At 42.1% G+C, this 1137334-nt stretch overlaps 11 protein-coding genes and 1 pseudogene across 20 annotated transcripts in view; 8 read left to right on the forward strand and 4 right to left on the reverse strand.

Annotated features, from left to right (window-relative positions):
* eif2ak4 (eukaryotic translation initiation factor 2 alpha kinase 4) overlaps positions 1-53256 on the reverse strand; it is a 141512-nt gene extending 88256 nt beyond the window's left edge. For both annotated transcript variants that reach the window (XM_060933940.1, XM_060933941.1), the window contains exons 1-16: positions 52916-53256; positions 43304-43419; positions 42106-42208; positions 39992-40165; positions 39630-39710; positions 37065-37207; positions 36756-36856; positions 35839-35996; positions 31309-31844; positions 21980-22095; positions 20678-20832; positions 20113-20543; positions 10405-10477; positions 10194-10283; positions 7990-8112; positions 7638-7742 (exon numbers count right to left, since the gene is read on the reverse strand). In XM_060933940.1, the coding sequence (XP_060789923.1) occupies positions 7638-7742; positions 7990-8112; positions 10194-10283; positions 10405-10477; positions 20113-20543; positions 20678-20832; positions 21980-22095; positions 31309-31844; positions 35839-35996; positions 36756-36856; positions 37065-37207; positions 39630-39710; positions 39992-40165; positions 42106-42208; positions 43304-43419; positions 52916-53047 (2637 nt within the window). In that variant the 5' untranslated portion in view covers positions 53048-53256. The remainder of the gene's footprint in view (positions 1-7637; positions 7743-7989; positions 8113-10193; positions 10284-10404; positions 10478-20112; positions 20544-20677; positions 20833-21979; positions 22096-31308; positions 31845-35838; positions 35997-36755; positions 36857-37064; positions 37208-39629; positions 39711-39991; positions 40166-42105; positions 42209-43303; positions 43420-52915) is intronic.
* Positions 53257-61939: 8683 nt separating this feature from the next.
* LOC132894299 (actin, alpha skeletal muscle 2) lies at positions 61940-66830 on the forward strand. The gene is made up of 9 exons (XM_060933945.1): positions 61940-62030; positions 63071-63218; positions 63320-63448; positions 63592-63702; positions 63785-63869; positions 65200-65361; positions 65803-65994; positions 66143-66324; positions 66610-66830. The coding sequence occupies exons 2-9, from the start codon at positions 63090-63092 to the stop codon at positions 66751-66753; spliced, it is 1134 nt and encodes a 377-aa protein (XP_060789928.1). The 5' UTR covers positions 61940-62030; positions 63071-63089; the 3' UTR covers positions 66754-66830.
* Positions 66831-78255: 11425 nt separating this feature from the next.
* arhgap11a (Rho GTPase activating protein 11A) lies at positions 78256-110382 on the forward strand. Of its 3 annotated transcripts, none has more exons than XM_060933946.1 (12): positions 78256-78925; positions 84236-84306; positions 85187-85283; positions 85378-85634; positions 87079-87242; positions 89390-89524; positions 89699-89794; positions 97722-97883; positions 99118-99238; positions 101112-101220; positions 102524-102665; positions 107614-110382. In XM_060933946.1, exons 1-12 carry the CDS (start codon positions 78803-78805, stop codon positions 109008-109010), a joined length of 2874 nt encoding a protein of 957 aa, XP_060789929.1. In that variant the 5' UTR covers positions 78256-78802; the 3' UTR covers positions 109011-110382. The 3 variants fall into 3 exon arrangements, with proteins under 3 accessions (XP_060789929.1, XP_060789931.1, XP_060789932.1); XM_060933948.1 differs by having other exon boundaries at positions 78257-78925; positions 89699-89773; XM_060933949.1 differs by lacking the exon at positions 89699-89794 and having other exon boundaries at positions 78257-78925.
* A 6208-nt stretch (positions 110383-116590) lies between these two features.
* Positions 116591-120673, forward strand: grem1b (gremlin 1b). Its single transcript, XM_060933000.1, has 2 exons — positions 116591-116856; positions 119328-120673. The coding sequence occupies exon 2, from the start codon at positions 119329-119331 to the stop codon at positions 119878-119880; it is 552 nt and encodes a 183-aa protein (XP_060788983.1). The 5' UTR covers positions 116591-116856; position 119328; the 3' UTR covers positions 119881-120673.
* Positions 120674-128122: 7449 nt separating this feature from the next.
* LOC132894301 (formin-like) lies at positions 128123-249679 on the reverse strand. 2 transcript variants are annotated; one of them, XM_060933950.1, is made up of 17 exons: positions 247256-249679; positions 243643-243763; positions 227787-227848; positions 222169-223091; positions 219764-219905; positions 208382-208469; positions 201481-201542; positions 199521-199609; positions 198786-198915; positions 196542-196688; positions 193085-193144; positions 192870-192990; positions 172665-172757; positions 157919-157970; positions 138672-138821; positions 129510-129591; positions 128123-129387 (listed from the first exon to the last, which is right to left on the reverse strand). In XM_060933950.1, exons 1-17 carry the CDS (start codon positions 248954-248956, stop codon positions 129343-129345), a joined length of 4068 nt encoding a protein of 1355 aa, XP_060789933.1. In that variant the 5' UTR covers positions 248957-249679; the 3' UTR covers positions 128123-129342. The 2 variants fall into 2 exon arrangements, with proteins under 2 accessions (XP_060789933.1, XP_060789934.1); XM_060933951.1 differs by lacking the exons at positions 128123-129387; positions 129510-129591; positions 138672-138821 and adding an exon at positions 144882-145225.
* A 67482-nt stretch (positions 249680-317161) lies between these two features.
* On the forward strand, positions 317162-317311 carry LOC132894708 (U6atac minor spliceosomal RNA; annotated as a pseudogene).
* Positions 317312-356917: 39606 nt separating this feature from the next.
* Positions 356918-833248, forward strand: LOC132893656 (ryanodine receptor 3). The gene is made up of 108 exons (XM_060932802.1): positions 356918-357374; positions 357468-357631; positions 402852-402971; positions 454398-454499; positions 465654-465668; positions 466340-466414; positions 471889-471967; positions 475065-475177; positions 476531-476630; positions 485235-485328; positions 489529-489603; positions 492029-492185; positions 500358-500522; positions 500761-500882; positions 510187-510367; positions 515461-515596; positions 527247-527342; positions 527661-527779; positions 529449-529582; positions 534529-534770; positions 534933-535125; positions 545011-545227; positions 552189-552293; positions 552594-552596; positions 571492-571595; positions 580166-580249; positions 582126-582285; positions 583990-584137; positions 600790-600992; positions 614206-614380; positions 619781-619989; positions 624586-624785; positions 629727-629793; positions 631386-631546; positions 631640-631805; positions 636211-636297; positions 638533-638759; positions 645703-646507; positions 647580-647780; positions 652090-652192; positions 658230-658364; positions 675160-675433; positions 677592-677706; positions 690682-690814; positions 691474-691577; positions 693163-693298; positions 694596-694782; positions 696064-696172; positions 696286-696406; positions 696536-696705; positions 710800-711020; positions 711368-711458; positions 714429-714569; positions 715227-715390; positions 717409-717487; positions 720073-720162; positions 720247-720393; positions 722020-722082; positions 724846-724927; positions 725051-725171; positions 725349-725464; positions 725566-725633; positions 728999-729120; positions 729507-729556; positions 729639-729699; positions 735153-735391; positions 735582-735663; positions 739675-739805; positions 740311-740634; positions 748428-748668; positions 749020-749107; positions 752463-752555; positions 759086-759100; positions 765799-765969; positions 766067-766126; positions 772251-772385; positions 773517-773629; positions 776932-777028; positions 786199-786308; positions 788353-788404; positions 788486-788539; positions 789064-789163; positions 789254-789333; positions 789584-789660; positions 792132-792211; positions 794613-794630; positions 795207-795287; positions 798768-798856; positions 798941-799069; positions 800697-800801; positions 801442-801523; positions 801881-803193; positions 806457-806515; positions 806849-807023; positions 807298-807384; positions 809796-809981; positions 813589-813719; positions 813954-813996; positions 815584-815711; positions 815806-815866; positions 817837-817983; positions 818100-818234; positions 820580-820736; positions 825087-825151; positions 826411-826511; positions 828481-828532; positions 831007-831142; positions 831238-833248. Exons 1-107 carry the CDS (start codon positions 356918-356920, stop codon positions 831100-831102), a joined length of 15246 nt encoding a protein of 5081 aa, XP_060788785.1. The 3' UTR covers positions 831103-831142; positions 831238-833248.
* A 30437-nt stretch (positions 833249-863685) lies between these two features.
* LOC132893847 (muscarinic acetylcholine receptor M5-like) lies at positions 863686-865194 on the forward strand. Its single transcript, XM_060933001.1, has 2 exons — positions 863686-864733; positions 864830-865194. Exons 1-2 carry the CDS (start codon positions 863686-863688, stop codon positions 865192-865194), a joined length of 1413 nt encoding a protein of 470 aa, XP_060788984.1.
* Positions 865195-865999: 805 nt separating this feature from the next.
* Positions 866000-872482, reverse strand: zgc:194887 (uncharacterized protein LOC571819 homolog). 2 transcript variants are annotated; one of them, XM_060933004.1, is made up of 3 exons: positions 871419-872482; positions 869953-870391; positions 866000-866918 (listed from the first exon to the last, which is right to left on the reverse strand). In XM_060933004.1, the coding sequence occupies exons 2-3, from the start codon at positions 870092-870094 to the stop codon at positions 866224-866226; spliced, it is 837 nt and encodes a 278-aa protein (XP_060788987.1). In that variant the 5' UTR covers positions 870095-870391; positions 871419-872482; the 3' UTR covers positions 866000-866223. The 2 variants fall into 2 exon arrangements, with proteins under 2 accessions (XP_060788987.1, XP_060788986.1); XM_060933003.1 differs by having other exon boundaries at positions 869953-872482.
* A 2903-nt stretch (positions 872483-875385) lies between these two features.
* Positions 875386-891136, reverse strand: LOC132894302 (ER membrane protein complex subunit 7-like). Its single transcript, XM_060933952.1, has 5 exons — positions 890809-891136; positions 890598-890717; positions 883395-883533; positions 881983-882063; positions 875386-881310 (listed from the first exon to the last, which is right to left on the reverse strand). The coding sequence occupies exons 1-5, from the start codon at positions 891006-891008 to the stop codon at positions 881161-881163; spliced, it is 690 nt and encodes a 229-aa protein (XP_060789935.1). The 5' UTR covers positions 891009-891136; the 3' UTR covers positions 875386-881160.
* A 67044-nt stretch (positions 891137-958180) lies between these two features.
* acp7 (acid phosphatase 7, tartrate resistant (putative)) lies at positions 958181-1011704 on the forward strand. Of its 4 annotated transcripts, XM_060933953.1 has the most exons (15): positions 958181-958655; positions 965917-965965; positions 969906-970041; positions 979032-979232; positions 979911-980093; positions 986910-986935; positions 987988-988085; positions 992635-992697; positions 996187-996301; positions 996487-996600; positions 997454-997520; positions 998014-998081; positions 1001079-1001150; positions 1005812-1005949; positions 1011110-1011704. In XM_060933953.1, exons 3-15 carry the CDS (start codon positions 969939-969941, stop codon positions 1011173-1011175), a joined length of 1314 nt encoding a protein of 437 aa, XP_060789936.1. In that variant the 5' UTR covers positions 958181-958655; positions 965917-965965; positions 969906-969938; the 3' UTR covers positions 1011176-1011704. The 4 variants fall into 4 exon arrangements, 3 of the variants coding, with proteins under 3 accessions (XP_060789936.1, XP_060789937.1, XP_060789938.1); XR_009655636.1 differs by lacking the exons at positions 1005812-1005949; positions 1011110-1011704 and adding an exon at positions 1000657-1000992; XM_060933954.1 differs by lacking the exon at positions 965917-965965.
* A 114711-nt stretch (positions 1011705-1126415) lies between these two features.
* On the forward strand, positions 1126416-1136416 carry LOC132894304 (thrombospondin-1-like). 2 transcript variants are annotated; one of them, XM_060933958.1, is made up of 23 exons: positions 1126416-1126634; positions 1126805-1126891; positions 1127059-1127618; positions 1128355-1128430; positions 1128539-1128631; positions 1128730-1128839; positions 1129082-1129207; positions 1129959-1130055; positions 1130194-1130364; positions 1130541-1130717; positions 1130866-1131039; positions 1131132-1131259; positions 1131343-1131495; positions 1131982-1132200; positions 1132279-1132386; positions 1132793-1132952; positions 1133040-1133158; positions 1133544-1133778; positions 1133876-1134103; positions 1134189-1134460; positions 1134553-1134650; positions 1134756-1134895; positions 1135012-1136416. In XM_060933958.1, exons 2-23 carry the CDS (start codon positions 1126828-1126830, stop codon positions 1135017-1135019), a joined length of 3516 nt encoding a protein of 1171 aa, XP_060789941.1. In that variant the 5' UTR covers positions 1126416-1126634; positions 1126805-1126827; the 3' UTR covers positions 1135020-1136416. The 2 variants fall into 2 exon arrangements, with proteins under 2 accessions (XP_060789941.1, XP_060789942.1); XM_060933959.1 differs by having other exon boundaries at positions 1126810-1126891.
* The last annotated feature ends 918 nt before the right edge of the window (positions 1136417-1137334 follow it).

Below are 1137334 nucleotides of genomic sequence, written 5' to 3' on the forward strand. Positions count from 1 at the left end.
CTTTGTTGTTACTATTACTCGACCTGCACGTTCGTGTGATGGATATCCATGTGCTGAAAGCACCGCCTCTGGCGGTCAGGAGAAACGAAATAGAACAAAAGATACAACACAAATAAAAATACAAAAAAACCCCAGAGTGGATTAAAACAATAAACCAACATAACTATAGATAACTTATGTTTGATGGTAGATAGTTTGACTGACGAGGTGCCTTTTTAAATGATGTTAAATGGATACATTTTTTCAGATAGTCAGCTAGCTGATTCCAGAGATGTGGATCTTGATAATGTACTGCAAATTGCCCAAGAGCAGTTCTAAAAAAGGCAGTGTGAAGAGCGGAAGAGTTTCGTGTCTGGTAGCTATGGATTTGGTTATTAGACACAAATATATGACAGAAACTTGGAGGTAAGAGATTCATTCTTTGCTGGAACACAAATAAGCAGATCTGATGCACATTTGTATCATAAACATTCAAAATTGCAAGTTCTTGAAACCGAGGGCCCGAGCTCGCAAGTGGTTCAGAGTATGTAACCATTCTAACAAATCGTTTCTGTAAAGTAACAAGGTGTTTGAGGTTTGTTCTGTAAGTGCTTGCCCATACCAGATTGCAGTAGGAAAGAAAAGGATATATTAAAAGTACAATAGAGTCAGTGGCGCAAAAACGGGGTATGCTCTATATGTGGTGCACATGGGCGCTCCGCCAAGGGGGGGCGCCAAAACAAGAGAGGGACAAAAAATTATCATGCTATGTTTTAAAACTACTCGTGCTTTTAACTCATGGCTATGCTCAAAATATTCTGCTTAAAATAGTAAAGAAACGTCCAACGTCCCTTTACTTTCCACAGCTTAGGCTACTCACCGTGGAAGAAGGGGGGGGGGGGGGGGGAGAGAGAGGAGAGGAGGGGAGGGGGGGAGCTGCTGAGCGCTCCATACAGTAGCTGTCGCCCACAGACCGGGTGATTGTTTAAGGCAGGATGGAGAAAGCAAAAAAAGTTATCATCAGGTGCCCAAGTTAGGAAGCAAAAGAAAGAAAAGGAGAAGGCATGTGAGGGGATGCGCCAAAAAATGTTGACGTGGATGAAAGACAGTAGCGGGTATGGACTATGATGGAAACAGATCTTGTGTTCAGGGTCAGGGATTAGGCTGTAAAGTTCACAGAAGACTAGATAGTGCTACGCTGGCCTGGCTAGCTGAAATTGTATAGCGATTTAGCATATTGCATAGCTAAGCCCGATGCACACACAGGCTATGGGCAAGGATTTAGTACCCGTTTGTCAAATTGATTGAAACGTGGTGCCTGCCTGAATGCAACGATCGTTAATGTTGGTCGGACAAGCACCTGATTATGCAAAGCACCATTCATGGATAGCTAGCTAACTCTGGCTTGTGTAACAGAAAGTCAGATTAGTTCATTTGCATAATAAATTCAGATATGATAAATAGATTTGTACTTTACTGAAGTAGTTGCATTTTGGTACTTGAACTCTACTACATTTGGGTCAAAGATGAAATATCTTACATGTCTTATCCTGCAGATGACACCAATGTTCTTAGCAACTTTGTTACAAATAAATGATAGGGGAGAGCGGGGTAAGATGAGCCAGGGGGTAAGATAAGCCACCCCCTGTTTCTAAGAAACAGTAAACAAATGTGACCATGTGACCACATTCAAAGGGGGGGGGGCGGGACCATTTACTTACACTTGTGGAGAGGAGCACCACATGTCAAACTACGTGAGGGAGATATTTATAAAAATGTGTTTTTGTACTTTCTAAGTCAATTCCATGTTTGTCCACAGTGAAGATGATTTAGAGAAGACAAAAGTAGAATAATATTTAGACACATTAGGGTTAAGTTAGTGGCTTTCTAAGCTATGATATGAATACTAATAAAAATAATTTTGATTAGCCTAATCCCCTTTATTAGCATTTTTCTACAAAATGGTGGCCATGGGGTAAGATGAGCCATTAGATGTGGGGCAAGATGAGCCACTGGCTCAACTTACCCCATTGGTGGCTGAGCTTACCCAATATGGATGACACTTAAGTTTTCACATTTACTGGTCATATATGACAACAACATATATATGACATCAGATGAGGAAGACCAGTTGTTAGATGTGGGGGATTATGTTGTGGCAAAATTCACGGGGAAGAAGAAAGTGCATTTCTTCATTGGTCAGATAATCAAATTGGAGGTCTTCGAAATAGAGGCAAGATTTCTCAAAAGAAGCCGGTCATGCCATGGCTCTGCAAGAAAGCCAACCTTTGTCTTCAAAGAGAAAGATGAGGCTGTCCTGTCAAGACAGGATATTGTGAAAAAATTGCCCCGCCCCTTTACTGTTGGTGGGACAGCACGGAGGGAGAGGCAAATGGTGTTCCCTTGCAATTTGAAGGCTTGGAACATTGAATAATGATGAAATGATTGAATGATTGATGGAATGATTGCTGCATGTTTTAGCAATGTTTTAACCTACTGAAAGAAATAAGATTCTTTTGGCACTGTTCTACTGTTTTAGTAATTTCTATAATATAGTGTATCTCTCATTCCCTCTCTAACCATCCCTCTTTCTATCTATCTATGCATATCTCTCTCTCGATCCATCTATCTATCCCTCCCTATCCCATCTCATTCTATCACCTCTTTCTTCATCTCCCCTTCTCTATGCAACGGCCCTATCCCCCACTTGATTGACTTGACTCATTGATTGCATTTCTAATAATAAAAGTTGTTTACTTTGTTAACCTAACATGTTTTGTGTTGGCTCAATTTACCCCACACAGTGGCTCATCTTACCCCGTGCATGGGGTAAGTTGAGCCACTTGACATTTTTTTTTCAAGAGGTAATATCACTCTAACCATAAGAGCTTATCAATTATTTTTTGCTCAGATAGTAACAGTACACTTTGAAATTTGGTATGGTGTGTAGATTGGAAGCAAAAATGGCTTGAACATGTAGTTATGATGAAAAATGTAAAAAGTGGCTCATCTTACCCCGCTCTCCCCTATACGTTTTTTCCAATTTAATTTTTCATCGATGTAGACACCTAAAAACTTGGCATATTGCGCTCTAACAAGAGAATGATTGGATATATAGACATCTTTATCAAGGTTTTTTTTTCTTATTCTTTGGTATAATTAACATGTATGAAGTTTTTTTGATACTGAGAGATAATTTATTTTTTTGAAACCAGAGATTAACTTTGAGTTCGGCATTTGTTTGAATAATTAGGTCTTCATAATTTGGATTCGACATAAACATATTCGTATCATCAGCAAAAATGATTTAAAAAAAAAAAAACATTTTTTGAAACCAGGTACAAATCATTTACATAAATAATAAAAAGCAAAAGGACCAAGAATAGAACCTTGCGGTACACCACATGATAACTTCCTATAGCTAGATTCAGAACCATTCCAAGAAGCAAACTGTTTACGGTTGTTGAGATAGTCACAGAACTATTGGAGCTCAATTCCTCGGATACCATACAGCTGCAATTTTTTAACCAGAAGACCATGATCAGCAGTGTCAAAGGCTTTGGACAGGTCTATAAAAACCCCGATAGTAAATTCATTCTTATCCAACACCCTTGAAAATCGATCAATTAGTTGAACCAAGCAACAATGATCCAAAGGAGGACAACTGGCGAACCAGCGACAGGATCATGGCTCAGTGATACGCATGAGGAGTAAAGGCTAGCTCGTCTGGTCCAATCCCACAGAAGAGCTACTGTAGCACAAACTGCTGCAAAAGTTAATGCTGGCTATGATATAAAAAGGTGTCAGAACACACCATATATTGCACTTTGCTGTGTATGGGGCTGTGTAGCCACAAACCCGTCAGAGTGCCCATGCTAACCCATGCCCACTGAAAAGTGGCTACAATGGGCACGTGAGCATCAGAACTAGACCATGGAAGAAAGCAATGGAAGAAAAGTGGCCTGGTCTCTTATTTGGAGAAGAGATGGCATCAGGTTGCACCATGGAAAGAAGGCAAGCCCATAGAGGCAGTGTGATGTCCTGGGCAATGTTCTGTTGGGAAACCTTGGATATGGGTCAGTCCATGAAATGGGGTTACCAAAATGTGACATAGAGGGAGTCACTTAAAACAATTTACAACTGAAAACAACTTTTATTTCCATGAAGCATTGACCATATAAGAAAATATAACAGTTGTTAAGATAACTCCTGCTCTACAACGTATGATAAAATCCATAAATATTTACCCGGTTGCTAATGTAACAAGGACACGAACAAGCTTTTAAAAATAAAGGAAAAATATTGATAAAATCAATTTTTTGCTTTTATTTGCTTACTTTAAACATTAACACTGAATAAGAATTCATTAGAAATATTAGTTCAACATCATAAACACTGAAAATATGAAATACCAGTATTTCACAAACTTCATAAAATCTCTAAGATTTGAACAATAACAACAGTCATTAACAGGAAACAGTTTCATCCTATATGGGGTAAATGAGATTATTGAATTCATTACTTTACTTAGTCACACTTATATCTGCACTTCTCTAGAGCACGTGTTGTGGTGTGTGAGATCCCGCGAGAAGCTCTCTCGTGTCAGTTCAGCTGACCTAGATTGAGTAAATAAGTCTCGCAGGATGTGAACGAACCAGGAAGTGAGTGGACGCTAAGTTAGGATGTGAGAAAAAAACATCGATAATTTCTTTTATTGCCGTTTGTTTACATTTCTTTCTACCTACATCGTTTTATAGTATATTCTTCTTTATATTAAAAACATCAATCATGATTTCAACTCGTTTCATCATTTTTTATAAGCCTGGTTTCTAACGTAACACGGTAGGACATCACAGTGTTACGTTCACAACCTATTTTTAGTGGATGAATTCGAAGCTAAATAGTTTATAGAACCTTCTTAACTTTATTATGTGAGTGTAAAACTAAATTGCAAGTACCATGAAACTAATTTTATTGAAATTCTCAGAAAGTAATGAAGGTTTATTTAAGCTCAAAGTCAGCAAATATTCCATGTCACAAAAAACGTGTCATCCGTGTCCAGTCACAGGGGAAGAAAATGTTTCACATTTCTTTATTTCAAAAGAAAACTTCATTTTTTTTATTTATTTATTTTATTTCTTCTAACAAGATTTATGGATAATCTGCTAAATATTTCTTTAAATCATGGAAATTAAAGATGAAGTGATTATGTAAACCCGGACCAATGAAAAGTAACATCATTTCATGGACTGACCCATATAAGCATTCATGTGGATGTTATTTTGACCCATACCGCCTATCTACACATTGCTGCAGACAAAATACAGTGCTTCATGGCAACGGTATTCCCTAATGGCGGTAGCTTCTTTCAGCAGGATGATGCACCCTGACACTTTGAAAACTGTTCAGGAATGGTTTGAGGAACATGAGCGTTCAAGGTGTTGACCTGGCCTCCAAAATCCCCAGATTTCAATCCAATGGAGCATTTGTGGAATGTGCTGGACAAACAAGTCTGATCCATAGAGGCCCCAACTCTAACTTACAGGACCTACTGCTAACATCTTGGCACCAGATACCACAGCACGCCTTCAGAGGTTTTGTGGAGACCATGTTTTGATGGGTCAGAGCGGTTTTTGTGGCAGAAAGGGGACCTACATAATACAACCCCTAGCAAAAAGTATGGAATCACCAGTCTTGAATGAGCACTCATTCACACGTTTTATTCTGTCGAACAAACTCAGATCACAAACATGATACAATAATAAAGTCATTCCAAAGTGCACCTTCTTGGCCTTCAGAAACACTAAAAGAAATGAAGAAAAAGCATTGTGGAAGTCAGTAAATGTTACTTTTATAGACCAAGCACAGGGAAAAAAAAATATGGAATCGCTCAATTCTGAGGAAAAAAAATATGGAATCATGAAAAACAGACAAACAAAAGAACATTCAAATCACATCACTAGTACTTAGTTGCACCACCTCTGGCTTTTATAACGGCTTGCAGTCTCTTAGGCACGGACTTGATGAGTGACAAACAGTATTCTTCATCAATCTGGTGCCAACTCTCTTTGATTGCAGTTGCCAGATCAGCTTTGCAGGCCGGAGCCTTGTCGTGGACCATTTTTTTTTTCAATTTCCACCACAAGTTTTCTATTGGGTTGAGATCTGGACTATTTGCAGGCCATGACATTGACTGGATGTGTCTTTCACCAAGGAATGCTTTCACAGTTTTTGCTCTATGGCACGATGCATTGTCATCTTTGAAAATTACTTCATCATCCCCAAACATCTTTTCAATTGAAGGGATAAGAAAACTGTCCAAAATGTCAATGTAAACCTGTGCATTTATTGAAGAAGTAACCACAGCCATCTCCCCAGTGCCTTTGCCTGACATGCAGCCCCATATCATCAAGGATTGTGGAAATTTGGATGTTTTCTTCAGGCAGTCCTCTTCATAAATCTCACTGGAACGGCACCAAACAAAAGTTCCAGCATCATCACCTTGTCCAATGCAGATTCGTGATTCATCACTGAAGATAACTTTCATCCAGTCATCCACAGTCCATGATTGCTTCTCCTTAGCCCATTGTAGTCTTGTTCTTTTCTGTTTAGGTGTCAATGATGGTTTTCTTTTAGCTTTCCTATATGAAAATCCCATTTCCTTTAGGCGATTTCTCACGGTTCGGTCACATACTTGTACATTGACTCCAGCTTCCTCCCATTTATGCTTCATTTGTTTTGTTGTACTTTTTTGGTTTTCAAGACATATGGCCTTAAGTTTTTTGTCTTGACGCTTTGATGTCTTCCTTGGTCTACCAGTACGCTTGGCTTTAAAAACCTTCCCATGCTGTTTGTACTTGGTCCATATCTTAGATACAGCTGACTGTGAACAGCCCACATCTTTGGCAACCATGCGTGAAGAGTTACCTTCTTTAAGAAGTTTGACAATCCTCTCTTTTGTTTCAAGAGACATCTCTCTTGTTGGAGCCATGATTCTTGCCAATCCACTTGGTCCAGCAGCCCTCCAAGGTGTGATAACTGCGCTGTTTCTAACTGCAGACTAACAAGCAGATCTAATCTGAGGCAGGTGTCAATTTAGGGAAAGGAAATTGACTGGGTGAGTCCTTATTTTCTACCTGAAAATTGAGTGATTCCATATTTTTTTCCTCAGAATAGAGTGATTCCATATTTTTTTCCTCAGAATTGAGTGATTCCATATTTTTTTCCCTGTGCTTGGTCTATAACAGTAACATTTGCTGACTATCACAATGTATTTTCTTCATTTATTTTAGTGTTTCTGAAGGCCAAGAAGTTGCACTTTGGAATGACTATTATTGTATCATGTTTGTGATCTCAGTTTGTTCTACAGAATAAAACGTCTGAATGAGTGCTCATCCAAGACTGGTGATTCCATACTTTTTGCCAGGGGTTGTATTAGGCAGGTGGTTTTATATGCTATGGCTGCTCAGTGTAGCTCTTTGTATAACAAATACAACAAATAATCCGTACAAAACTTGTAAAAATTCTCTCATATACTTAACAGTACAAATGGTTCTCCAAGTCAATCAATCAGTGTTAAGTACTGAAAGGACATTCAGTAAGAGTATACTGTGAATAAATATCCTGTACAGCTTTACTTAAACACGCATATGCAATACCGTGCTAGCTGGATGGTCAGTAGCCAAGCCAAAGTCTCCGATCTTGACGTGGTCATGAGAGTCGAGGAAAATGTTAACAGGCTTCAAATCTCTATGGATCATTCCCTGAGGATACAGGCAGAACAAGATCATGCAGTCCGCACCATTAGTCCATAAATAAACCCAAAATAACAGGCTGACGACTCCAAAAACAAAATGTGGCCAACTAGTCAGTTTGACCATCAGCTTACTCCTGGGAGCATTTCACTGCAACAATTTATAACGATCAAAAGTATCCAAAGCACTAGCAGTAACCAAAAGACACGCAGCGTCCTCCTGTACAGATCTGGCTGTGGATTCAGATACAGGCTACCTGTTCATGAATGTACGCAATGCCATCCAGGATCTCCCTGAAGAGTCTCCAGAGGCGACTGCAGTCCTGGTACAGGCCCTGGTCTATTGTGTCCCTCAAAGTACTTTTTTCACAGTACTCCATCTAGAGAGAGAGAGGGAGAAACACCAGTAAACAAAATTTCCAAGGAAACATTGGCCTAAAAATGCAATTAATCTCAGCTTTATGGCCAAAGGTATATTGCCACCTGACCATTAAACATCTCATTTCAAAACCATGGGCATAAACATGGAGTTGGTCTAACTTACTGCTATAGACACCTTCTGAGAAGGTTTTCCACTAGATTTTGGACCATTTTGGAGGGGATTTGTACTCATTCAGCCACAAGAGGTTGGGCACTGATGTCAGACGAGCAGGCTTGGGGTGCAGTCTGCATTCCAATTCATCACAAGCATGTTCAGTGGGGTTGAGGTCAGGGCTCTGTGCAGGGCGCCCAAATTCTTTCCCACTCACCTTTGGTAAACCATGTCTTTATGGACTTTGCTTTGTGCACAGTAGCACTGTCATATGCTGGACCAGGTTTGAGCCTGTTTGTTCCACTGGAGGGAAGTCTTAATACTACAGCATACGGTACAGAGACACTCCAGATAATCGTGTTTCCCCTTTGTTGCAAGAGATTGAGAAAGACCCTCATAAAAGCGTTACGGTACGTTCAGACCAAACGCGATCAGAATATCAAAATCAACTGGAAGTCATTTTCTATGTGAGCCAGTCTGTCTCTGTGGTGAGCAGCGGTATGATCGTTGGCAGCACAGGCATCAGAATCAAGTTGAAGTCCAGGAAACTTCATGGTAATGAGCAAGGACACAGTTTGATAGCAACCAATCAGAATTTACAAGGGCTCCGCTCTAGAGAACACTAAAGAACATGGTCGTGTAAATTTCGGGTCCGTTCAAACCGTTCCCAAGTACAGCGCAGAAGAAATTAATAACCGTGGTGGTGGCTTTCCCCATTATTTATGATCTGTCCCTGATTTGCAACACCATTTATAGGCAACATTTTCACTCTAGAATGCTTATTTTTAAGAGGGAATGCAATCCATTGGCTCAAAACACCACCGATTTGATCAATTAAAATAATTTCCCGCTAAACTTCAACTGGGGCCAGGGCCACAACTACTTTATGAAATATCACTTAGCAACAACACACAGTCACACCACGTAAATGGCTTTTAATGAATCCGTCATTGGTTTATTTTTCTAACCAAACATAAAATCATAATTATTTATTTTTCCATTTTGTACCTTCACATTTAAAAGACTTCATGCAGTTAATTGATCATAAATATCAAAAATACTGGTTGGCGTGTTTGCTTTGCAGCCTCTTCAAATAAAGTTTGCACGATGGACTTCTTGATGTATACGTTTTTCATCTACATCATCCTCGGGAGTTAATTTTAATGCGCTCACCGTATTTGGTTCAAACATACCATTATGGGGTAGGTTTCCCAAAAGCCTCTTAACGCTAAGAGCATCTTAACTAGGAGAGACAGCGTTCATTGTGCTGTTCGCTCTACCACTTAACAATGATCTTTATTCTACGATGCATGGTTAGGTGTCCATGTCTGTTTAGCCATACAGCGCATATCCGACACGTCGCATTTCTTTTAAGTGAGAATTCAATTTTATTGTGAAGCTAGTTTGTGTGTAAAAGAAAAATGTGTGTGCATCCTTTATTTTTCTATTTTTCCCCATAGAAAGACAATGTAGCACCAACTGCCATACTTCACCATATCCAAATTATGTACACTGTTAATGAAGCCCTTATTAATATCCACTGTTTAGTATGAATGGTTTGGGAGTATACGCCATCACTAGTGTCCTATCCAGTGTTGTGTTGGATCTGATTCCAGTAGGTTCCAGTCAAAAGTAGCACTATGTAGCAGTCAATACGTAAGCAAAGTCCTTCTGTATTCTCCCTCAAAGTTTATAAGAGAAAAATAAATGCAGCTTGTCATTTTGCTAAGAGACCACAAAGTGCTATTACTCTGCCCTGAAGACTCTCCTGTGTCAGGAAGCTGTTCCAAAGCTCTGACACCATAGACTCCTTCCATAAATGTTACGCAGACATCTCCAAACAGAACTTTTCCGTCACAATGAGACGCTTCTCTTGGATGAACAGCAACATACTGCGTAAACTCAAGTTCACTGCCTGCATGCACTCACCTGTATGTAGAGATAATGTGCAATGAGAGGAGGCCTTTCAGATATTGAGCTGTCTGCTGTGTCCTCTCCTTGCCTTTTACTCCGTTCTTCCTATACGTGATACACAAGAAATTAAAAAAATAATAAATAATATCACATGAACCAAACAATGAAGATGGTGAAATGTTATAAACATGCTAATGTGAGCTTAGCATCAGAGAACGTTACTGACCTGCACAATACTGTCTCTGCTCGCATCTCCGTTGTCAAAGATGATATCACTTTCCGAGTCACTGTTGGACGGGCTGTCAAAAAAATAAATAAATAAATAAAAATTAAAAAACAAACAAAAACGAATGCAGAATCGGATCAAAACACGGGGCAGCATGGTGGTGTAGTGGTTAGCACTGTCGCCTCACAGCAAGAAGGTCCGGGTTCGAGCCCCGTGGCCGGCGAGGGCCTTTCTGTGTGGAGTTTGCATGTTCTCCCCGTGTCCGCGTGGGTTTCCTCCGGGTGCTCCGGTTTCCCCCACAGTCCAAAGACATGCAGGTTAGGTTAACTGGTGACTCTAAATTGACCGTAGGTGTGAATGTGAGTGTGAATGGTTGTCTGTGTCTATGTGTCAGCCCTGTGATGACCTGGCGACTTGTCCAGGGTGTACCCCGCCTTTCGCCCGTAGTCAGCTGGGATAGGCTCCAGCTTGCCTGCGACCCTGTAGAACAGGATAAAGCGGCTAGAGGTAACGAGATGAGATGGGATCAAAACGCAAAAGCAAGACGCAATTCAGGCAAGTCTACTGTGCTAATATTTTTCAGCTGAATAGATTTTTGTACCCGAAGACAAGCAATTATCAGGTTTCATACAGATGAACTAGCAATATGGAAGTCATTTGTTTAGAGTTATACCTGACCAGGGATGTAAAAGCAAAACTCCACCACATACTCCTTTTTGACCAACGGGGAACAGGGTTTTGAACAGGTTCCACTCAGGATTCTTTGAACCTTGGTGCCAGCTAACAAACCAGCTCACGTTTTCAACCAGTTTTGAATGAATCCGTTGGAATCAAGGATGCGTCATGAATAGACGGTGTTGCACAATCCACAACTGGAGTAAACAGGAGTAGCAAGACAGCGGTATGCATTGATTACCTAAGAGCTTTTGTTCTGTAACTGCAGAGGTTTGTTTTCATTCCATTTTTTTCCTGAAGATGCAGCCTTTTCCATTGCTGCGTTCCACTTCCTCTGCTATATTTTGGCTCAGCTGGGAACCAACTTCTCAGGTTCTGAACCACTTTATTTTTAGTCGAAATGCTCCGAACGGTTCTGGTGTGCGAACCAGAACACAACCCGTTCCGTGTTGGTCGAAAAGAGGCATCATCTTCCCCAACCCTCTACTTTATTTAAAATGATAACAGTCCACTTATACGACAGCAAAGGCTGAGACTTTTTAATTAATGAACAACACTTTATACTTTCAAGTTCTGGCTATAACTTTCCTCATTATATGATAACAGCATGAAGCTGTTTCCTCACCAGCCTCGCTTTCTCTCTCTCTCCCTCTCTCTCTCACAGTTAAGTCAAATAATACAGCTTTTCATATTACTGAGATACCAGAAAGTGCAAAGTCCTCAGTCCTGAAGACTCTCCTACGGTGGAGAATTTGGACTGGTACAAAAGCACTGACACCTGAGAATCCGTCCCTGAATCTGAAATAAATCTCTCCTGACAGAAAGCTTCACCATATCAACAATGTTTAGATGCTTAAGAAAAACAACAAAGATTTATTGTTAGTCTTCGATTATGTGGACCATCTGCCATGCATGTTCCTGTGCAAGTTCTTACTATAGAAATCATTAGAATAACCCTTTTTTTTCAGCTTTGTGTCACAAGTTTGCACGAATCATCAAATAAGCCAAATCCCAACAACTTCTAATTAGTAAAGCTAATCTTCAGTGACAAACAGCAGCACCAAGGCAAATTTTTATACTCCGAGGCAGTGACTAGACATTATGTATAATACGAGATGAGAAAATAGAAGAAGTAGTGCCTGTAGGGTCCAGCCCTGTTCACCTAACCCAGAACAACACTGCCACCTACTGGATATCATTTTAACTACAAACTCAAACAAGCTGTAAAGCATAATACACTACCGTTCAAAAGTTTGGGGTCACTTTGAAATGTCCTTATTTTTGAAAGAAAAGCACTGTTCTTTTCAATGAAGATCACTTTAAACTGATCAGAAATACACTCTACATTGCTAATGTGGTAAATGACTATTCTAGCTGCAAATGTCTGGGTTTTGGTGCAATATCTACAACCCTGATTCCAAAAAAGTTGGGACAAAGTACAAATTGTAAATAAAAACGGAATGCAATGATGTGGAAGTTTCAAAATTCCATATTTTATTCAGAATAGAACATAGATGACATATCAAATGTTTAAACTGAGAAAATGTATCATTTAAAGAGAAAAATTAGGTGATTTTAAATTTCATGACAACAACACATCTCAAAAAAGTTGGGACAAGGCCATGTTTACCACTGTGAGACATCCCCTTTTCTCTTTACAACAGTCTGTAAACGTCTGGGGACTGAGGAGACAAGTTGCTCAAGTTTAGGGATAGGAATGTTAACCCATTCTTGTCTAATGTAGGATTCTAGTTGCTCAACTGTCTTAGGTCTTTTTTTGTCGTATCTTCTGTTTTATGATGCGCCAAATGTTTTCTATGGGTGAAAGATCTGGACTGCAGGCTGGCCAGTTCAGTACCCGGACCCTTCTTCTACGCAGCCATGATGCTGTAATTGATGCAGTATGTGGTTTGGCATTGTCATGTGGGAAAATGCAAGGTCTTCCCTGAAAGAGACGTCGTCTGGATGGGAGCATGTGTTGCTCTAGAACCTGGATATACCTTTCAGCATTGATGGGGTCTTTCCAGATGTGTAAGCTGCCCATGCCACACGCACTAATGCAACCCCATACCATCAGAGATGCAGGCTTCTGAACTGAGCGCTGATAACAACTTGGGTCGTCCTTCTCCTCTTTAGTCCGAATTACACAGCGTCCCTGATTTCCATAAAGAACTTCAAATTTTGATTCGTCTGACCACAGAACAGTTTTCCACTTTGCCACAGTCCATTTTAAATGAGCCTTGGCCCAGAGAAGACGTCTGCGCTTCTGGATCATGTTTAGATACGGCATCATCTTTGAACTATAGAGTTTTAGCTGGCAACGGCGAATGGCACGGTGAATTGTGTTCACAGATAATGTTCTCTGGAAATATTCCTGAGCCCATTTTGTGATTTCCAATACAGAAGCATGCCTGTATGTGATGCAGTGCCGTCTAAGGGCCCGAAGATCACGGGCACCCAGTATGGTTTTCTGGCCTTGACCCTTACGCACAGAGATTCTTCCAGATTCTCTGAATCTTTTGATGATATTATGCACTGTAGATGATATGTTCAAACTCTCTGCAATTTTACACTGTCGAACTCCTTTCTGATATTGCTCCACTATTTGTCGGCGCAGAATTAGGGGGATTGGTGATCCTCTTCCCATCTTTACTTCTGAGAGCCGCTGCCACTCCAAGATGCTCTTTTTATACCCAGTCATGTTAATGACCTATTGCCAATTGACCTAATGAGTTGCAATTTGGTCCTCCAGCTGTTCCTTTTTTGTACCTTTAACTTTTCCAGCCTCTTATTGCCCCTGTCCCAACTTTTTTGAGATGTGTTGCTGTCATGAAATTTCAAATGAGCCAATATTTGGCATGAAATTTCAAAATGTCTCACTTTCGACATTTGATATGTTGTCTATGTTCTATTGTGAATACAATATCAGTTTTTGAAATTTGTAAGTTATTGCATTCCATTTTTATTTACAATTTGTACTTTGTCCCAACTTTTTTGGAATTGGGGTTGTACATAGGTGTATAGAGGCCCATTTCCAGCAACTCTCACTCCAGTGTTCTAATGGTACAATGTGTTTGCTCATTGCCTCAGAAGGCTAATGGATGATTAGAAAACCCTTGTACAATCATGTTAGCACAGCTGAAAACAGTTGAGCTCTTTAGAGAAGCTATAAAACTGACCTTCCTTTGAGCAGATTGAGTTTCTGGAGCATCACATTTGTGGGGTCGATTAAATGCTCAAAATGGCCAGCAAAAATGTCTTGACTATATTTTCTATTCATTTTACAACTTATGGTGGTAAATAAAAGTGTGACTTTTTATGGAAAAACACCAAATTGGGTGACCCCAAACTTTTGAACGGTAGGGTACACACCTCACTTTCATTTATAAATGCCTTGAGACCTCAACAATGGCACAGGAATAGTTTTAAGCGTTAACAATAAATCTAATATAGTAACCGGTTCTGTTCATAACTTTTATGGACAGAATTTCTAGGCGCAGCCAAGGGGCGGAGGGTGTCCGGTTTGGTGGCATCAGAATCACATCTCTGCTTTTTGCGGATGATGTGGTCCTGTTGGCTTCATCAATCTGTGACTTACAGCATGCGCTGGGACAGTTTGCAGCAGAGTGCGAAGCAGCTGGGACGAGGATCAGCACCTCCAAGTCCATGGCACTCAGCCGGAAACGGGTGGAGTGCCTACTCCGGGTCAGGGGGGAGTTGCTACCTAAAGTGGAGGAGTTTAAGTATCTCGGAGTTTTGTTCACGAGTGAGGGTAAAGGGGAGTGGGAGTTGGACAGACAGATCGGGGCAGTGTCAGCAGTGATGCGGACGCTAAACCGGTCTGTTGTGGTAAAGAGAGAGCTGAGCCAAAAGGCAAAGCTCTCAATTTACTGGTCCATCTAAGTTCCTACTCTCACCTATGGTCACAAGCTATGGGTAGTGACCGAAAGAATGAGATCGCAGATACAAGTGGTAGAAATTAGTTTTCTCCACAGGGTGGCTGGGCTCTCCCTTAGAGACAGGGTGAGAAGCCTGGTCATTCGGGAGAGACTCGGAGTAGAACCACTGCTTCTCCACATCCAAAGGAGTCAGTTGAGGTGGTTCGGGCACCTTGTTAGGATGCCCCCTGGACACCTCCCAAGGGAGGTTTTCTGGCATGCCCCACCAGAAGGAGACCCCGGGGCAGACCCAGGACACGCTGGAGAGATTACATCTCTCGGCTGGCCTGGGAACGCCTCGGTATTCCCCCGGATGAGCTGGTGGAGGTGGCCGGGGAGAGAGGGGTCTGGGCTGCTCTGTTTAGGCTGCTACCCCCGCGACCCGGATCCGGATAAGCGGTAGAAGATGGATGAATAATTTTTACGATTAAAGTGATTCATATAGGTAGTGGTCTGAGTGAATGGCCTTGATGCCCACAACGTCACAGCAGAAAGTCTATCGGTCTCATCGCCATTTCCGCTATACTAAAACACAGAGCTGACTGCAACTCCGATCCTCCATTTTGAGCTAATTTATCGCCATGCCACGTAGACATGTTGCTGGTGGGTGCAGCAAAATGACAGAAGGTGGATTTACATTGCATTCATGGCCCAAGAATGTTCAAACTGCAAAGATTTGGACGTGTTTTGCGGGAAGTTCACAGGCACATTGGGCGCCTACAAAGTGGTCTCTCCTCTGCACATTTTTACTGAAGACTTGTACGAGACCTCTGATCTGTTGAGAAGCGTTGGCTACAAGCCCGTATTGAAAGAGGGTGCAGTACCAGCAATTAAATAAAACTACAAGAAAAGGAAAGCATTTTATTTATTTTTAAAAGGAAAGTAAGTTCAGTTGCACCAGTTCTCCCGGAGCGTGAGCCGAGGGTTGTTGGTAAAACCCGGGATGGAACAGGACATGACATATCACTCGAGCAGTGACCTCCCCGCGGTTGTTGCTAAAACTGGTGACGTCCCATCCCGGGTTTTAGCAATTGCCTGAGCCGAGCAGTAATGGCAGAGTACTCAGTATGGAGAAAATGGAGAGTATGGAGAATGAGTGGAGCAGCCATCTGATTTCTCTGCTGGATATTGCTGCCATCTCGCCCTTACATGGAAGAAGTGAATGAACGGACAACTGAAAGTCAGATTGTTTCAAAACAAAAATCAGCCACAAGATCGACCTTCAAGAAGCAAGAACACAGACAGATAAGCTCCGACTCTCATTTGGATACAAAACAACAAAAACGACACGCTGTTTACCTGCATTTAGATTAATACATGTAATTTGTATTAAGTTAGAGGTATAAGATTATTTAATTTGCTTCAGAATGTGATTGTCTCAGTTCATCTGATTATTTAATTAGCCTTTTACGTTTTATCAGTGAAAATGCATGCATGTACATGTATGTTGCATAAGTTATAACACCTATCCTGTTTTAATGAGAGTCAACCCACAATCAGTGAAGTCAAATCAGTCTTAGTTGAGCAAGTCGGTAACGGGATTTCTTACTTTCACCATAAAGTTTTATTTATATGACTTTGGTCTATAGCTGTAAAAGGCCTCGGCCTTAAAACCGGTTACTGCTGTGACGTCATGCACAAAGGGCTGGCTGGCTCAGCTCAAATACCAACTTGGAGGTTGATTTTAACTCTCAAAAATCTCATCTCATTATCTCTAGCCGCTTTATCCTGTTCTACAGGGTCGCAGGCAAGCTGGAGCCTATCCCAGCTGACTACGGGCGAAAGGCGGGGTACACCCTGGACAAGTCGCCAGGTCATCACAGGGCTGACACATAGACACACAACCATTCACACTCACATTCACACCTACGGTCAATTTAGAGTCACCACTAACCTGCATGTCTTTGGACTGTGGGGGAAACCGGAGCACCCGGAGGAAACCCACGCGGACACGGGGAGAACATGCAAACTCCACACAGAAAGGCCCTCGCCGGCCCCGGGGCTCGAACCCGGACCTTCTTGCTGTGAGGCGACAGCGCTAACCACTACACCACCATGCCGCCCACTCTCAAAAATATATTTTTTTATTCCCATTTATGCAGCATACAAGAGTCAAGGATGGAGATACTATACACTCAAATTTATTTAAAAATAAAGGTTCTGCGTATCCGCTTTAAGGTTTATTTAAACGACAAAAAAGTTGACTGTTCATTTTAAATGCTATTTAACAAAATGAATATTTCAACACTTCATTTGTAAACACTACTTAGCTTGCCTTGCATAAGTCTAACAATTTGTAGTGTTACAACCTGGAAACTGACTTGCACACTCTTACACTCACCCCCCCCAAAAAAAAAAAAAAACCTGTACCTTGTCACTGGGATGGTACCCTCAAGAGACCTTTCACCTGCTAATATGGATACTGCATCATGAAAAATGTTTTAAGGTAGATAAACAGACTGTAATTAACAAAGTAAAGATCTAAAGGACACTACATGTAAAAGACACTTAATAAAAAAAGTACACACTAGTTGGTCCCACCCCAGTAAGAAGGAAAGGTGCAGTTTAATACACTGTTTTTCTGGGAGTGTAGTCTATAATACTCAAGTATGAGGAAAAATCAGGATAGTTCGGAAATAATTTACAAATAAAAAAAAGTTTTAATTGGTTTAATAAAGTATCCATTTACTCAGATGCAACCAGCTACCATTAGAAGCCACAATTTAATGAATTATTAATTAAATTCCATCTGTGTACAATTATTGCATCACATGATCTCAGTATAAAAACAGCTGGAAAAGCATTAATGAAGGTTTGATTATGAAAAAAAAAAATTTATAAAGTAGTATTATTTATATACGTGTGTGGGGGGGGGGGACATTATGGCAAAGCACATATAAATCCATTATTTAAAAATGTAAAGAAAATGGCAGAACTGCAACTCTGCCTTAATACTTATGCAACCATCAAATGTCTGATTTTTTTGCTATTGTGCAACAATTAATATTCTAACCTTGAAACTTTAGATATTTAGTCAGTCAAAGTTCCAGTTGTAACACTCCAAATTGCATCTGTAAAGGTTCTCAGTCATGCAGGTCATCATATACCGTAGGTGCTAAAGAAGGCAACTGGACTTGCTTGAAATCCTTGGAGATGTTTCACCTCTCATCCGAAAGGCTTCTTCAGTTCTGTCTGATGAGTGGGGAGTTCCAGGTATTTATCCTCTAGTGGACCAGAAGCAACCCTAAGGAGAGTCGTCGAGGTCACATGGGTCGTGGAGTCATCCTGTAGGTGTAGGTCGCCGGGGGCCAGGTGTAAACGGTATTAGCAGCCTAGAGGGTCGTTTGGGTGATCTGTGGGTCATTGATGCTCTCTGCCAACATGTGACTCATTGAAGTCAGCTGAGTTTTGGTGTGGATGTGTATTCAGTTTTTTTTTTTTAGCCAGAGAAGACAGGTCGTTTGAAAGAGGAGTAAAGGAAGCCATCTTCGTCAACCTAGAAGGACCATCGCTGCACAGAGGAGGTGGTCTGAGACACCACTTATCAGCCACCTACAATGTAGTCCTTGGCACACTTCCCAGAAAACTGAATACACATCCACACCAAGACTCGGCTGACTTCAATCAGTGCGTTTACATGCACATAGAGAAAATCGAATTTCTGCCGTTGCTCAACTGAAATCAAAGCTCTAAATGGCATGTAAACACCTTAGCTTGGCTGAAATTGAACCGAACTTGATTTCTCGCAATCGAACTACACGACCGAGATTATGCGATTGTAGCCGAGCTACTTAGTACATGTAAACCCTATCGAGCTATGGAGTCGAGCCACTTACTTCAGCGCTGCCCCTTCTGGAAGTGACGAGTGACGAGACCAAAAGCGGGAAAAACAACAGCCTCGGTCGGCATGGCAATGAATCATGACAACAGCATGAATCTTTTCTTTTTGTGGCATTGTTTGCACTGTTAAAATTTAGCTCACTTACTGTATCACCAAATACATCTGTACAGCTGTTACATAGCTGTGAATTGTGTACATAAACAAGTCATTGTATTTTTGTGTGTGTGTGTGTGTGTGTGTGTGTGTATATGTGTATATATATATATATATATATATATATATATATATATATATATATATATATATATATATATATATATATATATCTCCATCCAACATCTGAAGAATGTCAATAAAAACAAAACAATTGAACTTTTTGTGTGTTTATTAAGACATAAGTTAAATTGTAAGCAAAAAAAATTATATTTTTTTGTAAGCAAAAAACGGACTTTAGAAAAATATTATTGTGCAAAATAGGTTGTCTTACAAAACAGTGGTCTGCGCCGGACAGTTTGTAGCCATACAGTCTGTTAAAGCAAGCCTAACAGCTTGAACTGCCAGTGTTGCCAGATTGGGGGGTTTTAAGTGCATTTTGGCAGATTTGAACATGTTTTGGGCTGGAATACGTCAGCAGTATCTGGCAACACTATAGCTCTTCTTCATGACGACAACCGGAAGTGTACCAACACGATGGGGCGTGTAGCGCCACCTGTGGCTCGGGTGCACAATGCACCTTGCACAATAGCCCGATTTCACTTGTGCATGTAGGATTGGATTTCTCTGGCACCCCTGCTGGGACCCTTTGCTCAATTACCGGACAGTAGCTCGATTTGGATGTGCATGTAAACGTACTGAATGACTGAACATGATGGCGGAGAGGGACAACAACCTAACCTAATCATCCTAACAACTCTCTAAGCTGCTAACACCATTCATACCCAGCCTCCAGTGACCCTAACAACCTTCAGGATGACTCAACAACCCATGAGACCTCAACAACTCTCCTTAGGGTTGCTTTTGGTCCACTAGAAGATAAATACCTGGAACTCCCCACTCGTCAGACAGAACTGAAGAAGCCTTTCGGATGAGAGGTGAAACATCTCCAAGGATTTCAAGCAAGTCCAGTTGCCTTCTTTAGCATGTACGGACTTCAAATTGTGGAAACTTTCCAAAGAGGGAATACTTATATTTTTTTTTATTAGGGCCATTCAGCCACAAATACATGCAATTCCTGACCTTGGTGTAGGAACTTACAGGAAAGATGGACAGAACACATCTGCTTCATCCTCATCGTCCTCCTCCTCATCACTGGAGTCAGTGGCGTTGCACTTTGCACTGGACGACCTCTCCAGAGATGTGCTCCACTCCACTGAACTGGCCAGTGCTGGTGGGGGTGCATCGTCTTCCACATTGTCGAGGAGGCCGAGCTCATTGAGGTGGGGCAGAGCAGCAGGGCGTGGACGCTGCTCAGGGGTGCTGGCAGGCTCAGAGGTGTCGCTGCTCTCCGCCCCTGTAGACGGGGCCTCATGTCTCTCAATCCACGCGTTATAATAGCGCACAATGTTCTCATGGTTCAGGCGTGAGAGGAGCGTCACCTCTCCCTTAATACGGCGGAACTGCCTGCTGGCCGGGTTCACCTGGATCCGTTTAACGGCATAGTAGCAGCCGTCCAACTTATTTTGGACCTACAGATGCATAGAAGTCCAGGAACACAGAAATAAAAGGAGAAATAAAACCCCATCATAGCAGCCAATATCCCAATAATGTAAAAGGTTTCCCTGAAAAAGCCATGATTCCTCAACACAGATGGGTTCATCACCTTGATGACTGCTCCAAAAGCACCTTTGCCCAGCAGCTGGAGCTCCTCGAACTCGTTGAAGTAACGGGAGAACTGTTTCTGCACCACTGTACTAAAAGGGGCGCTGAGAAGGTGACTCCGCGGGATAACCGTGGATGCAAAATCCACTTCCATGTCTGACAAGAAACATGTTTCACAAAACAACATTTGCATTATTAAAAGGTTATCATCAAGGTGCTTTCGAACCGTGTTCACCTGAGCAGTCAACAGACAAAATGTACTTTTCTATGTACACGTGACACAAAGCCACAATTTCAGGAGCAAGCAACAAAGTGATGTTTGAATCGAGACCCTGATAAAGCTACAGATTCAAATAAACGTCTCTAAAGAATCAGGGCACCATTTCAGTGGCACATGTGGCCTGACATTTCTTCAGTTCCACACTCACGACTTTACTTCTTACGTGAAGTTCGGCCCATTTTCCTGTTTGATGAGCAAAAATGGAAAACTTGCAGCCATGATTTCATCTTATTCGATTAGATACGCTCACTGGCCACTTTAATAGGAAGTTATTCTTGATTCAAAGAGTCCTGTTCTTGGCTGGCAGGAGTGGAACCCAATGTGGTCTTCTGCTGTTGCATGCTGAGATGCTTTTCTGCTCACTACGTTTGTAAAGAGTTGCTATGAGTATCCCTCCTGGCAGCTCGAACCTATCTGGCCATTTTCCTCTGACCTCTCTCATCAACAAGGCGTTTCCACCCACAGAACTGTCGCTCACTCAATGTTTTTTGTTTTCCGCACCATTCTGTGTAAACTCTAGAGACCGTTGTGTGTGAAAACCCCAGGAGATCAGCAGCTTCTGAAATACTCAAACCAGTCCATCTGGCACCAACAGCAATGCCACAGTGAAAGTCACAGAGATCACAACTTCTGCCATTCTGATGTCTGAAGTGAACATGAACTGAAGCTCTTGATTTGTATCTGCATTGTGCTGCTGTCAAGGGACTGGCTGATTAGATAACTGCATAAAACAGCAGGTGTGTGGGTGTCCCTAATAAAGTGGCCGGCGAGTGTATGACCTCTCAAATATGAACAGAAATATTATAAAAGACAAAGTTTAGCTTAATAAATTGCTCATCAGAACTATGCACACCCACAAGCGACAAGTCCGACTTTATCCCCTGCTAGCACGAGTACTTTGACATGATGTAGGCATTATACTGTACACTACTCTAAACTGCTACTTACTGTCACTTTAATATCCCTCTCTCTCTTATCTGAAGTGTGTGAGAGAGTGAGACAGACAGAGGAAGACAGATATACCTTCTGGACTGGGCTCCTGGCATGGAGGAAGGCTCTTTGGTGAGGGTGGGCGCAGGAAAGAGTGCTCGAGTAGCTGCTGAGTGTTCCAGCGTTCAGCATCATTCAGACACACACACCTGCAAAACACCACAAGTCAACCTAATACATACCTGTAGACATGCGCACACTTCTATAAATCCACCAAACTCCTATAAGGTCATTTCCCTTACAAAAAGGGATTCTCGTAGAGCATTTACAACCCCGATTCCAAAAAAGTTGGGACAAAGTACAAATTGTAAATAAAAACGGAATGCAATAATTTACAAATCTCAAAAAGTGATATTGTATTCACAACAGAACATAGACAACATATCAAATGTCAAAAGTGAGACATTTTGAAATTTCATGACAGCAACACATCTCAAAAAAGTTGGGACAGGGGCAATAAGAGGCTGGAAAAGTTAAAGGTACAAAAAAGGAACAGCTGGAGGACCAAATTGCAACTCATTAGGTCAATTGGCAATAGGTCATTAACATGACTGGGTATAAAAAGAGCATCTTGGAGTGGCAGCGGCTCCCAGAAGTAAAGATGGGAAGAGGATCACCAATCCCCCTAATTCTGCACCGACAAACAGTGGAGCAATATCAGAAAGGAGTTCGACAGTGTAAAATTGCAAAGAGTTTGAACATATCATCATCTACAGTGCATATCATCATCAAAAGATTCAGAGAATCTGGAAGAATCTCTGTGCGTAAGGGTCAAGGCCAGAAAACCATACTGGGTGCCCGTGATCTTCGGGCCCTTAGACGGCACTGCATCACATACAGGCATGCTTCTGTATTGGAAATCACAAAATGGGCTCAGGAATATTTCCAGAGAACATTATCTGTGAACACAATTCACCGTGCCATCCGCCGTTGCCAGCTAAAACTCTATAGTTCAAAGAAGAAGCCGTATCTAAACATGATCCAGAAGCGCAGACGTCTTCTCTGGGCCAAGGCTCATTTAAAATGGACTGTGGCAAAGTGGAAAACTGTTCTGTGGTCAGACGAATCAAAATTTGAAGTTCTTTATGGAAATCAGGGACGCCGTGTCATTCGGACTAAAGAGGAGAAGGACAACCCAAGTTGTTATCAGCGCTCAGTTCAGAAGCCTGCATCTCTGATGGGGTTGTATTAGTGCGTGTGGCATGGGCAGCTTACACATCTGGAAAGACACCATCAATGCTGAAAGGTATATCCAGGTTCTAGAGCAACATATGCTCCCATCCAGACGACGTCTCTTTCAGGGAAGACCTTGCATTTTCCAACATGACAATGCCAAACCACATACTGCATCAATTACAGCATCATGGCTGCGTAGAAGAAGGGTCCGGGTACTGAACTGGCCAGCCTGCAGTCCAGATCTTTCACCCAGAGAAAACATTTGGCGCATCATAAAACAGAAGATACGACAAAAAAGACCTAAGACAGTTGAGCAACTAGAATCCTACATTAGACAAGAATGGGTTAACATTCCTATCCCTAAACTTGAGCAACTTGTCTCCTCAGTCCCCAGACGTTTACAGACTGTTGTAAAGAGAAAAGGGGATGTCTCACAGTGGTAAACATGGCCTTGTCCCAACTTTTTTGAGATGTGTTGTTGTCATGAAATTTAAAATCACCTAATTTTTCTCTTTAAATGATACATTTTCTCAGTTTAAACATTTGATATGTCATTATGTTCTATTCTGAATAAAATATGGAATTTTGAAACTTCCACATCATTGCATTCCGTTTTTATTTACAATTTGTACTTTGTCCCAACTTTTTTGGAATCGGGGTTGTAGAAAGCAAGAAACATCTCATCTTTGAGACTGTTAATTTGGCACTACAAGTTACAGGGGCATAAATGGAATAACTTCTTAGGATTTGCAGAGATGAAGTTATATGAGGCTTAAGTAGACATGGCCAGAAATTCAGCTTGAAGAGGTGAACAAATCAGTGGCCTGGACACCTGGGACGAGCAGACTGTGTGTCTGGGCTTTTTTAAATTTTGTTTTAAAGGATACTCACAGTAGGGATCGACCGATTATCATCCTGACCAATAACCTGAGCTGATATTCAGCATTTTTTCGATTGTCTGAATTAAGACTTGAACTTTTCTTGCCAATAGAAGCATTTTTGTCATGTCGGTGAATATGCTCGAAATATGGATGATGCATTCAACCAGCACTTCTGTAGTCCATCTCCACGTCCCGCCTGCAGCGCTATTGGAGGAGTAGAAATGTGGACCATGTGTTGAGTAAATCCAATCAAACATGCTTTTCAGTGTTTGTGAGAAACGATGGAATGAAGAACCACTTGCATCGGCTTCCACACTGAGAGGAAAGGTAAGAACATACATCCATCCATTATCTGTAGCCGCTTTATCCTGTTCTACAGGGTCGCAGGCAAGCTGGAGCCTATCCCAGCTGACTACGGGCGAGAGGCGGGGTACACCCTGGACAAGTCGCCAGGTCATCACAGGGCTGACACAGACACAGACAACCATTCACACTCACATTCACACCTACGGTCAATTTAGAGTCACCAGTTAACCTAACCTGCATGTCTTTGGACTGTGGGGGAAACCGGAGCACCCGGAGGAAACCCACGCGGATACGGGGAGAACATGCAAACTCCGCACAGAAAGGCCCTCGCCGGCCACGGGGATCGAACCCCTTCTTGCTGTGAGGCGACAGCGCTAACCACTACACCACCGTGCCGCCCAGCTAAGAACATGTTGAGGTTAAATAATGCAGTTAGCAAAAAAGCACAATCCAGTCGGTCATATTGTTTTGCTCAATCAGTCAGTAAATCAGTCTCGCGTACACACCGAGATGACGACTATCGCATTACTTTCTGCACAGTTTTTTTTTTTTAAATGCTCAAATATTAAAAACATAGTTCATTTAATTTGAGAATAAGAACTGAATTCTTGTACATTTTCAAAATACAAACATCAAATTTATGGTAAACGAATATAATCTCCAAATATTGGTTATCAGCATTATGACCAATAATCAGTATCATGCCTGGGGGGAAAAAAAATAAAAAATACGAGACCCCCCAATTCATTTAACTTGTGGGCAAATACAGTAAAATGACCAGAAAAGGAAAAACCTCCTAACCATTTCCACCAAACGAGATTTCATTTGGTACATACAGTGCCTTGCAAAAGTATTCATCCCCCTTGGTGTTTGTCCTGTTTTGTTGCATTACAAGCTGGAATTAAAATGGATTTTGAGGGTTAGCACCATTTGATTCACACAACATGCCTACCACTTTAAAAGGTGGTAATTGTTTTCTTTATTGTGACACAAACAATAAATAAGATGAAAAAACAGAAATCTGGAGTGTGCATAAGTATTGACCCCCTTCCGTATGAAACCCCTAAATAAGAGCCGGTCCAACCAATTCACTTCATAAGTCACATAATTAGTTGATGAAGATCCACTTGTGTGCAAACAAAGTGTCACATGATCTGTCACGTGATGTCTGTATAAAATCAACCTGTTCTGGAAGGACCCTGACTCTGCAACACTACTAAGCAAGCAACATGAAAACCAAGCAGCACTCCAAACAGGTCAGAGACAAAGTTGTGGAGCACCATTAAATCCATTATAGCAAAATGGAAAGAATATGGCACCACTACAAACCTGACAAGAGAAGGCCACCCACCAAAACTCACAGACCAGGCAAGGAGGGCATTAATCAGAGATGCAACAAAGACACCAAAGAGAACACTGACAGAGCTGCAAAGATGGGCGTATCTGTCCAAAGGACCACTTTAAGCCATACACTCCACAGAGTGGGGCTTTATGGAAGAGTGGCCAGAAAAAAAGCCATTGCTGAAGAAAACGTTTGGAGTTTGCCCAACAGCACGTGGCAGACTCCCCAAACACATGGAAGAAGATTCTCTGGTCAAATTAAAATAAAATTGATCTTTTTGGCCATCATGGGAAATGCCATGTGTGGTACAAACCCAACACCCTGAGAACATTCCTACAGTGAAGCATGGTGGTGGCAGCATCATGCTGTGGGGATATTTTTCATCTGCAGGGACAGGAAAGCTGGTCAGGACTAAATACAGGGCAATTCTGGAGGAAAACCTGTTTGAGTTGGCCAGAGGTTTGAGACTGGGATGAAGATTCACATTCCAGCAGGACAAAGACCCTAAATATACTGCTAAAGCTACACTGGAGTGGTTTAAAGGGAAACATTTCAATGTCTTGGAATGGCCTAGTCAAAGCCCAGACCTCAATCCAATTGAGAATCTGTGGCATAACTTGAAGATTGCTGGACACCAATGCAACCCATCTAACTTGAAGGAGTTGGAGCAGTTTTGCCTTGAGGAATGGGCAAAAATCCCAGTGGCTAGATGTGCTAAGCTAATAGACATATACCCCAAGAGACTTGCAGCTCTAATTGCACCAAAAGGTGGCTCTACAAAGTATTGACTTTTTTTTTTTTTTGGGGGGGGGGGGGGGGGGGGGGGATATACCTACGCACACTTCAGATTTCTGTTTTTTTCATCTTAGTTATTGTTTGTGTCACAATAAAACAGCAATTTTCACCTTTAAAATTGTCAGTGTTATGTAAATCAAATGGTGCTAACCCCCCCAAAATCCATTTTAATTCGTGCTACACATCTTGACATTTTAACCTTGGTGCATGCTTAAAAATTTTTCATTCATTTATTGGGGGGGTTGTAAAATTCCTCAACAAGAGTGAAAATCTGAGACGGTGCTACAACAACCTGATGTGACTTGACACGGAATGGCCCTTCAATGTGCCTTTGGAAGCAGCCCAGGACAGGATAAACAACCACACACCCTTTATCAAAACTACCCCAGTCAGCATCACTAAAGCAAACACACCTGCACAGCAGCTCTCACTGGGGGACCAAGCACCGCATGGGCAAACACACCGACACACTTTGCTACACCGCATTAATCCATGCCATCTCCTGGCAAAACTAATGCGGATGTAGTCAGAAACTCAGACATAAAAAGCACCACGCAGTGGCTGCCTGGGATCTCTTTATTTACAGAGCTAACAGTTATTGATCAAAGGCGTTTCTGGCAAAAAATCAGCACCTCAAGGTTGAACAAACATATTGAGAGAAAATAAACACACTAGGCAGACTTGAATAACAGCAAAGCTCCATACTTAAGAGAATATGGGAATGCATCAACCTGATTTTTGATGTTTTTTGCAACCGAACAACGAACTTGTACCACTGCAGGGAACCAGATTGCAGGTGCAAGGCAACATCTCTCAAACACCTGACCACCAGACAGCAAAATTTGTATCTTTATGTACATAAGATAGATGAGTTTTTCATAAAGTGCTTATTTTTAAATCTGCTTTTTTTCATTTTTAAATAATAGGGGTGTTCACACAGCACATATTTGCATCGATGCTGCACCGATGTATTTTGTTGCGATATATCTTACACCGGTGTAAATTTTGTGGAGCGTTCACATGTCACAAGCCTGCTTACTAGAGAGAAGCGTGTTAGCACCGGTGCAGCCCCACTTGCGTTCACACGGCAGTTTTTGCGACCGTGCTACACGATAGTAATAATGCGGAAATGAAATATGCGCATGCGTGAAAATGTACTTCCTTTTCCCGGTTGTCATGGCATCACCAAGCGCCGGGAAAACAACGTGGATGAAGACACCAGTGTTGCCAGATACTGCTGACGTTTTCCAGCCCAAAATATGTTCAAATCCGCCAAAATGCACTTAAAACCGCCCAATCTGGCAACACTGGAAGACATGCAGTTCTGTTGTTGTTGATATTCGCCATTTTGGAAGCGCAAAATACCAGGATGCAAATTATGCAATACCCGTATGTAATCAACTCTCCTCACGCGTAGCGAGTCTACCCCTGTAGCGTTCAGACGTCCCATTTTATAATCGGTGCTGCCCCGCAAACTAGCATTTACTCCGGAGTAAATTTCTTAAACCACCTCCCGAGCAGGGTTAGATTTGCACCGGTTTAAGCAGCTTTCAGGGGCTACACCGGTATAACTTTGTACCGTGTGAACGCTCTACCGGGGCAGCCCCGGTGCTACACCGGAGTAAAAGTTGCTGTGTGAACACCCCTAAAGCAGGATTATTTACCAACACATTTTACGGACAATATTCACGACAGTTTCATATAAAACTAGCGAAAACAGTTTAATTAGTCCATTTCCTTGTTGGACAATTGACAGTTTGTTTCATATAAGGGGTGATGTAAGCGCAGGAAGAGTTTTATTGAAAACACGCTAGCAAACAGATCCAAAACATAGGCAAAGGCAGAATCGAAAAGCAGCCAGTGCCCGAGTGAGACACAGACAGGATAAATCCAAAAACACAATACAAAATACAAGGCTGCTGCAAAGTCTGTGTGCTACTCAGAGTCCTTATATGTATGTGCTGCGATTGGGCTCTAATCAGGAACAGGTGCATGGTAATTAGTCCTAATGGTGTCACGCACACATTGGGGTCTACAGCATACACTGAGCGCTCCGAGCTCCAATACATGTAGATGTGACCGTTGCAATCGGACGACTGTTTGACATCAAATTTGATACTGGATGGAAACACAACAGTAATGATGTAAAGTGAAAGCGCTGGTTCACTGCTGTCCACCAGGCACCCAGAAGAGTCACACCATAATAAAAGTCATGGTGGCGTTTCTGGTGCATGGCATGTGGTGTCAAAGAAAGGAATAAATACGTTTTCGTATGTCATTACTGGTATCACGGTCACATTACAATTCAGCAATTTATTGACATGAAATACACTACATAATTCAATGGTTCATTTGCTCTAATATTATTCTATTCCGGTTGAGTTTGTACCTTTGCTAATACTCATCAGAAGCTCCACTTTTCGGCAGGGTTTAAATATCTAGATTAGGCCAAAAAAAAAAAGATCGTGTGCTTCAGGTAACATGAAATACTAAAAGGGTCCGTAGTAGGGCTGTAACGATATGCGTATCGAAATCGAGATACGCAGAGCCACGATCCGTATCGCGATACAAGAAGGCAGAATGGCGGTACACCCTTTCAAACTTCTCAGCCCAAAAACAGAGGCGCTTCCAAACTTCAATTTATGAATACTTTACTTTTTATTTAAATTACATTTTAAACTTACTTAAATTACTTTTATTTTTTTTATATCTATTAGTAAGTCGTTTTTTCGCCGACCTGCGACAATCTTCTGCGAGTCACACAACGTCCACACTCGCCACTGGCAGAGCATTCATTTCTTTTAAGCGGTCGCCATTCTGGTTGCGACGCGGGGAGCGAATCTGTAAACAAGCAGCTCATTGGCTGGCTAGGTGTGCCACAAGCCAATCACAATCACTTGACCGGAAAGGCATGCAGTGTTGCCAGATTGGGCAGGTTTAGGTGCTTTTTGGCTGGTTTTGAACATATTTTGGGGTGGAAAACGTTAGCAATATCTGGCAACACTGAAGGCATGTCTGCTTGGGCGGAAGCCTTCTGCGGCAGTTACATTTTGACACGCGAGCAATGTTTCACCATAAAAATTCCCTAATTTCCATCTGTTTTCCGCGATCACAGAAAATCATTGGCCCTATGAGAGTGAGACAGTGAGAGAGCCACCACCCAAAAAAAATCTTAACGGATTTACACGATTTGGAAAAATGACTTTTTCAGAACCGAAAAAAACAGAGCTTCCGGCTCAACAGTATTATTTTGAGAAATAAAACAATCTTTGGATATACATTTGTTCATTTTTGCTTACATATTACTCATTCTCTGCAGTGGTCTGAATTATTTGTTATTAAATAGTTAATGTAAGTAAGTAAATAAGTCAAATTTACTACTTTAAAAAAACATTTTAAAAAAAAATCGTGGGCGTATCGAATCGTGGGTCAAAAATCGCGATACGAATCGAATCGTGAGTTGGGTGTATCGTTACAGCCCTAGTCCGTAGGTAGGAAAGGGTTTTTTTTCTTAAATTTTTTTTATTTTGTTCGAAAAAATTAACATAAGTAAACATCTTACAAAATAGTATTTTGGCACAGAATCCTTTATACCACACATCATAATAAAGTGTTTGAAATCTTCAAACAAATTAAAAAAAAAAAAAAAAACCTTGAAAAATTGTGACTAGTCACTAATTAAAATATACTGAGACATTCAGCATTTTAAATCAATTTATTTTTACTATCTTAAAAAGTAGTCCTTTAATTCAAAGTCTTTTTTTAACTATAAAAACATTAAATATCTTACAGAACATTTTGGCACAAAATTTTTTCAATAGTACACATCATGTTTTATATATATATATATATATATATATATATATATATATATATATATATATATATATATGAGATGTTATCAAAATATTCTGACTGTGACTAAGAAAAATCACTGTTTTAAACATTTAAACGTGTTAACGCTTTGGCACGAGACACAACTGGTAACATAGAAGTAGAATTATTTTCACTTTGCCACTTTGCCAAATGGTCGTTGGCAAACAGGCATGATTTGCATTTCCTTACAGTCCCTACATAATGATGTTAATTTATCAGACGACTCACGCGATCGACGTGAATATCGCGAGAGTTCGAATTCTGATGTTCTGCGCGAGATGGCTGCGCCCATGTTTATGCAGGGGGGCTGATAGAAGTGGCGAAACATTTTACTTTTTATCGTCTCTTTCACAACTTGAATGCGTTGAAACAAAGAATTATGACAAACTAACGTCACAAACTAAAATATCGAGGGAAATTTGTAATAAAAACTTTACGGTCGGCAATTCTCGATCGGTCGGGTTACCGGAAACACACTATTTTTTTTATTTGGCCTTATCTTTTGTATGTGATGTGAGGACAGGACACCACAAGCCTATAGCTCAAATGTGACTTTTGTTGATGACAAAATATGATGTACAACCCCAGGACATTACTCGTTCATTTTCCTTGGTCTGCATGAATGCACTGAGCTAGCTAAGTGGTTTACCATGTTATTTTATAATTTTAGCAGTTACATTTTATCTTACGTTAGTGAGGTTTACACACAAACAAAACCTGGGACTGAGTAGCACACTAGAGCTTTCCTTTCCTCAGTGGACTAGCTAATAAATTTATCATTTATCTACGTTTCTGGTGTTCCAAAAGTATTTAAAAAAAAAGTTACTCAAGTACAATAAAACTGAGGAGACAAATTCGATGCATTAAAAGTAAGAAATGTGTGTCATACTTCACAGACGTAAACTACAGATACTAGCCTTCCTTAACAAGGGTCGAGCAAAAACCCAAAAAGCTTTCAGGAACATGCATGGCATTTCTGAACTTACTTCTTGAGGAAGTCCTGAAGATCAGCGGGTAGGCTAGAAGGAATGGTCACAGGGTACTCCTTGACCTCACGTCCCTGAGTGAGTGCCAAAAGAAGCAGCCCAAGGCTCCATATGTCCCCTTTCTTGCCGGTGGGTGTGGGCAGGGTGTCCTCGCTGAAGCGCACGTGAGCCTGTTCAAAAATGTCCTCTTTGCACATGTCTCCTAACCGTTTAGCCAGGCTATAGTCAGCTAGTCTCACATTGCCCTGAGCATCTAGGAGCACGGAGGAGGCAGCTAGCTGCTTATGCACCACTGAGTTGGTGTGGAGGTAGTCCAGTGCGGCGAGCAGCTGGGCGGCATGGTGCCTCAACTGATCAGGGGGCAGCGGCGTTCCTGCAGAGAGGCTCTGAGCCAGGCTGCCACCAGGCACGTGCTCAGCCAAGAGGTTCACCACCAGACAGTCTTCACGCTCGCTGTAGCTCAACGCCTGGTAGTGCACCAGGTTGGGGTGGTCCAACTTCAGCAGGGAGTTCAGCTCGCTCTCTGCTCCATGGATCTGCAGGGACACCAAAAATAAATAAATAAATAAATAAATAAATAAGCAAGCAAGCAGATGACTGGCATTTTTCTTAACTGAGAAATAAAACAGAGAATTAATGATATGTTGTCACTAGTAGGTTCCTGCTGTTAATTGTTTCTACAATATACCAGGAGTCGTCAACTGGCAGACCGCAGCCCAGATGCAGACCCAGAAAAGTATTTCAGCCAATCAAACAGAACAATGTAGCAGAGCTGATCTATGTACTGATCTTCTGCTATGGCTTATCCAGCCACATGGATTTACGTAAACTCACTAATGGCTGCACATCAGACCAGAGAATCGGGCTAAAGACATGAGATCGGAAACGGAAGAGTTTTCAGAGACTTCCATACGTTTATCAATTTATTTTCTCTCTGGTCCGATTTGCAAACTGAATGCTTGTGTTAAAAACAAAAGTGATCCGAGAGCACAATATCCCCCGCTGGCAACTATGCCATAACTCTGGTAAAATGCGACTGAATTGCAATATGTGTACAGTATTACCGACATAAAACAAAGAATCCTGTCAAGTTTCGTGAAATTCCTCCAAAAATTGAGAGAGGAGTTGAGTTCAGAAGGCGAGTACCCTTCCCGGGACGGACGGACATCGCCACGACATAACCCCCTTCAGGCCTTTCGGCCAGCGGGGGATAAAAATTGGGAGGGAATTTGAATTCAGAAAGCAAGCTCACCTTGATGAAGTTGCCAAAGTACAAGTTTGTTAATAATCAAGGGCATAATTCTGGTAAAATCTACCCAAATTAAGCAAAATTTCAATATGTGGATAACCGTCACATAACAAAGCCTTTTGCCAAGTTTGGTGAAATTCCTCCACAAACTGGAAGAGGAGTTGATTTCAGAAAGCAAGCACACCTTGATGAAAGTGCCAAAGTTATTTAATCAAGGGTCAAAACTCTGGTAAAATTTTCACAAACGAAATTAAAATCACAATGTGCGTATTACTGTCATATCGCAAGGCCTTTTACCAAGCTTCGAGAAATTCGTCCAAAAATCGTGAGAGGAGTTGATGCCAGAAGGCAAGCACACCTTTATGAAATTGTGAAAGTACAAGGTTGTTAATCAAGGGCCACAACTCTGGCAAAATGCGACCGAATTGAACAAAATTACAATATGCGTACTACCGACAAAGAATCCTGCCAAGTTGCGTGAAATTCCTCCAAAAATTATGAGAGGAGTTGATTTCAGAAGGAAAACACACTCATGAAATTGCCAAAGTATAATTTTGTTAAATCAAGGGCTGTAACTCTGGTAAAATGTGACTGAATTTAATGAAATTGCAATGTGTGTATTACCGACATACAACAAAGAATCCTGCCAAGTTTCATGAAATTCCTCCAAAAATTATGAGAGGAGTTGATTTCAGAAGGTGAACACTCTTTCCTGGGACGGACGGACGGACAGACATCGCCACGACGCAATCGCCCTTCAGGCCTTTCGGCCAGTGGGGGATTTAAAAAAAAAAAAAAAAAAAAATTGACAATGAAAACAGAGTTGACAGAAATGCGCATTTATTTTCCCCAGTCAAATTCAAAACAAAATCACCTGATGATTCTATGAAACTAGTCAAACATGGTAATGTAAAGCAAAAATAAGACTACTTTGAGTTGTCTTACATACAGCCATAAATGAATCGCTCATTTCTAAGCATTTAAAGCCATCTCATCACCACTGACTCCTGTTCGATGTTTATCGAGACATTTGGAAGCAAGGAATTTTATATAAAACTGCACATTTACAAATTTTAGACAAATATCCCTGCAATACAGACTCACTGCCCACTTTATTAGGAACACCTGTACATTCATGCAGTCATCTAAATCAGCCAATCATGTGGCAGCAGCAAAAATTCATTTAGATACAGCTCAAGAGCTTCAGGTAATGTTCACATCAAACATCAGAATGAAGAAAAAGGGTGATCTCCGTGACTTTTGCCGCTTTTCCACTACCAACGCGGCTGAGTTGGGCTGAGCCGTGCCGTGCCGTGTTGGGCTGAGTCGAGCTGAGTGGGGCTGTTGGGGTTGCATTTCGACTACAACCGCGCTGAACCGTGCTGGCTGGAAGTGGGTGGACACATTGGGTGGAGTTAGCGAAAGTGGGTGGACGTCACGTGATGTCGTTAGGCGGCGCAAACAGCGACATCAGTGAGCTTTTAAGCGGTAGTCTCACAACCCGGATAGTAAACAATAAACATGGAGGACATGGAGTCGTTAGTGTTGCTGGTCTTGGTGCTGTGGCTTGTTGTCACCGACAACGCCAACAGATACTGGCAAGAGCGTATAGATGAGGCGAGGCGCATAAGGCTTCAGAAATTCTCGTAATTCTTCTTCTTCCGGGTTTACGGTGTTTACAGATCCCAGCGTGCTCGCGGGGCGTGTGTGGGCATGTGAGGACACTCCTCCTCACCAATCAGTGCACAGGGGAGTGTCTCCTCACGCCCCTAGCCCCACTTGGCTCGGTTTGGCTCGCTTCAGCCCCACTCCAAAACCGTCCGAGTTTTAGGGGCTAAGCAGGGCTGAAGCGAGCTGAGTCGTGCTGCTCTGAGGTAGTCGAAACGCGAGCCGTGTCAGGCTGAAGTGAGCTGAAAAAAGAGTAGTGGAAAAGGGCCATTTGATCACAGCATGAATGTTGATACCAGAAGGCCTGGTTTCATAAACCGCTGATACAATAAGATATCATTTTATAATAAAATATACAGTGAGGTCCAGGTCAGAGACCACTCTGAAAAAAGCGCTTCCATTTTGCATTCTTTTCTTATTTAATACAACAACTTACATCACAAATTATATTACTGATCACAACTCAGGTGAAAAGTAGAACATTTGAAATACTGACATGAATTTCAGTTTCTTAGTATTTGGTTTGTCCCTTTTTTGCTTTAATGACAGTGTGCAGTTGAGAAAATTTCTGTACAAACTTATGATCCCTTTTTGATTAAATCCATCGGCATGTTATCTGAAAAAGTGCTAGGAGGTCATGAAGAAAATCTCACCTCATTATCTCTGGCCGCTTTATCCTGTTCTACAGGGTCGCAGGCAAGCTGGAGCCTATCCCAGCTGACTACGGGCGAAAGGCGGGGTACACCCTGGACAAGTCGCCAGGTCATCACAGGGCTGACACATAGATACAGACAACCATTCACGCTCACATTCACACCTACGGTCAATTTAGAGTCACCAGTTAACCTAACCTGCATGTCTTTGGACTGTGGGGGAAACCGGAGCACCCAGAGGAAACCCACGCGGACACGGGGAGAACATGCAAACTCCGCACAGAAAGGCCCTCGCCGGCCACGGGGCTCGAACCCGGACCTTTTTGCTGTGAGGCGACAGTGCTAACCACTACACCACCGTGCCGCCCATGAGGAAAATCTGACGTTTTGTAACAAAGTAGTTAACATGGTCAAGATCACCTAGTTGCTTACATTTAAACTGGGACCTTGAAATAGTGCAGAATCTTGAATGTTAAATAGTCCAGAAATTGAACATTTACTTTTTGTTTTAAAGATTTCAAAATTCTAAAACTGTATTTATTTCCAATTTTAAATGGAAAAAATTGGAAAATCCAATATTTTCAGTGTGGTCTCCGACTTTTGAATTCCACTATACAAAATTACAATACTGTATTACTGCAATGATAAATGACTAGCTGATCATCAGAAAACAAAATTAAAGAAGACCTTAGTATCCAGGATACTCTGTTCTGGAGAACTTGGATGCAGTGACTGAATGAAACCAAATGCCTGCATTTCTATAGTAACATATTTGATGCAAAATGTTTAAAGCAGCAATAGGGAATCTGGATATCTAGCTACATCTGTATATGCTAATGTCACAGAGATAATGTACTAGAACGATGATAAAAGTATTTCTTTCAAATAAATAAATAAATAAAAATATATTTAAAAAAAAAAAAAAAAAAAAACACACCACTCCACCCACCCACTCCCTACCTGTTTTTTACATTTTTCGATCTTTTCTTTCTCCTGGCTAGTGAAGAATTTCCCAATCATCTTGTTCCAACGAAGGATCCATTCATACACAACAGCAAACTCTCCAGAGGCTGCATTGAGGGCATAGTACACACTCCGGCCCAGTCTCTTGCTCTCACCTTAAACACACACACACGAATAAAATTACACAGCATGACTGATATGTTACATGTCCATAATAAAGACACGAATGTTCTCAACCTTGGGGTCACAGGAGATTTTTACCAAACATTATACATTTATAAATGTAGTCCTATGCATATAAAACTTGTGATATTTAAATAAATAAATAAATATTTTTAAAATTTGATTAGCCTTTCTTTAATTTGGAGTTAAGCCCAGTGGCACAGAGTTGAAAATACCGTCATGTTAATCATAATCTAACCAGTATATTTCAAGAGCACGCACTCCAGGCTTCTTGCAAAGTTCAAACTGACACAGTGTGTAGACATGAAGATCTCTCTGGATTAACAATTTATCATATACAACAATATTGTTTAGAATATTCCCATGTATCCAAGCTGGATAGGTATGGGGGAGAGGCAGGGTACACCCTGGACAAGTCGCCAGGTCATCGCAGTTTACATGTATTTGAATGTTTGTTTGTTTTTTGTGTGGTTTTTTTTTTTTTAATAAAACCAGAACAAGAATGCACAGAAATGAATGCTCCAAGCCATGACATGCACTGGCCACTACGCTTCTGGTTTAAAATGGGCTTTGCCTTCACAACCGACAAACCAAAACATTTGCTAGCACTTATTTATGGGACACAAGCGTCAACGTCCTTGTGTAGTAGAATTTTGCGCACTTAAAATGGGATCAAGTTGAGATCCACTGATTTAGCAAGAATAAGACAAAAAGACATTGAGAAAACATACCTATACATTTTCCTCTGTGAACCAGGATCTCACCCATGGCACTACTGCTGAACTGCAGGACTTCATGAGGACTTGGATTATCTTCACTGTACGTGTCTCGCCTTATTAGTGGAAACCCGTCATGTATTCAGAGAGGAATTGATTAGATTCGCCAAGTAAAAATACTAACAATCAATAATTCCTCAAATGAACTAACAGATAATTAGTGCTTATCAGAATGTTTCGCTCCCTAAAATGTTTTGTTGAACACATTTTTATATCGATCAGCCTGATTGTTCAATAAATTAAAAAAAGGCCACTTGCCCACACCTGTGTCTGCTACTAGAAGTGGTGCGACGTCTGTTTGAAGTTCCTTTTCGGTTCTCCATTGTTTCAGCGGGAGGTACAGGGGAACCGACACTGCCAGACGTCGGGCTTCCTGCAGTCGGCTGAGCCACGCACTCCAAACGCTCCTACAAGAGGAACAACTGAAGCGGTCAGCTTCATATTCCAGACGTGGACCATAGTAAACCATGTCGTTATGGACCTTGCTTTGTGCACAGGGGCATGCTGGTACAGGTTTGGGCCTCTTCGTTCCAGTGAAGAGAAATCTTAATACTCTAACACGCGAAGATGTCCTACACAGTTAAGAGCTTTAGACTGCATTGCAACAGTTTGGGGAAGGCTCACATAGAAGTGTGATGGTCAGGTGCCCTATACAGTACTTCTGGCTACATAGTTTACATCCAATGGAATTCAACAGGTAAACTTAATTTGCACATTTCTTTTGTCTCATCTCGATTTTTAAAAGCTATTCTTACCAAGCGCCAAGTTAAATAATACTTGCATTTGTCTACGAAAGTACATCAACACTAAAAGTAAGGAAACAATCTCAAAATTATGTTAAAAATAAATTACAATTCTACAGATTCAGTAAACGAAATCAAGCACTATGGTGCATCCAAGGCCTCAGAAAAATATACTCCTATTGCCCAGCCCAAACAAATATCAAACGTTATATACCATATATATAAAAAACTTGCATGGCCCAGGATGGATAGGATAGCACTCATGCCGGAGCCAAGGGTGAGTTAAAGCCTGCCACTAACCCACTCATCTGTATACCACCAAGCTGTCAGCAAATGGGAACTTCAGTCGTGATCAGAAAGAAGGCGATAGGCTCAAACACTGCTGGGGGCAGGTGCAATAGGTCAAGAGTGAAGATCAGCTCTCCAGGCCCTCCCCAGTCCTACTTTGTGATCAAGGGCAGGCTGCTGTATTGTGACAACGAGGCTAAGTGTGAGACCTCTTGGTGGTCCCCCACTCCAAGGTCGATGTGGTGAAGCACCTTACCAACTCGTACAAATTGGGAGGCCACTTCGGAGCTCACATCACCCTTGAAAAGTTGACGGACCACTTCCACTGATCTGGTATGGAAGCTAAAGTGTGTAACTTTTGCCAGCGGTGTCCTCAATGCCAACGCACCAACCCCCAAGAAGCCAGCTCAGGCTCCACTCATTCCCTTGACCATCATCAGAATGCCCTTTGAGACAGCGGGCATGGATGTGGTAGATTCATTCTCAAAGTCAGCCCAGGGCCACGAGTACATCCTCGTCACTGTCAACAATGCTTCCCGGTACCCCAAGGCAATCCCAAAGCAACATCCCAAAACATCACCAGGGAACTGGTCCTCCTCTTCTCCCATGTTGGCATCCCCAAGGACCTCCAGACAGACCAAGATATGCCCTTTGCATCCAAGGTAATGGCTGATGTACATTAGTTGTTGCAGGTCAAACAAATCAAGACATCCATCTACCACCCACAAATTAACACTCAGAGGTTCAACCAAACCCTGAAGAGAATGTTGCAATGGGTGGTGGACAAGAAGGGGAGGAACTGGGACCTCCTTCTCCCATACATCCTGTTTACCATCTGCAAAACACCCCTTCCTGGGGTTGGCAAGATATTACCATAGATTTGCCCCTAAATTCTCCTCCCTAACATCCCCCCCCTCGCCAATACAACAAGCAAGGGACAGCCGGACCAGGTACAGTGGTTTGATGAGGCGGAGCAGGCATTCCAGGCCATGAAGCGGGTGCTCATCAGCTCACCAATACTGTGGAACACAGACTTTGACAAGCCATTTGCCATGCACATAAACACATCAGAAACAGCCCTGGGTGCTGTGCATTCAAAGGCCTTTGAGGGGGACCTGAGAGGGAGAACAACCTGCGCCATGGCCAGGGAGCAAAAAGCCCTGACCATCAAGTAGGCCATGGAGGAGCTCAGTTACTACCTGGTGGGCAGAGACTTTACCCTGGTCAATAAACACACTCCCCTGCAATGAATCATGAAGACTAAGGACACCAACACCCACATAACCTGCTGGTTTCTCTCAGTGCAGGATTTCAAGACCAACGTCGGGCTGGTTTCTTGTCCTGCTGAAACCCTCCACCCACCTGCACCGTACCGCCTGGCATCTAGTGGGTCCAACCACCCGTACCATTCACCCTACAGCCAATCTGCACAGTCTTTCACTCTCCCCTCATGAAAGAGAATAAAAGCACCTTAAACTGCCTGGGTCCATATCTGTGTTCAGCCGGTCATCGAAGCAATACGCTACAGTAGGGTTCTTCATTTGTCAAACATCAATCACATACATTCACCAGACACTTTATTAGGAACACCATGCATCTGCTCATGCAATTATCCAGTCAGCAGCAGCAATGCATAAAATCATGCAAATAAAGTTTAAGAGCTTCCGTTAACGTTCACACCAAACACCCATATATGCACAATCATGTAAATTATCCAAATCAGACAAATCATCTGGCAGTAGTGCAATGAATAAAATCATGCAGATCCAAGCCAAAAGCTTCAGGACAAAAATCTTACCAACTTGGCCAACTCCTTCTTCCTCTTCTCCTCTCGTTTCTCTTCTTCTCTTCTCTGGATTTCAGCAAGTATCTCATTTTGCTGTTGAGATATCATTAAATAGTTAGCACCAAGAACAACATGGTAAATAACTAACCAAAGGCACATTCATTTTTGTGATCCATGTCTGAAGACTCGCATGATCAGAGCTTGGCCAATATCTCTGAGACAAAGCGATAATTACAAGTACACGATACGTGACAAGAAAATAGTCAATGGTATACGACTGCAATCGGCATTTACTTTGTCCTTAAACAAAAACGATACATACAGCAAGGCATCATTCCGATTTGAGTCAGAACGTTACTGTGGAAGCGATATACCGTCTGTTCTTCCTGCCTGCGACGCTGGTCAATCCTCTGCTGCTCCTCGAGGGCCAGGCGTTCCTGTTGCCGCCTGTGGTTCTTCAGCATCTCCTCATGAAAGGAGCGAGAAGGTGGAACATTGTGTTCTGTAAGAAAGCTCTGCACAAAGTCTGCTAGCTCATAGATCATCACCTATGGTGAGGAGGTGAAGAGAGGCAGAGAAAGACAGAATTGATTAGGCCATTATGTCCAGCATGCATCTATCCAACAACCTGACCAGATGCAGGCATTCACTGTGTAAAGAAAGCACCCGTCATAAGGACTTGTTTTTTTTTTTTTTTTTTAATAAAAACACACAAGAATAGGCATTTTATCTCGTCTTTTGCCTGCAGCATCTATGGTGACTTTGGCTATCGAAGAGCTCAGGTGTTAGTGGCAGTAACTGCTGTACTAGCATTTGGAAATACGATTCCATGTGTAGTTTGGACATCAGAACAGTTGGATTGATTGGTTTCAGTAGAAAGTCATGACAAATCAGTGTAACCAATCAAATGCCCAATCCCGCCCACTAACTTTGATGGATGACTGACAGCATTAATTAATTCACGGTGCATCATGTACCAGCAATCATGAAATAAACAAATAAATGACATGATAATTAAATCATTACAAGCAACAAATTATTCCAGCACATACTCCAAGTTTAATCATTTCACATTTCAATTCGGCGATTTCATTTTTAATTATTTCACTTTCTCAAAAAAAAAAAATACGTTTTATATTGGGACATTATTGGCGTCCCCTTACTGGTACATTCAGGCTTCGTGTCATTTAAACCATACAAAGTCCCATTACAAACAGGAAGGGGTGGGGGGTGTCTAAGGGCCCCAGGACATGCAGATTCATCTCATCTCATCTGTAGCCGCTTTATCCTGTTCTACAGGGTTGCAGGCAAGCTGGAGCCTATCCCAGCTGACTACGGGCGAAAGGCGGGGTACACCCTGGACAAGTCGCCAGGTCATCACAGGGCTGACACATAGACACAGACAACCATTCACACCTACAGTCAATTTAGAGTCACCAGTTAACCTAACCTGCATGTCTTTGGACTGTGGGGGAAACCGGAGCACCCGGAGGAAACCCACGCGGACACGGGGAGAACATGCAAACTCCACACAGAAAGGCCCTCGCCGGCCACAGGGCTCGAACCCAGGACCTTCTTGCTGTGAGGCGACAGTGCTAACCACTACACCACCGTGCCGCCCATGCAGATTCATGTCCAAACTATTTGTTGTATTGCTTTTTTGTTGTTGTTGTAGCCTGATGAACAAATGGGTTCAACCAGGAAAAGGAACTACTTCCTATTGGTGTTTTTTTTTTAGTACATGTTCAGTTTAAACAATATGTGCTTCATGGTGGTGTGACGCACCTCGATGTTATAACTATAAGCCCATGCTACTTGTTCCCACCACACACACACTAGCTGAGGCAATCTGACTGATGATAGAACAGTATTTACTTGGAGAATTAATTAGCACACATGAATGACAAATCAGAAACACACCGGTATTTGCAAACACAGACAAACTCAAGCAAAATCAAGCACAGCCGATTTAAAACGGTCACATAACCTTGTGCTTATACATATAATTAGACAAAATAATACCAGACTGAAGTAATATTTTTTTAAATATGATACGAAGAGATAACACTATCACTCATAGGCAAAACTTTGACCAGTGACTTGCTGACTTTTCATTAAGGGCACAAACACAATGTTCTTCATCATAAACTTTATCAGAAGAACAGAAGGACTATGATTACACGGTTAACCCATCCTGGGAATTCACATACTTGACCAATTCCCTAAGGCCCATTTTAGGTCACTAGCTCTTCGTACACTTTTAAATTACCTTCGCTACCACTTTTTAGTGTAGTCAGTTATATTTCTGGAGCCTTCACTCATCACTTATGCTTCTATCAAAAGGCCAATAAAGAGGTCGTCCTGTTCATGGGTATTAACTCTGACTCTTGTGCACACACAAACCGTGAAGATAAATTTCCCTACAGTTTTCCTCTCAAGGTCTTGCCTTGATTAGGTTCCAAACTCTAGAACAAGGTCTCAGACTCACCTCTCCACATCGGTCCAAGGCCAGTTTGGCCAGCTGACTTTGCAGGTTTTGAAGATTGTCATTTGAGAGACCTTTGGCATTTTTCAGTTCAAGTTCTGGAGGCCTGGTGCACAAGAGAAAGTGATCATTAAACTAAAAATGAAAGCACACAGTGGTTGGTGTGTAATGAATTAAAGCCATTCTCTTTGTACCAGGCTTGTGGTACTCGAGTCCGACTCATGCCCTAAATTTAAAGACTCGTGACTTGACTTGAGCACCGATGACTTTGGCTCAGACTTGTGTATTAACTGCATTCAGACTCGTAAACTGGAGACAAGGACACCGATTTCTTTATTTTTGTCTCATCTCATTATCTGTAGCTGCTTTATCCTGTTCGACAGGGTCGCAGGCAAGCTGGAGCCTATCCCAGCTGACTACGGGCGAAAGGCGGGGTACACCCTGGACAAGTCGCCAGGTCATCACAGGGCTGACACATAGACACAGACAACCATTCACACTCACATTCACACCTACGGTCAATTTAGAGTCACCAGTTAACCTAACCTGCATGTCTTTGGACTGTGGGGGAAACCGGAGCACCCGGAGGAAACCCACGCGGACACGGGGAGAACATGCAAACTCCGCACAGAAAGGCCCTCGCCGGCCACGGGGCTCGAACCCGGACCTTCTTGCTGTGAGGCGACAGCGCTAACCACTACACCACCGTGCCGCCCGCTATGCAAGTTCTGAAACTTAAAAAAAAAAATTATTTTTAAATAGCCAATAGCCTTCATCTATTTGACACTCCACTGCTACTCTGTTCGTCCTTCCTGGTTACATCATTTGTGATTCAAGCTCGTGCAGAAAATGGGCTCATATGAACAGAAACAAGCAAGTAGCTACATAATCATAGCAATGTTACGCCTCGAGAAAATACAATTCAAAAAGTGAAAAACAACAACTTTGAAGCTGTTTGTGGATGAATAAAAGAAAACATGGAATAGCCGTTCTCTAAAGTGTGTATGAAATAAGAATACGTTTACTACTCGTTAGAATCGCATGGTAACTTTTTAAGTAATGTTATGAGAAGTGAAGTGTGTAGGATGCTAACTTTTCACATCATCCCAAAATAAGGCCAAACACAGTAGTGTAAAGACAACATTTAACAGTGAAGATGGCACGTCGAGGAAAAGCAATAGATAGATGCATGCAAACTTACACATCAGGGTACGTCGGTGGACATTTGACCTGCAAATCCACAGTCACGTAACACTCCTGGCCATGGCTCAGACCTTTAGGGCGCAGGTACAGGTACACTTCTGGAGGACGCTTGATCTGAAATTTGAGAACAAACAGTGTGTCAAAATATAGAGTTCACCATATGGTACATTTTGGTGGAAAATCTCAAGAAAAGGTACCAAATTGTACTTTTCCTTGTCGCTGGAGTGGCATCTTTCACCTGGGAATGTGAATATGGTGTAGATTTTGAAAAGGTAAATAATCAGACATTAAGGGCCATCCATCCATCATCTGTAGCTGCTTATCCTGTTCTACAGGGTCGCAGGCAAGCTGGAGCCTATCCCAGCTGACTACGGGCGCAAGGCGGGGTACACCCTGGACAAGTCGCCAGGTCATCACAGGGCTGACACATAGACACAGACAACCATTCACACTCACATTCACACCTACGGTCAATTTAGAGCCACCAGTTAACCTAACCTGCATGTCTTTGGACTGTGGGGGAAACCCATGCAGACACGGGGAGAACAAGCAAACTCCACACAGAAAGGCCCTTGTTGGCCACTGGGCTCGAACCCGGACCTTCTTGCTGTGACGCAACAGCGCTAACCACTACACCACCGTACCGCCCCATTAAGGGCCAATGATGTACATTTCAAAGCTTTATTTACTGTAAAAGCTTATAAGTAAACCACAAGCGCCATCCCAGAGAAAAGATGCACACACTCACTCACTCCTTCCAGCTTGTCCCACTTATGTTTATAGGGTCACTACCATGTGGACCTTACTGATCCACGTACAGTGCCAGTCAAAAGTTTGGAAACACCTTCAAATTTGTTGTTTTTATTTTTTTCCTACATTGTAGAACAATACTGAACTCATCAAAACTATGAAATAGCATATGGAACATATGGAATTATATGCAACTCCAACAGCCCCACTCAGCTTGACTCAGCCCAACTCAGCCGCGTTGGTAGTGGAAAAGCGGCAATAGAGTAGCCAGTTGGCGTAACTGCTTGTCTTTGGACAGTGGAGGAAACCCACGGGAAGAACATGAAAACTCCACACAGAAAGGCCCCTGCTGGGCACTGGGCTCAAACCCAGAACCTTCTTACAGCACCATGCCACCCAAAAAATGTACACACTAACAAAAATAAGTGTACTCGAGCAGTTCCACTCAAGCGACCAAGAAAAGTGATAAAACTTTTGGAAAACAAACTGACCGCATCTGACAACTGCAGAGGAAGACTAACAGTTCTTAACCAGAAACTGGCCAGAATCCAGACAGTTAAAACACACTGGTTCCCACTCAGATCCTGTACAGTAAAGGGTCATTCCGTGCCAACTCACCTAAGGGTCCCCACATCACCGTCTCAGATTTTGCTCAAAAAATTCTATAATCAAGAATCATATGTTTGTACCACACATGCAAAATATTAGCTCCCAATTCATTGTAGTTTTGGAACTACAGGCCTTTGAAATTTTGATGTCAAAATACCACATGACGAAATGGCTCTTTCCCCAACTTCAGAGACCCATAACTTTTTATTGCAGCTATCTAGAAAGTTGTGTGTGCAGATTCTTACTGAATGATACCCACTCTTTTCAAATCTGTTGTCAGAAAGCCTCTGAAGGACATACGTTTTGCATAATGGGAAGCCAAAAATGACGTTTTGGCCAAAATCACATAAAATTCATTAAAACTCTAGGGGGCATAGTAGAAATATGAAGCTAGTTAGATTTTTTTCCTCACTACATAGTATTTGTAGGGTTGTTATCTGTTCACAGAAACATATTTTGCCATGAAATTTCAATTCCTGAATTTACAAAAAAAATTTTAACATCTTACGTCCTTTCCGAGGGGGCTAAAATAGGGCATTTTCGCCATCTTATTTGGTCATGTGGCTAGGGGTTTAGGATCTTCAAATTTTTTGTGAAGATGCTCTCATACAAGATGTAACTACTCCCTGATTTTTTTTAACAAACGCCCCTTGCTTCATATTTTAATAATTTTTTTTGTACATGGACAGTTTCATCATTTTTCACTTTTTTCCACATTCAGAACTCTGTAACTCTAAATTGGAAGATTCCTACTAGCAGCTATTTCAGATTTACATACACTGACACACAAATTTTCATATTTTAGTAGTTGTATGCCCAAGAAATTCATATTTTTCTTTCTATTGGGACCTAAAAACAGCTATTTGGCCAAAAATGACAAAAACGCTGGGCAGCTTTTAATAAACAAGGGAATAATAAAGGGGTGTTTTGCACACAAATTAAGGCTTATAAGAACCTAATCTAGGCATACACATTTCCTGAACAACTTTTTCTGTATTGTATATTATTTTTTGCAATTAGAAAATTTTAGGTATAATTGCAATTTTTGTTGAATATCCTTGGAAAATATAGAAAAATAACAACAAAATTCTGGAGTAGTATTTTTTATATACTTCAAGGTTGTGTAAGCACAAAACATTTAGCAATGAGGTTTTATTTACATATTAACACATTCAATGATCCATGATCATGATGTTGAAAAACATCACAAGATTTGTACATAATTTAAAGTCAAATATGGGCATCCGTGATAATGGGTAATTCATTCACAGGCAGTACAGTTTCATGTGATGTGCTAAGACACTCATAAACTGTCATCTTGCACCATCAGAATGACTTCAACTTGGAGGCTGAGTGGCATTTTTTTGCCACCAGCCACGGAAAAAGTCCATGTGACGGTATTGGGGGCACAGTGAAACGACTTGTTGCAAGGGCTAGTTTGCAAGCAGCTGACCATAACCAAATTCTCACAGCTGAAGCAATGTATAAATGGGCTGACCAGAATATCATGGGAATCAAGTTTTTCTTTGTCTCTGCAGAAGAAATTCTTCACAATGCTGTGGCATACAAGTTGGAACAGCGTTTCAAAAATGTTTCAACCTTTCCTGGAACAAGATCTCATCACAGCTTCTGCCCAATTGCACCCACTCAGCTGGAGATGAGAAGGGTTTCTTCTGATGTGGTACCATCATCGGTAGTGGACATAGGACCTGAAACCACACCAGTTTTACAGTCCCAGTTACAGGCCCCAAGCCAAATGTCCCAATCTGCACCAAATATGTACCAGCCAGGCAAATATATTGCCTGTGTTTATGACAGAAAATGGTACATTGGAAATATTGTCACCAGAAATGAAGAAGAAAATGATGTGTATGTCAATTTCATGAGACGAGGACGAGGCAACACATTCTCATGGCCACCACAAAGCAGGAAAGATGAATGTTGGGTGCCTTTGCTTCATGTCCTTTGTGTGGTAGAGGCCCCAAACATAAAAAGTGGGGGACGCCATTACCAACTAACAGAGGATGACTTCAAACTTGTGAAAGACTTAAGTTTTAACTTATGTACTACTAGATGACAGTTTATGAGTGTCTTAGCACATCACATGAAACTGTACTGCCTGTGAATGAATTACCCATTATCACGGATGCCCATATTTGACTTTAAATTATGTACAAATCTTGTGATGTTTTTCAACATCATGATCATGGATCATTGAATGTGTTAATATGTAAATAAAACCTCATTGCTAAATGTTTTGTGCTTACACAACCTTGAAGTATATAAAAAATACTACTCCAGAATTTTGTTGTTATTTTTCTATATTTTCCAAGGATATTCAACAAAAATTGCAATTATACCTAAAATTTTCTAATTGCAAAAAATAATATACAATACAGAAAAAGTTGTTCAGGAAATGTGTATGCCTAGATTAGGTTCTTATAAGCCTTAATTTGTGTGCAAAACACCCCTTTATTATTCCCTTGTTTATTAAAAGCTGCCCAGCGTTTTTGTCATTTTTGGCCAAATAGCTGTTTTTAGGTCCCAATAGAAAGAAAAATATGAATTTCTTGGGCATACAACTACTAAAATATGAAAATTTGTGTGTCAGTGTATGTAAATCTGAAATAGCTGCTAGTAGGAATCTTCCAATTTAGAGTTACAGAGTTCTGAATGTGGAAAAAAGTGAAAAATGATGAAACTGTCCATGTACAAAAAAAATTATTAAAATATGAAGCAAGGGGCGTTTGTTAAAAAAAAATCAGGGAGTAGTTACATCTTATATGAGAGCATCTTCACAAAAAACTAGAAGATCCTAAACCCCTAGCCACATTAACAAATAAGATGGCAAAAATGCCCTATTTTAGCCCCCTCGGAAAGGACGTAAGATGTTAAAAAAAATTTTTAAAAATTCAGGAATATAATTTTCATCGCAAAATATGTTTCTGTGAACATATAACAACCCTACAATTACTATGTAATGAGGAAAAAAATCTAACTAGTTTCATATTTCTACTAGGCCCCTTTGAGTTTTAATGAATTTTAAGCGATTTTGGCCAAAATGCCATTTTTGGCTTCCTATTATGCAAAAAGTATGTCCTTCAGAGGCTTTCTGGCAACAGATTTGAAAAGAGTGGGTATCATTCAGTAAGAATCTGCACACACAACTTTCTAGATAGCTGCAATAAAAAGTTATGGGTCTCTGAAGTTGGGGAAAGAGCCAATTTCGACATGTGGTGTTTTGACATCAATATTTCAAAGGCCTGTAGTTCCAAAACTACAACATAATTGGGGGCTAATATTTTGCATGTGTGGTACAAACATATGATTCTTGATTAGAGAATTTTTTGAGTAAAATCTGAGACGGTGATGTGGGGGAGTTCCTGAAATTTAGGTGAGTTGGCACGGAATGACCATAAAGTAGGTGTGTCAGAGCAGGAAAACACTCAAATGTGCAGGACAAGAGGTAATCCAGAAACAGGGACTACTGAGAACTTTTGCTTTGTCACATATCATGATTGTGGCTCTGAGAGATGAAGCCAGCTGAAATTCCCCCCCCACTACGCTTTTTTTTTTTTCCCCTCAGGTATAACTTTTTTTCCTCTTTATTAAGTACAATTAAACAGAGCTAAATCAAGAGCAAAATACAGATATGAACAAGACATTCCAAGAACAGACTTAAAAAAAAAAAGAGAGAAAAAAAACAGAATAGACAAGAGAGTAATTAAGGCCCTGTCCACATGGCAACAGGTTTAAGGTGAATCTGATAAAATTGTTTATCATTTCGGCCTGGCGTCCACACGGCACTGGCGTTTTCGGTGCCCCAAAACGAAATCTTTTGAGAACGAGTTCCAGAGTGGAAAAATCGGGCAACGGCCCCGTTGCGAAGTCGTCTGGACGAGTAGAACAGATTTGTTTACGATGACGTCACAACCACATGACTGTCAGTGCTTCACGCCGGGTAGAAGTGTAACGAACTTGATGCGAGTTGTCAACAAATCCTATAACTTGGTTCATGAAACGAGCTTACAAAATATTGTCACTGTGAATATTTATTGTGTAATGGTGCAAAGAGAGAGAGAGAGAATAGCCCTTAGGGCAGAGTCAATCCCGCCAGCAAAAATAGGGAAAAAAAAAAGGAGCGATCTCACCTCTTCAGATGTTGGTTTAAGTCCGACAATACATTCCTCAAAAAGGGCGTAGAAGAACAAAGTAATCCATCAATGTGTAGCATTCAATTTATTCCGGACCATGAAAGAATTCTGGAGGATATCAGAATGTTGGCGTACCGGCTTCCATCTACCCCCATTCATTCCTCTTTCTGCGTCTCCATTCAAAAAACGAGCACGTGATTTAAAGGGACTATAGCCATAGGATAGGGAGTGAGAAGGTGTGCGTGTGACAGTGACAGGGATAGTCACTGTGCGCATGCGCAGTTATGCGCATGCATCTACTTCTCTTGTTCTGGTGTCTCCGATGGGACCGTCTTACAGCGCACGTAGAGGTGTGGCATGTGTATTGCATCATTTTCAGCAAGCGTTGCGTTGCCATATGAACCTGATATTTTAGTGATCCGTTGCCCATGTGGACGCGATATTTAAAAAAAAAAAAAAAATCTCGTTGCCGTTGTCTTGTGGATGTAGCCCAAGTGTGCGAGAGCATATTTCCTGTAAACAAATTTAACGAATTGCAAATATTGATAGTCTTAAAGCCTTTGTATTTTTCTATGAAGAGACTGTCCTCATATATTGTTCAAGTTCTTTTTTAAGTCCAAAGAGTTCAGGCTTTCTGTTGATGAATTTGCACTTGTGTATATGTGAAATTTTGCTAAAAATAAAAACATCTCATCTCATTATCTCTAGCCGCTTTATCCTGTTCTACAGGGTCGCAGGCAAGCTGGAGCCTATCCCAGCTGACTACGGGCGAAAGGCGGGGTACACCCTGGACAAGTCGCCAGGTCATCACAGGGCTGACACATAGACACAGACAACCATTCACACTCACATTCACACCTACGGTCAATTTAGAGTCACCAGTTAGCCTAACCTGCATGTCTTTGGACTGTGGGGGAAACCGGAGCACCCGGAGGAAACCCACGCGGACACAGGGAGAACATGCAAACTCCGCACAGAAAGGCCCTCGCCGGCCCGGGGGCTCGAACCCGGACCTTCTTGCTGTGAGACGACAGCGCTAACCACTACACCACCGTGCTGCCAAAATAAAAACGTTTATTTAAAAAAATAATAAAAATGCAACCTTAACTTTGTGATTAAAGTTATGAAAACCAAAAATGACACAGTCTTATAGTAAAGGTGAAAATCAGAAAAGACAGAATCAGCAACATAGCTGTGGAAGTCCCTCCAGAATTCATAAGTGAATTCACATGACCAAAACAAGTGAGTAGATGTTTCAGGATGCTTTTGGCAGAAAGAACAGTTAAGGTCAATATCATTCTTAAATCTTGATAAAGATTGTTTTGCAGGGTAGAATTTGTGTATCAATTTAAATGAGATCTCTTTGACTTTGTTTGATAGAAAAAAAATCTTTGTGGTAACGTCCAAACTTTTTTCCCCATCAATATCAGACACAAAATTGGCCCAGTAAAATGATGCTGGTGGGACGGAGACTAGGCCATCCTGAAACATGGCTCTTACTTTGGAGTTAGAAAGCTTACCAGATGAAAAACAAACCCTACCAAGAGAAGACTGTGATACATCAGGAGGATTGAATGATAGGGGAGGAGAGCTGTAAGAGCCCCTGAATAACATACACAGACCAGAAGGAACAGCATCAAAAACCACTGAAAATTCTCGAGGTGTTATTGGTATATGGGTTGTTTTACAATCAGGGTACAAAGTTTGTGTCACAGGGGTCCAAAATTCAAATTGATTCAAACTGGTTCTTGTACCAGTTTTTAGGTGAAGGACAAGTTAAAGAACAGATTTCAGGTAATTTTTTGACATGTGTGTATGGTAGTTTTGTGTAATCTGCTATAAGATAAAGAAGATTATGGCTACATCCACACGACAACGGCAACAAGATTTTTTTTTTTTTTTTAAATATCGCGTCCACATGGGCAACGGATCAGTAAAATATCAGGTTCATATGGCAACGCAGCGCTTGCTGAAAACGATGCAATACACATGCCACACCTCTACGTGCGCTGTAAGACGGTCCCATCGGAGACACCAGAACAATAGAAGAAGTAGACGCATGCGCATAAACCCCTTCTTCTGTAGCATCAGCCACATAAAGTTTTGATTATTAGTCAGTAGCATAAAATAGTATCTATTGTCTAAGACACTTATTTATATTTCATATTAAAACGTCTATGTAAATTAATACATAGAAAGCCTGGCCAGGCGCTGAACGTTCTTCTGCCTTCACTTTAAGAGAAATTCAGGGCGAGCATGAGCCTAGGTTCTTCCCTGTCACTGTCACATGCACACACCTTCTCACTCCCTATCCTATGGATATAGTCCCTTTAAATCACGTGCTAGTTTTTTGAATAGAGATGCGGAAAGAGGAATGAACGGGGGTAGATGGAGGGAGAGAGAGAGAGAGAGAGAGAGAGGGGAATGAACGGGGGTAGATGGAAGCCGGTACGCCAACATTCTGATATCCTCCAGAATTCTTTAATGGTCCGGAATAAATTGAATGCTACACGTTGATGGATTACTTTGTTCTTCTACGCCCTTTTTGAGGAATGTATTGTCGGACTTAAACCAACATCTGAAGAGGTGAGATCGCTCCTTTTTTTTCCCCTATTTTTGCTGGCGGGATTGTCATGTGGTTGTGACGTCATCGTAAACAAATCCGCTCTACTCATCCAGACGACTTTGCAACAGCGCCGTTGCCAGATTTTTTCACTCTGGAACCCGTTCTCAAAAGATTTCTTTTTGGGGCACCCAAAACGCCGGTGCCGTGTGGACGCCAGGCCGAAATGATAAACAATTTTATCAAATTCACCTGAATCCGTTGCCGTGTGGACAGGGCCTAAGTGTAGCTTTAAGCAGGGCTGGGAGAAACAAATGAAGTGATTCTCGGAGAGGACTTTTTTTTTTTGACAATTCAGAATCCACTACTTCCTTAGTGCTTTTAAATATAAGGCTGTAAGCTTTGTGTTAGTTGTCTCTAATATTTATGTCCCAATATCTTGACCACATTTTAGGATGAAAATAATCATTTTAGATCTGTTATTTTATATTGAAAAATTAGCTGTCTCGGACAGGACATTTTTTGACACAATTACATACTAATTTGATCAAAATAGTCTGAAAACTTACTGGCATTCAACATTAAAACTTAACTATGTTTCCAATGATATGGAACCAAATATGTGTTTTATGGTATAAAGAATGATTTAAGTGCATCCCTTTTGGAGCTACCTGTGGTCAAAAAAGCACTTTTTCTAAATGACACGAGTAATTTTGCTAAATATGACATATATTGCCATACATTCACCAAAAATACACTACCGTTCAAAAGTTTGGGGTCACTTTGAAATGTCCTTATTTTTGAAAGAAAAGCACTGTTCTTTTCAATGAAGATCACTTTAAACTAATCAGAAATGCACTCTATACATTGCTAATGTGGTAAATGACTATTCTAGCTGCAAATGTGTGGTTTTTGGTGCAATATCTCCATAGGTGTATAGAGGCCCATTTCCAGCAACTCTCACTCCAGTGTTCTAATGGTACAATGTGTTTGCTCATTGCCTCAGAAGGCTAATGGATGATTAGAAAACCCTTGTACAATCATGTTAGCACAGCTGAAAACAGTTGAGCTCTTTAGAGAAGCTATAAAACTGACCTTCCTTTGAGCAGATTGAGTTTCTGGAGCATCACATTTGTGGGGTCGATTAAATGCTCAAAATGGCCAGAAAAATGTCTCGACTATATTTTCTATTCATTTTACAACTTATGGTGGGAAATAAAAGTGTGACTTTTCATGGAAAACACAAAATTGTCTGGGTGACCCCAAACTTTTGAACGGTAGTGTAACGTTATCACCAAATTTCTTTTTGCATGGTAAATAGAGCGATCACAGCGCTACAATAAACAACCAAGTTTATTGAGTCAAGCCTTTTGATATTGAAGATAAGTGTTAAATGTGATTTTAGCTTGCGTACCCTGATTGTAAAACAACCCATATTATATCTCATAAGAAATTCGGAATAATTATTCCCCCCTGCTACTTCAATCCAGTCGGTTCAGTGCTTTGACGTCATCACTCCGCTACTTTGCCGTACCTTCCACGGATGTTCAGTCCTGATGTCCTGAAAGTCATCTCCGAATATTGACGCAAGAGCTTCCAGCTCATTTTCCTGTTGCACTACATGGTCTTCATTTCCATCCGGAGAATTAAGAAGAGAATCGCTCATTATTCTGTGACATTTGACACATATCTCGCTCACGTCCCAAGCGGAAACAAACTTCTCGCTCTAATATAGTCACCGTTCTTCCACCAGGAAGTCAACAAAATACGCCGATATCAAAAACATAGCAGCTACAAACTTAAATGACTCATATAAACACACGTCGCGCAGTAAAAGCGTAACTTCTAATCTGGCGCACAGAAGCCGTCAAGACTTACCGTCGCAGGAATGACGTAACAAGCTCAACGAGATTTATTTCCGCCATCTTTTTTCAGGCAAATCCCGCCTTCTGCGCTATGATTGGCTATTAGTTCACACTCGCACACAATCCACCAATCTCCAATCTTGTCGGAGCATGAATTATTAACCAATCCTTTGAATTATATCATATTATTATTTTTATTCTTAAATTCAAACATAAACAGAATTATTTTATATTACAACATAAAATCACACCTCCTCTGAAAATATAATCTGAAAAGAAAACTTATCAAATATATATATATATATATATATATATATATATATATATATATATATATATATACACACAATATATATGTAAAATGGACAAAAAAAGGGGTTATGAAAGGTTAACTTCTGCTATGTGTACAGTATATTTGCCTGGGGATTGTTTATATATTTCAGACATTTTTGTAACAAGGACAGTTCATTCTTAAGAGCAGGCCATGAAGGGGGGGAGGGGGGGATTTGGCATATCGACATTTGTGTATGTAATATTTTGTAAAAATAATGAGATTATTCACCAAAAACTCAGTTTTCTTATCTTTAAGGATTACTCCCATTTGAATATTTTGAAAGGACCAGGAGTCAATATTTCTGGAGCTGGACGATATTAAATCATGGAGAGATTTCCACAAACTTTGGACAATTTCACATTTAATTATATCATATTATGGAAACAAGTTAACCTAATATGGCAGCAGTGCTGGGAACAAGAGACTAAGGGGAGACATATTCTCTTTTACTAATAGAGTGACTGATTCAGTAACCTGTAAAAGAAGAGGGTGGAAAAGGAAGGATGAAGTCACTATTTCTAAGTTGAGAATTGGCCATACTTACCTCAATAATACTCTCTTCCTTCTAGGAAAACCTCAGGATGGACTGTGCCTAGATTGTCAACAGCCAGAGACAGTACAACATGTTCTTATTGCCTGTAATAAATACAGTAGAGAAAAACAAGAACTTCTTACAGAACTCAGGAAAGTGGGCATGAAAGAAATGTCAGTGGGATCAATCTTAGAAGGGCGGCACGGTGGTGTAGTGGTTAGCGCTGTCGCCTCACAGCAAGAGGGTCTGGGTTCGAGCACCGTGGCCGACGAGGGCCTTTCTGTGCGGAGTTTGCATGTTCTCCCCCGTGTCCGCGTGGGTTTCCTCCGGGTGCTCCGGTTTCCCCCACAGTCCAAAGACATGCAGGTTAGGTTAACTGGTGACTCTAAATTGACCGTAGGTGTGAATGTGAGTGTGAATGGTTGTCTGTGTCTATGTGTCAGCCCTGTGATGACCTGGCGACTTGTCCAGGGTGTACCCCGCCTTTCGCCCGTAGTCAGCTGGGATAGGCTCCAGCTTGCTTGCGACCCTGTAGAACAGGATAAAGCGGCTAGAGATAATGAGATGAGATGAGATCAATCTTAGAAATGGGGTCAACTGGGAAGGGAAAGTGTTGGCTTTTTAAATATCTGAAGGACACTGGACTCATCAAGAGAATCTAATGCAATAATGGAATGACACTGAAGGTGGCAGCAATGCAGCAAATTGGATGCCAGCTGCCATTAAAGAAGAAGAAGAAGTATATAATATTATTTTCTCCATGGATAGTTTGCTCTCTTCTGTCTCAGACATTAACATAATTTTATTAAGGGGTAAATATCATATTCACCTTGCAAAATGGAGAAACTGTAAGCCCTTCCTTCCCTGGATTTATTAATGACTTTAAAATGTTTTTCTTGTCTCTCAAAAAAATAGACTGCAAAATTGCAAGAAAAACAAGTGTAGACGTTGCTTGTTATTTGTTACTGTAATTTATGAATCCTTTTCCTTGTTGTGTCTCTGCTCCGTTATGTGTTCATTAAATTGCCTAATTTAAAATGTAATTTACATGCACTTTATTTGCTATTGTGGTTTTTTTCCTTACATGAATCCCCTAATCTTTAATTTTAATCCGTATCCTCCCTGACAGTTTGTATTTTTCCATTGTTCAATTAATAAAAAAAAAAAGAATGATTAACCAATAGCAGCACAGAATGAGGGATTTCTCTTGACCTATGACACTGAAGGTCATATGAGGCGTGTTGGCAGTCAAATAGCGACGTTGCCATGTCCGTATTTTTACCCACTTCTCTCTCTTGTTAAGTTTGAAGTGAATTTTATTGATTATTAAATACGTTTAAATATTATCATTCAATACTACATGGGATGACGATGGTAATAATCATTCTGGAAGTAACCAAGAAAAGTATTTGTACTCTTAGAAGCTGGAATTTTAAGCAAACCTGGCAACCCTGCACAGACCTCCATCAATCACTTTAGTCTATAAATTAACTTCATGCAACGTTTAACCAGGATGAAATAACTAGAGTTTTTTGGATGTATTAGTATTTGTTTTATATCTCATTTGTATTTAATAATCATATTACAAATAAAACCTTTCAATGATATAGATTCATCCCTCAATGTTTTCTCAAGTGAAATCCAGTGTATTGGTCACTGAAACCAATGATTTTATGATTAGTGATAAGTAACAAACACCTTGTTTGGCTATAAATTAGTAAATAATTGCCACACAAGTATGTATGACTACTACTCAGGCTACATGACGGTTCTTTTACCACATATAAATACCTCAGCTGTATACAGTGGTGCTTGAAAGTTTGTGAACCCTTTAGAATTTTCTATATTTCTGCATAAATATGACCTAAAACATCATCAGATTTTCACACAAGTCCTAAAAGTAGATAAAGAGAACCCAGTTAAACAAATGAGACAAAAATATTATACTTGGTCGTTTATTTATTGAGGAAAATGATCCAATATTACATATCTGTGAGTGGTAGAAGTATGTGAACCTTTGCTTTCAGTATCTGGTGTGACCCCCTTGTGCAGCAATAACTGCAGCTAAACGTTTGCGGTAACTGTTGATCAGTCCTGCACACTGGCTTGGAGGAATTTTAGCCCATTCCTCCATACAGAACAGCTTCAACTCTGGGATGTTGGTGGGTTTCCTCACATGAACTGCTCGCTTCAGGTCTTTCCACAACATTTCACCTGGATTAAGGTCAGGACTTTGACTTGGCCATTCCAAAACATGAACTTTATTCTTCTTTAACCATTCTTTGCTAGAATGACTTGTGTGCTTAGGGTCGTTGTCTTGCTGCATAACCCACCTTCTCTTGAGATTCAGTTCATGGAAAGATGTCCAGACATTTTCCTTTAGAATTCAGTGGTATAATTCAGAATTCATTGTTCCATCAATGATGGCAAGCCGTCCTGGCCCAGAAGCAGCAAAACAGGCCCAAACCATGATACTACCACCACCATGTTTCACAGATGGGATAAGGTTCTTTTGCTGGAATGCAGTGTTTTCCTTTCTCCAAACATAATGCTTCTCATTTAAACCAAAAAGTTCTATTTTGGTCTCATCCGTCCACAAAACATTTTTCCAATAGCCTTCTGGTTTGTCCACATGATCTTTAGCAAACTACAGACGAGCAGCAATGTTCTTTTTGGAGAGCGGTGGCTTTCTCCTTGCAACTCTGCCAAGCACACCATTGTTGTTCAGTGTTCTCCTGATGGTGGAGTCATGAACATTAACATTAGCCAATGTGAGAGAGGCCTTCAGTTGCTTAGAAGTTACCCTGGGGTCCTTTGCGACCTCACTGACTATTACACGCCTTGCTATTGGAGTGATCTTTGTTGGTGGTCGACCACTCCTGGGGAGGGTAACAATGGTCTTGAATTCCCTCCATTTGTACACAATCTGTCTGACTGTGGATTGGTGGAGTCCAAACTCTGTAGAGATGGTTTTATAACCTTTTCCAGCCTGATGAGCATCAACAATGCTTTTTCTGAGGTCCTCAGAAATCTCCTTTATATATATATATATATATATATATATATATATATATGGGCGGCACGGTGGTGTAGTGGTTAGTGCTGTCGCCTCACAGCAAGAAGGTCCGGGTTCGAGCCCCGTGGCCGGCGAGGGCCTTTCTGTGTGGAGTTTGCATGTTCTCCCCTTCTCCGGGTGGGTTTCCTCCGGGTGCTCCGGTTTCCCCCACAGTCCAAAGACATGCAGGTTAGGTTAACTGGTGACTCTAAATTGACCGTGAGTGTGAATGGTTGTCTGTGTCTATGTGTCAGCCCTGTGATGACCTGGCGACTTGTCCAGGGTGTACCCTGCCTTTCGCCCGTAGTCAGCTGGGATAGGCTCCAGCTTGCCTGCAGCCCTGTAGAACAGGATAAAGCGGCTAAAGATAATGAGACGAGATGATATATGTTGCCCGGGTTTTGCAAAATTCTGGGTTGCCCCCAGACTTCCATGTCAAATTTGGTGAAGATCCATCGAGAAATGGTGATGTTAACCCAAAACAAACAAAAATCCAAATATCCACCATCCAGGGGCCCACTGGGGACCCCCTGCGGCCCAAATATGGAATTTCTGAGTTCTGCCAAATTGTGGCTATCTCCTGTACCTACTTGCCAAATTTGGTGAAAATCCGTTGAGAAATGGCGACGTTAGCTCAAGACAAACAAACAAAGCAAACAAACTTTGCCGCTTATTATATAGATATACAGATAAGTGCCAGAAGTAAGTGCTGCAGCATAATAATGCTGTATGTTACAGTATATGGACCCTTTTCACGTGACGTCACGACAAACGCGGCCGCCATTTTGGACATGTACTACCAGTAGTTTACCACAGCCAACATTGAGGAACGGCAGCAAAGAAAGTGTTTATTTTCAGCAAGACTTCCATCATGCCACTATGTTGTTGTGTACCTGGATGTAGTAACCATCAACAAACAAGGCAAGGGTTATCATTTTATCGGATCCCGGTAGATGCTGACCGACGGAGAAGATGGATAGCGGCATACCAACGCTTGTCTAGTGACCACTTTGTTGGAGGTAAGACGAATAAAATTAGCCAGAAAAGGCATTACATTGCTGTTAACATTCCATTCTAGTTTACTGTAATTATGATCTGGCAGCTATTTACACCGGATCCAGTGTAAATAGCTGCCGGAGCCAACGTCCGAGGTTCCGGAGCGCACTCGCTCGCGGCCGGCCGGAGCCAGCGCGCTCGCTCGCGGCCCGGCTGGAGCCAGCGCGCGCGCTCCGGAACCTCGGACGTTGGCTCCGGCAGCTATTTACACTGGATCCAGTGTAAATAGCTGCCAGATCATAATTACAGTAAACTAGTAAATACAGTTTTCTGCATCTCGCTCCTTTTTCTTTTATGTTTGTCGCCTTCCTCGCATTCAAACCGATTTGAGCCGAAGTCCACGACATGTCCAAAATGGCGGTCACGTTTACGAAGGTCACGTGACTGAAAAGGGTCTATACAGTGGAAAGTTACAATGTACAAATATTATATTTGTAAATATTTAAATGCATATTTACACAGGGAACATGGACAGGATTAGAGAGTATGTAGGGTTGTCTGTTCAGTTAGCAGTATTTAATACATATGTACCATTGTTTAAATGTACAATTAAGTGGCAGTGTGTGCAGCAACACATATACCGTATGTATAGTTGTTTATACAGTACTGTGAAAAAGTCTTAGGCACATGTAAAGAAATGCTGTAGACCAAAAATTGATTAAAAAAATAATGAAATTAAATGTTTCAACATAAAAAAATACTATAAACAGGAGTAAGCCATAATAAATGAAATAAAGTCCATATTTGGTTTGAGACAACACTTTGCTTAAAAAAAATAGTAGTCTCAGGTACAGTGAGAGCAGTTTTATAAGGAAATGAGCTGTAGGTTTTCCTGAGCGTCTTACAGAACCAGCCGCAGTTCTTTTGGACACTTTGATTGTCACACTTGATTCTTAATTTTGCACCAAAACCCAGTAGCCTTCATTATGTTTTCTTTTTTAATCTGAAAAGTGGTCTATTATGTAATATGCTGCTCAGATACAAACTTTTTTCTCTTCTCATCTCATTATCTCTAGCCGCTTTATCCTGTTCTACAGGGTCGCAGGCAAGCTGGAGCCTATCCCAGCTGACTACGGGCGAAAGGCGGGGTACACCCTGGACAAGTCGCCAGGTCATCACAGGGCTGACACATAGACACAGACAACCATTCACACTCACATTCACACCTACGGTCAATTTAGAGTCACCAGTTAACCTAACCTGCATGTCTTTGGACTGTGGGGAAAACCGGAGCACCCGGAGGAAACCCACGCGGACACGGGGAGAACATGCAAACTTCGCACAGAAAGGCCCTCGCCGGCCACGGGGCTCAAACCCGGACCTTCTTGCTGTGAGGCGACAGCGCTAACCACTATACCACTGTGCCGCCCCAAACTTTTTTTTGTAATATTTAATTTTGTGCTGGAAAACAAACATTTGGAAGTCTGAAATGTTTTTGTACTGATTCAATAATGTAGAAGTCATAAAATAGAAATCTATAACAAAGTTTGTATGAAAAAAATAGGGTGCCTGAGACTTTTGCACAGTGCTGTGTGTAAAGTTGTTTATGGACAGTATCCTATAATCTCAATACCATCAATCTCATGTCTCTGCTTACAAAGCCATGATCACAGATAACAGAGTTAGATGTGCCCACATAATAATAAAAAGGTTGATGGCAGGCTTTATGTATTAAGAAGAAGAAGAAAAAGGATGAGCAATACAGAGACACAGCATGTAGCATTGCCATCTCATCGCTCCAGGATCCTGAGCTCAGATTACTCTCTGTGTGGAATTTCTGTTCAAGTTTTTCCCGTGTCTGCCTGGGTTTCCTTCTGGTTCTCGGGTTTCCTCACAGCACCAAAAAACATGCCAATAAGTGGAATGGATAAGATAAATTGCTCCTAGTCGTGAATGAGTGTGTGAATGTGTTAATGCGATACACTGGTGTCTCATCCAGGGTGTATTCCTGCCTCATGCCCATTATTCCTGGGACAGACACTATCGAATAGCCACTGCAACCCTGATCAGGATAAAGCAGTTACTGAAAATGAGCCAGTGAATAATAATAATAATAATAATAATAATAATAATAATAATAATAATACACTTTATTTACTGCATATTGCACTTTTCATACATAAAAACACATAATATTACCAGAAAAATAGCAAAATATATGTATAAACTTACTTGAAAGAAAAATTTGTGTAATACTGATTGGTGATCATAAAAAAGAATGTTTACAAGTGAAAGAAAAATGCAGGAATAAAAAAAATAGCGAATTGCATAAAAACAGCAGATTATGAGTCGCATAAAGCCAAAGTCTTGCATTAAAAGGAACCTCTATAGCTTATTTCTACAGTCATCAGGTAGCAGGTGCCACAAAGTAAGACTCTAATGACTAAAAGCACTTTTACCTGTTTTAGTTTTAATTTGTGGAATGACAATTAGACCTGAGGCTGATGACCTGAGAGTTCTGGAGTGGGTTTCCCAAAAGCATCGTAGCACAAAGATCATCGTTAAATGGTAGAGCGAGCATCACAATGAACACTCTCTCTCCTAGTTAAGATGCTCTTAGCGTTAAGAGGCTTTTGGGAAACCCACCCCTGCTTGGTTTATACACAAAGATTGTCGTTCGAATAAAAAATGAAAGCTGAATTTTATGAATTTGATTGAGAAGGTAATTTGGTTATAGTATTGAATTGTATGGTTTAACAACAACAACAATAATAATAATAATAATAATAATAATAATAATAATACATTACATTTCATACATGTGCACCAAACAGAGGAACAAAAGACGATCTTCTATTCTTCGAACACAAGCTTGCCTGATTTTTTTTTTATCTGATTAGAGGAAAGATTTTGATACGCAAAATAGATAGAGTTGTCAAACTTAGTACATTTATTCACCACAGAGACATATGCTAATTGGGGCTGTAAAGGTCAACACAAATAAGGAGCCCTGCTCTCACTCTTACTTCTACAGTATCACCCTTACAACACCTGCTTCCCACTATAACCCTAAAAGGAGAGATTTCAACCAATCAGAGTTTTGCTACCATACAGCCAAGCCAATCAGGAAGCAGGTAAGCAGGAGAAACCCAAATGGATTTACCCCCCTCCAAACCAGCTGTTGTCCACGTTTGGGGTTCCAGACTACATACCAGTCGGCCGACTTACTGACATATACAGTTTCCTGTCTCAGTAGAGGGCTGAGAGTTCAGTGTTTGAGTGCTCATCATAAGCTGCCCCCAGTTACCCTGAAACGTAATAAAGTACTCCGTTATTAAATGAATGACTGGGGGGGGGGGGACAACTTTTTTTTACTTGGAATTTAATATAACGTTTCAGATGTATAACATGAAATTTTAGATTCGAAGAAATACCAGGATTCTTACACTATAATTACAATTACAAATATACCACAGTTATACTTCTTACGCTCTAATTACGTTCGACAAAATTCCACTTCCAAAGCATATTCAGTTGTGGACAAAACTGACTCATAGAAGAAACATTAAAGCATTTGAAGCTAAAACATTTGACATGTCTATCATCCAGCTTAGTTTTATGTCTGACAGAGCTGCTATTTCCAAGGAAATGCTGCTCCATTTGGGACGGATCCAGTTGCTTCATCCGATCAAGATAGATGCATTGACTGATGGGGAGGGCTCGACTCTCTTTTTTCCAAAGCTCTTATTTGGGCTTCTGCAAACTCAACGCTCCACCCCAGACCCCTTTGCCTAAGTCTTATTTAAGGGGAGCTGTCTCGCCGATCACTTTGTCCCAGTGGAAGCATCAGTCCCGCGACACAACTTGGTGAGTGCATGATGGTGTTGGTTTATGTAGAAAAACTACAGAGTGCATTAATATATTCACAGTCTATTGAATAATTTTAATAACTGGTAGTATTGGGAATATTTTAATAATGACTAGATGGCTCAAAGGTGCAATGAAGTAGGAACAAATGCCAGGCATTAGTAAAGCTTTACTCATTTAGGACGAAGACAAACACTGCATTTTAAAACAGTTAGATCTCAAGACTAATGGCTTAGGAAGACACCATTCCAAAGCTGTTATGAGTTTACGCTTATTGATTTACTTTACAAAAGACAGGGTCTGGATTAATGGTGCTGTCATGATGCATTTATTTCATACAGCACAGCATGTTATGAATGAAGTCATTTGGAAATGAGGGGACAGAGGCCATGACATATACCAAAGTGTTAAAATGCGATGACAGCTGCTGAACAGGCACCAAGCTCAGATAGGAAGCAGCATGTGGGAAGAAACACTATAGGCCGAACACGGCAAGAGGGATAGACCTTAAAATAGACATCTAAACTTCAGTGTGGCGCCTTTTTGGCTTTACACTGAGAGACTGAAAATCGTGAACAGCTTGGTTATGGAGATAAAGTTTCATTAACCTTTCAGGAAAGTGGTGGAGGAAATCCAGCAAGGGAGGGCGGGTCAACAAGTTAATTCATTCTATTTATTCTTAAGATTTCTTCTCAGTGTTACATAGTTTGATGAGAAAATAATATCAAATAAGTCATTATATTATTTTGTGTCTTTTCAGTTTGATGTAAAACCAACAAGGAGTGACTCAAATCCAAAACTTAAAACATTGTATAACACATAAACATTTCCACAAGCACTAACAGTACTGCTCTATTTGTTTCAACTCATCAAGACAGACTGGTGTGGGGTTGGTAGGTTGTTGGTTTTTGGGGTTTTTTTTGGCCTTTATTTGGGCTTCTTCAAACTCCATGCTCCACTCCCGACCACCTAGCAGAGTGATATTATATACACTTGGAAAACATTTATCCCTGTCATCAATATGTCATCTTCTTCCACAGACCAGCTCAGAAACCAGCCATGTGCGACGACGACGAGACTACCGCCCTTGTGTGCGACAACGGCTCTGGCTTGGTCAAGGCTGGATTTGCCGGTGATGACGCTCCCCGTGCTGTCTTCCCTTCCATTGTTGGAAGGCCCCGCCACCAGGTACACCACCTTCCCTCAACAAAATCTTCCACATATCTTCAGCTGGATTGTTAAATTCATACTCTTGTTCACCTTTAAACTGAATCCTCTTTCTCCCACAGGGTGTGATGGTAGGTATGGGTCAGAAGGACAGCTACGTTGGTGATGAGGCCCAGAGCAAGAGGGGTATTCTGACCCTCAAGTACCCCATCGAGCATGGCATCATTACCAACTGGGACGATATGGAGAAGGTGGGTGACCAATCCAACCTTTATACTTCCCTACACATCTCAACCTTTATGCTTCCCAAGAAACTTTATCTGTAGACTTTGGGTATCCTAAAAACTAATATCACATTTAATTGCAACAAACCCTGTTTGTTAATTCCCTTCAGATCTGGCACCACACCTTCTACAATGAGCTCCGTGTGGCTCCTGAGGAGCACCCCACCCTGCTCACTGAGGCTCCCCTCAACCCCAAGGCCAACAGGGAGAAGATGACCCAGGTACTCATACCTCCATGACCACCCTTTACTCTGTTTTGTTTAGATGCACTGACGTTAACACGTTTCTAATTTGTATTTCTAGATTATGTTTGAGACCTTCAACGTCCCAGCCATGTATGTGGCCATCCAGGCTGTCCTGTCCCTGTACGCCTCTGGCCGTACCACTGGTCAGTATTAACAGTTTCACTCGACAATACTGTATGTATGTATGTATGTATGTATGTATGTATGTATGTATGTATGTATGTATGTATGTGTATATAACTATGCTAAAGTTACTGAACGCTGAACTCAAACAAAATGCTATCTAGTCAGTTCAAGACATATAGGGGTTGTTTTACAATCAGGGTACAAAGTTTGTGTCACAGGGGTCCAAAATTCAAATTGATTCAAACTGGTTCTTGTACCAGTTTTTAAGTGAAGGACAAGTTAAAGAACAGATAGGCGTGTGTAATAGTTTGTATTATAACAAGATTAAGTGTAGCTTTAAGCAGGGCTGGGAGAAACAAATGAAGTGATTCTCGGAGAGGACATTTTTTTTTGACAATTCAGAATCCACTACTTCCATAGTGCTTTTAAATATAAGGCTGTAAGCTTTGTGTTAGTTGTCTCTAATATTTATGTCCCAATATCTTGACCACATTTTAGGATGAAAATAATCATTTTAGATATGTTATTTTATATTGAAAAATTAGCTGTCTCGGAGAGGACATTTTTTTGACACAATTACATACTAATTTGATCAAAATAGTCTGAAAACTTACTGGCATTCAACATTAAAACTTAACTATGTTTCCGATGATATGGAACCAAATATGTGTTTTATGGTATAAAGAATGATTTAAGTGCATCCCTTTTGGAGCTACCTGTGGTCAAAAAAGCACTTTTTCTAAATGACACGAGTAATTTTGCTAAATATGACATATATTGCCATACATTCACCAAAAATAACGTTATCACCAAATTTTTTTTGCATGGTAAATAGAGCTATCACAGGGCTACAATAAACAACCAAGTTTATTTAGTCAAGCCTTTTGATATTGAAGATAATAAGTGTTAAATGTGATTTTTAGCTTGCGTACCCTGATTGTAAAACAACCCATAAGTAACTGGTCCATGATAACAGAATTCAGTCGGTCTTCAATAATTATTCATTATGTAAACCTTGACAGCATTCTTATGACTCTATAGAGACAAACTGACTTATTACTGAGGAATTAATAATGTGATTAGTGAGCATTCAGTAGACATTCTCATTGAACCACTGCCACTGAGAACATTTTCTAATAATTAACATGCACTGCAGTTTATTTAACAGACAGAAAGACATTTGAGCAGTATATTCGATAGGATTAGCAATAATCCCTAATGTCCTGGAGTGAAAGCTCCACCTGTGGTCACTGATGTCAGCAGCATGGCTCATTTATGATGTGCCACATTCTCTGAGGGACTTTGGTGTGACAGAAGGCATGTGTGGCTGAAATCTGCGCCCTGCAGGTATTGTGCTGGACTCCGGTGATGGTGTTACCCACAATGTACCCATCTATGAGGGTTACGCTCTCCCCCATGCCATCATGCGTCTGGATCTGGCTGGTCGTGACTTGACTGATTACCTGATGAAGATCCTGACTGAGAGAGGCTACTCTTTTGTCACAACTGGTAAGTTGTAGTGCCAAATCAAAAACGTTTTAAATTTGTCACACTCTTTGGAGACTCTAAAAAGGTAAAACAATCGTTTTGGATATCATGGCAACTTTAGGAAGCTAAGTGCCTTGAGGAACTAAAAAGAACCATCGAGGAACCATTTTTTTCTAAGGATTTACTGGTTATGTTGTTGAAGTGTAGGATTTTACATACAGATGTACATTTGGTTTAGTCATAATTTCTTTTGGTTTTCCCTATGAAGGAACCATTAATGGTTCTGTGCAGATACTATAATTGTATAACAGGGGACTTGCCTTTGAAATGCCTTTAGGAACTTACCCTAACTATCCAAGCAACCGTTTTAAAGATGTACTGTGTATATTGCTTAAGTGTCCATTTTGTAAAGGTTCAACATTTAGTTCACTCATAATTTTTTCTAAAACTTGCCCCTCTTAGCTGAGCGTGAGATTGTGCGTGACATCAAGGAGAAGCTGTGCTATGTGGCTCTGGACTTCGAGAACGAGATGGCTACTGCTGCTTCCTCCTCCTCCCTGGAGAAGAGCTACGAGCTTCCTGATGGGCAGGTCATCACCATTGGTAATGAGCGTTTCCGTTGCCCCGAGACCCTCTTCCAGCCTTCTTTCATTGGTGAGTTCTACTTCTAAATATGAAGATGGTGATGATTTTTTTCCATGTTAGAGTAAAATATCAAAATGGCCAGTTATTAATCCATGAATTCTAGTCATGTGCTGTATGTCTTTGCTTATTTGCTAACCAAAATCTTGTGAAACCACAGGTATGGAGTCTGCTGGTATCCATGAGACTGCTTACAACAGCATCATGAAGTGCGATATTGACATCCGCAAGGACCTGTACGCCAACAATGTCCTGTCTGGTGGTACCACCATGTACCCTGGTATTGCTGACCGTATGCAGAAGGAGATCACTGCTCTGGCCCCCAGCACCATGAAAATTAAGGTAAGAGGAAGTTGACATTAGAAGATATAACACTTACAATATGTTGCAAAATAATTTTTCTCTAATATGGAAAATCTTATGCCAAAAATGTTGTTTTTAACAATTATTAGAATGAAAGCAATTAATTGGCCAGGCAGCTTTATGAATAGAATAAGATTTGCGAAATCTGTTCCTCACTAGCATTTGTGCATCGTGAGTCAAACTCTAGGACTTTACTGTCAGTGGAGTTTGATGATAAAATGTGCTTGAATTTCAGGCTAAATAACAAACTTTGTCTTCCTGCAGATCATTGCTCCCCCTGAGCGTAAGTACTCCGTCTGGATCGGTGGCTCCATCCTGGCTTCCCTGTCCACCTTCCAGCAGATGTGGATCACCAAGCAGGAGTATGATGAGGCTGGTCCTTCCATTGTCCACAGGAAGTGCTTCTAAACCAGCACCCCTTCCATTTGTACTGTCTCTTTTACTGTATATACATGTTATGTTGTAATAAATGTGGATCAGTATGACAGTGTCTTTGTCTCCACTTATTACTATTGTATTTCAAATATAATATCTGTCACTGGGCGTAATACGTAATATGTAAGTATGTAACTTACATACTTACATATACTGTGCATATTGTGCATTTTTAATTCATCTAGACCATTTAAAATCCATCGTAGTAAAAAATTGTATAATTAAACTCTTGAGGCCCTTAGGTTGCCGAATCATACCTACTGTACATGCAGTATGCCAACCTAAACAGTAATTTCATTGAAACGATCTCCCCATTGTTGAATATTAAATCAGTTTAATTATATTCTACAAAGTCTTTCTGAAACTGTTAAAATGACATTAAATTCCGAGTAACACAGTGTTTCTCTTCCTAACTGAGCGACAATACTCAACTTACTGTTCTTACCAAAATGTACATAATGTCAACAGCTGGATGATGCTAACGTATATATGATTTACAATACGTGGTCATTTTTGAGTTTCAGAATGTCTGATCAGCAAGAACATAAGACTCATAACTGAAAATAAGGTAACCATTTACAAAGACAAATCTATATTCAGAGGTAGTAAAAGTACCCAAATTCTTGACTTAAATAAAAGTGCAATTACTCATTGATTCAAATGATTCACTTGGAAAAAAGATGCAATGTATACACTCTTAAATTTATTTAAAGGGAAGCCATTGCTTAATGGTTAGAGAAGCAGCTTTGGGACCAAAAGGTTGCAGGTTCAATCCCCTGGAGTAGCAGGAATGGCTGAAGTGCCCTTGAGCAAAGCACCTATCTGTTCCCCAGGCTGCTCTGGGTATGTTGTATGTTGCTCTTGATAAGTCCATCTGCTAAATGCCATTCATTAATTAATTAATTAATTAAATGTATCAAGCAAAAGTACTCAGAGTTGGCTTAGTGGTTAGTGTGTCTACTTCTCAACTGGAAGATTGCGAGTTCTACTCGCAGTCGGGTCATACCAGTGACCATTGTAAAAATGGTACCTCCTGCCATCTGGCTGTAATACAGATGTGAATAGGGAATCAAACTCTCGCGGTTACCAAAGGACCGACCCCCCACTGCAACCCCAGTGATGTAATTGGCAAGAGGCCGAGGAAATGGAGATTGGCGCCACCCAGTGCGCCTTAAGACCCTGGTTAGTATCTAGGATAGGAGACTGCCTGGGAAGACCAGATCCTGGCAAGGAAAAGTACAAGAAAGATTCGCAAATTTGAGTCTACCTCAAATCACACCCTGATTTTAGTTACAGATGGTAAATGAGTGCTTCTTTGACCAAGTAACCAAAAAAACAAGGAACGTTAACTAATAAAGCAAACTAACAGCTGCATTACTACATTATATATATATATATATATATATATATATATATATATATATATATATATATATATATATATATAAAATGATAATAGTTGAACTGCCCTGCAATCCAAAGTGTATGTCACAACAAATTAATTACATTAGCCAGATTTCCTCTGCAGTTTTGTGCAAAATAGAAGCGATATCGTAAAAATTTCGACAAAATGCAGTTGTGAATGGTATATTTTCAGTGAGTGGTTTGAGAGTTTTTTCCGAAAGACATGTTTCCATAACTCATTTTTCAGTTTGTAATTTCAAATTGCGTATTAAGCAGGTTAATGGAAACAAAGCTATTGATAGGTACTTGACTGCATTCTTGCTATTGCAACTGTTCAACTAGATTTGGTGGATATTTATGTGCATAAAAGTCATGTTTAGGACAAATATATGATTATAGAGAAATGTGATAACTAGAAGGGCACTTGGTAGAGTGCATACCTCCACCAAGCTACATATTATCAACATCAAAATCAAATCATTTGAATCTCGGATAATACCAAAGGTGTACACCAAATTTTATCAAAATCCGTTCACTACTTTTTGAGTTATGCTGGGAAAAGTCAAACAAACAAATTGAGGCAAAACCATAACCTCCTCCAACAAAGCTGGCAGAGGTAAATACTAACCTCATTTCCAGAAAAGTTGGGATCTCATCTCATCTCATCTCATTATCTCTAGCCACTTTATCCTGTTCTACAGGGTCGCAGGCAAGCTGGAGCCTATCCCAGCTGGCTACGGGCAAAAGGCGGGGTACACCCTGGACAAGTCTCCAGGTCATCACAGGGCTAACACATAGACACAGACAACCATTCACACTCACATTCACACCTACGGTCAATTTAGAGTCACCAGTTAACCTAACCTGCATGTCTTTGGACTGTGGGGGAAACCGGAGCACCCGGAGGAAACCCACACGGACACGGGGAGAACATGCAAACTCCGCACAGAAAGGCCCTCGTTGGCCACGGGGCTCGAACCTGGACCTTCTTGCTGTGAGGTGACAGCGCTAACCACTACACCACCGTGCAGCCCAGAAAAGTTGGGATATTTTCCAAAATGCAATAAAAACAAAAATCTGTGATTTGTTAATTCACGTGAACCTTTATTTAACTGACAAAAGTACAAAGAACAAGTTTTCACTGACCAACTTAATTGTCTCATCTCATCTCATCATCTCTAGCTGCTTTATCCTGTCCTACACGGTCGCAGGCAAGCTGGAGCCTATCCCAGCTGACTACGGGCGAAAGGCAGGGTACACCCTGGACAAGTCGCCAGGTCATCACAGGGCTGACACATAGACACAGACAACCATTCACACTCACATTCACACCTACGGTCAATTTAGAGTCACCAGTTAACCTAACCTGCATGTCTTTGGACTATGGAGGAAACCCACGCGGACATGGGGAGAACATGCAAACTTCGCACAGAAAGGCCCTCGTTGGCCACGGGGCTCAAACCCGGACCTTCTTGCTGTGAGGCGACAGCGCTAACCACTACACCACCGTGCCGCCCCCAACTTAATTGTGTTTTGTAAATATAAACAAAGTTAGAAATTGCCTGCAACACACTCAAAAAAAAAAAAGTTGAGACAGAAGCATTATAACCATTGTGTTACATCACCTTTCCTTTTAATAACACTTTATAATTGTATGGGATCTGAGGACATGAATGATTGCAGTTTTGCCATTGGAATTTTTGTCCATTCTTGCTTAATACAAGACTTCAGTTGCTCAATAGTCTGTAGTCACTATTATCTGCAGATTCTCCTCTTCATGATGCCACATACATTCTCAACAGGAGACAGATCTGGACTGGCAGCAGGCCAGTCAAGCACATGTGCTCTGTGTCTGTGAAGCCATGCTGTAGTAGCCTGTGCAGAATGAGGCCTGGCATTGTCCTGCTCAAATAAGCATGGACTTCCAGGGAAGAAGCATTGCCTTGATGAATATGTCTCTTGAAAATCCCAGTACATGCCCCAATATATCAGTGGTACCTGGTATGCAGCTCACCCATGTCGTGGGCACTGATGCATCCCATACCATCACAGATGCTGGCTTTTGCACCTTTCTCTCATAACAAACTGGATGGTTGTGTTCACCTTTGGCAAAGAGAACTTGACGTCTGGTGTTCCTGAAAACAAGCTGAAATGTGGACTCATCTGACCCCAGCACACGTTTCCACTGTCTTTCAGCCCATCTGAGATGAGTTCAGACCCAGAGAAGTCAGTGGTGTTTCTGCATAGAACTGATGAATGGTTTCCTCCTTGCATAATACAGTTTCAGGTTGCATTTCTGGACGCAGTCACGGACTGTATTTTTATTCTCCTTTTATACCCAATCAATTTACCTGCTTATTGTGGAATCTTCCAAATGGTGTTACTTGAATATTCTATAAACATTTCAGCCTTATTTTGCCTCTGTCCCAACTTTTTTTGAGTGCATTGCAGGCATCGAATTGTAACTTCATTTATATTTACAAAATACAGTTAACTTGGTCAGTAAAACTGTTGAACTGTTTGTACTTGTGTCAGTTAAATAAAGGTTCACATGAATTAACAAAATCACAGATTTTTGTTTTTATTGCATTTTGGAAAATATCCCAGCTTTTCTGGAAAAGGTTAGTACTTTTGTAAAATTATGTGAATGTCATGGTTAGCTACCATGTGTCAGTCCTGCGCGCTGTGGTGCGTGCACCAAAAGGCGCACCTTGGGCTGTACGCACGCTGAGTGAGCTCCAGCACGCGCACCGTGAACAAGGCGCACCTGTTCTCAATTATTGAACTAAGTGTGGGGCTATTTAAGGACTGTGCTGATGCTAAGGCAATGCGAAGTATTACACAACGTTCAGTGTGCATTACCGAGCCTTGCTTCCAGTGTTTGTGGCTTTCCTGGTTTCTCAACTCCTGTTCCTGTTTCTAGTTCTCGTTTTGCCTCCAACATCCTGTTTGCACCTCGACTGACCCTTTGCCTGTTTTCTTGTTTATGACCTTGCCTGCTGATTTGGACTGTTTGCTTTTGTGTGTGTTTCATGCATTTCATGTATATATCGCACTGTATTAAAATAAACACTTCTGCACACACATCCGCCTCCCTCTCGTACTTGACACCATGTAGGACTAGAGTAAAACTTTGGTAGTGCCACAGTGACCATAACATACCATCATAAAATCATTGTAACATCATAGTCACGAAAGACTACCATGGCCAAACCATGAGTGTATTATCATGTTAACCACAAAGTACCACAGTAAAACCATGGTTAACCAGAGTAAATTTTCCTAAGAGTATACTAAAATACAACCCCGATTCCAAAAAAGTTGGGACAAAGTACAAATTGTAAATAAAAACGGAATGCAATGATGTGGAAGTTTCAAAATTCCATATTTTATTCAGAATAGAACATAGATGACATATCAAATGTTTAAACTGAGAAAATGTATCATTTAAAGAGAAAAATTAGGTGATTTTAAATTTCATGACAACACCACATCTCAAAAAAGTTGGGACAAGGCCATGTTTACCACTGTGAGACATCCCCTTTTCTCTTTACAACAGTCTGTAAACGTCTGGGGACTGAGGACACAAGTTGCTCAAGTTTAGGGATAGGAATGTTAACCCATTCTTGTCTAATGTAGGATTCTAGTTGCTCAACTGTCTTAGGTCTTTTTTGTCGTATCTTCCGTTTTATGATGCGCCAAATGTTTTCTATGGGTGAAAGATCTGGACTGCAGGCTGGCCAGTTCAGTACCCGGACCCTTCTTCTACACAGCCATGATGCTGTAATTGATGCAGTATGTGGTTAGGCATTGTCATGTTGGAAAATGCAAGGTCTTCCCTGAAAGAGACGTCGTCTGGATGGGAGCATATGTTGCTCTAGAACCTGGATATACCTTTCAGCATTGATGGTGTCTTTCCATAAAGAACTTCAAATTTTGATTCGTCTGACCACAGAACAGTTTTCCACTTTGCCACAGTCCATTTTAAATAAGCCTTGGCCCAGAGAAGACGTCTGCGCTCCTGGATCATGTTTAGATACGGCTTCTTCTTTGAACTATAGAGTTTTAGCTGGCAACGGCGGATGGCACGGTGAATTGTGTTCACAGATAATGTTCTCTGGAAATAGTCCTGAGCCCATTTTGTGATTTCCAATACAGAAGCATGCCTGTATGTGATGGAGTGCCGTCTAAGGGCCCGAAGATCACGGGCACCCTGTATGGTTTTCCGGCCTTGACCCTTACGCACAGAGATTCTTCCAGATTCTCTGAATCTTTTGATGATATTATGCACTGTAGATGATGATATGTTCAAACTCTTTGCAGTTTTACACTGTCGAACTCCTTTCTGATATTGCTCCACTATTTGTCGGCGCAGAATTAGGGGGATTGGTGATCCTCTTCCCATTTTTACTTCTGAGAGCCGCTGCCGCTCCAAGATGCTCTTTTTATACCCAGTCATGTTAATGACCTATTGCCAATTGACCTAATGAGTTGCAATTTGGTCCTCCAGCTGTTCCTTTTTTGTACCTTTAACTTTTCCAGCCTCTTATTGCCCCTGTTCCAACTTTTTTGAGATGTGTTGCTGTCATGAAATTTCAAGTGAGCCGATATTTGGCATGAAATTTCAAAATGTCTCACTTTCGACATTTGATATGTTGTCTATGTTCTATTGTGAATACAATATCAGTTTTTGAGATTTGTAAATTATTGCATTCTGTTTTTATTTACAATTTGTACTTTGTCCCAACTTTTTTGGAATCAGGGTTGTATATATATCGTTACATTTTTATCTTTATAATGTATAGTCAGCTTTGTCTTAGGATTTTTAAAAAAATTCTATTTATGTTGTACAGTGTGTCTTTTTCTTTTCACATGTCTGATAACTTGCTGCTGTCACATAACAATTTCCTAGTTTGGGATCAATAAAGTAAATCTATCTATCTATCTATCTATCTATCTACTGTATATAACAATGCTGTGAATGCTCTAGCACCCATCTGAGGTGGGTTTCCTGATAACGTTGCCCTTTAGAGCTAAAGAGAGAGTTGAGAGACTCTCTTAAGCAACAAACGTTGTCTCTGTACGTGGTTTTCCCGAACTCACTCGTAAGTAGGAGTCTAAAGAGCACCAGGATGAAGAGCATGTTTGCAATGCGCTTTCCCGATATGGGCATAAATAATTGCTTAAGGCAATTGTACTGTCGTTGCTGAAGGCATTAGTAGTTGCTAAATCCAGTCGATAAGGTCACATGGTGTTCGTTTTTAACCAAAATCTTAGGAGGTAATTTAAGACTCTCTTAGCCTTAAGACATTTTCAGGAACCCCACCCCTGGTCAGTCCTTTACTGTGCTGGCCTGAGTTTCCCAAAAGCATCATAGCACAAAGATCATCGTAAAATTGTAGAGCGAGCAGCAAAATGAATGCTCTCTCTCCTAGTTAAGATGCTCTTATGCCGCTTTTCCACTACAAACGCGGCTGAGCCGTGCCGTGCCGAGTCGAGCTGAGTCGGGCTGAGCGGGGCTGTTGGAGTTGCATTTCGACTACAACCGCGCTGAACCGTGCTGGCTGGAAGTGGGTGGACACATTGGGTGGAGTTAGCGAAAGTGGGTGGACGTCATGTGATGTCGTTAAGCAGCGCAAACAGTGACATCAGTGACAGTGGCGGAACAAGTCAGAGCCGGGCTGGGGGCGGGGCAAATGACCGGGCCCTTTATTAAAGCTTATCATAACATCATTTTAGGCTACAAAATGTCCGCAACTGCGGTGTTTACCAATTTCAACACTACCGGGTGCAACTATGTTATTTAGTACATCAAGTCCTTCAAACGAACATGTAACTCAGAAACAAAAAACATTAGGATACTGTACATGGCTCATAATAAAACATCAATAGCCTATACTGCGCACATTATTTGAAGGGCATACGAATGAGCGCTCAGAGTGGTGACAGGAAGAGTCAGAAATAAAAGGAGGGCGGTGCAAACCTCACTGAATGCACTGTGTTTACCAATTTCAACACTACAGGGTGCAACTATGTTATTTTGTACATTAAGTCCTTCAAACGAGCATGTAACTCAGAAACAAAAAAACATTAGGCGACATACTGTACATGGCTCATAATAAAACATCAATAGCCTACTGCGCGCATTATTTGAAGGGCATACGACGAGCCTTGCGCTCCGCGAACTCGTGCACGATGCTCTGTATGTCACTGATTCAGTGAGCTTTTAAGCGGTAGTCTCGCGACCCGGATAGTAAACAATAAACATGGAGGACATGGAGTCGTTAGTGTTGCTGGTCTTGGTGCTGTGGCTTGACAACGCCAACAGATACTGGCAAGAGCGTATAGATGAGGCGAGGCGGCGCATAAGGCTTCAGAAATTCTCGTAATTCGTAATTCTTCTTCTTCCGGGTTTGCGGTGTTTACAGATCCCAGCGCGCTCGCGGGGCGTGTGTGGGCATGTGAGGACACGCCTCCTCACCAATCAGTGCACAGGGGAGTGTCTGCTCACGCCCCCAGCCTCAGTCGGCACGGTTTGGCTCGCTTCAGCCCCACTCCAAAACGGTGCGAGTTTTAGGGGCTAAGCAGGGCTGAAACGAGCTGAGTCGTGCTGGTTTTTGGTAGTCGAAACGCGAGCCGTGTCGGGCTGAAGTGAGCTGAAGCGAGCTGAAGTGAGCTGAAAAAGGGTAGTGGAAAAGGGCCATTAGTGTTAAGAGGCTTTTGGGAAACCTACCCCTGGTTTATTTCCATCGATGAGGTACAGATAGAGGGGCTGACAAATTGCCCATGGCAACAAATGGACTACAGTCAGTACAGTAATTCTAATCTTACAATGTACACCTCTGTGGGCTGATAAAATGACCAGGGGTGGCTTTTTTAAGAGCATTTTAACTAGGAGAGAGAGTGTTCATTGTGCTGCTTGCTCATTTAACAATGATCTTTGTGCTGTGATGCTTTTGGGAAACTTGGCACAGTCTAGCAGGTTCTCTTTACATAACAGCTGTTTTTGTTTTTTTTAATAACACTTTACTGAAAAAGTACAAATGTACAAAACCAATATGGCAACATCATCATGGTATCAACTTATTAAATATAGAGAAGAACAGAGAAATTATCAAAGGGAACAATCTGATAGATATCTAGTATAAACAGCTTATAATACAAAATTGAAAATAAATTACGTTGGAAGTGCTGTAGTTAAAGATGTCCATGGATAGAAAGAAAAAAGGAAAACAAGTAAACAAGCCAGAAAACTAATAATTAAAAAAGAAACATACAGGGGGAAACAGTTTTATCTCAATTATCTAATTCAGTGGGAAAATGTTTTAAAATATCATACATTATTTTTTTCGCGGTCCAAATCCTGCGCTCTGATTGGCTGGTGAGCGGGTCCGTATCCTACGGTATGGACCCCAGTTACGGACTCCGGTTACGGATCCTGGTTACGGACCTCTGGCGACTGGCTCATTCACAACAACAAACAACATAGTAACAATTTTTGTCAACATTCATCTTTTTTATAAGATTTATTTCTAAGATTTTTATCAAAAATCTTATAAATTTTTGCCAGCATTTCTCAAGACCTCGGTCAGGGTATTTCACGATACAGACCTCCCAGCTGGTAAACAACACATATATATATATATATATATATATATATATATATATATATATATACACACATACACATATATATATATATATATATATTTAAAAGTAGGTACTTCGGTACTTTAACTTAAGTAAAAATTTAACTGGACAACTTTCACTTGTATCAGAGTAACATTTGACCAGTGGGATCTGGACTTTGACTTAAGTAATGAAGTTGGGTACTTTGTCCACCTCTGGTTGTAATTATGTTCTACGCATATACAGTGGGGCAAAAAAGTATTTAGTCAGTCACCAATTGTCTAAGTTCTCCCACTTAAAAAGATGAGAGAGGCCTATAATTTTCATCATAGGTATACCTCAACTATGAGAGACAAAATGAGAAAAAAATCCAGAAAATCACATTGTCTGATTTTTAAAGAATTTATTTGCAAATTATGGTGGAAAATAAGTATTTGGTCAATAACAAAAGTTCATCTCAATACTTTGTTATATACCCTTTGTTGGCAATGACAGAGGTCAAACGTTTTCTGTAAGTCTTCACAAGGTTTTCACACACTGTTGCTGGTATTTTGGCCCATTCCTCCATGCAGATCTCCTCTAGAGCAGTGATGTTTTGGGGCTGTCGCTGGGCAACACGGACTTTCAACTCCCTCCAAAGATTTTCTATGGGGTTGAGATCTGGAGATTGGCTAGGCCACTCCAGGACCTTGAAATGCTTCTTCCGAAGCCACTCCTTCGTTGCCCGGGCGGTGTGTTTGGGATCATTGTTATGCTGAAAGACCCAGCCACTTTTCATCTTCAATGCCCTTGCTGATGGAAGGAGGTTTTCACTCAAAATCTCACGATACATGGCCCCATTCATTCTTTCCTTTACACGGATCAGTCGTCCTGGTCCCTTTGCAGAAAAAAAGCCCCAAAGCATGATGTTTCCACCCCCATGCTTCACAGTAGGTATGGTGTTCTTTGGATGCAACTCAGCATTCTTTCTCCTCCAAACACAAGTTGAGTTTTTACCAAAAAGTTCTATTTTGGTTTCATCTGACCATATGACATTCTCCCAATCCTCTTCTGGATCATCCAAATGCTCTCTAGCAAGCTTCAGACGGGCCTGGACATGTACTGGCTTAAGCAGGGGGGCACGTCTGGCACTGCAGGATTTGAGTCCCTGGCGGCGTAGTGTGTTACTGATGGTAGCCTTTGTTACTTTGGTCCCAGCCCTCTGCAGGTCATTCACTAGGTCCCCCCGTGTGGCTCTGGGATTTTTGCTCACCGTTCTTGTGATCATTTTGACCCCACGGGGTGAGATCTTGCGTGGAGCCCCAGATCGAGGGAGATTATCAGTGGTCTTGTATGTCTTCCATTTTCTAATAATTGCTCCCACAGTTGATTTCTTCACACCAAGCTGCTTACCTATTGCAGATTCAGTCTTCCCAGCCTGGTGCAGGTCTACAATTTTGTTTCTGGTGTCCTTTGACAGCTCTTTGGTCTTGGCCATAGTGGAGTTTGGAGTGTGACTGTTTGAGGTTGTGGACAGGTGTCTTTTATACTGATAACGAGTTCAAACAGGTGCCATTAATACAGGTAATGAGTGGAGGACAGAGGAGCCTCTTAAAGAAGAAGTTACAGGTCTGTGAGAGCCAGAAATCTTGCTTGTTTGTAGGTGACCAAATACTTATTTTACCGAAGAATTTACCAATTAATTCATTAAAAATCCTACAATGTGATTTCCTGGATTCTTTCCCCCCATTCTGTCTCTCATAGTTGAAGTGTACCTATGATGAAAATTACAGGCCTCTCTCATCTTTTTAAGTGGGAGAACTTGCACAATTGGTGGCTGACTAAATACTTTTTTGTCCCACTGTACCTGCAACTCTGACAATATCATTTTCAGTGACTAATAAAATGGTTTTGAAAATTCTTACTTTTAAAACATTTTTGATATGATGATTTTCTTTAAGAGATTTCATTTACAACATGTCTCTGACAGCTCAAAATGCATCTCTGGACATTTAAAAAGTGCAGAGCTTCCAGGGGCCTCTGATGGCCCCCAGACCCCTCTGATGGCCCCCAAACCCCTCTGATGGCCCCCAGGCCCCTCTGATGGCCCCCAGACCCCCAGCCTTACTGGGTTGACGCCCCTCCTCCCATTTTCCTGTTGTTAGATACATAGTTCTTAGTCCAGCGATTGAATTTTTATCAAACTTATGTAGGTTATCATTTTTTGTTCTGTCTTCCAGTGAATAGTTTCTCAGTTAGACAGTTTCTAATAAGATAATTATGACATTTCTTGTCCAGGATTAAAATCCCCTGAGGTGATGGTGGGAGGTTGTTCTTTTTACATAACAGCTTTTTGCCACAGGCTACCGCTTCCTAAAGGGGAAGCACGTGACCGAAGTTTAACCAATCAGAAACCAGTGACGCAGTGCTACGAAATTTGAACATTGTTGTGTAGCCAATGGCGTGATGTTTGTGGTGCAGCGCTGCCGTTTGAAACACGTCCACAAAGGAAGTGGTTAGAGAGCTAAAAGTTAGCAAACTCTTGCGTTGGGACGGAAATTTGGACTTTGTTTAGAATATAGAAGACGTTTATAATCGTAGGATGCGCAAATGCAGTCGGAGGAATGTTCAGTGCGTTAAAAATGTTGAACCGGAAGTTAGGTTAATTAGCTAACATATCGCGGTATATTGATTTGTGTGGCGGCGTAACGTTAAAGTGAGTGAGTGAGTGAGAGCCCAGTAACGCTTTCCCAGGCGGTTTGCTGCGGTGTGTTTACAGAGAGAAAGACGGTCGGAGCTCGCTGTGTATATTATTAATACCGGACGCGCTTTTGAAGTGTTTGGAGTCGCTGTTAGTTCCCTCACTGTGTGGGAGCGGAGCAGGCCGAGCTGAACCCGCAGTGTGCAGTGCAGTTGATCCGGGTGAAGAGCGGATGAGGCCGATGGTGTTGGCTGTCGGGCTGCAGTGAAGCGCTGTGTGAGTGAAAGTGAGAGAAGAGGAAGCAGCAGGATGAAGACTGTAGAGAGAGATGTGGTGCGGCTTGCAGTTGTGCAGCATCTTCGTGCCAGTTACGCCATCAAGACGAAGAACTGGAACAAATGCAAGAGCAGAAAGTGCACACCAGGCAATGCGGTGAGGAAACACAGGCAGTCTGGGCTAAACTTCATCTGGATAACACTGTATACCTTGTTTATACCTTGTTTTTGCTTAATGTTTCTTTTGATTCGCATGTTTTTGAAGTCACAAGTTTTCCAGGATTTGCATTACATTAGAAGCATTTAGCAGACACTCATCCAGAGCGACGTGGGGAGCAGTAGGGGGCATTCCTACATTCCTGCTAGTCCAGGGAATCGAGCCAGCGACCTTTTGGTCCAAAAGCTGCTTCTCTAACCATTAGGCCATGGCTTCCCAGAAGGTGTCTGCTCCTGTCTCTGCCCGCCCCGTCTGTGTCCCTGTCTCTGCTCTGCCCGTGTCCCTGTCTCTGCTCTGCCCGTCTGTGCCTCTGCGTGCCCCTGCCCCGCCTCTGCCCGTCTGTGCCTCTGCCCGTGTCCCTGTCTCTGCTCTGCCCGTCTGTGCCCCTGCCCCGCCTCTGCCCATCTGTGCCTCTGCCCGTGTCCCTGTCTCTGCTCTGCCCGTGTCTCTGCCCGTCTGTGCCCCTGCCCCGTCTGTGCCTCTGCGTGCCCCTGCCCCGCCTCTGCCCATCTGTGCCTCTGCCCGTGTCCCTGTCTCTGCTCTGCCCGTCTGTGCCTCTGCCCATCTTTGCCTCTGCCCGTGTCCCTGTCTCTGCTCTGCCCGTGTCTCTGCCCGTCTGTGCCCCTGCCCCGTCTGTGCCTCTGCGTGCCTCTGCCCGTGTCCCTGTCTCTGCTCTGCCCGTGCCCCTGCCTGTCTGTGCCCCTGCCCCGCCTCTGCCCGTCTGTGCCTCTGCCCCTGTCCGTGGCCCTGCCTCTGCCCCTGTCTATGTCTCTGCCCCTGCCCTGCCTCTGCTCCTGTCTGTGCCCCTGCCTCTGCCCCGTCTCTGCCTCTGCCCCGTCTGTGTCTCTGCTTGCCTCACAAACCTTTACAGAAGGTTTTCATTCACGCTTGATCATGTGTGTCATTTTGTGACTTAGCAAGTCACTAAAGCATGTTTCTCACTAAATAGGAAAAATGGCCCAGTTTCTTGTTTGGGGCTTCATACCCAAGGGTGAGGCAAATAAAAGAAAACCTGAGTTTGTGTGCGCACATTGCAGCCAGAGGAGTCTTTGTTCACATAGAGAGAAATGTAAATGGTGTAGAAAAATGGTACACTTAATTTTGTGACACCTTGTGTTATAAACAATGCAAAAAAAATCCATTTAATACTAAAGTGTAATTATGCCAGTGCACTTTATGCAAGAGCCTGTTTCAGGGCATTGAAGCTTGTGAAGAATAACAAGAACCAGCAAAACCAACTCGTGATTCATGCTACAGACCTGCCATCGTGACGCTCGTAAGCAGTTGGCAAGCACCAATATAATTACTCGTACCACGCTGCCTCTACAAGCATATTCGTCTGTCTGTCTTCTTGCTAGCAAACATTGCTTACTTTGTTGTTGTAACACACAACCCCACGGGAAACCGTTAGTGTTTAACCTTGTTTCAAAAAGCATGAAATGTATTAGGAGTACTGTCCTTTTGTTTTCTTAAGATGCAAATCCATTGGACTTAATAGGCTACATTCACGCAGCAGGCCAAAGTGTCTCAAATCTGAACCATTTCTTCAAATGTGACAGATTTGTTCCTTGTATGGCTGTGTGAGCAGCAAAAAACACGGAATCCAACGTTTTAATTTCTGTTTCGTGTTGCTTTCGTATGGGACACTGAAATCTGATAGGTATCCGAAACGTCGCAATGTGGCCTCTGTCGGAACAGACGAATCAGATTTTGTGTGACTTTTATATCAATCCAACCTTATATTGATGATTTCATGGTACTGGGAAGGAAAGTTGGAGAACAGTGAAGCAGGGTTTCAGTCATGAGGTGGTGAGATAACGGACCTCAAACATTTGGGATGATGTTATTGTATGAGCAGAATTTACTGTAATTGCATGGCATTCACACCAATCATAAGTATACAGTGCCAAGTACAGGTGTGAACGCGGTCTTTCGGGAAACACATTGTTGTCTGATCACTTTAAACACGTTCAAATGTGGTCTGGGGTGCATATAACCGCATAACATTTGTAGCGTGACTGGAAAAGCATGCCAAACCCCTTTAAAGGAATGCTGAATCACCTTCCTCCTTGTTCTAGTTGGGACATGCAATTTCCAGTCTTGCATAATCCTTGCAAGACTGGAAATTGTGCTGAATCAGTGAATCCCCCAAGCACCCATCAACCTGCATTGCTAGCACACACCCAGAGGGTCTTCTGGCTAAAACAGCAGAGATGAAAGTAGCTGCTTTCCATCGCTTCCTTCGTCGCTGAAGCTCCCATTCGTTTATAAGATTTGTTAGCAGATCATGGGATTTAAACGTTTTCAGACAGGTACACGAGACGCAGGACATTTGTGCAGCAGAAGACCGATGCAAGAAATGTGTGTGACGGCCTTCCTCCAGCAGAATGATATATAAAATCTGATCACAAGTCATCATTGGAGGTGCATTCAAAATCCCAGGTGGATATTATTTACGTTTTGGTTGGCTGTTTGTGATTGGATCAGTTGAGACAGACGTTACTATCAGGTGTGAGCCTGGGCCTCGGAAGCCACTTGGAATGTTAACATGGCTCAAGTGTTAAAATATCCTACAAGCCGTAAATGTAAAGCAGCACTGATGCTTGGGAATCAAACCGTAGCGAGCTGGACAAGACGCACTGATTTCTGTGATGGACTCGAACAACAACAAAAAAAGCTTGGGCGCTCTGTTTTGAGTATAATGCTGATTCATGACACTGGCTCAAGTATTTATTTGTTTGTTTGCCCTAACCTGACATTCCTGAAGTGTATCCCATTTAATATTCTGTATTCTCCTCATTCATGATAGTTAATCACCTTTAAAAGTAGACGGCCTTTCGATTTCATAAAATCGGTGAAATTTAGTTCCTTCTGAAATTTGGTCATTGTGATATGTTTATTTCTGTCATGTCTCTCTCTCTCTCTCTCTCTCTCTGTATATATATATATATATATATATATATATATATATATATATATATATATCCATCCATCCAGGCCATTCTGTGGCTGGGAAGTTATTTAATTTGAAAGGATTCGCTCACAAATTGCTTCACACAGTCAAGCAGACGGAGGAAATCCGTGTGCGCTTGCTTCCCTTCATCGTCTTCATCTTTAGGATTTTAAGGCAGCTGGCCTCCAGTGTTGCATTACTGCCATCTACAGGTTTACCTTGACCGTCTACTGACAGTTACATCATTCTGTCGCTAAACGAGCAGCTGATCACACTGACTACGTTTACATGCACGTCCAAATCGAGCTGCTGTTGGTAATCAAGCAAAGGGTCCCAGCAGGGGTGCCAGAGAAATCCAACCCTACATGCACAAGTGAAATCGGGCTATTGTGCAAGGTGCATTGTGCACCCAAGCCACACGTGGCGCTACACGCCCCATCGTGTTGGTACACTTCCGGTTGTCGTCATGAAGAAGAGCTATAGTGTTGCCAGATACTGCTGACGTTTTCCAGCCCAAAACATGTTCAAAATCCGCTAAAATGCACTTAAAACCCCCAATCTGGCAACACAGCCAGTTCCGTGTTCAAGCTGTTAGGCTTGCTCTAACAGACTATGGCTACAAACTGTCCGGAGCAGACCACTGTTTTGTAAGACAACTTATTTTGCACAATAATATTTTTCTAAAGTCCGTTTTTTGCTTACAAAAAAATATTTTTTTTGCTTACAATTTAACTTATGTCTTAATAAACACACAAAAAGTTCAATTGTTTTGTTTTTATTAACATTCTTCAGATGTTGGACACACACATTATATATATATATATATATATATATATATATATATATATATATATACATTATATACACACAAATATTATATATATATATATATATATATATATATATATATACACACAAATACAATGACTTGTTTATGTACACAATTCACAGCTATGCAACAGATGTATTTGGTGATACAGTAAGTGAGCTAAATTTTAACAGTGCAAACAATGCCACAAAAAGAAAAGATTCATGCCGTTGTCACGATTCGTTGTCATGCCGACCGAGGCTGTGTTTCCCGCTTGTGGTCTTGTCACTCGTCACTTCCGGAAGTAGCTCGACAACTAGCTCGATAGGGTATACATGCACAAAGTAGCTCGGCAGAAATCGCATAAACTAGGTCGTGTAGCTCGATTCCGAGAAATCAAGTTCGGTTCAATTTCAGCCGAATTAAGGTGTATACATGGCATTTTGAACTTCGATTTCAGTCGAGCAACGGCAGAAATTCGATTCTCTCTATGTGCATGTAAACGTAGTGACTGACGTGCTCGCTAACCGCTGGTATTTATTAGTTTGGTCCTGCGTTTCCTTTCCTTCACAACATAACGTCTTTTCTCGCATTTCGTTACTGTAATCAGTCTTTCACGTTTCATTCGCGTCCTCCATTTTTCTCTCCTGTTTGAAATTTGTATCCCATAATTCCTTGCGTGAACAGGGAAAGCCTACCACGTGATGCATGATGCAGTATCTTGTATTGCATCATGGTGAAGCAGGAAAAAATAGTGGAGAATTTAGGGGCACATGGCCCTAAATTCAGTAGTTGTTCGATTTAAAAAAAAAAAAAAAAAAAGAATAAAATTGGAAATCTGTGATTTCAAATTCAGGAGATGTCATTCCACTAAACAAAAATGCTTGGGTGCCAGGGAAAATTCTTTTTATGACCTACACTTTAAAAATCTGAAAGGCAGTCTAGCTTTAAAACTAGCACCCAAAAAAAAAAAAAGGCAAACGTTACTAAACCTGTTGGTTAACTTCTTGACACATTTTTAAATTGATTTATATTTATTAATAGTGACGTTTCCTTCGCAGTTTAATTTTCTGTGAAGAATATGAAGCTCTTTACTTGAACTTGTTTTCAATTGCTTAATTTGAAGGAAGTTAGGTAATCGAATTGGATGGTTGCACAACTTTTTTGCGTCGTTTTTCAGGCAAACACTGCAGGACTTGCTCTCGTTTTCCTCAAAAACGTTAATTCACTTGGCTGACCTGAGAGATCTGTTCAGTTAGATTACAAACAGGGCTGTGTTTCACAGCTGTGGAATGTCTCAGCAGCCATCTTGATGGGTTTTTCCCTTGTGTAGGCTTGTGGTAATGAGAATCAGAAGTATTGCAGGTGCTTCATAAAAAGAAAGGGAAAAAAACCTAACGTAGGGTTTGTAACCTGATTAAACTAAATTAGAGCCACAGTTTCAGATCCTTTCAATGACCTGATGGTATGCTAAATTATTTCTTTCCAGACGAAGGTCTTCGGAGTGGCTTTAGAAAGTCTCCAGCATTGTCATGTGCTAGACTATGGAGATGTACCCTGGTAAGATGCTTTGTTCTTTTTAAGATGCTTCTCAGTTTACGTTACGTTTTCTGATCACTGAGTTATGAAGTTGTGCTTTGAGAGAGTTCCACTCTGGTTAACCAGTTTGTATATTATTTGTAAAATCAATAACAGACTTGAACTGGCTTAAAGTGCATATCACGGGTAAATTCAGGAGCAAGAGCAATGTAATTCTCCTATTTTATATTAAACTTCGGTCAAATATCTGTCACATTTTGCATTTTGTGCAATTTTTTTTTTTTTTACCTTGCGCAATACCAGAAAAATTCAGTTGAAATCGAGCCATTTGAGGCGAGTTGGTCCGCCTCTGAAAAAACTTGCCATTTGGATTTCCCGGCAAACATTTGATTTTCGGGACGCCTCCCTCTGAATCCTACGTCAGCGCTGGTTTGTTTATGAGAAAACGACCTGGTGGTTTTCTGCAAATTTCTTCAACGTTATCGCGTAATTATTAAAATGGTTAACAGCTGTATCGTAGGAGGGTGTAGCAACACCAATCTTGATGGGATTAGTACTCATCATTTCCCAAAAGACCGGACAATGAGAGAGAAATGGGAGCGCTTGGTCTACACAGGCTGTGCACTGAAACTGTGCAAAGCTCTCGCAGCCTGCTGGCACTTCTGCAGATAACGTCACGAATTTGGCTCCAGACTCCCTTGGGATTTTTCCAGACACGTTTTATTTTATTTTTTTCTGCTGTAGACAGATGGCCTTGTGCAAAATTACCCTTCTGGATGAGTGTGGAAAGGGACATACTTTCATAAAAATGAAATTGGTCCAGGATATGCACTTTAAAGTCTGTAGTGTAGTAAAACGATCGTGTTTCAACAACAGCTCTAACATCTGCCTCTTCACTCAGCTTCCTAGTCGATGCCTGTACATGCCTTCTGGGGCATTTGGACACAGAGGGCCTGTTTAGAAAATCAGGTTCTGTTGTTCGAGTGAAGGCACTTCGGGTAGGTGACCCATCTTTACTTCTTTCACTTCCTGTTGAGAGGCTCTGACTGGGATTTCATGTTAAACAGTGACTGCTTTCTTCCGATTCTGTAGGTGAAGCTGGATCACTCAGAAGAGTGCCTGTCCACTGCGCTGCCGTCGGACATAGCCGGACTCCTGAAGCAGTTCTTCAGGGAGCTGCCTGAGCCTCTTCTGGCGTCAGACCTACAGAGCAGCTTTCTGAAAGCCCAGGAGCTGCCCACTTCAGAGGACAGGACTTCAGCAATTCTCCTGCTGTCCTCTGTGTTGACACACGAGAGTTTAAACACACTGCGCTACTTCTGCAGCTTCCTCAAAAGGGTTTCTCAGAGGTGAGCTGAAAATGTCTGCCTGTCTATAGGTTCATTTTTACATGGCTCATGTATGTTGGTGAGGTGAAAAGAAGTCAGGCCAGTCGCTCTGTTCTGTATTGGCACAATTGGTACTTGGCTAAGAGCTTTTTTTTTTTTAAATTCACTGTTCATTGTATTGATTGTGTTTTAAAAAGCAGTTATTGTCTGAGCTCATTTGACCTCCTCAGTGGAACATAGTTTCCCTAAAAGTTGAAAGACTGTGTTTTTATTTGCAGTTCTTAAGCTAAGCTTTATTTTGTGTGTAAATTAAATGAGATGAATAAAAGTTTAGTGGCAATTCCATTGAACAGTCCACACTAGGGATTTTAACCGATGACCGTTTGACCGGTGGTTGACCGAATCAACTTCAACCGGTTAATTTTTTTTTTGGTTGTCGGTTAAAAAAAAATAAAAAATCAATCGTTTTGAAGCTGCCGATTTTGGAGCGGAGAACCTGGAATTCTGTGTTGTAAACGCTTGGGGCATGCCATGGGTGTAAGGACAACAGCTGACAAATCAGAAACACCCATTCAGTCATGTCCCGCCCTCTCGCCCCAGTTAAAGACAGCTGACAAATCAGAAACACCCATTCAGTCATGTCCTGCCCTCCCGTCCCAGTTAAAGACAGCTGACAAATCAGAAACACCCATTCAGTCATGTCCTGCCCTCCCGTCCCAGTTAAAGACAGCTGACAAATCAGAAACACCCATTCAGTCATGTCCCGCCCCAGTTAAAGACAGCTGACAAATCAGAAACACCCATTCAGTCATGTCCTGCCCTCCCGTCCCAGTTAAAGACAGCTGACAAATCAGAAACACCCATTCAGTCATGTCCTGCCCTCCCGTCCCAGTTAAAGACAGCTGACAAATCAGAAACACCCATTCAGTCATGTCCCGCCCTCCCGCTGCCACTCGGCGAGAGAAAAGTGTAGACACAGGCTTTTTAGCTTACAAATTACTATTGTGTTTTTTTTTTTAAATTATTATTAGAAGGCACATGGAGTTTAGTCCTGCCTTGGCCAGTGCATTCTGAAAGTATGTTTCGGTCTGTAGCCAACAATGCATGTTACTGCAGATCATATCTCTCCACACAAACTAAAGGCGCAGATGCCGACTTTTTCACGGCTTTTTCATGGACTGTAACGGCATTTGCTTATTTAGTAATTTTAATACAGAATTTACTCTGATGAAATTATTCAGACACTCCAATGCCGCCGCCCCCCCAAAAAAAAAAATCGGATCTGCACGAGCCGTGAAAAAGGCGCGCCGTTTGTATCCCTGTAACTCATAGGTTAACCGACTTTAACCGGCTAATGAGGCTCGGTGGTCGGTCAAGATTTTTTTTTAGTTTTCGCCATCCCTAGTCCACACGACTATGGTATGTAGAGAGTCAGGACTCTGATCGATCTCTCCATTTGTTACAGATCTGCTGAAAACAAGATGGACAGCAGCAATCTTTCTGTCATTTTTGCCCCGAACCTCTTTCACTGGGGGGACAGAACAGAAAAAGTGAACGCCAGCACAGAGAAGAGACTAAAGCTTCAAGCCGCTGTGGTGCAGTGCCTCATTGATAATGCTCAGGACCTAGGTAGTTAATTCATGACTACAACTTTTTTGGAATTGGGGTTGGGATGCTGTGTAAACTGGAAATAAAAACAATGTGATTTGCAAATCATGGAAACCCTATATTTCATTTAAAATAGTACAAAGATGACACATCAAATGTTGAAACTGATTTTTTTTTTTTTTAAATATATGCTCATTTTGAATTTGATGTCAGCAACACATTTCAGAAAAGTTGGGACAGGGGCATGTTTAGCACTGTGCTGCATTATACCTCTACTTTTAAAAACACTGTAAACGTTTGGGAACTGAGGAGACCAATTGCTGTAGTTTTGAAAGAGAAATGTTGTCCCATTCTTGCCTGATTTTATACAATTTTAGTTTCTCAACAGTTTGGGTCTCATTTGTCATATTCTGCGCTTCATAATGCATCAATTGTTTTAAACAGGAGACAGGTCTGGACTGCAGGCAGGCCAGTTTAGCACCCGGACTCTCTTACTACGGAGCCATGCGGTTTTAATGTGTGCAGAAAGTGCTTTGGCATTGTCTTGCTGAAAGAAGGAAGGCCTTCCCTGAAAAAGATTTTGTCTGGATGGCAGCATGTTGCTCTGGAATGTGTATATATCATTCAAGGTGTCATTGCATCGTTTTTTCATTAATTGTGCGGTGGTCTCTAGTATGAATGAATGCCCTGTGAGCCGGTTTTGGTGAAAAAAATGCTGTGGTGCTCCTGTTTCAGGCTGTTCTAGTTTGGTGGAGGAGTGGGTGGGGGGAGAGTGACAAGATTTCAGCTCGTACTCATGAATATTCATGACAAGTGAACATATCGCTTCTGATTGGCTAACAGCACTGAGATGCTCCCTCCAGTGGGTTATGGGCGAGGCCATGACTACTAATTTTCGAAGTGACGCAAGTTCGTAGGGCCTTTTCTGATTTGCTCGTTTTTCCGTCTATTTTCTTTCATAGGCTAATACAGGGAATGGGGGTAGAAGAACATTTTCACGTGCAGCATTATGCAACTCGGAGTGACCTATGGTATTTCAAAAAGAGCAAGTATTAAACGGTTTGTTGTGGAATGACACCTTTCAGCATTAATGATGCCTTCCCAGATGTATAAGCTCCCCATGTCATGTGCACGAATGCACCCTTATAGCATCACAGATGCTGGATTTTGAACTGCGCGCTGATAAGTCAGATGGTCCCTCTCCTCTTTAGCCTGGAGGACGTGGTGTCCATGATTTCTAAAAATAATTTCTACTTTTGATTCGTCAGACCTCAGGACAGTTTTCCACTTCGTCTCAGTCCATCGTAAAAGAGCTCGGGCCCAGAGAAGGTGGTGGTGTTTCTGGATATTGTTTATATCTGGTTTTAACTTGCATTTGTGGATGCAGTAATGAACTGTTTTCACAGATGATGGTTTTCTGAAGTGTTCCTGAGCCCAGCCAGCGAGTTCCACGACAGACACATGTCTCCTTTTTAATGCAGTGTCACCTGAGGGCCTGAAGATCACAGGCATCCAGTGTCAGTTTTCAGCCTTGTCTCTTGCATACAGAGATTTCTCCAGATTCTCTGAATCTTTTCTGAATATTACGTATCATAGATGACGTGATCCCTAAATCCTTTGCAGTTTTACATTGAGGAACGTCATTCTTAAATTATTGCACTGTTTGCCCACGCAGTCTTTTACAGCGCAGTGAACCCCTCCACATCTTTACTTCTGAGAGACTCCGCCTCAATGAGATGCTCTTTTTATGCCCAATCATCTTACTGACTTGTTCCCAATTACCCAAATCATTTATTTATTTATTTTTAAGTCTTTTGTTGCCCCCGTCCCAACTTTTCTGAAACATGTTGCCGACATGAAATTCGAAATGAGCATATATTTTTCAAAAACCAATAAAATTTCTGTTTCAAGATTGGATATGTTGTCTTTGTACTATTTTCAATGAAATATAGGGTTTCCATGATTTGCAAATCTTCATATATATATATATTTTTTTTTAACCGTGTCCCAACTTTTTTTGGGATTGTATTGAAGATGATGAGGTGAATCAGGCTCTTTAGCAACAGGAATCTACTGTTTTACTTTCTTCACTGTAGCTTAAATTCATAGTTTGGACTCAAATGTTGTGAAGTTCACTTGTGTTCTGAATGAGTTTGTGCTCTTTTTAGGTGTGGTGCCCGAGTTCCTTATGGCAAAAGTTCCGGGCATGCTAGGCTGTGAAACTGGTGTGTTTTCCCCTTCAGATGCTGTGGAGGAGGGAAGCACACCCTCAGGTGGAAAGAGAGGCAGGCGCAGTTTAGGAGGTAAGAGCTTGATAGACCAAAGGACTGTGGTCTAATTTCCCCTAACCTCACTGTTTGAATGTAAGCTCTTGGTTATGAGTTTGTAACATGACGTACGATAGAACAGAGGCCTTTCTTAGCAAAGTGTTTTAAACATGGGCCTTCACAGATGAGTGGTTTTGTCTTGCATTCCAGATATGGTAAATGGAGCTCTGACTAGGTTAAAAAGTAATAGAACCCCTTCAAATACACCCCAGCCTGATGGAATTGGTGGGTATGCAGTACTCTCAGGTTAGGCTTGGCTACATGTCTGTTGCATGCATGAAAGTTATGTTACCTCAGTTGCTGAGCTACAGCAGATGTGTTCCAGGCAAATGTTTCTCAACCTAGTCCTTAGAGTCCCTAACAGACCACGGTCTAGATATGGACCGGGCGTTTTGGTGGATTAAACTGTCGCAAAGCATACAACGGGAGGCATGTAACGATTTGCTCAATTCACTATTTGATTTTACCATGATACCTTTTGTCGAAAAAATGTTATTCCCCCCCCCCAAAAAAAAAAAATAGATCAGCATTTATTTTCATATTCATCAACTTTTAATAATCCTTTTTTTTTTATTATTTTTGTAAAAACAACCATAATTATTTACCCATGTTTGGAATAAAACATAATGGCCTATTAACTAAAATATTCCTTTTATTAAAATAAGTTAACACATAGGCCTTTTCTTAATAAACTTATGAACATTTACTATCTCCAGCTACTTCTCTCTCCTTTAGCTTTGAGCAGTCTGTAGAAAGAGAGCTCCGATTTCTTGCTAAATCTATTTGTACAGTCAATTGCACAACAGCTCTTTCCTGTTTTGTATCTGCATTTTTCATGGCATTAGACCTGTGCTACTTCTGCCTAGGGAGAAGTCACACACATTCCTGCTATTTTATGTTTGGTCCCTCTGTCTAAATAACGCAGTTACAGCTAGGAAAAACTAAGATGATAATCGCAATTAATTTCTTATTACGTCGATTTGAATCATCAGAAATTTGTATCATCACCCGATATCATTACATGCCTAATGAACAAAATGGCTGCGGTTCAACAGCAATCACAAATTTATAAACACAAACCAGCACAGCTTCAATGGAAGATCCTCTGCTGTGACTTATCCAATCACATGCATTTTTATCAGTAATTTAGCTGAAAACGGCTCATCAGACCGGAGACCGGCTTCATGCCGAGAGACATTTAGTCCACAAAAGGGAGAGTTTTCACAGATTTTCATAGATATTTGAAATGTAACCTATCTTGTCCACTCAAGGAACCACTGACTTGATTTGCACAACTTTTTCTTTGACAAAAACAGACAAATGGTCAAAGAAGTATGAATTTATCTTTCCTGCCAAAAGGTCAGAACTGTTGTCCCCATCTGACACCAGGGCATAACAAAATATTACCACTTGTAATTTTAGTCTTATTAATAGCTATGAACTAATGGTTAAGTATTAAAGTATAACGGTTACTGTTCAGTCATGTGTGTCTGGATGTTTGTTTGGAAAGAATTTTATGAAGGGGCATTCACGAATTTTTGATGAACACCCTTTCACTAGATTGTCATATATATATGGGCACCCCTGGTCAAAATTGCTGTTACTGTGAACAGCAAGTTGAAGATGAAATGATTTCCAAAAGGCATAAAGTTAAAGATGACTCGTTCCCTTTATATTTTAAGCAAAAACAATTTTTTTTAAATTTTTTATTTTCATCTTTTACATTTTCAAAATGACAAAAAAGAAGGGCCCGAAGCAAAAGTCTGAGCACCCTGCATGGTTAATACCTAGTAACACCTGCTTTGGGAAGGATCACAGCTTGTAAACACTTTTTGTAGCCAGCTAATAATCTCAGTTCTTACCTGGGGGATTTTCACACGTTCGTCCTTGCAAAAGGCTTCCAGTTCTACAAGTTTCTTGGGCTGTCTTGCATGCACTGCTCTTTTGAGATCTACCCACAGATTTTCAATGATGTTTAGGTTAGTGGACTGTGAGGGCCAGGGCAAAACCTTCAGCTTGTGCCTCTTGAGGTATTCCATTGTAGATTTTGAGGTGTGTTTTGGATCATCGTCTTATTGTAGGACCCATCCTCTTTTTAACTTCAACTTTTTTACAGATGGTGTTATGTTTGCTTCCAGAATTTGCTGGTATTTATTTGAATCCATGCTTCCCTCGACCAATGAAATGTCCCCTGTGCCACTGGCTGCAACACAACCCCAAAGCATGATTGATCTAGCCTGAGAAATCCCATGCTGCTTTGCACAATCGTTCCGATCTGAAAAGACAGCATGGAAACTATGGTCTAAAGGCTCGCCTGAGTTAGGGAGCCAATCAGAGAGTGGGGAGGGGTGGAAAGACGGTGACGCATACTACTCGACAAACGGAAGCTTGTAGTTTATTTGGGACTGTTTACGGATCACATTTAACATGGCGGCGAGCGATACGAACCAAACTAACCAAACCAGCTTCTCTCATATTTGTCTTGCACAAACGGCAGTAATCGTTCGGTGCCATTGTTTTCCTATTTTTGTTTTGCCTTCTCTTTCTCTTGTCTTCTTCGTCGCTCTAACTACATCACCGGGTACAACTGCCATGATTGCCCATGGGCTACGTATACGCCAAATGATAGACATTCGCAACGTCCAATAAACGGCCGTTGACAATCGTAAACCACACCTCCCCTACGAGAAATTCAATAGGCGGATTCCGGACCATATTTCACTTGTGATGCGGTCTGGTGTTAACCAGACTATGATTGATCCACACCCGTGCTTCAAAGTTGGAGAGGTGTTCTCTTCCTGGAATTTGGCACCCTTTTTTTCTCCAAACATACCTTTGCACATTGTGGCCAAAAAGTTCTATTTTGATATTCATCAGTCCACAGGACTTGTTTCCAAAACGCATCAGGCTTATTTAGATGTTCATTTGCAAACTTCAGATGCTGAATTTTGTGGCTAGGATGCAGGAAAAGTTTTCTTCTGATGACTCTCCCATGAAGGTCATATTTTGTTCAGGTGTCGCTGCATAGTACAACAATGCACCACCACTCCAGGGTCTGCTAAATCTTTCTGAAGGTCTTTTGCAGTCAAACAGGGGTTTTTATTTGCCTTTCTAGCAATCCAACGAGCAGTTCTTTCAGAAAGTTTTCTTCATCTTCCAGGCCTCACTTTGATCTCCACTGTTTCTGTTAACTGCCATTTCTTAATAACATTACAATCTGAGGAAACAGCTACCTGAAAACACTTTGCTATGTTCTTGTAGCCTTCTCCTGCTTTGTGAGCATCAATTATTTTATTATTCAGAATGCGAGGGAGTTGCTTAGAGGAGCCCATAGCTGTTGATTTTAGGGACAAGTTTGAGGAGTCAGAGAATTTATACAGCTTTGAAATCTGCATCATCTGACCTTTCCTAATGAAGAATTTGAACAAGCCACAGCTCAATAAGCTAATTAAAGTCTGGAGCCTTGGTAAAAGTTACCTGAACTCAAATGTATTGGAGTGTTCCTTTTCTTTTTTTCCACTCTCCAATTGTACAAAACAAAAATAATACACAAATCTTGCAGAAAACGCTGAAATGAAATGTCTCGTTTTGGTGATCAGTTCATCTTCTGCTCACTTAAAGGAACAGTCCACCTTATTTCAGGAAATTGCTCATCTGTAGTTGAGCCCTGGTAAAATATGAGAATACATAGGATTTTTTCTCTGTGTTTGCAATGTCTCGTTCGACAGTATAGCCATATTTAACGTAGCAATGGAAGTCTATGGTACCACATAAAACATCATCAAATGTACTTATAAAGCACTTTAAAATGAATGTAAAATTCACCAGAGTGCAAAACGGCTATTTAATTCCGTCCAGTGATCACTTTTGGCTTGATGCTAATGGTACCATTTACCTCCAATGATTGTGCTAATAATGTCAATCTAAGTACTGAACACACTGGGAGGAAAATGATATGCACGTTCATGTGCAATACTTAGAAATACTGCAAATATGTGAAAATTGAAAAAGGGTGGACTATTCCTTTAACTATTCACAGTAACAGACATTTTCAGTAAGGGTGCCCAAACACGTTTTTTTTTTTAAAGTGTGTGTGTGTGTGTGTGTGTGTAAAATAAATACAGGGTGTTTTTCAAAAAAATTTGATGTTTGAGATGTAAATATCCCAGAAACTACTTAGTCTAGGCAAATGAAACTTAATGTTGAGCAATATAAGATTTATTCTTCGAAATTTGAATGAGAAATTCAAAGGTATGTGGATTCCATGAAGAATTTCACAAATTTTCAATATGTGCGAACCCTCTCGACCGTCTCTTCCGATGCTGGTGGTCGTCCAGATCCTTTTGCCCTGCACACACAGCCTTCCTCTTTGAACTTTTTGTGCCGTGTCCAAATCTGCATTGCAGTTGGTGCATTTTTTTAGAGAATTCTCTCATAAATGCACGCTGCACTGTCCTATTCGACTGTGTTTGAGTATACGCTAATACACAGCACCTTTTCTTTTCCAGTGAATGGCATTTCTATACCTAAAACAAGTGTTGCCAGGCAAAACAAACCTCACCCGGTAGCACTTATGATGAATATGGTGGGCGATATCGTCAAAAAAAAAAAGGTACCCTATGGGTCCATGTGACTACTGCTTATAAATAAAATTTTGATACCATGTCCATACAGTAAATATAACGCGTGTGCACGCACACACACACACACACACACTCACTCACTCACTCACTCTGAGGCAGTAGCCACAAAACTGAAGCGTAATCCAAAAATGAACAATTTACAAATCACAGAAGTAAAATATACTAAGTGTCTGTACTTTTTATATTATTCTACTCTTGCCTCTTAGAGTTTTCGAAACTGAAACCGCCGAACCGAGGCTGACATACACACGCTGTCACCATGACCCAAACTCTTATTTCCCGGAAATGGCCCGGCGCTAGAGCTCAGTGGAACGTACTTTCCCTCTGTAATGAGCATAAACATGTCTGAAAGCATTTTTTTTTTTGCTTTTATTTTTTTAAATGTCTAGTCCATTTATTTCAAATGGTGAACCGAATTGTATACATTCACCAGCCATTTTAATTGGAATGTGCATGCGCAGTGCACAATTGTTGCGCTCTTATATTCTTACAGCACGATGACAGTGGTTAGTGCCTCTATATGAGGCAGTAGACACAACAAAAATGAATTTGACGTTTTTAAGTGACCTTGACCGGATGACCCTCAATGTTGGAGGTTCTATTTGAGACCAATGCCCATCTATCCTGAAAGTTTCATGAAGATTGATCCAGCAGTTTTCCTGTAATATCATTTACAAAAAAAAAACAAAGAAACCCAACCGAAAACAATACCTCGCCCTGCTTACTCCGTAGCGGGCGAGGTAAAGATAAAAACATGAAACATAAAATTTTGACCCATTTCCACACGTGCTGTTAAAATTTGAGATCAATTGAACAAGAATTGGCAAAGTAATCTCTCATTCCATCTCGTTATCTGTAGCCGCTTTATCCTGTTCTACAGGGTCGCAGGCAAGCTGGAGCCTATCCCAGCTGACTACGGGCGAAAGGCGGGGTACACCCTGGACAAGTCGCCAGGTCATCGCAGGGCGGCAAAGTAATTAGATTGTGAAATTATATCATTTTTTGAAACACCCAGTATACATACATGCACACGAATGAGGAATTTAATGTATTGCATTGCTTCATTCAGCTGTGCTGGGAGTGGAATAGAGCCAAGTGCTGCTTGTGGGGCTCTGAGGAATAGACTGGGAAACAATTATTTGGATGGAATAAAGTGTTTATCTGCTTGCTGTGGGTTTTTTAATGCAAAAATAAATGTTTTGTTCTGTATAGTTATTTAGATTGGAAGTGTTGTTCAAGCCTTTCTGTTGTTTATCCTGGTGCACACATGCTTGCCCTGCTACATAAAATAGAAGACTAGATCTTGGATTGCCTGCTTGATCTTGCATGGAAACTGTCTTCGGCTTGCAGCGCATGCCATCTTTTATTCAATAAAGATGGCGTTTCCATCAAATGCTTATTGAGCTGATTTTGATTAGTCTGAATGTGCCTTGATCGTGCCTTGCTGCCTTTTGCTGTGTGAATTTCTGAATTTTATTTATTTTTCTCTGTTCAGTTTATCTGGTGGCAGATTCTACCATAACGGAGGCCAGTTAAGTCCCGTCTCCTTAAATTGCTGAATTGATTATTTTGATCATTCTATTAAGTTTTTCTAGTAGCATTTGGGGTCTTGGACATTCACAGTAAATTTTAGGACAGTAGTCCTGGTAGCTAATTAATAAAAGCCTGACATGACAGACATGCTAAATGACAATAGAAACACATCGGTTTCTATCATCAAAATCTGACAGACAAACTAACGTCTACCATCATATTCTGACAGACACTCTAGATGACAATAGCAACAAAACTGTTTCTTACATTATTAATCTGACAAATTTAGTAATAATATTAAATACCTCATCACTAGAACCAAATAATAAAATAAAATATTGAAATAAAGATAAAATTTATTTTCAAAACTGAAATATCAACAATAATTGTCAGAACAGTGACGATAGACACAACTGTGCCACTTTCACGGGGAAATAACACATTGAAACGGCCTGTCGGCTGAAAGGGTCGCAAGTGTCTCTGATTTATCTCAACTTACGATAGTTTTCCTCCAGAAAAATTTAAATATGAATGCACAAATATATTCTCAATGTTTCTATCGTCAAAAATTTCTATCGTCAGGATAGCTGACTGAAAATCTTACCTTGATTTATTTGATGAAATCTAGCTGTCAGAACTCCAAGTCTTGCCCGGAAGTAAATGTCTGCTGTCACAAAAATCACGCGCAGTAGAATTTCCTCTTTGCGTCAGTCAGCATGTGCGTGGTGAGGGCTTGAATTTTGCTATCGTCAGGTGCATTTGACTGACAGACTGACGATAGCATTTTTAAAAAATAACTGTGGGCTTCTCTCGTGAACGAAATTGTTTTTTTTTCGCTGTTAATCTATTTCAACTCTGTTGACACCCAAAAATGATAAAGCCTGCTTCCACACGATAACTACCAAAGATCCATAATGGCTGAGTCTATCGTCAGGTCATCTGACAGAAATTCACTGACGATAGCAACAGGGATAATGAAAGTGATTTTTAAAATGGGAGTTATGTCTGTGGGCGGCACGGTGGTGTAGTGGTTAGCGCTGTCGCCTCACAGCAAGAAGGTCCTGGGTTCGAGCCCCGGGGCCGGCGAGGGCCTTTCTGTGCGGAGTTTGCATGTTCTCCCCGTGTCCGCGTGGGTTTCCTCCGGGTGCTCCGGTTTCCCCCACAGTCCAAAGACATGCAGGTTAGGTTAACTGGTGACTCTAAATTGACCGTAGGTGTGAATGTGAGTGTGAATGGTTGTCTGTGTCTATGTGTCAGCCCTGTGATGACCTGGCGACTTGTCCAGGGTGTACCCCGCCTTTCGCCCGTAGTCAGCTGGGATAGGCTCCAGCTTGCCTGCGACCCTGTAGAACAGGATAAAGCGGCTAGAGATAATGAGATGAGATGAGTTATGTCTGTCAGATATGTCAAAGAAATAGAACTTTTTATTCTTTAAAAATCTTTTATTGATGTACTCAGTGTATTTTTAAATGACGTGCTGTTTTAGAAGACCAAATACCATATTTTCAATCTTGAAAATATTACCTCACTGAAAAAAGGACAAGAAAAATTTCTTTTGTGGGCAAGTGGTTAATGGATCCAGTTACGGTAGAATCTGCCTGGTACCTTTCTAAAGCCACTGTGTTTTTGTATTTCTCAATTACTATTCCATTACACATGTGTTTTACTGTAAGGGCAGACCAAGTAAGATTAATAAGAACAACTTGAGCTAACAGAAACCATATATACCCTTTCCATACGGTGTCCATGCAGTCATCTGTACACAGGCTATTGCAGTTAGGTCTAAACTACAAGAAGCAGGTGATTTTTGCTAAAATGACTAATTTTCTTTTATAAAGTGCATATCCATAGGTGACTAAAAAGTATGAGGTGTCTGTGAGAAGAGGTGAAGTGGTTGAGAAATGCTGACTTGCTTCGTAGCTGCTCAGGCTTCTGTCCATGTTCTCCTTTAAGCTACATTTTAAATTATGTTAACGGAATCAAATCTTGATTTCTAGTCATTTCTACTGGTACCCCTTTTGGAACCCCTAAGCGCAAACTGCCTCTAGAGTCAGGACACAGTTACGGACTCTCCAACAAGAAGCGCAGGTCTATCAAGAACCTCGGGCTGGAACTTCGTCCGAATGCCTTTTTTGGAGGACTCTCCACACCTGGCTCAGGTACAGATTATTTAAACAGGGGTGAGGTCTGCAGCAACATCAGACACTATTTACAGCTAGTTATCTCCAGTTCGTTTTGAGATCGCTGATATGTTTACACCAGACTTTTTTTTTAAATCACAAGTCATGATGCTGTGATGCATCTAAATTAGTTCTGATAGATAGCACACACACAGTGTACAGAAATGTTGCTTTTACAGTGATTCGAAATGGCTGTTTCTCTGACTTAAACCTTGTGGCTTAAATTCTAGTATTAGTAACATTGTGTTGAAATTGTATTATTTTTATAGTTTTTATCCCCCGCTGGCCGAAGGGCGATTGCATCATGGTGATGTCTGTCCGTCCCGGGAAGGGTGCTCACCTTCTGAAATCAACTCCTCTCACAATTTTTGGAGGAATATCACAAAACTTGGCGGAATTCTTTGTTATATGTCGGTAGTACACATTTTTGTTCAATTCGGTCGCATTTTACCAGAGTTGAGGCCCTTGATTAACAGCCTTGTACTTCCACAATTTCATAAAGGTGTGCTTGCCTTCTGAAATCAACTCCTCTCACAATTTTTGGACGAATTTCTCGAAGCTTGGTAAAAGGCCTTGTTATATGACGGTAATACGCACATTGCAATTTAATTTCATTTGTGAAAATGTTACCAGAGTTTTGACCCTTGATTAAATAACTTTGACAATTTCATGAGGGTGTATGTTCTTCTGAAATCAACTCCTCTTCCAGTTTGTGGAGGGATTTCACCAAACTTGGCAAAAGGCTTTGTTATATGACCGTTATCCGCATATTGAAATTTCGTTTAATTTGGGCAAATTTTACCGGAGTTATGCCCTTGATTTATTAACTAACTTTGTACTTTTGTCAATTTCATCAAGGTGTGCTTGCTTTCTGAAATCAACTTCCCTCGCAATTTTTATCCCCCGCTGGCCGAAAGGGCCAAATGTCGTGGCGATGTCAGTCTGTCCCAGGAAGGGTACTTGCCTTCTGAAATCAACTCCTCTCTCAATTTTTGAAGGAATTTCACGAAACTTAACAGGATTCTTTGCTATATATTGGTAATACACACATTGCAATTTTGTTCAATTCCGTTGCATTTTACCAGAGTTATGGCACAGTTGCCAGCGGGGGATATTGTGCTCCTCGGGGCACTCGTTATTGATCGTTGTAATAATATGGGTAACAATTTATTTTGTAACTTGAACATTACAATTACATTGTTGGTTCTCTCAGTTCACAGTGCCTCAGGAACCCTGGATTCATGTGGCTCACCCGCAGTCGAAAAAAGTAACCGTCTGACTGCCAGTTCAGCAAGAAGAAAGAGCAGAAGACTGAACCACAGAAACATTAACAGGTATGAAGCATCACTACCTTCTGACTGAAAAGGGAAGAATTTGGGATTCTTACATCTCTCTGATTTTGTCTGCTTTGAATTAAATATGATGTGTCCTGCAGTCTGTTTATCAGAAGTCAGGAATTTCATAATTCTTTGATTTTCTTATTTTCACATAGGATTAGATTTACGCTGAGGCCTGGAGTAATTCCATCGTGTTTAGGTGCTCCTTGTTCATGTCACTGTTTTTTTTTTTTTTTTTTTTTTTTCTCCTCCCTTCCTTCATTTTTTTTTTTTTTAATAAACTAACTTTTAGTCCTGTCTACATAGACACCACTGTCATGTTCCAGACGTACTGTCTCTTGCGATCAGGGGGGATCCTTTTTGTCCACTGCTGCTTGTCTTGTTTAGTAACCTAAGACTCCTCCACTTTTTCCAAACTACAAAAAAAAGTCTCGCAAATTGGTATGGGTCGTCTCTACAGGAGAAAGATAATTAAAAACCATCAGTCAGAAGCGATCAGAGGGTGGGACGGTGGTGTAGTGGTTAGCGCTGTCGCCTCACAGCAAGAAGGTCCAGGTTCGAGCCCCGTGGCCGGCGAGGCCTTTCTGTGCGGAGTTTGCATGTTCTCCCCGTGTCCGCGTGGGTTTCCTCCGGGTGCTCCGGTTTCCCCCACAGTCCAAAGACATGCAGGTTAGGTTAACTGGTGACTCTAAATTGACCGTAGGTGTGAATGTGAGTGTGAATGGTTGTGTGTCTATATGTCAGCCCTGTGATGACCTGGTGACTTGTCCAGGGTGTACCCCGCCTTTTGCCTGTAGTCAGCTGGGATAGGCTCCAGCTTGCCTGCGACCCTGTACAGGATAAGCTGCTGCAGATGATGAATGGACGGAGAAGTGATCAGAGTCTAGGATCCTATTGACTGATTAAAGGGACTATTATAATTTTAGCTTCAGGTATAAACCTGTTTATGGTCGTGATATCATGCTTAGCTTTCTGGAGATAAGTGATTAGGGACCTTGCAACTGTTTAATCGTTTCATGTTAGAAGCTGCCGAATTACAACATAATTATAGATGATTTTACATCTAAAACAGCATGATCACATGACCACATATGACGGTCATCCAGTCATAGACGACAAAACCTGCCAGAAACTCGTCCCTTTTACATGAACTTCATTCATTTTAATTAAAGATGCTATTCAGTGAAACTAATCTCATCCAGATGGGATTTAGGAGAGCGTTCCGATCTTTGTCATACTGTACGCTTCGTTAGCAGCTTCAAATAAATACTGGTTAAAATATTCGCTTTGGGTTAAAACACAGCTCCGTATGATGGTCTTGTGCGAAGTTAACAATTAATGTTCGTTTGTATTTAAACGGTAATGCATTTATAAATGTCGGGTATTCCATAATTTCCTCAATTTTTTTTTGATACCATGATCTTGACTGATCTGGCTCTGGTGTGAATTTCCCCACATCTGTTTTTATTTGGGAATTATTTCAAGGATCGTTGAAGTTGTTGGATCATGTTGCTCATTGGCACTGATATAATCGTGATATCACCACCATTGAATGTTTAATTTGGGGAAACAACTAGTACAGTAAAATACTGTGAAATTATTTTTAAAGAAATAAAGATGATAAATATACTGTTCACACGTGTCCTCTTTATGCTGATGCACACAGGAGGAGGATTGAGTGATAACAGCTCCCCCTTGTGGCTGTTTTGTAGCTTGCTTTGTCACTTTCATCAAACTAAAGTCCATGAACTGCTTTGCATATAAAATAAAACAAAGTAGAAATTTGAATTCTGATCCAAGTCACTTGTGAATAATTAGTAAATTGAAATGTTTTCTTTTGAATCCTTTTTTAAATTTATTTATTTTTCAGAACCGAATCAGGAAAGGCTGGCTGCTTTTCTCCAAGGGTGGCCAAAAAAGAGACGACGAGAAAGTCCTTGCGTCTGCGCTTCAGCCTCGGGAAAACCAGCCGAGATTGTGTAAGTCCATCATCTCTGTCTGCCTCCTCAAGAAACTGCACAATTCAACTTTAATCATCCTCCTCAGTCTGCCCGTTCATCAGCGCAATATACATTTGCATGTTTGTTTTAATGTGCATGTAGAATATTGCATGTTGGAATGCTGGGAATCTACTTGCAATTACTAGATTATGTTTAAAGGCTGTAATACAATCATTAATGTGATACACTTTGGGGCTATTTGACCCTTGTGTTGGTCAACTGCTTTGATTTTTTTTTTTTTTTTTTACATTTGCCATTGAATTACTGGTGTTTTTTTTTTTTTTTTTTAAATTTTTCTTTTTTTTGGCAGTAGTGTAAAATAGTAGCTTGAGGGTCTAAAAATGTCCAACAGTCACTCTGTGGTAAAGAAAGCAGTTGAATAACGATGACACGTTGGATATCGTCCTCTGTACAGAGGTATAGTTAGTTGCTTTCAAAGGATGCAGTATCTGGAAATCTGAAATCCTGAATTGGCTGCTACATCTGTTATCCAGCTATTCATATAGATGTGTCCTTTTTTTGTACGCAGTAGACACTACAGTTTAGTCTGTTTCGAATTGAACAGGCGGTTGTCCTCTGAAGGTGCAACATCAGTGAAAAATAAGGAGAAGCGACACATTGAGCTGTAGCACCCGTTTAAATCACGGGACTAGAAATGCCATGCAGAGCACTTCAATAATGATTTCATTTTAATATGAATATGATGCTTTAGAAGAGGAATTAAGACTTGTGAAGGATGGGTATTTTCCAATCAGGTGTCTTCATTTTTATAATTACTATCTGGACTTGGTAAAAATAAGCAGTAAGTGTTTTTGTTTTTTGTTTGTTTTAAGAGCCAGTTTGTGATGTCGTCTGTCTTTTGTATCTATGTATTCTGTGATGGTGGCTAACTTTGCACATTTTGTATTAATATCAAGAGAAGAAATGACTGTTTATTAGCTCTGTCTAAACTATAACTGTGGTTACTTAAAATAAATTTATATTTTAAGAATGAAAGACACTAATGTTTAACGTTTTAGCTGTTTTAATAGAAAGCTTTTCTGACCGATGGCTTGGTTTGGGTTTTTCTTTATACCTGATATCTTAATGGATTATACTGAAATGTCTATTTGCGCCAAAATAAAAACTATGTATTAATGCTCGCACTCATTGGCCACTTGATCATTTTTTTAATTATTATTATTGATATAGTTTTGCATCTAAAATACAGCGTTTTAAAGAGCAGACACATGGGTCTTGTATCCAGTCAGGATTTAAAAAGAAGGTGCCTTTATTCCAACAGAGTGTCATTTCAAATTCTCTACCGGTGCCAAAGGGGTCAGAGGTCATTGGCTGGCGCCTAGCAACACAAGAGAGCGTCACCTGTTTTCACTTCAAAGACGGTGCATTTAGTCCAGCTGTACTGACGAACAGTACTTCACAAGGTCAGTCTGTGTGTACGTTTTTACTGTATTTTACTAAATTCTTTGCAAATGCTTCTGTCCGTCTACGCCTTTTTGTAGAACCTTATGATACTTGGTTATCTGCAGGGACACTGCAAATTTCATCATCAGTTTTTCCCTCCATGGCCGTACTCGGCCTTAGGGCACCGTCTATGGGCTATAGGGATAGACGAAGTCCCAATAGACGGTTGAGTTTTGCATTGTCCATTAACGTTCTCCGAGCTTGAGACACATCGATGCCTAATAGTGATTCCACATTCGACCAGATCTTCTTTGGTGTTCTGTTGTCGAACAGAACTCGTTTTTGAAATGCGCTGTTTTCCAACCGGCAGACATGTCCCAAATACTTAAGATACTGAGCATAGTAAAAGTCTCTTATTGAACAGGAGTTCGTGATTTCCCTCAATCTCTCATTTGAGATTCTGAACGACCAGTCAAGTTCTCCTTCCACTTGGGTAGCAGGGTCAACTCCCTTTTTCCGTTAGGTACCCCTTGGCTTATTAGATAAACTGGTTAAAACATCCAAATCTGACCAGGAACCAAGCAAACCAGGCTCTGAGAAGGAACCTCCAAGCAGAACCCACTTTTTAGTTTTCCACAGGTATAAGTAATAAACACTTCAGCATTTAGTGCCAATTTTAAGAACGCTATTTTCATCATGTCCTCATGCGGTGTTGAAATATTGGCCATTATCCATACAGGGCACTTTTTTTGATGGAATAAAAACATGTATTCTATTCCCTTCTGGCGGGTTTCATTCATTTGGTTTGACAGCATGCAATATTGTTAGCATATCGCTTATCCTACATGGATTACGCCACTCTTCCCAATGGAGAATGGAATGTGCGTTGAATATGGTTTATAATAATAAGGTATAAGTAATATACAGTGCTGAGCGTAAATGAGTCCACCCCCTTTGAAAAGTAACGTTTTAAACAAGATCTCAGCGAACACAATTTCCAAAATGTTGACAAGACAAAGTTTAATATAACATCTGTTTAACTTGTGTGAAAGTAAGGTTAGTACAGTAATATTACTTAGATTACACATTTTTCAGTTTTACTCAAATTAGGGTGGTGTAAAAATGAGTACACCCCACAACAAAAACTACTACATCTAGTACTTTGTATGGCCTGCATGATTTTTAATGACAGCACCAAGTCTTCTAGGCATGGAATGAACAAGTTGGCGACATTTTGCAACATCAATCTTTTTCCATTCTTCAACAATGACCTCTTTTAGTGACTGGATGCTGGATGGAGAGTGATGCTCAACTTGTCTCTTCAGAATTCCCCAAAGAAAATTTCTTTCCACCACAAAGGTGAAGGCAACAAGAAGATCAGCAAAGCTTTACTTATCAGTCAGAATACTGTAGCAAAAGTGGTACAAAAATTTAAGAAAGATGGAACTGCAACCATCTCACAGAGACGTCCAGGTCGTCTACGGAGAAGGGTTGAAGAAAATCGGCATGCAAGTTCACTGCAGTTATCTAAAGAAGTAGAAAGCCAAACTGGGGTGACTATTTCCCGTGACACAATACGGCGTACACTGCAGAGGAATGGCATGCATGGATGCCGTCCACGAAAGAAGCCTCTCCTAAAGCCCAGGCACAAAAAAGCCCGCCTAGAGTTTGCCAGGGCCCATGCTGACAAAGATGAAGACTACTGGGACTCTATACTCTGGAGTGATGAGACCAAGATAAATGTTTTTGGAACTGATGGCTTCAAAACTGTATGGTGTCGCAAAGGTGAGGAATACAAAGAAAACTGCATGGTGCCTACAGTGAAACATGGTGGTGGCAGTGTCCTTATGTGGGGCTGCATGAGTGCTGCTGGTGTTGGGGAGCTGCATTTCATTGATGGCACCATGAATTCACAGATGTATTGCTCTATACTGAAAGAGAAGATGCTACCATCACTCCGTACCCTTGGTCGTCGTGCACTTTTCCAACATGACAATGATCCTAAACACACATCTAAGGCCACTGTTGGATTTCTGAAGAAGAACAGGGTGAAAGTGATTCAGTGGCCAAGTATGTCTCCTGATCTGAACCCAATCGAACACCTATGGGGAATTCTGAAGAGACAAGTTGAGCATCACTCTCCATCCAGCATCCAGTCACTAAAAGAGGTCATTGTTGAAGAATGGAAAAAGATTGATGTTGCAAAATGTCGCCAACTTGTTCATTCCATGCCTAGAAGACTTGGTGCTGTCATTAAAAATCATGGAGGCCATACAAAGATGTAGTAGTTTTTGTTGTGGGGTGTACTCATTTTTGCACCACCCTAATTTGAGTAAAACTGAAAAATGTGTAATCTAAGTTGTATTATTAACCTTACTTTCCTGTTTATAAGTTAAACAGATGTTATATTAAACGTTGTCTTGTCAACATTTTGGTAATTGTGTTCACTGAGATATTGTTTAAAATGTTACTTTTCAAAGGGGGTGCACTCATTTATGCTCAGCACTGTACATTTTATATAGCACCTTTCTCAAACTCAAGGTTGCTATACATAGATCAAAGAAAACAACACGGGGTGGGAAGGGAGATGCTAAAGAGTGGTGAGTTTATGCACTGATGGAGAAATGTTCATGAAACAGAGGTTTTGAGATGAGATTTGAAGAAAGGAAGAGAAGAGCACTCATGGAGGGGTTGAGGAAGGGAATTCCAGAGCTTGGGGCCATGGTACTGAAGGACCTGCCGCTCAGGGTGTGAGGAACAGCAGGGAGATTATAGCGTGGGATGGAGTATAAGGGGTCAGAAGATCACAGCTGTAAGAAGGAGATATGATCTTGCATGGTTGTCGACAACATGACGTCACACGTCGGAGATGTAGAACTTCGGCGCTAGAGAACGACTGACAATTTGTAAACAAACATGGCTGCTAGGTTCGTTTTGTTAAATACGGAAGATTTTGAGAGACATGTCGAACACCTGAAAGGAACGTGTATGAATAATAATACGAATAATAATGGCCTCTTTTTTGTGGTATATCGGATATATTCCATTCAGCTGGCTTGATATTGAACTCGTCTTCGACTCGTTCAATATCATGCTAGCTGAATGGAATATATCTAATAGACCATGAAAAAAAGCAAGTATTGTTTAAATATTCATCAAAGTTGTTTAGAAACAAGCATTGAGTGCATAGATTAACACACAAGTGAAACTACATCTGATTCATAAGTGTTGTGACATCAGAACGAAAGCTGGTTTGAGTGTGAACTAATAAAAGCAGAGCATTCAGCAGGTTAGTTTTCCAAGATCTGAGGAAGGTAGTAACTGTTGGGGGGAGCTTTTCAGTGAAGCTGAGGGTGGAGGTGCTTGGGTTAGTTTCCTGCACCTAATAATAATCTTTTTGGTATCTTCAAAAATGGCATAAAAGGTGAGTAAAAAATGAAATGAACTCCATGCTTGAGTTTCAGTAGAGGAAAGGATGGTACAATACATCAATACAGTTGATACAGTCTGGCAGTTCTTGCTTTTTACTGAAATTAATGGTATGTAAACAAATGTAGACGGTTATTGAAGTGGCGTTCTCATTCGTGTTTTAAGGCCAAAATGGGGTAGAAATTTTAATCCCGGGGAGTTATGTGAAATCTAATCACTCCTCCTTGATTGTGATTCATTTTAGCTTGATTCTAAAGCAGAAATCAGATTGAATTAAAAACTTATCGCAAGCATTGCCAGGCAGAACAAACCTCACCCAGTAGCACTTATGATGAATATGAAGGAAGATGTAGCGAAAAAACGATTTTGACCTTGATTTTGACCTTGTGTGAGAACCTAATTGGCCAATAAACATGGTTCTGATTCTCATTTGCACACCGTACTGCTCTCAGCCAGTCAGAACACATCTGAATGAATATGAAGGAAGATATTACAAAAAAAACAATTTTGACCTTTTTGGTGATCTTGACTGGATGACCCTCAAAATGTTAGAGGTTCTATTTGAGACCAATGCCCATCTATCCTGAAAGTTTCATGAAGATTGGTCCAGCCGTTTTCCCAGAATATCATTAACAAAATGCAATAAAATCCCACCGAAAACAATACCTCGCCCCCTGGTGGACTCCGTCCTGAGCGAGGTAATTATAACTCGGTAGACATGTAACAATTTGCCCAATTCATGATATTTGATTCAGGACAATTGGGTTCATGGTTCGATCCCCCCCCCGATATTTTTATGAAAAATTTTATTTTAAAAAAAGCAGCATTTTCCTATTCTTTATCAACTTAAATATTCCTTTTGTTCGATTAAAAACAAATACCCTTTTGTTTTATTTTCGTAATTACTTATAAATGTTTTTGTAAAGGTTGGATATAAATGTAAACTATAATAGCCTCGTAACCAAAGTATTCCTTTTATTAAAAATTAAAGTTAACAAATAGGATTTTTAGCACCGGATGAGCTTCTGCGATCACGTGTCATTGTCGTCGTCTGTCCACAATTTACAAAAATTGCTACTCCTACAGTATTGATCAGATTTCGATCGAACTCGCACACAGTGTTCCCCAGGTGGGTGTGCATAAAAGTTGTCAAGATGGTGGCACCACCTGTCATTTACGATTTTATGGACGCCTCTGCCGGTATGAGCTACAGCCTTATTGAGGCTATTTATTCTTAATTAACATTCATGAACATTTGTGAAAGTTGTAGTCAGCTTAAACTCCTCCATTTTTCTTTTCTTTAGATTTCAGCAGTCTGTAAAAAGAGAGCTCTGATTTCCTATCTATTTGTACAGTCAGTTGCACAAGAGCTCTTTCCCATTTTAGAGCTTTTTTTTTTTTGGTCCATTTTCGCAGCATTAGAGCTGCGTTACTTTCGCCTCGAGTGATGTCAGTCTGGTTTGCACAGTTATGAGTTTTAGTATTGGGCTGTCAAATGAAAGAAAGAAATCCAGTGACGTTGCCAAATCTGCTTCACAGGAACCAAATACATCAGTAAATCTGAAGACAACCTGCTGACCCCTCATGAGGCGGAAGGGCCCGGGACGTCCTGGAGTAGGGAGACGCTAGACGGAATCATGGAACACTCTCCCTCTGATACTCCAATGAAAGCGTACCTCAGCTGCCGCTCAGAACCCACGATAGTCATCAGCAAGCCGGCTGTGCTCGGCACCATTCCGAAGAGCCTCTGCTGTGCTACTAGTGCTGAGAGCTTAGCTAGTTCCGAGTCTTTCCAAGAGGACAGCTCTCAGGCAGCACCTAATCTTCTGAAGATCAGTGGAGCTTCCGTTGAATCTGACAGTATGAGTCGTACTACTGACCGAGAGGAACCCAAAGAAAAAGCAGAGGAATTTTCATGTGCAAAAGATATCCCTGCTTCTTCCTATATCTCTTCGTTTTTCCAAAATTCAGGTGAACTAAAGAAAAACGCTACAACGCCACGGAAAGTTTTAGAGAATGATGATCGTAATGTCACTTTTGGACAAATGGATCTTGTTTCCTTGACGCCTCTGCATATAGACAGTACTCTGTTTGAAGCTGCAGAGAGTTCAGGTTTACTCAAAGATGCTCACAAGGCCTCTGTGAATGCTAACAGTGAGAGCAGTTTCCTGTTTAGAGACACCTCAGGATCTTCTGCAGACTGCAGCCAGCTGATTGATGCTCTAGACATCCAAAGCCCTGTGGCCTTCAGGCTCCACAACTCGATCACAGTTCAGTCTACGCCATTTTCAGGAAGACTGCAAACCAAGGAACACAATACCTCGCAGTCTGAAAAGTTAAAAGAGCCATTGTTGTTGGAAAAGACTTCCAAGCCTTCAAGTCAGTATGGAGCCGCACTTAGCCAAATGAGAGTGGCTGACCATGTCCAGCGTTTCAACATGCTGGCACTCAGTTCGCCCAAAGGCAAAGCCCGATCTCCTTTGAAGTTCCAGCGAACACCCGTACGGCAGTCAATCCGGAGGTTTAACACACTGAACCAGAGGAAAGGCACCAGGTCTGGGTGGTGTGCTGCAGGTCAAGGTTCTTCCATGATTAAAGCAGTTAGTTTAGATATTGGTCAGTTCAGTGGAGTTCAACAGCAACCTCAACCCAGTGAGGTCGTCTGCCTGCCTCCTAGTGATAATGAAGTCTCTTCAAAACCAAAGCTACCAGCGTCTCCCCAAAATCCAGACAGCAGTCGGCATTGTGCTTTGGGAGATGTAACCAATATGGTGATGCCCAAGGCAAAAGGATCATCATCAGCCCCCAAATGTGCCATATCGGAAGTGTCCGAGCCTGTCCCGCTTCTAGCAGCTGAGAAAGAGTACCGAGCTTCACCCAAGAACCCCCTTGGGCGCAGTGTACTTCTCTCCACTATGAAGCCGATAGATCTATAAAAGAACTACAACTGAAATGAGTCGTCAGTGTGTTGCTCTGCAGTTTCTTAATTTCTTCTTCAGGGGTCTTAATTTATTTTGTGCCATTGCTTTTGAGCTGTTCTTGGTTTCATGTGGTTGTGATGTGTACTGTATATTCATTCAGTCCAGCCATGATGTGAGTTATGAGCCAGAAAAAATGTGATAAACGGTGAACATTCAGATGCAACCTTGTGCTTCATGGCTTTCTTTTTGTACTGCAGTCTAAAGCCCATTTCTTTCATGTTTTTATATATATATATATATATATATATATATATATATATATATATATATATATATATATTTTATTTACTTTAATCATCTTTTGAACTCTGCTGTTTGAGGGTTTTCTGGTCCCAATGTTGATCAATGATGAAGCAATGGTTTGGGATGTTTTTATTAATTTGGCAGAAGCTAAATTAATGCTGGATGGTGTATTGGCTGAAGGTTTAACCCACTGAGCTCTATATAAAATCTGGAGAGCTCATAGGCTCGTCAAAGTGAAGCCATCTGGCCGTCATCTTACCACTCGCATTGCGTGTATTTGGTTTGTGTTAAAGCATTGTATCCGATCAAATTTGACCCAAGAAAAGTATCTCCTGACTTTTTTTTTTTCCTCCTTTTATTACCTCCTTTGATTTTCTCACCTTTACCCACATTCCTTACATATCTTTATAGCATTTCCCTTCACTTTTTTTTTGGTTTTTGTTTTGTTGTTTTTCCCTTTTCCGGTTCAGTCACTGAGCTTTTTTTTTTTTTTGATTGACTCTTACTCCTATAATTATTTTTATGGAGATTTCATTTTTTCTCTTATACAGTGCATCTTTTTTTTCGTATCATTTCTTCCTTCCTTCCTTCCTTCCTTCCTTCCTTCCTTCCTTTACTGGTCACATAATTCACTGTCACAATATTCATCCAGCTTGCGACCAATATGATCAACAAATACTGTTAAGACATGACTGTGAGAATGACGTGAAAATTGCAAATAGCATGAGAGCATAATCCTGTTTCAACAGCTGTCCTAAATAGAAAGGAAGTATTGTACAACCTTTGTGTTGTTGTTGTTGTAGTAATAATAATAATAATAATAATAAATGTATAGAAAGGAAGAAATGTATGAAAGAGGAACCTGAAGTAATCCCTGTTGAAATAATTATAGTAGTAGAAGAGCCATTAAAAAAATGATCAGAGACTGAACTGGAAAAGGTGTGGGGGGGAGAATAACAGTGAAGGGGAGCGCTATAAAGATGTGTAAGGAATGGGGATAAAGTGGAGAAAATAAGGTTATGAAAGGAGGAAAAAAGTCAGGAGATACTTTTCTTGGGGCAAATTTGATCAGATACAACGCTTTAACACGCAAACCAAATACACACGATGCGAGTGGTAAGATGGCGGCCAGATGGCTTCACTCGTGTCTACAGTGGGGAACAAGCTACGAGCTCTCCAGATTTTATATCGAGCTCAGTGGCTTAACTGCACTTTGTTAAAGAAACGATAAGTTTTTCTTGTAAGTGAAGCAAGTGAAAGATTTGAATATAGGAAGTGAAAGGATTCACCTGAGAGTTGCTGTCTGTATTTTATGTGACTGTACGTCTGTGTGACCTGTATGGAAGGATTTGAGATGACCGTCTTGTTTACGTTTTATTTATTTACAGTTTATTCCAAAAGTAATGGTTAAAGTCTTAGAGTGATGATGATGGGTGTGGTGAAAAATACCGTTGTATGCCAAGGTGGTTTCGTATGAATGGAACAGTATTACAAATTTGTCAAAAAATGTTAATCTGTTATGTATAATTATTATGGTATGGAAGGTTTTGAGTATAAAATTGAGTTATAAAACCCATGTTGCAGTCATGTGAAGTTCCTTTGTACACCACAGTATGGCGCTCTATGTTTTAGGTGAGCTCTAAGTGAGAATTGAAAACAATGTAATGGATATTTAGTATAAAGGGTAGTCACAAAGGACATGAGAGAATTATAAACCGACCCAAGCTCAAAACACTCTGAAGACTTGGGAAAGGAATTCAAAATAAGCGTACATAGAACGGGCAGAACATCACTACTCTTCTGGTCCCGAATCATTTCATGTACGCAAATTTGTTACTTCAGTATTCTTTTTTTCTCCAAGTTTAGTGAAGATAAAGGACACTAATATTAAACTATGCTGAGGGACGAGACCTGCTGTACAAATGACTATGAATCCATTAGCAGGTGTTGATTAATTATCTATAACAGCAGCCAGCTGTAATTCAGAATACAGGTTTATATTCACGTGTTCATTCTAATACATCATTTCTATAGCAGTAACTCATTTACAGGGTGGCAGATGATCTACATAACCTTAAAGCTAGACTGCCTTTCAGATTTTTCAGGTGTAGGTCATAATTTTCCCTGACACCCAATTATTTTTGTTTAGTGGACCGAAAGCTACTGAATTTGAATCACAGACTTTCCAATTTTATTAGGTTTTTAAAAGTAGAACAATTAATGAATTTCAGGCCACGTGGCCCTAAATTCTCCATTGTTTTTTCCTGCTTCACCATGACCCAATTCGAGATACTACATCATGCATCACGTGGTGGGCTTTCCCTGTTCGCACAAGGCATTGTGGGATACAAATTTGAGACAGGAGAGAAAAATGTAGTACGCGAGTGTGCGAATGAAACGTGAAAGACCGACTACGGTAACGGAAAGTGAGAAAAAAAGGAGACGCAGGACCAAACTAATAAATATCAGCGGTCAGCGAGCACCTCAGTGTGATCAGCTGTTTGTTTAGCGACAGAATGATGTAACTCAGTGCATGGTCACGGTAAACCTGTAGATGGCAGTAATGCAACACTGTGGATGTCCACTGCTGTAAAACCCAAAAGAAGAAGATGGAAAAAAAATGACGATGACTTAAGGTAAGCGTGTGCATGCGCACAGGGACTTCCTCTGTCTGTTTGACTGTGCAAAGCAAGTGATTTCATGCACGTTATTTGCTCGGGAATCCGCTCAAATTAAATAACTTCTCAGCCACAGAATGGCCTGTTTTTTTGTTTTTTTTTTTGATATTACAAAAATAAACATTTTATCGTGGTCCAGTTTCCATCAAATCCTGTGCTCTGATTGACTGGCGAGCGGGTCCGTATCCTATGGTACGGACCCCGGTTACGGACCTCTGGCGACTCGCTCGTTCACAACAAACAACATAGTAACAATTTTTGTCAATATTCATCTTTTTTATAAGATTTATTTATAAGATTTTTATCAAAAATCTTATAAATTTTTGCCAGCATTTCTCAGGAGAATAGCATTAATTTTACAGCATGGACAGCGATAACGACAGTCTTCGCAGAGAAAGCGAGTTTCACTACCCTGAGGAAGACGAAAGAAAAGAAAACATTTCAGGAGAAAGCTAAAAACCTCTAACTGTTGCTAACGCCGAGCAAAAAACATGGCTGAATCCTGAATGACTCAATTTTGCATAAATAGGAGACTACATAGGCGGCAAAATGTTTTTTTTTTCCTGCCATGGAAGTGCACTTGTATACCGAGGAGGAAGCAATTTGCATTACAGCCGTGAATGAGGACTCAAAATGGCGGCTCAGCTCGGTTTTCCCTTTCGGGCGCTCTCGTTTTCTGTTAGAATTTGGTAAAGAAAAAAGTAAATATATTATTTACCAGCTTAAGGTCGGTCTGTATGGTGAAATACCGTGACCTCGGCCCAGAGGGCCTCGCTCAGTACTTTCAAGACCTCGGTCACGGTATTTCACCATACAGACCTCCCGGCTGGTAAATAACATATCACAATGACAATTTTAGAGGAAATGAAATTTCACTGATTTTATGAACTCGAAAGGCCATCTAGCTTTAAGGTAATAATAAGTGATATTAAAAATGTGCTGTTTAACAAAAGAATAATGTATAATCATTGATATGCTAAAGTATTCTCTTAGGAGATGCTTATTCAAGATTTATGGGAAGAGTCAGCACTTTGTAGGTCAGTAAGTTTTCTGCTATAAGAGTCTTCAGGATGGAAGGTATGGTGTTTTCCTGGTGTCTCTGAAACACGTGTTTTGTTTTAATTAAATTAGTTTTTTAATTAACTCCAAGAATAAGAGAGCCTGGTGATGGAACAATCCACTCTCGCTGATGTTCCGCTGTATTAAATGTACTTGTTAAGAAGCATGACATCATTCATTTTCTATACCGCTTATCGATTGCAGGTCACAAGTGACCCGGAGTCAATCCCAGCTGACTTCAGGTGAGAGGCGGGGTCCACCCTGGACAGGTCGCCAATCTATTGTTGGGCTAACGCAGAGAGACAGACACCCATTTGCACTCATGTTCACACCTAGGGGCAATTTAGAGTAGCTAGTTAACGTAATCTGCATGTCTTTGGACTGTTGGAGGAAACCAACAAGGAGAACATACAAATTCCACATCCGCACAGAAAGGCTCCGGTCAACTGGCAGGTTCGAATCCTGAACCTTCTTGCTATGAGGCGACAGTGCTAACCACTGCACCATGGAATAAATTACTCAGGAACGTGCTGTTATCAGAAATAATCTGCTTCAGCCTCGATCGCAACATCCTGTCTTATATACGTTTTCCTTCTGTATTTTCTAATCTGATAAACAACTATTGTTCTGTTTTGTTTTTTAAGTGTATCCTCTTAAGTAATCCTCCTTCTTCATGTGACATGTTTTGATATGCAAATTATCATGATGGGCGGCACGGTGGTGTAGTGGTTAGCGCTGTCGCCTCACAGCAAGAAGGTCCGGGTTCGAGCCCCGTGGCCGGCGAGGGCCTTTCTGTGTGGAGTTTGCATGTTCTCCCCGTGTCCGCGTGGGTTTCCTCCGGGTGCTCCGGTTTCCCCCACAGTCCAAAGACATGCAGGTTAGGTTAACTGGTGACTCTAAATTGACCGTAGGTGTGAGTGTGAGTGTGAATGGTTGTCTGTGTCTATGTGTCTGCCCTGTGATGACCTGGCAACTTGTCCAGGGTGTACCCCGCCTTTCGCCCGTAGTCAGCTGGGATAGGCTCCAGCTTGCCTGCGACCCTGTAGAACAGGATAAAGTGGCTAGAGATAATGAGATGAATGAATGAGATGATCATGATGATATAATAATTATGCAAATTGGTCTAATGGCATCATCTGGGTGACTCCTTGAAAGTAGCATGCATTCGTTACTTTTATGGCAACACTGACCATCCAACAGAGAGTGAATGACATCTTGCACTAACTAGTCAGTTCATACGTAACGGATGTGTAAGGACTGAAAGTTTAGGGCTCCTTTGTTTGTAAAGCACGTTAAAAAGAGTCTGAAAAATGCTGCACGATGAAATGCACAAACTGAAAGCAAATAAAACAAATAGTGATGAATGAATGCATGTAAAAAAGCAGGGGTCGAGCCCACATAAAATGTGTAACTGCGTGATTTTTACACGCGCACACTGCTACATGGCGGGTCAGAGGCTGGAGCTGGCTGAGGATCCGAGTCTGGGCTCTGATTGGCACTGGCCATGTTGACCGTGTAGCTGCAGATCTCCGAGGTGATTTAACTCCATCCGCCCGAGTGTAATGGAGCGCACTCGGGCGTCCCTTCAGCTCCTGCTTTATTAAAGGCATGTACATGTTGTAACGATGCGGATGGTTTCATTCCCATTAGAAGGGATTTGTACGCAGTTTGCCTCTGAGCTGTCTGATAAATTAGGATCACAAGAACTTGACTTGGTAGAAAAAAAACCTCTGGGGTCTCAGGCTGGATTTCTTTTAGAGGCGTCTTCTAGCTCTGGGACATGTGGAAGGGGAAGAGTACTTCACTCTCAACGCAAACACAACCCTTCCAGCCTGGTCACCAAATCCTGGACAGTTAATCCCGTATGTTATATATAATATATGTTTGCGTGCACATCATCAGTCTGAAAATCAGCAAGTGTTTACTTGGGCTATTTTACTTTATATCTTTATAATCTGTTGGCCAGAAGATGACAGATGAATAACTGCAGGAAAAGACTGATTAATAGGCTACGTTTTATTTATCATCACTAAATATATTCCTGCAAACATCTGCTTCTGCACTGTACACTCTCAGAAATAGAAAGAGTACTTTTTCCTTCCTGGCATGGCACCATTAAGGGCACATCGTCTGTACCTTTAGTGTGGATCTCTTGCATGTAGTGGAATTTTAGTTAGCTTTTAGAGTAAAGCTTTAAAGGCACACCAGGGGTCTTTTACACTGTATTCACAACATTATTTCCAGGATAAAGACACACAAAGTGTACTCCTGATGGTACCGTGCCAGCGGCAAGGAAAGTACAGCTTGGTACCTTTATGTCTGAGAGTGACGTTTGTCAATCAATCAATCTGTCTGTCTGTCTATGCTTGTTTGCGTTCTTGTTTTTTTTATATAGTTTTCTTGTTTCTTTAATTGTTTGCTTTCTTGTTTGTTTCTTTTTCTTGTTTGTTTGCTTTCTTTCTTGTTTTTGTTTGCTCTTTCTTGCTTTCTTTCTTTGTTTTCTTTCTTGTTTCTTTGTTTGCTTTCCTTCTTGTTTTCTTTATTTATTTGCTTTCTCTCATTTTCTTTCTTGTTTCTTTAATTGTTTGCTTTCTTTCTTGTTTCTTTTGTTTTCTTGTTTCTTTGATTTTTTGTTTCTTTAATTGTTTGCTTTCTTGTTTGCTTGATTGCTGTTTGTTTGCTTTCTTTCTTGTTTCTTTAATTGTTTGCTTTCCTTCTTGTTTTCTTTCTTGTTTCTTTGTTTGCTGTCTTTTGTTTTCTTGTTTCTTTGTTTGCTTTCCTTCTTGTTTTCTTTCTTGTTTCTTTGTTTGCTGTCTTTTGTTTTCTTGTTTCTTTGTTTGCTTTCCTTCTTGTTTTCTTTCTTGTTTCTTTGATTTTCTTGTTTCTTTAACTGTTTGCTTTCTTGTTTGTTTGATTGCTGTTTTTGTTTGCTTTCTTTCTTTCTTGTTTGTTTGCTTTCTTTTTTGTTTTCTTGTTTCTTTGTTTGGTTTCTTTGTTTACTTTCTTTCTTGTTTTCTTTCTTTGTTTGCTTTCTTTTTTGTTTTCTTGTTTCTGTTTGCGTTCTTTCTTGTTTCTTTGATTTTCTTGTTTCTTTAATTGTTTGCTTTCTTGTTTGTTTGTTTGCCTGCTTGATTGTACATATTCTCATCGGGGAGCACACTGGCCTCTTATCACAGAAATAATAATAATAATAATAATAATAATAATAATAATAATAATAATGACACTGCACGGATTTGCCAGTTGTCCCTGCTACATTTTCTCCCTCTGAGCTTTTCCCAAACCTGCTCGCTGGAGTTGGGTTTCTGTGAGATCAATGTTCAGACATCAGCCCTCACCTCTCCAACCCCAGACCCGACCCTCTCCTCTTCTCTTCTCCTCTCCTCTCCTCCTCTCCTCCTCCCATCCCCTGCCTGCGCGCCCATTTCCCTCAAGTGGCTTCGGGGAAGTGATGAGGGGGAGATGGGGGCGGAAAGTTTGGGTTCTGCTCGCATCGCGTCTGGCCAATAATGTGCAGAGAGCCGCCGCGAACATCATTTAAAAAGGAGACAGTCGGGCGCTGCTGCGAGTCCCATTAAACCCCCATCAGTGTGAGTGTGTGTGTTTGTCTACGGCATCGGTATGAGCTCTGGACACTTTCTTCAGCACACTTGATCATCTCTGTTCCACGCATTTGGTACTGGATTTTCTCCAGAAAGAAGGATTGATCACATCACCACCCGGTCCACTCTGTCTGTCTGTCTGTCTGTCTGTCTGTCTGACTGACTGTCTCCCTTTTCTTTGGACATCACTGCACTCATTAAGCCTCGGAGCTCTGACAGGTGAGCTTTACACACACACACACACACACACACACAGAGAGAGAGAGAGAGAGAGAGAGAGAACTAAACTGATGCCCTCAGGTGCACCTTTAGTGTTTATCTTTTAGCTGGTAATGTGAATGTCATGCACCTTTAATTAAATATATTTTAAGATGCATGATCTGAGCTGAAGGACCAGTGCTTTAAACACTTTAAAGGCACATCAGATAAAAACATATAGTCTACCTCTTAGAAAACTTCCATATGGACTGGAGTTCCTCTCTGATAAACACATTTTAATAGAATTGAACCCCCCCAAGAGAGTGTGTGTGTGTGTGTGTGTGTGTGTGTGTGTGTGCGTTTTATGAAACAGGCCACCTTGGATAAAGGCTAAAAATCTTCTTTTAATAGCACTTCAGTGCAGCTCATACATTTTATTGTCCAGGAAACCCACAAATATGTTTCTAAAACCAAAATGATGAACAATGATCATTTCCCCTTCGTTATGGCACTAGGATCCAGTGCAAATAGCCCCAATTTAAAAATAAATAAATAAATAATCCAACACTGACTTGATGATGCGCATATTTTTGGATTACATTTTTCAAACATTAGCCTATAATATGTGCTTAAAAGGGAATAGAACTCCATATGGTTCACCAAGCGATGAATAAACCCGTTTCACTAAACACTGATTATTCCATTGCTTAAAGAAAAGCTTCTCAAACTTGTTATAATCAGGAATCCAATATACTCCAGCTTCGAGAATGCAAACCAGACACACTGTGTCCAAATGTATTTATTATTATATCTCTATTACATTGTTATATCATAATTATAAGCCTAACCATCACATTAAGTTTATGTTTCCATGAAACTAATTCCACTTCTTTTTATCAGGCTATTTATTTACAGTATTATATTTTAGGTATTTTTGTCTAAAACACTATTCTAGGTGCACATGGGAACATCTCCTTATTAAATATGTAGTTTGTGTTGTTGCAACCTGTTTCCACAGATAAAATTAGCTGATATAAACCTGCCTTCTTGTTTTGGCCTGCAGGTTGACCTTAATGTAAGCTTTGTAAATGATGTAACCAGTTCATTAGGCTTTATTACTGTCACTTAATAACAACCAGAACCCCTGTCATTTTAATATGATAGTAATTGATCGGGATTTCCACTAACATCATGAAAACATGGACTTCATAGACACTCAAGGGGGAAAAAAGACTAAACTGTAGGGGAGAGCGGGGAAACTTGGGAAAGGGTTTCAGCTTTTGTAGATTGTGTGAAATTCCTTGCAGGTCGCGTCACATTCATATCGCATTAGAGAGTATTTACTGTACTGTACCCTCTTACGACAAAATTAGTTTCTCAGCTTGTCACGTACTGACTTTCAGACTTCACTTTTTGTATCATTATTTATTTTTTGTGGGGAGACTTGGGACAAAAATAAAATACCTAGGCCTACATGTTTAATTTTTATTTATTATCAAAACTTGTAACATATGAACACATAATGCTGATACAGCGATAGAAAAATGTCAGTTTACTCAAAACCTGACGAGACAAAACAGCTCCATTCTCAAGAAAAAATGAAATAAGTTTGGTCCTCATGCAGGTACACGTCCACATTTTTAATAATAAATTAAAAAAAAATTATATATATATATATATATATAAAGTTTATATTTGTAAACCACAAGAAAAAAAACCCTGTAACATGATGAACTGTCCCAACTCTCCCCATCTGGCCACTTTGGGGAAAAAAAAATTCTTTAAATGTTTTTCCCCAGAATTTAAGTTTTATAAATAATACTATCCATGGTAATATGCGAGGCTAAATACTTTAATTCCTAACAAATCCCGAATTCACCAGCGTACATTACATCATCGAATGGAGGTGGAGGAGATGTAGGAAATACAAGTTTTGGTTGACAGAAATATTGAACTGTACAAACCTTACTGCAGTGTCCAGCTTCGTGGCTCCAAAGTAAGTAGGTTACTCTACAGGGCAACATCTAACTTCTGATGTCATCTAAATCCTGATTGGTTGAAATTAATTTATGGGAATACAAACTATCCCAAGTCTCCCCGCTCTCCCCTACCTTTCCTTGTTGTTTAGGTGATACCTTTAGGTGTTCATCCTTTTTGGACCTTTAATATGTATCCTTCATCCGGAAACATACATACATGAGCCTACATACATTTCACAAATGGACTGTGGTCAGTTTTGAGAGTAAGGCTTTAAAGGCAGACCTTTACATGCACCTTACTCTGTAAAATATCTACGAAAGACAGAGATGATGTACAGATGTAGACCTGTTGAGAAACATGGATCTGGAGTATCATAAGAACATGATATGGCAGTCAAAAGATGTGCTTAAATTGTTGGAATTTAAGTGTGTTAGATTATTATTAATCTCGTCTAGAAAGCATTTATCATTAAAAAAAACCTCCACAAAGGTGCATCTGTTGTCTTTTTGCAGAATGAGCAGATTGGTGCAGCTCACGTGTGCAGTGCTCTTGCTGTCGGTTCTTGTGTCGTGTGTGACGGAAACCAGAGCCACGCAAGGCGCAATTCCTAATCCGAGCAAAAGCAAACCAAACGAGTCGGAGCGACAACATAGCGCCTCTTCTTCGTCATCATCCTCATCCTCATCCTCAGGTAGAGGTAGAGGCTCATCTTCCTCGGCAGAAGAGGTGCTGGAGTCCAGTCAGGAGGCGCTGCACGTGACCGAGCGCCGCTACCTGAAGCGCGACTGGTGCAAGACGCAGCCGCTGAAGCAGACCCTGCATGAAGAAGGCTGCGTCAGCATCACCATCCTCAACCGCTTCTGTTACGGCCAGTGCAACTCCTTCTACATCCCACGTCACGTGCGCCAAGAGGAAGGAGCCTTCCAGTCGTGCTCGTTCTGCAAACCCAGGCGCTTCACCACCATGACCTACACACTGTCCTGCCCCGACCTGCAGCCGCCCACTCGCAAGAAGCGCGTGCAGCGAGTCAAGCAGTGCCGCTGCATCTCCATCGACCTGGACTGAGATCAACAAACACTACTTTTGACGGGAACTTTAAACTGCAGCGTCTTGAAGGCATTAAGTTTCAGAACTTATCTGGATGAAAAGTAGCCTACACATTAAAAGCACATTTTCAAGAGGGGGGGGAAAGGAGGAGCACTGATATTGCGCAATCAGATAATACGAACTCCAGCCTGGCGCACAGTCATAGACACGGCACGCATTTCATCATGCATACAGCATTTCCATAATTTCCTGTTTGACACTCCCAAACTCCCCCTCATCCAAGAATTAAACATACAAGTGGTATTTTCCTCACTTTTGCTGAATGATTTTAAAAGGAACAAAATGTGCACAGAACAAGAATCCACTGGCAAAACACACAGCATTATTTTGGGACCTTAGAACCTAATCATGTCATAATAATAATAATAATGTAACAGCCTGTGGTTTTTTTTTTTTGAGAGAGAGCTGGAAGGTGTTTTTTCCACCATGTGGAAATTAGTGGTGATCTAATAAGACATGTGAAGAAGACTCTGAGCTATTTAATATGATAGAAGGACGCTTGTATAATAGCAGGTGTATTATATTGTCCATTTGTTGTGAATTTTTTTTTTGTGGACATTTTTAATGAGACCCGCGTGAAAAAAGAATGACATCATCTTCAACACTTAGTATATGATTTATTTAAAAAAAGAAAGAAAGAAAATCCTGCAAATAAGGATACAAAACTTGTTGATTAATGTACTTATTGCGGTCCATTCTGTTTACAAGTATTTCCACACAACTGTTTAATGGGATTGCTGCTTTATCTTGACTGTAGGCCTGTTGAGTTAATGTATTAATAATAATAATAATAATAATAATAATAAAGTTAAATAAATCTAGTTGAGTCTCTTTCTGGCCAGTGAATCTTGACATGTCCAGCCTGGAAACTACAGCAGCTGTATACTGTTTATAGGATAATTGTGTATATTAATCTGAAATACGTGGGTGGCATGGTGGTATAGTGGTTAGCGCTGTCGCCTCACAGCAAGAAGGTCCTGGGTTCGAGCCCCGGGGCCGGCGAGGGCCTTTCTGTGCGGAGTTTGCATGTTCTCCCCGTGTCCACGTGGGTTTCCTCCGGGTGCTCCGGTTTCCCCCACAGTCCAAAGACATGCAGGTTAGGTTAACTGGTGACTCTAAATTGACCGTAGGTGTGAATGTGAGTGTGAATGGTTGTCTGTGTCTATGTGTCAGCCCTGTGATGACCTGGCGACTTGTCCAGGGTGTACCCCGCCTTTCGCCCGTAGTCAGCTGGGATAGGCTCCAGCTTGCCTGCGACCCTGTAGAACAGGATAAAGCGGCTACAGATAATGAGATGAGATGAGATCTGAAATACAAAAATTGTCCATGGACTTCAGCTCTCACAGTCAGTCACTGTTGCTGTCATGGAGTTTGACTCAAATAACACACGACATACAGTCATTTCTTGAACCAGAAACGCTTCTTGTCACTTATTCGCAGGCTGTAATGTGGCTTTTAAAAAAAGTTATAAATATGGCTGCATTTTAGGGTCAAACCCTGGTGAAAATCTTTCAAGGATCCGTAAAGTTCTTTGTGAGGGTCTTTGAGGATGCTGTTGAGGATCTCAACAAAAGATCCTGAAAAGATCTTCAAGGATCTTTAAAATTCTTGGCAAGCTCTTCAAGGCTCTACAAGGGCCTTCAAAGTTGTTGTTTTTTTCCAAGCTCTTCAAGGATCTTTAGAATTCTTGTGAAGATCTTGAAAATATCCTAAAAAGAACATCATGAAATCCTTAAGATCCTTTCAAGGTCTTTGAAACCTTGAAAATCATGAAAGATTCTTTCAAAGATCCTTTAAAGACGTTGGCTATTCAGGATTCCTTGGTATATCGTTATCCAATTCTTAGGAATCAAAATTACGTAAGTTTCAATTTATTTCCGTCCTTGTCAATTCCGTTGAATTAGGATCATTTAAAAAACATTGAAAGATCCTCATTAGATCCTTGAGAATCTGAAAGGATCCTCACAAAGATCTCGTAAAGACATTGACTAGGATCCTTATAAGATCCTGATTAAATCTTTGAGGATTCCACTTAAGAGCTTTATAAGATCCCGAAAAGGATCCTTGTTAAATCTTTGAGGATCTTGGAGGAACTTTGCAAAGACCTTGTGAAGATTTTGACAAAGATCCTTAAAAGATCCTGATCACATCCTCAAAGATCCTCGCAATCATCATCATCATCATGGTTTCCCTAGTGCGGCCGCACAACAGCCTTAGGGTGCTCTTCCTTAAAACGGTTTTTGAGGAATTGCAAGAAATCGTTCTTCTTCATCATCATTCTTCTGGCCTGCTGTTTGTCGATGTCAAGAGCACGCTCGACCTTGTTCCACAGTCTACCCTGTGTGTCTCCAAACAGCATTTGCTTTTGATATGAGTCATTGTCCATTCTACATATGTGGGCCAGATATTTAAGGTGTTGTTTAACACAGAAGTTACGGATAGGGAGAGTTTTAGTGATATCAAGAAGTTGTCTATTGGATATCTCAAAGCTCCAGTCAACTGGTTCAGCTGTGGCAGCCGTGTTATTCGTCTTTCTCTTTTTCGGTTCCGGGGCATTCCTCCGTTTGTAACCTCCTCGAATCATCTTCCTTAGGAACCTATTCCATACAACTTCCATTTTTTTCAATTCTTCTTCTGATAACTCCCATGCTTGAATGCTGTACAGCAATCGTGATCTTACACATGTCGTCAAGAACTTAATTCTGGTTGAAAGCTGAATGTGCTTGTCTGTTAGGATATGTTTCAGCTGTTCCCATTTCTGAAAAGCAGATCCTATTCTCGTGTAGAGTGATTGTGAGGTATTGATAGAGTTAGTTATTGTGTATCCAAGATATTTGAAACTTCTGACGTTCTTCAGCACCTTTGAACCAATAGTAACCAAACTTTCCTTTTCCATCAATGCTTCATCTACATTAAAAACCATGGCTTCTGTTTTGATATATGACATTTGAAGTCCAAAGCGTTTATAAGTATTATCGTAGATCAGGGGTGTCCAAACTGATCCATAAAGGGCCGTGTGGCTGCAGGTTTTCATTCCAGCCATGCAGCAGCACACCTGACTTGGCTCATTCAATCAACTGAACTGTCTCCACACCCACCCTTGATTAAAGGGTGGGTGTGTCAGTTGATTGAATAAGCCAAATGAGGTGTGCTGCTGCATGGCTGGAATGAAAACCTGCAGCCACACGGCCCTTTATGGATCAGTTTGGACACCCCTGTCGTAGATAGACAACATTTTCTGTAGCTCTTCCAGAGAATTTGTAAATATGACTTGGTCATCCGCATATAAGAGTTCAATAATCTGATTGTGACCACATGGCGGGGACTTCTTTCGATACTCCCTAGGAGAAACTTCATTTGGAATGATGTAGTTCACATTAAAGCCTGCCCTTGGGATGCATTGTAATATTTCATGCCGTGCAACTCTAACCACAAAGTCTAGGTACACATTAAAGATGGACGGGGATTCCAAGGCACCTTGACGGCAACCCACCAGTGTTTTGAAGAATGTTTTTGAACCTTTAATGAAAGCTTTTGTACCGGTGTATAAAGCCCGCAGAATTGTTATGAGGTGAGGACATCTGAGCCGTACTTCTAGGCATCGGAATAATGCCTCTCTAGGAATCCAATCATATGCTGCTTTCAAATCAATAAAGGCTACAAATAACGGTGTTTTTGATTTTCTGGACGATTGTAAAATATGGCGCAAAATAAATATGGCATCGCACGTGGACCTGTTTGTACAGAAGCCAAATTGAGAAGGCAGAAGGATCAACTCATAGATTTCTCTGAGTCTCTCAATAATAATCCCTGATAGTATTTTAGAGATCGTCGCTATTATACTTAGGCCTCTATAATTTTCAGGAAGTGATTTCAGACCTTTTTTGTACAAGCATGTTATTGATGCTGTGCGCCATGCAGCTGGGACCCGAGCACAAGACCATATCAATCCAACTAGCAGAAGGATATAATTTATCAATCTCACAGATGTGGCGTATTTCAGCTGTTCGGAGTACACTTTGTCGATGCCTTGACATTTTCCATTCTTTAATTTTTTGATGATATTTACAATCTCCTCACGGCTGGGTGTAGATTCGTCTATCTTGGGGAGGTCATCTGGTGGCAGTAAGTGTGGGAAGTCCTGGGGACGCTGTAGTTCCGGCTGTGGTGTATATGGGCGATCAGCAAAATGGCTTGAAAAGTGATCCTCAAGTTTCTCTGAATTAATCAGTGGCCGTGTTTCCTTTGAGAGTGATGTATAGTTGTTCATCAGATGGAATTCTTCTTCAGCATTGCGTTGTTCACTGGCCAAGTTTATTTGGGTTGCTTTGGCTTCAAAGAATTCATTCTTCAACTTAATGCGATGTTTTCTCACTTTTTTGTCAAGGGCCTTCTTCTTTGATAGATCTTTCTCATGATGTTGTTTCGCCAGGAGCTCTTGGTATTCCAGGTTTGTCCAGGGTTTCACAGTTTCCCCTTTCACTATCTGTGGAATTGTTTCTTTTGATGCTTCCTGAATGGAATTACTCAGCAGCTCTTCAACATGATCTATAGTTAAAGGTTGTGGGTCAACTGGTAATATCGAATCCAATTTAGCACTATATAGGGTTTGGATATAGGGGTCATCTCGAAGGTGTCGTAAGTCTGGGAAATACTTTGCAGGTCGTTTACTACTATTGGTGAAGATCCTCTTAACCATTTTTTTAGTTGGAAAATTTGCATCCATCACAACTAGGCAGTGATTGGATTCAAAAGGCTGGCTTTGCTTGGGATAAGATCTGCAATTATTAGTTGAAGTCTTAACAAACCATTCAGCCAGGATATAGTCAAGCCTTCGTTTGTAGCCCAAGTTGGAGTGGAATGTCCACAGATGTTCATTAGATCTTGTTGCAAAGGTGGTGTTTAGAATACATAAAGCATTACTCTCTGCTGTTTCAATCAGTTTCATTCCATTAAAGCTGCTCTTATTGTTAATGTGATAGGGGCATAGACATTTCCAGGTATTGGGATCGTAGTCATCAAAGACTACGTAGTAGTCAAAGTAGTAAGCAAAGAGCTTAACCAGATCCTTAGAAAGATCCTTCTAAGATCTTTGAAAGATCCTTGCAAAGATCTTTGCAGGATCACTGTTGGATCCTTAAAAGATCTTTCACAAATCCTTGAGGATCTTTACAAATGATTTTGCATATGAAGATCTTTCGAAGATCCTTTAAGGATCCTATAAAAATCCAACTAAAGAAAACTAAAGAAATGGTTAAAAATCTTGGTGTTTTCATTGACAGCGAGCTAAACTTTGACAGTCACATGAAAGCAATCACTAAAACGGCATTTTATCACCTAAAAAACATTTCCAAACTAAGAAGACTTATGTCAAAAAATGATCTGGAAAAACTAATACATGCCTTCATCTCTAGTAGGGTTGATTACTGCAATGGCCTTTTCACAGGCCTGCCAAAAAAGACCATCAAATGACTTCAGCTGGTTCAAAATGCAGCAGCGAGGGTTCTCACACGAACAAAAAGAACAGAGCACATTACTCCAATTCTAATGGTGAGGATACACGGGGCAACTTTTTGGGCAATGTTGCCGAGCAATGTTGCTGGGCAATTGCGTTTTGACTCTTTTCTATTGAGATTGGGCAACATTGTTTCTTTCTGAATGGTTTTGATAATCTCTGGCAACTTTTTGAGATAAGCCAATCAGAACGCGAGTATCGAGTCATGTGACCTCCGGTGAGGTTCGGATCAGAAATTTCAAACAAATATGGCGGCCGCTCAGTGTCAGTGGAGTGAAGAGATGGAGAGACTCCTCATCTGTTTTTACGCCGGTAAGTTATTTTAATATTCTATATGGAGGAATTTACCTCACCAAAGCTCTAAAAAACAACAGACAGCTTGATTAAATGGTCACAGCAAAAATTAAGACATCGATTTTTTTTAGCTAACTGTAACCTGCCGTTGCTAACTGTTGTTGCCCATTGTTAGTTGCCCTGAAAAGTTGCTCTGTGTCTCACCTAGTTGCCCGTTGCCAGCAACATTGCTCGGCAACATTGCCCAAAAAGTTGCCCCGTGTATCATCACCATAAGGTCCCTTCACTGGCTTCCAGTAAGCTACAGAATTGACTTTAAAGCATTGCTGCTGGTGTACAAATCTCTAAATGGTATAGGGCCCAATTACCTCTCTGATATGTTGCAGCGGCCTAACCCAATCAGATCTACCAGATCGCAACAGAAAAATTTACTATTAAAACCTGTTGTTAAAACAAAGTGTGGTGAAGCAGCTTTTAGCTACTATGCAGTACAGCTATGGAACCAACTGCCAGAGGACATTAAAAATGCTCCTGCTGTTGGCAGCTTCAAATCTAGGTTAAAGACCAAGCTGTTCTCAGATGCTTTCTGTTAAATAATTAATATTGTCTTCTTTACATTCTTTATAATCTTTACTTCTCTGCATGTTTTAAATTTACTTTAACTTTATCCTATTTTATTCTTTTTTTTCTTCTTCTTTCTTTCTCATCTTCTCTGAACTACTACTTCATTTTATTATTTTATTTTTACTATTGTTTAATTCTTATTATTTTCTTTTAATTTCTTTTAATTCTTTTAATTAATTGTTTTAGAATAAAAATAAATTATTTTATGTAAATTATTTTCTGTAATTTTATTTCTCTATTGTTTACTGTTTTTGTTTTTACTTCTGTAAAGCACATTGAACTGCCATTGTGTATGAAATGTGCTATATAAATAAACTTGCCTTGCCTTATCTTTAAGGATCTTTGGCAGGTCTTTGACAATCCTCATGGATCCTTAAAGATCCCGTAAGGTTTTTATCATAGAGAATTAACTCGGGGAGGAAAAAAGAGCCATGGAAGTAAACAGGTGGGACTGTAGTGCCTCTTTGCCAGGTGTGTGATGTATGTAAAATATATCAGACAAAATAAAGTGGCACCTGGCGACTTGTCCAGGGTGTACCCTGCCTTTCGCCCGTAGTCAGCTGGGATAGGCTCCAGCTTGCCTGCGACCCTGTAGAACAGGATAAAGCGGCTACAGATAATATCATCTCCAGCTGCTTTATCCTGTTCTACAGGGTCGCAGGCAAGCTGGAGCCTATCCCAGCTGACTATGGGCGAAAGGCAGGGTACACCCTGGACAAGTCGCCAGGTCATCACAGGGCTGACACATAGACACAGACAACCATTCACACTCACATTCACACCTACGATCAATTTAGAGTCACCAGTTAACCTAACCTGCATGTCTTTGGACTGTGGGGGAAACCGGAGCACCCGGAGGAAACCCACGCGGACACGGGGAGAACATGCAAACTCCGCACAGAAGGGCCCTCACCGGCCACAGGGCTCGAACCCGGACCTTCTTGCTGTGAGGTGACAGCGCTAACCACTACACCACCGTGCCGCCCCTGGCTACAGATAATGAGATGAGAATATCTCATCTCATTATCTCTAGCCGCTTTATCCTTCTACAGGGTCGCAGGCAAGCCGGAGCCTATCCCAGCTGACTACGGGCGAAAGGCGGGGTACACCCTGGACAAGTCGCCAGGTCATCACAGGGCTGACACATAGACACAGACAACCATTCACACTCACATTCACACCTACGGTCAATTTAGAGCCACCAGTTAACCTAACCTGCATGTCTTTGGACTGTGGGGGAAACCGGAGCACCCGGAGGAAACCCACGCGGACACGGGGAGAACATGCAAACTCCACACAGAAAGGCCCTCGCCGGCCACGGGGCTCGAACCCGGACCTTCTTGCTGTGAGGCGACAGCGTTAACCACTACACCACCATGCCGCCCCTGGCTACAGATAATGAGATGAGAATATATCAAATACAAAAAAAGCAAAAGAAAAGAGTGCCACAAATATGTTTCAGATTTAATGCATGACTTTGGTGTTAGAGTGAAGTGTGAAGTGAGGGGAAACATTTGGTATGTGTGAGCTAACGCTGGTCATGTCCTGATTTTCCCTGAGGTCACGGAGTTCAGTTTTATGCATCTCAGCAGACTGTTGAAAGAACAACTTAACAACAAGCACCACTAGGATTGAGTGAAGTTTATGGGAACAGAAAGACAGACAAGACAAAAACAGCAAAGAGAAGAAGGCCACAATTACTGACATTTATAATGCTGCTGTACACACCACATATTTGGAACGAATAAATAGGAACACAGCGAAAACTTATGAAGGAAATGACCATTTATATCCATTTGACCCGGTCACTTTTCCAAGACACTTAATTTATTATTACAGACTACACAAGAAGATGAAACCATAAGCAATTTGGTAATAATGAGGAATTTACTTGAGGCAAAAAATAATTCACCCATTACAGTCGAAGTTATAAATATATATATATATATATACACACTGTATGTATGTCCGTCTTCAGGACAAGCTCGCTAATTTGTTCACTTTTCAACACATCATTGAAAGAATATTAGCTTCAGCTTGAAGACATTCTATGAAAATAAATATATTATATTGTACATGGTCGCTGTGGCTCTCCCAAGCCATAGCTGTTGTTTGGAAAAGAGATTGCATAGAAACTACAACTGAGGTGCATGAGACATTGCAAAGGAGGTAAAATATACCATCTGGTAAAAAGGAAGTGGCAAAAGAGCTACTGCTGCAAGCAGGAAAGTGCATGTGACTGCGATAAACCTACACCTATGAGACGGAGTAGGTAGCTGTTACTCATGAGACAAGACGAAAACTTTAAAACCACTCTGATGGAGTTTTATCTCTCCTCTAACTTGGGTTTTTATTGGTAACTTGAGGTGTGTAAGTGAGGTCTTAACTGACTGACGAGATCTGGCAGTCTGCCATTCTGTCTGCACCGATGTGTATTTTCTATAGAAAATAAATAAAACAGGAAAAAGCCTAGAAGTAAAAAAAAAAAGCCTTAATAGGCAAAAGATTAACACTCTCTCTCTCCATATTTAATTCATTAAGCCTTACAAGATTACTACGAAAAATATTATTATTATTTGCTTTGTTTTATTTAATCAATGCCCTCTTTTCCGACTGAACACACAACTCACCTTTACTTTTATCTTTTTTTTTTTTTTGGAGATTTACTTTATATGCTGAGATTCTGAAATTGGAAATGTTTGCTACAACTAGTATTATGGAACATTTCCTAACCAGGAGCACCTTTACAAGAGACAGAACTCTGGAACCCACAGTTAAGATGTCTATCTTTCATGTGGAGACGGAGATGGTTCATTTTCCGATGAGGTCCACGACTCTTGACTGAGGAAAACACAGATCTCTGCTTTTCTGGTGGCCAATATGATAAACGTACACTGTAGCAGAATAGAATGCCATACTCGTGCGCACACTGTCCCTCTTAAAGGTGGTGGAAATGATGCTTCATCAGTCTGTATCTTGTTTTATCTTCAACTGGAGGACACATTCGCCTCCTTCTGCCGCAGTCGCTCCTTCTGGAATGGGATATATGTCGGAAAAATGTTGAACACTAGTTCAGAATATAGGTATTTGTAGGTATTGATACATAACTAGTGTGTGTGTGTGTGTGTGTGTGTTTAATGGCTCTGGCACTTACCAGACTGTTGGCATTGACCTTTTTTGTCTCCACTCTTTTCTCAGCTGTGAGCTTTTGAACATTCAGCTGAGCTTCCCTTAGTCTGAAAAAGATTGTGACATTATAAAGCTTAACACACACACACGGTGTTTCAAAAAATTTGATATCAATTCACAGTCTAATTACTTTGCCAACTCTCGTTCAATTGACCTCAAATTTTAACAGCATGTGTGGAAACAGGTCAAAACGTTATGTTTAATGTTTTTTGTTTTTATCTTTTTAAGTATAGAAATGCCATTCACTAGAAAAGAAAAGGCGTTTTGTGTGTTAGAGGACGCTCGAACACAGTCGAATAGGACAGTGCAGCGTGCGTTTATGAGAGAATTCTCTAAAAATGCACCAACTGCAATGCAGATTTGGACACGGCACAAAAAGTTCAAAGAGGAAGGCTGTGTGTGCAGGGCAAAAGGATCTGGACGACCACCAGCATCGGAAGAGACAGTGGAGAGGGTTCATGAATATTGAAAATTTGTGAAATTGTTCATGGAATCCACATACCTTTGAATTTCTCATTCAAATTTTGAGGAATAAATCTTATACTGCACAGCATTAAGCCTGTTCAGTTTCATTTGCCTAGACTATGTAGTTTCTGGGATATTTACATCTCAAATAATATCAAATGTTTTTTTAAATACCCTATAGATACAGTAGATAGATAGATAGATAGATAGATAGATAGATAGATAGATAGATAGATAGATAGATAGTGTGTGTAAAAATATACATATCTCTCTATTTTTTGAGTACAAAAATAATCTTATGTTGTAAGACACTTTGACTCCCACTCTCTGACATCTCTGCTAAAATTTAACATGATAATTTAAAATAATCAAAATGAACTGTAAGGAATAAAGGGTGTGAATAATTCACGTGACGATAACTGCCAAACCCAATATAATACTTTTCCGATTTAGTTTCTACATCAACACAGGGTTTTGCAATAGAAGTATTAAATTAAATGTCAAAACACTGTCTGCTGAGATCTTGGAATTACAAGCTGAATTTATAAAATGGTATTGAAATGCCATCGAATACAGTACCAGTCAAAAGTTAGGAAAACCCTTCTAATTCAGTGGTTTTTCTTTATTTTTATTAAAGACACTTCATGTCTTAAAGTAATGATGGATGTCGTTTCTCTTTACTTATTTGAGCGGTTCTTGACATAATATGGATTACTACAGTTGTGGAATAGGGCAATTTACTGTATTATTGTTATTTACTATTTGATCTCAAACGCATTAAGAAGGCAAGAAATTGCACTAATTAACTTTTGACGAGGCACCTGTTAATTGAAAAGCATTCCAGGTGACAACCTCATGAAGCTGGTTAAGAGAATGCCAATAGTGTACAAACAAGGTAAACATTGGCTACACTGAAGAATCTAAAATATGAAACATATATATTTTTTTTACACTTTTTTTGTTTACCACATAATTCCATACATGTTCCATATGTTATTTCATAGTTTTGATGTCTTCGGTATTGTTCTACAATGTAGAAATTAGTCAAAATACAGAAACACCTATGAAGGAGTAGGGGGTGCCCAAACTTTTGACTGGTACTGTATATGTGAGAAGTTCATCTCATCTCATCATCTCTAGCCGCTTTATCCTTCTACAGGGTTGCAGGCAAGATGGAGCCTATCCCAGCTGACTACGGGCGAAAGGCGGGGTACACCCTGGACAAGTCGCCAGGTCATCACAGGGCTGACACATAGACACAGACAACCATTCACACTCACATTCACACCTACGGTCAATTTAGAGTCAGCAGTTAACCTAACCTGCATGTCTTTGGACTGTGGGGGAAACCGGAGCACCCGGAGGAAACCCACGCGGAGAACATGCAAACTCCACACAGAAAGGCCCTCACCGGCCACGGGGCTCGAACCCAGGACCTTCTTGCTGTGAGGCGACAGCGCTAACCACTACACCACCGTGCTGCCCTGTGAGAAGTTTTGCACCAAAATAATACTTGAACGTCGATAACAGTTGTATCTGCTTTGACCTACTGAAGGTTGAAATTTTATGACTCAATTATCTAAAAATTGCTGAATTGAATTAACAGGTCCTTTATAATCTGAAGCTGTGCTTGAATATTTACTTACATTTATTCTGTATCTACAAGTAAGGGGGTTGTTATTTTAAGAATTTTGACTTTTCCATGTTTTACCCCCCTAGAAATATGGAGATGGTCCATCTATGTGGGAAAATGTCAAATTTTATTAAACTGAACCTTGCTAACCCCCCTGTACATACCCTCTGAAAGTTTCCATTCTTACAATATGACAAAATACATTACAGTGCTGTTTGATATTAGAATGCTGCTTTTTTTAATGTGTTTTAAAGTTATCGATGAATGTGAACCTCTTCAGGTATGCCGCTAGGTACGACTACAACATTTTCAGTGCAGATGATCATTATTTTAAGGTAATAAGCTTAGTGGTAAGTAACCTTACATTCAAGTAAATTAAACATATGGTAATTCTGCTCTTTTTCAGCAAGTTTTAAAGTTATTGATGAATGTCACACTCTTCAGTAATACCTCAAATATGAACTATTTTTAAGCACAGAGGATCATTACTTAAGGTTACTACTGGTAATTTACAGTAGTTTGAAGAACCAGTATGCACAAATGATTCATATCTGAATTATATCTCCCAATGTATTAAATAGTCATTATTTGTATTCTTGCAGGTAAATAATGGCTTCTGTTGCAACACGGTCAAAAGCTAAGAAGATACGAGGTGTAGTAGAGTACATAGAGCAGGCCGAGTTCCCTTCTGGGATGCTTCCAACAGGGAAGGACATCATTCAGAATATGCTCTATCTGCTGCGGCCGAAGCGTGCTGGTCAAGCACAGAGATCCAGGGACGCTGCTGCTCAGTTGCTGGCAGAACTTGTTCAAGATCACTGGTTATTTTGTAACTTATACACCATCCACACCAGACATATAAAGAAGCATATCTTGAAACTTTATGGAGAATTTGTTACTCTGATTCAAACCCGTAAACAGAGACAAAATGAGGGTTTCTAACAGCTCTTTTTGTGAGAAATAAATGTTATTACTGTGATTTTTGAAGAGTTATTTCCGTTAAGGAATGCTTATATTAGTGAAAAAGGCAGTTTTTGACTATTTGGAGGGGTTATTAACTTCAGAGGGTATGTACAGGGGGGTTAGCCAAATATTGGTCAAATATTAGCCAAATATTGGTATTTCCATACTTAGATAGATCATCTCCATATTTTGGAGGGGGTAGAAAAAATGTTTTGGTCTACACCCCCCCCCCCCCCCCCACACACACACACACACACACACACAAGCCCACTGTATATAAACCCAAGAGTAGGTTCTTATTAAAATAAGCTTGACTGTTTTAATATTCACATCCACCTGGAAATAACGGATAACAGTAGGCATATCCAAATTGGTTGAAACTGCACTCCTTGAATTCAGAATCGAATGCAGAACAACATACTTTTTACAGAATTAAAATATTTTTATCCATTCTTGAGATATTCCAAATCAAAGATTGAAAGAACGGCTTAATTTATAGAAAGCTGCCGTAATATTCTGTCTGAGGATCACATGGTCCAAAATGGGCCTCATTAACCAATGAGATCAAATGCTTTTTCTTAATAACTTTTTTATTTTTCAAGATATTTACATGGAAATTGGCAGGCACATAGACGGTTGTATACTGAATACCAAGTTTGAAAAATTAGTAAAAACTAATCATGCAAATTAGTATTTAACTAGCATTAATTATGCTAATTAGGTAAAAATGTTAAATCGGTACACTCAATAAAATAGTAATAAAAAGATTATTTCTAATACCCTCTTTGTGCTCTGTAGGCCTTTGTATTTCGAAGTAGGGCCTACTAGTGTTTATATGAAAGAATATAAATGATTATTTTGATTAATATTCACAGCTTTCAAGGCTAACCTTAAATAAATAAATTGTGTGAGCCACATCCAATAAACAATTCTAATGAACTGAATTGAAATTGACACTCGGGTTTCTGACTTCTGTTTTTTTTTTTTTTAAATCTCATTCCGACCACTAAGATCTCAATACTTTTCATCAAAACAAATACAGTTATATTCTAAAATAGTTATTTATTTACATCAATCAGTTTGATTTGAAAAAATAAGTAGGTAAAGCTATGAAAACTCACTTCAAAGTCTTCCGTGAATCATAACATCAAAACTAGCAGAGGGAAAATTCTGCTCAATACTTCATCAGAAACAGTGAGAGCCAGAGAACATCCCTATAAAAGTTATCTGATTGATATTCACGAGTAATCCAGTCGGAAACCGATCAGAAGATAGAGAGAGCCTGACCGCTTCCCCGTGACTCAAAAAGCACCAGCAGTTTCCTGACGTCATGTGAGCAAAGAGTGGACTCTGTTGTACCAACTTTAACCTGCCGTTACTCCCAAAGGACTGAACAGATCTTAATGAGATAAATTTCTTTGGAAAGCAGATATTATAAGCATTTTAATGATCGTATTCATGATAGAAAATATTCAAGAGTGAAGCAATGACGGGTTTGGAAATTTAGATGAGCGTCTGCACGCACAGTTTTCACACCACGGCCAGCGAGCGTCTGATCTGCCTAATATAATATATAATGCTAACATAGTATAACTATTTCCGAATTCCTTATTAATGCATAGCATGATAGCTGTATAGCACCATATTGCTCGTAAAAATATAAAATTAAACAGATTAAGTGCCTTAACAAGTACCTCAGAATTGCCATTCCTTGAAACAATCTCACACTTAATGTCCAGAAAGTGAATGTGAAGTCATTGCCTCATCAAACACATTTACGAGAATCAAAGTTGTATAAAAAGCTATTAATGAGGAGTTAAAATGGGGAAATTGTATGGCTTTAATCATATTAAAAAAGAAAATCACACTTGCTTGCTGGAATTTCTTGGAAAAACAGTGGCTGAGTTTCTGAGATGTGATCTTGCATCATATTCAGATACACACACAAAAAAAATCATCCATCACACCACATCAGTCCTCCCATGTGAGAAAACCACAGTTCTGTGTAAGACCTTACAACAGAGGGTTTCTTTTTTAATGTTTTTTTTAATGGTTCTGAGGAGAGCTCCTTGAGGAAGGTAGAACCCTAAACCATCCATCCCTTTGCATTTTATAACATTTTGAATAATGTTATGTGCAACACACAACAATCTTCAGCGAGTGTGTAAAATTTAAAAGCCTAATCTTTAGGTAGGACAGTAGCAAGAAGGAAAAGAATCTTAAATGACAAACTAAGTTTGAATATCTCCAACGTGCTCCTTGTGTGAACATGTACCCAAAGCCGTAAAGTGTCTTCAGACTGACAGTAATCCTGCTCCTTGAACTCCTCAGTTTGGAGCTTGGTTTAAAAGATCTGGCCATGTGCACGAGCTTTAACGGCCCCCCGTCCTGTGCCAGTAAAGCCTCCAGGGGGCCGCAGTGAGAGGTATTGTGCCCCCGGCTGAGATGCCCTGGGTCAGGGCCGACGCTTTGATGCCCCTAGGACCTTAAACAACAGCCCAAAAGTAGTTTATTTTTATTTGTCTGTATCGTCTGCAAAATTTGGGCTGGGTCTCAAGTGAGTAGACGCAATTGCAAGTGAGGCTGAGAGTCTGGCATGTGTTATGGGGCTCCATCGCTTTGTTGGCTAATTGAAACGCAGTAACCGAAGGCACTGTGGCACATGATAGAGAGTGTGAGAATTTTAATGACGGTAAAGCTGTAGGGTAAACGTTAAACTTCAATAATGTGTGTTAACTTCAAACAACACAGAAACAAAGTTAAAAGCTGATTATAAATGGTCATGTAGTTTGGACTCCATTCATTCCATTCCACTGATCGAACCACTGATTAATCGTTTCGTCCACGCGCTTTAAAAAATTTCCTTGAGAGTTATTTGAATGGTTAATGATTAAAGCCTTCTCAAATTGTTTTGCTTTTAGCCTTTTTTTTCTGTTGTCAAGTTCTACATTAACTTTTTTCCAGGATTAGGAGTATAACACAATATGTACACTACCGTTCAAAAGTTTGGGGTCACCCAGACAATTTTGTGTTTTCCATGAAAAGTCACACTTTTATTTCCCACCATAAGTTGTAAAATGAATAGAAAATATAGTCGAGACATTTTTCTGGCCATTTTGAGCATTTAATCGACCCCACAAATGTGATGCTCCAGAAACTCAATCTGCTCAAAGGAAGGTCAGTTTTATAGCTTCTCTAAAGAGCTCAACTGTTTTCAGCTGTGCTAACATGATTGTACAAGGGTTTTCTAATCATCCATTAGCCTTCTGAGGCAATGAGCAAACACATTGTACCATTAGAACACTGGAGTGAGAGTTGCTGGAAATGGGCCTCTATACACCTATGGAGATATTGCACCAAAAACCAGACATTTGCAGCTAGAATAGTCATTTACCACATTAGCAATGTATAGAGTGGATTTCTGATTAGTTTAAAGTGATCTTCATTGAAAAGAACAGTGCTTTTCTTTCAAAAATAAGGACATTTCAAAATGACCCCAAACTTTTGAATGGTACTGTATCTGTATTTGTTTAGTGCTCCAAATATCCATATCCTCATTTTTATATATATATATATATATATATATATATATATATATATATATATATATATATGAGTGATTCCACGCTTATGGGTACTGAAATGGGGACATGAACTTATTTTTAAAAATTCACCTAAAACCATTTCTTTTTTTTTACCATCAGGTCACAAAACATGTAATCTTTAATGAATGATATGTTAAAAGATAACTTTAATTTTCTGAGATGTAATAAAAACATATTTATATGCCAAAGTCAGAACGTAACAGAAGTGTTGTGGACATATATATTCTCAATTTTAACAATGTAGAATTACTTTTTGAAACATAGGAAGGTGATGTTTTAGCAAATATAATTAATAAACATGTGTAGTAGAATAAACATACACATTCTTTCAATAAGATTAACATGGTATATAGCTAGATTGTAATTAATTTGTAACAGACGCGAGATGGACAATCGTAACAGAAGTAATGTAACAGACATCATTTTGGAACTCATAGGCTTGACTTTGGCATATAAATATGTTTTTATTACATCTCAGAAAATTAAAGTTATCTTTTAACATATCATTCATTAAAGATTACATGTTTTGTGACCTGATGGTAAAAAAAGAAATGGTTTTAGGTGAATAAGTTCATGTCCCCATTTCAGTACCCATAAGCGTGGAATCACTCATATATATATATATATATATATATATATATATATATATATATATGAACCCTACACCATCGAAAACACTGGTCTATGAATTCTGGCTTGAGATCGCTTAAGGTCATAATTGGTCTCAATATAATTGGTATCTGTTGGACTGGTGTTTTTTGACACTTTAACAATAACTGTATAGTTATTATTTTTGTTCGTATCTACTTGTAATATTTTCTAATGAATTTAGTTGGTTCTATTTCCCAAAACATTAGCAAACTAGAAGCCTAACCTAAGCCACTACAAACCTGACCAGGCAGTTACTAAGGACATGAACGTGATTACTGTTTATCCCATAAGCTTCATATCTGATGGCTTGCTCATGCTCGCATGAAAGTTAAAATCTCTCCCGTTCACACGACTTTTTTATTGTGTCCCGCTGGGTCCTAGTCCTGATGGAAACCTTTAGTCTCAAACAGATGCCATGTGAATCTATCTGACATGGTTTCAAAAATAACCAACCAAACAAATAAACAGAACACATTATCTGTTCACTATGAATAATGTGCAATAAGAGTCAAAGATTTGGATACAGTGGTCCACTGGTTTTTCTTTATTTTTATTAATTAGTGATGATGGATGTCGTTTCCCTTTACTTAGTCGAGCGGTTCTTGACATAATATGGATGACTACAGTTGTGGAATAGGGCTATTTACTGTATTATTATTATTTACTATTTACTGTTTGATCTCATATGCATTAAGAAGGCAAGAAATTGCACTAATTAACTTTTGACGAAGCACAGCTGTTAATTGAAAAGCATTCCAGGTGACGACTTCATGAAGCTGGTTAAAGGTCCCATGGCATGGTGGTTTGTTGATGCTTTAAACGGGCTCGTGGAGGCTTCCGGATGTTATATCCGCAGCCTTTCTTGAAATGAACCCTCGGCACGTAAATATAGCCTCCTAGGAGAAAGCTCCATTTCAGCGCTTTTCCCAGTGCGTCGTTTTGCTAATGAGAAGCAGGAGGCGGGGAAGGGTAGAGGGTGGGGGCGGGCCATGGGGGGAGGGGGAGGGGCTTGACCAAGCTGCGCACACACTCGGTGCTATCAGCGCCTGTAGCCACGCTGCTAAGATAATTTATTTGCCCTGTTGATAGTGGGCGGGGCTTGCTGAGCGATGAACAAGCTTTTTATCTGTAGCCTATTAACTAAAATGGGGCAGTCAGGCAGTAACGTTAGTCCAACACAGTAGCAGAGACACTTTCACTTAAAGGCAGCAACAGCCACCGTCAAATGGTGCGATTGGAGTCTTGTTCTCGGACTTGACTTGAAATTTTATTTAATGACTTGGACTTGACTCAAACTTGAACACTGGGGACTCGAGACTGGACTCAGGGTTTAGTGACTTGACTACAAGACTGGTACATTCCATATGTTATTTCATAGTTTTGATCTTCAGTATTGAAGTAAATCCTATGAATGAGTCGGGGTGTCCAAACTTTTGACTGGTACTGCATTTCTAGTTGGTTGCATCACTATAAAGGTTCCCCTAGAAGAACAACCCGAAGAAACATTAAAGGTGCAAGATGGAACCTTATTCTAAGGGTCAGATCCACTCATGTTCAATATAAGAAATGAAGGAAATGTTCAGGAGAATATTTCACGGGTCAACCAGTGGATTGGGGAGGTTTTAATAAGGCCCTCTAAAGCTATTCCTTGTTTATACTCATACATGAATGAGAGAAAAACACAGTTTTGGTAAAATTTTCATTTTCATTTCTTATTTTTCTACTCAACCATCTAGGGAAAAGATTATCCTGTGAAAAAAGGAAGCAGTAATCTTCGAGTTTGAAAACATTGTACTCTACTCTTACTCACCTTTCCTGGGAGATGGTCTTACTCTCACGCTTCCATACATTCTTGAAATCGTTGCAGAACTCAAACCATAGTAAGAAAACATAGTCAGGTGAAACTTCCTTATCTCCAGGTTTGGGCTTGAGTCCAAAGTAGGCGACCGTCTCCTGGAAGCTAGGAAAAAAAAAGGAGTATAATTTGGACAAGACCAAGACAACACTGACTGAAGACAAGCACTGAATCATTGGGTGGAGATCCACTACTCTTCCTGACATCTCCACTCAGAGATAAGAGATCAGAGAGAGATGAAGGGAAGAGTGAGAGGACAAGCCAGAGTTTCAACATTTTGAGAAATCACTCAAGACCTAACCTTGGACTGTTTAGATTGGGACAGGCCTGGGACAATCCTCAGTCAGCTGAAGGACTGAATTACAAAACCTCACCGCAGCACATTCGAACAAATAAGAGGATGTGCTTGTAATTCAATAAGAAGAAAATTCATACGAAAGCCTCCGAGCTCTCAAGTCTCTCCAACTACACCTCTGAGTACTCCCAAACCCAGTGTGCCACAGATAATTCACTTGTAACTGAACCTGATGTTTTCCCAGCGTTCACAGCAGTGTTCCACAAGCTGCAGATGCTACACTCTGCTCAGCAACCTGCTTTGATTCAGAGATTAAAGCGCCTCTCCTATTGCCGCTGTCATGCCTTGTCTTATTGCCAGCCGTGACTTCGAAGGTTGCATGGGGATCCTCCTCTGACCTCCAGACGGATGGGGCCTAGCATTGTGCTAATAGGAGACATGCTGTGTCCCCGATGGCGCCATGCCAGTGCCAAGATGCTTCCAATCTTTCTGGATGCTGTATAGCATGAAACCATTGGTCATTTGTTATCCAGGGCCTTCCATGGCCGTGGAGGTCTAAAAACGCCTAGGAACATTCAGTTCTTTCTCTTCTTCGACAAACTCTGAAATTCTGAGCTTTATGAACTGTGAAGCACTGATCTACTTTCTCACTGGATCCTTTTATGATCTGGAAAAGGAACAGACACAAATCACCGAGGGTCATGAACAAAGCAGATCCTTCTCCATCATCACGCTGCCGCTTGCTGCTAGTAGTTTGGAACTGTACATGCATTCTCCTCATTCCCTCTGAACGGCAGGAAAATGGCAATAACACAGAGGCGGTCTGAGCAAAATACAGAACAGTAAAAAGCTCTGACTCCCTATAAAACTGATATTCCCTGATAGCCCGTAAAAACCTTCATATCCAAAGTAGAACAGTTATACAACCTGGTTTAGGTCATTTAAAAACTACACTATCTTATACATTTTTTTTTTTAAAGATTTGAGATCAAGTCAACAAGCCTTGACCTCAGAATCAAGAATAAAGATTCTTCTTCTTCAACATTACTCTTAAATCTGCTTAAATGGTTGAGAAAATTGTCTTTACAATGATCACTCATACTTTTGGCTGCTGTCATGACACCAGACTGTGTTCTGAGTCGTTGAGTTAACAGTGGGATAAGATTAAGGGGAACCAATCTGTTATTGGACGCAGAAAGCCACTGGGGAGCAGAACATGTTCAGAAAGCCACAAGTCAAGTGGAACAGTGTGACTAATGGGCACCTGTGTGGCAGCTAAGAATATCACAAACATGGGAAAGTTAACGGGCTCTTTAGATTGGATATGTCAGGAAAGTCCTGGAAAAGCAGAAATTAGTTTGGTGCCTCATCTACCTCACCTCATTAAGCTGATTACTCATTGGGTGCATTCCAAATGGCGGAGAATGCCATCTCAAGAGGATGTCTAACAAGACAGCAAGGCATCAAGGACTGTTAGAAACGGACTAAACCCTCATTTCATGTCTTCTAACATGCCTTCAAACTGCCCCCAGTTCAAGGCAACATCGATGTATCATGAGTGCTGCCTATTACCCATAAATCTGTGTGGCGGCTCCCTTAAGCAGTGGAAACATTCTTTAAAATGGTGGATTAACCTTCACAGAAAAGTGATTTTGGTTACAAATATAAGTTTTTTTGGGTTTTTTTGCTCAGATTTTTGAAAAGTTGAAAAAACGACAAACGTACTATTTTATAACCTAGTGACAGTAACCAACTAAATTTGCTTGATATGATTTATGAGGGGTGGCACGGTGGTGTAGTGGTTAGCGCTGTCGCCTCACAGCAAGAAGGTCCGGGTTCGAGCCCCGTGGCCGGCGAGGGCCTTTCTGTGCGGAGTTTGCATGTTCTCCCCGTGTCCGCGTGGGTTTCCTCCGGGTGCTCCGGTTTCCCCCACAGTCCAAAGACATGCAGGTTAGGTTAACTGGTGACTCTAAATTGACCGTAGGTGTGAATGTGAGTGTGAATGGTTGTCTGTGTCTATGTGTCAGCCCTGTGATGACCTGGCGACTTGTCCAGGGTGTACCCCGCCTTTCACCCGCAGTCAGCTGGGATAGGCTCCAGCTTGCCTGCGACCCTGTAGAACAGGATAAAGCGGCTAGAGATAATGAGATGAGATGATTTATGAGGCATCCGTTAGCCAGCTAGCTAGTTTAGTTACACAGTTTTCTGAGGTCACGTTACCATAAAGGCTATCCTAAAAGGTTGTTTGAAACAAACGTCCTTAGAAGATGTCTTTAGCTGAAAGTCCTGCCTTACAACACACCTGTCTATTGCAGCAGTGAGGCAACAAGGTAGGAACCTTCTGTTCCGAAAGCAACCACTGAATAGATTTGCTCATTAAATCCTTGTGTCGGGTGGCACGGTGGTGTAGTGGTTAGCACTGTCGCCTCACAGCAAGAAGGTCCGGGTTCGAGCCTCGTGGCCGGCGAGGGCCTTTCTGTGCGGAGTTTGCATGTTCTCCCCGTGTCCGCGTGGGTTTCCTCCGGGTGCTCCGGTTTCCCCCACAGTCCAAAGACATGCAGGTTAGGTTAACTCATCTCATCTCATTATCTGTAGCCGCTTTATCCTTCTACAGGGTCGCAGGCAAGCTGGAGCCTATCCCAGCTGACTACGGGCGAAAGGCGGGGTACACCCTGGACAAGTCGCCAGGTCATCACAGGGCTGACATATAGACACAGACAACCATTCACACCTACGGTCAATTTAGAGTCACCAGTTAACCTAACCTGCATGTCTTTGGACTGTGGGGGAAACCGGAGCACCCGGAGGAAACCCACGCGGACACGGGGAGAACATGCAAACTCCACACAGAAAGGCCCTCGCCAGCCCCGGGGCTCGAACCCAGGACCTTCTTGCTGTGAGGCGACAGCGCTAACCACTACACCACCGTGCCGCCGGTTAGGTTAACTGGTGACTCTAAATTGACCGTAGGTGTGAATGTGAGTGTGAATGGTTGTCTGTGTCTATGTGTCAGCCCTGTGATGACCTGGCGACTTGTCCAGGGTGTACCCTGCCTTTTGCCCGTAGTCAGCTGGGATAGGCTCCAGCTTGCCTGCGACCCTGTAGAACAGGATAAAGCGGCTAGAGATAATGAGATGAGATCCTTGTGTTTTTGCCTGAACGAAAATTTAGTCTTTTATAATCTACTAATCCTTTGGGGTCTTCTCTTACAAGACAGTGCAAGACAGTGGGAGGTGGAAGACTGAAAAACTTCGTCTGAAACATTGGACGTTTAGTGCTTTATGCTTGTGTTGTGCATTGGCGTTTTAGCCTTGTGTATGTACAGTACAGCGTATCAGGATACGTGGCAGTAAGAAAGGAACTTCACAGCATCGCCAGCTTATGTAGCTACTACTCTAGGATGCGTAACATGATCTCCTTGTACACCAGGGTGTGGCGTATTTTTAAGTCCGCACTTAAAAATCCATAGCACATACGTAGCAGCTTTAATACGTCACACATACATCACGTGTATGAGATAAAAACGAAAGCTACGCAGCAGTGACGCAGCGGGAATGTTGCTCGAACACCTATTACGCCGTGCGAACGCATTAGTTGACATGTGTCTGATGAAGGTGGCACCGGGGCTGGCTGGGTGGATGCAGCTGATGTCGTCCCTCTTTCCTTGCCCTTCTTGGATCCTGACTTCTTCGCCGGCATGATGCTTTCTTGACTGTGATGAATGACAACGAACGCAGCGTGAACGCCGCAGATATGGCACAGATACGCAGCAGCAATGTCACATGTAAGAACGAAACACCACACCAACGAAACAGTTACGCCGTGGTAATGCACCATACACCATGCATACATCTCAGTACTTTAACCATAACTTTACGTCCCTTGAACCCTATACAAACCCCAGATATCCCACAGTAACGCCACACATACGCCGTGCACGTCACAGGACTTTAATTTTGGACAAAATACACCTCATTTCTTGGCGTTTGACCCACACGCCGCTTACATGGCAAGATACCAGACAGTGTGACACAAGTATTAAGGCAGCAGAAATTATTGAGTATGCAGGCGGCACGGTGGTGTAGTGGTTAGTACTGTTGCCTCACAGCAAGAAGGTTATGGGTTCGAGCCCAGTGGCCGACAAGGGCCTTTCTGTGTGGAGTTTGCATGTTCTCTGCGTGGGTTTCCTCCGGGTGCTCCGGTTTCCCCCACAGTCCAAAGACATGCAGGTTAGGTTAACTGGTGGCTCTAAATTGACCGTAGGTGTGAATGTGAGTGTGAATGGTTGTTTGTCTCTATGTGTCAACCCTGTGATGACCTGGCAACTTGTCCAGGGTGTACCCCGCCTTTCGCCCGTAGTCAGCTGGGATAGGCTCCAGCTTGCCTGCGACCCTGGACAGGATAAGCGGTTACGGATGGTGGATGGACCTCTGAAAGATTGCCATTAGAGAGTCTATCCTAAAACATACACCCTGGATAAGATACCAATTCTCACACACACTCATTTTAGCACAGCCAATCCACCTACAGGCATGTTTTTGGGAGGTTGGAGGAAACCAGAGAACCTGGAGGAAACCCACATGGACAAAGAAAAACATGCAGACAGTAAACCTGAGTTCAGGATCAAATCTGTGACCCTGGAGCGCTGAAGCTGTAATACTACCTAAAGTGCCACCATGTCTATCGCCACCACCCGTGTGAATCATTCACTACAGAAAAGAATAACTGTGGGAAAGTAGTTTTTTCATTGACAGAGTAGCTCAGATACCATTAGACAGTCTGCCCTTAACCTTATTTTTGTGCCTGCTGTATAAAATATCACGTCTCTAAACAATACACTTCCAAGGTGATTTTATCAATGAATATGAAATTGACCTTCTGTAATGAAATAAATGCTGAGCTCAGTGGTATATCAAATCAGATAACACCAAACTTCTACACAAATGCAATAAGTGCTATTTAGTCAATGATTTTTTTTTAAATTTTCTTAACAGCTCTGATCATCAGAAATCAAGTTTTAAGTTGACTGCCAACTACAAATTGAAGGCCTGTATATATGATTATGCCATTTTCCTGTCGAAAGTTTCATCCTAATTTTTTTATTTATAACATTATAACAAGGGCGGCACGGTGGTGTAGTGGTTAGCGCTGTCGCCTCACAGCAAGAAGGTCCGGGTTCGAGCCCCGTGGCCGGCGAGGGCCTTTCTGTGCGGAGTTTGCATGTTCTCCCCGTGTCTGCGTGGGTTTCCTCCGGGTGCTCCGGTTTCCCCCACAGTCCAAAGACATGCAGGTTAGGTTAACTGGCGACTCTAAATTGACCGTAGGTGTGAATGTGAGTGTGAATGGTTGTCTGTGTCTATGTGTCAGCCCTGTGATGACCTGGTGACTTGTCCAGGGTGTACCCCACCTTTCGCCCGTAGTCAGCTGGGATAGGCTCCAGCTTGCCTGCGACCCTGTAGAACAGGATAAAGCGGCTAGAGATGATGAGATGAGAACATTATAACAAACAGATGAAGAAGGCGATCAAAAGAAAAGATGGTTCTAATCAAAAATAGGTTATTGTTCTGCGATGCATCCCCAGAGGCACAGAGGCCAACATCAAAGACCATGAGAAAAGATTCAGAGACAGCACACGCATTAGCTGGCATGCCACTTAATATTGAGAAGTTTATTACACATCTCAGTAAATAGCCGAGCTGACACTTCAGTCAAGAACACCTTTGTCATATTGCTTTAACTGGTTTATTCTGCTTTCCTGTTGCAACATCATTCGAATCAAGCAACATTTTCTTAATACACACACACACCATCAACTTTAATCGGAACATACGTAAACCTGCACATTCATGCAGTTATCTAATCAACCAATCATGTCGCAGCAGCACAATGCAAAACAATACAGGTCAAGAGCTTTGGCTAATGTTGACATCAAAGATCAGAATGAAGAAAAAGTCTGATCTCTGACGGCTTGAGCGTGACATGGATGTTGGTACCAGATGGACTGGTCTGAGTATTTCAGAAGCTGGGTGTGGCAGTTCGTGTAAAGGGGTGGAGCACAGAAGGACGGCAGGACAGAACTGAGCATACAAAACTCTCTTTATTCAGCTTTTCAGCTGTAAACACGCACACACAGACACACGCACACACATTAGCTGTCTGGTTATCGAGAGAGTCCCTCTGTTCTCACTCTCTCTCCTTAAGAAGGGCGCGGTCCCTGGGAAGACACACAAACATCAATTAACAACAGGTGAAATGATTCTGCCACTTAACTTCCCCGACTCTGCCCTCCTGTCACAGACCGATGCTAGACCACGCCCCCGCTGCCACACTGGGCTTTTCACACACAACAGAGTCAAGAGTTCACCCAGAATGGTGCGACAAACAAAAAACACTGAGTGAGCGACAGTCATGTGGGTAGAAACGCCTTGTTGATAAGAGACATCAGAGAAAAATGGCTAGATAGTCATCATATAGTAACTCAAATAATCACTCTTTACAACCGTGATGAGCAGAAAAGCATCGCATATGCACAAAACACTGAACCTTGAGGTGCATGAGCTACAACAGCAGAAGTCCACACCAGGTTCCTTTTCTGTCAGCCAAGAACAGGAAGTGGAAGCTATCATGGGCACAGGCTCATCCAAACTGAACAGCTGAAAATTAGGGAAAAAAATGATCTGTTTTTTTTTTTTTAAATCAGTCTTCAATTGTCCAGTTTCGAAGAGTATGTGCTCATGGTAGCCTCATATTCCTGTTCCTGACTGACAGGAGAGGAACCTGATGTGGATTTATTCTATTGTAGCTCATCCACCCCCAAAGTTTGATGTGTCATGCGTTCTGAAATGCTTTTCTGCTCACCATGTTTATAAGGAGTGCTTATTTGAGTTATTATAAACTTCTTGTCATCGCAAACCAGTCTGGTTGTTCTCCTCTGATCTCTCTCAACAATAAAGTGTTGCAGCCTGTAGACCCTCTGCATGCAAGCTGTTTTTTGTTTTTCACACCATTCCATGCAAACTGTGAGCAGGCATACAAGTGTTCCTATTAAAGTGACCGGTGAGCGAATACATGGCTCCCCTTTGAGTCTGGTTCCTTTCAAGATTTCTTCCTTATTCCATCTCAGGGAGTTTTTCTTTGCCACTATTCCCAGTGCTGCTTTTGATCGAGCCCTGGATTTTGGTACGCCGCTTTGTGATCATTTCTTTTGCTGATAGTGATATACAAAATCACATTGAATCAAATTATAAGCATTTACAAGTTCAAGTATCATTGCAAAGCAAACTTTTTTCAAACTCAGAGTGGATCACGTTTTATACGATCCTACATGTGTTTATTAAGGAACTAGAAAAGCACTCGGAGAGCGCAGACCTCCGCCGAGAATCCTTTAAAAAAATCCGGGCTCCAGAAGGTGATCCGGATCACCGCCAAAATTTAATGGATTGTTACTTGTGCCCAGTCACACCTCTGGAAAAAAAATTCAGAGCAATCCGTTCATAACTTTTCCTGTAATGTTGCTAACAGACAAACCAACCAACAAATAAACCAACCCTACCGAAAACATAACCTCCTTGGCGGAGGTAACAAATGTTCGCAAAATGGCTGCTTTAGTGAGAATTCGCTGTTGTCTTCGAACGCATATGCATTTTCTCCTGACATCTCTGAACATTTACAGGATTTCAGGAGCCTGATTTTTTTTTTCTGTATAACATCAGAGGTCATACAATAAAGTAACTGATAATAAAGAAAACTAGAAAAGCACTCGGAGAGCGCAGACCTCCGCCAAGAATCCTTTAAAAAAATCCGGGATCCAGAAGGTGATCCGAATCACCGCCAAAATTTAATGGATTGTTACTTGTGCCCAGTCACACCTCTGGAAAAAATTTCAGAGCAATCTGTTCATAACTTTTCCCATAATGTTGCTAACAGACAAACCAACCAACCAACCAACCAACAAACAAACGCACGCTACCGAAAACATAACCTCCTTGGCGGAGGAAATAATAATAACTAGAATGCATTTCCAGAGAAAATGTGAAAGTGTGCTTGCTCAGGTGCGCCGCCATGGCGACCCGGCAAGAGAGGCGAGCGCACGCCCACACGACAAGTTTTGTGTCAACACGCGAAAGTTTGGCCAAGACACAAGGCGGATTCTCATACAGAGATGACAGGCTGGCAAGGTTCTTTACAGGGACATCCCAGAGCATCACTAACATGAAAATGTAGATGTAATTCTAAATCCGTAAAGAGATATGACCCAAAACACGTTTTTGCTCATTGTGGCGCCCCCTAGTGGCCAAATGACACCAAATTTGATGAGGGTACATGAACTGGTACCGAAAGTCATCTCAACAAATATGGTCTTGATACATGAAAGCGTTTCTGAGATATGAGCCAAAATACGTTTTTGCTAATCGTGACGCCCCCTAGTGGCCAAATGACACCATATTTGATGAGGGTAGTTTGGATGGTGTCCAAAGTCATGCCACTAAATATGGTCTTGATACATCAAAGCGTTTCCGTAATATGAGCTCACTTACTGTTTGGTGGCTTCGCCATCGAATTTGATTGGCTGCCAGGGGTGAACGCTTCGACGTATGAGAGCGAAACGAATATAATTCATTAGGTATGGACTGGAGATCATGTGTGCAAAGTTTCATGATGATCGGACAAAACATGTGGCCAGGGTCACTCTACCTTCACTTTGGACAAAATTCAAAATGGCGGAAAATCTAATGAGGCGGAGAATGACGTCATAGGGTGCATTGGAATCGTCTAGCTCCAAGGATTCCAACGGCACCAGACTTATGAAAATTGGACATACGGATCAAAAGTTACGTGCATGAACGCATGTAAGACTGTGATCAGTTGGTGGCGCTAGAGCATGAGACATCTCATCTCATCTCGTTATCTCTAGCCGCTTTATCCTTCTACAGGGTCGCAGGCAAGCTGGAGCCTATCCCAGCTGACTACAGGCGAAAGGCGGGGTACACCCTGGACAAGTCGCCAGGTCATCACAGGGCTGACACATAGACACAGACAACCATTCACACTCACATTCACACCTACGGTCAATTTAGAGTCACCAGTTAACCTAACCTGCATGTCTTTGGACTGTGGGGGAAACCGGAGCACCCGGAGGAAACCCACGCGGAGAACATGCAAACTCCACACAGAAAGGCCTTTGCCGGCCCCGGGGCTCAAACCCAGGACCTTCTTGCTGTGAGGCGACAGCGCTAACCACTACACCACCGTGCCGCCCAGCATGAGACGTACCAACATGAAACTTGATGAAATCAATCAGGGTCCACTCCTCTATCAGTGTACCAAGTTTCATGACTTTACACCTTACGGTTTGGCCTACAGAAGGAAAAATCTGTTTTTTGCGTCACGCGCCCATTCATTTCAATGGGGAAAAAATTAATCCTTTAAAAAAATCCGGGATCCAGAAGGTGATCCGGATCACCACCAAAATTTAATGGATTGTTACTTGTGCCCAGTCACACCTCTGGAAAAAATTTCAGAGTAATCCGTTCATTACTTTTTCTGTAATGTTGCTAACAGACAAACCAGCCAACCAACCAAACAAACAAACGCTACCGAAAACATAACCTCCTTGGCGGAGGTAATTAAAGGTGAGAGGGTTTACTGCTATAGGAAAATAATCAAAGATACTGTAGCGTGATGAAATACAGTTACTGTTACCACCCCAAATTTGGGTATTATTAACAGCATGTCCCAGAGTGTTTTATTCCTCTTATGCTACGGAGTCTTCCGTGTCATCAAAGTTGTGACACTGGAGGCAACTTCCATAAATGTTAAATAAATTCTTCCATATGAATGATTATGCATCTTTGTTGAACAGCAAATGTCTTGTGCACATGGAAAGAAATGCTGTAGACCAAAAATGGCTTAAAAATAATGAAATGAAATGTTTCAACATTAAAAAATACTATGAACAGCAGTAAGCCATAATAAATGAAGCAAAGTCGATATTTGGTGTGAGACGACCCTTTGCTTTAAAAAAAAATAGTAGTCTCAGGTACAGTGAGTGCAGTTCTATAAGGAAATGAGCTGTAGGTTTTACTGAGCATCTTACAGAACCAGCCGCAGTTCTTCTGGGCACTTTGACTGCCACACTCGCTTCTTCATTTTGCACCAAAACCCAGGAGCCTTCATTATCCCCCACCCAAACGAAGTTTGGCAGGGGATATAGAAATGGGTTCCATCTGTCCGTCCGGCCAGCCGGCCGGTCATGTTTTCGTTTCCAGGCCATTTAAAACTATTGAAGATATCTTCATGAAGCTTTGTATACATATCAAGCAACATGTGAGCTGGTGCCTTTTGCTATTTTGGATTTTTGGAAAAAAAAAAGTATTTTTCAAATTTTTACATACAAAATAGATTTTGACTTAGTTTCTAAGAGCAATGTTCATTTCAGGAGCATGTATCCAAAACTACTCATGATATGGATTTGAAACTTGGTATACATGTTAACAAGGTGATGTAGATGTGCCTTTTCAAACTAAGAAATTTGAGAAATTTAAATTTTTCATGTTTCCATGGAAACAATTTAAGACTTAGTCTCTCAGGTTAGTTTTAGGGGTAGGTTTTGTTTCCGGCGCAGAACTTGAAAACGATGAGTGCTATGGTCTTGAAAGTTGGTACAGGTAGTCGTCGACTTACGACCTATGCAACTTGGGACCGATCAACTTTACGACCGTCTGGTTATGACTGGCAAGTGCTTCCCAGCTGAGCTAGCTGAGCGTACGACAGTTTCCGCCCCAGCTCCTGGCAGCGCCCAGCATCCAGCCTCTCACCGCGTACAACAGTTTCCGCCCCAGCTCCTGGTTTATGAAACAAGCAAATTCTCCTGCCAGCTCGAGTGCTGTAACAACTGATGATGACGTAGACGACCCACAGCCAAGCACCAGTGATGCCAGCGGTCATTAAGTTTTGTATTTTGCTCTGTTTTACACTTGTATTTTGGTATGTTTCAAACTAAAATGTTTTCTATATTTCACGCCTGTATTTCGTATTTTTTGTTTTGCACATATTAAACGAATTGTACTGTACGCAGTGTAGTATGCAGTGTTTGACTCAAACCAAATAATGAGCCAAGGTAATGAAATAAGAAAATGTTGATAAAATAAGACTTTAAGATGATTACAATATCATTACACATCACAATATACTTACGTTCATTTAACACAGGCCGACTTACGACCAGATCGGTTTACAACCGGTCAGTCGTAACCAAACGCAGTCGTAAGTCGACGACTACCTGTATATGTGTTGATTAAGTAATGTATATGTGCCTTTTGATACTAAGAAATGTGAGAAATTTTAATTTTTAGCTCACCTGGACCAAAGGGCCGGTGGGTTTATGCCATGGGCTGCTGAGGTCAGTGTAAAGAGGTAGGGTTGGTTTCCTGCAGCAGAACTTGAAAAATGTGACAAATAATATCTTGAAACTTGGTCTATAGTTGGTATATAGGGTGGGGGATATAGATGACTCTGTCTTCTTGTTATGTTTTCTTTTTAATCTGAAAAGTGGTCTCTTATGTAATATGCTGCTCAGATACAATTTTTTTTTCATAAAACAGAAATCTACAGTGGTGCTTGAAAGTTTGTGAACCCTTTAGAATTTTCTATATTTCTGCATAAATATGACCTAAAACATCATCAGATTTTCACACAAGTCCTAAAAGTAGATAAAGAGAACCCAGTTAAACAAATGAGACAAAAATATTATACTTGGTCATTTATTTATTTAGGGCAGCACGGTGGTGTAGTGGTTAGTGCTGTCGCCTCACAGCAAGAAGGTCCTGGGTTCGAGCCCCGGGGCCGGCGAGGACCTTTCTGTGTGGAGTTTGCATGTTCTCCCCGTGTCCGCGTGGGTTTCCTCCGGGTGCTCCGGTTTCCCCCACAGTCCAAAGACATGCAGGTTAGGTTAACTGGTGACTCTAAATTGACCGTGAGTGTGAATGGTTGTCTGTGTCTATGTGTCAGCCCTGTGATGACCTGGCGACTTGTCCAGGGTGTACCCCGCCTTTCGCCTGTAGTCAGCTGGGATAGGCTCCAGCTTGCCTGCGACCCTGTAGAAGGATAAAGCGGCTAGAGATAATGAGATGAGATAAGATTGAGGAAAATGATCCAATATTACATATCTGCGAGTGGCAAAAGTATGTGAACCTTTAGGATTAGCAGTTAATTTGAAGGTAAAATTAGAGTCAGGTGTTTTCAATCAGTGGGATGACAATCAGGTGTGAGTGGGCACCCTGTTTTATTTAAAGAACAGGGATCTATCAAAGTCTGATCTTCACAACATATGTTTGTGGAAGTGTATCATGGCACGAACAAAGGAGATTTCTGAGGACCTCTGAAAAAGCGTTGTTGATGCTCATCAGGCAGGAAAAGGTTACAAAACCATCACTAAAGAGTTTGGACTCCACCAATCCACAGTCAGACAGATTGTGTACAAATGGAGGAAATTCAAGACCATTGTTATCCTCCCCAGGAGTGGTCGACCAACAAAGATCACTCCAAGAGCAAGGCGTGTAATAGTCGGCGAGGTCACAAAGGACCCCAGGGTAACTTCTAAGCAACTGAAGGCCTCTCTCACACCGGATAACGTTAATGTTCATGAGTCCACCATCAGGAGAACACTGAACAACAATGGTGTGCATGGCAGGGTTGCAAGGAGAAAGCCACTGCTCTCCAAAAAGAACATTGCTGCTCGTCTGCAGTTTGCTAAAGATCATTTGGACAAGCCAGAAGGCTATTGGAAAAACGTTTTGGGACAGATGAGAGCAAAATAGAACTTTTGGTTTACAACCCCGATTCCAAAAAAGTTGGGACAAAGTACAAATTGTAAATAAAAATGGAATGCAATGATGTGGAAGTTTCAAAATTCCATATTTTATTCAGAACAGAACATAGATGACATATCAAATGTTTAAACTGAGAAAATGTATCATTTAAAGAGAAAAATTAGGTGATTTTAAATTTCATGACAACAACACATCTCAAAAAAGTTGGGACAAGGCCATGTTTACCACTGTGAGACATCCCCTTTTCTCTTTACAACAGTCTGTAAATGTCTGGGGACTGAGGACACAAGTTGCTCAAGTTTAGGGATAGGAATGTTAACCCATTCTTGTCTAATGTAGGATTCTAGATTCTAGTTGCTCAACTGTCTTAGGTCTTTTTTGTTGTATCTTCCATTTTATGATGCGCCAAATGTTTTCTATGGGTGAAAGATCTGGACTGCAGGCTGGCCAGTTCAGTACCCGGACCCTTCTTCTACACAGCCATGATGCTGTAATTGATGCAGTATGTGGTTTGGCATTGTCATGTTGGAAAATGCAAGGTCTTCCCTGAAAGAGACGTCGTCTGGATGGGAGCATATGTTGCTCTAGAACCTGGATATACCTTTCAGCATTGATGGTGTCTTTCCAGATGTGTAAGCTGCCCATGCCACATGCACTAATGCAACCCCATACCATCAGAGATGCAGGCTTCTGAACTGAGCGCTGATAACAACTTGGGTCGTCCTTCTCCTCTTTAGTCCGAATGACACGGCGTCCCTGATTTCCATAAAGAACTTCAAATTTTGATTTGTCTGACCCCAGAACAGTTTTCCACTTTGCCACAGTCCATTTTAAATGAGCCTTGGCCCAGAGAAGACGTCTGCGCTTCTGGATCATGTTTAGATACGGCTTCTTCTTTGAACTATAGAGTTTTAGCTGGCAACGGCGGATGGCACGGTGAATTGTGTTCACAGATAATGTTCTCTGGAAATATTCCTGAGCCCATTTTGTGATTTCCAATACAGAAGCATGCCTGTATGTGATGCAGTGCCGTCTAAGGGCCCGAAGATCGTGGGCACCCAGTATGGTTTTCCGGCCTTGATCCTTACGCACAGAGATTCTTCCAGATTCTCTGAATCTTTTGATGATATTATGCACTGTAGATGATGATATGTTCAAACTCTTTGCAATTTTACACTGTCGAACTCCTTTCTGATATTGCTCCACTATTTGTCGGCGCAGAATTAGGGGGATTGGTGATCCTCTTCTCATCTTTACTTCTGAGAGCCACTGCCACTCCAAGATGCTCTTTTTATACCCAGTCATGTTAATGACCTATTGCCAGTTGACCTAATGAGTTGCAATTTGGTCCTCCAGCTGTTCCTTTTTTGTACCTTTCACTTTTCCAGCGGGCGGCACGGTGGTGTAGTGGTTAGCGCTGTCGCCTCACAGCAAGAAGGTCCTGGGTTCGAGCCCTGGGGCCGGCGAGGGCCTTTCTGTGCGGAGTTTGCATGTTCTCCCCGTGTCCGCGTGGGTTTCCTCCGGGTGCTCCGGTTTCCCCCACAGTCCAAAGACATGCAGGTTAGGTTAACTGGTGACTCTAAATTGACCGTAGGTGTGAATGTGAGTGTGAATGGTTGTCTGTGTCTATGTGTCAGCCCTGTGATGACCTGGCGACTTGTCCAGGGTGTACCCCGCCTTTCGCCCGTAGTCAGCTGGGATAGGCTCCAGCTTGCCTGCGACCCTGTAGAAGGATAAAGCGGCTAGAGATAATGTGATGTGATGTGTGTGACTTTTCCAGCCTCTTATTGCCCCTGTCCCAACTTTTTTGAGATGTGTTGCTGTCATGAAATTTCAAATGAGCCAATATTTGGCATGAAATTTCAAAATGTCTCACTTTCGACATTTGATATATTGTCTATGTTCTATTGTGAATACAATCTCAGTTTTTGAGATTTGTAAATTATTGCATTCCGTTTTTATTTACAATTTGTACTTTGCCCCAACTTTTTTGGAATCGGGGTTGTAAATGAGAAGCGTTATGTTTGGAGAAAGGAAAACACTGCATTCCAGCATAAGAACCTTATCCCATCTGTGAAACATGGTGGTATCATGGTTTGGGCCTGTTTTGCTGCATCTGGGCCAGGACGGCTTGCCATCATTGATGGAACAATGAATTCTGAATTATACCAGCGAATTCTAAAGGAAAATGTCAGGACATCTGTCCATGAACTGAATCTCAAGAGAAGGTGGGTCATGCAGCAAGACAACGACCCTAAACACACAAGTCATTCTACCAAAAAATGGTTAAAGAAGAATAAAGTTAATGTTTTGGAATGGCCAAGTCAAAGTCCAGACCTTACTCCAATCGAAATGTTGTGGAAGGACCTGAAGCGAGCAGTTCATGTGAGGAAACCCACCAACATCCCAGAGTTGAAGCTGTTCTGTACGGAGGAATGGGCTAAAATTCCTCCAAGCTGGTGTGCAGGACTGATCAACAGTTACCGGAAATGTTTAGCTGCAGTTATTGTTGCTCAAGGGGGTCACACCAGATACTGAAAGCAAAGGTTCACATACTTTTGCCACTCACAGATATGTAATATTGGATCATTTTCCTCAATAAATAAATGACCAAGTATAATATTTTTGTCTCATTTGCTTAACTGGGTTCTCTTTATCTACTTTCAGGACTTGTGTGAAAATCTGATGATGTTTAGGTCATATTTATGCAGAAATATAGAAAATTCTAAAGGGTTCACAAACTTTCAAGCACCACTGTATAACAAAGTTTGTATGGAAAAAAAATAGGGTGCCTAAGACTTTTGCACAGAACTGTATATTATTAGTCACAGAGTTAAATTATACAGAGAGCACGCTGGTCACATGATTGCATTCTTTAGTGGAGAGCCTGCACCATTACCGGGAATCATCTGCACGTGTGAAATGAACAACAGCTCCGGATCACAACGACCAACACACATTATAGTTTATATGGTTATTCAACCATGTTATGACCATTAACAAGAGCTCTTCATTAGCTTTCAATTGACCCCAGGCTTCCGCCTCTGCAATCTACATTGCTCAAGAATGAGGCCATGGAAGTAGGGCATTTTAGCCGACTTGGAGCTCTATTTACAGGCTTCATCAGAGAAAATAACTTTACCCCAGTCCTCTGCAGTCTGCAAAAATTATTTTCTCTGATGAAGCCCCCTTCAGACTGTTTGGGACATCTGAAAAAATGATTGTCCAGAGAAGAAAAGGTGAGCGCTACCATGAGTCCTGTGCCATGCCAACAGTAAAGCATCCTGAGACTATTCACGTGTGGGGTTGCTTCTCATCCAAGGGAGTGGGCTCACTCACAATTTTGCCTCAGAACACTGCCATGAATAAAGAATGGTATCAAAACATCCTCCAAGAGCAACTTCTCCCAACGATCCAGGAGCAATTTGGTGATGAACAATGCTTTTTCCAGCATGATGGAGCACCATGTCACAAGGCAAAAGTGATAACTAAGTGGCTCAGGGAACAAAACATTGAAATTTTGGGTCCATGGCCAGGAAACTCCCCAGATCTTAATCCCATCGAGAACCTGTGGTCAATCCTCAGAAAGTGGGTGGACAAACAAAAACCCAAAAATTGTGATAAACTCCAAGCACTGATTATGCAAGAATGGGTTGCCATCAGTCAGGATTTGGCCCAGAAGCTGATCTCCAGCATGCCAGGGCGAATTGCAGGAGTCTTGAAAAAGAAGGGTCAACACTGTAAATATTGACTCTTTGCATAAACTTGATGTATTTGTCAATAAAAGCCTTTGAAACTTATGAAATGCTAATAATTGTACTTCAGTACACCATAGAAACATCTGACCAAAAGATCTAAAAACACTGAAGCAGCAAACTTTGAGAAAACCAAAATTTGTGTCAGTCTCAAAACTTTTGGCCACGACTTTATATGTGTTTTGTTTACAATACTAAACCTCCGCTCATAGCTATGTTTGATTCGTTTAGTTAAACACAAACAAAAATCCACACTGTTTCACGTTATTTCTGATTCAGAAAAAAAAAAATGGTGTCTTTCAGTCATAATATTTCTTCATTACAGTTTGGTTCAAAATATTCCAAGAATTGAATTGAATCAAATCATGAAGTCAGTAGCATGAATCGAAAGCATGACCAGAGTGTATTGTTACACCTCTAGTCATATTCGGGGGAAGTGATAACATATTAGATGAGCACATTAATATACTGTATACCAGTGATTGGAATTACAGCTGACAACTCTCAAAGCTACTGTTACAGAAAATAAATCAATACTTTCTAAAAAATTAGGGAATCTATAATAAGGAACAGTGTTGTGGTATAAATATATGAAATTATACAAAAAAACAAACAAACAAACAAACAAAATGGTAAGGAATCTTATTTCCATTCATACATCTTATACGATTTTTTTTCCTTTTTAAAGAAACACTTCAAAAACATCAACATTATTAATAAACCAGTTAGAATTATGCAAATATGTTTTTTGTACCTGGTTCTTGCTTTTATTTATTATCCTCCATGATGAAAATAGTGTATTTGGCGGTGCAAAATTACTGATCAAAGCTACAGTTTCAAAAGAAATCTGGCACACACACAGGCCACACAGTGTAACTGTGCAAAGGTAGAGTCCCCTCTGGTATGAACGCCCACCCAGCTCCAGGAGTTTGAGTGTATAGCCATATCCATCACCAGCATGTCACATTAATGAGGTGTGTTCATGGGAAATTGAGGCGTACCACTCACACCACCTTGGTCTCCTTGGACAAGCTCTTTGGTCTCGTTCGAGGAGTAAATTAATGGGGAATAAAAAGCTTTTTTAGCCGCTAGGGCCTTTTGATCAACATCAACATTAGTCAATTCAACACCATGATGAGAGTGGAGTCATGGCAAGGAGGTTAACCTCTGCTGTATTACTGCAGTCAACGTCGGCTAATTAGGAGATCCTGAGATAAAGCCAGGCTCGATGTTCTGGGCGAAATGATTTAGTATGCATGCACACTTTTTGATTTATGGATTAATTCTGCCTTGTTTCCATGGTCCCTTGTCTCTATGTAAACAAGGGAAAATAATCAATTGCTTTGTTTGTCATGTCAAGAGTAATTTTCCCTCAATGAAAGGTTCCAGAGCTACTTTCTTACCAGAGCTTGGCATCTGTGAGTCGAACGTTTCTGTATAAATCACCGAAACCAGTTGCATGGGAGCCACTGATGCAAGTGATAAGACTGTATGACAAAAGAGAAGTTGCCCATCTCTCTCTGGATGTGTGTGTTGGGGTTTGAGAGGAATTGGGGGAATGTCCCAAAAATGAGGGACTATCTAATAATTTTAACCTTGAAATAACAATATTTTACATTCTTATTAATGGGCGGCACGGTGGTGTAGTGGTTAGTGCTGTCGGCTCACAGCAAGAAGGTTCTGGGTTCGAGCCCAGCAGCTGATGGGGACCTTTCTGTGTGGAGTTTGCATGTTGTCTGTATGGGTTTCGTCCAAAGACATGCAGTTAGGTTAACATGGGTTGGGCTGAAGTGCCCAACATTGGCGGCGTGCATGTACGCAGTGGCTTTGCTCTCCAATGATGAACTAAATTTTGTTGTGCAATGACAATAAAGGCATTCTATTATTTTAAAAAAACCTAAAAGAGCCAAAGTGTCTCTTTGGCACAATTTTTTAAAGTGTGTTCAGAGATACTTTCGAATCTTTCTAGAGCTCCCTCTGATTTTAGATGAACAAAGTCCGGTGTAAACCATAACATTAGCCGGTAACTGAGTGTTCTCTCTCTCCTGATTCCTTATCACCTAGTTCTAATTGCTGTAGACAACTATACAAATGTGAAGCATTACTATTATCCGATGCTGAGAGGAGGTGGTCTTTGCTTATCTGTTCCTAACGTGTAGAATAGCCAGCGATGCCTGGCTGACACCTCTCATAAATCTCACTTGGCTGTGCTCCCCGGTGGATGTCATACACTTCCATGCGTAGCGATGCACAGTTTCTCATCCAAACTTATAACAAATACTGTAAACACAAGGCTCTCGTAATAACTAATGGATGTCCTACCTTTTCTGGGCAGCGTTGAGGCGGTCATCTTCAGCTGCATACTTTGCTTTTGCTGCAGAAAGAACAGACGAAAGAAAGACTCGATACTCAGTACAAATCTAAACTTATAAAGGTGCCAGAATAATAGTGATGTTATGCATGTAATAAATAGAGCTGTTTATTGTTTCACTCAGGATTGAACTTGGAAGGTTCTGGATAAATAGCAGACGTTCCAAAATGTTTTGGTGCAGAAGAAGCAGTAGGGGTTACACAGACTAATCGATTAAGGCATTAACAAGTCAGCGAGTCAGGCTGTGGAGAAAACAGTGATACAGACGGTAAGGAGATGCAGACAGTAAAGAAAGCAGACTAAATGTACAGTGTTAGTCGAAAAATATGTCCGACTAGACGAAGCCAATTCTACAGTCACACGCACAAGACGATCCTGGGAGATTTAAATAAGAGAAAGATCGGATGTTCATGTTCTAGTCTAAGGCCCTGTCCACACGGCAACGGATTCAGCTGACTCCGATACAATTGCTTATCGTTTAGGCTTGGCGTCCACACGGCACCGGCGTTTTGGGTGCCCAAAACGCAATCTTTTTGAGAACGGGTTCCAGAGTGGAAAGATCTGGCAACGTTGCCGTTGCGAAGTCGTCTGGATGAGTAGAACGGATTTGTTTACAATGACGTCACAACCACATGACTGTCAGTGCTTCACGCCGGGTAGAAGTGTAACGAACTCGATGCGAGTTGTCAACAAATCCTATAACTTGGTTCATGAAACGCGCTTACAAAATATTTTCACTGTGAATATTTATTGTGTAATGGTGCAAAGTGAGAGAGAGAGAGAGAGAGAGAGAGAGAGAAAATAGCCCTTAGGGCAGAGTCAATCCCGCCAGCAAAAATAGGGAAAAAAAGGAGCGATCTCACCTCTTCAGATGTTGGTTTAAGTCCTACAATACATTCCTCAAAAAGGGCGTAGAACAACAAATTAATCCATCAATGTGTAGCATTCAATTTATTCCGGACCATTAAAGACGCCGCCTTCCACGTAGAATCATACGTCATCCTCGCCGCCATATTGGATGGGTCAAAGCGGAGAATAAAGATGCCTCATTCATGTGCTGCGTTTAACTGTACCAACAGGTTTGCCGTCCAAACGAGATCACATGGGATTACCTTTCACAGGTGAGACTGGAAAAATACTTTTCATTGTATTTGGTCATTATAATGTAATTTTACGAACAGATTTTCCTGACTTTGTGGCTAATATGAAGTCTCGTGCATAATAGTTTATGCGCATGCGTCCTTACTTCTTCTATTGTTCTGGTGTCTCCGAAGGGACCGTCTTACAGCGCCCCTAGAGGTGTGGCATGTGTGTTGCATCGTTTTCAGCAAGCGTTGCGTTGCCATATGGACCTGATATTTTACTGATCGTTGCCCATTTGGACGCGATATATTTTTAAATAACATCTCGTTGCCGTTGTCGTGTGGATGTAGCCTAAGTCTTTAAGGGACTGTCTCTTGTGCTTACGATTGAGTGTAACCTAGCTTTTACCAAGAATCGAGTTAGGAGTACAACCGTGTCAGATACAGTTAAATGGACTATTAACATGTTATCACTTTGCATGAAGGATAGACGTATGTGAGAGACCGATTTTCAAGCCCACTCTCGCCTGCTCCCGAAGGAACACGTTCTGCAGGAATTTTTGCATTCCTTTAAAGCTAAATAAAAGTTAAATAATAAGAGCCTTGCACCACGGGATGCATTCAGAGATGCGCGTTGCATGTCGATGTCCAATCCTACATAGTGAGATTAAAGTCAACTCAGTGGCATGCCAAGTTAAAAAGGCTGATCCAGACTCCTTTTCGGATGCTACTAAGTGTGGAGTGGAATATGATGGAAAACCCACCCAAACGCTGCTGTAGATATTGCATCCGTCCATCCATCATCAAGCTCTAAGCATCTTCAGTGTGCTGCGCTTTCAGTTTCACAAGCAACAGTTTCAACTGAACCACGAGTACATTTTTAAAAAAGTGTACGACACAATAATAGATTTATTATTTTGCACATTTATTGCACTGATTTATTTCCGCTTATTCTTACGAGTTTAGCGTAAAAGCATTGAAGCCGTACATTTAATCTGTATAGTAGTTGAAGTTGAAGCGAAGTATGCTTCGACAGATCGCAGCCTAAAAATAGCGATGCCCTGAAGCAGACAGGAAAAGACAACGGCTCAACTACTTTTTTGAATGGTTTGAATATTTTTGATATATATTAGATGGACATGAGTGATTTACTGGGAAAGATGACATTTGTATTTTTCATACGAGCTACATCTGGGACATGGAGAACCAAAACCGTGACATAAATCTCTGTATGTCACTTCTGAGGAAATCGATGAATTGTTTTGATAAATTTGGGTAATTTTTGTTTGTGAATGTGTCTATATATGAAAAAGAAAATCACACGTTGGCTTGAAAATATGAAGTTTATCTTCTGTTGAAAATCTTTTCACTCATTCGCTTCGCTCACCCGTGAATATGTTTCTTGAAGATAAACTTCATATCTTCACGCAACCGTATAATATCCTCTCTCACTCTCTCATATTTACAGTGCTGAGCGTAAATGAGTGCACCCCCTTTGAAAAGTAACATTTTAAACAATATCTCAATGAACACAAACAATTTCCAAAATGTTGAAAAGACAAAGTTTAATATAACATCTGTTTCACTTATAACGTGAAAGTAAGGTTAATAATATAAACTTAGATTACACATTTTTCAGTTTTACTCAAATTAGGGTGGTGCAAAAATGAGTGCACCCCACAACAAAAACTACTACATCTAGTACTTTGTATGGCCTCCATGATTTTTAATGACAGCACCAAGTCTTCTAGGCATGGAATGAACAAGTTGGCGACATTTTGCAACATCAATCTTTTTCCATTCTTCAACAATGACCTCTTTTAGTGACTGGATGCTGGATGGAGAGTGATGCTCAACTTGTCTCTTCAGAATTCCCCATAGGTGTTCGATTGGGTTCAGATCAGGAGACATACTTGGCCACTGAATCACTTTCACCCTGTTCTTCTTCAGAAATCCAACAGTGGCCTTAGATGTGTGTTTAGGATCATTGTCATGTTGGAAAAGGGCACGACGACCAAGGGCACGGAGTGATGGTAGCATCTTCTCTTTCAGTATAGAGCAATACATCTGTGAATTCATGATGCCATCAATGAAATGCAGCTCCCCGACACCAGCAGCACTCATGCAGCCCCACATAAGGACACTGCCACCACCATGTTTCACTGTAGGCACCATGCAGTTTTCTTTGTATTCCTCACCTTTGCGACGCCATACAGTTTTGAAGCCATCAGTTCCAAAAACATTTATCTTGGTCTCATCACTCCAGAGTATAGAGTCCCAGTAGTCTTCATCTTTGTCAGCATGGGCCCTGGCAAACTCTAGGCGGGCTTTTTTGTGCCTGGGCTTTAGGAGAGGCTTCTTTCGTGGACGGCATCCATGCATGCCATTCCTCTGCAGTGTACGCCGTATTGTGTCACGGGAAATAGTCACACCAGTTTGGCTTTCTACTTCTTTAGATAACTGCAGTGAACTTGCATGCCGATTTTCTTCAACCCTTCTCATCAGAAGACGCTCCTGTCGAGGTGTTAACTTCCGTGGACGACCTGGACGTCTCTGTGAGATGGTTGCAGTTCCATCTTTCTTAAATTTTTGTACCACTTTTGCTACAGTATTCTGACTGATAAGTAAAGCTTTGCTGATCTTCTTGTAGCCTTCACCTTTGTGGTGTAAAGAAATTATTTTCTTTGGGGAATTCTGAAGAGACAAGTTGAGCATTACTCTCCATCCAGCATCCAGTCACTAAAAGAGGTCATTGTTGAAGAACGGAAAAAGATTGATGTTGCAAAATGTCGCCAACTTGTTCATTCCATGCCTAGAAGACTTGGTGCTGTCATTAAAAATCATGGAGGCCATACAAAGTACTAGATGTAGTAGTTTTTGTTGTGGGGTGTACTCATTTTTGCACCACCCTAATTTGAGTAAAACTGAAAATTGTGTAATCTAAGTTTATATTATTAACCTTACTTTCACGTTATAAGTGAAACAGATGTTATATTAAACTTTTGTCTTGTCAACATTTTGGAAATTGTGTGTGTTCATTGAGATATTGTTTAAAATGTTACTTTTCAAAGGGGGTGTACTCATTTACGCTGAGCACTGTATATATATATATATATATATATATATATATATATATATATATATATATATATATATATATATATAATGTGTGTGTGTGAAGCAGGAGCAAGGAGTAAAGCTTGAGAAATGGAGGCTATTGTGGAGCCGGCCATGTAAAAGTGTCTAAATGCAAGGCAGATGTGTACGGTGGGCCAGGCTGAGGTGCAAGAATTTATCTAGGGCCAGAGAGAGCCTGTGATCTCAGATTTATTGCATTTTTTTCTGATTCATCCTTTTTTTTTTAACTTTGATGAGGGGGAGGGGGGCTTTCCTACTCGAAAAGATTTAAGAGGGGGAAGTCTCCAAAAATTGTTCAAAGGCAGGTATTTGGGGTCTTAGCTGGGGAGGCTGGGGGTAAAGAGTGGGGGGAGTTGAGTGTGTGCTACAAAACACCCCGTTCCATTCTTAGCATTTGTGTGTGTGTGTGTGTGTGTGTGGCTGATTATCAGAGGTGAGCCAAATGACAGGAGAGGGGCACTGTGGTGGGATAATGGACAAAAAGGGGCGGCCCATGACCAATGGCGTTGGTCTCAGCAGGGGTGGACTGGCGCCGGAGGTCCCTCTCTTTCCCTCGATGAGTGCATGTGTGTGCGCATGGAGGTGGCAGGGCCACTCCACTCATAAGCGAGGCGTGAGAGCTGAGAGAGGGAAAGGATGTGTGAATTTTTTCCCCCCTAGAGCTCTCCCTCTGTAAACATGAAACCAGTAGTAGCTAACTAGAAAGTTATGGGACTCGCACGCTGAGAGCTACAATAAATTAAGGCTTTAAAAGCTCCACTCACTCCTTCGAAAGCACCACTTGCCCCACACCTCCTGTAACCACAGTCTTGAAATTCAGTGGTAATTGTGAAGTCCTCTAACTAGGTTTGACGTGTAACACATGTACTCGACTGTCTACATTAAAATGATACTTTCATTGGGGTACTTTCAGGTTGGTCACCTTTATCCTATGATGAAAAATTTCTATCCTGATGGGAGTGGTCTCTTCCAGCATGAAAATGCTCCATGCATTTCCACAAATAGGTGATCTGGACGTTTACCTTACTATGAAATTTTAGGTTGTTTTTCCTTTAATTTATCATCCAAGTACGAAGTCAAAAGACGTTACGTATGTGTGTCAATTTGAAGTGGATATATGGCCTGGGAGTATAATTAACAGTTATTCCATGAAATCGAGTCGTACAGAGCTGACAGTCGATGAGGTGCGTAGCACCGAGTCGACTATAAGCCATGTATGACGAAATTGAGTGGAATAACTGTTTTATTCTATCCACATTCACTGGATTTTGAGAAACGGAGCATTTTTATTGATATTTCTTGCAAATTCAATAAATAAAAACTTTATACAAAATGTGTGACAAAATCATTTCCGCTTAGAATGTAAACAAACCGGCAAAATGACAGTCGCAATTTGTGAAAAATGCTAAAATAATAATAATAATTCTTGAAAAATAAATAAAGATGCGTTCTTACTATCAAATACTTTTATTCCATATTTTGTTGCTTTTTTATTTTTTGGGGTTTTGTTTTCAAGTAGAGTTTTTATTCCGTGTTGCGGTTGATTCAGCAACACGCGCCGCCATTTTGTTTTTCTCTACTCATGGTCTACAGTATGAGCTGATAGCCTAGTAGTAGAGTAGCCAATCAGAGTGTGCGATTGCTCATATCCAGTGAATGTGGATAGAAAAATAAATCTCATCTCATCTCATTATCTCTAGCCGCTTTATCCTGTTCTACAGGGTCGCAGGCAAGCTGGAGCCTATCCCAGCTGACTACGGGCGAAAGGCGGGGTACACCCTGGACAAGTCGCCAGGTCATCACAGGGCTGACACATAGACACAGACAACCATTCACACTCACATTCACACCTACGCTCAATTTAGAGTCACCAGTTAACCTAACCTGCATGTCTTTGGACTGTGGGGGAAACCGGAGCACCCGGAGGAAACCCATGCGGACACGGGGAGAACATGCAAACTCCGCACAGAAAGGCCCTCGCCGGCCACGGGGCTCGAACCCGGACCTTCTTGCTGTGAGGCGACAGCGCTAACCACTACACCACCATGCCGCCCCTAGAAATATAAATAATATACTAATTTCCCCTCACTGTGTAGCTATTTGATTGGCTAATCTTCTTTTTTTAAAGATATTTTTTGGGGCTTTTTTCACCTTTATTGGATAGGACAGTGTAGAGACAGGAAATGAGCAGGAGAGAGAGACAGGGAGGGATCAGGAAATGACCTTGGGTCAGAATCAAACGCAGGTCCCCAGATTTATGGTATGGCGCCTTATCCACCTGAGCCACGACAGCCCTGATTGGCTAAGCTTCTGAGGAGCTTTGCATTTAACTAGACATAGGGAATGGTTGCGCATTATTGTACAGTTCAGTACGTACCTAGTATTTAGGAAGTAAATCCTGTGGTTACTAACTTCTTGTACAACCTTTGCTTGTTGGATTCTTCAAAGTAGCCACCGTTTACATGCTATTGGCATTCTCTTAACCAGCTTCATGAGGTCGTCACCTGGAATGCTTTTCAATTAACACGTGTGCCTCGTCAAGAGTTAATTAGTGCAATTTCTTGCCTTCTTCATGTGTTTGAGATCAAACAGTAAATAGTAAATAATAATACAGTAAATAGCCCTATTCCACAACTGTAGTAATCCATATTATGTCAAGAACCGCTCGACTAAGTAAAGAGAAACGACATCCATCATTACTTTAAGACATGAAGTGTCTTTTAATTAATAAAAATAAAGAAAAACAATTAAATTTGAAGGTGCGTGTAAACTTTTGACTGGTACTGTATACCTAACCATTTTTACATAAGTTGTCATGTACTTGAATATCCAACGTGCAAGGTATATAGAGTAAAATTAAGTGTTACTAATAGAACAGCAACATTTAGGACAAAATACAGAAAATAAGCTAATATATATACAGCACTCAGTCCCATACCAGGGTTTTTTCTAGAAAAATTTAGTATGAGGGCGCTCACCATGGTGAGGGAGCGAAGCGGGGGGGGGGGGGGGGGGGGGGGGGGGGATGGTGCCGGTTGTCCCCCCCCGCCGTGCAAAGCCTTTGAAAAATGCTCCAATGGGACATTCTGAGGCTATCTGAGAGGGAAATTGTAACAAATTGTCTGTCAACATTGAAAAAGAAAGAAGTAATCTTCTTCTGCCCCAGACAGTCTTTGGCTTTCTTCCGTTTCGTGCCGCGGGATGACATCTTTAAATGCCCAAGTGTCAACAAAAACAACTCGCGAACTACTTCTGTCAAAAGCTCCCGCGCCGGTGGGTGAAAGGTCATTCAGTCTCGAGAAATCTCGCTCTACAAGTCAGCTGACCTTGTATGTAACCCATGTCAAATCTCGCGAGAGCAGCCGCGACAAGTAAACAACTAAACAACATGGCGCCTCAGTCTGGAAAACGCCAATTCGGATTGTTTTTGCACCGTCTGGCGGTGTATCTACTATGATTGAAATATTTTTGGAGCAATTATAACGTATTCGATGATCAGACACATTGTCACGTAGTGTTGCTGGGATGTTTTCACGGAGTCGGTAAGGGGGGCGCATGCCGAGAGTAAGAGGGCGCAGCGCCCCTGTTCCCCCGTTTAGACGAAAGCCTGCATACTAATTGAATCTATGAACAGTGAAATCAAAAATGTTTAAATTGTGTGAAAAATAAATACCCTGCTTGGCAAGCCTTATTTTTCACACATGCATGACACGTAGGTCTGATGTTCTCCTGAATGAATAAACTATTATCAGACCTTTTAATATAAACCCAAATTCAAGCTTAATCTATTTATGTGATTCTTTATGAGTTCAAGGTTCATTTGAAAAATGAATGAATGAATGAATATGAGGTGTGGAGCATTGTGGGAGTGAGGCGTAAGGTAACCAGATTAGAAGAGAATAACTCACTGACTGAGTAAATGAGTGAAGCATGGGCTCTCCTATGGAGGTAGCGGCAGGGGAGGTCTGTTAAAGGGGACAAAAGGGGCGGGAGGTCATGGAGCCAGGTGGGGGGAGAAGGTAAATGGATTATAGCAAAATGGATGAATGAGTTTGGAAGATGTTAAAGCTGCTCAGATCACAGGCAGGTTTAAGAGCTTGCACGCAGGCCATTCGAGTTCACCTGTGTCTCCTGCTGCGAGAGACCCTGTCATTGAGACCTCACCGTAAAGCATTCATATATGAATTATGGACTACTGCTACGTGTACACATGGACACACACATTTAAACAGTGTGAGGAAATAGCACAGAGTTAGCAGAAATACTGGCACAAAGTACTGTGAAGAACATTACGGCAAGATTTCATTTCTTTTTTTCTTTTTTTTTGTGGAGTCAGCTGTCACTAATGAACGTAAAAGACAGCACAGCTCTTCGAAACAAACTAGAGAGTCAACAAGTAGGGACTTGAGTTGTAAGTGTAACACACTAAAGACAAACAACACTTCAGCTTCTTCTAGCCGGTTCCACCTGGCCCATGGAAAACTGTGCCAAACCCCTCGAACCCATAATCCCTCAGAACCACTGAAGCACAGTCAAACATACCTGCTTCTCCTTTTCCACCACAAAAGAGCTCTGATATTACAAACAATCTCACTCTTTCTAATACTTTAATTTCCATCTGTTTTGTGGACTGGAGCCATGGAATTAGCTCATGAGAAGGACAATATCACTGTTAAGTGTGTGGTGCTTCAAAAGCAAAAACAGGAGCAAAGCCAAAGGAATTCGGTTTACAAAGTGAGCTTTACAAATATCCTACAGGAAAGGTTGCACTCAAAAGACATGGCTCTGTGAAGTCAGTAGTGGGAATTACCTCATGTCTATTTTATACTGTACAAATAAGATTGGTCACAATCAGTGTGATTTGGGTTCTTACAAACAAAAGCAAGCCCTTACAATAATTAACAGTTATTCCACGAAATCGAGTCGTACATGAGCTGATAGCCGATGGGGCGCGTAGCACTGAGTCGGCCATAAGCCATGTCTGACGATATTGAGTGGAATAACTGTTTCATTCTATCCACATTCACTGGATTTTCAGAAACAGAGAATTTTTTACTTTTTTTTTTGCAAATTTGATAAATAAATACTTTATGCAAAACATCCGACAAAATCATTTCCGCTTAGAAGTAAACAAACTGGTGAAATGACAGTAGCAATTTGTGAAAAATGCAATAATAATAATAATAATAATGGCGGCACGGTGGTGTAGTGGTTAGCGCTGTCGCCTCACAGCAAGAAGGTCCTGGGTTCGAGCCCCGGGGCCGGCGAGGGCCTTTCTGTGCGGAGTTTGCATGTTCTCCCTGTGTCCGTGTGGGTTTCCTCCGGGTGCTCCGGTTTCCCCCACAGTCCAAAGACATGCAGGTTAGGTTAACTGGTGACTCTAAATTGACCGTAGGTGTGAATGGTTGTCTGTGTCTATGTGTCAGCCCTGTGATGACCTGGCGACTTGTCCAGGGTGTACCCCGCCTTTCGCCCGTAGTCAGCTGGGATAGGCTCCAGCTTGCCTGCGACCCTGTAGAAGGATAAAGCGGCTAGAGATAATGAGATGAGATAATAATAATAATTATCGAAAAAAAGATACGTTATTACCATTAAATACTTTCATTCCATATTTTGTTGCTTTTTAATTTTTTCAGGTTTTGTTTTCGAGTAGAGTTTTTATTTCATCCTCGGTTGGTTCAGCAACACGCTCTGCCATTTTGTTTTCTCTACTCACGGTATATGAGCTGATAGCCTAGTAGTAGAGTGGCCAATCAAAGCATGCAATTGCTCATATCCAGTGAATGTGGATAAAATATAGTCTTTATACCTTTATGCCTAGCAAGAACACATTTAAAAAGTTGCAGAAGAGGGGTTTACAGCTCTTCATGCCTGGAAGACACAAAACATGGAATGTAAATTTTTTACAGACAGCTTGTGGGAATATAATATGGATTTTTTTCCCTGTCCATTAGCATGCATGGTCATGTTTCAATTTACTGTATAAGGGGTCAAGTATGTAGGGGGAAAAAAAAGGCTGTTTTCTTTTCCTACTGATGGCTTTTCAATAAGATGAGCATCATAGCAGTGATCACACTCTAAGCCATTACATTAATGGTATTTAGTAGATGCTCTTATCCAGAGCGACATACAAGATACCCAGAGCAGCCTGGGGAGCATTTGGGGGTTAGGTGCCTTGCTCAAGGGCACTTCAGCTATTCTTGCTGTTTCAGGGAATTGAACCAGCAACCTTTTGGTCTTAAAACTACATCGCTAACCATTAGGCCATGGCTTTGATTAAGATTTGAAACTAAAATTAACTGGTGCTGACAGAACTATCATCAGCTGTCTTTGTTCTCAATGGCACTAAATCTGGGCGGCACGGTGGTGTAGTGGTTAGCGCTGTCGCCTCACAGCAAGAAGGTCCAGGTTCGAGCCCAGCGGCTGTCGAGGGCCTTTCTGTGTAGAGTTCGCATGTTCTCCCCGTGTCCGCGTGGGTTTCCTCCGGGTGCTCCGGTTTCCCCCACAGTCCAAAGACATGCAGGTTAGGCTAATTGGTGACTTTAAATTGACCGTCGGTGTGAATGTGAGTGTGAATGGTTGTTTGTATCAGCCCTGCGATGATCTGGCGACTTGTCCAGGGTGTACCCCGCCTCTCGCCCATACGGTAGTCAGCTGGGATAGGCTCCAGCTTACCTGCGACCCTGCACAGGATAAGCGGCTACAGGTAATGGATGGATGGAAATATGTTTATCCGCTCTTCAGATATTACAAATCAAAGCTTGAAAAAAATGGCTTAATTTTTAGAAAGCTGCCATAATATTCTGTATGAAGATCACATGGTCCAAAATGGGCCTCATTAACCAATGAGATCAAATGTTTTTTCTTAATAACTTTTTTTTATTTTCCAAGAGATTTACATGGAAATTGTCAGGCACATAGACGGTTGTATACTGCATACAAAGTAAAAAAAATAGTAAAAACGAATTATGCAAATTAGTATTTAATTAGTATTAATTATGCTATTTAGGTAAAAACGTTAAATCGGTACACTCTCTTCTTCAAAGTTTCACCAAATGGCTTTATTTGTGCAATATAAAGCTGATCTTAACTCTCATTTATACATCACAAAGAAGGAGAAATCAATGTTAATTATAAAGCATTGAATGTCATTTACATCTACCGTTCTCTATCAAAAAAAAAGTAATAAAAGTATACTTCACAAAGAATACCCTCTTTGTGCTCTGTAAACCTTTGTATTTCGAAATAAGGCCTACTAGTGTTTATATGAAAGAATATAAATGATTATTTTGATTAATATTCACAGCTTTCAAGGCCAACCTCGGGAAAAAAACCCAAAACAAAACTGTGAGTCACATCAATAAACAATTCCAATGAATTGAATTGAAATCGACGCTCGTGTTTCTGACTTCCAGTTTTTTAAAAATCTCATTCCGACCACTAAGATCTCAATATTTTTCATCAAAACAAATAGTTATATTCCAAAATAGTTATTTATTTACATGAATCAGTTTGATTTGAAAAAATAAGTAGGTAAAGCTATGAAAACTCACTTCAAAGTCTTCTGTTAATCATAATATCAAAACTAGCTGACGGAAAATTTTGCTGAATACTTCATCGGAAACAGTGAGAGAGCTACAGAACATCCCGATAAAAGTTATCTGATTGATATTCACGAGTAATCCAGTCGGAAACCAATCAGAAGAGAGAGAGAGAGAGAGAGAGAGCCTGACCGCTTTCCCGTGACTCAAAAAGCACCGGCAGTTTCCCGACATCGCGCGAGCAGAGAGTGAACTCTGTTGTACCAACTTCAACCTGCCGTTACTCCCAAAGGACTGAACAGATCTTAACCAGATGAATTTCTTTGGAAAGCAGATATTACAAGTTTTTTAATGATAGTATTCACGATAGAAAATATTCAAGAGTGAAGCAATGACAGGTTTGGAGACTCAGATGAGCGTCTGCAAGTACAATTTTCACACCACGGCCAGCAAGTGTCTGAGATGCCTATTCAAACACTGAGTATGTTGGATAGAAGAAGCTGTAAAGTTGGAATGGAAAATGTTATGTTGTCCAAACTATGATAGATTTAGTAATTCTCATGGATGTCTCAAATCACACACACACACACACACACACTTATGAAGCTACTATTAAGAAAACTGACGCCAAGAACATTGGATTTCACCAGCATCTTATATAACAGTGAATGATTCATGTAACGAGCTAATTCGTAATGCTGATAGATTTTTTCCTTCTTCCAGCTGCTTAGCACTGAATTACTTTTCAATGGATGTGGTCTTGATACTCTATCCTGGTGGGTGCCATTTTGCTAAGTATATCAGATTTATGGTTGTATAAGTCTTTGCATTCAGTAAACATGTATTCATCACTCAAACCTAATAAGCAATTTAAGCCATGGCCTTTGGGCCAAGACAATGGAAGACACAGCCATGGCACAATGTCTCCTACCATGGTGGTCCCCTGAAACTCTCCCTGCTGAGGCAGGCCAGGCTTTACGAGAGCCCACTCGGAGATGTCCTGCCAGCTTTATAGCACCACTGAGTACATTACGGCGAGTTTAGGGCAACCCGATCCCTATTCGGCTGGGTTAAGGCCTCAGGTTGGTGCTCAGTGAAACCAGCTAGCATTCCGTAACCCTGCGGACGGCTTCTCAATGAAGGGAAAGGTCAAGTCTCAGATGCGGTATAGAGGCAATGTCAAAAAGGGTATATAACGTTTAACTTGGTCCAGTTCTTGGGCTTGAACATGAGTTTAAGACACTTGAACTTTTAGCAGTATCATTTTTTTTGCTCACTACGGGCGATCTTTGCTGTTTTGGTGGACATGCTATATTAAGTGATTTTGACTGACTGATGAATGAATGAAAATGAATCGGTTTACACTACGTTCAGACTGCAACCTGAAACGACCCATATCCGATTTGTTGTGAAATCCGATTTTTTTGTTAGGCCGTTCACATTACCAATTATATGAGACTTGTATGCGATCTCCAATATGAACGGAAAATGACCCAAAAGTGTCCCGCATGCACAAATTGACACGTAATAAGCACATCTACGTAATACGTAAACAAAAAAAAGAGCACTCTTCATGTTTAATGATTTCTTTTTTTGTTTGTTTGTTTAATTATCTGGTTAGTGTTAAAGTGTGAAGTCTCGTGTGTGTTTTTGTTTCTGAACTGAAATGAAAACGTGTAGCCTGGTAACGAGGGTTGACTCCTAAATGTCTCTCTAATTTCTTTATAAGTGCACTACATGTTACTAGGAAGTAATGGATTTTTAAACTCTATATAGTGCACTCGAGCTTCAGTAGGCAGTCATTTGGGATACGGCCGCTGTATTACCAAACTCTTAATTCAGGCTTAATCATTTGCACATATTTATTTCGTCATATTAATAAACTTTTTTTTCTACATTTTTATAAATATTTATTTAGATTGTTTATAGCCAGCTGAATTCTGCAACGTCTCTCAGCGCTGGCTCAAGGTGCAGAAACACCAGTGCAGTTTGCTATGGAGATGAGGCGAGACCTGGCGATGTGGATTTTGTGGCGGCGGCGGAACTCGCACAATAATCTGATTAATGTGGGCAGCAGACTAATGAGACCGAAGGTGTCAAATTACTGGAAATTTCCAGAACAATCTTATAATCTTGTAATACAGGATGGTTTAAGTTATAAATCAGTTATAGAAACTGTTTTATTTAATCAGGCTAACAGATCAACATCCAGGTCCCTACCAAATCCACCATTAGCTTGATCAATTCTATAAAAGTCTATTTAAATTCTGAAAACTGTACAAATGTTGTTGTTTTCCACCAAAGAGGCGGGATTAGCCAACGCAGAATAGTGACGTTTGTCTCTTGTTGATGACGTGTAGGTCGCATGAATGCGACCTGTCCGGTCAGACTGCAGTCGCATGTGAAAATAACGGATATGCATCGGAATTAGGACCACATATCCAAGCGGCCTGGGTCGCATGTGAAAAAATCGGATCTGTGTCGTTCAGATTGTCAATAACAAATCGGATACAGGTCGCATATGGGCAAAAAAATCGGATATGGGTCGTTTCAGGGTGCAGACTGAACGTAGTCTTAGAGATTAGAAAGCTAGCCTGGTGTGCATGTGTGTGTGTGTGGGGGGTGTTATCCAGTTTCATTCTATAACTAATACATACAGTAAAATAGATGTTGTAAACAACAGTTAAAGGGTCACTCTTTAGGTCAACTTGTTTAAATAATGAGAGAAAGAAAAGCAGTTTTTCTAGAGTCACCACAAAACAGTTATTTTACAGGCTATCCCACTGTGACTCACACTAGAATCCACAAACATCTTGAAGGAATGGGACACACACACACACACACAGTTAATTGGTGCCCTCTGGCTACACGCTGTGACTAGCATGAGCCAAACCACATCAGACCTGTACAGTTTGTCCATTTTGCTGTTCACTTACCAGTGGTGAGAAAAGTATCCATTTTGTCTTTGAATGGTTGGAGATGTTCGTCTGGAGAGTTGGCACACACGTTTTGGATGTCTTTTTCACAGGCTGCAGGACACAACAGAGAAAGAATAGCAAGGTGGTTTAATATCTGACACCTTTCTGTTTTAGCCAGCATTAACTTTTTCAGCAGTTTGTAGTACAGTAGCTCTTCTGTGGGACTGGACCATATGGGCTCGCCTTCGTGCTTTATGCGAATCAATGAGCCTTCAACACGCGTGACCCTGTCGCTAGTCTACTGGTTGTCCTTCCTTGGACCTACTTTTGGTAGGCACTAACCACTGCATCCTGGGAACACCCCACAAGATGTTCCATTTTGGAGATGCTCAGACCCAGTCATCTAGTCATCACAATTTGGCCCTTGTCAAAGTCGCTCAGATCCTTACGCTTGCCCATTTTTCCTGCTTCCAACACATCAACTTCAAGAACTGACTGTTCTCTTGCTACCTAATATACCCCACCCCTTGACAGGTGCCATTGTGTTGAAATAATCAATTTTATTCATTTCATTTCTCAGTGGTTTTATCTCATCTCATCTCATTATCTCTAGCCGCTTTATCCTGTTCTACAGGGTCGCAGGCAAGCTGGAGCCTATCCCAGCTGACTACGGGCGAAAGGCGGGGTACACCCTGGACAAGTCGCCAGATCATCACAGGGCTGACACATAGACACAGACAACCATTCACACTCACATTCACACCTACGGTCAATTTAGAGTCACCAGTTAACCTAACCTGCATGTCTTTGGACTGTGGGGGAAACCGGAGCACCCGGAGGAAACCCACGCGGACACGGGGAGAACATGCAAACTCCACACAGAAAGGCCCTCGCCGGCCACGGGGCTCGAACCCAGGACCTTCTTGCTGTGAGGCAACAGCGCTAACCACTACACCACCGTGCCACCCTAATGCATCATATTCTATAAGATTTGTCGTACCGTTTTCTCTTGGGAGCCACGCATGTCAAAAAATTCAGCGTCTGATGAGCTCTGAAAAGCAGCCCTGTTTTCATCTTTGTGACAATGCATTTTCCAGCTAATCCAAGTGGGTTAAATACTTTATTTTGCTTAAGTAGGAACATTTTCTCAACCCATAAAAGGAACACTCAATCCGCAAACATTCAAAATCACCACATTTGGAGATATGTGGTTTTTACTGGACAGGAAGGATCTGAAAATTACTACGTAGCTAAAGCTGTCAGACAAATGTAGTGGAGTGCAAGTATAAAGGTGCATAAAATGAAAATGCTCAAGTAATGCACAAGTACTCTGGATTTGTATTTGGGTACAGTACTTGAGTAAATGTAGCCTACTGTACTTGGTTACATTCCACCACTGTATAACATAATATAATGGCAATTATATACAGTACATAAGCCAAAACCCTTCACATGATCAAATTTGGACATTTATACTATAAAGTTTTGAAAATGACCTGTTTTCCTGAAATGGAGTATGTTTCTCGTTTGCATGCTTCACTCATTTACTCAGTAATAAGTTAACTTAATATCTGGTTACTCCCACATGTCAAGAAAGAGAAAGTTGCTTTGAATTCTCAATAAACTGAAAAACGTCATGCCTACCTCTACATTTATAAATTAATCTACATATGGGAAAACATTAGAACCATTTTTAAAGAATTAAGTTGACAATAGGAAATGCTGATCATCACTTTATATTAATGTTCACAACAGTCTGTCTCATCACCTGAGGTAAAAGTCACTTCCCACATTTGAGGATGAGCCTCATCATTGTCTCTTCATTCGACTGATCAGACGCACCAGCATCAGTGGGCAAATAATCGCTGATTCAAGGAGAACTGTAGGCAAATTTTTTATTATCAAAATTCTCATCTCATCTCATTATCTGTAGCCGCTTTATCCTTCTACAGGGTCGCAGGCAAGCCGGAGCCTATCCCAGCTGACTACGGGCGAAAGGCGGGGTATACCCTGGACAAGTTGCCAGGTCATCACAGGGCTGACACATAGACACAGACAACCATTCACACTCACATTCACACCTACGGTCAATTTAGAGTCACCAGTTAACCTAACCTGCATGTCTTTGGACTGTGGGGGAAACCGGAGCACCCAGAGGAAACCCACGCGGACACGGGGAGAACATGCAAACTCCGCACAGAAAGGCTCTCGCCGGCCACGGGGCTCGAACCCGGACCTTCTTGCTGTGAGGCGACAGCGCTAACCACTACACCACCGTGCCGCCTGAAATATTATTATTATTATTATTATTATTATTAGGGGCGGCACGGTGGTGTAGTGGTTAGCGCTCTCGCCTCACAGCAAGAAGGTCCGGGTTCGAGCCCCGTGGCCGGCGAGGGCCTTTCTGTGTGGAGTTTGCATGTTCTCCCCGTGTCCGCGTGGGTTTCCTCCGGGTGCTCCGGTTTCCCCCACAGTCCAAAGACATGCAGGTTAGGTTAACTGGTGACTCTAAATTGACCGTAGGTGTGAATGTGAGTGTGAATGGTTGTCTGTGTCTATGTGTCAGCCCTGTGATGACCTGGCGACTTGTCCAGGGTGTACCCCGCCTTTCGCCCGTAGTCAGCTGGGATAGGCTCCAGCTTGCCTGCGACCCTGTAGAAGGATAAAGCGGCTAGAGATGATGAGATGAGATTATTATTCACTTACATTGTTTTGCTTTGTATCTTGTTTCTATATTTTCCATTTTACAATGACTATTTTGTACATTGTCTCCTTACTTTTTAAAGTTCATTTGTTAGCCATCATCATATTGATTGATGCTGATTATTGATAGCGATGGAACTCTTGTACAAGCCCTTCGGGCTTTGTATCCTCCTTGCACCATTGTTCTTATGAGTGCTAAATAAATAAACCTAAACCTAAAACATGCTCTGTAATATATCAGTCCATATGTCAAAGCAATGGCCGTAAACGAGATTCGTCGAGACCTGTGTGAGACATCATAGGACGGAAGTAAAACGTACAGTGGAAATCAAAGTGACCAACATCTGCCAACGCTGTCAAAAGACGCGCGTGCCCTCTTTTGAATGCTGATGTAATCAAGCCGGAAGTTTTGTTTGTTTTGATAGCAATCAGGAAAGTTTGAAAAAAGTAGGCAGTAATCGTCATTTAAACTCGTTTTTGTGCAATATTTTGTTTGGAAAAAACAGTTTTCAAAATGGCGGCACTGACACCTGGCTGACACGTCACGTTTCGAAGTTTCGCACAAGTCTCGTGAAGATCGCGCGGATAAGCGACGCCTGCCATGGACCAAACGAACTAAATTCAACATGGCTAAAAACCAAATAGGCCGATAAGTATAATATTTAATTGCAATTAGTTGCCAATACGAGTCACGATATAAGGTTACTAAAACCGAAAAAGTAATTGAATAACACGTTAATTAAGAAATAAATCAAGTTTAAAAATGACTTCAGTTCTCCTTTAATTTTAATACGGACTAATTTTTTTTTGTCTGCTGTTGTCTGGAGATGTGCAGGACATTTTAAAAGCTGGTATCTGATTCCAAACTGAACTGATGAGGTTTAGGTCCATGTTCCTATGGCATGTAACTGTCCAACAATTTGATCCAATCGTGAGAAAATCACACTTAGCTAGCAAGGTTGAAGATACAGTAGCTTTAATAAATATATTACGTTCATTATGCCTTCTTCCTTAAATCAAAATAATTAGTTTACCCAGGTAAAGGTAAAAAGCTTTTACATGTCTGAAACAAAAGAAAACTAATTATTTTGATACAGTAGATTTAGGTTGTTTTCACCACTCACTCATTCACCCTGACAGCTAATTGGCCTGTCATTGCCTCACCAGACAAACAAACATTTACGCCTATGGGCAATTTCGAGTAGCCAGTTAACTTAACTGCATGTCTTTGGACTGTGGGGGAAACCCAAGCAGACACGAAGAGAACATGCAAACACCAAATACATAGGCCCCTGCCAGCCGTGAGGTTCCAACCCAGAACCTTCTTGCTGTGAGACAGCAGTGCTAACCACTGCACCACCCTGTTTGCTCTCTGCTCAGCATCATCTTTGCAAACAAAAAGCTAAGGCAAGGTCAGAATATAATCTGAATGGAAAAAAAAATCCACATAGTTTTGGAAAAACATCTTTATATGTTTGCTTAAAGGGCGGCACGATGGTGTAGTGGTTAGCACTGTTGCCTCACAGCAAGAAGGTCCGGGTTCGAGCCCCGTGGCCGGCGAGGGCCTTTCTGTGCAGAGTTTGCATGTTCTCCCCGTGTCCGTGCGGGTTTCCTCCGGGTGCTCCGGTTTCCCCCACAGTCCAAAGACATGCAGGTTAGGCTAATTGGTGGCTCTAAGGCCAAGTTTACATTAGACCGTATCTGTCTCGTTTTCTTCGCGGATGCACTGTCCGTTTACATTAAAAAGCCTGGAAATGCCGGAAAACGGGAATCCGCCAGGGTCCACGTATTCAATCCAGATCGTGTCAGCTCCGGTGCTGTGTAAACATTGAGAATACGCGGATACGCTGTGCTGAGCTCTAGCTGGCGTCGTCATTGGACAACGGCACTGTGACATCCACCTTCCTGATTCACTGGCGTTGGTCATGTGACGCGACTGCTGAAAAACGGCGCGGACTTCCGCCTTGTATCACCTTTCATTAAAGAGTATAAAAGTATGAAAATACTGCAAATACTGATGCAAATACTGCCCATTGTGTAGTTATGATTGTCTTTAGGCTTGCCATCCTTCCACTTGCAAGTGGTAAGTGACGCGCATGCCCGACATGCACTGAGATCACACACACAGCGGCTCAGTCCCAAATCACTGCTCGTGCGCTCTGTGAGCTGCGCAGGGCCGGAGTGCGCACCCTCCAGAGGGCACTCGCTGTTCAGGGCGGAGTGATTTGGAGCGCAGGATGCCTGCGGAGCCGAGCGTATCCGTGTATTGGTGTTGCTGTGTGCACGCGAATCGTTTTAAAAACGTTAATCTGATGATCCGCTGATACGGTCTAATGTAAACCCCACCTATGTGTCAGCCCTGTGATGACCTGGCGACTTGTCCAGGGTGTACCCCGCCTTTCGCCCGTAGTCAGCTGGGATAGGCTCCAGCTCGCCTGCGACCGTGCACAGGATAAGCGGCTACAGATAATGGATGGATGGATGTTTTCTTAAAGTAGAGGTGTCAAAGTATATTACTATCACAAAACAAAAAACAACCAAAACCCTAAATTCTGTTCAAAACACAATTTTGACTGTTTTCCATTAGTTTCAGCGATATCTGATAGGTTTTCACACATATAATAGTCCGTTTCATACATATAGTGGTTAGCACTGTCACCTCTCACAGCAAGAAGGTTCTGGGCTCGAATCTTGCAGTTGACTTGGCTTTTCTATGGTGGAGTTTGCATGTTCTCCTCGTGCCTGTTTGAGTTTCCTCTGGGTGCTCCAGTTTCCTCCCACATTCCAAAGACATGTGGATTAGGTAAATTAGCTACTCTAAATTGCCCTTAGGTGTGAATATTTGTTTGTCTCTGCGTTAGCCCTGTAACAGCTTAGCAACCTACCCAGGGTGTACCAAACCCCTCATCTAAAGTCAGCTGGGATTGGCTCCAGCTTCCCCTGCGACCCTGACGGATAAGCGGTATGGATAACGGATGGATATTATGTTCATCTGTCAAATTTCACAACAAAGACCCATGATTCACATTGTGGCAGCGGGGGTGTGGTCAAGCGTCAGCTGTGGGTGGTGAGGAGTCAGGTAGAAACGGCAGGTAACACGTCATGAGTTTCGCCCGTGTTTGATTACTGGCAATCTATTCATGTGTGTCTTTTGTGAGAGAGCCATCCAACACTGTGTGTACACAGAGTAGAGCGAAGTCACAGAAAAGTGAAATTAAAGAAAAATAAAACGCACCTCGAGTTGTCAAGCCTGTCTCGCCTCTCCTCATTTCCCAAGAACCGTAGAGTGCTCCACATATATAAATCATTTTCTACTTCAAGTAACGTGATGATGTCGAATTTGGTCAAGAGCACTCTTTTTTTGCTCTATACGTAAACTGTACTAAATTGAGAAGTCACTGGGGAAGTCCTGACAGCTTGTTTCACCACAGCTAGATGGGTATACAAACTGGCCAGAGATTAATGAAAGGCATGTGAGATTGCGTGTCTTGTTACCGACACTTAAAGCAAGAAAACACATGAGGAGAAACGAGTGTGTATGAACATGGAGAAATCCAAACAGATGGCTATTAAACCCTTTTTTTAGTCAAAATTGGACCCAGTTCAGAATGTAACAAAAGAAACAACGCTTTTCATTACCCAATCAGTCTGCTGTAATCAAAATCACTGCCTTTCATACATTCAACAAGATTTTATAGCAACACAACTTAAAAGTAAACATTTTCTTTTCATTAACACATTTGACATGCAACAATGACACAAGTCTGTTGTTCTTATGGAAAGGGTTATTAATCCCAGGCCCAGGGATCCCATGCACAGATGCTTAGCCTGTTTTGTGTTTTCCCTGTTCAAAGACACCTGATTTAACTCATCATGTAATTACGGAGCTTTTTAGGAGCTGAGCCAGTTTTTCAGCCCATACGTATCATCTACTTGCTTCATTCCACATGCTTTCGTTTTTACGGAAAATGACGCCCTGCGTTAAGTGCTATATTTCACCCTATGTTTACATTTCAGCTGTACTGAAATATAAATGGCTAAAATATCAGTTACTCAGAACTGGTTTGTAGTTTTGCAGTCAGCAATATATGCTCACCGGCCATTTTATTAGGAACACCCATACACCTGCTGTTTTATGCAGTTAGCTTATCAGCCAATCCCTTGACAGCAGCGCAACGCATAAAATCATGCGGATACGACTTTATTTTCAGAAGGTTAATAACCGGTTTCGCTCACGCTAATCTCACACTGGGCCTTCTTTACAGGCTTGGGACCAGCATTAAGTATGCACTGTCTTATACGTACAAACCCAGTGGCTGGGTATTTTACCTAATCTGCATGTTTTTGAACTGTGGGGGAAACCAGAGCACCTGGAGGAAACCCACACAGACAGCATACAAACTCCACACACAGAAAGGCCCCCGTTCGCTGTGAGGTTTGAACCTGGAACCTTCTTGCTGTGAGGCGACAGTGCTAACCATTGCACCACCATGCCACCCTCTGATACAAATTGAGCGCTTCGGTTAATGCTCCCTTCAAACACCAGAACGGGAAAAATTATGATCTCTGTGACTTTCACTGTGGCATTGCTGTTGGTGCCAGATGGACTGGTTTGAGTATTTCAGAAACTGATGATCTCCTGGGGTTTTCACACACAACAGTCTCTAGAGTTTACACAGAATGGCGAGAAAAACAAAAAACATTGAGTGAGCGACAGTTCTGTGGATGGAAACGCCTTGTTGGTAAGACAGGTCAGAGGAAAATGGCCAGACTAGTTCAAGCTGCCAGGAAGGATATAGTAACTCTTTACAACTGTGGTGAGCAGAAAAGCATCTCAGCATGCAACAGCAGAAGAGCACATTGGGTTCCACTCCTGCCAGCCAAGAACAGGACTCTTAGAATCAAGAACAGGTTCCTATTAAAGTGGCCGATGAGTGTATACAGTACAATAAAGGTTAGAATTCATAACATTTATATCATAATTATGACATAACTGTCACATGACTGTTTTAGGACACAAATCGGGCCATCAACCTTTGATTTAACTATAATTTAAACAGCGCTTTTAAAACCTTTTTTCTGTTTGATCAGTGTAACGGGAACAATTAGATAGACAGGCTGACATCATCTTAGATGATCAGAATTGGTGCAGACTTGGTGAATGGATTGGGTTTGACCCATTCTGAGTCTGTGAAACATGTTTGTGTTGTTTGTGCCAATGCCTGGCTTTGTTGTCCAGCCAAACAAATGGATTCACACACGCCCACAAAGAGTGGAAAAAAAAAAAAAGAAACTTGGCACCCTCGAACTTCATTGCTTTAGTTCTTCAAAACAAGCCTTCTTGGGTTATAATATAAAAAAAAGTACAGAGATCCTTTCCAAATTTATTTCACCTGCTAGTCATTATCATAGGCTGTAAATACTTTAACTCTGCAAGAACTGCACTGTTTAATAAGCTTTGCAACTCAACATGAACCTGACAGGCACTGCTGTGAAGAAGCTGCTGGTTGTGTTAACATGGGGCAGGAGCCTGAGGTGGAGAAAAGGATGCTGGAGCTGAACAGTTAAAAAAAAAAGTGTTTAATGTTTGATTTTTGGTAAAACAATCTGGAATATATTCCTCCATAAACTGTTCAGAATCATATTAGCGGGTCCGAATAAAAGTATTTATAAAAAGTCCTGGGTATGACTTTAAACTGCAACCGGTGGTGAGTCTCAGGTCCAGAAGGACTTGAGTATTGGGGAAAGTGGAGTTACCCCTTAATCACCATTGCTCCCAGGTCCACTCTGACCCAGAGTGGTAGCACCTGCCTGGGTTCCAGCTATGGGTTAAATAGAACATCACCAATAAGGCGCTGGCAGCAGGGCGCTTTTTGGTGCAATGTGGCAGATGAACCCAACAGGGTCAATGGCGCACCACCTGATGGCATGCAGAAGAGCCACTCAAATGGCCAACGGATGGCATCACTCAGCAAGTCCGTTATCATTGCAGGGCAACTTCCATACCAGTCAGGTCTGTGGTACTTTTGTGCACCACTTGGCATCAGGTCTGGAGATCCAGACAGACAACACAATAGGGGTACGACATCGTTTGTCTTACCTTACTGTGCAAGGTGCTTCGCTAGGAGAAGAGAATAGTATACGAGAGCTCGCAAGGCCAGGCATTCCATGGCGGCTCGGCCGGGCCGTTCATTTCATGCTGCCACTGCGGACAGCTCTGTCGCTGGCCTTGTGGCCCATTTACATTTCTGAGCATCCTAATGAAGCAGTCATCATCGTTAGCGATGGACAGCCACCGCCACCAACGACGAGCAGGTCCTAATTGCCTTTTTAACCAGACTGATTGATTTGGCTCTTCTTTTATTTTTGTCTGGCCTCAACACTGCAAAAATGTTCAAGTACCACTACTTCTAAGATGAGTCACGCTGTGGAACCTCTAACTCTCTATGGAACAAGGTCCTGTTTACTCGGTGTGGTCCAGCCACAAGTATATTCATTCATCTTCAGTAATGATCTTTGTCCTGGTCAGGCTCGTTCTGGTTTGGGAGACATTCGGTAACACAAGCATAATGATGTGACACCACGTCAGAAGCAGAATGTGAGAAACATATTCTCTGTATTAATGGCAAAATTGATATAGTAGCCTAGCATGCCATCTACGTTAGTGGCGTTACCACAATTTCCATCATAAACAATTACCTAGCCTCATGTAATGTCCGCGTGTTCATTGTTGACATGCAAAATGAGAAGGAGTAGTCAAGGAAAATGTTCCATTGCTGGCCAGGGATCTTTCAGCCCTACTCTTCTCCATAGTGGATACAGCTTTTAATCCTCCGGATATACATAAGCTACGCAGATGACAACGTGAACAATGCTGCTCATGTAGCACGTGCACATTTACATGTAGTGAAATTGATGTATATTCGCAGCCTTATTGGTCACCACAAATTGTATGTTACACAGAGCTAAAGCAGTACGGGAATGTCAAGTCAACTCAGTTTATTTGTATAGCGCTTTCAACAACAGACGGCATTGGAAAACAGCTTTACAAAAAAATAAAGACTTTAAACATGAACTAATTTTATCTCTAATAAATTTATTTATCCCTGACGAGCAAGCCTGAGGTGACGGTGGCAAGGAAAAACTCCGCTCAAATGACACGAGAAAGAAACCGTGAAATAAAAGACTCAAAAAGGAACCCATCCTCATTTGGGTGATAACAGATAGCGTGATTATAAATAACTCGCTTCTATAACTGCGTCCGGTATAGTCACAAAGTATAACTGTGTAACCAGGAAATTCATTATAGTTTTAACATGAAGTCTGTTTTGCTGAAGTTATCATCTGTTCATTGATGGAAACTTGAGTGCAAAACTGTTCATGACAACTGCAGTCCTAAAGTTATCATGGCAATTGTAGTCCTAAACCATCGTGACAAAACTGTCCAGAGCCATCTTCTAAACATATCATTTGACTGTCTATATGGGGCTGTCCTCCACAGGGGTGATGTGATGAAACTCCAGCCAGAAGTAGGGCACCAGGATGGATCAGGCAGATCTGGAGAGCAGGAGAGGCCAGCATCACTGGTATCTCAGGATTGATGTGTAAACTCAACAATGTGAATAGCAAGTATTGCTTAAACATCTTCTTTGTAGATCTTCATAGATGTTCTTCTTTGAGAAAGCTTCCCAACAGGCAAACAAACTGTTAACAAGTACCGACAAACTATTATCACTTTGCTACTGGGCACAGACTCCGGCTTACACAGAACATGAATAATGGCAGGCTTTCCTCTACCGCATATGGAGCAAACTTTTTAAACTCAACCAGGCCTACAATTATTTATTACTATCTATTACAAAGGCGGCACGGTGGTGTAGTGGTTAGCGCTGTCACCTCACAGCAAGAAGGTCCGGGTTCGAGCCCCGTGGCCGGCGAGGGCCTTTCTGTGTGGAGTTTGCATGTTCTCCCCGTGTCCGCGTGGGTTTCCTCCGGGTGCTCCGGTTTCCCCCACAGTCCAAAGACATGCAGGTTAGGTTAACTGGTGACTCTAAATTGACCGTGAGTGTGAATGGTTGTCTGTGTCTATTGGCCCTTTTCCACTACCCTTTTTCAGCTCACTTCAGCCCGACACGGCTCGCGTTTCGACTACCAAAAACCAGCACGACTCAGCTCGTTTCAGCCCTGCTTAGCCCCTAAAACTCGCACCGTTTTGGAGTAGGGCTGAAGCGAGCCAAGCCGTGCCGAGTGAGGCTGGGGGCGTGAGCAGACACTCCCCTGTGCACTGATTGGTGAGGAGGAGTGTCCACACACGCCCCGCGAGCGCGCTGGGATCTGTAAACACCGCAAACCCGGAAGGAGAATAATTACGAATTACGAGAATTTCTGAAGCCTTATGCGCCTCGCCTCATCTATACGCTCTTGCCAGTATCTGTCCGCGTTGTCGGTGACAACAAGCCACAGCACCAAGACCAGCAACACTAACGACTCCATGTTTATTGTTTACTATCCGGGTTGTGAGACTACCGCTTAAAAGCTCACTGATGTCACTGTTTGCGCTGCTTAACGACATCATGTGACGTCCACCCACTTTCGCTAACTCCACCCAATGTGTCCACCCACTTCCAGCCAGCACGGTTCAGCGCGGTTGTAGTCGAAATGCAACTTCAACAGCCCCGCTCAGCCCGACTCAGCACGGCACGGCTCAGCCCGACTCAGCCGCGTTTGTAGTGGAAAAGCGGCATATGTGTCAGCCCTGTGATGACCTGGCGACTTGTCCAGGGTGTACCCCGCCTTTCGCCCGTAGTCAGCTGGGATAGGCTCCAGCTTGCCTGCGACCCTGTAGGACAGGATAAAGCGGCTAGAGATAATGAGATGAGATGAAATCTATTACAAAAAAAGTTGTGTTTGCTGCTGAATGATGTGCTTACCAATGCACCATTAATGGGGCGCTATCTATCTTTCACATCAGTAGATGTTTAGAACAGCTCCCAGTAACTGTCTTTGCATGAAACATATCAAGATACCAGTATATTCGCCACACGCTTTTTTGTGTATCCAGCTTTCAATAATTCAAAATTTAGAATCTTGCCTTTCTATATCATACACTGATTCAACTCCTGGAAATCATGAGCTGAACTCAGAGCCTTCGGAGCAGAACAGAAGCTGCTCTGTCCCTTATTGCGTAATATTAGTAAACAGCAGAAGAGGAGTGATGCTACTGAAGGAGGACGACATGCAGAATGAATGGAAAATGGCGAGAGCTTGTTTGGCACTCAGGAGAGGTTAGTGTTTCAGAGAAGGGTCCAAGCGAGGTTAAAACATCCATCACTGTAGCGAGTCAGCCAGCAGGCTCCTGCTTTAAACAGCCTTAAATGTCATGAGCAGGCAAGGCCTTTAGTGCGAGGGCCCCTTTTCACTGGAGCTAGGGAACAGGCGCAGTCACCACCACACCATGTGTTCAGACGAGGCTTGTGAACAGGGCGCCAGAGAGAGACGGCTCTTTGTGCTTTGTTACGCTGGATGTGTGTTTGGTAGTTTTTTTTTCTTTTTACCTGGAGGCTAACACTGTTTTCATGCAATTCTCTGTCTCATTCAATTTAATATTATACCAAGTAAAGAAATGATGGAAATTCTATATGTCCTTCATGTTTATATATTGGTAGTAGCTGTGTTTGATTGTTTATAACAATTTCAAAAATGGTCTTCAAACTTGATTGTGCTGATATTTAAAAAAAAAATTATTTTCCTGGTCCAGTTCCATTCTGTTAAATTCTTGTCTATGCACTTGTATTCACTGCTAAAAACAAAAACATTTTGCTTTTATGTGCTATTTAGCTTTTACACTAGACTGTTACTGTCTTCTTACTCTAGTGCGTTTGCATTTCCTGCCCAATAAGCACTGGGCAAACTGACTAACAGGCATCTAAAGCACCTCTGTCTGCTGGTAAACACTGATTAACACACTGATCAGAATGGGATAATCACTAATTATATTATATAGATTATACAGCCTGGAATGGGGAAATTTCTTTGAAGAATATCCTAGAGGTTTGTAACCAATCCCACCCACTCCAAAAGGAATTCTAACCAATCCCACACACTCCAAAAGGAATTCTGACCAATCCCACCCACTCTGAAAGGAATTCTGACCAATTATGCCACCTACTCCTGAAGGAATTCTGACCAATCCCATCCACTCTAAAGGGAATTCTAACCAATCCCATCCACTCTAAAGGGAATTCTGAACAATCCCACCCACTCCTAAAGGAATTCTGACCAATTATGACACCTACTCCTGAAGGAATTCTGACCAATCCTACCCACTCCAAAAGGAACTCTGACCAATTACAACACCTACTCCTGAAGGAATTCTGACCAATTCCACCCATTCCAAAAGGAATTCTGACCAATTCCACCCACTCCATAAAGGAATTTTGACCAATTACACCACCTACTCCTGAAGGAATTCTGACCAATCCCACCCACTCCAAACAAAAGGAATTCTGACCAATCCCACCCACTCCAAAAGGAACTCTGACCAATTACGCCACCTACTCCTGAAGGAATTCTGACCAATCCTAGCCACTCCAAAAGGAATTCTGACCAATTATGACACCTACTCCTGAAGGAATTTTGACTAATCCCATCCACTCCAAAAGTAATTCTGACCAATTATGACACCAACTCCTGAAGGAATGCTGACCAATCCCACCCACTCCAAAAGGAACTCTGACCAATTACGCCACCTGCTCCTGAAGGATTTCTGACCAATTCCACCCACTCCAAAAGGAATTCTGACCAATCCCACCCACTCCAAAAGGAACTCTGACCAATTACGCCACCTGCTCCTGAAGGATTTCTGACCAATTCCACCCACTCCAAAAGGAATTCTGACCAATTCCACCCACTCCAAAAGGAATTCTGACCAATTACGACACCTACTTCTGAAAGAATTTTGACCAATCCCACCCACTTCAAAAGAAACTCTGACCAATTACGCCACTTAATCCTGAAGGAATTCTGACCAATCCCACCCACTACCACACAAATTCTGACCAATCATTTCCACTCTGAAGAAATTCTAACCAATCCTATCAATTCCTGAAGGAATTCAATAAATGAGCCCAGTTTACACCAGACAGGTGTTCAATGTGTCACAAAGCACTGTACGGTGACATTTTTAAACAGTTGAGATAAATGCATTATGCTGCAATGTGTTAGCACTGCACCATGTCCAAAACACTCCCATATTAATCAGCAGTGCTCTCGCAGTGCCACGTGACGTCACAGTGCTGTCAGGGCTCTGTACAGATCTGTACAATTAAGTGATTATCTAAATTCTCGATGCACATATCTATAACATCCACTTTATTTACAGATGCACAAAATCTTTGAACCCAAGTGTTAAAAAGTCTTACTGTACAGTTGTAAGTCTTGTGTTATTGGCATACTTCAACTGTATTATAACTTTTATTTATATAACTTAAGAACCATTATATCTGAAATAGAGTTATGATCCAGTTTGAATGGTTAGTTTTTGATCATAAATACTCTAACTATTGGAAACATCAAATGCTACAAGTGCTTGCTTCAGTAAAACAGCCTCCTGTGGGTGCTGTGGTGCAGACAGCTGAGTGTGCAGTGAGGAAGAAAGGAACCATGGCTGATTTATATTTCTGAAGGTAATAGCCAGGATTTATATACAGCACTGACAGCACTCTGAGCTCGTATATAATTGTGGATTATCTGCTGAATTCTTCGGCTTTGCTGCAATGGAAATGATCCGCTGCTTGGCATATAAATGATCACAGAGTAAATGGCCAGACAAAGGTCTCATCTCTGGAAAGATTTTCCAAAACATGACAAAAGCCTTGTGTTTATATATGTTTGTGTTTTCACTCATTTGCTCTTTTTTTATCATTGATACATGTTGAGGATTCAAACATGAGCCCTTAACAAAAACGCTCAACGAATGTTTGTTTTATATTGCTCTTCCAAAAAAACGCACTGGTGGCTGGAATTATAAATATATAATTACAGAACTGTCCTCAAATTGACTGACAGTATCCACCACACCCACTGACGGTCTCTGTGGTCCTAAGAGACACAAGCCTGGTTAAACAGAAGAACTCTTTTGAACTGAATCTGGGAAGAAATTTAAGACTGTAAAGCTTTTCTCACACTGGCACAGACTACTGGCTCATACTAACATCAGTGTACACGCTATGAGCTGTGAGACGGGTATTTTGTGCCTCAGTTCCATCTCTACGAGACTTTTATTTGGAAACACACCGCAACCCCAAAGCTGTAGCTCATCTGCTCGTGTTCGTCTTCAGAAACAAAACAGAACTGCTGGGGCTCTTTTTAGGAGATGCTTCTCTTTTTCTCTTACTTTTTACTTGCATATAATATATAATATTTTTACATGTTATAGGGGAAAAAATCTATGACTCAATTAAAAAAGTATGAAGAATTAATCAAGATAAAGAAAGACCACATAAAAATCCATTACTTATAAAAAAAAAAGATTTAAACTGTATTTACACAATTAAACCTTCCAAAATGTATGAAAAAAAAAGCCCAAAAGTTATTATCTAACTAGCCACGCCGTCACTGCAACATCTCATCTCATCTCATTATCTCTAGCCGCTTTATCCTGTCCTACAGGGTCGCAGGCAAGCTGGAGCCTATCCCAGCTGACTACGGGGAAAAGGCGGGGTACACCCTGGACAAGTCGCCAGGTCATCACAGGGCTGACACATAGGTGGGGTTTACATTAGACCGTATCAGCGGATCATCAGATTAACGTTTTTAAAACGATTAGCGTGCACACAGCAACGCCAATACACGATTCGCGTGCACACAGCAACGCCAATACACGGATACGCTCGGCTCCGCAGGCATCCTGCGCTCCAAATCACTCCGCCCTGAACTGCGAGTGCCCTCTGGAGGGTGCGCACTCCGGCCCTGCGCAGCTCACAGAGCGCGCGAGTGAAGCACACGAGCAGTGATTCGGGACTGAGCCGCTGTGTGTGTGATCCCAGCGCATATCACTTACCACTTGCAAGTGGAAGGATGGCAAGCCTAAAGACAATCATAACTACACAATGGGCAGTATTTGCATCAGTATTTGCAGTATTTTCATACTTTTATACTCTTTAATGAAAGGTGATACAAGGCGGAAGTCCGCGCTGTTTTTCAGCAGTCGCGTCACATGACCATCGCCAGCGAATCAGGAAGGTGGATGTCACAGTGACGTTGTCCAATGACGACGCCAGCTAGAGCTCAGCACAGCGTATCTGCGTATTCTCAATGTTTACACAGCACCGGACCAGACACGATCTGGATTGAATACGTGGACCCTGGCGGATTCCCGTTTCCCGGCGTTTCCAGGCGTTTTAATGTAAACGGACAGTGCATCCGCGAAGAAAACGAGACAGATACGGTCTAATGTAAACTTGGCCATAGACACAGACAACCATTCACACTCACATTCACACCTACAGTCAATTTAGAGTCACCAGTTAACCTAACCTGCATGTCTTTGGACTGTGGGGGAAACCGGAGCACCCGGAGGAAACCCACGTGGACACGGGGAGAACATGCAAACTCCACACAGAAAGGCCCTCGCCGGCCACGGGGCTCGAACCCAGGACCTTCTTGCTGTGAGGCGACAGCGCTAACCACTACACCACCGTGCTGCCTTCTTCAAAGATATTTATATATGTATTTATGGAATGACTAAAATGTGTATTTTTAGTCATTTCTGCTTTAAATTGAGAACGCGTCCCTTTATACTTTGCATAACCTCTACCATTCCCATGTCAAGGTTTGTACATACTGACCCAGGAGCATAACTTGAAAACTAGAGCCAAGGAACAATTTTAAGCTTCATTTTCACTCTCAGCGACCCAGAATTAGTAAAGTTTGACCATATTTATTTCGGAAGCATTTTAGCTGCGAACCAGTGACACCTACTGCAATAACTAAACACTGATGATAAAATAAACTAAAAGAAGAGAAAAGAAAGAAGGAAAGGAAGTAAATCTCAGTGAAAAGCACCAAGAGTCCTGCTAAGAAATGAAAAGGAGATGAAATAAAGCTCAGGTTGCAGCTGTAGTGAAAGTCAGTACAGGAGAGCAGTCAGAGTGTCTCAGAGCTCAGTTGTGCTCTCTGCTCTCTGACCCTGACGCTGATCCTGTGACCTGACCCTACGCCAGGCCATGTTCCAAACCATGGGTGCTGCAAAAGCAGAAGACTCGTGAGGCCCTAAACACACAGACGTATAGCACACAGACTCCTATCGCCCGGTTTACTCACCATGTCTGCTTTTCATAGGACTTCACGGTCTGTTTCTTCCCTCCCTCCGTTCCTCCAGTGGGATGCCACAACAATATGTTATAAATATAGCTATTACAAAAGCAGCTGTTTTGTGTTCTTTTGTGTATACTTGGTCTTCTTGCTCAGTGTGGATTTAATGCCTTGTGTCTTGTTGTGTACTTGCACTATAATGTTCCTAATTTGCACTACATGTTCTGCTCTTCTCTTTCATACTCTTCTCTAAATTTCACAGACATGCTTTTCTCATCTCATTATCTCTAGCCGCTTTATCCTGTTCTACAGGGTCGCAGGCAAGCTGGAGCCTATCCCAGCTGACTACGGGCGAAAGGCGGGGTACACCCTGGACAAGTCGCCAGGTCATCACAGGGCTGACACATAGGCTACATTCACACTGCAGGCTGAAGTGACTCAAATCCGATCTTTTCGCCCATATGTGACCTGTATCCGATCTTTTATTGACAATATGAACGACACAGATCCGATTTTTTCAAATCCGACCCAGGCCGTTTGGATATGTGGTCCTAATTCCGATTCCTATCCGCTCTTTTCATATGCGACTTCAGTCTGAACCGCCAGGTCGCATTCATCCGACTTACACGTCATCAACAAGCCACAAATGTCACTATTCTGCGCTGAAGTAGGCGGCGGGTCTCTCAAAAAAAGTTACAACAACATGGCGCATAATCACGGGCGCAGATAGAGGGTGGGACTCGTCCCACCCAGATTTAAATTCACCTCGTTCGGTCCCCCCCACTTATAGAGAGGAAAAAACGTCTATGCTGTCTTTCTTTGCATAAGGCAAACCTCACGGAAAAATCAAAAGACTAATTACCATTCGGTTTATTGAGGTGCACAGCAGTGTATACATAATTGCAACAGCTCGCATAAAACAAAACAAAGACTGATATTCGGTTGGTTGAGCTGCGCAGACTGCACAGGTTGCGAGCTCGAGCTTGGTTGCTATGGTAACCCACAACAAGTTTGACAGGCATATCGGGGTTGGGGTTGGTTTGCTGGCAGCTTTGTGCCCCCCAGTTTTTTGTCCCCCCCAGTTCAAAAAACATATCTGCGCCCCTGCGCATGACATCAATGCGAGGGACGCTTCGGGCTGTGAAGGTTCTGAATCTTCTCAATGGAAGGACGCAGAGGTTAGGGAGCTGATTTCCATTTGGGGGGATGCAGCCATTCAAGCTAGATTGGATGGGTCATACCGCAACCGGGCGGTTTTACTTCCGTAAACACTGGCCATGCTCACTGCGTGTGACGTCATCGTATCCTGCAATGCGCATGCGGAACACTTTTAGGTCGCTTTTCGTTCATACTGAGGATCACATACAAGTCGCATATATGTGTTAATGTGAACGACCTCACAAAAAAAATCAGATTTCACAAAAAAATTGGAATTGAGCATTAAGCCTTGCAGTGTGAACGTAGCGATAGACACAGACAACCATTCACACTCACACCTATGGTCAATTTAGAGTCACCAGTTAACCTAACCTGCATGTCTTTGGACTGTGGGGGAAACCGGAGCACCCGGAGGAAACCCACGCGGACACGGGGAGAACATGCAAACTCCACACAGAAAGGCCCTCGCCGGCCACGGGGCTCGAACCCGGACCTTCTTGCTGTGAGGCGACAGCGCTAACCACTACACCACCGTGCCACCCAGACATGCTTTTTAGAAAAAAAAATATGTATACTTTAGATTATGATTCGGTCTATAGAACACTATTTTTAAACGTCTAAATAATCCATCCATCCATCCATCCATCCATCCATTATCTGTAGCCGCTTATCCTGTCCTACAGCGTCGCAGGCAAGCTGGAGCCTATCCATCTAAATAATAATAATAATAATAATAATAATAATAATAATAAACCAGTTTGTTTCTCTCCCAAAACCATTAGCTTAATTCCAAAGAATAATTTTGATCATTTATGAAACATTTAAGTTGATTTAACTGTGAACACGCATATTAAACTAAGTATCAATTATTTCGTTCTTGGCCTCTCAAGACAATTTCCATCCATTTTTGCACACTTACATTTTTCTTCCTGTTCTGAATTACACTGAAGTCGAACATTCATTCTGTCTATAAATTGTTTCATATTTTTTCCTACGTGTTTCTCCCTAGAGGTCTGGAAGTGCTGCACTGCCGTGAACTCTTCCACCGGACCATGACCACGTATCAAAGACGAAGCGGAGCTGAACCATCAGACCATGTTAAAATGCCCCAGTCTTGACATAAGGCATTAAGGAGACGTGTCTCTTCTACATGTGTAACTTGTGAACAAACTAATATTTAGTACCAGATCTCAGCTGCATTACTAGTGAGTTAATTGACAACACTTGTTCGCTTTAGTGTGGTTAATGATAGCACTGCATAAATATTTAATCCTGTCGGCTCATGGTGAAGATAAAAGATAAATAACTCGAAGGTTCTCTTTTCCAAAGCGCTGCAGTTTCTCACAATTTGGTGCCAATACCCTGAGGACTTGAAGGTGAGATGTTTAAAGTTTTTTGTTGCGGTCCAGATCAAATGCTAAGGCACTTATGTTGTATTTATTGTCTCTTAGTCTTCTATTTTCTTCCTAATAAATGAATGACAGACACCTCAAGGTAGGCAGGCAACTCTTTTGTAGATGACTTTGTATTTCCCCCCCAGGGTCAGTAAGGATCAGGGTTTTTTGTTTAACTGTGATTTGTGAACGCAGAAGAGAGGAGAGAGAACAGAGCTAATTGGTTTCATATGTTGTATTACTGGTTGATTTAAATAATCGCAGACATTGAGGGCTGGTGGGAGCATGACCCTCAACCTCCTGGCTGCTTATAGAGCTGCTGTGTAGACGTCAAAGTGTAAAAGCCCCCGGTTCCACACACAAACACCCCATCACCTCCTACACCTCCGAGGTTGGCTTGATTGTCAAATGTTTAGGGCATGGTGAAGCTATAAGCAAGACGAGTGTCTCCTACTCCGTCTTTCTGGCTGATTCATATTCCTTAACATCACAAAAGCAAGGTTTGGAAAAAAAAAAAAGAGCAGTGATAAACTGGCATGGCATTAGACGAACATCAAAAGGTGTTTTAGCTGGTGCTTTGATAGGCATAAACTTCTTAAAGCTTTTCTTCTGGAAGGAATACTAAAGAAACAGTTCCGCCACCCCAGTCTCATACCTGTGAGATCCCTTTTAAGCTTTCGCATGTCTTTCAAGAGGTCGTCAAACTTGACTTGACCAGCGAGGAAGAAATCCTGAGGCTCAGGCAATGGGAAAATACTCTTATCCGTCCCTGCGTCCTGCCACGAATAACAGAGCACACACTTCAGACGCAAAGCCACCCACTCAACAACATTCATCAACAACAATTCAGCACTCGTCAGGAGTACTTACCCTGTCTATGTTTCGTAGGTAGTAGGACACCACATAATCCACAAGACTGATGCGGTTGTCCTGGGAATGGAAATAAAGGCTCAGAGAGAGATGTGCACTTTAACAAAATTCATATTGCCTGTAATGAGCTAGAGTGTTTGAACTAAACTGAATTAAAAATAAATAAAAATAATAATAATAATGAGAAGGGCACTCAGTAGAGTGCATAACTCCGCCAAGCCACATATTATCAACATCAAAATCAAATCACTTGAACCTAGGATAATACAAAAGCTGTACACCAAATTTCATCAAAATCCATTTACTATGGTTTGAGTGACAAACTGTTTAAACAAGTTAATGCTGACACCTTTCTGTTCATTAACTTTTTCAGCAGTTTGTGCTACAGTAGCTCTTCTGTGGGACTGGACCATATGGGCTCGCCTTCATGCCCAATGCAAATCAGTGAGCCTTCGACACCCGTGACCCTGTTGCTGGTTCACCGGTTATCCTTCCTTGGACCACTTTTGGTAGGCACTAACCACTGCATACTGGGAACACCCCACAAGACCCGCCATTTTGGAGATGCTCAGACCCAGTCATCTAGCCAACACAAGCTGGCCCTTGTCAAAGTCGCTCAGATCCTTACGCTTGCCCATTTTTCCTGCTTCCAACACGTCAACTTCAAGAACTGACTGTTCTCTTGCTGCCTAATACATCCCACCCCTTGACAGGTGCCATTGTAATGAGATAATCAGCGTTATTCACTTCCCCTCTCAGTGATCATAATGTTATGGCTGAATGGTGTATGTTCCATGTGTTATTTCATAGTTTTGATGTCTTCAGTATTGTTCTACAACGTAGAAAATAGTCAAGATACAGAAAAACCCATGAATGAGCAGGTGTGTCCAAACTTTTGACTTGTACTGTAAGTAATTAAGTAAAGTAAGTAAATAAATATTTTTTTCTTTTCTTTTTTTGCTTTATCTTGTACAGTTAAATTCAGGTTGATTCAACAGGCAAAGCATTTTACAACCCCGATTCCAAAAAAGTTGGGACAAAGTACAAATTGTAAATAAAAACGGAATGCAATGATGTGGAAGTTTCAAAATTCCATATTTTATTCAGAATAGAACATAAATGACATATCAAATGTTTAAACTGAGAAAATGTATCATTTAAAGAGAAAAATTAGGTGATTTTAAATTTCATGACAACAACACATCTCAAAAAAGTTGGGACAAGGCCATGTTTCCCACTGTGAGACATCCCCTTTTCTCTTTACAACAGTCTGTAAACGTCTGGGGACTGAGGAGACAAGTTGCTCAAGTTTAGGGATAGGAATGTTAACCCATTCTTGTCTAATGTAGGATTCTAGTTGCTCAACTGTCTTAGGTCTTTTTTGTCGTATCTTCCGTTTTATGATGCGCCAAATGTTTTCTATGGGTGAAAGATCTGGACTGCAGGCTGGCCAGTTCAGTACCCGGACCCTTCTTCTACGCAGCCATGATGCTGTAATTGATGCAGTATGTGGTTTGGCATTGTCATGTTGGAAAATGCAAGGTCTTCCCTGAAAGAGACGTCGTCTGGATGGGAGCATATGTTGCTCTAGAACTTGGATATACCTTTCAGCATTGATGGTGTCTTTCCAGATGTGTAAGCTGCCCATCCCACACGCACTAATGCGACCCCATACCATCAGAGATGCAGGCTTCTGAACTGAGCGCTGATAACAACTTGGGTCGTCCTTCTCCTCTTTAGTCCGAATGACACGGCGTCCCTGATTTCCATAAAGAACTTCAAATTTTGATTCGTCTGACCACAGAACAGTTTTCCACTTTGCCACAGTCCATTTTAAATGAGCCTTGGCCCAGAGAAGACGTCTGCGTTTCTGGATCATGTTTAGATACGGCTTCTTCTTTGAACTATAGAGTTTTAGCTGGCAACGGCGGATGGCACGGTGAATTGTGTTCACAGATAATGTTCTCTGGAAATATTCCTGAGCCCATTTTGTGATTTCCAATACAGAAGCATGCCTGTATGTGATGCAGTGCCGTCTAAGGGCCCGAAGATCACGGGCACCCAGTATGGTTTTCCGGCCTTGACCCTTACGCACAGAGATTCTTCCAGATTCTCTGAATCTTTTGATGATATTATGCACTGTAGATGATGATATGTTCAAACTCTTTGCAATTTTACACTGTCGAACTCCTTTCTGATATTGCTCCACTATTTGTCGGTGCAGAATTAGGGGGATTGGTGATCCTCTTCCCATCTTTACTTCTGAGAGCTGCTGCCACTCCAAGATGCTCTTTTTATACCCAGTCATGTTAATGACCTATTGCCAATTGACCTAATGAGTTGCAATTTGGTCCTCCAGCTGTTCCTTTTTTGTACCTTTAACTTTTCCAGCCTCTTATTGCCCCTGTCCCAACTTTTTTGAGATGTGTTGCTGTCATGAAATTTCAAATGAGCCAATATTTGGCATGAAATTTCAAAATGTCTCACTTTCGACATTTGATATGTTGTCTATGTTCTATTGTGAATACAATATCAGTTTTTGAGATTTGTAAATTATTGCATTCCGTTTTTATTTACAATTTGTACTTTGTCCCAACTTTTTTGGAATCGGGGTTGTATTTGATTTGTTTGCCAGTGGGTCAGAAAGAAGTACCTTTTCCGCTGATTGGTGATGTGGTATGGAGTGAATAGAGCATCTGTTCACATCACATCACTTCTCTTCCATTCCCTTCATTTTTTTTATAGTTTTATACTCTTCAAACAAATTAAACTGAAAACATTCATGTTTCGGGCGGCACGGTGGTGTAGTGGTTAGCGCTGTCGCCTCACAGCAAGAAGGTCCGGGTTCGAGCCCCGTGGCCGGCGAGGGCCTTTCTGTGCGGAGTTTGCATGTTCTCCCCGTGTCCGCGTGGGTTTCCTCCGGGTGCTCCGGTTTCCCCCACAGTCCAAAGACATGCAGGTTAGGTTAACTGGTGACTCTAAATTGACCGTAGGTGTGAATGTGAGTGTGAATGGTTGTCTGTGTCTATGTGTCAGCCCTGTGATGACCTGGCGACTTGTCCAGGGTGTACCCCGCCTTTCGCCCGTAGTCAGCTGGGATAGGCTCCAGCTTGCCTGCGACCCTGTAGAACAGGATAAAGCGGCTACAGATAATGAGATGAGATGAGACATTCATGTTTCTTCCTGACATGTTGCATGATAACAAAGCAAACACTGAAACCGACGAACATATAAGAAGCCTGCATATCTGGTGTAAATAGTGATATATGATTATTGTCACACCTTCATTCAAACATAACGGCATAATATCAAACCTTGATTAGGAACTGAAATGATGCTTATGTCTACTTGTGAGCTGCTTCATTATATTAATATTAATCATGATTAAATATTCATTCGTAATTATATTACAGCCAGCATCGCTTCTTCATGCGACTGTGAGGTGGTGTGTAACTACCCTGCTCTTCACATCCTTCAGCTTGGGAAGAATTTCTAAGCCAAAGCCATCAGCCTGGCCTCTGGTCCTGTTCCCGCCATTCATATAGTTCCCGAAGGCCAGGACAAGACCAATCACTTCCTTAATACTGTCGCTTTCCAGGAGACCCTGCAGGGCCACACAAACACACAGACACGCTACAGGTAATTCAGTAAAAAAAAGGCCAACCATAAACAGACAGCCTGTTCTGTTAAAAAAAAGATACAGTGGATATAGAACGTGTACACACCCCGTGAAAATGATCGGTTTTTCTGATGTAAAAAAATGAGACCACAATAAATAATTTCAAAACTTTCCCCACCTTTAATGTGACCTATAACCTGTACAATTCAATTGAAAAACAAACAAATCTGTTCGGGGGAAAAACCTAAAAAATAAAAACGTACAGTAAGCTGGTTGCATAAGTGTGCACACCCTTAAACTCATACTTCGTTGAAGCACCTTTTGATTTAATTACAGCATTCAGTCTTTTTGGGTTCACACCTGCCATCAATTAAAATGACTTCTGATTAACCCCAAATAAAGTTCAGACATTTACTCAGTTGCATCCTCCAGCAAAAGCCAGGGTTCACAGAGAGCTTACAAAGCATCAGAGGGATCTCAATGTTGAAAGGTATCAGTCAGGAGAAGGGTACAAAAACATTTCCACAGCATTAGATATACCATGGAGCACAGTGAAGACGGTCATCAAGAAGTGAAGAAAATATGGGATGACAGTGACATTACCGAGAACTGGACGTCCCTCCAAAATTGATGAAAAAACAAGACGAAAACTGGTCAGGGAGGCTGCCGAGAGGCCGACAGCAACACTGAAGGAGCTGCAGGAATTTCTGGCAAGTACTGGTTGTGTACTATATGTGACAACAATCTCCCGTATTCTCCATATGTCTGGACTATAAGGTGGGGTCAAAGAAAAACATCCAGGCCCGGCTAAATTTTGCAAAAAAAAAAAAAATTCATCAACTCTCCCAAAAGCATGTGGGGAAAATGTGTTATGGTCTGATGAAACCAAGGTTGAACTTTTTGGCCACAACTCCGAAAGGTATGTTTGGCGCAAAAACAACACTGCGCATCACCAAAAGAACACCATACCCACAGTGAAGCATGTTTTGGGGTTGTTTTTCTTCAGCTGGAACAGGAGCTTTAGTCAAGGTGGAGGGAATTATGAACAGTTCTAAATACCAGTCAATTTTGGCCCAAAACCTTCAGGTGTCTGCTGAAGATGAAGAGGAATTTCATCTTTCAGCACAACAATGACCCCAAAAAAGTTTTGGAACGGCCCAGCCAGAGCCCAGACCTAAATCCAATTGAAAATCTGTGGGGTGACCTGAAGAGGGCTGTGCACAAGAGATGCCCTCGCAATCTGACAGATTCGGAGCGCTTTTGCAAGGAAGAGTGGGCAAATATTGCCAAGTCTAGATGTGGCAGGCTGATAGACTCCGACCCAAAAAGACTGAATGCTGTAATGAAATCAAAAGTTGCTTCAACAAAGTATTACTTTAAGGGCGTGCACACTTATGCAACCAGCTTATTGTACATTTTTTATTTTTTTGTGTTTTTCCCCGGGCGGCACGGTGGTGTAGTGGTTAGCGCTGTCGCCTCACAGCAAGAAGGTCCGGGTTCGAGCCCCGTGGCCAGCGAGGACCTTTCTGTGCGGAGTTTGTATGTTCTCCCCGTGTCCGCGTGGGTTTCCTCCGGGTGCTCCGGTTTCCCCCACAGTCCAAAGACATGCAGGTTAGGGTAACTGGTGACTCTAAATTGACCGTAGGTGTGAATGTGAGTGTGAATGGTTGTCTGTGTCTATGTGTCAGCCCTGTGATGACCTGGCGACTTGTCCAGGGTGTACCCCGCCTTTCGCCCGTAGTCAGCTGGGATAGGCTCCAGCTTGCCTGCGACCCTGTAGAACAGGATAAAGCGGCGAGAGATAATGAGATGAGATGAGTGTTTTTTCCCCAGAACAGATTTGTTTGTTTTTCAATTGAATTGTACAGCTTATAGGTCACATTAAAGGTGGGAAAAGTTTTGAAATTATTTATCGTGATCTCATGTTTTTTTTTTTTACATCAGAAAAACCTATCATTTTAACGGGGTGTGTACACTTTTTATATCCATTGTACCGGTAGTTCCTGTTCAATTATAATCATTATATTAAATACAGTAATTCTTATCTCAGCATTAAAGTCTGGTAGCACTGCCAGGACGTACCTTACACACTGTGGAGATGATCTCTACTTTACCGTGGATGGACGATATGGAGTCCAGAAACACTGCCTGGAATATGATGCAGTGAGCTCGACCGGCAAAATCCGGAATCTGGGCCAGTTCATATAGGAATCTTTAAAGAAAAGAGAAAAGGAACATAACACAATATCCATAAGTACTAGCACATAAGTTACATTTTTTTCCAGTTTGCATGCAAACTAGAGACACATCGCGGAAGACCTGGTTTTCAACACAAACTGCAAAATCTGGATGCAACTAAGAGCTATTAAGTGCGATTTACTTAAGAACCAAAGCTATGAGTGTCATAGACTCGTTTTCAATTTAAATAGCATCCTGCTGGAATCAATAACTCTAAAGCTCAAAGCGAACACTCCTGACTCATTCTCGTGAAAATGGATTGTATCTGGATTAAGGTTTATTCATGACTGCTGGTGACCTTCATTTCTGATTCTTATTCTTGGTAGTTCAAAAATCTTTAACTCTTGTAACAAGAAGTTAAAGCTATTTAAAAGTTGTGCATGCAGCTTAATATTTCAAATATTGTCATAAGCAAATTATTAAAAACTAATTTAATCGTCATAACTTTACATGGTTTCAGAGTTTCATAAATCATTACATCAGTCATACAAATGATGTGTGAAGGATATTTTGCTTTACATGAACCAGCTTGAGGAATCAATTTAAACAATAATAAAATTTTAAAAACACTCATCATACTGTTCAGGCTTATCCAAAAGTTTGACTTCATCCTCTTTTGCGTTCTTGTAATGTTTTTTGATCTTCTCCAGTTCATCATTCTGAGCCCTCTGTAATCAAATCCAGATAATTACTAGCACAACACAATGCAACATCTACGAATAATAACAATAATAATACAACCCCGATTCCAAAAAAGTTGGGACAAAGTACAAATTGTAAATAAAAATGGAATGCAATGATGTGGAAGTTTCAAAATTCCATATTTTATTCAGAATAGAACATAGATGACATATCAAATGTTTAAACTGAGAAAATGTATCATTTAAAGTGAAAAATTAGGTGATTTTAAATTTCATGACAACAACACATCTCAAAAAAGTTGTGACAAGGCCATGTTTACCACTGTGAGACATCCCCTTTTCTCTTTACAACAGTCTGTAAACGTCTGGGGACTGAGGAGACAAGTTGCTCAAGTTTAGGGATAGGAATGTTAACCCATTCTTGTCTAATGTAGGATTCTAGTCGCTCAACTGTCTTAGGTCTTTTTTGTCGTATCTTCCGTTTTATGATGCGCCAAATGTTTTCTATGGGTGAAAGATCTGGACTGCAGGCTGGCCAGTTCAGTACCCGGACCCTTCTTCTACGCAGCCATGATGCTGTAATTGATGCAGTATGTGGTTTGGCATTGTCATGTTGGAAAATGCAAGGTCTTCCCTGAAAGAGACGTCGTCTGGATGTGAGCATATGTTGCTCTAGAACCTGGATATACCTTTCAGCATTGATGGTGTCTTTCCAGATGTGTAAGCTGCCCATGCCACACGCACTAATGCAACCCCATACCATCAGAGATGCAGGCTCCTGAACTGAGCACTGATAACAACTTGGGTCGTCCTTCTCCTCTTTAGTCCGAATGACACGGCGTCCCTGATTTCCATAAAGAACTTCAAATTTTGATTCGTCGGACCACAGAACAGTTTTCCACTTTGCCACAGTCCATTTTAAATGAGCCTTGGCCCAGAGAAGACGTCTGCGCTTCTGGATCACGTTTAGATACGGCTTCTTCTTTGAACTATAGAGTTTTAGCTGGCAACGGTGGATGGCACGGTGAATTGTGTTCACAGATAATGTTCTCTGGAAATATTCCTGAGCCCATTTTGTGATTTCCAATACAGAAGCATGCCTGTATGTGATGCAGTGCCGTCTAAGGGCCCGAAGATCACGGGCACCCAGTATGGTTTTCCGGCCTTGACCCTTACGCACAGAGATTCTTCCAGATTCTCTGAATCTTTTGATGATATTATGCACTGTAGATGATGATATGTTCAAACTCTTTGCAATTTTACACTGTTGAACTCCTTCTGATATTGCTCCACTATTTGTCGGTGCAGAATTAGGGGGATTGGTGATCCTCTTCCCATCTTTACTTCTGAGAGCCGCTGCCACTCCAAGATGCTCTTTTTATACCCAGTCATGTTAATGACCTATTGCCAATTGACCTAATGAGTTGCAATTTGGTCCTCCAGCTGTTCTTTTTTGTACCTTTAACTTTTCCAGCCTCTTATTGCCCCTGTCCCAACTTTTTTGTGATGTGTTGCTGTCATGAAATTTCAAATGAGCCAATGTTTGGCATGAAATTTCAAAATGTCTCATTTTCGACATCTGATATGTTATCTATGTTCTATTGTGAATACAATATCAGTTTTTGAGATTTGTAAATTATTGCATTCCGTTTTTATTTATAATTTGTACTTTGTCCCAACTTTTTTGGAATCGGGGTTGTAGTAATAATAATAATAATAATAATAATAACCAAATCCAAGCCATACAAATCCCAGAAAAGAGACAAAGTAATGCTGGCAGAGCTCTCAACATGTGACTCCAGCACAATATTGAAACAAGATGTCATAAGTGTCATATTGATATTAACTAAAATATAAAAATGAAAATTTAAATGAACATTTGCTTAGAAATTACTCACATTTTCATACAAAGCCTCAATCGTTTCCAAATCCACTATCGAGTTGTCCACAGTAAGAACAGCTGCAATGGTAAATCAACAGTAAATCAACTCCCATACACAGATATAACTAGAAAAGCACTCGGAGAGCGCAGACCTCCGCCAAGAATCCTTTAAAAAAATCCAGGATCCAGAAGGTGATCCGGATCACCGCCAAAATTTAATGGATTGTTACTTGTGCCCAGTCACACCTCTGGAAAAAATTTCAGAGCAATCCGTTCATTACTTTTCCTATAATGTTGCTAACAAACAAACCAACGCTACCGAAAACATAACCTCCTTGGCGGAGGTAACAAACGTTCACAAAATGGCTGCATTAGTGAGAATTCGCTGTTGTCTCCGAACGCATATGCATTTTTTCCTGACATCTCTGAACATTTACAGGATTTCAGGAGCCTGATTTTTTTTTCTGTATAACATCAGAGGTCATACAATAAAGTAACTGATAATAAAGAAAATGAGCATAAACACTGCTTTAACCCGAACAGCTATGATAATGATATGCTTTACAGTTTTTCATTTCTGATGGCTTACACTGAATTAGCGTTATGTTGTCATGCTGAAAACACCTGAGTCACCACAATGAAACGTAATGCTCGATTCGAACCATGGAACCATCCTGCAGATGTGAAGTGGCAACATGCCTCCTAGGTACAGTCAACTGAGAAATTAACATTTATTAGCTCGTTCGGCCGTCAGGCGATGAGCTTATGCCATCATGTGTTGTCCGTTGTCCATCCGGCGTCATCCACGTTTCATGAAAATCGCTTCTTCTCTCTCAATTCTTCACCGATTTTTATTCTTTTTGGCAGGAAGGTGGGTCTGCCTGGGGTGCATAAAACTTGTACCCAAATTTGCATAATTGCAATTAATAATTAAGACATGGAGTAATTAAGCCCGAACGAGCAGTTTCCACACAAATCGCTTCTTCTCCCTCAGTTCTTCACCAATTTTGATTCTTTCTGGCATGAAGGTAGGCGTACCTAGGGTCCATGTAAGGTCTACCCAGATTTGCTTAATTACAATTATTAATGAAGTTATGGGCTAACTAGGGCAGCACGGTGGTGTAGTGGTTAGCACTGTCGCCTCACAGCAAGAAGGTTCTGGGTTCGAGCCCAGCGGCCAACAAGGGCCTTTCTGTGTGGGGTTTGCATGTTCTCCCCGTGTCTATGTGGGTTTCCTCCAGGTGCTCCCGGTTTCCCCCACAGTCCAAAGACATGCAGGTTAGGCTAATTGGTGGCTCTAAATTGACCGTAGGTGTGAATGTGAGTGTAAATGGTTGTGTGTCTCTGTGTCAGCCCTGTGATGACCTGGCGACTTGTCCAGGGTGCACCCTGCCTCTCGCCTATAGTCAGCTGGGATAGGCTCCAGCTTGCCTGCGACCCTGCACAGGATAAGTGGTTATGGATAATGGACGGACTAACTAAGCCTTAATGAGCAGTTTAACAAAAATCGCTTCTTTTCGGTCAATTCCTCGGCGTTTTGGATTCTTTCTGGTAAATAGGTAGGTGTTCCTAGAGTGTATATAGTGTATATAGATTGCAACATTTATTGCACAAGATCGTTCCTTCTGGACTAGATGGGGCCAGAGTGAGCTACACTCTCATTGATAATCTCGTTATTTTCTCCCTGCTTCCACAATCATAAAGAAAACATGTAATTTGCACTCCAGTATCTGTTTTTTCCCCTCTTGTATATTTCAATATACCACTGAAGAAAGAGGACACAATAGATGTGAATATATTACTAAACCCATTCTATTTTTACTGAACTGAAAGGGAGCTGGCTAATGATGGACTACATACATTTTCACATGATCAGGGGAACACATTTATACTGTCGTACAGCAGGTACATTTATCACGTCCCACTGCAACAAAACATCCACAACAGAGTACAAATTCTGGCCAAAAAAGCTTTTAATACTGTATAAGTAAGATATTTTGTTATAGCCTACCTGTTATCACTTAATTATTATGTACTGCACCAATTACAGTACACTACTATATCTAATTACTTTTGTAATAATATCACTGCTCTAGGAAGCATGGTGGTGTAATGGTTATCGCTGTCTCCTCATAGCAAGAAGGTTCTGGGCTCAAACTTCGTGGCTGACAGGGGCCTTTCTGTGCGGAGTTTGTATGTTCTCCCTGAGCCTCTGTGGGTTTCCTCCGGGTGCTCCAGTTTCCCCCACAGTCCAAAGACATGCAGGTTAGGTTAACTGGTGACTCTAAATTGACCGTAGGTGTGAATGTGAGTGTGAATGGTTGTTTGTCTCTGTGTACCAGCCCTGCGATGACCTGGCGACTTGTCCAGGGTGTACCCCGCCTTTCGCCCGTAGTCAGCTGGGATAGGCTCCAGCTTGCCTGCGACCCTGCAGAACAGGATAAGCGGCTACGGATAACGGATGGATGGATGGATGGATGGATATACAGACACACCTAGTGTAGGTCAACTGGCTACTCTAAGGCCAAGTTTACATTAGACCGTATCTGTCTCGTTTTCTTCGCGGATGCATTGTCCGTTTACATTAAAACGCCTGGAAACGCCGGGAAACGGGAATCCGCCAGGGTCCACGTATTCAATCTAGATCGTGTCTGGTCCGGTGCTGTGTAAACATTGAGAATACGCGGATACGCTGTGCTGAGCTCTAGCTGGTGTCGTCATTGGACAACGTCACTGTGACATCCACCTTCCTGATTCGCTGGCGTTGGTCATGTGACGCGACTGCTGAAAAATGGCGCGGACTTCCGCCTTGTATCACCTTTCATTAAAGAGTATAAAAGTATGAAAATACTGCAAATACTGATGCAAATACTGCCCATTGTGTAGTTATGATTGTCTTTAGGCTTGCCATCCTTCCACTTGCAAGTGGTAAGTGATATGCGCTGGGATCACACACACAGCGGCTCAGTCCCGAATCACTGCTTGTGCACTTCACTCGCGCGCTCTGTGAGCTGCACAGGGCCGGAGTGCGCACCCTCCAGAGGGCACTCGCTGTTCAGGGCGGAGTGATTTGGAGCGCAGGATGCCTGCGGAGCCGAGTGTATCCGTGTATTGGTGTTGCTGTGTGCACGCGAATCGTGTATTGGCGTTGCTGTGTGCACACTAATCGTTTTAAAAACGTTAATCTGATGATCCGCTGATACGGTCTAATGTAAACCCCACCTAAATTGCCCAGAAGTGTGAATGGGAGTGTAAACGGTTGTTTGTTTCTGTGTTAGCCCTGTGATAGATTGCTGACCTGCCCAGGGTGTACACCGTCTCTCACACAAGTCAACTGGGATTGGCTTCAGCTTCCCCCGCGACCCTGACGGATAACCGATATAGAAAATGGATGGATGGATGGATGGATGGATGGATGGATGGATGGATGGATATCACTGCACTAAAGAATTTTTTATGTGAAGTCTGTGGATTTATGGATGTATGGAATATACTCTTTCTATAGAATTATGTAAAAGAATGTGTCATGTGCTTTATGATGCAATGCTACAAGGGAGATGACATGTTAATGACTTTGATGACAGAGGGTACATAGCACATACAGTTGGGGTCAGAAGTTTACATACACGGGCATAAATGTCATTATAGACATGAACGTTATGGCAGTATCATTCATGATCATTTCAGTGATTTCTTTGAACTGGTTTTTTTTTTGTTCCCCCTGTGGTTGAATGATTGTACTGTATACACTCACTGGCCACTTTAATAGGAACTTATTCTTGATTCTAAGAGTCCTGTTCTTGGCTGGCAGGAGTGGAACCCTGCCAGCTGAGATATTTTTCTGCTCACCACGTTTGTAAAGAGTTGCTATGAGTTACTATATCCCTCCTGGCAGCTCGAACCAATCCGGCCATTTTCCTCTGAACTCTCTTATTAACAAGATGTTTCCACCCACAGAACTGTCACTTGCTCAATGTTTTTTGTTTTTCGCACCATTCTGTGTAAACTCTAGAGACTTGCTGTGTGTGAAAACCCCAGGAGGTCAGCAGTTTCTGAAATACTCAAACCAGCCTACTGGCGCCAACAACCATGCCCCAGTGAAAGTCACACTTTGAGATCACAATTTTTCCCATTCTGGTGTTTGAAGTAAACATTAACTGAAGCGCTCTTGATTTGTATCTGCATGATTTTATGCATTGCGCTGCTGTCAAAGGACTGGCTGATTAGAGAACTGCATAAAACAGCAGGTGTAAAGGGGTACCTAATAAAGTGGCCGGTGAGTGTACATTTTTAATACAAGAGTGCTCTGAGAGCACAATATCCCCCGCTGGCAACCATGCCATAACTCTGGTAAAATGCGACTGAATTGAACAAAATTGCAATATGCGTACAGTATGACTGACATATAACAAACAATCCTGTCACAATTCATGAAATTCCTCCAAAAATTGTGAGCGGAGTTGAGTTCAGAAGGCGAGTACCCTTCCTGGGATGGACCGACATCGCCACGACACAGTCCCCCTTCGGGCCTTTCAACCAGTGGGGGATAATACAAATTGTGAGGGAAGCTGATTTCAGAAAGCAAGCACACCTTGATGAAATTGCCAAAGTACAAGTTTGTTAATAATCAAGGGCATAACTCTGGTAAAATTTGCCCAAATTAAGCGAAATTTCAATATGCGTATAACTGTCACATAACAAAGCCTTTTGCCAAGTTTGATGAAATCCCTCCACAAATTGTGAGAGGAGTTGATTTCAGAAGAACGTACACCCTCATGAAATTGTCAAAGTACAAGTTATTTAATCAAGGGTCAAAACTCTGGTAAAATTTTCACAAATGAAATTAAATCGCAATATGTGTATTTCCGTTATATAACAAGGCCTTTTGCCAAGCTTCGAGAAATTCGTCCAAAAATTGTGAGAGGAGTTGATGTCAGAAGGCAAGCACACTCTCATGAAATTGTCAAAGTATAATTTTATTAATCAAGGGCTGTAACTCTGGCAAAATGTGACCGAATTTAACAAAATTACAAGATGCATTGTACCAACATATAACAAAGAATCCTGCCAAGTTTCATAAAATTCCTCGAAAAATTGTAAGAGGAGTTGATTCCAGAAGATGAGCACCCTTCCCGGGACGGACGGACAGATGGATGGAAATCACCACGACATAATCCCCCTTCGGGCCTTTCGGCCAGCGGGGGATAAAAAACCTTGTGACCTTGTGTTAATTTCAGAAATCCCAAAACAAATTAAAACTTGTGCACCAAATTCTTATTTTTTTCTATTAACGATGTATGTTGTACAATTATTCTGCCACAGAAAAAGAACAGTTCAAAGAAATCAGTGAAAGCTCAATATTGCCATGACACTCATGTCCATGTATGTAAACTTCTGACCACAGCTGTTGGGTATATATCATCTTTCTCTCATTCATACACACACACACACACATGGAACAAAGCCTGTAGGCCATGGGTCATACCCAAAAGCCTGTAATTGCTTAACCTCAAGACCCACACATGCAGAACTACCACAGTTCTATAATCTATATTGCTCGAGAAGAAAAGAGCTTTTTGACCGACAGCTCCAGTATATTATGTTTCGATAACCTACGGTACATCCAATTAAGCTGCACTGCCATTTTACACAGCAACGCTTTAGCAGTCTGACAAACTTTCTGGCTTCCTTCTGGAGACCCTAGTATCCTCCAAATGACACCGCGCCTATCTGCTTTCCTCTGCTGAGCTTGGCAATTTGCTAACAGTCTCACTGACAACATGTACAGCAGATGTGGATCAGGTTTTTATCATGTAGAGTGTTTGATCAGTCACACAATGATGAAGGCTGTGTGTGCTGGATGTAGGGGTGGGGGGCATGTTCTGGAAATTTCTTCACAACTGTAGATCAAAGGCCGTCAGCTACTGCCACCTTGAATGAGGGGCCGGGGTGAGCTTTTGTGTATGGGAGGTCCAAGATCAGTAGTGGTCACTGAAGTCGTGCATGCAAACTTATTAGTCTTTTCCTCTCGACCAATTTCTACGCCTGTCTCGCTCTGTGTTACCCGTGTACACCAAACATACCAACCATGTCTGTTTAATTTGCTGAGCTGGGAAGCAGCTAACCTCTTCAGCATGCCTATTAGAAGACTCTGCTGTACTGTGACACTCAGAGTTTGTATTTCTCCCAAACCTCACATTAAGGGATCCATACATGCTGTGAGAGAGAGAGAGAGAGAGAGAGAGAGAGAGAGAGAGAGAGAGCACAAGCAACGGGCTGCCGGACCCAAAGTCCAACATGCTTTTTGTCCAAGTGTGTGTGGCTAAGTCTGCATGTGTGTATGTGTGTGTGTATTCAGTGATGTGGATTTATATACACTCAGATTATTACAGCCTCACTCCCATTAGGGCTACAGAGAGTGTCACCAGCTATAATAACCAGATCACCTTACCCACAGACACACAGGCTCGAACCTGCTGTCTTTGCATTTTCTGTGTCTGTCTTTTTTTTTTTTTTTCCTGGACCGGGAAAAAGTCTCCCAAGTCTCCTAAAAGCATCTATTAATGGATAACAAATTCCTACACTGCGTGTTTGCTTACTCACCAAACCCCCAGACACACACACACACGCACAGACACACACACATTTCATTCAAATGACACCAGCACTCACTACAGATGTAGGAATTTCATAAAAAGGCTGACTGGAAATAAATCACAAGACATCAGTGCAAAATGGGGAAAATTACAGTTGCTCAATGCAAAAATATTCCCCTGCTAATCATAATTGACCCATCTGTGAGTTATCAAGTCTGGAAGAATGATTTAAGAGAATTGCTGTCCAATTAAAATAGGGGGAAGCATTTAAGAAAGACAGGAAATGGTTATACGGGTTGTGTGGAGGGGTGCTGTTCTCACCTTGATGAATATCCTTCATCTCCAGATGAAGGCTGGATATTAGGATCCCCACTGCCTGAGAACGTTTCCCATCTAATAACTTGATTATCTGAAAGGAATGCAAATAAATGACCAAAAGTTAGGGATAAACATGAACAAATATGTTCAAACAGATTAACAATTTCTGCTTCATGAACATGTGTGTGTGTGTGTGTGTGTGTGTGTATGAGAGAGAGAGAGAGAGAGAGAGAGAGAGAGAGAGAGAGAGAGGCGCCACGGGATTTTTGTACCAGATGCTCTGTTTACAGAATGTGTAGGAATGGTGTTGAAAAGCGCGCGATATTTTGCACCGTTTTTGCTGGTTGATCCAGTAACTATCAATGAATAATCACCTCAATAGCGCCCCTACAGGATACATTTACCACTTTTAACATCAGCCACGACTGAGACAAATATAGATCTTCTTTCTGCCATAAAAATTGGTGAATGACATTTTGATTTGTAGTGAAAATGCGTCGATCATGCGAGTGCAGTTTTCGCGCAACATTTGCTTGGCGGCGCTAATAGTTCACTATGTGTTTTCTTGACCTTCTGTGCAGCACTTTGTGGTCTGTTGCTCAATAAATCTGGGGAATTCGCCAATAATCTAGTCGAGATTGTCTCCTGATGGACTGTCTAGAGTCAGTGCCTGGAAAATGGACCATTTTGGGTTGCATGCACATGATTTCATGTCAGATTTACAGGAACTTCCCTTGGTCCAATTTCATTTTGATTTGTATTTCCTGCAAACAGAGGCTTGGTAGTTTAATGCAACAGGTATAACTCAAAATCCATAATCTGAGCATCTGGTATGAAAATCTGGTGGATGGACACACACACACACATATACATAACCTGTGTGTGTGTCTGTGTGTGTGTGTGCGTGGGTGTATTTAGTTGGTTCTCTTTTGAAAAATATATACAAACTAGTCGGCTAATTTAAGCCACTCTGACCCTGACCAGGCAGTTACTAAGGATAAATGTACCTGTTAATAAACATGGCCTTTCCTTGTTCCAGGAGCTTCACATCTGACTGCTCGCTCACTTCCACGAGAAAGTAAAAACCTCTCACGCACACTACTTTTTCTTAGGATCCCAGACCCAATACACACCTCTAGACTTAAACAGTTGCCCTGTTAACCTTTCTGGCAAGCTTTCTTAAAAAAAAAAAAAAAAAAAAAAATTATATATATATATATATATATATATATATATATATATATATATATATATATATATATATATACACACACACACACCCCTAATCATTCAACCTTATCAGATTTTGAAGTTTACATATAGCCATTTTTAAAATCATTGAATAAACAGTAAAAAACATCTTTCATTTTGTGATATAGTCACAATTAGGATGCAGTTGGGAATAAAACAAGAAAAAACTGGAACCATAAAAGGACATCTTTTGGCTCTGGACAAGCCGGCTAAGAGATTTTATAACGAACTATAAATTTACAAGATTTTTATTTGTCCCTACACATGGTCACAATTAGATATGAGTGAATATCCCCATAAAGGACAAAACAGTTTTTGGCAAGTTAAAGCCCCACTTTAAAAGTTAATGTCTCGGGCTTATTCATTAGGTAGCAGTTGAGCACTCTTGCTGGCACTGAGCTACCAAGGCGTTCAGTGGGAATCAGCAAGAGGGGTCTTTAAAGTGAGTATTGCATTACAGCCAGCAAAGTGGGCATGCTGCTACTGCATTCATTATTAATGTCACCGGGGATCTCCCCTGGCCTCCCCTCCCACAGACACTGCAAGAGTGGGAGTGCCTCTCTTAACACCTCTAATGAACTAACGTGTTAAAGCAAACCAGCCTTATAAATCATACGTTGGACTATGACTGAGTGGGGCTAGTGCTCAACAGATCTAATGGATTAGGTATTGTGGAAAACTAGCATAGCTTGAATATTATGGATAGAAGAGAATCTACCAAGTCTTTAGTAGTCATGAAAGAAAATGAATTCCACAGCAGAAAACGACCAGTGATGTTAAAGAAAATATCTGCCTGTGAGATTAGCAGGTTGTTGATTGAATACTTTATATATAATATTCATTCATCCATTCATTCCCTGCTTTTCCTGATGGGGTTTGTGGTGGCAACAGGCTGAGAAGGCCAACCCAGACTTCCCTATCTTCCAGCTCCTCCTGTGAGATGCCCAGACATTCCCAAGCCAACTGTCGGATGCAATTTCTCTTGGGTCTCCATCCAGTCTGACGTGCCTAATACAGCTTTACCCACAGCCCATCCGGGGGCATGCTCATGAGGTGCCCAAACCTACTCTCAGTTCAGACTAGGAGTTCTACTCCTAAGTTTTCTCACACTCCTGAACTCCTCACTCTATCACGGTGACTAACCCTGTGGAAGAGCCTCAATTTCTGCCATGTCTATTTGCACATCTATGCAAAATCTATGTGAAGTTAAAAAAAAAAATAGTTTCAGGAACCCAATGATGATTCCATGTATATAATATCATCTGGGATACATTTTATATATAGGACAAACTCACTCATCTTTACTCATGATATAACTAAAGATGGAAGGATGATGAGGATTTCAGGACACAAGCATCCTAGTGGCAGTATGGTGGTGTAGCACTGTCGCCTCACAGCAAGAAGGTTCTGGGTTCGAGCCCCGTGGCCGGCGAGGGCCTTTCTGTGCGGAGTTTGCATGTTCTCCCCGTGTCCGCATGGGTTTCCTCCGGGTGCTCCGGTTTCCCCCACAGTCCAAAGACATGCAGGTTAGGTTAACTGGTGACTCTAAATTGACCGTAGGTGTGAATGTGAGTGTGAATAGTTGTCTGTGTCTATGTGTCAGCCCTGTGATGACCTGGTGACTTGTCCAGAGTGTACCCCGCCTTTCGCCCGTAGTCAGCTGGGATAGGCTCCAGCTTACTCGCGACCCTGCACAGGATAAGCGGTTACGGATAATGGATGGATGAAATGTCCTAGTTCTCATTTCTGAAAACATAAATATACCGTATAGAAAACCTAGAAGTCACTATGTAAAAGCACAAAGACACAACATTAAAACAATTGAGGACTCCATGAGTTGAGAAAATCAATGTGTGATAGTGAGATTACGGACAGCTGTGAATGGGAAGAGGAGATGCAGAGAACGAGCGGGTAACATCTGTGTGGTTACGAATGAAGTGTATTTATATCTCCCATGTTCCCTTTCTGCCTACCAGGATATATATATATATATATATATATATATATATATATATATATATATACAGGGTTCTCCACGAGGGGTTTTAAAGGTGTGGGCCGCCCCCCTTTCTGTGATTCCCGCCCCCGTTTAGCCTAATTTCTGCCGCCCCTTTACAAAAGGAAGAGACGTCCCTTTGTTTTCTTTGTGACAGATAGCCTTTCTCTGTTGGAGTACCGACAACGCGACAACACCCGAGTGTGAAACTCATTTACCTGCAATTAGTTTAGTCAGTCTGACGATTATAGTCTAAGAAAAGCGTTTCACACTTCGGCGTTTTTGACACATTGTTCTTGCGCCGGGAGATAACACGCCTTTATAATAACGTGTGAATTGACACCAAGTTCGAGATAACTGATTGTTATTGTCGGCAGAGAAATAAAGGATAAAAACAAAAAGTTCAAAGTTGGTGCGGCAAGCGTGATATTGCCTATAAAACCGTGAGGATATAACCTGGCTGTCAGTGTTACTGTAGAAGAGGAAGTGCTACTGTAGAAAAGAGGAAAGCAGGTAATTTTGAGTTAGTTTCTTTCAAATATCAAAGCATTTTGTGCAACCATATTTTAGAGATCATGTTAGGCTGTGTAACTATTACAATGCATTTTGCTTGAGTCTGTATGAATGAGTTTAAATTACAATGTCATTTTTCTTTTTTATCTTCTTAGACTGTTGACTGGTGAACATAGATGGAGCAGTGTAAATATAGCCATAGAGCAGTGTAAATATAGCCCTAGAGCAGTGTAAATATAGTTAAAACAACATCTTTTCAATGTACTTTACTCTCTAAAAAAATTATTTTTCCAGTGGTGCCTGCAATTACATTTCCATTTCAAACAATGTCAGCTTTTGTGGAGCAGTGTGAATATAGTTAATACAAAAACTTTTCTGTACTTTTCTGTTCTTTTTTTGTAGTTTGCTAAATAAAAAAATATTTTTTCCAGTTCCATTTCAAACAATGTGTCTGAATAGGATGTGTAAGTGTGTAATGTTTGATGTATGATGTGTTTTGTACCAGTCCAATTGATTCCTCTATTCGAAATGATTACTATTGAGAATATTTTATGCAAATGACATATGTAAGTGTATGCAAATTTGTTTCAAGGTTATCCGATTGACCCCCACCCCCCTATATTTTCAATCTGTGGAGAACCCTGAGATATATATATATATATATATATATATATATATATATATATATATATAGGCGGCACGGCGGTGTAGTGGTTAGCGCTGTCGCCTCACAGCAAGAAGGTCCTGAGTTTGAGCCCCGGGGCTGGCGAGGGCCTTTCTGTGTGGAGTTTGCATGTTCTCCCCGTGTCCGCGTGGGTTTCCTCCGGGTGCTCCGGTTTCCCCCAAAGACATGCAGGTTAGGTTAACTGGTGACTCTAAATTGACCGTAGGTGTGAATGGTTGTCTGTGTGTATGTGTCGGCCCTGTGATGACCTGGCGACTTGTCCAGGGTGTACCCCGCCTTTCGCCCGTAGTCAGCTGGGATAGGCTCCAGCTTGCCTGCGACCCTGTAGAAGGATAAAGCGGCTAGAGATAATGAGATGATATATATATATATATATATATATATATATATATATATATATATATCAGTCTTTCTGAGACAATGTATTAATATATAAATCAGAAGATCAAGTCAAAATGACCGTAGATTTGGTTTGCCAACTTGTCTCAAACTAAGATTGTGTGCAGATGTTTAACCTCTGCAAGATTTATGTAAGTCAATTTTTTTAGACACACTGGTAGAATAGCTCAGTGTAAGTATTACTAATGGATATTAAGTGTTTCACAAACTTTCGCAACATCAACACCATTTAGCAAATATTGAGGCCAAAATTCTTCACCCATACACACCAAATTACGGAAAAGTTCTACCAGAGATCATCTTGTCCCAGAACCACAGACTACATATCTTGATCCCACTCTCAGGCGTCAAACCCTACCCTGAAATAGCCGCTTAGTAAACAAGAGGTGATAGTGCCCGTAAATCATAACAGAACTTCTGAGTCAGAACCAATTAAAAAGTCTGTTTGTTTGACTTGTATTATATTATACAAACGACGTATTAAACATGATTCATCTTGTGACTAGAACTGTAGCATGATGTTTATGCGTTAGGCTACGTATTACAGCCCTGTAGTAGGACAACAGAGAGATCAGAACACATTTTTCTTTGACAGTGTATAATGTATGATTATTTTTTAACAGTGAGCAACGCAAGGGAAATGTGCTAAAACAAGATTTTAAGTCTCATCAAAGGCTGTGTTCATCCCTTCGTCACAAGTGAAGCCACATGCCTGCAATTACGTCGGGTCCAGCGGGTTGAGATGACAGAGACTTCCTTCACTTCATGTCATCTCCTCTTCTTTCATATGATAATCAAGAGAAAAAGAGAAGGCCTCAAGAATATGCACTGTGTGTAATGGGACACATGAAACAAATTAGTTTCCTCCCTCCCCCACTTTACACAACCACCTTATTTAGTTGTGTGAGAGATGAGCTTCTTGGGTCAGTTTTACTTTGAGGGTGAATTAAATTTTTGCATTGTTGTCTGGATTGTAGAAAAAAACAACAACAACAACACCACATAGACTAACATACAGAGAATCCCAATCTTCATAATGATAAAAATACATACTCCCCTCCATACACCTTCCAACCATCCATCAAAAAAAAAAAACCCTTCAGCCCTGAGGCAAATGACCAGGGCCCAATCTGGCAACACTTTGAGAGAGCTCCCCGGTAGGTATTCGTGAAAGAGTATGCTAATGCGCACGATCTCATTGCAGCCTCAGACCCCACTGATCCAATCCTGACGCACCTGACTGCTATCTACTATTGGCTTTTTTCCCTATACCGCAATATAAGGACGGCCAGTGTAGGAAACCGACAAGAGGCCGCATCTGGCTGTCTGATCCAGTCACCCCTCTTCCTGAAATTTCTCCACTCTTCCACCCCGAAATCTTTTGTTTTCCGGTGACCATCATTTCTTGGAAGGATGACGCAGGAAAACTATTTATACCTTGAAGCATAAACAATTGAAAATAAAAAAAAAAGATGAAGATGTAAACACGCTACTTTTGTTTAGCTGAACTTTTGGAAATTGCACCGTCTTGCCAAGAACATCTGTGCCAATATTCATCTGTCACTTTTACCTGACACAATGTTGAAGCTTAATAATGGTTCTTAGTTATTACATTCCAAATGTTCTTCTTGCACATACCGAAATATGCATCCTATCCAAAACCACTTAGCATTCATTATTTTTGCTTGTACGTGTTCACATAACATAAATCAGTCAATTTCGTCCGATCAGATTTATATAATATTAAACATGAAGCTAGAGATGTTTTCTTCTTCACATACTCCTGTTAGGTTCACTGGGACTCCTGGCTTTCTTTCATACATATCATAGTTTCCATGTGTAATTCCCAGAAGGGTTGTTAATATACGGGAGACCAAAAGAGATACAAAGCCAATAACGTTGAAGCTAGGGAAGAAAAGAATGTTGTGAATCTGTATATGCTTGTTACTAACAGAACCCTTGGTTCTCCAACAACACTGAACTGGCATTAGATCAGAGAACGTCCCCTTCACCCAGAGGTCACATCCTAGTTATTCCCCCCCCCCGAATTTGAATTACACTATGGCTGAGCTCCATGCCAAACCCCCTTCATGATAATTTCCAACACTGATGCTGACAATTTTGAGTAGATAATATAATGCATGTACTATATATTGTATTTATAGTTAATATGGTACACATTTATAATATAGTATTATTCTATCCACATTCACCGGATATGAGCAAACACACGTTCTACTACCAGGATATCAGTTCATATACCATGAGTAAAGAAAAACAAAATGGCGGCGCGTGTTGCCGAACCAACCAAGGACGAAATAAAAACTGTACTCGAAAACAAAACCCTCAAAAATAAAAAAAGCAATAAAATATGGAATAAAAGTATCTTTTTTATTTTTCAAGAATTAGCATTTTACACAAATTGTTACTGTCATTTCGACGGTTTGTTTACATTCTAAGTGGAAATGATTTTGTCAGACCTTTTGTATAAAGTTTTTATTTATCGAATTTGCAAAAAATAAAAATAAAAATGCTCTGTTTCTCAAAAGGGGTGTTCACACGGCAACTTTTACTCCGGTGTAGCGCCGGGGCTGCCCCGGTAGAGCGTTCACACGGTACAAAGTTATACCGGTGCAGCCCCTGAAAGCTGCTTAAACCGGTGCAAATCTAACCCTGCTCGGGAGGTGGTTTAAGAAATTTACTCCGGAGTAAATGCTAGTTTGCGGGGCAGCACCGACATAAAATGGGACGTCTGAACGCTACAGGGGTAGACTCGCTACGCGTGAGGAGAGTTGATTGCATACGGGCATTGCGTAATTTGCATCCTGGTATTTTGCGCTTCCAAAATGGCGAATATCAACAACAACAGAACTGCGTATCTTCCAGTGTTGCCAGATTGGGCGGTTTTAAGTGCATTTTGGTGGATTTGAACATATTTTGGGCTGGAAAACGTCAGCAGTATCTGGCAACACTGGTGTCTTCATCCACGTTGTTTTCCCGGCACTTGGTGATGCCATGACAACCGGGAAAAGGAAGTACATTTTCACGCATGCGCATATTTCATTTCCGCATTATTACTATCGTATAGCACGGTCGCAAAAACTGCCGTGTGACCGCAAGTGGGGCTGCACCGGTGCTAACACGCTTCTCTCTAGTAAGCAGGGTTGTGATGTGTGAATGCTCCACAAAATTTACACCGGTGTAAGATATATCGCAACAAAATACATCGGTGCAGCATCGATGCAAATATGTGCCGTGTGAACACCCCAATTGTCCAGTGAATGTGGATAGAATAAAACAGTTATTCCACTCAATCTCGTCGTACATGGATTATAGCCAACTCGGTGCTACGCTCCTCATCGGCTATCGGCTCATGTACGACTCGATTTCATGGAATAACTGTTAAATATATACAGTATATAGAGCAAACGTGTAATATTCTGATTACTAATACAACCTGATATACTTAGCGAGATTATTGGAAAAAGGGGAATGGATACAGTATTTTAGACAAAAAAAAAAAACTCATGATGAAGTGCTAGCCTTGCAGTTTGTGGAGACTCTAGGCAACAGACAGCTGGCAAGACTACTTATCTGTCTGACATCACATTAATTGAGGCCACCTCTGAGGACAGAGTGACCAGACGTGCACGCCTTGGCGACTTGGTGCCCCAACTGATTGATCAGAAGGAGAGTGTGTATAGATCTAAAGCAGGACTAGACACAACCAGACAGGGCCAGCTGAGCTGTCTGGACGCCAGGCAAAGTGCTGACTTGCTGAATGGAACATCATTGCCAGTGTTGGAGCCCCACAGCAAGTAGGTATAGACAAGTTAAACAATTCAAACCTTTACAAACTTTGAGAAGGAGTGCTGATTGGGACAGATATGACACTACTGTATATTGAAGAAGGAAAGATAAAACTGTTGGATTTGCATTTACTTAAAGAACTGAAGGCAATTTTTTTATTATCAAAATTCTATTTATCTCATTGTATTAAATATCGGAATGCATTTCTGACAGCTATTTTGTCGCTGCTATAGCAAGTTATGAGTGTTTGAAACATGCTCTGTAATATATCAGTCCATATGTCAAAGCAATGGCCGTAAACGAGATTCGTTGAGACCTGTACGAGACATCGCAGGACGGAAGAAAAACATACAGCGGAAATCAAAGCGACCAACATCTGCCAACGTCATAAGACGCACGTGCCCTCTTTCAAATGCTGACGTAATCGAGCCGGAAGTTTTGTTTGTTTTGATAGCAATCAGAAAAGTTTGAAAAAAGTAGGCAGGAATCGTCATTTAAACTCATTTTTGTGCAATATTTCGTTTGGAAAAGAGTTTTCAAAATGGCGGCATTGACACCTGGCTGACACGTCACGTTTCGAAGTCTCGTACAAATCTCGTGAATATCGTGCAGTTAAGTGACGCCTGCCGTGGACCAAACGAACTAAATTCAACATGGCTAAAAACCGAATAGGCCGATAAGTATAATATTTAATTGCAATTAGTTGCCAATACGAGTCACGATATAAGGTTACTAAAACCGAAAACGTAATTGAATAACACGTTAATTAAGAAATGAAGCAAGTTTAAAAATGACTTCAGTTCTCCTTTAAAATATGAACATATAAGCATAGCAGTATATTGATCCCTTTAGCCTTGACACTAATACCTACACCGGAGTGATGGTCCAACATCGCAATACCTCTAAACGGGTCCTTGGTTTGTCTGTCTGGGAGGACCGTTAAAAGTTGTATGTACAACTCTACAACAGAGTGTTTATGGGACCAATCGTATAAATAAGGACTAAAACACAACAGGGTGTGCAGTTATAGGAAAATAATCAGTGACTTGGTGAAGTGATGCAGTTACCACCTGAAGCTGATTATTGTCCTACAACAGCAAGTCCCAGAGTGTTTTTTTTCATCTCATAGTCTCATCTCATCTCATCTCATCTCATCTCATCTCATTATCTCTAGCCACTTTATCCTGTTCTACAGGGTCGCAGGCAAGCTGGAGCCTATCCCAGCTGACTACGGGCGAAAGGCGGGGTACACCCTGGACAAGTCGCCAGGTCATCACAGGGCTGACACATAGACACAGACAACCATTCACACTCACATTCACACCTACGCTCAATTTAGAGTCACCAGTTAACCTAACCTGCATGTCTTTGGACTGTGGGGGAAACCGGAGCACCCGGAGGAAACCCACGCGGACACGGGGAGAACATGCAAACTCCACACAGAAAGGCCCTCGCCAGCCACGGGGCTCGAACCCGGACCTTCTTGCTGTGAGGCAACAGCGCTAACCACTACACCACCGTGCCGCCCCATATATATATATATATATATTTTTTTTGTTGTTGTTGTTGTTTGTTTGTTTGTTTGTTTTTTTCACTTTTTTCATTTTCTCTTGATGTTAATAATGAAAAAATGCTAAAAATGCTGCCTGACATGTAACAGATGTGAATGTGTCAAAAAAAATTAATCAAACTTCACCTTTGACTGCTATAAAACCGTGAAATAAACACATTTTTATTAAAAATTTTTAATACTGACATGTGAATCATCCACCATCCAGGTCTCAGTGTAAGATATATGTAAGCTGAACTATGCTGTTATAAAAAACTGATCACATTCTGAACATTCAGAACTGAGCATTCAACAGCGCTGTGGTGTATATATATATATATATATATATATATATATATATATATATATATCAGATTATTCTAACAGATATCGTGTTTACCACAGTGTAATATCTTGGTGTGAGCTATGTGAAAAGAAAAGCCTTATATATTAGTACTGAAGGTCTAGAGGTCCCTTTTTCTCATCCAACCCCCTTAACTAAACTGTCATTCATTTGAGGCATGGAGTTCGTGGCAACTTGGCTCGGAAATTAGTAATAAAAAGTGTTTCGAAATGTTCAGAGATTTCGATATGCAGCTTTTAGAGCTAGTATACTGACTGCATAAGGTGTAGCAACTGTGATTACCTCAAAAATATTCACTGAAATTGTACATACAAAATCGGTATGTTTTCCAATGAGCCTGATTCAGAAGCAGAAGCAGAAACACTTTATGTGCTCACAGGAATTGGGTTTGGTTTGGTGCCAGTGTGCAACATTAAACCCTGCATCAAAATATACCACGCAGCAGCAACAACAACAGACAAACAAAACCAAGACAGCAACAACCAAACAGTGCAAGACTGAAAACCGAAAAAACCTGTGGCAGCCGTGTCAGGCCCCAATGAGTGTTATGAATAACATAATGGCGCATAAATACGATTTGAAGTGTGCCTCAAATACCCTCTAGTGGCAGCAGTAAAGTACATCATCATTCTAATGATTGCATGTAATAAATAACTACTGTATACTGCTAATGCTTATACGTTTACACGTCCAATTCAGTTAACGTCCAGCAAATATAACAAGCCCTCAGACCGATGACTGGCCATTAGATGACCAAAGCCGAGACCTTAACCTCTTAATTTGGTGCAAACATGTTGAAGAGGGAGGAGAAAAGATACCTTCTTGGCTTTGGGCTTCTCCTCATATGTGTCGGAAAGAGGCTTCTTCTTTGCCTGCGGTGTGGCTTTGGAGAAAAGCTCTTCAAACTCCTTCGTGTCAACGATATCTGGTTCTTCCAGAGAACCCCACAGTGTGTTATTACTGGAAAAGAGATATACCAGCCGTATCACTGTACGAAAAGCATGCCGAGATATGTAATATTTCAGACGCCATTAAAGCAACAGTTTGTGACAGTGAAAGGGAGGATTATAAAGAGCAGATTAGGCACCACTAGAAATACCGAGGCAAGCTGTTCTCTCCCTGCTGTAAACAAGGCTTTTCTTTTGCTTCAAACCTTCATCCAAAGTTTGTTTAATCTTTTTGAGATGAGGAGAAATATTTTTGCTACAAGTGAATATTAAAAAAGCAAAGCTCTGAGAGCTTCGCAGAAAGAAAGGGGGGGGGGGAGAACAAATTTGTCCCACGTGTGTCAAAGAAACTTAACGATTCAAGTGTTCTTCCATTGCATTTGTCTACAGAGAACCACTGTCTCCTCCAAAACGACTGCGTCATTAAGGATGAGAGGTATTTGATTTTGCCTGTTGCTCAGTAACATGGTTAATACAAACAGGCTGCCTGGTCAGGAGCGGAGGGGGAGAGTAACAGTGCCCTCGCTGACTCCGCTACCTTCCTTTTTCACTCTGTTCTCCTGAACGGAGGGGAAATATTCAAAAGCTCGGAGAATACAGCTGCTCCTCTCCATCTGCTCACAAAAACTGCTCTTGACTGAGGAAAAGCCAGAGGTGGCTTAGTAAGGCATAAATCTTACATCATATAGGACAGTTTAATGGAGCTGATTCTTTAGGATGCATTATCATTTGTCTAAAGAATGTGAGTTCATACCGTACAAATGTCCAGAACTCCACAACAGATATTGTGCAAATTCATCCAATACCCTCTCTATTTATATAACGAAAAAAAAAAGGAATTGGAGTGCTGCTATTGAAAAAAATATATATCAACAACTGTGTGGTGTGATGCCACATCATGTTATTTTTTTCATCCATTTATAGTTAATGTTTTTGGAACATCCATGAGCCAAGTTAGTTCCTGTCTCTCTCTCTCTCTCTCTCTCTCTCTCTTTCTCAGTTAACACGAGAAGTTCCTCCGTCTAGAAAATTTGATCGCAAGGGACCGGAGGAAAATTTATTGACTGTTACAAAATCACTGAAACCCGAGACTCCTTCCATCAGTGTTAAATAAACATCTCCTGACGGAAAGCCTCGCCATATCAGTGATTGTTTTTTTTTTTCTCCTTCTTAAATATAACCTGTTTATTATTTGTCTGCGATTATGTACATCGTCTGCCATGCAAGTCGCTGTGAAGGAGCAATTCCTTTTAGAAAGGATAATATATTAAAACAAACAGATCACTATAAACTTGTGATTTGAATTACAGCTGGCATTACTGTCCGAGCCATGCTGTTATATAGATATAAAAAAAAAATAAATAATCTACACCTTCTGACCAATCACATTTGATCATTCAGATCTGTGATATAAAGTGATGTAAACATGTTCATCTTTAAAGCATGATAAAAGGTAATCTGAAGATTATGGGCAACAATCTGAGCATAGTTTACTGCACATAATGAGCTGCCTTGACATTAAGGAGATCTTTGGCAGGGTGTGTTTGTGATTCAGTAAAGATTTTACAAGCGAGAAATGAGGGTTTAAAGAATATAAAAAGGGTCAAATAGTTGGTCACGGATAGAGTCCCACAGCAATCAACCGTGCTGCCAGTGATTCGATTAAGGACAACTTTGACTAATCTGAAGCATTTGGGGAAACTTGTTTCCAGCAGTATTGTTGAACACAAATGGACGTGATGGGAATTTGATCTGCCTACCATTTATACCACTGGTTTAAAAAGCTCTAATGCATCTTAGTTCTTTCCCCAACGTCAAAGTATTTCACTGGAGATGAGCCAATGTTTACACATTTTAGAATTTTCCCTACTCTGTGAGGAGGCATTGCTATTCCATATATTAATAACACCGTGTAAGGATCGCAGTTCAAAGCAAAAGATGTCATGAAGTGTCCTCAAGATACACATAACCTTGAGGCTTTTGTTTAATTTAAAAGATATTACTTTAGCACTGATGTCTAACATGAAAATCTAATTTCGCCCTGATGCCTCTGGAGTGTTGAAGGACTATAAGGCAGTGTAGATCCTGTCCTAATCCTACTTACTGTATTAGAAGTCCATAAAGCTCCTGTGCTGGCACTCCAAGCCCTCCAGCTGTATAAACTACAGGCACTTTAAAATAAGTACTGCATTTTCCCTCATAATCCTGAGGTACGTACACATTATGGTGTCTGTGTGTGTGTGTGTTTTCAAGCCTAGAAAGTTGAGTGTCCTTACTTGTTGTCTTGAATCCGAATCCTAGTCCAGTAGAGTGGCTTCATGGGACATGTTGGCTCTATTGCTGGTTTGCGTGGAGGTTTTTCCACCGCCATCCCAAACATGGGCAGAGGAGGTGGGGGGCCACACCCCGGAAAGGGTGGAGGTGGGGGCGGAACTCCAGGCATACCAGGTGGAGGAGGAGGAGGAGGAGGAACACCAGCTCCAGGGAGGGGTGGAGGTGGAGGGGGTGCAGCTCCGGCTCCAGGTAAAGGAGGTGGAGGTGGTGGTGGTGGAGGGGGTGCAGCTCCAGCTCCAGGTAAAGGAGGTGGAGGTGGTGGTGGAGGTGGTGCAGCTCCAGCTCCAGGTAAAGGAGGTGGAGGTGGTGGTGGTGCAGCTCCGGCTCCAGGTAAAGGAGGTGGAGGTGGTGGTGGTGCAGCTCCGGCTCCAGGTAAAGGAGGTGGAGGTGGTGGTGGTGCAGCTCCGGCTCCGGGTAAAGGAGGTGGAGGTGGTGCACTTCCGGCTCCAGGTAAAGGAGGTGCAGGGGGTGGTGGTACTGATCCAGGTAGCAGTGGTGGTGGGGGTGGTGATGGACCTGAAGCTGGTGAGACACGTGTTTGGCCAGGCAGAGGTGGAGCTCCAGGTACCACACCTAGATTCTGGGTGATGGAATCGAGGTCGAGTTTCCGGGGCGGGCTTGAAACAGGCTTGGCACTCTCATTTTCTGGCGTCTTAATAAAAGTTTCCCGGTCAGTCTGGATGCAAACGTTGCGATATATTTTGATGAATGTGTCATCTTCAGTGGACACACAGGCATCACGCACTTTTCTCTTGCCCAGTGAATAGCCTCGATCCTTCTGAATTTCAGCAATGGTTTGTTGTAGTCGAGAAACAGCCACTGCATGCTCTCCACGCAGCTGGAAGACCTGGAGCTCCAAGTCAGCCTGGGTTTGTACATGTGTAGAGATTTGACAGATATTTGTGTTACTGAACATGTGATAACGTGATGTCATTCATTCATGCTATAAAACTATTTAGCATTCAGAAGATACTGTATAAATAGATATGAAATATTACTTGAAAACCAAACCAAGTAATCAGTTCAGCAGGTCATTTGGAAGTCTACTAGTAGTAAATCAAGTCAAACGAACCTGTAGACACTTTTCCACTCGTTAGAGGAGCCTGAGTGCTACGACAGTCATCTTATGCCAGCTTTACAGCGTTCCACAAAATTGTCAAAGAATTCTTTGGTTGCGAAATTGACAGTCTTAGAAAGCATAATGTGATGTGTTCACTGGTTGAGATTAAGTGCCATTGCAAGAAAAACAACAAATCAAAGACAAAGTGTCAGAATTTTTAAATTTAAATATAAGAATATGACCACTGCTACGAAGCTTGACTAAAACGCACCTATTGGAGGATGGCATAGGAATACACAAAACTCACAGGACAGCTATTAATACAGTACAGGGTGTCTCAAAAAAATTTGATATTATCTCATCTCATCATCTGTAGCCGCTTTATCCTTCTACAGGGTCGCAGGCAAGCTGGAGCCTATCCCAGCTGACTACGGGCGAAAGGCGGGGTACACCCTGGACAAGTTGCCAGGTCATCACAGGGCTGACACATAGACACAGACAACCATTCACACTCACATTCACACCTACGGTCAATTTAGAGTCACCAGTTAACCTAACCTGCATGTCTTTGGACTGTGGGGGAAACCGGAGCACCCGGAGGAAACCCATGCGGACACGGGGAGAACATGCAAACTCCACACAGAAAGGCCCTCGCTGGCCACGGGGCTCGAACCCGGACCTTCTTGCTGTGAGGCGACAGCGCTAACCACTACACCACCGTGCCGCCCCATTTGATATTATTTGAGATGTAAATATCCCAGAAACTACACAGTCTAGGCAAATGAACCTGAACAGGCTTAATGTTGAGCAATATAATATTTATTCCTCAAAATCTGAACGAGAAATTCAAAGGTATGTGGATTCCATGAACGATTTCACAAATTTTCAATACGCGCACCGCCTGAGACACACACACACACACACACAGCCTTCCTCTTTGAACTTTTTGTGCCGTGTCTAAATCTGCATTGCAGTCGGTGCATTTTTAGAGAATTCTCTCATAAATGCACGCTGCACAGTCTTGTCTGACTGTGTTTGAGCGTACTCTAACACACACAACGCCTTTTCTTTTCCACTGAATGCCATTTCTATACCTAAAAATATTTTAAAAAAAAAACATTAACCATAAAATTTTAACCTGTTTCCACACACGCTGTTAAAATTTGAGGTCAACTGAACGAGAATTGGCGACGTTATTAGATTGTGAATTGATATCAAATTTTTTGAAACACCCGGTGTAATGGAAGTGTTTTAACGTAAATGAACATCAAAATCTTCCAGCTCCTTTTAACAAATGTTTCTGTTCATGCAACCCTGTTGTCCGTTTCCGCATCACGCAGATTTATGACGCAAAAATGGAGTAATTTCATGATCTGACATGGAGAACACACATTATTGTTCAGCCTGTTATAGAATATGGCCAATTTTATTGGGATTATCACATGAAGTGACCCAAGTAAAGATTTTTAGAAGTCGTACAGTGTAAAACTGACTTTAAAGCAAATCTCCAGCACTTCTACACTACGTTCACACTGCAGGCTGAAGTGACTCAAATCCGATTTTTTCGCCCATATGTGACCTGTATCCGATCTTATTGACAATATGAACGACACGGATCCGATTTTTTCAAATCCAACCCAGGCCGTTTGGATATGTGGTCCTAATTCCGATTCCTATCCGCTCTTTTCATATGGGACTTCAGTCTGAACCGCCAAGTCGCATTCATCCGACTTACACGTCATCAACAAGCCGCAAACGTCACTATTCTGCGCTGAAGTAGGCGGCGGGTCTCTCAAAAGAAGTTACAACAACATGGCTTTGATGTTCCTTTGAACGGAGGTTGCAGTCACTACCCCGCAGAACGCCTGAGCCAAAACCCTTGCCCTGTTCCTTCTCAACCTCCTCTTTAACATCAGGCTATTGTGCATGTTCTGGCTCCGTCGCAACAACAACTGCATCATCGCCAGGTACTCCATGCTGGCTACTGTCATACACAGGAAACTTTAGGTTACTTCCGTAAACACTGGCCATGCTCACTGCGTGTGACGTCGTCGTATCCTGCAATGCGCATGCGGAACACTTTTAGGTCGCTTTTCGTTCATACTGAGGATCACATACAAGTCGCATATATTTGTTAATGTGAACGACCTCACAAAAAAATCGGAATTGAGCATTAAGCCTTGCAGTGTGAACGTAGTGCTAGACTATATCACGAGTCAAGTCGCTTCGACTTGCAACTATTCTAGGCTCCATGGTAAAATGATCCTGTTTCAACCATGAAAGCAAATATAAAATGTTTGGTCTGTTGAACTGCAAAAACAACAAATGACTTCCACATGTTTCTTATTATAATGCGATCCACAAAGAACCCAATGAGGCATGTTCCTGTCTTTCAGCGTTCTTCTTGTCAGTGCTAAACATCTCCATTTTGTTTTCCCTTCAATCGAATGTGTCTTTGACAAACAGCACACTAAGACACAATGGATGTGGCTGCATAAGGTAACATTAATCATTCTCAAAGACATGTAAAAGACTGGGACTCATTCAGCAAGATAAATGCGATATAACATAACGTTGACCGTCTCGCTAATGAATGCATTGCTTGCTGTAAAGACACTTTTACACAAGCTCGTTACTCAATTCACGATTTATATTTTATAACAAGGAATGCCCGGATAGTGTTACACACAAATAATAGCGATTACCTCTTCTAGAGTAAAACTACAACATTCTAACAGTTCCTCCAACAAAGACAATTTTATTCTGTATGAGTTGCATTAATTCAACACTGCTGACTGTGTAGAAAACTGTTTCATTGAACAATACACACTGACAGTCTAAATACGGTGAACAAAGCCTAGACTCAATCTGGTTTAATTTGTTTAGAAGCCAGGCCTGAGAGCTCAGCTCTAATCTGTCTATGTCTGTCATTACATCAGTAAATCACTTACAGAACATAAAGAGGGGACACAAAGAAACTGTAGCAGGAATATTTTCTCCCCTGAGATGTCTGTGAAACCGCATTTGAAATGCCTGTTTACTATCAGCAGCCGTAGGTTAGTTACATAAACAACGAATTAGACCTTTTCTGCAGCTGATGCATTAGTATGGAACACACGAGGGGAATTCAAGCCGGTATTTTAGCGTACGCTAAGAAATAAATAATACAAGGAAGCGTTCCCTTTGAGAACAGGAATGGCTTTGACTGTCACTTTTATAGTTGAGATGTCAGGACACATCCAGCTTGCAAACTTTGATCTTATTTCATACGCGGAGTTAGCCGGCGGTAAGTGTCCATCTGGAAACAATAAGTCCATTACGGCTTCTTTAGTCATTTCTGCCTTCATATACAAATATGTTTACAATCAATGGGCTCTGCATTGAGCCGCGATGCTTTGCCTCCACTCTTTTCTCTCGTCTCGTCTTATCTCAAGCTTACCTCTCATCTGTAACTCAGATTTTAATATGAAACCTCTCTCTCAAACTCTCACTTTTTTTTTTTTTTGCTCGGAGCCCCTAAAGGTGTGTAAAACAAAATTAGAAAGTTTCTCGTGTGCAAGAGAAACTACCTCAGAGAAGCTTGAACTCTATAAATATGATGACGCATACGTATAACAGGAGATTTGGCTGTACAGAGGGATATATGTGAGAACATGAATTGTACCAGAAGATATCATAAAACAGATGACGTGCACACCGGATACTTTCTCATGTGAACCAGAAACTTTCTTGCGCGCACCAGATACAGTACTTCTTTTTTTTTTTTTTTTACACACATGTCCCTTCAGGGGCTCCATAGGAACTCAGCATTATGAAACTTCTTATATTTATTACCATTTCCTTAGCCTAGGTATTAGACTATTTGACTAGTCACTTGAACTGATTGGTTTCATGCAAAACTAGTCAGCCTAAAAATAATAAACACTAAGGTTCCGAAAAAAACCAGCCAAAATATTATTCGACACATTTATGAGACTAATACTTAATAAATAAATCTGTCGTCAGTTGGTCTATAAGACTTATATTACAGTTAAAAGGATCCTTGTTTGGGGGAAAAAAAACACAACTGTAATACATTATGCCTAAATCTCATTCCAGTCTATAAAATTTGAGCCTTTATATTTAATAATTGGACCAAAGAGACTGCTGGAGCAATGGTTGTACCATCGAGCTTTTGGAGCAAGACTAAGTTTTCACCAGCTGACCAAGAAGAAGTACAGGATAGTAGCAGGAAAAGTACAGAAAGCCATGACTACTTTAGGCTGGAGGAGATGCTCGTGCTGAGAATAAATATAACCTGCATTTGCAGGTTAATAAAAAGTAAAAAAAAAAGTTTTCACCTCTAATTATTCCTAAGAGTAATTATGTTCTTCCTCACACACGTAGCGGTTTTATAAATCAGGACTGAACATCAGGACATGCACAATTTGAACAATGCTGACATCTAGTGCCTCGTGAGTGTTTCTAAATGGAAATGGGAGACGGAAAAGTGCCACTTACATGCAGTTTTTCCACTTCCTCTTTACATTCTCTCTTCAGTTGCAGAAGAGCAGCCTGGTGCTCTGGAAAACAAGTAAAATCACAAAGCTTTGAGCAGAACTTCAAAAGTACAAAAAACTGATTATTAATCTAACAAAAGTAACGACAGTGAAACTAATGAGAGCGACACACACCTACACACACACAGAGAAAGAGAGAGAGAGAGAAAGAGATTCTCTGACTCTCCACCAAAAAGGGGCCCTTGTGTAAAGTTTTGCTAAATCAGAAATAGATTTCAGGACATTGTATATTCATGTGCGTATTTTTGTATTATTGGGTATTCATATATAAACTGCTGAAAAAGTTAATGCTGGCTAAAGCAGAAATGTGTCAGCGTTAATTTTTTCAGCAGTTTGTGCTACAGTAGCTCTTCTGTGGGATTGGACCATATGGGCTCGCCTTTGTGCTCCTTGTGAATCAGTGAGCCTTCGACACCCATGACCCTGTTGCCGGTTCACTGGTTGTCCTTCCTTGGACCACTTTTGGTAGGCGCTAACCACTGCATACTGGGAACACCCCACAAGATGTACCATTTTGGAGATGCTCAGACACAGTCATCTAGCCAACACAATTTGGCCCTTGTCAAAGTCGCTCAGATCCTTATGCTTGCCCATTTTTCCTGCTTCCAACACATCAACTTCAAGAACTGACTGTTCTTTTGCTGCCTGATATATCCCACCGCTTGAAAGGTGCCACTGTAACATTGTAATGATATAATCAGTGTTATTCACTTCACCTGTTATTGGCCATAATGTGATCAGAGTGTGTGTGTGTGTGTGTGTGTGTGTGTGTGTGTGTGTGTGTGTGTGTCCCGTCTACTTTCTAAAACACTCAAATATTTAACATACTTTCACCAACAGTAAGGAAAAACATTAGAATTATATATTACAACCCCGATTCCAAAAAAGTTGGGACAAAGTACAAATTGTCAATAAAAACGGAATGCAATGATGTGGAAGTTTCAAAATTCCATATTTTATTCAGAATGGAACATAGATGAAATATCAAATGTTTAAACTGAGAAAATGTATCATTTAAAGAGAAAAATTAGGTGATTTTAAATTTCATGACAACAACACATCTCAAAAAAGTTGGGACAAGGCCATGTTTACCACTGTGAGACATCCCCTTTTCTCTTTACAACAGTCTGTAAACGTCTGGGGACTGAGGAGACAAGTTGCTCAAGTTTAGGGATAGGAATGTTAACCCATTCTTGTCTAATGTAGGATTCTAGTTGCTCAACTGTCTTCGGTCTTTTTTGTCGTATCTTCCGTTTTATGATGCGCCAAATGTTTTCTATGGGTGAAAGATCTGGACTGCAGGCTGGCCAGTTCAGTACCCGGACCCTTCTTCTACACAGCCATGATGCTGTAATTGATGCAGTATGCGGTTTGGCATTGTCATGTTGGAAAATGCAAGGTCTTCCCTGAAAGAGACGTCGTCTGGATGGGAGCATATGTTGCTCTAGAACCTGGATATACATTTCAGCATTAATGGTGTCTTTCCAGATGTGTAAGCTGCCCATGTCACACGCACTAATGCAACCCCATACCATCAGAGATGCAGGCTTCTGAACTGAGCGCTGATAACAACTTGGGTCGTCCTTCTCCTCTTTAGTCCGAATGACACGGCGTCCCTGATTTCCATAAAGAACTTCAAATTTTGATTCGTCTGACCACAGAACAGTTTTCCACTTTGCCACAGTCCATTTTAAATGAGCCTTGGCCCAGAGAAGACGTCTGCGCTTCTGGATCATGTTTAGATACGGCTTCTTCTTTGAACTATAGACTTTTAGCTGGCAACGGCGGATGGCACGGTGAATTGTGTTCACAGATAATGTTCTCTGGAAATATTCCTGAGCCCATTTTGTGATTTCCAATACAGAAGCATGCCTGTATGTGATGCAGTGCCGTCTTAGGGCCCGAAGATCACGGGCACCCGGTATGGTTTTCCGGCCTTGACCCTTACGCATAGAGATTCTTCCAGATTCTCTGAATCTTTTGATGATACTATGTACTGTAGATGATGATATGTTCAAACTCTTTGCAATTTTACACTGTCGAACTCCTTTCTGATATTGCTCCACTATTTGTCGGCGCAGAATTAGGGGGATTGGTGATCCTCTTCCCATCTTTACTTCTGAGAGCCGCTGCCACTCCAAGATGCTCTTTTTATACCCAGTCATGTTAATGACCTATTGCCAATTGACCTAATGAGTTGCAATTTGGTCCTCCAGCTGTTCCTTTTTTGTACCTTTAACTTTTCCAGCCTCTTATTGCCCCTGTCCCAACTTTTTTGAGATGTGTTGCTGTCATGAAATTTCAAATGAGCCAATATTTGGCATGAAATTTCAAAATGTCTCACTTTCGACATTTGATATGTTGTCTATGTTCTATTGTGAATACAATATCAGTTTTTGAAATTTGTAAATTATTGCATTCCGTTTTTATTTACAATTTGTATTTTGTCCCAACTTTTTTGGAATCGGGGTTGTAGTATCTAACCTTTTAGTGTATTTATGTAAATGCAGTATAGTACAGGGTGTTTCAAAAAATTTGATATCATTTCACAATCTAATAACTTTGCCAATTCTCATTCAACTGACCTCAAATTTTAACAGCATGTGTGGAAACAGGTCAAAAGTTTATGTTTAATGTTTTTTGTTATCATTTTAGTTATAGAAATGCCATTCAGTGGCAAAGAAAAGGCGTTTTGTGTGTTAGAGTACGCTCGAACACAGTCGAATAGGACAGTGCAGCGTGCATTTATGAGAGAATTCTCTAAAAATGCACCAACTGCAATGCAGATTTGGATACGGCACAAAAAGTTCAAAGAGGAAGGCTGTCTCTGCAGGGCAAAAGGATCTGGACGACCACCAGCATCAGAAGAGACGGTCGAGCGGGTTTGTGAAAAACTCTTGCGAAGCCCCAAGAAGTCCATAAGAAGAGCAAGCCTAGAGACCCAGATTCCTCCAATGACAGTTTGGCGTGTCCTGAGGAAACGTTTGCGAATGAAACCCTACAAGTTGCACCTCGTTCAGTGCCGTGTCGCAGGCGGCGTGCATATTGAACATTTGTGAAACTGTTCATGGAATCCACATACCTTTGAATTTCTCATTCAAATTTTGAGGAATAAATCTTATATTGCTCAACATTAAGCCTGTTCAGTTTCATTTGCCTAGACTATGTAGTTTCTGGGATATTTACATCTCAAATAATATCAATTTTTTTGAAACACCCTGTATTTAAAGCACAACACAATTAACAAAAACCACACTCCCCAGATTTCCACAACTACTGGCTACAAGCAAATCCATCACTAAATAATTCTGGGAACAGAACAAAGTTTTCTTTTTGAGAGATTTAGATCTCAAGACAGCTTTGAGACAATGTGGAACAGGCTGTTCCTAGCAAGACCGTGCCTCTACTGTACAGTTGGGTGACAAATTAATGGAAAAAGCCAACATAATGCGGTTTAGTAAGGTGTTGGGCCTCCACAAGCTCACAAAAACACCTCCAATGCACCATGGCAATGATTGCACAAGTCTCTGGAACTGTACTGGATCGATGAACGCCACTCTTCCCAAATATAATCCCTCAGCTGGTGTTTGGATGATGGTGGTGAAGAATGCTGTCTAACACGTCAGTCCAAACTCTCTCATGGGTGTTCCAGTGGGTTAAGCTTTGGTGACTGTGAAGGCCATAGTATATGATTTACCTCATTTTAACACTCATTACACTATTCAGTGAGCCCTACTGTGGGTAAGGACACCTTGGAAGAATCCACGCCCATCAGGATCGAAAAATATTATCAAAAAATATAAATGTGTCTCCACTGTTAAAGGGCTGATGACACGTTTTTGACATCTTTGGCGATGTTTTATAACATAAAAAGTAATTCCCGATGATCCATATATTAATTCACGAATGCGCCTATTTTACAAGTTATGATAAAAAAACGCGGCTATTTGGGCAAATTTGACAGGGCTGCAGCACCCAGGAGACGAAAGAGGAGGAGGGGCTATATGACGTCAGCGAAAGAATCTTCCTCCTAACTTACCAGTTTGTTGTTGATGCGACAGGTGTTCAGTTTGTCATTATTAGTATTATTATTATACATTATTATATATATATATATATATATATATATATATATATATATATATATATATATATATATAGTTATTATGCCTTCGCATTGTGTTGTCGGCTTTTGCTCCAAAACCCACAAGGATGGGGTAAGTTTATTCAAGTTTCCCAGAGATCCCGAGCTGCATGCGAAGTGGGTGAAGCAAGTCAGGCGCACTCGTGACAAGTGGGAGCCCTCACCAACATCCGTCCTGTGCTCTGAACACTTCGATTTGGATTGTTTTGACACCCTTCCCAGCTTAAAAGAATCTCTTGGGTGTTCAGTTCAGCACAAACGTGTGTTACTACCATCAGCAGTGCCTCCACAGTGTTGCCATTGGGCGGTTTCCCACCCAGTTGGGCGGTTTCAAGTGCATTTTGGTGGGTTTTGAACATATTTTGGGCTGGAAAACGTCAGCAGTATGTGTTGCCAGATACTGCTGACGTTTTCCAGCCCAAAATATGTTCAAAACTCACCAAAATGCACTTGAAACTGCCCAACTGGGCGGGAAACCGCCCAATCTGGCAACACTGCCAGTTTTCCGAAGGGGGTCTACTGGTAGCTATGCCGGATAAAGCAGTCGCCTGGGACAAGGCGACTCCTCCAAAGACAGTCCTCCTGTCAGAACATGTGTTGTGAAACGACATAAGATAAAGGTACGTAGAGCTATAGATTCTACATGATAATCATAAATGTAATCATAAAGTCGGCGTGATATCAGTCATGTATTTGCTTGTGAAAGCTTGCGGCTTTCATGTAACTGCCGCCTAGCAACGAGAGGCAAAGGGTAAAGAGGGTAGGCAAGGCAAGGCAAGGCAAGGCAAGTTTATTTATATAGCACATTTCATACACAATGGCAGTTCAATGTGCTTTACAGAAGTAAAAACAAAACAGTAAACAATAGAGAAATAAAATGACATAAAATAATTTTATCTTTATTCTAAAATAATTAATTAAAAGAATTAAAAGAATTAAAAGAAAATAATAAGAATTAAACAACAGTAGAAATAAAATATTAAAATGCCAAAAAGAAAAAGGAGAAAAAGAAAGAGAAAGGGAAAAAAACTAGCAGAATAAAATAGAATAAAGTTAAAGTAAATTTAAAACATGCAGAGAAAGTAAAGATTATAAAAAATGTAAAAATATTAATTATTTAACAGAAAGCATCTGAAAACAACTTGGTCTTTAACCTAGATTTGAAGCTGCCAACAGCAGGAGCATTTTTGATGTCCTCTGGCAGTTGGTTCCATAGCTGTACTGCATAGTAGCTAAAAGCTGCTTCACCATACTTTGTTTTAACAACTGGTTTTAATAGTAAATTTTTCTGTTGCGATCTGGTAGATCTGATTGGGTTCGGCCGCTGCAACATATCAGAGAGGTAATTGGGCCCTGTACCATTTAGAGATTTGTACACCAGCAGCAATGCTTTAAAGTCAATTCTGTAGCTTACTGGAAGCCAGTGAAGGGACCTTAGAATTGGAGTAATGTGCTCTGTTCTTTTGGTTCGTGTGAGAACCCTCGCCGCTGCATTTTGAACCAGCTGAAGTCGTTTGATGGTCTTTTTTGGCAGGCCTGTGAAAAGGCCATTGCAGTAATCAACCCTACTAGAGATGAAGGCATGTATTAGTTTTTCCAGATCATGTTTTGACATAAGTCCTCTTAGTTTGGAAATGTTTTTTAGGTGATAAAATGCCGTTTTAGTGATTGCTTTCATGTGACTGTCAAAGTTTAGCTCGCTGTCAATGAAAACACCAAGATTTTTAACCATTTCTTTAGTTTTAATCCCTTTTGTGTCAAGAATAGTGGTAATCCTGAGTCTTTCATCTTTTTTTCCAAATAGAATTACTTCTGTTTTATCTGTGTTCAGCTGAAGAAAATTTTGTGACATCCAGCTATTGATTTGATCGATACACTGGTAGAGACATTCAAGGGGGGCATAATCATTTGGTGATAGAGCAAAATAAATTTGGGTATCATCTGCATAGCAGTGATACAAAATTGAATTTTTATTGATAATTTGCCCAAGTGGGAGCATATAAAGGTTGAAAAGTAATGGTCCAAGAATCGACCCCTGGGGGACACCACAGGTCAAGGGCATTGACGTTGAGGAACAATTTCCCAGGGTAACAAAGAAGCTTCTATCTTTTAAGTATGATTTTAACCAATTGATAACTTTACCAGTCAATCCAACCCAGTGTTCAAGTCGATATAGCAGTATGTTGTGATCAACAGTATCAAAAGCTGCACTGAGGTCCAGTAATACCAGGACCGATGTTTTGCCTGCATCAGTATTAAGACGTATGTCATTTATAACTTTAATCAGCGCTGTTTCAGTGCTATGATTGGCACGAAATCCTGACTGAAAATTATCAAAACGGCTGTTTGATATCATAGGCTATCATAGATTCTATTCGGAAGAGATCAACACAATTCTAGACTCCCAGAAGAGGAAGAGCTAGAGAGTTCACCGGCGTTTTCATGCGCCAATTCCATTGAGTAGACAGCCAGTGAACCGCAGCGTGTTCTTCCGCTGACGTCACAGCATGGCCGCGAGCCACGGACCCAGTTTTCTTGCGCTGTGCAATTAAAAGTTGGATATTCGCGTAACAACAGCTTCTTTTCACGTAATTATAACAGAAATCTAACATGTTTGCCATGTTGTATAGTTTATTTAAGAAATTGCATAGAGTCATGTTCGTGTCATCAGCCCTTTAATGGCATAGGATGATGATTGTACCGTTTGCTCATTTCTGAACCTTTGGGGGCTGATTGTTTTTGCCTCTTGCAGTAAAATGAAACTTTCTTTGACTAATGGCTAACTGATTTTACTGAGCTTTCACAGACACTACACATGTTTTGTTCACAAATGATTTATCTAGTTGAACTAAGGGGAAATTGGTGTCAGTCACTTCCATGTACCTGACATGCCTTTTTTTTTTTACTTTATATGTTGATCAGTCAGTGTTTTTAAACATGTCTAAATTGCATGAATAGTGTAATTGCAACTGAGCGTGTGCTGAATCTGAACCTTATCACTAATCTGCAAGTCTGAGATTTGCACCTCTCGTGTTCAGGAAGTCGGTATGGATCACTTCGCTGCAAATTTTTTTATTGTGTAAATTTGAACTTCTGTGTGCCAAGCATGATCCATGCCACTTGAGTTGGTGAATCTTTTTGGTCATGGCTGATCGGAGCTCCGTATTTAAGAGAATATGGTAATGCACTGACCTGACTTTTGGTGGCTTTTGCGACCGTATGACGTCCGTACATACAAACGATGTACGTGTATCGCCACAAGGAACCCTTTCGTAAGCGCAAGGCAACGTATCTCATAAACACTTGACCACCGGACAACGAAATTTGTATCTGTATTTACATAAAATAGATGGGTTTTTAAATCCAGCGCTTATTTTTAATTTGCTTTTTTTAAATAACGTGGGATTATTTACTAACACATTTTATGGAAAATATTCACAACAGTTCCATATAAAACTAGCTAAAACAATTTTATTAGTCCACTAGCTTGTTGGATAATTGAGAGTTGTAACCAGACGACTGTTTAACATCAAGTTTGAAATATCAAGATCGCAGCTCAAATGCTCAGAGCTCATATGCTGCATTCAGTCGAAGAATTGTCAAACACAGACTTAATCACACAGTGAAATTTAACCTCTGCATTTAACCCATCTGAAGCAGTGAACCCACACATGCACACACAAGTGAACAGTGAGCACACACACATACCCAGAGCAGTGGGCAGCTATGCTACGGCACCCGGGGAGCAGTTAGGGGTTAGGTGCCTTGCTCAAGGGCACTTCAGCCCAACCTCAGGCCATGGCTGCCCCATGTTAACCTAACTGCATGTCTTTGGACTGTGGAGGAAACCCACACAGACACAGGAAGAACATGCAAACTCCACAAAGAAAGGCTCCCACTGGCCACTGGGTTAGAACCCAGAACCTTCTTGCTGTGAGGCGGCAGTGCTAACCACTGCACCACCCATGTAGTGTCAAAGAAAGGAATAAATATGTATTTGTAACTGCAATACACATCTCATTATTATATCACTGTAACAAGACAACGCAGCAATTTATTGCCATGAAATACACTATACTACACAACTCAATGGTTCATTATGTTATAATATTATTATTCTATTCAGGTTGATTTTGTGCCCTTGGAAATATTTTGCTCATTCATTCACCCTTCACAAGGTTCCTACACATTTTCCATTTCAAAATTCCATATTCAAATTTCCAGACTTCATGGTGCATTTTTCAGACCATATTTGACGCCACAGTACAGATAACTAGATTTTTATTATTTAAATAAACGATTTTAAAATCCAACTGTTAATATGTGCGTGACATTGTGAGTATGTAAGCTAGTATGTTTCCAAATAATTGCCAGAAGCAAATAAGAAATTGCTGATATTATATTCTTCCACAGGGCCCAAAATTTCTAGTGGCTCCCTGTGGCAAGGTCCTGTAGCTCATACAAACCAATGAAAACCAAATGCAGACAAACTTCTCATCTCATCTCATCTCATCTCATTATCTGTAGCCGCTTTATCCTGTTCTACAGGGTCGCAGGCAAGCTGGAGCCTATCCCAGCTGACTACGGGCGAAAGGCGGGGTACACCCTGGACAAGTCGCCAGGTCATCACAGGGCTGACACATAGACACAGACAACCATTCACACTCACATTCACACCTACGGTCAATTTAGAGTCGCCAGTTAACCTAACCTGCATGTCTTTGGACTGTGGGGGAAACCGGAGCACCTGGAGGAAACCCACGCGGACACGGGGAGAACATGCAAACTCCGCACAGAAAGGCCCTCGCCGGCCACGGGGCTCGAACCCGGACCTTCTTGCTGTGAGGCGACAGCGCTAGCAGACAAACTTGTCACAGCAATATTATTAAAGCTGGACTGCTAAAACAATGCAGTGTTATTCTGTTTCTGCCATGTACATTTGAAAAACTAAACTGATATCTTCTACCCGTAACAGTAACAGCAGGGATGTTGATGTACAACTCATCAAAAGAAAAGGGAACAGAAGTGCACTGACTTTGCCTCATTAAATATTAGATGGAGTAAAACTGTTTAAAAATCATTGGTCACAAAACGTTTAGAACACTTTGTCTTAGGTCTCTCCTTCTGCCATAAGCCATGGCCTAATGGCTAGAGAAGTAGCACTGGGACCAAAAGGTCGCAGGTTTGATTCCCTGGACCAGCAGAATGGCTGAAGTGCCCTTGAACAAGGCACCTAACCCCCAACAGCTCTGGGTATGTTGTATGTCGCTCTGGATAAGAGTGTCTGCTAAATGCCTGTAATGTAATGTAACGTAATACATTACATCACTCAAATACATGCACCCTCACCGGCCACGGGGCTCGAACCCGGACCTTCTTGCTGTGAGGCGACAGTGCTAACCACTACACCACCATGCCACCCTGTTGTTTGATGTGTTGGGCAGATTATTTAAAAAAAAAATACACTAACCATTCACAGGACTCCTCATTGTTGACTTTTCTCCACTTCTCATTTAAAGTAAATTGTTTTTTGACCTTCCTTTCTTTGGCCTGGGAGGTTTTCTTCTGCAGACCTCTTAAACCCTACCATGTAGCATTTTTTGTTTGTTTGCTGCAACGTTAGCCTCAGCTGCTTGATCTGAGGTAATTCTCCTTAACCATCAGTCGGCAGCTAGTGTTCTATGCTCAAGTTAGTGCGAGTTAACCTTTTATGCTCAAGTTAGCGTGAGTTAGCATTTTATGCTCAATTTAGCGCAAGTTAACGTTTTATGCTCAAGTTAGCACGAGTTAACGTTCTATGCTCAAGTTAGCGTGAGTTAATATTTTATACTTGAGTTAGCGCTAGTGAATGTTCTATGTTCAAGTTGCCACACTGAATCGGAGTCTTCTTGTTTCACTCAGACACTTTAATAAGGAGATTGTGTCTGAGTGGAACAAGAAGACTCACGATTCCATCTGCGTTGTGGAATGTCACAAATAGTTCTGTTACAACTGCAGTATTTCTTTTTATACTTACTTATCCTCTTCGCTCCCACTGGAGCATAAGGTCTCCACAAGATCCCGCCATCCGGCACAGTCTTTTGCCTTGGTCTCAGCCTCACTCCGGGTGATCCCAATTTGCTTAAGTTCTGCCCCAAGTGTCCTTCGCCAGGTGTTCCTTGGCCTGTTCCTTGGTCTCTTGCCTTGTGGGGTCCATCACAGTGCAACTCTCGCAATACTTGTCCGTGGCATCCTCAGCACATATCCTAGCCATCAAAGTCGTCTATGCTGTATTTCACTGACGATGCATGTGGTCTGGCTAAGCTGGAGGAAGTCTTTGTTGGAGATCTTGTTGGGCCAAAATATTCTGTTTCGATATTGCATTTCAATATCACCAATGCCAGTAACATCAGTATAGAAGGGACTACCATCAAACGAGTCTGTGATTTTACATACTTGGGGTCAGTAATCAGCACAGAAGATGCAACAAAGAAAGACATCAAGAACAGACTGGCAAAGGCAAGAGCAGCATTTCATCAGCTCAAGTTCATTTGGAAGTCCAAGCAGTACAGCTGCAAGACCAAGATCCGCATTTATAACAGCAACGTCAAGGCCATCCTTCTATATGGGAGTGAATGCTGGAGAGTCACCAAGTCCGACATGGAAACATTGTCCAGTTTCCACCATGGGTGTCTCAGGAGGATAAACAGAATATTTCTTTGTGTATGCTACTTTTATTTACTCACCACTGTGGCTGGCAGGTTGAGCAAAATCACCCGCATTTGGCGGGTAGTGGGTGCTAATTTCCAACACTGACACACTGACACACACACACACAATATTTGCCATTATTCACACCTGGGGGCAGCCCCACAACACCAGTAAAACTTGCCAGCTCTCTGAAAACTTGCAATTACCCATTCTTATATTTGTCGTGCTGTAACGTGCGTTTGCACAGATATTTTTAGTTCTGCAGAGGTAAGACGTAGCCCAATGTGCTAACGTCAGATGGGTCACTGATAGCAGATGCCACAGAAATCACCTCAGACATATCGCACACACGTCTTGCCTCGCTTAAATTCAACGCCATCAAACTCACACTGATTTGAACAGATTTGGCTTAATTTTATATTTTCGAAAAGAAATTAAAGGCAATAGTCTGGAAACAGAAATATTTTTCCATACTCTACTTTCCTTTTTCCGTACTTATCCAGACCTGGAAATTACTAAAATCAAATTCCATACTTTTCCATACTGCGTAGGAACCCTGTCATCAGGAGCTCCGCTTTTAGCCAGTGCCTAAATATTTATATTAGTCTTTATGACTAGTAGTAGTCTGTGTTGAGCTGTGAAAAAAAAAATTTAACCATGAACATGCAAGCATATTATGATGAACAATTACAGCGATAATTATTCGATATTTTACACTACTTAAGTTATTCGTTGTCTGCCTGAGACAGCAGCATGGTCAAGTTGCACATATGGGCAAACCATGCGATTGAAATCATGCATTTGGTGAGCAAATCTGCATGAATCATTTAATTGAACTGATTCAAATGACTCAAGGTCACTGAAAAGATTTCATCTTTATGAAAGTTGTGCTAGGCTTATTAATGCCTCCACAGACTACAAAAAATGTTACCACATTCCCAAACCCTGGAAGTTTTCATGTAAGTCTATGGAAGCTAGAGGTTTAATAACAAAAACAGACAAACAAGTGTCTAATTTGATTTATTCAGCCATTTTCAAATGAATTTAACTATGAAATGTATCAAATACTGTACTTGGTGCCTTACTGTGTGCCTTTTCACAACAGAGGTAGACAGTAACGAAGTACATTTACTTGAGTACTGTACTTAAGTACACTTTTTGAGTTTCTGTACTTTACTTGAGTATTATTTTTTTTGGAAACTTATGACTTTAACTTCACTACATTTGAAAGGCAAATATCGTACTTTTCACTCGAATACATTTCTATCAAGGTCCTCGTTACTCGTTACTATGAAGCGGCTTTCAAAAGTGGATGTTTTTTTCTTTTCTTTTCTAAAACGTGATTGGTTTTTTCGCAGGTGACACTGAGAGCCGATCAGTAATCACTAGGGTCATGTCACGTCCATAGACTGTATAAAATCAAGTTCAGTGATTTCTCAGCAGCATTATTTGAACACGATCAGTTGATGGCAGAATGGAAGGAGGCGGTTCTTCTGGAGAACAATGCACACACTCATGGCCATACCTAGAACCCATGTTTCAGTTTTCTGAAAGGATTAAAGATTCGTTTCGTTTTAAATGTTTGCTTTGTTTGCCGAAAACGAACCACATCACAGGCTACAAAAACTCGCCGTCCAACCTGCGGAAGCATATTGAGGTATATAAACATTTTATTCCAAGAGAAAGCTTGCAACGAAGTTGTCTGTGCTTTTAGAGCTAGTGATAACATTGCAATAGCTGTGCAGTCTGGCTAGTCAAATGACTTTATGGATTTGCCCACCAAGTTGCCATCACCTTGTCCACAGCTAACGTTAACACATAGCTAGTTAACTTGGACGCTGTTAGTTAGCATGTAAAAACGGAGTTACGCTAACATGAATAATGTTAACTTATCTGAAGTGCTTTCAGAAATATGTTTTAGTATAATCTTGCCAAATAAACAGAATGTAGAAATCCTTCTTTTCTAGTAGCATTAGCTACCCAATATGATTTTGAGTTTGAAAAGAGTTTGCGAGCATGTCAGGCGGAGTTTCACTGACTAGCTAGCTTAACGTTAAACCACCATGATGCACAGCATGCGTTCATTTTGTGAATTCACATTTCTGTCTTTGGTAACACCGTTAGGTTTTGTAAGCGTTGTGGCAAAAATACAACAATGCGTTGACAGAAAATGTACTTTTAATATTTAAGTATTTTTAAAAGCAAGTACTTCAGTGCTTTAACTTAAGTAAAAATTTGACTGGACAACTTTCACTTGTATCGGAGTAACATTTGACCAGTGGGATCTGTACTTTGACTTAAGTAATGAAGTTGAGTACCTTGTCCACCTCTGTTTCACAAACATTTTTGTATTTACACTAAGGCAGAATTTTCCAAGGAAAAGTGGATTATGTTGGAGAAACCAACAAAACAGTGTTTCCATTTACATGCTGAAGTATGAGTCTATATACAATACCCACACCAGTAATAGCAGGGTGTGGAATAAGTGCTGAGGTATAATTGCCCTTCACTACTGGCTTTTTGCCACTCCTTTTAAACTCCACAACTGGATGAACTGCTGAGGTGTTCCTGCTGTATGACACACATTGGATTTGCACTGATGCATCTCCATACATACAAACAGGGACAGTAAATGCTTCATAGTTCTATAATCCATTTGGCAGTTCAATTGTCGTTCTACGTATTTATTAAAAAAAAAAAAACAGCGGAAATATTTAAAAATATTCTACAACTGAAAACTACATGCCATTTGGATACTCCACCCTGTTGATATTATGAATTGTTTAGAAATGCAGTAGACTACTTTCATCATGAAATGCAACCGTGTCATCTATAGCAGTGTTTCTCAGTGGGCCACGAAGCGCCATCCAGTGGACTGTGAATTTTTTTCAAGTTTGAAGCCAAATATTAAATAGTTCAGGATGTCATAGGGTCCCAAATCCAGCAGCTGGTTTGCCGTATACCTTTCAAGTGGAATAAATACATTTGTGGGCAAATTAAGAAGAACAAGCCTTTATTTTGTCACATTTAACCCGTGCATGTGCACGCACAAACACCGGGGGGGAGCGAGCAATGGGCTGAATAAATAAATAAGTTTGTATGCAAATTATATGGATCTGTGATGCCTGCTGGAAGAGAAGAGCAGCGAGGATTGAGAATCGAGTGGCTGTGGTTTATTTACACCCGATACTAAAATTTGCAGCATTCTAGCAACCTTCTCAAAGACGTGTACAAAAAGCCCAGACTCGTATTTACCCAGGCAAAAACGATACAGGATTTATCTTGTAGTGTCCTGATCCCCAGATCTTTAACATGTATATGTATTTTCTATATGTATAATCTTCATGCTCTTCCAGGTTTTCATCTGTATGTCTGTGTAGAACGATGTCTGCAGCACCAGGTAGTTTTAGACATCGGGGAACTCAGCAGATGGATAATTTTCCAGCTCATGCTGAATGAATGAATAACTTTATTTAAAAACGATAAGTTGATCAGCAGAGCTGGTGGGGTCGTGCATGTACAGACACAAATAATTACAAATACAAAAGACTAAAAATATACACAATCTTTTAAAAAAAGCCTTAAATCTGTCGATTATCTGTTAATTATCATCACATTAAGTTAATTAATAGTATGCATAACTATCGTCTTTGTATTTAGTTCCGGCTACAGTAGGATCAAAATTTATTCTACTAATGCCAAATTTAGCTTGTAAATTTTTCTTTCATAGGAAAAATCCTTCTTTGTTAATGTGTAAGGATCTAATCCCATCGAGTGGTTTCTATATCCACTTCTTTTGAGTGTAGTTCCTGGTTTTAACAACTTGCTTGTTTGCCGAACACAAACATGGCAATAAGTTCTTGTGTTAATGGACCAGACTCCACTTTTGGATCGTTAATCCCTTTTGACTGAGAATGACCCGCATGCATGGTTTAGCTTCTGGCACATCTATACAGTTTTAAATACAATACCTACAATTAAAAACAGTTGGTTTTTATTGGATTTATTTAATTCCTGGCCTCCCATCTGTAACAGGGAGTGGTGTTTCATCCCATTAATACACTTTATAATATATTATTAGATTCTAATAGAATAGATGAGCCAAAATAATTGGGGATCTTTTTTAATGGGCCTCGACTCGTTACAAGTATGAATAGGTGGGCCTCGAAGCAGAAAAGGTTGAGAACCCCGATCTATAGTACTGTGCAAAAGTCTTAGGCACCCTATTTTTTCCATACAAACTTTGTTATAGATTTCTATTTTATGACTTCTACATTATCGAGTCAGTACAAAAACAGGAGTTTAAGAGTTCAAACGTTCATTTTCCAGCACAAAATTAAATGTTACAGAAAAAAAATATGTTTGTATCTGAGCAGCATATTACATAAGAGAGCACTTTTCAGATTAAAAAAGAAAACATAATGAAGGCTGCTGGGTTTTGGTGCAAAATGAAGAAGCGAGTGTGGCAGTCAAAGTGTCCAGAAGAACTGCGGCTGGTTCTGTAAGATGCTCAGTAAAACCTACAGCTCATTTCTTTATAGAACTGCACTCACTGTACCTGAGACTACTATTTTTTTTTAAAGCAAAGGGTCGTCTCACACCAAATACTGACTTTGCTTCATTTATTATGGCTTACTGCTGTTTATAGTATTTTTTAATGTTGAAACATTTCATTTCATTATTTTTAAGCCCTTCTTGGTCTACAGCATTTCTTTCCATGTGCTTAAGACTTCTGCACAGTACTGTACATCTACTAGGTTTTTTTTCCCTTCTGACAACAAATAACACCCTATAGGATTCTGCTACTCAAATCCGAAGTTGGTTTTCTCCTTTCAGCAGCTTAGAAGTAGATTAAAATATAAGAGGTATGTGGATTGAGGAATGCCTGTTGCAAGAGCAAACAGAAAAAGAAGTGTATGTTTCTGTACACAGGTTGACACTTGCTTATTAAAACACATCCTACCTGCTTCAGTGTAACGGAGTCCTACTTTTTCCTCTTCATCCTTAGCCTTGGGTGGTGGCCATATTGCTTGAAGTCTCCGAGGCGTCCTGTCCTCGCTGTCTCCTGGAGAGCAGACCTCAGTCTGGGATATAAAGATGGGAATTAAAGAATATAAAGGTTTACAGCTCAAAAGTGGTAGCCACAATCAAAAAGCTTGACTAAACATCATCAATCAGTTGTGATCACATGTGTTTCAAAATAATTTATATTCCTGAAGCTGATATTTAACAGTTATTCCACGAAATCGAGTCGTACATGAGCTGATACGCGCCTGATATAAGCCATGTACGACGAGATTGAGTGGAGTAACTGTTTTATTCTATCCACATTCACTGGATTTTGAGGAACAGATCATTTTTATTTTTTGCAAATTCGATAAATAAAAACCTTTATACAAAACATCTGACAAAATCATTTCCACTTAGAATGTAAACAAACTGGCGAAATGACAGTAGCAATTTGTGAAAATGCTATAATAATAATTCTTGAAAAATAAAAAAGATACGTCCTTACCATCAAATACTTTCATTCCATATTTTGTTGCATTTTTGTATTTTTTGGGTGGGTTGTTTTGGAGTTTTTATTTCGTCCTCGGTTGGTTCAGCAACACGCTCCGCCATTTTGTTTTTCTCTACTGACAGGAAATGAGCTGATATCCTAGTAGTAGAGTAGCCAATCAGAGCACGCAATTGCTCATATCCAGTGAATGTGGATAGAATAAAAAGAATTATTTAATTTCCAGGTTTTAGACTGAGATATCCACAGGGGTAACCATACATTTGTAGGTCTCCTAATATGCCTGGTTTTGTCCCACCACTATGCTTTTAGAAAATGCTTTCTAAAATAGTACTTCACTCCTATTCATGGTGTTAGTCTACCAGGGTGGCATCTTTAATAAACTTTTTCCTCTATGATAAAACTAACGCATCCCAACTGCTATTAAAAAAACCCTACTACAAACTCATGCATGCCATGTTGATTTGTATAACAGGGCGTGGGGTGTAAGGAGATAAGGTTTCCAGCAGTTATATTCCTGCAAAACACCATGTTCTATATCACACATGGCGATATGATCACATTAGGCCACCCATGTTTTATCTTTAAGTTCACGGATTTTTTCAACATATTTTTGATGATGTCGGTCGAAATAAAAATAAAAATAAAAAAGTGTCCTTGTCCAATTTTTTTTTTGCATGGCAAAATTTCAATGTCGGATTAAGATGATAAAATAATTTAAATTCAAGAGACACACTTTACATACATACACACACACACACACATATATATATGCACATTGAAGGCTGATACGTTCGTACTACTTGATTCGACAGGACTCTCTGTGGCACCATCCTCTTCTAATTCCACAGTCAGATACTTGCAGCCAAAATCGTGAACTAACGTTATGGCAGGCATATTCGGCATCGCGCTCGTTACATTACCACCTTCTTTCTGAGAACCAAAGATCGTTTTGATCTTTTCATTGTTTACTTTCAACGCTTGAGAGACGAAATCGCCCACGTTTTGGTTAGTGAGACAGTGAAAAGACTTTTCTTTACCACACTTTATGCTTACGTACAGTTGAGGCGATAGCTCGGAATCCATGCTGTCAGCGTCAGCCATGGTCAGCACGAGGTTGACACTGTCGTAAAGCGGTCGTAAATACCATAAAAACATTCAAGTGAATACTCAATGTCGTTAATAGTTTCGTTTTCGGACTCGGCTGAAGTGGATATATACAACACACATTGTCGTTTGTATTTGCGATTCTAATACTTTTTACTTAAAGAAATATGACCTAGTACCAGGGATACAGTGAAGTTACAAGAAAAATATGTGACTATTTTTTTTTACATTTCTTTTTGTACGTTTCGGCGGTTAAAATAAAAAAAAAAAAAACGCACAGACTTTTTATTTTTCTCGCGGTAGTATTTAAAAATCTAAAATAAGTCACCTTATTGACATGAATATATTTGCAAAAATTATACTGTGACATGCGCAAATACTGTATAAAGTAAGCCTTTATATTAGCTGTAGCTGTCATTATCATGGTCTGTGGGATTTCATTGCTTTCTTTTTTTCCGTTAACAGGCTCACAGTGACGTAGCAACTAAATAGCAGCTATTTTTTAAAAGTCGCACAGACCATCCATCATTTCATGATTACTGGAAGTGTTTAAAAAGCTGATGTTGATTTAAAAGCAGGTTTAAAGGAATGGACAATGTAACATAAATACATGCATGGGTTGGTAGCTTGTAATATTGAGAGCTTGTACGAAAAAAGTTTCAGGCATGTCTGACCATTTATGAGAAAGTTGTGAGCATTTTCGTATTGCTGCTCTAATGCCACCAGTAGGCTGCCATGCAGCCTGTTGGAAGGGAGATGCGTAAAGTCACTTGGGTGCAAGGCTGAGTGTATACTTCAGTACTGAAGGGGCAAAGCGTTAAGCAGTAATCAACTTCCGCAGACAAGATGGCGGAAAGTGACTCGGAAGGCAGCGAGTACGAATTCATTGCAGATTCTGATGGCCTGGAACCCTGTCAGTTTGAGCCAAGAGTTGAGGAAGGTGATTCTCAGGAAGAATTAGAACAGGAAGCCAACTCTTCAGATCCTGAAGCTGAGGAGGAACAACAGATGGGCAACACGCACTGGTGTTCGTGCAAATGTTGTGATCACACATGGCTGAAGCATCCTAACGAGTGCTTATGCTGCCAGGAACGTGTAAAAACTCGCGCACTTGCCTCTTTGACAGATTTAGGTAAGTCAGATTGTATGCAGATCTGTTTGTAGGTAGTCTAGCAAGGTTACAGTCTGCAGAATGAGGCTGTCACGGCAGTACTACTTGTACTGGAGATATAAATATGAAAAGTTGCCTCCCCCCATTCAGTCACGTAGGAGTAAGGTCTGTTTGAGACTAGCAGTGTCCTTTAGCGCAGGAAAATGGTGAAAACAACAGTTGATGTAACGGCCTACAATCCCAATGCTTCAAGTCTTACTTGCCATGTGGAGCTTCCATGTGCTGTACCCAAGTGACGTCAGAGCATTGCCGCAAACGATCGGGGGGATTTTTCTGATCGGTTAAAATATTTTCAATGGCGGGATTTATGAAATCGTCGATGATGGGGGAATTCTGCATAGAAACTGACTTTTGGAGATAGATATCTTAGTTATGTGAGCGCCTCATTTTCAATTATTCGCATGAATCGTTAGTTTATATCATCATCCATCTTCATAACTGTATTTGAACCATGTGCTTTCTTTTCCTTTAAATAAAAGCAGACCTTTTCCATTACATGTGCTTGATACAGACAAGTAAAATACTTCAGAAACATTTTCAGTGCCAATTTAGTGCCTGATGATTGATCACACAAATTTTCCTTTTTGCCAGATCATTATTCTAGCCCCCAGTAGTTTTCAAAACAAAATTAAATTCATGTGGACACCAACAGGTTAGCTGAAGACTATAACTAACCTGGGCAGTGCCCATAAATTATAGCAACTCTTCATGGAGGTAATTCAAGGAGCATCTTTATCCTTGTCATTTGTACAAGTAAACACATTTTTGAGTGATACATACTTTGACTTCTCCTAGACTCTTGTCAGGGCAACCTGATTTGCTTGGAGATATCTCAAAGATGGACTTCAGTATCTCTCGGTCATTTTTCCTTTTCTTCTTGGCAGCCTCGACGTTCACTGAAACATCTCCAGTGTCCTTTATAAGGGCCTTAAAACTGGACAAAGACTTGAAAGGTTCATCTGTTGTCTCTTTTGCTAACCCTTTCTCTCCTGTATTCAGGCCTTCGTTGACTTTTGGCCCTTTTTCTAGGCTCTCCCCAATGGAAACGTCATCAAAATTTAACATCCGCCGCCACTGATTCTTGGACTCGACCCCATCTATGGGACCAGCTGCCTTTTTCTGTGTGGAGGTGCTGGCTTGAATTTGCTGGTTGAATTTGGCTTTATTGACATGTTGTTTGAGGCTCAGGAGTGCCCGGTCTGTATCTTTTTGCTTGATCTCAGACACAGTCTCTCTATCCTCTCCCACAGCACCTTTCTTTAGTACCCGTAAACCACTGAACAGGGCTGGCAACTGAAATGATTCCCTGGATGTTGCTGTGAGTGATTTGGGAGAGATAGTTGAGGATGGGTCTGTGGTGGTCCTCTTGGTGGCAGGCATGCTCTCTTTGATATCTTGTGACGGAGATGTGGTACTTGGAGAGGCTATAGAGATGTGAGACTCTGAACTGGTGAAGCTCATTTTCTGTGTCGCTGTTCCCCAACTCTCTTCTTGATAAGAAGTCTGCTTTTCAGAACACAATAAGGAGTCCAAAGCATTTTGATCTGATGCTGGTGTAGGCTGAGACACTGCGGATAGCTTAAGAGGAGACCCGCAAGCTGAAGGCACATGAAGAGAGTCTTCAGTTTTGTATGGAGAAACTGTTTGTCCATTACCACTGCAATCTCCAGGCACATCTAGATGGGTGCGTTCCCTCAATATGGGATCCTTGGCAGCTGGCACATCTAAACTCGTATCTCCAATGGTGCCTCCTCCACTGTTTAGAGAAATATCTCTTCGAAGGCCTTTATATGTAATCTCCTGTTCAAAATTATTCACTGGGTTTGGAGAGGAGTCCTTATGTCTGTCAAAACTCTCATTAGACCATGTCTTGCTCAGAACGGATATGCCCCCCTTACTTGTCAACTCCAAAACACTTCTATCTGTAAGGACAGGCAGTGTTGAGTCTGTCTTAGACACATCACTCTCCCTTTCATGATGATGCAGATCCCAGTTCTGTTTTCTAGTCTTTTCATCTTGGTCAAGAGATGGGAATTTCTCAATGACTTTCTGTTCAACAGGCAGGATACTACCTTCATCTTCCTCTTCATTTTCATTGTCAATGTAGGTCTCCACTCTGGTAACCTGAACCACATCTGAGTCTCCTAAAAGAGTTAAGGAAGAAGAAAAAGGCTTTCTCCAACTGGAAAACGGAGAGCTCTGCAGAATCTCCCTTTTATAGTACTCAGTATTCAACTGCTCAACTTTTCGCTCAGATCTGACATCGTTTCTAATTTCTGCACTTGGTGAAATAACACTGCCACAGCTGCTATTAATATCACCATGGTTAGTAGGGTGTGGATATGACTCTTTCTCAGGCAATGTCCGGAACGACTTAAGCACCGCACTCTCCCCTGCTTGCTGCTGAGATTCTCTCCTCACAAACCTAGGAGAGGCTAATAACTTATGAAGTATTGACTCGGATGAACTGTTCCCCTCCATGATAAGAATTTAACAGCTTTTCCCAGTCCACTTAAAATACACCTGTTAAATTACTCCTGGGTATCCAGTTCGTGTTACAGTTTTGTGAGCCCGTTTCACTTGTTCAAGAAAACAGAAGTCTTTTGTGAGAGCAAATCCCCTGGTTTTTCTTCCCCACTCCAAGAGTGGTTCGATTATAGCCTCAATAAAAATCCCTCTTATCTTGCTTCCTTTTGGCAGATAAAGCTGCATTCAAGGTGTGCACTTGTCAAAACAAAAATGTAAACCTTTTCCACAACATGATTTTCAGTTCTTCAATTTAAAAAAAATCAGACGTTCCAGTGCTGTAGGTTAGGGTTTGATTAAGCTGATAGTCCTGGCCATATCAAATGCTTCGTATTTCCAAAACATTGGCAATTTCAGTAATCTTTCTGGAAGCTAAAAAGGTATACTTCTCTCCAGCTTTGAATGCAAGTGTAGTCCAGAAATGTCCTCAGCATGAATTTGCGGTGCATGGCAGTCTCCTGGCACCGTGCCTTCTTCCTGCTTGTGGAAAATATGGAACAGTTTGCATGTCTACCAGAGAAACTTCAGTGCTGTCTTTGTGAAAATCAGCGAGGTCTGGTGTAGAATGCATTACACCAGTTTACCTATGCTTCTGTTCCTCCCTCTCTTATTTTCCCCTCCCTACTCCCTGGGAAGAAACCGTACAACCAGGTGTCCTTTTACTTAAACTTACTTCCTCATAATGGCAGTGTGTACAACTGCTCACCCTCCTCCTTCACCTTCTCTCTCTCTCTCTCTCCCTCCCTTTCTGTCTCGCTAATCCAGAGGATCAGGTGGAGTGGGCGGTGCTCCTTAACCCCGCATACTGTACCAGTATTACACCATTAGCTATAATGGTAGCTTTCTACAGTGCCTTGCAAAAGTATTCATTCCCCTTGGTATTTGTCCTGTTTTGTCGCATTACAAGCTGGAATTAAAATGGAGGGGGGTTAGCACCATTAGATTTACACAACATGCCTACCACTTTAAAGGTGCACATTGTTGTTTTATTGTGACACAAACAACAATTAAGATGAAAAAAGGGAAAAAAAAAGAAATCTGGAGTGTGCATAAGTATTCACCCCCTTTTGTATTAGATTAGATTAGATTAGATTAGATTAGATTAGATTAGATTAGATTAGATTAGATTAGATTAGATTAGATAAAACTTTATTGATCCCTTTGGGAGGGTTCCCTCAGGGAAATTAAGATTCCAGCAGCATCATTACAGATAAACAGAGAAAAGAAATAGAGAAAACTTCTAGATAAATTAAAATAAATTAAGTATTTACATATACAAATATAAAAGAATAAGATATGCAGAAGAGAGGAAGAGGGGGAGGGGGGAAGGGGGGGAGAAGCAGGGTTAGGGTAAGTGTGTGTGTGTGGGGGGGGGGGCAGGAAAGATACTGCACTTTATATTGCACATTATATTGCACATTGTCTGGTATTGCTTATTGTTAGGCTAGGCTACTGCTCCTTCCCGTCCTCTGTCCTCCTGTTACCCCTCCTCCCCCCAGAGAGGAGTTGTACAGTCTGATAGCATGAGGGGCAAAGGAGTTTTTGAGTCTGTTCGTCCTGCACTTGGGAAGGAGCATTCTGTCACTGAACAGGCTCCTCTGGTTGCTGATGATGGTCTGCAGAGGGTGACTGGCATCATCCATGATGTTCAATAGTTTGTCCATAGACCTCTTCTCTGCCACCGTCACCAGAGAGTCCAGCTTCATGCCGACCACAGAGCTGGCCCGCCTGATCAGTTTGTCCAGCCTGGATGTGTCCTTCTTGGATGTGCTGCACCCCCAGTACACCACGGTGTAAAACAGGACACTGGTGACCACAGACTGATAGAACATTCACAGGAGTTTCCTGCAGATGTTAAAGGACCGCAGCCTCCTAAGGAAGTATAGCCTGCTCTGTCCCTTCCTGTACAGGTGGTTGGTGTTGCAAGTCCAGTCCAGCTTGCTGTCCAGCCACAGCCCGAGGTACTTGTAGGAATCCACAGCCTCCACCTCGACTCCCTCGATCAGAACTGGTCATGACCTTGGTCTGGACCTCCCAAAGTCAATGACCAGCTCCTTGGTCTTCGAGGTGTTGAGCTGCAGATGGTTCCTGTTGCACCACACAGCAAAGTCCCTCACCAGGCTTCTATACTCCTCCTCTCTGTCGTCACTGATACACCCAACGATGGCTGTGTCATCGGCAAACTTCTGAATGTGTCACAGCTCCGAGTTGTAGCAGAAGTCCGCGGTGTACAGGGTGAAGAGAAGAGGGGCCAGCACCATGCCCTGGGGTGCTCCGGTGCTGCTAATTACAGTGTCAGACGTGATGTCCTTTAGCCTGACGTACTGCAGCCTGTCAGTGAGGTAGCTGGAGGTCCAGGTGACCAGGCAGGGGTCCACTCACATCCTGTTCAGTTTGTCCTGAAGCAGTAGGGGCTGGATGGTGTTGAAGGCACTCGAGAAGTCCAAGAAGAGGATCCTCACTGTGCCATTTCCCTTATCCAGATGTGAGTGGGCTCGGTGTAGCAGGTAGAGGATGGCGTCTTCCACACCAACACCTGCCTGGTATGCAAACTGCAGACAGTCCTGGGCATGTTGTACCTGGGGTCTGAGGAGGCTGAGGAAGAGCCACTCCAACGTCTTCATCAGATGTGAAGTGAGTGCCACCGGTCGGAAGTCGTTCAGCTCACTGGGCCGATTCTTTTTGGGAACTGGAACTATATATGATGTCTTCCAGAGAGTTGGCACTATCCCCAGCTGCAGGCTGAGGTTGAAGATGCGTTGGAGTGGTTCACCCAGTTCAGCAGCACAGGTCTTCAGTAGTCGTGGACACACCTTGTCTGGGCCTGCTGCTTTACTGGTGTGAAGCTTCCTCAGTTGACCTCTGACCTGGTCTGCAGTAATGCATAGAGGAGTCTGTGTTGAGGTGGGGAAGGAGGGGGAGGAGGGGGCTGCTGTGATGACTGGGGGGAGGTGTGTTGAGGGAAGAAGGAGAGATGGCTGCAGTGAGGGAGAGGGTGGGGGGACGTGGGCTGGTTGAACCGAAGTCATTCAACTCGTTCGCCCTCTCCACTGTCCCCTCAACAACTCTGGTCTTTGTATTGTGGCCTGTGATGGTTTTCACACCTTCCCAGACCTCCCTCATGCTGTTCTCCTTCAGCTTCTGCTCCACCTTTGTCCTGTAGCTGTCCTTAGCTTCCCTCATGCAGCGTTTCACCTCCTGCTGTGCTGCTTTCATCGCCTCCCTATCCCTGCTCCTGAAGGCAGCCTTCTTCCTGTTGAGGACAGCTTTGACTTCCTGTGTTACCCATGGCTTATTATTAGGGTAACACCGTACAGTCTTAGCGGGGGAGACCACGTCTGCACAGAAGTTGAGGTAATCTGTCAGACAGTGTGTCAGCCCCTCTATGTCCTCACAGTGTGGGCTAAGCAGCACATCCCAGTCCGTGATGTCATAGCAGTCTCTGAGGGCATCTTCCATTTCAGGGGACCACCTCCTGATGCAGCTAGTTGTTGCAGGCTGCATTTGAACCAGGGGGGTGTACTTCGGCTGTAGAAGAACCAGGTTGTGGTCAGACTTCCCTAGTGGGTGGAGGGGTGTGACTCTGTATACATCCCTCACATTAACATACAGCAAGTCAATTGTCCTGTTGTTCCTTGTTGGACAATCCACAGCCTGGTAAAAAGCAGCCAAAGTAGAGTCCAAAGTAGCATGATTAAAGTCCCCAGAAATTATGATAAATGCCTCAGGGTGCTGTGTCTGCAGCCTTGTTGTGACAGAGTGAATCCTCTCATGCAGCGGCTGCATCTGCCCTCGGAGGGATGTAAACACAGATGGTGATCATGTGACTGAACTCCCTTGGCAGATAATATGGCCGCAGGCTAACGGCTAGCAGCTCCAAGTCTGGGCAACATAAAACTGTCTTTACAGAGATATGTCCCGGGTTACACCAGCAGTTGTTAACATAAATGATGAGTCCCCCACCTTTGCTTTTCCCGCATGTGTTAGTGTCTCTGCCAGCTCTCACAGCAGTGAATCCCCGCAGGGCCACGTTAGCATCCGGTACAAGGTGTGTTAGCCATGTCTCCGTAAAGATAAATAAGCTGCTCTCCCGGTAAATCCGCTGGTTGTTCAGAGCGGAAAGCTTGTCGACTTTATTTGGCAGCGAGTTCACATTCCCCATGATAACGGAGGGAATGGATGGTTTGTAGCGCTGCCGGTTGTCCGCTAGCCTAGCCTTTAACTTAGCTCCAGCTTTGCAGCATCTGGGTTTCCTCCTCAGCTCGGCCGGGATGGGATGTCATATCCTGGTCAGGACTGAAGGAAAGATAGATGGTACTAAATACAGGGCAATTCTGGAGGAAAACTTGTTTGAGTTAGCCAGAGGTTTGAGACTGGGATGAAGGTTCACGTTCCAGCAGGACAATGACCCAAAGCATACTGCAGTGGTTTAAAGGGAAACATTTAAATCTCTTGGAATGGCCTAATCAAAGCCCAGACCTCAATCCAATTGAGAATCTGTGGCATAACTTGAAGATTGCTGTACACCAACGCATCCCATCTAACTTGAAGGAGTTGGAGCAGTTTTGCCTTGAGGAATGGGCAACAATTCCAGTGGCTAGATGTGCTAAGCTAATAGAAACATACCCCAAGAGACTTGCAGCTGTAATTGTAGCAAAAGGTGGTTCTACAAAGTATGAATACCTATGCACACTCCAGATTTCTGTTTTTTCATCTTACTTATTGTTTGTGTCACAAAAAAAACGTGCACCTTTAAAGTGGTATGCATGTTGTGTAAAAAAAAAAAGGTGGCTCTATAAAGTACTGACTTTTGGGGGGTGAATGCCTATGCACACTCCAGATTTCTGTTTTTTCATCTTGATTATTGTTTGTGTCACAATAAAACAACCATTTGTACCTTTAAAAGTAGTAGACATGTTGTGTAAATCAAATAATGCTAACCCCCCAAAAATCCATTTTAATTCCAGCTTGTAATGCAACAAAACAGGACAAACACCAAGGGGGATGAATACTTTTGCAAGGCACTGTATGTTGCTGATTCTACCCTGAAAGTCCTGTCATATTTTAATGGTTTTCTCAATTCTCTCTCACGATATTGTTAGTATTTCTTAGCAGCATTGCTTGTGTTACTGCACCACATTCCATAAAGGCGATTAATCGATTTCTTTTTAAAGCTGATAGTATGATTGTATCTTAAAAATGTAACGTATCAAGGTCTTTATGCATGCATGAGAAAAAAATATAATCTTATAAATCTTATGAAATGAAACAAAAGTGACTCAAGTGATGCAAAAGATAGAAAAGAAAAAATGTGCTATATGTGTAATACCATTAGCATACTTTAAGGAATTGGTATTGCAACATATAGTTAAGTCCTAGGCTCATACTGCAGTGATCTGGGATTAGCTGCTCTTATGTAAGAACCATTCTGCTCTTCAAAACTCAACACTTAGTCTGGAGTACACTACATATACCATATGATGGTTGACAATTTACAGTGAACCCAAAAGTTTACGTACACCATATTTCTTCGTCGTCCCATACCCGGCAAAGGCTGTGGGGCACCACTGATGACATTTTAACAGTCCATTATTGGTGTGTCTAGGGCATTTTAAACTTGGTGGAGCCCATCCCTCTCCAAGCTTGATCAACGGACAACTTAAGAGTAGCCAGTTAGCCTAACTGCATGTCTTTGGACTGTGGGGGAAACCAGAGCACCCAGAGGAAACCCACACAGACATGGGAAGAACATGCAAACTCTACACAGAAAGGCCCCCGCTGGCCATTGCGCTCAAACCCAGAACCTTCTTGCTGTGACGCAACAGTGCTAACCACTACACCACCATGCTGCCCATACACCTAGACTAATATTTAATTTCAGTTTTTCACTTTTCCACACATTTCATGTTACCATATATTTATTTTGGCAGGTCAATCAGAGTATCTACTTTGCCCACATCAGAGATTTATTTCAGCTTTAATTCACTAAATCCGAATTCCAGTTGGTCCAAGGTTCACATGCACCAAGCTGACTGTCTCTTTAAACAGTCTGGAAGATTCCAGAAATTGATGTCATGAATTTTAGACGCTTCTGATTGGCCAATTATCATAATTAGGAGTTAATTGGGAGTGCACCTGTGGCAGTAAAAGGGCTTACCTTTACAGACAGTGCCTTTATGCTTATGGAAAATCTTGCCATCGAAAATGCAACTCAACAAGACCTCAGAAAAAAAAAAACACACAATTACAGACTTCACGGGTACAGTTCCTACTTAGGACCAATTTCCAAATAACTTAAGATACCATGAGCAGCTGTACAAATAATTGTATAAAAATATAAAAATCTTGGGCCTACACAGACACTGCCTTGTTCAGGAAAGAGGCACAAATTAACTCCCAAAGATGAACAAACTTTGGTTCAAAAGGTTCAGCTGAACCCCGAGACAATAAAGAAACTAGTAGAGGAGTTGGACGCATCAGAGACCCGAACAATAAGAGACTCCTCAATCTCAGTGTCCTGAAAGGAAGTCCATAGTCCGGTGTGTCCATCACAAAGCCCTGACATGAATCCCATAAAGAATTGTGGACTGAACTGAAAAAGCATATCTGAGCAAGGAGGCCAACAAGCCTGACTGAGTTCCACCAGTTTTCTCAGGAGGAATGAGCAAAAATTCCAGCAAAGTGGGGGCATCATGGCTCAGGTGGATAAGGCACCATACCATAAATCTGAGGACCTGGGTTTGATTCTGACCTGAGGTTGTTTCCCAATCCCTCCCTGTCTCTCTCTCCTGCTCATTTCCTGTCTCTACACTGTCCTATCCAATAAAGGTCAAAAAAGCCCCCCAAAAAAAAATTCCAGCAAAGTATTGTGAGGATCTTGTGGAAGGCTACACCAATTCATGTTAAGCAATACTAATAACCAATATGAAGTGTATGTAACATTTTGACTCAGGGAAAATTTGACATACTAAATACACTGAGTGCAGAATTATTAGGCAAGTGAGTATTTTGACCACAACATCCTTTTAATGCATGTTGTCCCACTCCAAGCTGTTTAGGCTTGAAAGCCTACTACCAATTAAGTATATCAGGTCCTGTGCATCTGTGTAATGAGAGGGGGTGTGGTCTAATGACATCAACACCCTATATCAGGTGTGCATAATTATTAGGCAACTTCTTTTCCTCTGGCAAAATGGGTCAGAAGAGAGATCTGACAGACTTTGAAAAGTCTAAAATTGTGAGATGTCTTGCAGACGGATGCAGCACTCTTGAAATTGCGAAGATGTTGAAACGTGATCACCAAACAATCAAGCGTTTCATTGCAAATAGTCAACAGGGTCGAAAGAAGCGTGTGGAAAAAAAAAAGGCGCAAAATAACTGCACATGATCTGCGGAAAATCAAGCGTGAAGCTAACAAGCAGCCATTAGCATCCAGTTCTGCCATATTCCAGAGTTGCAACATTCCTGGAGTGTCAAAGAGTACAAGGTGTGCAATACTAAGGGACATGGCTAAGGTAAGGAAGGCTGAAAAACGACCACCACTGAGTAAGGCACACAAGATAAAACGTCAAGACTGGGCCAAGAAATATCTTAAGACTGATTTTTCTAAGGTGCTGTGGTCTGATGAAATGAGAGTGACTCTGGATGGGCCTGTGGCTGGATCAGTAATGGGCACAGAGCTCCACTCTGACTTAGATGCCAGCAAGGTGGAGGTGGAGTACTGCTATAGGCTGGTATCATCAAAGATAAGCTTGTTGGACCTTTTCAAGTTGAGGATGGACTCAAACTCAACTCCCAGACCTACTGCCAGTTCCTGGAAGAAACCTTCTTCAAGCAGTGGTATAGGAAAAAGTCAGCATCTTTCAAGAAGAACATGATTTTCATGCAGGATAACGCTCCATCTCATGCGTCCAAATACTCCACTGCGTGGCTAGCCAGTAAAGGCCTGAAAGGTGAAAAAAATAATGACATGGCCCCCTTGTTCACCTGACCTAAACCCCATAGAGAACCTGTGGTCCATTATAAAACGTGAGGTCTACAAAGGGGGAAAACAGTACACCTCTCTGAACAGCGTCTGGGAGGCCGCGGTTGCTGCTGCACACAATGTTGGTCGTGAACAGATAAAGAAATTGACAGAATCTATGGATGGAAGGCTTTTGAGTGTCCTCATGAAGAAGGGTGGCTATATTGGTCACTGATTTGTTTTTGTTTTGTGTTTGAATGTCAGATATGTTTATTTGCAAATCTGGAGTTGTCATATCAGTGTACCTGGTGAAAATAAATAAGTGAAATGGCTACACATTTGGTTTTTATTAAGTTGCCTAATAATTCTGCACAGTGAAAGTTACCTGAACACATACATATTCTCCTAAAATGGCCAAAACTAAAAACACCCCACTCTAACTTCCATACATATTCAGCTTTGATATTTATGAGACTTTTTGGTTGATTGAGAACATAGTTGTTGAAACTAATCCTCAAAAATACAACTTGCCTAATAATTCTGCACTCAGTGTAAAATCTCTTAGTTGTTATTAGCTCATCCGGCCGACAGGCCAATGAGCTTATGCCATCATGTGTTGTCCATCGTCCGTCTGGCGTCATCCACATTTCACAAAAATTGCTTCTTCTCTCTCTATTCTTCACCGATTTTTATTCTTTTTAGCAGGAAGGTAGGTCTGCCTGGGGTGCATATTAGGGGTGTGCAAAAATATCGATACGGCGATATATCGCGATACTTTGTCTTCTGATTCAATATCGATACTCAAAATTCGAATATCGATATTTTTTCAAATAATAAATCATGTTTCAGACGGGTTGTAAATCCAGTACGACTTCCGCACCTCCGCTCCGCGAGGTGTCGCTGTGCCGCTCCCTCACTGCAAGGCACTCTTCGTCTTCTCTTTTTTCCCCGGCGGTTGCAGTGAGGAAAAAAAACAAGCAAGCATGGCTGTTAACGTAAACCTAGAGACGCCGCCGAACTTTAAGGCAGATGTTTGGAGGCACTTTGGATTCCAAAGGAAAGGAGAAAAAAACAGTGAGTCGGTGTTCTGTAAAGTTATCCTACCTCTTGGATTTGTCCTACCAAGCCTACTGCGCATGTGCCAAATCCAGGAGGGTAGGAAAATTCAACAGTAGTTTTGTCCTACCGATCAGCTGGGCTGATAGAAAATCGGTGAGTATTTCACGCATTTGCCGATTTTTATGTTTTGTGCGTATTGGTCGAGTCTTTGGCCGAGTCAAATAATTTGTAATGCCTTGTTTTGAATAATAAACCGGTCTGTATGAGAACTTGCTAATTCATGTGTTCTGCGCATGCGCAGTAGGCTTCGCGCATGCGCAGTAGGAGACTAAGATGCACACTGCACTTTTCAATGTGTTTCAGACAGTGTGTTGTTCCTGCAAAATAAGCACAAGTTAAATGTTCTCCGGTATATGATCTCAAGTTTACAAAGAACAAATTGATATTAGTGTTAGCACTGAAATGTATGTGCAGTCTGCAGTGAAAGTTTTAAGTTTTCATAAAACAATTTGATTCTGCTTGTTAAGCAGCACTGACGTGTCCATGCTTACAGAAAAGTTGAGAATACTAGCACAGAAATGGGAATTTTCTGTATGTTGTAGTGAAGCAACTCTTGGTTTTGCCAGCAGTGGAATAGAGACAAATATATGTCTGGCAAGAGTGTGTAGTTATGGATGTGAAATGTAATTTTACAGTGGTTAATAAATTCTGATTTTCTTCAGTGACACAGATATCGTGATGTGGTTGAAATTTCTTGCAATATATCGATTATCGCAGAATCGCTGTACCGTGATATTATCGTTATCGTGGGCAAAATATCGCCATAGTATCGTATCGTGAGGTATCTGGTGATACCCAGCCCTAGTGCATATAGCGTCTACCCAAATTTGCATACTTGCAATTAATAATGAAGATATGGAGTAATTAAGCTCTAACGAGCAGTTTCCACACAAATCCCTTTTTCTCCCTCAGTTCTTCACTGATTTTGATTCTTTCTGGCATGAAGGTAGGGGTACCAAGGGTCCATATACCGGTAACTTCTACCCAGATTTGCTTAATTACAATTATTATTGAAGTTATGGACTAAGTAAGCCTTAATGAGCAGTTCAACAAAAATTGCTTCTTCACGGTCAATTCCTCACCGTTTTGTATTCTTTCTGGCAAATAGGTAGGTATTCCTAGGGTGTATATAGCTTCTACATATATAGCTTGTATACAGTGTATATAGCTTGCAACATTTATTGCACTTTAGATCGTTCCTTTTGGACTAGACGGGGCTGGAGTGAGCTACACCATCATTGATGGTCTTGTTGTAAAATGACCTCTTATAGAAATAAAGTAGAGATCTTATCCAACAACAAAGGAAAATACAGTAACATGAAATGCGTGGACTTGTGAAAAATTGAATTTAAATGTCTTTAGCCTTTTTGAAACCTTTTGGCTTCAACCGTAAAAATAGTTTAGGATCTGGCAATCCTAAATTTAGCTTTGTCTTTTCCAATGAAAAAGGATGCATTATTTGCAAATACAGGTAGTCGTCGACTTACGACCTACGCAACTTACGACCGATCGACTTTACGACCATCTGGTTATGACTGGCAAGTGTTTCCCAGCTGAGCTAGCTGAGCATACGACAGTTTCCGCCCCAGCTCCTGGCCCTGCCCAGCATCCAGCCTCTCGCCGCGTACAACAGTTTCCGCCCCAGCTCCTGGCCCCGCCCAGCATCCAGCCTCTCGCCGCATACAACAGTTTCCGCCCCAGCTCCTGGTTTATGAAATGAGCAAATCCTCCTGCCAGCCCGAGCACTGCAACAGCTGATGATGACGTAGACGACCCACAGCCAAGCACCAGTGATGCCAGCGGTCACTAAATTTTGTATTTTGCTATGTTTTACATTTGTATTTTGGTATGTTTCAAACTAAAATGTTCTCTATTTTTCACACCTGTATTTCGTATTTTTTGTTTTGCACATATTAAACGAATTGTACTGTACGCAGTGTTTGACTTAAACCAAATAATGAGCCAAGGTAATGAAATAACAAAATGTTGATAAAATAAGACTTTTTAGGGGTTTTCACACGGCAACTTTTACTCCGAAGAGCGTTCACACAGTACAAAGTTATACCGGTGTAGCCCCTGAACGCTGCTTAAACCGGTGCAAATCTAACCCTGCTCGGGAGGTGGTTTAAGAAATTTACTCCGGAGTAAATGCCAGTTTATATCGGACAGCACCGATATAAAATGGGACGTCTGAACGCTACAGGGGTAGACTCGCTACGCATGAGGAGAGTTGATTACATACGGGCATTGCATAATTTGCATCCTGGTATTTTGCGCTTCCAAAATGGCGAATATCAACAACAACAGAACTGCGTGTCTTCCAGTGTTGCCAGATTGGGCGGTTTTAAGTGCATTTTGGCGGATTTGAACATATTTTGGGCAGGAAAACGTCAGCAGTATCTGGCAACACTGGTGTCTCCATCCACGTTGTTTTCCCGGTGCTTGGTGATGCCATGACAACCGGGAAAAGGAAGTACATTTTCACGCATGCGCATATTTCATTTCCGCATTATTACTATCGTATAGCACGGTTGCAAAAACTGCCGTGTGAACGCAAGTGGGGCTGCACCAGTGCTAACACGCTTCTCTCTAGTAAGCAGGTTTGTGACGTGTGAACGCGCCACAAAATTTACACCGGTGTAAGATATATCGCAACAAAATACATCGGTGCAGCATCGATGCAAATGCCGTGTGAACACCCCTTAAGATGATTACAATATCATTACACATCACAATATACTTACGTTCATTTAACATAGGCCGACTTACGACCAGATCGGTTTACGACTGGTCAGTCGTAACCAAACGCAGTCGTAAGCCGACGACTACCTGTATTTTAAAAGAATAAGTGACATGCCGGCCATGCCAACAGAAAAACAGCCAAGTCAAGCTTGAAGTGAACTGAGAAAGCTGGATTTGCTGAAATACCAGTCAGTCTGTGCTTCTATAAAGTAGGCTGCCAACCACTTTTTAGAAACTGTTAAACGCAACAACGTTACTCATTTTTCTAATTCAGTCATTGCAACTGTTTATTAGCTGCAACAAGGATGCACCTGTTTTTTAATAGACACTTGCTAATATTTCCTTACTGACTTTGTGCATTCATGCAGATGTGCATATGGGCATATCCCTGTTTGGGTGTGAAGTCCACACCCAGACCAAGTATGAGACTGTCTTACCGGTTTAGGTAAATTAAAATGCTTCAGCATGCAACAAGGAATTCAAAGAGGAGTGGGTAACAAGTAATGTCATTTTTGTAACTTTTGACATTTTGTAAATAGTAATTTTTGTCATTTTGTGCCTTCCTTAAATCAGAGTAAATCAATGCTACCCAGTTGTTTTGTGCCTGAAATTCAGAAGTCTATATGCATACATTCTGCTATAGATCTAGATTTTTGCTAACTACTTCTTTTCAAGATTTACCCCAAACACCAGTTAATAATCAATCAGAAACTTTTTTGATCTCGAAGGAAATTGCTTAAATATAAATAAGCACAATAAATACAATTCAGTGGGGTTTTTTTGCAGATGCACTCATGCTTAAATGATTAATCTCTATTACACTAGAATGTGATTACACAGCGTCATGTAAAAGAAGTAAAAACAAACATGAATATCACTGAACATGGATGATGTTGCCCCCAAAATATGAACACTCTTCCTCTCCGTCGCTGCACCTCCCTTCATGTTCACGTCAGGTAGCTAATCAGACCAAAGATGGTGAATAAAATGAAAAATCTAAGAACACCTTTGAACACCTTTTCTGACCTAAAATCTTTAGCCCTGTAGATAGTCTGTGATCTGATGAGCTTTATGTATATAGTACCAGTCAAAAATTTGGACACACTTTCTAATTCAATTGTTTTTCTTTATTTTTATTAATAAAAAGGCACTTCATGTCTTAAAGTAATGATGGATGTTGTTTCTCTTTACTTAGTCGAGCGGTTCTTGACATAACATGGATTGGACTAGGGCTATTTACTGTATTTTTATTATTTACTATTTACTATTTGAGCTCAAACGCATTAAGGAGGCAAGAAATTCCACTCGTGAACTTTCGACAAGACACACCTGTTAATGAAAAGCATTCCAGGTGACTACTTTACAATGACAACGATAATGCCAATAGTGTGCAAAGAGTCATCAAGATAAACACTGGATACTTTAAAGAATTTAAAATATAAAACATTTTGGTTTTAACACTTTTTTATTTACTACATAATTCCATATACACTGATTAGCTATAAAATTAAAAACACTGACAGGTGACGTGAATAACACTGATTATCTCATTACAGTGGCGCCCGTCAAGGGGTGGGGTATATTAGGTAGCAAGTAAACAGTCACTTCTTGAAGCTGATGTGTTGGAAGCAGGAAAAATGGGCAAGTGTAAGGATCTGATCGACTTTGACAAGGGCCAAATTGTGATGGCTAGATGACTGGGTTTGAGCATCTCCAAAATGGCACGTCTTGTGGGGTGTTCCCAGTATGCAGTGGTAAGTACCTACCAAAAGTGGTCCAAGGAAGAACAACCAGTGAACTGGTGACAGGGTCATGGGCAGGCAAGGCTCATTAATTTGCATGAGGCACGAAGGCTCGCCCATGTGGTCCAATCCCACAGAACAGCTACTCTAGCACACTTAGTTAAGAAGCCTTCCAAAGATGTAGCTGTGCTTACAATGGCTTGGTTTTGGTGGTCGCAGTTCTGCAACACCATCCATTATATATATACCTGCAATACCATGGGGCAGCAGCACTGCATCCAGAATGCACACTCCCACAATTCCACACAACATCTCTTCTTACATTACATGCCTTTCTAGGTCAAATATTACTTAAGGTAAACTTTTACTAAAGAACACACTAACAGTGCAAAGGACAAGTACAGTTTAGTACTCTATTTTCACAGAATGCTCAAGATGACAACAGACATACGTTAAGTAATTAAAGTTTTGTCACTGAATAGATGGGCTTTAGTCCAACAGAGTTAGTATGGACAAAATATTTAATTCATCATTATTCATTCCTTTTCTAGACTATTTATCCATTGCGGGTTATGGGGAGCCAATCCCAGATGGGTAGTGTATGGACCCTTTTCACGTGACGTCACGACAAACGCGGCCGCCATTTTGAACGTGTACTACCAGTAGTTTACCACAGCCAGCATTGAGGAACGGCAGCAAAGAAAGTGTTTATTTTCAGCAAGACTTCCATCATGCCACTATATTGTTGTGCACCTGGATGTAGTAACCATCAACAAACAAGGCAAGGGTTATCATTTTATCAGATCCCGGTAGATGCTGACCGACGGAGAAGATGGATAGTGGCACACCAACGCTTGTGTAGTGACCACTTTGTTGGAGGTAAGACGAATAAAATTAGCCAGAAAAGGCATTACATTGCTGTTAACATTCTGTGGCGGCGAGTGTGTAACCAAATAGGCTAAAATAACCCATTGTAACCTCTTTGTTCTTCTGTAGTAGCTATTAGCTAACGACATTAGCTAGCGTTGTGTTCCTTTGCTGTTGGTAGACTGTAGGACAGATCAGAGGCAGTGTCCTACAAACAGCGCTTAATTTGAGGGGGAGCAAGCCGGAGCGCGCTCCGGAACCTCGGGCGTTGGCTCCGGCAGCTATTTACACTGGATCCGGTGATCCGACACCTCTTTTGACTATGTAACAAAAAAACAAAACAAAACAAATAATTAAATAAAAAAATGCAAGTTTATTTAGTGTTAATGTCTGATTTTGATATCTGTCTTGTTGGTGATTTCTCTCATGAAACGACATCCACAAAATATCTGCAGATGAACTTAATTTGCAGTGTTATTACAAAACACGCCCAGAAGCACAGCGCAGCGCCCCCCTCCCCCCCTCTTTTTTTCCGCACCGGAGCTGCTCATCCTCTGCGCTCCGGGACCTCCCACTTTACAAATTAAGCACTGCCTACAAATAAGTGTTCAAAATAAGAGGAACATGTATTTGTCTCTTAAATCCAGGCCGTTCCCTGTAATCTGTAACAACGGTTGGAGAAAGTAATGGCAAATAGTGAGTGCACAAACCATAGAAGGTAAACTGTACACAGCGCCAGGGCAGTGTGATGGGATGTCTACTTTTAGATTGTGTTAGCTTATCAATGAACACACCCGTCACTCGACGAGTTTCACGTCTTTACGACGGATACTTAAATGTGTGTTAGGTATTATTGTTGCAGTCTAAGCAGTCATTGTAGCAGCTAGATGAGCGAGAACCGAAAGGGTCTGTGCCATAAACCGTTATTTCTGTACGGCGTTGCTAATGTGTCGTTACTGTTGTTATTTCTCCCTCTGCTCGCCCTGTAAATGCCCTACGTCGCTGGATAGCGAAGGTGTTTTCTGCATCTCGCTCCTTTTTCTTGTATGTTCTCTGTTTGTCGCCTTCCTCGCATTCAAACCAATTCGAGCCGAAGTCCGCTACATGTCCAAAATGGTGGTCGCGTTTACGAAGGTCACGTGACTGAAAAGGGTCTATACCCTGGACAGGTAACCAATCTATTGTTGGCTGAACACAGAGAGACAGACAGCCATTCACACTCAAATTCACACCTATGGGCAATTTACGTAGAGTAGCCAGTTGATCAAATCTGCATGTCTTTGGACTGTGGGAGGAAACCGGAACACCCAGAGTAGGCACGGGGAGAACATGTAAACCCCACACATGCCCCTTTTCCACCAAAGCAGTTCCAGGGCTGGTTCGGGGCCAGTGCTTAGTTTGGAACTGGGTTTTCTGTTTCCACTGACAAAGAACTGGCTCTGGGGCCAGAAAAACCGGTTCCAGGCTAGCACCAACTCTCTGCTGGGCCAGAGGAAAGAACCGCTTACGTCAGCCGGGGGGGGGGAGTTGTTAAGACCAACAACAATAACAAGACCGCGAAAGATCGCCATTTTTAAGCGACGAGAAGCAGCAGCTGTACAAATGCGAAGTCAGCCATTATTATTATTATTGTTGTTGTTGTTGCTGCTGCTGCTGCTTCTTCCGTGTTGTTTTTGCTTCGATATTCGCGCCAAGGTTTAAGCAAACGTAGCGACGTAACTGATGTATACAGCGATGTAATGACGTATACAGCGACGTAATGACGTGGCACCGCGAGCTATGGAAAAGCAAACTGGTTCTCAGCTGGCTCGCAAGTTGAACGAGTTGTGAACCAGCACTGGCCCCGAACCAGCCCTGGAACTGATTTGGTGGAAAAGGGGTAACAGACAGGCCCCGGTCAAGCAACAGGTTCGAGCCCAGAACCTGCCTGCTGTGAGTCGACAGTGCTAACTACTGCACCACCATGCCACCCCAATAACCTAATTATATTAATTACATTAATAATGTTAAGCTATATTTTTCCCCAGAAATATTAAGATGTATTTGTAATCAGTGCAATAAGATAACAGCTAATGAGTATTCAGACTTGATATCTGCTGAAGATCATTTTTGCCATCGTATTGTATTCATATTCAATGTCATGATACTAAGGTTGGTACTGATATTGGGGTCAATATTCTCGTACTATATCATGACAATCCTTCCCATAATGCCATTGGTACTGGAAATAGCATGCTTGTAAACCCCAACATGACACAAAGCATCATGCAGAGCAACCACAGATATACAGCGGAGCTGAATGACACACAGTGCAGAGAACAGCAGCACCAGCCAGCACACATAAAGTGGTAAGAGATCCAGAACAGATGAAAACAACAGTAACAGACCATTGCCATCTTAAGGTTAACGGATTTTGTGTGTGTGTGTGTGTGTGTGTTCGTTCCACTTACTGTTGGCTCATGTTTTGGATGACACGTTGTTTCACTAATAATATCATCCTCTGGTGGTGTGATCCTCAAAAATTCAAGATGATCAGGTCTTGTGGCTTGACACAGGGGCTGATGGGAAATGGAGTCATCACCATCACCGTCCAGCAACCACATTTCATCTTGTCTCAGGAACTCTTCTGCAAAATAATTAAAGTACCATTTCAGTAACTCTCTGGCACATACATACATACATAAATAAAGACATACTGTGTGTGTTTGCTTATTAAGCTTTATTTTCTGGTGACTTTTTATCCCCCTGGTATATAATGTGGAGGGATATAGCTATCGATCTGTCTGTCCATAAACATTTTAGTTTCCAGAGCATAACTCAAAAACTATTAGGAATTTTTTCCTGAAACCTGACAGTTATGTTAAGCGACTAGAGGAGCTGTGCCTTTTGACATTTTGGGATTTCTGTGATTTTTTTTTCCCCCCTATTTCCATGGCAACCAATTCAACTTTGGAATATTCAGAGTGGGGTTTCATGTGGGGGCCGGGGTGATAGGTCATCTCCTGATGACTCTTGTTTTTATCCCCCCAGCATATAATGCGGGGGAATATAGCTATCGCTCTGTCCATCTGTAAATATTTTAGTTTCTGGAGCATAACTCAAACTATTAGGAATTTTTTCATGAAACCTGATAGTCATGTTAAGTGACTGGAGGAGTTGTGCCTTTTGACATTTTGGGATTTCTGTGATTTTTATTTTTTCCCCTATTTCCATGGCAACAAATTCAACTTAGGAAAATTTGGAGCGGGGTTTCATGTGGGGGCCGGAGGGATATGTCATCTTCTGATGACTTTTTTTTTTTAATATGTTACACACAAATGATTCTTTAGCATTAAAATACAAGCTCAAAAATGGACATTTTGTGACAATGCACCTTTTTAAAAGCGCTACACAAATAAAATTGAATGGATTGATGCAAAATGTAATTAAAGAGCAAATCAGGATCAAATAAGGTAAAATTATATTTCTACATTGTTTTGAGAAACGAATGAAGTCCAGGTGCACTGCTGTTGCAGCTTTATCTCATTTAGTTTCTGAAAACCTGAAGAATCCAGACACTATGATATACAGACAACTGTGAGGTTCACTTCTATTGTTATCATACAATAAACATTTCATCCCAGTACTGAGGACACAGATATAAAGCATGCAAACATGGCCAGACCAACAAAACAAGGTCAGCGCATAGAAGATTTATGCTGCTCCATATACCACGACGGACTTAGTGCAATACTACCAATACTTCCAAGCAACAGCATAGAAGCTCTGCAACAGCAAAATAAGAATATGGACTTGCTCTGACGTTCTAGCTTCAGTGAAGAAGATACTATCAGTATGCTGATCACTATCAGTATGTTGATGTAAAAATGGTGATTTTTCTAGACATACTGAGGTAAAGTTTGGTGTTCCACAAGGTTCTGTCTTGGGTCCACTGCTTTTTTCTTTATATATGTTACCTCTGGGTGATATTATTCATAAACATTGTATTAGTTTCCACTGTTATGCTGATGACACACAGTTGTATGTTTCTGCAAAACCTGATGAGAGACACCAGCTTAATAGAATTGAGGAATGTGTGAAGGACATTAGACACTGGATGCTTATTAACTTCCTTCTGCTTAACTCTGACAAGACTGAAGTACTTGTACTAGGACCACATGCAGCTAGAAGTTTTCTGATTACACAGTAACTCTGGATGGCCTTTCTGTTTCTTCACGTGCAGCAGTAAAAGACCTCGGAGTGATTATTGACCCCAGTCTTTCATTTGAAACTCACATTGATAACATCACCCGGATAGCTTTCTTTCATCTCAGAAATATTGCTAAGATAAGAAATTTAATGTCACTACATGACACAGAAAAACTAGTTCATGCTTTCGTTACCTCCAGTTTGGATTATTGTAATGCCTTACTGTCTGGATGTTCCAATAAGTGCATAAACAAGCTCCAGTTAGTTCAAAATGCAGCAGCAAGAGTTCTTACTAGAACTAGAAAATATGACCACATCACCCCTGTCTTATCCACACTGCATTGGCTCCCAATCAAATTTCGTATTGATTATAAAATACTACTATTGACCTTTAAAGCACTGAATGGTCTCGCACCACAGTACCTGAGTGAACTTCTGCTCCTCTATGACCCGCCACGCCTACTTAGATCAAAAGGTGCAGGCTATCTGCTGGTACCTCGTATAGTGAAGGCTACATCAGGGGGCAGAGCCTTTTCTTACAAAGCCCCACTGTTATGGAACAGCCTTCCAAGTAATGTTCGGGAATCAGACACAGTCTCAGCGTCTAAGTCTAGGCTGAAAACATATCTGTTTAGTCAAGCCTTTTGTTAGTGGTGTTTATGAGGTAAAGGTGTAGCTTTGGAGGGTCCTCAGACATAGAGTGTTTTGGTAAACTGGGATGTATGGATGCTGTCAGTCCCCCACTCGCTTGCTCACTCGAGTTTGTTGACGGTGTAGTGGCTGGCTGCTTTATGTCCCGGTGCGCCCTCATGCCTGTGTTACCTTCTGGCTCTCCCCTTTTAGTTATGCTGTCATAGTTAGTTGCCGGAGTCCCTGCTTGTACTCAGTGCAATAAGTATGCTGTTCTTACTTATTCAGGTGACATTGGGCATACCTAACGACCTGTGTTTTCTCCCCCTCCAAAAAAAAAAAATCTGTCCCTCTGAGTTACATGTCGGTCCTGGGATCGAGATGCTGACCTCTTCTGCTCCTCTGACCTGCCTGATCCATCCTGGTGCCCTGTTCCTGGTTGGAGTCTCATCGCATCGTTCCTGTGGAGGACAGCCCCATGTGGACAGTTGAAAGTCACACCTGGAGGACGCTCTGGACACTTACAGTAATGCTTTTATGGCTGAGGACTACAGTTGACTTGCTAACTATAGGACTGCAGTTGTCATGAATAGTTTTGCACTCACGTTTCCACCAGTGAAGAGTTTATAACATCAACGAAACTGACTTCATGTTAAAACTGTTAATGTTATAGTCATGTTGTCTGTTGTTGCCCAAATGAGGATGGGTTCCCTTTTGAGTCTGGTTCCTCTCGAGGTTTCTTCCTCATGTCATCTGAGGGAGTTTTTCCTTGCCACCATCGCCACAGGCTTGCTCATTGGGGATAGATTAGGGATAAAATTAGCTCATGTTTTAAGTCATTCAAATTCTGTAAAGTTGCTTTGCGACAATGTTTATTGTTAAAAGCGCTATACAAATAAACTTGACTTGACTTGAAGAAGATAGACATGTTTTTCAATGACTGAAAAAAGATGGAAAACAAAAATGGTAAGATATGATTTGGTGAAAACATGGACAAACTGTTTTACAAGTCAAATGTTGAGTGCTATCTACAGTGGTGCTTGAAAGTTTGTGAACCCTTTAGAATTTTCTATATTTCTGCATAAATATGACCTAAAACATCATCAGATTTTCACACAAGTCCTAAAAGTAGATAAAGAGAACCCAGTTAAACAAATGAGACAAAAATATTATACTTGCTCATTTATTTATTGAGGAAAATGATCTAATATTATATATCTGTGAGTGGCAAAAGTATGTGAACCTCTAGGATTAGCAGTTAATTTGAAGGTGAAATTAGAGTCAGGTGTTTTCAATCAACGGGATGACAATCAGGTGTGAGTGGGCACCCTGTTTTACAACCCTGATTCCAAAAAAGTTGGGACAAAGTACAAATTGTAAATAAAAACGGAATGCAATGATGTGGAAGTTTCAAAATTCCATATTTTATTCAGAATAGAACATAGATGACATATCAAATGTTTAAACTGAGAAAATGTATCATTTAAAGAGAAACATTAGGGCTACGTTCACACTGCAGGCTGAAGTGACTCAAATCCGATCTTTTCGCCCATATGTGACCTGTATCCGATCTTTTATTGACAATATGAACGACACAGATCCGATTTTTTCAAATCCGACCCAGGCCGTTTGGATATGTGGTCCTAATTCCGATTCCTATCCGCTCTTTTCATATGCGACTTCAGTCTGAACCGCCAGGTCGCATTCATCCGACTTACACGTCATCAACAAGCCACAAACGTCACTATTCTGCGCTGAAGTAGGCGACGGGTCTCTCAAAAAAGTTACAACAACATGGCGCATAATCACGGGCGCAGATAGAGGGTGGGACGAGTCATATTTAAATTCACCTCGTTCGGTCCCCCCTACTTATAGGGAGGGAAAAACGTCTATGCTGTCTTTCTTTGCATAAGGCAAACCTCACGGAAAAATCAAAAGACTAATTACCATTCGGTTTATTGAGGTGCACAGCAGTGTATACATATAGTTGCAACAACTCACATAAAACAAAACAAAGACTGATATTCGGTTGGTTGAGCTGCGCAGACTGCACAGGTTGCGAGCTCGAGCTTGGTTGCTATGGTTACTAACAACAAGCTTGACAGGCATGTTGGGGTTGGTTTGCTGGCAGCTTTGTCCCCCCCAGTTTTTTGTCCCCCCCCAGTTCTAAAAACGTATCTGCGCCCCTGCGCATGACATCAATGCGAGGGACGCTTCGGGCTGTGAAGGTTCTGAATCTTCTCAATGGAAGGACGCAGAGGTTAGGGAGCTGATTTCCATTTGGGGGGATGCAGCTATTCAAGCTAGATTGGATGAGTCATACCGCAACCGGGCGGTTTTACTTCCGTAAACACTGGCCATGCTCACTGCGTGTGACGTCGTCGTATCCTGCAGTGCGCATGCGGAACACTTTTAGGTCGCTTTTCGTTCATACTGAGGATCACATACAAGTCGCATATATTTGTTAATGTGAACGACCTCACAAAAAAATCGGATTTCACAAAAAAATCGGAATTGAGCATTAAGCCTTGCAGTGTGAACGTAGCGTAGGTGATTTTAAATTTCATGACAACAACACATCTCAAAAAAGTTGGGACAAGGCCATATTTACCACTGTGAGACATCCCCTTTTCTCTTTACAACAGTCTGTAAACGTCTGGGGACTGAGGAGACAAGTTGCTCAAGTTTAGGGATAGGAATGTTAACCCATTCTTGTCTAATGTAGGATTCTAGTTGCTCAACTGTCTTAGGTCTTTTTTGCCGTATCTTCCGTTTTATGATGCGCCAAATGTTTCCTATGGGTGAAAGATCTGGACTGCAGGCTGGCCAGTTCAGTACCCGGACCCTTCTTCTACACAGCCATGATGCTGTAATTGATGCAGTATGTGGTTTGGCATTGTCATGTTGGAAAATGCAAGGTCTTCCCTGAAAGAGACGTCGTCTGGATGGGAGCATATGTTGCTCTAGAACCTGGATATACCTTTCAGCATTGATGGTGTCTTTCCAGATGTGTAAGCTGCCCATGCCACACACACTAATGCAACCCCATACCATCAGAGATGCAGGCTTCTGAACTGAGCGCCAATAACAACTTGGGTCGTCCTTCTCCTCTTTATTCCGAATGACACGACGTCCCTGATTTCCATAAAGAACTTCAAATTTTGATTCGTCTGACCACAGAACAGTTTTCCACTTTGCCACAGTCCATTTTAAATGAGCCTTGGCCCAGAGAAGACGTCTGCGCTTCTGGATCATGTTTAGATACGGCTTCTTCTTTGAACTATAGAGTTTTAGCTGGCAACGGCGGATGGCATGGTGAATTGTGTTCACAGATAATGTTCTTTGGAAATATTCCTGAGCCTATTTTGTGATTTCCAATACAGAAGCATGCCTGTATGTGATGCAGTGCCGTCTAAGGGCCCGAAGATCAAGGGCACCCAGTATGGTTTTCCGGCCTTGACCCTTACGCACAGAGATTCTTCCAGATTCTCTGAATCTTTTGATGATATTATGCACTGTAGATGATGATATGTTCAAACTCTTTGCAATTTTACGCTGTCAAACTCCTTTCTGATATTGCTCCACTATTTGTCGGTGCAGAATTAGGGGGATTGGTGATCCTCTTCCCATCTTTACTTCTGAGAGCCGCTGCCACTCCAAGATGCTCTTTTTATACCCAGTCATGTTAATGACCTATTGCCAATTGACCTAATGAGTTGCAATTTGGTCCTCCAGCTGTTTCTTTTTTGTACCTTTAACTTTTCCAGCTTCTTATTGCCCCTGTCCCAACTTTTTTGAGATGTGTTGCTGTCATGAAATTTCAAATGAGCCAATATTTGGCATGAAATTTCAAAATGTCTCACTTTTGACATTTGATATGTTGTCTATGTTCTATTGTGAATACAATATCAGTTTTTGAGATTTGTAAATTATTGCATTCCGTTTTTATTTACAATTTGTACTTTGTCCCGACTTTTTTGGAATCGGGGTTGTATTTAAAGAACAGGGATCTATCAAAGTCTGATCTTCACAACACATGTTTGTGGAAGTGTATCATGGCACGAACAAAGGAGATTTCTGAGGAGCTCAGAAAAAGCATTGTTGATGCTCATCAGGCTGGAAAAGGTGACAAAACCATCTCTAAAGAGTTTGGACTCCACCAATCCACAGTCAGACAGATTGTGTACAAATAGAGGAAATTCAAGACCATTGTTATCCTCCCCAGGAGTGGTCGACCAACAAAGATCACTCCAAGAGCAAGGTGTGTAATAGTCGGCGAGGTCACAAAAGACCCCAGGGTAACTTCTAAGCAACTGAAGGCCTCTCTCACTTTGGTTAATGTTCATGTTCATGAGTCCACCATCAGGAGAACACTGAACAACAATGGTGTGCATGGCAGAGTTGCAAGGAGAGAGTCACTGCAAGGAAAATGTCAGGACATCTGTCCATGAACTGAATCTCAAGAGAAGGTGGGTCATGCAGCAAGACAACAACCCTAACCACACAAGTCGTTCTACCAAAGAATGGTTAAAGAAGAATAAAGTTAATGTTTTGGAATGGCCAAGTCAAAGTCCTGACCTTAATCCAATCAAAATGCTGTGGAAGGACCTGAAGCGAGAAGTTCATGTGAGGAAACCCGCCAACATCCCAGAGTTGAAGCTGTTCTGTACGGAGGAATGGGCTAAAATTCCTCCAAGCCGGTGTGCAGGACTGATCAACAGTTACCGGAAACGTTTAGTTGCAGTTATTGCTGCACAAGGGGGTCACACCAGATACTGAAAGCAAAGGTTCACATACTTTTGCTACTCACAGATATATAATATTGGATCATTTTCCTCAATAAATAAATGAGCAAGTATAATATTTTTGTCTCATTTGTTTAGCTGGGTTCTCTTTATCTACTTTCAGGACTTGTGTGAAAATCTGATGTTTTAGGTCATATTTATGCAGAAATATAGAAAACTCTAAAGGGTTCACAAACTTTCAAGCACCACTGTATCTATACACTTGTTAATTGATGGAGTTTAGCATATAATTACATTACTGCCAACTCTAGCTAACTATCAAATATCAGTCCAGGCAGAGCATCTTTTTCTGTCAACAAACTAGAAAACAGGCTGTCTTTTGGTATTGAGATCAGTTTTGGGCCACCAAAACTCTTGATGTATAAAATGGCAATTTATTTTTCAGAGCTTTTTGCCTCTAGTAGCTGCTTCATTCATTAATATTTCGTAAGAGTTTTATCCTGGTCAGGGTTTCGGTGGATCCTGGGCACTCTAGGAACATTACCCTGGATGTGATGCCAGTTCATTGCATGGCACCGTTAATACACAGATTCACACCAAGTGTCAATTTAGAGTTCACTTTTTGGCATATAGAAGGAAACTGGAGAACCCAGAGAAAACCAACATGGAGAGAGCATGTGAAACACCACACAGATAGTGAACTGAACTCAGGATCGAATCAGTGACCTTGGAGCTGCGAGGCAGCAACATTACCCACTGCACCTGATTGTTCTGAAAACTGGCTTTATTTGGTTAATTATGGTTTTAATTACTGTAGCTTAGAAACAGTGAACGAAAGAGTTTTTTGACTGACAGAAGAAATATAGACTGGTTTCTTCTGTACTGATAGAGTCAGTGTGCAACTGGCACACAACCATCAAAGCCATAATGACTGGCTTAAATAAATAACAACATACTGATTGTATAGTAAAGACCATAAACCTTTGATATACAGTACTGTGCAAAAGTCTTAAGCACGTGTAAAGAAATGCTGTAGACCAAAAACGGCTTAAAAATTATTAAATGGAATGTTTCAACATTTAAAAAAATACTATAAACAGCAGTGAGCCATAATAAATGAAACAAAGTCAATATTTGGTGTGAGACGACCCTTTGCTTTAAAAAAAAAAAATAGTAGTCTTCGGTACAATGAGTGCAGTTTGATAAAGAAATGAGCTGTAGGTTACTTAGCATCTTACAAAACGAGCCACAGTTCTTCTGGACACTTTGACTGTCACACTCGCTTCTTCATTTTGCACCAAAACCCAGCAGCCTTCATTCTGTTTTCTTTTTTAATCTATAAAGTGCTCTCTTATGTAATATGCTGCTCAGATACAAACATTTTTTTCCTGTAACATTTAATTTCATGCTGGAAAACGAACGTTTCATAAAATAGAAATCTACAAGAAAGTTTGCATGAAAAAATAGGGGGCCTAAGACTTTTGCACAGTACTGTATACATGTATGTACTGTTTTTCTTCATATGAAATGTATAGATATTTCAGCTTTGTACCCAAATGGACATTACTGTTCTCACGCTTCCTCCTCCCAGCATGAGTTTCACAAGTGTATCACATGGCATTACTTTCAAATAAGACTCACGTGAACTACTCAGCAAAAGAATCTTTTGCACATCAGCTCACTTTTAAAATTATAAGACATATTTTGTGCTTTCATTCTCGCACTTCTTTCATAAGCTGTTTCTGTGCTCTCTGTGCATTTCTCGTGGGCTGAAAAGGGCACTCAAGTGGGAAAATGTCTACGTGTTTGCATGTCACACTGCAGTAACGCATGAAAGAGACAAGAAAAAGCATAGAGCACTGAATTCATGTCCCCATTTGTCTCACATACACCAGAAATTCCTTACGGCAGAGTTACATGGTGAATAGCTTTAAATCTGGAATCACAGATTTCCTGTAAGTTCAACTCAATACAGATTTATTTTGAAAAATAGACACAGATTGTTATAAAGCAGATTTACAGACATCAGCATTAAGATTTAGATCCATAAAAAAGGAAGTCAGAGGTGACTGTGGCAAGGATAAACTAGCTAAGGTGACATGAGGAAGAAATCTTAATAGGAACTCAGATTCAAAAGAAATGCTACCCTTCTGGGTGACACCAAAATTGCGTAAAACATCTTTCTTGCCCAAACTCCAGCACTGAAACATGCATCCTTTTGTGTCAGTGATACAATAAAAATCAGTGCCGATAATTATGGAGAAAGCCTGAAAGCCCTAATTAAGGTTTCATTATGATAATGCATCTCCAGCGTTAAGCTGCCAGACCTTGAAATGCTGACTACAATTTTGGTTACATTCCAAATGCAAAATTGACCTGTTCCAGCCCTACAGCTTCTCGCTCATTCTTAATCATCAAATTTGCTTACGCAGCAAGCATCTGTCCAACCGCCACATGAATTTTAAAATTTATGTTGTCACTAAAAAGCCAAAAATGGTGGTTGAAAGCCAAACTCTGAATATATGCAATATAACCAAATGTGTTATCAAAGGTTTGGGAGAAAAAACAAAAGATATGGAAAACTAGCTATGGAAAACATGTTATATTTAGGCCCAGTTGGACCCATATATTAAGTCCTCAGTAGGCCCAGGAGTGTAGGTTGGACACACCAATTGATCAGTTTTCCAAAGGTTTCTACATGGTGCCACCTTGTGGACAAAAAGAAGCATGAACACATACATGTCACTAGGTACATTCCCATCCAAATATTTAGCAAATTTTATGTGCATTTGAAAAATATCAGCAAAAAGGGGAAAATACTATTCTTTGATTTTCTGAAAAGAAACCAGTGCAGATGTAATCAAAAAACAACTAACAAGGGGTGGCGTGGCTCAGGTGGATAAGGCGTCATGCTATAAATCCGGGGACCAGGGTTTGATTCCGACCTGTAGGTCATTTCCTGATCCCTCCCTGTCTCTCTCTCCCACTCATTTCCTGTCTCTACACTGTCCTATCCAATAAGAAGGTGAAAAAAGACAACTAATAAAACAGTTATATAAAATCCTTTGAGACATTTTCAAGACATACAGATCAAAACCTCAGTATTGACCTTGGAGGCTATTTTTTCCCAGTTCCAGTAACACAGTACTGGATTTCACAGTGTTGCACCCTGTATGGGACAGGTTGTAATGTTCTGCTTTCACCTACGTATTCAGGCCAAGGAGGACTTGATGAGCAAGTAGTGGGGTGAATCTGGAACATTGGGACAGAGGACATAAATGTCCACACTGCAAAAAAAAAAAAAATTAAAAACTGAATTTGAGGAGAAAATTACTTAATACTAGTGAAAGTATCTTGCTGCATGGACAGATATTTTTACTTGATAAGACATCTTAGAATAAGTTGGTTGCAATCTAGAACTAGGTTTAAAAATCTCAGAATTGGTGTCTTGTATTCTTCTAATAGGAAATGCTAGATCGTTTCAACTATTTTCAAGATATTTACACTTGCTAAGATATTTTTTGCAGTGCAAGTCTGTTATGTGACATATGGATTCACATGAAGGTCAAAGAAAGAAAAAAAAAACCCAGATAGCTAGAGAGTAATGTTGTAGTCAAGACCACCTAAACCAAGACCAAGTCATGACCGAGACCAGAGTGTATTGAGACCAAGACAAGACCAAGACTCTGAACGGTTGAGATCAAGTCAAGACCAAGACCAATGCAGAGCAAGATCGAGCCAGGCCCAGACCAGTGTGTGTGTGTGTGTAAGGGGGCAGGGAGGGATGACAGCTGCTAATAGGAAGAAAATTTTCAAATTAGTCATGAGTCACGTTATTGGCTGCATTTGAAGCAGGAAGTTTTAAATCTAATCACAGTAACAATGTTAACAAATAAATCATACAACGCACAGGAAATTTATTGAAATTCCTGCAGTTGTGATCTTGACCAGTCTTGAGTCCTCTATATCTGAGACTGAGATAAGACAGAGTAAACGTGGTTGATTCTGAGATGAGACCGAGGCGTTCAAAAAGTGGTCTCAAGACTGGTCTCAAGTACTACAACACTAATAGCTAGCTAGCTACATAATATGGGTATAACAATATACAAAATTCAAATACAGTACACTAGCATATTAGCTAGTGAAAATTGTCCTTTTTTACTTTTTCTGGACGAACTGAAGGTTTGATTAAGTTCAAACGTTTATCACAAGTGGTATTTTATGACAAATAGTCTACTTTATTATGCAGTTTGTTAAATGTATTGTTCGATATACAGACATATCGAATCACAAGCCTCATATCAAATAGTACTACATGGTACCCCGCATGGCCACACCCCTACAGGTTATCCCACTTTAATTTGGTTGTCCATAACAAATCTCTAATACAGGAAAGAAACTTGGACACATTTAGCAAACTATCTCCACATCACTATAAATGAAATAGTAACACTTCACTATAAGGCCCACAAACAAGTAACACCTTAGTACTCTTTTATTCATGAATAACACTGAGATCTGGGCAGCACGGTGGTGTAGTGGTTAGCACTGTCGCCTCGCAGCAAGAAGGTCTGGGTTCGAGCCCCGTGGCCGGCGAGGGCCTTTCTGTATGGAGTTTGCATGTTTGCCACGTGGGTTTCCTCCAGGTGCTCTGGTTTCCCCCAAAGACATGCAGGTTAGGTTAACTGGTGACTCTAAATTGACCGTAGGTGTGAGTGTGAATGGTTGTCTGTGTCTATGTGTCAGCCCTGTGATGACCTGGCGACTTGTCCAGGCTGTACCCCGCCTTTCGCCCATAGTCAGCTGGGATAGGCTCCAGCTTGCCTGTGACCCTGTAGAACAGGATAAAGCGGCTAGAGATAATGAGATGAGATATTTTTTGCTTCCCAGCACCCCAGTTCTACACTCAACCCAAACACAGAATATATTATTGTTAAAAATTTCACCTGTACTATGAAACATACACATAACTATAAACCTTATCAGTGGACCTTATAGTAAAGTGCATTATACACTTGACAATCACCTATTATTATATGTAACAGCTAGAACATTTTTGGCACAAAACATATGAGCTGACTCATGTAAAATATTTATTTGAGTCATTCTCCATACAATATCACGTTTCATATTACTGAAAGAAGCTGGATATAGCATGAAATATTTAATCTGTTGGTTAAAACCTCAAGTCTGGCACTGTTCCTGAACGTGTTAATGATCTCTGCTCAGGTTTTAGCACAGTCTTACTTGACATGTCAATGCAGACTCAATGTCGGAGTAAGATCCAAAAATATAAGCTTGTACACTCCGTAGCAAAATATTTTGCTTATGATAACACCGAATAATAACATTGAAATGAAATTGATGAAAATGTTTTTCAGTTACGTCCTGCTCGCCTCCTGCTTTTAACATAATGACACAGCAGTATTAGAGTGGGATTAGGACAAAACTAGGACACACACACACACACACACGGGGCATCGACTGTGGGTGAAGCAAAGTTCAGTACCTGAAGAGCAAGCTGTACAGGCTGCTATATAATCACAAAACAGACCTAGTCATGGGTAATTAGCTCTGTTCATTAAAACCTTCTTATTAAGGAGCACACATCGTGACGACTTCACTCACTTTGCATTGCTGTGTGTGTTTGTTCCAAGGGCATGTCACAATGGTATGTGTGTGCATGAGTGCATTGCTTTCGGTCTGGATAGCATGCCCTAATTTGAACTTGTCCTCAAAATCCTCCAACGATTGAACACCTGACCCATCCCACAGGATACAAGCACTGCATTCATGTTTCAGCAACTACAGGAGAAATCAGATACATTCTTCCTGTGCATATAGAATGTACAGAATGAACAGCCACTAACACTGATTTTCTCCAAATGTAGTTGATGAATGTAGTTGCTGCACAGGTAATACTTTTATTACCTCCACCAACTTTGTTGGAAGAGGTTATGTTTTCATCTCTCTCTCATCTCATTATCTGTAGCCGCTTTATCCTGTTCTACAGGGTCGCAGGCAAGCTGGAGCCTATCCCAGCTGACAACGGGCGAAAGGCGGGGTACACCCTGGACAAGTCGCCAGGTCATCACAGGGCTGACACATAGACACAGACAACCATTCACACTCACATTCACACCTACGGTCAATTTAGAGTCACCAGTTAACCTAACCTGCATGTCTTTGGACTGTGGGGGAAACCGGAGCACCCGGAGGAAACCCACGCAGACACTGGGAGAACATGCAAACTCCGCACAGAAAGGCCCTCGCCGGCCACAGGGCTCAAACCCAGACCTTCTTGCTGTGAGGCGACAGCACTAACCACTACACCACCGTGCCGCCGAGGTTATGTTTTGTCTGCTCCTAATCTAACTCGAGTTGTAGTCCAGTCACTAAACTTCGAGTCCGAGTCCAGTCTCGAGGCCCCAGTGTTCAAGTCCAAGTCATTAAAAAAATTTCGAGTCAAGTCCACTATTGATCCGAGTCGAGTCCGAGAACAACACTCCAGCCGCACCATTTGACGGTGGCTGTTTTAGCCCCATTAACGTTAGTTTGTTCCTGAACATGACGTATGAACAGGTGAATGTGCATTCTCTTTGTCAGGGAGTGCAAAGTATTCTGTCAGAGATGGTTGAGAGACGGATGTAAGCGCAGGAGGTGCGTTTATTAATACAAGTGAAGACACTAAACAATCCAGAACGGCAGGCAAAATCATAAAACGGTGAAACAGACAATAGGTCGAGCGAGGCACAAACAGGCTATCGTAGACTCGGCAGAATCAAAGACGAGAAACAGGAAATCAGGGATCAGGAAACCAACCAAGGAAATAAGGCTCGGTAACATGTCAGCAACGCAACTCAATACTTCGCAAAGTTTTCACAGTTTTTATATTGGTGCACTAGTTGCGCCTTAATCCTGTGCAGGTGCGAATCGTTTACAGCGCGCGAAAGAGTCCGCTTGGTGTGTGCGCCGTCCAGAGCGTGCCTGAGAGTCTATCTGATGCACACGCCAAGGCGTGCAGATGTGACACTCTTGCACAAAATTCGTACAAAAATTAATGTAGATTTGTAATGTGCCATAAATTATTATAGCATGTTACAAAAAATAAAGAAAAAATCTGAGTACTTGTCTCCAATTTACGAGTCTGAGTCATCAGTGCTCAAGTGTAAGTCAAGTCACGAGTCCTTAAAATCAGGGCACGAGTCAGACTCGAGTACTACAAACCTGCGTAACTCAAAAAATACTGAACGGATTTCGATGAAATTTTGAGGAAAGGTAGGCCATGGGCCAAGGAATGATTGATTAAATTTGGATGTAGATATGTATGTGGATCCAGGATTTTTTTTTTTTGTCTGCTCCCAACATTCCTCAAAAAGTAGAGAATGGATTTTGATTCAATTGTGAGGAAAGGTGGGCCATGAGCCAAGGAACAATTGATTAGATTTTGATGCAAATCAGGTATATGTGGATTGGCGGAGGTATGCACTTTACTGAGTGCCCTTCTAGTTCTAACTGTGGTGCATTTCATTATATCACAGGCCTGAGGCTGCATTTTTTTAATCACTATTTTTAACTTCAAGAGGAATAAAACACTTCACACCGTACTTCTAATGCATCACATTACCTTCGCATTCTCATTATCTGTAGCCGTTTTATCCTGTTCTACAGGGTCGCAGGCAAGCTGGAGCCTATCCCAGCTGACTACGGGCGAAAGGCGGGGTACACCCTGGACAAGTCGCCAGGTCATCACAGGGCTGACACATAGACAACCATTCACACTCACATTCACACCTACGGTCAATTTAGAGTCACCAGTTAACCTAACCTGCATGTCTTTGGACTGTGGGGGAAACCGGAGCACCCGGAGGAAACCCACGCAGACACGGGGAGAACATGCAAACTCCGCACAGAAAGGCCCTCGTCAGCCATGGGGCTCGAACCCGGACCTTCTTGCTGTGAGGCGACTACGCCACCGTGCCGCCCTCACATTACCTTATTGTTGATTATTTTCTTATAACAGTATGCCTTCTTGTGTTTTATTCCTTAGCTATACCACAATGGTGTTTGATCCTCAAATCTCATTAGGTATGGGAGAGGCTTTAGGATAGAGGAATTTGCATTTTCTGTTTGACATTCATCTATCCATTTCCTATACCACTTATCCATCAGGGTCACAGGGGAAGCTGGAGCCAATCCCAGCTGACTTCAGGTGAGAGCTGGATACATCCTGGGCAGGTCACCAATCTATTGCAGGGCTAACACAGAGACAAACAACCACTCACACTCATACTGTAGTCACACCGATGGGCAATTTAGATTAGCCAATTGACTTAATCTGCATGCCTTTGGACTGGAGGAGGAAACCAGAGCACTTGGAGGAAACCCACACAGACACGAAGAGAATATTCAGAAAGGCCGCACACAGAATTTGGCCCCAGCAGACTACGACTGCACCACCATGCCACCCCTTTTCTGTTAACATGACTGGTTTTATTTGGCTTAACAACATCAAAAGACAGACGACAAGAGAGGCTTGTGAAAGAACAACTGTTCATAGCTCTTGAACATAAGTGACAACAGGAAATAATCTGTCTCATGGACGTTCCATAAGATGTAAATATATACATGTATGGTATCTCATCTCATTATCTCTAGCTGCTTTATCCTGTTCTACAGGGTCACGAGCAAGCTGGAGCCTATCCCAACTGACTACGGGTGAAAGGCGGGGTACACCCTGGACAAGTCACCAGGTCATCACAGGGCTGACACATAGACACAGACAACCATTCACACTCACATTCACACCTACGGTCAATTTAGAGTCACCAGTTAACCTACATGTCTTTGGACTGTGGGAGAAACCGGAGCACCCGGAGGAAACCCACGCGGACACGGGGAGAACATGCAAACTCCACACAGAAAGGCCCTCGCCTGCCACGGGGCTCGAAGCCGGACCTTCTTGCTGTGAGGCGACAGCGCTAACCACTACACCACCGTGCCGCCCATGTATGGCATGTTATTTCTCTCATCTCATCTCATTATCTGTAGCCGCTTTATCCTGTTCTACAGGGTCGCAGGCAAGCTGGAGCCTATCCCAGCTGGCTACGGGCGAAAGGCGGGGTACACCCTGGACAAGTCGCCAGGTCATCACAGGGCTGACACATAGACACAGACAACCATTCACACTCACGGTCAATTTAGAGTCACCAGTTAACCTAACCTGCATGTCTTTGGACTGTGGGGGAAACCGGAGCACCCGGAGGAAACCCACACGGACACGGGGAGAACATGCAAACTCCACACAGAAAGGCCCTCGCCGGCCACGGGGCTCGAACCCGGACCTTCTTGCTGTGAGGCGACAGCGCTAACCACTACACCACCATGCCGCCCATGTATGGCGTGTTATTTATTATTATTATTATCATATGTCATGAGCTACTTCTGGTAAAATCGTGCACTCTGATTGGCTGCTTGACGGGCAGTATTTTCCCGTAATGCCCGTGGGCGATTACGGACTTTCTTTCCAAGGTGCTGGCTTGCAATGTTGTGAAAAACAAACAAAAACAAAACGACAAAAAAAAAGATGAATTGGAAATCAAAACGGAATCAAAACTGGCCGAAACACAAAAGACAAACAGTCACTGTTATTCAAGAAATAAGCAACGAAGTGCATTCAGAAATCGCTAACCGCTAACAGAAATTCAGTTTTGAAACCGCTAGCAGTTTATTCTGCATGTGTGACTCAACTACGTTACAAATACGACGTGACTGAAAGCAGCGTCACGTCTCATTATAATGACTGTCCATTTTAATCTTAGAAATAAAAAAAGCCATATAATAAACTCCTGATTAACCTCACTTGCTCTGCCTTTACGGGAAAATATCAGGCCGAGGTCTTGATAGCACGGACCAAAGATTGCAATATTTGGCAAATTGCTGTGGTATAAACCGATCACTGTTTTAAAGCTGGGGTTGTAAGACATCACACCACCATGTCGTTGAGCATTTTCCTAAAACTGTACTAAATGAGCACTACGATGTAGGAATGTCAGCGCTGTCAGCATGGTGTGTGACTTCGGTTTTATTCCTTACATAACAATGCACGCACACACACACTAAATGTAACAACAGGATGCTGTTGATGGATACACGTGACACGACGTAAGATAATTCAGTGTGAATAGCGTGTGGTGTTTTGTACAATATTGTTGGAACAGTGCTTGTTGTATTATAGTATGTCATGTGTTAGGAAAAAAAGGCTGTATCCTAGCTATCCCGAGCTGAAAGCTCATCTCTAGCCGCTTTATCCTGTTCTACAGGGTCGCAGGCAAGCTGGAGCCTATCCCAGCTGACTACGGGCGAAAGGCGGGGTACACCCTGGACAAGTCGCCAGGTCATCACAGGGCTGACACATAGACACAGACAACCATTCACACTCACATTCACACCTACGGTCAATTTAGAGCCACCAGTTAGCCTAACCTGCATGTCTTTGGACTGTGGGGAAAACCGGAGCACCCGGAGGAAACCCACGAGGACACGGGGAGAACATGCAAACTCCGCACAGAAAGGCCCTCGCCGGCCACGGGGCTCGAACCCGGACCTTCTTGCTGTGAGGCGACAGCGCTAACCACTACGCCACCGTGCCGCCCTGAGCTGAAAGCTCATCTCATTATCTCTAGCCGCTTTATCCTTCTACAGGGTCGCAGGCAAGCCGGAGCCTATCCCAGCTGACTACGGGCGAAAGGCGGGGTACACCCTGGACAAGTCGCCAGGTCATCACAGGGCTGACACATAGACACAGACAACCATTCACACTCACATTCACACCTACGGTCAATTTAGAGCCACCAGTTAGCCTAACCTGCATGTCTTTGGACTGTGGGGGAAACCGGAGCACCCGGAGGAAACCCACGAGGACACGGGGAGAACATGCAAACTCCACACAGAAAGGCCCTCGCCGGCCACGGGGCTCGAACCCGGACCTTCTTGCTGTGAGGCAACAGCGCTAACCACTACGCCACCGTGCCGCCCTGAGCTGAAAGCTGTTGAGATTAATTTCTTACATCTGTGCTGATGTTCACAATCACAATCACTGTAGATTTTAGGATCATCATCTAAAGCAGGATGAGGATGAGAAAGAGAACTGAACCCTGTGATCCAAATAGAGCAGACATGGGTAACGGAGCTGAAGTAACAACTCCGCTGACTTGGAGACTGAAGAATGTGAATACTGGATATTGTACTCCTTTATATACTAAATGGTGTAAATAAAAACACTTCTGTTGAACCCATACAATTCACATCGAAAAGCAGCAATCTTTATAGATCAGCTGATATGCAATATTGATCATATAAATGACCAAGAAATCTTATGAATGGGGTCAAATTAGATTATTTCTCATTTTCCCCAATCTTCAGAACAAACAGCTGCAGCACCTGTCTAACCTCTGCATTTCTCTCAAGCACATCTAAATAGGTCAAATGTAATGTAGCTGAACATGATCCTTTTTTACTGTCCCAATACTCTAGTGGTGTCTGGAGTGTAATCCTTTGAGCTGTGCCCACAATTGCAGCTAAATTAGAATTTCAAACAGCAGACACAGAGTGCTCTCATGAACCCCCTAATACTCCTATCAGTCATCATGTCTAAATGCAGTAAAAAGAAGACAGAACCAACAGGAGCATGCCAGTTTGTTTTTTTTTAAAGGGGAAATATTTTGAAAAACTTGCTTTTTCAGTGCTTGTGCACATATATTTCGGTATCTGCAGTGCCTACCAACTCACAAACTCTGAAATAAGACAACAGTCAGTTTCATTTTTCTGCCTATTTCAGAAAACGTGCTTCAACAAGCAGTTCAGATTTGGCTCCCCTTCCGATGTCACAAGTGGAGCTCATTCGAATTATCCCACCCCCTCATCTGGTTATCTCCACTCACAGCTTGAGAAGTGCCTTTGCGAATGAATATTCATGAGGAAAGTGCTACCTGATTGGCTGGCGGAAGAGATGGGTGGGGTGAGCAGTGGCTCATTATCATTTAAAGGAACAAGTGCTCAAATTGGCCGTGTTGAACAGGGCTGTTTAGACAGGGTGAGAAGGTGCTGTGGTGTTTTATCCAGTGTTGTAGTTGAGTCACTAAACCTCGAATCCAAGTCCAGTCTCAAGTCCCCAGTGTTCAAGTCCGAGTCAAGTCCAAGTCTCATCTCATTATCTGTAGCCGCTTTATCCTGTTCTACAGGGTCGCAGGCAAGCTGGAGCCTATCCCAGCTGACTACGGGCGAAAGGCAAGGTACACCCTGGACAAGTCGCCAGGTCATCACAGGGCTGACACATAGACACAGACAACCATTCACATTCACACCTACGGTCAATTTAGAGTCACCAGTTAACCTAACCTGCATGTCTTTGGACTGTGGGGGAAACCGGAGCACCCGGAGGAAACCCACACGGACAACATGCAAACTCTGCACAGAAAGGCCCTCGTCGGCCACAGGGCTTGAACCCGGACCTTCTTGCTGTTAGGCGACAGCGCTAACCACTCCACCACTGTGCTACCCCCAAGTCCAAGTCATTAAAAAAAAAATTTGAGCCGAGCCCAAGTCGAATCCACTATTGATCTGAGTTGAGTCCAACACTCCAGCCGCACCATTTGACAGTAGCTGTTTTAGCCCCATTAACATTAGTTTGTTCCTGAACATGACGTATGAACAGGTGAATGTGCGTTCTCTTTGTCAGGGAGTGCAAAATATTCTGTCAGAGATGGTTGGGAGACGGATGTAAGTGCAGAACATGTGTTTATTAATACAAGTGAAGACAGGTAAACAATCCAGAACAGCAGGCAAAATCATAAAACGGTGAAACAGGCAATAGGTCGAGCGAGGCACAAACAGGCTATCGTAGACTCGGCAGAATCAAAGATGAGAAACAGGAAATCAGGGATCAGGAAACCAAACAAGGAAATAAGGCTCGGTCATGTGTCAGCAACGCAACTCAATACTTCGCAAAGTCAGCGTGTTTTCAAGGTTTTTATATTAGGCGTGCTGTTTGTGCCTTAATCCTGTGCAGGTGCGAGTCATTTACAGTGTGCACGCGAGAGTCCACTTGGCGCGCACTGTCCAGAATGCACCCGAGGGTCGATTTGATGCACACACCAAGGCGCGCAGGTGTGACACTCTTGCACGAAATTAGTACAAAATTAATGTAGATATAAATATCTTATGACAAATTATTATGGCATGTTACAAAAAATAAAGAAAAAATCTGAGTCTTCGTTTCCAATTTCCGAGTCCTAATGCAGTTAATGCACGAGTCCGAATCATCAGTGCTCAAGTCCGAGTCAAGTCACGAGTCCTTAAAATTAGGGCACGAGTCGGACTCAAGTCCAAGTCCTGTACTCGAGTACTACAAGCCTGGTTTTATCCTTGTGGTATTTTGATCAAAGCATGTCACAGCCATTCCGTTAAGACCTCAGGGAGCTGTGTCAACTTGTGGAAAAGGAGTATAATATGTCACCTTTAAACAGGGGTATGCACAGTTAGTCTGCGCATCAATTTTACTGTACCAAGATCTGAAAGGACCTGTTTTTGCCTCTCTGACTTTGGAATTAAAATCTTGAATATTGGTCTGCCGTCTTGTTTAATTTTCAGTCTCTCCGCGTTTGCTATTTCATGCCAAAAAGCAGCCAAACTGCTAGCTGAAGAATAGGAAGTAAAATAATGAAATAATAAACATAAAAGAAGGGATTACTTTCACAATGTCCGATTTTTCAAAATACCCTTTGGAGGAGAAGCTAGAAGTAAATAGAGTCCCCTCCCGTGCCAGGACCTGGTCTTCCCAGGCAGTCTCCTGTCCTAGTACTAACCAGGCACTTCGCGCATTGGGCGGCACGATCTCCGTTTCCATACCCCTCGACCTCTTACATAGCTAGGGTTACAGTGGGGGGCTAGTTCTCTGGTAACCGCGAGAGTTTGACTCCCTACTCACATCTGTACTGCAGCATGTCTCGCTAGATGGCAGTAGATACCATTTTTATGATGGTCTTTGGTATGACCTGACTGTGAGTGGCACTCGCGATCTCCTAGTAGAAGAGGCGGACACACGAACCAGTAGGCCAGCACGCGGTACTAGAAGTAAACAGACTAAGCAAATATCCAAACAAAGTAAAACAAGTGTTGCCAGACAAAACAAACCTCACCCGGTAGCACTTATGATGACTATGAAGGAAGATATCATGAAAAAAAAATAGGTACCCTATGGGTCCATGTGGCTACTGCTTATAAATAAAACTGTCTTCTGATACCATGTCCATACAGTAAATATAGCATATATATTTACTCTATGAGGCAGTAACCACAAAAATGCAGCATAATCTGAACAATTTAAAAATCAGAGAAGTAAAATATACCAAGTGTCTGTACTTTATATTATTCTAGTCTTACCCTCTTAGTTTTCGAAACTGAAACCTCCAAACTGAGGCTGACATAAAATGCGCTGTTACCACTACCGAAACTCTTATTTCCTGGAAATGGCCCAGCACTAGAGCTCAGTGGAACGCACTTTCCCTCTGTAATAAGCATAAACATGTCTGAAAGCGCTTTAGTCTAGTCCATTAATTTCGAATGGTGAACCAAATCGTATACGCTCACCAGCCATTTTAATCGGAACACATGTATGTGCATGCGCAGTGCACGATTGTTATACTCTTACATTCTTATAGCATGATGATGTAGTGGCTAGCGCCTGCATGGACCACTTGCATGTGACGTCACAGCCGATCCAGATTGTAAACAGACGCCATCTTGTCGGTCAAACGCCATTTTCCGCCTTCTACTTCTACTTCTGGTTCCACTTCTACTTCTGGTTCTACTTCTGCTTCTACCTTTTCTTCTGGAAAACCCTACTATATACAATTCTACTACAACGTCAACTCCACTGAAAATCAATAAAACATTAAGACGAGTGGAATCCTGTGTCCGAGTCCTTCCCTTTCAAGTGTGGGAAACCCATGATGCTCACATACACTTGACAGTAGGCTGCCACGGGACCCTGACAGGCGTGCAAAATGGATTGCTGCTATCAGGTATACCATATATACAGTAATAGTGATAAACTACTGATACTTGATCGAACTGATAATATAAAATATTCAACCATAATAGTGGATATGGCGGCACATGGTGGGGATGCTGCGGCTACAAGCTAAAATACACACAAAAAACATAAAAAACTTGTGTGTATTTTTGCGTGTTGTTCGTCTGTACCGGACTTCAATATCCACTACAACTGTATGGACTTACTGGACATTGGTTTCCAGCAGAAAATGACGGTTTGTAGCGATTTCCATCGCATGCACAACATTCCGGACGAGATAGCGAGACCAGCGGGGTCTCTGTGAATTGTTATCGGGTCTGGCAGGCGAAGAAGGCGGCGTCGGGAGAGGAAGCAAAAGCGAGGCTGCAGAGCCGGCCTTTTGACTAAGCTCAGAAAACAGCCACTCAAATCTCCACTGCCAAGCCTCTATCTCTCCAACGCCAGATCCATGGTAAACAAGACGGACGATTTGGAATTACAGCTGGAATTACCTTATTCTATTCTATAATCGGCTGGTCAGTGCTATACTAGATACTACTGATATATCTAGTATCAGTACTAGTACTCAATACTTAAGTGACTTACCCGTCCAATGAGGATTGTTATTTTCTTGTTTACAAGAGGCCACATCTGAGGGGGGCTGACAAATCCTGAATTTCTGTAAAGATAACTGTCCAGAGATTTATAAGCACGCAGTGCTTCACCACTGAACAGCGAGGGAAAGTTAATGAGGTAATTATACACGTCTGGGTATTCCACCTCTGGCAGTTCAATATCCACTGACACAGTCGTGAAAACTACGTCCGGTAATCATCGGCGTCGCCAGGGGTATTTTACTGGGGCACGTGCCCCAGTATAGATCTGTAGTGCCCCAGTAAAAAAAATCCAGTGACGAAACGCTCTGAATTTTAAACTTGGGAATAGCTGCAATTTAATTAATTCATAACGTGGGGTAGGCTAACCGATGCGCGAAGAAGACCATCTACAATGCTTTTACATTGGTAGTTTTGGCTGGCCTCGCGCACACTAAGCAATGTGAAAAAAGTGTGCGCGTGACATGAGTAACATCTTGGTTGCTATGGGGACCGCAGACTCCAGCAGCCCTCAGATGCAATGAAATTCAGAGCAGGGGAAACCATCTCTCCGTGTTTTTCAACTGTTTACAGGTTAGTAGACAGTAATTCCACTGTCATTTTTGTAACACACACACACACACACACACACAGTGGTGCTTTTAGAGGCTTTTGGATTGTGTTTAGAGATGTTCAATGCTGAAAATGCGTGTGCTTACAAAGATATGTTTGGTGATTTAAAAGGTATCAAGTGTGAATACTGTTGGCCATTAAGTACTCTTGGTTGAGTTTAAAAACTCGGCGGTGTTGTATTGTATGTTAATATGTTCTTTTACAATATTACCAACAGTATAAGTATTACATTGCTATTATCACAAATGTTGCAAATATTCATACTGTTATTATTAAATGATTGACCTGGATTCAGTGTCCTCGTAATCATTTTGAGTTTTACAGCTCTAGTGACTAGTTTTAAGCAGGCCGTTTCTAAATATAAATATCAATATATAAATATATATTACATAAAATATAATATATATTACATAAAATGTAATATATATTATATAAAAAATATAAATATAAATATAGTGCAAAATTTTTAGCTCGCGCGCTTCGCGCGCTCACATACATTTCCTGTGCCCCTTTTGTGCCCCAGTATGGTCTTGGGTCTAGTGACGCCCCTGCCGGTAATCGATAAGGGTCACTAATCTGTAGGTCGTTTATTTTAGACATATATATCTAGTTATCTGTTCATTAGACAAATGAGCCGTGTAGTCCGTCGGTTGAAATTGATCCATTTTGTACACGAGTGCAGCAGTATTCAGCTGTGTTGTTGACCGACAAGATGGCGGCTGTTTACATTCTGGTCACGTGACTGCAAGAGGTCTATATGAGGCAGTAGCCACAACAAAACGATTTTGACCTTTTTGGTGACCTTGACCGGATGACCCTCAAAATGTTGGAGGTTCTATTTGAGACCAATGCCCATCTATCCTGAAAGTTTCATGAAGATTGATCCAGCAGTTTTCCCGTAATATGGTTAACAAACAAACAAACAAAGAAACCCAACCGAAAACAATACCTCACCCTAGGGTATTAGGCAGAAAAAGAAATTTACCAGTCAAAAATAATATTTTATATAATCCTGATAAGCGCCGCAGGTGCGAAGACGAGCGCCACAGGCGCGAAGTCCCTCTAGGGGGGTCTGGGGGCATGCCCCCCCAGAAAATTTTTGAAATTTAGACTTCATTTCCTGCATTCTAGGACATTTTCAGGGTGAAATGGCGTGTAATTTTTGATCAGAAATATTGCATATTTTTACTTTGTATTTTTTTCAGTTTCACTCCTGAATGTATCAGATGTATGTATGGTGTTTGATTTGGTAACAAAAGTGAAAAGAAAATAAACAACAATGAATTGTATATAATCTTTTGATCTAGTTACAGTATTTAATAAAAAAAAAAAACCAACAGTATTCTATTTTACCATACCCCAATGAAACCCCCTTGTTAATCAATGTATCACACATACCTTTTCTGTCTTTTTGTGGAAAAACGAATCAGTTTTTGTCACATTCAATTTGGGGCGTTTGTTGGGATTCATCTTGATCCAGAAGAGTGAGTCAGCAAAAAAAAATGCGGTTCTCCCGCCAAGAAAGAGGAAACTACAACGCAGGGTGTTTGGCAATTTTCGACCAATCAGAATTCGCGATTTATTCAGTCCGCATGTTACAAGATTCAGTGCGGGCCAAAATGGCGGAAACGATGAAATATTCTGATTTTTCATTTCAAGTTTTCAGTATTTTTCGTATTAAACTGTGTTTCTTACGATTTGTAAATGATGGCGGAACCACACACGGACTGGCCATCGGGAGTAGCGGGAGTTTTCCCGGTGGGCCGGTGGTTCAGTGTGGGCCAGCGGAGAAAAAAAAAAAAAAAAAAAACAGTTGCGCGCTGGCCTTTAATATGATAAGCAATGTTAACAGTTTCTTTAACAAACTGTTAACATTGCTTATCATATTAAAGGCCAGCGCGCAACTGTAATAAGCAATGTTAACAGTTTGTTAAAGAAACTGTTAACATTGCTTATCATATTAAAGGCCAGCGCGCAACTGTTTTTTTTTTTTTTTCTCCGCCGGCCCACGCTGAACCACCAGCCCACCGGGAAAACTCCCGCTACTCCCGATGGCCAGTCCGTGTGTGGGCGGAACATAACTGGATTTATCGGACGACATGTGGGAGTATTCATGTGCGAAAATTTTCGGCATTATCGTCCGTTTCAGTATCCGTCTGTGTGTATACTTGCCCGTTGAAATCGGCAATCGCCCGTCAAATTTACGGGTGGACGGGTCTCTGCCTAATACCTTACCTCGCCCCCTGGTGGATTCCGTCCCGGGCAAGGTAATTCTAAGAAGGGACAAACGGCAGAAGCACAGGTTTTGTGAGGTATGAACAAAAGAGCTGGCTATTGTACTCTTCCAAGGTTCCCGCGCGTCATTAAAAGTCATTAAAAGTCATTAATTCCAATTTTCTCTTTTTAAGGTCATTAAAAGTCATTAATTACGTAGTTGGCCAAATCTTTAAAACAGGAGCGGCTATCACAGAGCGGAATTTCTCAATATCTCAATATGCGCAGAAGATGATGCGCAATCATCCTATTTCACCTCGTGTTTGATAAATGGCGCTATTATAGTTAATCATTCACCCGTATCACAGTAAACACGCGATAACAATGCCACCGGCACGGAAGTGCGTATTCAACGAAGGTTGGGTGGAAGACGAACCATTCAAAGCGTGGGTCACGCCGGTAAATGCAGATAAATACGCTTTCTACTGCCGTGTGTGTAAAAAAACACGTTCGTTGGGAAACATGGGAAAAAATGCGTTGAAAGAGGTTTCTCTGTTAACAAAGAGGTACTGCAGGATAACCAACATCAGGACACAGTAGTGGCACAGCGCATAGTGTATGATGCTATTCAGGATTATGGGGGGCCACTTCAGGTACCGATCACAAAGGATATGCTGAAGTCAGCCTCAGCTGCCAGAATGAGATACAGGAATTACCTTGAAGAAAATCAAAGAAAAAATTGAGTGAAGAAAAGAAAAAGAAAAGACATGGAAGATGAATTAGATACGTTAAGAAAAAAATGCAAAACACTGGAGTCCGTCATTGACACTCTTGAAACAAATGCAGATCATCTTTCTGAAGAGGCGGAAAATGCCAAATCCAAAGAGAAAATGGCAGAGAAAGTTGCTCAGGCCAACGCACTTACGCTACGTTCACACTGCAAGGCTTAATGCTCAATTCCGATTTTTTTGTGAAATCCGATTTTTTTGTGAGGTCGTTCACATTAACAAATATATGCGACTTGTATGTGATCCTCAGTATGAACGAAAAGCGACCTAAAAGTGTTCCGCATGCGCACTGCAGGATACGACGACGTCACACGCAGTGAGCATGGCCAGTGTTTACGGAAGTAAAACCGCCCGGTTGCGGTATGACCCATCCAATCTAGCTTGAATAGCTGCTTCCCCCCAAATGGAAATCAGCTCCCCAACCTCTGCGTCCTTCCATTGAGAAGATTCAGAACCTTCACAGCCCGAAGCGTCCCTCGCATTGATGTCATGCGCAGGGGCGCAGATACGTTTTTTGAACTGGGGGGGAACAAAGCTGCCAGCAAACCAACCCCAACATGCCTGTCAAACTTGTTGTTAGTAACCATAGCAACCAAGCTCGAGCTCGCAACCTGTGCAGTCTGCGCAGCTCAACCAACCGAATATCAGTCTTTGTTTTGTTTTATGTGAGTTGTTGCAACTATATGTATACACTGCTGTGCACCTCAATAAACCGAATGGTAATTAGTCTTTTGATTTTTCCGTGAGGTTTGCCTTGTGCAAAGAAAGACAGCATAGACGTTTTTTCCTCCCTATAAGTGGGGGGGACCGAACGAGGTGAATTTAAATATGACTCGTCCCACCCTCTATCTGCGCCCGTGATTATGCGCCATGTTGTTGTAACTTTTTTGAGAGACCCGCCGCCTACTTCAGCGCGGAATAGTGACGTTTGTGGCTTGTTGATGACGTGTAAGTCGGATGAATGCGACCTGGCGGTTCAGACTGAAGTCGCATATGAGAAGAGCGGATAGGAATCGGAATTAGCACCACATATCCAAACGGCCTGGGTCGGATTTGAAAAAATCGGATCTGTGTCGTTCATATTGTCAATAAAAGATTGGATACAGGTCACATATGGGCGAAAAGATCGGATTTGAGTCACTTCAGCCTGCAGTGTGAACGTAGTGTTAGATCGAAAAGAAAGTCTAAAAAGGAGGAACTTATCGAAACCAAAAAAAGAGTTGGACGAAAAGACAAAATCCTTCAGGGATTTGAACAGTTCTTGAAAAAAAAAAGAATTCTAAAAAAATCAATAAAGATTTTTTTCACATTGTACAACATGTCTTGTGCTTTGCTTTATTTACTGTTAAATTCATCATGTACTGGTCCATTGGAATATAACTTAGCATAGCATTCATATAGAATTGTCATTAAAAAGTCATTAAAATGAGTGTAAAAATGTCATTAAATGTCATTAATTTTCAAATGATTCTTAGTGTAGGAACCTTGTCTTCAGAAGAGGCACAACATTCAGCTGTCTCACTGCTGAACTCCGCTCCCCCCCCCCCACACACACACACAAACTCACCCCCCCAACAAACTGAATTGACTTGAACTGACTTCCCTGCACTATCACTGCACTATCACCATTTGCACTACTGTTTATTCATACCGTATTTTGTATATACTGCAAATATCTATATCATATCATACCATTGCACTACCCAGATAGCAATTTGATCTGAGCCAGATCAACACCGGATGTACCCCAAAGTCCGGTCTGAATACAGCAAACGGATCTGTCCCACATAACTTTTGCTCTCCGCCCCGTATCCCGCACAGATACAATTTTTGGATCTGGAACGGATGTGGGACATGTCCGACACAGATCACTAAAAACCTCTCTCTGCACTGCCCAAATCAGGTACGGATGTGAGTTGGATCAGTGCCAGATCAGGGCCGGATGTAGTCCAGATATGTACAACAACCGTCTGAGGTGAACCCCCAAGTTTGCTTCATTAGCATTAATAAGACAAATGTTAAGAAAAATTTTCAATCACAAAGTGCTTTTATTGACATGTGAACATGTGACTTTGTCGATCAGCTATTTTCACATTGGTAATTGGTATCAGCTCACAAAATTTCTGACACAGTGCAATAAAAAGTTAAACAATGTCAACAATGTTCAACGTGCTGAACTGCATTGTATACATCACTATATACAGTATGTAAAACATGGATTGAGTGCTGAACTGCATTATAAACACCATACAAGTAAAACAGATGGCTTTCACACCAAAATGTACTCAAGTTCACGGTCCAGGCTTGTAAAGTGAACCTTATGCATGCTGTCGCTGAGGAGAGGTTGCTTTCACGCCAAAATGTCCTGAAGTTCACGCAGGCCCAGCATGTCAAGTGAACCACGGCTTTAAAAATTGGGTTAAAAAAAAAAGAAAGAAAGAAAATGGCAGTGTATGGTATTGATACAAATTCTTCACACATGTGAATCTGCGCCCTCAGAGAGCACCCCTCTCTACAATCACACGTCATCATTAGCCTCGTGCTCAGCCCCTTGTACCTGAAGATGAGAAACATTTATCAGTTCTCAAAATGGCATGATTCAAACACGATCATACACAAAATAACTTATCCCAAACAACCTTAGCTCCGTTCCGTAAAATACTATGGTTATTCATCCAAAAGAATCGTATCATCATAAAACAACTTAATGTCAAAAAGGCACTTACCGAAAAAGTCTGCCAAGTGCTGCATACAGCGAGTGGACTGGACTGAAGTGGTGTCTGTTGAAGAAATTGTTGGAGTCTGTTGAAATTGTTGAAGAGCGCGCCCGCACGGTCCCGCCCCGCAGGTGTATAAACCTATCACTGTGTGTATCATTCTGCTCACGACGCTGACCCGGGGAAAGGGTTGGCCTGTCAGACAGAGCCAATGCGGACCTTAGAACATCAGTCGCGGACTGTAATGCTATCTGGGTACAGTTCATTCATATTGCACATTTGTCTCATCTCATCTCATGCCATCCTTAAAAAAAAATCCGTTTCCTGTCCACGGGGTGAGCAAAAAAAATTTCAGTCGGGAGGGAGGGATTTTTTAATTTTTTTATATATGGATGGATAAGAAATCGCAATGCTGTGTTTGCTTTTTCTTTCAGTACTTTTTTATTACAAAAGCAGACACATTTAATAAAATATGACAGTTTAATCAACTGAAACTTGTACAAAAACTTTAAGTTAGCATTTTAAATGCTGACTGCAACATTTGCAAAACTTTTACAAAGGTACTTAAAATGTCCGACACACGGACTTTTTGTAGTTCTAAATCGAGCGTTAGGCCTAGTTCGGATGAAATTACACTATTAAAATGATCACTGAATGATTTGTTTTTCTGAATCTTTACTATTTTGTTGTTCGCTAGAATACCATTTTGCGATTTCACACTTAAGCAAATGTTTGAAAACTCCGGATCTCCTTCCTTCATGGTGGCTGCCATTTTTTTGTGCCGCACGGCGCATGCGCAGAGCTGATTCAATTCTATATCCTGCGCGGAATGCAGGGCTTTCCACAAGCGCCGGCCGTACAGCCGATTACACAATTAAGTCCAGCCGGCTACTTTAATGACTATTATTTTTGTAGCCCACAGGCTCTAAATATAAATTTTCGATTTTAATAAAATTAAATGTTTATCTAACGGACTGACAATGTCAAACTGAACCGCACTCATTTAAGTTGTGATTCACGCTGTTTGTACCGATAATAACCACAAATTCCCCACAGACTTCGTTGATCAAGGGAGAGTAACTCATCCGCGGCCCCGACATGCGGTGTGCGCGCGCACTCGGCGGAGGCAGTAGTGTGTCGGAGGCGACATCGGAGGGAACAGAAGCAGAGATAACGCTTATTTTGTCTCCAGTAAACCAGTCTTCTCTCGTTCAATTACGTGCTGGCATCAAAAGACGTTGTGGCTCAGGTGGATAAGGTGCCACGCCATAAATCCGGGTACCTGGGTTCGATTCTGATCCGAGGTCATTTCCCAATCCATCCCTGTCTCTCTCTCTCCTGCTCATTTCCTGTCTCTACACTGTCCTATCCAATAAAGGTGAAAAAAGCCCAAAAAACATCTTTTAAAAAAATGTTGAAAAACCGGCATTAAAAAAAAATTTTCAACGGCACTCACCCGGCCGGTGGACCGGAAACAGAACATTTTTTAATAATGGCCTCATTATCTCTAGCCGCTTTATCCTGTCCTACAGGGTCGCAGGCAAGCTGGAGCCTATCCCAGCTGACTACGGGTGAAAGGCGGGGTACACCCTGGACAAGTCGCCAGGTCATCACAGGGCTGACACACAGACACAGACAACCATTCACACTCACATTCACACCTACGGTCAATTTAGAGTCACCAGTTAACCTAACCTGCATGTCTTTGGACTGTGGGGGAAACCGGAGCACCCGGAGGAAACCCACGCGGACACGGGGAGAACATGCAAACTCCGCACAGAAAGGCCCTCGCCAGCCACGGGGCTCAAACCCGGACCTTCTTGCTGTGAGGTGACAGCGCTAACCACTACACCACCGTGTCGCCTGCACATTTGTACATACTGTAAATATCTATCATATCATTATACCATTACATACCCTGTAATTCCTGTACATTTATATATTACACTTATGTTATTCACTGCTATGCACTTCTGGTTAGATGCAATCTGCACTTCATTGCCTTATACCTGTGACATGTGCAATGACAAAGTTAAATCTAATCTAATCTAATCTAATCTAATATAATATAATCTAATCTAACGATGGATGGTCTTGAAACATCCATCCATTATCTATACCGCTTATCCATCAGGCTCGGAGAGGAATCTGGAGCCAATCGCAGCTGATACACTCTGCAGGTCACCAATCTGTTGCAGGGCTAACACAGAGATGAACAACCAATGTACGCCTTTCGAGTAGCCAGTCGACCTAATCCGAATGTCTTTGGATTGTGGGAGCAAACCCACATAGGCAAGAGGTGGAAGATGAAAACTCCACACAGAAAGGCCCCAGTTGGCTACGAGGCTCAAACCCAGAACTTTCTTGCTGTGAGGCAACAGTGCTAACCACTGCACCACACACACCATTCAGCCCTGGTTTTGAAACCCTTGCTTTAAAAAAATATCAGTTGCCTTTAATTATGAATGCCGTTGTCTATATGTCCTTCAGTTAGTGTGTTCCTGTAGGTCTGCATAATATTTTCTGTCTATGACAAGATCCCATGCTCTAAGGTTCAGCCATAAAGTTTCAGAATAGTAAAATCTAATTACTGACAGACAGCAGAATATTTTAGGTCTCTGATTCAATATTGTGACCAACAGTTACTGCAGATGGTATCTTCAGTTACAGTAACCACTGTTCCAAATCAATAGCAGTCATGTTTAGCTTGCATCTACATTTACATTCACAGGAAACAGTAACAATATTTACAGACTGAAAGGGAAAAAAATCTAAAGAACTAAAGTAAACTATGATAATACTGTACAATCCAATGAAAAGGATAAGTTCCCTGCGTCTTGAACACAAATTAAAGAAATAAATTCCCTGAATATACGGTAGGTTCTTACACATGTTAGAGGTACAGTAACTGTATCTAATCAATTTGAGCTCTTCTTGTTTAATCATACCCAAACGGACGTAAAGCCTTCCTTCTCTCTTATTACAGAAAAGAAATGAACTCTGTCTGGGGTTGTTCATGCCAATGAAATAAAATATAAGGAGTAGTGTTCCTTACATTTCCTGTTGACTGCTAGACCTGGGGGAAAAAAAAAAAACACAAACCCTATCAGTTGACTCTCTGTGGAGTGATTAGTCTCATATGACCCACAGACTGATTAGTTAATACTATTTAGATATTACTGAAATTAAGTCTGCACAAGAGAAGACAGAGGCGGTATTATTATAGTACTAGAGTTTTAGAGAAGTTAGATTTTATACTTCACACTGACGTGTATATTCTACACTTCTGCTTCATCTACCTTACTAAATCCTGGGGCTGATAACCTGGAAAACTGGATCTTTGTATTCTCAAATGGGTAAAAGGTTAATATTGTTAGATTCTAATTTTATCCTAGTGTTGTTTTGAAGCAGGGTGTTTAACAGCCAGAATGGCATCTGACTAATATAACCTCACAGCTGTTGATTGCTACAATTCACCAAAGGAGGTTTTTCGCGACTGTCTGATGCCATGTACACACGTAGCCGGGTATTTTTAAAACCGAACATTTTCCCCCCCTCCGTTTATAAAAATTTTTTATCCACACCACCTCGTCTTCGAAAAAAATCCCTTCCACACATAACCGAACATCTGCGTTTTCAATCACATTCATAAGCATTCCAAACCTGTAGATGGCATTATTTCCCCAAATCCTCCCCCCTAATCACATCGCCTGTGCTCTTGGAGCAGTAGTTGGGCTTCTAAAATTAAACATGTAAATAGCACCTGCACAATAATTAACACTTTCAAGGCACTACTCCGATCCATTACTCTTTAGCTAGCCGCACACTACGCCGATTTTCAGCGTACCGAGCCAACTGAAGTCGCGAGTCAGGCGTAAAGACTAGTTTTCGATGGTACCAACTCGTCTCACAGCCGATTCGAAAAACTAATCGGGAGCCAGACTGATCGGCGAGAGTCGCTAGCAATAGCCAATCATATCTTTCGCATATAACACGTGACATCATTAAACACAATTTCTAGCGCGAGAAATACGTGTTGGTAGCACCTAATGCAGGTATATACTGTAATTCAAATAGACTGAAGCTTTATCCATAGACACAGTGGGCTGGAAAGCCACTCTGCTCAAGTTGTGTGGCTGAATTCCAAATCGCTTTAACTCCCCTATATAAGTGCACTATTTAAGGTTGGGAATAACAGCTCATGCAGCCTAGATAGTGCGCTACATATTCCATGTTGTGTCATTTGTAATTCAGCCTGTAGCATCTTCAAGTGTTGGATTTAACAGTAACTATATCCAATAGCCAATCACAAAGCTATTAAGTTGTCACGTGTCGCTTCAATCGCGACTGCACTCGTCAACAGTCGGGGGATATGTGCGTGCCCTGTCGTGAGTTGGCTCTGAAATGGGTCGGTTCGGTACCACGTGGATCGCCGTGGTGTGTGGCTAGCTTAAGTCCATGCTTAATCTGGCTTCTGCAGTAAACAAAGGTCGCACGTTTGACGTCAGGGCAGATTTGTTGTCATTTTTTTGGCGCAGATTGCGACGTTCTAAAACGCAAAACTCCGGTTATCTCTGTCTACACGAAAAGGCATACACGGAGTTTTCAAAAATCTTCACTTTGCCCGGAGTTTTTTTAAATATTCGTTTTTGATGTGTTTTCATGTGGATGACAGGCCAAAACGTAGAAAAATATCTTCGATTTAGCAGATACCCGGCTACGTGTGGACGGGGTCTGAGACAAATCCGCGTATCACCAACTCTCCCAGCCTGCTACTTCGCACTAAAATTTCTTGATCAGTTCCCTGTTCCCTTTTCAGCTCTTGCCATCAGACCGGTCAGCAGAGATAAACCAGATGCTGGCCTAATGCATAATGTTCTGTCTTTATTACAGCCAGCATAGTATTTCAAATAAACCATATTTTCCATAAAGCACAGTGTTGCGGATCTTTGCTGCAATATGTCTGTGAAGGTTTTCGGTCATCCAGGTCATAGTAAACCGTCGATGCTCAAGAAGGCAACTGGACTTGCTTGAAATCCTTGGAGACGTTTCGCCTCTCATCCAAAAGACTTCTTCAGTTCTAGCTGACTAGTGGGGAGTTCCTCGTATTTATCCTCAAGTGGACCAAAAGCAACCCTAAGGAGAGTCGTTGAAGTCACATGGGTTGTTGAGTCATCCTGTAGGTGTTAGGGTCACTGGAGGCCAGATGTGAATGGTGTTAGCAGCCTAGAGAGTCGTTAGGGTGATCTGTGGGTCACTGGCTTTCTCTGCCATCATTGAAGTCAGCTGAGTCTTGGGCCAAGTTTACATTAGACCGTATCTGTCTCGTTTTCTTTGCGGATGCACTGTCCGTTTACATTAAAACGCCTGGAAACGCCGGGAAACGGGAATCCGCCAGGGTCCACGTATTCAATCCAGATCATGTCTGGTCCGGTCCTGTGTAAACATTCAGAATACGCGGATACGCTGTGCTGAGCTCTAGCTGGCGTCGTCATTGGACAACGTCACTGTGACATCCACCTTCCTGATTCGCTGGCGTTGGTCATGTGATGCGACTGCTGAAAAACGGCGCGGACTTCCGCCTTGTATCACCTTTCATTAAAGAGTACAAAAGTATGAAAATACTGCAAATACTGATGCAAATACTGCCCATTGTGTAGTTATGATTGTCTTTAGGCTTGCCATCCTTCCACTTGCAAGTGGTAAGTGATATGCGCTGGGATCACACACACAGCGGCTCAGTCCCGAATCACTGCTCGTGCATGCGCTATACTCGCGCGCTCTGTGAGCTGCGCAGGGCCGGAGTGCGCACCCTCCAGAGGGCACTCGCTGTTCAGGGCGGAGTAATTTGGAGCGCAGGATGCCTGCGGAGCCGAGCGTATCCGTGTATTGGTGTTGCTGTGTGCACGCGAATCGTGTATTGGTGTTGCTGTGTGCACACTAATCGTTTTAAAAACGTTAATCTGATGATCCGCTGATACGGTCTAATGTAAACCCCACCTTGGTGTGGATGTGTATTCAGTTTTCTGGGAAGCGTGCCAAGGACTGCATTGTAGGTGGCTGGTAAGTGGTGTCTCAGACCACCTCCTCTGTTCAGTGATGGTCATTCCAGGTTGACGACGATGGCTTCCTTTATTCCTCTTTCAAACCACTGGTCTTCTCTGGCAAAAATGTGTACATTGCAGTCCTGAAACGAGTGTCCTTTGTTATTGAGATGAAGATAGACTGCAGAGTCCTGGCCTGAGGAACTGGATCTCCTGTGTTAAGCCATGTGCCTGTGAAGCGGTCGTTTCGTTTCCCCAATGTACAATGCATCCCCAATGCATCTTTGCTGCAAAGTTCCCAGGGAATATGTGGAACATATAATCTGTACTCTAGCAATATCCACAAACATTTACATTAACTGCTTTATTGGTATTAGTGAAAATTATTGGTTATGAAATATACAACTCCTATTTTAGAGGTGGGATTTCTTGGAGTTTTGCCATTTTTTCTCCCTAGTTTTGTCACTTGTCAATTCTCACCCACCAGCCAGCTCTTCCCTATCATAAGTAAGGGTTAACCAGGGAGGATAAAGGATGCTTCCTTCAAGCCACATGAAGCCAGCCATCAGCATTTTTTCGAATGGCTGCTCGTGCTGTATCACATGGCAGCGTAACACCTTCAGAGGAAAGCCCTCTATATCTGCTCTCTTCGGCCCTGGTCACACTACAGCTCACAATGAGTTCGCGAATACTTGGTGATGAAAAATTGGTAGCATCGCCACCAATCGTGTGATGCACAGTGAATGTTCTCCAAGCTTCAGGAGTTGTTTTTTGGTGCGTCTTTGCCTTGTAAGTGGCCAAAAACAACACGAAAAATTTCAATGCATGTATTGAAATTTGGTAGCAATCTTTTTGTCAGCAAACTCAGCAGCAAATACTTGCAGATGGGTTTGGGAATATTTCCCGAAGCTTGGGGAACCTTCATGGAGCCTCTTGAGATTTGTCTTGAATCCATGTCCCTGATGGTCATGGGAGCCTCATCAACACAGTGGCTCAGCAGAGCCTAACCTTTACTGAGACTTGAAAAGTGCATTTACATTCGGGGATCCTTCAGAGCACGTTGTGCGCGTGCTTAAGACCCAGTTGTTATGGGAAACACCTGATGCTGATTTAAGTGCAATCAGCACGCACATACAGTGGTGCTTGAAAGTTTGTGAACCCTTTAGAATTTTCTATATTTCTGCATAAATATGACCTAAAACAACACCAGATTTTCACACAAGTCCCAAAAGTAGATAAAGAGAACCCAGTTAAACAAATGAGACAAAAATATTTTACTTGGTCATTTATTTATTGAGGAAAATAATCCGATATTACATATCTGTGAGTGGCAAAAGTATGTGAACCTCTAGGATTAGCAGTTAATTTGAAGGTGAAATTAGAGTCAGGTGTTTTCAATCAATGGGATGACAATCAGGTGTGAGTGGGCACCCTGTTTTATTTAAAGAACAGGGATCTATCAAAGTCTGATCTTCACAGCACATGTTTGTGGAAGTGTATCATGGCACGAACAAAGGAGATTTCTGAGGACCTCAGAAAAAGCGTTGTTGATGCTCATCAGGCTGGAAAACGTGACAAAACCATCTCTAAAGAGTTTGGACTCCACCAATCCACAGTCAGACAGATTGTGTACAAATGGAGGAAATTCAAGACCATTGTTACCCTCCCCAGGAGTGGTCGACCAACAAAGATCACTCCAAGAGCAAGGCGTGTAATAGTCGGTGAGGTCACAAAGAACCCCAGGGTAACTTCTAAGCAACCGAAGGTCTCTCTCACATTGGCTAATGTTCATGTTTATGTGTCCACCATCAGGAGAACACTGAACAACAATGTTGTGCATGGCAGGGTTGCAAGGAGAAAGCCACTGCTCTCCAAAAAGAACATTGCTGCTCGTCTGCAGTTTGCTAACAATCATGTGGACAAGCCAGAAGGCTATTGGAAAAATGTTTTGTGGACAGATTAGACCAAAATAGAACTTTTTGGTTTAAATGAGAAGCGCTATATTTGGAGAAAGGAAAACACTGCATTCCAGCATAAGAACCTTATCCCATCTGTGAAACATGGTGGTGGTAGTATCATGGTTTGGGCCTGTTTCGCTGCATCTGGGCCAGGACGGCTTGCCATCATTGATGGAACAATGAATTCTGAATTATACCAGCGAATTCTAAAGGAAAATGTCAGGACATCTGTCCATGAATTGAATTTCAAGAGAAGGTGAGTCATGCAGTCCTTGGCACACTGGATTGCATGACTGCATGTAACCTTTTCCAGCCTGATGAGCATCAACAACACTTTTTCTGAGGTCCTCAGAAATCTCCTTTATTCGTGCTCCCACAATATACTCCCACAAACGTGTTGTGAAGATCAGACTTCGATAGATCCCTGTTCTTTAATAATATTAGCCAAACCTCCTTATATGCGCATGCTGATTGTGCGTAAATCAGCATCAGGTGTTTCCCATAATGACTGGGTCCCAAGAATGCACACAACGCATTCCGTGAGTGAGCATGGCCGCTTGAGCATACGAAGGTGTGACAGTCAAGTGTTCGCCTGCTGCGTGACCACAACTTTTAACTCACCTGTATATCACCATGCATCACCACCAAAATTCCTCATTTTCATCGATAACCCATCGCAAAGCTGTAGCGTGACCATAGCTTTCCACATACGTGAGCTCACAGAGGCCCATGAGTGCATCGTGTTGCTGCGATTGCTAGAGGAGAGCAAGTATATCATCCAACCCATCCAGAAAGCATGGACAATTCTGTTTTGCCTCCTAGCCATGGATGGTTGTGGCATTATCAGTATTCAAATTCCTGATCTTCTGATGATGTCAAACAGATTTTGAAAAATCATTAAGTTAACAAGATGCTCAATTCCCACTTGCTGTTGCATTTGTTTACTTTTGTCGGCTTTGCTGGGATGTAATTCTGTCAGGTCAAACTCTAAAGGGCATTCTAACCAACATGGTTTTAGCTATTCTATTTTTGCTCTTGTTTACCCTGGTAACTTTGCAGGAATAATTAATTATTGAAAGAAGTTTCTACATCTTCACTCAGGATGCTCGAGGAATGTTAGTGATCTAGACTATTGATGAAAATGTCCTTGTCTGAAGAACATGCAACACAAAGGGTTTTTTATTACGTAGAATACACTCTCTCCCTTCTGTCTCTACTGAATCCCAGAATTTGCACATGCCTTTCAGACAAAATATCTTTCACATCCTTATCATTCTCTGATCTTAAAATATAAAACAAAACCACAAGATAATGCCTGTATATGTAGCAAATACAGTATATAAGCCGTTATGGATGGTATAATTGAACTATTGTGCTGTTTATTGTAGTGCTTGCTAACTACAAATTGAACTACTTTCACCAGTATGACCCTAGTAGTGGCTTTGGTTTGCAATGGAAGGAGGAAAAATGTATGCATACAGAAATGAATAAATACCAAGTAATTAAAAAAAAGGCAAAAATGATTAATTCTAGTTTCAGTCATTAAACTCTAAACAGGGATTTGCATGACAACAAAGAAGCAACTCAGCATAACCAAGAAGAGTTGACTGTACAGTATGTACAGTAGGATTCTTTGTCTTAACAGAATTAGGAACAGAAATTAAATTATTTCATTTTACACTTACACTCCAGCACTACTTATTTGATCTGTTTTACTTTTGAGCAACAAGCTGCATGTTGCTCCAGTTATATTCCCAATGGATGTGCCAGAAATGAAGACTATGAAAATACATGATTTAAATCAGTTAAATAATAGAATTTGTGTACGAAAACCCTTCTTTCCTAGAGAATGTTATCCTTTAATTGAATAGCAGCATACTGTATCTGGTTAGGTCCCTTTGCAAGGCACAAGATGGCCCCCTTTCTCCCACAGGCCACTAGGTAAATAAGTAAATCATACCTTAAACTCACCTGTAATTTTTGAAGCGGTTGTACTATCACTGATCCATGTAGAGTTTCCAGATCCCTGTTGGCTGAGGTTTAGATCCAGCCTAGTGATAGTTCTGTGGTTTCCATTTTTGTCTATGGCCTCTGCTGGGTCTTTGGTCTGGTCCCCAGCTGTTTCATGGAACCACCTATCTTGATCTTTGTCCTTACCCCCATCTGCTTCAGGCAGCAATACAATGCGGTGGTTCAGTTGGGGACTGGACAGCTTTGATGACAGTGGTGACTGGATGGGAGACATACTCTGGAGGTTGTTGGATGAAGGGTAGGACACATTGAAAACCCCAGAAAGGGAAGGAGATACAGGGCTTTTGGACCTGGGCCTAAGGTTGGAAGTTCCATTTTGAGATTCTATGAGGGGAAATGTCATTGCATCAGAAGATTTCTCTCTAACTTTCAGCTCCACGTTATTCTTCTGAGTAATGTTCTGGACTTTTAGGTTTTCTTGTCTTGAATGTTGGCAGGTGTTTTGTCCCATTGCCAAGTTATCATTAGCAGTATGAGGCCCTACTTCAATGACATCAGTGGAATTCTGTTTGCCCCCAAGGTTGGAATTAGCTACGTCTATTCTTTCGGCCACCAATTCAACAACCATATCTCTCTTGTTCATGTCATCATACAGAGGCATTATAGTCTTACCTCCTAGATTATTCTGCAAATTGAATTTCCCAGCAGAACTTATTTTCCCACTTGAAGCAATGATATTTCCATTGGTCATTTGCTCCTGATAGGTATGGCGCTGCCTTGCTTCTGTGAGACCACAGGAAAATGCTCCATAACTCAGACAAAACTGGTCCTCAAATTCAGTGAACTCAGTGCAGAGGTCTATCTCTGACTCAAACAGACGTGAGTCCTCGATGAAGTCCCAAGCTTCCTGACATGTCTGAAAGGGTTCTTCCATTGGGAGAAGTGGCTCACTGCTGACAGTGGAATAGGAGTACAAGCCAGGTGTATGTGGTACATGCATAGAAACAGGGATTCCAGGTAACTTTTGGTTTTCAGTTGCCTGAATCAAGTCTGTATCCAGATGATTTTTCAAAAATTCTGAATCTGTGATGCTCCGTACTTTCTTTTTCAACTTGGTCTGCAAGAACTCCTCAGTGCTGTCCATCTTCTTGCTACCTAGTTTCTTGATCTTCCTAACCCGAGAAGCTGATCTCTTATGTTCTGGAGACAAAGAAAGGGTATGTTGAAGGTTGCTGCTGCTAACCCCTTGAACAAGATGTTTTTCATGTCCTTCAAATTGAGCCTGTAGCTTGCCTTCCTCGTTTCCCATTGTGAATCTTGATGCACAGTCACCACACAGAGACAGGATATCCACCAGCAACTGGCAGTGTTCTGCAGACAGCCAGTTAAGCCCAGCTAAAGCTTTTTTTGCTTCACAGGATTGCAAGGCTTCGCTTGCTGGCTTGTAAGACTGACTTCTTTGTTTCGGCGTTGCAGGATCTTCAGCCTTCTGCTCATGTTGATTGGTGTACACGGGCAGGCAGTGATAAGAGGTGCGGCCACTGCGTGCAAAGCCTCGCACTCCCTTAGTGGGGAAGTATGGGCTGATGTAAATAAACTCCTCAATTCTTTTGTGCAGAAAGAGCACTGTGTGTGTGCCCTCCATTATGGGAGCCATTTAATTAATCATACACTTTAAATATACAGCCATTCCAAGGCTCACGGATTTGGTAGCGGATTGCTTGGGAAGAACAATCCACTTGGTGATTGAAAATCTGCTAAGGAGAGAACACCATTCATGAGAGTGAAATTATCAAGCGAATATTAATACTGAAAAATCCAACTTTGATTATTTTAAATAATTTTAGCACATGAAGGTGAATAATTCTCCTTACACATGTCTTAAGCGAATATAAATAATAGCATATAACACAAGCTTGAACCTGTACACAAGTATGAATGGGCATTTTCTGTAAAACATGCCAAGTCATTAAACACATAATTGGTGGAATAGTGTATATATTTTCAATTAAGTAGATTACAGATTCCCAACTCTGGCTCTGGGGTACTCTGTCCTACACATTTTAGTTTTTTCCTACTCGAACACACCCAACACTTCAGTAGCTGGGCTGGGATCCTGTGAGGCAGACAAACATTGAATTTCTTGTGGATGCCTGTTCCATTGATCCATAATTTGGATCATTTTGAATACTACGAATTCCCCATATTCCCATAGTCCCACAACGAAAACAAGTAAATTACAGAATATGAAAAAATAGCCAATGAATAATAATTAAAAAAACAGTAGCCTTGTGATTACAGTGCATTATTGACATTTAATACTCAAATCAGACGTTACACTCTTGTTGGTTTTTCAAAAAGTTCACTGCATAATGAAGAGTTTTTAGCTTCCTAAAACAAAACAATGAAACAGAGTTATATGATTCTACAGAGACTTTTTAAAGGTTCCCCCAGAGGGACAACCAAAAAACCCTTCAAGGCTATTGGATTGTGTATATATTCAATAACCAGGTTTCCATGGAAGTTTTGCACACAATAGAAGTGATATTCTAAAAATCCCCCCCCCCCCAAAAAAAAAAATCCACAATTGAGAATTGTCTGTGTTTCCATTAAATAATGTTATGTGGTTAAAGAAGAAGAGAAAACTGGGTTTTCTCTTCTTGCGATAGCTCGTACAGCACGCTGTTTTTCAGAAAGGTAGCGTTTCCATTTGCATATGACTTAAGTTTGAAAAACATGTTTCCATTTCAGTGTTATTTAATGAATAAATATTGCTTTATCGAATTGTCTGAAAAAAATTATATATCACTCACATGAGGTAGATTTTCAGACAATTCGATAAAGCAATATCTCTCATCTCATTATCTCTAGCCGCTTTATCCTGTTCTACAGGGTCGCAGGCAAGCTGGAGCCTATCCCAGCTGACTATGGGCGAAAGGCGGGGTACACCCTGGACAAGTCGCCAGGTCATCACAGGGCTGACACATAGACACAGACAACCATTCACACTCACACTCACACCTACGGTCAATTTAGAGTCACCAGTTAACCTAACCTGCATGTCTTTGGACTGTGGGGGAAACGGGAGCACCCGGAGGAAACCCACGCGGACACAGGGAGAACATGCAAACTCCGCACAGAAAGGCCCTCACCGGCCACGGGGCTCGAACCCGGACCTTATTTATTTATTTTGCAATATTTGAGAGGTTTTTTTTTTTTTTTTAAATTCGCATTTTCATGACTCAAGTTTTAGTTTGCTGTTTCAGATTAAGCAGATTCATGGAAACAGGGTTAGTGTGAATGCAGTAAGACAAATTTTTATAGCTCATTATGAATGACTTCAATGAAACACATGATATTATGCAATTAATCTCGTGATCAAATTGTAAGCTATCTGTCAGGGAATTTTTTTTCCTTTGGTTATAAATTTATGTTCTGTGTCAGAATGTTGTGGTGTGGTGCCTTCTTGTAAAAGAGGTTTTTGTCTGAATGTGCATACCCTGTTTAGCCTCAATAATAATAATAATAATAATAATAATAATAATAATCCTTCTACAGGGTCGCAGGCAAGCTGGAGCCTATCCCAGCTGACTACGGGCGAAAGGCGGGGTACACCCTGGACAAGTCGCCAGGTCATCACAGGGCTGACACATAGACACAGACAACCATTCACACTCACATTCACACCTACGGTCAATTTAGAGTCACCAGTTAACCTAACCTGCATGTCTTTGGACTGTGGGGGAAACCGGAGCACCCGGAGGAAACCCACGCGGACACGGGGTGAACATGCAAACTCCGCACAGAAAGGCCCTCGCCGGCCACAGGGCTCGAACCCGGACCTTATAGTTTTAATTTGCTGTTTCAGATTAAGCAGATTCATGGAAACAGGGTTAGTGTGAATGCAGTAAGACAAATTTTTATAGCTCATTATGAATGACTTCAATGAAACACATGATATTGTGCAATTAATCTCGTGATCAAATTGTAAGCTATCTGTCAGGGAATTTTTTTTTCCTTTGGTTATAAATTTTATGTTCTGTGTCAGAATGTTGTGGTGTGGTGCCTTCTTGTAAAAGAGATTTTTGTCTGAATGTGCATACCCTGTTTAGCCTCAATAATAATAATAATAATAATAATAATAATAATAATAATTTACCCTTTCTGTTTAACTATCTGACTCTAGTTACTTTACAAAATCTCGATCACAGCTGGGAGAAAATGCTGCATTAAGTTGTGCGGTGCGTCTCAGCAACCAGCGCTTCAGCACCGCGCGCGTTTTGCGTTACGTGTGCAACGTTACGTAACATCAGCACCAATGCGGCAATGGCGTGCGTGAAAGTGCGTTAAAGTTTTGGCGCGCGCTTACCGGTTTCTCTGGCATGCCGCTTATCTCCCCTGCTGTTCTCCCTCGCGCTCCACCGAGCCTGCAATCAGTCAGCCGGTGCCTTTCTGAGATCAGTCCCTCTCTCCGTCTGAGCGACTGATGCGCTGTCCAATCAGAGCGCGCAGAGACAGCTGCACGAGCGCCACCTCGAGCTGTGTCATAGCTCACGTGGATGCGGATTTTCAGGTGCAGAAGAGAAGAGAGGAGAGGAGGAGGAGAAGGAGGAGAAGGAGGTCCTCCTGCATATAGAACAGCATCAAAAACATTAAAGGGGAACAGCAATGAACAGAGTGACAAATCAAGCACAGGACTGGTGAAATGAAGAAACCATCACTGATTCTTGCATGTAGAGGATCACAGTCTTGTATAAGTCTCATCTCATTATCTCTAGCCGCTTTATCCTGTCCTACAGGGTCGCAGGCAAGCTGGAGCCTATCCCAGCTGACTACGGGTGAAAGGCGGGGTACACCCTGGACAAGTCGCCAGGTCATCACAGGGCTGACACATAGACACAGACAACCATTCACACTCACATTCACACCTACGGTCAATTTAGAGTCACCAGTTAACCTAACCTGCATGTCTTTGGACTGTGGGGGAAACCGGAGCACCCGGAGGAAACCCACGCAGACACGGGGAGAACATGCAAACTCCACACAGAAAGGCCCTCGCCGGCCAGGGGGCTCAAACCCAGACCTTCTTACTGTGAGGCGACAGCGCTAACCACTACACCACTGTGCCGCCCTTGTATAAGTTTATGTAAATAATTATGTTATATACAAGCATGATGATGTTCGATCTTTGGGGTCGAGGAGGACCATGACATCAATTTGGTGGGTGGTGATTGTGGGTCCAGAGATGACTGATGAGGTCAATCTGGGCTTTGAAAGTATGCTCACTTGTCAGGCACGCAGGGGTAGTAGGTCGTCGGCTGTCCATCGCTAGAGATGATGACTGTTTCATTAGGATGCACAGAAACGCAGATGGGCTGTGAGGCCCGCACCAGAATGACAGAGTCGCGTTCAATGGTGGAACCTACGGCCCAGCCAAGCCGTCATGGAATACTTGGCCTCGTGAGCTCTCATATACTATTCTCCTCTCCTAACAAAGCGCCTTGCACAGTAAGATAAGACAAATGATGTCGTGCCCCCTCGTGTTGTCTCTCTGGACCTCCAGACCTGATACCAAGTGGTGCACAAAAGTGCCTGACAGGTATGGATGTTGCCCCGCAATGACAACTGACTTGCTGAGTGATGCCATCCATTGGCCATTTGAGTGGCTCTTCCACATGCCATCTGGTGGTGTGCCATTGACCCGGTTGGGTTCATCTGCCACATTGCACCAAAAAGCACCCTGCTGCCAGCACCTTATTGGTGATGCACTATTTAACCCATAGCTGGAACCCAGGCAGGTGCTACCATTCTGGGTCAGAGCGGACCTGGGAGCAATGGTGATTAAGGGGTAACTCCACTTTCCCCAATACTCAAGTCCTCCCGGACCTGAGACTCACCACCGGTTGCAGTTTAAAGCCATACCCAGGACTAAAAGGGGGTAGGTGCTGTAGTGGGGGTGGCGATAGTTCGAGCCTTCCTGGGCCTCAGCAATGCATTTCATCTCTGCTGCACGTGCACCACTGGTGAGCTTTGTTCACCATGCTGGACAATCCTGAGCAAGCGACTCCCAGGAGTTGAGATCGATTTCTAGGGTTTTGAGGGACACTATTCGAATTTGAAGTCATGAATTGCATGTGACTTGGATTAGAGTGAGGGAGAGTTGCGGAGCCATCAGCCTCACTCTTTCGTCCTGACCTAACTGGGTCCAGGGGCAAGACAGAATCAAGGCAGCTGGAGGTAGATCGGGATGCAGCTGATGGCCAACAGTGTTCTACGTGTTGCACTGTGCCCTGATCGTGTTCTACAAACGCTTTGCTGGGTTCGCCTTCCTGCCCGTTGAACCACCAGGTGGTGGTCTCTTCCACGCAGTCTGCCGAGTCCAGTCTTTGGTTGTAACCCTGACCAGGGAAGTGAGGAGTTGCTAGTGCTTACTCAAGGCACCACCCCAGGCTATTGGCGGGAAGGAGATGCCTTACTACTCCACTGCATGGTGGTCAAGAATGGCACATGCCCACTGCTCTAAAAGCATAGATACAGTCTGAGCCACTGAAGCAGCCTATATAAAAAGTGCACTAAACTGTGCACAGAACAATAGGTATTGTTAATGTCGTACATAGCGACAAAATTAGCACCCTGAAGATCCCACACTGATTGTAATCCAATATGCAGTTCTGTGCTCATGAATGCATAAACGTCTAATTAAACTCTCAAGGTCCACAACTGTCTTGCTCTGCAGCCAAGCTGCATGCCCTGAGTCTATATTTACTGAGCGGGTGAAAGCCTATAGCTACTAACTAGCATTCATAATGAATAGTTTGGTTTCTAACAGAACCAACAACCAACACATTCATTTCTTTTACATCAGATGTTCTCAGTTCTGTTCCTGTGGATTTCCAGTCAGACCACACATGTCTTGAATTCCAGTCCCCTGTATTGTACATTTGGTATTACCTGACTCGTTGTCTTTAAAGCTGGAACAGGAAAAAAGTTGACTAACGAGAGGTCTGTGGAGGCCATGGGGCTCCTCGTGCCTTTAGGTTTAGTGTCACACACTGGAAAAGATTGCAGTTAATTTACTGCAGGATTTCAACTCTATTAACTTGTTTTTAAATACAGTACTTTTTTGACTGTTGACTCTGATTGTTTTTTGTTTAAACAAAACTTTAATATATTCCTTATATTCCTAAAATACAGCACTTTACTGCTAATCAACCATCCAAAGTATCTTAACTACCAGTATCATGCAGTATTTTTTGCATTTTTTTAGGAGGCACAAAGCAGAACTGCATGTGTGAAGCTGAAGCTGTTTTCTTCATCCATCACTAACAATCTCACTAATTATATGGTGGGTAGCAATTTTATTTAATCCATAAACCATTTCAAATTCTATCAGTGCTGTTTCCAGTTTGTTTCATGACTGAATATATGCACTACCATCCGATGCTTGCTCCTTGTTATGGTGGAGGGCTTGAGCGGTCCAGTGACTCTGCGAGCAATGCCGTCAGGAGTCTTGTACTCCTGGTAGGGCCACCCTTGGCGGTAAGGTCAAAGACGAGGACCCAGACCAAATGCAACCAACCCCCTTTCAAGACCCCAATGGTGGAACAACGGTGGAACAAGCAGTTGTACCAGTGGAGGAGGGCTACGCCAGATAGACTGGCTTAGGAAGGTGCGATGAAACGCGGCAGTCCACTGCAGTTTCGTGACCTGAACCTGCATGTCCCATACCACATGGGCCACAGAGGATGGCACAGAATCAAGTGTGTGGGTCACTCCCCGGCAAGTTGTGATCCACCTTAATCAAATTCACGCCAACGGCATTTCTTACAGATGCTTTCTTCATATAATATGCATGCTAACGTTAGCTAGAATTTCATTCAGACTATTGATCAGACAAGCACGAGTTGGCCTAGTAGTTAGCGTGTCCGCCTCTTGATCGGGAGATCGCGAGTTCTACTCACAGTCAGGTCATACCAAAGACCATCATAAAAATGGTACCATCTGGCAAGGCACGCTGCAATACAGATGCGAGTTGGGAGTCAAACTCTTGTGGTTACCAGAGGACTAGCCTCCCTCTGTAACCCTAGCTAGGTGAGAGGCCGAGGGCTATAGAAACGGGGATTGGTGCCGCCCTATGCGCCGCATGGTGTGGGAAGGACTTTGATTGATCAGGAGCTCATTTTAATTTCTACAATAATGTCGGCATTTTGCCAGTGAATTCATGAAGTATAATCATGTTGACCTGAGTTAACCTTTTTACTGTCAATGAACGTCACTTCATCAGTTGAAGTAACATGAAAGACTTCGGTTCAGGCTGCTGATTGGTGATAATTCAGCAGCGCAGATACAAAATTTAAGACAAGGTTATTTTCAACATAATCACTGGATCAGAAATTAAGTGCTGAAGAAAATTTGCTTTGTTGTAACTGACTGCTTCTTCAAATCTGTGCAAGTTTGTTTTTTCTCACGGTTGTATGAATTGCATTGGCATGAGTCTGCGTGATCACATGTTCATGATGCAGTAAAGGCCATAATGCAGAAGCTGTGGCTGTATTAGTTAAACTGTTGAGTGTTTTGTGCATCATTTCAATCAGACTATTCAGTTATATTTAGGTTTATTATTTTTTTTTTTTTTACATGTTTCTCTGACATTACAGATGCACCAGACTTCACTGAAGCACGTCAGGTGACCTGGTGAATGGATCTGCTGTGTTACAACTGCAGGTTGCTGTTTATTGACCCGTAACAGTTCAATAATATCTCAGCAGTTCAATGGCTTGCTATGATGTTTTCTTGTCAGATCTGTGTACATGTGCAACTATTTTACAATAAAATGTAAAGTGCAATAAGAAGCTGTGGAACTTTTCTCAAACATTGTAATTAAATGATTGAAAAATCAGTCCTTTAGCTCTGTTCTTCACTCACAAAGTGGGATTGTGTTCTGTGCTTGTGGGCAGCTTTGGACAGAGATTTTGGGAAGACTGATCACCAGTAAGGTCTCATTCTCATCTCATCTCATTATCTCTAGCCGTTTTATCCTGTTCTACAGGGTCGCAGGCAAGCTGGAGCCTATCCCAGCTGACTACAGGCGAAAGGCGGGGTACACCCTGGACAAGTCGCCAGGTCATCACAGGGCTGACGCATAGACACAGACAACCATTCACACTCACATTCACACCTACGGTCAATTTAGAGTCGCCAGTTAGCTTAACCTGCATGTCTTTGGACTGTGGGGGAAACCGGAGCACCCGGAGGAAACCCACGTGGACACGGGAAGAACATGCAAACTCCGCACAGAAAGGCCCTCACCGGCCACAGGGCTCGAACCCGGACCTTCTTGCTGTGAGGCGACAGCGCTAACCACTACACCACCGTGCCGCCCCCCAGTAAGGTCTATTATAGCCTTTTTCTTACCAAAAGTGCCTTTAATCATATGTAGTGTGACTAATCCTTTTGTGTATAACCTGCTAAGTTAGTATTAATTTTGATTAAAAAAAGGTTTATTAAAATGCATGTAGGAAAACACAAACTAAAAGTGCATTAAAACAAATCAGTCAACTGTAAGATACTGTAAAAGAAAAAAAACCCTGATATATAATGTATTTTTCAGTTGACTGTAAAATACTGTGAAAATACTCAACAAAAACAAGTTCATACTGTATTTTTCAGTAACAGTACAAAACCTTTTTACAGCGAAGACCTGCCAGATTCCCCAGTTGCACTCGCTTCCTTGTAAACCACTGTGGGAGAAGAGAATACTAACCAATTTGTTCTCTCTCTCTCTCTCTCTCTCTCTCTCTCTCTCTCTCACATTCAAGCTATGTGCACTCCTGCTGCCTCGTATTATGCCGGTGCCCAATCCTGACACACTTCTGTCACCATATTCTGCCCTCCAAAGCTGCGTTTTCATCATTATGCCATTCCTTTGCTTGCAGTTTCTGAACTTCGATTTTCTGCTGCTATGGATGGCCCTGTACAGAAAAGCTCTAAAGATTTGCATTTCCCAAAAACACTTTTTCAAAGTCTCACCTTTGCTTCATTGCATAATCTCACCTGGATACTGTCGAACTGCTGCTGTAATCATTAAGACTGCCCTGTGGTCATCCCAGGACTCCCAGGTCTAATCACCATACGCTCATACTGAACATCCATTCAACACATTTAGTAATGTTTCCTCTTCTTTCAGCTGCTCCCATTAGGGGTCACCACAGCAGAGCATCATGATCCATAGATTTGATTTGGCAACCGATGGCCTTCCTGACGCAACCCTCCCCAATCTATCCAGGCTTGGGACCAGCATTAAGTATGCACTGGCTTGTACAACCCCAGTGGATGTGTATTTGTACCTAATCTGCATGTCTTTGAACTATGGGAGGAAACCAGAGCACCTGGAGGAAACCCACGCAGACATTTAGTAATGTTTCTGGATTACTAATCATTAAACATCCAACTATGTTTTTGAGTCTGGTTTCTCTCGAGGTTTCTTTCTCGTGTTGAATCAGCGAGTTTTTCCTTGCCACTTCCAAGCCACAAAGATTTCTGTCAAGATGCACTGCTCAATGTCTATTGTTAAAAGTGTTATATAAATATATCTGCATTTAATGTAATTAAACCACAGTGAAAATATCTGTCATGTTACTATCCTCCTGAATGTAACACATCGTCTCCAAAAGGAAGGGTTATATAAGTAAATTGTGTAACTTGTGTACAAAATCACCATCAAAGACAATCCCACAGTTACTTAAATAGTGTATAAGAATACTTTTTAGATGGATAGAAGGGTAATATAAGAATATCTATATTCGGTTTATTCTTTTAGTAAAATTCATACATTACTTTCATATGTTATGGTGTTTAAAATCTAGCTTGTTCCTTAGGAGTCAAAGCTAATACAGGTTCTTTACACAAAAGAATATCAACAATTAAAAATACAATTGGGCGGCACGGTGGTGTAGTGGTTAGCACTGTCGCCTCACAGCAAAAAGGTCCTGGGTTCGAGCCCCGTGGCCGGCGAGGGCCTTTCTGTGCGGAGTTTGCATGTTCTCCCCGTGTCCGCGTGGGTTTCCTCCGGGTGCTCCGGTTTCCCTCACAGTCCAAAGACATGCAGGTTAGGTTAACTGGTGACTCTAAATTGACCGTAGGTGTGAATGTGAGTGTGAATGGTTGTCTGTGTCTATGTGTCAGCCCTGTGATGACCTGGCGACTTGTCCAGGGTGTACCCCGCCTTTCGCCCGTAGTCAGCTGGGATAGGCTCCAGCTTGCCTGCGACCCTGTAGAACAGGATAAAGCGGCTACAGATAATGAGATGAGATGAGAAAAATACAATTGTGAAGTCAGGCAAAAAAGAAAAAAAAAACCAGAAGGCATTAAATGATAAAATAAGTCAAGATAATAAAAAAGGAAAAGGCAGATATTATATTCTTAACTAAAAACCAAAGTAAATAAATAAATGTTTGTGTATGATTATTTGTTAGTTTGTTTCAAAAACTGTTAAATATGTGGTATTAATGTGCCATCCTGTAATTGTGATGTGTCTTGTGAATAATTCTAAAAACATGCTTAAATATTATATTTGGCAACCTGTATGTAGACTATAAATCAAATCAAATCAATATGATTGGATGGTTCATTGAAATGTAGCACAAAGTATTGAGGTTGTTTCTTTGTGATGTTTCCCACCACTAGATGGCAGAAGAAGCTCAGGAGTCTTGATCCACTCCCACATGCTCAGCTGGAGGACTGACTGGTCCAGACTGGAGTGGAAAAGATTGATCCTGGGAGAGATATGATTCAACACAGAAAAGAATTTCATTGTAAACTCTTTAATGTATTACACTGACCCTTAACACTACATCTAGCCAGTGAGCGTGTACTGGACTGTTTCCGTAGACTTATTATCATATACTATACACTGCGTATGCATTCCTGTGACTGGCATAAACCCATACAACTCATTTTCAGTATCCATTCCAGTCCAACCCAGGGCCCATGCACACGCACAGAGTCACACACTCATTCACAAGAATTAGAGTAGTCAATTCGCCTCCTGGTATGTGTTTAGGAGGTCGGAGGAAACCGGAGAACCCAGAGGAACAGCACACAAACACAAGGGGAACATGTGAAAGTGTCTTGAGCTCAGGATCAAACTGAGGACCCTGGCTCTGTCACCCAGTGAGCTGTATGAAAGGAGAGGAAGTTAGTCCTCCCTTTGAAAAAGATGGAAAAGTTTCTACAACTGGCCTGCTACAAACATACTTTACAGGGGCGTAGCTGGGGGGTCTTGGGGTGCCTGTGACACCCCCCTTGTCAGACCATACATTTTTTCAATAGCCGCATAAGAATATTAGAAAAGCAGCCATTGTAATTTTTCTAACTTTTTTTTTTTAACTAGATTGTCACCTGGGGCGGCACGGTGGTGTAGTGGTTAGCGCTGTCGCCTCACAGCAAGAAGGTCCGGGTTCGAGCCCCGTGGCCGGCGAGGGCCTTTCTGTGTGGAGTTTGCATGTTCTCCCCGTGTCCGCGTGGGTTTCCTCCGGGTGCTCCGGTTTCCCCCACAGTCCAAAGACATGCAGGTTAGGTTAACTGGTGACTCTAAATTGACCGTAGGTGTGAATGTGAGTGTGAATGGTGGTCTGTGTCTATGTGTCAGCCCTGTGATGACCTGGCGACTTGTCCAGGGTGTACCCCGCCTTTCGCCCGTAGTCAGCTGGGATAGGCTCCAGCTTGCTGTAGAACAGAATAAAGTGGCTAGAGATAATAAGATGAGATTGTCACCTCAGCCTCATTAGGGTTTCTATAACCTTGTATGGGCTTCCTGTGGTTTGGGCATGAAAACCCAGTTCTGTGCAAGCGCAACACGATCGCCCTAGAAAGCATGGTCAAGCTGCCAGTGTAGCTGCAGTCTTTTTAGTTGCAAATTACAAGTATTTCCTCTTGTGTTAATAATTTGCCATGTCAAAACAAGCGAAACTTTCCTCCTTCTTTCAACGTGAAGCAATTTATTATATATATTTTTTTCCATCAAAGTTGCATTTTGGGCGGCACGGTGGTGTAGTGGTTAGCGCTGTCGCCTCACAGCAAGAAGGTCCTGGGTTCGAGCCCCGGGGCCAGCGAGGGCCTTTCTGTGTGGAGTTTGCATGTTCTCCCCGTGTCCGCGTGGGTTTCCTCCGGGTGCTCCGGTTTCCCCCACAGTCCAAAGACATGCAGGTTAGGTTAACTGGTGACTCTAAATTGACCGTAGGTGTGAATGTGAGTGTGAATGGTTGTCTGTGTCTATGTGTCAGCCCTGTGATGACCTGGCGACTTGTCCAGGGTGTACCCCGCCTTTCGCCCATAGTCAGCTGGGATAGGCTCCAGCTTGCCTGCGACCCTGTAGAAGGATAAAGCGGCTAGAGATGATGAGATGAGATGAAGTTGCATTTTGTGGCTTCGAAGCTAAGTTTTAGTGTGCCGTTTCTAGAACACAACAACAAGAAAACGTGGAAGAATACACTATGGCAGAGCGATCGACGTTGACAAGATCGTTGACATCTTTGCCATTCGTCATCCACGACGCCTTTTACTTAGAAACATTTTGGCCGATGAGCAGTAAGACAACAAGAATAGAGAGATCTGCATCAGTTGACTAGGGTAAGATGTCGAGCCGCTATCCGTACACTGCTGAATAAAGCTGATTTGGCCTAATCATTGTCCAACATCTGAACAGCTCGCAACATGAGATGAAAGAATAACACAAAGACCGCGTTATTTTCTCAAATTTATTCAACGTATTTTTTCATTTGCAAACCTGTGGGTATGTTCTCAGGCTGCCAGTCAGTGTGTGACCCCCCCCCCCCCCCCCCCCCTTTGAAAAATCCTAGCTACGCCCTTGCTTTATAACATAGTTGTATAAAATAAGCATATAATGAATTAGATAAGTTTAGTCTAACAGAAATACTAAGGCAGTGTGACGTATGAAACATGAAAAGTTATTTACATGTAGAAAAAACAAGTGCTTCTTTCCATTAATAGTATCTTGGATATCAATTTCATGTTCTTAAAGGTGCATTAGGGCGGTGGTGTCATTAGGCCCTATCACTCAGGGCTCTAGCCCTGGGTGTTTTGAGCCTGGCCTCGGGTATTTTCACCCTCAAAAACAGGAAGAGATTAATAGAAAACAACTGACTGAAACAGATCAGAACTTGACTTGCAGTGTCCGAAGACGGGGGCGTAATTAATGTGTACATTAGTGCACATTCAAAATGTTGGTGATCTCCAACAGAAGAAGAACATCCAGAACTGGCTGGAAAACGACTTAAAAAAAACAATCCACTATTGTTGGATTTTTCAAGATGAAAGCAGATGGTAAATCATGGACAGTGGGTGTATATATAGAATGTATCAACAGTGTAACCTGTCGAATTATATTCAAGCACAAAACCTGCTCCATGTAGCCTGGTTATGTTGAATTTACAGCGTAGGGTCTGTATGATTAGTGTGCAAGGCGAAAGATTAAAGCTCAAAAGGTCGAGTGGTTGAATGAATATCTACAGTGGTGGTCTATTTGCCCCGACTAAGTTTATTTAACAGGTCAACAACAATTTGTGTTCATGTAGACACCAATAGTTGCCCTGACATAATTTTATCATGTGTTTTAATGCTACATATAGCCAACACAGAACCAGCCAACCTCCATCCCATAGCCAGCCTTTGGCATATTAGTCACATATAGGGGTAAAATAGTTTTTTTGTTTTGCCATGCAATGTTAACATCAACATAAATGCGTGTTGTCCAGACACCACAAATGAGCTGCTGCAGTCAACTGAGCCTGAATGCACCGGAGAAAATGGTATTTGTGTGTGTGTGTGTGTGTGTGTGTGTGTGTGTGAGAGAGAGAGACTTGGAAGACATATTTATATGATCATAGTCTTGTGAGATGGGATGTCATCTGAGATTCTGAATGTTGTAATATAATAATGTAGCTTAGAAGTTGTGTCTTTGTGCTCCTAAAGGAGACCTACCGTATATGAGTGAGAAATGATATATTTTTATTAAACTGATGATAAATTTCTCATCTCATCTCATTATCTCTAGCCGCTTTATCCTGTTCTACAGGGTCGCAGGCAAGCTGGAGCCTATCCCAGCTGACTACGGGCGAAAGGCGGGGTACACCCTGGACAAGTCGCCAGGTCATCACAGGGCTGACACATAGACACAGACAACCATTCACACTCACATTCACACCTACGGTCAATTTAGAGTCACCAGTTAACCTAACCTGCATGTCTTTCGACTGTGGGGGAAACCGGAGCACCCGGAGGAAACCCACGCGGACACAGGGAGAACATGCAAACTCCGCACAGAAAGGCCCTCGCCGGGCACGGGGCTCGAACCCGGACCTTCTTGCTGTGAGGCGACAGCGCTAACCACTACACCACCGTGCCGCCTGATGATAAATTTGACTAGTGATATTTAATAGTCAATTGACACATGCCTCAGTTTCCTGAGACATTATGGCTGTTGATAATAATTAAATAATGAGACAGAAACTGAACTGAACTCCATACATTTAAAAAGAACAGTGCAGTGCAAAAATCAGTAATAAAGATGTCGTAACCTTTGAATGTGTGTGGGTCATAATAATATTTCTTGTGAAGATAGATATAACCTCCCTGACCTATAGATGCCAATCTCCCTGAAAAATACAAGCCCCAGGAAAACTTGACTCAGCCCCTGGTCTTTTCAATAGCTAGAATAGAAACACCCCTGCATTAGGAGTCTATTTTTTTCAAGTTTAGGTCTCTAACGGGGTGGCACGGTGGTGTAGTGGTGAGTTAGCACTGTCGCCTCACAGCAAGAAGGTTCTGGGTTTGAGCCCAGCGGCCGGCGAGGGCCTTTCTGTGTGGAGTTTACATGTTCTCCCCATGTCCGCGTGGGTTTCCTCCGGGTGCTCCGGTTTCCCCCACAGTCCAAAGACATGTAGGTTAGGTTAACTGGTGGCTCTAAATTGACCGTAGGTGTGAATGTGAGTGTGAATGGTTGTTTGTCTCTACGTGTCAGCCCTGTGATGACCTAGCAATATGTCCAGGGTGTACCCCGCCTATCGCCCATAGTTAGCTGGGATAGGCTCCAGCTTGCCCGTGACCCTGCGCAGGATAAGTGGATAATGGATGGATGGATGGATGGATGGATGGATGGATGGATGGATGGATGGATGTTCTGAAAGCAAAATGGGGTCCAACCCAGTATTAGTTTGAGGATGATGTGTCTCATAAAAGTGACCAGTGAGTGCATGACTTGACCACCGTACTGCATACGCCTAGGATGCAGTGTGTATTCTGTCCAATGCAATGTGCACTGATCATCACAACACCTTGCTCTTTAGCATCATTTAAAATTTCACTTCGTATAAGGCTTTAAGAAGCAGCACTTAGATGGTTGAGATTTCTATAAATCTCAGCTGTATTTGGGATATTGAACCACACACACACACACATGGAGAAGAGCATGGAGAGCAGAAACACTGCTTTTCAGAGTGAGTTAACTGTACAGTTTAAAATCACAGGGTACTTGATGAACCCATGCACATTTTTAACATTTTAAACATTCACTCTTCATCCAGGGCACTGAATAATGACGTCAAAGCCAAGACAAGACCCAAGTGCAGGAGAGTGGAAAGCTCTGTGACTGGCTTCTGCTCCGGGTTGCCAGATTGGTGAACGTTCATCCACTTGCCTCTTTTTTTCTTCTTCAGATTGCATTAGAAAAAATGTACAGGAGGTGAATACAACTGTATTAACTGTCATATTCAGTCGTTGTGATGCATAAATGTAAGTACCTAAACATTTTTATTAGCTAGCTTGTAATTGACATTAAGCATTTGGGCACGGTGGTGTAAGTGGTTAGCACGGTCGCCTCACAGCAAGAAGGTTCTGGGTTCGAGCCCAGCGGCCGGTGAGGGCCTTTCTGTGTGGAGTTTGCATGTTCTCCCCGTGTCTGCGTGGATTTCCTCCGGGTGCTCCAGTTTTCCCCACAGTCCAAAGACATGCGGTTAGGTTAATATGGGACGGCCTTGGGCTGAGGTGCCCTTGAGCGAGGCACCTAACTCCCAACTGCTCCCTGGGCGCTGTTAGCATGGCTGCCCACTGCTCTGGGTATGTGTGTGTGGTCATTGTGCATGTGTGTGTTCACTGCTTCAGATGGGTTAAATACAGAGAGGAATTTCACAAGTGTGTGATGAATAATGTAGGTTTTAAATTTCTGACGTCTATGCTGGAAAAAAATTGTATTCTAATTTATTATATAGGGAAATTTATATACAGGCCACCTTGTTTTTGAGTTATTGGATTAAATCCATTCAATTCAAATGGCCAGTCAAATAGGCTAATAGCTATATGAATTCAATAATTAATATCATAACTTGGTGATTGCCAACACTGCAAAAAAATTATTTTTTTTTAAAAGACAGAATGACCATTTTAACCTTCAAGCGACCAAGCTATTTTAGTGACTAATATGACTGGGTGGGGTCATTTATGATCCCGCTATATTCAGTACATGAATCCGTATACCTAATTATTTTCTCTTGGTTTTAAATTCATATACCACTTCCTGTGTTCAAGACAGTGACTAGTCAAGAAACTAGTGACTAACTATCTGCTAATACTAGCTAACATGCTATTTCTAGCTGATATGCTAATACTAAAATGAATCATATTTTTATCATCACTTCGAGCCTCAAGTATCTGTCTCAATGCGTCTGCAGCTGTAAATCCAGCTATTCTTGGTGTACTTGCCATGGTTCACTGCAACAAAAGCACAACATACAGATAAGTAGTTGGTAAAAGCAAAATTTGATAAGGAATTACTGCAAGAAATCCCATGCTTCTTTCCAGGGTCATAAGTGACCCTGCACAGTTTTTCATTACTCTTGCCACACCATTCAGCCGATCCCTGCAAAAACCTATGAACAGTTGTAGAACAAGTTAACTGACAAATTCATGGTAGGAAATATTTTTCGGATCAAATGTATAAAAAATGCACACAAAATTAAATGCCCGGTGTCATAAATGACCCCACTTGGTCGCTTGAAGGTTAAAGGGGCGGCTCACCCTTCCCAGAATCCTCTGTGCCAAGTAGTAAGTCGCCATTTTTGATGCGAGCGATATTCCAAAAACAATCCGCAACGATTAGGTGACATCCTAGTATCTTAAACTGTAACATGAAACTGAAGGTATTTCTTGAATTGAATGGGTTTAATCCAATAACTCAAAAACAAGGTGGCCTGTATATCAATTTCCCTATATAATAAATTTGAATACAATTTTTTTCCTGCATAGAAGTCAGAAATTTAAAACCTATATGGCATCAATAAATAGCCCAAACACTGAATGTAAGTTACAAGATGGCTAATAAAAATATTTAAGTACTTACATTTATGCATCACAACGATTGAATATGACAGTTAATACATTTTTTTTTGTTCACCTCCTGTACATTTTCTCGAAACTCTATCGACCGATCCATTCGGTTTTCGTGTGGTTATTTAATAGACCTGAACCAGGCTCGGCCATTCACAGGAGGCTCCAAAGGAAAGAAATGATTTTGTTTAAAGCTTCCATATGACATGTAGATGTGAAAAAAAAATTGAGTTGTGTTTTGAAGGACTTGGAGGCGAGGTGGCCAAGTGGTTAGAGCGCTTGACCGCCAAGCGAACGATCCCCGGTTCGAGCCTTGCCTCGGACGGTGATCTGGGGCTTACCTCCTGTCCACCCAGCAGTGAATGGGGATCTGGTGGAAACACTGGGGAAGTTAAAGGCGGCTAGGAAAGGAACTTGCCACCCTACCTCACCATGCCGACGGCCTAGACAGAGTGTGCTCTCTAACAGGCACTCCCCAACGTAATTACGAAAAGATGTTATTAAGGTCAGTTAGCAATCTGTATATGTCTGGTATATACAAATGGAAAAAATGGATATACTATACAAAAGGGGTTTGTGGATAATAATAATAATCACAGCAAGAATCTCTGGGTTTGAGCCCCGTGGCCGGCAAGGGCCTTTCTGTGTGGAGTTTGCATGTTCTCCCCGTGTCCGCGTGGGTTTCCTCCGGGTGCTCCGGTTTCCCCCACAGTCCAAAGACATGCAGGTTAGGTTAACTGGTGACTCTAAATTGACCGTAGGTGTGAGTGTGAGTGTGAATGGTTGTCTGTGTCTATGTGTCAGCCCTGTGATGACCTGGCGACTTGTCCAGGGTGTACCCCGCCTTTCGCCCGTAGTCAGCTGGGATAGGCTCCAGCTTGCCTGCGACCCTGTAGAAGGATAAAGCGGCTAGAGATAATGAGATGAGATGAGAAGTATGTCAACAGCTCGGTAGCTAATAGTAATTACTTGTAACTTTCTGACAAGTAATCTACTCACTCTCAAGGTAACCTAAACATAATCAATTTTTTTCTAAGGTAATGTTAGAACAATTGAAAAACATTACTTCTATGTATTAGATGGGCAAAGGGCGCTGTGCTGAGCTGTGCAATGTCTGACACAAGCACAATTCACAGTTCCCACCAAACGCTGGAGTAAATGCATGCGGGTCGGTTCTGACCCATGTGTGTAAACTTGATGTAGATTTACAAAAGCTGTGCTTGTTCATAACTTAAGAAAGGAAAAATAAAAAATGATTTGTGCTAAAAAAAACATTTACTGCATATTTGGAAAAGTAAATGACAAAATTAATTTATTTCAAAAGTATATCATAGAAACACTCAGCCATACATGAAATAACCTGGAAAATGAATGCAGGTCGTTTTTGACCCATGTTGTGCATTAGAAGGGTAGTGATACAAAAAGGGTTTTTATTCAAAAAGTAAGAAAGGAAAAATAAAATAAGGATGTATGATGATCAAAAACAAGTTAATTGAGGAATACCTTGAATACTGAATGATGGAATTAATTTATTGCAAAGATATGGAAGATAAAAACTCAGCCGGGTCACTTTTGACCCATGTTTTGCATCAAAGAGTTAAATAAATCAATGAAGGCCCAATCTAGGCATAGTGTATTATTGTCATGTATTATGTATTATATATAGTATTATTATGTTTTGTTGTTGTTTTCAACCAGGGACCCTTTTATCTATAACATACAAAACCAGTCAAAAGTTTGGACACCCCTACTCATTCAGAAGTTTTTCTGTATTTTGACTATTTTCTACATTATAGAACAAATACTGAAGACATCAACATTATGACATAAAATCTCATCTCATCTCATTATCTCTAGCCGCTTTATCCTGTTCTACAGGGTCACAGGCAAGCTGGAGCCTATCCCAGCTGACTACGGGCGAAAGGCGGGGTACACCCTGGACAAGTCGCCAGGTCATCACAGGGCTGACACATAGACACAGACAACCATTCACACTCACATTCACACCTACGCTCAATTTAGAGTCACCAGTTAACCTAACCTGCATGTCTTTGGACTGTGGGGGAAACCGGAGCACCCGGAGGAAACCCACGCGGACACGGGGAGAACATGCAAACTCCGCACAGAAAGGCCCTCGCCGGCCACGGGGCTCGAACTCGGACCTTCTTGCTGTGAGGTGACAGCGCAAACCACTACACCACCCTGCCGCCATGACATAAAATATGGAGCATATATGGAATTATGTGGTAAACAAAAAAGTGTTAAATGTTTCATATTTTAGATTCTTCAAAGTATAACTATTTCTGCGTTTACCTTGATGACGCTTTGCACACTATTGGCATTCTCTTAACCAGCTTCATGAGGTCGTCACCTGGAATGCTTTTCAATTAACAGGTGCCTCATCAAAAGTTAATTAGTGACATTTCTTGCCTTTTTAATGCGTTTGAGATCAAACAGTAAATAGTTAACAATAATAATAATAATAATAATAATAATAATAATACAGTAAATAGCCCTATTCCACAACTATAGTAATCCAAATTATGTCAAGAATCACTCAACTAAGTAAAGAGAAACAACATCCATCATTACTTTAAGACATGGAGGGTCTTTTGTGTGTCCAAACTTTTGACTGGTACCGTCTGTCTGTCTGTCTGTCTGTCTATCTCTCTCTCTCTCTCTCTCTATATATATATATATATATATAGATATATATATATATACATACATACACACAAGTGTTTTACTGGGAATATGCCATTCATATTCTTCATACAAACTACATCCGGGAAATAGAGTAACATATTTTTCAATATCTTCACTTGTGAGGAAATCGATGACTTGTTTTGATAAATGTGGGTATTTTTTGTTTGTGAATGTCTATATCATAAAAAGAAAATCACACACTGACTTGAAGATATGAAGTCTATCTTCTTGTGTCGAAAAACTTGCATTTTTCATACAAAATACATCACGGCTCTGAGTGACATGCTAATCAACTATACCACGCACTGAGAGGCTCTGGATGAAATTATGATTCTCTGAGGTGACTGACAGAGTACTATTTTGTGAGGAGTGCAGCCCCAAATATAATCGTACTATGCCAGTCACCAAAGAGAATCCATAATTACGGGTACCTCTCAGGGCATGATATGTTTGATTTATATCCCTCATCAAAAAATTCCAAACTAAAAGTGTTAACTACAAAGAATTACAAATAAATCTGAAAAAAAAAAAATAGAGGTCTAACTCAGCCTTGCTAGGCATGATCATGATACGTAAATCTACACACACAGAATTGCTCTCGGAGCCACAGCTGTGACTCGAGTCGGCCATATAGCTTGAAATCGTGGCATCAGTTCATGATATATCCAGGATATACCATGACTGACTCACACCATATCCTTTTTTATTTTTGACGTCACAAGATACATTCCTTAATTAATGGTGGAGCTATTTTATGTCACGTGAGACATCCCTGCACTGGAATTTTTTGAGGAGGGATATAATTCAACCTAGAGTGGCAGCTACAATTATCAACAGTCCATAATTATTGACACCTTTTCAGATTTACCAATAAAAAACAATCTTACAAAGGTGAGTTTCAGTTACAACAGTTATTATTGGTTAATTAATCAACTGGAAGACCCCACTCGCCCTTTGATCTTGTCGTCTGTTGACACAGCTCGTTACCTAAGTTGGAATTTTTTTAGCACGATCAGCAATTTGAGGAAAACCCCGGACATTATCATCGCAGGTAAGCGTGGTGGAAAGATCATGGACATGTTTTTACGTATCAAAATCACCGATATTTCATGATCTCCTTGTCAAAATCTACTTTGTTTCTTACTCTTTCATTTGACAGTCGCCATTTTGTATCTAAACGCGCATTTGAGAAGTCACGTGAGGTGTCGATAATAGTGATCACTTTCACCGGTGTCCACCATTATCGACACCCTGTGGAATTACGTGACATTTATAACTGTTATGTATTGATCTTTGCGTAACATTGTTGAAGTAGATGAAGTACTTTAAAACAATAAAAGTGCTGTGATGATGTAATATTTTTTTTCTGATTCATAACAAAATGGAATACTTATAGAATATTTGGAATCCTATTGCAGTAAATAGAATTAGACCAGAATTAAATTCCTAGCATATAAAAAAATTACATGCTTGAAATATTCAGATTTTTCTATTCCATTCAGAAAATGTTTTTTGCAGTTTGTTGTAAATATCTACCACATATTACAATATCAGTAGACATTTTATATTTTGGTTTGAGGAATGACATGCGACCTTTGACCTGGATTTTCATGCGGTTACAATGTCAATTGCCTGTTGATATTTATCGGTAAACTACAAAACTAGAAATTAATACAAAACAGCGAATGATTAACAAAATGTGATCTACGAAAATACAAAGGTGTCAATAATTGTGGAATGGTGTCACATGATCTGATACCCTAAGTAATCGGGAATCAACTCATTTTTTTCCAGCGGAAGTTTAGGTGATTATTCATGCACAATTTACGTATTGAAAGTCTTTTCTACTTTTGCAACGGCCAAAAGATCGTTAAAGTGTCGATAACTAACTGTAGTTATCGCTCTAGTAATTAGAGTCTTGTATAAATTAAGTTTAGTAGCCTGTAAACGGGCGGCACGGTGGTGTAGTGGTTAGCGCTGTCGCCTCACAGCAAGAAGGTCCGGGTTCGAGCCCCGTGGCCAGCGAGGGCCTTTCTGTGCGGAGTTTGCATGTTGTCCGCGTGGGTTTCCTCTGGGTGTTCCGGTTTCCCCCACAGTCCAAAGACATGCAGGTTAGGTTAACTGGTGACTCTAAATTGACCGTAGGTGTGAATGGTTGTCTGTGTCTATGTGTCAGCCCTGTGATGACCTGGTGACTTGTCCAGGGTGTACCCCGCCTTTCGCCCGTAGTCAGCTGGGATAGGCTCCAGCTTGTCTGCGGCCCTGTAGAACAGGATAAAGCGGCTACAGATGATGAGATGAGATGAGCCTGTAAACAATGAAATCACATTTTGATGAGAAACTTACCCTAATAAACTATTCTCTGAAATCGAACCGACCACACATTCAGTTTTTTTCAGTGCATGCTTATTAAAGGGGAACTGAAGGCAGATTTTTTATTATCAAAATTCTATTTATCTCATTTTATAAAATGTAGGAATGCATTTCTGACAGCTATTTTGTCACTGCTATAGCAAGTTATGAGTGTTTGAAATATGCTCTGTAATATATCAGTCCATATGTCAAAGCAACGGCCGTAAACGAGATTCGTCGAGACCTGTACGAGACATTGTAGGACGGAAGTAAAACATACAGCAGAAATCAAAGTGACCAACATCTGGCAACGTTGTCAAAAGACGCACGTGCCCTCCTTCGAATGCTGACGTAATCAAGCCGGAAGTTTTCCCTGTGTCCGAAATCGCTCACTACTCACTATACAGGGCACTATATAGCGGGGACGCCATTTTGTAGTGCTGTCTGAAACCTTAGTGAGGATTATGTGGGAAATGCGCTCAGTATAATATGTATTTATCACAAAAATATATGCATGTATTTATTATTTTGAAAACCCACCAGCCGCCTGATCTGGTACGTTTTAATTGTGCGACAGTAATGACGTACATACCAGCGCGACGGACTAGTCCTTATCCTGTCGTCTTTCCAACTCTTCTCAGTTGGTTCGAAGTCATATGGAATAATCTCCATGTCATGTACACGAAGGACGCAGATGTATGTGCAGAAGTATACAGTTTAATAAAGTGCAGAATATATATACAGTGAGACAATATATACACAGACAAACAATCTAAAAACGAGAATACAGGCAAAAGGGTCGGGCAAGGCGCAAACAGTACATCAAAGACTAAGCGAGGACCAGAACGTGAAACAGGCACAAGGATCATGAAACAGGAAATCAAGACAACGGGTCGAAAGGCTAGGTAATGCGTACATGCATATTGTAATACTTCGCGATACAAATGCATCAGCACAGCCCTTAAATAGGCAAACACATAGTTCCTTAATTGAGCTCAGGTGTGCCTTGTTCACGGCGCGCCTGCAGCCCGAGGCGTGCCTTCAGGTGCACGCGCCACAGCGTGGAATGATATGGGGTGGCATGGTGGTGTAGTGGTTAGCGCTGTCGCCTCACAGCAAGAAGGTCCAGGTTCGAGCCCCGTGGCCGGCGAGGGCCTTTCTGTGTGGAGTTTGCATGTTCTCCCCATGTCCGCGTGGGTTTCCTCCGGGTGCTCCGGTTTCCCCCACAGTCCAAAGACATGCAGGTTAGGCTAACTGGTGACTCTAAATTGAGCGTAGGTGTGAGTGTGAATGGTTGTCTGTGTCTATGTGTCAGCCCTGTAATGACCTGGCGACTTGTCCAGGGTGTACCCCGCCTTTCACCCGTAGTCAGCTGGGATAGGCTCCAGCTTGCCTGCAACCCTGTAGGACAGGATAAGCGGCTACAGATAATGAATGGATGGGTGGAATGATATGGCGGTCTGGCCGCTGTGTAAACAGTTTTCAAAATGGCGGCGCTGACACTTCACGTTTGAAGTCTCGCACAAGTCTCGTGAAGATCGCGTGGATAAGCAACGCCTGCCGTGGACCAAACGAACTACATTCAACATGGCTAAAAACCGAAAAGGCTGATATAATATGCCAGTACGAGTCACGATATAAGGTTAATAAAACCAAAAACGTAAGTGAATAACACGTTAATTAAGAAATAAAGCAAGTTTAAAGCATATACGCAGAGCCATGGCCTCACTTTTCGTTTATAAATGCCTTGAGACCTCAAGAATGGCACAGGAATAATTTTAAGCATTAACAATAAATCTAATATAGTAATTTTTACGATTAAAATGATTCATATAGGTAGCGGTCTGAGTGAATGACCGCGGTGTCCGTAACGTCACAGCAGGAAGTCTATCAGTCTCATCGCCATTTCCGCTATACTAAAACACAGAGCTAACTGCAACTCCGATCCTCCATTTTGAGCTAATTTATCGCCATGCCACATAGACGTGTTTTTGGCCGGTGCAGCAACATGACAGAAGTTGGATTTATGTTGCATTCATGACCCAAGAATGCTCAAACTGCAAAGATTTGGACGCATTTTGCGAGAAGTTCATGGACACATTGGGCGCCTATGAAGTGGTCTCTCCTCTGCTCTGCATGTTTTACTGAAGACTCGTACGAAACCTCTGATCTGTTGAGGAGCGTTGGCTATAAGCCCGTATTGAAAGAGGGTGCGGTACCAACAATTAAAGAAAAAAAAACAAGAAAAGGAAAGTATTTATTTTATTTAATTTTTTTAAAGTGAGTTCAGTTGCACCAGTCTTCCTGGAGCGTAAGCCGAGGGTTGTTGCTAAAACCTGGGACGGGATGGAATGGGACGGGACATATCGCTCGGGCAGTGACCTCACTGAGGTTGTTGCTAAAACCGGTGACATCCTGTTTTGTCCTGGGTTTTAGTAATTGTCTGAGCCCAGCAGTAATGGCAGAATACACGGTATGAAGAAAAGTGAATGAGTGGAGCAGCTGTCTTATCGCTACCATCTCACCCTTACACGGAAGAAGTGAATGGACGGAGAACTGAAAGTCAGATTGTTTCAAAACAATTGGTCTTCAAGAAGCGAGAACGATGGCCGTAGCCAGCTATGAGGCCCCCGAGGTCCGGATCTCGGTCATTTTTAAGAGCTGAAAATACATTTGTACGCTAAATATTTAACTGGATAAAAAATAAAGAATAACATTAAAACGTCTCCGTAAAAAGTGCATTGTTAAGTATGTTAAGTGTCTGTTTCGTGCGCGTGGCTCTGAGACCAAGAATACAAAAATGAATGAGTGTGCGACTCGGGGGAGGAATGCAGTGCAGTAGACACGTTTTTTTCATGGTAACCATCAGCGCACTTTCATGAAGCTGTTAAATTTACATTTTCGAAGCAGCGCAGTTGTAGCCTGCCTTGTTCGTGATTTTAAAAATAAATCATTCGATAAGCCAAAGCAATAGAGTGGAAAGTTTCAACTATGTTTTCGTTGGATAACTTTGCCTAAAACATGGTGGTGTATACTGATTTTTTTCCCAGAAATTTATTTTGTGTGTAGGTGTAACGGATGCCAGATTGTTAATGTATCTTAGTTCCATAGGCTACATGGTTAGGGGATCTTTTGTCCTCATTGCTTGGGCCATTAAACAAGCTTAAATTATTCTTACTCTTGCCGCATACAAGATTTTTTTCAGTTCAAACACCATTAAAAGTAATTTCAGGAATAGATATCTTGTGCGACGTGTAATTCACCCCTCTCATTTAAATATGTTGAAAATTTTTCGGCGCGCGCTTTGCGCATCACGGACCTCAATAATTTTAAAATGCTGGCTACAGCCCTGGCGAGAACACAGATGGGTAAGCTCCAACTCTTATTTGGATTTAAAAAAACAACACGTTGTTTACCTGCATTTAGATTAATACATGTAACTTGTGGGCGGCACGGTGGTGTAGTGGTTAGCGCTGTCGCCTCACAGCAAGAAGGTTCTGGGTTCGAGCCCAGCAGCGGGTGAGGGCCTTTCTGTGTGGAGTTTGCATGTTCTCCCCGTGTCCGCGTGGGTTTCCTCCGGGTGCTCCGGTTTCCCCCACAGTCCAAAGACATGCAGGTTAGGTTAACTGGCGACTCTAAATTGACCGTAGGTGTGAATGTGAGTGTGAATGGTTGTCTGTGTCTATGTGTCAGCCCTGTGATGACCTGGCGACTTGTCCAGGGTGTACCCCGCCTTTCGCCCGTAGTCAGCTGGGATAGACTCCAGCTTGCCTGCGACCCTGTAGAACAGGATAAAGCGGCTACAGATAATGAGATGAGATGAGATGAGACATGTAACTTGTATTGTGTGTTTAAGTTACCGGTATAAGATTATTTAATTTGCTTCAGAATGTGATTGTCTAGGTTCATCTGATTATTTAATTAGCCTTTTGCGTTTTATCAGTGAAAATGCATGCATGTACATGTCTGTTGCATAAGTTATAACACCTCTCCTGTTTTCATGAGCGTCAACCCACAATCACAATCAGCTGAGCAAGTCGGTAACGGGATTTCTTACGTTCACCATAAATTTTTATTTATATGGTATGACTTTGGTCTGGTGGCACGGTGGTGTAGTGGTTAGCGCTGTCGCCTCACAGCAAGAAGGTTCTGGGTTCGAGCCCAGCAGTGGGTGAGGACCTTTCTGTGTGGAGTTTGCATGTTCTCCCCGTGTCCGCGTGGGTTTCCTCCGGGTGCTCCGGTTTCCCCCACAGTCCAAAGACATGCAGGTTAGGTTAACTGGTGACTCTAAATTGACCGTAGGTGTGAATGTGAGTGTGAATGGTTGTCTGTGTCTCTGTGTCAGCCCTGTGATGACCTGGCGACTTGTCCAGGGTGTACCCCGCCTTTCGCCCGTAGTCAGCTGGGATAGGCTCCAGCTTGCCTGCGACCCTGTAGAAGGATAAAGCGGCTAGAGATAATGAGATGAGATGAGATGAACTTGCGGGCGGCACGGTGGTGTAGTGGTTAGCACTGTTGCCTCACAGCAAGAAGGTCAGGGTTCGAGCCCTGTAGCTGACGAGGGCCTTTCTGTGCGGAGTTTGCATGTTCTCCCCGTGTCTGCGTGGGTTTCCTCCGGGTGCTCCGGTTTCCCCCACAGTCCAAAGACATGCAGGTTAGGTTAACTGGTGACTCTAAATTGACCGTAGGTGTGAATGTGAGTGTGAATGGTTGTCTGTGTCTATGTGTCAGCCCTGTGATGACCTGGCGACTTGTCCAGGGTGTACCCCGCCTTTCGCCCGTAGTCAGCTGGGATGAGACCTGTGAGCAACTGTTGCGTTGGAAATTTGACAACCAATCTGGCAACCCTGCTCTTGTGCGCCTCGGTCCCCGGTGGAGCGGCGGTGCGCGCGCGCACACGCGCTCTTTGCGCTACAGAGCGAGCGGAGCTGCGTGCAGAGGAGAGGAGAGGAGAGGAGAGGAGACGGGCTGCGGTGGAGCGGCGGTGGCCCTGCATGGCTGCGGGTTAGCGCTCTCTGTGTGTGTGTGTGTGTGTGAGAGAGAGAGAGAGAGAGAGAGAGAGGAGGCGATTAGAGCGCGAGCAGCCATGGCTGAAGGCGGAGAAGCGGAAGATGAAATCCAGTTCTTACGAACGGTAAGCGAGATATCGTTCGCGTTTCCTGACACATCGCGATATTTTAATGTGATATCTGTCCAAGTGGCTCACGCGCACCTGAGTGTGTGATGATAGAGAGTCAGGATGAGGGATGTGGCTCTGCTTGTGCTGGGGATTGTGGGGATTTGGTTCCTCTGTTGATAGCAAGACAGAAAAAACAACAACAACAACAACAAGAACGCAATCAACACACACACACACACACACACACACACACTGATTTAATGATTAAGCTGTGCAACAGCAGGTCAGTTCCCATGCATGCAGCATCGTGCCACACTTCCTTCCACAGGATGCAAGAAATGCACAAGAAGAGACCAAATAAGGACTCATCATCATCATCATCATTATTATTATTATTATTATTACACTCTGTATGGTCCTCACATATCCATTCACATAAGACTTGATTGACATCACACATCTTGGAAAACCTTACCTTGATTGTCCTTTCTTTCTTTCTTTCTTTCTTTCTTTCTTTCTTCTGCATGCACAAACTGAGATGTTAAACTCCAGCACCTGCTAAAATAAGCTGCATAAAAAGATCCATCGTTTCCTTTATTCCACATGAGAAAGGTGATGGGGGGGATATTGTGTTTATGATTCAATAATCCAGAAAGAAATTGCGTAAACACTTGTTGACTTGCAGGGAGTGTGGATACGTCGCTGGCGATTAGGACATTATAAGTTTCTCAGAATAAGAACAAATAGCTCAGAGCGACTCTGTGGAATGGGTTCAATCAAGCTCTCGTTGGTGCTTAACTTACCGAGGTTTCTTCTTAGTGCACAAAGGATAATCGTTCAGATTCTCCTGACAGAAATGTAAGACAGCTACTTGGCAACTTGTCGAGGTAATAAAGCGACCCACTCTTTTATAATTATTTGTGCGCTGATTCCCCCCACCTCATTTAGTTTTCTTTAGGGATGTACTGATCTGATATGGGATATCAGTAATGGTGCTGAACGATATCAACTTGGGATGGTGTAGCGGTATCATACTGGATTTTTCAATCCTGTTCTCGGACATAATTTGTGCTACATTTGATAACCCGTAGTACGCACTTCGCCCATAAACACAGGACAGAAATGATCTCAGTGGAAGTTGTCATCATATCTGATGTTTTGAGTTACACCAGAAGCTTGCAGAGCACAGAATCGGTTATTGGGAGGATGTCTAGGTTGAGTCTCAGAGCTCTGATTATTTTCATCGAATCTCTTCTTGAGTGTTGGCTTCATGACTAATGGCCCTTTTCCACTACCCTTTTTCAGCTTGCTTCAGCTCACTTCAGCCCGACACGGCTCGCGTTTCGACTATCTAAAAACAGCACGACTCAGCTTGCGTCAGCCCTGCTTAGCACCCAAAACTCGCACCATTTTGGAGTGGGGCTGAAGCGAGCCAAACCGAGCTGAGTGAGGCTAGGGGTGTGAGGAGACACTCCCCTGTGCACTGATTGGTGAGGAGGAGTGTCCTCACACGCCCCGCGAGCACGCTGGGATCTGTAAACACCGTAAACCCGGAAGAAGGAGAGTTACGAATTACGAGAATTTCTGAAGCCTTATGCGCCTCGCCTCATCTATACGCTCTTGCCAGTATCTGTTGGCGTTGTCGGTGACAACAAGCCACAGCACCAAGACCAGCAACACTAACGACTCCATGTCCTCCATGTTTATTGTTTACTATCCGGGTCGTGAGACTACCGCTTAAAAGATCACTGATGTCACTGTTTGCGCCGCCTAACGACATCACCTGACGTCCACCCACTTTCGCTAACTCCACCCAATGTGTCCACCCACTTCCAGCCAGCACGGTTCAGCGCGGTTGTAATCGAAATGCAACTCCAGCAGCCCCACTCGGCTCGACTCAGCCCGACTCAGCATGGCACGGCTCAGCCGCGTTGGTAGTGGAAAAGCGGCATAAGTGTCACATCGCACCTTTACAAGCCTTGACCATTCCTTTCTGTCATTGGCAATCGTTACTGCTTCTTCAGATGTGATGGAATGTCCTCCTCGGTCTTTGATAACACTGTCTCTCCATCTCAGTCTTTGCTGACCAAGTCTTCGTGTTCCTAATGGGTTCTAAAAGAGGAGTCTAGGGGTAATTCGGGAAGGTGCCAAACCATGTTAGTCGTTTCTTTCGTAGGATGTTTATCACTGGAGGTTGGTTAGTGCATTGGCAGTGAGATGTGGTCCATCCAGCTGATATTGAGAATTCTTCTTAGACAGCGCTTATAAAAGGAAGAAAGATGTTCTTCTGTGATGGGTGTGTTCCAGGTTTCTGCACCATATACTGTAGAAGAGTGGTGGTAACTACTGCTTGGAAAATTTTCAACTTTGTGGTTAATCTTATCAACTTGTGCTCCATTATTGGTAATATTTTGTTGAAAGCTCCAGCCACCTTTACAATTCTATCATCTACCGCTTGAGCGAGAGAGATTTTTTTCAAATCAAAAATGGAAAAATTGTGCTCACCCATTGTGAGCGCACATGGTGACTGAATCTAAGGTCACAACAGCTTTTTACACTGTTGGACTTTCACTTTGCTTGGCTCCTTCCATTTCCTGTATCAAAGGTCAGAGCTCCTCAGCTCAGCACAGCTTTTCATAAGACAGGTGAAAAATCTCTCTTCTGTGGTAACCATAGTGATGGCGATGGCAATGCAATATACACCGAATGCTTATCCTCCTCAGGTTGCACCGTTATTTTGAACACACAGACTGCACTGGCAAAAGAACATATTTGATCATAAATAAAGTGACTTTTTTGAGCACCCAGTCAAGCACCTCATCAGTCACAACCTGGCGTGGAAAAAAAAAATCAAAGCAGTCGTACAAAACGCATTTATCGTAAAGAAAAATATTGGGAGAGATATTAATGGAAAGGATACTTTAGGAATGTTTGAACATAAGTGAGGAAAAATGATTGGAATCGGTAAATTTAATTGGTATTTTGACGCAGGGTCCCATGACTTCAATGCGTTTGGGTGGGGTTAAAAAAATTGTACTGCAACCAGCCACTAGAGGACATCTGAGAAATGGATTTCACGCTTGAATCTATCGTATCTCAAACTGTCCAGCTTATACAATGTAAGATTGCTCGGGGGTGGGTTTCCCAAAAGCCTCTTAACGCTAAGAGCATCTTAACTAGGAGAGAGAGTGTTCATTGTGCTGCTCGCTCTACCATTTAATGATAATCTTTGTGCTGCGATGCTTTTGGGAAACTCGGCACAGATCTCTGACTTATCTATTATCTTTAGTGATACTCAAACAGTTTTGTGCTGTTTGTGCAAATGGGGTTGAATTTGCCAGGAACAGAAGCATACTTATGCACAATTCTAACCTTGAATGTAATTCAGATTTTCAGAATTTGAGATTTGGATGGCAAGGCGGTGTAGTGGTTAGCACTGTCACCTCACAGCAAGAAGGTTCTGGGTTCAAACCCAGTGGCTGACGGGGGCCTTTCTGTGTGGATGTTCTCCCCGTGTCTGTGTGGGTTTCCTCCAGGTGCTCCGGTTTCCCCCACAGTCCGAAGACATGCAGGTTAGGTTAACTGGTGACTCTAAATTGACCGTAGGTGTGAATGTGAGTGTGAATGGTTGTTTGTGTCTATGTGTCAGCCCTGTGATGATTTGGTGACTTGTCCAGGGTGTACCCTGCCTTTCACCCGTAGTCAGCTGGGATAGACTCCAGCTTGCCTGCGACCCTGCACAGGATAAGTGGTTACGGATGGAGAATTTGAGATTTCCTCAAATTTTCTTCAATTTTGACTCTGACCAGGACCAATATTAAGTCCAGTGCCACATTCTGGCAATTTGTAATGATCACAGTATTTCACTCAGTTTTGGATAATGCAAATACAATAGGGCAATATTCAACAATACAGTACATCTAACATTCATCTGACATTCTGACATAATTAATCATATAAATCATACAGTTATGAAGTTCTGGAGAGGTCACAACTTTTATTTCATGTTCAAGGTCGAGCTCAGACACAATACTTCTTTCAAAGTCCAAATTTTATATGACATATATAGATGTTATTTACCAGCTGGGAGGTCTGTATGGTGAAATACCGTGACCGAGGTCTTGAAAGTACTGAGCGAGGCCCTCTGGGCCGAGGTCAGTATTCAAGGCCGAGGTCACAATATTTCACCATACGGACCGACCTTAAGCTGGTAAATAATATATTTACTTTTTTCTTTCCCAAATTCTAACAGAAAACGAGAGCACCCGAAAGAGAAAACCGAGCCGAGGCGAGCCGCCATTTTGAATCCTCATTCACGGTTGTAATGCAAATTGCTTCCTCCTGGGTATACAAGTGCACTTCCATGGCAGGAAAAAAAACTACATTTTGCCACCCATGTAGTCCCCTATTTATGCAAAATTGAGTCATTCAGGATTCAGCCATGTTTTTGCTTGGCGTTAGCAACAGTTACAGGTTTTTAGCTTTCTCCTGCAATGTTTTCTTTTATTTCGTCTTCCTCAGGGTAGTAAAACTCGCTTTCTCTGTGAAGACTGTCGTTATCACTATCCATGCTGTAAAATTAATGCTATTCTCCTGAGAAATGCGAAAATAAATGTTGACAAAAATTGCTACTATGTTTGTTGTTGTGAACGAGCGAGTCGCCAGAGGTCCATAACCGGGGTCCGTAACTGGGTTCCGTATCGTAGGATACGGACCTGCTCGGCAGCCAATCAGAGCGCAGGATTTGATGGAAACCGGACCGCGAAAAAAATAATAACTCTTATTATATGAAATGATGAACTACAGCCTCTTAAACTGTAATTCTAGCAGATGACACCAGGCGGAGGGTCATATTTAACCCTTGTGTAGGCTGAGAATTCTGTATACTCCCCTTGTCCTAAGGGTCAAAAATGACCTGCCTTCACTAATCCCCTAAAATAAAGCAGCTTCATTTAATCTCACACCTCAAAATAAGAAACAACCTGTTATTCATCACAAACTTCATGAATTTCTGGGTTTTCCCTCCTCACAGTACAGAAAGACTGCATTTAATCAGTGAACACCACTCACTTTTCTTGCAACACACCTATCATAACTGTTTTCTTTACTAAAGTAGAGGTTTATTATGATTCCTACTACTGATAAAGGTACCTGCATAGGTGTACAAATATTTTTTTAAACAAGACATGGCACTTGTAAATCTTAACAGTGCAGCAGAACATTGCAGAAAGTAGTTTTGGAGTGCATTTTTATCCCCCGCCCAAACGAAGTTTGGTGAGAGATATAGAAGTGGGGTCCGTCTGGTCACGCTTTTGTTTCTGGGCCATATCTTTAAAACTACTGAAGATATCTTCATGAAACTTTGTATACATATCAAGCAGCATGTGAACTGGTGTTTTGTGCTATTTTAGATTTTTGAAAAAAAGTATTTTTCAAATTTTTACATACAAAATAGATTTTGACTTACAACCCCGATTCCAAAAAAGTTGGAACAAAGTACAAATTGTAAATAAAAACGGAATGCAATAATTTACAAATCTCAAAAACTGATATTGTATTCACAATAGAACATAGACAACATATCAAATGTCGAAAGTGAGACATTTTGAAATTTCATGCCAAATATTGGCTCATTTGAAATTTCATGACAGCAACACATCTCAAAAAAGTTGGGACGGGGCAATAAGAGGCTCGAAAAGTTAAAGGTACAAAAAAGGAACAGCTGGAGGACCAAATTGCAACTCATTACCGTAGGTCAATTGGCAATAAGTCATTAACATGACTGGGTATAAAAAGAGCATCTTGGAGTGGCAGCGGCTCTCAGAAATAAAGATGGGAAGAGGATCACCAATCCCCCTAATTCTGCGCCGACAAATAGTGGAGCAATATCAGAAAGGAGTTCGACAGTGTAAAATTGCAAAGAGTTTGAACATATCATCATCTACAGTGCATAATATCATCAAAAGATTCAGAGAATCTGGAAGGATCTTTGTGCGTAAGGGTCAAGGCCGGAAAACCATACTGGGTGCCCGTAATCTTCGGGCCCTTAGACGGCACTGCATCACATACAGGCATGCTTCTGTATTAGAAATCACAAAATGGGCTCAGGAATATTTCCAGAGAACATTAACTGTGAACACAATTCACCGTGCCATCCGCCGTTGCCAGCTAAAAGTCTATACAGTAGTTCAAAGAAGAAGCCGTATCTAAACATGATCCAGAAGTGCAGACGTCTTCTCTGGGCCAGGGCTCATTTAAAATGGACTGTGGCAAAGTGGAAAACTGTTCTGTGGTCAGACGAATCAAAATTTGAAGTTCTTTATGGAAATCAGGGACGCCGTGTCATTCGGACTAAAGAGGAGAAGGACGACCCAAGTTGTTATCAGCGCTCAGTTCAGAAGCCTGCATCTCTGATGGTATGGGGTTGCATTAGTGCGTGTGGCATGGGCAGCTTACACATCTGGAAAGACACCATCAATGCTGAAAGGTATATCCAGGTTCTAGAGCAACATATGCTCCCATCCAGACGACATCTCTTTCAGGGAAGACCTTGCATTTTCCAACATGACAATGCCAAACCACATACTGCATCAATTACAGCATCATGGCTGCGTAGAAGAAGGGTCCGGGTACTGAACTGGCCAGCCTGCAGTCCAGGTCTTTCACCCATAGAAAACATTTGGCGCATCATAAAACGGAAGATACGACGAAAAAGACCTAAGACAGTTGAGCAACTAGAATCCTACATTAGACAAGAACAACTTGAGCAACTTGTCTGCTCAGTCCCCAGACGTTTACAGACTGTTGTAAAGAGAAAAGGGGATGTCTCACAGTGGTAAACATGGCCTTGTCCCAACTTTTTTGAGATGTGTTGTTGTCATGAAATTTAAAATCACCTAATGTTTCTCTTTAAATGATACATTTTCTCAGTTTAAACATTTGATATGTCATCTATGTTCTATTCTGAATAAAATATGGAATTTTGAAACTTCTACATCATTGCATTCTGTTTTTATTTACAATTTGTACTTTGTCCCAACTTTTTTGGAATCGGGGTTATAGTTTCTAAGAGCAATGTTGGTTTCCGGAGCGCATATCCAAAACTATTCATGATACGGATTTGAATCTTGGTATATATGTAAACAAGGTGATGTAGATGTGCCTTTTCATACTAAGAAATTTGAGAAATTTTAATTTTTCATGTTTCCATGGAAACAATTTCAGACTTAGTCTCTCAGGTTAGTCTTAGGGGTAGGTTTTGTTTCCAGAGCAGAACTTGAAAACGATGAGTGGTATGGTCTTGAAAGTTGGTATATGTGTTGATTAAGTAATGTATATGTGCCTTCTGATACTAAGAAATGTGAGAAATTTTTATTTTTAGCTCACCTGGACCAAAGGTCCGCTGGGCTTATACCATGGGCTGCTGAGGTCAGTGTAAAGAGGTAGGGTTGGTTCCCTGCAGCAGAACTTGAGAAATGTGACAATATCTTGGAACTTGGTAGTTGGTATATAGGGTGGGGGATATAGATGACTCTGTCTTCTTGTATTGAAGGGAAATAATAACTAACTATAATAACAGTATCAATACAACCACAGTGTACAGTACTGTGCAAAAGTCTTGTGCACATGTAAGGAAATGCTGTAGACCAAAAATGGCTTAAAAATTATAAAAGGAAATGTTTCAACATTAAAAAAAATACTATAAGCAGCAGTGAGCCATAATAAATGAAACAAAGTCGATATTTGGTGTGAGACGACCCTTTGCTTTTAAAAAAATAGCAGTCTCAGGTACAGTGAGTGCAGTTTGATAAGGAAATGAGCTGTAGGTTTTACTGAGCATCTTACAGAACCAGCCCCAGTTCTTCTGGACACTTTGACTGCCACACTCGCTTCTTCATTTTGCACCAAAACCCAGCAGCCTTCATTATGCTTTCTTTTGTAATCTGAAAAGTGGACTCTTGTGTAATATGCTGCTCAGATACATTTTTTTTCCTGTAACTGTCAGTGTTGCGCTGGGAAACAAACGTTTGGACTCTAAAATGTTTTTGTACTGACTCGATAATGTAGAAGTCATAAAATATAAATCTATAACGAAGTTTGTATGAAAAAGTGCGTCTAAGACTTTTGCACAGTACTGTATAACTACAAGAACTACAACCTTTGGCAACATATCAAATCTAATTAGCACATGTGGGACAGTTGGACAGTGTGTGTGCATGCACTTTGCAGATATATTTTTTTACATGTCGGGCACATCGTGTTTGTTTTACAGTCCTTTTTTGGGGAGGCTTGGGGGGGGGCAGAATTAGCATCTCCTCGTCTTGCGTGCCCCAGCTGCAACCTCACATGGAACCGAGCAAGATTCAGCTCCCTGAACAGCTTTCACAAGCGCTGACTGGAAACAGCATATCTTGTGAACCCTGGGCTCATCTTCATGACATTTTGTTCTGACATTTTATGCTGGTTGCTATTTGATGACAAGGACCGTGCTATTTTGCTGATCTTTGGCAAAAATGTTTCTTTATCAGCTTGGGGGATTTCTTCTTCCGATGATGATGATGAGTCGTGCTCTGGGTTGTACTCTTCCCCATCTTCTTCTTCTTCTTCTGATACCTCCTCCTGTTCCACATCATTGCTCTCTTCTTCCTCCAGGACACCTGACGTAATCAGATCTGTGACTTGGTGGGCACTGAAACGGATACTCATGACTTTGGCAAAAAGAGAACTGGGGTACTGCAGATATAAGCGTTCCCTGTTAGTAAATAATGCTTTCAAGAATTGTTTATTTTATCTGAAATTCTTTTTATTTTGTCTGAACTTGTCATGTGTGGGGCCATAGAGGGAGGATATGAGAGAGCTCAATCAGGAGCACACACTCTCAGACCCTGTTTACACGTAGCCGGGTATCTATAAAAGAGCAATTCCAGCGTTATGGACGTGACACTTGAACTCAAAATGGCAACAAATGACCCAGTGCATGTTTTATTGTCGCCCAGTATTTAAACAGGTGTTGCATATTTTAAGGCTGTACCATACTGGAGAAGTGATAGAACAAGAACAATTCCCATAGTACATCTAGGGCATGCCAGAAAATGCCAATAAAAGATGCTTTATGGATGTGACAGAAAAAGTATCACTTTTCTTGGGTGACTGTACATTTTTATCAAACTCTGTGAAATTGTAAACCTAATGTCGAAATGGAGATATCCATTTGATAGAGGGGTCCAAGGTGAATATTAAAAAATTTTTGTTTAAAATATTTTGTATTTTATGCAGAGTTTCGGAAGGAAAAGTCAGCGTTATGGATGTGACGAAATTCCGTTATGGATGTGACGCGTCTGAAATAGACATGGCATATGTTTAGAAAATCAGCAATTTAACCACCATAACCCTTTGAAAAACTCTCTAAATATCAGCTAAAACTATCAAAGTTCTTAAATAATATTTAGGATGGCTATTGTTTTGCTGTTTTGTAGATTTTAGCATACATTTCTGTGGCTTGTGGCAATAATATAGAATTGTACATGATCAAAGTTGATTTTAGCTTGGGTTTTACATTATAAGAAAGACTGACATATTAAGGCGAAGGGAACAATTCTTGTGACAAATTGGTTCAACTTATTCACATCTGTAAAATACAGGCCTAGGTGATATCTCTGGGAGTGGTTTTGATGTATTACATGTTGCTTTATTTTTGCATGGTGAGGTTGACATTTACATGGAATTGCCCAAAAACGGATATTTATTTATGCGGTTGCACCCATCATTTACACGTAAATGGAGGTTTCAGTCACTGAAAACGGCTGCTTTCGAAAACTCCGGGCAAAGTGGAGATTTGTGAAAACTCCGTTTTCATGCCTGCGTGTAAATAGTGGAAAACGGAGTTTTCTCCGTGTTATGGAGAAAACAGAGTTTTAGCATTGTGATCTGACGGTCCCGCCTCCTTGGCTTTCAGATCTCTGGTTGGCTTTCTATTTGTTTGATATGTTTTTGACAGCCTTCCCTGGCTGTTTTTGAGCATTGTGTAAACGGAATTATTTTCTAGTACGGGGAGGAGAATATACCCGTTTTCATAAATACCTGGCTACGTGTAAACGAAGTATTAGTTTCTCATTGTGTGTGTGTATGTGTGTGTGTGTGTGTGTGTGGTGTATAAATGGTTTTATAGCTGCTGGGTATTGACCCCAAGACAATCTTTCTACCCTAGTTGTGTACAGCTGTCATGGAAATATGACCACAGCTAGCGTTTCATTTTTTACTAATGTTGGGGTCACTCTATGAAAAGTCATCAAATTTCAAATAGAAAAAATACCATTAAATTTTTTTTCCCCTGTTGTTAAACATAGTAGTGGGTCATTTGTGACCCTTAAGACAACACAAGGGTTAAAGTGATATACAGTACAATCCTGTGCAAAAGTCTTAGGCCCGCTATTTATTTTTCCATACATACTTTGTTATACATTTCTATTTTATGACTTCTACATTATCAAGTCAGTACAAAAACATTTTAGAGTTCAAAATGTTCTTCCGGCAAAAATTAATCCATCCATTATCTGTAGCCATTTATCCTATTCTACAGGGTTGCAGGCAAGCTGGAGCCTATCCCAGCTGACTACGGGCGAAAGGCGGGGTACACCCTGGACAAGTCGCCAGGTCATCACAGGGCTGACACATAGAGACAAACAACCATTCACACTCACATTCACACCGACGGTCAATTTAGAGTCACCAATTAGCCTAACCTGCATGTCTTTGGACTGTGGGGGAAACCGGAGCACCCGGAGGAAACCCACGCGGACACGGGGAGAACATGCAAACTCCGCACAGAAAGGCCCTCGCCGGCCACGGGGCTCGAACCCAGAACCTTCTTGCTGTGAGGCGACAGCGCTAACCACTACACCACCGTGCTGCCACACAAAATTAAACGTTACAGAAAAAAAATGTTTGTATCTGAGCAGCATATTCCATAAGAGAGCACTTTTCAGATTAAACAAGAAAGCATAATGAAGGCTGCTGGGTTTTGGTACAAAATGAAGAAGCGAGTGTGACAGTCAAAGTGTCCAGAAGAACTGGGGCTGGTTCTGTAAGATGCTCAGTAAAACCTCCAGCTCATTTCCTTATCAAACTGCACTCATTGTACCTGAGACTGCTATTTTATTTTTAAAGCAAAGGGTCGTCTCACACCAAATACTGACTTTGCTTCATTTATTATGGCTCACTGCTGTTTGTAGTATTTTTTTAAATGTTGAAACATTTAATTTCATTATTTTTAAGCCATTTTTGATCTACAGCATTTCTTTCCATGTGCACAAGACTTTTGCACAGGACTGTATTTCTGTTTTCTGATTAGTACTAATCATTTGAGAGCTAAATAGTTAATTTGTATTAAAATTTATTCTTGCTAGTACACAGGAGTGGGCAAATAGTTTTTCAATATTGAATGAATTTCACTATAAAATAATCAAAATTTTGGTAGCTGCATTCTTCAAATAATTAAAGCTGCTTTGAAGACATGGGCCAGTCAGAGATCCCATTATCCCAGATGATGACTTCTGATTTCATTAGTACAACTGATGATGCTGAATGACTATAGTCTAATGTCTGCAGCAATCGATTGGCATCAGTTGACGCAGCTGTCAGCCATCACTGGTTATCCAGAATGATGGTTGTTGATACCGAAGACAAATATCTTGACAGATTACATGATGGGTCAGTGGTATGGTATGAGTGTTGGCTCAGGAGGGTGAATTAGGCTTTTGTCCTATTGAAAGCAAGTGTGTTTGAGTTCAAGTCCCTGTACTGCCAGATTTCAGTTTTAACCTGAGACTGCATTCTACCAAATTAATAAACACAAGTAAATATGATTGACATGCTATCTTGTTACACATATCACTTCCTTTAAAACCATGTTATGTCCAGAGGAGGAAAGAAGACCTGCAGGATTAATGGCCCCTTTTAATAATCCAGGGCCAACTGCAGAAGGACAAAACAGCGAAACATAAAATATGTAATAATTTATTAATTTATTATTAATTGTGTATTATATTTGCCAAGATAATATAACTCATCATCACTAGAATAGGTTTTCTCATACTTGAACGATTATAGTTTCTGCCTTCTGAGCGTTTGTTTCCATTTAACTTAATACTTATAAAAAAGCAATGCAATACATAACGAAAAGCATATGAGTGCCTGTGCAGTGTGTGTGTGTGTGTGTGTGTGTGTGTGTGTTCTCTGTTCTTTCTAAGTAAGCTATATGATGTTTGTGGAGGAAACAGTTCATTTCATCAATCATCACAGTATATTGCTTGATCTGTCATTAAAAAACCTACTATTTTACACTTAAAAAATTTCTTCCCTCAGTGGCTACAGACTAGTTCATAATTAACTGGTAATAATGTTGTAATAATGTAATAATATTCATAGTTAACCGTTTAACCAGTAAAAGGAATTTTGGCCCATTAATTTTTATCATTATTTATATATATATATATATATAAAACACACACAGTTATTCCACGAAATTGAGTCGTACATGAGCTGATAGCTCACCGAGTCGGCTATAAGCCATGTACGACGAGATTGAGTGGAATAACTGTTTTATTCTATCCACATTCACTGGATTTTGAGAAGTAGAGCATTTTTATTTTTTGGAAATTTGATAAATAAAAACTTGATACAGGCGGCACGGTGGTGTAGTGGTTAGCGCTGTCACCTCACAGCAAGAAGGTCCGGGTTCAAGCCCCGTGGCCGGCGAGGGCCTTTCTGTGCGGAGTTTGCATGTTCTCCCCGTGTCCGCGTGGGTTTCCTCCGGGTGCTCCGGTTTCCCCCACAGTCCAAAGACATGCAGGTTAGGTTAACTGGTGACTCTAAATTGACCGTAGGTGTGAATGTGAGTGTGAATGGTTGTCTGTGTCTATGTGTCAGCCCTGTGATGACCTGGCGACTTGTCCACGGTGTACCCCACCTTTCACCCGTAGTCACCTGGGATAGGCTCCAGCTTGCCTGCGACCCTGTAGAACAGGATAAAGCGGCTAGAGATAATGAGATGAGATGAGAAAAACTTGATCCAAAATGTCCCACAAAATCATTTCCGCTCAGAATGTAAACAAACCGGTGAAATGACAGGAGCAATTTGTGAAAAATGCTACAATAATAATTCTTGAAAAATAAAAAAATGTCCGATCATGTGCCAAGAGGGAAGACATGATGATGATGATCGCCACCTTCTCTGGACCCGAGCTCTTTTACGATGGACTGAGACGAAGTGGAAAATTGTCCCGAGGTCTGACAAATCAAAAGTAGAAATTATTTTTCAAAATCATGGACACCATGTCCTCCAGGCTAAAGAGGAGAGGGACCATCCGGCTTGTTATCAGTGCACAGTTCAAAAGCCAGCGTCTGTAATGGTATGAGGGTGCATTAGTGCACATGACATGGGGAGCTTGTACATCTGGGAGGCATCATTAATGCTGAATGATATACACATGTTTCAGAGCAATATGCTGCCATCCAGACAAAATCTTTTTCAGGGAAGGCCTTCCTTCTTTCAGCAAGACAATGCCAAAGCGCTTTCTGCACATATTAAAACTGGATGGCTCCGTAGTAAAAGAGTCCGGGTGCTAAACTGGCCTGCCTACAGTCCAGACCTGTCTCCCATTTCAAACATTTGGTGCATTACGAAGCACAAAATATGACAAAGGAGACCCCGAACTGTTGAGCAACTGAAATCGTATATCAGGCAAGAATGGGACAACATTTCTCTTTCAAAACTACAGTGTGGCAGTGGGGGCGTGGTCAAGCGTCGGTCTGTGACCGGAGGGAGGAGTCAGGGAAGGTAAGTGGCTGAATCACTACACCTGATGTGAATTAACATGTGTTTGTGTGTCTTCCCAGCAACCACGCCCTATATAAGGAGAGAGAGGGCAGAAGAAGGGAGCTCTCTCCCGCACCAGATGACTTGTGTGTGTGTGTGCGTGCGACTGGGAGAGTGTGAAAAGTTAAAGCTGGAAAGCTAAAATAAAAGAGTTTTGGAACTCAGTTCTGGCCTGCCGTACTTCTGTGCTCCACCCACCCACTCTGACTTCTACAGTGGTGCCAAAACCCGGGAGCCGAGCACAGAAGAGAACAGCCCCATGGAGTCCTCCCCCTTCGCAGACCTGATCCACGCCCTCACCAAGGCCCAACAGAGCCAGCACCAGGCGCTGCTCGCCCTCCGAAAGGAGCAAGAACAACGGTTCAAGGCCCTGGTGCTGGCGCAACAGGAAGATCGTCAGGCGTTCCGGCACCTCCTCGTGTCAGCGGGGGCCACCATCTTCACTGCTGCGGGCCCACTCCACCTCACCCCGACGAAGATGGGCCCGCACGACGACCCCGAGGCCTTCCTCATGCTATTTGAACAAGCAGAGGAAGCCTCGGGGTGGCCGGTGGAACAGCACGCGGCGCGCCTCCTCCCCCTGCTAATGGGCGAGGCGCAGCTGGCCACGCTACAGCTCCCCGCCGACAGCTGGCTGGTCTACGCGGACCTGTGCTGGGCCATCCTCCAGCGTGTGGGGCGCACACCCGAACAACATCGTCAGCGCCTCCACGCTCTGCTCCTAGAGGAGGTCGGCCGCCCGTTCGTGTTTGGCCAGCAACTCCGGGACGCCTGCAGGCGGTGGCTGAGGGCTGACAACCACGATGCCGAGGGAGTCGTCGACCTGGTGGCACTGGAGCAGTTCATCACACAACTTCCCAAAGGAACAGCGGAGTGGGTCCAGTGCCATCGCCTGGCATCGCTGGATCAGGCCATTGAGTTGGCAGAGGATCATTTGGCGGCTGTTCCCGCGGCAGGATCACAGATCCCCTCTTCGCTTCTTTCCTCTCTCTCTCTCTCCCCCTCCCCTTCTGTGTCTCGTCCTCGCCCCGTTCCCCCACCGCGGAGGCGGGGGCCGGCTCCCTCACAGCCGGTCCGCTGCACCCACGGTGTCCTCCCGTTTCCCACTTCCGTGTCTGTCTCTCCCCCCCCAGGTGAGTGAGCCCCAGAGTACCGGTGCAGAGAGAAAGCCCGGGCCGGTTTGCTGGCGCTGCGGGGAGCTGGGCCACCTCCAACAGCAGTGCTCGGTGATGGAAGTGGGCACAGTGGTTCAGATCCCCGACGCGCCAGGAGCCGCCCTTGATCGGGCCGGAGCGTATCGCATACCGGTGAGTATCCAAGGGGATACATATCAGGCTTTGGTGGACTCTGGCTGTAATCAGACCTCAATCCACCAAAGCCTGGTGCAAGACGAGGCATTGGGGGGAGCACAGGGGGTGAAGGTGTTGTGTGTGCATGGGGATGTTCACAGCTACCCTTTAGTGTCAGTCCACATTTTTTTCAGAGGGGAAAAATTTAGAGTAAAGGCGGCGGTTAATCCTCGCCTCACCCACTCGATAATTTTGGGGACTGATTGGCCGGGATTCGGGGCATTAATGAGTCATTTAGTAAAGAGTGGGTCCTGCTGTATTTCAGCAAGGGGAGGTCCCGGTGTCGCTTTGGCAGGAGCAGCTGTCACAGAGACGTCTACGTCATCTCCGCGTCAGAGTGAGAAGCCGCAGGCTCCTCCTCCCTCTCTCGGGGAATCCCTCATGGATTTCCCGTTAGAGCAGTCGTGAGACGAGACTCTGCGGCATGCGTTTGACCAAGTGAGAGTAATCGATGGTCAAACGCTCCAGCCAAACGCCACCCCGTCCTTCCCTTATTTTTCTATTATGAAGGATAGATTATACCGAGTGACGCAGGACACTCAGACTAAAGGACAAATCACGCAGCTCTTGATTCCAAAAAGCCGCCGGGAATTGGTATTCCAGGCGGCTCACTTTAATCCCATGGCTGGACACTTAGGGCAGGATAAAACACTAGCCCGAATAATGGCCCGGTTCTACTGGCCAGGAATTCGCGGCGATGTCCGTAGGTGGTGTACGGCATGCTGTGAATGCCAGTTAGTAAATCCAGCGGCCATTCCAAAAGTGCCTTTGTGCCCTCTACCATTAATCGAGACCCCGTTCGAAAGAATTGGGATGGATCTCGTCGGGCCATTAGATCGGTCAACACAAGGGTACTGCTTTATATTAGTTCTGGTGGACTATGCAACGCGATACCTGGAAGCAGTGCCTCTTCGCAATATCTCAGCACGCAGTATTGCGGAAGCACTCTTCCACGTCATCTCCCGAGTTGGAATCCCGAAAGAGATTCTGACTGATCAAGGCACCTCGTTTATGTCACGAACACTGAACGAACTTTATGGGTTATTAGGTATTAAGCCGATCCGCACCAGCGTTTATCACCCACAAATGGACGGTTTAGTCGAACGATTCAATCTCACCCTCAAAAATATAATTAAGAAATTCGTAAGCGAGGACGCACGTAATTGGGATAAATGGCTCGAACCCTTGTTGTTTGCAGTGCGAGAGGTCCCACAAGCCTCCACGGGGTTCTCCCTGTTCGAATTGTTATATGGGCGTAAGCTGCGCAGCATTTTAGACATGCTGCGAGAAAATTGGGAGGAGGGACCTTCACCAAGTAAAAATGAAATTCAATACATTATTGACCTGCGCGCAAAACTCCACACACTCACGCACCTAACCCAGGAGAATTTGCGGCAGGCCCAAGAACGGCAAACCCGCCTGTATGACAAGGGTACGCGCCTTAGGGAGTTCACACCGGGAGATAAAGTACTCGTACTGTTGCCCACATCGAGCTCCAAATTAATCGCCAAGTGGCAAGGACCCTTTGAGGTCACACGGCGAGTCGGGGATGTTGACTACGAGGTGAGGCGAACGGACAGGGGTGGGGCGCTACAGATTTACCACCTCAATCTACTCAAACTCTGGAATGAGGAGGTCCCCGTGGCATTGGTGTCGGTGGTTCCGGAGAAGGCGGAGCTGGGGCCGGAGGTTCAAAAGGGAGTATTGGCATCGCGTACCTCTCTGGTCCCCTGTGGAGACCACCTCTCCCCGACACAACTCGCGGAGGTTGCCCAGTTGCAGACCGAATTTTCTGATGTGTTCTCGCCCCTGCCCGGCCGCACCGACCTCATAGAGCACCGCATTGAGACGCCCCCGGGGGTGGTAGTGCGTAGCCGCCCTTACAGGCTACCCGAACACAAGAAAAAAGTGGTTCGGGAAGAACTCGAGGCCATGCTCGAAATGGGCATCGTCAAGGAGTCCCACAGCGACTGGAGCAGCCCGGTGGTCTTGGTACCAGGGCTTTGAACCAGACTTTTTTTCCTATTGGTTCGTTCCGAACAGAAACGGAATTTTAACGTTTCCGGTTTTGGGTTCCACCATTAAATAGACGTTCCCGAACCGGTTAGAACAAAAAAATTTCGTTCCTGGAATGGTTAATTACGTTCCCTGTCAGCGGTTTAACAAATGGCTATAAAGTTATGTCTCTGTCTCATCCGGCTTAAGCCAAATGTAGGCTAATTCTATTACAACCTTCATTAAATAAGACAAGAAATAATTCAAAACAATTATTATTTCAAATGTTGGCGATTTGGATTCTCAGTATGTCTTCCCATCTACACAAACAGAAAAACTGCCAAAAATGAAAGATAATTCGTTTAGTGTGTTACCAAAGGCTAGTCAGGCCCTATAGAGGGCTACCGCATGACGTCACCGCGCCGCGAGATTTTGTTAGGCGCCATATTGGAAGACCAAGTACACATCTATGCAAGTACATACATACATAAAACAAACTACACCTGAAATGTAGCCAGGGCCGGTTCTGCCCTAATCTGGACCCGGGTGCAACATCGCGCAACCCCCCCCCCCCCCCAAAAAAAAAAAACACCAGTCTCAATCAGGACAACCATCACATAACTATAACTATAAACACTTTATATCAACTATTTTAACTAAATGGGCTATAATAAATAAGCCTGCAGGCAGCCACGGTGGGCTGCCTCAGAAAAGTAACCATTCAATGACGCAACTGAAAGCCTGCAGCCATGGCGGGCTGCCTCAGAAAAGTAACCATTTGTCCTACCTTAAAACTCATTTTGCATTTTCTGCCTCCTTTTTTGTATTTTCAACCCTCCGTTTATTTTCTTTCCTTTTCTGAAAACCCGATTTGTGTCCAGACATTTTGTTCTGCTACCAACGAACTAACTCGTCAGGTCTCGTCTCTCGAGCCCGCGATGATTCCCATGGGAAGGGCAACAACTGATACATTTTTACAAACAGCCAATAGGGAGGTTGCATCGTTCAGGCTCTTCTTTGCTCAGACACTCAGTAATGGAGACGTGATAGTAGTCCACCTTCCCGCTCTCTCCATTCAGTCAGCGAACGTCACACAGGAAGTGAACCCCAGCGGGTCATAGAAACTTGCGCAGGAGAAGAATGGCTTTTTTATTTGTAGGCTACGGAAACTTTGAGGAACGAAATAAAAACCGGTATTAACCGGTTACCATTATTTTTAATAAGCGTTTCTGTTCCGGAACATAAAAAATAATAAAGTTTCTGGTTTCGTTTCTGTTCCATGTGAAATAGAAAAAGTTCCCGGTTTTCGTTTTCGTTCCTTGAACCGGTTCAAAGCCCTGCTTGGTACCCAAGGCCGACGGGTCGGTCCGGTTCTGTGTAGACCATAGAAAAGTCAACGCGGTGTCTAAATTCGACGCGTACCCAATGCCTCATATTGATGAGTTGCTCGATCGACTAGGCATGGCTCGCTTTTACTCGACACTGGATTTGACAAAGGGTTATTGGCAGATCCCCTTGACTCCATTATCCCGAGAAAAAAACGGCCTTTTCCACACCGTTCAGCTTACACCAGTTTGTCACACTACCTTTTGGGCTGTTTCGGGCGCCCGCTACGTTTCAGCGGCTGATGGATAGGGTCCTCCGCCCCCACGCCACCTATGCTGCCGCGTACCTTGACGATATCATCATTTATAGTAATGACTGGCTGCGGCACCTACAACACCTGAGGGCCGTCCTTGGGTCACTGAGGCGGGCGGGTCTCACAGCCAACCCAAAGAAGTGTGCGATTGGGCGGGTGGAAGTACGGTATCTGGGCTTCCACTTGGGCAATGGGCAGGTGTGTCCCCAAATTAACAAAACTGCAGCGATTGCGGCCTGCCCGAGGCCCAAGACCAAAAAGGGGGTGAGACAGTTCCTGGGGCTGGCTGGCTATTATCGTAGGTTTATACCTAATTATTCGGACGTCACCAGCCCGCTGACTGATCTCACTAAAAGGGGGGCACCAGATCCGGTCCAGTGGACGGAGCAATGCCAGCGGGCTTTTTCTGAGGTAAAGGCTGCACTGTGTGGGGGGCCACTGTTACACTCCCCTGACTTTTCTCTCCCTTTTATATTGCAGACAGACGCGTCGGACAGAGGGCTGGGGGCTGTTTTGTCCCAGGAGGTGGAGGGGGAGGATCACCCAGTGCTATACATTAGTCGGAAGCTGTCAGTGCGTGAGGGGCACTACAGCACCATAGAGAAGGAGTGCCTGGCCATCAAGTGGGTGGTCCTCGCCCTCCGTTACTACCTGCTGGGACGCCCTTTCACCCTCTGTTCGGACCACGCGCCCCTCCAGTGGCTCCACCGCATGAAGGATGCCAACGCGTGGATCACCCGTTGGTATCTGGCACTCCAACCCTTTAACTTCAAGGTGGTCCACAGGCCAGGGGCGCAGATGGTCATGGCGGACTTTCTTTCCCGTCAAGGGGGGGGAGTCGGCTGCAGGCCGGACGGCTGCCCGGCCTGAGTCGGGCGGTGGGGGTATGTGGCAGTGGGGGTGTGGTCAAGCGTTGGTCTGTGACCGGAGGGGGGAGTCAGGGAAGGTAAGTGGCAGAATCACTACACCTGATGTGAATTAACTTGTGTTTGTGTGTCTTCCCAGCAACCACGCCCTATATAAGGAGAGAGAGGGCAGAGGAAGGGAGCTCTCTCCCGCACCAGATGACTTGTGTGTGTGTGTGTGTGTGTGTGTGTGTGTGTGCGCGTGCGACTGGGAGAGTGTGAAAAGTTAAAGCTGGAAAGCTAAAATAAAATAGTTTTGGAACTCAGTTCTGGCCTGCCGTACTTCTGTGCTCCACCCACCCACTCTGACTTCTACATACAGCAATTGGTCTCCTCAGTTCTCAAACAGAGTGTTGTTAAAAGTCGAGGTGATGCAACACAGTGGTAAACACGCCCCTGTCACAACTTTGTATTATGTGGTAATACAAAGCTGGGACACATGCCCCTGTCCCAGGGTTTGTATTATAAATGTTAAATGATCAGCTTGTTTTATTCTGTCTGTTTTAATCTGTGCACTGCAGTGCTGCAGGTGTGTGATGATGTGTGAACCCTCATGTTCTATTGTTGATGTTGCTATTTGCACATGTAAAAATAAACCCTCGCTTATGACAAAAATGTTGTATTAGTATTTTTTAATGAGTCACAGCCACTCGTTCATTCTAAGTAGTACATTTTAATTAGTTAATGATCGGTTAACGAGCGTTGGCTATCAGTCAGGAAAAAAAAATAGAGCATCCTGACTGCAGACTGTTGCTTATAGCGTATTTAACTGTTTCGTTGTGACTTTGATATGTATAAATAAATGTGGTCTTGGACTACATACTGGACTTTCCCAGAAAGTGTCAATTTGACTAACATGGTATCAATTTTCCATGTCATTTACCAGGGGTGGCATGGTGATGTAGTGGTTAGCGCTGTTGCCTCACAGCAAGAAGGTTCTGGGTTCGAGCCCCGTGGCCGGCGAGGGCCTTTCTGTGCGGAGTTTGCATGTTCTCCCTATGTCCGTGTGGTGCTCCGGTTTCCCCCACAGTCCAAAGACATGCAGGTTAGGTTAACTGGTGACTCTAAATTGACCGTAGGTGTGAATGGTTGTCTGTGTGTCAGCCCTGTGATGACCTGGCGACTTGTCCAGGGTGTACCCCGCCTTTTGCCCATAGTCAGCTGGGATAGGCTCCAGCTTGCCTGCGACCCTGTAGAACAGGATAAAGCGGCTAGAGATAATGAGATGAGATGTTATTTACCAGCTGGGAGGTCCGTATCGTGAAATACTGTGACCGAGGTCTTGAAAGTACTGACCGAGGCCCTCTGGGCCAAGGTCAGTATTCAAGGCCGAGGTCACGGTATTTCACCATATGGACCGACCTTAAGCTGGTAAATATATTTATTTTTTTCTTTACCAAATTCTGACAGAAAACGAGAGCGCCCGAAAGGGAAAACCGAGGCGAGCTGAGCCGCCATTTTGAATCCTCATTCACGGCTGTAATGCAAATTGCTTCCTCCTCGGTATACAAGTGCACTTCCATGGCAGGAAAAAAACTACATTTTGCCGCCTATGTAGTCCCCTATTTATACAAAATTGAGTCATTCAGGATTCAGCCATGTTTTTACTCAGCGTTAGCAAGTTAGAGGTTTTTAGCTTTCTCCTGAAATGTTTTATTTCTTCTTCCTCAGGGTAGTAAAACTCGCTTTCGCTGTGAACACTGTCGTTATCGCTATCCATGCTGTAAAATTAATGCTATTCTCCTGAGAAATGCTGGCAAAAATGTATAATGTTTTTGATAATCTTATAAATAAATCTTATAAAAAAAAGATAAATGTTGACAAAAAATGCTCCTATGTTTTTTGTTGTTGTGAATGAGCGAGTCGCCAGAGGTCCATAACCGGGGTCCGTATCATAGAATATGGACCTGTTCGCCAGCCAATCAGACCGCAGCATTTGATGGAAACCGGACCGCAAAAAAATAAATGTTTTTATTCCATTGAAAAAGTGTCCTGTTTGGATAATAATTGGTGATATTATAGTTAGACCATAAAGAGTTGCAGTGACCCTGAGAAAATATGAAATCTGTACATAGTGAGGTTTCTTCAGTTCAGTGGGTACAAAAACACTCCCTTTTTTTAAACATTGTTTAAATTATTTTTTTTACACAGTGTTCAAAATCAAAGACTTCATGTCACACGCCAGATGCCTTTATGGTTTTGACTTACTCACTATTTTTGGCCGATGGCCAACCAACCTACAACCTACAGGACAAGCGAGTACGTACATCACACCAGAAATATACGCTTGATTGATTTGACGCTTAGTTAATGTGACTGATATTACGTTTCTTGACTGGAAAATGTTCATTTGAATGTTTTTATGGTTGCAATTTGTACATAATGCTGTCCTTTTTCAGTCTCTGTTTTGTTCCAAAGATAGAGACAAGCTGATTTGCAGTTGTTTGCACAGCTATCAGAGTAATGGGAAATGCACTTGATTAAAATAGCCTGATCTCTGGGCTATATTCCAGATGTCTTTATTGAATTTCTTGATATCCATTAACAGCTTTATTTGAATAAGATGTCACTTTGTGCTCTTTACATGACCGCTTGAATAAACCTATAACTGCCAAACTTCAATTTGGACGGAATGTGAATGGAACAGATTATTATTATTATTATTATTATTATTATTATTATTATTATTATTATGCATCTAAATGCCCTCCTTGAAAAACATCAGTTAATTTGCATTTTATTTGCTTTCTATATGTTAGCAACACAGGAAGAAGGGTGTGTGTGTGTGTGTGTGTGTGTGTGTGTGTGTGTGTGTGTGTGTGTGAAAATCCCAAGCCTCAGAATTATAGAACAAAACTGTTTACACACAGCTGGCAATTGTTTCTTGGGGTGTGATAATCTCATAGCTCTGTTATTTATGGAACAGAGGTCTGACCTCAAATCAGAAGACCTTCTTACTCAGATATTCTGCAATACTGGCGTAAAGAAGACCTTAATGTTCCAGTTTGATTGTTTTCACTGAACGAAATAAAGGCAGCATGAAACCACAGCAGTATGTGCTTTTACATTGCGAGCCGTTGTTACACAACCAAAGACATAGTGTCAGCGTCTTGAGTGAAGCATCTATATGTCAGAAATATGAATACCCCGAACATACCGGCTCTGCTTTCAAAACAACGCGTGAACTGAGTGGTGAGGTGCTTTTGTTAGCCATCACATTTATACCACTCTTCAAACACAAGCAAAGTTGCTGAGCATCATGGAATCACTTCCATTAAATAATTCACACACACACACACACACACACACATATACATATATATATATATATATATATATATATATATATATATATATATATATATATGAATCCTGCAGGCAAATGGCAACTATGAAGAGGCCGCTAGGAAAGAAGTGACAGACAAATACCTACAGAGGGTAAGGCAAGTCCTGAGAAGTCAGCTGAATGGGAAGAACAAGGTCCAGGCCATCAACACCTATGCCCTGCTGGTCATCAGATACCCTGCTGGCATAATAAGCTGGCCAAAGGAGGAGATAGAGGCCACCGACATGAAGAAAACTCCTGACAATGTACGGAGGGTTTCACCCCAAGTCCAGCATCCTGAGGCTGTACGCTAAGAGGAATGAAGGAGGCCAAAGACTAGTGGGCATCAGAGCCACTATCCAGGATGAAATAACAAAGATCCACGAGTACATCAGGGAGATAGCCCCGAATGATGAAGTGCTTAGTGAATACCTCAGGCAGCAGAAGCCTAAGAAGGTAGTGCAAAAGGAACCATCATGGAAAGACAAACCACTGCATGGGATGTACCACTGGCAGATAGAAGTGGCTGATATTGAAGAATCCTACCAGTGGCCAGATAAAGCTGGACTGATAGATGGCACAGAGGCACTAATCATAGCTGCACAGGAACAGGCCCTATGCACAAGATCGACAGAGGCCGAGGTCTACCACATGAGGCAGGACCCCAGGTGCAGACTGTGCAGAGATGCCCCTGAGACAATCCAGCACATAACAGCAGGGTGTAAGATGCTAGCAGGAAGAGCATTCATGGAACGCCATAACCAAGTGGCTGGCATAGTGTACAGAAACATCTGTGCCGAGTATGGACTGGAAGTCCCATGGTCAAAGTGGGACGCACCTCCAAAGGTGGTTGAGAATGACCAAGCTAAGATCCTGTGGGCCTTCCAGATACAGCTGGACAATCTGATAATGTCTGACCAGCCGGACATGATACTGGTGGACAAACTGGAGAACAAGGCTGTGGTGATGGATGTGGCAGTACCAAGTGACAATAACATCAGGAAAAAGAAACTTGGAAAGCTTGAGAAGTCTCAAGGGCTGAAGGAAGAGCGAGAAAAGATGTGGAAGATGAAGACAACAGTGGTTTTGGTGGTGATAGGAGCCCTCGGTGCAGTGACCCCCAAACTGGGAGAGTGGCTCCAACAGATCCCAGGAACAACATCCGACATCTCTGTCCAGAAGAGCGCATTCCTAGGAACAGCGATACTGCACAGGACCCTCAAACTCCCAGGTCTCTGGTAGAAGACCTGAGCTTGAGGGGAAAAATAGCGCCTGAAGGAGGGTCGAGTGGGGAATTTTATTTATATGACATGTTTGTGTCCTTTAGCCAAGCCGGGTTGTTGGGGGGGGAAGGTCTGTTACAGAAAATTGCACTCACAAATGGAAAAGAGAGAGAGAGAGTGAGAGAGAGTGAAATGTAACAAGGAAGAGAAGATTGGAGAAACTCGTGCAAGCAGCATGTTTGCGTAATCAGAAACATGTTGGAGGAGAAAGTGAAAAGAAGTAGGAAGATATTTGAGGCCAAAAGGTGTGCGGACCATCAACACTGTAGACAGAGACGTTTGAATTTGCGCTGCTCTTGGAAAGCAGAATGTCAATGTCAAAAACATCACACCCCTGTACCACCTTTCCGGCTGTCCCTTTTACACAGACATCGATTCCGGCTCTGTTACTACCAGCCATTCTGGCTCAGAGGCAGAACAACACATACCCCTGTTCTGCATTCAGACCTTTTATACAGAACGCAAGGCGGAATAAAGGCGCAAGATTCCCGCCTTGAACAGGCCATGTAGAAGGGGGAAAGGAAGAGAAAACTTTCTCTGAAAGGCTGAAGCCTCAATTCTAATCAACAGATATTTGAATATTAACCGTGGTTGATAAATGTCATATAATATACAGTGGCATGCAAAAGTTTGGGCACCCTACCCGAAAATGTCTCATCTCATCTCATTATCTCTAGCCGCTTTATCCTTCTACAGGGTCGCAGGCAAGCTGGAGCCTATCCCAGCTGACTATGGGCGAAAGGCGGGGTACATCCTGGACAAGTCGCCAGGTCATCACAGGGCTGACACATAGACACAGACAACCATTCACACTCACACCTACAGTCAATTTAGAGTCACCAGTTAACCTAACCTGCATGTCTTTGGACTGTGGGGGAAACCGGAGCACCCGGAGGAAACCCACGCGGACACGGGGAGAACATGCAAACTCCGCACAGAAAGGTCCTCACCCGCTGCTGGGCTTGAACCCAGAACCTTCTTGCTGTGAGGCGACAGCGCTAACCACTACACCACCGTGCCGCCCCAAAAATGTCTGTTACTGTGAATAGTTAAGTGAGCAGAAGATGAACTGATCACCAAAAGGCATAAAGGTAAAGGCAACACATTTCTTTTCAGCGTTTTCTGCAAGATTTGTGTATTATTTTTGTTTTGTACAATTGGAGAGTGAAAAAAGAAAAGGAACACCATGCGAAAGTTTGGGCACCCCAATACATTTGAGTTCTCAGGTAACTTTTACCAAGGCTCCAGACTTTAATTAGCTTATTGAGCTGTGGCTTGTTCAAATTCTTCGTTAGGAAAGGTCAGATGATGCAGATTTCAAAGCTGTATAAATTCTCTGACTCCTCAAACTTGTCCCTAAAATCAACAGCCATGGGCTCCTCTAAGCAACTCCCTCGCATTCTGAATAATAAAATAATTGATGCTCACAAAGCAGGAGAAGGCTACAAGAACGTAGCAAAGTGTTTTCAGGTAGCTGTTTCCTCAGATTGTAATGTTATTAAGAAATGGCAGTTAACAGAAACAGTGGAGATCAAGGTGGGGTCTGGAAGATGAAGAAAACTTTCTGAAAGAACTGCTCGTTGGATTGCTAGAAAGGCAAATAAAAACCCCTGTTTGACTGCAAAAGACCTTCAGAAAGATTGAGCAGACCCTGGAGTGGTGGTGCACTGTTCTACTATGCAGCGACACCTGAACAAATATGACCTTCATGGAAGAGTCATCAGAAGAAAATCTTTCCTGCGTTCTAGCCACAAAATTCAGCATCTGAAGTTTGCAAATGAACATCTAAATAAGCCTGATGCATTTTGGAAACAAGTCCTGTGGACTGATGAAATCAAAATAGAACTTTTTGGCCACAATGTGCAAAGGTATGTTTGGACAAAAAAGGGTGCCAAATTCCAGGAAGAGAACACCTCTCCAACTTGATCATGCTTTGGGGTTGTGTTGCAGCCAGTGGCACAGGGCACATTTCATTGGTCGAGGGAAGCATGGATTCGAATAAATACCAGCAAATTCTGGAAGCAAACATAACACCATCTGTAAAAAAGTTGAAGTTAAAAAGAGGATGGGTCCTACAATAAGACGATGATCCAAAACACACCTCAAAATCTACAATGGAATACCTCAAGAGGCACAAGCTGAAGGTTTTGCCCTGGCCCTCACAGTCCCCTGACCTAAACATCATTGAAAATCTGTGGGTAGATCTCAAAAGAGCAGTGCATGCAAGACAGCCCAAGAAACTTGTAGAACTGGAAGCCTTTTGAAAGGAGGAATGTGTGAAAATCCCCCAGGTAAGAACTGAAAGATTATTAGCTGGCTACAAAAAGTGTTTACAAGCTGTGATCCTTGCCAAAGCGGGTGTTACTAGGTACTAACCATGCAGGGTGCCCAAACTTTTGCTTTGGGCCCTTTTCCTTTTTTGTCATTTTGAAAATGTAAAAGATGAAAATAAAAAATAGTTTTTGCTTAAAATATAAAGGGAACGAGTCATCTTTAACTTTATGCCTTTTGGAGATCATTTCATCTTCAACTTGCTTAACTGTTCACAGTAACAGCAATTTTGACCAGGGGTGCCCAAACTTTTGCATACCACTGTACAAATTGTATACTGGAGTATTTGGACATATTAGTGGTGTTTCCATTATTTTCAGTGCCATTAATAGGGCACAAAAAAAAAAAAAACAATCTAAATGTCCATTGTTGACAGTGAAATTGAACACAAAGTAGTACCTCCATTTAATCTTTTAATCTACTAAGTCTTATCTTACCGTAAAGGGGATATATTATGAAAAACTCACTTGTTCAGTGCTTGTGCACATACATTTGGGTATCTGGAGTGCTTACCAACCGACAAACTCTGAAAAAAGATGATCCAGTCAGTTCATTTTGGGCTGCTTATGTCAGAAAACATGTGCGTCAACAAACCGTTCAGATTTGGCTCCTCTTTGTATGTCACAAGTGGAGCTCATTAGAATTATCCCGCCCCTTCGTCTGAGTATGTCCACTCATGGCTTGAGAACTGCTTTAGTGAATGAATATTCATGAAGATAGTGCTACCTGATTGCCTGACGGAGGGGGGTGATCAGTGGCTCATTGTCATTTAAAGGAACAGGTGCTCCAATCGGCCGTTTTGGACAGGGGTGTTAAGACGGTGAGAAGGGAGAGGTGGTGTTTTATCCTTGTGGTATTTTGATCAAAGCATGCCACCGACATTTCATTAAGACCTCAGGGAGCTGTGTCAACTTGTGGAAAAGGAGTATAATATGTCACCTTTGAAGTGATCAGCAAAAAGTCTAAAATGTGGTTGCATGAGATAAATCATGCAGTGAGATCCCATGGGAGTGGTGAATTTATAGGCATGGACATTTATAGGTGGGCGGCACGGTGGTGTAGTGGTTAGCGGTGTCGCCTCACAGCAAGAAGGTCCGGGTTTGAGCCCCGTGGCCGGCGAGGGCCTTTCTGTGCGGAGTTTGTATGTTCTCCCCATGTCCACGTGGGTTTCCTCCGGGTGCTCCGGTTTCCCCCACAGTCCAAAGACATGCAGGTTAGGTTAACTGGTGACTCTAAATTGACCGTAGGTGTGAATGTGAGTGTGAATGGTTGTCTGTGTCTATGTGTCAGCCCTGTGATGACCTGGCGACTTGTCCAGGGTGTACCCCGCCTTTCGCCCGTAGTCAGCTGGGATAGGATCCAGCTTGCCTGTGACCCTGTAGAAGGATAAAGCGGCTAGAGATAATGAGAAGAGATGAGACATTTATAGGTAGTCACAGGTACTAATCAGTGATAATGATAATAGGATTAGAATTGTGGTGATGGGGGCCAAAGTACAGACACCAGGGAGAGACCTGCTTCTCTTGGTTTCTTCACAATGCTGCTGCAAGTATCATAACACCTGTTTCCAGTAAGCATTGGATCATGGAGGAGGTGCTGAGCTGTTGGAAGGGGTGTTGTGGAACCTTGTTTGCATGATCTCACACACACACACACAAACTGTGATATCCCACATGCTATTCAAGGCAGCTTTTCATCTGCTTAACAAGGTTATAGATGAAATGTTGTACTTGTCAAAGCTATATACAATATAAAGAGTGATCTGAGAGCTGATTTTCTCCTGGGTGAGTGATTATCCAGGTCAAATTCTACAAACCAGTTCTCCTCAGGTTACTCGGAGTGGTTCCATTAACCTGCTTAATGTGCAAGTTGAAATTGCAAGCTAAAAAATGAGTAATAGAAACTTGAGAATTTCAAAGAAACTCTCAAACATTGCAAAAACGTTTATACGCTCGCAAGAGGTAGTTTTTCAGACGATTTGACAAAGCGGTATTTCACAAAATTGAAATGGAAACACATTTTTCACTTTTAAGTCATATGATGTGGAGAGGAACAAAACCAACAAAATCAATGTCACCATTTATCAGGCCTTGGCGAGCCGCCGCCATGTTTAAAGCGAGACGGCTTTTCGATTTCATAAAATCTGTGAAATTTAGTTCCCTCTGAAATTTGATCATAGTGATATATGTTTATTTCTGTAATATCTCACAAAATATCAGCTGGGAAGTTATTTAATTTGAGATGATTCCCTAAAAAATAATGTGCATGAAATCGGTCGCTTCGCACAGTCAAGCAGACAGAGGAAGTCCGTGTGCGCATGCGCAGCTTTACCTTTGACCGTGCAATGACAGTTACATCATCCTGTCACTAAACAAACAGCTGATCACGTCGAGGTGCTCGCCGACTGCTGATATTTATTAGTTTGCTCCTGTGTTTCCTTTCTTTTGCAGCATAACGTCTTTTCTTCTTGCTTTCTGTTACTGTAGTCGGTCTTTCATGTTTCATTCGCACACTCACGTCCTCAATTTTTCTTTCCTGTTTTAAATTTGTATCCCACAATGCCTTGCGCGCACGGGGAAAGCCCACCATGTGATGCATGACATAGTATCTTGAATTGGGTCATGGTGAAACAGGAAAAAATAGCGGAGAATTTAGGGCCACGTGGCCTTAAATTCATTAAATGTTCTATTTAAAAAAAAACTAATAAAATTGGAAGTCTGTGATTCGAATTTAGTAGCTTTCGGTCCACTAAACAAAAATAATTGGGTGTCAGGGAAAATTCTTTTTATGACCTAAACCTGAAAACTCTGAAAGGCGGTCTACCTTTAACTGGAATGACTATCGTGAGAGGAGAAAACCCAGCTTTATTTGCAGAACATCACTCAATGGAAACACAGACCATTCGCAATTGTGTATTGTAGATTTTTTTTTTTTAAGAATTGCTTCTATTTTGCGCAAAACTACAATAGAGGCCCGGCTAGTGTCAGGTTCTACTACTTGTATTCACACAGGATATGATTTCTTGTAATATTGTAAAAAGGAAGACGTGTGTATGAATGTGGGTGTGGATTAGTGGTTTGTTTATGCTATACAGTTAATCCTCGTCCCTGCATTTTATAAAAGTAAATGCCCCAAAGTAAAACTTTAAATCCTATTATAGGCGTACCATTATTACACAAAATTGCCTATCAACTATATCATATCTTGTGTATCAACATGAGTGGCGACTTAGTGTAGCTGAATTAATTTCTTTGGTGATTTTTTTTTTTTTACAGTTTACCGTATTTGAACCATAAACAGTATGTACTTCTAGCTAACTACATGACTTGCTAACAAATGGTCATGCTAATTATCAAGCTCGCAGAGTAATGTAATGTTACATATGGTGGTGCAGTGGTTAGCATTGTTGCCTCACAGCAAGAAGGTTCTTGGTTCGAACTTCATGGCTGACGGGGGCCTTTCTGTGTGGAGTTTGTACGGTATGTTCTCCGTGTGGGTTTCCTCCAGGTGTTCTGGTTTTCTCCCACAGTCCAAAGACATGCAGATTAGGTCAACTGGCTATTCTAAATGTCCCATAGGTGCGAGTGTGAATGGTCTTTCACATGATATATTGTTCACCCACCGAGGGTGTACCCCACTTCTTGCCCAAAGTTAGCTGGGATTGGCTCCAACTCACTCACAACCCGGACAGTAATAGATGGATGGATGGATGGATGGATGGATGGATGGGTCTGTTATGTACCTTCCTGACTAGAGGTTGGAAAATCTGAGTTAACAAGCTTAAGTCGAATGGAGCAGTAAACGTAGCAAGTCAAATGTGACTTTTTCAAAATATTAAGTTTGTTGTTTCTGTTTACATTTATAGACATTTAAAAAAAATAGAATTCAAAAAGAGATCACAGTAGTGTTTGTAGTCAAGACCACCGAAACCGAGACCAAGTCATGACCAAGACCAAAGTGTATGAAGACTAAGACAAGGCAAGACTTTGAGGGGTTGAGATCAAGTCAAGACCAAGCCCAAGGCAGGCCGAGACTGAGTCAAGACCAGGACCAGACTGGTGTGTGTGAAGGAGGTGGGGAGGGGTGAACATTTTGAAATTAGCAATGTGTCATGTTATTGGTCGCATTTGAAGCAGGAAATTTTACATCTGATTACAGTAATGATGTTAACAAATAAATCAGAAAATGCACAGGAAATTTAGCGAACTCCCCGCAGTTGTGATCTTGACCAGTCTTGAAATAAAATCCTGAGTCCTCTATATCTGAGACCGAGACAAGACCCAAGACCTTCAAAAAGTGGTCTTGAGACTGGTCTCAAATACTACAACGCTAGATCACAGTATCGCATTCACGCCTCTAATATCAACAGTATTGAAAGAGAGATCATTCAGAATGCACACACACTCTTATTATTATTATTTTTTTTATTTATCTTGAACAGCTCCTCAGCATGCCTCAGCACTAAATCTGATGTTTTTGGGAGATTTCTGAAACATCTCACTGAAACTTCAAGGATCGGGGCAATCTCCTGTAATGAAAACACAGCTCAATGAAAACATGGCATCTTTTTTTTTTTGATTAACCTTCACAATCTTGCCATATTTGTAGATTATGGTTTTAAATAATGTTTAGAGCATTTAGCGCTTAGTGTTTAGGATCCATGTGAGGAGGTTTATTAAATTACGATCCCAAACCATAATCGTTAAGTAGGCAGAGGTCATACGCAGTAATGGCATCAAAAATAAAATCCATGAGGAGAATCTAAAAGAGTAGTTCAACAAGTTGTAGCATAACAGTTAAAGCACAGATACTGGGACGCTGGGATTGATGGCATCTCTTGTAATTATGCATCTTTTGAAGCCAAAATCCCCGACGACAAAAAAACAACAAAAAAAACACCCGATGCAAACAATGCTATCTGCAATTCTCAGCTAAATTCTCAGACGAAGCTGAGCAAAGGCAGGCTTTAAAATATTTCATTTTTCCATTTCATTTCATTTTCTATACCGCTGATCCATTGCGGGTCCCAGGGAAGCTGGAACCAATCCCAACTGACATCGGATGAGAGGCAGGGCACACCCAGGATGGGTCGCCAGTCCATCGCAGGGCCAAAATATATTAACTTGATATTTTTTGTTAACTTGTACCTGACTTTTTCTCAGAACTTTTAACGAAATATGAAATGGAGTTCTAATTTGTCCTGCAAGCACATCGCACCAAAAAGCCTCTTATTGAATTGGAGGCTGATAAATGAGACTCATGTGGAACTAAGCCAACGTGTGGAATGTTAGACTATGTGTCTTAATGATCTATTGATCTGCTGCTAAATGAATTGCTTCATTTCGAAATGCTGCATTTCACACAAATTCCTGGCCTAAGTAACACAAGCTTGTACAATACAACACTTCTGTGGTTCGAATACGCGGAGAACTCGTATGCTTTTTAAGATATTGACAGCGTTGCTGCCTTTTTTGACATTCTGTGTTAATAGTCATAGTCACAGTCTTTGATATACTGGCTTTCTGATTTTCGTGAGCTATAAGACAGTCATCAAAATTAAAATGAAAAAAAAAGCATTGAAATATTTCACTTTACATGTAATGAATATGGTAGTGTGGTGGTTAGCACTGTCGCCTTACAACAAGAAGGTTCTGGGTTCAAGCCCAATGGCTGACAGGGGCCTTTCTGTGTGGAGGTTGCATGTTCTCCCCGTGTCCGCGTGAGTTTCCTCCGGGTGCTCCGGTTTCCCCCACAGTCCAGAGACATGCAGGTTAGGCTAGTTGGTGGCTCTAAATTGACTGTGAGTGTGAATGGTTGTTTGTCTCCATGTGTCACAGCTCTGCAATGACCTGGCGACTTGTCCAGGGTGTACCCCGCCTCTCACCCATAGTCAGCTGGGATAGGCTCCAGCTCACCTGCAACCCTGAACAGGATAAGTGGCTATAGATAATGGATGAATATAGAATATATGAAATTTTATGGGTGGCACAGTGGTGTAGTGGTTAGCGCTGTCGTCTCACAGCAAGAAGGTCCGGGTTCGAGCCCCGCGTCCGGCGAGGGCCTTTCTGTGCGGAGTTTGCATGTTCTCCCCGTGTCCGCGTGGGTTTCCTCCGGGTGCTCCGTTTTCCCCCACAGTCCAAAGACATGCAGGTTAGGTTAACTGGTGACTCTAAATTGACCGTAGGTGTGAATGTGAGTGTGAATGGTTGTCTGTGTCTATGTGTCAGCCCTGTGATGACCTGGCGACTTGTCCAGGGTGTACCCCGCCTTTCACCCGTAGTCAGCTGGGATAGGCTCCAGCTTGCCTGCGACCCTGTAGAACAGGATAAAGCGACTAGAGATAATGAGATGACATGAGATGGGTGGCACGGTGGTGTAGTGGTTAGCACGGTCACCTCACAGCAAGAAGGTTCTGGGTTCGAGCCAGGTGAATGGAGTATGAATGGTTATTTGTCTGTATGTGTCAGCCCTGCAATGACCTGGCAACTTGTCCAGGGTGTACCCCACCTCTCACCCATAATCATGTGGGATAGGGTCCAGCTTGCCCGCGACTCTGTCCAGGATAAGCGGCTATGGATGAAATTTTACCTTTTTAATTAAATTATGAAAAAAAAGAACTTTTTCACGGCATTCCAATATACTGAGTTGCACTAATATAGGTATCTGAGTAAACATTTAGCTGTCTAAACATATAGCTATCTAAGCACAATGAACAATATAAATGACAAGACAAAGACAGGTGCAAAATGTCATTGTGCATTTGTGTGCAAATGGTAATTTTAGTGCAAAAATACACAGGACTGCAGTTAATTTTGAAGAGTTCAAGTTTAACCAGGATATCAACAACAAGACAAGACAGGTGCAAAATAAACATTGTGCACGTGTGTGCAAATAGGCAGTGTAGTGCAAATGGATCAGAAATGGATAAAAGAGCTGTAAGTTCAGTTTGAACTGCCAGTTCTTTGGGAGTGACAGTGAGTTGAGGACTCTGACTGCCTGGGGGAAGAAGCTGTTGCAGTGTCTGGCAGTGATGGTTCGGATGCTCCGGTACCTTCTGGCAGATGGCAGGAGGGAGAACAGTGCATGTGATGGCTGGGACTTGCCCTGCACTATGCTGTTGGCACGGCGGACAAGGTGCTTCGAGCTGGGAGATGGATAGGAGAGGGACCCTCGATGATTCTCTTTGCCATCCTCACTGTCCACTGCAGAGACCTTTGTTCAGCGATGTTGCAGTTCCCGAACTAGACAGTGATGTAACAGCAGAAAACCCTCTTAATGGTCCCTCAGTAGAAGGATATGAAGGTCGGTGGAGGGAGGAGGGAGGCTGACTTTCTTCAGCTTTCGCAGAAAGTGCAGATGCTGTTGAGCTATTTACCACATACTTTGAAATTTTATTGCACATTATTGTTAGCCCAGGCTTGCAATCCTGGCATAATCTTTGATTCTACACTATATATTAGGTTGCTTTATTAAACATACTACACTTTAGCTCCACAACACCCAGCTTCAGCCCTGAAGTCGTTCAAAAGATACATATTACTGCAGTTTTCTTTTCATTAACATAATTGGAAAAACTCTAAATAGACTTAAGTACGGGGCAGCACGGTGGTGTAGTGGTTAGCGCTGTCGCCTCATAGCAAGAAGGTCCGGGTTTGAGCCCCGTGGCTGGCGAGGGCCTTTCTGTGCGGAGTTTGCATGTTCTCCCCGTGTCTGCGTGGGTTTCCTCCGGGTGCTCCGGTTTCCCCCACAGTCCAAAGACATGCAGGTTAGGTTAACTGGTGACTCTAAATTGACCGTAGGTGTGAATGTGAGTGTGAATGGTTGTCTGTGTCTATGTGTCAGCCCTGTGATGACCTGGCGACTTGTCCAGGGTGTACCCCGCCTTTCACCCGTAGTCAGCTGGGATAGGCTCCAGCTTGCCTGCGACCCTGTAGAACAGGATAAAGCGGCTAGAGATAATGAGATGAGAGAGACTTAAGTACACTATATTCAGGATACACCAAGTGCTCAACACATAATGCACTTCAATCATCACATCAAATGTCCAAATACAAGTTTTTACGAAGAAGTTATACTGATACATAAAATTCAAGTTTGATATACAGTGGTGCTTGAAAGTTTGTGAAGCTATAGAATTTTCTATATTTGTGCATAAATATGACCTAAAACATCATGTATGTGAACCTTTGCTTTCAGTATCTGGCGTGACCCCCTTGTGCAGCAATAACTGCAACTAAACGTTTCCGGTAACTGTTGATCAGTCCTGCACACCGGCTTGGAGGAATTTTAGCCCATTCCTCCATACAGAACAGCTTCAACTCTGGGATGTTGGTGGGTTTCCTCACATGAACTGCTCGCTTCAGGTCCTTCCACAACATTTCGCCTGGATTAAGGTCAGGACTTTGACTTGGCCATTCCAAAACATTAACTTTATTCTTCTTTAACCATTCTTTGCTAGAACGACTTGTGTGCTTCGGGTCGTTGTCTTGCTGCATGACTCACCTTCTCTTGAGATTCAGTTCATGGACAGATGTCCTGACATTTTCCTTTAGAATTCACTGGTATTCGCTGGAGGTCCTTTGTGACCTCGCCGACTATTACACGCCTTGTTCTTGGAGTGATCCTTGTTGGTCGACCACTCCTGGGGACGGTAACAATGGTCTGGAATTTCCTCCATTTGTACACAATCTGTCTGACTGTGGATTGGTGGAGTCCAAACTCTTTAGAGATGGTTTTGTAGCCTTTTCCAGCCTGATAAGCATCAACAACGCTCTTTCTGAGGTCCTCAGAAATCTCCTTTGTTCGTGCCATGATACACTTCCACAAACACGTGTTGTGAAGATCAGATTTTGATAGATCCCTGTTCTTTAAATAAAGCAGGGTGCCCACTCACACCTGATTGTCATCCCATTGATTGAAAACACCTGACTCTAATTTCGCCTTCAAATTAACTGCTAATCCTAGAGGTTCACATACTTTTGCCACTCACAGATATGTAATATTGGATCATTTTCCTCAATAAATAAATGACCAAGTATAATATTTTTGTCTCATTTGTTTAACTGGGTTCTCTTTATCTACTTTTAGGACTTGTGTGAAAATCTGATGTTGTTTTAGGTCATATTTATGCAGAAATAGAGAAAATTCTAAAGGGTTCACAAACTTTCAAGCACCACTGTAATATGATACAGTGGTGGGCAGCATGGTGGTGTAGTGGTTAGCGCTGTCGCCTCACAGCGAGAAGGTCCTGGGTTTGAGCCCAGTGGCCAATGGGGGTCTTTCTGTGCGGAGTTTGCATGTTCTCCCCGTGTCCGCGTGGGTTTCCTCTCGGTGCTCTGGTTTCCCTCACAGTCCAAAGACATGCAGGTTAGGCTAATTGGTGGCTCTAAATTGACCGTAGGTGTGAATGTGAGCATGAATGGTTGTTTGTCTCCATGTGTCCGCGCTGCGATGCCCAGGCGACTTGTCCAGGGTGTACCCCACCTCTCACCCATAGTTGGCTGGGATAGGCTCCAGGTTGACCCTGCACAGGATAAGCGGTTATGGATAATGGATGGATGGACTCACTGACCATCAGTGTTGTAAATGTCCTCGAAGCAGGAGTGCTCTTCTACAGGATTCGGAAGACTTTTCCAGTTCCCACTCACAGCTCACCATTGTGTTTAGGAAAAGCGTGTTTTGATCAGGAATATTGCTACAATGAGGGCAAGTTTAGCAGCTCAGAGTAAAGTGCTTACAATGCAGGTTCAGGTATTGATTTTTTTTTTTAAACCAGTATACTTATTTCCTCCTTGTTTGGAGGATTTTTGGGCTTTATACTAGGTTTAAAGAAACAGTCATTGTGCTGCTGTTTTTCATAGGTTGACATCAGGGGATAATTATGATCTCACGTTACCTCTTCAATCCTGCACCGCTTTCAGCATTTCTTGATCATGACCACATTAATCAGTCTGATTGGTTGCCACGCAGCAATATGCATTTCTCATTTGAGATTTTTTCAACTTATTTCTCTGCTCGGTTTGTGCTGATCTTGCTTCTGCAGTCTTTTTTGCCTGTCTCAGTAGAAAATGAATAGGAAGCAGAATATGGTGAAGAATGCTGGAGATGTTCTTCCTTGGATAACCATTCAAGTTTCAGTCACCGAACAGTTGATTAGTTCAGTTTGATATAAAGTTAAAACTCTTTATATCAAAATGATGCTCATACTGCAGCTCCTTTTCACACACGTAGCACTACTTGACTCTGTAATATACGGGTATAAAAGTTATAATCGCACTATTCAGTGAGGATGGGCTCCATTTTGAGTCAGGATCCCTGTAAGGTTTCTTCCTCTTGTTGCCTGAGGAAGTTTTTCCTTCCTTTTCTGGGAATGTTTCACCTTTGCCTCTGGCTTGCTTATTAGTGATAAATTTAAATTTTATATGAAATTGAATTGAATTGAATTGAATTGAATTGAATTGAATTGAATAAAGTGGAGTGCAGTTACACTCCAGCTCACACCCTCAAAAACTCTGTACTGGGTTACTGATGAGTTCTAAACTAGACTGGCTTCTACAGAAGGCTGATTGTTCAGTGGTATGGCGTCTATATTATAGAGCATCATTTTACAATATGCTACATACAGCATATTTTCTCTTTAATGAATTGGAAGCTGAAACGATGATGCCGATGACGCCGATGATGATCTTATCTCCGTCTCCTAGCTTTAGTCAGCATGCTTCTTGCATAAGTAGTCTGCTGTAAGTAATGGCCTCTCTTACATGCTATGTAACACGTCGGTTTTTCTATTATCCTCGATCAGCCTGTTTTTCTTCCTCCTGACATTTTAAAACAGCCCAGTTACCACAGAAACCTTGCTGCAGTATTCTGGTGCTGTTTGGCCTGCTGTGCATTATCTTCCCCTCCTACATAGACAAAATCATTACACCAGCTCGAGACAAGTGTGCATTATGGTCTCGACTAATTTTTCTTAGGTTTGAGCACTTGAAAAATCGCCAACATACTGCCCATGGTATAACAAAGCACCAACTGCACAGTAAGTATCTTTGGTACGTCTCTGATAAGAAGCTATATTAACACCCTCCTGTGCTGCATGATATCATCTTTTATGCTATTCACTTCTCATTGCTTTTCTCATAAAAGATTCACACCACTTTAACAACCTCTCTTTCACAAGCTCCACCTCAAAGATATCTGGGCTTTTGATTAGGTGCTTGGTGCTGCAGAGTCAATGATGTGTGGGATAAAACAATGTGTTGTTGAGCTAGCACAGCAGCTAGAAGGGAGGTGGAACTGCTGAGCTCTCAGAGTTGTAGCCTGGGTGTGCATGTGAGGTTGGGTGGGCATATTTTCACCAAATGTCCACACGAGGAATATCTGAAAGTTTTGAACCTGTGAGGATAGTTAGTTGGAAATGTTTTTATGTCATGAAAATAAAACCCTACAGCCAAAAGTGTTGATTACTGAGATTAAGGTTAGGGCAGGGGCACAACTACCTATTTGTAGCGCACACCCCATAAATATATGTCATATACACCGATCAGCCATAACATTATCACCACTAAGAGGTGACGTGAATAACGTTGATTATCTCATCCCTTAGCAAAAAGAAGTTTAATCAAGTGTGCTACAAGTATACTTATTTTATACTAAAATCGAGGAAGTGTACTTGAAGGTTACTTCTTATAAACTAATTCTTGATACACTTACAACATAGTACAGGGAAGTATACTTGGTTTATACTGAACCAAGTATAAAAAAGTATAAGTAGACCTATATCAATACTAAGACTTACACTTATACATTACTTTAATACTAAAATTTATACTTGGACCTAAGTATACTTTGTAAATCTTTTTGCCACAAAATAGGAATGCTTAGCATATATCTTGCTTCAAGAGCACAATAAGGTCAACTCATTAATTGACTCAACGTTTAATTTATATATTTATACTATATGTATATATTATATTTATAATTTATATTACATTATATTTTATATATATATTATATTTATAATTTATATTACATTAGCTGAGCTATACAGCTGGTAAGTGATTAGGGAATCCAACCTGATCAGAGGGCCCCTCTCACCCCCTCCATCACTCCTTCCAACTGCTCCCATCAGGCTGGCGCTACAATGTACCACTATAAACAAAAAGTCCTTCATCCCCTCTGCAGCAGCCTTACTCAACAGCACATGATGAACATTACCAGCCAACCCAACCGTCAACATGCATGTCTTGTTTGATGTCTTATTATAATTCTGGAGATTAACACTTAGTCATTATGTGTACTGAATTGCATTATCTTCATGTACCTTACACTTCATCATACACAAAAACAGGAAAACAGAAAAAAGTTTGGCTTGACTTTATTTATTTAACTAGTCCCTTTCAAAAGGGTTTGGCAATGGTGTTATGTACAGTGTGTCAGCTGTTTCAACAAGGACACATTTTGTTTTGATCATGTCAGGCGAGACAGCATGAACAGTTTCAGTTTTTTGAACATCATATACAAAATGACTTTGTACATTTATTTGGGAATCTTTACATACAGGCCTGCCTGATTTACTAAGTACGTCAACTAAAACACAACATAGTTTGCGACATGGACAAAAAGCAGAGATTTCATGTGAACATATTTGTTTAAAAACAACCAGTTCTATAATACAACAAAATGTACCATCTTTCAAGTATGCAGCACTGTTGAATCTCTTCTTTAGTCTGTCATAGGTTTTACTGTGGTACGTAACTCCATCAACCAAAAAACGGTTGTAAGACCAAAAGCAGTTACTTAGTTTCCCACACAACTTTTCAATGGCAAGCCTATATGACATTTTTATACTGGTTTCCCTTAGCAAAAAGTAGTATACTTAAAGTTCATTTTGTAAAGTATTCTGAAGTGTAAGTATAAGTATATCAAGTGTACTACAGGCCATGTACTTCAAGTGTACTAGAAAGCATACTAATTTAATACTTCTTCGGACTAAATTGGAACATTTTAAGTTTATAAAAGTATACTTCAAAGTTACTTTTAAGTTAGCAAAAGTACTCTTTAAGTACTCTCATCTATACTATATCTATACTGTAAATGTACTTGGTATATCCCTCTTGTATACTTACAGTATATAACTAGTACAATGGCAGTACATAAATAAGTGTACTTATGATATACTTCAAGTACACAATAGGGATATACCAAGTGCATTGATAGTATATAAATGAGTATACTTGAAAGTGTACTTTTGTAAACTTAAAACGGACTTGAAAGTATACTTTTATAAACTTAAAATGTTCCAATTTAGTCCGAAGAAGTATTAAATTAGTATGCTTTCTAGTACACTTGAAGTACATGGCCTGTAGTACACTTGATATACTTACACTTCAGAATACTTTACAAAATGAACTTTAAGTATACTACTTTTTGCTAAGGGATGTCAAGGGGTGGGATATATTAGGCAGCAAGATAACAGTCAGTTCTTGAAGTTGGTGTGTTGGAAGCAGGAAAAATGGGCAAGCGTAAGGATCTGAGTGACTTTGACAAGGGCCAAATTGCAGCACAAACTACTGCAAAAGTTAATGCTGGCTAAAGTAGAAATATATCAGCATTAACTTTTTCAGCAGTTTGTACTACAGTAGCTCTTCTGTGGGATTGGATCAGATGGGCTAGCCTTCGTGCCCCATGCAAATCAATGAGCCGTCTACACCCATGACCCTTTCGGCGGTTCACCGGTTGTCCTTCCTGGGACTACTTTTGGTAGGTACTAAGCACTGCATACTGGGAACACCCCACAAGATGTGCCATCTTGGAGATGCCCAGACCCAGTCATCTTGCCGTCACAGATTGGCCCTTGTCAAAGTCACTCAGATCCTTACACTTGCCTGTTTTTCCTGCTTCCAACACATCAACTTCGAGAGCTGACTGTTCTCTTGCTACCTAATATATCCCACCCCTTGAAAGGTGCCACTGTGTTGAGATAATCAATGTTATTCTCTTCACCTGTTAGTGATCATAATGGTATGGCTGATTGGTGTATGTACAGTACAGAAGTCAAAAACTGTTTATTTACTTGAATGTCATAGACTACCAAGCATGATTGCTGATACGAGGATCGTTTCAACAATATTTCCTGCTTTAAAAATCCACATTTACACAATACAAATTTTCATTTAAAAGTATCTGTATGCGGAGAACAAGCCATACAAGGAATACCAATATTACAATAATTTTACGAAGATCTTTTTGCTTATCTTTTAGATGTGTCTTCAAAACTAGGTTAGACAACCCACTCCATACACACTGCAATGGCCTGTAGATCAACATCTCACATCCACCATAAACCGAAAGGAGTGTATTCCATTCACCCATCCATCCATTATCCGTAACCGCTGATCCTGTGCAGGGTCGCAGGCAAGCTGGAGCCTATCCCAGCTGATTATGGGCGAGAGGCGGGGTACACCCTGGACAAGTTGCCGGGTCATCGCCGGGCTGACACATAGAGACAAACAACCATTCACACGTGCCATCTGTATTGCAGCGTGCCTTGCCAGATGGCAGTAGGTACCATTTTTATGATGGTCTTTCATATGACCCAACCGCAAGTAGAACTTACAGTCTCCTGGTTGAGAGGTGGACCACTAGGCCAACTCGCGGTCAAGCAGTACATAGTAGTGGTCATATATTGTATACGTAGTATCTTTGAAGGCTTCTTGTCTAAGCAATGAGAAATGACCAAGTCTAGGGCATGGTCATTTTTACGAGTGGGATCCACATTCTTCTTCTTTTCCCTATAGCCAGCAAGGGCTGTAACGGCACCACTGATGAGATTTGAACAGTCCATCATTAGTGTGTCTAGGGCTTGATCAATGGACAGTTTAGTCTTTGGGGGAAACTGGAGCACCCAGAGGAAACCCACCCATACCCCTTTTCCACCAAATCAGTTCCAGGGCTGGTTCGGGGCCAGTGCTGGTGCTGGTTCACAACTCATTCAACATGCGAGCCAGCTGAGAACCAGTTTGCTTTTCCATAGCTCGGGGTGCTAAGAGGAGCCATGTCATTATGTCGCTGTATATGTCAGTTACGTTGCTGTATACGTTAGTTACATCACTGCGTTTGCATAAACTTTGGTGCGAACATCGAAGCAACAACAACAACATGGAGAAGAAGAAGCAACAACAACAACAACAATAATGGATGACTTTGCATTTGTACAGCTGCTGCTTCTCGTCGCTTAAAAATGGCGACCTTTCGCGGTCTTGCTATTGTTGTTGGTCTTAACAACTCCGCCCCCCCCGCTGACATAAGCGGTTCTTTCCTCTGGCCCAGCAAAGAGTTGGTGCTAGCCTGGAACCGTTTTTTCTGGCCCCAGAGCCAGTTCTTTGTCAGTGGAATTAGAAAACCTGGTTCCAAATTAAGCACTGGCCCCGAACCTGCTTTGGTGGAAAAGGGGCACCAGACACAGGGAGAACAAGCAAACTCCACACAGAAAGGACTCTCATCAGCCATGAGGTTCAAACCCAGAACCTTCTTGCTGTGAGGTGACAGCACTAGCCAATACACCACTGTTCTACCCCGGGGTCCACTACATACGGCATAAGATCATATAAATTCAAAATGCACCCCAGATTTCTGTGAAACAGTGGTGCTTGAAAGTTTGTGAACCCTTTAGAATTTTCTATATTTCTGCATAAATATGACCTAAAACATCATCAGATTTTCACACAAGTCCTAAAAGTAGATAAAGAGAACCCAGTTAAACAAATGAGACAAAAATATTATACTTGGTCATTTATTTATTGAGGAAAATGATCCAATGTTACATATCTGTGAGTGGCAAAAGTATGTGAACCTTTGCTTTCAGTATCTGGCGTGACCCCCTTGTGTAGCAATAACTGCAACTAAACTTTTCCGGTAACTGTTGATCAGTCCTGCACGCTGGCTTGGAGGAATTTTAGCCCATTCCTCCATACAGAACAGCTTCAACTCTGGGATGTCGGTGGGTTTCCTCACATGAACTGCTCGCTTCAGGTCCTTCCACAACATTTCGATTGGATTAAGGTCAGGACTTTGACTTGGCCATTCCAAAACATTAACTTTATTCTTCTTTAACCATTCCTTGGTAGAACAACTTGTGTGCTTAGGGTCGTTGTCTTGCTGCATGACTCACCTTCTCTTGAGATTCAGTTCATGGACAGATGTCCTGACATTTTCCTTTAGAATTCACTGGTATAATTCAGAATTCATTGTTCCATCAATGAAGGCAAGCCGTTCTGGCCCAGATGCAGCAAAACAGGCCCAAACCATGATACTACCTACCACCACCATGTTTCACAGATGGGATAAGGTTCTTATGCTGGAATGCAGTGTTTTCCTTTCTCCAAACGTAACCCTTCTCATTTAAACCAAAAAGTTCTATTTTGGTCTCATCTGTCCACAAAACATTTTTTAATAGCCTTCTGGCTTGTCCATGTGATCTTTAGCAAACTGCAGATGAGCAGCAATGTTCTTTTTGGAGAGCAGTAGCTTTCTCCTTGCAACCTTACCATGCATACTATTGTTGTTCATTGTTCTCCTGATGGTGGACTCATGAACATGAACATTAGCCAATGCGAGAGAGGCCTTCGGTTGCTTGGATGTTACCCTGGGGTCCTTTGTGACCTCGCCAACTATTACACTCCTTGCTCTTGAAGTGATCTTTGTTGGTTGACCACTCCTGGGGACGGTAACAATGGTCTTGAATTTCCTCCATTTGTACACAATCTGTCTGACTGTGGATTGGTGGAGTCCAAACTCTTTAGAGATGGTTTTGTAGCCTTTTCCGGCCTGATGAGCATCAACAACGCTTTTTCTGAGGTCCTCAGAAATCTCCTTTGTTCGTGCCATGATACACTTCCACAAAAATGTGTTGTGAAGCTCAGACTTTGATAGATCCCTGTTCTTTAAATAAAACAGGGTGCTCACTCACACCTGATTGTCATCCCATTGATTGAAAACACCTGACTCTAATTTCACCTTCAAATTAACTGCTAATCCTAGAGGTTCACATACTTTTGCCACTCACAGATATGCAACATTGGATCATTTTCCTCAATAAATAAATGACCAAGTATAATATTTTTGTCTCATTTGTTTAACTGGGTTCTCTTTATCTACTTTTAGGACTTGTGTGAAAATCTGGTGATGTTTTAGGTCATATTTATGCAGAAATATAGAAAATTCTAAAGGGTTCACAAACTTTCAAGCACCACTGTATAAAATGTGTCAAATCCCTGCTCACTGCATAACCTGTGAGGAATCTTATATTTAATAGACCTACCTTACCTTCCTGGGCAGATGCTATGATATTATTTTACAGCAATCAACTTTTTGAGGCGCTTTTTTTTTTTTAACTCAAAAAGCAACCTGCGTTTGCTAGAACGTTGACTTACTATATGAGGTGACAAGGCAGCTAGCAGATGTTTGATTTAGTCAGTGTCATAGATTGTCAATGAAAATAATACCTTTGTATATTCTGTCTGCTGAGTGTTCATTGTGGACTTGCTTTATTACTGGTCCTTTCTGACAAAGGAGTCCCTCCACTGGTTTCATGGATGTTAATGGTAGGCGCTGACTTTCTGCTGTGCTGGACAGAAACTTATGTTCTTGTGTAATGCTCCTGCAGTAAGGACTTTTGCATTGCTATAGAGGGAAAGACAGCAATACCAGAGTGCAGTATCAACTGAAGGTGTTAGAAGGCTATTACCAGAGCAGCTGACGACACATATTCTGTTTTTATGTCCCCTTTCTAAGGAAAATGGAGCACTGAATGCCCCAAAATTTGTGCAGAAAGAAACTCTAGTCAAATAAAACATTCCACCAGGCAGTTTCGTATAGTTAAGGTACCCTACATCAGGCACTTTTAGAGCGCCTGGAAGTGTTTTTCCTTTAACACTTTATGGCTCTTTGCATCACTGTATGCACTGTTGCTTCTGAAACTGACAGAAATATTCTTTCTCCCTACACCACTGACTTAACATGACAAAATCTCTGGCAAAGAATATCAGCTTCTTCTGTGTCTCTTCACCCATCACAAACTCTGCTTTTGACACAGTAGGGACAATTCCCTCCGGATATGCCATCTATATACCGTAGGTTTAGGCAGATTTTGAACAAGCTGGGAAAAGAAAAAAAAAATGCAGATCAATAATTTCATCAAACATGATTAAAATCCCACCTCAAACCAAAAACTATACACGTAGCCATTTGTGGCCCAACAATACTCAAAATTGTAATTCAGTGAAATATGGTAGAGTTGTGTCTCAACATACTTAAATTTAGATACAGCAAAAAGAAGCATTGTCTGAATATGTGCCTTAGTGTTCCCGATCAGTTGCTTTCACATTCAACATTATAATTCAGGCCTAGAAATTCATATATTTTTTCACCAGCCAGCCGGACTAGTTACCTTCCAAAGTCTCATCTCATTATCTCTAGCTGCTTTATCCTGTTCTACAGGGTGGCAGGCAAGCTGGAGCCTATCCCAGCTGACTACGGGCGAAAGGCGGGGTACACCCTGGACAAGTCGTCAGGTCATCACAGGGCTGACACATAGACACCCATTCACACTCAATTTAGAGTCATCACTTAACCTAACCTGCATGTCTTTGGACTGTGGGGGAAACCAGAGCACCCGGAGGAAACCCACGCTGACAACATGCAAACTCTGCACAGAAGGGCCCTTGCTGGCCACGGGGCTCGAACCCGGATCTTCTTGCTGTGAGGCGACAGCGCTAACCACTACACCACCGTACCGCCACCTTCCAGAGTAACTAGCCAAACAGAAAATCAACTAGCCAAAATTTGTTCATGTATGAATTTTACTTCTGTCAAAAATAACACAAAAAAGAGTAGTTACCATTGTTCATGACTAATGTGCGTTTATTTCAAGACCCGAGTATTTTGATACTGTTGTTAAATACATAAATGAGAACAACACAGAGCACCATAATATAATATCAGCAAATAATAATATATTGGAAAACTTGGCAACTTGGTGTATGAGTATTGAAAACAAATATACTTACTATCATGACTATAGCACCCAAAATATGTCCAACATGCTTTCTGTATTTAACCATTTATGAGCGAGAAAGCATTAGGAGCTTCATATTGACTAGGAATCAACTTGAAAAAAATTAATTATTCCATAAAAATCATATCGCAGCCAAGGCCTACCCTGCTCCCACGTTTGCTTGAGTCCTTTGTCGTTTCTCCTTTTCGTACGCTTTATCGGCGGCCTTTTTCTCCTCTTCAGACTGAGGTCGCTTTGTTCCCATCTCTGGCGGTTTCTGTACACCTTTCAGAAAATTCCACATCGCAACGTAGCCTTGGCAGATGTAGATGTAAACAATAACAAAAACACGTGTTTAAATGGGCGATAATGTGGCCACATCTATTAAATTTGATAACGTGATTACTGCGATATTCAATGAGATGCATTATATGCATGCGCAGTAGTGAAAAAAACGACAGCCTGACTCGTACACGATATGATTCGGAATTCTTCGGTATTTTCCGTCCTGCCGATAAACACATCGATTAACACAGACACGGCACACGCTTAATATGTGGTGGCTTTAGTTGACGGTGTGTCTGAATCTTTGCTTCATATATATTTATTTTCAACTAGCCAGCCCGGCTGGCTAGTGACAGGAATTACCCGCCAAATGACAAATTAAGTCGCCTCGGGCGACCGGACCACCGCGAATTTCGAGCTGTGTAATTGAAATTTAATAAAAATAACACAATGTAAGCTTGTGTGATATTGATTTTTCTCTGACCATGATTTTTCCATCTTAAAATATTGCTATAAATGTTTTGATCATCCAGAACCAGGTTTGTAGTACTTGAGTACAGGACTCGGACTTGAGTCCGACTCGTGCCCTAATTTTAAGGACTCGTGACTTGACTTGGACTTGAGCACTGATGACTCGGACTTAGACTCGGACTCGTGCCTTAACTGCATTCAGATATCGTAAATTAGAGACGAGGACTCGGATTTTTTCTTTATTTTTTTGTAACATGCCATAATAATTTGGCATAAGATATTTATATTTACATTAATTTTTATACTGATTTCATGCAAGAGAACGCACATTCACCTGTTCATACATCATGAACTAGCTTGTGTTAACCCTGTTTCATGTTATTTGCCCTTTTGATAGTGGGCGGGGCTTGCTGGGCGATGAACAAGCTTTTTATCTGTAGTCTATGAACTAAAATGGGGCAGTCAAGCAGTAACGTTAGTCCAACACAGTAGCAGAGATGCTTTCACTTAAAGGCAGCAACAGCCACCGTCAAATAGCGCGGTTGGAGTCTTGTTCTCGGACTCGACTCGGATCAATAGTGGACTCGCCTCGAAATTTTCCTTAATGACTTAGGCTTGACTCAGACTTGAACACTGGGGACTTGAGACTGGACTTGGACTCGAGGTTTAGTGACTCGACTACAACACTGTCCTGAACTGGTAACCTAAAAAAAGACAGGAGAATGAGAATTTCCAAACTTTCTGGTCTAAGGAGTTTAAGTACAGTGGTGCTTGAAAGTTTGTGAACCCTTTAGAATTTTCTATATTTCTGCATAAATATGACCTAAAACATCATCAGATTTTCACACAAGTCTGAAAAGTAGATAAAGAGAACCCAGTTAAACAAATGAGACAAAAATATTATACTTGTTCATTTATTTATTGAGGAAAATGATCCAATATTACATATCTGCGAGTGACAAAAGTATGTGAACTTCTAGGAATAGCAGTTAATTTGAAGGTGAAATTAGAGTCAGGTGTTTTCAATCAATGGGATGACAATCAGGTGTGAGTGGGCACCCTGTTTTATTTAAACAACAGGGATCTATCAAAGTCTGATCTTCACAACACACGTTTGTGGAAGTGTATCATGGCACGAACAAAGGAGATTTCTGAGGACCTCAGAAAAAGCGTTGTTGATGCTCATCAGGCTGGAAAAGGTTACAAAACCATCTCTAAAGAGTTTGGACTCCACCAATCTGCAGTCAGACAGATTGTGTACAAATGGAGGAAATTCAAGACCATTGTTACCCTCCCCAGGAGTGGTCAACCAACAAAGCTCACTCCAAGAGCAAGGCATGTAAAAGTTGGTGAGGTCACAAAGGACCCCACGGTAACTTCTAAGCAACTGAAGGCCTCTCTCACATTGGCTAATGTTCATGTTCATGAGTCCACCATCAGGAGAACACTGAACAACAATGGTGTGCATGGCAGGGTTGCAAGGAGAAAGCTACTGCTCTCCAAAAAGAACATTGCTGCTCATCTGCAGTTTGCTAAAGATCATGTGGACAAGCCAGAAGGCTATTGGAAAAATGTTTTGTGGACGGATGAGACCAAAATAGAACTTTTTGGTTTAAATGAGAAGCGTTATATTTGGAGGAAGGAAAACACTACATTCCAGCATAAGAACCTTATCCCATCTGTGAAACATGGTGGTGGTAGTATCCTGGTTTGGGTCCATTTTGCTGTATTTGGACCAGGACTGCTTGCCATCATCGATGGAACAATTAATTCTGAATTATACCAGCAAATTCTAAAGGAAAATGTCAGGACATCTGTCCATGAACTGAATCTCAACAGAAGGTGGGTCATGCAGCAAGACAACGACCCTGAGCACAAAAATCATTATACCAAAGAATGGGTAAAGAAGAATAAAGTTAATGTTTTGGAATGGCCAAGTCAAAGTCCTGACCTTAATCCAATGGAAATGTTGTGGAAGGACTTGAAGTGAGCAGTTCATGTGCGGAAACCCACCAACATCCCAGAGTTGAAGCTGTTCTGTACGGAGGAATGGGCTAAAATTCCTCCAAGCCGGTGTGCAGGACTGATCAACAGTTACCGGAAATGTTTAGTTGCAGTTATTGCTGCACAAGGGGGTCACACCAGATACTGAAAGCAAAGGTTCACATACTTTTGCCACTCACAGATATGTAATATTGGATCATTTTCTTCAATAAATAAATGACCAAGTATAATATGTTTGTCTCATTTGTTTAACTGGGTTCTCTTTATCTACTTTTAGGACTTGTGTGAAAATCTGATGATGTTTTAGGTCATATTTATGCAGAAATATAGAAAATTCTAAAGGGTTCACAAACTTTCAAGCACCACTGTAATTCTGCAGGTGACATGATGGTGTAGTGGTTAGTACTGTTGCCTCACAGCAAGAAGAAGGTTCAGGGTTCGAGCCCCGTGGCCGGCGAGGGCCTTTCTGTGCGGATTTTGCATGTTCTCCCTATGTCTGTGTGGGTTTCCTCCGGGTGCTCCGGTTTCCCCTACAGTCCAAAGACATGCAGGTTAGGCTAATTGGTGACTCTAAATTGACCGTAGGTGTGAATGTGAGTGTGAATGGTTGTCTGTCAGAATGTGTCAAAATGTGTCAGCCCTGCGATGACCTGGCGACTTGTCCAGGGTGTACCCCGCCTCTTGCCCATAGTCAGCTGGGATAGGCTCCAGCTTTCCCGCGACCCTGTCCAGGATAAGTGGCTACGGATAATGGATGGATGGATGGAAGTTATTCTGCAGTAAACAGTTAAAAAACCTTGCATCACGTTTTGATATAATCCTTTTATAAATTGGTTGTCTAATGTTTACCTGGCTGACATTTTGTCTGTTGACGCAAAGATCAGGAGAGTGCCAGTGAAAAAGAAAAAAAAAGAACCAGCACATTTAATCACCTTTTAATTATCATCACCATTAAAGCAGTAGCGCACACGTAAGTTTGGGAATTTGGGGATTTGTCACATGTACATGAGAGCACAGTGAAATTCTTTCTCTGCATGCCCGGATTTTCTTACCAATATATTTGTTCCTGTGGACTGCTCCTGGGCTTTAAAGTGCATATTCTGGACCAATTTCGTGGGTTTTTTTATTTGAAAGTATGTCCCTTTACACACTCCTCCAGAAGGGTGATTTTGCACAAGGCCATCTGTCTGCAGCAGAAAAAATAAAATAACTAGAAAAGCACTCGGAGAGCGCAGACCTCCGCCAAGAATCCTTTAAAAAAATCTGGGATCCAGAAGGTGATCCGGATCACCGCCAAAATTTAATGGATTGTTACTTGTGCCCAGTCACACCTCTGGAAAAAAATTTCAGAGCAATCCGTTTATTACTTTTTCCATAATGTTGCTAACAGACAAACCAACCAACAAACAAACAAACCAACGCTACCGAAAACATAACCTCCTTGGCGGAGGTAACAAAACGCGTCCGGAAAAATCCCATGGGAGTCTGGAGCCAGATTCGTGACGTTACCTGCGGAAGTGCCAGCAGGCTGCGCGAGCTTTGCACGGTTTCAGTGCACAGCCTGTGTAGACCAAGCGCTCCCATTTCTCTCTCATTGTCCAGTCTTTTGGAAAATGATGAGTACTAATCCCATCAAGATTGGTGTTGCTACACCCTCCTACGATACATCTGTTAACTATTTTAATAATTACACGATAACGTTGAAGAAATTTGCAGAAAACCACCAGGTCGTTTCCTCATAAACAAACCAGCGCTGACGTAGGATTCAGAGGGAGGTGTCCCGCACGCGACGTCACGAAAATCAAATGTTTGCCGGGAAATGGGCAATTCCATGTAAATGTCAACCTCACCATGCAAAAATAAAGCAACATGTAATACATCAAAACCACTCCCAGAGATATCACCTAGGCCTGTATTTTACAGATGTGAAGAAGTTGAACCAATTTGTCACAAGAATTGTTCCCTTCGCCTTAATATATCAGTCTTTCTTTCTTATAATGTAAAACCCAAGCTAAAATCAACTTTGATCATGTACAATTCTATATTATTGCCACAAGCCACAGAAATGTATGCTAAAATCCACAAAACAGCAAAACAATAGCCATCCTAAATATTATTTAAGAACTTTGATAGTTTTAGCTGATATTTAGAGAGTTTTTCAAAGGGTTATGGTGGTTAAATTGCTGATTTTCTAAACATATGCCATGTCCATTTCAGACGCGTCACATCCATAACGGAATTTCGTCACATCCATAACGCTGACTTTTCCTTCCGAAACTCTGCATGAAATACAAAATATTTTAAACAAAGATTTTTTAATATTCACCTTGGACCCCTCTATCAAATGGATATCTCCATTTCGACATTAGGTTTACAATTTCACAGAGTTTGATAAAAATGTACAGTCACCAAAGAAAAGTGATACTTTTTCTGTCACATCCATAACGCATCCTTTATTGGCATTTTCTGGCATGCCCTAGATGTACTATGGGAATTGTTCTTGTTCTATCACTTCTTCAGTATGGTACAGCCTTAACATATGCAACACCTGTTTAAATACTGGGAGACAATAAAACATGCACTGGGTCATTTGTTGCCATTTTGAGTTCAAGTGTCACGTCCATAACGCTGGAATTGCTCAAATCCAAATGGCAAGTTTTTTCAGAGGCGGACCAATTCGCCTCAAATGGCTTGATTTCAACTGAATTTTTCTGGTATTGCGCAAGGTAAAAAAAATAGTGCACAAAATGCAAAATGTGACAGATATTTGACCAAAGTTTAATATAAAATAGGAGAATTACATTGATCTTGCTCCTGAATTTACCCATGATATGCACTTTACAAACATGCTGCATGTGCTTGTCCTGTAGTGTTGTTTATATCTCCACTGCATTTATTTCTGGTCTCCTGAGGAAATTGCTATTTTATCTAGTGGAAAAACGGCAGGATGGATAGTCACAGCTGGTTGCTATTCATTTGCCTCTGTATAAATGCAGGTATAACAGTGACTGTTATGATTTGACATCACAGACAAATGGAAAAGCTGTGTTTCCCCGTCCAAAGACTTTTCTTGTTTGCAGAAAGCCTTGGAGATTTCCTCCGTTGTTTGGCAGTAATAGTAAGGAGCACTTTTTGCACCTGTGTGGGTGAGACCGTGCATGCAGCGAGGAGTATTCTGGTGTTATATCGGAGTCTTGATGCCGTTTAATTATTTTCTAAACTGTCAAAGCATCACCATAACTGCCAGAGAAGTAGCTCTGAGCTTGCTGGTGGAGGATATGACAAAAAAGGGTTTAATGCAGTGAGATGGTTTAATGCTTGCAGCTCTGTATTATCCTTGTGTATAGGCCTTAGGAACACATAGGTATAGGATGAGAAATGGTATACAGGAACACTGTCGTATAATCTTGCCCTGCAGTTTGTGGCTGAAGCAAGAACCTTAAATAGCTGTTGGGGTGAAATTAATGTGTGTGTGTGTGTGTGTGTTTGCACACTCAACCAGACACACAGTAACACTCACGTCATCATTATGATGAGTCACTAGAATAAACAATTTCCCCAAATCACTCCCACCATACCCTGAGTCATTTGAACATTTTGGTGCAGCTAGAGCTACACAACTTCATTCATCAGCAAAACCCATCCAGTTACGCTGCATCTTTTCAGAGGAATCGCTTGACAGTAACATTCCAGAGTTAATTGCCATTGAACCCAGTTTTACCGTGCATTGAAAGCAAGGCCATTATTAAAAAATGTTCTGTTTCCGGTCCACCGGCCGGGTGAGTGCCGTTTGTGCGGTTGAATTTTTTTTTTTTAACGCCGGTTTTTCGACATTTTTTTCGGGTTCGTAAATCTAAACTCGAACTTGACATTTACGCATTCCCAGGGCTTTCCACTAAGGCTCATACTAGCTAGCCATGACAAATAAGTAGCCAGCCGGGGGGAGTAAACACAAAATAAACTCCTGTGCATGCAGTTCCCAGGATTAAATATATTTTCCACAGACCATTTATTTATTCACTTTACTCAAATACAAAGTAAAATGGCAGTAAATCTTCTTTCTTTTCTTGCGTATTGCATCATGAGGCGTTCCTGGCTTGTAAATCTCTTATTTTCAGTGCATGACACATTCACGCAGCTGAGCATGCTATGAATTAACAACGACAACGGTCTGCAGTGGCGGCTACACAAACACTCAGCGAACATTTCTCCATTTGTGTATGAAAATACACTCCAACCACTCAGTTTGGTTTCATTTACAACCAACGGTGTCTTTTGATGCCAGCACGTAATTGAACGAGAGAAGACTGGTTTACCGGAGACAAAATAAGCGTTATCTCTGCTTCTGTTCCCTCCGACACACTACTGCCTCCGCCGAGTGCGCGTGCACTCTGAACTGAATCAGCTCTGCGCATGCGCCGTGCGGCACAAAAAAAATGTCAGCCACCATGAAGGACGGAGATCCGGAGTTTTCAAACATTTGCCTAAGTGTGAAATCGCAAAATGGTATTCTAGCGAACAACAAAATAGTAAAGATTCAGAAAAACAAATCATTCAGTGATCATTTTAACGGTGTATTTTCATCCGAACTAGGCCTAACGGTCGATTTAGAACTACAAAAAGTCCGTGTGTCGGACATTTTAAGTACCTTTGTAAAAGTTTTGCAAATGTTGCAGTCAGCATTTAAAATGCTAACTTAAAGTTTTTGTAAAAGTTTCAGTTGATTAAACTGTCATTGTATTAAATGTGTCTGCTTTTGTAATAAAAAAGTACTGAAAGAAAAAGCAAACATAGCATTGCGATTTCTTATCCATCCATATATATTAAAAAAAAAAAAATCCCTCCCTCCTGACTGAACATTTTTTTGCTCACCCGGTGGACAGGAAACGGATTTTTTTTTAAGGATGGCCCAATGCTGAGCTTTTGGTGCAATCCATATGGACTCCATCATGAGTTAATCTCTCTGACTGATTCCCTTGATGGTTTTCTTGCTTGTTGTCTGTGATGTTAAGGTCAACTGTCAAGCAACAGTTGAGTACAGGGATCCCACTACGGTGCTTGGTAAGACCAAATTACCGGTATAACATCCATGCTCGAGGTGGGCGGCACAGTGGTGAGTGCTGTCGCCTCACAGCAAGAAGGTTCTGGGTTCGAGGGAGGGCCTTTCTGTGTGGAGTTCGCGTGCTCTCCCCCATGGGTTTCCTCTGGGTGCGCTGGTCTCCCCCAAAGACATGCAACTAGCTACTCTAAATTACCCATAGGTTTGAATATCTGAGCTGTGGTCAGACATGAGTAGTATGGTGGCTGCCAGCGGCATCCTTGTACGCCTTCGACTTGGCCACGTTGAGCTGTGTCCTTTGAAATTCAGCTGCAAGAAAGGATGATTAGCCACTCCAAAGTAACTCAATCACACGGGTCATGAGTTTCCTCAGAAAATCCAGAGGCCACAGTTCCCCTAGGTAGTAAGTTGAGTTAAACACTTGAACCAGATGATCTGTTTCACATTCTAGATCACAGAATTCTTGCTGCTAAGAACTTTTCAGTGAAAATCAGCAAAATATACTTGAAGGACTATTTGCAATACTACACCAGCCATCAGAGACTGGTCCAGAGGCAATAGGATATATTGGGTACAGAACAAAGTATTTTGGTAGAAAGAAGACAGTCTGGGAGATTCATTTTAGATGCTGATTTGTCTCAGTTGGTGGGAGAATGCCTTCAACAAAACGGTGAATCATAGCAAGTGTAAGCTGTGAGGTTACTTACTCTAGTCAGATAACATCCTAGCTATTAAACATCCTGCTTCAATTCAACACCAAGATAAAATCAGAATCTAACAAGGGCAACAGCATAGAACATATAAATACACACTTTCACATGGACACACAGTGTCGCTATCAAATTTATACAGTGATGCTGGCGATATTGGAATGATGATGAAGATGATTTTGAAATGTGCTGCTTGTTACGGTATGTACATACTTTATATGTCGTCTTGTGACCATGACCACACATCCATCCATTATCCATAACCGCTTATCCTGTGCAGGGTTGCAGACAAGCTGGAACCTATCCCAGCTGACTATGGGCAAGAGGCGGGGTACACCCTGGACAAGTTGCCAAATAGAGACAAACAACCATTCACGGTCAACTTGGAGCCACCAGTTAGCCTAACCTGAATGTCTTTGGACTGTGGGGGAAACCGGAGCACCCGGAGGAAACCCACACAGAGACGGGGAGAACATGCAAACTCCACACAGAAAGGCCCTTGCCAGCCACTGGGCTCGAACCCAGGACCTTCTTGCTGTAAGGTGACAGTGCTAACCACTACACCACTGTGCCGCCCCCTGACTAAACTCACTGAATCAAATTTCTCCTCAGCTGGGTGAAATACATATTTCAGATTCCATGATAATTATTAAAATTACTTTTCATCAAAATATTGATAACAGATTGATAATTCATAATAATTATAGGGCATTGATTGATTATCTCATCTCATCATCTCTAGCCGCTTCATCCTGTTCTACAGGGTCGCAGGCAAGCTGGAGCCTATCCCAGCTGACTACGGGCGAAAGGCGGGGTACACCCTGGACAAGTCGCCAGGTCATCACAGGGCTGACACATAGACACAGACAACCATTCACACTCACGGCCAATTTAGAGTCACCAGTTAACCTAACCTGCATGTCTTTGGACTGTGGGGGAAACCCACGCGGACACGGGGAGAACGTGCAAACTCCACACAGAAAGGCCCTCGTCGGCCATGGGGCTCGAACCCAGGACCTTCTTGCTATGAGGTGACAGTGCTAACCACTACACCACCGTGCCGCCCCTGATTGATTATTATATAGAAAAATCTCTTTGAGCTGACACAGTAATGAGCAGTTAGAAATGGCTCATCCTGTTCTCTGCTGGTTTATTTATTTATGACTCTGTCATAATCAGGTCAATAGTGAACGGAGAAACATTAGTTAGAGACCTGAGCTAAGTGCTCTGTTGGCTGTTACAGTGCTAAATCTTGTAACACTTTTGTTTTTGTAAAAAAAAAAAAAGCCATGGATTGCAAAAAGGTTTTTCGGGAACAAACAGAAATTTGAGACTGCAGGAATAGAAGAGTTTTATAGTGTTATTGGCCATAATTTTCATCTCTTTTGTGTTATACTTTTAAAGCTTTAGACTCAAAGAACCCAATCTAACTACTGAGATGGACTGCCACATCTGTAAAATACACATTTCCAAAATGCTGCACTCTGGTTTCTGCAGAGCAGCTCCTGATTAAAATTGTGCAGTTGGCCGATTGTACTGCACCACGCTCCTTCCTCTGTGTAGCCGTATCAGCACATTCTGCTTGCCTCACACAGACAATACAGTATTTCTACTTATTTTCACTTTTACCATGAAAGACTCTCGTCACTGAACAAGACACCTAGTCTATTGTGTGCAGTGAGGAAACAGATTAACGAATCTTGTCATTTTAACAACCTTGGGATGCTGAGCTGCTCATCAGAAGGTTGAGGGTTTGAGCCCCAAACCTTTGGACCCTTGTGCAAGGCCCTTAATCCTACCTACTCAACCCTATCCACATCGACCCCACATACAGGTGGGAAAAAGATGGAAAAAAACAACCAACCATCATCTTCACAATCTTGTTAGGTACTTAAAAACATTGTGTATTATCACACAGACCACAGGCTGTACGGGTCGGCAGCAACTGCTCCAGCATTATCACGTTGAACACGGGGCCCCCTAAGGATGTGTGCTGAACCTCCTCCTCTTCACTCTGCTGACCCACGACTGCACACCAACATCCAGCTCAAATCTCTTCATTAAGTTTGCGGATGACACGACTGTAGTGGGTCTCATCAACAATGGCGATGAGACAATCTACAGGAGTGAGGTGAGCCGCTTGGCCATGTGGTGCAAGGACAACAATCTCCGCCTGAACGTGGAGAAGACGAAGGAGATTGTTGTGGACTTCAGGAGAGCGCACACCCAGCATGCTCCACTATCTATCGACGGTGCTGCAGTGGAGAGGGTGAGCAGCACCAAGTTTCTGGGTGTGCACATCTCTGAAGACCTGTCCTGGAACAACAACACCGCATCACTGGCCAAAAAAGCCCAACAGCGTCTGTACTTCCTCCGCAAACTGAGGAGAGCAAGAGTCCCGGCCCCCATCACGCACACATTCTACAGAGGCACCATTGAGAACATCCTGACCAGCTGCATCACCATGTGGTACGGCGCCTGCACCGTGTCCTGCTGCAAGACTCTGTAGCGCATCGTGAGAGCAGCTGAGAGGATCATTGGTGTCTCTCTCCCTTCTCTAATGGATATTTATAACTCCCGCCTCACCCGCAAAGCCATCAGGATTGCAGGTGACCCCACCCACCCATCTCACAGCCTCTTCAGCCTGCTGCCGTCAGGGAGGAGACTGCGGAGTCTCCGGGCCAAAACCAACAGGCTCAAGGACAGTTTCTTTCACCAGGCAGTCAGGAGGCTCAACTCCCTCCCTGTTCTGCCCCTTCTCCCCCCTCTGCCCCCTGCCACAGATTCTGCTCGCACACCCCCCTGCCCCCACTTCAGCATCTGACATGCCACCCTCACAGTTCCCACCCCCCCAACACACACACACACACACACACACACACATATATATATATATACAGTTGAAACCGTATATTTACATACACTTTAGGAAAAGACACAATCTTTTTTTTTTTCTCATAGTCAGACTGTGGCAGTGGGGGCGGAGTCGGGGAAGTTAAGTGGCAGAATCACTACACCTGTTGTTAATTGATGTGTTTGTGTGTCTTCCCAGTGACCGCGCCCTTCTTAAGGAGAGAGAGTGAGAGCAGAGGAACTCTCTCCACAACCAGACGGCTGATGTGTGTGCGTGTGTCTGAGTGTGTGTTTGCATCTGAAAAGTGCAAATAAAAGAGAGTTTTGTTAAACAGTTCTGTCCTGCCGTCCTTCTGTGCTCCACCCACCTACATGGACTGTTACAGTGGTGCCGAAACCCGGGACCCGAGCACAGAAGACAACAGCCCCATGGAGTCCTCCACCTTTGCCGACCTGATCCACGCCCTCGCCACGGCCCAACAGAGCCAGCACCAGGCGCTACTCGCCCTCCAAAAGGAGCAAGAACAATGGTTCGAGGCCCTGGTGCTGGCGCAATAGGAAGATCATCGGGCGTTCCGGCACCTCCTCGCGTCGGCGGGGTCCACCAACTCCACCGCCGCGGGCCCTTCCCCCCTCACCCTCATGAAGATGGGCCCGCAGGATGACCCCGAGGCATTCTTCACGCTCTTTGAGCAGGTAGCAGAGACCTCGGGGTGGCCGGTGGAACAGCGCGCGGCGCGCCTCCTCCCCCTGCTAACGGGAGAGGCGCAGCTGGCCACGCTACAGCTCCCCGCCGACCGCCGGCTGGCCTACGCGGACCTGCGCCGGGCCGTCCTCCAGCGGGTGGGACGCACCCTGGAGCAACAACATCAGCGTTTCCGCGCTCTGCGCTTGTAGGAAGTCGGCCGGCCGTTCGCGTTTGGCCAGCAACTCCGGGACGCCTGCTGGCAGTGGTTGAGGGCCGACAGCTGCGACGCCGAGGGACTCATCGACCAGGTGGTACTGGAACAGTTCGTCGCGCGTCTACCAGCGGGAACCGCAGAGTGGGTCCAGTGCCACCGCCCGGCGTCGCTGGATCAGGCAATCGAGCTGGCGGAGGATCATCTGGCGGCTGTCCTGATGGCAGGACAGCAGACGACCTCTTCTCTTTTCTCCTCTCTCTCTCTCTCCCCTCCTCCTGTGTCTTCTCCTCGCCCCATTCCCCCACCGCGGAGACGGGGGCCGGCGCCACCTCAGCCGGCCTGCCGCACCAGCGGTGCCCTTCCGTGTCTCCCTTCTGTGTCTGTCTCTCCCCCCCCCTCAGGTGAGTGAGCCCCAGAGCACTAGTGCAGAGAGGAAGCCCGGGCCGGTTTGCTGGCGCTGCGGGGAACCGGGCCACCTCCAACAGCAGTGCTCGATAATGGAGGTGGGCGCGGTGGTTCGGATCCCCAACGCGCCAGGAGCCGCCCTCGATCGGGCCGGAGCGTATCGCATACCGGTGAGTATCCAAGGGGATACATATCAGGCGTTGGTGGATTCTGGCTGTAATCAGACCTCAATCCACCAAAACCTGGTGCAAGACGAGGCATTGGGGGGAGCACAATTGGTGAAGGTGTTGTGTGTGTGCACGGGGATGTTCACCGCTACCCTTTAGTGTCGGTCCACATTATTTTCAGAGGGGAAAAATTTATAGTGAAGGCGGCGGTTAATCCTCGCCTTACCCACTCTTTAATTTTGGGGACTGATTGGCCGGGATTTTGGGGTTTAATGACACACTTAGTCAAGAGTGGGTCCTGCCATTTGACAGGGGGAGGTCCTGGTGTCGCTTTGGCGGGAGCAGCTGTCACAGAGCCGTCTACGTCATCTCCGCGCCAGAGTGAGGAGCCGCCGGCTCCTCCTCTCTCTATTGGGGAATCCCTCGTGGATTTCCCATTAGAGCAATCGCGAGACGAGACTCTGTGGCATGCTTTTGACCAAGTGAGAGTAATTGATGGTCAAACGCTCCAGCCGAACGCCACCCCGTCCTTCCCCTACTTCGTGATTATGAAGGATAGATTATACCGAGTGACGCAGGACACTCAAACGAAAGAGCGAGTCACGCAGCTTTTAATTCCGAAGAGCCGCCGGGAATTGGTATTCCAGGCGGCTCACTTTAATCCCATGGCTGGACACTTAGGGCAGGATAAAACACTAGCCCGAATAATGGCCCGATTCTATTGGCCGGGGATTCACGGCGATGTCCGTAGGTGGTGTACGGCATGCCGCGAATGCCAGTTAGTAAATCCAGCGGCCATTCCAAAAGCGCCTTTGCGCCCTCTACCATTAATCGAGACCCCGTTCGAAAGAATTGGGATGGATCTCGTCGGGCCATTAGATCGGTCAACACGAGGGTACTGCTTTATATTAGTTCTGGTGGACTATGCAACGCGATACCTGGAAGCAGTGCCTCTTCGCAATATCTCAGCACGCAGTATTGCGGAGGCGCTCTTCCGCGTCATCTCCCGAGTTGGAATCCCGAAAGAGATTCTGACTGATCAAGGCACCTCGTTTATGTCACAAACACTGAATGAACTGTATGGGTTATTAGGTATTAAGCCGATCTGCACCAGCGTTTATCACCCACAAACGGACGGCTTAGTGGAACGGTTTAATCGCACCCTTAAAAACATAATTAAGAAATTTGTAAGTGAGGACACGCGTAACTGGGATAAATGGCTCGAACCCTTGCTCTTTGCAGTGCGAGAGGTCCCCCAAGCCTCCACGGGGTTCTCCCCGTTTGAATTATTATATGGGCGCAAGCCGCGCGGCATTTTAGACGTGCTGCGAGAAAATTGGGAGGAGGGACCTTCACCAAGCAAAAATGAAATTCAATACGTTATTGACCTGCGCGCAAAACTCCACACACTCACACAACTAACCCAGGAGAATTTGCGGCAGGCCCAAGAACGGCAAACCCGCCTGTACGACAAGGGTACGCGCCTTAGAGAGTTTGCACCGGGAGAGAAAGTACTCGTACTGTTGCCCACATCGAGCTCTAAATTAGTCGCCAAGTGGCAAGGACCCTTTGAGGTCACACGGCGAGTCGGGGACGTCGACTATGAGGTGAAGCGAACGGACAGGGGTGGGGCGCTACAGATTTACCACCTCAACCTACTCAAACTCTGGAACGAGGAGGTCCCCGTGGCGTTGGTGTTGGTGGTTCCGGAGAAGGCGGAGCTGGGGCCGGAGGTTCAAAAAGGAACATTAGCATCACGTCCCTCCCCGGTCCCCTGTGGAGACCACCTCTCCCCGACCCAACTCGTGGAGGTTGCCCAGTTGCAGACCGAGTTTTCGGATGTGTTCTCACCCCTGCCCGGCCGCACTAACCTCATAGAGCACCACATTGAGACGCCCCCGGGGGTGGTAGTGCGTAGCCGCCCTTACAGGTTACCCGAACACAAGAAAAAGGTAGTTCAGGAAGAACTTGAGGCCATGCTCAAAATGGGCATCGTCAAGGAGTCTCACAGTGACTGGAGCAGCCCGGTGGTCTTGGTACCCAAGGCCGACGGGTCGGTCCAGTTCTGTGTAGACTATAGAAAAGTCAACGCGGTGTCTAAATTCGATGCGTACCCAATGCCTCGTATTGATGAGTTGCTCGATCGGCTAGGCACGGCTCGTTTTTACTCGACACTGGATTTAACAAAGGGTTATTGGCAGATCCCCTTGACTCCATTATCCCGTGAAAAAACAGCCTTTTCCACACCGTTCGGCTTACACCAATTCGTCACACTTCCTTTTGGGCTGTTTGGGGCGCCTGCTACGTTTCAGCGGCTGATGGACAGGGTCCTCCGCCCCCACGCCACCTATGCGGCTGCATACTTAGATGATATCATTATTTATAGTAATGACTGGCCACGGCACCTACAACACCTGAGGGCCGTCCTTAGGTCGCTGAGGCGGGCGGGTCTCACGGCCAACCCGAAGAAGTGTGCGATTGGGCGGGTGGAAGTACGGTATCTGGGCTTCCACTTGGGCAACGGGCAGGTGCGTCCCCAAATTAACAAGACTGCAGCGATTGCGGCCTGCCCGAGGCCCAAGACCAAAAAGGGGGTGAGACAGTTCCTGGGGCTGGCTGGCTATTATCGTAGGTTTATACCTAATTATTCGGACGTCACCAGCCTGCTGACTGATCTGACTAAAAAGGGGGCACCAGATCCGGTCCAGTGGACGGAGCAATGCCAGCGGGCTTTTTCTAAGGTTAAGGCTGCACTATGTGGGGGGCCACTTTTACACTCCCCTGACTTTTCTCTCCCCTTTATGTTGCAGACGGATGCGTCGGACAGAGGGCTGGGGGCTGTTTTGTCCCAGCAGGTGGAGGGGGAGGATCGCCCCGTCTTGTACATTAGCCGCAAGCTGTCAGTGCATGAGGGGCGCTACAGTACCATCGAGAAAGAGTGCCTGGCGATCAAGTGGGCGGTCCTCGCCCTCCGGTACTACCTGCTGGGACGCCCTTTCACCCTCTGTTCGGACCACACGCCCCTCCAGTGGCTCCACCGCATGAAGGATGCCAATGCGCGGATCACCCGTTGGTATCTGGCACTCCAACCCTTTAACTTCAAGGTGATCCACAGGCCAGGGGCGCAGATGGTCGTGGCGGACATCCTCTCCCGTCGGGGGGGGCTGTGGGCCGGACGGCTGCCCGGCCTGAGTCGGACGGTGGGGGTATGTGGCAGCGGGGGCGTGGTCTAGCATCGGTCTGTGACAGGAGGGCGGAGTCGGGGAAGTTAAGTGGCAGAATCACTACACCTGTTGTTAATTGATGTGTTTGTGTGTCTTCCCAGTGACCACGCTCTTCTTAAGGAGAGAGAGTGAGAGCAGAGGAACTCTCTCCACAACCAGACGGCTGATGTGTGTGCGTGTGTCTGAGTGTGTGTTTGCATCTGAAAAGTGCAAATAAAAGAGAGTTTTGTTAAACAGTTCTGTCCTGCCGTCCTTCTGTGCTCCACCCACCTACATGGACTGTTACACAGACATGAAATCAGACATTCACTTTAACTTTTTCATGTCTGTCTGAATATTTAAAATTATTTCAATGTACTTAATGCCAAATTAATCAGAGAAGGAGTTTTTTATTCAATATTTTAATTGCTTTTATCAAATCAGAAGTTTACATACACTGCAGTTTGTGTGCCTTTAAACAATGTAGGAACGCCCAGATGATGATGTCATGTCTTTGGAAGCTTCTGATAGGTTAATTGGCAACATTTGAATTAATTGGAGACAGACCTGAGACACACACCTGTGATTGTATTTTAAGGAACACCTCAAACACAGTGGTTCCTTGTACACAACATGGGTAAATCTAAAGAAATTGATCAAGATCTCAGACTAAGAATGGTTAACTTGCACAAGTCTGGCTCATCTTTGGGGGAAATTTCGAGAAGCCTGAAGGTGCCACGGTCTTCAGTTCAAACCATTATACGAAAGTATAAACAATGTGGGAATGTCGAGCCATCATACCGCACAGGAAGGAGACGGATTCTGGTCAGTGCTGTGCGTAAGAACCCAAGAATGAATGCAAAGGACCTCGTGAAGATGATGGCTGAAGCTGGTAAGAGTGTGTCACTGTCCACGGTGAAACGAGTTCTGCACCAACATGGGCTGAAAGGCCACTCTGCCAGGAGAAAGCCATTACTCCAACACAAACATAAACAGGCCAGATTACAGTTTGCAGATGAACACAGGGGAAAGGATCTCAATTTTTGGAGACATGTCTTGTGGTCGGATGAAACTAAAATTGAGCTGTTTGGCCATAATCAACAACGATATGTTTGGAGAAAAAAAGGAGACGCTTACAATCCTAACAACACCATACCAACAGTGAAACATGGTGGAGGCAGCATCATGTTGTGGGGTTGTTTTGCTGCAGGAGGTACTGGTGCACTTCACAAAATCAATGGAGTAATGAAGAAGGAACAGTATGTGGAGATACTGAACCAACACCTGAAAGCATCTGCCAGGAAGTTAAAGCTTGGCCGCAAATGGGTCTTCCAAATGGACAATGACCCGAAGCACACCGCCAAACTGGTCAAAAAATGGCTTGATGACAACAAAGTCAATGTTTTGGAGTGGCCATCACAAAGCCCTGACCTCAAACCTATTGAGCATTTGTGGGCAGAGCTGAAACGACATGTGCATGCAAAGCAGGCAAAAAATATGGCCCAGATATACCAGTTCTGTCAAGAGGAATGGGCCAAAATTCCTGTCAAGTATTGTGCAAAGCTTGTTGAAGGTTATCCAAAACGTTTGACCCAAGTCAGACAGTTTAAGGGCAATTGTACCAAGTACTGATGAAGTGTATGTAAACTTCTGATTTGATAAAAGCAATTAAAATATTGAATAAAAAACTCCTTCTCTGATTAATTTGGCATTAAGTACATTGAAATAATTTTAAATATTCAGACAGACATGAAAAAGTTAAAGTGAATGTCTGATTTCATGTCTGACTATGAGGAAAAAAAAAGATTGTGTCTTTTCCTAAAGTGTATGTAAATATACGGTTTCAGCTGTGTGTGTATATATATATATATATATATATATATATATATATATATATATATACTCTCAACGTTCATTAACACACTGAACTCAGGGACTGCACATTTCACTTTACCTCGCTCATTTGCACTATTCCGCACTACCTCATCTTAATAGCTATTAGTTTGTTTATTCTGCTTATCTCGTGTTTACCTGCTATACCTCAAGTGCCCTTGAATGTTTATTTTCAATATGTATGTATGTATGTATGTACGTACGTGTGTGTATATATATATATATATATATATATATATATATATATATATATATATATATATATATATGTATGCATGTATGAGTGTTTAGTCTATGTCCAGTTCTTATCTAGAGTGTTTATACTGTTTGTATTGTTTATTTCAATTATTCTATTTTTTATTTATTGCGTTGCCTGTTTGCACCGTGGGTCAGAGAGGACTGTAATTTCATCTGTGCTGTATGTCAAGCATGTATAGCATATTTGACAATAAAGTTGACTTGACTTGACTTGATAATCTTAAAGAAAATATCTCGCAAATAAACAAATTAGGCTAAAAGTCGGTCTTTATGTATATCCTTTATAAAAAAAAAAAAAAAAAGCTGCATGTTGAATTTGTTCCGAACGATATAACTACTGAAGTGATGAAAATAGACAGGACTATTTTTTTTGTCAGGGAGGTCGCCATACTTTGTCTTGCAAAAGTATTCATCCCCCTTGGTGTTTGTCTTGTTTTGTCACATTACAAGCTGGAATTAAGACAGATTTTTTGGGGGTTGGTGCCATTTGATTTACACAACATGCCTACCACTTTAAAGGTGCAAATTGTTGTTTTATTGTGACACAAACAATAATTAAGATGAAAAAAAAAAACAGAAATCTGGAGTGTGCATAGGTCACATGACCCCCAAAAGTCAATAATTTGTAGAGCCACCTTTGCTACAATTCCAGCTGCAAGTCTCTTGGGGTATGTCTCTATTAGCTTAGCACATCTAGCCACTGGGACTTTTGCCCATTCCTCAAGGCAAAACTGCTCCAACTCCTTCAAGTTAGATGGGTTGCGTTGGTGTCCAGCAATCTTCAAGTTATGCCACAGATTCTCAATTGGATTGAGGTCTGGACTTTGATTAGGCCATTCCAAGACATTTAAATGTTTCCCTTTAAAACACTCCAGTATAGCTTTAGCAGCATGTTTAGGATCATTGTCCTGCTGGAACGTGAACCTTCGTCCCAGTCTCAAACCTCTGGCTGACTCAAACAGGTTTTCCTCCCGAATTGCCCTGTATTTAGTGCCATCCATCTTTCCTTCAGTCCTGACCAGCTTTCCTGTCCCTGCAGATGAAAAACATCCCCACAGCATGATGCTGCCACTACCATGCTTCACTGTAGGAATGTTCTCAGGGTGTTGGGTTTGTACCACACATGACATTTCCCATGATGGCCAAAAAGATCAATTTTATTTTAATTTGACCAGAGAATCTTCTTCCATGTGTTTGGGGAGTCTGCCACATGCTGTTGGGCAAACTCCAAATGTGATTTTTTAAGCAATGGCTTTTTTCTGGCCACTCTTCCATAAAGCCCCACTCTGTGGAGTGTTCGGCTTAAAGTGGTCCTATGGACAGATACTCCCATCTTCGCTGTGGATCTTTGCAGCTCCTTCAGTGTTATCGTTGGTGTCTTTGTTGCATCTCTGATTAATGCCCTCCTTGCGTGGTCTGTGAGTTTTGGTGGGCGGCCTTCTCTTGTCAGGTTTGTAGTGGTGCCATATTCTCTCCATTTTGCTATAATGGATTTAATGGTGCTCCATGAGATATTCAAAGTTTGGGATTTTTTTTTATAACCCAACCCTGATCTATGCTTCTCCACAACTTTGTCTCTGACCTGTTTGGAGGCTCCTTGGTTTTCATGTTGTTTGCTTCGTACTGTTGCAGAGTCAGGGTCCTTCCAGAACAGGTTGATTTATACAGACACCATGTGACAGATCATGTGACACTTTGCACACAGGTGGCTCTTAATCAACTAATTATGTGACTTATGAAGTGAATTGGTTGGACCGGCTCTTATTTAGGGGTTTCATACGAAAGGGGGTGAATACTTATGCACACTCCAGATTTCTCTTTTTTCATCTTAATTATTGTTTGTGTCACAATAAAACAATTTTCACCTTTAAAGTACTAGGCATGTTGTGTAAATTAAATAGTGCTAACCCCTCAAAATCCATTTGAATTCCAGCTTGTAATGCGACAAAACAAGACAAACACGAAGGGGAATGAATACTTTTGCAAGACACCGTAACTCCATGGTGCGTGATGTCATTTTCCGTGAACACAGCAGAGGTGTACAAGTGCATGCTATACTAGTGTCAGCGCGGCGAAGTATTCTGTCAGGGATGGCTGGAGACGGATGTCATTGCAGAAGATCTTTATTATAAAGGCAAGTGCAAACAGTCCAATTCGGTAGGCATATATCATGAATGGTAAAACAGCCAAAAGGTCACGTGAGGTACAAACAGAATATCACAGATAAAAGCAGGGTCAAAAACAAGGAACAGGAAACAGGAATCAAAAACCAGGGAATCAGTCAGGAAACGAGGCTCGGTAATGTGTCACAACATCGCAATACTTCGCAAACTAAGTCTGCATTCTGAGTCCTTATTTAGGTATAGTATCATATTATGGTCTAGCGTGACTTCTCGGTCAATTTGTTTGCATTTCTCAACAAAAATGATTACAATACCAGTGTTTTCCCCAGAAAAAATTTAAAGCCCTAAATTCTGGCATGATAATACACAGACAATTGAGCTCCAATGGCGTGAAAGCGAGTGCTGAAGGCGCAAAGTGAAACTAGGGGGGTCTGGGGGCATGCACCCCCGGAAAATTTTTTGAAAATAGATGCTCTTAGATGCATTTTCAGGGTCTCAGAGGTTTTAGATACATGATTATAGGATAGATTTTACCAGTGTTTCAGTGATTTCTGACTTAAATAGTATTAATGTATACACATTTGAAATTTCACCTTAAAGTTCAACATGCAAGTTAAACTGTTTTGTTATAGATTACTGAGGTATATGACAGATTGGAAATCTACAGGGATCCCTTAATTATCTATGATCAAGTAGTGTTGGAACAAAAATGTGCATGAAACTATGAACAGCGGTTTGCTCCATCTTATGCAATCTAATGAAGAGAATCGATCATCATGACCTCCTGTTGATCACAAAGGGATCTGAACCTACGAACTGCCAACTTAAAATAAGTCGCTGTATTACTTTAACTGTAATGATTTAGAATGTTTCTGATGCAATTACCGTAATATATGTATAACTAAGATACACTGAAAAGAAAAGTAAGGCAACTGCATATTATAAAGTTTAAATTTTGGCACTTTATTAAATGGACTAGATTAAGATTAAAACATATTTAAAGGAAAAGAAAACTTAATTCATACATTTAAGTTTGCAGAAAGATTATGTACTTATAAACATTCATGACGAGAATTTGTTAATAAGTGTCAAATGTAGCATAATTTCGAATAATAATAATGATAAGCGTATTTGGCAATGTGATGTCACTACGAGCCTTTAGCAAAAGAATAACCCGGAGCCTTCTTTTGTTAAATGGATCCCAGTGACATCACACTGCCAAAATTGCTTATGATTATTATTTGAAATTATGCTATATTTGACACATTTGGACAACTTCACTTCGTGAGAGTGTTTATAAGTACATAATCTTTCTGCAAACCCAAACTAATGAATTAAGTTTTCTCCTCCTTTAAAGTAGATTAATTCTCCTTGGCTTTTGCTTGGCTCAATGTTGGACAACCCTCTCATAGTCCATCTCGCTGTCATCCATGCTGACGTGGATCAAATTGTCCAGCGAGTCTTCTCCTAGCTTATTAAAGTCAGTCGGCTTTGTCTGCCTGGTGGGGGACGACATCAGCAGCCAATGAGATCGCTTATAATGAATCGGAAAATTCCAGGATGTCTGATGTTTTCTTTCGATATTTTTATTGGACGGTTTGAACATGTGATCTTGACATAGCCAACAGATTACAGTTTGTTTACATCATACCACACGGACACATTACTTTGACAGAATCAACACAAATATTGGAAAAAAAGACCGCTTGTTTGACACAAATATCATCTCATCTCATTATCTCAAGCCGCTCTATCCTGTTCTACAGGGTCGCAGGCAAGCTGGAGCCTATCCCAGCTGACTACGGGCGAAAGGCGGGGTACACCCTGGACAAGTTGCCAGGTCATCACAGGGCTGACACATAGACACAGACAACCATTCACACTCACATTCACACCTACGGTCAATTTAGAGTCACCAGTTAACCTAACCTGCATGTCTTTGGACTGTGGGGGAAACCGGAGCACCCGGAGGAAACCCACATGGACACGAGGAGAACATGCAAACTCCACACAGAAAGGCCCTCACCGGCCACGGGGCTCGAACCCGGACCTTCTTGCTGTGAGGCGACAGCGCTAACCACTATGCCACCGTGCCACCCCACACAAATATCAATCAGTATGTAAATGGATCTGTTATTTGCTCTCCTATGTATCTAGTTACCTGTGGGTAGGAAATGTAACGTATTGGTATAAATCTAAGCGTATCGGATTTTAACTAAAACGACTAAGCGTATCGGCAGGCAGAGCAAGTGTATCAGGCCCGATACGCTAAAACGCTTTGGGGAAAACCATGAATACAGTATTAGAAAATGAATCAGAATAAAGTAGTGGCTAATTTATTGCCTGTTTATTTAAAAAAAAAAATTACCTGCTTAGCTTCCATCCGTTTGATGTGTGGCACGGTATGCTATCATGCTGCCGATGTTTTATGGTGAAACAAAGTCGGGATCGCGTCTTGCTTCAGTTGTCGTTTCTGCTTCATGTCTCACTTCTTCCCAGTGATTTTTTTTCATTCAAGTCCTCCACAAAACAATCTTCTGTAAAATGCTCACTGCGCAATTTGCTGCTTTTTCCAGGAGTAAAGTTTTCTCGCTTTACTTGATGGAGCCACTCGGCCAAACGTCTTGGATCCAGGATGGAATAAAGAAGACGTGCAGAATCCTACATCACGCAGTGCCACCCTTGTTTTCGTTTCCTAATACATCCATGTTTCTGGCTAATCCATTATAGCCACGCCCGGGGAAATGGCCCAACGGACTGATGTTACAACTTTAATATGTTTTTTTAAGCTTAAGTCGGCTTAATTTTTTTTCATCTAGAACATCTTGTATTAATGTATAATGATGACATTTCATAGCCCCATAATTTCAAAATTTCCTGGTTAATCGCTTTAAAGAAACAACAAAATCATTGTTCAGAAGGATAGCAGCTAACTCCACCACTCCATCTTTGCAATGAATATCTTTACTTGTCTATACAGAAAAGCTGATTCAGAAATATTCTGCTATTTCCATACTTGGTGGAAAATTTTTTGGGGATTGTCTCAGCAAACATTGTGGCATGTACATTAATTGGTTTGCTACCCTTTAACAATAACAACAACAACAACATTTTATGCTTGTTCCTTTGCCTAAAGGGATTAGAGTTGTCGGAGTTGACATATTGTTTCAGCCGTACATTTGTGTCCATTCTCCCAACAGGATGATGAGGTGGTGTTGCAGTGTGTGGCCTGCATTCAGAAGGAGAATCGCAAGTTCTGTCTGTCTGCTGAGGGACTTGGTAATCGGCTATGCTACTTGGAACTCACCTCGGAGGCTAAGGTAAGCAAGGAGAAGCTAATTTGACATATGCGTTGTCTGGGGAAGTGCAGAACAGTAACAAGACACTCGCAAAAGGATATCTGGTGTTGCAAACTGAATATATGGCAAGACTTCGCCCTAGAGGTGTGCACTGGGACCCAACAAAAAAGTTGTTGGAGTGTGCGCTTTTTATGGTCATGCTGGCAGGAGTGAGCAGTTGGTTCTGAACCTTGTGAGATAGTGTGGTGATTGTGTGTATGTGTGTGTGTGTGGTGAGACACATTCACTGCATTTGTTACAATCGTGGCTTTATTCATTGATTCACTTATCTTCAGTAACTACTGTATCCTGATCATTTTTTTAAAATAGCCTACAGTAGTGTGCAAAAGTTTTAGACACATATTAAAAAATGCTGTAGACCAAAAATGCCTTAAAAATAATTAAATGTTTCAACATCTCATCTCATTATCTCTAGCCACTTTATCCTGTTCTACAGGGTCGCAGGCAAGCTGGAGCCTATCCCAGCTGACTACGGGCGAAAGGCGGGGTACACCCTGGACAAATCACCAGGTCATCACAGGGCTGACACATAGACACAGACAACCATTCACATTCACACCTACGGTCAATTTAGAGTCACCAGTTAACCTAACCTGCATGTCTTTGGACTGTGGGGGAAACCGGAGCACCCGGAGGAAACCCACGCGGACACGGGGAGAACATGCAAACTCCACACAGAAAGGCCCTCGCCGGACACGGGGCTCGAACCCGGACCTTCTTGCTGTGGGGCAACAGCGCTAACCACTACACCACCGTGCCGCCTGTTTCAACGTTTTAAAAAAAAAATGAAACAGTAAGCCATAATAAATGAAACAAAGTCAATATTTGGTGTGAGACGACCCTGTGCTTTAAAGAAAAAAATAGTAGTCTCCGATATAATGAGTGCAGTTTGATAAGGAAATGAGCTGTAGGTTTTACTGAGCATCTTACAGAACCAGCCACAGTTCTTCTGGACACTTTGACTGCCACACTCGCTTCTTCATTTTGCACCAAAACCCAGTAGCCTTCATTACTGTCAGAGACCAAACAGCGAGGCAAGAGGACACAGGAGTTTTCGGTTCAAAAGGCAGGGTTTTATTTACCCAGAAATGTTTAAAAAAAGTTTACAGAGACCAAAATGAATAATAACTAGGCCTATAAAATATAGTGGCTTGGCCAAACCAAATAACACAGAAGGGGTCGACAAAAATAAACAAACTGACTACAAACAGATACAAAGCAAAACTAACTAAAGCCAAAATCCCCCTCGGGCACATGGTGAGACGTGGTACGGCCTGATGAGCAGGCACCAAGATTTAGGTCTCCTCAACCCTCAGCTGTACCTTTTGCCCAACCATGAAGGGACAGAGTCATCTACGGTATATCCCCTGCCCTATATACCAACTCTAGACCAAGTTTCAAGATATTACTTGTTGCATTTCTCAAGTTCTGCTGCAGGAAACCAACCCTACCTCTTTACACTGACCTCAGCAGCCAATGGCATAAGCCCAGCGGACCTTTGGTCCAGGTGAGCTAAAAATAAAATTTCTCACATTTCTTAGTATCAGAAGGCACATATACATTACTTAATCAACACATATACCAACTTTCAAGACCATACCACTCATCGTTTTCAAGTTATGCTCCAGAAACAAGACCTACCCCTAAAACTAACCTGAGAGACCAAGTCTGAAATTGTTTCCGCACTGCAAAAAATTGAAAACTGAATTTGAGGAGAAAATTACTTAATACTAGTGAAATTATCTTGCTGCATGGACAGATATGTTTACTTGATGAGAGATCTTAGAATAATTTGGTTGCAATCTAGAACTAGGTTTAATAATCTCAGAATTGGTGTCTTCTAATACGAAATGCTAGATCGTTTCAACTATTTATGATGTTTTCACTTGCTAAGATATCATTTTTTTGCAGTGCATGGAAACATGAAAAATTTAAATTTCTTAGTTTGAAAAGGCACATCTACATCACCTTGTTCACATGTAGACCAAGTTTCAAATCTGTATCATGAATAGTTTTGGATATATGCTCCGGAAACCAACACTGCTCTTAGAAACTAAGTCAAAATCTATTTTTTATGTAAAAATTTGAAAAATACTTTTTTTTCCTCAAATATCCACAATAGCAAAAGGCACCAGTTCACATGTTGCTTGATGTGTATGCAAAGTTTCATGAAGATATCTTCAGTAGTTTTAAAAATATGGCCCGGAAACGAAACCGTGACCGGACAGACAGACAGCCAGACGGACGGAACCCGTTTCTATATCCCCTGCCAAACTTTGTTTGGGCGGGGGATAACAAAGAAACACATGATTAGTGACAAACAAACAAACAAACAGCTTTTAAAACCCTAGCGTGTTAAAGTGTGTGCAGTCCATATACGGTAAAGCAATGCAAGGTTAAAGCAAATAAACTGTAAATCAAACAAACTGTGTTGTGTCAGTTACAGTGGTGCTTGAAAGTCTGTGAACCCTTTAGAATTTTCTATATTTCTGCATAAATATGACCTAAAACATAATCAGATTTTCACACAAGTCCTAAAAGTAGATAAAGAGAACCCAGTTAAACAAATGAGACAAAAATATTATACTTGCTCATTTATTTATTGAGGAAAATGATCCAATATTATATATCTGTGAGTGACAAAAGTATGTGAACCTCTAGGATTAGCAGTTAATTTGAAGGTGAAATTAGAGTCAGGTGTTTTCAATCAATGGGATGACAATCAGGTGTGAGTGGGCACCCTGTTTTATTTAAAGAACAGGGATCTATCAAAGTCTGATCTTCATAACACATGTTTATGGAAGTGTATCATGGCACGAACAAAGGAGATTTCTGAGGACCTTAGAAAAAGTGTTGTTGACGCTCATCAGGCTGGAAAAGATTACAAAACCATCTCTAAAGAGTTTGGACTCCACCAATCCACAGTCAGACAGATTGTGTACAAATGGAGGAAATTCAAGACCATTGTTACCCTCCCCAGGAGTGGTCAACCAACAAAGATCACTCCAAGAGCAAGGCGTGTAATAGTCGGCGAAGTCACAAAGGACCCCAGGGTAACTTCTAAGCAACTGAAGGCCTCTCTCACATTGGCTAATGTTAATGTTTATGAGTCCACCTTCAGGAGAACACTGAACAACAATGGTGTGCATGGCAGGGTTGGAAGGAGAAAGCCACTGCTCTCCAAAAAGAACATTGCTGCTCGTCTGCAGGTTGCTAAAGATCACGTGGGCAAGCCAGAAGGCTATTGGAAAAATGTTTTGTGGACGGATGAGACCAAAATAGAACTTTTTGGTTTAAATGAGAAGCGTTATGTTTGGAGAAAGGAAAACACGGCATTCTAGCATAAGAACCTTCTCCCATCTCTGAAACATGGTGGCAGTAGTATCATGATTTGGGCCTGTTTTACTGCATCTGGGCCTGGACGGCTTGCCATCATTGATGGAACAATGAATTCTGAATTATACCAGCGAATTCTAAAGGAAAATGTCAGGACATCTGTCCATGAATTGAATCTCAAGAGAAGGTGGGTCATGCAGCAAGACAACGACCCTAAGCACACAAGTCGTTCTATCAAAGAATGGTTAAAGAAGAATAAAGTTAATGTTTTGGAATGACCAAGTCAAAGTCCTGACCTTAATCCAATTGAAATGTTGTGGAAGGACCTGAAGCGAGCAGTTCATGTGAGGAAACCCACCAACATCCCAGAGTTGAAGCTGTTCTGTACGGAGGAATGGGCTAACATTCCTCCAAGCCGGTGTGCAGGACTGATCAACAGTTACCGGAAACGTTTAGTTGCAGTTATTGCTGCACAAGGGGGTCACACCAGATACTGAAAGCAAAGGTTCACATACTTTTGTCACTCACAGATATGCAACATTGGATCATTTTCCTCAATAAATAAATGACCAAGTATAATATTTTTGTCTCATTTGTTTAACTGGGTTCTCTTTATCTACTTTTAGGACTTGTGTGAAAATCTGATGATGTTTTAGGTCATATTTATGCAGAAATATAGACAATTCTGAAGGGTTCACAAACTTTCAAGCACCACTGTATTTCAGTATGATCATCTAGATGAGTGTAAATGATAGACTGTGCAGCAAACTAATAAGGTGCAAAGGTAGAACGTGGGATGATGTTACCCTGCGTGGCTGTGGCCATCACAATTATGTTTTCTTTTTATACCCCCCGCAAAGAAAGTTTGGGGGGTATATAGGAATCACTCTGTCTGTCTGTCCATCCACCTGTCCATCCGTGTGTCTTGTAAGCGCAACCCCTCCTAAACGGTTTGATGGATTTTGATGAAACTTTACACAGTTGCAGTATACCACCTGAAGATGTGCATGAAGAAAAATAATCCCGAACCAATGTCTTAAAGACACTTATTTTCTTACATATGTCATTATCTGGTGATGTGGCTGGTGTTCCACTCCATGAAATTGTACCAAATGAATTTGGACCCAATATATTATTGAGATGAATGACTAACAGGAATTTGAATCATGGTGTTGCAGAAGTATCTTTTTTTTAAGTTCACACACAGTTCCAGTTGACAAATTTTTGTTGCGAGCGGGGGCTATTCTATAGTGAGTTTACTCACAGTTCTAGTTTAATCTGAAAAGTGGTCTCTTATGTAATATGCTGCTCAGATACTAACTTTTTTTCTGTAACATTTAATATTGTGCTGGAAAACGAACGTTTGGAACTCTAAAATGTTTTTGTACTTGACTTAAAATAGACTTCTATATCAAAGTTTGTATGAAAAAAATAGGGGGCCTAAAACTTTTGCACAGTGCTGTATGTGTTTCCATTTTGGAAAATACATTAAACTAATAGAATCATTAGAAAATATCAGGAGTTGGTTCAGATGGTTCTAATGGAACACCTCAGGGAGATTGCAGTCCATAATGCATATGAGTGGAATCGAACCCAGCGCCTCTGGTCTTTGTATCTCCAACTAGTAAATGCAGCTCCTTCAGTGTCAAGAATTCACTATTATGGAAACTGTGTATGCAGGTGCTCTATGTCCTGGTTAGAGTCTGTAAGAGTCAGTTAAAGCCAACTGATACATTGCAAGTTCAATTTGTTGATTATTCAGTGCGTTTACATGCACATCCAAATCGAGCTACTGTCGGTAATCGAGCTAAGGGTCCCAGGAGGGGTGCCAGAGAAATCCAATCCTACATGCACACAAGAAAATCGAGCTATTGTGTGAGGTACATTGTGCACCCGAGCCACAGGTGGCGCTACACGCCCCATCGTGTTGGTACACTTCCGGTTGTCGTCATGAAGAAGAGCTATTCAAGAGTATAAACAAAGTTATCAGTGCACTCCAGAAGTGCACGTTTCTGCTCGCCATTTTTTCTTCTTCGTTCGTTCGTTCTCCTTGTTCCTCCTGACCTCTTCTGCTGCTCGCTACTACTACTGTTAGAGTCTGTTAAAGCCAACTGATACATTGCAAGTTCAATTTGTTGATTATTATCTTCTAAGGCACATCCAGTCTCCATTTTGGAGCATATCTGTTTGCAGCATATGTCTGTATCACCCATACTAGAAAGGCATGTGTTCCATCTCCCATATGTGCTCACTATTCCTGAATCATTTGCACAGCCAGCATTAGAGTTTGTACAGGATTCCACAGGGGCCTCTAGAATACTATGTGCTCTGGGCGTATTCAGCTCATGGATGGAAATGAGCCCACTTCCTTTGGCAGTGGTGGCATTGAATTAATAAAAACCTCCAAAGCTATTGGATAGTCCTTTGACTATTTGACTATCAGGGTTTTCATGAACAATAACTTTTGGCAAGTTATAATGTCAAAATATGTGATTAAATTTTTTTCACCAGGGCGGTTGTCCGGAGGGATGCATCAGTTAATGCTCTAAATATCCTTTTCACTATCCAATATGATGAGCACACAGTCTTCATATGGAATAGTGCATCTGTTTTGACATTCTTAGACCAATAAGAAATTGCAAAATTCAAGTGGAAGAAGGCCCACCTGCCAGTCTTGGCAGTCTTATGGCATAAGGGCCTTTCACATAGCATCATCGTAACTGTGGATTTGTTCCTGCGGCCATGTTGCCAGGCAAGTTTTGTGTTTGACAGCGACCGGCACAAGTGTACACGAGCGATTGTAAGCCCAAGTCAGTAAACATCTACAGATAAACTTGCAGAAGTTACATCTAAAAGAACAATGCCAGAGACCTGTAGTGTTTCTGGATGTAATAACAGACGTGGAGATAAGCCTGGTTTAACTTTTCACCGCTTCCCGGTGAACCCAGAAAGACGAGAAAAACGGTGAGCTGCAGTTAAACGGGAAGACTGGATGACGACAAAGCATTCCCTTGTGTGTGGAGAACATTTTATATCAGGTTAGTGTGAAAGCTCTGTGCAGCGTTAAAATGTAGATCTGGATGTGGGTTTTGACTGACTGATTGATTTATTGATTGTAGTGTTTATTTCGAATATGAAAACCAAAATAATAAAAAGAAAAATAAAACAAAACATTTAAACATAATACATAGAAATACATATTCGAAAAGGAGTGAGAAGAAGTAAAACTTATAAACTCCCACCCCTTCTCCTTAAATAATGAATAACAATAACAAGCTTCCTTGTTACCTGTATAGATGCTCATGCCTGATACTTATAGATAAATAAAATGTATTTCTGACTTTGTATTGATAAAACCTAAATGTAATTTACATATATCCATACCCATACATACATATACACTACCATTCAAAAGTTTGGGGTCACTTTGAAATGTCCTTATTTTTGAAAGAAAAGCACTGTTCTTTTCAATGAAGATCACTTTAAACTAATCAGAAATCCACTCTATCCATTGCTAATGTAGTAAATGACTATTCTAGCTGCAAATGTCTGGTTTTTGGTGCAATATCTCCATAGGTGTATAGAGGCCCATTTCCAGCAACTCTCACTCCAGTGTTCTAATGGTACAATGTGTTTGCTCATTGCCTCAGAAGGCTAATGGATGATTAGAAAACCCTTGTACAATCATGTTAGCACAGCTGAAAACAGTTGAGCTCTTTAGAGAAGCTCTAAAACTGACCTTCCTTTGAGCAGATTGAGTTTCTGGAGCATCACATTTGTGGGGTCGATTAAATGCTCAAAATGGCCAGAAAAATGTCTTGACTATATTTTCTATTCATTTTACAACTTATGGTGGTAAATAAAAGTCTGACTTTTCATGGAAAACACAAAATTGTCTGGGTGACCCCAAACTTTTGAATGGTAGTGTACGTGTACATACATACACACATACAGTTAGGTCCATAAATATTTGGACAGAGACAACGTTTTTCTAATTTTGGTTCTGTACATTACCACAATGAATTTTGAACAAAACAATTCAGATGCAGTTGAAGTTCAGACTTTCAGCTTTAACAAAAAAAACAGACTTTCAGGTTGAACAAAATGATTCCATAAAAATGTGAGGAACTAAAGCATTTTTTAAACACAATCCCTTCATTTCAGGGGCTCAAAAGTAATTGGACAAATTAAATAATTGTAAATAAAATGTTCATTTCTAATACTTGGTTGAAAACCCTTTGTTGGCAATGACCGCCTGAAGTCTTGAACTCATGGACATCACCAGACGCTGTGTTTCCTCCTTTTTAATGCTCTGCCAGGCCTTTACTGCAGCCGTTTTCAGTTGCTGTTTGTTTGTGGGCCTTTCTGTCTGAAGTTTAGTCTTTATCAAGTGAAATGCATGCTCAATTGGGTTGAGATCAGGTGACTGACTTGGCCATTCAAGAATATTCCACTTCTTTGCTTTAATAAACTCCTGGGTTGCTTTGGCTTTATGTTTTGGGTCATTGTCCATCTGTATAATGAAACGCCGACCAATCAGTTTGGCTGGATTTGAGCACACAGTATGTCTCTGAATACCTCAGAATTCATCCAGCTGCTTCTGTCCTGTGTCACATCATCAATAAACACTAGTGACCCAGTGCCACTGGCAGCCATGCATGCCCAAGCCATCACACTGCCTCCGCCGTGTTTTACAGATGATGTGGTATGCTTTGGATCATGAGCTGTACCACGCCTCCACCATACTTTTTTCTTTCCATCATTCTGGTAGAGGTTGATCTTGGTTTCATCTGTCCAAAGAATGTTCTTCCAGAACTGTGCTGGCTTGTTTAGATGTTGTTTAGCAAAGTCCAATCTAGCCTTTTTATTCTTGAGGCTTATGAGTGGCTTGCACCGTGCAGTGAACCCTCTGTATTTACTTTCACACAGTCTTCTCTTTACGGTAGATTTGGATATTGATACGCCTACCTCCTGGAGAGTGTTGTTCACTTGGTTGGCTGTTGTGAAGGGGTTTCTCTTCACCATGGAAATTATTCTGCGATCATCCACCACTGTTATCTTCTGTGGGCGTCCAGGTCTTTTTGCATTGATGAGTTCACCAGTGCTTTCTTTCTTTCTCAGGATGTACCAAACTGTAGATTTTGCCACTCCTAATATTGTAGCAATTTCTCCGATGGGTTTTTTTCTGTTTTTGCAGCTTAAGGATGGCTTGTTTCACCTGCATGAAGAGCTCCTTTGACCGCATGTTTTCTTCACAGCAAAATCTTCCAAATGCAAGCACCACACCTCAAATCAACTCCAGGCCTTTTATCTGCTTAATTGAGAGTGACATAACGAAGGAATTTCCCACACCTGCCCATGAAATAGCCTTTGAGTCAATTGTCCAATTACTTTTGGTCCCTTTAAAAACAGGGTGGCACATGTTAAGGAGCTGAAACTCCTAAACCCTTCATCCAATTTTAATGTGGATACCCTCAAATGAAAGCTGAAAGTCTGGACTTTATGTCCATGTCCATTATATAACTATAACTTGAATATGTTTCAGTAAACAGGTCAAAAAAAAAATTGTCAGTGTCCAAATATATATGGACCTAACTGTACATACATATACATCCCTATATACACACACCTCCCCATACATACATCCATATAAAATATATCTATTATGAGCATACACCTTCATATACAGTATGCATGCACGCACAACACACGCAACGCACACAGACACGAAAAGTAACAGAAAAAGTGTTCTCATAACACTTAGTGCTACCCATCACCTCCCTCATCCCTGTACCTCTTGAAAATAGTGTCTTTGAACCTCATTTTAAACTGTTTCATGTTTGGACACTGCTTCAACTCAATGGTGAACCTGTTCCATAGTCTCACCCCGCTAACTGAAACATAAAAACTTTTCCTGTTTGTACGAAATAAAGTTAAAGTTAATTTTCCCCTTAAATTATAACTCCCCTCATGGATACTGAATAATTTCTGTATATTTATTGGTAATAGATTATTTTTAGCTTTGAACATTATTTGAGCTGTTTGATAATCCACGATGTCTGTAAATTTTAGTAATTTGGACTGTAGAAATAATGAGTTTGTGTGTTCCTGATAGCCAACGTTGTGAATGATCTGTATTGCTCTTTTTTGAATGATGGTTAGTGGCTGAAGTGATGTTTTGTAGTTGTTGCCCCAAACCTCAGCACAGTATTGAAAGTATGGTGAGACTAGGGAACAGTAAAGAGTGTGGAGTGATTTCTGATCCAAAACCTTTTTTGCCTCGTTTTCTATTGCAATGCTTCTTGAGACTTTAGTTTGTACATGTTTGATATGTGATTTCCAATTGATTCTGTCATCTATGGTTACCCCCAAAAATTTAATTTCGTGAACTCTTTCTATTTCAACTCCATCTATTTTCATTAGTACCTGTGTATTCAGTGTACAATTACCAAATAACATTATTTTTGTCTTGCTCAGATTTAGTGATAACCTGTTTCCGTCAAACCATTTTTTTAGTTTGTTCATTTCTATAGTGATGTCCTTCTGTAATTTTTGTAAGTTATCCCCAGAATAGAAAATATTTGTGTCATCAGCAAACAACACAAAATGCAATACCTTAGTGACTTTACATATATCATTAATGTACAAAATGAAAAACTTAGGGCCCAACACAGACCCCTGGGGGACCCCACAAGCAATGTCCAATCATGAAGAAACACAATCACCCAATTTCACAAACTGCTGTCTCCCACTTAAATAACTTTTCACCCAATCCAGCACTATTCCCCTGATACCATATCTTTCCAGTTTCTTGATTAATATTTCATGGTTGATTGTGTCAAAAGCTTTTTTTAAATCAACAAATACTCCAATAGCATATTGCTTGCGATCTATAGCATTTGTGATTTCTTCTATTGTCTCTATTATTGCCAATGATGTTGATACAGAGGTATGACTTTAGCTATTTTCATTTTGGACGTGATATATTTTATTAGACCTAATGCTTGGCGAGACTAGCAGCAGATTTATTATGTATTGATAATGTCCACGAGGCTAAACACCATAAAATATTCTATATCTATGCCCCGGCTTGTTTATTACTGTTAGAAGTCTGTGATTGAGCTTACCTTTGTCATAATAAGGTATTTTTCTTTATTAGGAATTTCTCATCACATTCCTGCCTCAGAATATTGGTAGGCATCTGGACTTTTGTCTGCCTTTAGCGTCTCCGGTGTATTTAGAAATCCTAAATCCTAAATAGTTCAGGATGTCGTAGTGTCCTAAATCTGGTAGCTGGTTTGCTGTACACATTTCAAGTGGAATAAATACATTTGTGGGTAAATTGAGAAGAAGAAGCCTTTGTTTGTCACATGTACACTCAAACACGACCGACTAGTGGCCTAGTGGTAGTGTGTCCGCCTCTCGATCGGGAGATCGTGAGTTCTATTCACGGTTGGGTCATACCAAAGACCATCATAAAAATGGTACCTACCGCCATCTGGCAAGGCACGTTGCAATACAGATGTGCATGGGGAGTTAAACTCTCGTGGTTACCAGAGGACTAGCCCCCCACTGTAACCCTAGCTATGTAATAGGCGAGAGGCCGAGGGCTATGGAAACGGAGATCGGCGCCGCCCGATGCGCCACATACAGGTTGGGCCTGGTTAGTACTTGAGTGGGAGACTGCCTAGGAATACCAGGTACTGTAAGGCGTGGGAAGGACTTTGACTTTTGACACTCAAACACGGCGAATTTTCTCCTCTGAATTTAATCCATCCGAAGCAGTGAACACACGCACAAACCCAGAGCAGTGGGCAGAATAAATAATAAACAAAATAATTTGTGGGTAAATTATATGGATCTGTGATGCCTGCATGTTTCAGCTTTTGGATGTAATATGATCTGCTGGTATAATCTCAATTTTTAATCCTTTCAAAGAGATTGTACTGACTGCAGTCATCTCGATTTTCATTATTAACTGTTGCAGCTCTGATTCTTTATGTTTCAATATGGCAGACGCTGTGTGAAAAACAAAAATCTGTGACGTCTGTGAAAAGCCCCTATTCGAGGTTTCAGGGATCAGTGAATATATTCCTCTATTACTTGGTTCTTGGGAACAGAGAGAAGGTATATATATGGGCTCCCTCCAACCAGTGTCTGAACTCTTCAAAGCTCAACATAACCACCAACATCTTCAGAGTCTTCCCATTGTAGTTTCTTTCTGCTAACATCATCTTTTTCCTTTCTTATGCAGACATTATGAATGAACCCATGATAAAATTTTGTGAGGGGTAAAAAAAAAAGTGGCAGAATGGATGGACATGTTGACTATGGAAACCACCACCAGCTCTCAGCACCAAAAGCATTCATGTAGCTTCATTAAATATTTGCAGTGCCCCTAATTGTACTATATTCCACTTCCACTTGTCTTCCATGTGCTATTCTCAAGAATCTGAATGAGATTTTATGTACTGTGAACAACTTCTGTAAACCATTTTGAATTACATTGGAGCTCTATTGCCAATTTAAGTGTGACAGCACTGAGGCTTTTTGCCGTGCTCCTTGGCTGTTAGATGTTTTACGCAGCAATTGGTCAGAATTAAGAGCAGTTGAGAGAAATTGGAGGAAATCTCAACTTGATACCGATCTTGTCTCATAGTGCTCCTGTTTATCCAAGTTCTCCTTTTATGTCACTGATGTTAAGAAATCTTTCTACAAGGGAAACCTGGTTCCATAACATTTTTCTTCATTTCTTAGCCCTCTCCTTCCATCTTCGCCATCCTCTCTAACTGCTGATCACTTTGCCAACTTTTTTATGAGACGATTGACAACATTTGCCAACATTTCCAACTTACTCCTATTCCAACAATTCATCTTACATTCCTATCTCAGCACATTTTTCTCTGATGCCCACTGCAACCCATCACCTGCACATTGTTCCAGAGCATGCCGAAAGAGCTTTCCACCTTCATTACTTCCATCGTAAAGGACTCCATGACATCTGGTCATGTGCCAGCCGCCTTCAAGACATCAAGGGTTATGCCCATCCTGAAAAAGCCCACACTGGGTACTTTATCAGCAACTACCAACCACTATCATTTCTCGATTTTCTTTCTAAAATACTAGTCACTAAATCTTACCCAAGATCCTAGCCAGTTTGGCTTCAAAGTGGCACACACTTGTGGCCATTACTCAGAAGCTTTCTGCTGCTCGATCAGCAGACTCTCTTTGGTCCTCATCCTACTTGACCTTTCAGCAACCAATCACGAGACTCTTCTGTTAATCCTCAAGAATCTTGAAACCAGTTGCCCAGCATGGCAGTGATTGGCTTCCTACTGGAGAGACAGTAATATCAGGTAACATAAAGGGAATCCACAGACACTCCATAAAGGTCAGTGCATGGTCTTCTTTTGTTCTCCTTCTATACCAGCTCTCCCAGTGAGGTATTATCCTCACATGGTTTCGCATATCTCAGTTATGCAGATGACACCCAACTCATCCTCTCCTTTCCTATCTCAGACACTTGTGATTCTGAATGTTTGACAGACACCTGATCATGGATGGCAGGTCATCAGCTGAAACGGAATCCCAGCAAGACTGAACTGCTGTATATCCCTGCTATATGCACCCCATATCATGATATCCCTGGACAACTTTAGGATCACAATATCTGGCACCCTAGGCAACATTGGAGTAGTTCTGGACAATCCACTGTCCTTTTGTCCTTACATTGCTAACCTGACTTGGTCATGCAGGTTTACCCTTAACAATAACATCAGGAGAACCCAGCCACCAGCCAACTGTCTTTCTGTCCTGACATTGCTAACCTCAGTTGGTCATGCAGGCTTACCTTAACACCATAAGGAGGATCCAGCCATTTTGAGATCATACTACTAGAATTCACTCCAGGCAGTTCTTCTCATGCATGTATTCTGACCCTTGCAACTGATCCAGAATGTAGCTGCATGACTTGTCTTCAATGTCCCCAATTCCTCCACATCACTGTGGCTTCCTGTAGCTTCCCATATCTGAATGATTGTTTTCATGCAAAGCCAAACAGGGACCAGCCCCCATCAACCTAAAGGCATTTATCACACCATCCCTCAAGGTACAACGAAGATATATGTCAAGATTCTTCTCTGCACTGGCACCCAGGTGATAGAATTACCTTCTACAGCTCAGTCACTGAACGTTTTCAAATGTAGACCAAAGACCTACCTTTTCACCAATCCCTTAAAGTAATATGTCTATAACAGGATTCAGCTTGATATTATTCTTAGCCCCTGACCTAGTATACTAAGGTTGCTAAAATGCTGAAAATGGTCACTGAGCTCTTCAGGGCCACTGGGGATATCAGTGCCCAAATGCATTACTCTTAAGCCAAAGACTGGCTCATTTAAGTTTGTATTTTATTTCCTTCAACCTCCAAGACTTACTGGCATTTCCAGAGTCATTGAACTACAACTACTAAACTGTAATTACTGAATAACTTATAATGGTTAAATACTTGAAGTTGAGTGTAGAACCCGGTGTGTACAGTATGTGTGTGAAAGAACACTCGAGAGGCAGATGGAATTTCAGCTGAGCTCCGAGCTCACTTTTATTTTTCCCACACTGCCTTTCAGCTCACTTTCCAAAAGTAAAAAAGCTAGACGGGTACTCGGTAGAGTGCGTACCTCCGCCAAGCCATATATTATCCATATCGAAATCAAATCATTTGAACCTAGGATAATACTAAAGCTGTACACCAGATTTCATCAAAATCCGTTTGCTATTTTTTGAGTTACATTGGGAACAGACAAAAAAAAAATCCTGGATCCACATACGTATCCAGATTTGCATCAAAATCTACTCAATTGTTCCTTGGCCCATCTTTCCTCAAAGTTTCATCACAATCTGTTCAGTTCTTTTTGAGTTATGTTGGGGAAAGTTGAACAAACAAACGGAGGCAAAACCATAACCTTCTCCAACAACTTGGTAGAAGTAAAAAGCCAAAGCAAAAGAAATGTATCCCAAAAGGGGCAGTCACCAGCTCACGGCTTTCATGTGACCAATTCAGATTCACTGCCATGGGGTTGAGCTTCTGGTTCCTAGAGTGTTGCTTCGATCAAATCAGTTCATATAATAAGCCAATAAATAAAGTCTGTAAGCATACAGGAAACATAACATTTTGAGCAATCAGTTATGGAGCATTTCAGGTGGTTTCAGCTGCTCGATAATACAGATAATTCACTTGTGTTTGGTGACTGTCTCTTGTGGCCACGGCATTGTTAGCCTGACGTTATTATATTCCCAAGTCTGTTGACATCACAGAGTTATGTAATTCTGTGCAGTGATTGATGTCTCATGCCCTGTGTCTGGCGCTATTTAGGGCACTATATAGTGGGGACGCCATTGTGTAGTACTGTCCGAACCTTAGTGAGGATTATTTACACCCTATATAGTGCACTCAAAGTATCCCACAATGCATCACGAAAAGTAGTGTACATCCGACTGTCACTAACCAAGCAATATAGCCCATCATGCATTGCGGTCGCGCTGAAAGAAATCAAATTAAAAGTCTCCTGATTTAATAAAATGCAGCCGCAAAGAAGAAAGTATTCAGCCTTGATTTAAAAGAACTGAAAGATGCAGCAGACACAAAGTACTGTGTATTTATTAATGTGGGAAATGTGCTCAGTATAATATGTATTTATTGCAAAAATACATGCATGCATTTATTGTTTTGAAAACCCACCAGCCGACTGATCTGGCACGTTTTAATTGTGCGACGGTAATGATGTAAATACCAGCGTGAAGGACTAGTGTCCGAAAGGGTTTTTTCATTTTACCAATGAGCTCACGATTACTTACTTACTTACTTAATCCCTTGACTGACATCGTAGGGGTGCCATGCTGGAGAGGGCAATCAGTGACCTCCAATGTTCTCTGTCTTCCGCCAATCGCAGCAGTATGTTGGGGGCTTGTCCGGACCACTCCTTTATGTTGTCAAGCCAGGATTTGCTAACTATACAGTCCTCTATATAGTAATTCCCTCTATAGTGAGTAGGGAGTAGTGAACGAGTGAGCGATTTTGGACACAGGGAAAGTGTTTGCTTTGTCAGATAAACATATTATCATCTGGTCTGTATTTCAGACTAAAATGAGGATGAACAGTGTAGTAATAGTAAATCTTCCTTTTAAAACATGTTCACTGCAGTGAAGTAAACACATGGACTATTAGAATAGACAGGGATGGTGGCTACTGAGGCCAAGTTTACATTAGACCGTATCTGTCTCATTTTCTTCGCGGATGCACTGTCCGTTTACATTAAAACGCCTGGAAACGCCGGGAAACGGGAATCCGCCAGGGTTCACGTATTCAATCTAGATCGTGTCTGGTCCGGTGCTGTGTAAACATTGAGAATACGCCGATACGCGGATACGCTGTGCTGAGCTCTAGCTGGCGTCGTCATTGGACAACGTCACTGTGACATCCACCTTCCTGATTCGCTGGCGTTGGTCATGTGACGCGACTGCTGAAAAACGGCGCGGACTTCCGCCTTGTATCACCTTTCATTAAAGAGTATAAAAGTATGAAAATACTGCAAATACTGATGCAAATACTGCCCATTGTGTAGTTATGATTGTCTTTAGGCTTGCCATCCTTCCACTTGCAAGTGGTAAGTGACGCGCATGCCCGACATGCACTGAGATCACACACACAGCGGCTCAGTCCCAAATCCCTTGTGCGCTCCACTCGCGCGCTCTGTGAGCTGCGCAGGGCCGGAGTGCGCACCCTCCAAAGGGCACTCGCTGTTCAGGGCGGAGTGATTTGGAGCGCAGGATGCCTGCGGAGCCGAGCATATCCGTGTATTGGCGTTGCTGTGTGCACGCGAATCGTGTATTGGCGTTGCTGTGTGCACACTAATCGTTTTAAAAACGTCAATCTGATGATCCGCTGATACGGTCTAATGTAAACCCCACCTGAGTGGCAGAGGTTTCAGTGAAACTTTTTTAAATTTCATAAACATGCTTTAAAGGGTGTGAAAACAGCCAGAAAAGGGTCTGGGTTAGCCTGACTCTGATATAAGGAATGGAATATTGTACAATTACACTCAAACCAGTATATGACAATGGCACATTTTAAAGGTGCTGATTGCAAAGTTGAATTCTGGGCAAAAATGTTCTATGTCTATTGCTGTTGGAGTTTCAAGATGTTTCGCTGTTGCACACACCGTGTATCCTCTGTGTAAATGTTTTACTGAGATAAAATGCGTTCCACATTTTATGATTCCGGAGATTGCTGAAGGAAGTAAGCAACAATATCATGTGACCACCGTGGGGCATGTTTGAGCTACTTTTAACCAAAACAAGTCGGCATGGGCAAACATGGCGGACTCGGCTCTCTTACCAGCTAAAAACCAGCTGAAAAGAAACAGAAAGCCTGCCGAGTGAATGGAACTGCAAGATAGAGCAAGGTTCGATGACATCATTTTTCTGGACAGATAACTAAATCATTCTAGCTCCACGGTAGCGAGTACGGAGTTATACACCTAATGTTTTGATGTTACAGAGAAAGAAACGACAACACAAAAGCAGTAACAGAGAAAAGATATTTTCATGTTTTGTTTCATGGCTCTATTCACGAATGCCAACCACAGATTACATCCCTGCGACTCAAAACTCTCCAAGGTCGATGCAGAGTCACGATGTTTTCCACGCGTCGCCATCTTCGTGTGACGCGGTTCCATAGTTATGTTAATTAGTTAAAGCTCCTTGCATTCGGCTGTTTCCGTAGGGCTGTACCGTTTACCTCAAGCGGGAGGAAAACGGTCCCAGAACGGAGGAAAGCGACCCTTAGTACCTCAAAATGATCACATCTCGTCCGCATGGTATTGTTCTTGTGAGACATAGGAAAATCTCATCTCATCTCATTATCTCTAGCCGCTTTATCCTTCTACAGGGTCGCAGGCAAGCTGGAGCCTATCCCAGCTGACTATGGGCGAAAGGCGGGGTACACCCTGGACAAGTCGCCAGGTCATCACAGGGCTGACACATAGACACAGACAACCATTCACACTCACATTCACACCTACGGTCAATTTAGAGTCACCAGTTAACCTAACCTGCATGTCTTTGGACTGTGGGGGAAACCGGAGCACCCGGAGGAAACCCACGTGGACACGGGGAGAACATGCAAACTCCACACAGAAAGGCCCTCGCCGGCCCTGGGGCTCGAACCCAGGACCTTCTTGCTGTGAGGCGACAGCGCTAACCACTACACCACCGTCGCCCTACATAGGAAAATGCCATTCATAAAAATAAAAAAATAAAAAATAAATAAATATCAGATAACTTTGCAGTCAGTACCTTCAACTTCTCATCTCATTATCTCTAGCCGCTTTATCCTGTTCTACAGGGTCGCAGACAAGCTGGAGCCTATCCCAGCTGACTACGGGCGAAAGGCAGGGTACACCCTGGACAAGTCGCCAGGTCATCACAGGGCTGACACATAGACACAGACAACCATTCACACTCACATTCACACCTACGGTCAATTTAGAGTCACCAGTTAACCTAACCTGCATGTCTTTGGACTGTGGGGGAAACCGGAGCACCCGGAGGAAACCCACGTGGACACGGGGAGAACATGCAAACTCCGCACAGAAAGGCCCTCGCCGGCCACGGGGCTCGAACCCAGAACCTTCTTGCTGTGAGGCGACAGCGCTAACCACTACACCACTACCTTTAACTTATATATGCTAAATCAATCAAACAAATAATGCCAAAGATATAACTTTTAGTGTCTTCTTAGTCCATCACTGAGAGGTTTCCAGTCGGTTTTCCAGCCAAGTGCTCTCTCTACTTTGAAAAGTACTTGTGCAACTTCACAACACATGGCACTTGTGGATATGCCAAAATGTTTAGTTCTGCAGTTACATTTTCCATGTCACTTGCTAACGATAAGGTCAAATCATCTGGAAATTCAGAAGGTCAGCTCATCAAGAAATTGATGAATGTAGATATCTAACACCAATTTTTAATGGTAGCTAAGTAGCATTGGTCCAGAGGTGGACAGTAATGAAGTGCATTTATTTGAGTGCTGTACTTAAATACACTTTCTGAGTATCTGTACTTTACTTGAGTATTATTTTTTTTGGAAACTTATGACTTTAACTTCACTACATTTGAAAGGCAAATATCGCACTTTTTACTTCACTACATTTCTGTCAAGATCCTTGTTACTCGTTACTATGAAGCTGCTTTGAAAGTGGAAGTTTTTTCCTTTTCTTTTCTAAAACGTGGTCATTTTTTTCGCAGGCGACACTGAGACAGCCGATCAGTCATCACTAGGGTCCATAGTCTGTACAAAATCAAGTTCAGTGATTTCTCAGCAGCATTATTTAACACGATCAGTTGATGGCAGAATGGAAGGAGGCAGTTCTTCTGGAGAATGCACACGCTCATGGCCATACCTAGAACCCATGTTTTAGTTTTCTGAAAGGATTAAAGATTAATTTCGTTTTAAATGTTTGCTTTGCTTGCCGAAAACGAACCACATCACAGCTTACAAAACTCGCCATCCAACCTGCAGAAGCATATTGAGGTCTGTAAACATTTTATTCCAAGAGAAACCTTGCAACGAAGTTGTCTGTGCTTTTAGAGCTAATGATAACATTGCAATACCTATGCAGTCTGGCTAGTCAAATGACTTTATGGATTTGCCCACCAAGCTGCCATCGCCTTGTCCGCGACTAATGATAACACATAGCTAGTTAACTTGGACGCTGTTAGTTAGCATGTAAAAACGGAGTTACACTAACATGAATAATGTTAACTTATCTGAAGTGCTTTCAGAAATATGTTTTAGCATAATCTTGCCAAATAAACAGAATGTAGAAATCTTTCTTTTCTAGTAGTGTTAGCTACCCAATATGATTTTGAGTTTGAAAAGCATTTGCTAGCATGTCAGGTGGAGTTTCACTGACTAGCTAGCTTAACGTTAAACCACCATGATGCACAGCATGCGTTCATTTTGTGAATTCACATTTCTGTCTTTGGTATCGGTGTTAGGTTTTGTAAGCGTTGTGGCAATAATACAACAATGTGTTGACAGAAAATGTACTTTTAATACTTAAGTATTTTTAAAAGCAAGTACTTCAATACTTTAACTTAAGTAAAAATTTGACTGGACAACTTTCACTTGTATCGGAGTAACATTTGACCAGCGGGATCTGTACTTTGACTTACCTTAAGTAATGAAGTTGGGTACTTTGTCCACCTCTGCATTGGTCTAATTGGGATTGTATGGTCTATCATCTTACCCTATGCCAACATGAACTGTGGGGCAAATATTCTTATCCAGCTTGACAAATCACATTTGCAGCAGTTTCTTTTAATAATACCCCTTTTCCACCAAATCAGTTTCAGGGCTGGTTCGGGGCCAGTGCTGGTTCACAACTCGTTCAACTTGTGAGCCAGCTGAGAACCAGTTTGCTTTTCCATAGCTCGGGGTGCTAAGGGGAGCCACGTCATTACGTCGCTGTATACGTCAGTTACGTGGCTGTATACGTCAGTTACGTCACTGCGTTTGCATAAACCTTGGCGCAAACATCGAAGCAACAACAACACGGAGAAGAAGAAGCAGCAACAACAACAACAATAATGGATGACTTTGCGTTTGTACAGCTGCTGCTTCTCGTCGCTTAAAAATGGCGACCTTTCGCAGTCTTGCTATTGTTGTTGGTCTTAACAACTCCGCCCCCCCGTTGATGTAAGTGGTTCTTTCCTCTGGCCCAGCAAAGAGTTGGTGCTAGCCTGGAACCGGTTTTTCTGGCCCCAGAGCCAGTTCTTTGTCAGTGGAAACAGAAAACCCGGTTCCAAACTAAGCACTGGCCCCGAACCAGCCCTGGAACTGCTTTGGTGGAAAAGGGGTATAAGAGACTCACTAAAAGCAAAGGGGTACAGCCTAGGGCAGGGCTAACACAGAGATGAACAACCATTCATGCTCATTTTCACTCTATGCTTATGCAAGAAGGTGATCACACACACATCACATTATCTCTAGCCGCTTTATCCTTCTACAGGGTCGCAGGCAAGCTGGAGCCTATCCCAGCTGACTACGGGCGAAAGGCGGGGTACACCCTGGACAAGTCGCCAGGTCATCACAGGGCTGACACATAGACACAGACAACCATTCACACTCACATTCACACCTACGGTCAATTTAGAGTCACCAGTTAACCTAACCTGCATGTCTTTGGACTGTGGGGGAAACCGGAGCACCCGGAGGAAACCCACGCGGACACGGGGAGAACATGCAAACTCCACACAGAAAGGCCCTCGCCGGCCCCGGGGCTCGAACCCAGGACCTTCTTGCTGTGAGGCGACAGCGCTAACCACTACACCACCGTGCCGCGCAAGAAGGTGATATGCAACTAAATATTACATGTTATTTACTTTAAAGCTATCCATTCCTATATTTTTGCTCACCTAAATATCATCATTACGATATAGTTACAATCGAATATCAAACTTGAGATGTCAAACATTTACTGGTTACGTCCTTCATGTCCACATGCGTTGGTGCTTGGAGCGCGCACCCCCAGATGGCAAAACATGCACATGCCATTAGGACTAATTACCATGCAGCTGTTCCTGATTAGAGATCAATCACAGCGTATACCTATAAGGTCTCTCAGTAACACACAGACTTTGCGAAAGCCTTGTATTTTGTGTTGCTTTTCTGGTTTTGACCCAGTTTATGTTTTTGGATTTTGGGTATTGTATTACTTCTGATATCCTGTCTGTGTCTCACTCGACCACTGCCTGTTTTTCGACTCTGCCTTTGTCTACGTTTTGGATCAGTTTGCTAGCGTGCCTTTAGTAAAACTCTTCCTGCATTTACATCACCTCTTACATGACACAAACTGTCAACTATTCAACAACCTAGTGGACTAATAAAACTGTTTTAACTAAGTTTATATGAAATTGTCGTGAATATTTTCTGTAAAATGTGTTGGTAAATAATCCCATTTTATTTTTTTTAAAGAGCAAATTAAAACTAAGCGCTGGATAAAAACCCATCTATCTTATGTAAATAAAGATACAAATTTTGTTGTCCGGTGGTAAAGCGTTTGAGATACATTGCCTTGCACTTGGGTTCCTTGTGGTGGTACATGTTCATCGTTCGTACATACAGATGTCATACAGTCGCAAAAGCCATCAAAAATCATGTCGATGCATTACCATATTCTCTTAAGTATGGAGCTCTGCTATATTATATTATATTATATTATATTATATTATATTATATTATATTATATTATATTATATTATATTATATTATATTATAATACATACAGGACACTTTTTCAATGGAATAAAAACGTGTTCTATTCCCTTCTAGCGGGTTTCATTCATTTGGTTCGATAGCATGCAATATTGTTAGCATTTTGCTTATCCTACGTGTATTACGTCACTCTACCCAATGGAGAATGAGCATTGAATATGGTTTATGATATTGCATGGTTGTCAAGACAACATGATGTCACACGTCGGAGACGTAAAATTTCTGTGCTTGTGAGTGACTGATAATTTGCAAACGGACGTGGCCGCCAGGTTTGCTTCATTAAATACGGAAGATTTTGAGAGAATTTTGAAAGAGAAAATGCGTTAAACACCCAAAAGGAATGTGTATGTATAATAATAATAATAATAATAATAATAATAATAATAATATTAGCTGGCTTTTTTTCATGGTATATCAGATATATTCCATTCAGCTAGCATGATATTGAACTCGTCTTCAACTTGTTCAATATCATACTAGCTGAATGGAATATATCTGATAGACCACTCAGCGCCAGCCCCATCCATTCATTATCTGTAGCCATTTATCCTGTCCTACAGGGTTGCAGGCAAGCTGGAGCCTATCCCAGCTGACTATGGGGCGAGAGGTGGGGTACACCCTGGACAAGTCACCAGGTCATTGCAGGGCTGACACAGAGACAAACAACCATTCACACTCACATTCACACCTACGGTCAATTTAGAGTCACCAGTTAACCTAACCTGCATGTCTTTGGACTGTGGGGGAAACCGGAGCACCCGGAGGAAACCCACGCGGACACGGGGAGAACATGCAAACTCTGCACAGAAAGGCCCTCACTGGCTGCTGGGCTCGAACCCGGAACTTTCCTGCTGTGAGGCGACAGTGCTAACCACTACACCACTGTGCCGCCCAGCGCCAGCTCATATTATTGAAATATAATGAAGATTAATTGATTAATTTGTTTTTTTTATTCCCATATGGTAAATTGCATTGTATTTAACATCAAAGAGGAAAACTCTGCTTTATCAGTCTGCATTTTCTATACAGTGAGCCATGGCAGACTGATACAGCTGAAAAATCCCTGTCCTGAGAGCTCTATGCATACAAAATCCTGGCTAATTTTAATATATTGAAAATAGGCCATCCTTTTCTTGTGCAAGTATTGAAATCACATTTGGATTTAAGGTGTCAACATAAGTAACCAACTCTGAATACGATTATAAGAGGCTCCTCGGGACACTCATGGCATGACAGTGTAGGATTTGGCTTTCATGAGCACATGCTGTGTAAATTATGTATTTCTTGTACTGTATAGTAAGCAACATAAATAAGTTGTGATTAACTATGGCTACAGTGGTATGCAAAAGTTTGGGCACCCCTGGTCAAAATTGCTGTTACTGTGAACAGTTAAGCAAGTTGAAGATGAAATGATCTCCAAAAGGCATAAAGTTAAAGATGACTCATTCCCTTAATATTTTAAGCAAAAACAATTTTTTATTTTCATCTTTTACATTTTCAAAATGACAAAAAGGAAAAGGGCCCGAAGCAAAAGTTTGGGCACCCTGCATGGTTAGTACCTAGTAACACCCCCTTTGGCAAGTATCACAGCTTGTAAACACTTTTTGTAGCCAGCTAATAATCTTTCAGTTCTTCCCTGGGGGATTTTGGCGCATTCGTCCTTGCAAAAGGCTTCCAGTTCTACAAGTTTCTTGGGCTGTCTTGCATGCACTGCTCTTTTGAGATCTACCCACAGATTTTCAATGATGTTTAGGTCAGGGGACTGTGAGGGCCCGGGCAAAACCTTCAGCTTGTGCCTTTTGAGGTATTCCATTGTAGATTTTGAGGTGTGTTTTGGATCATCGTCTTATTGTAGGACCCATCCTCTTTTTAACTTCAACTTTTTTACAGATGGTGTGATGTTTGCTTCCAGAATTTGCTGGTATTTATTCGAATCCATGCTTCCCTCGACCAATGAAATGTGCCCTGTACCACTGGCTGCAACACAACCCCAAAGCATGATTGATCCACACCCATGCTTCAGAGTTGGAGAGGTGTTCTCTTCCTGGAATTTGGCACCCCTTTTTCTCCAAACATACCTTTGCACCAGTGGCGGCTGGTAGTCTTTCAAACAGGGGAGGCTGGTCGGTTACGATATTTCCAGATTTTAAAAGAAAAAAGAAAAAACACATCAATTTTGCCCATACTCTTGCCTCTGATTTGGCTGATTGTTGGCAGGGTCACAAACTGTGAAATAACAGGTTCTTTTGGCCCATTAGCCTACTGTCCAATATACACGATGGTGGTGTTGGGGGGGGGGTATATTTTAACATTTTATATTTTAAAATTGTGGCATGTTGTTTAAAAATTTATCATTATTGAAAGCAGCTCTTTGTCAGGAACCTCAGCAGTAACAGCAGAGTGTTCTGGAATAGGCACAAGCACTGACCTTGGGGAGCCAAACATAGAGCTGGGTGCCACACATTTCATTCAATGACACTTTCCCTATATTTTACTTATTTTGACTGAGAAATGTTTTATTGACAATTTTGATAACCCTTCACTTTTAATCCAGGTCTGTAGTGTGAAATGTTCTTGGCTGTGTTTTTGTTTAAAAATGTTTTCCAAATTGTAGCTGTGTTTAATTCATATCCAGAGAAATATATATTCCAATATAATATACTCAGCATCAACATTTTAAATAGATTCTATATTTTTGGTCCATCCATGACATAATATTACTAAAGTAGCCTATTTACTGTTGTTGATGTGGGTCACTTGCTGTTAGCCAATTCACTTTCTCGTACCAGGAGAGCTGAAAGGAATGAGTATTATTCCCTACCTTTTTCACCAAGTCAATTTGAGGCGTTGGTCTACCCTGCTCTTTAATTTTAATTTTTTCCTCAAAAGGAAGACTGGCAAATGGCTTCGCCAAAATTAAATCAGCAATGCTTGGCATCCGTGCGCAGCTTTCTTGCTAGCTGACTAGCCCCCTCAAATTCAAGTTCAGTCACTCAAATAAATGAAATTTCTGGAACTAAGATAGCAAACTTGACAACACTATATTTACACTTTATTTACAATGAAAATATATACAAACTAAAAAAGCTGGTAGAAACCGTATGTAATGAATGAAATCGAAATGTAAGCCGATCTCTTACAATACACCACAGCACTTGCGAATCTGCATGAGACTGAACTGAAATTCATCGCTGCCTGTCTATATTTGAAACGAGCTGTCAATCAAAGAAAATATCCGGCCGCTTTCACCTCGCGGAAACTGCCATGTCCCTCCCACTGTGAGGCTCGGAGTCCGTGGGTGGGCATTTTCGCAGTATTTGTTCAATAACTGTCTTGCATTTTGAGATTGAAAAGCGCAGAGCTCCCAAATGCCATTGAAGTCCACTGAGGCTGGGAGTCCGTGAGACTCCATGGGCGGGCGTTTTCGCAGTATTTGTCCAATAACCGTCTTGCATTTTGAGATTGACAAGCACATAGTTCCCAATCCACTGAGGCTGGGCTGCATCGTGTTGTCACGAGGGGGAAAAACTCACGCACACATTAGGCGAACTGGGGAAAGTTATAATGGAATGATTTCGCACTGTAGTTGGGTTGAGCACATATATTTCTATGATTCTGGATCTGAAATAGCAATGTTATAAGGTCGGCTATAACATAAGCCTAGCGCAATTCATCCTACATGATGTTCGTCATTTTTAGAGGAGGCTGAGCCTCCCTCGTTGTCTTAGAGCAATCGCCCGTGCTTTGCACATTGTGGCCAAAAAGTTCTATTTTGATATTCATCAGTCCACAGGACTTGTTTCCAAAATGCATCAGACTTATTTAGATGTTCATTTGCAAACTTCAGATGCTAAATTTTGCAAATGGACTAGGACGCAGGAAAGGTTTTCTTCTGATGACTCTCCCATGAAGGTCATATTTTGTTTAGGTGTTGCTGCATAGTAGAACAGTGCACCACCATTCCAAGGTCTGCTAAATCTTTCTGAAGGTCTCTTGCAGTCAAACAGGTTTTTTTTATTTGCCTTTCTAGCAATCCAACGAGCAGTTCTTTCAGAAAGTTTTCTTCATCTTCCAGACCTCACCTTGATCTCCACTGTTTCTGTTAACTGCCATTTCTTAATAACATTACAATCTGAGGAAACAGCTACTTGAAAACACTTTGCTATGTTCTTGTAGCCTTCTCCTGCTTTGTGAGCATCAATTATTTTATTATTCAGAATGCGAGGGAGTTGCTTAGAGGAGCCCATGGCTGTTGATTTTAGGGACAAGTTTGAGGAGTCAGAGAATTTATACAGCTTTGAAATCTGCATCATCTGACCTTTCCTAACGAAGAATTTGAACAAGCCACAGCTCAATAAGCTAATTAAAGTCTGGAACCTTGGTAAAAGTTACCTGAGAACTCAAATGTATTGGGGTGCCCAAACTTTCGCATGGTGTTCCTTTTCTTTTTTCACTCTCCAATTGTACAAAACAAAAATAATACACAAGTCTTGCAGAAAATGCTGAAAAATGTGTCATCTTTACCTTTATGCCTTTTGGTGATCAGTTCATCTTCTGCTCACTTAATTATTCACAGTAACACATTTTCAGTAAGGGTGCCCAAACTTTTGCATGCCACTGTATATGTACACTGTAAAGTATAATGAAAGTAATTTGGTTCAAATACATTTTTTTGGGTTACAAACATATCTATATTATCCTTGTTAATGTAAAAAAAAAAACCCCTCAGTTTATTTACAGTGCTATTATTTTTTGATTTCATGTAACTGAGTGCATTTGCCTTTGTCTTTTGTGTTTCTTGCTGTTTCTGGTATCCTTCCTGGTTAAGACCTTTTTTTATTTCTTTAAGAATTACCCTTTGTTGTTTCTGACTCCTGCTTTGGACTGTGGTTATAATTATTAGATTTACTCAAATAAACAATATGCTGAGTATATATGTTAGGGTTGGTGGAGGTGTGGTGGAATTAGGATCCAAAAGCAGAACACAGACAGTAATACAATCAATAAGATGATTTAATCTAGAGAAGAAAGAGCGTGGCAAAAAGGTAAACAAACAGGACAATAAACAAATGGCAAAAATAGTCAGGGCAAAAAGAGACAAACAACTTGACAAAAACACGAGACAGGCAAAGACAAAAACGCTAGTGTAAAATAACATGAACAAGAAAAAACCCTTAGTGCAAAAAACCATGAACAAGATAAGTAACTAGAGAGAAAAACCATGAGAAGCAAGAGCAGCACAGAAACGGGTAGAGTAGCAAACGAAACATTCTGGCAAAAACAGAGTCTGAGAATGGCCTTTAAATAAGCAGCAGTGAAAACCAGGAAGTAAGTTCAGGGTAGAAGGAATTCCTGTCCCGGATCCGGATCGGCGCTGGCGTGAGAGATCTGTAATCTCCGGAGTGGATGTCCGGGGCGGAGCATGACAGTACACCCCTCCCCCCCCTTCAACGAGCGCCTCCAGGCGCTTTAGGAAGAGCGTCAGGGTGTTGCCGGTGGAAGTCAGAGATGAGGGTTGAGTCCAAGATGAACCTGGCCGGGACCCAACTTCTCTCCTCGGGACTGTGACCTTCCCAGTCCACCAGGTACTGGAGTCCTCTGCCTCGCCGCCGCACCTTCAGCAGTTTCTTGACCGTGTAGGCCTCGCCGCCATCGATGAGCCTGGGAGGAGGAGGGAGTTTGGAGGGTGGGAGCAAAGAACTAGAGACCAGAGGTTTAAGCTGTGACACATGGAACGTGGGGTGGATGTGTCGCATGGTGAGTGGTAGTGCCAGTCTGACGGAACATGGGTTGATTACCTTTTTTTTTTTTTTTTTTTTTTTTAAAGATATTTTTTTGGGCTTTTTGCACCTTTATTGGATAGGACAGTGCAGAGACAGGAAATGAGCGGGAGAGAGAGAGACGGGAAGGGACCGGGAAATGACCTCGGGCCGGAATCGAACCCGGGTCGCCCGCACCCATGGCATGGCGCCCTAACCACCTGAGCCACGACGCCCCCAAGGGTTGATTACCTTTTTGATGAGGAAGGGTCCTAGGTACCTGGGAGCCAGCTTGCATGAGACGGTTCTGAGTGGCAGATGGCATGTGGAGAGCATGACTCATTGCCCCACCCGGTAAGTGGGCGCCTTAGAGCGGTGTTTGTCGGCCTGCCTCTTGGATGCTAGGGCGGAGCGAATTAGTTTTCTCCGGGTCAATGCCCACGTCCTCCTGCAGCGGTGTATGGAGGTCTGGGCTGAGGGTACGGCGACCTCCTTCTCTTGGTTGGGGAAGAGAGGTGGTTGGTAACCTAGGGAGCACTGGAAGGGTGAGAGACCTGTGGCAGGTGAAGGAAGAGTGTTATGAGTGTACTCGATCCAGGGTAGGTACTTACTCCAAGAACTGGCATCCCTGGACGCCATGCACCTGAGTGCAACCTCCAAAGCCTGGTTCACCCGTTCTGCCTGGCCATTGGTCTGTGGGTATAAGCCTGAGGTGAGACTACAGGTGGTCCCGATGAGTTTGCAGAAGGCCTTCCAGAACTGTGCAGTGAACTGAGGGCCCCGGTCAGAAACGATGTCAGTGGGTAGTTCATGGAGGCGGAAGACGTGGTGGATGAGTAATTCTGCAGTTTCTTTGGCTGAGGGGAGCTTGGGCAGAGGAATGAAATGGACAGTCTTGGAGAAACGGTCAATGACGGTGAGGATGCATGTGTCGCCACCTGAGTTGGGGAGTCCAGTGACGAAGTCCAGGGCGATGTGAGACCAAGGTCGATATGGAGTCGGGAGGGGTCTTAGCAAGCCGGCAGGGGGTCAATTGGCTGTCTTGTTCCGGGAGCTTGTGTCGCAGGCTGCCACGAACTCCTGGACGTCCTCTTGAGTGCCAGGGTTCGGGCGGCTCCCGGATGACAGGCCAGCTTGGAGCCATGACCCCATTGCAGCACCTGGGTGTGCACAGGACGGAACAAACAGATGGTTAGGAGGAGTGTTGTTGGAGTTACCTTCACCGGGGTCCTGCTCCAGGGCTTTTTGCATGAGCATCTCAATCTCTAGAATGGCAGCTCCCACCAGGCAGCGTGGAGGAAGGATGGTCTCGGGCAGCTTGGATTCCTCTTGGTGGGAAGAGAACATTCTGGACAGGGCATCAGGTTTGCCATTCTTGGAGCCTGGGCGGTAGGAGAGCGTGAAGTTGAACCGGGAGAAGAAGAGAGACCAACGGGTTTGACGGGAATTCAGGCGTTTGGCGGACTTGAGGTATTCCAGATTCTTATGGTCGGTCCAGACTAGGAAGGGCAGGGCTCAAAATTCGCGGTGGTCCGGTCGCCTGAGGCCACTTAATTTGTCATTTGGCAGGTAATTCCTGTCACTAGCTAGCCCGGCTGGCTAGTTGAAAATAAAATATATATATGAAGCGAAGATTCAGACACACTGTCAACTAAAGCCGCCACATATTAAGCGTGTGCCGTGTCTGTGTTAATTGATGTGTTTATCGGCAGGACGGAAAATACCGAAGAATTCCGAATCATATCGTGTACGAGTCAGGCTGTCGTTTTTTTTCACTACTGCACATGCATATAACACATCTCATTGAATATCGCTGTCATGGGCTGGGCCGTGATGCTGACATAGCGCGCAGCGCGCAGACAGCCATTTGCCGGCATTTTTAAAATCACTGCTGTCCTGTCCTGTCGCTATTCTCATTGCCACCACCATATGTACTGTTTAAGATCTCTTTCATGTTGTCATTAATCACCATTTGCCATAGATTAATTATGCAGGGCCAAACTTAGTGTTTAGAGTGCAGGGAAAGGCCTACCGGCACTTCTAGATGGCTATTGTTTGTGCATCTGACTCATTCAAAATATTTGCTTAAAACATAGTCATTTTCATTCTTCATCTGTATCATCTTTGTCTAGTATCAAAAAGTAAAATAATTCACACTGGCTGTTAAAAACTTAATTTATTGGTTAAAACTTTTGTTATTACAACTCTGGTAGCAATTCACTTACTGGCATTCAAAATGAACTTCCGTGTCTTGTTTGGGGAAACAGATGGACTGTTCCACTGGGGGGAATAGAGGGGTTTCCCGGGGTCTTTGTGGGGCAGCCCATTGTGATGGGGGTGTTTTAGGGGTAATGACTTAAAAGCCATTTGGAGGGTTCAATAAGGTATTTTTGTGCATGTCAGTTATGTATTTTTGTGTTATATGTTTTCTTATTTGATTTTTTATTTGGTAATAATTATGTTGTTGTTTAGTTAATTGATTATTTTTGGCAGTGGGGCTATCCAGTGGGTGGGGCTACAGTTAGCAATGCTCTATATTGGGCCCAAGAGCCTCAGTAGGTGAGGGTTGGTGGTGAAGTGAACGTGTCTTGTTAATTGAAGTTGCTCTTGATAGTAGTTCAGGGTCTGAGGACTTAGCCTGGCTATTTATGCTTGTTTATTTTTGTTTTGTACAGTTTTTGTATATTTTTTAATGCACGCTTGTCATTGTAAATATTTGCACATTTGTAAAAAAAAGGGAAAAAGAAAGAAAAAAATAAACGAAGCCTTTTTGTTGAAAACTATTTGGTCTCCTCCGTCTTCTCTGCTGCTGTGGCTATCCTGCCACAATCGCGGTAATCACGTTATCAAATTCAATAGATGTGGCCACATTATCACCCATTTAAACACGTGTTTTTGTTGTTGTTTACATCTACATCTGCCAAAGCTACGTTGCGATGTGGAATTTTCTGAAAGGTGTACAGAAACCGCCAGAGACGGGGACAAAGCGACCTCAGTCTGAAGAGGAGAAAAAGGCCGCCAATAAAGTGTACGAGAAGGAGAAACGACAAAGGACTTATAAGCAAATGTGGGAGCAGGGTAGGCCTTGGCTGCGATATGATTTTTATGGAATAATTAATTTTTTTCAAGTTGATTCCTAGTCAATATGAAGCTCCTAATGCTTTCTCTCTCATAAATGGTTAAATACAGAAAGCATGTTGGACATATTTTGGGTGCTATAGTCATGATAGTAAGTATATTTGTTTTCAATACTCATACACCAAGTTGCCAAGTTTTCCAATATATTATTATTTGTTGATATTATATTATGGTGCTCTGTGTTGTTCTCATTTATGTATTTAACAACAGTATCAAAATACTCGGGTCTTGAAATAAATGAACATTAGTCATGAACAATGGTAACTACTCTCTTTTGTGTTATTTTTGACAGAAGTAAAATTCATACATGAACAAATTTTGGCTAGTTGATTTTCTGTTTGGCTAGTTACTTTGGAAGGTAACTAGTCCGGCTGGCTGGTGAAAAAATATATGAATTTCTAGGCCTGAAGGGGAGCTCCGACCCCTCGAGCCAGTGCCTCCACTCCTCCAAGGCTAGTTTAACAGCCAGTAGTTCTCGATCGCCGATGTCGTAATTCCGTTCAGCTGGGGATAGCCGGCAGGAGAAGAAGGAGCATGGGTAGACCTTGTCGTCACTGGCCCTCTGGGATAGTATAGCTCCGACCCTTGACTCGGAAGCGTCGACCTCGACAGTAAACTGCTTGGTAGGATCGGGCATGGTGAGAATGGGTGCTGTGGTAAACCTCTGTTTGAGCATGGAAAAGGTTTTCTCTGCTTCCTCCCCCCACTTGAATTGGGTCTTGGTTGAGGTCAGGGCTGAAAGAGGTCTGGCCACCGTGCTGAAGTTGCGAATGAAGCGCCTGTAGAAGTTGGCAAATCCTAGGAAGCACTGGAGCTCTCGTCTTTAAGATGGGTTGGACCAATCGGCAACTGCCTCGAGCTTGAGGGGGTCCATCTGGATCCTTGCCAGGGAGATGATGAATCCCAGAAATGAGATAGAGCTCTGGTGAAATTCGCTCTTTTCCACCTTGACAAACCACTTGCTCTCTCGCAGGCACTGGAGGACCTGCTGGACGTGAACCCAATGTTCCTCCAGGGAGCGGGAGAAGATCAGGATGTCATCCAGCTACACGAAAATGAAGATGTTTAGGAAGTCCCTTAAGACATCGTTAACGAGTGCCTGGAAGACTGCAGGCTCATTGGGCAGGCCAAAAGGGACCACGAGGTACTCGTAGTGACCAGTGGTGGTGTTAAAGGCCGTCTTCCACTTGTCCCCCTCCCTGATCCTGATGAGATGGTATGCATTGCATAGATCTAGCTTGGTGAATACCTTGGCTCCCTGGACTAGTTCAAAGGCTGTGGTCATGAGCGGTAGTGGGTAGCGGTTCTTGACCGTGATGGCGTTGAGACCCTGATAGTCAATGCAGGGGCGGAGTGACTTGTCCTTTTTCATGAAGAAGAATCCCACCCCTGCTGGGGAAGAGGAAGGATGGATGATCCCAGCTGCCAAAGATTCGGAGATGTACTTCTCCATGGCTTGCCTTTCGACAGGAGAGAGAGAGTAGAGTCGTCCTTTGGGTGGTGCTGTCCTGGGTAGGAGGTTGATACCACAGTCCATAGGGTCTGTGAGGAGGGAGGGACGCTGCTCGGGTCTTGCTGAAAACAAGTTTGAGATCCAGATATTCCAAAGGCACGTGAGAGAGGTCGGGGAACTCGCTGGCTGAAGGCTGTGGTGGTTTGGCGGGAGGCAGAGCGGAGTTCAGACAGGAAGCTAGGCAGGACTGGCTCCAGCCTAGGATGGTGTTATCAGCCCAGTTAAGGTGGGGGTTGTGCTGCATTAACCATGGTAATCCTAGGACGATGGGTACGTGGGGGTTGTTCATGATGTGAAGCTGGATGGTTTCTGAATGGTTACTGGATATCCTTAGGGTGAGCAGGGTGGTAAGGTGGGTGATGCTGGTCAAGCCGGTGCCACTGAGTGTCAGGACAGTGAGAGGGACGTCAAGAGCAAGTAGCGGGATTCCCAGACACTTGGCAGTGGCAGAGCGGATCAGGTTCCTGTCTGCCCCTGAGTCGACGAGGGCCTGGAGGTGGTGATGCTGGATGTCATGGATAATGATGACAGGAAGTAACGGACGATTAGCAGGGGACTGGTTCTGAGCGTTGCCCACCAGGGCCCCTTGATTCACTGGTGGCCTCGTCCTTTTAGCGGGCAGGCTTGGCACATGTGTCCCAGCTGACCGCAGTAGAAGCAGGCCCCTGTGCTCCGCCGGCGATGTCGTTCCTCCGCTGACACCCGAACCCGGTCTACCTGCATGGGCTCGACGGACACGGCAGGAGGTGGAGAGGGGGTGAATCTGGGGCGGTTCTTCTCTCTCCTCCGTTGCTGGATCCGAGCATCGATGCGGTTGGCGAGGTCCATTAGGCTGGGGAGGTTTGACGGCAGTTCCCGCGATACCAACTCATCCTTGATGGCGTCAGACAAGCTGTGCAGGAACACGTCGATCTGGGCATTCTCGTTCCAACCGCACAAAGCCGCCAACGTCCGGAACTCGATGGCGTAATCCGAGGTAGACCGGGACCCCTGCCGCAGCTCCATGAGCTCTCTGGCCGCCTCCCAGCCAGACAGAGAGTGGTCGAAAGTTCGCCTCATCTCCTCGGAGAAATCCTTGAAACTGGTACAAAAGGGTGCATTGGCATCCCAGACTGCAGTTCCCCACTCTCTGGCCTTGCCGGTGAGGAGCATTATTGTATATGCTATCCGGGAGCATTCTGTGGGGAAGGCCAGAGGTTGCAGTTCTAGAATCAATGAACATTGAGACAAAAACGATTTGCAAGTACCTGGTTCTCCATTGTAGGGCTGAGGTGCTGGAAGTCTCGGTTCGTGGAGAAAGGCGGTGGCAGGAGCTGAAGTAGGAGACAGCTGAGCAGGGGTAGGCATGGCTAGACAGCACTGCATCTGCGTGGTGAGACGGTTGGACAGGGTGGCGAGGTTCTGGGTAATTTGTCGTAGGTCTTGTTGGTGGGTCCCGAGGAGAGTCCCTTGCTGCTGGATGGCCATTCTCAGATGGGCGAGTTCCGCTGGATCCATGTTGGCCAGAACGTACTGTTAGGGTTGGTGGAGGTGTGGTGGAATTAGGATCCAAAAGCAGAACACAGACAGTAATCCAATCAATAAGATGATTTAATCTAGAGAAGAAAGGGCATGGCAAAAAGGTAAACAAACAGGACAGTAAACAAATGGGAAAAATAGTCAGGGCAAAAAGACAAACAACTTGACAAAAACACGAGACGGGCAAAGACAAAAACGCTAGTGTAAAAAAGCATGAACAAGAAAAAACCCTTAGTGCAAAATACCATGAACCAGAAAAAACCCTTAGTGCAAAAACCATGAACAAGATAAGTAACTAGAGAGAAAAAACCATGAGAAGCAAGAACGGCACAGAAATGGCTAGAGGAGCAAACGAAACGTTCTGGCAAAAACAGAGTCTGAGAATGGCCTTTAAATAAGCAGCAGTGAAAACCAGGAAGTAAGTTCAGGGTAGAAGGAATTCCTGTCTCGGATCCGGATCGGCGCTGGCGTGAGAGATCCGTAATCTCCGGAGTGGATGTCCGGGGCAGAGCATGACAATATACTTGTATCACACACCTCTTCAGGCTGTACCTCTCCCCTGCTTCCCTGCCTACTGTGTAACTGCGTATTGTTTAGACCAACCCGGGCTGTGTACTGTCTAGCCTGGAGTTAGACATTGGAATTTTATTTTCTCTAGTTGCACTTGGGTGACACGGTGGTGTAGTGGTTAGCACTGTCGTCTCACAGCAATAAGGTTCTGGGTTTGAGCCCAGCGGCTGGCGAGGGCCTTTCTGTGTGGAGTTTGCATGTTCTCCCTGTGTCTGCGTGGGTTTCCTCCGGTTTCATCCACAGTCCAAAGACATGCGGATTAGGCTAATTGGTGGCTCTAAATTGATTGTGAGTGTGAGTGGTTGTTTGTGTCTATGTATCAGTCCTGCGATGACCTGGCGACTTGTCCAGGGTGTACGCCACCTCTCACCCATAGTCAGCTGGGATAGGCTCCAGCTTGCCTGTGACCCTGCACAGGGTAAGTGGTTATGGATAGATGGTTGTGCTTTGTCATTTGGGTTGTTTGCTCAGTATTAGTACTTCAACAGAATATTACACTAAGTGTTATTCTGTCACTTGTTCAGTTGGCATGAGAACTTTCTTGTCCAGAAGTTCAGCACTTTGTGTACCTGACTTTTGCACTTGTTGTATTTCGCTCTGGATAAGAACATCTGCTAAATGCCATGTAATGTAATGTAATATAATATCCTGGTTTCTTACCCCATGTTATTGCATTATTTTGTCTCTGTATGTTTAGAATAACTGAAAAAAAATTTCGAAGCAGTTAAATGGGATGGAAAGTTTTGAAACAAGATGTTGATAGCATCATATTCCAGTGTATTCAAAGCAACATTACTACTGGAGAAAGAGGACACTGTTATTTGTGCTCCATTTATGTTACTGCAGGTTCATGGCTCATGCCTTACCTCAAACTGTCAGCCTGCTGCGTTGGCCTCTTTAGCTCTCATGCCAAATTTTCTCTCTCATTTTCTTTCAGACTCTTCTCCTGTCTGTATCCACCTGCCGAGTCACTTAGTGATTACTTGACCTTTTTTATTTATGGCAGGAGTTCCTGAGCGTAGATCACGTAGTTTTGGACTAACAGGCATTATTAATGGACACCCAGCAATATAAGTAACATTTAAAGTTCGATATATAAAACTGCCCCAGGCACTGCTACAGTCATATATCGAGATATCTTACAGGATGAGCTCACAGCTGAAATTTAACACAACAGTTTCTGAATTGCTGTGTTACCTACAATCAATGTCCACTTTAATCAGAATATGTGCTGTACCACCTGCTGATTTATGTAGTTATCCAATCAGCCATGATCTGACGTCTGATGATTTTATGCATTGTGATGCTGCCACATGACTGGCTGATTGGGGAACTTCATAAATGAACAGGTGTTCCTATTAATGTGGACAATGAGTGTATATTGCCCAGACATAAAGATGGAAATAGCGTAAAGGTAAAGATGCTCTTCTTGGTTCTGTTTAAAGTACATGGCGAAAACATTCGAAATCATTTGGATTGATTCGGAGTAAAATTTAAATTAAGTAAGCGAATAGGTTCCGTTAAGCATAGACAATATAACCATAGTCGGATATTTAAGGCAGACATTTTCAGAATTGATATTTCAAGCCTTAACCCCTTCAGTGCTCTTGGACGAGTCACGTACGTCATGAAATCTTTTACCGTTGTGCCTTATGACGTACGCTACTCGTCATAAACTCCTCCTTTTATCTACCTTACATGGCACATTACTTTCACTTCACAGTGGCACTTTAACACGAGTTGGCCTAATGGTTCGCGTGTCTGCCTCTCAATCGGGAGATCGCAAGTTCTATTCGCAGTCGGATCATACCAAAGACCATCATAAAAATGGTACCCAGTTACTTGGTGTACATTGTGTTTTCAAGTACTAGTAATTCATGTTTATGGACAGGTTCTCATTGACAAGACCCGTTGTCTTGTTTTTTTTTTTTTTTGGATGTTTCTGAAGTTGTTTTTGAATACTAAAGTTATTTTTACTCTACAACAGTGTTTTTTTGTGATTTTTCTATACAAATTAGAGTAGATTAGATAGAACTTTATTGATCCTTTTGGGCGGGTTCCCTCAGGGAAATTAAAATTCCAGTAGCATCATTACAGGATAAACAGAGAATAGAAATAGAGAAAAACTTCTAGATAAATTAAATTAAATTAGGTATTTGCACATACAAATATAAAAAATAATAAGAATAAGATATGGGGAAGGGGGAGAAGGGCCAACGGAAGAGGTATTGCACATTATATTGCACATTGTCTAGTATTGCTTATTGTTAGGCTAGGCTACTGCTCCTTCCTGTCCTCTGTCCTCCTGTTACCCCTCCTCCCCCCCAGAGAGGAGTTGTACAGTCTGATGGCGTGAGGGACAAAGGAGTTTTTAAGTCTGTTCGTCCTGCACTTGGGAAGGAGCATTCTGTCACTGAACAGGCTCCTCTGGTTGCTGATGACAGTGTGCAGAGGGTGACTGGCATCGTCCATGATGTTCAGTATTTTGTCCATAGACCTCTTCTCTGCCACCGTCACCAGAGAGTCCAGCTTCATGCCGACCACAGAGCCTGCCTGCCTGATCAGTTTGTCCAGTCTGGATGTGTCCTTCTTGGATGTGCTGCCCCCCCAGCACACCACGGTGTAAAACAGGACACTGGCGACCACAGACTGATAGAACATCCACAGGAGTTTCCTGCAGATGTTAAAGGACCGCAGCCTCCTCAGGAAGTACAGCCTGCTCTGTCCCTTCCTGTACAGGTGGTTGGTGTTGCAAGTCCAGTCCAGCTTGCTGTCCAGCCACAGCCCGAGGTACTTGTAGGAATCCATAGCCTCCACCTCGACTCCCTCGATCAGAACTGGTCGTGACCTTGGTCTGGACCTCCCAAAGTCAATGACCAGTTCCGTGGTCTTCGAGGTGTTGAGCTGCAGATGGTTCCTGTTGCACCAAACGGCAAAGTCCCTCACCAGGCTCCTATACTCCTCCTCTCTGTCGTCCCTGATACACCCCACGATGGCTGTGTCATCGGCGAACTTCTGAATGTGACACAGCTCCAAGTTGTAGCAGAAGTCCGCAGTGTACAGGGTGAAGAGAAGAGGGGCCAGCACCGTGCCCTGGGGTACGGTATTTTTATATTAAAAATATAAAGTTCTGAACAAGTTAGAGAAAGATTATCAAAATATCCCAATTTTGACCTATTTTTGTCCTATATGCCTGGCACATTACAATTAATTATGGGTGGCAGCCAAGGGGTTAATGACAAGAATTTTAGATGTAAATAGCAGATTTTTAATATTTTTTTTATTTTTTTTAAATCCCGTCCTAGTGAAAGATAGGAGCACAGTGGATAGGGTTGCCATCTCACACATCTGTCGGGTCCCTGGTGCAATCCTGAACTGTCCGTGTGAAGTTTATGTATGTGTCCTCCCTGGCGACTCTAAAATGCATGTAGGTGTGAAAGTGTGTGAATGTGTGTGTTCATGGTGGGCTGTGATGGACTGGTGTCCCATCTAGGTGTGTCCTTATCTCACAGTCATTAGTCCTGGAGTAAGGCTTGGAATCTTGTGACCCTGTCAAGATAAAATGCTTAAGGAAGATGAATAAATGTATTAGCACCCCCCCCCCCCCCCCACACACACACACACACACAAAAAATTCAGGTTTAATCCAAGTCTATTTTAACTCCATAGCTTTCTAATTAATTAGTTTTACAGTAGCTATTGAATGAAGGGTTAAATAGTAAAGAATTATTTTTTTTAAAATCAGGTTTAGACCAGGGCAGCACGGTGGTGTAGTGGTTAGCGCTGTCGCCTCACAGCAAGAAGGTCCGGGTTTGAGCCCTGTGGCCGGCGAGGGCCTTTCTGTGCGGAGTTTGTATGTTGTCCGCGTGGGTGTGCTCCGGTTTCTCCCACAGTCCAAAGACATGCAGGTTAGGTTAACTGGTGACTCTAAATTGACCGTAGGTGTGAATGTGAGTGTGAATGGTTGTTTGCGTCTATGTGTCAGCCCTGTGATGACCTGGTGACTTGTCCAGGGTGTACCCTGCCTTTCGCCCGTAGTCAGCTGGGATAGGCTCCAGCTTGCCTGCAACCCTGTAGAACAGGATAAGCGGCTAGAGATAATGAGATGAGGTTTAGACCAAAAGAAAAAAAAAAACTATGATATCACCATCGATGGGCAGGATCTTCCCAAAGTCACCGAGTTCAAATATCTGGGTTCTGTCTTTTGTGAGGATGGAGATACCCTCCAAGATGCCAAAGCCCGTGTAAATGTTGCCTGGCTTAGTCTGGCTAATGTGACTTCAAAGCTCTGCGAGCATTTAGTCTGGCAAAGATATTAAGCCCAACCGTTTCCCAAAGCGCGTAGTTGACCCGCCTCCCTGAAATGCCTCAGTTTGCTGCTGGTCGAAGCCAGAAAAGGCTGTGACGAAGCTTAAACCAATCACATCACTCTTTCCTCTGACGTATGTGACGCGACGATAGGATTCTCGCTGAGCCCCATTGATTTGGCTACCAGCGGGGCTAACTGGTAGATTAAACTCTTACCGAAGCCGGTCGGGAGCAAGGTGAAAACGTCCTTCCTTTCAATAAATACCTCCAGGGCTGCTCTTTGCTCTGTTTTCAATGAGAACTTCCCGTTGAATGCTTTCAATACAGCATGATTCTGTAAACAATCCATGGCTTCCGGTCGCAGTTCTACTACGTCACTGCCTTGAACACGCCTCTACCCAGGGCCGTTGGAGATGCTCAAAGTTGATTGGCTCCCGATTTTTCGGGAGCTTGGAAGAGCTGTAGATAGCTTGCCTTGCCAGACTAAGCTCGCAACAGGCCCTCGTGTTGCGTCACACTTAGGATGGGCAGGCCCAGGCTAGCCTGGCTGAGATGGCGAAAGGTAACAGGTGTACTTTGTGACAGCAGGATGCCGACCAATTTGAAGGCTAAAGTATATAAGACTGTGGTATGCCCAGTAGCAATATATGGCTGCGAATGTTGGCCAGTCACTGTAAAACATGAGCAAAGTCTACATGCCATGGAGATGAAAATGCTACGCTGGTCTTAAGGACACTCTCTATTAGACCATGTGGAAAATACAGAAGTCCGTAGGAAAATGCGGGTGGTTCCAATCACTGCAAAAATGAGAGAGTGGCACCTCCGATGGTATGGTCATGTCATGCGAAGCTCAGATGGAGCACTGGCTAAATCTGCAACAGCACTGGACATTCCAGGCAAGTGGCCATGTGGAAGACCCAAAAAGAGATGGGCTGACTCAATAAAGGAGGACCTAAAGTCCACAAAAGCAAAACCAGAGGATGTCTTTGACAGGAGTAAGTGGAGACAGCTGAGCCAAGCTGCAGACCCTGCACCCCTGTGGGACTAACGCAAGGAAGAAGAATATCAGAAACTGGGTACTGTGGGGGTACCCCACTAAATATACTCAGTCAATAAACTATACGGTTTTGAATAATGTTAGTTTTAATTTGAAATAAAATGATGAAAGAAATAATACAGATAAAACTAAATCTTTGATGTGAATATTCAGAATTTGGCAAAAATTCTGCAAATTTGTGGAAAAATGGCAGTTGATCTGGGACATGATAAATGGTTGACTACGTCGCATTCCCTTAAAAAGGTTGTAGTCCACTGAAAAGTCTACAGTTACAGTGGTGCTTGAAAGTTTGTGAACCCTTTAGAATTTTCTATATTTCTGCATAAATATGACCTCAAACATCATCAGATTTTCACACAAGTCCTAAAAGTAAATAAAGAGAACCCAGTTAAACAAATGAGACAAAAATATTATACTTGGTCATTTATTTATTGAGGAAAATGATCCAATATTACATTTCTGTGAGTGGCAAAAGTATGTGAACCTCTAGGATTAGCAGTTAATTTGAAGGTGAAATTAGAGTCAGGTGTTTTCAATCATTGGGATGACAATCAGGTGTGAGTGGGCACCATGTTTTATTTAAAGAACAGGGATCTATCAAAGTCTGATCTTCACAACACATGTTTGTGGAAGTGTATCATGGCACGAACAAAGGAGATTTCTGAGGACCTCAGAAAAAGTGTTGGTGATGCTCATCAGGCTGGAAAAGGTTACAAAACCATCTCTAAAGAGTTTGGACTCCACCAATCCACAGTCAGAAAGATTGTGTACAATTGGAGGAAATTCAAGACCATTGTTACCCTCCCCAGGAGTGGTAGACCAACAAAGATCACTCCAAGATCAAGGCGTGTAACAGTCAGTGAGGTCACAAAGGACCCCAGGGTAACTTCTAAGCAACTGAAGGCCTCTCTCACATTGGCTAATGTTAATGTTCATGAGTCCACCATCAGGAGAACACTGAACAACAATAGTGTGCATTGCAGGGTTGCAAGGAGAAAGCCACTGCTCTCCAAAAAGAACATTGCTGCTCATGTTTAGTTTGCTAAAGATCATGTGGACAAGCCAGAAGGTTATTGGAAAAATGTTTTGTGGATGGATGAGACCAAAATAGAACTTCTTGGTTTAAATGAGAAGCGTTATGTTTGGAGAAAGGAAAACACTGCATTCCAGCATAAGAACCTTATCCCATCTGTGAAACATGGTGGTGGTAGTATCATGGTTTGGGTCTGTTTTGCTGCATCTGGGCCAGGATGGCCTGCAATCATTGATGGAACAATGAGTTCTGAATTATACCAGCGAATTCTGAAGGAAAATGTCAGGACATCTGTCCATGAACTGAATCTCAAGACAAGGTGGGTCATGCAACAAGACAACAACCCTAAGCACACAAGTCATTCTACCAAAGAATGTTTAAAGAAGAATAAAGTTTATGTTTTGGAATGGCCAAATCAAAGTCCTGACCTTAATCTAATCAAAATGTTGTAGAAGGACCTGAAGCGAGCAGTTCATGTGAGGAAACCCACCAACATCCCAGAGCTGAAGCTGTTCTGTATGGAGGAATGGGCTAAAATTCCTACAAGCCAGTCTGCAGAACTGATCAACAGTTACCGGAAACGTTTAGTTGCAGTCATTGCTGCACAAGGGGGTTATAGCAGATACTGAAAGCAAAGGTTCACATACTTTTGCCAGTCACAGATATGTAATATCAGATCATTTACCTCAATAAATAAATGGCCAAGTATAATATTTTTGTCTCATTTGTTTAACTGGGTTCTCTTTATCTACTTTTAGGACTTGTGTGAAAATCTGATGATATTTTAAGTCATATTTATGCAGAAATATAGAAAATTCTAAAGGGTTCACAAACTTTCAAGCACCACTGTATTACTAATTGTATTTTAAGTTGTAATTTTATACACAGAGTTTGCATGTTCTCCCCGTGTCCGCGTGGGTTTCCTCCGGGTGCTCCGGTTTTCCCCACAGTCCAAAGACATGCAGGTTAGGCTAACTGGTGACTCTAAATTGACCGTAGGTGTGAATGTGAGTGTGAATGGTTGTCTGTGTCTATGTGTCAGCCCTGTGATGACCTGGCGACTTGTCCAGGGTGTACCCCGCCTTTCGCCCATAGTCAGCTGGGATAGGCTCCAGCTTGCCTGCGACCCTGTAGGACAGGATAAAGCGGCTAGAGATAATGAGATGAGAACTTTATACACCTAAGAATTGGTGTGCTCACAGAATAATCATAACCGTAATAAAACATCATGCAAAATATTTGATCACCATTGTAACTCCATTTTCTGCATACCCAAAACCAATACGATCGTGTGTTTTGATCTAAACGGAAAGCCTCAGAGTCAAGGTCACTACCTCACCAAAAGTAGTAACTTAAAATCACTACGCCATATAAAAATTTAGTTATAAATCTGCGATTTTGTTTTTTAAAACGAAAGCTGAAAGTTAGGTATAGAATATGTTTTTTACAGAATATGTTACAATGGTAGCTGGTCTTGTATGAATTTCTGAGCTATAAAATGATTTGTCGTCTATTTTTTACCGTAGCGTGTTATTTGTGTGCGGGGAAGGACACACATTAAAGGACCCATAGCATGGTGGTTTGTTAATGCTTTAAACGGGCTCATGGAGGTTTCTGGATGTTATATCCGCAGCCTTTCTCGAAATGAACTCTCGGCACGTAGATATAGCCTCCTGGGAGAAAGCCCCATTTCAGCCCTTTTCCCAGTGCATTGTTTTGCTAATGAGAAGCAGGAGGCGGGGAAGGGTAGAGGGTGGGGGCGGGCCATGGGGGGAGGGGCTTGCCCAAGCTGCGGGCATAGTAGTATAGTGTTTGCGTGCACACACATACTCGCTGCTATCAGCGCCTGTAGCCACGCTGCTAAGACAAAACCCCGTTCTCCCTCGGACTCCTTTCGTAAACTCAACGTGACACAGAGAACAGAGAGTGAGAGTGTTCGGAGTGGTAGTTTACGAACGTATAATACCCTGGGCTTGAACACGCACTCCATAACCAAAGAGGATAGAAGCAGCAACTACAGCAACATATCGCTTATCCAACAGAAGACATGCATTGCGGAGCAATAGTCAAACATAAGCTCATAAGTTAGTCAATTTCCAGACTAAACTCAGTTTAACAGAGCATGCTGCATGCTTTTTGGTTTTGTAGCGCAGAGTACCTGGCTAACTGCAGGAAGCGGTTAGCTGCACAGCTAATGTAGCCATTGCAAGGCTAACGCATCGATTTTAAAACACGGCAAAACGACTTAACAGTTATACACTTACTTGTTCGGTGTTTGTGGCTGATGCGGCAGGGATGCTTGGTACGGACCCAGGCTTCAGTGACAGTTGATGTGCAAAACCTGCCCTGTACTGTCCCAAGCTGTGGAAACATTCATCAGGAAAATGCTTCCAACAAACATACACCGTCTTAGGTAGACTCGACGGCGTATTATTGAAGTAAATAAAATTAAGCCACTGCGTCTTCAGGGGCTCTCCCGTCGGCAGTAAAAACAGACTCCTTTCTGTGTTGTACAGTGCAATTTCCATGTTTCGCTTGCTTAGGTGGTGCCATGTTGTTGTGTCCTCTATGGTCTCCTCACTACAAAATTGAAGTGACGTATCTATGGTGGCAACTTTTGAGCTGGGCGGGCAATCCATACAGTGGGTGGGAATCCAGAGTGGGGGCATGGGGATCATCTCCCTTGCTGACGTAGTAAAGGGAAGAGCCTATCAACGCGCCATTTTGACGCGCCATTCTCAAATGTTGACAAAGGGTGGGCATAGTTTGGTTTACACATTATGACATTTCTAGCCACTGGGGTGACTTAAGAAGGTCAGAGGAATTCATTTTAACGTTAAAAAACCTCAGAAAGTGAAAATTTCATGCCATGGGACCTTTAACAATTTGCATGTGTAGAATGGAATTTTCCACTCCAACAGTTAGAAGTTGATCGTGCTTCCATTTGCGGTCTTTCTGTTACGCGAGTGATCTGTTCGGACGTTATCACTGAAAAGGTGAGTTTTGACAGATTTATTTTGTTTTAGTCTTGCAGTATAAGGAATGTTTCTTTTTCATCTTACTTTCATATTTCGTAGTGTTTGCATATTTTTGGCCAATATTTTGCAACCATGGTCAATTTACAGTGGGGCAAAAAAGTATTTAGTCAGTCACCAATTGTGCAAGTTCTCCCACTTAAAAAGATGAGAGAGGCCTGCAATTTTCATCATAGGTACACTTCAACTATGAGAGACAAAATGGGAAAAAAAAATCCAGAAAATCACATTGTCTGATTTTTAAATAATTTATTTGCAAATTATGGTGGAAAATAAGTATTTGGTCAATAACAAAAGTTCATCTCAATACTTTATTATATACCCTTTGTTGGCAATGACAGAGGTCAAATGTTTTCTGTAAGTCTTCACAAGGTTTTCACACACTGTTGCTGGTATTTTGGCCCATTCCTCCATGTAGATCTCCTCTAGAGCAGTGATGTTTTGGGGCTGTCGCTGGGCAACACGGACTTTCAACTCCCTCCAAAGATTTTCTATGGGGTTGAGATCTGGAGACTGGCTAGGCCACTCCAGGACCTTGAAATGCTTCTTACGAAGCCACTCCTTCGTTGCCCGGGCGGTGTGTTTGGGATCATTGTTATGCTGAAAGACCCAGCCACGTTTCATCTTCAATGCCCTTGCTGATGGAAGGCGGTTTTCACTCAAAATCTCACGATACATGGCCCCATTCATTCTTTCCTTTACATGGATCAGTCGTCCTGGTCCCTTTGCAGAAAAACAGCCCCAAAGCATGATGTTTCCATCCCCATGCTTCACAGTAGGTATGGTGTTCTTTGGATGCAACTCAGCATTCTTTCTCCTCCAAACACGACAAGTTGAGTTTTTACCAAAAGGTTCTATTTTGGTTTCATCTGACCATATGACATTCTCCCAATCCTCTTCTGGATCATCCAAATGCTCTCTAGCAAACTTCAGACGGGCCTGGACATGTACTGACATGTACTGGGGACACGTCTGGCACTGCAGGATTTGAGTCCCTGGTGGCGTAGTGTGTTACTGATGGTAGCCTTTGTTACTTTGGTCCCAGCTCTCTGCAGGTCATTCACTAGGTCCCCCCGTGTGGTTCTGGGATTTTTGCTCACCGTTCTTGTGATCATTTTGACCCCATGGGGTGAGATCTTGCGTGGAGCCCCAGATCGAGGGAGATTATCAGTGGTCTTGCATGTCTTCCATTTTCTAATAATTGTTCCTACAGTTGAATTCTTCACACCAAGCTGCTTACCTATTGCAGATTCAGTCTTCCCAGCCTGGCGCAGGTCTACAGTTTTTGTTTCTGGTGTCCTTTGACAGCTCTTTGGTCTTGGCCATAGTGGAGTTTGGAGTGTGACTGTTTGAGGTTGTGGACAGGTGTCTTTTATACTGATAACGAGTTCAAACAGGTGCCATTAATACAGGTAACGAGTGGAAGACAGAGGAGCCTCTTAAAGAAGTTACAGGTCTGTGAGAGCCAGAAATCTTGCTTGTTTGTAGGTGACCAAATACTTATTTTACCGAGGAATTTACCAATTAATTCATTAAAAATCCTACAATGTGGTTTCCTGGATTCTTTCCCCCCATTCTGTCTCTCATAGTTGAAGTGTACCTATGATGAAAATTACAGGCCTCTCTGATCTTTTTAAGTGGGAGAACTTGCACAATTGGTGGCTGACTAAATACTTTTTTGCCCCACTGTAGATCGAACTTTTGATAGAATCTACGGCCAGTCATTTTGCCCCGCCCCCGCCTCGCACTCCGTCCGGTGCGGTAGTGATGTCCCGATGCTCGCGCGCCGCAGCAGAGACCCGTGTGACCTTCAGCCAGTACAGTCGCTGTTCTTTTACCACCGCCGTTATTCTCATCTTTCCGGTGTGTTATTGATTTTTCCATTGTGTCCTATTGTCCTATTTCGCCATATCAAATACCCAAAATGTATCCTATTATTCATCTCATCTCATCTCATCTCATTATCTCTAGCCGCTTTATCCTTCTACAGGGTCGCAGGCAAGCTGGAGCCTATCCCAGCTGACTATGGGCGAAAGGCAGGGTACACCCTGGACAAGTCGCCAGGTCATCACAGGGCTGACACAGAGACAGAGACAACCATTCACACTCACATTCACACCTACGGTCAATTTAGAGTCACCAGTTAACCTAACCTGCATGTCTTTGGACTGTGGGGGAAACCGGAGCACCCGGAGGAAACCCACGCAGACACGGGGAGAACATGCAAACTCCACACAGAAAGGCCCTCGCCGGCCCCGGGGCTCGAACCCAGGACCTTCTTGCTGTGAGGCGACAGCGCTAACCACTACACCACCGTGCCGCCCCCCTATTATTCATATTTAAGTGAATAATCATTTCAGTCATCATAACTTGGCATTTTTAACCCAAGCAATCAAAAAGAGGAAATTTATTCAATATTTTCACTCACCTGTGAAGGAGGGGCTTTAATTCTTCATGATGTAGTTATTTTATATGTAAATCAATTTTACAAAAGCATTTGAATTGTAATAAAAAAAAATTCCACAGTGGAGGCCAGATAAAGCAAGATACTATCTTTATTCTTATTAAACATGACAAAAGAAACATTGAGTGTTAGGTAAATGCAAAAAAAATAGTAAAATTAGAACATTTATTTATTTTTTGACCATAATGTCCAAATGAGAGACCAGTTTCCGAGACGGACCCATATATATATATATATATATATATATATATATATATATATATATATATACTGTATAAATTCCCCACTCGCCTCTCCTTTGAGTGATATTTTTCCCCTCAAGCTCGGGTCCTCTACCAGAGGCCTGGGAGTTTGAGGGTTGTGCGCAGTATCTTAGCTGTTCCTAGGACTGCACTTTTCTGGACAGATATCTCGAATGTTGTTCCTGGGATCTGTTGGAGCCACTCTCCCAGTTTGGGGGTCACTGCACTGAAGGCTCCTATCACCACGGGGACCACTGTTGTCTTCATCTTCCACATCTTTTCTAGCTCTTCTTTTAGTCCTTGAGACTTCTCAAGCTTCTTAAGTTTCTTTTTCCTGATGTTATTGTCACTTGGTATTGCCACATCCATCACCACAGCCTTGTTCTCCCATTTGTCCACCACTACCATGTCTGGTTGGTTAGCCATTACCAGTTTGTCTGTCTGTATCTGGAAGTCCCACAGGATCTTAGCTTGGTTATTTTCAACCACCTTTGGAGGTGCGTCCTACTTTGACCTTGGGCCTTCCAGTCCATACTCGGCACAGATGTTTCTGTACACTATGTCAGCCACTTGGTTATGGCATTCACGGTGACAGGATGCGCCAAATCAGTCTCTCTTTCCTAATCTTGGTTATACTGTACTGTATATGCTGCATGTTTTGGCTGGGTCTCCACTTCAGAGTCTGAAACAATTGAAGTGTGACTTGAGAATCCCAAAGGTCATTTCTATTCTGAACTCGTATTAAGTTCTCTGTAAATAGATAATAAATTTCTTTAAAAAGTTCTCATGTCATCAGGTACTTGTTGCAGTTGTACCCTGTCTCCAAACAGCTGATTAAACTGATCTGCAATTCACAATGCACAGGAGCATTGTAAGAAAATATTTTTAAAGCAGCACCATTTAGTAAGGTCGTCAGCATTCAGAGCAAGCTCGAAGAAGTGATGTAGTGTCGAATCCCTCAGAATATGAGTCATGATCTGACTCGAGTAATTTTGTCTTAATGCTCAGTAGTCAGAGACTGATCACAGGTCAGGCAACAGAGGAAAAAGGTGTTTTGCCATTGTGTTCTGTTAAAGCTCACTTTGTTACGACTGGATGTTTCAGGAAATGCATAAATTGAGACCCTTTTATCCGAACACTGATACTGTGCACGGACTTCCTTTCAGTGTCAATTCATGCACCCACAGGAATGCTCTAACAGTGTTGTGTATGTAGTTTAATACAGTGATTACTCTGGGAAATCCTAATAATTCAGTTTGTTTCAATGTAATTTTATTTGTATAATTCTTTTAGGCGGCACGGTGGTGTAGTGGTTAGCACTGTCGCCTCACAGCAGGAAAGTTCTGGGTTCGAGCCCCGTGGCCGGCGAGGGCCTTTCTGTGTGGAGTTTGCATGTTCTCCCCGTGTCTGTGTGGGTTTTCTCCGGGTGCTCCGGTTTCCCCCACAGTCCAAAGACATGCAGGTTAGGCTAATTGGTGGCTCTAAATTGACCGTAGTTGTGATTGTGAATGGTTGTCTGTGTCAGCCCTGTGATGACCTGGCAACTTGTCCAGGGTGTACCCCGCCTCTCGCCCATAGTCAACTGGGATAGGCTCCAGCTTGCCTGCAACCCTGATAAGCGGCTACAGATAATGGATGGATGGATATTTTTTTTTAACAATGAACATTGTCATAAAAACAGCTTTACAGAAACTGCATTATAAAACACAACAGGTTAATGACAATATTCTGTTAAACCTGCTATTTAATATATTTTTTAAAAACTTATAAAAATGTATATCAACCCTGTAAGAATTGGAAAACATTCACTATTTCTATCTCATCCTGAAAATTCTACACCATAGAGATCCTTTCACAATATGAACAGCAGGCTCCACCTGAAAAGTGACATAACTGTAAGTCCTAGCTCTCTGATTGGACAAAAGGAGGACTTTCTACACACTCGATGTGGTTATCTTTACTGTACCCTGCCCTGGAGCACGCTAACCATGTAGAGTCAGCTGCCATAGTGATGTATCCAGTTGAAAAGATAGCCACCTTTGTGGTATGGATAAGCTAGAGTTTTAGATAAGGTTAGCTTGGTAACCCTGCAGTCCTGCTTAGTGGTATAGAAGCCCAATTCCAAAAAAGTTGGGATGCTGTGTAAACTGTAAATAAAAACAGAATGCGATATTTTGTAAATCATGGAAACCCTATATTTCATTGAAAATAGTACAAAGACGACATATCAAATGTTGAAACTGAGAGATTTTATTGTTTTTTGAAAAATATATTCTCATTTGGAATTTGATGTCAGCAACACATTTCAAAAAAGTCGGGACGGGGCAACAAAAGACTGAAAAAGTTGTGTAATGCTAAAAAAAATACTAATTAGGTTAATTGACAACAGGTCAGTAACATGATTGGGTATAAAAAGAGTATCACAGAGAGGCGGAGTCTGATCAGAAGTAAAGATGGGGAGGGGTTCACCGCTCTGTGAAAGACTGCGTGGGCAAACAGTGCAACAATTTCAGAATAACAGTGTCTGTAGCGGAAATCACTGTATGGGCTCAGGAACACTTCAGAAAACCATCGTCTGTGAAAACAGCTCATTACTGCATCCACAAATGCAAATTACAACCAGATATAAACAATATCCAGAAACACCGCCACCTGCTCTGGGCCCGAACTCTTTTACAATGAACTGAGGCAAAGTGGAAAATTGTCCCGAGGTCTTACGAATCAAAAGTAGAAATTCTTTTTAGAAATCATGGACACCACGTCCTCCAGGCTAAAGAGGAGAGGGACCATCCAGCTTGTTATCAGTGCACAGTTCAAAAGCCAGCATCTGTGATGGTATGAGGGTGCATTAGTGCACATGACATGGGTAGCTTGTACATCTGGGAAGGCATCATTAATGCTGAATGATATATACACATTCCAGTGCAACATGCTGCCATCAAGACAAAATCTTTTTCAGGGAAGGCCTTCCTTCTTTCAGCAAGACAATGCCAAACCGCTTTCTGCACATAATAAAACTGCATGGCTCCGTAGTAAAAGAGTCCGGGTGCTAAACTGGCCTGCCTGCAGTCCAGACCTGTCTCCCATTGAAAAGACTTGGTGCATTATGAAGCGCAGAATAGAACAAAGGAGACCCCCAACTATTGAGCAACTGAACTTGTATATCAGGGAAGAATGGGACAACAATTTTCTTTCAAAACTGCAGCAATTGGTCTCCTCAGTTCCCAAATGTTTACAGAGTGTTGTTAAAATTCGAGGTCATGCGACACAGTGGTAAACATGCCCCTGTCCCAACTTTTTTGAAATTTGTTGCTGGCACTAAATTCAAAATGAGCATATATTTTTCAAAAAACAATACGTTTTCTCAGTTTCAACATTTGATATGTTGTCTTTGAACTATTTTCAATGAAATATAGGGTTTCCATGATTTGTCAATCGTTGCATTCTGTTTTTATTTACAGTTTACACAGCGTCCCAATTTTTTTGGAATTGGGGTTGTACCTCACTTTTTTTTTTCTTTTGGATACTTTCCGTGCACTCTGAGAAAATAAAGTACTTTATTGTACCTTCAGGAGTACAGTGACTTGTCACTGGGGCAGGACCCTCTAAGGTACTTATTTGTCCTGTTTATATACTGCTTGGAAACACAAGTACCTTTTTGGCCCTACAGAGGTACACATATGGCCCTTTTCCACTACCCTTTTTCAGCTCACTTCAGCTCGCTTCAGCTCACTTCAGCCCGACACGGCTCGCGTTTCGACTACCTCAGAGCGGCGTGACTCAGCTCGCTTCAGCCCTGCTTAGCACCCAAAACTCGCACGGTTTTGGAGTGGGGCTGAAGCGAGCCAAACCGAGCCGAGTGGGGCTAGGGGCGTGAGGAGACACTCCCCTGTGCACTGATTGGTGAGGAGGAGTGTCCTCACACGCCCACACACACCCCGCGAGCACGCTGGGATCTGTAAACACCGTAAACCCGGAAGAAGAATAATTACAAATTACAAGAATTTCTGAAGCCTTATGCGCCTCGCCTCATCTATACGCTCTTGCCAGTATCTGCTGGCGTTGTCGGTGACAACAAGCCACAGCACCAAGACCAGCAACACTAACGACTCTATGTCCTCCATGTTTATTGTTTACTATCCGGGTCGTGAGACTACCGCTTAAAAGGTCACTGATGTCACTGTTTGCGCCGCCTAACGACATCACGTGACGTCCACCCACTTTCGCTAACTCCACCCAATGTGTCCACCCACTTCCAGCCAGCACGGTTCAGCGCGGTTGTAGTTGAAATGCAACTCCAACAGCCCCACTCAGCTCGACTCAGCCCAACTCAACACGGCACGGCTCAGCCCAACTCAGCCGCGTTGGTAGTGGAAAAGCGGTAATAGTTACCCTGAGGTCCAATATTGAGCCCTAGGGGGTACGAGTGTACATTGTACCTTGAGGGACAGAAATGGGCTCCTACTGGACCCCTATTTCTGACAGTGTGCTCCCAACACACCCAGTTTTATCAGCTAATTAACACTCCTTCCGGACCTGAAGTGGGTGTGTTAGAGATGGGACAAAATATGCAGGACAGAGGGTTCTCCAAGACCACCCAGTTCTGACACTCACCTGTTGTTTGTGTGTTGATTATGGATTATCCCGTGTTAAGCCTGCCTGCTTGTGTGTTTTGACCAATGCTTCGGATACTGACTGTGATATCTGGGTTACGTCCAATAAAACACATTTGACACACTTGTGCCCTGAATCCCACGTCAGCATGTAACACATTTGTTTGATTCTTCTTACTGAATCTGGGTTATTGTTCAGCGAAACATTATATTTATGTGTGTGTGTGTGTGTGTGTATATGTGCTTTTGTAGTCAATTACAGCACTTTCCATAATTTCTTGCCATTATTTTTGATGGTTTCCAAAGTGCACTGGTGCTTCCTCTTGTTTGTACTTATTAAACATTATCCTAATAGCTGCACTTTTTTTTTGGAAATGCTTCCTGATGGATACTTTTTGATCTTTAAAGAAGCAGTGACTAACTGCTCTCTCTCTCTCTCTCTCTCTCTCTCTCTCTCTCTCTCTCAGTATGTCCCTCCAGATCTGTGCATCTGTAACTTTGTGTTGGAGCAGTCCCTGTCTGTCCGGGCACTGCAGGAGATGCTGGCCAAAACCGGGGAAAATAATGAAGTGAGGACACAACATCCATTATTTTGCACTGCTATATGTTTCTATCTGTCTATTAGAGTTTTCATAATGATCTATAGTTTCATTAAAACTAAACACTATTTTATAAACCTATGGAATTTGTAAGGTTACTCTGGTTTCAATTATTTATTTATTTTTCTTGGTAGCCAATTCCAATTATTTCATATTTCTATTTGATTAACGCTAATATGTTGGTATTTTCCTGACTTCAACATTATAAGTCTTGTCCCATTTGTTAGCGTTTCACTGATGTTTATATCAACATGTTTTTGGACACAAACGTCTACGTTCAATGTTGTTTAAATCCACAACAGCTGTGACAGAACCATGTAGGGTTGTTTTACAATCAGGGTACGCAAGCTAAAAATCACATTTAACACTTATTATCTTCAATATCAAAAGGCTTGACTAAATAAACTTGGTTGTTTATTGTAGCCCTGTGATAGCTCTATTTACCGTGCAAAAAAAAATTGGTGATAACGTTATTTTTGGTGAATATATGGCAATATATGTCATATTTAGCAAAATTACTCATGTCATTTAGAAAAAGTGCTTTTTTGACCACAGGTAGCTCCAAAAGGGATGCACTTAAATCATTCTTTATACCATAAAACAAATATTTGGTTCCATATCATTGGAAACAGAGTTAAGTTTTAATGTTGAATGCCAGTAAGTTTTCAGACTATTTTGATCAAATTAGTATGTAATTGTGTCAAAAAAAAGTCCTCTCCGAGACAGCTAATTTTTCAATATAAAATAACATATCTAAAATGATTATTTTCATCCTAAAATGTGGTCAAGATATTGGGACATAAATATTAGAGACAACTAACACAAAGCTTACAGCCTTATATTTAAAAGCACTATGGAAGTCAGTTGGTCGGGTTCAATGCCCGAACTGATGATCACATCATCAGTTTTTCTTTGGCTAATCAGACACAAGGTACGCCACCACTCTTGCCGGAGCGGTTGGGGGTTAGGTGCCTTGCTCAAGGGCACTTAAGTCAATCCTGCTAGTCTGGATTGGAAGTAGTGGATTCTGAATTGTCAAAAAAAAAAAATAAATGTCCTCTCCGAGAATCACTTCATTTGTTTCTCCCAGCCCTGCTTAAAGCTACACTTAATCTTGTTATAATACAAACTATTACACATGCCTATGTTCATATGTGTATTAATTTCCAAAAGTGCAGATTTGATAGTTTTTTTTGAAAACCAGTTTGAATCAATTTGAATTTTGGACCCCTGTGACACAAACTTTGTACCCTGATTGTAATACAACCCTGTAGAGCTAATGTTCCTCTGTCAGGGCTAAATTTTTGCTTTGGCCTGACATTTTCAATTAACAGCATATATTGGGTTTAGCTTCATGGTATGTACTAGCTAATATTTTATGATTAAAAATTTTCAGCTGTGTCTGCGAGAGTGCAGGCACTTACTGATGTAGGCATGGAGGGAGCAGATCAGCAGACTGTCGGCAAAGCCAAAACGTGTGACTGAAATCGGTGTCGGTAAACTAGCAAGGGTCAGGCGATCGGTGGGCAACGTGACGTGGAAAAGACAAAGAGTGAAAACGGAGAGGAAATAGCAAAAGGTCAGGAAACGCTAGAGACAGTCAGAAAAAATACAAGGCTCGGTATGTACTGAAATGGCAGGACAATACTTCGCACTGGAGTGGTGTGAATGAGCGGCTTAAAGTGCATATCACGGGTAAATTCAGGAGCAAGATCAATGTAATTCTCCTATTTTATATTAAACTTTGGTCAAATATCTGTCACATTTTGCATTTTGTGCAGTTTTTTTACCTTGCGCAATACCAGAAAAATTCAGTTGAAATCAGGCCATTTGAGGCGAATTGGTCCGCCTCTGAAAAAACTTGCCATTTGGATTTCCCGGGAAACATTGATTTTCGTGACGTCATGTGCGGGACGCCTCTTTCTGAATCCTATGTCAGCGCTGGTTTGTTTATGAGAAAACGACCTGGTGGTTTTCTGCAAATTTCTTCAACGTTATCGCGTACTTATTAAAATGGTTAACAGATGTATTGTAGGAGGGTGTAGCAACACCAATCTTGATGGGATTAGTACTCATCATTTTCCAAAAGACCGGACAATGAGAGAGAAATGGGAGCGCTTCATGCGAGGCACCTGGAAGCCGAGGACCAAAGCAGAGCCAAGAAAAAGACCAAGAAAATCGGCAATTCACAAGTTGACTGTTGCCAGGGTAAGAAATAATTCTGACATCTCATTATATTCTTCATCCAAAGGTGAAGTAACATTGCGCTCAGGTGACAATTCCATATTTCAATGCAAAATCACTAGCTGCTAAACTTGGTCTACACAGACTGTGCACTGAAACCGTGCAAGCTCTCGTAGCCTGCTGACGCTTCCGCAGGTGATGTCACAAATCTGGCTCCAGACTCCCTTGGGATTTTTCCAGATGTGTTTTGTTATTTTATTTTTTTCTGCTGTAGACAGATGGCCTTGTGCAAAATTACCCTTCTGGATGAGTGTGGAAAGGGACATACTTTCATATAAAAAAACCCTGAAATTGGTCCAGGATATGCACTTTAAAAAGCAGAAGCGGTGATTAAGGAAATGCATGTAGTTCAGTAGGCTTGCGACAGAGGGCGCTGTGCATCATGGGAGTTGTAGTCCTGAGTGTTTGTAGTCTGCTCTTTCACACCGGGATTACTGACAGTGTCCTGATCCGCTATACTCTACACTTAGTTATTGTGCATGAATATAACATCGGTGTTGTAATCGTTGCATATTAATATTGAAGCAAATGAAAAAAGAGTAACAAATAACCTCAAAAGGGGATGGAGTTGTTCTTTGTGCTTCATTACCATAAGCGATTTTTATATACTCAAGATATACTGATAGGGATTCTTCCAGAAGTGCCCTTTTATTAACCATTTTATGGGACTTAATGGGTTCCTCGACTGTCTTAGTGTGTGTTAATTAAAGCTACGGAATCCATGATTTTCTGTTTGTTTTTCGCTGAAGTGCGCATTAGTGATAATGGCTCATACTCTGCAGCTCCTGTGAAAGAAGGGCAAAAACAAGGCCAGTCTTTACAAAGCAAATTTTTTTTTTAACAAATCAGCTTAAAATGAAAATGTCTGGTTTTATTTTTCCCTACATCTTCAATCCTTGTCAGTTCCAACCTGTTTAGTGAGATGGAACAACACAATAACACATGGCAGAGTGAAAGTTGATTTAATTTTTGCATAACTGTTCAATGCAGATGAATAAATTCGAAATTTATGTTTGGCAGATATTCTCAGTTTTCATAACACCTCAAATCTGGCAACAACATCTATAATATCTTCAAGTAGGTTCTTTTTAAAAAAATAAAATAATTGAAAATCTATTTTTGGAGAGATGTCTCTCTAATGATATGTTAATGCAAACCCCAGTGGTGCTTGGGAAGCTGATGACCTTTAGCCACATCACGTAGGCAGTGATATTTCCTTGTTTCACCCTTTTTTTCCAATCAGCCATCTCAGGCAGGCTTTCTTAAAGAGGAACTCTGAATGGACTGACAGACTCAGATGTGCTCCATTTACTCTTGGTGTAACTGCTGGGGCTTCAGAAGATGTTTTGACCAAAATTTTTTTTTTTTTTTTAAAGCTTTACCAGTCATTAGGGCACTGAGGACCATGACACTATTTAAATATTATTTTTATTATAGTCACACTGGATATGTATACTCACTGGGCAATTTAAAAGGAACACCTGTACCCCTTCAATTATCCAATTCTGTGGCAGCAGTGCAATGCTTCCAGTGGTGCATGAAAGTCTGTGAACCCTTAAGAATTTTCTAGATTTCTGCATAAATACGACCTAAAACATCATCAGATTTTCACACAAGTCCTAAAAGTAGATAAAGAGAACCCAGTTAAACAAATGAGACAAAAATATTATACTTGGTCATTTATTTATTTATTGAGGAAAATGATCCAATATTACATATCTGTGAGTGGCAAAAGTATGTGAACCTCTAGGATTAGCAGTTAATTTGAAGGTGAAATTAGAGTCAGGTGTTTTCAATCAATGGGATGACAATCAGGTGTGAGTGGGCACCCTGTTTTATTTAAAGAACAGGGATCTATCAAAGTCTGATCTTCACAACACATGTTGGAAGTGTATCATGGCACGAACAAAGGAGATTTCTGAGGACCTCAGAAAAAGCGTTGTTGATGCTCATCAGGCTGGAAAAGGTTACAAAACCATCTCTAAAGAGTTTGGACTCCACCAATCCACAGTCAGACAGATTGTGTACAAATGGAGGAAATTCAAGATCATTGTTACCCTCCCCAGGAGTGGTCGACCAACAGAGATCACTCCAAGAGCAAGGCGTGTCAGGCCTAGACATTAAGCATTTACCACTGGTGGCCTATTGGGCCAGTGGAATTGAAAAGTTACTGGCCCAAATGGAAAATGTGGTGGCCCGAATGCACGCGGTACCCACATTCAGGCCACCACATTTCATACAGTTTATAATACACTATGTCATTGATTTTTGGCTAGAAAAGTAGACTTTAGGGGTACATGTTGTTGCCAAGCGCAGTGAGGCTGAAAATTTTTGCAGAATATCCCCAAGCCACATCATTGTAGGAGGCAATAATCTCCTCATCTCCGTACAAAGTAGTGTCACTTTTTCATGACCCCCCCATAAATTCATAGCCCCCCTCCCCCATAAATAATGACCGCCCCCTAAAATTAAAAAGAGCCTTCTCAAGATTATCACCTTATATTTTGATTTTGTACCTGAAAACAATACTGACAAAAGACAGTAACTCAGTCCAAATTACCAGCAATGGACTCAAAAACAGTCAAATCAAATTGAAATAAATATATAAAATGTTTTTGCTTCTGAAAATGTGCACTGCACTGAAATAGCAATAAAGTCAATTTAAGGTTTATAGTTTAGTGCAATAGCTTTCCTCTTCCACACTCTCATCTAAAATGCCAGGGCTCTACGTTAACTTTTGAAACCGCTTGTCCTGTCGGGCAAGTTGAAAGGAAATTTACTTGTCCGAATGTGAAGTCAACTTGTCCGAAGAAATATTTGAGAAAAAAAAAAACCCACAAACTATTTGTAACCCAATCTTTATGGCATTTGTTTCCGAATTCACAACATATGCATAATATCTATGAATCAAAAGTAATCAGTACTTGATATACTGAGGCAAAAGTTCAAAAATATAGTAAAACAGACTGATTGATACCATAATTCACCAATTATTATGCTGAAGTTCAGAAGCAATATATCCCAATAGAATAGAAATTATGAACATAAAATTAAGAACAAAATAACTATACTATGAGATCCAGAAACACTAACCATTATATATACACAGATCAGTACTCTGCAGTTCAGTAACAAATATCACAAAAAGTAATCTCATCATCTCTAGCCGCTTTATCCTTCTACAGGGTCGCAGGCAAGCTGGAGCCTATCCCAGCTGACTACAGGCGAAAAGCAGGGTACACCCTGGACAAGTCGCCAGGTCATCACAGGGCTGACACATAGACAACCATTCACACCTACGGTCACTTTAGAGTCACCAGTTAACCTAACCTGCATGTCTTTGGACTGCGGGGGAAACCGGAGCAAACCCACACGGACAGAACATGCAAACTCCACACAGAAAGGCCCTCGCCGGCCCCGGGGCTCGAACCCAGGACCTTCTTGCTGTGAGGCGACAGCGCTAACCACTACACCACCGTGCCGCCACAAAAAGTAATATTATCATAAAATTTATGACTTGAGATATCACTAGTTTGGACAAGAGAAACAAATAACAATGCTACAAATAAAAACAACTGATAACAAAATTGACTGATTAATACTGTAAATCACTGATTATTATACACTGAAATCTAGTTATCAAATGACAAGATAATATATCTTGTTATGAAAACCTCCACACCTCTATTGACTCACAGATGAATGGATACAAATAAAGTTTCTATTCATCTTCATCTATCAACCCTTGAGTTCTGCTCCATCAATTGGACTCCATCAATCATTAATTTATTTTGAGAAATTGAAAACCAGAAAATTAAAATTATATATATATATATATATATATATATATATATATATATATATATATATTTTTTTTTTTTTTCATTTTTTAATTATTAATTTTGAATATATATCCTCCACTGATTAATTGTTGTTGTCTAATTATTCAGTGTAGCTCCTGTATGGTATTTAATGGTCAAAAAATATAATTTCAAATAATCCATAATTTATATCTAAATTATAGAGCCCTGTTTCAAATTCCTAAACTCCCATTACTAATTAGTTAATTAATACTAATTAATAACCTAATTAGCAGCCATTTGACAACTTGGTATTTCCTAGATAACTTTCCCCACTCCTACCTCACTCTGTCAATCCACACGCATGCAGGCGCACATTCCAAGCCCAGCACACCCCGCCACACACGCTCGACTATATAACGAACACCATCGACAACAATTCAAAGATTTGGAAATTACCACATACTCAACGAATATTCAACAAATCCACATGTATGACACGATTAAAACCAATCATAAACATTTCAGCTCAAATACACGAAGCGGTATTGGCCGGTTTCGCAAGTGGAATATTGCGCATGCGCACATCGCTCTTTCCTAATAGAAACATCCGGGGAGTCATCAAAACAATATGTCGAGTGAGATGCTTCGGAAATCATGTGAATAAACTGATAAATTTGATATGTAACCCGAATATCGGCGTATTTTGGCACTTGTGCGATCGGACAAGTAACGGAGACGATGAACTTGTCCGACATAAAGTATCATTTGTCCCGGACAAGCAGACAACCGTTAATGTCGAGCCCTGAATACGTGCACATCCTGCTGCCATGGTGTCACTAAGTGTGTCCCGATGGTCATCTGAGACTTTGGTAAACTCAGCCCTTCTCTCCTCGATCTGGCGCTCGACCAAAATGACGCTTCCGAACAGCGCCGAACATCTCCGACGATGCATGAAGACGACACACTCCTGCCGCGGAGCGGAGCGTGACATAAACAAAGACGGCGGACCTCGTATCGAAAAGGTGCATTTTACGAACAATTTCTTCACAATTCTGGGTAAAATATGAGTAATAAAATTTAATTTGTATCAAAAACGTACTGGCCTGCCCGGGCCACTGTTTGGCCAAATTTAGTGGCCCGAACTGGCCCGAAAGACGTAAAAAACACCGGCGGGCCATTGGGCAAGTGCTAATGTCGAGCCCTGCGTGTAATAGTCAGCGAGGTCACAAAGGACCCCATGGTAACTTCTAAGCAACTGAAGGCCTCTCTCACATTGGCTAATGTTAATGTTCATGAGTCCACCATCAGGAGAACACTGAACAACAATGGTGTGCATGGCAGGGTTGCAAGGAGAAAGCCACTGCTCTCCAAAAAGAACATTGCTGCTCGTCTGCAGTTTGCTAAAGATCACGTGGGCAAGCCAGAAAGCTATTGGAAAAATGTATTGTGGACGGATGAGACCAAAATAGAACTTTTGGGTTTAAATGAGAAGCGTTATGTTTGGAGAAAGGAAAACACTGCATTCCAGCATAAGAACCTTATCCCATCTGTGAAACATGGTGGTGGTAGTATCATGGTTTGGGCCTGTTTTGCTGCATCTGGGCCATGACGGCTTGCCATCATTGATGGAACAATGAATTCTGAATTATACCAGTGAATTCTAAAGGAAAATGTCAGGACATCTGTCCATGAGCTGAATCTCAAGCGAAGGTGAGTCATGCAGCAAGACAACGACCCTAAGCACACAAGTCTTTCTACCAAAGAATGGTTAAAGAAGAATAAAGTTAACATTTTGGAATGGCCAAGTCAAAGTCCTGACCTTAATCCAATCGAAATGTTGTGGAAGGACCTGAAGCGAGCAGTTCATGTGAGGAAACCCACCAACATCCCAGAGTTGAAGCTGTTCTGTACGGAGGAATGGGCTAAAATTCCTCCAAGCCGGTGTGCAGGACTGATCAACAGTTAGGGGAAACGTTTAGTTGCAGTTATTGCTGCACAAGGGGGTCACACCAGATACTGAAAGCAAAGGTTCACATACTTTTGCCACTCACAGATATGTAATATTGGATCATTTTCCTCAATAAATAAATGACCAAGTATAATATTTTTGTCTCATTTGTTTAACTGGGTTCTCTTTATCTACTTTTAGGACTTGTGTGAAAATCTGATGATGTTTTCGGTCATATTTATGCAGAAATATAGAAAATTCTGAATGGTTCACAAACTTTCAAGCACCACTGTAAAACCAGGCAGATTCAAGTCAGGAGCTTTAGTTCCTATTCATGTCAAACATCAGAACAAGGGAAGATGTGATCTCAGTGACTTGAACTGTGTTATGGTTGTTTATGGCAGGTGGGTTAGTTTGAGTATTTCAGAAACTGCTGATTACTTGGATATGAATGTCATGGCAATATTTGGGCTTTCAGTAATTTCTTTGAACTGTTCTTTTTCTGTGGCAAAATGTACAGCATACATCTTTAATTAAAAATACATTTAAAAAACACTAGAATTTGTTGCACAAGTTTAAATTTTCTTTGGGTTTTCTGAAATCAACACAGGGTCAAAATTATACATACAGCACACCTAATATTTGAGTAAAATGTCTCTTTGCAAGATTCACCTTGACCAAATGTTTTTGTTTATCATGAATGGATATTTCACAACTCTTCATGGTAGAATTGGTAGAGTTCAATTAAATTTTTTTTTTTTTCTTGGCATGGACTCAACTTATAAGCACGGTCAATATATTTTCAATAGGGTTGAAGTCAGGACTTGTTTTAAGCTTAATGTTAGCCTGTTTTATCCTCCACAGCCAGCTCTGATGCGTGTTTGGGTTCATTGTCTTGTTGTAATCCCCAAGTCCCAAGTCATGTTCAAGTTTCTGATGGTTTATGCTGAAGAATTCTGAGGTCATCCTCCTTCTTCATTATTGCATCCACTTTGTGCAGTGAACCGGTTCCACTGGCAGCAAAACAGCCCCAGAGCATGATGATCCTACCACCATCACCAGCTGGTACAGTGTCCCTCTGTACATGGTGGCCATTGTGGCCAAACAACTCAGTCTTTGTCTCATCTGACCATATACAGTAGGTATCCTCCAGAAGGCTTTTTCTTTGTCTGTGTGGTCAGCTTCAAACTTTCGTTAAGCTTGAAGGTGTCAATTTTGGAGCAGGGGCTTATTTCTTGGATAGCAGCCTCTTAGTCCATGGTGATCTGAACTGTAGACAGTGATCCATCAGCTTCCAGTTCATGACAGGGCTGTGCCATGGTGGTTCCCAGGTTGTTCCTTACCATCCAAACCAATTTCCTTTCAGCTGAGGGTGACAGTTTGGGTTTTCTTGAAGCAAAGTGGCTTGGCAAAGTGACTACACCTCACAATAACTTGGATACAACTGATCCAAGTTATTGAACTGATCTTGGAATTTGCAGTTGTTTAGAAATGGCTCCAAGAGACATTCTGGAGTTGTGTATATCTGCGATCCTCTTTCTCAGATCTACACTGGGCTCCTTGGACTTTCCCATTTTACTGTATGTTGATCAATCCAATGGGTGCTGTAAACAAACCCTTTTTATGAAGGCACAGAGAAGCTACCAGCTGTAGTCAATCATGATCACTAACAGGAAGTTAAGAGACCTCAGCCTTGGCAAGATAAGAGACATTTTGGAAGTTTCAGCACCTCTGAATTAATAATCTAAGTGAGCGTATGTAAATTTTTGACCCTGTATGTATAATTTTGACCCTGTGTTGATTTCAGAAAACCCAAAGAAAATTAAAACTTGTGCACCAAATTATATTTTTTATAAATGAATGATGTATGCTGTACAATCATTCTGCCGCAGAAAAAGAACAGTGCAAAGAATTACTGAAAGCCCAGATATTGCCATGACACTCATATCCAAGATGACATTCATGTCACTGTATGTAAACTTCTGACCACAACTGTATATAAACAGTCTCCATACAAAATGATGTGGGGGGATTGAGTGGCAGTGAGTGGCAGTTCTTGGTGTGGAAATGCCTTGTTGACAGGAGAGAACGGTCCAAATGTCACCTGATCTTTTTACAATCTTCAGCTGACCAGTTTTGGTGAACCTGTGCCCAGTGTACGCTCTTCTTGGCTGACAGACGTGGAATTCAATGTGGCCATCTGCTGTTATAGCTCACCCTGATCATCCGAAGTAAACAGCATTGGGCAGGCCATGTGGTGTGTATGAGCAACAATCATGTACCGAAGCAGATCTTGTTCTCAGAGCTCAAAAATGGCAAACGATCTCAAGGAGGACCGTGAAAGCGCTTCACAGATCATCTGAAGCATAACATGAAACAATGTAGTATCAATCCTGATACGTGGGAAGACTAAGCTATCAACAGATCTGTCTGGAGAGCCACGGTTCACAAAGGTACTCAGAACTTTGAACAACAAAGGAAAGATCATCGGGAGCAGCTACGAGCAGCTAGAAAGCACCGTCAGCTGTCTCCATCAAGTGACACAAATGATGATTTCACTTGTTCTAAAGAGATGCAAGTCCAATGAACATAGCAAGCAGAGATCTTACTCGATACAGAGGGATTGACAAGAGATAACTCACCCTCCTCAAGGTTCAACAAGTTGAGTGTCCGGAGATGGTTTTCTGCTCAGTGCTGTTGTACAGGGTGGTTATTTGAGTTACTGAAGGTGTGAATATTAACTGAAGCTTGATTCTGTGTCGGTATCTGTATCTGAATATACATGAGTTTATGCATTGCAATACTGCCAAATGATTGGCTGATGAGATAATTATGTGTTTTGTAGATGTACATGAATCAGCAGGTATTTATAATGCCAAGAATACACTAATAATAATAATAAAAATAATAATCATCTAAAAAAACGTGCTTCACACCTGATCAACACAAGATGATAAAATAAAGAAACAGTGATCACTAGAATCAGACATAACAGACATGTTTGATTAAGGATTCCTTTTTTGGCTTCATGTTAATACAATCGTGAAATTTTATCATTTGCACCATTTCAACTTTTGCATTTGAGGCTCGCTATAACATTTGCCTCTGTTATTTCAATGCCTTCGGTAGAAGCTCATTAGAAAGGTGAGTATCTCTTAAAATGTAGGAACGAGTCCAAAAATCTCCTAGAATCAAACATTAATACTGAGAGAACATATCTGCAATGCCACTGGTATGCATGCATGCATTATTGTAAGTAGCTAAAATGTGCTTAAATACGGTATATGCACAAATTGAATGAGAAGCGAAATGCAGCGTTCAAACAAAGGTATTTCCTTTTGTTTGCACTAATTATCTGGCATCGTGAAAATCTTTCCCCGCTTTTTGTTTGAGAGTGTCCATAGGAATGCGTTGCTTGCTCACTGCACATAAGAGTCGTCCGTCTCTTATGTGAAAGAATGCAGAACCTGCAATGCCTATCGTTTTGTCAACCCACTAAAGCTGTGGCTGTCTCCTGTGCACTTTTTTTTCCCTAACACACAAATCATCAGAACCCATTTTCCCAAAAATCATTATAAGGTGAAAATAATCTGAACTGGTCAAGAGCAATGTTGGAGATGCTGCTTGCTCTACCATGTGACACTAATCATTGTGCAGTGCTTTTGGGGAAACTCCACCCAGGTGATTATTAAGGATTTCATAAGAGGGACGTGTGTTAGAGCATGGAAAACAGAAACGTGTTCTGGACTGGAACCAGTGCTTTAACGTTTGAAATCATTCTCAGTGATGTCTAACACCCTGCTCAATCCACACAGGCAGCCCATGGAGGTGGACACAGAACATTACTGTATGGACATGCTATCCTCCTGCGACACTCTTTCAGCGGAATGGTGAGGAATAATAGCGCCTCTGTCTTTCCTTTTTATTCCTTCGTTCCCTAGTGTTTGGGAAGGGAAATTTGTGTGACCTTTCTGGTTATCTACGTAGATTTAAACCTGGTAGCTAGTTTGCTAGTATTAATTAGGTCTACTGTTGTGTAAGATTGTGTCAGGTCCACCATCGCTTTGGGAGGAAGGGGGTGTATTCTGTGTATTCTTACATCCACCTTATTAGGCACACCTTAAATCAACCATACATACTGTATATCCTTCCATTTCCATTGTCATTTATGCTAATAATCAACTGCCATAATACATTTGATGACAACCCCAATTCTAAAAAGTTGGGACGCTGTGTAAACTGTAAATAAAATCAGAATGCGATAATTGGCAAATCACGGAAACCCTATATTTCATTGAAAATAGTACAAAGACAACATATCAAATGTTGAAACTGAGAAAATGTATTGTTTTTTGAAAAATATATGCTCATTTTGAATTTAGTGCCAGCAACAAATTTCAAAAAGTTGGGACGGGGGCATGTTTACCACTGTGTCGCATCACCTCGAATTTTAACAACACTCTGTAAACATTTGGGAACTGAGGAGACCAATTGCTGCAGTTTTGAAAGAAAATTGTTGTCCCATTCTTGCCTGATATACAAGTTCAGTTGCTCAATAGTTCAGGGTCTCCTTTGTTCTATTCTGCGCTTCATAATGCACCAAGTCTTTTCAATGGGAGACAGGTCTGGACTGCAGGCAGGCCAGTTTAGCACCCGGACTCTTTCACTACGGAGCCATGCAGTTTTAATGTGTGCAGAAAGCGGTTTGGCATTGTCTCACCAAAGACAAGAAGGAAGGTTTTGTCTGGATGGGCAGCATATTGCTCTGAAACGTGTAGATATCATTCGGCATTAATGATGCCTTCCCACATGTACAAGCTACCCATGTTATGTGCACTAACGCACCCTCATACCATCACAGACGCTGGATTTTGAACTGTGCACTGATAAGTCGGATGGTCCCTCTCCTCTTTAGCCTGGAGGATGCGGTATCTATGATTTCTAAAAAGAATTTCTACTTTTGATTCGTAAGACCTCGGGACAATTTTCCACTTTGCCTCAGTTCATTGTAAAAGAGTTCGGGCCCAGAGCAGGTGGCGGTGTTTCTGGATATTGTTTATATCTGGTTGTAATTTGCATTTGTGGATGCAGTAATGAGCTGTTTTCACAGACGATGGTTTTCTGAAGTGTTCCTGAGCCCATACAGTGATTTCCACTACAGATACGTGTCTGCTTTTAATGCAGTGTTGCCTGAGGGCCTGAAGATCACAGGCATCCAATGTCAGTTTTCAGCCTTGTCTCTTGCATACAGAGATTTCTCCAGATTTTCTGAATCTTTAACACTCTGAGGTCCTGGGCCTGTCAGACACTCTGTGGCAGTCTGTTAAACCTTAACATTTTTAAGTATTTCATCTAACTAAGAACATCCATGCAAAAGTGACACACATGGTTATATTCTGGACGCCCTCAGCAATAATAATATGAGAGTAAAGTGAATGTAATGAAATTTGTTTTTATTTAAATTAAGTGCAAACACAACCTTACAAAAAAATATTTTCAGAGTCTTCAAACCTTGTAAAAAAAAAAACACACTATAAATATATCTGCACAAGACTTTTGAAGTCTGAACCTTGTAAACATAGGTGTTGGCTACAAAAAAGTAAGACTGGCCAGTCTGCAGTCCAGATCTTTCACCCATAGAAAACATTTGGCGCATCATAAAACGGAAGATACGACAAAAAAGACCTAAGACAGTTGAGCAACTAGAATCCTACATTAGACAAGAATGGGTTAACATTCCTATCCCTAAACTTGAGCAACTTGTCTCCTCAGTCCCCAGACGTTTACAGACTGTTGTAAAGAGAAAAGGGGATGTCTCACAGTGGTAAACATGGCCTTGTCCCAACTTTTTTGAGATGTGTTGTTGTCATGAAATTTAAAATCACCTAATTTTTCTCTTTAAATGATACATTTTCTCAGTTTAAACATTTGATATGTCATCTATGTTCTATTCTGAATAAAATATGGAATTTTGAAACTTCCACATTATTGCATTCTGTTTTTATTTACAATTTGTACTTTGTCCCAACTTTTTTTAGAATCGGGGTTGTAGTTTCAATACTAATTGTAGAAACTTCAGACTACCTATGTTTTCTCCAAAGCCAGTTGCCCTTTCAAACGAATATTGATGAGGTAGGTGTAATTCACCTGTGATCCCCCCCTCCCCCCATCACTGTCAACAGTCCATTTGTCAAAGACAAAAACCCTGGCCCTGGCCCCTGTACCTCCCTACCCCCACACCTCTCTGCTTGGAAAGTTACTGCAAAGAAAAGAAGCCCTAAAAGCCAAAGCTATCACAGTCACAGATTAAATATTCTGGCTTCTTCTAAATCTTATAATAAATATGCCCTCTTCAACTGTAAGATACTCAATAAAAATGTTCACTAGCTAATGATCATCCCTGGATTGTGGCTCTCTGCTGTCAGTCCTCATCGCAGTCCTCATCTGGATGCCAAGCATCATAACAGTTCCTGTCAGGTTGAAGGCAAAGGAAAACATCACAAATTTTGCACTTCCACAGGATTTTTGTTTTCCTTCCCTGCAACCTGCAGTACACATGGGCTCTGCGACCATCACCAGCCCTATTCCCTTTGTGTTCAGCTCAATCCCACAAACTGGCTTGTGAGCCTTGCCAACTTTCTTCAGAGGAGCCTTTGGGGCCTCAAAGTTTCTCAGTTGGTATGAAAACAAGTGAACATGTGCACTTGTTTATACCGGTGAAATGGGGTGTGTTCTCACCTCCCCTTGCTACTCAATGAGCGAATGACGACACTGATGTTCCATGCGCTTAGCATGTGAATAGCTGATGGGTGTGCTGTTAAAGTGCCATTCCACCATTGGATGTATTCTTTGGCATAAAATACAATATATTTTATGACAACATGACTAGACAAAGAAATCTTTTAGCTTCAAAATGATATATCAAACATAATTTTTTGACAACGACAAGTATATTAATTTTGCGACCAAAGTCACCTACCCTTTTAATTTCCGCGTGGTAGTGAAACGTGATGTCATCGGCAGGTTCCCCTTCTTGTGTACCACATGTCGGTCTATTTTTAGACCAGGAAACCCCCAAAGTGAGAGAGTCATTTCTCCTCGTATATGGGGGCCAAAAAAATTGTGAAAAATTTTGAGTTAATCTTTCAGTTAGCTAGATTTATTGGTATTAGCTAGATTTATTAACCCCGCCGACAGTAGTCGGAGGGGTTATTATTTTCACCTGCGTCAGTCTGTGTGTGTGTGTATCTGTCTGTCTGTCTGTCTGTGTGTCTGCAAGATATCTCAAGAACCAATGGATCGATTTGGACCAAATTTTGTACATGTGTTGCCAATCACCCAGGAAGGAAACCATTAAATTTTGGAGGTCAAAGGTCAAAGGTCAAGGTCATGGCAGAACTTCGAAATTTTCGCCCAATGTATTTTAATAGGGAAAAGGCGGGGTTTGCACTCGTTAGAGTGTCCCTGTCTAGTTGGTATTATTTTTATCGCGTTCTATCTGCCATTGCTGATAATATGTGCCACGTCACACGTCACGTGGTACACAAGAAGGGGAACCTGCCGATGACATCACGCGCGGAAATTAAAAGGGTAGGTGACTTTGGTCGCAAAATTAATATACTTGTCGTTGTCAAAAAATTATGTTTGATATATCATTTTGAAGCTAAAAGATTTCTCTATCTAGTGATACCATTTATATATGTTGTCAAAATTTTATGCCAAAGAATACATCCAATGGTGGAATGGCACTTTAAGAGTCTGCAGCTGGCCGAAGCACTGAAATTCGTAAGATTTGTCTTTATTCTCTTTACAAAGTGCTAAAGATAAAGTTTGTTTTAAAGATATATATATATATATATATATATATATATATATATATATATATTTGAAAACTAGAAGATTCAAGGTTTCTAGTAGTGTTACTTGAATGTTTCTAGCACAAAAACTCGTGGCGCTTTAGATGTGTGTTTACTAACAGTCCTAAAAGTCCTCTGTGGGGGGTCGGCGACCTGAGAGTGTTAAATAATATTGTGTACCATAGATGATGTGATCCCCAAATTCTTTGCAATTTTACATTGAGGAATGTTATTCTTAAATTGTTGCACTGTTTGCCCATGCAGTCTTTTACAGAGTAGTGAACCCCTCCCCATCTTTACTTCTGAGAGACTCCGCCAATCTGGGATCCTCTTTTTATACCAATTATGTTACTGACCTGTTGCCAATTAACCTAATTAGTTTTTTTTTAAGCATTACACAAATCCTTCAGTCTTTTGTTGCCCCGTCCCAACTTTTTGAAACATGTTCCTGACATCAAATTCAAAATACGCATATATTAAAAAAAATAATAATAAAATTTCTCAGTTTCAACATTTGATATATTGTCTTTGTACTATTTTCAATAGGTTTCAGTGATTTGCAAAATACCGCATTCTGTTTTTATTTACAGTTTACACAGCGTCCCAACTTTTTTGGAATTGGGGTTGTACCGTACATACATCTTCAACAAACAGCAATGTAGTGAATCTTCCCTGTCATGCTGCCTGTTAGCTATGTTGTGGTACAGCTGAGAACTTAGCAGCAAGTATTGCTAATTGGGGAAAGTACATAAGGATCACAGTCTATTTTATCAGCTGTAATGAGGTACCATTTATTCTCTTCCAAAATAAGATGAGTAATTTTTGGCATCTTTCACCTCTAGTTACATTAGTGTTATAAGGACGGCCAAGACATTGATCTCAGATATGGTGACTGCAACAACAACAACAATCGCATGCAATTTGTTTTAACCCTTTGGTGCCAGAACCTTTAAATATGGTTCCTCCAGGAACGATGACATAATGGTTGCTATGAAAAAATAAAAATACCTTGAAAACAACAACAAAAAATGTCTTACAGTACTTTTAAAATGGTATATACATAGCATAATGGGTATCCTGAAGTCCAACCTCAAGCTAGTTTTGTTTGAATAGGCATTGGTGAAAATAGGGTAATTTTGAGCAGGCAGCAAAGGGTTAATCATATTCTAACAGTCCACCCACTAACACTCACTAATATGCTCTATAATATTTGATTCATGGGATCTCATTCCACTGATTGAAAAACTGTGACTAGCAATGGATAGGCTAACATAAGTAACTGTGTTCCAATGGAGTAAACCTATTTTGTTTCTTCTTCTTCTTCTTCTTCTTCTTATTATTATTATTATGGGAACAATAGCAATAGCTGGTGCTTTTGGTCAACGTGCAATGATTTAAATTTGCTTTATGAATTCACTGTACTAAGTCGCTTGTTTTAATTTACCATTCCTTTATATTTCCCCATCAGTGTTTCAGCGTACAAATGCTCTGTCTCATTCTTCTTCCAGTATCTGACATGTTTAAAGACATCCAGGTCTCTGACAGATAAGTTGTCTTTTGATGTCGGACTTCAGGAGGACTCGACAGGTAAGCATTTAAAGATTTGTCACTTTAGTTCCTTCTGGTTTATACAAGCCACGTCTTATTATGAGTATGTAATAGATTGTCATTAAATGGAAAATCGAAGTCGAGAGCAGTTTGTGAACTGACAAAGTTACTTATTGAACCTTTAACTTTTTGATGTCAACACATTACCCATTTGTATCAGCTTTTTGGACAGGAAAAAAACAGTCGCATATGTCATTCCTTGGGCGGCACGGTGGTGTAGTGGTTAGCGCTGTCGCCTCACAGCAAGAAGGTCCTGGGTTTGAGCCCTGTGGCCGGCGAGGGCCTTTCTGTGCGGAGTTTGCATGTTGTCCGTGTGGGTTTCCTCCGGGTTTCCAGCGGGGGATATTGTGCTCTCAGAGCACGCTTGTTAAAATAGGAGAAGCACAGGAGAAGTTGTGTTTTACTGAAGAAAATATCTGTGTGTGTGTTTTATCTATTACTCTGTCCTCCTGTTTAATTCTCAGTCTCTCCTCTTAAGTAATAGCATAAAACACTTTCCCAAAATCAAGTCAACAAGATTAGTAGTGTTGGCCACGTTGCAGCACTAAAAATCATCTGAGCTCCTGAGTAGCTGTCTAAATTTCACTGAAAAAAGTAGCGTCAGCCACTGCACCAGAACCCCAACAATCTGGATCTTTTGGATATCCTTTGAAATTTTTGCATGAATCTGGAGCGTATCTGGAGACTTTTTTTTTTTTTTGAGAAGGCCATGATTAGAGAGTACCCAACATGGATTACATCATATATAGGTCATAGTTGAAATATCTGGGCAAAACCATTTCTGGATTCTGGGGTATTTTGCGCAGTGAGCTAACTAGCTATTATTATAACTCTTATGGATTAGGCCTGAGCGGTGCAGTGGTTTGCTCTGTTGCCTCACAGCAAGAAGGTTCTGGGTTTGAACCTTGTGGCCGACTGGGGCCTCTCTGTGTGGAGTTTGTGTGTTCTCCTAGTGCCTGCATGGGTTTCCTCCGGCAGTCCAAAGACATGAAGATTAAGTCAACTGGCTACTCTAAATTGCCCATAGGTGTGAATGCGAATGGTTGTTCATCTCTGTGTTAGCCCTGCGATAGATTGGTGACCTGCCCAGGATGGATCTTACCTCTTGCTTGAAGCCAGCTGGAGTTGAATCTGATAGATAATGGATGGATGGATGGATGGATGGATGGATTAGGCCCAGAGCACTTTGCAAGTCAGACTGACTTTGAAATGTTTACCTTTTACAACCCCGATTCCAAAAAAGTTGGGACAAAGTACAAATTGTAAATAAAAACGGAATGCAATGATGTGGAAGTTTCAAAATTCCATATTTTATTCAGAATAGAAGATAGATGGCATATCAAATGTTTAAACTGAGAAAATGTATCATTTAAAGAGAAAAATTAGGTGATTTTAAATTTCATGACAACAACACATCTCAAAAAAGTTGGGACAAGGCTATGTTCACCACTGTGAGACATCCCCTTTTCTCTTTACAACAGTCTGTAAACGTCTGGGGACTGAGGACACAAGTTGCTCAAGTTTAGGGATAGGAATGTTAACCCATTCTTGTCTAATGTAGGATTCTAGTTGGTCAACTGTCTTAGGTCTTTTTTGTCGTATCTTCCGTTTTATGATGCGCCAAATGTTTTCTATGGGTGAAAGATCTGGACTGCAGGCTGGCCAGTTCAGTACCCGGACCCTTCTTCTACGCAGCCATGATGCTGTAATTGATGCAGTATGTGGTTTGGCATTGTCATGTTGGAAAATGCAAGGTCTTCCCTGAAAGAGACGTCATCTGGATGGGAGCATATGTTGCTCTAGAACCTGGATATACCTTTCAGCATTGATGGTGTCTTTCCAGATGTGTAAGCTGCCCATGCCACACGCACTAATGCAACCCCATACCATCAGAGATGCAGGCTTCTGAACTGAGCGCTGATAACAACTTGGATCGTCCTTCTCCTCTTTAGTCCGAATGACACGGCGTCCCTGATTTCCATAAACAACTTCAAATTTTGATTCGTCTGACCACAGAACATTTTTCCACTTTGCCACAGTCCATTTTAAATGAGCCTTGGCCCAGAGAAGACGTCTGTGCTTCTGGATCATGTTTAGATACGGCTTCTTCTTTGAACTATAGAGTTTTAGCTGGCAACGGCGGATGGCACGGTGAATTATGTTCACAGATAATGTTCTCTGGAAATATTCCTGAGACCATTTTGTGATTTCCAATCCAGAAGCATGCCTGTATGTGATGCAGTGCCGTCTAAGGGCCCGAAGATCACGGGCACCCGGTATGGTTTTCCGGCCTTGACCCTTACGCACAGAGATTCTTCCAGATTCTCTGAATCTTTTGATGATATTATGCACTGTAGATGATGATATGTTCAAACTCTTTGCAGTTTTACACTGTCGAACTCCTTTCTGATATTGCTCCACTATTTGTCGGTGCAGAATTAGGGGGATTGGTGATCCTCTTCCCATCTTTACTTCTGAGAGCCGCTGCCACTCCAAGATGCTCTTTTTATACCCAGTCATGTTAATGACCTATTGCCAATTGACCTAATGAGTTGCAATTTGGTCCTCCAGCTGTTCCTTTTTTGTACCTTTAACTTTTCCAGCCTCTTATTGCCCTGTCCCAACTTTTTTGAGATGTGTTGCTGTCATGAAATTTCAAATGAGTCAATATTTAGCATGAAATTTCAAAATGTCTCACTTTCGACATTTGATATGTTGTCTATGTTCTACTGTGAATACAATATCAGTTTAAGATTTGTAAATTATTGCATTCTGTTTTTATTTACAATTTGTACTTTGTCCCAACTTTTTTGGAATCGGGGTTGTAAGATGCCAGTCATATTCATTACTATGTCAGTGATTGGCAGTTGATTACAAGGTTTAGCTCCTTTGGGAGTTCTCTCTATCTTCAAAACTAAAAGTGCCTTTTGGTTACTGGGGTTAAGGTTAGGGTTAGATTTAGGTCTAGCATTAATTAGCTGATTAATTATGCTATAAATATTAATTAGCTTATTATGTCAGTGGAAGGTCTTTCACAAGGGTAGTAAGATAAACATGCGTGTATATTCTTCTACAGGTGAAGCTTGTTGGTGGACTATCCATCCTGCTTCGAAGCAGAGATCAGAAGGGGAGAAAGTTCGTATTGGTGATGACCTCATCCTTGTCAGTGTATCATCGGAGCGCTATCTAGTGAGTAAACACTGTGTAGTGTGTGTGTGTGTTATATATAAAACTTAACCCAGGATCACATCAGATTTGCCTCATTACCCCATTTCCACTGTAATGTACTCCGTCAAGGCACTGGCGGTTTCCTGCCTTGGAGGTTTTGTCCATATGCTTAGACTTGGACACGCAGCCATGGTATGGAGAATGTGAGAAGGCACATTATCAGCTAAGCTACATTATAATATTTACGTCTATAAATTATTTTAGCTTGACGGACGAAGTGAGGCAAGAGTCACCATGGAACATGATGTTTGCAGATGATATTGTGATATGTGGTGAAAGTAGAAAGGAGGTTGAGTTGGGTTTGGAGAGATGGAGGTATGCATTGGAACGAAGAGGAATGAAGGTGAGCAGGAGCAAAACAGAATACATGTGCATCAATGAGAATGGGGATGAGAGTGTAGTGAAGATGCAAGGAGCAGACGTAAAGAAAGTTGGTGAATTCAAGTACCTGGGGTCAACTGTGCAGGAAAATGGGGGCTGCGATAGTGAGGTGAGAAAGAGATTGCACGCAGGGTGGAGCAGTTGGAGAAGGATTTCGGGAGTCATTTGTGATAGGAAAGTCCCAGCAAAAGTGAAAGGTAAGATGTATAAGAGAGTAGTGAGACCAGCTGTGATGTATGGATTGGAGACCGTACCCTTAACGAAGAGACAGGAGGCAAAGTTGGAGGTGGCGGAGTTGAGGATGTTAAGGTTTGCGATGGGAGGTTGGACAGGATAAGGAACGAGCACATCAGAGGGACAGCACATGTAGAGAGCTTGGGAATTAAGCTAAGAGAGATGAGACTGAGATGGTATGGGCACATCCTGAGAAGAGATGCAGAGCATGTCGGAAGGAGAATGTTGAGGATGGAGCTGCCAGGCACACGAAAACGAGGAAGGCCAAAGAGGAGATACATGGATATGGTGAGAGAGGACATGAAAGTGGCAGGGGTGGTAGAGGAGGATGCGGAAGACAGGGAGCAATGGAGATGAAAGATCCGCTGTGGCGACCCCTAATCGGGAGCAGCCGAAGAAGAAGAAAGAATTTTAGCTGTACACTCTTGTATCACATCTGTATTTATGGGTTACTGGAGTCTTGTCAGGTGAGATTTATAAAGGCAAAATCACTGATTAATGACTGGCTTGGTTGACTCATTTAAGTAATAAATTAGTATAAAACAGTTTATATTAAGTACAGCACATTGCTCAAAACACTATTAAGACAGAGGCTATGCTTGAAGCTGAAATCTTTTCAGGAAAATGCCGCCTGTCTTGTAAGCGTTTATGAGAGTGTTGATGTATTACTATGGTAATTGACCTCTCCGTTGTTTCTAGCATCTGTCCATCTCTAATGGCAACATCCAGGTGGATGCATCTTTCATGCAGACTCTGTGGAACGTCCACCCCACCTGTTCAGGCAGCAGTGTGGAAGAAGGTGCAGTATAAGCATCCTGTTTAACTAAAGCATTACATATTACATTACGCTAATCACATCTAGCAGATGCGCTTCTCCAGAACAACCTACAGCATACCCAGAGCAGCCTGGGGAGTAGTTGGGGGTTAGGTGCCTTGCTCAAGGGCACTTCAGCCATTCCTGCTGGTCCAGGGACTCAAACCTGCAACCTTTCAGCTGTCAAAGCAGCTCCTCAAACCATTAGGCCATGGCTTCCCCTATTGTGTATTTTGTAAATGTGTGTGCTTCAACTGAAACCAGGCTTTTGGAATATAATGATTTAAGCATTATTACCATGATATCCAATGACATTTACTCTGATTTTATTACCAGACCTGCCAGACTTTCTGAATCTTGTGTCGAAGTTCTGAAATTAGACATCAGAATACTCTAGTAGTATGAGTTATCAATAAAAATAAGCCAAAAGAGCAGTCCATAAAATGACAGATATGCCAATTCCAATTGAATTTGGAATGATTCTTAAATGACACTCTTTGAAAGCCCCGTCCTCTCCCCCCCATGTCGTATGCACTTGACTGTGAACTCGTGTGGGTGCCGTTGCTTTCTGACAAAGTAAATGGAGAATGTTTTGAGTTTTACAGGGGTGCACATAACTGGCACGCATGCGCGACGAAAATGAGAAATGCGTAACATCACGTGTGTCGCTACGGCGCATTTGCGTACCTGACAGTTACCGGCATCAGAGATCTTGTCTACACGAAGCTATGTCTAAAAAACAAGACATTAAGCAGCTTTTTTGGCGTTTCACCAACACCAAAGAAACGACAAACCGAGCCAGAGCCGAAGAAAAGGGTTTTTTTCTGAAAGGTGGCTCCAAGATGTGCAGTGGCTTGATGTTAATGAGGAGCGCACTGAAATGTGGTGCAAGATTTGCCACTCGCATCCACAGCTAGCAGACAAAACAGGTGCGTTTTATAAGGGCTCGAAGAATTTCAATCATCCTTTATTTGATAAACACGAAAAGAGCAAGGAGCACATGAATGTGGCAAAAGCCATTGCTAATAAACAAGCTAGTCAAGAAGAAATATCCATTCGTCCACTTGCCAAATGGCGAGACAAGCTAAATGAAGAACAACAGCAAGCCCTGTGTAATATTTTTCTCCTTGCCTTTCATAAGGCTAAACACACACATCCCATGTCTTCCTATTCTGAGGATATTACTTTAGTGAAGCGGCTCGGAGTGAATGTCGGCGGTGTTTATCACTCACGTGAAGGAGGCATACGGATAATGCAGAGCATCACACATACTATCAGCGGGGAGTTAAGAGAAAAATTGCAGTCTGCTGAATTTTGGGGGCTGCTTTTTGATGGATCTGAGGACATCACAAAAACCGAGCAGGAAATCGTTTACATCGTGTCTGTGTCCAGCAACGGAGAATTTACGTCGGACTTTCTTGGATTGATTGAACTGGGTGCTGACCGAACCGCGCAGGCTATAACAGATGGATGTGTGAGGCTTTTCCACGACGCAGGCTTGGATGACTGGACAACGAAGTTGGTCGCTGTGTTCATAGACGGGGCTGCTGTTAACGTCGGTACGTACAACGGCGTTGTGCCAAAACCACGACAACTTGTGGTGGTAGGAAACTCTCTTGTGCATATTCTGTGCACTGCACACACATTGGAGAACTGCGCAAAATCAGCTGATCGCAACGTTCCTTACTGTGAGACATTTAATCGCTCTGTGGTCAAGCTGCTGCAGTTTTATTTACAAAAAGGTGGAGCAAAAAACACTGCAGCACTGAAGAAATTGTGTGAAGAAAATGGCATCTCCTTTGTGAAACTGGGCAAGTTTCATAATATCAGATGGTCTGCATGGAGACATGAAACACTGTTAAAAATATCAAGACTATTGCCAGCCATTAAAATGCAACTTGCCACGAGTGATAACAGTGAATTGCAGCATGTCTGCACAGAGCGTTTTCAGTGTTTTCTGGCCAACATGCTTGATATTGGCAACATTTTGAAGACCACATCCATTAGGTTTCAGAAGGAAAAGCTAATAATAATCTCATATTAATAAATTATTAATATGAGATAAAGTGTATCATTTTTTTTTCTAGCCACATTCACTGGATATGAGCAATCGTGTGCTCTGATTGGCTACTCTACTGCTAGGATATCAGCTCATATACCGTGAGTAGAAAAAAAAGCAAAATGGTGGCGCGTGTTGCTGAACCAACTGAGGACGAAATAAAAACTCTACTTGAAAACAACCCCCCCCCCCAAAAAAAAAAAAAAGTACAATAAATCAGCAAAATATGGAATTAAAGTAATTGATTGTAAAAATGTATCTCTTTTTATTTTTCAAGAATTATTATTACAGCATTTTTCACAAATTGCTCCTGTCATTTCGCCGGTTTGTTTACATTCTTCATCTTTAAGCATTAAAATTTGTTGAATTCTTTTAGACTGGTTCAGAAGCTCAAAGAAGTTTGAAAATTACATAACTGAAATGTCCAAGGAAGAATTAAATAAATGTCTAAAGCTGTTCCATACCTCGGCACGACAGCAAGACGGCACTTTCTACAAAAAAAACAACACTAAAGTCAATTCGTGCAGCCATCGATAGGTTTTTAAGAAGTCCGCCTAAGCGGAAAAGATTTTGTTGGACATTTTGTATCAAGTCTTTATTGATCAAATTTGCAAAAAATAAAAATAAAAATGCTCTGTTTCTCAAAATCCAGTGAATGTGGATAGAATAAGACAGTTATTCCACTCAATCTCTTCGTACATGGCTACGCGCCTCGTCGGCTGTCAGCTCATGTACGACTTGATTTCGTGGAATAACTGTTAAATATACATTAGATACGTATACTGTGTATTTAAAGTGCATATTCTGGGCCAATTTTATTTTATTTATTTATTTTTTTAATGAAAGTATGTCCCTTTACACACTCATCCAGAATGGTAATTTTGCACAAGGCCATCTGTCTACAGCAGAAAAAAATAAAATAACAAAACACGTCTGGAAAAATCCCAAGGGAGTCTGGAGCCAGATTTGTGACATCACCTGCGGAAGCGTCAGCAGGCTGCGAGAGCTTGCACGGTTTCAGTGCACAGCCTGTGTAGACCAAGCACTCCCATTTCTCTCTCATTGTCCGGTCTTTTGGGAAATAATGAGTACTAATCCCATCAAGATTGGTGTTGCTACACCCTCCTACGATACAGCCGTTAACCATTTTAATAATTACGCGATAACGTTGAAAAAATTTGCAGAAAACCACCAGGTCGTTTTCTCATAAACGAACCAGCGCTGACGTAGGATTCAGAGGGAGGCGTCCCGCACATGACGTCACGAAAATCAGTGTTTCTCGGGAAATCCAAATGCCAATTTTTTTCAGAGGCGGACCAATTTGCCTCATGGCTTGATTTCAACTGAATTTTTCTGGTATTGCGCGAGGTAAAAAAATTGCACAAAATGCAAAATGTGACAGATATTTGACCAAAGTTTAATATAAAATAGGAGAATTACATTGATCTTGCTCCTGAATTTACCCGTGATATGCACTTTAACATCAGTTAACTCTGTTCATTGAAAAAACATTCCTGAAAACTTTCCTCCAAAAATGGCTAAAAAAAAATGGCAATTTTTGTTTTGTTGAAAGAGAGAAAAGGACAAAAAATTTTCCTCTAATAAGATTAAATAGGTTTATATTGAGGGCGGCACGGTGGTGTAGTGGTTAGCGCTGTCACCTCACAGCAAGAAGGTCCTGGGTTCGAGCCCCGGGGCCGGCGAGGGCCTTTCTGTGTGGAGTTTGCATGTTTCCTCCGGGTGCTCCGGTTTTCCCCACAGTCCAAAGACATGCAGGTTAGGTTAACTGGTGACTCTAAATTGACCGTGAGTGTGAATGGTTGTCTGTGTCTATGTGTCAGCCCTGTGATGACCTGGCGACTTGTCCAGGGTGTACCCCGCCTTTTGCCCGTAGTCAGCTGGGATAGGCTCCAGCTTGCCTGCGACCCTGTAGAAGGATAAAGCAGCTAGAGATAATGAGATGAGATGAGGTTTACATTGAAGTGTCAAATCTAATGCATCATCATCATGGTGAGTCCCGCAGGCATCTTGCCTTTCTATAGCTAAAGTCGGATGGGGGGGCGCTACTCCTACCCATCCCTTGCACTGGCTTGTACAACCCCAGTAGCTGGGTATTAATTAATTTGTAATGCTTTACAAATAGTGTTAATGGTAATGATATATAATTAAAACTAGAACGTGATTAAATACACTGCTTTTGAGCACTCAGAAGCATTCACACACATTGAGCAGCAGATAAATGGTGAAAATGTCAGCCATGTAGCGATTAGACAACTGATTTTTAAAAAAAAGATACAACCCCCCTTCCAAAAAAGTTGGGACGCTGTGTAAACTGTAAATAAAAACAGAATGTGATAATTTGCAAAGTATGGAAACCCTATATTTCATTGAAAATAGTACAAAGACAACTATCAGATGTTGAAACTGAGAAATGTTATTGTTTTTTGAAAAATATATGCTCATTTTGAATTTGATGTCAGCAACACATTTCAGAAAAGTTGGGACAGGGGCGTGTTTACCACTGTGTTGCATCACTTCTACTTTTAACAACACTCTGTAAACGTTTGGGAACTGAGGAGACCAATTGCTGTAGTTCTGAAAGAGAAATGTTGTCCCATTCTTGCCTGATATACAATTTCAGTTGCTCAACAGTTCGGGGTCTCCTTTGTCGTATTTTGCGCTTCACAATGCACCAAATGTTTTAAATGGGAGACTGCAGGCAGGCCAGTTTAGCACCCGGACTCTTTTACTATGGAGCCATGCAGTTTTAATATGTGCAGAAAGCGCTTTGGCATTGTCTTGCTGAAAGAAGGAAGGCCTTCTCTGAAACAGATTTTGTCTGGATGGCAGCATATTGCTCTGAAACATGTATATATCATTCAGCATTAATGATGCCTCCCAGATGTACAAGCTACCCATGTCATGTGCACTAATGCACCCTCATACCATCACAGATGCTGGCTTTTGAACTGTGCACTGATAACAAGCCGGATGGTCCCCCTCCTCTTTAGCCTGGAGGACGTGGTGTCCAGGATTTCTAAAATGAATTTCTACTTTTGATTTATCAGGCCTCTAGACAGTTTTCCACTTCACCTCAGTCCAGCGTAAAAGAGCTCAGGCCCAGAGAAGGTGGCAGTGTTTCTGGATATTGTTTATATCTGGTTGCACTGATGAACTGTTTTCACAGACGATGGTTTTCTGAAGTGTTCCTGAGCCCATACAGTGATTTCCACTACAGATACGTGTCTGCTTTTAATGTAGTGTCGCCTGAGGGCCTGAAGATCACAGGCATCCAATGTCAGTTTTCAGCCTTGTCTCTTGCATACAGAGATTTCTCCAGATTCTCTGAATCTTTTAATGACATTATGGACCATAGATGATGTGATCCCCAAATTCTTTGCAATTTTACATTAAGGAACGCTATTCTTAAATTGTTGCACTGTTTGCCCACACAGTCTTTCACAGAGCGGTGAACCCCTCCCCATCTTTACTTCTGAGAGACTCTGCTTCTCTGGGATGCTCTTTTTATACCCAATCATCTTACTGACCTGTTGCCAATTAACCAAATTAGGCTGTTTTTTTTTTTTTTTTGCATTACACAACTTTTTCAGTCTTTTGTTGCCCCGTCCCAACTTTTCTGGAACATGTTGTTGACATCAAATTCAAAATAAGCATATATTTTTCAAAAAGCAATAAAATTTCTCAGTTTCAACATTTGATCTGTTGTCTTTGTACTATTTTCAATTAAATATAGGGTTTCCATGACTTGTAAATCTTCACATTCTGTTTTGATTTTTGTTTTACGCAATGTCCCGACTTTTTTGGACTTGGGGTTGTAATATTCAAAATACACTCAGTGAGCATTTTATTAGGAGCAACTGTAAACCTACTCGTTCATGCAGTTATCTAATCAGCCATGCGGAAACAGTGCAATGCACAAAATCATGCAGATACAGGCCAACAGCTTCGGCTCAGGTTCACATGACCATCAGAACGGGGGGAAAAATGTGATCTCAGTGATTTTGACTGTGGAGTGACTGTTAGTGCTAGACACACCGGTTTGAACATTTCTATAACTGCTGATCTTTTGAGATTTTCACACACAACAGTCTCTGGAGTTCACTCAGAATGGTGCAATAAAGAAAAAAACATCCAGTGAGCAACAGTTCTGAGGACAGAAATGCCTTGTTGATGAGAGGGGTCAGTGGAGAATGGCTAGACTGGTTCTAGCTGACAGAAAGGTTATAGTCACTCAGATAACCACTCTGTACAGTTGTGGTGAGCAGAAAAGCATCTCAGAACGTACAACATATTGAATCTTAAGGTGGATGGGCTACAACAGCAGAAGACCACATCAGGTTCCACTTTTGTCAGCCAAGAACAGAAAGCTGAGGCTGAAGTTCACCACAAGCGGACAGTTGAAGGCAAGAAAAATGTAGCCTGATCTGATGAAGCTTGATTTCTGCTGAGGCACACATATGGAAGGGTCAGAATTTCTGCCAACAGCATGAATCCATGGATGCAAGGCAACCTGCCTTGTGTCAACAGTCCAGGGTGGTGGAGGTGGTGTAATGGTATGGGGAATGTTTTCTTGACACACTTTGAGTCTGTTAATCAATTAATACGTGAATGACACAGCCTAGGGTGGCATGGCGGTGTAGTGGTTAGCACTGTCGCCTCGCAGCAAGAAGGTTCTAGGTTCAAGCCGAGTGGCTGACAGGGGCCTTTCTGTGCGGAGTTTGCATGTTCTCTGCGTGGGTTTCCTCCGGGTGCTCCGGTTTCCCCCACAGTCCAAAGACATGCAGGTTAGGTTAACTGGTGACTCTAAATTGACCGTAGGTGTGAATGTGAGTGTGAATGGTTGTTTGTCTCTATGTGTCAGCCCTGCGGTAACCTGGCGACTTGTCCAGGGTGTACCCCGCCTCTCACCTATAGTCAGCTGGGATAGGCTCCAGCTTGCCCGCGACCCTGCACAGGATACGTAGTCACGGATAATGGATGGATGACACAGCCTATTTGAGTATTTTTTGCTGACCATATGTATCCCTTCATGGCCACAGTTTACACATTTTCTAATGGCTACTTCCAGCATGATATTACACCATGACAAAGCAAAAGTCGTCTCAAAGTGGTTTCTTGAACATGACAATGAGTTTAGTGTTCTTGAGTGGCCTTCTCAGTCATCGGATCTGAATCCAATAGAACACTTTTAGGATGTAGTTGAATGAGAGTGAAATGTGCATGAAAGTACACCTGAAAAATCTCAAAGAAACGTTTCCAACATCTCATGGAATTCATGCCACGATGAACTGAAACTGTTTTTCAAGCAAAGGGAGGCTCTACCTAGTATTAGTGTTCCGTGAGTGTATACTGTTATGGTTTTTCTTCTTTTTTTCTTTTTTTTTTACTGTTTACTGTATATTACTGGGGCGGCACAGTGGTGTAGTGGTTAGCGCTGTCACCTCACAGCAAGAAGGTCCTGGGTTCGAGCCCAGCGGCCGATGAGGTCCTTTCTGTGTGGAATTTGCATGTTCTCCACGTGTCTGCATGGGTTTCCTCCAAAGACATGCAGGTTAGGTTAATTGGTGGCTCTAAAGTGAGTGTGAATGGTTGTTTGTCTCTGTGTCAGCCCTGCGATAACCTGGTGACTTGTCCAGGGTGTACCCCGCCTCTCACCCATAGTCAGCTGGGATAGGCTTCAGCTTGCCTGCGACCCTGTAGAACAGGATAAAGAGGCTAGAGATAATGGATGGATGTATATTATTGCAGAATCACCAAAAAAATTCACCATCCACATGAGTTTTCACAATTTCTGCTGTAGTTCGTGACTGCCCAGGTGATTTGATCACGTCCACCTCTCATACTCCTTCAACCTGAAATGGTGGAAATGCTTATTTAGGCTGTCGTTTCCGGATGATGAAATTGTTTATCATGATTTCTGAAAAAAGGTGGCACGGTGGTGTAGTGGTTAGCGCTGTCGCCTCACAGCAAGAAGGTTCTGGGTTCGAGCCCAGCGGCCGACGAGGGCCTTTCTGTGCGGAGTTTGCATGTTCTCCCCATGTCTGTGTGGGTTTCTTCCGGGTGCTCCGGTTTCCCCCACAGTCCAAAGACATGCAGGTTAGGCTAATTGGTGGCTTTAAATTGACCGTAGGTTTGAATGTGAGTGTGAATGGTTGTTTGTGTCTATGTGTCAGCCCTGCAGTAACCTGGTGACTTGTCCAGGGTATACCCTGCCTCTCACCTATAGTCAGCTGGGATAGGCTCCAGCTTGCCTGCGACCCTGTAGAACAGGATAAGTGGCTACAGATAATGAATGGATGGATGGATTTCTGAAAAAAATGACAAATCATGAAAAAAAAATCAATATCACACAGGTCTAACAGAAACTAAAATCCCATGAAGAGTTGAATGAGCAAATCTAAAGAGCAGATCAACAAATGTAACATAACAGAGGTGACGTCTTTTATACAGAAGTCCTATCCTAGAGTGGGTTCCTCTTTTGCTCAGTAGTTTCCCCTTTTGTCCTCTAGGATATCTCCTTGGAGGTCATGTGATGCGTTTGTTTCATGGGCATGATGAGGTTTTGACGATCCCAGGCTCAGATCAGAGTGAGGAACAGCAGAGGTAAGAATTTCAACTGATATGTAAATGATATGTGATGAGCACCAGCATGTGACTCATTGTGTCAGTGTAAGCCCGGAATGTCCTTTGGAAGAAAAAAATTTTTTTTCTTGCAGTTTCTTTCTAGCAATGTCCTATTCACTAAAAATTCACAGAGATGATTAAATTATTGCATCACCAGGAGAAGGTGTAATGAATAGATAGCATTAGCAAACATGCAGATTCTAATGAAAACCAGCAATTTGTTTTCTCTTGTTTGAGCTTTGCTTTTCTTCAGTGGGAGTGATCAGACAAATCCGAGCTGTTCAGAGTGCCTTAATGAATCATGAGCTTTTACATAAGTGAGCTGTGACTGTGTGGGAATCAGACATCTTGCCCAATCACATTGCCATGTTTGGCCAGGTGCTATTCCTAAGGTTGCCAGATCTGTGTCACAAATATAGCCTAAATCTGTTCTGTTCCAGCACCGGTTTCAAGACGATGGGAAGCCAACGTGCTATGGGGCCACTACATGTAGCTATTATAATAAAAAATAGACACTGGTATATGTATTAACTCCAAAAGTCCAATAAGACAACAAGCGAAGTATGTAGACCGATAATAAAGCCTTAGATGGTAAGCAACCCTGTTAAACAGTAATCCGTGCATAGGTAAAGCGAACACACTCAAGAGAGGCAGTGATGATTTCATTAGTCAGCATCATACCTTGCATCCTATTAGTCGATGAATTTTGATATCACCAAAATCCGAGCGAGAGCACAGAAATTCGTGAGTGCACAAAAGCAGTATGAATGTGAGCAGGGGATATTTGAGAGAAAGAGAGGGCAGGTTTTGAGGGAAAACATGAAATGAATACATTCTGCTGTCAAATTCAAAGACCCCACTCTTAATTAATGAAAGGGGGAAAAAATCTGTGTGTGTGTGTGTGTGTGTGTGTGTGAGAGGGATACTGTAGATGGCCTGCTAAACTGGGTCAAGGCCAAGGTGGCCAGATCCTTAAGAACTTCCCCTGAGCCATTGCAGAACTGTTATGTTCCATCTCCCTCTCCGTCATCAGTGCCTATTTTAGGTCAGAGACACAAGATTAGATGCTGTTTATCAGCTGTGACTTGGGCCTCTTTGTCTACTTGCTGAAATTTAATCAAGTCTTCATAACTGTCACAATCGAAGGTAAAATGGGGGAGTTAGAGCACAGTGTTCTGTCTTGATCATTCGTTTTAAGTCTGTCATAGACCATAAATTGTCTGATTTAGAGCCATCATGTTCAATTTATGAATTGGATTTGGTCGTACATTTGCTTATGACTGCAGTACGAGGGTTTTACCAACAAACAGGGTAGGGGAGAGCGGGGAAACTTGGGATAAGTTTTTGTAGATTGTGTGAAATTCTTTACAGGTCACGTCGCATTCATATTGCATTAAAGAGTATTTACTGCACCCTCTTATCCCAACATTAGTTTCTCAGCGTGTCACATGTACTGACCTCTAGACTTCACTTTTTCTTTCATTATTGTTGCAGGGAGACATGGGACACTGAGGGGAGACATGGGACATTATGTTGGGAGACTTGGGACAAAAATAAAATACCCAGGCCTACATGTTTAATTTTTATTTATTATCAAAACCTGTAACATACAACCCCGATTCCAAAAAAGTTGGGACAAAGTACAAATTGTAAATAAAAACAGAATGCAATAATTTACAAATCTCAAAAACTGATATTGTATTCACAATAGAACATAGACAACATAGCAAATGTCGAAAGTGAGACATTTTGAAATTTCATGCCAAATATTGGCTCATTTGAAATTTCATGACAGCAACACATCTCAAAAAAGTTGGGACAGGGGCAATAAGAGGCTGGAAAAGTTAAAGGTACAAAAAAGGAACAGCTGGAGGACCAAATTGCAACTCATTAGGTCAATTGGCAATAGGTCATTAACATGACTGGGTATAAAAAGAGCATCTTGGAGTGGCAGCGGCTCTCAGAAGTAAAGATGGGAAGAGGATCACCAATCCCCCTAATTCTGCGCCGACAAACAGTGGAGCAATATCAGAAAGGAGTTCGACAGTGTAAAATTGCAACGAGTTTGAACATATCATCATCTACAGTGCATAATATCATCAAAAGATTCAGAGAATCTGGAAGAATCTCTGTGCGTAAGGGTCAAGGCCGGAAAACCATACTGGGTGCCCGTGATCTTCGGGCCCTTAGATGGCACTGCATCACATACAGGCATGCTTCTGTATTGGAAATCACAAAATGGGCTCAGGAATATTTCCAGAGAACATTATCTGTGAACACAATTCACCGTGCCATCCGCCGTTGCCAGCTAAAACTTTATAGTTCAAAGAAGAAGCTGTATCTAAACATGATCCAGAAGCGCAGACGTCTTCTCTGGGCCAAGGCTCATTTAAAATGGACTGTGGCAAAGTGGAAAACTGTTCTGTGGTCAGACGAATCAAAATTTGAAGTTCTTTATGGAAATCAGGGACGCCGTGTCATTCGGACTAAAGAGAAGAAGGACGACCCAAGTTGTTATCAGCGCTCAGTTCAGGAGCCTGCATCTCTGATGGTATGGGGTTGCATTAGTGTGTGTGGCATGGGCAGCTTACACATCTGGAAAGACACCATCAATGCTGAAAGGTATATCCAGGTTCTAGAGCAACATATGCTCCCATCCAGACGACGTCTCTTTCAGGGAAGACCTTGCATTTTCCAACATGACAATGCCAAACCACATACTGCATCAATTACAGCATCATGGCTGCGTAGAAGAAGGGTCCGGGTACTGAACTGGCCAGCCTGCAGTCCAGATCTTTCACCCATAGAAAACATTTGGCGCATCATAAAACGGAAGATACGACAAAAAAGACCAAGACAGTTGAGCAACTAGAATCCTACATTAGACAAGAATGGGTTAACATTCCTATCCCTAAACTTGAGCAACTTGTCTCCTCAGTCCCCAGACGTTTACAGACTGTTGTAAAGAGAAAAGGGGATGTCTCACAGTGGTAAACATGGCCTTGTCCCAACTTTTTTGAGATGTGTTGTTGTCATGAAATTTAAAATCACCTAATTTTTCTCTTTAAATGATACATTTTCTCAGTTTAAACATTTGATGTCATCTATGTTCTATTCTGAATAAAATATGGAATTTTGAAACTTCCACATCATTGCATTCTGTTTTTATTTACAATTTGTACTTTGTCCCAACTTTTTTTGGAATCGGGGTTGTACGACCTGTATGAACACACAGTGCTGGTACAGCGATAGAAAAAATCAGTTTACCCAAAACCTGACGAGACAAACCAGCTCCATTCTCACACTCCTACATTTACGGTATAACAAGAAAACTTTCAACAATTTTATATTTGTAAACCACAAGAAAAATCCTGTAACATGATGAACTGTCCCAACTCTCCCCATCTGGCCATTTTGGGGGAGAAAACATCTTGAAATGTTTTGCGCCAGAATTTAAGTTTAATAAATAATACCATACCCTATATGGTAACTCTGGGCGACATACTTTAATTCCTAACAAATCCCGAATTCACCAGCGTACATTACCCCATCCAATGGAGGTGGAGGAGATGTAGTAAATGCACGTTTGGGTTGATAAAAATATTGAACTGTGCAAACCTTACTGCAGTGTCCAGCTTTGTGACTCCAAAGGAAGTAGGTTACTCTAAGCGGCAACATCTAACGCCTGATGTCATCTAAACCCTGATTGGTTAAAATTAATTTATGGGAACACAGACTGTCCCAACGGCACGGTGGTGTAGTGGTTAGCGCTGTCGCCTCACAGCAAGAAGGTCCGGGTTCGAGCCCCGTGGCCGGCGAGGGCCTTTCTGTGTGGAGTTTGCATGTTCTCCCCATGTCCGCGTGGGTTTCCTCCGGGTGCTCCGGTTTCCCCCACAGTCCAAAGACATGCAGGTTAGGTTAACTGGTGACTCTAAATTGACCGTAGGTGTGAATGTGAGTGTGAATGGTTGTCTGTGTCTATGTGTCAGCCCTGTGATGACCTGGCGACTTGTCCAGGGTGTACCCCGCCTTTCGCCCGTAGTCAGCTGGGATAGGCTCCAGCTTGCCTGCGACCCTGTAGAACAGGATAAAGCAGCTACAGATAATGAGATGAGATGAGAGACTGTCCCAAGTCTCCCTGCTTTCCCCATTAATGTGATCATGTTTTGTGTTTTATAGAATAGTCAACTACGAGACAGGCAAAGTCGGGGCCAAGGCCAGATCTCTTTGGAGATTGGAACCTCTACGAATCAGGTGCGCATCTCCCACTTCACACTGACGATGCTTTTGTGAAACCTTGTCCTCCAGCCGATCATTGTTATACGTTTTCCCTATAGATAAGAATATATCAATCGAACAATATACAGTACACTCACCGGCCACTTTAATAGGAACACCTCAGTCATACAATTATCCAGCTGGCTAATGGTGTGGCAGCAGTGCAAAGCATAACATAATGGTTACAGGTTGAAAACTTCAGTTAATGTTCACATCAAATGGGAAAAATTTACCGCAGTGAGGTTGTGTGCACTCTGGAGCAAGTTTTCTTCAAAGACCTCTCTGTATTTGGGTATGTTTATTCTTCCCTCTTTTCCTTCCCCCCCCCCCCCCCCCCCCCCCATTTCCACCCCAATTTAGTGTTCTCAGTTTTCACCCACTAGCTAAACCCCCCCCCCCATCACATGACAGCTACCAACTGGGGAGGCTGGGCAAACACGAGCTTAATCTTTCACATGTAAGCGAACCTCTGTTTTTTTTTTTTTTAACTGCTGCTCATGCTGCATGACAAAAGCAAGCTCTATTTTGTCCTCATCTACCGGTACGTATATGAGCTCAGGCATTGCTAGTGTCACTGTGAATGACCGGGAAGAGAGCAGAATTACATCCCTCCCACCCAGAGGGCACAGCCAGGACTGCTCCCTTAGCTCCCATTGTTGAGATTCAAATATTGCGATATCCTGACGATACTCCGAACACTTCTACTGCAGCGCCTATACTTTCCTCAGGTCTGACCAGTCTCCTGTCTTATGCTGCCACCACCATGTTTCACGACAGGGATCATGTTCGTCAACTCAAGTCAATTTTATTTGTTTAGCACTTTGAATAATAAACATTGTCGCAAAGCAGCTTTACAGAAATATGTACATTTTAAAGATATGAAATTATAAATGTATCCCTAATGAGCAAGCCTGAGGCGAAGACTGCACGGAAAAACTCCGACATGACATGAGAGAGAAAGTTTCAGATGAACCAGACTCAAAAGGGAACCTATCCTCATATTAGTGGCTGCCATGTAGCCACTCTATTGATGGACTATTTCTTAGATGCTTGACAGTTCTCCCATCTCTGCGGAGGACTTCTGAAGCTCTGTTAGAGTCACCATTGTATGCTTGGTCACATCCCTGACCTGATGCAGCAGTTATGAGATGAACACTGAAATATATTGTCCTTGGTCATCAGTAAATTTCAAATTGGTCAACACATGTACCGTAAGTGATCTCTTTGGCAGCATGGTGGTGCAGTGGTTAGCACTGTCGCCTCATAGCAAGAAGGTTCCGGGTTCGAACCTCACGGCTGACAGGGGCCTTTCTGTGTGGAGTTTGCGTGTTCTCCCCGTGTCTGTGTGGGTTTGCTCCAGGTGCTCCAGTTTCCCCCACAGTTCAAAGACATGCAGATTAGGTAAAATGCAAACCAGTGCATACTTAGTACCAGTCCCAAGCCCGGATAGACTGGGGAGGGTTGCGTCAGGAAGGACATCTGGTGTAAAAACTATGCCAAATCGAATATGCAGAACAGATCTGCTGTGGTGACCCCTAAGGGGAGCAGCTGAAAGAAGTGATATCTTTAACATGTGTGGTTGGCCCTTGATTAGTTATGTTCCTGTGGCCCTTTAGCACTCTCTTTCCCTCTCCTACTCTTTCTCAGCTGATACACTCGTACCATCAGTACACTTAATATCAGGGTCACTGCTGTACTTACAGTGGTCTGCTGCACTGATATTTGCTTAGTTAGTGGTCCATAGTGCACAGGGTTGAGAGGGGCTGCAAACTGTGTACAACAGCAAATGGGCTACAATCAGTTTATTACATTGGTTTTGCTATATTGACTTTAGGAAGGCGGACCCTGTCTGTTTAATTTTATTCTATCCACATTCACTGGATATGAGCAATCATGCGCTCTGATTGGCTACTCTACTACTAGGCTATCAGCTCATATACCGTGAGTAGAGAAAAAAAATGGCACTATTCGAAAACAACCCCCCCCCCAATACAAAAAAGCAACATAATATGGAAGGAAGGTATTTGATGGTAAGAATGTAAAAAAAAAATTCAAGAATTATAATTATCACATTTTTCACAAATTGCGACTGTCATTTCGCCGGTTTGTTTACATTCTAAGCGGAAATTATTTTATCGGACGTTTTGTATAAAGTTTTTATTTATTGGATTTGCAAAAAATAAAAATGCTCGGTTTCTCAAAATCCAATGAATGTGGATAGAATCCAACAGTTATTCCACTCAATCTGGTCATACATGGCTTATAGACAGCTCGGCGCTACGCTCCTCATCGGCTATCAGCTCATGTACGACTCGATTTCGTGGAATAACTGTTAAATAGACACAGTACTCCTGCGATCATGCTACATGTTGAGGTGTGTGTGTGTTTGTGTGCCATGCAGTTGGTGTGGTAGTCATATCCGCTGGGGACAGCCATTTCGCCTGCGCCACCTCACCACCGGTCATTATCTGGCTCTGACTGAAGACAAAGGCCTTGTGCTACAGGATCGGGAGAAATCAGACACAGCCTCCACCGCCTTCTGCTTCCGAGCCTCCAAGGTCTCTGACATTACATCTTTTAGGACAGCAGACGTACTGTAACTCCACTCTGTTTGAAGGACTATAATCCATCCAAACGCAACAGGTTTTGGTGAACTAATTTGGGAAACTATTGAGTTCGAAGCTAGGGACGTCATGTGAGTGCAGAGAGCTTTAGGGAGCCTAAAGTGCCTAAATAACTATCAACCCTGCACAAATGCATACGCATTGGTTCTACTGATATATTATTTATTATGATGCTATGTGTCTAAGATGTTAATCAAACAGAACCATTTAAAATAATTGCCCCATCTGCTCTTACTCTTAGTCTTGATTAGAGTGGCTCTTAAAAGCATAAACTGACTGATGTTGCTGATCTCTGGAGAATAATCGAACAACTCTTTCCCAACAAATCTATACTATATTTTTGTTCTCAAATAGTCAATGTTTTAATTGCATTTGTTTATTTATTGGGGGGGGTTGTGTATTGTGAAATTATTCCACAGGGGAAAATAATTGAAGCATCTCAGTAATTATACAATGACTTAGCTTCTGGACTCTTCTCATGTGCAACCCAACGTCTCTCTCTCTCTCTCTCTCTCTCTCTCTCTCTCTCGGTGTATCTGTCTGTCTCAGTCTTTGCCTGCTGTGTAGGGCTCTTGTAATTATGAGTCAGCCCAGAGAGGGAGGTCAGCCCTTCTCCTTGACTGGCTTAATCTGTCCATCTTTGCAAATTGCTTTCTCATACCCAGCTCACTCAGCACCTGCAGCTTTCCATGATTAAATAGATTCTTACAGTTTCTTCTGACAGCTTGTTGAGCCGCTGTCAGGGAACTAGAAAATATTTTTAGATGTTATATGTTGACTCTAATAGCTTTGATAAATACAGTGTCTTGCAAAAGTATTCATCCCCCTTGGTGTTTGTCCTGTTTTGTCGCATTACAAGCTGGAATTAAAATGGATGTTTGGAGGGTTAGCACCATTTGATTTACACAACATGCCTACCACTTTAAAGGTGCACATTGTTGTTTTATTGTCACACAAACAATAATTAAGATGAAAAAACAGAAATCTGGACTGTGCATAGGTATCTCTGCAAGTCTCTTGGGGTATGCCTCTATTAGCTTAGCACATCTAGCCACTGGGATTTTTGCCCATTCCTTAAGGCAAAACTGCTCCAACTCCCAATCTTATCTGCTTTTGGCTCCCTCAGACAGCACTGGCCTTGGCCAAGGCCGTTGCTGGAACAACAACTCCTCCTGAAGATCACTGCAGTGAGACGCTCTTGCATTCCTTCCCCCACTTCCCACGGTCGCCTCTTTTTACCCCCAGTGTGACTAGCAGGTGCGCGACCAGCGCCGTCGTGGCTGCAGGAACCGGCTGCTTGCTTGTGCTGGGTTACCGCTACCTCTGCCCCTCCCCGATCTCTCCCACCCTCCCCCCTCAAGTCCTGAGTTTTCATGTTGTAAAGTGTACTGTGTTATTTTGTGCTTATGTGCTGAGGTGTTTTTTTAATGTTCCCACACTGTACTCCCCACAGGAGCATAGTGTGGGGTTTGCTTTTTTCTCCTCCCCTCTCCTCATGTTACTCTGTATTTTTTCTTTTCATCCCTGTCTTCCTGTCCTGTCTCCTCCCCCTCTGTCAATTGTATGCATATGTAAGGACGGGTTGATGGTCAATTTCGCTGGCACTTGTGACTAGTGACAATAAAGGGTTCATTCATTCCTTCAAGTTAGATGGGTTGCGTTTGTGTCCAGCAATCTTTAAGTTATGCCACAGATTCTCAATTGGATTGAGGTCTGGGCTTTGATTAGGCCATTTCAAGACATTTAAATGTTTCTGTGGCAGCGGGGGCGTGGTCAAGCATCGGTCTGTGACAGGAGGGTGGAGCCGGGGAAGGTGAGTGGCAGATTCGCTACACCTGACGGTAATTAACCTGTGTTTTGTGTGTGTTTTCCCAGTAAACCGCTCCCTATTTTAAGAGGCTGAGAGAGAGCAGAGGGAGCGCGACCCGGGAGTGGAGGCTGAGAGTGTGTCTGTGTGCTGCGAGTTCTTTTAGACTGAAAAGTTTATTAATAAAATACGCTGTTACTACCTCCCAAACGTGGTCCTGCCGTCCTCTGTGCTCCACCCACGCATTGTCCGCGCTACAGTGGTGCCGGAACCCGGGAAAAGGTGGAGCACCAGTGCTACAGCTCCATGGAATCCTCCCCGTTCGCGGACTTGGTCCACGCCCTCGCCACGGCTCAGCAGAGCCAGCACCAGGCACTCGTCACGCTCCGAACGGAGCAGGAGCGCCGCTTCGAAGCCCTGGTGCTGGCTCAACAGGAAGATCGAGAGGCGTTCCGGCGGCTCCTCGCGTCGGCGGGGTCCACCAGCGCCCCGGCCGCGGGCCCGTCTCCCCTCACTGTGACCAAGATGGGCCCGCAGGACGACCCCGAGGCTTTCATCACCTTGTTCGAGCAGGTCGCCGAAGCCTCGGGGTGGCCGATGGAGCAGCGCGCGGCGCGCCTCCTCCCCCTCCTGACTGGAGAGGCGCAGCTGGCCGCATTACAGCTCCCCGCCGACCGCCGGCTGGCCTACGCTGACCTTCGCCGGGCCGTCCTCCAGCGCGTGGGGCGCACGCCGGAGCAGCAGCGCCAGCGCTTCCGCGCGCTGCGGATGGAGGAAGCCGGCAGCCCGTTCGCGTTTGGCCAGCAGCTCCGGGACGCCTGCTGGCGGTGGCTGAGGGCCGAAGATCGCGACGCCGAGGGAATCATCGACCAGGTGGCGCTGGAACAGTTCGTTGCCCGCTTACCAGCCGGAACCGCGGAGTGGGTCCAGTGCCACCGCCCGGCGTCGCTGGATCAGGCCGTAGGACTGGCGGAGGATCATCTGGCGGCTGTACCGGCGGCAGGACAACGGATGACATCGTCTTCTGTCTCCTCTTCTCTCTCTCTGTCTTCCCCCCCCCTCTCTCTGTCTTCCCCCCCTCCTCCCGTGTCCCGTCCTCGCCCCATTCCCCCACCACGGAGGCGGGGGCCGGCCCCACCCCAGCCGGCCCGCCGCACCCGTGGTGCCCTCCCGTTTCTCCCTTCTGTGTCTGTCTCTCCCCCCCCTCAGGTGAGTGAGCCCCAGAACACAGTTGCAGAGGGGAGGCCCGGGCCGGTTTGCTGGCGCTGCGGGGAACCGGGCCACCTGCAGCAACAATGTGCAGCGATGGAGGTGGGGGCGGTGGTGCGGATCCCCGACGCGCCAGAGGCTGCCCTCGATCGGGCCGGAGCGTATCGCATACCGGTAAGTGTACAAGGGGCTACATATCAGGCGTTGGTGGATTCAGGCTGCAATCAGACCTCGATCCGCCAAAGCCTGGTGCAAGACGAGGCATTGGGGGGAGCACAAGGGGTGAAGGTGTTGTGTGTGCACGGGGATATTCACAGCTACCCGTTGGTGTCAGTCCACATATATTTTAGAGGGGAAAAATCTATAGTGAAGGCGGCGGTTAATCCTCGCCTTACCCACTCTTTGATCTTGGGGACCGATTGGCCGGGATTTCGGGGTTTAATGGCACGCCTGGTAAAGAGTGGGTCCTGCCGGTTGACGGGGGAGGGTCCCGGTGTCGCTTTGGCTGGAGCGGCGGTCGCAGAGCCGTCTACATCACCTCCGCGACAGGGGGAGGAGCCGCCGGCCCCTCCTCTTTCTATTGGGGAATCCCTCGTGGATTTCCCACTGGAACAATCGCGAGACGAGACTCTGCGACACGCGTTTGACCAAGTGAGAGTAATCGATGGTCAAACGCTCCAGCCGAACGCCACCCCGTCCTTCCCCTATTTTTCCATTTTGAAGGATAGATTATATCGAGTGACGCAGGACACTCAGACGAAAGAGCGAGTCACCCAGTTATTAATTCCAAAGAGCCGCCGGGAATTGGTATTCCAGGCGGCCCACTTTAATCCCATGGCTGGACACCTCGGGCAGGATAAGACACTCGCCCGGATAATGGCCCGATTCTATTGGCCGGGGATTCGCGGCGACGTCCGTAAGTGGTGTACGGCGTGCCGTGAATGCCAGTTAGTAAATCCAGCGGCCATTCCAAAAGCGCCCTTGCGCCCCCTACCATTAATCGAGACCCCGTTCGAAAGAATTGGGATGGATCTCGTTGGGCCATTAGATCGGTCAACACGAGGGTACCGCTTTATATTAGTCCTGGTGGACTATGCAACGCGATACCCGGAAGCGGTGCCTCTTCGCAATATCTCAGCACGCAGTATTGCAGAGGCCCTCTTCCACGTCATCTCCCGGGTTGGAATCCCGAAAGAGATTCTGACTGACCAAGGCACCTCGTTTATGTCACGAACACTGAGCGAACTGTATGGGCTACTAGGTATTAAGCCGATCCGCACCAGCGTTTATCACCCACAGACGGACGGTTTAGTTGAACGGTTCAATCGCACCCTCAAGAATATTATTAAAAAATTCGTAAGTGAGGACGCACGTAACTGGGATAAGTGGCTCGAACCCTTGTTGTTTGCAGTGCGAGAGGTCCCCCAAGCCTCCACGGGGTTTTCCCCGTTTGAATTATTATACGGACGTAAGCCGCGCGGCATCTTAGATGTACTGCGGGAAAATTGGGAGGAGGGACCTTCACAGAGCAAAAACGAAATTCAGTACGTTATGGATCTGCGCGCAAAACTCCACACGCTCACCCACCTAACTCAGGAGAATTTGCGGCAGGCCCAGGAACGGCAAGTCCGCCTGTACAACAAGGGCACGCGCCTTAGAGAGTTCACTCCGGGAGAGAAGGTACTCGTCCTGTTGCCCACATCGAGCTCCAAATTAATCGCCAAGTGGCAAGGACCCTTTGAGGTCACACGGCGAGTCGGGGACGTCGACTACGAGGTTAGGCGAACGGACAGGGAGGGGGCGCTACAGATCTACCACCTCAATCTGCTGAAACTCTGGAATGAGGAGGTCCCCGTGGCGTTGGTGTCGGTAGTTCCGGAGAAGGCGGAGCTGGGGCCGGAGGTCCCCAAAGGGTCATTGGCATCACGTACCTCTCCGGTCCCCTGTGGAGACCACCTCTCCCCGACCCAACTCGCGGAGGTCGCCCAGTTGCAGGCCGAGTTTTCGGATGTGTTCTCGCCCCTGCCCGGTCGCACGAACCTCATAGAACACCACATAGAGACGCCCCCGGGGGTGGTAGTGCGTAGCCGCCCTTATAGACTACCCGAACACAAAAAAAAGGTGGTTCGGGAAGAACTTCAGGCCATGCTCGAAATGGGCATCGTCGAGGAGTCCCACAGTGACTGGAGCAGCCCAGTGGTCTTGGTTCCCAAGGCCGACGGGTCGGTCCGGTTCTGTGTGGACTATAGAAAAGTCAACGCGGTGTCTAAATTCGACGCATACCCAATGCCTCGTATTGATGAGCTGCTCGATCGACTAGGCACGGCTCGCTTTTACTCGACACTGGATTTGACGAAGGGATATTGGCAGATCCCCTTGACTCCATTATCCCGAGAGAAAACGGCCTTTTCCACACCGTTCGGCTTACACCAGTTCGTCACACTTCCGTTTGGGCTGTTTGGGGCGCCCGCTACGTTTCAGCGGCTGATGGACCGAGTCCTCCGGCCGCACGCCACCTATGCGGCCGCGTACCTAGACGACATCATCATTTATAGCAATGACTGGCAGCGGCACCTGCAACACCTGAGGGCCGTCCTTAGGTCGCTGAGGTGAGCGGGGCTCACAGCCAACCCGAAGAAGTGTGCGATTGGGCGGGTGGAAGTACGGTATCTGGGCTTCCACTTGGGCAACGGGCAGGTGCGTCCCCAAATTAATAAGACTGCAGCGATTGCGGCCTGCCCGAGGCCCAAGACCAAAAAGGGGGTGAGACAGTTCCTGGGGCTGGCTGGCTACTATCGTAGGTTTATACCTAATTATTCGGACGTCACCAGCCCGCTGACTGACCTCACTAAAAAGGGGGCACCAGATCCGGTCCAGTGGACGGAGCAGTGCCAGCGGGCTTTCTCTGAGGTAAAGGCTGCACTGTGTGGGGGGCCACTCTTACACTCCCCTGACTTCTCTCTCCCTTTTTTGTTGCAGACGGATGCGTCGGACAGAGGGCTGGGGGCCGTTTTGTCCCAGCAGGTGGAGGGGGAGGACCGCCCAGTCCTATACATCAGCCGCAAGCTGTCAGTGCGTGAGGGGCGCTACAGCACCATTGAGAAGGAGTGCCTGGCGATCAAGTGGGCGGTCCTCGCCCTCCGTTACTACCTGCTGGGGCGCTCTTTCACCCTCTGTTCGGACCACGCGCCCCTCCAGTGGCTCCACCGCATGAAGGATGCCAACGCGCGGATCACCCGTTGGTATCTGGCACTCCAACCCTTCAACTTCAAGGTGGTCCACAGGCCGGGGGCGCAGATGGTCGTGGCGGACTTCCTCTCCCGTCAAGGGGGGGGGGAGTCGGCTGCGGGCCGGACGGGCGCCCGGCCTGAGTCGGGCGGTGGGGGTATGTGGCAGCGGGGGCGTGGTCAAGCATCGGTCTGTGACAGGAGGGTGGAGCCGGGGAAGGTGAGTGGCAGATTCGCTACACCTGACGGTAATTAACCTGTGTTTTGTGTGTGTTTTCCCAGTAAACCGCTCCCTATTTTAAGAGGCTGAGAGAGAGCAGAGGGAGCGCGACCCGGGAGTGGAGGCTGAGAGTGTGTCTGTGTGCTGCGAGTTCTTTTAGACTGAAAAGTTTATTAATAAAATACGCTGTTACTACCTCCCAAACGTGGTCCTGCCGTCCTCTGTGCTCCACCCACGCATTGTCCGCGCTACAGTTTCCCTTTAAACCACTCCAGTGTAGCTTTAGTAGTATGTTTAGGGTCATTGTCCTGCTGGAATGTGAACCTTCATCCCAGTCTCAAACCTCTGGCCGACTCAAACAGGTTTTCCTCCAGAATTGCCCTGTATTTTGTGCCATCCATCTTTCCTTCAGTCCTGACCAGCTTTCCTGTCCCTGCAGATGAAAAAAAAACATCCCCACAGCATGATGTTGCCACCACCATGCTTCACTGTAGGAATGGTGATCTCAGGGTGTCGGGTTTGTACCACACATGGCGTTTCCCATGATGGCCAAAAAGATCAATTTTAGTCTCATTTGACCAGAAAATCTTTTTCCATGTGTTTGGGGAGTCTACCACATGCTATTGGGCAAACTCCAAACGTGTTTTCTTAAGCAATGGCTTTTTTCTGGCCACTCTTCCAAAAAGCCCCACTCTTTGGAGTGTACGACTTAAACTGGTCCTATGGACAGATACTCCCATCTCTGCTGTGGATCTCTGCAGATCCTTCAGCGTTATCGTTGGAGTCTTTGTTGCATCTCTGATTAATGCCCTCCTTGCCTGGTCTGTGAGTTTTGGTGGGCGGCCTTCTCTTATCAGGTTTGTAGTGGTGCCATATTCTTTCCATTTTGCTATAATGGATTTAATGGTGCTCCCTGGGATATTCAAAGTTTGGGATATTTTTTTATAATCCAACCCTGATCTATACTTCTCCATAACTTTGTCTCTGACCAGTTTGGAGGCTCCTTGGTTTTCATGTTGCTTGCTTAGTAATGTTGCAGAGTCAGGGTCCTTCCAGAACAGGTTGATTTATACGGACATCATGTGACACTTTGCAAACAGGTGGATCTTAATCAACTAATTATGTGACTTATGAAGTGAATTGGTTGGACCAGCTCTTATAGGGGTTTCATATGAAAGGGGGTGAATACTTATGCACACTCCAGATTTCTGTTTTTTCATCTTAATTATTGTTTGTGTCACAGTAATAAATAAATAAATTAATTTAAAAAAAATATTTGCACCTTTAAAGTGGTAGGCATGCTGTGTAAATCAAATGGTGCTAATGCCAAAAAAAAATCCATTTTAATTCCAGCTTGTAATGCGACAAAACAGGACAAACACCAAGGAGGATGAATACTTTTGCAAGATACGGTAGTATTATATGAATGCCAGCTATATATGTTGCCACACAGAGTAGTTCTTGAGAGCATTTGTCAGACAAACAGAATTGATTACTGTGCAGTTGGCAATTGTATTTAAGTTTGAGAAGATTTAAGATTCTTCGTGCTTTGTGGCTGGTCATTTGAATAGGTTTAGTGTTAAGATGTATCGGCTTTCATCAGACCAAGAATGAATGAAACGCGAATCTTTATGATGCTGCAGGAGAAGCTGGAATCAAGTCCAAAGAAAGATGTGGAGGGCATGGGGGTGCCTGAGATTAAGTATGGGGATTCGCTCTGTTTCATCATGCACATGGCCACTGGCCTGTGGCTCTCATACCAGGCACCGGATGTAAAATCAACACGACTGGGGCCTCTCAAGAGACGAGTGAGTGACTTATGTTTTCTCTACACCTATCATAATTTGGCAGGAATAATCAGTTCACATTATTATATTGTTTTCACTTTTTATTTGCTGAAGTGGCGGATGTGATGACGCAGCCAGTCAATACAAATTCCCTTTCAGCCACCTTTTTGTGATTACATAAATACAATATTAGATTCACCAGGATGAGTGAATTTCATAAGGTCCTTTCTCTTCTCGCTGTTGCTTTGATTACCGTCAGGCGTATCTCCATGCAGAAGGACACATGGATGACGGCTTCACACTTCAACGCTGTCAGCATGAAGAATCACGTGCTGCACGCATCATCCGCAACACCACCAGACTCTTCAGCCACTTCATCAAGTATGGGGCCATTCTACACTTTGTCCTTTATTATGTGGTGGGAATTTGTCAAAGGATGTTGATCATTCCTGAAAGGGTTCAACAAAATCCTTTGGATATAAAAATCCACAAACATCCAAATAAAAATGTGAACACTGTAAACTCCGAAAGGTGTTTTTTTTTTTTTTTTTTAAGAGCAATGCCATCCATCTCAGTGTAGTTCACAGTGAGGACATATTGTAATGCTAATGAGATATATTTAATATCATTAACATCTTAATGTATTTATAAATTGAATGTGGAAATGTGGGCCACTGCCCTTGGGCTGGTGCCATTATGAAAGAACATTAGGGCTGCATCACAAATTTATACATTATTACAGTAGGCGCTCCATATAAAACAAAAGACCCGGGTATTTTGAGTGTTTTGAAGGATGATTATGAGTGGCTACCCATTAATTAAAGCCTGAAATGTATCGGCAATCCAACCCAAGTGTAGAGAAAACTGGGGAACTGAGTTGTCAGGGAAAAAGTTTGCACTATGTTGCTGGTCACAGCAGTGAATCAAAAGTACTTAGCACACACACAGAACCTGCAAAGAACACATTTAACTCCCCAAAGATAGAAAGCCCTTATCAGAAAGAAGTATACTTAAGTAAAGTTAAAGTACATTTCCTTAAGTATACTTTTGTGTACCAAGTATACTGATATCAATGTACTTACAGTATACAGTACTTGCAAGTAAACTAATCTAATACTTCTTGGTACTAAATTGGCCCACTTTTAGTTTATAAAAAGTATACTTTAAGTTTAAGAGAAGTAAACCTTGAGTATACAACTAGTATTTTTTATTTTGTACTGCAAGTACAGTGGTGCTTGAAAGTTTGTGAACCCTTTAGAATTTATGTTTCTGCATAAATATGACCTAAAACATCATCAGATTTTCACACAAGTCCTAAAAGTAGATAAAGAGAACCCAGTTAAACAAATGAGACAAAAATATTATACTTAGTCATTTATTTATTGAGGAAAATGATCCAATATTACACGTCTGTGAGTGGCAAAAATATGTGAACCTTTGCTTTCAGTATCTGGTGTGACCCCCTTGTACAGCAATAACTGCAACTAAACGTTTCCGGTAACTGTTGATCAGTCCTGCACACTGGCTTGGAGGAATTTTAGCCCATTCCTCCATACAGAACAGCTTCAACTCTGGGATGTTGGTGGGTTTCCTCACATGAACTGCTCGCTTCAGGTCCTTCCACAACATTTCGATCGGATTAAGGTCTGGACTTTGACTTGGACATTCCAAAACATTAACTTTATTCTTCCAAAACCATTCTTTGGTAGAATGACTTGTGTGCTTAGGGTCGTTGTCTTGCTGCATGACCCACCTTCTCTTGAGATTCAGTTCATGGACAGATGTCCTGACATTTTCCTTTAGAATTCGCTGGTATAATTCAGAATTCATTGTTCCATCAATGATGGCAAGCCGTCCTGGCCCAGATGCAGCAAAACAGGCCCAAACCATGATACTACCACCACCATGTTTCACAGATGGGATAAGGTTCTTATGCTGGAATGCAGTGTTTTCCTTTCTCCAAACATAATGCTTCTCATTTAAACCAAAAAGTTTTATTTTGGTCTCATCCGTCCACAAAACATTTTTCCAATAGCCTTCTGGCTTGTCCACGTGATCTTTAGCAAACTGCAGATGAGCAGCAATGTTCTTTTTGGAGAGCAGTGGCTTTCTCCTTGCAATCCTGCCATGCACACCATTGTTGTTCAGTGTTCTCCTGATGGTGGACTCATGAACATGAACATTAGCCAATATGAGAGAGGCCTTCAGTTGCTTGGAAGTTACCCTGGGGTCCTTTGTGACCTCGCCGACTATTACACGCCTTGCTCTTAGAGTGATCCTTGTTGGTCGACCACTCCTGCGGAGGGTAACAATGATCTTGAATTTCCTCCATTTGTACACAATCTGTCTGACTGTGGATTGGTGGAGTCCAAACTCTTTAGAGATGGTTTTGTAACCTTTTCCACCCTGATGAGCATCAACAATGCTTTTTCTGAGGTCCTCAGAAATCGCCTTTGCTCGTGCCATGATACACTTCCACAAACATGTGTTGTGAAGATCAGACCATGATAGATCCCTGTTCTTTAAATAAAACAGGGTGCCCACTCACACCTGATTGTCATCCCACTGATTGAAAACACCTGACTCTAATTTCACCTTCAAATTAACTGCTAATCCTAGAGGTTCACATACTTTTGCCACTCACAAATATGTAATATTGGATCATTTTCCTCAATAAATAAATGACCAAGTATAATATTTTTGTCTCATTTGTTTAACTGGGTTCTCTTTATCTACATTTAGGACTTGTGTGAAAATCTGATGATGTTTTAGGTCATATTTATGCAGAAATATCGAAAATTCTAAAGGGTTCACAAACTTTCAAGCACCACTTTATGTATAACTTTATTAAGTATATCTTTGATAAGTAAATAAAAAGTTAACTGAAAGCATACGCTCTCATTTTTAGTTTAAAAGAAGTATCCTAGAAGCACACTTGAATAAACTTCTTTTTTGTAAGGGAGGGACAAGCTGAATGCAGGGCAGCGCTCACAAGGGGAAAAAAGACTCAAGGCTAATAGGTGTTACAGAGCCCAGTCGTGTTCTATGAATAATGCTAATAATAGAAAGGAAAATTGTGCTAGAAAGGAATGAGAGGCAATCCCTAGCTTTGGAGGACAGAACACCTGTAACCTCAACTATAGTCAAAAGTTGCAAAACAGATAGCTCCATAACTTATTTGTGGGTACCTGTGAGAAGGAGAAAGGGAGCAGTTGATACAGTATGTGATGGCAGTATTTCAAGAAAATGCTATATCATATCACTAGGTGGGCGGCACGGTGGTGTAGTGGTTAGCGCTGTTGCCTCACAGCAAGAAGGTCCTGGGTTCGAGCCCCGGGGCCGGCAAGGGCCTTTCTGTGTGGAGTTTGCATGTTCTCCCCGTGTCCGCGTGGGTTTCCTCCGGGTGCTCCGGTTTCCCCCACAGTCCAAAGACATGCAGGTTAGGTTAACTGGTGACTCTAAATTGACCGTAGGTGTGAATGTGAGTGTGAATGGTTGTCTGTGTCTATGTGTCAGCCCTGTGATGACCTGGCGACTTGTCCAGGGTGTACTCTGCCTCTCGTCCGTAGTCAGCTGGGATAGGCTCCAGCTTGCCTGCGACCCTGTAGAAGGATAAAGCGGCTAGAGATAATGAGATGAGATGAGAGATCACTAGGTTGTTTGAAAGTCGTGCTATGTGTGCACACAAGGTGGTAAGAGGGGTGAAATACAACCCCGACTCAGAAAAAAAGATGTTTTACCTCGTGAATTTTATTGTTAGTTTTTTTTCAAAATCAACACATTTCAAAACAAGTGTTGCCAGGCAAAACAAACCTCGCCCGGCAGCACTTGTTTTATACCTACACTACCGTTCAAAAGTTTGGGGTCACCCAGACAGTTTTGTGTTTTCCATGAAAAGTCACACTTTTATTTACCACCATAAGTTGTAAAATGAATAGAAAATATAGTCAAGACATTTTTCTGGCCATTTTGAGCATTTAATCGACCCCACAAATGTGATGCTCCAGAAACTCAATCTGCTCAAAGGAAGGTCAGTTTTAGAGCTTCTCTAAAGAGCTCAACTGTTTTCAGCTGTGCTAACATGATTGTACAAGGGTTTTCTAATCATCCATTAGCCTTCTGAGGCAATGAGCAAACACATTGTACCATTAGAACACTGGAGTGAGAGTTGCTGGAAATGGGCCTCTATACACCTATGGAGATATTGCACCAAAAACCAGACATTTGCAGCTAGAATAGTCATTTACCACATTAGCAATGTATAGAGTGTATTTCTGATTAGTTTAAAGTGATCTTCATTGAAAAGAACAGTGCTTTTCTTTCAAAAATAAGGACATTTCAAAGTGACCCCAAACTTTTGAACGGTACTGTATATGTTGATAATGGTAATATTTCTCAATCATCAGCTGTCAGGTTATAGTCCTATGAAAATCCGTGACCTTGAGTTTGACCTTTCAGGGTCACTCAAGGTCAAAGATCATGGTGCCAAATGAAAGGCCATATGGGAGTTCCTATATGTTCATAATACTAAACATCTGTCTATCGGCAACCGTTTTTGAGTTATCATGGAAAATATGTTATTTTGTACCGAAAGGTTGTCCTTTCCGGCGACCTTAACCTTCACCTTGATCCGATTACCCCCAAAATTTAATCGGGTAATCTACGGACTATTGTCCACCTACCCTGAAAATTTGAAGTAAAAAATTTGAAGTCAATCGGTGCAACCACCTAGACACTAGATTGTTAGCAGACAGACAGACACACAAACAAACAAATGAAAGTTTGAAAGAAAACTGAGAGATACCCCATCATGTAGCATATCAATGGAAGCAGAATTGAAAGATGAACATTTTGGAATTGGTTTGAAGTAAATATGATGAACATGAAGGAAGATATCATGAAAAAAATTTTTTGACCTTTTTGGTGACCTTGACCGGATGACCCTCAAAATGTTGGAGGTTTTATTTGAGACCAATGCCCATCTATCCTGAAAGTTTCATGACGATTGATCCAGCTGTTTTCCCATAATGTTGCTAACAAAGAAACAGAGAAACCCCACTGAAAACAATACCTCACCCCCTGGTGGACTCCGTTCCGGGTGAGGTAAAAAGCTAGGATGGTAAAGCATTTACCACTTTATGTTGCCATTCCTTCTCACACCATTTAAAATATGTTTAGGGACTGAAGACACCAAGTGATGAAGCATTTCAGGTGTTATTTTGTCCCATTCTTCCTGCAAACAGGTCTGAAGATGTACAACAGTACTGGGTTGTCATTGTCATATTTTTCATTTTCAAAATTCCCCACACATTCTCTATTGGGGACAGAAGGGACAGGAACCCTCTTCTTCCACAGCCATGCCTTTGTAATGTGTGCAGAATGTGGTTTTGCATTTTCTTGTTGAAGTATCCCTGGAAAAGATGTTGACTTGAAGGCAGAATATGTTGCTCTAAAATCTCACTGTACTTTTCTGCATTAATGCTGCCATCACAGAAGTATGTTACCTTTACCAAAGGCACTGACACAACCCTATACCATGACAGACCCTGGCTTTTGGACTTGTTGTTGGTAACAATCTGGGGTGGGTTTCCCAAAAGCATCGTAGCATAAAGATCATTGTTAAATAGTAGCGTGAGCGTCACAATGGATGCTCTCTCTCCTAGTTAAGATGCTCTTAGCGTTAAGAGGCTTTAGGGAAACCCACCCCTGATTGGTCCTTTTCGTCTTTGGTCCAGAGCACATGATGGGCGTTTCTTCCCTAAAACACCTGGAATATTGATTAATCTGACCACAATACACATTTGTGACCGCGAGCTGGCCTAGTGGTTAGTGTGTCCGCCTCTTGACTGGGAGATCGTGAGTTCTACTCGTGGTCAGGTCATACCAAAGACCATCATAAAAATGGTATCTACTGCCATCTGGCAAGACACGCTCCAATGCAGATGCAAGTAGGGAGTCAAACTCTTTCAGTTACCAGAAGACTAGCCCCCCACTGTAACCCTACTTATATAATAGGCTAGAGGCTGAGGGCTATATAAACGGAGATTGGCACTACACCCATATGCCTCAAACAACTGGGTAGTACTGGGACAGGAGACTGCCTGGGAAGACCAGATCCTGGTGTGGGAGGGACTTTGACAACACATGTTTCCACTCAGTGATGGTCCATCCCAGATGCCTCTGAGCCCAGAGAAGTCAGTGGTGCTTTTGGACACAGTTAACATAAGGCTTCCTTTTTGCACAGTAAAGTTTTCACTGGCATTGGTGGATGTAACTCCACATTGTACAGCTTGACAAAGGTTTGCCAAAGTAATCCCGAGCCGTGGCGCGGTGGTGTAGTGGTTAGCACTGTTGCCTCACAGCAAGAAGGTGCTGGGTTCAAGCCCAGCGGCTGACGAGGGCCTTTCTGTGTGGAGTTTGCATGTTCTCCCTGTATCTGCATGGGTTTCCTCTGGGTGATCCGGTTTCCCCCACAGTCCAAAGACATGCAGGTTAGGTTAACTGGTGGCTCTAAATTGACTGTAGATGTGAGTGTGGATGGTTGTTTGTCTCTATGTGTCAGCCCTGTGATGACCTGGTGACTTGTCCAGGGTGTACCCCGCCACTCGCCCATAGTCAGCTGGGATAGGCTCCAGCTTGCCTGTGACCCTGCACAGGATAAGCAGCTACAGATAATGGATGGATTGATAGTCCTAAATTGCTTTAACAGCAGAGAATTCCATCAGGTAATGGAGTCAGAGACGGATGCAAATGCAGGTTAGCCTTTCTGTTAAAAAGACAATGGCAAACAATTCCAAAACATGAAGCAAGGATCATAAAAGTGGAACATGCAGAAGATCAGGCAGTTAGCGTCAAGAACAATGTAGGCAAAATGAAAAAAAAAAAGTTTGGCAAAGGCACACTGAGAATTACTTCACAACTGGACGAATGTCCAAAATCTGTTTATATCAGGTGTTAATGTGATTGGGAACAGGTGTGCATGATTAGAGCTTGGCAGATTGTGAGCTGCTAGGAACCGCGAGTTGACCTAGTGGTTAGCGTGTCCGCCTCTCGATCGGGAGATCATAAGTTTTACTTGCTGTCGGGTCATTCCAAAGACCTTCATAAAAATGGTACCTATTGCCGTCTGGCAAGGCACGCTGCAATACAGATGTGAGTAGGGAGTCAAACTCTCACAGTTACCAGAGGACCAGCCCCCGATGCTGACCCTAGCTATGTAATAGGTGAGAGGCCGAGGGCTACAGAAATGGAGATCGGCGCCGCCTAATGTGCCATATGGTGCGGGAAGGACTTTAGACTTTTAGACTTAGATTGTGAGCGTGCAGGTAGAGTGTTGTGATGGGGATTGTAGTCCACGGCAGCCATGTTTCTAGGCCATGATGTATTCTGGGAAATGGCGTTTCTGGTGGATTCTGGCTCCTATACGGCAGCTTACATTTAAAAGTATTGACCTTTTCGTTGATTTGAAGACAACGCTAAAGTTTTAAAAAATTTAAACACTGCAATAACTGTGACAACTGTAATAAGAAAAAATTGTTTACTAAGTCAGATAACCTCAGTCATTTCTTCGAATTCACATATGGAAAAATGACTTTTCCTGATTTAAAGTTTTATAGAATACCTAAAGAAGCTAAGCGTCGAAAAGCGTGGTTAGACAGAATTCACCGTCAAAATTTTACACCGACAGAAAACACGCGAGTGTGTTCTGCACACTTCAGTGGTGGAGTAAAGTCTGATGATCCTAGTCACGAAGCCTACAACCTCTCTGTCTTTGTGCTTAGTCATAAAAAGTGCGAAACTGAAAAACAAGGACAAGTCAAAGAACTGAAAAGGACAACTTTATTGAAGGATCAACTCCCGAAACAAAGCACAGACGATGTAGTGTAAATAAGCTTACATGTGCTTCGCCTTTTAGTGTTTCTGTAGGTAAATCGAATGTAGGATTTGACCCTGTGGTCCTAACGGCTTCCTCTAACAGCCCAAAGATTGTCGTCATCTGGTAGCATATGAGCTCGAGGAAAATCCAAGTGATCAACTTAAACTTTAAAAAAATCTAAAAAAATACAGCTATATTGACAGTTCTGCTGTGTTTACAGTATTTACTTGACCGGGTGAATTCCTTGCTTGTGTTCCCTTGCACGAAGCGTTTTGTATTTTCTTACGGCTTTCTCGTCGTAACCAGCACCCAGTAAAAAGGATTTCACTGTGGATTCTTCTATTATCAGTGTCGATCTTTCTCAGCTCTTCTGCCAATCTTTTAACTTCTGCAGGTCAGTAATTGTTGGAACCCCCGTGCTGACAGACGAAGAAGGCCGCTGACTGTCATCCGAAGTAGAGATGCCAAAAGCATTCAGTATGATATTTACAAGCACTTTTTTACAGATTGATTTCTCAAAGTCCACAGAAAAGGCTTTGCAGGTTTCTTTAAGCTTTGGTTTAGTTAGTTTTGACACTTCTTTGAAGGTTTTAGGGAGATTTGAATTCGAAAGATTACTGTCCGTGTGCGACGCCATGTTGTTTTAGTTTGTTTATATTTTGGTTACCTCCCCAAGGCGCAAAGCATTATGGGTAATGTGAAAGTACTCGATGGGCAATTTAGAGTAGCCAGTTGACCTGATCTTTATGTGTTTGGAATGTCGGAGGAAACTGGAGCACCTCTGGAGGAAACCCACACAGGCATGGGGTCAACAGGATGTTTGTGACTAATTAACTTTTTTTTTTCTTGCATCACTGCTCCACAATTATGAATACCCCTATGTGCAAGCGATTCACAACACTTTGCACTTGCTGATACTGCTGTTTACATTTATGTTGGACATTATTTCACAATCTATTCAAGACACTGTTTAAAGCCATGTTATCCTTTAATTGAATGATAATTGGCTTACTTTTTGTGAACGTGTGACCATATGTTTTTAAATAACACTCAAAACCCCTATATATATATATATATATATATATATATATATATATATATATATATATATATATGAGTGATTCCACGCTTATGGGTACTGAAATGGGGACATGAACTTATTCACCTAAAACCATTTCTTTTTTACCATCAGGTCACAAAACATGTAATCTTTAATGAATGATATGTTAAAAGATAACTTTAATTTTATGAGATGTAATAAAAACATTTATATGCCAAAGTCAAGCCTATGAGTTCCAAAATGATGTCTGTTACATTACTTCTGTTACGATTGTCCATCTCGCGTCTGTTACAAATTAATTACAATCCAGCTATATACCATGTTAATCTTATTGAAAGAATGTGTATGTTTATTCTACTACACATGTTTATTAATTATATTTGCTAAAACATCACCTTCCTATGTTTCAAAAAGTAATTCTACATTGTTAAAATTGAGAATATATATGTCCACAACACTTCTGTTACGTTCTGACTTTGGCATATAAATATGTTTTTATTACATCTCAGAAAATTTAAGTTATCTTTTAACATATCGTTCATTAAAGATTACATGTTTTGTGACCTGATGGTAAAAAAAAGAAATGGTTTTAGGTGAATTTTTAAAAATAAGTTCATGTCCCCATTTCAGTACCCATAAGCGTGGAATCACTCATATAATTTTTTTTTTTAGCCACATGTAATGTAATATAACTACACCTTGCTCATTATGATCATTAAGACTTATCTCTTGATACACTTTCATCTCAGAGACCTGGACAGTCTGGCTGGGAAGAATCGCACAGCTGTTGTTCTCCCCATCGATGAGGTTCTCCAGACGCTTAAAGACCTCATTACATATTTTCAACTCCCTGATGCCGAACTGGAGCATGAGGAGAAGCAGATCAAGCTACGCTCACTCAAGAACCGCCAGAACCTATTCAAACAGGAGGTCAGTTCCCTCACCAGCTTCCAAGCAGAATTTGACAAGTCAGCTCTGTCATTTTGTGCATCCTCTTTTTCATGGCAGTTTTATTGAGAGGCCATTTCCATAGCAGATAAAGCTACAGTGGTGCTTGAAAGTTTGTGAACCCTTTAGAATTGTCTATATTTCTGCATAAATATGATCTAAAACATCATCGGATTTTCACACAAGTCCTAAAAGTAGATAAAGAGAACCCAGTTAAACAAATGAGACAAAAATATTATACTTGGTCATTTATTTATTGAGGAAAATGATCCAATATTACATATCTGTGAGTGGCAAAAGTATTTGAACCTCTAGGATTAGCAGTTAATTTGAAGGTGAAATTAGAGTCAGGTGTTTTCAATCAATGAGATGACAATCAGGTGTGAGTGGGCACCCTGTTTTATTTAAAGAACAGGGATCTATTAAAGTCTGATCTTCACAACACATGTTTGTGGAAGTGTATCACGGCACGAACAAAGGAGATTTCTGAGGACCTCAGAAAAAGCGTTGTTGATGCTCATCAGGCTGGAAAAGGTTACAAAACCATCTCTAAAGAGTTTGGACTCCACCAATCCACAGTCAGACAGATTGTGTACAAATGGAGGAAATTCAAGACCATTGTTACCCTCCGCAGGAGTGGTCGACCAACAAAGATCACTCCAAGAGCAAGGCGTGTAATAGTCGGCGAGGTCACAAAGGACCCCAGGGTAACTTCCAAGCAACTGAAGGCCTCTCTCACATTGGCTAATGTTCATGTGTCCACCATCAGAACACTGAACAACAATGGTGTGCATGGCAGGGTTGCAAGGAGAAAGCCACTGCTCTCCAAAAAGAACATTGCTGCTCATCTGCAGTTTGCTAAAGATCACGTGGACAAGCCAGAAGGCTATTGGAAAAATGTTTTGTGGACGGATGAGACCAAAATCGAACTTTTTGGTTTAAATGAGAAGTGTTATGTTTGGAGAAAGGAAAACACTGCATTCCAGCATAAGAACCTTAGCCCATCTGTGAAACATGGTGGTGGTAGTATCATGGTTTGGGCCTGTTTTGCTGCATCTGGGCCAGGACGGCTTGCCATCATTGATGGAACAATGAATTCTGAATTATATCAGCGAATTCTAAAGGAAAACGTCAGGACATCTGTCCATGAACTGAATCTCAAGAGATGGTGGGTCAAGCAGCAAGACAACGACCCTAAGCACACAAGTCATTCTACCAAAGAATGGTTTTGGAAGAATAAGGGTAATGTTTTGGAATGGCCAAGTCAAAGTCCTGACCTTAATCCAACCGAAATGTTGTGGAAGGACCTGAAGCGAGCAGTTCATGTGAGGAAACCCACCAACATCCCAGAGTTGAAGCTGTTCTGTATGGAGGAATGGGCTAAAATTCCTCCAAGCCGGTGTGCAGGACTGATCAACAGTTACTAGAAACGTTTAGTTGCAGTTATTGTTGCACAAGGGGGTCACACCAGATACTGAAAGCAAAGTTTCACATACTTTTGCCACTCACAGATATGTAATATTGGATAATTTTCCTCAATAAATAAATGACCAAGTATAATATTTTTGTCTCATTTGTTTAACTGGGTTCTCTTTATCTACTTTTAGGCCTTGTGTGAAAATCTGATGATGTTTTAGATCATATTTATGCAGAAATATAGAACATTCTAAAGGGTTCACAAACTTTCAAGCACCACTGTAGCTGATGGAAATTGCCATGGTCCTATTTTTTTAAAGAGCAGATTTTTTTTTAATTTATTCCAAAGTATGACTTAAAATTACAGCCATCAATGATAAAATGGCTGATCTTTTCCATCTTCTATTCTGCAACTTGCCATAATAGATCTGTCTGCTCAACTCAGAATAGAAATAATAACCAGGGCTGTGACGCAACCTTTAGAGAAGGTTAGTTGAGGAATTATAATGCAGGTGCTCAAAATGTAAGTACAGTAATTAGCATTAAAATTGGCTTCCTGTGCCAGTAGAGAAACACTGTGACTAACCACATGACTAACAAAGTCCCATTTTTGCTTTGTATCCTAAAAAAATATGCACTCTGAGATACATTATATGACCAAAAGTTTGTGGACACCTGACTATCACACCCATGTTGTATATATCACTCAACCTGACGCCCTGTAGGCCAATTGGCCTGTCAGATGCTAGCCTCTTACAAGGCTTTCTGCATCTATCTTGAGCACACTTCATCTACCACCAGCTTGCTAGGCCTGTTACAACTTCCCCAGACAAACAACCATTCACACCTATGGGCAATTTCATGTAGCCAGTTAACCTACTGTATCTTTGGACTGTGGGGGAAACCAGAGCACCTGGAGGAAACCCACACAGACACAGGAGAACATGCAAACTCCACACAGAGGCTCCTGTTGGCCATGAGGTTCGAACTTGGAACCTTCTTGCTGTGAGGTAACAATGCTAACCACTACACCACCATGCCACTCCATGTTGTATATATGCTGAATACAGTTGGATAGAATGTCTTTGTATGCTGTAGTATTACAGTTTCCCGTCACTGAAACTAAGCGTCCCAAACTTGTTCCAGCATGACAATGTCTTTGTGCACAAAGTGACATCCATGAAGATAAGATAAAACTTTATTCATCCCTCGGAGGGAAAATGTACATGTTTCAGCAGTTCACAGATAGAAAAGAGTCAGGAATAGACAGTAACAAAAAATAGAGTGCAATAAAATTATTTTTAAAAAACCTGTAGGAAAAAATATAAATATATATGTATAAAGAAAAGTAAAAACACAGGCCATGTATCTAACGTACACAACAAAATAAGACTGACACTTAAAGGTCGACTGCCTTTCAGATTTTACAAGTTTAGGTCATAAAAAAATTTTCCCCGACACCCAAGTATTTTTGTTTAGTGGACTGAAAACTACCGAATTTGAATCACAGACTTCCAATTTTATTAGCTTATTTTTAAATAGAACAATTAATGAATTTACAGCCACATGGCTCTAAATTCTCTGCTATTTTTTCCTGCTTCACCATGACCCAATACAAAATACTACATCATGCATCATGTGGTGGGCTTTCCCTGTTTGCACAAGGCATTGTGGGATGCAAATTTGAAACAGGAGAGGAAATTGGAGGCCGCAAATGAAACATGAAAGACCGACTACAGCAACGGAAAGTGAGAAGAAAAGATGTTGTTGCGATGGAAAGGAAACACAGGACCAAACGAATAAATATCAGCGCTCAGCGAGCACGTCGGTGTGGTCAGCTGTTCGTTTAGCGACAGAATGATGGAACTGTCAGTGCACAGTCAAAGGTAAACCTGTAGATGGCAGTAATGCAACACTGTAGATGCCAGCTGCCGAAAAACCCAAAAAGAAGAAGAAGAAGAAGGTAAACCTGTGCATGCGCACACGGACTTCATCTGTCTGCTTGACTGCGCGAAGCGAGATATTACAGAAATAAACATATTTCACAATAATTTCAGAGGGAACGAAATTTCACTGATTTTATGAAATCAAAAGGCCGTCTAGCTTTCAATAAGGGTAGTACTTCACCTGAAATAGAAATATTGCACCAGGTAGTGCATGTTTTTGCACAGCATAACATAAATAATGAGGATGGAACATGTGTGTAAAAGTAACCAAAAAAATGACCACAAAAACCACAGGCGATGAACATAATTGTACACAACAATTATAAGAGTGAGACTTAAATAAGAAAATACTTGCAAATGAAAAGGATATTGTACCACATTTGTAATATCTCATCTCATCTCATTATCTGTAGCCGCTTTATCCTGTTCTACAGGGTCGCAGGCAAGCTGGAGCCTATCCCAGCTGACTACGGGTGAAAGGCGGGGTACACCCTGGACAAGTCGCCAGGTCATCACAGGGCTGACACATGGACACAGACAACCATTCACACTCACATTCACACCTACGGTCAATTTAGAGTCACCAGTTAACCTAACCTGCATGTCTTTGGACTGTGGGGGAAACCGGAGCACCCGGAGGAAACCCACGCGGACACGGGGAGAACATGCAAACTCCACACAGAAAGGCCCTCGCCGGCCACGGGGCTCGAACCCGGACCTTCTTGCTGTGAGGCGACAGCACTAACCACTACACCACCGTGCCGCCCACATTTGTAATATTATTAGCATAAGTAGATGATGGCAATGATATGCGAATAAAAGTGACAAAGTGACAAAAAGGTGATAGTAACACTGGAAAAACAAAAAAACAAACAAAAAAAAACCCACATGAAGGCATGGTTTGCTAAGTAGAGAGTAGAAAACCTTGTGTCCCGCCTAGAGCCCTGAACTGAACCGCACAAGACTTTTGGGATGAACTGGAGCACAGACTGCACCCCACATCTCCTTATCTGACATCAGTGCTGGACCTCACTAATGCTCTTCTGGCTGAGCGAGCACAAATCCCCACAGCCACACTCCAGAATCTAGTGCAAAGTCTTCCCAGAAGCATTTTAATCTATTCTACTTCAGTAGCCTGACCCAAACACTGCCTTACTGAGCTCCAAAATAAAACCGTATTTCTATGCAAACTACCCTGAAATTCTCAAAATAACTTTTTTTTTATTAATAGAGCTGCACTGCAGACCATACACTGTACGCAGACGAGCATATCTCAGCTTCTTTTGTCGTTCTTCATTGTTCTTAAAGTGCAAAATCATGCAGGCATTTTATGAAATGGCAATCAAAGGCATGCCATTGACTTCTGATTTTTCTAAGTGAGCCTAATAAAATACTATTATTGTTGCTAATTATAAACATTAGTTCCCTGATTTTGGGGCAAGTTCTGGTTTAAGCCACACTTCAGGTTCAGATACAGATACTTGAAGCACTATACACAACACAGATACAGATAGTGGTCTTGCCGTAGACTCCGAGTAAGTATGTTCTGTTTCACTTTGTGTCATGGTTGTGACCATCATCTCCCAGAAGGCTAGAGCTTAGAGCAATCTGCACTCTGGGGGGGAGGACACATATGGTCACTGTGACAGCAGAAGTCTCTTCCTTGACCTCTCTTACTCTTTCCCTGTCTCTCTTTGTCTTCTTCTGTCCTAGGGGATGCTGACTTTAGTGTCTAACTGCATTGATCGTTTGAGTGTCTACAACAGTGCAGCACACTTTGGGGAATGTGTAGGAGAGGAAGCTGGCATGGCTTGGAAAGACATTCTCAACCTGCTCTATGAGCTCCTGGGTAAGACAGTAGAATGCCTGAGACCATTCCAGTGGACACTTTTTGGGATGCAAAGGGAAGAAATGTAGAATGTCGCTGCGAAAATCCAAATTCAATCCAAATTGCTTGAAACTGCACTCCTTGAATTCAGAATCAAATGCAGAACAACATACTTTTTACAGAATTAAACTATTTTTATCCATTCTTGAGATATTCCAAATCAAAGACTGAAAAAACGGCTTAATTTTTAGAAAGTTGCCGTAATATTCTGTCTGAGGATCACATGGTCCAAAATGGGCCTCATTAACCAATGAGATCAAATGCTTTTTCTTAATAACTTTTTTTATTTTTCAAGATACTGTATTTACATGGACATTGGCAGGCACATAGACGGTTGTATACCGAATACAAAGTTTGAAAAATTAGTACAACTAATTATGCAAAATAGTATTTAATTAGCACCAATTATGCTAATTAGGTTAACCCGTAAAATCAGTACACTCAATAAAAAAGTAAGAAAAGATTATTTCTAATACCATCTTTGTGCTCTGTAGGCCTTTGTATTTCGAAATAGGGCCTACTAGTGTTTATATGAAAGAATATACTGTAAATGATTATTTCGATTAATATTCAGTTTTCAAGGCTAACCTCGAAAAAACTGTGTGAGCCACATCCGATAAACAATTCCAATGAATTGAACTGAAATTGACGTTTGCATTTCTGACTTCTCTTTTTTTTAAATCTCATTCTGACCACTAAGATCTCAGTATTTTTCACCAAAACAACTACAGTTATATTCTAAAATAGTTATTTATTTACATCAATCGGTTTGATTTGAAATTTTTTTTAAAAAAGTAGGTAAAGCTACAAAAACTCACTTCAAAGTATCCCATGAAGCATAACATCAAAACTAGCAGAGGGAAAATGTTGCTGAATACTTCATCAGAAACAGTGAGAGAGCTACAGAACATCCCTATAAAAGTTATCTGATTGATATTCACGAGTAACCCAGTCGGAAACCGATCAGAAGAGAGAGAGACTGACTGCTACCCTGTGACTCAAAAAGCACCAGCAGTTTCCCGACGTCACGCAAGCAGAGAGTGAACTCTGTTGTACCAACTTCAACCTGCCGTTACTCCCAAAGGACTGAACAGATCTTAACCAGATTAATTTCTTTGGAAAGCAGATATTATAAGCGTTTTAAGGATAGTATTCACAATAGAAAATATTCAAGAGTTAAGCAATGACAGGTTTGGAAACTTAGATGAGCGTCTGCACGCACAGTTTTCACACCACGGCCAGCCTGATATGATCTGATATGCCTACGGTACTAATGTTCAAGTGGGAAATATGTGCAAATCAGTTATGGTCTAATAGCCTTGAAAAAAGTCCTCCATTAGAGAGAGAGAGAGTGTGTGTGTGATGGTCATCTCACTGGTTTATTAAAGGTTTCGCCATCTCTTGTGGTCACCAGTCCATAGAACCTGATGTGTGGCTGAATGGTGATTTTCTCTAGTGTCAGTTAGACCACTTTATTTTATTACTGCTGGAAGATTGTACAACCTTTATGGGGCTTTTGATCCAGTGAAACTGTGAATATGGCTTCTAAGTGATTTTTTTTAGAAATATACAGTGTCTTGCAAAAGTATTTTTTTTTTATCATTAATCCCTTTTTTTGGATAATGAATCCCTTTTTTATTATTGATATATTCAAATACAATACAGTTATACAAAACAATTATAATACAATTATACAAAAAATTAGAATTTATTGCAATTTATTGCAAAAGTAATTTATTGCAAAAGTATATTTACCTCCTTGGTGTTTGTCCTGTTTTGTCGCATTACAAGCTGGAATTAAAATTGATTTTTGGGGGGTGAGCATCATTTGATTTACACAACATGCCTACCACTTTAAAGGTACAAATGGTTGTTTTTATTGTGACACAAACAATAATCAAGATGAAAAAAACAGAAATCTGGAGTGTGCATAGGTATTCACCCCCCAAAAGTCAATACTTTATAAAGCCACCTTTTGCTGCAATTCCAGCTGCAAGTCTCTTGGGGTATGTCTCTATTAGCTTAGCACACCTAGCCACTGGGATTTTTGCCCATTCCTCAAGGCAAAACTGCTCCAACTCCTTCAAGTTAGATGGGTTGCATTGGTGTACAGCAATCTTCAAGTTATGCCACAGATTCTCAATTGGATTGAGGTCTGGGCTTTGATTGGGTCATTCCAAGACATTTAAATGTTTCCCTTTCAACCACTCCAGTGTAGCTTTAGCAGTATATTTAGGGTCATTGTCCTGTTGGAACATGAACCTTCATCCCAGTCTCAAACCTCTGACTGACCCAAACAGGTTTTCCTCCAGAATTGCCCTGTATTTATTGCCATCCATCTTTCCTTCAGTCCTGACCAGCTTTTCTGTTCCTGCAGATGAAAAACATCCCCACAACATGATGCTGCCACCACCATGCTTCACTGTAGGAATGGTGTTCTCGAGGTGTTGGGTTTGCACCACACATGGCATTTCCCATGATGGCCAAAAAGATCAATTTTATTTTAAGTTGACCAGAGAATCTTCTTCCATGTGTTTGGGGAGTCTACCACATGCTGTTGAGCAAACTCCAAACGTGTTTTCTTAAGCAATGGCTTTTTTTTGGCCACTCTTCCATAAAACCCCACTCTGTGGAGTGTATGGCTTAAAGTGGTCCTATGGACAGATACTCCCATCTCCGCTGTGGATCTTTGCAGCTCCGTCAGTGTTATCTTTGGTGTCTTTGTTGCATCTCTGATTAATGTCCTGCTTGCCTGGTCTGTGAGTTTTGGTGGGTGGCCTTCTCTTGTCAGGTTTGTAGTGGTGTAATATTCTTTCCATTTTGCTATAATGGATTTAATAGTGTGTTGTATCAGACCAGGTGGGTGGAGCACAGAAGCACGGCAAGCCAGAACTGAGTTCTCAAAACTCTTTATTTCCAGCTTTTCAGCTAAGACTTTTTCCACACTCTCCCAGCCACACATGCACACACACAAGTCTTCTGGTTGGGGAGAGAGCTCCCTTTCTCTGCTCTCTCTCTCCTTTGAAAGGGCACGGTCACTGGGGAAGACACACAAACACAGGTTAATTCCCATCAGGTGCAGTTAATCCACCACTTACCTTCCCTGACTCCGCCCTCCATTCACAGACCGACGCTTGGCCACGCCCCCGCTGCCACATACCCTCACTGCCCGACTCAGGCCGGGGAGCTGTCTGGCCTGCAGCCAACTCCCCCCCCCCCGATGGGAGAGGAAATCCGCTACGACCATCTGCGTCCCCAGCCTGTGGACCACCTCGAACTTAAATGGCTGGAGTGCCAGATACCAACGGGTGATCCGCACATTGGCATCCTTCATGCGGTGGAGCCACTGCAGGAGTGCGTGGTCCAAACAGAGGGTGAAAGGGCGCCCCAGCAGGGAGTAGCGGAGGGTGAGGACCGCCCACTTGATGGCGAGGCATTACTTTTCAATTGTGCTGTACCTGCCCTCACGCACCGACAGCTTCCGGCTGATGTACATCACTGGACGGTCCTCCCTCTCCACCTCCTGGGACAGAACAGCCCCCAGCCCTCTGTCTGATGTGTCCGTCTGCAAAATAAAGGGGAGAGAAAAGTCAGGGGAGTGTAACAGTGGCCCCCCACACAGTGCAGCCTTTACCTCCGAGAAAGCCCGCTGGCATTGCTCCGTCCACTGGACCGGATCTGGTGCTCCCTTTTTAGTGAGATCAGTCAGCGGGCTGGTGCCGTCCGAATAATTAGGTATAAACCTACGATAGTAGCCAGCCAGCCCCAGGAACTGTCTCACCCCCTTTTTGGTCTTGGGCCTCGGGCAGGCCGCAATCGCTGCTGTCTTATTAATTTGGGGATGCACCTGCCCATTGCCCAAGTGGAAACCCAAATACTGTACTTCCACCCGTCCAATCGCACACTTCTTCGGGTTGGCCGTGAGACCCGCTCGCCTCAGCGACCTAAGGATGGCCCTTAGGTTTTCTAGGTGCCGCGGCCAGTCATTACTGTAAATAATTATATCGTCCAAGTAGGCGGCCGCGTAGGTGGCTTGGGGGCGGAGGACCCTATCCATAAGCCGCTGGAATGTAGCGGGCACCCCAAACAGCCCAAAAGGAAGTGTGACGAACTGGTGTAAGCCAAATGGTGTGGAAAAGGCCGTTTTCTCTCGGGATAGTGGAGTCGAGGGGATCTACCAATATCCCTTTGTCAAATCCAGTGTTGAATAAAAACAAGCCGTGCCTAGTCGATCGAGCAACTCGTCAATATGTGGCATTGGGTACACATCGAATTTAGACACCACGTTGACTTTTCTATAGTCCACACAGAACCAAACCGACCCGTCGGCCTTGGGAACCAAGACCACCGGGCTGCTCCAGTCACTGTGGGACTCCTCGACGATGCCCATTTCGAGCATGGCCTCAAGTTCTTCCCAAAGCACCTTTTTTCTGTGTTCGGGCAGTCTGTAAGGGTGGCTGCGCACTACTACCCCCGGGGGCATTTCAACGTGGTGTTCTATAAGTTGGGTGCGGCCGGGCAGGGGCGAGAACACGTCAGAAAATTCTGTTTGCAACTGGGCGACCTCCGTGAGCTGGGTCGGGGAGAGGTGGTCTCCACAGGGGACCGGAGCGGTGGGCGATGTCAATTTTCTTTTTTGAATCTCCGGCCCCAGCTCCGCCTTCTCCGGAACCACCAACACCAACACCACGGGGACCTCCTTATTCCAAAGTTTTAGTAGATTGAGGTGGTAAATCTGTAATGTCCCACCCCTGTCCGTTCGCCTCACCTCATAGTCGACATCCCCGACTCGCCGTGTGACCTCAAAGGGTCCTTGCCACCTGGCGATCAATTTGGAGCTCGACGTGGGCAACAGCACGAGTACTTTATCTACCGTTGTGAATTCCCTAAGGCACGTGCCCCTGTCGTACAGGCGGACTTGACGTTCTTGGGCCAGCCACAAATTCTCCTGGGTTAGGTGCGTGAGTGTGTGGAGCTTGGCGTGCAGGTCAATAACATATTGAATCTCGTTTTTACTGGTTGAAGGTCCCTCCTCCCAATTTTCCCGTAGCACATCCAGAATGCCACGCGGCTTACGCCTGTATAATAATTTGAACAGGGACAACCCCATGGAGGCTTGTGGGATCTCTTGCACTGCGAATAACAGGGGCTCGAGCCATTTATCCCAGTTGCGTGCGTCTTCGCTTACAAATTTTCTAATTATGTTTTTGAGGGTGCGATTAAACCGTTCGACTAAGCCATCCATTTGTGGGTGATAAATGCTGGTGTGGATAGGCTTAATTCCCAGTAACCCATACAGTTTGCGCAGTGTGCGTGACATGAATGTAGTGCCTTGATCAGTCAGAATCTCTTTGGGGATTCTGACTTGGGAGATGACGTGGAAGAGCGCTTCTGCAATACTTCGTGCTGAGATATTGCGAAGAGGCACTGCTTCCGGATATCGTGTTGCATAGTCCACCAGAACTAAAATAAAGTGATATCCTCGGGTTGACTGATCTAATGGCCCGACGAGATCCATTCCGATTCTTTCGAATGGGGTCTCGATTAATGGCAGAGGGCGCAAAGGCACTTTTGGAATGGCCGTGGGATTTACTAACTGGCATTCGCGGCACGCCGTACACCACCTACGGACATCGCCGCGAATCCCTGGCCAATAAAACTGGGCCATTATTCGGGCTAGTGTCTTATCCTGCCCCAAGTGTCTGCCCATGGGATTAAAGTCAGCCGCCTGGAATATAAATTCCCGGCAGCTCTTTGGGATTAAAAGTTGTGTTATTTGTTCTCTAGTCTGAGTGTCCTGCATCACTCGGTATAACCTATCCTTATTAATGGAAAAATAGAGGAAGGACGGGGTGGCATTTGGCTGGAGTGTTTGACCATTGATTACTCTCACTTGGTCAAACGCATGCTGCAGAGTCTTGTCTCGCGACTGCTCTAACGGGAAATCCACGAGGGAATCCCTGAGAGAAGGAGGAGGAGTAGGCTGCTCCTCACTCTGACGCGGTGATGACGTAGACGGCTCTGTGACAGCTGCTCCTGCCAATGCCACTCTGGGACCTCCCCCCGCTGTACTATGGCAGGCCCCACTCTTCACTAAATGCGTCATTAATTCCCGAAATCCTGGCCAATCAGTCCCCAGAATTATCGAGTGGGTAAGGGGAGGATTAACTGCTGCCTTTACTCTAAATTTTTCCCCTCGAAATAGAATGTGGACCGACACTAAAGGGTAGTTGTGAACATCCCCGTGCACACACAACACCTTCACCAATTGTGCTCTTCCCAATGCCTTGTCTTGCACCAGGCTTTGGTGGATTGAGGTCTGATTACAGCCGGAGTCCACCAAAGCCTGATACGTGTCCCCTTGGATACTCACCGGTATGCGATATGCTCCAGCCCAATTGAGGGCTGTCCCGGCGCGTCGGGGATCCGGACCACCGCGCCCACCTCCATCGCCGAGCACTGATGCTGGAGGTGCCCCGGTTCCCCGCAGTGCCAGAATACCAGCCCAGACTCTCTCCCTGCACTGGTGTTCCGGAGATCACTCATCTGAGGGGGGGAAGACACAGACAAGGAAGTGGAGCCAGCCCCTGCCTCCGCGGTGGGGAAATGGGGCGAGGACAAGGAACAGAGGGGGAGGGAGAGAGAGAAGAGAGGGAAGAAGAGGAGACACGCTGTCCTGCCGTCAGAACGGCCGCCATATGGTCCTCCGCCAGCTCAATGGCCTGATCCAGCGATGCCGGGCAATGGCACTGGACCCACTCCACTGTTCCTTCCGGAAGCCGGGCGACGAATTGCTCCAGCGCCACCCGATCGATGATTCCCTCGGCATCGCGGTTGTCGGCCCTCAGCCACCGCCGGCAGGCATCCCGGAGTTGCTGGCCAAACGCGAACGGCCGTCCGACCTCCTCCAGGCGCAGCGCACGGAAGCGCTGCCTTTGCTGTTCCGGGGTGCAACCCACGCACTGGAGGACGGCCCTGCGGAGGTCCACGTAGACCAGCAGGCTGTCGGCGGGGAGCTGTAGTGCAGCCAGCTGCGCCTTGCCCGTTAGCAGGGGAAGGAGGCGCGCCGCACGCTGTTCCACCGGCCAAACCCACGCCTCTGCTGCCTGCTCAAAAAGAGCGAGGAAGGCTTCGGGGTCGTCATGCGGACCCATCTTCGTTAGGGTGAGGTGGGGAGGGTCCGTGGCGGTGGGGATCATGGACCCCGCCGACGTGAGCAGGTGCTGGAACGCCTGGCGATCTTCCTTTTGCGCCAGTACCAGGGCTTCGAACCGTTGTTCCTGCTCCTTCCGGAGGGCGATCAGCGCCTGGTGCTGGGTCTGTTGGGCCATGGCGAGGGCATGGACCAGGTCCTGGCAGGGGGAGGACTCCATGGGGCTGTTCCTTTCTGTGCTCCGTTCCGGGTTTCGGCACCACTGTTGTATCGGACCAGGTGGGTGGAGCACAGAAGCATGGCAGGCGAGAACTGAGTTCTCAAAACTCTTTATTTCCAGCTTTTCAGCTAAGACTTTTTCTACACTCTCCCAGCCACACACGCGCGCGCACACAAGTCTTCTGGTTGGGGAGAGAGCTCCCTTTCTCTGCTCTCTCTCTCCTTTTAAAGGGCGCGGTCACTGGGGAAGACACACAAACACAGGTTAATTCCCATCAGGTGCAGTGATTCCACCACTTACCTTCCCTGACTCCACCCTCCATTCACAGACCGACACTTGGCCATGCCCCCGCTGCCACATGGTGCTCCATGGGATATTCAAAGTTTGGGATATTTTTTATAACCCAACCCTGATCTATACTTCTCCACAACTTTGTCTCTGACTTGTTTGGAGTGCTCCTTGGTTTTCATGTTGCTTGCTTAGTCATATTGCGGAGTCAGGGTCCTTCCAGAACAGGCTGATTTATACAGACATCATGTGACAGATCATGTGACACTTTGATTGCACACAGGTGGATCTTAATCAACTAATTATGTGACTTATGAAGTGAATTGGTTGGACAAGCTCTTATTTAGAGGTTTCATACGAAAGGGGGTGAATACTTATGCACACTCCAGATTTCTCTTTTTTTTATCTTAATTATTGTTTGTGTCACAATAAAAAAAAAAAAAGTGTACCTTTAAAGCGGTATGGATGTTGTGTAAATCAAATGGTGCTCACCCTCCAAAAATCCATTTTAATTCCAGCTTGTAATGCGACAAAACAGGACAAACACCAAGGCGGATGAATACTTTCGCAAGACACTGTATACAAAGTTTGCATACAGTTGAAATCACGTTTTCCTTTAATAGAATGTTGGCTGTGTGATTTTCTGGCAGCTTGAGGACCTTATGGTTCAGTCAGGGACTCTTACTGAGAAATAACTTTTTCTTCGCAAGTGGAAATGTTTGAATATAGACAAGTGTGCCTTCTTGTGAGTTTATGATAAAAATAGTGACCTTCATACTGTAATGCTCAAGCTGCCCTTCATTTTTCATCCAGACAGAACCTTATCATACTAAAATCACAAAATACACAATTATGCATACAGTATTTCTGTACATTTTTTTAAATAAAAAGCTTGAAATTGTTTTCTTCTATTGGCAGATTTATATTCATATTTGTTTTATTGTAATCTCATATTCATACACAGATAAATGTGACTACATTCAATATGTAGTGAGGATTTGTGTTTTATATCAGTTTATGGGTTCTATGCACACACACACACACACACACACACACACACACACACACACACACACACACAATTTTCTTTACCTCCATTTTCCTTTCCTTTTTTGGTTCAGCATCCCAGCTTTAATATAGTGAAGAGATTTTTCTCCTTCACTGGGGATCGCAGTGTCTTATGATCATACACACACACACACACTGTGCAGCCGAGATGTTTTCTCAGCAGATGGCCTCTGAATCCATGATGAAGTATGCCATCTATCCTCATCAGTGTCTGATGTGGCAGCTGATGTCCTTTCCTAACCCCTCACAAATAACAATGGCATTGCTGTACCTATTTGAAACCTTAACTTATAGATCGTAGTGCATCACACACACACACAAAAAAAAACAACAATCACCCATGCATGTACACATTAATGAGCTACAGAAAAAAATTTGAAAGGTACCTTGATTACACATTCATACAAACCTTATTAAAAAAAACCTGGATGATTTCTCAAAAGCGTACAGGGTCTTGCAAAAGTATTCATCCTCCTTGGTGTTTGTCCTGTTTTGTTGCATTACAAGCTGGAATTAAAATGGATTTTTTTTTTTTTTACTGTGACACAAACAATAATTAAGATGAAAAACCAGAGATCAGGACTGTGCATAAGTATTCACCCCCTTTCGTATGAAACCCCTAAATTAGAGCTGATTCAACCAAGTCGCTTCATAAGTCACATAATTAGTTTATTAAGATCCATCTGTGTGCAATCAAAGTGTCACATGATCTGTCACATGATGTCTGTATAAATCAACCTGTTCTGGACGGACCCTTACTCTGCAACACTACTAAGCAAGCAACATGAAAACCAAGGAGCCTCCAAACAGGTCAGAGACAAAGTTGTGGAGAAGTATAGATCAGGGTTGGGTTATAAAAAATATCCCAAACTTTGAATATCCCACGGAGCACCATTAAATCCATTATAGCAAAATGGAAAGAATATGGCACCACTACAAACCTGACAAGAGAAGGCTACCCACCAAAACTCACAGACCGGGCAAGGAGGGGATTAATCAGAGATGCAACAAAGACTCCAACAATAATGCTGAGGGAGCTGCAAAGATCGACAGTGGAGATGGGAGTATCTGTCCATAGGACCACTTTAAGTTGTACACTCCACAGAGCATGGCTTTATGGAAGAGTGGCCAGAAAAAAAAGTCATAAAAAAACAGGTTTGGAGTTTGCTCACCAGCATGTGGCAGACTCCCCAAACACATGGAAGAAGATTCTTTGGTCAAATTAGACAAAAATTGAACTTATGCCATGTGTGGCGCAAACCCAACGCCCTGAGAACACCATTCCTTCAGTGAAGCGTGGTGGTGGCAGCATCATGCTGTGGGGATGTTTTTCATCTGCAGGGACAGGAAAGCTGCAACTATAAAGGTGCAAATTGTTGTTTTATTGTGACACAAACAATAATTATGATGAAAAAAACAGAAATCTCGAGTGTGCATAGATATTCACCCGCTTTCGTTTGAAACCCCTAAATAAGAGCTAAACCCCTAAATAAACACGTGTGGAGTTTACCCAACAGCATGTGGCAGACTCCCCAAACATATGGAAGAAGATTCTCTGGTCAGATGAGACTAAAGTTGATCTTTTTGGCCATCATGGGAAATGCCATGTGTGGCGCAAACCCAACACCCTGAGAACACCATTCCTACAGTGAAGCATGGTGGTGGAAGCATCATGCTGTGGGGATGTTTTTCATCTGCAGGGACAGGAAAGCTGGTCAGGACTGAAGGAAAGATGGATGGCAGTAAATACAGGGTAATTGTGGAGGAAAACCTGTTTGAGTTGGCCAGAGGTTTGAGACTGGGATGAAGGTTCACATTCCAGCAGGAGAATGACTCTAAACATACTGCTAAAGCTACACTGGAGTGGTTTAAAGGGAAACATTTAAATGTCTTGGAATGGCCTAATCAAAGCCCAGACCTCAATCCAACTGAGAATCTGTGGCATAACTTGAAGATTGCTGGACACCAACGCAACCCATCTAACTTGAAGGAGTTGGAGCAGTTTTCCATCTTGTAATGCAACAAAACAGGACAAACACCAAGGGGGATGAATACTTTTGCAAGACACTGTAAGAGGACAGAACCACAAGTAGCTTTTTTTTTGGATGAAAGGGTTACACCTTTTCTGTTTTCTCAAACAAACTTGACAAATATGTGATAAATTCCAAGTTGGCTCAAATTTCTAAAGGCAGATGTATTGATATGTCCATATTAAAAACAGACACCTATTTATTTCATATGTAAACATTTGGTGTGTGTATACATTTTAGAAATATTCTAGCACTTTTATTGACATTCTGCTCTGGAGGTTTCTGTTGCCTATTAGGACATTTTGTTTCCTGGTTGCTAGATTGGGCTTCAAATCTGCGTCCTTCACATGGCATTTAAAAGCATGATAACGCTTTGCTAAAGAAGGAGAATTAGTGTGCTCGCCACATCTCGGCTGCAGTCTTCAGCTGCCAACATATGCGTACAAGAACACACACATCATATACACAGCCACGTCTGCATCAGTTTAGAATTTTAGATGCACCATCTTTTCCTCCATTCCCAGCTGGTCCGAGCGATTTGACCCCGACACTTTGCTTCAAATCTTCATCCTCTCATAGCCTCAGGTCATCCACAGTAGATGATGTATTTTAATTAATATACTGTCCATGAAAAAAGAGCTGACTAATATGCACTTGGTCTGTCTTTGGGAGGAGGGTGATGTTTAATAAAATTGTAAAATAGCTGTTAACATGTCTTCCAGCAAGGTAATAAACTTGAGGATGTGTGTTTTGATTTAAGAGATGAACGTTTAGAGAGTTTCTTGACAGTACGCATGTGTTTACTGGGTAACAAGTTATCTTCCCTCTCTGTTTTTGCCGTTCGATTTTTAGCTGCTTTGATCCGAGGAAATAGAAATAACTGCACACAGTTCTCCCAAAACCTGGACTGGCTGGTCAGCAAGCTGGAGAGACTAGAGTCATCCTCAGGTAGAACAGACCCCTCTGCCATTATTTTCACTCACACACAGACTTGGATGCATTTTGTTTTCAATCTTGGTTTTTTGAATATGAGTTATTCTGTATAGTGTGTGTTATTTGTTGTCAGCGTGACAGATTTGATTTGGCTGCCTTGCCGGTTTGTAACTTCATCTCCCTACATGCACGTCACATACGTTTACGAGCAGATCTATATTCATTGGAATATCTACTGCATCATCTCTTTGAAACACAATTTTCTTATATGCTGTCTTGTTTTCCTATTGATTCTCCTGCACCGGAGATTTAATAACTGATTCTGTGCTTCAGGGATCCTGGAAGTCCTTCACTGCATCTTAATTGAAAGCCCAGAGGCACTTAACATCATTCAGAGAGGACATATCAAATCTATCATTTCTCTGCTATACAAACATGGCCGCAACCACAAGGTTAGATTCTGCCGTTTCCTTTTGCATTACTGATCATCTGCAGTGTCTTGCAAAAGTATTCATCCCCCTTGGTGTTTGTCCTGTTTTGTCGCATTACAAGCTGGAATTAAAATGGATTTTTTTGGCATTAGCACCATTTGATTTACACAACATGCCTACCACTTTAAAGGTGCAAGTAGTTTTTATTATTTTTTTTTTTTTTATTGTGACACAAACAATAATTAAGATGAAAAAACGGAAATCTGGAGTGTGCATAGGTATTCACCCCCTTCCGTATGAAACCCCTAAATAAGAGCTGGTCCAACCAATTCACTTCATAAGTCACATAATTAGTTGATTAAGATCCACCTGTGTGCAATCACAGTGTCACATGATCTGTCACATGATGTCTGTATAAATCAACCTGTTCTGGAAGACCCTGACTCTGCAACACTACTAAGCAAGCAACATGAAAACCAAGGAGCCTCCAAACAGGTCAGAGACAAAGTTGTGGAGAAGTATAGATCAGGGTTGGGTTATAAAAAATATCCCCAACTTTAAATATCCCAGGGAGCACCATTAAATCCATTATAGCAAAATGGAAATAATATGGCACCACTACAAACCTGACAAGAGAAGGCTACCCACCAAAACTCACAGACCAGGCAAGGAGGGCATTAATCAGAGATGCAACAAAGACACCAAAGAGAACACTGAAGGAGCTGCAAAGATCCACAGCGGAGATGGGAGTATCTGTCCATAGGGCCACTTTAAGCCGTACACTCCACAGAGTGGGGCTTTATGGAAGAGTGGCCAGAAAAAAGCCATTGCTTAAAGAAAAAAAAAAGAAAACATGTTTGGAGTTTGCCCAACAGCATATGGCAGACTCCCCAAACACATGGAAGGAGATTCTCAGTGAAGCAGTGATACAGTGAAGCATGGTGGTGGCAGCATCATGCTGTGGGGATGTTTTTCATCTGCAGGGACAGGAAAGCTGGTCAGGACTGAAGGAACTAAATACAGGGCAATTCTGGAGGAAAACCTGTTTGAGTCGGCCAGAGAGGTTTGTGACTGGGATGAAGGTTCACATTCCAGCAGGACAATGAGTGGTTTAAAGGGAAACATTTAAATGTTTTGGAATGGCCTAATCAAAGCCCAGACCTCAATCCAATTGAGAATCTGTGGCATAACTTGAAGATTGCTGGACACCGATGCAACCTATCTAGCTTGAAGGAGTTGGAGCAGTTTTGCTTTGAGGAATGGGCAAAAATCCCAGTGGCTAGATGTGCTAAGCTAATAGAGACATACCCCAAGAGTATATCTCCAAATTTATTTTGTATTTCTTACTTACCACTTATTTCTAGTTCAGGACAATTTCTGGGCAATCTTGTAACATTCCTGTGAAAGAGAAAAACATGTTATGTTTCGTTTCATCGGATTGCTTACAGCATGTAAAATATTAATGAGACCCTCTTCTTTCTTATTATTCATACGATATTCAGATTTCAGAAGATGTACCAGCTTATCTGGTTATGAAGCTGAAAGTACACATTGGGAATATACCACTTAATGTTGATGTCTTGATTGCATGAAGGAGGATCATCACATCATACTGAATGAATCCGGTTTGTCAAGATATGGCCACTAGTGTGTTTCTGACCTCATTTTGTCCCTTTTTATTTGTCATAAGATCCTAGATGTCCTGTGCTCACTCTGTGTTTGTAATGGAGTAGCTGTGCGAGCCAATCAGAACCTCATCTGCGATCACCTGCTCCCAAAACGAGACCTGCTACTCCAGACACGGCTGGTCAATGATGTCCAAAGGTAAAGAAAAAAAGATTTCTGTCATGGTCACTGCACAAAATTATGGAACTACACAGCTGATTATAGGTCAGATGTACATTTTTTGGTAATCATGCCATTTATGGACCATTATTTAACAATTATTCACCGAAGGTGAAGTGAATATCGGTGAATAATAACTGAGACGAAGTTGAAGTCAAGGTCACTGTTCACTAATATTCACTGAGCCTGAGGTGGATAATTGTTTTCGTATAAATACACAGGTGATTCTTTTTAAAAAAATGTTTAAAAATTGTATTAAAAAAATATTTCAAACTTCAAAACCGGCATGCAAATGTAATAAAGGCACACGCAGACTTGTGTCACTTATCAATGCTGACTCCTAAAATACTTTGTTTTGAAATAGATACAAATAAATCACAATTCCACCTTACCTTTGAATTGTTTTAGACCAAACTTCGTAGCATCTTTAGTGCTTTTAGGAATAGCATTTTCATTCATAATCTGTAATTCTTCCTCACTTACGGTGACGAAGCGATTGGCCGCCATTTTGTCGAGTTGCTCGAGGTGATTATTGAGAAATAGTCCGAATTTCTCGACCAATCAGTGGGTGTGATTTTCTATAATCACCTGCGTATTTATACTAAAACCTGATAATTAATACGGCATAGTGTTTGACACAAAAACTGGACGTTGTGCTCTTTTATCTACATTGCATAAGGAATAAAACATGATGAGGCACGCTGTTGAAACATGTCAAACATGATGTTGCATGGACAATAGTGAACATTAGTGTGGTGTGATGGGGCCATCATGATGCAGAGGTCCTTTATTGTCCAATAACTGCAGCTTTTATTCCTCTTATACTACAGCAGTTTGTCAGTGATTATAATTTTTAATTCATGAATGAACAACTCATCGTGGTTTATAACCATTTAATATTGTGGAATTATAATAGCTATAACATGTCGGAAAAGCACTCGCACCTGAAACGCTTCCCATAAATATTATATAAATGCATCCTTTGGCCCTAGTCACACTACAGCTCGCGATGGGTTTGGGAATACTTGGTGATGAAAAATTGGTAGCATTGCCAGCAATCGCGTGATGCATGGCGAATGTTCTCCGAGCATCGCGAGTTGTTTTTGGTGTGTCTTCGCCTCGTGAGTGGCCAAAAACGTCGCAAAAAATTTCAGTGCATGAATCGAAATTTGGTGGCGATATTTTCATCAGCGAACTAAGCAGCAAATACGCGCAGATGGGTTTGGGAATACGTCTTGAAGCTTGGGGAAACATCAAGCCTCTTGAGATTTATTTGTCTTGAATCCATGTTCCAGATGCTCACAGGAGTCTCATCAACACAGCAGCTTGGCATAGCTTAACCTTTACCAAGACTTAAAAAGTGCATTTACATTTGGGGACCCAGTCATTATGGGAAACACCTGATACTGATTTGAGCGCAGTCAGTATGCGCATATAAGGACACTGTTTTCACAGAGACTTTGCGAATTATTCTGTCAGGTATGCAGCGGTAAATGGATATAAGTGCAGGAAGAGTGTTTATTAGCAGGTGTGATATTTACAAAGACAAAATGCAAGGCAAGGTCAGAGTAACAAAACACAACCGAAAGCAGAGTCATAAACGTGGCTAGAAACAAACGTGACATGCGTGTGCTGATTGCGCTCAAATCAGCATCAGGTGTTTCCCATAACGACTGGGTCCTGTGAGCGAGCGTGGCCACTCGAGCGCGCGAAAGCATGACAGTTGAGTGTTCGCCTGCTGTGTGACCACAACTTTTAGCTCGCCTGTATATCACCATGCATCGCTACCAGAACGCCTCATTTTCATCAATGACCCATCGCTAAGCATCACGAGCTGTAGTGTGACCATAGGCTTACAGAAAACATTTAGTTAAATCACAACATGTTTTGAAGCCATTCATTAACTTGGAGTTTTATGTGTGGTATGAGCAGACACTGCGGGCGGATACCAGTGCAGAACAAAGTTGATTTACAGAGAAGGCAGACAGGTCCAAAAAACATGAGGCGAGAACGACGGTCAATCAGCAGGCAAATGTCAGCCGATTAACAAACAGGGTATCAGAGATGAGGTTAAGGCCCCAAACTGAGGAGACTATGACAAAACAAATGGCTTAGCAATGTCAGTACGGAACGTTACGACAATACTTCGTGATGTGGTTGTGAGTGCAGAGCCCTTTCATGCTGGGAGCTGTGACTGAGTACAAACTGACTCCAGGTGTGTGTAATGAACATGCAAGCGTTCATGGGGTTTGTGGAGATGGTTAGTGGGAGTTGAAGTCTGCAGCAGCCATGTCTGTATGCCGTGGGGTGCTTTAGATAAACCGAGTCTGGAAGGGAACTGGCGTGGAGTTGTGATTTGGTGCCATGCCGCTTGGTGCTGACCATCTAGTATACACGTCCCTATGAATGAGCTGTTTCTACAGGAGTGATGAAATATTATAATCACTGCATTAAAATAAAACTGTAACATGAATTATAGCTGGCACTATTGTCAGAGCTGCTGTTACAGAAAATTAATCAACACCTTTTTGACCAGTCAGATGAGAGAATTTGACAGCTCTAAAAAAGTAAAACGCTTTCTATTTTTATTTATTTATTTATTTATTTATTTTGTGTTGACCAGGTGAGATAAAGTAGTTTTTGCTCTTAGGCTACATTTAAATATATACAGTGGTATGCAAAAGTTTGGGCACCCCTGGTCAAAATTGCTGTTACTGTGAACAGTTAAGCAAGTTGAAGATGAAATGATTTCCAAAAGGCATAAAGTTAAAGATGACTCGTTCCCTTTATATTTTAAGCAAAAACAATTTTTTTATTTTCATCCTTTACATTTTCAAAATGACAAAAAAGGAAAAGGGCCCAAAGCAAAAGTTTGGGCACCTTGCATGGTTAGTACCTAGTAACACCCGCTTTGGCAAGTATCACAGCTTGTAAACACTTTTTGTAGCCAGCTAATAATCTTTCAGTTCTTACCTGGGGGATTTTCACACATTCGTCCTTGCAAAAGGCTTCCAGTTCTACAAGCAGTCAAACAGGGGTTTTTATTTGCCTTTCTAGCAATCCAACGAGCAGTTCTTTCAGAAAGTTTTCTTCATCTTCCAGACCTCACCTTGATCGCCACTGTTTTTGTAACTGCCATTTCTTAATAACGTTACAATCTGAGGAAACAGCTACCTGAAAACACTTTGCTACGTTCTTGTAGCCTTCTCCTGCTTTGTGAGCATCAATTATTTTATTATTCAGAATGCGAGGGAGTTGCTTAGAGAAGCCCATGGCTGTTGATTTTAGGGACAAGTTTGTGGGCGGCACGGTGGTGTAGTGGTTAGCACGGTTGCCTCACAGCAAGAAGGTTCCAGGTTTGAACCCAGCGGCCGGCGAGGGCCTTTCTGCGTGGAGTTTGCATGTTGTCTGTGTGGGTTTCCTCTGAGTGCTCTGGTTTCCCCCACAATCCAAAGACATGCAGTTAGGTTGACATGAGGCAGCTTTGGCTGAGGTGCCCTTGAGCAAGGTACCTAACCTCTGGGTGCTCTAGTGTGGCTGTCCACTGCTCTGAGTGTGTGCGTGTGTTCACTGCTTCAGATGGGTTAAATGCAGAGGATGAATTTCACTGTGCTTGAAGTGTGCATGTGACCAAATAAAGGTTTCTTCTTCTAAAAGTTTGAGGAGTCAGATAATTTATACAGCTTTGAAATCTGCATCATCTGACCTTTCCTAATGAAGAATTTGAACAAGCCACAGCTCAATAAGCTAATTAAGGTCTGGAACCTTTGTAAAAGTTACCTGAGAACTCAAATGTATTGGGGTGCCCAAACTTTCACATGGTGTTCCTTTTCTTTTTTCACCCTCCAACTGTACAAAACAACAAAAAAAAAACACTGAAAAGAAATGTGTCGTCTTTCCCTTTATGCCTTTTGGTGATCAGTTCATCTTCTGCTCACTTAACTATTCACAGTAACAGACGTTTTCAGTAAGGGTGCCCAAACTTTTGCATGCCACTGTACTTGCATTTAGCAAGTCATCACATTGACTGCCTTAAAGGAGAACTGAAGTCATTTTTAAACTTGCTTTATTTCTTAATTAACGTGTTATTCAATTACGTTTTCGGTTTTAGTAACCTTATATCATCACTCATATTGGCAACTAATTGCAATTAAATATGATACTTATCGGCCTATTCGGTTTTTAGCCATGTTGAATTTAGTTTGTTTGGTTCACGGCAGGCGTCGCTCATCCGCACGATCTTCACGAGACTTGTGCGAGACTTCGAAACGTGACGTGTCAGCCAGGTGTCAGTGCCGCCATTTTGAAAACTGATAAATATTGATGAATAACTGATGAATATTGCACAAAAACGAGTTTAAATGACAATTACTGCCTACTTTTTTTTCAAACTTTCCTGATTGCTATCAAAACAAACAAAACTTCCGGCTTGATTATGACAACGTTGGCAGATGTCGGTCACTTTGATTTCCGCTGTACGTTTTACTTCCGTCCTACGATGTTCCGGACAGGTCTCGACGAATCTCGTTTACGGCCATTGCTTTGACATATGGACTGATATACTGTATTACATAGCATATTTCAAACACTCATAACTTGCTATAGCAGTGACGAAATAGCTATCAAAAATGCATTCCGATATTTAATAAAATGAGATAAATAGAATTTTGATGATAAAAAATTTGCCTTCAGTTCTCCTTTAAATATTATAACATGCCGGTTATGTTAAAAATAACAACCAGGTGCAAAGGTGTGTTAAACTAAAACACCAAGTGTTGATTCGAACGCATCTGTTTTCTGAGTGTTTTGTGAGCACTTTCCACTATGTCTGTAAACAGCCCACTCATACATTTACACACTTTTACATCATTTATTAAGATTTTTGACACAAACTGACTCTTCTGCTTACTTTTCTGTCCTGGTAGCATGAGACCTAACATCTTTCTGGGAGTGAGGGAAGGTTCGGCTCAGTACAAGAAGTGGTACTTTGAGCTGATGATAGACCAGGTGGAGCACTTTGTAACCAGCGAACCTTCTCACCTGCGGGTCGGGTGGGCTTCCTCCAAAGGCTACGCCCCCTACCCAGGGGGTGGAGAGGGCTGGGGGGGAAACGGAGTTGGAGATGACCTCTATTCTTATGGCTTTGATGGACTTCACTTGTGGTCAGGTATGCTTTCGAATAGATTGTGAATAGTGTGGAAAATAACCTCAAGTTTTGATTTTAATTTCCAAAGTACAGAAGACACAGATAAGGCACTGACTGACTCCTCCTCGGTGTTCTCAGACAGTTGTCTATGTTTGTGTGTCTATGTTTGGATGTCTTTGTCAGGTCGAATTCCACGAAGAGTAGCTTCAGTAAACCAGCACATACTTACCTCAGATGATGTGGTCAGCTGCTGTTTGGATCTTGGAGCTCCAAGCATCTCCTTTCGAATCAACGGGCAGCCTGTTCAAGGCATGTTCGAGAGCTTCAACACAGACGGTCTCTTCTTCCCTGTTGTCAGCTTCTCCGCTGGTGTCAAGTATGTCATAGTACAAATGAGAGGGATTATACACTATATGGCCAAAGGTTTGTGGACATCTCACCATCACATGCTTTGTGAACATCTCATTCCAGAGTTAGTCTTCCCTTCGCTGTTATAATAACCTCCCACTCTTCTGGGAAGGCTTTCCACTAGATTTTGGAATGTGGCTGTAGGGATTTGTCCATTAGTGATGCCAGTCACTGATGTCGAGTGAGGAGTCCTGGGGTGCAGTTAGCATTCCAGGTCACCCCCAGGGTTGAGTGCAGGTCACTCGAGTTCTTCCACTCCACACTTGGCAAACCATGTCTTCATGGAGCTTGCTTTGTGCACGGAGCATTGTCATGCTCGGACACGTTTGGGCTCCTTCGTTTCAGTGAATGGAAATTTCCAAGCTACAGCATACAAAGACATTTTAGACAATCGTGTGCTTCCACCTTTGTAGCAAGAACCACATATAGGTGCAATGAGCAGGTGTCAAGTCAAGCCAGGTTTCTTTTGATAGCGCTTTTAACAGTAGATGTTGTCGCAAAGCAGCTTTACAGAATTTGAATGACTTTAAACATGAGCTAATTTTATCCCAAATCTATCCCCAATGAGCAAGTGTGTGGTGACAGAGGCAAGGAAAAACTCCCTCAGACGACATGAGGAAGAAACCTCGAGAGGAACCGGACTGAAAAGGGAACCCTTCCTCATTTCGGTGATAACAGACAATGTGATTATAACAGTTTTAACATGAAGACAGTTTCGTTGATGTTATAACTCTTCATTGATGGAAACGTGAGTGCAGAACTGTTCATGACAACTGCAGTCCTAAAGTTAGCAAGTCAACTGTAGTCCTCAGCCATAAAAGCATTACTGTAAGTGTCCAGAGCGTCCTCCAGGTGTGACTTTTGACTGTCCATATGGGGCCATCCTCGACAAGAGCAATGTGATGAGGCTCCAGCCAGACGTAGAGCATCAGGATAGATCAGGCAGGTCTGAGGAGCAGATGAGGTCAGCATCTCAATCTCAGGATTGACATGTACAGTGGTGCTTGAAAGTTTGTGAACCCTTTAGAATTTTCTATATTTCTGCATAAATATGACCTAAAACATCATCAGATTTTCACACAAGTCCGAAAAGTAGATAAAGAGAACCCAGTTAAACAAATGAGACAAAAATATTATACTTGGTCATTTATTTATTGAGGAAAATGATCCAATGTTGCATATCTGTGAGTGGCAAAAGTATGTGAACCTCTAGGATTAGCAGTTAATTTGAAGGTGAAATTAGAGTCAGGTGTTTTCAATCAATGGGATGACAGTCAGGTGTGAGTGGGCACCCTGTTTTATTTAAAGAACAGGGATCTATCAAAGTCTGATCTTCACAACACATGTTTGTGGAAGTGTATCATGGCACGAACAAAGGAGATTTCTGAGGACCTCAGAAAAAGTGTTGTTGATGCTCATCAGGCTGGAAAAGGTTACAAAACCATCTCTAAAGAGTTTGGACTCCACCAATCCACAGTCAGACAGATTGTGTACAAATGGAGGAAATTCAAGACCATTGTTATCCTCCCCAGGAGTGGTCGACCAACAAAGATCACTCCAAGACCAAGGCATGCCATAGTCACTGCTCTCCAAAAAGAACATTGCTGCTCGTCTGCAGTTTGCTAAAGATCACGTGGACAAGCCAGAAGGCTATTGGAAAAATGTGTTGTGGATGGATGAGACCAAAATAGAATTTTTTGGTTTCAATGAGAAGCGTTATGTTTGGAGAAAGGAAAACACTGCATTCCAGCATAAGAACCTTATCCCATCTGTGAAACATGGTTGTGGTAGTATCATGGTTTGGGCCTGTTTTGCTGCATCTGGGCCAGGACGGCTTACCATCATTGATGGAGCAATGAATTCTAAATTATACCAGCGAATTCTAAAGGAAAATGTCAGGACATCTGTCCATGAACTCAATCTCAAGAGAAGGTGGGTCATGCAGCAAGATAGCGACCCCAAGCACACAAGCCGTTCTACCAAAGAATGGTTTTGGAAGAATAAAGTGAATGTTTTGGAATGTCCAAGTCAAAGTCCTGACCTTAATCCAATCGAAATGTTATGGAAGGACCTGAAGCGAGCAGTTCATGTGATGAAACCCACCAACATCCCAGAGTTGAAGCTGTTCTGTGCAGAGGAATGGGCTAAAATTCCTCCAAGCCGGTGTGCAGGACTGATCAACAGTTACCGGAAACATTTAGTTGCAGTTATTGTTGCACAAGGGAGTCACACCAGATACTGAAAGCAAAGGTTCACATACTTTTGCCACTCACAGATATGTAATATTGGATCATTTTCCTCAATAAATAAATGGCCAAGTATAATATTTGTTTAACTGGGTTCTCTTTATCTACTTTTAGGACTTGTGTGAAAATCTGATGATGTTTTACGTCATATTTATGCAGAAATATAGAACATTCTAAAGGGTTCACAAACTTTCAAGCACCACTGTAACTCAGAGGGACAGACAGAATGGGGGGGAAGAGAGAGAGAGAGAAAACACAGGTTGTTAGGTATGCCCAGTGTCGCCAAAAGAATAAGAACAGTATACATTTTGCGCTGAGTACAAGCAGGGACTCTGGCAGAACTAACTATGACAGCATAACTAAAAGGGGAGCGCCAGAAGGTAACACAGGCATGAGGGTGCCCCGGGACGTAAAGCAGCCAGCCACGACACCGTCAACAAACTCGAGTGAGCGAGCGAGGTGTCCACATATCTTTGGCCAGACAGTGAGTAATATGTGTGTGTATGTTTGCACAACCCAGTGCACAAGCTAGTTTGAGATTTGAGTGTTACAGCTCGATAAGCCTTCATAGACATTGAGGTGTTAAGCTCTGACACGCCGCTGCGGTGTAATTGTTTCTCATTGCTTTTATTACTCAGCTGCTTTAAAACACCCTGCCAGGTTTCTTTATTGCATTCTTGGGAACAGCCTTTCGTATTGCCTCTTACTGCCGACTCAATTTCAGACCGTATTCACAAACACTGATTTGCTTGTGTCCGTTTTGCAGGTGTATTTTCTTTGCCGTGATGAGAGTTAAGAATAAAATGTAATAACCAGTGCAAATAGTTGAATCTCTAAAGATGAGCATTGAGTACGTAGGGGACGTGTTAATAATCCTGGCATTTGAATAGCATTAAGTTTTCTAATTTGGCTGGTTCTCTATAAAATTCTGTCTAGCAGTGGCAACATGTGTAAGGTTAGACAGTCTGATAAAACACTAATGCTTTCAGCATTGGAACTCAGCAATGGGGGGCCAGCCATGGCCTGAAGGTTAGAGAAGGTTATTGAAGCAGCCTTGGGCCCAAAGGGTCGCTGGTTTGAATCTCGGGACTGGTAAGAAAAATGTGAGGGGAGTTGAGTGAATGAACAGCACTTCCCCCTCCCTGTGTATCAGGGCTGAAGTGCCCTTGAGCAAGACACCTAATGCTATAACATAAGCTGCTCTGTGTGTGTGTTCACTGCTTCAGATGGGTTTAATACAGAGGAGAAATTTCACTGTGCTTGAGTGTACGTGTGATAAATAAAGGCTTCTTCTCACTGCTGTTCATCTCTTGACCATGACTTCCAGTTCCTTTGAACTGTGCTCCATTTATTTAAATGCGTATGCAGTAAAAAAAGTATTGAACACACTAACTTATTTATTATTTGGTGAAGAAGTCTTCTTCACTGACGCTCACGCGCGCTCTGAACAGCCTCGGATTAAGGTGCAGTCAGCGCGCTCATATAAGGACGCTCAGTACTCTTTCACTTCGCGAAGTATTGCGTTGCAAGTCACACATTACCAAGCCTCGTCATCGTGCCGTCCTCCTGGTTTCCTGATTCCCGTTGTGTGTTTTTGATTCCGATATTGTCTAGCCCTGTTTAGCCTGTTTGTGCCTCGCCTGATCCTTTGCCTGTTCCTCGACATCGATTCAGCTTGCTGTTCTGGACTGTTTGCATATGTTTCTTTTCAATAAACACTCTCTTTCTGCAAATACATCCGTCTCCACTCCCAACAACCTGCATCACTGTGACAGGATACTTCGCCTGGCTGACAATGATCACTTCAAGATGCTTTCTGGATGAAGAAACTAATCTCTCACAGTGTTCAGGTGGGATTTTGGCTCTTTAAATGAAATGGTAAATCGTGATTATAGCGGGTTTAACGTGTGGGTGGAGCACAGAAGACGGCAGGACAGAGATCAGGATGAATATCGTGTTTTTATTGCCGCACTTTTCAGTCGGGCATTCAATAAGCAACACTCGGAGATTTACACACACACACACACACACACACACACACACACACACACACTCCGTGTACTCCTCTCGGCAAGCTCCCCTCCGCTCTCACTCTCCCTCCTTAAATAGGGCGCGGTTTACTGGGGAGAACACACACAAAACACAGGTTAATTACACTCAGGTGTAGTGATTCTGCCACTTACCTTCCCCAACTCCGCCCTCCTGTCACAGACCGGCGCTTGACCACGCCCCCGCTGCCACAGTGATCTTCAATTCATTCAACTAATTTTCTATTGGCTTTAAGTCTGGATTGACTGGACCACTCCAACACCTTTATTAGTCTATGGAACCAATTGAGAGTCTCCTTAGGAGTATATTTTGGATCGTTGTCCTGCTGGAAATTCCAGTCATGCCTTGTCATCCAAGTTGATGGCAACCGATTCTTCTCAAAACTTTTCCAGTCCATAACTCCATTCATCTTCCTTTTGATAATTTGGATTCTGCTGGTACCATAAGAAGAGAAACCGCACCATGCCATGAGGCTTTCACCTCTGAACTTTACAGTAGGTATGCTATGCTATGATACAGGATGACACACCTTTTCTTCAGTAACGGAGTCTTCTGGGGTGATTGAGAATGCAGGCAGGGTCTGTGGAGTGCATTGCCTATAGTTTTCTCTGTGAGAACTGTACCCACTGCTTCCAGCTTTTTCTAGAGCTCTTTTTGAGTGGTTCTTAGCTTCTGACCAATGTTCTGACTGCTCAGTTGGAAAACTTCTGAGGAGCTCCTGTGCGTGCCTGGTGGATGGTTGAGTGATGGTCCTTCCACTTGCAAATAATGATGCTTAAAGGAATCTTTAGGAGTTGAGAAATCTGTCAGTGCCGTTACTATGCTATTCAACAGTTTTCTTGTGAAGGTCTTAGATGTTTCTTGCATGACAGCTTGGTGCTCAACGATTTTTTTTAACTTGCATTCAGAGGTGGGTTCCCCTTTTCCAACAAGTGGAAGTACTAACCAACCATCCATCACCGCTTATCCTGTGCAGGGTCATGGGCAAGCTGGAGCCTATCCCAGCTGACTATGGGCAAGACACCCTGGACAAGTCGCCACATCATCGCAGGGCTGATACATAGAGACAAACAACCATTCATACTCACATTCACACCTACAGTCAATTTAGAGTCACCAGTTAACCTAACCTGCATGTCTTTGGACTGTGGGGGAAACCGGAGCACCCGGAGGAAACCCACACAGACACGGGGAGAACATGCAAACTCCACACAGAAAGGCCACCGTCGGTCACTGGGCTCCAACCCACAACCTTCTTGCTGTGAGGCGACAGTGCTAACCACCACACCACCGTGCCACCCGTACCAACCAACCAGCCAACCAACATGCACTAATCCAGCTCATTCTAATTAGCACACGTAGGAGAACTATTTAGTGCAATCAGCTGGGTTTCTTATTGCGTTCAATGCTTTTTCTTGCCACTTTATTGCACTATTCTGCTTTATTGCCCAGAAGTGTTTTTTTTTTTTAATGGAATGAAATAGGATTTCTTTTTCTGTGCAGTTTTATTGTATTAATACCAATGTCTCCTCAACATAAATAGTTGCACTGGAAATATATTTAATAGAAAAATACCGTATTTTCCGGACTATACGTCGCTCCGGAGTTTAAGTCGCATCAGCCAAAAAATGCATTATGAAGACGAAAAAAACATATATACGTCGCACCGGACTATAAGTCGCACTTTTTTGAAGGGTTATTCTATCCATGGAATCTGTGATTCTATCTGATAAGCGGCGCGTGGTTACTGCGCGACTGCACTGTTTATTTAATAAACGAACAGCTGAGCAGTGATAACGCGCCCTTTGCCCTGTAAGTAGCCTAGTCTGATTATTTTAAATATCTACTACTGTCTTTAATACTATCACTATCGTTGTTACTAATAGCCTATATTATTATTATAACTAATATTAGTAGCCTATTACTGATGCATTAATCAGTTTGCTTTTAGAATATTTTTACCGGTAGGGCTTATTATCGCCCCATGGCTCTTTCATCTGTGTTATTAAAGCTGTAGTCATCATCGAGGAGTGTCATTCTTCATTTTTGTCGAATTTTATTTAATCAAATCAGAGGTCAAGTAGGCTATAGGTATATCATCTCCAAAGACAGGTACGGTAGTAAAAACAACCGTCTAGTGAAAAAAAAACAACAACCGCTTTTAAATCCCCTACTTAAATCCTTAAAATGAGTCATTTAACTCATGTCTTGTGTGATCTGATCTCCAATGGTGAAATAAACCGGCTGTGATGAGTACAGTCTGTTATTTTAGAAGATAAATGTAATATATAATTTAATATATAGACTAATAAAAATTAATATTTTATAATATAATATCACGACATATTACTGTCTGTAACTGTTTGTCACTAAAGCGTTTTCTAAGATCATAATGTCTGATATTATTATTATTATTATTATTATTATTATTATTATTATTTTACACACACAATAAGCGCATGTGCGTAAAGTTATAGTAAACCATCCCCCGCCTTTTTTTTTTTGAGTCGCCGGACCCACCCACCTCCTGCGTTCTGGGACCTCCCACTTCACAAATTAAGCACTGCCTAAAATCACTACATAACTTATTTAAATAACTATAGGCCTATCATTAATAATAAAACACAGGTCAATCAAGTTTATCAAGCTGATGATTTCACTCCAAATCAGCAAATCCATTGAATTCCTCATCCTTGGTGTCGCTTCTGAACAACTCTGCCTCCAGCGGCAGATGAAGCGCCGTTTCCTCTTCTTCTGCGTGGCTGTCGTCAGACTCAGCATCAGCTCCAGTTATTCCGCGGTGAAAAAAAAAAAAAACCATATATACGTCGCACCGGAGTATAAGTCGCATGGCCAGCCGAACCATGAAAAAAAGTGCGACTTATAGTCCGAAAAATACGGTAGTTGCTCTGTTGAACACTTATTTCCCCCACTATATATGCGGGTGTCTGATTTCAGAGAAGTAATTCAATTCAAAAGTATACGTCACATTATAGAGAATTGATTTCATTTGTATTTAACTTTGTGTTGGTAAGTGTGTCTGAAGAGGCTAGCTGGAAAGGGTTTTCCTTTCAAAATCCTTACGAGGAGTCCAGAGAACATTGTAAAATATGCTGAGGCTATACTGTAAATCACTTTATAGCTAATAGTTTAATTTTTATATCTCAAGGAAAGCTTGCTAAGAGTGCTAGCAAATAGAACAATGGTGGCTCAACAGTTAAGCCAAGTCTAGGGTACTGATCTGAAGGTCATGGGTTCAAACCCCAGCACCACCAAGCTGCCACTGTTAGGCCCTTGAGCAAGGCTCTTAACCCTATCTGCTCTGGGGGGGACATATAATGGCTGACCCCAGCTTCCTAACAAGCTGGGATATGTGAAAAAAGAAATTCTCTGTGCTGTAATATAATAATATACAGTATATGTGACCGTCATTATGGTGTTGAGACGTGATCAGTTAAAAGCACGTTGCACTGCTCATTTTGCCAAGCTATCTCTGTTCTAATAAATATGTTCCTACATTTTTTTAACGATTGTATGCATATTATTATTATTATTATTATTACACACTGGCACGTAGGACAAAAATCTCTACAAAAATTTCACTCTCATTACACTTAAGACAGTACTCAGGTGGCATGATGGTGCAGTGGTTAGCACTGTTGCCTTACAGCGAGAAGGTTCTGGGTTTGAGCCTCATGGCCGAGTGCGTGGAGTTTGCATGTTCTCCCCATATCTGTATGGGTTTCCTCCGGTTTCCCCCTCAGTCCAAAGACATGCAGTTAGGTTAACTGGCTACTCTAAACTGCCCATGGGTGGGAACTGCTCGACCTCCACCCTGGGTAGCTCTCCTGAGTTAGCTAACCAGTCTGCAGTAAACAGTCCACTGCATGTAACATTCGAGAAGACACAATACTCCACCTCAAAGCACACATTTTTTAATTTACAATAAATGTTATAGCATTGTAAATGTCCCTGAAGCACAGGCAGGCGGGTAGTGGTGGTTGTCAGGATGCAGGCGCAGGGGAAGAGCAGGTGTGTTGCAAACAAGAAGCCAAATCCAAATCGTGAGCCAAAAGACGCAGTCAGGGTCGAGCAGCGGTCGGTCAACGTGCGATCAGATTATCAGAGAAATGACGAGTCGGAAATAAACAGTGAACAGGAGTCAGGAAACAAGTAAACAGCTTGGTATGATCGTGTGCGGAGACACAGAACGATCCTTCACAATGAAAGTGTGTGCTTCAATAGCAGAGCTAATTACTGGGAGGATGGGAAACCGGTGCGCCTTCAGAATTCCGGAGAGGAGGGGCGCGGTGGCACTTGGGAAGTGTAGTCTGTAGTAGCCATGTTTGGATGCCACGCCGAACTCAGGTTTTCGTCATTGTTACTGACAGTGGTGTAAATTTGCTCGTTTTATTTTTACACACAGCTTTTCAGCTTTGTCTAATGTGTGTCACTCCACACTCAGACACGCACGAATGCTCCGGTCGGGAGACGAATGCCACCTCTGCGCTGTCTCCCTCCGTATCAGTCCTCAGCCATTACTCCAAAACACACACACACAGTATCAGTTAACCACAGGTGTGATCATTTTGCCACTCACCTTCCTTGGCCTTGCCAAACCGGCGCTTGACCACGCCCCACTGCCACAACCATATTTTGCAAACACAAAGACATATATAGAAAAAGTAATGGCAGACTCAGTTTCTGAAGCACATCGACTTAAAGTGCATATCACGGGTAAATTCAGGAGCAAGATCAATGTAATTCTACTATTTTATATTAAACTTTGGTCAAATATCTGTCACATTTTGCATTTTGTGCACTATTTTTTTACCTTGCGCAATACCAGAAAAATTCAGTTGAAATCAAGCCATTTGAGGCGAATTGGTCCGCTTCTGAAAAAAATTGGCATTTGGTTTTCTCGGCAAACATTTGATTTTCGTGACGTCGCGTGCGGGACGCCTCCCTCTGAATCCTACGTCAGTGCTGGTTTGTTTATGAGAAAACGACCTGGTGGTTTTCTGCAAATTTCTTCAACGTTATCACATAATTATTAAAATGGTTAACAGATGTATCATAGGAGGGTGTAGCAACACCAATCTTGATTGGATTAGTACTCATCGTTTCCCAAAAGACCAGACAATGAGAGAGAAATGGGAGCGCTTGGTCTACACAGGCTGTGCACTGAAACCGTGCAAAGCTCGCGCAGCCTGCTGGCGCTTCCGCAGATAACGTCACGAATCTGGCTCCAGACTCCATTGGGATTTTTCCAGACGCGTTTTGTTATTTATTTTTTTCTGCTGTAGACAGATGGCCTTGTGCAAAATTACCCTTCTGGATGAGTGTGTAAAGGGACATACTTTCATATAAATAAAAACGAAATTGGTCCAGAATATGCACTTTAAGGCGTCAGATCTGTGGAGAACAGCATCCAACATGCCGCCTCTCACTGGTGCAATCCAAGACTGACTTCTTTATCATGCTGGAGGTCTTTTTGGGAGACATGCTGGTTTTCATTTTCATATTCACCCACTCAGCCCTTGCTTCTCTGTCTGCAGGGTGCGCTTCCTTTTAGGTGGTCGCCACGGTGAATTCAAGTTCCTGCCTCCATCAGGCTATGCTCCCTGCTATGAGGCACTGCTTCCCAAAGAAAGGATGCGAGTAGAACCAGTGAAGGAGTACAAAAGGGATGTGGATGGAGTGAGAGACTTACTGGGCACCACACAATTTCTGTCCCAGGCTTCTTTTATACCCACACCGGTGGACACCTCTCAAGTAAGAACATTTTTATTACAAGTCAGTACAAGAATATCAGTGTTGACAGAGCAAAGTTAAATTCGTGGGAAGGTTGTGGATGTGAGTTACTGTTTCTTTGTGTAGTTTAATCATCAAACGTCTCCGACTTTATGTACAAAACATTTTATGCCCCTTGTAAAGGGGCGCAGCAGGTACAGTAGGTCCGGGGTCCCTGGTAAAATCCTGAGCTCGGTTTACTCTCTGTGCTGATTTTCTGCACGTTGTCACTGTGTGCTTCCAGGTTCACCAGTTTCCTCCCACCTTTCACAAACATGTATGTCGGTAAACTGGCTAAGAAAATTTGCCTCTAGGTATTAATTAATGTGTGAATGTGTGTGTGCATGGTGCCTTACAAAGGACTGGCATCCCATCCTTGTGTATTCTTGCCTCACCACAACCTGGACTAGGATGAAGTAATTACCGAAAGTCAAAAAAATCAAAGTCCTTCCCATGCCATGTGGCGCATAAGGCGGCGCCGATCTCCGTAGCCCTCGGCCTCTAGCCTATTACATAGCTAGGGTTACAGTGGGGGGCTCGTCCTCTGGTAACCGCGAGAGTTTGACTCCCCGCTCGCAACTGTATTGCAGCGTGCCTTGCCAGACAGCAGTAGGTACCATTTTTATGATGGTCTTTGGTATGACCGGACCGTGAGTAGAACTCGCGATCTCGAGGCGGACATGCTAACCACTAGGCCAACTTGCGGTTAAACAATAACCGAAAGTGAACGAGAGCAACTGTTGACATTTTGAGCAGTGGTCCATATGACCTGTTTTCGTGTCACTGGAAAGTTTACAGTCTCTTTAGTTACACAGTGACACATGCACATCTAGATGTACAGGTGTTCCTATTAAAGTGGCCAGTGAGCGTATAAAGCTATGGTCACACTACAGCTTGCGATTCTTTGTGATGGGTTCTTGATGAAAATGAGGCGTTTTGGTGGCGACGCATGACGATATACAGGCGAGCTAAAAGTTGTGGTCACGCAGCAGGCGAACACTTGACTGTCGCGCCTTCCCTCGCTCACAGGACCCAGTCATTATGGGAAACACCTGATGCCGATTTGAGTGCAATCAGCACACGCATATAAGGACAAAGAGGCTTTTCAAAGTATTTTCATTATCATTGTAATGTTTGTTTCTAGCCATGTTTATGAACCTGCTTTCGATTTTGTTGGTGTAAATATCACGCCTGCAAATAAACACTCTTCCTGCACTTAGATTCATCTACCACCACATACCTGACAGAATACTTGCAAAGTCTCTGTGAAAATGGCGTCCTTATGTGCGCATGCTGATTGCGCTCAAATCAGTATCAGGTGTTGCCCATCACAACTGGGTCCCAAACGCGTGCACAACACGCTCCGAAGGATCCCCAAAGGTTAGGCTGTGCTGAGCCACTGTGTTGATGAGACTCCCGTGAGCATCAGAGACATGGATTTGAAACAAATAAATCTCAAGAGGCTCAACAGTGCTTCCCCGAGCTTTGGGAAATATTCCCAAACCCATCTGCAAGTATTCGCTGCTTAGTTTGCTGACGAACGCATCGCCAGCAAATTTCGGTGCATGCATTGAAATTTTTCGCGAGGTTTTTTGCCAGACATGAGGTGGAGACACGCCAAAAATCAATTCACGAAACTCGGAGAACAACTGCCGTGCATCGCAATGCTACTAATTTTTCATTGCCAAGTATTCACAAACCCATCACGAGCTGTAGTGTGACAAGGGCCGAAGGACACACACATAGAGCTTAAACAACCTCATACATTGTCACACAAGTCAGTGGCATGCAAAAGTTTGGGCACCCTTACAGAAAATGTCTGTTACTGCGAATAGTTAAGTGAGCAGAAGATGAACTGATCACCAAAAGGCATAAAGGGAAAGATGACACATTTCTTTTCAGCGTTTTCTGCAAGATTTGTGTATAATTTTTGTTTTGTACAATTGGAGAATGAAAAAAGAAAAGGAACACCATGCGAAAGTTTGGGCACCCCAATACATTTGAGTTCTCAGGTAACTTTTATCAAGGTTCCAGACCTTAATTAGCTTATTGAGCTGTGGCTTGTTCAAATTCTTCGTTAGGAAAGGTCAGATGATGCAGATTTCAAAGCTGTATAAATTCTCTGACTCCTCAAACTTTTAGAAGAAGAAGAAGAAACCTTTATTTGGTCACATGCACACTTCAAGCACCTCTAAGCAACGCCCTCGCATTCTGAATAATAAAATAATTGATGCTCACAAGGCAGGAGAAGGCTACAAGAACGTAGCAAAGTGTTTTCAGGTAGCTGTTTCCTCAGATTGTAATGTTATTAAGAAATGGCAGTTAACAGAAACAGTGATGATCAAGGTGAGGTCTGGAAGATGAAGAAAACTTTCTGAAAGAACTGCTCGTTGGATTGCTAGAAAGGCAAATAAAAACCCCTGTTTGACTGCAAAAGACCTTCAGAAAGATTTAGCAGACCCTGGAATGGTGGTGCACTGTTCTACTATGCAGCGACACCTGAACAAATCTGACCTTCATGGGAGAGTCATCAGAAGAAAACCTTTCCTGCGTCCAAGCCACAAAATTCAGCATCTGAAGTTTGCAAATGAACATCTAAATAAGCCTGATGCATTTTGGAAACAAGTCCTGTGGACTGATGAAATCAAAATAAAACATTTTGGCCACATTGTGCAAAGGTATGTTTGGAGAAAAAAGGGTGCCAAATTCCAGGAAGAGAACACCTCTCCAACTCTGAAGCATGGGTGTGGATCGATCATGCTTTGGGGTTGTGTTGTAGCCAGTGGCACAGGGCACATTTCATTGGTCGAGGGAAGCATGGATTCAAATAAATACCAGCAAATTCTGGAAGCAAACATCACACCATCTGTAAAAAAGTTGAAGTTAAAAAGAGGATGGGTCCTACAATAAGACGATGATCCAAAACACACCTCAAAATCTACAGTGGAATACCTCAAGAGGCACAAGCTGAAGGTTTTGCCCTGGCCCTCACAGTCCCCTGACCTAAACATCATTGAAAATCTGTGGATAGATCTCCAAAGAGCAGTGCATGCAAGACAGCCCAAGAAACTTTTAGAACTGGAAGCCTTTTGCAAGGACGAATGTGTGAAAATCCCCCAGGTAAGAACTGAAAGATTATTAGCTGGCTACAAAAAGTGTTTACAAGCTGTGATACTTGCCAAAGTGGGTGTTACTAGGTACCAACCATGCAGGGTGCCCAAACTTTTGCTTCGGGCCCTTTTCCTTTTTTGTCATTTAGAAAATGTAAAGGATGAAAATAAAAAAATTGTTTTTGCTTAAAATATAAAGGGAACGAGTCATCTTTAACTTCATGCCTTTTGGAGATCATTTCATCTTCAACTTGCTTAACTGTTCACAGTAACAGCAATTTTGACCAGGGGTGCCCAAACTTTTGCATACCACTGTATATATATATATATATATATATATGTGTGTGTGTGTGTGTGTGTGTGTGTATATACAGTGCCTTGCAAAAGTATTCATCCCCCTTAGTGTTTGTCCTGTTTTGTCGCATTACAAGCTGGAATTAAAATGGATTGTTGGAGGGTTAGCACCATTTGATTTACCACTTTAAAGGTGCACATTGTTGTTTTATTGTGACACAAACAATAATTAAGATGAAAAAACAGAAATCTGGAGTGTGCATAAGTATCCACCCCCTTTCGTATGAAACCCCTAAATAAGAGCCGGTCCAACCAATTCACTTCATAAGTCACATAATTAGTTGATTAAGATCCACCTGTGTGCAATCAAAGTGTCACATGATCTGTCACATGATGTCTGTATAAATCAACCTGTTCTGGAAGGACCCTGACTCTGTAACCCTACTAAGCAAGCAACATGAAAACCAAGGAGCCTCCAAACAGGTCAGAGACAAAGTTGTGGAGAAGTATAGATCAGGGTTGGGTTATAAAAAATATCCCAAACTTTGAATATCCCACGGAGCACCATTAAATCCATTATAACAAAATGGAAAGAATATGGCACCACTACAAACCTGACAAGAGAAGGCCGCCCACCAAAACTCTCAGACCAGGCAAGGAGGGCATTAATCAGAGACAAAGACACCAACGATAACGCTGAGGGAGCTGCAAAGGTCCACAGAGGAGATGGGAGTATCTGTCCATAGGACCACATTAAGTCGTACACTCCACAAAGCGGGGCTTTATGGAAGAGTGGCCAGAAAAAAGCCAATGCTTAAGAAAACACGTTTGGAGTTTGCCCAACAGCATGTGGCAGACTCCCCAAACACATGGAAGAAGATTCTCTGGTCAAATGAGACTAAAATTGATCTTTTTGGCCATCATGGGAAACGCCATGTGTGGCGTAAACCCAACACCCTGAGAACACCATTCCTACAGTGAAGCATGGTGGTGGCAGCATCATGCTGTGGGGATGTTTTTCATCTGCAGGAACAGAAAAGCTGGTCAGGACTGAAGGAAAGATGGATGGCATTAAATACAGGACAGTTCTGGAGGAAAACCTGTTTGAGTTGGCCAGAGGTTTGAGACTGGGATGAAGGTTCACGTTCCAGCAGGACAATGACCTTAAACATACTGCTAAAGCTACACTGGAGTGGTTTAAAGGGAAACATTTAAATGTTTTGGAATGGCCTAATCAAAGCCCAAACCTCAATCCAATTGAGAATCTGTGGCATAACTTGAAGATTGCTGGACACCAACGCAACCCATCTAACTTGAAGGAGTTGGCGCAGTTTTGCCTTGAGGAATGGGCAAAAATCCCAGTTGCTAGATGTGCTAAGCTAATAGACATATACCCCAAGAGACTTGTAGCTGTAATTGCAGCAAAAGGTGGCTCTACAAAGTATTGACTTTTGGGGGGTGAATACTTATGCACGCTCCAGACTTCTGGGTTTTAATTATTGTTTATGTCACAATCTTAATTACTGTTTGTGTCACAATAAAACAACAAATTGTACCTTTAAAGTGGTAGGCATGTTGTGTAAATCAAATGGTTGATTTATACCCCAACAATCCATTTTAATTCTAGCTTGTAATGCAACAAAACAGGACAAACACCAAGGGGGATGAATACTTTTTTTTTTTAAAGGTAGACTGCCTTTCAAATTTTTCAAGTGTAGGTCATAAAAATATTTTCCCTGACACCCAATTATTTTTGTTTAGTGGACCAAAAGCTACTGAATTTGAATCAGAGACTTCCAATTTTATTAGTTTTTTTTTAAATAAATTAATGGATTGGCGGCACGGTGGTGTAGTGGTTAGCGCTGTCGCCTCACAGCAAGAAGGTCCTGGGTTCGAGCCCCGGGGCCAGCGAGGGCCTTTCTGTGTGGAGTTTGCATGTTCTCCCCGTGTCCGCGTGGGTTTCCTCCGGGTGCTCCGGTTTCCCCCACAGTCCAAAGACATGCAGGTTAGGTTAACTGGTGGCTCTAAATTGACCGTAGATGTGAGTGTGAATGGTTGTCTGTGTCTATGTGTCAGCCCTGTGATGACCTGGCGACTTGTCCAGGGTGTACCCCGCCTTTCGCCCGTAGTCAGCTGGGATAGGCTCCAGCTTGCCTGCGACCCTGTAGAAGGATAAAGCGGCTAGAGATAATGAGATGAGATGAGAAATTAATGGATTTAGGACCACGTGGCTCTAAATTCTCCACTACTTTTTCTTGCTTCACCACGACCCAATTCAATATACTATGTCATGCATCACGTGGTGAGCTTTCCCTGGTCGCGCAAGGCATTGTCGGATACAAATTTGAAACAGGAGAGAAAAATGGAGGACGTGAGTGTGCGAATGAAACGTGAAAGACTGACTACAGTAACGGAAAGCGAGACGAAAAGACGTTATGTTGCAAAGGAAAGGAAACGCAGGACCAAAGTAATAAATATTGGCGGTCAGTGTGGAAAAGAAGAAGAAGGTAAACCTGTGCATGCGCACACGGACTTCCTCTGTCTGCTTGACTGCGTGAAGCGAGTGATTTCATGCACATTATTTGCTTGGGAATCCGCTCAAATTAAATAACTTCCCAGCCACAGAATGGCCTGATATTTTGTGAGGTATTACAGAAATAAACATAGATGACAATGACCACATTTCAGAGGGAACTAAATTTCACCGATTTTATGAACTCGAAAGGCCGTCTAGCTTGGATATTAATTTAAAATAACATCGTATGTGCTACAAAACTACCGTATTGGCTTGAATATAAGACGGTGTTTTTGTTGTAAAAAATAGCTCTTAAAAAGGGGGGTCGTCTTAAATTCGCGGACTAGACAAAATGCCGCCAAAAACGAAAGTGAAAGTGAGGACAGTGAGAGTGAGCAAAGTGAGGCTGCGGATCTCTGTGCTGAGTAGCTGTAATTTAGCAAACTACCCTTTCCATTGTTTCAGTTGTTTATTATTGTAAACCTTAATGTATTGTTTAATGCATTGTTTAAAACATTTGCACTGTTCTGCAAATTTATTCCATATACCCGTAGGCTATGGGAAGTTAATGCATTGACATTCTGAAGTTTATGAACTTTCAATCTAAACCTGACAAATTTGTTGAATTAATGCAATTTAAATGTTTTAATTTGGCATGTCTAGTAGCCTCCAGTTTAGCCTCTTTTTTTACTTCTATGAAAAGTGTTCACGGAAATGAGACTGAAATGACCTCTATTTAAATGTGAAAAACAAAAGCCTCTAATTTTAAACAGAATTTTGAAATAAATACGAGTTATATGAATGAACATTTGGTCTTCAAAAAACTTTTTCCCCAAAGATGAACTTGGAAAAGGGGGGGTCGTCTTACATTCAGGGTCGTCTTATATTCGGGCCAATACGGTAAATAGTACAACTGTAGATGAACAAAATGATCAATATCCAACTTTTAAATTGTAAACTGTTTTAATAATAGTTTAAAAAGAAATTAATAAATGGCTCATTGTAAAAAAATTTTGTGTCACAGATCGTCATGCCTCCTCACCTGGAGAAAGTACGTGACAGGCTGGCTGAGAACATCCATGAACTGTGGGCCATTAACAAGATTGAACTGGGCTGGTCTTATGGCAAGGTATGGCTACAAAAGAAAACCCTAGCAGGGGATACAGCAGGCTCGAGAACACATAGCCCATACCGGTACCATTTTAACACACAACCTTACAGTTTGGTTCTGACCAGATCATACAGTTTACAATACACACTCGAATTTCATCCACACCAGTATTTCACGCGCATACCACTGAAACCTTTGAGAGACTACCGATCAGATTCTTACTCTGAATATTTAAATGGTCATCATTTATCTTAGCAAAAGCTTGTTCAGTGCTTCACTTTGCTTTCTCTTTTATAATTTGCCGATCAAATTAAACAGAGGGTAAGTGGAAAAGTTTTGGTTCCTTGTGCAACTGAAAACATCAACTCCATTTTAATTTCCATATGTTCCAGATTACTCAGTTCAGTCATTTCTCCCATGTTGGGTATGATTGATTTTGCTTTAAAATGTGATTGATTTACTCAGATTAAAGGGCTGAATGGGTAACAGCACACACTTGCTGCAGGTATTAAACTGACTTGCTATGATCATATTTTTCAGCACTTGTCATGAATATGTGCTCAATTTCTCAATAACCCATTGAGAACTGGACAACCCCAAATCAGAAAAAGTTGGGACGGTATGTTGAAATTAAAACCGAAAACAATGATTTGTAAATAATCTTTGACCTGTATTGCATTCAAAACAGCACCACATTATTTGATGTTTTACCTCATGAATCTTCATGAATCGTATTGCTTTTTCCCCCCAAAATAAACATTTATTTCAATTTTGATTCTTGCAACACATTTCAAAAAAAAGTTGGGATGTAAAGCGTTTACCACTTTATAACGTTCCCTCTCACAGCACTTAAAAGATGCTTAGCAGGGGGTGTTGTGGCTCAGGTGGATAAGGCGCCATACCATAAATCCGGGGACCTGGGTTCAATTCTGACCCGAGGTCATTTCCTGATCCCTCCCCATCTCTCTATCCTGCTCATTTTCTGTCTCTACACTGTCCTATCCAATAAAGGTGAAAAAAGCCCCAAAAAAATCTTAAAAAAAAAAAAAAGATGCTTAGCGACTGAAGGCACCAAGTGATGAAGCGTTTCAGATGTGATTTTGTCCCATTCTTCCTGCAAACAAGTCTTAAGGTGTGCAACAGTACGGGCTCATCATCGTCATTTTTTCATTTCAAAATTTTCCACGCATTCTCTATTAGGAACAGGCACCCTCTTCTTCCACAGCCATGCCTTTGTAATGTGTTGCAGAATGTGGTTTTACATTGTCTTGTTGAAATATTCCTGGAAAAGATGTCGACTCGAAGGCAGCACATGTTGCTCCAAAATCTCAGTGTACTTTTCTGCATTTCCACTGTTCTTGTTGGTAACGGTCTACATGGTCTTTTTTTGTCTTTGATCCAAAGCACACGGCATCCATTTCTTCCAAAAATACCTGGAATACCGATTCATCTCACCACAATACACGCTTCTACTGTGTGATGGTCCATTCTGGATGCCTCCGAGCCCAGAGAAGTCAACGGTGCTTCTGGACAGAGTTAACATAAGGCTTTCTTTTTGCACAGTAAAGTTTTAGCTGGCATTTGTACATAGATGTAACTCCATATTGTAGAGTTTGACAAAGGTTTGCCAAAGTAATCCCGAGCCTGTGTGGGTATATCAGCTATAGATGAATGACAGTTCTTGATGCAGTGCCGCCTGAGGGATCAGAGATCACGAGTGTTCAGCTTAGGCTTGTGCCCTTGCCCTTAATCAGTGAAATTCCTCCAGATTCCTTGAAACATTTAATGGTATTATTCATCATAGAGGGTGAAATATCTAAATCCCTTCCTATATTTCTTTGAAGAACATTGATTTTAAACATTTCAATACAAACATTTTAGTTTGAAACATACCAAAATACAAATGTTGCAAAATATAATAGCAAAATACAAAACTTAGTGACCGCTGGCATCACTGGTGCTTGGCTGTGGGTCGTCTACGTCATCATCAGCTGTTGCAGCGCTCGGGCTGGCGGGAGGATTTGCTCGTTTCATAAACCAGGAGCTGGGGTGGAAACTGTATGATGGAGTGCGCGAGGACGCGCGAGAGAGACTGCGCATGTGCCTGGAGCTGGGGCGGAAACTGTATAACGGAGTGCGCGAGGGCGTGCGAGAGAGACTGCGCATGTGCCTGGAGCTGGGGTGGAAACTGTATGATGGAGGGAGCGCGAGAGAGACTGCTCGTGTGCCTGGAGCTGGGGCGGAAACTGTTGTACGCAGCGAGAGGCGCTGCCGGGAGTTGGGGCGGAAACTGTCGTTAGCTCAGCTGGGAAACACTTGCCAGTCATAACCAGACGGTCATAAAGTCGATCGGTCGTAAGTCGCATAGGTCGTAAGTCGACGACTACCTGTGTATATATAACTAGAAAAGCGCTCGGAGAGCGCAGACCTCCGCCAAGAATCCTTTAAAAAAATCCGGGATCCAGAAGGTGATCCGGATCACCGCCAAAATTTAATGGATTGTTACTTGTGCCCAGTCACACCTCTGGAAAAAATTTCAGAGCAATCCATTCATAACTTTTTCCGTAATGTTGCTAACAGACAAAGCAACAAACAAACAAACAAACAAACAAACAAACAAACAAACCAGTGCTACCAAAAACATAACCTCCTTGGCGGAGGTAACAAATGAAATGAAGTTGACCAAACAAAACATGAACTATAATGAAATGCAAGTCAAAATACATTTGAAAATCACTGCTTTCTTCCTTTATTTGCATTTTCCATAATATTCCAACTTCTTCTGACTTTGGGTTGTAGTATTCCTGTGTAATTAATTCAGTTCAGCCTGATACATTTCTGTCTGTAAAACCAGACCTTCATAATTTTTTAAATAGTTACTATCTGTAATCCTCCTTTTTTTTTTTAATTTAAAAAATAAATGGCTGTAAGACCACAGAAGGCCCTTTAAGACAAAATCATCATCAACAACCCAGCACATGTATGTATGTATGTATGTATGTATGTATGTATGTATGTATGTATGTATGTATGTACTACAAATGTGATTAATATGTGATCTGATATTGATCATATTTCTCTGTACATTCTCCTTGATTTCCTTTTCATAAGCCCTGAAAATCTATGAGCCTCTTTTTGTACTCAGGCCAGTTTTTCTCCTCCTCACAGTATTTTAATAGAGTTCTCAGCTGGGGCCAAGAGCGACTATTATGTCAGGTCGAGCTCTTCACTTGTTAATCTGCCATCATCAAGGTCCAGCTGTTGTGGGCAGGGTTTCATATCTGTTTTTAATGAGACCTTGTTCACTTTGGGGTGACGTAGCATTGGCTGGAGAAGCGAGATCAAAATGTAAATGTATTTGGCAGAGTTGGTGAAGGCTTTACTTCGTGAGGGTATCATGGGTGCTTCTTACATTTCTCTAGACATTTAGTTCTCCCTCTATTTCCAGCAGTAGTGCTCGATTTACAGAAAGGACAACATTTAAGAAGAAAACAATTACTGGAGGTTTGTGGGTTTAAATCCACTCCCCCCCCCCCCAAAAAAAAGTCCCAGGACTAGGTTTCTACTAAAGATGAAATAATAGAAAATTAATCTGCATTCATAAAACATGTCAGAGTTAAAAATCAATGTCTGTAACATGTACAATACTGTTCTCTAACTTCTAGGTTACTTTGCAAAGACTAAGCAGGAATGAATGACTAGTTCTTCATGAACACTTAGGTTACTGTGATTACCAATTAAGGAACACTCATTAGTAGCCCCCAAACATAACTACGTCATCACTTGTTTACCACACTGCATTGTGGGGGATAGCCGGGGTCGGTAGTTGAGCGATATGACAGATGTCTGATTAATTTTACGTGAGAGCTATGTGAGAGGAGCGATTTTTGCCATGCTCTGTCGTGGAAGACAATGAAATTGGTGATTTAAAGAGGTGGATAACATGTTGCGGGTTTACAGCAGGAAAATCGGAATCCAAATCAAACTCGGTGAGAAGGTAAGAGTCTAGATCGAGTCTACCACACTGTACAACAACGTCATCAAATCTCAGAATGTCTCATTTCTGAGGACGTGTATTGGATCACGAAGCAATCTTAGACTCAAGTCTAAATTTGTTTCTTTTAATCTTCACTTATTCCTTACCATTTTTTAAGACGCTTTGTTCTAATGAAATCTTCGCTTTGTACTTAATCTTGATCCAGCACAATGAAAGTTACAGATGCAGTTCGGGAAACTATTACGAAAAATCAACTGTTGACTTAAGTCTAAGATTGCTTCGTGATCCCGGGTCCAGATGAACAGCATCAAAACATTTATAAATGAGTGATTTAGTTAAATAAAACTTGATATCAGGAAACATTACAAAAAAAAAATCTTTGGAAACCTGCTGATCTGCCGTGTCATGTTCAGTATAAATGCATTTTCTTCAATAAATGCCGCTAGCGAGGTACACTGAATGTTATACATTATACCAGAAAGAGAACCTTCGTGGTTTGGGAGTTTCATCAGTCTGACAGGCTCGTTTGGCTGCAAAGTGCTTCGGCACGTTGAGAGGCAAAGGCCGAATAATACTTTTGTTTTACAGGCTTTGGAATATCGCTAGTTTCAGACGATATATCTTCAGACGTTATAATCTTCTACAGTGGTGCTTGAAAGTTTGTGAACCCTTTAGAATTTTCTATATTTCTGCATAAATAGGACCTAAAACATCATCAGATTTTCACACAAGTCCTAAAAGTAGATAAAGAGAACCCAGTTAAACAAATGAGACAAAAATATTATACTTGGTCATTTATTTATTGAGGAAAATGATCCAATATTACATATCTGTGAGTGGCAAAAGTATGTGAACCTCTAGGATTAGCAGTTAATTTGAAGGTGAAATTAGAGTCAGGTGTTTTCAATCAATGGGATGACAATCAGGTGTGAGTGGGCACCCTGCTTTATTTAAAGAACAGGGATCTATCAAAGTCTGATCTTCACAACACATGTTTGTGGAAGTGTATCATGGCACAAACCATGGAAAAGGTTACAAAACCATCTCTAAAGAGTTTGGACTCCACCAATCCACATTCAGACAGATTGTGTACAAATGGAGGACATTCAAGACCATTGTTACCCTCCCCAGGAGTGGTCGACCAACAAAGATCACTCCAAGAGCAAGGCGTGTAATAGTCGGCGAGGTCACAAAGGACCCCAGGGTAACTTCTAAGCAACTGAAGGCCTCTCTCACATTGGCTAAGGTTAATGTTCATGAGTCCACCATCAGGAGAACACTGAACAACAATGGTGTGCATGGCAGGGTTGCAAGGAGAAAGCCACTGCTCTCCAAAAAGAACATTGCTGCTCGTCTGCAGTTTGCTAAAGATCACGTGGACAAGCCAGAAGGCTATTGGAAAAATGTTTTGTGGATGGATGAGACCAAAATACAACTTTTTGCTTTGAATGAGAAGCATTATGTTTGGAGAAAGGAAAACACTACATTCCAGCATAAGAACCTTATCCCATCTGTGAAACATGGTGGTGGTAGTATCATGGTTTGGGCCTGTTTTGCTGCATCTGGGCCAGGATGGCTTGCCATCATTGATGGAACAATGAATTCTGAATTATACCAGCGAATTCTAAAGGAAAATGTCAGGACATCTGTCCATGAACTGAATCTCAAGAGAAGGTGAGTCATGCAGCAAGACAACGACCCTAAGCACACAAGTCTTTCTACCAAAGAATGGTTAAAGAAGAATAAAGTTAATGTTTTGGAATGGCCAAGTCAAAGTCCTGACCTTAATCCAGGCGAAATGTTGTTGAAGGACCTGAAGTGAGCAGTTCATGTGAGGAAACCCACCAACATCCCAGAGTTGAAGCTGTTCTGTATGGAGGAATGGGCTAAAATTCCTCCAAGCTGGTGTGCAGGACTGATCAACAGTTACCGGAAACATTTAGTTGCAGTCATTGCTGCACAAGGGGGTCACACCAGATACTGAAAGCAAAGGTTCACATACTTTTGCCACTCACAGATATGTAATATTGGATCATTTTCCTCAATAAATAAATGACCAAGTATAATATTTTTGTCTCATTTGTTTAACTGGGTTCTCTTTATCTACTTTTAGGACTTGTGTGAAAATCTGATGATGTTTTAGGTCATATTTATGCAGAAATATAGAAAATTCTAAAGGGTTCACAAACTTTCAAGCACCACTGTATAACCAATGGCTGTTCTGCAGAAATATTGCTGAGTCACAGTTTAAGTACGTCTTTTTCCCCACGGTTAAAACCGGTTAAACAGAACAGTGCAGTGTTTAACGGAGGCGAAAGTAAACAGTATGGTGGAGCTGACCCCAGGTATCGCCCATAATGCATTGCGGTAAACAAGCAATGACGTAGTTATGGGTTAGGCTCGGAGTTCACTTGTAACTTGCATGGCGTAGTTCACTAATAACTTCGCAGTAATCACTGAGACGTACATTTCTCCTGTAGCTAACCGTGCCTTTTTATAATAACTGTTGTTTAATATTAATTACAGAATATGACAATTGCTAAGTCTCATCTTCCGCCTGGAGATCTACTAGCTAATATACCATGGCTAATTTCAGCACATCAGTGTTGAAAATGCAAACGTTTGTCTGATTTATTATTGTCCTGCACAGGTCTCCACAGAGGATCACAGTGGTGGTGTGTTTTTACTTAGAGAGTCAATGTCTACAGAGAGAAATGGACAAAAATAATGTAAAAGAACACTGATGTAATGAAGCAATGAGTAACAGGCATCCATTAGGTTACTTTAAAAAGTGTTGTACATGGTTTGATTTTAAGGAATAAAGGTCTTCCTGATGGGCAGACCTTCAACCTTATCCACACTAACTCTGAACACGGGTGCCCCCCCAGGGATCTTTACGTACCCCCTACTCCCTGTCCAGGAATGACTCTGTTGCCAAATACAGCTTCAGTTTCATTTTCAACTTTTCTGATGACACACTCATCCTGGGCCTCATCACAGAGACAAGACAGCCTACAGGAGGGATACCCGAGCCAAATGTTTTGGGCAGACGACCCCGAACAGACGTTATGCATTTTCTCCGACCCCAAGTCTTGACCACCCTATGTTTTTTTTCCGTGTTCTGTGCAGCTCAGTTGTCTCCCCACATCAGTGTTTTTGCCTTTTTATCTCCTTCAGCTCCTCACTGCAACACAGAACAGTTATTAGCTCATCCAGCCAACAGGCGATGAGCTGATGCCATCATGTGTTGTCTGGCGTTGTCCACATTTCACAAAAATTGCCTCTTCTCTCTCAATTCTTCACCGATTTTTTTATTCTTTTTGGCAGGAAGGTAGGTCTGCCTGGGGTGCATATAGCTTCTACCCAAATTTGCATAATTGTAATTAATAATGAAGGTATGGAGTAATTAAGCCCTAACGAGCAGTTTCCGCACAAATCGCTTCTTCTCCCGCAGTTCTTCACCGACTTTGATTCTTTCTGGCATGAAGGTAGTGGTGCACAGGCTGCATATAACTTCTACCCAGATTTGCTTAATTACAATTATTAATGAAGTTATGGAGTAATTAAGGCTTAATGAGCAGTTCAACAAAAATCACTTCTTCTCGGTCAGTTCCTCACCGTTTTGGATTCTTTTTGGCAAATATTTGAGCTGGATTGGTTGCGAGTAGCACTGCACAAGGTGGCCTACTTTAGATAATTTTTTCTGGACCAGACAGGGCCGGCATGAGCTACGCCATCATTGACAACCTCGTCTTTATTAATACAATTACTCCCATGTGCACGCATTTCTAAACCACACATTCCCCTAACTCTGCCCTCCACTGAAGTGCTCTTCTCTTGTCAAGTTTTTTTTTCTTTGGAGGCTCTTCTTGTTCCACTTTGCTCTCTGACGTTGACATCAATTCACATTCTGGTGATTGTACAGTACAGGATCCTCATATGAAACAGAAGCAGTTTCTTTTATCCACCCATCATCTGTAGCCGCTTATCCTGTTCTACAGGGTCACAGGCAAGCTGGAGCCTATCCCAGCTGACTACGGGCGAGAGGCGGGGTACACGCTAGACAAGTCGCCAGGTCATCACAGGGATGACACAGAGACAAAGAACCATTCACACACCTACGGTCAATTTAGAGTCACCAGTTAACCTAACCTGCATGTCTTTGGACTGTGGGGGAAACCGGAGCACCCGGAGGAAACCCACGCGGACACGGGGAGAACATGCAAACTCCACACAGAAAGGCCCTCGCCGGCCGCTGGGCTCAAACCCAGGACCTTCTTTCTGTGAGGCGACAGTGCTAACCACTACACCACCGTGGCGCCCCAGTTTCTTTTAATGAGGCAAAAAAAAATTGTGATTTTCGCCATCGTCTGCTATCTTCTTCAGAATAGCTTGAAATGAAACCGACTAGTCAGCTGTTCTCTTGCGCGAACGCATTCTACACTGGTCACATGATACAATTGACCAATTATATATCTGCATTTCGGTAATCGGCCTTTTCTGTAACTACTCGTCATTGAAAACGAAACCGAGTTGTCAAATCGCCATAACGTTCCCGTGGAAATGAAAATATACGATGGATCAGAGAGTAAATGCTTAAAGTAGTGACGGGCAGGACGAAAAAAATTCCCGTCATGTCAAATTTTTGCCCGTCACCCACTGGCAACTGCCCGTCACAATGACAGGTTGGTGGGTCTCTGGCTAAGCCCTTGCCTGTACTAGAGAGAGCATTCTGACTGGGTGCATCACAGTATGGTATGCAGCTGCTCTGCCCACACAACTCCACAATGCAGAGAGTACTGTGAGCAACAGAACTCCTCAAAGGCAACAGATTCCTAGCCATTCAAGATGTTCATCAGACATGGTGGCTGAAGGAAGCTCACAAAATTCTCCAGAGTGCTTTCGGAGCATTTTTACCTGTGGAGTATATTACCTGCAGGCTATAAAGCTCCTTAACAGTCTATAGGCCAGCGTTTTTGCACTCCCAGGGTCATTCAGGCACTTTACTTCCATGGCCAGTTGGTCACTTTAGACAAACTTGAATTGAACTTCGTACTGTATATAGCATTTCTTTCTTTCCCCATTATGTGTATTGTACAGTGGATATAAATAGTGTACACACCCCGTTAAAATTATAGGTTTTTCTGATGTAAAAAAAATGAGACCACAATAAGTAATTTCAAAACTTTTCCCACCTTTAATGTGACCTACAACCTGTACAATTCAATTGAAAAGCAAATAAATCTGTTAGGGGGAAAAACATTTACTCAGTTGCATCCTCCAGCAAAAGCCAGGGTTCACAGAGAGCTTACAAAGCATCAGAGGGATCTCAATGTTGAAAGGTATCAGTCAGGAGAAGGGTACAAAAACATTTCCACAGTATTAGATATACCATGGAGCACAGTGAAGACGGTCATCAAGAAGTGAAGAAAATATGGGACGACAGTGACATTACCGAGAACTGGACGTCCCTCCAAAATTGATGAAAAAACAAGATGAAAACTGGTCAGGGAGGCTGCCGAGAGGCCGACAGCAACACTGAAGGAGCTGCAGGAATTTCTGGCAAGTACTGGTTGTGTACTATATGTGACAACAATCTCCCGTATTCTCCATATGTCTGGACTATAAGGTGGGGTCAAAGAAAAACATCCAGGCCCGGCTAAATTTTGCAAAAAAAAAAAAAAATCCATCAACTCTCCCAAAAGCATGTGGGGAAAATGTGTTATGGTCTGATGAAACCAAGGTTGAACTTTTTGGCCACAACTCCGAAAGGTATGTTTGGCGCAAAAACAACACTGCGCATCACCACGGTGAAGCATGGTGGAGGCAGCATCATGTTTTGGGGTTGTTTTCCTTCAGCTGGAACAGGAGCTTTAGTCAAGGTGGAGGGAATTATGAACAGTTCTAAATACCAGTCAATTTTGGCCCAAAACCTTCAGGTGTCTGCTAGAAAGTTGAAGATGAAGAGGAATTTCATCTTTCAGCACAACAATGACCCCAAAAAAGTTTTGGAACGGCCCAGCCAGAGCCCAGACCTATATCCAATTGAAAATCTGTGGGGTGACCTGAAGAGGGCTGTGCACAAGAGATGCCCTCGCAATCTGACAGATTCGGAGCGCTTTTGCAAGGAAGAGTGGGCAAATATTACCAAGTCTAGATGTGGCAGGCTGATAGACTCCGACCCAAAAAGACTGAATGCTGTAATGAAATCAAAAGGTGCTTCAACAAAGTATTAGTTTAAAGGCGTGCACACTTATGCAACCAGCTTATTGTATGTTTTTTATTTTTTATGTTTTTTCCTCCTAAGAGATTTGTTTGTTTTTCAATTGAACTGTACAGGTTATAGGTCACTTTAAAGGTGGGAAAAGTTTTGAAATTATTTATCGTGATCTCATTTTTTTACATCAGAAAAACCGATCATTTTAACAGGGTGTGTACACTTTTTTTTTTTTTATATCCACTGTATATTGTACTTTCCTTATTGTATTCAAGTGTACTTAAAAATAAGACCTATGTTCTTGTACCGTGTGTGTGTGTGTGTGTGTGTGTGTGCGCATGTATATGAGAGTAAGGCCGAATCCCATTTCACCCCTTGGACCAACCCCTTGGCCCTTCCCCTCCATTTTGCGCGTTCACGTGAAGGGGTAGGGGCATCCCAATCCCAGTTAACGCGGAGGGGTAGGGGAAGGCGTAGGGCTTCTGTACCCCTCCAAACGGAGATTTTCCTGGAGCAGACTCCGAACGAAGGGGTTTGAGTGATTTCCCACAATGCCATGCGGATTTCAGCGAGATTTCATGCGGATTTCAGAAAGATGGCGGTTCCCGCGGCGAAAGATTGTCATAAATGTATTTTCTCCATTATTTACGTGTTTTAAGTTGTTATCCAGAGGAAACACGCCGCTTGATTCGCTTTCGAGCTGAGAATGAGCAGCGATTTCTGAAATCCAAGCTGCTGCTAAAAAGCTTTGGGAGTGAGTATTGTTTTCGGTTGCTTTACTGCGTATGTTTTGTTCTGTTATTCTCGCTTTTATTGTTTACATGAGTGTTCTGACACCTCATTCTGTCGGATGTGGTGCACGAAGCGCCAAAGATATCCCATTCAGTGGTGTTAGTTAACAAATCACACCCTGCCAGCAGAGATTTCTGCCTCTGGCTCTGACTGTAGCGGCTGGTCGCAGCCAATGACGTGTCGCGTTTTGCTAACGTAAACGCTGACGGAGGTACGCGATGACGTATGCGATCGTTGAAGGGCTATCCCAATACGTAAGGGTTGAATTTCAAGCCCTATCCCTTGTAGCTCAGTTTCAAGGGGAAGGGCCAAGGGGAAGGCGGAGGGGAAGGGGGAGGGGGAGGGGTAGAAATTAGAATTGGGATTGGGCCTTAGTCTTGGTGTCTTGCATACACTCACCGGCCATTTTAATAGGAACTTATTGTTGGTTCTAAGATTCCTGTTCTTGGCTGGCAGCAGTGGAACCCAATGTGGTCTTCTGCTGTTGCATGCTGAGATGCTTTTCTGCTCACCACGGTTGCTATGAGTTACTATATCCTTCCTGGCAGCTCGAACCAATCTGGCCATTTTCCTCTGACCTCTCTTATCAACAAAGCGTTTCCACCCACAGAACTGTCGCTCACTCAGTGTTTTTTGTTTTTCGCACCATTCTGTGTAAGCCGGTGAGTGTGTACTGTTATGTGAGCAGTGTACTTGAGCCTTGCTGCGAACGTTTCAATGCACATATGTCTTGGCATCCTGCTCAAATAACAAATAAACTTGACAAAACCGTAACCTTTCAGTCATTAGTAATGAGTTTCCATTACATCAGCTTCACTTTATAAAACTGTTCCAGATCCTCATTAACTACTAAAGAGTGAAACAGTCTCCCCTGAGCAATGAGCAGTGTGTAAAGTAATAAAGGAGGAAGATGAGACAGACGTATCAATTGGGAATAAGTGCTAATGAGATCAGTAACTAATTAGTCGTTATTATAAAAGAGACATAGATAACTAGTAGTTCTGCAGGAGATGTAAGACTCCGTAAGAAATGCCTGTTTAGTTAATGGTGAACTACTCCAGTCATACTTACTGAGCAAGATCCCAGTAGTTAAGAGTAGTCACCTAATTGTTAATGAAGAACTATTTATTCATTCACTCTTAGTCCCTGCATACCAGTGTTGTAGTCGAGTCACTAAACCTTGAGTCCAAGTCCAGTGTTCAAGTCCAAGTCATTAAAGAAAATTTCGAGTCGAGTCCGCCATCAACAGGGCAAATAACATGAGAGAGGGTTAACACTCGCTAGTTCATCGGTCAGCAAGCCCCACTATCGACAGAAAGTAACATTTTAAACAATATCTCAATGAACACAAACAATTTCCAAAATGTTGACAAGACAAAGTTTAATATAACATCTGTTTAACTTATAACATGAAAGTAAGGTTAATAATATAACTTAGATTACACATTTTTCAGTGTTACTCAAATTAGGGTGGTGCAAAAATGAGTACACCCCACAACAAAAACTACTACATCTAGTACTTTGTATGGCCTCCATGATTTTTAATGACAGCACCAAGTCTTCTAGGCATGGAATGAACAAGTTGGCGACATTTTGCAACATCGATCTTTTTCCATTCTTCAACAATGACCTCTTTTAGTGACTGGATGCTGGATGGAGAGTGATGCTCAACTTGTCTCCTCAGAATTCCCCAAAGAAAATAATTTCTTTCCACCACAAAGGTGAAGGCTACAAGATGATCAGCAAAGCTTTACTTATCAGTCAGAATACTGTAGCAAAAGTGGTACAAAAATTTAAGAAAGATGGAACTGCAACCATCTCACAGAGACGTCCAGGTCGTCCACAGAAGTTAACACCTCGACAGGAACGTCTTCTGATGAGAAGGGTTGAAGAAAATCGGCATGCAAGTTCACTGCAGTTATCTAAAGAAGTAGAAAGCCAAACTGGGGTGACTATTTCCCGTGACACAATACAGCGTACACTGCAGAGGAATGGCATGCATGGATGCCATCCACGAAAGAAGCCTCTCCTAAAGCCCAGGCACAAAAAAGGCTGCCTAGAGTTTGCCAGGGCCCATGCTGACAAAGATGAAGACTACTGGGACTCTATACTCTGGAGTGAAGATAAATGTTTTTGGAACTGATGGCTTCGGAACTGATGGCTTCAAAACTGTATGGCGTCGCAAAGGTGAGGAATACAAAGAAAACTGCATGGTGCCTACAGTGAAACATGGTGGTGGCAGTGTCCTTATGTGGGGCTGCATGAGTGCTGCTGGTGTCGGGGAGCTGCATTTCATTGATGGCATCATGAATTCACAGACGTATTGCTCTATATATGAAAGAGAAGATGCTACCATCACTCTGTACCCTTGGTCGTCGTGCACTTTTCCAACATGACAATGATTCTAAACACACATCTAAGGCCACTGTTGGATTTCTGAAGAAGAACAGGGTGAAAGTGATTCAGTGGCCAAGTATGTCTCCTGATCTGAACCCAATCGAACACCTATGGGGAATTCTGAAGAGACAAGTTGAGCATCACTCTCCATCCAGCATCCAGTCACTAAAAGAGGTCATTGTTGAAGAATGGAAAAAGATTGATGTTGCAAAATGTCGCCAACTTGTTCATTCCATGCCTAGAAGACTTGGTGCTGTTATTAAAAATCATGGAGGCCATACAAAGTACTAGAGGTACGGTAGTAGTTTTTGTTGTGGGGTGTACTCATTTTTGCACCACCCTAATTTGAGTAAAACTGAAAAATGTGTAGTCTAAGTTATATTATTAACCTTACTTTCACGTTATAAGTTAAACAGATGCTATATTAAACTTTGTCTTGTCAACATTTTGGAAATTTTGTGTTCATTGAGATATTGTTTAAAATGTTCCTTTTCAAAGGGGGTGTACTCATTTACGCTCAGTACTGTAAATATCTTCTGCCAAATTATTATGGCATGTTACAAAAATAAAGAAAAAATCCGAGTCCTCGTCTCCAATTTATGAGTCCGAATGCAGTTAATGCACGAGTCCAAGTCAAGAGTCCTTAAAATTAGGGCACAAGTCGGACTCGAGTACTACAAGCCTGCTAATACACACGCAGGCCCTGATTTACGAACATGACTATTAAGGAGCACTAATTACCTCTGCCAGCTGTGTTGGAGGAGGTTATGTTTTTACCTCTGTTTGTTTGTTTGCCTGTTTCCAAAGTAACTCAAAAAGTTGTGAATGGATTTTGATGAACTTTTGAGGGAAGGTGGGCCATGGGCCAAGTTGTCAAGGACCTGGCTTAGACATGTATGCACATAATTTAGGAGAGGATAACTCAACTGTTATAGGCTAATTTGACCCCAAGGAATAACTTGGGATGTGTGCCAAAAACGCTATCTGGGTCGAACAGCCTGAAAATTACCCAGCCAAGATGGCCGCCGGTATTACGGTATTATTGTGTTACTCTTAATGTTCCTGGCCTTGGTTTATGTGACACATAAACAGTAATAATGTGATGTTAAAAGTTGTATTGTTGGCTGATAAACATTTAGGCTCTCAAGATATTGCTGCCTACTAAAGTGATTAGTTTTGTTTTGTATTTTTCACTTTAACATTCCATTGATGATCATAGTATGATTTGAAAATACAATTTATATGAATCAAATGGGGGGCGGCACGGTGGTGTAGTGGTTAGCGCTGTCGCCTCACAGCAAGAAGGTCCTGGGTTCGAGCCCCGGGGCCGGCGAGGGCCTTTCTGTGCGGAGTTTGCATGTTCTCCCCGTGTCCGCGTGGGTTTCCTCCGGGTGCTCCGGTTTCCCCCACAGTCCAAAGACATGCAGGTTAGGTTAACTGGTGACTCTAAATTGACCGTAGGTGTGAATGTGAGTGTGAATGGTTGTCTGTGTCTATGTGTCAGCCCTGTGATGACCTGGCGACTTGTCCAGGGTGTACCCCGCCTTTCGCCCGTAGTCAGCTGGGATAGGCTCCAGCTTGCCTGCGACCCTGTAGAAGGATAAAGCGGCTAGAGATAATGAGATGAGATGAATCAAATGCTTGCTTTCTTATACTCTCCTAAATTATGTGCATAGTTCTCCCAATTCCATGATTTCATGTTTGAGGTCGGGTTATTCTGTTTTTCTCATGTCTTCTGTGAAACTGCAGTTTTGGCCAATTTATTATTATTTTTTAACCTTGCCCTTGACCATAGCTTTTCCCCTTTTCCTTCAATCATGAAAATTATGTCACTAATGGATTCCCCATACCCAAAAAACCCATAAAATGAGGTCTTGCACATACAGTGGTGCTTGAAAGTTTGTGAACCATTTAGAATTTTCGATATTTCTGCATGACCTAAAACATCATCAGATTTTCACACAAGTCCTAAAAGTAGATAAAGAGAACCCAGTTAAACAAATGAGACAAAAATATTATACTTGGTCATTTATTTATTGAGGAAAATGATCCATTATTACATATCTGTGAGTGTCAAAAGTATGTGAACCTCTAGGATTAGCAGTTAATTTGAAGGTGAAATTAGAGTCAGGTGTTTTCAATCAATGGGATGACAATCAGGTGTGAGTGGGCACCCTGTTTTATTTAAAGAACAGGGATCTATCAAAGTCTGATCTTCACAACACATGTTTGTGGAAGTGTATCATGGCACGAACAAAGGAGATTTCTGAGGACCTCAGAAAAAGCGTTGTTGATGCTCATCAGGCTGGAAAAGGTGACAAAACCATCTCTAAAGAGTTTGGACTCCACCAATCCACAGTCAGACAGACTGTGTACAAATGGAGGGAATTCAAGACCATTGTTACCCTCCCCAAGAGTGATCGACCAACAAAGATCACTCCAAGAGCAAGGCGTGTAATAGTCGGCCAGGTCACAAGAGACCCCAGGGTAACTTCTAAGCAACTGAAGGCCTCTCTCACATTGGCTAATGTTAATGTTCATGAGTCCACCATCAGGAGAGCACTGAACAACAATGGTGTGCATGGCAGGGTTGCAAGGAGAAAGCCACTGCTCTCCAAAAAGAACATTGCTGCTCATCTGCAGTTTGCTAAAGATCACGTGGACAAGCCAGAAGGCTATTGGAAAAATGTTTTGTGGACGGATGAGACCAAAATACAACTTTTTGCTTTAAATGAGAAGCATTATGTTTGGAGAAAGGAAAATGCTGCATTCCAGCATAAGAAACTTATCCCATCTGTGAAACATGGTGGTGGTAGTATCATGGTTTGGGCCTGTTTTGCTGCATCTGGGCCAGGACAGCTTGCCATCATTGATGGAACAATAAATTCTGAATTACACCAGCGAATTCTAAAGGAAAATGTCAGGACATCTGTCCATGAACTGAATCTCAAGAGAAGGTGGGTCATGCAGCAAGACAACGACCCTAAGCACACAAGTCGTTCTACCAAAGAATGGTTAAAGAAGAATAAAGTTAATGTTTTGGAATGGCCAAGTCAAAGTCCTGACCTTAATCCAATTGAAATGTTGTGGAAGGACCTGAAGCGAGCAGTTCATGTGAGTAAACCCACCAACATCCCAGAGTTGAAGCTATTCGGTCTGGAGGAATGGGCTAAAATTCCTCCAAGCCGGTGTGCAGGACTGATTAACAGTTACTGGAAACGTTTAGTTGCAGTTATTGCTGCACAAGGGGGTCACACCAGATACTGAAAGCAAAGGTTCACATACTTTTGCCACTCACAGATATGTAATATTAGATCATTTTCCTCAATAAATAAATTACCAAGTATAATATTTTTGTCTCATTTGTTTAACCGGGTTCTCTTTATCTACTTTCAGGACTTGTGTGAACATCTGATGATGTTTTTGGTCATATTTATGCAGAAATATAGAAAATTCTAAAGGGTTCGCAAACTTTCAAGCACCACTGTACTTCTGTGGTGAGTGGTTCAAAAATTGATATTTTCAATATGGCAGCCATCTTGGATTGGTAATTTTCAGGCTGTTCGCTGCGGATAGCGATTTTGGCACACATCCCAAGTCGTTCCTTGGGTTCAAATTAGCCTATAACAGTTGAGTTATCCTCTCCTAAATTATGTGCATACATGTCTAACCCAAGTCCTCTACTAAAACCACACTCACAACCCGCTGTATGTGCTACTACGGGCGGTCTACAGTAAAAAAATTGGCAAAACCGTGCTTGAGACTTGCGCGACACTTGCGTTTGTGCAGTGCTTTAGAAGGTCGCAGACTGGCCGTGGAGACTTTTGGTCCTGCACATGCAAATTCTACGGGTCCTGCGAAAAATCAAGAACGCATTCAGTATGTACAGGACCCGTGCTCATTTTGTACGCCTGAACCAAGTCAGCAGCACCGCTGGTAGGGGCTTTGTGATGACAGTAAGACGCACGAGTGATGCACGGTCATTGTACGAGTGACGTGCCTCAGAAGTACTACCCAAGTACTCCACACTTGCTATTTCTGCGGCCCCCAAGACGGAAGTACATCTCACTTTCTACCCCTAAGTGTGGCGTGCACACAGCGCACGTGACCCGCACACGACACGAGGGGCAAGACTCTGGGTATATATATTGGGGAGGAACCAAGGAACCCATCATGTAGCATTGTAGAAGGGAAGAAGATGGCTATCGCCATACCGCCACAACAACTGAGGGAGTTGGACCTTTATAGGCAGATGATAGAAGCTGAGGAGCAGCACGAAGCGATATTGGCTTTGCTAATACAGGAACACCGATGTCAGAACATGAGGCGGCAGAGGCGGTGGCCTCTGTCCCATCTTTTCCCAATCACTTCCTCTCTCTTATCCTCTGCCAAATGCAACCTATACTTGACAAGTACGGTACTTTGCCCGTACTCCTCCCCCAAACTTTCCCCCAGGTTCACCACGACCCTGCGGCACAGCTGCAAGCTACCAAACCCTACAACCCGTGCATGTCCAAAACACTTACGGCGGGTTGTGAGTGTGGCATAAAGGAACAGTTGGTTAGATTTTGATGCAAATCTGGATATGTATGTGGATCTAGGATTTTTTTTTTGTGTGTGTGTGTGTGTTCCCAACATAACTCAAAAAGTAGTGAATGGATTTTGATGAAATTTGGTGTCCAGCTTTATTATTATCCTCGGTTCAAGTAATTTGATTTTGATGTTGATCATCTGTGGCTTGGTGGAGGTATGCACTCTACCGTGTATCCTTCTAGTTTGTAAGTGCAATCTTCGAAAGAGTAATTGTAAAAATGTATCATGTGCAAGCTTAGAGGAAATATAAATATTGAAATGAAGTATTATGTTCTAATTGTACATCATAGCTGTGGCAAACTCGGTTCTCAAAGAGTCTCCCAGAAAATCAAACTGAATTTGAAATTTAAAGCAAAAAATTGTTCAGAATGCAATATAAATTAAAGAAAAAAAGAAAAAGAACACAACAGCAACCTAACTTTCTGTTCTGTTCTTAAGGTATATGCAAATAAAAACCTTTTTATAGACCCTTTGAATTCTGTTGCGATCAGAAATGAGATCATGAGGCACAGATTTAATATGAAACCAAATTTACTGGGACTGCATTTAATTCGTCATTTTTAGACGCTTTTGAGACACTGACACAGTTTTGAGGAACTAATGAACCGATCGTTTTATTTCGTCTTTTAATAGCAGAAACGGGCATACTTAAATTTAATAACTACCCTTAGGGTGGGTAATCATTATTGCCAAAGTGACTTTCAGGCTGCAGTAAATGATGCCGTGGGTGATATTGTGTTTGCATGATCAGCATCCTGTAGTTTGGAGGCTACTTTTCGGTTGAAACACTCCAAGTTGCAAAATGGACAAGACATGCTATTTTGCTCATATGATATATGCAGTCCTCCATAAATCCTGATAGTGAATAAGCTTGCACGTTTTTTTTTGTTTTGTTTTTTTTGCATGGTGTTTTTTGCACACACAACATTTTAGTAAACCAGGGCAATAGTATTCCAGACCATGATTCCTTTACATTACATGAAATATCCACTAAAATGTCATTTCTTCTTTCCAAATCTGTGTGTCTGTGTGAGCACCATTCATTCTGCTCTTCTTCTCCCCCTTTATAGCAATCTTCAGTCAGTTTCAGGGTTGCTATGGCTATCTACACATATTGTCTCGTCATTGTTTTGCTGTTGGTCACATGCATCTTTATTCTTGGCGCTTTTTCAACAGTGGCTCCAATTTCCTGTAATAATTTGTGTGGTGTTCTTCCTCAGATAAGGGACGATAATAAAAGGCAGCACCCCTGTCTGGTGGATTTCTCAAAGCTACCTGAAACCGAGAGGAATTACAACCTGCAGATGTCAACAGAGACGTTAAAGTAAGGCCTCTGTGGGAGTGGATGAATGAGTGGACATGCCATTCAAGTGACTGCATGTCAAAGTGCTTTAAGCGTGCGAGATACATCAAAAAACACACAACTCGATCAGTTTTATCTTCTTAAATTGGTATGAGAGGATATGTTTTGGTTTAAATGGTACCTCATACAAACATATTTTCCATCTTAGCAAATAACATTTGATACTGAATGCAGTACCAGTCAAAATTTGGACACACCTTCTAATTCATAGCCCAGGAGTAATAGGGTTATACCCGGAACAAATTAGTAACAAGCTGAAAATTTCAGAATATGTTCAGAATACCTTTAGGAATAACATACTAAAAGTCCCCAGAAATCCCCCTTGTGGTCTCTGAGAAATTCAAGATGGCGTCCAAAATGGCCACCAAATGGAGATCTGCCCATATCTCAGGCCCAAAACAAAATATTAATGCAATTAAAAGGTCAGAATATATATTTTGTAGGGTAGGAGAGTAAATTCCAACATGTGTGTATTAATTACATTGTGTATTAACATTATATAATAACAATGTACACATTATTATAACAGTATATTTGTGTATAGTGTGGATCCATTGGTTACTCGTTCACTCCGTATCATCCTATTCTGTTCACAAAACAACAAACACAATTACTAGGGGTTGGAGCACTTATTTTCATTAATATTAATTAAAGTAAATTGGTGGTGTAAAATGAAAAATGGCGTGTTAAAAGGTCATGCTGAGTTCAGTCATTTTTAAAAAGTCATGCTGAGTTTAGTCATTTTTTGTCCGAACACACTGGCATTGCTAGTAGTAAAGACTGGCGCTAGAAACTCAAAGATTAATTTTTTTCCACCCTTAAACAAGCTTGAATAAATTCCCTACTTCAGTGATGGTACAACAAAGGTCCAAGCATTACAACTGAGGCACTGAGAAGTGTTTAAGTCTACTCATTGTTTATAAGCAAGAGCTTTTATTGAGGCAGACCTTTTTGTCATGAAAGTCGCCGGAATGTTGAAGAAGTGTACTGAAACAGCTTGCCATTGTAGTTTTAGAAGATAGAGTTCTCAAATTTAATTTCCCTTTACATTATGTTCATGTATCTAGGTAGCCTACTAAGCTAATCTGTCAATCATGTCAACCATCAAATTCCATGTAATTTCCACATTAATGACCTTGTAATCTTGGTTAATTTTAATTTTAACAGTGTGACAATGGTGAATTTGCATTGCTTGTATGAGAGAACATATAATTTAACATTTTAATTGCATTTATATTATGTTTTATCCCTGAGATATTGAAAAATCTCCAATCGGCGGCCATTTTGGACGCCATCTTGAATTTCTCAGAGAGCACAAGGTGGATTCCCGGGGACTTTTAGTATGTTATTCCTAAGGGTATTCTGAACATATTCTGAAAAATTCAGCTTGTTACTAATTTGTTCCGGGTTGGACTCAATTTTGAGCTAATGCTCTTGGGCTATCAGTGGTTTTTCTTTATTTTTATGAATTAAGTCACTTCATGTCTTAAAGTAATGATGGATGTCGTTTCTCTTTACTTAGTCGAGCGGTTCTTGACATAATATGGATGACTACAGTTGTGGAATCAGGCTATTTACTGTATTTTTATTATTTACTATTTACTGTTTGATCTGAAACGCATTAAGAAGGAAAGAAATTACACAAATTAACTTTTGATGAGTTAATTGAAAAGTGTTCCAGGTGACTCCCTCATGAAGCTGGTTAAGAGAATGACAATAATGTACAAAGCGTCGTCAAGGTAAACGCTGGCTACGCTGAAGAATCGAAAAGTTTAATACTTTTTTGTTTACCACATAACTCCATTTATTTTTTTCGCGGTCCAAATCCTGCGCTCTGATTGGCTGGCGAGCGGGTCCGTATCCTACGGTACAGACCCCAGTTACGGACCCCGGTTACGGACCTCTGGCGACTCGCTCGTTCACAACAACAAACATACAGTAGTAGCAATTTTTGTCAACATTTATCTTTTTTATAAGATTTATTTATAAGATTTTTATCAAAAATCTTATAAATTTTTGCCAGCATTTCTCAGCGAAAGCGAGTTTTACTACCCTGAGGAAGACGAAATAAAAGAAAACATTTCAGGAGAAAGCTAAAAACCTGTAATTTGCTAACGCCGAGCAAAAACATGGCTGAATCCTGAATGACTCAATTTTGCATAAATAGGGGACTACATAAGTGGCAAAACGTAGTTTTTTTTCCTGCCATGGAAGTGCACTTGTATACCGAGGAGGAAGCAATTTGCATTACAGCCGTGAATGAGGATTCAAAATGGCGGCTCGCCTCAGCTTGGTTTTCCCTTTCGGGCGCTCTCGTTTTCTGTTAGAATTTGGGAAAGAAAAAAATAAATATATTATTTACCAGCTTAAGGTCGGTCCGTATGGTGAAATACCGTGACCTCGGCCTTGAATACTGACCTCGGCCCAGAGGGCCTCGCTCAGTACTTTCAAAACCTCAGTCACGATATTTCATGATATGGACCTCCCAGCTGGTAAATAATATATACATGTTCCATATACTATTTTATAATTTTGACCTTCAGTATTGTTTTACAGTGTAGAAAATAGTCAAAATGCAGAAAAACCATGAATGAGTAGGGGTGTCCAAACTTTTGACTGACAATATAAATGTTATAATAGTGAACATATAATAGTGGAGCTATTATATGTTCACTATTATAATTTTATAATAGTTCCTGGTTGTGGTAGGGGACTTGTGGATTACAGGTCATGTAAAAAGGCCGACTCGAAAAGTTGCAGGTCGTTTTGGACAGGATGTGCTGACCTCGTTTGTCTTTCAAGCTGGACACCTTCATCCAATCAAAATGTAAATCGCCTGTCTCTTAAAATGCAATTCTTCTGGGAATAGAGACAACCTAGTGGTACAAACTCATTTTAAAGGTATAACTAGAAGACATGTTGTGCTTTGGTAGACATTTATATGCTACGTTTATATGCATTTTTATTCTATCCACATTGACCGGATATGAGCAGTTGTGAGCACTGATTGGCTTCTCTATGACTAGGATATCAGCTCATATACCGTGAGTAGAGAAAAACAAAATGGCGGAGCGTCTTGCTGAACCAACCAAGGACGAAATCAAAACTCTACTCAAAAACAAAACCCCAAAAAATACAAAAAAAAAAGCAACAAAATATGGAATAAAAGTGTTTCATGGTCAGAACATATCTTTTTTTTTTCAAGAATTATGATAGCATTTTTCACAAATTGCTACTGTCATTTTGCCGGTTTGTTTACATTCTAAGCGTAAATGATTTTGTGGGGTTTTTTGTACAAAGTTTTTATTTATCGAATTTGCAAAAACTAAAAATGCTCCGTTTCTCAAAATCCAGTGAAAGTGGATAGAATAAAACAGTTACTCCACTCAATCTCATCAAAAATGGCTTATAACCAACTCGGTACTATGCTCCTCATTGGCTATCAGCTCATGTACAACTTGATTTCATGGAATAACTGTAAAATATATAATAGGGTTAGTCAAAATTATGTTAACACTTAAATGTTAGAAGCCATTTATTCACAAAACATACATTATATGTGCAAGATAATTTACAGGACGGTGTCAACCTGTTCGCCATCGACAGTCCTTATTCTGTCCCTAAGGTCATTGATATCACAAACTTCCCTGCTATACACGCGTTTCTTCACCATGTCCCATAACCAGAAATCAGAGGGCGTCAACTCAGGGGAGTGTGGAGGCCACGGCAATGGTCCACTACGACCTATCCATCGACCTGGAAATGTGTGGTCGAGATAAGCACGAACAGTACGGTCAAAATGTGGCAGTGCGCCATCCTGTTGGAAATACCTCGCCAATCGGTATCGGATCTGTAGTGGAAGTTTATCAATGGCGTACTGCTGCACCATCTGTAAGTAGACGTCTGACGTCACTGTTGGGGTGTCAAAAAAGTAGGGCCCAGTTACGCCCTGAATTGGGATTATTTTTCCCAATTCAGGAGAAAAGTAATCCATTAGTGTTAACATAATTTTGACTAACCCTGTGTGTGTGTGTGTGTGTGTGTGTGTGTGTGTGTGTGTGTATGATATATATATATATATATATATATATATATATATATATATATATATATATGGGTCTGTCTCAGAAACTGGGTACTGTGGGGGTCCCCCACTAAATATACTCAGTCAATAAACTATACTGTTTTGAATGGTGATGTTGGTTTAAATTTGAAATAAAATGATGAAAGAAATAATACAGATAAAACTAAATCTTTGATGTGAATACTCTATTCAGAATTTGGCAAAAATTCTGCAAACTTGTGGAAAAATGGCGGCTTGATCTGGGACATGATAAAATGGTTGACTACATCGCATTCCCTTAAAAAGGTTGTAGTCCACTGAAAAGTCTACAGTTATCACTAATTGTATTTTAAGTTGTAACTTTATACACCTAAGGACTGGTGCGCTCACAGAATAATCATAACCGTAATAAAACATCATGCAAAATATTTAATCACCGTTGTAACTCCATTTTCCGCAGACCCAAAACCAATATGATTGTGTGTTTCGATCTAAACGGAAAGCCTCAGGGTCAAGGTCACTACCTCACCAAAAGTAGTAACTTAAAATCACCACGCCATATAAAAATTTAGTTATAAATCTGCGATTTTGTTTTTTAAAACGAAAGCTGAAAGTTAGGTATAGAATATGTTTCTTACAGAATATGTTACGATGGTAGCTGGTCTTGTATGAATTTCTGAGCTATAAAATGAGTTGTGGTCTATTTTTTACCTTAGTGTGTTATTTGTGTGCGGGGAAGGACACACATTAACAATTTGCATGTGTAGAATGGAATTTTCCACTCCAACAGTTAGAAGTTGATCGTGCTTCCATTTGCGGTCTTTCTGTTACGCGAGTGATCTGTTCGGCCGTTATCACTGAAAAGGTGAGTTTTGACAGTTTTATTTTGTTTTAGTCTTGCAGTATAAGGCAATAGAATGTTTCTTTTTCATCTTACTTTCATATTTTGTAGTGTTTGCGTATTTTTGGCCAATATTTTGCAACCATGGTCAATTTAGATCGAACTTTTGATAGAATCTACGGCCAGTCATTTTGCCCCGCCCCCGCCTCGTGCTCCGTCCAGTGCGGTAGTGATGTCCCGATGCTCGCGCGCCGCAGCAGAGACTGTACCAGTCGCTGTTCTTTTACCACCGCCGTTATTCTCATCTTTCCGGTGTGTTCTTGATTTTTCCATTGTGTCCTATTTCGCCATATCAAATACCCAAAATGTATCATATTATTCATATTTAAGTGAATAATCAATTCAGTCATCATAACTTGGCATTTTTAACCCAATCAGTCAAAAAGAGGAAATTTATTCAATATTTTCACTCCTCTGTGAAGGAGGGGCTTTAATTCTTCATGATGTAGTTATTTTATATGTAAATCAATTTTACAAAAGCATTTGAATTGTAATCAAAAATTTCCACAGTGGAGGCCAGATAAAGTAAGATACTATCTTTATTCTTATTAAACATGACAAAAGAAACATTGAGTGTTAGGTAAATGCAAAAAAAAATAGTAAAATTAGAACATTTATTTTTTGACCATAATGTCCCAATTGAGAGACCAGTTTCTGAGACGGACCCATATATAATATAATATAATATAATATAATATAGTATAATATAATATAATATATACAGTATATGAAAAGACTCGATGCCTGTAATCTTTTCAGAACTTTGCACTACTCTACTTCTGTGAAATCGTGCTATTTTTATATGTGCTGAAAGACAAACAAAACATTTGTTGGGCGTTTAAGTTGTCATTGTGCATTGCAGGGGTTCCCAAACATTTTAGACAAACAACCTCAAATGAACATTGAGTTTTCTGCAACCCCAAGCCTTGACCAACCTTTTTTTTTTTTTTTAAATTCCAGAGTTATAATTTAAGAACATTAGTAACCTTAGAACATTTTATTATGGTACCAAATGTATGCGTAACGAAGCACTAGGTGACTAAACGCAGAAGAAATATTCTTTGCAGTGAATTATCAGTCTAGTGTGAAGTGTGTTGTTATAGGAAAATAATCCATGCTGGCGTGGTGTGATGCAGCCCAACACAAAACAGAGGGATCTGGTTTCTGCTTGATGCATGATTTTGCATGCATGTGCAGAAGCAGCAGCAATGCGAGTGCCATGGTTCACACACTCGCCTGTGAATCTTATGAAAATATCTGGTATCTGGAGAAATAAAAAAAAAAAAAAACACAGCCACTGTACTAGCGCATCTCAAAATATTGGAATATTGTGAAAAAATTTTTTTTTTCATAATTTAATACTAAAACGTAAACTTTTATGTATTCTATATTCATTACATGTAAAGTGAATGTTTTAAGCTTTTTTTCTGTTTTAATTTTGATGATTATAGCTTATTGCTCATAAAAATCAGAAATCCAGTATCTCAAATGATTAGAGTATTTCATTTCGAGTTTGAGTAAAACTGTAAATACCATGTATCTCTCAGTCGAGTTCAGTACACGCAACTGCAATCATGAGGAAGACTGCTGACTTGACAGTTGTCCAGAAGACGATCATCGACACCCTCCACAAGGAGGGTAAACCACAGAAGGTCATTGCTGAAAAGGGTGGCTGGAAAAGGTGCACAAGCAACAGGGATGAATGCAGCCTTGAGTGGATTGTCAAGAAAAGTCGATTCAAGAAGTCAGAAGAGCTTCACAAGGAGTGGACTGAGGCTGGTATCAGTGCATCAAGAGACATCATGCACAGATATCTTCAGGAAAGGGGCTACAACTGTCACAGTCCTAATAACAAGCCATTCCTGAACCAGAGACAACATCAGAAGCGTCTTATCTGGGCTGAAGAGAGAAAGAACTGAACTGTTGCTCAGTGGACTTGATAAAACAGAGTGGACCAACACCAGCAGATGACATGGCACCTCAAATCATCACAGACTGCGGAAACTTCACACTGGAATTCAAACACCTTGAATTCTGTGCCTCTCCACTCTTCCTCCAGACTCTAGGACCTTGATTTCCAAATGAAATGCAAAATTTACTTTCATCTGAAAAGAGAACTTTGGATGACTGAGCAACAAAAAAAAAAGAACTTTTTCACGATCTTCCAATATTTTGAGATGTATAGTAGATGGCAGAGCCAAAACATCCCTGTCCATCAGGTCTCCATGTTGAACTGTAAAATGTTTAGGTTTTTTTTTTGTGTGTGTGTGTGTGTGTAGACATTAAGCACACTGACGACTCTGTTTCTTTTTAAATCTTTCTGGCATGGTCGTGATTATTCTCATGGGCTGTGTGTCCAATTGAAAACTCTGACCTTACTTTCAAAAGTATTTAAAAAAATCGAGAAGGCTGGTACATTAAACAGACCTTTTGGTAAGTTTGAAGGTGGCATGAGAGATTTATTTATTTTTTTAATTCAAAGACTCATTGTGATAGGAAAACGGATTAGTCTTAAAGGAGAACTGAAGTCATTTTTAAACTTGCTTTGTCTTAATTAACGTGTTGTTCAATTACGTTTTCGGTTTTAGTAACCTTATATCGTGACTCGTATTGGCAACTAATTGCAATTAAATATGATACTTTTCAGTACGGCCTATTCAATTTTTAGCCATGTTGAATTTAGTTCATTTGGTTCATGGCAGGCGTCACTTATCCGCGCGATCTTCACGAGGCTTGTGCGAGACTTCGAAACGTGACGTGTCAGCCAGGTGTCAGTGCCGCCATTTTGAAAACTGTTTTCCAAACGAAATATTGCACAAAAACGAGTTTAAATGACGATTACTGCCTACTTTTCTCAAACTTTCCTGATTGCTATCAAAACAAGCAAAACTTCCGGCTTGATTATGTCAGCATTCGAAAGAAGGCGCGCGCGTCTTTTGACAACAATCGGTCACTTTGATTTCCGCTGTATGTTTTACTTCCGTCCTACGATGTCTCGCACAGGTCTCGACGAATCTCGTTTATGGCCATTGCTTTGACATATGGACTGATATATTACAGAGCATATTTCAAACACTCATACGGTAGCTTGCTATAGCAGTGACAAAATAGCGATAAAAAAATGCATTCCGATATTTAATACAATGAGAGAATTTTGATGATAAAAAAATTTGCCTTCAGTTCTCCTTTAATACTTAATAACAGTCTAGAATAGTATGTAAATATGCAATTTGAGACACACCGCTAGTTTGGTTAGTGAATTTGTAGTCGAAGGACAAGGGCTGAATTTCTATGCTAGTGCAGTGTATCAAGATTGCAAAAAAGAAAAAAAAAAAAATCCACATACATAATTAATTTAAATATGGCTTGTTTGAAGGTGACATTTCTGAATATTTGACTTCATAATTCATATTCATTATTTCTAAAGTAAATAAATAAAGCAAAAGATAAGATGGTGAGTTTCCTTCATGACCCCATTTGAAAATGAAGCCACCCATAGTTTGGGAACTCCTGGCACATAGCCATGTGAGGATAATCTCTCAGCAGCTCTGGATAATGTGTCTGTAGGACTCTTTTGGCTCTGGGCTGCCATGTGGTTCAGGTCAATGTCAACGCTGAGGAGGAGCTAAAAAAAGTGAAACTCCCAAAGAAGTGAGTAACCTGCTGGCGACTGATAAAGTGCAACTGTAAATTATATTAATTTCAAGTATTAATGCAATTCATATTCTAATCAGATTATAACTAGGACTAATTATACATTATGCATGAATTTCACAAAAAGCATTTGAGTCTAGTATTAAGTACACTTACTTTGTTGGAGAGTCTATATGGATTTACATTAAAATCAGACCAGAATACCAGAATGCTAAAAACTGGGTTATTAGTAATGGAAATCAGAAAGTTAATCATCAGATTATTTAAATAATACTGGCTGGCTTTTTTTCATGATATATCAGATATATTCCATTCAGCAAGCATGATATTGAACTCGTCTTTGACTCGTTCACTATCGTGCTAGCTGAATGGGATATATCTGATACAGCACAGAAAAAAGCCAGCCAATATTTATTATTATTATTATTATTATTATTATTATACATTCCTTTCGGGTGTTCAATGCATCTTTCTGTTTCAAAATTCTCTCAAAATCTTCTGTATTTACTGAAGCAAACCTGGCAGCCATGTTTGTTTACAAATTGTCACAGTCGCTTGCTAGCACGGAAGTTTTAGACCTTCGATGTGTGACATGTTGTCGACAACCATGCAATATCATAAATCATATTCAACACTCATTCTCCATTAAGTAGAGTGACGTAATACACACAGGATTAGCGATATGCTAACAATATTGCATGCTATCAAACCAAATGAATGAAACCTGCTAGAAGGGAATAAAATACAGGTTTTTATTCCATGGAAAAAGTGGCCTGTATGTATAATAATAATAATAATAATAATAATAATAATAATAATAATATTGGCTGGCTTTGAGTGGTCTATCAGATATATTCTATTCAGCTAGCGTGATATTGAACAAGTCAAAGATGAGTTCAGTATCATGCTAGCTGAATGGAATATATCTGATAGACCATGAAAAAATGTCAGCCATTATTATTATTATTATTATTATTATTATTATTATTATTATACACTCTCTTCATATCAGCATTCTCAAAGGCCAACGCTAGCTTACCTGCAACTCGGTGCTGTTAGCACGGCAGTGCAGTTACCTTCCAACCGGTGTAGTGTTAGTGAAGGCCAATGCTAGCGTAGGCAAGCTGAATATTATTATTATTTTCTCCGTGTAATTTGCTTAGTTATTTTTAAAATCAACATCGACAGCTACACACAACGGAGCCACCTGGCAGCCAAAGTTCTCTCAAAATCTTCTGCTTTTAACGAAGCAAACCTCACGGCCATAATCATGTACAAACTGTCAGTCACTAGCAGAAGTTTTACATCTCCGACGTGTCTCTTTTCCAGTTTTTCAATGTCTGTTGGTATGTTTTTCTCTTGAAAATATGCATGAAGAATATATAATGAAGTTTTGGTAGCTTTTCGGGTGTTCAGCGCATCTTCAGTTTCAGTTTATTTATTTAGTGGTTAATTATAGCATAGCTAATCCTAGCAGTAGCGCTGGATTAGCCTCGTCTTCTCTCTTTCCCGGCCGACAAAGAAATGATCGTGCGCATGCGCAGCAGAAAAGTTTTGCCATTGGATCTTCGCATGAGCTCTGACGTGTGACGTCGTGTTGTCTTGACAACGTGCAATATTATAACAATATTGCACGCTCATTCTCCATTGGGTAGAGTGGCGTAATACACGGAGGATCAATGATTTGATAACAATATTGCATACCATCAATAAACCCACTAGAAGGGAAGAGAATACATGTTTTCATTCCATTGAAAAAGTGGCCCGTATGTATAATAATAATGAATAACATACAGTCTGTCACAAGTTTTGCTATGCTTTCTAAAACATGTAATCATCCTCATTCTAAAACTAATCCTGTGCTTCCTCAAAGCTACATGATGTCTAATGGCTACAAGCCCATGCCACTGGAGCTTTCAGAAGTGAAGCTGAGCCCTGCGCAAGAGCTCCTTGTTGACAAGTTGGCTGAGAACGCACACAATGTTTGGGCCAAAGATCGGATCAAACAAGGCTGGACCTACGGCATACAGCAGGTAATGAGCTCTGCAGTTCAGGCTGATGAGCTGATCTGGTGATTTCTTTTGTTGACATTTACAGACTAAATTCATTAGTTCATATGGCATTTTAATGAAATCGTAATATTTTTTCATAGTTTGCACTTTGGGGTTGCCTGTTACAAGGCTGAAAGAAACCACAAGAAAGCTTTATTTATTTAATTATTTCATCCATCCATTATCTGTAGCCACTTATCCTGTTCTACAGGGTCGCAGGCAAGCTGGAGCCTATCCCAGCTGACTATCGGCGAGAGGTGTATTTATTTATTTATTATAGACTTTACGTCCATAAACACATATGAAATGAAAAAAAATCAGGATTGTGATGCAACATAAGACAAAAAAAAATGCTCTGTATAAGATTACATTCAGGCCCTGTCCACACGGCAACGGATTCAGGTGAATCTGATAAAATTGTTTATCGTTTCGGCCTGGCGTCCACACGGCACCGGCGTTTTGGGTGCCCCAAAACGAAATCTTTTGAGAACGGGTTCCAGAGTGGAAAAATCTGGCAACGGCCCCGTTGCGAAGTCGTCTGGATTAGTAGAACGGATTTGTTTACGATGACGTCACAACCACATGACTGCCAGTGCTTCACGCTGGGTAGAAGTGTAACGAACTCGATGCGAGTTGTCAACAAATCCTATAACTTGGTTCATGAAACGCGCTTACAAAATATTTTCACTGTGAATATTTATTGTGTAATGGTGCAAAGTGAGAGAGAGAGAGTGAGAGAGAGAGAGAGTGAGAGAATAGCCCTTAGGGCAGAGTCTTTAGTCCAAACACTGCGGAAGCAGTACCAAACCGCACACCGCCCGTGCGCTTTCCAAAAACAAAAACAATCCCGCCAGCAAACATAGGGAAAAAAAAAGGAGCGATCTCACCTCTTCAGATGTTGGTTTAAGTCCAACAATACATTCCTCAAAAAGGGCATAGAAGAACAAAGTAATCCATCAACGTGTAGCATTCAATTTATTCCGGACCATTAAAGAATTCTGGAGGATATCAGAATGTTGGCGTACCGGCTTTCATCTACCCCCATTCATTCCTCTTTCCGCGTCTTTCGTTTTACGCTACTGAGTAATAATCAAAACTTTATGTGGCTAATGCTACAGAAGAAGGGGTTTATGCGCATGCGTCTACTTCTTCTATTGTTCTGGTGTCTCCGATGGGACCGTCTTACAGCGCACCTAGAGGTGTGGCATGTGTATTGCATCGTTTTCAGCAAGCGCTGCGTTGCCATATGTACGTACCTGAAATTTTACTAATCCGTTGCCCATGTGGACGCGATATTTAAAAAAAAAATCTCGTTGCCGTTGTTGTGTGGATGTAGCCTTAGTACAAGTATTGTGTCAAATATAAAAGAACAGGTAGAGGACATGTATAGCATACGTAAAACAAAATAGCTTGTCTTTTTGCTGCTGTTATGTGTACTATGTCATAACTTACAGTGTGTCTCCACGACAAGTGTTCGACGACACTACTTTTTTCACATCTCCACAAAATAGTAATAGAAAGCCGACTGTTAGCAAAGAAATAATAATGGGGACAAATGGATAATTAATTATTCAATGAACTGAAACCATTACCAGGGAAGTCGTAACATGGCGGTTTCGAGTGCCATCCCCTCAAGCAGGGTAACTGAATAACACTGCATGACCCTCCCTCTCTATCTCTGCTTAGGACCTGAAAAGCAAGCGCAATCCCCGTCTGGTGCCATATGCACTGCTTGATGAGCGCACCAAGAAGTCAAACCGAGACAGCCTGCGTGAAGCCATCCGTACACTAATCGGATATGGCTATAACATCGAGCCTCCCGATCAGGAGGGGGGTGAGTGCCTTCGGGAAGTTTAATCAGGAACGTGTGATTTTAAATAGCAAGAATTGCACGTGCACTTTTATGCTTAGTGGTATTTTTCTAATTCTTAAATGTTTATTCGTGATTAATGCTTGCCAATGATGATATTTTCAAGCAAGGCATTGTCCACCCAATACAGAGTATGACTCATGTGAAGATCCACACCTGTTACTTTTTCTGTAAAAATAGCACTGCAAAGAGAAGGAAGGTGCAGTATGTGGCTTACCTTTGGCTTTAGAGGCTCATAATCAAGAAGTGGAAAGTGCAATGTGTTTTATTTGCCCCATGAGTTGCAGCCTGTTTGGCCAGGTGATTTAAAAAAAAGCACTTTTCTAGATACTAGTACACTGTAAAAAAAAAAAATTAGTCAAGCCAACTTAAAAATGTAACGCAACCTGTTGCCAAAGGATTTTGAGTAAACTCAACTCCGGGCCAAATAATTGTGCTGACTTGCTCTTTTAAGTCAACACAGATGAGTATTTTATGTTGACTTTACTTTATTTAGCAAGTTCAGTGCATTCAAATTGTGATGTTGAAATAAATTGAAATAATCATTCCAATTAACTTGGAAAAGCAAAAAACATTAAGTTATCCTAAATTATTCTTTTTTTTAAAGATTTTTTTGGGCTTTTTCCACCTTTATTAGATAGGACAGTGTAGAAACAGGAAGTGAGCAGGAGAGAGAGACAGGGAGGGGTTGGGAAATGACCTCAGGTCAGAATCGAACCCGGGTCCCTGGATTTATGGTATGGCGCCTTATCCACGACACCCTATGTTATTCTTTTAAGTTCACATAGAAGAGTATTTTATGTTGACTTTAGAAGTTCAGGCCAACAAATTCATCTCATCTCATCTCATTATCTCTAGCCGCTTTATCCTGTTCTACAGGGTCGCAGGCAAGCTGGAGCCTATCCCAGCTGACTACGGGCGAAAGGCGGGGTACACCCTGGACAAGTCGCCAGGTCATCACAGGGCTGACACATAGACACAGACAACCATTCACACTCACATTCACACCTACGGTCAATTTAGAGTCACCAGTTAACCTAACCTGCATGTCTTTGGACTGTGGGGGAAACCGGAGCACCCAGAGGAAACCCACACAGACACAGGGAGAACATGCAAACTCCGCACAGAAAGGCCCTCACATCTCAAAAAAGTTGGGACAGGGGCAGTAAGAGGCTGGAAAAGTTAAAGGTACAAAAAAGGAACAGCTGGAGGACCAAATTGCAACTCATTAGGTCAATTGGCAATAGGTCATTAACATGACTGGGTATAAAAAGAGCATCTTGGAGTGGCAGCGGCTCTCAGAAGTAAAGATGGGAAGAGGATCACCAATCCCCCTAATTCTGCACCGACAAATAGTGGAGCAATATGAGAAAGGAGTTCAACAGTATAAAATTGCAAAGAGTTTGAACATATCATCATCTACAGTGCATAATATCATCAAAAGATTCAGAGAATCTGGAAGAATCTCTGTGCGTAAGGGACAAGACCGGAAAACCATACTGGGTGCCCGTGATCTTTGGGCCCTTAGACGGCACTGCATCACATACAGGCATGCTTCTGTATTGGAAATCACAAAATGGGCTCAGGAATATTTCCAGAGAACATTATCTGCGAACACAATTCACTGTGCTATCCACCGTTGCCAGCTAAAACTCTATAGTTCAAAGAAGAAGCCGTATTTAAACATGATCCAGAAGCGTAGACGTCTTCTCTGGGCCAAGGCTCATTTAAAATGGACTGTGGCAAAGTGGAAAACTGTTCTGTGGTCAGATGAATCAAAATTTGAAGTTCTTTATGGAAATCAGGGATGCCATGTCATTCGGACTAAAGAGGAGAAGGACGACCCAAGTTGTTATCAGCGCTCAGTTCAGAAGCCTGCATCTCTGATGGTATGGGGTTGCATTAGTGCGTGTGGCATGGGCAGCTTACACATCTGGAAAGACACCATCAATGCTGAAAGGTATATCCAGGTTCTAGAGCAACATATGCTCCCATCCAGACGACGTCTCTTTCAGGGAAGACCTTGCATTTTCCAACATGACAATGCCAAACCACATACTGCATCAATTACAGCATCATGGCTGCGTAGAAGAAGGGTCCGGGTACTGAACTGGCCAGCCTGCAGTCTAGATCTTTCACCCTGTAGTAATCCCCGATGTGGGTGGAGCACAGAAGCACGGCAGGCGAGAGTTCGTGTTTACTCAAACGCACTTTTATTGAGCTTTTCAGCTTTCTTTCTTTCTCTTTCACTCGCTCACACACTCATTCACACAAGTGCTGTGGTCAGGGGCCGCCTTCTCTCCTCTCCCCCTCCCTTTATACTCCATCCTTGCAACACACACACACGCACACACAAATTGACATCAGGTGTAATGACCTAGCCACTTACCTTCCCTGACTCCGCCCTCCATTCACAGACTGCTGCTTGTACATGCCCCCGCTGCCACATACCCCCACCGCCCGACTCAGGCCGGGGAGCCGTCCGGCCTGCAGCTGACTCCCCCCCGACGGGACAGGAAGTCCGCCACCACCATCTGTGCCCCCGGCCTGTGGATCACCTCGAACTTGAATGGCTGGAGAGCGAGATACCAACGGGTGATCTGCGCATTGGCGTCCTTCATGTGGTGGAGCCACTGGAGGGGTGCGTGGTCCGAACAGAGAGTGAAAGGGCGCCCTAGCAGGTAGTATCGGAGGGCGAGGACCGCCCACTTGATGGCAAGACACTCTTTTTCAATTGTGCTGTACTTGCTCTCGCGCATCGACAGCTTTCGGCTGATGTACAGCACTGGGCGCTCCTCACCCTCCACCTCCTGGGACAAAACGGCCCCCAGCCCTCTGTCCGATGCATCAGTCTGCAAAATAAAGGGGAGAGAGAAGTCAGGGGAGTGTAAAAGTGGCCCCCCACACAGTGCAGCTTTTACCTCCAAGAAGGCCTGTTGGCATTGCTCCGTCCACTGGACCGGATCTGGAGCCCCCTTTTTAGTGAGGTTGGTTAGCGGGCTGGTGATGTCCGAATAGTTAGGTATAAACCTACGATAAAAGCCAGCCAGCCCCAAGAACCGCCTCACCTCCTTTTTGGTCTTGGGCCTCGGGCAGGCCGCAATCGCTGCAGTCTTGTTAATTTGGGGACGCACCTGCCCATGACCCAAGTGGAACCCCAGATACCGTACTTCCACCCGCCCAATCGCACACTTTTTCGGGTTAGCTGTAAGGCCCACTCGCCTCAGCGACTTTAGAACAGCCCTCAGGTGTTCCAAGTGCCGCGGCCAATCATGACTGTAGATGATTATGTCATCTAGATAGGTGGCCGCGTAGGCAGCATGAGGGTGGAGGACCCTGTCCATAAGCCGCTGGAACGTAGCGGGCGCCCCAAACAACCCAAAGGGGAGCTTGACAAATTGGTGTAACCCAAATGGTGTGGAAAAGGCCATTTTCTCTCGGGATAGAGGAGTCAAGAGGATCTGCCAATATCCCTTGGTTAGATCCAGTGTCGAATAAAAGCGAGCAGCGCCTAACCGATCAAGCAACTCATCAATGCGAGGCATTGGGTACGCGTCAAATTTAGACACCGCATTGACCTTTCTATAGTCCACACAGAACCGGACCGACCCATCAGTCTTGGGAACCAGGACCACTGGGCTGCTCCAGTCGCTGTGGGACTCCTCGATTATGCCCATTTCAAGCATGGCCTTGAGTTCATCCCGAACCACCTTTTTCTTGTGTTCGGGGCAAGCGGTAAGGGCGGCTACGCACTACCACCCCCGGGGGCGTTTCGATGTGGTGTTCTATGAGGTGGGTACGGCCCGGAAGGGGCGAGAACACGTCGGAAAATTCCTTCTGCAACCTGGCTACCTCCGTGAGTTGGGTCGGCGAGAGGTGGTCTCCACAAGGGACCGGAGTGGCCTGCAATTTTATCCTTTTTACCTCCGGCCCCAGCTCCGCCTTCTCTGGGACTACCGACGCCAATGCCACGGGGCCCCCCTCATTCCAGCATTTTAAAAGGTTGAGGTGGTAGACTTGCAGTGCCCCGCCCCATCTGTTCACTTTACCTCATAGTCAACGGCCCCGACTCGCCGTGTGACCTCGAAGGGCCCTTGCCACTTGGCGACTAATTTAGAACTCGACGTGGGCAATAATACGAGTACTTTTTCTCCCTGTGTGAATTCTCTAAGGCGCGTGCCCCTGTCATACAGTCGGCTTTGACGTTCTTGTGCCTGTCGTAAATTCTCCTGGGTTAATTGCATGAGGGTGTGGAGTTTTGCGCGCAGGTCAAGAACGTACTGGATTTCATTTTTACTCGGTGAAGGTCCCTCCTCCCAATTTTCCCACAGCACATCCAGAATGCCATGCGGCTTACACCCATATAATAATTCTAAGGGGGAGAACCCTGTGGAGGCTTGTGGGACCTCTCGTACTGCGAACAACAGGGGTTCGAGCCATTTATCCCAATTACGCGCATCTTCACTAACGAATTTCCGGATTATATTTTTGAGTGTCTGGTTGAATCGCTCTACTAATCCATCCGTTTGTGGGTGATATACACTGGTGCGGATGGACTTAATCCCCAGTAACCCATACAGCTCGCGCAGTGTGCGTGACATAAACGAGGTGCCTTGGTCTGTCAGGATTTCTTTCGGAATCCCGACCCGGGAGATAACGCGGAAGAGCGCTTCTGCAATACTGCGTGCTGAGATATTGTGGAGAGGCACTGCCTCCGGATATCGCGTTGCATAGTCCACCAGAACTAAAATAAAGTGATATCCCCGTGTTGACCGATCTAATGGCCCGACGAGATCCATCCCAATTTGCTCAAACGGGGTCTCGATTAGAGGAAGAGGGCGCAATGGCGCTTTTGGAGTGGCCGCGGGATTTACTAATTGTGTCAGAAAACAGAATCCAGGGACACATGTCTGCCCGGGGGCATTTTGAGTTATTGACAGATTCAGAAAGTACAGTTTCTAAGCTTTCCAATGATGCCTTCCATGTGGAGATCTGACAATATTTGAAGAATGTGTGGCCTTTTGAAAGTGTATACTTCTTAAAACAGAAAAGGGAGAAAATCGCCCTCAAAGTTTTCCATCTCAGCTACTCTGGGTGTAGGGCGGGCACATAATGGTGCTCATTTGCATGATATTAAGGAAAGCTCTACCCCCTACTAGCTAGCATGATACTACTTTCATGTAAACAAAGATCACCACGTCAATTTTCCTTCCATGCAAAGTATGCCCAAAACAATTATGAAGTACAAAAATAAGTCCTAAAGTATACTTGTAAGCGACCCTACGTGTGGGTGGAGCACAGAGGACGGCAGGACAGAGATCAGGTTTTATAAACTGGCTTTATTGCCACACTTTTCAGTCTAACAATACTTTTCACAGAGACACACACACAACTGGCGTCTGGTTCAGGGTTGCGCCTCCTCTGCTCTCGCTCTCCCTCCTGATATAGGGCGCAGTCACTGGGAAGACACACAAACAGGTTAATTGCTCTCAGGTGACGTGATTCTGCCACTTACCTTCCCTGACTCCGCCCTCCTGTCACAGACCGGCGCTTGACCACGCCCCCGCTGCCACATACCCCCACCGCCCGACTCAGGCCGGGCGGCCGTCCGGCCTGCAGCCGACTCCCCCCCCCCCCCTTGACGGGAGAGGAAGTCCGCCACGACCATCTGCGCCCCCGGCCTGTGGACCACCTTGAAATTAAAGGGTTGGAGCGCCAGATACCAACGGGTGATCCGCGCGTTGGCATCTTTCATGCGGTGGAGCCACTGGAGGGGCGCGTGGTCCGAACAGAGGGTGAAAGGGCGCCCCAGCAGGTAGTACCGGAGGGCGAGAACTGCCCACTTGATGGCCAGACACTCTTTCTCTATGGTGCTGTAGCGCCCCTCACGCACCGACAGCTTCCTGCTGATATACAGGACAGGGCGGTCCTCCACCTCCTGGGACAAAACCGCCCCCAGCCCTCTGTCCGACGCATCGGTCTGCAACATTAAAGGGAGAGAAAAGTCAGGGGAGTGTAGAAGTGGCCCCCCACACAGTGCAGCCTTTACCTCTGAGAAAGCCCGCTGGCACTGCTCCGTCCACTGGACCGGATCTGGTGCCCCCTTTTTAGTGAGATCAGTCAGCGGGCTGGTGACGTCCGAATAATTAGGTATAAACCTGCGATAATAGCCAGCCAGCCCCAGGAACTGTCTCACCCCCTTTTTGGTCTTGGGCCTCGGGCAGACCGCAATTGCTGCCGTCTTATTAATTTGGGGACGCACCTGCCCGTTGCCCAAGTGGAAGCCCAGATACCGTACTTCCACCCGCCCAATCGCACACTTCTTTGGGTTGGCTGTGAGCCCCGCTCGCCTCAGTGACCTAAGGACGGCCCTCAGATGTTCGAGGTGCCGCTGCCAGTCATTGCTATAGATGATTATGTCATCTAAATATGCTGCTGCATACGTGGCGTGAGGGCGGAGGACTCTGTCCATCAGCCGCTGAAACGTCGCGGGCGCCCCAAACAGCCCAAACGGAAGGGTGACGAATTGGTGTAAACCAAATGGTGTGGAAAAGGCCGTTTTTTCTCGGGATAGTGGAGTCAAGGGGATCTGCCAATATCCCTTCGTCAAATCCAGTGTCGAATAAAAGCGAGCAGTGCCGAGTCGATCGAGCAACTCATCAATACGAGGCATTGGGTACGCGTCGAATTTAGACACCGCGTTGACTTTTCTATAGTCCACACAGAACCGGACCGACCCGTCGGCCTTGGGTACCAAGACCACCGGGCTGCTCCAGTCACTGTAGGACTCCTCGACGATGCCCATTTCGAGCATGGTCTGAAGTTCTTCCCGAACCACCTTTTTTTTGTGTTCGGGTAGCCTGTAAGGGCGGCTACGCACTACCACCCCCGGGGGCGTCTCTATGTGGTGCTCTATGAGGTTAGTGCGACCGGGCAGGGGCGAGAACACATCCGAAAACTCGGTCTGCAACTGGGCGACCTCCGTGAGTTGGGTCGGGGAGAGGTGGTCTCCACAGGGGACCGGAGAGGTACGTGACGCCAATGTCCCTTTTTGAACCTCCGGCCCCAGCTCCGCCTTCTCTGGAACTACCGACACCAACGCCACGGGGACCTCCTCGTTCCAGAGTTTAAGCAGGTTGAGGTGGTAAATCTGTAGCGCCCCACCCCTGTCCGTTCGCCTCACCTCATAGTCGACGTCCCCGACTCGCCGTGTGACCTCAAAGGGTCCTTGCCACTTGGCGATCAATTTGGAGCTCGACGTGGGCAACAGTACGAGTACCTTATCTCCCGGAGTGAACTCCCTAAGGCGCGTACCCTTGTTGTACAGGCGGGCTTGCCGTTCCTGGGCCTGCCGCAAATTCTCCTGAGTTAGGTGTGTGAGTGTGTGGAGTTTTGCGCGCAGGTCCATAACGTACTGAATTTCGTTCTTACTTTGTGAAGGTCCCTCCTCCCAATTTTCCCGCAGCACGCCCAGGATGCCGCGCGGCTTACGCCCATATAATAATTCAAACGGGGAGAACCCCGTGGAGGCTTGGGGGACCTCTCGCACTGAGAACAGCAAGGGTTCGAGCCACTTATCCCAGTTACGTGCGTCCTCACTTACGAATTTTTTAATAATATTTTTGAGGGTGCGGTTGAATCGTTCCACTAAACCGTCCGTTTGTGGGTGATACACGCTGGTGCGGATCGGCTTAATCCCCAATAACCCATACAGTTCGCGCAGTGTTCGTGACATAAACGTAGTGCCTTGATCAGTCAGAATCTCTTTCGGGATTCCAACTCGGGAGATGACGCGGAAGAGTGCCTCGGCAATTCTGCGTGCTGAGATATTGCGCAGAGGCACTGCTTCCGGGTATCGCGTTGCATAGTCCACCAGAACTAATATAAAGCGGTACCCTCGTGCTGACCGATCTAATGGCCCGACGAGATCCATCCCAATTCTCTCAAACGGGGTCTCGATTAACGGTAGAGGGCGCAAAGGCGCTTTTGGAATGGCCGCTGGGTTTACTAACTGGCATTCGCGGCATGCCGTACACCACCTACGGACATCGCCGCGAATCCCCGGCCAATAGAAACGGGCCATTATTCGGGCTAGTGTTTTATCCTGCCCCAAGTGTCCGGCCATGGGATTAAAGTGAGCCGCCTGGAATACCAATTCCCGGCGGCTCTTCGGAATTAAAAGCTGCGTGACTCGCTCTTTAGTTTGAGTGTCCTGCGTCACTCGGTATAATCTATCCTTCATAATCGCGAAGTAGGGGAAGGACGGGGTGGCGTTCGGCGGGAACGTTTGACCATCGATTACTCTCACTTGGTCAAACGCATGCCGCAGAGTCTCGTCTCGCGACTGCTCTAATGGGAAATCCGCGAGGGATTCCCCAAGAGAGAGAGGAGGAGCTGGCGGCTCCTCACTCTGACGCGGAGATGACGTAGACGGCTCTGTGACAGCTGCTCCCGCCAAAGCGACACCGGGACCTCCCCCTGTCAAATGGCAGGACCCACTCTCAACTAGGCGTGTCATTAAACCCCGAAATCCCGGCCAATCAGTCCCCAAAATTAGAGAGTGGGTAAGGCGAGGATTAACCGCCGCCTTCACAATAAATTTTTCCCCTCTGAAAATAATGTGGACCGACACCAAAGGGTAGCTGTGAACATCCCCGTGCACACATAACACCTTCACCCCTTGTGCTCCCCCCAATGCCTCGTTTTGAACCAGGCTTTGGCGAATTGAGGTCTGATTACAACCAGAATCCACCAACGCCTGATATGTAGCCCCTTGGATACTCACCAGTATGCGATACGCTCCGGCCCGATCGAGGGCGGCCTCTGGCGCGTCGGGGATCCGAACCACCGCGCCCACTTCCATTACCGTGCACTGCTGTTGAAGGTGGCCCGGCTCCCCGCAGCGCCAGCAAACCGGCCCGGGCTTTCCCTCTGCACCGGTGATCTGGGGCTCACTCACCTGAGGTGGGGGAGAGACAGACACAGAAGGGAGAAACGGGAGGGCACCGCGGGTGCGGCGGGCCGGCTGGGGGGGTGCCGGCCCCCGCCTCCGCGGAGGGGGAATGGGGCGAGGACAGGACACAGGAGGAGGGGGAGAGAGAGAGAGAGAAGAGGAGAGAAGAGAAGAGAAGATGCCATCTGCTGTCCTGCCGCCGGGACAGCCGCCAGATGATCCTCCGCCAGCTCGACTGCCTGATCCAGCGACGCCGGGCGGTGGCACTGGACCCACTCCGCGGTTCCGGCTGGTAAGCGGGCGATGAACTGTTCCAGTACCACCTGGTCGACGATTCCCTCGGCGTCGCGATCGTTGGCCCTCAGCCACCGCCAGCAGGCGTCCCGGAGCTGCTGGCCGAACGCGAACGGCCGGCCGACTTCCTCCAGTCGCAGCGCGCGGAAGCGCTGGCGCTGTTGCTCCGGTGTGCGCCCCACGCGCTGGAGGACGGCCCGGCGAAGGTCCGCGTAGGCCAGCCGGCGGTCGGCGGGGAGCTGTAGCGCGGCCAGCTGTGCCTCTCCCGTGAGCAGGGGGAGGAGGCGCGCCGCGCGCTGCTCCATCGGCCACCCCGAGGCTTCGGCGACCTCTTCAAACAACGTGATGAACGCCTCGAGGTCGTCCTGCGGGCCCATCTTGGTGACAATGAGGGGAGACGGGCCCGCGGCCGGAGCGCTGGTGGACCCCGCCGACGCGAGGAGATGCCGGAACGCCTCGCGATCTTCCTGCTGGGCCAGCACCAGGGCTTCGAAGCGCTGCTCCTGCTCCTTTCGGAGCGTGACGAGTGCCTGGTGCTGGCTTTGCTGAGCCGTGGCGAGGGCGTGGACCAGATCAGCGAACGGGGAGGATTCCATGGGGCTGCGGGTTTGGTGCTCCACTGTCCCGGGTTTCGGCACCACTGTAAGCGACCCTACGTGTGGGTGGAGCACAGAGGACGGCAGGACAGAGATCAGGTTTTATAAACTGGCTTTATTGCCACACTTTTCAGTCTAACAATACTTTTCACAGAGACACACACACAACTGGCGTCTGGTTCAGGGTTGCGCCTCCTCTGCTCTCGCTCTCCCTCCTGATATAGGGCGCAGTCACTGGGAAGACACACAAACAGGTTAATTGCTCTCAGGTGACGTGATTCTGCCACTTACCTTCCCTGACTCCGCCCTCCTGTCACAGACCGGCGCTTGACCACGCCCCCGCTGCCACAATACTTTAACGCTTTGTGGTTGAAAAATTACTCACACCGTAAGAAAGAAAGCTAGCACGATGATGACACAACTAACACAACACTAGTTTCATGTAAAGCCTCGGTCACAACCGGCCGTACCGTGCTCCTATGGCCGGTCTACATGCAAAAAACGCAAGAAACGCACGGAGAGCGCGCATGAAACGCACGAGAGCGCGCGTGTGACGTGCTGATTTTCGAGCCGCAGACTGGCCGCAGACGTTCTTTGTCATGTCAAACAAACTCTACGGGCGCTTACGTTTTTTTCAGGTTGCAAGACAAACTTACGGCCAACGCGTGTCTTTCTCCGTGAACAAAAAAAAAACCGCAGCGATTTGGGAAACGCCAAAAATCACACGGCCAAAAAATCGTACGTCCGGTTGTGACCTAGGCTTAACCAAACCACAACACTCTCCGTTACATGCAAAAATAACCACACAGCCTTAGATTAATAAACTTACCCCATCAAAAGAGAAACGGCGCCTTGCACACACCAATGCCTCTGATGGAATGTAATCCTAGAACGGTCCGTGTATCATCCGATCATTCAAGTATTCCATTCAATCTGGAAAACAAGGTTGCGGTTTTTTTTGCTAGAAATGGTTATCTCCGATGTAAATACCGTGTGTCTGTTTGCTTCGCGGTGTTTCAGCTCCTCTGCGCTCTATTTAGTAACTCATTCCATAGTGAAATTACATGCCTGTATGCAGCTAAGTAGCCATGCACTCAGCTCGTATCATACAGCTGATTCGCGAAAAAAAACAAAAGACTTAAATCATCATGTGAATGGCCCATATGGTAATTTACCCACACCCCCCAGCAGGCTACAGTCCTGACAAAAACGAGACAATTTGCAACAAAAAATGTATGCTTTTCCAACAAAACAATCTATTATCTGAAATACTGATTGCATTCTTCAAGATCTCAACTTGCACATGATGGAAAACAACAAAAATCACAAATTTCGAAAAAAAATGCTTCTTTTGCGATTATCTCGGATTCGTTTTGGCCGACATGTGTCCCTGGATTCGGTGAGGGGTCACAATTGGCATTCACGGCACGCCGCACACCACTGACGGACATCCCCGCGAATCCCAGGCCAATAGAACCGGGCCATTATTCGGGCTAGTGTTTTGTCTTGCCCCAAGTGTCCCACCATGGAATTAAAGTGAGCCACATGGAATATGAGTTCCCTACGGCTCTTTGGGATTAACAACTGGGTTACTCGTTCCTTGGTTTGAGTGTCCTGCGTCACTCGGTACAATCTATCTTTAATAATGGCAAAATAGGGGAAGGTTGGTGCCACGCTTGGCTGAAGAGTTTGACCATCGATTACTCTCACTTGGTCAAACGCATGCCGCAGAGTCTCGTCTCGCGACTGCTCTAATGGGAAATCCCCAAGAGAATCCCCGAGAGAGGGAGGAGGAGCGGGCTGCTCCTCACTCTGTCGTGGTGTTGACGCGGACGGCTCTGCGACAGCTTCTCCAGCCAATGCCACACCAGGATCTTCCCGTGACCTACTAGGGCAGGACCCACTGCATGTTAAATTCTCCATTAATTCTTTAAATCCCAGCCAATCAGTACCCAAGATCAACGAGTGGGTAAGACGAGGATTAACCGCCGCCTTCATCTTATGCGTTTGGCCCCGGAATAGAATGTGGACAGACACTAGAGGGTAATGGTGAACATCCCCGTGCACACACAACACCTTCACCGCTTGTGCTCCCCCCAATGCCTCACCTTGCACCAGGCGTTGGTGAATTGAGGTCTGATTACAACCGGAATCCACCAAAGCGTGATATGTACCCCCTTGAATACTCACCGGTACACGATACGCTCCGGCCCGATCGGGGACGGTTTCTGGCACGTCGGGGATCCGGATGACAGCCCCCACCTCCCTTGCGGGGCTCTGATTCGGGAGATGCTCCAATTCCCCGCCGCACCAGCACACCGGGCCAGGCTTTCCCTCTGCACTGGTGTTATGGGTGTCACTCACCTGAGGGGGAGACAACACAGACACAGAAGAGGGAGGACACCACGGGTGCGACGGGCCGGCTGGGGAGGGGCCAGCTGCCGCCTTCGTGGCAGGGGAACGGGGTGGGGAGGGGGACCAGAGACAGGAGAGAGAGAGGGAGAGAGAGAGGGGGAAGAGAAGCGAGGGGAGGCGCCTCGTCTGCCTGCCGTCAGAGCCGCCTCCAGATGGTCCTCCGCCAGCTTGATGGCTCATTCCAGCGACGCCGGGCGGTGACACTGGACCCATTCCGCCGTTCCTTCCGGAAGTTGAGAGATAAACTGCTCCAGTGCCACCAGATCGATGATCTCCTTGGCGTCGCGGTCTTCCGCCCTCAGCCACCGCCGGCAGGCATCCCGGAGTTGCTGGCCGAATGCAAACGGCCGGCCGACCCCCTCCAGTGTCAGCATCCGGAAGCGCTGACGGTGTTGCTCCGGGGAGCGGCTGAGCTGCTGCAGAATGGCTTTGCTCAGGTCTGCATAAACCAGCCGGCTGTCTGCAGGGAGCTGCTGCGCTGCGAGCTGCGCCTCGCCAGATAGGAGCGGGAGGAGGCGCGCCGCGCGCTGCTCCAGCGGCCACCCCCACGCCTCGGCTGTTTGCTCAAAGAGAGCGAGGAACGCTTCTGGATCGTCCTGTGGTCCCATCTTCGTGAGGGTGGCGGCAGCGGCGGCCGGCGGCCCTGCTGACGTGAGCCGGTGCCGGAACGCCTGGCGATCTTCCTGCTGGGCCAGCATCAAGGCGTCTCAACTATTTTTTTTTAGTTACTTGAACAATTAGAAGGGAAATTTGTTCATTCAACTTAGAATCCTTTTTTCACGCAACAATTTTGCAAGTTACATTTTTTACAGTGTAGCGTAGGGTATTGATAAATGAATGTGTTACTAATTCAGCTATTTGTTTTCCATGACCAGGAATAATTTTGGTTTATTAATATCGATATTAATTAATTATATTAATACTGGGGGTAGTGGTGGCTCAGTGGTTAAGGCTTTGGGTTACTGTACCAAGTTTCCCAGCAAGTTAAATGGTAGAGCGAGCAGCACAATGAACACTCTCTCTTCTAGTTAAGATGCTCTTAGCGTCAAGAGGCTTTTGAGAAACCCATCACTGAAGGTTAGGAGTTCAAGCCCCCCCAGCACTGCCAAACTGCCACTGCTGGGCCCTTGAGCGTGGCCCTTAACCCTCTCTGTTTCAGGGCCACTGTATCATGGCAACGCTGTGCTCCGACCCTAACTTCCTAACAATCTGGGATATGCGAAGAAACGGATTTCACTGTGCTGTAATATATATGTGAAAAATAATGGCTTCATTAGCAAATTCAATCTGCAAGACAGATATAGATGAGTTGCAACCATGTGATCAAACTGTGCGACATCATGAGTGTCTACCGTGATGGTGGATATACAAAGCAACTAGGATAACAATTGCTGAAAGCGTGTCTGTAAACAATGCTGAATTTTCTCAGGATTGCCATGATCAAGCGAAGATTTGATACAAAGAGAAGATGTGTGTGGTTTTGACCCATATTATTTAAAAAAGTCAGACTTTTCTGATGAGAAGACGCTTCTACCGACCATCGAGTACAAACACAGGTCATTTCGTCCTCTGCCTTTTTGTCCAATAGTTAAGACATTTTGTCCAAAGCCTTTTTTATATGCACTATCAATTATTTTATATTTCAGGTATTTGTTCGAAAAAGAAAAAAAAGGAGGAGTTCTCAATTGAATTTAACCGAAGCAAAATGCATTTTTGTAAAGCAAATGTGTGCCATAGTACGTGCGCTTCGACACTAAAGAGCGTACTAAGGGGGGTAACCACATCCTTCCATGACACTTGCTGACCCTGGAATGAGTTCAGTCCCTCGTCATTGCAGGCTGCTCGCTTACATGTCTGTGTTTCCAGCTGGATCATATTAAATCTTCAGGTATGGAGCAGCGCTCTCATGGGGGCTTCGTTTGCGAATCCCGGACCCGAAACCATGCTGTTTCAAAGGGGGAGGTTGAGAGGGAGGTGCCTGTAAAATTTGGCTTTGCTATGCGCTCCCCTGGCCAAGTTATTAATTTTTTAAGTCGGCTGGATCATATTAAATCTTTAGGCCTGGAGCAGAGCTCTCTCAGGGGCTTAGTTCGCAAACACTGGAATACCTGAAATATTAAATAATTTTATGAAAAAGGCTTTGGACGAAATGTCTTAACCTTTGGATGAAATGGCATTGGAAAAAGTGTCCTGATCCCCTTGTCTCCTCTCTGTACTAAGCCTCAGAGTTTCCTCGCCCTCTTTCCGAATCACGGACGAAATTCTAAGAAATCGGAACGTGCCACGGTCACGAGTACTGTTGTGACCACGACCATATACAGCACAAAGATATGGCATAGCTACAAGAACGCTTAAAGCAGCGGAAAAACAAAGAGAGTTGCGCACGCGTGACTATGTTTTGTATGGAATGTCGCTTGACCCCGCATTCGTATATCCACCAACATGGCCGACATCTGGGTTTTTATTTTCCTTTGACGTCACTTGGAAGTCAAGGGTATAACTGTAATTCTGGGTCGAGAGGTATAAGAGGATGAAAGATATAAAGAGGGTGGGGTGGGGAGGAAAGGTGAATAGAGAGCGGCTGTTGAAGTGTTCTTATTCTTTTACGAACCCCCTAAAAATCCAAGCCCCCCCTTTTTTTTTTTTTAACGAGTCCCCTTCCAAAAAAATCCCTTTCAAGAATGCCGACCTAATTCACCTTGGTAAATCTAGAATCACCTCAGTGATTTCAAAAATCACCTGTAACATCTACATTGTGCCCTGTGATGTACCGTCATGTCCGGATTGGCCTTATCAGCCGTCTGTGGACTCACAATCTATGAAGTCATGCTCATCTTCATCTACGAAGGAGGAAACACACTGTTGTCCTATCAAGGGTGTAACATCTCACTCAATGTTCCCAGGATAGGCTCTTGTTGCTCAAAGAGGCTAGATTCTTAGCTAGTATTATTTTGACGTAATTGGAGAGAAATTGGGTATATTCTGACAGTCAATGTGAATTTTACTATTAATGAGCAAACTGTACTGGAATCCTTCTCAGCCAGCTCTAAGACTCCAGAAAAAAAAAAAAAAAAAGCAGTCAAATTCGTAACATAAGCTTGATCAAATAATAATAATAATCTCATTATCTCTAGCCGCTTTATCCTGTTCTACAGGGTTGCAGGCAAGCTGGAGCCTATCCCAGCTGACTACGGGCGAAAGGCGGGGTACACCCTGGACAAGTCGCCAGGTCATCACAGGGCTGACACAGACACAGACAACCATTCACACCTACGGTCAATTTAGAGTCACCAGTTAACCTAACCTGCATGTCTTTGGACTGTGGGGGAAACCAGAGCACCCGGAGGAAACCCACGCGGACACGGGGAGAACATGCAAACTCTGCACAGAAAGGCCCTCGTCGGCCACGGGGCTCGAACCCGGACCTTCTTGCTGTGAGGCGACAGCGCTAACCACTACACCACCGTGCTGCCCATAATAATAATAATAAGTTCAATTTATATAGCGCCTTTCTCAAAACCCAAGGTCGCTTTACAATTATAGAGAACAAAAAAATAAAAAAAGTCCACCAAATAGAGGTCAGGATGTCATTCCAGTGGTGTAGCAGCCACAGTCCCACCAAAAGGCACATGAAAACAAGTCCCACACCTCCAGCACAGCTGCCGCAACGCTGCCGGGCAACATCACTCAGAACACCACGCCATGGATCCACAAAACGAGCACAGAAGCTCCGCCATGCAGAGCGCCGGTACATCCCAAACCGCCTCCACAGCTGCCGCGACACCACTGAGCAACATCGCTCGGAACACCACGCCAAGCACTAAAGCACAGAGCGCTGGACAACCACGATGTTAAAATGAGCAACGAGCTTACTGCAGTCCATAGCTAGGAGCACAGGCATCACCCACAGCAAACCAAGGCCTGGAGCGAACCGACGCCCAAAACTGGGTCTGGAGCTACACCATCACCAGCGGACAAAAACACTCAAACAAAAACGAACATCAAACTACACAAACACACACACAAAAAAAATCTTCACTTCAAATGAGTGAAGATGCGCCAAATGGAATATGCAATGATAATTAAGTAAAAAAAAATGCCCGTGGACCAGCATTGAAAATCTGTACATGACTGAATTGTTGTATTCAAATTGTATATTTAAAAAAAAAAATAGCTCTGTTCAAAAAGACAGGCAGTCAGGTGATCTAGGACATGGCGAACGGTAACTAAACTAACTACATTGCTCGCAAGCAGCTGAGCTAAACACTTATTCATACCTCAATACTATGAGAGCGAAGAGTGTTTTATTTGTGCCAAATGACATTTCAGGGTTTCCTCATTTCTCTTTCTGCTTACAGGTCATGTGGTGGAGAGACTAAGCATCGATAAGATTCGCTTTTTCCGTTTGGAGAGGACGTATGCAGTGAAAACAGGGAAGTGGTACTTTGAGTTTGAGGTCGTGACTGGAGGAGATATGAGGGTCGGTTGGGCTCGGCCAGGTGTGCGGCCTGATGTGGAACTGGGAACAGATGATCAGGCCTACGTCTTTGATGGATATAAAGTGAGTTTTTGATGTCTGTCCATTTCTTACTATAGACACAGTCCAGGATTTGGCATATGGGTGTCTGACTTCTGCTAAACGCAGATTAGTGTTAATACAAACCATTCATTCGTTAATTGATGACTGACTGATTACCTCATGTCTTATATAAAGGGAAAATCTATACATTACACTCACACTCTAGTACTGGAGCTACAGTACCTGAAAGGTTAAAGGGAATCAATTAGGAATTTTTGTTAACAATGATTTTTGTAATAGTACTGTAATTAAAAAGAGCATATTTTGTATAGTACCAGTAAAACATTTGGACACAGCTCTAATTCAGTTGTTTTTCTTTATTTTTATTACAACCCTGATTCCAAAAAAGTTGGGACAAAGTACAAATTGTAAATAAAAATGGAATGCAATGATGTGGAAATTTCAAAATTCCATATTTTATTCAGAATAGAACATAGATGACATATCAAATGTTTAAACTGAGAAAATGTATCATTTAAAGAGAAAAATTAGGTGATTTTAAATTTCATGACAACAACACATCTCAAAAAAGTTGGGACAAGGCCATGTTTACCACTGTGAGACATCCCCTTTTCTCTTTACAACAGTCTGTAAACGTCTGGGGACTGAGGAGACAAGTTGCTCAAGTTTAGGGAGAGGAATGTTAACCCATTCTTGTCTAATGTAGGATTCTAGTTGCTCAACTGTCTTAGGTCTTTTTTGTCGTATCTTCCGTTTTATGATGCGCCAAATGTTTTCTATGGGTGAAAGATCTGGACTGCAGACTGGCCAGTTCAGTACCCGGACCCTTCTTCTACGCAGCCATGATGCTGTAATTGATGCAGTATGTGGTTTGGCATTGTCATGTTGGAAAATGCAAGGTCTTCCCTGAAAGAGACGTCGTCTGGATGGGAGCATATGTTGCTCTAGAACCTGGATATACCTTTCAGCATTGATGGTGTCTTTCCAGATGTGTAAGCTGCCCATGCCACACGCACTAATGCAACCCCATACCATCAGAGATGCAGGCTTCTGAACTGAGCGCTGATAACAACTTGGGTCGTCCTTCTCCTCTTTAGTCCGAATGACACGGCGTCCCTGATTTCCATAAAGAACTTCAAATTTTGATTCGTCTGACCACAGAACAGTTTTCCACTTTGCCACAGTCCATTTTAAATGAGCCTTGGCCAGAGAAGACGTCTGCGCTTCTCGATCATGTTTAGATACAGCTTCTTCTTTGAACTATAGATGGCACAGTGAATTGTGTTCACAGATAATGTTCTCTGGAAATATTCCTGAGCCCATTTTGTGATTTCCAATACAGAAGCATGCCTGTATGTGATGCAGTGCTGTGTAAGGGCCTGAAGATCATGGGCACCCAGTATGGTTTTCCGGCCTTGACCCTTACGCACAGAGATTCTTCCAGATTCTCTGAATCTTTTGATGATATTATGCACTGTAGATGATGATATGTTCAAACTCTTTGCAATTTTACACTGTCAAACTCCTTTCTGATATTGCTCCACTATTTGTCGGTGCAGAATTAGGGGGATTGGTGATCCTCTTCCCATCTTTACTTCTGAGAGCCGCTGCCACTCCAAGATGCTCTTTTTATACCCAGTCATGTTAATGACCTATTGCCAATTGACCTAATGAGTTGCAATTTGGTCCTCCAGCTGTTCCTTTTTTGTACCTTTAACTTTTCCAGCCTCTTATTGCCCCTGTCCCAACTTTTTTGAGATGTGTTGCTGTCATGAAATTTCAAATGAGCCAATATTTGGCATGACGTTTCAAAATGTCTCACTTTCGACGTTTGATATGTTGTCTATGTTCTATTGTGAATACAATATCAGTTTTTGAGATTTGTAAATTATTGCATTCCGTTTTTATTTACAATTTGTACTTTGTCCCAACTTTTTTGGAATCGGGGTTGTACTTAAAAGTCACTTCATATCTTAAAGTAATGATTGATGTCGTTTCTCTTTACTTAGTCGAGCGGTTCTTGACATAATATGGATGACTACAGTTGTGGTGTTGAATAGGGCTATTTACTGTAGTTTTATTATTTACTATTCACTGTTTGATCTCAAATGCATTAAGAAGGCAAGAAATTGCACTAATTAACTTTTGACGAGGCACCTGTTAACTGAAAAGCATTCCAGGTGATGACCTTATGAAGCTGGTTAAGAGAATGCCAGTAGTGTGCAAAACGTCATCAAGGTAAACGCTGGCTACGCTGAAGAATCTAAAATATCAAACATATTTTATTTTTTTAAGCCTTTTTTGTGTACCACATAATTCCATATGTTCCATATGTTATTTCATAGTTTTAATGTCTTCAGTATTGTTCTACAATGTACAGTGGTGCTTGAAAGTTTGTGAACCCTTTAGAATTTTCGATAATTATGCCTAAATCTGACCTAAAACATCATCAGATTTTCACACAAGTCCTAAAAGTAGATAAAGAGAACCCAGTTAAACAAATGAGACAAAAATATTATACTTGGTCATTTATTTATTGAGGAAAATGATCCAATATTACATATCAGTCATGGACGATGCTAGTCACCCTCTGCACACCGTCATCAGCAACCAGAGGAGCCTGTTCAGTGACAGAATGCTCCTTCCCAAGTGCAGGACGAACAGACTTAAAAACTCCTTTGTCCCTCATGCCATCAGACTGTACAACTCCTCTCTGGGGGGGAGGAGGGGCAACAGGAGGACAGAGGACAGGAAAGAGTAGTAGCTTAGCCTGACTAAAAGCAATACTGGACAATGTGTAATATAATGTGCAATACCTCTCCTGCTGGCCTTTTTTTTTTCTTCATATCTTATTTTTTTATATTTGTGTAAATACTTAATTTATCTAGAAGTTTTCTCTATTTTCTATTCTCTGTTTATCTTGTAATGATGCTGCTGGAATTTTAATTTCCCTGAGGGAACCCTCCCAAAGGGATCAATAAAGTTTTTTCGAATCTAATCTAATCTAATCTAATCTAATCTAATCTAATCTAATCTAATCTAATCTAATCTGTGAGTGGCAAAAGTATGTGGACCTCTAGGATTAGCAGTTAATTTGAAGGTGAAATTCGAGTCAGGTGTTTTCAATCAATGGGATGACAATCAGGTGTGAGTGGGCACCCTGTTTTATTTAAAGAACAGGGATCTATCAAAGTCTGATCTTCACAACACATGTTTGTGGAAGTGCATCATGGCACGAACAAAGGAGATTTCTGAGGACCTCAGAAAAAGCGTTGTTGATGCTCATCAGGCTGGAAAAGGTTACAAAACCATCACTAAAGAGTTTGGACTCCACCAATCCACAGTCAGACAGACTGTGTACAAATGGAGGAAATTCAAGACCATTGTTACCCTCCCCAGGAGTGGTTGACCAACAAGGATCACTCCAAGAGCAAGGCGTGTAATAGTTGGCGAGGTCACAAAGGACCCCAGGGTAACTTCCAAGCAACTGAAGGCCTCTCTCACATTGGCTAATGTTAATGTTCATGAGTCCACCATCAGGAGAACTAATTCATACATGATAACATATTTTTATTTCATTGTTCATGTTTTTATTTATTTATTTTATTTATTTTTAGCTATTTTTGTTTGTCATTATAACTTGCTGTTGATGTTATACATATGTTTTTATTATTAGTTTATTATTTTATTTAGTTATAATATTCTTTGTATGTTAATTTTCTATTCTTTATAATTATGAAATTTTAACTATAGGTGGAGGCTTTTAAATAAGCCCATTTGGGTTTTTTACCTCTCCCTGCACTTTATTGTTTTCTTTATTTTTTATGTAATTTTAATTGTGCAAAAATAAAGAACTGAAACTGAAACACTGAACAACAATGGTGTGCATGGCAGGATTGCAAGGAGAAAGCTACTGCTCTCCAAAAAGAACATTGCTGCTCGCCTGCAGTTTGCTAAAGATCACGTGGACAAGCCAGAATGCTATTAGAAAAATGTGTTGTGGACGGATGAGACCAAAATAGAACTTTTTGGTTTAAATGAGAAGCATTATGTTTGGAGAAAGGAAAACGCTACATTCCAGCATAAGAACCTTATCCCATCTGTGAAACATGGTGGTGGTAGTATCATGGTTTGGGCCTGTTTTGCTGCATCTGGGCCAGAACGGCTTGCCATCATTGCTGGAACAATGAATTCTGAATTATAGCAGTGAATTCTAAAGGAAAATGTCAGGACATCTGTCCATGAACTGAATCTCAAGAGAAGGTGGGTCATGCAGCAAGACAACGACCCTAAGCACACAAGTCGTTCTACCAAAGAATGGTTAAAGAAGAATAAAGTTAATGTTTTGGAATGGCCAAGTCAAAGTCCTGACCTTAATCCAATCGAAATGTTGTGGAAGGACCTGAAGCGAGCAGTTCATGTGAGGAAACCCACCAACATCCCAGAGTTGAAGCTGTTCTGTACGGAGGAATGGGCTAAAATTCCTCCAAGTCGGTGTGCAGGACTGATCAACAGTTACCGGAAACGTTTAGTTGCAGTTATTGCTGCACAAGGGGGTCACACCAGATACTGAAAGCAAAGGTTCACATACTTTTGCCACTCACAGATATGTAATATTGGATCATTTTCCTCAATAAATAAATGACCAAGTATAATATTTTTTTCTCATTTGTTTAACTGGGTTCTTTTTATCTAGTTTTAGGACTTGTGTGAAAATCTGATGATGTTTTAGGTCATATTTATGCAGAAATATAGAAAATTTGAAAGGGTTCACAAACTTTCAAGCACCACTGTAGGAAATAGTCAAAATACAGAAAAAAACTCTGAGTGAGTCGCGGTGTCCACACTTTTGACTGGTACTGTATATATATTTCACTGCCCCTTTGGGAACATTACAAATTGTTAATGATTCTAATTGTTAATGTTAAACATTGAAAACACAAATCAATGTAAATAGAGGATAACACAAAACTAAACTAAAGGAATTCAGGAAGACACAATGCTACAGCAAACTAAGCTATAGACACTCCAAGTAAAAGTAATCTCAAGGGAGTGTATCATAAAGGAGATATGACACAAGAAGTTAGTCTAGTAACATTTACAGCATCTGTTACTTTCCCATCTGCATCTGTTAATTATTACAGTCCTGTGATCCCACTAGCTACAGTTAGGTCCATAAATATTTGGACAGAGGCAACATTTTTCTAATTTTGGTTCTGTACATTACCACAGTGGATTTTGAACAAAACAATTCAGATGCAGTTGAAGTTTAGACTTTCAGCTTTAATTCAGTGGGTTGAACAAAATGATTGCATAAAAATGTGAGGAACTAAAGCATTTTTTAAACACAATCCCTTCATTTCAGGGGCTCAAAAGTAATTGGACAAATTAAATAATTGTAAATAAAATGTTCATTTCTAATACTTGGTTGAAAACCCTTTGTTGGCAATGATTGCCTGAAGTCTTGAACTCATGGACATCACCAGACGCTGTGTTTCCTCCTTTTTAATGCTCTGCCAGGCCTTTACTGCAGCGGTTTTCAGTTGCTGTTTGTTTGTGGGCCTTTCTGTGTGAAGTTTAGTCTTTAACAAGTGAAATGCATGCTCAATTGGGTTGAGATCAGGTGACTGACTTGGCCATTCAAGAATATTCCACTTCTTTGCTTTAATAAACTCCTGGGTTGCTTTGGCTTTATGTTTTGGGTCATTGTCCATCTGTATTATGAAATGCCGACCAATCAGTTTGCCTGGATTTGAGCACACAGTATGTCTCTGAATACCTCAGAATTCATCCAGCTGCTTCTGTCCTGTGTCACATCAATAAACACTAGCCATGCATGCCCAAGCCATCACACTGCCTCCGCTGTGTTTTACAGATGATGTGGTATGCTTTGGATCATGAGCTGTACCACGCCTTCGCCATACTTTTTTCTTTCCATCATTCTGGTAGAGGTTGATCTTGGTTTCATCTGTCCAAAGAATGTTCTTCCAGAACTGTGCTGGCTTTTTTAGATGTTTTTTAGCAAAGTCCAGTCTTGCCTTTTTATTCTTGAGGCTTATGAGTGGCTTGCACCGTGCAGGGAACCCTCTGTATTTACTTTCATGCAGTCTTCTCTTTATGGTAGATTTGGATATTGATACGCCTACCTCCTGGAGAGTGTTGTTCACTTGGTTGGCTGTTGTGAAGGGGTTTCTCTTCACCATGGAAATTATTCTGCGATCATCCACTACTGTTGTCTTCTGTGAGTGTCCAGGTCTTTTTGCATTGATGAGTTCACCAGTGCTTTCTTTCTTTCTCAGGATGTACCAAACTGTAGATTTTGTCACTCCTAATATTATAGCAATTTCTTGGATGGGTTTTTTCTGTTTTCGCAGCTTAAGGATGGCTTGTTTCACCTGCATGGAGAGCTCCTTTGACCACATGTTTTCTTCACAGCAACATCTTCCAAATGCAAGCACCACACCTCAAATCAACTCCAGGCCTTTTATCTGCTTAATTGAGAATGACATAACGAAGGAATTTCCCACACCTGCCCATGAAATAGCCTTTGAGTCAATTGTCCAATTACTTTTGGTCCCTTTAAAAACAGGGTGGCACATGTTAAGGAGCTGAAACTCCTAAACCCTTCATCCAATTTTAATGTGGATACCCTCAAATGAAAGCTGAAAGTCTGGACTTTGTCCATGTCCATTATATAACTATAACTTGAATATGTTTCAGTAAACAGGTAAAAAAACAAAATTTGTGTCAGTGTCCAAATATATATGGACCTAACTGTAGCTGTTAATAAAGATACAAAACCTGGTAATAGTCAGTTATAGTCGAGTCTTGGCTAATATCAACACTAAATGTTGTCTGATGAGCACTTTGGAAAATCAGAACATGATTAATTTATTACAATCCAAATGCAAAACACATATACTGTTGAAAAAATGACAGTTTAATGTAGTGTATGACCAGTCTACGAGCACTGTTTTTATTGACTAGCGAGCACTTTTCACCACATCTGTTTAACAGTTATTCCACGAAATCAAGGATAGCCGATGAGGAGTGTAGCGGCGAGTCGGCTATAAACCGTGTACGACAAGATTGAGTGGAATAACTGTTTTATTATACCCACATTCACTGGATTTTGAGAAACAGCATTTTTATTTTTTTTTTGCAAATACAATACAGGGTTAGTCCAAATTATGTTAACACTTAGGCCAAGTTTACATTAGACCGTATCTGTCTCGTTTTCTTCACGGATGCACTGTCCGTTTACATTAAAATGCCTGGAAACGCCGGGAAACGGGAATCCGCCAGGGTCCACGTATTCAATCCAGATCGTGTCTGGTCCGGTGCTGTGTAAACATTGAGAATACGCGGATACGCTGTGCTGAGCTCTAGCTGGCGTCATCATTGGACAACGTCACTGTGACATCCACCTTCCTGATTCGCTGGCGTTGGTCATGTGATGCGACTGCTGAAAAACGGCGCGGACTTCCGCCTTGTATCACCTTTCATTAAAGAGTATAAAAATATGAAAATACTGATGCAAATACTGCCCATTGTGTAGTTATGATTGTCTTTAGGCTTGCCATCCTTCCACTTGCAAGTGGTAAGTGACGCGCATGCCCGACATGCACTGAGATCACACACACAGCGGCTCAGTCCCAAATCACTGCTCGTGCGCTATACTCGCGCGCTCTGTGAGCTGCGCAGGGCCGGAGTGCGCACCCTCCAGAGGGCACTCGCTGTTCAGGGCGGAGTGATTTGGAGCGCAGGATGCCTGCGGAGCCGAGCGTATCCGTGTATTGGCGTTGCTATGTGCACGCGAATCATGTATTGGCGTTGCTGTGTGCACACTAATCGTTTTAAAAACGTTAATCTGATGATCCGCTGATACGGTCTAATGTAAACCCCACCTCAAACGGTAGAAACCATTTATTCACAAAACATACATCATATGTGCAAGATGATTTTACAGGACGGTCTCAACCTGTTCGAGCAACAGTACCGTTTAAAGCCCGGACACATATTATTTCACGGTCACGGCGTACCACACATTCAGGAGAAAAATAATCCAGTAGTGTTAACATAATTTTGACTAACCCTGTAAATGAAAACTTCATACAAAATGTCCAACAAAATAATTTCCGCTTAGAATGTAAACAAACTGGCGAAATGACAGCCGCAATTCGTGAAAAATGCAATAATAATAATTCTTGAAAGAAAAAGAAAATATATGCTCTTCCCATGATATACTTTCATTCCATATTTTGTTGCTTTTTTTTTGTATTTTTTGGGGTTTTGTTTTCGAGTAGTTTTTATTTCGTCCTCGGTTGGTTCAGGAGCATGCTCCGCCATTTTCTTCTTCTTCTTTAGGATTTTTTGCTGGTTGGCAAACTAACTTAAATGTGCATTACCGCCACTGACTGGGCTGGAGTGTTGAAGAAGAGATATTCATCTCATCTCATCTCATTATCTGTAGCCGCTTTATCCTGTTCTACAGGGTCGCAGGCAAGCTGGAGCTTATCCCAGCTGACTACGGGCGAAAGGCGGGGTACACCCTGGACAAGTCACCAGGTCATCACAGGGCTGACACACAGACACAGACAACCATTCACACTCACATTCACACCTACGGTCAATTTAGAGTCACCAGTTAACCTAACCTGCATGTCTTTGGACTGTGGGGGAAACCGGAGCACCCGGAGGAAACCCACGCAGACACGGGGAGAACATGCAAACTCCACACAGAAAGGCCCTCGCCGGCCACAGGGCTCGAACCCGGACCTTCTTGCTGTGAGGCGACAGCGCTAACCACTACACCACCGTGCCGCCCAGAAGAGATATTGGGGGGGGGACCCCTATATTCTTTTAGCTGTTTCTGTTTCTTTTAAATACTTGACAACAAAGTGATATATCTGACTTGATGCACTCCGCCATTTTGTTTTTCTCTACTCATGGTATATGAGCTGATAGCCTAGTAGTAGAGTAGCCAATCAGAGCACGCAATTGCTCATATCCAGTGAATGTGGATAGAATAAAAACACCTATATCAGAGTCTCTTGTCCTAGATACTAGCTGCTTAGTCACTAACTCTTGACTTTGAATTACATCAAGCTTCATAAACATCTCGAAGTTTTGGTTTTACCATTCACAGCACTCTCTAAAGGTGTTTGGGTAAATGACATCTGGTAAATAAAGATCTGTGCACCTAAAACAGACACTTTTCAAAAGATCTGTGTGCCTAAAACACAATTTTCAAAAGTGGTACACTGAATTATCAGTTTTTAAAATGTCACCGGTATATATGAACATACAGAAGGTGGAAAACGCTTAACCGTTTTAGTCTTATAGATTAAATTTGGCTTAATTTACAGTAGAATTCATTTGCAGCTTTAATATCAATCAGACGCGCTTGAAACTTGAGTCCAAAAGACCGAGAGGGCTGTGTTTTCACACTGATGCAAGTATAATTAGCTGATTAATGCTGGCATGTTGCTACTTTTTGGTTGGATTCAAGCCAAATATTTTTGTGTTTGTGCGGTTTTCGGTCGTAAATTAATACGCAGTCCTGACTTGGGTGGTACAAAAATCTGCAATGAGATTTTCAAATCCATTTTGGTCCAGAATTGTGTTTGTTTCCACCCAGACAGCCCTCCGACTGCAGACTGGGGGCTAAGACAAAACTTTGAGCACTTCAGGTACAGTTATGTCCCATGGCTTAAAATCTGGTTTTGTGGCTGTTTGCTATTTATTTCACCCTGATTTAACAAAAATCAGCCACTTCACCAGCAGGCTGACTAAATATAACAGACTTCGTTTATCTCTAATGAGAACAAACAACTCCGCTTCGAAAGGCCAGTTTACACTGAAAGCTTTTATGAAGCCTCTTTTCGGCTGAGCTTCTCTTTTAGCTAGTGTTTAAATTCACACCAGATAAGATCTAGCATAAAAACGTGTTTTTATATACACATACCCTCCACTGAAATTAGGACTGCAAAAAAGCAAATATTTTAATAGCCGATTGTTTATGTTAATTCAACAAATAATAGATAAATCTGATTTAAAGATCATTTGGCATTTTACAAGAATTGGATGTAAAACAAAAGTGCGATTAACAAAACGTCCTGTTACTCTACTGATTTGCTCCTTTAGGACTAATCTGATCATTTTTCCATGCTTCGGATAACAGTTACCATTTGAAATTACAAATATCTACATACCTGTGGAACCTGTCAAAGAGCATCTCGTTGACAAATAACCAGAACACAACGAGGTGTTGGCAAGGTCATGCAGTACTGTCAGATTTTCAAACTGCTGCTGCATGACCATGGAGAGGACAGTCTTCCACTCATCTCCTTCTGGGACATGAACAAGTTTGTACAAACTCTTCAAGTACAGTTTGTTAAAAAACACCTCTGGGTCCACACTCCTGTTTCACAGATAGCAGTACCAAAGGCAGGGGGGTAATGGAAATTCTTGGTCATCTGGTTCAACCCTCTATAATGAACGCACAGTCCTCCAGGTTTTTTTTCCACATAGAATAAACTGGAACATGCTGGGGAAATGGGCGGCACGGTGGTGTAGTGGTTAGCACTGTCGCCTCACAGCAAGAAGGTCCTGGGTTCGAGCCCAGCTGCCGGCGAGGGCCTTTCTGTGCGGAGTTTGCATGTTCTCCCCGTGTCTGCGTGGGTTTCCTCCGGGTGCTCCGGTTTCCCCCACAGTCCAAAGACATGCAGGTTAGGTTAACTGGTGACTCTAAATTGACCGTAGGTGTGAATGTGAGTGTGAATGGTTGTCTGTGTCTGTGTGTTAGCCCTACGATGACCTGGCGACTTGTCCAGGGTGTACCCCGCCTTTCGCCCGTAGTCAGCTGGGATAGCTTGCCTGCGACCCTGTAGAACAGGATAAGCAGCTACAGATAATGGATGGATGGATGCTGGGGAAGTGAAAGCTGGATTGAGCCCCTTACCTCGGCCTCCATAACAGGAGTCCTCTATTATAGAACGAATGGATTTGCTTATACTTGCTAAGTCATATCTTGTTGACACCTCTGAGTATAATCTGATACAAATACACTCACCGGCCACTTTAATAGGAACTTATTGTAGATTCTAAGATTCCTGTTCTTGGCTGGCAGCAGTGGAACCCAATGCAGTCTTCTGCTGTTGCATGCTGAGATGCTTTTCTGCTCACCATGGTTGCTATGAGTTGCTGTATCCTTCCTGGCAGCTCGAACCAATCTGGCCATTTCCCTCTGACCTCTCTTAGTTTAGTTTAGTTTAATTTATTCGTCACTATTTACAACTTAAGGTACAATAATATATAATATATTAAGTGAGCTAAATAGTTATATACAGACAAAAAAAAACAGGGTTATTTATGATAAAAGCATGACAGGAGGAGGATACAGGACTTACGTCCCAATTGACAACCTTCCCCTATTGTAATAACATTGAAAAATACAGGAAATACTTAGAACTATTTTACGTTATGTTAAAATCAATATGAAATAGCAAGAGTCGTGAAATGGTCTAAAAGTTATAACATTAAATATTTTATCAAAGAATACTGGACTTATTCATTATATAATGAATAACTGAGGTGGCTGATAGGATGATAATATCTGGTGATAGTATTCAGAAATTAGTTTTTTGAATTTTGCCAAGGACATTAGACTTGTTAAAACTGTTTTGCGTTAAAAAAATCTGAAATAGCAAAAGTGGAATGGTCTAAAAGTTATAACATTAAATATCTTATCAAAAATACTAGGCACGGTGGTGTAGTGGTTAGCGCTGTCGCCTCACAGCAAGAAGGTCCAGGTTCGAGCCCCGTGGCTGGCGAGGGCCTTTCTGTGTGGAGTTTGCATGTTCTCCCCGTGTCCGCGTGGGTTTCCTCCAGGTGCTCCAGTTTCCCCCACAGTCCAAAGACATGCAGGTTAGGTTAACTGGCGACTCTAAATTGACCGTAGGTGTGAATGTGAGTGTGAATGGTTGTCTGTGTCTATGTGTCAGCCCTGTGATGACCTGGCGACTTGTCCAGGGTGTACCCCGCCTTTCGCCCATAGTCAGCTGGGATAGGCTCCAGCTTGCCTGCGACCCTGTAGAAGGATAAAGCGGCTACAGATAATGAGATGAGAAAAATACTAGACTAATTCATTAATGAGTCACTGAGGTGGCTGATAAGATGATAATCTCTGGTGATAGTGTTCAGAAATTAGTTTTTTGAATTTTGCTAAGGACATTGGCGTGGTTTTCAGCTCAGTTGGTAGGCTGTTCCGTAGTTCTATAGTTCTTGGCAGATATGAAGCCCTATAGTAAGTCTGCTTATGGCGTGCTGTATTTGGTTAGGAGTTTTACAGTATATTGATGTAAATTACGCACTGCTTCATTGTTTTTGTATTTACAGTTTTTTTATGTCATGATTTTACATAAATTCACTGTTAATTCTACGGACATTTTTTACAGTGTGCTAATCAAACGTCACTTTCCACCATAATAAACTATATATACAAAAGAAAGCAAAATCAACAACAACAAAAAAAACATACCAACATACCAAGACATACCAACATGGTATAATATCGCCCAAATCAAATCATATATATACAAATACTTATGCATATATACACGCATACAATACATACAGTACATACATATACACATACCTATAACTATACACATCCATACGTACACAGACGCCCATATCATAATTATGCATATTATGCTTATATATTATATACAATTATGCACTAATATATATATATATATATATATATATATATATATATATATATATATATATATACACACACACAGAAATACTCACTTTTTCACAAATACTCACTTTTTATATAATATATCCGAATGTACCCATACCCATATATATACACTTATATTATCAATAGAATGTTATTGTAATTCCTCCTCCCTATACCTCATAAAGATCTGTTCCTTATACCTTTTTTTGAACTGGTTTATAGTTGTACATTTCATGAGCTCCACATTCAAGCTGTTCCATAGCTTTACTCCACAAATAGAAATACTGAACATTTTTAACGTAATTAATAATATTATGCACACTGACTGTAAGATTTGACACGCTTTCATATTAACTTGCATATTTGAAAACAGGGAACTACAACTACGAATGACTACAAGAAATCTTCCAGAAAGTCTGTTGAAACTCATAACCTAACCGTGTTGGATTTGAATATGAATGCTATTTATTGATATACTCCTAGGGTCATCGTCTCCACAAGGGCAGCCGCTTGTTTGGTCGCTGCTGGCATGCTGGAGATGTGGTGGGCTGCATGATTAACATGGAAGACAAGTCCATGATCTTTACGCTTAATGGAGAAATTCTCATCACAAACAAGGGCTCAGAACTTTGCTTTGCTGACTTTGAGACTGAGGATGGTAAGAGAGAATGTCTTATTCTTTCTTCATGATTTGTTCCATAGCCACTGATTTGTAGAAAGTATTGATGTGAGTCGAATTTCTGCAAGTTTGTCTCATTGCAGTTGGTGTGGACATTGAAAATGAGCCCTGAGTAAATTTGGGATTTTCTTTTCTTAAATAAACATGAACAAAATATTTTTTTTTTTAGAAATAAAGCCTAAAAAAGAAAGTAGAGATTAAAAAAAAAACTATACATCATTTTATTTTTAAAAACTCTTTTTAGTTATATTCTTGTCTTATTAGGCAGCTGGGCCATAGAAGGTTCACGCTGCACGCTGCACGCTACACGCTACACGTTCACGTGAAGAATCGGACCCTGGGCCATTAAACTTCATGCTTGGATGTTCACGTGTTGCATCTGTTCTACTTTGACCGAGTAACCAACAATATGGACTCTTCGGATGACGACGATTGCCTCATTCTGCTTTTACTGAGACAGAGGAAGAGAAAAAGGAACAGAATTTGGAGCCGAGAACACTTCCTTCTGAGAGAAACCCGTGGTGAATTTCACCGAACATTCTATAATCTGCTTGACAATCCCGATGAAGAACTATTTTTCAATTATACCATTCAATTATATTTTTTCTGAAGTTTTCCCCTGAAAGCATAGAGTTATCTCCCTAGACCCGTTCTGATTGGCTGGCGCGGCGGTGACCGCATGCATTGACTGGAATTTCCATCTTCACGCCTAGAAAAAAGTGTGCATGTTCATTTCTCGCTTCACGCGTGAAGTGTGCAGCGTGCAACGTGAACGCCGTTCTATGGCCCAGAGCAAGTCATGCTACGTTTGTCCACTTTTCTTTACACGCGTGTAGCGTGCAGCATGCAGCGTGCAGCGTGAACCTTCTATGGCCCAGCTGCCTTACTGACAAAAATCATTTTAGAAGTCATATTTATATTACAGATTGTACTAGGTTACTTTTGATGTCCAAGCAAAAAGTGAAATAAAAGTTACTAGTCCCTCTACCCTTCGTTTTTCACTCATACGTATATGCAGTTGTGGCCAGAAGTTTACATACAGTGACATGAATGTCATCTTGGATATGAGTGTCATGGCAATAGAGTATTTGGGCTTTCAGTAATTTCTTTGAACTGTTCTTTTTCTGTGGCAGAATGATTGTACAGCATACAGCTTTAATTAAAAAAAACACTAGAATTTGATGCACAAGTTTTAATTTTCTTTGGGTTTTCTGAAATCAACACAGGGTCAAAATTATACATACAGGGTCAAAAATTTACATACGCTCACTTAGATTATTAATTCAGAGGTGCTGAAACTTCCAAAATGTCTCTTATCTTGCCAAGGCCAAGGTCTCTTATCTTCCTGTTAGTGATCATGATTGACTACAGCTGGTAGCTTCTCTGTGCCTTCATAAAAAGGGTTTGTTTGCAGCACTCTTTGGATTGACCAACACACAGTAAAATGGGAAAGTCCAAGGAGCTCAGTGCAGATCTGAGAAAGAGGATTGCAGATATACACAACTCCAGAATGTCTCTTGGAGACATTTCTAAACAACTGCAAATTCAAAGATCAGTTCAAACAATTGTATCCAAGTTATTGTGAGGTGTAGTCACTTTGCCAAGCCACTTTGCTTCAAGAAAACCTAAACTGTCACCCTCAGCTGAAAGGAAATTGGTTTGGATGGTCTGAAACAACCCGGAAACCACCATGGCACAGCCTTCCCATGAACTGGAAGCTGATGGATCACTGTCTACAGTTCAGATCACCATGGACTAAGAGGCTGCTATCCAAGAAATAACCCCCTGCTCCAAAATTGACACCTTTAAGCTTAATGAAAGTTTGAAGCTGACCACACAGACAGTGGTGGTGGTAGGATCATCATGCTCTGGGGCTGTTTTGCTGCCAGTGGAACCGGTTCACTGCACAAAGTGGATGCAATAATGAAGAAGGAGGACTACCTCAGAATTCTTCAGCATAAACCATCAGAAACTTGAACACGACTTGGGACTTGGGAGTTACAACAGGACAATGAACCCAAACACACATCAGAGCTGCAGCCGGTTTCACTAAGTTAGGCTATGACTTTAACTTAGACAGCGGGTATAGTCGGGCTTAGCATAGACGTCTAACAAATACTGTTGCACAAAGCAGTTAAGACTCCGACTATCTTAAGTCGTACTATGCTGCAAAGGATTGTGGGTATTTTAAGACTCTTTTCAAAACAAAAAAAATGGCGGACACAGTGGTCGTTCAGTGCCGTTTAGCCACTCGGAAAATCTGGCTATATTAGAGGAATTTAATTCCTACAAAGACATTTTATTAGGCAAATTCAGCGAAGAATGTAGCAATAAGAAAAAACATGAAGTGTGGGAAAAAATAACGTCGTCTGTGAATAGCGTTAATCCATCTGCGAGAAGAGATGTTGCTGCCGTGCGTAAAAACACCCCCACTGGAGGACGGGGTTTGAAGAAACTAAAAGTAACCACCGAAATGGTCATCAACATTTATGGCGACGAGTCTCCTTTATTCTGGGGAGTGAAAGGAGGAAAGGAGAGCGGAGTAACCGGCTTCGCCAGACCCAGCAGCAACTCCCTTAGCAACGTTGCTAGCAACGTTGAAGCTGAGGCTCCTTCACCCTCGGAGTTGTCATCACCCAGTACCTGCGCGGATGTGACACTACACGAAGAGCCTACCAAAAGGAAAGACTGCAACTTAAATTGAAGATACTCGCGCAGATGGAGGAGTGATGTAGTAGTGTGTGTGTGTGTGTGTGTGTGTGTGTGTGTGTGTGTGTGTGAGCGTATGAGAGAGAGAGATAAGTGATGAGTGGTGATGTAATTATATGCATAAATGAATTGATATTTATATTATTTATATATATTTATAAGTAATAAAATGAATAAGCTGGCATTACACTGTTTGTTCTTTATTGAACACTTTATAGTTAGATTATAATAGCCTACATTTGTGTATTACATACTTGCAATGTACTTCACTGCCTTAACATTTCAAGCTTTCTTGTAGTTATTGACATTGATGGCACTTATGGCTTGACTTTTTTTTTTTAATTACATTTTATAGCCCTTAGACCCATATTAGACTGGGGGGAGGGTGTCTTACTTTTTAAGCCTAAAATTAGACTTAAAAAATTAGTCTTAACTTTTGTGAAACTGTCTTACTTGCATTAGACTGGTCTATAAAGAAACTTAAGACCAATCTTAACCCATAGACCAGTCTAAACTACTTTAGTGAAACCGGACCCTGCGTCCGGTTTCACTAAGATAGACTATGACTATAACTTAGACAGAGGGTGTAGTCGGACTTAGCATAGACGTCTAACAAAAACTGTTGCACAAAGCAGTTAAGACTCTGACTATCTTAAGTCGTACTATGCCGCAAAGGATTGTTGGTAATTAAGACTCTTTTCAAAACAAAAAAAATGGCGGACAGCAACCGGTTAGTGCCGTTCACGCACTCAGAGAATTTAGCCATTCTTGAAGAATTTAATTCCTACAAAGGGGTTTTGTTGGGGAAATTCAATGAGGAGTGTACCAACAAAAAGAAACATGAGGTGTGGAAAAAAATCACCGATGCGGTGAACAGCGTTAACCCCGCTGCGGTACGAGACGTGTCAGCTGTGCAGAAGAGGTTTAAAAATATGGTACCAGAGGCAAAAAAGGAAATATACAAGCGGAAAACGGGACCCCCAACGGGAGGAGGGAAAGCGAAGAAACTAAAAGTCACCACCGAAATGGTGATAGAGATCTACGGAGGCGAGTCGCCGTTATTATCTACATCACTCCTCCATCTGCGCGAGTCTCTTCAATTTAAGTTGCAGTCTTTCCTTTTGGAGCGACTGCAACTTAAATTGAGGAAACTCGCGCAGATGGAGGAGTGATGTAGTAGTGTGTGTGTGAGTGTGAGTGTATGAGAGAGAGAGAGATAAGTGATGAGTGGTGATGTAATTATATGCATAAATGAATTGATATATTTATATTATTTATATATATTTATATTATTTATAAGTAATAAAATGAATAAGCTGGCATTACACTGTTTGTTCTTTATTGAATACTTTATAGTTAGATTATAATAGCCTAAATTTGTGTATTACATACTTGCACTTCACTGCCTTAACATTTCAAGCTTTCTTGTAGTTATTGACATTGATGGCACTTATGGCTTGACTTTTTTTTTTTATTAAATGTTATTCATTTAAGAAAGTATGTCCAGTAATAATAGTAACAATAGTAATAATAACAAGAACACAATAACAAGAACAACACTATAATAATAATAATAATAATAATAATAACAACAACAACAACAACAACACACACACACTGATTCACACACTATTTCAGTTATTACCATGGTGATATAGCCCTTAGACCCATATTAGACTGGGGGGAGGGTGTCTTATTTTTTAAGCCTAAAATTAGACTTAAAAAATTAGTCTTAACTTTTGTGAAACTGTCTTACTTGCATTAGACTGGTCTATAAAGAAACTTAAGACCAATCTTAACCCATAGACCAGTCTAAACTACTTTAGTGAAACCGGCTGCTGGTTGTGGATGATAAAACAGGCTAACATTACGCTTAAAACAAGTCCTGACTTCAACCCTATTGAAAATATATTGACCGTGCTTACGAGTCAAGTCCATGCCAAGAAAAAAACAAAACAAATTTAATTGAACTCTACCAATTCTACCATGAAGAGTTGTGAAATATCCAACCAGAATTCTGCCAGAAGCTTGTTCATGATAAACAAAAACATTTGGTCAAGGTAAATCTTGCGAAGAGGCATTTTACCCAAATATTAGGTGTGCTGTATGTATAATTTTGACCCTGTGTTGATTTCAGAAAACCCAAAGAAAATTAAAACTTGTGCAATAAATTCTAGTGGGTTTTTTGTTGTTTTGTTTTTTAATTAAAGCTGTATGCTGTACAATCATTCTGCCATGGAAAAAGAACAGTTCAAAGAAATTACTGAAAGCCCAAATATTGCCATGACACTCATATCCAAGATGACATTCATGTCGCTGTATGTAAACTTCTGACCACAGCTGTAGACACGAGTTGCCAAGAGAATTCATGTTTGTGGAAGCATTTTTGTGTGTGTGTGTGTGTGTGTGTGTGTGTGTGTGTGTACATAGTTGCATTTATATGGCTAAGCAAGGTGTATGAGGTGATTTGTAAATGAATTTCACAAATGTGCAGCTATAAAATCAAAATATACAGTGTAACCTGATCAATAATTCACTGCTAAGTAGTAAACAGAAATGGATAAAAGTGCATATTCTTTGTAGTTCACACTGTGTTAATGTAATATTTTAATAGATTAAAAAAAAAAAACACACACACACACAATCGTTATTCCTTCCTGTAATCTCCAGGCTTTATTCCAGTCTGTAGTCTGGGCCTTTCCCAAGTTGGACGTATGAACCTGGGCAAGGATGCCAGTACCTTCAAGTATTACACAATGTGTGGCCTGCAAGAGGGATTCGAGCCATTTGCTGTCAACATGAACCGGGAAGTCACCATGTGGTTTAGCAAGCGCCTCCCTACTTTTGTCAATGTTCCTAAAGATCATAGTCATATTGCGGTAAGACCCAGGTTTCCTCCATGCAAAATGCAAAATTGATTAGTGAAGTACGTTGAAATTAGTCCCTCGGTTTTACTTTTCTGGATTTTTGATAGCAAATTCATGTTAAATCATATATACTGTACTGTGCACATCTTAGTGCTACTACGGCTAGAAATCTCATTGATATAATTTTTCTGCCTCACATAAAAAGAAACCTTTATTTGTCACATGCACACTGAAATTCATCCTCTGCATTTAACCCATCTGAAGCAGTGAACACACGCGCACACACCCAGAGCAATGGGCAGCCACACTAGAGCGCCCGGGGAGCAGTCAGGGGTCAGGTACCTTGCTCAAGGTCACTTCAGCTCAAGGTCACCCCACATTAGCCTAACTGCATGTCTTTGGGGGAAACCGGAGCACCCGGAGGAAACCCACGCAGACACGGGGAGAACATGCAAACTCCACACAGAAAGGCCCTCGCCGGCCGCTGGGCTCGAACCCAGGACCTTCTTGCTGTGAGGTAGAGCCCTGCACTCCCGCGGGAGTCCCGCGGGACTCGCAGGACCCGCCGCAAAGCAGTGCGGCGCGGGACAAATTTTGAAAGCTCATTGCGGGCGTGGGCGGGACCGGAAGTGCACATATGCGCGCGGGGGCGGGAGCGCACATATGCGGCGCGGGCAGGAGCGGTGATAAGCTGCAGTCCCGCTAACTAAAAATGTGTTTGAAATAAAATTTATAAATTATTAATTTATGTCTATCATATATAATTTGTGCTGGATATTTTATTTGGCATTAATAAAAATATTTTAAGATGCCTAAATTTGCAGAGAAAGTCAGATTGCCAGATTAAGTGAGGAATAGCATCTTAAATTTGCCATTGATCACCCTAACGGGAAATCCTTTGATCACTCTAATGACTCGCAGTTCACACCCAGCTAGCAAAAGAACCATGAGTGAAGTGATTTACTGCTTGCGTTAGTCTACAACTTTAATCAGAGAGACAGGTTACACAGTGACGGTAGGCTTGACTCAATGCTATCCCAGAAATCCTTCCTGTAATATGCAAATTTGGCTGTCCAATCAGAGGCAGCCAAATTTGCATATTACAGGAAGGATTTCTGGGATAGCATTGAGTCAAGCCTACCGTCACTGTGTAACCTGTCTCTCTGATTAAAGTTGTAGACTAACTCAAGCAGTAAATCAATTCACTTCTCTTACTAGCTCTGCTTTGTAATAAAAACACACACACACCCCATTGGTACAAAGCAAGCCCATTCACTTTTTTATGCTGATCAGAGAATTACAATGGTTTCTCATGTGATAGAAATGTGTGATTCGCGATTAAATATTTTAATTGCTTGACAGCACTAATTATTATTATTAGAGACACTACATGCTGAATTCAGAAACAAGGTAAACAATAACAAACGTGAACTTGAGCTGTAGATATTTATACTCAAATCCACTCAAAGTAGGGGGCGGGGTACTATCACGCTGTGTCAAGACAAGAACTTTCCTGAGAAATAACGCGAACGTCTGCATCATGCGGGATTTGCAGGCGGGAGCGGGACAAAATATGGCAGGCACGGGTGGGAGCGGGACTGAAAATCATAATTTTTTTGTGGGCGCGGGCAGGAGCAGGACTGAAAATCATAATTCTTTGCGGGCGCGGGCGGGAGTGGGACTGCACAATGCGGGCGCGGGAGGGAGCGGGACTGAAAAATCCGACCCGCGCAGACCTCTACTGTGAGGCGACAGTGCGAACCACTACACCACCGTGCCGCCTAATGTAGTCGATCAATCTAAAGTTGTTAAGTAATCGAAAGTGCATCCACTTATGTGCTTTCTGACATATTGTTACTAGGTTTATAAAAATGGATTAAAATAGGTGAAAATATTAATAATAGACATCTTGAAGTTAAACACTTTCTTCAGTTCCCAAGTGACACGACAAGTGATCGCCCTGTTTTCAGGAGATTGCTTTTCCCAATGCCATCACAGTGGGAGTCTAAGACAGCGTACCTGGGTGGAAAAAATACCGTAGCATTACTCTCTATTCTGTTGATTAGAGCAACATTGGAATCTGTGAGCTCATGTATACAGAATCAGCATACATCGTGTATCCATGATCAGCACTTTGACAATCTGTACAGGGTTCTGAGGTATCCCTCCCTCTCTCTGCTTGGTACCGGTTGGGCAACCGGGGAACTAGCCAGTAGGTGGAAACTGGCAAGAACCAAATTGGAAGAAAATGGGGGGTGTTGGATACCTTCTATCCAAAATTTTAATGTAGAAAATGGCTAAAGGAAATTGTGTTTAGTATTTAGACAGCCTGTTCTTCTCATGGGGTTGTGCTGATATACGGTGTTTTTTTTTGTTTGTTTTTCCCTTTGGTCAATTTGAAGCTAAGTGAACTCCATTAAAGTGTACCTGTAGTGAATTTTAATTACTAGCTATTTCAAAAGATCACGTATGATACCAGTGGTTCCGTCATGTAACGTTCGTCATATGCTCTTGTCAAGCACGCGCGAGTTTTAAGTCACTGCTCTGCCAGTCAGGCATGGTCAGCGACATGCTGCCTCCTTCACGGGCCATTCCAGCACCGGTAGTGACGCACAGTCGTTGGTTTGTCCGATTGTCTGGGCTGCAGTGGACTGGTCACTGACCCCGTGTTGCAAACACCAGTCTAAGATAACGCGTTATCACCCGATCTGCTCATAAGAAATAGAAGAAATATATATATGTTGTTTACCAGCTGGGAGGTCCGTATCATGAAATACCGTGACCGAGGTCTTGAAAGTACTGAGCGAGGCCCTCTGGGCCGAGGTCAGTATTCAAGGCCGAGGTCACGGTATTTCACCATACAGACCAACCTTAAGCTGGTAAATAATATATTTATTTTTTTCTTTACCAAATTCTGACAGAAAACGAGAGCGCCCGAAAGGGAAAACCGAGCCGAGCCGCCATTTTGAATCCTCATTCACGGCTGTAATGAAGATGGCTTCCTCCTCGGTATACAAGTGCACTTCCATGGCAGGAAAAAAAACTACATTTTGCCGCCTATGTAGTCCCCTATTTATACAAATAGGAGTCATTCAGGATTCAGCCATGTTTTTGCTCGGCGTTAGCAAATTACAATTTTTAGCTTTCTTCCGAAATGTTTTTTTTTTTAATTTCTTCTTCCTCAGGGTCGTAAAATTCGCTTTTGCTGTGAAGACTGTCGTTATCGCTATCCATGATGTAAAATTAATGCTATTTTCCTGAGAAATGCTGGCAAAAATTTATAAGATTTTTGATAATCTTATAAATAAATCTTATTAAAAAAGATAAATGTTGACAAAAAATCCTACTATGTTTGTTGTTGTTGTGAACGAGCGAGTTGCCAGAGGTCCGTAACCGGGGTCCGTGTCATAGGATACGGACCCGCTCGCCAGCCAATCAGAGCGCAGGATTTGGACCTCGAAAAAAATAATTACACTTACTCGAGCTGATCTTTGGCTAGATTGAGTCACAGTAAAAAAAAAAAAAAGGCACCGTTCATCATCAGTATCGCAGTTCTCAAGATTGAACTGAATCGCTGTCCTGAATCATAAAATGAATCATTTGAAGCGCATAAAATTCACGTGCCATCTCGCAACAAGTTTTACCTCCAAATAGCCCAAATATATCCCTATGTTCCCTAATGGGATGTCAGACAGATTTTATCCTGTTTACGGTGGACGTTCCCACCACAAAAAGAAACCAATAGAAACCGAAAGAGTGAAAGTGATCATCATGTCGTTACCATCTCTGTGTCCAAAATCACTCATTCACTATTCCCTGTGAGTGCACTATATAGGGTGCTATAATCCTCACTATTATTTCGGACAGCACTACAAAATGGCGTCTTTACTATATAGTGCCTTATATGGTGAGTAGGGAGTGTTTTCGAACACAGGGCACGTGAATAGTCTTTTATGAATGCGGAAACGCGTGCTCCGGTGTGACCGAGTAAGGTGACAAGTTTTATGTTTCATCTAATTTAGATAATTTAAAAACTAGAATATTCTTTGGCAGTGGGCACATAGGAAAGTGTAAAGTATAAAGTTTCTGTCATGCTTGTATGATAAAAAAAAAAAAAACTTGCGAAAATATTTATCTCATTCTAAGCCTGCCGAGCTTCGCCGGCGAAGCGCTCGACCCCAAAGTACAACCAAATCTACTTGCACATAATGCCATGAAATAATAGATATGTGCCATAAAGATCTATTACAAGTGTTAGATCTAGATTTATTCAATGTGTTCTGAAGTTACTTGACTGGGAACTGGGAATCTCAACCCACAGAACACTGCTTGTTTACTCGCACCTGATAACCCGGAATCAACGACTGTATGCCACTTCCAGCCAGCAGTGGCTGCTCCCTGTGGTTCTGCCTCCGCGGGTAATTCACGGAATAAAATTGTCCACAAAAGTGCTTTTATGGTGTTTTTTTGACTGAATGTGCATGTCTTTTGTCTGTAAGTAATACATAAACCACGATTAATGTTGTAAGCATGACCAGTACCGGTACACTTTAAGGTCTTTACACAATAAGCAATATTTGGTGAGAGGTTAAACCAAGATGTTTGCAGGTCACAAGGATCGATGGGACTATTGACAGCCCCCCATGTCTTAAAGTGACTCACAAGACATTTGGGACACAGAATAGCAACGCTGACATGGTGTTCTGTCGTTTGAGCATGCCCGTCGAGTTCCACTCCACCTACAAGAGCATCCCAGCTACTGAAATGAATGGAGTGCACGAAGAAGAGCCACTCAAACTCAAATACAGGTGAAACTGTACTACGTCACTTCAAGCAGCTTTTAATTAAGATGGAGTATATAAGAACTAGGGTCTGATCAATATGAAAAGTTTGCCACTGATACCGATTTTAAGGAGCTAAAAATTCTGACAGTGACACGATTGACCAATATACATATGGCTAACTAATTCAAGAAAAGGAAAAAAACCCAAAACATCATGACTGACCAGAGCAGGTTTGAAACACCTTGGGCAACAGATTGAGCTCTCTGGAACTGTATTACAGGAATGAACACTATTCTTCAAAATATATTTCCTCAGTTGCTATCTTGATGACGCTGATGAAGAGTGCTATGCAGTACATCAGTTCAAATCTCTCTTATTTGTTTAACTGGGTTGAGACCTGGTGAGAAGGCCATAGCATATGATTTCCATCATTTTCATACTCACATTCAGTAAGCACTCATGTCCTGTGAAGAGACCACCTCCATCAGGACGGAAAGATTTCATCATAGGATAAAGGCAGTCAGTAAGAATAGCTTTATACTGATTTGCAGTGACATGCCTATAATGGGACACGTGGACCCAAACCAGCAAAACCATTCCAGCAAAATTTACCCACAACATACGCTATATGTCCAAAGGTTTGTGGACACCTGACATTCACACCCATATGCGGGCCCTCCCCAAACTGAAGATACAAAGTCGGAAGCACACAGCTGGATAAGATGTTGAACCCAGTAGTGTCACAGGTGTCTTTGTATGCTGTAGCAGAACAATCACCCTTCACTAGAACTAAGAGGATGTCCACAAACGTTCCAGCACGACAGCACCCCTGCTCACAAAGGGAGGTCCACCGAAGACATGATTTGCCAAAGTTGGAGAGGAAGAACTTCAGTGGCCTGTACAGAGCCCTAACCTCAACCTTCCCAGAAGAGGTTATTATAGCAGCGAACGGGGGACTAAATCTAGAACGGGATGTTCCAAAAGAAGAAACCTTTATTTGTCACATGCACACTTCAAGCACGGTGAAATTCATCCTCTGCATTTAACCCATCTGAAGCAGTGAACACACACACCCAGAGCAGTGGGCAGCCACACACAGCACCCAGGTACCTTATCCAAGGACACCTCAGCCCACCTGCATGTCTTTGGACTGTGGGGGAAACCAGAGCACCCACAGGAAACCCACGCAGACACAGGGAGAGCATGCAAACTCCACACAGAAAGGCCCTCGCCGGCCACAGGGCTCAAACCCGGAACCTTCTTGCTGTGAGGCGACCGTGCTAACCACTACACTACCATGCCGCCCACGGTGCACATATGAGTGTCATGGTCAGGTATCCATAAACCCTTGGCCATGTACAGTGGTGGTTGAAAGTTTGTGAACCCTTTAGATTTTTTTTTTATTTCTGCATAAATATGACCTAAAACATCATCAGATTTTCACACAAGTCCTAAAAGTAGATAAAGAGAACCCAGTTAAACAAATGAGACAAAAATATTACACTTGGTCATTTATTTATTGAGGAAAATGATCCAATATTACATATCTGTGAGTGGCAAAAGTATGTGAACCTCTAGGATTAGCAGTTAATTTGAAGGTGAAATTAGAGTCAGGTGTTTTCGATCAATGGGATGACAATCAGGTGTGAGTGGGCACCCTGTTTTATTTAAAGAACAGGGATCTATCAAAGTCTGATCTTCACAACACGTTTGTGGAAGTGTATCATGGCATGAACAAAGGAGATTTCTGAGGAGCTCAGAAAAAGCGTTGTTGACGCTCATTAGGCTGGAAAAGGTTACAAAACCATCACTAAAGAGTTTGACTCCACCAATCCACAGTCAGACAGATTGTGTACAAATGGAGGAAATTCAAGACCATTGTTACCCTCCCCAGGAGTGGTCGACCAACAAAGGTCACTCCAAGAGCAAGGCGTGTAATAGTCGGCAAGGTCACAAAGGACCCCAGGGTAACTTCTAAGCAACTGAAGGCCTCTCTCACATTGGCTAATGTTAATGTTCATGAGTCCACCATCAGGAGAGCACTGAACAACAATGGTGTGCATGGCAGGGTTGGAAGGAGAAAGCCACTGCTCTCCAAAAAGAACATTGCTGCTCGTCTGCAGTTTGCTAAAAATCACGTGGACAAGCCAGAACGCTATTGGAAAAATGTTTTGTGGATGGATGAGACCGAAATAGAACTTTTTGGTTTAAATGAGAAGCGTTATGTTTGGAGAAAGGAAAACACTGCATTCCAGCATAAGAACCTTATCCCATCTGTGAAACATGGTGGTGGTAGTATCATGGTTTGGGCCTGTTTTGCTGCATCTGGGCCAGAACGGCTTGCCATCATTGATGGAACAATGAATTCTGAATTATACCAGCGAATTCTAAAGGAAAATGTCAGGACATCTGTCCATGGACTGAATCTCAAGAGAAGGTGGGTCATGCAGCAAGACAAAGACCCTAAGCACACAAGTCGTTCTACCAAAGAATGGTTAAAGAAGAATAAAGTTAATGTTTTGGAATGGCCAAGTCAAAGTCCTGACCTTAATCCAATCAAAATGTTGTGGAAAGACCTGAAGCGAGCAGTTCATGTGAGGAAACCCACCAACATCCCAGAGTTGAAGCTGTTCTGTACGGAGGAATGGGCTAAAATTCCTCCAAGCCAGTGTGCAGGACTGATCAACAGTTACCGCAAACGTTTAGTTGCAGTTGTTGCTGCACAAGGGGGTCACACCAGATACTGAAAGCAAAGGTTCACATACTTTTGCCCCTCACAGATATGTAATATTGGATCATTTTCCTCAATAAATAAATGACCAAGTATAATATTTTTGTCTCATTTGTTTAACTGGGTTCTCTTTATCTACTTTTAGGACTTGTGTGAAAATCTGATGATGTTTTAGGTCATATTTATGCAGAAATATAGAAAATTTTTCAAGCACCACTGTAGTGTGTCAGAGCTACAGTGGTGCTTGAAAGTTTGTGAACCCTTTAGAATTGTCTATATTTCTGCATAAATATGACCGAAAACATCATCAGATTTCCACACAAGTCCTAAAAGTAGATAAAGAGAACCCACTTAAACAAATGAGCCAAAAATATTATACTTGGTCATTTACTTATTGAGGAAAATGATCCAATATTACATATCTGTGAGTGGCAAAAGTATGTGAACCCCTAGGATTAGCAGTTAATTTGAAGGTGAAATTAGAGTCAGGTGTTTTCAATCAATGGGATGACAATCAGGTGTGAGTGGGCACCCTGTTTTATTTAAAGAACAGGGACCTATCAACATCTGATCTTCACAACACATGTTTGTGGAAGTGTATCATGCCACGAACAAAGGAGATTTCTGAGGACCTCAGAAAAAGCGTTGTTGATGCTCATCAGGCTGGAAAAGGTTACAAAACCATCTCGAAAGAGTTTGGACTCCACCAATCCACAGTCAGACAGATTGTGTACAAATGGAGGAAATTCAAGACCATTGTTACCCTCCCCAGGAGTGGTCGACCAACAAAGATCACTCCAAGAGCAAGGCGTGTAATAGTCGGCGAGGTCACAAAGGACCCCAGGGTAACTTCTAAGCAACTGAAGGCCTCTCTCACATTGGCTAATGTTAATGTTCATGAGTCCACCATCAGGAGAACACTGAATAACAATGGTGTGCATGGCAGGGTTGCAAGGAGAAAGTCACTGCTCTCCAAAAAGAACATTGCTGCTCGTCTGTAGTTTGCTAAAGATCACGTGGACAAGCCAGAAGGCTATTGAAAATGTTTTGTGGACAGATGAGACCAAAATATAACTTTTTGGTTTAAATGAGAAGCGTTATGTTTGGAGAAAGGAAAAACACTGCATTCCAGCATAAGAACCTTATCCCATCTGTGAAACATGGTGGTGGTAGTATCATGGTTTGGGCCTGTTTTGTTGCATCTGGGCCAAGACAGCTTGCCATCATTGCTGGAACAATGAATTCTGAATTATAGCAGTGAATTCTAAAGGAAAATGTCAGGACATCTGTCCATGAACTGAATCTCAAGAGAAGGTGGGTCATGCAGCAAGACAACGACCCTAAGCACACAAGTCGTTCTATCAAAGAATGGTTAAAGAAGAATAAAGTTAATGTTTTGGAATGTCCAAGTCAAAGTCCTGACCTTAATCCAATCAAAATATTGTGGAAGGACCTGAAGCGAGCAGTTCATGTGAGGAAACCCACCAACATCCCAGAGTTGAAGCTGTTCTGTACGGAGGAACGGGCTAAAATTCCTCCAAGCCGGTGTGCAGGACTGATCAGCAGTTACCGCAAACGTTTAGTTGCAGTTATTGCTGCACAAGTGGATCACACCAGATACTGAAAGCAAAGGTTCACATACTTTTGCCACTCACAGATATGTAATATTGGATCATTTTCCTCAATAAATAAATGACCAAGTATAATATTTTTGCCTCATTTGTTTGACTGGGTTCTCTTTTTCTACTTTTAGGACTTGTGTGAAAATCTGATGATGTTTTCGGTCATATTTATGCAGAAATATAGAAAATTCTAAAGGGTTCACAAACTTTCAAGCACCACTGTACATATAACTTTGGTAACTACTACAGTTTTTTTTGCAAACCAACAAAGTTCAAGAATCTCCAGAAATATGTATATTAGTACATGTAACATTTTTAATTAAAACACATCATAAATTGAAATTATTTGTAAATGATTTTTAAGCATAATTTATTTCATCTTATAACAAAGCAACCAAGAGTAGGGGTCCCAGTGAACCCATTTTTCAGTTTTTCCACTTTATTTGAGAGACCTAGAATTTCCTTCCTCACGTCTATATAATAAAATACTGACTTGTGTATTGTTAATTTTGAACTGTATCATGTATAAATCATAATATTTAAATCATAGAACTATTTAACTGAGTCTGTTTTACTAGGTTGTTATACTGATATGATGTAACTATTTCACAGGTATCCTGTCAAATCTATGAAACACGTAGATGAGGGGAGGAGAACTGACTATAGTAGCATAACAACTGTAAGTCACTGGGAGTTATGGCATTCATCCATGTCTTATTGTTTATAACAGTATATACACTATGGTTAAAAAATGTAAAACTACTAGTGTATGTATATACACACACACACACACACACACACAAAGTACTGTGCAAAATTCTTAAGCACCCTATTTTTTTCATACAAACTTTGTTATAGATTTCTGTTTTATGACTTCTGCATTATCGAATCAGTACAAGAACATTTTAGAGTCCAAATGTTCGTTTTCCAGCACAAAATTAAATATTACAGAAAAAAAAAAGTTTGTATCTGAGCAGCGTATTATATAAGAGACCACTTTTCAGATTAAAAAAGAAAACATAATGAAGGCTGCTGGATTTTGGTGCAAAATGAAGAAGCGAGTGTGACAGTCAAAGTGTCCAGAAGAACTGCGGCTGGTTCTGTAAGACGCTCAGTAAAACCTACAGCTCATTTCCTTATAAAACTGCACTCACTGTACCTGAGACTACTATTTTTATTTTTATTTTATAAAGCAAAGGGTCGTCTCACACCAAATATCGACTTTGTTTCATTTATTATGGCTCACTGCTGTTTATAGTACGTTTTAATGTTGAAACATTTAATTTGATTATTTCTAAGCCATTTTTGATCTACAGCATTTCTTTCCATGTGCCTAAAAACTTTTGCACAGCACTGTATATATTTTATATGGTGGTGAACATATTTCACAAGTGAGCGTTGCGAATGAAGATAAACTTCATATCTTCGCGTCACCGTGCAGTATTCTTTATATTATATCGACACGTCCACAAAAAAAAAAGCAAGTTAATCAAAAGAATTTTAATTTTGAACCGGTTTGCCGTTTTGTCAACACGTGTCCAGGAAAACACTGGGAGCGACTTCATCGAAATGAAATATTGAAAAATATGTCACTCAGATCCACGATGTATTTTGTATGAAAAATGCGAGTTTTTCAACATGAGAAGATAAACTTCATATCTTCAAGCCAGCATGTGATTTTCTTTTTATTATATCGACACATTCACAAAGAAAAAGTACCCAAAGGCGGTCACAAAGATGACTATACTATTAGCTTACTATGACTTTCTCAGATACAGAGAAATAGCCTTAAAATTGTTGGCTGGCTGTGATTATACATCGAAGACGGAAATGCTTATTCCATTCAGTTTCATGAAAAGACTATGGTCTTGTTCAAAATGGTAATATGAGACAGAGTCTCAGACCAAGATTTAAACTGCAGAGACCAGCCTGTGAACAGTGAGGCCCAGAACAAGACCAACGCTGTGTTTAGGTGGTTTTGTATATACATGTACTCTTCCCAGCTCCCTGTCTTGGGTGTAACCTGCGTATTGCCCAATGACCACTGGGATTGGCTCCAGCTCACAAGCGATCCACAATGGATCAGCGGCATAGAAAAGTACTGAATTGACGTATATCAGGTCTTACTCAGAGACAGTCAAAATCAAGACTTTCGCAAGCATTTCAACCAACTAATAAGCATTTTCATTTTGATGAATCTGTTCATGGACTCAATCTTGATCCATACTACTTACTGTAGGAGTGTAATGGTGAGTTAACTGTTTTCCACAGTACTACCATTCAGTACGAGTGTTTGCTGGTCAGGATCCCTCATGCGTGTGGGTTGGCTGGGTCACACCTGACTACCATTACTACAGCAACTACTTTAATCTCAGCAAGAACCGATCCGTGACCGTTACACTAGGGGACGAGCGAGGTCGGGTCCATGAAAGGTATATCCTTGAATTCCATCCATGAGAGTGACATCCTTGATCGACTTTGGTCGTGATATATGCTAGTCAGGTTAACCCAGCCCTGTTTTGCAGTGTTAGAAGAAGTAACTGCTACATGGTGTGGGGAGGTGATGCCATTAGCTCCAGCCACTCCTCCAGCAGAAGTAATGTGGATTTGGAAATTGGTTGCCTCATTGATTTGGCTACTGGCTTGGTGGCCTTTACTGTTAATGGCAGAGAGCTTCCAACCTCATATCAGGTACTCTTCTCTGTTATGGCATACATGAACATCATGAGCTTTTCTCATTGCACTTTTAGTGGATGTAATAGATGGTAACTAAAGGTGCAACATTTTAGTGCTGCTGCTACTCTGTGACATACCGTAGGGCTATGTTATCTTCGACGTATGTTATCTTGTAAACGTATTGCTTTCACAAAGCAGTACGTAAGGCAGGATACACTATTTTTAAGCAGTATACACTATGTGCTCCTGGTTTTGCTTTGGTCTCAGACCGTACGGACTTGCATATTTAAAATTGGTGAAGACCAAATAAAAAAAATTCAAAGACCAGTCAAACAATATCAGGTCTGTTCATGATGAATAGAAATTGGGTTTTGTTGGGTTTTTTTTGCTTTAGATGGACATGACCTATGATTCAAAAAGAATATACACCAATCAGTCATAACATTTAAACCACCTGCCTAATATTGTTAGTTCCACCTTTTGCTGTCAAAACAGCTCTGACCCATCAAGGCGTGGACTCCACAAGACCTGTGATGTGGGATCTGGTACCAAGATGTTAGCAGCAGATCCTTTATGTACTATAAGTTGTGAGGCAGGTCCTCCATGGATCAGACTTGTTTGTCTAGCACATTCCACAGATGCACTATTGGATTGAGATCTAAGTAATCTGCAGGCCAAGTCAGCTCTTTATCATGTTCCTCAAACCGTTTCTGAACAGTTTTTGCAGTGTGGCGGGGAATATTGTTATGCTGAAAAGGCCACTTCCATTAGGGAATACTGTTGCCACGAAGGAGTGTACTTGGTCTGTTTAGGTAGGTGGTACATATCAAACATCCACATGAATGCCAGGACCTAAAGTTCCCCAGCAGAACTTTGCACAGAGCATCACGCTGCCTCCGCTGGCTTGCCTTCTTTCCATAGTGCATCCTGGCACCAGTACAGTATTTTCCCCAGGTACGTGATGCACATGCATCTGGCTCGCAACATGATGTAAAAGAAAATGTGATTCATCAGACCAGGCCACCTTCTTCCATTGCTCCAGGGTCCAGTTTTGATGCCCATTGTAGGTGCTTTCGGTAGGAGACAGTAGTCAACATGGACACTCTGACCAGTCTGCATATGCAGCAAGCTGTAATGCACTGTGCGTTCTGACACCTTTCGAGCACAGCCAGCATCGACTTTTTCACCAATTTGTACTGCAGTAGCTCTTAGGCAAGGCAAGGCAAGTTTATTTATATAGCACATTTCATACACAATGGCAGTTCAATGTGCTTTACAGAAGTAAAAACAAAAACAGTAAACGATAGAGAAATAAAATTACATAAAATAATTTTATCTTTATTCTAAAATAATTAATTAAAAGAATTAAAAGAATTAAAAGAAAATAATAAGAATTAAACAATAGTAGAAATAAAATATTAAAATGCCAAAAAGAAAAAGGAGAAAAAGAAAGAAAGAAAGAAAGAAAAAAAAAAGGGGCGAGCCTTCGCTCCCCACAGGCATGAATGAGCCTTCGACACCCGTGACCCCGTTGCCAGTTTACCAGTTGTCCTTCCTTGGTCCACTTTTGGTAGGCATTAACCACGGCATACCAGGAACATCCTGCAAGATGTGCCGTTTTGGAGATGCTCAGACCCAGTCATCTAGTCATAATAATTTGGCCCTTGTCAAAGTCGATCAGATCCTTACGCTTGCCCATTTTTCCTGCTTCCAACACATCAACTTCAAGAAATGACTGTTCTCTTGCTGCCTAATATACCCCACCCCTTGATAGGTGCCACTGTAATGAAGTAATCAATGCTATTCATGTCACCTGTCAGTGGTTTTAATGTTATGGCTGATCGGTGTAGAGTACATTCATTATGATAGTTTTACATATCAGTAAAAGGTATTTTAGAGAGCCATCGTGTTGAATGAGTCCAACAGAATTTGCCTTCTTCAGCGACCCACTAATTATGTCTTCATCTCACTCTAGATATCCTTTACATTCGAAACTAAGCAGATTAATTGTCTTAGCAGTGTATTCAACCGAGCCAATTTAGAAATGGCAATTGGGTATGAAAATTGACAAGACTGACGAGCAGGTACACTACCGTTCAAAAGTTTGGGGTCACCCAGACAATTTTGTGTTTTCCATGAAAAGTCACACTTTTATTTACCACCATAAGTTGTAAAATGAATAGAAAATATAGTCAAGACATTTTTCTGGCCATTTTGAGCATTTAATCGATCCCACAAATGTGATGCTCCAGAAACTCAATCTGCTCAAAGGAAGGTCAGTTTTATAGCTTCTCTAAAGAGCTCAACTGTTTTCAGCTGTGCTAACATGATTGTACAAGGGTTTTCTAATCATCCATTAGCCTTCTGAGGCAATGAGCAAACACATTATACCATTAGAACACTGGAGTGAGAGTTGCTGGAAATGGGCCTCTATACACCTATGGAGATATTGCACCAAAAACCAGACATTTGCAGCTAGAATAGTCATTTACCACATTAGCAATGTATAGAGTGGATTTCTGATTAGTTTAAAGTGATCTTCATTGAAAAGAACAGTGCTTTTCTTTCAAAAATAAGGACATTTCAAAGTGACCCCAAACTTTTGAACGGTAGTGTATTAAATTAGAGTAAGCCCATTTCTATTTGAGGGTGAAATAAAGCCATTATTTTGCTATCTTTTTTTAAATATACATATGTATCTGGACCTCAAAGCAATTAGAACTCATTTCTTAGTTTCATATTTGATTTATGCTACATGCGTACACCTCCACTGGCAACATTCCATAAGAGCCAGTTAAAGCATTTTCAAGAGTCATCTGGCTGGCTTTTTACATTAAATTAACGGCATTTAGTGGAAACTCTCATCCAGAGCGACAGACAACATACTCAGGGTAGTAGCTGGAGGTTAGGTGCCTTACTCAAGGGCACTTCAGCTGTTCTAGGGAATCAAACCAGCAACCTTTTGGTCCCAAAGCTGCTTCTCTAACCATTAGGCCATGGCTTCTCTCAGTGCTCTTATTCATGCATTTTCTCTTTTCTGCCTCTGCCTTTTCCTCATTATCTTATCTTCCTCATTCTGTGCCTGTGCCATACTCAGCTTTTCATTTTTTTTCTCACCATTTGTTAAAAAATTAATTCCCCATTTATTTAAGAAGCTTTTAGTTATCACATGTACACTCAAGCACTGACTTAAACACACAGTGAAATTCCTCCTCCGCATTTAACCCATCGGAATCAGCAAACACACGCATGCACACACAAGTGAGCAATGAGCACACACATATCCAGAGCAGTGGGCAGCTATGCTAAAGTGCCCAGGGAGCAGTTGGGAGTTAAAGTGCCATTCCACCATTGGATGTATTCTTTGGCATAAAATACAATATATTTTGACAACATATATAAATGGTATCACTAGATAGAGAAATCTTTTAGCTTCAAAATGATATATCAAACATAATTTTTTGACAAGTATATTAATTTTGCGACCAAAGTCACCTACCCTTTTAATTTCCGCCCGTGATGTCATTGGCAGGTTCCCCTTCTTGTGTACCACGTGACGTGACACATATTATCAGCAATGGCGGATAGAACGCAATAAAAATAATACCAATAAATCTAGCTAATACCAATAAATCTAGCTAACTGAAAGATTAGCTCAAAATTTTTCGCAATTTTTTTGGCCCCCATATACGAGGAGAAATGACTCTCTCACTTTGGGGGTTTCCTGGTCTAAAAATAGACCGACACGTGGTACACAAGAAGGGGAACCTGCCGATGACATCACGTTTCACTACCGTGCGGAAATTAAAAGGGTAGGTGACTTTGGTCGCAAAATTAATATACTTGTCGTTGTCAAAAAATTATGTTTGATATATCATTTTGAAGCTAAAAGATTTCTCTTTCTAGTCATGTTGTCATAAAATATATTGTATTTTATGCCAAAGAATACATCCAGTGGTGGAATGGCACTTTAAGTGCCTTGCTCAAGGTTCTGGGCTAGAACCCAGAACCTTCTTGCTGCGAGGCAACAGTACTAACCATTACACCACCCACAAAAAAAAAAAAAGCTCCAAATACCAGGAGTGGGGCTTGAACCCATGCAGACACACATCCATTGGAACTTAAGTCCCACTAACCACTCAGCTATTCTGGTCTCTAGTTACTAGCCTCCCTATTGTTTCTCTCTCGTGCATCCTTCAAACACAGACAATCTACTCATTTTACAAGGACTGATACTGTACCTTTAAAATGATTTGCTAATTCAGAGCCACTTCACATCAGTGACTTCCATGGCAACCATTGCAATTGCTAGAATTCACATCAGCTATTTGTTCTATAATCGTTTCTTAGAATGCATTACTGTGGTTTGTCTTAAAGATGATAAATGTGTTGAGTTGTGTAAATGGGTTGTGTTGTGCAGGTGGAGCCAAATACAAAGCTTTTCCCTGCTGTGTTTGTCCGTCCCACCAGTCCAAATCTGTTCCAGTTTGAATTGACAAAGATCAAGGTTAGTGTATTTCCCTAATAGTTTAACTCTCCACTTGTTTTTAAAGATAGAGCTGGAACCAAAGACATTTGCATGAGATTTTAATCTCATGGTCATTTCATTGAATGCTTATCTGAAAATGCACTAAACATTAAACATTATTAGTTTAAGATGTTCACATTTTAGATTAATTCCCACTGAATCGTAACGGCCCTTTGGATAATAGGATGGCATGTTAAAGCTAGACGGCCTTTGGATTTCATAAAATCAGTGAAATTTAGTTCCCTCTGAAATTTGGTCATTGTGATCTATGTTTATTAATGTAATATCTAAAAAAAAAAAAAACCAGGCCGTTCTGTGACTGGGAAGTTAATTATTTTGAGGACATTCCTGAGCAAATCATATGCACTTCGCAAAGTCAAGCAGACAGAGGAAGTCCGTGTGCGCATGCGCAGTTTTACCTGCTTACGTTTACCTGTTTCTTCTTCTTTTGGGTTTTACGGCAGCTGGCATCCACAGGGTTGCATTACTGCCATCTACAGGTTTACCTTTGACCGTGCACTGACAGTTCCATCATTCTGTCGCTAAACAAACAGCTGATCACACCGAGGTGCCAACCGCCAATATTTATTATTTTGGTCCTGCGTTTCCTTTCCTTCGCAACATAGCGTCTTTTCTTCTCGCTTTCCGTTACTGTAGTCGGTCTTTCACGTTTCATTCGCGTCCTCCATTTTTCTCTCCTGTTTCAAATTTGTATCCCACAATGCCTTGCGCAAACGTGGAAAGCCCACCACGTGATGCATGACGTACAGTAGTATCTTGAATTGGGTCATGGTGAAGCAGGAAAAGATAGCGGAGAATTTAGGGCCACGTAGCCGTAAAGTCATTAATTGTTCTATTTAAAAAAAAAAAAAACTAATAAAATTGGAAGTCTGTGATTCGAATTCAGTCCACTAAGCAAAAATACTTGGGTGTCAGGGAAAATTCTTTTTTTGACCTACACTTGAAAAATCTGAAAGGCCGTCTACCTTTAAAAGAGCAAAGACCTGTTTCAGCGTTTTGGATCTGAATGTATTGTGTTATACTTGTTCTTGTAACCTTGATAAATTCTCTGTAACATTGTATGCATCGGGAGTCACTATGCGTCAGCTGTACAAATCCGAGTAGGTGCAGTGCAAAATGTGACTTGATGTGACGACCATATGGAAAGTGTCTCATATTAATGTTCAGTTTACTCAGGCTCTAACTCATGCAAACTTCACTTGGTATAAAAGGCATTAAATACAGCTGAGATCCGTAATTGTGTCACCCTAATGATAAGACCGCTGTGTAGAAAATTAGCTGCTTTGTATAAATGTCATTCAAATGAAGCTGTATTCCATTTTCCTTGTGGTGGATTATGAGTCCTACGATAATTTGAAAATGATCAAAAATATTGAAACTTATTTCTTAGTTCAGCATCAGAACATTAAATGCATAGTACTCTTTCTAAGCCATTGGAGACAAATGTTTTAGAACATTTATTTATAGACTTTAAAAATATATATATGAGTGATTCCACGCTTATGGGTACTGAAATGGGGACATGAACTTATTCACCTAAAACCATTTCTTTTTTTACCATCAGGTCACAAAACATGTAATCTTTAATGAATGATATGTTAAAAGATAACTTTAATTTTCTGAGATGTAATAAAAACATATTTATATGCCAAAGTCAAGCCTATGAGTTCCAAAATGATGTCTGTTACATTACTTCTGTTACGATTGTCCATCTCGCGTCTGTTACAAATTAATTACAATCTAGCTCTATACCATGTTAATCTTATTGAAAGAATGTGTATGTTTATTCTACTACACATGTTTATTAATTATATTTGCTAAAACATCACCTTCCTATGTTTCAAAAAGTAATTCTACATTGTTAAAATTGAGAATATATATGTCCACAACACTTCTGTTACGTTCTGACTTTGGCATATAAATATGTTTTTATTACATCTCAGAAAATTAAAGTTATCTTTTAACATATCATTCATTAAAGATTACATGTTTTGTGACCTGATGGTAAAAAAAGAAATGGTTTTAGGTGAATTTTTAAAAATAAGTTCATGTCCCCATTTCAGTACCCATAAGCATGGAATCACTCATATATATATTTACATTTTTCACACGTGCACACTTTCTTATGGCGATATCTACCCTAAGTTTCGGCAGCAAGCCACGGAAATGTTTTTCCTGATCTCTCCGCTACAGAATGCTATGCCCCTTTCATCAGCAATTTTTAAGAGCGAACACAAGAACCCAATCCCTCAGTGTCCTCCTCGTTTGGATATCCAGACCATTAAATCGGTTTTGTGGAGCCGGATGCCCAACACCTTTCTGAAGGTGGACACGGCTCGTGTGAGTGAGAGACATGGCTGGCAGGTGCAATGTCTGGAGCCTCTGCAGATGCTGGCAGTGCACATTCCAGAGGAAAACCGGTTTGTTTACACATACACTTACCCAACCTCGACTTCACCTATGTTAGCTCGGAACATAACTGGTCTAGGTTATTAATTCATATCCAGTTACATACATTAACAATTATTCTCCAGCAGATACAACGCCATATTTTCTAAAAGGGTACCATTTCTTCAATGGTTATTACGTACATAATTTGAAGGCACTCTGTATTTTTACTGTCTGTGATGTAAAAAATATGCATTTATCAATAATACTATACATTGTACTGTACTCTGCATATGAATACACAAGAAGGGCATGATCACCCCGAATACTAACTCCGTTTCCAAGTTCGTGATCACATCCATTTGTTCCCAAGTAAATGATCTCTGTAAATCTTTCACAACTCGTAGGTAAAGCAGTAACCTTGGCAAGTAGTTCTTCCTTTGTCCGACATACAGTTCCAGTCAAAAGTTTGGACACCCCTGCTCATTCACAGAGGTGGACAGTAACAAAGTACATTTACTTGAGTACTGTATTTAAGTACACTTTTTGAGTATCTGTACTTTTACTTGAGTTTTTTTATTTTTGGAAATTTATGACTTTAACTTCACTACAATCGAAGGGCAAATATTGTACTTTTCACTTATCTGTGAAGAATCTCAGTCATCCAGGTACATAGTAATCTGTGGTTGGTTGAAGAGAGCAACTGGACTTGCTTGAAGATTCTTGAAAATGTATGAGAGGCGAAACGTTTTCAAGAATCTTCAAGCAAGTCCAGTTGCTCTCTTCAACCAACCACAGATTACTATGTACCTGGATGACTGAGATTCTTCACAGATATGTTTCTACGCACTTTGGAATGAGATCCCTTCGACTGGTGCGGGAGCATGAGAGGACTTCCAGAAAACTGGCAGACATCTTAGCCAGAGAGGATCGTTCATTTTTGTCAACCTGGAACGACCATCATTGAACAGAGGTGGGTGTCTATGACATCTTTTATCGGCCACCTACAATGCAGCCATTAGCATTCTGATTCGGATTCTATGATGATCCATGAGAGGATAAATACCGGATACTCCCTATTAGTCAGACAGAACTGAGGAAGCCTTTAGGATGAGAGGCGAAACGTTTTCAAGAATCTTCAAGCAAGTCCAGTTGCTCTCTTCAACCAACCACAGTGTACTTTTCACTCCACTACACTTCTATCAAGGTCCTTGTTACTATGAAGCAGCTTTGAAAGTCGAAGTTTTTTCTTTTCTTTTCTAAAACGTGGTTGTTTTTTTTCGCAGGTGACACTGAGACAGCCGATCAGTAATCACTCGGGTCACGTCACGTCCATAGACTGGATAAAATCTAGTTCAGTGATTTCTCAGCAGCGTTATTTGAACACAATCAGTTGATGACAGAATGGAAGGAGGCAGTTCTTCTGGAGAATGCACACACCCATGGCTATAGCTAGAACCCATGTTTCAGTTTTCTGAATGGATTAAAGATTCGTTTCGTTTTAAATGTTTGCTTTGTTTGCTGAAAATGAACCACATCACAGGCTACAAAAACTTGCCAACCAATCCGCGGAAGCATATTGAGGTCTGTAAATGTTTTATTCCAAGAGAAAGCTTGCAACGAAATTGTCTGTGCTTTTAGAGCTAGCGATAACGTTGCAATAGCTGTGCAGTCTGGTTAGTCAAATGACTTTCTATGGATTTGCCCACCAAGTTGCCATCGCCTTGTTTACAGCTAACGTTAACACATAGCTAGTTAACTTGGACACTGTTAGTTAGCATGTAAAAACTGAGTTATGCTAACATGAATAATGTTATTTTATCTGAAGTCCTTTCAGAAATATGTTTTAGCATAATCTTGCCAAATAAACAGAATGTAGAAATCTTTATTTTCTAGTAACGTTAGTTACACAATATGATTTTGAGTTTGAAAAGAGTTTGCTTGCATGTCAGGTGGAGCTTCATTGACTAGCTAGCTTAACGTTAAACCACCATGATGCACAGCATGCGTTCATTTTGTGAATTCACATTTCTGTCTTTGGTAACGGCGTTAGGTTTTGTAAGCGCTCTGGCAATAATACAATAATGTGTTGACAGAAAATGTACTTTTAGTACTTAAGTATTTTTAAAAGCAGGTACTTCGGTACTTTAACTTAAGTAAAAATTTGACTGGGGAGCTTTCACTTGTATCAGAGTAACATTTGACCAGTGGGATCTGTACTTTGACTTAAGTAATGAAGTTGGGTACTTTGTCCACCTCTACTCATTCACAGGTTTTTCTGTATTTTGATTATTTTTGACAGTGTAGAGCAATACTGAAGACTTCAAAACTATATTTCATATTTTAGATTCTTCAGCGTAGGCAGTGTTTCCCTTGATGACGCTTTGCACACTATTGGCATTCTCTTAACCAGCTTCATGAGTTCGTCACCTGGAACACTTTTCAATTAACAGGTGTCATGTTAAAAGATAATTAGTGCAATTGCTTGCCTTCTTAATGCATTTGAGATCAAACAGTGAATAGTAAATAATAAAAATACAGTAAATAGCCTTATTTCTCGACTGTAGTAATAATTTTTTTATACCCCCGCTCCAAAGGAGGGGGGTATACTGGTTTACCTCTGTCCGTCCGTATCGCTGTCCGTCCTACACACCCTTTTTCTCAGCAACCACAAATCATAGCTACTTGGGGTTCTATACCATGTATACTGTTTTCAGGTCTGTCGCACATCGACTTCCTGTTTACCGACTGAATGTATTTATGAAACATATAGGGTGGATTTTGATGCTGTTTCAAGAAGCAAAATACTATTTCGAAATGCCAGTTTACCAGGATGTTATTTGAAATCCCTGGGGAGAACACTGCTCTTTACTTACTTGTTTCAGGGTTAATTATTTGTTGAAGTCAACATTCATAATAAGTGTCCCATTCCTTCGATTGTTTGCATTCTGATATAAGTGAGAGCGGGGGGGATACGTAAATGAGTAGTAGCTCACAGTTGATCTTGTAAATCCTGAACCGCTTAACTAAATAAAGAGAAATAACGCCCATCATTACTTTAAGACATGAAGTGACTTTTAATTAATAAAAATAAAGAAAAATAATTGAATTTGAAGGTGTGTCCAAACTTTTGACTGGTACTGTAGGTATCTGCCATTTGAATGGCTTTTCTGTGACAAATGAAAAATGTGAAAAATGGGAGGGGTACCCATGTAGATTATGCACTTCCTTTTCATGTTAACCACTGAATACAGGTGGAAGGAACAAACATTCAGAAGCCCTTGCTTATATCATAAGCTCACAATTAACCTTTTTCTTATGGATCCACAATGCTCTGCCTGTAGTCTGCTTTATTTGAGATGCTTCCTTTTCCCAGGACAGTTACTGCACACACATATACTAAATGTAACTACGAATTACTTGACATGGTCATAATACAGCTCTGTAGAAATTGGGTCTATATCCCTAATGAGTGAAACAGTGGCAAAACTCCTTGACACCTTATAGTGGTGATGGTGATTACACCGAACAATCACATAGTACAAAGACAAAAATTATGAATATACAGCACAGTGCTGAGTGTAAATGAGTGCACCCCCTTTGAAAAGTAACATTTTAAACAATATCTCAATGAACACAAACAATTTCCAAAATTGTTGACAAGGCAAAGTTTAATATAACATCTGTTTAACTTATAACATGAAAGTAAGGTTAATAATATAACTTAGATTACACATTTTTCAGTTTTACTCAAATTAGGGTGGTGCAAAAATGAGTACACCCCACAACGAAAACTACATCTAGTACTTTGTATGGCCTCCATGAGTTTTAATGACAGCACCAAGTCTTCTAGGCATGGAATGAACAATTTGGCGACATTTTGCAACATCAATCTTTTTCCATTCTTCAACAATGACCTCTTTTAGTGACTGGATGCTGGGTGGAGAGTGATGCTCAACTTGTCTCTTCAGAATTCCCCCCAAAAAATAATTTCTTTACACCACAAAGGTGAAGGCTACAAGATGATCAGCAAAGCTTTACTTATCAGTCAGAATACTGTAGCAAAAGTGGTACAAAAATTTAAGAAAGATGGAACTGCAACCATCTCACAGAGACGTCCAGGTGATCCACGGAAGTTAACACCTCGACAGGAGCGTCTTCTGATGAGAAGGGTTGAAGAAAATCGGCATGCAAGTTCACTGCAGTTATCTAAAGAAGTAGAAAGCCAAACTGGGGTGACTATTTCCCGTGACACAATACGGCGTACACTGCAGAGGAATGGCATGCATGGATGCCGTCCACGAAAGAAGCCTCTCCTAAAGCCCAGGCACAAAAAAGCCCGCCTAGAGTTTGCCAGGGTCCATGCGGACAAAGATGAAGCCTACTGGGACTCTATACTCTGGAGTGATGAGACCAAGATAAATGTTTTTGGAACTGATGGCTTCAAAACTGTATGGCGTCGCAAAGGTGAAGAATACAAAGAAAACTGCATGGTGCCTACAGTGAAACATGGTGGTGGCAGTGTCCTTATGTGGGGCTGCATGAGTGCTGCTGGTGTCGGGGAGCTGCATTTCATTGATGGCATCATGAATTCACAGATGTATTGCTCTATACTGAAAGAGAAGATTCTACCATCACTATGTGCCCTTGGTCGTTGTGCACTTTTCCAACATGACTAAACACACATCTAAGGCCACTGTTGGATTTCTGAAGAAGAACAGGGTGAAAGTGATTCAGTGGCCAAGTATGTCTCCTGATCTGAACCCAATCGAACACCTATGGGGAATTCTGAAGAGACAAGTTGAGCATCACTCTCCATCCAGCATCCAGTCACTAAAAGAGGTCATTGTTGAAGAATGGAAAAAGATTGATGTTCCAAAATCAGTGGTGCTTGAAAGTTTGTGAACCCTTTAGAATTTTCTATATTTCTGCATAAATATGACCTAAAACATCATCAGATTTTCACACAAGTCCTAAAAGTAGATAAAGAGAACCCAGTTAAACAAATGAGACAAAAATATTATACTTGGTCATTTATTTATTGTGGAAAATGATCCAATATTACATATCTGTGAGTGGCAAAAGTATGTGAACCTCTAGGATTAGCAGTTAATTTGAAGGTGAAATTAGAGTCAGGTGTTTTCAATCAGTGGGATGGCAATCAGGTGTGAGTGGGCACCCTGTTTTATTTAAAGAACAGGGATCTATCAAAGTCTGATCTTCACAACACATGTTTGTGGAAGTGTATCATGGCATGAACAAAGGAGATTTCTGAGGACCTCAGAAAAAGCGTTGTTGCTCATCAGGCTGGAAAAGGTTACAAAACCATCTCGAAAGAGTTTGGACTCCACCAATCCACAGTCAGACAGAGTATGTACAAATGGAGGAAATTCAAGACCATTGTTACCCTCCCCAGGAGTGGCCGACCAACAAAAATCACTCCAAGAGCAAGGCGTGTAATAGTCAGCGAGGTCACAAAGGACCCCAGGGTAACTTCTAAGCAACTGAAGGTCTCTTTCACATTGGCTAATGTTAATGTTCATGAGTCCACCATCAGGAGAACACTGAACAACAATGATGCACTGCAAAAAATGATGTCTTAGCAAGTGAAAATATCTTGAAAATAGTTGAAACGATCTCGCATTTCCTATTAGAAGTATACAAGACACCAATTCTAAGATTATTAATCCTAGTTCTAGATTGCAACCAACTTATTCTAAGATGTCTTCTCAAGTAAAAATATCTGTCCATGCAGCAAGATCATTTCACTGGTATTAAGTCATTTTCCCCTCAAATTCAGTTTTCAGTTTTTTGCAGTGTGTGCATGGCAGGGTTTCAAGGAGAAAGCCACTGCTCTCCAAAAAGAACATTGCTGCTCATCTGCAGTTTGCTAAAGATCATGTGGACAAACCAGAAGACTATTGGAAAATGTTTTGTGGACGGATGAGACCAGAATAGAACTTTTTTGTTTAAATGAGAAGCGTTATGTTTGGAGAAAGGAAAACACTGCATTCCAGCATAAGAACCTTATCCCATCTGTGAAACATGGTGGTGGTAGTATCATGGTTTGGGCCTGTTTTGCTGCATCTGGGCCAGGACGGCTTGCCATCATTGATGGAACAATGAATTCTGAATTATACCAGCGAATTCTAAAGGAAAATGTCAGGACATCTGTTCATGAACTGAATCTCAAGAGAAGGTGAGTCATGCAGCAAGACAACGACCCTAAGCACACAAGTCGTTCTACCAAAGAATGGTTAAAGAAGAATAAAGTTAATGTTTTGGAATGGCCAAGTCAAAGTCCTGACCTTAATCCAATCGAAATGTTGTGGAAGGACCTGAAGCGAGCAGTTCATGTGAGGAAACCCACCAACATCCCAGAGTTGAAGCTGTTCTGTATGGAGGAATGGGCTAAAATTCCTCCAAGCCGGTGTGCAGGACTGATCAACAGTTACCGGAAACATTTAGTTGCAGTTATTGCTGCACAAGGGGGTCACACCAGATACTGAAAGCAAAGGTTCACATACTTTTGCCACTCACAGATATGTAATATTGGATCATTTTCCTCAATAAGTAAATGACCAAGTATAATATTTTTGTCTCATTTGTTTAACTGGGTTCTCTTTATTTACTTTTCGGACTTGTGTGACAATCTGATGATGTTTTAGGTCATATTTATGCAGAAATATAGAAAATTCTAAAGGGTTCACAAACTTTCAAGCACCACTGTACAAGTTTACACTGTCCAGGAAAGATTCACATTTTTCCCCCGAGGTCCAGTTGCCTTGACCTGAAACAAGTTGTTACCCAGTGATATATGCTGATATTGCCAAAAGATGACATGAGTGATGGAAAGCTAGTGTGGAACAAGTTAGCGTGTTTAGACTTACATAAACTTCACTTGCTGACCACTGAATTGGAGTTGTTCAGTTGCAGCATGTTGAATATGGGTAACTTTTCATTTGTCTTACACAGGTGTGTGGATATCATGGAACTTTCTGAGCAGGAAGACCTGCGCACATTCCATTATCACACCCTGAAACTTTACTGTGCTCTCTGTGCCCTTGGTAACACCCGTGTAGCCCACGCTCTCTGCAGCCACCTTGACCAGTCACAGCTCCTTTACATTATTGACAACCAATACTTGTCTGGCATGCTGCGCCAAGGCTTTTACAATGTTCTCATCAGTATCCACCTCGAGACAGCTAAAGCTGCCCAGCTTATGATGAACAATGAGTTCATCATCCCAATCACAGCAGAGACGCGCAGCATCCGACTCTTTCCGGATACATCCAAGCAACACCAGCCACCTGGTGTAGGACTCAGTACATCTCTAAAACCCAGCCTTAGCTTTGCTCCACCATGCTTCATCACTCCAAAGCGTGACCAGTATCTTTACACTCCAGAAATTCCTCTACATGTGCTCAGGGAGAAGGCAATCGGCATGCTAACGGAGGCTGTTCAGGGTGGAGGAGACCACATTCGAGATCCTGTAGGAGGCAGTGTGGAGTATCAGTTTGTGCCAATTCTCCGACTGATTAGCACGCTGCTAACCATGGGTGTGCTAACAAGCCAGGATGTTCACAAGATCTTGCTCCTCATCGAACCGCACGTCTTTGGGGAGCAGAAAGCAGATGAAATGGGGGAAGCTACAGAAAAAGAGGGGATGACAGGAGCAGAAGAGAAGGCAGTAGAGGCTGGAGAGGAGGAAGCCAAAGATACAAAGCAGCCAATAAAGGGATTGCTGGAGAAGAAATTGCCAGAATCAGTCAAACTGCAGGTATAACAATACTCTTGATTTCTGGGTAAGGAAATTAGTTTTAATTACACATAGTACAAATTATGCAATGATTGTCTTCTGAAAAGCCAAATAGTTCAGGATTTCACCTTAAACATTTAAAGAAACTTAAAGGATTTAATTAAGCGCATACATGTCAACCTATACGGAATGTCCGTATTTTATACGGATTTGATTCAATAAACGTAGTATACGGGCATACAAATAAAGTTATACGGATTCTTTAAAAACTTCAATATTAATTTAGAGCTATAATCAATTCCCACGATGATAAAAGAGCGCATAACATTTACAAACGTACTGTACACCACAGACAGCCAGTAAAGAGTCTTATGAAATCACGCGTTATCTTGTGGTAGCGAGACTTCGTTCCACTTTTGATCATGCGCACACCGCATTGCGAGAATCCCGCCAACCGGGAAGTAACATTTTGTTTGAAACGCGTATTTCCACCTGAGCGACTTTCAATAGCGACTGAAAAGATTCTGAATGGGCACTCCGGCAAGATCAACACAGACACTTGCTGTGACATGCAGCCTCGTGAGGGATTGGTGCAGCGTGCTAAAAAAAGCTGTCATGGAGTACAATTCAGAACATTAGAGTGACACTTTGTATTTTTGTCAAACATTGGAGCTTTGTATTCATTCTGAAGGTTTATTGTTATTAATATTGAATAAAAAGTAACTTGGATATATCATTGTTAATTATCATTCAAATTTTAGGTAACTTATTTTAATTTGCATCTTATACGGATTTTATAAGGGAAATACGGATTTTGGAGGTTGGTTATACAGGTTTGATTGACCAAAGGTTGACATGTATGTAAGCGTATATGTATGAAGAACTTTTATTCTCATCTCATCTCATTATCTCTAGCCGCTTTATCCTGTTCTACAGGGTCGCAGGCAAGCTGGAGCCTATCCCAGCTGACTACAGGCGAAAGGTGGGGTACACCCTGGACAAGTCGCCAGGTCATCACAGGGCTGACACATACCTGTAGACACAGACAACCATTCACACTGAACTTTTATTCTGTTTCTGTAATTCATTTCAGATGTGCAAACTTCTTCAGTACTTCTGCGACTGTGAGCTGAGGCACCGTATAGAGGCCATTGTGTCATTCTCTGACAGCTTTGTGTCAAAGCTGCAGTTCAACCAGAAGTTTCGTTACAATGAGTTAATGCTTGCCCTCAACATGTCTGCTGCTGTTACTGCCAAGAAGACTAAAGAGTTCCGCTCACCACCACAGGAACAGGTATGCTGTTAAACGTTCACAACATTCTTTACTTCTACAGTTTTTTATCCCCCGTTGGCTGAAAGGCCCGAAGGGGGATTATGTCGTGGCGATTTCCGTCCGTCCGTCCATTCCAGGAAAAGGTGCTCACCTTCTGAAATCAACTCCTCTCACAATTTTTGGAGGAATTTCACCAAACTTGGCAAAAGGCATTGTTATATGTCGGTAGTACGCATATTGTTATTTTGTTCAATTCGGTCGTGTTTTACCAGAGTTGAGGCCCTTGATTAACAACCTTGTACTTTCACAATTTCATAAAGGTGTGCTTGCCTTCTGAAATAAACTCATCTCATCTCATTATCTGTAGCCGCTTTATCCTGTTCTATAGGGTCGCAGGCAAGCTGGAGCCTATCCCAGCTGACTACGGGCGAAAGGCGGGGTACACCCTGGACAAGTCGCCAGGTCATCACAGGGCTGACACATAGACACAGACAACCATTCACACTCACACCTACGGTCAATTTAGAGTCACCAGTTAACCTAACCTGCATGTCTTTGGACTGTGGGGGAAACCGGAGCACCCGGAGGAAACCCACGCGGACACGGGGAGAACATGCAAACTCCACACAGAAAGGCCCTCGCCGGCCACGGGGCTTGAACCCGGACCTTCTTGCTGTGAGGCGACAGCGCTAACCACTACACCACCGTGCCGCCCCTGAAATAAACTCCTCTTACAATTTTTGGACGAATTTCTCGAAGCTTGGCAAAAGGCCTTGTTATGTGACGCTAATACACACATTGCGATTTAATTTCGTTTGTGAAAATGTTACCAGAGTTTTGACCCTTGATTAAATAACTTGTACTTTGACAATTTCATGAGGGTGTACATATGTTCTTCTGAAATCAACTCCTCTCACAGTTTGTGGAGGAATTTCACCAAACTTGGCAAAAGGCTTTGTTATATGACCGTTATCCGCATATTGAAATTTTGTTTAATTTGGGCAAATTTTACCAGAGTTATGCCCTTGATTTATTAACAAACTTGTACTTTGGCAATTTCCTCAAGATGTGCTTGCTTTCTGAAATCAACTTCCCTCACAATTTTTGGAGGAATTTCATGTAATTTGGCAAAAAGTTTTTATTCCCCGCTGGCGGAAAGGCCCGAAGGGGGATTTATGTCGTAGCAATGTCCATCCGTCCGTCCCGGGAAGGGTACTCACCTTCTGAAATCAACTCCTCTCACAATTTTTGGAGGAATTTCATGAAACTTGGCAGGATTGTTTGTTATATGTCGGTAATACGCACATTCCAATTTTGTTCAATTCAGTCGCATTTTACCAGAGTTATGGCGTAGTTGCCAGCGGGGGATATTGTGCTCTCAGAGCACTCTTGTTGGTGTAATGCCTGTGTCTGAAAGCAGTGTTTCCTGATCCTAAAGTCATCCTGCACATTCATAGTCAGAGCCACAGCACATTCATGAAGACACTGTTGATTATATGACAAATTAATTTAGGTCTTTTGTGACCAGGAAAAATATTAAAATGTCCAATTAGCATATTATGGTTATAGTGTCCAGTGTTTCCCCTGAGTTTACTGGTTAGGGGTGCTGGATGAAGACGGTCACCTGCAGGACCCCTCCCCATGGTTCCTCTTACAGAGTATTTGGACCTAAACAAACAGTTAAAGGAGTCATATTTAAGCCTTCACATTTATTTTAGAACAACAATTAGAACAATTTTTAGAACAATTAGAACAATGTGCTGAGTTACAGACATAAGAAATTCTTTCCAAATAAAAATACTTTCATGAATGAAAGTATTATACTGTAGTGATTTAGAGATTAAAATGACATAGGAACCATTTATAGTTCTAATTGATTTATAATTCTAATGAGAAAGTCGGATAGCTGTAATTTCTTGCTGTAATGTGTTTTCACTCCCCTCTCCACTGCCTACCACTACTCTGAGTTATGTGTTGAGTGAAGTACAGTAGTAGACTGACTGTGCTCGTTTGAAATAAAATGTAAAAAATAAATAATTTTCTATGGCTAGCTAACTTGATATTTACAGAGTGATCATGTAACATGATCTCAGTATGAATACTTGTAACATAATGTTAGCTAACTTAATATGAAGTGTGTCTGAAGACATTACTTACATTTTTTTTTAATTGTTGTATGTCCTCCATCTTTTGTCGCTTGGGGGGTTCTGACATTGTTAAGTATTGTTTGAATCATTTTTGAGCACACGAGAGGAGAGCGAAGCAGATGGGAAACCGGCACCTTGAGCAGTGGCTGTTTCTCCATGGTCCTAGTGCCTGCAGGCTCTCCTGTTTTTGAGCAGGTGCTCTTTCCACATGGTCCTAGTGCCTGCACCCATGGTTTTTTTTTTGTTTGTTTGTTTGTTTGGTTGTTTTTTTTGTCCGGACCGAGCCGTACAAAAAGACTAAGGTCTGATATTTTCCCGTAAAGACTTTGTGCTCAGTTAATAAATGGTTACTAATGTCCGTATCAGAAAATGTACTGACTTTTACAAAACACCAGCTTTCCAGATTCCTTCCATAAACCTTAAATAAATGTCTCCTTACTTTTCTGTCACCATTTCAATAATTGTACCTTTTCTTTGTTAAACTGCAACATGTCTTGTAATCATTTATTATTAGGCTTAGATTATGTCTAAAAGCTGTCACTATAGAAATGACAACATATAAGAAATAGTGTATTAATCTAAACTATCATTAATATTAGAGTTGTTACTATTGTTTGAGCTGTGGTGTTATCATCAATTATAGATAATAACATCTTCAGATTCAAACATTTTACTGTACTGTGGTGTATATATAGCCCCCTCTGAAAGTATTGGAACAGCAAGGCCAATTCTTTTGTTTCTCTTTTACACTGAAGACATTTAGCTTTGAGATCCAAAGATGAATATGCAATGATAGATCAGAATTTCAGCTGTCATTTCCTGATATTTACATGTAGAGTGTTTAAAAAAACTCTCACAACATGGCGCATTTTGTTTGAACCCACTGATTTTCAAGTGCTCAAAAATATTGGAACATGGGACTGACAAATGTTTCTGGTTTCCCAGGTGTGCCTTTTTTAGAACGATTGTTTAAGCAATCAATACTTCTGAATGTTTGGGTTTGGTTTGAGCCTTTTGAGCTGTCAATGGGAGAAAGAAAGCCATTTTGAAGCTGAGAAAAGAGGGAAAATCAATCAGAGCCATAGCCAATACAGCAATTTGGAATCTCTTGGAAAAAAAAATAAAGAAACCACTGGTGTACTAACAATCAGACATTGAACAGGTCAGCCAAGGAAAGCAACATCTGTTGATTACAAACATTGTGAGAGCTGGAAAGAAAAAACAAACAAACCAAAATCCTTCACATTCTTCAAATCCTTGAGATATATTGAACAATTATTCCACAAAATCGAGTCATGCATGAGCTGATAGCTGACAAGGCATGTAGAATGTAAACAAACAGGCGAAATGACAGTAGCAATTTGTGAAAAATGCTAGATTAATAATTCTTGAAAAATTTAAAAAATTATACGTTCTTACCATCAAATACTTTTGTTCCATATTTTGTTTCTTTTTTGTATTTTTTTTGGTTTCGTTTTCGAGTAGAGATTTTATTTTGTCCTCGGCTGGTTGAGCAACATGCTCTGCCATTTTGTTTTTCTCTATTCATGGTATATGAGCTGATAACCTAGTAGTAGAGTAGCCAATCAGAGCGCGCGACTGCTCATATCCAGTGACTGTGGATAGAATATTATTTGATAGACTGGTTGATGACTTCATCTCTTTGGACAAAGAAGATAATTTTAACTACCAAAACCCATCACAATTATGTTCCGTCCATCCATCCATTATCTGTAGCTGCTTATCCTGTCCTACAGGGTCTCAGGCAAGCTGGAGCCTATCCCAGCTGACTATGGGCGAGAGGCGGGGTACACCCTGGACAAGTCGCCAGGTCATCACAGGGCTAACACATAGACACAACCATTCACACTCACATTCACACCTACAGTCAATTTAGAGCCACCAATTAGCCTAACCTGCATGTCTTTGGACTGTGGGGGAAACCGGAGGAAACCCACACAGACACGGGGAGAACACGCAAACTCCGCACAAAAAGGCCACTGGGCTCGAACTCAGGACCTTCTTGCTGTGAGGTGACAGTGCTAACCACTACACCACTGTGCCGCCCCACAATTATGTTGACTTTCCTTTTTTTTTTAACTTTGTTTTATATTAATGTTTGATAATTTTATAGCACAAATAATGTCCCTGGGCTGTGCAATATTTGTTTTTGTTTTTTTCAGATAAACATGCTGTTAAATTTCAGTATGGGTGAGGACTGTCCATGTCCTGAGGACATTCAGGATGAACTTTATGATTTCCATGGTGAACTTCGTCTACACTGTGGTAAGAGCTATATTTCAAGTTTTGTAAACTGGCCATTTATATGCATGTTATGCTCATGCGGGGAGGAAAGTGTCAGTGTTAATAGAGTGTGAGTTTGCGAAGCATATTCAACATTTCAATCACAATGCTTGTGTTGTTAACAACTTTTAAATTATTTCAGTCTCAGCAAAAAAACTTATCCAAGTGGGATTGAACAGCCAGCGAGAATAAGGGTTTGTAACTGTAATGAAGTTGCTTGGCATTTCACGTTTCTGAAATTCCTGAAATTCAGGAACAATGGCCCCTTGTTATTTAAAACAACTTGAAATGCATATATAATTCATCCGTATAAATAATGTACAAATCTTTTACAATTGAAAGCAATTGTATATGAATAACGGCATAAGAATAAACAGTCTCAGAATGTCAAACGAAAGTCAAATGCTGTGCCAGCTTTACTGAGGTCAGGGTTGTTGGGTTTTTTTTGTCTTGTATCAAAATGAAGGAAATTCATTTTATGCTCATACTACTGCCCATCAAACCTCATAATTATTGGTACAGATTCAATCTGTAACATAAACCCTGGCTAATACCGTTCTAGTTAATCAGTTATTGAAGATTATCCACCTCATTCAATCGGATATAAATTTCATTTGGAGTGCCCTTAATTGTTGAGGTGTATACAGGAAAGCCATTTTTTATTGCACTAACAATCTGATTATTAATAGATTAATAATCACTGTCAAAGTGATCCATATTCCACTTTAACCCCTGTATGTTACTTATACTTATATTATGTTCATCTTTGCTTCCTAATAGAGGATGCTGGATAGTTGCGTTAGTGTGTCATGGTGTATGCATTAAATAGACAAGAATGAATGCAATTGCAATTCCGTTATTTTACTGATATATAGTATGAAAACAAGTCGGCACGGTGGTGTAGTGGTTAGCGCTGTCACCTCACAGCAAGAAGGTCTGGGTTCGAGCCCCGTGGCCGGCGAGGGCCTTTCTGTGTGGAGTCTGCATGTTCCCCCCGTGTCTGTGTGGGTTTCCTCCAGGTGCTCCGGTTTCCTCCACAGTCCAAAGACATGCAGGTTAGGTTAACTGGTGACTCTAAATTGACCGTTGGTGTGAATGTGAGTGTGAATGGTTGTCTGTGTCTATGTGTCAGCCCTGTGATGACCTGGCGACTTGTCCAGGGTGTACCCCGCCTTTCACCCGTAGTCAGCTGGGATAGGCTCCAGCTTGCCTGCGACCCTGTAGAACAGGATAAAGCGGCTAGAGATAATGAGATGAGTACAAAAACAAATCCAAAGGGCAAAACCAGTTCAAGGTTTAAAAAAAAAAAGTCACAAGCTTGATCGATCCTTATCGGATTCTGGTGCGAATGTAACAGAGCCTTAAGTTTCCAGCAGCCAGGTAATGCCACACTCACAACCCACCGTAAGTGTTTTGGACACGCATGGGTCGCAGGGTTTGGTAGCTCGCAGCCGTGCTGCAGGGTCGCGGTTAACCCGGGGGAAAGTTTGGGGGAGGAGTACAGGCAAAGTACTTGTCAAGTACAGGTTGCACGCCTGACTTCCTCAAGGCGTGGGAAAAATTGCGCCATTAGCCCATGGAAAGCGTATGTCTGACGCATGTGATCAGTGTGTGTTCAGTGAGTGTGGAGTACATGTGACTTGCATTTTACCAGTTTCCTGCGCTACGAGTATGGGATACACTTGTGAAGCATGTGTGGCGCATGTGATTAGCATGTGACAATCTCTCATGACTTGCGTGTGATGCAAGCCAGGAGTGGGTATGAAACCAGCGTGTCTGCAGCATTCTGCATCTGTCTTTCGGCTGAAGAACAATATCGCTTCGTGCTGCTCCTCAGGTTCTATCACCTGCCTACAAGGGTCCAACTCCCTCAGTCGTTGCGGCGGTATGGCGACAGCCATCTTCTTCCCTTTTACAATGCTACACATTACATGGTCGGTTCCTTGGTTCCTCCCCAATATATATACCCCTCATGTTGCCCCTTGTGTCGCATGCAGGTCGCGTGCGCTGTGTGCACGCCACACATAGGGGTAGAAAGTGAGATGTACTTCTGTCTTGGGGGCTGCACAAATAGCAAGTGTGGAGTACTTGTGTAGTACTTCTGAGGCACGTCACTCGTACAATGACCGTGCGTCACTTGTGCGTCTTACTGTCATCGCAAAGCCCCTACTAGCCGCGCTGCTGACTTGGTTCAGGTGTACAAAAGGAGTACGGGTCCCGTACATGGTGTATGCGTTCTTGATTTTTCACAAGGCCTGTAGAATTTGCATGTGCAGGACCAAAAGTCTCCACGGCTAGTCTGCGACCTTCTACAGTGCTGAACACACGCAAGTGTCACGCAAGTCTCAAGCACGGTTTTGCCAAATTTTTTACTGTAGACCACCCTTAGTAGCACATACGGCGGGTTGTGAGTGAGCCTTAAATCTCTGATATCTCTGGTGGCTAGCCAAACTCTGTCTTCCAGGTTGAGATAAGGAGTTTCTCCTCTGTTTCAAGCTGCAGACCTCTTAATGGTTTCTGCTACTCTTTCCAAGTGTCAGTGCATGCGTTCCCATACTTGCTCACGCTTTTCAAACCAGTTGTTGAAGCAGGGCAAGTTGGAAGAGTTGGCATTCCATGGACACACAGGTGCCTGATATGCAAGCACGCACTGAAACTGTGCCAGGAGTTCTGTGCATACTAACGCTATGGGAGGAACCAGGCCCAGTCTCCTTGGTTCTCTGAACAGAAAGTTCTTAGAAATCAGCCAGTTTCCATTAGACTGAGGGTGGTAGTTGGAGGTGATTGTCAACAATACCTCCAGCTTGTCCATAAAGGTGGTCCAGACTCAGGAAGCAAACTCTGGCCTTCTGTCACTGACTATATCATCTGGTATGCCATAAGATCTGAACACTTGGTTAAATATTCCACTGTTTCGAAAGTGGTGGAGAGCCCAGGTAATGGATTAAGCACACATATTGTAAGAACCAGTCTACAACAAACAAGATTACCATATGGCCAAGGGATTCAGGAAGATTAGTAATGAATTGCAGTGCAATGTGGGACTGTGGGCGTTAGGTTGTGGGCAGCGGCATGAGTCTCCCTGTGGGGACTGTTCGGGGGGTTTTGGCTTGAGCTCAGGAATGGCATGACGCTACATATCTATGAATGTCAGCTCGCATATTTGGCCTGCAATACTTAGCATGGATGAGCTCATCTGTTCATGATGTACCGGGATGTACAGTAACTGGTGTGTTGTGGGCTCACATTATGAGTTTGCTCTGAGCCTGAGAGGCACACAGATGAAACTGGGAGAGAATGCTGCTGGAACGTGGTGTGGGGGCATGTTGGCAATTTTCCTATTGAAGTCCCATGTAATAGTATTTACAAAACAGGATGTGTTCAGTGTCAGATTGGGGTTCTTGGAATCAATCTTGGTGTTTCTGAATCTTATTAATCTTGAGCTTATTAAATGTGTCCTCTGCTGCCTGACTCCAAATTATTTTCTTGGGGCTATTTTTAAAGAGGTTTGTGAGTGGGGAAGCAACTGAGTTAAAGCCTCATATAAATCATCTGTAGAAATCTGCAAACCCCAGGAAATGCTGAAGGTCCTTTAGTGTGTGGGAAACCGGCCACTGTTACTGCCCATACCGTGGCATCATCCATCTGGATGCCTTGTTGGCTTATTGTGTACCCCAGGAAGGAGATGTAAAGGATGTGAAACAGACATTTATCTCCTTTGATGTAGAGTTGCTGATTTTCTAAGAGTTGTAACAGGCCCCTTTTAACATGGTTGCTGTGGCTTTTGAAGAGGGGAGTAAATTCACCTATATATGATGACAAAGCTTCTCATCATGCCTCTCAGAATGTTACTGATAAATATCTGGAATACCGAGGGGCACAAGAGAGCACATACAACATAACTGTGTGTTCATAGGGGCCGGAGATGGTGCTGAAGGCCATTTTCCACTCCTCCCATTCTCTGAGGCACATCAGGTTGTATGCACTGTGTGGGTCCAGTTTGGTGAAAATGCATGCAGAGAGCAGCTGCTCTATCATGGAAGGAACTCATGGCATAGCATAAGAGTATTTATTAAACCAGCGATCTGGCTTAATCCCCATGCAGCCCACTGCCTTTCTTTGACACAAAAAAGAACCCGGCTGATGCCATATGTAGCTGTAGCAAAGGGAGAAAGCAGTCACCCTGCTCAGCCTTGAACCCAGGTCTACGGGGTGCCAAACTTGCACCCTGACCACAACACCAAAGAGCCAGGCTCATTGGTATGGCAGTCGAAGCACATACTCAACCGTAGTGACGGGCACTCCATCACACTGCCCTCCCCTTTGGGAGGCACACCCTTGCGCTTCACGCACACAGGTATCCCTCATGCATCCCCCAGCTGTACTTCTCCCATACCAGGGTGCCCCACACACTCATGCTTTACCCATCTCTGGGGTCCCTCATACAGGGGTCACCTATCCTGGGGGTCCCTCGTATAGCTCACACACAGGGCACACCTCCGATGGCCTCACAGCAAGCCATCCCACTCCTGACACCAACTGTAGCGAAGGGAGAGAGCAGTCACCCCACCCAGCCTTGAACCCAGGTCTGTGGGGTGCCAAATCTGCACCTTGACCACAATGGCAAAGAGCCAGGCTCGTTGGTATGGCAGTCAGAGCACATACTCAACCGCAGTGACGGGTACTCTGTCACAGTAGCCTTGTTGGAGTATTTCCTGAAAGTAATCTGAATTCTTGATACTCCTCTGGGATATGCTCATCGGTTTTCTTGGTCATAGCTTTCAGTTTAGGTGGTGGCAAGGGTTGAACAAGGACATAGCAGACATTGAATGAGGCTAAAATGTGACCATTTTGTGATCTCCTTGTCCAACCATGATATTTGCGTATTGTGCAGCTGTATCCAGGGGAGACCTAGGGTGAGGAGGTTTTCAAGAGAGATCATGACATCGAGAATGATGCTTTCTCTGTACATGCTGCTGATATGAATGATAATAGTTTTGGTGCAGTATGTGATTTCAACTGTACCATTGGGACCTCCGTTGATGGTGTTGATTTTGCAACCTTTGGAGATTGTAAAGAACATGAAGGCAGTTGGAGCTGGAGTGCCATGGTTTGGTCAATGAGGTTCAGTGTCACTGCAGAGTTGATCAACACTACAAGAGTAGAGATTTCCTGAGGATATGGTCTTCATTTGTGATATGAATGCTTGCATGGAGATAGCTATATTCAGACTTATCGGGGAGGTCCGAGGAGATGAGGAGGCTCCCTCGGTTGAGTCTGTGGTTGTAGTGGCTCTTCTTTGTGTGGGGCAGCTGGCGATGTAGTGGTTGAGCTCCCTGCAATAGAAGCAGATTCATTCCCATCTTTGTCTTTCTCTGTCTCCCTGCGAAACTTAGGTGGTTGCAACCAATCTGCATGGGCTCTGGTGGCTCAGACATTGCACCAGCAAAGGAAATTGGTGGCAGATCCCGGTTCCATTTCTGGAGCAGGTTGTCCAGTCGAATGTCGTTGCTGGTGATCAGGTGGATGAACTGCGTGATCTTGAACTGATCATAGACTCCTTCCTGCTCAGCAAAGTAGAGGGAGGATTGAAGAAACCCTTGGTACTGGGCGGGCTCTCCCGAGAACTTGTCTGGTCATGAAGCAAGGTGTTGGACAGGCTCAGCAGGAGGTCTTGTTGAGGTGGTTTGCTGGGCTGAGAGCTGGGTGAGGGCTGGGGTGAACTGCTGGATCTGGGTGATTATCTCCTGGAGACGCTGTTGTCCTCCTTAGGCAGTGAGAGCACCCTAGGAAGGGTCTGAATCTCTTCTGAATGATCGCGGCAAAGCAATCTGTCATACTGTATGCAGGAAATAGACAGAAACAGATGCAATTGCAGTTCACTTATTTTACTGATGGAGAAAAAAGGTGAAAAAGAAAGAGAAACATTTAAAAATAAGGTTTTGTTCACAGACAACAGCAAAAATGCATCTCGAGTACCACTGGTATTACTAAAAGAATGCTATATTTCTGTTTTCAGGTATTCCGATGGAGGAAGAGGAAGAGAATCAGGACACATCCATTAAAGGCCGCCTGGTGGCTCTAGTTAACAAGCTCAAGGGGCAGCCACACAAAACACAAGAGAAGCCAACAGAGAAAGAGCAAGCCATCCCTTGTAAGAATCATTTGCAACAAAATGCCAGTTATCATGCATACAATACTTTCGGTGTTTATTTCTCTTTGAAGTGCATACAGTGCGCAAACTATGCATGCATCAGAGTTGCAGTCTACAAATAAATAAAATAAGCGGCCCTTAATGTGATCTTAGATCGAAATGAATGTAATAAATGGCCCTTGCCATGAGATGCGTCATGCAATGAGATGAAAAGGATATTAAGAATGAGAAAGAACCATGTTAGTGTTCTAGAAGTTGTGTTTTATGGTCAGTGAAGCCATGGTCATATCTGCTTCATTTTCCCAGGGCACTGCCGGAATTGCAGTGCTTTATCAGGCCTTTATTTGATTTAGCAAAGACAAATACTCAATCCAAACCCTAAACTAAACCTTCGAGACAAGAATGTGTTATGTTTTTTTCAAGGACGTTAAAGAAAACTTGCATAAAAAAGCATTTCACACAAATCTGTTCAGCTACAGCCAGTGTTGTCGTCCAGTCACTAAACCTCAAGTCCGAGTCCAGTCTCGAGTCCCCGGTGTTCAAGTTCAAGTCATTAAAGAAAATTTCTAGTCGAGTCCGAGTACAAGACTCCAACCGCACCATTTCACGGTGGCTGTTTCAGTGCCAATAACGTTAGTTTGTTCCTGAACATGACGTATAACCAGGTGAATGTGCGTTCTCTTTATCAGGGAGTGCGAAGTATTCTGTCAGAGGTGGTTGGGAGACGGATGTAAGTGCAGAAGGTGTGTTTATTAATAGAAGTGAAGACAGGTAAACAATCTAGAACGGCAGGCAAAATCGTAAAACAGTGAAACAGGCAATAGGTCGAGTGAGGCACAAACAGGCTATTGTAGACTCGGCGGAATCAAAGATGAGAAACAGGAAATCAGGGATCAGGAAACCAAATAAGGAAATAAGTCTCGGTAACGTGTCAGCAACGCAACTCAATACTTCGCAAAGTAAGTGTGTTTTCACAGTTTTTATATAGGCACGCTGATTGCACCTTAATCCTGTGCAGGTGCGAGTCGTTTACAGCGCACGCGAGAGTCCACTTGGCACGCATGCTGTCCAGAGTGCACCCAACGGTCTATCTGATGCACGCACCAAGGCGCGCAGGTGTGACACTCTTGCACGAAATTAGTACAAAATTAATGTAGACATAAATATCTTATGCCAAATTATTATGGCATGTTACAAAAAATTAAGAAAAAATCTGAGTCCTCGTCTCCAATTTACAAGACCTAATGCAGTTAATGCACGAGTCCGAGTCCAAGTCCGAGTCATCAGTGCTGAAGTCTAAGTCAAGTCAGGAGTCCTTAAAATTAGGGCACGAGTCGGACTCAAGTGCTACACGGCTGGCTACAGGCTCCTGAATGATGCCCATTGCAGAAAAAAGTGAAACCTGGGATCCATCCATCCATTATCTGTAGCCGCTTATCCTGTCCTACAGGGTCACGGGAAAGCTGGAGCCTATCCCAGCTGACTATGCGCGAGAGGCGGGGTACACCCTGGACAAGTCGCCAGGTCATCACAGGGCTGACACAGATATAAAAACATATGAGCATATATAATCCCAGATAAGCTTGTACATGTCTTTGGAACCCACTGCCTGGAATCTATTGCAAGTTTAGGGCAAAACACAATAAAAAATTTTTAAAACCAGTGGAGGCATGCTGTGCACAAATCCAAAATCAGGCCTGAGGGTTTTTTGAAGATGTGCCTTTCTGAAAATCATAAATTAATTCATGATATTGATGAAGCTCTTTGCAGTATGGTAAAGCAGATAAATTGCTTTATTATTTGAGCAATGTCAGATGCAACCTAATAATCAAATACACCATGCACTGAGAGGCTCTTTTTGAAATGATGGATTCTCTAAGGTGACTGGCATAGTACTATTGTGTGAGGGGCACAGCCCCTGAAGATAATAGTACTCTGCCAGTCACCTCAGAGAATCCATAATTTCAACAAGAGCCTCTCAGTGCATGGTATATTAGATTTATATCCCTCATCAAAAACTTCCAAACTAAAAGTGTTAAGATTGAATCTTGGCACAAACTCACTGGAGGCAGCCATGTTTGTTGTTTACATCAAAGTGACCTTCGACCTGCACATGTGCATGGTACCATGCTATCACCTGGCTCGCTAAGCATGATCATGATAATGCAGATCTACACACACAGAAATACTCACAGAGCCACAGCTGTGACTCAAGTCAGCCAAATAGCTTGAAATTGTGATGGGAGTTCATGGTATATCCAGGATATACCATGACTTACTTGCACCACATCCATTTTTTTTTAATAAAAAAAATGGATGTGGTGGGGGGGAATACTGGTTTACCACTGTCCGTCCAAAGCACTTTTTCTCAGCAACCACAAATCAGAGCCACTTGGTACCAAACTTCAGCTTGGGGTTCTATACTGTGTATACCGTTTTCAGGTCTGTCGCACATCAACTTCCTGTTTACCGACTGAATGTATTTAGGAAAGATATAGGGTGGATTTACACAATTTCGTAACACTTTTCTCAACAACTACAAATCACAACTGCTTGATATTTGGTACCGAGTTTCAGCTTGGGGTTCTATACCATGTATACCGTTTTCAGGTCTGTCGCACATCGTTTACCGACTGAATGTATTTAGGAAAGATATAGGGTGGATTTACACAATTTCGTAACACTTTTCTCAACAACTACAAATCACAACTGCTTGATATTTGGTACCGAGTTTCAGCTTGGGGTTCTATACCGCGTATACCGTTTTCAGGTCTGTCGCACATCGACTTCCTGTTTACCGACTGAATGTATTTACGACACATTTAGAGTGGATTTTGATGCTGTTTCAAGAAGCAAAATGCTATTTCAGAATGGCAGTTTACCAGGATGCTGTTTGAAATCCCTGGGCAGAACGCTGCTCTTTACTTACTCGTTTCAGGGTTAATTATTTGTTGAAGTCAACATTCATAATAAGTGTCCTATTCCTTCGATTGTTTGCATGCTGATATAAGGGAGAACGGGGGGGATACGTAAGTGAGCAGTAGCTCACAGTTGATCTTGTTATTTTTGACGTCACAAGATACATTGCTTAATCAATGATGGAACTATTTTATGTCATGTGAGCCATCCTTAGCCAGTCCCTGCATGGGAATTTTTTGATGAGGGATATAATGAGTAATATCTCTTAACCTTGCAGGTGTAATGTTGTAGAAATAGCAATTTTACTCTGAAGAAAAATTAATGACAAGCTTGTTTTCAATGAGCAATCAGCCTGTTCAATAACTCGGTGAAAAATACCTCTCCTTGTTCTGCACTTTACTTGAAACTATGGATCCACTGATATTTTTTCAGACTGAGGATGAACACAAGTATGTTTTCTGTACCCACTGACCCTGATATGGATACTGATCATTAATCAGAGTCATCATGCAGCATTTTATTTAGTTCTGTTTATGTTTCCCAGTTTACACAGTGACCATGAAAAGCTCACACATGCATGTCCATGCACATGCACTCATTCTTAGCTAGCTGCTTTTCAGTGAATTACGTTAGCTATCTTCACTAGTTACCTTGGGATAAGGCTGGTGTACCAGTAGGGTTGCAGTGGAGAGCTGGTTTTGTTTCACTTTGGAAAAGTGTTTCTGTACAGTTGTGTAATATGTTGTCAGTAGCCAGGGATAGTAGCTGATTATTTTCACTCACCCTGGCATTGTCTATAGACATTTTTTCTCTGTCATAGCACTTTTTTGCTGCAGTGCTGGTTTCTGGTGTGTGCTGCTAGCTGCTATGAACACCTCATGCTGAGTTTTCAGATGGTTTATCAGTTTACTTGTTTGCTATAGTAGTACCTCTTTTTGCAGAGCACAGTTCGCAGTCTGCTTTGCTTTGCCATCATCAACTGTGAAATATATCCAGATTGTGCTTATTTTGTGTTGTACGTTCACTTTTTTAATGAATATGAGTGAGTAATCACAGTATCAGACTCAAACTCAGTGCAGCTACTGGTATTGATGCACCCCTGATTGAAAATTAGTTATTTTATTTAGTTGTTATCCCCCACTGGCCGAAAGGCCCGAAGGGGGATTATGTCGTGGCGATTTCCGTCCATCCGTCCGGCCTGGGAAGGGTGCTCACCTTCTGAAATCAACTCCTCTCACAATTTTTGGAGGAATTTCACGAAACTTGGCAGGATTCTTTGTTATATGTCGGTAATACGCATATTGCAATTTCGTTCAATTCAGTCGCATTTTACCAGAGTTACAGCCCTCGATTAACAAAATTATACTTTGACAATTTCATGAGTGTGTTTTCCTTCTGAAATCAACTCCTCTCACAATTTTTGGAGGAATTTCACACAACTTGGTAAAAGGCATTGTTATATGTTGGTAGTACGCATATTGTAATTTTGTTCAATTCGGTCGCGTTTTACCAGAGTTGAGGCCTTTGATTAACAACCTTGTACTTTCACAATTTCATGAAGGTGTACTTGCCTTCTGACATCAACTTCTCTCATGATTTTTGGACGAATTTCTCGAAGCTTGGCAAAAGGCCTTGTTATGTGACGCTAACACGCATATTGCGATTTAATTTCGTTTGTGAAAATGTTACCAGAGTTTTGACCCTTGATTAAATAACTTGTAGTTTGACAATTTCATGAGGGTGTACATTCTTCTGAAATCAACTCCTCTCACAGTTTGTGGAGGAATTTCACCAAACTTGGCAAAAGGCTTTGTTACTGTATATGACAGTTATACGCATATTGAGGGCCCGTTTACACGAGGACGCTGTCGGGTAAAACCAACTAAATATTTTATCGGAAGTGCCTTTCGTCTACACGGGGACAGCGTTTCTGAGGCTGAAAAACGGAAAAAATTGAAAACGCCTTCCAGAGTGGATAAGTTAAAAACAGCCCCCGTTGCATATCCGTCTAAACTACCCAATACGCGAAACTCTGCTCGGATCTGCTAACGACGGGTACGCGTTTACGTCATACATATGTCATATACTGTACATGCCAGCCCGGGAAGTAAGAAAGTAAGTAAAAAAGTAAGAGCATGTCTGATTACATCGATCCAACGGACCTTCAAGCTGCTCTGGCAGCTTTAATAAACGTCCAGGAGTCCTTCGAACATCTATACCGAATCTGCACATATACCGTTAATGAACAGAGGCGGGTATAGTATGCTCTTACTTTTTTACTTACTTTCTTACTTACCATAGCCAAAGTAGTCAAAGTTTTCGTGGCGCAGATGTGCAGATCAGACAAGACGGAAGACGTTGCGCATGCGTGCAGACATAGCGGAGGTCTTTCACAGCACCACCTAGCTGCCTGGCATGCACATCCAATTGAATTCCACACATTTATGCGTCACCGTATAGACACAGATTTCCTCCTTGAAAACGGTCGTGTAGATGCGGAAAAAAGTGAGAACGAAAATGGACTTTTGCGTTTTTGTTTCAGACCGTCCCCGTGTAAAGTGGGCCTGAAATTTCGTTTAACTTGGGTAAATTTTACCAGAGTTATTACCTTGATTATTAACAAACTCGTACTTTGGCAATTTCATCAAGGTGTGCTTGCTTCCTGAAATCAACTTCCCTCACAATTTTTATTATCCCCTGCTGGCCAAAAGGCCCAAAGAGGGATTATGTTGTGGCGATGTCCGTCTATCCCGGGAAGGGTACTCACCTTCTAAACTCAACTCCACTCACAATTTTTGGACAAATTTCATGAAACTTGGCAGGGTTCTTTGTTATATGTTGGTAATACACATATTGCAATTTCATTCAATTCAGTCGCATTTTACCAGCGTTATGGCATAGTTGCCAGCGGGGGATATTGTGCTGTCAGAGCCCTCTTGTGTTGGTTTGTATTCATAAACTACACTGTAAAAAATAATTTATGTTAACTTTATGAAGTGATTAACCTGGTTGCCTTAAAATTTCAAGTTTGTTGAAACTCATATAGTAAGTTAGCACAACGCAACTTGATTGCCTCATTATGCTAACTTACTGTATGAGTTTTAATGAACTCAAAATTTTAATGCAACCAGGTTACTCACTTTTTTAATTCAAAACAACAAATTTTTTACAGTGTGTAAGTGGTTAGCATGGTCACCTCACAGCAAGAAGGTTCTGGGTTCGAGCCCAGCGGCTGGCGGGAGCCTTTCTGTGCAGAGTTTGCATGTTCTCCCCGTGTCTGCGTGGGTTTCCTCCGGGTGCTCCGGTTTCCCCCACAGTCCAAAGACATGCAGTTAGGTTAATATGGGATGGCTTTGGGCTGAAGTGCCCTTGAGCGAGGCACCTAACTCCCAACTCCTCCCCAGGCGCTGTTAGTATAGTTGCCCACTGCTCTGGGTATGTGTGTGTGTGTGTGTGCTCATTGCTCACATGTGTGTATTCACTGCTTCAGATGGGTTAAATGCAGAGAGGAATTTCACAAGTGTGTGATGAATAAAGTTGTGCTTTCTTTCTTTCTTTCTTTCTTTCTTTCTTTCTTTCTTTCTTTCTTTCTTTCTTTCTTTCTTTCAAAGCCAAATTATGCAATGATCCTCAAGTTGGCAATGGCCTGGAAAACATTTTCAAAGTAGGTGAAGTTAATTTTAGCCTGCAGTCCATCCCAGCAGTACAGAGACCTCAGAATCCAATAACCTCTAGAGCTTTAATGCCAGGTTTCATGGGTGGTGCAATATCTCACTGCTGATAGCACAAGGCCTGTGTCTGGCTCTGGGTTGGCCAGGATTGGGAGTTTTCTTTTGGGTAATAATATACTTGTGTTTCTGTCCTGTGGCATTTGATCTCTGGCATGATTGATTGCATCGACTCATGGCTCAGCGGGTTCTTGGACAATTGTATTTCTGTAGTTGCCTGGGATTAGAAAGTACAGAGATGTCACATGATAAATGTCATCATTATACCCATGTCTGTAACACAAAAATCAGTTGTCATGGAGGGCTGAGATCTTGGTGATTGCCTTACTTTAACATAACGTCTAGACATAGTTATTAACTCATGAGTTGAATCACTAAATGATCCTGCACTGCTAAATGGACGAAATGAACCTCAAGGACTGCTGTCTTATCTAAAGGAGAGAGAAGAATCAAGTAATACTACATTAGAGTATGTATTTGCTGCCTGTCACTGAGCATAACTTCTTGGTATAGGTTATTTTGGGAGAATTTTTAGGTGATTCATAATCATGTTGGCATGGTTGCTGAAAGATTCTAACTGCAAAGTTGAATTCTGGACAAAAATGTCTATAGCTGTTGGGACTTTCAAGATGTTCTGCTGCTACACACACCGCGTATCCTCTGTGTAAATGTTTTGCCGAGATAAAATGTGTCTCGCATTTTATGATTCCGGAGATTGCCGGAGCAAGTGAGCAACAGTATCACGTGACCACCGTGGGGCGCGTTTGACCTACTTTTAACCAAAACAAGTCGGCGTGGACAAACATGGCGGACTCGGCTCTCCCGCCAGCTAAAAACCAGCGGAAAAGAAAAGGAAAGCCTGCCGAGTGAGTGCAACTGCAAGATAGAGCAAGGTTCGATGAGATGTCCTTTTTCTGGACAGATAACTAAATCATTCTAGCGAGCGCTTAGCTATCTTAGCCTTAGAACGCATGGGTTCGACTCAGCGGTAGCGAGTACTGTGTTATACACCTCATGTTTTGATCTTACAGAGAAAGAAATGATAACACAAAAGCAGTAACAGAAAAAAGATTTTTCCATCTTTTGTTTCACAGATCTATTCACGAACATCAACCACAAATTACATCTCTGCGACTCAAAACTCTCTAAGGTCGATGCAGAGTCACGATGTTTTCCGCACATCGCCATCTTGGTGTGACGCAGTTCCACAGTTACAGTGGGGCAAAAAAGTATTTAGTCAGTCACCAATTGTGCAAGTTCTCCCACTTAAAAAGATGAGAGAGGCCTGTAATTTTCATCATACTGTAGGTATACCTCAACTATGAGAGACAAAATGGGGAAAAAAAATCCAGAAAATCATATTGTCTGATTTTTAAAGAATTTATTTGCAAATTATGGTGGAAAATAAGTATTTGGTCAATAACAAAAGTTCATCTCAATACTTTGTTATATACCCTTTGTTGGCAATGACAGAGGTCAAACGTTTTCTGTAAGTCTTCACAAGGTTTTCACACACTGTTGCTGGTATTTTGGCCCATTCCTCCATGCAGATCTCCTCTAGAGCAGTGATGTTTTGGGGCTGTCACTGGGCAACCCGGACTTTCAACTCCCTCCAAAGATTTTCTATGGGGTTGAGATCTGGAGACTGGCTAGGCCACTCCAGGACTTTGAAATGCTTCTTACGAAGCCACTCCTTCGTTGCCCGGGTGGTGTGTTTGGGATCATTGTCATGCTGAAAGACCCAGCCACGTTTCATCTTCAATGCCCTTGCTGATGGAAGGAGGTTTTCACTCAAAATCTCACGATACATGGCCCCATTCATTCTTTCCTTTACACGGATCAGTCATCCTGGTCCCTTTGCAGAAAAACAGCCCCAAAGCATGATGTTTCCACCCCCATGCTTCACAGTAGGTATGGTGTTCTTTGGATGCAACTCAGCATTCTTTCTCCTCCAAACACGACAAGTTGATTTTTTACCAAAAAGTTCTATTTTGGTTTCATCTGACCATATGACATTCTCCCAATCCTCTTCTGGATCATCCAAATGCTCTCTAGCAAACTTCAGACGGGCCTGGACATGTACTGGCTTAAGCAGGGGGACATGTCTGGCACTGCAGGATTTGAGTCCCTGGCGGCGTAGTGTGTTACTGATGGTAGCCTTTGTTACTTTGGTCCCAGCTCTCTGCAGGTCATTCACTAGGTCCCCCCGTGTGGTTCTGGGATTTTTGCGCACCGTTCTTGTGACCATTTTGACCCCACGGGGTGAGATCTTGCGTGGAGCCCCAGATCGAGGGAGATTATCAGTGGTCTTGTATGTCTTCCATTTTCTCATAATTGCTCCCACAGTTGATTTCTTCACACCAAGCTGCTTACCTATTGCAGATTCAGTCTTCCCAGCCTGGTGCAGGTCTACAATTTTGTTTCTGGTGTCCTTTGACAGCTCTTTGGTCTTGGCCATAGTTGAGTTTGGAGTGTGACTGTTTGAGGTTGTGGACAGGTGTCTTTTATACTGATAATGACTTCAAACAGGTGCCATTAATACAGGTAACGAGTGGAGGACAGAGGAGCCTCTTAAAGAAGTTACAGGTCTGTGAGAGCCAGAAATCTTGCTTGTTTGTAGGTGACCAAATACTTATTTTACCGAGGAATTTACCAATTAATTCATTAAAAATCCTACAATGTGATTTCCTGGATTCTTTCCCCCCATTCTGTCTCTCATAGTTGAAGTGTACCTATGATGAAAATTACAGGCCTCTCTCATCTTTTTAAGTGGGAGAACTTGCACAATTGGTGGCTGACTAAATACTTTTTTGCCCCACTGTATACTAATTAGTTAAAGCTTCTCGCGTTTGGCTGTTTCCGTAGGGCCGTACCATTTACCTCAAGAGGGAGGAAAACGGCCCCAAAACAGAGAAAAGCAACCCTCAGCACATCAAAATGATCACATCTCGTCCGCATGGTATTATTCTTGCGAGACATAGGAAAATACCGTTCACAAAAAAAATTTTAAATTTCAGATGACTTTGCAGTCAGTACCTTTAACTTTCTTTTGTGGCTTGGATTCTGTTTTTCTAGCCTTGCAGATTTAATTTAATGAAGCTACAGTATACGTTCTTCACATGCATGCATCCAAACTCATTTCTCTAACCACTGATGTTTAGCTTAGCTTTATTGTCCCATGGTATCCTGAGCTCAGCATTATTCTCCCACCTGTTATCCCTCAGATCTCCCTGCATAATGCCTGCCACTAATTGGTTGCCCCATTAAAAAACCCATTAGCCATTAAAAGTAACGGTTGCTGGCTAATAACACCAATGAAACGATGACGCAAGCATCTGTGCCATCAGTGAATATCTTTTTCGAGTCCTTGCAAGATGGAACAAATTATTGATGGGACAACTAACTATCCAAATAAATCTGTCCTGTAGTATACTTGCTTTCAATTATGAAAATTATTCTTTTCTATGTTTATGTGGCACAGTGGTGTAGTGGTTAACACTGTTGCCTCACAATAAGAAGGTTCTGGGTTTGAGCCCAGCAGCCGACGGAGGCCTTTCTGTGTGGAGTTTGCATGTTCTCCCCGTGTCCACGTGGGTTTCCTCCGGGTGCTCCGGTTTCCCCCACAGTCCAAAGACATGCAGGTTAGGCGAAATGGTGGCTCTAAATTGACCGTGAATGTGAATGGTTGTCTGTGTCTATGTGTCAGCCCCGTGATGACCTGGCGACTTGGCCAGGGTGTACCCCGCCTTTCGCCCGTAATTAGCTGGGATAGGCTCCTGCGACCCTGCACAGGATAAGCGGCTATGGATAATGGATGGATTCTTTCTTTATTGTAGGAACAATGCATGAGCTATTTGGATTTAGTTTGATTTATTAGATAGTGCAGTTTAGTGTTTGTCAGCAACTCTACAGAAATTAATAAATTATTGCTCACTCTGTAAAATAATTGTTTCCCATATGCGATACTCTGGAGCAGCCTGCAGTCAGCCTAATTTTAATTAGTGATGGTTTAATGAAATCCTAATAGTCACCAGCCGCCCACAACTTCAACCAACCACACACACACACACTTCACTCACCCACACACATTCACTTTTGCAATTATCCCATCAGCTATCCATGTAGCATCAGCACAATATATAATATGCAAATTATAGGGTAATAGCTGCTGTTAATGCTCACGTCAAAAGTCAGAATGGGAAAGTCACTGTGCTGCCAGTGACTTTGACCACAGTGCGGTTGTTGTTTCCAGAAACTGGTGGTCTCCTGGGATTTTCTCACACACAACACTCACTAGAGAACGGTGTGAAAAACAGAAACGTCTCGTGAGTAAGGCAGAAACTCCTTGTTGCTGATGGAGGTCAGAGGAAAATGCTGATGCAGAACACTCTGAACTTGAACCACTCCAGTAGAAATCCACACTGTGTTCTATTCCCTTCAGCCATGAACATGAATCTGAGGCTTCATTGGGCACAGTCTGACCAAAACTTGGCGGGTGAGGATTGGCAAAAGAAAAGGGGTTCTGGAGTCCAGTTTTGCTGAATAAACCTCAAGGTTTGAAGTGTTGTGCATTCTGAGTTGTGCTTTTCTGCTCACCGTGTAAAGAGTAGTTATTTGAGTTGCCATAGCCTTCCTGTCAGCTCAGCCAACTACACGATGTATTCCCCGTGTTCCTTCCTCTCGTTATTTTCTAACTACAATTGGAAATCGGCTTGGTTGAGGATTTATTGCTTATTCATTAGCCCTGAAGGTCAGGGTTGGTCAGAGTGTTTAGAATCTTAATTAAATTCATGGATCTGTTTTCAGACTTGTAAATCAAGTGATTGGTTTTATTCATGAATATGTTTACATCTTGTGGGCAGATGTGACATTGAGTCCTACAGAATGGTGAGTGGTTCAACAGCTAAACTCAAGAGTGAACAACAAGGCAAAGCATAATTAAACAGCGTGCATTTGCAATCACATATCCTTCTCTCAAGTACACGAAGAGGAGCTTAATATCATTGTAAAGAGCTTTTAAGACACAGGAGATTCTCAAACAGTTGACGGTTTCAGTGAAAATAATCAGAGAGAGCGTAATAGACAGTCTGTAACCATATCTATTGCTACTATAGTTTTTAGAATATCACAGTATCATTTTGCATATATTTTGGGTGGTGTAGTGGTTAGCACTGTCGCCTCACAACAAGAAGGTTCTGGGTTCGAGCCCCGTGGCCGGCGAGGGCCTTTCTGTGCGGAGTTTGCATGTTCTCCCCGTGTCTGTGTGGGTTTCCTCCGGGTGCTCCGGTTTCCCCCACAGTCCAAAGACATGCAGTTAGGTTAACTGGCTACTCTCAACTGTCCATAGGTGTGAATGGTTGTTTCCCAAGACCGAAAATGGGAGGGTTGCGGCAGGACGGGCATCCGGCATAAAAACTAAGCTGCAATTAATATGACATGCAGATCAATAAGGTCCACATGGCAGCAACCCCACACACGTAAGTGGGACAAGGAAGAAGAAGAAGAGAGATTTTGCATATATTTTGTATGTTAGGAAGTTTCTCTTACTTATATGTAAAGATTATGCTGAAAGATAATGATTGATTACTAGACATTTAGAATGATTTAAGCTGTTTTCACACCTAGTTTGTTTGCTAAACTCCATATATTCACATTGCAGTGATTCACAAGTGCACCAAATGGATTGCACTCTTGTGTGTTCTTTGATTGGTCAGGAATACGGCAGTGTGTACTTTAATACAGGGGTTCTCAACCTTTTCTGCTTCGAGGCCCACCTATTCATACTTGTATAGGTTCTCAACCTTTTCTGCTTCGAGGCCCACCTATTCATACTTCGAGGCCCACCTATACTACATACGGAGCCCCATTAAAAAAGATCCCCAATTATTTTTGCTCATCTATTCTATTAGAATCTAATAATCTGTTGTAAAGTGTATAATGCAACATCACTTCCTGTTACAGATGGGAGTTTAGGAATTAAATAAATGCAAGAAAACCAACTGTTTTTAACTGTAGTTACTGTATTTAAAGGAGAACTGAAGTCATTTTAAAACTTGCTTTATTTCTTAATTAACGTGTTATTCAATTACGTTTTCGGTTTTAGTAACCTTATATCGTGACTCGTATTGGCAACTAATTGCAATTAAATATTATACTTATCGGCCTGTTCGGTTTTTAGCCATGTTCAATTTAGTTCGTTTGGTCCACGGCAGGCGTCGCTTATGCACGCGATCTTCACGAGACTTGTGCGAGACTTCGAAACGTGAAGTGTCAGCCAGGTGTCAGTGCCGCCATTTTGAAAACTGTTTTCCAAACGAAATATTGCACAAAAACGAGTTTAAATGATGATTACTGCTTACTTTTTTCAAACGTTCCTAATAGCTATCAAAGCAAACAAAACTTCCGGCTTGATTACATCAGCATTCGAAAGAGGACATGCGCATCTTTTGACAACATTGGCAGATGTTGGTCACTTTGATTTCCGCTGTACAGTGGCATGCAAAAGTTTGGGCACCCTTACTGAAAATGTCTGTTACTGCGAATAGTTAAGTGAGCAGAAGATGAACTGATCACCAAAAGGCATAAAGGGAAAGACAACACATTTCTTTTCAGCATTTTCTGCAAGATTTGTGTATTATTTTTGTTTTGTACAATTGGAGAGTGAAAAAAGAAAAGGAACACCATGCGAAAGTTTGGGCACCCCAATACATTTGAGTTCTCAGGTAACTTTTACCAAGGCTCCAGACCTTAATTAGCTTATTGAGCTGTGGCTTGTTCAAATTCTTCGTTAGGAAAGGTCAGATGATGCAGATTTCAAAGCTGTATAAATTCTCTGACTCCTCAAACTTGTCCCTAAAATCAACAGCCATGGGCTCCTCTAAGCAACTCCCTCGCATTCTGAATAATAAAATAATTGATCCTCACAAAGCAGGAGAAGGCTACAAGAACATAGCAAAGTGTTTTCAGGTAGCTGTTTCCTCAGATTGTAATGTTATTAAGAAATGGCAGTTAACAGAAACAGTGGAGATCAAGGTGAGGCCTGGAAGATGAAGAAAACTTTCTGAAAGAACTGCTCGTTGGATTGCTAGAAAGGCAAATAAAAAACCCTGTTTGACTGCAAAAGACCTTCAGAAAGATTTAGCAGACCCTGGAATGGTGGTGCACTGTTCTACTATGCAGCGACACTTGAACAAATATGACCTTCATAGAAGTCATCAGAAGAAAACCGTTCCTGCATCCTAGCCACAAAATTCAGCGTCTGAAGTTTGCAAATGAACATCTAAATAAGCCTGATGCATTTTGGAAACAAGTCCTGTGGACTGATGAAATCAAAATAGAACTTTTTGGTCACAATGTGCAAATGTATGTTTGGAGAAAAAAGGGTGCCAAATTCCAGGAAGAGAACACCTCTCCAACTCTGAAGCACAGGTGTGGATTGATCATGCTTTGGGGTTGTGTTGCAGCCAGTGGCACAGGGCACATTTCATTGGTCGAGGGAAGCATGGATTTGAATAAATACCAGCAAATTCTGAAAGCAAACATCACACCATCTGTAAAAAAGTTGAAGTTAAAAAGAGGATGGGTCCTACAATAAGACGATGATCCAAAACACACCTCAAACTCTACAATGGAATACCTCAAGAGGCACAAGCTGAAGGTTTTGCCCTGGCCCTCACAGTCCCCTAACCTAAACATCATTGAAAATCTGTGGGTAGATCTCAAAAGAGCAGTGCATGCAAGACAGCCCAAGAAACTTGTAGAACTGGAAGCCTTTTGCAAGGATGAATGTGTGAAAATCCCCCAGGTAAGAACTGAAAGATTATTAGCTAGCTACAAAAAGTGTTTACAAGCTGTGATACTTGCCAAAGAGGGTGTTACCAGGTACTAACCATGCAGGGTGCCCAAACTTTTGCTTCAGGCCCTTTTCCTTTTTTGTCATTTTGAAAATAAAAATTGTTTTTGCTTAAAATATAAAGGGAATGAGTCATCTTTAACTTTATGCCTTTTGGAGATCATTTCATCTTCAACTTGCTTAACTGTTCACAGTAACAGCAATTTTGACCAGGGGTGCCCAAACTTTTGCATTCCACTATACGTTTTACTTCCGTCCTACGATGTCTCTCACAGGTCTCAATGAATCTCGTTTACGGCCATTGCTTTGACATATGGACTGATATATTACATAGCATATTTCAAACACTCATAACTTGCTATAGCAGTGACAAAACAGCTATCAAAAATGCATTCCGATATTTAATAAAATGAGATAAATAGAATTTTGATAATAAAAAATTTGCCTTCAGTTCTCCTTTAAAATTGTATGGATGTGTCAGAAGCCAATATAAAACTGTGCATGTGGGTCATTCTCAGTCAAAAGGGATTAACGATCCAAAAGTGGAGTCTGGTTCATTAACACAAGAACTTATTGCCATGTTTGTGTTCAGCAAACAAGCAAGTTATTAAAACCATGAACTACACTCAAAAGAAGTGGATATAGAAACCACTCAATGGGATTAGATCCTTACACGCTAACAAAGAATTTTCTTCATTTTCTCATTTTCCCATTGCAGAGCATCGTGAGCTGTAGTGTGACCGTAGCTTAATGAGGTGGATGTGACGTCGAATGCAACCCAACAATTGTACCCTACTATGAGTAAAAAAATTAACTTCAACTTGGAAAAAAAAATTCATGGCCCACTAATGGGCCTCGGCCCAGTGGTTGAGAAACACTGCTTTAAAAGACACTTCTTATTTCTTTTCATTGTTTTTCTCTGTACACCATGCAAGTGCAGTTTGTTTTTTTAGATGACGTCCCCGTCATCTCCTCAATAGTTCTTCTACATATGGAACACATAGCAGTGCATTCTTTCCCACTGCACGAGGAGTCTGTATAAGCAAAGCGGACAATCCTAGGGGCTTCTCTCCAGGCATTTTAGTGCCATTAACGTTAGTTTGTTCCTGAACATGACGTATGAACAGGTGAATGTGCATTCTTTTGCATGAAATTAGTATAAAAATTAATGTAGATATAAATATCTTATGCCAAATTATTATGGCATATTACAAAAAAATCAGAGTCCTCGTCTCCAATTTACGAGTCCGAATGCAGTTAAGGAACAAGTCCGAGTCATCAGTGCTCAAGTCTAAGTCAAGTCATGAGTCCTTAAAGGAGCACTGAAGTCATTTTTAAACTTGCTTTATTTCTTAATTAATGTGTTATTCAATTACTTTCTCGGTTTTAGTAACCTTATATCGTGACTCATATTGGCAACTAATTGCAATTAAATATGATACTTATCGGCCTATTCGGTTTTTAGCCATGTTGAATTTAGTTCGTTTGGTCCACGGCAGGCGTCACTTATCCACGCGATCTTCACGAGACTTGTGCGAGACTTCAAAACGTGACGTGTCAGCCAGGCGTCAGTGCCGCCATTTTGAAAACTGTTTTCCAAATGAAATATTGCACAAAAACGAGTTTAAATGATGATTACTGCCTACTTTTTTCAAACTTTCCTATTGCTATCAAAACAAACAAAACTTCCAGCTTGATTACGTCAGCATTCGAAAGAGGGCGCGCGCGTCTTATGACAACGTTGGCAGATGTCGGTCACTTTGATTTCCGCTGTACGTTTTACTTCCGTCCTACAATGTCTCGCACAGGTCTCGACGAATCTCGTTTACGGCCATTGCTTTGACATATGGACTGATATACTGTATTACATAGCATATTTCAAACACTCATAACTTGCTATAGCAGTGACGAAATAGCTATCAAAAATGTTATTTTTATTAATATTTAATAAAATGAGAGAAATAGAATTTTGATGATAAAAAATTTGCCTTCAGTTCTCCTTTAATATTAGGACTCAAGTCCTGGACTCGATTACTACAAGCCTGTAATGTACACTCATACCTGTGCACGCGCGCGCGCACGCACGCACACACACACACACACACACACACACACACACTTGTGAAGGGTTTTGCCGGTCTGTTTCATTAATTATTGTTTATACGTGTAATAAAAGATATGGTAATATGACAAACTTGGTTATTTCAAATTGCATTTGATAATTGCCTTGCAGTAAAATATACTGGTGAATGTAACAAGAAGAGGTTGATTTTACTCAATGTACTCATTACTACAGCCAACCTGAAGGAGCTGATCTCTCAGACCATGGTAAGCTGGGCTCAGGAGAGCCACATCCAAGACCCAGAGCTGGTGCGTGCCATGTTCAGCCTCCTGCGGCGCCAATATGACAGCATTGGCGAGCTGCTGCGCGCTATGCGCAAAAGCTACACCATCAGCGCAGCATCTGTGCACGACACCATCCACCTGCTGGCCTCACTGGGTCAGATCCGCTCACTGCTCAGTGTCCGTATGGGCAAGGAAGAAGAGCAGCTCATGATTGATGGCCTCAGGTATGATAATACTCCGAACTTGTTTTAATTATACAACACATTTAGAACGAATAAAAGTGCTAATGGTGAATAAGATGGATAACGAGAGGCTTTTAGACATTCCTGATGACCTTTGCATTTTTAGGTGAAGGCACAAAAATACTCCCGCGTGTATATAATAATAATAATAATAATAATAATAAGTTCAATTTATGTAGCGCCTTTCACAAACCCAAGGACGCTTTACACAAGAGTTACCACCAAAAAAAAAAAAACCTAGGAAGAATAGTGTGAGGTAAAGAGAAAAGTTTTCAAGTTAGCTTTGAAGGAAGAGAGAGTGGAACAGTCACGGAGTTATTGTGGTAACGAGTTCCAAAGTTTAGGAGCAGCAACACTAAATGATCTGCCACCCATAGATGCCAGTTTAAAACGTGGGACAGTCAGAAGTCCACAGACAGAAGATCTGAGGGAGCGGAAGGGACAGTACAAATGAATTAGCTCACAGAGGTAGGAAGGGGCGAAACCATGAAGAGCTTTATAGGTTAAAAGCAAGATTTTGTATTTGATCCGAGAGATAACTGGCAACCAGTGCAGTTGCTGTAAAACAGGAGTGATGTGAGCAGTGCGCTTGGTGAGTGTGAGGACTCTTGTTGCTGAGTTTTGGATGTACTGCAGGCGATTGAGCAATGTGGCAGGGAGACCATAAAAGAGAGAATTGCAATAGTCAAGACGAGAAAAAATAAATGCATTGACCAACATATTGGCATCAGTTTCCAAGAGAAAAGGGCGGAGACGTGCAATATTGCGGAGGTGAAAGAAAGCATTCTTAGTAATTAGTTTAAGATGGGGTTCAAACGTAAGGGTGGAGTCAAAGATAACTCCAAGGTTTTTTATAACTTGGGAAGGATGAATAGACACACCATCAACATCAATAGTAAAACTGGAGAAATTCTGAACCTGTCTTTTGGTACCTACTAATAGAACCTCCGTTTTGCTAGCATTACGTTTAAGGCAGTTCTTATGCAGCCATTGCTCAAGGTCAGTGATGCAAGTCCTTAGCAGCTGAACAGAGGCTATGGAAGGGGTGATAGTGATGTAGATTTGAATATCATCAGCATAACAATGAAAGTTAAGGCCATGGTTACGAGTAATCTGGCCTATAGGACAAACATATAATATAAAAAGAAGGGGACCAAGGACAGAACCCTGAGGCACACCTTGAGCAACAGTAGCAGTGGATGATTTATGAACACCAATAGAAATAAACTGTTGCCTGTTTGCTAGATATGACTGAAACCAGGATAAAGCTAAGCCAGTAATACCAAAAGAAGACAGTCTGGAAATGAGTATCTCATGATGTACAGTGTCAAAGGTAGCTGTGAGGTCCAAGAGAACAAGAATCTAGACCAGGTTTCTTTAGTATTGGTGTAACTGAAGCAATTTTGAGGGAGATGGGAACAGTGCCTAAAGCAAAACACTGATTAATCAAATGAGCAATATAAGGGGAGATAGCAGATACACAACCGAAGGTGTATATGAATTTAAAATGGTGTGCAGATTACATTAGCAAAGAGCCTGCCACAGAGCACAGAAAACAAGGTTAATTGAAAAAGGGTTAATTGAAATGAAGTGTAATTGTCGTCAACAACAATCAGTTATGCATGTATAGTAGCAGTTAAGCAGTCAGTATATAGAAAATAAGTATGGATGTGTCCTGTAGTGATACATGATCAGTTGAGTAACAGCAATGGGGAGAATGTCTTTCGGAGAATTGCGAGTTTTTAGCTATCTGAATTGTTCACTTCTTTTAGTTGCGGCCATCAAGTTGTTCCTTTGCTACTTTTTACAATCCTCCAAATGCCCTTTCTGTTTATATCCTACACACATTTCATTCATTATTCATCAGACACTGGTGTATACGTTAATAGGCGCAGACTAACTATGATAAATGGTTTAGCTTGGATGCAAATGTATTACATGTGCATTCATTTGCAAGTCTAACATGATTTATGACAATGAATAGCTGTTCTAATTAGGTCAATAAGAGGACAATGGGAAGCATTTTATAGATAATGCAATGATCAGTCCTTAAAGGATGTAATAAACTCAAACACTAGTGTGAGCTCAGTTCCATTTCCACGAGCTGAACGTCTTCCCTTTTGTCTTGTGTGTGTTTTAGTGACATCATGAACAATAAGGTGTTCTACCAGCACCCGAACCTGATGAGAGTCCTGGGCATGCATGAGACTGTCATGGAGGTTATGGTGAATGTACTGGGGGGAGGCAAATCTCAGGTACCGCATAGCTGTTCTTGGACACTGCATGCTTCTATATATGTGTGTGCAACTGCAGTGCAACTCATTTTATTCTATCCACATTCACTGGATATGAGCAATCGCGCGCTCTGATTGGCTACTCTACTACTAGGATAATCAGCTCATATACTGTGAGTAGAGAAAAACAAAATGGCGGAGCATTTTGATGAACTAACTGAAGATGAAATAAAAACTCTATGTAGCAAGAGTTCTAGGTGGGTGGAGCACAGAAGCACAACAGGCCAGAACTGAGTTCTCAAAACTCTTTTATTTTAGCTTTTCAGCTTTTATATTCACTCTCTCACATACACACACGCACGCACACAAGCGTCCAGGTTGGGGGAGAGCTCCCTTCCTCTGCTCTCCCGCTCCTCTTTATAGGGCACGGTCACTGGGGAAGACACACAAACACAGGTTAATTCCCATCAGGTGTAGTGATTCTGCCACTTACCTTCCCTAACTCTGCCCTCCATTCACAGACCTTGATGCTTGACAACGCCCCCGTTGCCACATACCCCCACCGCCCGACTCAGGCCAGGGAGCCATCCGGCCTGAAGCTGACACCCCCCCCCCCCCCCCCCCCCCCCCCTTGACGGGAGAGGAAGTCCGCCACGACCATCTGCGCCCCCGGCCTGTGGACCACCTCGAACTTAAATGGCTGGAGTGCCACATACCAACGGGTGATCCATTTCATGCGGTGGAGCCACTGCAGGGGTGCGTGGTCCAAACAGAGGGTGAAAGGGTGCCCCAGCAGGTAGTAGCGGAGGGCGAGGACCGCCCACTTGATGGCGAGGCACTCCTTTTCTATTGTGCTGTAGCGGCCCTCGCACACCGACAGCTTCCGGCTGATGTACAGCACTGGACGGTCCTCCCCCTCCACCTCCTGGGACAGAACAGCCCCCTGTCTGACACATCCGTCTGCAAAACAAAGGGGGGAGCGAAGTCAGGGGAGTGTAACAGTGGCCCCCCACACAGTGCAGCCTTTACCTCTGAGAAAGCCCGCTGGCATTGCTCCGTCCACTGGACCGGATCTGGTGCCCCCTTTTTAATGAGATCAGTCAGCGGGCTGGTGCCGTCCGAATAATTAGGTATAAACCTACGATAGTAGCCAGCCAGCCCCAGGAACTGTCTCACCCCCTTTTTAGTCTGGGGCCTCGGGCAGGCCGCAATCGCTGCTGTCTTGTTAATTTGGGGACGCACCTGCCCATTGCCCAAGTGGAAGCCCAGATACCGTACTTCCACCCGCCCAATCACACACTTCTTTGGGTTGGCTGTGAGACCCACTCACCTCAGCAACCCAAGGACGGCCCTTAGGTGTTTTAGGTGCCGTGGCCAGTCATTACTGTAAATAATGATGTCATCTAGGTATGCAGCCGCGTAGGTGGCGTGGGGGCGGAGTACCCTATCCATAAGCCGCTGGAATGTAGCAGGCACCCCAAACAGCCCAAAAGGAAGTGTGACAAACTGGTGTAAGCCAAACGGTGTGGAAAAGGCCGTTTTCTCTTGGGATAGCGGAGTCAAGGGGATCTGCCAATATCCCTTTGTCAAATCCAGTGTCGAATAAAAACGAGCCGTGCCTAGTCAATCGAGCAACTCGTCAATACAAGGCATTGGGTATGCATCAAATTTAGACACTGCGTTGACTTTTCCACACAGAACCAGACAGACCCGTCAGCCTTGGGCACCAATACCACCGGGCTGCTCCAGTCACTGTGGGACTCCTCGGCGATGCCCATTTCGAGTATGGCCTCGAGTTCTTCCCAAACCAGCTTTTTTTGTGTTTGGGTAGTCTGTAAGGGCGGCTGCGCACTACTACCCCCAGGGGCGTCTCAATGTGGTGTTCTATGAGGTGGGTGTGGCCAGGCAGGGGCAAGAACATGTCAGAAAATTCTGTTTGCAACTGGGCGGCCTCCGCAAGTTGGGTAGGGGAGAGGTGGGCTCCACAGGGGACCGGAGCGGTGGGCGATGTAAATTTTCATTTTTGAACCTCCGGCCCCAGCTCCGCCTTCTCTGGAACCACCGACACCAACGCCACGGGGACCTCCTCGCTCCAAAGTTTTAACAGATTGAGGTGGTAAATCTGTAACGCCCCGCCCCTGTCCGTTCGCCTCACCTCATAGTTGACGTCCCCGACTCGCCGTGTGACCTTAAAGGGTCCTTGCCACCTGGCGATTAATTTGGAGCTCGACGTGGGCAACAACATGAGTACTTTATCTCCTGGTGTGAACTCCCTAAGGCACGTGCCCTTGTCGTACAGACAGACTTGACGTTCTTGGGCCTGCCGCAAATTCTCCTGGGTTAAGTGTGTGAGGGTGTGGAGTTTGGCACGCAGGTCAATAACGTACTGAATTTCATTTTTACTTGTTGAAGGTCCCTCCTCCCAATTTTCCCGCAGCACATCTAGAATGCCACGTGGCTTACGCCTGTATTATAATTCGAGCGGGGAGAACCCCGTGGAGGCTTGTGGGACCTCTCGCACTGCGAATAACAGGGGCTCGAACCATTTATCCGAGTTGCGTGCGTCCTCGCTTACAAATTTTTTAATTATGTTTTTGAGGGTGCGATTGAACCGTTCAACTAAGCCATCCATTTGTGGGTGATAAACTCTGGTGCATGCAGATAGGCTTAATTCCCAGTAACCCATACAGTTCGCACAGTGTGCGTGACATAAACGCAGTGCCTTGATCAGTCAGAATCTCTTTGGGGATTCCAACTCGGGAGATGACGCAGATAGTGCTTCTGCAATACTGCATGCTAAGATATTGTGAAGAGGCACTGCTTCCGGATATCGCGTTGCATAGTCCACCAGAACTAAAATAAAGCGATATCCTTGTGTTGACCGATCTAATGGCCCGACGAGATCCATCTCAATTCTTTCGAATGGGGTCTCGATTAATGGCAGAGGGCACAAAGGCGCTTTTGGAATGGCTGCGGGATTTACTAACTGGCATTCGCGGCATGCTGTACACCACCTACGGACATCGCCGCAAATCCCTGGCCAATAGAACCGGGCCATTATTCGGGCTCGTGTCTTATCCTGCCGCAAGTGTCTGGCCATGGGATTAAAGTGAGCCGCCTGGAATACAAGTTCCCAGCGGCTCTTTGGGATTAAAAGCTGAGTTATCGGTTCTCTAGTCTGAGTGTCCTGCGTCACTTAATATAATCTATCCTTCATAATGGAGAAATAGGGGAAGGATGGTGTGGTGTTTGGCTGGAGTGTTTGACCATCGATTACTCTCACTTGGTCAAACGCATGCCGCAGAGTCCCGTCCCGTGACTGCTCTAACGGGAAATCCACGAGGGATTCCCCGAGAGAGGGAGGAGCCTGCTGCTCCTCACTCTGACGCGGTGATGACGTAGACGGCTCTGTGACAGCTGCTCCCGCCAATGCCACACCGGGACCTCCCCCTGCTAAACTATGGCAGGCCCCACTCTTCACTAAATGAGTCATTAATTCCCCAAATCCCGGCCAATCAGTCCCCAAAATTATCGAGTGGGTAAGGCGAGGATTAACCGCCGCCTTTACTCTAAATTTCTCCCCTCGAAATATAATGTGGACCAACACTAAAGGGTAGTTGTGAACATCCCCATGCACACACAACACCTTCACCAATTGTGCTCTCCCCAATGCCTCGTCTTGCACCAGGCTTTGGTGGATTGAGGTCTGATTACAGCCGGAGTCCACCAAAGCCTGATACGTATCCCCTTGGATACTCACCGGTATGCGATACGTTCTGGCCCGATCGAGGGCGGTCTCTGGTGCGTCGGGGATCCGGACCACCGTGCCCACCTCCATTGCCGAGCACTGATGCTGGAGGTGCCCCGGCTCCCCGCAGCGCCAGCATACTGGCCCAGGCTCTCCCTCTGCACCGGTATTCCAGAGTTCACTCACTTGAGGGGGGGAAGACACAGACACGGAAGTAGGAAACAGTAGGGCACCGCGGGTGCGGCGGGCCGGCTGGGGTGGAGCCGGCCCCCGCCTCCGCGGTGGGGGAACGGGGCGAGGACGAGGAACAGAGGGAGAGGGAGAGAGAGAAGACAGGGGAGAAGAAGGGACACGCCGTCCTGCCGTCGGAACAGCCGCCATACGGTCCTCTGCCAGCTCGATGGCCTGATCTACCGACGCCGGACGATGGCACTGGACCCACTCCGCGGTTCTTTCCAGAAGTCGGGTGATGAATTGTTCCAGTGCCACCAGGTCGATGATTCCCTCGGCGTCACGGTTGTCGGCCCTCAGCCACCGCCAGCAGGTGTCCCGGAGCTGCTGGCCAAACGCGAACGGCCAGCTGACCTCCTCCAAGCGCAGTGCGTGGAAGCGCTGCCACTGCTGTTCCAGTGTGCGCCCCACACGTTGGAGGACGGCCCTGTGGAGGTCGGCGTAGACCAGCCGGCTGTCGGCGGGGAGCTGTAGCGTGGCCAGCTGCGCCTCGCCCGTTAGCAGGGAGAGGAGGCTGCTCCACCGGCCAACCCCACGCCTCCGCTGCCTGCTCAAAAAGAGCGAGAAAGGCTTCGGGGTCGTCCTGCAGCCCCATCTTCGTTAGGGTGAAGTGGGGAGGGTCCACGCCGGTGGTGATGGCAGACCCTGTTGACGCGAGCAGGTGCCGGAACGCCTGGCGATCTTCCTGCTGCACCAGCACCAGGGCTTCGAACCGTTGTTCTTGCTCCTTCCGGAGGGCGACCAGCGCCTGATACTGGTTCTGTTGGGCTGTGGCGAGGGCATGGACCAGGTCCTTGAAGGGGGAGGACTCCATGGGGCTGTTCTCTTCCGTACTCCAATTCCTGGGGTTCGGCACCACTGTAGCAAGAGTTCTAGGTGGGTGGAGCACAGAAGCACGGCAGGCCAGAACTGAGTTCTCAAAACTCTTTTGTTTTAGCTTTTCAGCTTTTATATTCACACTCTCACATACAGTACATACGCACAGACACGCACACAAGCATCCAGGTTGGTGGAAAGCTACCTTCCTCTGCTCTCCCTCTCCTCTTTATAGGACACAGTCACTGGGGAAGACACACAAACACAGGTTAATTCCCATCAGGTTTAGTGATTCTGCCACTTACCTTCCCTAACTCCACCCTCACAGACTGACGCTTGACCACGTCCCCACTGCCACACTCTACTTCAAAACAAAACTCCCAAAAATAAAAAAAAGCAACAAAATATGGAATGAAAGTATTTGATAGTAAGAATGTATCGTTTTTTAATTTTTCAAGAATTATTATTATTTTATTATTATTATTATTATTATTATTATTATTATAGCATTTTTCACAAATTGCTCCTGTCATTTCCCCGGTTTCTTTACATTCTTCATCTTTAAAGTGCATATTTCTGGACCAATTTCTTTTTTTTTTTTAGATGAAAGTATGTCCCTTTACACACTCATCCAGAAGGGTAATTTTGCACAAGGCCATCTGTCTACAGCAGAAAAAAATAAAATAACAAAACACGTCTGGAAAAATCTCAAGGGAGTCTGGAGCCAGATTCGTGACGTTACCTGCGGAAGTGCCAGCAGGCTGCACGAGCTTGCACAGTTTCAGTGCACAGCCTGTGTAGACCAAGCGCTCCCATTTCTCTCTCATTGTCCGGTCTTCTGGGAAACGATGAGTACTAATCCTATCAAGATTGGTGTTGCTACACCCTCCTACGATACATCTGTTCACCATTTTAATAATTACACGATAACGTTGAAGAAATTTGCAGAAAACCACCAGGTCGTTTTCTCATAAACAAACCAGCGCTGACGTAGGATTCAGAGGGAGGCGTCCCGCACATGACGTCATGAAAATCAATGTTTGCCAGGAAATCCAAATGCCAAGTTTTTTCAGAGGCGGACCAATTCGCCTCAAATGGCTTGATTTCAACTGAATTTTTCTGGTACTGCGCAAGATAAAAAAAATTGCAGAGAATGCAGAATGTTACAGATATTTGACCAAAGTTTAATATAAAATAGGAGAATTACATTGATCTTGCTCCTGAATTTACCCGTGATATGCACTTTAAGCATTAAAATTTGTTGAATTTATTTTTTTATTTTTCGACTGGTTTAAAAGCTCAAAGAAGTTTGAAAATTACAGAACTGAAATGTCCAAGGAAGAATTAAAAAAAGTCTAAAGTTATTCTGTACCTCAACACAACAGCAAGACGGAACTTTCTACAACACTAAAGTCAATTCGTGCAGCCATCGATAGGTTTTTAAGAAGTCGACCTAAGCGGAAATGATTTTGTCGGATGTTTTGTATCAAGTTTTTATTTATCGAATTTGCAAAAATAAAAATAAAACTGCTCTGTTTCTCAAAATCCAGTGAATGCGGATAGAATAAAACAGTTATTCCACTCAATCTCTTTGTACATGGCTTATAGACAACTCTGTGCTACACGCCTCGTCAGCTATCAGCTCAAATATGACTCGATTTCGTGGAATAACTGTTAAATAACATTTTCTTTGCATGTTTATAAAAGGTCAATGCCAACCCAATACTTTCCTTCCTTTAGTCAGTCGTATATTATTGGTGAGAAACGTTAAGAAAAAGTTGGACATTTTTTTCAAGTGTATATGATTTTGTAAAATAAAATACAATGTCCATTGTATTACTAACACGTTATTTTAATCATTTTCAGTGGAGCTGTCATAAATGTGTTTTATTTCCTATGCCTGTTACTGTTCTTGCTATGGTAATATTAGTTGATGGTAAATCACAAGCAACGTTAACAAAGCAACCAAATTAACGTGTGCATTAACTGATGGTTGTTTAACTGTGAAATAAAATGTTAAATAGATCTGTTTTAACTGATGTTTATCCAAACCAGTACTAACAGCCACCACATAAATTAGCATCAATTAAATTACAGCATGTTACTCTGGTGGCACAATGGTCCAGAGCAGTGGCAGCTGGTAGTCTTTCAAACAGGGGAGGCTGGTCGGTTACGATATTTCCAGATTTTAAAAGAAAAAACACATCAGTTTTGCCCATACTCTTGCCTCTGATCTGGCTGATTGTTGGCAGGGTCACAAACTGTGAAATAACAGGTTCTTTTGGCCCATTAGCCTACTGTCCAATATATTGGGTGGCACCACCGTGCCACCCAATATATATATATATATATTATATTATGGCAGCACGGTGGTATAGTGGTTAGCGCTGTCGCCTCACAGCACGAAGGTCCGGGTTCAAGCCCCGTGGCCGGCGAGAACCTTTCTGTGCGGAGTTTGCATGTTCTCCCTGTGTCCGCGTGGGTTTCCTCCGGGTGCTCCGGTTTCCCCCACAGTCCAAAGACATGCAGGTTAGGTTAACTGGTGACTCTAAATTGACCGTAGGTGTGAATGTGAGTGTGAATGGTTGTCTGTGTCTAAGTCTCAGCCCTGTGTTGACCTGGCGACTTGTCCAGGGTGTACCCCGCCTTTCGCCCGTAGTCAGCTGGGATAGGCTCCAGCTTGCCTGCGACTCTGTAGAACAGGATAAAGCGGCTAGAGATAATGAGATGAGATTATATTCAGGGCTTTTCAAAGTGTGGGGCGCGCCTCCCCTAGGGGGCACCAGAGTTCTTCGGGGGGGGCGCAACGTGAGGAAAAATAAACCAGAATAAGTTACTATTGCGGACATTTAGCGAACTTCAGCTAGCCTTTGCCAGAGACAAAATGGATCGATTTTTAGTACCTAAAGCTACAGTGAGTGAGGAGACAGAGTCTGGGCCAAGCAAAAAAAGAAGGAAGTATGACCACGATTATTTAAAGTTTGGATTTTCATGGACTGGATCTGAAGATGCTCCACTGCCGCAGTGTGTTGTCTGCCAAGAGGTGCTAGCTAACGATGCTATGAGACCAAACACCCAAGTTTGGTAACCAAGCCCCGGGAGTTTTTTGACAGGAGGCTAAATGAACTGCGGTCACAGCAGAAAGTAATTCATACTTTTAGCACTGTAAATGACAAGGCAACTGAAGCATCATATCATGTGGCGTTACGCATAGCTAAAGCAGGTAAGCCCCACAACATCAGTGAAACATTAATCTTACCTGCTGCTAAAGACATGTGTTCAGTGATGATGGGAGATGCTGCTGTTGCCAAGCTGAAGGCCATACTGATGTCTGATAACACCATCCAGCGCCGCATCTCAGACATGGCTTCGGATGTTAAGGAACAGGTGCTGGATGCTATTCGTGAGAGCCCTCTCTTCTCCATTCAGCTGGATGAGTCTACCAACATCGCTAACTGTGCTCAGTTAATGGTGTATGTGCGCTATATTAAAGAGCTCAGTGTCGAGGAGGAGTTTTTGTTTTGTTATCCTCTGCCAACTCGCACTACAGCAGGAGAAATATTCAAGCCTTTGAATGATTTCATGCAGGAGAATCGTATTGATTGGAGCCGCTGTTGTGGAATATGTACTGATGGTGCAAGGGCAATGACAGGCCGCCACAGTGGTTTGGTGAAGCAGGTGCAAGCAGTTGCTCCGGCCGCTGTTTGGAAGCACTGTATCATCCATCGCCAGGCCTTGGCGACCAAGAAGATGCCAAAAGAGTTGCGCGCGGTGCTGGACGAGGCAGTAAAAATTGTTAATCTAATTAAATCACAGATGTTTAAAATGTGTAAAAAAGAGATGTTTTAAAAAAGCTCATATGTTTTAAATGTGTAAAAAAAAGATGTTTTCAAAGAGCACAGATGTTTAAAATGTGTAAAAGAAAAAAATAAAAATGTGTACAACAACCATTTTTTTAAATATGAATGGAACATTAAGTATAGCAACAACAAAAATTGTAAGGGGGGCGCTGTTGTTTATTTGCTCTCTGAGGGGGGGCTGACTCTCCCACACTTTGAAAAGCCCTGTATTATCTCATCTCATTATCTCTAGCCGCTTTATCCTTCTACAGGGTCGCAGGCAAGCTGGAGCCTATCCCAGCTGACTACGGGCGAAAGGCGGGGTACACCCTGGACAAGTCGCCAGATCACAAGGCTGACACATAGACACAGACAACCATTCACACCTACGGTCAATTTAGAGTCACCAGTTAACCTAACCTGCATGTCTTTGGACTGTGGGGGAAACCGGAGCACCCGGAGGAAACCCACGCGGACACGGGGAGAACATGCAAACTCCACACAGAAAGGCCCTTGCCGGCCCCGGGGCTCGAACCCAGAACCTTCTTGCTGTGAGGCGACAGCGCTAACCACTACACCACCGTGCCGCCCATATTATATTATATTATATTATATTATATTATATTATATTATATTATATTATAAATATGGAGGTGATTATAGGAAATCGCTTGTGCTGATTGGTCGAAAAATTCAGACTATTTCTCGATAATCACCTCGAGTGACTCGGCAAAATGGCTGCCAATCGCTTCGTCACTGTCGGTGAGGAAGAATTAGAAATGATGAAAGAAAACGCTGTTCCTAAAGGCACTAAAGATGCTACGAAGTTTGCTCTAAAACTATTCCAAGGTAAGGTGGAACTGTGATTTATTTTATCCATTTCAAAACTAAATATTTGACGTGAGTCGACATCGATAAGTGACACAAGTTTGCATGCATTACATTTGCATGCTGCTTTTCAAGTTTGAAATCAATGAGGTTTTTTTAAATATGATTTTTTTTTTAACAACGTGCAAAAAATACACAGGTTTTTAAAAAACCTGTGTATTTATACTAAAACAATTATCCGCTTCAGGCTCAGTGAGTATCGGTGAATAATAACCGAAACGAAGTTGAGGTCATTATTCACCGATATTCACTGAGCCTGAAATGAATCATTGTTAAATAATTAAATAATATTGGCTGGCTTTTTTTCGTGGTATATCAGATATATTCCATTCAGCTAGCATGATAGTAAACAAGTCGAAGATGAGTTCAATATCATGCTTGCTGAATGGAATATATCTGATATACCACGAAAAAAATCTAGCCAATATTATTATTATAATACGTACACATTCAATGGAACAATTATAGATTTTACAGAAAGTTGAGAACGGGGGTAACTTACCAATATTAAATGCTGATTCTGATTGAATCTAATTCAGTGTTCTGCCAAACCAATGTACAAAGTCAAAGTTCTAACAATAAAAATGATACAAGTCCAAAAAGCCTGAACAACAACCCAACTTATGTACAGGTAGTTGTCGACTTATGACCTATGCGGCTTACGACCAATCGACTTTACGACCGTCTGGTTATGACTGGCAAGTGTTTCCTAGCTGAGCTAGCTGAGCGTACGACATTTTCCGCCCCAACTCCCGGCAGTGCCTCTCGCCGCATACAACAGTTTCTGCCCCAGCTCCTGGTTTATGAAACGAGCAAATGCTCCCGCCAGCCCGAGCGCTGCAACAGCTGATGATGACGTAGACGACCCACAGCCAAGCACCAGTGATGCCAGCGGTCACTAAATTTTGTATTTTACTATGTTTTACATTTGTATTTTGGTATGTTTCAAACTAAAATGTTTTCTATTTTTCACACCTGTAGTTTGTATTTTTTGTTTTGCACATATTAAACGAATTGTACTGTACGCAGTGTAGTATGCAGTGTTTGACTTAAACCAAATAATGAGCCAAGGTAATGAAATAAGAAAATGTTGATAAAATAAGACTTTAAGAAGGTTACAATATCATTACACATCACAATATATGTACGTTCATTTAACATAGGCCGACTTACGACCAGATCGGTTTATGACCGGTCAGTCGTAACCAAACGCAGTCGTAAGTCGACGACTACCTGTACAAGCTATATACAGGTTGACAGTTCAAGTTCACAGTTACATTTGGTCGTAGTTAATTGTTACTTTGCAGTTGTTCAAAACAAAAGGGCTTTGCTGAGTGAAGTCCACGAGTGAAGTCCTCTTGTAAAAGTTTCCGTCACTTTTCCTCACCTCCAAGTAGAACTTTGACAATATTTCCACTGTTGCTGTCTTTTCCAGGTTTTCGATGTCCGTTGGTATGTTTTTCACTTGTAAATATGCGTGAAGAATATCCAGGGAAGTTTTGGTAGCCTTTTGGGTGTTCAGCACATCTTTCTCTTTAAATCTTCTGCTTTTAATGAAGCAAACCTCGCAGCCATGTTTGTTTACAAACTGTCAGTCCCTCGTTAATGCAGAAGTTTTACATCTCTGATGTGTCTCTTTTCCAGTTTTTCGATGTCTGTTGGTATGTTTTTTCTCTTGTAAATATGCGTGAAGAATATATAATGAAGTTCTGGTAGTCTTTCGGGTGTTCAGCGCATCTTCAGTTTCAGTTTTCAGTTTATTTATTTAGTGCTTAATCCGAGCACTGAATTAACCCCGTCTTCGCTCTCTCCCGGCCGACAAAGAAATGATCGTGCACATGCGCAGCAGCAAAGTTGGATCTTTACATGAGCTCTGACGTGTGATGTCGTGTTGTCTTGACAACATGCAATATTATAACAATATTGCATGCTCATTCTCCATTGGGGAGAGTGGCGTAATACATGGAGGATAAGCGATATGATGACAATATTGCATGCCATTAATAAACCCGCTAGAAGGGAAGAGAATGCATGTTTTTATTCCATGGAAAAAGTGGCCCGTATGAATAATAATACGTTGTATATTATATTTTAATTTCTCATTCTTGGAAATGGTTTTAATTCCAAAACAAAATGAGAATGTGCCACTGGTTGAAGCATTTAACTGAGATTATTTTTCTGGCAGTCTGATGACACCCCAAATCACAGATGTTAAATGTGCACAAGTTTCACCGAAGACATTGTGTGGCCTTGTATCTGGCCTTAATTTAAATGCTGATTGGTTCCTGTGGGATGTAGAATGGGGAGACTATTTATCTTTAAGTGGATTAATGATGGTTGGGAATTTGCCACAGCAGATGGGAAGTTCCTTCATATATCATGGTTTCTTTTTTATATTGTAAAAAGGATTAGCTCATTAGGATTTTTAAGATTAATTAAAGTTGGCTTGTGATTTAATAAGTCTGTGGACTTTGGAGTCCTCTTTTAGTTTTACTGAAGTTAAAAATAATGTACTTTTTTTTACTACAGTATTGGAAATCAAATCAAGTGGCACTCACAGACCTGCAGCCACTTACTTGGTCATGCATGCAAATAATGAGACCTCTACATCCCACTAATGACTTGTCACTGGGGCAGGACCCTCGAAGGTACTTATATGTACCCTTTATATACTGCTTGGGAAAATATAAGTACCTTTTTGGCCTTAAAAGGTACACATAGTTACCTTGAAGTCCAATATTGAGCCCTAGGGGTATATTAAATCTCGGTCACAGCCGGCCGTACGTGCTCCTACGGCCGGTCTACCGTACGTGCAAAAAACGCAAGAAACGCATGGAGGGCGCGCGTGTGACGTGCTGATTTTCGAGCTGTAGACTGGCCGCAGACCGGCCGCAGAGGTTCTTTGTCATGTCAAACAAACTCTACGGGCGCTTACATTTTTTTCAGGTTGCAAGACAAACTTACGGCCAACGTGCGTCTTTCTCCACGAACAAAAAAAACGCAGCGATTTGGGAAACGCCAAAAATCGCACGGCCAAAAAAATCGTACGTCCTGTTGTGACCTAGGCTTTAGTGTAGATTGTACCTTGGGGGACAAAAATAGACTCCTACAGTACCCCTGTTCCCGACAGGGCTTGCTAGTTTTGTTTAATATCCACTTCCAGAATCAGTGTTTACTTTATGAATGAACAACGGGGAAGGAGCCAGTACTGGGGAGATGCAGCAATGGTACTCTGAGGATAAGCACTCAGATTTTTTTGAGTACCCTAACACATGTAATATGAGCACCAGCAAACACTTTAAAACCATACTGTGATTTGAGGGGGAAAATTTAAATGTCTATGCATTCAGTTCAGTCTGTTAATGATCGAATAACAAGTGTTTGTAGACGTGGGTGTTGCCAGTGAGTGTGCTTTGCTTACCTGGTATTTCCCTAACCGGCAGATTGAATTTAATTATCCACTTTCTTTCGCAGGAAATTGCTTTTCCCAAAATGGTGGCCAGTTGCTGCCGCTTCCTGTGCTATTTCTGTCGAATCAGCCGACAGAACCAGAAGGCCATGTTTGATCATTTGAGTTACCTGCTGGAGAACAGCAGTGTGGGCTTGGGTGAGTTCCTGAACGCCTGGCTCTGTACACATCAGTACTGCTGTGTCTGAAGTGCTTTGTGCCGCCCAGAGTTTAATATGTGATAGAGGCATATCTACCGTATGAACGCAGTCAGAGGATGACCAGTCTACACTTTCTGTATGTGGAATATAAATATACTTCAGTGTTCAGGAAATAAGTCCTATAAGCAAAACGTGTACTTTCTATTCCATATTTTTAGCCATTATATGTAGAAGTGATATTTTCTCTGGTACGTGTGTATGTACTGAACCTAATGGTGCAGCTGTTATTCTTAAAGTTTATATTAAACCAGTGTAACATGAGGTGAGCTGTGTGTGTGTGTGTGGGTTTCATTAGGGTTACCCATCAGTAAACATGGGGATTAGGTGAGGGTCAATACCAGGTAATAGTCAGAAACACAAGGCTCAGGGTTAACGATGGGATGATCTGATCTTACTGTTGTTTTTGCTTTTAAGTTACTTTAAGCTTCACTGTTTGATAGTATTACTCACCTGTTTTAGGTTTCCTATAACACGCACTAGAAACACTGCCTTCTACTGGTTGTAATGAGGTTTTACAGCAGTGACACACATTAATAATGAAAGTTACAGAAGAAAAGGCTTGATAAAACGTGCATATTTGTATGTGCACCCCCACAGCTTCTCCATCTATGAGAGGGTCCACTCCTCTAGATGTAGCTGCTTCATCTGTAATGGACAACAACAGCCTTGCACTCGCACTTGAGGAGCCTGACCTTGACAAGGTGTGTGTGTGTGTGTGTGTGTGTGTGTGTGTGTGTGTGTGTGTGTGTGTGTGTGTGTGTGAGAGCGAGAGAGAGAGACAGAGACATGCACACAGAGCTAGAGAGAGACAGAGACATGCACACAGAGCTAGAGAGAGAGAGATGTGGAGGGAGATACACACACAGGGAGAGAGAGAGAGACAGAGATGGGGAGAGAGAGACACACAGACAGGGAGAGAGGGGGAGATGGGGAGAGAGACAGGGAGAGAGAGCGAGAGACAGAGATGGGGAGAGAGACACACGCAGAGACAGGGAGAGAGAGAGAAATGGGGAGAGAGACACACAGAGACAGGGAGAGAGAGCGAGAGACAGATGGAGAGAGAGAGGGGGAGAGAGACACACAGAGACAGGGAGAGAGAGCAAGAGACAGAGATGGGGAGAGAGACACACACATGGACAGGGAGAGAGAGACAGATGGGGAGAGAGAGACACACACAGAGACAAGGAGAGAGGGGGAGATGGGGAGAGAGACAGGGAGAGAGAGCGAGAGACAGAGATGGGTGGAGAGAGACACAGACAGGGAGAGAGAGAGAGAGAGAGAGAGAGAGAGAGAGATGGGGAGAGAGACACAGAGAGAGAGAGATGGGGAGAGAGACACAGAGACAGGGAGAGAGAGCGAGAGACAGAGATGGGGAGAGAGACACACACATGGACAGGGAGAGAGAGACAGATGGGGAGAGAGACACACACAGAGACAGGGAGAGAGGGGGAGATGGGGAGAGAGACAGGGAGAGAGCGAGAGACAGAGATGGGGAGAGAGACACAGAGACAGGGAGAGAGAGAGAGAGAGAGAGAGAGAGAGATGGGGAGAGAGACACACAGAGACAGGGAGAGAGAGCGAGAGAGAGATGGGGAGAGAGACACACACATGGACAGGGAGAGAGAGACAGATGGGGAGAGAGAGACACACACAGAGACAGGGAAAGAGAGAGAGAGACAGAGATGAGGAGAGAGAGAGAGAGAGAGAGATGGGGAGAAAGAGACACACACACACAGACAGGGAGAGAGCCAGAGATGGGGAGAGAGAGACACACACAGAGACGGGAGAGAGAGAGAGAGAGACAGAGCTGGGGAGAGAGAGAGACACACACACAGCCAGGGAGAGAGAGAGATGAGGAGAGACACAGAGAGAGACACACACACACACAGCCAGGGAGGGAGAGAGAGAGAGAGAGAGAGATGAGGAGAGACAGAGAGAGAGAGAGATGGGGAGAGAGAGACAGAGACAGGGAGAGAGAGAGACAGAGATGGGGAGAGAGAGAGACACACACACACAGAGAGAGAGAGATGGGGAGAGAGACACAGAGACAGGGAGAGAGAGAGACAGAGATGGGGAGAGAGAGAGACACACACAGAGAGAGATCGGGAGAGAGACAGAGACACACACACACAGACGGAGGGGGGAGAGAAATTGATGGAAATATTTTCAAACATTTCCAAATAATTTAAAGATGCATTCCAAAATGAATATATTTCTCGGAAGACATTTATCATTCATACAGTGCAAGTGTAAGAAACCATAATTTCTGTGTGTGTGTGTGTGTAGGTGGTAACATATCTGGCTGGCTGTGGACTGCAGAGTTGTCCCATGCTCCTTGCCAAAGGCTATCCAGATATAGGCTGGAATCCAATTGAGGGAGAGCGCTACCTCTCCTTTCTCCGCTTCGCTGTCTTTGTCAATGGTAAACAAACACTAACTAACAAGAGTCTAATTATTTAACACAACAAAGGTGCACTTCATGGCTTCATCAATGATTACAGTAGAAGTTATGGAGCATTTATTTAACACACAACTGTTGACATTATATGTTGTATGTTCAATACCAGTCAAAAGTTAGTACACACCTTCTAATTCTATGTTTTTTCTTTATTTTTATTCATTAAAAGTCACTTCATGTCTTAAAGTAATGATGGATGTCGTTTCTCTTTACTTAGTCGAGCGGTTCTTGACATGGATTACTACAGTTGTGGAATCGGACTATTTACTGTATTTTTATTATTTACTATTTACTGTTTGATCTCAAATGCATTAAGAAGGCAAGAAATGTCACTAATTAGCTTTTGACGAGGCACAGCTGGGATAGGCTCCAGCCTCTCGCCCATAGTCAGCTGGGATAGGCTCCAGCTTGGCCGCGACCCTGCACAGGATAAGCAGTTATGGATAATGGATGGCTATAGGAAAATCGCAAAAACAATATCTCATCTCATTATCTGTAACCGCTTTATCCTTCTACAGGGTCGCAGGCAAGCTGGAGCCTATCCCAGCTGACTACGGGCGAAAGGCGGGGTACACCCTGGACAAGTCGCCAGGTCATCACAGGGCCGACACATAGACACAGACAACCATTCACACTCACATTCACACCTACGCTCAATTTAGAGTCACCAGTTAACCTAACCTGCATGTCTTTGGACTGTGGGGGAAACCGGAGCACCCGGAGGAAACCCACGCAGACACGGGGAGAACATGCAAACTCCACACAGAAAGGCCCTCGCCAGCCACAGGGCTCGAATCTGGACCTTCTTGCTGTGAGGCGACAGCGCTAACCACTACACCACCGTGCCACCCGCAAAAACAGTATGTTAAAAAAAACAAACAATAAAAAGACTCCTCTCTGTGGATGCAAGTACAGCCTAATGAACCATGTAGCCTCTCGTTCACAAAAAGCGCACCTGTTTGGGTAATTATTTATATAATTACTCGTCACATCCATGCACTGCTCTTTTTAAAAATTTTTTTAAAGAGACCCCCACAAAGATGAATTCATAATTCAAACCCTGAAAATAGACAAAATACAGAAAACCTGTGAATGAGTAGGGGTGTCCAAACTTTTGACTGGCACTGTATAATTTCTGACTGATGATATCAATTGATGATGATTAATCATTTGTTTCGGGAATATATCAGATTGAATTCTCATACAAACACATCCTCAGAGCAGTGCACCAGTGATTGTAATTCTCACTGCTGTTGTGTAGGTGAGAGTGTAGAAGAGAACTCCAGTGTTGTGGTGAAGTTGCTGATTCGTCGGCCTGAGTGCTTTGGCCCTGCGCTGCGCGGAGAAGGCGGTAATGGACTGCTAGCTGCCATGAAGGAAGCCATTAAAATATCAGAAACACCAGCACTCGACCTGTCCAGCACCACCCAGGGTCTAGTGTCTGATGCGTAAGATAAACACACACCACCCACACCGTTGTATTACTGTCCTCATGGGGTTTTTTTTAATTGAAATGTACTGTATATTACTGTAGCCCAGATATACCATGTATACAACTAAGCAAAGCCCCATCCCCTCACCAGATCTTTCGAATCAGAAATGCGCACCACTGTTAATTTGTTTCCCATGAAAAGACTGAGAAAAAGTACGGAAGCCGAGAGAGGCCCTTCATATAATTTTTTATTCACCTTGTTATCTCGAGATAACGACATAATTAATTCAGGATCTCGAGAAAACAAAACAACTAATTTGAGATCTCAAGAAAACAAAACCGTTATTTCGAGATCTCGAGAAAACAAAACAATTATTTCATGATCTCAGCTGGATCACTGTATCTCCGTCGGTACAGACGAAGCTGGGCCAGTCTTCTGCGGAGGTGCCGCGGACTAATTTTGAAATAATACCGTATTAAAAGACTTAATGCAATCTCTCCCTGTGTCAACCCCTGATCAAAATATTGCCTTATTAGGTGATCGATTATTCCAGACATTCTAATGACCAAAGTTGCGTCTATACAGAATGAGAAATAGCCCCAAAGTCAGCATATCACAAGTCTCTTGGCGCACCTGAATGAACCATTTCTCAGCTGTTTACTCGAGATCATGAAATAATTGTTTTGTTTTCTCGAGATCACGGAATAATTGTTTTGTTTTCTTGAGATCTTGGAATAACGGTTTTGTTTTCTCGAGATCTTGAATTAGTTGTGTTGTTTTCTCGAGATCCTGAATTAATTATGTCGTTATCTCGGAATAATGGTTTTGTTTTCTCGAGATCTCGAATTAGTTGTGTTGTTTTCTCGAGATCCTGAATTAATTATGTCATTATCTCGGGATAACAAGGTGAATAAAAAAAAGGATTATATGAAGGGCCTCTCTCGGCTCCTGTAAAAAAGAAGCAACATTCGCCTACTTTTTTTTTTTTTCCTGTGTCTGAATATTTTGGGCTAGTTTGAAGGTTTTGTGTATGTGTGTGGGGTGTTTGTAGCTGGGATGGGGGATTATGCTGAAACTTGGCAACCCTCCCCATGTGCTTCAGCAAGACTGAATTAAACTAAAACCTTCATGCTCACATGACTTTTTGTTTTGTCCTGTACCCCACATATCGTTTGCATCCGTATTCCTATTTGTTCAGAACACGTTGTCTGTTCAGTCCAAATAATGTAGTCTTCAATCCCAAGTCCACGTAAATGCCTCCGTTTTTATCTTCGTATAATACCTTCCAACACTTAGGTCTACAGAGGATGAGGAGGAGGAAGAGGTGGTTCACATGGGCAATGCCATCATGTCCTTCTACTCAGCCCTCATCGATCTGCTGGGACGCTGTGCTCCTGAAATGCATGTGCGTTACCCTTATTTTCATTCACTTATGTCTTAGATTTTTGCTTATGTTCACGAAGGGTGCTAGTACTTCTGGAGCTTACTTCATATAATCATTGGCCCTCATACACACAGCTGATCAATAAGGGCAAAGGAGAGGCTCTGAGAATCCGTGCCATCTTGCGCTCCTTGGTGCCCACTGAAGACCTTGTCGGCATCATCAGCATCCCACTCAGGATGCCTGTCGTTAATAAAGGTAGGAGTGTGATAATTAGCTGAGGAGTTGAATCAGTGACAAAAGTGCGAAGTGAAATAGGTTTCTATGACTTCTGAGTAAAACGATAGAACAGATAAATAGGTGATGATGCTCTTGTCTTTGTCTCAGATGGTAGCGTTACAGAGCCTGACATGTCAGCCTGTTTCTGTCCGGACCACAAGGCACCCATGGTTCTGTTTCTGGACCGGGTCTATGGCATAGAAGACCAAAGCTTCCTCCTACATCTTCTAGAAGTTGGCTTCCTGCCTGACCTCAGAGCAGCTGCCTCTCTGGACACAGTGAGCACACACACACACCTTTACAACAATCTCAATCTGACTGCTCAGATATAGCATGATAATAAACATCCAGGTTTACATTAGTACATAATTCAGTCTTACTGTTCATATATAGTGTCATAATAATGACCTGACTATCTGGAGTGACCTGTTTTGTTTTTTTTTTAATTTTGTATTGACTCACTTGCTGCAGATTACAATAGTCGGTCTGCCCAGGGCTGTGTTAACCCTTGCCAATGCCCTGGGCAGACACCCCCCCGAGGCCCCACCCCCGCCTGTTGTCAACTGCGCTCAGCAAATTCACCCCCTCAGACGTGCCTGTCTAACTAGACACAGAAACTTAAATAATGACAGTGGCACAATTAGAAATACTATTGAACGATAAAACTTTATATCCATCAACACCTATTTAATCGAGAAAAAGCAATGGTGAAATAGGCAATTGCATGGTGAAAAAATCCATCAGACATCACGGTTAACAAGTCTGGTTAACTAAAGTTTAGTCTCCAGAAGCCTTTGAATGAGTGAGTCAATGAACAACATGTCAAGAACATAACCGAGGCCTACAACAGTTTCTTTAGTATTCAGAACAAGAACATTCATTTGGTATAACCGTTCATTTTCATTTTGGAATCCAGGCGACTTTTAACTTCTGAAAACAAAGAGCGATAACAAAGAAAGAAAAATATCTTGCTTCTCAGAAATAAATCTCAAAATGTTAGGCTATGTGAAACATTTCATCCTTTCACACACGTAATGTCCCAAACAGCAGTGGCGCACAGCTTTGCGCATTCAGTTTGACAGCCATGGGTCAACTTATAAGCGCACTTTCCTACTTTTCTGGAAACCGAAGTCATTAATTAAATCATTGAACTCAAGCTGGCGTAGCGTGTGAAGACATAGTGGACAGTGATCATATTGACAATGACGGGTGATTTATGCAACGGGACAAGGTGGGCTTCCTTACGGGTGGCGAAGTGCATCAAAAATGTTATCAATATGATCAAAACTTCTGAAAATATCGTTTCCCAATCTCGCTACCTCCGAGGCCCCCTAGTGGCCTAGGCCCTGGGCAGCTGCCCATGAAGCCCATTAGGATAACGCGTCCTTGGGTCCGCCTACTTATTACTTAACTTCCATAAAACAATTTGTTGTAAGTGTATAACTTCCATGGTTAATCTTTTATTTTTTCAATCTTGCAGTTTTTTTTTTTAAATTTGGCACTGCCTAAAAGCGGAGCTCCTGATGAATGTATGAGCAAAATATTTCCAAATCAGCCTGAACAGAATAATAATATTATAGTATACGAACCATCAAATTGTGTAGTGTTGTGTATTTCACGGCAATAAATTGCTGCATTGTCTTGTGACATTACTGCGATACCAATAATGAGTCACAGTACGTATTGCAGTCCCATCCATTATCTGTAGCCACTTATCCTGTTCTACAGGGTCGCAGGCAAGCTGGAGCCTATCCCAGCTGACTACAGGCGAAAGGCGGGGTACACCCTGGACAAGTCGCCAGGTCATCACAGGGCTGACACATAGACACAGACAACCATTCACACTCACACCTACGGTCAATTTAGGTGGTGTTTACATTAGACCGTATCAGCGGATCATCAGATTAACGTTTTTAAAATGATTCGCGTGCACACAGCAACGCCAATACACGATTCGCGTGCACACAGCAACGCCAATACACGGATACGCTCGGCTCCGCAGGCATCCTGCACTCCAAATCACAGCGCCCTGAACAGCGAGTGCCCTCTGGAGGGTGCGCACTCCGGCCCTGCGCAGCTCACAGAGCGCGCGAGTGAAGCGCACGAGCAGTGATTCGGGACAAATAGCAGGAAGTGAAGTTCGCGCCGTTTTTCAGCAGTCGCGTCACATGACCAACGTGGCATGACCAACGCCAGCGAATCAGGAAGGTGGATGTCACAGTGACGTTGTCCAATGACGACGTCAGCTAGAGCTCAGCACTGCGTATCCTTGTTCCTCAATGTTTACACAGCACCGGATCAGATACGTACTGGGTTGAATACGTGGGCCCTGGCGGATTCAAACTGTTCCGCCTGTGGAGTCGTTTCCCGGCGTTTTAATGTGCACGGACAGTGCATCCGCGACGAAAACGATACGGATACGGTCTAATGTAAACACCACCTAGAGTCACCAGTTATCTTTGGGGGAAACCGGAGCACCCGGAGGAAACCCACACAGACACGGGGAGAACATGCAAACTCCGCACAGAAAGGCCCTCATCAACCACTGGGTTCAAACCCAGAACCTTCTTGCTGTGAGGCAACAGTGCTAACCACTACACCACCATGCCGCCCCATATTGCAGTTATGAATACATGTTTATTCCTTTCTTTGATACCGCATGCCATGCGCCAGAAATAACACCATGACATTTATTATGGTGTGACTCTGCTGGGTGCCTGGTGGACAGCAGGGACCCAGCGCTTTCACTTTATATCATTACAGTAATGTTAACATCGAATATTATCGGACATAAGAACTAACTGATGTTGAGACGTGATAGTTTTAGATTATCTACAACTAAGGAAAGATGCTCGTAAGTGCTATTAAACTAAACAATAATTATGTTTGCATGGGTATCCAGAGTAAGAAATCATTCAGGTAAAAAAAAGTATACAATGCCGAGATACGTTGCCTGCTCTGAAAAAAACAGTAGGATAAAAGCCTTCAGAAAAAAACAAGCCTACTGGAAAACATACTTCTCGACTGAATGCAGCGTATGAGCTCTGAGGGTTTCAGCTGCGATCTTGATATTTTAAACTTGATGTCAAGCAGTCGTCTGGCTACAACTGTCAATTATCCAACAAGCTAGTGGACTAATAAAACTGTTTTAGCTAGTTTTATATGGAACTGTCGTGAATATTTTCTGAAAAATGTGTTAGTAAATAATCCCATATTATTTTTTAAAAAGCGAATGAAAAACAAGCGCTGGATTTAAAAACCCATCTATCTTATGTAAAAAAAAACTTGTCTGGTGGTCGAGTGTTTATGAGATACATTGCCTTGCACTTACGGTTGTGTTCCTGTCGTGGTACACATACGTCGTTCGTACATACGGACATCGTACAGTTGCAAAAGCTATCAAAAATCAGGTCGATGCATGACCAATATTATTCTCTGAAGTATGGAGCTTCGCTCCGTACGCTTTGCACAGGAGGAGCTCGGCTAATAATAAGCTCACACCTAGCTTCCTCCAGTGAAACTGAATTATAAAAGAATGTTTGTCATTTAGGGAGGCACGGTGGTGTAGTGGTTAGCACTGTCGCCTCACAGCAAGAAGGTTCTGGGTTTGAGCCCAGTGGCCGATGGGGACCTTTCTGTGCGGAGTTTGCATGTTCTCCCCGTGTCCACGTGGGTTTCCTCCGGGTGCTCCGGTTTCCCCCAAAGACATGCAGGTTTGGTGAAATGGTGGCTCTAAATTGACCGTAGGTGTGAATGTGAGTGTGAATGGTTGTTTGTCTCTATGTATCAGCCCTGCGATGACCTGGCGACTTGTCCAGGGTGTACCCCGCCTCTCGCACATAGTCAGCTGGGATAGGCTCCAGCTTGCCTGCGACAGGATAAGCGGCTACAGATAATGGATGGATGTTTGTCATTAATGTCTGTGGACTTTACTACGTCTGAAGATTTTTAAAAAAGCATGTTATGCATAAAGTAGGTTAAAGAGCCAATCCAGCTGCCTTTCCTGTTGTCATGCCCCAAGGTTCAGATGTAATCTGGGTCACCAGCTGCTGCCTACCTTGCTGTACTCACTGGGCACGGGAAATCTTACACAGAAAGATGCTCAGTGTTTTTGTTTGCTGTTAGACGCTATATAGAGATGTGTATTTTGATTAGTTTCATTGATCAAAATACAAGACAAAATGGATGAATCCATCATTTCTCTGGGATTGATCCCAAATGTATAAGTGACAGTACTTGTCTTTTCTGTATAGTATAGCTTTTGCTGTCTGTCTCACACGTTTGTTTTTCGCTCTGTACAGTGCTCCTGTGCTCCTTTTAAACCTGATGGATGGAAAGTGGCTTCATGACATTGTGCTTATTTCGCTGAGCTAATATGCTTTTTTGATTGTCTACAGTGATAATGTATACTCATAATAATCTTCCGGCCAAATTACATAATTTATGACCTACTTACTGTAAGTGAAAAAAGGCACAAATGACGCTTCAGTGTGTGAATGACGCGAGTCTATTGATCTGCACAACACATAAAGTTTACTACTCCATTTCTAGATTGTTTTTGGTTGATATTAAATGTGTTTGAAGGAGATTTATTTGACACTCAATCCCAAGGCAAAACTATTTGAAACAAGTAATCAAATAAAATAAAAAAAGGCACATACGGTAGGGCTTCGGAATCCATTGTGGCTTGTTCAGCAGTTTTGAAAGTTATGCTTAAAGGCAAATCTCATCAGTTGCCTAGTGGTTTTTCTGTCTCAATTTAGAAATGAGATTGAAATGAGAAATGAGCCTGTCAGTATCCTAAACTCTGAAACTACAGTGCCCTCCAAAATTATTGGCACTGCTTGTAGAGATTAGTACGGTAAAAAGGGTTGGAATGTTTTTTTTTTAAATAGTTGTTTTAAGATGAGGGATTTGTTTTTCTCTAAAAAACATTATTTCAATGAAAGGTTGGATTTTTCTCATTTTGTTCAGTGTGAGATGAAGCGACTTCACCAAAAGGTGTGGGGCTTTTTTCCCCTCAATCTTTTTACTAATCTTTACAAGGGGTGCCAATAATTGTGGAGGACACTGTATACATATACAAGGCCAGTTTTTTTTTATTATTTATTTATTTTTTTTACTGTTTTCTTACTAGTGTTGGTTTGGCAAACGTATGTGTCAGACAGATGAGCTCAAAAATATGTGAAAGAATTGGAATGAAAGAAGAACCCCCCCCCCCCCCCCCCCCCCCCCCCCAGGACCTGGTTGGCATCATGAGATCCTTGATTCATATCAAAGAACAACCCAGTGCTACAGTGTATCACAATAAAACACTAGTAATAGAACATTATGATTCTTTTATATCCATCCATCATCCGTAACTGCTTATCCTGTGCAGAGTCGCGGCCAAGCTGGAGCCTATACCAGCTGACTACTGGTGAAAGGCGGGGTACACCCTGGACAAGTCGCCAGGTCATCACAGGGCTGACACATAGACACAGACAACCATTCACACTCACATTCACACCTACGGTCAATTTAGAGTCACCAGTTAACCTAACCTGCATGTCTTTGGACTGTGGGGGAAACCGGAGCACCTGGAGGAAACCCATGCAGACATGGGGAGAACATGCAAACTCCGCACAGGAAGGCCCTCGCTGGCCACGGGGCTCGAACCTGGACCTTCTTGCTGTGAGGCAACAGTGCTAACCACTACACCACTGTGCTGTCCTAGTCTTTTATATTTCAGAAATAATTTTTAGAAAAGAGATAATCATGGTTTTGATTCATTTTTTCACGAAATCCACTGGACTTCCTTTTTTTTTTTTTCTTGTCATAAGGATTCAGCAGAGCCAGAGCCAAGTCTACTGAATGTTTCTGTACTATATTTGAAAATCTCATTCCAGTGCCAGATTGTTTGAGACCAAAATTTTTTCGCCATTCTCTTTTATTGGCAAATTGACCGTGGTCCATCTCTGTTCAGATGGTGCATTTGACAAGTTCTCACCCAGCTTTATCATATTATTTACATCTCTTATGCAAACACTTAATGCAAAACAGCTTGCATTAACATGATAATGACTGAGTATTTCTGCAGATCCTGCAGGGGCCACACTCTTCAGTGTTTTCTTGATTTTTAAACTAAAAATAATCAAAATTAAATGTGATCTGACTTGCAATCTGTGTCTAAGTGGGTATTTCTTTTTAAAATTTCCTACAGTTTAATCTTCTTTGGATCTCTACTGTAGAACCACACTGTTGGATAGCAGTAGTATCCAAACTGGCTATTGCTTACATTTTAGCAAGGAAACCTCCAAACCACATTGGTTCATCTCTATTCAGAATTTGTTCCTCCACTGCTCTCCATAACATCTTACACTTGTGTGCATAATACAACCCCAATCCCAAAAAAGTTGGGACGCTGTGTAAACTGTAAATAAAAACAGAATGTGAAGATTTGCAAATCACGGAAACCCTATATTTCATTGAAATAGTACAAAGACAACATATAAAATTTTGAAACTGTGAGGTTTCAGAGACAGAGACCTAAAAGCAGATCAGTTTGGCAGGTTTATTCTTTTAACACAGTCACAGGGTCAGGGCAGGTGGAAAGATTATGCTTCAATGCAGTCCTCAACACGTCCAAAAGAACAAACTATCAAAGGTTCCAAGCAGAATTCCAGATTCCACTGGTTACTCACGGACAAACAGGGTAATCTTCACAGGCAAAAACAGATTCACAAACATCAGAGTCAAGGTCAGACGATCAGAGACAGAGCAGAGAAATGACAGAGCTTAAGTAGCAGTCCAGCACACAGAATTGAACAGGAAACAGCTGACACTGATTACAATGGTGATTGAGTCAGGTGACAAGGGTGAGGCACGAGGGGGGCGTGGCAGGAGACCAAAACAAAGGGTACATGGGACATCAAAACAAGCACACTGTCAACACACCCGCAGTACTACAACTGTCCAGTGGGTGGCCAGAGTTCAAGACATTCAGACTCTAACAGTAACCCCCCCCAACGGACGCCTCCCGGCGTCCCCCGGGCAGACACGGGATGCTGACGGCGAAAGTCCCTGATAAGTGTGGGGTCCAATATGTGCCGGGCTGGGACCCAGCACCTCTCCTCAGGGCCATAGCCCTCCCAATCGACGAGATACTGGAGCCCACGGCCCCGGCGCCGAACGTCCACCAGCCGTCGGACAGTGTATGCCTCAGAGCCATCGATGAGGTGGGGGGGCTTGGGGGCAGGATGCATAGGACTGCACAGAAAGGGCTTGACCCTAGAGACATGGAATGTGGGGTGGATACGGCACAGGGGTAAGGGGAGCTTGAGCCAGACCGCTGTGGGGCTGATGACTTTGGCAATGGGGAAGGGCCCGATAAAACGTGCTGTGAGCTTGTGAGACTCTGTCTTCAGGGGCAGGTCTTGTGTGGAAAACCATACGCGTTGTCCCTGGCAATATCGAGGGTCCCGGGACCGACGCTTGTCGGCCTGGACCTTCATCCTGGCAGCAGAGTGAAGCAGGGTGGAGCGGGTGCGCCTCCACGTTCGGTGGCACCGGCGGATGAAGGCTTCCACTGATGGAACCCCGACCTCCTTCTCCTGTTCCAGGAACAGTGGCAGCTGGTACCCCAAGGAGCACTCAAAGGGAGATCGACCCGTGGCAGTGGAGATGTGTGAATTGATTGCATCCTCTGCCCATGGAAGCTGCTGGCTCTAGGAGGATGGGCTCTGGGACGCCATACAGCGTAGCACAGTCTCCAGCAACTGGTTCACCCTCTCGGTCTGGCCATTGCTCTGCAGGTGAAAACCAGAAGATAAACACACAGAGCCACCAAGCAATCTACAGAAAGCCTTCCAGAATGCAGAAGTGAATTGGGGGCCCCTGTCTGATACCACTTCTACAGGCAGCCCATGTATGCAGAATACATGTTGAATCATCAGGTTAGCAGTGTCTTTGGCAGATGGAAGACCAGGCAGGAGAATGAAATGAACAGACTTTGAGAAACGATCCACAACAGTAAGAATGGTAGTGTTACCGTCTGATGGGGGCAGACCAATCACGAAATCTAAGGAGATGTGGGACCATGGTCTTTGGGGCACGGACAGGGGTTGCAGCAGGCCAGCAGGGGGTTGAGTGGAGGTCTTGTTTCGGGCACAGACCTAGCAGGACCGGACAAAGTTGGTAATGTCCTCCTTCATGGACGGCCACCAAAATCTCCTCCCGATGAACGCTTGGGTTCGTCGGGGTCCCGGATGGCAGGACAGCTTGGTGGAGTGGCCCCACTGCAGCACCTGTGAGCGGACGGAGTTAGGAACATACAGACGGTTAGTGGGACATTGACTGGGGCCTGCTTCATCCACTTGAGCAGCCTTCACAGCGGATTCCACATCAAACAGAGCTGCCCCCAAAATGCAGCGGGAAGGGAGGATGGTGTTAGAGTCTGGATTTGTCTGGGACATGGGAAACTGTTGGGACAGAGCATCAGGCTTAACATTTTTATGACCAGGGCGGTAGGACAGGGTGAAGTTAAACCTGGAGAAGAATAGGGACCAGCGTGCCTGTCGGGGGTTGAGTCTCTTGGCTGAACTGATGTATTGCAGGTTCTTATGGTCAGTCCAGACCAAAAGTGGCAGCGGGGCACCCTCCAACCAGTGCCGCCATTCCTCCAGGGCTAGCTTCACTACAAGCAGCTTCCTGTTCCCCACATCATAGTTCTGTTCTGCTGGTGACAGACAGTGAGAGAAGAAGGCACATGGGTGTATGCGATTATCCTTAGCAGAGCGTTGGGAGAGCACAGCGCCAACACCCACCTCAGAAGCGTCTACCTCCACAATGAACTGCCGGTTGGGATCGAGTTGGATCAGGATTGGAGCAGAGGTGAATCGCCGCTTCAGATCTTGAAAGGCCTCCTCTGCAGCTGTGGTCCAGATGAACTTGACCGCTGAAGAGGTCAGGGCGGTGAGGGGGGTGGCTACAGTGCTGAAATTTCAGACAAAGCGCTGGTAAAAGTTGGCGAAGCCAAGGAAGCTCTGCAGGTCCCGTCGACTAGCAGGTGTGGGCCATTCCAACACTGCCTTGACCTTACGTTGGTCCATTTGGATGCCCCCCGGGGTGATCACATACCCGAGGAAAGTGACAGTCTCCTGGTGGAACTCGCATTTCTCCGCCTTCACAAACAGCTGGTTCTCCAGAAGACGCTTCAGGACCTTACGGACATGGACAATATGCTCAGTGAGTGACTTGGAAAAAATCAAGATGTCATCTAAAAACACAAAGACAAATTGGTTGAGCATGTCCCTCAGGACATCATTGACTAAGGCCTGAAAAACCACAGGGGCATTGGTAAGGCCAAAGGGCATGACCAAGTACTCATAATGACCTGAGGTGGTGTTAAAGGCAGTCTTCCATTCATCCCCCTTGCGGATACGGACCAGGTGGTAGGCATTCCTTAAGTCCAGTTTGGTGAATACCTTGGCTTCTTGGAGGAGTTCAAACACTGAGGACATGAGAGGGAGAGGATAACGGTTTAATAGTGATATCATTTAAACCACGGTAATCAATGCAGGGGCATAATGAACCATCCTTTTTTCCAACAAAGAAAAAACCAGCTCCTGGCGGAGATGAGGAAGGGCGGATGATGCCTGTAGCGAGGGACTCTTGAATGTACTTGTCCATAGCTTCCGTCTCAGGCTGTGACAGGGAGTACAAACGACCTCTAGGGGGAGTTGTGCCAGGAAGGAGGTTAATAGCACAATCATAGGGGCGGTGAGGGGGTAAGGAAGACGCTTTGGACTTACTGAATACAGGCTTGAAGTCCATATAGTCTGGAGGGATGCCTGACAGATCTGGAAACTCTTCGCTGACATCAGAGACAGGTTTCGACAGAGTCTGGGCCTGAAGGAGACAGTTTAAGTGGCAAAATGGGCTCCAACCCATAATACACCTCCCTACCCAGTCAACATGTGGGTTGTGCTTAATAAGCCATGGGTAGCCAAGAACTACTGGAGCATGAGGGGCATTAATGACAAGAAAGCGTAACTGTTCATGATGGTTGCCAGAGAGGGTGAGACTCACCGGAGCAGTGATGTGGGTAATGTTGGCCAATTTCACTCCAGTCAACACGTTGGCTACCAGGGGTTTCTCCAGGCTCTCGGTAGGCAGACTCCACTGACTCACCAGGCTGGCGTCGATGAAGTTCTCCTCGGCACCAGAGTCGACAAGGACTCCCACCTCCAGTTGTTGATCTCCCCACCGGAGGACAGCTGAGAGAAGAGTGCGCTGAGTAGAGAAGGGGTGTATGGGGGTCACGCTCACTGGTACAAGAAAGCCACAGGTGAGCGTTGGCTTTTAGCTGGACAGGAGGCAATGAAGTGACCTGGTTGGCCACAGTACAGGCAGGAGCGTGTGTTGATTCTTCTTTGCCTTTCCTCTTGGGTCAGGCGGGTGCGGTCCACTTCCATGGGCTCTGGTACCGATGTGCTGGTGGGAGGAGAAGGAGGGGGCATGACTGGACTGACAAGAGGCCTTCCTGCTGTGGACCCAAAGGCCCTGGCCCAGCGGCGTTGCTGTAGTCTGGTGTCAATGCGGATTGCAAGGTTGACGAGGTCCTCGCAGGAGCCAGGCAGATTGTGAGAAGCCAACTCATCTTTGATCTCCTCCGACAGGCCATTAAGGAAGGTGTCATAGAGAGCCTCAGTGCCCCACCCTGTAGTGGTGGCAAGAGTTTGAAAGTCAATGGCAAAGTCTGACACCGACCTACGACCCTGGCGCATAAGGAGTAGCTCACGGGCAGCCTCATGCCCTTGCTTGGATCGATCAAAGACTCTCTTCATCTCAGTGGAAAACTCCTGGAAATTCCCACAGATTGCTGACTGAGCATCCCACACTGCAGTTCCCCACTCTCTGGCACGCCCCGACAGTTGGGTAATCACATAGGCAACCTTTGCTTGATCGGTGGGGAAGGTACCTGGTTGCAGCTCGAAGATGAGGGTACACTGAGACAGGAAAGAGCGGCAGGTACCGGGTTCGCCAGCGTACTTCTCCGGTGGGGGCAGTCGTGGCTCGTGGGCTGGTTGTGCGGTTGAGGCAGACTGGGCAGGCTCTGCGGACTGTGCAGACGCGGAAGCAGACTGGGAGAGTTGGAGTGGCTGGATCTGGGCTGTCAGGTCTCTGATGCTGGCAGCTACTTTCTCCAGTTGGGCTTGTTGGCGGCCCAGAAGCACTTCATGCTGTTTGAGACAAGCCCTCAGGTGCTCTGGATCTGCTAGGTCCATCCTGCTCTGATCGTACTGTGAGGTTTCAGAGACAGAGACCTAAATGCAGATCAGTTTGGCAGGTTTATTCTTTTAACACAGTCACAGGGTCAGGGCAGGTGGAAAGATTATGCTTCAATGCAGTCCTCAACACGTCCAAAAGAACAAACTATCAAAGGTTCCAAGCAGAATTCCAGATTCCACTGGTTACTCACGGACAAACAGGATAATCTTCACAGGCAAAAACAGATTCACAAACATCAGAGTCAAGGTCGGACAATCAGAGACAGAGCAGAGAAATGACAGAGCTTAAGTAGCAGTCCAGCACACAGAATTGAACAGGAAACAGCTGATACTGATTACAATGGTGATTGAGTCAGGTGACAAGGGTGAGGCATGAGGGGGGCGTGGCAGGAGACCAAAACAAAGGGCACATGGGACATCAAAACAAGCACACTGTCAACACACCCGCAGTACTACAACTGTCCAGTGGGTGGCCAGAGTTCAAGACATTCAGACTCTAACAGAAACTGAGAAATTTTATTGTTTTTTTGAAAAATATATGCTCATTTTGAATTTGATGTCAGCAACACATTCCAGAAAAGTTGGGACAGGTCAACAAAAGACTGAAAAAGTTGTGTAGTGCAAAAAAAAAAACAACCTAATTTGGTTAATTGGCTACAGGTCAGTAACATGATTAAGTATAAAAAGAGCATCCCAGAGAGGCGGAGTCTCTCAGAAGTAAAGATGTGGAGGGGTTCACCGATCTGTGAAAGACTGCGTGGACAAACAGTGCAACAATTTAAGAATAACATTCCTCAATGTAAAATTGCAAAGAATTTGGGGATCACATCATCTATGGTCCATAATGTCATTAAACGATTCAGAGAATCTGGAGAAATCTCTGTATGCAAGAGACAAGGCTGAAAACTGACACTGGATGCCTGTGATCTTCAGGCCCTCAGGTGACACTGCATTAAAAGCAGACACGTGTCTGTCATGGAAATCTCTGTCTGGGCTCAGGAACACTTCAGAAAACCATCGTCTGTGAAAACAGTTCATTACTGCATCCACAAATGCAAGTTAAAACCAGATATAAACAATATCCAGAAATACCTCCACCTTCTCTGGGCCCGAGCTCTTTTACAATGGACTGAGGCGAAGTGGAAAACTGTCCCGAGGTCTGACGAATCAAAAGTAGAAATTTTTTTTAGGAATCATGGACACCACGTCCTCCAGGCTAAAGAGGAGAGGGACCATCCGGCTTGTTATCAGTGCACAGTTCAAAAGCCAGCATCTGTGATGCTATAAGGGTGCATTAGTGCACATGACATGGGTAGCTTGTACATCTGGGAAGGCATCATTAATGCTGAATGATATATATGTACACATTCCAGAGCAACATGCTGCCATCAAGACAAAATCTTTTTCAAGGAAGGCCTTCCTCCTTTCAGCAAGACAATGCCAAAGCACTTTCTGCACATATTAAAACTGCATGGCTCTGTAGTAAAAGAGTCCAGGTGCTAAACTGGCCTGCCTGCAGTCCAGACCTGTCTCCCATTTAAAACATTTGGCGCATTATGAAGCAAAAATACGACAAAGGAGACCCCGAACTGTTGAGCAACTGAAATTGTATATCAGGCAAGAATGGGACAACATTTCTCTTTCAGAACTACAGCAATTGGTCTCCTCAGTTCCCAAACGTTTACAGAGTGTTGTTAAAAGTAGAGGTGATGTGAGACAGTAGTATACATGCCCCTGTCCCAACTTTTTCTGAAACATGTTGCTGACATGACAAACAGGAAAGCCCTGCAGCGTATAGTGAACACAGCTGGGAAGATCATCAATGCACCCCTCCCCTCCCTGCAAGACATATACACCACCCGCCTCACCCGCAAAGCTCTCACAATCGTGAGAGATGAGACTCACCCAGCACACAACCTGTTTAGCCTCCTGCCCTCTGGAAAGAGGTACAGGAGCCTACGGTCCAGAACCACCAGACTCACCAACAGCTTCATCCACCAGGCCGTCAGGATGTTGAACTCCCTCCCCTCTCTCCCATCACTGACAGCTCCACCCACCAGACAGCCAAGAAGTTAGGATCTTGCCCCCCCCGCATGGGAAAGACTCTGACTCAGGAACCCCCCCCCAATACACGCACACACACACACACACACACACACGGAAGGACTCCGACTCAGGAAGCACACACACACACACACACACACACACACACACACACACACATACATGGAAAGACTCGAACTCAGGAAAGACTCTGACTATGGAACTGCACTATGTGACTTTTGCACCTTTACCTGCACTACCTCACTTTTTTTACACACCATACACTGTTTCTTGTTGCTGCTGCCCTCCACGGAAAAGACTTCTCTATGGAACTACACATGTGACTTTGCACCTTACCTGAACTATCTCATAAGAACTGCCTTGGGCCCTGCAATATAACAACTTACCATATGCTGCTTCTGAATGCTGCTACACATTATTAACACATTATTATTTAACACATTATTCTACATAATGCTGCTACTGTGATAACCTCAACTGGACTGCCCTGGATTGTGCTGTACTGTACTGTGTGTCTTGTATACTAGTCTTGTTCTTATCTTCCTGACTTTAGCCTAGATTATTTTTCCAAATGTTAAATGTCTCAATTTTTTTTTAAATCATTACTTTATTATTACTTATTGCTTGTTACACTGTTATTGGTCCTGTCTTGTGCTTTAATGTTTGTCTTGTTAATGTCAGTCCAATGTTTGTCTATGTCTTTACATGGGATAGAGAGAAACATAAATTCAATTTCCTTGTATGACCTGCGCATATGAAGAAACTGACAATAAAGCTGACTTGAACTTGACTTGAACTTGACATTAAACTCAAAATGAGCAAATATTTTTCAAAAAAACAATAAAATTTATCAGTTTCAAAATTTGATATGTTGTCTTTGTACTAGTTTCAATGAAATATAGGATTTCCATGATTTGCAAATTATCGCATTCTGTTTTTATTTACCATTTACACAGCGTCCCAATGTTTTTGGAACCGGGGTTGTAATTTGAAATATTCTTGCTCTGGGAAACATTGTCTCCTTTAATTCCTCTGTAGGAAGCACTAAGGACGACAGAAACAGCACTGGCCATGAACCGTTATATCGGATCTGCAATGCTGCCCTTGCTGACTCGCTGTGCCCCTCATTTTGCCGGTACAGAACACCACGTCACACTCATTGACTCCACGCTTCACACCATCTACCAGCTGAGCAAGGGCTCCTCACTCACTAAAGCCCAGAGAGACGCTATCGAGGAGTGCCTGCTGGCCGTATGCAAGTAAGTCTTTTTGCGTTTTACACCCTGGAGGCATCTGGAGTTTGGTTGATCTGTGGTTCTGTTATAATTTAAGGATGAGGCTAATGATAATGGTTATAAGCTAATGATTGTTTATCATAGCATCTGCTCATAATGTTCCATAATGGTATCCTGATAACCAAGGTGAAACCAGAGAGCACAATTATACTATTGTGTATAAGAGTAAACCGTGTATTACACTTTTTTTTAGATGCTTGTTTTTTTTTTTGTTGTTGCTGTCGTTTTTTTGCCAGTTGGAGAGAAAACTGAACACCTTTTGATGTCCATGTTACATCATGATGTTGGGCTATTTGATGTCATTTTTGCAGGTACTTGAGGCCCTCTATGCTTCAACAGTTGCTGCGTCGCTTGGTGTTTGACGTGCCTTTGCTGTCTGAATACTGTAAGATGCCTCTTAAGGTAAATACTTGTCAGTATTTGTGCATGCTTTTAGTGTCTCCTTTGCTATACTACTGTTTCTCCATCCAGCATCTCCTGAAAACAGCATTTCATACACTTTTTTAACCTATCTCGTTATAATTAGGCATGTCATAATTAAATTGAAGTTGTTGGCTATTGACTTTCTTTGGTGCATGCATAAACACAAAAGAGAGCATCTTTAAATCATCTTTCACATTAAAAAGTCAGCCACTGAATGAGAATGTTTTTCACTGAACTTTTACAGTGCGACCTTAAAACAAAGACAGAAACGAGAAAGCGATAATGAGCAGAGGTGGATAAAGTACCCAAGTTCGTTGCTTAAGTCAAAGTATAGATACCGCCAGTCAAATGATACTCCGATACAAGTGAAAATTGTATAGTCAAATTTTTACTTAAGTGAAAGTACTGAAGAACTTGATTTTAGAAATACTTAAGTATTAAAAGTACATTTCCTGTCAACGCATTGTTGTATTATTGCTACAACGCTCACAAAACCTAATGCCTCTGAAGTGACCGACTGGATTTACTGACTCACTTGTAGAACCTGTAGAATAAACACCTGGTAGAATGTTACAAAATGAAACACAACCGAATTGAAAAAGAGCCATTGCCATTGTCTTTTCTCTCTTTTTTTTTTAACACTCCTCCCCACCCTCACAAAGCGGCATGGTAGTGTTCTGACCCAGCTCTGGCAGTGTGTACACACATGAATGTACCGGTATATGTTAATCAGGAAGACAATGGAATAACTGTAAACCAGCTTGCTCAGAAAATAAATATGCTAAAACATATTTCAGAAAGGACTTCAGATGAGTTAACGTTGTTCATGTTAGCATAACTCCGTTTTTACATGCTAACTAACAGTGTCCAAGTTAACTAGCTATGTGTTAATGTTAGTCGTGGACAAGGCGATGGCAACTTGGCAGGCAAATCCATAGAAAGTCATTTGACTAACCAGACTGCACAGCCACAGTATTGCAGCGTTATCGCTAGCTCTAAAAGCACAGACAATTTCATTACAAGCTTTCTCTTGGAATAAAACATTTACATTCCTCAATATGCTTCTGTAGGTCGGATGGTGAGTTTTTGTAGGCTGTGATGTGCTCCGTTTTAGGCAATCAAAGCAAATGTTTAAAACAGAACGAATCTTTAATCCTTTCAGAAAACTGAAACATGGGTTCTGGTTATAGCCATGAGTGTGTGCATTCTCCAGAAGAGCCGCCTCCTTCCATTCTGCCGTCAACTGATCATATTAATAGTCATGAAAGTGTTCCGGATTTTCCTGGAAGAGTTTCATGAAAATTCCTCTGGATTTTTTCCGCTAATGACGAAATACCCGGAAATTCGGATATTTGACAAAACTCTTGAAAATCTCCGGTTTTCCGAATGGAGAAATTTATTTTTCAGATTTTTCACGTTCCGAGACGTAGCGTAATACTTCGCATCATCCTTGCATGGGCGCAGTCCTTAAATAGCCCAAACACAGTTCATTGATTAAAGACAGGTGTTCTTTGTTAACGGTGCACGTGCCGGAGCTTGTTTGGAGCGCACGCCCAAGGCACGCCTTCAGGTGCACGAGCTAAGGCGCGCAGGACTGACACCGTTCTGCACAAGCGCAACACAATCGCACTAGAAAGCGTGTTCGAGCTGCCAGTGTAGCTGCAGTCTTTTTAGTTGCGAATTACGAGTATTTCCTCGTGTTAATGATTCGCCATGTCAAAACAAGCAAAACTTTCCTCCTTCTTTCGACGTGAAGAGAAGTAAGCAATTTATTATATATTTTTTTCCATCAAAGTTGCATTTTGTGGCTTCGAAGCTAAGCTTTAGTGCCGTTTCTAGAACACAACATCAAGAAAACGTGGAAGAAACAGCAATAATGGAAGAGCTGGTTTCTCAGCTATCTAAAACTAGCAATGGTAATTTATTTTTTGTTACATAATGCACTCAGGCTGCCAGTCAGTGTGTGACACACACACACACACCCTACGCCCCTGATTTACATGAGAAATCTGGTATTTATTGGTGTATTTAAATTTACAGACAATACGAACTAATGTAAACAATTGGCTTCAACTCGCATAAATCTGAATTGGAAATGTTTAGTTCACTTTAGCTTACGCAAACGCACAACTCTACTAAAAGATTGATAAACGAGGCTCAATGTCCCCAACATTGAAACCTGAAAGCTTTAGAAACTCTAACAGACCTTTACTTTTTAACAGTACTGTTTTGGGATTTTGCTGAGTTTACCTTCAACTGTCTGATTTTTTTCAAAGTAATGAACTGTGTAGCAGGAAAATCACCACGTTTTCTAAATGCACTCCTGAAAATTACTCATTAACTAGGGGAATTAAATTTGATATTTTTGACATGTTAGTCATTAATGTACACGAAAGAAAAAGGCTCAAAAGTTATAACTTGTTTTAGTGAAAATAAGTACTGAAATGCACTAGAATGCAGGGTTTTGCGTGTTATGTTATTAAAATATTTTCGGGGGACGTTGTCCCCCCCCCCCCCGTTGTATAGTAACAAGGACCTTGATAGAAATGTATTGGAGTGAAAAGTACGATATTTGCCTTTCAAATGTAGTGAAGTTAAAGTCATAAGTTTCTGAAAAAAATAATACTCAAGTAAAGTGCAGAGACTCAAAAAGTGTACTTAAGTACAGCACTCAAGTAAATGTACTTCATTACTGTCCACCTCTGATGGTGAGAGATGGTTAAATTGCACATAGCTATGTTGTAGTGATAAGAACCTATTGGACGAGTATTTATTTATTTATTTGAAAACCAAAAGTAATTATTTGTGACATGTTAAATATCCAAATAATCCAACCAAAGTTTCTAGTAACCATTTGGATTTTTATCTTCTATTGTCCTGCTGCACTAAAAAGACGCAGTACCACGATGGGTCCATTTGGTTCTGAATGGTTCTCTGATCTGTCCACAGCTGTTGACCAACCATTATGAGCAGAACTGGAAGTATTACTGCCTGCCTTCTGGTTGGGGCAGCTATGGCATGGCCTCCGAGGAGGAATTACTCCTCACCAAGAAGATCTTTTGGGGCATCTTTGATTCACTCTCTCAAAAAGTAAGACTCCAGTATCTATCTGATTTCAGTCCGTTTGACTTATTTCCTCAGAGCCATAGTTTATATAGCGTAGCTGAATCGTCACATCTCATTACAGCTCCAAATGTTAACACCTCATTTGCATTGTCATATTATTTTAATAACGATAAGGCTTCCTGCCTTCTTATTGTGTTGGAAAGTAAAGTTTTTTTGTTTTCCGAAATCTTATCAGAGAGATGCCTCATCCTGCAAACCTCTAAATGACAAACAATTTCAGCAAATAGAGTCTGTCTCTGGTTTGCATGGCAGTACGTTGCTGTCTCATCAGGGTCCCAGGTTTGAGCTCAGGTGGCAGTGTTTAGTTTTTGTGCATGTTCTCACCGTAGCCATGTGGCTTCCTCAGGGTTCTCTGGTTTCCTCCCACCTCCCAAAAACGTGGGTAGGTGGATTGGCGACTTAACAATTTCCCTGTGTGTGAATGTGCTTGGGACTCTGCAATGCACTGGCACCCTATCCAGGGTGTATTCCTGCCTCACACCCAGTGTTCCTGCTTTACATTTTGGATAGACTGCGATCTTGACAAATAAATGAATGAATAAGTCTATCTCTTTGATACAGAGAAAGAAAAAAAAGCAGACTGAGTACGTTTGTGTGTATGTGTGTCTGTATGTGCTGTAGAAGTATGAGCAGGAGTTGTTTAAGATGGCTATGCCATGTCTGAGTGCTATAGCTGGAGCTCTGCCTCCGGATTATGTCGACTCTTCTCTCAGCACCACACTTGAGAAGCCGGTCTTTGTGGATGCGCAGGGCAACTTTGACCCGAGACCCATCAGCACAGCAAAGTAAGAGAGAGGGCGCGTGTACGTGTGTGTGTGTGTTTATGGATTAGTATTGCATGTGAGTGATTAAAAAGCATATGTTCACCTGACAACAGCTATGATAATGATTGAAATTAAAATCAGTTGTGCTTAGTGCTGGATGAGGAAAATGCATGTGTGTAAGTGAGATAGATTTCATGCTCTACTGGGAAAATGCTTGAATATTTATTAATGACGATACACTATTGGAAACAAGGCACATGCAGTGTCTTGCAAAAGTATTCATCCCCCTTGGTGTTTGTCCTGTTTTGTCGCATTACAAGCTGGAATTAAAATGGATTTTTTTCTGGTGTTAGCACCATTTGATTTACGCAACAGGTCTACCACTTTAAAGGTGCAAATTGTTTTTTATTTTATTGTGACACACACAATAATTAGGATGAAAAAACAGAAATCTGGAGTGTGCATAAGTATTGACCCCCTTCCGTATGAAACCCCTAAATAAGAGCCGGTCCAACCAATTCACTTCATAAGTCACATAATTAGTTGATTAAGATCCACATGTGTGCAATCACAGTGTCACATGATCTGTCACATGATGTCTGTATAAAGCAACCTGTTCTGGAAGGACCCTGACTCTGCAACGCTACTAAGCAAGCAACATGAAAACCAAAGAGCCTCCAAACAGGTCAGAGACAAAGTTGTGAAGAAGTATAGATCAGGGTTGGGTTATAAAAAATATCCCCAACTTTGAATATCCCACAGAGCACCATTAAATCCATTATAGCAAAATGGAAAGAATATGGCACCACTATAAACCTGACAAGAGAAAGCCGCCCACCAAAACTCACAGCCCAGGCAAGGAGGGCATTAATCAGAGATGCAACAAAGACACCACCAACAACACTGAAGGAGCTTTAAAGATCCACAGCAGAGATGGGAGTATCTGTCCATAGGACCACTTTAACCTGTACACTCCACAGAGAGGGGCTTTATGGAAGAGTAGCCAGAAAAAAAGCCATTGCTTAAAGAAAAAATATAAGAAAACACGTTTGGAGTTTGTCCAACAGCATGTGGCAGACTCCCCAAACACATGGAAGAAGATTCTCTGGTCAAATGAGACACAAATTGAACTTTTTGGCCATCATGGGAAATGCCATGTGTGGTACAAACCCGACACCCTGAGATCACCATTCCTACAGTGAAGCATGGTGGTGGCAGCATCGTTCTGTGGGGATGTTTTTCATCTGCAGGGACAGGAAAGCTGGTCAGGACTGAAGGAAAGATGGATGGCACTAAATACAGGGCAATTCTGGAGGAAAACCTGTTTGAGTCAGCCAGAGGTTTGAGACTGGGATGAAGGTTCACGTTCCAGCAGGACAATGACCCTAAACATACTGCTAAAGCTACACTGGAGTGGATTAAAGGGAAACATTTAAATGTCTTGGAATGGCCTAATCAAAGCCCAGACCTCAATCCAATTGAGAATCTGTGGCATCACTTGAAGATTGCTGGACACCAACACAACCCATCTAACTTGAAGGAGTTGGAGCAGTTTTGGCTTGAGGAATGGGCAAAATCCCAGTGGCTAGGTGTGCTAAGCTAATAGAGACATATCCCAAGAGACTTACAGCCGTAATAGCAGCAAAAGGTGGCTCTACAAAGTATTGACTTTGGGGGTGAATACCTATGCACACTCCAGATTTCTGTTTTTTCATCTTAATTATTGCTTGTGTCACACAAAAAAAGTACCTTTAAAGTGGTAGGCATGTTGTGTAAATCAAATGATGCTAACCCCCCAAAAAATCCATTTTAATTCCAGCTTGTAATGCGACAAAACAGCACAAACACCAAGGGGAGTGAATACTTTTGCAAGACACTGTATTACATATGTATCCAGCGATCAACATTCGTTTGTTTCCCAGCTTTAGCATTTGCAGCTTTTTTGACTGTCAGTGTTTCAATGCACATATCAGCAATGATAGATTAGTATTATCAATCTATTAGTGAAGATTTTGTTCAATCATTTTTTTTCCCTGTAGCATCTCCCTCCCAGAAAAGCTGGAATACGTCACTCATAAATATGCTGAACATTCCCATGACAAATGGTCTGCTGAGAAGGTATGATAATGATCCCTTACTGTTGAATCCTCAGGGCATTGATTGCTCAGAAATCAGGCATGAAATACACTATCTTGATTTATTTTTTTCAGCAATGACAGTTCAGTGACAAGTTTGAGGCTGTAATCAGTATTTAATGGTAAAACATGAGGTACAGGAACACCGAAGGACAGCTAATCCAGAAAGTAGTGTAACGAGATGCTAGATGAGGTGGAACACAGACACTGACCCAGAGGCTATGGTGAAAGAAAAATGCTCTTTTATTTACATAAAGGGTGAGGGGAAAGGGTTGTGGTGGGGAGGCACGTTCGCTGTGCTGCTGTGTGAGGCGTTGGTCAAATTGTAGGCTGTGGAGAGCACTGGAGGGTCCCTGGAAGATCTTCAGTCCCTGGCTGAAGGAGGTAGAAATTCCCATGGTGCTCTCAGGGGGGCTCGAGCGTTGCCGTCTTCCTCACTCTTGACATCAGCTTTGTGACCTGGGAGAAGAGGAGGAGAGAGCCGCCGAGTGTTGGCGACCCCTTCTTGTACTCCCCTGAGTTCTGCAGGAAGGTGAAAGGAGGTGCAGCTTAACAGGTTTCACCTGGGGCTGTTTAAGCGGCTCTGTGGAAAAGGAGGGAGAAGGTCCTGGAATGTATAAACACAACAGTGCTCCAAATCCATCATGCAATACAGTAATGTTTATTGCCATCGTATAGAACTAGTGTGAGTATGATAATTGTGGTACAATGAAGGATGCGACCTTAATGTCACAGTGATGATATGGAAGGACGGGAGATGACAACTGCACATTTTATGGTTTGCTAAGCTTCACAGTCTGATCTCACGGCTCAGAACACTGGGCCTTATAGTACACCAGTCAGCCATAAAATTAAAAACACTGAGAGGTGAAGTGAATAACACTGATTATCTCATTACAAAGGCAGCTGTCAAGGGGTGGGATATATTAGGTAGCAAGAGAACAGTCAGCTGTTGAAGTAGATGTGTTGGAGCAGGAAAAATGGGCTGAGCGACTTTGACAAGGGCCATCTTGTGTTGGCTAAATGACTGGGTCTGAGCATCTCCAAAATGGCGGGTCTTGTGGGGTGTTCCCAGTATGCAGTGGTTAGTGCCTACCAAAAGTGGACCAAGGAAGGACAACCGGTGAACCAGCGACAGGGTCACGGGTGGTGAAGGCTCATTGATTCGCATGGGGCATGAAGGCTAGCCCATATGGTCCAATCCCACAGAAGAGCTACTGTAGCACAAACTGCTGAAAAAGTTAATACTGGGTGAAACAGAAAGGTGTCAGATATTAACTTTTTCAGCAGTTTGTGCTACAGTAGTTGTGTAGTTATTATGCAGGGCGCATTTGCACTGGCCAGGACAGTGGTGGTGGTGGTAATGATGATTCATTAGGATGTGCAGAAATGCAGATGGGCTGCGAGACCCGCACCAGAGCAACAGAGTCACCTGCAGTGGCAGCACAAATGGCCCGGCTGAGCCACCACGGAATGTCTGGCCTTGTGAGCTCTCGCATACTATTCTCCTCTCCTAACGAAGTGCCTTGCACAGTAAGGTAAGACAAACAATGTCGTGCCCCCTCGTGTTGTCTCTCTGGACCTCCAGACCTGATGCCAAGTGGTGCACAAAAGTGCCACAGACCCGACGGGTATGGAAGTTGCCCCACAGTGACAGCTGACTTGCTGAATGATGCCATCCATTGGCCATTTGAGTGGCTCTTCTGCATGCCATCAGGTGGTGCGCCATTGACCCTGTTGGGTTCATCTGCCACATTGCACCAAAAAACGCCCTGCTGCCAGCGCCTTATTGGTGATGTCCTATTTAACCCATAGCTGGAACCCAGGCAGGTGCTACCACTCCGGGTCAGAGCGGACCTGGGAGCACTGGTGATTAAGGGGTAACTCCACTTTCCGCAATACTCAAGTCCTCCTGGACCTGAGACTCACCACCGGTTGCAGTTTAAAGTCATACCCAGGACTGAGTAATAGTAGCAGCAGTAGTAGTTTTCTTTTCTTTTCTATAAAAATATCCACAGTGGAACCATGTAAATCTGTTCCAGAAAGCAGGTGTCTTTTAGAAGACCTTTAGTACTCGTCATCATATTTTAGATGCAATAGATGTTTAAGAAGAGATTTCACAGCTCTTCTTCTGACAGATTTGTAATTGCATAAATTATTTGCATAAATTAGCTTGAGTTTTTTTTGTTGTTTTTGTTTTTCCAAAAGAAGTTTCATTATTTTAGCACTTTGCAAAAATGTCAGTATCATTGCTGCAGCATATATGTTTTGGGGATTTTAGGAGTTCAAGGTGAATTGACTACATATTTGAAAAACAAAAAAAACCCGCTTCAGATGAGTGGCTAAAACATCTCCAAGATTATACCACAAGTCTAGTTGTCTTGATTACTTCTGCAAAACCTTTCAAATTCTCTTGGGGACTGAAACACACTCAGAATTGACTCTTCAGACTCCATCATGTATGGTGTTATTTTTTTTAACCTTATGCACGTCTTGTATGTATTATTTGGTTGCTTGTAGCCTGAAGCCCTTTAGTTGGTTATCCTTGACAATTCATGTCCATTTCAGGTTGTTTTGGGCTGGAAGTATGGAGATAGCATCGACGAGAAAGCAAAAACACACCCCATGCTGAGATCCTACAAATCACTCACGGAGAAGGTAAAGGGTTAAAGTGCATTGACATGGAAGTTGCAGTGCTGTGTATTCGCATTGATTTGTGCGTATGTGTGATCAATATCCCAGGAAAAGGAGGTTTACCGCTTCCCCGTGAAGGAGTCTTTGAAGAGTATGTTAGCTATGGGCTGGAACATTGACAGGACCAGAGAGGCAGAGGCCATGTTTCAGCAAAGAGAGAATGAGAAGATGCGCAAAATTTCCCAAGCATCTCAGGTAAATGTTTCATCTTCATGATTAGCATGACTATTGGCATATAATGTAGTCACTTTCCTTGTGAGACGAGAGGGAAGAAGTTGTTTGAGGAGCCTGGTACTGTAAATCTAATCATGTGTTGTGAAAAGAAGTGGGCTATGCTCAGTATGTTTTTAAAATCATGAAAAAGTCCATATCAATCATATTCAAATAGCGTAGTGGGATATGGAATCAATTTTGTGCCAAAATGTTCATACAATACTTTTGAAATATCAAACAAAAACGACAAATCAAAATACAAAAAAAAGGCAATTTTTTTTTAGACTGACAAACAAATTATTCGTGTAATCGTGCAAAATATCAGTCTATTACTCTTCAGAAACCTTTTATTTTTGTTCCGCGTCTTTCTCAGTTTTGTTTGACGTAATTTATTTTGGTTGCGATTCCAGCTTTCCCATTTGCGCTCCCTGACTTTTTGCTTGCAGTTTTGGCACAAACTTCACATGTGGGTGGGCTGTCCAGGAATGCATTCCCATTGGCTAACTTGTGTTTGACTGACAGCTACGCTCAGCGATTCCCCCGGAAGCTGTTGCGGCCATTTCCTCCTCGGATTTTGGCGGACCGTTTGATGAATGACCGATCCATTGACGGTAAACAAGGATCGAGTGGACTTCAGTGGCGACTATGATATTGAATTAATTCAACAAAGTGTAAGTACGGGACAAATGTGTTGTATGTGTTGCAGTAGTACACATCATGCAGGCGTGTTTAACGTTAGCAAGACAGCTATTATATTGGGTAGTGGAGCCAAGTCTAACATTTGACTTGCCATGAAACACCTGCATAGTGTGTACTACTGCAACACATATGTCCCGTACTTACACTTTGTTAAATTAATTCAATATCATAGTCGCCACTGAAGTCCACTCGATCCTTGTTTACCGTCAATGGATCGGCCACTCGTCAAACAGCCCGCCAAAATCCGAGTAGGAAATGGCCGCAACAGCTTCCGGGGGAATGGCTGAGCGTAGCTGTCAGTCAAACACAAGTTACCCAATGGGAATGCATTCCTGGACAGCCCACCCACACGTGAAGTTTGTGCCAAAACTGCAAGCAAAAAGTCAGGGAGCGCAAACGAGAAAGCTGGAATCGCAACCAAAATAAATTACGTCAAACAAAACTGAGAAAGACGCGGAACAAAAATAAAAGGTTTCTGAAGAGTAATAGACTGATATTTTGTACGATTACACGAATAATTTGTTTGCCAGTCTAAAAAAATTGACTTTTTTTGTATTTTGATTTGTCGTTTTTGTTTGATATTTCAAAAGTATTGTATGAACATTTCGGCACAAAATTGATTCCATAGTGGGAGAGGTGGGCTTGGTTAAATGGTGTTGACGCAGAACATATCATACAGAGCATTTGAGTGAAAGGTTGATAGGTTGCTATGCAACGTACTGCATGCTTGAATAGTAGGAGCTGCAAATAAGTTGCATGTCAGCATTTCTTTCTGTGAGACTGGGTTGGGAGTTTTCAGTGGACTGATCCAAGAACTTTAAAAACAATACCATAGCTTGTAGTTCCACCAGACTTTGTGTGATATCTTGTTGCCATGCTTGTTCTAGTTTGTGTGTTGTATGCTTACAGGGTAGTGGTTTTCACCCAAGTCCAGTAGACATGAGCAATGTATTGCTGTCACGAGAACTGCAGGTAATTGCGATTAACTGAACTGGGGCAGGTTTCCCAAAAGCCTCTTAAGGCCAAGAGTGTCTTTAATTACCTCCTAAGATCCATCGTCAAGCTAACGTGGTTTTCCCGAACAACATCATAGCCCAAGTAGTCCTTTAGTTTGCTCTGAATTTACGAGCAACCCAGACCACTCGTGCAAAACAAAGAGCGACTGGCTCACAGCCGAATACATAGAATGCGCTGCACCTCCGAGGGACTCTCAGAGTCAGCGGGGGAAACTGGTGTTGAATCTGCTCATCTCATCTCATTATCTGTAGCCGCTTTATCCTTCTACAGGGTCGCAGGCAAGCTGGAGCCTATCCCAGCTGACTACGGGCGAAAGGCGGGGTACACCCTGGACAAGTCGCCAGGTCATCACAGGGCTGACACATAGACACAGACAACCATTCACACTCACATTCACACCTACGGTCAATTTAGAGTCACCAGTTAACCTAACCTGCATGTCTTTGGACTGTGGGGGAAACCGGAGCACCCGGAGGAAACCCACGCGGACACGGGGAGAAGATGCAAACTCCGCACAGAAAGGCCCTCGCCGGCCACGGGGCTCGAATCCGGACCTTCTTGCTGTGAGGTGACAGCGCTAACCACTACACCACCGTGCCGCCTGTTGAATCTGCTGATGGTGTTAAATTATTTTTCTTGTACATTGCAAGTACATCGAGTTAATTATTAAATAAGTATATGCAAAACATTATGAATATATTTCAATAAGTTATGGAATCACGTATGGATATCGGAATGTCACGTTGATATCACCACATTTTAACTCCATTAGGCGAGTGATTAACTAATTTAGTGTCATAAATGAGACATTTCTGCACCTCTAACATTGTGTGTGTGAGCAAGAGAGAGAGAGAGAGACTTAGATCTGTGTGGACCTTATATAAAAGGAGGACGCCTCCCAAGGGAGGTCTTCTGGGCATGCCCCACCGGGAGGAGACCCCAGGGCAGACCCAGGACACGCTGGAGAGATTACATCTCTCGGCTGGCCTGGGAACGCCTCGGTATTCCACCGGAAGAGCTGGTGGAAGTGGCCAGGGAGAGGGAAGTCTGGGCTGCTCTGCTTAGGCCCCGGCGACCCGAATCCGGATAAGCGGTAGAAGATGGATGGATGGATGGATGGATGGATGGAGGTCAATTCAATCTCCTTAGGTACACACAGATTAAAACCTCTCTCTCTCTGTGCGCACAGATTTAAGGGAGAACATTGCCCACTTGGCATTGTGGATAACAGTTGAAATAATCCTGACTGGATGTTTGAGTAACAGTGAAATGAGCAAGCATGGGGGGACACATTTACTCATTCTTTCGTGTGAACGTTTATTCATTTATTAAAAAAAAAAATGCTTGGAATAAAAAAAAGTTGCCCCAAAATGTAAAATGGTTTTAATTATTAAATAATACATTATATATGTAATGCTTAATGACAATACATACATTATTTACCAGCTGGGAGGTCCGTATCGTGAAATACCGTGACCGAGGTCTTGAAAGTACTGAGCGAGGCCCTCTGGGCCGAGGTCAGTATTCAAGGCCAAGGTCACGGTATTTCACCATACGGACCGACCTTAAGCTGGTAAATAATATGCTTATTTTTTTCTTTACCAAATTCTAACAGAAAACGAGAGCGCCCGAAAGGGAAAACCGAGCTGAACCGCCATTTTGAATCCTCATTCACGGCTGCAATGCAAATTGCTTCCTCCTCAGTATACAAGTGCACTTCCATGGCAAGAAAAAAACTACATTTTGCCGTCTACGTAGTCCCCTATTTGTACAAATAGGAGTCATTCAGGATTCAGCCATGTTTTTGCTCGGCGTTAGCAACAGTTACAGGTTTTTAGCTTTCTCCTGCAATGTTTTCTTTTATTTCGTCTTCCTCAGGGTAGTAAAACTCGCTTTCACTGTGAACACTGTCGTTATCACTATCCATCCTGTAAAATTAATGCTATTCTCCTGAGAAATGCTGGCAAAAATTTACAAGATTTTTTATAAAAATCTTATAAATAAATCTTATAAAAAAGATAAATGTTGACAAATTGCTACTACTGTATGTTTGCTGTTGTAAACAAGCGAGTCGCCAGAGGTCCGTACCGCAGGATACGGACCCGCTCGCCAGCCAATCAGAGCGCAGGATTTGATGGAAACCGGACTGCAAAAAAATATATATATATATTAACATATTTTACACACTATATTTCATTGATTTTTGGTAAAAAACGAACGCCATGTGATCTCCTCGACTGGATTTATTAACTACTAATGCCTCTATCGGGGATGCGCATTGCAAAGAAACTCTTCGTAATGTTGCTATTAAGATGACTCCTTACGAGTGAGTTCAGGAAAACCACATACAGAGACAACGTTCATCACTGAGGAGAGTCTCTCAACTCTCTCTTTAGCCCTAAAGGGCAACGTTATCGGGAAACCTACCCCTGTATATATGGACAATGTTTGTATTTGCATTTATGGCCAAGGCCCAACTTACATTTATCTTATTTATACAATTGAGCAGTTGAATGTTAAGGGCCTTGCTCAAGGGTCCAGCAGTGGCAGCACCGGGATTTGAACTTGCAACCTTCTGCTCGCATCTCCAATGTCTTAACCACAAAGTTATCAGTGGCCATATACATTCTCTTTGGTGTTTTTTTTTTCTGAATCAGGAGTTAAAGTGATAAATATTTTGCAATGATCTTTTTTTTTCTTCTCTCATTTCTTTTCCAGGCTATGGTAGAGGTGTTGGCTGAAAACTACCACAACATTTGGGCTAAAAAGAAGAAGAGTGACCTAGGAGTGAAAGGTGATGGCATATTCAGGCAGACCTTTTTAAAGCTGTAGAGGATTCACCTAATGTAGGAACGAATCAAACAAATAATTGAATCACTGAGTATTTATGTAGTTATGTTTATGTATGTTCCTGTTAATTTAGGTGGAACACATCCCTTGTTGGTGCCATATGATACACTTACGGCCAAAGAGAAAGCCAGGGACCGTGAGAAAGCCCAGGACCTGTTCCGCTTCCTGCAGATGAATGGCTATGCCATTACCAGGTGTGTGTGTGTGTGTGTGTATGTGTGTGTGTGTGTGCTTGAGTGTGTATTAGAAAATGCTGAGGATATCTGGCTCTTTCTCACAAAGTAAACTGATTTCATACAAAAGAAATGTAGATTTTATTTGAGGAAAAAGAAAGATCCAATTCATCCTCCTTGTTATTTTTTCTTTCCCAGGGGTTTGAAAGACATGGAACAGGGCTCATCCTCGATGGAGAAAAGGTTTGCTTATAAATTCCTGAAGAAGCTGTTGAAATATGTGGACTGTGCCCATGAATACATTGCTCACCTGGGTAAATAGCCTAGCTTCCAATATTGTTTACACAATACTTCTTTTATAATACTATTCGGACAGAATGATATACCTATCATTTAATACTTTTTTTAATTTCAGAGGCTATGGCTAGCAGTGGAAAGAATGACCGGTCACCTCACGAGCAAGAAATCAAATTCTTTGCCAAGGTCAGAAGCATAAAACTGTAAAAACTGTAAAAATACACATCACGATTAAACTCACTGAGCCGGAGAGGCAATTTTCTAACCTAAGCTTTTAACCAAAATGAGTAACTATAATTTACTTTTTTTTTTTTAAAACCCAAATCAGAAGAGGGGTTAAAATTGAAATTAAAACTGAAGACAATAATTTGTAAATAATTTTTGACCTGTATTGCATTCAAAACAACACAGCAGCACATTATTTGATGTTTTACCTCATGGATTTTATTGTGTTTTCAGAATAAATACTTATTTCAATTCTGATTCTTGCAACACATTTCAAAAAAGTTGAGATTACCACTTTGTAATGTTGCTATTCCTTCTCACACTTAAAAGATGTTTAGAGACTGAAGGCAAAGCGACGAAGTATTTCAGGTGTTATTTTGTCTCATTCTTCCTGCAAACAGGTTTTAAGGTGTGTAACAGTACGGGGTCATTGTTGTAGTCATATTTTTCGTTTCAAAATTCACCACACATTCTTTATTGGGGACAGAGCGGACAGGCGCCCTCTTCTTCCACAGCCATGCCTTTGTAATGTGTGCAGAATGTGGTTTTGCATTGTCTTCTTGAAATATTCCTGGAAGAGATGTCGTCTTGCAGCCAGCATATGTTGCTCCAAAATCTCAATGTACATTTCTGCATTAATGCTGCCATCACAGAAGTGTAAGTTACCTTTGCCAAGGGCACTGACACAACCTCATACCATGACAGACCCTGGCTTTTGGACTTGTTGCTGGTAACAGTCTGGATGGTCCTTTTCATCTTTGGTCTGCAAAACATTCTTAGAAAAAATACCTGGAATGCTGATTCGTCTGACCACAATACACGTTTCCACTGTGTGATGGTTCATCCCAGATGCCTCCGAGCTCAGAGAAGTCGATGGCGCTTCTGGACGTAGTTAACATAAGGCTTCCTTTTTGCACAGTAAAGTTTTAACTGGCATTTGTGGACGTAACTCCATATTGTAGAGCTTGACAAATGTTTGCCAAAGTAATCCCGAGCCTGTGTGGTTATATCAGCTATGAATGAATGATCCCTCAGGCGGCACTGCATTCAGAACCATCACAGGTGTTCAACTTAGGCTTGCGCCCTTGCCCTTTATGCTCCGAAATTCCTCCAGATTCCTTGAATCATTTTTATTATATTATGCACTATAGATGGTCATATATCCAAATCCCTTCGTATCTTTCTTTGAGGAACATTGATGTTAAACATTTCGATAATTTTCTCATGCATTTGTTGCCAAACTAGAGATCCTCGGCCCATCTTTGCTCCTTAATGACTTGGCCTTTCTCAGATACTGATTTTGTACCAAATCATGATTACAATCATCTGTTGACATCACCTGTTTCAAATCACATCATTATTTAATTGTTTTACCTCATAACAAGCCCTAAATTTCTTCTTTCCCAACTTTATTTGGAATGTGTTGCAGGCCTGAAACGCAGGAATGGATGTATATTAACAAATGAAATGCAGTTGACCAGACAAAACATGAAATATCTTGGGTTCCTGCTGTCTGCAATGAAATACAAGTCAAAGTAAATTTAGAAATCACTGCTTTCCTTTTTTTATTATTTGCATTTTCCGTACCTTCCCAACTTTTTCTGATTTGGGGTTATAAATTTCTTTGTTGACCTTTAAGACAATATCACAGTTTAACTATGGTTCAGCTGTGGTTTTCTCTCTTCTTCTTTTAGCTACTGTATCATGTTCTTGTTTCTGGACAGTTTTGGGGTGCACTTAAAGCTCATGGGCAACGGTTTTAATTTTATGCACATTTGAAACTTTATATGTTAAAAAAACCCTCTGTAATTTTCTTCTGGTCCCAAGAATTATTGTTAATAAGTAATAATTAAAATAAGTTAGCGCGGATCGTGGTGAATTTCTGTCGGCTATTTTCGTGACCATTCGGCATGTGACGTCATTTAAGCCAAACAAACCGCTTGAGTTGAGTCCACTTCCGTTTACTTACATTGCCGTTCGGCTTGAGTGCAGACATGTGTTCAGGAATTTCCAAAGAAAAACCATGTCTTATTGTTGTACAGTGAACTGTAACAATGGGACCAGTTCAGGAAGAAGTTTTTACCTTTTTCCGAGAGAGGAGAAGAGGCAGAGAGAGTGGATTGGCTTTTTCTGAAAAAAGGAGAAGAGGCGGGGCGAGTGGGTTGGCTTTTTCCGAAAAAGGAGATGAGGTGGAGTGAGTGGGTTGGCTTTTTCCGAAAACGGAGACGAGGTGGAGCGAGTGGGTTGGCTTTTTCCGAAAGAGGAGAAGAGGTGGAACGAGTGGGTTGGATTTTTCCGGAAGAGGAGACGAGGCAGAGAGTGTGGATTGTGCATGTGAAGCCAGAGGGTTGTTTGTTTCCGGAAGAGGAGACGAGGTGGAGAGAGTGGATTGTGCGCGTGAAACAAAATCAAGCAGTTAAAGAAGAAACGGAGCAGCAACGCTCAAGCAAAAAGGAGAAAATTGGAGGGAAACATTTTTACTTTTGCTTGCAATTGACAAGTCAAGAATCCTGAGGGATCCTGTACAATCATTGTGGAAATGAGACAAAGGGATATTTCCTCACTTAGAGTCGGCTATAAATAGTATAATGCCGCGGATGGCAGGCTAATGTGGCCTACTGGCGCACTGTTAAGTAATCGCTCCCTATATCCACTAGGGAGGGCAGTTTAATTATTCTTCCAAAGGGCTCTTATTTAGTGTTACGACGAAAGTAGGAATTTATCATAACTACCAGGATAAATCGTTTGGGCGCGAGTCTTGTTGAGGGGTCACCGCGATCAGAGTCGGCCGAGTCGCTGTCCGATTCCGAGGCCGCACGGTCAAACCAGTGAGCCACGTTCACCGATTGCTTCACAGCGGCCATAGGTTCATACGTATATGGTTTCACCTCTCGATATTCAATGTGGAGAGTTCCTACTTCAAAATCGCTATCGCTTTCAGACATTTTACACAACCTCTCACGACCAAGGTCCCGTACACGTGTGCTCGGTTCGCAAGTAAACACAGAACTGCTCCCAGTCTGTTTGGCTTAAATGACGTCACGACAACGGTCCCCTGGCGGTGAAAGTGTGCATAAGTGAGACGTAAACAAACCTTCGGAAATTGGGCAAAACAATATAGTTTAACTGTTTTATTCAATTTTAGGGTGCAAATTAGACACTAGAAAGATTGAATTCGCTTTTTGGGTCGTTCTTCTAGACAATAAAGTTGATATTCTACGTTTCACCTCCGACCCTTGCCTATGACCTTTAAATTAGTAAAATACGTATTGATTACTCTTTGCTAATTTTGTCCATGGTGTTGCCTTTACTTTTTCTTTCTTTAGGTACTTCTACCACTAATAGATCAGTACTTCAAGAACCACTCTCTCTACTTCCTCTCCTCCCCCAGTAAGAACCTCAGCAGCAGTGGGTATGCTTCGAACAAAGAGAAAGAGATGGTGACCAGGTGCATTAACACTATTACTCCACTGTTATAGATGCCCTTTTGATTGATTGATTGATTGATTGATTGATTGATTGATTGATTGATTGATTGATTGATTGGTATAATTCGTGTTGTAGATATAATATGAGCAAAAATAATACGTAGTGGATAAATTGAAAGGACAGTAAAATGGAAAGAACAATTTACTAACCATAGCTTTTCTTTGCAACACTTTGTCTTTGAAATATTAATCCTAATCCTAAATATTAATCCTAATTCCTAACCCTACTTGTCTCTATCTGTCAATCCATTTCCTTCTTTGCTTTCCATAATTTACTTGCTATTAATTTTTTTCATTAACCACACTGTTTTTTTCCTTTTCATCCATTGCTCACTTTCTTCTTCAGTCTTTTTTGTAAGCTGGCAGCTCTTGTTAGACACAGGATCTCTCTCTTTGGTAAGAGATTTCTTCCCCTCTGTCTCTTGGTTTCAGGTGGTGAATCCTCATTGAGATTTTGATTGCGTATTTTTGTTTTCAGGAAGTGACTCTGCCACGATGGTTAGCTGTCTTCATATCTTGGCCCACACACTTGACACCAGGTATATTGACCATATACTGAAATGATGCGTGTGTAACGATACATTTTATTCAAGTTCACTTTTATTTGCATTTAAATGCAAGTTTAAAATAAAGTGTCAATGCAGATATTGGGGCTAAATTTAAAGTAAAATAGAGCATATGAATGGAAAAAAAATCTCCCTTACAGCTCATCTTTATAGGTGTACCAGCCTCAAAAAAGCATAAGTCTTTTGGCAATACAGTGGGGCAAAAAAGAATTTAGTCAGTCACCAATTGTGCAAGTTCTCCCACTTAAAAAGATGAGAGAGGCCTGTAATTTTCATCATAGGTATACCTCAACTATGAGAGACAAAATGAGAAAAAAAAAACCAAGAAAATCACATTGTCTGATTTTTAAAGAATTTATTTGCAAATTATGGTGGAAAATAAGTATTTGGTCAATAACAAAAGTTCATCTCAATACTTTGTTATATACCCTTTGTTGGCAATGACAGAGGTCAAACGTTTTCTGTAAGTCTTCACAAGGTTTTCACACACTGTTGCTGGTATTTTGGCCCATTCCTCCATGCAGATCTCCTCTAGAGCAGTGATGTTTTGAGGCTGTCGCTGGGCAACCCGGACTTTCAACTCCCTCCAAAGATTTTCGATGGGGTTGAGATCTGGAGACTGGCTAGGCCACTCCAGGACCTTGAAATGCTTCTTATGAAGCCACTCCTTCGTTGCCCGGGCGGTGTGTTTGGGATCATTGTCATGCTGAAAGACCCAGCCACGTTTCATCTTCAATGCCCTTGCTGATGGAAGGAAGTTTTCACTCAAAATCTCACGATACATGGCCCCATTCATTCTTTCCTTTACACGGATCAGTCGTCCTGGTCCCTTTGCAGAAAAATTAACCCCAAAGCATGATGTTTCCACCCCCATGCTTCACAGTAGGTATGGTGTTCTTTGGATGCAACTCAGCATTCTTTCTCCTCCAAACACGACAAGTTGAGTTTTTACCAAAAAGTTCTATTTTGGTTTCATCTGACCATATGACATTCTCCCAGTCCTCTTCTGGATCATCCAAATGCTCTCTAGCAAACTTCAGACGGCCTGGACATGTACTGGCTTAAGCAGGGGGACACGTCTGGCACTGCAGGATTTGAGTCCCTGGCGGCGTAGTGTGTTACTGATGGTAGCCTTTGTTACTTTGGTCCCAGCTCTCTGCAGGTCATTTACTAGGTCCCCCCATGTGGTTCTGGGATTTTTGCTCACCGTTCTTGTGATCATTTTGACCCCACGGGGTGAGATCTTGTGTGGAGCCCCAGATCGAGGGAGATTATCAGTGGTCTTGTATGTCTTCCATTTTCTAATAATTGCTCCCACAGTTGATTTCTTCACACCAAGCTGCTTACCTATTGCAGATTCAGTCTTCCCAGCCTGGTGCAGGTCTACAATTTTGTTTCTGGTGTCCTTTGACAGCTCTTTGGTTTTGGCCATAGTGGGGTTTGGAGTGTGACTGTTTGAGGTTGTGGACAGGTGTCTTTTATACTGATAACGAGTTCAAACAAGTACCATTCATATAGGTAACAAGTGGAGGACAGAGGAGCCTCTTAAAGAAGAAGTTACAGGTCTGTGAGAGCCAGAAATCTTGCTTGTTTTGTAGGTGACCAAATACTTATTTTACAGAGGAATTTACCAATTAATTCATTAAAAATCCTACAATGTGATTTCCTGGATTCTTTCCCCCCATTCTGTCTCTCATAGTTGAAGTGTACCTATGATGAAAATTACAGGCCTCTCTCATCTTTTTAAGTGGGAGAACTTGCACAATTGGTGACTGACTAAATACCTTTTTGCCCCACTGTATTTTCCATTTTATATTTTGTTTAAAATTCACATTTACACCTTGACTATAGTCAATTTATCATCAGTTATTTCAGTTGTTACAGGGTTTCCCATACATAGACCATTGTGTGGCGCAGCGCCACACAATGGATTCCTATTGCCACACAATCAGACTCGCGATTTTGAAAAAAATAATAATAACTTTCGTTGCGTATCGTTCCGTTCATTCATAGTGCTCTTTCTTCTCGTTCACGCACGTGCGCACACACACACACAGAGAGACGGAGAGGCGTGTACACAGGCCTGCCGTTGCGCATATACCCAGACTGCAAGTAGGCCTGTTAGGCTAATTAAAAATAACGCAGCCTTCCCGATTCGCCTTCCGACCCCTTATTTTAAAAGGTAGCCTACGTCGTGCTCGTGATGAGCTTTATCATAGCCTTCTTGGCTTACAGGAAACGTACATCCCTGAGTCAGGCTATAAACCAATTTTGATGCAGACAGTAGCAGCTTGACATGAGGAACCGGCCTTATTGCATTATCCCATTTATCCCGCTTCAGCAATGACTTCCCTTACGATAGGGCACTTGAGTTTTTTTTTCAGGAAGCCACACGGAATTAAATGTTCTGATGGGGCATGCAGGCTTTGCACCAATTAGGGTAATGCTTTTTCATTATTGTTAGTTGCCTTGGTGTTACCTTAAGTGGATTCTTACATCTAATTATGATATTTTATTTTATTATTATTTTGTTACATTATACTATTTATTTCATTTTAGTATTGGTTGAGGTAAGTGTTGAGTTCAATATTTAAAATAAAAACCTCCAGCTTGTTTTTTGCAATTTATTCCTCGAATGTCAACTAAAGAATGATTGAAAGATTGCCACCAAAAAGGCAAAAAACTAAGGTCAAAACCAGAGATGCACCGATTGACCGGCTGCCGATCGGAATCGGCCGATTTTCACGTGATCGGCCATGACCGGCGACCGGCCGGTCAAAATTAAAATATGCCTATTTTCTGCCCATCAAACCTTGTGTATCACATAGAGATGAAAGTGGAAATACTTGTAATTCGCAACTAAAAAGACTGCAGCTACACTGGCAGCTTGAACATGCTTTCTAGTGTGATTGTGTTGCGCTTGCGAAGAACAGTGTCAGTCCTGCGCGCCTAACGAGCTCTGGCGCGCGCGCCGTTAACAAAAAAAAATTCACTATATTTGGATATATTATATATCCAAATATAGTGAATTTTTTTTGTGCCAGATATTGGATGTGAAAAGAAGAAAATGTTTGTGGTTGTGTGAATTTCCCATTACAGGAATTAATACGTTAGCCTATTACCAAACATCTAGTTAGATTTGTACAAAGAGAGAAAGAAAAAAAAGTCTTATTGTTTGTTTTACAACCTTGGTTGCACTTGATTCCATTGGAAATTACTCTACAAATACACATTTGACAAAGATGATAGAATGGCTATGGTATAAGTATGACTGGAAATTATTTTTGTATTTAGATACTGAATGAAGAAATGGGTTGTTCCATAAGGCATAAGTTTTCAGATCTAAATAGGCTTATGAAAGTGTGTTCCATAGCAGTAGGCAAATAATATATGAGGGGGAAGTTGTTTTTGTGCCAGATATTGGATGGGAAAAGAAAAAATGTTTGTGTGAATTTCCTATTTCAGGAATTAATATGTTAATACCAAACATGAAGAAAGATTTTACAAAGAACAATGTCTTTTTGTTTGTTTTCAACCTTTGAGGCGTTGAAAATTTATTACTGAAAATCTGGCAGAATGTTCTATTCAAGAAAAGATAAAAAGAAAATAGTCTTTGTGTGTGCTGTGAAGTGGTTTGAAAAAATGAAATCGGAATTGGCCAAAATCGGTATCGGCAGGTCACTCTCCATAGAAAATTGAAAATCGGAATCGGCCCAAAAAATTGCAATCGGTGCAGCTCTAGTAAAAACTAAACTTTAACTTCTATTTTGGTGAGTAATTTTCATAAATTTAAAAGACAGGTTTTCCACCAACATCAAGCCCAGCAAACTAATGGCCTGCCCTGTAATGTAAAGTTGGGTCGAGGAATGAAACCAGGCAGGGTTCTGGTAAAAATTGTTTTAGCTGTCTTCTCTTAAAGAACTTAAAAGAATTTAGATTGAATTGAATTATCTCAAATGCTTCTTGTAGCTTTAAAATAGTCCCAGCAGGTGACTCTGAAGAAAAATACTGTGTGTTTGAACACCGCCCGCTGTAAACACTTTGCATACACCCCAATGACCGACTCCACCGACTGCCACGACACCACCGCGCACGATTCCCTCATCGGCACAGTGGAGCACCACAAATTGCTACCTGGTCTGTGGGAAACACTGCGTTATCATATCCACACACAGTATATTCCATAACAGTGCTATAAATCCAAGGTACACACCAGCACTACTGTTATGCAAGCAAGTCATGAAATTATTGAATTATTGATGGGCGGCACGGTGGTGTAGTGGTTAGTGCTGTCGCCTCACAGCAAGGAGGTTCTGGGTTCGAGCCCAGTGGCCGACGAGTTTGCATGTTCTCCCCGTGTCCGTGTGGGTTTCCTCCGGGTGCTCCGGTTTCCCCCACAGTCCAAAGACATGCAGGTTAGGCTAATTGGTGGCTCTAAATTGACCATAGATGTGAATGTGAGTGTGAATGGTTGTTTGTCTCGCTGTGTTAGCCCTGCGATGATCTGGCGACTTGTCCAGGGTGTACCCCGCCTCTCGCCCCATAATCAGCTGGGATAGGCTCCAGCTCGCCTGCAACCCTGCACAGGATAAGCAGTTATTGATAATGGATGGATGATTATTGATGTAAATTGCAACATGCTAACGGAATATAGCGACCCAGTTTCACAGAAACCAAAAATGTTCACATGCAGCCTATTTTCAGCACCTTCTCGACAATGAATTTCAAAGTCCTGTCATAAGCATGTTGCATATCAACATCAAACTTTCACTCGAATGCTCTCTGTGCTCCGTTCTGCACCAACATAATATACCCAAACCCATTTCTACCAGTTCAATAATTGAATCAAACCGATACGGAATAAATAAGTTGACCTTTTTTAAAACAGTTTTGCAAGTCGCGTGGTAATGTGGCGCAGTAGTGCAGGTATTTTCAAGAAGTGCAATGACTCTATTGTCTCTGTAGCCCAAAGAATGCTTCTAAGAAATAAGAAATGTAGGAATTAAGTATTCTTCAGGCAACAGAAACGACAGAGACTTTCCATGTTTGGACAAAAAAATAGCTATTACATATTGATCTTATTCAAACAGCATAGCAGTAAATGTGTGTTTGGTGGAATTGCGATGGTGCAGAACAAGCCTTTGTCATGATTCATCTGAATATGGCACAGGACTACATACGATCCCCATTCGCCACTGCACCTCATCTGATCACGACACTCACGTCACGTTACTGTTTGCACCGGATTCACATTTGGGTTTCATGAACACGAGTGTTCAAGCCCTGTATGTATTGTACACTTTATCTACTTTGTCTTTGTATGTTGATATACAGTATAGTTTTATTATATGCAATAACACGAGCTCTGCAGCTTAATAATTCATTAATTATCCAAATGATGCCATCATCATGCAAAATTCCTCCAGAACAGTCATGAAGTCTGGCTCTGAGATGGTGAAGGCTGCTTTGAGGACATTCTTTGAGAATGCAGCAGATGACCTGGAGAAAACACTGGAGAACTTGAAGCTTGGGAAGTTCACGCACTCACGCAGCCAGATGAAGGGTGTGTCACAGAACATCAACTACACCACAGTTGCCCTGTTGCCCATCCTCACTGCTCTGTTTGAGCACATCACTGAGCATCAGTTCGGAGTGGACCTTCTGTGTGAGTAAAGCTTTATACATGTTGTCCAGCATTATGGAAAAACTGAATGCCTTATCTTGAAGGACGTATGGACTTCTGTTTTTATATCACTATTGGGTTTTTTTTTTGTTTTTTTTTAATACTACACTTGTCACTTGCATATCTCTAATGATGCCTTGTTTATGGCTCACATCTTTCTGCCTGTTTTTAGTGGATGATGTCCAGGTGTCGTGCTATCGGATCCTGAGCAGCCTCTACTCATTGGGAACTGGGAAGAACATCTACGTTGAAAGGTAGAAATGTAAAGAGTTTCCATACTTTTTGAGACTAAACCTAAGACTAATTAGAGATATTTTTAGAGAATGTATTACACTGGTGGTCACGGCATGCAACTGAACACAAGTAGACCTTGACTAGAGAATTATATGACCAGCTCAATATAAAACCACATAGTACAGGTGAAGGGTCAGATATAAAGCATGTGGGATAGATGTGAAGCACTGCCAGAGTCATGGTGCTTTAAGTTAGGCTACTAGTTTGTTTACATTTTGAGAAATAGAACTGGCTAAATTCATTTTTCAAATATCACAAACAAAAATTTGATATGTAATATTAAAAACAAAACAAAAAAACTTTCCAGCTGCAATAATTAAAGCGTGCACCCAACATGGTCACCATTTATAAGCTAGTATATAATAAGCTAAGTATACAGTACCAATCAAAAGTTCGGACACCCCTACTCATTCCGAAGGTTTTCTGTATTTTGACTGTTTTCTACATTGTAGAACAATACTGAAGATATCAACACTATGAAATAACATATGGAACATATATGGAATTATGTCATGTATAAAAAAAATAACAAGAAAAAACGTTTCATATTTTAGATTCTTCAAAGTATCCAGCGTTTACCTTAATGACGCTTTGTCATTGGCACTACTGGCATTCTCTTAACCAGCTTCATGAGGTCGTCACCTGGAATGCTTTTCAATAGGCCATTTGCAGGAATTGGTCACGTGTCAATTTTCCCCATAGCAACAAGCCCTTGGTGGGCAAGCTAACTTGGCATTCCTTGACAACCATAAGAGTTTGACTGGCGATGCGAAGCAATCCATTTCTATAATAGCTGTTTTTACCTTTTCTACTGTCTTTTTTGACCCGAATTTTCGTGTGTACTTGGAAAATGTTTGTGGTTTTAACTTCTGTCGTAAGTTAAAGCGAATCATTGGGGAATAAATCTGCTTCTTATCGGCTAAAAACACATCTACAGATATATCTGTATTTATTTTCAAGAATCTTCACACATTAAGTGAATGATGAAGGTAGAAAAGGAGAAATTATAAGTTATAAACATACCTGAGAAATCTACCATTTCGCGCATGAATTTCTTTCAGCGGCGACCAACTTGAGTCCAAAAAACTCCCTTTTACGGCCAACTCTCTTTTACGTCTTAACTTACGACAGAAGTTAAAACCACAAACTTTTTCCAAGTACACACGAAAATTCGGGTCAAAAAAGACAGTAGAAAAGGTAAAAACAGCTATTACAGAAATGGATTGCTTCGCATCGCCAGTCAAACTCTTATGGTTGTCAAGGAATGAGGAAAATTGACACGTGATCAATTCCTGCAAATGGCCTATTAACAGGTGCCCCGTCAAAATTTAATTAGTGCAATTTCTTGCCTTCTTAATGCATTTGATGTCAAACAGTAAATAAATGTTGCCAGGCAAAACAAACCTCGCCCAGTAGGACTTATGATGAATATGAAGTAAGATATTGTGAAAAAAACTATTTTGACCTTTTTGGTGACCTTGACCTCGATTTTGACCTTGTGTGTGAACATACTTGGCCAGTCAACATGGTTCTGATTATCTGCTGTTCTCAGCCAATCAGAACACACCGTACTGCTGTCAGCCAATCAGAACACACCGTACTGCTCTCAGCCAATCAGAACACACCGTACTGCTCTCAGCCAATCAGAACACACCATACTGCTCTCAGCCAATCAGAACACACTGTACTGCTGTCAGCCAATCAGAACACACTGTATGTCTGTGAAGATTCTCAATCATCCAGGTCATAGTAAACTGTGGGTGGTAGAAATGGGCAACTGGACTTGCTTGAAGATTCTTGAAAACGTTTCACCTCTCGTCCGAAAGGCTTCCTCAGTTCTGTCAGTTCTGAGACAGAACTGAGGAAGCCTTTCAGACGAGAGGTGAAACGTTTTCAAGAATCTTCAAGCAAGTCCAGTTGCCCATTTCTACCACCCACAGAACACACCGTACTGCTGTCAGCCAATCAGAACACACCGAACAGAGACAGACAGAACTGAGGATGCCTTTCGGATGAGAGGCGAAACGTCTTCAAGACTTTTCAAGCAAGTCCAGTTGCTCTCTTCTACCAACCACAGAACCAAGTCCAGTTGCTCTCTTCTACCAACCACAGATTACACCGTACTGCTGTCAGCCAATCAGAACACACCGTACTGCTCTCAGCCAATCAGAACACACTGTACTGCTTACTGTTCTCAGCCAATCAGAACACACTATACTGCTCTCAGCCAATCAGAACACACTGTACTGCTTGCTGTCAGCCAATCAGAACACACTATACTGCTTTCAGCCAATCAGAACACACTGTACTGCTTACTGCTCTCAGCCAATCAGAACACACCGTACTGCTCTCAGCCAATCACAACACACCGTACTGCTCTCAGCCAATCAGAACACACCGTACTGCTCTCAGCCAATCAGAACACAGCGTACTACTCTCAGCCAGTCAGAACACACCGTACTGCTCTCAGCCAGTCAGAACACACCGTACTGCTCTCAGCCAATCAGAGCACACCATACTGCTCTCAGCCAATCAGAACACACTGTACTGCTCTCAGCCAATCAGAACACACTATACTGCTCTCAGCTAATCAGAACACACTGTACTGCTTACTGCTCTCAGCCAATCAGAACACACTGTACTGCTCTCAGCCAATCAGAACACACCGTACTGCTCTCACTTCATACTGCGCGATTGTTACACTCATATTCTTACAGCACAATGACATAGTGGCTAGCAGCTCTATATGATGCAGTAGCCACAAAAACCTCGACCTTGACCGGATGACCCTCAAAATTTTGGAGGTTCTATTTGAGACCAGTGCCCATCTATCCTGAAAGTTTCATGAAGGTTGGTCCAGCTGTTTTTCCGTAATATCTTTTGCAAAAAAACAAAAAAACCCGACTGAAAACAATACCTCGCCCCCTGGTGGACTCCGTCCCAGAGCAAGGTGATAATACAAATACAGTAAATAGCCCGATTCCACAACTGTAGTAATCCATATTATGTCAAGAACCGCTCAACTAAGTAAAAAGAAACGACATTCATCATTAAGACATGAAGTGACTTTTAATTAATAAAAATAAAGAAAACCCATTGAATGAATGAGAAGGTGTGTTTAACTGGTACGCTATGTAAGCTAAGTTGTGTCTTAGATTTGGAACCTTTCAGTGTTTCATTGTTTAAATTTTACTGAGTGCAACCTGGTCAGTTGGGAATTTTACATAGTTCTGATTACATCAAAGAAATTTTGTAAGTATTGTTGCAGTAGTATTATAATAATTATACAGTGTGTGTGTATATATATATATATATATATATATATATATATATATATACACACACACACACACACACACACACACACTCACACACTACTATATATAGTAGTATTGTAATGATGCAAGTACAGTCAATACAGCGAAGAATTAGTGTTACTCAATAACAACCAAAATTATTCTATCCACTGGATATGAGCAATCAAGCGCTTTGATTGGCTACTCTACTACTAGGCTATCAGCTCATACCGTGAGTAAAGAAAAACAAAATGGCGGAGCGTGTTGCTGAACCAACCGAGGACGAAATAAAAACTTTACTTGAAAACAAAACCCCAAAAATACAAAAAAGCAACAAAATATGGAATAAAAGTATCTGATGGTAAGAGCATATATTTTTTATGTTTCAAGAATTATCATTATAGCATTTTTCACAAATCGCTCCTGTCATTTCGCAAGTTTATTTACATTCTAAGCGGAAATTATTTTGTCGGACGTTTTGTATCAAGTTTTTATTTATCAAATGTGCAAAAAATAAAAATGCTTTGTTTCTCAAAACACAGTGAATGTGGATACGTTCTCTGCGCCTCGTCGGCTATCAGCTCATGTACAACGAGATTGAGAGAAATAATTGTTGAGTATACTCACAGGATATAACGATTCTCTTTGTACTGTGTATCGTCGGTTTTACTGTAGACAGCTTCCAGCTCTCGGTGAGTGTTTGGCCACCCTGGCAGGAGCGATGCCCGTGGCATTTTTGGAGCCTCACCTCAACATACACAACCCATTCTCTGTCTTCAACACCAAAACAGCACGGGAACGGGCTAGTAAGTGCTACATTTTTATGCAGTAACCCTCTTAATTAGCTGTTGACTACAATATTAAGAGTTTTATTCGTGCAGTACTGTTAATTCTGTTTCAGTATTTCACCATGTTAACATAGCGTGTTTTAATCTTTTAATTGTATATTTTCTGCACTTTGTTAAGCCTCTTGTGTACTAATTATTAACAACCTATTAAGTACTTATTACTTATCATCTCTAGATTTTAGAGCAGTAACAGTTTTAGCTGTAAAAATTATTACTCAGCTACCGTATTGTCATCTCAGTTGTTTGTAATATAAACAATATTCACGTTCATGGGAATCCTCCTGATGGTGCTGTTTTTTTTTACACAACTGTGAGTGTATATTCTGGCATTAGTATTATCAGGTTCTCTCTGGATGAAGAATAAATGGATGATATAACCTTATTATAATTCCTTATAATACTAAGCTCATGTTATATGTTTGTCTGAAAGTATTTAACCCACTAATTTCACCTCTCTCTTCAGTATTAGGCATGCCTGATACTGTTGAACAGATGTGCCCAGAAGTGCCACATCTGGACTGCCTGATGAAAGACATCAATGACATGTCTGAGTCAGGAGCTCGCTACACGGAAATGCCCCATGTCATTGAAGTGGTGCTGCCCATGCTGTGTAACTATTTATCCTACTGGTGGGAGAGAGGCTCAGAGAACCAGGTCAAGGGTCCAGCAACTGCATGTTGCACCACCGTCACCTCTGAGCACCTGAGCGTCATCCTGGGCAACATCCTCAAGATCCTGAATAGCAATCTGGGCATTGATGAGGCCTCCTGGATGAAGAGGATTGCAGGTAATGAAGATGCCTAATAGTAGTAAATCGATTAAGGCACAAAGCAGAAAAGTTTAACCTAATACTACTATTTCAGAATAACCCATATGACCAAAAATCTTCACAGACATGGCTTGAAAGGTTAAAAGCAGCAATTAGCAGATTGGGAATGCTAGGACTCTAGATTCTTAATCACAGCGCACACAAAATACAAGGCGTAACACTGTGACATTGTATATGTTACAGGTCAGAATTGTAAGTCAGGTGGAATTTTTCAACCTCGGTTAGAATTTTTAACCCAGTTCATAATTTGCTGCTTGTATTAGGGAGACTTAGGGCCCGGTCCCACAGCACCGATAACTATAACTATACCTGTAACTACAACTATGACTATACCTCTGCCTGAATTTAGCTCTAGTCTGGAGCAGTCACACCACAACTATAATCCCAACTATAATATTGCTCTGTCCTGACACTCAGGGAAATAAATGCAAGCAACTTAGGAACAGTCATGGAAGCTTTTCCCAAGTAGTAGCAGATTATTCTGGGTCATACTGTACAGCTTGGACTTCAAAACAACCCATGCACATACTCCAGTGGTTGACAAAATACGGATAGGTCACGGACTACAGATTACGTACGGTAAATATAATAAAAAACGATATAAAATACGGAGTGGTTACGGATTTTAATTATTAGCATCACGGATGCTAATAATTTACGGATTGGTCAGGGACATTTCAGTATATTACAGACTGGTTACAGATTTCATACGGATGATGCATGACGGATAAAAAATTAAGAAGTCTAAAACAATTAAATGTTTGGACTGCCGAAGTCCATAATTAAAATATCTTACCTACATTTATATATTTATTTTGTTAATTTACTACTGATATTTCACAGAAAATCACATATCCATGAATAAAAGATCCGTGTTTGTATTATATTTTTTATTTTCCGTGAATCCATATTCCGTGACTTCATGATGCAACAAGGATATACAAAGCTGCTCGAGAAAAAATAGCATGTGCTCAGACAACATCACATGTACACTATTACCTCATTGGTCAGATGTTTTATGGGATCAGGTTCAGGTCTGGAAAAAAAAAACAGTGCCTTGCAAAAGTATTCATCCCCTTTGGTGTTTGTCCTGTTTTGTTGCATTACAAGCTGGAATTAAAATGGATTTTTGAAGGGTTTGATTTATACAACACGCCGACCACATTAAATGGTGAAAATTGTTTTTTATTGTGACACAAACAATAATTAAGATGATAAAACTAAAGTCTGGAGTGTGCATAGGTATTCACCCTCAGAGTCAATAATTTGTAGAGCCACCTTTTGCTACAATTCCAGCTGCAAGTCTCTTGGGGTATGTCTCTATTAGCTTAGCACATCTAGCAACTGGGATTTTTGCCCATTCCTCAAGGAAAAACTGCGCCAACTCCTTCAAGTTAGATGGGTTGCGTGGGTGTCCAGCAATCTTCAAGTTATGCCACAGATTCTCAATTGGATTGAGGTCTGGGCTTTGATTAGGCCATTCCAAAACATTTAAATGTTTCCCTTTAAACCACTCCAGTGTAGCTTTAGCAATATGTTTAGGGTCATTGTCCTGCTGGAACGTGAACCTTCATCCCAGTCTCAAACCTCTGGCTGACTCAAACAGGTTTTCCTCCAGAATTGCCCTGTATTTAATGCCATCCATCTTTCCTTCAGTCCTGACAAGCTTTCCTGTCCCTGCAGATAAAAATTATCCCCACAGCATGATGCTGCCACCACCATGCTTCACTGTAGGAATGGTGTTCTCAGGGTGATGGGTTTGCACTATACATGACATTTCCCATGATGGCCAAAAAGATCAATTTTAGTCTCATTTGACCAGAGAATCTTCTTCCATGTGTTTGGGGAGTCTGCCACATGCTGTTGGGCAAACTCCAAATGTGTTTCCTTCAGCAATGGCTTTTTTCTGGCCACTCTTCCATAAAGCCCCACTCTGTGGTGTGTATGGCTTAAAGTGGTCCTAAGGACAGATGCTCCCATCTCCACTGTGGATCTTTGCAGCTCCTTCAGTGCCATCTTTGGTGTCTTTGTTGCATCTCTGATTAATGCCCTCCTTGCCCGGTCTGTGAGTTTTGGTGGGCGGCTTTCTCTTGTCAGGTATATAGTGGTGCCATATTCTTTCCATTTTGCTATAATGGATTTAATGGTGCTCCGTGTAATATTCAAAGTTTGGGATATTTTTATAACCCAACCCTGATCTATACTTCTCCACAACTTTGTCTCTAACCTGTTTGGAGGCTCCTTGGTTCTCATGTTGCTTGCTTAGTTGCAGAGTCAGGGTCCTTCCAGAACAGGTTGATTTATACAGACATCATGTGACAGATCATGTGACACTTTGATTGCACACAGGTGGATCTTAATCAACTAATTATGTGACTTATGAAGTGAATTGGTTGGACCAGCTCTTATTTAGGGGTTTCTTACGAAAGGGGGTGAATATTTATGCACACTCCGGATTTCTGTTTTTTCATCTTAATTGTTGTTTGTGTCACAATAAAACAACAATGTGCACCTTTAAAGTGGTAGGCATGTTGTGTAAATCAAATGGTGCTCACCTTCCAAAAATCCATTTAAATTCCAGCTTATAATGCGACAAAACAGGACAAACACCAAGGGGGATGAATACTTTTATAAGGCACTGTAGGTATCGTTATTGGTCTAGTGTAAGCACAAACCACATAAACTGCAGGGGACTGATTTATTGATAGTTATCATTATAGTTGTAGTTATAGTTATCAGTATTGTGGGACCAGGCCTTTACTATATCTAGGGTTAGGGTTAGGAATGGGGAAGACTTTTTTATTTTAAGCTATTTGATGACATAATAATACTGGACTCATTAATAAATTCAAAATATATATCACTCCTTGTATCACATTTGTTGCCGGTCTAATGGTTAAGGTGTTGGGTTAAGAATCAGAAGGTTCTGAATTTGAATTCTGGTTAAGTATTGGAAAAAAATGCTAATTAGGTAGATAGGAATAGGTAGACAGACAGACAAGAGAAAATACTTGGTAGGGGTAGACTGAAGAAAAAGAGACAAAACAAGTGATGGAAAATCCCTTTTACGAATATTTGATAATCCAAAATTTTACCTCGGTTGGAAATTATGAACTAGGTTAAAAATTTTAACCCAAGTAAAAAAAAAATCACCTAGGTTGAAATTTCTTCACCTATAACATCTCATCTCATTATCTGTAGCCGCTTTATCCTGTTCTACAGGGTCGCAGGCAAGCTGGAGCCTATCCCAGCTGACTACGGGCGAAAGGCGGGGTACACCCTGGACAAGTCGCCAGGTCATCACAGGGCTGACACATAGACACAGACAACCATTCACACTCACACCTACGGTCAATTTAGAGTCACCAGTTAACCTAACCTTAATATGTGCAGTGTATGTCCCTCCCGGTGGAAACGCGGCGAGAGCTGCGAGCAAAATAGCTGATTGTGTTAACCAGCAATTGCAACGTTCGCCTGGAGCCCCTATCTTCATTTTAGGGGATCTCAACCACTGTAAAGTGGAAATAACCCTATCTGGCTTTGAACAACATGTAACATGTAAAACACGGGATGACAGAGTTTTAGATAAATGCTATGGAAATATTAAAAATGCTTATATCGCCAAATTAACCTCTCCCCTGTCAAACTCTGATCATAATACTGTACAGCTCATTCCCATCTACAAGACTGTTCTGAAAAGCATACATGTCAACCTATACGGAATGTCCGTATTTTATACGGATTTGATTCAATAAACGTAATATTCGGGCGTACAAATAAAGTTATACGGATTCTTTAAAAAACTTCAATATTTATTTAGAGCTATAATCAATTCCCATGATGATAAAAGAGCACATAACATTTACAAACGTACTGTACACCACAGAAAGCACAAACAGCCAGTAAAGAGTCTTATGAAATCGCGCGTTATCTTGTGGTAGCGAGATTTCGTTCCACTTCTGATCATGCGCACACCGCATTGCGAGAATCCCGCCAACCGGGAAGTAACATTTCCACCTGAGCGACTTTCACTAGCGACTGGAAAGATTCTGAATGGGCACTCCGGCAAGATCAACACAGACACTTGCTGTGACATGCAGCCTCGTGAGGGATTGGTGCAGAGTGCTAAAAAAGCTGTCATGGAGTACAGTTCAGAACATTAGAGTGACACTTTGTGTTTTTGTCAAACATTGGAGCTTTGTATTCATTCTGAAGGTTTATTGTTATTAATACTGAATAAAAAGTAACTTGGATATATCATTGTTAATTATCATTCAAACTTTAGGTAACTTATTTTAATTTGCATCTTATACGGATTTTATAAGGGAAATACGGATTTTGGAGGTTGGTTATACAGGTTTGATTGACCAAAGGTTGACATGTATGGAAAAGGAATAAGCCACAAATTAAAAGAGTGGCCATATGGGATACAGACAGTATAGAGACACTTAAAGCATCCCTGCTTTGCACAGACTGGGATTTATTCCATAACTTGGAGTTGGACGTGGCTGTGGACACAATAACGGACTACATACAGTTCTGTGTTGACTGTGTTGTCATCAGAAAGGACATTGTAGTTTACCCCAACAACAAGCCGTATATAACAAAGGATGTGAAGAACTGTATAAACAGGAAAAAGATAGCTTTTATGAATAATGATAAGGCAGGGGTGAAGGTAGTGCAAAAGGAGCTTAATCAGATGCTCGGGGATGCCAGAAGGCATCACAAGGACATTTTAGAAAATCATTTTATTGTCAGTGGACTCTAGAAAGATGTGGCACTCTGTGAAGGTCATAACTAATATGAATACAACCAGGAAATGCATGTTTTTTGATAATGATCTGGACAAAGCAAATGAATTAAATGGGTTTTTCTCAAGGTTTGAAAATTGTAACTTTTTAGAGGAAGGTGAAAACTTAACAGACAATATTTCTACTGACCCTGGGTGTAGGATTGTAGTTGACCGTCAGCGGATTCAGTCAATTTTTAAACACACATATGCCGCTTTTCCACTACCAACGCGGCTGAGTTGGGCTGAGCCGTGCCGTGCTGAGTTGGGCTGAGTCGAGCTGAGCAAGGCTGTTGGAGTTGCATTTCGACTACAACCGCGCTGAACCGTGCTGGCTGGAAGTGGGTGGACACATTGGGTGGAGTTAGCGAAAGTGGGTGGACGTCACGTGATGTCGTTAGGCGGCGCAAACAGTGACATCAGTGAGCTTTTAAGCGGTAGTCTCACGACCCGGAGAGTAAACAATAAACATGGAGGACATGGAGTCGTTAGTGTTGCTGGTCTTGGTGCTGTGGCTTGTTGTCACCGACAACGGCAACAGATACTGGCAAGAGCGTATAGATGAGGCGAGGCGCATAAGGCTTCAGAAATTCTCGTAATTCTTCTTCTTCCGGGTTTACGGTGTTTACAGATCCCAGCATGCTCGCGGGGCGTGTGTGGGCATGTGAGGACACTCCTCCTCACCAACCAGTGCACAGGGGAGTGTCTCCTCATGCCCCTAGCCCCACTCGGCTCGGTTTGGCTCGCTTCAGCCCCACTCCAAAACCGTGCGAGTTTTGGGAGCTGAGTAGGGCTGAAGCGAGCTGAGTCGTGCTGTTCTGAGGTAGTCGAAACGCGAGCCGTGTCGGGCTGAAGTGAGCTGAAAAAGGGTAGTGGAAAAGGGCCAATATAGTAAAAAAGCCACAGGCCCAGATGGCATCTCTGCGATGCTCTTAAAGGCATGCGCAGAAGAGCTCACTCCAGTGTGGTGTCCCATTTTTCAGAAATCTGTGGACTTGCATACTGTCCCCACCCTCTGGAAAAAAATCAATCTTAGTGCCAATAGCCAAAAAGAATTGTCCAACTGAAAATAATGACTTTAGACCGGTGGCATTGACTTCTACAGTCCTGAAATGTTTTGAAAAATACATGGTGTTGATGCTCAAGCTTGGGGTTAATCCTGCACTTGATCCATATCAGTTTGCGTATAGACATAGCAGGGCAACAGATGATGCTATAGCCAGCATCACTCACCTCACTGTCAAACACTTGGAGAATCCCCAAGCCTACGTACGTATCTTATTTGCTGATTTTAGCTCAGCCTTCAACACACTCCAGCCTCATCTGCTTATCTCAAAGTTGAAGCAGATGAATGTGAACCCTTTTTTAATTAAATGGTATTTTTCTTTTTTAACCAACCGTAGTCAATGTGTCAGAGTCAACAACACCCTCTCGGAAGCAAGAATAGTTAGTACAGGTGCCCCACAGGGGTGTGTTAGCTCACCAGTCCTGTTCACACTGTATATAAATGAATGCTCAAGCAGACACCCTGGGAATTATGTTTTTAAAATTTCAGATGATACAGCCATCCTTAGCCTACTGCATAAAGACACATGTACTTCAGCCTATTTCTCAGAAATAGGAAACTTTGTGTAGTGGTGCGATGCTAACCATCTCGTTTTAAACGTCTCTAAGACTAAGGAGATGATCCTGGACCCCAGGTCTGTTGGGGACCACAGTCCTGTGGTCATACATGATACACACATTAGTCAGGTCAGCACATACCGTACAGGTATCTAGGAATTCACCTGGATAATACTTTTAGTTGGAAGGTACATGTTGAGAGTCTGTTGTCGAATACAGCAGAGACTATATTTCTTACGTAGACTCAGTGTGTTTGGTGTGGATCAGAGGATTATGTTTGTATTCTATCAAGCGGTATTGGAGAGTTTGGTTAGATATGGGATATCAGTATGGTTTGGCAACCTCACTGTGCAACTGAAAAACAAGCTCAACTGTCTGATTCAAACTGCCATGAAGGTTATGGGTAGGAAGGATTACCAGTCCCTTCAAACTTTGTGATCAATCTGTTCTTAGGCAAGCTCAGAGGATATTGACTGACCCATCACATATTCTATATGCAGAGTATGAACTTTTGCCCTCAGGTAGACGATTTAGAGTTCCACACTGTAAACTGACCCGCTTTAGAAAGTCATTTGTGCCTACTTCCATCAAACTTTTAAATGATGCAGCCTGAGGCTGTGGTCACTGTGTAATGGTGCCATGGTGTTTACGGGAAGTGTGCATTCTGGGGGGGGGGTCAGTCTGTTATGTGTTATTTATGCTGAGTTGTCTGTCTTGTGAGATTTTGATTGTTGGATTGATGCTGCCTGAGGCTGTAGTCACTATGCAATGGTGCCATGGTGTTTATGGGAAGGGTGCAATCTTTTTTTTTTTTTTTTGGGGGGGGGGGGGGGGTCGGTTTGTTTGTTATGTGTTATTTATATTGAGTTGTCTGTCTTGTAAATTTTTTGTTTATTTATTTTTTTTTTATTGTTGAGCATTGTATGCAGTGCATGAGTCCAAGACAAATTTCCCTTTGGGATAATCAATCAATCAATCAATCAATCAATCAATCAATCAATAACCTGCATGTCTTTGGACTGTGGGGGAAACCGGAGCAAACCCACGCGGACACGGGGAGAACATGCAAACTCTGCACAGAAGGGCCCTCGTCGGCCACGGGGCTCGAACCCGGACCTTTTTGCTGTGAGGCGACAGCGCTAACCACTACACCACTGTGCCGCCCCCACCTATAACATATATTTTTGATATCTCTGAGAATTCACCGTACAAATGGCTGTGATTGTTAATATAGAAACAAAAGTGTTATGTTGTGTATAATAATGCCAGTAAATTTTTTCATAAGCAAACCAGCACCAGTGTTTTGTTTCTTATAATTGCCATCTGCACCATCTTGCAGTGTATGCTCAGCCTATCATCAGCAAGGCCAGGGCAGATCTTTTAAAGACACACTTCCTGCCAACACTGGAGAAATTAAAGAAGAAGACGGTGAAGGTGGTGGCAGAGGAGGAGCTTCTTAAAGCTGACAACAAAGGCGATACCCAGGAGGCAGAGCTGCTGATCCTGGATGAGTTTGCAGTGCTGTGCAGGGATTTGTATGCATTCTATCCCATGCTCATTCGCTATGTGGACAACAACAGGTAATACAGTCATATTACGATAAACATTAGGGTTTTTAATTTACTCAGGAGCTCAGTCGACTACAACAGGTCATGGTTCAGTGTGTCCTTAAAATTACTATTTTTTTTTTTTTAATTTGTATTGTCAGTAATTTGTTTGTTTCTCGATACTGAAACGAATCAACTTCAAAACAGAAATCCAGATGCAAAACTCCAACAATAGAATATCGATGCTTTTATGTTGAAAAAATGCCGGGCTCAGGGTAGATTTCCTGTTTCTGCACAAACAAAATGATGGATGGAAAGAGCCAAAGCAGAAGGTCTACTAAGTCAATCTGATATCCTTCTGGGTTTATTATGACTCCTCTCCAGGTCACGATGGCTGAAAGAGCCTGATGCTGACTCTAATGAGCTTTTCAGGATGGTAGCAGAAATTTTCATCCTTTGGTGCAAGTCACACGTAAGCTTTTCTGAATTTTGTTCATGATGGAAAAAATCAGTAGGAGATCAAATTAAAGGACTTCCAATGTCCCACTTTAGAACTCCCACAATTCTTAACTCATACCTATGTTACAGGTCAAAACATTTCAACCTAGGTGATTTTTTTTTTTACCTGCCTTAAACTTATTAACCTAGTTCATAATTTCCAACCGAGGTAAAATTTTGGATTATCTAAGATTCTTAAAAGGGATTTTTCATCACTTGTTTTGTCTCTCTTTCTTCCATCCACTTCCTCTCGGTCTACCCCTACCTAGCAGTGTTTCCCCAAAAGCATCATAGTGGAGAGAGAGGTGTACAGAATAAATAAATAAATAGGTAATTGTAATGGATCTGTGACGCCTGCATGTTCCAGCTTTTGAATGTAACACGATCTGCTGGTAGAAAATAAATGTTTAATCATTTCAGAGAGATTGTACTGACTACAGACGTCTCGATTTCTGCACTATTGTCAAATATACACCGTCCACACTATTGCCAAAATTTAATGTTGAGTATTTTTGAACAACTCGTGTCATGTTGCATCACCATTCACGATTGCATCTCCAACTGAGGTAAAATTTTGGATTATCTAAGATTCTTAAAAGGGATTTTTCATCACTTGTTTTGTCTCTGTTTCTTCCATCCACTTCCTCTCGGTCTACCCCTACCTAGCAGTTTCCCCTAAAGCATCATAGTGGAGAGAGAGAGAGAGAGAGAGAGGTGTACAGAATAAATAAATAAATAAATAAATAGGTAATTGTAATGGATCTGTGACGCCTGCATGTTCTAGCTTTTGAGTGTAACGCGATCTGCTGGTAGAAAATAAATGTTTAATCATTTCAGAGAGATTGTACTGACTGCAGACGTCTCGATTTCTGCACTATTGTCAAATATACACCGTCCACACTATTGCCAAAATTTAATGATGAGTATTTTGAACAACTCGTGTCATGTTGCATCACCATTCACTTTGTTTGATGTGAAATAAGCTGCAGTCTCCTTTGGAACAGGACACTGCTTGTGAGATGCAAGTGGGTATTGTATTGAATTGTTTTTCTGTTTTTAGGGTGGGAATTCGGTAAAATTATAAGCAAAATATAGCCTTTTCCCCAACATGTTGAACTGGTAAAAATCAGCTCTAGATGTCACCAGAAGCCACGAAATGAGCCTTTATATTTCAAAATTTTCCTGGGGGGCATGCTCTCAGACCCTCCTCTTTGCATCTCACTACACTTGGGAGTGGGGGGGTGTTTTCTAGGGGAAACCCTGCCTAGTATTTCCTTTTGTCTGTCTATTCCTAATTAGCATTTTTTTTAGAAATGTCTTTTTTATACTTAACCAGGATTTGAACTCCGACTCTTCTGATTCTTGACCCAACTCCTTAACCAGCAACAACTGCAAGTGATATATATCTTGAATTTATTAATGAGTCCGGTCATATTACATCATCAAGTAGTTTAAAATACAACCCCGATTCCAAAAAAGTTGGGACAAAGTACAAATTGTAAATAAAAACGGAATGCAATGATGTGGAAGTTTCAAAATTCCATATTTTATTCAGAATAGAACATAGATGACATATCAAATGTTTAAACTGAGAAAATGTATCATGTAAAGAGAAAAATTAGGTGATTTTAAATTTCATGACAACAACACATCTCAAAAAAGTTGAGACAAGGCCATGTTTACCACTGTGAGACATCCCCTTTTCTCTTTACAACAGTCTGTAAACGTCTGGGGACTGAGGAGACAAGTTGCTCAAGTTTAGGGATAGGAATGTTAACCCATTCTTGTCTAATGTAGGATTCTAGTTGCTCAACTGTCTTAGGTCTTTTTTGTCGTATCTTCCGTTTTATAATGCGCCAAATGTTTTCTATGGGTGAAAGATCTGGACTGCAGGCTGGCCAGTTCAGTACCCGGACCCTTCTTCTACACAGCCATGATGCTGTAATTGATGCAGTATGTGGTTTGGCATTGTCATGTTGGAAAATGCAAGGTCTTCCCTGAAAGAGACGTCGTCTGGATGGGAGCATATGTTGCTCTAGAACCTGGATATACCTTTCAGCATTGATGGTGTCTTTCCAGATGTGTAAGCTGCCCATGCCACACGCACTAATGCAACCCCATACCATCAGAGATGCAGGCTTCTGAACTGAGCGCTGATAACAACTTGGGTCGTCCTTCTCCTCTTTACTCCCAATGACACGGCGTCCCTGATTTCCATAAAGAACTTCAAATTTTGATTCGTCTGACCACAGAACAGTTTTCCACTTTGCCACAGTCCATTTTAAATGAGCCTTGGCCCAGAGAAGACGTCTGCGCTTCTGGATCATGTTTAGATACGGCTTCTTCTTTGAACTATAGAGTTTTAGCTGGCAACGGCGGATGGCATGGCGAATTGTGTTCACAGATAATGTTCTCTGGAAATATTCCTGAGCCCATTTTGTGATTTCCAATACAGAAGCATGCCTGTATGTGATGCAGTGCCGTCTAAGGGCCCGAAGATCACGGGCACCCAGTATGGTTTTCTGGCCTTGACCCTTACGCACAGAGATTCTTCCAGATTCTTTGAATCTTTTGATGATATTATGCACTGTAGATGATGATATGTTCAAACTCTTTGCAATTTTACACTGTCGAACTCCTTTCTGATATTGCTCCACTATTTGTCAGTGCAGAATTAGGGGGATTGGTGATCCTCTTCCCATCTTTACTCCTGAGAGCCGCTGCCACTCCAAGATGCTCTTTTTATACCCAGTCATGTTAATGACCTATTGCCAATTGACCTAATGAGTTGCAATTTGGTCCTCCAGCTGTTCCTTTTTTATACCTTTAACTTTTCCAGCCTCTTATTGCCCCTGTCCCAACTTTTTTTAGATGTGTTGCTGTCATGAAATTTCAAATGAGCCAATATTTGGCATGGAATTTCAAAATGTCTCACTTTCAACATTTGCTATGTTGTCTATGTTCTATTGTGAATACAATATCAGTTTTTGAGATTTGTAAATTATTGCATTCCGTTTTTATTTACAATTTGTACTTTGTCCCAACTTTTTTGGAATCGGGGTTGTACAAAGTCTTCCTAAATCTGAACCCTAGATATGGTAAGTCTCCCTAATACCAGTAGCAGATTATGAACTGGGTTAAAAATTCTAACCTAGGTTGAAAAATTCCACCTGGCCTACAATTCTGACCTGTAACACCAACGCACCTACAACCTTTAGACTCCCAGGAAATCATTGAACTAGGACATTAGTACCTCTGAAGCAACTTTTTCAAGCAAGTTCTGTTATACCATCTGTCAAATTCACCTCAGTGTCATTTTTCTCCTGCAGAATTTTAAGAGAGAGGAGCAGAACTTTGTTGTGCAGAATGAGATCAATAATCTCTCCTTCCTCACTGGGGACAGCAAGACAAAAATGTCAAAGGTAGGAGTGATGAGTGACGAGTTTACAAAATTATTTACAGAAAAACAAATCAAACATGACCTGATGGCTGGCTGAGGCAGTACGCTGTAAAGGGACTGGAATTGAAATGTTAAAAATAATTAAAACGGAGCAACGACTCTTACTGATGTTGAAATGAAGACATAAAAGGGTTTATATTTCTCTCTGTGTTGTAAGATCACATTTAAAACGATTTTAACTGTTAGTATACTTGTAATCTATTGCTGTAAGAATTGATGAGAAAATCACGAGCGATGCTGATGCTGACTGAGGCAAATGATGTTTTATTCACGTTTCATGCCGATAATAGCACTCATCTCATTTTACAGACTTTATATATACTGTACTTTCACTGAGCAAATAACTACTCATACTGCTTCACTAACACTGGCATTAAGAGCTACAGTCAGCTTTCCATTTCAACATCACAGCATAATGCAGTTTTTCACAAACTACCCAAACAAGGCACATAAAAATGAGAATGGTCTAAGCCTTTGTAGCCTTTCGGATATTGTGCAAACGTTCACATACTGTATGCATTTTATATAAATATGGCCAACTCTATAATTATTGGTGTATAATAATAATAATAATAATAATAATAATAATAATCAGTTATTCCAAGAAATTGAGTCGTACATGAACAGACGAGGCACGCAGCACCTTGCAAATTTGGTAAATAAAAACTTTATACAAAATGTCTGACAAAATCATTTCCGCTGAGAATAACTGGCCAAGTGACAGTAGCAATTTGTGAAAAAATGCTATAATAATAATTCTTGAAAAGTAAAAAACAAAACAGATATGTTCTTACCATCAAATACTTTTGTTCCATATTTTGTTGCTTTTTTTTTTGTATTTTTTGGGGTTTTGTTTTCAAGTAGAGTTTTTATTTTGTTCTCGGTTGGTTCAGCAACATTCTCCAGCATTTTCTTCTTCTTCTTTAGTGTCATTTGGTGGTTGGCAAACCAAGTTAAAGGTGCATTACCGCCACCGACTGGGCTGGAATATGGAACAGGAGATATTGGAGGGGAAAAAAAAGACTATATTCTTTTAGCTATTTCTGTTTCTTTTAAATACTGAATAACAAAGTGATATACCTGACTTGATGCTCACCGCCATTTTGTTTTTCTCTACTCATGGTATATGAGCTGATAGCCTAGTAGTAGAGTAGCCAATCAGAGCATGCGATTGCTCATGTTCTGTGAATGTGGATATAATAATCATAATAATTGCCAACAACAGCTTTGCAATAAAGTACTAATGATCAGAATACTTTTCCCTATTTGTTTTTTCACTTAAACATATCTTTATGTTCATGAATATCCTTTATGTTTATATTTATAATGTTTATGATATGTTCATATTTACAAAGTCAGAAGACACCTGTATGAACATATGTGACATGACATATGGGTCTGTCTCAGAAACTGGGTACTGTGGGGGTACCCCACTAAATATACTCACAGTCAATAAACTATATGGTTTTGAATGGTGATGTTGGTTTAAATTTGAAATAAAATGATGAAAGAAATAATACAGATAAAACTAACTCTTTGATGTGAATATTCAGAATTTGGCAAAAATTCTGCAGATTTGTGGAAAAATGGCGGCTTGATCTGGGACATGATAAATGGTTGACTACATCGCATTCCCTTAAAAAGGTTGTAGTCCACTGAAAAGTCTACAGTTATCACTAATTGTATTTTAAGTTGTAACTTTATCCACCTAAGGATTGGTGCACTCACAAAATAATCATAACCGTAATAAAACATCATGCAAAATATTTGATCACCGTTGTAACTCCATTTTCCGCATACCCAAAACCAATACGATTGTGTGTTTCGATCTAAACGGAAAGCCTCAGGGTCAAGGTCACTACCTCACCAAAAGTAGTAACTTAAAATCACTACGCCATATAAAAATTTAGTTATAAATCTGCGATTTTGTTTTTTAAAACGAAAGCTGAAAGTTAGGTATAGAATATGTTTCTTACAGAATATGTTACGATGGTAGCTGGTCTTGTATGAATTTCTGAGCTATAAAATGAGTTGTGGTCTGTTTTTTTATGGTAGCATGTTATTTGTGTGCGGGGAAGGACACACATTAACAATTTGCATGTGTAGAATGGAATTTTCCACTCCAACAGTTAGAAGTCGATCGTGCTTCCATTTGCGGTCTTTCTGTTACGCGAGTGATCTGTTCGGACGTTATCACTGAAAAGGTGAGTTTTGACAGTTTTATTTTGTTTTAGTCTTGCAGTATAAGGCAACAGAATGTTTCTTTTTCATCTTCCTTTCATATTTCGTAGTGTTTGCGTATTTTTGGCCAATATTTTGCAACCATGGTCAATTTAAATCGAACTTTTGATAGAATCTACGGCCAGTCATTTTGCCCCGCCCCTGCCTCGCGCTCCGTCCGGTGCGGTAGTGATGTCCCGATGCTCGCGCGCCGCAGCAGAGACCCGCGCGACCTTCAGCTGGTACAGTCGCTGTTCTTTTACCACCACCGTTATTCTCATCTTTCCGGTGTGTTCTTGATTTTTCCATTGTGTCCTATTTCGCCTTATCAAATACCCAAAATGTATCACATTATTCATATTTAAGTGAATAATCAATTCAGTCATCATAACTTGGCATTTTTAACCCAATCAGTCAAAAAGAGGAAATTTATTCAATATTTTCACTCATCTGTGAAGGAGGGGCTTTAATTCTTCATGATGTAGTTATTTTACATGTAAATCAATTTTGCAAAAGCATTTGAATTGTAATTAAAAAAATGTTCCACAGTGGAGGCCAGATAAAGCAAGATACTATCTTTATTCTTATTAAACATGACAAAAGAAACATTGAGTGTTAGGTAAATGCAAAAAAAAAAAGTAAAATTAGAAAATTTATTTTTTGACCATAATGTCCCAAATGAGAGACCAGTTTCTGAGACGGACCCATATATAAATCTAAAGGGGATATATGCACTGGAAGTATATTAACTAACCAAAATAAAAGTGTCCGAACACATATTTCTCCTCACTGTACGTTTAGAGTCATGTTGAAAGACCAGCAGCCAAATCTTCTGCCTCCTGGAAGAGGCAGTTAGTTTTGGGGATTCAAGAAATGAGCAACACTAACCGCTAACAGAAATTCAGTTTTGAAATGCTTCTTCTCAGAGAATTCACAAAGATCTTAAAGATCCATGAAACGATCCCAAAATATCAATGATCGACCATGAGCATGGCCAGTTATAGTTCTAATAACGCTTGCACTGTATTTATACTTCAGATACTGGATTTTGTAGGTGAGGGCCCCCTTTTCTGAAGGGTCACAGTCCTACATGCAATACTTAGGACATATTTGACCTGTGTTTTCACCATGTATGATTAGCAACTTATTAAACTGAGCGCGAGGTCTTTATGAGAAAAATCAGACCGAGCCGTACTGTCAAGACCTCGGTCTGATATTTTCCCGTAAAGACCGACCAAGCGAAGTTAATAAGGAGGTTATTATATGGCTTTTTTTATTTCTAAAATTAAAATGGATGGTCATTATAATGAGGTGTGACGCTGCTTTCAGTCATGTTATATTTGTAACGTCGTTGAGTCCCGCATGCAGAATAACCGGCTAGCGGTTTCAAAACTGAATTTCTGTTAGCGGTTAGCGTTGCTCGTTTCTTGAATAACTCAGTGACTCTTGTTTGTCTTTTGTGTTTCGGCTGGGTTTTATTCCGTCTCGATTTCCAATTCACCTTTTTTTGTCGTTTTGTTTTTGTTTGTTTTTTGCAACATCGAAAGTCCGTAATCGTCCACGGGCATTACGGGAAAACACTGCCCGCCAAGGAACCAATCAGAGCGCACGATTTTACTGGAAATAGCTTGTACCACATAATAAACATAAATAATGTCAACGTGCCTTGCAACCCTCACAGGAAATTATTGGTACACAATGCAAATATTGAGATGAATTACATCTCAAGAGTTCAATTAATCAGTTGCGATATTTTAATTCAGACTGTTGAGGATTTAATCAAGTGGTGATTTTTTTTTTCTAATGATAACTTGGGTGTTGGAGTTTAGTTTCCTGCATTTGCTGAATTAAAAATCGATGGAAGTCAATTAGGTCAAATAAAATACATAATGAATTATGAAAATGAATTAGACTGGTCTGCAGGTAGTACTAAAACTAATCGAGGCAGGCCAGTCTGTATATAAATACATTACAAACACAATAACAATTTCGAACAACGACAAAAGAAGCAAAGCGTTTGAGAGGAGAGAAAAAGGCTTAGAAACAGAATAGAAATTTGGTGAGATAATTACCAGATAAGTTAATAAATATAAACGAGGAAGTTACTGTTTCATTTGTTCGATTGAAGAGTCTAGTTCAAGATAACTATCTTCGAATCTTGAAAAGGTTTCCTTTTAAAACTTTTCTAAAAGAATTTTTTTTTTAGATTGGTTGGTATCTCATTCCAGATCTTCACTCCGATGTGCAAGAAAGCTTTTTTTTTTTAAATATAATAATAATAATAATACATTTTATTTATAAGCGCCTTTCAAGGTACCCAAGGACACTGAACAGTAAAAAAACAAACAATAAAAAGCAAAACAATAAAATAACAATAATAAAATAATAAGAAATCAATAATAATAATAATAATAATAATAATAATAACAGCGTTATTAAAAATCAAAGAGAAAAGACCAAGCTAAAGAGATGTGTTTTAGCTGTTTTTTGAAAGAGGACAGTGTTGAGCATTGGCGCAACGCTAGTGGCAGGGCATTCCACAGCTTAGGGCCATTTACACTGAAAGCCCTGTCACCCATAGAGCAGAGCCGAGAGTAAGGGACTGCTAATAGGTGGGCATCTGTGGAGCGAAGATTTAAAGGTAACTGATATGGAGTTAGGAGATTTGATAAATAGGGAGGGGCCAGGTTATGTAGGGATTTGTAAACAAGTAAGATAATTTTGTACTGAATGCGGTATTTAACTGGGAGCCAGTGCAGGTTGTATAGAATAGGAGTGATATGATCCCAGGGCCTGGTGTGAGTGAGTACCCTAGCAGCTGAGTTTTGGACATATTGCAGACTATTTAGTCGCTTGGCTGGGATGCCATCGAGCAGGGCATTGCAGTAGTCCAGTCTTGAGGTGACAAAAGCATGTATAAGCGTTTCAGCTGCAGATTAAGTCAAGGAGGGACGGAGTTTGGAGAGACTTTTCAGGTGAAAAAAAGCTGTTTTAGTGATACTTTTAATGTGCGAGTCAAAAGAGAGAGTAGAGTCCAGAATAACACCCAAATTTCTTACTTCAACAGTAGTGGAAGTGAAATAACCAGGAATAGATAGCTGTGAGCGCTCCAGTTTTTTCAAGATAGAAGGGGTGGAAATGAGGATGGCTTCTGTTTTGTCTTGATTTAATTTAAGAAAGTTCTACACCATCCAGTTGTTAACTGCATTTAGACAGTTGACAAGATTGGACGGAGGGAGTGGGTAAGAGGGTTTGGTTTGAATATAAATTTGGGTGTCATCTGCATAACAGTGAAAGTTAAGCCCATAATGCTGTATTATGTGGCCAAGAGGAAGGATGTATATTACAAATAATAAGGGTCCCAAGACCCTTTAAGGCTACATCCACATGACAACGGCAACAAGATTTTATTAAAAAAAATATCGCGTCCACATGGGCAACGGATCAGTAAAATATCAGGTACATATGGCAACGCAACGCTTGCTGAAAACGATGCAATACACATGCCACACCTCTAGGGGCGCTGTAAGACGGTCCCATCGGAGACACCAGAACAATAGAAGAAGTAGGACGCATGCGCATAAACCCCTTCTACCCGGCGTGAAGTACTCACAGGAACAAACACACAACAACAAGAAGAAGATGGCTGCGACTACACGAGGAAATCGTGCCTTCTGTGTGTACAAATTAGTTTTATTAGTGTGCATAGTTTTATATAACTTAATTTTCTTATTGTGTGTGAACATTTTGAAAAGCATTTTTATATAATTTATATAACTTTTTATACTGTGTGTGAACATTTTGAAAAGCAGTCTTATCCAATAAAAAAAGAAATTCAAGAAATGGTTCAGTTACTTGTTTATTTAAAAGAAAAGCTGTATACAAAAGTGAATGCAATGCAGTGGCTCATACAAAACAGCGAGAGTGCTGCTTGTTCTAGTCATGTGGTTGTGACGTCATCGTAAACAAATCCGTTCTACTCATCCAGACGACTTCGCAACGGCACCGTTGCCAGATTTTTCCACTCTGGAACCCGTTCTCAAAAAATATTGTTTTGGGGCACCCAAACGCCGGTGCCGTGTGGACGCCAGGCTGAAACGATAAAAAATTTTATCAGATTCACCTGAATCCATTGCCGTGTGGACAGGGCCTACGTCAATAAGCCCATTAAGTCAATAAGATCATATTGTTCATAGCTTTTCCTGTGCAAGGATATGTTCACTAATTCTTCCTTTTTAATATCCTTTCTTTCTTGCTCTCTCTCTCATCCAGTTGTTTCTGCCAAAGGTACAGTGAGGTTGCATGTAAGATTTTATGTGCTTTGTGTCTGAGAGTGGGGCAGGATAGGTTTGCTCACTGCATCCATTTTTGTCCGTGTATCACTAATCGCCTTCAACTTGTTTGCCTTTATTTCTGTTTGCCCACATCATGGGCATCTTATGAGGCATCAGAGCTTAAGTCCTACATTTACATTTGTTTCTTATAATCTGAAACCAAGTACACATGTAGCTACAGCGATGAGTTCCACTTTGACCCTAACGTTGTGACTTTAGATGCAGTTTCACTGTGGTCCTACTCTACTCATCAACAATATGGTTAAACATTATTATGTGTTTCGCTGTGAGCTCTGACTGATGCAGTTTGCATTTATATACAGTTACCCAAACACTATATCAGACAGATATACTGCTTATATATACAATGCAGCACAGCATCATTTCAAAATGCAAGAACAAAGCACATTGTTATACACTTCTTTTATTTGGCTGTACTGATCTAAGCTAAGGCTCAGGCTTCCTGTTCCCGAAGTCAGAGTACAACATATGTTTTTTTGTTTTGTTTTTTATAATCAAACAAAAGTAAGTAAAATTTAAGAAAGGGAGAAATTTTGTTGCTTTATACAAATAAAGCATTGTTTAAAAAATAAATGTGGTCAAATTAATCTAATAGGCCAAAATTTTGTGCACATCTGACTAGCACACTCATATACTGTCTTGCAAAAGTATTCATCCCCCTTGGCGTTTGTCCTGTTTTGTCGCATTACAAGCTGGAATTAAAATCGATTTTTGGAGGGTGAGTACCATTTGATTTACACAACATGCCTACCACTTTAAAGGTGAAAATTGTTGTTTTATTGTGACACAAACAACAATAAAGGTGAAAAAAAAAAACCAAAACAGAAATCTGGAGTGTGCATACCGTAGGTATTCCCCCCCACCCCCAAAATCAATACTTTGTAGAGCCACCTTTTGCTGCAATTACAGTTGCAAGTCAGATGGATTGCGTTGGTGTACAGCAATCTTCAAGTTGTGCCACAGAGGGATCAGGACACTTCGTCCAGTGACCGTTTCATCCAATGCCATTTTGTCCAATAGTTGAGGCATTTCCTCCAAAGCCTTTTTCATACACACTGTCAGTCCAAAACGGCAGGCAATCTTGTAAACGTGAAACTAGCAAAAGGTCGGGTGAGGCACAAACAGGCTAAATCAGGCAAAGACAAAAACAGAAACTAAGAACAGGATCGGAAACCCAGGGACTCTACACGGGAGAATAAGACTCAGTAATGTGCACTGATGTGGCATAATACTTCGCACTGAACGTGCGTTTTCTCAGTCTTTATATAGGCACGCTGATGCCTCTTGATCATGTGCAGGTGAGCCTCATTAACAGTCCGGAGTGCACCCGAGTGGACTCTCGCACGCGTACTGTTAATGAGGCTAACCTCATATCTGGATATCATATCTCATGTCTCACACTTGCCAAGGATATCTGGCAAGTGCAAGTATAGATTTTCTATGTAATTTGGTCTAATAAAAACAATCTCTCCCCACAAGCGACCTCAGCCAAACACGCCCGAAGTTGACATTCACTGATTCCCATCATTTCTGGTTTCGTTTTCATTTTGCAAAAATGTGTTTTGCTTTGGTCAAATTCTATTGAGAATTCCTCCTTTTTTCAAACAAACAAATACCTGAAATATAAAATAATTAATAGTGTGTATGAAAAAGACTTTGGACAAAATGTCTTAACTATTGGACGAAATGGTCGTTGGATGAAATGACCTGTATCCACCACAGATTCTCAATTGGATTGAGGTCTGGGCTTTGATTAGGCCATTCCAAAACATTTAAATGTTTCCCTTTAAACCACTCCAGTGTAGCTTTAGCAGTATGTTTAGGGTCATTGTCCTTCTGGAACGTGAACCTTCATCTCAGTCTCAAACCTCTGGCTGGCTCAAACAAGTTTTCCTCCAGAATTGCCCTGTATTTAGTGCCATCCATCTTTCCTTCAGTTCTGACCAGCTTTCCTGTCCCTGCAGATGAAAAACATCCTCACAGCATGATATTGCCACCACCATGCTTCACTGTAGGAATGGTGTTCTCAAGGTGTTGGGTTTCCGCCACACGTGGTGTTTCCCATGATGGCCAAAAAGATCAATTTTAGTTTCATTTGACCAGAGAATCTTCTTCCATGTGTTTGGGGAGTCTGCCACATGCTGTTGGGCAAACTCCAAATGTGTTTTCTTAAGCAATGGCTTTTTTCTGGCCACTCTTCCATAAAGCCCCACTCTGTGGATTGTACGGCTTAAAGTGGTCCTATGGACAGATACTCCCATCTCCGCTGTGGATCTTTGCAGCTCCTTCAGTGTTATCTTTGGTGTCTTTGTTGCATCTCTGATTAATGCCCTCCTTGCCTGGTCTGTGAGTTTTGGTGGGCGGCCTTCTCTTGTCAGGTTTATAATGGTGCCATATTCTTTCCATTTTGCTATAATGGATTTAATGGTGCTCTGTGGGATATTCAAAGTTGGGGATATTTTTTATAACCCAACCCTGATCTATACTTCTCCATAACTTTGTCTCTGACCTGTTTGGAGTGCTCCTTGGTTTTCATGTTGCTTGCTTAGTAGTGTTGCAGAGTCAGGGTCCTTCCAGAACAGGTTGATTTTATCCAGACATCATGTGACAGATCATGTGACACTTTGATTGCACACATGTGGATCTTAATCAACTAATTATGTGACTTATGAAGTGAATTGGTTGGACCGGCTCTTATTTAGGGGTTTCATACGAAAGGGGGTGAATACTTATGCACACCCCAGATTTCTGTTTTTTCATCTTAATTATTATTTGTGTCACAATAAAACAACACTTTTCACCTTTAAAGTGGTAGGCATGTTGTGTAAATCAAATGGTGCTACAGTAACCCTCCAAAAATCCATTTTAATTGTAGCTTGTAATGCGACAAAACAGGACAAACACCAAGGGGGATGAATACTTTTGCAAGACTCTGAATGTGCTTTTTGACCATCCCTTTCCAGATTTAGCTCCCTTTTGCTGTTTATAATAACCTCCACTCTTCTGGGAAGGCTTTCCATTAGATTTCTGGAGCATAGCTGTAGGGATTTATACTCATTCAGCCACAAGAGCATTAGTGAGGTCAGGCACTGATGCCAGCTGAGGAGGCCTAGGGTGCAGTCGGCAATCCAGTTCATCCTGAAGGTGTTCGGTGGGGTTGAAGTCAGTGCTCTGTGCAGGACACTCGAGTTCTTCCACTCCATCTCACTTTGTGCACAGGGGCATTGTCGTGCTAGAACAGGTTTGGGCTCGAGCTCTTAGTTTCAATGAAAGGAAATTGTAATGCTATTATATACAGAGACATTCTATATAATGTTATGCTTCCAAATTTGGGGAAGAACCACAGATGAGTGTGATGCTCAGATGTCTACAAACGTTTGGCTGTACAGTGTAGCTTAATTTAACTAAGCAGATATTGGCAAGAATGCAAAATGTAAGGAAAGCTTTTTATGCCAATCATAAAAACACACACACACAACACGATTATTTGTATTCTTGGGTGTAACATGATCACACAAGCGTGTTTTGTTGTCCTGCTTGTCGTCGTGGATCATTTTCCGTGAACCTAAATTGTCTTTTCTGTCTTGTGGATTATGTGTTATGCTGTAGCATGGTGTCTGCCCCTTTCTTCTCTTTTTCTCAGTGCTTTGTCTTTATTCCTGTGGAGTGTTTGTGTTTGGTGCGTCAAAGTGAATTTTAAATTTGGTGAACACTGAAAGCAGTCTGTGAAAAGGAGATGTTTCATTTTTGTCTTTCAGGAAACACTTCGATTTTATAAACATGTATCAAAATACACTACCGTTCAAAAAGTTTGGGGTCACTTTGAAATGTCCTTATTTTTGAAAGAAAAGCACTGTTCTTTTCAATGAAGATCACTTTAAACTAATCAGAAATCCACTCTATGCATTGCTAATGTGGTAAATGACTATTCTAGCTGCAAATGTCTGGGTTTTGGTGCAATATCTCCATAGGTGTATAGAGGCCCATTTCCAGCAACTCTCACTCCAGTGTTCTAATGGTACAATGTGTTTGCTCATTGTCTCAGAAGGCTAATGGATGATTAGAAAACCCTTGTACAATCATGTTAGCACAGCTGAAAACAGTTGAGCTCTTTAGAGAAGCTCTAAAACTGACCTTCCTTTGAGCAGATTGAGTTTCTGGAGCATCACATTTGTGGGGTCGATTAAATGCTCAAAATGGCCAGAAAAAAGTCTTGACTATATTTTCTATTCATTTTACAACTTATGGTGGTAAATAAAAGTGTGACTTTTCATGGAAAACACAAAATTGTCTGGGTGACCCCAAACTTTTGAACGGTAATGTACATTATTGTACTTTACATTTACTGTACAGAGAAAGCAATTGTCATACCTGAAACATGAATGAAGGTAATTGTACATAGAGCTGGATTGGATTGGAGTTCTGAGGAGCATTACGGATAAAGTTTGTAGAAATACTTACCAAGAATTATGAACAGATTGCAAAGAATTTCAAGCATAAACATTTATGGATTAAGGGGAAATTATTCTCTTGTTTCTCACCATATCAGTAAATGAATAAATAAATGTATTCTATCATCAACATCATGTCTGTTCTGACAGAGTTTAATTATTTGACTGGAGGCTCCTGTCAATCACCTGAAGCTTAATTCATGTATAACGTTTTCAAAGATTCTTAAAACAGTATATAATTTTTCCATATCTATGCTAGACAGACAATTGAGAAATGTGTGATGTTTTGTTCTTACTGACAAGCTGATTTTATCCTGCATTGACATCCATAGTCATCTCAAAGACAGTTGCTCCTCTGTTTCTCCGACATCACACTAATACACAGTTTTGTAGCCGAGTCACGAAACCTCGAGTCTGAGTCCAGTCCCAAGTCCCCAGTGTTCAAGTTCAAGCCATTAAAGAAAATTTCAAGTCGAGTCTGAGTCAAGTCCACTACTGATCCAAGTTGAGTCCAACACAAGCCCCGCCCACTATCAACAGGGCAAATAACATGAGGGTTGTTTTACAATCAGGGTACGCAAGCTAAAAATCACATTTAACACTTATTATCTTCAATATCAAAAGGCTTGACTAAATAAACTTGGTTGTTTATTGTAGCCCTGTGATAGCTCTATTTACCATGCAAAAAAAAAATTTGGTGATAACGTAATTTTTGGTGAATATATGGCAATATGTGTCATATTTAGCAAAATTACTCGTGTCATTTAGAAAAAGTGCTTTTTTGACCCCAGGTAGCTCCAAAAGGGATGCACTTAAATCATTCTTTATACCATAAAACACATATTTGGTTCCATATCATTGGAAACATAGTTAAGTTTTAATGTTGAATGCCAGTAAGTTTTCAGACTATTTTGATCAAATTAGTATGTAATTGTGTCAAAAAAATGTCCTCTCCGAGACAGCTAATTTTTCAATATAAAATAACATATCTAAAATTATTATTTTCATCCTAAAATGTGGTCAAGATATTGGGACATAAATATTAGAGACAACTAACACAAAGCTTACAGCCTTATATTTAAAAGCACTATGGAAGTAGTGGATTCTGAATTGTCAAAAAAAAAAAAATTCTCTCCGAGAATCACTTCATTTTTGACAAGGAGTCTTTGATAACATTTTTGCTACTTTTCTTGATCTTATAGCAGATTACACAAAACTACCATACACATATGTCAAAAAATTACCTGAAATCTGTTCTTTAACTTGTCCTTCACTTAAAAACTGGTACAAGAAACAGTTTGAATCAATTTGAATTTTGGACCCCTGTGACACAAACTTTGTACCCTGATTGTAAAACAACCCATGAGAGAAGGTTAACACTCGCTAGTTCATTGGTCAGCAAGCCCCGCTATCAACAGAGCAATGAACATTGCGTGTCACTTCCTTCTCTGGGTGGAGTCTTGCCAAATTGAAGTTCGAGGTTGTCCCCGTCGTCTCCTCGATAGTTCTTCTACATATGGAACACATAGCAGTGCATTTTTCTCTCACTGCACAAGAAGTCTGTATAAGCAAAGCGGACAATCCTAGGGGCTTCTCTCCAGGCATTTTAGCGCCATTAACGTTAGTTTGTTCTTGAACGTGACGTATGAACAGGTGAATGTGCATTCTCTTGCACAAAATTAATTTAAAAATTAATGTAGATATAAATATCGTATGCCAAATTCTTATGGCATGTTACAACAAATAAAGAAAAAAATCAGTCCTCGTTTCCAATTTACAAGTCTGATTACAGTTAATACACGAGTCCGAGTCATCAGTGCTCAAGTCCAAGTCAAGTCACGAGTCCTTAAAATTAGGTCACAAGTCAGACTCGAGTACTACAAGCCTGCTAATACACAAGCACCACAGTCACCGAGTGGGCAGTTTCTACCAGTTTCCTATTGCAGCTCTAAGGTTCACGATACTTCTTGTGGTTTTCTTTCTCTCTATTTATTAGTTAGTTTCTCTAGCCTTAAGCTAAATTCCAAATGAAAATATTCACTTCTTTGGCCAGCCCAATAAAGTGTATTTGCCGACTGCCTCTGTATGTTTTTTTTTTTTTTGTACTTTGTTTTCACAATGTGTGTGTAAGTCCTGCCTCAGCAAGTGTGTGTCTATGTTGAGTGGTTTCTCTGCTCAGGCAGGAGGACAGGATCAAGAGAGAAAGCACAAGAAGAGACGTGGTGAGGTTTACTCCATCCAGACCTCATTGATTGTGGCAGCTCTGAAAAAAATGCTACCTATTGGCCTGAACATGTGTACACCTGGAGACCAGGAGCTCATCTCATTGGCTAAAACCCGCTATGGCCTGGTAAGGCTGTGTGGATTATAAGGGTCAAAGGAAAAAACAGCATTCATCTGCAGGCTTTAGAGGCACTAATATGCTGCTTGCATTCTGATTCTTTTAGAAAGATACCGATGAAGAGGTGAAGGAGCATTTGAGGCGGAACATGCACCTGCAAGAGAAGGTGGGCCAGAAACATAAACATGATATCCTTTCAGTTTAATACCTCACTGCTAAGTGTATCCTAAATACCATAAACCAAGCATTCTTAAGTGCACTTATACAGTATTTAAATGTGTACAATAATGTTAGCTTCTTTTTTTCCATTGTTTTCTTTTTAATTTCTGAATTTGCCGCCTACAGAATTAATTCATTCGCGCTAGCAGCGCTGACACAATTTCTGACTCTCACTCAGGATCTTTCTACTTTATTCATTCATTTTCTTCTTCTTATTATTATTATTATTCTCCTAACATTTTTTAGGATGCTATTTCTCCCTCAGTTTTCAAACAATCATCACCAAATTTCACATGAAGAATACTTCTGGGCTGAATTACGTTGCTATGACTTTTGGTGCTGATCCGGATCACTGAACTGGAATGATTCGTGAAAAACGGGATTTTTTTTCCTCACTCAGCGTCATTCTCTATCTCTTACCATTCCAGATCTATAGGGTACAGTGACCAGACGTCCCAGTTTGTAAGGGCTAGCGCAAATTACTGTGACTTTAGTCACAGTCTTTATCTAGTTGTTGTTATTATTATTATTATCCTGACGTTTTTTAGGACGCAATTTCTCCCCCAGTTTTCAACCAATCATCACCAACTTTCACATGAAGAATACCTCTGGGCTGAATTACGTTAGGCTTGGGCTATATGGTGAAAATATCGTGTACCGCGGTACGACAAAATACCGGCGATATATTTTTAATACCGTCAAAAATAAATATATTTGTATTTTTATCCAACTTACTCGAAACAACTGTAATGTCATTTTATTATAGTACAACCGTCTCTGGTACAGCGCACGCACGCCACTAGATGGCAGTTTGCGGGTCAACAGCAAAGATTCTAGAATCTTTGGTCAACAGGCAGCAGCGACAGTTGGCCCAGTCATAAGGCCCAGTCAGTGCGTGAGGATGGCGACTGCAAATGATGGCGGTGCGGAATTAGTCAAAAAGGCCAATGCCTCAGCCGTTGTCTGGGAGCATTTTGGTTTTCTGCCGAATGATAAAGGTGAGCCGAGCGGAGCGTGCACAGGCAGAACTGTCAGTATATGCGCAAGAGGACACAATCCATGCTGAAGAAAACCCGCTTGAATGGTGGAAACTGAATGAAACATGTTTGCCAATGATGTCAGAAGTTGCCCGCAAATACCTCTGCATATGCGCGACAAGCGCTGCATCTGAGTGCGTATTCAGTACAGCAGGAAATACGGTCACACCACAGCGTTGCCAACTGAAGCCAGATAAAGTAAATATGCTGGTGTTCTTGGCAAAGAATGTTTGATAGAAATTAAGAATTGCTTGTGGCCTACCACTACCAGAAATGTAAATTTAAGTTCACGAATTATTTTCATTTAGGCTATTGGGAGCATGGGGCCCCGTGTATGGTTTCTGTTCATGTTTGTTGTTTCTGCCTTGGATTGGCTATTGCACTGAATTGCATTATGTTTCGAGTTCTCTCCAATCACTCAGCTAAGGATGCTAACCCGTTTGCTTTGCATAAAGAGGCTTTTAGTGCATTCCTAATTTTCTTCTAAATGGGCACAGCCTACTAGCAGCCCGAAATACAACCCTGATTCCAAAAAAGTTGGGACAAAGTACAAATTGTAAATAAAAACGGAATGCAATGATGTGGAAGTTTCAAAATTCCATATTTTATTCAGAATAGAACATAGATGACATATCAAATGTTTAAACTGAGAAAATGTATCATTTAAAGAGAAAAATTAGGTGATTTTAAATTTCATGACAACAACACATCTCAAAAAAGTTGGGACAAGGCCATGTTTACCACTGTGAGACATCCCCTTTTCTCTTTACAACAGTCTGTAAACGTCTGGGGACCGAGGAGACAAGTTGCTCAAGTTTAGGGATAGGAATGTTAACCCATTCTTGTCTAATGTAGGATTCTAGTTGCTCAACTGTCTTAGGTCTTTTTTGTCGTATCTTCCGTTTTATGATGCGCCAAATGTTTTCTATGGGTGAAAGATCTGGACTGCAGGCTGGCCAGTTCAGTACCTGGACCCTTCTTCTACGCAGCCATGATGCTGTAATTGATGCAGTATGTGGTTTGGCATTGTCATGTTGGAAAATGCAAGGTCTTCCCTGAAAGAGACGTCGTCTGGATGGGAGCATATGTTGCTCTAGAACCTGGATATACCTTTCAGCATTGATGGTGTCTTTCCAGATGTGTAAGCTGCCCATGCCACACGCACTAATTCAACCCCATACCATCAGAGATGCAGGCTTCTGAACTGAGCGCAGATAACAACTTGGGTCGTCCTTCTCCTCTTTAGTCCCAATGACACGGCATCCCTGATTTCCATAAAGAACTTCAAATTTTGATTCGTCTGACCACAGAACAGTTTTCCACTTTGCCACAGTCCATTTTAAATGAGCCTTGACCCAGAGAAGATGTCTGCGCTTCTGGATCACGTTTAGATACGGCTTCTTCTTTGAACTATAGCGTTTTAGCTGGCAACGGCGGATGGCACAGTGAATTGTGTTCACAGATAATGTTCTCTGGAAATATTCCTGAGCCCATTTTGTGATTTCCAATACAGAAGCATGCCTGTATGTGATGCAGTGCCGTCTAAGGGCCCAAAGATCACGGGCACCCAGTATGGTTTTCCGGCCTTGACCCTTACTCACAGAGATTCTTCCAGATTCTCTGAATCTTTTGATGATATTATGCACTGTAGATGATGATATGTTCAAACTCTTTGCAATTTTACACTGTCGAACTCCTTTCTGATATTGCTCCACTATTTGTCGGCGCAGAATTAGTAGGATTGGTGATCCTCTTCCCATCTTTACTCCTGAGAGCCACTGCCACTCCAAGATGCTCTTTTTATACCCAGTCATATTAATGACCTATTGCCAATTGACCTAATGAGTTGCAATTTGGTCCTCCAGCTGTTCCTTTTTTGTACCTTTAACTTTTCCAGCCTCTTATTGCCCCTTTCCCAACTTTTTGGAGATGTGTTGCTGTCATGAAATTTCAAATGAGCCAATATTTGGCATGAAATTTCAAAATGTCTCACTTTCGACATTTGATATGTTGTCTGTGTTCTATTGTGAATACAATATCAGTTTTTGAGATTTGTAAATTATTGCATTCCGTTTTTATTTACAATTTGTACTTTGTCTCAACTTTTTTGGAATCGGGGTTGTAGCTTTATTTCATTACTTGTATAGCCTATTTGCCTGTTTGAGTGGAAAAAAGCTACCTGTTATTGCTTGAATTAGGCAAATTATTTTCTTTTGATTTACAAAAGATGTGATTTGAACTCACATGCAATGTTTTGTTTTCTGCTGGCTTTGTTGGCATTTGCACTTCTTATTTTTATTAATGTGTTTTTATTTCCAACATTAATATAGGCCTACTTGATTGCTTGGCACTGAGTTCAAAAACATGTCATCCTGGCAGTTTAAATAAATGTCTTTAAACATTTTAACTGTTTGTTTTATAATGTCAAATACAGAATATCTAAATCAGAATAGATAACAAAAAAATAGAATAACAAAGAAACATAAATTACTATAGAATGTGAAGATATGAAATAAAGCCTACAATAGTATATATATATATATATATATATATATATATATATATATATATATATATATATAAACCACGCACAAAAAAACGTAAATACCATCATACCGGGGTATTTACTCAGGAATATACCGGGGTATGAAAAAATGGATACCGCCCAAGCCTAAATTACGTTGCTATGACTTTTGGTGCTGATCTGGATCACTGATCCAGTATGAACCATGAAAAATAGGATTTTTTTTCAATCACTTAACTTTGTCAATTTTCATGATTTTTTCAATCCTTTTTTTTTTAATTTTGTTGAGGGTGGCAGGGCGCAACTTTTCCTCACTAAGCGTCATTCTCTATCTCTTACTGTTCTGGATCTATAGGGTACGGTGACCAGACGTCCCAGTTTGTAGCACAAATTACTGTGACTTTAGTCACAGTCTCTATCTAGTTTTTATTAAATTGTCACTAGATTCCAGTTTATAATATTTTATATGCATAATCACTTTGATAATGCTGCTTTGTGCTTTACAAAATTATACAATTCTTGAACCCCTGACTATTTTTGATGGACCACTGGGAGTCTCTAAATATCTCCAATCTGTATGAGGCTACAGAGAAAAAAAATAGGCACAAGTCTTTCACAGTGTCTTGCCAACCACCCTCCCCCAATTTCCAAAAAAAAAAAAGCATTTTAGTTGTTTGTTGAGGGAGGCTCCTCATTGATCCAGTACCCTTAGATACAGAGACACCATGAGACTTATAAGAGGTGGACAAGGACAGTGTCCAAATATGCAACAGCAGTGGAGTCTTAGACTATCAAATTTTGAAAAGTTGCTGGAGCCCCATAGAGACTGAAATTAAAAAAATTCAGTTACATTACAGGAATTTAGCAGACACTCTTATCCAGAGCGATGTACAACATACCCAGAGCAGCCTGGGGAGCAGGTGCATCGCTCAAGAGCACTTCAGCCATTCCTGCTGGTCCAGGAAATTGAACCAGCAACCTTATGGTCCCAGAGCTGCGTATAGGCCATGGCTTCCCCCATACAAGAAACATTGTCTTCTAAGCATACCGAACATGGTCTTTGTGGGAGAGTTGTGTTATGCAGTAAGATGCATCTGTCCTACACTTTATTCAGGTCTCGCATAGATAACTGCAAAGTTTATTTGACCTGGAAGTCATTACAAGGCCAGAGGGTCCTGTCTGGGATGGGCTCCAGATCCACTTTTTTGTTGGGAGTCTGGGCATTCCACTCATGCCCCTTTTCCACCAAAGCAGTTCCAGGGCTGGTTCGGGGCCAGTGCTTAGTTTGGAACCGGGTTTTCTGTTTCCACTGACAAAGAACTGGCTCTGGGGCCAGAAAAAACGGTTCCAGGCTAGCACCAACTCTCTGCTGGGCCAGAGGAAAGAACCGTTTACGTCAGCGGGGGGGGGAGTTGTTAAGACCAACAACAATAACAAGACCGCAAAAGATCGCCATTTTTAAGCGACGAGAAGCAGCAGCTGTACAAACGCGAAGTCATCCATTATTATTATTATTATTGTTGTTGCTGCTGCTGCTGCTTCTTCTGTGTTGTTTTTGCTTCGATATTCGCGCCAAGGTTTATGCAAACGTAGCGACGTAACTGACGTATACAGCGATGTAATGACGTATACAACGATGTAACTGACGTATACAGCGACGTAATGACATGTCTTCCCTTAGCACCGCGAGCTATGGAAAAGCAAACTGGTTCTCAGCTGGCTCGCAAGTTGAACGAGTTGTGAACCAGCACCAGCACTGGCCCCGAACCAGCCCTGGAACTGATTTGGTGGAAAAGGGGTACCAGTGATTTGAGCAAATGTTTCACTTCACATTTGCTTACATTTTTGACAGCACAGTTAGGCAACTCTGTAGGTTACTTCACCCAGCTTCTTTGCCCTGGGAGGTTATCAGGAACACAGATAACATAAGGAGTGAGGATCAGGCAATACTTGCTATAGCAATGTCAGCCTTGTGATAGGATTCCCTTTCATCAGCCCCATAATGTGCTTGCTGGGCCTCCTGCATGTGCTCCTGGATAATTAGGCTCTCTCACTTCCTGTGTTTCTGCATCGGTTGTTCATATTAGTTGCCAGTCAGATATTATCTACAACAGAGAAAGCCATTGAAGACCTGTGGTAGTTCTAAAATGGCAAAAAAAAAAAAAAAAAGATCGTATCTCATATTGTGTCTGGTGTGTAGTCCATTTATTTCCATGTTTTGGTGGTTTTCGGCGGTGGTTTTGCAGTCTCCTGGCTTGGTCATACCCTAAAGACCTATTAAGTGACCTTCTTATTCCATTAAAATAACAGTGTTTGTAGAGCTTTATACTGACACAGCTGTTTGTATGTAGTCTGTACAACCTGCAGTGTTGTCACACAACTGTCGTATCCTTTATTTTATTTTGATATCTTTAACGATAGTAACAAAGCACTTGAATTTCTATTATTCATTATAGTTTAACAGAACAATGTGTATAAATGACTCGGTGCTCTCCTTCACTCTCTCATAGTCAGAGGACCCTGCTGTGAGGTGGCAGCTTCATCTGTATAAAGATGTGATTGTGAAGAATGAGGGCCCACCTGATCCAGAGCGCACAGTTGATCGCCTTCAGACCATCTCAGCTGCAGTGTTTAACCTTGAGCAGGTCTTTTTTTCTTTTTTTTTTTTACACATCCGTTTTGGAATTTTTGTGTAATTTAAAGAGATTCCTTTGCATGAAATTAAAATGTGTAGTGTTTTTTGCTGGTTAAGGCCCTGGTCATACTCCAGCTCATGACGGGTTTGCGAATACTTGGCGATGAAAAATTGGTAGCATCGCCATTAATCGTGCAATGCACGGTGATTGTTCTCCGAGCTTTGCGAGTTGTTTTCTGGTGTATCTCTGCCTCGTGAGTGGCCAAAAACATCATGAAAATTTTCAGTAGCGATGTTTTCATCGGCAAACTAAACAGTGAATACTCACAGATGGGTTTGGGGAAACTTCCTGAAGCTCAGGGGAGCGTCGTCGAGCCTCCGGAGATGTATTTGTCTCAAATCCCTGTCCTCGACGTTTGTTGGCACCTCAACAACACAGCAGCTCGGCATAGCTTAACCTTTACCGAGACTGGAAAAGTGCATTTACATTCGGGGATTATTCAGAGTGCGTTGTTCGTGCGCTTGGGACCCAGTCGTTATAGGAAACACCTGATGCTGATTTGAGCGCAGTCAGCACACGCATATAAGGACACTGCTTTCACAGAGACTTTGTGAAGTATTCTGTCAGGTATGTGGTAGTAGACAGACGTAAGTACAGGAAGAGTCTTTATTAGCAGGTGTGATATTTACACAAGCAAAACGTGAGGCAAGGTCAGAGTAACAAAACACAAACGAAACCGAAAGCAGAGTCATAAACATGGCTAGAAACAAACGTGACAGTGGTAATACTTCGCAAATCCTCTGTGTCCTTATTTGTGTGCTGATTGCGCTCAAATCAGCATCAGGTGTTTCCCATAGCGACTGGATCCCAAGAGCGTTCACAACTCGCTCCGTGAGCACGTGTGGCTACTCGAGCTGTGCCAGACTCAAGTGCGTGAAGGCGTGACAATCAAGTGTTCACCTGCTGTGTGACCACAACTTTTAGCATAATACACAATAGTATTAATAGATTGGTATAAGGTTCTATGGTATATATGATATGGTACCAGTATCTAATATTTACAATATGATTAGATTGGTATTAACTTTGGTTTTAAATGATATTTATTTTACTCTTTCTTGCCACCTTAATGTACTGTAGGTGGAGCAGCCACTCAGGTCCAAGAAGTGTGTGTGGCAAAAACTACTGTCCAAACAGCGTAAGCGTGCTGTAGTGGCCTGTTTCCGTATGGCACCCTTATACAACCTGCCCAGGTAAGCCACTTGGTGTATAACCTGATATTGACGTTCCATACCATGGGCCAACAAGAAATTTGATCAGTCACAAACTGAACTATATAACATTACTCATAGCTTTATTTGACTGAAGTAGAGCTTGCCGTAAAAATGCAAGTTTTAATCACACAATATAATAGTGTATCAACATTAGCTAAACTAATCAGCTACATAAACATGGCACTGCACTAACATTATCCTGCCAGCTAGTCAGCTTAGCAAGTGTTAAAATGACGTCTCTGGGAATATCTATTAATATGTTAAATGTTCACTAGCAAGCAATGTCCTCTTTAGCACACCGGCCATAGGCGATGAGCTGTTGCCATCACGTGGTGTCCGTCCATCTGTCCGTCCGTCCACAATTCACAAAAATTGCTACTCCTCCCTGAGTTTTTTTTCAATGGATTTTGATTCTCATCTCATCTCATTATCTGTAGCCACTTTATCCTGTTCTACAGGGTCGTAGGCAAGCTGGAGCCTATCCCAGCTGACTACGGGCGAAAGGCAGGATACACCCTGTACAAGTCGCCAGGTCATCACAGGGCCGACACATAGACAACCATTCACACTCACACTCACTCACGGTCAATTTAGAGCCACCAGTTAACCTAACCTGCATGTCTTTGGACTGTGGGGGAAACCGGAGCACCCGGAGGAAACCCATGCGGACATGGGGAGAACATGCAAACTCCGCACAGAAAGGCCCTCGCCGGCCACGGGGCTCGAACCCGGACCTTCTTGCTGTGAGGCGACAGCGCTAACCACTACACCACCGTGCCGCCCGGATTTTGATTCTGATTGTTTTATTTGGAAGATCTATCAGTCTGCACAAAAGTTACTCCCTGGTTTTGTGATTTCTCATTAACAAGCTGCTAATTAGGCCGGTTAATGAACTTTCAGGAAAATCGCTTCTCCTCCCTGAGTTTTCAATGGATTTTGATTCTGATTGTTTTGCTTGGAGGGCGGCACGGTGGTGTAGTGGTTAGCACTGTTGCCTCACAGCAAGAAGGTTCTGGGTTTGAGCCCAGTGGCTGATGAGGGCCTTTTTGTGTGAAGTTTGCATGTTCTCCCTGTGTCCGCGTGGGTTTCCTCCAGGTGCTCTGGTTTCACCAACAGTCCAAAGACATGCAGGTTAGGTTAACTGGTGGCTCCAAATTGACGGTGAGCGGTTGTTTGTCTCTATGTATCAGCCCTGCGATGACCCGGTGACTTGTCTAGAGTGTATCTTGCCCATAATCAGCTGGGATAGGCTCCGGCTTGCCTGCAACCCTGCACAGGATAAGCAGTTATGGATGGATGGATTGATGGATGGATGGATTGTTTTGTTTGGAAGATCATATTTTTGTAATTATTTTCATGAAGCGTGACTTGGCTAATTCTAAACGAGTCTGGTTTCTCATGGTACGGCCGTGTGAGCTACTGCGTCGCTGACGCGCTGGTTTATCATGTAATTCATTAGATAACATTTCTAAGTTAACAAACCTTTTATTGGCTTCCCATGTGGGGTCATGATTCCAAGATGACAGCTTTTCCATTGGTACTCAGCAAAGAAAGGAGTAAATGAGGAATATGCCACGAGCTCTAACAAAGAACCTTGATGATCCAGCATGAAGGGACGTAGTACCCAGTTTCACCCCTGTATGAAGATGAAGTCTATGCCTGTTGGATAATATAAATCACATTTTCGTTTCTTTCTTTTTTTTGTTCTCCTGTCCACATTTTCCCCATTTCTGTCCACCTGTTCTTCTTCAAGCTTATAATTACAGTTTGTAATTTCATGCTCTGTTGCTGCGTAACTCAAACCCACAGTCGCATCAGCAGAATTAATAGGCAAGTGGAAGCGATTAATTTAAAATCTTACCGAATTAGTCCTGTCATTCATTCTTTTTTTTTTAATTGCCGATGCATTGAGTTGTTCTCTTATTATACCACGTCCGTATCATGTTTGACTGTTCAATTTTATCCAATGCTAAAAATTATTACTGTTCAGAATCCTGCTTTTGGTGTTTTGTGTATATGTGTGTTGTTGGCAAGTTTTATTTATTTATTTATTTATTTATTTATGCTTAGGGGTCCAAGCATCAAAGGTGCTGTAATCACGCTATGAATATTTTCATTTTGTATTCATGATTGTATTGAAATGATGATCATGAGTCACATGTGATTCATGATTGTGTTATTTGTGTTTTCTTCTTCTTTTGTCCATTTGCTTTTCTCTTCCACTGACGCCATTACCCTTCTTTTTAGGCACAAAATCAATAATTACTTCCTGAATGCCTACCGACACTTTTGGCTGGAAAAAATGCATGAGAGAGCAGATTATGACGGTCTGCTGTCCGTGCTAACGGTAACGTAGTGCTCGGGGAATGTTTATTGGTTGCTCCTTGAAATAGGTCACCTCCTAGACATGGTTTGGACTGCAACAGATCTTCAATAGGGAGTCTCACTGGTCATATGGTCATGTGATTATACTAAGCTCTTATTAGCTGTGCAATGTCTCCGCATTTTCACATTAGGGAATGAGCTCTTACTGTCTCTGTGAATTTACTGAGATTTATGCCATCAACATAATTTGTTGATTTATCTCGAGATTTATGGCAGCACTTGGAGTTGTTCCTAAAAATTTGGGCATAAAAAATCTAGACTGAAAAAACCAGATATTGTTTCCCCTTTGCTGTCAGTTGCAATGTAATGGAGCATAAATGCAAGATACAATGAAAAATACAGTGTATGCTAATACGATCATATGCAAATTAGAAGCAGGCAGAGTTTCAAACAAACCTATAATCGTTGTCTACCATGAATATGTTAAGATGACATGTTTGGATCCTAGTCATGATAATCATGTTAATCACATCACTGTAAATTTCTTAATTTAACAGTATATCGGTTGTCAACTTATGTAATGTTGATATCATTGATAACTGATATTTTGATTAATTTGAACCATTCTCAGTTCCTGTGGTTGAATGTAGAATGAGTACGGCTCGTGTTACATAGAGTGGAGTTCCCAAATGTATCGTAATAATCAGCATCACCTATAAAATTCAGACTTGAGTATAAGAATGGCCTCTGTTCAATGACCTCCGTGTTATAATGTCATTATATTCTTTCACATGTAAGCAGTATGACCAGTTAGGCTTCCTGTGTTTATCACTAACCTTTTTCTCCCTAGCATTTTTTGTTTGCCAGCCATAACGTCCTGTCTCATTCTCCCTAGTAACCCTGGTAACCATAATTCTCATAGTAACCCTGCTTAATCTTTAATCCTCCCACCTCAGGCATCGTTCTATTAACCTGTTCCTCACTGGCTACCAGAGAATATGGATAGAGACAGAGACGTACTCATTTGAGGAGAAACTAGTGCAGGATTTGGCAGTAAGTACCTTTCAGGACAATTAGTTGGTAATTCTTTGTTCTCTGGGCAGACCTCGGCTGGCCACCAGCCACATGCACAACAAACACAATATTCAACATAGCTGTGGTCACTTGGGATTTTTGTTTAAAAGTACGTTAAATAAAAAGTACAGCATGAGGGCTTTATTAATTATTTTACAATGCATGAGTAGCACCTATTGCAACTGTCACAAATACAACTCCAATTCCCAAAAAAGTTGACACGCTGTGTAAAACATAAATAAAAACAGAATGCAATGATTTGTAAATCATTTTTATCATTGCATTCGGTTGAGTACAATACAAAGACAAGATAGTTAATCTCCAAACTGATGAACTTTACTGTTTTTTTTAAATAAATATACACTCATTCTGAATTTGATGCCTGCAACATGTTCTATAAAAGCTGGGACAGGGCCGTTTACTACTGTGTTACATCACCTTTTCTTTTAGCAACACTCAGTAAGCATTTGGGAAGTGAGGACGCTAATTGTTGAAGTTTTGAACGTGAAATTCTTTCCCATTCTTGCTTGATATTCAACTTCAGTTGCTCAACAGTCCAGGATGTCTGTTGTTATATTTTGCACTTCATAACGCACCACACATTTTCAATGGGAGGCAGGCAGGCTAGTTTAGCACCCGCACTCTTTTTACTACCAAGCCACACTGTTGTAAAATGTGCAGAATGTGGCTTCGCATTGTCTTGCTGGAATAAGCAGGCACATCCATGAAAAAGACATCATCTAGATAGCAGCATATGTAGCAGGCATTCAGTGTTGGATATTGGCCTTGCCCCTTTGTGCAGGGATTTCTCTGGATTCTGTGACTCTTTTGATGATGTTCGGGATCATCGATGGTGAAACTCCTTCCAACTTTATGTTGAGAATTGTTGTTCTTAAACTGCTGGACTGTTTGCCCATGCAGTTTTTCATAAAGTGGTGAACCTTGCTTCATCCATCCTTGCTTGTGAATGACTGAGCCTTTCCTGTTGCCAATTAACCTGTTTACCTGTGGAATGTTCCAAACAGGTGTTTTCCAAGCATTCCGCAATTTTCCCAGTCTTTTATTGCCCCGTCCCAACTTTTTTGGAACGTGTGGCAGGCGTCAAATTCAAAATGAGTGTATATCAACAAAAAACAATGAGTTTTATCCATTAGAACCTTAAATATCTTGTCTTTGTATTGTATTTAACTGAGTATAAGTTAAAAAAGCATTTGCAAATCATTGCATACTGTTTTTATTTACATTTTACACAGCATCACAACTTGTTTTTGGAATTGAGGTTGTATATTTATACAACCTATATATTTTAAACGGACGTATTTCTAGTTTCTACCCTTGAATGTCACGCTGAAATTTCATTTACAATTTTCATCCAGCACTATGATTAAAATGAATTTTAATCATGCTCTACTACATAATCCTGATTTTCATATCAAGATTGCAAATACTGCTCTAAACTTTCGTAAACAGCTGTCTCCTAAATAAAAAGCAGAATTCATATCAGTCGCCATTATAATAATACTGTGCATATACAGTGGGGCAAAAAAGTATTTAGTCAGCCACCAATTGTGCAAGTTCTCCCACTTAAAAAGATGAGAGGCCTGTAATTTTCATCATAGGTACACTTCAACTATGAGAGACAGAATGGGGGGAAAGAATCCAGGAAATCACATTGTAGGATTTTTAATGAATTAATTGGTAAATTCCTCGGTAAAATAAGTATTTGGTCACCTACAAACAAGCAAGATTTCTGGCTCTCACAGACCTGTAACTTCTTCTTTAAGTGGCTCCTCTGTCCTCCACTCATTACCTGTATTAATGGCACCTGTTTGAACTTGTTATCGGTATAAAAGACACCTGTCCACAACCTCAAACGGTCACACTCCAAACTCCACTATGGCCAAGACCAAAGCGCTGTCAAAGGACACCAGAAACAAAATTGTAGACCTGCACCAGGCTGGGAAGACTGAATCTGCAATAGGTAAGCAGCTTGGTGTGAAGAAATCAACTGTGGGAGCAATTATTAGAAAATGGAAGACATACAAGACCACTGATAATCTCCCTCGATCTGGGGCTCCATGCAAGATCTCACCCCGTGGGGTCAAAATGATCAGAAGAACGGTGAGCAAAAATCCCAGAACCACACGGGGGGACCTAGTGAATGACCTGCAGAGAGCTGGGACCAAAGTAACAAAGGCTACCATCAGTAACACACTACGCCGGCAGGGACTCAAATCCTGCAGTGCCAGACGTGTCCCCCTGCTTAAGCCAGTACATGTCCAGGCTGTCTGAAGTTTGCTAGAGAGCATTTGGATGATCCAGAAGAGGATTGGGAGAATGTCATATGGTCAGATGAAACCAAAATAGAACTTTTTGGTAAAAACTCAACTTGTCGTGTTTGGAGGAGAAAGAATGCTGAGTTGCATCCAAAGAACACCATACCTACTGTGAAGCATGGGGATGGAAACATCATGCTTTGGGGCTGTTTTTCTGCAAAGGGACCACGACGACTGATCCGTGTAAAGGAAAGAATGAATGGGGCCATGTATCGTGAGCTTTTGAGTGAAAACCTCCTTCCATCAGCAAGGGCATTGAAGATGAAACGTGGCTGGGTCTTTCAGCATGATGGTGATCCCAAACACACCACCCGGGCAACGAAGGAGTGGCTTCATAAGAAGCATTTCAAGGTCCTGGAGTGGCCTAGCCAGTCTCCAGATCTCAACCCCATAGAAAATCTTTGGACGGAGTTGAAAGTCCGTGTTGCCCAGCAACAGCCCCAAAACATCACTGCTCTAGAGGAGATCTGCATGGAGGAATGGGCCAAAATACCAGCAACAGTGTGTGAAAACCTTGTGAAGACTTACAGAAAATGTTTGACCTCTGTCATTGCCAACAAAGGGTATATAACAAAGTATTGAGATGAACTTTTGTTATTGACCAAATACTTATTTTCCACCATAATTTGCAAATAAATTCTTTAAAAATCAGACAATGTGATTTTCTGGATTTTTTTTCTCATTTTGTCTCTCATAGTTGAGGTATACCTATGATGAAAATTACAGGCCTCTCTCATCTTTTTAAGTGGGAGAACTTGCACAATTGGTGACTGACTAAATACTTTTTTGCCCCACTGTATTAGTTCAAAATGAATGAGGCCTTTGACAAAGTTCTTAACTGTTTTTCTTTATTTATTTGATTTACAACCCCAAAAGTTGGGATGCTGTGTAAACTGTAAATAAAAACAGAAGGTAATAATTGCATATCATGGAAACCCGATATTTCATTGAAAATAGTACAAAGACGACAAATCAAATGTTGAAATTTTATTGTTTTTTGAAATACATGCTCATCTCATCTCATTATCTCTAGCCGCTTTATCCTGTTCTACAGGGTCGCAGGGAAGCTGGAGCCTATCCCAGCTGACTACGGGCGAAAGGCGGGGTACACCCTGGACAAGTCGCCAGGTCATCACAGGGCTGACACATAGACACAGACAACCATTCACACTCACATTCACACCTACGGTCAATTTAGAGTCACCAATTAACCTAACCTGCATGTCTTTGGACTGTGGGGGAAACCGGAGCACCCAGAGGAAACCCACGCGGACACGGGGAGAACATGCAAACTCCACACAGAAAGGCCCTCGCCGGCCACGGGGCTCGAACCCAGACCTTCTTGCTGTGAGGCGACAGTGCTAACCACTACACCACCGTGCCGCCCGAAATACATGCTGATTTTGAATTTGATATCAGCAATACATTTCAGAAAAGCTGGGACAGGGGCAACAAAAAACTGAAAAAGTTATGTAATGCGAAATAAAAAACTAATTAGGCTAATTGGCAACAGGTCAGTAAGATGATTGGGTATAAAAAGAGCATCCCAGAGAGGCGGAGTCTCTCAGAAGTAAAGATGTGGAGGGGTTCACCGCTCTATGAAAGACTGCGTGGGCAAACAGTGCAACAATTTAAGAATAACGTTCCTCAATGTAAAATTGCAAAGAATTTGGGGATCGCATCATCTGTGGTACATAATATCATTAAAAGATTCAGAGAATCTGGAGAAATCTCTGTATGCAAGAGACAAGGCTGAAAACTGACATTAGATGCCTGTGATCTTCAGGCCCTCAGGCGACACTGCATTAAAAGCAGACACGTGTCTGTCGTGGAAATCACTGTCTGGGCTCAGGAACACTTCAGAAAACCATCGTCTGTAAAAACAGTTCATTACTGCATCCACAAATGCAAGTTAAATCCAGATATAAACAATATCCAGAAACACCACCACCTTCAATGGGCCCAAGCTCTTTTACGATGGACTGAGGCGAAGTGGAAAACTGTCCCGAGGTCTGATGAATCAAAAGTAAAAATTATTTTTAGAACTCATGGGCACCACGTCCTCCAGGCTAAAGAAGAGAGGGACCATCCGACTTATCAGTGCACAGTTCAAAAGCCAGCGTCTGTGATGTTATGAGGGTGCATTAGTGCGGTGTTTCTCAGTCTATGGGCTGTGGACCGGTACTGGTCCGTGAGAAGATTACCGTCAGTCCGCAAGCCTGCCTCTGCACTAGTAGTCAGTATTATAATTTCAAACTACCGGTCACTGTCAGTCAGATTATGTAGAAGAGCGATTGGCTGGCTCTGCTCTCAGTGCTTTTGTCACTGTGTGCCACATAGCGTAAGTCCCGCCCCCCTCATTCTAGAATGTTAAGCGTTCCCGTCCGCACGAGGTTACACACTTGCACTTATTCATTCATTCTGTCCCAAGTCCAGTCATTCATGCACACACGCTTTATGAGAGCAATATCATGGCATGTTCAAAGCAAGCTACTCTTGACTCTTTCTTTGGAAAGCGCCCATCTGACAGTGCAGATACACAACATGAGCCAGAGGCAAAAAAATATAACCCATTCACTCGCAATTACGAGCCTTCATACATACAATTCGGCTTTATTTCAAGTGATAGTTGTCCCCCGAAACCAATCTGTGTTATCTGCCAAACCATGCTAAGCAACAAAGCTATGAAGCCATCCAAATTACGCCGGCATTTGGAAACTAAACATTCGCATCTCAAGGATAAATCAGAGGATTTTTTCAGAAGAAAACATGATGAATTGGCCACCCAAACTAGTGTTGAAAAGTAATTTGACCGAGAATGAAAAGCTAACAAAGGCATCATACATGATTTCACACCATATTTCCAAATGTCAGGCACCCTTCACAGTTGGGGAGAAGCTAGTTATGCCTTTGATTGTTACTGCTTGTAGTGAGGTGTTGGGTCCGGCTGCTGCAGCCAAAGTAAAAGAGATTCCTCTGTCAAATGACACGGTCTGTCGTCGAATTGACGATATGGCGGCAGACATCTCATCTCATCTCATTATCTCTAGCCGCTTTATCCTTCTACAGGGTCGCAGGCAAGCTGGAGCCTATCCCAGCTGACTACGGGCGAAAGGCGGGGTACACCCTGGACAAGTCGCCAGGTCATCACAGGGCTGACACATAGACACAGACAACCATTCACACTCACACCTACGGTCAATTTAGAGTCACCAGTTAACCTAACCTGCATGTCTTTGGACTGTGGGGGAAACCGGAGCACCCGGAGGAAACCCACGCGGACACGGGGAGAACATGCAAACTCCACACAGAAAGGCCCTTGCCGGCCATGGGGCTCGAACCCAGGACCTTCTTGCTGTGAGGCGACAGCGCTAACCACCGGCGGCAGACATCGAACTGCAAATTTTAGAAAGGGCGAAGTCATCTGACTGGTTTGCCATTCAATTGGATGAGACCACGGATCTCTCTAACTTGGCTATGCTTCTGGTCTACATCAGATATGCTCATGAGGGCCGGTTTCACGAGGAGTTTTTGTTTTGTAAGATGCTTCCAGGGACCACAACCACTGGAGAAATATTCCGTATGCTTGATGGGTACATCTCTGGGCATGGGTTGATATGGGGGCGTTGCGTCGGTGTCTGCACAGATGGGGCAGCGGCTATGACCGGCAGGCACAACAGAGTTGTTGCTCGGGTAAAAGCCGTTTCACCATCAGTGCAGGCAACGCACTGTGTTATTCATCGAGAGGTACTTGCCTCTAAACGCCTGTCCACAGAGCTTCATGAAGTTTTAAATCAAGTGGTCAAAATAGTGAACTTCATTAAGGCCAATCCGACAAATTCCCGTCTATTTACAGCTCTGTGTGATGAGATGGGTGCAGATCATGTTCATCTGCTCTTGCACTCTGAGGTTCGTTGGCTGTCACGGGGTAAAGTGGTGAACAGAGTGTACGAGTTGAGGCATTCTTGACAAATAAACAGTCCAATCTTGCCGATCACCTGCGAGATCAGTCTTGGCTTATAAAGGTAGCTTATCTTTCTGACATCCTGGACCATTTCAATATGCTAAACCTGTCGATCCAAGGCCAAGCGTATGACATTTTTCAAGCCAATGATAAAATCATAGCTTTCAAAAAGAAGCTGTCAGTCTGGACCAACAGAGTTAATAGAGGTGTGTTTGACATGTTCGGCTGTCTGTCGTCTCTGGCTGATGAAGGTGTGGATTTGGGGCAGGTGCCGGCAGTGATCGCGCAACACCTTACTGAAACACTGCGTCATTTTGATTCATACTTCCCCTCAAAATCCCATCTCACGTAAAAGCAATGGGTAAGAGATCTGTTCACCAACCCAGAAACGAGTACTCTGCCACCTGTGGTGCAGGATAAACTTCTGGAGCTTTCGTGCGATGCTGGTCTGCAGTCGAGATTTGGTCGACTTTCTCTGTCTGAATTCTGGCTGTCATGCTGCGATGAATATCCCCAGCTGAGTGAGATGGCAGTGAAAACACTGATGCCTTTCCATTCAACATACCTCTGCGAGACCGCATTTTCACATTTGACAGCCACAAAGACAAAATACCGAAACAGAAAACATGCTCCGAGTGGCCTCGTCACCCTGTCTTCCTCGTTTTGACCTGTTAGTGGCGAGAAAGCAGGCACATCCTTCACATTAGAATGCTGGCTTTTCTTTTACCAAATCTCTGTGGGTGACTGGGCCTGTCATTTGAGGTTAAAAGTCAGCACGTAGCCTACGTTCAGTTCTCCCTTCTTCATACTGGGACTGTGTAATCAGTCAGTATTAGGGCTACAGTGGGTCTTTAGGTTTCTCAGTTTGAGGTCCCATGTTTCTGGTAGACCTTTTTATAAGTGTGTGTATGTTATTGTGGCACTGTTTGGCAGTGCTTCAAGTTCACAGGTGTAGTTTAAAAAAAAAAATCTAAAACACAAAAGTAAAAAAAAAAATCTTGGTTTAATGGTTCTTACGCAAATGGTAATAATAGGTTATTATTATTAATAATAATAATAATAATAATAATAATAATAATAATAATAATGGTAAAATTATTGGGCCTACATATCAGTATATTTATGTAATTTGGCAATAATCTCAAAGCCAAAGCACTTCTGCTAGTTTACCTTGTTTAATAATAGTTTAGGCCTAAGCAATAATAATAATAATAATAATAATAATAATTGCATATCTTTGGACAGTTACTGGTCATTTGGCAATTTTCTACAATTCTGCCAGTGCACTCCTGTTAGGTCTTATTTAGCCAAAATATTGTTATGCTGGTGTAAGCCTGCTACTTGTAACAAGTACTACTAACAAAAAAAATAAAATTAATAATAATAAACATATCTATCTATCTATCTATCTATCTATCTATCTATCTATGGAGGCGCACACACTGTGTGTGTGTGGGGGGGCGCACAGAGGCGTAGGCCTATGCAGGACCTTGCAGCACCAAGAACTAACATTACTGGGCCCCAGAGCAAAGAAGTTTGAGAAACCCTGCATTAGTGCACATGACATGGGTGGCTTGTACATCTGGGAAGGCATCATTAATGCTGAATGATATCTACAGTACATGTTTCAGAGCAATATGCTGCCATCAAGACAAAATATTTTTCAGGGAAGTCTTTCCTTCTTTCAGCAAGACTTTGCCAAAGCGCTTTCTGTACATATTAAAACTGCATGGCTCCATAGTAAAAGAGTCCGGGTGCTAAACTGGCCTGCCTGCAGTCCAGACCTGTCTCCTATTTCAAACATCTGACGCATTATGAAGCGCAAAATAAGACAAAGGAGACCCCGAACTGTTGAGCAACTGAAATTGTATATCAGGCAAGAATGGGACAACATTTCTCTTTCAAAACTACAGCAATTGGTCTCCTCAGTTCCCAAACGTTTACAGAGTGTTGTTAAAAGTAGAGGTGATGCAACACAGTGGTAAACATGCCCCTGTCCCAACTTTTCTGAAACGTGTTGCTGACATCAAATTCAAAATGAGCATATATTTTTCAAAAAAACAATAAAATTTGTCAGTTTCAATATTCGATATGTTGTCTTTGTACTATTTTCAATGAAATCTAGGGTTTCCATGATTTGCAAATTATTGCATTCTGATTTTATTTACAGTGTCCCAACTTTTTTGGAATTGGGGTTGCATGTTTTTCTTTCTTTTTCCCCCCCACAAATTCTCTGCCCACAACCACTGCCTAAAGCCTGCATGACATCTCATGTACATGGATGTCAGTGCTTGTCATAATGTTGTGTCTCTGCTCTCTCCAGTCTGTGTGGTTGTTCTATTAAGTCGGTGATCATTTGAAATAAAGGCTGAACTTTACTGGGAAAAAAAAAAACATTCCCAAGAGTTCAAGAAGCCTTTGGAAATTTTCTGAAGAAAATTTGCTGTGCTCTTGCTTGTTTTAAAAGAAGTTCATTTCATGCTGAATCACAGCCCAAGTGAATTGTGTTAGCGGAATGTGAGTATGTAGGTTGAACTGCCTCCTTTGTGAATTTGATTCTTTCATTGCTTTGATGCATGTCATTTCATTTTTTGTTAGTTTGCACAAAGCTTCCCTGCAATGGTCCATTGTCCTGATACTGTCTGATGAGTGTGTGTGTGTGTGTGTGTGCTGTAGTTTTTACTAAAGGTATCAAATAAGGTTTATTATTATGATTTCCCAAGAGCTCAGTATATCCTGCTACACAGTAAAAATTACATTACTGACTCTAAGTAGCTTTTATTGAGTTGCGTACCTGTGTAACGTGAGTAACTGGTAACATAAATGCTCAGTGGTGCGTTTATGTGTAGAGGACACAGCGGAAAGTAGAGGATGAGGAAGAGGAAGTAGATGAAATACAACCTGACCCTCTTCATCAGCTCATTCTGCACTTTAGTCATAACGCTCTGACAGAAAGAAGGTAACTCACACACACACACACACACACACACACACACACACACACACACACACACACACACACACAATGCCTTCTCAACAGTGATGGGCACATTCTTTCTGTAAACATACATAGAGATATGTGGTGTCCGAATCATCTCTCATGCTCTTTACTCAATATGTTTTATCTCTGCATTGAAAAACGTTTGAAACTCCATTCTTGTATTATAACAACGCCTATTTAAATATAGCTCTGTGTTCCAAACCAACATGTTATGCAATGCACAGTACCGGTCAAAAGTTTGGACATACAGTACTTTCTAATTCAATGGTTATTCTTTGTTTGTATTAATTAAGTCACTTCATGTCTTAAAGTAATGATGGATGTCGTTTCTCTTTACTTAGTCGAGCGGTTCTCAACATAATATGGATTACTACAGTTGTGGACTAGGGCTATTTACTGTATTTTTATTATTTACTATTTACTGTTTGATCTCAAATGCATTCTTCTCCGTGCTTCCATGGAAGGCGGTCGTGTTTCTCTGCCTCTCCCTCCCCTTATCTTTCCTGCTTCTGCTGTCTCGTCTGTCTATTGTCTATGCTTTTGAGAGACTCTCTCCGCATTGCTCTCCAAACTAAAAATCATGGAATTGATAAACTGGTCTCTTCACGCAATTGACACTATTTTCTTGACGAGAAGCCTGGGTTCAGGGGAACCAGCCTGTCCTGCTGGAACTTTCACAGCTGGCTATACGATGGACGCGTGGGAGAAGTGGCGGGTCGTGTGCTTGGCGGTTCTTTCTGTGGAGGACATTGAAGACATCTACCTATTTGGAACCATGATTACAGGACTTTTGCTGATTGGATTAGGCACTGCCCTGGTTTATCGAGGAAATCAGAAAATGGTGACGGCTGTCCAAAGCCCCATAAAGCTGCCCGACATGATTGAAGTGGTGGGCAGAGCTGTCGGCACTCAGACTGTGGCTATTCAGAACTTGAACCGCACCGTGGATACCATCTTGGAGAAGCTGTTGGCTTTGCAAAGGGAAATGGATCAAGACCAGAATGGACAAGCAGGGTAGTCGTGAAAAGAATGCGTCTACTCGTCCAAGACCAAACAAATTCCAATCTTATCTTCGGCTCCCTCAGCCAGCAATGCCTTGGCCAAGGCCGTTGCTGGGGAAACACCTCCCCCTGAAGATCACTGTAGTCAGACTCTCTCTGTATTCCTCCCCCCACTTCCCACGGTCGCCATTTTTACCCCCGGTGTGACAAGTGGGTAAGCGCCGTCTGGCTGCAGGACCAGACTGCTTGTTTGCGCTGGGTTACCTATACCTCTGCCCCCCCTTACCCCCCCTCCCATGATTGCCCCCTCCCTCACTCCCTTCCCCCTCGAGTCCTGAGTTTTTCATGTTGTAAAGCATACTGTGTTTTTTGTGCTTATGTGCTGAGGTGTTTTTATAATGTTCCCACACTGTACTTCCCACAGAAGCATAGTGTGGGGGTTGTGGTTTTTTTTCTCCTCCTCTCCCCTCATGTTGTTCTGTATTTTTCATCCCTGTCTTCCTGTCCTGTCTATCCCTGTGTCAATTGTATGTATGTATATGTACAGATGGCTAATTTCGCTGGTACATGTGACTAGTGACAATAAAGGGTTCATTCATTCATTCATTCATTCATTCATTAAGAAGGCAAGAAATGTCACTAATTAACTTTTCACGAGGCGCCTGTTAATTGAAAAGCATTCCAGGTGACGACCTCATGAAGCTGGTTAAGAGAATGCCAATAGTGTCAATGACAAAGGTAAACAGTGGCTACTTTGAAGAATCTAAAATATGAAACATATTTTTTTACACTTTTTTGTTTCTCACAAAATTCTATACATGTCCCATATGTTATTTCATAGTGTTGATGTCTTCAGTATTGTTCTACAATGCAGAAAATAGTCAAAATACAGAAAAACCTATGAATGAGAAGGGATGTCCAAACTTTTGACTAGTACTATTACTATATATAGAATTTGGTGCATTTTCATTATTTCACTCCATTTTCCTCTGATATTTCAGTTCCCTAGAGGATGATTTGCTATATATAGCATACACAGACATGATGGCAAAGGTACAAATGAACACAAGCATTTTCACTGTCCCACTATCGTTACTGCAGTATCTCCCGAAATAAATTCTGCTTGTGTTTCAGAGTTGTGCTGAAGATGAGAACGAGGATGAAGAAGGAAAAGAAAAAACCTTTGAGGTTTGAAGTGTCAGAGATTTTCCTTCTTTTAGTCTTACGTAGATGTGTGATAAACTAAAAAAAAAAAAAACCAGAGGCCCTGTTATGATGTAGGTTAAATTTGCTGGCATGCTTTGGGTCCACTTGTCCTCTTAAAGGGATTGGCACCTGCAAATCAACATAAAGTCATTCAGACTAATCACCTTTATCCTATCCTTTATCTCTTGATGTGAGTGGTCTCTTTCAGGATCATAATGCCACCATCTACAGGGCATGGGCTCTCCAGAAATGGTTTATTAAGTCTTAAAATTATGTAAATCACATACTATGATGCTATCACTGTCACCAGATCTCAACCCAGTTGAACACCTGCCAACATTTTGGACACCAAATCAGCAGTTGAGGGAATAGTACTGTTCCAGACACATTACTCGATATATTACATTTGCACACACACACACACACACACACACACACACACACACACACACACACACACACACACGTGTGTATATGTGTATGTGCATGTTTTTGGTGTGTGATAGGAGAAGGAGATGGAAAAGCAGAAAACATTGTATCAGCAGGCCAGGTTACATGACCGAGGGGCTGCTGAGATGGTTTTGCAGATGATCAGTGCCAGCAGAGGTACACACACGCACGCACACGCGCACACAAACTCCAAACTGCTTTTCTGACTCAGAAATGGACATATCTTCTAATGCTTGTATCTTTTAGGTCGACTGGGCCCCATGGTAACTTTCACCCTTAAGCTCGGTATCGCCATTCTTAATGGGGGCAATATTTTAGTTCAGCAGGTAACGCATTTTATTGCTTGACATGAAAGCAAGTCAACACAAGGATACGTCATCTGGATTCACTTAGTATTACATTGAATGACGTAATTATTTAGCGCTTGTGTTTATTATTACATTGAATGACATAATTATTTAGCGCTTGTGTTTATTTTGCAATTGTTCTTCATCATGAAAGTCAATTACAAGTCAGAAATGTATAATTAGACTTTTTCTGTATTGCGGTTGATGAGTTTATCAAATCTTTCCACAGAAAATGCTGGATTATCTAAAGGAAAAGCGGGATGCTGGCTTCTTCAAGAGTCTGTCAGGACTCATGCAGTCATGCAGGTGAGGAGCAAATAAAGCTTCCATTTTGGCTTGTTTTTAATGGGACTTTGGTGAAAGTATGAGCACTTTTATCATGTAAACCATTCAAAATAGATTGAATGTAATTTATTTACAACACAGACACATTGAGAGCAGGACATTCCAATTTCGCGAGGCAATTTAAATAAATAAATAGTAAAGCATTCATTAACAAATGTTGCCAGGCAAAACAAACCTCGCCTGCTACCATGGTAGCGCTTACGATGAATGAAGGACGATATCGCGAAAAAAATAGGTACCCTATGGGTCCATGTGGCTACTGCTTATAAATAAAATAGTTTTCTGATCCCATGTCCATACAGTAAGTATAGCATATATATTTACTCTATGAGGCAGTAGCCACAAAAATGAAGCGTAATCCAAAAATGAACAACTTAAAAATCACAGAAGTAAAATATACCAAGTGTCTGTACTTTATATTATTCTACTCTTACAGTTTTCGAAACTGAAACCTCCGAACCAAGGCTGACATAAAACATGCTGTCGCCATGACCGAAACTCTTATTTCCCGGAAATGGCCCAGTGCTAGAGCTCAGTAGAACGCACTTTCCCTCTGTAATAAGCATAAACATGTCTGAAAGCGATTTCTTTCGTCTACTCCAGGGCTTTTCAAAGTGTGGGGCGCGCCTCCCCTGGGGGGCGCCAGAGTTCTTCAGGGGGGGCGCAACGTGAGGAAACATGAACCAGAATAAGTTACTATGGCGGACATTTAGTGAACTTCAGCTAGCCTTTGCCAGAGACAAAATGGATCAATTTTTAGTACCTAAAGCTACAGTGAGTGAGGAGACAGAGTCTGGGCCAAGCAAAAAAAACAGACCCTCCAGGATTTCGCGATGTTGCGATTTGCAACTTCAACGCAAATTCAACCAATCCCCGCGAATTCAGGGCGGTGTTGCAATTATATCCAATCACCGCAACCTTCCCGCAAATTTGACCAATCGTTGGCGTCGTCTTGAAGTGACGTCGACAAACTACCTTCCGCCTTACTTCCGTGTATACGTTCAAGAGAAGCAGCATGCGCGCAGTGTTGCCAGATTGGGTGGTTTTAAGTGCATTTTGGCGGGTTTTGAACATATTTTGGACTGGAAAACGTCAGCAGTATCTGGCAACATTGCATGATGTGCAAGTCAGTGTTTCTGTAGGCTTAAATTCTGTTACTGAAAGTGTGTTATGTTTACAGTGAAGGACTGTGTGCACTTTGCATTATTTTTTTTTACTTAATACAAGAAATTAATGGATGCCAACATTTTTGCCAAAATGGTATTTTATTTTCCATTGTTTAGGCAGCTTCAGCATCATACTGTTCAAATTGTTTTTTTCTTCTTCTATGAAGCCTGAGCCATTTATTTTATTAGTTTATAATTATTGTTTAATTTAGTCTTCAGGAGAGACTGCCTGCACACAGTACTAGTATCAATAGTTTTTTTTTTTTCTTACATGAAAGCTGAGGCATTTATATTATATTGTAAGGTAACTTCATGTTGTGCTGTGAGGTTCTCTTCACTTTAACTTTTGAACCAACAGGTGCATTTGGATAAGTAAAGCCTATTTTTCTGCATTTTTGTAGTCCTGGTAATCTTTTATATTGGTAAAGTTGTTTATAGGACCATTTCTCAGTGTCTTTGTTTTTTTAATCAATAGTTTTTCAGTAATAATATTTAACATATCACTCAATTTTAATCACAAAAAGAGAAAATCGCAACAATTTCTCGCAACTTTCACTTCCTCCCGCAATGTAATCACAACAAAAACCTAAAAAACACCGCAACTTTCATCGCAATTTTTTGGAACCATTTTTTTTAAATACGAATGGAACATTAAGTATAGCAACAACAAAAATTGTGGAGGGGGGGGTGCTGTTGTTTATTTGCTCTCTGAGGGGGGGCTGACTCTCCCACACTTTGAAAACCCCTGGTCTAGTCCATTTATTTCGAATGGTGAACAGAATTGTATACACTCACTGGCCATTTTAATCGGAACACGTGTATGTGCATGCGCAGTGCGCGATTGTTATACTGTTACATTCTTACAGCACGATGACATAGTACCTAGCGCCTCTATATGAGGCAGTAGACACAACAAAAACGATTTTGACCTTTTTGGTGACCTTGACCGGATGACCCTCAAAATATTGGAGGTTCTATTTGAGACCAATGCCCATCTATCCTGAAAGTTTCATGAAGATTGATCCAGCAGTTTTCCCCAAATATCGTTTACAAACAAAGAAACCCGACCGAAAACAATACCTCGCCCCCTGGTGGACTCCGTCCCGGGTGAGATAATAATAACAGTTTCAAGCTCACTTGAAAAATAGTCCAGTTGCATGTGAAAACAGCCTTGACAACATCAGTAAAAACCTGGTATGCATAAGAAATTTCAAAAAATGATGTGTATCCTAATTCTTACTGCATCAATTGGTCTGTGGTCTGTAGTGTATTGGACCTGAATGCATTTGAGAGGCAAAACAAAGCTGAAGGATTGGGTATGGTGACTGAGGAGGGTTCAAGTAAGTGTCTCACACATACACACACACACTGAATTAGTCTGATCTGCTTTTTATTTCTTTTTGTCACCCAAACTTGATTCTATTGATTATTAGAACAATGCGATTTTAAAGGCTAATGCATTTATATAGTGGGTTGTTCCCTCTTTAAAGGAGAACTGAAGTCATTTTAAAACTTGCTTTATTTCTTAATTAACGTGTTATTCAATTACGTTTTTGGTTTTAGTAACCTTATATCGTGACTCATATTGGCAACTAATTGCAATTAAATATTATACTTATCGGCCTATTCGGTTTTTAGCCATGTTCAATTTAGTTCGTTTGGTCCACAGCAGGCGTCGCTTGTCTGCGCAATCTTCACGAGACTTGTGCGAGACTTCGAAACATGAAGTGTCAGCCAGGTGTCAGTGCTGCCATTTTGAAAACTGTTTTCCAAACGAAATATTGCACAAAAACGAGTTTAAATGACGATTACTGCCTACTTTTTACAAACTTTCCTGATTGATTTCAAAACAAACGAAACTTCCGGCTTGATTACGTCAGCATTCAAAAGAGGGCGCGCGTCTTTTGACAACATCGGTCACTTTAATTTCCACTGTATGTTTTACTTCCGTCCTACGATGTCTCGCACAGGTCTCGACGAATCTTGTTTACGGCCATTGCTTTAACATATGAACTGATATACCGTACTACATAGCATATTTCAAACACTCATAACTTGCTATAGCAGTGATAAAATAGCTATCAAAAATGCATTCCGATATTTAATAAAATGAGATAAATAGAATTTTGAGAATGAAAAATTTGCCTTCAGTTCTCCTTTAAGACACATTATGGGACATTCCACTGAATGGGTGCCATTTGCTTGTTGTACCACTCCCAAATTAAACTTAATTTGTTATATCTTTTCAACACTGATTATAATAACACACATATTTAACTATTCAAAATGTGTATTGGTCAACCTCAGGCTATGTTACAAGGTTTGGAAGTCAAAGATGGCTGCATTTTTTTCAGTCCTGTTACCAAAACTCTGAAAGTAACAGGACTGAGTTTTTAGCCTAGGATTAGCTAATACATGGAATTAAGCCACATGGCGTCATCGCTAATAGCATGACCACACTTAGCACATTCTAGTGATTTACCAAAAATCTGTATTTTTAAAATAAACAAATATCATCTAAGAAATAATTTAAGTAACAGGACAGTATGCTGACATTGACCTTATCAGTCAAAGTTAAAAAATCATCAAATATACAGAAAAGTAAATGAGAGAACTAACTTTTGGTCTTCCCATGGCCTTCAGAAGACACAACTGATGTAACTTCCTGTTGAGCATGTGATTTATGGAATGTTCCAAATTTGTTAGATGGGGTATGTTTGGGTAACAGGACTGAGTGAAAACCCAGGGACACGACTAAAATGTGTATTTTAACTAAGATATTGTGGATTTCTTATGAAAAAATATATTTAAACCATGGGTAGGATATGGAGTCACACAACAGTGCAAAAGAAATACTGTTTCTGAAGGATTTTAATCATAATATTTCATAGTTAAGTATAAAGTTAGAGTGAGGGGACAGGTAACACATGCTATTTTTCAGTTTTTTTAGGTAGTTTTTATTAATCCTTACAATTATATATCTTAAATTTGAAATCAGATCAATGTGCAGGACATTCTGCGTAATAAGGAAATGTATTTTAAAGTACATTTATGTGCATTTATACATATAATTTTCTAGGGACGGAAATGGCACAGATTCGGTGGAATGGCTCTTATCCATTCATTCTCATTATCATGGATCACACATGGGTATAGAGAGTTATTGAGCAGAGTTAAAACTGTGAAGATAGTAGCATAATCCAGACAAACTCTTTCTTTGATTCCTTTAAACAAATACTTCACCATGTAACATGCAGAAAATGAATAAATGTGATTTTATTGTAATCTCAGAAAGGGGGGGGATTGATGAGAATCAGTGCCACATGGTGAAGTATTGCCTCAAACTCACAAGTTTCTTTGCCTTCATGACCATGACTCATCGCTGTCTAATGTAGGCAGTGCAGATTTCGGTACCTCATTCATTGTTATTCATTCAAACTTCAAGTTTAGAGTGAATAATTAATTGCATGCATCACAGAGGAACTATTTTCCATGCTGTCATTTTTGGTCAACTTCAGTTCAGGCATAAGTGATGGTGATGTATATGTGATGTCTTATCTCTCTCCAAAAAATAATTGTTCAGATCTTGTTAATCACATGTCAGTGTCCAGTCAGTGGATGTCAGTATCTCTCGTTCTAACTGATATTGTAATGTCTTCTCCTTTGCTTATGTCTGCCTTTTTGCCTGTTTGTTTCTTTCTTTGTTTCTTTCCTTCTTGCCATGTTTTTTAATGTCATCGGTTGCAGTCAACGTGAGGGAGCGGGGTAAATACATGGTTTAGATTCTCCTCGTTTGGCATCCCTGCCCATCTAGTCCCTGTCTTTCGTACATATTTGTCTGTGTCTGTCTGTTCAGAATTTAGCAGTTGATTGCTCTGGTCTGCAGGACAACGTGCATGCATCTCATTTAAGCAAGAAAATCGAACTGTAATACATCGATTTCCCACTGATGAACTCCCTCTGTCTGTCTCTGTCTGTCTCTTTCTCCTACATAGCAAACGCCTCTCGTCTTGTCTGGGATTAGATTTGACTGCAGCGCATTAACATTTCCAAATAATCACTAACTCGTAATAAGCATCAAACATTTCAGCTTTGCCTCTTTGTCTAACCGGACGTATTAACAAAGATTTGTATTGTAGTTTTCAATCCATATTAGCAGATTATGTTTAAGTGATTTACAGTGATGTGGCTCAAAACATTGCATAAAGCTAGTGTAGAAGCCTGCAGGCTAGAGCTCTGTCAGGAAATGCGTGTCGTATCTTGTCTGACAGTGTTACACCCCTTTCCTATCTCCACTCCAAAGAGATGACAACTAGTTTTTCATTTTTTCTGTCCATAAAGGCTCCAAGGTTCTTCAGAATGATGAGTTCACTAAAGATCTGTTTAGGTTCCTGCAGCTCCTCTGCGAGGGTCACAACAATGGTATGTCTTCACAGTTAATGACTGATAAATGAAGGTCAATGTTAATCTTCTAGTAAAGTTGTGTATAAATATTTTGCATGCCAAACCAAACTAAAAATTCAGTGCCAGATTTACACAAGTTTTGATAAGCCGATTTTTTTTTCATTTGCCCATGCATGTGTTGATACATGCCAGTTACCTGGAAATTATCAAGCACAATGACAGCCCAGCTGATTTACATTTAGCATTGTTACATTACATTGTTACAGCCCACAAAACTTAATAAAATACACAGCTCACAGAAAACCAGAGGTGGACAAAGTACCCAACTTCATTACTTAAGTCAAAGTACAGATCCCACTGGTCAAATGTTACTCCGATACAAGTAAAAGTTGTCCAGTCAAATTTTTACTTAAGTTAAAGCACTGAAGTACCTGCTTTTAAAAATACTTAAGTATTAAAAGTACATTTTCTGTCAACGCATCGTTGTATTATTGCAACAACCCTTACAAAACTGAATGCCGTTACCAAAGACAGAAATGTGAATTCACAAAATGAACGCATGCTGTGCCATCATGGTTATTTAACGTTAAGCTAGCTAGTCAGTCACGCTCCACCTGACATGCTCGCAAACTCTTTTCAAACTCGAAATCATATTGGGTAGCTAACGCTACTAGAAAAGAAAAATTTCTACATTCTGTTTATTTGGCAAGATTATGCTAAAACATATTTCTGAAAGCACTTCAGATAAGTTAACATTATTCATGTTAGCGTAATTTCATTTTTACATGCTAACTAAGTGTCCAAGTTAACTAGCTATGTGTTAATGTTAGCCGTGGACAAGGCGATGGCAACTTGGCGAGCAAAACCATAGAAAGTCATTTGACTAACCAGACTGCACAGCTATTGCAACGTTATCGCTCGCTCTAAAAGCACAGACAACTTCATTACAAGCTTTCTCTTGGAATAAAACATTTATATACCTCAATATGCTTCCGCAGGACGGGCAGCGAGTTTTTGGAGGTCGTGATGTGGTTTGTTTTAGGCAAACAAAACAAACATTTAAAACAAAACGAATCTTTAATCCCTTCGGAAAACTGAAACATGGGTTTATGGGCCATGAGCGTGTGCATTCCCCAGAAGAACCACCTCCTTCCATTCTGCCATCAACTGATCGTGTTAAATAAAGCTGCTGAGAAATCACTGAACTTGATTTTATACAGTCTATGGACGTGATGTGACCCTAGTGATTACTGATCGGCTCTCAGTGTCACCTGCGAAAAAAACAACCATGTTTTAGAAAAGAAAAGAAAAAAATTCACTTTCAGAGCTGCTTCATAGTAATGAGGACCTTGACAGAAATGTAGTGGAGTGAAAAGTACGATATTTTTCTTTTAAATGTAGTGAAGTTAAAGTCATAAGTTTCCAAAAAAAAAATACTCAAGTAAAGTACAGATACTCAGAGTGTATTTAAGTACAGCACTCAAGTAAATGTACTTTGTTACTGTCCACCTCTGCAGAAAACTCGCATTTTTCATACAAAATACATTGCGGATCTGAGTGACATACCGTATTTAAATAATATTGGCTGGCGTTGAGTGGTCAAAGTCGAGTCGAACACGAGTTCAGTATCATGCTAGCCAATATTATTATTATTATTATACATACACATTTGATGGAACAATTATAGATTTTACAAAAAGTTAAGAACGGGGGTAATTTACCAATATTTAATGCTGATTCTAATTGAATATAATTCAGTGTTCTGTCAATCCAATGTACAAAGTCAAAGCTCCAGCAGTAAAAATGATACCAGTCCAAAAAGCCTGAACAACAACCCAACTTATATACAAGCTATATACAGGTAGACAGTTCAAGTTCACAGTTACGTTTGGTCGTAATTGTTCCATTGCAGTTGTTTAAAACAAAAGGGCTTTGCTGAGTGAAGTCCTCTTGTACAAGTCTCCGTCACTTTTCCTCACCTCCAAGTAGAACTTTGACAATATTTCTGCTATTGCTTTCTTTTCCATTTTTTTCAATGTCCGTTGGTACATTTTCCTCAATAAATAAATGACCAAGTATAATATTTTTGTCTCATTTGTTTAACTGGGTTCTCTTTATCTACTTTTAGGACTTGTGTAAAAATCTGATGATGTTTTAGGTCATATTTATGCAGAAATATAGAAAATTCTAAAGGGTTCACAAACTTTCAAGCACCACTGTATGTTTTTCTTTTGTAAATATGTGTGAAGAATATCCAGGGAAGTTTTGGTAGCATCTCGGGTGTTCAGCACATCTTTCTCTTTTAAAATTCTCTTTCAGAATATATCTTCTTCTTTTAATCTTTCTCTTTAAATCTTCCACTTTTAACGAAGCAAACCTTGCAGCCATGTTTGTGTACAAACTGTCGCAGTCACTCGCCAGCGTGGAAGTTTTATGCCGCCGACGTTTCTCTTTTCCAGTTTTTCGATGTCTGTTGGTGTGTTTTTCTCTTGTAAATATGCGTGAAGAATATATAATGAAGTTTTGGTAGCCTTTCGGGTGTTCAGCACATCTGTTTTCAGTTTATTTATTTAGTGCTTAAACCTAGCGCTGGATCTTCTCTCTCTCCCGGCCGACAGAGAAATGATTGTGCGCATGCGCAACAGAAAAGTTGTCATTGGGTCTTGGCATGAGCTCTGATGTGTGACGTCATGCTGTCTTGGAAACGTGCAATATGATAACAATATTGCATGCTCATTCTCCACTGGGGAGAGTGGTGTAATACATGAAGGATAAGCAATATGATGATATTGCATGCCATCAATAAACCTGCTAGAAGAGAAAAGAATACATGTTTTTATTCCAGGGAAAAAGTGGCCTGTATGTATAATATTTCCCGATATTTCACTCCGACAACGTCACTCCTAGTGTTTTCCCGCTGACAAGACGTGTGTTGTCAAAATGGCGAACCGGTTCGAAATTAAAATTCTTTTGAATAACTTTCTTTTTTCTTTTTTTTGTGGATGCATCCATATAATATAAAGAACATTACACGGTGGCACAAAGATACGAAGTATATCTTCTCGTGTCGAAAATATTTTCACCACTCGAAGATAAACTTAATATCTTCACACAACCATGTAAGATAGCTCTGGAACAAAATTAAGAGACCACTGTCAAATTATCAGTTTTTCTGGTTTTACTATTTAGAGCTATGTGTTTGAGGAGCATGAACATTTTTGTTTTATCCTCTTGTAGGATATTTCATGAATACCACATTTATTGTGTATATGCCCCAACAACCAATGTTTGTTTGATCCAGTTTGATAAATGATGCCCAATTCAAAATAACTTATTGTCTCAGTAGGCACACTCGCATTATAAAGCTTCTCAAACCAAGGTTATTGATTATATTAACAACGTACTTGCTTGCTCCATAAAGTACATCTGATCAAATGATAAGCTGCACGACTTCTGGGTAGCAGTCATGCCTTTGTACAACTAACCAATTTCTTTCAGATTTCCAGAACTTTTTGAGAACTCAGACTGGAAATACAACTACTGTTAATATAATAATAAGCACAGTGGACTACCTTCTTCGGCTTCAGGTAAAGTAGACCTTGTTGTCTCTAGATACACAGATACACATATACTAAACGCCTGAGTTACATGTTCTCTCACTGTCTTCACAGGAGTCCATAAGCGATTTTTACTGGTATTACTCGGGGAAAGATGTCATGGATGAGGCTGGTCAGCGTAATTTCTCGAAAGCGTTAGCTGTGGCCAAGCAGATCTTTAACTCCCTCACTGAATATATACAGGTACTTTTTTTTTTTCGTTGCCATTTACACTTATGATACAGAAATATGATAGTTATCACCTTGCAGCTATTGCGGTTTCTATCTGCCTCCACCTATCCAATAATCTCTTGTCCTGAAGTATTTTATTGCTCTTATGCCATTTATACAGTTACTGACTATAATCTATTTCTATCCCTGTGTCTGAAATCACTCCCTACTCACTATATAGTGGACTATATGTAGTCAGTTTGCCATTTTGTAGTGCTGTCTGAATGTGTAGTGGGAATTATTACACCCTATATAGTGGACTCGTAGCATCCCACAATGCATCGTGAAAAGTAGTGTACAACCGATGGTCACTAACCAAACAATATATACCATCATGCATTGCGGTCACCCTGAAAGTAAAAAAAAAAGTGTGTTGGGGGTGAATGGACGGAGGAAGAAACACATTATAAACGGACATTCAAGTACAATGAAAAATAATAAGAGAATTTTAAAAAAGCTAAAATAGAATAAGACAGATAAAATACAAGAATAAAAGTTACAGTGTAGAGCGAGGAATTAATCACAGTCCTCAAATTTGATTTAATAAAATGCAGCGGCAAAGAAGAAAGTATTCAGCCTTGATTTAAAAGAACTGAAAGACGCAGCAGACACAAAGTACTTTGTATTTATTGATGTAGGAAATACGCATGGGCGGCACGGTGGTGTAGTGGTTAGCGCTGTCGCCTCCCAGCAAGAAGGTCCTGGGTTCAAGCCTAGTGGCCGACAAGGGCCTTTCTGTGTGGAGTTTGCACGTTCTCCGCGTGGGTTTCCTCTGGGTGCTCCAGTTTCCCCCACAGTCCAAAGACATGCAGGTTAGGTTAACTGGTGACTCTAAATTGACCGTAGGTGTGAGTGTCAATGGTTGTCTGTGTCTATGTGTCAGCCCTGTGATGACCTGGCGACTTGTCCAGGGTGTGAATGTGAGTGTGAATGGTTGTCTGTGTCTATGTGTCAGCCCTGTGGTGACCTGGTGACTTGTCCAGGGTGTACCCCGCCTTTCGCCCGTAGTCAGCTGGGATAGGCTCCAGCTTGCCTGCGACCCTGTAGAACAGGATAAAGTGGCTACAGATAATGAGATGAGATGAGGAAATATGATCAGTATAATATGGATTTATCACAAAAATGCATGCGTGTATTTATTATTTTGAAAACCCACCAGCCGGCTGATCTGGCACGTTTTAATTGTGCAACAGTAATGACGTAAATAACAGCGCGGCGGAGTAGTGTACGAAAGTGTGTTTTCATTTTACCAATGAGCTCACTATATAGTCCTCTATATAGAATTCCCTAGATAGTGAGTAGGGAGTAGTGAATGAGTGAGTGATTTCAGACACAGCCTATGAAAGCTCCACCTCCAGTTAGACACCATGGAGTGTCTAAAAACGTCTCGCCAGAATACACAGCGATCAAAAATACTATATACAGAACAACTATTACTGTGTCAGTGTGATGAAAATTATATCTGGTCTTTTTCCATACAGGGAAGGAGTAGATGTTAGTTTTGTGTGTGTACTTCATACATGAGCCATAAGAATGGTTCTCATATTAATATTATTTTAATACTAATAACGTTTAACGCCCTACTCCTCTTTCTTCTCAGGGGCCGTGTATAGGAAACCAACAGAGCTTGGCCCACAGCAGGTTATGGGATGCAGTTGTTGGTTTTTTGCATGTTTTTGCCAACATGCAGATGAAGCTCTCACAGGCAAGTCCATTTAAACCTAGGGATGCCAACTGGTGAATGTCAGGAAGTGTTTGTAGCTTTTATTCAACTCTACAGACCAGGGTTAGGAAAAACACACATAGTACCCACCAGTAGATGTCTCTCCTGATCCAACAATACAAACTAAATCCTCTGTCCCTCTCATGCAGTATGTGCCTTAGATGTTAATCTTTGAACGAAGCAAGCCATGCTGATAACATATAACCATTTACAGGTTTCTAGTTCAGTAGGACAAAAGCAGTTATGAGTTCAGATTCTGAGGTTTTGCAAGACCTCGGAATTTCATGGAACAGGTAGGAAGTTAGGAGAAAGAGGCCAGGTGGTTTTACCCAGTCAGAACAGCTTCTCGGATGTATAGCCCACTGTGAGCACACTAAAGTAGCAGTCCAGATTTGATTCATGCTTCAGCACCATCTGCTCATGATGCAAAACAGTGACATTAGCTGCTCCGTTGATGGATAACACTATAGCCTTGAGGACAGCTTTGGGAGACTGGAAAAAGTATTAACCCGTCTAACACCCTTTGAAAGTCTGGCTGCCTTGTTACTCCAGGAGACAAGGAGTCATTGACCAGAGAAAAAATGTCCCTAAGTATGTTCTATTTGTTTTCCTTCTTCTTTAGGACTCCAGCCAGATTAAGTTGCTGAAAGAATTGATGGATCTACAGAAGGATATGGTAGTCATGATGCTGTCCCTTCTAGAAGGTTCTCTTAATTAATCCAATAATCATAAACAATTGCTTTTTACATTCAGGTGACATTTTCTTGTGTGTCCTGGTAAAGAGTAAAGTAGCAACAACTCGGGTACTAATAATCAGTAATGGTCATTGTCTAATATGATTATATATATACAGTACAAGCAAAGTATTTAGCAAGGTAAACACTGAGAATTATAGTATCCGTGTATTACACTGCGATTGTCATTCGTTCACACCAACATAATATTTCAAAGGAGTCATATCCCCTAAAAAGAAAAAAAAAACACATATTATGGTCAGACATCTTGTAACATAATGTGATGGTAAAAATAGATTCCAATATTAGATATATTTGTATTTCCAGGTAATGTTGTACATGGTACCATTGGCAAACAGATGGTAGACACCTTGGTGGAGTCCTCCAGCAATGTAGAGATGATCCTCAAATTTTTTGATATGTTCCTCAAGCTAAAGGACCTGACCACATCTGACAATTTCAAAGAGCATGACTCCGATGCCAAAGGAGTCATCTCCAAAAGAGAGTTCCAGAAATCAATGGAAAATCAGAAGCAGTACTCTCAGTCTGAAATCGAGTTCCTGCTTTCTTGTGTTGAGGCAGATGAAAATGATATGTTCAACTATGTGGAATTTGTGAAACGTTTCCATGAACCAGCCAAGGACATCGGTTTCAATGTTGCAGTACTGCTTACAAATCTGTCAGAACACATGCCCCATGACTCCCGTCTGGCTACCTTCCTGAACCTGGCTGAGAGTGTCCTTAATTACTTTGAGCCATTCCTGGGCCGTATTGAGATCATGGGCGGTGCCAAGAGAATTGAAAGGGTCTACTTTGAAATCAGTGAATCTAGTAGAACCCAGTGGGAGAAACCACAAGTTAAGGAATCCAAGAGACAGTTTATCTTCGATGTAGTCAATGAGGGTGGAGAATCAGAGAAGATGGAATTGTTTGTAAATTTCTGTGAAGACACCATTTTTGAGATGCAGCTGGCCTCACTGATCTCAGAGCCTGATGCTGTGGAAAGGGGAGAAGAAGATGAAGATGAGTTGCAGAATGTAATCAAGGACATGGAGGTGGAAGTGGAGGAGAATACACTGGAATCCTCCTCCGCTTTCACCATGGCATGTGTCTCAATAAAGAAGAACCTCTGTAGCCTTGGGAGACTGTTCACCCTAAAGAGCCTAAGGAAACAATACAAGAAGCTCAAGAAGATGAGCCTGAGGGAGATGATTTCTGGGTTCTTCTCCTTTTTCTGGATGATCTTCACTGGCCTCCTCTGCTTCTTCTACAACCTGGTGTGGTGCTTCTTCCATATCCTGTGGTCAACTCTGTTTGGTGGCGGCTTGGTGGAAGGTGCCAAGAATATGAAGGTGACAGACATCCTTGGCAACATGCCAGACCCCACACAGTTTGGCATCCATGGCGATGTGCTGGAGACTGAAAAATTGGAGGTTAGTGAGGCTTCTTTGGTTGCTGACATAGACCAGATGGCACAAGGAGACAAAACAGAGATGGACCTCATGACAGAACTGCTAAGTATCCAGCCCAAGAAGGAGGGTGGAAAGCATGGAACCGAGCCTGGTCTGGGAGATGTGTCTGAAGCGGTTGGAGTTGATTCCCCATCTTTAGTTTCTGCTGTGCGACAAAAAAAGGCCCAGGTGAAAAGACTCCAAACTCTTACTGCGCAACTATAGATTGCACTATATAATATGAAATAAATATAATTATAATATATAATAATATAACTTTTTTTATTGTATTATGAAAAAATTTTCATTGTGTCATGTCAGTTGTACATGTTCACATTCAAAATTTTCTGTTCTGGGCTGCACTAAAACACTTCTATGGTTCCACAGTACACTCCAAAAATATTGGAACAATGCCAATGCATTTTTTAAAATATGAGAAAATAGATCAGAATTTCAGCATAATTTCCTGATATTCTCATCAAGGGGTGGCATGGTGGTGTAGTGGTTAGCACTGTCGCCTCACAGCAAGAAGGTCCGGGTTCGAGCCCCGTGGCCGACGAGGGCCTTTCTGTGCAGAGTTTGCATGTTCTCCCCGTGTCTGCGTGGGTTTCCTCCGGTTGCTCCAGTTTCCCCCACAGTCCAAAGACATGCAGGTTAGGTTAACTGGTGACTCTAAATTGACCGTAGGTGTGAGTGTGAATGGATGTCTGTGTCTGTGTCAGCCCTGTGATGATCTGGCGACTTGTCCAGGGTGTACCCCGGCTTTCGCTCGTAGTCAGCTGGGATAGGCTCCAGCTTGCCTGCGACCCTGTAGAACAGGATAAAGCGGCGAGAGATAATGAGATGAGATTCTCATTAAGTTGTGTTAAACAGTTTAGAACAAGGCATCTTTGGTGGTAGGCCACCCAATTTTTAGGAGGAACAGATAGTATTAAAGTAAATAACATTTAACATTTCATCACATAGAGGCACGATGGTTTAGTGGTTAGCACTGCCGTCTCACAGCAAGAAGGTTCTGGGTTCGAGCCCAGTGACCGACGAGGGCCTTTCTGTATGGAGTTTGCTTGGGTTTCCTCCGGGTGCTCCGGTTTCCCCCACAGTCCAAAGACATGCAGGTTAGGTTAATTGGTAGCTCTAAATTGACCGTGGCTGTGAGTGTGAATGGTTGTTTGTCTCTATGTATCAGCCCTGCAATGACCTGCCGACTTGTCCAGGGTGTACCCCGCCTCTCACCCATAGTCAGCTGGGATAGGCTCCAGCTTGCCTGTGACCCTGCACAGGATAAGTGGCTGCAGATAATGGATGAATGGATGGATTTCATCACATATCCCTTACTTGCAATAACTGCATCAAGCTGGTGACCTTGTGACATCACTAAATGGTTGTATTCTGTGATACAAACCTTGCTTTTTCAGGTTTGTATCATAGTTGCTTTCAGTTGTTCATTTTGGAGGGATTCTCACTTCAGTCTCCTTTTCAGGAGAAGAAATGCATGCTCGGCTGGGTTAAGGTGTGGTGATTGAGTCGACCAGTCTAAAACATTCCATGTTTTTTTCCTGATAAAGTCCTTTTCGTATTGACAGTGTGTTTTGAGTCATTGTCTTGCTGCATGATGAAGTTCCTCCCAATTCGACTGGATGCATTTCTTTGTAAGCTGGCAGACGGAATGTTTCTGTAGACTCCTGAATTCATTCTGCTGCAACCATCATCAGTTACATCATCAATAAAGATGTGATAGTGAGCCCTTTCCAGAAGCAGACATGCAAACCCAAGTAATGACACTACCTCCAATGCACTTGACCCATGAGCTTGTATGTTTTTAATCATGAGCCAGTCCTTTCTTTCTCCACACTTTGGCCTTTCCATTACTTTGGTAGAGGTTAACTTGGTTCCAGAACTTTTGTGGCTCATCTCTGTGTTTCTTTATGAATTCTGGTCTGGCTTTCCTGTTCTTACTGCTAATGAATGGTGTGCATCTTTTGGTATGACCTCTATATTTCTGCTCTTTAAATCTTTTTTTCGAAAGGTGTGATAACCTTCACCCCTGCCCTATGGAGGGTGTTGGTGATGTCGGATGATACAACTTTCACTCTCATGTTTGTCATCAACTGCTGTTGTTTTCCTTGACCACACTGTTCGATTGTTGCTAGTACAGCACTGGTTTCTTTCTTTTTTATGTCATTCCAAATTATTGTATTGGCTATGTGCAATGCTTGTGCATTTTTCCCTCTTTTCTCAGCTTCAAAATGACTTGCTTTTCTTCCATTGACAGCTCCCTGGTCATAATGTTGGCTTTTTTTTTTAAACAACAAATGCAGTCTGTTGTTGAAACCCAGGGCTCAAACCAAGAATAGATTAATTCATTTTCTGTACCATTTATCCATAGTGGGTTGTGGGTGAGCTGGAGCCAATCCCAGCTGATATTGGGTGAGAGGTGGGGTTTACCCTGGACAGGCCACTAATCCATCGCAGGGCCAACACAGAGACAAACAACCATTCACACCTATGGGCAATTTAGAGTAGCCAGATGACCCTAATCCACATGTCTTTTGGACTAACACAGGCACAAAGAAAGAAGAAGAAGAAACCTTTATTTGTCACATGCACACTTCAAGCACAGTGAAATTCACCCTCTGCATTCCTCTACATCTGAAGTAGTGAACACACACACAACGGTGGGCAGCCACACTAGAGCGCCCAGGGAGCAGTCAGGGGTTCGGTACCTTGCTCAAGAGCACTTCAGCCCAAGGCCGCCCCACATTAACCTAACTGCATGTCTTTGGACTGTGGGGGAAGCCGGAGCACCCAGAGGAAACCCACACAGACATGGGGAGAACATGCAAACTCCACACAGAAAGGCCCTCGCCCACCGCTGGGTTTGAACCCAGAACCTTCTTGCTGTGAGGCAACCGTGCTAACCACTACACCACCGTGCTGCCCCAATGTGCAAACTCTACACAGAAAAACCCCAGTCGAGCATGGGAGTTGAACCCAGAACCTTCTTGCCATGAGGTGACCATGCTAACCACTGCACCACCACTCCTACGAAGAGTAGACATTCAGAGCTATTGATTGTTTAAAGAATCAATCTAACAGAGCACACCTGGGCAACATGGAACACCTCTCAGTCACATGTTCCAGTATTTCTGATCACTTGAAAAAATGGGTGGGTTCAAACAAAAGGTGCCATGTTCTAAGTTGCTTAACAAGTCTAGATATAAATATCAGGAAATGAAGGCTGAAATTCTGATCGATTATCTCATTGCCATCTTTTCATCTCAAACCAAAATCTTCAGTACATAACAAAAACAAAAGATGCAGTTCCAGTGCTTTTTAAGGGGACTGTACTGTATATGCTACACATATTCTGTCGAGAAATACATACAAAAACATGGATAAAAGAAGAAGCATGGGAGGAAACGTGTAAATTACCGCACTCTCGCTTTCTGCAGGAAGCCGCAAGTAAGAAGTCAGTCGAGAATGAATCAAATGCAGAGTCAGAAAAAGCAGAGTGAGTGGAAATTTGATTAAAGTTTTGTCACGTGACAATTTTTTTTTTTGGGGGGGGTGTTAAGGTATCTAACCCATTTATTTCTTTTTTTTCTTTTTTTAAACCAATGTTTGTGGTTTTCTAAAAAGGTAATAGTCCCATCTGTGGTATCACTGTATTTATCCTATCAATCACTCCTACACCTGATGAATGACCTACTCTTCTGCATTTGTGTCGTCTATTTGGGACAGTGTGAAACGATCCTGTTTTTCAGACATAAAAATCAGTTTGTGCTTGTTTGTTTGTTTGTTTGTTTATTTTTAGTAAAGTCTATGTATTTGTACACTTTAATAGTACAGAGGATGGGGAGAAGAATGACCAAGACAAGGGTAAAGATTTGCTCATAGAAACCCCATCAGAGGAAGAGAAGAAGCCACCCAAGAGGAGATGTGGACAGAAGAAAGAACAGCCAGAGGCCATTATGGCCAGCTTTTTTGCTGGTCTGGATGTCTACCAAACTAAGATTCTAGTAAGCCACTTTAGTATTATTTCATGAGCTGGTTATAATAAAAAAACCTTTAGTAAATCAACATGATCTCATTCTTGCAAAGTTGTAAAAATGTATTTGATTCAATTCATAGAAAAAAGACAGATAGGTTCAGGAGCAATCAGTAGGCTATTGTTAATACTAATCACTTTGCAAATTCTTTTTGTGACTTGGTAAAACGCTTCTGTTTAATTAACCATATTACACTTGCACAATTATTTGAACGACTGCAATTTAACACAAAGATTGTTTACAGAATTACCTCGCTCGAAATTTCTACAACCTGCGATTCCTGGCTCTGTTTGTGGCATTTGCCATCAATTTCATCCTGCTTTTCTATAAGGTAAAATACCTGGCTTTCCCCATTTAAACTCTTTTTTTTTTTTTTTGCTCTTTTTTTTTCTTATTAATATGTGCTGAGTATTTTCATTACGCTCATGATTCATTTTGAAAAACTTGTTAATTATAACTTTTTTTAATTGTTTTTTTAACACAAACTTTGTGATAGAATTTTATTTTATGACTTCTACATTAGGGCGGCACAGTGGTGTAGTGGTTAGCGCTGTCGCCTCACAATAAGAAGGTCCGGGTTCGAGCCCCGTGGCCGGCGAGGGCCTTTCTGTGCGGAGTTTGCATGTTCTCCCCGTGTCCGCGTGGGTTTCCTCCGGGTGCTCCGGTTTCCCCCACAGTCCAAAGACATGCAGGTTAGGTTAACTGGTGACTCTAAATTGACCGTAGGTGTGAATGTGAGTGTGAATGGTTGTCTGTGTCTATGTGTCAGCCCTGTGATGACCTGGCGACTTGTCCAGGGTGTACCCCGCCTTTTGCCCGTAGTCAGCTGGGATAGGCTCCAGCTTGCCTGCGACCCTGTAGAAGGATAAAGCGGCTACAGATAATGAGATGAGATGAGACTTCTACATTATGGAACCGGAACAAAAACACTTTAGATTTCCAAACATTAGTTTTCCAGCACAAAATTAAATGTTACAGAAAAATGTTTGTATGTCAGTAAAGAAAGCAGCACCATTTTTCAGACAAAAACATAATGAAGGCTGCTGGGTTTTGCTGCACAATGAAGAAGCGAGTGTGACAGTCAAAGTGTCCAGAAGAACTGTGGCTGGTTCTGCAGGATGCTCAGTAAAACCTACAGCTCATTTCCTTATAAAACAACAATCATCGTACCTGAGACACCTTTTTTTTTTTTAAGCAAAGGGTCATCTCACCAGACATTTTTTTCATGCATTACTGCTTACTGATCTTTATACTGTTTATTTTTTTAATGTAGAAACATTTAATTTCATTATTTTTGAAGGCATCTTTGCGCTACAGCATTTCATTGCATGTGCCTAATGAAATGTTTGCACAGTAGTGTGTGTTTGTGTGTGTGTGTATATATATATATATATATCTCATCTCATCTCATTATCTCTAGCCGCTTTATCCTTCTACAGGGTCGCAGGCAAGCTGGAGCCTATCCCAGCTGACTACGGGCGAAAGGCGGGGTACACCCTGGACAAGTCGCCAGGTCATCACAGGGCTGACACATAGACACAGACAACCATTCACACTCACATTCACACCTACGGTCAATTTAGAGTCACCAGTTAACCTAACCTGCATGTCTTTGGACTGTGGGGGAAACCGGAGCACCCGGAGGAAACCCACGCGGACACGGGGAGAACATGCAAACTCCGCACAGAAAGGCCCTCGCCGGCCCCGGGGCTCGAACCCAGGACCTTCTTGCTGTGAGGCGACAGTGCTAACCACTACACCACCTTGCTGCCCTGATAATATATATATATATATATATATATATATAAATAAATTATCGGGGCAGCAAGGTGGTGTAGTGGTTAGCACTGTCGCCTCACAGCAAGAAGGTCCTGGGTTCGAGCCCAGCAGCCGACGAGGGCCTTTCTGTGTGGAGTTTGCATGTTCTCCCCGTGTCCGCGTGGGTTTCCTCCGGGTGCTCCGGTTTCCCCCACAGTCCAAAGGCATGCAGGTTAGGCTAACTGGTGGCTCTAAATTGACCGTAGGTGTGAATGGTTGTCTGTGTCTATGTGTCAGCCCTGTGATGACCTGGCGACTTGTCCAGGGTGTACCCCGCCTCTCGCCCATAGTCAGCTGGGATAGGCTCCAGCTTGCCTGCGACCCTGTAGGACAGAATAAGCAGCTACAGATAATGGATGGATGGATATATACACTGTACTATCAGGTTACCCGGCATTGCCCAGGTTTTGCAAAATTCTGGGTTGCCCCCAGACTTCCATGTCAACTTTGGTGAAGATCCGTTGAGAAATGATGTTAACCCAAGACAAACAAAAATCCAAACATCCACCACCTAGGGGCCTACCGGGGACCCCTTGGCCCCAAATATGGAATTTCTGAGTTCTGCCAAATTGTGGCTATCTCCTGTACCTACGTGCCAAGTTTATTGAAGATCTGTCGAACATTTGTGTTGAGAAATGTAACATGAAAGGCATTGAGGAAGGGAGTGGGTGGATGTTGTGCCCCCCAGGGACCTCCCTGGGGCCTGTACATGAATTTTGCTTTTTTCTGCAAAATTCCGGGTCATCCCCAGACCTACTTGCCAAATTTGGTGAAAATCCGTTGAGAAATGGCGACCTTAGCTCAAGACAATAATAGTCATTATTAATTTTTTAAATGTACTTAATATTATCTTCCATTTTTGTGATTGCATTGTTTTATTTATTAAGTTACTATAAAAATGTTTGTATATATGTACACATGTAGGTGACTGGTGAAGAATCTGAAGAGGTGGACTCATGGACAAGGAGAAGTGAAGAGGAGGATGATGGTGGCATTGAGTATTTTATCCTGCAGGAGAACACTGGATACATGGCACCTTCACTCCGCTTTCTCGCTGTTCTACACACTATCATCTCCTTCCTCTGTGTGGTGGGGTATTACTATCTGAAGGTATGTGCAAACATCCACATTCATGCAGACGAGTGACAAATTAAAGGAACCCAAAAAATTCTGCAAGTTGCTGGAACTGTACTGGTGGGCTGAATAGCAATCTTTCAAATGATATTCCTTCAAATGCTGTTTTTATACTGGCGGTGATAGAGAGCACTGTCTAACACATTGCTCCAAAATCTCCAGTAGGTGTTCGAATGTGTTGAGATGTTATGACTGTGAAGGACATAGCATATTATTTACTTCGTGGTCATCTTCAGAAAACCATCCACTTGGGCTGGTAAGTCACCAAGGGTTAGGTATAAAGCACTTCACTTACCAAAAGAGGAGGGTGGAATGTCTGTACCCAACCTGAAGCAATACTTTTACGCAACCCAAGTGAGATTCCTAGTATGCGGATGCTGCCCTCTATACCAGGCAAGATGGAAAGACATAGAAACCAAGATAGATGCTTTCCAAACCCAAGCAACATTAGGAGACATAGGGAGTAAAAAGCATCAGGAAAGCAATAATGAAATTATTAAACAGACACTAGATATTTGGGGAAAGATGGTAAAAGAATACAGTATGGAGGGAGACATCAAATTATTAATTTAGCCTGCCCTGGAACCCCCAAATTCAAACCAGGAATACATGATGTTGGATTTAGACAGTGGTGGGACATGGGTATTACAGCAATTTGTACACTATCTCACGGTGGGACCTTAAAATGTTTTGGAGAATTACAAAAGGAATTTGGACTAGAAAACAAAGACTTCTTCAGATACCTTCAAATAAGAGATTATTATGATAAAACAAACATTATCTGGAGAGGGTAATGCAGTGGGGCGGCACGGTGGTGTAGTGGTTAGCACTGTCGCCTCACAGCAAGAAGGTCCGGGTTCGAGGCCAGCGAGGGCCTTTCTGTGTGGAGTTTGCATGTTCTCCCCGTGTCCGCGTGGGTTTCCTCCGGGTGCTCCGGTTTCCCCCACAGTCCAAAGACATGCAGGTTAGGTTAACTGGTGACTCTAAATTGACCGTAGGTGTGAATGTGAATGGTTGTCTGTGTCTATGTGTCAGCCCTGTGATGACCTGGTGACTTGTCCAGGGTGTACCCCACCTCTCACCCATAGTCAGCTGGGATAGGCTCCAGCTTGCCTGTGACCCTGTAGAACAGGATAAGCGGATACAGATGATGGATGGATAGGTAATGCAGTGATAGATATTATGACTGAAGCCTATAAAAAGAAAAATGAGAAAATAATTTTGAAAATATCCCAGGGCCTTCAGAAATGGCATGGGAACAACATGGGATCTGTTCACTCTCGTAACCGCATTGCGGTCGTAGGGAGGCATGAGAGATGCTGGCATAGTCATTCATCTCTCATGTCTTTTCTCTGGGCTTGGATTGCTTGGTTGCGCCCATCTCCTTTCCAAACATAACATGGGATACATTAAAACAAAATGGGAGAAAGAACTAAACATAGAAATATCACAAAAGGATTGGCGGTCAATATGGAGTGCACAGCATTCTTCCACAAGTTCAAAGAAATGGAGAGAATTTGGCTGGAAAAGTTTGATCCATTTCTTTATTACACCACATGTTAAAAGTAGACTATCTCAGTCACAGGAACAGTGTTGGGAGGCAGTGCGGAAACTTGGACGCCAATCACTCCCATATCTTCTGGTCATGCCCAAAAATTCAAACATTTTGGGGAAATATGTCTTACTCCAAGAAACATCTTGGGATGTGAAATTCCTAATAAAAGATATGATTTTATAAAAAGATTGGTATCTATGTAAAATCCTCCTAGTGGCCTGTAAAAAAAAAAAAAAATTACAAAGAATTGGTACAACCCCGATTCCAAAAAAGTTGGGACAAAGTACAAATTGTAAATTAAAACGGAATGCAATAATTTACAAATCTCAAAAACTGATATTGTATTCACAATAGAACATAGACAACATATCAAATGTCGAAAGTGAGACATTTTGAAATTTCATGCCAAATATTGGCTCATTTGAAATTTCATGACAGCAACACATCTCAAAAAAGTTGGGACAGGGGCAATAAGAGGCTGGAAAAGTTAAAGGTACAAAAAAGGAACAGCTGGAGGACCAAATTGCAACTCATTAGGTCAATTGGCAATAGGTCATTAACATGACTGGGTATAAAAAGAGCATCTTGGAGTGGCAGCGGCTCTCAGAAGTAAAGATGGGAAGAGGATCACCAATCCCCCTAATTCTGCACCGACAAATAGTGGAGCAATATCAGAAAGGAGTTCGACAGTGTAAAATTGCAAAGAGTTTGAACATATCATCATCTACAGTGCATAATATCATCAAAAGATTCAGAGAATCTGGAAGAATCTCTGTGCGTAAGGGTCAAGGCCGGAAAACCATACTGGGTGCCCGTGATCTTCGGGCCCTTAGACGGCACTGCATCACATACAGGCATGCTTCTGTATTGGAAATCACAAAATGGGCTCAGGAATATTTCCAGAGAACATTATCTGTGATGCAGTGATTTTGTTTTCTTTTGTATATGTAGTTTATTATGGTGGAAAGGGACGTTTGATTAGCAGTGGTATAGAGGGTTAGGATTTGATAAGTTATTACTTCTTCCTAATCCTTTCCGAACATCATTATGTTACTGCCTTGTGGCTACGCTATTCTGTTTGTTTATGACGATGTTTTGATTATTGCATTTTTTATTTTTATTTTTGTTTTTTTGTTTTTATATCTTCTTTACTGTTCGGAATCAATCAATCAATCAATCAATCAATCAATCAATCAATCAATCAATCAGTGCCTATAAAATGCTTTTATATATGTTTTCAGCAAATCAAATGCATCGTTTTTCAATTGCTTTAAAGTGCATATCGCGTAAATTCAGGAGCAAGCTCAATGTAATTCTCCTATTTTATATCAAACTTTGGTAAAATATCTGTCACATTTTGCGCAATTTTTTATCTTGCGCAATACCAGAAAAATTCAGTTGAAATCAAGCCATTTATGGCGAATTGGTCCGCCTCTGAAAAAACTTGGCATTTGGATTTCCCGGCAAACATTGGTTTTCGTGACGTTGCGTGCGGGACGCCTTCCTCTGAATCCTACGTCAGCACTGGTTTGTTTATGAGAAAACGACCGTATTATTTACATCCCTGGTGTTGTCTCCGTCGTCTTCACTACTTGAATCATCATCAAATCCAAACAGATGAAGCCCCAATTCTGACATCTCATTATATTCTTCATCCAAAGGTGAAGTAACATTGCACTCAGGTGACAATTCCATATTTCAATGCAAAATTGCTAACTGATAAACTTGGTCTACACAGACTGTGCACTGAAACCGTGCAAGCTCGCGCAGCCTGCTGGCGCTTCCGCAGGTGACATCACGAATCTGGCTCCAGACTCCCTTGGGATTTTTCCAGACGCATTTTGTTATTTTATTTTTTTCTGCTGTAGACAGATGGCCTTGTGCAAAATTACCCTTCTGGGTGAGTGTGTAAAGGGACATACTTTCATATAAAAAAAAAAACGAAATTGGTCCAGGATATGCACTTTAAAGTATACTTGAGCAGAAATGAGCATACAAAGTCAACAAATGCTTATCTCTCCTAAACAGGTGCCTTTGGTAGTTTTTAAGCGAGAGAAGGAAATTGCCAGGAAGCTTGAATTTGATGGTCTTTATATCACTGAACAACCTTCTGATGATGACATTAAAGGGCAATGGGACAGACTTGTTATTAATACACCGTAAGTACAAAAGGACCTATTAAAGATCACTGTTTCACTGTCGCTCATTTATACTTCCAATGCTTATTTGAAAATGTTCACCTTATCACTGACTACCATGTTAATGCACTTACGTTGGCCTTTAAAACCTTCACATAGCAATTAATAATCTTAAAGGAATAGACAGAAATAAGTGCAATGGTTTGTGTATTTTTTTATGACTCATAAATGCCTTTCCTTTCTTGTGTTGTACAGATCGTTCCCTAATAACTACTGGGATAAGTTTGTTAAACGGAAGGCAAGTAGAATTTCTAAGACTTAACACTTATGGCTTTTAATTCTCTGATTGTAAACAGGAAGTGATCATTGTTTTCAATGAGCAATCAGCTGATCTTGGTTTATTGCAATTTAGTATAAATACAGAGGTGATTATAGAAAATCGTGTGCGCTGATTGGTCGAGAAATTCGGACTATTTCTCAATAATCACCTCGAGCGACTCGGTAAAATGGTGACCAATTACTTTTTGTCAGCGTAAACAAGGAAGAATTGTAAATTGTGAAAGGAAATGCTGTTCCTAAAAGCACTAAAGATGCTCCAAAGTTTGGTCTAAAACTATTCAAATTCAAATGTATTTGTTACATACAGAGTCATACAGAGTATGACATGCAGTGAAATGCTTATTGCAATGCTCCGTAGGGTCGTGAAGATAATTGGTGTGTGGGGGGGGGAGTAGTAAAAAAGAAAGGAAGTAAAACAGAATGTAATAAATAGAATAAAACAAAATCTGATGATGGAGTGCTCTGCAGAATATATACAGAATATATATACAATATATATATGCAATATACACTGTAGAATATACGTAAATATTCTATCCACATTCACTGGATATAAGCAATCGTGCGCTCTGATTGGCTACTCTACTACTAGGATATCAGCTCATATACCGTGAGTAGAGGAAAAACAAAATGGCGGCGTGTGTTGCTGAACCAACCAAGGACGACATAAAAACTCTACTCAAAAACAGAACCCCAAAAATTACAAAAAAAAAGCAACAAAATATGGAATAAAAGTATTTGATGGTAAAAACGTATATTGTTTATTTTTCAAGAATTATTATTATAGCATTTTTCACAAATTGTTACTGTCATGTCGCCGGTTTGTTTACATTCTAAGTGGAAATGATTTTGTCGGATGTTTTGTATGAAGGTTTTATTTAATGCATTTGCAAAAAATAAAAATGTTCTGTTTCTCAAAATCCAGTGAATGTGGACAGAATAAAATGGTTATTCCACTCAATCTCGTCATACATGGCTACGCGCCTTGTTGGCTATCAGCTCATGTACAACTCGATTTTGTGGAATAACTGTTAAATAGCTCTGCAGTATACACTGTAGAATATACACTATACAGAATATGTATATATACTGCACTAAAAAAAGTAACGTGGAATTGTGATTTATTTAACTATTTCAAAGCAAAGTATTTTATGTGAGTTAGCATAGATAAGTGACACAAGTCTGCGCACATGACATTTGCATGCCGCTTTTGAAGTTTGAAATAAATTATTTTTTAATATGTTTTTTTTTTTTTTAATAATCACCTGTGTATGTGTACGAAAACAATTATCCACTTCAGGCTCAGTGAATATCGGTGAATAATAACCTCGACTTTCTCGATACGATATTCGCTTGACCTTCAGCGAATAATTGTTAAATATAAATAGGAACTTCCATGCTTTAAAACTTTAAAATGCTTTACATCTGAGTGTCAACAGAGCTTCAGTTTTGCAAGTTCGAACCTTGTATAATTTAGACTGAAGATTTGAAGAGCTATTTCTTGTGTAATAATATACTTTGTGTTTTATGTGTAATTTACCTGTAGGTAATTAATAAATATGGGGACTTGTATGGAGCAGAACGGATTGCTGAGTTGCTCGGTCTGGACAAAAGCGCGCTGGACTTCAACCCTACTGAAGAAACTATCGCTAAAGAGGCATCACTGGTGTCCTGGTGAGAAAACTCGAAGGGTATTGGAATTATGAGTAAAATTACTGCAAAGTAAAGTCGAGTTTAGTGTAAGTGAAGGTCCTTTCTCTTCTCTCAGGTTAAGCTCGATCGACACAAAGTATCATATCTGGAAAATGGGTGTGGTGTTTACAGACAATGTGAGTTCACTGAGAACAGCTCTGTTTGTTTGATTAGTACAGTGTCTTGCAAAAGTATTCATCCCCCTTGGTGTTTGTCCTGTTTTGTCGCATTATAAGCTGGAATTAAAATGGTTTTTTGGAGGGTTAGCACCATTTGATTCACACAACATGCCTACCACTTTAAAGGTGCACATTGTTTTCTTTACTGTGACACAAACAATAATTCAGATGAAAAAACAGAAATCTGGAGTGCGCATAGGTATTCACCCCGTTCCGTATGAAACCCCTAAATAAGAGCTGGTCCAACCAATTCACTTCATAAGGCGGATCTTAATCAAATAATTCGTTGATTAAGATCCACCCGTGTGCAATCAAAGTGTCACATGATCTGTCACATGATGTCTGTATAAATCAACCTGTTCTGGAAGGACCCTGACTCTGCAACATTACTAAGCAAGCAACATGAAAACCAAGGAGCCTCCAAACAGGTCAGACACAAAGTTGTGGAGAAGTATAGATCAGGGTTGGGTTATAAAAAATATCCCAAACTTTGAATATCCCAGGGAGCACCATTAAATCCATTATAGCACAATGGAAAGAATATGGCACCACTACAAACCTGACAAGAGAAGGCTGCCCACCAAAACTTACAGACCAGGCAAGGAGGGCATTAATCAGAGATGCAACAAAGACACCAAAGATAACACTGAAGGAGCTGCAGAGATCCACAGTGGAGATGGGAGTATCTGTCCATCGGACCACTTTAAGCTGTACACTCCACAGAGTGGGGCTTTATGGAAGAGTGGCCAGAAAAAAAGCCATTGCTTAAGAAAACACATTTGGAGTTTGTCCAACAGCATGTGGCAGACTCCCCAAACACATGGAAGAAGATTCTCTGGTCAAATGAGACTAAAATTTAACTTTTTGGCCATCATGGGAAATGCCATGTGTGGTGCGAACCCAACATCCTGAGAACACCATTCCTACAGTGAAGCATGGTGGTGGCAGCATCATGCTGTGGGGATGTTTTTCATCTGCAGGGACAGGATAGCTGGTCAGGACTGAAGGAAAGATGGATGGCACTAAATACAAGGCAATTCTGGAGGAATTGAGAATCTGTGGCATAACTTGAAGATTGCTGTACACCAACGCAACCCATCTAACTTGAAGGAGTTGGAGCAGTTTTGCCTTGAGGAACGGGCAAAAATCCCAGTCGCTAGATGTGCTAAGCTAATAGAGACATACCCCAAGAGACTTGCAGCTGGAATTGTAGCAAAAGGTGGCTCTACAAAGTATTGACTTTGGGGGGTGAATACCTTTGCACACTCCAGATTTCTGTTTTTTTATCTTAATTATTGTTTGCGTCATCTCATCTCATCTCATTATCTCTAGCCGCTTTATCCTTCTACAGGGTCGCAGGCAAGCTGGCGCCTATCCCAGCTGACTACGGGTGAAAGGCGGGGTACACCCTGGACAAGTCGCCAGGTCATCACAGGGCTGACACATAGACACAGACAACCATTCACACTCACATTCACACCTACGGTCAATTTAGAGTCACCAGTTAACCTAACCTGCATGTCTTTGGACTGTGGGGGAAACCGGAGCACCCGGAGGAAACCCACGCGGACACAGGGAGAACATGCAAACTCCACACAGAAAGGCCCTCGCCGGCCCCGGGGCTCGAACCCAGGACCTTCTTGCTGTGAGGCGACAGCGCTAACCACTACACCACCGTGCTGCCCTGTTTGCGTCATAATAAAACAATTTTGCACCTTTAAAGTGGTAGGCATGTTGTGTAAATCAAATGTTGCTCACCCTCCAAAAATCCATTTTAATTCCAGCTTGTAATGGGACAAAACAGGACAAACACAAAGGGGAGATGAATACTTTTGCAAGACAGTGTATATACCTCACAGGAGTCCATGTGCACTCTTATAGCATGGAGAGGGAAGATCTATCCTTTTTTTTCCCCTTTTCTTTTACAGTCGTTCCTGTACCTGGTGTGGTATACCACAATGTCTATCCTTGGCCACTACAACAATTTCTTCTTTGCTGCTCACCTGCTCGACATTGCCATGGGTTTCAAGACTTTGAGGACCATCCTGTCTTCGGTCACCCATAACGGCAAACAGGTGTCACTGCTTCTGAACCTCCAAACACATGGGGGAAATATTCCGTTTCGAAAGATTGTTGATTTTGTTTACAATTCGTCCTCTGATTTACATTTTGGCTTCTTCCATTGTTCTAGCTGGTGCTGACTGTGGGTCTGCTGGCTGTAGTTGTGTATCTGTACACCGTGGTGGCCTTTAACTTTTTCCGCAAATTCTACAACAAGAGTGAGAATGAGGACGAGCCAGACATGAAGTGCGATGATATGATGACTGTATGTTACATATACTTGAGTTTTTGCTTCTTATACAGTACTGTGCAAAAGTCTTCAGCACCCTTTTTTTCATACAAACTTTGTGATAGATTTCTATTTTATGATTGTTACATTATCGAGTCAGTACAAAAACATTTTAGAGTTTCAAACATTTGTTTTCCAGCACAAAATTAAATGCTGCAGAAAAAAAAGTTTGTGTCTGAGCAGCATATTCCATAAGAGAGCACTTTTCAGATTAAAAAAGAAAGCATAATGAAGGCTGCTGGGTTTTGCTGCAAAATGAAGACGCGAGTGTGAGAGTCAAAGTGTCCAGAAGAACTGCGGCTGGTTCTGTAAGACGCTCAGTAAAACCTACAGCTCATTTCCTTATCAAACTGCACTCACTGTACCTGAGACTACTATTTTTTTTTAAAAAAAGCAAAGGGTCGTCTCATACCAAATATCGACTTTGTTTCATTTATTATGGCTTACTGCTGGTCATAGTATTTATTAAATGTTGAAACATTTCATTTCATGATTTTTAAGCCATTTTTGGTCGACAGCACTTCTTTACACGTGCCTATGACTTTTGCACAGGACTGTATTTCTTTTTTTCTTTCCTCTGTGCATTTTCATTTTGAAATTCAAATTTAAAACAATAGGGTGTTCACACGGCACATATTTGCATCGATGCTGCACCGATGTATTTTGTTGCGATATATCTTACACCGGTGTAAATTTTGCGCAGCGTTCACACGTCACAACCCTGCTTACTAGAGAGAAGCGTGTCAGCACCGGTGCAGCCCCACTTGCGGTCACACGGCAGTTTCTGCAACCGTGTTATAGTAGCAAAAACTTTATTACTATCATTTCCTATCATTATTACTATCATTTCCGATAGTAATAATGCGGAAATGAAATATGCGCATGCGTGAAAATGTACTTCTTTTTCCCGGTTGTCATGGCATCACCAAGCGCCGGGAAAACAACGTGGATGAAGACACCAGTGTTGCCAGATATTGCTGACGTTTTCCAGCCCAAAATATGTTCAAATCCGCCAAAATGCACTTAAAACTGCCAAATCTGGCAACACTGGAAGACACGCAGTTCTGTTGTTGTTGATATTCGCCATTTTGGAAGCGCAAAATACCAGGATGCAAATTATGCAATACCCTTATGTAATCAACTCTCCTCACGCGTAGCGAGTCTACCCCTGTAGCGTTCAGACGGCCCATTTTATATCGGTGCTGCCCCGCAAACTAGCATTTACTCCGGAGTAAATTTCTTAAACCACCTCCCGAGCAGGGTTAGATTTGCACCGGTTTAAGCAGCTTTCAGGGGCTACACCGGTATAACTTTGTACCGTGTGAACGCTCTACCGGGGCAGCCCCGGCGCTACACCGGAGTAAAAGTTGCCGTGTGAACACCCCTTTAGTCACATTTCCATGGGTGCAAGTTTTCCGGCATGTGCCGGAAGCTCCGGTTTTTTCGGTTCTGAAAAAGTCATTTTTCCAAATTGTGTAAATCCGTTGAGATTTTTTTTTTGGGGGGGTATGGGGTGGCCCTCTCACTGTCTCACTCTCAGCGTATTACCGGGTTACCGCAGTACAGTCTCTGCACAAGACAAATCTTTTCATCTTGTCTTCGCCACAAACCTCATTCAATTTATACACCGCTCACCGACGAGCAGTCCTGACTAGCCCGTTGTTTCACCATGTTATACGTGTGATATCATGTTTCACGCACGTAGCACATTGTTTGACCAAATCGACACAGTTATTCCAGTGTATATATTGTAAAAAAGGTACCACAGCAAAAGCATATTAAAAATGGTTGTTTCAACATTTAAATTAGTTGCTAGATGTTTTGAAATATCAAGCCTTGTACTTGAAATATTGTTATTTCAGATGAATTGATGAAATGTATTAAACATTTGATGTGAATATGCAAATCATATAACTATTAATATTATAAATGTTTGCATGAGATTGCATGAGAGACAATCATTTTAACTTGTAATTTAAATTTTTTTTTCGAGCCCTAAGGGGTTCACCCCCCTTTGTAACCCCCCCTTTGTAAACCCCCCCCCCACCCCCCCGCATGGCTGCGCCATGCACGTCTGACTTTGTCAGGCTTTTCAGGTTTTTGAAAATTGTATACTTGCACCCATGCATTTCTATTAAATCTTAAAAAGAAGATGCAAAACAACAAATAATTTTACTCGTCTGGACATGTACATACTCTTATTACTAACATTCATTCCGATATCATTATAGAATTGATTGGAAAATATTAGAATGTTTGTTATTTTTAGCTAATTCTAATATATATATATTTTTTTTTTTCTATAATTTTCTATTTATCAGTGCTATCTGTTCCACATGTATGTGGGTGTGCGTGCTGGTGGGGGAATAGGAGATGAGATTGAGGATCCAGCCGGTGACCCCTATGAGCTTTACCGCATCCTCTTTGATATCACCTTTTTCTTCTTTGTCATTGTCATCCTCCTGGCCATCATCCAAGGTAAAATATGATTCAGTTGGCAAGGGCAAAGAAATACTTCTAATGAGTAAAGCTTAAAATAACGTGACATTTGGGACAAAGTACAGAGACAGTCACAACGAGGGCACTAGAAATGAGAAATTTATAGCAATATTATACATTATTATACACACAGCACACTTTTTTGATGGAATAAAAACGTGTTCTATTCCCTTCTAGCGGGTTTCATTCATTTGGTTTGATAGCATGCAATATTGTTAGCATATCGCTTATCCTACGTGTATTACGTCATTCTACCCAACGGAGAATTAGCGTTGAATATGGGTTACGATATTGCATGGGTGTCAAGACAACATGACGTCACACGTCGGAGCTGATGCGAGAAAGTTTTCATCGAATGTATAATAATAATAATAATAATAATAATATTGGCCGGCGGGGGGCACGGTGGTGTAGTGGTTAGCGCTGTTGCCTCACAGCAAGAAGGTCAGGGTTCGAGCCCTGTGGCCGGCGAGGGCCTTTCTGTGCGGAGTTTGCATGTTCTCCCCGTGTCCGCGTGGGTTTCCTCCGGGTGCTCCGGTTTCCCCCACAGTCCAAAGACATGCAGGTTAGGTTAACTGGTGGCTCTAAATTGACCGTAGGTGTGAATGTGAATGGTTGTCTGTGTCTATGTGTCGGCCCTGTGATGACCTGGCGTCTTGTCTAGGGTGTACCCCGCCTTTCGCCCGTAGTCAGCTGGGATAGGCTCCAGCTTGCCTGCGACCCTGTTGAACAGGATAAAGCGGCTAGAGATAATGAGATGAGATATTGGCCGGCTTTTTTTTCATGGTCTATCAGATATATTCCATCCAGCCTTCGACTCGTTCAATATCATGCTAGCTGAATGGAATACATGTGATAGACCACTCAACGCCAGTCAATATTATTTAAATATTTACCAGCAGCTGTTTTAGTAGTTACCCACTCAATAGACAAATTTGCAAATAATTTTAGAATACACATTCTATTAAGAATGGCCACATAAATAGAGTATGTATAGTGTGATGGAGCGAAACAAAGGGTTACAGTATATTTTAATGTATGAACTAAAATTACAGAATTATGTCCGAGCCTCCTGTAGGCTGTGCGACTCAGGCAGCTCCAGCAGACAGGTTGACACTGGCTTTGTCTCAGTGGGTTAAAGTCACTCCGACTGTGTGTCGGGATCTGGGAAGGCTCAGAATGACACATGCAGAGAGGCGGATTAGCGTCATGCTGAGGGGCATGTGAGGTGTTTGTGAGGGTGTAGGTCTCAGTGGGGGAAAAACAGAAATAATTCTCTCGTAGGCATCTGGTGCTTATTTTTATTCACTTAAGATTTTTTAAGATGTTTAATATCGTGGCAGAAACACTGCATAATACAGTATGGGGCTCCTTGCATGAGACAGGAGCCTGTGTTAAGCCTTGGCATGCATTAGCTACCTGCTTTTGAACTACCGGTAGCATCCACTTCAGTGTTTTCAATGAATAAATAAATTTTTTTTAAAAAATCAGCAGATCCTTAGCTGTTAAAAGCTACATCCACCAGCTCCTCTGAAGCTCACTTATACCGCTGTAACATGCAAGTGGATAAACTCAGCATGAGAGTTATTTTGGGAACTCCAAAAATCATCAGCATCCATAGCTTAGGTCAAGGAACAGGCAGACAACATTCAACAGGAAAATAAACATATTCAGAACACGAGAGGAATGGGTGAGGGACAGAACCAGAAAACACAGAAACAAGAAAGGCTCAGTACTTAATAAGACAAGTTGAATAATAAGCCTTCACAGCCAAAAAACAGAAACAGCAGGATTTAAATGGACAAACTTATTAAAGGCGAACGGGGAATCGGTGAACACAATGGGTAAGAGCATGGCCGTAACTACCATTGAGGACACCGAGGTCATGTCCTCTGTTTTTTTTTTTCAGAAATTTAAAATTGGTCTACGCTGAATTCGAGCAGTGATCAATGTAAAACGCAGCGTCCACATCCACATGTCATCTGTATTTCCCCCCAATAAAATTCACATTTGTCTAATGTCACCTGAAATCTCTCAGCCTCTATCTCTATCGTTGCCGTGTCTAACGCAGCGTCACGCGATATAGCCTATACTAGTGTCGGCCGGGGAAGTTGGGTTTTGGTAAAACAGGCAGGGTGTAGTCTACGCTCGCTCTATCACATATGCCTACCTAACCTAACGTAGGCTAATAGTCACATCGCATTATAGAGCTTTACCCGAGTGCAAAATGAAAAAGTTGCAACAAACTAAATTAAGGTTTGGACAGCCAACAGAAGAGCAGGGAAAGAGAAGGAGGGAAGGTGAGAAAATACTGTCAGTGCAGTGGCAGACCGTTCAGCGGTGTCATGCCAACTTTCCAAGGGGAAACGTTTCATTGTCATTGCCTATTACATTTTAGTTAGCATTTCGAGAAACATTCAAAACTACGTTGTCACAGGCAGCCCTGTGCAGGGCTGACTAAACGGGCTTGTTCGAGTAACTCTCTCGCTGTCTCTCTCTCTCATAACTCTCTCTCTCTCTCTCACTCACACAGACACACACACACAAATAATACACTCTCACACACTCTCTCTAATACATAGTCTTCACACAGAACTAATAGCTCTACATTCTAATGTAATTTAAGATAATGAAATGTAAATAATGCCAATACTTCAGGTAGCTGAGCAATACACTCAGTTCAGTTTTGACTTTTATGTCAGACAAAACTCCACAGTTCTGATGGCACAGTTTTAGAATTGTTGAAGTAAATGTGTTGTGAGCCAAACTTACATTACAGGCAATGGTGAGAACACTCTGTTTCAGAGAATGCATGCAAATGGATCTCAATTCAAGACAGCCAGATAGACTGATGCCTTTACATTACTGCTCAGAATGTCTCTACACATACAGACACCCACAAATAACACACAAACTCTCTCACTCACTCACTCACTCACTCACTCACTCACTCACTCACTCACTCACACACACACACACACACACACACACACTCACTCACTCACTCACTCACTCACTCACTCACACTATTATTATAAGGTGTAATACTAAAGCTTACAATTCAGCAGTTCACACCCTTTCTGTCATGTGTATGCTGCAATGTAAATAATGCCAATAGTTTAGGTAACTGGTACTTTAGGTATATATACTCAGTTCAAGAGTTCACTACCGTTCTACTTTTATGTCAGATAAAACACCACAGTTATGGTGCCACAGTTTTAGAATTGTTAAAATAAATGTGTCCACCACCAAATCTATCCTGGGTTATTTATTTATTTATTTATTTATTTGAGTTGTGCTGGGGGGGCCTTCGGTGCTGTCAGCCATGCTTGACCTCGGTATTTGAAAAATCCTGGCTACGGCCCTGGGTAAGAGATAAACAGGTGAAAATGAAAATCAAGTGAACGATGTGAATGTAAAAGCAAGCGGCACTCGGTGCACTGGGAAACTGCGACTCACATTGAGAGAAAAATCTGTGGGGGGGAAAACACTGATCAATTTCTAAATATGTGAATATAATTTTTACCCGACTTCTTACTGAAGCATATTCCTTATATAGACGGGTCTTGTAGATGCCAACAAGCATATTATTTTTAAACCAGCTGCTCTTGGCAATATAGCAGTATCGCAGTGATCAATCATATACAGACCCAGTTTTAGTACATTTTCACCATAAGCAAAACATCATAGATCACTTTTGTATAAAATAAATCCTTGTGACACTTTTACTTGTAAATACTTATGAATGATTGATATTCCAGTAAATCCAAACGGTTTTTTTTTTCTTAGCTAAGTAAAACTAGGGGCTTTGTCTGGTAAATAACATTTAAAATATACTTTGGTTTTACATTGACGGTTAGACTTCAAAAAAAAAAAGCAGAATAAAGTGCATGGAGACTTGTTTCTCCTGGAAAAAAACCCTCAAGATCCAATAACCAGTAATCAATTATCCTACGAAGCAGGCTTTAAAGCTGTAATTGTTTTTGTTTCTTGTTTTTACATTATTATTTACACGTACATGTATTTATGTAATAAATCTGCTATTGTGACCTTAATCATTGAACTCCTCATACAGAGAACTTGCTGTTACTATAAATTATTCAGTACATGCTGAGGTCTGATGTCATGGTGCACAGCTAAGTTCTGCAAGTGTATGTGTCCATGATTGTAATGTAGTATATTCCAAAAATGATGAGGTGTTTATTAAATGTGCTGTTGAATAATATCATGAAAAAACCTGTTACCAAGAAAAGGTATCTTATAGTTACGTAAAAGGAACATGTCCTGTAATTAAGTGTTACGTGTGTGTGTGTGTGTGTGTGGCTGCAGGTTTGATCATTGATGCCTTTGGGGAACTGCGAGACCAACAGGAGCAAGTGAAAGAGGACATGGAGGTAAGAGTACAACAGCAGACAAGTAAAAACAAGCACCAATTTCAAAAATGGGTAAATATACAAACTAAAGGGCAGTGCTAACTGTGTATCCACAAAGCCTGAAAATTCTTCAAGAATGGTGATTTTGTTCAATTTAGTACAACTGAAATCACACCATTCACTAGGTTTTAATTTTGAGAACAAAAACATTTTTTTGTTGTTGTTTTCCCCCTTTGAATCATGACTGTGACAACGGTGGTGTAGTGGTTAACACTGTTGCCTCACAATAAGTCACCAGGTCATCGTAGGGCTGACGCATAGAAACACACAACCATTCACACCTACGGTCAATTTAGAGCCACCAGTTAACCTAACCTGCATGTCTTTGGACTGTGGGGGAAACCGGAGCACCCGGAGGAAACCCACGCGGACACGGGGAGAACATGCAAACTCCACACAGAAAGGCCCTCGCTGGCCACGGGGCTCGAACCCAGAACCTTCTTGTTGTGAAGCGACAGTGTGAACCACTACACCACCATGCCGCCCTTTGCTATGTTTCAGTTATATTGATTTCAGTCATGGGTCAAGTACAATGGGTTGAAATGCAAATGGAACATCACTAGGTCGATTTACCATTTGGCAGTTTCGCTAATCAAAATGCAATACAAAGTGGAAAAAAAAATGTTTAAAGATGGAATACACTACCGTTCAAAAGTTTGGGGTCACTTTGAAATGTCCTTATTTTTGAAAGAAAATCACTGTTCTTTTCAATGAAGATCACTTTAAACTAATCAGAAATCCACTCTATACATTGCTAATGTGGTAAATGACTATTCTAGCTGCAAATGTGTGGTTTTTGGTGCAATATCTCCATAGGTGTATAGAGGCCCATTTCCAGCAACTCTCACTCCAGTGTTCTAATGGTACAATGTGTTTGCTCATTGCCTCAGAAGGCTAATGGATGATTAGAAAACCCTTGTACAATCATGTTAGCACAGCTGAAAACAGTTGAGCTCTTTAGAGAAGCTATAAAACTGACCTTCCTTTGAGCAGATTGAGTTTCTGGAGCATCACATTTGTGGGGTCGATTAAATGCTCAAAATGGCCAGAAAAATGTCTTGACTATATTTTCTATTCATTTTACAACTTATGGTGGTAAATAAAAGTGTGACTTTTCATGGAAAACACAAAATTGTCTGGGTGACCCCAAACTTTTGAACGGTAGTGTATCTAATAATGTAGTGCCTTTAAAATGTGACAAATTGATACGTGTTTTTCAGACTAAATGCTTCATCTGTGGCATTGGAAATGACTACTTTGACACAACTCCACATGGCTTTGAGACACACACGCTACAAGAGCACAACTTGGCAAACTACCTGTAAGTACCACATGCCCCACTTCACTCACACAACATTTACTTTTTTCCTCTAATCCTCTGAGTAATGGATTCATTTTATAATTATTTGCTTTGGAATCAGCATTTTATAGCCCATATTCCCTTTCTTATTGATATCATTTTTTGGTATCCACATTATACAATACAATAATCTTCATTAGGTTCCCATAATGGGGTCTTCATAGCTAATTTGCAAGTGGTTATAGGAGTATAAATATTTCTAATTACAAATAATATAGAAATAAATGAAAGTATTCTATGGAAGTATATAGAAAGGAGTTATGATCAAAACCTAACAGAAGTACTATTTCCAATGTTATCATCAAACTTATTAGAACTCGGTGTGCAGCCACCTCTCGAAATAATACAACTCTAAGTTACGTTTAAAAATGGATACTGATAGAGACTTGGAAATTGCCTCTGGGAGTGAGTTCCAGACAGAAATCCCTCTATAAAGAAATGAGTTCTGTGCCTTGGCAGTACGACACTTAGGGATATTCAGATTGTTACTGTTTCTAGTGTTATGTTGATGTATACTGAAGTGTTTCCTGAACAATCTAGTAAGATAATTAGGGGCAAGATTATTCATGCATTTATACACAAGTACAGCGTCTCTTATGGTTAATAAATCAGACACAGGTAAAAGCTTCAGTTCCTTGAGAGTAGGTGTTATGTGTTCATATTTGTGCCGCCCAGATGGAATTCAGGCAGCAAAATTCTGCACTAGCTGTAACTTATGAATATTTGAATTGCTGGTACCTGATCAGACAGTAAAAAAGGTTAGTAAAAATTAAAGAGTTAATGATTGTAAAGAGTGTTTGTTGGTCAAAAAGGTGACAGATCCTACTTTATTACTAGTTTGCTTATTAGATCTGCGGCTAAAGTCCTGATATGTTCATCAGATGATAAGTTCTTATTGACTAGAACGCTAAGGTCTGTAACTGGGTGAACGACAGGTAGCTCCTTCCCCAGGAACGTAATGGATGGGATAGGCGTCTGACTGAGCATCTTGCTTGATCCAAACACACACAACTTGGTCTTGTCAGGATTAGTCAGTGAATTGTTCTCACAACACCAAGCAGCCACTTGCAGCAGGTCTTGCTTGAGGTCGTTGAGCCCTCCGTTGATCTCTTTGTTGGAGAATGAGACGTAAAGCTTGGTATCGTCAACATACGACTCAATATGTCTTGCAAACTGGTTGATGGCTATACAGGTTGAAGAGCAAGGGACTGAGAATGGACCCTTGTGGAACGCCATGCTTTAGACCCAAGGGACTTGAGAGGGAACTATTAATGCGTACTTGTTGTCTCCTGCCCGTCAAATAACTTTGGAACCATGCAAGGACCATCTTGGAAACGTTGAGGTTTCATAACTTCGTAAGTAGTTTCTGATGGTTGATACTATCAAACGCCTTGCTAAGGTCAAGCAGGAGAACAGCAGTCACCTTTTCCTCATCAATGGCTTTGTACAAATAATTAGGGAAGAGAACCCCCAGAGTTTCCGCTGAGTGACATCTCTTATTTCCACTTTGATGAGCCGAGAATAGATTATTAGATGTCAGATAGCTGATGAACTGGTCATGTGCAGTGCCCTCCAAGACATTAAACTATATGTTGTTAACAAAAGTCTTTGTATGTAGTAGTAGTAGTTTGTCCCACATCATTCTTATTATTCCGTCAGTGAGACCATGTGATATAATGCATTCCTAAATCAAAAGAGTTTCATTGTGAAGCTCCTGATATCCAACCCTCCGATCTAATATCACACCATTAACAGTACGAGGGACAGTAAGGAAAACCCAGCAGACCCGTATCCTGTGTAAATCTAAAACCAGATTATCATGTTGCAGTATAATCAGCTTAAAGTATCTCAGCTTTGGTCAGCACTTAAATTAATTCATGTTGTTTTACAGATATGCCTGTTCAGTTTACTGTTATGCCTGATGTTTTAGGTTTTTCCTAATGTACCTTGTCAACAAGGATGAAACAGAGCATACTGGTCAGGTAAGGTTGCCTTGTCCTGTCCTTGTCCTGTTATATTGTGTTTCAAGTTTCCCTGTCCTGTCCATATATGAACGAAGCTGAACCATAAAATAAAATTCTCCAGAGAAACCAGAACTTTTCTTCATTTAACGTCTATATTGAGCTTGGCTTTAGAATAGGCCCTGTCTTTTTTTTTATTTACAACCCCAATTCCATAAGTTTGGTACACTGTGTAAAAAAAACAAAAAACAAACAAAACCCCCCCCCCAGAATATGAAGATTTGCAAATCATGGAAACCCTATATTTCATTGAAAATAGTACAAAGACGACATATCAAATGTTGAAACTAAGAAATTTTATTGTTTTTTTGAAAAATATATGCTTATTTTGAATTTGATGTCAGCAACATATTTCAGAAAAGTTGGGGCAGGGACAACAAAAAAGTTATGTAATGCTAAAAAAAAAGCAAAACAAAACTAATTTTGTTAATTGACAACAAGTCAGTAAGATGATTGGGTATAAAAAGAGCATCCCAGAGAGGCAGAGTCTCTCAGAAGTAAAGATGTGGAGGGGTTCACTGCTCTGTAAAAGACTGCGTGGGCAAAGGGCCTCTGCATGCTCTTGCGACAAGGCTTTCGCAGATAGCTTTTCGCAGACAGTTGTAATTTATCATTGAGCGGGGAGTAGTAGGCGTGCGCGATGTTATTCACCGCCACAACGCAAGGGGGCGCGAAGTTGCGAAATCGCTAGGAGTAGTTGGTGGGTGTGGTTAGTGGAGTGTTTATCCTCCAGTTATTTATAATGACTAGAACTGGAGTCGTATAGATGTACGTACTTCCTCACTTCCTCGATCAACCGCTCTTCGTGCTGCTCCATCTTCGCTCGTGTTTTTAAAAATGGCGGTCGTGAAAACAAAACAAACCAGGAAAGTAGGGAAGCGGAAGTGCGTGTACAGCGGATGTAGAGTGGACCAATCAGAGCCCTCTTGTCTGCGACGCTGTCTGCGAGGCTTCTGCGGCGGTCACAATTTTTGGGAGGTGCTCGCAGAGCGTCTGCGAAGGGGGGGGCTACGCAGACACCATCTGCGACACCATCTGCAAGGACTGCGTTGTCAGCATAAATTGGCCTAAACAGTGCAACAATTTAAGAATAACGTTCCTCAATGTAAAATTGCAAAGAATTTGGGGATCACATCATCTATGGTACATAATATCATTTAAAGGATTCAGAGAATCTGGAGAAATCTCTGTATGCCAGAGACGAGGCTGAAAACTGACATTGGATGCCTGTGATCTTCAGGCCCTCAGGCGACACTGCATTAAAAGCAGACACGTGTCTGTAGTGGAAATCACTGTATGGGCTCAAGAACACTTCAGAAAACCATCGTCTGTAAAAACAGTTCATTACTGCATCCACAAATGCAAGTTAAAACCAGATATAAACAATATCCAGAAACACCACCACCTTCTCTGGACCCGAGCTCTTTTATGATGGACTGAGACGAAGTGGAAAACTGTCCCGAGGTCTGACGAATCAAAAGTAGAAATAATTTTTCAAAATCATGGACACTATGTCCTCCAGGCTAAAGCGGAGGGGGACCATCCGGCTTATCAGTGCACAGTTCAAAATCCAGCATCTGTGATGGTATGAGGGTGCATTAGTGCACATGACATGGGTAGCTTGTACATCTGGGAAGGCATCATTAATGCTGAATGATATACATGTTTCAGAGCAATATGCTGCCATCCAGACAAAATCTTTTTCAGGGAAGGCCTTCCTTCTATTAGCAAGACAATGCCAAAGCGCTTTCTGCACATATTAAAACTGCATGGCTCCATAGTAAAAGAGTCCAGATGTTAAACTGGCCTGCCTACAGTCCAGACCTGTCTCCCATTTAAAACCTTTGGCGCATTATGAAGTCCAAAATACGACAAAGGAGACCCCGAACTGTTGAGCAACTGAAATTGTATATCAGGCAAGAATGGGACAACATTTCTCTTTCAGAACTACAGCAATTGGTCTCTTCAGTTCCTCAATGTTTACAGAGTGTTGTTAAAAGTAGAGGTGATGCAACACAGTGGTAAACACGCCCTGTCCCAGCTTTTCTGAAACATGTTGCTGACATCAAATTCAAAATGAGCATATATTTTTCAAAAAAACAATAAAATTTGTCAGTTTCAACATTTGATATTTTGTCTTTGTACTATGTTCAGTGAAATACAGAGTTTCCATGATTTACAAATAGTCATATTCTGTTTTTATTTACATTTTACCCAGCGTCCCAAATTCATGGAATTGGGGTTATATTGATTTTTTTTTTTTTTTGTCATTTTGGTTCTATTTTTTTTTCTTTCCATGTACTTTCAGTGGTTTCCTGCTTGTGGAGAGGCTCATGTAGACTCAGGCCCTGCTAATTTGCGCATTCAAACTAGCTCATTCATTTTTCTCCATCACCAGAACATTCAAAAGCAGTTTCCGTTTATTTCTTCCACAGGAGTCGTATGTGTGGAAGATGTATCAAGAGCGATGCTGGGATTTCTTTCCAGCTGGAGACTGTTTCAGGAAACAGTATGAGGACCAGCTGGGCTAAAGCAAGTGAGATTCCAACCCACCAGCCAGTCCTCCGAGCTGTGAGCAGTATACCAGCTGCTTTTTCAGTTTGTGTTTGAACCATTGATATTCTGCATCCCAATAAATGCTCCTTCTTTTCCGGACTGTTTTGCAGGAGGAGTCCCAGTGCCATGTTTTTCTCTACCACAGATGATGCCATATGATGCATTTAAAGTTCTAATTGTTACCTCGGTCAACAGTGCCAATTTAACAAAGACTGTCTTGTTTTACCCAATATTATTTTCCATATTTGTTTCTCAGAAAAAAAAAGTGAAAAAGAAGAAAAAAATCCCCCTCTGCCACATAACCCCGAAACCTCTGCACAAAGTTTTTTGTCCTTTAAGAATCACTGGGTTTTGTCGGGTTACAGAACATGTGAGTCTCTACCCTTATATGCACAAAAATAATCTTAATTTTTTAGAGTGAATGGAGCAGAATAAAAACACGTTAAAAGGGAGTGATGAATCTACATAGGATATGCATTTTGAGGCTGTGCTCAGATTTCATTAAACTGCTTGCTTATTTGAGCTATGAGATGAGAAACCCAGGGCGGGTATGTATAAAGCCTCTCCGAGTAAAATTCTGGTTTTTGGTGCCAAGAAATCAGGAAATACAGTCACCCTATACTTAGGCCTAAGAATGAAAGCAATGCACAAAAATTATTTAACCTTAAAGGTGCCCTTAAATGGGTAACTATTGAAGGGCAAGAATTTCTTTTCAGGTGGCAACTCTGAGATAGGATGTAATACAACTGATTTTTATCCTTTTTTTTTTCGTCTTCGAATTAGTCACTCATCAAATATCCCCAACATGATAAGAAACAATGCAATAATGGCTGATAGAGGCACAGCCATTAAGGTTATGGATCATCTGGTTGCTCTGCTCATTTGATCTCAAATGTAAGATGGCATGTGGATTGTAAATATGAATAAACAACACATTTTAGTTACAAAGTGCTTCCGTTTTTAGCCAGTTACTTAGCGTTTACTTACCAGCTACGTTCAGGAGTGCTGTATCTCGGGCTGTCTCTACCTGTAATGGTTCTGTTGGAGTGACTGATCACAAATTGCACACACATTTCACTAAATCCACCTGTGCTTGTGCCCTGCGAAATCAATACCAATTAATACAGTCAGTAGTTAAAACTTTGTTCATAGCTTCTTATAATTCTTTATAAGGTCTGCATCTGGCATTTTGATAACCAATACCCTCTTTTCTCGCAATCATATACTCATATGGTGTGCAGTACAGCAGGATACACAGCATTAATCACACGTATGAACTCCTGGTAAGCCTTTTTTAAAAAAAATAAGGTTCTCATTTTTATCCCCCGCTGGCTGAAAAGCCCGAAGGGGGATTATGTCGTGGCAATGTCTGTCCATCCATCCATCTGTCCATCTGTCCTGAGAAGGGTACTCACCTTCTGAAATCAACTCCTCTCACAATTTTTGGAGGAATTCCATGAAACTTGACAGGATTCTTTGTTATATGTCAGTAATATGCATATTCCAATTTCGTTCAATTCAGTCGCATTTTACCAGCGTTATGGCACAGTTGCCAGCGGGGGATATTGTGCTCTCAGAGCACTCTTGTTATCAGATCGGATACCGATATGATCATCCTTTTTTTTGATCATACTCTTTGCTTTATATTCTTTATGCCTTTCTTTCATCCAACTCAGCTATACGCTTTGTATTTGGGTCCAGTGGGGTTTGTGCTTGACTACAGAACCGCATGTCATAGGCTCTGGTCATGCTCTTGGTCCCAATTACGTTGCACAAGGGCTAAAATTGAAACATCCTTGTATGTACCCAGTACTATACTTTTTGATTTCCAAATACCCTAAAGTAAGCAAATCACAGTGAGCGCTTAATAGGACCTAGTGCACATTATTCAGGCATCTGAATGAAGCAACAAGAAGGCTCTTCTGCTTCAAATAAGAATGTGGTGTAAACTCAATGTTTCTAAAATTCACTTTACCTCAGCTTGTCAATGATCCAAGCAAGGTAAACACACTTTGTTTGTGGCAAAGCTTGAAAATTTCAGCAGAATTGAAGCACCACTTACAGAGGTAATTGAAATTCTGTACAGTATGTGACAAATGTTTACGGAAAATAGTCGAATGAACTTTGGCCAAATGGCACATCTAAAAAATTCTCAGTGTTTCAGACGTCTGTGTATTACACCTATATATATATATATATATATATATATATATATATATATATATATATATATATATATGAGTGATTCCACGCTTATGGGTACTGAAATGGGGACATGAACTTATTCACCTAAAACCATTTCTTTTTTTACCATCAGGTCACAAAACATGTAATCTTTAATGAATGATATGTTAAAAGATAACTTTAATTTTATGAGATGTAATAAAAACATATTTATATGCCAAAGTCAAGCCTATGAGTTCCAAAATGTCTGTTACATTACTTCTGTTACGATAGTCCATCTCGCGTCTGTTACAAATTAATTACAATCTAGCTCTATACCATGTTAATCTTATTGAAAGAATGTGTATGTTTATTCTACTACACATGTTTATTAATTATATTTGCTAAAACATCACCTTCCTATGTTTCAAAAAGTAATTCTACATTGTTAAAATTGAGAATATATATGTCCACAACACTTCTGTTACGTTCTGACTTTGGCATATAAATATGTTTTTATTACATCTCAGAAAATTAAAGTTATCTTTTAACATATCATTCATTAAAGATTACATGTTTTGTGACCTGATGGTAAAAAAAAGAAATGGTTTTAGGTGAATTTTTAAAAATAAGTTCATGTCCCCATTTCAGTACCCATAAGCGTGGAATCACTCATATATATATATATATATATATATATATATATATGAGTTTGGTATTTGAAAAATTTAAACTCCCGCCAGCAAACCATCAGCAATTATCATATCTTACTCGTACCATATTCAGTTTTTGCCAAAGCACGATATCTGCCATTGATTTACACACTGCATTACGGCCTTTCATTCCAAAACGCAACAAGCGCCATCACGGATTTTTCTCAAAACCAGACATATCCATTTGGCCAATCAGAGACTGCCATTGGCGTGAAGTCTTCTAAGATGCCTGCACCCATGAAGTAGGAAATCACTTTGTCACGTCTCGCATTTATTGGACAATTTCACACTAAATTATGAATAATTTTGATAAAATAATCTACAAAATAAAATAATCTGTCATGAAAGAACACGGTTAAATGCACTTTAAATAGAAAGGGATACGTAGCATTTCGGGGAAAAATGCCGTGGCGTGGATATGTAGCTACTTGACAAAAAAAAAAAATTATTTGGTTCAGTTAAAAGCTGTTAGCTGTTCTGGATTTAATTTTTGAAGTTTATTATCATTAAGGAGTTAGTCACTAAATTTTAAAACAGGATACAGTGGTTTTCCTTTTATCACTTCCTGTAATCAGAAAAAGTGATTTTTTTCTCAAAACAGTGGAATTGGATATATAGTGTTTTGGAACCAAATTCTTCATATATACAGTATGTTAGACTCCGCCTTCTCAGAGAGCATTTTGAATGACTCCAGTTCTTACCTGTTGGGACGCAGCAGCCTACTAGAAGTAACTCCAAGTTGTTTACGGAAAATGTCACATACAGAACCATGGGTTTGCATTGCATCTGGTGAGACTGGTGTTCAACATGCAGCTTGAATCTTACTACACATTTAAACTGTCAACTGTTAGGAGTCCAACCAACAAGAAATTTCGAGGCTGTGCCAAACAGGAAAAATCTATGAACACTTCCTATCTGGTCCTACATCTGCATACAACACGGCATACGGTATGGCCGCATGGAAGGCTTTGGGTGACTGTGGTCTCCTGGAAATAGATCAGAAAACTCATTATGCTACCTGAGCTAGTCGTATATGAACACTATTAGGACATGTTGTACTTTTGGTGATGAATATCAAACATGATCTAATAGGAGCTTAGACATGGCCTCTTTTGGAGTCGGACCAATAGTGTGACCAGGGCCATAAATAAGCGAAATCTCTAAAGCATCCCTTGGTAAATATGGCATTATAACTGGATATCCTCGGTGGAAGTGAGATTAAATCTGTTATTATTGACACGGTAGCATATTAAATTAAAATATTTCTATTTTTACATAAATAGATTTGCCATATGGAACATGACTAGTTAAATTGTGTTTGCAGTTGGGTTTTTTTTTCATGAACGTAAGCTAGAATACACCGCTGATATGATTTTTCACACAACCTACATCTTGTGCACTTTTATCAGTTCTTACTATGGAGTTATGATGTATTTAACCGATTTATCACAATGCAACCGTTGTTCCTCATGCTTTAGATCTAATCCCATGATTAACTACTACTCCTTGCTAAGAGTTGCTCTTTGAATGTTTATGATCCAGTTTTACAACAGGCTTTTAGCTATTTTTCGGGCTTAAATAGACTTCTTAAGTAGTGTCATTCAAAAGCTTTATACATGCCAGCCCTGGCCTAAAAATATTTGGTCATGGAATGAATTGCCTCCTATCAAGTACTGGTGAAGTGCCTTATCTTCATGACAACTAAAGCTATGCAAGTTCATTTATTTTATATTTTTGCCATTATAGCCCCTTACTTTCTGAACTTAGCATATGGCAGATGCTCAGAGTAATATAGCTTTTTTTTTTGAACAGGTACAGAATAAATGTATGTCTTGCCAGAAGCAGTGTTATTGTAATAAGAAACAGAATGCTCATGAAGCAACATAATTTATTAGAGAATTGTGGTGAACAGTCTAATAAAAAAAGGCAGATTGCTGTTGTATGGCCATTTCTATGTAGTAGCCTTGCTGAATTGTGCATTTCTTTTAAAGGACAAATAAAGATATTGATGAATAACATGTTTTATTTTGGGATGAAACTTTCATTTGTTTATAAATATTTCATATCTCTAGTGGTCCTAATTTATATCCTTTCGTAATATTAATGCTGAAATTACCCATTTAAGAACAGGCATGACAAAATAGACAGATTCCTATTTCAATATTACAATGGTGCTTGAAAGTTTGTGAACCCTTTAGAATTTTCTATATTTCTGCATATGACCTAAAACATCATCAGATTTTCACACAAGTCCTAAAAGTAGATAAAGAGAACCCAGTTAAACAAATGAGACAAAAATATTATACTTGGTCATTTATTTATTGAGGAAAATGATCCAATATTACATATCTGTGAGTGGCAAAAGTATGTGAACCTTTGCTTTCAGTATCTGGTGTAACCCCCTTGTGCAGCAATATCTGCAACTAAACGTTTCCGGTAACTGTTGATCAGTCCTGCACACCGGCTTGGAGGAATTTTAGCCCATTCCTCCATACAGAACAGCTTCAACTCTGGGATGTTGGTGGGTTTCCTCACATGAACTGCTCGCTTCAGGTCCTTCCACAACATTTCGATTGGATTAAGGTCAGGACTTTGACTTGGCCATTCCAAAATATTAACTTTATTCTTCTTTAACCATTCTTTGGTAGAACAACTTGTGTGCTTAGGGTCGTTGTCTTGCTGCATGACACACCTTCTCTTGAGATTCAGTTCATGGACAGATGTCCTGACATTTTCCTTTAGAATTCACTGGTATAATTCAGAATTCATTGTTCCATCAATGATGGCAAGCCATCCTGGCCCAGATGCAGCAAAACAGGCCCAAACCATGATACTACATGTTTCACAGATGGGATAAGGTTCTTATGCTGGAATGCAGTGTTTTCTTTTCTCCAAACATAACGCTCCTCATTTAAACCCAAAAGTTCTATTTTGGTCTCATCCGTCCACAAAACATTTTTCCAACAGCCTTCTGGCTTGTCCATGTGATCTTTAGCAAACTGCAGACGAGCAGCAATGTTCTTTTTGGAGAGCAGTGGCTTTCTCCTTGCAACCCTGCCATGCACGCCATTGTTATTCAGTGTTCTCCTGATGGTGGACTCATGAACATTAACATTAGCCAATGTGAGAGAGGCCTTCAGTTGCTTAGAAGTTACCCTGGGGTCCTTTGTGACCTCGCCGACTATTACACTCCTTGCTCTTGAAGTGATCTTTGTTGGTTGACCACTCCTGGGGAGGGTAACAATGGTCTTGAATTTCCTCCATTTGTACACAATCTGACTGTGGATTGGTGGAGTCCAAACTCTTTAGAGATGGTTTTGTAACCTTTTCCAGCCTGATGAGCATCAACAACGCTTTTTCTGAGGTTCTCAGAAATCTCCTTTGTTCGTGCCATGATACACTTCCACAAACGTGTTGTGAAGATCAGACTTTGATAGATCCCTGTTCTTTAAATAAAACAGGGTGCCCACTCACACCTGATTGTCATCCCATTGATTGAAAACACCCTACTCTAATATTTCAACTTCAAATTAACTGCTAATCCTAGAGGTCCACATACTTTTGCCACTCACAGATATGTAATATTGGATCATTTTCCTCAATAAATAAATGACCAAATATAATATTTTTGTCTCATTTGTTTAACTGGGTTCTCTTTATCTACTTTTAGGACTTGTGTGAAAATCTGATGATGTTTTAGGTCATGTTTATGCAGAAATGTATAGAAAATTCTAAAGGGTTCACAAACTTTCAAGCACCAATGTACACAGAGCCCTGACCTCAACCCCACTGAACACCTTTGGAATGAATTGGAATATCAACTACATGCCATGCCTTTTTGTTCAGGATCCATGTCCAACCTCAGTAATGCTCTTGTGGCTAAATGCACAAATCCCCACAACAATTCCAAAATATACTGGAAAGTCTTCTCAGAAGAGTGGAGGCTGTTTGAGCAGTAAATTGTGAACCAAGTCTTGGGATGTTCAAGAAGCAGATATGGGTGTAATGGTCTGGTGTCCCCATACTTTTGGCCTTATTGTGTTTATTTAACATTGATCTACAAGGTAAGCTTGCTTGATAATTTGGGAGTCACAGTGTCCCATAGTGACATACTGAAATGATAGCTTGAACAAGAACTTCCTGGTTCTCTGATTAGTATGAGTGAGGTAAAGTATATTACTGGACCACCCTCTGAGAAAAGTGTGCGGAAGGGACGTGCTTATTTAGATTGACTAGATGATGTGCTTCTCAGATTATAATGCAACAGGAAATCCCTCTTTAAACATTCGATTTCTATCAAAACTTCCCATTGTAAACTCTTTCCCTCTCTTCTGCCTAGCTGCCTTCAGCTAAGCAATGTACATATTACAGAATGCATCACAAAGGATATTTAAAATCACTAAGAAATGTTTTGGGTTCGGGCAGCATGGTGGTGTAGTGGTTAGCACTGTTGCCTCACAGCAAAAAGGTGCTGGGTTCAAGCCCAGTGGCCAACAGGGGCCTTTCTGTGTGGAGTTTGCATGTTCTCCCCGTGTCTGTGTGGGTTTCCTCCGGGTGCTCTGGTTTCCCCCACAGTTAGGATAATTGGTGGCTCTAAAAGTGTGAAGGTTGTTTGTCTCTGTGTCAGCCCTGCAATGACCTGGCGACTTGTCCAGGGTGTACCCCGCCTCTCGCCCATAGCCAGCTGGGATAGGCTCCAGCTTGCCCGCGACCCTGCAGAGGATAAGCAGTTACAGATGATGGATGGATGTTCTGGGTTCCCTTTTCTCTTCACTGATGACAATTACCCACTTTACTCTAAACACTGTATCCTCCAGCGTTTTAGTACTTGAGACCGGTCTCAAGACCACTGTTTGAAGGTCTCGGTCTAGTCTTGAAATTGACTGCTTTTTTACTCCGTCTTGTCTTGGTCTCAGACATAGAGGACTCAGGATTTTATTTCAAGACTGGTCAAAACCCCAACTGCTTTGATATCGCTTAATTACTTGTGCATTGTCATAGCATACCAGAGCATTCTGTTTGTATTCACATTTTACTCAGTGTCCCAACTTTTTGGAAATGGTGTTCTATAACAGCACATGAACAAGTTTCTGGTTTTTTATTTAAAGGGTCATCATCATCAACATCATTTCATGTCATCACACTACTAGCGAGGAAATTTGAGTGCCACATCATTGGCCTCTGCCAGCTCCTTTATAGTACATGTATCATGCAGCATGCCACAGCTCAGGAGGTGTTCCATCGTCTGGGGGCCCTGTCCGCACTCGCAATCTGCTGCATCAAGACCTTCCCTGGTATCAACTGAAAAAGGATCAGCTTCATACTCCTCCTTGTAAGAGGCATATATGACTGTAGAGTCAGGGGAAAGGCCAAGTACATATTCAGTGCTGCAGCTTCAGGGAATATGTTTTCTCAATGATGCCCAAACTCTTTACACGAATTGATCGTAGGCTCCAAATCCCCAATCGACTGGTTGATGTCTGTAGCAAAACCCTGCCAGTTTGCCTTTTTGAATTTAAAATGCCTTCACAGGGTGTAATGAACAACAGCCTGAAGTTGAATCCCTATTGCGTGATGTTAGGATTTGGGAATGGAATCTAGGACAAGTTTACTGCTTATGGGTGCTGGGTTGGAACTGACAAAAATGAGATTTGGGTTATAGCCCCTTCTTCATCGTCTGCTGTTGAATGACACTTAAAGAGTGAAGCGATGACTTTGAACACTGAGTAACTATTTATTAAACTGTTAAAAATGTTAAGGGTTAATTGTCTAGCTTAACCTGCAGATATTTCTGTTTTAATTCATAACTCCTGAGGAAAACTGTTCATACTATTTCCTTTCTTTTACCCCTTAAAAGTCACTCAGATCACTAAGAAACAGCAGTGCTGTAGAGACAGTGGGAAATGTCATCCTGCTCGGATGGAACTGAAGACAGACAATTAAGAAGTGAATGGACACAGTGCGAGCTTTGTTCTCTTATCTCTCTCCGTCGTTTTATCTTCCTCTACGGTTTATTTACAGATCAGATTAGATATCACAGATGCACAGTGTCCAAATAAACTGTTTAGCAGATCTGAGACCCTTTTGAACAGCTCAAACGCCACTGTGGTACTAAATAAGCTTGATGAACTTTAAACAAGCTAAAGATATCAGCAGAAACAGTCAATCAGATGTTGAAGGCATGCCAGATGTCGGATCCTGGAACCAATAGTAAAGATTGAAATTGGATTTGGAAAAGAAATGTATTTTTGTAACTGGGGAATGTTTACACATAAGAAGACTTGACTGTTTTATTTTCTTTTGTTAGGAATTATTTTATGATATTTATAGTTTCTAATGTATTATATTTGCAAGATAAGTTATTTTTCTGGGGGGGGGAAACATAATCATAAAATAAATATCATAAATAATATCCTACCCTTATCTTCAGCACTCATTTCTATATGCATTAATAAATAATTATTATGAATTGGTTAACTATTAGTTAGTCATTGAGTTGAGTATTTTCTATATAGTTTAAAACTAATGACCATGTTGATGTGATACTGTGTGATCTAAGACGTTATTCAGATGTGATTTTTTTCAAGTGGGAGAAATGCAATTATTTTCTGTAGTCATCTTATGAACCATTACTGAAATTTTCAAAGTTAGAGGAAAAATTTGATGTCTGGTAAGACGTACCTCCTCTGTCTCTTGCTCAATGCCATCATATGATTCCATGAATTTCCTACTAACTTGCCCACTATATAGTATGTTCTGGCATCATATGATAGACTAGTGTTCCCACCAGGCAGATTTATGTTCCAGTGCAAATTGTATTTTTGGAGCCTGGAACATCCACAGCCAGGTGAGAAGGGTTAGGTTTATGAGCTTTCTGGCGAATCTTCAGAATGGGCAGAAACCCTAGTGATGATGGGGCACACAGGCCTTCCTGCTCTGCTGAGGACATTGCTCTGTCTCCATGCTCCACTGAGGACAAGTCCCCTTCTAGAAAACATCCACATCTGGGCCCTGGGCAGCTTGGGGACATTTCACCTCGGGGTCCAAACCCCCACCCCCTCCTTTTTAAGTTATTTGGCCCTTCGTGAGGGGCGGCATGGTGGTGTAGTGGTTAGCACTGTCGCCTCGCAGCAAGAAGGTCCTGGGTTTGAGCCCAGCGGCCGGCGAGGGCCTTTCTGTGCGGAGTTTGCATGTTCTTCCTGTGTCTGTGTGGGTTTCCTCCACAGTCCAAAGACATGCAGGTTAGGTTAATTGGTGACTCTAAATTGACCGTGAGTGTGAATGGTTGTTTGTGTCAGTTCTGTGATGACCTGGCGACTTGTCCAGGGTGTACCCCACCTCTTGCCCATAGTCAGGTGGGTTAGGCTCCAGCTTGCCTGCGACCCTGTAGAACAGGATAAGCGGCTACAGATAATAGATGGATGGAAGGCCCTTTGTGAGCCATCTCTTAAAAGGGGGTGGGGGTGTTTTCAACTTCTACTGTACATTCCTTGTTGTCAAGTCTGAGCCTTGACTTACAACTTTTCTAGTTTCCATTTTCTGTGTTTTCTGGTTTAAACCCTTGATTGCTTGCTTTCCCAATTTTTTTGATTATGGATATCACTGTATTTTGATGTCTACTTGTCCTCTGACCCCTGCTCAACTGAAACCCTCCCCACCGCCTATATTAACTGTGATGATTTTGTGTTCCAGCTTATAAACATGCTGAGCTTATACACTTGCATTCTGCATCTCAATCAAACACACTATACCTTCCCTCTGCATACAAGGAACACATGTATCAAGGATGTGGAGTGTAGGAGTTGGAGTGAACTACCAATTCCTCTTTAACAGAGTTTTCACTTGACATTATGCTTAGACACTGACCTATTTGTACTAACATGAGTATATGTTTTGGACAGAGATTACAAGGCACTGGAAGTTGCCCTGGATCAGGGCATCTGCCAAATGCTGTAAATGTAAATGCACACCTCCTTTAACGCCCCTTGCTTTTGTGTGCATGAATCAATGCCTTAATGAGGACTAGAAACTAATGTAGGCCAGACTCCTGCAGCAGTGTATGACTCATACAACCACATACACGCAAACACACCTGAAATACCAGCAGCTGGAAGCGACATGATTTCTGAGCTGCACTTTATATAATGGATTTAATAGGAAAGTCAACATGCACCACCTCTGTAACTGTGCTTAATCATACGCACATCTAAATCAACCTATCAACATACAGGGGTTCATTGAGAATAAACCATAAACACTGATTCATTAGGTTATAAAAAAAATAGTATGAGTTTATTACATGTACAAAGGTCCAATGATGTACCACAATGCTGGCATAATGTTTATACCAGTGTCTCAATCTTAGCATCTTTGATTATAATGCCACCAAATACAAATTGTGTGTTAATTGTCCAGTGAGAAAAGCAAATTAGAGTTTATGTTACATTGCATTACATTACATGGCATTTAGCAGACACTCTTATCCAGAGCGACATACAACGAGTGCAAAAATCAGGTACATGAAGTGAACAACTGAACAAGTGACAGCAATGCCTAGTGTAATATGCTGTTGAATACTCAAACAGCCAAGGAAACAAACCAACCATATAAAGAACAACTAAATAAAGAACTCAAAATGGCTAACCCCAGGCTAGACAGTACACAGCCTGGATTGGTCTAGACCGAAACACAGTTACACAGGGGGCAAGAAAGCAGGGGAGAGGTGCAGCCTGAAGAGGTGAGTCTTCAGTCTGCTCTTGAAGATGGTCAGAGAGTCAGCAGTTCTGACCTCAATGGGAAGGTCATTCCACCAACGGGGAGCCAGGACAGACAGCAGTCTTGAGCAGGCTGGGTAGGACTGGAGAGGAGGAGGGGCCAGGTGAACTTTAGTAGCAGAGCATAGGGATCTGGCTGGCATGTAGATGCAGAACAGACTTTAGAGGTATGCTGGCCCTAACCCCTGGAGAACCGGGTAAGCTAGCACCGATGTCTTAAATTTAATGCGAGCTGTGATAGGTAGCCAGTGCAGGTCGGCAAGCAGAAGGGTGACATGAGAAGAACGAGGGAGGTTGTAGACCAGGTGAGCTGCAGCATTCTGGATGAGCTGCAGGGGTCTGATGGCAGAAGCTCATACCTAGGCATTCAAGCCTGAGAACTGAAATATCACAGTAAAAAATGTTAACCTCTTTTACGTTCTCATATGTGACTAAATGAATACTAGTATATGAATACATGATTACTCCTCTATTAGAACCTTGTTTAGGTACATTGAGGTATGTCTGGGATCATGAACAAGGCACACTAAATTGAAACCAATAGAACAGATTCCATTTGTATAATGTATACTTTACAAATAACAAGAATTTAGTACGTGAACAACAGTTTCAAACAATGAATGACCATTGATGACCTTTAACCCATTGGGAACTGGAAATGAAATTATGTTCTCATGTATCACAACTCCTGCGTTTCAGGTTAGGGCAATTCCATTTCAGCACAATACTCTGTGTTTAATACCCTTTGTAACAGGATTGTTTCTCTATGTGTCACCCCATGATCACAGATTGTGATCTAGAAGATATTCACAAGAAGGAAGTTTACATTACATAAATGGCATTTAGCAGATGCTCTTATCCTGAGCTACATACAATATACCCAGAGCAGCCTGGAGACCAGCAGGGGGTTAGGTGCCTTGCTCAAAGGCACTTCAGCCATTCCTGCTGGTCCAGGGAATGGAACAGTGACCTTTTGGTCCCAAAGCTGCTTTTCTAACCGTTAGGCCTTGGCTTCCTCATCTGCAAATGCAAATTCAGCTTGCAGATGAGGCTGAATGCACTTATTAGGTTTCATTTGGTCTAATATCTAACTAAATTTTGATGAACCCTCACTAGTCAGTGCATGGGTAAAGTCTGCATTGTTCTCCATGAAGCAAAACTCTTACTGATGTTGGAATTATCAATGGATGGATGAAGTCCTGCCTCAACACTGTATTCCTCCATAACAGCAGTTCATAGCAGCAGTTTTGTTTTGAAACAGGTATGTTTGATAGCCAGTAATGTCAAAGTTGTCATCTCAACATTTAATATTCACACTTTCGTTGCATTTCCTCATTGTCATGGAGGAATCAACACCTAACATTGAATCACTCAGGCTGACTACTTCACACCAAAATGCTTTCATCTGTACCCAATATAACATTTGCCTTGGAAACAGCTGGCAGAGACAGACCAGATACAAGCCTCATACTCTGTTCTCTGTCTCTCTGACGGCCATCATAGTATTGCAAATAACATATTGTGTTACTGATCTTTACCGCAAAGTTTCTGGGGAACTTTCTCTGCAGCACAAAATCACTAATATAATGCTGTACTCTAGTGGAATTTCCACTTCTACCAAAGTAAGGTTAGAAAACTTTTGAAGTAAAAAAAAAACTCTACCAGATACTGGGTGACCATTATACATTTGTTCTGTTCTGTTCTGGTCAGTGGAACAGAGTGTCAAGCCTTTGCTGAGACTCACTGGGTGCTTGCTACAATATTAAGTATGATGTTGTTGTTGTTGTTGTTGGAGACGCAGTAGTTATTGTTGTTGATTAATGAGGATTTGAAGGAGAAAAAGAAGAGAAGAAACCTTTATTCATCACATGCACACTTCAAGCACAGTGAAAATAATCCTCTGCATTTAACCCATCTGAAGCAGTGAACACATGCGCACACACCCAGAGCAGTGGGCAGCTACACCAGAGCGCCCGGGGAGCAATCAGGGGACAGGTACCTTGCTCAAGGGCACCTCAGCCCAAGGCCGCCCCGCGTTAACCTAACTGCATGTCTTTGGATTGTGGGGGAAACTGGAGCACCCAGAGGAAACCCACGCAGAGACGGGGAGAACATGCAAACTCCACACAGAAAGGCCCTTGCCAGCCGCTGGGTTTGAACCCAGAACTTTCTTGCTGTGAGGTGACCATGCTAACCACTACACCACCGTGCCACTTGAGGGTAAGTGAACTGTGACCAGGTGCGATTTCTCAGAGACAACAAGGGAAGCCGAGCTTCCCCTAAAATTCTCTCCCCAAACTGCGGCGTCTACGACATTGAATTCTCATTAAAACAATAACTTGCATAACATAATATATGCCCAAGATTGTATTTATGTCCATAACTATCCTGTAACTTATTTGAGTGATGTCTGACGAGCTTGCAGTTCGCTACGAGAATCACCTTTGCTGCCAGGCTGTAACCTTTCTTATTTCAATGGGCTCTATGGACTGGCAGCAGTGTTGCCAGATTGGGCGGTTTTAAGTGCATTTTGGCGGGTTTTGAATATATTTTGGGATGGAAAACGTCAGCAGTATCTGGCAACACTGACTGGCAGCCGGGTATCCGTTGCAGTCTACGAGACGGCTCTGAACAGCCAATTTCGGCTAGTTGTTATTAGTTAAAATCAACAAAATCGTCACTTCCAGGGAAGCCGGGCTTCTCTGGGACTAAACGAGACAGTGGGAGGGACAAGAAGCCGGGCTGATAAAGGATTATTGGAGGTAGTGTTTGAAAGACATGAGGAGGGCGGTACTTCGGCGAGGAACACGGAAGTATGATCAATCAGTCCCTAGCGGATGTCGAGAAAGTGTAGTCGTGTGCCAAAGTGGTGTCCGAATTTCTTTTCATATAAACGTTTCTTCTCATTGATGTCTCTGTACATTACTCTGTAAATAAATGTAAATATTACTCGTTGTGCTCTGTTAACTTTCATCCATTCTATCAGTTTGATCATTCGCGAATTCACTCATTTATTTCATTTGTAGTTCAATCTGGTTGTAGGCTAGCTTGAGCCTTATTGGGATCTGCAGTGCTAGCTGCTAACAGAAATTGGTGAAGTCTCTGGAAAGCACAACCAGCTGGTATGACAGGGTCACAGACCATTTTCTGGAAAAGGAGTGGAGGGCAGAATTTGTGTATAAATAGTGTTTATGTTCATGAATCTGAAGTGTGTATATTGTTCAGTAATGTTAAGAGAATGGTGGGCTCTGTGTTATAGGTTATACCTGGGTATAATATTCAAGGTTCTGTGTGTTGCATAGCCTACCTGGTTATGAATTTCCAGACTGTGTTGCAGAAGATGTTCAAGGATGTGTTGCACTGCTGGGTGTTGTGTTAAAGACTCTGTGTTGCATATCAGGGTATGATGTTCAAGGCTCTTCGTTGAATAGCCAGTGATTTTTGGATGTTTGATATTTTTGATTAAGGATATGAGGCACTAGCCTGGCAAGCCAGACTATAACATGAAATGTACAAGCAAAAATACTTTCTGCCACTAGGTAGGGTTGTCTAGTTCACTATGCTAATGGGGCACACTTTTCTATGCTTTGATATCCGGCCTACAGGTTTTACAATGAATGCGTAAAATGGGCTTCCCCTGTTTTAAAAACCAGCAGCCGCAAAAAGTGCTGAGATAGAAATATGGCTAGAGGTTGCCATTAGGTGTGAATGAATGTGTGAATTTGTGTTTGGATAGTGTCCATCCCATTCAAGTGCCCCATACTAAGACACATGCTAAGACACTGAGACTACTATGAAGACCCAATAACAGAGAGAATTCTCTATCTTTTGCTCATTCATCAGGACAGTGAACCGGCTGTAATTAGTATTTGTGATGCTCCAATTATTTTGCAAAAGCAAGTTGGAGATCAGGTGTTACGTGTCTGTCAGCACCTGTCACCACTGAAAACAAGAACTACATGCCCCAGAGTCCTCAGAAATCCATCCATCCATTATCCATAACCACTTATCATGTGCAGGGTCATGAGCAAGCTGGAGCCTATCCCAACTGACTATGGGCGAGAGGCGGGGTACACCCTGGACAAGTCACCAGATCATCACAGGGCTGACACATAGAGACAAACAACCATTCACACTCACATTCACACCTACAATCAATTTAGAGCGACCAGTTAGCCTAACCTGCATGTCTTTGGACTGTGGGGGAAGCCAGAGGAAACCCACACAGACACAGGGAGAACATGCAAACTCCACACACAAAGGCCCCCGTCGGCTGCTGGGCTCAAACCCAGAACCTTCTTGCTGTGAGGCAATAGTGCTAACCACTACACCACCGTGCTGCCCCTCAGAAATCCAAGGAACTACAAATCAGTCTTCTGATTGTACTCACCCATTACTGATAATGGACTTACAGTGGGGCAAAAAAGTATTTAGTTAGCCACCAATTGTGCAAGTTCTCCCACTTAAAAAGATGAGAGAGGCCTGTAATTTTCATCATAGGTACATTTCAACTATGAGAGACAGAATGGGGGAAAGAATCCAGGAAATCACATTGTAGGATTTTTAATGAATTAATTGGTAAATTCCTCGGTAAAATAAGTATTTGGTCACCTACAAACAAGCAAGATTTCTGGCTCTCACAGACCTGTAACTTCTTCTTTAAGAGGCTCCTCTGTCCTCCACTCGTTACCTGTATTAATGGCACCTGTTTGAACTCATTATCAGTATAAAAGACACCTGTCCACAACCTCAGACAGTCACACTCCAAACTCCACTATGGCCAAGACCAAAGAGCTGTCAAAGGACACCAGAAACAAAATTGTAGACCTGCACCAGGCTGGGAAGACTGAATCTGCAATAGGTAAGCAGCTTGGTGTGAAGAAATCAACTGTGGGAGCAATTATTAGAAAATGGAAGACATACAAGACCACTGATAATCTCCCTCAATCTGGGGCTCCACGCAAGATCTCACCCAGTGGGGTCAAAATGATCACAAAAACGGTGAGCAAAAATCCCAGAACCACATGGGGGGACCTAGTGAATGACCTACAGAGAGCTGGGACCAAAGTAACAAAGGCTACCATCAGTAACACACTACGCCACCAGGGACTCAAATCCTGCAGTGCCAGACGTGTCCCCCTGCTTAAGCCAGTACATGTCCAGGCCCGTCTGAAGTTTGCTAGAGAGCATTTGGATGATCCAGAAGAGGATTGGGAGAATGTCATATGGTCAGATGAAACCAAAATAGAACTTTTTGGTAAAAACTCAACTTGTCGTGTTTGGAGGAGAAAGAATTCCAAGTTGCATCGAAAGAACACTATACTTACTGTGAAGCATGGGGGTGGAAACATCATGCTTTGGGGGTGTTTTTCTGCAAAGGGACCAGGACGACTGATCCGTGTAAAGGAAAGATAGAATGGGGCCATGTATCGTGAGATTTTGAGTGAAAACCTCCTTCCATCAGCAAGGGCATTGAAGATGAAATGTGGCTGGGTCTTTCAGCATGACAATGATCCCAAACACACCACCCGGGCAACGAAGGAGTGGCTTCGTAAGAAGCATTTCAAGGTCCTGGAGTGGCCTAGCCAGTCTCCAGATCTCAACCCCATAGAAAATCTTTGGAGGGAGCTGAAAGTCCATGTTGCCCAGTGACAGCCCCAAAACATCACTGCTCTAGAGGAGATCTGCATGGAGGAATGGGCCAAAATACCAGCAACAGTGTGTGAAAACCTTGTGAAGACTTACAAAAAACGTTTGACCTCTGTCATTGCCAACAAAGGGTATATAACAAAGTATTGAGATTAACTTTTTTATTGACCAAATACTTATTTCATCTCATCTCATTATCTCTAGCCGCTTTATCCTGTTCTACAGGGTAGCAGGCAAGCTGGAGCCTATCCCAGCTGACTACAGGCGAAAGGCAGGGTACACCCTGGACAAGTCGCCAGGTCATCACAGGGCTGACACATAGACACAGACAACCATTCACACTCACATTCACACCTACGGTCAATTTAGAGTCACCAGTTAACCTAACCTGCATGTCTTTGGACTGTGGGGGAAACCGGAGCACCCGGAGGAAACCCGCGGACACGGGGAGAACATGCAAACTCCGCACAGAAAGGCCCTCGTTGGCCACGGGGCTCAAACCCGGACCTTCTTGCTGTGAGGCGACAGCGCTAACCACTACACCACCGTGCCGCCCCCCAAATACTTATTTTCCACCATAATTTGCAAATAAATTCTTTAAAAATCAGACAATGTGATTTTCTGGATTTTTTTTTCTCATTTTGTCTCTCATAGTTGAGGTATACCTATGATGAAAATTACAGGCCTCTCTCATCTTTTTAAGTGGGAGAACTTGCACAATTGGTGACTGACTAAATGCTTTTTTGTCCCACTGTATATAGCACCATTTCCATGCATTCAATAGCACTGGAATCATCCTTTCTTACAGCTGAATTATGCAGGACACAGCTCAACATGGCTGAGTCAAAGGTATACAAAGGCGCCACTGGCAGCCGCCATACTAGTCATGCTCAGATATTCACACCTATGGGCAATTTAGAATAGCCAGTTAACCTAACTGCATGTCTTTGGAACGTGGGAGAAACCAGAGCACCCAGACGAAACCCACACAAAAACAGGGAGAGCATGCAAACTCCACACAGAAAGGCCCCCAATGGCCACTGGGCTCGAACCCAGAACCTTCTTGCTGTGAGGCAATAGTACTAACCACTACACCACCCTGCCATTGTTTACAAATAACCCAGACTCATACACATACGTTGAAAAGTCTCTCATCTGCTATTCTCAATGATGGGTGTCAGCCCCCATATTTTATCTAGTTGTATTCCTGTTTTGCCTGATTATGGAGTTTGGCATTGTGTAGTACAGCCTGTTTGCATGCCTTTCTTTGTGGTATATAGTGTCCAATTGGCCTGTTCCAGACCCATTTCAGAGATTATTGAGACTGGAGTAGATCTCCTGGACATGGTAGTAGACATACTCCTACCTCATGCTCCTGAAATGAGGAGGATGAACAGTCAAGTTGCACTGACTCAGCTCCTGAATGATTGAGTTGAGCTGTGTCATGTCAGCTACCACATTGTCATATTCATTTAGCAGGCAATTCAGGTTGTTTTTTAGCCCTCTTATTACACATATTGACGTGGGTGTTTGCCACTGGCTAGCTGCTAGTCAATTAGATGACATGGCATGTAAAAACAGCTAACTCAGAAGACTCTATAAGAAACTGTACATGGCATGGTGAGGGAAAACCACTCAACCAGGCCAATGCTGTTTAGCCAGTAAGTAATTGTCCAGACAGTGGGGGATGTGGAAGCAGCTGAGTTTCCAGAGTCACTGATAAATAGCAAGGGAAAAAGCACTCAACTATCCTAGCAGCACTTAGCCACAGGCCCACAAGTTGACTAGTCAGCCACAGTGTCTTGGAAAAGTATTCATCCCCCTTGGTGTTTGTCCTGTTTTGTCGCATTACAAGCTGGAATTAAAATGGATTTTGGGGGCGTTATCACCATTTGATTTACACAACATACCTACCACTTTAAAGGTGCAAAATTGTTGTTTTATTGTGACACAAACAATAATGAAGATGAAAAAAACAGAAATCTGGAGTGTGCATATGTATTCACCCCCTTCCGTATGAAACCCCTAAATAAGAGCCGGTCCAACCAATTCACTTCATCTCATCTCATCTCATCTCATCTCATCTCATTATCTCTAGCCGCTTTATCCTTCTACAGGGCCGCAGGCAAGCTGGAGCCTATCCCAGCTGACTACGGGCGAAAGGCGGGGTACACCCTGGACAAGTCGCCAGGTCATCACAGGGCCCAATTCACTTCATAAGTCACATAATTAGTTGATTAAGATCCACCTGTGTGCAATCAAAGTGTCACATGATCGGTCACACGATGTCTGTAAAAATCAACCTGTTCTGAAAGGACCCTGACTGCAATACAACTAAGCAAGCAATATGAAAACCAAGGAGCCTCCAAACAGGTCAGAGACAAAGTTGTGGAGAAGTATAGATCAGGGTTGGGTTATAAAAAATATCCCAAACTTTGAATATCCCACAGAGCACCATTAAATCCATTATAGCAAAATGGAAAGAATATGCCACCACTATAAACCTGACAAGAGAAGGCCGCCCACCAAAACACAGACCGGGCAAGGAGGGCATTAATCAGAGATGCAACAAAGACACCAAAGATAACACTGAAGGGGCTGCAAAGATCCACAGTAGAGATGGGAGTATCTGTCCATAGGATCACTTTAAAGTGCATATCACAGGTAAATTCAGGAGCAAGATCAATGTAATTATCCTATTTTATATTAAACTTTGGTCAAATATCTGTCACATTTTGCATTTTGTGCAATTTTTTTACCTTGCGCAATACCAGAAAAATTCAGTTGAAATCAAGCCATTTGAAGTGAATTGGTCCGCCTCTGAAAATACTTGCCATTTGGATTTCCCGGGAAACACTGATTTTCGTGACATCGTGTGCGGGACGCCTCCCTCTGAATCCTACGTCAGCGCTGGTTTGTTTATGAGAAAACGACCTGGTGGTTTTCTGCAAATTTCTTCAATGTTATCACGTAATTATTAAAATGGTTAACAGATGTATCGTAGGAGGGTGTAGCAACACCAATCTTGATGGGAATAGTACTCATTGTTTCCCACATTGCGCTCAGGTGACAATTCCATATTTCAATGCAAAATTGCTAGCTGTTAAACTTGGTCTACACAGGCTGTGCACTGAAACTGTGCAACTCTTGCAGCCTGTTGGTGCTTCCGCAGGTGACATCATGAATCTGGCTCCAGACTCCCTTGGGATTTTTCCAGACACGTTTTGTTATTTTATTTTTTTCTGCTGTAGACAGATGGCCTTGTGCAAAATTACCCTTCTGGGTGAGTGTGTAAAGGGACATTCTTTCATATAAAAAAAAATGAATTTGGTCCAGGATATGCACTGTACACTCCACAGAGTGGGGCTTTATGGAAGAATGGCCAGAAAAAAGTCATTGCTTAAGAAAACATATTTGGAGTGTGCCCAACAGCATGTGGCAGACTCCCCAAGCACATGGAAGAAGATTCAATGGTCAAATGAGACTAAAATTGATCTCTTTGGCCATCATGGGAAACGCCCTGAGAACACCATTCCTACAGTGAAGCATGGTGGTGGCAGCATCATGCTGTGGGGATGTCAGTGATGTCCAACCAATGTCAGTGTCAGATGTCATTAAATCTGACATCTGACATCAAAACACTGACTCTTCATCTGCAGGGACAGGAAAGCTGGTCAGGACTGAAGGAAAGATGGATGGCACTAAATACAGGGCAATTCTGGAGGAAAACCTGTTTGAGCCAGCCAGAGGTTTGAGACTGGGACGAAGGTTCATGTTCCAGCAGGACAAAGACCCTAAATATACTGCTAAAGCTACACTGGAGTGGTTTAAAGGGAAACATTTAAATGTCTTGGAATGGCCTAATCAAAGCCCAGACCTCAATCCAATTGAGAATCCGTGGCATAACTTGAAGATTGCTGTACACCAATGCAACCCATCTAACTTGAAGGAGTTGGAGCAGTTTTGCCTTGAGGAATGGGCAAAAATCCCACTGGCTAGATGTGCTAAGCTAATAGAGACATATCCCAAGAGACTTGCAACTGTAATTGCAGCAAAAGGTGGCTCTACAAAGTATTGACTTTGCACACGCCAGATTTCTGTTTTTTTTTTTTAAATCTTAATTATTGTTTGTGTCACAATTAAAAAAAATTACCTTTAAAGTGGTAGGCATGTTGTGTAAATTAAATAGTGCTAAGATAAGGAGATGTGACAACAAATATGTGGCATGGTGAGGGAAACCCAATGAAACATGATAGCAGCACAGGTTCACTGGTCAGTTAGACAACAGGGCATCTAGATGGATAACAATGGAGAACCCAAAGTACCAGGGAGAATATGGGGTGAGTGGAAATATGTGACTGTTCATTTGGATGTATTCAAAATATCCTGTTTTTACTATACAGGAAAAATTAATTCTGAATAGTAAAATATATTTCTTATTCCTGAAATTTCTGTAAAAAAAAAAAAAGAAGAAGAAGAAGAAAAAATAATACATAATGTTACATATTATTATAAATAACTGTACGGTAGTAGCTTGATAGTTTTTTGGAAAAATAAACATTAATAAAGACAAATAAGATTGTCATGAGACTTACACATAGTTTGAAACATATCTGAGTTATTAATCTGCATAACTGTTACTTACATTCTTCTGTGCTGATAGGAATCACATGGATTAATAAAATATTTCTTGCAGAGAAGCGTGTTTGCGTTTAAGGCTCTGTCACAACGGAGTCAAGGGGTAATAGGTAAGCATAGCTCACACTTGCACACTGTCAAAGTACCAATCTGTGTAACATACTTGTTACATAGATACCTGCTCAATGGGTATCTACATTCTCATCTCATCTCATTATCTCTAGCCGCTTTATCCTTCTACAGGGTCGCAGGCAAGCTGGAGCCTATCCCAGCTGACTACGGGCGAAAGGCGGGGTACACCCTGGACAAGTTGCCAGGTCATCACAGGGCTGACACATAGACACAGACAACCATTCACACTCACATTCACACCTACGGTCAATTTAGAGTCACCAGTTAACCTAACCTGCATGTCTTTGGACTGTGGGGGAAACCGGAGCACCCGGAGGAAACCCACGCGGACACGGGGAGAACATGCAAACTCCACACAGAAAGGCCCTCGCCGGCCCCGGGGCTCGAACCCGGACCTTCTTGCTGTGAGGCGACAGCGCTAACCACTACACCACCGTGCCGCCGGTATCTAGATTTTCATTTTAATATTGTCTTTTCAAACGTGTATTTTGTGAAAATTCATATGCTGTTTAGTGGACACAGTTCTGAGCTCTAAAAGATTAAAGTCCTTATGCCTTTAATCCCAGTGACACTGGAGAGTGGATAGAGAAAATATCCTAATAGCATGGTCACTCTCATAATAAAATTGTAAAATATGAAGTGGGAGCAGTTGCGATTCAGGAAGACTGAGAGTAGGAACAAAGAAAATATAAATGCTATACACAAGATGAATGCTGACTAACAGCACTATCATCACTTTTTGTATATGTTATTATGTCTCTCTCACACACACACACACACACACACACACTATCCTCTATGTGCTTTTCCCCTTTTCTCTCACCCTTTCAGAACCTCTCTCTCTCTCTCTCTCTCCCCCCAACTCTTATTCAAACCTTCCACAACATCTCTCTCTCACACACACATATTTCTCCCTCCACTCTCACTCTCTTTCTGCTCTCATTCCACACTTACATGCTCACTGTACCGAAACTTTATAGGTGTAAAGCCCTGTGGGATTTTCTGACAGGCTGTGAGTGTTAGCTGCATCTGTGACTTCCACGGAGGACATCAGCATCAGAGGAGGCATCAGCAGGGTAGAGAGTATTATGATCATCAAACTCCTCTCTCCTTCTTCTGTCTAGACATCTCCTAACTATCCATACTGCTTCATTCATCATGTTCTATCTTTGGGCAGATCTATCCAATTTTATATCCATCTGTCTGTTAAAGGTTTGCATTTTCACGTTGTGTTATTTACACTGAACCGAACTTAAACTCGGAGACTGCAACTAAGGGTTTCTGCTCCTTCTTGTTCCGGACCAGAGGAGATTCTTAACTGATACAGCCTCAAAATGTTTTCCTTTGACTGCACTTGTCTGATTGAGAGACTGGAAGATCATGACAAAAATCACAAATTTCCACTGAAAAAGAGGTCTCTAGCACATCAGTTCTGAAAGGTTATATATGTAAGTATACAGACATGCAAACTGATATTTTTTTTCTTCTTTCAAGTACTGGTGAATATGTACAAAATGGTTAAGATAAAAGGGTGAGTATTGTAAAAAGTTTTTTTTTCTTCATTCAAGTGCGCTGTTTAATCTATTCTAGGAACTACCAGCTTTACAATGTATACAACCTTAATGCAGAAATCTGTGTACAGGCATGCATATTTAATATAGGTTAAGCTTAAAGAAAGGAAGAAAGAAAGAGAGAGAGAGAGAGAGAGAGAGAGAGAGAGAGACCCATTAAGATTAAAATTTTTCTTGCTGTTGAAAATCAGGGACACTCCTTTGTCTTGGAAAATTCAAAAATTTGAGAACTATAACCACTGAAGAATGAAAATGGAACATTTTATTTTGGGGCATAAAGATTGTATATATTGAATGTAGATTAAAAAAAAGGAAGGAGGTGGTGGTCAGATTTAACTGTCTAAACAATGTTGAATTATCTGTTTTACCAAAATCTAGGTATACAGTGAGGTCCAAAAGTCTGAGGCCACATTAAAAATGTGGGATTGTTTTAGAATTTTGAAATATTTAAAAGAAAGTAAATGTTCAATCAGGCTTGTAGTACTCGAGTTTGATTTGTTCCCTAATTTTAAGGACTCTTGATTTGACTTGGACTCAGATTTGTGCATTAACTGCATTAGGACTCATAAATTGAAGACGAGGACTTGGATTTTTTTCATGATTTTTTTGGAACATGCCATAATAATTTGACATAAGATATTTATATCTGGGGAGGCACGGTGGTGTAGTGGTTAGCGCTGTCGTCTCACAGCAAGAAGGTCCTGGGTTCGAGCCCCGTGGCCGGCGAGGGCCTTTCTGTGTGGAGTTTGCATGTTCTCCCCGTGTCCGCGTGGGTTTCCTCCGGGTGCTCCGGTTTCCCCCACAGTCCAAAGACATGCAGGTTAGGTTAACTGGTGACTCTAAATTGACCGTAGGTGTGAGTATGAATGGTTGTCTGTGTCTATGTGTCAGCCCTGTGATGACCTGGCGACTTGTCCAGGGTGTACCCTGCCTTTCGCCCGTAGTCAGCTGGGATAGGCTCCAGCTTGCCTGCGACCCTGTAGAACAGGATAAAGCAGTTAGAGATAATGAGATGAGATATTTATATTAATTTTTATAATAATTTTGTGCAAGAGAATGCACGTTCACCTGTTCATATGTCATGCTCAGGAACAAACTAACATTAATGGCGCTAAAATGCCTGGAGAAAAGCCCCTAGAATTGTCCACTTTGTTTATACAGACTTCTCGTGCAGTGGGAAAGAATGTACTGCTATGTGTTCCATATGTAGAAGAACTATCGAGGAGACAGCAAGGACGACCTTGAACTTCAATTGCCATTTGGCAAGACTCCACCCAGAGAAGGAAGTGACACGCTATGTTCATTGCTCTGTTGATAGCAGGGTTTGCTGATAGATGAACTAGCGAATGTTAACCCTCTTTAGTGTTATTTGCCCTGTTGATAGTGGGCGGGGCTTGCTGAGCGATGAACAAGGTTTTTATCTGTAGCCTATTAACTAAAATGGGGCAGTCAAGCAGTAACATTAGTCCAACACAGCAGCAGAGACGCTTTCACTTAAAGGCAGCAACAGCCACCGTCAAGTGGTGCAGTCCGAGTCTTGTTTTCAGACTTGACTCGAAATTTTCTTTAATGACTTGGACTTGACTCGGACTTGAACACTGAGGACTTGAGACTGGACTTGGACTCGAGGTTAAGTGACTTGACCCCAACACTGTGTTCAATATCTTGCATATATAATATTCAAGATTCTGCACTATTTCTAGGTCCTTATTTAAATGTAAGCAAATATGATATTGAGCATGTACAAAAGGTCAGATTTTGTACAAAAGGTCAGATTTTTTAGTCATTTCCTCTTTTATTGATGCAGATGTTCAGACGACACTCCGATGTAAAATGGATCATGAGGTTTTGCACAAACTTGTGGAGTCCAAGTAAAGCAAGTACGAGACATATCAAATACTAAGGAACTGAAATTCATGTAAATATTTCAAGGACTCTACTTTTCACTCAAGTTGTTGTCAATAATATCATTTGTAATGAAAATTCTTGTATTAAATTAGAAAAGAATGCAAAATAGATTATAATGTAAATATCCAATTTGTTGCATCATCTGGTGTATCAAACACCCCAGAATCACATCACAATGTAATCAAGATATTTCTTCAACAATATCAGCTTACTATTATAAAATTACTAAATATGCACAATGTAATGAAAAAAAAAAACATTTGTTTTTTCTTATTAAAACCCATCTGGAGGTACCTAATTCAATAATCCACGCAATAATCTCAAACAAACAAATGGAAACATAAAATTAAAAAAAAAGCAAAATTCCAGTTATCCAAGAAAAAAGGTTTTGTGTGACTCAGTACTCAACTTGTTTGGAGCCATTTTTCCCAGATCTTGTCCCAATATGGACACGTGGCATGCAAAAAGCTTACACAAATAGCCCTACAGAGCAAGGCTAAAGAAACATCCATCACATAACTGTAGCCTATTTTTTAATGATACTGGACATTCTGTCACCATTTTGAAACTTCTTATTTAGGCTTGGGCCTGTGGAATGTTTGTCAGTCAATATTGAAAAAGCTCAAACAAATAACTTGGCATCTTTACTTTCTTGACATCTATTAGGTAGTTGTGTACTATGGGCTGATTCAATTTTTTTTTCAGGCTTAAGTCATAATGTATAGTTCAATATGAAGGAATATGTTCGAACACTACTTTACACTCTCAGAAAAAAAAAGTACAGTATTGTACCTTTAGGGCTGACACAAAGAGACAAGCAACAATTTGCATCTATGGTCAATTTAGAACCACCAATTAGCCTAACCTGCATGTCTTTGGACTGTGGGGGAAACCGGAGCACCCGGAGGAAACCCACACAGACACGGGGAGAACATGCAAACTCCACACAGAAAGGCCCCTATCCACCACTGGGCTCGAACCCAGAACCTTCTTGCTGTGAGGCGACAGTGACCACTACACCAACATGCCGTCCTTCAAGGAAACAGTTGGAGTTTATTCAATCAACCACATCTTCAGCATTAGCAAAATTCTTTTTCTGGTCCTGACATTGAATATTGAGGACTCATCAAACTGGCTGTGAAATATCATGACCCCCTGCCTCTGGTTCTGCCTCATGAGAACTGAGAAGTGCATACAACATATCTAGTTACATATCTGGTGATGCTGGATGGCTTAGCAAATATCCTGAGCCATATTCCAGTACTTTCTCAATGAGGTCTTCTGTGACATGGTCCTCAGGTATATCATAGTTTATATAGATAAAATTGTGGTTTCTGCATTCAGCCTGGTGAAGCATGTAAGTCATGTGAGAGCTATGTTTGCAAGACTGCAGTTATAGAAAAATGCAACAATAAGTCACTGCATGAGTAAGGAGTTCATTTGACTGCCACATCCCATACTGCAATTCTCTCCTGGGTTCTTGACCAAAAGCACAAGAACCCAGGTATACTACATTATCCTTCTCTCAGCTTACATTACCATGTACCAACCAGCAGCAGTCCTCTGTTGTCCTTAGGGACCTTGTATCTGACCAAGGTATGCAATATACCTCCCAGATGCAGAAGGCATTTATGGAACATCTGGGCACAGATGTCCATTTAACCTCTGACCACCACTGTAAATCTTGCAGAAGCAGGTCATTGTTGTGGAGCAGGGGTTCTGTTGTATCTCTCTACAGCTGAATATACCAAGAACTTCCTTGTACAGTAAAAGAAGAACATTTGTCACATGCACACTCAAGTGGTGTAGTGGTTAGCACTGTTGCCTCATAGCAAGAAGGTCTGGGTTCAAACCTAGTGGCTGACGAAGGCTTTTCTGTGTGGAGTTTGCATGTTCTCCCTGCGTCTGCGTGGGCTTCCTCCCACAGTCCAAAGATATGCAGGTTAGGCTAATTGGTGGCTCTAAACTGACCATGAGTGTGAATGGTTGTTTGTGTCTCTATGTGTGTGCCAGCCCTGCGATGAGCTGGCAACTTGTCCAGGGTGTATCTTGCCTCTTGCCCATGGTCAGCTGGGATAGGCTCCAGCTTGCCCCCCATGACCCCGCATGGGATAAGCAGTTACAGATAAAACAAACAAACACTCAAGCACAGTGAAATTCATCCTCTGCATTTAACCCATCTGTAGCAGTGTGCACACACACAAGTGAGCAATGAACACACGCATGCACATAGCCAGAGCAGTGGGCAGCTATGCTACAGCACCTGGGGGCAGTTAGAGGTTAGGTGCCTTGCTCAAGGGCACTTCAGCCCAAGGCCACCCCATGTTAACCTAACCTGCATGTCTTTTGGGGGCGTCGTGGCTCGGGTGGATGGGGCGCCATGCCATGGATCCGGGGACCTGGGCTCGATTCTGGCCCGAGGTCATTTCCCGGTCCCTCCCCGTCTCTCTCCCGCTCGTTTCCTGTCTCTGCACTGTCCTGTCCAATAAAGGTGGAAAAAAAACCCCCCAAAAAATCTTTAAAAACCTGCATGTCTTTGAACTGCAGGGGAAATGAGAGCACCCGGAGGAAACCCACACAGAAAGGCCCCTGTCCACCACTGGGCTCAAACCCAGAACCTTCTTGTTGTGAGGTGATAGTGCTAACACACTACACCACCATGCCATACCCCATTAGGCGAAACATCACTGTATAATTAAGAACCCTACACATGGGCATACACTTCTATATGGTTTGCCTTTGTCCCAAAATATCTATTGTAATCATGAGTTGATGCATAATATGCATTTATTGTGGTCTTTCCAAACCCAGACTCCCAAGCTTACAGCTCTGAGTCACTGCTCTACGTCTTATGGGCTCTGCAGTAGTGAAACAAACACCATCATACCATGTCTGTCTACAAGCCTTTAAAACAACACAGGGAAGTGAATTACATGGTCATCTGTTTTTCGAGTGCTTGTTTAAGTGATTTCCAGTGCAAGTTTCCAGGCATGCTGTTTCTTGTCATTCAAAAATAATCGGTCACCTGTTTCCATAGAAACAAAAAGCCACTGTGACTTATGGGCTGTTTCTTTGGCCTCTCAACGCAATGATTCATGCGTGCTCTATCTAATGAAAGGAAAACAGCAGACTGCTACATTACTGAAAATGAGCAGGTTCTATAAGGTGTGTCAAACAAGCGTATCATCATTAGTTCACTCACCTTACAGACAGATGAAAATTGAAGGAAAAAACTGTCTCTTTTATGCTGTAGGGACAGTTTACTGCAGTGGTTTGGTTTCCACTTGTCCAGTTAGAAGGAAGATCATTGCAGATCACTGCAGTTATTATGACTGATTGCCTTTATCCTGTGATGAAACATTTCTACCCTAATGAGGTGCCCTTGAGCGAGGCACCAACCCCCCAACTGTTCCCTGGGCGTTGTTAGCATGGCTGCCCATTGCTCTGGGTGTGTGTGTGCTCATTGCTCACGTGTGTGTTCATGGCTTCAGATGGGTTAAATGCAGAGAGGAATTTCACAAGAGTATGTGTGATGAATAAAGTCTTCTTCTTTTAATGGGAGTGGTCGCTTCCAGGATGATAATGTCCCGCTCCACAGGGCATGAGGGCTCACTGAATGGTTTGGTGAATACAAAGATGTTGTGAATCATATGTTATGGCCTTTGCGGTACAGTACCAGAGATTTGTAGCATCCATGTCAAGGTGCATCCAAACTGTTCTGGTGGCTCATGGTGGTCCAACACCTTAGTTAGTATTTGTCACCTGCCTGTACATTTAGCTTTACTTTTATTAGACGTTCCCCTGCTTCAGTGTCTCATCTCATCTCATTATCTGTAGCTGCTTTATCCTTCTACAGGGTTGCAGGCAAGCTGGAGCCTATCCCAGCTGACTATGGGCGAAAGGCGGGGTACACCCTGGACAAGTCGCCAGGTCATCACAGGGCTGACACATAGACACAGACGACCATTCACACTCACATTCACACCTACGGTCAATTTAGAGTCACCAGTTAACCTAACCTGCATGTCTTTGGACTGTGGGGGAAACCGGAGCACCCGGAGGAAACCCACGCAGACACGGGGAGAACATGCAAACTCCACACAGAAAGGCCCTCGCCGGCCCCGGGGCTCGAACCCAGGACCTTCTTGCTGTGAGGCGACAGCGCTAACCACTACACCACCGTGCCGCCCCTGCTTCAGTGTTTGCTACTAAATTGTCAATACAGGAAAAATAGGTTTGTAATACACTGTAATTGTGTGGGGGCAGCACGGTGGTGTAGTGGTTAGCACTGTCGCCTCACAGCAAGAAGGTCCTGTGTTCGAGCCCAGTGGCCAACGAGGGCCTTTCTGTGTGGAGTTTGCATGTTCTCCCCGTGTCTGTGTGGGTTTCCTCCGGGTGCTCCGGTTTCCCCCACAGTCCAAAGACATGCAGGTTAGGCTAATTGGTGGCTCTAAATTGACCGTAGAATGTGAGTGTGAATGGTTGTTTGTCTATATGTGTCAGCCCTGCGATGATCTGGCGACTTGTCCAGGGTGTATCCCGCCTCTTGCCCATAGTCAGCTGGGATAGGCTCCAGCTTGCCTGCGACCCTGTACAGGATAAGCGGCTACAGATAATGGATGGATGGATGTAAGTGTGTGAACTTAACCTGTTTGACTATTGAAATTGATATAGGATTTTCAGAAAGGGTAAAGGTCTCCCTCTGTTGGTTGCAAACAGCCTACACACACTTTCTTCTTTTTTCTGTCCTGTGAAACTAACTATGTTTCAAAGCAACAATGTTTTTCCCAAATCAAGAAATTCAAGCTATGGCTGAATAATCTTCTTCTTCTTTAGTGTTCTGCCTGATGGCAGGTCCACTCTAATAGCTTCAGCCATCAAAGTTTCTCAGGAATAATTACAGTACTGGTTTTCCATTGCCTTCTACTGGATTATTATAGAGGTTTTCTCCTCTTCAACCATTCACACACACACACACACACACACACACACACACACACACACACACACACACACACACACACTATATATGAACAATTTGGAGTAGACGGCTAACCTAACTGCATGTCTTTGGGGGAAACCGGCGCACCCGGAGGAAACCCATGCAGATGTAACAGAGTTTAGCTGTTGATTCCACTTGACACAGTGACAAGCAATCAAATTTGCTGTTACATACAATATGTATCATGGACACTCACTGGTTGCCATGGCTCCCCTCAGCATATAAATACTGGCTGTGACGTTACCTCAGTACCAGTACGTGAGGATTGAGCCCATGGTGGGTTACTCAAAGCACAGCACTGTACTGAAACTGTGAAAATAATGTAATGCAATAACACAGCTAAAATTATATTATACTTAAGAAGGTGGCGAACACATTGCACTTAACAGAATGAGTCAAATTGGTTGTGTATTGTTGTTACATATTGATATGACAGTTAGCTACCTTAGCTCAAAGGCTAAGCTAATATTTGATAACGTCTTCCCATGAAGCTGTGCCGAGAGACTGCTGTATATGAACGTGACCAACCAGTGGGTTTCCTTGCTGTCCTACAGGTACATATGTTTATGTTTGGGTTTGTTTATTAATTATTATTTATGAATAATCTGGCCAGTACGTGAGGATTGAGCCCATGCTGTGCCGAGAGACTGCTGTATATGAACGTGACCAACCAGTGGGTTTCCTTGCTGTTCTACAGGCAATAAAAGTGCATTCAAACACTGAGAAAGTGTCAGCCTTTGTCACAGAAACACAACACAACGCAGACAGCGATTACACAGACACGGGCAGAACATGCAAGCTCCACACAGAAAGCAACTGGGCTTGAACCCAGAACCTTCTTGCTGTGAGGTGACAGTGCCAACCACTACATTGCTGTGCCACCCATGGCTGAATCATAGCCATCTAATCATATTATATCAGATTTACTTTAGATTTTGGGGTTGTTACATGTCAGAAAGATCAGAAACGTTCTCTGGACAAGCTTTCAGAATCTACTATAAAACTGGGAAACTTTCACAGTGCAGCTGTGAGTCAGAATTTTCTTTAAATAATGTTGAAGGATGATCATTTACATTTATGGCATCCTGCAGACTCCCTTACCCAGAGCAGCTTATATTTAACTCATTTATATAACTGAGTAGTTGATGCTTAAGGGCTTTCCCTAAGGGTCCAGCAGTGGTAGTTTGGCAGTGCTGGGATTTGAACTTATGACCTTCCAACCAGTAAGTAGTCCAGTGTCTGAACCCCTGAATGTTGAAAACACATGCAATTAAGGTACAAGTTTAAATGATTTTTTTCCATGTCTGTATTAGTTTAGGACACAACCTCTTCAATGTTAATAATGCATTTGTATTCGGTTACAATGCTTGATCTTTGTAAGGAATTTCCACTAACATAGTTATTAATATAGTTGATTAATGCTATGTTTACACTTAAACTGAAGTCCAGCCTCAACTGCTGTAACCAAAAGTAAACCATTTGGCTCCTTTAGTTTTTAAGTACAACTTTGTAGAAGCTGCAGGTTTTACAAAAAATATAATCATACCTTTGTGCAGACATTTTTTATTTATTTCAAGCAATTTCTCTTTTTATAACTACCTCTTTAGTGGTTGAATGTTTGTAGGACTTATATGGAATTATCATTGTACTGATTAGATTTTGTAATTGATACAAACAAAATCAGGGTCACAGAAAGGTCAAATGTCTGAAATAATTTCTTTTCCATAGCCTCCTTCCTGTTTGTTGAAGTATATTTTAAGGATATTTGAGGCACACAAATTATTAACAAAAAGGACTAGCCTATTGGTGTTGACTTGTACAGTTTGACACTGGAATTACATCATGTTAACCTGATGTACATTTGGTCTAGTATACTGTCCTGAACATACTTTGCTGCAAAAATTGTCCTCTTAAAGACAGAAACTTTCAGTGATTTTGATTTATCGTTTTCCTCCAGAAAACCAAACACTTCAGGATATGCTACTAGGAGCATACTGACAAGAGACCCATGGACAGAAGTCAAATGGACAACTCCACTATCAGCTACAACACTTCAGATGGCCATCTGGTCACACATAGCCTGTGGGAGATCGTCGCTATTGCGACGGTCTCAGGTATAGTAAGCCTGATCACGATAACTGGAAATGTTCTAGTGATGTTGTCCTTCAAGGTAAATGGTCAACTGAAAACTGTTAATAACTACTATTTACTAAGCCTGGCTTTTGCTGACCTTATCATCGGTATGTTTTCCATGAATTTATACACTTCCTATATACTTATGGGCTACTGGTCACTGGGTAGCCTTGCATGTGACATCTGGTTGGCTATGGACTATGTGGTCAGCAATGCCTCAGTTATGAACTTGCTCGTAATTAGCTTTGATCGTTACTTCTCCGTTACAAGACCTCTGACCTATAGAGCTAAGCGAACACCAAAGCGTGCTGGGATCATGATTGGACTGGCTTGGCTTGTGTCCTTCATTCTGTGGGCACCTCCAATTTTGTGCTGGCAGTATTTTGTAGGCAAAAGAACAGTACCTGAGAGACAATGCCAAATCCAGTTCTTCTCAGAACCAGTGATAACTTTTAGCACAGCAACTGCAGCATTTTATATCCCAGTTTCTGTCATGACCATCTTGTACTGTAGGATTTATAAAGAGACAGAAAAGCGTACTAAAGGCCTGGCAGAACTCCAGGAAGTCAACCGTTCTACAGATTCTGACATTAAAAATCAGTCTCAGCTGCCCATAACTAGGTCCTGCTTCAGTACCACCTGCAGAAGGCAGAAGCAGGTATCCTGGGCATCCTCCAGCCATAACAACACTTCTAAATCTGCCACCACCTTCAATGACAAGTGGTCTAAAGCTGACCACCTTACCACATTCACCAGCTATGCATCATCTGAAGAAGAACAATGTGCTCCTGGAGTCCTGGTGGTCTACAGGAACCATGCTTGCAGGGAGAACAATATAGTCCTGTCCAGTAATGCCAATAATGGTGAGAAAGAGAATTTCTTCCTATCGTCAGGCAAAAACAACTCCCAAACGTGCAAGAAGTGTGCTTCCTACAGTTTCAAACCAGCTATGAAGGGAAGACACTCAACACAGACCAAAAAGTGGAATCTCAAAGCAGCAAGCTCCATGCTCTCTTTAGCCGAGTCCATGAGCATGCAATCCACAGCCTCGTCCTCTAAACCTAACAACCCAATGATGAAGAGCCAGATAAGCAAGCGCAAGAGGATGGTCCTGATCAAAGAAAGAAAGGCAGCACAGACTCTTAGTGCTATTCTCCTGGCCTTCATCCTCACATGGACACCTTACAACATCATGGTGCTTATCTCCACCTTCTGTTCAGATTGTATACCATTGCCTCTATGGCACCTGGGCTATTGGTTATGCTACGTCAATAGCACTGTCAACCCAATGTGCTATGCTCTCTGCAACAAAACCTTTCAAAAAACCTTCCGGATGCTTCTCCTATGCCAGTGGAAGATGAGGCTGGAGGATAAACTTTATTAATATGGACAAAAGTCTGTAGTAGGTAGTAAGTTCTCATGACCAAATTTGAACAAAATAATAATTAGAAGAAGTATTAAAATGATGTACAGATGAGACTACTATGTTTTATAAGTATAAAGTAATGTGTAATATGACCAAAAATATTCCAGTGTTGGTTTCATGGACAGGCTTTCATCACAACATCTAAAATGACTCATTTGTCGATTGTTCTACAAAAGATTGTGTTATTAATAAATGTGTGATCTGATGTAACAGTCATTGATTTGTAATTGCCATTCTTATTTGTATGCTTAATAGACTCTTAGAGGAAATTCCACTTTAATCTGAACATTAAAAATGCTTGATCAAGATTGTACATGCCCAACAAATGCCTTTTCCATTCATAAAAATAGAAACAAATAAGAGCCACAAGGTCAAACAAAGTTTTAAGGGACAAATAATGAAATTGGCAAAAATAAATTACAAAAAAAAAAAAACAACGACAACAACAAATCCAACCGCAAACTAGAGCTATGTTCTGAGTCTTTTTTCTATATTTTCATTTAAGCAATATTTGGTGCTCAGGTTAATATTTTTTGTGCAGTTTTTTTTTTGCAATTACTTTGTTTATTATTAAACTGATTAGTAAATCCATAAACTGCACCCCTTTTGCTGTTTTGTTGGTAAGATTAACATATGATGATGATTATTATTGTTGTTGCTATTATTATTATTATTATTATTATTATTATTATTATTATTTATGCACTCTATGCAAACCTCTTTGTATGTATGATTTGCAGAAATATAGATCTACTTCAAAACTTTGTTACTCCCAATACATGTATAGTAATTTTATATTTATAAAAGAAACTTACAGTTGAATAGATCTAAGATCCAGTCTTTAAAAAGCCCAAAACTTATCATGTCTTTCCTGAAGATCAACTTTCCCACAGTCTGATTGATATTTTTTATCGGGTGATCAAGAGAAAATTTATTATGATTTTGTACAGATCAGCCCTCTCACACTCTGAATATTATGCAATAAGCTTAGAGCTCATCCTTATTGCAATCTGCAGAACGCATGATCTTGACCATATCTGAAGGCTTTACCATCATCCAGGCGTATTTGCACAGGTGCTCCTTGTTGCAGTCCTTTTGCCAATAGATGACGTTCCTGCGGTTGAGGTTGGCACCAGCACAAGCATCATACCACCACCCCCCACCTGCAACTCCCTGGAACTCTAGCTTGGCACAATTCTGGAAATAGTTATCATTGTCACGGTCCTTGGTGGTAAACTTCTGGTTGTCATGGAGGTAGTTCTCTGGGTCCAGAGTGAGAGCATCCATAGCAGTGCCATGGTACAAGCCCAGACGCAGCCTGTACTGTGAATCTTCTCCTTCCACCAGTGCTGGATCATATTCACCTGTTTTGGTTACGGCATCTTTGTCCACCAGCTTGATGCCCAGCTTGTAGCGGATGGGTCCACTGGTGAGTTGGTGGATGTACTCATTGCCCAGCCAATGGTTGCCAGTCAAAGTTCCAAAGCCCAACTTGTACTCCTCCCAGGAGAGGTCAAAGTCCACACTGCTGTTGACTGTGATGTGCTGGATAACAGTCCAGCCACCGATCTGCATTGCACAGAAGGCTACAATGGGTGAGTCTCTGGGCTTGATGATATAGACTCCATCCCGTGCCTGATGTCCAGAACTTTCCCACAGCTCATGACAATCCCTGGGTAACTCTGGTATAGATATATGCAGATGACAATTCTATGAAAACTTAGTACAGTACAGTTTCTATGTAAAACTTCCTTATTAAACAATTCATGGAATAGTTGTTTTGAATATCAGGTTGTAGTGTTTGGCACATGGGTAATTTCAGAGCCTGACAAATGAATAGAGAAATCAGGGCCGGATTAAGCCATTTTTGTAGCCCCAGGCCATAAAGTATTTGAAGCCCCTTAAGATGACAATTTTATATATGCCATCATAAAAGTAATGGAAATTAAACTCAATAAAAATATTGAATGGGCCATTATGAAGAAAAAATAGTATCCCGCCACTAAAACCAAAAGCAAAGAATAAGTAAGCATGCAGTCTGTACAGGGGCTATAACCTGAAAATGACCATTGCTCTCATCAATGCTTGTTAGTTCCAGAGAGCAGATAATTACAGTAAGAACGGGAAATCACCACTGAGCTGACTGGATCGTAAGGTAACAAAATCTTTTCTACAGACAATTTTACAATAGTGACAACTGCTGCATTACACTACTGAAATACAGCTCACATACTGTTTAAATTCTTAAACTAGTGTGAATTTTCTAATTATTGTTGTGTTTATTGCTGGAAAAAATGCTTGTAGTAGGCTCAGCAGTGATAAATAGATCTTAAGCAAAAAAAAAACGACACAGTTGCATTCACTGCACATGATATCCTGTTAGGAGAACATATCTTTAATAGAGGTGAATTTATCCAACATTTCTTATTAGAAGATTATTAAAACTCAAATATAAGATTATTTAGCTTCCTTTTAGATGCTTTTACTCATTTCAAGCTTTAAATTTTCTTATTCTATTGGCAGATACTTTTGTTTCTTTTTTGAATCAATGCTTAAAATTTGCAAAATTATCTACCAGTAGAATAAGAAAATTTAAAGCTTGAAGTGAGTAAAAGCGTCTAAAAGTAAGCTAAATAATCTTATATTTGAGTTCTGATAATCTTCTAGTAAGAAATGTTAGATAAATTCACCCATATTAAAGATATTTTCTCTTAACAAGATAGCAGTTTATAATATGCCACGTTGCACTTCCACTGAGCCACACCCCTCAAGGTCGTGAGATTATATCAATATTGGTGAAGTAATTGTAATTACCTGTTGATATGAAACCGTAAACGAGAGTATAGAGGATTTCGACGTGACGTCACAGGTCACGTGACGCCCCGGTGTCCGCCATTTTGAAGGTCAAGCTAGCTAATGTCAACAACATAGTAGCTGGTATGTTACTGTAGCAATGTTTACGTTCAGTCATTTGGATGACTGTTAAAACCTTTCAGTCTCAAGTTTTTCCTTTACTGTATTTACTAGTTTACTGAGCTAGCGCGCTCGGGCAGGCTGGGAGCGAGCGCGCTAGCTCGGGCAGGCTGGGAGTGAGCGCACTAGCTCCCAGCCTGCCCGAGCGCGCTAGCTCAGTAAACTAGTAAATACAGTAAAGGAAAACTTGAGATTGAAAGGTTTTAACAGTCATCCAAATGACTGAACGTAAACATTGCTACAGTAACATACCAGCTACTATGTTGTTGACATTAGCTAGTGCTAACAGGTAGCTGCTAGTGCACTGTTACAACTACACCGACCCTAATAATACAGTTCTTGGTCATTGCCTGGTAACAGCAAATTTATAACGGGCCATGTCTCAACAGACTAAGAAGTTATTTCAATGACATTTAATAACATTTTGTTTATCCTGAGGACCGAAAGTAAATGAAAATGTGAACAAACAGCTGTAATAAGATGGCGACCACCAGCTCCAGGGACGACCTGCTGATGTAGGCATGTTACCCAGCCTGGTTTTTAATGACATAGGTATACAGATCATGTGGGCCGAAGTCAGGTAAAGACGAGGGCTTCGTGTACTTCCGTACGTCAGTGAACAATCCTGGTGGAAGCAGGTAAACGTCGTTCTCTAAGCCTGCTAACCTCAATTTTTGCAAATACCTCTCCCTCTGCTCGCCCTGTAAATGCCCTACATCGCTGGATAGTGAAGGTGTTTTCTGCATCTCGCTCCTTTTTCTTTTATGTTTTTTCCCTGGTATTTCCCACACGCCTGACTGCAGGTCAGGAAGATCACCTGCGCTGCAGCGCTGCAAAGCCAGAAAAAGATAGCCTGGTAACGTACACCAGCATCATTGATTTTCTGGTGATATCGCTTCTTACTCGCGTCATCTAGGCCGGATAAAATACTCGACAATGAGACTTCGTCATGATCAACAGTGTATCGCTACCGGTAGTCGCCATATTTGTGACCGTCAAAATGGCGGCATAAATATTGTCGCTATGGAAACAATGACGTAGGCCGAAATCCTCTATATAGCCCATACCAGGGGTGTTCTATCTTTTCAAGAAAAATTGGTTTTCACGCCAACCAAGCAGAAGCCACATCTGATAGTCTACCGAAAGCCAAGATCAACTAATTAAACAGGTGGAATCAGGTATGGCTCCGGCTTGATTGCAATGAAAACCTGCACCCACACCACACCAGCCCTTTGTGGGTAAGATTGAACATCCCTGGCCTACACGTGGCCTATCTGGCCATGAGTATAATAAAGAGAGACTCAGTCCCTTGTTCAGTGTTTTTGTGAGTTGATTTTGTCTCTAATATCAAGAGCATGGACATGTAACGTACAAAAGACTGATTATATTGTGTGAGAATGGTGATCTCTGTTCTTTTGTCAAAAGTCATTGTCTTCAACACACACAAGACAAATGAGGCATTTAATTGCTATTTCCTAGCAAACAGCTCTGAAACATGTAATTTGTTACATCTTAGATACATCTTAGGGTTAAAAGATTTTATTGTGGATTGATATTATTATTATTACTACTATACTGTACCTATAAGAGAGCTGTGGAAGGTTAAAATGTTCTCAACTCAAATCACATGCTGTTTCTGAAAGTGTTATAGGGCATAGCTTCCTTAAATATAATTAAAAGTGTAGTCGTTTATATAAACAAACAAGGAAATATTGTTAGCCACAGAACCAGCCTGGTTTTTACCTTTATGTCCGACATTTTGAATGAATTTGTGCTCTTCTGGAGAAAGAAGATGGATGTTTTTAGCTTGCTGTTGTGCAGTTAGTACTCCAGCTGAAATGGCAATGCTCAGGAAAGCGATCATGTTACCCTTGAAATGTGTCATCCTTTAGTAGCATGAGAATAATAGACAGATTAATAACCATAATAAGCACTCAATTTAACTATATTTCACTGTGATATTAAAATACACTTCAAGTGAGGAAAATTTCAGTAGTACTCTATGTACAAGGTAATATACATCTATTACATACTACATATATTTTTTCATTTGTAACTAGTGGAACTGGGATACTTAAAAAAAAAAATCAACGTACTCACCTTCACCATGTATCACGTGTATTCACCATGTATTTGCTACAGATTACTTACACACACAACCCTTACTCTTAGTGAGATAGAACTGAAAAGAAAGAAAGAAAGTCCCAATATGAATCTTAGAGTCCACTCTGAAACGGTCACAGGCCACACACCCTGAGCCTATCAGCACTGGACTTCAGCCTCTTTCTCATGTAACACTTCAACAAATCAGCGATTAAAGGTTGTAGGCCTATCTGTGTCGTTTGGAGCAGGACCAGGCTGGATAGTTTTTATGACTCTTTTATATGTCTGTTACTCTGTAATAACTTCTCCTTGTAGTTCAATTAACATAGGAAATTGCATCATTTAGGCAGCATAATATTAACTCGTCCTTTACCAACATCAGCTTATTCATATTAAAATATAAGGCAGTTATAACCAGCAATTACAATGAGCTGTAAGTTTCTGCTTATCTCTGTTTGGATTAGGATCACTAACTACAGTGATCCAAAGGATATAAATATCTGCTTTGTACACCTACACTGAATGGAGTGGCATACTTTTAAATTTCACTGTTGGCTCAAATACTTCTTTATTATCCCCCACCCAAATGAAGTTTGATGGGGGATATAGAAAAGGGTTCCGTCCGTACGGTCACGTTTTCGTTTCCGGGCCATATCTTTAAAACTACTGAAGATATCGTCATGAAACTTTGGATACATATCAATCAACATGGGAACTGGTGCCTTTTGCTATTTTGGATTTTTTTTTAAAGTATTTTTCAAATGTTTACATAAAAAATAGATTTTGACATAGTTTCTAAGAGCAATGTTGGTTTCCGGAGCATATATCCAAAACTATTCATGATACGGATTTGAAACTTGGTATACGTGTTAACAAGGTGATGTAGATGTGCCTTTTCAAACTAAGAAATTTAAATTTTTCATGTTTCCATGGAAACAATTTCAGACTTAGTCTCTCAGGTTAGTCTTAGGGGTAGGTTTTGTTTCCGGAGCAGAACTTGAAAACTATGAGTGGTATGGTCTTGAAAGTTGGTATATGTGTTGATTAAGTATGGATATGTGCCTTTTGATACTAAGAAACGTGAGAAATTTTTATTTTTAGCTCACCTGGACCAAAGGTCCACTGGGCTTATGCCATGGGCTGCTGAGGTCAATGTAAAGAGGTAGGGTTGGTTTCCTGTAGCAGAACTTGAAAAATGTGACAATATCTTGGAACTTGGTATATAGTTGGTATACTGTATAGGGTGGGGGATATAGATGACTCTGTCTTCCTGTTATACATGTACTGTAAAGATATATTAAGGGCAATATGTTCGTGCATGCAGTCACAACAGCCACAGAATGTTTCACAGTCAATGAGATAGATGTCACAACAGATTGATCTATGTTGTTTTATTATCAATATGGTAAGATTTACAGTGGTTACAATCTCTCAGAAGCACACACACACACACCCAACCCACAAATAGTATTTACTGCATTTATTACACTCTAATCTGTTCCTATAAGCAAGCTCCTCATATCCAGCAGATAACCAACAACATTCGAGCCTTCTCTGATAACTTATCCCTTACAGCCCCTCTTATTTTCACTAGTGATATATTTAGCCTTCAGCCATTCAACTTCCATAGTGGTTTGCCAAGACCGTTTCTTTTTTAGAGACCCACATATCTAATCTTGTGTTCGCAAGTTATCTAATAGCACCAGGCCTGGAATTTCGTCATTTTAGGGGCAAGGCCACTTGGCCTTTTGTGCTGTCAATTTTTTGAGGGCACCAAGGCCATAAAATAAAACAATGATTTTAACTTCACGTCTATAATGAATTTAATTTAAGGACTAATGACTCTTCTGAGGAAGATTGGAGTCTCAGTCGAAACTATCAAGCAGGTAAAGAAACATCTCCTCTATTATGTCTGAAGATAAGAAAATATTGAACACATCTAAACTTATCAATCCATCACTCACTTCAAAAATTGTAAAACTTATTAAACCTATATCCTCCCATAATTGTTGTTCAATTGACACCGAAGGTGCAAGAGCATCTTCAGACTGTACTACTACGCAGATTTTTGATTAATCAAAATTGAGCCTGGAATACATCAAAATGTTTGACTGTAAATGGAACATATACTAGCATGCAGGCTACTGATTAACCCATAAGAGCCCAGACCGATTTCTCAATCAAGGAAAATCTCATCTCATCTCATTATCTCTAGCCGCTTTATCCTTCTACAGGGTCGCAGGCAAGCTGGAGCCTATCCCAGCTGACTACGGGCGAAAGGCGGGGTACACCCTGGACAAGTCGCCAGGTCATCACAGGGCTGACACATAGACACAGACAACCATTCACACTCACATTCACACCTACGGTCAATTTAGAGTCACCAGTTAACCTAACCTGCATGTCTTTGGACTGTGGGGGAAACCGGAGCACCCGGAGGAAACCCACGCGGACACGGGGAGAACATGCAAACTCCACACAGAAAGGCCCTCGCCGGCCCCGGGGCTCGAACCCAGGACCTTCTTGCTGTGAGGCGACAGCGCTAACCACTACACCACCGTGCCGCCTTGGGTGTACTCATTTTTGTAATTTAAACAAACTTAAACTATCATGTTTTACCTCAGGCCACAGTGCTGCCCTGCTGTGATTGGCTCAAAACTCAAGACAAGTCTGTGCTTGTCCACTGACGGCTACAGAGGAAGTTGCACCATTTTCTAATTTACACAGAGCAATTTAAGGTCTTTGCACTTTTGACAGCAAGCTAATTAGCATTTGTTACCGGCTACAGTCGGTACTCGGCACGTTAAAAGTGGGTCAACGTTGTAACGACATAACGTTACTGTACAAGCAATGCTTATTTAACGGTAACAAACTTAAGCCCTATATGTTGAAATCCCTATCTTATTCGTTCGTTAATTTATCACACAATCTTACCTCAGTCAACTTCTTCCCCCCTTCTGTGAAAATTCAACGTCTCAGACGCGGACACAAGTGGGCGGGGGATGCGTTTGATTAAGTCTCCTGGTTGGCTGGTGATAGATTGGTGTCATTATAGCACGTCGGAGCGGTTCATGCCAGGCTCGAGTCCGATCCACCACTGATGAGTTGCCCAATAAGAATCCAGAATGTCATCAAAAGACGTATTTTTTTCTCAATAGACGCAGGTGATGTTAAAGCCTATTGGCAGTCACGAGGCAGACTACAAAACCGCAAAACATCAAGGCCACTGTGGCCTTACGGCAGATATTTTTTTCCAAGGGCACAAGGCCAAATTGAGGCCCTCGTGAAATTCCTGCCCTGGTACAGTGGCATAATACACGGAGGATAAGAGATATAATCACAATATTGCTATCAGTAAACCTACTAGAAGGGAATAGAATATGTTTTTATTCCATGGAAAAAAGTGTCCTACAGTGCTCAGCATAAATGAGTACACCCCCTTTGAAAAGGAACATTTATATTTCAAGGAACACAAACAATTTCCAAAATGTTGACAAGACAAAGTTTAATATAACATCTGTTTAACTTATAACATGAAAGTAAGGTTAATAATATAAACTTAGATTACACATTTTTTTTCAGTTTTACTCAAATTAGGGTGGTGCAAAAATGAGTACACCCCACAACAAAAACTACTACATCTAGTACTTTGTATGGCCTCCATGATTTTTAATGACAGCACCAAGTCTTCTAGGCATGGAATGAACGAGTTGGCGACATTTTGCAACATCAATCTTTTTCCATTCTTCAACAATGACCTCTTTTAGTGACTGGATGCTGGATGGAGAGTGATGCTCAACTTGTCTCTTCAGAATTCCCCAAAGAAAATTTCTTTACACCACAAAGGTGAAGGCTACAAGAAGATCAGCAAAGCTTTACATATCAGTCAGAATACTGTAGCAAAAGTGGTACAAAAATTTAAGAAAGATGGAACTGCAACCATCTCACAGAGACGTCCAGGTCGTCCACAGAAGTTAACACCTCGACAGGAGCGTCTTCTGATGAGAAGCGTTGAAGAAAATCGGCATGCAAGTTCACTGCAGTTATCTAAAGAAGTAGAAATCCAAACTGGTGTGACTATTTCCTATGACACAATACGGCATACACTGCAGAGGAATGGCATGCATGGATGCCATCCACGAAAGAAGCCTCTCCTAAAGACCAGGCACAAAAAAGCCCGCCTAGAGTTTGCCAGGGCCCATGCTGACAAATATGAAGACTACTGGGACTCTATACTCTGGAGTGATGAGACCAAGATAAATGTTTTTGGAACTGATGGCTTCAAAACTGTATGGCGTCGCAAAAGTGAGGAATACAAAGAAAACTGCATGGTGCCTACAGTGAAACATGGTGGTGGCAGTGTCCTTATGTGGGGCTGCATGAGTGCTGCTGGTGTCGGGGAGCTGCATTTCATTGATGGCATCATGAATTCACAAATGTATGGCTCTATACTGAAAGAGAAGGTGCTACCATCACTCTGTGCCCTTGGTTGTCGTGCACTTTTCCAACATAATGATCCTAAACACACATCTAAGGCCACTGTTGGATTTCTGAAGAAGAACAGGGTGAAAGTGATTCAGTGGCCAAGTATGTCTCCTGATCTGAACCCAATCGAACACCTATGGGGAATTCTGAAGAGACAAGTTGAGCATCACTCTCCATCCAGCATCCAGTCACTAAAAGAGGTCATTGTTGAAGAATGAAAAAAGATTGATGTTGCAAAATGTCGCCAACTTGTTCATTCCATGCCTAGAAGACTTGGTGCTGTCATTAAAAATCATGGAGGCCATACAAAGTACTAGATGTAGTAGTTTTTGTTGTGGGGTGTACTCATTTTTGCACCACCCTAATTTGAGTAAAACTGAAAAAAATGTGTAATCTAAGTTTTTATATTATTAACCTTACTTTCATGTTATAAGTTAAACAGATGTTATATTAAACTTTGTCTTGTCAACATTTTGGAAATTGTTTGTGCTCATTGAGATATTGTTTAAAATGTTCCTTTTCAAAGGGGGTGTACTCATTTATGCTCAGCTCTGTATATGTATAATAATGATGTATATTTAGCATATTGTTTTTGTTTGTGTCTATATTACAGTCTAATCAACAAAGCTGCACAAGAACCATGACTAGGACAGGCAATCCATCAAGAACCATTATTAATATTTTATATACTGTAGAAACAGGGTTACAGTAGGAGTCCATTTCTTACCCCCAAGGTACAGTCTACACTAATGTACCCCCTAGGGCTCATTACTGGACCTCAAGGTAACTATGTGTACCTTGTTCAGGCCAAAAGGTACATGTATGTTCCCAAGCAGTATGATAAACCAAACACTGGCTTTGGAGAGCACCTTTTCATGTTTTGCGTCATTACAAGTGGCAGCTTGAATCCAGTGCTGGAAGGAAGACGAAGATGATGAAAGAAGAGGTAAATGTCAGTGAACTTGCATTCTTGCTTGTGTAATTGTTTCAGTGGTTCAAATAAAATAATATGACGCTCACAATAAGATGATGCTCTGTTTGAAGTAAAGTTTTATTCCTGCACATGTAGTGTAAGTGTACCCAGACAAACACAAACCACATACAGGCTTTTAGTTTTCAAAAAGAAAAAAAAAACCACGAAGGGTTCAAAACGGTTTATGACACGAGCGTCGTTTTATTTTAGTTTTATATCACAAATTTATCCAGAACAATTGTTGAGGAGTCTAACATTCACTATGATAAACCAAAAAAAAAAAAACGTGTCCACACGTGCTGCAGCTGGGATGAAACTGCTGGCAGAAAACTGCAGCTTTCCAAACAGATGTTATTGCACCTGATGCACTTGACAGTAGTGTTGTAGGACTTGAGTAGACCGGTCTCAAGACCACTTTTTGAAGGTCTTGGTCTCATCTCGGAATTGAATGCATTTTTACTTGGTCTTTTCTCAGTCTCAGACATGGAGGACTCAGGATTTTATTTCAAGACCGGTCAAGACCACAACTGTGAGGATTTCACTAAATTGCCTGTACATTGTCTGATTCATTTGTTAACATCATTACTGTGATTGAATGTAAAACTTCCTGCTTCAAATGCTAAATAACGTGATTCATTGCAATGGCCATCACCCCTCCCCATCACCCTTCACACCCACTGGTCTGGTCCTGGTCTTAATTAGGTCTCACCCTGCTATGGTCTTGGTCTTGACTTGGTCTCAACCCCTCAAAGTTATGATGATATGGAAATCATTCTCGATCTCGATACACTTTGGTCTTGGTCATGACTTGGTCTTGGTTGAGCTGGTCTTGACTCCAATACTACCTGACAGTCCCTATAGGTTCTAGTACATGCTTGGAAAGAGAGGAGTATTCGTTTGGGTGCAATCTGCATCCTGACTACTCGATGCCACTAAACCCTACATCGTATGGTAGTCTGTCGTGTCCGATGACAACTAGGAGGTGTTTAGCATTTGTTTGCTCGCTTAGCATTTGTTTGCTCACTTTGTTTTCTGCTCCTCGGACCTGCTTGATCCATCCTGGTGCCCTGTGTCTGGTTGGAGTCTCATCGCATCACTCCTGTGGAGGATGGCCCCATGAGAACAGTTGAAAGTCACACCTGGAGGACGCTCTGGACTCTTACAGTAATGATTTTATGGCTGAGGACTACAGTTGACTTGCTAACTTTAGGACTGCAGTTGTCATGAATAGTTTTGCACTCAAGTTTCCATCAATGAAGAGTTACAACATCAACGAAACTGTCTTCATGTTAAAACTGTTAATATTATAGTCACGCTGTCTGTTGTTGCCCAAATGAGGATGGGTTCCCTTTTGAGTCTGGTTCCTCTCGAGGTTTCTTCCTCATGTCGTCTGAGGGAGTTTTTCCTTGCCACCGTCGCCACAGGCTTGCTCATTGGGGATAGATTAGGGATAAAATTAGCTCATGTTTTAAGTCATTCAAATTCTGTAAAGCTGCTTTGCGACAATGTTTATTGTTAAAAGCGCTATACAAATAAACTTGACTTGACTTTGTTTGCTCATAATAAAACTACGGCCACATCTTTCACATATAATGTTCGACACCAACTGCCCATCACGTGACTCGTGTTGTTATTATGATAACAACATACTGATATTCCTCCTCCCTTTTCTCCTCAACCGTTTCAACCGATTGTTTCACAATCTTTCTCCACTTGTATCTGTCTCTGGCTTTTTCTTCCCAGTTGTTCTTCACAGTCTATTCTTTTAAGATGAAGCCAAGGCTTAGTGGTTAGAGAAGCAGCTTTGGGACAAAAGGTCATTGGTTCGATTCAGGAACTGGGAAATGTGAAGTGGGAAATGGGAACAGGGTGGCTGTAAATGAGAAATTGGAGGATGGATTAGAAGAATGGAAGGAAATAGAAAATTGGGTGATGGATGAAAATGGGAAATTGGGAATGGGGTGGATTGAATTGGGAAATGGGGGTCAATGGATTTGAAAAATTGGGGGATGGATTGGCAATTGGATACAAATGAGAAATTGGGGATGGGAACTGGGAAGCCGGAACTTGGAAGTGGGAGTTCAGAACTGAGAACTCGGAAGTGATAGGTGGGAACTCGGAACTAGGAACTTGGAAGTGGGAGTTCAGAACTGAGAACTTGGAACTGGGAAGTCGGAATTGGGAACTCGGAGTACCTACTCATCTGGGAGTCCTCAACATCCTACACTACGAACAAGGTCCAAAAGCAGCAAGGGTTTTGGTGTTTCTTTCTGATAATTTACAGACGACTAAACCTTAAACTTCCTACAGGTTATATTTGTTGTAGGGCCTAACCATCATCCTACTGGATGAATGGTAAGTAAGTTGCTGCAGGATACTGTATATAGACTGCATTTAATTGTCGTGGACCAAACATACTGTGAGACTTTTATTTTGTAATTAAAAAAAAACCCACCCCTGCACACACCTTTATTCATGCATATACTTAATTTCAAGGTCATTAAAAAGAAATACAAATGCATGCTCAGTTTCAAATCCAAATACTTCATGACCTGATGCTACCATTTTACCAGATACCCAAATTATGTCACATAACTATTTATTAGTCTTCAGTATAGACAATTCCTGATGACATTTGATAGACATTCTGCCTTATCAAACTAATGAAAATTTTAGTTGAGTAATTATATAGGTTGCTCATAAAGTAATAGTTGTACAAGGCAAAACAACAAAATAACCACAATATTGGAAATAACTACCTTTTAAAAGGGGAAAATTACCTCCATACACAAAAGTAAATTAAAATAGTTGTTGAACTCCCCACTTTCTCATATCTAGTGGTCATTTTTCACAAAGCCTGATACAAAATGACATAATTAAATAATATTGGCTGGCTTTTTTTGTGGTCTATCAGATATATTCCATTCAGCTAGCATGATATTGAACAAGGGCGGCACGGTGGCGTAGTGGTTAGCGCTGTCGCCTCACACCAAGAAGGTCCGGGTTCGAGCTCCGTGGCCGGCGAGGGCCTTTCTGTATGGAGTTTGCATGTTCTCCCCGTGTCTGCGTGGGTGTGCTTCGGTTTCCCCCACAGTCCAAAGACATGCAGGTTAGGTTAACTGGTGACTCTAAATTGACCGTAGGTGTGAATGGTTGTCTGTGTCTATGTGTCGGCCCTGTGATGACCTGGCGACTTGTCCAGGGTGTACCCCGTAGTCAGCTGGGATAGGCTCCAGTTTGCCTGTGACCCTGTAGAACAGGATAAAGCGGCGAGAGATAATGGGATGAGAAGAGATGTTGAAGATGAGTTCAGTACCATGCTAGCTGAATGGAATATATCTGATAGACCATGAAAAAAGCCATTATTATTATTATACATACACACACTCTTCATATCAGTATTCTTGAAGGCCAATGCTAGCTTACCCACGACTCGGTGCTGTTAGCACGGCAGTCCAGTTACCTTCCAGCTGGTGTAGCGTTAGCAAAGGCCAACATTAGTTTACCCGCGCCTCGGTGCTGTTAGCACGGCAGTCCAGTTACTTTCCAGCTGGTGTACTGTTAGCGAAGGCCATTGCTAGCAGAGTCAAGCTGATTATTATTATTATCATCTTCCCTGTGTAATTTGCTTAATTACTTTTAAAATCAACATTGACAACTACACACAACAGAGTGACCTGGCAGCCAAAATTCTCTCAAAATCTTGTTTTTAACGAAGCAAACCTGGCAGCCATGTTTGTTTAGAAATTGTCACAGGCGCTCGCTAACATGGAAGTTTTATGTCGCCGATGTATGATGTGTTTTCTTGACAACGTGCAATATTGTAACAATATTGCATGCTCATTTTCTGTTGGGTACAGTGCAGGCCTGGAATTTCATCATTTTAGGGGCAAGGCCACTTGGCCTTTTGTGCTGTCAATTTTTTGAGGGCACAAAGGCCAAAAGCCAGGGCACCAAGGCCATAAAATAAAACAATGATTTTAAGTTCACGTCTATAATGAATTTAATAGATGACAAAGAAAACATTTCTGACCTTTTATTTTTTAAAATGGCACTTTCATGTCTCAAGATCTGAAATATTAAATTGCAAATTTGCAGAACACTGCAACACTATTACACTGTTAACCCGAAAGTTCATTCTATGCAAACAGTTTGAGTAAATACCACTTTTAAAGATTAGTTTTATTGCGTTACTCAAACAGTATGAGTATATGAAGAGTATATGAGACAGTCATTGGGTGTACTCATTTTTGTAATTTAAACAAACTATCATGTTTTACCTCAGGCCACAGTGCTGCCCTGTTGTGATTGGCTCAAAACTCAAGACAAGTCTGTGCTCGTCCGCTGACGGCTACAGAGGAAGTTGCACCATTTTCTAATTTACACAGAGCAATTTAAGGTCTTTGCACTTTTGACAGCAAGCTAATTAGCATTTGTTACCGGCTACAGTCGGTACTCGGCACGTTAAAAGTGGGTCAACGTTGTAACGACATAACGTTACTGTACAAGCAATGCTTATTTAACGGTAACAAACTTAAGCCCTATATGTTGAAATTCCTATCTTATTCGTTCGTTAATTTATCACACAATCTTACCTCAGTCAACTTCTTCCCTCCTTCTGTGAAAATTCAACGTCTCAGACGCGGACACAAGTGGGCGGGGGATGCGTTTGATTAAGTCTCCTGGTTGGCTGGTGATAGATTGGTGTCATTATAGCACGTCGGAGCGGTTCATGCCAGGCTCGAGTCCAATCCACCACTGATGAGTTGCCCAATAAGAATCCAGAATGTCATCAAAAGACGTATTTTTTTCTCAATAGACGCAGGTGATGTTAAAGCCTATTGGCAGTCACGAGGCAGACTACAAAACCGCAGGGCATCAAGGCCACTGTGGCCTTACGGCAGATATTATTTTTTTCCAAGGGCACAAGGCCAAATTGAGAGGGCACGAGGGCCATGGCCCTCCTGAAATTCCTGCCCTGAATAGCACACAGACAAAATAAGTACGATAAATGAAATAAGTTAGTAGTTGAAAATATTGCCCTGACTTTCTGTGAATAGAATAGTATCCTTACTTAAAATATATAACATTAATAAACTTTGACTTAAAGATATATTTTTGACTTGTTTTCTCCAAATTAATAAAAAATACACACTCAATAAATATTGGCACAATAAAAACAGAAATGAATCTCGAGAAGGTATTCAAAAACCCAATTAATAAATACACACTGAACTAAAATGCTTTCAGTGGTAATAGCATCAAATACATTTCTCATATGTCAAAGCTTGTGGCACACGTATGGCGATACTAATTTTGCAAAGGACTGAAATGGGAAAATCAGTATGAAACAAAGGTACGGATAATATATTGTCTTGCTCACACATGTGCTATCTCCTGCGTGGACCGGTGCCTCTGTGTCCCTTGTGAGTTCCTGATTTACCTTGGTTTTTCGGTGGGGCAAAGAACTTGGTCATGAGCTCGGACACATCTGGAAGGTCAGGGCTGGGATTGAGCATATTCATTGACTGCTCCATTTCCTAACAAACAAACAAACAAACAAATAAACAAACAAACAAAAGATACAATAATACAGTAGAGTTCACTACCAGAAACATCTCATCTCATTATCTCTAGCCGCTTTATCCTGTTCTACAGGGTCGCAGGCAAGCTGGAGCCTATCCCAGCTGACTACGGGCGAAAAGCGGGGTACACCCTGGACAAGTCGCCAGGTCATCACAGGGCTGACACATAGACACAGACAACCATTCACACTCACATTCACACCTACGGTCAATTTAGAGTCACCAGTTAACCTAACCTGCATGTCTTTGGACTGTGGGGGAAACCGGAGCACCCGGAGGAAACCCACACGGACACGGGGAAAACATGCAAACTCCGCACAGAAAGGCCCTCGCCGGCCACGGGGCTCGAACCCGGACCTTCTTGCTGTGAGGCGACAGCGCTAACCACTACACCACCGTGCCGCCCCAATAATCAACTTAATAAATGAAAAACTGTAATTAGCATTATTATCTAATGATGTTTTTAGTGACCGAATGGCCGTTGGTAGCTGATTACAAGCACGATGACATATTGTTTGTTCTTTCCTTTCCTGCATAAAACAGATGTTTGGTAAGGATTTAACATTGCAGTCTAGATTTCATCCATTTTAAAGAACTTTTATAAGGAGAAAACTTGATGAAACTGACCCTTCTCATCCCTGGGTCATTCATGTTGATGAGCTTTGGGAGAAGAAGAATGATCAAAAGGGGAAGCACCATCATGAGAACCTGAGGAATGTGGAGAAAGCAAGTGAGTCAATCCTATCTTTTGTCACCTGATTAACATTATGGTATTTAAACTGTCATTCAGACTGACGCTATGTCAGTGGATGAGTAAGGGGAAAAAATCATTACACCTGCTACCACTCCCGGGAACATAATTAAGACAATTCTGACCTAAGGATGAAACTATTTAGAGACAGAGCTGGTTTCTGCCCTTAAGTAGTACATAGTATGAATGGAGGCCTTGTGATGAGTCCATGCAAGTTTGCAGCAATTTAAGTTATGAGAACTACATAAGCCCTCCTGGAGTCTCTTTCTATCGGGGTTTTTGTTTGTTTGCTTGCTTGTTTTTTTTGACAGATCAAGCAAAGACATTTTTGGTTTTGAAAATTAGGGTTTTAATGAGAGAAGTAAGGGTTTTTACATTATGATCTTAAGGCACACAGGCTTCCTGCTTTATGTCCCAGGGCTCCCTTATGTGTGTGTGTTACCGTCTGGCTCTCCCTTTTAATTACGCTGTCATAGGTAGTCTTGCTGGAGTCCCTACTTGCACTCAGTGAAAAATGTATACTGTTCTTAACCATTAGTTGACACTGGGCATACCTAACAACCTATGTTTCTCTCTCTCTGTCGAGTTACACGCCGATCCTGAGACACCAGTAATGCTGACCTCTTCTGCTCCTCGGACCTGCTTGATCCATCCTAATGCCCTACTTCTGGCTGGAGTCTCATCACATCGTTCCTGTGGAGGACGCCCCCATATGGACAGTCGAAAGTCGCTCTGGACACTTACAGTTTTGCTATGATGGCTGAGGACCACAGTTACCGTAATAACTTTAGGACTGCAGTTGTCATGAACAGTTTTTACTCAAGTCTCCATCAGTGAACTTCAACAAAACAGACTTCGTGCTAAAACTATAATGAATTTCCTGGTAACACAGTTATCCTTTGTGACTATACAGGACACAGTTATAGAAGCAAGTTATTTATAATCACACTATCTATTATCACCCAGACGAGGGTGGGTTCCCTTTTGAGTCTGGTTCCTCTCAAGATTTCTTCCTCATGTCGTCCTGACGGAGTTTTTCCTTGCCAACGTCACCTCAGGCTTGCTCATCAGGGATAAATAAATTTATTAGGGACAAAATTAGCTTGTATGTTTAAAGTCTTTAATTGTCTGTAAAGTTGCTTTGCGACAATGCCTGTTGTTACAAGTGTTATACAAATAAACTTGACTTCCTAAGTGGGCTACAGACTCCAGAATTTCTAAGTATCATTCCCTCTTATCACCTAATGCTGCATCCTTCCAGAAAAATACGTAATAACAACAAGCTTACCACAGGGTTCATGAAGAAATCGGACCAACCCCACGTGTCTCGTTTAGTAAAGTACGAATGCTGTCCTGTACATCTCATCTGAACAGGGTAAGGCAACTGCATTACCTCAAATGTCTTGATGTAATTGACTCTTCTGGCACTAAAGATAAGGAAAAGCAGAGGAGCATTACAGCATATTATACTGAAACGTATACACTATAATGCTATAAACAGACACTCTTCCACACTCAGAAGTATTCACACTTGCTCAACACTGAAAATAACCCTGAAGTATCTATTTTAACTTTCTTTACTGAAGACTAAGAGGCAATAATAGTAGTGTAGTCTTTATCAAGTGTGTTGGAGCACAAGTAATAATACACAGTGAGAAAATGACTTTTTGAAACACATTTTGAAAGACATTATTAGAAAGTTTTCGAGTGGGAGACATTTCTAGTGTTTTGTCTATTTTTTGTAAATGTAAAAAAAAACACTAATAAACGAAAAAAATATTTTGAACTCATACACATTACTCAGTATGCATTTTTGCATTAACATCGTATTAAAATCTATGTTGTAAAACTAGTATGTATATTATTATAAATGGATGTTGGGCTTTACTGGAAAATTAGTAATACATTATGTGTTAGGTAAACGTAGTATCCTTGGGTATGTTAGATCATGTCTCAGAAAAAAAATCTAGTGACTTTTTCCGCTTAGCAACTGTCCTGCATTCAATTATAAAAATAGAGAGAGCAGGTTCAGTTGATCCAACAACCATGCCACAGTCAAAGTCACGGAGATAATGTTTTTCTTCATTCTGATGGTTGATGTGAATATTACATGAAGTTCTTGACCTGTACTTGCATCATTTTATGCATTACGGTGCTGCCACATGTCTGGCTGATTGCATAATTGTATGGATGTACAGGTATATAGATGGTCCTATTAAAGTGGCAGTGTGTCTATTTCCAAGTAATAAAAAAACCTCTTTCCTTTGTGTCTGTTTCCCCAACTGCTGACTATAACTGCTTCTTTTTGTTTGCACTATATGGCCAAAAGCTGACCATCACGCCCACGTGTGCTTTCTGAACATTCCATTTGAGATTTAGTCCCCGTTTGCTGTTATAATAACCTCCACTGCTCTGGGAAGGCTTTCCGTTAGATGCTGGGAGTGTAACTGTGAGGATTTATACTCGTTCAATTCTGCCACAAAAGCATTAGTGAGATCTGTGCAGGACACCCGAGTTTTTCCACTCCAACCTTGGTAAACCATGCCTTTGTTGATCTTGCTTTGTGCACAGGAGCATTGTCATGCTGGAACAGATTTGAGCCCCTTAGGCCAAGTTTACATTAGACCGTATCTGTCTCGTTTTCTTCGCGGATGCACTGTCCGTTTACATTAAAACGCCTGGAAACGCCGGGAAACGGGAATCCGCCAGGGTCCACGTATTCAATCCAGATCGTGTCTGGTCCGGTGCTGTGTAAACATTGAGAATACGCGGATACGCTGTGCTGAGCTCTAGCTGGCGTCGTCATTGGACAACGTCACTGTGACATCCACCTTCCTGATTCGCTGGCGTTGGTCATGTGACGCGACTGCTGAAAAACGGCGCGGACTTCCGCCTTGTATCACCTTTCATTAAAGAGTATAAAAGTATGAAAATACTGCAAATACTGATGCAAATACTGCCCATTGTGTAGTTATGATGGTCTTTAGGCTTGCCATCCTTCCACTTGCAAGTGGTAAGTGACTTGCGCACAGCGGCTCAGTCCCGAATCACTGCTCGTGCACTACACTCGCGCGCTCTGTGAGCTGCGCAGGGCCGGAGTGCGCACCCTCCAGAGGGCACTCGCTGTTCAGGGCGGAGTGATTTGGAGCGCAGCCGCTGAGGAGGAAGCGCTGAGCCGCACTGACACATTTCAACTTACGTGCCGAATTAGTCATGTGATTAGCGTATCCGTGTATTGGCGTTGCTGTGTTCACGCGAATCGTGTATTGGCGTTGCTGTGTGCACGCTAATCGTTTTTAAAAACGTTAATCTGATGATCCGCTGATACGGTCTAATGTAAACCTCACCTTAGTTCCAGTGAAGGGAAACTGTAATGTTACAGCATACAAATACATCCTATACAACTGTGTGACAACAGTTTGAGGAAGGCCTGTTTGTCAGGTGTCCATAATGGTTTGGCCATATGCTGAAAGTACATAGTTTTTGTGGTGCCATGACCACGGGTTTCTTCTTTCTTTAAGAAATCAGTTATAATCTATTCTGACAAAGCTATTCTATTCTAGGTGTCAATCTTCCTTCTTCATGTAACATGATATACAAATGATCAGGATAATGCAATCCATCCATCATCCATACCACTTAGCCTACAGAGAATTGGGGGCGGCGTGGTGGTATAGTGGTTAGCATTGTCGCATCACAGCAGGAAGGTCCCAGGTTTGAACCTCACGGCCGACGGGGGCCGATGGAGTTTGTGCGTTCTCCTCATGTCTACATGGGTTTCCTTTGGGTGCTCAGAGTCCAAAGTCATGCAGATTACGTAAAATACCCAGCCATTAAGTTTGTACAAGACAGTGCATACTTAGTGCCGGTCCCAAGCCCAGATAAATGTGAAGGCCCAGTGTGAGATTCGTGTGAGCTAAACTGGTTATTAACCTTCTGAAAATAAAGTAATACAATAACAGTGGGTGAGAGGCAGGGCAAACCCTGGACCTGTCACCAATCTATCATTGGGCTAACATAGAGAGGCAGGCAGCCATTCACACTCACAAATCACATCCATCCATTATCTGTAGCTGCTTATCCTGTACAGGGTCGCAGGCAAGCTGGAGCCTATCCCAGCTGACTATGGGCAAGAAGGGGGGTACAACCTGGTCACCAGGTCATCGCAGGGCTGACACATAGAGACAAACAACCATTCACACTCACAATCACACCTACGGTCAAATTAGAGCCACCAGTTAACCTAACCTGCATGTCTTTGGACTGGAGGAAACCCACGCAGACACGGGGAGAGCATGCAAAGTCCACACAGAAAGACCCTCGTCGGCCGCTGGGCTCAAACCCAGGACCTTCTTGCTGTGAGGCGACAGTGCTAACCACTACACCACCATGCCGCCCTCACAAGCACATCTGCGGGCAATTTAGAGTAGCAAATCTTTGAATTGTGGGAGGAGGAAACCAGAACATGCAAACTTTACACAGAAAGGCTGCAGTCAACCAACAGGTTCGAACCCTTCGTGCAATGAACATGCAAATTAGGTGATGACTTCATTCTGAGCATGCATTATGTTCAGTGTTCCTATAAAGAGCTTTGTTGATGCACAATCACTATCCATCCATTATCTGTAGCTGCTTATCCTGTTCTACAGGGTCACAGGCAGCTGGAGCCTCATCTCATCTCATTATCTCTAGCCGCTTTATCCTGTTCTACAGGGTCGCAGGAGCCTATCCCAGCTGACTACGGGCGAAAGGCGGGGTACACCCTGGACAAGTCGCCAGGTCATCACAGGGCTGACACATAGACACAGACAACCATTCACACCTACGGCCAATTTAGAGTCACCAGTTAACCTAACCTGCACGTCTTTGGACTGGAGGAAACCCACACAGACACGGAGAGAGCATGCAAACTCCACACAGAAAGTCCCTCGTCGGCCACTGGGCTCGAACCCAGGACCTTCTTGCTGTGAGGCGACAGTGCTAACCACTACACCACCGTGCCACTTTCAAAAGCACATCTGCGGGCAATTTAGAGTAGCAAATCTTTGAACTGTGGGAGGAGGAAACCAGAACATGCAAACTTTACACAGAAAGGCTGCAGTCAACCAGCAGGTTCGAACCCTTCGTGCAATGAACATGCAAATTAGGTGATGACTTCATTCTGAGCATGCATTATGTTCAGTGTTCCTATAAAGAGCTTTGTTGGTGCACAATCACTATCCATCCATTATCTGTAGCTGCTTATCCTGTTCTACAGAGTCACAGGCAGCTGGAGCCTCATCTCATCTCATTATCTCTAGCCGCTTTATCCTGTTCTACAGGGTCGCAGGAGCCTATCCCAGCTGACTATGGGCGAGAGACGGGGTACACCCTGGACAAGTCGCCAGGTCATCACAGGGCTGACACATAGGTGGGGTTTACATTAGACCGTATCAGCGGATCATCAGATTAACATTTTTAAAACGATTAGTGTGCACACAGCAACGCCAATACACGATTCGCGTGCACATAGCAACGCCAATACACGGATACACTCGGCTCCGCAGGCATCCTGTGCTCCAAATCACTCCGCCCTGAACAGCGAGTGCCCTCTGGAGGGTGCGCACTCCGGCCCTGCGCAGCTCACAGAGCGCGCGAGTATAGTGCACGAGCAGTGATTCGGGACTGAGCCGCTGTGTGTGTGATCTCAGTGCATGTCGGGCATGCGCGTCACTTACCACTTGCAAGTGGAAGGATGGCAAGCCTAAAGACAATCATAACTACACAATGGGCAGTATTTGCATCAGTATTTGCAGTATTTTCATACTTTTATACTCTTTAATGAAAGGTGATACAAGGCGGAAGTCCGCGCCGTTTTTCAGCAGTCGCGTCACATGACCAACGCCAGCGAATCAGGAAGGTGGATGTCACAGTGACGTTGTCCAATGACGATGCCAGCTAGAGCTCAGCACAGCGTATCCGCGTATCCTCAATGTTTACACAGCACCGGACCAGACACGATCTGGATTGAATACGTGGACCCTGGCGGATTCCCGTTTCCCGGCGTTTCCAGGCGTTTTAATGTAAACGGACAGTGCATCCGCGAAGAAAACGAGACAGATACGGTCTAATGTAAACTTGGCCATAGACACAGACAACCATTCACACCTACGGCCAATTTAGAGTCACCAGTTAACCTAACCTGCACGTCTTTGGACTGGAGGAAACCCACACAGACACGGAGAGAGCATGCAAAGTCCACACAGAAAGTCCCTCGTCGGCCACTGGGCTCGAACCCAGGACCTTCTTGCTGTGAGGCGACAGTGCTAACCACTACACCACCGTGCCGCTTTCAGAAGCACATCTGCGGGCAATTTAGAGTAGCAAATCTTTGAATTGTGGGAGGAGGAAACCAGAACATGCAAACTTTACACAGAAAGGCTGCAGTCAACCAGCAGGTTCGAACCCTTCGTGCAATGAACATGCAAATTAGGTGATGACTTCATTCTGAGCATGCATTATGTTCAGTGTTCCTATAAAGAGCTTTGTTGATGCACAATCACTATCCATCCATTATCTGTAGCTGCTTATCCTGTTCTACAGGGTCACAGGCAGCTGGAGCCTCATCTCATCTCGTTATCTCTAGCCGCTTTATCCTGTTCTACAGGGTCGCAGGAGCCTATCCCAGCTGACTACGGGCGAAAGGCGGGGTACACCCTGGACAAGTCGCCAGGTCATCACAGGGCTGACACATAGACACAGACAACCATTCACACCTACGGCCAATTTAGAGTCACCAGTTAACCTAACCTGCACGTCTTTGGACTGGAGGAAACCCACACAGACACGGAGAGAGCATGCAAACTCCACACAGAAAGTCCCTCGTCGGCCACTGGGCTCAAACCCAGGACCTTCTTGCTGTGAGGCGACAGTGCTAACCACTACACCACCGTGCCGCCCTCACAAGCACATCTGCGGGCAATTTAGAGTAGCAAATCTTTGAATTGTGGGAGGAGGAAACCAGAACATGCAAACTTTACACAGAAAGGCTGCAGTCAACCAGCAGGTTCGAACCCTTCGTGCAATGAACATGCAAATTAGTTGATGACTTCATTCTGAGCATGCATTATGTTCAGTGTTCCTATAAAGAGCTTTGTTGGTGCACAATCACTATCCATCCATTATCTGTAGCTGCTTATCCTGTTCTACAGGGTCACAGGCAGCTGGAGCCTCATCTCATCTCATTATCTCTAGCCGCTTTATCCTGTTCTACAGGGTCGCAGGAGCCTATCCCAGCTGACTACGGGCAAAAGGCGGGGTACACCCTGGACAAGTCGCCAGGTCATCACAGGGCTGACACATAGGTGGGGTTTACATTAGACCGTATCAGCGGATCATCAGATTAACATTTTTAAAACGATTAGTGTGCACACAGCAACGCCAATACATGATTCGCGTGCACATAGCAACGCCAATACACGGATACGCTCGGCTCCGCAGGCATCCTGTGCTCCAAATCACTCCGCCCTGAACAGCGAGTGCCCTCTGGAGGGTGCGCACTCCGGCCCTGCGCAGCTCACAGAGCGCGCGAGTATAGTGCACGAGCAGTGATTTGGGACTGAGCCGCTGTGTGTGTGATCTCAGTGCATGTCGGGCATGCGCGTCACTTACCATTTGCAAGTGGAAGGATGGCAAGCCTAAAGACAATCATAACTACACAATGGGCAGTATTTGCATCAGTATTTGCAGTATTTTCATACTTTTATACTCTTTAATGAAAGGTGATACAAGGCGGAAGTCCGCGCCGTTTTTCAGCAGTCGCGTCACATGACCAACGCCAGCGAATCAGGAAGGTGGATGTCACAGTGACGTTGTCCAATGACGATGCCAGCTAGAGCTCAGCACAGCGTATCCGCGTATCCTCAATGTTTACACAGCACCGGACCAGACACGATCTAGATTGAATACGTGGACCCTGGCGGATTCCCGTTTCCCGGTGTTTCCAGGCGTTTTAATGTAAACGGACAGTGCATCCGCGAAGAAAACGAGACAGATACGGTCTAATGTAAACTTGGCCTTAGAGTCACCAGTTAACCTAACCTGCACGTCTTTGGACTGGAGGAAACCCACACAGACACGGAGAAAGCATGCAAACTCCACACAGAAAGTCCCTCGTCGGCCACTGGGCTCGAACCCAGGACCTTCTTGCTGTGAGGCGACAGCGCTAACCACTACACCACCGTGCCGCTTTCAGAAGCACATCTGCGGGCAATTTAGAGTAGCAAATCTTTGAATTGTGGGAGGAGGAAACCAGAACATGCAAACTTTACACAGAAAGACAGCAGGTTCGAACCCTTCGTGCAATGAACATGCAAATTAGGTGATGACTTCATTCTGAGCATGCATTATGTTCAGTGTTCCTATAAAGAGCTTTGTTGGTGCACAGTCACTATAATGTGATAGAATTAAGGAATGAGAAGATACAAAACACTTTATCTGACAAGAAGCGTACCGCATTTTGCCTGTTGCAGTAATGTCAACCCTGACAGGCTCGAACCTGAACACCGGGGACACAACGTGCAGCACATAAGATCCGGACGGCACATCATTTACTGAGAAACTTCCATCGAGTCTAGTGGGACAAAGTCATGAGTTAAACACATGGCCCGGTAGCGGGCGCGCTGTAGGGATTTATTGATTGATTTATTTTTAAGTTCTAAAACCTGATGAAGCCAACATGCTCCTCGCCATCCAGCAGCACGCGCGCCACCGGAGTCCACTCCTCTGCTCTCACACCGTGCACGAGCGCGCGGCCCTCAACGCGGAACTTCTCTTCACCTTCCGCGAGCGCGCTCACACCAAACAACAGCACCGTCACAATCACACCGGCACGAGAGTTAGGAGTCATACTGACAAAAAACATCCCTGTAAACTAATCATTCCTGTTTACACCCAGTGTCGATTTTAAGTTTTGGTTTTTTTTGCTGACTACGTAAATCTAAATTAAACTTTTGGCTTCAGGCCACGCCTGCGCGATGACGTAAAAACATCTTGCGCTCGAGCTTCTTTCAGGGCCCCGCCCACTCCATGTGATTTGACGTCCAATGAGGATTGGAACTGCTGGCTCATACTGTGACCAAGCACACACACACACACACACACATTAAATACGAGTTTCTTTCTTTCTTTAATTAATTTTTTAACCCATAAAGACCCAGACCCATAACCCCTTTTAACCCTCATCCTACCATGCTATTTTACACCTTAATCTTACCATGTGGGGTCCGTTTGGACCCCAATACTCATCTCATCTCATCTCATCTCATCTCATCTCATCTCATCTCATTATCTCTAGCCGCTTTATCCTGTTCTACAGGGTCGCAGGCGAGCTGGAGCCTATCCCAGCTGACTACGGGCGAAAGGCGGGGTACACCCTGGACAAGTCGCCAGGTCAGCACAGGGCTGACACACAGACAACCATTCACACTCACATTCACACCTACGGTCAATTTAGAGTCACCAGTTAACCTAACCTGCATGTCTTTGGACTGTGGGGGAAACTGGAGCACCCGGAGGAAACCCACGCGGACACGGGGAGAACATGCAAACTCCGCACAGAAAGGCCCTCGCCGGCCACGGGGCTCGAACCCGGACCTTCTTGCTGTGAGGCGACAGCGCTAACCACTACGCCACCGTGCCGCCCGACCCCAATACTTTTCTTTAAAATTAAAGCTTATAAAGACAAAATCTAAAGGGCCCAAGGCATAAAGAACACACTTAACCTTCATCCTACCAGCCAATTTTACATACACAAACTACCAGGCGGGGTCCGTATGGACCCCAGGAGGGAATACCTTGAAATCAATGCAGTAAGAACCAATTCAATGCAGCAAACAGACATAACTTTATTGAAGAACAAAATCCACTACGGCTGAATATCAATGATGTATTATAAATGCAATAACATTGCAATAATATTGCAATAACTAGCATACATGTAGCAAATTATAGCGCCACAAAAAAAATTGGCATTATATACATGATTTTTGCAGCTCATGCAGCTGTAAAACATTCTGGATTACAACTTAGGTCTTTTCTTACAGAATTTAAAACAAAAAAAGTAATTGTAAAATAATTTAGGGCTTTTGTTTTGCAGCCTGTGCTTATTGCAGCAGTGGGGTCCACACGGACCCCAAGAAGGAATGCCTTGGTAGTTTCATTATGGAACATAAAAGAAATAAAAGAAGTTAACTTTCAGTGTGCTATTCAATTATAAAATGAAAGACAGATAAACTTTACTCTGGGGTCCGGTTGGACCCCAGTAACAAATTAATTATACCTTCACAATGCAAAAAGCTGATCTTCCGGTGCTTTAGTGTTTTAATTAAGACATAAATTCCAACAAATTCATAAAACGGTGAGGCAGTATGTCACATATTTTTAAAATGGCAAACAAACATATAGGTGCGGGGTCCAGATGGACCCCACTTGGTAGTATGAAGGTTAAGGAAAATTATGAGGGACGTAACACAGACTAAGTAGACCCTGTAGAACACAATTCTAGCGTTTTTTTTTTCTCAATGGCACCCTTCCTTCATGTAGATCTGAAATGTGACATATACAGTTGTGTTCAAAATAATAGCAGTGTGTTTAAAAACATGAGTAAAGCTCAAAATCCTTATAATAGTTTTTATTTCCATGCACTGGAAACAATGCACATTATATTCTACATCAAAACATGAAGAAAAATGTATCAATATTTTAATTACTTTACAGAAAATGAAGAAAAATGAACATTGGGCTGTTCAAAAAATAGCAGTGTCTGCATTTTTCATTACAAACTCCAAATATTTACTGTATAAACTGAAAAAATCTTAAGGATTTAGTATTCCTGTGAATCACTAAATTAATATTTAGTTGTATAACCACGGTTTCTGAGAACTTCTGGCACCTGTGAACAGGTATTCCAGCCCAGGATGATTTGACAACATTCCACAATTCCTCTGCATTTCTTGGTTTTGCCTCAGAAACAATTTTTGATGTCACCCCACAAGTTTTCTATCGGATTAAGGTCCGGGGATTGGGCTGGTCACTCCATAACTTTCATTTTGTTGGTCTTGAACCCTGATGCTGCTCGCTTACTGGTGTGTTTGGGGTCGTTGTCTTGTTGAAACACCCATTTCAAGGGCATTTCCTCTTCAGCATAAGGCAATATGACCTCTTCAAGTATTTTGATATATGCAAACTGATCCATGATCCCTGGTATGCGATAAATGGGCCCAACACCATAGTAAGAGAAACATCCCCATATCATGATGCTTGCACCACCATGCTTCACTGTCTTCAGAGTGTACTGTGGCTTGAATTCAGTGTTTGGGGGTCGTCTGAAAAACTGTCTGCGGCTCTTGGACCCAAAAAGAACAATTTTACTTTCATCAGTCCACAAAATGTTTTTCCATTTCTCTTTAGGCCAGTCGATGTGTTCTTTGGCAAATTGTATCCTCTTCAGCACGTCTTTTTTTTAACAGTGGAACTTTGCGGGAGCTTCTTGCCGATAGATTAGCTTCACACAGGCATCTTCTAATTGTCACAGTACTCACAGGTAACTTCAGACCGTCTTTGATCACCCTGGAGCTGATCATTGGCTGAGTCTTTGCCATTCTGGCTATTCTTCGATCCATTCGAATGGTAGTCTTCTGTTTTCTTCCACGTCTCTCTGGCTTTGCTGTCCATTTTAAAGCACTGGAGATCATTTTAGCTGAGCAGCCCATCATTTTCTGCACTTCTTTACAGTATACGTTTTACCTCTCCAATCAACGTTTTAATCAAAGCACGCTGTTCTTCTGAACAATGTCTGGAACGACCCGTGTTTCTCAGGTTTTCAGAGAGAAATGGATGTACAACATGTGCTGGCTTCATCCTTAAATTAGGGCCACCTGACTGACATCTGTTTTTTCACAGAATGAATGATCTCACTAATTAAACTCCACACTGCTATTATTTTGAACATGTCCCTTTCACTTAATTATTCGATTACACAGACTCAGGAGCATGCATATCATGAATGTTGGGTCTGTTGGTTTTCTATGACTTTACTACACCTACTGGTAAATTATTTGCCATGTAGTAATATAATTTCCACCAAAAACAGTGATTGATCTGGTTAGTCGTGTTGGACTGCTATTATTTTGAACACAAGTGTATGTCACATTGGGTCTTTAAGATAAATTTATTTTACTAATGTGAATGAATGCAACTGATAGCTGGAACCAAATAAGCTGCCTTTTTATTTGCATCAACATAACATTATAATTGTACATCTTCACTTCAGTAATAAACAAAAATGTAGACTTATATACCTTGCATATATTTGCATTTTTCTTGTATAATTGCACAAAAATGTAAACTGAACACAAATGGTACCTCATGTTAGAGGTCTTTGAAAAAACTGAGTGTAACTCTGGAATACTAATGAACAGAATCCAGTTTTCAAATCCAAAACACAGTTGCTTAACAAAAAGTGCAAAACGCTTGTTATAACAGAGCACTACGTTTAACCCATATCATTGCTCTTTTAGACTACGGCATGTGATACTCTATGAAATAATTTCTGTCTTCAGTGAAGCACAGATGCACATCACATTTCTCACACAAGGTGGAGGTCACATTCTTCTTGCAGATTTTGCAACGGCCACGCTTCTTACACTTCACTGGCCAGTGACCAACCTGGTCTCGGCGAACATCACATGGAAGCCCAGGATGGATTCTGTAGGGGTTCGGTGGTGGTGGTGGTGGTGGAGATGAGCTTGATGGGCGGCCCCTTTGTGTTTGCACAAGTATAAGGCTGGTTGCAACTTCTGCCTGAAAACTTCTTTGTTTGAGTGGCTTTTCTTCCCCCAGTAGTTTGCAATCACGGCGATAGATCAACCATGCATTAACAAGGTCAAGCATTAGGGTTTGCCAGAAGAGATACAAGTACCACCTCTGTGACCGCATGTTGTACTTGTACCTTGCAACACATGCATCAAGAAGGTCTATACCCCCCATGAATGCGTTGTACTCTTTGATTATGCAAGGTCTGGGGACTTCAACAAATGCTTTTGCTGTTTTACTCCACCGGCGAGCTGTGTCTTCACGTAGAGCTCTGCAGCAAGATGAAATCATAGTGACAGACTTGTTGTCATGCCACCTGACAATGGCCACCCGGTCTTCTCTCTCCACTATCATGTCAAAGGACCCTCTGCCTCTCTTGGCAAGACTTTTCTCATCCTCAAGCTCACAACCAGCCAACCAATTGTTGCGAAGTGTACCTGTGTAGAAGATCTGTCGTTGAAGAAGCTCAAGTACCAGTGGTACTGAAGAAAACAGGTTGTCTGCGAATACCTTGAAATTCTGGTTTGGTGGGAGAGTTTCACACAACCTGAGAACGACATCACCTCCCATGCCAAATGAGGTTTTTCTCCCAGTGCCACCTTGATACACCTCAAAAATCACAGAGGATTCCAGACGAAGTGCAGCGACCCCAAATTTTCAATCCCCAAGGATGGGGTTTTCCCTTCACATACTGCCATATTGGGCTGTGAGTGCCTCTGAACGGAACCATCTGTTCATCAATTGAATTGTGCTCCTCAGGAGTGACTTTTAAACACTGCTGGCGAAACATTTCAAGCCATGGTCAGATCTTCCAACATTTATCGTGTTCACGTGTGTTGGATGCATCAGTGTTGTCAGTGAAGTGTAAACATGAGAGCAGTGTTTGGAAACGGTTCTGTGACATATAATCTGCTACCATGGGACATCTGGTATCATTTTCCCAGTAAGCACGATTTCCAGGCAATTGGCAAAGACCCATGCGCAGGTAGAGGCCAATCAATATTTCTAGCTCCTTAACAGTGACCCTGACAATTCTGTGACTGGCATTTTTTTGTGCACTGTACAAATTTGTTTGCTCCATCAGCAACTCAAGCATTTCTATTGTGATGAAATTCCTGAAGTACTCCAGTGGAGTATAAACTTTGTCAGCGGGTGTAACACGCTGTCCTTTGAAGTTGCAATCAGGGACAGGGAAAGGTTTATTTCTCCAAGACAATTTGTCTCTTCGGCCAGAACTTTTGAGCTCAGACAGTGGTTGAGCCTCTTCCTCCACATTTGACACTGCAATCTGAATCGGAGGAGTCACTTGACTCGTCCATATGTTTTCTGCCTGGAGTGAATTCAGGATCATCTGGGTCTCCACTGTCCTCACTGTCTTCATCACTGACTTCACACCCCTCAAACTCACTGTCATCTCCTTGGATGATTGCCAGAGCATCCTGTACACTGAATCGCTTCTTCTTATCCATAATAATAATAATAATAATAATAATTTCAACTTATATAGCGCCTTTCAAGAAACCCAAGGACGCTTTACAATTATAGACAAAGAAAAAAAAATAATTAAAAATAAATAAATAAATAAATAAATAAAAATAAAAGTAAAAAGTCCACCAAGTAGGGGTCAGGATGTAATTCCAGTGGTGTAGCAGCCACAGTCCCACCAAAAGGCGCATGAAAACGAGTCCCACATCTCCAGCACCGCCGCCGTGACGCCGTCAGCCACATCGCTCGAGCACCATGCCGTGGATCCACAAAGCGAGCAAAGAAGCTCCGCCATGCAGAGCACTGGTGTGTCCCAAACCGCCTGCACAGCCGCCGCGACGCCACCGAGCAACATCGCTCGGAACATCACACCAAGCGTTAAAGCACAGAGCGCTGGACAACCACGAATGTTAAATGAGCAGTGAGCTCACTGCAGTCCACAGCTGGGAGCGCAGGCATCACCCACAGCGAACCAAGGCCTGGAGGGAACCGACGCCCAAAACTGGGTCTGGAGCTACACCACCACCGGCAGACAAACACTCAAACATCAAACTACACAAAGACACAGAAAAAATAAATAAATAAAACGAAAATTGAAAAAAAATTAAATTAAAAAAAGCTCTGGTGAGAAGCGGCATCCAGAATGTGCACGACGTACTCTCAAACCGGAAACCATACTACAAAACACATGATAAAACATTTCAATGAGGCTGAAAGTAGAAAAATATTTAGTATGTGTCATTGTTATTGCTATATTATTATTGTTATTGATGGTTATTAATTAATTGATATTGATCTATTACTATTGTATTGTTAATTGTATGTGCTGATGGTTGAAAAGTATTCCTCATGCATTTTATTGGTATTTGTGTTAGCATTACATGCTAATTCTTCTTGAGTAAAACATGATGATTGTAATATTTTTGTTTCAATATGTTGTCAAGTTAAGACAAAATAGTTTCTTACTTTAACATCATCATATTAACTGAAAATACTATATTTGCCTAAATGTGACATATACGTCACATCGTTTTTTTCACAGCGGTTTTGAGGCTGAAGTCCCTATGTTACATATATGTCACAACGATATTTTTATTACCTATTCTATATGAAAACACACAGTAAACATAATTCTGACACCAAATATTTACAACAGCATGTCTTATATTTTCATTACAATTGTTAAATGACTCTAAACTTACCTTAAAAATGAAAAAAAAAAAACAACTTTTTAGCATGAGCTGCTCTGACCAGCATGTCTCCCCTTACTGTCAGCCATTATTGGAATGTTTTTTCACCAAATAAAAGTCACATGACTGGACACATGACCACCCAGGACGTTATACAGGTGCCACACTGGGACTTAATGAAAAAAAAAATTACAGATAGCAGTCTCATCTCATCTCATTATCTCAAGCCGCTTTATCCTTCTACAGGGTCGCAGGCAAGCTGGAGCCTATCCCAGCTGACTACGGGCGAAAGGCGGGGTACACCCTGGACAAGTCGCCAGGTCATCACAGGGCTGACACATAGACACAGACAACCATTCACACTCACATTCACACCTACGGTCAATTTAGAGTCACCAGTTAACCTAACCTGCACGTCTTTGGACTGTGGGGGAAACCGGAGCACCCGGAGGAAACCCACGCGGACACGGGGAGAACATGCAAACTCCACACAGAAAGGCCCTCGCCGGCCCCGGGGCTCAAACCCAGGACCTTCTTGCTGTGAGGCGACAGCGCTAACCACTACACCACCGTGCCGCCCACAGATAGCAGTTTACATGGAAAATTCTAGACCATCAAATGTCATGTTACACCCATGTAACACTGGATCCTTACTTTATATATAAATTTTATAAATGTCATCATAAAATTCTTCATCTCATCTCATCTCATTATCTCTAGCCGCTTTATCCTTCTACAGGGTCGCAGGCAAGCTGGAGCCTATCCCAGCTGACTACGGGCGAAAGGCGGGGTACACCCTGGACAAGTCGCCAGGTCATCACAGGGCTGACACATAGACACAGACAACCATTCACACTCACATTCACACCTACGGTCAATTTAGAGTCACCAGTTAACCTAACCTGCACGTCTTTGGACTGTGGGGGAAACCGGAGCACCCGGAGGAAACCCACGCGGACACGGGGAGAACATGCAAACTCCACACAGAAAGGCCCTCGCCGGCCCCGGGGCTCAAACCCAGGACCTTCTTGCTGTGAGGCGACAGCGCTAACCACTACACCACCGTGCCGCCCACAGATAGCAGTTTACATGGAAAATTCTAGACCATCAAATGTCATGTTACACCCATGTAACACTGGATCCTTACTTTATATATAAATTTTATAAATGTCATCATAAAATTCTTCATGTAAAAGTAAATTTTTAATATTAATTTCTAATTGTTTATTTCTCATTTTTTGAATAATTTTATCATGAAAGTTTGGATATTTGATACAATCTAGAAGCAGTTGTTTGACATTTTCTTTTACACCATTGTGAATGGTTGTCTGTGTCTATGTGTCAGCCCTGTGATGATCTGGCGACTTGTCCAGGGTGTACCCCGCCTTTCGCCCGTAGTCAGCTGGGATAGGCTCCAGCTTGCCTGCGACCCTGTAGAACAGGAGAAAGCAGCTACAGATAATGAGATGAGATGAGATTAGATAGAACTTTATTGATCCCTTTGGGCAGGTTCCCTCAGGCAAATTAAAATTCCAGTAGCATCATTACAGGATAAACAGAATAGAAATAGAGAAAAAACTTCCAGATAAATTAAATTAGGTATTTGCATATACAAATGTAAAAAAAAGAATAAGATATGGGGAAGAGGGGGGAGAAAAAAAAAGGGGCCAACAGAAGAGGTATTGCACATTATATTGCACATTCTCCAGTATTGTTTATTGTCAGGCTAGGCTACTGCTCCATCCAGTACTCTGTCCTCCTGTTCCCCCCCAGAGAGGAGTTGTACAGTCTGATGGCGTGAGGGACAAAGGAGTTTTTGAGTCTGTTCGTCCTGCTCTTGGGAAGGAGCATTCTGTCACTGAACAGGCTCCTCTGGTTGCTGATGACGGTGTGCAGAAGGTGACTGGCATCGTCCATGATGTTCAGTATTGTGTCCATAGTCCTCTTCTCTGCCACCGTCACCAGAGAGTCCAGCTTCATGCCGACCACAGAGTTGGCCCGCCTGATCAGTTTGTCCAGCCTGGATGTGTCCTTCTTGGATGTGCTGCCCCCCCAGCACACCAGAGTGTAAAACAGGACACTGGTAACTACGGACTGATAGAACATCCACAAGAGTTTCCTGCAGATGTTAAAGGACCACAGCCTCCTCAGGAAGTACAGCCTGCTTTGTCCCTTCCTGTACAGGTGGTTGGTGTTGCAAGTCCAGTCCAGCTTGCTGTCCAGCCACAGCCCGAGGTACTTGTAGGAATCCACAGCCTCCACCTCAACTCCCTCGATCAGAACTGGTTGTGACCTTGTTCTGGACCTCTCAAAGTCAATGACCAGCTCCTTGATCTTCGAGGTGTTGAGCTGCAGATGGTTCCTGCTGCACCAAGCAGCAAAGTCCCTCACCAGGCTCCTATACTCCTCCTCTCTGTCGTCCCTGATACACCCCACGATGGCTGTGTCATCGGCGAACTTCTGAATGTGACACAGCTCCGAGTTGTAGCAGAAGTCCGCGGTGCACAGGGTGAAGAGAAGAGGGGCCAGAAGACATTTTAAATCCTAGTCTTGTAATTATCCTTTGTTTGTTTCTGTTTTTGTCAGAATATGTGTTGTGTTGTAATATTTGGTTCTAGTTGGTAGAAGTATGGGTCCGTCTCAGAAACTAGTCTCTCATTTGGGACATGATGGTCAAAAAATAAATTTTCTAATTTTACTTTTTTTTTTTTTGCATTTGCCTAACACTCAATGTTTCTTTTGTCATGTTTAATAAGAATATAGTATCTTGCTTTATCTGGCCTCCACTGTGGAAATTTTTTTTGATTACAATTCAAATGCTTTTGCAAAATTGATTTACATATAAAATAACTCCATCATGAAGAATTAAAGCCCCTCCTTCACATATGAGCAATGGCCCTATATTTAGCCGGGACCATCCCCGGCCCAAACCATCAATGGTGGCCTGCTTGGAGTATGGGGAAAATAATTTTCACTAATTTTGGTCACTGATCTTATTCTTGCATTAATCATCAATTCTTCTGCACTCTGCATTTTCACATGGCAGCCCAGACGCCGACAGCATCGCAGCAGATTAAATAGGCGCTACCAAATAAGGAAATTCTCCCCTCCCCTCTATTGCAGTTGGTTTGGTCCAAGACTCCTCCTCTGTATTGCGGGGAACTTAAACAACATTGGCGCGAAACAGCGCGCGTCAGTGATGGAGGGCAGAAAGAGGCCAGGTGGAACCGAAAGGGCGGAGCTTAAAAAAAAAGGAAGGAGGTGGCAGCAAAATGTGCCAAATTGACAGATATGTTCTCAAGACCAGCTGGTAGGTCACGAAAGATATGGAGTATGATAACCCTGTTTGTCGATTTTATCAGTCTATGCTAGGCCTATAATGTGTCGATAGTTTGCGATGTCAATTCAGCTTTTTGATGTCATGTGAAATCTCGCAATTTACACGATATAGATGTGGTGTATGTCTTAATTCTAAGAAGAACCGAACATTGCTTTACATCCCAGTTATTAACAATTTTAGATGAACAGGTCCCAAATGTGCTGTTGCGCGTTATTTCCTCATCCAGCCTATTTCATCTCGCTGTCACACCGTGCATTTCCACAGGCGTGCGCACATTGTGGTTATGAACACATAAGCCTAGAAGTCATATTTGATGTTAAATAATTGTTGTTAAATATATAACTTAGAAGAGGTGTATGCGTATGCCAATATTCTAAGCAGAATCGAACACTTGCTTTAGCCTACATTTCATTTAACCATTTTTGAGTTGCCTAATGCGCCCTCACGCTTTATCTGCCGGTTGCTGAGTACCCAGCATTGTTGATTTGCCATTATTTTCGAGGCGTATGCGGCATGTAATGCACAAGCATTGGTTCAAATGCACACGAGAACCTATATTGTTAAAGTGAAGTGAAGTTTACCTGAATTTAAACCAAATAAAAAGCACTGTGAAAGAACAGTTATTTGTTTTATCTTTTTTAATGTACTCAAATTCCTCCTCCATTTCAAAGTGGCCTGAATGTGAATTAAACTCCCGGACTGAAAAAAGGGCCCACTCCGGCCCTGCATATGAGTGAAAATATTGAATAAATTTCCTCTTTTTGACTGATTGGGTTAAAAATGCCAAGTTATGGTGACTGAATTGATTATTCACTTAAATATGAATAATATGATACATTTTGGGTATTTGATATGGCGAAATAGGACACAATGGAAAAATCAAGAACACGCCGGAAAGATGAGAATAACGGCAGTGGTAAAAGAACAGCGACTGTACCGGCTGAAGGTCGCGCGGGTCTCTGCTGCGGCGCGCGAGCATCGGGACATCACTACCGCACCGGACGGAGCGCGAGACAGGGGCGGGGCAAAATGACTGGCCGTAGATTCTATCAAAAGTTCGATTTAAATTGACCATGGTTGCAAAATATTGGCCAAAAATACGCAAACACTACGAAATACGAAAGGAAGGTGAAAAAGAAACATTCTATTGCCTTATACTGCAAGACTAAAACAAAATAAAACTGTCAAAACTCACCTTTCAGTGATAACGTCCGAACAGATCACTCGCGTAACAGAAAGACTGCAAATGGAAGCACGATCAACTTCTAACTGCTGGAGTGGAAAATTCCATTCTACACATGCAAATTGTTAATGTGTGTCCTTCCCTGCACACAAATAACACGCTACGGTAAAAAATAGACCACAACTCATTTTATAGCTTGGAAATTCATACAAGACCAGCTACCATCGTAACATATTCTGTAAGAAACATATTCTATACCTAACTTTCAGCTTTCGTTTTAAAAAACAAAATCACAGATTTATAACTAAATTTTTATATGGCGTAGTGATTTTAAGTTACTACTTTTGATGAGGTAGTGACCTTGACCCTGAGGCTTTCCGTTTAGATCAAAACACACAATCATATTGGTTTTGGGTATGCGGAAAATGGAGTTACAACGATGATCAAATACTTTGCATGATGTTTTATGACGGTTATGATTATTCTGTGAGCGCATCAATCCTTAGGTGTATAAAGTTACAACTTAAAATACAATTAGTGATAACTGTAGACTTTTCAGTGGACTACAACCTTTTTCAGGGAATGCAACATAGTCAACCATTTATCATGTCCTGGATCAAGCCGTCATTTTTCCACAAATCTGCAGAATTTTTGCCAAATTCTGAATATTCACATCAAAGATTTAGTTTTATCTGTATTATTTCTTTCATCATTTTATTTCAAATTAAAACCAACATCACCATTCAAAACCATATAGTTTATTGACTGTGAGTATATTTAGTGGGGTACCCCCGCAGTACCCAGTTTCTGAGACAGACCCATCTACCAGTTTGGGAATTTTCCCATCTGTCTTACCATACTGTAAAAATAACATCTTTATGTTTTGTGGGTGGCACGGTTAGCACTGTTGCCTCACAGCAAGAAGGTTCTGGGTTCGAGCCCAGCGGCCAGCGAGGGCCTTTCTGTGCGGAGTTTGCATGTTGTCCCCGTGTCTGTATGGGTTTCCTCCGGGTACTCCGGTTTCCCCCACAGTCCAAAGACATGCAGGTTAGGTTAATTGGTGGCTCTAAATTGACCGTAGGTGTGAGTGTGAATGGTTGTCTGTGTCTGTGTGTCAGCCCTGTGATGACCTGGCGACTTGTCCAGGGAGTACCCTGCTTCTCGCCCATAGTCAGCTGGGATCGGCTCCAGCTTGCCTGTGACCTTGTAGGACAGGATAAGCGGCTACAGATAATGGATGGATGGATGGCAGGGGCGATTTCTCAGAGACAACAAGGGAAGCCGAGCTTCCCCTAAAATTCTCTCCCCAAACTGCGGCATCTCATCTCATCTCATTATCTCTAGCCACTTTATCCTTCTACAGGGTCGCAGGCAAGCTGGAGCCTATCCCAGCTGACTACGGGCGAAAGGCGGGGTACACCCTGGACAAGTCGCCAGGTCATCACAGGGCTGACACATAGACACAGACAACCATTCACACTCACATTCACACCTACGGTCAATTTAGAGTCACCAGTTAACCTAACCTGCATGTCTTTGGACTGTGGGGGAAACCGGAGCACCCGGAGGAAACCCACGCGGACACGGGGAGAACATGCAAACTCCACACAGAAAGGCCCTCGCCGGCCCTGGGGCTCGAACCCAGGACCTTCTTGCTGTGAGGCGACAGCGCTAACCACTACACCACCGTGCACTGCGGCATCTATGACGTTGAATTCTCATTAAAACAATAACTTGCATAACATAATATATGACCAAGATTGTATTTATGTTCATAACGATCCTGTAACTTATTTGAGTGATGTCTGACGAACTTGTAGTTCGCTATGAGAATCACCTTTGCTGCCAGGCTGTAACCAGCGTTGCCAGATACTGCTGACGTTTTCCAGCCAAAATATGTTCAAAACCTGCCAAAATGCACTTAAAACTGCCCAATCTGGCAACACTGGCTGTAACCTTTCTTATTTCAATGGGCTCTATGGCTGGCAGCCGGGTATCCATTGCAGTCTATGAGAGGGCTCTGAACAACCAATTTCGGCTAGTTGTTCTTGGTTAAAATCAACAAAATCGTCACTTCCAGGGAAGCCAGGCTTCTCTGGGACTAAACGAGACAGTGGGAGGGGCAAGAAGCCAGGCTGATGAAGGATTATTGGAGGTAGTGTTTGAAAGACATGAGGAGGGCAGGCTCTGTACTTCGGCGTTGGCGAGGAACACGGAAGCATGATCAGTCAGTCCCTAGCGGATGTCAAGAAAGTGTAGTCGTGTGCCAAAGTGCTGTCTGAATTTCTTTTCATATAAACATTTCTTTTCATTGATGTCTCTGTACATTACTCTGTAAATAAATGTAAATATTACTCGTTGTGCTCCGTTAACTTTCATCCATTCTATCAGTTTAATCATTCGTGAATTCACTCGTTTATTTCATTTGTAGTTCAATCTGGTTGTAGGCTAGCTTGAGCCTTATTGGGATCTGCAGTGCTAGCTGCTAACAGAAATTGGTGAAGTCTCTGGAAAGCACAACCAGCTGGTATGACAGGGTCACAGACCATTTTCTGGAAAAGGAGCGGAGGGCAGAATTTGTGTATAAATAGTGTGCATCATATAATGTTCATGAATCTGAAGTGTGTATGTTGTTCAGTAATGTTAAGAGAATGGTGGGCTCTGTGTTATAGGTTATACCTGGGTATAATATTCAAGGTTCTGTGTGTTGCATAGCCTACCTGGTTATGGATTTCCAGACTGTGTTGCAGAAGATGTTCAAGGATGTGTTGCACAGCTGGGTGTTGTGTTAAAGACTCTGTGTTGCATATCAGGGTATGATGTTCAAGGCTCTTCGTTGAATAGCCAGTGATTTTTGGATGTTTGATATTTTTGATTAAGGATATGAGGCACTAGCCTGGCAAGCCAGACTATAACATGAAATGTACAAGCAAAAATACTTTCTGCCACTAGGTAGGGTTGTCTAGTTCACTATGCTAATGGGGCACACCTTTTTATGCTTTGATATCCGGCCTACAGGTTTTACAATGAATGCGTAAAATGGGCTTCCCGTTTTAAAAACCAGCAGCCGCCACTGATGGATGGATATGTTTTGTGATATCAGAAGTGGTAAAAGGGTAATGAATGTCAAAATAGGTTTTATTTACTGATCTTTTGGCCAATTTATCAGCCATCTCATTTCCTTTAATACCCACATGAGCTGGAATCCAACAAAAAGCAAACCTCACCACCCATAAGATAAAGCTGGTACATAAGATATCGGATATCTAATAATTCTATGTCATTATCTTCCTTTTGAATTTTTTGTAAGACAGACAAGGAATCAAAAGATATCACACTTTGAAAGGGAGGTTTATCAATGAGAAATTCCAAAGCCTTTGTAATTGCTAGTATCTCAGCTCTAAAAATAGTACCATTTGAGATTTTATAATTTTTTTGAATGTTTAGACTTGGAATTACAACACCAGATGCACAATCAAAATCTTTTTTTGAACGATCAGTAAATATATGTAAGTGTTGACGTAAAAACAACGCATCAACCCCACATATAATTCTGCACCAATAAGACTTGATGGAACGCCTTTAATTATCAAATATTTTTCACAGTGCATCTCCCATAACCCAGTACAGAACAGAATGGGATGGAACAATACCGTCACGTATTTTAATGTGGTGTCATGTATTTTCTTATACTTGCCTTCAGGATTTTTATACGCCGTTATATATTTCTTGCCTCTTCCCCTACTTCTACCTTTTCATTTCTTCAGCTGACATTGTATACAACCCCGATTCCAAAAACGTTGGGACAAAGTACAAATTGTAAATAAAAACGGAATGCAATGATGTGGAAGTTTCAAAATTCCATATTTTATTCAGAATAGAACATAGATGACATATCAAATGTTTAAACTGAGAAAATGTATCATTTAACGAGAAAAATTAGGTGATTTTAAATTTCATAACATCACATCTCCAAAAAGTTGGGACAAGGCCATGTTAACCACTGTGAGACATCCCCTTTTCTCTTTACAACAGTCTGTAAACGTCTGGGGACTGAGGAGACAAGTTGCTCAAGTTTAGGGATAGGAATGTTAACCCATTCTTGTGTAATGTAGGATTCTAGTTGCTCAACTGTCTTAGGTCTTTTTTGTCATATCTTCCGTTTTATGATGCGCCAAATGTTTTCTATGGGTGAAAGATCTGGACTGCAGGCTGGCCAGTTCAGTACCCGGACCCTTCTTCTACGCAGCCATGATGCTGTAATTGATGCAGTATGTGGTTTGGCATTGTCATGTTGGAAAATGCAAGGTCTTCCCTGAAAGAGACGTCGTCTGGATGGGAGCATATGTTGCTCTAGAACCTGGATATACCTTTCAGCATTGATGGTGTCTTTCCAGATGTGTAAGCTGCCCATGCCACACGCACTAATGCAACCCCATACCATCAGAGATGCAGGCTTCTGAACTGAGCGCCGATAACAACTTGGGTCGTCCTTCTCCTCTTTAGTCCGAATGACACGGCGTCCCTGATTTCCATAAAGAACTTCAAATTTTAATTCGTCTGACCACAGAACAGTTTTCCACTTTGCCACAGTCCATTTTAAATGAGCCTTGGCCCAGAGAAGACGTCTGCGCTTCTGGATCATGTTTAGATACGGCTTCTTCTTTGAACTATAGAGTTTTAGCTGGCAACGGCGGATGGCACGGTGAATTGTGTTCACAGATAATGTTCTCTGGAAATATTCCTGAGCCCATTTTGTGATTTCCAATACAGAAGCATGCCTGTATGTGATGCAGTGCCGCCTAAGGGCCCGAAGATCACGGGCACCCAGTATGGTTTTCCGGCCTTGACCCTTACACACAGAGATTCTTCCAGATTCTCTGAATCTTCTGATGATATTATGCACTGTAGATGATATGTTCAAACTCTTTGCAATTTTACACTGTCGAACTCCTTTCTGATATTGCTCCACTATTTGTCGGCACAGAATTAGGGGGATTGGTGATCCTCTTCCCATCTTTACTTCTGAGAGCCGCTGCCACTCCAAGATGGTCTTTTTATACCAGTCATGTTAATGACCTATTGCCAGTTGACCTAATGAGTTGCAATTTGGTCCTCCAGCTGTTCCTTTTTGTTAGGACTAGGACTGTTTTGGCCTCTAGAGGCCGCTGTTATTTCCTTTTCATGTCATGTTTATTTTGGCCTCTAGAGGCCGCCACTGTTCCTGTGTTTTGTGTTTGTGTTAATTGCCTAATTATCTTCACCTGTGTCCTTAATTAGTTTGTCTATTTATACCCCTGAGTTCAGTCCTCTTGTCACGGAGTCTTTGTGCTGTTATGTTTATCTCCAGTTTCCTTTGTACTGTGTTTTTTGATCTTCTTAGCTTTTGAATTTTTGCACTTTGCTTTTCTTTTGGATTATACTCTTTGGTTTTTTTTTTGTCTTTTGTTTTGCCCTGTATATAGTGTATATAGTTTAAATAAACCTTTTGATTCTTTTTCTACTTCCGCCTCACGCCTCTGCATTTGAGTCATCCCCCTGGTGGCCTAGTGGGGGTTTGCTGGATTATCACACCAACGAACCAGGTTCGAATCCCAGCAAAACCCTAACAGAAAGACTCCGTCATGACCGACTCAGCAGAGGCTGCTTCAACTGTCTACCCGGCCAACCTTCAGGGAATTATGGCAGCTTTGACACGCTTCGGAGCGACCATGGACGCTCATGGACGTACGCTCACCAGCCAACGTGAGGCCCTCGCTCGCCACGAGGAACTGCTTCAGCAAATTGGGAAAACCCTGGCACAGCTGACATCTCTGCCTGCATCTCCTGCTCCTGATCCAGCTCCCACTCCTGCTCCAGTGCCTCCTGCAATGCTGCCTTCTTCACCTCGCGAACCCAGCCTTCCTGCACCACAGAGGTATGACGGCAAGCACAGTGAGTGCCGAGAGTTCCTTACCCAGTGTCAACTCACCTTTGAGCTTCAGCCTACCACCTACACTACGGATCGCCGCAAGATTGCCTTTGTGATCACCTTATTAGCTGGTAAGGCGCGAGCCTGGGCTACTGCTATCTGGCAAAGACAGGGACCTGAGTGCTTTGATTTCCAGCTGTTTTCTGAAGAGATGCTTCGGGTCTTCGATCAGGCAGACATCAGTACCGACGCAGCCCGAAAGCTCATGTCCATCCGGCAAGGAGGAAGCGTCGCAGATTACGCCATCTCGTTCCGAACACTCGCAGCAGTAAGTGGATGGAACGAGACTGCCCTGGTGTCAGCCTTCCACCATGGTCTGTCTGACCCCATCAAGGACGGTCTGGCCTCTATTGGATGCCCAAGTGACCTCGAAACCCTCATCTCACATGCTATTCGTCTGGACAACAGGATGAGAGAACGCCACCAAGCCTTGAGCCCCCCCAGCCTCCCTACCTCTACCTGGAGACCGTCTACCTCCTTCAGTGACTGTCCAGAACCCATGCAAGTGGGTCGTACTCGCCTCTCCGCATCTGAGAGGGAGCGCAGAAGGAGGGACAAGTGCTGCATCTACTGTGGCAAGCCTGGTCACTTCCGAGCATCATGTCCCGAACTCTTGGGAAAAGGACCGCCCCGTCCAGCCGAGGGAGGGTTGTGACGGGGCCTACCCTCTCTCCCGGACTCCCTGGCCAAGGAATCTACATCCCGGTCTCCATCTCCTGGGGTGAGTCTGTCCACTCTTGTCAAGCTTTGATAGACTCAGGGGCGGCTGGGAACTTTATGGATATTCACTTCGCCCAAAGCATCAATATTCCGACTGCACCTCTTGAAGTCCCACTGTCTGTGTCTGCCCTCGATGGCCAAGCGTTAGGTGATGGAAGAGTCACCCAAGTTACTTCTCCAGTTTTCCTCCAGTCTCAAGGTCACAAGGAAGAAATATCCCTGCACCTGATTCCTTCACCTGAGTTCCCAGTTATTCTAGGCCTTCCTTGGCTTACTCGCCACAACCCTCGCATAGACTGGGTAACAAGCCAGGTTGTGGAATGGGGCCCTGCATGCCATGCCTCTTGTCTGCTCTCTAGCTCTCCTGTGTCTCCTGCCGAGCCCCCTGATCTCACCGAGTTATCTCAAGTTCCCACAGAGTACTGGGATCTCAAGGAGGTATTCAGCAAGAGCAGGGCCGCCGTTCTTCCTCCGCACCGGGCCTACGACTGTGCCATCGACTTGCTCCCTGGGACTACCCCTCCTCGTGGCAGACTGTTTTCACTCTCTCAGCCAGAACGCAAGGCCATGGAGGAATACCTCAAAGATGCCCTGGTCTCTGGGTTTATTCGACCCTCCACTTCACCTGCTGGAGCCGGCTTCTTCTTTGTCGGCAAGAAGGATGGGGGGCTCCGACCATGTATTGATTACAGGGGCCTGAATAAGATCACTGTGCGCAACCGATATCCCCTTCCGCTGATGTCCACAGCTTTCGACCTGCTCCAAGGCGCCACCGTCTTCACCAAGTTGGACCTACGGAACGCATACCACCTCATCCGTATCCGACAGGGAGACGAGTGGAAGACTGCCTTTAACACCCCGTCTGGGCACTACGAATACCAGGTGATGCCCTTCGGACTCACCAACGCACCAGCTGTTTTTCAGGCCCTAATCAACGACGTCTTAAGGGACATGATTAACCTATACGTTTTTGTCTACCTCGACGACATCCTTATCTTTTCCAAGACCGTGCAGGAGCACCGCCACCATGTCCGCCAGGTTCTCCAGAGGCTGCTACAGAACAATCTGTTCACCAAGGCCCAGAAATGCGAATTTCATGTTCCCGAGGTCTCCTTTCTGGGATTTATTGTACGGACAGGCCAACTCCAAATGGACCCTGCCAAGACCCTGGCCGTCCGGGATTGGCCTACTCCCAAGTCCGTTAAGGAGGTTCAGCGGTTCTTAGGATTCGCTAACTTCTACCGCAAGTTCATCAGGAACTTCAGTTCTGTGGCAGCACCCATGTCAGACCTCACCAAAGGGACAGGTGGATCTTATGGCTGGTCTCCTCAGGCAGAAAAGGCGTTCAAAGACCTCAAGGACCGCTTCTGCACGGCACCCATTCTGGTTCTCCCGGACACCTCCCAACCATTCATCGTGGAGGTGGACGCCTCGGACAGTGGTGTCGGCGCGGTGCTCTCTCAACGTTCGGAAGGAAAGCTGCACCCCTGCGCTTACTTCTCCCACCGCCTGAGTCCTGCTGAGTCCCGGTACGATGTGGGGGATCGAGAACTGCTAGCGGTCAAACTGGCCCTTGAGGAGTGGAGGCACTGGCTGGAGGGAGCACAACATCCATTCCTGGTTTGGACTGACCACAAGAACCTGGAGTACCTCCAGCAAGCCAAGAGACTGAACCCTCGACAGGCTAGGTGGGCCCTGTTTTTCAGTCGGTTTGACTTCACCCTCTCATACCGCCCCGGCTCCAAGAACACCAAACCTGACGCACTGTCCAGACTGTTCTCTGCCACTAACAGGGAGAATGAAGTCGGGCCTATTATCCCTGTGTCCCGGATTGTGGCCCCTGTCCGCTGGGGTATTGAGGAGGCTGTCCGACGAGCCCAACGCCAGGACCCCGGTCCTGGGACGGGGCCACCAGGCCTCTTGTACGTCCCACATCAAGCCCGGGCCAAGGTTCTCCAGTGGGGTCACTCTTCCCCTCTCACCGCCCATCCGGGAGCTCGGAGGACCCTGGACTTCCTGAAAAGACGCTTCTGGTGGCCTAACATGGAGAAGGAAGTAAGGTCATTTGTCCTGTCCTGTGAGGTTTGCACCAGAACCAAGAACCCACGACAGCGTCCCCAGGGTCTCCTGCATCCTCTGACCATTCCCCGGCGTCCCTGGTCCCACGTGGCAGTCGACTTTATCACGGGTCTCCCTGAGTCACAAGGTAACACGGTCATTTTGGTCTTAGTTGACAGATTCTCCAAGGCCTGCCGCTTCATACCACTGTGCAAACTCCCCTCTGCTCTTGAAACTGCGAAACTTTTGTTTAATCATGTCTTCCGAGTCTTTGGTCTTCCACAGGACATCGTCTCAGACCGAGGGCCCCAGTTCTCCTCCTGAGTGTGGCACGGGTTCTGCAAGGTCATCGGAGCCACTGCCAGCCTCTCCTCTGGGTTTCACCCACAGTCCAATGGTCAGACGGAGAGGCTCAACCAGGACCTGGAAACCACCCTGCGAGGCCTGGCTATGGATAACCCGACATCGTGGAGCACCTGGCTGCCATGGGCGGAGTACGCCCACAACACCCTGCAGTCATCGGCCACCAAGCTGTCGCCATTCCAGTGCCAATTCGGGTTCCAGCCACCTCTGTTCCCGGACCAGGAGGAGGACGCGGGGGTGCCCTCGGTCAACCAATATGTGAGACGGTGTCGCAAGACCTGGAGCAAGGTCAGGAAGACCCTCATACAGACCTCCAGAACCAACCAGACTCAGGCCAACCGCCATAGAAGACCTGCACACGCTTTCCGCCCTGGGCAGCGTGTTTGGCTGTCCACTAAGGACCTTCCACTGCGGGTGGAGAACCGCAAGCTTGCTCCTCGCTACATTGGCCCCTTCAAGGTGGTGCGCAGGGTGAACCCTGTCTCCTACCGGCTCCAGTTGCCCCGGACTCTGAGGATCAACCCCACTTTCCATGTTTCCCTGTTACGGCCCGTACTGACGTCTACGTATGCCCCTGCCCCTAGGAACCCCCCACCCCCCCGCATCTTCCAGGGGCAGACTGTGTTCACTGTGAATCGCCTGCTTGACTCCCGCCGGGTCCGCGGCGGGTTGCAATATCTGGTGGACTGGGAGGGCTATGGTCCTGAGGAGCGCTGCTGGGTTCCTGCTCGGGATGTCCTTGATAAAGAACTATGTCGGGACTTCCATTCGGCCCATCCGGATCGCCCTGGGAACGTCAGGAGACGCTCCTAGAGGGGGGGGTCCTGTTAGGACTAGGACTGTTTTGGCCTCTAGAGGCCGCTGTTATTTCCTTTTCATGTCATGTTTATTTTGGCCTCTAGAGGCCTCCACTGTTCCTGTGTTTTGTGTTTGTGTTAATTGCCTAATTATCTTCACCTGTGTCCTTAATTAGTTTGTCTATTTATACCCCTGAGTTCAGTCCTCTTGTCACGGAGTCTTTGTGCTGTTATGTTTATCTCCAGTTTCCTTTGTACTGTGTTTTTTGATCTTCTTAGCTTTTGAATTTTTGCACTTTGCTTTTCTTTTGGATTATACTCTTTGGTTTTTTTTTTTGTCTTTTGTTTTGCCCTGTATATAGTGTATATAGTTTAAATAAACCTTTTGATTCTTTTTCTACTTCCGCCTCACGCCTCTGCATTTGAGTCATCCCCCTGGTGGCCTAGTGGGGGTTTGCTGGATTATCACACCAACGAACCAGGTTCGAATCCCAGCAAAACCCTCACACTTTTTTGTACCTTTAACTTTTCCAGCCTCTTATTGCCCCTGTCCCAACTTTTTTGAGATGTGTTACTGTCATGAAATTTCAAATGAGCCAATATTTGGCATGAAATTTCAAAATGTCTCACTTTCGACATTTGATATGTTGTCTCTGTTCTATTGTGAATACAATATCAGTTTTTGAGATTTGTAAATTATTGCATTCCGTTTTTATTTACAATTTGTACTTTGTCCCAACTTTTTTGGAATCGGGGTTGTATATTTCAAGTTCTTTTCTTTGTTGATCTGTGCGTCTGTTTTATGACCCACTTTTTCACAAATCAGTGTGAAACCACATTTTACATTCTATCCATCCATCCATCCATTATCTGTAGCCGCTTATCCTGTCCTACAGGGTCGCAGGCAAGCTGGAGCCTATCCCAGCTGACTATGGGCGAGAGGCGGGGTACACCCTGGACAAGTCACCAGGTCATCGCAGGACTAACACATAGGGACAAACAACCGTTCACACTCACATTCACACCTACGGTCAATTTCGAGTCACCAGTTAGCCTAACCTGCATGTCTTTGGACTGTGGGGGAAACCGGAGCACCCAGAGGAAACCCACACAGACATGGGGAGAACATGCAAACTCCACACAGAAAGGCCCTCGACAGCCGCTGGGCTTGAACCCAGAACCTTCTTGCTGTGAGGTGACAGTGCTAACCACTACACCACCGTGCCGCCACATTTTACATTCATGGCACATTAAATGCAAATCTGAATCTTCTGGTAACTTACAACTATAGTAAAGCCTTTCTACATGAATGGTTCTATATCTATCAGTTTTCTCAACAATTTTATGTGGGAACATGGTAAAGAGTTTGTTTTACATACAAGTATGTAAGTGCTCTCTCATGACCCTTACATCATACTTGACAGTACATGGGTCAATGCCATGTAAAATACTGATACAGTTTGCTATGGCAAATACACCACAGGAATTAGTATCAGGTTGGGATTATTCATTCATTCATTCATTATCTCTAGCCGCTTTATCCTTCTACAGGGTCGCAGGCAAGCTGGAGCCTATCCCAGCTGACTACGGGCGAAAGGCGGGGTACACCCTGGACAAGTCACCAGGTCATGACAGGGCTGACACATAGACACAGACAACCATTCACACTCACATTCACACCTACGGTCAATTTAGAGTCACCAGTTAACCTAACCTGCATGTCTTTGGACTGTGGGGGAAACCGGAGCACCCGGAGGAAACCCACGCGGACACGGGGAGAACATGCAAACTCCGCACAGAAAGGCCCTCGCCGGCCCCGGGGCTCGAACCCAGGACCTTCTTGCTGTGAGGCGACAGCGCTAACCACTACACCACCGTGCCGCCAGGTTGGGATTAAACATCTACAAATTTCAAAACTAGTGACACTGGTGACACTGGTCTTGCAAACCGAGCCACACTTCTTAAACATGTTAACTTGAGATATTTGCCTCCTCCCCTGTCTAACACATCAACATCATGACAGTTAAAAGTGGAGACAACTATCCAGTGAGAACCCATCCTAACAGGATGGCGCTTGTTCTGCCACACGGGATTTCTTTGTGACGTCACGCCGAGGTTTATTCCGTAATTGGAGTTCCGGGATTTTAGTTCAATTTTGATTGAAAATATAGTGAATATAACGTTAATACAATGTGGCAGGATATAATAATACTGGATAATCAAAGAGTACATGACAGTGATACGTGTGAGTACAAGATGTTAAGTATGAAACATCTGAATATTTAGAAAATGTAACGTTATTGTAATGTACCGTCCCGGTTCATACTTTCCATACCGGGTTACGGGAGACACACTTCACAGACCCCATCAGTAAACAATTATTTATTTATTATTAACAACAACAACAGGCTAATTATTCAGATGTGTGCAGCAATACTGCAGCATTGGCATTTTAGAGCTTTTAATTCCAATTTAAAAAAAAAGAGGTCGACATTAGATTTTTAGGCTACTAGCTTTGGGGTTATTGATGATTGGATTAAATGCATTCAGTTCAAGTGAGCAATCAAATAGACTATAATTATAAGATCTCGTTAAGAAATATAACAACATTGATAATGACTGATTTCCTTCAACAAACAAATCTTTTGTTTCTCAATCAGTCATGGATGCCACTTTGAGAAACACTTAACACTGCTGTGCAAAAAGTTTCAGGCAGCGTATTTGTTTAGTGCAAACCTTGTTAGATTATTATTATTGAGTCAGTACAAAAACCATTTCAGATTTCCAAACAGGGCGGCACGGTGGTGTAGTGGTTAGCACTGTCGCCTCACAGCAAGAAGGTCCTGGGTTCGAGCCCCGGGGCCGGCGAGGGCCTTTCTGTGCGGAGTTTGCATGTTCTCCCCGTGTCCGCGTGGGTTTCCTCCGGGTGCTCCGGTTTCCCCCACAGTCCAAAGGTTAGGTTAACTGGTGACTCTAAATTGACCGTAGGTGTGAATGTGAGTGTGAATGGTTGTCTATGTGTCAGCCCTGTGATGACCTGGCGACTTGTCCAGGGTGTACCCCGCCTTTCGCCCGTAGTCAGCTGGGATAGGCTCCAGCTTGCCTGCGACCCTGTAGAAGGATAAAGCGGCTAGAGATAATGAGATGAGATTTCCAAATAGTTTTCCAGCATAAAATGACGTTACAGAAAAATATTTGTGTCTGTAAAGAAATCAGTATATTACATAAGAGACACCTTTCAGACCAAAACATAAATGAAGGCTGCTGGGTTTTGCTGCAAAATGAAGAAGCGAGTGTGACAAAGTGTCCAGAAGAACTGTGTCTGGTTCTGTAAGATGCTCAGTAAAACCTACAGCTCATTTCCTTATAAAACTGCACTCACCTGAGACTGCTATATATTTTTTTAAAGAAAAGTTGTTACACCAGCGATTGACTTTGTTTCATTTATTAATGTTTACTGCTCTTTATAGAGCGGCGGCTACAATTATCAACAGTCCATTTACCAATAAAAAACAATTTTATAAAAGGTGAGTTTCAGTTACAACAGTTATTATTACTGGTTAATTAATCAACTGGAAGACCCCCTCCCCCCCCCCCCGTCCTTTGATCTTGTTGTCTGATGACACAGCTCATTACCTGAGATGGCATTGTTTTAGCACGATTAGCAATTTGAGGAAAACCCGGACGTTATCATCGCAGGTAAGCATGGTGGAAAGATCATGGACATGTTTTTACTTATCAAATTCAACGATATTTCATGATCTCCTTGTCAAAGTCTACAGTGAGAGTAAAAAGTATTTGATCCCTTGCTGATTTTGTTGGTTTGCCCACTAATAAAGACATGATCATTCTATACTTTTAATGGTAGATGTAGTCTAACATGGAGAGACAGAATATCAAAATGAAAATCCAGAAAATAACTTTAAAGAATATATTTTAATTGATTTGTATTTCATTGAGGGAAATAAGTATTTGATCCCTCTAGCCAAAAGCACTTAATACTTGGTGGCAAAGCCTTTGTTTCCAAGCACAGCGGACAGACGTTTGTTGTAGTTAACCACAAGGTTAGCACACATGTCAGGGGGAATTTTGGCCCACTCTTCTTTGCAGATCCTCTCTAAATCATTAAGGTTGGTGGGCTGTTGCTTGGCAACTCACACCTTCAGCTCCCTCCATAGATTTTCGATTGGATTGAGGTCCGGAGACTGGCTGGGCCACTCCATGACCTTAATGTGGTTCTTCTTGAGCCACTCCTTTGTTGCCTTTGCTGTATGCTTCGGGTCGTTGTCATGTTGGAAGACCCAACCACGGCCCATTTTCAACTTCCTGGCAGAGGGGAGGAGGTTGTCCCTCAGGACTGCACGGTACATGGCTCCATCCATCTTCCCACTGATGCGGTGAAGTAGCCCTGTGCCCTTGGCAGAGAAACACCCCCAAAACATAATGCTTCCACCTCCATGCTTGACGGTGGGCACAGTGTTTCTGGGGTCATAGGCAGCATTTTTCTTCCTCCACACATGACGAGTAGAGTTTAGGCCAAATAGTTCAATTTTGGTCTCGTCTGACCACAGAACCTTCTTCCAATCACTTTGTACATCTTTGAGGTGATCATTGGCATACTTTAGGCGGGCCTCCACATGTGCCTTCTTAAGCAGGGGTACCTTTCGGACACTGCAGGATTTTAATTCATTGCGGCGCAAAGTGTTGCCAATTGTTTTCCTGGTGACTGTGGTCCCAGCTGCCTTGAGGTCATTCACTAACTCCCGCTGTGTGGTTGCAGACCGATTTCTCACAGTTCTCATGATCATTGCCACCCCACGAGTTGAAATCTTCTGTGGAGCACCAGACTGAGGTCTATTGATGGTCATGTTATCTCATCTCATTATCTCTAGCCGCTTTATCCTTCTACAGGGTCGCAGGCAAGTTGGAGCCTATCCCAGCTGACTACGGGCGAAAGGCGGGGTACACCCTGGACAAGTCGCCAGGTCATCACAGGGCTGACACATAGACACAGACAACCATTCACACTCACATTCACACCTACGGTCAATTTAGAGTCACCAGTTAACCTAACCTGCATGTCTTTGGACTGTGGGGGAAACTGGAGCACCCGGAGGAAACCCACGCGGACACGGGGAGAACATGCAAACTCCACACAGAAAGGCCCTCGCCGGCCCCGGGGCTCGAACCCAGGACCTTCTTGCTGTGAGGCGACAGCGCTAACCACTACACCACCGTGCCGCCCCGGTCATGTTATACTTCTTAAATTTTCTCACAATTGCACCAATGGTTGTTACTTTAATACCCAGCATCTTGCTAATGTTTTTGTAGCCCATTCCAGATTTGTGCAGGTCAACAATCCTGTCTCTGAGGTCCTAAGAGAGTTCTTTGGTCTTACCCATGTTGGAGAGTTTGGAATCTGTCTGATTCTGTGAACAGGTGTCTTTCATACAGGTGATTAGTTAGAACAGGTGTCTTCAATTCAGGTAACAAGTTGATTGGGCGTGTCTAACTGGTCTGTGAAAGCCAGAACTCCTAATGCATACTAGGGGATCAAATACTTATTTCCCTCAGTGAAATACAAATCAATTTATATATATTCTTTAAAAAGTTATTTTCTGGATTTTCTTTTTGATATTCTGTCTCTCCATGTTAGAATACATTTACCATTAAAAGTATAGAATGATCATGTCTTTATTAGTGGGCAAACCAACAAAATCAGCAAGGGATCAAATACTTTTTACTCTCATTGTACTTTATTTCTTATGCTTTCATTTGACAGTCACCATTTTGTATCTTAATGCACGTTTGAGAAGTCACGTGAGGTGTCGATAATAGTGATCACTTTCACCAGTATCCACCATTATCGACACCCTGTGGAATTACGTGACATTTACAACTGTTATGGATCAATCTTTGTGTAACATTCTTGAAGTAGATGAAGTACTTTAAAAAATAAAAGTGCTGTGATATATAATAATTGTTTTTTATTCATAACAGAATGGAATGCTTAGAGTATTTGGAATCTGATTGCAATAAATAGAATTAGACCAGAATTAAATTCCTAGCACATAAAAACATTACATGCTTGAAATATTCAGATTTTTCTATTCCATTCAGAAAATTTTTTTTGCAGTTTGTTGTAAATATCTACCACATATTACAATATCACTAGACATTTTATATTTTGGTTTGAGGAATGACATGAGACCTTTGACCTGGATTTTCATGCGGTTACAATGTCAATTGCCTGTTGATATTTATCGGTAAACTACAAAACTAGAAATTAATACAAAACAACAATGACGGATTAACAAAATGTGATCTATGAAAATACTTAGAAAGCGGGTAGAAAGTGGAACAAAAAGGTTTTCTGACACAGGTTCAACATTATCAGTTCATTTGTTTACAGACATTAGAATTACTTCCTCATTTACGTAAGCACTGACATCAATACATTTTATATAAAATATATTTTGTACTAAATATCAGTCTATGTAAAACAAATTTTAAATAAAAACTAATGTTTTGTTAACTTAATACCACATACCAATTATTTTTTATAAATAAATCATCTGGATGTCGGTAATTGTGGAACAGTGTCACGTGATCTGATACGCTAAGTAATCGGGAATCAACTCATTTTTTTTCCAGTGTAAGTTTGAGTAATGATTCATGCACAATTTACGTATTGAAAGTCTTTTCAACTTTTGCAATGGCCAAAAGATCATTAAGGTTTTGATAATTGTAGCCACCGCTCTAGTTTTGGGGTTACTGATGATTGGATTAAAGGCGTTCAGTTCAAGTGAGCAGTCAAATAGACTATAATTATACGATCTTGGTAAGAAATATAATAACATTGATAATGACTAATTTGTTTGTTGAAGGAAATCAATCAAATCAATCATGGATGCCACTTTGAGAAACACTTAACACTGCTGTGCAAAAAGTCTCAGGCAGCGTATTTGTTTAGTGCAAACCTTGTTATAGATTATTATTATCGAGTCAGTACAAAAAACATTTCAGATTTCCAAACAGTTTTCCAGCATAAAATGACATTACAGAAAAATGTGTGTGTGTCCGTAAAGAAGTCAGTATATTACATAAGAGACACCTTTCAGACCAAAACATAATAAAGGCTGCTGGGTTTTGGTGCAAAATGAAGAAGCGAGTGTGACAGTCAAAGTGTCCAGAAGAACTGAGGCTGGTTCTGTAAGATGCTCAGTAAAACTTCCAGCTCATTTCTTTATGAAACTGCACTCATTGTATCGGAGATTTTTTTTTTAAAGAAAAGTTACACCAACTATTGACTTTGTTTTATTTATTAATGTTTACTGCTCTTTATAGTATTTTTAATGTAGGAACATTTAATTTCATTATTTTTGAAGGCATAAAGTTTGCATAGTACTGCATGTAAAATGTGGTGGATTCAGGTGAATTGGAGCAGTTAAATATACAGTGCCCTCCATGATTATTGGTACGCCTTGTAAAGTTTAGTAGGAAGGGTTCGAAAAAAACCTACCTTTTTGTGAAGTAGCTTCATCTCACTCTTAAAAAAAAAAAGAGAAAAATCCAACCTTTAAATGAAACAAATTACCAAACCAAATGAGGGAGAAGTGTCTTCCATCCATCCATTATCCATAACCGCTTATCCTATGCAGGGTCGCGGGCAAGCTGGAGCCTATCCCAGCTGACTACGGGTGAAAGGCGGGGTACACCCTGGACAAGTTTAGAGTCACCAGTTAACCTAATCTGCATGTCTTTGGACTGTGGGGGAAACCAAAGCACCCAGAGGAAACCCACAGACACAGGGAGAACATATATACAAACTCCACACAGAAAGGCTCCCATTGGCTACTGGGCTCGAACCCAGAACCTTCTTGCCGTGAGGCGATAGTGCTAACCACTACACCACCGTGCTGCCTTGGAGAAGTGTGTTGACCTTCATAAGTCTTGGAATGGTTATTTTAAAAATAGCTATTTGCTTGAAAATGCCCATTTCTACTGTTAGGGCAGTAATTAAAATTAAAAAAAAAAGTGGACACCAACTGGAACTGTTACAAACTTTTATAAAATGTTATAGGAGAAGACTCGGTGCTGTTTTACTGGCAAAGGAAGGTTGTACAAAGTATTAAATGCAGGAGTGCCAATTATAGTAGCACATTTGTGTGTTACACGCGTTACATCCTCTTAGCGAAATATGATTTATTGAAGCCATTAATAAGTAGGCAACAAATGTTTTAAACATAATTGTGAAAGTTAGTAAAGTAAATGTGTCCCTAATGATCAAAACATGCTGATCAAAATAATTCACCAAACATTTCTTTAAAAATAAGGCTATCAGTTTTGACAAAAGAGAAATCCATGCTTCTTTAGGATATGATATAACTTATTTTTGAGGATTTCAGAAATGTTTCATGTGTTGGGGTTATATTTTATTACTGGCAAGAAAGCCGAGACAAAATGGAAATTCAAAATGTGATCAAAAATATCTGAATTCACCCCGTTTGAAAAAGTTACACAAAAAAAAAAAACATCTGGGAAAGACTGCTTAAGGTTAGAAAAGGTTTTAGGACACAACTGTAAGGCAAAACTATATCATATGCTGTTCAAATAAACAAAACTTTTAAAAATATTGAAAAAATGATTATGCTGTTGGGATTTGTAGGCTCTTGAGAAACAGTTATATTGAAATCTGAAGGTAGATTAAGTAGGAAGATTGAAGCATGTATTATAATTTACATGCCACTGAGTTTCTCAGAAAATATTACTTCTCTATTAAAACCAAAATATTACTTATCTGTTTGGACCTTGTTGAGGATCTGAATCTTTTGGCACAATATCTTAAATTTAAATCAGAGAATCATCAGACAGGACCTTGATGTGGGTGATACAGTGGTGCCTGGAGTTGCACAGATCCAGATTGCCTGGTACAATCCTTAGCTCAGGTTACTATCTATGCAGAGTTCTGCTCTCTGTGTGTCTGTGTGGGTTTCCAGTTTCCTCCCACTGATGTCCCATCCAGGGTGCATCCCCACCTTGTGTCCAATGTTTCTGGCTCCAGCACCACCATGACCCTGACCAAGATAAAGCAGTTACTGAAGATGAATTAATCTCATCTCATTCTCATCTCATTATCTGTAGCCGCTTTATCCTGTTCTACAGGGTCGCAGGCAAGCTGGAGCCTATCCCAGCTGACTACGGGCGAAAGGCGGGGTACACCCTGGACAAGTCGCCAGGTCATCACAGGGCTAGATGAATTAATACTCATCTCATCTCATCTCATCTCATTATCTCTAGCCGCTTTATCCTTCTACAGGGTCGCAGGCAAGCTGGAGCCTATCCCAGCTGACTACGGGCGAAAGGCGGGGTACACCCTGGACAAGTCGCCAGGTCATCACAGGGCTAGATGAATTAATACTATTTATAATTTTTTAACATCGGGTCAAGTGGACGCATGGTGCTCTGTACTGCACCATGAACCCTAACCCTTGCGCATCACTGGCCTACAGTGCAGTTGAACCTATTAAAAATATGGATTGCACAATACAAATAAATTAAAATCCAAGTTTAAATTAATTAATGATGAATGTAGGATAAAACATTTTTTCTTGTTTGAAGTGTTTCTGTTGTTGCTTTTCCCTGTATTCACAGTCCATGAAATTGATGAAAAATATATTAGAGGAGACACTGGGTTAGGTTTGCTGTTCTGCAATACTTTAGGCAATAAATCAAAATTTTATGCAATTTATGTGATTTGTCAAATTCAACCACTGCAGTTTTCTGGCAACAATTTCTTTATTACTGACTGGCAGAAGATTAGAAACTGATAACATGGTGATTCAGAGTTCAGATTTTTTTTTTTTTAATTTTGTTTACTCGTGTATTTGCATAAGGCTGAACACATCACTTGCACAAGGTTAACCATTACATTTTATTACATGTCCTCACATTTCTCTGAAGTACATATCTGAAATTTGGGGAAATTTATTCCTCTCTCTCTCTCTCTCTCTCTCTCTCTCTCACACACACACACACACACATATCCATCCATCCATTATCTGAAGCCTGTTCTACAGGGTCACGGGCAAGCTGGAGCCTATCCCAGCTGACTACGGGCGAAAGGCGGGGTACACCCTGGACAAGTCGCCAGGTCATCACAGGGCTGACACATAGACACAGACAACCATTCACACTCACATTCACACCTACGGTCAATTTAGAGCCACCAGTTAACCTAACCTGCATGTCTTTGGACTGTGGGGGAAACCGGAGCAAACCCACGCGGACATGAGGAGAACATGCAAACTCCACACAGAAAGGCCCTCGCCGACCGCTGGGCTTGAACCCAGGACCTTCTTGCTGTGAGGCGACAGTGCTAACCACTACAGCACTCTAAAAAATAAAAACACACATGTCAAAACTTTGGACACATCAACTAATTTCTCAAATTCTTCTTTATATAAAATACCCCTTGGTATAATGTACCTCACCTGGGACAGAGACCACCAGGGGCGAGGTTTTGTTTTTGGTGGTTTTTTGTTTGTTTCTTGGGTCTCAAATAGAACCTCCAATATTTTGAGGGTCATCCGGTCAAGGTCACTGAAAAGGTCAAACTTTTTTTTTTGCGATATCTTCCTTCATATCCATCATATTTACTTCAAACCAATTCCAAAATGTTCATCTTTCAATTCTGCTTCCATTGATATGTTACATGACGGGGTATATCTCTCATAGTTTTCTTTCAAACTTTGTGTGTCTGCCTGTTAACAATCTAGTGCAGGGGTCACCAAACTTTTTTCTCTGGGGGCCACATTGTTGTTCCTGACTGTGATGGGGGGCCTGGGTCGGGTCAGCTATATAACATAGAATTGTATGACCCAGACAAACATGACCACCAGCAGGCCTCATTGTGTAGTAGAGATTACTAGCCTGGCACAGCCATCCCCACTACTATATCCATACTACTATATCAACACTACTATATCCCCACTACTATATCAACACTACTATATCCCCACTACTATATCAACACTACTATATCCCCACTACTATATCAACACTTGATTCCTGGCACATATTTGTTTATCTTTACTAGTGGTTTGCAAAAGTAGTAATCGAGTCTTCACACTTTGTTTTAATTTGAAATACCACAGATATTCCATTTATTTATTTTCTAATAAAAATAACAACAAAGCTGTCAAGGTAAGAAACATATGCCTAGTTGAGGTGATTGACACTGGCAAAGGTGAGTGGAAAATTATAAATTGTAGGTAGGCCTGTTGATATTAATAATATTACTAATAATTGTGTGCAGCACTTAATAAAGGTCAAATAAATAGGCCTATAAAATAAATACATTAAAAAAACAGTGAAATTATAATAATATGATCAATAGATCACAGCAGTTGTGCTGTATCCTGCATGTCATTGCTCTCATCCATGGCCAAAGCAAAAAACTCGAATTCTGACGCTTTCTCATTCAGCTGGTCATACACGTTGTCCCCCTAATCTTCGGTTCGCCTGGTCATAGTAGGTGCGGAGAGACTCACCGCGTTGAGCGCATCCTTCTTGTCGGGACACACCTCCTCGGCCACAGCAAGCATGCATACTTTAACAAAGTCCCCATCAGTAAACGGCTTTCCATGGGTAGCTAGTAGGTGAGCTACCTTATAGCTAGCTCGGACAGCAGCCTGGTTGATCTGGGTTTGGCGAAGGAATACATTCTGTTGTGCAGCCAGTCCGCATTTCACCCTCCGAATCCTGTCTTCTCTTGTTTGCCCTCGCAAACTAGCATACTCTTTGTGGCGGGTTTCATAGTGACGACGCAGATTATATTCTTTGAAAACCGACACACTTTCTTTACATACAAGACAAATTGCACGGTCCTTACACTGAACGAAAAAATAATCGGTGGTCCACTGTTGTTTAAAAACTCTGCACTCTCTGTCAGCTTTTCACTTACTGCTCGCCATTTTGCTGTCCTGAACACTGACAGTTCTCTGCGCATGCGCTACCTGTCACTGCTTGATCGCGAGCATATGACAAAAATTCGGAAAATATGAATAGTTCATTTTATAACTAAATATCAATTTTAATTGATAAAATCAACAAAATAGAAGATGCAGACATGTTATTATTTGCCAAAAAGCAATTTAAAAAAATAGGCCATGACCACTTTTGGGGATTGCCTCATAGGGCCGGTTCAAGTGGTGGGGGGGCAGAGGGGCTGGGGGGCCGGTCAAAGGGGGGTGGCAGTAAACGTTGGGTAAACGTTGCGAGGGCAAACAAGAGAAGACAGGATTCGGAGGATGAAATGCAGACCGGCTGCACAACAGAATGTATTCCTTCGCCAAACCCAGATCAACCAGGCTGCTGTCCGAGCTAGCTATAAGGTAGCTCACCTACTAGCTACCCATGGAAAGCCGTTTACTGATGGGGACTTTGTTAAAAGTATGCATGCTTGCTGTGGCCGAGGAGGTGTGTCCCGACAAGTAGGATACGCTCAACGCGGTGAGTCTCTCCGCACCTACTATGACCAGGCGAACCGAAGATTAGGGGGACAACGTGTATGACCAGCTGAATGAGAAAGCGTCAGAATTCGAGTTTTTTGCTTTGGCCATGGATGAGAGCAATGACGTGCAGGACACAGCACAACTGCTGTGATCTATTGACATAGGCGGTTTTAAACGGGGGCCAGGGGGGGCCAGTGCCCCTGTAAAATTGCTCCTGGCCCCTGTTGTGGCCCCTGTGCTGAACAGATAATAAGCTTTATTAATTTCGACGTGCGCTGGCTCGAAGATCGGAACTGACATGACAGAGTGTTCTACACGGACTCCTTAAAGCGCTACACGCACACTGTTACCTGCAGCAGAAAGACCAGCAGCAGCGCGAATTGTAAACTTCGGACGTGAGAGATAACAGCAGCTGCAGCCCTGCAAGAACTAGGCTATTGCAAAGAGGCAAAGGTAAGGAAAATTATTCAATTTTGTAACATCAGTGTTTGCACATATCCGTGTTTTACTGTTGTTGTTCACTACAATAATAAATCCGTTTTATTGCGCTTTCTTAAAAGTGCGTTGCACAGCAATAAGTAGCCTAACTTAATATTTTTGGGAAATGGGTAAAATAACCGACAGTGTTTACCTTCTTGTAAAACTCGGATGGCCTTGTGATATGTAGAGGCTACATTCCTCTCCGTTTACTTTTTAGTATAGACCTACTGTAGGCTATCATCATGAAAAGGAGCAAGAAGGACATTATGTCCTATTAGCAAAAAGCAACATAGAGAGAGTAAGGAAGATGAAGATTAAGAAAGAGGAGAGATAGCCAGAGGTGGAGAGAGAGCCAGAGGTGGTGGTTGGAGAGGTGGAAAGTGAGGCATCTGAAAGGCAATCTGAGAGTGAGGATGAAGACATTCAGGATCAGATTGAGGGACAGAATGAGGGACAACCCAACGAGTCATTGGGACAACCAGATTCACCATGCATATCAAGTACAGCACCATCAGGTTTGTGATGTTGAACAAATGCATGTGTGTGAGCAGTGTTGGCCTACAATTCATATAGCCTACCCTGAAAGTGTGAAGTCTGAATAATAATTAATAAATATAAAATATAAATAATAGATATAATAATAAATTAATAAATGAATAATGATAAATAAATGTTGTTCTCAGTAGCACTCTCATATTTACTGTATTCATCTTTCTCCAGATATCAGCAAGTGCTTGGACGACACTCCAGTGCAGCCACATCTGAAGAAAAGGTTCATTGTATGCAAAAATAGAAATCTTATTTTACAAAAAAGAGAAACATGGTTTTAAGATTTATTGAGCACAATTTATTTTATGTTTAGGCTATTGAGACAGAATGTTTATCTCATTGTATTTATGCTCAATGTATTTTGTTTTGGTTTTAAATAAACTAAACTAAACATTTTGAACGCTTAAATATTGCCATGTTTTGTCCATATGTGCCCCCCTGAAAAAACACTGGCCCCACCTCGGCCCCCCTAGTAATTTTGGTCTAGAACCGCCACTGTCTATTGATCATATTATTATAATTTCACTGGTTTTTTTAATGTATTTATTTTATAGGCCTATTTATTTGACCTTTATTAAGTGCTGCACACAATTATTAGTAATATTATTAATATCAACAGGCCTACCTACAATTTATAATTTTCCACTCACCTTTGCCAGTGTCAATCACCTCAACTAGGCAGATGTTTCTTACCTTGACAGCTTTGATGTTATTTTTATTAGAAAATAAATAAATGGAATATCTGTGGTATTTCAAACTAAAACAAAGTGTGAAGACTCGATTACTACTTTTGCAAACCACTAGTAAAGATAAACAAATATGTGCCAGGAATCAAGTGTTGATATAGTAGTGGGGATATAGTAGTGTTGATATAGTAGTGGGGATATAGTAGTGTTGATATAGTAGTATGGATATAGTAGTGGGGATGGCTGTGCCAGGCTAGTAATCTCTACTACACAATGAGGCCTGCTGGTGGTCATGTTTGTCTGGGTCATACAATTCTATGTTATATAGCTGACCCGACCCCGGCCCCCCATCACAGTCAGGAACGACAATGTGACCCCTGATCTAAACCATTCCATTGTAGCTCTGGCTGTATGTTTAGGGTCACTGTTTTGCTGGAAGGTGAATCTCCTTCCCAGTCTCAAGTCTTTTGCAGCCTCCAACAGGTTTTCTTCCAGGATTGCCCTGTATTTAGCTCCATCCATCTTCCCATCAACTCTGACCAGCTTCCCTGTCCCTGCTGAAGAAAAGCATCCCCATAGCATGATGCTGTCACCACCATGTTTCACAGTGGGGATGGTGTGTGCAGGGTGATGAGCAGTGTTAGTTTTCCGCCACACATAGCGCTTTGCATTTAGGCCAAAAAGTTCAACTTTGGTCTCATCTGACCAAAGCACCTTCTTCCACATGTTTGCTGTGTCCCCTACCTGGCTTCTTATGCCTGTCTTTCAACAATGGCTTTCTTCTTGCCACTCTTCCAAAAAGGCCAGATTTGTGGAGTGTACGACTTATAGTTGTCCTGTGCACAGATTCTCCCACCTGAGCTGTGGATTTCTGCAGCTCCTCCAGAGTGATCATGGGCCTCTTGGCTGCTTCTCTGACCAGTGCTCTCCTTGCTCGCTCTGTCAGTTTAGGTGGATGGCCATGTCTTGGTAGGTTTGCAGTTGTGCCATACTTTTTCCATTTTTGAATGATGGATTGAACAGTGCTTCTTGAGATGTTCAGAGCTTGGGATTTTTTTTTATAACCTAACCCTGCTTTAAACTTCTCCAGAACTTTATCCCTGACCTGTCTGGTGAGTTCTTTGGTCTTCATGATGTTGTTTGTTCTTCAGTGTTCTCTAACAAACCACTGAGACCTTCACAGAACAAGTGTATTTATGCTGAGAGTAAATTACACACAGTAGGACTCTATTAACTAATTAGATGACTTCTAAAGGCAATTGATTGCACTGGATTGTATTTAGAGGTATCAGAGTACAGGGGGCTGAATACTAATGCACACCACATTTTTCAGATTTTTATTTGTTTAAAATTTTGAAGACCATTTATCATTTTTGTTTCACTTCACAATTACGTGCTACTCTGTGTTGGTCTATCACATAAAATCTCAATAAAAAAACCTTAAGTTCGTGGTTGTAAGGTGGAAAAATGTGAAAAAGTTCAAGGGGTATGAATACTTTTTCAAGGCACTGTAATATTTGTCTCATTTGTTTAACTGGGTTCTCTATCTACTTTTAGGACTTATGTGAAAATCTGATGTTTTAGGTCATATTTATACAGAAATATACAACCCCGATTCCAAAAAATTTGGGACAAAGTACAAATTGTAAATAAAAACGGAATGCAATAATTTACAAGTCTTAAAAACTGATATTGTATTCACAATAGAACAGAGACAACATATCAAATGTCAAAAGTGAGACATTTTGAAATTTCATGCCAAAATATTGGCTCATTTGAAATTTCATGACAGCAACACATCTCAAAAAAGTTGGGACAGGGGCAATAAGAGGCTGGAAAAGTTAAAGGTACAAAAAAGGAACAGCTGGAGGACCAAATTGCAACTCATTAGGTCAACTGACAATAGGTCATTAACATGACTGGGTATAAAAAGAGCATCTTGGAGTGGCAGCGGCTCTCAGAAGTAAAGATGGGAAGAGGATCACCAATCCCCCTAATTCTGCGCCGACAAATAGTGGAGCAATATCAGAAAGGAGTTTGACAGTGTGAAATTGCAAAGAGTTTGAACACATCATCTACACTGCATAATATCAAAAGATTCAGAGAATCTGGAAGAATCTCTGTGCGTAAGGGTCAAGGCCGGAAAACCATACTGGGTGCCCATGTTCTTCGGGCCCTTAGACGGCACTGCATCACATACAGGCATGCTTCTGTATTGGAAATCACAAAATGGGCTCAGGAATATTTCCAGAGAACATTATCTGTGAACACAATTCACCGTGCCATCCGCCGTTGCCAGCTAAAACTCTATAGTTCAAAGAAGCCGTCGTATCGAAACATGATCCAGAAGCACAGACGTCTTCTCTGGGCCAAGGCTCATTTAAAATGGACTGTGGCAAAGTGGAAAACTGTTCTGTGGTCAGACGAATCAAAATTTGAAGTTCTTTATGGAAAATCAGGGACGCCATGTCATTCGGACTAAAGAGGAGAAGGACGACCCAAGTTGTTATCAGCGCTCAGTTCAGAAGCCTGCATCTCTGATGGTATGGGGTTGCATTAGTGCATGTGGCATGGGCAGCTTACACATCTGGAAAGACACCATCAATGCTGAAAGGTATATCCAGGTTCTAGAGCAACATATGCTCCCATCCAGACGACGTCTCTTTCAGGGAAGACCTTGCATTTTCCAACATGACAATGCCAAACCACATACTGCATCAATTACAGCATCATGGCTGCATAGAAGAAGGGTCCGAGTACTGAACTGGCCAGCCTGCAGTCCAGATCTTTCACCCATAGAAAACATTTGGCGCATCATAAAACGGAAGATACGACAAAAAAAGACCTAAGACAGTTGAGCAACTAGAATCCTACATTAGACAAGAATGGGTTAACATTTCTATCCCTAAACTTGAGCAACTTGTCTCCTCAGTCCCCAGACGTTTACAGACTGTTGTAAAGAGAAAAGGGGATGTCTCACAGTGGTAAACATGGCCTTGTCCCAACTTTGAGATGTGGTGTTATCATGAAATTTAAAATCACCTAATTTTTCTCTTTAAATGATACATTTTCTCAGTTTAAACATTTGATATGTCATCTATGTTCTATTCTGAATAAAATATGGAATTTTGAAGCTTCCACATCATTGCATTCCGTTTTTATTTACAATTTGTACTTTGTCCCAACTTTTTTGGAATTGGGGTTGTAGAAAATTCTAAAGGGTTCACAAACTTTCAAGCACCATTGTAACTCAAAAACGGTTGCTGATAGACAGATGTTTACCATTATGAGCATATAAGAACTCCCATATGGCCTTTCATTTGGCACCATGACCTTTGACCTTGAAAGGTCAAACTCAAGGTCACAGACTTTCAGAGGGCTGTAACTTAAACGGTTGATGGTAGACATATTTACCCCATCAACTTATAGGAAGTGCCATATAGGCTTTCATTTGGTACTATGACCTTTAATGACTGAAATGTCAAACTCAACATCATGTTTTTTCATAGGACTATAACCTGACAGTTGATGATTGAGAAATATTACCATTATCAACATATAGATATAAAATAAGTGCTGCTGTGCAAGGTTTGTTTTGCCTGCCAACACTTGTATTAAACCTTTCTTTTCTGCAGGCTCTATTACATTTGTCTTGGAGTTAATTAGAAAAGTTTTCCTATATAAATGGAACCTATCATCATCCCTGTAGTTTATATAGTTTTGTTCCTTGTACATGTCAAGTTTTCAACTTGTAATGCTCACAACTGAATTTATTATTATATTTGAACTCAAATGTTTTCTTCTCCTTCACTAAAAGCAATTCTTAGCCAATATAACAAACAGAACCAGTAGAAAACAAATGTTTATTCGAAAACAACTGCCAAAACAAACAAAATAGTTTATAAAGTTGGTGTTTATCACACCAACTTTATGTCTTGGTTAACACACATACTTTTATATAATGTATGTGGACACCTGATCACCATACCCATGTGTGTTTGATGAACATCCCCTTATAGATTTACTCCAGCTCCACTGTTCTGGCAAGATTTTGGAATGTGGCTGTTGGGATTTTCTCATTCAAAAACAAAAGCATTAGTGTAGTCCGGTACTGATATTGCTAGAATATATCTGGATTACTTAGTTATCTCATCTCATTATCTCTATACCGCTTTATCCTGTTCTACAGGGTCGCAGGCAAGCTGGAGCCTATCCCAGCTGACTACGGGTGAAAGGCGGGGTACACCCTGGACAAGTCGCCAGGTCATCACAGAACTGACACAGAACCATTCACACATTCACACCTATGGTCAATTTAGAGTCACCAGTTAGCCTAACCTGCATGTCTTTGGACTGTGGGGGAAACGGAGCACCCGGAGGAAACCCACGCGGACACGGGGAGAACATGCAAACTCCGCACAGAAAGGCCCTCGCCGGCCACGGGGCTCGAACCCGGACCTTCTTGCTGTGAGGCGACAGCACTAACCACTACACCACCGTGCCGCCCCTGGATTACTTAGTGCAAGTGAAAAGTTCTTAATCGTCAAGTCAATTTTATTTGTATCGTACTTTTAACAGACATTTTCACAAAGCAGCTTTACAGAAATATGAGTTCTGGATATAAATTTTAAAAACACAAATTTATAAATGAGCAAGCCTGTGGTGATTGTGGCAAGAAAAAAAACTCCCTGAGATTGTTAGGACTAGGACTGTTTTGGCCTCTAGAGGCCGCTGTTATTTCCTTTTCATGTCGTGTTCATTTTGGCCTCTAGAGGCCGCCACTGTTCCTGTGTTTTGTGTTTGTGTTAATTGCCTAATTATCTTCACCTGTGTCCTTAATTAGTTTGTCTATTTATACCCCTGAGTTCAGTCCTCTTGTCACGGAGTCTTTGTGCTGTTATGTTTATCTCCAGTTTCCTTTGTACTGTGTTTTTTGATCTTCTTAGCTTTTGAATTTTTGCACTTTGCTTTTCTTTTGGATTATACTCTGTTTTTTTTTTTTGTCTTTTGTTTTGCCCTGTATATAGTGTATATAGTTTAAATAAACCTTTTGATTCTTTTTCTACTTCCGCCTCACGCCTCTGCATTTGAGTCATCCCCCTGGTGGCCTAGTGGGGGTTTGCTGGATTATCACACCAACGAACCAGGTTCAAATCCCAGCAAAACCCTAATAGAAAGACTCCGTCATGACCGACTCAGCAGAGGCTGCTTCAACTGTCTACCCGGCCAACCTTCAGGGAATTATGGCAGCTTTGACACGCTTCGGAGCGACCATGGACGCTCATGGACGTACGCTCACCAGCCAACGTGAGGCCCTCGCTCGCCACGAGGAACTGCTTCAGCAAATTGGGAAAACCCTGGCACAGCTGACATCTCTGCCTGCATCTCCTGCTCCTGATCCAGCTCCCACTCCTGCTCCAGTGCCTCCTGCAATGCTGCCTTCTTCACCTCGCGAACCCAGCCTTCCTGCACCACAGAGGTATGACGGCAAGCACAGTGAGTGCCGAGAGTTCCTTACCCAGTGTCAACTCACCTTTGAGCTTCAGCCTACCACCTACACTACGGATCGCCGCAAGATTGCCTTTGTGATCACCTTATTAGCTGGTAAGGCGCGAGCCTGGGCTACTGCTATCTGGCAAAGACAGGGACCTGAGTGCTTTGATTTCCAGCTGTTTTCTGAAGAGATGCTTCGGGTCTTCGATCAGGCAGACATCAGTACCGACGCAGCCCGAAAGCTCATGTCCATCCGGCAAGGAGGAAGCGTCGCAGATTACGCCATCTCGTTCCGAACACTCGCAGCAGTAAGTGGATGGAACGAGACTGCCCTGGTGTCAGCCTTCCACCATGGTCTGTCTGACCCCATCAAGGACGGTCTGGCCTCTATTGGATGCCCAAGTGACCTCGAAACCCTCATCTCACATGCTATTCGTCTGGACAACAGGATGAGAGAACGCCACCAAGCCTTGAGCCCCCCCAGCCTCCCTACCTCTACCTGGAGACCGTCTACCTCCTTCAGTGACTGTCCAGAACCCATGCAAGTGGGTCGTACTCGCCTCTCCGCATCTGAGAGGGAGCGCAGAAGGAGGGACAAGTGCTGCATCTACTGTGGCAAGCCTGGTCACTTCCGAGCATCATGTCCCGAACTCTTGGGAAAAGGACCGCCCCGTCCAGCCGAGGGAGGGTTGTGACGGGGCCTACCCTCTCTCCCGGACTCCCTGGCCAAGGAATCTACATCCCGGTCTCCATCTCCTGGGGTGAGTCTGTCCACTCTTGTCAAGCTTTGATAGACTCAGGGGCGGCTGGGAACTTTATGGATATTCACTTCGCCCAAAGCATCAATATTCCGACTGCACCTCTTGAAGTCCCACTGTCTGTGTCTGCCCTCGATGGCCAAGCGTTAGGTGATGGAAGAGTCACCCAAGTTACTTCTCCAGTTTTCCTCCAGTCTCAAGGCCACAAGGAAGAAATATCCCTGCACCTGATTCCTTCACCTGAGTTCCCAGTTATTCTAGGCCTTCCTTGGCTTACTCGCCACAACCCTCGCATAGACTGGGTAACAAGCCAGGTTGTGGAATGGGGCCCTGCATGCCATGCCTCTTGTCTGCTCTCTAGCTCTCCTGTGTCTCCTGCCGAGCCCCCTGATCTCACCGAGTTATCTCAAGTTCCCACAGAGTACTGGGATCTCAAGGAGGTATTCAGCAAGAGCAGGGCCGCCGTTCTTCCTCCGCACCGGGCCTACGACTGTGCCATCGACTTGCTCCCTGGGACTACCCCTCCTCGTGGCAGACTGTTTTCACTCTCTCAGCCAGAACGCAAGGCCATGGAGGAATACCTCAAAGATGCCCTGGTTTCTGGGTTTATTCGACCCTCCACTTCACCTGCTGGAGCCGGCTTCTTCTTTGTCGGCAAGAAGGATGGGGGGCTCCGACCATGTATTGATTACAGGGGCCTGAATAAGTTCACTGTGCGCAACCGATATCCCCTTCTGCTGATGTCCACAGCTTTCGACCTGCTCCAAGGCGCCACCGTCTTCACCAAGTTGGACCTACGGAACGCATACCACCTCATCCGTATCCGACAGGGAGACGAGTGGAAGACTGCCTTTAACACCCCGTCTGGGCACTACGAATACCAGGTGATGCCCTTCGGACTCACCAACGCACCAGCTGTTTTTCAGGCCCTAATCAACGACGTCTTAAGGGACATGATTAACCTATACGTTTTTGTCTACCTCGACGACATCCTTATCTTTTCCAAGACCGTGCAGGAGCACCGCCACCATGTCCGCCAGGTTCTCCAGAGGCTGCTACAGAACAATCTGTTCGCCAAGGCCCAGAAATGCGAATTTCATGTTCCCGAGGTCTCCTTTCTGGGATTTATTGTACGGACAGGCCAACTCCAAATGGACCCTGTCAAGACCCTGGCCGTCCGGGATTGGCCTACTCCCAAGTCCGTTAAGGAGGTTCAGCGGTTCTTAGGATTCGCTAACTTCTACCGCAAGTTCATCAGGAACTTCAGTTCTGTGGCAGCACCCATGTCAGACCTCACCAAAGGGACAGGTGGATCTTATGGCTGGTCTCCTCAGGCAGAAAAGGCGTTCAAAGACCTCAAGGACCGCTTCTGCACGGCACCCATTCTGGTTCTCCCGGACACCTCCCAACCATTCATCGTGGAGGTGGACGCCTCGGACAGTGGTGTCGGCGCGGTGCTCTCTCAACGTTCGGAAGGAAAGCTGCACCCCTGCGCTTACTTCTCCCACCGCCTGAGTCCTGCTGAGTCCCGGTACGATGTGGGGGATCGAGAACTGCTAGCGGTCAAACTGGCCCTTGAGGAGTGGAGGCACTGGCTGGAGGGAGCACAACATCCATTCCTGGTTTGGACTGACCACAAGAACCTGGAGTACCTCCAGCAAGCCAAGAGACTGAACCCTCGACAGGCTAGGTGGGCCCTGTTTTTCAGTCGGTTTGACTTCACCCTCTCATACCGCCCCGGCTCCAAGAACACCAAACCTGACGCACTGTCCAGACTGTTCTCTGCCACTAACAGGGAAAATGAAGTCGGGCCTATTATCCCTGTGTCCCGGATTGTGGCCCCTGTCCGCTGGGGTATTGAGGAGGCTGTCCGACGAGCCCAACGCCAGGACCCCGGTCCTGGGACGGGGCCACCAGGCCTCTTGTACGTCCCACATCAAGCCCGGGCCAAGGTTCTCCAGTGGGGTCACTCTTCCCCTCTCACCGCCCACCCGGGAGCTCGGAGGACCCTGGACTTCCTGAAAAGACGCTTCTGGTGGCCTAACATGGAGAAGGAAGTAAGGTCATTTGTCCTGTCCTGTGAGGTTTGCACCAGAACCAAGAACCCACGATAGCGTCCCCAGGGTCTCCTGCATCCTCTGACCATTCCCCGGCGTCCCTGGTCCCACGTGGCAGTCGACTTTATCACGGGTCTCCCTGAGTCACAAGGTAACACGGTCATTTTGGTCTTAGTTGACAGATTCTCCAAGGCCTGCCGCTTCATACCACTGTGCAAACTCCCCTCTGCTCTTGAAACTGCGAAACTTTTGTTTAATCATGTCTTCCGAGTCTTTGGTCTTCCACAGGACATCGTCTCAGACCGAGGGCCCCAGTTCTCCTCCCGAGTGTGGCACGGGTTCTGCAAGGTCATCGGAGCCACTGCCAGCCTCTCCTCTGGGTTTCACCCACAGTCCAATGGTCAGACGGAGAGGCTCAACCAGGACCTGGAAACCACCCTGCGAGGCCTGGCTATGGATAACCCGACATCGTGGAGCACCTGGCTGCCATGGGCGGAGTACACCCACAACACCCTGCAGTCATCGGCCACCAAGCTGTCGCCATTCCAGTGCCAATTCGGGTTCCAGCCACCTCTGTTCCCGGACCAGGAGGAGGACGCGGGGGTGCCCTCGGTCAACCAATATGTGAGACGGTGTCGCAAGACCTGGAGCAAGGTCAGGAAGACCCTCATACAGACCTCCAGAACCAACCAGACTCAGGCCAACCGCCATAGAAGACCTGCACACGCTTTCCGCCCTGGGCAGCGTGTTTGGCTGTCCACTAAGGACCTTCCACTGCGGGTGGAGAACCGCAAGCTTGCTCCTCGCTACATTGGCCCCTTCAAGGTGGTGCGCAGGGTGAACCCTGTCTCCTACCGGCTCCAGTTGCCCCGGACTCTGAGGATCAACCCCACTTTCCATGTTTCCCTGTTACGGCCCGTACTGACGTCTACGTATGCCCCTGCCCCTAGGAACCCCCCACCCCCCCGCATCTTCCAGGGGCAGACTGTGTTCACTGTGAATCGCCTGCTTGACTCCCGCCGGGTCCGCGGCGGGTTGCAATATCTGGTGGACTGGGAGGGCTATGGTCCTGAGGAGCGCTGCTGGGTTCCTGCTCGGGATGTCCTTGATAAAGAACTATGTCGGGACTTCCATTCGGCCCATCCGGATCGCCCTGGGAACGTCAGGAGACGCTCCTAGAGGGGGGGGTCCTGTTAGGACTAGGACTGTTTTGGCCTCTAGAGGCCGCTGTTATTTCCTTTTCATGTCGTGTTCATTTTGGCCTCTAGAGGCCGCCACTGTTCCTGTGTTTTGTGTTTGTGTTAATTGCCTAATTATCTTCACCTGTGTCCTTAATTAGTTTGTCTATTTATACCCCTGAGTTCAGTCCTCTTGTCACGGAGTCTTTGTGCTGTTATGTTTATCTCCAGTTTCCTTTGTACTGTGTTTTTTGATCTTCTTAGCTTTTGAATTTTTGCACTTTGCTTTTCTTTTGGATTATACTCTGTTTTTTTCTTTTTGTCTTTTGTTTTGCCCTGTATATAGTGTATATAGTTTAAATAAACCTTTTGATTCTTTTTCTACTTCCGCCTCACGCCTCTGCATTTGAGTCATCCCCCTGGTGGCCTAGTGGGGGTTTGCTGGATTATCACACCAACGAACCAGGTTCAAATCCCAGCAAAACCCTAACAGAGATGACATGAGGAAGAAACCTTTAGAGGAACCAGACTCAAAAGGGAACCCATCCTCATCTGGGTGATAACAGATAGCATGATTAGAAATAACTCTCTTCTATAAAAGTGTCCTATATGGTCAAATAGTGTAACTGGAAAATTCAGTATAGTTTTAACATGAAGCCTATTTTGCTTAAGTTATCAACTGTTTACTGATGGAGACTTGAATGCATCAGCCCTGCAATGATCTGCCGACTTGTCCAGGGTGTACCCTGCCTCTCGCCCATAGCCAGCTGGGATAGGCTCCAGCTTGCCCGCGACCCTGCACAGGATAAGCGGTTACGGATAATGGATGGATGGATGGACGGACTTGAGTGAAAAACTGTTCATGACAAATTCAGTCCTAAATTATCCAAATAACTTAACGCCACAGTATACAAAGGCATTCTAGACAACTGCATGCTTCAAACTCTAGAAACAGTTTGGGGAAAGTGTGGTCCACAAATGAATGTGATGGTCAGGTGTCCATGTTACATATATAATCAATATCAGTTCTTATTTGCCAAGAGAAAACAGAGTCCCCATATGGCTTCGATTTCTCTGAAGACGTATTGATAAAATATGTTGTCAAGAGCCAACTTGGCATCCTCCTTCTCAACAACAGAAACCTCTGGATGGAGCACCTTCCCACTGAATACATGTCTGATGTCTAGCTGTCATTTCATTCCAACCATAATGTTCACCACTGAAGAATCCTTTGATGAAAAAGCAAGATAACTCAAATCAGATACAACTATAAAACAGTAAAATGAAGGTCTGGAATCTGACAAGACCAGACTATGCACAAAGGAGGTAATCTTAATGTATAATTCCTTATAGCTTTGCCAGACTGGACTTAGACACACCCTCAATTATGAAAGCTGGCACTTGACTTAAGAACATAACCACAGCATATATCATACCATAACCAGCACCAAACATGCAAAACATCTGTCCATCATACATTCCCAAGGAAAAGTTTTTCAGCAGATGTAAGCACCACCATGTTCTAATGTCAGGGATGTCAACCTAGTGACAGAAGCAGACATTATTGAGAATAATCCACAAGAAATCATGGAATACAACCTAACACATATTTAAAAACAATAAAAAACAGTTACCTTCATGTTTCACTGCCAGGCTCAGGTGGCTGAACACATGGTTTTTAACATGATGTAACTCATTAGGTCGATACACTTCAGATGTGCAGAACGGACAGTGGTATCTAAGGTTACTGCAACATGTCGTACACCGTTTAAGCGGAGCTTCCTGTCCCCTCTTCAAAACTGTTACATGCATCTATGAATAGATAAATATATACAATTACTTGAGTATCTTGTGAGTAGCACTGCATGCTTGAATAAGGAATTGAGTAAACTTGAGTGGGAGATTTGACAGGGAAGAACCCAACTCTAATAAGCAAGAATAAGACAATATTTTTCAAAGGCTAAACCTATAATTGAAATGAGAATAAGGGCAGTTTCTATATTGAAACATTTCTAACTTGCTAAATGCAGCTAAATTGACCAGTAAACACAGCATTATTGGAGCTAGCTACAGTAACAGGGAAAAAGAAAATTCCATCCATCCATTATCTATGCCACTTATCTGTCAAGGTTGCAGAGGAAAGCTGGAGCAGCTGACTGTGTGAGAGGTGGGGTACACCCTGGGCATATCACCAGTCTATCAAAGAGCAAACAACCATTTACACTCGCATTTGCACCCATGGGCAATTTAGAATAACCAGTTGACCCAATCTGGATGTGTCTGGACTATGGGAGGAAACCAGAGCACTCAGAAGAAACCCAAGTAGGCACAGGGAGAACATCCTAACTCCACACAGAAAGGCCCCAGTTGACCAAGAGTTTCAAAACCAGAACCTTCTTGCTGTGAGGCAACAATGCTAACCACTGTATCACATCCATCCATCTTCTATCGCTTACCCGGATCCAGGTCGCGGGGGTAGCAGCCTAAGCAGAGCTGCCCAGACTTCCCTCTCACCGGCCACCTCCACCAGCTGTTCCAGGGGAATACTGAGGCATTCCCAGGCCAGCCGAGAGATGCAATCTCTCCAGCGTGTCCTGGGTCTGCCCCAAGGTTTCCACTTGGTGGGACATACCCAGAAAACCTCCTTTGGGAGGCATCCAAGGGGCATCCTAACAAGGTGCCCAAACCACCTCAATGGACTCCTTTCGACGTGGAGGAGCAGCGGTTCTACTCAGTCTCTCCCGAATGACCAAGCTTCTCACCCTACCACAGTGCTGTACAATTCATAAAGAAACAAACAAACAAACAAACAAACAAAAAAATCATTAAGTGTAATTAGCACCCAGGTGTTACTAATGAAATGCACAAGACTACTTGATTGTCAAGATGTGAGATTACCTTTATAAGAACATTTGACAAATTGATGCACAGGAGCACTCAAGCATGTGTACACATGTCAAGAAGAACAAACAACCATGACCTCTGAAGCAACTGTTGCTGCTTATCAATCTGGGAAGGGTTATAAGGCCCTCTCCAAACAATTTGAAATTCACCATCCTCCAGTGAGGAGGGCTGTTTAGAAATGGAGAGCCTTCAAGACAATTGCCAACTTTCCCAGGAGTGGGTGTCCCAGCAAATATAGTTCAAGGTCAGACCATTTAATGCTCAGAAATGTAAAGAAAAATCCAAGAGCTACATCATGTAACCTACAGGCTTCTGTAAGCACACTAAATGCTTAATGTTCAGGACAGCATAATCAGAACAATTAGAAACCAGACTGAACAAGTGGCTTTCACTGAAGGGTGGCAAGGGAGAAGCCACTTCTCTCCAAAAGTATATAGTAGCACAACACAGGGTTTCACCACAAACACCTCATACCAACTATCAAGCATGTTGGTGGAGGGGTGATTGGCTTGTTTTGCAGCCACAAGACCTGGGAAACTTGCAGTGATTGAGACAACAATAAAATCCATTTTATACCAGTATATTCTTGAGACAAAATGTACGGCCATTGTTCCAGCAGCATAAGCTGGACCAAAACTCAGACATGCAACATGACAATGATCCCAAGCACACCAGCAAATCAACATCTCAATGGCTAGAGAAGTAGTAGAAGAAGAAGAAAATAAAATAAAAAGTCAAGGTGTTGGAATGGCCAAATCAAAGACCAGACCTCAACCCCATTGAGATGTTGTGGTGGGATCTTAACAGAGCTGTGCATAAATGAAGGCCTCAAACATTAATGAACTGAAGCAGTGTTGAAAAGAACGGGCCAAAATGTATCCAAAACAATGTGAAAGACCGATAAACTCTTGCTAAAAATGTTTACTTCAAGTTATTGTTTCTAAAGGTGGTTCTGCATGTAAAATAATTACTGGGTGTACTTGTGTTTTCCCCAACTGGTTTCTGATAATTGGTTCACTTTTATGGGAATTTTTTTTTTAAACTACACATCAAAATCTGTGTTGTCGTCACCAGAGGTGAGTGATGTGTTGGTGAGGACCCCACAATTGTTAAAGTATAAATAAAAATATAGATTTAAAAAGGAGCGTGTACTTTCTTTCCCCCCATGATTGTATTTTGTGCTGGCCAGCTTGCTGTCCATCAAGCAACCTAGCACCCTAGTTAGCTAGCCAGCAACCATGTACAATACTCAATGAATTCAAGCATCATCACCCACCTAGAAGGGCACTTGATAGAGTGCATACCCTGCCAAACCACATATCAACATAAAACTCAAAAATCACTTGAACCCAGGATTAGTACTAAAGCTGTACACCAAATTTCATCAAAATACGTTCACTACTTTTTGAGTTATGTTCAGAACAGAAAATAAATAAAATCCTGAATCTGCATACATATCAGGATTTGGATCAAAATCTAATCAATTGTTCCTTGGTCCATGGCCCACCTTTCTTCAAAATTATCAAACTGTTCACTACTTTTTGAGTTACATTGGGAACAAACAAGAGGCGAAAACATATCCTCCTTCAACACAGTTGGAGGTTTGTTATATATTTTATTAAAAAAAAAACCACACACACACACAACACCCACCGTAGCTAGTATGAATATTATTAGCTTCCTTAACTTAGCTATCCAGGAACCATATACAATATTCAATGAATTCAAGAAACACCACCGAAAAATAATATCTAGTGTGTATGTGAGGCTCCACAAACATACTGATTTAAAAAAGTGTACAATACGTTAACCGAGGGCTCAACATTAACTTTTTAATCCACTTGTCCATCTCCTGAACTTCAGACCGATGACACAACACAACGTAGGTGGTGTTGGATCAGGTCCAGTTCCATCCCCTGGACATGTGGTTCTACAGCAAGGGCCATCTATACAATTACTGTAAATTCTACATCATTCATGCAACCATCCAGCTCATTTAATGATTGATTTTGCATCTGAAATCATCTTTTGAACATGAATAGGAGATTATGGTTTATGGAATGACTTTTCAACAGCAAATATCCAAGTGAGTGGATCTGAATATTGATTGGACAGGGGGTGATTGACATCTCTTACCTTCAGACTGTTTTCTCTCCGGATATGCACATCCAGATTTTTTTTTTGTTAAGTGCAATTCCACAGTAAGTACACTGAACTTTTTTCTGTACATGAACATGCTTTGCTAGTGAGGCTGATTTGGTGAGCGACAGTAATTTGGTCATGGACGCTAGTTCTGATTGACGCCGGTTCTGTGATAGAAGCTGGATCTGTGACAGACACAAGTTCTTTGACGGACGCTGGCTCTGTGACAGCCACTGGCTTGGTATCACAGGTGGATTCTGTACAGGGCCACAGAGACGGAGTAGGAGATCATTTTCTGCATGTTGTTAAATGCTTGATTATTTGAACTTATCACAGTTGTTGTGCAGTAACAGCAGTGAAAATGTGCTTGGTCTCTGCAGTGCAAGTTGCATTTGACTATGATGAAATCTAAAAGTCAAAGTAAACACCACACGTCTGTAAATAAATTATGGCAATAACCTACATGACTCATGGAAAACAAACAAACAAATCACAGTTACCCTCATGCTCCACTGCCAGGCTCAGGTGGTTGAACACGTGGTTTTTTACATGATATAACTCATTTGGTCGATACACTTCAGATGTGCAGAAAGGACAGTGGTATCTAAGGTTACTGCAACATGTGGTGCACCATTCAAATGAAGCTTCCTGTCCCCTTTTCAAAACTGTTATATGCATCGATGAGTGAAAAAAGATATATACACTGCATGTAAGGAATAAAACATGACAGGTAGTGCTGTTATAGGAAAATAATCCATGCAATCAATAAAATAATCAAAAATAATCCATGCAAATAATCCTGATATGAAGCAGAGGTGGCGGCACGGTGGTGTAGTGGTTAGCGCTGTCGCCTCACAGCAAGAAGGTCCAGGTTCGAGCCCCGTGGCCGGCGAGGGCCTTTCTGTGCGGAGTTTGCATGTTCTCCCCGTGTCCGCGTGGGTTTCCTCCGGGTGCTCCGGTTTCCCCCACAGTCCAAAGACATGCAGGTTAGGTTAACTGGTGACTCTAAATTGACCGTAGGTGTGAATGTGAGTGTGAATGGTTGTCTGTGTCTATGTGTCAGCCCTGTGATGACCTGGCGACTTGTCCAGGGTGTACCCCGCCTTTCGCCCGTAGTCAGCTGGGACAGGCTCCAGCTTGCCTGCGACCCTGTAGAACAGGATAAAGCAGCTAGAGATAACAAGATGAGATGAAACAGAGGACTATTGCCACACAAAAGTGGATTTTTTTCCTTAGTATAAATACAGAAGTGATTATAGAAAATCACGCATGCTGATAGTCCGAATTTCTCAACCAATTTCCCGATAATCACCTCAAGCGACTCGGCAAAACGGTGACCAATCACTTCGTCACTGTAAGTGAGGAAGAATTAGAAGAAACCTTTGTCACATGCACACTTCAAGCACAGTGAAATTCATCCTCTGCATTTAACCCATCTGAAGCAGTGAACACACACCTAGAGCAGTGGGTAGCCACACTACAGCGCCCAGTCAGGGGTTAAGGACCTTGCTCAAGGGCACTTCAGCCCAAGGCCGCCCCACGTTAACCTAACTGCATGTCTTTGGACTGTGGGGGAAACCGGAGCACCCGGAGGAAACCCACGCAGAGACGGGGAGAACATGCAAACTCCACACAGAAAGGCCCTCGCCGGCCACTGGGTTCGAACCCAGAACCTTCTTGCCGTGAGGCGACCATGCTAACCACCGTGCCGCCAATTGCAAACTAGGAAAGAAAATGCTGTTCCTAAAAGCACTAAAGATGCTACAAAGTTTGGTCTAAAACTATTAAAAAATAATGTGGAATTGTGATTTATTTTATCGGTTTCAAAACAAAAGTATTTTGTGTGAGTCTGCCTTGATAAGTGACACAAGCCTGCATGCATGCCACAAGCCTACAAGTGTCTCATTACATTTGCATTCTGCTTTTGTGGTTTGAAAATTTTTTGCACAATTTAAAACAAACAAACAAAAACAAAAAACCCTGTGCATTTATACTAAATAACACTTCTCTGCCTCAGGCTCAGTGAATATCAGTGAACAATAACCTCAACTCTGTCTCGGTTATTATTCACCGATATTCACTTCGTCTTCGACAAATAATTGTTAAATAACAGCACATCCCATTTGACAACTTTTTATTGAATAATGAACAACATACAATTATTTACAACTATTCATAATGCAGTGAAGTGTCTGAGTTAAGTTAGTTCCTCTTATCACTTACATTAGAGCAGCTATAAACAGACAGACATTTCCTCACTTGTCATCACTGAGGTCCCAAAAAATGCAAAGTCCTCTGTCCTGGAAAGCTTGTTCACTGTTTAGTAGTCCTAACACTAAACTCCTTCTAGAAATGTTAAATAAACGACTCCTGACAAAGCTTCACCATACCAAACATTTTTTAAAATTTTGTTAAATAACAGGGCTTTAAATCTGTTTATTATTAGCCTTAGATCAGTGTCTCAACCACTGGGCCACATCCCCCCCCCCCAAGTTGAATTTTTAGTAGGGTACAATTGCTGGGTTGGAGCCGATGTCAAATCCAACTCATTAGATATGCAAGACATGAAGTGGTGGTCAGCTGAGCTCACCGATTAGAAAAAAAAAAAGTGTTACTATCACTGGGGCACCTTGCTAGTCATTAAAATGTCCTATGCTTGCATTGTTTTGAGCTGCTCAAATTGAACAAACTGAAACTGATAAAAGTTTCTTCCGGGTTCGGTGTGAAGTGATAAAGGGTGAAAGAGCAAAGGTTTTTATGAAAAGATAATGAGAAAGGCGGCTCTTGAACCTTTCGCTGTGATGGAAGGCAGCAGAGTCAAAGAATGCTCGTGTTTGCACCGATCACTTCATGAAAGGTTTGTAAATTCCTCTGATCCATTTCATTTGGATTCACAAAGTCACTTCCATTTTCCATTATTTCATGATGTTTTAAAGTTCAGGAGACGTTTAAGTCCTCATGTGTGTTTGTTTACTGTTTGATCACGGTCGTCATACTGTAAACTAACGTGTATATAATACACACAATACCCAGGTCTTTAAAGGGGTTTCTGTGGATTTTTGTGAATGTTTTACCCAGAAGAGAAAAGCAGGGAGGATTGAGAAATCAAGCAGCTGTGGTTTGTTTACACCCGATACTCAAACTTGTAGTGTCTTAGCAAACATTGCAAAGACGCTTACAAAGAGCTGAAAAATTCCTTCTTACACAAACAATACAGGATTTATCTTGTAGTGTCCGGATCCCCAGATCTTTAACCCAGCCGTATATAAAAAGTTGTACTCCATGCTCTTCCAGGTTTTCATCCGTTTCTCTGTGTAGAACGATATCTGCAGTACCAGGTAGTTTGAGATGTCGGGGAACTCAACAGATGGATAAATTTTCCAACTCCTAGAAAAAAAAAATCCTTCTTTGTTAGCGTGTAAGGATCTAATCCCACTGAGTGGTTTCTATACCCACTTCTTCTGAGTGTACTTCTTGATTTTAATAACTTGCTTGTTTGCTGAACACAAACATAGCAATAAGTTCTTGTGTTAATGGACCAGACTCCACTTTTAGATCATTAATCCATTCTGACTGAGAATGCCCTGCATGCATGGCCCATCCATACAGTTTTAAATACAATACCTACGATTAAAAACAGTTGGTTTTCTTGCATTTATTTAATTCCTGGGCTCCCATTTGTAACAGGGAGTGGTGTTTCATCCCATTAATACATTTTATAATAGATTAGATTCTAATAGAATAGATGAGCCAAAATAATTGGGGATCACTTTTTTTTTTAAATGGGCCTCAGCTCATTACAAGTATGAATAGGTGGGTCTCGAAGTAGGAGTAGAAAAGGTTGAGAACCCCTGGTTTGGATTATGTGGAGCTTAACCTTTAAAGTGCATATTCTGGACCAATTTCGGTTTTTTTTCCTTCTCATATGAAAGTATGTCCCTTTCCACACTCATCCAGAAGGGTAATTTTACACAAGGCCATCTGTCTACAGCAGAAAAAAATAAAACGCATCTGGAAAACTCCCAAGGGAGTCTGGAGCCAGAATCGTGACATTATCAGCGGAAGCGTGAGCAGGCTGCGTGAGCTTTGCACGGTTTCAGTGCACAGCCTGTGTAGACCAAGCGCTCCCATTTCTCTCTCATTGTCCGGTCTTTTGGGAAATGATGAGTCCCATCAAGATTGGTGTTGCTACACGCTCCTACAATACAGCTGTTAACCATTTTAATAATTAAGTGATAACGTCGAAGAAATTTGCAGAAAACCACCAGGTCGTTTTCTCATACACAAACCAGTGCTGACGTAGGATTCAGAGGGAGGCGTCCCGCACGCGACGTCACAAAAATCAATGTTTCCCGGGAAATCCAAATGGCAAGTTTTTTCAGAGGCGGATCAATTCACCTCAAATGGCTTGATTTCAACTTCTGATATTGTGCAAGGTTAAAAAAAAAAATTGTGCAAAATGTGACAGATATTTGACCAAAGTTTAATATAAAATAGGAGAATTACATTGATCTTGCTCCTGAATTTACCCGTGATATGCACTTTAAGGATGAGCTGTTATGAGCTCTATTTTCTGAGATGGCTGAGGTCCTTCAACATCTGCCGAACGAGGCCGTGGATGTTCTAGGAGTCTGTGGTGGCCAGTGCCATCCTGTACGCTGTCGTCTGCTGGGGCAGCAGCTTGAAGGTGAAGGACACTAACAGACTCAACAAGATCATCAGGAAGGCCAGCCATGTTGTAGGCGTGGAACTGGACTCTCTGACAGTGGCATTGGAGAAGAGGACACGGTCCAAAATAAAAATAAGTGTTAGACAGTCCTTCCCACCCTCTACATAAGGAGCTGAACAGCCACAGGAGCACGTTCAGTAAATGGCTGATTCTTCCACATTGCACAACCGAGAGACACAGGAAATCATTCCTACCTGTTGCAGTCAAGCTGTACAATGCCACTGTATAACTGTGGTACACTGTCTTACCATGTATAGTGTACCCTTAACTCAGGTGCAATATATGCATATAGGAATCATTGTATATAAAATCACTTCATTTTGCTTAAGTTATTGAACTTAAATTTATTTTTTTTAATTTATTCTTTTTCAGACAATTTTATCTTCTATTTTTAGACACGTTTACTTATTTGATTCAGGAGCTTGGTAGCAAATTTGAATTTCCTTCCAGGGATTAATAAAGTGATTCTGATTATTATAGATTATAACACATAGGGCCAAATTATTCAATTCTGATTGACCAATCAAGGGGGGCTTTTTTTCCTTAACACGGGGTCGTATTTCTGAAATGCTATTGGCTAGTTCGTTGCTTGGTTACGGTTACAAAAATTAGCAAATTGTCAACAAAATGGCTGACTCTGCAATGCTGCGTTTCGCAATATTTGACAAAGAAATGATAAACCAATTGAAAACTGCAAGCGAAAATGAAAAATGCCAAAAAAAAAAGTATGAATTTTTGGCTTTCCGTGGTTAAGAAATGGGCCCCAGAAAGACAAATAAAAGACTCTCCCGTGGCATATGAATGCTGTGAGTTAGACAAGGTGTTCTCAGTTTTATGCAGAAGTGAGGAAAGAAAATGGGGAAAACTACGAACCAGACTTTCTTAAAGTAATGCAGGCAGCATTGGATCAGCATCTGAGACAAGAGAAATATCCGGGATCAATCCTGAAAGATGTTAAAATGCATATGAGGAGCAAGATCAACGTAATTCTATTTTATATTAAACTTTGGTCAAACATGTCACATTTTGCACAATTTTTTTTTTACCTTGCGCAATACCAGAAAAATTCAGTTGAAATCAAGCCATTTGAGGTGAATTGGTCCGCCTCTGAAAAAACTTGCCATTTGGATTTCCCGGGAAACATATTGATTTTCGTGACGTCGCGTGTGGGACGCCTCCTTCTGAATCCTACGTCAGCACTGGTTTATGAGAAAACGACCTGGTGGTTTTCTGCAAATTTCTTCATTATTGCGTAATTATTAAAATGGTTAACAGATTTATCGTAGGAGGGTGTAGCAACACCAATCTTGATGGGATTAGTACTCATTGTTTCCCACATTGCGTTCAGGTGACAATTCCATATTTCAATACAAAATCGCCAGCTGCTAAACTTGGTCTACACAGGCTGTGCACTGAAACCGTGCAAAGCTCTCGCAGCCTGCTGGCGCTTCCGCAGGTGACGTCACAAATCTGGCTCCAGACTCCCTTGGGATTTTTCTAAACGCGTTTTGTTATTTTATTTTTTTCTGCTGTAGACAGATGGCCTTGTGCAAAATTACCCTTCTGGACGAGTGTGTAAAGGGACACATATCCCATCTGGTCCAGTATATGCACTTTAAGATCCTGTCCACGCTTTAGAAACTGATTCGAACATACAAGATAGTCTCACGCCCTGATTGGTTCAGAAAACGTGAATGACAAATGTTGTGAACTTGAATGGCTTCCAAAGTATGAATTTGGCCCTATATATTATAAACAAGTAATCATATGGTTCCTTGTAAAATTAAGGATCAATTTCACTTGTGATTTCAAAGTTTTGAAATTGCCCAAGTTGCGAATTTTCAAAACTTCGAAATCATTTGTGAAATTAATCCTTAGTTTTACTCTGCCCCATACGATTACCTATAGGGGAGAGTGGGGTGAGATGTGTCAGCGGGGAAGTTGTGCCACCCCGTTTCTAAGGAACCATAGAAGAAATTGGTCATGTGACCACACATTTTTGAAGAGTCAGCCATTTAACTCATCCTGCAAAGATGAGAGCCTCACTGCATGAGGTAAGCACATTTAAGTGAAAAAAACCAAAACAAAAACACAAAACATTTTTTTGCCTTTCAAAAGTAAAATTTCTGATCAACATTTTTTGATTGTTGTGTCTGAACAGTTATAGACAAATTTGAAAACATTTTACACGTTTTGGTGCTTTGGTAAGCTACACTATGAGTCTATACAGCGAGCTTGGCGTTAGCTCAAACCTGCTGGATGATGCATTTTTTCCAAAATGGTGGGGTTGGGGTGATTTGTGCCAAAGGGCCTGGGTTAAGTTGTGCCAATGGCACAACTCACCCCCACTTATGAATATTGGTCCATATCGTGAAATACCATCACCGAGGTCTTGAAAGTACTGACCTCACGGACCGATCTTAAGCTTTTAAATATATCAAATTCTAACAGAAAACGAGAGCGCCCGAAAGGGAAAACCGAGCCGAGCCGCCATTTTGAATCCTCATTCATGGCTGTAATGCAAATTGTTTCCTCCTACAAGTGCACTTCCATGGCAAGAAAAAAAAAACCCTACATTTTGCCGCCTATGTAGTCCCCTATTTATACAAAAAAGGAGTCATTCAGGATTCAGCCAAGTTTTTGCTCAGCGTTAGCAACAGTTAGAGGTTTTTAGCTTTCTCCTGAAATGTTTTATTTCTTCTTCCTCAGGGTAGTAAAACACTTTCGCTGTGAAGACTGTCATCACTATCCATGCTCTAAAATTAATGCTATTCTGAGAAATGCTGGCAAAAATTTATAAGATTTGATAATCTTATAAATAAATCTTATTAAAAAAATAGTTGATAAATTCTACTTTTTTTTTTTTTTTGTGAACGAGCGAGTCGCCAGAGGTCCGTACCATAGGATACGGACTCGCTTGCCAGCCAATCAGAGCGCAGGATTTGATGGAAACCGCACTGTGAAAAATTTTTTTTTATTGTAATTGTACATTGTATTCTTACATTTTATCACTAAAACTGTGTGACATTCTTAATTTTAGACCAAAAATAGAAATAGACCATCATGCCATGGAGTTATAAGAGGAAGACAGGCAGGGCTTCCACTCCTCTCGAGAAAATGATGGGGTCATCCCTAGAGATGATGTGCATAAGAAACTACCCACACCACAAAAACATGGTGGTACAGCCAGAAGGGAGCAGAAATTTATTATTTCCCCTGAAGCATCAACAAGTGGGATGTTATGTAGTAGGCCAGATCTGTGAAGAGAATTGCAGTCAATTTGGTCTTCATTTGAATTTCATTTTGTTCTGAACACGTGTTCATGTGGCACTAGGCCTTGTTTAAGAAAATTGGCCTTCAATGTCATAAATGACCCATAGAATTGCTGATTTTTTTCCCCCCCATTTGGAACTCAACTTTGTTCTGATGTGTTCATGAAGAGCTAGGCCTTGTTTAAGAAAACTGACTTTTTTTTTATGTGCTCATGCGGCACAATAGGATTGTATGAAAATTTGCCTTTGATGTAAAATAACTTTAAATAAACCTTAAATGAGTAATTTTGTATTGAATTTGTCTAGCATTTATATAGCATTACAGCTTCTGAGATCAAAATATACTGTTTTACTTCAGTAATCAATGGCACAATTTACCCCAATGCATTCTCTCCAAAGGCACAACTTACCCTAGAAGGCAGCACGGTGGTGCTGAGGTGTCCTTGAGCGAGGCACCTAACTCCCAACTGCTCCCCGGGTGCTGTAGCATGGCTGCCCACTGCTCTGGGTATGTGTGTGCGCTCATTGTGCTTGTGTGTGTTCACTGCTTCAGATGGGTTAAATGCAGAGAGGAAAATTTCACAAGTGTGTGAATAAAAGTTGCATTTTCTTTTTTGTTCCACATTTGTAAATAGGATTTCATTTAAACATTTATTCAGGAATTGATAAATCATTCTGAATTAAGCAACAATTGTATGTGCATGTTTGTCCAGCTACAATTTTACCACGTTGTCGGTTGGTTCAGCAACACGCTCCACCATTTTGTTTTTCTCACAGTATATGAGCTGATAGCCTAGTAGTAGAGTAGCCAATCAGAGCACATGACTGCTCATATCCAGTCAATGTGGATAGAATAAATGGCAATATACTGTGATTACAACTTTGTTTGAATGAAGTTTCATTTCTAAAAATTTGCAGTATTGTACTTTTAGTACAAAAGTGGGCACCCAGAGGAAACCCACGCAGACATGGGGAGAACATGCAAGTTGGGGACAAGACCACTTTTTTTCAGAAAGCTATATTTCTTAAATACTACATTTCAGATCCAAAGTGATTGTTCGCAGGGAGGCACCACATCCTGAAATACATGTACATAATCAGGGCTCGACATTAATGCTTGTCTGAGACAAGTGATACTTTATGTTAGACAAGTTCATCATCTCAGTTACTTGTCCGATCGGACAAGTCCCAAAATATGCCGATATTCGGGTTACATATCAAATTTATCAGTTTATTCACATGATTTCCGAAGCATCTCACTCGACATATTTTGATGAATCGCCGGATGTTTCTATTCGGAAAGAGCGATGTGCACATGCGCAATATTCCACTTGCAAAACCGGCCAATACTGCTTCATGTATTTGAGCTGAAAAGTAAACGGTCGTGTATGATTGGTTTTAATCGTGTCGTACACGTGGATTTGTTGACATTTCTGTTGGCGGGATCATTATTCAACTGTATATTTACGTTGAGTATGTGGTAATTTCCAAATCTTTGAATTGTCGTTGATTGTGTTCATTATATAGCCGAGCATGTGTGGCGGGATGTGCTGGGCTTGGAATGTGCGCCTACATGTGTGTGGATTGACAGGGAGTGAGGTAGGAGTGGGGAAAGTTATCTATGAAATACCAGAAAATGTCCCTCCTGAAGGGTTCTCAGCTATGAAAAGAATAAAAATCAGATTAGAGGGCATCTCTTAGTTCTGAGATGATGGATAAGCTGACGGCAATATCCCTGTGTGAAGTAGATGATGCAGAATATGGTGCTCATAGAGCTGTGCAGCTCTGGCTTCAGGGTGGGGTCAGAACACACAGAACTCAAGGGTTGATAGATGAAGATGAATAGAAACTTTATTTGTATCCATTCATCTGCGAGTCAATAGAGGTGTGGAGGTTTTCATAAGATATATTATCTTGTCATTTGATAACTAGATTTCAGTGTATAATAAGTGATTTACAGTATGTCAATTTTGTTATCAGTTTTTATTTGTTTCTCTTGTCCAAACTAGTGATCTCATCAAGTCATAAATTTTATGATAGTGTTACTTTTTGTGATTTGTTACTGAACTGCAGAGTACTGATCTGTGTGTGTGAGATATATAAAAATAATGGTTAGTGTTTCTGGATCTCATAGTATAGTTATTTTGTTAATTTTATGTTCATAATTTCTACTCTATTGGAATATATTGCTTCTGAACTTCAGCATAATAATTGGTGAATTATAGTATCAGTCTGTTTTACTATATTTTTGAACTTTTGCCTCAGTATATCAAGTATTGATTATTTTTGATTCATAGATATTATGCATATGTTGTGAATTCAGAAACAAATGCAATAAAGATTGCTGGGTTACAAATAGTTTGTGTGTTTTTCTCTCTCAAATATTTCTTCGGACAAGTAAATTTCCTTTCAACTTGCCTGACAGGACAAGTTGTTTCAAAAGTTAATGCAGAGCCCTGATAATTTAGCTGAAAGCATGACTGTCATGGCCTCGCTTTAAAGTCACTTTAAGTAAAAACTGGCACGTCTCACCCCGCTCTCCCCTACTAATCAAACCTGTGATTTAATTACAGTCAGGAACTGCAGCTAAATCAACAACTGCTCGAGCACCTCATGGGTTTTGTTACATTTGTATTTTGAACATTTGAGTTGAAATTTGCCAGCGAGTAACTTTAAGGCCAGCATTAATACGTTTGCACAACATTTTACAGACTAAAGTTAAATGTACTCCAGTGAAACAGAACTATCAGGTAGTCTGGAAACTTCCACCTCGCTGACACTAACCTCAGGCTAATCAGCCTGCAATCCAGCAAGCCCCCAGCTACTAGTTAGCAAACCAGCAAATTCATACAATTCTTAATGACCTCAAGTCACAACCCTTAAAAATACAAACTTGTGTAAATGGTATGCAGCACTTACTTGGAAAGATATTGTCCACGATCAGTTTTTTTTTCCAGCTTTTTTTTTTTTTCAATCAGAAAAGTATCTAAATAACGTTCCCTGTAGAACCAGTCCAGAGGTAGCCTGGGAAATCCCATGCTGCTTTGCATAATCGTTCCGATCTGAAAAGACAGCATGGAAACTATGGTCTAAAGCAGGGGTCACCAAACTACGGCCCGCGGGCTGACTCCGGCCCGCCACCCCCCTTTGACCGGCCCCCCAGCCCCTCTGCCCCCCACCACTTGAACCAGCCCTATGAGGCAATCCCCAAAAGTGGTCATGGCCTATTTTTTTTTTAATTGCTTTTTGACAAATAATAACGTCTGCATCTTGTATTTTGTTGATTTTATCAATTAAAATTGATATTTAGTTATAAAATGAACTATTCATATTTTCCGAATTTTCGTCATATGCTCGCGATCAAGCAGTGACAGGCAGCGCATGCGCAGAGAACTGTCAGTGTTCAGGACAGCAAAATGGCGAGCGGTAAGCGAAAAGCTGACAGAGAGTGCAGAGTTTTTAAAGAACAGCGGACCACCGATTATTTTTTCGTTCAGTGTAAGGACCGTGCAGTTTGTCTTGTATGTAAAGAAAGTGTGTCGGTTTTCAAAGAATATAATCTGCGTCGTCACTACGAAACCTGCCACAAAGAGTATGCTAGTTTGCGAGGGAAAACAAGAGAAGACAGGATTCGGAGGATGAAATGCGGACTGGCTGCACAACAGAATGTATTCCTTCGCCAAACCCAGATCAACCAGGCTGCTGTCTAAGCTAGCTATAAGGTAGCTCACCTACTAGCTACCCATGGAAAGCCGTTTACTGATGGGGACTTTGTTAAAAGTATGCATGCTTGCTGTGGCCGAGGAGGTGTGTCCCGACAAGAAGGATGCGCTCAACGCGGTGAGTCTCTCCGCACCTACTACGACCAGGCGAACCGAAGATTTGGGGGACAACGTATATGACCGGCTGAATGAGAAAGCGTCAGAATTCGAGTTTTTTGCTTTGGCCATGGATGAGAGCAATGACGTGCAGGACACAGCACAACTGCTGTGATCTATTGATCTACTGCTCATATTATAATTTCACTGTTTTTTTTAATGTATTTATTCATTCATTCATTCATTCATTATCTCTAGCCGCTTTATCCTTCTACAGGGTCGCAGGCAAGCTGGAGCCTATCCCAGCTGACTACGGGCGAAAGGCGGGGTACACCCTGGACAAGTCGCCAGGTCATCACAGGGCTGACACATAGACACAGACAACCATTCACACTCACATTCACACCTACGGTCAATTTAGAGTCACCAGTTAACCTAACCTGCATGTCTTTGGACTGTGGGGGAAACCGGAGCACCCGGAGGAAACCCACGCGGACACGGGGAGAACATGCAAACTCCACACAGAAAGGCCCTCGCCGGCCCCAGGGCTCGAACCCAGGACCTTCTTGCTGTGAGGCGACAGCGCTAACCACTACACCACCGTGCCGCCAGTATCTGTGGTATTTCAAATTAAAACCAAGTGTGAAGATCTCGATTACTACTTTTGCAAACCACTAGTAAAGATAAACAAATATGTGCCAGGAATCAAGTGTTGATATAGTAGTGGGGATATAGTAGTGGGGATGGCTGTGCCAGGCTAGTAATCTCTACTACACAATGAGGCCTGCTGGTGGTCATATTTGTCTGGGTCATACAATTCTATGTTATATAGCTGACCCGACCCCGGCCCCCATCACAGTCAGGAACGACAGTGTGGCCCCCAGAGCAAAAAGTTTGGTGACCCCTGGTCTAAAGGCTCGCCTGAGTTAGGGAGCCAATCAGAGAGTGGGGAGGGGTGGAAAGACGGTGACGCGTACTACTTGACAAACGGAAGCTTGTAGTTTATTTGGGACTGTTTATGGATCACATTTAACATGGCGGCGAGCGATACTAACCAAACCAGCTTCTCTCATATTTGTCTTGCACAAACGGCAGTAATCGTTCGGTGCCATTGTTTTCCTATTTTTGTTTTGCCTTCTCTTTCTCTTTCCTTCTCTTCTTCGCCTCTTCGTCTTCTTCGTCGCTCTAACTACGTCACCGGGTACAACTGCCATGATTGGCCATGGGCTACGTTTACGCCAAATGATAGACATTCGCAACGTCCAATAAACGGCCGTTGACAATCGTAAACCACACCTCCCCTACGAGAAATTCAATAGGCGGATTCCAGACCATATTTCACTTGTGATATGGTCTGGTGTTAACCAGACTAGTCCAGAGGTGGATGTGGACTGGATCCAACTTAGTGATCTTCTTCTATGGCGTTTTATGGCAGCTGGCATCCAGTTTGTTGCATTGCTGCCACCTACAGTGTCATTCCATTATTACACTAGATTCTCTCAACCATAAATCTATGCTCTCAGCTTAGTGATCATCTTCTGTGATTTTTATTGGCAGCTTGCAAGCTTAGTGCATTACCGCCATCTACTGGACTGAGGTGTGATCACATTGGGACGTCAGTAAATAACTAAATTAGCAAAACAAACAAACAAACTGCTAAATTCTTCTTGCTAGTTGTGTTTCTTTCAGAAAATCTATTACTGCTTTGGCTGTAAACTGTGTTCCAGGTAGACTCAATAGGTTGCTCAATATAGCAGAGTTCTTAGTTCTCTCTCTTCAGAGTACAACAGTACCTACATGTCTTCAGGGTTTCTGTTTCTCTGCAGTATGGGCACGTTCCCGTCTCATGCTTCCCTATTGTGTATAGACCGCTGTTCAGTCCTGTGTGTCCTATTCTTAGCCTGGTGAACCAGGTTTCCTCCTGTCGTGTGAATGGGCTGATCTTTTTAACTGTTACCTCTTGTTGAATACCATATAAATGCCTACCTTTCTCCCCCTTATCTTTATCTTGCCAAAGTTTCTGAATGCCTTCTTTGATTATTGCTTTAAATTCTGATTTGCTAAGTGGAACCTGTACTTCTACTTGCTCTGATTTAAGTGCTTCTTTTGCCAACTTGTCTACCTTCTCATTGCCCTCAATACCTGTACGTGCTGAAACCCAAGTGAACTGTGAAATGAGTTTTAGCTGAGTTATTCTGAAAATCATCTGGTGAACAGTTCACCAGACAGGATCTTTTAGATGAAGTTCACCATGAACTTCATCTAAAAGATCCTGTCTGCACGCAGATTTCCCAGTCTGGAAGCACATAGAGTCTGAACAGATAATTGTTTTATATGGCTTAACTTCGTCTACCCACTGTAGTGCCATTATGATGGCCATCATCTCTGTGGAGAAGATTGAGAGGGTGGTCTGAGGTTCTTTTTTGAATTGTAACATTGTATTTAAGAATAATACAACCCCGATTCCAAAAAAGTTGGGACAAAGTACACATTGTAAATAAAAACGGAATGCAATGATGTGGAAGTTTCAAAATTCCATATTTTATTCAGAATAGAACATAGATGACATATCAAATGTTTAAACTGAGAAAATGTATCATTTAAAAGAGAAAAATTAGGTGATTTTAAATTTCATGACAACAACACATCTCAAAAAAGTTGGGACAAGGCCATGTTTCCCACTGTGAGACATCCCCTTTTCTCTTTACAACAGTCTGTAAACGTCTGGGGACTGAGGAGACAAGTTGCTCAAGTTTAGGGATAGGAATGTTAACCCATTCTTGTCTAATGTAGGATTCTAGTTGCTCAACTGTCTTAGGTCTTTTTTGTCATATCTTCCGTTTTATGATGCGCCAAATGTTTTCTATGGGTGAAAGATCTGGACTGCAGGCTGGCCAGTTCAGTACCCGGACCCTTCTTCTACGCAGCCATGATGCTGTAATTGATGCAGTATGTGGTTTGGCATTGTCATGTTGGAAAATGCAAGGTCTTCCCTGAAAGAGACGTCGTCTGGATGTGAGCATATGTTGCTCTAGAACCTGGATATACTGTACCTTTCAGCATTGATGGTGTCTTTCCAGATGTGTAAGCTTCCCATGCCACACGCACTAATGCAACCCCATACCATCAGAGATGCAGGCTTCTGAACTGAGCACTGATAACAACTTGGGTCGTCCTTCTCCTCTTTATTCCGAATGACACGGCGTCCCTGATTTCCATAAAGAACTTCAAATTTTGATTCGTCTGACCACAGAACAGTTTTCCACTTTGCCACAGTCCATTTTAAATGAGCCTTGGCCCAGAGAAGACGTCTGCGCTTCTGGATCATGTTTAGATACAGATTCTTCTTTGAACTATAGAGTTTTAGCTGGCAACGGCGGATAGCACAGTGAATTGTGTTCACAGATAATGTTCTCTGGAAATATTCCTGAGCCCATTTTGTGATTTCCAATACAGAAGCATGCCTGTATGTGATGCAGTGCCGTCTAAGGGCCCGAAGATCACGGGCACCCAGTATGGTTTTCCGGCCTTGACCCTTACACACAGAGATTCTTCCAGATTCTCTGAATCTTTTGATGATACTATGCACTGTAGATGATGATATGTTCAAACTCTTTGCAATTTTACACTGTCGAACTCCTTTCTGATATTGCTCCACTATTTGTCGGCGCAGAATTAGGGGGATTGGTGATCCTCTTCCCATCTTTACTTCTGAGAGCCGCTACCACACCAAGATGCTCTTTTTATACCCAGTCATGTTAATGACCTATTGCCAATTGACCTAATGAGTTGCAATTTGGTCCTCCAGCTGTTCCTTTTTTGTACCTTTAACTTTTCCAGCCTCTTATTGCCCCTGTCCCAACTTTTTTGAGATGTGTTGCTGTCATGAAATTTCAAATGAGCCAATATTTGGCATGAAATTTCAAAATGTGTCATGCGCAATGCTTTCTAGTGAATCAGAAGAGCCGGCTCCCCACTTTTTTTTTCCTTTTGCTGCTCAGCTCTGCTCACGGCAGAACTTTGTTTTGATTGGCAGCATGGCAGCCTTGTGGCCAATCACATGTGAGGATATAGGATCATACCATTATGTGAAAACAGAGAGACAGTCAGGTGGAGTGTCTGTCCGTCCCCGTCAGTGAGTGAGACAGTAGACAGCGGTGACGAGGAGAGGGCATCACAAAAACACGTAAATATGACTGACACCTGTAAACGAAGCAGCAGCCAGCCAGCTCCATCATTAGAGGGCCAAGTGGAGGAGCAGCCACAAACTTCTGCTGTGTGGAGGCTCTTTGATGAAAGAGCTACAGGAGATGCTGCAAGGAGAAATACTACAGCTGATGTTATCTTGAGGAGCCCCTCATCCAATGAGCAGAAGACCCACTGAGCTGGTGGCAGGCCAAGGCCTCAGTCTTCCCACACCTGGTGAAGGTGATGGAGGGGAGACTGTGTAGATTAGATTAAACTTTATTGATCCCTTTAGGAGGGTTCCCTCAGGGAAATTAAGATTCCAGCAGCATCATTGCAGGATCATCTCATTATCTCTTGCTGCTTTATCCTGTTCTACAGGGTCGCAGGCAAGCTGGAGCCTATCCCAGCTGACCACGGGCGAAAGGCGGGGTACACCCTGGACAAGTCGCCAGGTCATCACAGCGCTGACACATAGACACAGACAACCATTCACACTCACATTCACACCTACGGTCAATTTAGAGTTACCAGTTAACCTAACCTGCATGTCTTTGGACTGTGGGGGAAACCCACACAGACACGTGGAGAACATGCAAACTCCACACAGAAAGGCCCTCGTTGGCCACGGCCCACGGGGCTCGAACCCAGACCTTCTTGTTGTGAGGAAACAGTGCTAACCACTACACCACCGTGCCACCCATCATTGCAGGATAAATAGAGAATGGTGGTGTAGTGGTTAGCGCTGTCGCCTCACAGCAAGAAGGTCCGGGTTCAAGCCCCGTGGCCGGTGAGGGCCTTTCTGTGCGGAGTTTGCATGTTCTCCCCGTGTCCGCGTGGGTTTCCTCCGGGTGCTCCGGTTTCCCCCACAGTCCAAAGACATGCAGGTTAGGTTAACTGGTGACTCTAAATTGACCGTAGGTGTGAATGTGAGTGTGAATGGTTGTCTATGTGTCAGCCCTGTGATGACCTGGCGACTTGTCCAGGGTGTACCCCGCCTTTCGCCTGCAGTCAGCTGGGATAGGCTCCAGCTTGCCTGCGACCCTGTAGAACAGAATAAAGTGGCTACAGATAATGATTTACATATACAAATACAAAAATAATAAGATAGGGGGGAAGGAAAAAAAGGGACCAGCAGGAGAGGGAGCCGTGCCACAAGAACCGGCTCTCTGAAAAGAGCCGAACTTCCCATCACTCATCCAACTCCCCCTTTAACCCCAAAACATAAACAACGTGTGTGTGGCTGAGATACAGGTAACGTCCCAAATGCTCGGTTTCAAACCCATGCACCCTCGATACCTGAGTACTCACTATACTATAGATTCACCAAAGTGCACACTTGCTAACAGACTCGCAGAGCGGTGGGCAGTATTTGGGACATGACCATACCATATCAACCGCTGATAACCTGAAAACCGATTTTTTTTTAATTTTATATATTTTTTATTTTTATTTTTTTAAATTATTACTTCCTCTAAATTTACGAACGCTGTTTCATGGCCTTTTATGAGGACTGAATTTTCCTGTTTATTGTCGCTGAAGTGTTAGCTAGTCGAGTTAGCTAACCTCGTCTGTATTATTATTTTTCCAGTAGCACTGACCAGCTAGTTAACAGTAATTAAACGAGTAAAACAGATGAGTGTGCAAACATTTATGAGCGGTTATTATTTATATCTTTAGCAGTTTGCCGACTAGCATAACTTTTGGTGTAGTTTAGCAAAGGCAGCTAGTGTTCAGGGAGTATAAACACAACCCGCTGTTCAGCTGAAGAAAACAAACTCTCTTGAAACATCTCGTTTCCTACAGATGTTTATTTGACCCTGGGTAAGTGTGATAATACATTTTATACCATAATAATAGATTTTTAGTTTTTAAAAATCACGGTTCATATATTATATTTTCCACAAGACAAAAGCTGTATGGAATATAGTTGTAATGACATTTGGAATGTGTTATAGTGTGATTAATTAGGGGAGAGCGGGGGAAACTTGACTCAAGTTTTCAGCTTTTGTAGATTGTGTGAAATTCCTTGCACATTCCTCCTACATTAGAGAGTATTTACTGCACCCTCTTACCACAACATTAGTTTCTCAGCTTGTCACATATGGAGCACTTGCATGTGACGTCACAGCCGATCCAGATTGTGACAGACGCCATCTTGTAGGTCAAACGCCATATTTCCGCCTTCTACTTCTGCTTTTACTTCTACCTTTTCTTCTGGAAAACCCTACTATATACAATTCTACTACAACGGCTGCGGCTACAAGCTCTCCCTACCTGTGTACGTTTTTTATGTTTTTTGTGTGTATTTTTGCGTGTTGTTCGTCTGTACCGGACTTCAATATCCACTACAACCGTATGGACTTACTGGACATTGGTTTCCAGCAGAAAATGACGGTTTGTAGCGATTTCCATCGCATGCACAACATTCCGGACGAGATAGCGAGACCAGCGGGGTCTCCGTGGATTGTTATTGGAAGCAAAGCAAAGGAGGCGGTGTCGGGAGCGGAAACAAAAGCGAGGCTGCAGGCAGAGCCGGCCTGTTGACTAAGCTCAGAAAACAGCCACTCAAACCTCCACTGCTAAGCCTCTATCTCTCCAACGCCAGATCCATGTAAACAAGACAGACGATTTGGAATTACAGCTGGAATTACCTTATTCTATTCTATAATCGGCTGGTCAGTGCTATACTCAATACTTAAGTGACTTACCCAGCCAATGAGGGTTCTTGTTTACAAGATGCCACATCTGAGTCGCTGACAAATCCTGAATTTCTGTAAAGATAACTGTCCAGAGATTTATAAGCACGCAGTGCTTCACCACTGAACAGCGAGGGAAAGTTTATGAGGTAATCATACACGTCCGGGTATTCCGCTGGCAGTTCAAAATCCGGTCGTGAAAACTCCGTCCGGTAAGCCATAAGGGTCACTAATCTGTAGATCGTTTATTTTAGACATATATCTAGTTATCTGTTCATTAGAAAAATGAGCCGTGTAGTCCGTCGGTTGAAATTGATCCATTCTGTACACGAGTGCAGCAGTATTCAGCGGTGTTTTTGACCGACAAGATGGCGGTTGTGTACTTTCCGGTCACGTGACTGCAAGATCTCTATACAGGCCTTCAGGCTTCACTTTTTTTTCTGTCATTATTGTTGCAGGGAGACATGGGACACTATGTTGGGAGACTTGGGACAAAAATAAAATACCTCAGCCTACATGTTTTAATTTTTATTTATTATCCAAACTTGTAACATATGAACTGTATGAACACACAGTGTTGGTCCAGCGATAGAAAAATGTCAGTTTACTCAAAACCTGACGAGACAAAACGGCTCCATTCTCAAGAAGGAATTAAATAAGTTTAATCATCATGCAGCTACACTGCCACAGTTTTAAGCCTGTTTACAAAATGTGGATGAGTCACGGAATACGGATTCACGGGAAAATAAAAAATATAGTACAAAGCACGGATCTCCTATTCATGGACATGTGATATTTTCCATGAAATATAAATATATATTATTTACCAGCTGGGAGGTCCGTATCGTGAAATACCCTGACCGAGGTCTTGAAAGTACTGAGCGAGGCTCTCTGGGCCGAGGTCAGTATTCAAGGCCGAGGTCACGGTATTTCACCATACGGACTGACCTTAAAGGCCTCTGCATGCTCTTGCGACAAGGCTTTCGCAGACAGCTTTTCGCAGACAGTTGTAATTTATCGTTGAGTGGGGAGTAATAGGTGTGCGCGATGTTATTCACCGCTACAACGCAAGGGGGCGCGAAATCGCTAGGAGTAGTTGGTGAGTGTGGTTAGTGGAGTGTTTATCCTCCGGTTACTTATAATGACTAGAACTGGAGTCGTATACTGTAGATGTACGTACTTTCTCACTTCCTCGATCAACCGCTCTTCGTGCTGCTCCATCTTCGCTCGTTTTTGTAAAAATGGCGGTCGTGAAAACAAACCAAACCGGGAAAGTAGGAAAGCGGAAGTGCGTGTACAACGGATGTAGAGTGGACCAATCAGAGCCCTCTTGTCTGCGAGGCTTCTGCGGTGGTCACAATTTTTGGGAGGTGCGCGCAGAGCGTCTGCGAAGGTGGGGGGGCTACGCAGACGCTATCTGCGACACCGTCTGCGAGGACTGTGTTGTCAGCATAAATTGGCCTTAAGCTGGTAAATAATATATTTACTTTTTTCTTTACCAAATTCTAACAGAAAACGAGAGCGCCCGAAAGGGAAAACCGAGCTGAACCGCCATTTTGAATCCTCGTTCACGGCTGTAATGCAAATTGCTTCCTCCTCAGTATACAAGTGCACTTCCATGGCAGGAAAAAAACTACATTTTGCCGCCTATGTAGTCCCCTATTTATACAAATAGGAGTCATTCAGGATTCAGCCATGTTTTTTGCTTGGCGTTAGCAACAGTTACAGGTTTTTAGCTTTCTCCTGAAATGTTTTCTTTTATTTCTTCTTCCTCAGGGTAGTAAAACTTGCTTTCGCTGTGAAGACTGTCGTTATCGCTATCCATGCTGTAAAATTAATGCTATTCTCCTGAGAAATGCGAAAATAAATGTTGACAAAAATTGCTACTATGTTTGTTGTTGCGAACGAGTGAGTTGCCAGAGGTCCATAACCGGGGTTTGTAACCGGGGTCCGTATTGTAGGATACGGACCTGCTCGCCAGCCAATCAGAGCGCAGGATTTGATGGAAACCGGACAGTGAAAAAAAATTAAAAATATTTAAAATTAAATAGTTAATTAATAAAGTAAACATACAAATACAGGTAAAATATTTTTTATTATGAACTTCGGCAGTCCAGGAAGCATGGTGGTGTAGTGGTTAGCACTGTTGCCTTACAGCAAGAAGGTCTGGGTTCGAGCCCAGTGGCTGACCGGTTCCTTTCTGTGTGGAGTTTGCATGTTCTCCCCGTGTCCGCGTGGGTTTCCTCTGGGTGCTCCGGTTTCCCCCGCAGTCCAAAGACATGCAGGTTAGGTTAACTGGTGACTCTAAATTGACCGTAGGTGTGAATGTGAGTGTGAATGGTTGTTTTGTCTCTGTGTCAGCCCTGTGCTGATTTGGTGACTTGTCCAGGGTGTACCCCGCCTCTCACCCATAGTCAGCTGTACAGGATAAGCAGCTACAGATAATGGATGGACGGATGGAACTTCAATAGTCCAAACATTTAATTGTTCTAGACTTCTTAATTTGTTTTTTTATTGAGTTTACTATACTATGTTCCCTATCAATAGCAATGGGCACATTAGAGAGATTTGATTTACAGTAACTATGGAGCGTCTCAAATAAGATTTCATGGTATGATTGAAATTTTCGCTCATGGAGCATGAACAAAGCAGGTAGAACCGGTTTTCCCTGAAACACTTAATGTTTGTAAAAAAAATGCCGATACGTAAAAATCTCCCATGGAAAACAGTGTCGTAGCTAAGGAGCTGTTCATTTTTGGGCGCAAGTTGAAGATGTGGGTTTAATCCGTTCAATATGTCTTCCATGCCTGAAATTACAATAAGATCTGGAAATGTTGCAATGAAATGAAACAAATCCTTTGTCTTCATATGCAATTCCTTGCAAATTTAGTAGGGCATCTTTAATCAGCCTTTCTTCTGTTTTGTTTTTGTCTTTGAGGTAATGGATTTGACAGACAGTATGTGGCATGTCCATGATTTCCACCTTCTTTTCTGTAACTATGGACTCGTGTGTGTGTGTGTGTGTGTGTGTGTGTGTGTGTGTTTTTTGTATAATTTATGGGCACTTCGGCCTGTGCTGCTTTTTACTGTCTCCTCCATCTTTTTAATGACAGAAGGCTTTGGTCTTACAGATATTTTTGTTTGCTTTAGGCTATTTCCATGTGCCTTTGGTTTAGATATAGATTCATCACCAATGCAATGTAACACTGCGATATTCTTAAAGTTTGGCGACAACAGGACGTAAATTTCTTTTCGAAAACGGTTATCTGTTACTTTTTTCTTCCCATTTGTTCCAATATGTAGATAGTAATAATACTTCTTAAGTCTCTGGAGTTTCCCTTTTAACTTATGGGTCCCTTCACAAGAAAAACTGAAAAATAGAACAAAAGAGAAGTATAGAAAAATAAATGAAAAAATTCATACAAAGTAAATGATTTATCTGAAATGTTATCATTGAAATTAATTTACCTGTGACAATCTGCTACCCAATCCCTACTTTCTACATCAGTCTTTGAGTGAAATATGTAAACTTCACCTACTTTTGGCAAAAATGGCATTTCAGAGTTGTGTTCTCTGTATATTGTTCGATGTTCCACATCGCCAGATCAACACAGGGCTGACACATTGAGACAAACAACCATTCACACTCACATTCACACCTACGGTCAATTTAGAGCCACCAGTTAACCTAACCTGCATGTCTTTGGACTGTGGGGGAAACCGGAGCACCCGGAGGAAACCCACGCAAACTCCATACAGAAAGGCCCCCGTTGGCCACTGGACTTGAGCCCAGAACCTTCTTGCTGTGGGGTGACGGTGCTCAGCACTACACCACCACGCCACCCTGCTTGAAATTAATTTATGAGAATACAAACTGGCCCAAGTCTCCTGCTCTCCCATACGGGATTATTGACTCATGGTATTTTGGCACCAGTGCTTTTTCTTTTTTAACTAATCAAAACTCAGCAGAAAAATGTTTATTTGGCTGTTCTGTCCACTCATGACCACCACATTGTCAAAAATGTAGCAACATTTGAAGAAGACTTTGAACCCACGCAATCATGTCACACCATGGGACAAGCCAGTTTCCTGATGTACAGTGGCTTGCAAAAGTACTCAACCCCCTCTGGAATTTATATACTGTGTGTGTGTGTGTGTGTGTGTGTGTGTTTATAAATTTACTGTGTGTATATATTTTTTATTTATTTTACTTGCAAACCCATGTTATCTTTAAAGTGACTTTTCAAAGTCAAAATTAATTATTGGTCAGCAAATATTTCAAAGAAAATCAAAAACTGAAATTATGCTGCTTGCATAATTATGCCCCCCCGCCAAAAAAAAAAAGTTCCAGAAGCTTTGGATGAAACATTGTCTTAACAAGGACATGGATGACGAATTATTAGTTATGGAAATTGATGAGATTTTATTGATACCAATGCTATTATTGATTCTGCTTATTGGTCTGATTCTTTACAAATTCCCTTATTGATTTCTGATCAGGTTTTTTTTTTGTGTCTAAACCCCCCCCCCCCCCAATCTACACAGTCTAGATGCAAAGTTTGATGTCAGGCACAGAGTTTTTGCAAAGTGTAACTGTTTAAAAAATAAAAAAATAAATAAAAACATTGCAAAAACTCTGCACCTGACATCAAACTTTGCATCTACTCTGCTGGAAACTTGCAACATAGAGTCATGGTGGAGAGGAAGAAGCGGTCCAAACAGTGGCTTCATTTCATGAAGAAAGATGACAAAAGTGCTACTTGCAATGTCTGTAAAATGGTCATTTCAAGTAAGGGTGGAAACATCAGCAATATGTTGAAACATGGGCTAATTGTTTATCAGTCAGTTTTCGATTTGTTTTCCAAGGTATATCCATTTAAAAAAAAAAAAGAAGGGGCACTGTAACTTTATTTTAACATGTTCAAATGTTATTTGGTATGCAGACATTCTACACTGTGTTCAGACTCGGAGAGATAATAAAAACCTGTGTAGACTATGGGGGGGCACACACACACAAAAACCTGATCAGAAATCAATAAGGGAAGTTGTAAAGAATCAGACCAATAAGCAGAATCAATAATAACACTGGTATCAATAAAATCTCATCAAGTCTCATTACTAACAATTCGTCATCCGTGTCCTTGTTAAGACAATGTTTCATCCAAAGGTTCTGGAACTTTTTTTTTTTGGCGGGGTGGCATAATTATGCAAGCAGCATTTTCAGTTTTTGATTTTCTTTGAAATATTTGCTGACCAATAATTAATTTTGACTTTGAAAAGTCACTTTAAAGATAACATGGGTTTGCAAGTAAAATAAATAGAATATATGCACAGTAATATATATATATATATATATAGTATAGTATATAAATTCCAGAGGGGGTTGAGTACTTTTGCAAGCCACTGTACATCAGGAAACTGGCTTGTCCCATGGTGTGACATGATTGCGTGGGTTCAAAGTCTTCTTCAAATGTTGCTACATTTTTGACAATGTGGTGGTCATGAGTGGACAGAACAGCCAAATAAACATTTTTCTGTTGAGTTTTGATTAGTTAAAAAAGAAAAAGCACTGGTGCCAAAATACCATGAGTCAATAATCCCGTAGGGGAGACCAGGAGACTTACGCCAGTTTGTATTCCCCATAAATTAATTTCAAGCAGGGTGGCATGGTGGTGTAGTGCTTAGCACTGTCACCCCATAGCAAGAAGGTTCTGGGTTCAAGCCCAGTGGCCAACGGGGGCCTTTCTGTATGGAGTTTGTGTGGGTTTCCTCCGGGTGCTCCGGTTTCCCCCACAGTCCAAAGACATGCAGGTTAGGTTAACTGGTGGCTCTAAATTGACTGTAGGTGTGAATGGTTGTTTGTCTCCATGTGTCAGCCCTGCGATGACCTGACAGCTTGTTCAGGGTGTACTCTGCCTCTCACCCATAGTCAGCTGGGATAGGCTCCAGTGACCCTACACAGGATAAGCGGTTACGGATAATGGAAGGATGGAATTTTATTATTTCCTTGTTAACATGCTTGGGATTACCCTTTGCCCTTTTTTTTTTTTTTTTTTTTAAACTGTAAAAGTCTTTCACTTGACAGCATCTTCACAATGAATATTTTTTAAGCTTCTAACATCAAAATATATATTTTTTAAATACATGTAAATATTTTCAAAAATTTCAGTCTAAAAATACGCATAAGAATATAACCAGTCAAATGGCAAAGCTTGTGATGTCTGTAGTTTTAAAAATGACCCTATTCTATACCTGTAGTGACGATACATTTTTCAAATCAGTGTTTTGTTTTTACTTGTATGGATGGACGATGTTAAACAGATCCCAGTTTGAGTGGTTGGTGAACTGCTGACCTGAATAATTTGTGTTGCTTTGTGCTTCAACAGGTTATTACATGTGACAGAAATATTGACTGTGCTCTCCAACAATATCAAGGTAATTAGCTGGAGGACGATCATGAAATCAATGTAAATCCAAAAGCAAAATTCTGAATACATGCATATTTTTATCTATTTGGGTGAAATACCTAAATCACTCTGGAAAACCAAGAGAATGACTCGCTTTCTGCTCATTTCAGAAAAAGTGCACGTTTCCAAACTGCTTCAGGAGATGTGAAGAAAGCTTGTGGCTTACTTCTTGAAATGACATCTGGCTGTCTGATGTTTTGTTTTTCCTCGGTCATGTTCCTGTATTTTATTCACATTGTTGATGCTGTACGATGTCTTGGTGTCCAATGCTCGTTATAGAAAATTACTGAAGTACATCTCATCTTTGAAGGGTATTGTTTAAATATCTAGAATTTCTCAAGTTATTTAGAGACTTTTTTTTCCTGGAAGAAAACAAAAATCAGTGTGGTATGACCTAAAATCTTTAAAACAATTAATTAACTTAATAGGGTAGCCTGGGGATAATTCTGGTCTTTAATAAAATCTTCACATTTTTATGACCATTATAATTTTATGGATTTACTGTAGATTATACAGTTTAGTAGTGTCTTAATAGCCTAAGCCAACATGAGCCGAGATTAATAGTGGAATAAATTGCAAGCTGCCTTTCTTCTCTTTTGAAAGTGCACTCTCAGAAAGCAAAGTATGTTATTGTACATTTAGGGGTACAGCGGATTGTCCCTGGGATCAGGACCCTCTAAGGCAGGGGTTCTCAACCTTTTCTAATGTAAGGCCCACTTATTCATACTTGTAACGAGTCGGAGTCCATTAAAAAAGACCTTCAATTATTTTGGCTCATCAATTCTATTAGAATCTACTAATCTATTGTAAAGTGTATTAACGAAATGCAACATCACTTCCTGTTACAGATGGGAGCCCAGGAATTAAATAAATGCAATAAAAACCAACTGTTTTGAATTGTAGGTATTATATTTAAAACTGTATGGATGCGCCAGAAGCCAACATAAAACCATGCATGCAGGACATTCTCAGTCAAAAGGGATTAATGATCCAAAAGTGGAGTCTGGTCCATTAACACAAGAACTTTATTGCCATGTTTGTGTTCAACAAACAAGCAAGTTATTAAAACCAAGAAGTGCACTCAAAAGAAGTGGATATAGAAACCACTCAGTGGGATTAGATCCTTACACGCTAACAAAGAAGGATTTTTCCTGTGAGTTGGAAAATTATCCATCCGTTGAGTTCCCCGACATCTCAAACTACCTGGTGCTGCAGACATCATTCTACACGGAGAAACAGATGAAAACCTGGAAGAGCATGAAGGTGTACAACTTTTTATACAGTTAGGTCCATATATATTTGGACACTGACACAAATTTTGTGTTTTTTTTTTACCTGTTTACTGAAACGTATTCAAGTTATAGTTATATAATGGACATGGACATAAAGTCCAGACTTTCAGCTTTCATTTGAGGGTATCCACATTAAAATTGGATGAAGGGTTTAGGAGTTTCAGCTCCTTAACATGTGCCACCCTGTTTTTAAAGGGACCAAAAGTAATTGGACAACTGACTCAAAGGCTATTTCATGGGCAGGTGTGGGAAATTCCTTCGTTATGTCATTCTCAATTAAGCAGATAAAAGGCCTGGAGTTGATTTGAGGTGTGGTGCTTGCATTTGGAAGATTTTGCTGTGAAGAAAACATGCGGTCAAAGGAGCTCTCCATGCAGGTGAAAGAAGCCATCCTTAAGCTGCGAAAACAGAAAAAACCCATCCGAGAAATTGCTACAATATTAGGAGTGGCAAAATCTACAGTTTGGTACATCCTGAGAAAGAAAGAAAGCACTGGTGAACTCATCAGTGCAAAAAGACCTGGACGCTCACAGAAGACAACAGTAGTGGATGATCGCAGAATAATTTCCATGGTGAAGAGAAACCCCTTCACAACAGCCAACCAAGTGAACGACACTCTCCAGGAGGTAGGCGCATCAATATCCAAATCTACCATAAAGAGAAGACTGTATGAAAGTAAATACAGAGGGTTCCCTGCACGGTGCAAGCCACTCATAAGCCTCAAGAATAAAAAGGCTAGATTGGACTTTACTAAAAAACATCTAAAAAAGCCAGCACAGTTCTGGAAGAACATTCTTTGGACAGATGAAACCAAGATCAACCTCTACCAGAATGATGGAAAGAAAAAAGTATGGCGAAGGCGTGGTACAGCTCATGATCCAAAGCATACCACATCATCTGTAAAACATGGCAGAGGCAGTGTGATGGCTTGGGCATGCATGGCTGCCAGTGGCACTGGGTCACTAGTGTTTTATTGATGTGACACAGGACAGAAGCAGCCGGATGAATTCTGAGGTATTCAGAGACGTACTATGTGCTCAAATCCAGGCAAACTGACTGGTCGGCGTTTCATAATACAGATGGACAATGACCCAAAACATAAAGCCAAAGCAACCCAGGAGTTTATTAAAGCAAAGAAGTGGAATATTCTTGAATGGCCAAGTCAGTCACCTGATCTCAACCCAATTGAGCATGCATTTCACTTGTTAAAGACTAAACTTCAGACAGAAAGGCCCACAAACAAACAACAACTGAAAACCGCTGTAGTAAAGGCCTGGCAGAGCATTAAAAAGGAGGAAACACAGCATCTGGTGATGTCCATGAGTTCAAGACTTCAGGCAGCCATTGCCAACAAAGGGTTTTCAACCAAGTATTAGAAATGAACATTTTATTTACAATTATTTAATTTGTCCAATTACTTTTGAGCCTCTGAAATGAAGGGATTGTGTTTAAAAAAATTCTTTAGTTGCTCACATTTTTATGCAATCATTTTGTTCAACCCACTGAATTAAAGCTGAAAGTCTGAACTTCAACTGCATCTGAATTGTTTTGTTCACAATTCATTGTGGTAATGTACAGAACCAAAATTAGAAAAAAGTTGCCTCTGTCCAAATATTTATGGACCTAACTGTATATGGCTGGGTTAAAGATCTGGGGATCAGGACACAAGATAGATGGCGGTAGACTGCTCTAAGTGCAGGAAGAGTGTTTATTAGCAGGTGTGATATTTACAAAAACAAAAGAGAAAGGAGAATATTTAAATAGCGTTATAAACATGGCTAGAAACAAACGTGACAGTGATGATGATGATGATAATGATACTTCGCAAAGCCTCTGTGAAAACAACTTCCATGTCCGCACGTGCGTATTGAACTCAAATCAGTATCAGGTGTTTCCCATAATGACTGGGATGCAAGTGTGTGCACAGTGCGCTCCATGAGCGCGCGGCTGCTCAAACTGTGCCAGAATCAAGTGCGCAAAGGTGAGGCAGTCAAGTGTTCACCTGCTGTGTGACCACAACTTTTAGGGCACGTGCATATCGCCACCAAAATTTTCATCAATAACCCATCGCAAAGCATTGTGAGCTGTAGTGTGACCGTAGCTTAACGAGGCGGATGTGACTTCGGATGCAACTGAGCAGTTGTACCCTACTATGAGTAAAAAATTAACTTCAACTTGGAAAAAAAAATTTGTGGCCCAGTGGTTGAGAAACATTGCTCTAAGGTGCATAGTTGTACCATTTATATACTGATTGGAAACATGTATGTACCTTTGTATGTATGTACAATATCAGTTTTTGAGATTTTGTAAATTATTGCATTCCGTTTTTATTTACAATTTGTTCTTTGTCCCAACTTTTTTGGAATCGGGGTTGTAATACTTTTGATTTTGGTTACACAATTTGACATTTTCTGATTGTTAAATGTTTATTCAGATTAATTTTTAATTCAGCTGGATCACTGAAGGAGCAGAGTTCACACAAAGTTTATATGTGATAGGGAATTATGATCTTGTGACATTTGGCTGAGCTTACGCGTGAGATCATGCGGTTGTGGTGTGGTCACTATTGAACAATCCTAAGTTAAAACAAACTTCTCTGTCTTCCCTATTGTCCAGGAATGAGATGAGAAGAAGTAGAATAAAATAAAGATGTCTGTCCTGCATCTTTTCTTTTTTTGTGGTCTGCTGGCTTTGGCCTCATGTGTGCCACCTATCTGGTCCCAGCCTGAGCAGGTGCACATTTCCTATCCAGGTAAGAGTTTTAGTACTTTACTATACTCAGGATAGTGTCTTCTCTTTTTTGGTATCAGTGATATGTAAAGTAAGTGCTGCTAAGATAATTTTCATAATTAACAATGCAGTAAATTTTATTTTATTTAGTTCATTTTATTGTATTGTTTTTAATTGTATTTATTTTCATATTAAATTAATGTGTTAACCATTGTATGTGCTCTCTGATTTGGTGGGACAAAAACACAAATTATTGATTTACAAATGAAATTTCTATGATTTTATTTCAAAAGAAGAGTAGTTTTTTTTCTGCATTTGTACATTTTTATCCATGTATCTTTATATAATCTATTATCCTCTTGGAGACGTGTGAAAATGTAGTTCTACTTCCTTGTCTCCAGACTGCCAGATGGCGCAGTTTAGACTGTGTGAAACCCCTTGCGCTAGCCGCATCTCTTGCCGAGAATTTATACCCAAGTTGTCAACTCGTGATGCATGATGTGCCCTAAATGATAAAACAGTAGCATGCACGTCTATCATTGCCTTTTGCTTTCTTGCCATTGTCGGGCTCAGACGTCGATGCAACACAGCTATCTTACAGAGTTGTCTCCAACAGCTGGCTCCACAGTTTTACCCTTCGGATCGGATTGAATATATCATCAGTGGATTCCAGTTTAGAAAAGCTAGTCTTAGAAGAAGGTGAGTTATCTTTGCTGTGCAGACCCACCACACCGGTCTAGCACGCTGACTAGCATTCGCAGCTAAGTACAGTCCGATGCCCACACCCCGGCATTGGAACACCGCACCATAATCACCTCACACTCTTGTCTGAACGTGTGCTAGCGCCCAACCCCCGGCGCAACACATTTTCTTAAACCATAACCGATGCCATCCCCAGCTCGGGATTGAGAGGTAAGTTCAGTTGCGTGGTGACAGACCTCTCCACCGGTCTAGCACAATCAGTAGCGCGCTAGTGCCCAGTCCCCGGTGCAGCAGCGCAATAGTGAAACAACCACTACCTGTCCCCATTCCCCGGCGCAGCGTAGCGAAACAGTAAATAAAGAGCACCTGTTTACCCGTGCCTTTTTCCACTTCACAAATGCAAGATGCTCAGCCCCCAGCACCAAAACATTTGTATGGCCTCAAGCTTATAGTAAATCAGATTGGATTACAGCACTGTTAACAAGCAGTTCTCTTGTGTGTTCTCTCCATGACACATAACGTTAACTGATTGTGTGTTAATAGGCTACAATAATTAATACAATAACATTAACACAATTGGTAAGTATGGCCTGGTGTGTTCTGTGGGGTACACCCATGGAAGTGGAAGATCCACATGATCGCTGCCCCAGCTGCCTGGGAATTAATCATCTCCGAGAGGCTATGACTGATCCATGTGTGCATTGTAGCCTGCTCTCCATACAACGGCAGGCACGATTAGCAGGCATTGATGGAAAAGAGGACTGCTTTCTCTCTCCTCCTCCAGCTCAGGAGCGCACAGGTAAGCGCCCAGTGGCTATGCTCCCAGTGGCTTCGCATGCTCCCCCAAAAGTGAAAAAGCCCAAACGTTCACAGGAGCTGACACGCAGGGTAGAACAATTGACAGAGCATGTTGCACAGATGAGAGTGATGCTTATTAGTATGCATTCACAACATGAGTCACAGCCTGGCTCTCCGACAGAGGATGAGGCCCCTCTGCCTGCTTCACAGCCAATCCTGCCTCCATCTCCCTTACACAGAGAGGAGGATACGGTTTCTCTTGCTGCCACAGATAGCTTGTTTCCTTTGGGCAGAGATTTTTCATTCCCAGACGACCATGTTGCCTTCCACTCTCCTGCTACAGAGAGTGGCAGGGAGTCAGAGGACGAGCCAGAATCATCAGTGGTCAATGCCACTCTAGCAGGAACCATTCGAATGGCCCTGGCAAAGTTTAACATAGAACCTCTTCCTCAGAGTCTGGTGCACACAAACCGTCTTTGCCGCTTATCCACACACAGCAATGATCTCTTTGTCCCTCACTGTGAGGACTTTGTTAAGATGTTTACTGAGGCACCAAAGGAGGCAAATACCAGCAGAATGGACTGGCCCACTAGACTGTTGGCTTCCATGGCAAACCCAGGCTCTGCAGGCCTGGGCCCCATGCCACCGGTGGAGTCAGCGGTGGTGTCATTGGTTGCCCCAGCTGATGAAGCCCTTCATGCTGACCCGTGGTGCCCTAGCCCTGAGTGCAGACGCACCGACAATTTGGTGTGTAGAGCTTATAACACTCAGGCTACAATGGGGCGGGTCCTGAATACCATGGCCCATCTACTACTTGCTTTGCAGACAACCCTACAGCCAACCTCAGATGTGGCTGCCTCGGAGTTGATAGACACTACTCTTCAGGGCGTGGGGGCAATGACTAAGCAGTGTGGTAAGTCTATGGGACTGCTACTCCAAGCCCGCAGGCAGATCTGGGTAGCACAGTCCCCTCTTCCTGATGCAGCTAGGAATGTCTTGCACCAACTACCCTTGGCCCCTGGGCAGGTGTTTGGCCCAGCAGCGCAAGAGGCTGTAAACCGCCGCCAACTTGGTTCTGAAACACGCTCCCAACATGTGAAACCGAGACCTGCTTTCAGACGACCTCAGGCATTGCCACCACCTACCTTTCGCGGCGCCCCTTCCTACTGCCGCCATACAGCAGCAGCCTTCCAGCAGCCTCAGCGGAGGCAAACAGAACATGGCTTTCCCCAGCGCGGAGCACGTGGCAGATAGGGCTGGGTTCAAAAGATCGATCCACGATCCGATATCGATTCACGTTCAAAAAAAATACGAGATCGATTAAAAAATGTGTGGATCGATCTCTTACAGGTGGCTATAGGCACTATTTTCTCGACCACGCAAGGACCGCTATAAAAAGCGGGTGCCGGCAAACAAAACCAAAACTTAAGAACGCGAGATGGCTGAAGCTGCACAGCTAAAATCACCGCCTGGCCTGAAAGCTGATGTATGGCATTACTTTGGATTCAAACGTTACGAGGACAGAGACGAAGTCGACAGAACAAAAGCAGTGTGCAAACTGTGCCACATAGAGGTAAAATATAGTGGCAATACAACCAATCTCCGCAACCACTTATCCAGGCACCACGCCGGCACAGTTTCAGCTAAACCTGCGGCGAATCAAACTGCACTGGAGAAGGCATTTGGTGTTAAATTACATGCACAAACACATATGGGGCTGTTCCTGTCAATAGGGACAGTTTTTACTTTAAAGTGACAATCCAGCAATATCTAAGTAAATCGATATCGGATCGTGACCTTATGAATCGGAATCGAATCGATCCAGGAAATCTGGATCGATTCCCAGCCCTAGTGGCAGACCCCCTACCTCTTTTCCAAGGATGACTCACAGCCGTCCCCCCAAAGCTGCACACCACCCACAGTCACGAGACTGATGGTGCGCGGCCGGCGGCAGGGCGTTTTACTCCTCAACAGCTGGAGTACTGGTGCTTAACAACGCCAAACCTGTGGGTCCTGAACACCCTCAAAGGTGGCGATCACCTTCAATTTCGCCACCGGCCTCCTCTAAACTTAGGGCTACGTGTCACGCATGCTCAAAGCCCGGAAACACGTTCTGCCTTACTATCGGAAATTCAGTCCCTCTTAAACAAAGATGCCATAGAAGAAATAGACCCCCAGACACATCGGGGTGTGTTCTCCACCTACTTCGTCGTACCCAAGAAAGGTGGCGGGCTCCGGCCAATACTAGACCTACGCCATCTAAACACTTACCTCAAGCATCTGCCCTTTCGTATGCTGCGTACTTCGGACGTGCTCCACTCAGTGGAGGCGGGAGACTGGTTCATTACAGTGGATCTATGAGATGCGTATTTTCACGTACCCATTCATCCTTAGCACCGTCTCTTCCTTTGTTTCCATTTTGAAAGTCGCTCGTTCCAGTTCAAGGCGCTTCCTTTTGGGCTATCACTGGCCCCCCGGGTCTTTACCAGGTGCATGCGTGAGGCCCTGTCTCCATTACATCGCCAGGGCATCCGCATCCTACCATATCTGGACGACTGGCTGCTTTGTACACGGTCCCCAGAACAAGCGCGTGCGAATGCTCAGATACTACTCAATCATGTTTCAGCTCTCGGTTTGACGGTGAACTTCGAGAAGAGCACACTGGAACCGACTCAGACCATCGACTTCATAGGCATTCACCTGAATGCAATCATGCTACAAGCGTACCTGATTCAGGGAAGAATTCGCAACATACTGGGGCTGGCCATACGAGTCCGGTTGAGTCAGACCATCCGCTATGGCCTGCTGCTGCGTCTTGCAGGCGTGTTGGCGGCTGCAACACCTGTTATTACATTAGGCAGGCTTCATCTCCGGCCTTTCCAATCATGACTGAGGGCCAAGAGACTCTCAGCTCAGACCCAAAAGCATGTGCTGGTGTTGATGACACCAAAGGGCATTGCCTCCCTGAAGCAGTGGGCACTGAGATCTTTTCTTCTGAGGGGAGTCACATTGGGACCACCCCCAGTTCAGAGGGAGGTCATCACCACAGATGCCAGTTAACACGGCTGTGGCGGAGTGTGGAATCATCAGGGGATTCATGGTGTGTGGCAGGACAGGTTCCGGTCCTGCCACATAAACTACCTGGAACTGCAGGCTGTCTGGCCGACACTACAGCACTTCAGAGGACAGCTGGAATGCAAACATGTCCTCATTCGGTCGGACAACACTCCAACAGTATATCACATCAACCACCGGGGGGGACGAGGTCCTCCTTGCTGAACACCCTAACCAGGCAGATCTGGCTGTGGGTGGATGCACACCTGCTATCTCTGAGGGCGATACATGTGCCCAGGAAGAAGAATTGTGTAGTGGACACTCTCTCTCGGGGTGGGCCCCTCATGGGGGAGTGGCACCTGAACGAAGTTCAGATGATTTGGAAAACATACGGACGAGCAGAGGTGGACCTATTTGCCACCAGAGAGACGACCCACTGTCCGAAATGGTTCTCGCTGTGGGGCGAGCCTGGGTCCCTGGGGCAGGATGCGTTGGCCCATCAGTGGCCAAACCTGAGGCTGTATGCATTCCCTCCGTTCCCACTGATATGGCAGATACTCGAGCGCATACGGACGACCAACCAGCCTGTGCTTCTGGTCGCGCCATACCGTGTATACAGTCCCTGGTTTTATCTTCTGAAAGCACTGTTGACAGGTCCACCCAGCCCTCTACCAGTCAAGACAGACCTGCTGACCCAGTTGAATGGCAATCTGTGGCACAGACACCCTCAGAGACTGAAGCTCTGGGTCTGGCCCTTGGGGGCTCATCCGGCATACTGGAATGTTCACAGGGGGTCAGGAACACTCTTCTAAATGCTTGTTCTCCATCTACACGCCTGTTGTATAGTGGCAGATGGAAATATTATTCAGCATGGTGTTCTGAACACAGTGTTGACCCAGTGGCAAGTACTTTGAAGAACATTTTGGAATTTCTGCAGGGCCTTTTGGAGGCTGGTCGCTCTGCATTGACCCTGAGAGGATATGTGGCTACGATGTCAGCCTACAGGGGTCCAATTGATGGGCACCCTGTCGGGGCACATAGGATGATTGTGACCTTCCTGAAAGGTGCAAAATGTTTGAATCCACTTCGCAAATGCGTCGTACCTCAGTGGGACCTCCATATTGTATTGAACAGTGTCGGTAGCCCTCCATACGAACCTCTGGGGAGTGCTGACATTAAGTGGCTTTCAATGAAGACTGCTTTCCTGATTGCAGTGGCCTCAGCGAGAAGGGTAAGTGAGCTGCAAGCACTCTCCGTCAGCCCACTGTGTCTGCAGTGGGGGCCAGAGAGCTCACAAGTAACGTTGTGGCCGAACCCTACTTTTCTACCTAAAGTGTTGGGTCCAGATTTTGTTAACAGGCCTCTGATTATTCCTGCTTTGGAGCCTTCAGATAATACACTGAACATGGACCTTTGTTCTATTAGGGCACTTGGGCAGTATGTGACAACTACAGCAGACTGGTGAACCACTGACCAATTGTTTATGTGCTTCAGTGACAGATGTAAAGGAGCGGCCTTGTCTAAGGATAGGTTGGCTCATTGGATTACAGACACTATATCTTGCGCTTATTCTTCTACAGGCCATGACATGCCGACGGCAGTGAAATGTCACTCCACTCGTTCTGTGTCTATCTCTTGGGCTGCCCTGAAGGGTGAGTCTATTGGATATTTGTTCGGCCGCAACCTGGACGTTGGCCTGCACATTTTCCAGGTTCTACAGGATAAATGTTGCTACTAGTTTTTCATCATGCATGCAGGCTGTGTTTAGCGCTGCTTCATTTGTTCATTAGCTGTGGACAACAGCAGTTCCTTTCATGGGAGGTGTGAGCTTTACAGCCTCCACCAGTTCTTGATTGTTACAAATGCAATAATAGAAGTGTAACGAATCTGACTTGTTCAATAAAGTGAAGTCAGTAACATAACACTAGTCTGTGGTGTTTTTTTTCCTTTATGTCTTATGTATTAATTGGGCCCTCGTGACAGCTTGGACATAAGTCTTCCACACAGTCTAAACTGCGCCGTCTGGAGACAAGGAAGTAGAACGCTGGTTACGTAGGTAACCGTGGTTCTACGACTGGTGGAAGACTGCCAGATAGACCAGTCACTCGGGACTCTGGTTCTGGCGAGAAATGCTCCAGGCAATGATAGACATGCGTGCTACTGTTTTATCATTTAGGGCAGTCATACGTCATGAGTTGACAACTTGGGTATAAATTCTCGGCAAGAGATGCGGCTAGCGCAAGGGGTTTCACACAGTCTAAACTGCGCCATCTGGCGGTCTTCCACCAGTCGTAGAACCACGGTTACCTATGTAACCAGTGTTTTATAACGAGAGCAGATAACTGATAGATTAAACAGATCACACTAGCTAATTATGATCATTAGAATGCATCACCCACATGTATGAACTTGCATTTAAGACAATTTAGCAATACATTTTAAAATACTTCTTTACAGAAGCTGCCACTGCTTTATGTCCTTAAAACGATTCTCAGTGCTAGTAGATATCGTTTTACCAAATGCAAAAGCAGCTTTATAAAATATTCTAACAGAAGATGGCACCATAATCCTTATACACAGGAGTTCTGAAACAGCCTTTATGAAATTAAATGCTGTTTGGTTTAGCAGTCTTGTTCTGCAAAAAAATGTTACCTAAGAGCTTAATTTGAGGAATAAATCCATTGCTGGAGCATGCACATTATAAAAATGTCTGATTGTTACATGATGGTTTTACGTATTTATATCATAAAAATTAGCTTTTTGCAAGGTTAAGCATCTTGTGACATGACTGTGGCCGATGAGGTAGTACTTTCGCAACATTCAACACATCAATAGGGAAGTTGTCAAAAAAGCAATAGAATGCATTCTTTCTTCAGTAGAATCAAATGGATTATATTCTATGGACATGAGTGTTTTACTGGGAAATACGCCACTCTTATTTTTCATACAAGCTACCTCTGGGACATGGAGAACCAAAACCGTGACATAAATCTCCATATGTCACTCTCAAGGAAATCAATGAATTGTTTTTGATAAATTTGGGTACTTTTTGTTTGTGAATGTGTCAATATAATAAAAAGAAAATCACACGTTGGCTTGAAGATAAGAAGTTTATCTTCTCGTGTTGAAAAACTCACATCTTTCATATGAAATGCATCGTGGAGCTGAGTGGCATTTAAATAATATTGGATGGCTTTTTTTTGTGGTATATGAGATGTATTCCATTGAGCTAGCATGACATTGAATGAGTCGAGTTCAATATCATGCTAGCTGAATGGAATATATCTGATATACCATGAAGAAATTATTAACCCCGCCGACAGTAGTTGGAGGGGTTATTATTTTCACCTGCGTCAGTCTGTGTGTGTGTGTGTGTATCTGTCTGTCTGTCTGTCTGTCTGTCTGTCTGTGTGTCTGCAAGATATCTCAAGAACCAATGGATCGATTTGGACCAAATTTTGTACGTGTTGCCAATCACCCAGGAAGGAAACCATTAAATTTTGAAGGTCAAGGTCATGGCAGAACTTCGAAATTTTCGCCCAATGTATTTTAATAGGGAAAAGGCGGGGTTTGCACTCGTTAGAGTGTCCCTGTCTAGTTGTTATTATTATTATTATTATTATTATTATTATACATTTGATGGAACAATTATAGATTTTGCAAAAAGTTAAGAACTAGGGGGTTACTTGTAATACGTACCTTATGTGATACGTATCTTATGGCATTTTCAGTTCACTGCGACAGTTTACTGTGGGCGATGCTGGTGAACAAAGAAATGGTTCTGCGTATGGACAGGAGAAAACTTTCTCACTGAATATTCGCATCAGCTCCAATGTGTGACGTCATATTTACTTGACAACCGGGCAATATCGTAAACCATATTCAACGCTCATTCTCCATTGGGTAGAGTAGCATAATACATGTAGGATAAGTGATATACTAACAATATTGCATGCTATCAAATCAAATGAATGAAACCCACTAGAAGGGAATAGAATATATGTTTTTATTCCATCAAAAAAGTGTCCTGTGTGTATAATAAATCCCGATATTTCACTCCGATGACATCATGCCCAGTGTTTTCCCGCTGACTAGACGCGCATTGTCAAGATGGCATTGGCAAATCGGTTCAAAATTAAAATTCTTTTGATTAATTTGCATTTTTTTGTGACTGTGTCCATATAATAGAAAGAACATTACATGGTGGAGTGAAGATATGAAGTTTATCTTCTCATGTTGAAAATATTTTCACTCTTTCGCGTCGCTCACTTGTGAATATGTTCACCGCTCGAAGCTAACCTGCATATCTTTGCGCAGCTGTGTAATATCCTCTATGCATTAGTTACAAGGCTGAAGAATGTATTTTTGTCTTGTAAGGAAAACTTAATACACTAAACCTTTAATGATGGTGTGTAAAGCATTCTGTGATCTGTGAATAACGCTTCCATACTTCCACAGGGGTAGAGGGTTTGATGGTGATCACTTGGACAACCTTTAACTACACAGAGAGCGTGGTGGAATATGGACTGTGGGGTGGGAAGCTCTTCAGTCATACTGCGAAGGGGAACTCCACGCTGTTTATTGATGGAGGTTCAGAGAAACGTCAAATGTACGTTCACAAAGTCTCATTGCCAGAACTCCAACCCGGGGCTACATACGGTAAGCATGTTATGCACTTCAGTGGTGTGATATAGTGTGGGACTGGTGTTTAAACAACTGTGCTGTTTAAAGATGCACCGGGCGGCATGGTGGTGTCGTGGTTAACACTGTCGCTTCACAGCGAGAAGGTTCTGGGTTCAAGCCCAGCAGCCGATGGAGGCCTTTCTGTGTGGAGTTTGAACGTTCTCCCAGTGTCTGCGTGGGTTTCCTCCGGGTGCTCCGGTTTCCCCCACAGTCCAAAAACATGCAGGTTAGGTTAACATGGAGCGGCCTTGGGCTGAAGTGCCCTTGAGCGAGGCACCTAACCCCCAACTGCTCCCTGTGTGCTGTAGCATAGCTGCACATGTGCATGTGCTCATTGCTGCATAGCTGCCCACTGCTCTGGGTATGTGTGTGTGCTCATTGCTCACTTGTGTGCACGCGCGGGCGCATGTGTTCACTGCTTCAGATGGGTTAAATGCAGAGGATGAATTTCACTGTGCTCGAGTGTGCATGTGATAAATAAAGGCTGCTTCTTCTTCTGGTATAACCCTTTACTCAAGTTATGGTGTGATGTTACACCAGCATCCATTTTTAGAAACAGCAGCCAGTGTAAGAGAGAATTAATTAAATAATTTCAGAGTTCAGTGGGTTTGTGTTATGTAGCATGTACTGAATATAAATGTATGTGTTTTACAGTTTACCACTGTGGTAGTGAGGAAGGCTGGAGTGATCTTTTCTTCTTTACTGCGCTGAATGATAGCACAAGTTTTAGCCCTAGATTTGCTCTGTTTGGTGACATGGGCAATGAAAACCCTCAATCACTGGCCAGACTTCAGAAAGAGACCCAGGCTGGGATGTATGATGTCATCCTGCACATTGGTAAGATTTACAGCCATGAAATTATCTTCAAAAGAAAATGTTCTTTGAAAGTAAAAGTTATTGACCACCTGATTTTTCTTCGGTTTTATTACAAAACATAAAGTTCCTTATGTTTTATTACAAAATAGCATAACCACCTGGAGTTTTGCATATTTTATTAGTTGACTCACTATTACTGCCAAAGACAAAATGATTCAGAATAGCATTAAATAAGGAACCTGAAATCTTTGTGGAAATTGTTATTATTATTAACTGTTAACTCTCAGATCCTACTCGGACTCTAAGTGAGTACTTTTTAAGGTGTAAAACCCTTAAGCCTGTAGATAATAGATTGTTATTCCGGGGTGAGACAACACAAATTCAGCCTGATTTTGGCACTATTTTGTCGTGCTTGAAAGAAATCTAGCACTGGGTTCGAATATGAATAACAAACAGCCCTTATAGTGTAACATAAATGAAGAACAACAATGTGGAAGTATTGTAAAATATATTAACATGATGGTGATTTATTTTATTAAAATAGTCATTTTTTAATCTATTTCACGTAAGGGTGGATGATCTGGCCAAAAGATCACATGACAATCATTTGGAGTAGAATCACAAATCATAATTTGGGCGTATGCATGCAGAAAGAAGCACACCAATGCATATTTTAAGTCAGTTTGTTATATATATGTGGTGTTTCACTGCAAATATTTTAATTACCAAGTGCTTTTTGACAAATAATCCATTTGCACAGGTAGTTGATACTGACTAGCAGCTATGTTTCAGCGTACTAAGCTTGACAACCCAGCTGGATTCTAACATTAACTTATAGCTGTCTTTACTAGCGAGGCTCCTTACATACGTGCTAATAACTGATTTGAAGAGTTGGATCTCTGGGATTGATAGTGTTTGTATTAAAAGTAGACTGCCTTTCAATTTCATAAAATCGGTAAAATTTATGGCCCTTTTCCACTACCCTTTTTCAGCTCACTTCAGCCCGACACGGCTCGCGTTTCGACTACCTCAGAGCGGCGCGACTCAGCTCGCTTCAGCCCTACTCAGCACCCAAAACTCGCACGGTTTTGGAGTGGGGCTGAAGTGAGCCAAACCGAGCCGAGTGTGGCTAGGGGCGTGAGGAGACACTCCCCTGTGCACTGATTGGTGAGGAGGAGTGTCCTCACATGCCCACACACGCCCCGTGAGCACGCTGGGATCTGTAAACACCGTAAACCCGGAAGAAGAAGAATTACGAGAATTTCTGAAGCCTTATGCGCCTCGCCTCATCTATACGCTCTTGCCAGTATCTGTTGGCGTTGTCGGTGACAACAAGCCACAGCACCAAGACCAGCAACACTAACGACTCCATGTCCTCCATGTTTATTGTTTACTATCTGGGTCGTGAGACTACCGCTTAAAAGGTCACTGATGTCACTGTTTGTGCCGCCTAACGACATCACGTGACGTCCACCCACTTTCGCTAACTCCACCCAATGTGTCCACCCACTTCCAGCCAGCACGGTTCAGCGTGGTTGTAGTCAAAATGCAACTCCAACAGCCCCACTCAGCCCAACTCAGCACGGCTCGGCTCAGCCCAACTCAGCCGCGTTGGTAGTGGAAAAGCGGCATTAGTTCCCTCTGAAATTTGGTCATTGTGATACATGTTTATTTTTGTAATATCTTAAACAAAACCCGGCCCTTCTGTGGCTGGGAAGTTATTTAATTTGAGGGGATTCCTGAGCAAATAATGTGCATGAAATCACTCGCTTTGCACAGGCAAGCAGACAAAGGAAGCCCGTGTGCGCATGCGAAGGTTTATCTGAGTCATTGTCTTCATCTTTCGGGTTTTACGGCAGCTGGCATCCACAGTGTTGCATTACTGCCATCTACAGGTTTACCTTAAACCATGCACTGACTTGTATCATTCTGTCACTAAACGAACAGTTGATCACACCGAGGTGCTCGCTGACTGCTGATATTTATTCGTTTGGTCCTGCGCTTCCTTTCCTTTGCAACAAAACGTCTTTTTCTTCTCGCTTTCCGTTACTGTAGTCGGTCTTTCACATTTCATTCGCACACTCATGTCCGCCATGGTTCTCTCCTGTTTCTAATTTGTATCCCACAATGACTTGCAGGAATGGGGAAAGCCCATGCCATGCATGACGTAGTATCTTGAATGAGGCCATGGTGAAGCAAGAAAAAAATGGCAGAGAACTTGGGGCCACGTGGCTCTAAATTCATTAAAAGAATAGAAAATGTAAAGTAAATACATGCATGGGTTGGTAGCTTGTAATATTGAGAGCCTGTAAGAAAAGTTTCAAGCATGTTTGACCATTTATAAGAAAGTTGTGAGCGTTTTTTGTATCGCTACTTTAATGCCACTAGGAGGCTGCCATGTTGCCTGTTGGAAGGGCAGTGCATGACGTCATTTGGGCGCAAGGTTGAGCGTATACTTCAGTATTGAAGGGGCAAAGCGAAAGGTTTACTAAGGTGACGATTTTTTTTTCCCCCTCTACTATACATCTGAAATAGCGTATTAATGAGCTGCAACCCTGATTTATGGACAAACCTGAACTCTACCTGTAAAACAAGGCTGAAATTGTGTGTTATACTACTCGTTAGCATGCTCTCGACTCATTCATGAAAAGCTTCCTCATCGAGACGTCACCAGGCTAGCCTACCGTAATTACCGTAGTAGACAGTCCAACCCCCGTGACAACACAGAAAGAGGGTAAACAAACACTGCTTTACTATACAGGAGTCATGTGAACATTACAGGAAGATGCACTTTTACGAAAAAAGGCGGAAATATTGCCAGAAACACACGAGCTGCTGGTATGGTATGGATTTATTTGGTAAAATTCATACATGTAAAAGATACAGTATAAATAGTACCGAGGACAACACAAAGTATAAAAAACACTTATTTCCAATGTGGTCCTCTTGATGACAGCAGGAAACAATAAAATATAAGAGACAATAATAAATTGACAAAATTGTTTATACAATGATGAAAAAGTCATAAACAAAAAATGTATATACTAACTAATTATCAGAGTACAACTAGATTACAGAAATAGCACCAAAATGATAAGTTAGTTATATACACACCATAAAACTGGGTTTGGAATTTACTCCATAAAAACTGTTTCACCTGTTTTTTAAAATTATCACGCGTTTGACTAGATTGCACTGATCGAGGTCAGCTATTCCACAAATAAATTCCTGTATACCGAAAAGAACTCCGAATGGTTTCCGTAAAGTGTGACGTCATTTACAATACATGGCCGTATTCGACAAAATGGACCACAGTGCCAGCTACATTTCTTCACTGATTTCCTCGAGTATTTCAGACAATGACACGAATAACGATGATGATCATGAAAAACGAGCATTACCATATCAATTAGTTACACACAAGTGAACAACATTTACAGAGTTGTTTTAGTTAGTCATTACCGAGGCTTTTTTGACAACACTAAATCAAAGCAAGACACCCAACAAACATCAAGCTGCTTAGCTGCATCAGCAGTTATGTTTATGGCCAAAGGAACTCAAAATAACATATCACACTTAATAAAAAGTTAGGGAAGCCATAAAAAATTGTTTTCTTACCCTTTGAACTTCTCTTTTGCGGATTACTGACCGTGTTGTCTCGTTTGTCTTGTCTGCTTTTTGGCCGAAGATTGTGGGAACCGCATCTGGATTCAGCGCTGGCTTGTACAGTACTCCTAATGCCGGTGCATCCGAGTTGTTTGAATGAAACAGTTCTCTTCAAAATGTTCTGCGCACACAAGCTGCGTAAAGCAGTGTTTGTTTACCCTCTTTCTGTGTTGCCGCGGGGCTTGGACTGTCTACCATGGTAATTACGGTAGGCTAGCCTGGTGATGTCTTGATGAAGTTTTTCATGAATGAGTCGAGAGCATGCTAAGCGTGCTAACGAGTGCTTATGCTGCCAGGAACGTGTAAAAACTTGCGCACTTGCCTCTTGGACAGATTTAGGTAAGTCAGATTGTATGCAGATCTATTTGTAGGTAGTCTAGCAAGGTTAAAGTTCGCAGAATGAAGCTGTCACGACAGCACTACTTGTACCAGGGATATAAATATGAAAAGATACCTCCCCCATTCAGTCACGTAGGAGTAAATCAGCTGTTCAGTCTTCCCTCACTGTTTATCAGTGACCTCAGTATTATCTTTCCCCCTCCACTTTTTTGTTAGAGAAATGGAATTTCTGGGCAGCACGGTGATACAGTGGTTAGCGCTGTCGCCTCACAGCAAGAAGGTCCGGGTTCGAGCCCCGTGGCCGGCGAGTGCCTTTCTGTGCGGAGTTTGCATGTTCTTCCCGTGTCCGCGTGGGTTTCCTCCGGGTGCTCCGGTTTCCCCCACAGTCCAAAGACATGCAGGTTAGGTTAACTGGTGACTCTAAATTAACCGTAGGTGTGAATGTGAGTGTGAATGGTTGTCTGTGTCTATGTGTCAGTCCTGTGATGACCTGACGACTTGTCCAGGGTGTACCCCGCCTTTCGCCCGTAGTCAGCTGGGATAGGCTCCAGCTTGCCTGCGACCCTGTAGAACAGGATAAAGCGGCTACAGATAATGAGATGAGATGAGAAATGGAATTTCTCTCCCCCCCCCCCCCAAACTATTAATGAAATAATCTCTAGCCAGAGGCAGCTTCAAGTCTTACTCGCTTTGCGTAGCTTCCGTGTCTTGCGCCCAAATTACGTCAGAGTGTTGCCAGAAACGATCTGGGGGATTTTTCTGATTGGTTAAAATATTTTCAATGGTGGCCTCCATGAAATCGTCCATTCTGCATGGAAACTGACTTTCTGAGATGGATCTCTTAGTTGTGTGAGCTCCGCATTTTCAATTATTCACACGAATCATTAGTTTGTATCATAATCTATCTTCATAACTGTATTTTAAAAATGGGTTTTCTTTTAATGGTTCTTTAAGGAAAAAAACTAATAAAATTGGAAGTCTGATTCGAATTCAGTAGCTTTCGGTCCACCTAAAAAAGAAAAAAAAAAGGGGTTTTCATGTTTAGGTCATTCTTTTTATGACCTAAACGTGAAAAATCTGAAAGGCAGTCTACCTTTAAGAACACACACAGACTAACTTATCAAGTTATCAGATATCATATTGTACTTTGGACAAATTTGTGCAAAGGTGTTCATGTTAACCATTTGTGACCTCCAGGCTGATTCAGGAAGTTGGCCAGCTGTCTTTTCTATGGGGGTGGGGGGAGAGAGAGAGAAAGGAAGGAAAAAAGGGTCAACAGACTCAATATGCAGTCAGCAGAACTCTATTAGGAATACCTACCCACCTACTCATTCATGAAATTATCCAAACGGCCAATCGTGGCAGCAGTGCGATGCATAAAATCATGCAGATACAGGCCAGCAACTTCAGGGAAATATTTACATTAACCATCAAAATAAGGAAAATCACTGGGCTCCGTGGTTTTGACCATGGTATGAGTATTGGTGCCAGGTGGGCTGGATTTACTATTTCTATAATGGCTAATCTTCTGGGATTTTTTTTTTAAATAAACAGCAGTCTCTAAACATTTAAAGGAAAAAAAAAACATCCAGTGAGCAGCAGTTCTGCAGACAGAAATGCGTTGTTGATGAGAGAGGTCAGTGGAGAATGGCCAGACTGGTTCAAGTTTCAACACAAGAAAAAATGAACATAAGAAAGAGTGCGAAAAGGAGACAGCTACAAGACAAACCCGAACAATAAAAGAAAAGGCACAACAGGAAAATTATAAGTCAGCCATAACAGATCATTGCAAAAGGGAAAATCATATTATGGACTGGGGGAATGCCAGAGTCATCCGCACAGAAGATAATAAACATCAGCGCTGGATCAGGGAGGCCATAGAGATCCGTAAGCGAAGTCCGAGGACCATCAACCGGGATGAGGGAGCATACATGCTCTCCCATACCTGGAGTGCCATCTTGCAGGGGACGAACTGACCGTAGAAGGCGTGACCGACCTGTCAATCCAGACAGGAAGGCCACGCCTTCGGAAACATCAGCTGATAAAAGATGCGTCACCAATAACATCCGGTGACACTCTGAGGAAGACGACAGTCGTACGTCGAAACATGTCAGAAGGTAAACAAACCTAAAAAATTAGATGTCTGATAAAAAAGAAAAAGCTAACAATATTCAATATAAGACATAATGAACGTAATCGAAAGGAACAGACTGGTTCAAGCTGACAAAGGCTACAGAAACTCAGATAACCAGTCTGTACAATTATGGTGAGCAGAAAAGCATCTCAGGATGCATGTCAAACCTTGAGGCAGATGGGCACTGGGTTCCTCTCCTTTCAGCCAAGAACAAGTATCTGAGGCTATCATTAGCACAGGTTCACCCAAACTGGACAGCTGAAGATTGGTGGGGTGGGGTGGGACACCTGGTCAAGTCGATTTATTTGTATATTGTGGTCGTAATTATAAGTAAATCATTGTGCTGCTGCAACATGTTGGCAGATTAGATAACTGCATGAATGTGCAGGTGTTCCTAATAAAGTGGGCAGTCTGTGTGTGCAATCATTATTTCACACTGACTCCTGACATTCAATGTTCTCAAAACTTATAGAGCATATTTGACCAGTGCTAAATAGTGCCGTCTGCTGAATTAAAAGCTAAACACCCTTAGCCCATTAACATGATGGGTTTAAAATCCTACATTAATATCAAATCAACACACTCTACAAACAGTAAGTTTTCTCGAGTACTAGTGGGCCTAGTAAATGTTCATGAGACTTCATTAATATGATTTATTAATTACAATTCTGAAATGTTGTTCTGTGCTTAATTTGCAGGAGACTTTGCTTATGATATGCATGAGGTAAAGTTGCACCAAGCACTTTAAATGAATTTTAATGAAGCAATTTTAATGAATTGGTCAATAATAATGTGTTTCTCAATTACTTTGTTTGGCAGACAGTCAGCAGTAACCGAGTTATGCCCTTTAAGTGTGGTAACTGTTTAAAAAAAATCTATGAAAAATATACATTATTGCTTGTTTCCGAAACATATCATCAGTGATAAAAATGCACCACTGGAACCCACTGTGTGGAATTTACTAAGCCAGCATCATGTTTTCTGTACCACTAACCTTATGGTGTGTTGATCAGATAGAGACTGAAGTCTGTAGTCCACCATAAAAACTATATGTTCAGGTAGTCTTTCATGAACTAGTTTTCATAAGCATACTCCAATCTGACTGTTTTTTTTTTGGATGGTAAAACAATTCTTTCCAAACATGCTAATATGGAAAACACCTGACTGTGTAATGATGTCTCCATTTTTTTTTCCTCAAAGGGAATAACATTGGATCAGATTATTGTGAGATTTTGGACATCTCAGTTCTGTGAAGAAATTCATTCCACTATTTCTAGAGTCCTAGAAAAACAGAACTGGAGCTGTCAAAAAGCTTGAAAGTTCAGCAAGCTATTAGAGTTTGTACCATTTTATCCCACAATTACCCTCATTATAATATTTGTCAAAACAGCTGGTTCAGATTTCATGAAGGCCTTTTTGTCCTCTTTTGATGTAATGATAGGGCTGTGAGTGCGTTGTCTGGAAAATTGATTTAGTCTAATGGTAGTCCTTATTTTTATAGCCTCCTCTCTCGGCTGCGCTTACTTTCTGTCATTACTGAGGTTTCCCAGTTAAACTTGTCAACAGCTTGGCCTTCACTGTTCCATTAGTAAAAAGAACATTAACCAAACGTATGACTTGTATGACATCTGTCAACACAGTTTAATACTTTTGCTAAAGTCAAAGCAATGTGGATGTTTACTTTTTATTGTAGTGCCAAGAACGTATTATGTTAAATCTCAGTCTGTTTCATGTTGCACTTCGGTGCATGTTTCTAATTGTGTCTTCGTGTTTCAGGACAATGGCAGGATTGGGGATGAGTTTATGAGACAGATTGAGTCCATTGCTGCTTATGTGCCGTATATGACCTGTCCTGGTAATCACGAATGGGCCTAGTGAGTATTATGATTATTTCCTTCATTATAGATTAAGATATCGTTAATGTGTGTGTGTGTGTATACACACAGATCATCTCATGTTACTCAGTATTCTTATTAATTATGACTTTACAACTCTGTAGCACATTTCGTTGAAACCATTTGATGTACCCTGTTACTCGGTAATGTATTTATACTGCACACTTTCATGTCATAGTTTATCAAAATATGCATTTTTTTCTACTCTAAACTCTGATGACTTTGTGTGGATGTGACGATATGACCGCTGAAGGGCTCATTCTTTGGATGCACAGCCAGTCTGGAGTTTCAGATCTGCTCTGATTTCCCTGTACTCCCTGTTCCCCACATTCCTGTCCACACAAATGCTAAACAGGCTGATGTTAAAAAGACTTTTGGCACAGCTCAAATGCATTTTCCATAAACTTATGAATAGTTTTAGCATTAAACACTCAACCTTCTCATGGACCACTGCTACTGTCTGGGAAGAGAAGCATGGTGGGAGAGAAAGGGGTCCAGAACATATTTGTGAAGTATTTTGCTTTGTATTTGACTTAAGTTCACTTTGACTTAACCAATGAGCCACTCACAACATAAATAGACTGGAGTAAGCAGTATTTCATCCCTCACTACCAAAAATGGAAAGATTGCAAAATTGGTGGTTATTTGTTTTGTTTTGTTTTTTGTTTTATTTGTAATAGATGTCCGTACCGCAGTTGTTTTTTGCTCCCACTACTCTTCCAGCACAGGACGACTGGGAAAGCTTTGAGATTGCTTGGAGAGTTATTGACTAAAAACACCTGATAAACACTGTCAGGGAAAGACATTATACTTGTATTTGGTCGTAATCCAGAAGGAAAAACTTTGAGTCTGATTTTTAAGAGTGACCAAATGGAAGGTTTAGACTTGTGTTTTTTTTTTTTTTGAAAAACTGTGAAGATGGGTTTAAGGATAATTGGGCTTGAGAATAGGCATTGCCAGCTTTTGTTTAACTACAGGAAACATGAATGAATTATCTTTGTTAATTGATGATCAGGTTTGGTTAATTATCGTCCGTAGTCAGCAGAAATGTAAAAATGTATGCCTAATTTTATATCGTTAATGATTAAAAAAAAATTTAATCTCATCAGTTTTCTAGCAGTTCTAACTTTCTTTTTGTTGGGATGTGACAAACAGTAGAACTAATGTGATTTTGGCATTAGTACACAAAACCTGCATTACTGCTGTCGTAATTTTTTTGTACACTGGTGGTGTTGATGATTACACAGCTACAAGGTGCCACAAGAGGGGGCTATAAAGTTGTCTGTCCTTTCAGTTCTGTACACATTTACTCGTTAGATTCTTGTGCACAGTAAACTAATCACATAACATTTCTGTCATTCAGTTCACCCCCTGGACATCTCTCTAATTAAATGTAATTTGTGCTCTTGAAATCAAACGTGTTTCCACATGCTATATATATACAGAGTGCGAATTACCCCACCATAATTGGGGGGTACCATCATGGTCCACTATCATATCAATCGCCCCCCCGGTCTTGTCCCGTCTCGTCTATGGAAGTCGGTGTCAGTAACTCAACGCAATAACTCTGAACAATAATTTTTAATGTCATTAAGAAGCATGACAAACCATACAGTACTACCACAGAAGAAAAACAGCAGTACAACCTGATAACCTTCTTTGTCAGAACAAACTGGGTATCAACACTACGAATGAGTCACATACAGTATATACACACATGCAGAACAGTCCTGCTGAATGTCTTGCTCTCTTTCGTCCTGCTGTGCCTCTCCTGTCTGCTGGGAACCCATTTTCTTTATTCACATGAACAGTGTATAAAACCTAACTGCACCTACACTTGTACTGTAATTGTCTGTAGATCTTAGTGCTAATATTTACTACTTTTTTAGCACCAAAAAAATGCCTGATGTCTGACCCTTTTCTTTTACTCATGTTTGGCCTACTGTCTCTGTGAATAAACTCAAACAGGGTACTCAGATGAAACTATGACTATCTTAAAAATAATACAAAAGGAATGTAAGTAAAAACAATAGAAAACATCCATGTACTAGGCTATTTTGCCTAGGCTAGCCTACTACCTGGCTCTTTTTATGTTGCCCCCAGTCCCCAGAGGTTCTGATTGTAATTTTACATAGGCTTAGCTAAGCCTACATCAGAACTTCTTGTGCCTAATCACACACACAGGATGGGCCTATGTGCCAAATGAATTTCAGAAGGGCACAATTTATTCATGATAAAATGAGAATGGAAACATATGGAGTACTTCTCCTTTGAAATGAGAATCGTTTCTATACCACACTGTAACAAGCTTGATTTAAATAGAGACTTAGCTTATCTTGCTAACTAACGTTGGTAACTAACATTAACGTCCGTCCACTGTAGCCTACTGGCCTTAGTGGGTAAGTAATTCAACGTATAAAGACGTGACATGAGCTGAAAGAACAAATCACTTTAATAAATGAAAGTTGTAAAATAACACATTTTCAACAGGCTAAAAGTTGGTTAGCAACTAACATTACCAATGCATGTCTTCTGCTGCAAACCACAGACTGTATAAATTGCTGCAAACCCATGGACTGTATCTGATGAATCAACTGAATACGGTGTGGACTAGAAACTATTGCTTCTAGCGCAGGGCTTTTCAAAGTGTGGGACGCGTCTCCCCTAGGGGGCGCCAGAGTTCTTCAGGGGGGGCGCAACGTGAGGAGAAATAAACCAGAATAAGTTACAATTGCGGACATTTAGCGAACTTCAGCTAGCCTTTGCCAGAGACAAAATGGATTGATTTTTGGCAGCTAAAGCTACAGTGAGTGAGGAGACAGAGTCTGGGCCAAGCAAAAAAAGAAGGACGTATGACCACGATTATTTAAAGTTTGGATTTTCATGGACTGGATCTGAAGATGCTCCACTGCCACAGTGTGTTGTCTGCCAAGAGGTGCTAGCTAACGATGCTATGAGATGTTTAAAATGTGTAAAACAAGATGTTTAAAAAAAGCATAGATGTTTAAAATGTGTAAAAAAAAAAAAAAAAAGATGTTTTAATAAAGCTCATATGTTTTAAATGTGTAAAAAATGATGTTTTCAAAAAGCACAGATGTTTAAAATGTGTAAAAGAAAAAAATACAAATATGTACAACACCCATTTTTTTTTAAATACGAATGGAACATTAAGTATAGCAACAACAAAAATTGTAAGGGGGGGGGCACTGTTGTTTATTTGCTCTCTGTGGGGGGGCTGACTCTCTCACACTTTGAAAACCCCTGCTCTAGCATGTTCTAGCGCTGCGGTGACCAAAAATGGTACGGTCCACAATAGGGGTGTCTGTCTGAAATCGATTTACATTAAAATGTTCCTACAATAAGAATGCCGAATGGGAGTTGGTTTGAATTATATATTCCTTTTCACAATATCAGAAAAAATATCGGACCCCCCCCAAAACTTATATTTTTGTCTCTTTGGGGGGTACTGGGTCTTCATTGGGGGGTATAGTACCCCCCAGTACCCCCCGTAATTCGAACTATATATATATATATATATATATATATATATATATATATATATATATAGTGTGTGTGTATGTATGTTGTATACATGTCATATTCTGTTCTTTAAGGTGAAAGATTACAGGTTTGCCTCTCTCCTAGGGATTATTACACACTGCTTTTTAAATCTTGCCAGCATGTTATCCGATAGAAGATCTCAAATCTTGTGTCTGCAAGAAGAACTGCTTCATTTTTATCCCCCGCTGGCTAAAGGGCCCGAAAGGGGATTATGTCGTGGCAATTTCCGTCCGTCCGTCCCAGGAATGGTGCTCACCTTCTGAAATCAACTCCTCTTACAATTTTTGGCAGAATTTCACAAAGCTTGGCAGGATTATTTGTTATATGTCGGTAATATGCATATTGCAGTTTCGTTCAATTCAGTTGTATTTTACTAGAGTTATGGCATAGTTGCCAGTGGGGGATATTGTGCTCTCAGAGCACTTTTGTTTCAGAGAGCTGCAGGACTTTATGCAATGATTTGCTTAGCTTTTTTTTTTTTTCGCTGCATTGCATGACCACAATGTTAATTAAATTATAAATTCTTAGCTGAAACATCATCAGCTCTGGCAACATGTCTACAAACTTGATATAAATGGTATCGTCTCATCCAGCTACCTCTTCTCAACTACCATGACCCTGCACTTTTCTCCTTGTACCATGAATGTCTGAATTCAGTTAGGGGCTCCCCTGTTTTGTGTTTTCTAAGCTCATTATGCTTTTCTAAGTTCAAGTCATTTCAGTACTTGTGAGGAGTTGGTCTGTCTCATCCATGTCTCTTAAAGGAAAAATGACACTTTTTTTGAAGATGGAAAATTTAGTACTTCTGCTAGCTACAACGTTCCTAGAAAGTTGTTCTGTTTCAGCATTATGCCCAACTAAAATGTGTTGCCCCCGTTTTTTAAGATCAAGTGGATAATTCTAACTGACTGAAAAAGTAGACATTGGGATAATTTGTAAGTAATTAATTTTATTCATTTTTTTCCAGTAATTTCTCACACTACAAGAGCCGTTTCAGTATGCCTGGGGAAACTGAGAGTCTGTGGTACAGGTATGAGTTTTTAATAACCATCTCATTCTGTCCATTCATCAGATATCTGTTTGCATCAAGAGCAGATGTTCTCCTTTGGGAGTTGCATAAGAATTGTTTGTTTGTTTGTTTTGTTTTGTTTTGTTTTGTTCTAACCAAATACCAAACAACTGACCTTACCAGTAGGGGTTCTCCTCAGTGTACCTGAAGGTTTCTGAATTTCTTCATAAACCCTGTTAATGAAGTTGCTGAGAGGCTTGGGCTGATAATGGCACAGTTGCCATAAAGGTGCCAGAACAATATTAAAAAAAATAAATAAAATTGTGTCGTTGGCTGTATAAGTGAAAAAAGTCCAAATGCATAATTCTTGTAAATTATGCAACCTTTAGAGTAACCCTAGCTAAAGTATTTGGTGAGCAACTCTAAGGAATTGTCAAGTAAGACTTAGTTTGATTATATTACACAGCTTGAGATATTCAGTTTATTTGCACTGTGTAACACCATTTTCTTGTGGCCAAGTAGCAGAGAGTTATCAAAGCCTGGCTGGACAGTCGTATTGCTTTGCTTAGTAGTTGAGTAATCTCCACAGTTATTGCAACACCGTCTTTTAAGTGCACTCTCATAAGATGTTTCAAAAGCATTAACTTGATGGTGACTTAAGTTGCCAGCAGCAACACTTGTTTATCATTTATTTTTAGTGTGACAAGAATATTCAGATTACGTAGCTTGTTTTAGATTTAGGAGCTGCTTTTTGCTGATATTTTGCAAGAAATCAGCCAAGTAGGACTTACTTTTAACCATAAGGGTGTTTGTGGTGTTTGTTTATTTATTTATTGTTTAACCCTTTGGTGACTGACCCCTTGAAAATGATTCCTCCAGGAACGATGACTTTTCAGTTGTCAAGACAACGGAAAAACTAAAATACAAAAACAGAAAGATACGTCACAATGCTCTTGTGCACAAAACAAAATGCTCTTGTATTTTAGTTTTTCCGTTGTCTTGACAACTGAAACGTCATCGTTCCTGGAGGAACCATTTTCAAGGGGTCAGTCACCAAAGGGTTTAAATGTGGACCATATCTTTATTGTCTGTATCTGGGAAGTGGGCTGTAGAGCAAAAGAAAGTTTTGCTGATAGAATGCCTACAGTTACACCATATGGCCAAAAGTATGTGAACACCTGACCATCATACCAGCATGTGTTTAATGAACTTTCCATTCCAAAACCATGGGACTTAATTTGGAGTTGTCGTCCCCCTTTGCAGCCATAACAACTTCTGCTCTTTTGGGAAGGCTTTGGAGCATGCTTCTGAGGATTTGTGCTCATTCAACCACAAGAGTATTAGTCAAGTACTGATGTAGAGTGAGAAGGTCTGGCATGCAGTCTCCGTTGCAGTTCATCCCGGAGATGATCAGTGGGGTTGAGGTCTGGGCTCAAGCTTCTCTGTGCAGAAGACCTTCTACTCCAATCTGACCATGTTTGCAAAGTTCTTGCTTTGTGCACAGGGGCATTGTCATGCTCGAACAGGTTTGAGCCCCTTAGTGCCAGTGAGGGGAAGTTGTAATTCTACAGCGTACAAAGACGGTCTTGACAATTACAGTATGTGCTTCAAACTTTGTGCCAAAAGTTTGGAGAAAGCCCACATATGGGTTTGATGGTCCAGTGTCCACATACTTTTTGTTGTAAATTTTCTTGTTTATAGGAGGTTTTTTTTTCTGCCAGGGACTGTTTTAAAAAAAAAAAATCCAGCAACCCTCTCAGTGCATACAGTATAATATGAATTTAAAAAAAATGAAATGCAAGCACTGGGGAAAAATAGTTTGTGGCCTTTACCATAAACTAACATTATTATTATCTCATCTCATCTCATTATCTCTAGCCGCTTTATCCTTCTACAGGGTCGCAGGCAAGCTGGAGCCTATCCCAGCTGACTATGGGCGAAAGGCAGGGTACACCCTGGACAAGTCGCCAGGTCATCACAGGGCTGACACATAGACACAGACAACCATTCACACTCACATTCACACCTACGGTCAATTTAGAGTCACTAGTTAACCTAACCTGCATGTCTTTGGACTGTGGGGGAAACCGGAGCACCCGGAGGAAACCCACGCGGACACGGGGAGAACATGCAAACTCCACACAGAAAGGCCCTCGCCGGCCCCGGGGCTCGAACCCAGGACCTTCTTGCTGTGAGGCGACAGCGCTAACCACTACACCACCGTGCCGCCCAATTATTATTATTATTATTATTATTATTATTATTATTATGTTTGTTTTTTGTTTTGTTTTATGCATACTAAGCACATAATATGCTCCAGTGCATAATAGATTGTGACAGTCACTACGTTTACATGCACATAGAGAGAATCGAATTTCTGCCGTTGCTCGACTGAAATCGAAGTTCAAAATGCCATGTATACACCTTAATTCGGCTGAAATTGAACCGAACTTGATTTCTCGGAATCGAGCTACACGACCTAGTTTATGCGATTTCTGCCGAGCTACTTTGTGCATGTATACCCTATCGAGCTAGTTGTCGAGCTACTTCCGGAAGTGATGAGTGACAAGACCACAAGCGGGAAACACAACAGCCTCGGTCGGCATAACAACAGTAGTAGCGAGCAGCAGAAGAGGTCAGGAGGAACAAACGAAGAAGAGAAAATGGCGATGTAGAGCTCTCTGAAGTGTGGGTGGAGCACAGAGGACGGCAGGACAAAGCTTCTGGTACTAATAGGCTTTTTATTGTCAGACTTTTCAGTTTAACAGCCTACTTTTATTCTTGAGAGAAGCGCGCGCGCGCTGTGTTCTAGTCCCGGGATGAGCTCTCCCCTCTGCTCTCCCTCTGCCTCCTTAAATAGGGCGCGGTTACTGGGAAGACACACAAACACAGGTTAATTACCGTCAGGTGAAGTGATTCTGCCACTCACCTTCCCTGGCTCCGCCCTCCTGTCACAGACCGGCGTTTGACCACGCCCCCACTGCCACAGGCAAGCAGAAACGTGCACTTCTGGAGCAATGAGGAGACAGAGTTCATGCTCATTCAGCTTAAGGAGTTGAATATATTAAAATTCATGGACGGGAGAAAAACGCGCAATGGAGAACACGGAACTGATAACTTTGTTTACACTCTTGAATAGCTCTTCTTCATGACGACAACCGGAAGTGTACCAACACGATGGGGCGTGTAGCGCCACCTGTGGCTCGGGTGCACAATGCACCTCACACAATAGCCCGATTTCATTGTGTGCATGTAGGATTGGATTTCTCTGGCACCCTGCTGGGACCTTCAGCTCGATTACTGACAGCAGCTCGATTTGGATGTGCATGTAAACGTAGTCACTGTGACATTTTAGGTAGCCTAAGTATTATAGTTTTGCTTCTTCCTGAGGGTTAGCTTTAATTTCACAAGCACATAGATTTCTAGCTTTTCTTTGGAAGTATGTCTCTTATGCTTGCTTCTGTATTTTAAATGTAGTCAAACCTTTTTTATGTCCCCCTCTATGTGCAGCTGGAACATTGGGTCAGCACACATCATCTCGTTCTCTACTGAGGTCTACTTCTACCTCAAATATGGCCTAGATCTCCTCTTCAAACAATATGAGTGGCTGCAGAAAGATCTTGAGGTATATACCCAAGATCTGCTCAATCTCAGCTAAGTTTAGTTCATCCAGAGAACTGATTTTTATTTTTAAAAATGACTTCTTGATTCATTTAACTAACCAGAAGCCAACCACTGAATAAAGGATATGCTAATAATAAATAAATTGCATCAGTTTAAAATTTCTGCCATTTCTTCTCCTTTAACTAGGAAGCAAACAAACCACAGAACAGAGCTGTAAGACCCTGGATAATCACCATGGCACACAGACCCATGTACTGCTCCAATGATGATAAAGATGACTGCACCAAGTTTGAAAGCTATGTATGAATCTTTCTTGAATCTGATAGCTGAATGGATCCAGGGATTCATCGATTTACCATTGTGGTGCTGGGTTAAACCAGAAAACTTTCCAAATATTTTTCTGTGCCTTTTTTAAAAAAAAAATATCTTTTTCAGCATGATGCAAGAGTGACAGGCTTATTCTCCCCTGTACTGTATTCCAGTCATACAGGGTAGCATTCAGAGATTCATAGTATTTCACTTAAAGCTTAAAAACTATAAGAGAAAGAACAGTGTTTATACAGATAAAATTAGCTGATTTTGCTCCAGACTTGTCTAGGTTTGAGACAATTGACAATAGCCTTGGAAATTATCCATAGATTCCAACTATTGCAGTAGCTATCAAGTCGGAAATCTAGGTGAATTAATTTGTGGCCACCATTCCCAAAGTGACTTTCCTGAGACTCGGGCATAGTAAATTGTATTGCAAGTCCAAAATCAATCTATTTGCATTGACACAGTCCTGTATTTTGTAACTTTGGTAGAAACTGCACCAAATGTGTCAAACATATGATGTTATTTTGGTCATGTGAAAGACAGTCCTCTTTAGACCCTGTTAGGAAGTCAGCTTTTGTGAGGTTGTTTTTTTTGTTAGGTTTCAAGTTTGCATACACCTGCAAACCTTGTACATAAAGTTTTTGATTGTTTTAAAGGCATGCCAATACGTAACCCACAGTCTCTATTCTGGATGTTCCATACATTCTGCATTTCAAGAGGCCTTTCTTGATTTTATAAAGAAAGTCCATAAAGAACATTTGCACTTATTTTCATTCATTCACATTCATTCTCTCTCTCTTTCTTTCTTGCCCCCCCCCCCCCCCCCCCCTTCTCTCAGGTACGCCATGGACGCAGTGACACAATGCCGCCAGCCCCTGGCCTTGAGGACTTATTCTATCAGCATGGTATACCTCAGTAACTCCAGATAATGTTTGTTACAGCAGGCTGCGCACCCCTTCTCCAGAAGCACTATAAAACTCCAAGTCACTGAATAAATATAATTATGGAAAATATCTAGCCAACCAGACAAAACTGTTCAGTGCTTAAAGTAGACTGGGTGTCTTTCAAATGGGTGGAATGTTACACTTAAACCCATAGAACATTGAATAAAAAAACAAAACAAAACATAGCGTCCCCTTAGGTTTGGCTATAGTAAGCATTTTCTGAGCTCTGGTCTGAGTGGACTTCTCTGGATTTCATCGAAGAGGTTATTTACACTTGAAAGCACGTTACTCTTTCCAAGCAGAAATGCCTTACTGAAGTGACTCCTCATCGCCATGATTGACTTGGATTTTGTTGAGTTGGCATTTGTCAAGTGGTTGTTGTTGTTTATTACTCAATGTGAATTATTTGGCAATGATGTAGTAACACTGTTATTGTGTGGATGTGTTGGTACAGGAGTGGATCTGGAGCTGTGGGCACATGAACATACTTATGAAAGACTATGGCCTGTGTATAATTACAAGGTAAACTCCAGACTCTAAAAACTGATGTCATAAATATCAATAAAATGGATATGCAAAAAAAAATAGAAATGTAATAAAATAATATATAATTTATTATTCTGAAGACCCTTATGAGAGAAAAAACAAGGATCCAAGTGCCTTCGCCTGGATCAGGGATACCAGGGCCCCACCCCTGGAGCCAGGTCTGGGGGAGGGGCTTGTTGGCGAGTGCCTGGTGGTCCAGTGCATTGTGGATCGGGTGGCAGCCAAAGACAGAGGCCCTGGCATACTGATCCCTGACTGACAAAACTGGCTTTTGGGACATGGAATGTCACCTCTCTGGTGGGGAAGGAGCCTGAGCTGGTGCGTGAGGTTGAGAGGTACCGACTAGATATAGTTGGGCTCACTTCAGCACATAGCTTGGGCTCTTGAACCAATTTCCTGGACAAGGGTTGGACTCTCCATGCTGGAGTTGCCAAGGGTGAGCGGTGCCGGACAGGGGTGGGGCTATTGGTAGCCCCCCAGTTTAGTGCACTAACATTGGCATTCTCCCCAGTAAATGAGAGGATCGTTTCCCAGCGCCTTTGGGTCGGGGAACGGTCTCTGACTGTCATTTGCGCTTATGTACCAAATGGTAGATCAGAGTACCCGGCCTTCTTGGAGTCCTTGAGAGGGATACTAGACAGTGCACTATGAAGGGACTCCATTGTTTTACTGGGGGAGTTCAGTGCTCACATGGGCAATGACTGTGAGACCTGAAGGGGTGTGATTGGGAGGAACGGCCTGCCCGATCTGAACCCGAGTGATGTTCTGTTGTTGGACTTCTGTGCATGCATGGTTTGGCCATAACAAACACCATGTTTGAGCATAAGGGTGTCCGTAAGTGCATGTGGCACAAGGACACCCTAGGCCGTAGATCAATGATTGACTTTGTAGTAGTTTCATCTGATCTGTGACTGTATGTCTTGGACACTCGGGGGAAGAGAGGAGCAGGGCTGTCAACTGATCACTACCTGGTGGTGAGCTGGATCACATGGTGGGGGAGGAGGCTGGACAGACCTGGTAGGCCCAAACGTGTAGTGAGGGTATGTTGGGAATGTCTGCAATGATCTTCAACTGCCACCTCCGGCAGAACTTCAACTGCATACCAGGGGAGGATGGGGACCATGTTCCATACCTCCATTGCTGAGGCAGCTGTGCGGAGCTGTGGCTGCAAGGTTGTTGGTGCCTGTCGTGGCGGTAATCCCTGAACCCGGTGGTGGACACCTGCGATGAGGGGAGCTGTCAAGCTGAAGGAGTCCTGTCAGGCTTAGTTGGCCGGTGGGTCTCCAGAGGCAGCTGACAGATACCGACGGGCAAAGCGGAATGCAGCTCTGGAGGTCGCTGAAGCAAAAACTCTGGTGTGGGAGGAGTTCAGTGAGGCCATGGAAAAAAACTTTTGTTCAGCCTTGAAGAGATCCTGGCAAACTGTCCGGCGGCTCAGGAAGGGAAAGCAGTGCTCTGTCCCAACTGTTTACAGTGGGGATGGAATGCTGTTGACCTCAACTGGGGACGTTGTCCGGTGGTGGAAGGAATACTTTGAGGATCTCCTCAATCCCACCTTCATGTTGTCCGAGGAAGACAGAGTCTGAGGGTGCTTGGAAGGACTCACCCATCACAGGGGCTGAGGTTGCCAAGGTGGTTTAAAAGCTCCTTGTTGGCCAGGCTCCGGGGTGGATGAGATTCGTCCTGAGTTCCTGAAGGTGTTGGATGTTGTTGGGCTGCCTTGGCTGACACGCCGCTTCAACATTGCGTGGAGGTCAGGGACAGTGCTTCTGGATTGGCAGACTAGGGTAGTGGTCCCCCCTTTTTTTTTTAAAAGGGGGACTGGAGAGTGTGTTCCAACTATAGGGGGCTCACACTTCTCAGCCTCCCTGGGAAAGCCTATGCTGGGGTGCTGGCGAGTAGAGTCTGGTCGATAGTTGAACCGAGCAGGAGTTTGGTTCGCATTGCTGGCAGTAAGTCAGACTCGTTCCCGGTGCATGTGGGACTCCACCAGGGGCTGCCCTTTGTCACTGGTTCTGTTTGTAACTTTTATGGACAGAATTTCTAGGCGCAGCCAAGGGGTGGAGGGTGTCTGGTTTGGTGGCATCAGTACTGTGTCCCTGCTTTTTGTGGATGATGTCCTGTTAGCTTCATCAATCTGTGACCTACAGCATGCGCTGGGACGGTTTGCAGCAGAGTATGAAGTGGCTAGGATGAGGATCAGCACCTCGAAGTCCGTGGCTATGGCGCTCAGCTGGAAACGGGTGGAGTGCCTACTTCGGGTCAGGGAGGAGTTGCTACCTCAAGTGGAGGAGTTTAAGTATCTTGGGGTCTTGCTCACGAGTGAGGGTAGGGGGGAGCAGGAGTTGGACAGGCGGATCGGGGCAGCATCAGCAGTGATGTGGACACTAAACCGGTCTGTTGTGGTAAAGAGAGAGCTGAGCCAAAAGGTAAAGCTCTCGATTTACTGGTCCATCTACGTTCCCACCCTCACCTATGGCCACGAGCTCTGGGTTGTGAAAGAAAGAACGAGATCGCGGATACAAGTGGTCGAAATGAGTTTTCTCTGCAGGGTGGCTGGGCTCTCGCTTGGAGACAGGGTGAGAAACTTGGTCATTTGGGAGAGACTCCGAGTAGAACCGCTGCTCCTCCACATTGAAAGGAGTCAGTTGAGGTGGTTCGGGCACCTTGTTAGGATGCCCCCTGGATGCCTCCCAGGGGAGGTTCTCTGGGCATACCCCACCAGGAGGAGACCCCAGGGCAGACCCAGGACACGCTGGAGAGATTACATCTCTCGGCTGGCCTGAGAACACCTCGGTATTCCCTCGGAAGAGCTGGTGGAGGTGGCCGGGAAGAGGGAAGTCTGGGCTGCTCTGCTTAGGCTGCTACTCCCGCGACCCAGACCTGGGTAAGTGGCAGAAAATGGATGGATGGATGGATGGATGGATAATTTATTATTTTGTGATTTTATAGTCTATTATTGGATTGTTACAGGTGTTTAATGGGAGTGTTGATGAGCCATACGTGAATCCTAAAGCACCTGTGCACATCATTACTGGCTCAGCTGTAAGTATGTTTCTCAATTAAACATTGATTATTGTAAGCAAAATCTATGTTTATTAGTCTCTTACACTTGTAAGGGTCATTCAAAATTGTGAAAATAATTAAACAAAATATGTTTAAAAAATTTTCATTAGTGCTTAAAATGCAAGTTTTATCAACATATTTGCTTGTCACAGCACTAAAGTGGACTCCCCTCCTGCTCAAAGCCCAAATTTTCTTGAGTAGAAGACAGTTTTTCTGTAACATCTAAACCACCCCCCTTAAACACCTTAAGAGCCCCTTAAAGAGCTTTGCTGTAAGCCTGAGCTTGAAAATGCAGACTGAAGAACTGGCTGTCCGATTGCAATATAAAAACAAGCTACAGTTAAAAAAAAAAAAACAAGGTAAAATGATAACATATGAATGAGAAAATGGCATTCAAATAAGTCATCTCCTGGGAAGCTATGGCCTAATGGTTAGAGAAGCAGCTTTGGGACCAAAAGGTCACTGGTTTGATTCCCTGGACCAGCAGGAATAGCTGAAGTGCCCTTGAGCAAGGCACCTAACCCCCAACTGCTCCCCAGGCTGCTCTGGGTATACTGTCCGTAGCTCTGGATAAGCGTGTCTGTTAAATGACACTAATGTAATGCCATCTAACAATAATCTGACAGTTTAATATATTATATTGTAAATATATTGCTGCACTTATAATCCAAATTGTAATGATCACAGTCATCATTCCATATTTGGTTTAATTTAACAATATGGCTTCCACCTTCCTTATTCAGCAGCTTATAAAATAACACTTGATCTAGTACAGCCTATTGTTTTGCATTTTATTAGTTTATCATTATATCCCACATTTAATTGTGCACAGGTTAATTGAAGCCACAAAACTGTATCATGGACTGTATCCTATTTTATCATGCTTTTAATTTGCTATTTCAGTTCAGTTAAAAAAAATAATGCCAGTGATATGGTTCATTTGTGCCAAGCATGCATCTGTTGACCAAGGCCATTCAGTTTTTGATGAAACATTCAAATATTGTTTTGGAGTTTTATCCATAAAAATTTCCTGGTGATTAGGAAGGTGGAATTAAGATGCTAGCTATAGTACCAGTCTAACGTTTGGGGACACCTACTCATTCAAAGTGGGTTTTTTTTTTTTTGTATTTTGACTATTTTCTACATTGTAGAACAATACTGAGGCAGTGTTCCAGTTAGCTTCAGAAGAAGGCAGGGTGTCCATGCAGACAATTTTTCATGCATCTAGGGCAATTTTGTGCACATCACTATCGACAAAGAATCTATCATGCAAAATTAGCCATACTAGCAACTATGCAGGGTAGATTACTTTTGTAAAATAAATAAGCAGATCTGAAAGTTCTTAGTTAACGAGTTTAATAATAATGTTTCATAATGTCACATCCGCACGTGTCTGCGCATGGCATGCCTTGAACTGTCACTCTTGTCCACATGCACTTTTGCTCTGAGTGAGCAGCATGCGCCACAAGGACGTTTTGGAACTGTTTGGCAGCGTGCTTTTCAATAAACTCTTTCAGCACTTATATCTATCACCCATTAACATAACAGTCTAATGTTAGTTAATACTAATAATAATATCAGTACTAATAGTGATAATCGATCATTAATATTAGTCCGGGATATTAATGTTGGATTAGATGTAGTCTAACACATTAATGTTAATGTTAACGTTAGTGATGAGATTTTTCTTTAGATCTATATCTAGCGTTTCAATCTGTCGGGCCTTTTGATTGAATTTGTTTAGTTCTCAACTTCCAGATCTGCTTACGTTCTGGCAAACCGAGAGCTAGGTTCTGTGAGCCCCTTGCTGCTTTTATCAAATCTTTTTTTTCTTTTATGCCTTTGTAGGCATCACTGCTTTTCAAATGTACCTTGCTTCACTGACTCGTTATTGTAATAAGACAAAATGGTTGACAGAGCATGACTATGACCCTGCGCTAATAGTGTGTTGTGATTGGTCAACATGCATTACTTTCATAGCAAGTTGGCAACACTTGTTAGGGCACACTTTCTTTCTGTGGCGGAACGTATGTGCTGGGTGCTTGGAGAGTTCTGGAAAATTATGACTGGGGTAGATATAAATGAGGACAGGGCACATGTTCTGGAGGGCAGGGCGTGGTGTCATGTTAAACTAGCTGGAACACTGCTGAAGACATCAAAACTATCCATCCATCCATCCATCCATCCATTATCTGTAGCTGCTTATCCTGTTCTACAGGGTCGCAGGCAAGCTGGAGCCTATCCCAACTGACTGTGGGTGAGAGGCGGGGTACACCCTGGACAAGTCACCAGGTTATCGCAGGGCTAACACAGAGACAAACAACAGTTCCCACTCACATTCACACCTACGGTCAATTTAGAGTCACCAGTTAGCCTAACCTGCATGTCTTTGGACTGTGGGGGAAACCAAAGCACCTGGAGGAAGCTCACGCAGACACGGGGAGAACATGCAAACTCCACACAGAAAGGCCCTCGCCGGCCACGGGGCTCGAACCCAGACCTTCTTGCTGTGAGGCGACAGCGCTAACCACTACACCACCGTGCCACCCACATCAAAACTATGAAATCATATATGGAACTTTATATGGAATTATGTGGTAAACAAAATTGTTGGAAAATATTTGATATTTTAGATTCTTCAGCGTAGCCAGTGTTTACCTTGATGACATTTTATGCACTATTGGCATTCTCTTAACCAGCTTCATGAGGTCGTCACCTGGAATGCTTTTCAATTAACAGGTGTGCCTCGTCAAAAGTTAATTAGTACAATTTCTCGCCTTCTTAATGTGTTTGAGATCAAATAGTAAATAATGTAAAGGCAGTAAATAGCCCTATTCCACAACTGTAGTAATCCATATTATATCAAGACTCGCTCAACTCTGTAAAGAGAAATGACATCCATCATTACTTTAAAACATGAAGTGACTTTTAATTGATAAAAATGGAGAAAACCCTTTGGATTAGAAGCTGTAGGTGCTAAAGAAGGCAACTGGACTTGCTTGAAATCCTTGAAGATGTTTCACTTCTCATCCGAAAGGCTTCTTCAGTTCTGTGACTAGTGGGGAGTTCCAGGTATTTATCCTCTAGTGGACCAAAAGCAAGAAGAAGCCTTTCGGATGAGGGGTGAAACGTCTTCAAGAATTTGAAGCAAGTCCAGTTGCCTTCTTTAGCACCTGCGGTTTACGATGACCTGGATGACCTGAGAACCTTCACAGACATATTGAATTAGAAGGTGTGTCCCAACAGTCTGGTAATCTGATGACCGCCATGACATTCAGAACTAGATCCAGTTCAGTGAGAAGGTTCTAGACTATGATTTCTGTAGGACAGTGCTACTTGTTATAAATTCTACATCATGCCTCAGTATGGAGCTTTGGTGGAAGATCTCGACATGTTTGTATGTGCACACTACCCCTGACAGTTCATAGAATCACAGTTACATATGTAACTAGCATCCTGTGGTGTTGGGCAGGTTCATGGCTGAATTTAATAGTGTGGAAAAAGTAAACAAAATACAATTTACTTAGACACATCAACAAACAAGATGGAATGGACCTTTTCCTCTTCTTGCATTTGAATAATGAAAACCGGAGCATGCTGTGCTTGCTAGCTGTGTGCTGTTGATGTTTGAGTATAGTCCTTGGAGACATAGAGTTCAGCAGATTGATTATTATAATTAGTAGGCTTGCAGGGGTTTTTTTTCCTCCATGTAATTTTGGACCATTTGTATTGTTCCACTATTTATAAAACCTTTATACAGTGTAAAGGGCGGGGGGGAGAAAAATAAAGTCAGACTATAAGGTTTTCCTATGATGAAATAAAGGCAAAACTGTTCAAATTGTAGAAAGCTCCTGGGCGAGATCATAAATATTAATTACACAGAAACAAAATACGAGTGGCTTTGGCAAAACACTGTTGCTAAGGCAACTGCTGGACAAACAGATGCACACTTCTGTGATGTGAAACCTTTTATGTGTGTTGTGATTGGTCTGGATTAGATTAGGTTTGATTAAATCAGACTTGTTTAGATCCAGGCTTTTTTGTTCCACAGATGTTTCCCTGAATTTACACAGCCTCATTATTTATAGCCTGAATTTTTATAACTGTGTAATTTTGTTTTTAACCTAAACATTTAAAACTTGAGAATTTTTACACAATATTCTGCATTAAATATCTGTAACTACATTATAGGATGCATAGATTTTTCTTTCAGGCAACATGAATTCTGTATTGAGGTGTTTTTTAATGAGTTGATTCATTTTAAGTTTAATAAATCTGCATTATGATGACTTGGGCTAGTGAAAGTGTCTTGTTGACTCAAATTGGAGTTTAAGTTAGTATTTAATTTAATTTGCTTATATCTTTAAACCCTGAAATAAATTTCTCCTGATTAATTTAATCATTTAAGAACAACAACAACAACAAAAAAAATCGGTGCCTGTACTGCTCAGTGTAGGCTCTAAGTTTATCTTGATCATATGATTTATCCAAATAAATAACAAGTCAAGCAATAAAATTACAGTCCACATATTTGAAAGTTTCTGAAAAAGAAAATTAAATGAAAAGAATGTCAAATACAGGAAATTTATTCTCAGGAAACTATACCAAGGATAATAAGGCCAATGTTTTGACTTTCTTAGGGGTGTCGAGAAAAACATGATGGGTTTATCCCCAAGCCTCGAGACTGGAGTGCCTTCAGAAGCACTGATTATGGCTACACACGTATGCACCTCATCAACTCAACACACATCTACCTGGAGCAGGTCTCTGATGACCAGGTAAAAACACTCCCCAGTCTGTATTCACAGTATGAAACAGCACTCAGCAGTGTCCCCAGTGCCTAAAACTAACTCACTGCCATTTTATCATAATTCAAAACTGTCTTATTATATATATATATATATATATATATATATATATATATATATATATATATATATATATGTGTGTAAACATAAAAATAAAGGTAATTTTCACACAAGTTCCAGGCAAAAAAAAAAATCACTAGTGTGTTTCAATTAACCTCTTTAAAGCAGCAGTATGTAACCTGTATAGCACTATTTTGTCATACAGTATTTGCTAAAACTGTCACTACGTATTGACAATAGTACATGAGACCAATAATCAGTGAAAACTCGGGCTCCTCTGGCTCCAACTCATACTTCTAATGTCATTTGTAAGAATCCACCGTGCCCAAATCAAAACAACCAACCAGAGCCAAGAGGAGTGTCTGATGGAGTGATGATCATTGCTTGTGCATAAGCTACCCCTACCCTGCACATGCTCTCACTCATAAACACCTGAAAGGATTCAAAACCGATGCGGAGTTAGCCACATTTCTGTTTGACTGGTAATTAACTCCTACTTGATTTATGTTGGATTCGATGATAAAAAAAATTGGCCACAAAGCTAAGATGGTAGTGGTTACAGTAACACTCCTTAGCGTATATCTCATGTTACTGTGGTGTCGCGGTCAGGCTAACATTAGCTTGTTTCCGATGCTAAGGCATCGGTTTGGGTTGTTTACAGTGGGGCAAAAAAGTATTTAGTCAGCCACCAATTGTGCAAGTTCTCCTACTTAAAAAGATGAGAGAGGCCTGTAATTTTCATCATAGGTACACTTCAACTTGAGAGACAGAATGGGGGAAAGAATCCAGGAAATCACACTGTAGGATTTTTAATGAATTAACTGGTAAATTCCTCGGTAAAATAAGTATTTGGTCACAAACAAGCAAGATTTCTGGCTCTCACAGACCTGTAACAACTTCTTTAAGAGGCTCCTCTGTCCTCCACTCGTTACCTGTATTAATGGCACCTGTTTGAACTCGTTATCAGTATAAAAGACACCTGTCCACAACCTCAAACAGTCACACTCCAAACTCCACTATGGCCAAGACCAAAGAGCTGTCAAAGGACACCAGAAACAAAATTGTAGACCTGCACCAGGCTGGGAACACTGAATCTGCAATAGGTAAGCAGCTTGGTGTGAAGAAATCAACTGTGGGAGCAATTATTAGAAAATGGAAGACATACAACACCACTGATAATCTCCCTCGATCTGGGGCTTCACGCAAAATCTCACCCCGTGGGGTCAAAATGATCACAAGAACGGTGCGCAAAAATCCCAGAACCACACGGGGGGACCTAGTGAATGACCTGCAGAGAGCTGGGACCAAAGTAACAAAGGCTACCATCAGTAACACACTACACCACCAGGGACTCAAATCCTGCAGTGCCAGACGTGTCCCCCTGCTTAAGCCAGTACATGTCCAGGCCCGTCTGAAGTTTGCTAGAGAGCATTTGGATGATCCAGAAGAGGATTGGGAGAATGTCATATGGTCAGATGAAACCAAAATAGAACTTTTTGGTAAAAACTCAACTTGTCGTGTTTGGAGAAGAAAGAATGCTGAGTTGCATCCAAAGAACACCATACCTACTGTGAAGCATGGGGGTGGAAACATCATGCTTTGGGGCTGTTTTTCTGCAAAGGGACCAGGACGACTGATCCGTGTAAAGGAAAGAATGAGTGGGGCCATGTATCATGAGATTTTGAGTGAAAACCTCCTTCCATCAGCAAGGGCATTGAAGATGAAACGTGGCTGGGTCTTTCAGCATGACAATGATCCCAAACACATCACCCGGGCAACAAAGGAGTGGCTTCGTAAGAAGCATTTCAAGGTCCTGGAGTGGCCTAGCCAGTCTCCAGATCTCAACCCCATAGAAAATCTTTGGAGGGAGTTGAAAGTCCGTGTTGCCCAGCGACAGCCCCAAAACATCACTGCTCTAGAGGAGATCTGCATGGAGGAATGGGCCAAAATACCAGCAACAGTGTGTGAAATCCTTGTGAAGACTTACAGAAAACGTTTGACCTCTGTCATTGCTAACAAAGGGTATATAACAAAGTATTGAGATGAACTTTTGTTATTGACCAAATACTTATTTTCCACCATAATTTGCATATAAATTTTTTAAAAATCAGACAATGTGATTTTGTGGGGTTTTTTTTTCCTCATTTTGTCTCTCATAGTTGAGGTATACCTATGATGAAAATTACAGGCCTCTCTCATCTTTTTAAGTGGGAGAACTTGCACAATTGGTGACTGACTAAATACTTTTTTGCCCCACTATACTTGCCCAGCAGGGTTAATATCTCATCTCATTATCTGTAGCCGCTTTATCCTTCTACAGGGTCGCAGGCAAGCTGGAGCCTATCCCAGCTGACTATGGGCGAAAGGCGGGGTACACCCTGGACAAGTTGCCAGGTCATCACAGGGCTGACACATAGACACAGACAACCATTCACACTCACATTCACACCTACGGTCAATTTTAGAGTCACCAGTTAACCTAACCTGCATGTCTTTGGACTGTGGGGAAAACCGGAGCACCCGGAGGAAACCCACGCGGACACGGGGAGAACATGCAAACTCCGCACAGAAAGGCCCTCGCCGGCCCCGGGGCTCGAACCCAGGACCTTCTTGCTGTGAGGCGACAGCGCTAACCACTACACCACCGTGCCGCCCCAGGGTTAATATAGTTAATGAAAACTAAGACTAAAACTAGCCATGAAAAAATAAAAATGACTGTTAAAATAAAAACTACACTGAACAGTGCAACATGAACTAAAATTAAATAGAATGACAGGTAAAATCAGCTTCATTTTCATTTTATTTTCCGCTTTGAGACAGTAACGGACTAGTTCCAGAAGGTGGCAGTAACGTAATGCTAGCTGTTGTAAAACTCCAAAGAATATGATGACGCTTGCTATGCAGAAATCTTACTCTGTGTCCGAAATCACTCACTCATTCACTATTCCCTACTCACTATCTAGGGAATTCTATATAGAGGACTATATAGTGAGCTCATTGATAAAATTTAAAAAACACTTTCGAACACTTGTCCATCGCACTGGTATTTACGTCGTTACTGTCGCACAATTAAAACGTGCCAGATCAGCCGGCTGGTGGGTTTTCAAAATAATAAATACATGCTTGTATTTTTGTGATAAATACATATTATACTGAGTGCATTTCCCACATTAATAAATACAAAGTAGTTTGTGTCTGCTGCTTCTTTCAGTTCTTTTAAATCAAGGCTAAATACTTTCTTCTTTACTGCTGCCTTTTATTAAAACAAATTTGAGGCTTTTGATTTGATTTCTTTCAGCGCGACCACAATGCATGGTGGTGTATATATTGCTTGGTTAGTGACCATAGGTTGTGTACTACTTTTCGTGATACACTGTGGGATACTTTGAGTGCACTATATAGGGTGTAATAATGCTCGCTATACATTCGGACAGCACTACAAAATGGCGACCTCACTATATAGTCCACTATATTGTGAGTAGGGAGTGATTTTGGACACAGGGTTAGACTGGATCTGAATACTCAGTATGTATTATTGGTGATTAAGTACCTACTACCTGACTGTTACTGTAGTATATTCTGCGAGTGTGCGAACGAGTGGTAAGGACACAATTCGGAGGTACTCTGCTGCCATCTTACCAGTCCTTTGAGCCGGGTGTTTACAGATGATGTATACCTACGTATGGCCATCTTACCCACGTGCCTGTGCTCTCCCAGCTGAATGTTGTCATAAGTGGATTACAGTGACTTCCATTTGTCAGTAAAATGTCTTCTGATTTTGCAGTATGTAAAATATATAGTGCATATATTTGAACAAAATGCAGCAATTCAACTAAGTAATTATATCCATGTTTTGCAAGCTTTTTAAATTGCCACATTCATAATATTTTGCATAAGCACTTCATAAGGTTTTTGCTCATGGCATTGATTACATCATGAAGCTCTTGACCTCTGTTTGCATGATTGTGTGCATCGTGCTGTTGCCACATGATTGGCTAAATTAGATAACTGCATGAACGTGCAGGTGGACCAGTGCCTCTAATAAAGTGAATGGTGTTTTATTATTTCATAACATTTAATATTAACTACGACTGTCATTACTACAGTAGGTTAGTGTTTTGTTTTGTTTTTTTTAAATGTTGGATATTATTCAAATCTCATAAATAAAATTTCATGTGTACTTTCTTTCATGTGGTATTTCACTATCTGCATGGCATGCGTCAGTATTGTGGCCCTGGAAAATGTCCTGGAGTCCCAACATTACATGTGCAAATCACTGAGGTTGGGAAATCCTAGAAGAATTTGGTTTAATTCTTAAAACAACAGGGAGTCGTATGAAAACATTTTGATAAGGTATAAACTTAGTGAGCAGTCAAATTTTAAATGCTTCATAGAGGATATATAGCCTATAAAATGTGATCAACAAATAAAGAGTTGCATTAAATAAATGGTTTGAGCATATGAGAATCTGAGCAGTACTCCATATTCTGGTGGTTGATATAATGTGATCAAAGAAGCTAAGTTTGTCAGTGACAATCGCTGCAAAATTAACAGATGGACTAGTTGGATGTTGGGAGGTTTTTTTTTTTAAATGAATATACAATTCTAACTAGAGAAATATTTCCAACCTTAGCATGACAGTGAAATAGTGATTCAAGAAGTACCACCAGAATAACGGACCATGAATATTTATGGACCGTAATTATGCCATGAGCAGTGATTTGACTTTTATATGCACAACCTTGCACTAGTATGGCAATGGGGCTCGCTGTTTTTTCATTCACCGTTCAAATAGTGCTTGAATGTAGACACCCTACATGCAAATTGTCACCCATGGTTCAGATTATATACAGGAATACAGAACTTTATCATATTAAATGTCATTAAGTAATTGAACTTAGACTGATTTAAAATGTTATATATTCTAACAGTATATACTTTGTATCACATACTTTTGTTGTTCATTCTTAATTTAAATATACTGTCGTCTTAAGTATTGACTTATAGAAAATTGTCAAACTAATGACTCCATCAGGAACTGTGTCACTGAATTAATTATTTTATCCACAGTCTGGAAAAATTATAGACAGCTTCACACTGATAAAGGAAGTTCATGGGACCAAGGCCTGGCTCTGAAGACTCCATCAACTGCGCACAATCAACCTTTTACTCAGCAAATGAAATTTTAATACCACATGTGCTGGGTTTCAGCTTTTGGAAAATAAATAAATGGCTACTTAATGAAAATTGGACACGGTGCGTGAGTGCATGTGAAGTTGAAAAGGAGATGGCTCTTTCAACTGAAACTGTTTTGCCAGATTTATGGTGAGCAATATTAGATAAATTTACCACACAGGAATGTGGTTTGAAATTAACTGCATCAATCATTTGTGCAAGAGACTAAATCTGATATAGATTTTCCTTTGAATGAACAGTGCCCAGAGATTCTTCTCTTGCCTCATTTTGGCTTTTTTTTAATCACAGTTACATAAAAATGAATCCTAAGCACATTGTTGAAACATTGAATAATCATTTGTTGATATCCAAATGGAAACTATGTTCTAAGTGCACTCTGATTTTGGGTAATATTATGTCTCTGGAACCCTAAATGCTGCTCCTTTTTGATTTGCTATTGAACCTCAATAAATCTACTGTTTTTCAAGACTTTGATGGTCACCTTTTTTTAATACTTCCTTAAAGCAAAGTTGTTCATTGCCTGAAAGACCCCAAATGTAAATTCCATATAATAATAATAATAATAATAATAATAATAATAATAAATGTTGTTAAATATTTTTTCATGTATTTTTGCCTTTGATTGATTGGCAGCCAACTTAATAAATGTTATGTTACTCAGGTACATTTGTGGTAAGTGTTTAACTTGCTGAATAAACTGATGGTCTGCCGGACTATACGGACTAATTTTAAATAAGTGCCAGACACTGATCTTGGTATCGATAGTGGCCATGTACGAAGATGACACTTTTATACTGAGATTAAAAGAAGGAAAATCGAGCTGATCCATTGCACAAGAATTGCACATAGCCAGGACAACAATCTGGAATGTCCTGAAAAAGAAATAAACTACTGGTGTACTAACAACCAGATATTGAACAGGTTGGCCAAGAAAAGCAACAGCAGTTGATGAAGGCCTTGTGAGAGCTGTGAAGAAAAACCAAAAAACAACAGTCCATGACATCACCAACAGCTTCCACAGGGCAGGGCGTGATGGTATCACAACCCGCTATTTGAAAAAGACTTCGAGAGCAGAAATATAAAGGCCATACCACAAGATGCAAACCACTCGTCAGCAGTAAGAATCAGAAGACCAGATTTGAATTTGCAAAGACGTACAGAGATGAGCCACAAAAGTTCTGGAACCAAGATTAACCTCTACTAAAGTGATGGAAAGGCCAACATGTGGAGAAAGAAAGGATCTGCTCATGATCCAAAACATATGAGCTCATAGGTCAAACACAGTGGAGGTAGTGTCATGGTTGGTAGTGTCAGTGTCTTCAGAAACATTCTGTCTGCCAATTTACAGAGAAATGCATCCAGTCTGATTGGGAGGAACTTCATTATGCAGCAAGACAATGACCCAATGCAACAAAGAACTTCATCACAGGGAAAAATAGTAGAAGGTTTTAGACTGGCCAAGTCGATCATCAAACCTCCAAAAGAGGAGACTGAAGGGAGAACCCCCCCGAAACAAAGGACAACTGAAAGAAGCTGTGGTACAAGCCTGTACAAGCATCACAAACGGAGAACAGTTTGATGATGTCAGTAGGTTGCCAGCTTTATGCACTTATACCAAGCAAGGGATATGCATCCAAATATTAAGTGTTAGTCTTAAAGCAAATTAAAGCAAATATCTGTTTCTATACTTTTGCTTACCTAGGAATTGGATGGTCTGCCACCAAAGGTGCCATGTTCTAAGCTGTTTAACACATCTACTAAATATCAGGAAATTAAAGCTAAAATTCTGATCAGTCATTTCATATTCATCTTTTGATCGCAAACCCAAATGTAGTCAGTGTACATCAATCAATGAATACATCCATGCATGCCCTTGCTGTTCCAATACTTTCAGAGGGGACCGTTTATATTAAAAAGGCTGTGATTTTGTGATTTCTATTTGGTTCAACTTGAAATACTGTGTCACTATCAACCACCGTGCACTATCAAAACTATGACTGCGGTTCAGAGGGGGAAGCAAAACTGCATAGCACACTGGTTACTTTTATTTTAAAAAAGTGAACAAACAAGTAGAACTCAGCACCAATATCATCATATGGTAATGTCCACACCACCAAGAAGTCTAATCCTTCTTGGTACTAATTTGCCTTTGCTGTGATCTTGACCCTGTTTGGATCAATTCCACTGTTTATCATGAAAATTCCATATCAGTCCTCCAAGCATTCAACCACTTGTTCTTGAGATATCAGGTAAATGAATATCTTGGATGGATGGATGGATGGATGGATGGATGTACCGGCTGATGACAAAAATCCCAGATAGCCAGAAAATGGACATATAAGTGATGTTTCTGTTTAACAAACAGGAATGAAGCTATTGATGAAAAGCTATTTTAGACATTTGAACTTGCTGTGACCTTGACTATATTTGGATAAAACTAATCAATTCATCTGCTGGTTACAACCATAATTCTATATAAATCCTACAAACATTCAACCACTTATGCTTGAGACTTATGCTTATTCAACTACTTACACTTATGTTCTCAAAACGGGCTCAAAACAGAGCAACCAGGATACTTAATTTCAATGCTGATAAACACAGGATGACCTCTGAAGTCTATACAGCTATAGTATCTGCAAACTGCAAATATACAAACTGCTTAATTGATATTGAAGTATTCAGCCTCTTTTGTCAATTGTCTTTTTTTTTTTTCAGCTATTGCAGATTTGAGTTCTCTGATGTGCCTGTATGCGCTTTATACATTTTCATTTGGGCATTTTCTTCAACTCTGCCAAATTAGATGGAGAATGCACAGCGACTTTTTTTTCCCTTTTTTTTTTTTGGGTCATGCCACCGAGGTCTGGGCTTTGACTTGGCCATTCCAAAACAGAAACCCTCTTTTTTTTTTTTTTTTTTTTTAAAGCAATTCCCTTGTAGTTTTGGCTCATTGTCCTGTCGGAACAATATATTTTTGTTGGTTGAACATATATATTTGTTGGTTCTTCCCAGCAATTTGCCAAAGACTGTACGTACCTGTTGCCTGTGATGGCAACAATCTTTCCAGTTCCTCCTGTTGAAGAGAAACCCAAAAGACCCTAGATGTTACCATTAACATGCCTGATCACAGCCATGGTGTTACCTGGGTGTTGGGCTATATTTTGTTTGCATCAAAAACTATGCTTGGCTTTAGACCAAATAGTTCAACTTTAGTCTCATCAGGCTACAAAATATTTTCCAAAAGTTCTCAGCTTTACTAAAATTGCCTTAGTCAGAAGTGGCTTTCTTCTGAGCACTTTCCCAGGCCTCTCACTCATAGGATCTGTGAAGAGCTGATGATTGTTTATTTTGTGACTAATCATCCTTTCTCGCAATTAAATAGCTGAATTACAAAGGTCGCAGCTCAACATGGCCGGGTCGAAGGAATACAAGAGTGCTGCTGGCAGCCACCATACTACTCGTGTCTGACTGCGGAACACAGCTCAGCTAGTGAGCTCTGTAACCCCTTCTGTGTTGTGGGCACTTCTACAACAGTTGCCATTCTTACTTAGGCACTTACAATGGTGCTTGAAAGTTTGTGAACCCTTTAGAATTTTCTATATTTCTGCATAAATATGACCTAAAACAACATCAGATTTTCACACAAGTCCTAAAAGTAGATAAAGAGAACCCAGTTAAACAAATGAGAAAAATATTATATTTGGTCATTTTTTTATTGTGGAAAATGATCCAATATTACATATCTGTGAGTGGCAAAAGTATGTGAACCTCTAGGATTAGCAGTTAATTTGAAGGTGAAATTAGAGTCAGGTGTTTTCAATCAATGGGATGACAATCAGGTGTGAGTGGGCACCCTGTTTTATTTAAAGAACAGGGACCTATCAAAGTCTGATCTTCACAACACGTTTGTGGAAGTGCATCATGGCACGAACAAAGGAGATTTCTGAGGACCTCAGAAAAAGCGTTGTTGATGCTCATCAGGCAGGAAAAGGTTACAAAACCATCTCTAAAGAGTTTGGACTCCACCAATCCACAATCGGACAGATTGTGTACAAATGGAGGAAATTCAAGACCATTGTTACCCTCCCCAGGAGTGGTCGACCAACGAAGATCACTCCAAGAGCAAGGTGTGTAATAGTCGGCGAGGTCACAAAGGACCCCAGGGTAACGTCTAACCAATTGAAGGCATCTCTCATATTGGCTAATGTTCATGAGTCCACCATCAGGAGAACACTGAACAACAATGGTGTGCATGGCAGGGTTGCAAGGAGAAAGCCACTGCTCTCCAAAAAGAACATTGCTGCTCGTTTGCAGTTTGCTAAAGATCATGTGGACAAGCCAGAAGGCTATTGGAAAAATGTTTTGTGGACAGATGAGACCAAAATAGAACTTTTTTGTTTAAATGAGAAGTGTAATGTTTGGAGAAAGGAAAACACTACATTCCAGCATAAGAACCTTATCCCATCTGTGAAACATGGTGGTGGTGGTCGTATCATGGTTTGGGCCTGTTTTGCTGCATCTGGGCCAGGACGGCTTGCCATCATTGATGGAACAATGAATTTTGAATTATACCAGCGAATTCTAAAGGAAAATGTCAGGACATTTGTCCATGAGCTGAATCTCAAGAGAAGATGGGTCACGCAGCAAGACAACGGACCCTAACCACACAAGTCGTTCTACCAAAGAATGGTTAAAGAAGAATAAAGTTAATGTTTTGGAATGGCCAAGTCAAAGTCCTGACCTTAATCCAATCAAAATGTTGTGGAAGGACCTGAAGCGAGCAGTTCATGTGAGGAAACCCACCAACATCCCAGAGTTGAAGCTGTTCTGTACGGAGGAATGGGCTAAAATTCCTCCAAGCCGGTGTGCAGGACTGATCAACAGTTACTGGAAACGTTTAGCTGCAGTTATTGCTGCACAAGGGGGTCACACCAGATACTGAAAGCAAAGGTTCACATACTTTTGCCACTCACAGATATGTAATATCAGATCATTTTCCTCAATAAATAAAGACCAAGTATAATAGTTTTTTCTTATTTGTTTAACTGGGTTCTCTTTATCTACTTTTAGGACTTGTGTGAAAATCTGATGATGTTTTAGGTCATATTTATGCAGAAATATAGAAAAGTCTAAAGGGTTCACAAACTTTCAAGCACCACTGTGGTTTGGAAAGACAGTGTGATCTTGGTAGTGTCTGGGTTGTACCTTTTTTTTTTTTTTGTACTTTGTTATAACAGATTTCACAGTGCTCCAAAGAAGATTCAAAGCTTTGCTTGTGTTTTAATAACCTTGTTCATGTTTATTTTGCTCCTAAAAATTTCATCTCAAAGCTTTACAGGCAATTCCTTGATCTCCACGATAGCAGGACTTATCTGATTTGCTATTTTAGCTGAGAGACCCACCAGAGTTGGAAATGTTTTATTTTGCAAGCACACACCTTTGTTTTTATCTGGGTCACTTCACTTGGAGCAAAACTGATACTGAGGTGACTATATAAATTTCTTGTTTTTCTTAATGTGCATGCTGTTTATCTGTAAAAGATGAACTGAAGCTTGCTAAAGACTGTGGATGAACAACATAGTCCTTGAGCACAGTATAATAAATAACCATTGGTGCAGCAGCAGGCCAACATGTTCAGCAGTCAAAACAAACGCAGAGTGTATGTTGTGGTTCGACAGTCAGACGCACTGTGGTTGATCCTCAAACTGTTATTTTGACTCTCTGGAGTTGTCTCAGCCACTGGCATTGGGTAATATTTCTCCCCATCATGTGATGAAAGCTAAAGTGTGTTTCACAGTATCTGTAAACCAGCTTGGTGGAGGCCTGATGGTTTGTGGTAGTTTCATCCCTGCTGAAGCCAGCATGTGTGCTTTTCAATTGCAGTACCACTATTCTGGAACATTCCACCAGGGCAATACAAAGAGCATTTCTAGTATGGCAAAGACATCTGAGATATTCTTGTTGAAGACCTGGGTTTAGTAATAATCCCATTATCCTGCAAAATTTCTTGGAATGCAGACTGGGAAAGGAATGCTAAGGGCTCAGTGCACAGCATTTGAAAATGTGATCAATTTTACCATTTACTGCTGGGAACAAAGCAACAATGTTGGTGTTTTTAAATTTCCATAAATATGAAAAAAAACCAACCCAAAACTCATCTCATTATCTCTAGCCGCTTTATCCTTCTACAGGGTCGCAGGCAAGCTGGAGCCTATCCCAGCTGACTACGGGCGAAAGGCGGGGTACACCCTGGACAAGTCGCCAGGTCATCACAGGGCTGACACATAGACACAGACAACCATTCACACTCACATTCACACCTACGGTCAATTTAGAGTCACCAGTTAACCTAACCTGCATGTCTTTGGACTGTGGGGGAAACCGGAGCACCCGGAGGAAACCCACGCGGACACGGGGAGAACATGCAAACTCCACACAGAAAGGCCCTCGCCGGCCCCGGGGCTCGAACCCAGGACCTTCTTTCTGTGAGGCGACAGCGCTAACCACTACACCACCGTGCCGCCCAACCCAAAACTATAAGAACATTTTCCCTATTGAATGGCCTGTTGTATTTGAATGGGGGAACTGTTATTATGTAAACTGAGTATGCTTAACTTGAGTAAAAGGCAGGAAATATAAATATTTGTCAACATCTGAAGTAGGATTCTATTAAGTTAAACAATTTATTCCTTTTAATAAACTGGTCATACTCTTGTAAGATATTTCATACTAACGCTTAGATAGCCTCAAAGTCTAGTACAAAGAGAAATAACTGGAAAGGATTTTTAAAGGTAAAAAGGCAGGGAAATAATGAACATATACACTGATCAGCCCATTAACATTAAAACCAATGACAAGTGAAGTGAATAACATTAATTATCTTGCTACAGTGGCATATGTCAAGGGCTGGGTGGTTGCATTAGACAGCAAGAGAACAGTCAGTTCTTGAAGTTGAGGTGTTGGAAGCAGGGAAAATGGGCAAGCATAAAGATCTGAGCAACTTTGACAAGGGCCAAATTGTGATGGCTAGATCAGAGGTTTTCAACCTTTTTGGGGCTAAGGCACATCAACGGTCAAATAAAAAAATAAAAAATAAAGGCACACCAATTTAAAGTTGGTTGTTTATTATGAAGAATGTCACGCACATTATAATAGGTGGTCATTAGCAGGATTTGACCCATATTGCTCTACAGCAGAATGCCCAAAAAATGATAGAACAGATGACTAAATCAGACAGGCAATCGTATTGTTTTTTTTTTTTAAATGCATTGAAGTGCATCGGAGCAAGAACTTGTCCAACATAGTGTGGCATTATGAACAGTAACATACTAAAATAAATTAAATAAAACATTATTCCATTAATACCACAATATAAAACAGTGTTTTCATAATGTACAAGTACACACACACAGACACTCGCAATGTGCAACTGACAATAATTAGAGCACTACAAGAATAATCATCGTCCCTGGACCTACATTTTTGTTTGAAATCAAACTGAAAATGGGACTAAAGGAACTAAAAAACAAATTGTAAAAGTTGTAAATAAGTGACTACCTGCAAACATATTTAATTAAGAAGCAGTGTCATTGGTGCACTTAAAAATACTATTTCATGAGCCTGCATAAAAACACATTGGGTTCCTCAAAACTCCATGGCATACTTCCCCTTCGTTGCATCAGGTGAGAATCACTGGGCTAGGTGACTGTGCCAGAGAATCTCCAAGGAGCAGGTCTTGTGGGATGTTCCTTGTATGCAGTGGTTAGTACCTACCAAAAGTTGTCCAAGGAAGGACAATTGTGAACTGGTGACAGGGTCATGGAAGTCGAAGGCTGACTGATGCACATAGGGAACAAAGGCTAGCCTGTTTAGTCTGATCCCTCAGAAAAGCTACTGTAGCACAAATTACTGAAAATGTTAACGTTGGCTATGATAGAACGGTGTCAGAACACAAAGTGCATCGCAGCTTGCTGTGTATGGGACTACGTAGCCACAGACCAGTCAGAGTACCCGTGCTGGCCTCTGTCCACCTCTGGACCTGCTGCTAATGTCTTGGTGCCAGTTATCAGAGTACATCTTCAGAGTTCTTGTAGAGTCCACACCTCAATGGGTCAGAGCTTTTATTTTGCAGCACAAGGGGGACCGGCACAATATCAGGCAGGTGGTTTTAATATCCTGGTTAATCGGTGTAAATGAAATGTAATGAACACCATGGGTTTTTCTTTTGTCAAGCTGGATACAAATGGATTGATTTGTAAATTGTTCACAGGGGCATTTGTACAATAATACCGATATTCATGAAAATCCAGTCATAGCCTATGAGAGCTCCTATAATGAGACTCTAATATGAACCTACACTACACTATGTATATAGAGATGTTAAATGTTATTTATATCATTTACACATACAAATTAAATGAAAATTTTGTAATAGTCATTTCATAGTCTTCAAGATTTTAAAACAATTACATGAATTACACTTTGTTGCATCCAGTTGCACTCCAAAAGCCTGTTTCTGTTTTAAAGAACAATCCTGAACACTATATATCTACTGCCACTGATATCTGTTGTTGTAGACATTGAAAACTTTCAAAATATTGAAAGAGATTAGTGATGATTAGATTCCATTGCACTAGAGGGCAGTGTTTTGACACAATGTTTATTTAAAGAAGTCCTGGCTGGATGGAGAACAAGTGCATTCAACTCTGACACGTAATCATCTGGGTTTTATTTTTATTTTTTATTTTTACCTCCACAGCCCTGCAGTTTCAAGTCCATCCTATTACCAACAAACCAGATTCATTAGAGAATTATAATTATATTCTCCACATGTAGGATTAGAAGCAGGGAAAGGTTTAAAATGCAGGGCAATGGAGTTTCAGGGGTTTCAGATGTTGAGAATCCCTGTGCTAAATTACTCGAACCAAAAGGGAAGATGAGTTAACTTGAGCTCATCTTTTCAAATTGTCAAACAGTTCACTACTAACATTGCACACTAATGCAGTGACCTACCATTTACACAAAATGCAGGAACATTTTTTTTTAAATTCCATCTACCTGATGTGTTTTTTTTTGTTTTTGTTTTTTCCCCTTCACATGGCAGTGGCACTCTAGATGGAATACATACCTAAACCAGCAGGGGTGACATTCCAAAGTACTAAATCCTAACATGCAATGTATAATGGAACCAATGATTGAGTGAAACCGTTTCCCCTGTAAAGCAGTGAGGGGATTGAGGAAATGGCTGTCTACACAGAGCTCAGGTGTAGGCCTTCCTGTTATCTGCTATTGCTTCCTCTTAAATTTCCATTAGAAAGGGCTACATCAGAAGACGTGATTTTGTCAAGATAGCGAATTGTGAAAATCCAGTACGGTTGATGAGAATCCAATGTGGTTATCATGAAGGTGCACATTCCCAGCATAGACCCAGCACCCAAGCTTAGGATACACTATGTACAGAGCACTAAAGCTGCTGGATTGAATCATCACTCAACACAGGAAGTGATGGAATGCAATGGGTAAAACTGTATGCTTCTGGTGTCCAGGCACTCAGATTGTTAGAACGTCTCAGTGCGTTCTTGATTTTACTGTGACCATTTTTGTTTCCTGAACTGTTTAACAGTCTAATATACTTGAATAATCCTGTTCCTCTGTTAATGCCAGCAAGGAATCTGTTTCAAAAATGTCTCCTACCACATGTGTTTTCTTCATTACCGTATGCTTGCAAATTATAGAATATGGGATCTTCGTTGCTTATTTTGGGTATATTTAGCTGAAAACAACCTTTGGGTAATTTATCAACACTGATTTTTAAAGTAATTTTTAAAAGAAAAAGATAAGGTTTACATTATTGTTGCTTGATCTGCAAAAATATAATTTTGCAACAATGTAATTACACAGTTATAAATTATCCAATTATTGGTTGTTTTATTGATTTATATATGTATTAAATAGTCATTGAGGTACCTCTAAAAATCCAGTAAAGGACTAAAAACTTAACTATTCAGATTATTTACATTTATTAATTTGGCAGAAGCCTTTATCCAGAGACACTTCGAACATAAGTACAATCTAATCCCAGGTCATTTTTATGCATTTCTTTAATTAGAGTCTTTCTCAAGAGTCCTGGATATGAAATCACAAACGTCCGGGCACAAATTCAGAAGTCCAACCAAAAATTACAAAATTCTGAAACATTACCAAGGAAAATGAAGTTAATTAATAATTGACACAACTTGTAAAAATAAATAATGTCTAACAAACTGCTGCAGTGAGTATTTTGATGGCCAAAGGCATTTGTATAAAAAGTGAGATCATATGCAGTGAAATTTCTCTTCATACATAACTTTTGACAGTCCATTTTTTTCCTGAAAAAGTCCTGAAAAATGCTGCTGAGCAGAGCAATTATCTTACTTTAGTGTCCTCTCTACAGCCTTGCTAGTTGATTGACCGAATGGTGTCATCAGCTCTGCTTTTGAAATTTTTTGAAAGTTTGTGTGTTTAGTCAAATTACCGTATATCTATCCTTAGAATGCATTTGCTTTAGTCACTGTGACTTCTCGATTACTCCGTTGTCATGCATAGCTTGAAGTTCATCCCGAACTAAATTTTTCTTGTGCTCAGGGAAGCGATAGGGGCGGCTGCATACCACCAGCCCTGGGGGTATTTCAGTGTGGTGTTCTATGAGATTAGTGTGACTGGGTAGAGGCGAGAACACATTGGAAAATTCCACCTGAAACGTGGCCACCTCTGTGTGTTGGGACACTGAGAGTTGGTCTCCACAGGGGACCAGGGTGGATTGAGCTTCTGCTTTTAGACTTACCACCAGTCCCAGCTTCTCACTCTCAGGGACTACCTTCACCAACACCACAGGGACCACCTCCCTCCAAGGTTTAAGCAAGTTTAGGTGGTATATCTGCCATGCCCCAACCCTTGTTCCCTCATAGGTGAACAATTTAGAACTCAACTTGGAAAGTAAAACAAGCACTTTATAACCCAGTGAAAATTCCTGCAGTGGAGCACCCCATTATACAACTGAAATTGCTTTTCTTGTGCCTGTAGCAAATGCTCCTGTGTTAGCTGAACCAGTGTGTGGAATTTTTCTCTCGAGTCTAGAATGTATTGAATTTCATTTTTGCTAGAAGGTCCCTCCTCCCAATTTTCACAAATGGCATCCAGGACACCCCATGGCTTGCGCCCATACAATAATTCAAATGGGGAAAACCCCGTGGAGGCTTGTGGAACCTCTCACGCTATGAATAATAGGGGTACAAACCATCTATCACAATTTCTAGTGCCATCATGCACAAATTTACAAAATATGTTTTGAAGTGTCTAACTACATTATTCGCCCAGCCCATCTGTTTGCGGATGGTACATGCTGGTACTAATTGATTTAATCCCTAGGACCTCGTACAGTTCACAAACAGGGTGTGTGGTATGAATGTGGTGCCTTGATTGATCAGGATCTCTTTCAGGAGCCCAAATCAGGAGATAACACGAAACAATGCCTCTGCAACACTGCATGCAGAGATGTCCAAAGTCACAGCTTCCAGGTATTGCTTTGCATATTCCACAAGCACTAACACAAAGCAATGTCCCTGTGCAGTTCGATCTAATGGCCCAATGAAGTTCATTCCAATTCTTTTGAAGGGGACCTCAATTAATAATAGTGGGCACAACAGAGTTTTTGGGGTGGCTGGCAGATTCACCAGCTGACATTCATGGCATGCCACACATCACGGGTGAATATCCCTGTGAATTCCCGGCAGGCAGAAGCTGGTCGTGAGTCGATTTTGTTTTTTTTTCTTGCCATGGAATTGTCCAGCCATGGGATTAAGATGAGCCACACGGAACAAAGGTTCCCTATGGCTCTCCAGGACCAGCAACTGGGTTGTCTCTTCTCTGATGTGAACATTCTGTGGCACTCAGTATGATCTGTTGTTAATAATTACAAAGTACAGGTAGGAGTGTGCAACATTAACCTGGATTATTTGACCGTCAATTACTCTCACTTGGTCAAAGGTGTGTCTCAGTCTCATCAGATGTCTGCTCCAGAGAGAAATCCAAGATAGGAATCAGTGGAGTTGATGCAGAGCTAACATTGATGGCCCCAGGACCGCCTCCCCACCCAGCACGATTCTGGCTTCCTTCTTGCAGCAGGACCCATCCACAAATGTGCGCCTCACTAAGGCTTTACATCTTAGCCAGTTTGTTTCCAAAATCAACGGATGCGTGAGGCAGGGACTAACTGCCACCTTTACACTATGCTTCCCCCCCAAAATTGAGCTGTGATAGACACCAGGGGATACTTGTGCACATCCCCATGCATACACCTCACCTTTACCTGATGTGCTATACCCAAAGCCTTGCCTTGAAACAGGTATTGATGAATTGAAGTCTGCTTGCATTCTGAATCCACCAAAGCATAGTAGGTACCCATCTTGTGGTCCCATCTTGGTCAAGGTGACGTGGGGTGACCCCATGGCTACCGTAGATGTTGCTGCTAGGGTAATCAACACCTTGATCAGGCCCCAGAGCACCTGCTGATTCTCTCACTGAGCCTGGAACAGTGCCTGGAAGTACTGCATCTGCTCTGTGTGCATGTTGATGTTGTGTCTGATGGATGCTAGTGAGGACATTGATGAGCACAGATGGGGTGAGAACTCCATGACACCACTTCTGCTTTAGTATCCTGGGTTTCGGCACCAATGTGACGCTTCAGAGGGTTCAGGAGGCTGAAGATGCGTAGACAGGTGGGTTTACACAACTGATGTTTATTCTAGTTTCACTTTTCAGCATGGCTTCACTTTTTATTTGCAAGTCTCACAGTGAGACACACTCATAACACACATGGGCGCACACAGCTCTGTGCTGTTTCTTGGCTTTTTCATTCTCCCGCGTGGCACTTGGGTCTCTCTTTTATGTCTTTGCCCACTCACTACAATACAGAACACACAAATAAGCCTTCATTAATTGCATGTGTAACATTTTAGTCACTCATCTCCTGCATCCTTGATCTCCATTCACAGTCTGGCACTTGACCCTGCCTCCACCTACACAGTAGCCACCAAGTTATGTAATGGCTATACAGTTTGTAATGTATGAGGGTGAGACAAATGAAAACCTTAAAAGTGTGACATACACTCACCATTTACTTTAATTTGAACATCTCTAGACCTACTCGTTCATGCATTATCCAATCAGCCAATCACGGGGCAGAAGTACAATGCATAAAATCATGCATATACAGGTCAAAAACTTCAGTTAATGTTCACATCAAACATCAGAATGGGGGAAAATGTGATCTCTGTGACTTATGCAAACTCACACAGCAGGGCCATTGAGTGAAGGGTGTCAAGATTGCCTATCCTCTGTTGCGTCACTTACTACAGAGTTTCAAACTGCCTCTTGAAGCAACATCAGAATAAGAACCGTACTTTGGGATCTTAATGAAATGGATTTCCATGGACAAGCAGCTGCACACAAGCCAAACACCATTACATGCAATGTCAAGTGTCTGCTGGAGGAGTGAAAAGCATGCCACTCCTGGACTCTGGAGCTTTGGAAACATTCTCTGGAGTGATTAATCACACTTCACTATCTGGCAGTCTTATGGATGAATCAAGGTTTGGTGGATGCCAAAAGAGTCCTAATTACTAGAATGCATAAGTGCCAGCAGTAAAGTTTGGGATAATGGTCTGGTGGCTATTTTTCAGGATTTTTGCCCCTTAGTTCCAGTGAATGGTAATGTTAATGCTACGGCATACAAAGACATTTTAGACAATTATATGCTTCCAACATTGTGGCACAAAGTGAGGTCCAAAAGCACATTGTTTTGATGTGTTTTATGCTGAGAAAAACAGTGGCCTACACAGAGCCCTGACCTCAACCCTTTCGACCACTGGTATCCACATAATTTTGGTCAATAAAGTTTTATCTAATCTAATCTAATCTAATCTAATCTAATCTAATCTAATCTAATCTAATCTAATCTAATCTAATCTAGTGTTGATACAAAGCTCATAGAAACTCTGAGTATTTATAAAACAGAAATTGAAGGTATACAAATATATATTGAAGGTATACAAATATATATTTAACCTAGTTAATTATATATTTAACCTAGTTAATAATTTATATTAACCTAGTTAATTATGGGCACATTTAAGATGTAATGTTTTATGATTATTATGCCAAAACAAAGTTGGAACATAGTTAGCTACCTAGTCATGTCCATTATAGGCAACTTTTCAGTAAGAACACAACCTATATATCTAACGTTAGATAAGTTTCTTGGTGTAGTTTTAGGTGAGCTATGTAGGCTTGCTAAAGCAATATCAATTAGGCATGTTAGCTAACGAACAAACTAAACCTATTAAGTTCTTAGTTGATATTAGTTGAGGAAGCCTAATGGTTAGAGAAGCACCTTAAAGGTCACCGGTTTGATTCCCTGGACCAGCAGGAATGGCTGAAGTGCCCTTGAGAAAGACACCTAACCCCCTACTGCTCCCCAGGCTGCTCTGGGTATGTTGTATGTTGCTCTGGATAAGAATGTCTGTAATGTAATGATATGATAGTTAGCTATGTAGCTGGTATGAAATGGGGATTGCAAAGCCTGGAGAAACTTGGACCATTTATTTTTCACGATTGCCGCAAGCACAACTGTCTTCTGTAGACATGGAAAGGTGTCCAATTTGATAGCATGTGGTAAATCAATGGTGTTTATGAACACTTTTCTGATTTCGACACCCAACAGCACAATGTGACATTGTTGACAAAAAAATTATGTCTTGCAATTAAAACTCACTATAATCTCCTGCTATTTTTCTGCAACAAAGAGGTGTGGCTGATGTCACGGTGATATGTCTCACTCAGGTGTCTGGACATCAAGGCATAATACTCCTTTTTTCCAAAGAAAGGTCAAACCGTCAGGCTTGAGTAGACTTTCACTCGTACAGAAGCGGCTTTGGCTGGTGTTACTGAGTAAATTGTGTTGTTGCCCTTCTGCACGATATACATTTTATGATTCACTTTTGCATAATCAAAAGCATATACTGTGTAATTGACCAGCTATTTTATGGCATTCTCTTGTATGTAGCCCAAACTTACTGGTGTGCATGACCAAAAAATTGAACTTTGTCCAAATTCTGACAAATATTTAATTGTTTCAGATTTTTATTATGGCTCTGATTATGCTTAATGGTATTTTTAACAGCTTCTATATAATTTATATCAATTACCTGACTTGTGCAGGTCGAGAACTGTCTGTCTTTTGGGTAAAAAAAAAAGTGATGGCTGACAAAATTATTTTCATGTTTACACCCCAGAGGAACAGGACATGGTTGAGTCTGATAGCAAGTTTAAAAAAAAAAATCAAGAATGTCTTTCTTTGAGCATGGTAATAATTTCACCATGTTGTTTAAGAAAGTACTTATGAGACTGGTTTTATTAGAGGAAAAAAAATCCTATTTTTGAGATTAATTACTCTAGATGAATCAGAAGCAGCTAAAAACTGAAAATTTACCAAACATTGGGTTTTATTCTAGTGTCTCTAATTTAAACATTTATCAAATAACCACAATCACAAACTCCACTTTTACTATAGCTACACTATATATACAGCTACTTTCACTGTTTATGCTCTCCACTTATGCACTCAGCAATGCCTTATTTTCCCCGTCTTGTGTATAAAATATCCATCCATCCATCCATCCATCCACTATCTGTAACTGCTTATCCAATGCAGGGTCACAGGCAATCTGGAGCCTATCCCAGCTGACTATGGGCGAGAGACGGGGTACACCCTGGACAAGTCTGCAGGTCATCACAGGGCTGACACAGAGGTGGGGTTTACATTAGACCGTATCAGCGGATCATCAGATTAACGTTTTTAAAACGATTAGTGTGCACACAGCAACGCCAATACACGATTCGCGTGCACACAGCAACGCCAATACACGGATACGCTCGGCTCCGCAGGCATCCTGCGCTCCAAATCACTCCGCCCTGAACAGCGAGTGCCCTCTGGATGGTGCTCACTCCGGCCCTGCGCAGCTCACAGAGCACGCGAGTGGAGTGCACGAGCAGTGATTCGGGACTGAGCCGCTGTGTGTGTGATCTCAGTGCATGTCGGGCATGCGCGTCACTTACCACTTGCAAGTGGAAGGATGGCAAGCCTAAAGACAATCATAACTACACAATGGGCAGTATTTGCATCAGTATTTGCAGTATTTTCATACTTTTATACTCTTTAATGAAAGGTGATACAAGGCGGAAGTCCGCGCTGTTTTTCAGCAGTCGTGTCACATGACCAACGCCAGCGAATCAGGAAGGTGGATGTTACAGTGACGTTGTCCAATGACGACGCCAGCTAGAGCTCAGCACAGCATATCCGCATATTCTCAATGTTTACACAGCACCGGACCAGACACAATCTGGATTGAATACGTGGACCCTGGCGGATTCCCGTTTCCCGGCGTTTCCAGGCGTTTTAATGTAAACGGACAGTGCATCCGCGAAGAAAACGAGACAGATACGGTCTAATGTAAACTTGGCCAGAGACAAACAACCATTCACACTCACATTCACACCTATGGTCAATTTAGAGTCACCAATTAACCTAACCTACATGTCTTTGGACTGTGGGGGAAACCGGAGCACCCGGAGGAAACCCATGCAGACACGGGGAGAACATGCAAACTCCATACAGAAAGGCCCTCATCGGCCACTGGGCTCAAACCCAGAACCTTCTTGTTGTGAGGAAACAGTGCTAACCACTACACCACCGTGCCACCTGTATAAAATCTCTTCAAGCATATCGAAACGTGTAGACCGATTTGATCAAGTCTCAACCTGTGGTTGAACAGTGAGACTTCCATGGATTAATTATTCTGTGTTAGGATAGGTGCTAGCATATGTTAGACAAAAAATCTCTATGTATGTACATTTTTATTAAAACTCACTATAATCTCTTGCTGTGTTTCCGCAACCAAGAGGTGTGGCTGAGGTCAAAGTGACATAGCTCATTCAAGGGTCAGCAAGGCATCTTCTTCTTCTTTTGGTTGTTCTCCTTAGGGGTTGCCACAGCAGATAATGTCCCTCCATCTCCTCCTGTTCTCCATATCTTTTTCTGTAGCACCAGCCATCCTCATGTCCTTCACCATATCTATAAATCTCATCTTTGGTCTTCCTCTTTTCCTTCTACCTGGCAATTCCATCTCCAGCATTCTTTTCCCAATATACCCTGGATCTTTCCTCTGTACAAGGGTTATCAAGGCTACTAAAGAAGCAGCTTTAGCTGGTGTTACTGAATAAATTATGTTGTTGCCATTCTGCACTATGTACATTTTATGATTCACTTTATTATTATTTTTAATAAAGTATCTGCTGTGTAATGGACAACAGCTGCAACAAAAGGTCTTGGCTCAGTAGGAAGCAACATCCACTACTGTGTTAGGAATCTTTTTATTATTATTGTTAATTGTTTGCATATTTCATTTCTTTTTATGTTTCAAAACCTTCTTTTGAATGCAGAAGAAGACTTTGTTTAAAAAAAGCTCAAAAAAGAGAAAAAACACATGGGTATTTGGGGCAAAAAGATGACATTTTCACATACTCAGGCTCTTTGGATAAAGATTAAAAAAATGAACATGAGGGAAAACACAATGTGATTCTAATTTTGTGTGCTGTATTTTGATAAAAGAGCAGAACATTTTGTGTTCAGGATTTCTGGCTTATCTTTGACTTGTCGCAGGACTTTAGTTGGAATCGGTTACTTGCTTCCCTTTGAATTGATGAGTACAATACTGAGAATGTGTACTATTAATTTTAGCTCTCCCTATTTTAAAAATATCTACCGAAATCAGGAAATGATACACAAACACTTAAAGATGACGGAACTTTACCATTAAACTATATGGCCAAAGTTTTGTGAACATATGACTGTCACCCATACAGTATGTGCTTGTTGAATATCCCATTCCAGATTTAGTCCATCTTTACCATTATAATAACCTCCACTCTATTAGGAAGGCTTTCCACTCCATGAGAATGGCTCTGAGGCTTTACTCATTCAGGCACAAGATCATCAATGAGGTCGGCGAGGAGCCCTGGGACACAGCTAACATTATGATGTATATTTAATTTGGCTTTTATACTACAGTATATGACCAAAAGTTTGTGGACACCTGACCATCAGATTCATAAGTGGGCCTTCCCGAAACCATTGCCATAAAATTAGAAGCACACAATTACACAACCCCAATTCCAAAAAAGTTGGGACAAAGTACAAATTGTAAATAAAAACGGAATGCAATGATGTGGAAGTTTCAAAATTCCATATTTTATTCAGAATAGAACATAGATGACATATCAAATGTTTAAACTGAGAAAATGTATCATTTAAAGAGAAAAATTAGGTGATTTTAAATTTCATGACAACAACACATCTCAAAGTTGGGACAAGGCCATGTTTACCACTGTGAGACATCCCCTTTTCTCTTTACAACAGTCTGTAAACGTCTGGGGACTGAGGAGACAAGTTGCTCAAGTTTAGGGATAGGAATGTTAACCCGTTCTTGTCTAATGTAGGATTCTAGTTGCTCAACTGTCTTAGGTCTTTTTTGTCATATCTTCCGTTTTATAATGCGCCAAATGTTTTCTGTGGGTGAAAGATCTGGACTGCAGGCTGGCCAGTTCAGTACCCGGACCCTTCTTCTACGCAGCAGTGATGCTGTAATTGATGCAGTATGTGGTTTGGCATTGTCATGTTGGAAAATGCAAGGTCCTCCCTGAAAGAGACGCCGTCTGGATGGGAGCATATGTTGTTCTAGAACCTGGATATACCTTTCAGCATTGATGGTGTCTTTCCAGATGTGTAAGCTGCCCATGCCACACGCACTAATGCAACCCCATACCATCAGAGATGCAGGCTTCTGAACTGAGCACTGATAACAACTTGGGTCGTCCTTCTCCTCTTTAGTCTGAATGACACGGCATCCCTGATTTCCATAAAGAACTTCAAATTTTGATTCGTCTAACCACAGAACAGTTTTCCACTTTGCCACAGTCCATTTTAAATGAGCCTTGGCCCAGAGAAGATGTCTGTACTTCTGGATCATGTTTAGATACGGCTTTTTCTTTGAATTATAGAGTTTTAGCTGGCAACGGCGGATGGCACGGTGAATTGTGTTCACAGATAATGTTCTCTGGAAATATTCCTGAGCCCATTTTGTAATTTCCAATCCAGAAGCATGCCTGTATGTGATGCAGTGCCGTCTAAGGGCCCGAAGATCACAGGCACCCAGTATGGTTTTCCGGCCTTGACCCTTACGCACAGAGATTCTTCCAGATTCTCTGAATCTTTTGATGATATTATGCACTGTAGATGATGATATGTTCAAACTCTTTGCAATTTTACACTGTCGAACTCCTTTCTGATATTGCTCCACTATTTGTCGGCGCAGAATTAGGGGGATTGGTGATCCTCTTCCCATCTTTACTTCTGAGAGCCGCTGCCACTCCAAGATGCTCTTTTTATACCCAGTCATGTTAATGACCTATTGCCAATTGACCTAATGAGTTGCAATTTGGTCCTCCAGCTGTTCCTTTTTTGTACCTTTAACTTTTCCAGCCTCTTATTGCCCCTGTCCCAACTTTTTTGAGATGTGTTGCTGTCATGACATTTCAAATGAGCCAATATTTGGCATGAAATTTCAAAATGTCTCACTTTCAACAATTGATATGTTGTCTATGTTCTATTGTGAATACAATATCAGTTTTTGAGATTTGTAAATTATTGCATTCCATTTTTATTTACAATTTGTACTTTGTCCCAACTTTTTTGGAATCGGGGTTGTATAAGATGACTTTGTATGCTGTAGCATTAGTGTTTCTTCACTGGAACTAAGGGGGCCCAAATATTCCAGTATGACAATGTCCCTGTGCACAAAGTAAGCTACATGAAGAGATGGTTTCCCAAGGTTGGAGTGGAAGAACTTGAGTGGCCTGCACAGAGCCTGACCTTAACCCCATTGAAAACCTTTTGGGATGAATTGGACCCCTGAATGCACCCCAGGCCTCCTTGTCTGACAGCAGTGCCTGACTTCCCTAATGTTCTTGTGGCTAACTGGGCAAAAATCCCTGCAGCCACATTCCACTATCAAGTGGAACATCTTCCAGAAGCCTTATTATAACAGCAAAGGGGGACTAAATGTGGAATAGGATGCTCAAAAAGCACGTATGGGTGTGACTGGTAAGGTGTCCACAAACCTTTGGCCATATAGTGTACATTTGGCCATTTGGTCATCACTCATCATCATCACTGCCACTCGACGTGAGCATGGCAGTTCAAATGAAGTTTATTCAGGTGTTTACCCAAGGAGACTGTCCCAGTCTGAGAGCCTCAGCAGCCTTTCATCTGACATGTCTTTCTTCCTCAACCTTCTGCCTATTGCTTTCAAAGGTCCTCACACCATCACAAACTGATTTCCTTCACGCCAATCTATTTAGTGGGACTGTAGCCCAGTTACCAATCTTACAATCTCTGAAGGTTCTTTTGAGGACATCCTTGAATCTCTTCTTTGGAGCACCAGTGCTTCTGGTTGGCCATTTGATCTGGTATGCAAATGACAATCTTTTTTTTAAATTATTATTATTATTATTATTATTTTATTTTTTTTATTTTACTCTCTCAGTAGCCTACCTGTGAAGGGCAGATTAAGTCATGGTGAACCAGAAACTGATGAATAATTATTGGGCACATATTTATATTCTTGGGAATCAATAAATGTATTTTACTAGACGTATATAATACGTGCATAATGCATATTTTGATTCCTTGGAATACTATAATATTCCATTTAGACCTGCAGTCAGCTCTAGAATTATTGCCATCCTTTAGGAAAATTGCCAACAATCATTAAAACATGTCATGAGTGAGATTCTGGGATTAACCCCTTTAAACATCCAAAATCCAATAACAAATAGCAAGCTAGCAAATTCATAAACTAGGCCGATAGGCCAACTATTTAGAGACATTCAGTATTAGTGGTTCAGAACAAAATATACAGTATATGTGTGTGTATATATATATAACACAGAACCCCTGGACCACGAGCAGAATCAAACACCTAGAGGCATAATAAAATGCATACAGTGTGTAATTTAGCAGCTATTGTATGGAATTTTCTTGTATGTAGCCCAAACTTGCTGGTGTGCATGCCTAAAAAGTTGAATTTTGCTTATGTGTCCAAATCCTGACAAATATTTAATTGTTCCAGATTTTTATTATGGCTCTGATAATGGTATTTACTGTATATCTGCTTAATGGTATTTTTGACAGCTTCTATATACTTTAGATCAATTACCCGACTTATGCAGGTCAACAACTGTCTATCTTTTGGGTCAAAAAAGTGATGGCTGACAAAAATATTTTCATGTTTACATCCTAGAGGAATAGGACATGGCGACATGGTGGTGTAATGGTTAGCACTGTTGCCTCACAGCAAGAAGGTTCTGTGTTCAAGCCCCACAGTCCAAAGACATGCAGGTTAGGCTAATCGGTGGCTCTAAATTGACTGCAGGTGTGAGTGTGAATGATTTGTTTGCCTCTGTGTGTTAGCCCTGTAATGACCTGGCAATGTGTCCAGGGTGTACCCCACCTCTCACCCATAGCCAGCTGGGGATAGGCTCCAGTTTGCCCGTGACCCTACACAGGATAAGCGGTAATGGATCGATGGAACAGGACATGGTTGAGTCTGATAGCATGTTAAAAAAATCAAGGTAGTAATTTCACCACGTTATTTAACAAAGTACTTATGAGAATGGTTTTATTAGAGGAAATTAAAAACCCAGGTCTGACATCAACATTCCTATTTTGGTGAGATTAATTATTTGAGATAAATCAGAAGCGACTAAAAACAACTGAAAATTTACCAAACATTGAGTTTTATTCTAGTGCTGGTGTAGTGGTTAACACTATTGTCTCACAGCAAGAAGGTTCTAAGTTCAAACCTCATGTCTGACAGGGACCTTTCGTTTGCATGTTCTTCCCGTGTCTGTGCGGGTTTCCTCCGGGTGCTCCGGTTTCCCCCACAGTCCAAAGCCATGCAGATTAGGTAAAATATCCAGCCACTGGGGTTGCACAAGCTAATGCCTACTTAGTGCCATTCCTAAGCCCAGAAGCCCAGATAGATTGAGGAGTATTGCGTCAGGAAGGGCATTTAGTGTAAAAACCTATGCCAAATCAAATATGCAGAACGGATCTGCTGTGGCGACCCCTAACAGGAGCAGCTGAAAGAAGAAGAGTAGTTTTATTCTAGTGTCTCCACATTAAGCATTTATCAAATGACCACAATAAAAAACTTTACTTTTTTTTAAATACTATAGCTACACTATTTACATGACACTATTTACTTTCACTGTTTATGCTCTCCACTTATGCCTTAACTTCCCTGTTTTGTGAATAAAATATCTTCAAGCATATCTAAACGTGTGAAGACAAATTTGATCAAGTCTCAGGCTGTGCTAGAACAGTGAGACTTACATGGATTAATTACTCTGTGTTAGGTGCTAGCATATCTTAGACAAAAAAAAAAATCTCTATATATGTAATTTTTTTCTATGACTTACTCTAAAGGGAGAAAGCTACCGAATATGTAAGTATTATGTAGCCTAATGGACATCTCATCTCATTATCTCTAGCTGCTTTATCCTGTTCTACAGGGTCGCAGGCAAGCTGGAGCCTATCCCAGCTGACTACGGGCGAAAGGCGGGGTACACCCTGGACAAGTCGCCAGGTCATCACAGGGCTGACACATAGACACAGACAACCATTCACACTCACACCTACGGTCAATTTAGAGTCACCAGTTAACCTAACCTGCATGTCTTTGGACTGTGGGGGAAACCGGAGCACCCGGAGGAAACCCACGCGGACACGGGGAGAACATGCAAACTCCACACAGAAAGGCCCTCGCCGTCCATGGGGCTTGAACCCGGACCTTCTTGCTGTGAGGCGACAGCGCTAACCACTACACCACCGTGCCGCCCTAATGGACATCATTTGCACCAAATATGAGCCTAAACATGGTTTACAATTCTCAATTCATAGAAACCTGTTCTTCATAAAGAGTGGGATAGGGGGAAAAAAAACCCAAAGTATCTCCAACAATTTGTTTAGGCAGTTGTCAGGGGTAGCACTGACCTCAATATGCAGCTTTGTTCTCATTATGGCCAAAGGGAGTGAACAAAAAAAATGGAGCCAAGAGCAACAGCTCCTGGCGTGCAAAAGATACTCTTGGTGACTGTCACAGAGAAGAAATGTGGGGAAGAGAAAATATGGCTCCAATATTTTAAAATATGAAAATCCAGAAGTCCCTTCTGGTTGTAATTTAAGACTTCCCTGGCTGCACATTTTTCAATGAGCCACATTAAAAGGCTGGATCTTCTAGGTGATTGAAAGCATTATGTGGTGGCTGGGTGTTTCCTGCACAAGGCTATATGTGAAGGCATCAAACTTGTGGAATCTCAACTTGGACTGCAGTCACTCTGTATTGAATATGTACCGTAATTGTATAGTAGTATACTAATAGAACACATCAGACATTTGTATGCACTGGCTATCAAAAAGAATGGGAATTTAGCTGGAGAGTCCTAAGAGAAAGCCAAGTACAATAAAGGAAACTTGAGAGGAAAGCATTGGTTAGAAAAAGCAAATCTCACCATATTCTCAGTCGTCTAGAGATTGTGAGGGGCCAAGGGAGCAAAATTGGCTGTGCTTTCTGGGTGGGAGGAATGGCTTACTCCCTCTCTGTTGTCAGTAACAGTGACACTAAGCAAAATAATGCTTTGAAGCAAATAGTCAGAATGAAATCTAATCTTTTATGGAAAACATAGGCAATGGCATATGAAGGGAAAATGAAATCGCAGACAGTTTATCTAGAATGCACAGAAGATGCTAGCAGGTGATGATAAAAAGGTGTTTGGAAGAATTTTATGTGTCAAACAAGGACAAGTCGAGTGATAAACCATGAAGTGTCTCCAGGCAGTTATATTAACTATAAGTACGCTTGAAATGCTGCACATCCCGTTAAATTAGTGGACCAGAACTAACTGTTATATAAAAAAAGATTATGATGCACTTTTGTAAAATCCAGAGTTCTGAGTAAACTCATCTCATCTCATTATCTCTAGCCGCTTTATCCTGTTCTACAGGGTCGCAGGCAAGCTGGAGCCTATCCCAGCTGACTACGGGCAAAAGGCGGGGTACACCCTGGACAAGTCGCCAGGTCATCGCAGGGCTTTCTGAGTAAACGGTTGAGTATACTGTATATTGTCAAAATCCTACAGCACTGCTGAAATGTTATGGCTGCAATGCATCATTGTATCACCACAATCAATATATTAATATTATTTAGCCCTAATTCTATGATTGCCTTTTATAGATCTTACTGTCCATTTGTTGGATGATCTTTCCCTTAGTGTTCCAGTACCTCATATTTTGCAAATAATTAGATTAGATTAGATTAGATTAGATTAGATTAGATTAGATTAGATTAGATTAGATTAGATTAGATAAAACTTTATTGATCCCTTTGGGAGGGTTCCCTCAGGGAAATTAAGATTCCAGCAGCATCATTACAGATAAACACAGAAAAGAAATAGAGGAAAACTTCTAGATAAATTAAAATAAATTAAGTATTTACATACGGTATACAAATATAAAAAGAGGGCGGCACGGTGGTGTAGTGGTTAGCGCTGTCGCCTCACAGCAAGAAGGTCCGGGTTCGAGCCCCGTGGCCGGCGAGGGCCTTTCTGTGCGGAGTTTGCATGTTCTCCCCGTGTCCGCGTGGGTTTCCTCTGGGTGCTCCGGTTTCCCCCACAGTCCAAAGACATGCAGGTTAGGTTAACTGGTGACTCTAAATTGACTGTAGGTGTGAATGTGAATGGTTGTCTGTGTCTATGTGTCAGCCCTGTGATGACCTGGCGATTTGTCCAGGGTGTACCCTGCCTTTCGCCCGTAGTCAGCTGGGATAGGCTCCAGCTTGCCTGCGACCCTGTAGAAGGATAAAGCGGCTAGAGATAATGAGATGAGATGAGATGAATATAAAAAGAATAAGATATGGGGAAAAGAGGGAGGGAGGGGGGAAAAAGAAGGGGGGGGCGGCGGCAGGAGAGATATTGCACATTGTCCGGTATTGCTTATTGTTACTGCTCTTTCCCATCCTCTGTCCTCCTGTTACCCCTCCTCCCCCCCAGAGAGGAGTTGTACAGTTTGATGGCATGAGGGACAAAGGAGTTTTTAAGTCTGTTCGTCCTGCACTTGGGAAGGAGCATTCTGTCACTGAACAGGCTCCTCTGGTTGCTGATGGCGGTGTGTAGAGGGTGACTGGCATCGTCCATGATATTCAATAGTTTGTCCATAGACCTCTTCTCTGCCACCGTCACCAGAGAGTCCAGCTTCACGCCGACCACAGAGCCGGCCCGCCTGATCAGTTTGTCCAGCCTGGATGTGTCCTTCTTGGATGTGCTGCCCCCCCCAGCACACCATGGTGTAAAACAGGACACTGGTGACTACAGACTGATAGAACATCCACAGGAGTTTCCTGCAGATGTTAAAGGACCGCAGCCTCCTAAGGAAGTATAGCCTGCTCTGTCCCTTATTGTATAAGTGTTTGGTGTTGCAAGTCCAGTCCAGCTTGCTGTCCAGCCACAGCCCAAGGTACTTGTAGAAATCCACAGCCTCCACCTCGACTCCCTCGATCAGAACTGGTCGTGACCTTGGTCTGGACCTCCCAAAGTCAATGACCAGCTCCTTGGTCTTCGAGGCGTTGAGCTGCAGATGGTTCCTGTTGCACCACACAGCAAAGTCCCTCACCAGGCTCCTATACTCCTCCTCTCTGTCGTCACTGATACACCCAACGGCAAACTTCTGAATGTGACACAGCTCTGAGTTGTAGCAGAAGTCCGCGGTGTATAGGGTGAAGAGAAGAGGGGCCAGCACCGTGCCCTGGGGTCCTCTGGTGCTGCTAATCACAGTGTCAGACGTGATGTCCTTCAGCCTGACATACTGTGGCCTGTCAGTGAGGTAGCTGGAGATCCAGGTGACCAGGCAGGGGTCCACTCACATCCTGTTCAGTTTGTCCTGAAGCAATCGGGGCTGGATGGTGTTGAAGGCACTCAAGAAGTCCAAGAAGAGGATCCTTACTGTGCCATTTCCCTTATCCAGATGTGAGTGGGCTCGGTGTAGCAGGTAGAGGATGGCGTCTTCCACATCAACACCTGCCCGGTACACAAACTGCAGACAGTCCTGGGCATGTTGTACCTGGGGTCTGAGGAGGCTGAGGAAGAGCCGCTCCAACGTCTTCATCAGATGTGAAGTGAGTGCCACCGGTCGGAAGTTGTTCAGCTCGCTGGGCCGATTCTTTTTGGGAACTGGAACGATACATGATGTCTTCCAGAGGGTGGGCACTCTCCCCAGCTGCAGGCTGAGGTTGAAGATGCGTTGGAGTGGTTCACCCAGTTCAGCAGCGCAGGTCTTCAGTAGTAGGGGACACACCTTGTCCGGGCCTGCTGCTTTCCTGGGGTGAAGCTTCCTCAGTTGACCTCTGACCTGGTCTGCAGTGATGCATGGAGGAGTCTGTGTTGAGGTGGGGGATGAGGGGGAGGAGGGGGCTGCTGTGATGACTGAGGGGAGGTGTGTTGAGGGAAGAAGGAGAGATGGCTGCAGTGAGGAAGAGGGTGGGGGGGACGTGGGCTGGTTGAACCGATTGAAGAAGTCATTCAACTCATTCAAATATCCAGTTTAGGCAGCACGGTGGTGTAGTGGTTAGCACTGTCACTTCACAACAAGAAGGTCCTGGATTCGAGCCCAGCGGCCGACGAGGGCCTTTCTGTGTGGAGTTTGCATGTTCTCTCCGTGTCTACGTGGGTTTCCTCTGGGTGCTCCAGTTTCCCCCACAGTCCAAAGACATGCAGGTTAGGCTAATTGGTGACTCTAAATTGACTGTAGGTGTGAATGTGAGTGTGAATGGTTGTTTGTGTCTGTGTCAGCCCTGCGATGACCTGGTGACTTGTCCATGGTGTGCCCCACCTCTCACCCATAGTCAGCTGGAATAGGCTCCAGGTTGCCTGCGACCCTGTATAGGATAAGCGGTTACAGATAATGGATGGATGGAATACAATAAGTGAGTGGCATGGTGGTGCAGTGGTTAGCATTGTCACCTCACAGCAAGAAGGTTCATGGTTCGAACCTCACGGCCAACGAGGGGCCTTTCTGTGTGGAGTTTGCATGTTCTCCCTCTGTCTGCATGGGTTTCCTCTGGGTGCTCTGGTTTCCCCCACAGTCCAAAGACATGCAGTTAGGCTAATTAGATTAGATAGAATTTTATTGATCCCTTTGGGCGGGTTCCCTCAGGGAAATTAAAATAGCAGCATCATTACAGGATAAACAGAGAATAGAAAATAGAGAAAACTTCTAGATAAATTAAATTAAGTATTTACATATACAAATATAAAAAAAAGAATAAGATATGGGAAAAGAAGAAAGGAAAAAAAAAGAAAAAGCTAATTGGCCACTTTAAATTGTCCATGACCAAAAGCAGTGCAGCAGAAAAGTGGCTAGCTGGCTGTACTTACTTAGCCAAGAAACCGTAGGAAAGGGACCCAACCCAGAACACACTGGACGGGCGAAGAAGAAGAATACAATAAGTGATAGAAGGAGTCCTTGTTACATCTGCGCTGGAGCTTACCACAGACTCCATTTCCCAGCAATGAATACAGACTACAATTGTGGCAAACTCAGACTCCAGTACCCAGTGCTCCTTATCTGCTCTCACACAATCCAACTCACTGTCATACTGATTGCACACACACTCAGAGACTGTATAAGGACTCTGCACACACTCTCACATTGCGAAGCAACACTCAGTTCTCTTTGTCTGACTTGCCAAGCCTTGTTTATTCTGACTGTCTACTGTATCTGTTTTTTTTTTTTGATAGACTCTTGTTTTTTGACCAGTACCTGATTATTGCTCTGCCTGTGCTTTACCTTGTTGTTGATTGATCTACTCTTTGTCTGTTTACTGACCTTGAACTGTGTTTACTGTTTGGATTTATTTCCCCAAACTTTTAGGAAAGTGCTGAGACCTCACCTGTATCCTTGTTTGCCTGACCTGTTCATAACAGTCCTAATGATATGAGGTAGAAATAAGGCTTGAACTCACAACTGGTCATTTTCAGGAAAGGCAAAAAGGGTAGAACAGAGTATATCAAATGTTTCAGTTGGTATGTACTTGCATTTGGCAGCAACTAGAATGCTGCTGAAATAATTTCCTTGGCAATTTGTGCAGTCTTTTATGTAAAAGGTACAGTATATTGTCTATATATAAATGTATATAGAGATAAAATATATGTATAAAATCATAAAGTTAGTCCAATTAGCTCTATAAGTAATGTGCTTAGTAAGGAAATTAGCAGGCACAATAAAGCAACACATTTTCCTCAAGCTGTCCAATAGAATCGTTCCTTCACCCTTGATAACTACCTATTCAGTGTTGTGGTGTGTTTGTATTTTGTGAAAGAGAACCAACTAAATTAGAAAACTTTGAAGAAAATTCCCAAACACATCTTTATTTGAAAGAAAGAAAGAAAGAAAGAAAGAAAGAAAGAAAGAAAGAAAGAAAGAAAGAAAGAAACTCCTGTTTAGCCCACACAAACTTTTGGTTTAAGTCTGAATACAGGTACAAATGTGAGTACTTGGAGCATTAAACAGATTCAGATATTGTCACTGCATTACACGCTTACTTTATATAAAATGTTTTTATATAAAAATGCATTGAGGCATTGATGTTTTCAGCATTGTTGTGAGGCAGTGAAAACCTCATGTTAGGTTCAACCCAGTTAGAAGGTCAACGTCTCGAGACCACCGCCCTCGTGCCACCCAGAGCTCTGGAGGTCACTCGCAAAGGGAACCCCAATGTAGTTCACATCTTTATTCGCAAGTTCCCCAATTGGACAGGAATACAGAGGGTTATTATATGTGGATATTATCTGATGAAATGACATCACTGTTTGATATCTATGTGTGTATGTGCATATGGGGGGGTGTGAGTGAGTGACATCATTTTGATATCTGTGTCTATTGTGTGTGTGTGTGTGTGTGTGTGTACAGTATGAGCAGGTCTTAATTACTTCATTGTTCAGACATCTTAAAGGTCATTGCTTACGTACCCCCCTTCAGGTCAGGGCACTATGTACTTAAACACAGATAATATATCTAGTCTACGAAGTCTAGTCAAAGAAAAATACATCAGACATTAATACCAATTTAAACAGCAATAGTTTTAAAGGATCTAAAAGCTAAAAGATGAAAAGCTAAAAATATTAAAATCATAACTCAACACATGAATGTGTGTCTTGTGCTAAGTCAGCAAATTACATCTTGATTTCAGCAATATGTAGTAAGACAATCATAAGCAAAATAACAAAAATTTTAACAAAGATATGTTATAAATATATGTTATATGTTATAAACAAAATAAGAACAAACTTAAACAAAACAGTCATACGAAAAATAAGAAAAATAAGAAAAATAAGAATATGTCTGGCAAAGCAAAGAAATGCTACTTCACCGGAGGACAGGATTCAGGATTAAACTCATAAAATCTTTAACATTAGAATCATAAAGTCTTAACAATCCTAAGTTATATTCTGTAATTATAAAACTACATTCAATCATTGGATATGCAGCTGTGAGTGTGTGTTGGTGTGTCTGACATCATATGTAGACCTCCAGGCGCCGTTTAGACACATATCTGATCAATAATACACATTTCATATCAAACATAAACAAAATGTTCCCAAACAATGTCCAGCCGAGACATAAGGTCATTTTAACTGACAGAAATTAATCCTTAATTTTGTCACAAATATATTACTGCCTTCTTGGTCAAGAATAATACTTATATAAACCTAACACCTCACAACCAATAGGATAATGACTTTTATTCATGCAATAAACCTCATGTCAATCTGGCAGCTGAGCTCAGAATTACCAACAAAAGCAGTCTACAGTTTGAACTTCTGTATGAGTATGAGTATGCTGAATCCTATGCATATATTTCACATCTTCATGACATTGACTTGAATAGGTTTTTACAGTTAAAGGTGCTGACTGCAAAGTCATCTGAAATTTTCAAAAAAAAATGTATTCTGCATGGCATTTTCCTATGTCTCGCAAGAACAATATCATACGGACGAAATGTGATCATTTTGATCTGCTGAGGGTCGTTTTCCTCCATTTTGGGGTCATTTTCCTCCCACTTGAGGTAAACAGTACGGCCCAATGGAAACAGCTGAACCCAAGGAGCTTTAACTAATTAGCATAACTATGGAACTACGTCACATTAAGATGGTGATGCGTGGAAAGCATTGTGACTCTGCATCGACCTCGGAGAGGTTTGAGTCACAGGGATGTAATTTGTGGTTGACATTCACAAATAGATCTGTGAAACAAAAGACGAATACAGGTAGTCGTCGACTTACAACTGCGTTTGGTTACGACTGACCAGTCGTAAACCGATCTGGTCGTAAATCAGCCTATGTTAAATGAACGTAAGTATATTGTGATGTGTAATGATATTGTAATCATCTTAAAGTCTTATTTTATCAACATTTTGTTATTTCATTACCTTGGCTCATTATTTGGTTTAAGTCAAACACTGCATACTACACTGCGTACAGTACAATTCGTTTAATATGTGCAAAACAAAAAATACAAAATACAGGTGTGAAAAATAGAAAACATTTTAGTTTGAAACATACCAAAATACAAATGTAAAACATAGCAAAATACAAAATTTAGTGACCGCTGGCATCACTGGTGCTTGGCTGTGGGTCGTCTATGTCATCATCAGCTGTTGCAGTGCTCAGGCTGGCGGGAGCATTTGCTCGTTTCATAAACCAGGAGCTGGGGCGGAAACTGTATGACGGAGTGCGCGAGGGAGCACGAGAGAGACTGCGCATGTGCCTGGAGCTGGGGCGGAAGCTGTTGTATGCGGCAAGAGGCACTGCCGGGAGCTGGGGCGGAAACTGTCGTACGCTCAGCTAGCTCAGCTGGGAAACACTTGCCAGTCATAACCAGACGGTCATAAAGTCGATCGGTTGTAAGTCGCATAGGTCGTAAGTCGACGACTACCTGTATATCTTTTTTCTGATATACATAAGGTGTATAACTCTGTACTCACTACTGTGGAGTCAAGCCCATGTGTTCTAAGGCTAAGATAGCTAAGCGCTAGCTATAATGATTTAGTTATCTGTCCAGAAAAAAGATGTCATCTAACCTTGCTCTGTCTTGCAGTTGCACCCACTAGGCAGGCTTTCCTTTTCTTTTCTGCTGGTTTTTAGCTGGTGGGAGAGCAGAGTCCGCCATGTTTGCCCATGCCGACTTGTTTTGGTTAAAAGTAGGTCAAACACACCCCACAGTGGTCACGTGCTATTTTTGCTCACTTGCTTTGGCAAGCTCCAGAATCATAAAATGCGGAACGCATTTTATCTTAGTAAAACATTTACACATAGGATACACGGTGTGTGCAGCAGCAAAACATCTTGAAACTCCAACAGCAATAGAACATCCACCGACAATGTCTATATTTATTTAAAATTGCTGTACAAATAAATTGGCATTGCATTGAATTGAAGCTCAAGAAGGTTTGCATCTTTCCCACTCTCACCAGAATCTAGCACTGTTGACCGAGACAGTGACAGTGAAAAGCATTATGTAAGTACCTTCATCTGTATCTGTAACCGCTTATCCTGTGCACGGTTGCAGGCAAGCTGGAGCCTATCCCAGCTAACTATGGGCAAGAGGCGGGGTACACCCTGGACAAGTCGTCAGGTCATCACAGGGCTGACACAGAGACAAACAACCATTCACACTCACATTCACACCTACGGTCAATTTAGAGCCACCAATTAGTCTAACCTGCATGTCTTTGGACTGTGGGGGAAACCGGAGCACCCGGAGGAAACCCATGCAGACATGGGGAGAACATGCAAACTCCACACAGAAAGGCCCCTGTCAGCCACTGGGCTCGAACTCAGAACCTTCTTGCTGTGAGGCGACAGTGCGAACCACTACACCACCATGCCACCAGAAATGGAACATTTTGCCCAGAATTCAACTTTGCAATCAGAACCTTTAAAGGCCTGTGAATACAAGAGCTGCACTGTAATCATAAAGACTATGACATTTATAATGTACATCATTTTAACACAGTACTGTTTGATTAAATAGTTACAATTGTGGAAGAGTAAGGATTTACAATCTCACTATGCAGTGTCACAATTTATGTAAACCTGCTTTGTGACAATGTCTATATTTATTTAAAATTGCTGTACAAATAAATTGCCATTGCATTGAATTGAAGCTCAAGAAGGTTTGCATCTTTCCCACTCTCACCAGAATCTAGCACTGTTGACCGAGACAGTGACAGTGAAAAGCGTTATGTAAGTACCTTCATTAAACCTATCTGCTCCTGCACGAAATAAAAAGGTGCAGGAAAAGGATATATAATTCATCCCAAATGGTTAGTAAGTCATCCAAAGGTCAAATTTGCTTCCTGATACTCAGACATCCCATAACAAGACACTGGTTGATCTAGGGATGGTTTTTATTTTGTCAGGAATTGTTATTTCTCAGAAATCCAGTGCTGTTTAAATACCAAAGGTTTCTTGTACACTTGAGGTTAAGATCATAGCAACTGAAAGTACTTTATACAAACACCCCCTACCCCCACCCAGCCATTTTGAATCCAGATCAAATTCTTTAACGTGACTGGAATAAGCTAAGTTTAATTACTTTTTTGTAAAGTCAGGCTTTATGTTCATTACACCCATTGCATCATTACCTCTTACTTGATTGTGCAGACCCAGATTCAGTACAAAATCAAAATCAATCAGTTGGATGTATACCATCCCTATCTCTGTATTCAATCCAAGTCCTGTCATAGCATGGAACCTAACTGATCCTGGGTACAGGCTCTAAGCCCAAACACAGTTTACCTTATGTCACATCCAAGCAATCAGAGGTCTTCTTCTCTTTGTGGGGTATCCCTTTTACAGATTCTGTAAGATTAACACCACCCTCCTGGTGGCATCTCACATCACCCTTCAAGTCAGTCCTAGGGTGACTTGGTTCCTTCTGACATTTTGGTATCAGTTATCCAGACAATAATATACCCCCTGGCAGTTTGTGGTCTATAGCAGTCTATGAACACTGGATAACCTCCAAGGTTCCCTATGACTCTGAACTAGTGCAAACTGGATGAGAACTCAGCAAGAAGGTTATAGAGACAGATAGCGATTGGAGAGTGTTTTTTTTTTTTTTAAACGTCATTCTGTCAGCATGTGATTTTGTGATAAGGTCTTGGCATATGTGCACACTCTTCCTAGAACACCTATCAAGGTGTTCAAACACTGACCCAGGTGGGTATGTACTGTTCATAGAATAACAGTTACATACACTGATCAGCCATAATATTAAAACCATTGACAGGTGAAGTCAATAATATTGATTATCTCATTACAGTGACACCTGTCAAGGGGTGGTATATATTAGGCAACAAGTGAGTAGTCAGCTCTCAAAGCTGATGCATTGGAAAAATGGGCAAACGTAAGGATCCGAGCGAGTGACTTTGACAAGGGCCAAATTGTGATGGCTAGATGATTGAGTCAGAGGAGCTCTAAAAGATTTTGTGGGGTGTTCCTGGTATGTAGTGGTTAGTACTTACCAAAAGTGGTCCAATGAAGGACAACCAGTGAACTGGTGACAGGGTCATGGGCACCCAAGGCTCATTGATATACATGGGGAATGAAGGTGAACCCATCTGGTCCAATTACACAGAAGCGCTATTATAGTACAAATTGCTGAAAAAGTTAATGCTGGCAAAGATAGAAAAGTGTCAGAACACAGTGCATTACAGCTTGCTGTGTATGGGGCTGCATAGCCGCAGACTGATCAAAGTGCCCATGCTGCCCCCTGTCCACTGCCAAAATTGCCTACAATGGTCATGTGAGCATCAGAACTAGACCATGGAGCAATGGAAGAAAGTGGCCTGGTTTGATGAATCAATTTTTTCTTTGTCTTTTTTTCTTTTTTTTTTAATATTATGTGGATGGCCAGGTGCATGGGGAAGAGATGGCACCAGGATGTACTATGGGAAGAAAGCAAGCCAGCAGAGGCAGTGTGATGCTCTGGGCAATGTTCTGCTGGGGAACCTTAGGTCCTGGCATTCATGTGGAAGTTACTTTGCCATGTACTACCTACCATCTACCATTGTTGCAGACCAAGAACACCCCTTCATGGCAATGGTGTTCCCTAATAGCAATGGTCTCTTTCAGCAGGATAATGCATCCTGCCACACTGCAAAAATTTTCAGGACTGGTTTGAGGAACATGAAATGAGTTTAAGGTGTGAGGGGGTGCATTTTTTGGTCCAAAGGGGGTTTGAAAATAGCACTGTGCCAGTGGATTTTAAATGTCATGCCGCCTTATATCGCTCCATGTACTTTAGCACTGGTGCTCTCATTTATGAACATGAAAATACCAGAAGAGAACAAACATGAAGCCATACTGTGTATGTACAAAATGAAAATAACTGCACACTGGTTTATACAAGACAAATACTAGTAGATCTTGCTCTTGCTGTTTTCACTGCTTTTTAAGTTGCAATTTTGCTTTTGTTGTTGTTACTATGTTCATCTAATTAATGTTCACTCAAGTTAAAATGTATGAAAGAGACGACTTCTCTTCCGCTCTATAAGGATGCCTAAAAAAGGAAGGGGAGGAAGTTGATATGCCGTCATATGAGACTGGGAGCCTTCACCTCATGGGCGGCCTGAAAGGACCCAGCTGCTGAGTCAGTGAGTCATAGTCCCAGAGGAATGCAGTTCTCACTCCCACTATTCATTAAAGTCTAAACAGATACAGTGCTGACATTTAGCATGTTTTTGCACTGAATCAGATAACACGGATTTTGTCTGTTGTAATACTTATGAGACTTCCTGATAAGTTGTCTATCTGAAGTGATTGGGAGGAATGGAAGTCAGGAAAGAAACAGGAAAAACGATGAATTTCTGGTAAAATCAGTTCGTCACAGAATATCCAAGCACCCTGACTTGGAGATCATACAAAATATGAATATGTTGTGTGTGATGTTGCAGAGCATATAGTATCCAAGCTAACAGGACAAATAATTTCTCTGCATTCCTGCCTTAAGAAGAAACATTGAATATAAAAAAAAACCTGTAATAGGTAACAGGCTATGAGTTCAGGTTCATGTCCATCAATTGAAGTGCCACGTTATGCTGAAATTGAGAAAATAAAACTTTGCTACTTTGCTTTACAAGTTGCTCTGACAAATAATCCAAGTCCAGTTCATTACCCTCATTAACATGCTGTATGTATGCATTGACCAAAATCTCACCCAGTTGGCTCAAACCACACTATTCCGATGCCTTTGCTTCTTCCTTTTGCAGTATGTCATGCTTAGTATAGAAGCTTTGTATTGTCGAATCCATTTAATATGAAGGAATTCTGAGGCAGTCGGTACATCTTTAAATCCTCTAAGTGATTCAATTTAACACCTGTAAGAATCTGAGTGATCCAGATGAGTGACCTTATATGGAATAAGTAGTTTTGTACATCACTTTGATTTAACTTTAAAAAGAAAAATCCAGAAATTGTGAACAGCCCATGCATGGATTAGAAGGGGTTGAGGGGGCTTCAAAACGCAGGAAATGCCTTTGTTACATTTGATAATCAGTGGACACATAGCAATGATATACTGCCAGACTTAGAATTGAGTTGAGCCAAACAAATTCCTTCTATAGTCATTAGTATCTGTGCTTCTGGTGACCTATAAAGCACCTGGGTCAAACTGTTAGATATGAAAATTGTTAATCTAATTTCAGCTCTACAGTAAGGCCTTGAACTCTGTAAGTAGCAAACATGCAATACCATCAAATAAGGATCTGAGGTCAATTTTTTTGTGTAAGTCACAAGACATGCCTGCAACTTTCACATGTATTAATAGGACATGCCAATGATTGTAGCCTGACCTAATAGAGGCAAAAGCTTATTTAAAAAATGCATGTAAAAACTAGCAGGATAAACCATCATTTCATCATCATAAACTGGGGCTTCTTACGTCAGCCCAATATCTATAGTATTTATACTAATATATATATATATATATGATATTCAGGGGGTGGCACAGTGGTTTAGTGGTTAGCACTGTCACCTCACAGCAAGAAGGTTCTGGGTTTGAGCCCAGTGGCTGATGGGGCCCTTTCTGTATGGAGTTTGCATGTTCTCCCCATGTCTGCATGGGTTTCCCTCCGGGTGCTCTGGTTTCCCCCACAGTCCAAAGACATGCAGATTAGGTTAATTGGTGGCTCTAAATTGACCATAGGTGTGAATAGTTGTTTGTCTCTATTATGTGTCAGCCCTGCAATGTGACTTGTTCAGGGTGTACCCTACCTCTCATCCGTAGTCAGCTGGGATAGGCTCCAGCTTGCCCACAACCCTGCACAGGATAAGCGGTTACAAATAACGGATGGATGGAACAGGACATGGTTGAGTCTGATAGCATGTTAAAAATATCAAAGTAGTAATTTCACCATGTGTTATTTAACAAAGTACTTATGAGTGGTTTTATTAGAGGAAATTAAAATAAGCGGTTACAGATGGATGATGGATGGATGATATTCAGGGCTGCTGAAAATCACACACAATGGAGACTTTCCAGCAAAACCACAAAGTAACATATGATGTAGTATTTGCATTAAAATAACATACAGCCACCTTTCCCATTCTTCTTCTCACCTTGTACACATCCAACCACCTGTACATGATATGGAGCAGCTTGTGAATGTGGTCAAAGCTACAGGTAATGCCCTCCAAAGCTGGCCCAGCAGTAGCTTATCTCTTCTAACTAACTTCCCACTAACTTTGAGTTTCCTTGTTGACAGTACCTGCCTTAGGCTACATTTACATTAGACCGTATCTGTCTCGTTTTCTTTGCGGATGCACTGTCCGTTTACATTAAACTGCCTGGAAACGCCAGGAAACAGGAATCCGCCAGGGTCCACGTATTCAATCCAGATCGTGTCAGCTCCGGTGCTGTGTAAACATTCAGGATATGCGGATACGCTGTGCTGAGCTCTAGCTGGCGTCGTCATTGGACAACGTCACTGTGACATCCACCTTCCTGATTCGCTGGCGTTGGTCATGTGACGCGACTGCTGAAAAACGGCGCGGACTTCCGCCTTGTATCACTTTTCACTAAAGAGTATAAAAGTATGAAAATACTGCAAATACTGATGCAAATACTGCCCATTGTGTAGTTATGATTGTCTTTAGGCTTGCCATCCTTCCACTTGCAAGTGGTAAGTGATATGCACTGGGATCACACACACAGCGGCTCAGTCCCGAATCATTGCTTGTGCACTTCACTCGTGTGCTCTGTGAGCTGCGCAGGGCCGAAGTGCGCACCCTCCAGAGGGCACTCGCTGTTCAGGGCAGAGTGATTTGGAGCGCAGGATGCCTGCGGAGCCGAGCGTATCCGTGTATTGGCGTTGCTATGTGCACGCGAATCGTGTATTGGCGTTGCTGTGTGCACACTAATCATTTTAAAAACGTTAATCTGATGATCCGCTGATACGGTCTAATGTAAACTTGGCCTTAGATATCTCTCACCACACTAATTACCTCTATGAACTTGTTTGTGTTGTTGCAAGTCTCATCTCTCAATCTCCCTGCTGTGTTCCTTGGCACTATGTCCTCCAAGTATTTCACACTCCCCTCTGTCTACACTGGGCCTGTGACTATAAGCTGCTAGTGTTGTTGAGTGGTTTTCCTATGGTAGAAGAAGAAGCCTTTATTTTTGTCACATGTACACTTAAGCACAGCAGAATTTCTCCTCTGCATTTAACCCATCTGAGTGAACACACAAGTGAGCAATGAGCGCACACACACCCAGTGTTAGCTCAAGGGAACTTCAGCCAAGACACAGAGGGAGGGGAAAGTACTGTGTATTCACTTAACTCCTCTCACATTTTTCCTGCCAGTCCTGAGAATCAAGCCAGCAACCCTTTGGGCCCAAGGCTGCTTTTCTAACCTTTGGTCCATTTGCATTTCTTTCCCTGATGGTCTAGTGGCTAGGATTTGGTGTTCTCATTGCCGTGGTGAGCAATGAGCCAGAGCGAAAAGTAATTTCCCTGACCAGGAATCGAACCCAGCCCGCAGTGGTGAGAACACCCAATCCTAGCCACTAGACCACCAGGGAAAGACATAAAGTATATTGGTATAAAACATCCTTTCATAATTGAGCCTGCTAAGTTAGCTGGATTCTGCTAACTCACAACAATAGAGTAGAAGTTGGGCTTGGATATGTTCCCTGCACTCACTGAATGCACTTTTTTGTATGCTACTATACCTCAATGGAAGAACCATTCATTCTGTACCTAGGACTAGGTCATGGAAAACAGGTCCTATGTTCTGCTCCAGAGTTTCTAACTGCCTTGCAGACATCAAGGAGAGTTACACCCACAATCCCCTAGCAGGTGCTTAACCACCCCATCTGTCTCATGGAGCAGACCCAAACAGTACCCCTCACCATGGTACACTCCCATTAAGGGCCACCAGCCCCCAACCTTCTTGGGGCTCAGGGCCTTGTCTCTTCTCATGGCCAGTCAGGATATTGCCATGATTGAGGGTAAGCTCCTATGTACTGTACCACACCAAGAAGAATATATGCTCATTTTGAATTTGATGTAAGCAACACATTTTTAAAAAGTTGGGACAGGGGCATGTTTACCACTGTGTTGCATCACCTCTACTTTTAACAACACTCTGTAAATGTTTGGGAACTGAGGAGACCAGTTGCTGTAGTTTTGAAAGAGAAATGTTGTCCCATTCTTGCCTGATATACAATTTCAGTTGCTCAACAGTTTGGGGTCTCCGTTGTTGTATTTTATGCTTCATAATACGGCAAAGTTTTCAAATGGGAGTCAGGTCTGGACTGCAGGCAGGCCAGTTTAGCACCCGGACTTTTTTACTACGGAGCCATGCAGTTTTAATATGTATTTTTAATATGTACATGGTGTCCATGATTTCTAAAAAGGATTTCTACTTTTGATTCGTCAGACCTTGAGACAATTTTCCACTTTGCCTCAGTCCATTAAAAGAGCTCTTCAGTCAGTAAAAGAGCTCTGGCCCAGAGAAGGTGGCAGTGTTTCTGCATATTCACGTCCCAAGTATTGGGATTCATGTCCCAAGCAAGATGCAAATGTGAAGGGACCGTCCTCAAGGCTATAGGAAAGGCTGCTCGGGAGATCCAGCAATTTTATCAATCTCATGATTCTCACTTCGCACTCAAACCCGACTTCAAAGGAAAGTGGTTTTTGCAAACTCTCATCACTGATATTGTGTTGTGCTGTTGGCTGTTTATCCGCATAGCTAATGGGCTGCGTTTAATTCTTCGCAGCTCAGCTGGTCACGTGGTTTGTGAACATACAGCCTCGAGTTGCTTTGGTGTACTAATCTTCGCACTCAGTCCAGTCTGTGAAGTGGTTCACCTGGTGCCCTGGGGCGAAGATTTTGGCCTACGCCACTTCGTTGTTCTGTGCGTTCCGAAATGTTTAATTCGGGATACCGGCTGCTGGGAGTTGTTCTCCTATCTTTGTCTTATTGGTTAATCACTTCCTCCTCATCCCAAAAAGTCAAGGATAATGGCTGCTTATCCAAACTTTTGTACATGGTGCATTCGCACCACTCGGGCACTTAATTTTACTGTATTGTTAACTCATCTGCTTGTCAATTGCATCTTTGTCTACCTAGTAAAATTATTTTAGTAAATTCTGATAATTTTATGCTCACTTGCCAACTTCTAAGGTGTAACTGTTATTATTTTAAAGCTGTTAGATTGAAACATCATCTTATAATAATTTTGCTTCTTTTAATGTCTGGAAATGTCAAGCCAAACCCAGGGCCCACACCCGCAACTGTTAATTTAACTACCCCTTCAGACTTTAAAGTACGAAATGGCCTTGGTTTGCTTCACATAAATGTTAGGAGTCTAGTACCCAAATTAGATTTGGTTAAAGTTTGGGTGTCTACCTCTGATCCTGATGTATTGGTTATATCTGAATCCTGGTTGAAGAAATCTGTATCAGATCTCTCTATTCAGATTAATGGTTGCAATTTATTTCGAAGTGATCGCCCAAGCAAGGGTGGTGGTGTTGCCATATATGTCAAATCAAGGTTCAATTGCACCATAACAAAATCTATTTCACATCCCAAACTTTTTGAATTTCTGTCTTTAGACATTACATTATCATCCACATCTTTCCTAACTGTCATTGGCTGTTATAGGTCTCCCTCTGCTTCAAAGGAGTCATTAGACCAACTGGTGGACTTATTAGCTGAATGACAGGATAGAGAGTTTGTGCTGATGGGGGATTTAAACTGGGACTGGCTTTCTGCTTGCTCTGACCCCCTGAAGCGTATTTGCACTGAATTAAATCTTACTCAGATTGTTTCTTCCCCCACCCGTCCTAATGTTAAATTTCCTGCTAAGTCAACTTTGATTGATTTAATACTCACAAATGCTCTTCAGAAATATTCAGCGACAGGAGTGCTTTCAGGGCGGCATGGTGGTGTAGTGGTTAGCGCTGTCGCCTCACAGCAAGAAGGTCCTGGGTTCGAGCCCCATGGCCGGCGAGGGCCTTTCTGTGTGGAGTTTGCATGTTCTCCCCGTGTCCGCGTGGGTTTCCTCCGGGTGCTCCGGTTTCCCCCACAGTCCAAAGACATGCAGGTTAGGTTAACTGGTGACTCTAAATTGACTGTGAGTGTGAATGATTGTCTGTGTCTATGTGTCAGCCCTGTGATGACCTGGCGACTTGTCCAGGGTGTACCCCGCCTTTCGCCCGTAGTCAGCTGGGATTGGCTCCAGCTCGCCTGCGACCCTGTAGAAGGATAAAGCGGCTAGAGATAATGAGATGAGATGAGATGAGGAGTGCTTTCAAATGATATCAGTGATCACTGCACTATATCTTGCATCAGGGACACTAGGCTTCCCAAAACTAAACCTTGTATACTAATAAAGAGAAATTTTAAAAGATTTGTAGAACAAGCCTTTTTATATAATCTAATTAACTGTGATTTCTCAGGAATCAGCCTCATTCCTGACATCAATATTGCATGGAATTATTTCCACACGCTTTTCCTATCTGTCACTAACAAACATGCTCCCATGACCTCATACAGAATAAAGGGGCAGGATAACCCTTGGTTCTCCCCAGAGCTGGCCTCACTGATTCATAGTGGAAATTCTGCTTGGGCTTTAGCAAGAGCCACAGACTCACAGTCTGACTGGACTAATTTCAGATATCTGAGGAACAAATGTACATACCACGGGCGATTGCTCTAAGACAGGGGTCACCAAACTTTTTTCTCTGGGGGCCACATTGTCGTTCCTGACTGTGATGGGGGCCAGGGTCGGGTCAGCTATATCACATAGAATTGTATGACCCAGACAAATATGACCACCAGCAGGCCTCATTGTGTAGTAGAGATTACTAGCCTGGCACGGCCATCCCCACTACTATATCCATACTACTATATCAACACTTGATTCCTGGCACATATTTGTTTATCTTTACTAGTGGTTTGCAAAAGTAGTAATCAAGTCTTCACACTTTGTTTTAATTTGAAATACCACTGATATTCCATTTATTTATTTTCTAATAAAAATAATATCAAAGCTGTCAAGGTAAGAAACATCTGCCTATTTGAGGTGATTGACACTGGCAAAGGTGAGTGGAAAATTATAAATTGTAGGTAGGCCTGTTGATATTATTAATAATATAAATAATAATTGTATGCAGCGGCGGCACGGTGGTGTAGTGGTTAGCGCTGTCGCCTCACAACAAGAAGGTCCTGGGTTCGAGCCCCGGGGCCGGCGAGGGCCTTTCTGTGTGGAGTTTGCATGTTCTCCCCGTGTCCGTGTGGGTTTCCTCTGGGTGCTCCGGTTTCCCCCACAGTCCAAAGACATGCAGGTTAGGTTAACTGGTGACTCTAAATTGACCGTAGGTGTGAATGTGAGTGTGAATGGTTGTCTGTGTCTATGTGTCAGCCCTGTGATGACCTGGCGACTTGTCCAGGGTGTACCCCGCCTTTCGCCCGTAGTCAGCTGGGATAGGCTCCAGCTTGCCTGCGACCCTGTAGAAGGATAAAGTGGCTAGAGATAATGAGATGAATGAGATGAATTGTATGCAGCACTTAATAAAGGTCAAATAAATAGGCCTATAAAATAAATACACTTTAAAAAACAGTGAAATTATAATAATATGAGCAATAGATCAATAGATCACAGCAGTTGTGCTGTGTCCTGCACGTCATTGCTCTCATCCATGGCCAAAGCAAAAAACTCGAATTCTGACGCTTTCTCATTCAGCTGGTCATACACATTGTCCCCCAAATCTTCGGTTCGCCTGGTCATAGTAGGTGCGGAGAGACTCACCGCATTGAGCGCATCCTTCTTGTCGGGACACACCTCCTCGGCCACAGCAAGCATGCATACTTTAACAAAGTCCCCATCAGTAAACGGCTTTCCATGGGTAGCTAGTAGGTGAGCTACCTTATAGCTAGCTTAGACAGCAGCCTGGTTGATTTGGGTTTGGTGAAGGAATACATTCTGTTGTGCAGCCAGTCCGCATTTCATCCTCCGAATCCTGTCTTCTCTTGTTTGCCCTCACAAACTAGCATACTCTTTGTGGCGGGTTTCATAGTGACGACGCAGATTATATTCTTTGAAAACCGGCACACTTTCTTTACATACAAGATAAACTGCATGGTCCTTACACTGAATGAAAAAATAATCGGTGGTCCACTGTTCTTTAAAAACTCTGCACTCTCTGTCAGCTTTTCGCTGACCACTAGCCATTTTGCTGTCCTGAACACTGACAGTTCTCTGCGCATGCGCTGCCTGTCACTGCTTGATCGCGAGCATATGACGAAAATTCGGAAAATATGAATAGTTCATTTTATAACTAAATATCAATTTTAATTGATAAAATCAACAAAATACAAGATGCAGACATGTTATTATTTGCCAAAAAGCAATTTAAAAAAATAGGCCATGACCACTTTTGGGGATTGCCTCATAGGGCCGGTTCAAGTGATGGGGGGCAGAGGGGCTGGGGGGCCGGTCAAAGGGGGGTGGCGGGCCGGATCTGGCCCGCGGGCCGTAGTTTAGTGACCCCTGCTCTAAGACAACGAGGGAGGCTCAGCCTCCTCTAAAAATGACGAACATCGTGTAGGATGAATTGCGCTAGGCTTATGTTATAGTCGACCTTATAACATTGCTATTTCAGATCCAGAATCATAGAAATATGTGCTCAACCCAACTACAGTGCGAAATCATTCCGTTATAACTTTCCCCAGTTCGCCTAATGTGTGCGTGAGTTTTTCCCCCTTGTGACAGCGCGATGCAGCCCAGCCTCAGTGCACTTCAATGGCATTTGGGAGCTATGCACTTTTCAATCTCAAAATGCAAGATGATTATTGGACAAATACTGCGAAAACGCCCGCCCATGGAGTCCCACGGACTCCCAGCCTCAGTGGACTTAAATGGCATTTGGGAGCTATGCGCTTTTCAATATCAAAATGCAAGACGGTTATTGGACAAATACTGCGAAAACGCCTGCCCACGGACTCCCAGCCTCACAGTGGGAGGGACATGGCAAAGCTTTCCGCGAGGAGACTGGTGATTGGTGAAAGCGGCCGGATATTTTCTTTGATTGACAGCTCGTTTCAAATATAGACAGGCAGCGGTGCATTTCAGTTCAGTCCCATGCGGATTTGCAAGTGCTGTGCTGTATTGTAAGAGATCAGCTTACATTTCGATTTCATTCATTACATACGGTTTCTACCAGCTTTTTTAGTTTGTATATATTTTCATTGTAAATAAAGTGTAAATATAGTGTTGTCAAGTTTGCTATCTTAGTTCCAGAAATTTCATTTATTTGAGTAACTGAACTTGAACTTGAGGGGGCTAGTCAGCTAGCAAGAAAGCTGCGCACAGATGCCAAGCATTGCTGATTTAATTTTGGCGAAGCCATTTGCCAGTCTTCCTTTTGAGGAAAAAATTTAAATTAAAGAGCAGGGTAGACCAACTCCTCAAATTGACTTGGTGAAAAAGGTAGGGAATAATACTCGTTCCTTTCAGCTCTCCTGGTACGAGAAAGTGAATTGGCTAACAGCAAGTGACCCACATCAACAACAGTAAATAGGCTACTTTAGTAATATGTCATGGATGGACCAAAAATATAGAATCTATTTAAAATGTTTATGCTGAGTATATTATATTGGAATATATATTTTTCTGGATATGAATTAAACACAGCTACAATTTGGAAAACATTTTTAAACAAAAACACAGCCGAGAACATTTTACACTACAGACCTGGATTAAAAGTGAAGGGTTATCAAAATTGTCAATAAAACATTTCTCAGTCAAAATAAGTAAAATATAGGGAAAGTGTCATTGAATGAAATGTGTGGCACCCAGCTCTATGTTTGGCTCCCCAAGGTCAGTGCTTGTGCCTATTCCAGAACACTCTGCTGTTACTGCTGAGGTTCCTGACAAAGAGCTGCTTTCAATAATGATCAATTTTTAAACAACATGCCACAATTTTAAAATATAAAATGTTAAAATATACCCCCCCAACACCACCATCATGTATATTGGACAGTAGGCTAATGGGCCAAAAGAACCTGTTATTTCACAGTTTGTGACCCTGCCAACAATCAGCCAGATCAGAGGCAAGAGTATGGGCGAAATTTATGTGTTTTTTCTTTTTTCTTTTAAAATCTGGAAATATCGTAACCGACCAGCCTCCTGTTTGAAAGACTACCAGCCGCCACTGGTACATACTTAATAAGAAAATGTAAATCTGATTTTTTCTTAAGTCAGTTTCTGATAATTTAATTAACCCCTCAAAATTTTGGAAAACCATAAAGTTATTAGCCCAGCCTTTGCGAGACAGCTCTGCCACACCACATAGTTGTAGATGCCAAACAGGTTTCCAATAAAGAGAGTATTGTGAATCTTTTCAATAAACATTTCATAAAATCAGGGAAACTGTTTGAACAGTCTTGTACTGCTGACCTTACCCCCTTATCTGCTACCCCCCTTCCTGATACTTCTGTCTTTCAGGATGGGTTTAATTTTGAAGCTATCCCCACAGCTGCAGTACTCAAGGCCCTCAAACAACTTGACACCAACAAATCGGTAGGTCCTGATGGTCTTGATGGCCTTATTAAGATTGGCAGCGGACATAATCGCAGAACCTCTCACACATATTTTCAATGTATCTCTCTCCTCCAACATCATACCAGACGTTTGGAAATCAGCCTACATGTTGCCCCTCTTAAAAGGGGGGACCCTGCTAATTTAGATAATTACCGTCCAATTTCAAAATTGTCTGTTCTTGCTAAGATTCTGGAGTCCCTAGTAAACACCCAGGTTAAGGAATTTGTTACAGCATGAGATCCTTAGCCCAGCACAGTCGGGTTTCAGGACCCAGCATAGTACCATCACTGCAGCATCACAGGTTTTAAATGACATTATAAAGGCACTGGACAGGAAGATGAGCTGTGCTGCCTTGTTCATTGACCTGTCCAAGGCCTTTGACACAGTCAATCACACTATCCTGCTAAATAGGCTGCTTAACATTGGCATGAGCTCAAAGGCTGTTGGCTGGTTTAAGGACAATCTATCCAACAGAACTCAAACTGTTGTTGCTGACGGTGTCAGTTCTCTGCCCATGGAGGTCATGAATGGGGTCCCCCAAGGCTCAATATTGGGTCCAGTCCTTTTCACCACATCAACACCATTGCCTCTGTTGTTGGAAATGCTAAGATCCATCTGAATGCAGATGATACAGTTTTATATTGTGATGCCCCTACCCTGTTTCAAGCGAACCAATTGTTACAGCAGTCCTTTGATTCATTACAGAGTACTTTTGCTGACCTAAGATTGATTTTAAATGCCAAAAAGACTAAGGTTATGCAGTTCACTAAATCACGATTAGCTTCCACTCCCCTAATAATAACCACCCTAGATGACCAATGTATAGAGAAAGTCTCAGTATACAAATACTTAGGTTTGTGGATTGATGATAAGATCACTTTTAAAGTTCACATAGAGAAACTGGCCCAGAAACTGAAAATTAAACTTGGATTCTATTTTAGAAACAAAGCATGTTTTACTCTTCAAGCTAGAAAGAAACTGATAAATGCCACCTTTCTTCCTGTACTGGATTATTGCGACATCTTATACATGAATGCTGCCTCTACCACCCTTCATGTCCTCAATACAGTTTACCATGGTGCACTACATTTTATTGTGAATACCAAACCACACACTCATCATTGCACTCTCTATGAGTTGACTGGTTTTAGCTCTCTGTCACTGCACAGATGGATCCATTGGCATATTTTTATCTATAAAGGTATTATTGGCAAATTGCCTTCATATCTTTCTAATCTACTGTCTCAAATGCACTCATCTTATAGTTTGCGTTCAAATAACATTATACTCTTAGACACACCATGAACACAGACTGAGTTAGGTAAGACAGCTTTTAACTTTGCAGCTCCCTGGTGCTGGAATCTCCTTCAAAAAGATCTTAAGTTATCTGTTGCTATTCCTCTCAACCATTTTAAAAAGCTACTCAAACACCTTAGATCTGACAGTTGTAAATGCTTTCACTAACTAACCATTCAGTTATTTCTGTGTTGTGCGGTACTTGTCTTGATTTGCTTACTTATTTTTGTATTTTAATCTCTCCAGTGTTATATATGTTTTGTTGAACCTGTTTTTATGTGTTCCGTTTCTATGTTTCGTCATACTTTGTGCAATGTCTATATGTCTGTATGTCAGGGCTCCCTTGTAAAAGAGGCTGAATGTCTCAATGGGACTCACCCTAGTAAAATAAAGGTCAAATAAATAAAATAAAAAATATTGTTTATATCTGGTTTTAACTTGCATTTGTGGATGCAGTAATGAACTGTTTTCACAGATGATGATTTTCTGAAGTGTTCCTGAGCCCATACAGTGATTTCCACTACAGATACTTGTCTGCTTTTAATGCAGTGTCGCCTGAGGGCCTGAAGATCACAGGCATCCAATGTCAGTTTTTAGCCTTGTCTCTTGCATACAGAGATTTCTCCAGATTCTCTGAATCGGTTAATGATATTATGTACCATAGATGATGTGATCCCCAAATTCTTTGCAATTTTACATTGAGAAACATTATTCTTAAAATTGTTGCATTGTTTGTCCACGCAGTCTTTCACAGAGCGGTGAACCCCTCCACATCTTTACTTCTGAGAGACTCTGCCTCTCTGGGATGCTCTTTTTTATACCCAATCATCTTACTGACCTGTTGCCAATTAACCTAATTATTATTTTATTTTTTAGAAATGCACAACTTTTTCAGTCTTTTATTGCCCCGTTCCAACTTTTTTGAAATGTGTTGCCGACATCAAATTCAAAATGAGCATATATTTTTCAAAAAACAATAAAATTTCTCAATTTCAACATTAGATACATTGTCTTTGCACTATTTTCAATGAAATATACGGTTTCCATGATTTGCAAATTATCACATTCTGTTTTTATTTCCAGTTTATACAGCATCCCAACATTTTTGGAATTGGGGTTGTATCTATTGAATATACATTGTCTACTTTACTTTTATGCAGGGCTACCTTGTGATATTAGAAAAGGAGTGGAGTGGACTGAGAGATTTTTGGAAAGTTATACGCAGGGCTGGATATCATATGTTAGCAGCTGCCTTTGACTGTGTGGCTGGTGAACAAATTATAAACTTAGAGCAAATTCTACACCTTGTTTTGGTATGTCTCTTGAATACTGTGTTATCATAATACTATTTCAACAAACAAAAAGCTATGCCAACATAACTATTTGGTTTCATGATGATTTATCAGACGGGAGGTCAAAAGCCCTGCTGTTCCCTCTATTGTTTGTCATTCTGAAGCTGCTATCATTTCCTCTTTTGAGTGATCTAAAGAGCATAATGTCGAGTGTGTGTAGACGGGTACAGCCAATCAGGTAAAATTAGATTTGCCTACCATATATTTTTTAAGCACTTTAAGTTGTTTTTTTTTTTAAATACATAGCATGCTCACTTTTCATGACTAAAATGCTGTTTTCTAAAATAACATTTTGCACTGTTTGCACTGTCTGAAAGAGAACTTCATAGCTAAACAGTGAATGAATCCAAATGCAATTTCCATCCAACTCCTGTTTTTATGTGGAAGCCAGGGAATGGAAAAGGCATTCTGAGCCAAGACCTGCCTGAAAGACCAGCATGCAGAAAAACAGCAGTTGCATGAAGAACTGAAGTTCTTTCCAAAACATTACATGTGACATGAACAACGCATAGGATCATCCAAGGACATCTGTGAAAGTTTGCTATTGGCTCCAAAATTCATTAGAATTTATTAAAAAGATACCTGAATAAAAATTAAAATGAAAAGTTATGATGTGTTAATTGCACTTTCATCTGGTTGGGTTTCTTTTATGTTTCTAAAGTACTTGTTATACTTACATGCTATAATACCAATTAAATTCCAGATCCCGGTGTAAAAGTGGACATTATATTGAGTATACCAATGAATAAGCCTGTTTATATCCATTCAATGACAACTGATCATTGATCAAGTAATCATTGTGTCCTGGTGATGGATCTGGAGCCTATCTAGGGAACAATGGGCATGAGACAGCGCTACAGTTTTGTTAATCAGTAGTGTAGCTGTGGTCACCAAGGTTCACATTTCCTACAGAATTCAGACTGAGCCCTAATTTATCACCTTTATTCCAGATTCATAACTCAGCCAGAAATAATGTTCCCTAACTAATGAATTAGGGCTGGAAATGAATTATATAGGAATACTGTATGTGATTCACTAGAGCTCTTCCTGAAAATTGTCATGATTATTTACAATATCCTGTTTGTAATTATAAATGCTTTATTATATAACATTTTTGACCACCTGCATCATCTGACAACTGGTGGAAAAGACATTTGCGTGGTGTATGTAGTGGTTAGCACTGTTGCCTCACAGCAAGCAGGCCCAGGTTCGAGCCCCGTGGCCAGCGAGGGCCTTTCTGTGCGGAGTTTGTCCCCGTGGGTTTCCTCCGGGTGCTCCAGTTTCCCCCACAGTCCAAAGACATGCAGGTTAGGTTAACTGGTGACTCTAAATTGACCGTAGGTGTGAATGTGAGTGTGAATGGTTGTCTGTGTCTATGTCTCAGCCCTGTGATGACCTGGCGACTTGTCCAGGGTGTACCCCGCCTTTCGCCCGTAGTCAGCTGGGATAGGCTCCAGCTTGCCTGCGACCCTGTAGAACAGGATAAAGCGGCTAAAGATAATGAGATGAGATGAATAATGAGGATATTTTTCAGATATTGTTTTGATAGGTATATTTTCATCTCAGGGGCGGCACGGTGGTGTAGTGGTTAGCGCTGTCGCCTCACAGCAAGAAGGTCCTGGGCTCGAGCCCCGGGGCTGGCGAGGGCCTTTCTGTGTGGAGTTTGCATGTTCTCCCCGTGTCCGCGTGGGTTTCCTCCGGGTGCTCCGGTTTCCCCCACAGTCCAAAGACATGCAGGTTAGGTTAACAGGTGACTCTAAATTGGCCGTAGGTGTGAATGTGAGTGTGAATGGTTGTCTGTGTCTATGTGTCAGCCCTGTGATGACCTGGCGACTTGTCCAGGGTGTACCCCGCCTTTCGCCCGTAGTCAGCTGGGATAGGCTCCAGATTGCCTGCGACCCTGTAGAAGGATAAAGCGGCTAGAGATAATGAGATGAGATGAGATGAGATGAGATTTTCATCTCAAACTGCCCTAGAGGAATAATCATAAACATTCTACCATATCAGGTATAACAAATACACCATTTCTATCATATTAGATCTGTTGCAATTTTACAATATCCTGCAAATAGGGTAGAGCAAAGAGTATCCTTCATAACTTTCTCTCAGAGTCCAAGCAAAGATTCCACGGCTCCAGTGACATTAAGTGATTCAGCAGAAATGAACTTGTCTGCAGCTCTGTGTTTGCAAAGAAGCATGCTAGTAAAGTTCACATGATCGAGTGGATCAGCTCCCACTAAATGCTGTTCTCTTTTGGGCACAAGAGCAATGGAAACTGTTCAAATGACCGTGTGTGACTGCCATTTTATAAAACTCACTGGAGATTAGAAAACATATGGACGACTGTACTGTACTGTGAGAAGAGCAATCTGACAAACAATAAATGTAAAATTATAACAAGAAACAAATGCAACCCCTATATATGTGTGGTCACAGTGTGTCATTTTCTTATTTATTTCCTTTTTATATCCTCCATCCAGCTTCTGCATAATCCTCAGACATTAAGTATACTAATTGTAACCACTAGAGGGAGCACTGCTGTAGAGGTGACAATAATTGAAGAGTCAGAACTTTGCTTTGAATCATAAATAAAGGAAACCCTGTCACAAAAGCAAATACTTTGTACTGACTAAACATTGCTCCTGTTTATATGGGTGGAAACTACAATTTGAAATATTAAAGTAACGTTATGAAATGTCACCCTGGTCTTCTGTTGTATTATTAACCAAAAAAGTCTTTTATAACTCTTAATTTTTGTTGTTGCAAGTAATGGACCTCATATTGTTTGTGCATTCAAACCTTTATTTTTTTTGTTTGTTTGCTTGTTTTAAAATCAATGCTCATATTTATTTTAAGAAATTAACTTTTAAATACAAAAGTTAAGGGCCCTGTCACCTCCTTAATTAGCTTCTCACCACTTACCATAGCATATGTGGTGGTGTTTTTTTTTTCTTTTTTCTTTTTCAGTTATAAGAATTCAGGGCTTTTGTTTGCTTTTTATTCTAGCTGATTTGAGCTGCACAGGACATCAGGCCTACAGTACCAATGCACCAATAAGCATTAGACATCTATTTACTCACTTTTGTACCAACACTGCTAACAGATTGCTTGTGTTATTGAGGTGACTCCATTGGAGGGGTGTACAGCAAGCATATTTATAAAGGGAGGTGGGCTAATGTTGTTATTACTGGTGTATCTCTAGAATTTTAGTCCTATCGACTGTAAATCTGTCATGCTAGTAATTTTTTATGGACATTTACTTAGTATAAAATGACCTGAAGAAATAATCCTGAGTAATACTGTATATATCCCTTCTAAATGACCTGTTGATCAATGATAAAGTTGCTGGTAAATGTTGTTAAAGTTACACTAAATGGCCAAAAGTATGTGGACACATGACCGTGGCACTCATATGTGGGCCTTCCCCAAACTATTTCCACAAAATTGGAGGCACATGATTGTCTAAAATGTCTTTGTATGCTGTAGCATTAAGATTTCCCTTCACTGGAATTAAGAGGCCCAACCATGTTCCAGTGTATAAGTAGAAATGACATTTAAACTGAATTGCCCCTGTGCAAAGTGAGGTCCAGAAAGACATTGTTTTCCAAAGCTGGTGTTGAAGAACTTGAGTCTCCTGCACAGATCCCTGACATCAACTCCTTTAGATAAATTTGGGATGAACATTTAACAAGCAGATATGGGTGTGATGGTCAGGTGTCCACATACTTTTGACCACATAGTATATATTCTGCTGGAATATAGGTTTCATGCTTCTTCAGTATGGCAACGTTCCATAAAGTCCTTTTTTTCTATCCAACCTTCACTGAAACCAGACTAAAACCAAACATGTAAAAAATGAACAAATATAATATAGATGAGATTTTAAATAACTTGTCAGAGAAACAATGCTTCTGGGGGTTTTAGACAAGCTGTTGAGTTCCTAGAACAGGAACCTCTACAGATATGAGCATGTAACCAACTTTTCCTCTTCAAGTCATCAAGTCTTCAAGAATGTTTATTGCCATGTGCCACAAGTACAATGGAATGCTTACTCACCACTCACTCCCACATTATCACTTCTAAACATGAATCCTGAACACCAAGTATGTACATAATAAGGACGATAAAAGTATATACATAATAGCTACAATATGGGCCCATAATGGGAAGCCTAAAGAGCCACTTAGAAGATGGCTTTGAACAATGAATACAAACAGTTTTGCTATGATGGCTTAGGACTGCAGTTGGCATGAACAGTTTTGCACTCAAGTCTCCATCAGTAAACAATTGATAACGTCAATAAAATAGACTTCATGTAAAAACTATAATAGCTTTCCTAGTTACACAATTGAACATTTTGACTATACAGGACAGTTATAAAAGCAAGTTATTTATAATCATGCTATCTGTTATCACTCCAATGAGGATGGGTTCCCTTTTGAGTCTGGTTCCTCTCAAGGTTTCTTCTTCATGTCATCTCATGGAACTTTATAGGGACTGTATAAATTTCAAAATTTATATCCAGAATTGTATTCCTGTCAAGCTATTATAGAAAAAAAATTATATATATACTGTATATATAACGTATGGGCACTGTGTGAGACGGCTGCCTCTCCAGTAGCTCTGTAGTTTTTAGCTCTTTAAACCTCTTTTTTTCCACTTTTCTGCTCTTCTTACGAAGACATAGTGTGTTTTACTATCTCATCTCATCTCATTATCTCTAGCCGCTTTATCCTTCTACAGGGTCGCAGGCAAGCTGGAGCCTATCCCAGCTGACTATGGGCGAAAGGCGGGGTACACCCTGGACAAGTCGCCAGGTCATCACAGGGCTGACACATAGACACAGACAACCATTCGCACTCACATTCACACCTACGGTCAATTTAGAGTCACCAGTTAACCTAACCTGCATGTCTTTGGACTGTGGGGGAAACCGGAGCACCCGGAGGAAACCCACGCGGACACGGGGAGAACATGCAAACTCCACACAGAAAGGCCCTCGCTGGCCCCGGGGCTCGAACCCAGGACCTTCTTGCTGTGAGGCGACAGCGCTAACCACTACACCACCGTGCTGCCGTGTTTTACTATATAACATGGATATATTTAACTTTAACACGCAACAAGGTTTACTTAATTTCCCTGAGGGAACCTGCCCAAAGGGATCAATAAAGTTTTATCTAATCTAATCTAATCTAATCTAATCTAATCTAATCTATTGTTAAAAGTGCAATGCAAATAAAATTGCTGTGACTTGACAATAATATACAGTAAAAGTACAATAAAAAGTGACTAAGAAGTGTGCGACTAAGTAAGAGTCCTATGGTGGGCAGTGCAAAAATGTAGTCAAAAGTGACCAAATGCGGTACAGTGATAACAATAGTGTAGCAGATAGTAACGACAAAAAATGTGATATTGAAGCAACAATAACGCAAAGGTATAATGATAAATGAGTGACCAGAGCAGTGCAGTACAGTGAGAGCGCCTGCATGCTATGTAGCCGAGTTCCCAGTGCAATTATAATCCAGTAATTGAGTGAATAACAGTTCAGTAAGTGCATTGCCTATGGGTAAAAACTCTTCTTGAACCTTCTTGTCCAGGTATGAATCTTGCAGTACCTCACCACAGGAGAGAGAACAGTTGGTCCCCAGGGTGACTGTGGTCCTGTATGATGGAGCTGGCTTTGTTCCAACACTTGGTCCAAAACAATCTCCTTGATGAATGGAAGTGCACAACCAATGCTCTTTTCCACTATGCTCATGCCCCTCTTGATGGCTTTCTTGTCCTGTGCAGTGGTATTGCCACACCACACAGTGATACCATCAGAAAGCTCTCTATGACTCAGTAGTAAAAGGTCACAAACCACTGTGTGCTTATGCCACATTTTCTAAGGTACCATAGGGGGTAGAGGCATTTGTGTGCCTTCTTGAGCATGACCTCCATGTTGAGGATCCATGCTAGGTCATTGGCGATCTCCCTAGATGGGTCAGAGTCCAATAAAGGCTGATGGGGGAATGGGTCTGTCAATGGTTCCTGAAGTCCATAATGAGTTCCTTAGGTGGGGTTTACATTAGACCGTATCAGCGGATCATCAGATTAACGTTTTTAAAACGATTAGCGTGTACACAGCAACGCCAATACACGGATACGCTCGGCTCCGCAGGCATCCTGCGCTCCAAATCACTCCGCCCTGAACAGCGAGTGCCCTCTGGAGGGTGTGCACTCCGGCCCTGCGCAGCTCACAGATCGCGCGAGTGAAGTGCACGAGCAGTGATTCGGGACTGAGCCGCTGTGTGTGTGATCCTAGTGCATATCGGGCATGCGCGTCACTTACCACTTGCAAGTGGAAGGATGGCAAGCCTAAAGACAATCATAACTACACAATGGGCAGTATTTGCATCAGTATTTGCAGTATTTTCATACTTTTATACTCTTTAATGAAAGGTGATACAAGGCGGAAGTCCGCGCCGTTTTTCAGCAGTCGCGTCACATGACCAACGCCAGCGAATCAGGAAGGTGGATGTCACAGTGACATTGTCCAATGACGACGCCAGCTAGAGCTCAGCACAGCGTATCTGCGTATTCTCAATGTTTACACAGCACCGGACCAGACACGATCTGGATTGGATACGTGGACCCTGGCGGATTCCCATTTCCCGGCGTTTCCAGGCATTTTAATGTAAACGGACAGTGCATCCGCGAAGAAAACGAGACAGATACGGTCTAATGTAAACTTGGCCTTAGTCTTGCTGACATTCAGTGCAAGGTTGTTGTGCTTGCACCACTATGTCAGCTACATTAGCACATCTCATTGCCATTGCTTAATAGCCAATAACTGTGGTGTCGAGTGTAAACTTGATGATCTGGTTGTTGCTGTGTATGGCTGTACAATCATGTGTGAACAGAGAGTACGGCAGTGGGCTGAGGCAGCAACCTTACGACACTCTGGTGTTGAGGACTAGAGTGCATAAAGTGTTGTTAAAAATCTTTACCAATTGAAGCTTGCCCATCAGGAAATCCATAATCCTATTGCAGATGGTGGTGCTCAGGCTTAGGTCTCTCACTACCAACAGTCTGACGTAGGTGTCCCTCCTGTCTAGGTGTTCCAGGGCAATGTACTGTATAGTGTCAGGGAGATGGTGTTATCCACAGACCTGCATGGTTTTTATACAAACTGTAGTGGGTCCAAGGAGTCAGGGATAATACTGTTTTTGTGTGCATTGAATAACTTTTCCAGGCACTTCATGGCTATGGATGTTAAAACCACTAGATGATAGTCATTGAGGCCTGTTACCTTGATCTTTTTGGGTAACAGCATAATAGTTGTCTCTTTGAATCATGCTGGGATGACAGACTGCTGCGGTGATATGTTAAAGATGTCTGTGAACACAAGTGCCAGCTGGTCTGCGCAGGTCTTGAAGACGTGATGGGGGGGATTGCATCTGGATAGGCTGCCTTCCCTGTATAGAACTTTGCGCGGGTGGGTGGAGCACAGAAGTACGGCAGGCCAGAACTGAGTTTCCAAAAACTCTTTATTAACACTTGTCAGTGTTTTCACTCTCCCAGACACTCAGACTCAAGGCCTCTGCATGCTCTTGCGACAAAGCTTTCGCAGATAGCTTTTCGCAGACAGTTGTAATTTATTGTTGAGCGGGGAGTATAGGCGTGCACGATGTTATTCACTGGCACAACGCAAGGGGGCGCGAAGTCGCTAGGAGTAGTTGGTGGGTGTGGTTAGTGGGGTGTTTATCCTCCGGTTACTTATAATGACTAGAACTTTTTTTTTATAATGACTAGAACTGGAGTCGTATAGATGTACGTACTTCCTCAATCAACCGCTCTTCATGCTGCTTCATCTTCGCTCGTGTTTTTAAAAATGCCGGTCGTGAAAACAAAACAAACTGGGAAAGTAAGGAAGCGGAAGTGCGTGTGCAGCGGATGTAGAGTGGACCAATCAGAGCCCTCTTGTCTGCGACGCTGTCTGCGAGGCTTCTGCGGTGGTCACAATTTTTGGGAGGTGCGCGCAGAGCATCTGCGAAGGTGGGGGGGCTACGCAGACGCTATCTGCGGCACCGTCTGCGAGGACTGGGTTGTCAGCATAAATTGGCCTTCACACACACACACATCAACTGTCTGGTTGGGGAGAGAGCTCTCTTCCTCTGCTCTCTCTCTCCTTATATCAGGCGTGGTCACTGGGAAGACACACAAACACAGGTTAATTAACATCAGGTGTAGTGATTCTGCCACTTACCTTCCCTGACTCCGCCCTTCGGTCACAGACCGACGCTTGACCACGCCCCTGCTGCCACATACCCCCACCGCCCGACTCAGGCCGGGCAGCCATCCGGCCTGCAGCCGACTGCCCCCCCCTTGACGGGAGAGGAAGTCCGCCATGACCATCTGTGCCCCCAGCCTGTGGATCACCTTGAAGTTAAAGGGCTGGAGTGCCAGATACCAACGGGTGATCCGCGCGTTGGCATCCTTCATGCAGTGGAGCCAGTGGAGGGGCACGTGGTCCGAACAGAAGGTGAAAGGGCGTCCCAGCAGGTAGTAGCGGAGGGCGAGGACCACCCACTTGATGGCTAGGCACTCCTTCTCGATTGTGCTGTAGCGCCCCTCATGCACTGACAGCTTCCTGCTGATATACAGCACGGGGCAATCCTCCCCCCCCACCTCCTGGGACAAAACAGCCCCCAGCCCTCTGTCCGACGCGTCCATCTGCAACATAAAGGGGAAAGAAAAGTCAGGGGAGTGTAACAGTGACCCCCCCACACAGTGCAGCCTTCACCTCAGAGAAAGCCTGCTGGCATTGCTCTGTCCACTGGACCGGATCTGATGCCCCCTTTTTAGTGAGATCCGTCAGCGGGCTGGTGATGTCCGAATAATTAGATATAAACCTACGATAGTAGCCAGCCAGCCCCAGGAACTGTCTCACCCCCTTTTTGGTCTTGGGCCTCGGGCAGGCCGCAATCACTGCTGTCTAATGACTTTGGGGACGCACCTGCCCATTGCCCAAGTGGAAGCCCAGATACCGTACTTCCACCCGCCCAATCGCACACTTCTTCGGGTTGGCCGTGAGACCCGCTTGCCTCAGCGACCCAAGGACGGCCCTCAGGTGCTGCAGATGCCGCGGCCAGTCATTACTATAGATTATGATGTCGTCCAAGTATGCGGACGCGCAGGTGGCGTGGGGGCAGAGGACCCTGTCCATGAGCCGCTTGGAACGTAGCGGGCGCCCCAAACAGCCCAAAAGGAAGTGTGACAAATTGGTGTAAGCCAAACATTGTGGAAAAGGCCTTTTTTCTTGGGATAATGGAGTCAAGGGGATCTGCCAATAACCCTTTGTCAAATCCAGTGTTGAATAAAAGCGAGCCGTGCCTAGTCGATCCAGCAACTCGTCAATGCGAGGCATTGGGTACACGTCAAATTTAGACACCACGTTGACTTTTCTATAATCCACACAGAACCGGACCGACCCGTCGGCCTTGGGAACCAAGACCACCAGGCTGCTCCAGTCGCTGTGGGACTCCTCGACGATGCCCATTTCGAGCATGGCCTCGAGTTCTTCCCAAACCACCTTTTTCTTGTGTTTGGGTAGCCTGTAAGGGAGGCTGCACACTACCACCCCCAGGGGCATCTCAATGTGGTGTTCTATGAGGCGGGTGAGGCCGGGCAGCGGCGGGAACACGTCCGAAAATTTGGTCTGCAACTGGGCAACCTCCGTGAGTTGGGTCGGGGAGAGGTGGTCTCCACAGGGGACCGGAGAGGTAAGCGATGTCAATGTTCCCTTTTGAACCTCCGGCCCCAGCGCCGCCTACTCCAGAACCACCGACACCAATGCCATGGGGACCTCCTCATTCCAGAGTTTAAGCAGATTGAGGTGGTAAATCTGTAGCGCCCCACCCCTGTCCGTTCGCCTCACCTCATAGTCAATGTCCCCAACTCGCTGTGTGACCAAAAGGGTCCTTGCCACTTGCCGATCAATTTGGAGCTCGACGTGGGCAACAGTATGAGTGCTTTGTCTCTCGGTGCGAACTCCCTAAGGCGCGTACCCCTGTCGTACAGGTGGATTTGCCATTCTTGAGCCTGCCACAAATTCTCCTGGGTTAGGTGTGTGAGTGTGTGGAGTTTTCCATGCAGGTCAATAACGTATTGAATTTCGTTTTTGCTCGGTGAAGGTCCCTCCTCCCAATTTTCCCGCAGTACATCTAGGATGCCGCGTGGCTTACGCCCATATGATAATTCGAACGGGGAGAACCCCGTGGAGGCTTGTGGGACCTCTCGCACTGCGAATAACAGGGGTTCAAGCCATTTATCCCAATTGCATGCATCCTCACGAATTTTTTAATTAAAATTCTTGAGGGTGCGGTTGAGCCGTTTGACTAAACCGTCCATTTGTGGGTGATAAACGCTGGTGCGGACTGGCTTAATTCCCAATAACCCATACAGTTCGCGCAGTGTGCGTGACATAAACGAAGTGCCTTGATCAGTCAGAATCTCTTTGGGGATTCCGACTTGGGAGATGACGTGGAAGAGTGCTTCCACAATACTCCGTGCTGAGATATTGCAAAGAGGCACTGCTTCCTGGTATCGCGTTGCATAGTCCACCAGAACTAAAATAAAGTGATACCCTCGTGTTGACCGATCTAATGGCCCGATGAGATCTATCCTAATTCTTTCAAACGGGGTCTCAATTAATGGGAGAGGGCGCAAAGGTGCTTTTGGAATGGCCGCTGGATTTACTAACTGGCATTTGCAGCATGTCGTACACCACCTACAGACATCGCCGTGAATCCCTGGCCAATAGAACCGGGCCATTATTCGGGCTAGTGTCTTATCCTGCCCCAAATGTCCAGCCATGGGATTAAAGTGAGCCACCTGGAATACCAATTCCTGATGGCTCCTTGGGATCAAAAGTTGTGAGACCGTCTCCTTAGTCTGAGTGTCCTGTGTCACTCGGTATAATCTATCTCATATAATGGAGAAATAGGGGAAGGACGGGGTGGCGTTTGGCTGGAGCGTTTGACCATCGATTACTCTCACTTGGTCAAATGCATGCCGCAGAGTCTTGTCTTGTGACTGCTCTAACGGGAAATCCACAAGGGATTCCCCGAGAGAGGGAGGAGGAGCCTGCTGCTCCTCACTCTGATGCGAAGATGACGTAGACGGCTCTGTGACAGCTGCTTCCGCCAATGCCACTCCGGGACCTCCCCCCGCTGAACTACAGCAGGACCCACTCTTTACTAAATGAGTCATTAATTCCCAAAATCCCGGCCAATCAGTCCCCAAAATTATCGAGTGGGTAAGGCAAGGATTAACCGCCGCCTTTACACTAGATTTCTCCCCTCGAAATAGAATGTGGACCGACACTAAAGGGTAGTTGTGAACATCCCTGTGCACGCACAACACCTTCACCAATTGTGCTCCCCCCAATGCCTCGCCTTGCACCAGGCTTTGGTGGATTGAGGTCTGATTACAGCCCGAGTCCACCAAAGCCTGATACGTATCCCCTTAGACACTCACCAGTATGGAATATGCTCTGGCCCGATCGAGGGCAGTTCCTGGCGCATCGGGGATCTGGACCACTGCACCCACCTCCATTACCGAGCACTGATGCTGGGTGTGCCCCAGCTCTCTGCAGCGCCAGCAAACCGGCCCGGGCTTTCTCTCTGCACCGGCGCTCTGGGGCTCACTCACCTGAGGGGGGGGAGAGACAGACATGGAAGCGGGAAATGGGAGGGCACCACAGGTGCAGAGGGCTGGCTGGGGTGGAGCCAGCCCCTGCCTCTGCGGTGGGGGAACGTGGCGAGGATGAGACAGAAGGGGAGGGGGAAGAGAGAGAGAGGAGATAGGAGAAAAGGAGATCTGCTGTCCTGCCACAGGAACAGCCGCCAAATGATCCTCCGCCAACTCGATGGCCTGATCCAGCGACGCCGAGTGATGGCACTGGACCCACTCCGCTGTTCCTTCGGGAAGCCAGACAATGAACTGCTCCAGTGCCACCAGATCGATGATTCCCTCGGTGTTGCAGTTGTCAGCCCTCAGCCACCGCCAGCAGGCGTCCCGGAGTTGCTGGCCAAATGCAAATGGCCGGCCGACCTCCTCTAGGTGTAGAGCGCGAAAGTGCTGGGGTTGTTGTTCGGGGGTGCGCCCCACACGCTGCAGGACGGCCCGGCGCAGGTCCGCGTAGACCAGCCAGCTGTCGGCAGGGAGCTGTAGCACGGCCAGCTGCGCCTCACACGTTAGCAGGGGGAGGAGGTGCGCCGCACGTTGTTCCACCGGCCAGCCCGAGGCCTCTGCTGCTTGTTCGAATAGTGTGAGGAAGGCCTCAGGGTCGTCGTGCGGGCCCATCTTCATTAGGGTGAGGTGGGGTGGGCCCATGGCAGTGGAGGTGGTGGACCCCGCCGACGCGAGGAGGTGCCAGAATGCCTGACGACCTTCCTGTTGCACCAGGGCCTTGAACCGTTGTTCTTGCTCCTTTCAGAGGGCGAGCAGCTTCTGGTGCTGGCTCTGTTGGGCCGTGGTGAGGGCGTGGATCAGGTCTATGAAGGGGGAGGACTTCATGGGGCTGTTCTCCTCTGTGCTCCGATCCCGGGTTTCGGCACCACTGTAGAACTTTGCGCGGGTGGGTGGAGTACAGAAGTACGGCAGGCCAGAACTGAGTTTCCAAAAACTCTTTATTAACACTTGTCAGCATTTTCACTCTCCCAGACACTCAGACTCACGCACACACACATCAGCCATCTGGTTGGGGAGAGAGCTCTCTTCTTCTGCTCTCTCTCTCCTTATATCAGGCATGGTCGCTGGGAAGACACACAAACACAGGTTAATTGACATCAGGTGTAGTGATTCTGCCACTTACCTTCCCTGACTCTGCCCTCCGGTCACAGACCGACGCTTGACCATGCCCCTGCTACCACATCCTGCTTTTACCCTCCTGAAGATTCTACAGACCTCAGACTCAGGCAGTTGCTATACGTAGTCCTCTAGATAGTTGGCCATTTTGGTAGTTGACTCAGACTTCTCTTTCTTAAAGCAAGCATACAACAAGTTCAGTTCATCTGATAGAAAAGGGTTGGTGTTGACTCCTCCTGAGCTCCCCTTGTCATCAGTGATGGCCCTCAGTCCTTGCCAAATGGATCAGGTGTCTGAGCCCCCCTACTGTGATTCTAGTTTGTTTTTGTAATCCATTTTTGCAGCTTTGATGGTGTAGCGCGTATCGAGTGTGGGTGGAGCACAGAGGACGGCAGGACAGCGTTTGGAGGCAGACAAGGCGATTTATTTTTATAACTTTTCAGTTTCAATAATCTCATTCATTCACACACACACACACACACACACACACACACACACACACACACACACACACACACACTCGTCTGGTCCCGGGTTGCGCTCCTTCTCCTCTCTCTCTGCCTCCTTAAATAGGGAGCGGTTACTGGGAAAACACACACACAAACAGGTTAATTATCCTCAGGTGTCGCGATTCTGCCACTCACCTTCCCCGGCTCCACCCTCCTGTCACAGACCGGCGCTTGACCACGCCCCTGCTGCCACATACCCCCACCGCCCGACTCAGGCCGGGCGCTTGTCCAGCCCGCAGCCGACTCCCCCCCCCCCTTGACGGGAGAGGAAGTCCGCCACGACCATCTGCGCCCCTGGCCTGTGGACCACCTTGAAGTTGAAGGGTTGGAGTGCCAGATACCAACGGGTGATCCGCGCATTGGCATCCTTCATGCGGTGGAGCCACTGGAGGGGCACGTGGTCCGAACAGAGAGTGAAAGAGCACCCCAGCAGGTAGTAACGGAGGGCGAGGACCGCCCACTTAATCGCCAGGCACTCTTTTTCAATGGTGCTGTAGCGCCCCTCATGCACTGACAGCTTCCGGCTGATGTACAGGACCGGGCAGTCCTCCCCCTCCACCTGCTCGGACAAAACGGCCCCCAGCCCTCTGTCCGACGCATCAGTCTGCAACACAAAAGGGAGAGAGAAGTCAGGGGAGTGTAAAAGTGGCCCCCCACACAGTGCAGCCTTTACCTCAGAGAAAGCCCGCTGGCACTGCTCCGTCCACTGGACCGGATCTGGCGCCCCGTTTTTAGTGAGGTCAGTCAGCGGGCTGGTGACGTCCGAATAATTAGGTATAAACCTATGATAGTAGCCAGCCAGCCCCAGGAACTGCCTCACCCCCTTTTTGGTCTTGGGCCTCGGGCAGGCCGCAATCGCTGCTGTCTTATTAATTTGGGGACGCACCTGCCCGTTGCCCAAGTGGAAGCCCAGATACTGTACTTCCACCCGCCCAATCGCACACTTCTTCGGGTTGGCAGTGAGTCCCGCCCGCCTCAGCGACCTAAGGATGGCCCTCAGGTGTTGTAGGTGCCGCTGCCAATCATTACTATAAATGATGATATAATCTAGGTAAGCGGCCGCATAGGTGGCGTGGGGCCGGAGGACCCTGTCCATGAGCCGCTGAAACGTAGCGGGCGCCCCAAACAGCCCAAAAGGAAGTGTGACGAACTGGTGTAAGCCGAACGGTGTGGAAAAGGCCGTTTTTCCCGGGATAATGGAGTCAAGGGGATCTGCCAATATCCCTTCGTCAAATCCAGTGTCGAGTAAAAGCGAGCCGTGCCTAGTCGATCGAGCAGCTCATCAATACGAGGCATTGGGTACGTGTCAAATTTAGACACCGCGTTGACTTTCCTATAGTCCACACAGAACCGGACCGAGCCGTCGGCCTTGGGAACCAAGACCACCGGGCTGCTCCAGTCACTGTGGGACTCCTCGATGATGCCCATTTTGAGCATGGCCTGAAGTTCTTCCCGAACCACCTTTTTTTTGTGTTCGGGTAATCTATAAGGACGGCTCCGCACTACCACCCCCGGGGACGTCTCTATGTGGTGTTCTATGAGGTTAGTGCGACCGGGCAGGGGCGAGAACACATCCGAAAACTCGGCCTGCAACTTGGCGACCTCCGTGAGTTGGGTCGGGGAGAGGTGGTCTCCACAGGGGACCGGAGAGGTACGTGATGCCAATGACCCTTTTTGGACCTCTGGCCCCAGCTCCGCCTTCTCCGGAACTACCGACACCAACGCCACGGGGACCTCCTCGTTCCAGAGTTTCAGCAGATTGAGGTGGTAGATCTGTAGCGCCCCCTCCCTGTCCGTTCGCCTAACCTCATAGTCGACATCCCCGACTCACCGTGTGACCTCAAAGGGTCCTTGCCACTTGGCGATTAATTTGGAGCTCGACGTGGGCAACAGGACGAGTACCTTATCTCCCGGAGTGAACTCTCTAAGGCGCGTGCCCTTGTTGTACAGGCGGGCTTGCCGTTCCTGGGCCTGCCGCAAATTCTCCTGAGTTAGGTGGGTGAGCGTGTGGAGTTTTGCGCGCAGATCCATAACGTACTGAATTTCGTTTTTGCTCGGTGAAGGTCCCTCCTCTCAATTTTCCCGCAGTACATCTAAGATGCCGCACGGCTTATGCCCATATAATAATTCAAACGGGGAGAACCCCGTGGAGGCTTGGGGGACCTCTCGCACTGCAAACAACAAGGGTTCGAGCCACTTATCCCAGTTACGTGCGTCCTCACTTACGAATTTTTTGATAATATTCTTGAGGGTGCGGTTGAACCGTTCAACTAAACCGTCCGTCTGTGGGTGATAAACGCTGGTGCGGATCGGCTTAATACCCAGTAGCCCATACAGTTCGCTCAGTGTTCGTGACATAAACGAGGTGCCTTGGTCAGTCAGAATCTCTTTCGGGATTCCAACCCGGGAGATGACGTGGAAGAGGGCCTCCGCAATACTGCGTGCTGAGATATTGCGAAGAGGCACCGCTTCCGGGTATCGCGTTGCATAGTCCACCAGAACCAATATAAAGTGGTACCCTCGTGTTGACCGATCTAATGGCCCGACGAGATCCATCCCAATTCTTTCGAACGGGGTCTCGATTAATGGTAGGGGGCGCAAGGGCGCTTTTGGAATGGCCGCTGGATTTACTAACTGGCATTCGCGGCACGCCGTACACCACTTACGGACGTTGCCGCGAATCCCCGGCCAATAGAATCGGGCCATTATCCGGGCGAGTGTCTTATCCTGCCCGAGGTGTCCAGCCATGGGATTAAAGTGAGCCACCTGAAATACCAATTCCCGGCGGCTCTTTGGAATTAGCAATTGGGTGACTCGCTCTTTCGTCTGAGTGTCCTGCGTCACTCGGTATAACCTATCCTTCAAAATGGAAAAATAGGGGAAGGACGGGGTGGCGCCCGGCTGGAGCGTCTGACCATCGATTACTCTCACTTGGTCAAACGCGTGTCGCAGAGTCTCGTCTCGCGATTGTTCCAGTGGGAAATCCACAAGGGATTCCCCAATAGAAAGAGGAGGGGCCGGTGGCTCCTCACTCTGTCGCGGAGATGACGTAGACGGCTCTGCGACCGCAGCTCCAGCCAAAGCGACACCGGGACCCATCCCTGTTAACCGGCAGGACCCACTCTTTATTAGGCATGCCATTAAACCCCGAAATCCCGGCCAATCAGTCCCCAAGATCAAAGAGTGGGTAAGGCGAGGATTAACCGCCGCCTTCACTATCGATTTCTCCCCTCTGAAATGTACGTGGACCGACACCAACGGGTAGCTGTGAATATCCCCGTGCACACACAACACCTTCACCCCTTGTGCTCCCCCCAATGCCTCGTCTTGCACCAGGCTTTGGCGGATCGAGGTCTGATTGCAACCTGAATCCACCAACGCCTGATATGTAGCCCCTTGTACACTTACCGGTATGCGATACGCTCTGGCCCGATCGAGGGCAGCCTCTGGCGCGTAGGGGATCCGCACCACCGCCCCCACTTCCATCGCTGCACACTGTTGCTGCAGGTGGCCCGGTTCCCCGCAGCGCCAGCAAACCGGCCCGGGCCTTCCCTCTGCAGCTGTGTTCTGGGGCTCACTCACCTGAGGGGGGGGGGGGGAGACAGACACAGAAGGGAGAAACGGGAGGGCACCACGGGTGCGGCGGGCCGGCTGGGGTGGAGCCGGCCCCCGCCTCCGCGGTGGGGGAATGGGGCGAGGACGGGACACGGGAGGAGGGGGGGGAGAGAGAGAGAAGAGGAGAAAGAAGATGCTGTCGTCCGCTGTCCTGCTGCTGGAACAGCCGCCAGATGATCCTCCGCCAGTCCCACGGCCTGATCCAGCGACACCGGGCGGTGGCACTGGACCCACTCCGCGGTTCCAGCTGGTAAGCGGGCGATGAACTGTTCCAGCGCCACCTGGTCGATGATTCCCTCGGCGTAGCGATCTTCGGCCCTCAGCCACCGCCAGCAGGCGTCCTGGAGCTGCTGGCCGAACACGAACGGGCTGCCGACTTCCTCCATCCGCAGCGCGCGGAAGCGCTGGCGCTGCTGCTCCGGCGTGCGCTCCACGCACTGGAGGACAGCCCGGCGAAGGTCGGCGTAGGCCAGCCTGCGGTTGGCAGGGAGCTGTAGTGCGGCCAGCTGCGCCTCTCCCGTCAGGAGGGGGAGGAGGTGCGCCGCGCGCTGCTCCATCGGCCACCCCGAGACTTCAGCGACCTGCTCGAACAATGTGATGAAAGCCTCGGGGTCGTCCTGCGGGCCCATCTTGGTCACGGTGAGGGGAGACGGGCCCACGGCCGGGGCGCTGGTGGACCCCGCCGACGCGAGGAGACGCCGGAATGCCTCTCGATCTTCCTGCTGGGCCAGCACCAGGGCTTCGAAGCGGCGCTCCTGCTCCTTTCGGAGGGTGACAAGTGCCTGGTGCTGGCTCTGCTGAGCCGTGGCGAGGGCGTGGACCAAGTCCGCGAATGGGGAGGATTCCATGGGGCTGCTGTGTTGGTGCTCCACCTTTTCCCAGGTTTCAGCACCACTGTAGCGCGTATCGAGTGTGGGTGGAGCACAGAGGACGGCAGGACAGCGTTTGGAGGCAGACAAGGCGATTTATTTTTATAACTTTTCAGTTTCAATAATCTCATTCATTCACACACACACACTCGTCTGGTCCCGGGTTGAGCTCCTTCTCCTCTCTCTCTGCCTCCTTAAATAGGGAGCGGTTACTGGGAAAACACACACAAACAGGTTAATTATCCTCAGGTGTCGCGATTCTGCCACTCACCTTCCCCGGCTCCACCCTCCTGTCACAGACCGACGCTTGACCACGCCCCCGCTGCCACAGATGGCTTTGATGAAGTCATGCTTGGCCTTTTTGTAGAGATTAGTCACATGATAAAAAAAAAACAGTACTCTGTTCCCTTCGTTTATTCCAGGTGTCTGGGTTCAAATATAAGGGACCTGAGAAACAGGTCATAGTTTAGTTTAGTGAGTTAACTACAGTGTTATGGTGCCAAGTATATGGGTGAGTTTCACTGCTGACCCAATAATTCTGCAATGCACAAGACAATTGAAAGCTGCCAAGATTCCTCATTAGACTAAACAAGGGAAGGACTATGACTGATGAGGCTTTGTAGGCTGCAAGTTGTAGGCAAAGAATAATACGGGGTGTTTAAAAAAAAAAAAGATATTATTTGAGATGTAAATATCCCAGAAACTACATAGTCTAGGCAAATGAAACTGAACAGGCTTAATGTTGAGCAATATAAGATTTATTCCTCAAAATTTGAATGAGAAATTCAAAGGTATATGGATTCCATGAATGATTTCACAAATTTTCAATATGTGCACCGCCTGAGACACAGACACACAGACAGCCTTCCTCTTTGAACTTTTTGTGCCATGTCCAAATCTGCATTGCAGTTGGTGCATTTTTAGAGAATTCTCTCATAAATGCACGCTGCACAGTCTTGTGCTCGAGTGTACTCTGACTAACACACAAAAGGCCTTTTCTTTTACAGTGAATGGCATTTTTATACCTAAAAAGATAAAAACAAAAAACATTAAACATAAAATTTTGACCTGTTTCCACACATGCTTTTAAAATTTGAGGTCAATTGAACGAGAATTGGCAAAGTTATTAGATTGTGAAATTATATATATATATTTTTTGAAACATCCTGTTTCACTATTGAAGTACTTTGAATTCACATACGTTGAGCACTGGATAAATTCCAAGAATCTCAAGTAGATATGTCCTCTTTAGATTTGGGAGGTCACATATTAAAAATAAAAGTAAACTCAAATGATTTTGACTCAATTACCCCCATTCTAAAATTCTTCAGAAATTGTAACACCTAACAAACATCTAAATGATTAAAGAGAATCATAAGTGAATAAGGATCATGAGAATGGTCCTCAAACAAATTTACTACATTCATGAGTTTTCTACTTTGCTCGGACCCTTTTCAGCACTTCACTTGGACTCATACTTTGTAGTAGCTTAGGAAATTTAGGATGTGGATGCAACAGTTATATGATTAAACTTAATTTGGACTCACACAGTCAAACAAACATTTGTGATACCCTAGCCAACCTCTTTTTCAGCTGTGAGTCTTGTGACGATGCACCCAGTCACAGGAAACCTATCCTTGATTGTAGTCACCAGACTTCTGATTGGACACACCTATTCATAAGCCACACTCACACACTTGGTGTAAAGTCTTGCTCTGGCTATTTTGTTTGTAACATGATAAACCATTGTAATTGCCTCTTGTGGCCCTTTTCCACTACCCTTTTTCAGCTCACTTCAGCTCGCTTCAGCTCACTTCAGCCCGACATGGCTCGCGTTTCGACTACCGAAGAACAGCACGACTCAGCTCGCTTCAGCCCTGCTCAGCCCCCAAAACTCGCACGGTTTTGGAGTGGGGCTGAAGCGAGCCAAACCGAGCTGAGTGAGGCTGGGGGCGTGAGCAGACACTCCCCTGTGCACTGATTGGTGAGGAGGAGTGTCCTCACATGCCCACACACGCCCCGCGAGCACGCTGGGATCTGTAAACACCGTAAACCCGGAAGAACGAGAATTACGAATTACGAGAATTATGAAGCCTTATGCGCCTCGCCTCATCTATACGCTCTTGCCAGTATCTGTTGGCGTTGTCGGTGACAACAAGCCACAGCACCAAGACCAGCAACACTAACGACTCCATGTCCTCCATGTTTATTGTTTACTCTCCGGGTTGTGAGACTACCGCTTAAAAGCTCACTGATGTCACTGTTTGCGCCGCCTAACGACATCACCTGACGTCCACCCACTTTCGCTAACTCCACCCAATGTGTCCACCCACTTCCAGGCAGCACGGTTCAGCGCGGTTGTAGTCGAAATGCAACTCCAACAGCCCCACTCAGCTCGACTCAGCCCAACTCAGCACGGCACGGCTCAGCCCAACTCAGCCGCGTTGGTAGTGGAAAAGCGGCATTGGTCTCACTGGTTTTGACCCTTGCTTAACATATTAATTTCCTGTTCACTTACTCCTGTTCTTACTCTCAAACCTGCACTTGCATCCCTCTAGCTGCCTGTCATGATAAAATCTATTTATCATGAAGATTTATAAAATGCATTTCACAGGTAACTTTGTATAATTTAAACCTGTACTGTATAAAAACAAGTGTATTGCATCTTCCACTGTTGAAAATGAATTGCAAATAAATTGTAAGTGCAGTGTAGAATTGTAGTGCAGTGATGGTGTTTGTTCTCATGTATCTTAAAAACAGTTAAACCTTAAATCGAATGGTTAACTTTAGTTTTCATATGTTTAGAAGAGAATCAGTGGCAGTGTGAGAAAGCCCACAGAAAACTATAAAATGTTTTAAGTATTTCATTATCATTCTGAATAGTTCTTTGAATAAAACTGACAAGGTATTTTGGCCATTTTTGGGCTGAGGTATTTTTATTGATCCAAAATCCTGACAGATCAACTATCTATATTTATAAAATAGGCCCTACTTCATAATGATCCCTTACCAACCTGAGGCACATACTTTCCCAGAGCACTAGACGAAAATGCTATGTACCTTTCATGCCCCAAACATGAAGTGATTGACTGATTAGAAAATAACTCTCTAATATAGAGTATAAGTTTATTAAAATCTCAGTAAATGTATAATATTTAAATAATGTTGGCTGACTTTGAGTGGTCTATCATCTCATCTCATTATCTCTAGCTGCTTTATCCTGTTCTACAGGGTCACAGGCAAGCTGGAGCTTATCCCAGCTGACTGTGGGCGAAAGGCGGGGTACACCCTGGACAAGTCGCCAGGTCATCACAGGGCTGACACATAGACACAGATAACCATTCACACTCACATTCACACCTACGGTCAATTTAGAGCTAACCTAACCTGCATGTCTTTGGACTGTGGGGGAAACTGGAGCACCTGGAGGAAACCCACGCGGACACGGGGAGAACATGCAAACTCCACACAGAAAGGCCCTCGCCGGCCACGGGGCTCGAACCCGGACCTTCTTGCTGTGAGGAGACAGCACTAACCACTACACCACCGTGCCAACCCGAGTGGCCTATCAGATTCCATTCAGCTAGCATGATATTGAATGACTCGAAGATGAGTTATCTGATAGACCACGAAATAAAGCCAGCCGATATTATTATTATACATACACACTCTTCATATCAGCATTCTCGAAGGCCAACGGTAGCTTACTTGCGACTTGGTGCTGTTAGTGTGGCAGTCCAGTTACCTTCCAGCCGGTGTAGCAGTAGCGTTAGTGAAAGCCGACACTAGCTGACTCATGACTCAGTGCTGTTTGGCAGGCAGTCCACTTAGCTTCCAGCCAGCATAGCAGTAGCGTTAGCAAAGGCCAACGCGAGTTGACCCGCAACTCAGTGCTGTTAGCGTGGCAGACCAGTTACCTTCTAGCTGGTGTAGCGTTAGTGCAGGCCAATGCTAGCGCAGTCAAGCTGATTATTATTATTATTATTATTATTATTATTATCCCTGTGTAATTTACTTAGTTACTTTTAAAATCAACATCGACAACTACACACAACGGAGTGACTTGGCAGCCAAAATTCGCTCAGAATCTTCTGCTTTTAACAAAGCAAACCTCGTGGCCATGTTTGTTTACAAACTGTCACAGTCACTCACTAGGGCAGAAGTTTTACATCTCCGATATATCTCTTTTCCAGTTTTTTGATGTCCATTGGTATGTTTTTCTCTTGTAATTATGCGTGAAGAATATATAATGAAGTTTTGGTAACCTTTCGGGTGTTCAGCGCATCTTTAGTTTCAGTTTTCAGCTTATTTGTTTAGTGCTTAATCCCAGCTGGATTAGCCTCATCTTCTCTCTCTCTCGGCCGACAAAGAAATTATTCTGCACATGCGCATCAGAAAAGTTGTCACTGGATCTTCGCATGAGCTCTGACGTGTGATGTCGTGTTGTCTTGACAATGTGTAATATTATAACGATATTGCACGCTCATTCTCCATTGGGGAGAGTGGTGTAATACATGAAGAATAAGTGATATGATAACAATATTGCATGCCATCATTAAACCCACTAGAAAGGAATAGAATATATGTTTTTATTCCATGGAAAAAGTGGCGCGTACGTATAATAATAAAAAAAGTATTGAAATGCTTTGTTTATTATATGGCAGTGAGCCAAATAAAAACCTTAATTTTTCTATTTTGCGTTCTTTATTGCAAATAGGTGATACAAATTTATTGCCAATGTAATTTTTCTACATAATCTCCATGTTTTTCAATGCAGGTGTTCAATCACCTTACGAACGAGTGTCTGAATTCCTCTAGAAATAAAAATGATTAAATTCTAATGTCTTTATGTCATACTTTTCATTTCCTTTTCATTTGACTAACACTTGTATTTCTACAGGTCTCCCCGAATGTCACTGTACCTGTACAGTACTGGTACACAACACTGTACTTTCACAGTAGCAAATCACTAAAACAACTACTACAGCAGAATGACCTCGAACAACTGAAACCAGAGCTGGATTAGAAAGACATTGTCTTTGTTTTCTTTGTTTATAATCAATCATGTTATTCAGTGAATAGTCTGTTTAGTGAGTAGACCAAAATTGGCCTCCACAGACCAATAAGTAAAATGTGATAATTTGTTCCACATTATTAAAAACCAATGTTTGGCTCTGATGGTTGTGTTACATTTTAGCTGCAGTGATTTATTATTAAGTTTGCTTTTGCTATTGGACTTGGGATATAGTTTACAAAAATGGACATCAATGTCATCATATACATGAATGGCATGGCAATATTGGGCTTTCAGTGATTTCTTTAAGCTGTTCTTTTTCTGTGGCAGAATGATTGTACATCTTTAATCAATCAAACAAACAAAGAAAACCCAAGAATTTGTTTTTAAAGAAAAAAATCAACACAGTGCCCTCCATGATTATTTGCCCCCCCCCCATAAAGTTTAGTAGCTTCATTTCATTCTGAAAAAATGAGAAATCCAACCTTTAATTGAAATAAATGTATTCAGAGAAAAACAAATCCCTCGTCAAGAAATACTTATTTTCAACTAAAACATGCCACTATTATTGGCACCCCTGGAAATGACAGTAAACACAATGTAACTGAAGCACATTTAACAGTTATTCCATGAAATTGAGTCGTATATGAACTGATAGCCAACGAGGCGCGTAGCGCCAAGTTGGCTATAAGCCATGCATGACAAAACTGAGTTTGAGAAATGATTTTGAGAAACAGAGCATTTTTATTGTTTTTTTTTGCAAATTTCATAAATTTAAAGCTTTATACAAAATGTCTGACAAAATCATTTCCGCTTCGAATGTAAACAAACCGGCGAAATGACAGTAGCAATTTATGAAAAATGCTATAATATTGAAAAATACAAAAAGATACATTCTTACCATAAAATATTTTTATTCCATATTTTGCTGCTTTTTTTTTTTTTTTTGGGGGGGGGGGGGGGGTTGTTTTCGAGTAGAGTTATTTCGTCCTCGGTTGGTCCAGTAACATGCCCCACCAATTTGTTTTTCTCTACTCACAGTATATGAGCTGATAGCCTAGTAGTAGAGTAGCCAATCAGAGTGCGTGATTGCTCATATCCAGTGAATGTGGAAAAAATTCCACATACATATATACAGCATACCTGGCATATATTTAGCATGTTTCATCGTCAACAAGCCATCCAACCATAGAATTCTGGTTGGATAGTTGATTACTGTTCTTGGCAGAATTGGTATATACAGCACACCTGGCATATATTTAGCATGTTTCATCTTCAACAAACTATCCAACCACAGAATTCTGGTTGGATAGTTGATTACTGTTCTTGGCAATAGTGGTAGAGTTCAGTTAAATATATGTGTTTCCTGGTTCGAACCCGACTTCACTGTCCACATATTTTCAATAGGGTTGAGGTCAGGACTTGTTTTAAGGTTAATTTTAGCCTGCTTTATCCATTCCACAACCAGCTTTGATGTCTATTTGGGGTCACTGTCCTGTTGGAACACCCAGTTGTGTCCAAGTTTCTGATGGTTTGAGGTTGTGCTGAAAAATCCTGAGGTAGTTCTCCTTTTTCATTACTCCAGCCACATGGCAGCAAAACAGCCCCAAAGCATGATGCTACCACCACCATGCTTAACAGTTGGTACAGTGTTCCTCTGTAACTCTGGTAATTGTGATCAAGCAACTCAATCTTTGTCACATCTGACCATAAAACTTAACATCAGAAGAAGTTTTTTTTTTTCTTTGTCCATGTGGTCACCTGTAAACTTTCACTGAGCTTAAAGGTGTCAACTTTCTTGGATGGCAACTTCTCAATCCATGGTAATGGAAAACTTGCTTGACTGTAGACAGTGTTCCAGCAGCTTCCAGATCATGGGAGGCCTTTGTCTTGGTGGTTCCTGGGTTGTTCCTGACCATCTAAACCCTTTCAGCTAAGGGTGATGGGGTGGGATTTCTTTCAGCAAAGTGGCTTTGCATAGTGGCTCCAACTACCAACAACTTGTACTTACCATATATATGATAGTTTGAACTGATGATCTTCAAATCTGCAGTTGTTTAGAATTGGATCCAAGAGACATTCCTGAGTATAAATCCATGATCCTCTTTCTCAGATCTGCACTGAATTCCTTGGGCTTTCCCATTGTATGGTGTGTTGATGAAACCAATGATTGCTGTCTACAAACCCTTTTTATGTTGGCACAGAGAAACTACCAGCTGTAGTCAATCATGTTCACTAACAGGAAGTTAAAAGGCCTTGGTCTTGGGAAGTTAAAAGACATTTTTCAACTTTCAGCACCACTGAATTAATAATGTATATGTGTATGTATAGTTTTGACCATGTTGAAAAAAAAAATTAATTTGTGCACCAAATTCTTTTTTTTTTCCTGTTAAAGATGTATGTCATACAATCATGCTCCCCAGAAAAGAACACTTCAAAGCATTGAAAGTCCAATGCTGCCATGACATTCATGTCCATGATGACACTCAGTGTACCTTTACCTGACTTACTGAGCCTTGCAATGTATATTTCTCTATTCTGGTTTTTGAGCCTTGTTGCTTTGTTTTTACATTTTGGATTTGTCCACACTGTTCTTGCAATTGTTAAAAGACTTGCACTATTACTTTTGTCCATTTTTTAGCCAAATGTCACATTCAACATATGTAAATCAAGTGTTTGTTTGCTGGTTGTACATGTCACACAAGCACACTGGAAAATGAAAAGTGATGGATATTATAAAATCATAAATAAGTACATTTGTATACTTTTTAAAAATTCCAGTCCTGATGATGCTTACGAGACTTCATAACTTGATTCCAGCTTCATATACTTCATCTGCTTGTCTATACCGGTAGTTTGTCCATTTCACAAGATGGATTTGAGAGTGTAATTTATTTAAACAGGACCTATAGAGGTTCATTTGTTGTTCTTGATTGGTGCAGAAGCAAAGCTAGGAAATAACTGTAAAGGCACATATATTGTGGAAGCCATTATATCGATTTACACTCACTGGCCACTTTATTAGGAACACCAGTACACTTGCTGTTTTATGCAATTATCTAATCAGCCAATCCCTTGGCAGCAGTACAACACATAAAATCATGCAGATACAAATCAAGAGCATCAGTTAACGTTCAAACATCAGAATGGGAAAAATTGTGATCTCTGTGACTTTCACTGTGGCATGGGTGTTGGTGCCAGATGGACTGGTTTGAGTATTTCAGAAATGGCTGATCCCCTGCGTTTTTCACACACAACAATCTCTAGAGTTTACACAGAATGGTATGGAAAAAAATTGAGTGAGTGACAGTTCTGTGGGTGGAAACGCCTTGTTGATAAGAGAGGTCAGAGGAAAATGGCCAGATTGGCTCGAGCTGCCAGGAAGGTTATAGCAACTCATAGCAACTCTTTACAACCATGGTGAGCAGAAAAGCATCGCAGTATGCAACAGCAGAAGACCACATTGGTTTCCACTCCTGCCAGCCAAGAACAGGAATCTTAGAATCAAGAACAAGTTCCTATTAAATTGGCCGGTGAGTGTGTATCTCAAAGATTTAGAAGTGCACCCCAAGGTTAATGTAGATTTTTGCCTGCATTATGGCCACCTTGTGTACTATTTCAGGATGTTACTGTTCAAGATGTGCACTGCTAGTTAAATGTTTCTTTCAGGGGGTTTGCTAAATTGTAATCTAATCCTAATCTTTATTGATTGGTGTTTCAAAACTGGTACAGAATTTAAAAAAAAATGTGTTGAATAAAACCTTAATTCTCTGAAGAAACAAAAGAAGAATATCAGGATTGTTTTTGGTAACAGTTTTGGGATTTTCAGTTATTTTGGTATCCTTTATTCAATTCCATTTGCATATTTTACATCTATTAGTCTTAATTTAACGGGGCAGCATGGTGGTGTAGTGGCTAGCACTGTCACCTCACACAAAGAAAGTTCAGGGTTCGAGCTCCACAGCTGACTTGAGGCCTTTCTGTGTGGAGTTTGCATGCTCTACTTGTGCCTGTGTGGGTTTCCTCTGGGTACTCTGGTTTCCTCCCACAGTCCAAAGACATGCAGGTTAGTTCAACTGGCTACTCTAAATTGCTCATATGTGTGAGTTTCTGTTTGTCTCTCTGTGTTGGTCCTGCGATGGATTGGCAGCCCATCCAGGATGTACCCCACTTCTTGCCCGGTATTGGCTGGGATTGGCTCCAGCTTCCCTGCAACCCACAATGGATAAGTGGCATAGAACATGAATGAATGAATAATCTTCATTTATATGTGGCAATAGATGAAAATCACAATTGAAAAGGCTTTGGCGATGTTTATTACGAGTGTTAAGATAAAGTTTTAAAGTTATTTAAAAGGGAAGAAAATAAGACAGGTCCACATTACAAATCTTTCCTATTCGACCTTTTAAGAAACCACTTTTTAAAAGAGTCAGCAATGAAGCTCAATGATTTTTGCAGACACACTTCCCTTGCGTGAGATTAACACAAAACCATTTCCTGCTACCTCCTCTGACTCATTAGGAGAACTAAGGGATTTGCTTTTAACACATTTACATTTGCAACATTTGACAGGCATCCTTAATCAAAGTGAGTTACAGAAGTCCTTCCTAGTCTCTATCAAAAACATATCCTCATGTTAGTACAAATAGTTCAGGGCCTAAGAATACTATCAAGCTAATAAATCATGTTACAGAGCAGTTCGTACAGCATAAAAAAAGCCCATGATTTTCATGCTTAACATGATTCTCTTTGTTTTCTATTTTCGGAATAAATTACACAAAGGATTCAGCATTCTATGGTAATGTAATCAAATTTCTCCATCTGCTTTTTCTGTTTTTGTTCATCTTGGCTCATGACACCAATGGTGCCTGGAAAACATATATCCCTGCAGGAGGCCGCACTTGACATTTTGCGCATTGAACATCAGAGGCACAAAGCTGCGTTATATTACATCTCCCAATGGGAGAAAAATCCAGAAAATCTTAAGTCACAAGCTACAACTGTCCACAAAGGAGAACAAAATAAACACAGCCAAGGAGCTCAGGGCTCTATTTTGCCTGACGCAGCACTAGTGTGGAGGCCTCTTCCCATAGCCGAGAAACTTGTGGTGTAGTGAAAGCTGTAGTGCAATGAGAGTTTAAATGAATGAGTAGCATTGGAAAGATACGGAACTCTTCAGCCAACATCATTGCCAGTACTGAAGCTGTCACTCATCTATTAGCCATTTGCTGTTGGCTTCCACTATTTCTCCTTTTTATTCAATTGCAAAATGAATATATAGTCAGGTCTATAAATACATGGACATTCACAAAGTTATTGTTATTTTAGCTGTCTACAACAATATATTGAAGTTGAAATTAAGTCATGAAAATGCAGACCTACCGTACAGCTTTAATTTCAGGGCATTTATATCCAAATTATCTGAACGATATAGGAATTACAACTGTTTTTATACATACTGTAGCCTCCCAATTTTAGGTGATCAAAAGTAATTGAGCACCCAAGTAACTCTTATAAGTTAAATTGTCAAGTCAAGTTTATTTTCATAGCGCTTTTAACAAAGCAGCTTAAAGACTTTAAACATGAGCTAATTTTATCCCTAATCTATCCCCAATGAGCAAGCTTGTGGCGATGGTGGCAAGGAAAAGCTCCCTCAGACAACACGAGGAAGAAACCTCGAGAGGAACCAGACTCAAAAAGGAATCCATCCTCATCTGGGTGATAACAGACAACTTGATTATAAATAACTTGAGACTCTATAACTGTGTCCTACAGTATATAGTCACAAAGTATAACTGTGAAACCAGGAAATTCATTGTAGTTTTAACATGAAGTCTGTTTTGTTGAAGTTATAAACTGTTCATTGATGGAAACTTGAGTGCAAAACTGTTCATGACAACTGCAGTCCTAAAGTTAGCAAGTTAACTGTAGTCCTCAGCCATAAAAGCATTACTGTAAATATCCAGAGCATCTTCCAAGTGCGACTTTCAACTGTCCATATGGGGCATCAGGATGGATCAGGCAGGTCCGAGGAGCAGAAGAGGTCAGCATCTCAATCTCAGGATCGACATGTAACTCAGAGGGACAGACAGAGTGGTGGTAGTGGTGGTGGTGGGGGGGACACAGGTTGTTAGGTATGCCCAATGTCACAAAATTGTGCTATTGTCATGAAAGGATCCCATATTTGATGGACAGGACTGTAAAATATCCTGTTTTGTGGTTGGGAATATTTTTCTGTCACTGAGACCTACTGAAGATTGTCTAAATGGCAAAGCATATGGTATCTAATTGTTGTTGATGACAAAGTTCGCCCCTTTATGGCTACTTGAATGGACACTTCCAACAAAATAATGCACCATGAAAAAGGGCAACTGGACTGCAAGTAAGATTTCCCTGCTTCATTCACAGGCCACGGATCTCAACATTATCAATCATCTTTGGGATGCACTGAAAATGCTGTTTTCATCTGTAGCTGTCCAGTGCATTAATTTACATATGGAAGATATGGTACAGTATATAGTATGGTGTGTCCACATCGTATATTTGTGCACAATACATTTCGTAGAATCTATGGGTGTATACCAAAGAAGGTGTAACATGCTCCTAGATAAGTGGTGATGATGGAATTCGAAGCACATAGCATGAATGTTGTGAAGGTTTACATGGTTTCATCAAATAAGATTCTTCTTCTTCACACAGCTGGCAAGAGCTGCAAGGGTACCACTGATGACATTTTAAAACTCCATCATTGGTGTGTTTAGGGCATTTAAACTTGGCGGAGCCCATCCCTCTTCAAGCTTGATCAGTGGACAATTTAGAGTAGCCAATTAGCCTAACCTGCATGTCTTTGGACTGTGGGGGGAAACCGGAGCACCTGGAGGAAACCCATGCAGACACCATGCAAACTCCACACACAAAGGCCCCCGTCAGCCTTGAGGTTCAAACATGGAACCTTCTTGCTATGAGGTGACAGTGCTAATCATGACACCACCGTGCCACCCCCCAAATAAGATTGCTATCTTCCAAAAATGAACATACAGGTTGAAGCTTAATGTTTGCTTTCACCAGTTGTATTGGAAAATTTAGCTGTTTTGATTTTCCCAAGGGCGGCATGGTGGTGTAGTGGTTAGCGCTGTCGCCTCACAGCAAGAAGGTCCGGGTTCGAGCCCCGTGGCCGGCGAGGGCCTTTCTGTGCGGAGTTTGCATGTTCTCCCCGTGTCCGCGTGGGTTTCCTCCGGGTGCTCCGGTTTCCTCCACAGTCCAAAGACATGCAGGTTAGGTTAACTGGTGACTCTAAATTGACCGTAGGTATGAATGTGAGTGTGAATGGTTGTCTGTGTCTATGTGTCAGCCCTGTGATGACCTGGCGACTTGTCCAGGGTGTACCCCGCCTTTCGCCCGTAGTCAGCTGGGATAGGCTCCAGCTTGCCTGCGACCCTGTAGAACAGGATAAAGCAGCTAGAGATAATGAGATGAGATGATTTTCCCATTCCTATGTTCGTTCATTCATTCATTCATTCATTCGTTTGTTCATCTTCCCCAACTGCTTTATCCTGGGAAGGAGTTTACACACTCATTCACTCCTATTTAAAGTACCAGCATGTTTTTAGACAGTGAGAAGGACCCAGAGGACCAAGAGGAATGCATACAAACATGTGGAGAACAGGCAACACTCCACACACACAGTAAACTGGAACTGTGAGGCCATGTGAGTATCTTCAGTTCTAAAATATATTTTATTATTTTTTGTTGTCTAAGGGCAGAAATATGATTAAACATGCATAGACTAAGACGTATAATTACATAATAGCTATTCAGGTTGTGGATCTATTAGTTTTATTCCCAAAACAATTTTAGGTCAATTATATTCTGAAATACTGTATTTAGGGACAAAAGTTGCTTGATTGCCATACAAGAAATACACCTTATACTGTATGCATTTAATGCATAATAATAATAATAATAATAATAATAATAATAATCTAATCTCTCATTATCTCTAGCCTCTTTATCCTGTTCTACAGGGTCGCAGGCAAGCTGGAGCCTATCCCAGCTGACTACGGGCGAAAGGCGGAGTACACCCTGGACAAGTCGCCAGGTCATCGCAGGGCCGACACATAGACACAGACAACCATTCACACTCACATTCACACCTACGCTCAATTTAGAGTCACCAGTTAACCTAACCTGCATGTCTTTGGATTGTGGGGGAAACCGGAGCACCCAGAGGAAACCCACACGGCCACAAGGAGAACATGCAAACTCTGCACAGAAAGGCCCTCGCCGGCCACGGGGCTCAAACCCAGACCTTCTTGCTGTGAGGCGACAGCGCTAACCACTACACCACCGTGCCGCCTAATGTAGAAGTCATAAAATAGAAATCTATAACAAAGTTTGTTTAAAAAAAAAAAAATAGGGGGCCTAAGACTTGTGCACAGTACTGCATAAAATATAACAAAATATAAACTTTGTCTTGCCCTTTGTCTTTCTGAAAGAAAATATCTGAATCTTTTTCAGTCTTTTTTACAGTAATCACTTTAACCAGAAAGATGACCACATGAATGCATGATTTCATACCTGCTATTTTTCAAATTGTATTTGATCCATTATAAACATGTGCAATGGTCCACAGTGTAATGTATTGAGTCATATTCGTCTGAGGGCTACAGGGAATTGTATGGTTTGTGATGATTAATGCACTTCACAGAAGAACAAGCACCTTAGGAACATTTACATGCAGATGTCTAACCAGTGAACAAGCCTTGCATGCTATAAATGTCAGCTTTTAATTAATTATAAGAACATGTTACTCAATTCTTCTGGAAATGCTGACCAATGTGTTTGATGGTAACAATAAACTAAAAATAGGCTTAAGTTTTTTTCCCCCACACATAACAAAATGTTTTACATTATGTACAACCCCAATTCCAAAAAAGTTGGGACAAAGTACAAATTGTAAATAAAAACGGAATGCAATGATGTGGAAGTTTCAAAATTCCATATTTTATTCAGAATAGAACATAGATGACATATCAAATGTTTAAACTGAGAAAATGCATCATTTAAAGAGAAAAATTAGGTGATTTTAAATTTCATGACAACAACACATCTCAAAAAAGTTGGGACAAGGCCATGTTTACCACTGTGAGACATCCCCTTTTCTCTTTACAACAGTCTGTAAACGTCTGGGGACTGAGGAGACAAGTTGCTCAAGTTTAGGGATAGGAATGTTAACCCATTCTTGTCTAATGTAGGATTCTAGTTGCTCAACTGTCTTAGGTCTTTTTTGTCGTATTTTCCGTTTTATGATGCGCCAAATGTTTTCTATGGGTGAAAGATCTGGACTGCAGGCTGGCCAGTTCAGTACCCGGACCCTTCTTCTACACAGCCATGATGCTGTAATTGATGCAGTATGTGGTTTGGCATTGTCATGTTGGAAAATGCAAGGTCTTCCCTGAAAGAGACGTCGTCTGGATGGGAGCACATGTTGCTCTAGAACCTGGATATACCTTTCAGCATTGATGGTGTCTTTCCAGATGTGTAAGCTGCCCATGCCACACGCACTAATGCAACCCCATACCATCAGAGATGCAGGCTTCTGAACTGAGCGCTGATAACAACTTGGGTCGTCCTTCTCCTCTTTAGTCCGAATGACGCGGTGTCCCTGATTTCCATAAAGAACTTCAAGTTTTGATTCGTCTGACCACAGAACAGTTTTCCACTTTGCCACAGTCCATTTTAAATGAGCCTTGGCCCAGAGAAGACATCTGCACTTCTGGATCATGTTTAGATACGGCTTCTTCTTTGAACTACAGAGTTTTAGCTGGCAACGGCGGATGGCACGGTGAATTGTGTTCACAGATAATGTTCTCTGGAAATATTCCTGAGCCCATTTTGTGATTTCCAATCCAGAAGCATGCCTGTATGTGATGCAGTGCCGTCTAAGGGCCCGAAGATCACGGGCACCCAGTATGGTTTTCTGGCCTTGACCCTTACACACAGAGATTCTTCCAGATTCTCTGAATCTTTTGATGATATTATGCACTATAGATGATGATATGTTCAAACTCTTTGCGATTTTACACTGTCGAACTCCTTTCTGATATTGCTCCACTATTTGTCAGCACAGAATTAGGGGGATTGGTGATCCTCTTCCCATCTTTACTTCTGAGAGCCGCTGCCACTCCAAGATGCTCTTTTTTATACCCAGTCATGTTAATGACCTATTGCCAATTGACCTAATGAGTTGCAATTTGGTCCTCCAGCTGTTCCTTTTTTGTACCTTTAACTTTTCCAGACTCTTATGGCCCTTTTCCACTACCCTTTTTCAGCTCACTTCAGCTCGCTTCAGCTCACTTCAGCCCGACACGGCTCGCGTTTTGACTACCTCAAAACAGCACGACTCAGCTCGCTTCAGCCCTGCTTAGCACCCAAAATTCGCACGGTTTTGGAGTGGGGCTGAAGCGAGCCAAACCGAGCTGAGTGAGGCTGGGGGCGTGAGCAAACACTCCCCTGTGCACTAATTGGTGAGGAGGAGTGTCCTCACATGCCCACACACGCTGGGATCTGTAAACACCGTAAACCCGGAAGAAGAAGAATTACGAGAATTTCTGAAGCCTTATGCGCCTCGCCTCATCTATACGCTCTTGCCAGTATCTTTTGGCGTTGTCGGTGACAACAAGCCACAGCACCAAGACCAGCAACACTAACGACTCCATGTCCTCCATGTTTATTGTTTACTCTCCGGGTTGTGAGACTACCGCTTAAAAGGTCACTGATGTCACTGTTTGCGCCGCTTAACGACATCACGTGACGTCCACCCACTTTCACTAACTCCACCCAATGTGTCCACCCACTTCCAGCCAGCACGGTTCAGCGCGGTTGTAGTCGAAATGCAACTCCAACAGCCCCACTCAGCTCGACTCAGCACGGCATGGCTCAGCCCGACTCAGCCGCGTTTGTAGTGGAAAAGCGGCATTATTGTCCCTGTCCCAACTTTTTTGAGATGTGTTGCTGTCATGAAATTTCAAATGAGCCAATATTTGGCATGAAATTTCAAAATGTCTCACTTTCGACATTTGATATGTAGTCTATGTTCTATTGTGAATACAATATCAGTTTTTGAGATTTGTAAATTATTGCATTCCATTTTTATTTACAATTTGTACTTTGTCCTACCTTTTTTGGAATCGGGGTTGTACTTTTTACAACACATATTAAAGCATCAAGACTTTGCTAACTAGGGAATTAATATCTTAGGGTTAATACTGACAAGAAATATTTCATATTGAAATGTTTGTGAAACACTTTTATGCATGCTGACGGGGCCCTTTCTGTGTGGAGTTTGCATGTTCTCCCCGTGTCTATGTGGGTTTCCTCTGGGTGCTCCGGTTTCCCCCACAATCCAAAGGCATGCAGGTTAGGTTAACTGGTTGCTCTAAATTGACCGTATGTGTGAATGTGAGTGTGAATGGTTATTTGTCTCTATGTGTCAGCCCTGCGATGATCTGGCAATTTATGTTATATAATAAGCCTCTTGCCCATAGTCAGCTGGGATAGGCTCCAGCTTGTCCGCGACCCTGCACAGGATAAGCGGTTACGGATAATGGATGGATGGATAATTATACTAGTTATTGTAGATTGCATTATTATATTGTGTAATGTCTATATTGTCCATATTGTACATTACATATACAGTAAATTTTTCTTATGTTACATATACATATCTTACATATATTCTCACTTTTTTTCCTCTCCTGTATTGCTGGAGAGACACCAACTGCAGGAACCAAATTCTTTGTGTGTGTCACCATACTCAGCCAATAAATATTATTAATTCTGATATCCTGTGAATGGGCGGCACGGTGGTGTAGTGGTTAGCGCTGTCGCCTCACAGCAAGAAGGTCCTGGGTTCGAGCCCCGGGGCCGGCGAGGGCCTTTCTGTGTGGAGTTTGCATGTTTTCCCCGTGTCCGCGTGGGTTTCCTCCGGGTGCTCCGGTTTCCCCCACAGTCCAAAGACATGCAGGTTAGGTTAACTGGTGACTCTAAATTGACCGTAGGTGTGAATGTAAGTGTGAATGGTTGTCTGTGTCTATGTGTCAGCCCTGTGATGACCTGGCGACTTGTCCAGGGTGTACCCCGCCTTTTGCCCGTAGTCAGCTGGGATAGGCTCCAGCTTGCCTGCGACCCTGTAGAAGGATAAAGCGGCTAGAGATAATGAGATGAGATGAGATGAGATCCTGTGAATGTTCATAAAGTCCATCCATGTAGCTGCTTATCCTGTTCTACAGGGTCGCAGGCAAGCTGGAGCCTATCCCAACTGACTATGGGCGAGAGGCGGGGTACACCCTGGATAAGTCGCCAGGTCATCATAGGGCTGACACAGAGACAAACAAGCATTCACACCTACCGTCAATTTAGAATTAAATTAGCCTAACTTGCATGTCTTTGGACTGTGGGGGAAACCGGAGCACCCGGAGGAAACCCATGCAGACACAGGGAGAACATGCAAACTCTCGCCAGCCACTGGGCTCGAACCCAGGAACTTCTTGCTGTGAGACGACAGTGCTAACCACTCCACCACCATGCTGCCATGTTCATAAAGTCTCTTTGGTGTGTTGATTATTATATAACACTGCAGGTTTAGGAATCCTTCAGACAAGGAAGTTAACCAGTTTTGTAATGTAAAGTAAATGCTACTCTCTTGTGATTCAAGCTGTATGTATTGCACTGTAGCTTTACCTTAAATGCACAGACAGAAATGCCTAATCTGTCTTCAACATGATGTAAAGCAGAAAGACGCAGATGGAGAAAGTGAGGAGATTCGGACAAGACATGCTTTTTTTTTGAGGGAAAAGATGAAAGTGTGCCAAAAATACAAAGCATTCCACAAGTTTTTCCATCTTCCAGTAAAGAGTCTGGTTAAGTGCCTGAGTAGCTGACAGATGTTTCCTGTGTTATCTGTTTCCTCTGTTGCCTTAAAAAAGAAAAAAACAACAACAACTAATTATCAGAGTCTTGGGTTTTCCATTAATTCATAGTACATGTTTTTGTATATGTTGTTCTTATTTTAATGAAAAACTGTCCCCATGTACAGTATATAGTATACTGTAAGTACTACATTCAAATACTTCTAAACCTGAATGTTTATTTTAGCAACACGTGGTTTTCATTCATTTCATCAAAAGACATTTTACAAAAGACAAATGTTTTATATTAGTCTTTTAAATGATGCTTTCATTTCTGCATTAATCAGAGGAATCTGGAACAAGGACCTATTCACCACATTGGAGACATATTTCTGTCAAATGCTGTTCATCACACTGTAATCATAACATTATTATAAGATATAACAACTATTTTTGAACACTCACTTAAAATGATAAACACCATTTAGTAAGCAGTAGTGCAGTGTTTAAGATGTAGGAGTTAGTGTTAACATAGTTTTGAGGTCAGATCCCAGGACTGAAGTAAGTGTAAATATAATTGACATTGTGCATGTCACTTTTAATTAGGAGTGACTATTGAAGGAATACAGATAACTCTAAAGGAAATACATTGTATAGCCAAAAGTTTATGGACACCTAACCATCACAACTATATAAGCTTGCTGAACATCCCCTCTTTGCTGTTATAATAACCTCCACTCTTCTGGGAAGGCTTTCCACTAGATTTTGGAATGTGGCTGTAGGGATTTGCTCATTCAGCCACAATAACATTGGTGAGGTCAAACACTGATGTCAGGTGAGGAGGCCTGGGACACAGTCAGCATTCCAGTTCATCCCAGTGGGTTTGAAGTGAGGGATCTATGCAGGCAATTCAAGTTCCTCCACTCAAACCTTGGGAAACCATGTCTTCTTCACATCAAACTCACTTTGCGCACAGGTGCATTGTCATATTGGAACAGGTTTGAGCCTTTTAGTTCTAGTGAAGGGGAGTTGCAATGCTACAGCATGCAAAGACATGCTATACAACTCTCTTCTTCCAACTTTGTGGCAATAGTTCAGGGAAGAACCACATAGATTTAATGGTCAGGAGTCCACAAACTTTTGGACATATAGAGTTTGTTGTAGTGTTGCCTTTTTAGGCAAGCCCTGATTTTGGTTATTTCCCAAAAGCGTTTAATGACTTTATTAACAACTGATGTACTGTTTTCACAGACAGCCCTCAAATATTGTTATTGTCCTACAAAAAGTAATTTTTAAAAACTGTTCAAAAACCCCCAAACAAACAAACAAAAACACGGAGGAGATTATTTTCCATCCAGCACAAGCTCATTATGTAATATTAACATTAAATAATATTTTCAGTTCTGCATGTCTATCTGTCTGTGTTTCTTAGAAAGACAACATTTACTCAAACTATCCATGTCAACATGTGTAACATACTGTACTTGATTTTTTTCTTCTGTCAAAGCAGCAGTAATGATTTTGCACTATTTTTCATTTCTGTATGTGTCCATTTCAAAATGATAAAAAATACATTAAATGTCATATACTGTACATGCCTGTAGTATATCATGGATAGAACAGTCTTAGTGAGTGTTGAAAAAAATCATCATGGTTGGAAACTTGAGTTTGCCACAAAAAAATAATCATCTTCCAAAACTGAAAAGGAGACTATTTTGTGTGTGAGTGTAAGATGACTTTGTTTTCACTAAGGACTTATGACAGTTCAGTGTATTTATTCTGCCTCCAGCTATTTCCATTTGCACAAGCTATTTATTCAAGGTAAGTTCAGCTTCACTTGCTCTGAGGTCTCGGCATTCTCTCAACGCCCCCCCCCCATGGCTCAAGCAGTAGTCAGGAAAAACAGAGAGACAGCAATTTTAATAGATTTTCAAGACCGAGAAGAACATTATCCTGAAGCCATCATTTCTGTTTAAGCACTGTCTTAACTATTTCTGGAGACTCATTGCCTATCTCTTTTAGGTGTTTCACTTGGAGAGTGATTAGGGGATAAACTTGGATGAAGGATTTCAAAGAGATCTATTCCTCCATACTGATACCACAGAAATGAGGTTAAAACATGTTTTAACTGATTATAATAGTTTGCTTCAGCTAGCAGGCTAAGTGGTGATCATTCCTGGCTTAGCAAAGTTACATAATGTACAACAATTTTTTCTTTAAGGTTAATTTGGTTAAACCATATACTGTATTTTTGACCATATAGTGTATATCAGCCAACCATCAGTCGTCATTCACAACCCCATATATTTCAAATTTGGTTGAAGTACCAATGACCTCTTTTGAGTGTCCAACAATTAAAAAAAATTGCCATATGATAGCTATAAGCTGATGTTCTATTGACTTGATTGCCTTTATAGATATTGCACAATCGTGGAGCAGAGTGATCAGCACCTCATTTAGATTGCTGGAGTTACTGTTGCACCTCGTGATCAGAAATGGGGATTATTACAAGTGCTTAAAAAAGGCCTCTGGGGCAGGACTTACTCTTGCCTCCTGTTCACACTATAAACATTTTGTTTCTGAGTTGGGCAAGGACAGAGGACAGGACTTTTAATAGTATTATTTATTCTGTGTTTGCCTCACACACTATGAAAACGGTAATGCTAATAACACCTACTTAGCCAACACAATTGAACGTCTTTTAAAAATCCATTTAAACGTGAGTTATCAAAATGAACATTGCCATCTTTTTAGTCCACAGTTTACAGTTCTTACCCTGTGTAGGTGCAGTCCCTTTAAAAACTACATTTCCCATCAGCCAACTTCCGCGTTGACCTACGTCACGCCGGGGCGGGATCACCAACGTCACATCCTCCATGAAAGCATAAGAAACCCGGAAACTCCTAGCTCCTCCTCTTTTGGCGCCGTGATTTCAACACGGACACAAGGAGGACTTCTCTCTCTCTCTTTCCGTCTGGACCAGCGGTCTGCAGGCACAAAGAGATTCGCTCCGCCAAGCAAACCCAAGATAGACATCTTTTTCTTTCTTTCTGCAAGATCCACGATTCAGCGCGATTTCTTTGTTTACCTTTGGCCATGGTAAAAATCCAAAAATCGCGCGATCTAACTCAAATGAGTTACAACCGTTTTTTATTTCTATTATCAAGTATGTACAAACTGCAGCCCGAGCAGTTAATTTAAAATTAGGAGCAACCGGATCCTTCTAATTAATTCTGTGCACATTGTTTGATCAGAAACTTTCTTTTCATCACGAGCGACCACGCGTCGGACCAAGAAATCCTCTGCTTCACGGAAGGCTTCACAACGGTGAAACTCCAAAAGTCTCGGAATATCTCTTCATAATTTTGCGTAGAAGCAAAATACTGAGTAAGACTGGCATTTGGGCAAAAACCTAGTCTTAGGAATTAGCTTTTATGAAGAAGTGTGAATTTAAACTCAGGAACGGTTTACATGTGTACACTGTAAACACGCAGTGTGTTGAATTGAATTGATTGTTCAATTTTGTTTTAATCTCTCAATTGTTAAATAGGTTTTGCATGCTCTCTCTTTCTTTCTAATACTTTAATTTCATTATTTACACACATCTTGACCTCATCAAGATTTCAGTACTGTTATAAGCTAGTGAAATTAGCCTACGGCTAATTCTTTTGTCCCATTAGCATCCAGGCCTAATTGTATTGTCTCAAAGGAGAACATGTGGTGGCCCTCCTCCACAGGCCTCACAAACACACCTTAGCTAGCATTCCTTTGTCTTAGCTAGCGACACAGGGCTAATCTGTGTCTCCACGTGGTCAAACACAACTCAGTTAGCATCCCACGCTAGCCTTTCTTTTGCTAGGCCATAGGCCTTACCACGTGGTCACCAGGCCTTTCACACACAAACACATGCTAGCTAGCATCCCTTTGTCTTAGCTAGCAACACAAGGCTAATCTGTGTCTCCACATGTGGCCAACACATCTGAGCTAACAACCAGAGCTAAATCCTTTGTTCTCAAACCCCACGTGGTGACACACCCTCCTTAGCTAGCAACACAAAGCTAATTCTTTTGTCTTAGCAACCAAAGCTAACTCCCTTGTTTTCACTTAGAAACACGTGGTCAACTCCCACACACACACACACACACACACTACATGTTTAATTTCTTTTCTTTTTTTTTTTACACACACACAAACACACACGCTCACACACACACACGCTCATCAAGTATATATTTACATATATTTCAACTGCCATTATTCATTTTATCTTTGTTATAATAAATTCATTTATTATTGAAACTGTGTGTTTATTTGTGTTCCAATATCTTTGAAGTCACACAATCTCAAAAGAATTCAAAGGTGCATATAGGTTGTGTAATACGGTAAGTGATCATAATAATTTGGAATATACCAAAATTTAGCTGTTTAGTAATTTATTATTAAGCACCAAAATTAATGGCATTAATTAATGAGACTGATTAATGAGACTGATTCCATGAGTGATTTAATGATAACGTGACTGATTCAATGAAAACAATTAACGAGACTGATTTAATATTTAATGAGACTGATTCGATTTAATTATTAACCTTCAGATTTAATGAGCTTGATCACTCACTTATACCAAATGCACCTACACCTGATTAGAAAGGGTGTGATTAGCAAATTTCATTTACACTGTTGTCTAACTAGCTATGTAACTAGCTTTGTTGTTAATATTATTGGAGTGCTCGTATCAACACCCAGAAACCATCATAACTGCACCAATTGCTTATAAAATTATAATGCCTGATGTCAATAAAGCTGTGATTAAACAAAAATATTTTTTTGATTGACAGGCTAAAATATGTTAATTAACCAGTGAGGTGGCAGTGTTATGTCAGAGATGTTCATTTTGATCAAGTAAGGGACTTGTTTGACATTTTATTCAGCCAGTTGTCTGTGCTGAGGTGCTGGATTTTAGATTGAGATACATCTTTCTATTCTCTTATTGAAAACTATCATACGTAGTTAGTGTGCTCAAATTCATTCATCCAAGTCTCCTCTACTCTCAATTGCCTATTACAGGGTCAGTCTAAAAAAATCACTTGATAGTAGCATATAGCATAAGTCATGTGTTAGCCTCTTGACTTCATTTTATTTAAGGTTATTATTAATGCCATTCTATGTCACCAAAATCTATGTTCACATGACATTCCTGTGTGTACACCTTATACCTGTACACATGCACGTTGAGGTTTTCCAGCCATTTCACATGAGGTTGTATGAGACAACATTTGCAATAATTTCAGCCGTCATGAAGCAATCATTAACCTTTTACCTGTGTGCATGTCGAACTGCATGCATGGTCATGGTCACTTTACTGTTGGTCTCAAGAGATGAAGAACTGTGCTCAGTCTTTACTATGTATAGACTAAACTACGTTCAGTCATTAATTTATTTATTTTCCTTTCATTTATTTTTTTCTCCTGGTGGGGTTATGATGATACATTATTTATCCCAGGCCACAGATTCCAGCACCTTCTTGGGGATCCACAGGTATTCCCAAGCCAATTATTAATTTATTCTCTCAGCAGATCCTGGGTCTACACCAGGGTGTCCATCCAATGGGCTCTAACTCATGCCTGATAAAGCTCAAGCAGGACCCAACAGGGGACAAGATCCTTGCAAGGTGTCTATAATCACCTCAGCAAAAGGCTGTCATAGATTGCCAAGCTCCTCACTCATTTGCACCACCTATCCACAGTTTGTGATTATCGGTGAGGATATGGACATAGAACTTCATTCACAAACTGAGCCCCTGCTTCACCACCACAGAATGGTACAGCTCCCAAGCTTCACTGGGGCAATGGTCTCTCCCCTGACAGGAGTAATCAACTCTTTTCCTGGAAAGAACCATGGCCTCAAATTTAGATGAGTCCCAGTAATCCTAATCCAGTCAGGGTACTCTAAGTTTTTTTGTAAATTTCATGGGGATCTTTAAGATCACTCCTTCTGCAGTGCCCCATTGCATGGCATTTCTTTGTGGCCCACTAGGCTTATTGCTGACTTTCTAAAGGGGGCTGTACATGTCAGTGCATGATGACCTTGTATGACCAGTGCCTAATCTGGCATGCCATTCTCTTCCTCACGGGCCTTATTTAGAGACATGCTTCTCCAAGAAGACTGATGCTTCCTGGGTGTCACCATGCACTTCCTCCAAATTCTTCCCAGTGGTGTGAGTGCAGTGGTTCTCTCCAGGCACCTTTCAGATCTGTGGTAAGGTGAGTCCTGTTCCTCATGGTATTGTTGGTACACATTACACACTGTCCCCGGTGACAAGGGGCAGAGTGAATGATATGTAACTGTGGTCCTATGAACTCCAGATCAGTGGGAGACTTTTTTGTATGTCTCTGAAGTCTTGACAAAATATGAATCAATACAATACTAGTTTTCTTACATTTACCTCATTTGGCTGAATATTTTATCCAAAGCAACATACAATGTAGACAGAATAAACTACAGCAGATGGACATTAAGGACTTTGCTCAAGGGTGAAAGAGTAGCAGCTTGATGGTGCTGGGATTTGAATTCACAACTTTCTGATCTGTAGCCCAACACCAAATGAAACTTGTCAGATTTTCTACAGTACTCAGCGACAGTGTTATCAGACATATACTGACTACTTGCGTCTACTTTTATTAAATGTGGAATTTAGAATATAAATAATATGTCATAGCCAAAAAAACGAAGCTAACACAGCTGATTAGAGAACCCAATCCCCTTTTAAAACCAGTTTGTTTACCAGTGTTTGTGAATGCACAGAACTCCAACAATTCAAGCACAATTACCATGCTGTTCTAAAGTTGACAAATTTTATAAAATTTTTTGATAAAGTTCTAAAGGTGACAAATTCTGTAATACTACATACAGATTTATCCATCCATCCATTACCTGTAGCTGCTTATCCTGTACAGGGTCGCAGGCAAGCTGGAGCCTATCACAGGTGTAAGCCACCTTGGAATAGATTCTATACAGTAAGTCCTCTGGAACTCTTCCAAAAGATATTCCCAGTTGGTGTTTGAATGATGGTGATGTAGAGCACTGTCTAACACATCGGTCCAAAATTTCATATACAGTGGGTGTTTAATTGGGTTGACATCTGAAGAATGCAAAGGCCATAGCATATGAGTTACGTCAATTTTATATTTTCAAACCATTCCATAAACCCACATGCACTGTGGAAGGGGGCATTGTCATCCTGGAGGAAATCACTTACACCATGATCCTGTGTTCTGTCATAGGATAATGGTGATCAGTAAGAATAACTTTGTGTTGATTTATAGTGATGCTTCCCTATAAGGGGACAAATGGACTCAAACCATGCCAGCAAATGCCCCAGACAGTATAACAGAGGCACGGGTTTTCCTTTAATTTGTCACCCGTCTATATATGGTGGCTGGAGGAAATGGAAATAAAGTTTGTTACATTGTACCAATTACAAGAAAACTATGTTCATTAAATTTTTAAAAAATATTCTGAATTCTGATCGTGGAACTTCATTTAATTTTAAAGTAAAAGACAGACACAAATAGAAATAAAACATTACACAAAAAACACAGAGTAGAATCAGTTATATTCAGTTATATGTTCTAGTTAAATATGTTAAAACAAGTGTTACCAGGCAAAACAAACCTTGCCTGGCAGCACTTATTTTTTACCTATATGTTGATAATGGTAATATTTCTCAATCATCAGCTGTCAGGTTATAGTCCTATGAAAATCCATGACATTGAGTTTGACATTTCAAAGTCATTCAAGGTCAAAGGTCATGGTGGCAACTGAAAGCCCATATGGGACTTCTTATATGTTGATAATGGTAAACATCTGGCTATCATGAACCATTTTAAAAAGGTATAGCCCTTTGAAAACCCATGACCTTCAGTTTGACCTTTCAGGGTCACTCAAGGTCAAAGATCATGGTGCCAAATGAAAGCCCATATGGCACTTCCTATTAGTTGATAGTGGTAAATATATGTCTACCATCAACCTCTTTCAAGTTACAGCCCTCTGAAAATCCATGACCTTGAGTTTGACCTTTCAAGGTCACTCAAGGTCAAAGATCATGGTGCCAAATGAAAGGCCATATGGGAGTTCCTATACACTCATAATAGTAAACATATATCTATCGGCAACCGTTTTTGAGTTATAATGGAAAATATGTTATTTTGACCGAAAGGTTGACCTTTCCGGTGACCTTGCCCTTCACCTTGACCCCATTACCCCCAAAGTTTAATCAGGTAATCTACAGGCCATTGCCCACCTACCCTGAAAATTTGAAGTCAATCAGTACAACCCTCTAGACGCTAGATTGTTAACAGACAGACACACAAACAAACCGCATTGATTACAGTACCTCACCTTGCTTACTCTGTCATGGGCGAGGTAATGACCCAATGGCAACCTAGTTTTAAGTGCCCCTGAAGTGCTTCTAAAGGCAGTCTTTTTCAAGTAAGAATAAGAAAATGAACCAAAAGTACACACATTTATTGCTCAATTTATGAAGAAAGACTGAATAAAATCTCATCACTCATCATTCTCATTACTCAAGCTCTCATCACTTTGCTCCTGTGAGCAGAGTGCGAATTACCCCACCATAATTGGGGGGTACCATCATGGTTCACTATCATATCAATCCCCGGTCCCGTCCCGTCTCGTCTATGGAAGCCGGTGTCAGTAACTCAACACAATAACTCTGAACAATAATTTTTAATGTCATTAAGAAGCATGACAAACCATACAGTACTATCACAGAAAAAAAAACAGCAGTACAACCTGATAACCTTCTTTGTCAGAACAAACTGGGTATCAACACTACAAATGAGTCACATACAGTACAGTATATACACACATGCACACACACAGACACACAACTTCCAGACATTGTATTTACATTATATGGCAATATTTTAATCAACACAAAGCAAATCAGTGTTGTTTTAAAATATTGACCACAGAGGTCTGGGTTTGCTCTCTTTTCCTTTCCTCCCTGGCACCCACGATTTTGAAAGGTGATGCCCTGCCTTCACCTAGGACATCACAAATGGAGTAGGTTTAAAGGCCTCCAAAGGAGGGCCATTAAGGTCCACAAAAAGAAGAGAGGACAGACTCTTGGCACGAAGCTGATTGCGCGTTTTTCTATCTGTATCATTTACAGCTGAAAATCCTCTCTCACATTCAGCAGAGGTAGGTAAATAAGTCTGGCTTGCAATGATAAGTTTTTTCAGCGTCTCTCCCTCTAGTGTCCCTCGTAATTTGAAATTTCTGAACTCCTCCACTGCTTCTCTGCCTGGCTCCCCAAGGAGCTTTGCCAATGCACGGACCTCAGTCTCTCCAAACAGGACTAGGGCCCTGTCCACACGGCAACGGATTCAGGTGAATCCGATACAATTGTTTATCGTTTAGGCCTGGTGTCCACACGGCACCGGCGTTTTGGGTGCCCCAAAACGCAATCTTTTGAGAACGGGTTCCAGAGTGGAAAGATCTGGCAACGTTGCCATTGCGAAGTCGTCTGGATGAGTAGAACGGATTTGTTTATGATGATGTCACAACCACATGACTGTCAGTGCTTCACGCCGGGTAGAAGTGTAACGAACTCGATGCGAGTTGTCAACAAATCCTATAACTTGGTTCATGAAACGCGCTTACAAAATATTTTCACTGTGAATATTTGTGTAATGGTGCAAAGTGAGAGAGAGAGAGAGAATAGCCCTTAGGGCAGAGTCAATCCCGCCAGCAAAAATAGGGAAAAAAAAGGAGCGATCTCACCTCTTCAGATGTTGGTTTAAGTCCTACAATACATTCCTCAAAAAGGGCGTAGAACAACAAATTAATCCATCAACATGTAGCATTCAATTTATTCTGGACCATTAAAGACGCCGCCTTCCGCGTAGAATCATACGTCATCCTCGCCGCCATATTGGATGGGTCAAAGCGGAGAATAAAGATGCCTCATTCATGTGCTGCGTTTAACTGTACCAACAGGTTTACCGTCCAAACGAGACCTCGGACCTGCTTGATCCATCCTGGTGCCCTGTGTCTGGTCGGAGTTTTATCGCCCCACTCCTGTGAAGGACGGCCCCATGAGGACAGTTATACCTGTTAAAACTGTTAATATTATAGTCAGGCTGTCTGTTGTTGCCCAAATGAGGATGGGTTCCCTTTTGAGTCTGGTTCCTCTCGAGGTTTCTTCCTCATGTCGTCTGAGGGAGTTTTTCCTTGCCACCGTCGCCACAGGCTTGCTCATTGGGGATAGATTAGGGATAAAATTAGCTCATGTTTTAAGTCGTTCAAATTCTGTAAAGCTGCTTTGCGACAATGTTTATTGTTAAAAGCGCTGTACAAATAAACTTGATTTGATTTGATTTGACATGAGATTACCTTTCACAGGTGAGACTGGAAAAATACTTTTCATTGTATTTGGTCATTATAATGTAATTTTATGAACAGATTTTTCTGACTTTGTGGCTAATATGAAGTCTCGCGCATAATAGTTTATGCGCATGCGTCCTTACTTCTTCTATTGTTCTGGTGTCTCCGAAGGGACCGTCTTACAGCGCCCCTAGAGGTGTGGCATGTGTATTGCATCGTTTTCAGCAAGCGTTGCGTTGCCATATGGACCTGATATTTTACTGATCGTTGCCCATGTGGACGCGATATTTTTTTAAATAACATCTCGTTGCCATTGTCGTGTGGATGTAGCCTAGGTCATCCCGTTTCTCTGGCCAGCTTGACTTTTCAAGTGGCTGGAGGATGCAAATTAGGTCATCAGCTGGTATTCGGGCTGTCAGATTGTCTACTACCGCTTGATAAAATTGTTGCCTGTTGATCTTTCCTGCTCTGTCACCAACAATGTTCACCCCTTCAAAAACACCAGCTGACAAGCTTTCTTGTGCCTTTGCAGCAGACTTTCCACCTTGTGATTTCATGGCATTTAGAATTTCTGTTGTCTGTTTGATGTGGTGGCAACTCTGAATAATGTTTGTCTCCTGTTTTTGTAGTTTTAGTGACAGACTCTGCAATTCTCGCAAGGCATCTTTCATGCAGGCTAAATCATGCACAAAGCTGGCATTGCTAAGGTACTTCAGTAGTCCCAGGAACTTCTTCCTGACTTTATCAGGGTTGGCTGCATTTTCAGCCTCAATTTGAAAATGTCTAGCCAGAGCAGGGTAATCTTTCCACACAGCCCTGACAGTGTTATACTGTAACTGCTGGCAACCCATCTTATGGTAAATATCTCCCCTATCTTCAGAATTTGGACATTAAGGTCATCTGCAACTTCTTGTAGCAATCGGGCGAGCTTATGGGATTGATGAAATAAACTGTACAATTTAGAGATGAATATCTTAAAGTGATTGCAGGCAGCCAGAGATTTTAATGAGTCATGGACAGACAATTCCAACCTGTGAGCCATACAGTGTACAGACTTTAGTTCTGGAAATTCAGATTTAAGTCTAGTAATGACACCAGACTTGCACCCTGTCAAAACTGAGGCCCCATCAGTTGCAATGCTTATGAGGTTTTTTGTAGGAAGTCATCATCTAAACCAGCCATCTTTAGACTCTGTCTCAAAGCATCATAAATGAAACTGGCATCTGTACCCTCTTTTAATTCAGTGAGATCTAAGAAAATGTTCTCAACATCCCCATCTCCGGTAATGTCACACCTGATGAATATTATTAGGTATGCCAGCCCAAATACTGTGCTCTCATCAATTGTCAATGAAATGCGTAAGTTTTTTTCTTTAATGTTCTTCACTACCACTTTTTTCATTTCTGTGGCAATATGGTTCACAATTTCGGCACAAGAATGATCTGACCTGTGCACATTCCCTACAACCGCACCATTAAGATCTTGCAGAGTCATGAGAGGTGGCATCTTTCTGAAAGCGAACCTTTCTTTCACTACTGCATATGCAGTTCTGAAAGAGCTTGTTGTTTCTTGCACTAAAGCTGCATTCATTTCCAAAACATTGTTTGGCAACACCTCCTTTTGTTTCTGTTGAGCTATCTCAATAGCCCTCTGGTGTGAAGCACTATTTCTGTGTTTGTAGATTGTCTTGGCTAATGTTTTTTTGCAGCTATTTCCTACTACCCCATTAACCCATTCACTGGCAAAATTCATCCCTGGACATTTATTAGACAATAGCAAAGTCTTTGCACCTCTGCATGGCCCACAACCGATGGATCCATCTTTTATATATAACCAAGGGTTACGTTCTATCCAGCCCTGTAGCTGCTCTCTGGTCCAGCAGTGCGGTGTCTCTGTCCTCTCTTTCCCTCCATCTCCAATAGCCTTCAGAAACAAATATTTGCCTATAAGACTGATTTCCCTCTTGATGACACAATAGACCTTTAAGATAATATTTAGAGTGAATCAACCCAGCCCTGTTGTTTGATGTTGCAGAGTGCTGTAACATCAGAAGAACAACAGAATTTGGTAAAATGTAGACCAAATGACGAAACAACAGACTTTAACTCATGAGGGCAAGGAGACTTTGTTTCAGTTTTGTTTTTCTGTGTCCCCATCAGTTGGCATTAGCCATGCCAGTTTGCAAATTCAGTTACATGTAGCATATTCTATCCTTCTCAGATCTGTCCAGACAACAGGGCTATGAGTTGATTCACTCCAGAGAATCCCTTTAGCACCAGAAGTCCCAGCATTTTTCTGTCTACCTAGAAGACCCACATAGGGGCCATTTGGCCCGACCGCTTTTCCCCAATACACTAATCACTCATTTTGTTATGGTAATGAGGCTGTTAGTGGCAGTTTGTGGGGTGAGGAGGTCACATTTCACACACTTCACACTTCAGTGGTGAAGTCATGTTGGCTACTTCTGTGTGAATGTGAGAATGAGGAATAAAAACACATTCTATTCTAAAATGTGAACATGTGAATGTCCCATGTGACCATAACGACTCATGTGACTGCAACCAGACAATTGTTTGATGGATAAATACCTCAGTGCACATGGACTATCGCTTCAGTTCCCTCAAGAATTTTGTGGTGAAAGAAGCTCCTCTCCAAGGAACGAAGATGCAGAGATTCAACATTCAACAGGCATTGTAAGATTTCATTTCTAAGCTGTAAGGTAACTAACAGCCACATTTCCATAACAAAATGAATGTCTACAGGGAGGACTTGGGGCCAATTGGCCCTCTTGTGGGTTTTCTAGGTAAAAAGGCCAAATGGCCCCTGTCTGGGACTTCTAGTTTAATGCAACCTAATTTCCCACCTCTTGGCCACATGCTGCCTGCTCAATGCCACTGTTGTTTGTCTGCTGCCTGCCGAATGTCCTGCTGAATGTCTTGCTCTCTTTTGTCCTGCTGTGCCTCTCCTGTCTGCTGGGAACCCATTTTCTTTATTCACATGAACAGTGTATAAAACCTAACTGCACCTACACTTGTACTGTAATTGTCTGTAGGTCTTAGTGCTAATATTTACTACTTACTCTTTTGGCACCAAAAAAATGCCTGATGTCTGGCCCTTTTCTTTTACTCATGTTTGGCCTACTGTCTCTGTGAATAAAATCAAACAGGGTACTCAGATGAAACTATGAATATCTTAAAAATAATACAAAAGGAATGTAAGTAAAAACAATAGAAAACAAATTCAAATACTAGCATATGTACTAGGCTATTTTGCCTAGGCTAGCCTACTACCTGGCTCTTTTTATGTTGCCCCCAGTCCCCAGAGGTTCTGCTTGTAATTTTACATAGGCTTAGCTAGGCCTACATCAGAACTTCTTGTGCCTAATCACACACACAGGATGGGCCTATGTGCCAAATGAATTTCAGAAGGGCACAATTTATTCATGATAAAATGAGAATGGAAACATATGGAGTTCTTCTCCTTTGAAATGAGAATCTTTTCTATACGACACTGTAGCAAGCTTGATTTAAATAGAGACTTAGCTTATCTTGCTAACTAACGTTGGTAACTAACATTAACGTCCGTCCACTGTAGCCTACTGGCCTTAGTGGGTAAGTAATTCAACGTATAAAGACGTGACATGAGCTGAAAGAAGAACAAATCACTTTAATAAATGAAAGTTGTAAAATAACACATTTTCAACAGGCTAAAAGTTGGTTAGCAACTAACATTACCAATGCATGTCTTCTGCTGCAAACCATAGACTGTATAAATTGCTGCAAACCCATGGACTGTATCTGATGAATCAACTGAATACGGTGTGGACTAGAAGCTGTTGCTTCTAGCGCGTTCTAGCGCTGCGGTGACTAAAAATGGTACGGTCCACAATAGGGGTGTCTGTCTGAAATCGATTTACATTAAAATGTTCCTACAATGGGGCGGCACGGTGGTGTAGTGGTTAGCGCTGTCGCCTCACAGCAAGAAGGTCCTGGGTTCGAGCCCCGGGGCTGGCGAGGGCCTTTCTGTGTGGAGTTTGCATGTTCTCCCCCTGTCCGCGTGGGTTTCCTCCGGGTGCTCCGGTTTCCCCCACAGTCCAAAGACATGCAGGTTAGGTTAACTGGTGACTCTAAATTGACCGTAGGTGTGAATGGTTGTCTGTGTCTATGTGTCAGCCCTGTGATGACCTGGCGACTTGTCCAGGGTGTACCCCGCCTTTCGCCCATAGTCAGCTGGGATAGGCTCCAGCTTGCCTGCGACCCTGTAGAAGGATAAAGCGGCTAGAGATAATGAGATGAGATGTTCCTACAATAAGAATGCCGAATGGGAGTTGGTTTGAATTATATATTCCTTTTCACAATATCAGAAAAAATATTGGACACCCCCCCCAAAAAAAACTTATATTTTTGTCTCTTTGGGGGGGTACTGGGTCTTCATTGGGGGGTATAGTACCCCCCAGTACCCCCCATAATTCGAACTATGCCTGTGAGGATGGCTCCATATGCACAGCTCCTGATCCATCCTAATGCCCTACTTCTGGCTGAGGTTCTCATCACTTTGCTCCTGTGGAGGATGACCCCCAATTGGACAGTCTAATGATAAAGAAGATGCCTCTAGACACTTAAAATTTTTTCTATGATGGCTTAGGACTGTATTTGTCAGGAACGGTCTTGCAGTCAAGTCTCCGTCAATGAGCAGTTGATAACTTTAACAAAATAGACTTCATGTCAAAACTACTTGTATAATACATTTCCTAGTTACACATTTGCACTTTTTGACCATATTGGACACACTGATAGGTGCGAGTTATTTATAATCACGCTAACTGTTATCACCCAAATGAGGATAGTTCCTTTTTGAGTCTGGTTCCTCTCAATGTTTCTTCCTCATGTCATCTCAGGGACTTTTTCCTTGCCACTGTTGCCTCAGGCTTGCTCATAAGGGATAAATTTATTCATTCATATGTTTAAAATTATTTTTTTTCCATAGCTGCTTTGTGACAATGTCTATTGTTAAAAGTGCTATAAAAATAAATTGAAGTGACTTAACTTGAATAAAACACAATAATGGGTAAAGTATATATCACCAATTATGATCCTGAGAGCTAAAATATAAACAGCATTCTAGAGGAATGTTGCTTTCATAACGGTTTTTCTACAGGACACTAAAACAGATGATGGTTTTATATAGCCAAACTAGTTTTTATACAGATGGTTTTATATAGCCAAACTGATTTCTGATTTTTTTTAAAAAAAGCTGGAACCGCCATTCTGGCACATCATTATGTTTTAGAATTTATTGATGTGTAATATTTGGTGGTTCATAAACTCTGACAGAGATGAAGAAGTTACTATAACTCCAGTAGCCTTTGCTCGAGTGCCTTAGTTGATCATTTTACCCAGTTCTCAGCCTTAAGAAAGCTTTTTGACAGCATTGTCAACCACCGTGTAATGATACCAGACATAAGGCTCAGAAAACCAGCTGAAAATGTATCAACTCAATCAAAGAAAAGATGTAGTCGATTTAACAAATTGCTTGTCTTATCAAATCAAATTCAGAGCAAATTATTGGTCAGTGTGTGGATTATAGCGGTGGTTGCATTTTAGTTGCATTATACTTGTTAAAAACATGTTCATACAGTACACTATAAAATTATATTTTCAAGTTTATTCTAGATTGTATGTCAATTTTAGATTTGTACAGGTTTTTCTTTTATTTTTTAAGAAAAAACAGACGAAAAGAAAAACCTTAGAAACTGCTCAAATATTTTTTTGGAGCAGTTTACAGTGGACTATATTATACAGGAAGAATAAAAGTCTTAAAAGCTCCAGTATTTATTAGACTCTATTTATGTGAGCCACTAACTATATTTAAACATTTTCATCTGTTTCCAGCCAGACTGATAAAAATACTGTCATTTCATACAAGGATTTTTGCTAAGTAATACTGAAGTCTATCTGTAGCATAGGCCTCACAGCTGTAATTTCTGGATAAGCTCCAGCGTGGTGTAACACAGTGTGAGAGTCTTACTGGCTGTGTTGGTATGTTCCTCTCCTACTGCTGACCATAAATGGAAATACCATATGAGATTTTACGAAACACAAACACACGTCATATTATTACAGTACATTTTCTTGCTCATTATCCAGTTATCCCATGGATTCCTCTTCCATAACACATTATCATAGTATATCCTAATCATGAAATCGGAGAACATTCAGATCCTATGATTACCATATACTGTGTATTGATGAGAATCAGTAACCAATAAAGGGGTCTACATTTTGACACAATACAAAACTGAAGAAATCTCTCATTTTTCCAAACGCATATTCAGACTCATGCAGAATCATGGCCTAACAATGAGATTAAGATGAATCCCAAGTAGCCAATGGCAAACTATCTGTCAACTGGGGAAGATATACAATGATGTAAGAATTTGTCTGCAAATTAATCTCATCTCATCTCCTCTAGCCGCTTTATCCTTCTACAGGGTCGCAGGCAAGCTGGAGCCTATCCCAGCTGACTACGGGTGAAAGGCGGGGTACACCCTGGACAAGTCGCCAGGTCATCACAGGGCTGACACATAGACACAGACAACCATTCACACTCACACCTACGGTCAATTTAGAGTCACCAGTTAACCTAACCTGCATGTCTTTGGACTGTGGGGGAAACCGGAGCACCTGGAGGAAACCCACGCGGACACGGAGAGAACATGCAAACTCCACACAGAAAGGCCCTCGCCGGCCCCGGGGCTCGAACCCAGGACCTTCTTGCTGTGAGGCGACAGCGCTAACCACTACACCACCGTGCCGCCCCCCTGCAAATTAATATTAAACTTAAACTTTTGTGAAATAATACATCAATTCTTTTTTTTTTTTGCTATGCAACTTACATAATCTTTTATATGTTGTGGATTTTCTACATCTCAAACATTAATATAATACAGTTGGTATATATTTGGCACTCAGAGGCCAATCAGTTGTTGATTGTGCTGGTGGAGCAGGTGGAGATGAGGCTGATGGTGGAAGCAAACTCAGCTTAACCCAACACTTACGTGAAGTGTGATCCTGTTAACTTTATTCTTAACAGCATTACTGGGACAATAAATAAACTGTTACACACCACACATCCACCAGTAAACAGTACTGCAATGCAAACAATCTGTCTTTTCACTGTGGTTTCATAATTTCAAAAACTCACACTTAATAAGGAGATACCCTTTACTTAAATGCTACATGACATTTGCATAAATGCTTCAAGACACCTGACATAAACCTACATGCACATTTATTATAAAGGCTCATTCCAGCTGTCATAAGACTGCTTTTGTCAAAAGACGTCAAGTTGAATTATGTTCACATACGCTTAATATGATAACATAAGGATAACATTTATGACATTTAATAGGACTGGCTTAGTTGCACACTTAGATCATGTACACAAGTGTATGTTTGTTAGGTCATGGGGAAGCCATGACCTAAAGGTTAGAGAAGCAGCTTTAGGATCAAAAGGTTGCTGGTTCAATTCCCTGGACCAGCAGGAATAGCTGAAGTGCCCTTGAGCAAGGCACCTAACCCCCAACTGCTCCCTGGGTTGCTCTGGGTATGTTGCATGTTGCTCTGAATAAGAGTGTCTGCTAAGTGCCATTAAAGGATAAGGCAACTTTTGTACAAAATCACCACAAATAGATAGATAAATATATAAAGTAATCGATCATGGAATTTATAGAGAAAGAACAGACCGCATAACAGTATCTTTTAACTTTTAATAATATGGGCTTGCGCTGAGCTCAGCGAAGATGCGTTCCGCCATATTGATCTACTGCATGACGTCATGCAGCCCACCACTGAAAAGAACTCTTCAGTGCTTCATGGTAATAAGGTAAAAAAACAGTACAATCGCTTCTTCAAAGTTTCACCAAATGGTTTTATTTATGCAACTTAAAGCTCATAATACTGTATAACTTTGGTCGAGTAAAAACACGGAGCAAAAACATGGCTGAATCCTGAATGACTCCTATTTGGATTTGTCCTACCAAGCCTACTGCGCATGCGCGAAGCGGCTCAGCTAGGTTTTCCCTTTCGGGCACTCTCGTTTTCTGTTAGAATTTGGTAAAGAAAAAAAAATTTATTATTTACCAGCTTACCGGGTCCATGAACATAAATCTGACAGCTGACAAGGTCGGGATATAAACGAATCGAATACAAGCCACCCGCCGGGACTCCTTACTGTCATCACAGTGATCTGTCTGTAAACACTGTTTTCATGGGCCCAGTGACGTCACAGATCAGAGGGAGGCGCATTAACGAAAGATTCTGATTGGTTTATAGTTGCCCACAATCTCAAAATGGCTGACTCCTCCAACTTCGGCTCCTCTGTGTCAATTCATTATTTCAAAATTAAAAATATTTTTTCATGTTCGATATATAATGGAAATAATTAATGGAATTGATTACGTACATGTTTTTCTCCTATTACACACACTGTACAAAAGTTGCCTTATCCTTTAACGTAATGTCAGAGTAATATAACGTTTGTAATTTGACATCAAAAAAGCCAATCAAAAACAAAAAAATACATAATTTTGTTGTTGTGATTATTTTTCTTAAAGCCTGCACTATGTAACGGTATTGTGAAATCCGATTTTAATGTTGATGCTTCCACCAATTGCCATATTCAGGAGACAATCTTTTTAAAGTGCTCACCTTTATTCAGTGTTTCTAATCAATCTCACTTGGCAAGCTATGTCACATTGTCACGAGGCTGCGACTCAAATATCAGAGGTACACTCAGCAAACACAACCTTATATCAGTTAAAAATCTGGTACTTCTCTGGTACTGTCATAGCACAACCTTATGTGAATAGAAATGTGGCACACCTCATAATATGTCAATTTGTTAATAAAATGAAATAAATGAGTGTTTATGACAGCTGAAAATTTGAAATAAACATTTATAAATACTTATGTCAGTTTTTACAAAGGGCTTACGCAGCCTTAGGAACACCCTTTTTATCCAAATAAATAACAGCTGAAATGAACCAAAGTGTAAGGAATGAATTGTTAAGTGGTAGTTTTACATAACACGGTAGCGCAGTAGGTGGACTGGTTTAAGTGGACTAAATTGCTCTAGGTAATTTTTTTTTTATTTCTCGTCAGTGCTTTTGCTCTTGCTTCACACTTTTCCATGTCTCCGGTCTTTCTATGACTACACAAGAAACTAATATTTTATGAGCAACATTCTTCCAAGACCTGAGAAACAGCACCATTTAAGGCCAAAAGAACTATCAAATTCTATGAAGGGATCAGTATATCAACATAAATCAATCCAGAAACCTGTCATTTTGTCATTGCTGACAAGCTGACACACGTGTGCAAACATTTCTGATTCATTTCATAAGAACCCAGTCTTTTGCAGAGGCATAAAAACTACTGCTCCTGGCAAGATATGAAGCCAAGGAAACAACACAAAAATTTATTCATGCTAACTGACTCATCGTATTTATCTAGATACCAAGCCCCAGGTCAGGATAACAAAGCTATTATCTCCTGTCAAAAAGGAGCTGCAGATCATGTTGAGGCCAGTAACAACCATAAGGCATAAGGTGTGCTTGAGGGTGGCACGGTGGTGTAGTGGTTAGCACTGTCGCCTCACAGCAAGAAGGTTCTGGGTTCGAGCTCAGTGGCTGACAGGGGCCTTTTTGTGTGGAGTTTGCATGTTCTCCTTGTGTCTGTCCAGGTTTCCTCCGGGTGTTCCGGTTTCCCCCACAGTCCAAAGACATGCAGGTTAGGTTAACTGGTGGCTCTAAATTGGCCGTGAGTGTGAATGGTTGTTTGTCTCTATGGCCAAGTTTACATTAGACCGTATCTGTCTCGTTTTCTTCGCGGAAAACTGTCCGTTTACATTAAAACGCCTGGAAACGCCAGGAAACGGGAATCCGCCAGGGTCCACGTATTCAATCCAGATCGTGTCTGGTCCGGTGCTGTGTAAACATTGAGACTACGCGGATACGCTGTGCTGAGCTCTAGCTGGCGTCGTCATTGGACAACGTCACTGTGACATCCACCTTCCTGATTCGCTGGCGTTGGTCATGTGACACGACTGCTGAAAAACAGCGCGGACTTCCGCCTTGTATCACCTTTCATTAAAGAGTATAAAAGTATGAAAATACTGCAAATACTGATGCAAATACTGCCCATTGTGTAGTTATGATTGTCTTTAGGCTTGCCATCCTTCCACTTGCAAGTGGTAAGTGACGCGCATGCCCGATATGCACTGAGATCACACACACAGCGGCTCAGTCCCGAATCACTGCTCGTGCACTTCACTCGCGCGCTCTGTGAGCTGCGCAGGGCCGGAGTGCGCACCCTCCAGAGGGCACTCGCTGTTCAGGGCGGAGTGATTTGGAGCGCAGGATGCCTGCGGAGCCGAGCGTATCCGTGTATTGGCGTTGCTGTGTGCACGCGAATTGTGTATTGGCATTGCTGTGTGCATGCGAATTGTTTTAAAAACGTTAATCTGATGATCCGCTGATACGGTCTAATGTAAACCCCACCTATGTGTCAGCCCTGTGATGACCTGGCGACTTGTCCTGGACCCTGGACCTGTACCCCACCTCTTGCCCATAGTCAGCTGGGATAGGCTCCAGCTTGCCCGTGACCCTGCACAGGATAAGTGGTTATGGATAATGGATGGATGGATGGATGGATAAGGTGTGCTCAAGAAAATGAAGAGGGTTCTAGTAAATCACTAAGAACCCATCTTACCTATAATAGAGTCAGTATTCACTTATTTATACTTAGTCATACGTGTGACTCAGTACTGCTCATCCAAAAGAGGGACACTTGTAAGTCATTATGGAATATGCACCATAATGCACCAAAGATAAACAGAACTGTTGAAATAAAACAGTAAGGGTAAAGTACTTCAAACCTGGGAACTTATAATAAATACTGTATAATGGCTTATAATAGGTAATAATAGGTAATATTACCTATTATTGAAAGGAAAAAATAATGCATTCATAAAAAAATGTTATGTGAAATTGAAAATGAGACTGCTGAGCTGCAAAAGTGCAAAGTTTATATGTTAAAGTGTTGGAAGTATATTAATACTGTATATTAATATTATTCTTAAAAAATCACATTCAGTGAAGTCATATTGAATCACCATAAACTGATTTTTTTTTAATTAAAAACAAGCTTAATGCTCATATAAATTAAAAACAAGCTTAATGCTCATATAACTCTTCATTCATAACAGTTCATTCACCTTCAGTATCTGGCACTAAGAATGAGGCAGGAATACACATCCCTAATAAAATTGAGCTAATAATTTAGCACAATTTGTATGATTTAGCACAGCCAATCCACCTTCTGGCATGTTTTTGAGAGGTTGGAGAAAAACAGAGAACCCTGAGGAACACACATGGAAAACATGCAAAACTCCACACAGGCAGGGACCCTGGCGCTTTGACTGCAACGCTACCCACTGCCCTAACATGCCGTCCAAATGAACATATGCTAGGCTCAGGCGTTGACTGCCACATAATTCCCACATTTAGCTACAGGCTACATGGCAACAGTCTTTAGGCCAAGTTTACATTAGACCGTATCTGTCTCGTTTTCTTCGCGGATGCACTGTCCGTTTACATTAAACCACCTGGAAACGCCGGGAAACGGGAATCCGCCAGGGTCCACGTATTCAATCCAGATCGTTTCAGCTCCGGTGCTGTGTAAACATTGAGAATACGCGGATACGCTGTGCTGAGCTCTAGCTGGCGTCGTCATTGGACAACATCACTGTGACATCCACCTTCCTGATTCGCTGGCGTTGGTCATGTGACGCGACTGCTGAAAAACGGCGCGGACTTCCGCCTTGTATCACCTTTCATTAAAGAGTATAAAAGTATGAAAATACTGCAAATACTGATGCAAATACTGCCCATTGTGTAGTTATGATTGTCTTTAGGCTTGCCATCCTTCCACTTGCAAGTGGTAAGTGATATGCGCTGGGATCACACACACAGCGGCTCAGTCCCGAATCACAGCTTGTGCACTTCACTCGCGTGCTCTGTGAGCTGCGCAAGGCCGGAGTGCGCACCCTCCAGAGGGCACTCGCTGTTCAGGGCGGAGTGATTTGGAGCGCAGGATGCCTGCGGAGCCGAGCGTATCCGTGTATTGGTGTTGCTGTGTGCACGCAAATCGTGTATTGGTGTTGCTGTGTGCACGCTAATCGTTTTAAAAATGTTAATCTGATGATCCGCTGATACGGTCTAATGTAAACATGGGCTTACTGCAGTGTTAATTGCGATCCAAAAGAGAAATGTCCAGTAATTTTGGAGGTATGAGAAACATATATTGTCCTGCCATTATATACTGTATATGGCCCAGATGTGCATGCTTATCAGTTTGAGGACTGCTTATTCGCTTGATCACTTTGTTTTTGAATTTGTTGGAAAGTGTACAAAGCCTGGTCTGAGAGCCTACTGTATGTAGACAGTAATAGTTTTTATACAGTGAATACCACCTTGTATTATTTATGCCAAAGATTCCAATTTCCACAACTGTGATTTGGTTTCAGGATTTAAATTCTATCTTTAGAAAAATGGCTACAAATAAGTTCAGAGCCATTTTTACTCCACAATTTTATGGTGGCTTCTAAAATAATTTCACCTCAGAAACTAACTGAATTGACCTGGTCTAATTCACTGCTTATACATCTCTCTGGGGTTTGTGGAGTGAATGACTATGCCATAGTCTGACATTTTTAAAAATATATTTAATTATATTTATTTAATTTTTTTTTTTACCACAAACTTAGCTACAATAATATACAAACAGAAATTAGGTCAGGTTGTGTGAAAGGACTGAAAAGAAACAGATTTCATTTTACGTCTGTCATGTTGAGTGATTCTGAACAGAAAGACCTGTTTTGAACACGGTGCTGTATTTCTGAGCTATTGGAGAGTGAGCAGCCAATTTTGTCTGTTGTCCAAACAGGGAGGATGGGCAAGGAAGCTGCTCCTATCCTAATCTGGTAAATATGTTTATGCTCAACTATGCCTCTGAAGTCATGGGCACGTCTCAACATACCTGCATTTACGTTTCACTGTGATTTTCCAGACACAGTGACGATATTGCCCAGTAACTCAACACACACACACACACACACACACACACACACACACACACACACCTTCATCTGAGGAGCTGTACAAAAGAGTGTGTTAGGATTTAATACCAAGCAGAGAACTGGTGAATTCATTCTGGTGCTACCATCATGAATTATATCATCAATAAAGATTAGTAAGCCAGCTCCTGAAGCAGCCATACAAAACCCAAGCCATGACACTACCTCCACCGTGCTTGACCAATGAGCTCATATGTTTTGAATCATAAGCAGATCCTTTCTTTCTCCACACTTTTGCTTTTCCATCACTTTGGAAGAGCTAAACCTTGGATCCAAAATGTTTGTGGCTCATCTCTGTATTTCTTTGTGAATTCCAACCTGACCTCACTGCTGATGAATGGTTTGCATTTGTGGTGTGGCCTCTATAAGTCTTCTTTAAATGGTAGATTGTGATACAGTACCTTCACCCCTGCCCTGTGGAGGTTGCTGGTGATGTCACTGACTGTTGTTTTAGGTTTTTCGATATAGCTCTCACAATGTTTCTGTCTTCAACTGTTGTTGTTTTCCTTGACCAGCCTGTTTGTTGTTTGGTTGTTTGAGAACATTCCAGATTGTTGTATTGGTGGCTCTGATTGACTTTCCCTCTTTTCTCAGCTTCAAAATGTCTTGCTTATCTCCCCATAGACAGCTCTCTTGTCTTCATGTTGGTTTAACATTTTTAACAACAGATGCAGTCTTCACAAGGGAAACCCATGGCTCAAACCAAAAGTAGACATTCAGAACCATTCATTGTTTAAACAATCCCTTTAACAGGACAATCTGGGCAACAAGAAACATCTGTCAGTTACATGTTCCAATATTTTGATCACTTGAAAAATGTGTGGATTTAAACAAAAAGAGTTATGTTCTACCTGTTTAACACGTCTAGATGTAAATATCAGGAAATGAAAGCTGAAATTCTGATTTATCAGCACATAGTCATCTTTTGATCTCAAGCCCAAACCCAAATGTATACACTGGGTTTTGATCTCAAACTCAGTATATACATTTATACAAAAACAAAAAAATTGCCATTCCAGTACATTCAGAGGGGTTTGTAAATCCCAGGATGTGGGATATAATCCTCAAAATATCTTACATTTCTTACAACATATTATTTTCTTTTTCATAATAATAATAAAAGGGGGGAAACTTGAGTTTAAGTACATCTCATCTCTAGCCGCTTTAACGGGGTACACCCTGGACAAGTCGGCAGGTCATCACAGGGCTGACACATAGGCACAGACAACCATTCACACTCACATTCACACCTATGGTCAATTTAGAGTCACCAGTTAACCTAACCTGCATGTCTTTGGACTGTGGGGGAAACCAGAGCACCCGGAGGAAACCCACATGGACACGGGGAGAACATGCAAACTCCGCACAGAAAGGCCCTCACCGGCCACGGGGCTCGAACCCAGACATTCTTGCTGTGAGGCGACAGCGCTAACCACTACACCACCGTGCCGCCCCAAGTTTAAGGACATACATACTTAAATGTTCTCATGACACATATATTGAATTAAACTTGACTGAATTAAATGAATACTACGGCCATAAGGTATCCATATTTAGGTTCATATTATTGAACCTGCAGCATTTATCATGAGGTGTCTCCATAATTAGTACACTTTTTCCTGATTAGGGCTGAGGTTAATCCTGGGAACACATATACACTGTTAGAAACAGGGGTACAGAAGGAGTCCATTTCTGTCCCCCAAGGTACAAGCTACACAAATGTACCCCCTAGGGTTTATTATTGGACCTCAAGGTAATGTTTACCTTTTTAAGGCCAAAAAGATACAACCCCAATTCCAAAAAAAAGTTGGGACACTGTGTACACTGTAAATAAAAACAATGTGATACTTTGCAAAACATGGAAACCCTATATATCATTGAAAGTAGTACAAAGACAAAATATCAAATTTTGATACTGAGAAATTTTATTGTTTTTGAAAAATATATGCTCATTTTGAATTTGATGTCAGCAACACGTTTCAAAAAAGCTGGGACGGGGCGTGTTTACCGCTGTGTTGCATCACCTCTACTTTTAACAACACTCTGTAAACATTGGGGAACTGAAGAGGCCAATTGCTGTAGTTTTGAAAGAGAAATGTTGTCCCATTCTTGCCTGATATACAATTTCAATTGCTCAACAGTTTGGGGTCTCCTTTGTCATATTTTGTGATTCATAATGCGCCAAATGTTTTAAGTGGGAGACAGGTCTGGATTGCAGGCAGGTCAATTGAACCCCTGGACTCTTACTACAGAGCCATGCAGTTTTAATATGTGCACAAAGCAGTTTGGCATTGTCTTGCTGAAAGAAGGAAGGCCTTCCCTGAAAAAGATTTTATCTGGATGGCAGCATATTGCTCTGAAACGTGTTTATATCATTCAACATTAATGATGCCTTCCCAGATGTACAAGCTACCCATGTCATGTGCACTAATGCACCCTCATACCATCACAGATGCTGGCTTTTGAACTGTGCACTGATAACAAGCCGGATGGTCCCTCTCCTCTTTAGCCTGGAGGACGTGGTGTCCAGGATTTCTAAAAAGAATTTCTACTTTTGATTCTTCAGACCTCGGGACAATTTTCCACTTCATCTAAGTCCATTGTAAAAGAGCTCGGGCCCAGAGAAGGTGGTGGTGTTTCTGGATATTGTTATTGATATCTGGTTTTAACTTGTATTTGTGGATGCAGTAATGAATGGTTTTCACAGACAATGGTTTTCTGAAGTGTTCCTGAGCCCAGACAGTGATTTCCACTACAGACGCGTGTCTGCTTTTAATGCAGTGTCTCCTGAGGGCCTGAAGATCACAGGCATCCAATGTCAGTTTTCAGCCTTGTCTCTTGCATACAGAGATTTCTCCAGATTCTCTGAATCTTTTACTGATATTATGTACCATAGATGATGTGATCCCCAAATTCTTTGCAATTTTACATTGAGGAACATTATTCTTAAATTGTTGCACTGTTTGCCCATGCAGTCTTTCACAGAGCTGTGAACCCCTCCCCATCTTTACTTCTGAGAGACTCCACCTCCCTGGGGTGCTCTTTTTATACCCAATTATCTTACTGACCTGTTGCCAATTAACCAAATTAGGGTTTGTTTGTTTTTTTTAGCATAACAACTCTTTCAGTCTTTTGTTGCCCCTGTCCCAACTTTTCTGAAACATGTTGCTGACATCAAATTCAAAATGAGCATATTTTTTTAAAACACAATAAAATTTCTCAGTTTCAACATTTGATCTGTTGTCTTTGTACTATTTTCAATTAAATATAGGGTTTCCAGTATTGCAAATCTTTACATTCTGTTTTTATTTATGTTTTACACAGTGTCCCAACTTTTTTGGAATTGGGGTTGTACATATATGGTCCCAAGCAGTATATAAAGGGTACAAAGAAGTACCTAAGGCCAAGTTTACATTAGACCGTATCTGTCTCGTTTTCTTCGCGGATGCACTGTCCGTTTACATTAAAACGCCTGGAAACGCCGAGAAACGGGAATCCGCCAGGGTCCACATATTCAGTCCAGATCGTGTCTGGTCCGGTGCTGTGTAAACATTGAGAATACGCGGATACGCTGTGCTGAGCTCTAGCTGGCGTCGTCATTGGACAACGTCACTGTGACATCCACCTTCCTGATTCGCTGGCGTTGGTCATGTGACGCGACTGCTGAAAAACGGCGCGGACTTCCGCCTTGTATCACCTTTCATTAAAGAGTATAAAAGTATGAAAATACTGCAAATACTGATGCAAATACTGCCCATTGTGTAGTTATGATTGTCTTTAGGCTTGCCATCCTTCCACTTGCAAGTGGTAAGTGACTTGCGCACAGCGGCTCAGTCCCGAATCACTGCTTGTGCGCTTCACTCGCGCGCTCTGTGAGATGCGCAGGGCCGGAGTGCGCACCCTCCAGAGGGCACTCGCTGTTCAGGGCGGAGTGATTTGGAGCGCAGCCGCTGAGGAGGAAGCGCTGAGCCGCACTGACACATTTCAACTTGCGTGCCGAATTAGTCATGTGATTAGCATATCCGTGTATTGGCATTGCTGTGTGCACGCGAATCGTGTATTGGCGTTGCTGTGTGCACGCTAATCGTTTTTAAAAACGTTAATCTGATGATCCGCTGATACGGTCTAATGTAAACCCCACCTAAGAGTGTGCTGCCTCAGTGACAAGACGGTGTACCTTTAACCCTTTGATGCAAAACATATGCACACCCCTTCTAATGCACAACATGGGTCAAAAATGACCTGCATTCATTTTCCAGGTTATTTCATGCTGACTGAGGCCCTGTCCACACGGCAACAGATTCAGGTGACTCCGATACAATTGCTTATCGTTTCGGCCTGGCATCCACACGGCACCGGCGTTTTGAGTGCCCAAAACGCAATCTTTTTGAGAACGGGTTCCAGAGTGGAAAGATCTGGCAACGTTGCCGTTGTGAAGTCGTCTGGATGAGTAGAACGGATTTGTTTACGATGACATCACAACCACATGACTGTGAGTGCTTCACGCCGGGTAGAAGTGTAACGAACTCGATGCGAGTTGTCAACAAATCCTATAACTTGGTTCATGAAACGCGCTTACAAAATATTTTCACTGTGAATATTTATTGTGTAATGGTGCAAAGTGAGAGAGACTCTGCCCTAAGGGCAGAGTCAATCCCGCCAGCAAAAATAGGGAAAAAAAGGAGCGATCTCACCTCTTCAGATGTGGGTTTAAATCCTACAATACATTCCTCAAAAAGGGCGTAGAAGAGCAAATTAATCCATCAACGTGTAGCATTCAATTTATTCCGGACCATTAAAGACGCCGCCTTCCGCGTAGAATCATACGTCATCCTCGCCGCCATATTGGATAGGTCAAAGCGGAGAATAAAGATTCATGTGCTGCGTTTAACTGTACCAACAGGTTTACCGTCCAAACGAGATCACATGGGATTACCTTTCACAGGTGAGAAACAACAAATTAATCCATCAACGTGTAGCATTCAATTTATTCCGGACCATTAAAGACGCCGCCTTCCGCGTAGAATCATACGTCATCCTCGCCACCATATTGGATAGGTCAAAGCGGAGAATAAAGATTAGCTGCGTTTAACTGTACCAACAGGTTTGCCGTCCAAACGAGATCACATGGGATTACCTTTCACAGGTGAGACTGGAAAAATACTTTTCATTGTATTTGGTCATTATAATGTAATTTTACGAACAGATTTTCCTGACTTTGTGGCTAATATGAAGTCTCGCGCATAATAGTTTATGCGCATGCGTCCTTACTTCTTCTATTGTTCTGGTGTCTCCGAAGGGACTGTCTTACAGCGGCCCTAGAGGTGTGGCATGTGTATTGCATCGTTTTCAGCAAGCGTTGCGTTGCCATATGGACCTGATATTTTACTGATCGTTGCCCATTTGGACGCGATATATTTTTAAATAACATCTCGTTGCCGTTGTCGTGTGGATGTAGCCTGAGTTTTTCTTTGCTCTGTCTTTTGAAATCAATTTATTTTATGATTGAATATTCCAAGTATTCTTTAAATATCTTGTTTTTTATTACCACAAATCATTAATTTAATTTTTTCTTTCCTACTTTATGAACAAAAATACTTTTTATATTACTACACATGGGTCATCCAAGTGTGATTTAAAATTAAATGTCTTAATACTATAATAATAATTTGTTTCAAGTAATTACTTTAGCAGTGAATGGGGCCAGTTATTTATTTATTAACTATGTAGTTAGCTAAGCCAACTACAATAAAATTAGCTAACTAAAGTATGTCAACAACTAGGTAGCTAATAGTAATTACTTGTAACTTTCTGACAAGTAATCTACTCACTCTCAAGGTAACCTAAACATAGTCAGTTTTTTTCTAAGGTAATGTTAGAACAATTGAAAAACATTACTTACATGTATTAGATGGGCAAAGGGTGCTGTGCTGAGCTGTGAAATGTCTGACACAAGCACAATTCACAGTTCCCACCAAACGCTGGAGTAAATGCATGCGGGTCATTTCTGACCCGTGTGTGTAAACTTGATGTAGAATTACAAAAGCTGTGCTTGTTCATAACTTAAGAAAGGAAAAATAAAAATGATGATTTGTGCTAAACAAAAACAAGATATTTACTGCATATTTGGAAAAGTAAATGACAAAATGAATTTATTTCAAAAGTATATCATAGAAACACTCAGCCATACATGAAATAACTTGGAAAATGAATGCAGGTCGTTTTTGACCCATGTTGTGCATTAGAAGGGTAGTGATACAAAAAGGGTTTTTATTCAAAAAGTAAGAAAGGAAAAATAAAATAAGGACGTATGATGATGATCAAAAACAAGTTAATTGAGGAATACCTTGAATACTGAATGATGGAATTAATTTATTGCAAAGATATAGAAGATAAAAACTCAGCCGGGTCACTTTTGACCCATGTTTTGCATCAAAGGGTTAAAAATACAATAATGTACTTTATTTTCTGAGAGTGTATAAATACTGATCTATGGTATGTAATTAAAAAAAAACCCATATATGTTATATATAACATTAGAAATAAAGCATGGCGGCACGGTGGTGTAGTGGTTAGCGCTGTCGCCTCACAGCAAGAAGGTCCTGGGTTCGAGCCCCGGGGCCGGCGAGGGCCTTTCTGTGTGGAGTTTGCATGTTCTCCCCGTGTCCGCGTGGGTTTCCTCCGGGTGCTCCGGTTTCCCCCACAGTCCAAAGACATGCAGGTTAGGTTAACTGGTGACTCTAAATTGACCGTAGGTGTGAATGTGAGTGTGAATGGTTGTCTGTGTCTATGTGTCGGCCCTGTGATGACCTGGCGACTTGTCCAGGGTGTACCCCGCCTTTCACCCGTAGTCAGCTGGAATAGGCTCCAGCTTGCCTGCGACCCTGTAGAAGGATAAAGCGGCTAGAGATAATGAGATGAGATGAGAGAAATAAAGCATGCCACTGTGTATAACATTTCAGCTAAAGGTGTAGTGTTCAGTATGAATTATATAGTGTGCAAGATATTTGATCAGGGATTATAATATACATTAGTAAAGGTTTATAAGTGTTTTTTTCATGATTATAAAGGTTCTGCCTATTTACAGAAGAAAGCCATTAGAGTAGCTGAAGCCAAGTAGACTCTCTAGTGGACATGTGGTGTACTCCTTATATTTCTGAAACCTTTATTATATACAGTACAATTATTACATTAAGCAGACACGCTTATCCAGAGCGATGTACAACATATCCAGAGCAGCAAGTACCTTGCTCAAGGGCACTTCAGCTATTCCTGCTGGTCCAGGGAATCAAACCAGCAACCTTTTGGTCCCAAAGCTCCTTCTCTAACCATTAGGCCATGTAGATTTTAAATTGGGACTCAGCTTAACTTATTTTTTTATTTATTTATTGTTTGTGTGTGTTTTAAACACGTTATTAAACATTAAGTGTTTATAAATTATTAAAGCTACCTAATATTGAAAATATCAAATATAATATCAAAATCAAGCACGACTATGAGAGTTTAGGACAACCATAAAACTGACAGTGACATTTTATTCCTTTTGAATAATTTCACAGGAAACGTGGGTTTGGCTTGAGCGCGTCTTTAAAATATTTATCCGCTGATGGAAAGTGCGACGGAATGCATATTTTCCTCAGTTATTACCCGCATTGTGACGTCATCTCTAAGTCCGGCCCGCTTCCCCCCCAACCGCTTCTGATTGGCTGAGACGGCATTTTAGGAATGTAGAGAAATAGGTTAAATAGGCTTTGCTCTGTACTGAAGTCTGTAGTAAAGGCTCAGATCTGAACTTCGTAAGGAAACTGCAGTATGAATGAATAGCCTACAGAGCCTACTGGATAAAGTTTGAAGGAAATACTTAGTAACTTTGTATTTAAATCATCTTGTTGGATTTTAGGCTTACGGAGTTCGAGACTCAGAAACAAAAGGATTTAAAAAGCAGAGCACTTTTTTTATCCACTTTATTATTTTTTTAGGGATATCTGTTCTTCAGTTCTTCAGGTGAGTTATCCAAAGTTAAATATAGTACAATATAGCTATGAGTGGAACTTAAATAAATAAATGAATGAATGAATGAAAAAGCACTGATCATAGTTCATAGTGTGTCAAAGAATATAAAAGAAATAGTTTTAAATAGTGAATCTATAAGTATATTTATTGTTTGCTCTCAGTACAGTTGTGTTGTGGTCTGATCATGATGCTGACCACGTTGTGTTTACTGCTGATGCTGTGGAGTTCACAAGGCAGTGGAATAGCAGGTGAGAACTAAAACTTCCATTTCTTTATATTATATCAGCCTTAACTCCTTGCTGAAATGTAACGATCTGGTAACGGAGCTGTCCAAGCATCTCACGAGTAGCCTACAGATCACTACAGATCACTGAGATCATTACAGATCACTGAGCATGTTTGTTTGTGCTTTCAGAGAGCCGAGAAGACAACAGTGCATATGATTTATTTGAACTCATAAAGGTACATAAAAAACACCATGGGGTGAGCCTAGTAAAGGGACCTGACCCTTACAGCCCTGCCTACAAAATCCTCAACCCCAACCTGATCCCTCTCATGCCTGAGAGCTTCTTCAGGGATCTCATTTACTCCATCCAAGAGGAAAAAGGCTTCCTATTCGTGGCCAACATCAAGCAAGCTAAGAAGACCAGGGGCAGCATATTCTCCATAGAGAGGAGAGATGGCTCTGGTTCTGTTTTTGAGCTTGTCTCAAATGGGATTGCCAATACTTTAGATCTGATTTATGCCACAGCAAGCGGGCACCATGAGGTCTCAATTGAAGATGCACAGCTGGCCACCGGCAGCTGGATGAACATCACCCTGTTCGTGCAGGAGGACCGTGCACAGCTCTATATCGGTTGTGAAGAGATAAACACAAGAGAACTAGATGTGCCGATCCACCAGATTCTGACACCAGATGTGGCTGAAGTCTCTTTCCTTAGGATTGGAAAAGGAGCAGTGAAAAACAGATTTATGGTAGGTCTTTCTGAACTTATATTCCTCTAATAAGGCACCCAGCAGTGCTTGGTTATCTTGGGTTATTTATTTTCCTCAGGGTAGAGAATTTTACTCCTCAGATTTGTTCAGACTCTGGCATTTTCCCAGTCTGTTTCACAGTCTAAAATGTTTTCACTGTCTGTAGAAACAAACTATCTACAAGCATACAGACATCACCTATAAACCTATCTAGATAAATTGTCAACCATCGAATATATATATATATATATATATATATATATATATATATATATATATATATATATATATATATATATATATATATATATATATATATATATAACCACTCCACTCATGGAGAGTATTTTCATTATATTCTATGCTGATTAAATATATTGTGCACTTTATATATTAGAAATGGGAGAACATATCTGGTTCAGTGGGATAGTTTATTGTGAGCTGATATTACATTTTTATTGCATGTCATGAACTTGATTAAATCAATATTTAATCTATTGAAATCCCAATCCACTTTTTTTTTTGGGGGGGGGTATTCCTGATTGTCCAAATTGTTTGAGCTGGGTGAAAGTAAAAAATGTGGACTGCCTGGAGGGCCCTGCTTCCCAGGTTGACTGAAAGCACTGTTTTAACGGCTCCCTTTCTGACAGCACTATTAAATAATTGCAAGTAACACAGGAACCTGCACTTTTTTTTCCTCTCTCACAAGCTCACTATTTGTAAATTTTCTCTGCAGGGAGTGCTCCAGAATGCACGCTTTGTATTTAGAACCACTTTGGAGACAATCCTTCGCAACATAGGATGTGAGCGCTGTAAGTAATTACTCTAATCACGAAAACCCCACATAGTTTTGAAATGAATCATCTTTTGTTCAAAGCTAGAGTAAGCAGTGCCAACATCAGTGTTTGTTCTCTGGACAGCCTCCTTCATCATTGACGTCGTGACCCTTGACAACCCAGTGAATGGCTCCAGTCCAGCTTTACGCACAGATTACACTGGACGCAAGACCAAAGGTAGGCTTTTCCCCATTCTTTCATTCTTCATACTCTGCAATCTTTGCTGGCCTGTAGAGTTTCAGAACAAACATTTTTCCAATGTCTTTCTGATTCAGATCTCCAGGACATCTGTGGCTTCTCTTGTGAAGACTTGGCCGGCATGTTTAAGGAGCTCAAGGGACTTGGTGTGGTTGTTAAGCAACTGTCAAACCAGCTCCACCAAGTGGTGAGTATTAGAAACAGCTGTTCTTCGCATGTGCTGTCTCTTTGTCTCTCTCTCCATCTCTCTATTCAACTGCTGAGCTACTTGAGCCACGTTTACATCCTTCTCTGTGCCATACCTTAACCTCATACAAATAAAAATGATCTCTCGTTATTCCTTCTGCCATTCTTATGCTTCACTCAGTACTTGCCATCCTCAATGCAGTAGATCAGCTAAAACATAATGCTCAATTTGTGCATTTCCAGACTGCAGAAAATGCTCTAATAAAGACCAGAATTAAGAACTCCAGTGGGGTGTGCCTTCATAATGGCGTTGTCTACAAAGACAAGGATGAGTGGACAGTGGACAGCTGCACCCACTGCACCTGTCAGGTAAGCCTGCAGCTGGATCTGAATGACGTTTTAGCAGATGTTCCAATCAAACAGACCGCTATTGACTATCAGTTCAAATAGTTAAAAGCTAGCATTGTTTTGATGCTTCCATTTAATTCCCCCCATCTTTCTAATATATTCCACGAGTTTCAGTAAGCTGGCCAGTTCTGACAGACAGAAGACAAGGGTTAGAATGAGGTGTAAATGGAAGCTTGTGGCTGTGTGAACTTTGCAGTCATTTTGGTGCCCACAAAGCACCAGCACATTAGTCAATCTTGTCTGTGATTAGAAGCGAGTGCTTGAATATTGATAATTTATTTTCTTGGTAAGCATTTCAACCATATTAGGCTGCAGAGATTCACTACAAAACTGAGTGGCGATCATCTGACTTGATTGTGCTGTTTTGCAAGCAGGAAGTTGGTTGAACAATGAAAAAGTTTTTCACTCACAGTAATAAACTCTACATAATTGCTTAATTTGCTAAAAAAAATCACAACACAGAAATAAGTGGTACACTGTTTTACCTATTATAGAGCTCTTATGCATCATGTGTACACAATGTGCTCACACTGTGCTCCCCGCTCTATCTAACCACACACCTCAGCGCAGGTATTCAACCTAGACTATACTGATAGGGGCTGCCCTATGGAGGCCAAAGGTCAAGTGCCAAATACATTTATTGTATCTGTTATTCTGTTTATTCTTTGTAAAGCTTCATAATCTGGACTAAATGCAGTATTCTATACCACAGAACTCTGCCACTATTTGCCGGGAAACCTCCTGCCCTGTCATGCCTTGTGCTAATGCCATTGTGCCTGATGGTGAATGCTGCCCATATTGTGGACCTTGTAAGTTAAGCATTTTTTAATGTTGTCAGTACATTGTTCCATAATATGAATGTGTTTGTCTAAACTCTTTATTAATATATTATTTAAAACAACTGGGATCTGTTCTAACCAATGCTTTTTCCCCTTCTCCCTCTTTAGCGAATACCACTGATGATGGCTGGTCTCCCTGGTCCGAGTGGACGCACTGCTCAGTGACCTGTGGCCGTGGCATCCAGCAGCGTGGGCGCTCATGTGATCGCATCAACAGCAACTGTACGGGTACCTCAGTGCAGACCAGAGACTGCTACCTGCAGGAATGTGACAAACGCTGTAAGTCATAATGCATGGGGGAACTTGCATCATTTAGGCCTAATCTGTACCTATTCACTATGGAGCAACCAATTATCCACACAATGTTTTTACATGAAAACATTTTATTTTCACAACATGCAAATTTTGATATAACAGAAAGCAAGGCTGATCCAGGTTCAAATTTTGTATTGCAGTCAAGCAAGATGGAGGCTGGAGCTACTGGTCTCCCTGGTCCTCATGTTCAGTGACCTGTGGCACGGGTGTCATCACTCGCATCCGCCTCTGTAACTCACCCACCCCACAAATGGGAGGCAAAGACTGTCAAGGAGAAGGCAGACAGACAGAACCATGCAAGATGTCCCATTGCCCAAGTAAGAAATTGCCATATCTTTATATAAAACAAGTATTTGAAGTTATTGTTTGCACTGTACAACAGTGTAAAGTTTATCTACGTATTTAAGGACACATAAATTGCTCTTGAAGACTGAAATTTTGTTTCCCTCCCAATCTGTGGCTTAGTCAATGGAGGCTGGGGGCCATGGTCACTTTGGGACTCTTGCTCTGTCACTTGTAATGGTGGACATCAGAACAGACATCGCCTTTGTAACAATCCTGTTCCCAAATATGGTGGAAAAGAGTGCATAGGTGATTCCAAAGATACCCGCAGGTGCAACTCTCAAGACTGTCCCATTGGTAAGCAAGGCACTCGCTTTTAATAGTTTGTCTTCTATTCCCAAAATTGTCCCATTCCCAAAAACTGATTTTCATGATTTTTTTTTTTAAAGATGGCTGTCTGTCCAACCCTTGCTTTGCTGGTGCAAAGTGCACCAGCTTTCCTGATGGCTCCTGGAAGTGTGGGGGGTGTCCAGTTGGGTTTACTGGAGATGGAATCCATTGTGAAGACATTGATGAAGTATGAACATTGTGAAGAAAAATATAGTATGTATTATGTCACATTTATAATAACATGGCTTACTGAGTGTAAACTTTGTGCAGTGCAAAATGGTTCCTGACACTTGCTTCACACTCAATGGAGTCCATCGTTGTGAGAACACAAGTCCGGGCTATAACTGCCTACCATGTCCTCCTCGCTACTCTGGAAATCAGCCGTTCGGCAGGAGCAGTGAGCAAGCAATGGCCAACAAACAGGTGAGAGATGTTTTGATAACAATGTCCTGCAGTGTTGTTCTTCAGACCTGTACGGTGTAGAGTCCATCAGTAGATCTGATTCAGTTTATGAACACCTGTATATTTTGCCAGAGTTTACTTAAGCCTTTGGGAATAGTGGTTCTGAAATGGGGCTTTGTGGATGGTGTCACTGCAGTCTCCCCCCTCCTCACATTAGATAGAGGCCTGGGGCTTCTCTGATGATTATTAAAGCAAACTTGTTATATTATTTGTGACTGCCTGGGAAGAATTCAATTTTAATAACATTGACTATTTTAAACACATGCCACTTTTAATAGCTGATATAGTTAAAAATTTACTAAATCAAGATACTTATCAGAACGTTCAGAGATTTCTGTGCAACCCCTAGTTTGATAAGTGCTGAATTAGGGTAAGAAATACTGACAGTTCTCATCCTGCTCATTTATGTGTAGAGAATAAGACTAAGTCATGTCATATCTCCTCTAGGTCTGTGAGCCAAGGAACCCATGTGAAGATGGCAGTCATAACTGTAACAAAAAGGCCAATTGTATTTATTTGGGCGTTTACTCTGACGTCATGTTTCGCTGCGAATGCAAGCCAGGCTATGCTGGTAATGGTTATATATGTGGAGAGGACACTGACCTGGATGGCTGGCCCAATGCTAATCTACACTGTGTTGAGAATGCCACCTACCACTGCAAGAAGGTAACGGTCTTCTTGATTGTATGCTTAGAAACCATTTCGCCTTGAGGTTGCAACCCCTTAATCCAAACTATCTTTTAGGACAACTGCCCTGACCTTCCCAACTCTGGGCAAGAGGACTATGACAAAGATGGAACTGGGGATGCTTGTGATCATGATGATGACAATGATGGGATCCCTGATGAGAGGGTGAGTTGAAGACACTTTTTCCACTCCTATGCAATGCTTGTTTATGCAAAGTACAGCAGGAAAGAAAGAAGAGGCTTGGAGGCATGAATTAGTCTACCAGCAATAACAATAACAGGCATAATGTCAGTGCTCTAAAACCCTTTGGTTTTATATGTATGATTTAAAGTTCTATTTAGGGGAAAAATGAACTGGACAAATAAATAGCACATCCCTCAGAGCCAAATCTTAAATTCCAGCACAGATGAATTTTGAATCCTGCAGTCTGTGGTATACAGCTCTCGGCATTGGTGTAGTGTTCATGTTGACAGGGGAGAAATGGGCCCCAGATGTTTAAATGGTTGCTTTACTACATCTCTTCGACATGCACAGAATGTTTCAGTGTTAAACATGTTTCTGTCTGAAACAGGACAACTGCCAATTTGTCTTCAATCCAAGACAATTTGACCAAGACCAAGATGAAGTTGGTGACCGCTGTGATAACTGCCCATATAACAGCAATACAGACCAGATTGACACGGACAAAAATGGAGAAGGCGATGCTTGTGCAATTGATATCGATGGTGATGGTAAGAGTAAAGCTTAACAAGCTTAACAAATGCATAACAGGGAACAGTCCAAAGATACCCTTGCTAATGAAACGATTCATTGCTCAGGTATTCTGAATGAAAACGACAACTGCCCATACGTGTACAATGTTGACCAGAGAGACACTGACCAAGATGGAGTTGGAGACCACTGTGACAACTGTCCTTTGGAGCACAACCCTGATCAGGTAACTCACTCTCTATTCCTGACGTATTTTGTCAGTGACATTTTGTGCCACATTGGAATGTAGGTCAACACAAAATGTTCAAACCGTAAAAGCACTGCTTTGCATGCGCCAGACCAGAGTTGTACTTGTATAACCCATATTTGAGCATGTCTAAGTAGATAGAACTGAACAAAGATATAATCTAGAATAGAAGTCAAACAGGCAGAATTTTTTATTGTGGTATTCTATCATGAGCCATGAATGCACCTCTATCCATGTAGGACTGAAGACAGAATGACATTTCATGAAAATAACCACTGAATTACTGAGGCATTACAAAACCAATTAACAGCCCTTCACAATGATGGTCTGCACAACAGCTTCATTCATTATTTTCCTCCTACAGATTGACTCTGATTCAGATAATGTGGGTGACAAATGTGACAGCAATCAGGACATTGACGACGATGGTCACCAGAATAATCTGGACAACTGCCCATACATCTCCAATGCCAACCAGGTTGATCATGACAAGGATGGCAAGGGTGATGCATGTGACCACGATGATGACAATGATGGTGTGCCTGATGAGAGAGACAACTGTAGACTGGTCTTTAATCCAGATCAGTTAGACTCTGATGGTAAATACAATTCTAATCACATCAAAATTTATGACTTGGTTTTTGGATTAGTTTTTGTTTGTTTGTTGACATGAATATTGCATTTTTTTTTTCCTAGGTAATGGACGTGGTGATGCTTGCAAGCATGACTTTGACCAAGACAATATCCCTGATATTCTGGATGTTTGTCCAGAGAACTTTGCCATCAGTGAAACAGATTTCACTAGGTTCCAGATGGTTCCTCTAGACCCTAAAGGAACTTCACAAATTGACCCTAACTGGGTGGTCCGCCATAAGGGTAAAGAGCTTCTTCAGACAGTCAACTGTGACCCTGGCATTGCTGTTGGTAAGTACCTGAAATATTCAACTGAATATAGTAAACCATCAATGAGGGCATAATTTAACCATCATTTTCTTCTGTTTTCTCTCAGGATATGACGAGTTTAATGCAGTGGACTTTAGTGGAACCTTCTTCATCAATACCGACAGAGATGATGATTATGCTGGCTTTGTATTCGGCTATCAGTCCAGCTCCCGCTTCTATGTGGTGATGTGGAAACAGATCACACAGACCTACTGGTCTCAAACACCCACAAAAGCTCAGGGCTACTCTGGATTGTCCATCAAAGTGGTCAATTCCACCACAGGTCCAGGAGAACACCTTAGGAATGCTTTGTGGCATACAGGAGATACAGTAGGACAGGTAAATAGCATTCATCCCTGAAAAATGCTAGGCAAGATCTTTTATTGAGGATTGCAATAATTACATATCATTTGGATCATCTTAAATTTCAGGTGCGCACTTTGTGGCATGACCCCAAGAAAATTGGCTGGAAGGATTTCACTGCCTACAGATGGCACCTGATCCATAGACCCAGTAGTGGACTTATCAGGTTAGTGTCCATCTTAAAACATTTCCTTTTATGACAAAGAGAAAACCCACAGCTCACATACGCTCATCATTCTGTTTTTTTTTGTTTGTTTGTTTTTCCCCTCAGAGTCGTCATGTATGAAGGCAAGAAAATTATGGCAGATTCTGGAAATATATATGATGAGACATATGCTGGTGGAAGACTTGGCCTCTTTGTCTTCTCTCAGGAGATGGTTTACTTCTCAGACCTCAAATATGAATGTAGAGGTAATTTACATGATTCATTTTTTCCAGAAATTACATTAAAATATGAGTATACTTCAGATGCAAGTACTTGAAAGATTGGTGTACTAATATTTGTTTTGGCTGCCCTTTTCTTTCAGATGTCTAAAGAGGATGACTTTTTAAGAATGTGTCGTCACTTTTTTCCTTTTTTTTGTTATCAACCAAGACATATAAATGTGTGTGAGACAAGGCCTAAGGAACTCTGTTATGGTGGGACCAAGGCAACAAAAGGAAAGTTACAAGATCATTTGACCTTTGAATTGACACCAGCTAAATGACGATCATATACCTGCAGGTAAATCGTCATCTGTGTATGGAACAAGGAAACAAGACCTTTAAGACTTCTCCATTTCTAAACTGATATCCTGTTAGTGAGGACCAAAAAAGAAGAGTTATTGTTGATAATTTAAATGGACATATCTGCTGTGGACTATGATCCTGAGAGAAAGAAACCTCTCATAATATGAAGTAAAGTCACAGTTCTATGTCCTAGTTCTCAACAGAAATGGACTGTCTCTTACTTCAAGCAAATGAGTGTTTTCTATATGAATGTTTATCAGAAAAACCCCACTTGATGGATGTGTGCTAACTGAGAAGCCACTTGCCCTTTTCTAGAGGCATTAAATACATACTGATGTTCTCAGGGTTAAAGGGACCTTTGTCATCAATGTTTCAAAACTTAAAAAAAAGTATTGCCTGTTACTATGTAACAGGAAGATAGACATTTCAGTTCATTATTATTGTCACCCCGTGTGCGTGCGTGCGTGCATGCGTGCGTGTGTGTGTGTACAAACATCTAGATATATTTCAGAAAACATTGAGAACAAACTGGATCTTTGTAGTAGAATTTATTTTAAGTAATAATAATAATAATAATAATAATAATAATAATAATAGATTTTTTTAAAAATCCAAAATCCAAACCATTTTGTAGTTTTTAGTCATGCTTATACTATGCTCTGCATTCTAAACAGCAAGGAAAGATATACAAATAATACCTCATACTATAATATAATTCAGTTACATTTTTATTTAGTTAGCAAGTGTAATACAATCGTATGTTTTTCAAAATGTATATAATACAAAATATTTTGCTGAATAAAATACCCCAACAGGGCATAAATGATTTTTTTAAATGTTGTGCTTGGTGAATGATGCATTTTTAAGTAATAAGTTATTATTGATGTTTGATGTATTTGAAGATGTAGTTTCATGTTTGTAGATATGTGCTATTTAAATAATTTATCAGGAAGTATGACATGTTTTTTGGAAGTGTTCTGTATGTATAAACAGTTTGCACAGTGATGTGAGGATTTTTTTTTTATTGTCTGTTGTTGTTTGTTGTTGTTGTTGTTGTTTGACTCCACCCACTTTCATTGAGGATTGCCTTGTACTATGAGGATTGTCTTATATTTTTATATTTAAAATTTCTCTCACAGAAATGCCGCCATTACTCGGATATCATTTTTAAAAGAACAAACAAATAAACAGTTCAAGATTAAACTATTGTCTGAGTTTTTAAGTTATGTATTAAATTAGTCAATATAGGAACCAAAAATAATTATATTATTAGCACTGCATGCAGCTAAGGAAATAAAATTTTTTGTCTCATTTTGGTATCTCCTCAATGTATGTTTATAAGTACATGTTCTAAAACCAGATTCAAACATAAACTTTGTGATTACTGCTGTTTTAACAGCTACACTCTGTTTGCATCAAACATTCCCACAGTGCACAACAATTTTTATAATCTATTTAACCCATGAATCTCCCTAAACTGGATGACTGTCTGCTTATTTTTATCTGATCTCTCTCACCAATAAAGTGTTTCTGCTCACAGAGCTGGTGCTTACTGGATGTTTTTTGTTTTTCCACACCATTCTGCATAAACTACTGACTACTGTGTGTGAAAACCCCAGGAGATCATCAGTTTCTGAAATACTCAAACCAGTCCACCTGACACTAATGGCCCTTTTCCACTACCCTTTTTCAGCTCACTTCAGCTCACTTCAGCCCGACACGGCTCACGTTTCGACTACCTCAGAGCAGCACGACTCAGCTCGCTTCAGCCCTACTGAGCACCCAAAACTCGCACGGTTTTGGAGCAGGGCTGAAGCGAGCCAAACCGAGCCGAGTGGGGCTAGGGGCGACACTCCCCTGTGCACTGATTGGTGAGGAGGAGTGTCCTCACATGCCCACACACGCCCCGCGAGCACGCTGGGATCTGTAAACACTGTAAACCCGGAAGAAGAAGAATTACGAATTACGAGAATTTCTGAAGCCTTATGCGCCTCGCCTCATCTATACACTCTTGCCAGTATCTGTTGGCGTTGTCGGTGACAACAAGCCACAGCACCAAGACCAGCAACACTAACGACTCCATGTCCTCCATGTTTATTGTTTACTATCCGGGTTGTGAGA

This window comes from Neoarius graeffei, chromosome 11 (assembly GCF_027579695.1).
Source record: "Neoarius graeffei isolate fNeoGra1 chromosome 11, fNeoGra1.pri, whole genome shotgun sequence".
NCBI lineage: Eukaryota > Metazoa > Chordata > Actinopteri > Siluriformes > Ariidae > Neoarius > Neoarius graeffei.

Excerpts from the sequence above, each read along its gene's own strand:
- LOC132894299 (XM_060933945.1), top strand. The coding sequence starts at position 63,090 with ATGTGCGACGACGACGAGACTACCGCCCTTGTGTGCGACAACGGCTCT. Across the intron at positions 63,870-65,199 it reads CGCCTCTGGCCGTACCACTG|GTATTGTGCTGGACTCCGGT; the intron begins GTCAGTATTAAC and ends TGCGCCCTGCAG. Across the intron at positions 66,325-66,609 it reads CCAGCACCATGAAAATTAAG|ATCATTGCTCCCCCTGAGCG; the intron begins GTAAGAGGAAGT and ends GTCTTCCTGCAG.
- LOC132894301 (XM_060933950.1), bottom strand. The coding sequence starts at position 248,956 with ATGGAGGGGAACAGTTCATCCGAGTCAATACTTCATAAGTTATTAGCC. Across the intron at positions 227,849-243,642 it reads ACTCCGTTACACTGAAGCAG|AGCACCAGGCTGCTCTTCTG; the intron begins GTAGGATGTGTT and ends CTTGTTTTCCAG. Across the intron at positions 198,916-199,520 it reads CTTTTGGATAAGCCTGAACA|ATTCCTATATGAACTGGCCC; the intron begins GTATGATGAGTG and ends TTTTCTTTAAAG.
- arhgap11a (XM_060933946.1), top strand. The coding sequence starts at position 78,803 with ATGAAGACTGTAGAGAGAGATGTGGTGCGGCTTGCAGTTGTGCAGCAT. Across the intron at positions 97,884-99,117 it reads ACTCTCCACACCTGGCTCAG|TTCACAGTGCCTCAGGAACC; the intron begins GTACAGATTATT and ends TGGTTCTCTCAG. Across the intron at positions 102,666-107,613 it reads GACGAACAGTACTTCACAAG|GAACCAAATACATCAGTAAA; the intron begins GTCAGTCTGTGT and ends TCTGCTTCACAG.
- LOC132894304 (XM_060933958.1), top strand. The coding sequence starts at position 1,126,828 with ATGATGCTGACCACGTTGTGTTTACTGCTGATGCTGTGGAGTTCACAA. Across the intron at positions 1,126,892-1,127,058 it reads ACAAGGCAGTGGAATAGCAG|AGAGCCGAGAAGACAACAGT; the intron begins GTGAGAACTAAA and ends TTGTGCTTTCAG. Across the intron at positions 1,130,365-1,130,540 it reads GCAGGAATGTGACAAACGCT|TCAAGCAAGATGGAGGCTGG; the intron begins GTAAGTCATAAT and ends TTTGTATTGCAG.
- LOC132894302 (XM_060933952.1), bottom strand. The coding sequence starts at position 891,008 with ATGTTTTTTGTCAGTATGACTCCTAACTCTCGTGCCGGTGTGATTGTG. Across the intron at positions 890,718-890,808 it reads GAGCATGTTGGCTTCATCAG|ACTCGATGGAAGTTTCTCAG; the intron begins GTTTTAGAACTT and ends TTGTCCCACTAG. Across the intron at positions 881,311-881,982 it reads ATGACCCAGGGATGAGAAGG|GAAATGGAGCAGTCAATGAA; the intron begins GTCAGTTTCATC and ends TTTGTTTGTTAG.
- LOC132893847 (XM_060933001.1), top strand. The coding sequence starts at position 863,686 with ATGGACAGAAGTCAAATGGACAACTCCACTATCAGCTACAACACTTCA. Across the intron at positions 864,734-864,829 it reads CTCCCAAACGTGCAAGAAGT|CCGAGTCCATGAGCATGCAA; the intron begins GTGCTTCCTACA and ends TGCTCTCTTTAG.
- acp7 (XM_060933953.1), top strand. The coding sequence starts at position 969,939 with ATGTCTGTCCTGCATCTTTTCTTTTTTTGTGGTCTGCTGGCTTTGGCC. Across the intron at positions 980,094-986,909 it reads TGATGTCATCCTGCACATTG|GAGACTTTGCTTATGATATG; the intron begins GTAAGATTTACA and ends CTTAATTTGCAG. Across the intron at positions 1,001,151-1,005,811 it reads ACATCATTACTGGCTCAGCT|GGGTGTCGAGAAAAACATGA; the intron begins GTAAGTATGTTT and ends TGACTTTCTTAG.
- zgc:194887 (XM_060933004.1), bottom strand. The coding sequence starts at position 870,094 with ATGACACATTTCAAGGGTAACATGATCGCTTTCCTGAGCATTGCCATT. Across the intron at positions 866,919-869,952 it reads TCAAAATGTCGGACATAAAG|AGTTACCCAGGGATTGTCAT; the intron begins GTAAAAACCAGG and ends TATCTATACCAG.
- grem1b (XM_060933000.1), top strand. The coding sequence starts at position 119,329 with ATGAGCAGATTGGTGCAGCTCACGTGTGCAGTGCTCTTGCTGTCGGTT.
- LOC132893656 (XM_060932802.1), top strand. The coding sequence starts at position 356,918 with ATGTACGGAGGGTTTCACCCCAAGTCCAGCATCCTGAGGCTGTACGCT. Across the intron at positions 485,329-489,528 it reads CAGAGTGAGGAACAGCAGAG|AATAGTCAACTACGAGACAG; the intron begins GTAAGAATTTCA and ends TGTGTTTTATAG. Across the intron at positions 807,385-809,795 it reads TCATCCTGCTTTTCTATAAG|GTGACTGGTGAAGAATCTGA; the intron begins GTAAAATACCTG and ends GTACACATGTAG.